We start from the raw sequence: 1,001,873 nt of genomic DNA, 5'->3' as shown, positions 1-1,001,873 counted from the left end.
TTTGGGGGCACAGTCTAAGTTGGTCTGGTGTCGAATGAGACTGGGGCCTAATAAAAATGAGCATCTTTTTAAAGATGCTTTTTAAAGAGCTTAAATGGGCTGTACCTTGTAACATTCTGAGGACAGGCCTGAATTCTGAGAAGTGAAAGTGGTAAAAGTATTGTCCAGTCCTTTTTAAGTTGGTGGCTGAGCTTGGTGAGGTGTGTTTTTAAAAGACCTTTAGTCCGTTCTACTTTTCTTGAAGACGGAGGACCGTAAGGGATATAAAGGTTTCACTGAATACTAAGAGCCTGAAAAACTGCTTGGCTGATTTGACTAATGAAGCTGGTCTGTTATCAGACTGTATAGAGGTGGGAAGGCTAAACTGAGGAATTATATCTGACAGAAGGGAAGAAATGACTGCGGTGGCCTTCTCAGACCCTGTAGGAAAGGCCTTTACTTATTCAGTGAAAGTGTCTATTTAGACTAAGAGGTATTTTAGTTTCCTGACTCGGGCATGTTGAGTAAAGCTAATTTGCCAGTCCTGGGTGGGGGTAAATCCTCGAGCTTGATGTGTAGGGAAGGGAGGGGGCCTGAATAATCCCTGAGGAGTAGTAGAATAGCAGATGGAACACTGAGAAGTTATTTCCTTGAGGATAGATTTCCACGATGGAAAGGAAATGAGAGGTTCTGAGAGGCGGGCTAGTGGCTTGTACTATAGCATAGCCTGCCTTTGCTGGTGTGTGGCGATTAGGCCTGGTGGAACTGCCATCAATAAATCAAGCGTGATCAGGGTGAGGAACAGGAAAGAAGGAAATATGGGGAAATGGGGTGAATATCAGGTGGATCAGAGAGATACAGTCATGGGGGTCAGGTGTGGTATCAGGAATAATGTGAGAGGCCAGATTGAAGTCCGGGCCAGGAACAAGGGTAATTGTGGGACTTAAAGGGTGAGTACAGCTGAAGGAGCCGGGGAGCAGAAAGTATATATGTCAGGTATGAGGAAGAAAATAGATTTTGGAAGTTATGAGAAATGTAGAGAGTGAGTTGAGCATAGTTTGTGATTTTGAGGGCCTCTAACAGTATTAAAGCAGCGGCAGCCACTGCACACAGACATGAGGGCTAGGCTAAAACAGTAAGGTCAAGTTGTTTGGACAGAAAGGCTACAGGGTGCGGTCCTGGCTCTTGTGTAAGAATTCTGACTGTACTAACCATGCCTAGGAAGGAAAGGAGTTGTTGTTTTGTAGAAGGTGCTGGGGTTTGAGAGATCAGTCGGACACGATTGGCAGGGAGAGCACGTGTGTTTTTATGAGAATTATTCCGAGATAGGTAACAGATGAGGAGGAAATTTGAGCTTGATTGAAGTAATGGGGGCTGTCTGTGAAGCTTTGCGGCAGTACAGCCTGGGTAATTTGCTGAGCTTGATGGGTGTCAGGGTCAGTCCAAGTGAAAGCAAAGAGAGGCTGGGATTAAGGGTGCAAAGGAATAGTAAAGAAAGCATGTTTGAGATCTAGAACAGAATAATGGGTTGTAGAGGCAGGTATTGAGGATAGGAGAGTATATGGGTTTGGCACCATGGGGTGGATAGGCAAAACAATTTGGTTGACAAGGCGCAGATCCTGAACTAACTCGTAAGGCTTGTCTGGTTTTAGGACAGGTAAAATGGGGGAATTGTAAGGAGAGTTTATAGGCTTTAAAAGGCCATGCTGTAGCAGGTGAGTGATAACAGGCTTTAATCTTTTTAAAGCGTGTTGTGGGATGGGATCTTGGCGTTGAGTGGGGTAAAGGTGATTAGGTTTTAATGAGATGGTAAGGGGTGCATGATCGGTTGCCAAGGAGGGAGTAGAGGTATCTTATACTTGTGGGTTAAGGTGGGGGGATACAAGAAGAGGACGCAAAGGAGGCTTTGGATTGGGAAGAAGGGCGGCAATGAGATATAGCTGTAGTCCAGGAATAGTCAGGGAAGCAGATAATTTAGTTAAAGTGTCTCAGCCTAATAAGGGAACTGGGCAGGTGGGGATAACTAAAAAGGAGTGCTTAAAAGAGTATTGTCTAAGTTGGCACCAGAGTTGGGGAGTTTTAAGAGGTTTAGAAGCCTGGCCGTCAATACCCACAACAGTTATGGAGGCAAGGGAAACAAGCCCTTGAAAAGAAGGTATTGTGGAGTGGGTAGCCTCCGTATTGATTAAGAAGGGGACGGGCTTACGTTCCACTGTGAGAGTTACCGAAGCTCGGCATCCGTGATGGTCTAGGGGGCTTCCAAGGCGATCGGGCAGTGTCAGTCTTCAGCCGCTAAGCCGAGAAGATCTGGGAAGGAGTCAGTCAGAGAGCCTTGGGCCAGAGTTCCAGGGGCTCTGGGAGTGGCTGCCAGGTGAGTTGAACAGTCTGATTTTCAGTGGGGTCCCACACAGATGGGACGCAGCTTAGGAGGAATCCCGGGCTGTGGGCATTCCTTGGCCCAGTGGCCAGATTTCCGGCATGTGTAGCAAGCTCCTGGGGGAGAAGGTTCTGGAGGAACGCCTGGCTGCTGTGGTTCAGGCGTTTGGAAATTCTTGTGTGCTGGAGATGTGGCTGGGGTTTGTCTTACAGTGGAGGCAAGGAATTGCAACTTTTTTCTGTTATTATACACCTTGAAGGTGAGGTTAATTAAGTCCTGTTGTGAGGTTTGAGGGCCAGATTCCAATTTTTGGAGTTTTATTTAATGTCGGGAGCAGATTGGGTAGTAAAATGTATATTGAGAACAAGATGGCCTTTTGACCTTTTAGGGTCTAGGGCTGTAAAGCATCTCAGGGTTGCTGCCAAACGAGCCATGAACTGGCCTGGATTTTTATATTTGACGAAAAAGAGCCTAAACGCTTCTGATTTGGGATAAAGAAAAAGGAGCATTAACCTTGACTATGCCTTTGGCTCCAGCCACCTTTTTAAGAGTAAATTGCTGGGCAGATGGGGGAGGGCTAGTCACGGAACGAAACTGTAAGCCGGACCAGGTGTGAGGAGGGGAGGCGATAAAAAGATTATAGGGTGGAGGAGCAGAGGCTGAGGAAGAATTGGGACCTAGCTCGGCCTGGAGAGGAGTAGCCTGGGGAGGAAGGGAGAGGTCAGATAGGTCTGTAGAAAAGGAAGATTAGAAAGACTCAGCGACGCTTGGGGTTGGTACTGAGGGGACAGGCAGGAGGGAAAGAAGGAAGATTTGGGACGAGTTGCACTGGGCACAGAGACTAGGAAAGGACTGATGTGTAAAAGAATGCCTGAACGTCAGGCACCTCAGACCGTTTGTCTATTTTATGACAAGAATTATTTAGATCTTGCAGGATGGAAAAATTCAAAGTGCCATATTCTGGCTATTTGGAACTACTGTCGAGTTTGTATTGGGGTCAAGCAGCATTGCAGAAGAAAATAAGGCATTTAGGTTTTAGGTCAGGTGTGAGTTGAAGAGGTTTTACGTTTTTGAGAACACAGGCTAAGGAAGAAGAAGGAGGAATGGAGGATGGAAGGTTGCCCATAGTGAAGGAGGCAAACACAGAGAAAAGAGAGCGTAGAAACACGGAAGGGGTTCGGGGGTTCTTACCCTCCCGAAAAGCGGGAAGGGGGGTCGAGGCATGGAAATAAGGGATCGGGGCACAGAGATAAGAGGTTGGGGTGTGGAAATAAGGGATTGGGGCACAGAGATAAGAGGTTGGGCATGGAAATAAGGGATTGGGGCACAGAGATACGAGGTTGGGGCATAAGGGATTGGGGCACAGAGATGAGAGGTTGGGGCATGGAAATAAGGGATCGGGGCACAGAGATAAGAGGTTGGGGTGTGGAAATAAGGGATTGGGGCACAGAGATAAGAGGTTGGGGCGTGGAAATAAGGGATTGGGGTGCAGAGATACGAGGTTGGGGCACAGAAATAAGGGATTGGGGGTTCTCGCCCCCTAGAAAAGCGGGACTTGCTGCTAAGGGTGAAGGAGAAGGGGTTGAGGGGTACTTGCCCCTCCCCCAGAAAAGCAGAGAAGGGGTAGAGACAAGGAGAGAAGGGGTTGGGGTACTTGCCCCTTCCCCAGAAAAGCAGGACTTGCCGCTAAGGGTGAAGGACCAAGGCAGGCATCCCTGCGTGGTCTGACACCTTTGAAACGTGGGTGAATAATCAGAGAGGTGTCCCTGCAATGATTAAACACCAAGGGAAGGCTGCCTTCCCAGTCCGTGACTGGCGCTGGAGTTTTGGGTCCATGGATAAACGTGTCTCCTTTGTCTCTCCCAGAAAATGAAAGGAATTGAAATTAAGAGAAGGGAGAGAATGAAGAGTGGAAAGGAGAAAGTGGTTGAGGGACAGTGAGAGAGGTTGGAGAAAGAGAGTAAGAAGAGGCCGCTTACCTGATTTAAAATTGGTGAGATGTTCCTTGGGCTGGTCGGTCTGAGGACCTGAGGTCATAGGTGGATCTTTCTCATGGAGCAAAGAACAGGAGGACAGGGGATTGATCTCCCAAGGGAGGTCCCCCGATCCGAGTCATAGCACCAAATTTCATGCACGTCTGTGTGAAGAGACCACCAAACAGTCTTTGTGTGAGCAATAAAGCTGTTTATTTCACCTGGGTGCAGGTGGGCTGAGTCCGAAAAGAGAGTCAGCGAAGGGAGATAGGGGTGGGGCCGTTTTATAGGATTTGGGAAGGTAGTGGAAAATTACAGTCAAAGGGGGTTGTTCTCTGGTGGGCAGGGGCGGGGGTCACAAGGTGCTCAGTGGGGGAGCTTCTGAGCCAGGAGAAGGAAATTCACAGGGTTAATCACTCAGTTAAGGTGGGGCAGGAACAAATCACAATGGTGGAATGTCATCAGTTAAGGCGGGGCAGGGCCTTTTCACTTTTGTGATTCTTCAGTTCAGGCCATCTGGGCGTATACGTGCAAGTCACAGGAGATGCAATGACTTGGCTTGGGCTCACAGGCCTGACACAGATAATGTTCATTTCTAGCTTATCTTTCCAGGTACAGAACAAAAACAAGATGAGATTACTCAATCCTTTACCCCTCCCTGAGACAGCTACTTCCTCTCTTTTTCTTCAAATGTTCACCTTAACTTACCTAAAATGTAAATTTACAAGGCACTATTTTTAAGGAAAATGTATAAATACTAAAGCTCCTGAGAACCTCTTTGGAAAAAAGAGCCACAGATGTGTCTGACTCACGATTTCCCGGGTGCACCCTCAAGCTGGCTCAGTGAATGTCAGTGATTTGAGACTTATGCCTCAGTCACTCATTTTGGTTGTCCAGCCTCTCAATCTAATTGTAGCTTGTATTAGGGCTTCACAAATGGGTTTCAGTACCGTAGTATGTGGGGCTCCCATATCAAGGAGTCCCAGAAACTTCTCTTCTTCACCCCCTGACCTATTTTCCCACTCATGGGCAAAAGGCTTTGGGTCCCCAGCAGGGGTTTGAGCCAGGAGACCCTGATCTTTGTGTCTTCATATTGACTTATCTGCTTAAGCATTGCCCTAAGCCATTTTGGGTCAAGTTTCTCCTTGTCATCTTTGCCCTCTGCCTTTTAAAATTTCTTCATATGTGATAATAGAGTGGACTTCTTTGAGACTCTTTAATGTTAGGGAACCAGCCGGACATTCCTTTAGCCTGACCAACCTTCCATAACGTTGTAGTAAGACCTTTGTTTTAACCCTATCAATGTTCATTTTATTCATGCAATATTGTAACAACCACTTAAAGATTTCCACTCTGACTGGACAGGTCTCTTGGCTCTCCCCTTTCTCGTCTTTGTTTTGTACCCATCAATGTTTACTATATTCACCTGTTTCTTAAAAACCATTTAAAATTTTCCACCTTGTTAGAAGAGTCCTTTGACTTTCGCCTCTGCCTTTTCTCATTCTTTTGTTAATTAATCTAATATTTTAATTAGCATCTGTAAGACCATTGAGGGGAAACTGAGCCAGCAAATTCAATAAGGCTTCCTAGTCTGTTGCTCAGTTTTGCAGCAGTAAGATCACATAGGCTATCCATGCAAAAGCAGCCCCTTAGTTATAGCATTTACTATGACTTGAGTAATGGACATTTTCAGCAGGTGAATATCCTGGTCATTATAAAGCCAGTGCCACATAGCTTTCATATGAGAATATCAGCTATTTCAACTAGGGTGTTCTACTTGGCATTTACAGGGGAATTGGGCAGTCCTCCTCCCTAAAGGGTAGACATACTTTACAGCGGCTTTTATCCAATCCAGCAGCCAGGCTTCTCCCTCATGATTAACCTCCTGGGTGTCTAGATCACATAAAGCCATAGATGATTGTTCAGTAGTGAGCTATGGGTCCTCCATCAACCCAAATATGTTCACTCTCTTTTCATTTCAGTCATTACAGATAACAATACCAAGAGATTGAATGTTTCACCATTTCTTGTTAGTTTGCATTTCCTCATGTCACAGCCGAGTGAGTTATTTTTGTCTGCTTCCCTGAAAAGAATCCAATTCACTGAGAACAGCAAGTGTTGCAGCAAACAAAGAGTTTAATAATCATAGGGCCAACCAAGCAAGGGGAACAGAAGACATTTCTCAAATCTGCCTGCCCAAGAATTCAAAGGCTAGGGTCTTTAAGGGTGCTCTGGTCGGCAGGGGTCTGGGGAACTGAAACAATTGATTGGCTGGGGATGAAATTAGAGGAGTGTCTAAACTGTCTTTTGTGCAGCTGAGTCAGTTCCCAAGAAGGGATCTCAGGACTCATCTCTTGGTCTGCCCAAATGCTAAATCTGAAAAATATCTCGAAGACTAGTTCTTTAGGTTTCACAATAGTGATGTTATCTATAGGAGCATTTGGGGAAGTTACAGATCTTGTGACCTCCAGTTATATGACTCTGGGGCAGTAAGCAACCTGTAGAAAAGCAAGCTAAGCCATGGCAGGTTATTGTTTAACTATGCCTATTCTTTAGCAAATTTCAGGATCCTACCATAATTCTAACCTTGTTTTATGAATGTGGCTTCAGTCTCTGAACAAGGAGGGAAGTCAGTTTTCCTTGCCTCAAAGTTTAAATTTCTCTCATGGTCTTCACACTAGAATAATCCAAAAACCAATTTAGCCTGTGAAGTTAGAAACAAGATGGAATCATTCATGTTAGATTCTCTCATTTCTTAAATTCTAAAAGAGATGGATCTAGCAAGGAGTGTGGGAAGGGACGGGGAGCTTCTATGGCCTCACTGGATATGCCAGACTTGCAGCACCTCCACGTGTTCACTGCCCCAGAAGCTCCAGCTCAGGGTGTTTAAGTGTAAATTCTGACTAATCATTGACTGACCACTAAGCTGTGCTAACCCAGAGGTGATCCCTAGGAAACAAGACTTAAACATTAAACAATGAAAAAAACAACTGAGCAAAGACATAAGTTGCTACACAATGTAGGGAAGACAGACTATAGAATTAGTCTAGGCAAGTCACTGAAATAAATAACAGAACTACAATAACTACCCAGGATTGGAGGTGAATCAGAACCCAGAAATGCTATAACATATTATCTTAAATGTCCGGTTTGTTGTTGTTGTTGTTGTTTGTTTGTTTGTTTTCTGAGATAGAGCCTTGCTCTGTCACCCAGATTGGAGTGCAACAGTGCAATCACAGCTCATTGTAACCTTGACCTCCCAGGCTTAAGCAGTCTTCCCACCTCAGCCTCCTGAGTAGCTGGGACCACAGGTGTATGCCACCACCCCCAGCTAATTTTTATTTTTAATTTTTTTTGTAGAGATGGGGTCTCCCTGTTGCCCAGGCTGGTCTTGAACTCTGGGGCTCAAGTGATCCTCTCACCTCAGCCTCCCAAAGTGCTGTAATTACAGGTGTGAGCCACCATACCTGGCTTAAAATGTCCAGTTTTAAACAAAAAATAAGACATGCAAATAAATATGAAAGTGTGACCCATACAAAGGAAGAAAAGCAGGCAGTAGAAACTCTCTCAGGGGGCCCTCATATTAGATCTTATAGACAGACCTCAAATCAGCTATTATAAATATGTTTAAATAACTAAAGGAAATCATACTTAAATAAAATATGTGGTGGCAAGAGTTCATTAAACAACAAATAACAGTAAAAAGAAATTTTTTTAAATGGAAATTCTGGAGTTGTAAAATACCATAACTGAAATGAAAATTTCATCACGTAAGTACAACAGCAGATGTGGGCTGGCAAAAAGAACTTAGAGATAGATGAATAGAGATTACCCAATCTGAATAACAGAAAGAAAAAAGAATGAAAATAAAGGAACAGTCCTTCAGAGAACCAAGGGATACCATCAAGCACAGAATGTGTTGCACAAAAGGAGCCACAGCATGGGGGCAGGGAAAGAAATGTGCAATAAAAATATTTGAAGATATAATGGCCAAAAACATTCCCAAATTAAAGTAAAACACTAGTCACATCCAAGAACCTTAAAGCAAATTGGATACAAGGTCAGTTTAATATCCAAAAATCATTTAATGTAAACCACTATACTAATAAAGGACAAAAGCCACATGATCCTTTCAATAGACAAAGAAGCATTTGAAAAAAAAAAACTAATGCTTATTAATAAACCTTGAAATAATTCAACCTAATAAAAGGCCTCTACAAAAAAACCACAGCTAACATTTATACTTAATGATGGAAGACCAAAAGCTTCCCCCTAAGATTGGGATCAGTGCAAGGGTATTCCCTCTTGCCACTTCTATTTATCATTGTGCTGGAGATTGTAGCCAGTGCAATCAGGCAAGAAAAGAAAAAGCATACAGGTTGGAAAGAAAGAAATAAAACTATCTTTATTTGCAGATGATGTAAAGATGACATGGTTCTGTATGTAGGAAATTCCAAGGAATCCACAAAAACTGCTAGACCTAATAAATAAATTCAAGAAGGTCACAGAATTATTGATCAGCATTAAAAAATCAATACTGTATTTCCATATACTAGCAATAAAGAAACAAAAATGGCCACATTGAATACAATTCTATTCACGATAGCATGAAATTGAATTACTTAAGAGTAAATTTAACAAAGGAAGTGCAAGACTTGCACACTGAAAACTGCAAAACATTGCTGATAAATATTAAAGAAGACCTAAATAAATGGAAGTACATTTGATATCATGAACTGGAAGACTGAATATTGTTAAGCTGTCAATTCTCCTGAAATACATCAATGGATTCAACATGATCCCTATCAAAATTCCCTAGGTTTTTTGTAGAAATTGACAAGCTGATCCTAAAATTTAGCTTAGGAAAAGCAAAGGATACATGGCAAAATAATTTTGATAAGAACAAAGTTGGAGGACTTACACTTCTCAATTTCAAAATATATTGGTAATCAAGACAGTGTGGTATTGACATCAAACAGATATACAGATCAATATGAAAAAATTAAGAGTTTATAAATAAGTCCATATGTTTATTGTCAACTGATTTTTCAACAAGGGCACCAAGGCAATTCAGTGAGGAAATTATCTTACATCAAACACAAAATTTTCCCCAGAATAGATCATACACCTAAATGTAAGAGATAAAAATTTTGCAAGAATGCAGGAGAAAAATCTTTGTGACCTTGGGGAAGACAAATTTTTCTTGATACCAAATCAACTAAAATATCAATAAAAATAAATTGATAAAGTCATACTTTATAAAATTTAAAAAGTTTTGTGCTTTAAAAGACAATTTGTTTTCATTAAGTAGATGAAAGGACAAGCCACAGACTTGGAGAACATATGGCCAAATTATATATCTCCCAAATAACTTGTATCTAGACTATATAAAGAACTTTTACAATTCAATAAGAAAAAAACATTTAAAAATGAGCAAAATATTTGACTAAATATTTCACTAAACAACATACATGAATAGCCAATAAGTACATGGAAAGATACTCAACATCATTAGTCATTAGGGAAATGCAAATGAAAACTACAATGAAATACCTCCTCACACTCACTAGGATGGCTATAATGGAAGATGATAACAAGTGTTGGCAAAGATGTGGAGAAACTGGAACTCCCATACATTTATAGTGGGAATATGACAGCCATTTGGAAAAGTTGGCAGTTTTTTTTATAAGTTAAATATATATTTACCATACTACTTAGCAATTCCACTCCTAGGAATCTACCCAAAAAAAATGAAAACATATTTTCATTTTTTAAAATGAAAGACAAAGATTTGTATGTTGATGTTTATAACAGCATTATTCTTAATAGTTAAAACATGTATACTACACAAATGTCAATCAACTGGTGAATAGATAAAATGTTGCACATGTATAGAAGAGAATACCATTCTGCAATAAAAATGACAAACTCCTGATACATGATACAACATATGTGAACCTCAAAAAACATTATGCTAAGTGAAAGAAGACAGGCAAATACAGTCTTGTGTCACTTAACAATAGAGATATATTTTGAGAATGAATCCTTAGGTGATTTTGTCATTGTGCAAACATCACAAAATGTACTTATGCAAACCTAGAAGGTATAGCCTATTGCTCTAGGCTGCAAACCTGTACAACGTGTTACTGTACTGAATACTGTAGGCAGTTGTAACATAGTGGTAAGTATTTGTGGATCTAAACCAGAAATGGTACAGATATGGCATAAAAAATATAAAATGGTACACCTATGTAGGACACTTACCATGAGTGGAGCTTGCAGGACTGGAAGTTGCTCTGGGTGTGAGTCAGTGAGTGGTGAGTGAATGTGAAGGCCTAGAATATTACTGTACACTACTGTACATTTTATAAACACTGTACACTTAGGCTATACTAAATTTACAAAAAAAGTTTCTTCAATAGTAAAGTGTCTTTAGCTTACTGTAACTTTTTTCTTTTTTTTTTTTTTTTGAGTTGGTGTCTCACCCGGTCACCAGGGCTAGCCTTGGTGCAGTGGTGTGATCATGTCTCACTGCAGGCTTGAACTCCTGGCCTCAAGCAATTCCCCCACCTCAGCCTCTCGAGTTGCTGGGATTAAAGGCATGGGCCACTGCACCCAGCCTTAGTGTAACTTTTTTATGTTATAAACTTTTAATTTTTTAAAAACTTTTTGACTCTTCTGTAATAACACTTAGCTTAAAATCCAAACATATCATAAGCTATACAAAAATATCTTCTTTATATCCTTATTCTGTAAGCTTTTTTCTATATATATGGGTATATATAGAGAGAGAAAAAAATATATATAGCTTTTAAAACGTTATTGTTAAAAACCAAGTCATACACGCACATTACCTAATTCTACACAGGGTCAGGATCATCAGTATCACCCCTGTCCACCTTCACATTCTTGTCCTACTGAAAGGTCTTAACGGGCAGCAATATGCATGGAGCTGTCATCTTCTATAACAATGTCTTTTTCTGGAATACCTCCTGAAGGACCTGCCTGAGGCTGTTTCACAGGTAACTTTAAAATATTTATATAAGTAGGAGTATACTGTAAAATAATGATTAAAAGTATAGTAAATACATAAGCCAGTAACATAGTTGTTTATTATCATTATCAAGTGTTATGTACTGTACATAATTGTATGTGCTATACCTTTTTGCAAATCTCTTCAATGTTTGGTCAACAAAGATGACCTGCTTCTACTTTCAATCTTATAACATCTTGTTTTGGTCACACTGTATGAAGAAAATCTGACCTCACACAAACGTAGTTGGAAAAAAGAGGAATACCTTAATAGCCTTCTCATATAATAATGGACATTCTTTATACCAACACTTGAAAAAGAGGTAGATTTTTAAAGGTTAGTTGCAGTGTGGAAACTGAAACCATAATTAGTAATTTCCATATGCTGCCATATGAAAATCCATTAGTCTGTTTTGCTCTTCGAATGCATCTTTTATCCATGTGTGATTTTGCAACATCATTGGTCTTTGGGGGAAAATAAAAGGTTCATTGAGTTATGCAGGTATTCCAAATGTTGATGTTTCATTGTACACTATCAAAAAATCATTAGTTAATATCACCACCAATATTATCAGAAAAATCTTTGAGTATTGGGAAGCTATCAGATTCGCAATGGTAGATATGTTTTCCAAAATTCTGATTTTCACTTATAAGCTTGTATTTTATCACTGGGAAAAATACTGTCTGTTGTTTTTCCTGAAGTGATAGTCTCACTTTGTACATTTTTGAGAAAGTGTCTGCCAAATACCCAAGTCTGAATAACTATAATTCATATGTAAGTCCTTAAAGTGAAAATGGTGTTCCATGAGACAAATGGCTAGGCCAGCTGGCAACTCAAACAATTGTACAAGTGCTTTTTCTGGAGATAACCATTGTACTTTGGTATGTGGCAGACATACTTTCTGTGTACTTCCAGTTCACCACACAGAATATTAAAAAGATAAGTCTTCAAGGGTCAACATTTAATAAAGTTAAATTTTTTGGACATTCTTAAGTGAAACTGGCAGACCTCAAATCTGAGGTCTTTTTTGCTTTTTTTTTTTTCTTGCTTTAAAAAAATCTTTATCTATTGCTGGTCATTATACAAATGAGGACTCTTCTTAAAAACGAGCTTTATTGGGGTATAACATAAACAAAAAAACTGTACATATTTAATGTATGCAATTTCATGAGTTAGGACATATGCACACACCCATAAAACTATCATCACAATAAAGTTATAGACATAGCCACCACCTCTAAATGTATCCTGGTTTCTTTTATATATATATAATATGAGATCTACCTTCTTAAAATTTTAAGTGTGCAATACTGTTAACTAGAGGTACTGTATTGTGCAGTAAATCCCTAGAACTTACTCATCTCGCATAACTAAAACTTTATACCCATTGAACAACTCTCCATTTATCCCTCCCCCGGCCCCAGGAAACCACCACTCTAGTCTCTGCTCCCATGAGCTTGACTGCTTTAGATACCACATAGAAAGAGAATCATGCAGTACTTGTCCTGTGATTGGCTATTTCACTTAGCAGAATGTCCTCCAGGTTCATCCATGTTGTCATACATGGCAGGAATTTCTTCTATTTTAAGGCCAAATAATATTCCATTGTCTAAATAAGCCACGTTTTCTTTCTTTCTTTCTTTTTCTCTTTCTTTCTTTCTTTTCTTTTCTTTTCTTTTTGAGATAGGGTCTCTCTCTGTTGCCCAGGCAGGAGTGCAATGGCACAATCATAGCTCACCCAGCCTCAAACTCCTGGGCTCAAGCAGTCCTCCTGCCTCAGCTGACTAAATAGCTTGGACTACAGGCGTATACCACCACACCTGGCTAATTGTTATGTTTTTTGTAGAGATGGGGTCTCTCTTTCTTGCCCAGAATAGTCTCAAATTCCTGGACTCATGATCTTCCTGCCTTGGCCTCCCAAAGTGCTGGGATCACAGTCATGAGCCACTGTGGCTGGCCTCCTTTTTTTTCTTTTCTTTTCGGGGTTTTTTTTTTCTTTTCTTTTCGGGGTTTTTTTTTTTCTTTTTTTCTTTGTTGAGACTGAGTCTCCCTCTGTTGCCCAGGCATAATCTTGGCTCACTGCAAGCTCTGCCTCCTGGGTTCACACCATTCTCCCGCCTCAGCCTCCCAAGTAGCTGGGATTACAGGTAGCCCGCCACCACGCCCAGCTAATTTTTTGTTTGCTTGTTTGTTTTTTTATTTTTAGTAGAGACAGGGTTTCGCCATGTTAGCCAGGATGGTCTCGATCTCCTGACGTCGTGATCCGCCCACCTTGGCCTCCTAAAGTGCTGGGATTACAGGCGTGAGCCACTGCGCCCGGCCCAGCCTCCTTTTCTTTATCCGTTCATCTGTTGATGAACATTTGAGTTGTTTTCATATCTTAGCTATTGTGAGTAATGCTACAATGAACATGGGAATGCAGATATCTCTTGAAGATATTGGTTTCAATTATTTTAGATATATGCCCACAAGTAGGATTGCTGGATCATATGGTAGTTCCATTTTTAATTTTTTGAGGAACCTCCATATTGTTTTCCATAATGTATACCATTTTACATTCCCACAAGTAGTGAACAAGGGTTCCAATTTCTCCACATCTTCGCCAATGCTTATTATCTTTTGTGGTTTTTTTTTATAATAGCCATCCTCAACAGGTATAAAATGATATCTCATTATAGTTTTTATTTGCATTTCCCTGGTGATTAGTGATACTGAGCACCTTTTTAAGATAACTGTTGACCATTGATACGCCTTCTTTAGAAAAATGTCTATTCGAGCCGTTTGCCCATTTTAAAATCAGTTTGAGTTTCACATTTTCTTTTGAGTTGTTGAAGTTTCTGTTTTTCTTTTTTCTTTTCTTTTTTTAGACAGAGTCTCGCTCTGTCTTCCGGCTGGAGTGCAGTGGCGCGATCTGGGTTTACTGCAACCTCCAACTCCCTGGCTCAAGCGATCCTCCTGCCTCAGCCTTCTGAGTAGCTGGGATTATAGGCAAGTGCCACCATGCCCAGCTAATTTTTGAGTTTTTTTTTGAATTTTTATTTTTAGTAGAGGCGGGGTTTCACCACGTTGGCAGGATGGTCTCAATCTCCTGACCTCGTGATCCGCCCACCTCGGCCTCCCAAAGTGCTGGGATTACAGGCCTGAGCCACCACACCTGGCCAAGTTGCAGGAATTTCTTATATGTTTTGAATGTTAGCTCATTACAAGATATATGGCTTGCAAATATTTTCTCCCATTCTATAGGTAGCCTTTTTGTTCTGTTGATTATTTCCTTTGTGGTGTAAAAGTGTTTTAGTTTGATGTAGTTTCACTTGTCTGTTTTTGCCTTTGTTGCCTGTGCTTTTGGCGTCATATCCAAGAAATAACAGCCAAAACCATTATTAATAAATATTCCCCCTATGTTTTCTTCTAGGAATTTTACGGCTTCAGTTTCTTATGTTTAATCTTTAAATATAAGACCTGAAACTGTAAACTAAAATCTGTAAACTTAAACTGAAACTGTAAAATTCTTAGAAGCCAAATTAATTATTCTTTTAAAGAAATTTAAATCAATTTAATTCAGTCTATTTTGGGTTGATTTTTGTGTATGGTGTAAGATAGGGGTCTGATTCCTTCTTTTACATTGGGATATCCATTTTTGCCAACACCATTTATTGAAGAAACTGTTCTTTTCCCAGTGTGTATTCTTGGCACCTTTGTCAAAGTCCTATTGACCATATATGTGTGTGTTTCTTTTTGGGCTGTCTATTATGTTCCATTGGTCTAAATGTCTGTCTTTATGCCAGTAGCATAGTTTTTAAATTATTTTATAATATATTTTGTAATATATTTTGAAATCAGGAAATATGCCTCCAGCTTTGTTCTTCTCTCTCAAGATTCCTTTGACTGCTCTAGGTGTTTTGTTGTTCCATATGAATTTTAGGAGACATTACAACTAATGCCACAGAAATAAAAAGGATTATAAGTACTAGTATGAATAATTATACACCAACAAATTGTACAACCTAGAAGAAATGGATAAATTCCTAAAAACACACTTTTTTTTTTAAACTTTTTTTTGAAATAGATTCTTGCTGTCTTACCCAGGCTGGAGTGGCACAATCAAGGCTCACTGCAACCTCCACCTCCCAAGCTCAAGCAATCCTCCCACCTCAGCCTCCCAAGTAGCTGGGACTACAGGCACGTGCCACCATACCCAGCTAATTTATATATATATATATATTTTTGTAGAGATAGGGTTTCACCATACTGCCCAGGCAGGTCTTGAACTCCTGAACTCAAGCGATCCACCCACCTCGGCCTCCTGAAGTTAGAAACACACAATCCAACAAGACTGAATCATGAAGAAATAGAAAACCTGAACAGACTAATAACAAGGAGACTGAATCCGTAATCAAAACCTCCTAACAGTAGCAAAAAAAGCCTGGGACGTTATGCCTTCACTGGTGATTCTACCAGGTATTTAAATAAGAATTAATTCCAGCTATTGTCAGACTCATCCAAAAAACTGAAATTGGGGGAACACTTCCAAACTCTTTTATGAGGCCATCATTATCCTGATACCAAAGCCAGACAGAGGCACCACAAGAATAGAAAATGATAGGCCAATATCCTTAATGAACATAGATGCAAAAATTCTCAACAAAATACTAGCAAACCAGATTTGACAGCATATTAAAATAATCCTACACCATGATCAAGTGGGATTTATCCCTGGGATGTAAGGATAGTTCAACATACGCAAATCAATAAATGTGATATACCACATTAATAGAATGAAGGCTAAAAATCACATGAGCATCTTAATAGATGCAGAAAAAATACTTGACACAATTTGACACCCTTTCATGTAAAAAATATGCAATAAACAAGGTACAGAAGGAAAGTACCTCAATATAATAAAGATCAAATATGACAAACCCACAACTAACATTATACTTCACAGGGAAAAACTGAAAGCTTTCCTTCTAAGATCAGGAAGAAGGCAAGGATGCCCATTCTCCACCACTTCCATTCAACATAATATTGGAAGATCTAGCCAGAACAATTAGGCGAGAAAAAGAAATAAAAGGCATCCAAGAAGGAAAGAAGTGAAGTTATATGTTTGCATGATCTTCTATGTAGAAAACCCTGAACACTTCACACAGCAAAACAAACAAACAAAAACTATTAGAGCTAATAAATGAGTTTGACAAAGTTACGAGATACAAAATCAACACACAAAAATCAATTGCCCCTCTATATGCTGACAAAAAACTGTCCCCAAAGGAAATTAAGAAAATAATCCCATTAACAAAAAATAGCATCAAAAATAATAAAATATATAGGAATAAAACTAACCAAGCAGGTTAAAGACTTGTGCACTGGGGTGGCCATAGTGGCTCATACCTGTAATCCCAGCACTTTGAGAGTCCAAGGTGGGAGGATTGCTTTAGGCCAGGAGTCTGAGATCAGCCTGGGCAACATAGCGAGACCCCATCACTAAAAAATAAAAAATTCACAATGTGTGGTGACACACACTTGTAGTCCCAACTACTTAGAAGGCTGAGGTAGGAGGATCACTTGAGCCTAGGAGTTCAAGGTTATAGTGAGCTATGATCGTGCCACTACACTCCAGCCTGGGTGACAGTGCAAGACCCTGTTAGTAATATTTTAGTATTATTATGAAAATAGTTTTGGCTGGGCATGGTGGCTCACGCCTGTAATTCCAGTGCTGAGAGCCTGAGGCAGGTGGATCCTTATATCCCAGGGATAAATCCTACTTGATCATGGTATAGGATTATTTTAATATGCTGTTAAATTAAACCTGATTTGCTAGTATTTTCGATAATTTTTGCATCTATATTCATTAAGGATATTGGCCTATTGTTTTCTATTCTTGCCGTGCCTTTGTCTGGTTTTGGTATCAGATAATGATGGCCTCATAAAAGAGTTTGGAAGTGTTCCCCCATCTTCAGTTTTTTGGAAGAGTTTGACAATAGCTGGAATAGGCTGAGCTTGAGAATAGTCTGGGCTTGAGCCCAGGAGTTCAAGACCAGCTTGGGCCACATGGCAAAACCGTGACTCAAAAAAAAAAAAAAGAAAATAGTTTGTATCTCATTGAACCCCTGAATAAGAGGTTTACAGGCCATACTTTGAGAACCACTGTACTATTATAAAATAAATTACTTACAGCTCACAAGTGGGTTATGGCAGTTTCATAACTGGTTCATCTGTCTGGGAATTCCTTCCCTCTTTAACCTGCAGAGCTCCTATCCATTTTTTCAAAAGTCTAACTTGAAAATTGTTTCCTTTGTAAAGCTGTCCCTGACCCCTTCCCTTTTCTTCTCCAACTGAGTTAATCTTTTTCTCTTTTGTCTTGCCATGATACACATATATCTGCTTTGGTACTAAACAACAGTATTGCACTTTTTGTTTACATGTCTTACTTACATCCTTAGCACTTATTGGACACTGAATAATTTAATGAGACTGAAATTTTATAATTATTTACCAGAAAATCGTGGCAATGGCTGTTTCTTCTTACTTCTGTGGACTGTTTTCTAGGGTTTAAACACAGTACTGCTGCCATTGAATCACCCTGTACTATAGATGTGGGATACTCTATTCCTTATCATTGTATTAGGTTGATGCAAAAGTAATCGTAGTCTTGCCATTAAAGGTAATGGCACCAACTGAATAGTTCTTAGTTGAATCTCCTTACTTGTTATTTACATATACATCTTACAAAGAAATATTAACCCACATATTCAATTCTCGTCACAAGTTATATTGAGATTATGTATTTTCAATCAAATCTGTTTCAGCTTTTATGTGTCTTTCTAAGTTAAAGTAGTACCTATTTACTGAACTTCTCTGTTTATCATCAAAATAAGAAAATAGCTGAAATTTCTTTAAAAGAATAATTAATTTGGCTCATAAGAAAAACACTTTATAACATAGTGGTAACACTTATTTCATCTGAGGATTTTAAATGAATTGTTACAAAAAATCAGTGTACATTTTTCATTGTGTGTACTATTCATTTTAAGGCTTGTTGGCAGAAAAGGAGAATGCACTTAATGGATTGTGATTTTAATTGAAGGATTTTTTTTGTCCATTAAGACTATTATGGGCATAGTCCTTTTACACCATATGTGTTTGAAGTTCCCATCCTGCCAGAAATATATATTTTTTCAAATTGAGACAATTATCTCTTCTCAGAAAAAATTCTTGCACACAGAAGAGCAATCATGTCATTAACTAGAATGTGAAATGAGACAAATGACAGAACAAACAAGGAACAAACACGTTGTCATACAGGAAGAATGTGCTAGCGTGCAAGAGCTTATGCATTACTGCTGTTAAGACAAATAATTTGATATATCAACAAAATGTAACATACTGTGTAAAAACTTTTATAAGTGTGTGTGGGGGTGTATGTGTTTGGAGAATGGCTATTCTTGTTGATAAGTCTTCATTATTACATTTTAGCCTAAGAGAAAATGACTGTTTTAATTCAGATGTAATTCAGCAAAGACCACTGTGTAATCATTATAGCCATCAACAAACTGATTCATGTGCAGTTGGTCCAAAAGTTACAAAAGCTGTTTCTGAGTTCTTGTTTGTATCCACCATTTTAAGATTACATCAGAATTAAACCATGCAGGACTTGAACTGACTTCAAAGACTAGACTTAGACTTCTAGCTAGTTTAGCTTTTTTCTTTTATTGGTTCATGTTTTCCATTTGGCTTCCATATCCTGTTCTAGCTTGATGCCCCTTCTAGAATTTCATTTACAAGTCTTACAGTCTTGGTTCGTGAAACACACTAATTAATACTGTGATGGAGGCTGAGTATTTTAGCAATATCATGCCTCCTGCTTGGAAAAATATCTGCTGTTTTTCCACCCATGTCTAGTATCATATTGAACATGGCAAAATGCATCTTAAGTGGAACCTTAAATGCATTTAATCAAAATGCATTTAAGGAGGACTGTTTACACTGTTGCCAATACTACTAATCATTAAGCTCAAACCTTTCAATGCGACAGAAATACGAGATTTACTTTTTCCCAATTAGATTTTTTTTCAAGCAAAACAATAAAGTAAAAACAGGCCATTTTATGATTTTTTAAAGTCCCAAGTAATACTTCAGCTAACAGCACTCCAGCTTTTAAAAAATGGGCAATTCTATGGGTTTTGTAAATCCCTTATGACTGTATTAAGCAATACTAATTTAAGGGACAAATTTCAGTTCCATAGGTCTTTGCCTGCCTGGAAACTCTATGCAGGCAGCCAAGCTTAGATTTGCAGCTTTATGCTTATAGAAGCTATGTCTATAACCAACTTCTCAATACATTTTAATCAGTGCTATGGTGCATCTATCATATTTTAGTTGGAGGGGAATAAACCTAAAATTGTTTATTTGCCTACCAAATCTGTAGCAGATCCAGAAGGGACTATATATTTTTGGTTGATTCGAAGCTCACTTTACCTGTATGCAGCCTTGTAATAATGTAACTACATGTGAATTCCATATTTTTTTAGCAGCATGTAGGGCTTGTTTAGTAGATTTAAAACTTTTGGAAAAGTAGTTGGGTGGCTTTATAATAGTTGAGCATTTTTTAGAATGTGAGATTATAGTTAAGTTTTCGACTCTTAGATTTCTCTAACCCTAGCAAAGTGATGAAAAGAAAGACCAACGACTCTTGAAACTCAAAATTCATTGAGCCTGGAACATAACACTTTTGGTTGGTATGCTGACTTAGTTACATTAGTTGGCTGTCTATAAACCAAGAGAGATGGAAAGGATGCTTTGTCAATTTGTGCTGTAGATGGTGCAATCTGCACTGCCAAGTTCAAAGCCCTATTTGCCAGGTTCCCTTCTTATCCAAATCCTCATGTATTTGAAAGCTTTATGTGTCCCTTGAGACTTTCTGATAAGTGTGATTCTGCCATACTCCCAAGAACCCAAGGATCTAAGATTAGCTAGTGAAAAGATAATTTATAATGCATTTACCTTGAGCTCTGATCGGCAGTGTTTGAGTTAGTGTAGTCCCTGTGTTCTAATGTGTGTGTGTATGCAAACACAAAGGAATGACAAGTTAGTTCCAAAACAACAATTTTTTAAAGTATAGGGGGAAAAACCTGTATGTGCTTACTTAAGACTGTTTTCCTTATAATTTTTTTTTTTAATTGATCATTCTTGGGTGTTTCTCACAGAGGGGGATTTGGCAGGGTCATAGGACAATAGTGGAGGGAAGGTCAGCAGATAAACAAGTGAACAAAGGTCTCTGGTTTTCCTAGGCAGAGGACCCTGCGGCCTTCCGCAGTGTTTGTGTCCCTGGGTACTTGAGATTAGGGAGTGGTGATGACTCTTAACGAGAATGCTGCGTTCAAGCATCTGTTTAACAAAGCACATCTTGCACCGCCCTTAATCCATTTAACCCTGAGTGGACACAGCACATGTTTCAGAGAGCATCGGGTTGGGGGTAAGGTCATAGATCAACAGCATCCCAAGGCAGAAGAATCTCTCTTAGCACAGAACAAAATGGAGTCTCCTATGTCCACTTCCCTCTACACAGATACAGCAACAATCTGATTTCTCTATCTTTTCCCCACATCTCCCCCCCTTCTACTCGACAAAATCGCCATCGTCATCATGGCCCGTCCTCAATGAGCTTTTGGGTACACCTCCCAGACGGGGTGGCAGCCGGGCAGAGGGGCTCCTCACTTCCCAGAAGGGGCGGCCGGGCAGAGGCGCCCCCCACCTCCCGGATGGGGCAGCGGCTGGGCGGAGGCGCCCCCCAACTCCCTCCGTGACGGGGTGGCTGGCCAGGCAGGGGCTGGCCCCCACCTCCCTCCCGGACACGGTGGCTGGCCAGGCGGGGGCTGCCCCCCACGTCCAGGACGGGGCGGCTGCCCGGCGGAGATGCTCCTCACTTCCCAGACGGGGCGGCCGGGCAGAGACGCTCCTCATCTCCCAGACGGGGTCGCGGCCGGGCAGAGGTGCTCCTCACATCTCAGACGGGGCAGCGGGGCAGAGGCGCTCCCCACATCTCAGACGATGGGCGGCCGGGCAGAGACGCTCCTCACTTCCTAGACGGGATGGCGGCCGGGAAGAGGCGCTCCTCACTTCCCAGACTGGGCTGCCGAGCAGAGGGGCTCCTCACATCCCAGACGATGGGCAGCCAGGCAGAGACGCTCCTCACTTCCCAGACGGGGTGGCGGCTGGGCAGAGGCTGCAATCTCGGCACTTTGGGAGGCCAAGGCAGGCGGCTGGGAGGTGGAGGTTGTAGCAAGCGGAGATCACACCACTGCACTCCAACCTGGGCAACATTGAGCACTGAGTGAAGGAGACTCTATCTGCAATCCCGGCACCTCGGGAGGCCGAGGCTGGCAGATCACTGGCGGTTAGGAGCTGGAGACCAGCCCGGCCAACACAGCGAAACCCCGTCTCCACCAAAAAAATACGAAAACCAGTCAGGCGTGGCGGCGCGCGCCTGCAATCACAGGCACTCGGCAGGCTGAGGCAGGAGAATCAGGCAGGGAGGTTGCAGTGAGCAGAGATGGCGGCAGTACAGTCCAACTTCGGCTGGGCATCAGAGGGAGACCTTGGAAAGAGGGAGAGGGAGAGGGAGACGTGGGGAAAGGGAGAGGGAGGGGGATGGGGAGAGGGAGAGGGAGACGGAGAGCTCCTTATAATTTTATAATGTCTTTTCCAAGATGACATGCTCTAATTTTTTAACATTTAATTGAAATTTTCTTTTGAAATATAGATAAATCTAATTTAGAAATGTATTCCCTGGCTTCTACTTTAAAAACATCTATCACAATTTTCAGATACTTTAACATGTATGCCTTTATAATATTCCTATTTTACTAAAGGGGGTAGGAAGAAAGTCCCAAAATGATAAAATGCATTGTTTACACTCTTTTTCACATTCTTATATGAAGTGAATGACAAAGTTATGGTCAGTACTAATAACATCTGAATTTCCTTACTATATTGATGATGATTATGATGATTGTTAACATTTATTAAGCAGTTTTTATGTACCAGGTTGTTCTATGCATTTCTCACAACAACCAGAACCATCAATAAAAATTATTATTTTATAGATGAAATAGCTGGGGCGCAAAGAGGTTTAGTAACTTGTCCATTGTTATACTGCTACAGCTTATACCATTAAAGCACAATGCCTGGCTGGGTGCAGTGGCTCATGCCTGTAATCCCACCACTTTGGGAGGCCAAGGCAGGAGGATTGCTTGAGCCTAGGACTTTGAGACCAGCCTGAACAACATAGTGAAAACTCATCTCTAAAAAACAAAACAAAACGAAAAAGCACAATGCCTTTCATCATCAATTCCCTTTTAATCCCATCAAAGGCCAACTCAAATTTGAATCATTACAACACTTAGATTTAGTGTGAGAGGAGAATTGAAGTTCTAGTCTCATATTAAGGAAATTAGCCTTCTCATTTGACATTAATAATAACATTGCTTATTTCCTAGAAATAAAATAGACAAGTAGTAAGTGCAGATCTCATACTTCTGTGACAGATAGATAGAATAATCTCTTTAGACGTATTTGGTTTTTCTAAAATGTGATGCTTTACTTTGGTTTTGGACTCTAGTATGTGGCCTGAAAAAAATAGTGACTTTGTTTTTAAAGTAAATATTTATTTTTGTAGATTTAGGGGGTACAAGTGCAGCTTTCTTACATGCACATATTTCATAGTGATGAAGTCTAAGCTTTTAGTATACCTATCACCCAAGTAGTGACATGGTACCCAATAGGTAATTTTTTGGCCCTCACCCTGCTCCCACCCTCCTACCTTTTGGAGTCTCCAGTGTCAGCTATTTCACTCTGTATGTCCATGTGTACCAATTGTTTAGCGCCCACTTATGAGTGAGAACATGTGGTATTTGACTTTCTGTTTCTGAGTTAATTTATTTAGGATTATAGCCTCCAGTTCCATTCATATTCCTGCAAAAGACATGATTTCATTCTTTTTATGGTATTCCATTGATATATACCACATTTTCTTTACCCGATCCTTCATTGAGGACACTTAGGCTGATTCCACATTTTTGCTATTGTGAATAGTTCTGTGATAAAATACGAGTGCAAGTATCTTTTTAATATAATTATTTTTTTTCCCTTTGGATACATACCCAGTAGTGGGATTGCTGGATCAAATGGTAATTCTATTTTCAGTTCTTTGAGAAATCTCCATACTGTTTTCCGTAAAGGTTGCACTAATTTACATTTCCACCAACAGTGTATAAGTGTTCCCTTCATTCCTTTTCTCCACATCCTTGCCAATATCTGTTGCTTTTTTTCTTTTTTTTCTTTTCTTTTACTTTTTTTTTTTTTGCAAACAGTGTCTCCCTCTGTCACCCAGGCTGGAATATAGTGGCGCAATTATTGCTGTCTGCAGCCTCAAACTTCTGGGCTCAAGCAATCCTCCCAGGATCAGCTCAGCCTCCTGAGTAGCTGGGACCACAGGCATGTGGTTTTAATTTACATTTCTCTAATAATTAAAAAAACATTGACTTTGAAGATTTTTTTTCCTCTGGTAAAATGTTATTTGATAAGACAATGCTTATAGGTATAATTTTGTATTATTGGTCATATAAGAATTGATTAGCCACTTGAACTCTCAAAGTACGAAGTGAGAAAGTCAATCTTTTAAATGTGGAAGTTATTTTTTGAATGATCTCTGAGACCCCTTTTAATGGCATGGGAACTTAAATGTATGTTGTGTATGTGTGCATGCATGCATGTGTGTTAAGATGGGTTTCACATCTGAACTTTGCCATCCAAATATACTTATACGTATCCTCATGGTATTGTTGTTCATGGGTGATGAACAGTATGGATACTTTGTAGCTTCCTTTTTACTTTTCAAAAAATAGTCTTATTGGCTGAGCGTGGTGGCTCACACCTGTAATCCAAGCACTCTGAGAGGCCGAGGTGGGCAGATCACGAGGTCAAGAGATCAAGATCACCCTGGCCAACACGGTACAAAATTAGCTGGGCATGGTGGTGCGTGCCTGTAGTCCCAGCTACTCAGGAGGCTGAGGCAGAAGAATCACTTGTACCCAGGAGGCAGAGGTTGCAGTGAGCCGAGATCACGCCATTGCACTCTGGCTTGGCGACAGAGCGAGATTCCGTCTCAAAAAAAAAAAAAAAAGTCTTATTACATGCTATGATTGGTACTTACGTCCAGATAGGTCAAGCTCTACTATTGTAATTAACCCTGAAATCTAAGTGGTTTAAAATCACAAGGAGGCTGGGCACAGTGGCTTATGCCTCTAATGCCAACACTTTGAGAGGCTGAGGCAGGTGAATCACCTGAGGTCAGGAGTTCGAGACCAGCCTGGCCAATGTGGCGATACCCCATCTCTACTAAAAGATACAAAAATTAGCCAGGCTTGGTGGCGGGTGCCTGTAATTCCAGCTACTTCGGAGGCTGAGGCAGGAGAATCACTTGAACCTGGGAGGTGGAGGTTGCAGTAAGCCAAGATCACACCATTGCACTCCAGCCTGGCCAACAGAAGGAGACTCTGTCTCAAAAAAAAAAAAAAAAAAAAAAAAAAAAATCACAAGGTGTTTGTTTCTTATCACAGTCCTAGTGGGTCAGTCATCTCTCTTTCATGGCTCTCCTTCAGGCAGTGACTTAAATTTCTAGGCTCCTTCTGTGAGGTCACCATCCTAAAACCATGACCTTTGGGTCACTGTGGAAGGGGAAAGAAATTGAGGCAATTGTACAGTGGTGGAAGGGGGAAGGGAGCATTTTATGGCAGGCCTGGAAATAGTATATATTATTCCACATCCTATTGTCCAGGATTCAGTGACATTCCCCTAACATAGTTACACAAGAGGCTGGGAAATGTAGAAATCTAGTGTACCTAAGATAAGAAAATGAAATGGAGTTTGGTGAACACATAGCATTGTCTCTGCCTCAGTGGAAAGGCAACTTCTTGGACAGAAAAGTGAAGAGGTACAAACTACAACTATGTTGTGACTAGCTACAGTTTCATACAAAATGTAAAATGTCCCTAATTCAGTATGTACACTCCCTCTTCTACATAAGGGATTATTAGGGCTTAGCAGCTTCCAAATTGCAATAGTCTAGTCTTAGAGCCAGTGGTCAAAGGAGAATGGGATTACTAAATTGTCTTCATATTCCAATAATTGAATGGCACCCGGGTACTTCTTGGATGGATTCTTGATGTTTTACCTTTATCTTCAAGAATTCGCAGATCATCTTCTCTGTATCCTCAGTGCATGTTAAGATTACTAAACTTAGCCAGGTACGATGGCTCATGCCTATAATCCCAGCACTTTGGGAGGCCAAGGTTGGTGGATCACTTGAGGCCAGAAGTTCAAGACCAGCTTTGCCATAATGGTGAAACTCCATCTCTATTAAAACACCCAATCCCAAAAAAAATTTGCGGGCATGGTGACTCCCACCTGTAATCCCAGCTACTCGGGAGGCCAAGGCATAAGAATCACTTGAACCCGGGTGGCAAAGGTTGCAGTGAGCCAAGATCCTGCCACTGCACTCCAGCCTGGGTGACAGAGTGAAACTCTGTCTCCAAAAAAAAAAAAAATTACCAAACTTATAGGAAGCACAACGATAAGGGTCATGTGTTTTTCCTATCATGTAGGGGACTAAGCTGGAAATTACATGATATAGGTTTGTTGGCCTACCTTTAATTTTTCACTATATAAGAATAGGATTGGTCTATAAAAACTTAAGAAGTATTTGTGGACTTCTTGTACTGGGCATGATGAAGTAACTAGCATCAGACCTTCCCTCCTGCCATAAACAACTATTAAACTAAACAAAATGTACAAAACAATTTCTTTTGGGTATGGGATAAGGCACAGTGCATGACTATAATGCTTGAGAGAAAAGAAGCTCAAAATGAGAATTTTACATTCAACCTTGGGGGGCAATTTTCCAAACCACTTTCAGAGAATTGGAGTAGATAAATAAATCGGAGTTTGGGCCTGCAGAGGTTGCTGGAAATTACAGGACAGGGTATGTAGACAGAAAAGAGTGACAAATAAGGAGCCCCAGGAATCTACATAGGAGTTTCCTTCGGGCTCTTGGCCAAATGCTAAACTGCATATGTGCTTGGCAAGATTCTGTAAGATATACCAGCAAAAAACAGCTAGAGGAGCTGAAAACCAAACCTAGATTTCAGAAGTTGAACAAAGCTATGAAGACATTGGAGTTCTGATCCACTCAAGAGTGGAGATACCATGTTGAGACACCAAGAAGACCATGCCCTAGGAGTAAGGACCATGCCATATGAGTAAGAGCCAAATCCTAGAACTAAGGAAAACTGGAAATAGACTCACCACAGAGGCCTAAAATAAGCCTCAACAGAATCAAAGTGATCTACCAGTAATTTAACTTTCTTTCAGAAAAATATTTGACACTCTTCAGAGGAAGATAACGAAATCCAGAATTTTTCTATGTCCAGCATAAGATTTTTAAAATTGCTCAACATGTAAAGCGGCAGAGGAAAAACTGACCCATAATTAAGAGAAAAGGTGGTCAACTGAAGAGACTTACAGATGACCAAGATTTTGGAATTAACCAGAAGGACTTTAAACTCATAAATGTTTTAAAATGTAAAAAATCTTTCTCCTGTTGAACCTTATATGAGACCAAAGCCCTGCCTGGCAAGTTGACTGTAACCTTATGAGCGAGCTTGACCCAGAGTCATCTAGCTAAGACAGCTAAACCTCACGCAGATTTCTGACCTACCAGATACTGTGAGATAATAAATTACAATATGTAAAGGAAAAGATTGAAGAAATGGCAAAAGAGATGGATGAAATTGCAATAGAAAAAGAGAAACTCAGCTGGGTGTGGTGGCTCATGTCTGTAATCTCAGCACTTTGGGAGGCCAAGGGGGGCAGATAGCCTGAGCTCAGGAGTTTGTGATCAACCTGGGCAACATGGTGAAACTACTCTACTACACAAAAAACAATTAGCCATGCATGGCAGCATGTGCCTGTAGTCCCAGCTACTCAGGAGGCTGAGGCAGGAGAATCACTTGAACCCATAAGGCAGAGGTTGCAGTGAGCCGAGATCATGCCACTGCACTCCAGCCTGGGCAACAGAGTGAGACTTGATCTCAAGAAAAAAAAAAAAAAAACAGAAAAAAAAAGAAAAGAAAAAGAGAAACTAAAAAGAAAGTCAAATGAAAATTCTAAAATGGAAAAACATGGTAATCTGAAGTGAAGAATCCAGTGGATGGGCTTCCCAGCAGATGGACACAGCTGAAAAAGGGATGAGTAAACTTAAAGACAGGCTAATGGAAATTATCCAAATTAAAGCACAGAGAGAAAATAAAAGGAGAAAAATAGGACAGAGTTATAGAGAACAGAGGGATAATATAAAATAATCTAACAGGTATAATGGAGAGAGAATGGGGTAAAAAAAATATTTGAAGATAAAATGCCCTCGATTTTTCCACATTTTATGAAAGATATCAAGCTACATGTGCAAGAAAATCAGAGAACCCCAAGCAGATAAATTATTTGAAGATGACACCTAGGGTCATTGTAGTCAAAGTGCTGTAAACCAAAGATAAAGAGAAAATCTTAACTGCATCCAAAGGAAAAATACATATTACATTTTAAGGTACAACAATAAAAATGATGGCTAATTTTTTATAGGAAACAATGAAAACTAGAATGAAAAGACACCTTTAAAGTGATGAGGCTGGGTGCAGTGGCTCACACCTGTAATCCCAACACTTTGGGAGGCCAAGGTGGGTGGATCACCTGAGGTCAGGAGTTCGAGACCAGCCTGGCCAACATGGTGAAATGCCACCTCTACTAAAAATTCAAAAATCAGCTGATTGTGGTGGTGGACACCTGTAATCCCAGCTACTCAGGAGGCTGAGGCATGAGAATCTCTTGAACCTGGGAGGTGGAGGTTGTAGTGAGCCAAGATCATGCCACTGCACTCCAACCTGGGCAACAGAGTGAGATTCAGTCTCAATAAATGAATAAATGAATAAATAAATAAATAAATAAAGTGATGAAAGAAGAAAAGAATTTGTCTCCTTGGAATTCTATATCCAGTAAAAATATTCTTCAAAATTGAGGGCCTTCACTTCACCTTCCTCTTCCTCTTTGTCAGAGCCAAGAATTAGGCTGGCACAATCAGTGGGGCCAGAGTCAAGAATTTAGCTGGCAGTTTTGGCAGAGACAGGTTTAAGAAGATGGCCTGTATAGTTAGGAGACTGATTACATATGGGTATTGCCAAAAAGTATATTGAGGATAATAGGAGCTAGGTTTCCAGTGTTGGAGAAATTACAAATATGGTAACAGAGGATGCTAGAATAAATCTTGTGGTGTTGGATTGGTATTCGAACTATTGGTGTGAATTATTTGAAATTATATAATTTCAAATTATCTTCCTACAAAATACTTACAAATTGTTAATAAGTACAGATATTTATTAACTTTACAGTGGAGAAATAAGGCACATGCCATCTTTCTAAAAATTGTGGTAAAATCTAAATAATTAAAATTTACCTTCTTTTTTTTTTTTTGAGATGGAGTCTCACTCTGTTGCCCAGCTGGAGTGCAGTGGCACGATCTCCACTCACTGCAAGCTCCGCCTCCTGGGTTCAAGCCATTCTCCTGCCTCAGCCTCCCGAGTAGCTGGGACTACAGGCACCTGCCACCATGCCCGGCTAATTTTTTTTGTATTTTTAGTGGAGACGGGGTTTCACCATGTTGACCAGGATGGTCTCCATCTCTTGACCTCGTGATCTGCCCGCCTTGGTCTCCCAAAGTGCTGGGAATACAGGTGCGAGCCACTGCGCCTGGCCCAAATTTACCTTTTTAACCATTTTCAGTTAAACCATGTTCATTTTAACCATGTTCAGTGGCATTAAGTACGCTCACGTTGCTGTGAAACAATCATGACTCTCTCTCTCCAAAATCTTTTTGTCTTCCCAAGCTGAAATTCTGTACCCATTAAGCAACAACTACCCATTCTCACTTTCCCCCAGACCCTGAGAGCTACCATTCTATTTTCTATCTTTATGAGTTTGACTACTTTAGGTACCTCATATAAGTAGAATCATACTGTATTTGTGTTTTTGTGACTTATTTCACTTAGCATTATGTCCTCCAGTTTCATCCATGTTGCAGAATGTCCTGTTTTTAAAGGCTGAATAATATTCTGTCATATGCATATATCACATTTTGTTTATCATTCATACATTGATGGTCACTTGGGTTGCTTCCATCTTTTGACTATTGAGAATAGGCTGCTATGAACATGGGTGTAGAAGTAACTGAGTCTCTGCTTCCAATTCTTTGAGGTATATCTGGAATTGCAGGATCGTTTGTAATTCTGTTTAATTTTTTGAGGAACTGCCATACTATTTTCCACAGTGGCTGCACCATTTTATATTCCCCCCAGCAGGGCAAAGGGTTCAAATTTCTCCACATCCTTAACACTTATTTTCTGTCTTGTTGTTTGTTTGTTTGTTTTTTATAATAGCCATCCTAATGGGTGTGAAGTGGCATCTCATTGTGGTTTTGATTTGCATTTCCCTAATGATTAGTGATGTTGAACCTCTTGTGCTTATTGGCATCTGTATATCTTCATGGATAAATATCTATTCAAGTTCTTTGCCTGTTTGCTGCTTCTTCTCCTTCTCCTTCTCCTTCTTATTCTTCTTCTTTTTTAAGAAACCAGTGCTCCCTGTGTTGCCCAGGATGGAGAGGCTTTTCACTACAATCATAGTGTACTGTAGCCTTGAACTCCTGGGCTCAAGCAATCCTCCCATTTCAGCTGGGACTACAGATGTGCACCACCATGCCAGACACCTTTGCTCATTTGCAAATTGGAGCTGTTGTTGTTGTTGTTGTTGAGTTTAGGAATTCTTTATATATTTTGAATATCAGATATATGATTTGCAAATTTTTTCTACCATTCTGCAAGTTGCCTTTCACTTTATTGATTGTCTTTTCATGCATAAAAGTTTTATATTTTGATGTAGTCCAGTTGCTTTTTTTTTTTTTTTTTTGACAGAGTCTTACTCTGCAACCAAGGCTGGAGTGCTGTGGCATGATCTCAGCTCACCGCAATGTCTGCCTCCCAGGTTCAAGCGATTCTCCTGCCCCAGCCTCCTGGTGTGCACCACCATGTGCAGCTAATTTTTGTATGATATGGGGCAGTGACTCACGCCTGTAATCACAGCACTTTGGGAGGCCAAGGAAGGCGGATCACTTGAGGTCGGGAGTTCGAGACCAGCCTTGTCAACATGGTGAAACCCCACCTTTAAGTCTTTGATCCATTTTAAGTTAATTTTTATGTACAGTGTAAGGCAAGGGTACAATGTCAGTCTTTTGCATGTGGATATCCAGTTTTCCCAACACCTTTTGTTAAGAAGACTGTTCTTTTTCCATTGAATGATCTTGGCACCCTTGTTAAAAATCATTTGCTCATATAGACAGATTATTCCTGGGCTCACTATTGTATTCCATTGTTCTGCATGTATTTCTTCATGCCAGTACCACATTGTTTTGATTACTGTAGTTTGTAGTAAGTTTTGAAATCAGGAAATGTAATTCCTCCAACTTTGTTCTTCTTAGTTAAGATTGTTTTGGCTATCCAAGGGCCCATATTATTTTAATCAAATAATAAAAGTTAACATCACCTGTAATGAGGACAATTGATATTACATGCTGATATGGTTTGGCTGTGTTATATGCTGATATTGTTTGGCTATGTCCCCACCCAAATCTCATCTTGAATTGTAATCCCCATAATCCTCATGTGTCTAGGGAGAGACCTGGAGGGAGGTAATTGGATCACGGGGGCAGTTTCCCCTATGCTGTTCTAGTGATAGTGATCTCTCCCGAGATCTGATGGTTTTATAAGGGGCTCTTTCCCCTTTACTCTCCACTCTTCTCTCTCCTGACATCATGTGAAGAAGCTCCTTGCTTCCCCTTCAATTGTTAAGTTTCCTGAGGCCTCCCCAGCCATGTGGAACTGTGAGTCAATTAGACGTCTTTCCTTTATAAATAACCAGTTTTAGGTATTTCTTTATAGCTGTGTGAAAACAGACTAGTACACATGTCTGCTGATATGATGTACTGAGAAGAACACAGAATCATTTCTGTGGTATTCCTGCCAAAAACAAAACAAAATTACAGAAAAAAAGAATAACCTCTCTTGAATGATGAGGATATATCAGACAAATCCAAACTAAATGATATTCTGCAAAGTAATTGGCATGTGTTCCTGAAAAATATCAAGGTGATGAAAGACAAAAAAAGGGAATTCATCCAGTTTGAAGGAAATTAAAGAGATATGATAACTAAATGTGACGTGTGATCACGGATTAGATGCTAGACTTATAAGGATCACTCTTGGGTAGTACAGCCATTATGAAAAATAGAATGGAGTTTCCTCAAAAAACTAAAAATAGAACTACCACATGATCCAGCAATCCCACTGTGGGTATACATCCAAAGGAAATAAAATTAATTAATATGTCCAAGAGAGATATCTACATCCCCACGTTCATTACAGCATATTCACAATAGCCGAGATATGGAATCAACCTGTGTCCATCAACAGATGAATGGATAAAGAAAATGTGGCATATATATACAATGGAGTACTATTCAGCCTTAAAAAAAAATATTGTCATTTGCAACAACATGGGTTGACCCAGAGGGCATTGTACTAAGTAAAATGAGTCAGACAAGAAAGACAAATATCATGTAATCTCACTTATATGTGGAATCTGAAAAAGTTGAACTTGTAGACAAAGAGTGGAATAGTGGTTACCAGGGTCTGGGGAAGGGTGGAATGGGAAGATGTAGGTCAAAGGGCACAAAGTTTGAATTAGACAAGAGGAATAAGTTCTGGAAATCTATTGTACAGCATGGTGATTATAGTTAATGTATTATACTTGAAAACTGCTAAGCGTAGATATTAAATGTTCTCACCACAAAAAAGTATGTGAGCTAATTAGCTTGATTTAATTATTTCACAAAAGATATGTTGAAACATGTTGTACAATGTAAATATGTACAATTTTTATTTTTCAATTACACCTTAATAAAGCTGGGGAAGGGGATGAAGAACATTATCAAGACAAAGTGAAATTTGAGTGGAACCTGTGGATTAGATGATAATATTGTATCAGTATGCATTCCCTGAATCGGGGTCATTATATCTACAACTTATTTTTAAACAATTTAAAAATTATCTGTGGGTCTGACTGTGTGTGGTGACTCATGCCTGTGATCCCAGCACTTTGGGAGGCCAAGGTTCGAGTATTGCTTGAGGCCAGGAGTTTGAAACCATCCTGGGCAACATAGTGAGACATCATCACTACGAAAATTTTTTTTAAAAGGTTATGGGCCAGGGGCCAGGTATGGTGGCACATGCCTGTAATCTCAGCACTTTGGGAGGCTGAGGCAGGCGGGTCACGAGGTCAGGAAGTCGAGACCACCCTGGCTAACACGGTGAAACCCCATCTCTACTAAAAATACGAGAAAATTAGCTGGGCTTGGTGGCACGTGCCTGTAGTCCCAGCTACTCAGGAGGCTAAGGCAGGGGAATTGCTTGAATCCGGGAGGCCGAGGTTGCAGTGAGCTGAGATTGCGCCATTGCACTCCAGCCTGGACAACAAAGCAAGATGCTGTCTCAAAAAAAAAAAAAAAAATTATGGACCAGGTGTGGTGGCTCATGCCTGTCATCCCAACACTTTGGGAGGCCAAAGAGGGCGGATTGCTTGAGCTCAGGAGTTTGAGATCAGCCTGGGAAACATGGCAAAACCTCATCTCTACAAAGAATACAACAATTAGCCAAGCATGGTGATGTATGCCTGTGGTCCCAGCTACTTGGGAGGCTAAGGAAGGAGGATTGCTTGAGCCCAGGAGGTTGAGGCTGCTACGATCCAAGATCATGCTACTGCACTCCAGCCTGGGTGACAGAGTGAGACCCTGTCTCAAAAACAGAAAAAAAAAAAAAAAAGATGTGGTGTGTGTAGTGGTCTAAGTATATTTACATATGCATAGACAGAGAGATTGATTAAGCAAATGCGGCCAAATGTTAACAATTAAATGTTATCAGCTGAAAAGAGTACTTGAGAGTTGTTGGTGCTATTGCAGTTTTTCTGTAAGCTTAAAATTAGTTCAAAGTACAAAGTTTAAAAACCAGAAAAATGAAGGCCAAATATAGACATTTTTCAGACAAACAAAAGCTGAGAGAATCTGTTGGCAATAGAACTGCACTGCAGAAAATACTAAGGAAGTTCCCAGGGTTTAAGAGAAATGATCCCAGATGGCAGCCTGCATCTGCAGGAAGGAAGAAGAGTGCTAGAAACGGTAAGATTTCTAAATGACACTTTCAGACTGTAATTCAATATGGTGGATTAAGCACATGTGTTTAGCTCCTCTCCCTCCTAACTCCAAAAAAGGACTGTAAAGTCTAAAGTTATAAATCCACAAAAATAAATAGAAGACATCAGTTGATTAAGAGATTTCAACATCTGCAGGAGTTGGGTGGGAAAAAATATATTTTAAAAAGTAAAAATAAAAAGTAAAAGGATTTCAACAAATTTCTGGAGACTGAAAGTGAATAATGGAGTAAGTATGGGGGAAGCAGGGAGGAGGAAACCTCATTTAAAGAATGTATGATGGGCTCTCCCTCTCCCTCTCCCTCTCCCTCTCCCTCTCCCTCTCCCTCTCCCTCTCCCTCTCCCTTTCCCTCTCCCTCAGGGAGGAGGAAACCTCATTTAAAGAATGTATGATGGGCTCTCCCTCTCCCTCTCCCTCTCCCTCTCCCTCTCCCTCTCCCTCTCCCTCTCCCTCTCCCTCTCCCTCTCCCTCTCCCTCTCCCTCTCCCTCTCCCTCTCCCTCTCCCTCTCCCTCTCCCTCTCCCTCTCCCTCTCCCTCTCCCTCTCCCTCTCCCTCTCCCTCTCCCTCTCCCTCTCCCTCTCCCTCTCCCTCTCCCTCTCCCTCTCCCTCTCCCTCTCCCTCTCCCTCTCCCTCTCCCTCTCCCTCTCCCTCTCCCTCTCCCTCTCCCTCTCCCTCTCCCCACGGTCTCCCTCTCCCTCTCTTTCCACGGTCTCCCTCTGATGCCGAGCCGAAGCTGGACGGTACTGCTGCCATCTCAGCTCGCTGCAACCTCCCTGCCTGATTCTCCTGCCTCAGCCTGCCGAGTGCCTGCGATTGCAGGCGCGCGCCGCCACGCCTGACTGGTTTTCGTATTTTTTTGGTGGAGACGGGGTTTCGCTGTGTCGGCCGGGCTGGTCTCCAGCTCCTAGCCGCGAGTGATCGGCCAGCCTCGGCCTCCCGAGGTGCCGGGATTGCAGACGGAGTCTCTTTCACTCAGTGCTCAATGGTGCCCAGGCTGGAGTGCAGTGGCGTGATCTCGGCTCGCTACAACCACCTCCCAGCCGCCTGCCTTGGCCTCCCAAAATGCCGAGATCGCAGTCTCTGCCCGGCCGCCATCCCGTCTGGGAAGTGAGGAGCGTCTCTGCCTGGCCACCCATCGTCTGGGATGTGAGGAGCCCCTCTGCCTGGCTGCCCAGTCTGGAAAGTGAGGAGCGTCTCTGCCCGGCCGCCATCCCACCTGGGAAGTGAGGAGCGCCTCTTCCTGGCCGCCATCACATCCTGGAAGTGAGGAGCGTCTCTGCCCGGCCGCCCATCGTCTGAGATGTGGGGAGCACCTCTGCCCTGCCGCCCCGTCCGGGATGTGAGGAGCGTCTCTGCCCGGCCGCCCCGTCTGAGAAGTGAGGAGACCCTCTGCCTGGCAACCGCCCCGTCTGAGAAGTGAGGAGCCCCTCCGCCCAGCAGCCGCCCCATCTGGGAAGTGAGGAGTGTCTCCGCCCGGCAGCCGCCCCGTCCGGGAGGGAGGTGGGGGGGTCAGCCCCCCGCCCGGCCAGCCGCCCCGTCCGGGAGGGAGGTGGGGGGATCAGCCCCCCGCCAGGCCAGCCGCCCTGTCCGGGAGGTGAGGGGTGCCTCTGCCCGGCCGCCCCTACAGGGAAGTGAGGAGCCCCTCTGCCCGGCCAGCCGCTCTGTCCAGGAGGGAGGTGGGGGGGTCAGCCCCCCGCCTGGCCAGCCGCCCCATCCGGGAGGGAGGTGGGGGGGTCAGCCCCCCGCCTGGCCAGCCGCCCCGTCCGGGAGGTGAGGGGCGCCTCTGCCCGGCCACCCCTACTGGGAAGTGAGGAGCCCCTCTGCCCGGCCAGCCGCTCCGTCCGGGAGGGAGGTGGGGGGGTCAGCCCCCCGCCTGGCCAGCCGCCCCATCCGGGAGGGAGGTGGGGGGGGTTAGCCCCCCGCCTGGCCAGCCGCCCCGTCCGGGAGGTGAGGGGCGCCTCTGCCCGGCCGCCCCTACTGGGAAGTGAGGAGCCCCTCTGCCCGGCCAGCCGCCCCGTCCGGGAGGGAGGTGGGGGGATCAGCCCCCCGCCTGGCCAGCCGCCCCATCCGGGAGGGAGGTGGGGGGATCAGCCCCCCGCCTGGCCAGCCGCCCCGTCCGGGAGGTGAGGGGCGCCTCTGCCCGGCCGCCCCTACTGGGAAGTGAGGAGCCCCTCTGCCCGGCCAGCCGCCCCGTCCCAGAGGGAGGTGGGGGGATCAGCCCCCCGCCCGGCCAGCTGCCCTGTCCGGGAGGTGAGGGGCGCCTCTGCCAGGCCGCCCCTACTGGGAAGTGAGGAGCCCCTCTGCCCGGCCAGCCGCTCCATCCGGGAGGGAGGTGGGGGGGTCAGCCCCCCGCCTGGCCAGCCGCCCCATCCGGGAGGGAGGTGGGGGGGTTAGCCCCCCGCCTGGCCAGCCGCCCCGTCCGGGAGGTGAGGGGCGCATCTGCCCGGCCGCCCCTACTGGGAAGTGAGGAGCCCCTCTGCCCGGCCAGCCGCCCCGTCCGGGAGGGAGGTGAGGGGGTCGGCCAGCCGCCCCGTCCGGGAGGGAGGTGGGGGGATCAGCCCCCCGTCCGGCCAGCCGCCCTGTCCGGGAGGTGAGGGGCGCCTCTGCCCGGCCGCCTCTACTGGGAAGTGAGGAGCCCCCCCGCCCGGCCAGCCGCCCCGTCCGGGAGGGAGATGAGGGGTCAGCCCCCCACCCGGCCAGCCGCCCCGTCCGGGAGGGAGGTGGGGGGTCAGCCCCCCGCCCGGGCAGCCGCCCCGTCCGGGAGGGAGGTGGGGGGGTCGGCCCCCCGCCTGGCCAGCCGCCCCATCCGGGAGGTGAGGGGCGCCTCTGCCCGGCCGCCCCTACTGGGAAGTGAGGAGCCCCTCTGCCCGGCCAGCAGCCCCGTCCAGGAGGGAGGTGGGGGGGTCAGCCCCCTGCCCGGCCAGCCGCCCCGTCCGGGAGGTGAGGGGCGCCTCTGCCCGGCCGCCCCTACTGGGAAGTGAGGAGCCCCTCTGCCCGGCCACCACCCCGTCTGGGAGGTGTACCCAACAGCTCATTGAGAACGGGCCATGATGACAATGGCGGTTTTGTGGAATGGAAAGGGGGGAAAGGTGGGGAAAAGATTGAGAAATCGGATGGTTGCCGTGTCTGTGTAGAAAGAGGTAGACATGGGAGACTTTTCATTTTGTTCTGTACTAAGAAAAATTCTTCTGCCTTGGGATCCTGTTGATCTGTGACCTTACCCCCAACCCTGTGCTTTCTGAAACATGTGCTGTATCCACCCAGGGTTGAATGGATTAAGGGCGGTGCAAGATGTGCTTTGTTAAACAGATGCTTGAAGGCAGCATGCTCGTTAAGAGTCATCACCACTCCCTAATCTCAAGTACCCAGGGACACAAACACTGCGGAAGGCCGCAGGGCCCTCTGCCTAGGAAAACCAGAGACCTTTGTTCACTTGTTTATCTGCTGACCTTCCCTCCACTATTGTCCTATGACCCTGCCAAATCCCCCTCTGTGAGAAACACCCAAGAATGATCAATAAATAAATAAATAAATAAATAAATAAATAAAAAATGTTTACATTTCAACCTTGATAAAAAAAAAAAAAAAAAAAAAAAAAAGAATGTATGATGGATACTATTGCTGAGGAAACTGTACAGCTGCCCCTCAGAAGCCTGGGGAGGCTTAGAATTCAGAAATTCCAGGTCCTGCAGAGATAGCAAAACACGGGGCTGAAAACAGAGGAGTTACTGGGAAGTCTGTAGGCAGAACATTCAACTCGAACATATCTCAGCAGAGAATGCCTCACTCTTCCTAAGTATAGACAGAGAGAGAGACAGAATGAGAGTGAGAGAGAAGGAGAGATTGATTGATCTATTGATTTACAAAATAAATTTAAAAAGTGTCTGGTGAGAGACTGGACAGTGAGCGTGTGAGTTAGTGCCCTGTTCAGTGCACAGCTCTCCTCATTCTGTTTTTTAAGATCCAAAGACTAATGGCTGCTCCCTATCTGCTCATCTGAAGTGACTCCTGTCAGGTGGCAAGCCCTACCATGACATATAACTGATAATGAGTTTTTATATTGCCTCATTCTTAAATGTAGGTGGGCATGATAGACAAAAGTGTGGAGTATTAAGGAAAAAGACCCAGATATATGCAAACAAAAACTACTCCCTAGGAAACATAGTTGATTCAAGGAAAAAATAATTTTATAAAATGTATAATTAGTGTCCTCGGATATCTATATAAATATAGATCTATAAAGATATACCAGAAAACAAAAACACAATGCTATGGGGAAAGACTCAGATAAAGAAATTGCATTTGGGAATAAAAAATAGGATTACCAGGCTGGGTGTGGAGGCTGTAATCCCACTACTTTGGGAGGCTGAGGCAGGAGGATTGCTTGAGCCTAGGAGTTCCAGACCAGCCTGGGCAATATAGTGAGACTCTGTCTCTATAAAAAATAAGGAAATTAGGCAGCCATGCTGGCAAGCACTTGTAGTCCCAGCTACTCAGGGGACTGAGGCGGGAGGATAGCCTGAGCCAAGGAGGTTGAGGCTGAAGTGAGTATGATCATACCACTGCACTCCAATCTGGGCAACAGAGTGAGACCCTGTCTCAAAAAGAAAAAATAATAAAAGATCCATTAGAAGAGTTAGAATATACTCCTCACAAAGTAGAACAAAAAAGGATGGGGAAAAGACCAAGAGGATGTATTGAGGATGTCCAATCTATAATTATTAAGATTTCTAGGAAAGAACAGAGGTGGTTGTGGAGGGAAATGATTAAGGAAATAATACAAGATAATGAAGGAAGTGAGACATCAAATTGAAAGGACTCACTAGGTATCCATCAGAGTAAATAAAGATCCATTCTCAGATTCATCATTCTGAAATTTTAGAATACCAAGAATGCAGATGAAATATATAGAAAAATAAGCAGGTAGTCAATAAAGGAATAAATTCTGAGGCTAGCAGCAGCCTTCTCATCAGCAAGAGACATAAGAAGCCTGTGAAGAAATGCCTTCCAACTTCTGAGGGAAAGACATTTCATTGTAGAACTCTCTAGATCTCTTAAACATGTGTGTAGTCAGAATACAGATATTTTCAAACATGAAAGTACTCAGATGTTTACCTTCCATGTGCTGTAGTTCCTTAGAAAGTGAATCCAGCACAGGTGAATGCAGACCAATCCCTGAGGTGCAGCCATGGAAACAGGCCTGGAGAGAACCCAGGAGGGAGAACTCCAGAAGAAAGATTTGGAAGAATAAAGGATAAGGGTGATTCAATACAATAGATATGTTGGTGAATATGAAAAAAAAATTGAGGATGTGGTAGACTAACCATATACCAAATTCATGCCAATAAAAAGGAGGAACTCAGGAGAACTAGGAGAACCACATATACAAGGAAAGAAGTTTTACAATACTTAATTTGGGTCTAAATTGGACCATATTTAAATAAATCACAATAAGACAGCTTTGTTAATTTTCAGCTTTTAAAATCAAACTATTTAGGAATGCAAAAGGTTTATTGGAAAATCAAATCAAACCAAATTAAGCTATTAGCAAAATGCAGAAGAGTTATGGTTATACATAAACTATAAATATCATCAACATTGATTTAAATGTAAAGATTATATGCAGAAAACAGTATGCTGGTTCCTCAGAAGATTAAACATAGAATTATTTTATGATCCAGCAATCCCCCTGTATTAGTCTGTTTTCATGCTGCGATAAATACATACCCAAGACTGGGAGGAAAAATAGGTTTAATGGACTCACAGTTCCGCGTGGCTGGGGAGGCCTCACAATCATGGCAGAAGGCAAAAGGCACTTCTTACATGGCAGTGGCAAGAGAGAATGAGGAATAAGAGAAAGCAGAAACCCCTTATAAAACCATCAAATCTTGTGAGATTTATTCACTACCACGAGAACAGTATGGGGGAAACCATCCCCCTGATTCAATTATCTCTCACTGGGTCCCTCCCACAACCCAAGGGAATTATGGGAGCTACAATTCAAGATGAGATTTGGGTGGGGACACAGCCAAACCATATCACCCCCTTTCTGGGCATATCTGTGAAGAAACTCAAAGCAGGAACTCAAACAGATATTTGTACATGCATATTTGCAGCAGTACTATTCACAATAGCCAAAAGGTGGATGCAGCCTCAGTGTCAACCATTGACAAATAAATGGATATGCAAAATGTGGTATATACATACTGCTGTCATTTGGATATGGTCTGTCCCCACCAAAACTCATGTTGAAATTCAATCCCCAATGTGGCTGTGTTGGGAGGTAGGGCCTAGTGGGAGGAGTCTGGGTGATGGGGATGAATCCCTCACAGATGGCTTGATGCATTCTCACAGTAATGGGTTCTTGTTCTTGAGGGAATGGATTAGTTCCTACAAGAATGGGTTGTGATAAAGCCAGGATGCACCTCAGGTTTTGCCTCTCACGTGTTTCTGTTTCCCCTCTGACCTTCCACCATGTTGTGAGGCAGCACCAGCAGATGAGCAGATGTGTAGTAACAACACAATATGGACTAAGACACATGCAATGGATTATTATTCAGCCTTAAAATAAAAGGAAATTCTGACACATGCTACAGCATGGTTGACCTTGAGGACATTATGCTAAGTGAAATAAGCCCATCACAAAGAGACAGATATGGTATGATTCTACCTGTATGAGGAAACTAAAGTAGTCGATTCATAGAGACAGAAAGTAGAATGGTAGTTCCCAGGGTCATGGAGAAGGGGGACTGGGGAGTTGTTTAATGGGTATAGACTTTCTGTTTTGCAAGATAAAAAAGTCTGGAGATTGATTGTACATCCATGCAAGTATACTTTATTGAACTGTACACTTGAAAATAGGAAAGATGGTAAATTTTATGTTATATATATTTTACCACAATTTTTAAGAAAACTTAAGAAAAGAACCCTTGAACCCAGAGTTTAGGCATGTCCCAGCAGAACCTTGGGCTATGTTATATATATTTTATGTATTTTATATATATTTATAGGCTAATTCTGCCTCCACAGGCCCAAGCCTCAGGATGGCCCCTGAGGACATAGGCTCCCGGCTCCAGGCCAGCCTCTGGGGACTCAGGACTTGACCCTACAGGCAATGAGATAGCATTGACAAACTTATTCTGGAAAGAAAATGGACAGTTGTGCAGGAAGAGTGACCTAGGAGTCACTGGTGTGCCCCCCTTCAGCCTCAGGTGGGTGGGGGATTGTTCATTCTTGCTCTTGCTTCTTCCCAACCCGCCCTCCTTTCTTCCTTTCCCTTTCTTTCCTTCAACAAATACTTATGAGTGCCAGGAACTTCAGTGTGTTACTATGGACAGATTGTGTTATACGTAACACAATGTGCTACTATGTGTTATATATAACACTATATATATATATATCACTATATATATATGTGTTATATGTATAATACATATATTATGTGTATGTGTTATGTATATATAATGCATATATATTATATGTATGTATATAATACATATATTATAGATTATATGCATGTATATATAATACATATATTATCGATTATATGCATGTGTTATGTATCACACATGCATATAATATATATGTATATATAATAAATGAATATATAATATACAAGTTATATATAACACATATATATGTGTGGCTAATTTTCTTTTTATTTTTGTAGAGATAGGGTCTCACTATGTTGCCCAGGCTGGTCTTCAACATATATATGTGTTATATACAACACATACATATGTTATATATAACACAATGTGTTACTATGTATAGTCAGTGTATAACACAATGTGTTACTATGGATAGTCAATGTTCTCTGGGGTGTGGGACACCTTTCACTGCAATATGATTTTAAGTGGTACATGGGCACTGCATTTTTTTAAATCACAAAAATTGCAAGAGGAAAAAAGAGATAGAGGGAAAACCAGTAAACTAGAAGACATATCAACCAATTACAATGCATGGCCCTTATTTGGATCCTGATTCAAGCAGTTAAAAAAAAGACACTTGGAAATTTGAACATTGGATATTTGATGACACCAAGAGATATCATTGTTTCAGGTATGATAATGATATACTAGACAATATCTTTTAGAATATATAATGAAATATTTACCAATGAAATTATGTAATATCTGAGATTTGCTTCAAAGTGATCAGTGAGGGGAGGGGCTGGGGGATTGGGATGAAAACAAGATGCTTCATGGTTTGACTGTTGCTGCTGCTGAGTGGTGGGGCCTTTCATCATACTAGTGTGTCAACTTGGCACATATTTGCAATTTTCCAAATTGAACATGTTGAATGATATAATGAAAAAGTTAATGCCTTTTTGGTACTCTTTCAATCGATCTGACTAGACCAGACTAGACTAAGTGGAAAGGCTCTAATTTTTTTTAACTGTTTTTTGAGAAAACAACAACAACAACAAAACTCCAGGCTGGAGTGCAGTGGTGAGATTGCGGCTCACTGCAGCCTCAGCCACCTGGGCCCAAGTGATCCTCCCACCTCAGCCTCCCCAGTAGTTGGGACCAAAGGCGTGCACCACCACGCCTGGCTAATTTTCTTTTTCTTTTTGTAGAGATAGGGTTTCACTATGTTGCCCAGGCTGGTCTTGAACTCCTGGGTTCAAACGAACCTCCCAGCTTAGCCTCCCAAAGTTCTGGGATTACAGGCGTGAGCCACCATGCCTGGCCTAACTTTTTTTTTTTATAAAGTCGAGCTCAGAGCCTTCAACTAGATATTAATAAAATTATTTGGTTTTTGGCCTGGCACAGTGGCTCATGCCTGTAATTCCAGCACTTTGGGAGGCTGAGGCAGGTAAATCGCTTGAGTCCAGGAGTTTGAGATCATCCTGGGCAACATGGTGAAACCTTATCTCTACAAAAAATACAAAAAAGAGTAGCTGGGTGTGATGGTGCACACCTGTGGTCCAAACTACTTGGGATGCTGAGATGGGAGAATTGCCTGAATCTGGTAAGCAGAGATTGCAGTGAGTCAAGATCATGCCACTGCATTACAGCCTGGGTGAGAGAGTAAGATACTGTCTCAAAAAAAGAAAAATATTATTTGGTTTTCAAGTGATCCTGACATAAGTTCTGCTATGATATAAATTTTATACAAAATTTATTTTAAAAATTATTTAAAAATGTATAATTTGGTTTATGTCATTTATATACAATAAATCTTTCAAACAAAAATGTTAGTAGGTATGAACTTTATACAATGTGCTCCCATGTGCAAAAGCTGTAATTTTATTTCTCTATAACTGAACTCGGGTTAGTTCTTGTGCCCTATTTCTTCTTCAGCAACAGAAAGTATGACTAAATTCAGTCAATCCTGATTTAAAATTGGATCTTTTCTGGGGTCAGATCAGAATCCTTGTTAGAATTATGCCCCCTCTTCCTTCTCTTCTCTCTGGACTGACTGACTCTTGCTCTGTTGTTAGGGAAAAACAGGGTGCCAGGTCTCCTCTGTTCCTTCACAGGGTGCAGTTTCCTGAGTCCTTCATACTATGCCTGAGCATTGGCTCCTGAAGTCTATTTTTGCCCTTCTCACCTGCCTTCTGGCTCTGTAAGGTCCACAGCTCAATCTCAGAACCCATCTGCCTGGGGGAGAACATGGGAACTTTTAGGCTGTTCTATAGCCTTGCTATTCAAAATGTGGTCTGTGGATCAGCAACATCAGTATCACTTTGGAACTTGATAGAAATTTAGACTCTCAGGCCTCACCCCAGACCTGCTGAGTCAGAATCTGCATGACGTTAATGTTTAAGAAGCACTGCTCTGCAGCACTTGCGAGAACTGGCCTGAACCCCCTCTCTGCCACTGATGAAGCATCAAGCTCCAGCTACCTCTTCCCTGCTCCTTCTCCTCTCATCTAATTTTATTTCCCTTTGAGCAGAGAATCATGTATATTTTGGACATATTGCTTATCCTCTTTTTATAATCCTGCTTTCTGATAGATGTTTCCCTTTCCTGAAAAAGAAAAGAAAAATTTTCTCTTTCCTCAAAAAGATAAATCAGGCTGGGTCGGTGGCTCATGCCTGTAATACAGCACTTCGGGAGGCCGAGATGGGAGGGTCACTTGAGTCCAGGAGTTTGAGACCAGGCTGGGCAATATAGCGAGGCCCCATCTTAAAAAAAAAAAAAAAAAAAAAAAAGATAAATCAAAAGACATGGCTTTGAAGACTATTTGCCTGCTGTGTGGTTTAAATCACTTCAACAAGTTGATCACCCTTGAGCATAGTGTGCATGCATAGAAAGCTCTTCCTCTCAGGTGAATGGTGGAGATAGAAACTTTGGGAAATCCCAAGTTAGTGTCCCAAAATTTTGATGGCTATATATTTTTTTAAATGAGTCAATCTAAAGAAAAACATTAAGTACATAATAGTATAGGGATGTGCGAATAATTGAAGCTTATAAAACTCTAGGTTAGGCTTCGGGCACCCTAGAACTCTCTCCTGGGGGTGCACCCATCTTTACTTGTCTTGAGTCAATCTCTCTCTCTAGAAGGCAGAGGGGGATAGCACAGGTAATTGATCCACTGAGCTTAATGCTACCAATAATGGGAATAGCTGATGATATTAAAGATACAGGAAGCTTGGAGGACAGTGTTTGTTGTTCAGGTGAGAAACAGGGGCTCTGTAGGACTCTGGGAGCTCTCTAGAGTTTGGAACTGAGCTGCCTTCATCCTTACTTCCACAAAAACTACCACAAAGTCTGGCATATAGTAGCCTCAGTAAACATTTGTAGAATGGGCACCTGAGACTAAAATAAAACAGAATATTTGTGTTTCTTAAATTATTTAGAGAAAAGCTAGATATGGTCTGATTCCACTTAAAATGGAATTGCTTAAGAGGAATGAGAAGACCTAAAAGTGAAAATATAATGAAAGGAAAAAATGAAAATTAAAATATAATTCTGGATAATCTCAACATGGAAGAAAACAGGAACACCAAAACAAAATCAATGTGGTTGCTCAGGGAGTGAGTTTGGTTGAAAAGCCTATATATGGCTGGGCACGGTGGCTCACGCCTGTAATCACAGCACTTTGGGAGGCCAAGGTGGGTGGATCATAAGGTCAGGAGTTCGAGACCAGCCTGGCCAATATGGTGAAACCCCATCTCTACTAAAAATAGAAAAATTAGCCAGGTGTGGTGGCACGTGTCTGTAGTCCCAGCTACTCGGGAGGCTGAGGCAGAAGAATCGCTTGAACCCGGGAGGCAGAAGTTGCAGTGAGCCAAGATTGTGCCACTGTCGCCTGGGTGACAGAGCGAAACTTTGTCTCGAAAGAAAGAAAGAAAGAAAGAGAGAGAGAAAGAAAGAAAAGAAAGAAGGAAAGAAAGAAAGAGAGAGAGAAAGAAAGAAAGAAAGAAAGAAAGAAAGAAAGAAAGAAAGAAGGGAAGGAAGGAAAGGAAGGAAGGAAGGAAGGAAGGAAGGCAGGCCTATATACAAAAGAGGAAATGAAAGCTATATGACCCAAGTTGGATATAGCAAGAATACTCACTTGTAAGAATGCCAAGAAGGCTGAGGATTGGTCTGAGGCTTGCGAATAATGCTCAAAACATTCTATTGTTTTAAATGGAAAGTATCAAACTTCTTCTATATGCAAAAGTGGACAGAAGTTTATAGTACTCATGTACTCCCACGTACTCATGATCCAGCTAAAATAGTGATTATTTTACCAGAGGGGATTAAATTATGGCCCAAAGGCCAAATCCAGCCCACTGAATGCTTTTGTAAATAAAGTTTTATTGGAACACAGTCACACTCATTTCTTTATATTTGGTCTGTGACTGTTTTCACATTACAATGGCAGAATTGAGTAGTGGGCAACACAGTTTGAGACCCCAGCCCACAGCTACTATCTGGCCCTTTATAAAAAAAAAAAAGTTGTGGCTCACACCTGTAATCCTAGAACTCTGGGAGGCCAAGACAGGAGCTTGAGCCCCATATCAGCTTGGACAACATGGCAAGACCTTGTTTCTATTTAAAAAAAAAAAAAAAGGAAAAGAAAAGAAAAGAGAAAGTTGGTGACCTAGGTTTTATTTGCCTATGATCAACACCTTCCACTCCCATCTGCCCACCTGCCTACCCCACTTGTATTATTTTGAAGCAAATCATCATCATACCATTTGATTGGTAAATATTTCAATGTGTATTTCTATTTTTTTTAAGTGGCAGTGTCTCAATCTGACACCCAAGCTGGAGTGCAGTGGCATGATCATGGATCAGTCTAACCTCAACCTCCTGGGCTTGAGTGATCCTCCCGTCTCAGCCTCCTGAGTAGCTGGGGCTACAGGTGCATGCCACCATGCCTGGCTCATTTTTTATTATTTTGTAGTGACAGGGTCTTGCTATGTTGCCCAGGCTGGTCTTGAAATTTTGGCCTCAAGTGACCCTCCTGCCTGAGCCTCTCAAAGTGCTGAGATTACAGGCATGAGCCACTATGCCCTACACCTCCAGTTTTTAAATGTGGCAGTGTCAGGGTGACCATACAATATTCTAACGACTGTGTCCTGCTGTCAACACAGCTACTGTTTACTCAGAAGAGCATGTGGAAGCTAAAGATATCCATGTTTGTTGAATTTGACTAGTTCACCACATCCATAAATTAAAATAAACATAAGTTCAAAGTGGAATTCCAAAGAAACTACTAAGACATCCTTTTTTAAAAAAAATCATTTTAAAAGTCATTATCAAGTGTCCTATCTTAGAATGATAATTTATATCTTTTGACTTTGCTGTATCCTCTTAGAAGTTAAAATAGGTATTTCCCGCTCCTCTTGTTTTTTTTTTTTTCTCGTCTAGTAAACTTAAATTTTTTGCTGTCTCTGTATTCAAAATGCAGCTGAGTTTAACGTGACTCTTTCATTTAACAGCTTCATTTCATAAAGGCCATTATTAGGCCAGGTCATCTCTGTGTATAGCTTCTGTGATTGACGTCAGCCTGCTTCTGGGAAAATTGTTTTAATTAGTACTGCCTCTGAAATGCCCAAAGGAACACAAATATCTGGTACTTAGTTATTGCACAGACCTCATCATCTGAATAAATAACCTCTTTGATTCTCTAAGTAGGGGCCAGGAGGATTTATCAATTCAACTAAAAGAAACTGAAGGCTCTGGAATGATCTACTGATTTAGGAAGTGTCCTCAGTGGCTTGGGACTATCCTCTCAGCCATTAGGGACAACCACACAGGGCACACCATCGGTGCTCAGTGAACCATCTAGGCTAATGAGTGTTATCCACTGAGATGGATTTGTTTCCTTGGATGTGCTCTCTACAGCCCTGCTGTGGAAGGCAATCTCTGGATTCTCACACTCTAGATTCCAGTCCCAGTGTTTCTGTTTTTCTACCACTATGACCCTCAGTTTGTTTATCTAAAAACCAGAGGCAGATGTGGTGTTTCATGCCTTTAATCCCCGCACTTTGGGAGGCTGAGACGGGAGGATCGCTTGAGCCCAAGGGTTTGAGACCAGCCTAGGGAAATAGCAAGCCCCTGTCTCAACAACAACAAAAAAATTTTAATGAGCTGGGTGTGGCCAGCTACTCAGGAGGCTGAGGCAGGAGGATCACTTGAGCCCAGGAGTCCGAGGCTGCAGAGAGCTGTGATTGTGCCATGCACTCCAGCCTGGGTGACAGAGTGAGACTCTGTCTCTAAATAAATAAATAAAATAAAATAAAATAAAGGAATTCCTGCTTATCTCACAGGATTATTGAGAGGACAAAATGCAAACATATGTGAACATGTTTTACAAACGACTAGGGGCTACGTAGGGCTTACGAATAGAGTGAGGCAGGAACTCAGCCCTTGGAGAGGCTAGAAAACATTGTCCCCAATCCACGTCCAAGCTTCAAGGGAGCCCAGAGTCTCCTAGAATTCAGTACTCCATCAGAAGTCTTGGGAATCTGGTGCCTCAGGCACTCAACCCCCGAAGGGACCCAAACATCCAGCGTTCCCCTAGGTCAGCAGCAAAGCAGGACTCTTAAGCAGAGGACAGATTCTATTTCAAAACTCAGGGTCTCTTCACAGCTTCTCTAGAGGTCAGTCAGGGCTGAGCACAGGGAGGCCCCTAATGTTGAAGGGCGGGGCTCCACCATTCCATTTTGTTTTCAATTTAGAAGAAATCGTAGTGATCAACATAGCTTATTTCCAGGCCCATCTTAATGTCCCCATTACTTTTTTACATTCCCACTGTCTCTGTCACTCAGTTTATCTGCCTCAGCATTCACACACATGCATCCCTAACTAAAACAGATACTTGTATTTATTTATTTATTTATTTTACAGCAAAGAAAACAATGTATTAAAACAAACATTTTACTGCAACATTTTGATTTGGGGGTTGGAGAGCAAAAACTCAATATCTGATTTCTGGGAAAATGCTAATGTTTTATGGCTTTATAAGGAAATTTCTCTGTGTTTAATTTATCAGAGTAATTTATATACTTCAGGTTAAAGCACAATGAGATTGCCACCATCATTTTGCCTTTCACAAGATTTCTTTTCTTTTTTTTAATTATATGTTAAGCTCTGGGGTAAATGTGTGGAACGTGCAGTTTTGTTACATAGGTATACACGTGCCATGGTGGTTTGCTGCACCCATCAACTCTTCACCTACATTAGGTATTTCTGTAAATGCTATCCCTCCCCTAGCCCCCCACCCTGTGACAGGGGTCAGTGTGTGATGTTGCCTTCCCTGTGTCCATGTGTTCTCATTGCTCAACTCCCACTTATGAGTGAGAACATGCAGCGTTTGGTTTTCTGTTCTTGTGTTAGTTTGCTAAGAATGATGGTTTCCAGCTTCATCCATGTCCCTGCAAAGGACATGAACTCATCCTTTTTTATGGCTGCATAGTATTCCATGGTGTATATGTGCCACATTTTCTTAATCCAATCTATCATTGATGGGCATTTGGGTTGGTTCCAAGTCTTTGCTATTGTGAATAGTGCTGCAATAAACATACGTGTGCATGTGTCTTTATAGTAGAATGATTTATAATCCTTTGGGTATATCCCCAGTAATGGGATTGCTTGGTCAAATAGTATTTCTAGTTCTAGATCCTTGAGGAATCACCACACTGTCTTCCACAATGACTGAACTAATTTACACTCCCACCAACAGTGTAAAAGTGTTCCTATTTCTCCACATCCTCTCCAGCATTTGTTGTTTCCTGACTTTTTAATGATCACAAGACAAGGATGCCCTCTCTCACTACTCCTATTCAACATAGTATTGGAGTTTCTGGCCATCAGGCTATCAGGCAAGATAAAGAAATAAAGAGTATTCAAATAGAAAAAGAGGGAGTCAAATTGTCTCTGTTTGCAGATGACATGATTGTATATTTAGAAAATGCCACCATCTCAGCCCAAAATCTCCTTAAGCTGATAAGCAACTTGAGCAAGGTCTCAGGATACAAAAATCAATGTGCAAAAATCACAGGCATTTCTGTACACCAGTAACAGACAAACAGAGAGCCAAATCATGAGTGAACTCCCATTCATAATTGCTACTAAGAGAATAAAATACCTAGGAATACAACTTACAAGAGATGTGAAGGACCTCTTCAAGGAGAACTACAGACCACTGCTCAAGGAAGTAAGAGAGGACACAAATAAATTGAAAAACATTCCATGCTCATGGATAGGAAGAATCAATATCATGAAAATGGCCATACAGCCCAAAGTAATTTACAGATTCAATGCTATCCCCATCAAGCTACCAATGACTTTCTTCACAGAATTGGGAAAAACTACTTTAAACTTCATATGGAACCAAAAAAGAGCCTGCATAGCCAAGACAACCCTAAGCAAAAATAACAATGCTGGAGGCATCATGCTACCTGACTTGAAACTATACTACAAGGCTACAGTAACAAAAACAGCATGATACTCGTACAAAAACAGATATATAGACCAATGGAACAGAACAGAGTCCTCAGAAATAACACCACACATCTACAACCATCTGATCTTTGACAAACCTGACACAAACTAGCAATGGGGAAAGGATTCCCTATTTAATAAATGGTGTTGGGAAAACTGGCTAGCCATATGCAGAAAAATGAAACTGGACCCCTTCCTTACACGTTATACAAAAATTAACCCAAGGTGAATTAAAGACTTAAACGTAAGACCTAAAACCATAAAAATCCTAGAAGAAAACCTGGACAATGCCATTCAGGACATAGGCATGGGCAAAGGCTTCACGTCTAAAACACCAAAAGCAATGGCAACAAAAGCCAAAACTGACAAATGGGATCTTATTAAACTAAAGAGCTTCTGCACAGCAAAAGAAACTATCATCAGAGTGAACAGGTAACCTACAGAATGGGAGAAAAGTTTTGCAATCTATCCATCTGACAAAGGGCTAATATCCAGAATCTACAAAGAACTTAAACAAATTTACAAGAAAAAATATAATCCCATCAAAAAGTGGGCAAAGGATATGAAAAGACACTTCTCAAAAGAAGACATTTATGCAGCCAAAAAACATATGAAAAAAAGCTCATCATCACTGGTCATTAGAGAAATGCAAGTCAAAACCACAATGAGATACCATCTCTTGCCAGTTAGATACTTGTATTTTTTTTAACCTCCTGTACCAGTCAGGATGAGCTATTTGTCTGTAGGACCAAACAACCCCTGAAGCTCAGTGGAGTGACATACCACTTATTTCTCCCTCACCATATCTGGCCACCACAGGTTGGTAGGAGGACTCTGCTCATCCTAGTGTCTCACAGACCCAGGTGAGACATAGGTGATGACATAAGTGCCATCTCCATCAATACTTCCATCCTATCAAAGGCAGGGCAAAGAGAAAGTAGTAAATCACATGCTGTCTTATAAAGCATCTACCTGGAAAGGACACACGCCACTTCCACTCATATTGCATTGGCCAAAGCAAGTCATGTGGCTGCTTTGAAGGGAACAAGGAAGTATAACCCTACTGTGTGTCTGAAAGGAGAATGGAAATATTAGTTATACAGTACTAATCATGACCATACCTCTTGTGGTAGGAAGGATAACAGCCCTTCAAAGATGTCTATGTACTGATCCCTGGATTATGATATGTTACATAGCAAAGAGAAATAAGATTGCAGGTGGAATTAAGCTTGCTAACCAGGTGACACCAAAATAGGGAGACTGGTCTCCATTATCCAGGTGGGGCCAATATAATCACAAGGGAGAATGGGGAAGAGGGAGGGAGAAAAGGAGAGGCAGAGGAAGAGATGTGATGGAGCTGGCTTTGAAAATGAAAGAAGGGAACTATGAGCCAAGAAGTGCAGGCAGCCCCTTGAAGCTAGAAAAGGGCACAGATTCTTCCTCTTCTAGAGCCTCTGGAAGGAATGTGACCCTGCTGTTGCATTAAGTTGAATCTAGTGAGGCCTGTGTCAGACTTTTGAACTACCGAACTGCAAGATAATGAATGTGTGTGGTTCTAAGCCACTAAATCTGTGGCAGTGTGTTACAGCAACAATAGGAAGCGAATACACCTCTTTTAAAAAAATCACATTTATTATTAATTTTTTTCTAACCATAAAAGTAAGACATGATAAAATTTGGATTGCATAAAAATAAAATGTAAAAATTACTCATAAGTTTTTGGTATATACCCTTTCAGTATTATTTCCTGCTTATATATACAGTACATATGTATAAGTGTATGCACATGTTACAAAATTAGATCACGTGGCATACCTTTGCAGCTTGCCTTTTCATTTCGCAATGGCTCATGAGCATTTTCTTATGAGTAAAATGTTCTCATCGTGCTATCCAATACAGTCACATATGGCTATTTAGAACTTGAAATGTGACTAATTTGAATTGAGATGTACAGTAAGTCCTCACTTAATGTCATTCATAGGTTCTTGGAAACTGTGACTTTAAGCAAAACGATGTACAACAAAACCAGTTTTACCATGGGCTAATCGACATAAACAAGAGGTAAATTCCATCGGCATATTTCTGGTTACAAAAACCTCATCAACTTTTAAATAAGGACCAAAACACTTCTAATATTAAACACTGAAATAAATGTAATACAAAATGTAATAAATACATAAATCTTGGAAAGATTAATAAAAACAAGGCCAGGCATAGTGGCTCAGGCTGTAATTCCAACACTTTGGGAGCCTGAGGCAAGAGGATCACTTGAGTCCAGGAGTTCCAGACAAGTCTGGGCAACATAGCAAGACTCTTGTCTCAAAAAAAAAAAAGAATAAATTAAAAAAAAATAAACAAGATAATTATTTACCCAATTATTTCAGTTCAGGGTCATTGGAAGTTGGAGCTAGCTCAGAGCACAAGGTAGGAACCAATCCTGGACAGGACACCATTCCATCCCAAGGGAACACTCTCTCTCTGTCTCTCTCTCTCTCCCTGTCTCACACATAAACACACACACACACACACACACACACACTTACTCACACTGGAACCATTTAGACATCTAATCTTCCTAACACGCACATCTTTGGGATGTGGGAGGAAACCAGAGTACCCAGAGAAAACCCACGCAGACATGGGGAGAACATGCAAACTTCACATACAGAGTGGCCTCAGCCAGGAATCGATTGTTTAAATCAAAGTTACAATGAAACAGTGTTAAGCCAAACGATGTTGTTCAAGGGCTTGCTGTACTGTAAGTGAAAAATACACACTAGAATTTAAAGATTGAGTATGAAAAATGAATGTGAAATATCTAATAATTTTTATGTTAATTTCATATTGAAATAATAGTTTGGTTATATTGGGTTAAATATATTGTTAAAACTAATTTCATTTGTGTCTTTTTACTTTTTTTAATGTAGCTACTAGAAAATTTAACATTATCCGCATGGCTAGCTTTATAATTACATTGGGTAGCACTGTTCTAACACATTTTATTTATTTTTATTTTTTAAAATTAGAGACAGGGTCTTACTGTGTTGCCCAGGCTCATCTTGAACTCCTGGGGTCAAGCAATCCTCCTGCCTTGGCCTACCAGAGTGTTCGGATTGTAGGCGTAAGCCACCGCACCTGGCCTAGGTAAGATTTTACATGGAAATACTTATTCATCACACAACTGATTTAAGAAGTTATTTGGGGCCAGTCGTGATGGCTCACGCCTGTAATCCTAGCACTTTGGGAGGCTGAGGCAGGTGGATCACTTGCGGTCAGGAGTTTGAGACCAGCTTGGCCAACATGGTGAAACCCCATCTCTACCCAAAATACAAAAATTAACCGGACATGGTGGCACACACCTGTAATCCCAGCTACTCAGGAGGCTGAGGCAGGAGAATCGCTTGAACCTGGGCGGCGGAGTTTGCAGTGAGCTGAGATTGCGCCACTGCACTCTGGCTCTGAATGACAGCAGTGAGACTTTACAGAGTGAGGCTCTGTCTCAAAAAAAAAAAAAGAAAAAAGAAAAGAAAAAGGAAAAGAAAAAAAGAAATTATTACGAACTTTCACCATGCCACTTCTATTTAAGGTGAGGTGTGGGACCATTTTGAGAAACGAGTCAGGTTTCCTCTGAACTGTCCCTGTTGTTTGTCATAAGCTGCAGTGAAAACTCTATATATGGGACACTGCTACCGCTGATGTGCTTGGAACACTCCTCCAGGTGCCTTCTTAAACCACATCGGGTCTTCCTGTGCCTCCCAAGCCCCACGCCAAACAGCATCAGCGACAGTGAAGGATCTCTCTGGTAGAGGCTGCCGTTTTTGGAGGCATGTAGAGCCAGCAAACCTCACCTCACCTGGAACTATGTTAAATGTAGTCAGTCTCTAAGAGCAGGGGATCATTTGCAGATCATCACTCACAGCATTTTCTTAGTCAATAACAACATCACAGAAGAAACCACAGTATTGTTTTATTAGCCCTTATGAGTTCCCTTGGATCCTTATTTACATGTTGGATATAGTCAGGTCAAATAAAGTACCCCAGACTCAAGCCTTGTGATGGTCCATATCCTCAACTAAATTCTTAGAATATAATTCTAGGGGAAAGAATATGCCTCCTTTTTCCTGTCCACTTTCAGATAAGTTTCCCTGTTGAATCTGGCTGGTGATTTCTTATTTATTAATCAGTGGGAAGGCAGAATAGGAAGTCTAGTTACATTATTGGGCTGCATCTCTGAAATCCTAGATTTTCTTGGTAATAATGAATAGTAAAGAGAAAAATGCCTCTCTCTCTCTCTCTCTCTCTCTCTGTTTCTTTCTCTATCTCTCCATTAGAGACAGGGTCTTGCTCTGTCACCCAGGCTAGAGTGCAGTGTAGCTCACTAACTGCAGTCTTGAACTCCTGGGATCAAGTGATCCTCCTGCCTCAGCCTCCTGAGTAGTTGAGACTATAGGCGTGAGCCACCACACCAGGCTAATTAAAAAAAAAATTGTTTTGTTTTGTTTTTAATAGGGATGGGGTCTCACTATATTGCCCAGGCTGGCCTTGAACTCCTGGCTTCAAGTTATCCTCCCACCTTGGCCTCCAAAGTGCTGGGATTACAGGTGTGAGCCGCCATGCCCAGCCTGTTGTCTCTTAACTCTAGGATCTAACTCTGACTCAACACTCTCATTATTTGTTAAATTTGAAAGTGGAAATAAATTATACGTAAGAGTCAGTAGATCTACCTCTGAGGTTTGTCAAATATTGCAGCTGCTGCTATTTTACCTCAGATAGAGCTTGTTTTTGTTGTTGCTTTTTAACTTCTAAGCCCCTCACATTTTCTTAATCCATAAAATTATTTCTGGCCCTTCCCATTGATACTGTATTAGTGATATACCTTATGGTCGAAAGGATTGAAAGTTTTCCACTCTTTCGAGTGACTACTGCCTAATTTGTTTCAGGGTCCATTTCATTCCTTTTAGCTCTTGGCATTGTAATTTGCCTTTCTAGGTGTTGTATACACTTTCCACAATAGGAAAGGCTGCAGCACAGGTGAGAGGTCAGGTTTTCTCAAAAGCATGTTCAGAGCAGGATAGTGACGGAGGAGCCAGGATGTTCCTGGGTGTGCTGCGGTAGGCAGCCTAGGCAAACCTACCCCCAAAAGTCTGAGGAAGCTGAAAGGCTGAAAAAGAGGCTGATAAATATGCCTAAGGGAAAGATTAAAGGTCAAGGGTGTTTTGTCCCAAGGGCAGGATTCACAGTTAACAAGGAACAGTGGTGAGCAGGTCTATGCAAACTTGCCCCCAAAGGCTGAAGAGAGAGACTGACAAATCCAGTTTCTCAGGAAGAAACTTTTAAAAGGGAGTTAGGAACAGAAACAATCTCTCTGTTGGCTGAGGGATGGTAGATCCCCGCATCTGTGCTCCAGAAAATATCCTCTATATAGCAAGCTTTTTTGGTAAAACATGCAGCTGGTCATGCCTCAGACTTTCTAGCAAAACTTGTGACCACTGGGGAGGTTAGATAAACATCTTTATGAGGGTTTATCCATGCCATGGAAACACCTTGGTATGCAGTAGTCAAACATCGGTCATCATGGCAGTTTTTATTCAAGACGGCATCACTCTTGCCATGCAACCAGCTGTTTCCCTACCATGGACCCAACTTCCCCCTAAGTTTGTATTTAAAAAGTGGCATCTTATCAACACATTTTAAGGTAACATGCTGACCTGGTGATTGTCAAGGCCAGAATGGAAAGACATAGTGGGAACAAGACTGTTGGTTTGCCTCTACCAATTAAGGGATCCTTGTCTCCCCCAAGTGGATGTGTCTCTGGTTGAGGATGACCTTGAAAGGGACTGATTTCTAGCCATGGTGAATACTTAACTGACATCTAACTCCCAGTATCTTCCACCCATCCATCCTACTTTATTCCTTAGGGCTATGCAGAACAAGCCTAGTCTTTCCATTGAGCCATCTTTTAGTTTAGTGAAGACCATGGGCTTGTTTCATGGGTTGTTTCATCAACCTTTCAATATAAAAAGATATCTCTTCACACAGACTTTCTTTACCCCTACTCTGTTGTTTCCATTCCACTTACCTCCTTCAGATATATTTTTTATTTTTGTTGGTTTTTTCCTCGAAGCCCACTAGAATGAAAGCTTCATGAGGCTTTTCATGCCACTTTGTCATGTGCTGTGCTTGGCGCATGATAGGCACACAGTACCCTCTGGCCTTATAGTCTCACAGATCTGCAAGACCCCTACTCCAACCCAATGCAAACTCCTCTCTCTATAAAAAGAGATCTTTTCCCCCAGTAGTTTCAACAGAAGTCATAGAATTGAGTTTCACTGGCCTGGCCAGAATCCTGTGCCCATCCTCAACAAATTACTGTGGCCAAGGCGATGGGCTACATTGCTTGGCTACTCTTGGGTCATCTGCTCAACTGGAATAATGTTTTTTCTTTTTCTTTTTAAAGACAGGGTCTCACTCTGTCTGGCTGGAGTGCAGTGGTGCAGTCATAGCTCACTACAGCCTGCAACTCTTGGGCTCAAGTGATCCTCCAGCCTCAGCCTCCTGAGTAGCTGGGACTATAGGCATAAACCACACTATGCCTGGCTAAGTTTTAAAGTTTTTTTATGGAGATGGTGGTCTATGTTGCTCAGGTTGGTCTCCAACACCTGGGCTCAAGTAATCTGCCTGCCTTGGCCTCCCAAAGTGCTGGGATTGCAGGTGTGAGCCACCACACCCAGTCTGGAATAAGATTTGACTGTTGTAGAATCACATGGCTAGAAGTGATGAAGGATTGATTACTGGAAAGACAATTAAGCACTGCTACTAAAAGAAAGATTGAAGGAATGCAGGACAGGCAAAAGTACACAGGGAGGAATGCATATTCAGAATGTCTGTTTGTCAAGCACTGTATAGGTTGAACACCCTGAATCTGAAAATCCAAAATCCAAAATGCTCCAAAATCCAAAACTTTTTGAGCACTGATGTGATGCTCAAGGAAATGCTCAGTGGAGCATTTTGGATTTCAGATTTTCAGATTGGGATGCTCAACTGGCATGTATTCTGCAAATACTCAAAAATCTGAAAAAATCCAAAATCTGAAACACTTCTGGTCTCAAACATTTCAGATAAGGGATACTCAAGCTGCATATACATTATCCCATTTAATTTACATCACAACCCAACAAAATGGGTACTATTTTTAGAGGAGAAAGCAGACTTAGAAAGATTAAGAAATTTGCCAGCTACAAGTTGATGAGCTGGGACTCAAATCCAGGTCTGTTCGGCTCTAGAACAGAACCTATATGTAACATGTCTCTCTTCATCTATCGCTCAGGTTTTATTCACGTGTCACCCTCAGTCATTCACTATGGTTCACTGGATAGCTAGGGAAGCACAGAACAAACACTCAGTATTTCACTCAGGTCAGGCTCTGTGCCCTGAGTGTGCCTGTCTTTGCCATGTTCTCCCAGCCAATGTTTTCTCTCCAATTTCTCCAGTTTTCCAGGCTTTCCATTAGACTGAAACTCAGCTCTGCTTCCATCTCTTCCACGTATTGTCTGAAGCTTTCCCTGATGGTTTCACATACACTAATCCCTGTGAACTCTTAAGTTCACCACTTCTTCTCTGGGGGTGGGGATGGAAAGAGAGTAGAAACAAATTACTCTGTGGACAAATTCCATGCAAAGATTTTCAGCTGGGTAGACCCTTGATAAGAGGCCTGAAAAACGTTGGTAAAGTCCAAACCTACTTTTGAACCTCAACTGAGGACCTTTCTTTGTGGCCAGGTTTCACCCTCCAGAGTGTTGGTTAATAGGTTGAGGACAAAGACTCCCTGACCAGAATGAGACTCCCCGAAGATCTGTCCTCTTGTTTAGCAGAATCTGGCACATAGTAGGTACTCAGTGTATATATCGACTCAATATCATGCATCTGTTGTGTCCCAGCTATCTTCCACAGGGCTTGATGGGTTGACTTAAATAATGCTTTGAAAATTCAGGTTATTTCAATAAAAACAGCCTGGCATCATTAAGGCACAAGAGCCTCACCCTTCTACACCACTTTCCACGAACTTCCAGTTGCCTTCCTTCAAAATCCTTGTTTTCTTAAGAAACCCACAAAAATACCGCCCCTCTATCAAAACGTCCTCAGCTTTGCCAGGTAAAGAATTGCTTCTGCAGTAGCTGGGCCACGTCTCTGTGGTAGTGCCCACTGCATGGGATCGGTATTAATCTGTTTGTCTTTCTCATCTTCTGGGCTGTGAGCTCCTAGAAGTCAGCTTTTTCACTTTTACCCAAGCCAAACGGTTATTCGCGTAATGTTGGTTATAATTAAAATGTCGGTTTGTGCACATGGTTTGGGACTCTGTGTATGAGTACGACTAATATCTTCAATTTACTAAGAAGATAAAGAGGTCGATAAATAAGGAGGTCCAGCCCGTTTTGCAAGGTCACACAGGAAAGAAACAGATCACGAAATGAACTTTGGCTGTCACCTGCGGTGGGCGCGCTAGAGGTCTTTTGAACTCCTTCGGCTACCGTCGCCGCGTTCTCTCTGTGCACTCTTATTCTGCGCCTGCGCGCGGCTAGAGCACGGTCCGTTTTTCCTTTAGTCAGGAAGGACGTTGGTGTTGAGGTGAGTCCGGTCCCTTTTGCATCCCCACCCCGACACTGCGGGTTGTCACAACGGCACCCTCCCGCTTTCTCTCTGCCTTGGATTTAGTTGTGACTGTGTGTCTCCGCCGTGGTGAAGCTTCAGGCCTCTGCCGAATCTACCCTCTCACGCTTCCGCTGCGGCCTGAGGGAGGGCGGCGGGCGGACCACGGGACCGGGGTGGGTTGCGACGGCCCCACCGAAGCCGGGTGGGCTGCGGGACCCTCGAGAACCCAGCTGGCTTCGGAGTGAGCTGGCCCGGGGCCGGTACCCGCTGCGCTTTTTCACAGCCATTGTGACCTTGGTGAGGTCATTTGACTTATCTGGCCCCGGTGTTTCTCCCGTGAGAAAAGGGGTGGTGGTTTCTAATGCAGCTGGTCGTGAGGCGCAAGGGTCAGTGTAGGCGAAGCAGCTGGCAGCGTCGCTCGCTGTGTGGCAGCGTTTTAAATTAGAGCTGGGAAGCTGGAGGAGGGTCACCGTGCCTGTCGCAGGACGGAAAGGATGGGCTTCTTGCAGCCTCCCTTGCCCCGCGGCTTCCCATCCTACCCCCGGCCGCGTTAGCTGAAGGCCGGCAGGGACGCAAAAGTTTTTAGGCCCTTAGGTCTTTAGGTGAGGCTGGGCAAAGGAGCAGTTAGGGAATTTGGGCCCTCATGGCATTTGCCGCGTTCCCGTCCAGGTTTTAATGGTATACCGTGTGACCGTGGAAAACACCTGCCTCATGATCTGACAGGGTTGTCGCGAAGGTTTAACGAGTGGACAGAAAATTTTTAGAAGAGAAAATGTTGCATAAATGGGTTTGCAATCGTTAATTACCAACGCGGAGCTGCTGCTTATTTTTCTTGTTGTTGGGAAAGATTTTTGTTGCCTTTGCTCGTCCATTACTAGTGTGCCGCAGTTTGTCGCGTTTATTTAGGGTGGTCGCTCGGTATATGGGGGGCGGGGGGAAGATGAAACAGGCTAAGCCAAGAGACAGCTTAGGCTTTATGGGAGGAATCCATCCACTGTCGTGCTGTGCCTCTTTAGGTAGTAAAATGTACTATGCATGAGAATTCCTTTTGATATCTTTTCTGAGTTTTTCTTTTATTATTTTACCCGAGAAAGGGAAAAAAAGCTCAGAGTAGTGAGAGCTACATGAGGTATGCAGGACGCAGAGACCTGAGTATTGGACTTCAGTCCCGCCCCTCACCCATGTCTCAACCCAAATCTTATTCCTGAATTTGTGATACAAAGGACAGCGTTTAGTCAGTCAATAGCTTATGTTATTTTAATGTAAATTTTTGATAAATAATTTAGGAATTGCCTCTCATTTTTTCTTAACTCACTTGTAGGCCGGAATCCCAGCACTTTGGGAGGACGAGGTAGGATGATCACTTGAGGGCAGGAGTTTAAGACCAGCCTGGGGAACATAGCTAGACCCTGTTTCTGCCAAAAAAGAAAAACATTCATTTGTAACTGCTGCTAATCGGAGTGTATATTCAGGGCAGCTCCAATCAATGCTTCCAGGTGGCCATTCTCAAGTTTGTGGCTTAAATAAACTCTGTGCTTAATCATATTTTCTGAATCTCCTAAGGTTGGCATACGTATCAAGGACAGTAACTACCATGGCTCCCGAAGTTTTGCCAAAACCTCGGATGCGTGGCCTTCTGGCCAGGCGTCTGCGAAATCATATGGCTGTAGCATTCGTGCTATCCCTGGGGGTTGCAGCTTTGTATAAGGTATGTATGTTTTTTACTTTGTGCCGAAGGTCATAAAGTATGTGTTTTTGGTTGAAAAATCTTTTAAAGAAACTCCCCCTTGTAATATGTTTCCTTCTAACCCTTTCTGCACTCACCTCAGTGTGACAGGAACTATAGCTTGTCCTCCATCTTTAAATGAAGCTTGTTAGTTTGCTGGAATGCCGTAACAAAGAACCATAGACTGGGTGCCTTAAATTTGCTCCCAGTTCTGGAGGCTAGAAATCTGTTGGCAGGGTTGATATCTTCTGAGGCCTCTGTTGGCTTGTAGATGGCTCCCTTTGTCTTCACAGGGTCCTCTGTGGGCATATATCTGTAGCTGAACTTCTTTCCCTTTCTTTTCTTTTACCTTTCCTTCCTTTCCTTTTTCTGCCCTTCTTTTCATTTTCTTTCCTTCTTTCCTTTTTCTTTCTTTGAAACAGGGTCTTACTCTGTCTCCCGGTACCTGGGACTGCAGGTACACACCACCGGAACTGGCTAATTTTTATATTTTTTGTAGAGATGAGGTTTCAGAGATGGCCACGTTGTTCAGGCTGGTCTTGAACTCCTGGGCGCAAGGGATTCACCTGCCTTGGCCTGCTAAAGTGCTGGGATTACAGGCATGAGCCACCACACCTGGCCTGCTGAATTTCTTAAAAGAACATCAATCGTATTGGATTAGGGCCATTTTAACTTAGTTATAAAGCCCTTATTTCCAAAAAACGTTTAGATTCTGAGGTACTGAGAGTTAGGACTTAAACACATGAATTTTGGTCAAACACAGTTCAACCCATTACAGAAGCTAGTATGCAGAGGGGCTGGGAAGGCAGCATAGCTACCCCTCTATCAATGGGGAATTGGTTCAGGAGCCCTGAGGGTACTTTAAATCATCTCTGGACTACTTATAATGCCTAATGCAATGTAAATGCTATGTCAATAGTTTATACTGTATTTTTAATTTTGTAGCATTTTTTTTTTATTTTGAATCCATGAGTGTGGAACGTGCAGGAATGGTGGGCCGATTATAGTTCTGTTTGACACCTTGAGTAATTGTCACAGAATTGCGTTTTAACACTCTGCCTAATGTGGATTTTGTTATGTCCTTTATTTTTAATCAAAGGCTGCATATTTACAACTTTTCCGTAAAAATGTTTTTGATAATATATATATGTTTATCACGCTTGTCATAATACCCCATGAAAGAATTCAGAGCTTTGCTTTTATAACTCTTTGTATTTAATTTTTGTTTAGTGTTTATATTCTTTACTGGGCTGTGAGCCTCATTAAGGCAGGTACCATGTCTTTTGTTTACTGTGGCACCCTGTTGTTGGGTGCCTGACACACAAACAGGTTATTAAAAGGACCTGTTGAATAAGAGGCAGTGTATAAAATTCAGTACAGTGTTGGGTAATGTAGAGTTTCAAGTGCTTTGGAGGACACAAAAGGCATGTAGCTAAATCTCTGTTCTTAAAGAACTTAGAGTCAAGTTGGGGAGGTGAAAAAAATTAGAAGACGTTGCAAGATAGAACATAACTGAAAGAATGGTTTTGGGGGATGTTGTGGTTCACAGTTATTGTGGGTTATAGCTATTTGATAGAGGAGGTGGAATTTGAGCCTTGCAAGTTAGGGAGAGGGGCTGGGTCTGGTGGCTCATACCTGTAATCCTGGCACTTTGGGAAGCTGAGGTGGGCGGATTGCTTGAGCTCACGAGTTCAAGACCAGCCTGGGCGATATGGAGAAACTACGTCTCTACTAAAATACAAAGATTAGCTGGGCCTTTCTTCTTTTTTTTTTGTTTTTTTTTGAGATGGAGTCTCACTCTGTTGCCCATGCTGGAGTGCAGTGGCGTGAACTCAGCTCAGTGCAAGCTCCGCCTCCCGGGTTCACGCCGTTCTCCTGCCTCAGCCTCCTGAGTAGCTGGGACTACGGGTGCCCACCATCACACCCGGCTAATTTTTTGTATATTTTTTAGTAGAGACGGGGTTTCACCGTGTTATCCAGGATGGTCTCCATCTCCTGACCTCACGATCCGCCCGCCTCGGCCTCCCAAAGTGCTGGGATTATAGGCGTGAGCCACCGCACCCGGTCGCATTTCTTCTAAAAATACAAAAATACATGATGTGCCTGTGGCCCTAGCTACTCAGGAGGTTGAGGTGGGAGGTTGGCTTTAGCCTGGGAGGCAGAGGTGTCAGCCAAGATTGGGAGGCGAGGCCAGGTACAGTGGCTCATGCCAGTTATCCTAGCACTTTGGGAGGCTGAGGCGGGCAGATCACCTGAGGTCAGGAGTTCGAGACCAGCCTGGCCTACATGGTGAAACCCCATCTCTACTAAAAATACAAAAAAATTAGCCAGGCGTGGTGGCGGGCACCTGTAATCCCAGCTGCTCGGCAGGCTGAGGCAGGAGAATTGCTTGAACCCAGGAAGGGGAGGTTACAGTGAGCCGAGTTCGCACCATTACACTGCAGCCTGGGCAACAAGAGCGAGACTCTGCCTCAAAAAAAAAAAAAAATTGGGAGGTGGAGGTTGCAGTGAGCCGAGATCGTGGCACTGCACTCCAGGCTGGGCGACAGAGCCAGACTTTGTCTCAAAAAAAAAAGTTAGGGAGAACTGGGAGAGCAAAGAGGAGATGGAACACTGAGTGGGAGCACTAAGTGGACCTATGAGCACTAAGTGGACCTATGCTTTGGGACTCTTTGGAGAGACAAGCACAAAAAGTCTTTTGGTCCTTGAGATTCCTGCTGCCTGGCATATATAGTGGGCATGAAGTAAATGTTTGTAGAAGGGATGGATGTGATGCAGAATTTTTGCTCCTTAGTTTAGCTAAATTTGGGTTCTTGTGTCATGACCAGGAGGAATTAGGCACATGGACACATTGAAGGGTGAGGAGGGCTGAATTTATTGGGTGAAAAGGAAAAAAGAAAACAGATTCTCAGCAAAGCAAGAGGGGGTCCTGCTAATAGGCCCCCACCTCACAGATTGAATACCAGGCTACCATGCAGGAGCTGAAGAGACTAGGCTCCTCCCCACTGCACAAGGTGCAGCTTCTCCTGGTTCCACCCTGTTCCCCCAGTGTGCCTGTGGCCATTATTCAAAAAGAATCAGTCCTGAAAGGGTGGGCAAATGTGCAGCTCTCCCTCAGGGTCGGGGGATCTGGGTCCAACAGTCTGGCCTTTCAGCCTTCAGGCTGTTTTAGGCTTGAAGGTGGGTTTTTGCTAGGACCCTTGGCTGTCTCTCTGTCAGATGGATGACTAAGTGAAGTAGGGAGAGTCCAAATTAACCGTACATGTAATGATGGCCCCCAGCACTTGTGCTTCTGCCTCTTTTTATTTTATTTTTTTCAAGACGGAGTCTTGCTCTGTCACCCAGGCTAGAGTGCAGTGTCACGATCTCGGCTCACTGTACCCTCCGAGGCCTCCCAGGTTCAAGCAATTCTTCTGCCTCAGCCTCCCAAGTAGCTGGGATTACAGGTGCCCACCACCATGCCTGGCTAATTTTTGTATTTTTGGTAGAGATGGGGTTTCATCATGTTGGCCAGGCTGGTCTCCAATTCCTGACCTTGTGATTCGCTCCCCTTGGCCTCCCAAAGTGCTGGGATTGTAGGCATGAGCCACCACGCCCGACCTCTGCCTCTTGATTTATTACTGGGAAGAAATTGGGAATTCAAATAGAAGTGAAGCAGTAAAACTGGTCAGGTGAAGGATTCTCACTGCGTTACTCCATCAAGTAGCGTGATTTCTGTGTATTTCTGCAGAGGGAGACCCCATCTTTTTTATTTTTTATTTTTTTTATTTTTAATTTTTTTGAGACAGAGTCTCGCTCTGTCCCCCAGGCTGGAGTGCAGTGGTGAGATCTCGGCTCACTGCAACCTCTGTCTCCCGGGTTCACGCCATTCTCCTGCCTCAGCCTCCCGAGTAGCTGGGACTACAGGCGAGACCCCATCTTTAAAAAAAATAATAAGTCACTTAAACTTTCCATTTTTGTCTTGAATCTTCATTTGTTCTTTCTCTGTTGAACCCCACCCACCCTTTGTGTACGGAAACCTCGAACAAAACAAAATAGACACCTTATTCCCCATTCTTTTCTTTGCAAATTTAGCAGTTTCTTAGACTTTGTCTTCCTTTTTATCTGTCACCACCTCCACCCCTTAGGAAATGTAGGGTTTAAATTAAAGGGTGAACAAAAACATGTGTTCTACCTTGTCTTTAGATATTATAATCTGGAATCTAATTTCCAGTAATCTGAAAAATAAACTCTAATGGATGGTTGCTTTTTAGTTTCGTGTGGCTGATCAAAGAAAGAAGGCATACGCAGATTTCTACAGAAACTATGATGTCATGAAAGATTTTGAGGAGATGAGGAAGGCTGGTATCTTTCAGAGTGTAAAGTAATCTTGGAATATAAAGGTAATATGGTTATTTGAAGTTACTTAAAAAAAAAAAATTCTAATTGTGGTAAAATGCAAATACAGGTGACTGTCCCTGACTTACAATGTTTGGACTTAAGATTTTTTGACTTTACGATGGTGTGGAAGGGATACACATTTGGTAGAAACCATACTTTGAATTTTGATCTTTGTCCACATGAGCAATAAGTGGCACAATACTTTTGTGATGTGGGGGAGCACCAATGACCACATCCCCCAGTCAGAAACATAATCACAAGGGTAAACAGCTGATGCTGTACTCTGTAGTGTTGTGTGAGATACTCAGTGTTTTATTATAAGCTAGGCTTTGTGTTAGATGATTTTCTCCAACTGTAGGCTAACATAAGTGTTCTGAGCACATTTAAGATAGGGAAGGCTAAGCTATGACGTAGGTTAGGTGTATTAAATGCATTTTCAACTTAAGATATTTTAAACTTATGATGGTTTTATCAGAATGTAACCTGATGGTAAGTTAAGGAGCATCTATAATATAAAATTTGCCATCTTAACCATTTTTAATTGTACAGTTTAGTAGTGTTAAGTTCATTCACGTTGTTGTGCAACCAGTCTCCAGAACTCGTCATCTTACAGAATTGAAACCCTATATCCATTAAGCAACCCATTCACACCTCCACTCAGACCCTGGCAGCCACTGTGTTACTTTCTAAGAATTTGGCTACCCCAGGCATCTCATAAGTAGAATCACACAGTATTTGTTTTCTTGTGACTGGCTTATTTCACTTAGCGTAGTGTACTCAAGGTTCATCCATGTTACAGCATGTGTCAGAATTTCCTTTCTTTTTAAAGCTGAATGATCTATTTTAGTTGTGTCACATTATCCATTCATCCATCAGTAGACGCTTGGGTTGCTTCCACTTTTTGATTGTTGTGAGTGATGCTGTGAACCTAGGCATGCAAATATTCCTTCAAGGCCTTGCAATCAATTCTTTTGGGGTATATTCAAAAGTGGAATTGCTGGATCATATGATTTTTAATTTCTTAAGAAACTGCCATACCCTTTTCCATAGTGGCTGCACCATTTTACACTCTTTCCATCCTCCCCAACACTTGTTAATTTTTTTTTTTAACAGGGTCTCCCTGTCACCCAGGCCGTAGTGCTGTAGTGCGATCATGGCTCACTGCAGCCTCAACCTCCCAGGCTCAAGGGATCTTCCTGCCTCAGCCTCCCAAGAAGCTGGCACTATAGGCATGTGCCACCACACCTGTCTAACTTCTTTATTTTTAGTAGAGACGGTTTCACCATATTACCTGGGCTGTGCTTGAATTCCTGGTCTCAGGCGATCCGTCCACCTTGGCCTCCCAAAGTGTTGGGATTACAGGCGTGAGCCACTGTGCCTGGCATAATTTTGGTATTTTTTGATAGTAGCCATCCTAATAGGTATGAGGTGGTATCATTGTGGTTTTGATTTGCATTTCCCTGATTATTTGTGTTCTTGAGCATCTTTTCGTGTACTTATTGGCCGTTTGTATGTTATCTTTGGAGAAATGTTAATTCAGTTCTGCTCATTTTCAAATTTGGTTTTTTGTTTATTGGTTGAGTTGTAGTTCTGTATATATTCTGGATATTAACTCCTTATCAGATATGATTTGTAAATATTTTCTCCCATTTCATAGGTTGCCTTTTCACTCTGTTGTGTCCCTTGATGCACAGAAATTTTGGTGTTGAATTTATTTTTACTTTTGTTCTGTGTGCTTTTAGTGTCATATTCAATAAATCATTGCCAAATCCAATGTCATGAAGTCTTTTTTATGTATTCTTCTAAGACTTTTATAGTTTTAGCTCTTATGTTTAGATCTTTGATTCATTTGAATTTTTGTGTAGGGTGTAAAGATCCAACTGTATTCTTTTACATGTGGTATCCAGTTTTCCCAAAATCATTTAAGATTGTCCTCTTCCATGGAATGGTCTTGGTACCTTGGTGAAATCATTTGACTCTAAATGTGAGAGTTTATTTCTGGGCTGTTTCTTTAGTCTGTATGTCTGTCTTCAGGGCAGTACTACACTGTTTTGATTACAGTAGTCCGTTTTATCTAAGATATGTTTCAAGACCCCTCTAGTGGATTCTTGAAACCACAGATAGTACCAAACCCTGTATATATTATGTTGTTTTTCCTGTACATACATACCTATGATGATGTTTAACTCATAAATTAGACATAGTAAGAGATGAGCAACAATAACAAAATAGAACAATTATAGTGTATAGTAATAAAAGGTGAATGTGATCTCTCAATATCTTGCTGTACTGTACTCACCTGTTTTTGAACCACAGTTGACTGTGGGTAGAACTAAAGCGGTGGAAGGTTAAACCACAAATAAGGGATGACTGCTACACTGTAGCTTTGTAGTATGCTTTAAAATCAGTAAGTGTGAGTCCTCTAGCTTTGTTCTTTCTTTCACCCCGCCCGGAGAGTGCTCTAGCTATTTGTGGTTCCTTAAGAGTCTGTGAATTTTAGGATGGATTTTTCTATTTCTGTAAAAAATGCCATTGGGGTTTTGATAGGGATTGCATTAAATCTGTAGATTACTTTGGTAGTATGGACATCTTAACAATATTAAGTATTCCAATCCATGAACGCAGGATGTCTTTCCTCTTATTTGTATCTTTAATTTCTTTTAGCAGTATTTTGCATCTTTAATTTCTTTTAGTGTTGCTACTCTCTTACTATGCCTAATTTATGAGTTAAGCTTTATTATAGGTATGTGTATATATAGGAAAAAACATAGCTGTATAGGGTTTGGTACCATCCATAGTTTCAGTAATTCACTGGAAGGGTCTTGAAACATATCACCTTGGATAAAAGGAGACTACTATAATCAAAACAGTTTGTCCAAGGACACACATTTCTTTCCGTACTTTTCCTTTATTTTATAGTGACATGTTTCAGTTTCCTTCTTACTTCCTTATGTGTATATTCCGTATTTTCTTTGTGGTTACCATGGGGATTGCATGATTGAGATTTGCTAATTTTTTTTAGCAGTATACAGGTATATATCTGTTTCATCTAGGTCAGTGTTTAAGTCTTTCATATTCCTGATTAAATACATTCTTAAGTATTATTTTTGGTGCTATTATAAATAGAATTATTTTCTTAATTTCCTTTATTAGGAATTCCTTTATTTCCTTCATTGTTGGTGTATAGAAAGAGCTGATTTTTGTATCCTCCAACTTAGTAGAATTCATTTATTCTGACACTTGTGTGTTAGAAATCTTTAGGGTTTGCTGGAGGTAAGATTATATGATCTGTAAACAGATAGTTTTACTTAATCCTTTCCTTTTTGGATGTTGCTTATTCCTTCTTGCCTCATTGCTCTGGCTAGGACTTCCAGTACTACATTGAATAGAAGTGGCAAGAGTCGGCATCCTTGTCTGGTTCTAGGTATTAGAGGAAAAGCTTTCACGTTTTCCATGTTCAGTATACTAGCTTGTCCTTTTTGGCCATTGTTGGGTTGACGTACATTCCTTCTGTTGATAGTTTTGATCATGAAAGGATGTTGAATTTTGTCAAGTACTTTTTCTGCATTTTTTGAGATGTGTTTTTTATCCTTCATTCTGTCAGTGTGGTATGTCACATCTATTGATTTGCATATGTTGAACTATCCTTGCATCCTAGGGATAAATCCCACTTAATCATAGTACATGATTCTTTTAATGCGATGTCAAATCTGGTTTGCTAGTGTTTTGTTGACGATTTTTGCATCTGTGTTAAAGGATTTGGCCTATAGTTTTGTCGTGTGTTTGTCTTTGATATCAGGATAATGCTGGCCTTATAGAATGAATGTGGAAATGTTCCCTTTTCCTCACTGTTTTTGGAAAAACTTGAGGAGGATTGGTGCTGGTTTCATAGAGGGCTGGGCATGGTGGCTGATGCCTGTAATCCCAGTACTTTGGGAGGCTGAGAAAGGAGGATCACTATAGTCCAGAAGTTAGAGATCAGCCTGTGCAACATGGCAACACCCCATCTCTACCAAAAAAAAAAAAAAAATATATATATATATATATATACACACACACACACATATATACACACACACACATATATATATATACACACACACACACAGATATATAAAGTTAGCTGGGTGTGGTGGTACATGCCTGTAGTCTCAGTTACTTGGGAGGCTGAGGCAGGAGGTTCACTTGAGCACAGGAGTTTAAGGCTGCATAAGCTATGATCACATGACTGCACTCCATCCTGGATAACAGAATATGAGACCCTGTCTCAAAAAAAGTTTGGTAGGATTCACCATATGGTCTTGGACTCTTCTTTGTTGAAGTTTTTGGCTACTGATTAAAAATTCCTACTAGTTATAGACGTTCAGATTATTGTTTTCCTGATCCAGTCTTGGTTAGGTTGTGTTTCTAGAGTGGGTGTGGTAGCTCATAAGGCCTGTAATCCCAGCACTTTGGGAGGCCAAAGCAGGTGAATTGCTTGAGCCCAGGAGTTTGAAACCAGCCTGGGCAACATGGCGAAACCCCGTCTCTACAAAAAAAATACAAAAAATAATGTGGGTGTGATGGCACACACCTGCAGTCCCAGCTACCTGGGAAGATTACCTGAGCCTGGGAGGTCAAGGCTGCAGTGAGCAGTGATTGCACCACTGCACTCCAGCCTAGGCATCAGAGGGAGATGCTGTCCCCACTCCCCCACAAAATTTTTTTTTGAGTTATGTATTTCTATTTCATCTAGGTCATCCAGTTTGTTTACATATAATTGTTCATAGCATTCTCACTCCTTTTTAGATCTGTAAAATCAGTTGTAATGTTCCCTCTGTTATTTGGTGGTTCTCTTTTTTTATTAGTCTGACTAAAGGTTTGTTGATTTGATCTTTTCAAAGAACTAACTGTTGGCTTTGATTTTTCTCTATTGTAGTCTATTTTGTTTAATATTATTTACTTCAGCTACATTTGGGTTTAATTCCTCTTTTTCTAGTTCTTAAGTTAGGTTGATACAGTTTTTAAAAAATTTCCTTGTAATTTCTTTTTTAATTTATTGATTGTTAAGAGTCTGTTTAATTTAAACACATTTGTGGATTTTCCTCTTTTCCTTTGGCTTTTGATTTCTAGTTTCATGCCATTGTGATCAGAAAAGATACTTTGTATGATTTCCAGTCTTTTAAAATTTAAGACTTATTTTGTGACCTAACATATGGTTTGTCTTGGAGAATGTTCCATGTTCTCTTGGGAAAAATGTGTATTCTGTTGTTAGCTGGAGTGTTTTGTTAAGTCCAGTTGATTTGTAGTGTTGTTCAAGTCGTATGTTTTCTTATTAATCCTTCTATCTAGTTGTTCTATCAATTATTGAAAGTGGAGTATTGAAGTCCTCTGCTGCTATTGTAGAGCTGTCTGCTTCTCCCTTCAATTCTGTCAGTGTTTGCTTCATATATTTAGAGCTCTGATGTTTGGTGCATATGTATTTATAATTGCTAGATCTTTTTGGTGAATTAATCTTTTTAAATTATAGAATGTTCTTTTTTGTCTCTTGAAACATTTTAGACTTGGTCTATTTTGTCTGATTTAGTGTAGCTACCCCTGTTCTCCTGGTTGCTGTATGTGTGGGACATCTTTTTCTACCCTTTCACTTTCAACTTGTGTGTCCTTAGATCTACAGTGAGTCTCTTGTAGACAGCATATAATTGGATCCAGGTTTTTAATCCATTCTGTCATTGTCTTTTGGTTGGGGAATTTAATCCATTTACATTTAAGGTAATTACTGATAAAGACACAGTATTGCCATTTTGTTTTCTATGTGTCTTACAGCTTCTTTGTCCCTCATTTCTTTCCTCACTCTTTTATTTTATAGTGACATGTTTCAGTCTTTCCTTTTATATTCAGTATTTTCTTTGTGGTTACCATGGGGATTATATGAAATATGCTAAAGTTAGAACGATTTATTTTAAACTTAAAACAACTTCAATTGCATATAAAAACTCAACTCCTTTACAGCACCACCCTCTTTTCCTGTGTTACCGATATCACACATTATGTGTTTATATATTATGTATCCATTAACATGGACCTATATAGTTACTTCTTATGCTTTTGTCTTTTAAATCCTATAAAAGAATTAAAAATGAATTTACAAACCAATTTTTTTTTCTTTTTTTTTTTTTTAAGAGACGGAGTCTTACTCTGTCACCAGGCTGGAATGTAGTGATGCAATCTCGGCTCACTGCAACTTCCGCCTTGTGGGTTCAAGCAATTCTCATGCCTCAGCCTCCCGAGTAGCTTAAATTACAGATGCACCCCACTGTGCTCAGCTAATTTTTATAGTTTTAGTAGAGATGGGATTTCACCATGTTGGCCAGACTGGTCTTGAACTCCTGACCTCAAGTGATTTGCCTGCCTGGGCCTCCCAAAGTCCTGGGATAACAGGCATGAGCCACTGTACCTGGCACAAACCAAATTTTAATATAAGCTTCTATGTTCTTTGCCAGAGAACTTTATATTTTCACATGGCTTTGAGTTACTGACTGGTGTCCTTTTTGTTTCAACTTGAAGGATTCCCTTTAGCATTTCTGTAGGGCAAATCTAATTGGTAAAACTCCTTTGACTTTTTTATCTGGGAATTTCTCCTTCATTTTTGAAGGACTGTTTTGTGGGATGTATTATTCTCAATTGACAGGTGTTTTGTTTGTTTTTTTAAGCTCTCTGCCCTTTTTCTCTTCTGGGACTCCATAATACCTATATTGGTCTGCTTGGTATAGTCAGATATCTTAAGTTAGTTACTTTTTTTTTTCTCTTCACACTTTTAAAATTTAATTTAATTTTCTAGAGATGGGGTCTCACCATGTTGCCTGGGCTGGTCTTGAACTCCTAGGCTCAGGTGATCCTACTGCCTTGGCCTCCCAGATTACAGGCATGAGCCACCATGTCCGGCCTGCTCTTCAGACTTGATAACTTCAAATGATCTGTCTTGAAGTTTCCTGATTCTTTCCTCTGCCTGAGTCTGCTGTTAAATCCCTCTAGTGATTCTGACCCCTTCTCCCCCCATTCAGTTACTACATTTTTCAGCTCCACGATGTGTTTGGTTTTTAGAAATAATTTTCTCTTTGTTTATATTCTCACTTGTTTATATATTGTTTATCTAATTTTGCTTAGTTGTCCACATTCTCCTTTAGCTCACTGAGCATTTTTTAGATAGTTGTTCTTAAGGTTTTATAGAGTAAGTCAGCAGCCTCTGTTTCTTTAGGGTTGGGTTTGTGGAGATTCTTTCTTTCAATCGTCCGTGTTTCCCTATTTCTTTATGTGCCTTGTGATCTTTTGTGAAATTCAGGCATTTGCAAAACCAGCTACCTGTCCCTTTGCAGACTGGCTCCATGCATGGAAAGGCCTTCACTGATTAGCGCACCATAAAGGGTTGGTGTCCTCTCAAACTTTTTCTGGGGATGCCATCTTCCCTGGGCCTGTGCGTATGCATTAGTTTTAGTTTCCTCCTATACACAGCTGCCTTTCAGTTTTTCTTAGTTTTCCTGAGTTTGCCTCCAGCTTCCTCTTGGAGTCTTAGCTGTTCTGTTATTCTTTTGCCTCTGATCTCTTGCCCACAGGTTTCTGTAGGTCAGTGTTCCCCTGCAGCTCACTCATGCCATGGTACCCATCATTGCTTTCAGCTCTTTCCAACCTCCTATCCAAACTATGCCATTGTTCCCATTAGCACTCTGATTCAGGCAAGACAGAAAGCAGTCCCTTGGGCAGCTCCACACAAACCAGAACATTGTAGGTCAGTTTCATTCTTTGCTTTATGTCCTGAGGGAAGAGCCAGGGTAGTTTTCTTCTGACTGTTGTACTGAGGAGGGCATTTGGCAAGAGTGAGCAAAAATGCCATGAAATTTCCTGCTACTTTGAGTGTGGCTTTTTCTTGGATAGGTGGTTCCTTTGGTTGCTGCCCAACTGGTTTCTAGAGTTCTCGTAAAGCTAAACATTTTAAAATTTTTGGTCCATATGTTTATTCATTATTTTTTGTGGGGGTTTGGGGGCCTGGAGCTTCACAGTCTATCTTGCTGACATGAAACTACTTTTTATGTTCAAAATCATTTTTATAGGTTATGCTATTAATTGCTAGATTGACATTATGAATGTTACACTTTTAGAAGTCACATTTTTAAAAAAAAGTATTTGGGACAGTATAGTTTGTTAGGTGGGTGTCCACGAGTGACTAGCTGTCTTTCCATAGGTCTGGTTTGGTCTGTTGTATAAACAAGGTCCTTATGCCTGATGGACAGTGTGAATTAAAGTTCTATTATCTAGAAAAGGACTGACTGGTGTGCTGTTGAAAAGTCATCTAAACTGATTTGATAGCATGTATGAAGTACCTTGATGAGACTTCCTACTCTGGAATCTTATGTGTATATTTAACAAAAAAGAACAATGTAGTTTCTTTTTGCCACTTCAGTCTGGGTTTATGCCTTGTAAATGAGTTTGCTGTGACACAGAGAATGTGAAACTGCTATTTTGTCAGGCAGTGTTCCTAAATAAGCATTTCAGTTGCACTGTATATATGTGGGTTGCATCCCAATAAACCTTATCATATGTTGAGAATATGGTATGTCAAAAATGCATTTAAGACCCTGGAAAACCCATTAGAAAGTCAAAAAATTGTAAGTCAAACCATCATAAGTTGGGTACCATGTGTATTAAGGAAAACAAATCAAGAAAATATTAATGGTTGTTTATAATCTTAACATATCTGCTTTAACTTTGAAATTTTCAAAATTTACAGTGAACATGCATTTTATAATCAGAAGATGTTAATAGGCTAATTTAAATTTGTTAGATTTTTACCATTTTTAAGATTATGTTTAAAAACCTATATGAGAGAACATATTTGGAGACAGGAACAAAAATATGGCTTGGAACAGAAACAGTATGTGGCTATTAAGGGTTAATGGCAGGGGGGTGGGGGCAGTGGTGGGCATAGAATTGAGAAGGAGAAGGAAAAAAGCAGAATTTGTTCAATGCACACAAGCAATGAAAGTAAGGTGTGGTATGCCCAAAATGGAAAAGAGGCTATTCAGAGTGGTCAGGGAGCTTAGAGGAGCGTAAAGGAGAGTGAAACTTGGAGTCCAGGTAGCCTGAACTGTGCTTTTTCTGTGGCTGAGGGTGAGTGATCAAGGTGTGAAGTCTACTAGTAGGAATAGACCTCAGTTGATCCTCAAAGATGGTGAGTATTGAGAAAGTGTTTATCTCTAACTTAGCCTTTGTGTTTCTCTTCACAGAATTTCTTCAGGTTGAATTACCTAGAAGTTTGTCACTGACTTGTGTTCGTGAACTACGACACATGAATATGTGGGCTAAGAAATAGTTCCTCTTGATAAATAAACAATTAACAAATACTTTGGACAGTAAGTCTTTCTCAGTTCTTAATGATAATGCAGGGCACTTACTAGCATAAGAATTGGTTTGGGATTTAACTGTTTATGAAGCTAACTTGATTTCCGTGTTTTGTTAAAATTTCATTGTTCTAGCACATCTTTAACTGTGATAGTTTGTCCGTTTCATTGCAGTTACTTGGTCTTGGGCTATGGATTAAAAAGTGTTCTTCATGAGCCTGTAAGACTACTGTACTGTGGGCTCTAAGAAGAGATAGAATCCTAATAAAATCTATCCTTGGCCTTCATTGCCACTATTTGGTAGCTGTGCCACCACCACATAGTTGAAATAGGTAATTCAAATGTAGGGTTTCTTACTCAGTATTGCTTTATTAATAACAAGCTAACAGTATGTAATAGAATTTGGATATATATCTAATCCAGAAGAGGTTACTTAACTAGAATTGAGTAATGTCTGCTGATGACAAGCAGAGTATGGTACTTTTTCAGAGGTCTTCTTAGGACTTTAATTCATGTTTATTGCGAGCAAAGTGATACTGGAGAACTTTAAAAAACGACACTTATTCAAAGCTAATTTAATCAGTAACTTTATTATAACAAAACCTGTATATTACCCATTTAAACTCATGTGTAACATTCAGTGATGTGAGCTGTATTAAACCCAGGTATTAGTGAAAATTTGCATTGTAAAACCTGGTAACAGTAGACATCTGTGGGTGGTCAGTAATTCAAGGACACCTTTTATTTTAAACAATTTTATATAATTCATATCAATATGCAAAATTACCATAAAAGATACAAGGATTAATACATATTTACATTTTTAGAAATAGTTACTCTGAGGTTGACAGCTGTCACTTTTCTAAATGAGTATTTACAGAACAAACTGAAAGAGACATTTTTCATAGTCAGAATTGTTCATTAAGTCTTGCTTTCCAGTAACAATTATATAGTGACTTCTTATGCCCAACATGTGAGAGTTAAAGATCAGTGGGTGTTGGGCATGGTGGCTCACACCTGTAATCCCAGCAATTTGGGAGGTGGAGGTGGGAGGAATGCTTGAACTGAGGAGTATGAGACCAGCCTGGGCAACATAGCGAGACCTCATCTCTAGAAAAAAATTTAAAAAATCAGCCAGGTATGGTGGTGCATACCTGTGGTGGTGTAGTCCCAGCTGATTGGGAGGCTGGAGTAAGATCACTTGAGCCCAGGCAGTGAGGTTAAGCTGCAGTGAGCCATGATTGTTCCACTGTACTCTAGCCTGGGTGACAGAATGAGACCCTCTCTCCAAAACAAATAAATAAAACCAGTGGGCATTTAAAATTGCATTCTCTTAGTATCTCAAAATTCTAGGTAACAAGCTGTAGCCCCAAGTTTAAATGTAATATCAATCAGCAAACATGTTCTAAGCTACTGGACTGTAAGATATTTACTGAACATTTAAGACATCTTGGTAACCCAAGATCTTGAGTCAAACCCATTCTTAGATGCAAAATATTATCAGACAGACACTGGGAATATCTTCATGCTTTGTCAGGTCAATTCCACAGAATAAACAAAATGGACTGGTATAATTGTTAGCATTAATATTGGGGTTCTTGTGTGCTCTATGGCATACCAGGGAGTTCCCACTATGTATGTTTTGTTTATGGAACTAGAGAAACTCACCTGAACACTTTGGGACTGGATTCAATATAGGACAAAGGATTTACTCAAAGTTTGCTTAGTAAAACAAACTGGAAGAACACTTTTTTTTCTAAAATGTACCTGGACAGTAATCAATCAGACTGTTGTAAATTTTAGTAAAATGCAGACTTCAGAGAAAATACACATAGCAGCTTTCAAAGAACAGCACTGCAGTTAAATGACAAATGTAACAAGCCACAAAGTCCTAAGCATTTCATTTAAAGAAAGAATCCTAGGCCTTTGCAGACAAAGGAGCATGAGGCAAAGGTGGTGACTCGGCCCAAAAACAGATGCAACTTGAAGTTTTAACTCTGGCTCTCCATTGTAAGGCCTGGCCACATTCTATGATGGAACAGAGAGTTAATAGATCCAAATTAATTACAGTAGAGATTTTTGCAAGTGTCATAGAGCAAAAGTAAATGCATCCTCTGTATGTGGTAAGAACATATAGGGCCCTGTTAATCATTGTCTCTAAGTGGGGAAGGAACACGTTTTTGTCACTTTGAAGTATCTTTTAGAGGTAAGGATGTAAATAAGGAAACTGTTGGCCTTGTGTCCATATCAGATGTTAGAGCTGCCTAGGCTTTTTAAAAAAATGCAGCCCTTTATGGTGGCAGGTGCTTGCAGTCCTAGCTACTTGTGGGTTGAGGTGGGAGGATTGCCTGAACCCCAGAATTTGAGGTCAGCATGGGCAATGCAGTGAGACCCGGTCTCAAAGAAACCCAAAAACTAAATCACACAAGCAGGAATAAACACCTCAGAGGGGACTCAAGGAAACCCTTTCCTCAGGGCTTTATTTTTCACCATGGTAAATTTACTAAGGAAGACCTGAGCAAAATGTGGATCAACCAAGTAATGGTATGTTTTAACAGTGGAGGGGGGAGGTTCTGCAGCCACCACAGGGCATGGTATTTGCATGGAAGAACAGCTGGGGGCCAGGTGACAAGATGTCTTTGTGATGTAGTCCACAAGTCTGTTGTACTGTTGCTCTGACAGTCTCTCTCGGACTCCATCTACCTAGGATCCAAAAATAAAGATTAGTTGCCAGACCCTTATGAGAGTTCCAGAACAAAATTAGTTCTTTTGCCTCGATATATTTGTACATTATGCCTTTTAGGTCATCTATTAAAGCCATTAATCCAGAATGTTTCCTTTTTTCCTCTGAGATATGGCAACGATAACAATGCAGTTTTAGCAGTATAACTGAAAGTTGTGCATGAGACTTAGGACAGCCTCCTTAGAATAAGCATTTGGTGTTGCATAAAATTCCCATGTTTGAAGTTGATGATTTGATAACATTCTACTCACCATTAAAACATCTGTCATTGTTCTTTAGCAACCAGCCCAAGAAAAAAGGAGAAAAATCTTTCCTCCACATAAATCTATTCAACATTAAACTCAGCACTGAAATAAAAGCTCTGTTTGCCTAGCTCCCCAAACCTCTTCAGATAGAACGTCTTAAAGTGGAGAACACCTCTTTCAAACCAGTGGCTTTGGACAGAGCATTAAAAAACCTTTTGAACTGTAACATTTTCTGCTTTTCTAAATCCTAGGATTTAAAGCCAGAGAAAATAGAGAAGCTGGGCAGCGGAAGGGGAAATTTTTATGGAAAAAAAGAGGATGCAAAGTACATTTATTGTTCATAAAAGTCTGGCTCATCTTCAGCGGAACACAAATAGAACTGAGATACACTAGGTTCTTCAGTGAGATTTTCTGAGAAAGCGCTCATCAAAGGCAGCTGAAGCTATAAATTCTTCCTACCCTGAAGTCCTTTAGCTATCTAGTGTGTAGATCAAGTGGAGTGGGAAGTTTGCAGTTGTAAGCCACTGATTTGTGAATCTCAGGTAGCCACCAAACTTTCCGTGGTTTTTGCCTACTGAACGTTGGCAAGACTACTCTGGAAGAAGTGGTAAAGAAAGACTTTTCTAGTTCTGCGTGTGGTCCAGTAACAATGCTATCAAAGTGTCTTAAGAGCTGGAGAAAGTCCGTGCGATGGCAGAGAGATAGTAAAGAGGCTTGCTAGAAGAATAAGTAAGGAATCCCTTAGAGTTTGAATCTTGTGTTTTTAAGCTTGGGGAAAAACGGTCCCCAAAGATTCACTAACAGATGAAAGCTCTGCACCACCAGGCAAAAGCCAGAGCTCTGATATCATTTGATGGGGCCAGAATTCAGCTGGAAAGCTTTGAATACACAAAAAGTTTTAATTGCTCCTCCTGAACAGCAGCACAGGAAAACCCGTGTTGTGAAAGGAACCCAGCCAAGGAATAAATTGACCTTCTGACTCATTTTGAGCCTCTCATAAGGGATTTCAATAATGTGCCAGGCATATTAAGCAATTATTACCCCTAAACTGGTTGCATTTAACCAAGAAAAGCACATGCTGACTTAAAAAAAAAATCTCAATCCTGCCATATTTAAATGTACTGCATGATGTCATCTACAAATTAATTCCTTCCAAAATTCAAAGGAACTGTGTTTCCTAGCATCTAAGGCAAAAGCTAAAAACCAGAAAAGTCATTTATAGATCTTAAAATACTACTTTTAGTCTTCACTGGAAGTGTTCACAGCAGACAGGCCTCCTCATGTCTGTGGATTATGTTGGGATGCACTAAGAGCCAGACAGCTCAAGAAAGCTCACTGACAAGGCAGTGCTGCTGGCCACCCTCCCCTGCCCACTCATGTTGAAAATACTCTGGATTACAGCACTTGGGAGGGTTTAGTCTCAAAGACGCTCTGCAGCTTGAGTTTTCTTGGGGGTGAGTAGGAGAGGTTGGGGTTATAGACATAGGATTAAGGCAGCAGTTATTCCTATTAATGACTTCAGGAGAGAGAAAGTGGAATAGAGAAAGCAGAATGTGGAGGCTGAAGGCACACTGGCCCATCCACCTTCCAGCCAGTGCCGGGCCTTGGCTGTGCGGGCACAGTGCTCCTGCTCTCAGTCATGTCTTCCCACTTCTGTTTCAGGCATTCCTTAATCCCAACCCTCTTTCAGCCCTGGACAGCAGGGGAAAATCAGTGCTGAAAATGGTATCTAGAGCTTCAGTGTTGCTTCCTCTGATTCCACAATCCCAATAATCTCAGCAACTTTTAGGAGTGGTGACTCCAGATACTATCTCAACCCCTAGGGAAACTGAGGTTTGTTTCCTTCCAGCTATGATGATTCTCCACAGTACCTGCCTCAAACAAAAATACAAGAGAAGGATCACAGTTGAAGACAGTTCAACAGCAAAAGAAATCTGCAGTCTTAATAGTTTAAGATCTGAAATATTTCCCAAGCAGCTAAGGAATCATGATGGTCACAGGGCCTTGGAGGTTTCTCATTAAGGACTAAAGATTTAATCGTAATGATATTATCCCTTGCCAAATCCTATAGCCAAATCACCGCTGCTTTACTCAACTGATCAGAAGATTCTGGCAGATCTAATAAAGTCAGCCTGGACATCTGACCTCTGTTTATTCTCAGAAAGTCATCAACTTGAAGCAGCAATGTAGTCCTGGTGCCAAACCCTAGCTTAAAGCCTGACTATGATCATGATCCAAGAAACTAGAGAAATCTTAAGAGTTGTTGTGGTTGGCTGCTTTCCATCTTCTCAGATAATTTTACCCAAACAGTGGCGTGAAGGAGATACACGCCCCCATCCCAGGAAGAGAATAATGAAAGGAGGGATCAGGCAGAACCTATTGGAGGTAGGTTTGCTGTCCTTTGCTGGGGCCACTCAGTCCCCAGGTTAGGGCCAGCAGACTCCAGTTTGCCACTGATACACCACTATCTTGCTGTGTGGAAAAAGATGTCTATTATTTAGGTAAATAATTAGGGTCTCATGGATCAGGCCATCATCCAGGAAGGAGGGGCAGAGAGCAATTTTCCAGTGGGTGCACCTGTTTACCCTGGGCTGGGCTACAGGAAGCTGGGGTCTTTCTGGTTGGGGCTCACCCTTGACTCTTGACACCCAGTATGCCTTGCCTGCGCATCTGTTCCACATTAATTTATGCAGGCCAGGAGCCAGCCATGGAGCTGCCCCAAGAGCCTTAAATATCATCCCCAGGGGGGATTCTGTGGTACTTATGGGGTGGGAAACTATCCTGTGGGAAAGAGAACACAGCCACAGAATACAAAGCAGTGGATTTGAGAGAGAGACCACTTCACAAAATGTTGACCCTTGAAGTCTCCAGGTTTGGGGGTAGGGGAGGGAGTGGAGAGTCTTGTTTCATGATGCCCCTTGCTTCTGCATTGGTCCTCTCCAGCACCCACAGACCTCCAGCACCCTGCAGCCAATTGCAGGCCTCAGGCAGCCAAGGACCTGACTTTAGGCTTTCAGACCAGGGGGCCTCCTTTGTGGAGCAGTTGCCTGGAATTGCTGCCCCAATCCTGGCCCTTCCTGAACCAACCCACTCGTTTTGTAACAACTCCATTTTCCTGTCCATCGAGCACCCCAGCCCCATGACGGCCAAGCCAGATTAGCCTTGTTCAATTGGCTTGGTGACTTAGCTTTAGACCTTGAGTCCTGCTGGCCGCCTGCTGGGCTCTCCTGTACAGGGCTCATGTGCATATCTGGATGGGGGCTTCCCAGTGCCCTTTTGCAGTGGCCCTCCGGCCTCTACACTCCCTCCTCTGGGTAGCAGCTCTCCTTGATCTCCAGCAGCCACTCCAGAGGCTGCAGCTCAGAAATGCCTAGGTACCAGTGACCAGCCTGCTCCTCAACCTCCCTGGCCAGCTAGTCTTGGTTGCCCTGTTTTCTGAAACGTACCTCCACATCACAGGCCACTCTTGGCTGCTTGAGCTGCACTGTGAGTAAGTTGTTCTGCTTGCTGTCCTGTGCACAGTCGATTTCTGTGACGGGGAAGGCCTGCTGCTGTGTGTCCTCACTGACACTCACCACGAAGAGCACTTCTGATGTCAGCAGCAAGCACCCTTCATGTTCCTGGCCTGAGCCCCTCACCAGAACCACGTCCAGGGCCATGTGGACTTCTGGTCTGCCCAGAGACTGAAGCATTTTCCTGTTTAAAAGGAGAAAAGTGAGGCCAGGGGCCAGCTTGGAAAAGATGGTCACTTATCAGTGCTCATTATTTACCAATGGGGCAACCTCCCCAAGGGCAAAGGGCCCTCACCAATCCAATTACCCATTTTAGCTTGAAATGTAATTGTCAGTTCTCAGACTGATGATTCTGATTAACAGAACCTGCTTCCTCCTGGGAACAAAGATTTCCCTTGGTTTTGCTTATTAGCTCCTTTTCTCCCCATTAGAAATAGCACCTCTAATTAGAGTGCTGGTTCCACAGGGAATCTCAGGCCCAATAGCAAGACTGGGCTTCTCTGCCAATGTATGACCTTCCTTGAGTGGTTAGGTATGGAACAGAGGAGTTGTGCAGCCAGCCCCAAACCTGGCAACAGCAGCCTCTTCCTGTCCCTCTACAGTGCTCTTGTGCTGCCTGAGATGCCAGTGCCAACAATGGCTACTCCTGGGCTCCCTGGAAGCATGTCCCATTAGCTTGAGAGCAAGCCAGGAGCTATTAACATACAATATGGATGTAAAGTTGAGCACGTATCTCAATAATTTTACCAGACATATTTGACATGGCTGTTTGGAGCCTGGTCAGCATGTAGATCACTTGGCTGATGGCGCTGTTTGGGAAGCTGAGAAAGTCCAGCTCCATGTAAAATACCTGTGGTAAGAGAAGTAAGGGAGTTTTACTACTTGTTTTCTGGAAAACAGTTTCATGCTGCAGTGATGTCATCTGTTCAGAGCCATCCATAAAATGTTACAGATCCAAAATGATGTCACATCTTTGGAAGCAAGTGTATAGATAATCTTTAAACATTACAATGCTCTTAACCTTGGTGATCTTGCATTAGTAACAAACTAAAATATGAATTAGAGGAAGCAAAAACACTGAAAGTAGCTGGTCATGAACAATAGCCTAGACATCATTTTAATCAATGTGTTAAAAAAGTCTAGATAGGTCTGGTATGGTGGCTCATGCATGTAATCCTAGAACTTTGGTAGGTCAAATCAAGGTGGGAGGATTGCTTGAGTCAGAGTTAGAGACCAGCCTGGGAAACAAAGTGAGACCCCCATCTCTACAAAAAATAAATAGTGGTGCATGCCTGTAGTCCTAGCTACTCCAGAGGCTGAGGTGGGAGGATCACTTGAGCCCAGGAGTTGGAGGCTGCAGTGAGCTATGATTGTGTCACTAAATGCCAGCCTGGGTGACAGCAAAACCCTGTGTCTAAAAAAAAAAAGTCTAGATTGTTAGTTAACTTCCTTAATACTTCTGTATCTGTGCTAAGGCTAGTCAAAAAATAAAAAACACACAGATATATACAAAGGCACACCCTTTGCCTAGATACACTACTTAAATGCTAAGTGACTTAATCTGGCTGTTAAACACGAATCCATATACATTTATGAGCACGTTTGGGGCCTCTGGTTTATGACATGCTCTCCCTGGTGCCAGCACCAAATGAGGGCACCCAGCAGCAGCCACATAGGCCTTTACAGAGACTCTCCAGAACCAAAGATGGTACAGCATGTGTGCTTTCTGAGGGCTTGTAAATGTTTATAAACGACGCATAGTCATTAGACTAAGAGTTAGTGGTTTTAAAACCTTCAGTTCGGTAATAAAAGTTTTACAAGAGTGATGGAAACTAAAACAGCCATGTGAAGCTCTGCTCTAAGATCCTTTTACATAAGGGCGCATTCTTCAGCCCTGGGAAACACGGTGAGGGACAATGGCATTTTCAAAACCAAAAGAATTTATGAAGTATGACTTCACTTTACCTCACTGGAGTCCGTATCATAAGGGAGAGTGTAACTTTTCTCACTTACAGGTTATAGCACATCTTATTGACAGTTTCCCTGTGAGTGAAAATGTCATTCACAGAAGGAGAGGGAAATGAGGCGGGCGAGGAGGGGAAAGCGAAAAGGAACACATGCTGGCGTCTGTGTGGTCTCTTAAGGATGCTGTCCGGATGGCTGCCTGAAGTGTGGGCACTCATTCATCTCCACTCCCTTCCTTTCAGACGCTGTTTTTATGCCCTGATCTGGCTGCCTCTTATCAGGCCTGCTGAGGAGCAGGATGCCTCCCTAGAAACACATCCCATGGGCTTTATGGCCAGATGCGGATGCAGACACAGTGTGCTCACATGTCTGACAAACGGGAGGGCGCTTCTGTCGTTTGTGATACTAGCTAGACAGCCTGCTTCATGACCAAAATGATGACACCAATTTTAGGTAAAATGGTAACAGTTCCAGCTGCAGGTTTATGGAAAGTCACTTTAATGTGCTCTGCCAAGAACACAGAAAATAAGCCTGGGAGGAGGTGCTTCCTTTCACAGGCACCCATTACTCGTGTGCACACTGTTGCACGGGGAGAGGCCCTGGCATGCCCCATCCCAGTGCAGGTACTGCCATGCGCCCACGCACTTCACAGCTGTCTGCCTTGTGAAAGGGCTTTTAGTTGCAGACCCTTTGTTTCTGCCCCAGCCTGGCTGCGAGGAGCAGGATGTCCTCTGTGGGTGAGAAGGCCACCCCAAACCCAAAGATCCATGTGCACATCCACACTCTGTCTCATTCTCTACTGCTTCTTAAAGTTATCTTCCCACAACCTCTCTCTCCTTCCACATTTATCATAGGAAAAAGTCTTAATTCTTTTCTCTGCTGTATTCTCCATTCTGCCCTCAACCTCTAAACTGGTTACTTTTCATTACAGTCTATCAAGTGTACTGTAAAAAGATTCTATGACATATAGACTGAAACTAGTAACTGGTTTCCTGATTCTATGGTTTTATTATTAGTAGTAAAATTCTACTCTGTGTAAATAAGCATAGAGAGGTAAGAAAGATAGCCACTGTCTGCCATGTGAAAGGTTACACTATCTTAGGGAATCCTTGGTATAATCATGCAAATCAGTAACGTCTGGGTTGGCCTGATGGGTTTTCCACCGACTTACCATAGCCAGTCTGTGACACCAGCTCAGCAGCTCCTCCGATGGGCTTTGTGAACACCCCCATGATTCCTTTCCCCACACCCGAGATGACACCCTTGGCCTTGTGTCCTGCTGAAGCCTGTGCCTCAGATGTTTTCTGGAAGTTCTGCATCGGCTGATCAACTATACCAGCAATTGCACCTGGAATAACAAAAGCCCTCAGTAAGGACAGAGGCTTAAAATCCTCAGAAAATGAAAGGCTCCATCTGGAACACAGTTTTATCTGGATTGAAAATGAGTCCCCACCCTCATTATAAAGGTCTTTACTACCCATTTGTTTACCAGTTATCTAAGTACACCAAGGGCAGTAGACATTTATTATCGTCATCAAAATACAATGTTCAGACGGAGTTTGGTCCACACAGTCAGGATCTGTGAAGTTTAGTTCAGAATTTAACAAACCTGTCAGGCTATTCAGAGTATCATCCATACATCTTTCCTCAGAAGTCAGGCAACAAAGTTTAGAGAGAGGAGCTAACAGTTCCTCAGGAGCAGAGAAAGACTGTTCAGCCCAATACATTTGCACTGATTCAGGAGGATGAAAATCTGGAAGGGGTTAGCCCCTTTCTAACTCTCCACTTTTGATAATAATGATAACAGTCATAATTTAGTAGTATTAATACTTAAGAGTAATTATTGATAGAGTAATTATTATTTGGATTATAGGTAATCTATCTTGAATGCTTACTAGGTCTGGGGACTGTGCTAAGAGCTTTATTTGTATGAGATCATTTGATCCTCATATTCCCAGGAGTCATACATTGTTTTCATCCAAATATGGACACTGAGGCACAGAGGTTAAGGAGTTTTTTCCCAAGGTCACACAGCTGTTAAGCGTACAGAGAGTTTGAGTCACAGCCTAGCTCTTAACCACCAAGATACTCGCTTATCCCATTTATAAAACAGGCTCTTCCTCTTTGCCAATCTTGGAAAACCTTTCTCTCTCACTGGAATTGAGGTTTGGCCACTTACTCCTCACTTAGAATAGCGACCAAAACCCCTTGGAGTTCTGCTCCCACAGCTGTAGCACAGGGCATCCATCTCCTGCACTGAGCCTGAGGCAGCTACAGATGAAAGGAGCCCCTCAGGCAGTCCTGTGGATACGGCCCCTTTGCTACTCCTGCTTTGAGAGGCCAACAGTGAGAGCTAGAAAAGTCTTACCATTCTGATTTTTTTTCATGATGGAGTGGAGGGCTCCCTATCTCAGAAAGAAGGGAAAATTTCTTTACAATTCTTGACAGAATTCTCTGTTTTCAATTCAAAACCGCTAGGAGTGATGAAAATGCTCTGGCCCCTGGTAGAAATGTTAGTGCATATCACGTCAATTGTAAAGGGAATGCTCTTCATGGACTCCTTTCCTCTAGGTTTTGACAGAGACATTTAAGTTTATGCATTGACAGATTCAGAATGACCTGAGGCAACAGACCTGTTTCCCAGCCTAGAGTCATGCTGCCAAACCTACAGAAATGCCAAGAGTGAGCAGAGGAAGCTGCTCCCGGCAGGACCAGGCCACCCCAGCTATCAAGAGTGAGGGTCACTCTTTTAGCACCACAGACAGGCCTGGCGCTCGGCTGGGAGCACCCCTCATTTGCCATTGATGCTCCACTCCATTTGGAAGATCAGAAGTCATAGTGGCCACACTGAGGGACAGGCAGGAACCCTGGGTCTTCTCTTCCAGTCACCTCAGCAGATTATCAAAGTGAACAGCATCAAATCAAAGAGTGGGGCCTGGGCCAGCTGCGGTCACCCGCACAGGGCGCTGACAGCCACCTGCTCCAGCACACGCAGGTATCAGGTGAAGCCCCCTCTGTTCTGCTCTTCCATTTTCTCTGGCCACAGTGAAGGCTCCAGTTACTGTGGCTTTGACAGATAAGACTATTTGGGCAGCCCCCCAAAAGTGGAAAGCCTGAGTCCCATGACAAGGTGTTAGATTCTGAGAGTCAGAGAGGGAGCTGTGGAACCACCTGCCCTGGGCTCAGCAGCAGACCTTTGAGGGGGAAAGCTGGCCTGTCACACACACCAACACCTCACCAGCCACCAGGTGCCTTATCTACCTCTGTGCTCACAAGCTGGAGAACAGAGAGGCTAAGAGACCAGCAGCCACTTCATGGTCCCTGCAGCCCTGCTTTGAGAGAGGCAGCCTCTCTGAGAGCCTGGAATGGCTCTCCTCTGAAGTATATCCAGCTAAATCCCACAACTGGTAAATTATGGACTGTCATAGACTTAAACTCTGCTCGAAGGCTTTCAGGAGTGGAAACTGATCCCAAGACTTGTCTGCTGGCCTCAGGCCCGCGGGGTGGGCGACCACATGGAGATGGCTGTGATCTGATGAAGCCAGTGAAGAGAGAAGAGCGTGCCTGGGAGGGGTTTCCAGGACTGAGTGAGTGCTGCACCCCGCAGGACACAGGAGCTATTGCCTGTTGTGCCTTGGAAGGCGGAGGAGGAGGAAAGCCTTCATTGTGGAGCAGGAAACCACCAGGCCTTCCCTCACCTCTTTCTGTGACTTGCTCCTAGGCCTTGGGCAGAAACTACTTGGTCACTGAGCTATGGAAGTTCCTGGTGATGTGTCTGTTTTGATGCTGCCTTTACCATGTGGTGTAATTTTGTTTCTGGCATTTTTTTGTCACACTATCAGAAGGACAGGCATAAGATGGGATACCACGCCACAGCTCGCCCTTCCAGAAAGAAACGAGACCCATAGAGTGTACTGCACATTCCAGCTCAGCGCTTCTTTTTTTGACCAGAACAGACGAGCAAACCAACAAGGAAGCACTTTGCCAGTCATTCCTAAATTCCGCACTGACTATAATACACACCAGTCTGCTAATGGCAGATGGTGGTATTGGAGGGATGACTCTTAAGGGCTGTCTCTTGGGATGTGCAACTCTTGAGTCACTCCCTCGGAGGGGACTTTTCTGATTTCACCTGGTGGAGGCCTGTTTTGTTGGGATTCCAGATGGCATAGCCAAGAGTGCCTACGAAGAGAGAGGAGGTGGTCTCTGGGGAATCCAGCAGCGCATCACAAACCAGGAAGCATCCCAAAAGAAGTGGGGGTCAGAGAAGCAATTCTTGACATCCTAGCTTTGGTGTTCATGAGAAGGCATCAGGTTTGGGAGGAAACGCAGAATGCAGCTGTGATGCGGAGCTGCACGTCCTTTCTCAGTGCAGGCTCCAGAGTGTAGTAGAAAGTGAGGGTGTTGGGGAACAGATCTGGTAAATGTGGGCAAGGCTGATGCCAATACTGCAGGCTAAACGAAGTTTTTCCAAAAGCCGTTGCTTTTGGAAAACTGTCATGGAGCTCATCCAAAAGCCTCGGCAGCATTCTCAGCCAGCAGACACTTTTCCCTGCTGACCTGGGGCAGTGTGGCTGGGCATGGAGCTGCCGACTTGCTTTAATTTTCAAGGGCCTCATAATGCTCCATAGTGTCCCCATGAGGGTGAAGCAGAGTCAAGAAGGCCCGCCGAACCCGTAAACATTTGGGGGAAATGTGTTTTTCCTACACTGGAACTTGCAATTGTTCAGTCTCCCCACATCCTGATTGTTTCCAGGCCTGAAGCCCCACAGGGGTAGGCGACATGGTGGAAAGGCCCAGGCTCCTGTCCTTGCTGGAGGTTTGACCTGGCTAAGTCGCTTTACCTCATCCAAAGTTGTGAAGCTATGAAGGGTTATGGAGTTGTGAAGGGTTGTAAAGATCAAATAAGATGACACCTTTGAAAACGCTTTGCCAACTCTAAACTTTTCCTTTAATATATTTTTATTAACTGGGTCCTTAACGTTTCTGTCTTTTTATTGAAGAAACTGAGCAACTCGAATATCTATTTCACTGGCATGGGTTTAAAACTATTACTATTACTATTATTATTTTGAGATAAGGTCTCACTCTGTCCACCAGGCTGGAGTGCAGTGGTGTAATCTCAGCTCACTGCAGCCTTGACCTCCTGGGCTCAAGTGATCCACCTCAGCCTCCTGAATAGCTGGGCCCACAGGGATGTGCCACCATGCTTGGCTAATTTTTGTATTTCATTTTATTTTTGTATAGATGGGGTTTTGCCACATTGCCCAGGCTGATCTCGAACTCCTGGGCTCAAGCAATCCACTTGCTTTGGCTTCCCAAAGTGCTGGGTTACAAGTGCGAGCCATGTGCCCGGCCTGGGTTTCAAATTATTATGTGACAATGGCTCTAACTTCAATTAGGCACTGCATTGTATGTGGCAATTTCAAACACCATTTCTGGGGAAGAATTAAATGGTGGCCAATCTATAACTTTCCAAAGTGAGGAGATTTCAGTTTGCTGTACTCCGCTCTTTGTTCTTCTTGCCACACACCTGACCAGACATTTTGAGATAACCCAAAGAGTACATGAAACAAAGGAAGTCCTTGAAGTCTTACAGGAAAGGAAGCTGGTTTGAGCCAAGCTTGAGATGCCCACTGTGAACTCTGCAGAGTCAAGACATGGACACACTGCTCAGGGTGTGAGCTGGGCTGGGACTGGGGCTGGCCAGTGTTGGCAGGTGCAGCCAGCATCTACAGAGGAGGCTTATGTTACCCCAAGAATTAATAATCTTCTGGAAATTACCAGATATGCAGAAAGACCCCATGAGCCCACTGCAGTTTCCAAAAATGAATTCCCTCACATGGATAAGGATACGCAAGACACAATGACTACAGCAAAGATCAGAGCGTTATGACTTACCCTGTCAACAGGACCCACGCCCAGAAAGATGACCTCATCAGGGCTGATTTGTGACTCCTCACACAACTGATTTTTCCCATCAGGTACAATCTTACACACTGAAAACGGAGCATTGGCTGGGGTTTCTCTGACTGGGAAGAGACTGGAACCCTCGGGCAGGAAGGGAGTCGGGGGTTGGGGTGGAGACAGCCACACACCAGCCAGCCCAGGGGTCGGTCTCTCTCTCTCTCTTTGCCTAGAAGCTCCTATAAGGGCTGGGGTGGAGCAGAGTAGCGGTACTTAAGCCTCCAATTAATAGCATCAACAGGTCCCGAATTGCAAAACAATGACCTTGAGATCCTCAATATAACCTCATTGTCACTTCCTCTGGTTACAACCACTTAATCCATTGGATTAAGTGAAAATATTACTGCCATTGCTCAAATATTTCTTTTTGCTGAGGCACTCTTGGAAACCAGGCAACTCTTACAGTTCATTTGCTACCATACTATGATAATGATAGGTTCTGTTTACCAAACATGAGCATGGTGGCTGCCATATAACTACCCACTGTTACTTCTAACAATGGTATCACCAGGCCCAATATACAAAAGAGAAACTCAGGTTCAGAGGAGAACTTGCCTGAGGTCACAAAGAAAGGACTTGAACACCCTAGCCCAAGGTCTGGGGCTTCTGAGGGCAGGGTCCACTGCCACACCGCCTTCCCCAAAGGAGTAACCATCACCTTTGGGTTACTGAGTTAAGCAAGAAGGTTGCTCCCTTACCCAGCTTGTTTATCACAGGTCACCAGCTTCCCAGTTTCCACATATTATCAAATGACAGTGCCCCACACCACTGAATGTTTTTACCTATATAATTTCCAGCAACTTAACCTGAACTTGTACCATTTTACCACTTCCTCCCAGAGCCTCAGCTGGCTGCAGTTGCCAATCTAGGAGTTCTGTAGAGAACTGAAGATCAGAGAGAGGGCGAGTCCTTTCAAACTCATCTTTTCTACCCTTTTCTCTGCACTGCTTTGGGTCACTTTGATCTCTGGGAGGCACACACTTCCTCAGATGCGCGGAAGGCACATTGCCAAGCAATACAGTTTTAAATTCTTTTGCAAACAAATAAACAAAAAAATCCTTGAAAATCCTGCCCTGCAAACTTTTAGCTCTGAAGCTTCCTTTTCATAAATTTTTTAAAGCAACTTATTTTCAAACATTTGTAATATTTTGAAATATGCAGAGCAATCTTCACCTCTAACTATACCATCTGGCTGCTCTACAAACAATAATTACTCTGAATCAGGCTGATCTCAAAAAAGTAAAGGACAAAGTAGGCTCCTCACTGAAGTTTACGTGACATTTGCATGTTGCTCTAGTGTTTCTCAAACAAAAGAAGCGGCTCAGCATGTGTGGGAGTGAGGGAGCCAGTGCTTCAGAAGGGTTGCCCATCACGTTCTTCAGAAAGCAAACAGCTGGATGCTGCTGTCCTCTTGCAGACACCACTATGCTTAGAGCGGGTCCTATCAAATTAGGATTTCTTTTAAGAACTTCAGTGAGGCCCAAGATACATTTCATACACAAAGCAAACACAGGCGCTGCATGTGCGGCTGTGCAGGTGAGCCCCCGGCGGGACGCACTGTAGAACTCAGAGCAAGTGCCTTACCTTCTCTGAGCATTTCCTGGTCATTCCCAGGCAGAAGGCGAAGTTGCCCAGTCCTGGGAGACCCTGCACCTCAGCCTGCTGGAGTACAGACAGATGGGAGGTCCCGCAGCCCCTTACCAAGCAGGCTGATGCCCAGCCGGGACAGGCCCTGTCGAAGCCCCTCGCCCAGGCTCTCGGGGAGCTGCCGCCGCCACTCTTCCTGCCGGTTGTAGTGCTCCTCATCCAGTGAGAGCCGGTCCATGTTCCGGGCCAGGCTTGTGGCGAGGTTGGTGATGGATGTAAGGGTACCTGAGGGAACAAGAGCATGGGGTTAGCCTCCTTGTCACATACATGATGGACCGCAAGGCAGTAGTTTCAGAGGCAGCGGGAGCACCTGTGGCCCCTCCTGGACATGCCCAGTGGCAAGTGATGGTGGCTCCCTCTCAGGCAATTTGAAGAAAAGAGCCTTAAGAAAAGAGGTAAACAACTGGGGTGGTGGCTCACGCCTGTAATCCCAGCACTGTGGGAGGCCAGTGCAGGAGGATTGCTTGAGCCTAGCAGTTCGAGACCAGCCTGGGCAACATGGCAAAACCCTGTCTCTATGAAAAGTTAAAAAATTAGCTGGGTGTGGTGGTGCACACCTGTAGTCTCAGCTACTCAGGAGGCTGAGGTGGGAGGATCGCCTAAGCCCAGGACGTCAAGGCTGCAGTGAGCTGCAATTGCACCACTGCACTCCAGCCTGAGTGGCAGAGTGAGACCTTGTCTCAAATAAGATAAGATACAATAAAATAAAAAAGAAAATGAGGTAAAGAGGAACACTTGCCCACAGGGGTGATGACACTCTTCAAAGGGTAAGAATCGCAGGTGCAGAACGCAGCCTAGAGTTTCATATGAAACTATCCTTCACTATAATTTAATTTGTCAAGGTTTGGTTAAAACAGTATTGATGCCTTCATTGAGGCCCAATTTTGAAGGTTAAAATCTGCCTGCTGTGATTTTAAAGGGTAAAGTTATGTTGCTAAGTTTTAGAAAGATTATAAAGAAATACTTCAGCTTTAGGAATAAATTTTATTCCCTCCATATAACTTCAGTCATAACAAAGGGGGAGATACTAAACCTTATCATTTGCCATTCTGAGGATGTAATTATTGCACCATGGAGAATATGTGCAATTTTGATATTCAGGATGTTAACTGAAAAACCAGTGAGGGGAATAAAGGGAGTAAATCATGTGAGAGCCGTGAATCTGTCTGGTCTTCCTAAGAAGGGCTATTTCAGCATTTGCTCACAACAGCCACAATTCCTCTAGCAGGTCTGCACACATCTTAGTGAGCGAAACTGAGCGACTTTCATGGACAGATCTGGACACTAACAAACTAGCTCATCTGTTATTACAGGTCCAGTTTCAGGAAGAAATGCTCAATGTCATTTTTGCAGCTGCATCTTTACCAGTAATCTGAAAAGAAAAATATCTGTGTGCGCACACACATAGGGATGCCAACAAACCAAACAGATTTTGCTAAGAGAAGAAAAGAACAAGTGTAAAAAACATTCAGTGAGTCAGTAGGCTGAAAATACCACTGAGGTTCAATTTAGCAGGTGTTAGTTGTCTTATTTTAACATAAAAACAACAGAACCACAGAGATTCCAGTGTCAAGAGTGAGCAGTCTGCCAGTGACTCATGGGGTGAGTTTCTGCAGCTCAGCCCCCAGTCCTCCCAGATGATTTGAGGCCTGGGGGAGTGTCCTTTTCATTGTCCGTGGAATTTGTTTTTATGACTCTGGCTGTTCTCTTGCCAGCCCTCCCACCCACAGTCCCTCACCCGCTCTATGGATCATGGATTCTCCTATTTCAAGATCAAGTCTTCTTTTGAGGCCTTCCAGAGACTTTCACAACCTGTCCTATGGCCTATAGTCAGATGCCTTTTACGGGAAGAAGCCCTTTGCCCTGTTTTCCTTGCCTCCTGCTGAGAAGAAAAGGGGACTCAGATGGCCCTTGTTAGTTCCCAAGTCTCTGCCAACCTGACCAAAATAACATCAAGCACACACACACAGATAAAACTAAAACACTGTCCTTGCGGGAAACACTTTGGCCTCCGTGCCCGATGACCTGTCTGGGCCACAAGATGGCACTGTTTACGTGGCGTGCTAGAGAAAAGTTGGCTGTTTCACCCCCAAATCCGCTTCCATGTCAGAATGTATCCATATCCTTAAGAAAGTTATGACAACTGTATCTACATTTAAAAAAATATGATGAGGCAACACAGTGTAGGGTTTCTGATGTTTAGCAGAAATCCTGAACACCTTTAATATTTCTGTGTTTATCACATGGAATAACAGTTGAGCCAATCCTTGTTTTCCCAATGGGAGGCTTAAAATTCTGAAGTTTCTGAAACATTTTCACACACCAGAGGCAAGTAGTGATCTGTTCAAAACATAAGACATTATATATGAGCTTTGTTAGAAACCCAAACTCTCACTGCAAGCTAAAAGGCCAAACAAAGCTAGAGGCAATCTGAATGCATTTAAAACTTTAGCACATTCTTTAAAAAAAAAAAGGGGGGAAGGAGTGAAGGCATTATTACAAGGAACGGAACCCGCTACCTTTGGAGATGTGCTTTACAAACGATGTGGTCCCTCTGGAGACACCACTCACGAAGGCTCCAGGGCCCCGGGTCAGCCCCTCGTACGGAAGCCTGAAGAAGTCGGCGACCCCGTTCCCGATGCTTCTCACCAGGCTTGCAGGGCTGCCAAGAATCTCCAGAGACCCAACTACCCAGCCTGCAACGCACAAGAGGGAAGGGGTGATTGAAACCTCAAATGCAGAACTTTCAACATTTGTTAAAAAGTGACCCATTTTCCCTGCAATTCATTTTTCACACTAGAATTGGGAAAGTAATCTGTTTCTTTGGAAGAAAATAAGGGAAATAAGTCATTCTCTGTGAATTCATAAATGGCAAACTTTCATACTTTATAAATCAAGGTGATCCTCTGACGGCCCCACAAATGGCTTTAATATGACTGCCTTGCCCAAGCCTCCCATACTCCTGCTAACGGGGGTCCATGTGGCGGGGATGCACTCTGCCACCACCTGAGGAAGGGCGCCTTCTTGGGTTGCAGGTGTTTGCAGGTGGGAGGTTCTCTCTAAAGCCTCCCCGGGACAGCGGAGGCACCAGGATAGGAGGAGATGCCTGGTCAGGGGCGGCCAGATGCTCAATGGCGTGTCGCAAAGGGGATGCAAACTTCTGACAAGAATGGAGGGGTTGTTTTTAATCTTTCCCAATCCTACTGAGTTGAGTGCTTCCCTTTGGAGCAGAGCTAGACCCAGACAAATGTCTTGGGCCCTTCAACCCCAGCTCCGGTTATGTAAACACCAGAGACAGGGACATTTTTTTTTTTTTTTGAGATCGAGTCTCACTCTGTCACCCAGGCTGGAGTGCAGTGGTGCAATCTCGGCTCACTGCAACCTCTGACTCCTGGGTTCAAGCGATTCTTCTGCCTCAGCCTCCCAAGCAGCTGAGATTACAGGCACATGCCACCACGCCTGGCTGATTTTGTATTTTTAGTAGAGATGGGGATTCACCATGTAGGCCAGGCTGGTCTTGAACTCTGTGACAGGGACATTCTGATGAGGTTAGTGAGAGGGGAGTGTTCCCTTGTGCATGTCCCAGGAGGGCAGCTTTGGATCTGGTTTCCTCCTGAAGCTTGGGCTGGCCAGAAGCTGGCCTGCCACTCAGCCGCTGCTGCCCCATGGGAACGCGGCTGTGCGTGGAGTCCGGCAGGCACTGCCCTTACCCTGGCTCTCTGGGGTGGGGATTTGGGGCTGTAGGCCCCAAGAATTGGAGGGGCAAGTGAGGGCCCAGGAGAGGAGGAGTCTGAAAAGACAGCTTTCTCCGGGAAGCCACTGACCTCCCCAGCCTGGTGCTCAGAGCCCGGTAATGGGAAGGCTGTGGGGACAGGACTGGGTGGGAGCCATCCCTCCTTCACCAGCAGGCTCTGAAGAGGAGGACAGTCCTGTGACAGAGATCCTCAGCTCAGCGATCTGAGGGGATTGGGAAGGTGAGGGTACAACAGCCACGCCAAGGTCCCGAAGAATCCCATGCCCAGCCCACGAAGAGAGGGACGCTCTTAAATTTTGAGCCCTCCTCCCTTCTCTGGAACGTTAGGATGATAACACTAGGGTTTAGGGCAAAGGAGGGAATAATTTCTGGAAGATAAAGATTACAAATGATAGGCCCTATGGATGCCAGGCATTCAACACATTTAATTCTCACGGTAACTGCAAGGGAAGTATTCTCTCCCTTCAAATCAGTGCAGGCTAACTGGTGACTGAGCTGCTGTCTGGGTCAGGGAATGGACCAGGCACAGGAGGCAGAGGTGAATGCAACACGGTGGTACTGCTTCCACGGCCTCACAGGCAGGAAAAGGAGGAGACTGAGGCTTGGAGACTAAGCCAACTGCCCACAGTCCCCTGGATGATCCACCTGTGGGCTGGGTTTCCAACCCAGGTTTTCCTAATTCTGAAGCTCACCCACCTCTTTCTTCTGTGAGCTCAGGCTGCAAAGAGTAGGCGAGGGAGCTGGGGAGGCTGTGGAATATTCCTCCATGGAGGGCCTTCTCTGGAGGTAAAGAAACAGCAGATTCCCTTTAGCCCTGAATGGCTGTAAGGGTGTACCTAACGGCAGAAGGTTGGTCTAGAAACATCTTAATTCCCCATCTCTCCAAGGAGTCCATGTATAAAAGAAAGGAGTAGCAGCTATGGCCAAGCAGTGTCCCCCACGACAGGCCTGTTCAGGTCGGTGCCGTGGGCGTAGAAAGGGAGTGGGAATCCGCCTCGGCTCTTGCTCCTGCCAGTGGCAGGTCCTCCCCTGTCGTGGGGTTGGAACCCTTGAATCCTGAAGCCACTGCCTGATAGAAGGGCTATGTGTAGGCCAGAGCTACATCTCAGTGACATCTGAGCTGGCCAGAAAAGGGCAGACAGATCCAAGGGTACTCCTTTATTGCCCTTCAAAAGCAAATCTATCTTTTGCGCAGTCGTTTGGAAATTGTGTTGAAGAAGGGAGTCTGCCTGGCTCCCAACAAACTGAGACTTTGGGTTAGAGAGGGGCCTCAGGATAAAGACCACATGCTTTCCTTCAGATAGGGTCAGTTACTGATTTCCAATTACTATTGATTTTTATTCTGCCTCTCCCACCCATACTTTTTTATTTTTAGTTGTTTAATTTTTAAATATTTTTTATGTTTTTGGAGATGGAGTCTCACTCTGTTGTCCAGGTTGGAGTGCAGTGGTGCAATCTTGGCTCACTGCAACCTCTGCCTCCCAGGTTCAAGCAATTCACCTGCCTCAGCCTCCCAAGTAGCTGGGACTACAGGTGCATGCCCCCACGCCTGGCTAATTTTTTGTATTTTAGTAGAGACAGGGTTTCACCATGTTGCCCAGGCTGGTCTCGAACTCCTGAGCACAGGCAATTCGCCCACCTCGGCCTCCCAAAGTGCTGGGATTACAGGCGTGAGCCACTGCGCCCGGCCTGTTTCTTTATTTTTAAAACCTCTTCAAGTTGATACCACAACTTCCCTAGAAATGAGGTCAGGGTGTTTTCCATGACAGGCAGGGGCACTCTGACTCAAGTGAGATGTGGGTGGGCAACTTGCCCACCTGCAGCCAGCTCTCTCCCTTCCCTCGACAAGGATGCTAACCTGGGAGTCTGGAGCCTCCAGCATCTTCCCATTTCCTACTCCTTCAATCACTGCTTTCTTTCAGATGATCTTCAGATTGTCCATAGATTTTTAGTGACAGAGTTTCCAACAGGCTCTGAAAACTTGGCCCTCTATATTAGAATCCCTTATCTTGGTATACAGTGAGATTGGAACGGCAGCTTAGAGGATTTTTGGGTGAATTATATAAAATTCAAATCGAATGTTCTTGTGAAAGCTCATTAAAAATATAAACCAAAACAAAGAGAGCTCGTTTTTAGCACACGGGCTGCAGGGCCCGTTACTTGGTGCCACAGGTAGAGTTTCCCTGCTGCTTACTGCACTGCTGCGTCGCAGAGACTGAATGGGAGCCTTCGTCCTTGCCAGGCCTCAGATTGGAGCTCAGTAACCTACGTGCCTGCTTCTTATGTGAAAAAGCAAAGGCTGCCTGAAGGGAAAGTTTCTGGAACTGTTTATAAATACACCCATCTATTAAATTTGAAATGTGGACTGCTTATTTTTAAATGAGTTTTTAGCAAGAGGGAAATGTTTTCTTCATTGTTGTGCAAGCTATCAAGACAACAGGTCTGGCAGGACCCTCTCCCTGATCTTGTTGTTATCTTTTATAAAAGAGTCTAGATAACCCTAGTAAGTCTATGAATTTCATTATGGAGAAAATGTAATCTGACCAATATGGCAATAACACAGGTCGTTTACTGCTGCAATCTTAATCTTACATGGGAACGCATTCACAAAGTACAACTTTACAAAGAGGATAGAACAAAGGCTCTCTCCTCTGTTACTTTCAGAAAGTAAGATTTCCATGTTCTTTATTGGAAAGGGCTGACAAGGCTAACTCTGGATGCTGTTCTTTGCTTGAATTTCTGGGAACCCAATTATCAAATTAAAACTGCTTTAGAGTGAACCTGGCTCAAGAACACACACTGTGATGCCGATTACCATAACGTACCCTGAGACCACATGGTTCCCACCACTCAATCTTATTTTTTGGGACAAGGTCTTGCTCTGTCACCCCGGCTGGAATGTAGTGATGTGATCATAGCTCACCGTAGCCTCAAAGTCCTGGGCTCGAGCAATCCTCCCACCTCAGCCTCAGTAGTAGCTGGGACTACAGGTGCACGACACCACACCTGGGTAATTTTTTAAACTTTAATTCTTTGTAGAGACAAGGTTTCACCAGTTGGCCAAGCTGGTCTTGAACTCCCATGCTCAAGTGATCCTCCCACCTCAGCCTCCCAAAGTGCTGGGATTACAAGTGTGAGCCACTGCGCCTGCTACCCACCAGTCGCTAGTACACAGTAGTCCCTCTACAAAATTTTGTATGCATGTTCAAGCCACGCCCTGCAGACTTTTCCAGCCAGACTGAAAAGGGAATCCTTACTTTTCCCACTGAGTCCCTGAGAAACAGCAGCCCTCAGCCTGCAAGAGGCCACCTGCCTGGCCCCAGAGAGTGGATGGGCCATTCCTTCTCTTTGAGCTCAGGTCTGTGGAGAGGCTGACACACTCACAGCCTTCCCTTTGCCAGCTATCTAGACAGGCAGTGCAGCACTGGGTAGATAGAGGGCTCAATGTGCATCTTACAAGCACACAAATCCTCTGAATTTCTCACCTACCGCTATTCATAAATAGCAATGAAGAAAACTAATAAACGAGAACTGGACTCCTTTTAGGCCGAGGGACTGAAGACCTGGGCTAGTTTTCCTAGTTGCTCTAGTGTGCTAAGAAAGGGCTCTGTGCCTGCAAGTTGCTAAAAGAAAGTGTGTGCTAAACTGAACTAAAATTCTAAGTTACAGAACAGCTACTACTGCTTGAATGTTTATTAAGTGGCAAGCAAAATGCTGGGTACCTCACGTACTTTCATCTGATCCTCTCAGAAATCTTCAAAGCCATTTTATCGATGAGGAAATGGAGACTCAGGAAGGTTCAATAACTTGCCCAAAGTCTTACAGCTAAAAGTGGCAGGCTCTAGATTTAGATCCAGTTCTGTGTAACTGCAGAGCTCAGGTGTGTCACCTCTTGCCAATTGCTTCTTTAGGTCTTGAAATGAGGTGCTACCCCCAAGCGTGTCATTTCTACCCAGGCTCTAGCTCAGCACAGACCCTCAGCTTGTGTTCTTACCTGCTCTAAAAAGGGCCCCAGCGGCATAGTGCATTGCCAGGGCATGCACAAGCTGCCTCGCAGTGGTGAAGATGGGTCCTCTTTCAAACACCGAGAAGGAGAGAGGAGTGTGGTCTGAGGCTATGTACAGCTTGAGGGAAGCGTGGATGCTGACGAGCAAATTTACTGGCTGGATCACCAGTTTCCGTAACTTCACAGGATTCACCAAGGCCCTGGCATGCTGTGTGACCTGCATGGGCAACACCTGTTTAGCCCCGGAGAGGTGTGTGGAGTGACCAGCCAACCTGTTAGGAAGGTAGGTGTCAAACAAAGTCTTGATGTAGTATACAAATGTGTCTTCCACGTATAACCGAGCAGGTTTTAATTCAAAGCTGAACTCATTAATATCACAGAGGATACTCTTGCCTTCATTTAAGGTGATGCAAAGTTTGATAAAACATTTTTCCTTGTATTCTTCCAACTCTTTGTTGGATATGAGGAGACTCTGCATTTTGGAACACTGAATGGGTTCTGCTTTTTCTCCCTGGCAGACTAAGACAGCAAAGTGGAAATTGGACTTGTTATAAAGCTGGTTGTCTAGCTGCAGGTCCCCACAGCAGATCTCCACACAGTAAAGTTCAAACAACGCAGCCACAGGCTCTTCCCCAGGGAGGGGACCAGCTCCCGGGGCCACACAGAGAAAAATGTTGTCCAGTGTGAGTCTCAGAAGCTCAGCTGATGCTTTGTGGTGGGTGAGGTCATCAAACACTGCCAGGCTTAACTGAGTGATGAACATTTTAAATGTAACAGTCTTCTCTGGGGCTCTAGAGGAGAAAGGGACAAGAACATTAGTCCCCACGTTCACCTTTCCTTTCTTTCTTCTTTCTTTTTTATTGACAGTACCCTATTAAATACCTCCTGATGGGACATCAGATTCTCATAAGAAACAAATAAGAACTCAACTTTCAGAACATTGTGTCTGGACGGAGTCAGTCACACTCCAACAGTATTGGGAAATGTTCCCAATGGGACTATTACAAGCTCTTGTCATGTTTCCTTATGTTTCCCTTATCAACACCAGATTTTTACTCCAAAATCCCTCTAGTCTTTGTGTACTAATTCTCTATCATGATGATCACAAGACAGAAAGAGATAATAAAGTAACTGAGACTCCCTAAATTGAAAAAGTGATGTAAGCAGAAGAAAACTTAGCAGGAATTCCTGCCACAACTGCCCATCAACCGTGCCTGAGTCCATGCTCGGCTCTTCTCCATCTCCATTTCTGGGGCGGAACCACCCTTGCTTCTGTCTCAGGTGAACCCCTCTCCAAAGTGCACCAAGTCACTCTGCTCTCACCTACTCAAAGACATCCCTCCAGCAACTCACACCCCTTTCCTCCATCATCTTTTTCTTCATTACTAGCAGCTTGTAAACATGCTGTCATCTCTCAGCTCAAAAAATCCCTCATGACTCCACTCTCTCCCTTAGCTACCACTCATTTTTCTGATCCTCTCTACACAGAAACTCTAAAGTGTGTTCTATACACACTGTCTCCACCTCCTCTCCTTCCCTGCTCTTTAAGGCTTGCTCCAAGCAGCCTTTTGTGCCTCCATCCCCAGCCTAATAAAACAACTCGTCAAGGTCATCAGTGACTTCCATTTGGCTACATCAAATGATGGACTTTCAGTTTTTTGCTTATTCGACATACTAACAACATATGACATTGCTGACAACTCCCTCCTCCTGGAAATACTTTTCTTTCCTGTCTTCTCTCAGCTCTTCTACTTCTCTGACCTCAGTTACCTATGCAGATCCCTCTTCCTCTCCCTGACCTCTTAAAGTGCCTAGGGCTCAGCCCTTGGTCCTCTTCTCACCCCCATCTTCACTGACTTCCTTGGGGATCTCATCCAGTCTTATGACCTGAAATACCATCTATATGTTGATGACTTCCAAAGTATATACTTATCCTGGAGCTCCCCACTGAACTCCAATCTTGTGTATCAAACTACCTATCCACACAGTCACTTAGATGTCTAAATGACATCTCAGTTTATCATGTCTATAACCAATCTCTTGATCTTTCCTCCTAAATCTGCAGATAGTCTCTTTCATCTTAGTTAATGGCAACCATATCCTACCAGTTGCTCAGACCAAAAATTTCGGTGTCATCCTTGATGCCTCTATTCTTAGCCATTACTCAATGTATTGGGAAAATCCCATTGACTTTTCCTTAGAAATATATCCAGAATCTGACTGTTTCTGCCACTTCCACTGACACCACTGTAGTCTAAGCCATCAGTGTCTCTAATGTGAGCAACTGTAATCCTCTCCTAACTAGTCTCCCTCCTTGCTTGTGCCCTTGTTTCTCTACAGTCTACTTCAACAAAGCGGCCAATGATCTTCTAGAAATTTAAGTCACAGTGTGTCACTTCTATGTTCAAAAATGATCCAATGAGTTCCTCATTTCACTTAGAATTAAAGCTAAGCCCTTCAATGGCCCATGAGGTCTCCCTCCTTCTAGCTCTTACCTCCTGGACCTCATGCACTGCTACTTCCACTTCCACCCCCTCCACTGGGCCCACAACAGCCTCTTCCCTGCTCCTCCTTGATGCCAGGCACGTTGTTGCAGGCCTTTGAACTGGCTGTGCCCTCTGCCTGGGAAGTTCTTCCTTCAGACAGTCACATTACTAACCCCCTACTGCTTTCCAATCTCCGCCCAAATATCAACTTCTCAGTGCAGCTTACCTACACCAATTTGTTTAAAACTACACTTTCCCAGTCCCTTGGCCCTGGCACTTCCAGCCCCTCTTACTGAGCTCTGTTTTCATCCCTGTAGAATGCTGACCTTCTACTGCACCATAACATTTCCTTTCTTTTTAGGTTTACTCTCTACACCCCCCATCACCTTGCCCAATTCCATGCCTATGAGGAGAAAGTCATCTTCTCTAGGGCAGGGATTGGGCCTTTTTATTTATGGATGTATCCTCATCCCATGCTAGGCATCCAATAAGCCCTTGAAAAACATTTGTTGAATGAATGAATGAAGTTCCAAGAAATACTTGTACCTTTCTCATGAAAGCTTGCTTCTATTGTTATTAACATTTATGCCCTAGATAAAATGTTTCTGAAATTGTTGAATAAACCTGAAATTTTGTGCTATACGAACTTTTAAGTTCGTCTTCAATTTTGTTATGCTATTAATTTTTTATGAACACTTTTGGGCAGAGAAAACATTCTATCCAACGTTGTTTGAAATATTATAAATTCAAATTAGCAGAGTCCAAATTAATGAGTTCTTAACCATATATGAGAAGCAATAAACTTTTTTTGTTGTTGTGTTGTTTTGTTTTTTTTCCGAGATGGAGTCTCGCTCTGTCGCCCAGGCTGGAGTGCAGTGGCGTGATCTTGGCTCACTACAACCTCCGCCTCCCGGGTTCAAGCGATTCTCTTGCCTCAGCCTCTTGAATAGCTGGGATTACAGGTGCCTACCACCAAGCCTGGCTAATTTTTGTACTGTTAGTAGAGACAGGGTTTCGCCATGTTGGCCAGGCTGATCTCAAACTCCTGACCTCAGGTGATCCACCCACCTCGGCCTCCCAAAGTGCTGGGATTACAGGTGTGAGCCACCACACCTGGCTGCAATGAACTTTTTAAAAGAAAGATTTAAACAAATGTATGAAAGTTAGTGGTATTTATATTTTAATATTATTTTTTCTGATCATAAAATAAATGCTATTATAAATAATCAAAATACAGAAATCAAATAATAATTACATATTAAATAACTCATTAACCCCACATCTGTTACCAATTTTGAGTTTTTTTCTTTTCAGTCTTATTTCTAGGAATGTTTTCTGTGTATGTATAAGTACATACATATGTACTTATGTATGTATGTATAAGTACATACATGTGTACTTATGTATGTATGTATAAGTACATACATGTGTACTTATGTATGTATGTATAAGTACGTACATATGTACTTATGTATGTATGTACAGATAACACATAACTAGGATCATATATATTCAATATTATATTCTACTTGTTTTATTTTAGATTATTATATAATATGCATTTTCTATCCCATTAAAATTCTTTGAGATCTACTTTTTGCAGTTGTAACATTTATAGTACAATTATGTATCATCTATTTCCCTGTGGATGGGCATTTTTACTTTGAATATTTTGCCATTGTAATTAACTGTGTGATATCTCTCACTGTGTACATCTCTCTGTGTATATCTTTGCCCACTTCTCCATTTCCTTAACTCTGAAACTCTCAACACACTTAAAAGTGGAATTTCTAAGCCAAAAGGATTTTAAAGCTCTTAATATGTATTACCAAAGTGCTTACAAATTGGAAATAGTACCAATTTATACTTTCACCAGGACTGTATATGATACAACATCATTGTTAATTTGATAAATTAGCATTTCTTTGATTACTTATATTTCCTCTTCTTAGAATTTTCTGTTCATGCTTATTGCCCCTATTTTTGTTTCTGTAAGGCCATCTTTATATTATTCCTATCGAATTATGTGAATTCTTTTAAATTAAGGATATTAACTCTTTGTCTATTTCATGTTTTTAAAACCTGATGGCAACATTCAGGTCAAAGTGGGGGGTGGAAAATATGGCTCTAAGAGGCGTATTTATATTTGATGTAGCTCTAATTGCTAAGTTTTATTATTAATTACTACACTGTCATGCAGACACAGAGGTATTAATGTGCATTTCATGCTAATAATAGTGGTATGATTCCAAGATGCATAGTTTGTAAATCAGTTTGTTAACCCTACCACAGAAGGAGTGCAAGTGGTATCTAGGAAAGATGGTTTATTGCTACCTATTGAAGGGATGATTTAGTGCTAATAACCATATTTTTTATGGATTACATGATAATTAACCAAAAGCTTTAATACATTATGTGGAGATGACAAAGATAAATACTAAGTTTACAACTTTATAACAGTAACACTTACTATGTTGTTACTGGGAAAATAATTAAACCTACCTGTTGGTATTGGTTAAAATAGGTCCTGCTTTTCCTTCTGGGGCCACAGTGATGAAGATTGTGCCACACTGATGTACAACGTCCACATACACATAGCCAAAGCCAGTCAGGAACACAACCTGCAGAAAGAATATTCAAAATCTGATTAAAAAGAAATAAGAAACACTATTGAAGTGGCTTGACTTCAAATGTCTCCAGTTCTGATTCAATACCACAAACAATTCCTGGTTATATTTCTTTATATCCATGTGTACGGGCTATTCCGTTGACTTGAAATGAAAAAAAATACCCAAAAGATCAAAACCAGATTTTTCGATATTCAGCTGTAAGGTTCATAGAAAAAAATGATGGATGATGGGGCATGAGTGTCTTCATTCTCTGCTTCTTTGGAACTGGCAAATAATTCTGTGTGGGCTGGAGTTCAGACATGGGGCCCGCTATATGTGTGCATATGGATCTTTGTGGAAAAAAAACTAAAACTTGGGACTTGAAGTGCAATGTGCAAACAACTTTCAGGCTCTTGGGTGTTGACTTACTTCTATAGGGGTGTCCTTCTGGGCTAGGGACACAAAAACATACCTCAAAACCCACCTAGGAGCATATCACAACCCCTCCAGGGTCTTTCAGGTAACTCGTAACAAGAATGTTAGATATAAGTTAATTTGCTCGGAGTAAAAAATTAATTTTTCTACCATGAGAATATGGACTAAGACCTAGAAAAAAGCTCTACCTCAGGATCCAGGTGCCAGATAGTGGAACAAACACCCTTTCAGTATTAAATAGTGAGTTGCTTAAATGGGTAAATATTTGAAAACAGAACAGGGCTATTTAAAAAACAACTCCAAGAACATCATGTTCACAGCCAGGATTACCTGAGGGTAGGGGCAAAAACCTCCTTATGCGTGGGAAGGCTGGTTCTGATGATTTGCAGTATCAATTCAGTCCAAGTCTGGGCCCTATGTTATTATTAGGGCAGCAAATAAAATCAGACATACTGAAAATTCCTGGATGACAGAACAAAGGTGGCCTCTTGCTTGACCAACGATGAGTATATTCTAATTTTGATCACACGAAGAAGCACCAGAGTGTACACAGAACCACAGGAGAAAGCCAGAGAGTTATTTGAAAGCAACTTCAAGGTCACTGGTCTTCTTTCTCATGCAATGGCTTTCTCATGGACTTCAGAAATTCAGAATTTATGACCATCTTCAGCATGTAGGTTACCTGGATGTCATCTCTGCCTTCTCCCTCTGCTCCTTGCTGCAGCCCAGCCCCTCCAGCTCTTCCTGGTTCTTCCACTGCTGCCTTCTTTTTCATTTTACAGCCTCTGCTTCAGCTGAGGCCCTTGCCTGCCACTCACTACTCACCACGCCTAGAATATACTTTTCTCCATATAAGTCCTTTCAAAAGCCTGTATGTCCTGGTGCATACAGCTTAAAGGATAGCTTACTCCATAGAGCCATTCTTTAATTTTTCTGTTCCCTTCTGGACTGACACCTACTTCTACATTCTAAAACAATTTTAACCATATTTCTATTTGATCAAAAATATTATTGTCTGTACTACAGTTACTTATGTGTCTGACCCAATTATTAGACTGTAAACCTCTTGACAGCAGAAATGGAGTCCATTTGTTGTATCTGTATTCTCTATGAACACGTTTCCCAAATGGACTGTTTTGCAAAAATATCTTTTTCAAAAGACTTGTATTCTGAATTTGCCCTATTTGTTCCAAGGTAAAAATTAAACTTACAATAAAATTTGAGAATAAAACAAAGTTAATGGCTTAAAAATGGCTCAGCTCATGAATCTAAAACAAGAGATATTCTTTAAGAAATATTCCTATCTATAAACACCATCCCTTTGTATGATACATAAGGTAAATCAATTGCTTTTCTTTACTAGGTTGAAAGATATGAAATTATCCATTCAGTAGAAACCTTTTTAAGTCCCATGCTCCCATCTCATATTCCTTTTCCTAAGTCACCGTCCATAACTTCAGGACCCCTTAGAGGAGAGAGGGAGGGGATGCGAATAGAGAAATATTTACTGTTCTGCTCTTTCTCGAAGTGATTTTCAGGCATTATGAAATGAGGATACTTACACTTTCTAAGATAATAAACCTAAGGTAAGGTGATGGTTTCTGTTAAATACCCCAAGGGCCTTCTGAAGGCAAGCAAATTAACCTGAACTTTCATGGTACTTCTTCTGGCAAAAAACCTAGACTCTGGAGGGAAATTTTTGCTTGCTGTCCCTTTCACTCACTGCTATGAATGGAAGAAACACAGACTTTAGTCTATCCTTGTCTTTTCACATTTAGAGAAACAACTCACACCTTGTAGCCTTTTGCATGATGGCAGCTCTAGGGGTTAGATAGTTAGCTACCTGAGTGATACAGGAATTAGGTATCTATATCCAGGTTCCCCACAAGTCCAAAGTAAATCCTTATCTTGGTCTAATGGTTTGAACAATCAATTACTTGACAAACACTTAAAGAGTGCCTACAAAGAATTAGTCACTGCATCAGGCACAGAGAAGATGCAATCCTACCCTCGCATTGCTCACAGCCTAGTTGGCGAAAAAGCCAAGTACACAAACAATGAGATGACAACTAACAATTCCAGACCAGAGGTGTATAAAATGCGTCTCCCTCTCAGTGTATTCACCATCACGGACTCTGTGTAAGTTCCATGAGGGCACTGGTTTTGTGTGTGTTTTCTTCAGTACTTACAACCAGTGCCGGGTACTCAATAAAGATAAAGCTGATGATCTGAAAATACATCTCAATGTGGCTTCTGCTGTATTGACTTCTAGTGTCCACCCATGTCTAGCTCTTCTCTCCTTCTGGGAATAGAGCAGAATTATACTCCCCGCCACCCCTGCAGTTAGATATGGTCTTGTGACTAGTTTTGGCCAATGGGCTAAAGGCAGAATTGACATGTATTCCTTCTAGAGAATAAATAAAGGCTTTATGTTCCACAGCTCAGTGGTGGGCCAAATCTGGTCCACTGCCTGCTATTGTGAATAAGGCTTTATTGGAACATGCTTATTTACTTACATATCTCTCCATCTATTGAGAAGTCGGGAAAACATAAGGCCTGCAAAACCTAAAATATTTACAATCCAGACCTTAAAAAAAATTTGTTGACTCCTGCTCTAGATAGCTGTGGAAGACTGTTGCACAATGAATTGTACATCCCAGTATCCATGCCCTTGTGTAGTACCTTCCCATACTGACATTGGGCGTGGCTATGCGACTTTCTTCAGCTAACATGACATCAGCAAGTAAGAAGCTTGATACAGCTTGCTTATTGGGGTTTTCCTGCTTGCCACCCTGGGCTAGCCTCCTTAAGGAGGACAGACAGAATGGTGAGAGAGACACCCAGACTTCCCAGCTGAACCCATACCTCAGCCAAGTCTCTAGGTGAATGCAGATGCACGAGTGATCCCAGGCTCATCCTGCAGAAAAGTCACTTGGCCACTTCCTCAGAATCATGAGAAGTTGTTAATCATTCTTCTTTTAAGCCAGTAGGTTTTCGGGTGGTTAGTTACAAGGGGGAAGATACGAGATGATGGACTTTCCCTCAACCTGGGTCCCTGAGTGACCATGTAGAACAAAACCCCCTGAGGACACACACTAGGCATTCAGCATGAACAAGAGGTAAGTTCTAGGCTTATGATAGGCAGCATAACTGAGCTTATACTACTAATATAGATATTGTTGATAGAAGTAGTGTTCTAGCAAAATCCTACAACAGGAGACCCTGGCTTAATGGTCAGACAGTAGAAATTGATATTGAAAGCTATAAAAATGGGCATATATGTTTTGAAGTGGTAAGATATTCAGTAAAACTGTTGCTTGAGATGACTTGAGAGGTAGATCATAAACTTCATAAATCTGTAGCTCTAGAAGATGAGGTCTGAAAACCAAACATCAGTGGTGTTATGTTGGCTGCTGTTGCCTGTGTCTGGGACATTACGTTTTGTTTTATGAAGAGATGAGCTCAGGAAAGAATTGGCCAGGTTGCAAATAAAAATGGAAGATAATAGAGAGATTCCAGAAATGTAGAACCTTGCAAAGTTAGAAATAATTTTAAACCTGCTATGGTCTGAATGTTTGTGTTCCCCCAAAACTCATACACTGAAATTCTAGCCCCCCAATGTGATGATATTAGAAGGCAGGGCCTTTGGGATGCAATCAGTGTCCTTATAAAAGAAGCCTGAAGCCGGGGGCGGTAGCTCACGCCTGTAATCTTAGCACTTCGGGAGGCTGAGGCGGGCGGATTGCCTGAGATCAGGAGTTCGGGACCAGCCTGACTGACACATGGTAAAACCTCGTCTTTCCTAAAAATACAAAAATTAGCTGGGCATGGTGGTGGGTGCCTGTAATCCCAGCTACTCGGGAGGCTGAGGCAGGAGAATCGCTTGAACCCGGGAGGCGGAGGTTGCAGTGAGCCGAGACCGGGCCACTGCACTCCATCCAGCCTGGGCAACAAGAGTGAAACTCCGTCTCAAAAAAAAAAAAAAAAAAAAAAAGCCTGAGAAAGCCCCTCATCCCTTCCATCATGTGAGGTTACAGTGAAAAGATGGTCATCCATGAACTAGGAAGTGGGTCCTCACCAGATACCGAATCTGCCAGTACCCTGATGTTGGACTTCCTAGAGTCCAGAACTGTGACAATAAGTTTCTGCTGTTTATAAGCTACCAGTCTGAGGTATTTTGATATAGCAGCCTGAACAGACTAAGATAAAGCCTCAAATAGCAAGGTCTAAACTTAGAAAGCCTCTGAACACGAAGGCAGATTAACACTCAGCCTTAAGACTGACTATAGGCAACACACTCACTGTTAAAACTTAACTGTTATATTGACTTGGAAAAAAATGTAAATCAAGGGTATAACTTTCCTGTAGAAGCTCTCTTAAATCCAGAGAGGAAGGAAGCAAGTAAGCAAAGAAATGTGTCTTTTTTTTTTTTTTTGAGACGGAGTCTTGCTTTGTCGCCCAGGCTGGAGTGCAGTGGCGCGATCTCGGCTCACTGCAAGTTCCACCTCCCGGGTTCACGCCATTCTCCTGCCTCAGCCTCCCGAGTAGCTGGGACTACAGGCGCCCACTACCACGCCCGGCTAATTTTTTTTTTTGTATTTTTAGTAGAGACGGGGTTTCACCGTGTTAGCCAGGATGGTCTCCATCTCCTGACCTCGTGATCCGCCCGCCTCGGCCTCCCAAAGTGCTGGGATTACAGGCGTGAGCCACCGCGCCCGGCCAGAAATGTGTCTTAAGGACCATGAATATGGCTCCTGGCACAGGGAATTTTCTGGAACCAAATAGGTAAGAAGTCTACTGAGTTGAGAAATTACCACTGCCCTATATACTTACAAACCTCGAGTAAAAGAGACTGTGATTATGTGAGATGCAATACAAACTTCAAGTGTCCAAGGAAGATCTCCCAGAAGGTGGAGCCAGGAACCTGAAGGACAATGGTAAGAGCTCCTTCAGGATTAGAAACAGTGCTCAGTGAAAGCTGATTTCTTGCTTCCAGGGTATAGACCCCACAATATGTGCCCAGAAAACATTCAGAACTGCCATAGGCAAGAGACTGCCGTATGTCTCTCATTCTTCCCCCTTCCACAGTGGAGGGGTTATTACTGTTACCCTGTCCTATAAAACGGCAGGGAAAGGGGGAGCTAAGTCCATAGGTCTCCAGATCAAAGGGCGTCACATCCAGACTGAGCATCGCTTAGAAGTGCTGGACTTCAAGGGTGATGGAGTGACTGCTTCCAACCTTGCGGGGAAGATTTGTTCTGTGTGTGGGGAAAAAAATAATAAATGACTGATGGCCAAGGGGATTTTTTTCAGCTGTTTGTTATCACAGAATAACCCGGCCAGTCCTGATCAATACCATCATTTGGTTCGTTTTACTTTCTTCACTAGTAGGGTGAGGTGGGGTGGCATGGAAGGCTCTAGGTGACATATACTAAGAGACTCACCGTTTTGCCATTTGAATCTGTGTTAGAGCACTTCAGTCAGCAAGACACTATCATATTTATTTTTTGAGAGAGGGTCTCAGTCTCACTCTGTTACCCAGGATGGAGTGAAGTGGCACGATCATGGCTCACTGCAACCTCCGCCTCCCTGGGCTCAGGTGATCCTCCCACCTCAGCCTCCTGAGTAGCTGGGATTACAGGCGTTTGCCACCATGTCCAGCTAAGTTTTGTATTTTTTGTAGCAACAGAATTTTGCCATGTTGCCCGTGCTGGTCTCAAACTCCTGGGCTCAAGCAATCTGCCTGTCTTAATCTCCGAAAGTGCTGGGATTACAGGCATAAGTATCTGTGCTCAGCCCCATCATACATATGTTAGGTCTAAGAAAACCATTTGAGGCCTGGATACTGGTTTCTACTTAGTACAATATCTTCTACCACAATTACTAACAAGAAGCATTTTAATATAACTTGTGCTTTTCTATGTACTCAGTTATCTTTATTTGAATGATTATTTATATGTAACAAATTTTTTAGAATTATAACAATTTTACTAAGTAAATTAATTACAAGGTGACAAAGAAAATAGTGGGAAGTTTTTTGTTTTTTTTAAAAATAGAGACGGGTTTTGCTCTGTTAACCAGGCCAGAATGCTGTGGCGTGATCATAGCTCACCGCAGTCTCCAACTTCTGGGCTCAAGTGATCCTCCCACCTTAGCATCCTGAGTAGTTGGGAATAGAGGTGTGCACCACCACGCTTGGTGATTTTTTTTTTTTAATTTCTGTAGAGACAGGGGTTCTTGCTATGTTTCCCAGACTGGTCTCAAACTCCTGGCCCCACGTGATGCTCCTGCCTCGGCCTCCTGAATTGTTGGGATTATAGGCATAAGCCATTGCACCTAGTCTCCCTACTTTTGAACATTTAAGTTGCAGGTAGTATCACACTCATCTTTTGCTGCAAGTTGATATGTCTAAACTGATCTGAAAATATGCTACTTAGGCATTTTATTTGTGCAGCTGACTTTGGGCTAAAAGTCATTTCTTACAAAAAATATCATCTCCCATTTTGGGAAGGAATAAATTTAAAATGTGCTACTGATATCTCTATATATGTGGTTTGTAAAAGAGTATCTTAACTAGGAAACCATGCTATGGAAGAATTATAGACTTAGACTTTGAAAGGCGGGAAGAGGTGATTGAGCCCCGGCCTGTAGAGGGGGAACGGGAGTGAGACGGGGCCTGCTTGGTCTCAGGTGGAGGTCTGTTTTAAGCAACCTGGTGGACTGGGTTCTCTTCTCTGGGCTGGAGTCTGTGTCTTAGGAATCATTTGGGGGTTAGTTACGGAGAGAGACTTGAGGTTGGAGAGGCTGACAATGGAGAGACCTATTAAGGCGCTATTGCTAAAATCTGGGAGAGAGATGATGAACCAAAGGCCTGAAGCAGACCCCAGTCACAGAAGAAAGGGGCAGATTCCAGAGACGTTTCTGAGGTATTTCTGATAGAAGCTGGTGGCCTACTGGATGTGTGGAGGATCAGAGAGAAAGGAAGACACTGAGAAGCAGTAGGCAGAAGGTAGGCTGGGAAACCACACAGTCCCGGGTTTGAATCCCAGGACCATTTATCCTGAGCAAGTTCACCTCTCAGAGCTTTGGGTAGCATCTACTTTTAAAGGATGTGACAGGGACTAATGACTATACCTTTAGAGAGCTTGAGATAAAACAAGCATTCAATATTATCTGAATCCATTTTATTTATGGTTTTTGTACTGGGAAAACAGTGATGACATTAACTGATGCAGAGACTCTAGAAGAAGCTGGCTTGGGGTAAGAAAAATGATCATCTTGGTTTCAGATGTGTTGATTTCAGATGCTTGTAGGATTTTCAGGCTGAGATGTCTAGTGGGTAGGCAGAAACACAGATTTGTACACTGGGAGTAATATGGGGGCCGGAGATCAATTTCTGGGAGTGACTGGGTGACAGGCAGTAGCTAAAGCTATGAGGTGAATTAGATATCCAAGAGAAGAAAGGAAGATGAATTTCTAAGTTGATCAAGGTAGGAAGGATTGGACAGAGATGAAAAGAAAACAGTGGATATTCTGGATGTAATTTTTCCTACTGTATACTTCTTGAAAAACATCTTAGGGAAATCACTACTCCTGAGTATCTTTGGAAACAGCTGTGACTCAGCCAGAACAAACTGTAAACACAGAGGAGACTCCAGACCAGGGTACCTAGCAGACATTCAGAAGTCAGTGCCAACTTGCTGGTATCTGTTCGACTGTGCCCTGGAGTACTGGGAAGGTGAGCGAAGTAAGCAAGAAGTCAAAATACCTGCATTACACATTTTATAAATCAGACATTCACCTGCATTGACTTTTTTTCTTTATAAAAATTCGTGAATTGGAGGGTAGACATAACTCTGAAAATTACTACCTGCTGCTTTAAGCTTTAGTGTTCAAGGTTACCTCTGTGTGATCTGCACCAAATGGACAGATTACACATTTGAGTCCTGGTTCATCAAGGCACTTAACAAAGTATGTTCTGATATTCTTGTAGATAATATCTTATACTGTATAGTTTAAAAGTGATTTTAGATGCATTTTCTTATTTAAGAAACATGGGCTAGATGAGAGTGGAGTCTGGCTGATTGACCCCATGCATTCGGGAAGTGCCTAATGATTCACTGCAGTATGTCAACCATGAACTTGTCCTGTTCAACATATTTATTAATGACCTGGATGAACATGTAGAATGCACGCTCACCACATCTATGGATGACATAAAGCTACCAGGGATACTTAATATGTTAGATGACAGCATCACAATTTTTTAAAAAGTGATTTCAACAAGCTGGACTAGGCCAATATCAACAAGACTTAATTTATTTGGGATAAATGTAAAGTCCTGTCTTTGGGTTCAAAAAGTCAACTGTATAGCAAGTCATATGATAAAGACCTGGGGGATGTGGTTGACCACAAGTTCAGTAATAACAAACAGTCTGAACTCATTAATAAAAAGCTAACTCAATCTTTTACTTTATTAATGGAAGCATAGGGAGTTAATAGCTGGTTAGACCATATTTGGAATACTGTGTGTAATTCCGGCTGCCAGATTTTTAAAAGGGAACATAACACGCTAGAGTGTTCACACAAGGGTAACTGTGGTGATGGGTGTGGAAATTGCATTTACTGAAGGAATGATTCAAGGAACCAGAAATGTTTGGCCTGGATAAGGGAACACTTAGGAAAGATGTTGGAGCTGCCTTCAAATAATTGTAGCGTTGCTGTATTTGAGGGGAAATAAACAATCTGCGATGTCCCAGAGGGCAAAACAAAGATGAATGAATGGGTGCTACAGAGTAATAGTTTTCAGATTGATACAAGAAGAAAATTTCTCATAGCCACCACTGGATAAGTAATGACTATTACACTGGGAGCCTTCTGGGGTGAGATGTCATGGAAGGGATTCTTGCATTAGGTGAATGCGGAGATCAGAAAATCTCTTCTAACCTGTGCTTTGACGAACTTTCAGGCAGCTACTATTTGTAGCCAAGGCAAGACCTCAGAGGACAGACAGTGGCCTGAGCCTGGTGTAGGAAAAACAGGACTAGACCACATGGGAACAGATTTAGGCTCCAGCTTGCTCCTGCTTAGTTGCAAGTCACCTAGCTGATTACTCTTTAAGCCTCAAATCTCTCATCAGTAAATAGACATAAAAATTATTGCCCTTAGAATTTTTGCAGTGATCAAAGGCTTTATCTTCCCTTTACTGCATTTATTGGTTATTCAAGTCTTTGAAGGCAGGAATTGTGCCTTATTTAGGGCAAAGGGTTTGGCACCTGATAGGTCCTCAGTAAAAGTTTGAACAAATGAATAAAAGAATGGAGACTGTGCCTGTGAAAACACTTGGTAAATGGCACAGAGCTGTAGAAACATGAAGGACTGTCATTCTCTCCTCCCCACAAAACGATCCATTTGCGAAGAAACAGCAGTGACACTGACCCGACTACGAATGTCTGCTAAGAGTCAAAGATCATGAGCATTTACTGGATCTTTTCAGAAGGGAATTTACCTGCAAAGGGGTCATTTTAATTCACTTTCTGAGGTTCAAACTACTCATTCTTTGCAGTTCAATGGCTCAGCAAGTACTTTTCATAAACAATGCAATGACTTCCCATGACTCTTAAGATAAAAACCAAAATCCTTGATAGGACCTACGGGGCCTTGCCAGGTTTGGTCTCTCATCGCCTCACCAGCCCTCTCTCCGACCCTCTGTCATCTGGCGCTACAGCCGCACTGGCATTTAGTTCCCTGAAAGGACCACGTGCCCTCTGAACACTGAAGCTTCAAACACATTGCTCTTTCTACCTGGAAAGGTTCCCTACTCTCTTGCCTAGGGAGTGCCTGTTCACCTTGAAGGCACAGAGGCAAGGTCTCTCAGTAAGAGACACCCTCCTTGACCTCTCAAACTTGTCTGCTGTACACCCACATAGCACAACTGTACCTTTCCTGCATAGCTCTTTGTAGTGCTTATAATACAACTACCCGTGCAATTACTTGCTTATTATCTATCTCCTCCACAGGTAAACTTGAGGGCAGGGGCTGTGCTACATTTTTGTTCAGTATATTTTACATGGTGCCAGTACCAAGTTGTAATGTCTGGCATACATTAGAAACTCAGTATTTGTTGACTGAATGAATGAAGCAGCCTTCTCAATGTTGTTGGTAGTTAAGTGGTAACTACTATGTTTTCTTTGTTCCTTATTTTGACTTTTTCAAAATAATGTTGCCTAATTCTGACAAAAGTGGTTTCTGAGTATCAGAACTTAAAATCCTATACACTATGACAGGAGTCTGAACTATTTTCCTGGTAGGATCAAAATTATGACTTAAAATTATTGGTGTAAACTTACTTTTATGACTTTATTTATTGAGCACCTAAAGACTGTTTTTGTCCTAAAGTCAGGCTACCACCAACTATCAAATCATGGGTATGAGCACCAGGTGCCACCTTCAGGTCTCTGGTTGAATAACCATGAGATGTCTTCTGACCAGGTGTGAGCCAGGGATTCAACCACAGAAAGCCCACAGCAACTTCACAATCGGTATTCTGCAGCCTACATGTTAGCAGGTCTTCTCAATAACTGTTGGTCCAAAGAATACTCTGTGAGAGCATACAACTCCTATGTGCATATTTCCTCATGCAATCCATTTCAAAATTCTACAACACGAGACTATCTTATTTATACAACAGAAGCAGAGGGCTTGACTGAAAAAAGTTAAAGGAGTTTTCTTCCTTGCAGCATAATGGGCATTTTATGGTGTTTTGATTTTGCTTGTTTAGGTCAGCTTTGAAATTCACAGACCAATGGCTGAGGAAGGTTCCTGGAAGACAAACTCCCTCCTCCAGAAGGACTGCTCCTTCCTTTCATCAGAGGACACAGCTCCCTTTGCTTCCCAGTGATTTATATGCCCTGGGATATTACTGAGGAGATGTCGGTGAGGGTCTGAAACAAATCTTTCTCCAGAGTAGGAAGTAAACCGCGGTCTGCAGGACATATGGCACACAGCTCCTAAAAGATTAATGGGAACATGAGACTGCTGGGTCCTCAAACCACAGATGATAAGGGTGTTGGAAAGAGCACCTCCTCTTAGCTTTGAAGTATCCCTGACTACAAAGTTTTGAGGAAATTTAGAGTGAATGGGAATCCCCAAAATAAGGTTTGACAAGAAGAATGTCTATCGTAAAGAATTCCCCAGTCAAATATAAGCAAGATTTCAAAAATCTTCAAACCCATGCAGGGGAGTTCAGAGACCCTTGAGAAGCTTGCAATATTTATTTTGTAAATTAATGAGACTGGGAGCATCTCCTGAGGCTGCACAGAATCCCGCGGGTTTTCACTGTTCAGCCCCTGAACACAGCTGATAGAAAGCACACCCCTGAGTAGTTTGTGGCCACTACAAACGCAGGTCTCCAGGGTGAGTGTGGCCCTCCAGTGCACTCAACCATCTCTTCCCCTGTCTCCAGCCAGGCCCTTCACCAGTTTCCACAGCTACTGCTCTTCCCGGGCCCCTCCCTTTTTCCTTGTCTCCCTTAGCAGATCAGTCATTCCACATTTCACAAATACACTTCACAGGAGCTTTAATGAAATCTTGAGAGATGAGAAAAAATGCGCCAGGAGGACTGGGAAAGAGGGGTTCCAAGGGGTTTCATGTAAGGAAACAGCATGCATTGTGCTCAGAGCACCGGCTTTGCAGTCTGGCAAAACTGGATAAAATTCCAGGCCTTTTGCTTCCACTACATGCAAATTAGACCAAGGTACTTCTGGAGGTCTTAGTTTCTACTTCTCCCTCCGTGGAGATGATAGTCCCTAACTTGTATGGCTGTTGTCAAGGTTAGATGAGAATGAATGTAAAGTGCTTAGCACAATGCCTCGTATGGTGTAAGTGATTATTCAATGATAACCATTATTATTACTACCGTAAATGCATTTGTAACTTTAATATGTGGTTTGTAACCATTATAGTAGCCTACCTCACAAGCTTGTTGTGAAGACCAAATGAACTAATAAATGTGGAAGAACTTTTTTAAAAAGTATGGCACAATATTATTCACTCATAAAAACAAACGAAGTTCTGATCCATGCTAAAACATGAACGAAACTTGAGAACATTATGCTAGGTGAAATAAGCCAGACACAAAATGATGAATATTTTATGATTCTACTTATCTGAGATACTTAGAGCAGGCAAATTCATAGAGACAGAGACAAAGAAGAAGAGAGCTACCAGGGGATGGAGGAGGGGAGAATGGGGAATTATTGCTTAGTGGGTACAGAGTTTCTGTTTGAAATGATAAAGAAGTTTCAGAAATAGTGGTGATGGTTATACAACACTGTAAATATATTTAATGTCACTAAATTATACACTAACAAATGGTAAATTTTAAGTCCAGAAGAAAGGAAATGCTAAGTTCTTATGCCATTTTCAACAAAATTAGTATCACTAACATCCAGACGAAGACAGAAACAAATCAAGACATTTTATCTGCTCAGGTTTTTAAAACTGTACTTATATTTGTGGGGTTTTACTAATTTTAAAATTACTAATTTTAAAATACACATATTTATCCTAATAACACACAAAAGAGGATTTTTATTATGATTGTACTAAAATCTGTACAGCTGAACTATGTTCTATCTAAATAAGCCTAACAATTTGATTTCCATTTCAACCTTGGATTAGATCCAAGATGGGCGTGCTTTTACTAAGTGCTCCTCTCTAGTCAATGGTTGTATAGTCTACTTTGCAGATACATACTTGAGTTTGAGAATTTATAACTTAATGAGGACGTAAAAATGGATACACATGTTCTCTCACACAGAGAAAAGACGTTCAGCATTTAGAAAATTATGTTTAAAAATAGGCAACTGACAAAACCTCAGAAAAGGGCATTTTTCTTTGGGTCTTGGCAGGAACACATGGCTCACTGACCTGTGTTCCCTGACTGTTGATGTCAATGGCATCACTCCACTCAGTTGTTACTTCATCTAGAGGTTCAACTCTCAAAAGTAGACTCGGAAGTAAGTCTTTGGTCTTGCAGTCCGGATAACTGGAAATCTGATGATACAGCTCATGATGAATTGAGCACTCGGAGGGAATTTTTTTGCAATAAACCTCAAACTTTGGAATATCTGAAATTTTAAAAAAGGCATATGCAGAATTAGCCCTTAAAGACAGAGACTTGGGGGACAGTAAACATAATGTGGCAAAAGAAACTTCTCAAAAAGAGATCATTAATGCTTTTATTTAAATATTTTTTTCACAGGATCACAGGTAACTACTAAATCAAAAAATCCCAGAAAAAATACACATTTAGTATTATCTAAATTCGATAGTATAAAACATACCTTTAATGTTTTCCTTTATAAGCATTTTTACTGGACATCTATTGTGGATAATTACTCGAGGACTAGGGTCTTCTGAGAGGGTTAAATAAGTCACTCCGAGGTGTTCTTGATATGTCAGCACTATAGCTCTGGAAGAGAATCAAGTCAAATGACAGAAATGTTTAGGGAAGAAAATGAATGCTCTCTCCTCTGGAACATGTTTATTTAGATTTGCAACATTCAGAACTCGAAAATATCTGTTTTATAACTCAGGGGAGATTTCTTTTCTGATAACAGTAACATATTTATAATATTCATAAAATGTGAAAAAATATTTAAAGGCAAACAAAATAATTCTATCACCCAGAGAGAACTACAGCTAACCTTGTGCTAATATTTCCTGTTGTTCTTTTCTTCCCCCATGCATATGTGTGTTAAACTCCTTTGCCAGGCAGGGTACTTTCTTCTTCCTTAAAAGTGCTTGGTAGGCTGTGCATGGTGGCTCACGCCTATAATCCCGGCACTTTGGGAGCCAAGGCAGGAGAATTGCTTAAGCCCAGGAGTTCAAGCCCAGCCTCAGCAAAAGGGCAAACCCCATCTCTACAGCAAAATACAAAAATTAGCCACGTGCTGTGGTGCACACTTGTGGTCCCAGCTACTTGGAAGGCTGAGGTGGGAGGAAGGTGGCTGGAGCCTGGGAGGTTGGCTTAAGCCTGGGAGGTTGAGGATGCAGTGAGCCGTGTTTGTGCCACTGCACTCGAGCCTGGGTGACAGAGCAAGACCCTGTATCAAAAAAAATAAAAAATAAAAATAAGAGCTGACCTTCTTTTAAAAGGACTACTAGAGAATTTGGGTGCTTGCTCTTTTTTTTCTAAAGGTAGGCAGGCTGATAATGTTTGCTGTCAATTTCCACAAGCCCATCACACCTTAAAAAATGTACATTTTGATTAGCAGGAGCAAAGCTGTATTATTTGGAGCTAGAAAACCAGCTGTGTGAGTAAAGGTTGCCTTCTGTGATGAAGAGAGAGAAATTTTCCTATTTAGATTACAGACTACCACAAAGAATATTTCATTGAAGCAGGAAAATGAAATTACTCTGAAGCCTAAATTACATAGAATGATTGCCAAAATTAATCAAAGAAATCAGATAATTTGCCAAATGTGGCCCTCAGCTGACTAAAAGGGGTCAATAATGCTCTAAAAAGCTTCCATTTGCCATCCATCTCATTTGCCAGTGTGAGTACTTCCCAAAGATTGTATTTGTGTGAAATGTCAAAGTGAATGGTCCATTAGCATTTGGTAAAAGCACATTAATCACACCATCTAATGTGTGCTATTGGTTGGATTGAGGGAAGGAAATAGATGAGGAGATGGGACAGCACAAAATAAATTCATTTTAAGAGTATAGTTCTTTGATAAACAGCAAAGTTCCTTTCCCAGCCTAATTTTAAAACAGCTAGGCGAGCCAAACTCAGATAACTTCTTTTTGATAGCCAAGAAGGCTAGGGCCAGGACTCAAGTATGGTACTTTCTGTCCAATATCTAGCTTAGTATTTATAGATAAGGTTAAATTATACTGTAATTATCAGAATTTTAAGCTTAATTTCCAAATTGTTTTGTTTCAAATTTTGTTTTTTAAAAAATGTTTTATTTATAGACATAAGTTCATATAGCTTTCAAAAAACACCCTTAAACTCACTATGCTTAACATCTCCAACCAGAATGTAAGGATAACCGCTCCTCTACAGTGTAAAAGATGACAAATGTTTGTAAAATCAAGGATTTTGTGAATACTGTGAACGAAGGAGGGATGTGTGGAGAACAGAACCTTACCATTATGAATAACTTATTTAAAATATTACTATTAAAAAAATCTCTCTTGTCTTTTAAAATATTACATCAAAAGAGTTAGCATTGCTAAATCTCAAATAAAGTCTACAAATTCATAATCATGAAAATAAGGTACTTATCATAAGGGCACAATATGTTTTCTTTTGTAGCTGTTATATATACTATAAATAAGTTACTCTTGACAGCTGCAGAAGGGACATTTTACATGCAAGACAACCACATAATAGAAGTCCAGTATGAACAAACCATTATATGTCTCTGGTTTGAGTCTGTGGTTATTTGCATAACTGGTAATCGGTAATTGGAGCAACTTGCGTGCAGGAACAACCACAGAACAGAGTCTTCTGTGACTTGTGTTTATCTAAGTTATCTCTCTTAATGACTTTTTTGAGAAAAATTCCATTTTGAAGTAAAAGTAAAATATGGGAAAAGAAAAAGGTCTTCCAACTTGACTTGCTCATATTTTAACCCTTATTTCTTATAATTTTATGGACGCTAAGAACTCATAACAGGTAATTTTTTCATTATGATATGATCTTTTCATATGATGCTATTTGTATGATGATACATATGATCTTTTCATATAATGACATTCTGTGGTACAAGTACCATCATTTCCCCCCAGCGTAAGCTCCATAAGGGGAAAAATCCCTTAAGTAGTATGCTGGGACAAGCCATATGTGATTATAACACTTGACCCACTGCATACAATGTCTAGAAGTAATTAAAAATAAAGCCTAATATTACATATGGGGAGCCCTGCGACCATTCTATCTCTCTTGGCATCTAGATGAACAGCTAGACTGACAAGCAAAGAAGACAGACATTTATATAAACATAAAATACCTGGTACAGAATCCATTTTCCCGGAAATTCCCAAGGGGTACTGCCACACTCTGTCTGGGAAACTCTGGTCTAACTATAGCTGGCAGGCTCCAGCACTGTGAGCTGTCAGCACCTGGGGCAGGAGAAAAGCCCAACATGATCTGTTTCTGAAGCAGGGATGCATCCAGTACTGACTGACTGATGTCAGGCATCAAGTCCCAGCAAGGAAGGGAGCTGGATTTCATAGCAGGCTGCTCTCCACCTGGGCAAATGCTAAAAGTAGCACTGTCTGGAACACGAAAATACTAAAAAAAAAAAAAAAAAAAAAAAAAAAATGCAGAGAGCACATTAGCTACAATAATACAGCAGAATTAAACTTTTTAAAGCATATCTTCTTTTCTTTTCTTTTTTTTTTTTTTTGAGACAGTCTCACTCCATCACGCAGGCTGGAGTGCAGTGGCACCATCTCGGCTCACTGTAGCCTCTGCCTCCTGGGTTCAAGCAATTCTCATGCCTCAGTCTCCCAAGTAGCAGGGACTACAGGCACATGCCACCACGCCCGGCTAATTTTTGTATTTTTAGTAGAGATGGGGTTTCACTATGTTGGCCAGGCTGGTCTCAAACTCCTGACCTCAAGTGATCCGCCCACCTCGGCCTCCCAAAGTGCTGGGATTACAGGCGTGAGTCACCACGCCTGGCCCCGTAAAGCACATCTTCTAAGACACCATCTATAACTATGCATTTTTAGAAAGAGGCTGGGTTGGGGACATGGGAATATTATGAATCCTGTCCCCATGAGAATGTCCTAATGAAATAATTAGAAGCAGTGAGAATACCACGGATGCTCAAGTCCCTTATACAAAAATGGCGTAGTACTTGTATATAACCGTGCCATCCTACAGTATAACTTAAATCATCTCTATATTACTTGTAATACTTGATAACATGTAAATGCTATGTAAACGATTGTTATATTGTATTTTAAAACGTGTATTTAAAAAATTGTCGTATTGTTACTTTATTTTTTCCTGAATATTTTTGGTCTATGTTTGGTTGAATCCATAACTATGGAACCTACAGAGACAGAGGGCTGACTTTACCACAATGCATTGTAAGCTTAAAAGTATAAGACTTTTATCCTATTTGATTAATCTAACATAATTTTTAGGAGCTGAAAGCAGGACGTAAAAGTGCAGACAAAGGTAAAGAAAGATAATACTTTCCTATAAGACAGTTTCAGTAGTATAAAACAATAGCATACCACTTAACATTTTCTGTTTTTAAGTTCTCTTAAGACCTCTCCTTACGGCCGGGTACCAGTGGCTCATGTCTGTAATCCTAGCAATTTGGGAGGCTGAGGCAGGTGGATCACGAGGTCAGGAGTTTGAGACCAGCCTGGCCAACATGGTGAAACCCCATCTCTACTAAAAATACAAAAATTAGCTGGGTGTGGTGGTGGGCACCTGTAATCCCAGCTACTCAGAAGGCTGAGGCAGGAGAATTGCTTGAACCCAGGAGGCAGAAGTTGAAGTGAACCAAGATCATGCCATTACACTCCACCCTGGGTGACAGGGCGAGACTATGTCTCAAAAAAAAAAAAAAAAAGAAAGAAAAAAACACCAATTCCCGGGCAAGATGGCTGAATAGGAACAGCTCCGGTCTGCAGCTCCCAGCGAGACCAACACAGAAGGTGGGTGGTTTCTGCGTTTCCAACTGAGGTATGTGGCTCATCTCACTGGGACTGTTTAGACAGTGGGTGCAGCCCAAGGAGGGTGAGCAGAAGCAGGGTGGGGCGTCGCCTCACCCGGGAAGCGCAAAGGATCAGGGAACTCTCTCCCCTAGCCAAAGGAAGCCATGAGGGACTGTGCTGTGAGGGACGGTGCTATCTAGCCCAGATACTACGCTTTTCCCAGGGTCTTCACAAGCCACAGACCAGGAGATTCCCTCTGGTGCCTACACCACAAGAGCCCTGGGTTTCAAGCACAAAACCAGGCAGCCATTTGGGCAGATACCGAGCTAGCTGCAGGAGTTTTTTTTCATACCCCAGTGGCACCTGGAATGCCAGCGAGACAGAATCGTTCACTCCCCTGGAAAGGGGGCTTAAGCCATGGAGCCAAGTGGTCTTACTCAGTGGATCCCACCCCCAGGATGCCCAGCAGGCTAAGATCCACTGGCTTGAAATTCTCACTGCCAGCACAGCAGTCTGAAGTCGATTTGGGATGCTCCAGCTTGGTGGGAGGAGGGGCATCCACCATTACTGAGGTTTGAGTAGGTGGTTTCCCCCTCACAGTGTAAACAAAGCCTCCAGAAAGTTCGGACTGGGAAGAGCCCACCACAGCCCCGCAAAGCCGCTGTAGCCAGAATGCCTCTCTAGATTCCTCCTTTCTGAGCAGGGCATCTCTGAAAGAAAGGTAGCAGCCCTAGTCAGGGGCTTATAGATCAAACTCCCATCTCCCTGGGACAGAGCACCTGGGGGAAGGGGCAGCTGTGGGCACAGCTTCAGCAGACTTAAACGTTCCTGACTGCCAGCTCTGAAGAGAGCAGTGGATCTCCCAGCACAGTGCTGAAGCTCTGCTAAGGGACAGACTGCCTCCTCAAGTGGGTCCCTGACCCCCGAGCCTCCTGACGGGGAGAAACCTCCCAGCAGGGGTTGACAGACACCTCATACAGGAGAGCTCCAACTGGCATCTGGTGGGTGCTCCTCTGGGATAAAGCTTCCAGAGGAAGGAGCAGGCAGCAATCTTTGCTGTTCTGGAGTCTCTGCTGGTGATACCCAGGCAAACAGGGTCTGGGGTGGACCCCCAGAAAACTCTAGCAGACCTACAGAAGAGGGGCCTGATTGTTAGAAGGAAAACTAACAAACAGAAAGCAATAGCATCAACATCAACAAAAAGGACAACTACGCAAAAACTCCATCTGAAGGTCACCAGCATCAAAGACCAAAGGTAGATAAATCCATGAAGATGAGGAAAAACCAGCACGAAAAGGCTGAAAATTCCAAAAACCAGAATGCCTCTTCTCCTCCAAAGGATCACAACTCCTCACCAGCAAGGGAACAAAACTGGATGGAGAATGAATTTGACAAACTGACAGAAGTAGATTCAGAAGGTGGGTAATAACAAAGTCCTCCGAGCCAAAGGATCATGCTCTAACCCAATGCAAGGAAGCTAAGAACCTCGATAAAAGGTTACATGAATTGCTAACTAGGATAACCAGTGTAGAGAAGAATATAAATGACCTCATGGAGCTGAAAAACACAGTACGAGAACTTTGAGAAGCATACACAAGTATCAATAGCCGAATTGATCAGGTGGAAGAAAGGATATCAGAGACCGAAGACCAACTTAATGAAATAAAGCGTGAAAAGATTAGAGAAAAAAGAATGAAAAGGAATGAACAAAGCCTCCAAGAAATATGGGACTATGTGAAAAGACCAAACCTACATTTGATTGGTGTACCTGAAAGTGATGGGGAGAATGGAACCAAGCTGGAAAACACACTTCAGGATAGTATCCAGGAGAACTTCCCCAACCCAGCAAGACAGGCCGACATTCAAATTCAGGAAATACAGAGAACACCACAAAGATACTCCTCAAGAAGAGCAACCCCAAGACACATAATCGTCAGATTCACCAAGGTTGAAATGAAGGAAAAAATGTTAAGGGCAGCCAAACAGAAAGATCCAGTTACCCACAAGGGAAGCCCATGAGACTAACAGTGGATCTCTCGGCCAAGAGAAACTCTACAAGCCAGAAGAGAGTGGGGGCCAATATTCAACATTCTCAAAGAAAATGTTCCAATCCAGAATTTCATATCCAGCCAAACTAAGCTTTATAAGTGAAGAAGAAATAAAATCCTTTACAGACAAGCAAATGCTGAGGGATTTTGTCACCACCAGGCCTGCCTTACAAGAGCTCCTGAAGGAAGCACTAAATATGGAAAGGAAAAACTGGTACCAGTCACTGCAAAAACAAACCAAAATGTAAAGACCATTAACACTATGAAAAAACTGCACCAACTAATGGGCAAAATAACCAACTAGCATCATAATGACAGGATCAAATTCACACATAACAATATTAACTTTAAATGTAAATGGGCTAATGCCCCAATTAAAAGGCAAAGACTGGCAAATTGGATAAGGAGTCAACACCTATCAGTGTGCTGTGTTCAGGAGACCCATCTCATGTGCAAAGACACACATAGGCTTAAAATAAAGAGATGGAGGAATATTTACCAAGCACATGGAAAGCAAAAAAAAAAAAAAAAAAAAAAAAAAAAAAAAAAAAAAAAAAAAAGCAGTGGTTGTAATCCTAGTCTCTGATAAAACAGACTTTAAACCAACAAAGATCAAAAAAGACAAAGAAGGGCATTACATAATGGTAAAGGGATCAATGTAAGTAGAGCTAACTATCCTAAATATATATGCACCCAATACAAGAGCGCCCATATTCATAAAGCAAGTTCTTAGAGACCTACAAAGAGACCTAGACTCCCACACCATAATTGTGGGAGACTTTAACACCCACTGTCAATATTAGCTCAACAAGACAGAAAATTAACAAGGATATTCAGGACTTAAACTCAGCTCTGGACCAAGAGGACCTAATAGACATCTACAGAACTCTCCACCCCAAATCAACAGAATATACATTCTTCTCAGAACCACCTAGCACTTATTCTAAAATTCACCACATAATTGGAAGTAAAACACTCAACAAATACAAAAGAACAGAAATTATAACAAACAGTCTCTCAGACCACAGTGCAATTAGAATTCAGGATTAAGAAACTCACTAAAATCCACACAACTACATGGAAACGGAACAACCTGCTCCTGAATGACTACTAGGTAACTAATGAAATTAAGGCAGAAATAAATAAGTTCTTTGAAACCAATGAGAAAAAAGACACAACATACCAGAATCTCTGAGACACAGCTAAAGCAGTGTTTAGAGGGATATTTATAGCACCAAATGCCCACAGGAAAAAGTGGAAAAGACCTAAAATTGACACCCTAACATCACAGTTAACAGAACTAGAGAAGCAAGAGCAAAAAAATTCAAAAGCTAGCAGAAGACAAGAAATAACTAAGATCAGAGTAGAACTGAAGGAGATAAAGACATAAAAAACTCTTCAAAAAAAAAAAAAATCAACGAAACCAGGAGCTGCTTTTTTTTTTGAAAAGATCAACAAAATAGATAAGACTGCTAGCCAGACCAATAAAGAAGAAAAGAGAGAAGAATCAAACAGACACAATAAAAAATGATAAAGGGGAGCTCACCACTGATCCCACAGAAATACAAACTACCATCAGAGAATACTATAAACACCTCTATGCAAATAAACTAGAAAATCTAGAAGAAATGGAGGAATGCATGGACACATACACCATCTTAAGACTAAACCAGGAAGAAGTCAAATCCCTGAATAGATCAAAAACAAGTTCTGAAATAGAGACAGTAATTAATAGCCTACCAACCAAAAATGCGCAGGACCAGACAGATTCACAGCCAAATTCTACCAGAGGTACAAAGAGGAGGTGGTATCATTCCTTCTGAAACTATTCCAAACAATAGAAAAAGAGGGACTCCTACCTAACTCATCTCATGAGGCCACCATCATCCTGATACCAAAACCTGGCAGAGACACAACAAAAAAAGAAAATTTCAAGCCAATATCCCTGATGAACATTGATGCGAAAATGCTCAATAAAATACTGGCAAACTGAATCCAGCAGCACATTAAAAGTCTTAACCACCAAGATCAAGTCAACTTTATCCCTGGGATGCAAGACTGGTTCAACACACACAAATCAATAAATGTAATCCATCACATGAACAGAACCAATGACCAAAACGACGTGATTATCTCAATAGATGCAAAAAAGGCCTTTGATAAAATTCAACACCCCTTCATGCTAAAAACACTCAATAAACTAGGTATTGGTGGAACATATCTCAAACTAATAAGACCTATTCATGAGAAACCCACAGCCAATATCATACTGAATGGGCAAAAGCTGGAAGCGTCCCCTTTGAAAACCATCACAAGACAAGGATGCCCTCTCTCAGCACTCCTATTCAACATAATATTGGAAGTTCTGGCCAGGGCAATCAGGCAAAAGAAAGAAATAAAGGGTATTCAAATAGGAAGGGAGGAAGTCAAATTGTCTCTGTTTGCAGATGGCATGATTATATATTTAGAAAACCCCATCATCTCAGCCCAAATCTCCTTAAGTTGATAAGCAACTTTGGCAAAGTCTCAGGATACAAAATCAATGTGCAAAAATCACAAGAATTCCTATACACCAATAACAGACAAACAGAGAGCCAAATCATGAGTGAACTCCCATTCACAATTGCTAAAAAGAGAATAAAATACCTAGGAATCCAACTTACAAGGGATGTGAAGGACCTCTTCAAGGAGAACTATGTACCACTGCTCAAGGAAATAGGAGAGGACACATACAAATGGAAAAACATTCCATGCTCATGGACAGGAAGAATCAGTATCATGAAAATGGCCATACTGCCCAAAGTAATTTATAGATTCAATGCTATCCCCATCAAGCTACCATTGACTTTCTTCACAGAATTAGAAAAAACTACTTTAAACTTCATGTAGAACCAAAAAAGAGCATGCATAGCCAAGACAATCCTAAGCAAAAAGAACAAAGCTGGGGGCATCACGCTACCTGACTTCAAACTGTATTACAAGGCTACAGTAACCAAAACAGCATGACACTGGTACCAAAACAGATATATAGAACAATGGAACAGAACAGAGTCCTCAGAAATAACACCACACATCTACAACCATCTGATCTTTGACAAACCTGACAAAAACAAGCAATGAGGAAAGGATTCTCTATTTAATAAATGGTGTTGGGAAAACTCGCTAGCCATATGCAGAAAACTGAAACTGGATCCCTTCCTTACACCTTATACAAAAATTAACTGAAGATGGATTAAAGATTTAAACTAAGACCTAAAACCATAAAAAGCCTAGAAGAAAACCTAGGCAATACCATTCAGGACATAGGCATGGGCAAAGACTTCATGACTAAAACACCAAAAGCAATGGCAACAAAAGCCCAAACTGACAAATGGGATCTGATTAAACTAAAGAGCGTCTGCACAGCAAAAGAAACTATCATCAGAATGAACAGGCAACCTACAGAAAGAAAATTTTTGCAATCTATCCATCTGACAAAGGGCTAATATCTAGAATCTACAAGAAACTTAATCAAATTTACAAGAAAAAACCAACCAACCCCATCAGAAAGTGGGCAAAGGATATACACAGACACTTCTCAAAAGAAGACATTTACGTGGTCAAAAAACCTGAAAAAAAACTCATCATCACTGGTCATTAGAGAAATGCAAATAAAAACGACAATGAGATACCATCTCATACCAGTTACAATGGCAATCATTAAAAAGTCAGGAAACAACAGATGCTGGAGAGGATGTGGAGAAATAGGAACACTTTTACACTGTTGGTGGGACTGTAAATTAGACCAACCATTGGGACACAGTGTGGCAATTCCTCAAGGATCTAGAACTAGAAATACCATTTGACCCAGCCATCCCATTACTGGGTATATACCCAAAGGAATATAAATCATTCTACTATAAAGACACATGCACATGTATGTTTATTGCAGCACTATTTACAATAGCAAAGACTTGGAACCAACCCAAATGCACATCAATGACAGACTGGATAAAGAAAATGTGGCACATATACAACATAGAACACTATGCAGACATGAAAAAGAATGAGTTCATGTCCTTTTCAGGGACATGGATGAAGCTGAAAACCATCATTCTCAGCAAACTAACACAGGAACAGAAAACCAAACACCACATGTTCTCACTCACAAGTGGGAGTTGAACAATCAGAACACATGGGCACAGGGAGGGGGGACATCACACACCAGGGCCTGTCGCAGGGGGAGGAAAGGGAAGAAAGAAATACCTAATGTAGATGACGGGTTGATGGGTGCAGCAATGGCACATGTATACCTATGTAACAAACCTGTATGTTCTACACATGTATCCCAGAACTTAAAGTATAATTAAAAAAAAAAAAGGGAAAACATCTAAGATGTAATGGAGAGAAAAAAAAATCTCTCCTCTCTTAAAATATTAACTATTCATTTTAATTGTTCAAAGAACTGAAATTCTTAGATTTATTTTCCATATATTCTGCCATCAAGATGTTAACATAAATGAGCTAGTACATTTCCACATTTTTCTCCTTGTAACCACAGAGCTCACTGCTCGCAGATCCACGGCTCAGTTAGGCCCTAGCCTTTTGTCTGCATGGCTCCCCCAGGCACTGCAGCCTGTGAGACAGATGTGCTTTTCCATGTGACCCAGGAGCCAGTCCTCACGACTATGTCTCTGCTTGTAGGAGTCTAGTGAGCATGCTAGAGGACTAGGCTGGAGCCTCTGAGCAGATGGGGCACAGGCAGGACTAATCCAGCAGTGTGTCAGGGCCTCCTTCTTGGTAGGATTTCTGCTCATTAATTACCTTGGAAGCAGTGACCATGACATTCATGGCTTTAATTACAACAAAAATAAGTGAATTTCTCTTTACTTACATTCAGGGTTAGCTTTTCATTTGCTATAGGTTAACGAGAAGTTGATCCTATTTATTGTTTCTTTATCAAAACTTAGACAAAATAATCGTTATGATTTGCTTACCTCCTTTCCAGAATGGGGATTACAGACAGATAGCTGTGGTTTATAAAATATTTGATATGGTGTATTATTGATTATTGTAGTCTTGTCTTCAATCTGAATAATTTGTATACCTTGCTGTACCATGGAGGAAATGCAGAACTGACATAACTACAAGATAATTGAGAAAAAATAATTTTGACAATACTGTAAGGCATATCAAAATCTCTTGAGTATTCCTAAAAGGTTATTTTATCTAATTGTCTGCCAGGACAGTATCAATTTTACCTTTTTTTCCCCCAGAATATTTAATGGCGTTCCTTTCATTCTCAGAAATGTTCTGGCCCCTGTCAGTATTTAGCCTACAACATGGTGCTTTAGCAGCCCTGTTACTTTTGCTGCTGTTCTGTAGTGACAGATAAAAGACTTGTTTTCTGGTTATTTTACCAGTAACCTCACGAAGTGTTTATTTAGAAAGCATGTATATGTAAATAAATGCCACTCATCTTACTTGGCAGAATTCCACCCAGCCTCACTCCTCCTCCTCCTCCTCATGGTCTCCCAGCAGCTACCTCACTAATGCCTATGATGAACCAAGGAGAGTTCTGAGAACTTCAATAATGATGACAATGAAGACAATAAGGATTGACCTTCATATATTGCAATATTGTGTTCCACTAGTTTCAAGTGCTGTATACATATTAACTCACAAAATCCTCACAGTACCTACGTGGGGGAGTTACTATTATTAACCCCATTTTACAGAAGAGGAAAGTGAGGCACAAAGAAGTAACTTCCCCAAGGTCACAAAGATGAAGAGGGTCTAATTAGGGGGTTGGAACCCACGCAGTCTGGCTCTGTGGTGCTGCTCTTAACCACTACATGTATCATTTCATTACCTTATCATGTTATGTAAGGAACTGATGCTCAGAGAAGATGTTTCTTGCTTAAACATACCCATCTAGTTAATAGTATCAGAACATTGGTTTTCAAAGGGTGGTCTGGGGACCCACAGGGGATCTCTGGGCATGGGGTCCCACGGTCAAAACTATTTTTATAATAATAGTAAGATGCTATTAATCTTTTACACTTGAATTCTCCCATGAACGTACAGTGGAGTTTTCCAGAGGTACATGACATGTGATGTTATTACTGTGATAGCTAATGGAATATATATTTGTATATTCTTGTGTTTTAAAAGTTTCTGTTTTAATTTCTAATCTGGTAAATACTGATATAACCCACAGAAACAAAAGGTCTTTGGGGGTTCTCAATAATTTTTAAGAGTATAAAGGGGTCCTGAGACTAAAAAGAGTATAAAGAGGTCCTGAGTCACTACCAAAGCATAATGAGACATCAATATGTGTTCCAACAGTACGTTCATTGATTCACTAACATTTATTCAACACTTGCTGTGGCTACTTTGTTAGGTGCTAGAGGTATTGGGTGTTGACTGAATATTATAACATTTTTTCCAGGTTTTGATGGTAGTTCTCAACTTACAACTATTCAACTTTGGGTGATTCATGCTTACAGCTCTTTGCCATTTACACCCATGTTACAGTACTTTGGCCGTCAGAGCATAAACATGTGTTGCCCAGACAACTTTGAGGAAATGGATACCAGCCTTGAATGCTGAAGAAAGACCAATTTCTTCGTATCACGGAAATTTATTTTTTTAAAAGTCACCAAATGACCCTAACTTTTCTCAAAAGACTTTTCAAAGACACTTGTCAAAAATCTAACTTCTCCCCTGAAAAAGGTCAATCTGAATTCTACTACTCTGATGAAGTATCCCTTCTAATTTTGGACAGCTAAAATAATGATGATATTAGAAGTACAGCAAAAATCTTCTGCATGGTACACTATGATATTGTACTTTCATACATAATGTGATTAGTTATATTATTCAGCTAATTGTTTTCATAGGGTTTAGATTTATGCTGAAAAGCACATACCATTTATATTTAAATGACTTATGTTTTTTGTATGCATCTCTAAAAACAGACACCAGTCCGCTGTTCAAGAATATAACTTCCTCATATAACAGTGGTTCTAGGAGAGAATTAGAATTGATCCACATAATTTTGCTCAGGATGTCCTTTCCAGAAATATAACCTTTGCTGCAGGAGGAGCCTTTGTCCTTTCACTCTATGCTCAGAACGCTAGTGACTCTACTTTCTGCTCTAAAGAAGGAGGCCAAGTACAATTTGTGGATATTTTGGAGTAAGTTCATTTTCTCCCCACATACTATAAATCAAGTTACTGCTGAGTATTCTGAAATAGAACAATTATTGGATAAATTATGTGACACAGCTTTTATCACTGGTAAAGAAAAAAAAGCACTGTAAAACAGAGGTCTAAGAAGTTAAGAAATCAAATGTACTGTTATAAATTGTTTAGAAGAAGTAATATGAAAAAGGTATCAAAAAGAAAAAGGCAGATTCATTTTAGACAGGTTAAGGGGATGGCATGCTATTTCCTCCCAGCCACATAGACTTTGATCTTACCTTCTGATGTCCTGGAAAAGCACCAAGTCTTATTTCAGTATCAACAAACGCTTCTTCATCCAGTGTCACAACTTCACCATTACCTCCATCTTTCCACTTTGGAGATGTCAGGTTATGGACCAGTTTAATTGCTACTGACTTGTGCACAGTGTTTGTATTTGCCCAGTATATTCCAATTTGAAAAGCTTCCTGGAAAAATAATGCCTCAATTATAAAGTAATTTTCTTACCTTTAATATTTTTTACTTCAATCCTCAGGATTTTTTTTTTAATATTATATAACGGGTCTACTAAGGTAACCAAATATCCCTCCACGGTTTGTGTGTGTGTGTGTGTGTGTGTGTGTGTGTGTGTGTTTGTGTGTGTATGTGTGTGTATGTGTGTGTGTGTGTGTGTGTTTTGTAATGACAACGTACATTCTATTTTGGCTCCCAATGTATTTTTTTTTTACTCACAATGGAATTCGTATTTACGGAAGGGAGGGGAAAACCAAACCCAAACAGTGACTACCCTGCAAATACCAAAGGCTTTAAAAACTGAAGGTTTCATCTCATTTGACAAGAGAATAATATGCAACATTAGGTCCACATAGGTCAACATTCCAATTCCATAAGGTAACATCATCTGATTATTTTACAGAAAAAAGAAAAAATGCAATTAAATAAAGATGTTTATGACCTGGAGCTCAAAAAAGGATTCTGAAATTGTTCTCTATCAGAAAGACATTTTATTTAGGAGTTACTTTTACTCTATTTTTTAAATAGATTTGTGTGTCTTCTTGAAACAGACTAGCCTTATAAAGAAGGTTTTGTGACAGAATATAAAATCTTCCTGTGATATTTTGGTTTGCAGTTAGGTTTCTCTCTGTGTCAGTAATCATTCCACACTGTTATAATCAACTGGGTAGACATCCATAATTATGAACATCCAAGTCCACCTATAAAGGAAAGGGGTCCTTGACAAAAACAGTTGCTCTGAAATCCTCAATATCTTGCAGATTGCAGAGAATTTCCAGAAGAACAGCGAAGAGTACCTAGGGTATGGATAAGCACACATGATGGCTCTATTTCCTTAATATGTACTGATAGACCAGCCCAAATACTTGTCAAATATCCTATACCAATGGAAATAAGAATGTAACTAATCCAAGTTATCAAATTTAATGGTAACTCAAGCACCAATAGTGTTGATGGTTAAAAAAAAAGACATCAGAAAAGTCCTTGAATATCAAAGAACATTCCATACCTCTTACATATGCATCTAAGAAGAATTTTTCACAACTGATTCATTCTGTTAAGATCATAAACGCAACTTTACAATAAAATCTACTTGTTGAGAGATAAGAATTCGTATTAGTTAAAAAAGTTATAGTACCTGAAAATTAGGAGGAATAATAATTTTGCCAGCAGGAACCTGTAGAACAATTTTCTCTCCTTCAAATAGCCAGAGGTCCCATTTGGATTCATTGATAAGCAGGGCCCAGGGCAGAAGTTCTATCAACAAAGTTCTAACATATGGCTTCCAGATTGACAGCTTCACTCGCATTGGGCTATCCCACTGACTTAGCTGTTCATTCCTGTTCCAAAAACCACATCCAAGAGACTCAAAGAAATATGATAACTTTAATATTTGTGAAATATGTTTAAAGATTCCAAACACCATGCTCCTGCATGATACCTCCTCATACCAGAATCTTTCAATGCTAAATTTGCATGCAGGAGAAAGCAACTTTTCATGCAATTATGATCTAGATCATGAATAAAGAAATCTACAAAATACACCTACTAGATGATAAAAGGTAAGAATCTGACAGATACATGCACACACCACTTATGGTATTTAATATTTTTGTGAATGATCATTTGTTAATGTTGAGAAATTTTTGTAGAAAAAGATCACTGAAGAATATTACCTGTCAGAATCCTTCTTATTATAGGGCCATATGGGTTGAAGCAACTTTTCTGGCCCATAGAATTCGTCAAGGATCTGATTAACTGTGCCTCCAGGGTGTACCTTAGTGGCTATTTGCTTAATGAGTGATGTTGAGATGGGAACTGCACAATCTGAAGGATCATATTCTTCTCTAGGAAATTGAAATAAAAACCAAGAATAAATATCAGATTTCTAAAGTGGTATACAATTTATTGAAAAATATCTAACTACAAATGTATTATAGACCAACACCTTTTTGGTAGATAGAGTCCATTTATGGGACAGTGTGTGGATGATCTGGGCCCTGGCTTTTCCTCTTTCTTCCCCCACCCCTCAATTCCTGGGTGTTGATCTCTATTCACATCTTCTTTCACCACAGAAGTCATGTGTCAATGAAATCTAAATTAAATTAAAAGTTCTGATGATCCCTGCTGGTTATTTCTAAGCTTAATGAGAAAGGCTGATTTTTATCTAAAACTACAGATGAGAATAAGAGATCCCTAGGCAGGGCAATTTTAAAATAACATTCTCATAAGATAAGAAATCATACAAAAAACTCCCTCCACTCCCATCTCCCTACCCACCCCTCACCCCCACCCCCCAGTGCAAGGTTACTTTTCTACTTAATTTCTCCTAGGAAAATGTAAAATGTACGGAAGGATTTTTCTAGTACCTTGCTTGGAATGTCAGGTGATGTACAAGGTCAGGTTCTATGTTTTGCAGTGGTTTTTCCTGCCCTTTTCCTGGAATAATTTGTGTTTCACTCAATCCCAGACTCCTTTTCTCCAAATGTATGATAATGGGGTCTGGAAGATGACTCCTCATGATAAAAAGAGGGCTGAACACAATCTATAAAAATAAAAGGATAGAACAACTTTCATATTTGCTTTGTTGCAGTATTCCAGCTGTTTGATGCTGAAACAAACTTGTAATAAATCTCTTCCCTGGGTCACTCTGACCTTAATTTATTTCAGAACAGGAAAGGTCAGAGTCATATACCATATTTTAGGATTGGGAAAGCACTCACCATTCGTTGTTGCACTTGAGAGTTGGGTTCTAAAGTCAAAACTGTGCACCAGACATAAATAATGGAACTGTTTGAAGATGGCACCTGCACATGAAATAGCAAAGGGTCCTATTGAATACTAAGCAGTTTACTAATTAATCAAAATAAGGCACAGATACATCAGTTTGGAAGATTAAAAAGAGTTTAAAGTTTAGGGGAAAAGCCATTATTAAAAAAAACTGAGCAAAAACAGACTTCATTATGGCAGAAAGCAAATGTGCAGTGAGTCAACGGGGCCAACTCTTTCCATAAAGACAAAGAGATTTGCATAAGGAGAGATATAAGACTAAGTGGCAAAATGAAAGAGAATTTATCCTTTATGGGAATGAAAGTGATGATGGTAAAGACTGAGGAAGAGATAAAGTAACAGACCATCATAAAGATCCTCAAGTGAGGAGGATACCACCCCCACAGTCCCACCCTACCCCTAACCCTGGGGCAGCAGAATCTTTTTCAAGATATCACTTGCATCTGGGAGGGACAGAGTCTTGGCTGTAAGAACTACTGGAACTGATACAAATGTATTGTCGTGGGATGGGGAGGAAACAGTTTGAGAAGTACTATTCAAAGCCTTTCACTCCCCTTTTTTATATGTCACTTTTTAATAAATTAAGTGCTGTACAAGTAAAGAACATTTTGAGAAAATTTCAATGGTAAAGCTGCTCTACTCTAGATTGAACTTCTTTTCAAACCTGAATGACAATGCTGTACTCAGGGGCTTTGGATTCCAGGCACACATCTCTTGACCAGTCTTCATCTCCTTTGGCCTTCACACACAGCTCCGTCAGTTCATTGTTTTCTAGTATGTATGAAGGCAATTTCTGTTTGGCTGTGAGGCAGTCAAAATGTTCCCGAACTACAGCTTGTCCATCTTGACCAATGTAATGCTGAACGACTTTTAGTTCTATGCTTTGAGACAAGTAACTACAGATGATCTGTCTTCCACAGATGATAATCTAAAAGACAGTTAAGTATATAAGGCTTCATCAATTCAGACTTCATTAACTGGAAATATGTTATCATTCAAACAGAGTAAACTATGTTGATGTTAATGGAAAGAAAATGAAGTAATTAGCTTAAACAGTACAAGAAGGAAAAAAGACTTGAAGTCAAGAAGAAATTTTGCTTTGGCCGTGTTGAGTTTGCAGTATTTAAAGGACAGACATGTAGGAGTCCAGTACTCAATTAGAAATGCTGCTCAGGTGCTGGCCAGAGAAAATGTGGAGGTGGAGATAATGATTAGTGAAAGAAGAGCCTTGCAAACATGCACAAGCAGAAGATAGTTTACCTGAAAGAGAGGGTAGAAGCTCAAACCCAGAAACTGACCAAAACTCCAGGGGCAGACTCGGGGTGAAAAGCTAGAAAATGGGGCCAGAGAAGAAGGGATGAAGGAGAACAGAGGTGAATCAGGGGATAGTAGTTTTGCTGAAGCCATAAGAGAAGTACCTGCCCAGGAGGTGGCAGTGAATCTTGTCAAGTGAAGTAGAAATGGAAAAGACTGGGAATTGAAAATCATTTAGCTCTGGTAACTGAGAGGGCAATTGTGATCAATCTATTCCTTGAAGTTGATTTTCAAGGGTTTATTGCACTCTTATCTAGTAAGAAATCTCTGTATAAACAGATAATACAAAATCTTTGATGCAGATATCTAATTTTTTTTATTTTATTCAGTTTATTTATTTAGTTTTTTTTAGACAGGGTCTTGCTCTTTCGCCCAGGCTGGAGTGTAGTGGCATGATCACAGCTCACTGCAGTCTCAATCTACCAGGCTCAAGCAATCCTCCCACCTCAGCCTCTAGAGTAGCTGGGTCTACAGGGAATGCACCACCCCACCTCGCTAACTTTTGTGTTTTTTTGTAGGATGGGGTTTCAGTGTTGCCTAGGCTGGTCTCAAACTCCTGAGCTCAAGTTATCTTCACACCCCAGCCTCCCAAAATGTTGGGATTACAAGCATGAGCTACTGTGCCTGGCCTAAACTGCGTAAGTTTTATCTTTATAAACACACAGATTTATCCACTAAACCTATGGGTTATTCAACTTTACACCCAGGTAAGAGAGTATAGTTCATAGTAGGTATTAAGAAATGGGGGTCTTGGCCAGGCGCGGTGGTTCACGCCTGTAATCCCAGCAGTTTGGGAGGCCAAGGCAGGTGGATCACCTGAGGTCAGGAGTTCGAGACCAGCCTGACCAACATGGAGAAACCCTGTCTCTACTAAAAATACAAAATTAGCTGGGCACGGTGGCACATGCCTGTAATCCCAGCTACTCGGGAGGCTGAGGCAGGAGAATCACTTGAACCTGGCAGGTGGAGGTTGCGGTGAGCCGAGATCACACCATTGCACTCCAGCCTGGGCAACAAGAGTAAAACTCCATCTAAAAAAAAAAAAAAAAGAGAGAGAGAGAGAGAAAACAAATGGGGGGGCCTGGTAGAGGCCAAGGTTAGGAGTTTGAGACTAGCCTGGGCAACATGGCAAGATCCCATCTATACAAAAAATTTAAAAATTAGCTAGGTATGGTGGTGTATGCCTATAGTCACAGCTACTTGGGAGGCTGAGGCAGGAGTATCACTTGAGCCCAGGAGTTCAAGGCTGCAGTGAACTGTAATTGCACCACTGTACTCCATCCTGGGTGACAGAGCAAGACCCTATCTCTACAAAAAACAACAAATGTTTTCTTAAATTGGTTGAAATTGAAAATATAATGCAAAATTTAATATGGTGGTGAATTCTTTCACAAAGCAAATCCTTCTGTAATATGAATATTCACCATGATTGGAGAAAATAGGACTTTCACATACTGAATTTCCTATTTGTAATATTTTTCCAGAATAACACACACACACACACATACACAGTATATGTACAGGTCTAAGCATATGATGTTTAATTTTAGTATGTCAACTTGATTGGGTCATGGTATGAGGAGACATTTAGTCAAACATTATTCTGGGTGTGTGTGTGAGGGTGTTTCTGAGTGAGATGAACATTTGGATTGGTAGACTGAGTAAAGCAGATTGTCTTCCCCACCATGGGTGGGCATCATCTAACCAAATGAAGACCCAATCGAAGGAAAAGGCTAAGTAAGAGGAAACTCATTTTGCCTGACTGCTTGAGCTAGGGCATTGGTCTTTTCTGGCCTTTGGACTTGGAATGAAGCATCAGCTCTTCTCGGGTCTTGAACTTGCCAGACTTTGGACTGGAACTTACACTATTCGCTCTCCTGGTTCTCTGGCCTTTGTAATCAGATGGGAGCTACACATTGGCTTTCCTGGGTCTGCAGCTTGCTGACTGCAGATCTTGGGACTTCTCTAAGATTATGTCATGTTTCATAATCACGAGTCAATTTATAATAAATCATTTTTTCCACACACCCCCTCATCAGTGCTGTTTTTCTGGAGAACACATTCTCACAGCAACCTTATAAAGTAGGTGCTACTATGACTCCCCATCTTAACAGAGAGAAAATTTAACAGAGATATTTAATAACTTGCTTGGTGTTACCCAGTAAGTCTGGCCCAGAGTTTGTTGATCATCACCCTGATAGTCTGTCTCTCATAAAATTAATATCTACTCATTAAGAAAAGTTAGAAACCATAAAAAAGAAAGTAAGGGCTGCTCTTTATAACATAAATGTGTCAGACACCATTGCTTCTCTTCCCAATAGCTGTTCTCTCCTTTCCTCTTATTGTTAAAAACCCTCACTTGATTTGGTTAGGTATCAAAAGGCAGCAAAGTACTCAGGGAAGGTAGACACCTCCCTTGGCCCCCAAGTGGCTGTATCATGATTGGTACAAGCCAATCCTGTTAATTCCATTCTCCTTTTGCCATCGATCAGGGTAAACATGGAACTCTGGTTTGGCTAATAATATGAGAAGGTAAGACTGGTAAAAGGCTCTAGGAAAGATATTACTCCTTGATAACAAGGGAGACAGTTTGAGAAGAGAAGCCCTTCTTTTGTGTCACAGAAGCTGTTATCAGAGGATGTATACAGCTTTAATGCCACCTGAGACCAGGCAGGCAAATCTAAGAGGATGACAGAGAAGCAAATACAACACTGGGTTGCTTAGCCAATACTGAACCAGCCTTCTTCCTCCTCGTTATGTGAAACAATAAACATAAAATAGAATAGTATCTGCCTCATTAACTTGCTATGAAGATTAACAAGCATATTTTGTAACTTCAAACTGAAAGCGTCCTAATTGATACATTTTCCTATGTCATCAAGAGTCCTCTGTAACCATCAATTTTAATGAACCATTATTTACACCAATAAATATGAATAACTATTTATAAATGAACTGTTATTATTATCACTATTTTTAGATGGGGGTCTTGCTCTGTCACCCAAGGTGGAATGCAGTGGCAAGATTTCAGCTCACTGTAGCCTTGAACTCCTGGGCTCAAGGGATCTTCTTGCCTCAGCCTCCTAAGTAGCTTGGACTACAGGCACATGCCACCATGCCTGGCTAATGTATTTTATTTTATGTTTTGTAGAGATAGGGTCTTGCTATGTCAACCACACTGGTCTCGAACCCCTGGGCTCAAGTGATTCTCCTGCCTCAGCCTCCCAAAGTGCTGGGATCACAGGCATAAGCCACTACGCTGGGATGAACTATTATTTAATCAAAAGAAACCTGCTAGATTGAGGAACCAAAAATTAAATGTCATTGTTGTTTTAATTTGCATTATTTGAATGGTGAGGTTTAGCTTTTTCTCATTTATTTCTCAACTATCTGCTTATTTGAACTTTCTTTAGAAGGAGCATATCTGTAAAACCAAGCTGTGCTGAACTGTTGTATTTCCCCTAGATACTCTAGCCATCATAATCTTTTAAAACTATGCTTTCACAATAACAAACCATAAAAGTCAACTGAACTATGATCCTAAATTAGGAAGCAAACTTTTCTTTAGCATATGCTAGGGGTTACTAGACACTCATGATAAGTCTTATGATGCCATAGCATTGCCTAACTTGAAATAAACATTTGAAAACTCTGAAGCATTATTTAACTCTGTTATTCTTGATGTGCCCAAGCCTGGCAATATATGCACATGGCTCTTGCTTCAGAACCTTTGGACCCCAGGAGATTTAGAAGAGAATTTTGCTGTTTCTCAGAGAAACCACAGAATCTCCACAACCATCTGGGACTCACTTTGTTTAAAGACAAAGATCCTCTTGGTAGGTTTTTATAGTCTCATTTTCAACTAAAAAGCCTGTTAAATAGGCTTTCAAATTTGATAAAAGAAAATTCTTAAAAGTGGCCAGGGAGGGAAGGCTACTTTAGGTGAAGGAAAATCCAAAAATGGTCACTCAGTGGAGTAGTGTGCTTGCACGGTTGTTCCAGGGTTAGGTTCAGGAGAGCTCTATCTGCTTTTCTTCAAAGTGGCAAAACTTACAATGCCTTTATTTTGAAAATTATGGTTAGAATTTCAAGATTAATTTATCAGTTGAAGACAGCTACTTAATTTTTTTAAATGCACGGTTTCTCTTTAATACACATTTCCAGGTTTCACACTAATTCCCCTCCTTCCCCAAAGCCACAAAGATGTGTATTGAAGATTTCCACATATGATTTTACTTAGCAGGTTTCAGAACTCTTATTAGATCAGTGCCAAGAAGAATAGTGATATTGAAGAATAACTCCAGAGCACCAGATGCACTGGAAAATGATATCTTAACCATGATTAAAAGTATGTGTATAAAGACACCATTATACATACATACATGTGTACATTTGAGATTTTAGAGTAGTAAAAGTTTCTTCAGCAAAAGGATGGGAAACATGGAAGCAAATATGTGTACATGAGTAGTTGTAGAACATACAAAGTTCCAACAAAATTTTCTGTGGTCAATTTTCATTCAATTGGGGGAAATGAGAGGGGTATAAGAAATGCAGAGCACAGATAACCCAGCATCAATGTTAAAAAAGAGCTTTAGCCAATTCTCCATTATCCAGGGAGTGTTAAGGTGCATCAGGGATCTGCATACACTCACCTCCCCAAATGGGCCCTGGTAATTAGGCAGCTGCAGTTTATTGCAAATTTCCAGGCCCAGGTGGGGTAGAAGGAAAGAAGCCAAGATGTGAGGGAGACAAGAATCCACAAAGCTCTTCTGAAGCTTGGTTCCCTTCTTCCTTCCTAACCTTGCCAATTGAGGAAATCCTACGTCTCTGATGTACTTTAACCAGAGCAAATCTGAACGCTAAACTACCCTGACAGCAAAAATTAAATCCAATTGAAAAAGACATTTAACATTTTTGCTTGTGGGTGTGTGTATCTGAGTGAGTGAGGGGGCAGGGAAGAGGTAAAACTGCCAGACATTTTTAGAAATGTATTTTTCAAATAACCAACTTTTATGACATTTGGTAGGTATACTGTTGCGATGTGTAATATTTGTGCAGGAACACTGTATATATTAATTTATCCCTGAAATTTAACATTGTTTCTTGAAAATATATAGTATCTATACAAGAATGAGTCACTATTGTTATAATACAAAACCGTCCAACTTAGTGTTACTCATGCCTGATAACATTTCATTAGAGTAATTTTAAATATGGTATATTGGGCTATGGCAGGAGGGCAGGCACGTTGTAAGCATTTTACATACACAAACTCAGTTAATCCTCACACTAACTTCCTGAGGAGGGCACTATTACTATCCTCATTTTACAGATGAGGAAATTGATTCACAGAGTTTAAATGACTTTCTGAAGATCACACAGCTAGCAAGCGGATACAGCCAAGTTGCCTATGATCTTGACTATGAGGACATACCATTAAAACCATTTCTCTATGGAGGGACCCTGCCATTTCAGTAACTGATAAATGTTCTAGCAGCCACACTAAAATGAGCTGAACCACCTGGGAAAGTTTAGACTGGAGCTATAGTAGTCAAATTGTGGTCCCTGGACCAGCAGCATCAGCAGCACCTGGGAACTTGTTAGAAATGCAAATTACAGACCACACCTAATCTAAAACTCTGGGGTTGGGACCCAGCAATCTGTGTTTTAACAAGCCCTCCAGGGGATTCTGATGCACACTCAAATTTGAGAAGGCCTAGAGAGAAGAAAACCAAGGGGAAACACGATAGCTTCCCTTATGTTTTTGAAGGGCTATAATGTAGAGGAGAGGTGACTTGTGGAGTTCTCACGACAAGTTTTGCGCTTGTTGTATATGCCTCATAGTTCTAGGGAATGGGGAAAGGTGGTGGAATGGTGAAAGATTTTTGGTTCGAAATCAGGAAGAAAACTTAGCTGGTAGTAGCAAACAGAAAGGGCTGCTGTGTGAGGGAATGAGCCTCTTGTCATCTGAACTATTCAAAGAGGCTGGATGACCTTTTCTCAGACATATTACTCAATGGGAAGGTGGATAAGACATTCTTGAAAGACCATGAGTGACAGAATCAGAAAACCAGTATACACTTACTGGGCAGATGTTCATTGACAGCAAATTCATGTAAGAGTGTTCTGAGGGCAGATGGGAGTTAGTGACACTCCTTGTTCTCTTTGGCTCAATGCTCACACTAGTAGGCCGGTCCCCGCAGGAATCCTTCAGTAAGACTCATTTGTCCCACATTTGTCTCTTCGTTTATGCTATACTGTCTACTTGGAATGCTCTCTCTTAGTCCAAATTCTACATATTTTCCAAAGCCCAGCTCAAGTCATATCTTCTCAGTGAAACCTCTAAATTCCCTTTACACTTACTGTCAGTTGAAAACATTGTTGGGCTTACATAAAATTGCAATTTAAAAGCAAAGACTGTTTCACATACTTGGTGTTTTCCATTTTACTTTGTTCCACTTTAGGCAATCAACAAATATTCTGAGGAATGCTCAGTTAATTGGGAAGAGTCTTCCATGCTTCTTTTCTGAGACTCCTCTGCTAGAGTTGAGTTCTCTTTTTATTTCCGTGGCCCACAATAATAAGATCACCAAGTCCAGCTCCTTGATTAGGTGCAGACCAAGAATGCATATGGTGTGGGTCCTACTGTTCACCTCACTAGCAGCTTCCTGATTCCTCCTTGGCATGCAGCAACAGAATAGCCCCTGCTGCTCCATAGGGGAAGCTCCCCTTTTCCAGGGACTAAGTGCTGTTTCTATCATGTCCCACAAAAGCTCTGGGTAGACTGTTACAATCCAGATGTATATGTTGAAACTCTAACGACAAATCCAGTTATTATGTGTGCAGTGAAGCCAGTTTTCAGATTTTAATACTTCCTTTTTTTCTTTCTACTCTTGTCATATGCTCCATGCTTGAAAAACATCTTTTAGAAACCACACTTTCACATCTTAAGAACACAAAGAAAGTGTCAGATACTTTTTTCCCTTTGCAGTCTTAGAACTTCAAAAACAGCCAAAAGGAAGTTTTATAAAATACGTAAAAATGTGTGCTGAGAGCTGAGGTTTTATATGCCAAGAGTTAGGCTGCAGTGAATTTTTACTGCAGTTAATATTAACTCCTAGGAAAAGAAAAGCTTGCTGGAGACCCAGGCCCACTCTGTCATGGGAGAGTATCACAGCACTTCCTTACAGATCATTCTCACGTGCATGAGAACCAACTCTTGGTTATCCGCTGGTGGATTATCCAGGGTTCCCACTACTCTTTGCTTCTTTTCCTTCTCAATAAAGGACTTTTGGCTATTTCACAGCTCATTAGCACCTCCACCAGAAGGTAGGTGGTGACAGGGAGAAGAGGTGAAACTAAAATCAGTAAATTTTACTGCTTGTTAGCAGCTCTTGTAAAAGAAGTGGGACAAAGGGGTTGAAGCCATCATCATTGTCAGGATCATAGATAAGCATTTATTAAATGCTCACATGCATGGTAGTAGTAGATATAACTAGGCATAACCACGGTGATTTTAAAAAAATTATTAATTATTTTCATCTCCATTACACTGAATAATTAAGAGGTGTCTGGGTCATGAACACAAAGAAACTTACCTGTTTTTGTACTCCATTGAGTTGCTGAACCTTGATGATGAGAGAAGCAGTTCGACCCCTGTACTGAATTGTTCTAATAAAAGTCCCGGCATGGTCCACACTGAAAGGCTCTGACCAACGCCAGTTGCCCCAACCTTCAATACAGATGTGTAACAGCTGGAGAAAAAAACAATAATCGTCATAATGCCAAACGTGCCAACAAAAACCTAGTCCTAAAATGAAAGTCTCATTGCTGGAAAACCTTTCCATTTGTAATATTTTGCATCTGTTTTCTTTCTAACCTGCATTATTCATCCACTTCCAACTTATTCCACCAGGCTAAGAATAGCAAATATGCCACATAGAGTCAATGTGGTTTTTCAGATCACATTTTAAACCTTCTTAAAAATAATTTTCCTATCAAATGGTAAAAGGCCTGCTGAACATTTGAGAAAAGATCATTTCATTCATCTGGAGGACAAAAAGGTTGAAGCGTGAGATCAAAGAACCTTGGTATTGGCTGACGGTTTTTTCCTTCTTATGGCTAGACAGTAATGAAAGCTAAATTTGGTTTGTGGTTTTTTTTTAATCATAAATTGTTATACCTTTTTTCTTTTGATAAAGAACAAAATAGCAGTTTGAAGATGCAATTCATTTAATATACTTTCCTTATGAGATCACGGATATATCAAATTAGAAATACCCTCAACATTTTAAATGTAAGATATGATGTATTTGTTCTTTTTTTTTTGTTATGTACTTATTGTAACATTTACCAACTGAGTCTCCTGATACATATTTATATTTATTCATGTAGCATTGCCATGTCTGGTCATGTTTGGATTTGTTTTGGGGTCATATATGTCCTATTTCTACTCTTACCCACTAACTGCAGCTAAGAAAATCAGTTTAACTATATGAGTATTCCAAAAAAAAAAATAATAATTAGTACTTTTGTAGGAAACAGGTTTAAATGAAAACAATGTTCTATGATTCGTAAGTTCAAGGAAAGACAACTGACTTTTTTTTTTTTTTTTTTGAGTCTCGCTCTGTTGCCAGGCTGGAGTGCAGTGACACGATCTCAGCTCACTGCAACCTCCACGTCCTGGGTTCAAGCGATTCTCCTGCCTCAGCCTCCCGAGTAGCTGGGACTACAGGTGTGCCACCACGACTGGCTAATTTTTGTACTTTTAGTAGAGATGAGGTTTCACCATGTTGGCCAGGCTGGTCTCGATCTCTTGACCTCATGATCGCTTGCCTCGGCCTCCCAAAGTGCTAGGATTACAGGCGTGAGCCACTGCACCTGGCCGAAAACTGATATTTTAAGAAAGATATATTTATATCATATGCAAACAATTTAAATCTTTCTTTCATATCACATATAATTTTTTAACAGAGCTAACCAAAGGTAAATCTCATGAAAAACTCCCAATTAGTAGACAGAATAAAACTTTGAAAACCTCCTGTAAGACTATCATAAAAGGCCCTAATAATAAATACATTAAGGATTTACATGGAAATTGCCATAATATTAAATGTCTTGGTGGAAGCAGGTTAGTTTTTAGTTTCAGCCTTAGGAGGAGTCCTGATAACATGCTTAAATTTAAAAAATTCCCAAGGTCATCACAACATACGTTTTCGATGTTAAGATGGGGCTTTTTTTTTAAAAAAAAAAAAAATCTGAATACATTATTTTAAAAAATCTCCTAACTCATCTCCCTGCTGTTAATATGGCCTCACTCAAGTTCTTCCTCCACGCACTGCCAGTGATCTTGTGATAGGAAAATGCTATCAGTTAGGTGACTTCTAAAAAAGGCTAACAGCTAAGAAAACACACGTGTGCGTACACACACACACACAAACACACCCTGGATAGCAAATACCTTTAGGGAAAATATGGTCTTATATATACTCTACGACATAAAAGTACCAGAATATCTTTGATGTTTAAATATTAGTAACACAGAAAAAAAGAAAAATAGCAGTGTTTGGAACCCTTTCAGTTTTTTATAGCAGCAACTGGGAATCAAGCTCAGGGTACACACAAAACTAAAAGAAATAAGAAAGTTGTTTTCTTTGGACAGACTAGTAGCTGGAAATGACAAAAAAAAAATAATGAGGCAAGGTACTTAAGATCAAGCTCAGCTATATTTTTCCTGAACATTTCATAGACTCTAGAGAAAGTTTTAATGTACACAATGTAATTTTAAGTGAGGAATGTTCACATTTGCATATGAGCTCAGTTTTAGATAGCTGCTCACTCTGTGTACACAGTTTTTAAGGACTGGATGTCACCAAGGAATATGCTGTCAGGTTTTGCTTGGCAGCTATTTGTTCTCAGAATGTTGGCACAGATATTTTCTTTGAATTATGAAAATTCAGATATGTTTGGATTTAGTTCACACAGGAAAGTTAAGTGGGAGAAAAACATTTGTAACACTTCTTCCCATATGCATAATCAATGGAACATTTGTAATGTTTGGTCTACTGTTAAAAAACATCTAAATATCATTGGCAATTAGATGCATATAATTCATTAGGAAAGGAACTACATTCTTGAGAGAAACCAACAAAAAAGAAATTCAGGAGGCCTAGCAGTACTTCAGTTCTCCTTCCCATGGTGTAATCACCCCTGCCTGGGAACCCGCGGCACTGGATTTGAGCACTGGATGGCAGTGAGTGCTCAGATACGCACAGACACCTAGCTAACGTGAGAGGTTTTGTTCTTGTTGGACCCACTGACTAAATTTCACTGCTACAGATACTGTAAGTCTCCATTTAGTAACAAATACTTGCATACCTATTTTTATTTCTATACAGAAGGAAGCATAAAATCAGGCACAAAAAAATGTGACATTTGTGTTAGATCACCTGATTCAAATGAGATTTCGATCATCATCCAACACATTTTCATTACTCAAGTACTATAAGGAAGGTAATATGCTAGGCACTATGGAGGAAATACAGAGGAAGAGATATGTTCTTTGCCCCACAAGGAGCTTATGATCATATAGGGAAAATAAGGCAAGAACAAATAACTAACATGAAGCAGTCAGGAAAGGAGAGGAGCAGTCACATAGTAGTCCAGTTAAGGAAGGGTCTGGATCAGGTTGCTGTGATTAAGAAAACACTGGGAAGCAGCTGGGTCTCAGAGTTTGGGTAGGATTTCAACTGGCAAAGATGACAGTTCCTTCCCATGCCAAAAAGACAATGTGAGATGTGCAAAGTAGTACACATGCTTGGGACAAGGTTAACCATCTCAATTGGCGAGAGAAAAGGGAACATGGATAAAGGGTTGGAGGATAAGGTTAAATACATAGATTTAGATTGTGGCTGGCACTGATTTACTAAACTAAGGAATTTGCACTTTATGCAGGAATTAGTGGATAGTCACTGATATCTTCCCTATTAGTGAGCAATGTGCTGACAAAGAGTGAGAGCATGTGGAGAGGCAGGAAGACTGCAGGAGTTGCATGAGGGGCAAAGTGGGCTAGAAATACAGGGGAGAGGAAAGCAATGGGTTTCACAGAAAATAACTATCCCTTCTGCCTGAAGCCCAGGGCATTTTTGTGTTCTTTTATCAATTTGGAAATTTTCTTTCACCTCTTTTCTATTAAGATTTTCCTTCCTTACTTCCCCTACCATCATTCAATCTATCCAGGCTTTTCAGTCTCTTTGGTCTACTTAGATAGTGTCTAATATTTTCCACGGTGGGGGGAAAACTCAAACAGGAACTATTCTTGTTGGAAGTTTTCGATGACAACTAAAACTAAGCAATAAGGCAGGTTGTATAGTGGCCACACTCGATGGAAGGTCCCAAGAGAGTACATTTTCTTTTTTTCCAGCAGACCCCCAGAGCTGCGCTGGCAGCCAGACTAAATTCATAGTTTTCCCATTGAAGACCTCAGATGGAAGCATATACAGTTTTCAACTCATTTTTTTTCTATACAAAATAAAACCTAGAATTACTGATCAGGGAATTGGGGATCAGCCCTGAGGACCACCTACAGTTTTGTCCAAAGGGAGAATTCCTGAATTGATATATTTAAGAGGAAAGAAAAATAAGATAAAATCTAGGAAAACAGAGTACACCAAAGAAGAGACAGTGGATGGTTAAATAAAAAATGTTAAACTGCATCTTAAAACATAAATGATAAAGGTACCAAATACTTTCTTGTGAAGTTACATATTTCACTATTCATTTTAAAACTATTGTCAAGATTTTTTCTACTTCAATAATCACAAATTAAAATTTTATCTTCACACTCATTTGTGTATTTTTTTTTTTTTTTGCATTTTACAGTAATTTACCCTACAGTAATATGTAATGTTCTAAAAAGAAACTGGAGATTTAAACAACTTCAAAGAATTTCCCAATCCATTGTATTCATTGTAGAAATTTTAAGAGTTCTTAAAAATTAACATGCAATCCAAGTGAAATAAACTACTGTATATATATACATTCTGGTAATATATTTTTACATATTATTTATATATCAAAACTTAGGCACCATTTATTTTATTATGTTTTAGAGATAGAGTCAACTCTATTGCCCAGACTGGAGTGCAGTGGTGTCATCATAGCTCACTGCAACCTTGAAATCCTGACCCCTCAAGTGATCTTCCTGCCTCAGCCTCCCGAGTAGCTAGGACTATAGGTACATGCCACCATGCCTGGCTTTTTCAAATTTTTCTATTTTTTGTAAAGATGAGGTCTTGTTATTTTGCCCAGGGTGGTCTTGAACTCCTGGCCTCAATCAATTCTTCCCCCTTGGCCTCCCAAAGTGCTAGGATTACAGGTATGAGCTATTGAACCCGGCCCATTTATTTTATAAACTTCTAAACTCATCGTAATATCCCAAGAGCCTAGTGTATGGTAGGCATTCAATAAATATTTGTTGAATAAATAAATCAAGATTAATACAAAATAACCAACAGTAAATATCTTAAAATGTCAGTGGTGATATTTGTTCATAAAATGGTATCACAAAATTAGTATGAGTGCCTCCTGGGGCCAGAGACTGCAGTCACTCCGTCCCCAATCCAGTCCCCAGTTGCGGTCCCCAGGCAATTACTATACCTAACAGGATGTTCCAGATACTTGATAGGAGGTTGGCCATATGCCCAAATCCTGGTGAATGTGGTCACCCTGCCTCCTATTTTCTGCAGACTAAGACATGGACACTGGGTACTGTGCCTGGGCCCACTCAATCCAGATCATGAAGGCAGAAAAAACTGCAGCCAGCAAGTGCTGCCATCCATCAGCCAAGCCATTCTACAACTCCGAGATCGAATTCCTGCTGCCTTATGGCATCCTGCGTCGCCAGCACAAGCCAAGCTGCAACACCACGAGGCCCAACATCTTCTTTTAGGTGCTGGGCCCTCTCACCCCAGGTCTGTCCAAATAAACTCAAGAATGTCGAAACAAAACCCAAACCAAAATGAGTATTAAATCAAGATATTTACAAGAGTTTCCTATTTTGAATGATCTTTCAACACAGATCTGCCTTACAGGGATAATAATATTAGATTAAACGCCAAGTCAATGTAATCCCTCAGATTCATAATTCAGATACTGCAGTACTGATATTAAAATATCAAGTAGGCCCAAAATGATACAATAGGTGGGCATCATGAGTAAAAATTAAGTTAAAATACTAAAATAATTCTTGTCTATCCAAAATACTCTCTGGAAAGTCAATTGAATCGAAATTAAATCACTTGCTTGGAATACATGAGTCTGAGTGGAACTGATAGTACATTCCACACTACTAAATTAGCATAAAAATGAAATATGTTGCTTATTATTGCTTTTTCAAGGAATTTGAATTTCAGGATGTTCGACGTATCTGAAATAATGCCAAAAACTAAGTAGAAAAATTTCTAGGTAATGACTAATGCTTGGTGTCATAATTCAATGCTGAAACTTTTAATGCTAAAATTCTGAGGGCCCTGCATATCCTTTCACATTTATAGAATATAATTTCCCACCTAAAAGAGTAAGTTTAAATAAATACAACTGAATTATTTTTGGACCCTTTGATGTAGTTTGTTTTGGTAGGAAAAAGAAAAAGAGGAAGTAAGCTCAACTGAGAAAGTCTTTCTAAATCATTCAGGGTGTGATATAATGGAGGCTGCATTGTCGTGATATAAGTGTTGGCTATTCTTCCACAAACTATGGGTGCTGTAAGTTCTCTCTCAAGATTATCTGAATTAACTGAAGGCCACAAATACTGTGCAGTTAGCATGAAACAACCTCTTACAATAGAGGGAAACCTGACACATTCATAAAAAGCTGGTTGGAATAAAAATTGTGGCTGAAAGGTAATCCTTATACAAAAAAATCTTACTTGTAATACCTATTGATGCATCAATTCTATGAAATAATCTATCCTAAGGTAATAATTACAGATGTGTGTAAAGAATGTATCTAGATGTATGTTTATCCCAGTGCTATTTTAATAAAAATTTGGCAGCATTAGGAAATTGGTCAAATAACACAGTAAAAATAAAAACAGCTTTCCTTTATTAGACATTATGTGTCAAGCACTGGGCTAAGTGATTTTTAATATTACTTATTCCTTAAAACAATCTTGTAAGGTAGACAGATGAAAAAACAAATGGAGGTACACAGAGGCTGAGTGATTTCTTCAGGGCCAGAGTGTTGGGAAGGGAAAGATAAAAGATCTGAAATTATTCAGAGCCTCTATTCAAAACTATACTTACACTGTAGAGCACTTTCAAATGACTGAAAAACAGTCATAGCAGGAAAACGTGTTAATGCTATCAGTTAACAATAGATTAATTGAAAAACACACATTACAAAAAGGTATGGGCAGTACACCCCATTTTTGTAAAACAAATAAAAAAAATATGTATACCTATTCCAAAGGAAGAAAAAGGCTAGAAATAAGCCATAATGCTAACAGTAGTTATTTTAGGGTTATAGGATTATGCATTTTAAGTTTCCTTTTTTCCATGTGTGTTTTGTGTGCTTCCTCAGGTAATTTCCAAATTTTGTATTACAACTATGTCTTATTTGGCAATCAGAGAAAAATGTTATTAAAATAAAAAAATGTCTAATAGGATGCATACAGAGGTCACATTTTTAGGTAAAAAGAAATTACACATTTCTATTTTAAAAATTCAAGTTCAACCTCCTAATGAAAGCCAAATTTTCCCAACTTTCCCTCTTGGCACTTTGCCAAGAGGGTGACATGATCTTCAGTTCATCTCTGTAGTCTCCATAATTCCTAGCACAGAGTCTGGCTTGCTATATTGCTATATTACATATTCACATGATTCTTAGGAGCCATTTAATGCAATTATGTGAGCTTTTTTCCCTAGGGCAACAGCTTGTTTTTTTTTTTTTTTTTATTTGAGACTGGGTTTCCCTTTATTGCCCAGACTTGAGTGCAGTGGCATGATCATGACTCACTGTAGCCTCAACCTCCTGGGCTCAAGTGATCCTCCTACCTCAGCCTTCTGAGTAGTTGGGACTACAGGCATGCGCCATAATGCCCGACTAATTTTTGTATCTTTTGTAGAGATAGTGTTTTGCCGTGTTGCCCAGGCTGCTCTTGAACTTCTGAACTCAAGCAATCTGCCCACCTTTGCCTCCCAAAGTACTGGAACTGCAGACATGCACCACTGTACCTGGCTCAATTTGGCAAGTATTTTTAAGGATTTACAGCTATTAAATGTTTACTATAAGCCAATAACTGTACTACACATGGTAGGTATAGAAAAGAACTAGACAGTACACTTGGGCTGAAAATGCTTACAATATAGTAGGATAAACAGATATTCAATAAGAATAATTACACTGCAAAATGTTTTTAGAGTAAGAAAAACATAGGGCTTCTGAGGTGTTCTGCTTGGGGAAGTTAAAAGTTTGACCAGAGAATGTATTTTACTTACTCCCCAAAATAAGAAAGACATGTTGAAATAGAACAAAAGATGACAGTAATGTTACTTCCGATAAACAAAAGTAGGTGACAACCTAACCTGTCATGTGACAACCAGGGAGGGAGTAGTTCTTTCTGCACAAAATTTGTGTCTACAAAGCATACCGACTGTGTTAGAAACAAAGACAAGCCATAAATGCAGCAAGCTATGGCTTCAAACTATTTGTGAAAACAACTCCTGGTCATTTGTTTTGTCAACAGAATTTAGAAAATTAACTTTCTATTATCAACTTGTCAGCTTACTTTCCTCTAATAGTTTTGATTGTAACCCAAATGGAGTCACTGAATATTGATTTTGGAAAGAAGGAGTCACTCTGGAATAAAAAAATCATTGTTTTAGGAGGTCAAATCTTGAGACAGAGGGTGGGAGAGAGATACAGGAAGGAAGGGTGAAGAGGAAGTGAACTCTTAGGTCAGTAACTGCTATTTCCTCTCAGAGCATCAGTCATCAATAAACACCAGGGATTGATGCGTGAGAGACAATGGAACAAAGTAACTGACAAGAAAGTCACTGTTTGGCTGTTTGAAACAATGCTACTCATATGTTATATCTATATTCTTCATAGCTTTAAAACAGTGCATTGTGTCATTTCATCATATACTTTGTAATAGTCATTTGAATTTCCCTGGGTAAGTCAGGGTATCAAATTTCACATGTTTCTAGCAAACATTAAGGCTTAATCCATGTTTCAACATACCTATAATCAAGCCATAGAATCTTTTTATTATTTTTCACAAATAACTATAAACACAACTTTAAATTCAAGAATTTATTTATGGATTTTTATTGTTCAGGAATTTTCTCTGTTCAATCTCTGGCTGAAGTTTACATATGTAAAATAACCTAAAAAAAGAAAAGTGGGGAGAATAGTAGCATTTTTTCATTTAAATTATTTTCTACAAAACAATGAGATGCTTCATGGGTATTCTGGGCTAAAAAAAAATTAAATCTAAGTGAACTAAATTAGGGAAAACTAATATACTGCATAAACATTTTTGCAAAAAGATTTAATGAGAAAGATGTTTCATGCATTAAAATATTTCATTTTTAAATTTTATGCATAACTTTTTTTGACCATTTCAATCAAGAAATCAGATATAAATACAGTTTAAAAAGTATGAAACGATAAATAGGCTTGTTTTAAATAGGTCATTTCAACATTATACATATCTATTGTTTTCATTCTTCTAAAGGCTTCCCTATAAATGATACGTGACTGAAAAAACATGAGCTGTGATATTAACAGCTGCCTTAAGTCTAGAATTGTGTGACAGTCCTTAAGACTGTTTACCCTTGGTACCACCACAAAGGGTTGAAAAGCACAGATTCAAAGAACTTTGATATATATATACATACAGAAGAAGAGGGACTGTCTATAAAATCTGAAATAATTCACATTTTCTTTTTTTAAAAATAAGTAAAATAAATACGACTTTGATTGCTTAAGTTATGTCAACAACCAGGAGATTCTGATGCTATGCAGACAAACTCTTAACAGAATGATAGTCAGTGGTGATCATGCATTTGGTTAGACCCAATTCTTCAGTGGAATAGTTAAGAGTATGTTAGAAGGAAATGATGATGAATAATTTAGGTGAGCTGAGAAATGGGAGCAACAAGATAAGAAATTGGAGAGGCTGTCTGTTAGTCATTCGGATTTGAATAAATATTCTGGGAGTCAAATTGTCAGGTTTTGTTTGTTTGAAAATCAATTTTGACAAAATACAAACAATAGAGAAACCTACCTAAAGTTTGAATAAAAACTTTCTTTTAAACTGTTCTCAGATGTAACATTCACTATTCAGTAAAATTCAGTTTAATGTAAAATAGAAGACACGCCAACACATGTCCTAAGAAAAGATCAAGTGATTTTTACATAACTTCATTTTTTAGTCATCATGGCAATGTGGACAACTGTAATTACCTTTAATTTTTAATTAGAAAAAAGAAGTCAATAGATGGATATAAGAGAAATCCAAAATTTTTACAGTTATTTATTTTCATTTAACTAAACTGCCTTGCTGTACTAAGAAAACATTTTTGTAAAGGTTAAATAAAGTATTTCATGGCAACCGCTGCTTCTTAGTGCCTGTATAACAAGAAATATGAGCCAGCCAAAGTTGTGCAAGTTGGTTTTCTTTCCCAGTAAGGGAATGTGGTATCTAAGACCTTGTCCTAACTCATTTTATCCCCAAGTGTAAGTCAAGCAAGTCAAACATGAACTAATGCCTGAAGGGAAGTCCCTGACTCCAGAAGTATGGATTATTTCACATTTATCTTAAAATCTGCTCTCAGAGTTCTTAAAATTCACTAACTTGGCGAGTCCGGAATTATCATGAGAAATGAAATAATTTTATAACTATGAAGTCATCCAACATTCCATGCATCTGACACTCAGTGGGCTTGGCCATGTCCTGGGCATTATTCTGACCTTTAAATAACAAGCTCTTCAATATTCTGGAAATAATTTAAAAGCACGGAAATAATAAGTGCCACAGTATAATAGGTATGCCATTGTCTTTGAGTTAATGCTTTTGTTACACAGACTCATGGTAACAAGTTATGATTAAAGACAACAACATTATGTATGCTGAAATCTTTATAACATTCTTAATCAGTATTTCCCATTACTTAAAAATGGCAAAATACCATGCTTTAATAGGCCAGCTGCATTACCTTTCTCCAAGTACTCTGTATTAAAATTCACATTTAAAATTAGCTCAGTAAAGGACCTTTATGTTTAGACATCAAGAATTTACATTTGCAGAGCACTGGCTTGTGAAAAGGCTTTGAGTGTCTTGTAAAAAGCTTAAGAAATCTTCAGTGTATTTTTCTCCAAAGCTATATTTCAATATCTGAGATTTATTGCCAGGGGAGGAAGAGAGAGACCATTAGCCGCACCAGCAGCCATTCCTCTGGGCGCTTCGCACTTGAAATATCCCCATTTTCTTTTATGCAGGCTTGCAGAAAACTCCAGAAATCAGCCCTGGGACTGGATAAAGCACCCTATCACAATCCTATCTTTGCCATTTCTTGTGAAAGACTTTTAAAGTCTTGAAATTGGTCATTTTATAAATTAGTTTTACAAACAAACTTTGAAATATAAAGGAAAAGGAAAACTCAACCCTAAACTTCTGCCTCTGATTTAGGTAGAATGTATCTCCCAACAGAAAATGAAAAAACTCCAAATATGCTCTGTGCATTAAATACTTAATGACCAAAACTGCTAGGACCCCATTTACTTCTACTGGTGACTTCAAAAGGAACTATAAGCTCCCTCAGAGAATGTTAAGTTTCCTGGAATCCCTACAGACTACCTTTTTTTTTTTTTTTTTTTTTTTTTGGCTATTTCAATTACTGCTTAAAACTGAAATAAAAATGCAGTTGATGGCGGCTGGACGGTAGTTCCTGGGTACTCAAATGGAGTCAGTGTTTACAGAATATTTTGGATTAAAATCCTTGCCAGATGGTCCCAAGAAGTGTTTACCTCACTGTTGATTTTAGCTATCTTAATGTCAGCAACAATAAAAAGAGGCTTGTTACTGCCACTCGGGAGCAAAGGCATAAAATCCTTCCTCCCGAAATGGAACTGCTAGTTGCAGACAGCTGTGCCCTACACAACAATAAGGGTGATACTGTAGATTTCTGGGAAACTATTTCCACAATTAGAGAAAGACAATATGTGGCAAATTTAACTTGTAATGACATCTACTTTAAATATATAATATTTAGTGATTACACTATATACTTTCAGTTTATGATAATAAAAATTTTCATAGAATAAGCACAAAAGGCTAAACAAAAATGTGAAGAGTTAGACATACATGAAAGTTGTGCCCAATTTGAAGTATATTGCTAATCTCCTCCTGTAGCATGTTCCTATTTTATGATTTTTCATTAGAGGCCATAAGGAGGCCAAAGGGGCAGGAATGGGAAAAGGGGAGGGGTGTGTGACCAGGAGCTACTCTTAAGAGCCCAACTGAATTGACAGTATATTGAGGCATATATTTTGAGATCAGTGCCTCTTTTCTATGTATATTAATAGTATATACAAAAGTATCCAACATTATGCAAAGAATAGTGTTGATAATTTTATTATTAAGATTTTAAATCTATGTTCTTGAGAAATCCCAAAACTTACTTATTCAATGAACATTTATTGGCTGGGTGTGGTGGTTCACTCCTGTAATCCCAGCACTTTTGGAAGCAGAGGTAGGAGGATCGCTTGAGCCCAGGAGTCAGAGGCTGTAGAGAGCTGTGGACGTGCCACTGCACTCCAGCCTGGGCCACAGAGCAAAACTCTGTCTCAAAAAAAAAATAATAATAAAAATAAAGGAACACTTATCAGCTGTCTATTATAAGCAAGATACAGGATTAAATATTGTGGAAACAATACCTTATTAAAGCCCTCTTTTTATTCCCTTTCATTCTCAGCAAACATCCAATACAACCTCAACCATATTCATGTCCATCTTCATTCTCTCCCTTCTATCTCAAGGAGGAGACTATTGTGGTACATTGCAAATGGCCACAAATTCTCTGCAGCACCTCTCACCAAGATCTAGTTCCTTACCGTTTGGATCTGGCTTAACCTTGTGGCTTGCTCTGCGCAACAGAATGTAGCGGAAGTGATGCTGGGTGAATTCTGAGCCCAGGTTCAATAGGCCTTGGAGTCTCTGCTCTCATTCTCCTGGAACAGTGTTACCAGGTGAAGAAGCTTGGCTAGCTTGTTGGTGAGATCACGTGGATGAGAACCAAGACACCTGGCAAACAGCCTGCTGACCACTAAATATGTGGGTGAGGCCATTGTAGACCACTCAGCCCTGAATGACCTCCAGCTGACTTCAGCCTCCTAAGTGAGACCAGGTGAGACCCACAGAAGAACCTTTTGAGTGCACCTAGATGTCTGACCAACAGACTCATGAGCGAATAAATGGTTTTTAAGTCAATAAGTGTTGGGATGGTTTGTTAAACAGCAATAAAATTTGGTATAAACTTCTTCCCATTCAAGGCCAATCCTTCCACTCGTGATATGAATTCTTTCCTTTTCTTCCCTTCTAAGATTTTATGCCATTAGTCATTCTCTCTTCTGGATCATCAATCTCCCATTTCTTTCTTCTTCTATATTAATGTGCCTAACTCTCTTCCATTTAAAATTGTTCCTTAACCCTGTGGCTTGCTGTAGCTAACACATAATTAAGACTAAAAAAAAAAAAAAAAAAATTCATGCTCATTATCACCACTTCGTCACTTCCCATTCACTTCTTAGCCCACTGTAATCTGGCTTTTATCCCTATCTCTCTACTGAAAGTGCTTTCCTTGAGCCATCAATGATGTTCCAATCGCCAAATACAATGGTCTCTTTTTTTCAATTCTTACCTCACTCAGTTCCCTTAGGACATTTAACAACACTGATAATTCTATCCCCCTAAATATCCTTTTTGGATTTTAAAACACCATTACGTCCTGGTTTTCCTGTGACATCTTGGTTTTCCTCATAGCTCTTATTTCCCCTCAATACATTCTATTTCACAGCCCAACTTGCAAATTCTGCTACTGATCCTTTTTGCAAAGCTCACCTCCAAGACAGCCCCAGTAATCCTTGCCTCTTGTTATCTGTGCCTTTGTGTTCCCCCCACTGAATAGGGCAGATCTGTGTAGGATATTACAAATAAAACAATGAATGGCTTCTGAGGCTAGGACATAAATGATATTGTGGCTTCTGCCTTGGATCACTTGATCTGGAAGACAGCAGCTGCCATGTCATGAGATTACTCGAGCAACTCTCTGAAGAGATCCCTGAAGTGGAGTGCTGAGGCCTCCTACCAAAAGGCATGTAGGTAAGTATTTTGGAGATGGATCTTCCAGACCAGATGAGCCTTCAGAGGAGTGCAGCTCCATCTGATGTCTTGATTACATCCTTATCAGAAACGCTGAGCTGGAATCACTTAGTTAGACCATGCCCCAAATTCTTGACTAACAAGACTGTGGGATAATAAGTGCTTGTTGCTTTAACTACTCAAGTTTTGGGGTAATTTTTAATACAGCAAGAGGCGACTAATAGAGATTTAGTATCTGTAAATGGGATACTACTGTAACAAAAGCCTAAAATGTGGAGGAGGCTTGGAGCTGGAAAGTGAGTAAAAACTGGAAGAACTTGAGAAGGCTGCTAGTGAATGTCTACATACTTCAGAGAGATTATTAATAGAAACGTGATGGCCCTACAGGAGACTGCCAGCTACAGAGTGCGAAAAATGTTATTGGACATGGGTGGAAAGGGGATCCTTGCTATGTGGTGGCAGAAAGTTTTTCAACACTATCACCTGCAGTAACATGGAAAGTAGAAAATTTGCCTAATAAACTACATGATCTAGCTAAGTAGATTTCCAGGCAGTGTTGAAGTGCCTCCTAGCTTCTACCTGATGCTAATATTAAAATCCACAAGGGGAGATACAAGCTTAAGGAAGGACTGTCAGATAAAAAGGAGCCAGGATTTGCTATTTTGAAAGTTCCTAGCTTTATCAGATGCAAATGATGCTAAAATCAAGAAATGGCTTCCCAGCAAAGATCAAATCCAGGACATGGTCGGAAAAGCTGGGTCTAAATATGAAGCAAATAATATGCCTGTAAAATCTTTTGAAAGACCTTAGAAAGACCTAAATTGATGGCTCAGAGAGCTAGTCAGACAAAAGGAGTTCTAAGACACTTAAGGGTTATGTCCCTCAGTAACGTCAGAAAAATCTTAAAGTAGAGAAGGGCTTATCTAAAAGATACATGGGTGTAATTTTGTCTAATATAGTAAACCTCAGTAAGAATAAAAAGAGACCTACAAAGTTGTTTAAAAAATAATATTGGCAGAAACACTGCCAACTTAGACTGAAAGAGATAAAGACAGTACAAAATGAAAAGAGGACTCTGAACCTTCAAAATTCTACCAGCAGAAAGCAGGCTGGGAAAACTACAAGGTGCAAACAAAAGCTACTTTTCATGGAAAAGAATGGGTGACTCAGAGGCTGGAGCCATGTGCACAAAGCCACGAGCAACGGGGAGCTATTTCTAAGCAGGAGTAATACTGAGTACTAATTAAGAAACTTCCATCATTTATCTGATTGAATTTAAGAATTTCTATGGACCAGAAACTCCTGTGTGTCTTCTGTTTCCTACTTTTATACATGGAAATATCTACTGTAGTTACTGTATGCCTATCGTATACCATTGTACATTGTTCTGCAGCAACAGATAATTCTTCTCTTAGCACTCTCTCCTTGGGAATGCTCATTTATTCCCACTTCTAGCTAGGCACCAATAACAGGCCAAATTTATATCTCCAGATCAGACTATTCTTTTGAGCTTCAGCCTCTTACATCGAATTTGCTTACTTTACATGTCCATTTGGATGTCTAGTTAGGGGAAAAGGACTAAAAAGGAACCCTTGGTTATAGAGAGCCAAATTCTTTTTACTTTAAAAAATGTTTTGTATAGACAGGGTCTTGCTATGTTGCCCCAGGCTAGTCTCAAATACCTGGCCTCAAGCTATCTTTCCTACCTTAGCCTCCCAAAGTTTTGGGATGATAGGTGTGAGCCACCACTGTACCCAGCCAAGCTGAGTCCTTTACTAGGAACTTTATAAATGTTTTACATGGAATATTTACAACAGTCTCTTAATTATGCAGAAGAGGAAGTTGAAGTGCCAAGAAATTAAGAAACTGTCCACTCTTCATGCAGCTATCAAACCTTAGGAGTGAAACTCAGGTATTTATGGCTTCAAATTTGTGCTTTTTCTAATATGCCATCCTTCCTGCCCTCTATAGCAGCCTAAAATTCAATGTGTCCAAAATGGTTTTCACGATTACTCTGTTATGCTCTTATACCCTGCCCCATTCTCTGTCTCTCAAACATTGTCCTACTCAGCTCCCTGTCTTGGCCAATAGCAAAACTAGCAACACATCACCTAAGTCTGAAATCTCAGAGTCAAACCAGACTCTTCTCTTCCATGATCAATAATAAATCTTGGTGATTTTAACCTCCCAAATATCTTCCAAACAGACCTCTATCAAGTTAAACCTTCTCTCAGCAATTAAAAGTGTTGTTTCACTGTCTTCTAGCCTCCATAGTATCTAAAGAGAAGTCCATAGTAATTTGATTGTTGTTCTCCTAATGTGTGGTAGGTAATGTGTTGTTTTCCTCTGGCTGCTTTCAAAATTTTCTTTGCTTTTCAGTAGTTTCATAATGATGTTCCTGGTATCTTCAAATTTACTTTTTTCTTCCATCATGTATTATATATATATATGGAGAGGGCAAGACCCTGTCTCCAAATATATGTATATATAAATTTTTTGGCGACAGGGTCTTGCTCTGTTGCCCAGGCTGGAGTGCAGTGGCATGATCTCAGCTCTCTGCAAACTCTGCCTCAAAGGGTCAAGCAATCCTCCCACTTCAACCTCCTGAGTAGGTGGGACTACAGGTGTGCACTACCATGCCTAATTTTTTTTTTTTTAGAGACAGGATCTTGCCATATTGCCCAGGCTGCTCTTTAACACTTGGACTCAAGAGAGCCACCCACCATGGCCTCCCAAAGTGCTAGGATTACAGGCATGAACCACCATGCTTGGCCCATCTATTATGTTTTCATTGCTCTGTAACAAATTAGCACTAATTTAGCAGCTTAAAACAGCACACATTTACTCTCTCACAGTGACTGTTGGTCAAGAGTCCATGTATGGCTTAGCTGCGTTCTCTGTTTAGGGTTCATAAGACTCCAAATGAGCTGCAGTTGGCTGCATTCTGATCTGGAGGCTTGACTTGGTAAGACTCTACTCAAGCTTGCTTAAGTTGTTGGCAGAATTAATTTTCTTGTGGCTGTAAGACAAGGGCCTTGACTTCTTGCTGCCTGGTGCTGGCAGCCATCTTCCGGTTCTGGAGGCCTCCCACAGCTCCCTGCCCCAGGACCCTCTTCATAGGCCATCACAACATGACAGTTTGCTTCCCAAGGCCAGCAGGAGCCTCTATGCCTCTCTCTCCTTACAAAAGGGTCCAATCACTCTTTTAGGGTTTTGAATCTGATTAAATTAGGCCCACTCAAGATTTTCTCTCTTGATTAACTAAAAATCAACTAATTTAGGACCTTAATTACATCTGTAAAATCCCTTCACCTTTGACACAGACACTTTAGAGTACATGTCTGATAATGCCAACATCTGGGTCATCTTTGGATTAGCATCTATTAATTGTCTTTCCCTGGAAATTGAGTAACATTTTTTTTTCTGACTCTTATCTGTCAAGTAATTTTGGGTTATATTATGGACATTGTACATGTTTTGTTGTGGAGAATCTGGATTCTCTTATGACTGCTCCAAAGAGTGTTGATGTTTGTAGTTAACAGGCAACTAACTTGTTTAGACTCAAACTGGAAATTCTCATACCTGGGTGATCAGCAGCTCAGGTTAGTTTACTTCTTTAAGCCTTGGGTACAAACTGCATTCAGTTTGCCCCACGCATGTGTGCGGTTCAGCAGTCAGCTGAACAGTTGGGCCAAATTTAAAAATATTATGTTCCCATTTTATGGCTTTCTCCTCTCCAGGGTTTTCTCTTCACACTCTAGCAGCCTAGGATGCCTAGGCTATTTCCCCTGGTACCCTGGGCCAGAAAGATGATAGGCCACCCCTGTTCTGCCATGACTGCAGTTGCCCTCAAGGCAAAGCCAAAAAAATGGGAAAGTCATCCTGCAAATTACTTGCTCAAAATTTCGACTCCCCTCCAAAATCTGCCTTTGTTTAGTCTCCAGAGCCTTCAGGTAGTTTTTTTTTTTTTTTTAAGTTCTGTTCAGAATGTGTTGCTGTTATTCACAGAAATATCAGTTTCTTAGGCATTTATATCATTTAATGCCCTTACTCTGTCTTAGCTCAGTTACTATAATCTCTCTCACTCCTGGACTACGCAGCAGTGACCATAGTAGTCTCTGTTTGTATTCTCAATCTTCTCTAGACTGTCTTCTCAAATACATTAGTAGAACTTTTCTGAAATACATCTGTGATCCTGGCATTCCTCTACTTAAACCCATTCAGTAGCCAAGAGCTGCCCATCACATAGATGTATATCTTCTTGAAATGGATTCCCAGGCTCTTGAGAACATAACTCTGCCAGACAGTGGTGTGCTGGAGCTGGTTCATACTTGTTTGTGAAAACCAGCAATTAAGTGTTTAGAGATTTTGCAAACTGGTGGTCAACCCATTGGTAGCCTGAAATAAGCTGTGGAGTATTTACACCATGAAAGTTGGCCATCCCTACAATCAGGGGTTCCCCATCACTACCACTCTAAGAGCCAGTGGACCAGCACATATCTCTTCTGCAATTTTTATGATTGAGTTACACTGCACAAAACCTGAAATCCCTTGACCATAACTTGCTGTTTATATATACCTCCCTTGTTCTTCTTGGTGTACTCCTCCACTGTCATCCACTGGGCCAACCTATACTTACTGTTCAAACTTAGCTTCTGTGGAAAGCTAACTTTGGTCTCTCTGGGTACGTAGATTATCACACCTTTGTGCTATCATGGCCTCAAGACGGTATTAAAACTTCTTAGCACAGCATACAAGAGCCCTCATGGCCTTAGCCTACTTCCCCCTCTTGCAGCTCCACACATGTACTCTACACTGTAGCCAAATTAGTCAAGTTACCCTTCTGTGCCATATTGTTTCATGTCTCTGTGGCTTTCACACATGTTGGTCCTCTTAGCTGGAATATTGCCTCCACCCTCACTTCACTGGCCTAGCTAACTCTAAGGCATTAACGTGTAATACAAATATCCCTTCTGTCTGGAAGCCTTGCCAGCTTCCCATCCTCATGTTGGATTTGGAAACATTTCCTTTGGGTTCCCATTAAGACTTTGTTCATATCCAGATGCAATTGATTTTACTTCCTGATTCCCTGGCATTTCTTCCCTATGGCTAGTGTTTTCATTATTCACCCCTCATTTCTCTCTGTCCTGAATTACTGCAATGATATCCTGATAGACTGATAGACAATGTCATGTCTATAATAATTTTTTACTTTTCTGGGTCCCTCAGTAGACAGTAAGTTCCTTAGAAGAATGTATATATTTAAACACAATAAGTAATACATGAAAATATACTGATTAAAAAAATGAATGTGAGGGAGACTAAATAAACAGCTACAGAGAAATAATGGCAGGAGGGCCTGTGAAAAGACTGAGTTAGCCCTTGGAGGTCAGATAATTTGGATATTATTTAATAAATCATGGTGTAGCATGTGATGGTTTCTGGACAGGAAAGTGTAACAATCAAAGTATTTAGGAAAATTGCCTGAGCTGTAGTCTGCAAGATAAATCAGAGTTAAAACAGGGCAAAACTGTTAACTAAGAGAACAATTGAGAAAAACTATTGCAATAGTTTGTATAAGAAGTAATAAAGATAATCACTCTTGATATATCATTACACTTGGTGCTGTTCCTAAGAATTAGTATTTGAAGTTCCTTTTAGTCTGTATGTGAGTTTTGGGTGTGTGTGGGGGGGGTGCTTAATGTCTCAAATTTAATTTCTTTCTCCTTATTAAGAAGTTGAAAAGTACATAAAAATGTGACAAAAATAGAATAACATCACCTTACTCAAAATTCAGAGGCAACCACTGATAACATTTTGACATGTCTTTTTCCAGTATGTTTTGTGCATTTGCTTGTGTGTTGTTATGATCACATTGTATACATAGAATTTCATATTCTGCTTTTCTGACTTATATGATATGATAGGTAGCACTTCCTCCATTCCATGTAAAAATGTAAAGATCCCATAAAATATCTATAAGATAGTCTTATGCCAGATTTTACTTAACTCCTTAAAAGTGAACATTTTGGTGCTTTAAATATTTTGTGACAAACTGTGATAAACTTTTATGGTATAAAAATCTTTGTTTTAATTTGCTTTCTCTCCAGTGGGTAGATTACTATTGGGAGACTTACTGGGTCAAAATCTACGATAATTTTAACAGCTTTGAAGTTTCTTACCCAACTGCTTTCTAGAAATAAAGTACCAATTCCATTAGCAACTCCAGTGTGTAATAGTGTCTATTCATTTGCCCTTTCTAAACAAACTTTAACATGCATGCACACATAGGAGAACACTTGAAAAATTTATCAGCTTTGGCAACACAGAGTATTTCTTTGTCCCCCAAGTCTGCTTTTTAAGTTTTTAAATTGTTACTGTGGCAACAAGAAATATGCTCTTTCTCTAAATATATATGTATACTGCATTATATAAACAGATTTGTAAAGCACAGTAACTAAGAATTACAGTCTAGTTAATGAAATTGAGAACTGGCTGGAAGTACTAAAAGATAGGCAGATACTCAAAACCTGTTGCTTTCCATTTTAGACAAATGAAAAAATTACCAGGTCTCGTTTTAAAATATTGTTACATACAAAACAAAAATTGGAGAACTTTCTGTTATGTACTGATTAGGACCACAATGAGTATAATACAAATATTTTACTGTAATTTGGTGAGTACAGGTTAATTACATAAAAGTTAGATTTAAACTATTATCTGTCATTTCTCAATTTCTGGAACTTTGTACCAAGCTTTCAAATGATAGGAATACCAGTGAGGTCAGAGTGAAAACAATTTTAAATCAAACCTTTAGTCTACTGAATTTGATCCACTGAGAAATCTTAAAGCAAGTGTTGGCAAACTTAGGCTTATAGGCCAAATTTGGCATGTAGCCTATTTTTGGATAGCCTGTGAGCAGAGAATGGTTTTTACATTTTTAAATGGATGGAAAAAATCAAAAGAATAATAATTGTGATGTTTGAAAATTATATGAAATTTAAATGTTATTGCCCATAAATACAGTTTCATTGGCACACAGCCACACTCATTCATTTACATATCACCTATGGCTGATTTTACACAGAGTTGAGTAGCTGCAACAAACTGTAAATCCTGAAAGCTTAAAATATTTACTATCTGGCCCTTTACAGGAAAAGTTTGCCACCTCTGCTTTAAAGTAATATAGGATTTATATTTTTGTCACTGTGTCACTCTGTTTAATGAATATTTCCAAGATGCTCTGCTGCTCATCAAAATTAATTTTACCTTGTTACATTTTGCTTTTTTTTTTTTTTTTTTTAAGATGGGGTCTCATTATATTGCCCAGGCTGGTCTTGAACTCCTGGGCTCAAGTAATACTCCTGCCTCAGCCTCCCAAGTAGCTAGGACTACAGGTATGTGCCACCACACATACTTTTTAAATTTTTTTGTGGAGATTTTTAAATTTTTAAATTTTTAAGTTTTTTTGTAGAGATTGGGTCTTGTTATGTTGCCCAGGCTGGTCTTGAGAAGTTCTGGCCTCAAGTAATCCTCCTGCCTCAGCCTCCCAAAGTGTTAGGATTACAGGCATAAACCACTATGCCTGACCTGTAGTTTTAAATATTTGCTATTTTTTCATGAGCTTATGAAACTTCCGTTATATTCATTTTGGATAAATGTTTTATTATTTTCCATAGCTCTGTCTAGAGCCTATTTCCACTTGCTTGATGGTTTGATTACCACAATTCAGTCATTGGTAACTAGAATTCTGCAATTCTGAAAAAAATGCATAACCCATAAATTATACATGTTTGAGGCTAAAAGCAAGTGTAAATCCTTACATACAAGATAAAGGCAATACTATTCCAAGCAGTTTAACCAACAGTGCTCTCTATTAACTAGAAAAGGAAGTTAAACAGCCTCTATATAAATCCTACTAGTTGGTGGAGATGTCACTATAGCTGGTTTGTCTAAATTAAACAAAGCTTCCCTTGACTATGAACTGCACATACTGCCTATATTTTGGGGAAACATTCTATAAACTCACACTTCTGGTCCCTAGATTCAACGTAGCATAATGTGACATACTTCTTTGAAGACCAGTCCCTTGCTGGTTATTGTTCTCATCCAACCTGATCTAAAGTCTACTGAATTGGAATATTTAAGAGCCCTTTGTGATGGCATCTATGATTCTGTGCAGCTGAATATATTCAATTATTCCCTAGGAAATAGTTTCCTTCTTCCTTTGTTTGTTTAGGCAAGAAATTGTTGTGAGATATCCAGAATGTTAAGTGATTCTGCCCAAGAGCATGTGTTAGAAACTATAAGGAGCATTTTATGACTTTCAGTTCTAAAAGGTTTGTCAGCTTTGGATTTCTAGAATTGGTTGTGTCCATGTTTCTTTTCATCCTATTGGGACTTACTGTTGTTAGCAACCTCTTGTGTGGTTTTAAGATATCTTGACCTCTTTGAAACCTTTCCAGGTGTCACTGCCACTTTCTTGATCTCTGCAATGTTAGCTACATTGTTTAGTGGAGTTAAGTTCCATGAACTTTAGAAATCCTCCCTGAGACTATGAATTGACTAACACCCAAGGTAGCATAAACATGCAGACACAAATGTTCCTAAAACAAAGCTTGCTGGGCAATGCAGGATATGACTTGGAGTCTGGAAAAAGGAATATTTTGCTCAATTGTGCATCTATGACAAGCTCCAGGTGCAGTTTGAAACTGAGTGGCTAGTTTTTCTGATCCTCATGTAGCCTCTCATTAGAACACAGCAGAATTTTCAACTGTGAATGTAATGAATGTAAGGAATTCCATGAAGACCCTCTGGGCCCATTAAGGCTTCTGGCTTCAGAGGGTCCTAAAACCCACTTACATTAGCATACAGAAATATAGTAAGAAGACGTCGTTTTTTATAAATATTATCTAGGTTATCTAGGTTTTAGTCTTAAGAAGATTATAATGACTGCAGCTTATTTTAAAAGTTGCATCCACAAGATGCAGTTACAAATTTAAAAGAAAAAACAAAGTTTATTAGATACCTGTTTTATGTTTAGAGTTTGTGATTAAGAAGCTCCTATTATTTTTGGTAACACAGTTAAGACTTTGCAAGGGTTCATACTTGGACTAAGAATCCCCTGTTAGTTTAGCCTTAGATGTGGCCTACTATTCCAGTGATTTCTCAGCCCTTCTTTTCAAACTTCACAGCTTGGCTATTCTAACAGACAAATCATGCTGTCAAAACCTAGGGGAGTGAGACAACATTGAAGTGACACTATATTGAGAATTAAAAGATAAGGAATTCAGTCCTAATTCTGCCACTACCTAACTTAACATTTCTATTTGTCTCCTTATCTATAAAATATGCATAACAAATAATACTGCACAGGAATGCTGTGAATATAAAACTTGTAATAAATACAAAAAGGCCTTGAAATAGTGCAAATGAGTATGAAAATGAAAGGTGTGCTGGTGACAGTGGTTGTCTATTCATTCTTTCCTGCTGACCTCCTCTCCACCCAGAAACTGTCTATAGCATAAAGACTACTGCTCCCCACACTCCTGAGCCAGTTGTTGTCTTATGATCCCCCTTCCCATCCTGGCTCCAGTGTCCAGAGAATCCTGAGGGTCTCTGAGGGATATGCAAGCTATGCATCTTCAAATGACTGTGGAGAGTTAAGCTTCCTCTGCTTTGCTTTCTACCGGCTAAGGCCTGGAGCTTGCTGTGTGTGCATCGGTAAAGTGGCTACAGGTACAGTGTACAATTACATGTTACTGCAGCTTCTCAGAGGCTTCTTTCCTGTCCCACATAATTCATTGCTGGGAATGCAATGACAATGGAAACTTAGAAGATCTAATAGGTTGTACAGGAAGTGTTAACATGAGTTCTCTCTAGGTGGTTGGAATTATAGGTGTTTTTTGTTTGGTTTTGTCAGTATACCTGTATGCTCTCACTTTTGTAGTCCATAGGAAAAAAAATTAAACATAGATGAATTTGAAACAAATAAAACATCCTTTATGTTACATGAGGAAAACAACTTAAATACTTCTAACATGGACATTTCTAAAGAGGAAAATTAGAAAACAAGGGTATGTGATTTACCCTAAAAATATGAATGCAATACCATATCATGTGAAAAAATTTTTATGAAAAACAGTCATGTATTTCAGTGTCCTGTCAGATTAATGTGAACTAAATATATTTAAATAAGAAATACTGCATTATATTTACTTTTCCAAATTGTATACCAATAGTCTGGCAATCTGATGAAAAAACAAGAAATCAGCATCTAGCTACCCTCAGATGGAGCCCAAGGGGTATAATGTATTCTGATGCTGGTCTAGAGACCAGATGGGAAAACTTGTTCTCTAATCTAATGACTTTCTTTTAATCACAAGCAGGCAGTAGTTTTCTTATTACCCAGAGTTTAACAAATACATTATTCTCGAGAGTACTTCCTAGGATTTCTTTTGCTCACTTAAGACTACATCTTTGTATTTAATTCATCTCCATATTATCGCTACAGGACACATATCTCTAATTATTCCCATCTAAAGGGACAGGAAAATGAAATTCCACTACTTGGAAAACAGACATCCTTTGGTGTGTCTTTTCTCAGTGCTCCCTTGGACATAGTTTTTCACTGTCATTGTATCACAGATTGTGAGCTGTCCTCAGAGGGCAAGGCCTGTGACTTACCTGTCTTTGAATTCCCAGTGCCTAGCATGTGCCTGCTACCAAGGACACACACAGAAAAAAATCTGAAGAAACAAATGAATAATAATACCCAACACAATGCTTATGTATTAATGCCTTATACATATGAATTCACTTAGTCCTTATAACCCTATGAAATAAGTACTACTTTTATCCCATTTTACATATGAGAAAACTGAAGAACAGAAAGTAGAGCAAGGTTACACACAGCTAGGATCCAAACCTGGCTCTCGAGTCAGCCTCTTCATCGCCACACCCTGCTGCCCCCGCCCCAAGCACCAGTGCTAAACAGGAAAATGCTCCATTCCAAGAGAAGCGTGTGCTCCCATCTCTAAACACTCTTGGGTTTCCGTCGATGTAGCTACGCTGTGTGGTTCCTTCGGAGACTTAAAAAGGGAAATAACTGGACAGGCACACAAGTGCAGAAGAAATGAATCCCCAACCTTAACAATGGCTGTTTGTAAGGGTGTTTCTCAAATACCTGTGGGGATTTGTGAGAGCGCCAGCTGTACTGGTGACTGTGGAGACTCGCCAGCAGAATATTTTCATCAGTATCCACCTGGCCAAACCGCAGTGTCTCCTGTGTGTCGTTACAGATCACAAAATGGCTGAAGACCAACTCCTCTACCTCAGGGCATTTGTTCTGAAAGAAAAAGGATACGAAAGCCAACATGGATCAGATTAATTGTAAGATGTTTGGCAGCTGTCTGCCCAGTGGCGATTGTTACAACACAGAAACCCTAAAAGATCTGTTGTCATTAGCTCTGGTATACAAAGTATTCTATACTGCCAGGATAAGCACACACATAAAAAATACCTTTAAGAGATTTTAAATGTTCCAAGAATGTGTTTTGATTTACACTCCCTCAAAATAAATCATACACGGTGAAGAGTAAAAGAACAATGAGATCCCTCAAACTTTTAACATTTCTTAAAGTGAATTAACATGCTACAAACAGTGCTGTACTGGGTAGTGCACGTTTTTGAGCAGAGTACTGGAGGCTAGAATTACCATGTTCCCAGCTTCTAAACTCAACAATCAAGACCAATTACCAAAGCCACAGTTTGTACTCTACAGAAAGTAAGAATCATTTAGGTAAAACATCCCCAGATCCCTTAAGAGGGAGGGTGGATATGTGTGTGTGTGTGTGTAAATCTGCTCAGTGAGAGATGTAAATAAAACCATAACTTTCCCTCTATTGTTAAGAGGCTGAACATACAAAACAGATCAACTCCAGAGTCAGTGTAAGCCAAGTTGCAGTTTTCATGAGAAATAATGTTAGTTGAAACAGTTTTCGGTATGTTTCAGCTAAGTCATCAGTCAGCTAAAATCCTTCATTAGTCAGCTAAAGCGCAGCAAATTAGTAATACGTTCCTTTGTTGGTAACTCCTTTCTCATTTAATGGTGCCTCCATTGGTTGCTGTTACATTAAAACACTGGCAAAGTAATAAAGTATTTCCGTGCTTACTCTTTTATCACTCTGGTTAGGCTATGGCTTAAAAAGAATAAACATACTTTTGGTAAACTAAAAGAATGCTAAATAAATGATTAACTTGAGAATATAAGAAACAAATCATAAGTAGCTAATTAATTTGCAGATAATGGGAGATAACATGTAACTGATGCTTCTCCAGTTGGCCTCTATTTCCTGGCTATGGATCTAAATAATGTCAAAATGCCACACTCCATCATTTGCCACTTTACTGAGAAGTGGGGGAGTAAACAGAGATACAACTCAGAAGCATTGTGATTCAAGTACGGAGGAGGCATGAAGCCAAGGAGACTACAGATGAATGTACTTGGAATCCAGCCTGGGCCATGACCAGACTTGTACCCATTAGGGTACAGACTCATCTTGGGAAACAGAATCTACTGCTAATCATCCAGAATGCCCTTGAAGTAGGTGGGCAGGCTCTATGCTGCAGGTGGTGAAGTGGCCCTGAGATACCTCATTCTTCCAGAGGCCCTTGAGGACTTCTAAGCCCTCTCACATCATCCATCTATTCCCATTGAACCGAACCTTGCTTCATAGTCACACTAATCGCCAAAAGAGTTTCTGGCTAAGTGAGACCAAAGTACTCATAACAACAAGCATCTGTCATCTACCATAATACTCTCTACTATGGATTTTAATTGGTAGCAATGATTTCAAAACTTGACTGCTGTTGAGTTTTAGATGAATCATCTTACCCAGCCCCTGCCCATGCCTCCAACTGCATCTTGAGCTACTCTCCATTTGCTGAGGGCATTTGCTCAGGACACTCCAGCTCCACTAGCCTTTTCCAGCTCCTCCAGCACTATGCTGACCTCCTTCCAACTCATCCAACACATCAAACTACTTCCTGCCTCAGAGCCTTCCCTCTGCTTGGACATCTTTTTCTCCATTTCTTGCTTGACCAACTTGTTTCTACTCAACTTCCAGATTCCTGTTTTAAGGTTGGTTTTAAGAGCAGCCTTCTGAGATCCTCCCAAGGTCAAGGTAGGTTCTCCTATTTTACGCTTACATAAGATTCTATATTTCACCTTCAGAGCACTTGTTATTTGTACCATTATGGGTTCAATATTGTCTCCATAATTAGACTTTATGCTGCAGAAGGGCAGCAACCACGTCTTTACAGTTTTTATTCTTTACAGTTTTATCTTCAGTATCCAGCATAATGCCTAGCCGATAAATACTTAGGAAATAAATAAACGAAAACTTCGGTAGATTTAATTTGTAAAATTATAATTATATATTCACTGTACAAAGTTAGAAAATACAGGGGAGAAGAAGGGGAGGGAAAAATTAGGAAATACAGGAAGTATGGATTTTTAAAAATCTTTAATTTTAAACTCAGCAATAACTACTATTAACATTTTGGTGAATTTTCTTCAAATAGTTTTTCCCTTCTGAATGTCCTGCCTGTTACTATTCTAGTCTGTCCTATCCAATCCTTTTTTATATATTTATCTACAAACCTTTAATCAAACTGGAATCATAGTATGTAATTAGTTTTGATGAGATTTTTCCATTGAGCATTATATAATCAACATGAACTGCTCTACTTGTAAACATTTTTCTTTCCTTTCAGTGCGAGTACAGACATGAAGAAAGGGATATGATTCCAATCTCCCACTTAGTTACACATCCTGAGATTAAAATTCAGTTTTCATAATGAATTGGGATCAATCTGCTGGTAACACAGAGGTTAAGTTACCAGATGGGGCTTGAGCAGAAAAAAAACATCATATTACTTTCTTCATCTCTAAAAACTGACCTTTAATAAATGATGAGGGTTTTAGGAAAAAATGTAAATTAAAGAACACAAGGGGGTTGTTTACATTTTTCTAAAGAATATTCAAAGTCCTCAGGGAACTATTTCTCTACTGCTCCTTCATCTGTGGAGTTCATTATAACTGTAATAAGTTTAAGCATTTCTTGGAATGTTTTAAATTCTGTTGTAATATTAAAAAGTTCACATGTATTTGACGTCACATCATAGATGTTGAGCCTCAGAATGCTCACTTGGAATCATAATTAAAAGATGGCTTATCCACATTTAAGTTTCATGGAGTGTCATACAAGCATTTGCAATTAAACAGATATACCATTTTGGTGTAAGAGAAGACACATAAGTGTAACCTTAATTTAAGAAAAAAACCCTTTTAATACTATTTTGTCCAAATCTGGGAAAGTGACATAGAAATATAAAACAAATTGCAAATGGCATTTTGGATCCTTAATCTGTTTTCACAAAACAGTCATCATTTATAAAAGGGAAAAGAAAATCTATAGCCAGAGAAATCAGACACTGATGAAGGCTTCTGTTAATCTTGAACTTATGACCTAAAGGTGGAAGGCCAAATTGTTTCATGCTTCAACTGTCTGGTCCATCCACACTGGGGAAAAATGACTTGTCTCCAATATGAATCCGATAAAAGGTATGTGGAGAACTAAAATCACTTTGCTTGCTTATTAAATTCATATTTTTCACTGGCAGCAATTATACTATATGTGAGCAGTATACACACAATAAAATCCAAGTTTGGGAAACTAAACTTCCACTTCTAAAGGGGATAAACCACATTCAGAACATCTTAGAAACAATGAACTCAATAACCCTTTGTAAGCCCATTTCAATGTCAAATGTCCTATAATTTCAAAGTAGTGCACTTTCATATTTACTTTAGAATACACAGGGTTAGGTGCCTACCACATTAAAACTTGGTGGCAAGTACCCTTGACATGAGAGGAAACAAGAAAATTACAGCAACAATTACAGAAGTATATCCTCTTGTGGCTCATGTTAACGTTGCCAAATCCCTGTATAAATCAGAACCAACTATTCATAGAATGTACCTGTCAGCAATATGCTACGTGACATATGGCTCTACTTAATCAAATATACAATTCCATTAAAAAAACTCAGAATATTCCTTCAAGGCACTATGTTAGCCAGTCAGTCATTCACACTCTGATGTGGTTTAAAACATTTAAATATTTATGCACCATATTTTATTTATATGTATAGCTGTGTCTAAGAGAGTATTTTTACCCTGGGAGGAAACTGGTATTTCTGAAGGCCATTTTGCAGTAGTTGCTACACATGAGTCCCCTTATAATGGTTCTGATACCAAGACAAAAATATCCTGGGTTTAAATGTTCTATCAATGATTCTTTTATATTTTCTAGGTTTGTTTTTTATTAAATGCATTGTTCAAAATATGACCAAAAAACAGAAATTGGAGCCACAGAGGTCTTTTTTTTCACATGGCTATTTGAACCAGCTGCAAAGATTTAGATCACACTAGCTCTTATTTTACGCATGTCCTTTGCAACAAGAAAACCATGGAATGCCCTTAAAAAAGATTTTTAAAATATAAAACAGATGTGTTATCTTCTTTCCCTTTGCTATTGTAGTGCCATGTTAGGTAATTAATTCCTTGGTCTTGTATAGGTCTTCATGCATATAAAGAAAAATATTTATTCTCATACAAATTCTTAAGTTAGAGAACAAAAGCTCCTCTTCCCCTTAACTGCTCCATCCCAAAAGGAGGTCAGTGGGGGATGAAGCACCGTTTCTCTTGGGTAGCCAGCCTCACACAAATGTAATATATACAAAATGTGGGGAAATGTTTCAGCTTAAATAGCAACACAAACTTGATGGAAATACAATATAACACTAAAATCAGTAAGGGAAGCAGAAGTGATTTGTTCTTAAATCATTGAACATATTATCATCCAAATATTCTGTGAAGTTACTTTTGTGCTAGCAGACATGGACAGGTTTCCCATTTTAAATATGCCACTTATCATAGACTTACGCTTCATCCCTTTTTTTGGTTTGGTTTATTTCTGATAAGAAATAAAAGTTAAAAAATTATTAAAATAAACAAGGCTCTCTAATTGATTTAAAAATCCATTATCTAGTACTTTTTAGTGAATCAAAAAGTCAGAAAGAGTAGAGGAAAAAACTAAGACTGTATTGTACTCACATATTTCATCTCGCTGCTTTGTTTGTTTGTTTGTTTGAAAAGATCGAATGCTTATCATTAGAAAGGGTCACACAGGTTCTTTATTTCTGCAATGGACCGTTAGACAATTTGATACATAGCTAAGTTGAAGCTTTGGCAAACTAAAGCCACAATACTTGGAAAAAATTTCTGGGAATATGTTACTTTCCACACAGATGTGGTGCATTAGTCACAAAAATGTGGGCATGATCTCCAATGCATGTGTAGAGAACCTATATTCTCCAGTTTTTCAAAAATAACATGCATCACTTTGCCAAAACAGAGAAGGCCTCAAGTATAATGGTGCCCATCAAATTCTTCATTCTCTAACATTTTTGTTTGTGTTGAACTTATTATCAGAAGTGATAGCATACAGAACCTAATAAAAGATCATATGTGGCCAAACTGTAAACTGTTATGGAATGTGCATACCTGTTGCCAAGCTTCTATTGCAGTGTTTAGAGAATGGACTACATGCTGTCCAAGGTTTACAAATACAGAATCAACTATCACGGTGCAGTCAAGCAGCTTTTCCGCTACATCGCTGGAAACTGCCATCTGCCCGAAGATGCTGAAGGGTTTCACCACACTTTGCATAGTGACATTTCTGCACTCTAGAAGTTTACAGTCTGCTTGAGCTAAGAACTGGATCTCCTGACAGACAGAACCATTATTCCACTGTCGAAGATACATGTGTGGTTCTCTGAAGGAAACAATCATGTATTCTAGTTCAGATGGCATATTTCTGTCGGAAACAAATGGCTGTAGGTACTGTGGTGCAGCTGTTGAGAAAACAAACAAGGAAAACAGCAATTAAGATGAGCCAATACTTTGTGAAAATAAAGAGTGAAATGACATTCAAACTATTCACTTTTTGATTATTGAAATTAGTTTTTGGTGTTTAATAAATTCAAATTATTTCTTGAAGATATTATAATCTTTGGATTCCCATTTGATATTTGAAAACAAAACTGTTTTGTTCAATTAGGCCTCTTAAATATATATTGTCCAAAAGTAACTTTCACAAAAAATCGATCACAGAAGCCAATAAATAAACTGAAAAGCAGGTATCTATCTAAAGAGAATTTTATAGAACTGCTCTGTAGCTACCAATCAAATCTCAAAAATCAAAACAAAAACATGACTCAAAGAGAGTTAGAGAAAGCAGGTTAAACTCCATTTTTGCTGAAAAGGCAAGATGCTTAACAACAGCTATTTTTTTTTTTTTTTTTTTTTTTTTTGAGATGGAGTCTTGTTCTGTCACCCAGGCTGGAATGCAGTGGTGTGATCTTGGCTCACCTCTGCCTCCTGGGTTCAAGCGATTCTCCTGCTTTAGCCTTCTGAGTAGCTGGGATTACAGGCACCCGCCACCACGCCCGGCTAATTTTTTTGTATTTTTAGTAGAGATGGGGTTTCACCGTGTTAGCCAGGATGGTCTCAATCTCCTGACATGGTGATCCGCCCGCCTCGGCCTCCCAAAGTGTTGGGATTACAGGTGTGAGTCACTGTGCCCAGCCAGCTGTGTTTGGTTTTAATCTGATTTTCTCCTCTTCCCTTCATTACATGTAGGTCAAAAACCTAATATATGAGTCAAAATGTATCACCTAGAAAAGGTTTGGTACAGAACATATTGAGAAATAATTGTTCAAATAACATTAGTAAGCTTATAAAAGGCCACTTTTGGTGTGTGGGAAAATTTAAACTTCCTTCCAAACTTGTAAAAATGATACCCCTTTAAATTAATTTGAGACTGTGCCTATCTTTTGTGGAAAGTGTTCATGATTTTGAAATCAGGCAATACCAAGTATTTTTGGAATCTATTTGCTACTAATGTAATGACTCAGGATACTGAACAAGAACAGACATATTTCTTTCAAAGAGATCTGATATGGTTTGGTTGTGTCCCCACCCAAATCTCATCTTGAATTCCCACGTGTTGTGAGAAGGACCCAGTGGAAGATAATGGAATCAGTGGGGCAGGTCTTTCCTGTACTGTTCTCGTGATAGTGAATAAGTCTCACGAGATCTGATGGTTATAAAAAAACGAGTTTCCCTGCACAAGCTCTCTTAGCCTGTTGCCTTCCATGTAAGACGTGACCTGCTCCTCCTTGCCTTCCACCATGATTGTGAGGTCTCCCCGGCCATGTGGAACTGTAAGTCCATTAAATCTCTTTTTCTTCCCAGTCTTGGGTATGTCTTTATCAGCAGTGTGAAAAATGAACTAATACAAGATCATATATAGAATTACAGTAAAACTAACTTCCTTGAAAAATTCTCATTAGGTAGCATTCAAAAACATGTCAGCTCAATACCATTGACAACTTATATAATAGGTTCATAAGCTGGTTCAGAAGTAAAGGTTATGCCTGTTTTGCCAAGTCAACCCTAGGATAACTTTGCCACTGCTCGCTTTATACTTCCTGAAAATACATTATCTAAGATTGTTGACTTCTCTTTTGAAAACACTCAAGAGAAAATGGTAAGTATTAAATGGATGTTATTCTGATGCTAAAGAAAAGAGTACCTGTGCCTAGTTGGTCAAGGTGATGACAAAGATGGAATTCCAGGTGAGCAAACTGGAAAGAAATGCAAAGGGATGGGACAAACCATGGGGTAAAGCAGGAGTCAACTCTGGTACAGGCAGCCAGGGCTGTTGGAGTCACAAGTGGATCACAAGTGCTTTGAGAACCAGACTCACTTGCAGAGCTATGGGAAAGAAGTGATAAAAGAAGTTCAATAACCAAAATTTCCCAATATTACATGAGTGAAACGTCTTTTTATAAGGGTTTCTAAAACTCGTACTGAAAATCCTATAGTCAATATTTTATCAAATCTTCTGTATTTTCCTATGTAAATTAGTTATTTTTTAAAATTAAGCTCGTGTTTGGCCAGGTGCAGTGGCTCATGCTTGTTATCCTAGTACTTTGGGAGGCTGAGGCAGCAGGATCACTTCAGCTCAGGAGTTCGAGACCAGCCTGGGTAACATAGTGAGACCTCACCTCATCCAGAAAATTAGCTGGATGTGGTGGCATGCACCTGCAGTCCCAGCTACTTGGTGGTTGAGGTGGGAGAATTGCTTAAGCACAGCAGGTCAAGGCTGTCGTGCACTGCATTCCAGCCTGGAATCATGTTGATTATTCTCTATGAATTGTTCACAGAAAACTTTTAAAGGATTCCTCAAATGCCAACTCATACTGATCTATGATCATACTGATCTCCAAATCAATGTGCTTCCATCCACATCTCACAAAACTTATGGGCCATCTGTTCTGTTATTAGTTTAAGATCAATGCAGTTCAGAGTATGACTCTGCCACTCAAAAACCCAATACTTCAGTGTCACCACAAATATTTCACCGTTGTTTTACTTCTCCAGATTGTCCATACCCATATTTCCATAGGAGTCAGTCAATATTCTTTATTAAGCACTCACTCACTACTGTAATGGGTGCCATAAAAGTTATGACCATATCCAGAAGAATGAGGGTCCCATGGACAATTACAATGCATGGGTCCTCTCTTCACTTGCCCATCCTCTTAACACTATTTTATACAAGTTAAATCTTTTCTTTTTTTTTTGAGATGGAGTCTAGTTTTGTTGTCCAGGCCAGGCTGGAGCAGCGTGGCACAACCTTGGCTCAATGCAATCTCTGCCTCCCAGGTTCAAGTGATTCTCCTGCCTCAGCCTCCCAAGTAGCTGGGATTGCAGGCGCCAGCCACCATGCCCAGCTAATTTTTGTATTTTTAGTAGAGATGGGGTTTCAACATGTTGATCAGGCTGGTCTTGAACTCCTGACCCCAAGTGATCCACCTGCCTTGGCCTCCCAAAGTGCTGGGGTTACAGGCATGAGCCACCAATCCCAGCCTGTATGAGTTAAATCTGATTAAAGTGAATAGTGACGGCATCCATAGAAGGGAAGATGTCTGCACGTGGTGGCTGCTGCTGTGCATGGGAAGCATGCTGCCTAGATTGCATTAATGCTAACAGGAGCACGAGACCTGGGAATATGGGATTGTTGGAGGAGAACAAGGTGTGTCCTGTTAATTGTGGATCACCGAATCAATGTTGCCCTTTCCCCACAGCTCACTGTCTTCCACTCTCTTCTTTTCATCCTGAAATATGCTCTGTAGCTATCACAGCCTGGCTCCCAAATCCATGAGGAGCCTAAGGACAAGCAATGTGATTTACAGTATCCTAGGGAGAACTATGACAGGAAGCACTAAAGAAACAAATCCTTGATTTTCAAAGAACTCACAGTCTAACTGGTGATACTCAATACGTAGACATTTACAAAAATTACCAAACAGAACGACCCCCCAGGAATAGGAAAGTGGGAAGTGCTGCCAGGGTGGAAACACAAGAGGAACTTAATGGCATGGGTGAATCATGTGGGATTTTCAGAGGTGTGAATCTTCCATTGGGTTTTGAAAGAGGTTGTGAAACAGGCTGGTGAAAATGAAAGCTAGGAGCATTCCAGCATGTTTACTGAGTTGTTTAACCTCAAAGAGTTTTCAGTTATGTGGTGTAAGCATTTACTGCAATGCTAGTAAATCTCCATTGCAGACAAAGAAAACAGACTCTGGAGCACTAGGTTATTGACTACGCACAAAAATGCAGCTAAGTATATTCTTAAAACATCTATAATGGGCACAGTAATCCAAGTAACTTTCTAGGAATTTGTAGAGTTAACAAAAGATTTCATTGGCAAGATAAAATTAAAACTTGTATTTATTCAGAAAGAGGAAAATATATTAGTTGTACATGTGTTTTACACATTTGAACTCTTTCCCTTATACTACTCATGTAAGTTTTTAGAAATAGGGCACAATGTTGGTCAAAATATTATTAAAAATCCAGGCAAGAGTTCTATGGGACCCGTTTTTTAAAATGGGTACACAGTTTGAGCATTTTTCTGGCCAATTATAGTTTTTGACACTCTGATATTTTCCAAGATTTATTTTTCTATCTCCTGAGAGTGGCAAATATTATAACATATTACAAAAGGTTGCTAAAACATCATGAGTATCTAATACAATCTTTACTTATAACAAATTGATTGATTCTTCACTTTTCCTAAATTGAATGCACAAAGCAATGGTTAGACATATTTTTAGGTATATACAGTAGCTCCTGAATCATAAAATCATACTCCAGTAAGCATTAGTGCTAGTAGCACTACTCTAGTCAGCAATACTCCTTCAATCTTGAAATCCCGACTAAAATGGTTACTAGGTTAATTTATATGCAAAAATTAAAACTTTTATTTAAAAATCGGAGTCAACAAAATCACACACTTCTTAAACACAAAATATAGTATATGTAATTTGAATATAACTTTACTCTATTTTACATTAGCACATTTATAGTTTTTGATATTCTTAACTTAAATCACCATTATATACTATAAAAGTAGCATGTATGTGTTTACCTTTTACCTAAGGATTAAAATGATCTAAGTACAATAGGACTAAATAGTCATAAATATGAGTGATGACCCTGCTAGAGACTTGCAGTAGCTACATTTGTATAATTTCCCTAATTAAGTACAACAGTGGATTTTAATCTGATTCACATCTTAAAAGGTCAAACATCAGATGTATAATAAGCAGAAAAAGAAAAGTAAAAAATCTCACAACTTATAATATTTATATTTCAATATTTCCCCTTTTCCCAAAAGACTTTCAAAACAGGTCAAATTCATGGCCAATGACAGTGTTCACAGAATTATCTGGTGCTCTTCACTTTTAACTGGAAAATAGTTCCTGGAAGCAAGACCTCTCAAATAGTAATAAACACAATTCACGATTCAGTAATTTATTCAAGTAGCTTTAAGTTCAGAGGGTTATTTAAGTGTTGTTTTTAGGATAGTGGAAATATCCTAGGCAGTGAGAAGGATGACAGGTCTTTTATTTATACCTTCATTTTAGCCAAAGAGTTACTTACCAACTGTCCTGAGTGACCTACAGAGGGGATCAATTCTTTAAACAAGGAGTGTTCACTACATCTAGATGTAGACTGATCCTATCTTAATGGCACTGTGGGGACCTAGGCACAATCCCTAAAGATCCAGCTCTGAATGTCACTTCTCTATGGATCCCTTTATGGTAATAAAGATTTTATAATATAGGATAATATAGCATAGAGATTAAGACATGACTTGCTCCTCCTTGCCTTCCGCCATGATTGTGAAATTAAGCAGAGAATGACCAAGGTAGGAGAACCTAGAATAAAATGTATGCGCTGCTATCATTTATATTATAGTATTATGCAAGTTATTTCACCTGGCTAAATCTCTGTATTTTTCATTTATAAAATGAGTACAGTAATTAGACCTACCTTTTTCAAGTATTACATGAGCTACTGCATATAAACTACTTAGCATGATGTCCACCACTTGATTAAAAAAAAATGATGAAAAAAATCCATTCCTCTTTTTCTTGTGGGCAAGACAAGGTACCATACTGGCTACATAGGTTAATGTTAATTGATTATCTTTAGCTTCCTAAGAGGGATCTCACAACAGCATATTGGCATTCATCTCAATGGGGCACTGTCTCTCAACGTTGGTTCACATAAATTCTCCCCTACCCACTGCATGAACACTGCTCTGTCCATCCCGTGAGAGTGCTGAATGGGTGAGAGAGGACGCAGGAGAGAGGTGAGAGAGGATGCAGGAGTGTGTGCCTGTTGCACTGCATTTCTTCCACTCCTTACAATGGTTGTTTTCCAAATGTCTTAACCCTAACTCCAAATAACAAGCACACTTTTATTGTAATCCAGTATACACATATAAAACAGGGGAAAAGGTTTTCTGAAAATATGATGCACACTATTTTCTATTGTGATAATATATTAACTTATATAGCATAAAATTTATCATTTTACCATTTTAAAGTGTACAGTTCAGTGACATTAAGTACATTCACATTGTTGTGCAACCATCACCACCATCCATCTCTAGAACTTTTTGGTTTTCCCAAGCTGAAACTCCATGTCCATTAAACCCTCACTCCCTACTCTCCCCTCCCCACAGCCCCTGACAGCCACCACTATGCTCTTTATGAATTTGACTACTCTTGGGATCTCATGTAAGTAGAATCATATAATATTTGTCTTTTTCAAACTATTTTCTATTTTATTTTATGTTATTTAAAAAATTCCAGTTGTAACCAGCTATTTCATAACCCATGAATGTGCTCCAGTTTGTAGTTTGAAAAATAACCTTAAATGAGCCTTCAGGTAAAACACTCCTTTAAATCTAACTTAAAAAAAAAAAAAAAAGGAAGAGTAGTCTCCCAAGGTTCATAGAGTAGGCAACACGACATTAGAGAGCTCATAAGTACCATCATCCAAGAACTCTGAGACCTGAGCAGCACCTGAGTACTTCGGGGACTGTGTATGCAAGAAGGACTACATGGCAAAGGCCAGCTCCCTGGAGGACTTTGTATACAGAGTTCAATCACCACCTAAAAGAAAATAGCAAAGGGCCTCAAAAGCAAACCTGGGGAAAAAATGTAAGTATTCCTTCCACTCAAGGAAGAGAAGACAAAAACTCAGCTTTAGCCTTAGGGAAGGGTAAAGGAAAGAATTTTCTGGATAAATCCTGGATTATACCAGTGTATAACTAGAAACACCGGTGACAAAGCAGTTCCAAATGTCAAGATTTATGTATAAATGGCTTATAACACTAAATGAATTACCCAAAAATCTAGATGCATCTAAAAGGGCAGACCCAAGTAGCCAAATGGAGAGAAACAATATCTGGAAGGCCACAGTCACTTTTTGGGAGGAGAGAGTTCAACCAGCAGAGAGAAAAGAAATGATTCAGGGACTTATCCATCATCACGTTTTCTCTGATTCCTCCACTGTCTATATACACAAGAATAAAGGTTTTGGGAAATGAAAAGGAGTTCTTCTTCACATTCACACACTCATACATACACAGGCTGTGGATCACTGTCTCAAAGATTCCCAAATATGAGTGGACAGTGACTTCTTTTATGAGACCTTAAGGGAGTAGGAAGAAAAAAAATATACATATATTAAAAAGCACTTCATACAACTCGCCAGAGGTTTAATTTTTATCACATGAAGAAAGAGCCATACACCCTTAAGCCATTTCTCTTTCCAAGATGCCTTCTGTCATGAGTCAGCATTCTGGGGGTAGAGATAAAAAGTCCTTACAAGCAATCTGCTCTCACATGCTTTAATATTGTGAGAAGATGACCATGAAATATGGACAGGAAAGTACCAAAGTCTTGGCACAGATCAAGAGTTTAACATTATCATCAAACAACTTATACAGAATTAACCAGACATACATATTGAGATCTGCACAGTTACTATTATGTTATATAATAAATGTCTGTAATTTGTGTGACTTTCCACAGCCAAAATAAGTATTTCTGGAATTAGCTCTTTAGGGGTGAAGGTAAGAGGGAATAAATAAAGTAAAAAGCTGTTCTGATCCATCAGAAGACACCTGATTGATTTCAAACCCAGGGAACCTGCCAGGCTGGCCCAAGAGAGTAGGGCTCATGATTCCTTTTCCCTTTTGTTCCTCTCAGGGTTAGTCACCTGGTAAGAAGCTGCCAATTGCAAATAAGAGTGTGCACTTGCTGGATGTCTTCTGTTTGCTCTCTTGACCCACCTTCTACCATTCCCCACCTTCTTCTTTGCCTCCGGAAGGGAGCTTTCCGGACTGCACCAACAAGCTACTTTGTCCTCTGGCTTGTCCTTGGATTCAGTCAGTGGGAGGTACCCACAAGGTGACTTAGAAGGCAGAAGAGGAATGAGGTAAGGGTATGTATTTTCCCGGTTCCTTTGCAGCCAGATCTCTGTACATTAGCTGTGTTCCTCTACCAAACGTAGCTACAAACATCCTCACTGAGTTAGAGTTTTGATAATGGCTCTATCACTTGGCTTCTTTTGGCCTAAGATTGGGATAGTTTCCCAGGGTTCCTAGCCCACACTTTTGCAGTTCATTAAACTTTCCCCAGTCACCCAGTCTGAGTTGCCATCTGTTTCCTGTCAGAACCTGACTGATAAGAGGTTTACTTAGGCTTTGGAAACAGGCAATGGGTGTGGACAAATACATACACGATGGGAGTAAGATAAACAGCTGAAATGGATAGCATGACCAGGGCTCCAGAGGCTGCATCCCTTGCCTCTAGTCCAGTGCACAGCAAATAGAAGGGGAAGGCTTTCAAAGGTCAGTACTATAAAGGTCAACATTTACTTCAAATGCTCCCTCCCAAAAACCATAATATGATCAAGCAAACCATTAGTTAAAGATATAGGAACCTAACTAATGACTCATTTTTTATTTTTTGAGACAGGGTCTCGCTCTGTCACCCAGGCTGGAGTGCAGTGGTGTGATCTTGGCTCACTGCAACCTCTGCCTCCTGGGCTCAAGCAATCCTCCCACCTTAGCCTCCTGATCAGCTGGGACTACAGGCATGCACCGTTTTGCTTGGCTAAATTTTAAATTTTTTTGTGGAGACAAAAGTCTCACTATTGCCCAGTCTGGTCTTGAACTCCTGAGCTCAAGCCATCTTCCCACCTCAGCCTCCCAAAGTGCAGGGATTATAGATGTTAGCCACTGAACCCACCCAATTATTGACTCTATTTTGTCTTCGGTCATTTGCACTGGGGGCTCCCTGTCATCCATTGAACTGGTTAGTGCCTATTCATTCCTTAAAGTCTCAGTTTAGAAATCAATCTCACAACACCAAATAGCGTATTGTTGATGGAGCCAGGCCTTAAACCTAGGTCTTCACCTTGAAAGGTGGAATAGAGGTCTTCTACATCTATTAAATGCTACCTCTATTTACATATTTACAGTGATGCCATTACCACAGGAAAATTAAAACTTCATCTCAATTATAGGCAAGAGGCTCTTCTTTTTAAGTTAGGCTTCATGGGACATATTTTTGTGACCTTTCTTCCAGTAATGTCCAATAGTCTGATGTAAATCCTTCTCAAACCACGGAGACTATCCTTTATAAAACAATCTCTAATCATAAAAGTACCAGGTTTTTGTCCAGATTTAGATTTCTCTTGTGACAGAATATACTGAGGCTAACTGTAAAAGCTTTCTGTCTGCATGAAATATTGATATATTATCAAATCATTACTATTTTCTTTCTAGAAATTGGATGAAACAAATATAATCCTTAATAGTGTTTTATTTTGTTGACTTTTAAACCAACTCTTCTAATTTAATTTCACTAATATCAACTTCTATCTGAAAAATGATTAGTCTCAAACAATTTAAAATGAGATAAATTGTGAAATATTAGGTAAGGTGAAAAATCCCTGGTGAGGACAAAGATCTGTGACTACAATGTCAGATGCTTGGTGAAAAACTGCCTGAATTTGATTATCTGCTTAAATTTCTGTTTCCTAAAGGCTCCACATTTCTATACTGCTAAGCTTACCACAAAAGTAATTTTTATAAATGTTTCAGATTCAGAGGCATTAGCTTTCTCTACAATGCTTCTTTCAATGGTGAAAATGCATTACTTCATAATTAGGATCAAGAAGTCATTTCTAACTTGATCCTATTAACGAAACTCAGATTTAAAAAAATCAATTTAGTTATCCATAGCTCTATTTTCTGAGATTTCCTGGTTTCTGATGAGATAACCTAAACTTAGAAAAAGGAATCTTTCCATCCATGAAATAATTCATCACAGGATGGGTGTTCTTTTTATTGCTGAACTATATGCAGGTAAAATTAAAACACTACTTCTCTAATATATTTTCACTAATTCTACAATACTAGCTAAACTGTTAGGAAAGTAAATATTTTTAAAGAGCCCAAATGACCTAGAAATAGAATATATGAAATATAAAACACAAAACACATTATTATCAAGCATACAAAATAATCAATGAAAAAGACTATGAGGCTACAAACCAAAATGTTAACAGAAGTTATCTCCTTGTAATTATGGGCAGTATTGTTTTATTTTCCAAATGTTCTTCAATGAACATATATTAATAAAAATAAATATTTCCAAAGAAAAAGTATTCACAATAATTTATAAGAAAAAGTAGGAACTGGAATACAAAGTGGTGTGCTATGATTATAACCTTGTAAAAGCATGTACACATATGGGCAAAAATAACGGTAACAGAGAAAAGAAAAAACATTTGATTTGCAAGGTATTGGAATGGTGGATGGTTTTTTTTTCTGTTACAGTCAGAATGTTGTTTCCAGGGAAAGAAGAAGGTATTACATAAAAGGAATAAGATAACAACACTAAGCCAGCCCATCAGGAGAAGTGGCACGTAGGGCATCCACAGCAATGAACAGCATAGCCTCACAGTACACATGATAGTATATGACCCAAGAAAGCTGTTCCACTGGTTGTGGTTTACTTTGTTTATCGTCTTTTATGGGGGCATGAGCAAAGGGACTTAGCAAATGTGTGTAAGCTAGAAGTGCTGAAGAATAGATTGCTGAAGCTATTTTTCTCTACTGTAAATTAGTGGATGTGTTAAGTAGGCAAAAACTGAAATGAGGATAATCTGGTCTAGAGATTTTTTTTGGTGTGTGTGACAGGGTCTTGCTTTGTCACCCAGGCTGGAGTGCAGTAGTGAGATCACGGCTCACTGCAACCTCACCCTCCGGGGCTCAAGAGATCCTCTCCCCAACAGCTTTCCAAGTAGCTGGAACTACAGGTGTGTGCCACCATGCTCAGCTAGTTTTGTATTTTTTATAGAGATGGGGTTTCACCACATTGCCCAGGCTGATCTCAAACTCATGGGCTCAAGCAGTCTACCCGCCTTAGCCTTCCAAAGTGCTGGGATTACAACTGTGAGCCACTGTGCCTGGCCAGCTCTAGGGATTCTTTATGGCCAGTGAGGCTTTATAGGTGGATAAAACTTTATCTGTATAAAATCCATTGGGTATGAGTTATTTTGGTTAGCTACACAAGTTTCTTAGTGTCTGGAGGACTGTCGCTTTTTTTTTTTTTTTTTTTTTTTTTTTTGAGAGAGTTGCATTTTGTCACCTAGGGGAGGCTTGTCTTTTAAAGTTTTAAAAAAAAATTAAGATGAAAATATTCCTAAAATTTACCTTTTAGAAGGAGACAATTCAATTTTTTTAACATTTCTTTTAATGCCCCAGGATAATCATTACACATATTGATTATGATGTCATTAAGCTTCTATTGAGGTGTGTGTATGACTGTATGCCTCTGTATTTTGAGGTTGAAGATGACTAGACTTTTTGTTTAACTTGCTTTTTTCCATTTTTTTCTTTTTATATTTAAGGAACAGGTTCTTAGTGAGGGCTCACAGAGCTGTATTATGAGTAAAAACACAGGATTTTGAGTATGCAGACTTTGAAACATCAGATTTTGTCTTTCTTTGTGGTTCTCATCTGTTGTTCAGAGAGATGCAGCTGCTAGACAGCTGAGAAACAGTTAAGTGAGGGGTCACTAGATAGGAAAAGATGACGTATCATTGTTTCCCAGTGTAATGCTACCATATCATCTTTCAATGGATTACCTTTGGTCATCAGCTCCATTTTGATTGCTGTTCAAGACAATTCTCCAAAGATCTGAAGATACTAATTTCTTCTGGTCATTCACGAGATTGATATCCGGCAACTGCAGTTCACAAACTTTGCTTTCAGACAGATTAAATTCTCTAAATGCAACAAAAACCTTCTGGAGTTCATCCCAGTATTCCAAGCTACAAGGAACCTATGTCAAAATAAAAAAAAATTTAGAAGTTGCAAATAGAAACTATGCTTTTATATTTGTTGAAATTCAAATTAAACCTTTATAAAAATTATAACATTAAGACCTTTAGAGGAGAATAAGGTTATAAAAGACAGCAGTTTAGGATTTCTTTTCATATTATTGTATATTCATCCTGTTTATTTTTAAAGACCAATTCAAGAATAATATATAAAAACAGCCAAAATTTTAAAAGTAATAATGGAGAACAAATTCTACAAGGTGTTAAATGTATTATAAACCCATAGTAAGTAAAAGATAAGGCTAGTGTAGTAACATACAAATAGATTAAAAGAATAAAATAGCAGAGAAAGGGCTAAGTACAGACAAAATCTTACTATGCAATGAAGGTGCCAGCCAGGCATGGTGGCTTGTGCCTGTAATCCCAGCACTTTGGGAGGCTGAGGCGGGCAGATCACCTGAGGTCAGGAGTTTGAGACCAGCTGGCCAACATGGTGAAACCCCATCTCTACTAAAAATACAAAAATTAGTTAGCCAGGTGTGGTGGCGTGCACCTGTAATCCCAGCTACAGGTGAGAGCTGGGAGGCTGAGGCAGGGGAACTACTTGAACCCAGGAGGCAGAGATTGCAGTGAGCAGCGGTCACACCAGTGACTGCACTCCAGCCTGGGCGACAGAGCATGAATCTGCCTCAAAAAAAAAAAAAAAAAAAAAAGTAATGAAGGTGCCACACCAAATAAGTAGGAGAAAGATGGAAAATGAAGCTGCAAGAACTAACTAGTCACTTGGTAAAACCAAAGTGGGTCCTTACATCATTCTTTACACAAAAGTAAACTCCAAAAGGATAAAACTGCTGAAGGCTAAGAAGTGAAAGTGTAAGAGAAGAAACATGTTAATATTTTAAAAATGTTATAATAGGGTAGACTTTTGTATGTATGGCATGAAACCCATGATAAAATCAAATTTTAAAAAGTAAACTGGAATAAGACAGGTAACATTTGATGACAGGTGAAGGAATATTCATTCTGATAGGAGAGAGCTCTTACAAATCAATGAGAAAATTATACATAATCACAGAGAAAAGGTAGATTTTACAAGTTCCTCAACTGTGCCAAATGTCTACTGCAAGCAGAGCATCCCCCTGGGGGCGCTTCTGCATCACGCTTGTGGGACTTGGGAACAAGGGGAACCAATGAAAACATGATGCTCATGCTGCTTGCCATGCCACAAGCAATAGACTTCTTTGCTTCTGACCAGGAGTCTTATTCCTTCTGCCAGCACCCATGAAACACTAACAAGATAACTTACTAGCTTGCACTGGGTAAAATCCCAGATCCTGACAGCAGTTAGATCACAGAAGAAAAAATATAACCAGCCAGTAAACACAAAAAGATAAAAAGATACTCAACTTCACCAATACTCAAAGAGATTCAAATTAAAGCAATAATGTAATATTTTATTTACTAACCTTTCAGTTTAAGAAGACTGCCCGGTCTAAGTACTGTACAAGCATGAGAAAAAACAACTTTTTTTTTTAGACAGAGTTTTGCTTTTTCACCCAGGCTGGAGTGAAGTGGTACGATCTCAGCTCACTGCAACCTCGGCCCCTGGGTTCAAGCAACTCTCCCACCTCAGCCTCTCGAGTAGCTGGGATTACAGGCATGCACCATCACACCCAGCTAATTTTTGTATTTTTAGTAGAGAAGGGGTTTCGCCATGTTGGCCAGGCTGGTCTCAAACTCCTGACCTCAGGTGATCCACCTGCTTCAGCCTCCCAAACTGCTGGGATTACAAGCATAAGCCACCGCGCCTGGCCAAAACTTTTTTTTTCCCCTAGGAAGTATGCTTCTAAGAATTTGTTTTACAGAGATTCCAAAGCACAAGTGTGTGTGCACACATATATATGTATATACATATGTGTGTGTATGTACTTCAGTACTGTGTTTATTAATAAGAAAAGTTGAAACAAGTCGAATATCATCAATAGAGGATTGGTTACATGTAACATGCAGATCTATAGGATGTATTTCTACACAACTGTTAAAATGAATAAAGTATATCTCTATGCCAGGTGTGGTGGCTCACGCCTGAAATCCCAGCACTTTGGGAGGCCAAGGGGGTGGATCACCTGAGGTCAGGAGTTCGAGACCAGCCTGATCAACAAGGTGAGAAACCCCGTATCTACTAAAAACACAAAAATTAGCCAAGCGTGGTGGCAGGTGCCTGTAGTCCCAGCTACTCAGGAGGCTGAGACAGGAGAATTGCTTAAACCCAGGAGGTGGAGGGTGCCATGAGCCAAGATCGCACCACTGCACTCCAGCCTGGGCAACAGAGGGAGACTCCATCTCAAAAAAAAAAATAAATAAATAAAAAAGAATCTCTGTCTATATTAACACAAAAAGACATCTAGGAAATATTATTTTGTTTAGGATGAGAACATGTGGGTTAATCCTATTTGTCTTAAAAAATAAAAGAGTGGCTCAGATGTGTTTCCCTTTTTGGAAGCATTCCCTAATTACCATCCTCAGAACTGATCACTGCCTGTCTTGTGTCACGTCTATACCTAGTACACTACTCTAACACAGGACTCACTATATTTTGTAATTACTTATTTATATGTTTGTCTCCTTTAGTTGACTCTAAGATCCTTGAGGGCAGAAATGGCACATTATTTAAAAAAATATTACTAGCACCTAACACAGTTTTGAGGACAAAATGGGATCTCAAAAAAGCTTCTTTAATGAATAGATTGCTCCCTAACCTTTCTTTCCTAAATAAGTAATTCTCAATCTTTCAATAGGACTAAATGTTGAAATAAACGTTACCTCCACCTATAATTAAGTTTCTTTTCTTTAAACAGTGACTTGAGCATCCATATATGATGAGATGCTGTAAGGAAGAGGGGAGAATGGATATGCGGAAGAGGGTAAATGTGATGAAATAGTAGCACATGTTCTGGTTAGTGATAAGTGACATATCCATGGCATTAAACTTTTAGCCACCATTTCTTGAAATTCTCTTTTCTTGCTTTCCATGACATAATTTTCTCTAACTTCTTTTCTCTGGGTTATTGCTCCTATATTCTCTCTCAGCCTGAAATACCTCTATACCCCCTACTTTCTCACTGTCTCATGTCTAAATCCTTCACATCAATCAATAACCAAATAGAATACCACCTATCTCAGCCTTTTCACCTCCCCAGATGGAAAAATCCTTTCTCTTTTCTGAACACAAATAATTTTTTTAAAATGGGAATGTCTTTTAAAGCTCTTATCACTGTATACTTCATGTTATAGTTATTTCTGTATGTGACATCTTCTCTGGTGGACACATTCCTTGAGGGAATGATTTCTATTTGGCTAAGCTTTGAACTTTCACAGCACCTGGGATAGTGAATACAGCAAATGTTCAAAAAGAGTTGCTGAATAAACGAATGAATAATTCGTGAATCAATTAATGAATATACACATTCTGGGTGGTTCAACCCATCTCTAGCACATTGAAGATTCTCCACAAAGAAGTATAGAAGTTGAAAGTATGAACTTTGGATCAGATCTATCGGGATTCAAATCCTAGCTCCATTAACTTTTTCTTGGGCAAATTAATTTTTCTTTTCTTTTCTTTTTTTTTTTTTTTTTTTTGAGACAAGGTCTCACTCTGTTGCCCAAGCTAGGGTGAAGTGGTGTGATCACAGCTCACTGAAGCCTTGATATCCCTGGCTCAAGCGATCCTCCCACTTCAGCCCCAAGTAGCTGGGACCACAGGCACGTGCCACCATGCCTGACTAATTTTTGTATTTTTTATAGAGACACGGTCTCCCTCTGTTGCCCAGGCTAGTTTCAAACTCCTGGGCTCAAGCAATCCTCCTACCTTGGCCTCTCAAAGTGCTGGGATTGTAGGTGTGACCTACTGTGCCAGGCCTAAATTAAATTAATTTTTCTAACACAAGTTCCCATATCTGTAAAAGGGGGATAAGAATATAGCTACCCTCATGAATTTTCATAAAGATTAAATGAGACAAAGCATTTTATTTAATATCACATAGTAAGAGCTTAAGAAATGTTAGCCATTATTTACCCCTCTCATGCTCAAAGAACACTTTGGAAGCTTATATGTTGTTGCCAGAATCAGGTAAGTTGTAAGAGTTCTGAGTATTAGATTTCCTAATAATGGGTTGGACTTCTGGGAAGAAAATAATAAACTATGAATCTGGATGTTCAGGAACACTGTACCCACAGTTCAATATTATTTTCTGCTACATACCTGTTAAAAGTGTGGCCCTCCATATATGCTATGACTTCAGAGATAAAGGAATATATCATTGCTTAACTACTCTCTGGACTGCCAGTGAGTCAGCCCTGTGGTTTAAGACACTCATAACAACCAGCGGTGGAAGAGATATGGTAACTGGAGTATAAATCCCTAGAGAGACATATAAAAATCTCAGTGGAGGCCAGTCGCAGTGGTTAATTCCTATAATCCCAGCACTTTGGGAAGTGGAGACAGGAGGATTGCTGGAGCCCAGGAGTTTGAAATCAGCCTGGGCAACTCGGTAAGACCCTGTCTCTACAGGAGGAAAAAAAATTAGCTGGGCATGATGGCATGTTCTTGTGGTCCCAGTTACTTAGGAGGCTGAAGTCGGAGGATCGCCTGAACCCAGGAGGTTGAGGATGCAATGAGCCATGATTGTGCCACTGCACCCAGCCCAGACAACAGATGGAGACCCTGTTTCAAAAAAAAAAAAAAAAACCACAAGCAAACAAACAAAAACTCAGTGGACAAGGGAAGGGCAAATGAGTTGAGAAAAAGCATATTAATAATTTAATGATATAGTCACCTTGCTGTGCTATCAAATATCAGATCTTATTTATCCTATGTCTGTATCAAAACATTACGTGTCCCATACCATAAATATATATGATTATGTACCCATACTAACTAAAAATAAAAAATTAAAAAATGTGTTTATTATAAAATGTTGCATAAACACAAGTACAACAAAGAATATAAAATTGCCTATCATCCCCCCAAAAGAAAAAGCATATTAATATACCTATTGTTTTTGGTAATACAAATAATGGAATATAAAGTTCAATGTAATCTTTTTGGTGGAGAGGTTATACAGAAAATAGCAAAAAATACTTGTTTCCAGCATCATCTCCTGAAATTCTGCATTAAAATTAATATATAATAGCTTATAAAAATTAGCTGGCACATTGGAAGGCAGAGTAGGACCTTAAGGAAAAAGCACCAGTAAGTTTTTAAGTACAAGGCAAGGGTTGGAGTAGGTACATAATATAAGGCAGTCCAAGCTGGGAACTGCTGTGGGAAGCCATTAGGTAGCCTAGGGGCAATGAATGTGGACTGCACCAACAGTGGGGCTTAGGGAAGGAGGAATTGTGGAAGCCTAAAATAAGAGATGTGGAAGAATGCCAAAGAAAAACTTTATTTAGTTCACAACTTGTGTGAGGCTGGCTCTGTAGTTACATACTTCAGCTGGAATATTCTCAGCTACTCTGAAAATTCAGAAAACAATAGATTACTATGGAGATACATACCAAAGTATGCCAGTTATGCATCAGAATTTTCCTTTATGTGCCCTATTTTACTCTGTTAACAAAGGCATATTAATAAATTCACTCCAAATGAAACCCCTATTAAAAATTTAAATTGTATGCCTTTAAATACATGTATAAAAGTCACATACTTATTCTTTTTTCCCATTATAAGAATATATACTCATCCTTCAGTATCCATGAGGGGTTGGTTCTGGGACTACCTACAGATACCAAAATCTATGGATGCTCAAGTCCCTGATATAAAATGCTGCAGTATTTGCATATAACCTATGCACATCCTCCCATATACTTTAAATCATCTCCAGATTCCTCATGTTACCTAATACAATGTAACTACTATGTAAATAGTTGTTACATTGTATTGTTTAGGAAATAATGACAAGAAAAGTCTGCAAATGTGCAGTAGAAGCACAATTTTCTTTTCTTGAATATTTTTGATTGGTGGTTGGCTGAATCCATGGATGTAGAACTGATGGATACAAAAGGCTAACTCTATTTGTCCTTAATACATCGAAATAAAACCTAAAAACAACACTGAGTATAATATTTTAAAGATTTTATTCAAATACATATTGAACCATAAATTTACTTTTAAAAGCATATAGACATCATCTTTACATTATCTTATTTCTCCATCCTACAAAAAAAAAAAGTCATTGGTGTCACACTTCAGATAAAATCCTGGCCCTACCACTTAAATCACTGCTCTATGACCTTGGGCAACCTATTTAATGATTCTGAGCCTCAGTTCCCTCACTTGTAAACAAGGGTAATAAAACCTGTATTGTTTTTAGGCCAAATTAAGGATTTTTGACTTTATTTTCTTTGAAGGGCTGAAAGCAAAGAAGTGATGTCAAATTTGTATTTTTCAAAGATTTTGGATACTATAGACAATGGATTAAAAACAGGCAAGTGGCCGGGCATAGTGGCTCATGCCTGTAATCCCAGCACTTTGGGAGGCTGAGGCAAGTGGATCACAAGGTCACAAGTTCGAGACCAGCCTCGCCAAGATGATGAAACCCCGTCTCTACTAAAAGTAATAATAAAAAAAAAATAGCCAGGTGTGGTGGTGGGCGCCTATAATCCCAGCTACTTGGGAGGCTGAGGCAGGAGAATCACTTGAACCTGGGAGGCGGAGGTTGAAGTGAGCCGAGATCATGCCACTGCACTCCAGCCTGGGTGACAGAGTGAGACTCTGTCTCAAAAATAATAACAATAATACAAAAAAAGAAAAGAAAAGAAAAAGAAAAAAAGAGGCAAGCGTGGATGCAATAAGACCAATTAGGAGGTCTAAGCTAGAAATGTTGATAGCTGAGAGCATGGTTGGTGGCAACAGAGTAGTATGTAGGAGATTCTTGGGACATACTAATTAATAAGTCTTATTGATTGATTGGCTGAGAAGTGAGAGGGAAGTGCCAAGAATAACTCCCAGTTTCCTAGCCTGAGCAGCCATATGGATGCTGATGTCATTTACTGGGATGGGTAAGACTGATATGTAGTATATGTGGGTAGAGGAGGAGAGATCAGAAGTTCATTTTTAGCCATTCTGAGCTGCAGGTACCAATGAGCCATCCCAGCAAAAATACTGAATAAGGGGTTGGCAATTCTGGAGACTGGAAGAGGGAGTTAACTGTGCTGATACACAGCTACAGTTCATTCAGCACTAGCCTTTTGTCAGGAGTGTATAGTGGAAAAACAGAGGGCAATGAAGTTTAGGTTACTTATTTGTAAGAAGGTATTTTAAATGATGAACTAAGAATGCAAACTGGTTAAAAGAGGATATGAAAATGGTGAGCTGATGAAAAGAGGACATCAGAGAACTACAGTTTAATGAATAGTTTAATGAATATCTGTAGTGGGGGTTTTTGAATAAGCAGGGCAGAGAGCTATGAAAGACTGTGAGGGAGCTTAAGATGCTGGAATAATGATTTAGGAGTCACAGCAGTTGTGGATGATGACAAGATCCAGGGCTTGTGCATGGGAGTGAGTAGTTAAATGGAGTAGAAAAGATTCCTAGAGATATGAGATCAAGGTAGGGTTTTGGCTGGGTCATTTATGGCAGTGAAGAAAAAGGTTGGCAGCCATGGGGTAAGGACTTGTGAGAATGGGAGAGAATGACCAAAAAGTTAGTAGATGGCAACAACAAAGAGGGATGAGGAGAATATAATTAGAGAAAATGAGAAGCAAGGGGACTTGACAAGAGGGTAGAAGAGTAAAGGCCAGTGGCACTGGTGAGCAAGGAGAACACTTATCCTCCTTGCCTTGAGACAAAAAGAACGTGAGAGCCTCCACATCAGAGGGTCGCAATGGTGAACTAGGTCCCAGGGGACAGCAACATTTTATTCAAGGTAATGGCACAGAAGAACTGCTGGAAGAACAGGTGGAGGTTTAGGGGAGAGTTCATTAATCAAGGAGAAGATGATCCAGACGGCAAAGTGGAAGGGCATGGAAGGCTGAGGAAGAGGGAGGTTGGTAAGAGTAGGTACAGTATCTAGACAGGAAGAAATGCATCTTATAGTTTGGGTGGTGACTAGAAAACAATGAAGTGAAGCATGTGGTGGAACTGACACCTGATTTAAGAGGAGTAGAGACAATGGCTGTGGTTCTAAAGGTAACCTACTACTACTTCTTGAGGCCTGGCTTGCATGCCATGTGTTCTCAGATTAGTATTCTTAAAGATAACAATGCTACCTCCTTTAACAGTCTTTTATTCTACGTTCTCAGACTAGTATTCTTAAAAATAACCATGCTACCTTCTTTAACAGTCTTTTATTCTAAAAAGATCTTGTTTAATATACTGGTACTTCCACTCAAATTATTTTGCATTCATGCCAATTTTTAACAAACTTTGCATTAACTTAACTCACTAATCCTCTCTTGTCTTTCAGTTAGAAGTTGACATTGCCCAACTAATCTCTAGTTGGTGGTGACATAATTAAGCTAAAAACCTAATGTGGTCTTATTGTTCTTATAACTTCATATGGTAGCAATTAATTATTCTCAAGGAATAACTCTGGGCTCTATTTTGTGTGATCTATTTAAAATAACTTTATTATGTGCTTTTAGTTTTGAAAGAGATGACGTGAATGATCTTTAGTTACAATATCTATAACTAAGGATTTGTTATTAATGCCTGTACTGAATAACTTGAAGGAAAGATGACTATTCCAAGAGTTTGGTGCCAAAAAAATAGTTTAGAAAGCCCGAATATCTAGTACTGAGTCGTGGGAAGTGGGAACAAGTAAATTGGTTTCAATGGAAAACATTCCACATGTAACACATGGTACATTTCAAATGACTGTCAGGATTATATATTTTTTATTACATTTTGTTTTCCTATCCATTATTTGACAGGACCTAAAAAATTAGCCAGCCATACATAATAAACTGTACTCTAAGCATATGTGGTCTTTGCATATGAATATCTTAGGTTGTATATCTGCCAGTTGGTAAGAGCACATGTATTTTTGCATTTAAAATGTTATTCCACAATTTGTTTCCATTTGATGGCTAATTTGGGAAGATTTGCATGTGTGTTGGCCATTTAAAAATATTTTTGGTACAAAGAATATTTTGGCACTTAGTTTGTTTTTATTACTTAATAGTACTGCCAAGACTGTTAGCAGGGTTATGACTGCCCATCTGTCCTCATGGATTTCTTTGCGCAGGGGCTGCTGAAGCTGGGCCATTACCCCTTTCTCCACTCAGTCCGACTAAGCAACCTAGGCAAAACAACAAAGGAAGTGTCTTTGCTGTATATATGTGCATAATAAAGAGTTGGTAGGTAGAGAGGGGAGATCTAGCAACTGATGTAGCCTAATAAAGAGTTGGTAGGTAGAGAGGGGAGATCTAGCAACTGATGTAGCCTAATAAAGAGTTGGTACGTAGAGAGGGGAGATCTAGCAACTGATGTAGCCTATCAGGTCTGCTCAACTATGACAAAACAGGGTAGCTGACGGTGTAAGTCTGGTTAGTGAGTACAAAGCCAGAGCTTCCATTCTAGACTTAGTTATTAGAGTTTGGTTACAGCAGAGGATACTCTCTTCATCACTTTTCCCACCATATTTCTAGACTTCCCAGGGTGCCAAGTTGGGTAATTACAGCAGAAGAACAGCTATATATCTACCATCATCGGTGTTTTGATAGTAGCAGGTAGTGATGGCAGCTGTGGTAGAAGAAGCTACCCTTTGAATAGCCCTCTACAAGATACAAATTTACAGATTTTTCTTATACATTATTTCAGGGAGGAAAATATTATTCCCATGTTACAAATGAGTGAAATATGGCTCAGTGAAGTTAAGTAACCTGCTCAAGATTACACATTTAGTAAGTGGCAAACTTTTTGGTTGTAAATCCTATGCTCTTTAATAATTTTTAGATTAAATAAGATAGACCCCATAATGTGCCATTTACAATTTCCAGTTCCACTTTCTTTAAAGTGGGTTCTTAGGAAGCAATAAACGGAGAATACATTTTGATTTTTGCCACTTATCCCAGTCATTTATAGTTACTTCATTTGGCAGGCTTTTTCTCATTAGTAGTCTTTTTATATCAGCACTTTGAATATGTCATCTCACTGTCTTCTGGTCTCTATGGCTTTTGATGAGAAATCAGCTGTTAATCTTAGAATATCCCTTATATGTGATGAGTTACTTCTCTTTTGTTGCTTTCAATATTCTTTGTCTTTTGACAGTTTGTGTCTAAGTGTGGATATCTTTGAGTTTATTTAAGGTAGAGTTCATTGAGCTTCTTAGATGTAGATAAATGTTTGTCATCAAATTTGGGAAGTGTTCGCCCATTATTCTTCAAATATTCTTTCTTCCCTTTTCTCTCCTCTCCTGGGACTTCCCCTATGCATATATTGGTACACTTGATGGTGTGTCACAGATCTCTGAAGCTCTGTCCATTTTTCTTCATTTTTTAAAATTTTCTGTTCTTTAGACTCAATAATCTCAAAACAACCTAACTTCAAGCTCACTGATTCATTCTTCTTCCTGCTTAAATTTGTTGCTGAGCCCCTCTAGTGAATTTTTCATTTCAGTTATTACACTTTTCAATTCTGGAATTTGTACTTGTTTTTAAACATTATTGTTTCAATCTCATTATTAATATTCTATATTTGGTGAGACATGATTCCTATACTTAAGCTTTTTAGACATGGCCTTTTTTAGTTCTTTGAATACATTTAAAACAGGTGATTTCAAGTATTTGTCTAATAAGTCCAACATCTGGGCTTCCTCAGGGACAATTTCTATTGATCGCTTTTTTAACATATACGGGCTGTACTTTCTTATTTCTTTGCCCATCTCATACTACTTTCTTGAAAATGGCATTTTTAATGATACAGGATTTTATAATATTAATAAATAACATTATTAACTATATTATTGTAAATAAACAATGGGAACTTTAAAAATCAGATCCTTCCTCTTCCCCAGGGTTTGCTTATTTATTTATTTATTTATTTATTTATTTATTTTTGAGATGGAGTCTCCCTCTGTTGCCCAGGCTGGAGGGCAGTGGCACGATCTTGGCTCACTGCAACCTCTGCGTCCTGGGTCAAGCAATTCTCCTGCCTCAGCCTCCTGAGTAGCTGGGATTACAGGCGTGCACCACCACACCCAGCTAATTTTTGTATTTTTAGTAGAGATGGGGTTTCACCATGTTGGCCAGGCTGGTGTTGAACTCCTGACCTCAGGTGATCTGCCCACCTCGGCCTCCCAAAGTGCTGGGATTATAGGCATCAGCCACCGCCTCCAGCCTCCTCAGGGTTTATTATCCTTGCTATACATTGTAGTTGTTGTTTAGTAATATTTATGAGCTAATTTTGTGAAGTTTGTAATTTTCATTGTGTGGCCACTGAAGTCTCCACTTGATTAGTGAAGTCTCCAGTTGGTTAGTGAAGTCTCCACTTGGTTAGTGTAGTAGTCAGTTAATGATTAAACAGACTTCCCTAAAGGTCTGGAACCAATAAGCCTCCAATTCTTTGCTGAAGGGCTCTTTGCGCTCTGGCGCACACCTTCAACTCCTCCTTAGCCTTCACTTACTGCTTGCACAGAGCTTTAAGGACAGAGAGAGGTGAGAGTACAGGACCTTCTCAGGTCTTCCCTGAGCATGCACACATCCCTGGGGGTATGCATAGTCTTATTCATGAGCATATACTTGTAGTTTCCCAGCAATATGTTGGAGCTTTTCAAAACCCCATGGACATCTCATTCCAGTTTTTCCTTTCAAACATTTTGGTTAGCCTATTGTTTACCCCAACTGTTTCCCACTGCCTCTAGCAACTTTAAAACTAATCAATTGCCTCTAATTATTTTTGACATACAACCCTAGGTGTTGTGGCAGGGAGTGGGGGCATGGGGGTTGGGGGAGGCTTTTTGCCCCTGAAAGCTCCTAATTAGTAACTTTTGAAAGAGTAATTGTTGTGAAACTCTTATTTCAATTATAGAACGCTATTTTATGTCATTAACAAAGTAAAAAGTATATACTGCACTTATACAATGTTAAGATGGTGATAAGACCAAATATATTCCCCAAAGAGAAAAGTACTAGAAAATTAGTAGACAAGTAGATAGGTGAAAGAGTTTTAAATTGATGGCTGGAGGAGAGTAAGTAGATAGTTAAAAAATAGAAAGTGAGGTCTGGGCATGAAACACACATGTTCAGTGACTGAAAGAGACAGTCCTTATCTAGCGATAGGGATAAATGGACAGCATTATGAACATCAAAACCTTAACAGGCTAAGAAACCGGCTTTGTCTTTGTACAATAATGGGAGGTTTCTCTTTATGAATGTGTTAGGGCTTAACTGTCCTTTTAAACATAAAGAGTATTTCTTACAATCAGTTATTTATAATTTACAGTAGGAGACACATATTCATCACTCAAAACAAATGCAAATTGAGTAGAGATACTTTTCAATAGTTACTAAATAAAAATAAAATGTATTCTGGTAATGGAAGTTGGATTTTGAGTTTCTATATCATTTAAAAAATCTACCAATGAGATAAAAGATGAATGTGCTTGCAATCTCAAAAGTTTTAGCTTATAATATTATTTCTTTTTATATGTATCTGCTTTTTAGTTGATTTTGAAGAAGGAAAAGAAAAGCTTCTATACATCTTCAACTAATAGAAGTCATACCAAAAAAAAAAAAAAAATCCTTATACTATTGGAACCAGTTGAGAAACCACAAGTATTCAAATGCAGGAAATCATGATTTTATAACATTTTAATGTGATCTACTCTTGGGAAACAAAGTTAACCAAACCCTATTTTTGTACAGGAAATATTCCAGCATACAGTTGTAATACACTGTGGTGAAGGGGTACAGCTGCAGATTTTTCACCTGTAATGCCCCACTGGTATTGTGGCTTACTGCATTGCATCAAGACTGCCTTCCTGTCCGGAAAACCCTCTAAGTACAAACAAGACTCTAAGTCCAGATTTTATTTTCCCCTGGTATCAGAATATGGTAATTTAAGAGCCCTGAGAAATACTTTTTAGACTTTAAAAGGAAATGTGTAACGTTCTTTTATTAGAATCTATGTTTGGGTTGGTTTTTCAAAAAACTTAACATATGACCCAGTTATCTTATCGATTTATCAAGCTACCAGGTTTCAAGCAAATGCAGGTGTGTAATATGACATCTTTCAAGAAAATATTTTTCCTTAAAGAGAAAGAATAAAAATATACTCAGAACTTCTGAGTTAAAACTTAGAGCAGGGGCAACTTTACTAGTTTATGGTGTCTTTTAACGAGACTACAAACTCTAAACTCATATTATGTTTTAGTCTCATTTCTAACTGTTCAGATATTTTACTTATTTGTATCAAATGCAGTCAAATGTACATCATTTACTATAAATAACAATACTTGGGAATCAGGGAGAGCTTAATTCTACATTTACTTGCTAACTAGTTTTGTCATCTTGATTAAAGTCACCTAACCAATGTAAGCCTTAGTTTCCTTACCCACAAAAATTTAGGAAGATAGAATAAGAACTACTTTAGTTCTTTCCAACTCTGAAGAGATAAATAAGATTTACTTTTTTAAGTTTATATTTTAGGAAAAGAACTAATATTTTAAAATGCATATTACATGTGAAGATTTACATTATTCAATTTTAATGGTAATTCTGTAAGTTAGTAAGAGTATATCCATTTTACAGATCAAGAAAATAAAGCTCAGAAAGTTAAAAAAAACCTGTCAAGGATCTCAATGATAATTAGTTGCAAAGCCGGGACTCCTGGAGATTCCAGAGCCCAGGAAGCTTTTTCACCTTGTCATACTGACTCCCGTATTTCAGTTACTTGACGGTCATGGTTTTCAAAAATATAAACTGACAAATAAGCAATGCTCATAAACCAAACACTTACACTGTGACAACTTGTTACGTGATTGTTTTGAAGCTAAAAAGGTGTAATCATTGATAGTTGGTTCTTTCAAAATTTATTTTCAAGTTTTACATTCAGAGGTAGATAATAGGTTCTTAATAACTCTTGATAATGTGAAAACTATAGTACAGATAGGCAACTCTCAGTAACTGTGAAGAAGTCAATAAGGATTAGAGAATAACTTAAAATTTTTAAATATTTTAGAACAAAAGTTAAGTTAGCATATTTTACAAAGCCTCCTCATATGTCAAATATTTAGGCTAGATCTAGGGTCAGTAAACTTTGCCTGTAAAGGGCTATAGAACAATTGCTTTAGGCTTTGTTTGTTACGTGGTCTCTGTTGCAACTACTTGACCCTACAACTACTTGACTCTGACTATTGTAGTATATAAGCAATACGTAAATGAGCATATGTGTCTATGTTCCAATAAAATTTTATTTACAAAAACAGGTGGTGGGCTAGATTTGGCCCACAGGCTGTAGTTTGCTGCTGATCCCTTGATTAGATGAAAAGCAATGCCCTTACAGAGGCCCTTTAGGGTGTATGTCTACTAGGGAATAGTTCTCCATGGGTCTAGCACATTTTCACATATCTTATAGGTAAAGGCATTGCCTGCCTTTTCCCCAGACTATCTTTTCTTTTCTTAAAATTTAAAATGTACTTTTATTTTTTAAGAGATGGAGTCTTGCTATGTTTGCCCAGGCTGGCCTTGAACTCCTAGGCTCAAGTGATCCTCCTCCCTCAGTCTCCTGAGTAACTGGGATTACAGGCGCATGCCACAGACCCAGTCCAGACTGTTTTTTCAAGGATAAATATATAATAAACAGTCAACGAAGACAGATAGTTGTCTCCCTAGAAAGAAAAGGGCAGGCAGGCTTACTGTCCATTATAAAAGATTCAGGTCCTCCAAATCAGAGTCCTCTACTATAATACAACTCCCTGTGTGTGCAGACATCAGCTGGTCCTCTTCATGTCATCCTCAGAGACTTAGGGTTTGGAATTAGCATATCTGCAGACACTCTGTTGTAGGTAAAGAACTATGTTTCATCTCGGATCCAGCATTCTCATGTTTTCTATCATGAGACTTGCAAATAAGGTCAAACTCTAACTTTTCACAATTCTTGACAATGTCTATACTTTATTGAAAGTGATTTTATATGTAACACGTATATTACATACATATATAAATGTATGTTTAAAAATGTGTTTTAATTAGCCTATCAAGTATACTTAATATATTTATCAAATATTCATTAAATGTTTCCATGATAAGTGTAAACTAGGGATACAACAATCAGCGAGGCAGACAGACATGATTCGTGACTTCATAGAACTTACAAACATGTAATAAATAGTCAAGTACCTGGGATTACTAGAAGTGATTTGAAGTGTGTTTTAAAAATACATGCATTTTCTTTACCAATGTACTCATTCCATACTTTTCTGGTAGATTTGAATATGTCTTTACAGTCCAAATTAAATTAAATGAATTAATTTAACTATCAGTGGAAGAGATCATCTTCTCATATAATAAGTCTGTAATTTCATACTGTAGAGCTGATGAAAAGTAGGCAAGACACTCATGATTTTGACTCTGATGGAGGTGCTGATCAAAATAAAAATTATTTATAGGCAGATAACAGGAAGGAGAAAGAATAAAAAGCATGAAAAGCTAAAAAAAAAAATAATAAGCCTGCATAATTAGCTCCTAAGTAAGGGGCAGACTGTACAGTGTAGTTTTGAAAATAGTTATCTTAGTTGACCTCTGGTATTCTGGATAAATGTCCTAGGGGAATAAATCTCAGTGTGGTCAAAACACAATTGTGTGCAAATTCCATCAACATTCCTAAGGAATTAGGCCCCAATTCTGGCCCCTAACTCTCTGCCCAAACTAATATCCCACTTCACACTACATAGACCTTTAGCTGTCATCAGTTTGTCTCCATTCAGTTTCTTGAAATCTCATCCATCTTTCAAAACTACTCACTACACCTCTGACAAAAAAGAAAAACAAAAACAAACAGCCCTCCCCAATCATCCAAATTAGAAGTAATTTCTGAATTCCCAAAACACCCCATGTATGGTTTAAACTCTTATGGCACTTAATAATACTATCTAATGTTGTTATCTGTGCATATCTGTGCACAGAGAACTCTAACTTATGCGCCCCTCTAACTGCCTGTCTCTCCACAATGGTGCCCTGTGTAGAATAAGCACTAATCTCAGCTTCTATGTCTTTGTTCAAAACCCTCTCCAGAAGTGCTACAAAGGTCTCCTGCTCTTCAGCCTGCTCATGTAAAGCCCAGACTATGGGCTTTACATTTTCAGTACATTAAGATAATCTTCTTCTATTTCATTTTAAGCTTTCATGAAGTCATAGTCAACACTCACTAAGTACTATGTTAGGCACTGGAGATCAAAGATAAATATTATATAAACTCTGTTCTCAAGAAGAGCAAAGTGGAAGGAAGTAATATAAATGGGCCCAGGAAAGGGTAATATGAATGTCCCAAAGTGAGGCAACTTTTCCACCTGGTTGGAGACAGGGGACATCAGGGGAAGGCTTTCTGGAGGAAGGGTCAAGAAATAAACGTATAAAAGTAACATAAATTCACAAATGTCCACAATGTGTTTGCTATTTCAGAGTTCAACTTAAGGTCTTTTCTACCTTAGAAATACTTCATCATGAATGAATATAAAATATATACCATTCAATTAAAACTAAATGCATATAAAATATAAACCATTTCAAACACACATAAATCCACTGACAGGAAATAAAAATGTAATTATTGCAAACCATTGTGAAGTCTCTTTTTAAAAAATAGATAAGATGTTAAGATGTATTTGCATATAAACTTAAAAATCAGAAAACTTACTTTTTCATTATGTGTATAATACGTTTTGTTCATGACACATAAAACTACTTGGATTTATCCAAAAGACAGGCAATAATAAATGCTGGTGAGGGTATGGGGAAAAGGGAACCCATGTACACTGTCGGTAGGAATATAAATTAGTACAACTACTATGGAGAACAGTATGGAGGGTCCTCAAAAAACTAAAAATAGAACTATCATATGATCCAGCAATCCTACTGCTAGGTATATAACAAAAAGAAAGGAAATCATATATTTAAGAGATATCTGCACTCTAATGTTTATTGCAGCACTATTTACAATAGCCAAGATTTGGAAGCAACCCAAGTGCCCATCAACAGACAAACAGATAAAGAAAATGTGGTACATATACACAATGGAGTACTACTCAGCCGTAAAAAAGAATGAAATCCTGTCATTTACCACAACATAGATGGAACCAGAGGACATTATGTTAAGTGAAATAAGCCAGGCACAGAAAAACAAACTCTGCATGCTCTCACTCATTTGTGGGAGCTAAAAATTGAAATGATTGAACTCATGGAGATAAAGAATAGAAGGAAGGTTACCAGAGGCCAGGAAGAGTATTGGGGCAGGGGAAGGGAGGTGGGTATGGTTAAGGGATACAAAAATACAGTTAGAATGAATAAGATCTAGTGTCTGATAGAACAACAGGGTGACTACAATGAACAACAATTTACTGTGCATTTAAAAATAACTAAAATAATATAATTGGAATGTTTATAACAGAACGAAATGATAAATGCTTGAGGTGATGGTTATTGCATTTACCCTGTTGTGATTATTATGCATTGTATGACTGTATCAAAATATCTCATTTACCTCATAAATATATACATCTACTATGTACCCAAAAAATTAAAAATAAATTTTTCTAACTACCCGGAATTTCAAAATATTTGTTTAAATCTGATAAACATAAGTATACTCATGTTTATATAGTAAACTATATACTCCTGAGTATATAGTTTGTCAGCAATTTCCCCAACCCACAGAATTTAAATTCAGTCATTTAAATTCCTCCACTAGGAAGGAGGAGGCATCCTGCCGTTATTGAGCAAGTTCTGTGTGCCAGAAATTCTGCTTAACAGTTTACCGACATTCTGTGCTTTGCTCTTCCCAAATCTTGCACATTCCATACATCATAATAGTTTAATAGGAAAGGAAACTGCGAATAGAGAGACTATATACTCCTGAGTATATAGTTTCCAAACAGTCATATTCTTAAATGACCACTTCAACACTGTCTCCACAAAGTAGAATGCAAAAAAAAGTAGTCAAGCACATATGTGACATATACCATTACAAGGAAACATGAATGTCTTTGACATTGATCATGATTCTTTTTTCCTACTGTCTGTCATGTCAAATTTGCTTGAAATAATGACATATAATAGTTTAGCACCAATCACTCTTAACCTTATACATACTTAATTTCCCATAACAGCAGCCACAGGATTTTCAAAAATATGTCTATTTACATATCAACTGAACATATCAAACCATACATCTGTTCACTTAGTTGTTTTTAGGTTTCAGGTGGCTAAGGGAACAAAGAAGCCTCTCAAAGAATCTATAATTTTCTAAGTCTTGCAAAATCAACCCTTAGAAAATCTACAGAGAGGCAAATTTCCTGGGCTAGAAAGACTGGCTCTTAATTCAGGAATTTGCAGATAGAATTTCTGGCTGCACTGACCACTATTATTTGGTGGTAACCTGTGTCCTGTTACGTGGATCATCAGATAGAAAGAATGTAATGTGGAAAAGATGAGTTTGGGGAGTGCTTTTTAGACAATTTAGTTAAATTCATAACACATTATAGGGTAGAATAAAAGCCATAGACACCTAATTAGCTATTTAGGGGATACATTACAGGTTATAGGTGGCAAATTTTTCTCTTGAGATTCATGAAAGATTACAAAAATAAAGATGTAAAACAGAAAACTAAAAAATTGTATGGATGGATAAACGACAACAACACAGATCCAACAACCAGTGGTGCCCATAGACTAGGTCTTACATCCACACAGAATAGTCAAATCAGGAACCTTCTCAGTTGTTCCCTACTCTGATCCTCTTCTCCTGACCCTGCCGCCCAAGAGAAAAAAAAAAAAAGTATTCTTGGAACAAGATACTCTTTGAAAAGTTAAAACAAAACAAAACACCTCAGAAAGAACAAAATCTCCCTAATATAACAAATTCTCCCAAGTTTAGTATGCAATTAAAATGAATGGCATTAATTTAAGAGGCTTTTTCCTCAATAGAACAATAAACAACAAAACAATAAAAATAATGGCTTACTTTTTGGATTAAAAAGTATAAACATTTTTGCCATATCTCACATAATTATACAATATTTTAAAGGTTTTTATTTCTATTTATAACTCTTGATATGCAACACTGACAATTCCAAAGGGCATCAGAATGATTTTACTTCTGAATGAAAAATATAAGATTACAGATTCTCTAAAAGGTACAATCTGGCACAGGTCTGAAGAACCAACAGCTGGTCTGTATTCACTTGAATGTAAAGAATTATGAATTTTTTCACCTATATATCCTTAACCACAGGACTTCACTGTCTCTCAACTGGATATTATAGCTTAATAGCTTTATCTGAATATTTAAAAAAATTATTCTGGTTAAAAGCCAAAATTAAAACTTCTTTTTTTTTTGTACAATAACATATCTATTTCTAACTTCTGGCCTGCTTTTCTCTTTGGATCCCATACCTGACAGACATCTGTATTTTGTAACTTTTTCTACATTCTGGCTCTGAAGACACTCCAAGTTCTGGCCCAATAATCCTTTTCTGTTTCAATTCATTAGTGTGAGAATCACAGGACTGGAAAGGACTTTGGGAGGTCATATAGACATCAGCTTGCTGCTCTGAACAAGACTAAATCCAAACCTTGAAAACAAATGATGTTTAAAGACTTATAGAAAATGCTTTGTGATACAGTTTTTCATTTTATAAAAATGTTATATGGTGGACGTCATGGTGTTCCATAAAATGAACTACCATACATCTTACATTTTTGGTCCATTAAAGGGATATTTATCACTGAAATAAATTATTTGCTAGGCTCCAATGGTCCAGAATTGGGACAAGGGAAGTACTAAGCATGTATAACATTAGCATTGCTTTATTGATGGCAATACAAATGCTACAGATGTTGTTGATTCCATTCAGTTTGGTCTTTACTTTTAATCTAGTTTACCCACTTCTACATATAAATGAGAATTAATATTTTCCAGGTTAATTTTTCATAAAACAACCCTCCAAACCTGCAGAACTGGGCTCACTTACTAGCTACATGATCTTGAACAGATTAATCTCTCTATTCACAGTTTCCTTTCCTATTAAACTATTATGATGTATGGAATGGGCAAGATTTGGGAAGAGCAAAGCACAGAATGTAGGTAAACTGTTAAGCAGAATTTCTGGCACACAGAACTTGCTCAATAACAGCAGGATGCCTCCTCCTTCCTAATGGAGGAATTTAAACGACTAAATTTAAATTCTGTGAGTTGGGGAAATTGCTGACAAACCATAGTACACATCAATGGACGCTAAAACCACATGTAAAAGATTCATGGGGGAATTTATAATGATGGGCCAGACTAATACTACCTGATCAATTTTAACATTGCTAAAAGTGAAATAAGCAGACATCTCTTGCCTCCTGTTGTGATACAATAGGAAGAATATTATTCTATCACCTGAGAAGTATTCTTTCCAAAAAATCCAGTTCAAATCTAATCAAGCTTCTATAAGACAACTAGATTACAGAAGATATGGGGGAATAGATAAACATGTTAAACGATATTATAAAGACAGAGTGGGCCACAATCCAGAAAGTGGGAAAATTTACAGGCCAAATAATCCAATTTCTTCAATAAGTAAACGGCATAAGGGGGATAAAAGGGGACTCTTATTGATTAAAAGAGACTTAAGAAACATATCAACTAATATAATGCGTGGACCTCAGCGGGATCCTTATTCAAACAAACCAAATCTAAACACAGATTTGTGAGACAATAGGGGAAAAATATAGATTGAGTATAATATGATATTAAGGAATTATTGTTAATTTTTGTTGGCTCTGATAATATGGGTAAAATGATATAGCTGAGACTTCTTTTAAAATATTCCAGAAAAACAATAACAACATCAACAAAAAGTGGAGAATAGATGTAACTAGGACAAGATACTGATAATTACTAAAGATGGGTTAGACTCAGAGTTTATTACACTAATTACACTAATCTCTCTACTTCTATATAGAGTAGTCCTTCCTTATCCATGAGGGATACATTCCAAGACCCCCAGTGGATGCCTCAAACTGCAGATAGTACTGAACTCTCTCTGTATATATACACAGTATATATGTTCTTTTCTATACATGCATACCTATGATAGTTTAATTTATAAATTATGCTCAGCAAAAGATTAATATACACTGTAATAAAAGTTATGTTAATATGGTCTCTCTCTCTCTCTCTCAAAATATCTTATTGTACTGTACTCACCTATGGGTAAATGAAACTGTGGAAAGTGAAACCACAGAAAGTGAAACCATGGATAAAGCGAGATTATTTATTTGAAATTTTTCATAATAGAAAATTTTTTTCAGGGAAATCATCAGAATTTTTTTCAACTAAAATTGATTGAATGATAGAAGTCTCAGTTTGAAGAATAAAATAGGACACATATAGAACAAGAAACTTCCAAAAAAATTACTTGAAGTTCTTCAAGATCAGTTTACGAATCACTTTGGAAGGTGGAGTTTATATGAGAGAAGTAATTTTGATCAAACTAAACCCACATAACTTAGAAAAGGCCAAATTTGTATTGAATCAAAAAAAGAAAAAAGTAAAAAGAGGCAGCCTAAAAGCTAAAACAAAAAGGGCCATGCCTATTACATGCTATCAAATGATATATTTTAATGTATTCAAAATACATACTTGAAAAAACTGTATGATAGGTTTTTTTTTTATTATACTTTAAGTTTAAGGGTACATGTGCACAACATGCAGCTTACTTACATATGTGTACATGTGCCATGTTGGTGTGCTGCACCGATTAACTCGTCATTTAACATTAGGTATATCTCCTAATGCTATCCCTCCCCTTTCCCCCAACCCCACAACAGGCCCCAGTGTGTGATGTTCCCCTTCCTGTGTCCATGTGTTCTCATTGTTCAATTCCCACCTATGAGTGAGAACATGCGGTGTTTGGTTTTTTGTGCTTGAGATAGTTTGCTGAGAATGATGGTTTCCAGCTTCATCCATGTCCCTACAAAGGACATGAACTCATCATTTTTTATGGCTGCATAGTATTCCATGGTGTATATGTGCCACATTTTCTTAATCCAGTCTATCATTGTTGGACATCTGGGTTGGTTCCAAGTCTTTGCTATTGTGAATAATGCCACAATAAACATACGTGTGCATGTGTCTTTATAGCAGCGTGATTTATAATCCTTTGGAATATACCCAGTAATGGGATGGCTGGGTCAAATGGTATTTCTAGTTCTAGATCCCTGAGGAATCGCCACACTGACTTCCACAATGGTTGAACTAGTTTACAGTCCCACCAACAGTGTAAAAGTGTTCCTATTTCTCCACATCCTCTCCAGCACCTGTTTGTTTCCTGACTTTTTAATGATCACCATTCCAACTGGTGTGAGATGGTATCTCATTGTGGTTTTGATTTGCATTTCTCTGATGGCCAGTGATGATGAGCATTTTTTCATGTGTCTTTTGGCTGCATAAATGTCTTCTTTCGAGAAGTGTCTGTTCATATCCTTCACCCACTTTTTGATGGGTTTTTTTTTCTTGTAAATTTGTCTGAGTTCTTTGTAGATTCTGGATATTAGCCCTTTGTCAGATGAGTAGATTGCAAAAATTTTCTCCCATTCTGTAGGTTGCCTGTTCACTCTGATGGTAGTTTCTTTTGTTGTGCAGAAGCTCTTTAGTTTAATTAGATCCCACTTGTCAATTGTGGCTTTTGTTGCCATTGTTTTTGGTGTTTTAGACATGAAGTCCTTGCCCATGCCTATGTCCTGAATGGTATTGCCTAGGTTTTCTTCTGGGTTTTTATGGTTTAGGTCTAACATGTAAGTCTTTAACCCATCTTGAATTAATTTTTGTATAAGGTGTAAGGAAGGGATTGAGTTTCAGCTTTCTACATATGGCTAGCCAGTTTTCCCAGCACCATTTATTAAATAGGGAATCCTTTCCCCATTTCTTGTTTTTTGTCAGGTTTGTCAAAGATCAGATGGTTGTAGATACGCTGCTGCATTATTTCTGAGGGTTCTGTTCTGTTCCATTGGTCTGTACCTCTATTTTGGTACCAGTACCATGCTGTTTTGGTTACTGTAGCCTTGTAGTATAGTTTGAAGTCAGGTAGCGTGATACCTCCGGCTTTGTTATTTTGGCTTAGGATTGACTTGGCGATATGGGCTCTTTTTTGGTTCCATACGAACTTTAAAGTAGTTTTTTCCAATTCTGTGAAGAAAGTCATTGGTAGCTTGATGGGGATGGCATTGAATCTATAAATTACCTTGGACAGTATGGCCATTTTCACGATATTCATTCTTCCTACCCATGAGCATGGAATGTTCTTCCATTTGTTTGTATCCTCTTTTATTTCATTGAGCAGTGGTTTGTATTTCTCCTTGAAGAGGTCCTTCATGTCCCTTGTAAGTTGGATTCCTAGGTATTTTATTCTCTTTGAAGCAATTGTGAATGGGAGTTCACTCATGATTTGGCTGTTTGTCTGTTATTGGTGTATAAGAATGCTTGTGATTTTTGCACATTGATTTTGTATCCTGAGACTTTGCTGAAGTTGCCTATCAGCTTAAGGAGATTTTGGGCTGAGATAATGGGGTTTTCTAGATATACAATCATGTTGCCTGCAAACAGGGACAATTTGACTTCCTCTTTTCCTAATTGAATACCCTTTATTTCCTTCTCCTGCCTGATTGCCCTGGCCAGAACTTCCAACACTATGTTGAATAGGAGCGGTGAGAGAGGGCATCCCTGTCTTGTGCTAGTTTTCAAACGGAGTGCTTCCAGTTTTTGCCCATTCAGTATGATATTGGCTGTGGGTTTGTCATAGATAGCTTTTATTATTTTGAGATACGTCCCATCAATACCTAATTTATTGAGAGTTTTTGGCGTGAAGGGTTGTTGAATTTTGTCAAAGGCCTTTTCTGCATCTGTTGAGATAATCATGTGGTTTTTGTCATTGGTATTGTTTATATGCTGGATTACGTTTATTGATTTGCGTATGTTGAACCAGCCTTGCATCCCAGGGATGAAGCCCACTTGATCATGGTGGATAAGCTTTTTGATGTGCTGCTGGATATGGTTTGCCAGTATTTTATTGAGGATTTTCGCATCAATGTTCATCAGGGATATTGGTCTAAAATTCTCTCTTTTGGTTGTGTCTCTGTCAGGCTTTGGTATCAGGATGATGCTGGCCTCATAAAATGAGTTAGGGAGGATCCCCTGTTTTTCTATTGATTGGAATAGTTTCAGAAGGAATGGTACCAGCTCCTCCTTGTACCTCTGGTAGAATTCGGCTGTGAATCCATCTGGTCCTGGAGTTTTTTTGGTTGCTAAGCTATTAATTATTGCCTCAATTTCAGAGCCTGTTATTGGTCTATTCAGAGATTCAACTTCTTCCTGGTTTAGTCTTGGGAGGGTGTATGTATCGAGGAATGTATCCATTTCTTCTAGATTTTCTAGTTTATTTGCGTAGAGGTGTTTATAGTATTCTCTGATGGTAGTTTGTATTTCTGTGGGATCGGTGGTGATGTCCCCTTCATCATTTTTTATTGAGTCTATTTGATTCTTCTCTCTTTTCTTCTTTATTAGTCTTTGTAGTGGTCTATCAATTTTGTTGATCTTTTCAAAAGACCAGCTCCTGGATTCATTGATTTTCTGAAGGGTTTTTTGTGTCTCTATTTCCTTCAGTTCTGCTCTGATCTTAGTTATTTCTTGCTTTCTGCTAGCTTTTGAATGTGTTTGCTCTTGCTTTTCTAGTTCTTTTAATTGTGATGTTAGGGTGTCAATTTTAGATCTTTCCTGCTTTCTCTTGTGGGCATTTAGTGCTATAAATTTCCCTGTACACATTGCTTTGAATGTGTCCCAGAGATTCTGGTATGTTGTGTCTTTGTTCTCATTGGTTTCAAAGAACATCTTTATTTCTGCCTTTGTTTCATTATGTACCCAGTAGTCACTCAGGAGCAGGTTGTTCAGTTTCCATGTAGTTGAGCGGTTTTGAGTGAGTTTCTTAATCCTGAGCTCTAGTTTGATTGCACTGTGGTCTGAGAGACAGTTTGTTATAATTTCTGTTCTGTTACATTTGCTGAGGAGTGCTTTACTTCCATCTATGTGGTCAATTTTGGAATAGGTGTGGTGTGGTGCTGAAAAAAACGTATATTCTGTTGATTTGGGGTGGAGAGTTCTGTAGATGTCTATTAGGTCCACTTGGTGCACAGCTGAGTTCAATTCCTGGATATCCTTGTTAACTTTCTGTCTGGTTGATCTGTCTAATGTTGACAGTGGGGCGTTAAAGTCTCCCATTACTATTGTGTGGGAATCTAAGTCTCTTTGTAGGTCTCTAAGGACTTGCTTTATGAATCTGGGTGCTCCTGTATTGGGTGCATATATATTTAGGATAGTTAGCTCTTCTTGTTGAATTGATCCCTTTACCATTATGTAATGGCCTTCTTTGTCTCTTTTGATCTTTGTTGGTTTAAAGTCTGTTTTATCAGGGACTAGGATGGCAACCCTTGCCTTTTTTTGTTTTCCATTTGCTTGGTAGATCTTCCTCTATCCCTTTATTTTGAGCCTATCTGTGTCTCTGCACATGAGATGGGCTTCCTGAATACAGCACACTGATGGGTCTTGACTCTTTATCCAATTTGCCAGTCTGTTTCTTTTAGTTGGAGCATTTAGCCCATTTACATTTAAGGTTAATATTGTTATGTGTGAATTTGATCCTGTCATTATGATGTTAGCTGGTTATTTTGCTTGTTAGTTGATGCAGTTTCTTCCTAGCCTTGGTGGTCTTCACAATTTGGCATGTTTTTGTAGTAGCTGGTACCGGTTGTTCCTTTCCATGTTTAGTGCTTCCTTCAGGAGCTCTTTTAGGGCAGGCCTGGTGGTGACAAAATCTCTCAGCATTTGCTTGTCTGTATAGTATTCTATTTCTCCTTCACTTATGAAGCTTAGTTTGGCTGGATATGAAATTCTGGGTTGAAAATTCTTTTCTTTAAGAATGTTGAATATTGGCCCCCACTCTCTTCTGGCTTGTAGAGTTTCTGCTGAGAGATCAGGTGTTAGCATGATGGGTTTCCCTTTGTGGGTAACGCGACCTTTCTCTCTGGCTGCCCTTAACATTTTTTCCATTGTTTCAACTTTGGTGAATCTGACAATTATGTGACTTGGAGTTGCTCTTCTCGAGGAGTATCTTTGTGGCATTCTCTGTATTTCCTGAATTTGAATGTTGGCCTGCCTTGCTAGATTGGGGAAGTTCTCCTGGATAATATCCTGCAGGGTGTTTTCCAACTTGGTTCCATTCTCCCCATCACTTTTAGGTACACCAGTCAGATGTAGATTTGGTCTTTTCACATAGTCCCATAATTTTTGGAGGCTTTGTTCATTTCTTTTTATTCTTTTTTCTCTAAACTTCTCTTCTCACTTCATTTCATTCATTTGATCTTCCATCACTCATACCCTTTCTTCCAGTTGATCGAATCAGCTACTGAGGCTTGTGCATTCCTCATGTAGTTCTTGTGCTGTGGTTTTCAGCTCCATCAGGTCCTTTAAGGACTTCTCTGCATTGGTTATTCTAGTTAGCCATTCGTCTAATTTTTTTTGCAAGGTTTTTAGCTTCTGTGCCATGGGTTCGTACTTCCTCCTTTAGCTCAGAGTAGTTTGATCGTCTGAAGCCTTCTTCTCTCAACTCGTCAAAGTCATTCTCCATCCAGCTTTGTTCTGTTGCTGGTGAGGAGCTGCGTTCCTTTGGAGGAGGAGAGGTGCTCCGATTTTTAGAGTTTCCAGTTTTTCTGCTCTATTTTTTCCACATCTTTGTGGTTTTATCTACCTTTGGTCTTTGATTTTGGTGACGTACAGATGGGGTTTTGGTGTGGATGTCCTTTCTGTTTGTTAGTTTTCCTTCTAACAGTCAGGACCCTCAGCTGCAGGTCTGTTGGAGTTTGCTGGAGGTCCACTCCAGACCCTGTTTGCCTGGGTATCAGCAGCGGAGGCTGCAGAACGGTGGATACTGGTGAACAGCAAATGTTGCTGCGTGATCTTTCCTCTGGAAGTTTTGTCTCAGAGGAGTACCTGGCCGTGTGAGGTGTCAGTCTGCCCCTACTTGGGGGTGCCTCCCAGTTAGGCTACTCGGGGGTCAGGGACACACTTGAGGAGGCAGTCTGTCCATTCTCAGATATCTGGCTGTGTGCAGGGAGAACCACTACTCTCTTCAAAGCTGTCAGACAGGGACATTTAAGTCTGCAGAGGTTTTGGCTGCCTTTTGTTTGGCTATGCCCTGCCCCCAGAGGTGGAGTCTACAGAGGCAGGCAGGCCTCCTTGAGCTGCGGTGGGCTCCACCAAGTTGGAGCTTCCAGGCCACTGTGTTTACCTACTCAAGCCTCAGCAATGGCAGGCACCCCTCCCCCAGCCTCACTGCCTCCTTGCAGTTTGATCTCAGACTGCTGTGCTAGCAATGAGCGAGGCTCCACAGGTATGGGACCCTCCGAGCCAGGTACGGGATGTAATCTCCTGGTGTGCTGTTTGCTAAGACCATTGGAAAAGTGCAGTATTAGGGTGGGAGTGACCTGATTTTCCAGGTGCCGTCTGTCACCCCTTTCTTTGACTAGGAAAGGGTATTCCCTGGACCCCTTGCGCTTCCCGGGTGAGGCGATGCCTCGCCCTGCTTTGGCTCAGGCTCGATGCGCTGCACCCACTGTCCTGCACCCACTTTCCGACACTCCCCAGTGAGATGAACCTGGTACCTCAGTTGGAAATGCAGAAATCACCCAACTTCTGTGTTGCTCATGCTGGGAGCTCTAGACTGGAGCTGTTCCTATTCAGCCATCTTGGCTCCACCCTCGATAGACAGGTTCTTTAACTTACCACTAGATGATAGCACTAGCACTAAACATTAGTAAATTATTTTATTGGTCTATGTTGATTGTATTAATATGATGGTATTTATGAAGGTATATTTTATACTCAATGGTAAAATAACTGAAGATTTTCAACATGGTATATAGACTTTAGAGAGATAAAGATATTGCCTGGAAAAAAATGTAAAGTTGTATGTGTAGAAGGAGTCAAATCTACAATAGGATAAACTGTGAAAACGTTGATTCTTCAAGACCATCTTTCATTCTGAATACACGATTACTAAAAGTAGCTTACATCAAGGTTAAGCTCTGAATTTTCTTAATGTGTTCAAAAGAATGTTTTAAGAAAGAGAAAAAATTCAGTAATTTGAGTACCCATCTTTTAAGATAATTTCTAATGAAGTAGAAAGGAACTCTGAAAGCTTGTTATATTATACAGATATACCATGATTTAGCTAAAGAGAAAAAAGATAGTAGTTGGTGTTTGGAATTTGCGTTGAAATGGCTTTTCCTCATGGAGAATTAAAAACAAAAAAGGTGTCATGATAAAGGGTTAAAAATGTATGTAAGATTAATGAAATCATTAGTCATTTTTGAAAAATGGTTTAAAGTTGACTTAGCAAATATTTCTGCAATGCTGAATAATTTTCAATCAACAAATATAGATAAAACTGTGAATGTACTCTTATGTATGTTTCCAGATCACTGCAATAAAATGAAGTCTGAGAGCGGTCTTAAGAGAGCTAGTTGTAGTGATAACGAGTCCTTTGAGAATCAGGGTTCAGCTTATATATAGTGAGACTCCCCAAAGTAGAGCACAACCAAATTGGTCATCTCTCTTCACTGGAAATGCCCTTTGGTGGTTATTTCCTTCAGATAGTTAAAAGAGGCTGTCTCCTATATCATATATTGAATAAGCAACCATTCCAGTCCAAGATATGATACAAGAGAACTGTTAACAAGAAAACACACTTACCAAATTCCTTCCAATAGTAGTCTAAAACCAACATATGATTTAGCTGCTTTAGCAGCATTCTGAATATCTCTTCTCAGTGATTCACCACTATGTGGCTGATAAAGCAGTGAAAAAAATGGTTGCCATCTGTAATTACTTATTTGTATAACTCTAGGCTTTCAAAATATTGTGGCACCAAGGTAGAGAAAACTGTCTGATACATGCTTTTGGTTTAATTTTATAAATGCAACAGGATCTCTCCATTAACTAATAGTACAAGTAATGAAATAGAAATTAGAAAACTATTTTATAAGAGTAAAACTAATAAAAATGCATAGTAGAGCAAAATATAGAATTTGGATGGAAAACAAGAGGTGATTTCAAAAACATTATGCTTGCGGGGGAAGGCTGCTGCTTTGGGACCCTATCACCACATCTACAGACTGGAAAAATTTAAGAAGCACTGATCATATGTGAAAGTGTATTTTAAGAAGGACATCTTCAAAGGCTTTCCTGAAACACTTCAAATTCAATAGGACAGAATTTTTCATTAAACTACAAGTATATATCCATCCCTGCAGTTAAGAGTTGTAGGTTCAATAATCAGAATGCCTGATAGAATCTCAGCTTCGCTATTTACCAGTGGAATGCCCTTGGGAAAATTATTTAACCTCTCTGGGCTTAGCTTTCTCATCTGTAAAATAAGAATGGTAACAGTTTTTATAAAATAAGAATGATACATTTTTGTAGCATGAGAACTGAATGAGATTATTACATAAAGCTCTCAGCATAATGTCTGACACTGGATAAGAAAATACATGGAGGCAAAAATATAAAAATAAGTAAAAAACTACATCTTTCAGTCCTGAAGTCTTAGGGTTTTTTTCCAAGTTTGTATCAAGGTTTGTGGGCTACAGTACAATAGCACATGAATATAGCTCAAACTCTCATTTAGGCCTTGTCACCTCACTATTTTTTTTCTTCTTTTAAACTGATTTTTGTTGTTGTTGTTGTTTTTGTTTGTTTGGAGTCAAGAGTCTCGCTCTGTCGCCTAGACTGGAATGCAGTGGTGTGATCCAGCTCACTGCAACATCTGCCTCCTGATTTCAAGTGATTCTCCTGCCTCAGCCTCCTGAGTAACTGGGACTACAGGCACGTGCCACCACACCCAGCTAACTTTTCATATTTTTAGTAGAGACGGGGTTTCACCATGTTGACCAGGCTAGTCTCGAACTCCTGACCTCAAATGATCCACCCGCCTCAGCCTCCCAAAGTGCTGAGATTACAGGCGAGAGCCACCGCGCCCGGCCTAAACTGTTATTTTTACCTCTAATTTCTCCTACCTCTAAGGAGAGAATCTTAGCACTCAACTCTCTACCTATAACCCCTCCTAAAAACAACCCCCTCCATGTCCTAAAATCAAGGGTAAACTAAATTCGTAACTTTCTAGTTCCTCACTTCTTCTCTCCATCCTTCAATCCTTCCCACACATACTGAGCAATTGCTACGTTCCAGTCTCTAGACAACAGGGAAACATTGGTAAAAAACAAATGTTTTTACCATTACTCTACTGCTATGGAACTTAACAGTGTATTGAGGATTTCAAACAATTAAGCCCACTGTGACCCAAGCGCAGAGAACACAAGAGGGAGATGGGCTATTCAAAGGGCTCTACATAGTGCTCTGGCAACTAAAATTGATCTCTTCAAGTCAGTGGTGATCTGGAAGTTGTCAAATTCGCAGCGTTTTCCACCCCCCAGTCCATAATATACTCTTTCTGCAGAGGTGATACCACTGAGCTCTGTAAACTTCCTGAGATTTTCACTATGCCTGGGCTTTCCTGACACTGTTGCCTCCACGGCCTTCCTTTTTGACCACTCCTTTGTTGATTCCTGTATTAGTTTCCTAGGGCTTCCATGAAAAATTACCACACACTTACTGGCTTAAAACAGTTGAGATTTATTTTCTGGCAGTTCTGGAGTTTAGAAGTCTGAAACTGAGGTGTCAGTAGGGCCATATTCCCTCTGAAGGCAATAGAGAAGACCCCCTTCCTTGTCTCTTCCTAGTTTCTGGTGGCTCCCAGCAATCCCGGGTGTTCCTTGGCTTGTAGTTGTGACATTCCAGTCTCTGCCTCCCTCTGCACATGGTCTTCCCCTCTGTGTGTCTGTGTCTCTGTCCAAATTTCCTTTGTCTTATAAGGGATACTGCTTGTTGGATTACAGCCCACTCTAATCGAGTCTGACCTCATCACAACTTAATTACATCTGCAAAAACCCTACTTCCAAATAAAGTCACACTCTGAGGTTCCAGGTAGAAATGAATTTGGGAGGGGAAACTGTTCAACCCATTAAAATTACTCATCTACTATTTATTTACTAGATACAGTGAGTTTTTTCATGGTTCTATACTCATCTCTCTAGTCTTTGAACTCTTTACTTTTTCTGAGTGTGACTTCTATTTTGCTTTCTTGGCTTCACTTTTCACTTCCATGAAGATAATTCCCCAAACCATTTCTTAAATAAGTCTCCCTCTTCTCCGAATTATCAGCCCACATGTCCAAACTTCTAGTGGCATTTACTACGATTATTCCTCCAAAACCTTAAATTTTAAATGTCCAATGTAGAACCTATTATCTCTTCCATAGTCCTGGCTGCTCCATTTTTCTGCTGACATTTCCAGTCCCCATTAATGGTTTTCCATCCATCTAGTCATTTAGAATAGGGTCATCTTTAATTTTCCCTTCCCATTACCATACACATCCGGGCATTGAAATCTGTTTATTCTGCCTCCAGATGTCTCCATCTTACATTCCTCCTTCCCATTCCAACTGTCATTCTTATTACTTGTGAGTAATTATAATGTGCTCTGAACAGTTGTCTATGCATCCAATATATAGTATGTCCTGATTCATCCTTTCCTCTTTAATTGGTCATGGTCATTGCTCAGCTCAATAGCCTTAATGACTACCTTCACAGAATAAAGTGCTTATTTATGGAATAAAGCCCAAGTGTCTCAGCAAGCACTTAAAACCCTCCACTATCATGTTTTAAGTCTACTTTTCACACCCATCTCCTATTATATTAACTCCCATCCCTGCCTTTAGTTATAACACTTACTGTATTTTGCTGGGTAATTATTGCCAATCTATTTGCTTCATGAAGCTTAGATTTTAAGCTTTTTGAGAAAATGTACATTAAGAGTACCTTGTAAATATGATTCATCATCATCATCATCTTTTGGTCTTCCCCTCAAGTTTGTTGGATACAACAGAGTCTAAGTAAAGTAAATAAGGATTCAAAAAGTTCAAACACTCAAATGTCCATCAGCTGATGAATGGATAAGCAAAATGTGGTATATCCATATAAAGCAATATCATTTGGCAACAGAAAGGAATGAAGTACAGATACATGATACGACATGGATGAACTGTGAAAATAACATGCTAAATGACAGAAGCCAGGCACAAAAAAAACTATATTTATATGATTCCACTTATGTGAAATGTCCAGAATAGGCAGATATATAGAGACAGAAAGTAGATTCGTGATTACTTAGGGCTGGGGGTTGGGAAGACCAGAAGGTGAAAGCTAAAGAGTCCTAAGTTTCTTTTTGAGGTGATAAAAATATTCCAAAATTGATTCTGGTGAGGACTTCACAACTCCATGAATATATTAAAATCACTGAATTATACTCTTTAAATTAGGGAATTGTATGATGTGTGAATTATATCTCAATAAAGCTGCTAAAAAGGTTGCTGCTAAAAAGCATAAGAGAACCAAGACCTTTAACTTTGACGTAGCATTTAAAAATGTTGCTAGAAAACATCTAAGGTAATAAAGTTTCATTTTTTTAACTAGGTATTGAATTTTTAAAATTGGAAGCCATGTGTGCTTGACAAAAATAAATTTTTTTTCCAATATCTTTATGGAAAGGATAGATAAAGAGGTAAAGAATTTGTAGCTTGCAATCAAAACTCAGATTTCCTCCAAGATTCAAAATCTAGGATAGAACAAGAGGCAAATTAGCACCTGGAGATGATAAGCCCTTAGCAGAACATAATAATTGCTAACATTTATTCAGCACTATGTGCTAGACACTGTTCTACATATTTTTTTACATCCAACAGTCATTTATTCCTCCTAACAACTGAATGAGGCATGAGCTATGATTATCCCTAATTTGCAGATGTGAAAGCTGAAGTACTAAGAAGTTACTTTACATAACTTGCCCGAGATCACCAGCTGACCTTGGATTTGGACTCAGAGACTTTAGCTCCAGAATCTGTGCTCTTAACAGCTGGACGACATTGTTTTTCTGTACTTCCCTCTTTCCTTCTGTTTGCTGTTCTCTTCAACAATGTAGCTCCCAAGAAATGATCTATGCTTAATGGATAATGGTTTTTATTGTGAATCTCATAGGAGGCAAATACTTCTATTTGACAGAGACCAAGTCATAAAAGATGATACCAGACCATCAATTCATATTTACTATTCTTTCATTTTTTACACCCCAAATATTTTTAATACTGAGCAGTGAACATCAAACACACTGATTGCTAAACATAGTTCTTCATTTTGAGAAATGCTCCCCTCCCCCTTTTAAATGTGAGAGTATTTAATAGGAAAAGAGAAATAGGCTAATAAAATTTCTACCACCAAATAAAGTGACAGGATAAAAATGACTTCAGTATTCTTCCAGTTTGCAAATGTTTTCCATTTACTTTAAAAGCACGTCTTACTGAAAAATTCCTTCCCCACCTCTTACTTTTTTGAAGGGCAAGGAATGCTAGCATTTCAAACTATTTATTATTATTTTTTGTTTCGAAAATCCCATTTGCTTCTTAAGTGTTATCTACAAATTCTGCCTTGGCAGACCTTTCGTTAATGAACTGGAAAGCGAGTTTTCTTACTGCACCATAGACTAGACAAAGAAACTCACAATCAGGCAAGATGAGAAGCAGTTTACTGGGTGGGTGGAGAGACTGTGGACAGTTCCTTGGTGTTATGGCTGTGATGCCAGCAGGGCTGTTGTTGTCTCCCAATATCTCCTCTTTCTTTCTTCCTCTGCAAACGAGCCCCATTTCCCTTTTAACTTGGTGTGGCCACGTGACAAAATTCTGGGCTCTGGGATGTTAGCAGCACAGCAGTACAGTGTGTGGGTTCCAAGGCATATCCATAAAGGGAGGAGGCATGCTCTGTTTTGGTCCTTTCCTATTCCTGTGGCTGGAGTAGGAACAAGATGCTTGAAGCTTCTACAGCCATCTTGGACCATGAAGGAAAGGGTGCTGGGGATGGCAGAGTAGCACACAGCAGGAAGATGGGTCCTCATGACTTCGTAGAGACATTCGCAGTCCTAGATCGCTAACCTCCAGACTGTTCCCATGTGTGAAAGGAAATAAACTTCTATTTTACCTAAGCTACTGGTATTGTATATTTTCTGTCTTTCATATCTAAACCTAATACTAATTGACATAGAGCTGAAAAGCCCCAGCAGTGTCTCTTATGTTCTTGTGATTGTTCACGAGAGACTCTTTCACGGCTTATAGGGGGGTCTATAAACTTCCTGAAATTGTATGTTAAATCTCTTGTTAATTCATGCACTGCTCAGGGAGAGGAGGTCCCCCATTTAACTTTTCAGATCCTCAGCTTCCTCACTGTAATAGGGGGATAGCAACACTTTCTCTGCAGGGTTGATTTCAGGCTTAGATAGAATGTGTGTAAAGCACCTCACAAAGTGAATAGTGCCTAGCATAGCAGGCACTCCTCTTTATTTCCAAAATTGTGTGAATGCTTTTGCCACACATCCCACTGAGCTTAAATCTTGCAATTACCTTGACTTCTCTTACTTCCTCATTAAATTACCATATTAGTTGTCAAGAACATAGATTTCTTCTCTATAACCTCTCTTGCATTCATTTCTTTTTCTCCTTCCCCACTACTCCCTTCAGGTTGCAGCCTCTCATCTCTCTAAGACCCTTACCAGGTCTTCTTATTCTGGTCTCTCCTGATTCATTTCACCTCCACAAGACTACTAATGTTTCCAAAGCTCTGGACTGCCAGTGGTTCTCCAATGCCTATCAAATGAAATATAAACCCCACACTCTAAATGTAGTCAGGGTAGCACAACAAAGAAGAAAGAATTATGAAGTCGACAAACTGAGATTTGAATCCTGGTTTTACTCCCTTAAGTTGCTTTATGATCTTGGGAAAATTATTTTTCTCAGGACCTCATTTACCTTAGCTCTAAACAGTACATACCACATAGGGTTAGAGTGAAGATAATGGTACATACAAGGTTAGAGGGAAGATAGAAGGGATATCACATATAAAATGACAAGTTTGGTGCTTGGTACATACTAGGTGCTCAAAAAATGAGTTTCCTTCTCTTTTCCCTCCATGGAATGAATGGAGATTAAGAAGCCACATCTGCAGCCTATCACTCACTCTTCCACTAATCCCATACTTGTCTAGCCTGTGCTCGTCAAACCAGATGATTTGCCACTTCCGAGAAATATGTTCTGCCCTCTCTATCCAGTTCTGAAATTTTGCTCACTGAGTTCTTCTTTATATACACCTTCACTCCATTTTTTTTTCAGTTTTAATCCTCTTCATCCTTCAAGGATCACCTCAGTAACCATCTCCTCCATGAAGCCTTGTCTTGATGTCTCAATTCAGATGTAAGCTTCGTTTAAAAAGGCAGATTCTCTGTGGCTTTTTCATGGCATGTCACAAGTTCTGCCCTGTCATGTTTTATGTACTTGTCCCTCCTGAAAGACTACAGGTACCTTTCAGGAGGTACCTGTACCTGTACCTATAGGTACCTTTCAGGAGAGAAGAGCTAGAGCCCTCTCCACTTTTGTGTCTCTCTCTCAGCATTTAGCCCAGGTCCTTTCATCTGTATTTACTGAGTTAATCTCAAAAATCTCAGGCAGGGCTCTTTTTAATGTATTCCTAGATCTTTTTTTCATACTTTTACAACATTATGAAGACAGAATGATTAAAAGTGTATTCAGGGAACACTCTATTTTAGATTTTTCTTTGTCTAAAAAAAGGAGGCAATGGCTTCTGGAAGCAAAACACTTAGCAGTTGATCCAGCACCGTTACCCATCATTCAAAAACATTTATTATTGTGTCCACTGGGTACACAAGACTTGTTCCTTTCCTTTATTTCCTAAGAGTCTGGCTCTGCCTCCTACTTCCCCAAAGCCCCCAAGCCTTTTTATTTTCCTTTCTGCATTTCAACAACAATGAATTTCATAACTGGCTTTGAGCATCCCTCCTAAAGATGATGGATAGGAGCAAAGCCTTCTGGGACACATTAGTACAGCTGCCAGTGGGCAGGAGGTGCTTATAAAAAGGCTCAGGATTCTGGGAACATATGTGCAACTATAAGTGAACTGCCCAACCCAGCTGAAAAGAAACATCCAAGAACACTTCCTTTTATTCTTTTTAAGCTATGTGTGGAAGAGGCAAATCATATTCAATTGCAAATAACTCTCAGAAGGATTCTCTTTTTGTAGTGCCATCATGTGCTAATATCATAACCTTTGCCTATCAGGTCCAGGTGCTTCAAAATTACGGGAAGCTTGTAAAGTCAAATTTAAAGCAGCAAAAGTCTAGTTTCTACTTTATTGGATAATACTGACTATTACTATCTGACTCAGAACATTTTCCATGTAATTATGAAAAAGACAAAAACCCCACACAACTATAAGATTTAATGAAGCTTTAGTTCAGTCTGTGGACAAGTAGTAGATAAAATGTTATTAGAAAACTAAACACAATGAAATCACCATCAAGCTACAGACATTAAACATTACATTGTAAACTCAATTTCAAAAAAAGAAAATTACTTTATATGTAAAGCTCTCATACTTCATTAGAACTGGAAGACTATAGAATCTGTGAAGTTGCCAATGTATTACATAGTCATTGCATTAAAAAGCAAGCACTAGTCAAGAAAGGTATTGATCTTAAGCACACTGGAGATAAGAAACTATCTCAGGTGTGTCTGTAAGACAAAGGACCTTGCCTAACCTACATTTTGAGAGGATACTAGGGGAAGACAGCGACAGGATTTAAAAATGGTGTAAGGCTTTTCTCCAGATGCAGATAGCCTTTGATGTGCAGAGCAGAATGTCTTTTCCAGATATTTGCAAAGGGAAAAGCTGGAAAAACCACAGCAAAATGGAGTCAATTTTTGTCAGTGAGAGGTCAACACAAACCATGAGTTTGCCCAATATAGCCAGGGTGGAAAGCAAGAGCAGTAAGAGAGATGTGACATAAAATAGATCCCCTGGGGGATTTCTGTAAAGCTCACAATGACCCCAAATTCAGCCATGTTGGTGAAATGTGGCTCTCCCCATGACCAAAGTTGACTGGGCCAAGAGCACCTGATATCAAACTTGGTAAATTAGGAATGTGGATCTGAAACAGAGGCTGGACTTGTAAATGTGACTTTTGGAGCTATGGAAGCTGTGGGGAAAGTACTGGGTGGCCTAAGAAGAAAGGGAGAAAAAAAAAGTCTGTTGAAAGGGAAGAATAAAGCAAATATGGGGAAAGAAGCAGAGAAAAAGCAATAGCGAGTGAATATTCCCCTGGGTTCCTATCTTCCATTCCTGGCCCCAGTTCTTCCAGAGGCCCGGCTGCAATTTGCAATTGTTTCCAGGACTCCCCACTGTATCTTGATATTAATCCCCCTCATTTTAGCTTAAGCTAACTTCAGTGGGATTTCTGCTACCTGCAACCTAAAGAACTGTAGTCGACATACTACCAGAGTCCACTAACCATAACTGTGGGGAAGATAGTGTCTCTTACAGCAGTTGCTCTCAATGAAAGCATTCATCAATCACACACAGAGCCAGCATCCCTAACAATTATTACGACATTAACAGACTATAAACACAAAAACCTCCTTCTCAGAAAACAGGGCTTTGTCTGTCTAATGTGGTCTAACACATTAGAATCCAGATTCTTTGATCAATTGATATGGGAAAGAAGATAATGATGATAACAGCTACCATTTATTATGTGTCATAATAATTGATTGGGTCTTCAACTATGTAAGGCATTACGCTAAATGCTCCACACACATTATCCCCACTCCTCATAACTCTTAAGGTAGTGAGAATAGACATTTGTTTGAAAAGGTTTGTGACATATTGAACAGAGATGTTATCAGGGAAAGGCCAACCTGCTGGGAAGGGCAGGTAGCCAGAAAAGGGCATTTAATGTGATGGATTAACCATCATTCAAGATCTAGCCAATGGTCCTAGAGTCTCAGAAAATTTCAGTGGTATTCTAGCACTGACTAGACTTAGGAATGCTGACTCATGCTAACAAAGTTCACTAGAGACTGACATATAAACCAAATGCCAAGTTATGTTATTAAGTTACCATGAGATGTATAACTGCCAAGCAGTCTGGATACTGATGTTGGCTCAACCAGTGTATGATATACTTTCTCCATGTAGACAGACTACACTGGGAGCCAAACTATTAGAAAGATATTTAGGTGGTTACATGATTTGAATGTTAGACACAGAGATTTGACAGCTGCTACATTCATTTCCATAAAGGGGATTTAGCTACCAGGTGAACCAGACTCTAAGGCACCATTTCTTTGGTTGCTGCCAGGAAGATCTATTCCAACAAATATTTCTGTGACCCTCCTGGGCTCCAGAGCTGACTAGTCATCTTTCTAAAGGAAAAGTTTTTTCTCTAGCTATCTTAAAACCTGATACTGTTTGGCTCTGTGTCCCCAACCAAATCCCATCTTGTAACTCCCATAATTCCCACTTGTTGTGGGAGGGAACCAGTGGGAGATGAATGAATCAGGGGGCAGGTCTTTCTCATGCTATTCTTGTGATAGTGAATGGGTCTCACAAGATCTGATGGTTTTAAATACAGGAGTTTCTTTGCACAAGCTCTCTCTTTGCCTGCTGCCATCCATGTAAGATGTGACTTGCTCCTTTTTGTCTTCTGCCATGATATTGAGGCCTCCCCAGCCATGTGGAACTGTAAGTCCAATAAACCTCTTTCTTTTGTAAATTGGCCAGTCTTAGGTATGTCTTTATCAGCAGTGTGAATACAGACTAATACAATACCCAATCCATCTTGTGTGTTTGGCAGTCTTTTTATTGACTTAAAGTTACTTTGCATATCTTTGTCTAACTCATTATTTCATGATGTAACATTTGAAGTAAAAGGATAATTCTATTTTCCTTCTTTCCACATTTCTCAATGAGGTGGCTCACTGTCATTCTAATGTATCATCTCAATTTTTTACATATAGGTGAAAAAAACAGGTTTTATAGTCAGAAAGACTGGGGATTAAATTTTGGCTCCCTCACTTATAAATTTTGTGATTCACAACCAGTTAATTAACTTTTCCTTGGCCTCAGTTTTCCTACTTGTAAAATGGGAATGAGGCCCACCTCATGGAGTAAAATTAAATTTAATGAGTTATTATGTATGTAAAGTACCCAGCACAGTGCTGGGTGCAAAACACACAAGTGATCAGAAATGCCCACTGGAGCAAAAATAACAGAGATCTCTACCATTTAGGTTCTCTCTGTGTCTTAGAAAGTTTATGCTGCTATAATAAAATACTTCATACTGGCTAACTTATAAATAATAGAATTTTTGGTGGCTCATGCCTGTAATCCCAGCACTTTGGGAGGCCAAGGCGGGCAGATCACTTGAGGTCGGGAGTTCGAGACCAGCCTGGCCAACATGGTGAAGCCCCATCTCTACTAAAAATACAAAAATTAGCCAGGTGTGGCTAACACTTTCTCGATTAAAAAAGGCATTTTCAATCTTAAGAATTTGTTCCTGTTCCCTTATCATTGTATTCTTCTTATTTTCATATTTATTTTCATTTATATGTTGCCATAAACTTTTAGATATCTTCATTTGGCATGTGACAATGGCCAAGAACCATGACAGATCTGTATAGGAATTAAAATACCCATTATCAATTTTACTACCAAAAAATGGATTGAGTATTTATAATCTGGGAACATATGCATTTCCAAAATGGAATCCTCAATAGGCAGTGTACGCAGGAGGATTAGGAGAGAGGAAAACCTACTATGTGCCACATACAGTGCCAGTAATTTCTTTTATTTAGACCCATTTAAACTGCACAACACTCCTAGGTTGGTGGCATTACTTTATCTAACAGATGCTAATTTTATTGAGATCTAAATATACTACTAATATTTAAAAGTTCACATGATAAAATTATAAGCTGACCATAAAATAAGCTTTTGCATTCTAGGAACATTACTTTTGAGGTTTTTATTCAGAACCTATGATTAGTTTGATTTATTATTATAGACATGTTTTTCATGTTTATATTTTTCATTACAATTACAAAATAAATTCCATAAAGTGATATGGGGAGTTTGTTTATAAATCTCATCAACAATCATGGAATGAGGAATATAAAGAGACAAATCTGAGGCTTCTGTATTATAAGTCAACTCTATAAGGCCAATTTTTAAGTGAACTAAATGGTCTTGAAGGAAAAAGTCATCTAAACTCAATTCTGTTTTGAGGACTAAACCTAAGGAGATTAATATATCTCTGTATTTAAGAATTAGCTACTGTTTAAGGGAGCAAGTAACCTTGGCAGACTATTCAATGATATCACAAAGAGGCTGAGTAATGTAATGACATTAGACTGTGTGTACAGCAGATGATACCACTTAAAATAACACAACACACCCTGATATAGTTCGGTGTAGAAAATAAAAAAACATTCATTCGTTCCATAAAATAGTGATATATAATGTAATACTTCTGAATGATATGAAACAGAACACGGAAGTTCATGGATTCGTTTATCCAGTCAACATATTTATTGAACATCTCTACTGCAATGGATACTGTAAAGCAGTGGTCCCCAATCTTTTTGGCACCAGGGACCGGTTTCATAGAAGACAATTTTTCCATAGACCAAGGGGTGGGGAGATGATTTTGGGATAAAACTGTTCCACTTCAGATGATCAGGCATTGGTTAGATTCTCATAAGGAGTCCACAACCTAGATCCCTCACATGCGCAGTTCACAATAGGGTTTGCGCTCATATGAAAATGTAATGCCCCTGCTCATTAGGTTGGGAGGCAGAGCTCAGGTGGGAATGCTTGCCTGCCGCTCACCTTCTGCTGTGTGGCCTGGTTCCTAACAGGCCATGGGCTGGGGGACCTTGCTGTAAAGGACATGATGACAAATTAGATACAACCTCTTCCTTTACAGACATACAATCTAGGAGAGACACAAGATGGGGACACATAAGTTCAAGTGTGAGGAATACAGGGAAAAATAGCATAAAAGTAGTACCACGAAGTGCTACAAGATTTCAGAGGAGGGCTACATCATGTTTGAACATGGCATCTAGGAAAGGCTTCATTGACTATATGGTATTTTAGCTCTTCTGAAGTGTGCGGAGGAATTCAGCTGGCAGAGATGGGAGGGATTCAAATGAAGAGGAAGCAGGATGTTATAGGTTGGTTTGGGGAATGCCAGATAGGCCAGTTTGATAGAGGACACACCATGTCTAAGGGACTGCAAGGCAAAATTGGGGGATGGGGGCAGTTTATGCCGGGCTCTCAAGGTCAGTCTGGCAGAGTAACAGAGCCACTGAAGGTTTTCTTCAGGGAATTATACAATCTATTTGTTCCTCTAAAAACTTAGAAGGACAGGCTGGAAGGAAGAGATACTGGAGCCTGGAATTCCATCTAGGAGTCTTTTTTAGTGGTCTAGGCATTTGTGTGATAAGAAAAAGTGGAGGGGAGGAAACAAGCACTTATTAAGAGCTCACTACGTGTAATGCATTTATTTATTTAAGTTTATTAGATATAATACTCCACGACAACTGTGAAAGGTAGATAACATCAACTCCAATGTTCAGTTGAGGAAACTGAAACTCAAAAAAATCAGTAGTTTGCCCAAGGTCAATGAGTTAGTTAAAATAAGGTGGGGGGTGGGGAGACAGTGGCAACTGAGACTTCAAAACCCATTTTATAATATACACTAGGTTGATTAGGGCCTTCCTTTCATAAGCTCCCTGAAATTCAGGATCAGCTGTTGAGGATTTTAGCTGTGCCTCTAGTGTAGAACTAGAAATAATCACATATGGTAGGAGAATGATTCTGACAACAGATGAAATTAGACTATTCTACCCCACATGACCACAGAAACTTCCCTGCTAGACTGAAGGATTGAGCTTTTACTGAGTTGATTGTGTCTTATCTGTCTCTGGATCCCCCAGAGCAAGCCCAGGGCCTGGCACTGTAGATCCTCAAGGAGAAAGCTGTTGTATTAAACCAAACTTGTGATTCGTGTTACATATGTTCTGTCCCCAACTGAAGTTCTAATGAAACAAAATATTTTGCATCGTTCTAATATTGCAACTCAAGAGAGTTGCTTCCACAGATCAGACCCACTCCAAGCTCTGGGACAAACTCTGCTCCTATCTGGGAGAGTATGAGGATTGAACTGAGAGCTCAGCAGCATGGTATCAAGTCCGCCTCGTTGCCAGTCTTGATCTGTTCCTCGATCCAAGTTGTAGATTCTGAGTGTGCTCCTTCTCACCACTAGGATCCAGCTCTCCCTCCTTTCTAACTTCTGGTAGTTACAACCCTGTCTTGCTCCCTAGGCCAGCATCCCTGTCTTTGAATTTTGCCCACATATAGGATCTTCATTTCTCCAACAAAATATGAAACATAGCAAGACCTTTTTGATACCAACTCTTTGCTCGCTGAAATCTGCCAGGCTGTGTTTTGCTTATATGCCAAGGCTACTGTCTGGGTCCCTGGGACTCTCTGATCTGGACTACTCCAGCTGGTCTGTAGAGTCATCCATCATACTCCAGATCTCCTTGGTCTAGCCTGTGCTTCTATTGATGAAAGGAGTTTGGACAATAGTCATCATAATATCGGTTGAGTATCCCTTATCCAAAATGCTAGGGACCAGAAGTGTTGGATTTCAGATATTTTTCAGATTTTGGAATATTTGCAAATACGTACTAGTTGAAGATCCCTAATCCATAAATTCAAAATCTGAAATACTCCAATAAGCATTTCCTTTGAGCATCATGTTAACACTCAGAAAGTTTTGGATTTTGGAGTATTTTGGATTTCAGATTTTTGGATTAGACTGCTGAATCTGTAATAGTGGTAATAGTCATACTTATATAACATTTGCTATGTGCCAGGCACAGTTCTATGTATTTTATAAATATTGATTCTATTGATTCTTACAATCATCACATTATTATTAGCCTCATTTTGTTGTTGGAATAAAAAGTAAAACAAAAATCCAACCTGAGTGGTTGTTACTTGTCTAATCTGACAATGTTTGCAAGTGCTAGAGCAAGACTTTGAACCCAGGCATTCTGGCTATAGTTCATCGTCTTAATCACTATGCTCTCCTAATAGCAGTGAGAAGATAGAAAATATGCCACTAGTAAATGTACTATCTTAGATGCCTTATTTAATATAATTTACATCATACCACCAATAATTAGTTATTACACTTATGTTAATAAATGTGTTAATATCTAGCTATAACTATAAACCTTTAGCCCTTACATGAAGTTAAAACTTTAATGTATGTGTATTTTCATTTTGATTGAAAATCTACAGATATTCTGCATTTAGGCAAGTCTGATAAGACAGTAGAATTTGGCCGGGCACGGTGGCTCACGCCTGTAATCCCAGCACTTTGGGAGGCCGAGGCAGGTGGATCATGAGGTCAGGAGATCCAGACCATCCTGGCTAACATGGTGAAACCCCGTCTCTACTAAAAATACAAAAAAATTAGCCGGGCATGGTGGCGGACACCTGTAGTCCCATCTACTCGGGAGGCTGAGGCAGGAGAATGGCCTGAACCCGGGAGGCGGAGCTTGCAGTGAGCCAAGATCTTGCCACTGCACTCCAGCCTGGGTGACAGAGCAAGATTCTGTCTCAAAAAAAAAAAAAAAAAAAAAGGAATTAAATAAGACTGTAATATGACTTATATTAATATGTAGCTGATTTGTATTATAAAACTAATTTGTTAAGAACAGAGCAGTCACTTCAAACATTTGGTGAGTGTACCTATGTAGCAGAGGCTGGAGATACATCATCAAGTCATATAAGGAGCTTATTTTCTAACAGTAGAAAGATCACACGCAAGTAAACAAATGCATAATTCGGACTAGCAGTAAGAACTATGAGAAAGTAAAACAAGGTAATGCAATACAGAATGAAGTAGTTGTAGTGGGCTAGTCAGGATATGATATTTGAGCTGGTACCTGACTGACGAAGACCAAGGTTGGTAATGTGACAGAGGTGGTCTGCTCAAGGAGAAAAAGGAGGCCAGAGTGGCTAAAGGATCATGAGAAAGGGAGAGACTGGCATGAACTCCAGTTGGAGAGGTGAGCAGAGTCCAGACTATAGGTCCTTGCAGGCCACAGCAAGAGATCTGAATTTTGTTCTAAGTATTAGAGGAAGTCACCACAGGGTTTTAAGTTAGGGAAGTGATATAGTATAACCTACATTTAAAAAATATCAGTTTAGCTGCTATTTGGAGAATGCATTCCAAGTGGTCAAGAACAGAAGCATAGAGGCCAATTAGGAAGCTACTGGAGTAGGGAACAGAAGATGGCAGCTTGAACTCAAGTTGTATCAGCAGAAACAGAGAAGTAGATGGAATAGGGACATATTTTGTAGGCAGAACTGACAGGACTTGTTGATGGGTTTTGACGCAGGGAAGTAGGGAAAGAAGGCAATCAGGAATGACCTGTAGATTTTGAGTGGATGGTTGTATGATCTGGTAATAGGTGGAAGATTAAGGGAGAAACAAATTTTAAGAGAAACTCCTATCAGTAGAACATTAGTAAGTACAAAGGTAATATAGTGATATCCACAATGACATTTATATTAAACTCAGGGAATAACAAGCAACACACTTTCACAAAACCTTAGGGAATATGATCACAGGTTAGACCTTTTCTTTAATAGAAAAATCAGCCTACCTCAAGCCCCAAGACCATTTCAGCTATGGAAATGAAAACTACAGTCATCTCTTTCTAGCCTTACATGGGCATATTTTGTTTCATGGGGCGGTTCCAGAAACTCTGAAGAGTGTGAACACATGATAGGCACTTAATAAAGGAGTGGTGAACTAAATGACACCTCCTTGTCCCATTATAATCTACTCACAATAAAATGGAGAGTAGAATCGAGAACTCTTAAAATTGCCATGTATCATGAATTTGGATTACATTATTACCTTATTTTTTAAAATCCTATTATATATGTGTGTGGATACACACACACCACACACACAGATGTGTATTTCTCTCTGATACTATTAATGTAAGAAGTAAGTATGTTCCAAACATTTCCTAATATATGATCAGCCCTTTCCCACAATGTTTTCATTTTACAATGAATGGTCATTACATACCTGCAGCACATCACCAAGGTCTGCTGTGCTAATATCTGGATCCTCTGTGGTGTTAAAAGGTACAGGAGTTATTCGTACAAGGGTGAGCACTCTAGGTTCTGGATATCTCCATAACATCATCCCTGGGCAATCTTCAGTTTCATTATAAAATAAGACTTCATAGACCCCAGGCAATTTCAAAGATTCTGTCAAATAAAAGTATAATTAATTGTATGATTTTAAAGGGGAACATGACAAAGGGGAAAAAGTAAAGGAAGAAGAAATTATGAGAATAAAAGATATAAAGAAGCTAGTCGGTCATTTTTATATATATTCTGGAACAGAAAGAAATGAAGAACTTCCCCTAAGAGAGATTGAATGATAATGTACTATTTTTGTACTGCAAATTTTAACGCACTTTAAAAAGTCATCTTGATTGTTTTTATTTAGTCAACATGCATTTAAAATGCAACCACATGCACACACACACTCTCATACTGAGTCTGTTGCTACTTACCAGCATCCTGTACATACTGAAATAGACCTGTCCGTAGGTCATCTGAACTTTGTTCACTTTTAAATGTCTGATTCTTTTCCACAGGAGATGACATTTGAGGCACTGGTTCAGAAACTTGTACTTCAAAATTTCCCTCCTCATTAAGGTATCCATTGAGTAATTCATGTAGAAGAACTAAACAATTCAAATGTTCTTGACCCCAGAAGACCTTTAAAATCATAAAAAAATTCTAGTAGCTTTTAAATACAAATATTTCTTGAGACTAATTAGGTATAATCATATTTGAATTAATGTAGGACTGTAATTATGTTCAATTTAATTACTTATAAACTATAATTCCTAAAAAGTAATTGACTTACAGGATGAAATTCTATTGCTTGAATAAATATATAACAACAAAAAAATTAATTATATCTTATATTGTGTGAATAACAATAAATCTTAAATGTTGAATTGAAATTATGTTGATGTGAAGTAATGTTTATGAATTAATTTAGCTAAGAGGGAAAAGAACACCTATTATATAGTCTGAGAGAAGGCAGTGAAGATCCTCTAGGCCAAAATGTTAATAAAATCATAATAATAACCTTGTGGGACAGCTCTGACATTCTGCCATGAGATTAAATAAGCAATCCTTATTATAGGGTTTCTTTCTCTGCACTTTTAGAGGGAGATTTCTCAATGAACCTGAACTTAGAAGGCTCCCAACTTCCGTGTTTAGTAAGACTGTGCCAACACAGAGGATTCCAGAGCCCCTGAAAATCAGTTATACTACAGTAGCTACAGCAGAGTTTCAGAACAAAAGGACTTAGTGTTTCCTCTAATGGAGATTAAGTTTTATTTTTCTGCATGTGAGTAATATTAGTCTATAACTACTAAGTTATAGACATATAATGACCAGTAGGTTATAATGAAGATTAAAACTTTCAAAAATGTTAATTTTCTCTGTAAATACTGAATAAAGGCAATACAACTATCAATTCTAAGAGAACCAGGTAACGCAGAAAAGAAAAAAGAATATATAGTAGTAGAAAATAATAGCCCCATATCGTGTGGGTAAGTTTTAAACCCTAGGCTTAGGTTCTACTCTCTGGAATTAAGGCATCTCAGAAATGAAAGTAAAAGATGTAACACTAAGTGTACTTGTGTTCTCATCAATCTTATTTTTATTGGATGCTGAAAAATAGAGACAGGTGAAAAGTCAAACTGGGGAGTAGAATGTTGTGCTCTAGCCTTTAAATTGTCAAGAGACAATGACTGTAATACAGAGGTAATACACTGTACTTTGTTTTTGCTTTTATTGATGCTGTGGTTTAAAATTTTCTTACTTTTGGCCGGGCGCGGTGGCTCACGCCTGTAATCCCAGCACTTTGGGAGGCCAAGGCGGGCGGATCACGAGGTCAGGAGATCGAGACCATCCTGGCTAACACGGTGAAACCCCGCCTCTACTAAAAATACAAAAAAAATTAGCCGGGCGTGGTAGTGGGCGCCTGTAGTCCCAGCTACTCGGGAGGCTGAGGCAGGAGAATGGCGTGAACCCGGGAGGTGGAGCTTGCAGTGAGCCGAGATCGCGCCACTGCACTCCAGCCTGGGCGACAAAGCAGGACTCCGTCTCAAAAAAAAAAAAAAAAAAAAAAAAAAATTTCTTACTTTTTATTTTTAAGCACTTGGTCATGTAAACAGATCATTGTTGTTTTCAATGTGAAGTTACTTGGCTGCCTTGGAAAAAAGGTAAGACAATGAATATTCTTGATAAAGTAATACATGCTTATTGCTAAATATATGAAGATTTCTGATAGATACTGAAAATCTCCAAAGCAACACAAAACAGTAAGTTATTAGGATCTTCCCAAATCTTGCTCTGTGCATTAAAAAGGAAACTGGTGAAAACTTGAGGCAATACAACTTTTAGATAAATACAAAAAATTGGCCGGGTGCTATGTATGGCTCATGCCTGTAATCCCAGCATGGGTGGAGGATCACTTGAGCCCATGAGTTTGAGACCAGCCTGGGCAACATAGTGAGAACCTGTCTCTTAAAAAAAATAGTCAGGCATAGTGGTGCATGCTTGTGGTCCTGGGTACTCGGGAGGCTGAGGTGGGAGGATCTCTTGAGCCCAGGAGGCTGAAGCTGCAGTGAGCTGTTATCACACCACTGCACTTCAGGATGTGCAACAAAATGAGATTCTCTCTCAAAAAAAAAAAAAAAAAAAGAAAGCAAGAAAAAAATTCACATTTAATGTCTCCATTAATGACCAATTAGTTGTTTTAATTTTCTATCATTGTGAATCTTTCAAGCTTTTTGGATTCATGTCAAGTTTAGAGTGGCATCAAGTTACATGAAGATTAAATTAAAATCTATCCAAATACAAAATAATCAAGAAATAAGTTGGATGCCTTCACACATTCTATGTTTGGCTGTTAAGACAAATGCATTAAGAGCTTGCAGTGTGACTAATTTATCAAGTGTTGTAATCAGATATCATCACATGTAAAATATTTAATATTAGGAAATTGTTCTTATATATTGCTAGTGACACTGTGCTTGCAACAGGTTGACTACTTTGTATTAATAATTTAAAAAATCTATAGCCTCAACAACATAGTGAGACCTCATCTCTACTGAAAAAAAAAAAAAAAACATTAGCTGGGTGTGGTGGCACATAGTTCTACCCACTCAGGAGGTTGATGCAAGAGGATCACTTGAGCCCAGGCGACTGAGGCTACAGTGAGCTATTATTGTACCCCTGTACTCCAGCCTGGGTGACAGAGCAAGACCCTGTCTCAAAAAGAAAAGTCTACCCATAAAAAAAAAATTCAACCCAGCAATTCCACTCCTAGTTATATATCTAAGAGAAATCAAAACATATATCCACACAAAAAGTCATACACAAATGGTCATGGCAGCATTATTCATAGCAGCCAAAAGTGGAAAGAACCCAAATGTCTATCAACTGATGAATGAATACATAAAATGTGGTATATCCATATGATGGAATGTTATTTGGCCATAAAAAGGAATAAAATATTGACACTTTGTAAACATGGATGAACCTTGAAAACATGCTGAGTGAAAGAAGTCAGTCACAAAAGACCACAGGTTATATGATTCTATTTATACGAAATGTTAAGAATAGGTAAATCTATGGAGACAGAAAGTAGATTAGTGGTTTCCTAGGCCTGATAAGGGGTTAGAGGGTAATGTGAGTGGCTGCTAATGGATATGGGTTTTTTTGTTGGTGGTAATGAAATGTTCTGAAATTGACTGTGGTAATGATTGTGCAACTCTGAATATGCTAAAAAACCACTGAAGTGTATACTTGAAATAGGTAGATTGCTGGTATATGACTTATATCTCAATAAAGTTGTTGAAAATTTAACAAGTAGCAATCTGACAAATACCCTTTCTTACCACACAAAGATTAAAATTTAGTGAAACAGTTCAAAAAATGAACAGAGGCTAGTTAATAACCTATGAAAAAAATATAGCCAATACCCACAGACCTGTAGTAGACCTCCTCTTAAGTCAATGGATATTTTTGGTATGGATTGTTCTGGGCCTGGATTCCCGCTGTGTTTACACCACTTAGCTTCCAGATTGGCAGTAGCACAACATGGTCCTATCAGAATGCGGCTTCTTTCTTTGAGACTTGTTTTAAGGAGAAAATCGTTTATACTGAGTAGAAATGATGACCCAAGAATTATGCCTGAAAAAAAAAATACAGAAGAGTATATAATTCATCCTTATCAAAAAAAATGTTTGGGAAAGAACTATCCATATTTTTGAAGAGTATTAATTCATCCTTTGTCAGAGTCGTCTTGCTTGGTTGGCAGTCCACCGCCGTTTCATGCCGTTTATACAGAGTTCTAGTTATGAAGCAGGTATACCTCATTCACATTCCTAACAAAGTAATATTTGCCAAAACATTATGACTTTTTCCATGTGTGAGCATTTTAAGTTTTATGAGTAGAGACATTTTCATTAAATTGTGCAAGTTTTTCAAGCAACTACATTAAGAATAAGAACAGCTGCTTCATTTGTCTATTGCTAACATGATGGGAAATGGTAATTTTCTGTGATTTCCTACAGTAACAGAGTGCAGTATGTTACTCTGCTAGACACTCAAGTTTTTTACTGGCCCATGTTAAAATTCAAAACAATCAAAATATATAACATGTGTTTTCTAAAAATTTTAGTTTAATCCAAACTTCACACATCATAACCACTTGAAGTTTACAAAGTCTTAAAAACAGATAGTGGCAGGTTAGATTTATGAGAAAAACTATATGCTATAGTTCAAAGTAAATATACCCAGAAAAGGAATACACTTTAAAATGTAGGCTTTCTTTTGAACTTAAAATAGGAGTGTAGATCAAAACCTTTTCATAAAACCAATGGCACATTTTAGGATATTTAGATGCAAAGTTAAGAGTGGTGAGTTAACTTTCCTCCCAAGGAGCTCATATTCTAAATTGTCATAGTGAATATTGAATTTCACCAGACCACGTTTGTAATGCCCATGGCTTATTTTTCTAATGATATTTGATCCCTAAAAAAGATGAAAGATTAAAAAACACCTTAGGCCCATAGTATACACATGTTTTAAAGTACAGTAACCACATTGACTTTTCAATTCTGTAGAGACTTGAAAATTTCATATATGTTGTATATTCCTACTGCAGAAATAAGATATTCAACCTCTAATCCTCCACAGAAGGCATCACACCCGCAAAAGCGTTAGAGATAAGACTTTGGTTTAAAAATAATCATGGTGGAAATCAATTTCCTAAAATGTTTCATCAAATTGTGAAACTGAAACTACCATTTCATTTACAATTATCCTGATTCAAAGCTTTCACTTAGTCTAAACAAACAAATAAACAAGCAAAAAAAGCACTCCAGAAAATAAAAGAAATAGAAACAGGCCCCAAAATACCCCCAAATAAAAAACCATCTTTATTAACTTCAGTCCATAACTGAAGCCATAATTTTCTGACTTAACAGCATTACATTTCTAAAATATCTAAAACTTCTAAAAGTAAATATTTGCTAAATGAAATATATCTATTCATCATCCAGAAATTTGCCATAAAGGCATAAAAGTATAGCCTTAATTCAGTACAATTATTTAGTAAATGAGCATTAACAGAATGTCAGGATTGCATCATCCTTTATTTTCAAATATACATATCTTTGTACAACCCCACAGTGACATATCTAATTATCTGTTTGTAATCTTAGTGTGATAGTCATATTGAATCCTTGTACACAGTGTTTAATGCCAAAGGCCACCTAGGTTGCTTATCTTATTTAATGGTTATTATTATCTCTTCAGGCACCCAGATTGAAAAACCTCAGGCCCTCTTTGAAGGCTCTTATTTCCTTTGACAAATTTCTAAAACTTATCAATTTCTATTTCATTCTCTCCAATTCCATTATTTTAAAACATCAAAGAAGAGATACCTGAATAATATGAGTGAATGAAAGAGAAGATCACACAATTTTCAACCTCTAGTACTGACCACGCTGGAGGCAAGGACCAGCTTATTCAGTGTAGTCCTGGGCACAACAGTAGCTATTCAGGACATGTTCCATTGAACTGAATCGACAGTTTAGAATCTTATCCTATTTTTCAGCTGCCTCAACATGTTTCTTAATTGGTAGACAGGAAATAAAACTGCTTACATCTTTGGTTTCGTTTTTTACCTCTGTAACATAAAAAGGCTGGATGGAAGAGATCTAGAAATCATCTATTCCAAGTCCCCTCACTTTAAAAAAAAAAAAGCTTTCTATTTTGAAATAACTTTGGGCCTACATAAAAGTTGAAAAAACATACTGTATAATGTTCCTGTACACCCTTCACCTAGCTATGTAACTTTAGTACAAATACTGAAATCAGGAAATCCACATTGATATAATACTTTTAAATAATCTACACATCTTTTTAAATTTTTGCCATTTTTCCCACTAATTTCCTCTTTCTGGTCCAGGATTCAACCTAGGATCCCTACTGAATTTAATCATCAAAGCTTCTTAGTATTCTTTAATATGTGACACATCCCCCAGCTTTCTTTGTCTTTCATGACCTTGATACTGTGGAATAACCCAGGACAATCATTCTGCAACGTGTCTGTCTGTTGGGGTTTATCTGATGTTTTCTTGTGATCAGAATGAGGTTATGCATTTTTGACAATACCACAGAAGTGACCCCCTTAGTGCGTCATATTGGTGTATGTGATACCAATATTTTATTATTTACAATATTAACTCTGATCATATGGCTAAAGTGGTGTCTGTCAGATTTTGCCACTGTAAAGTTAACACTTTCCCCTTGTAAATAAGTATTTTTGTGGGGAGACACTTGGAGATTATGCAGATATGCTCTTTTTCTTCAAATTTTCACCCACTAATGTTAGCATCCACCAGTGGTCTCACCTGCAATGATTTATTGTGGTGTGTGATAATGGTGGTTTCCTATTTCCCTTATTTAGAGCTGCCCCTTCTAGTGCCCACTTCGGTAGCACATATACTACAGCTGTTCCTTCTACCCCATATACTAATTCAATTATTTATTTATATCAGTATGGACTCATGAATATTCATTTTTATGGGTTATAATCCAATACTATCATTATTTACATTGTTGCTTACTCTGAACCAGCTTTGGCCATTGGGAGCCCTTTAAGATGGTCCCTGTGTCCTTTTAGTATATGCCTATCTTTTTTTTTTTTTTTTTTTTTTTGAGACAGAGTCTCACTCTATCACACAGGCTGGAGTGCAGTGGCATGATCTCGGCTCACTGCAACCTCTGCCTCTTGGGTTCCAGCGATCCCTGCCTCAGCCTCCCAAACAGCTTGGATTACAGGCACCCACCAACATGCCCGGCTAATTTTTGTCTTTTTAGTAGAGATGGGGTTTCACCATGTTGGCCAGGCTGGTCTCAAATTCCTGACTTCAGTTGATCTGCACATCTTGGCCTCTCAAAGTGCTGGGATCACAGGCGTGAGCCACTGCACCTGGCCTATGCCCATCATTTTTTGAGAACTTCTTTACTTTCAGGCCACAAAATATTTCAGGCTCATCTTGTATTTTTACCACCCCATCTCTAGCACCAGCCATTTCTCCAAGGAGCTCTGGTTTCTTTTGTTGAAGAATGGTATCTAGAAACCAAAATCTGGGTGGTAGGTATGCTCATTGCTACTGGGGTGTCACTGCTGCTAGGCCCCTTCAGCAGAGGTAAGAAGTATATGTATGTATAGCAACCCCTGTATACCTACATATCTTTGTCTCTCTCTCTATCCACTGGTAAATACATTAAAAACTATGAATGCATACTGATACCTCAGGTTCAAATCCAACGTCACAGGGTGGTTTCTAGTCTTCTCGCCTTCCTTATTTGTAACCTCTTTCTATGACCGTCAGAAACTTGCTAAGCACCTCTTCAGGTGTGTCTGTTTCTAATCCACCTTAAAACATCACTTGGAGTGGTCAAAATTAAAGCAAAAGAACTAAGAAAGCCATAAAGAACAAGTTTATGGAAGGAAAGGTAATTATCTACTAAAAAAAAAGGCCATAAAAGGTTGATATTTATTTCTGGAAGTCTCTTTAGGAATGGGCTTGACAACATTTTGTCTACAAAGCATACAGAGGAATGAGATTCCTTTCTCACGCTATAGTGGCTTTCATTTAAAACAGAGTATTTGTAAGCATGACAAAATCTTATATTTGTAGAAATAACATAATACATATAGAATTTGGATCATATTAGGTATTTCTACTATGCAGGAACCACTTTAAAATACTGATATTGTACAAAATACTGATATTGTACTAAAATTATGAGGCTTTGTCTTAAAAGAACTAGTACTGAAATGTCAAAATTCATATCATTCTATATGATGCATATCACTTGCAAAGTGCCTACCTCTTAGAGAACTTAAGTAGAGTTGATGGAAGGCTCTTCTTAACCCCCCCAGAGTTATACAATTACAAGTTCTTATTGACTTTACTGACTGGGGCAAGGAGAGAATGAAAAAAAAATTCCAGACTTGAATTATTACAAAACAAATATAGAAAAACACTTTCCTACTATTACACAAATCCTATTTTTTTTTTTTTTTTGGCTTGGGGACACAGAATGGGATAGCTAGAATTCTCAAGAGAATAAAGATAAAGGTGGGGACAGAAATATCAACAAAATTGCACAGAATTAGGAAGCCAATGATCACACAAACATTTGGGAGGCTGGAACAAGAAGAGAGAAAGTGGGCCAGACTTAGGTGAGCACTAAAGAGGACCAGAGGACACACAATGTGCTTCAGAAACAGAGGCCCTGCAATGAAGGCAGGCACTGAGCTAGCTATAGCTATGTTCCGGTGACAATGGAATCCAATGACTGGTTTGCCGGGAAACAGTCTAGCAGGATGGGGAACTTTATGGGACTTTATGTTTGATATTCTCTGGAGATTGATTTGGTCCAGGAATGAGCATAATATTCAATGAAAACCACTAAGGTATAATAATACTTTTGGGAACATGACCCTTCCTCTTGCTCCCTGGTCTTGAGGTTAAGAAAATGAAGGCCTTGGAACTGCTGGCAGTCAGCATGTGGAGCCTAAGGGCTGAAGCTGCATAACGCAGAGGGAAGAAATCTAACAGACTCTTCCATGCCTCAGGACAACACTGGTTTGGAGCTTTTCACATACGTAAAAACTGCTTAAACCAGTTTAGGTTGGATTTTCTGTCATGTGCAATCCAAAGTGTCACAAATAATACCTTTATAACCAATGGGATTTTAATAAGTAATCTTCAGTTTTCTATTCTCCCCTTGAACTAATATTTCAGCAAACTTCTCTACTCTCATGGCTTAAACCATAATTTCTGTCCTTATGAGACAGTATCTAAAACCAGGCCTAATTTCTTAAACAAGTGCTATTACCATGCTTCTGATTGTTTCTAAGGAATTTACATATCCTGGGTCACCTTCAATTTGATATTTATGTAGGCATGTATCCATTATTCAACCAAAAGTTAGTGGTTATCTACCATATATTGGGTATATGAAGATGAAGTAAATAATTAGCAATTTTCTTTCATATCAGATTTTCTCTTGGCAATGTATTAGCTTCAAGTTCTGCAATCTCAGTAAGTACTGAGTGGGGAACAGACATCCCAGAACATTTCTAATATTGACTCTGTTAAGTACGTGAACTGTTGAACAGGAATACTTCCCTGCTATCATACAAACCCTAATATTTTTTGCTTTCTTTTAATTCACTTTATGTGCTGTTCACTTTTTTTTCAGTCTCTTTTATTCTTTTGCTCAAGCCTACCCCTTGCTTTAGTCTTAGTTTTTACAGTCATTCTACAGTTTTTATTTGCCCGTAACTCAGGCCTACCAGCACTGATCATGAGCTTGTTTAAATACACAAATGACACTGAGAATTTAATAAGATGCTAATGTTTGCAGTGAGGACACAGGAACAGCCATTGCCAGAAAGTATTAAGAAAATACAAAATCTACAGATATAAATATGTCCTGCCTGGTCCTTTTTGTCCCTTTTCTTTCTTGCCACATACCTACAAGGAAATTCAGTGTGGTTCAATTTCGAAACTTACACAACTGATTCAATTCCTCCCCATGTGCCTTTCTTGTCTGCTACACATACTGCACACACCAACCTGTTGTGACTCCATTCCTCAATGAGGGAACACAGTTATCTGTAGTACCACAGAAAGGTTAACCCACAAATATCAGCTTTTAAGTTTAAAATAGATATTTCCTTTGAACATTTACTCCTACATTAAAAAAAGCTACAACATAATAATAAACACATTAGTTAAGTGCTTTTAATCTTGGAACTAGTATTTATTTATTTAGAGGCAGAGTCTCACTCTGTCGCCCAGGCTGGTGTACAGTGTGTGATCTCAGTTCACTGCAACCTCTACCACCCTGGTTCAAGCAATTCCCTTGCCTCAGCCTCCCGAGTAGCTGGGATTACAGGCACACACCACCACGCCCAGCTAATTTTTTTTTTTTTTTTTTTTTTGCATTTTTAGTAGAGACAGGATTTCACCACATTGGTCAGGCTGGTCTCCAACCCTTGACCTCGTTATCTGCCCATCTCGGCCTCCCAAAGTGCTGGGATCACAGGCGTGAGCCAGTATTTATTAAGAGCTTGTGATAACTTAATAGCAATAAAGTGTGGTGATGAATTTCACAACGGGTCACTTACAGATGGTAAACCAAATTATACACTTTTACCACAAAATACGAAAGTATCCCTGGGACTCATGACAGGGTTATTAATTTTCCTTTCCCCTTTATTTCACTCTGAGAAGCCAGCCCATGGGACATCAGGCCTTTCTTTTTTTCCCAGGAAACATACTAAATATCTTCCTTATTTTGATTCTTATATATTACCACACATATAAACCTAGGGCCACAGAGAATACTCAGAGTTCATGTAAACTAGATACTTACACATCCAACAACCTGGTATAAATGGCAACAGAAAGTGAGTTAAGGCATGTGTTCTTCTTCCTAGGGGGACAAATGCACCACTGGACAAAATGCCTACAAGTAAAAATTATAAAGTGCTACCTTCTTAACAATGGAACATTGGAAAAGGCCCGAATAATTTTGTAAAGTTCTGTGTGTGTGTGTTTATAACAAATAAGACAAATGTTTATATTTGTTCTAGCTCATGAGTACACAGGCATTTGATGAATTACCCTGTACATTTTCTGTACTTGTAGTTTTTTCCCTAAATTTCCAAAAACAGTAAAGACAAAATTTTTAAAAATATGCTTCAAAAGTTTATGATATAAAATTATCACTCAGATGTTTAAAAGCATGAATATTATTAAAGTTACTTACCCAATTGCTGATCAGGTCATTTTTTAAAAACTTTAAATTCTGAAACAATTTTAGGCTTTCAGCAAAGTTGATATCCTTCACCCAGCTTCTCAATGTTAATAACTTACATAAAATCAGATTATGATTCTCAAAAACCATTAAATTTGCAGTGATACAATACTACCAATTTAAAGACATTTCAATCTCACCAGCTTCTCCTCCAATGTCCTTTTTCTGTTTCAGGATCCCACTCAGGATCCCATGTTGCATTTAGTGATTATGTGATCAGGTCACTTTGACCAATCGTACGGTATGACTTCTTCTTTCTACATTTCCTTCAACAGAATGCTTTCCTGCTGATTTTTTCTGTTGACTTTTCTCAAAAATCTGTTTATCTTTTAAATTTAAGTTTTAGCAAACTAATGGCAGATATTTAATTAAACTAAACGAGGTGTAGCAACATTGAGAAATAATTTCAGAAACAACTGGTACAATAAACAGAACCAATCATGCTTTGTTTGAATACTGACATACTTTTCATTGAGTATAAAAATTTACTTCAAGGAACAAATAGTTTCATGACTTTTAAAATACTCCTTCAGAAGACTAATAAATGCAAACCACTTGTTTTGGAAAATGTTTACAAAGTGCTGCCAGCCCTATGTTGTCAGTGTCTACTAGACCCTTAGTAAGGCTCCTAGTTTCTACATGTTGACTAAGCAAAATGCAATCTAAATCAAGCTTCTATGTATCATTAGAAAGAGTAGTCAATGATGACATTGCTAGCAAAGCATATCCAGGTAATTATTTTATCCAGCTGTAAGTAATCTAAGGCTACTAGAAAATCAGCAAGCATGTGTTAGATACACCCAGAAGCTGATTTGCATAACAGTGAAGCATCAGAAAACCTTAAAATGTGAAAAGGACAAAATTTTGTAAGTATTGTCTGTAAAGACATAACAAATCCCTCAAAAATAAAGTCTTCCATTCCTTCAACCAATTAGGTTGAAGCAGATAAAAATGGCATTTGGGTGCTCTAGCCATTAAAAAAACATGTTCGTCCCCGCCCTTGATGAGAATTTGTAAGTTGATCAGATCCTATTTAATTATATTTAATTCTGTAATAAGCCCATATATAGAGAGCGCAAAAGAGAGAGCCTATATATATAGAGAGAGAGAGAGAGAGACAGAGAGAGAGAGAGAGAACCTATTAATATGGTAAACTAAAATACAGGAAGAAATGATATGTGGGACAAAACATAACAAAACCAGAGAACTACATGGACACTGACATTTAAGCTGTAAAAGATGCCAGTATTCCCCAACAAATGAACTTAAAAGTCTAGTCATCAAAATAATAGACCAAATGGGTGGCCAGGCTACTAACATGTTTCCCTTCCCAAAGCACCTGATGACTTCTCATAGGTGAGATTTCTATTCCCCAGGGACTGTGACTTAGTTCTTACTGGTAAGTAAAAGCTGGGACCTCCTAGTTTAATTCAAACCTCTTTGTTTGGACATAAGAAAATGGAAAAACAAGTAGCTGGAAGAGAAGTGTTTCTTTCCCATAAAAAAAAGGAAGAATTTGTCATGAAAGAAGAAATGCCTACTGAGCTGGCTACTCACACATGGCCATTGTCTGGGAAAGGTATTTTTTATGAAATGCTTTAGAACTCTAGGATCCTGGAAAAATGAAAACTAAAAATACCAAAGGGTGATGGAGGATATGCTTTGCCTCTTTCTTCCCCTCCAATCTGCCACCATGCTCACTGTTTTTACAGTTGTGTTAGTTTATTAGAAAAATATAACTTGATTGGATCATGTGGCTATGTTTAAAAAAAAAAGCAGACTGGCAGATCTGACTGTGCATACTGGAAAGTGTAAGACAACCTTCTCACATAGGAAAGAATAATAACAAATACATACTTGAAAAGTTTCTGGGATGAATACAGTAGCTGGTTAATTGAATTATGCGAGGAAACTGCTGAAGAATCAATTTTTTTAAAAAAGTTAAGTTACATGGATGGAAAAATTGGTATAAACTTACTCAAATAATGTTGAAAACAACATGACTTGCTAAGTAATTTACTGCAGTGCCTTAGAAAATGGTCTTGATCTACATAATCCAGGTTTTGAAAGACTGGTATAACAGAAAGGCCAGCAGCCAGGAGATGTGTGTTCTAGTCTCAACTCCACCATACAGTATCCCTGGGCAAACCGCTTAACCTCTTCACTCTGTACTCAATGAGGGAGTTAAGACTAGCTCCATGGGCTTCAACCCAAGGTTCCTTGACACTTAGTGGGTCCCACATAGTAATGGTGGTCCATGAGGTATTTTTAGTATTCCTAAGAACCTAAAAGAAATCATGAATTTGTCTGAGACTAAGTTGTGGAGGTGTTCTAAAGTTTTTGTTTGTTTTGGTTAAAATTGTATCAAGTTGGTATAGTTAGTTATCTAATACTAAATGCAGTGTGCCTAGACCATGAGGTCAATGGGAGAAAAGGATAATAAAGGTTACTGATAAAAAAGGATGACCTTTAAGGTATTTTTCAGATCTGACATTTAGTAATCTATGACCTCCATATTCATGTGGTGTGATTTTGGGGAAAGGAAGATATACAAAGACCAATATTTACTGAGCACTTAATTTGTACCAAGCAATGTGTCGGGTACTCTGCATACATTATGTCACCTAATCCTCTCAAAGTCCTATAAATTAAATATTTTTGCCTTCATTTGGGAAATGCACTACAGAGTAACTTTTGACACAACCAACTGGTCGGTAAGTAGCAGGGCTGGGGTACAGATTCTGTCTGCCTCTTTACAGCACCATGTTGCTTTATACAAACTACTGCTATTAGTTCTTAGTAATTTCATTTTTCTAATTGGTAACTGGGTTGTAAATACATGCTTTTTCCTGTCCTCAGTTCCCTTGCTCAGCCCCAGTATGTTATGCCAACATAGCCAACAAGTCCAGGGGACCAACCAGGGAGTAAAAGAACATCTAAGATGTTGTCAGTTACTCATCACTCAGGGTTGCTTTGCTAGAAGCTTTCCTAGCAAACAGCCTACTGGCTTATATGGACAAGTGGGCAATTTGCTGTAACCACAGGCAACACTAAATGCTGTCACAAATTCAGTAGAGTGGGGGATAGAGATTTACTTCTAATCTTTTATTTTTCCACAGTCCTTGGGTTGGGGCTACAGTGCTTGTCCATTTTACTTAATACTAACCTAACAGGGGCTATCATTAGAATGCTAAGGAGAGGCTATTAAGAAAAAAGTCTCTAGTACTTAATTATTAAGGCTGGAATTATGTGTCCAATGTAATGGCACACAATTCTAAAACAAATACCCTGAGGCCAGCAGTTTTCTAGCAAACAGTCTAGATTAAATTTGGAATTTGGTAACTAAAACCAATAACCAGAAATGACTAATTTGGTTAAAGATAAGATCTGAAGGTGGAAGACTATAATGACTACACTGGATTTCTCATTAGAAGGGCTCAGAGTCTTATGAAGACTTCATATTCCCCAAGAGAACCATATTTACACAATTAACAATTCTTTTGTTGGGAAAAAAGCTTTTCATTATTGCATGTGGACACATGTGGGCTGTGTAAAAATACAAGGGATGTGTAACACACGGTAAACAGAAAGTAATGATCTTAAACAGGCCAAATCCTTGAACTCGTCATTAATAAATGTCTCTCTTGCATTCAGCTACCCCGGCTGCTGGGAGCCTGTTTTCTTCAAGTACTTCAAACACTGAAATCCAGGAACATTTATTATTTTAATCCATTACAGGCAGTGCTTGATTTAACTTTATTGGTTGCGGTGGTGGTGGTGGTGGTTATAAGTGGGGGTACAGCAATGTTCTTTTACACATCATTTCAAAAGGGCTTAATTATATTTTATAGTTTAGCCCAGGAATTCTGCTTGTTTTTTGTCTAACAAGGTTCAAATCGAGTTCAGGTCAGTGATGAATCAGAAGAAAAAGTCAGAGATGGTTATCTCTCTGAAATGAGCTCATCTCCCTCTACGAAAGGCTGGGCAGGTACATCATGTTCACTACACCACAGCACATGAGATCGCTCTGATATCCTAAGTTTGTTGCTTATTAGATAATTTTTATTTTTATGCAGCTTTGAAATACATACATCAGAAACTCAACCCAGTGGATATCTTCCATATCTCTGAAGTTATTCTCCTATGTATTTTAAAGGTTTCCCTTTGGAATCCAAAACAGCTATAGCAACCACACAGCACTAAAACAAAAATGTACATAAACAACATTTTAAAAATGCACAAGCTCTTTATCACAGGACAATGTATATCTCAAAATAAAAGATGTAGAATACTGTATTTACATAATTTGGTTAAACAAAACAATACATGACTATGTAAACACAGCTGAGCAGCACATACCTCCTAGTGCTTTTTTTTAAATGTCAAACAGTCATAATTTTTAATCTCCTTTCTTGAGGGTGTCAAAAAAATCTTTTCTAAGGTAGTGGTAATTAATAATGATTAGTGTGTCTAATCATGTAACAGTTACAGCAAGGAGAATATAATTTGTATGTTGAGATGTCTTCTCCATTTCATATAATTTCTAAGAGGACAGGAGAATTACAGTACCTCATACATTTATGGTTTTTATTCTCGTCACATTAGAAAACATAATATGGGACATTTTTTGAAAAAAGTTAAGATAATTTTACTTGTTCTTATTTCCCAGCCAATTTTTAGAAATTCCTGTTCTACTTTTTGTCGAATGCCTCGAGGTTCACCAGGATATACAGAAATATATCATAGTCAAAAATTATCAGTAATCTACAGGTAATCTAAGGGTGAAAAAAAGAAGTACATGCCAGTTTATCAGTAGCAACTTTGAACCTTGTTATAAAGTAATAGGAGGGAATCTGACCAGGATTAATAGTGGTACTCAGTCCTGGGAGGGGAGGTGTCATGTTTCACGGACGCTAGGCCATCTGTTCTTCCCCTCTACATTTTACTTCTGCTAAACCATAAACGCACCTCTACCTCAGGGACTATAGAAAGGCATTAGAATTCTTCTGCTTTTCATTATCACAAGATTCAGTAACTCATTTCATTGTCAAGATAATCCCCTTTTACTCTTTCTTCTGTGCTTGTGGGGTATGCCAAAATGACAAATAAAAACCCAGATGTTACAGACCCAATGAGGTCTCCACCTTTCCTTGAGTGTTGGGTTTAAGCTACTTGGGACATAGTGTCAAAAGTGACAGGACCCTGATGCCCACACCCAATATTCATTAAGGTTTGTCAGTGATTTGTATAGCTGTCTACAAGCTGTACTTCCACTTCAATCCTCAGTGGCTGCTTAAAAGTTAAGTTTGTCCTCTGGCTTCAACTGTCAAAGAACTCATTTCCTATTGTTCAGGCATTGGACAGAGATGCTATTTCTTGCTAAAAGTAACAAAAGTCTTTGGGGTGCTGTAATTGGCTGGTTATTGCAACATATTATTTTAGGTAGTCATATCTAATTTACTATTTTATTTCCCCTTAGGCTAACTCGCATCTCTGCAGCATCCAAAGCTTATGACAATGCCTTATAAGATTTTCCCTGGGAGACCCAGTTAACTATAGAATGAAAAGTTGGAGCTCCACTTTTTATCAATTAATGACCTGGTTTCACTTTTCAATACATGAAAAGGAACTTTAGGTTCTTTACATTTTATTGGTCCTGAATTCAGTGAACATGAGAAAAGGCATTTTGTATATGTGAAAAATAATGTGGTTATGCTTTCTCTCTCTACTTTTGTTTATTCAAAAAGATAAGTACATCTGGATGACAGAGGCTGGGGTAGTGAAAGTTATATAAACCATAGTCCTTTGACTAGAAGGAGTTCAACTCACTGGTTTTGGCTTGGGTAAAAAGTCACCCAAGTCCTTAAGGACAGGGGATCCTTCTAACTTCTTCCCTATTCTGACTAAAATGCCAACCAAGATGACCTCATTAAGGTTCTTCCCCCAATCTTTTGTGGCATCTAACTTGCTCATATTCTATTTTCCTTTTCCTTATCTACATATATGGAGGCTGCCAATCTAAGTGCCCCGAGAAAGAGCAAGGCAGCCTAAAGTTCAGCTATTTCACAGCTCTCAACTGTGAGCTCGTTTGTCGAAATCTAAGGAGTGCCGCCCAAATAGAGCCATAATTTACTCAGACAAGGGGAGCTAAAGTCTGTAGCTCACTCTCCACCCTGCCTCTGGAAAGTGCTACACTGCAAGTTCACAATTTATAGCTATATACTTTTGGTTTCTCCAAAGCTACATATTTCAAATGGCAAAAAAGATTGCGTTGTATATACACGTAAGGGAAAGGCTTTTTTTTTGTTGTTTTGTTTTCAGAAAATACTATAGAATGGGATGGGTTCAATGAATAGCAAAATAAATATTATCTGCCTTAAAATATTTTAAAATATATGATATAATTTCTAAAGGAGATGTACTTTTAATATAATCATAGGATTTTCAGCAATATTATACACCAACCTTAAAAATACAAGCATTACCTCTACTGAAATCAGAAGTTTTGGGTCATTTTACCAAAGATTCATGAGAGAACATAAGTATTCTAACAGAAATGGGAGTTAGTTTATTCTAAGTCACTGCTATACCAGTATCTGCAGAGTGGAATTAAAAAAAAATCAAATCCTATGAAACTCCCATAGTTTAGGGTTAAAGAATAACATAGGAGGCTAAGAAGAACTGGTAGATATTTTTGGTAAAGTAGAAAATATTTAACCATTTTGTTTCATTCCAAATGATAATAACAGGAATTCCTTTAACTGCTTCAGTCAATAATTTATAAATATTTAGTTTTATAAATCAGTAAATAAATCTGAAAGCACAGATTTAAATGTATTCAGAATGCCCGGGGGTGAAAATTAACTTACCCCTTTTGATCATATTATTTCCTTTCCACATACACTTCCTGTAAGCTTATGACAGTTTAGATGATAAAAACATATAATCATTAGGTGAAATCAAATATATTTGTACCTTTGACAAAGAAACATATCTAAAACACATTCTCAATGGTGTTTCTCTAAATATTACTTAGCACATAAGATTCCTCTAGCATTACAAATCTATTTCGGCTCCTAAATTAAAACTCATCTGGAAAGGACCGTTTTACCCTGTTTATATAACATTGTCACATAAAGAGTGTTAAAAAAATACTTCACTAAAAATAGCTTGCGTAAGTTAGGGATTAGAGTAGTTTCTGCTGCTATAATTGTTCCTTTGTAGTTTTTTCCATGATGTTTTTGCACAGTGTTTTTGACTGTGTTTATTAAAATCAGCACATCAAAAAGGATCAAAGAGAAAGTGAGTGAGAACCGAAGAAACCCCAAGTGTGTTCTCTCATTGGGGAGTTATGCAGATTCGCATAAACAAGTGCAAATTGTTGAGGTTTTAATGAAAATTTTCTACAATTATTTTATCTGAAGTCATTCTATACAATAACATCTGTACAGCAGATGGCTATACTGTACCAAGGCAATGCTCCTTTTTCTTTCGTTTAATAGTACATCTGAGATGACTACTTTTGTCACTGTGCTCAATTTGGTTCAGCAAATAATTTTGAAAAGTGCAGCTGCTGCAGATGGTCACAACAGTTATATAAACTGTAAAATCAAAGACACAGTTAAGTATTTCTGTATTAGATTCAAACTATAAAAATCTGACATCAACTCCATTGAGCTCAAAGATATACTAAAGTATAAAAAATTTCAGTTGAATGTAGAACAATGTTACTTGAAAACTACAAAAAGAAATATGACTACTGGTAGGAGGCTTTTATGTGAGTATATTTGCTTTTTGGTGGTGGTGGATAGTTTTTACCACTTATCAAAATTATACTTTGAATATATGTTTGCATGTATTTTATCCAAATTGCAAAGCATGAATTTTTAAGACATTCAACTACACAATGAAATTAACATTCAAAGCTTAAGTTATGTTTTATTTTAAAAATACAGTTAAAATCAATTTTTTTGAAAAAAATATGTGGCAATCTCTTAATCACAATTTTCCAAGAAATCAGTCCTTATAACTAGAGGTTAATACATCTTATTTCATGTAATTACAGTTTATTATTTTGCTAACCTTGTTATCATCCTAAATTGTTTGAGTATGCATAAAGAAAAAACTGTAGTAAAAATAGATTTTGGTGTTCATTATAGTCTCATAACAAAATTGTTACTATTAAGTAGCTAATCTCAACTCTGATTTGACTTGATGCAAATAATTATTTTAAAACATTTGCTGGACACTACATGTTAGAGTTGTATAAAGTATGTTTAGTCAAAGCTATAGTTGCTATTTTTGTGTTTAACTAGATTTAAGAACAGCATTGTAAAAGGATTAGGGGTATATAGTTTTTCTTACATAAAGGGGGAAAAAACAAGTTCCAAAACTAGAGTTTACTAACTTGCACAGCTTAGTGAGAGAAGGATTTTTTAATATTTTAGAGGTGTTTCCCAAAGACAGACATCATTAAACATGGATAAAATATGAGTAACTAATGAATAAAAAAAGCAATGAGGATGAAAAAAGAAAAGCACCTAAAAGTGAGTATAGTATGTTTAAATTCTTCCATTTTGTTTGAGTCTTAACCTTTCCCTGCTATGATTGAGGTACAACTGGAAAGGCATGGGAACAGACCTAGTGTTGTCTGGGTTGCAATTTATTTGTGGATAAATCAGATACTGTAGTCTCCAGTATTTCATAGTCTTTCATGACCCATGAACCTTACTTACCTTTTTCACTTGTAACTTTTAAGACAATTAAACAAAATACAGAACTTTTAGTTGGCTTGGTCACGAATATTTCTAGTGAGAAAGAAATAAATCATCTATGTTTTGGCCTAAAATTCAGGCTTCTCAACTATAAAACTTTTCCTTTCTGTTTTAACTACTGTGCCCAACCTGGCTATGTGGAACTAAGTTACAGTAAGTCTACAGCTGCCATTTAATTACTTTTTGATAAGCAACTAAGTTGCATATAAGGATTTGCTTTATCCCCTGCACTATCCCCAATCCCCAATTTCCCCCCACAAATTAAAGAGGGAAAATACATGGTTCCCTTTTGTTACATTTACTTTCAGAGCAAAATTTCTGGCCCTGTGCCCTGAAATTTTATAGTAGCAGTTTCTGTGATTGAAAACTGCTATTTCCCACCTGTGTCTTGCCTTTCCTCTTCCCCTCCTCACAATACTTCTGCCCACGCTTCCCATGCTTTTTGAAAAAGTATATAACAATTTAGTCATGGTAACAGAAGTGGAAAATGTAGATGCCACTGCCAGTTGATTTCTCACCTCTCCTCCCATCAATGGCAGTCACTTTGCAGAGTCTGTACCCCACTTTGCTAGGCTAGGCACAGAAGCACAGCTTTTCGTTGCCAGGTGTTGCTGCCTGATAAAATGCCTCAACAGCATTCTTGCAAAGTTGAACCTTGGCTTCTGTTACACTTTGTGTAGCATATCTGCCACACCACCAACTTTTCTTTTTTAAGTGAATGGTTACCAGTGACTTAATGCTGTGCATCAGAATCACCTATAGGGCTTGTTGAAGCACAGATTGCTGGGCTCCATGCCCACAGTTTTGCATTTAGTAGGTCATGGGTGGGGTCTGAGAATTTGCATTTGTAACAATTTCCCAGGTGATGCTGATGCTGCTAGTCCAGAGATCACACTTTGAGAACCACTCTTCTAATGGTTCACAAAACTTGATATACTGTTGTTCCACTATAGCTGTTTTAGGTAAAAAGGAATTTAGGAATTAACAGTTTTAGATACCTGGAAGAACATGCCTCAAGAGGACAGGAACATTTCTGTTTAGACATTACTTAAAGGATTTGTTCTAAAATTATCTCTAAAAATAAGGTCACAAACCAGAAATGTCCTCATCTCTAATGGCCTTTACAACTTTTAACTTCTACATAATATAAATCTTCAAAATGATGCATTTTCAGATGTTAACAAATCATCTTACTCGTTCTGTCTCCCCCCTCCCCTTTTCTGTGACTTACCAGGTACTTTTTGTGTTGCCTTGACACTAAGGCTTCCATTGAGGTTTGAGAGAGATGCTAACAGGCATGGTTTGCTGGTATGGGGTACAGTTTCCATGGAGATCACAATCTGAGTAGTTTGAACAGAAATTTTTTGAAAGCAGGAAACAGCTCTCCACATGTTTTCTTGAGCTGAAATCTTTTGCACTCCATCACCATGAATTTTGGGTTTAGACAACTTTCCACGGTAATATTTGGAGACTGGAAGATCATCCTTATTCACCATGGTGTTGGACATGGCTGAAGTCTCTTCACTATGTGCCAAACTGTGTGCATTTTTTATCTTCTTTAAAAAAAGGTTTATCTGATCCAGTTTGGTGAAACTCAGGTTTGCTTTCAAAGGCTTTGATATATCCAAATTGACATCCGCTATAGAAGTAAAAAAGAGAAAACAATTATTGAAGCTTTCTTATTGAATACAAGCCTTTACTTCTCTGACAAGCTCCTACATAAAAGTGTCCCAAGATCCATATTATGGAGTCATTAGGATGCCTGAACATGATATATCTCTTACTCATCACTTAACGATTCTTTCCATGTTGTTACTTGAAGGAGCACTCTCCCTGGACTACTTACATGCCCACATTCCTGGCCAATCCTTGTGACATGTGTGGCCCTGATACATCGAGGGCCACACAAGGATATCAAGACTGCCAATTTCCACTCTGCCCCTTATACTCCAAGGCAAAATGAAGCAGGTTTTCCAGTTTGTTGCCTATATGAAACTGGCCTTTCTTCAAAAAAAAAAAAAAAAAAAAAAACTTTCCTTACTACCCAGAACCATGTTTGACACAAATAATGGTATTACTAATAAATATTTATCCAAGTATCCCTACAATTCTCTAATTGTTTATGCAGAAAATGTCTGTTTCCCCCTTATGACCTGTTGCAAACCAGAAGAGTCCCTGTACCTTTCCCTACACTCTGCATTGATAAAAGTTCAAATACCTTGCCCAATGTAACATTGGTAAACTGAGATTTCTTTAAATCTGTAGTCCATTTTATATGTACCATATACCAGATGTTGTCCTTATTTGTCTCTTACTTACCCGACATGAAAACTAGCTGTATTGTTTTTAACCTTCTTATTTCACCTAAAATCACTCTATTTCTATTATTAATAAGACATAAGACTATAAGCATCATTAAGACAGAGCATGTCACACATCTTTAAAACCCAGTGCTTAGCACAATGTGTCTTATATATGCATGCATTCAACAAATGTTTGAGCTTAACTGACCCTAACAAGTGCTCATTTCATGACAGCCTGAGGATGTAACAGAAGACATAATCCCAAATGAAGCTAGGACTAGCAAAGTTATTAGGCATATTATTATTAAGTTATAAATCATACATAATATTATTTTTCTGTGTGTGCAGGAAGAGAGATCTACTGACACCAATATCTAGAAATCAAGGTTCACAGATGAACAGAGGCATCTTCAGCCCTGAGGAGGCTGGGCTGTGTCTCATGAACCTCTGAGGGCGGGCGCAGCTGACAGCTCTGTGTGGGCAGAGTCCGTGTGGTCCTCATTCTCTTCCCTGGGGGCAGGGCAGCGGAGACGGGAGGGCACACACGGGGGCACCTTCCTGCCCTAGCCTGGCCCAGTGGCCTCTGGAGTCAGGCAGCTGCAGCAGCTGCACCACACCACAGTGTGGATCCAACACAATTCTGTGGAGGGGTTCTGGGATTCCAGACTAAGTGAATATCCATGGAATGATGAAAATTAAAATTTACTTGATTATGGAAGTCTCTGATTCATTCCAGCCAATGTATTAGATGAGCCACTGAGAATCACCTCAAAGCAATTGCTCTCACGGCCCTCGCCAGGGCAGTGGGGCAGCAGGAGGACAGGTGCCTAGGCCAGCAGCTCTAGCTCTTCACCTCTGCGGCCTCCTTCTCAGTCTTCTCCTCCATCTTCTCTTCTTTCTCCAAGGTCGCTACAATCTTGGCCACCTGGCTGGTGGAGGCATGAACATCTTTGTCCACCAACTCAATCACATTGATGAGGTCATTGATGTTGACCTTGCCATTCTTGTCTTCATCCAGTGCTGCGGCCAGGCTGGTGAGCTTGCTTTCTGGAATGTGCCTGACTTGCTTCACGGTGCTGATGAGCTCAGTGACACTGATGATGTTCTCCCCTACGGGCGCGCCCTAGGCCAGGCCCAGCTTGCAGGCCCTGGTCCATCTCCAGGTGTGAGATCAAGCCCTCCATCTGCCCGATCATCTGCTGCACCCTCTGTCAGTCTCTTGGTGGCTTTAGATTCTTTCACATATTTTTCTTCACCTACCAGTCTTCGAGAGTTCCTTCTTGATCTCTTGCAAGTTCTCGCTGTAGTCCTGCACGTCCTCCTTCAGCAGCTCCAGCTCCTCCTCCTCTTTGGTGAGCGACTTCTGCTCCTTCAGCTTAGAGCAGGCATCGCTGAGGATGTCGATTTCCTCCTTAGTTATCTCCTCCTCCTTCAAGCTCTCTAGCAGGGGGCAGTGTCCTTCAGGGTCTCTGACCACAGGACTGCATCAGGCACTTCTGGCTGACGTTAGGCCCCTGGCCTTCGAGGGGTGGCTTCCACACTTTCGGGCGCGACATCCTTCTCCAACTCCGAGCGCTTCTGCAGCTCCTTGCGGTGCTCGTGCTGGATGGCTGCCTCCTCCTGCAGCGTGACCTCCAGCTTTGCCTTGTGCACTTGCCCACCCTCCACCTCAGCCACTTTCACCTGCTCTTCCTTTGCCACAATCTCTGGGAGAGTCTGCAGTATGGACTTGAGCTGGTCAGCTGGCGAGAGTTTCTGTGAGGTACATCGTCTGGGACAGGATGAGTAGCGATATGGGAATCTCCTGATGCAGGTGCAGGTCCAGACACTGCTTCAGCTGAGGCGGAGGGCCCACATGCCTCACTCCCCACACGCCGGCTGCAGCTCCTTGACGTTCAGGTTGTCCACCCCTCCTCAGCAATCAGCTTATCATTGGCCTTTATGGAGCGCAGTCACATGGTGAGCTGGAACCGCAGAAGTTGTTGATGCTGATGGACTGCAGCTCCAGCAGCTTGCACAGCGCCACCAGCTGCGGCCGTGACAGGTTGTCCAGGGTCAGCTCATCCTCAAATAATTTGGAAAAACGCATGATTTCCTCATTGCTGGGTCTCTCCCCCATCCCCCGGATCTTCTGGGAAAACGGAAAAGTCTGGTGGCACTGCCCTTGGCTGCTTTGTTCTTCAAGGTCCTCTCCTCGATGGTGTCCTGGAGGAACTCTGCCAGCTCCAGGTTGACCCGAAGCTCCTTCTTCAGGCTCTCCTCCTTGATGGACTGGGTCTCAAACGTGGACGCTGGCATGTTGGGGAAGAGCTTCATGGTCACGGGTGGCAGGAATTCCATGAACTGGACAACCACGAACACAAGGAACGGCACCAAGCGGAGGAGGTCGGCGCGGATCCGGAGAAACTGCCTGCGCTCTGCCCGGTCAAGGTGTGGCTGTCAAGGATGTGCCACAGCATGAGCACCACGATCTTTGCGTGGATCCACAGCAGGCGGAAGCCAAGGCAGTAGCGCTTCAGCTCATTCAGCTCCCTCTGCCGGAGCGACTTATTCACCACCACCTCTGCGGGGTGGGGGTGTACACTGGGCCGCCTTCCTCAAGCTTCTTGTTCTTGTCCTTGAAAGACTTGAGGGACTTCTCTACTACCAAGTCATCAGAGACACGGCGTGAAGAGTGCCAGCTGTGCACAGGAAGGCACCGAGGTTCCGCAACCATAAAATCCACTGTGGCAGAGGTCCATGGCACTCTCGCCACCGTGCGTGGGCACTTCTGCCTCAGGGCCTAACAGCCACGGTGATCGCCTCTGAAGGAAGGGTACACGGGGTGGACCGGAGTGCAACAGCCAAATGGAACATTTGCTCCACTCCTCAACCCCAGGATGTTGGCACAGGTGAGACAAGCAGAAGTTGGACTTCTGGGTGGACTACCCAGAAGTTCTCATCAAGGCTTCATGATTGATTACAGCATTCACTCATACTTAATATTCTACATCTTCATGAGCAGGGCCCCTTCTCACCTTCCTCAGACGTCAGGATCTTTGGCTTCGCTCCTGGATACCCAGGCTCTCTCAGGGTCCCATCCCTTGTAAGTGTTCCTTCCTTCATGTGGGGACATTGTATTTTCTTATCAGGCCTAACAAAACTCTGAGTCTTGTTTGCAGCTAGTTGTGCATTGGAAAGGGTCAGAAACTTGAGTCACCCACGCACAATACTAAAATGTTCCTTTCTCCCCATGTTTTTAAACAGGAAAAACATCTTAATGTAAAGGAATTATTTTTTAAAACACCTTATTGACATATAACTCACACGCCACAAAAATTACCTTTCAATAGCATACAATTTATTGTTTTTAGTATACACAAGGTTGTGCAACCATCACCACTGTCTAATCCCAGAACATTATAATCAACACACACACACACACACACACACACACACACACACACACACACACAGTATCCCATACTACTGAGCAGTCACTCCTCACTCATGCTCCCCTCCAGCCCCAAGAAACCACTAATTTTCCTTCTGTCTCTACAGATTTGCCTATTCAGGACATTTCATAGAAATGGAATCATATAATATGTGATTTTTGTACCCGGTTTCTTCATATAGCATAATGCTTCCAAGGTTCATCCATGTTGAAACATGTATCAATACTTCATTCCATTTTGTGGCTGAACAGTACTACAACATAAGCATATATCACATTCTGCTTATCCATTATCAGTTAATAAACATTTGGGTTGTTTCCACTTTTTGGCGATGATGAATAATGCTGCTATGAATATGTGTGTGCAAATTTGCTTTTTAATTTTCTGAAATATGTACGTAGCAGTGGAACTGCTAAGACATATTTGACTGCAGTTATCCTAGTGAGTGTGAAGGAGTATCCCATTGTGATTTTGATTTGTATTTCCCTAATTACTAATGATGTTCAGCATTTTTTCATGTGCTTATTGACTGTATATATTCTTGGAGAAATATCTATTCAAACCCTTTGCTCATTTTTAAATTTGGTTATTTGTTCTTTTATTATTGAATTGTAGGAGTTCTTTTTATATTTTGGATATAAAATATAAGATTATTATATTTGATATATATAGATACATGATTTGCAAATATCAGATATATCATATCAGATATATACTTTGCAAATATCATATCAGAGATATGATTTGCAAATATTTTCTCCCATTCTGTGGATTATCTTCACTTTTTTGCAGCACAAAACAGTTTAATTTTTGCAAAGTCCAATATGTTTGTTATTTTGCTTGTGCTTTTGGTGTCATACCAAGAAAACATTGTTTAACCCAAAGTCACAAAGATTTACACCTATGTCTTCTTTTAAGAGTTTTACAGTTTTATCTCTTAAATGTAAGTCTACGATCTTTCCTGAATTAGTGTTGTGTGTATACTGTATGAGGTAGGGGTTCAACTTCATTCTTTTACATGTGGATATCTAGTTATGTCAGCAACATTTGCTGAAAGGCATTATTTTTATTTTTGACTTGTAGAATTTGGGGTACTGGAAGAGGCTGGTGGGAAAAATATTTTAGATAAATTGGATGGCTAAAATGACTCACACATTTGCCTCTGCATCCCTGTATGTGGGCTTCCAAATTCTATGGCCTCACAGAAAATAATACCTTTAACAACAATAAAAAAAAGGTGCAATTTTAACAGATGATCATTAGAACAAAAACAAAACAAAGCTAAAGTAGAAAGAAGACTCAGATGTTCGATCCTGAAACTGTCTTTTTCTTGGGTGTATAAAATGAAAACTAAAGAAGGGTCAGAAGCACTCATTCTGCAGAAACAATTTAGTAACCTTCCCAGGAGGTTGCCCAAATATCCACATAAACCAACTGCTGAACCTAAGGGATCCATTTTCCCTGACTGCAGACTGGCAAAGCATCCATAGAGTGGTAAATACTAAAGCTGCTGATTGCTACCCTCATATCTCAGGCACCATTGTGGTCCCAGGGACACAGAAAAAAACTATTTATAACTCTGGCTGCTTGCTTAACTTGTCTTTCTCTTTTTTCAATAGATTGGATCCCATTACGTTGCCCAGGTTGGCCTCAAACTCCCAAGCTCAAGTGATCCTCCTGCCTCAGCCTCCTAAGTAGCTGGGACTACAGGTGTGCACCACTGTGCCAAGCGCTTTTTTTTTGAGACTCAGACCTTGGATCACTTTGGCCAGCACACCCTTCTTGACCCTTGTTGATGAGTGAGGTGCCTCTCATCATTACTTTCAGAATATCCTGTGCATTTTGCCATTACCAGGCACCTATTGATATTATTTTTGTAGTTACCTACTTAGGTATCTGTCATAGTTCAGTGAACTGTGAGCTCCTGGACTGTCCTATATTTTAATATTCTAAATACCTAAACTACTGTTTGATCTACAGGAAGTACTAACTGAATGCTGAAGGAAGTAAAAATATTTCATTTCAAAATATGGTTCCCAGTTGTGATGAGTATTTTAAATTAAAAACTCTTAGAGATTAACAAGTACTAGAAGAGACATTTCCGCTATCTATATAAAGATGAAACTGCCCCACCAAGGAGAACAATTGTTCTTGTTCCCCTCTTTATTATCTCATTATTCTTTACAGGAAAGAAGACCAAAAATGTAACCACACCTGAACAGTCCCTTTTTCAAGATAGTGACTATCCCAAGGTCATTTAAGTTACAAAGATAACTATTTACAAGTTATTCTCTGTTCTCTGATCCAGTCATTCTCCCTAGTAATCATTTATTGCCCCTCAACAGAATTTCTGTTCTATCCCTTCCCATAACCTGTTTTACCAGGATCCAAGTCTCATTCTTTCTGTGACCTCGAGATGATATATAAGCTTCTGTACCTTGCTGGGATGCTGGATCTTCACGCTGAAGGCTCCCATGTATATACATTACATACATTTGTATGGCTTTTCTATTAATCAATCTGCCACATGTCAGTGATTTTCAGATAACCTTTAGGGGGCCAAAAGCCTATGGTCCCACAATGCTTAATGATGTAATGAAGAAAATATGAGTGAATGCAAGTCTGTCACCATTTTCTCCTGAACTCTCACAGGCTCATCAAATTAATTTATCCAAGCAATCCATTAACTCCTCTCAGACATGCTGTATTCCCTGTCTTAGTTAATGGTTCTATAATCCACCAAGTGGCTTTAGTCAGAAATCTGACTTTTTGACTCCTCATTTCATTCCCTCTTTATCTGGTCCCAAGCCAAAAACTGATTAAGTTCTGTCAATTTTAGTTCCAAAACATTGCTTGATTCCAATCCCCTTCTCTCCAGCATTCCATCCAGTCCCTATTTTCCTCCACCATGTTTTTGATATTGTTCAGTTATTATAAAGCCTCCTAAATGGTTCCCCTGTCTAGACCAATTCTCTTTAGATTTAATCTAGTCTCCACAGAGTGATTTCCAAATAATTTGTTTTAAATGCAATTCTGAGTGGCTCACTCCTGTTTAAAACTCTTTATTGCCTCCTCCTTACCTAAGAAACAAAAGACCAAGCTCCTCAGATTAAAAAAAAAAAAAAAAAAAAGCAACCAAGCAAGCAAGAAAGAGTTCTTGCCTTTCCTTATAATATCTGAGTTTGCAGAGCCCACTTCCCCCAACCCATGCTGTTATATCACTAGGCCTTGCTCATATTGTTCCCTTTATCTAATGTACCCTTTCTTTGCCAGTTTAATCATTGGGATACTGCTTCAGCATTTTCTCCAAGAAGTTGATTCACAAGGCTAGGCCAAGAGGGAGGCAGAGCAAGACAGCTGGATAGAAGCCTCCACCAATCATCCTGCTCACAGCAACACCAAAATGAACAATTATCCATAAAAAAAAAGGAACTTAATAAGAACCAAAAATCAGGTAAGCAATCACAGTACCTGTTTTTAACTTTGTATCACTGAAAGAGGTACTGAAGACGGTAGGAAAGACAGTCTTGAACTGCGGATGCCAACCCTCTTCCATCTCCGCAAGGATGGCTGTGTGGCACAGAGAGAGAATCTGTGCATTTGTGGGCGGGAGAGAGTAGTGATTGTGGGACTTGGCATTGGAACTCATGCTGCCCTGTTACAGTGGAAATCAATACCAGGCAGAGCTCAGCTGGTACCCACAGAGGGAGTATTTAGACCATCCCTAGCCACAGGAGAACCAACCTGTGGGCAGAACCTGAGTTCTGGCAAGCCTTGCCACTGCAGGCTAAAGTGCTCTGGGGTCCTAAATAAACCTGAAAGGCAGTCTAGGCCACAAGAACTGCAATTCTGGGGTAAGTCCTGGTTCTGTGCTGGGCTAGGAGCCAGTGAACTTGGGGGGCATGCAATCCAGTCAGACACCAGATGGGGCAGCTAAGGGAGTGCTTGTGCCACCCCTCCTCCAATCCAGGCAGCACAGCTCACAGCTCTGGGAGAGGAGAGGGAGCGTAAAGGGGACTTTGTCTTGCAGCTTGGATACCAGCTCAGCCACAGCAGGATAAGGCACCAGGCAGAGTCCTGAGGCCTCCATTCCAGTCCCTAGCTCCCAAATGACATTTGTAGACACACCTTGGGCCAGAAGGGAACCGCGCCTTGATGAGAAGGACCCAGTCCTTGCAGGATTCATCACCTGTTGACTGAAGAGCCATTAGGCCTTAAATAATTAGCAGCAGCACCCAGGCAATACTCACCATGGGCCCTGGGTGAGACACTCAAAGATATGCTGGTTTGAGCTGTGACCCAGCACATTCCCAGCTGTGATGGCTATAGGGAGGGATTCCTGCTTGAGAAAAGGAGACAGAAAAGTGAAGCATAGTTTGTCTTGCAGCTTAGGTACCAGCTAGCCCACAGTGGGAAAGAGCACCAAGTGGGTTCTTGGGATTCCCAATTCCAGGCCTTGGTTCTTGGATGGCATTTCATTTCTGGGCTGCCCTGGGCCAGAGGGGAACTCATTGCCTTGATGAGAGTCTCAGGCCTGGCAGCATTCACCACAAGTTGACTGAAGAGCCCTTGGACCTTGTGGGAACATCTGTGGTAGCCACGTAGCACTCGCTGCAGGCCTGGGATGGTGGTGGCCATGGGGAGAGACTCCACTGCTTGTGGAAAGCGGAGGGAAGAGTGGGAAGGACTTTTTCTTGTGTGTGGCTTGGGTGCCAGCTCATTCTCAGTAGAATGGAGCACCAAGTAGATTCCTAAGGTTTCTGACTCCAGGCCCTGGCTCCTGGACAGCATCTCTGGATGTACCTGGGACAAGAGAAATTTCACTGCCCTGTAGGGAAGGACACAAGCCTGGCAGGTTATAGAGCCCTAGGACCTTGAGTGAACACAGGCGGATAGCCAGGCAGGGGTTATCATGAGCCTTGGGTGAGGCCTAGTGCTGTGTTGGCTTCAGGTATGACTCAGCATAGTGGCCACCAGCATTGTGGTGGCCACAGTGCTTGTGTTACCTTCCCTAGCCCCAGCTCCAGGCAGCTCAGTACAGAGAGACTCTGTTTGTTTGGGAGAAAGCAAGGGAAGAAAACAAGAGTCTCTGCCTGGTAATCCAAAGAATTCTTCTGGATCTTATCCAAGACCACCAAGGTGGCACCACTGTGAGTCTGCAAGAGCCACAGAGTTACTGGGCTTTGGGTGCCCCCTAATGCAGATATGGCTGCAGTGACCAAAAACTTAGATCACAACACCCAAGTCTCTTCGTATACCTGGAAAGCCTTCCTAAGAAAGACAGGTACAAACAAGCCCAGACCATGAAGACTATAATAAATACCTAACTATCCAATGCCCAGACACTGATGAACATCCACAAGCATGAAAACTATCCAGGAAAACATGACCTCACCAAACAAACTAAGGTACCAGAGACTAATCCTGGAGAGATAGAGATATGTGACCTTTCTTTCAGACAGAGAATTCAAAATAGTTCTTTTGAGGAAACTCAGCAAAATTCAAAACAATGCAGAGAAGGAATTCAGAATCCTATCAGATAAATGTAACAAAGAGATTGAAATAATTTAAAATAAGCAAAAATTCTGGAGTTGAAAAATGCAACTGATATACTGAAGAATGCATCAGAGTCTCTTAACAGCAGAATTGATCAAGCTGAAGAAAGAATTAGTGAGTTTGAAAATGCACAATCAGAGGAGAGAATGAGAATGAATGGGTGGTCCCTAGGGCTTAAGGCAACCCTTGGACAACAGCGAATAAGGAACTGGAGACCTCAATATTAAAGCCACAAGGAACTAGATTATGTGAATAATTGGAATAAGTTTGAAAGTAGATTCTTTCCAGGAGCCCCCAGATTAGAACCCAGGCCAACTGACAGTCTGATTTTGGCTTTGTGAGACACTGAACAGAGAACCAGCTGAACTCACCTAGACTTCTAACCATAGAATTGTGAGATGATAAATTTGTGTTGCTACATTTGTTGTAATTTGTTATGCATCAATAGAAAACTAATACAAATTCCATATGCACATTGCCCACATGGCATTTCCAGTTTCTAAAGCAATTAAAATGAAGTTTCAAGACCTAGGTATATTTATTGAAGTTTTGTTTATATCTTCCCCGAAAGGAAAAATATCTAATATATCTTAAAAACATCTAATGGGGCCAGGCACGGTGGCTCACACCTGTAATCCCAGCACTTTGGTAGGCCGAGGCGGGTGGATCACAAGGGCAGGAGTTCAATACCAGCCTGGCCAAGATGGGGAAACCCCATCTCTACTAAAAATACAAAAAATTAGCCAGGTTGGTGGCAGGTGCCTGTAATCCCAGCTACTTGGGAGGCTGAGGCAGAGAACTGCTTGAACCTGGGAGGTGAAGGTTGCAGTAAGCCAAGATCGTGCCACTGCACTCCAGCCTGGGCGACAGAGCAAGACTCTGTCTCAAAACAAAAAACAAACAAACAAAAAACCCAAAAACCAAATAAACATCTAATGATGTTAGTTGCCTACTCCTTCTTTTTAAAAATTATTTCAGAGTTCTAGGAATGATGGAGCCTGTCTCTTCCACTGAATGCAGTTACGAAATCTGGCAATAAACCAGCTATAAAACCTACACAGAGCAGCTATTTGAGAATTCTGAAAAGTATATGGTAACAGGTAGACTAAGGAAGAAGACTAGAATTCAAAATACTACCAAAATGGTGATGAGTTTCTAATTTTTCCTCCCCTACCCCCTTATCCTAGACTAATGGAAGCCCAAAGCCCAGAAGTGGATATCATGTGGAGATAGAGAGAGTACAAGGAGAAGCCCTCTATTTCTGGCTTCAAGGAGTGTGAAGGAGTCTCTTAATGCTCAGAGGGACTAGGGAAATCTATTGTTTTCCTTCTTTCTTTTCTTCATTCCCCTGTCCTCCAGGAAATAGAAGAGGAGAGAATACTTCTTAATTCATTTTATGAGACCATCATTACCGATACTAAAAGTAGATGGAGAAAGTATAAAAAACAATATACATGGATATTCCTCAAGAAGAGACATAAAAATCCTCAAAAAATGTAGCAAATCAAATCCATCAGCATACAGAACTAATGATGTACCACAACTAAAACAGGGGTTGTCCTAGGACTATAAGCCTTGATCAATCAATGTAAAAATATTAACAGTTTACAACAATAACAAAGATAGTATCAATTGATGCAGAAAACATTTTTGAAAAATTCAGTATCCATTTATAATAACTCTAGGCAAACTATCGGTAGAGGGAAACTTAACCTGATGAAGGCTATATATGAAAAGCCTACAGCTAACATCATAATTATGAAGAAATGAATGCTTTCCCCCTAAGAACAGAAACAAGGCAAGGATGTCCCTTCTTATTACTCATACTCAACATAGTATTGGAAATCATAGACAGTGCAAAAAGGCAAGATAAAAGGGCATAAATAACAAAGAAAACAATGCCCATTTGCAGATGACGTAATTGTCCATGTAGAAAACCCAATAAGAATCTATGGAAAAGCTCCCAGAATTAATAAGTGAGTTTGGCAAAGTTTTAGAATACAAGATCATCACACAAAAATCAATTGAGTTTCTATAAACTAACAATATGCAGGTGGAAAACAAAAAAGCCTTAAAATAAAAGACAGCATTTATAACATATCCAAATAAAAGGAACACAGGTATAAATCTAATCAAATGGTCATAGGATCTGTATGCTGAAAACTACAAAATGCTGATAATAAATTTTAAAAGACCAACATAGAGAGACATACCATACACATACCATATTCATGAATTCGAAGGCAGACAACATAGTAAATATATCAGTTTCTCCCAGATCTGTAGATTTCACAGAATTCCAATAATAATCCCAGAAATATTTATTTTAAATATAGAAAAGCTGATTCTAAAATTTACATAGTAAAGCAAAGGAACAAGAATAACCAAAACATTTTTGAGAAAGAATAACAACATTGGAGGACTCAAACTACCTGATTTTAAGACTTACTATCAGCTATTAAGATCAAGACAGTACAGTTTTGGAGAGGGTATATGTACCTCAGTGGAACAGAACAGAGTCCAGAAATAGGGTCCAAAGAATTATTAGTTGATTTTTAAAATAGGTGCAAAGACAGTTCAATGGAGAAAGGTAGTTTACAGATGGTGTTGAATATCTGTATACAAAAAAAAGTACCTTAAACTCAACTTCATACTGTATATAAAAATTAACTCAAAATGAATCCTGGATTTAAATATAAAATGTAAAATTAGAAAGTCTTCAAAGAAGAAAACATAGGAGAAAATCTTCAAGTCCTAGAGTTGTGGCTTGGGTGCCAGCTCATTCTCAGTAGAATGGAGCACCAAGTAGATTCCTAAGGTTTCTGACTCCAGGCGCTGGCTCCTGGACAGCATCTCTGGACGTACCTGGGACTGTAGAAATTTCAGTGTCCTATAGGGAGGGACACAAGACTGGCAGGTTATAGAGCCCTAGGACCTTGAGTGAACACAGGCGGATAGCCAGGCAGGGGTTATCATGAGCCTTGGGTGAGGCCCAGTGCTATGCTGGCTTCAGGTATGACTCAGCACAGTGGCCACCACAATGCTGGTGTTACCCTCCCTAGCCCCAGCTCCAGGCAGCTCAGTACAGAGAGACTCTGTACTGAGTCTCTTATACATGATACCAAAAAGGCATATTTTAAAAATTTATAAGTTGGTCTTCATCAAATTAAAAACTTTTCCTCTGTAAAGGGTAGTGTTAAGAGAATGAAAAGAGAAGCTATGTACTGGGAGAAAATATCTGCAAATTACTTATCTGACAAAAGACTTGTATCAAAAAAATATAAAAAAGTATTATAACTCAGCAATGAGAAAATAATCTAATTTTTAGATAGCCTAATTTTTAAATCCCAGAAGCTGGGATTACATGCATGCACCACCATGCCTGGCTAATTTTTTTGTATCTTTAGTAGAATGGGGTTTTGCCATGTTGGTTAGGTTGGTCTCAAACTCCTGGTCTCAAGCAATCCACCCGTCTTGACCTCCCAAACTGCTGGGATTAAAGTGTGAGCCACCATGCTTGGACAGCACTAAATATTTTAGGAAAAATCTGAAGCAATCTTGGGTCTCTGTCTCTCATAGTCTGTCCCAAAAGTCTCAGTGTGATTTTAAACTTTAATAACTTCAGCAGCATAAAAATGCTGCAGGATGATTTAAAAAACATCATTTGAAAAGTTTAATTATTTAAATCTTTTATAGATTTATTTTGTTTTGTGAATTTGAACAGTGAATTTTTAATGTTAACTTTTTGTGGTGCTGGTTTCTGGACGACCCTTTCTCAGACCAGTGGATTGGTAAGGGAGAGTTACTTATTTGGACACTTGGTCACTTGATCTATCTTTCCTATAAGGTTATGTCAAAAGTGTTATTTATGTATCAAAATTTAATTCTTTTGATTACCTTAAATTTAGTAATTTAGGATTACAAATGCAACCTCTCAGTCACTGAGCAGCAGTTGATGAAAGTTTTTAGAATGTTTGAAAATCTAGCAGAGCTATATGTATTCCCAAACAGTTGCTATGTTAACTTATTTATTTATTTTTCAAGACAGGGTCTTGGTCTGTTGCCTAGGCTGGAGTGCGCTTGGCACTATCCTAGCTCACTGCAGACTCAAACTCCTAGACTCACATGATTCTGTTAAGGTTTAATAAGAAACAAATTGTTATTTAAGACATTTAAGTAATTCACTTTTCAAATGTTTTTTGTATATTTGTTTCCATACAGGGCATACAGTGCAACCTCTGTACAAGACGTACGTTAGTAGGCCACAAAGTCCCTCACCCTGGAGGGACTGAACCACATAGAGACAGCGCTGAGCCACATTTCTTGCAAAACACATTCTGTGCAATGTGTGAACAGAGTGGCTAGGGCAGTCCCATTTGGGCAAGTTGGAAAAGATGATAGGCCAAGAACCAAAAAAGCAGAGTTGAAATTAGGCTATATTGTAATACCAGGTATTCCTTTCAAAAGTACCAAGTCCACCAAAAGACAGGAGGCACGCACCAGAATGAGAACCATCACAAGTGAAACAGCACTGTTTATTGTTGTATAAAGTACATCAACATGTTTCTCTGAACTTTCACATCCTTGATCTAGCCAGTTTTTTGGTAGAAAATTAGTCTTCATTGCAAATATTTTCAGTCTGATAATGACAGGAAGATTATTTTCACAAATAGAAAAAAATATGCAAAAATAGTGTCTGGTATTTTTTAACTTAAAAAATAAAAGTAAAAATTGAGCAAGCCACATTTTGTTTTTTGATACTTTTAAAAAATTGATAAAAATGTTAATCTGATCATTAAGATACAACATTAAAGAAATGGACTAGGACAGTTTTATTCAACAGAGACACAGTGGGAGCTATAAAGAATAATGTTTTACAGGAACTGGAAATATAACTGGATAGGGAACCAGGCACAGACTGTTACTATAAATTTTATTCCAATTATTATCAGATACTTATGTTTAAGAGTTTAGAATTGTGTTATAATCCTCATTGAACTTTAATAAATGGATTATTTTCAAAGTTTTGATTTTAGGAATATGCAGTAATAGAGAATCTCCCAGCTGAGTCATCTATTTCTCTGTCAGATCTAATTTCTCACCATTTTCAGAACATATTCTGTATCTTTAAGTAAACCCATGCCTGCCAATTATTAGATCCTAATTACCATTCAAAACTTTCTGAACAGCTACCAGGAAACAGAATGATGGAATGACTATTGAGTTAAAAGATTAGACAAATGCAAATAAATTATACTTATTTTATGCTCCTATCATCTTAGAGGATGACTTAATAGTGAAAGGAAAAGTATCACATTGTAATAATGAAATCAGAGAGGGAATTCAAGCCCCAGAGGTGATTCCCATAAGTTTATGTTAATGCACACCTTGTGGGGGACCAAACATCAACTGGAAAAGTTTCCTGAGAACTGTTCCAGCTCTTTTCTCATTTAAAATGTTCCAACTTTACTTGACCCATTAGTCATCATATTACTTACATTTATGATGTATTATGAAATCTATTACCAAAAACCCAATGAATTCAATATGGCTTGTTATACTCAAATCATAACATTTATGAAAGAAAACTTCTTTGTTAAGTGTTTCTTCCTGTGGAATTTTATTTGCAAAAGATACAAAATTTTTTAGACAAGCAAGACTTACAAGAAAACATTCAGTGCATACACGGGTGGCTATGTACAGACACAGAAATGATGTTTTTATTCACCATCTTAGTAAATGCAAAACACAGAACTAACAAACCCATAATCAAGGTTGACCTTATGTATTATAATAACTCTGGTAAAAAATTATTACTAGGTTATAATTTTTTTTCTCTTATTCAGCAATTGAAATTCAGGTTTTTGTTTTAGTGTTCAAGTAAAGGTATTCATGATGACAGTGAACAAGGGAGATGGAGTATAAGAGCTCCATTTTATACAGGTATAAGAGCTAGAAAACCTGGAAAGCTGCCCACGACAATGAGATCAATGTGCTTTCACTGAAGGTGTGAAGTGTAAAGACCTCAGTGATGGCAGACGTGCACTTTAATTAATGATGGTATACAAAGTGGAACAGGCTACATGCTGTCTTATGTGCTATGAGGAAGCTCAGAGACATGAAATGAAAGGTTCTTGACCTGAATAAGTCAACAGCAGTTCATGATACTTATCATTGGGATCTGGACATCATCACTACTAGCAAAATTACTCAGAAACGTATTTTTATGATCAAACATTGACTTTCTAAATTTCATAATCCTCCCCAAATCACAACCCAAAAGTTCTAATTATAGGGTAATTGCACCGATTTCTAAAGTAAATGTACTGAACTCAACTCATCACAATAAGTTTCCCTCCCTCTTAGTAATAACCATAAGGGATAACTATATTCCACTACTCCAACAATTTTGTATCTTTTTTGGTGCCTATGTCTTCCTTTGTTTGTTTTACTATTTCAGTGATGGCATATACTCATCCTTGATGACACATATGATTTTTAGAAACAGCCAAATGTGGTTTTGAGATAAATTTAGTGAAAATGGTATTACTAATCTGCTTATGAAAAAGGAGAGATCAGCATGAATGGAAATGAAAGGGAAACTATTCCAGAAGAAAACAAGACTTAGGCTAACCTAATGGCAGCTGAGAATTAGAGTGGGCAAAGAAAAAGGGTGTAAGAATTCCAGACTAAGAAAACAGCAAGGTTTAAAACATAGAGAAGCCAGTTTATAGAGAGTCTCACTGCCAATGGTGAGACAACTTGAGAATTATTAAAAATAATGAGTTCAAAATAATATCAAACAACATCAACTAACTGGCCACCATTGGAATATGCCAGAGAATGAACTCATTTTTGAAAAGGGGTAAATAAAGGGAAAGAATTAAGCATTTATCCTGCCTTTTTGAATGAGCAATACTACTGAATACTCAAATAGTAGGTTGGGGAATGTTTCTCTTCAAAGAAGTATGCCAGCTAACATATGGAAAAGGAATGCTAGAATTAGAATATTACTATTTACAACCTCAAATAAATGTAGGCATTGAGCACCAATGGGTGCTAGCATCACAAAAAGAGAGACCTTTGGACATTATATGCCTCCTGATAGAGCAATACAAAACCTCTTGCAAAACAGTTTTTCTTAAAAAAAAAACCAGAATCAGATTAAGCCAAATAAGCAATTTATATGTAAGAAATACAGTGAACAGGTGCACAGAGGGTTGGGGGCTGAGGAGAGTTTTGACTGGATCAACTGAGGAAGGGGGTAGTTAAGATTCAAATAAATTTGGCAGGGGAGGCAAATCTAGTAAGGGCATAGAAGACAGCATTATTGAGTAAATAAGAGAATCTGAAGTTAGTGCTACCAGTAAACAGAATGAGGAAGTAATCAAGGATTAAACCTACACCAGAGAAGTAGCAGGCATAATTGAGGACTATTTCAAAGAAAAAAGTAGAAGGACTTGAAATAAAAATAAGAATGGCCTGAAGATGGTAGTAAGTTGTGAGAGGACATGACCAGAAAATTTTTCCTGTCATCAGCAGTTGTAAAAAAAAGTTTGAAGACTATGATAAAGGAAGAAGTGAGCAAGGAGAGAGAAGAGAGAAAATGGCTTAATTTACTGTGAACATGTTTAAATAACAAAGTATACCTAATACCCATATGTAGAAATAGTCTTAGAGTTAGATATTAAGTCAAAAGAGCTGCATTTGGGAGTTGTTGGCATAAAAGAGACTATTGTACAGGGATAAGAAAGGAAGGCTCAAGACTGTGTCAATGGAAAGGCATGGGGCTGGAGAGTAAGGAAAAAAACTGCAGGCAGAAAGTTGGAAAATTAGAGTTAGGATAAGCCAGAAAATGTTCTTTATCTCTTCTAACTTGGCTTACTCCATGTTCCTAGGAAGACATTTCCCAATTACTCTCACTCTTTTCTGTAGAAGAAATAATTCTAACAGAATTAGGCTACATGAAGAAATAAAAAAAATCTAAATGACTGCGACTCTACTGACTTCTCTGCGTGAGACCTAGTACTGGCCCCCTACCTCCCTGCCACCTGCACAACCAGCCTCTGTGACTCTTTGAGGTCTATTACTTAGCCAAGTAGTTCAGAGGTGTAATCCCTTGAGGGCACCATTTTCAGCTAGGTAATTTTTCTCATTTCTTCCTAAAATAAAAGTTATAGTTGAAAAACAAAAGTTGAAATAATGAAAGGCTTTTCCCTATTTTAAAATTCTTGGTCCATTCCCTAGTTGACATTCTGACATCAAGTTTACTGTTTCATTTTGATAAATCACAGAGAAAACAAACTATGATAATATAGCACTGACACTGGAAATTGGAACCCATAAAATTCAGGAAACGTAAAAGTCAAGGTCCTTACAGTTTCGTTAACTAGTTTACATTTCTTAAATGTAGAAGATAGCCTGCTAGCATGGCTGTAAAATTGAATTAAGATAGAGGCAGGACTCTCATGATTAAGGTATAGGCCTTAGCCCAATTTCTGGCAAGAGAGAAGCGGCAGAGGATTAAATATGATTTAAAAATGATATTTTGGGTAAGATGAACAGAAATAAATTATTAAAATTAGCTGCTTCTTTTTTTCTTTTTTGAGATGGAGTTTCGTGCTTGTTGCCCAGGCTGAAGTGCAATGACATGATCTCGGCTCATTGCACCTTCTGCCTCCTGGGTTCAAGCGATTCTCCTGCCTTAGCCTCCCAAGTAGCTGGTATTACAGGCATGCACCATCACGTCCAGCTAATTTTGTATTTTTAGTAGAGATGGGGTTTTGCCATGTTGGCCAGGCTGGTCTTGAACTCCTGACCTCAGGTGATCCACCCACGGCAGCCTCCCAAAGTGCTGGGATTACAGGTGTGAGCCTCTGCACCCAGCCCAAAATTAGCTTCTTAAAATATTTTATTTTGCTTTGAATCTTCTTGCATTTAAAAATCATATTATGAGGGTGGAGCAAGATGGTGGAATAGGACTCTTCAGCGATCAACCCCTCATAGCAACATCATGTTGAACAACTATTCACACAAGAAAATACCTTCACAAGAGCTAAAGAAATGAGGTGAGAGATCACAGTACCTGGTTATATCATAATAATATGAAAAGATGTACTTAAGAGAGTAGGAAGGACATTCTCTGTGTCAAGTCTCCCCTATCCCCAAGTGGCAAATTCAGAGAGACAGTCTGCTTGGGGGAACTAGAAGGAAGTGAATGTAAGACTTTGTCTTGGTCTCCACCACTGGGCCTGCCATAGTAAAATCTAGCATCAGGCAGACTCTTGTAGCCCCTTATTTAGGTCAGTACCCATGTACTGAACCTCTTTACCTGTCCCAGTGCTAGGCAGGATCCCATAGCCCCTATGAAATAGACTTGATCACTGGCCTGAATCACTACCAGCTGTCTACAAGGCCTTTGGTTTCAGACAAACCTGAATGGCCATGGGCTTTGAGTATGCCCCAGCACTGTGCCAACCTTGGTGGCCATGAGATTCCATCCTGGTGTTGGGCTGGTGTGGCAGGCCTGGGTGTAGGGTGCCCTCTAGAGCTTTGATGGCTGTGGCAATCATGGACTTAGGGACAATGCCAGACAACATGACCAAAAAGTTCTAGACAGGCTTACTGTTGAAGGGCATTCTCAGACAAAGCCAGACTGCAAAGACTGGAATAAGAACCTACTTCTTCAATATCCAGACATTGATGCATGACCACAAGAATAAAGAAAAACAAAACTAGAAACATGACATAACCAAACAAAACAGAGTGCTAGTGACCGACCCCTGAAAAATAGAGATATATGAACTGCTTGACAAATAATTCAAAATAATTGCTTTAAGGAAACTCAATAAGCCTCAGGAAAACAAATAAACAATTCAACAACATAAGAAAAACAATAAATGACCAGAATGAGAAATTTAAGAGATTGAAAGAATAATTTAAAAAAACCCCAGAAATCCCACAGCTGAAAAACACAATGAGCTAAATGAAAGATAAAAAAGAGAGTATCAATAGCAGAATTGATCAAGCAGAAGAAACAATTTATGAACTCAAAGGCAGATTATTTGAAAATATACAGGCAAAAAATACACAGTAAAGGAATGAAGAAAGCTTACAGGATTCATGGGACAGCATCAAAAGGGTAAATTCTTGGTCACTGGTATTCAAGAGAGAATAGAGATAGATAAAGAGGTAGAAAGCGTATGTAAATAAAGAACAGCAGAACCCTTTCCAAACCTGGAGAAATATATAAATATTCAGGTATAAGAAGCTCAAAGGTCTTCAATCAGATTCAATCCAAATAAGATTACCCAAAGACATATTATAATCAAAGACAAAGACAGGATCCTGAAAGCAGCAAGAAGAAAGAAGCAAAGAATATAGAAGGATATTCTAATACACTGAGCAGCACACTTCTCAACAGAGAAGAAATCTTACAGGCCAGAGGAGAGTGGGATGATATATTCAAAGAGCTGGAAAACAAACTAATTAACTAACCTGCAAACCAAGAATACTGTATCTAGCAAAGCTGCCCTTTAATGAAAGAGAGATAAAAACTTTCCTGGACAAACAAAAGCTGAGGGAGTTAATCACCACCAGACCTGCATTACAATAAATGCTAAGGAGAGTTTTTCAAGCTGAAAGAAAAGGATGATAATAACGCAACAACATCTGAAAGTATAAAACTCACTGGTAAAAATATACCATCAAATGCAGACTATTCTAATATTGTAATGGTGGTGTGTAAATTATATCTTTAGTGTAAAGGTTCAAAGATAAAAATATTAATGACACTAATTTGTTAAGGAATATACAATATACAAATATGTAAATTTTTAAATAACATTCAAAATGTGGAGGGAGGTAGTGGAGTATAAGAGTAGAGGTTTTTTGTGTACATGATCAAAGACAAATTGTTATTAGCTTAAAACAACCTGTTATAACTATAAGATTTTTTTGATATGCCTCATGATAACCATGCAGATACACAAAAAATTAAAAAGCAAGAAATCAAAATATACCAATAGAGAAAACTTACTTAACCACAAAGAAAGACAGCGAGAGGAAGAAACAAAGAGTCCATAAGACAACCAGAAGACAATTGACAAAATGGCAGTACTTAGTCCTTACCTTTCAATAACTACCTTGAATGTAAATGGCTTATGTTCACCAATGAAAACAAAGAGCAAATTAATAGATTATAAAAACACACCCAACTATATGCTGCTTACAAGAGACTCAATTCACTTATAAGAACACACATAGGTTAAAAGTGAAGGAATGAAAGAAGATATTCCATGCAAATGGAAACCCAAAAAGAGTAAAAGTAGCTATACTTATATCATATTTTAAGTGAAAACTGTAAAAAGAGATAATGCAAGTCCTATATAATGACAAAGGGGTTAGTTCAGCAAGACGGCATAACATTGTAGTATATAGGTACCTAACACTGCAGCATCTAAATATATAAAGCAAATATTATTAGATCTAAAGGGAGAGATAGACTGCAATTTAATAATAGTGGAGGACTTTAACACTTTACTTTCAGCAATGGGTAGATCATCCAGACAGAAAATTACACAGGAAACATCAGACTTAAACTGCAATCTAGAACATTTGAACATGACAAACATATACAGAATGTTCCATCCAAAAGCTGCAGAATTCACATTCTGCTTAATTGCACATGGAACATCCTCCAAGACAGATCACAAGTCTTAACAAATTTAAGAAGACTGCAATCATAGTAAGTATCTTTTCTGACAACAATGGTATAAAACTAGCAACCAATAACAGGAAGAATTTCAGAAAATTCACAAGTTTATGGAAATTAAATAACATGCTCCTGAATGATCAATGAATCAATGAAGAAATTAAAAGAAAAATTTAAAAATTTCTTGAGACAAATGAAATGGAAACACCATATACCTAAACCTAAAGGATATAGCAAAAGCAGTTCTAAGAGGGGAATTTTCCAGCAGTAAATACCTACAGTATAAATGAAGAAAGAGCTAAAATAAACAATCTCACATTACAACACAAGGAACTAGAAAAACAAGAACAAACAAAGCCCCAAATTAGTAGAAGGAGGGAAATAAAATAAAGATCAGAGCAGAAATAAATGAAATAGAGACTACAAAAATAATAGAAAAGATCAGAGAAACAAAGAACTGGTCTTTTGAAAAAACAGGCAAACCTTTAGCTAGACTAAGAACAAAAAAGAGAAGACTCAAATAAATAAAATCAGAGATGAAAAAGGAGACATTACAACTGATACAAAGAATCCTTAGGGAATAACATGAACAATTATATGCCAACAAATTGAATAACCTAATGGATAAATTCCAGGACACATACAATGTACCAAGAATAGATAATGAAGAAACAGAAAATCTGAACAAACCAATAATGAGTATGGAGATAGAATCAGTAATAAAAAAATCTCCCATCAAAAAAATGCCCAGGGTCCAATGACTTCACCACTGCATTCTACTCAGTACTTAAATATCTAATACCACCAATTCTTCTCAAACTCTTCCAAAAAACTGAAGAGAGGGAAATATTTCCAAATTTATTCTATAAGCCAGTATTAGCCTGATATGAAAACCAGACAAAGACATGCTAAAAAAAGAAAACTTCAGGCCAATATCCAGGATGAACATAGATGTAAAAACCCTCAACAAAATAGTAGTAGACTGAATTTAAAATACATTAAAAATCTACTCGTGATCAAGTGGGTGTCATCACAGGTATGATCAACACATGCAGATCAATAAATGTGATACATCACATTAACAGAATGTAGGACAAAAACCATATGATCATTTCAACAGGTGCAGAAAAAGCATTTGACAAAATTCAAAATCCCTTCGTGATAAGAACTCTCAAAAAATTAGGTATAGAAGGAACATACCACAACACAATAAAGGCCATATGTGACAAATTCACAGGTCACATCATATTGAACAGGGAAAAGTTGAAAGCTTTTTCTCTAAAATCTAGAACCCTACAAGAATGGCCATTCTCACCACTCTTATTCCACATAGTATTGGAAATCCTAGACAAAGCAATTAGGTAAGAGAAAGAAATAAAAGGAATCCAAATAGGAAAAAGTGAATTTAAATTGTCTCCACAGATAACCTTATAACATTTAAGGTTTTCTTATATATAGAAAACCTTAAAAACTTGACCAGAAAACTGTTAGAATTAATACATTCTAAAAACTGTTAGAATTCAGTGAATTTGCATGATTAAAAATCAGCATACAAAAACCTATAGCATTTCTATACAATAACAGAGAGCTATCTGAAGAAGAAACTAAGAAAACAATCTCATTTCATAATAGCTAAAAAAATTATTAAATACTTAGGAATACATTTAACCAAGGATGTGAAAAATCTGTACACTGAAAACTATAAAGTGGTGATCAATGGAAAGATATCCTGTGTTCATGAACTGGAAGATTAATATTATTAAAATGTCCATCCTACTCATGCTATTGATGTGCCCATGCTATTGATCTACAGATTCAATGAAACTGCTATCAAAGTATCAAAAACGTTCTTCACAGAAATAGAAAAAGCAATCCTGAAATTTATGTGGAACCATAAAAGACCCTGAATAGCCAAAGCAATCCTGAGCAAAAGGAACAAAGCTAGAAGCATCACACTGTCTGACTTCAAAAAATATACTATAAAACTATAACCAAAACAGTATAGTACTGGCATAAAAATAGGCACACAAACCAATGGAACAGAATAGAGAACCCAGAAAGAAATCCATGTATTAGCTAATTAGTTTTCAACAAAGGTGTCAAGAACACAAAATGGGGAAAGGATGGTCTCTTCAATAAATGCTGTTGGGAAAGCTAGCTAGCCCATGCAGAAGAATGAAAGTAGATCCTTATCTCTCACTATGTACAAAAGTCAACTAAACTTGGGGGGCTGAGGCAGGAGGATCCCTTGACACTAGGAGTTAGAGGATGCAGTGAGCCATGATCACACCACTGCACTCCAGCCTAGGTAACAGAGTGAGACTCCGTCACTCAAAAATAAAAAAACACAAACAAACAAACCCAAAAGCTTCAAAATAGATTGAAGACTTAAATGTAGTAAGACCAAAAACTATGAAACTACTAGAAGAAAACACAGGAGAAAAGCTCTATGATATTGGTCTGGACGGTGATTTTCTGGATATTATCTGAAAAGCACCAGCAACAAAAGCAAAAATAGGATTACAACAAGCTAAAAAGCTTCTGCCTAGCAAAGAAAACAACCAATAGTATGAAGAGATAACCTACAGAATAGGAGAAAATATTTGTAAACTATATAAGAGGTTAATGTCTAAAATATATGAGAAATTCAAACACAATAGCAAGAAGACAAAGAACCAAATTTTAAAAATAGGAAAAAGACCTAAATAGACATTTCTCAAAAGAGGACATACAAATGGCCAACAGGTATATGAAAAAGGGCTCAATATAACTAACCATCAGAGAAATACAAATCAAAATCATGAAAGACCACATCATTCCTGCTAGAATGGCTATTATCAAAAAGACAAAACATAACAAGTGTTGGCAAGGATGTGGAGAAAAGGAAATCCTTGCACATTGTTGGTGGGAATATAGATTGGTACAGCCATTATGGAAAACAATATGGAGATTCCTCAATCAATTAAAAATATAACTACCATATGATCCAGTAATCCCACTAATGGGTATAGATCCAAAGGAAATGAAACCAGTGTGCTGAAGAGATATATTTGCACTCCTATGTTTACTGCAGCACAATTCATAATAGTCAAGATGTAGAATCAACCTAAGTATTCATCAGTGGATGAACAGAGGATGAAAATGTGGTAGATATTCACAATAGAATAGCATTCACTCCTTAAAAAGATTGAAATCCTGCCATTTGAGACAACATGGATGAACTTGAAGATATTATGCTAAATGAAATAAACCAAACAGAAATAGACAAATACTGCATGATTTCACTTATATGTGGAATGTAAAAATGTCAAACTTATAAAAGGAGACATTAGAATGTTTGTTGCCAGGGGCTAGGGGAAGGGACAATATGGAGAGGTTGGTGAATGGGTACAAAGTTTCAGTTTTGCAGGATGTATAAGCTCTGGAGATCTAATCTACAGCATTATGACTAAAATTAATAAATACTACTGTATTATATACTTACAACTTGGTAAAAGAGGAGATCTTATGGGTTCTCACCACAAATAAAAAAGTTGTAACTATGTGAGGTGATAAATATATTAATTAGCTTGAATATGGTAATCACTTCTCAATGACGCATTTATCAAAACACCACATTGTACACCTTAAATGTTTGTAATTTTTGTCAATTATACCTCAATAAAGCTTGAAATAGGTAACCAAAAATCCATTTGAAATTTACAATTGAAAAAAATTTTAAAGATTAAAAAATCACATTATTTATTCCTCATTTTCTACTCCAGAAAAATCGAGACACTATTTGATTAATCTTTTCCAGGTATCTCAATCCTCCTGAATCAGTTACCTTCAGATATGTCTGAGTTAATCCCCACTGAGTAATAAATTCAGTAATAACATAAAAGCAGGGTTAACCAAGAAAGGCAAAAGCACTCAAAATATACATCTATTTGGGGGTAAACAACTTAAAATTTCTACTTTATATTCATATAAACAAACCTATTTGAATGGTGTGTTACTGTACCTAAGAACTCTTTTACTATTTTATAGCATTTAAGTACAAATATTCATTCAAATCAGAAAGGTTTGTGGAAATGCAATCATTTAAGAATGTTTAGGAATTATTTTAAAGTAGAAATGAAAATCATTATAACCTATAAAATAGTTACATTAATCCATACAATATAAGGAGAAAACTGTATTCAAAACAGGATTATAACCAGTTCAAGTCAACAGATTTTTAAAATCAAAATCAAATAAAACCAGAGATGAAACCAATCAGAAGCCAGAATGAAATCAGAAACACTGACAACTAGACAGGTAAATTAATGAATGAGTTAAACAGGGTGAGACTAAAGAAGTGAGTCTATTAGGAGAAAAAGACCAGTGGCCATGCATTTCAAATATAGACACCATATATACTACACTAAAAGAAATGTGAAATTGCATTCATTGTCTTGTGTTTGATATAACCATGTTATTTAAATTATATGATGAATGTGACATGCTAAGCATTAATTTATAATAAAACATAAATGACTTGGGAATGTTTTCCCAATGTGGCATTTTTGTTCTTTGTTGTCATTTAAATGTTGTTTCATGGCTACAATGACAGTGGCTCAAAAATTCGTGAAAGAACAATGAAAAAAATACCAGAGAGCTCAAATGTTTTTGCAAATAACCCTGAGTTAATTAGAAAAATCTGCACCATTTCCAGTTCTTCTTCTCACGTGTCAGCTCTCATTAAATTAAAAAAAAATTGCATTTCAAAGTTAAGGAATCCTATGGTTAAAAAAACTTTTAAAATGGGATCAAGTGGGCACATTCCTACATTTCTGTATGATGTCATACCAAACACTTCACAGATGAATTTGAATTTGCAAGAAGTATGATTGATTTTTCAATATAAGAAGTATCTGATCTAATGCTAATTTTTTCTATAGGCTAACTGTGCTGGGAACAGGTGGCCCTGCTTTCAATTATGGAGGGCTAGCATGCCAGTGTGAGGCCTGGATTAGTTCACCTTCTCACGGGGAATTTTCCTCGGTTGGGAATGGATTTATTATGGCTTCACACATGGAATAGAGCTCATGTCAGCTGAGGGCAGTGACACATCATATGATTCAAATTAACCTGCTGTGGACTGTTCCGCAGGGTTTAGATTGTGTATTAAAATGACGACATTTTAAAAACAGCTTGAAAGAAACCAGGATTGCTGAACTGCAATGGTTCCAATTTGTTCCAACTAATCTATCACCTGCTGGAGATATTATTCTAGTGGGTTTCTGGTAGCTGCTGTTTTCCAGGTTTCTCCAAGCCACTGACCTTGCTAATGGGTACAAGGGGAAAAGGTGGGGGGTTGGGAGAGCTTTGAAAGAGTTTTTGATGTAGAAGTTGGGACCTACCATTTGCTCTATTAAGGTACCATTAGGTGAACAGAAGAAATAGGGGAATACTCAAGAACTCTACATTATTTTTCTAAAAACAAATGCTAAAGAGCAGCATTTGTATCACCTTGTTTAGAGAAAATAATCCCTGCAAAATAAATCTAAAAGGCTAAATTTCAAAAGCTGTGAAGTTTACATCTTTTTGAAGAAAGCTTAAGGTTGGGCAGTTATAATCAGTATTCCCTCTACCTTTAAGGATTGTAACTTTTTTTTTTTTTTTTTTTTTGAGACAGGGTCTTATGCTGTTGCCCAAACTGGAGTGCAGTAGCATGATCATAGCTCACTTCAGCCTTGACCTCCTGGGCTCAAGCAATCCTCCCACCTCGGCTCTCTGAGTAGCAAGGACTACAGGCACATATCACCATGCCTGTTTAATTCAGGGTCATAACTTTCATTGTTACTATACCCTTCATTAAAGAACAAGAAAAAAATAGGTGGAAATTACTAATACAGTTCAAGACATTCTCTGGAATGATACTTAAATAGGTATGCATACAGATTAAAACATAATAATAGCTAAAGATTTCTAATGATAACACAATGACATTACCTAAAAATGAAAAGTATTACTTGTAGTGCTTTTATTATTTTTTTGTAATGCTTTTTCTTCAAGGAAAGGGAATGTTATTGGGAACATTATAAAGCTGAAATTTGTTTGCCCAATCTCAACATAAATGACATTCCTCTTAGTATCCTATTCCCTAAGAGCTGGAAAAAATAAAATTTCCTTGAGTTGCCAAAATCTATAAAATAATACATTCGTATGGTAAAAGCTGTTTTAATGTGTCCTGTTATTCCCATTTAATTAGTGGTATGCAAGTCTCACTATCTTCTATAGCCATTTGATTCCTAAATTAATGTAGTAGCATGCCAATCTGGCTGTGTAGTGAGACAATATAATTACTCTATGAAATAACATCTACTTATCTACTCTAAATCACAAATTGCTTACAGTAGGAAAATTTTTGTCTAAGCTAGTAAATTCTGGAACAGTTAAAGGCTGTTAGGTTAGTGTTTTAGAAGAAGTCACACACAGCTGATATATCATTTAAACTAATCTTCTCTCAAATAAAAAAAGTACTTTTGTTTAAAATGTTTTAGACTTTGAAGAACTTAAATCATTCATTGGATATTATATTTGATTTTCCGTAATCAAAGCACCATTCTAAAAACCATTCATCTTTCTTTATCATTACCCTGTCCTGTTCGCCAAAATATCTGTGGTTTGGCTCTCAAAGACTGTGACTGATACTAAAAACAAAAATCATATATGATAAGTCATACATATAATTTTTTAAAAAGAAGTTTGATAAGAGCCATATAAAACTTGCTACAAAAAGTACAGTCCCAGACCAACAGCATCTACTTCATCTGGGAGCTTTTTAGACATGACTTTCAAGCCCTACCTTCTAGAACTATTAAATCACCATTTGCATTTTAACAAACTCCCCAGGGAAGCTTCAAATGCAGAATCAAGTTTGAGAAGTGCTGCTGTAAAATAACTATTTCAATTCATTTACTTAAAAGTTTAAATCTCTAAATATATTATCACTATTACAGCATGGACATAAAATCAGAAATTATATATATTTAATTCCTAACTTTGAAAAGTATCTTAAGAAACACAAAAGTACAGCTACTGTAAAAAGTACATTTCTGGGCTGAGACGATGGGGTTTTCTAGATATACAATCATGTCATCTGCAAACAGGGACAATTTGACTTCCTCTTTTCCTAATTGAATACCCTTTATTTCCTTCTCCTGCCTGATTGCCCTGGCCAGAACTTCCAACACTATGTTGAATAGGAGTGGTGAGAGGGGGCATCCGTGTCTTGTGCCCATTTTCAAAGGGAATGCTTCCAGTTTTTGCCCATTCAGTATGATATTGGCTGTGGATTTATCATAGATAGCTCTTATTATTTTGAGATATGACCCATCAATACCTAATTTATTGAGAGCTTTTAGCATGAAGGGTTGTTGAATATTGTCAAAGGCCTTTTCTGCATCTATTGAGATAATCATGTGGTTTTTGTCTTTGGTTCTGTTTATATGCTGGATAACATTTATCGATTTGTGTATGTTGAACTAGCCTTGCATCCCAGGGATGAAGCCCACTTGATCATGGTGGATAAACTTTTTGATATGCTGCTGGATTCGGTTTGCCAGTACTTTATTGAAGATTTTTGCATCGATGTTCATCAAGGATATTGGTCTAAAATTCTCTCTTTTGGTTGTGTCTCTGCCAGGCTTTGGTATGAGGATGGTGCTGGCCTCATAAAATGAGTTAGGGAGGATTCCCTCTTTTTCTATTGATTGGAATAGTTTCAGAAGGAATGGTACCAGCTCCTCCTTGTACCTCTGGTAGAATTCGGCTGTGAATCTCCTCAAGCTGATAAGCAACTTCAGCAAAGTCTCAGGATACAAAATCAATGTGCAAAAATCACAAGCATTCTTATACACCAATAACAGAGAGCCAAATCATGAGTGAACTCCCATTCACAATTGCTTCAAAGAGAATAAAATACCTAGGAATCCAACTTAAAGGGATGTGAAGGACCTCTTCAAGGAGAACTACAAACCACTGCTCAAGGAAATAAAAGAGGATACAAACAAATGGAAGAACATTCCATGCTCACGGGTAGGAAGAATCACTATCGTGAAAATGGCCATACTGCCCAAGGTAATTTATAGATCTAATGCCATCCCCATCAAGCTACCAATGACTTTCTTCACAGAATTGGAAAAAACTACTTTAAAGTTCATATGGAACCAAAAAAGAGCCCGCATCGCCAAGTCAATCCTAAGCCAAAAGAACGAAGCTGGAGGCATCACGCTACCTGACTTCAAACTATACTACAAGGCTATAGTAACCAAAACAGCATGGTACTGGTACCAAAACAGAGCTATAGACCAATGGAACAGAACAGAGCCCTCAGAAATAATGCTGCATATCTACAACTATCTGATCTTTGAAAAACCTGACAAAAACAAGAAATGGGGAAAGGATTCCCTATTTAATAAATGGTGCTGGGAAAACTGGTTAGCCATATGTAGAAAGCTGAAACTCAATCCCTTCCTTACACCTTATACAAAAATTAATTCAAGATGGATTAAAGACTTAAATGTTAGATCTAAAACCATAAAAACCCTAGAAGAAAACGTAGGCAATACCATTCAGGACATAGGCATGGGCAAGGACTTCATGTCTAAAACACCAAAAGCAATGGCAACAAAAGCCAAAATTGACAAATGGGATCTAATTAAACTAAAGAGCTTCTGCACAACAAAAGAAACTACCATCAGAGTGAACAGGCAACCTACAGAATGGGAGAAAATTTTTGCAACCTACTCATCTGACAAAGGGCTAATATCCAGAATCTACAATGAACTCAAACAAATTTACAAGAAAAAAACAAACAACCCCATCAAAAAGTGGGCGAAGGATATGAACAGACACTTCTCAAAAGAAGACATTTATGCAGCCAAAAAACACATGAAAAAATGCTCATCATCATTGGCCATCAGAGAAATGCAAATCAAACCCACAATGAGATACCATCCCACACCAGTTAGAATGGTGATCATTAAAAAGTCAGGAAACAACAGGTGCTGGAGAGGATGTGGAGAAATAGGAACAGTTTTACACTGTTGGCGGGACTGTAAACTAGTTCAACCATTGTGGAAGTCAGTGTGGCCATTCCTCAGGGATCTAGAACTAGAAATACCATTTGACCCAGCCATCCCATTACTGAGTATATACCCAAAGGATTATAAATCATGCTGCTATAAAGACACATGCACACATATGTTTATTGCGGCACTATTCACAATAGCAAAGACTTGGAACCAACCTGAATGTCCAACAACGATAGACTGGATTAAGAAAATGTGGCACATATACACCATGGAATACTATGCAGCCATAAAAAAGGATGAGTTCATGTCCTTTGTAGGGACAAGGATAAAACTGGAAAACATCATTCTCAGCAAACTATCACAGGGACAAAAACCCAAACACCGCATGTTCTCACTCACAGGTGGGAATTGAACAGTGAGAACACATGGACACAGGAAGGGGAACATCACACACCGGGGCCTGTTGTGGGGTGGGGGTCAGGGGGAGGGATAGCATTAGGAGATATACCTAATGTTAAATGACGAGTTAATGGGTGCAGCACACCAACATGGCACATGTATACATATGTAACAAACCTGCACGTTGTGCACATGTACCCTAAAACTTAAAGTATGATTAAAAAAAAAAGAAAAGTACATTTCTGGCTGGGCATGGTGGCTCATGCCTGTAATCCCAGCACTTTGGGAGGCCAAGGTGGGCGGATCATGTGGTCAGGAGTTAGAGACCAGCCTGGCCAGTATGCTGAAACCCAACCTCTACTAAAAATACAAAAATTAGCCGGGTGTGATGGTGCGTGCCTGTAGTCCCAGCTACTCGGGAGGCTGAGGCAGGAGAATCGCTTGAACCTGGGAGACAGAGGTTGCAGTGAGCCAAGATCACACCACTGCACTCCAGCCTGGGTGACAGAATGAGACTCCGTCTCAAAAAAAAAAAAAAAAAAAAAAAAAATCACATTTCTACTACTGAGTCATGTTAAATGCCAGAATTGTAACTACATAATTTTTCATTTATTCATTGGCATTTCTCTTAAAATTCAATTGATTTGGTTGCCTTGAAAATATTGTATCTAATTTACCATCAACTTTCAAATTCCATTTTTTTACAAACAAATCAATCAAATGTAAACTACAAGATAATTTTCTAGCCAAAATGAGCAAAGTGTGCCTAAAAACAAAACGAATGTGAAACTAAAACTGAGAAATAAGTAAATCCAAGTTTCGCCTGTCACTCTTCCATGAACTAACTACGTGTTCTTACCCTATTGCATCTATTCTATTGTGTTCAGTCTTTCATGTGTGAACAACTCTGAAATCAGGAAGTGTCTTCAAACTGATGTAATAAAAAGGCCCTGTATCACAGTGTAAAGAGCATATTTTTTTTCATTTTTAGTGGCATATAGAATTTTTTTTACAATTGCTAGTGGCTTAGATGGAATGAAATATGGTACTTCTTGCTTACTAACCAAATACTAGGACTCACCTTCTTCAGTCTATTACCTCACTCCAAAGGCTTCTTCCTACACTTTAATGACTTGCTTATCCTTCAGTTTCTTGCTTTCCTTCATATATTTAAAACCATATCTAGAGTTTATCAAGATTAGAAATAGTTCTTCATACTTCTACACCTTTACAATCCCAGCACTAGAAAAACATGCTGAAGAAGAATTCATCCCCAGTGACAAAGGCAGTGGAGATGGTTTCAGTCTCTGTTTAATCCATGACTGGCTTTCTCCATCTGTAGTATGGATCATAAGTACACTAGCACGCCACAACACATGTACTCAACAAAGTCTATATATAAATATTTTTCCTTACTTAAAATTCATGCCTTGCGGGGTATTGCTAGAGATCTTAAGACAGTTGTAAAATCATTGCTTTAAATTCTTTTCTTTTTTTTTGAGACAGAGTCTTGCTCTGTTGCCCAAGCTGGAGCGCAGTGGCGTGATCTCATCTCACTGCAACCTTTGCCTCCCAGTTCAAGCAATTCTTGTGCCTCAGCCTCCAGAGTAGCTGGAACTACAGGTACGTGCCACCATGGCCAGCTAATTTTTTATTTTTATTGTTATTTTTAGTAGAGACAGGGTTTCACCATGTTGGCTAGGCTGGTGTGGAATTCTTGGTCTCAAGTGATCTGCCTATCTTAGCCTCCCAAAATGCTGGGATTACAGGTGTGAGCCACCATGCCCAGCCTATTTTAAATTCTTAATGGCCAGGAGCAGTGGTTCACACCTGTAATCCCAGCATGTTAGGAAGCTGAGGCAGGGGGATTGCTTGAGTTTAGGAGTTCAGGACCAGCCTGGGCAACATAGCGAGACCTCATCTCTACTAAAAATAAAAAAAACTAGTTGGGCATGGTGGCACACATCTGTAGTCCCAGCTACTTGGGAGGCTGAAGCAGGAGAATTGCTGGAGCCCAGGAGATTGAGGCTACAGGGAGCTATGATTGCACGACTGTACTTTGGCCTGGGTAACAGAGCAAGATGGTCTCAAAAAATAAATAAATAAATAAAATGAAATAAAATTCTTAAGGAAGAAACTAATACTCATTTCGTGGGTAACACTCTGAAGCACTGTAAGTATAAAATAACAAAACAAAAAGTGAAATGTAATAATTTTTGTTAAATAAATAGCTAAGACTATACGGAAGTGAGGGAGAAATAACAGAAGAGGGGGAAGAACATGAGATGAAGGAAGAAAAGACAGAGGAGGAAGATCGAGGAATAAAGAAATAAACTTCAGTTATGCCCATATTAGTGTAGTACAGAAGTTAAGCTCTAGTCTTTGGAGTCATAAAGACTTAGGTTTGAATGGCTCCTCTGTCACTATGACCTTAGGCAATTTACTTCACTTTTCTAAGTGTTAGCTTCCTTATTCATAAAATAAGAATAACTATAGTACATACTCCTAAAATGCATAGTGCCTGGGACATAATTAGCTCTCAAAAATTTTTGATATCTGTATCTATCTAAAACTGAGTAATTACTATGTTTCAAGCACTTTGCTAAGCATGTGAAACAGGTACATTTAACTATCAAATCTAATCTATCTATGTATACTATCTTATGTATATATATATCATGTTTCCTATCCATTCATCCATCCAGTCTATCCTCTTCATATACAGGTAAGAAAACTGAAGTATAGAAGATTAGATCAATCACCTAAGATCATACAGTTAATTAATAGGAAAGGTAGAAATAAAATATTGGGGCTTTGGCTTCCAGTCAACTATTCTTTAATTGATAACTACCTTTTTGTCAGACTGAAGGTAATTCTTAATGCATATTTATATTTGCCTTTTGATCTCTAAAATGGGCAGCCTGAAAAGCATATACCTCTGGGAAAAAATGAACTATTCATTTTTTGCTTGGAATGTCAAGATTACTAACAGATCCTATATACATGCTAATATATTCACATAAAAAATGTACACACACGTAAATTTTATGACTTTCTTACCTGGTCCATTCAGAAAGTCTTTAATCTGTAGTGTTATAAAGGAAGGTGGAATACCACTTTTGCTGTCTATTTCTCCAGGCACTGTCTGTAGCCAAACAGTGCAATAATCAAGGGCTTCAGGCAGAGTCTTCCCAGGATCTAAAGTGACAAAATTGAAATTAAAAACATCAGTTACATCACAAATATCTCATTTTGATATATGAGTTTGAGTTAATAAATGAGAGAAAAACTGGTTAAATAACTGTATGCAAGCTTCATTGTTTCATTTGTTTGTGCACATACAGTAAACAAGCACTCGTGCTGAAAAAGATAAACTATCACTGTACAATGTGGGATGACAAAACCATGTTTTCCAGAACAAAGAGGAAAAAAATGTTCAAATCTGAATTCATATCACAAATGAGGGAAGGTAAAGTTTCTATATTCTGAGCTGCTGTTTACAGTTTAATAGTTGGATATTTTTTAAAATGTGATATTAAAAACAAAGAAAAAAGGGCAATCTTGTCAGCTTTAAAAAAAGCATACACATTTTCAAAGATACAGTAGATTAGTACTACTTAGGGGCTATTTGATCTATTTAAGAGTTTTACTGACATTACAATCACTTTTTACTTCTAGACCTTTGAAGTTAACCTCAGTAGCTTTCCTACAACCTTCTTTAAATTGATAAAATTGGTCAGTCTCTTAATAATCCTAATTATAACGAAAATGAGCTTTTTCTGTTTTGACTTTTTTTCTGTTTAGACTTTTTTCTGTTTAATACTATGTATTTTTAAAATTTTCTGGGTAATATTGTATATTTTTTAAAAAGTATTTTTGGCTATTGGTTGTGGTAAACTTAATTTGCTTTTTAATACTTAGGAATCCACAGCTTTTATTGAAATAGCTCTTTAAATAAAAACGACTGCTGTATCTTGGCATACAGTGTAGTAGGCTTTAAAAAACTTCTAAATATTCACAGTTTTTCTTTCGTTTCATGATTGTTTTACTCTCTGTGTTTTAATGGCCTCTGAATGTCAGTTTTATAGGTATGTTCTTGCCATAGAGTCCATCTATTCCATTTTCAGTCTATTTCAAATGTGTTATTAAAGTATTATTTATTTTAGGTTTTATTGATTGGATTGCTTTCAAGAACAGCATTTACATACAGTGTATTATATTCAACATATGGTTATTTAGTATTGCTGTCATATGTGAAGTGGGCATATAAATTCTGCCTTGGAATTTGTATTTCTTGACCTTATCATGTGATCCTTATGAAATTTGGCACATATGAACCTTATGTGATTTCAAAGAAAATGCTGAAAGCAATTGATCATGACGTTAGATCTATATGGTCAAGATCAAACACTAAGCTAGTGCAGTCTTCTCTTTTTATATCATCAGTGATTTTTAAAGCAGTGAGAATATGCATAGTAGATCCATTTCATAGTAACACTGTACTATTCTCTCTTTTAAATATAATGGTCAAGTCTGGTGAAAGGATGATTAAAAAGTCTGTTGCTGATAGGATCTACAACCAGTTTGTAGGAACTATGTAACCTGCTAGGACCTGGGCATCTATTTTGGGTCCCACCACCACAGCTATCATCAAAAGTGGTTATTATCAGGTAAGTGGTGCCATGATAGATCTAAACAAGGAGACATAACTCTTCATTTTGAAGAGAATACAATGTGGAGATAAAACAGTGATCTAATAGAGAAAACACAGATCTTAAGTGATATAAATAAAATAATGAACAGAGATGATTAAATTGATGTAGAAATGTTAATGTGATGTATAAAAAACTGACAAGTAAGACTTAGGATAAGTAAAACAAGTTAGAGTAACTGCATATTCAAACTTACATGGCACTGAGAATCGTTATCCTTGTGGCATATTTAATCAACTTTCTACATTTTTCTATAAATAGATTCCAAGTAGCAAAATAATGTATACTGAGGTAACGCGCATTAACTATCCTATTGTATATCAACAATAATAACAATAAGACACCAAAACTAAAAAACATAAGGGCTGACATATATGACCACACAAAACTTTTGTGAAAGAACACCATGAACAGAATAAAAAGTCAAATGACAAAAAAGATGAAATTGTAACACATGTGACAGTAAAAGAAAAGGGATACCATTAATATATAAAGAGTTCACATATTCAATATAGGTACCAACAGAAAAACCAGTGGAGGATAGAATAAGCAATAAATGAAAATTACTAAACAAAACAATAAAAGCAAATGGCATATAAACATTTTAAAAATACAAACATTAAAATATACTAAATCTTAATAATTAAAGAAACAAATCTTTTCAAATAAGATAGAAATTTTCACCTATCAGATAGGCTAAGACTAAAAAAACTGACAACGGGTCTGCAATCCTAGCACTTTGGAAGGCCGAGGTGAGCATATTGCTTGAACCCAGGAGTTTGAGATCATCCTGGGTGACACGGTGAAACCCCAGCTCTACAAAAAAAATACAAAAAAATTTAGCTGGGCATGGTGGCACCTGCCATGCCTGTAGTCCCCATAGTAGCAGCTACTTGAGAGGATAATGTGGGAGGATCACCTGAGCCTGGGAGGTTAAGGCTGCAGTGAGCCGTGATTGTGCCACTGCATGCCAGCCTGAGCTACAGAGTGTGATCCTGTCTCAAATAAAAACAAAAACAAAAACAGCAACAACAAGAACAAAAAAAAAACACCCGATAATGCCTGTATTGGTAGTTTGTGATGAGAGGTCCACTCTCATTAATTCCTTTCTGGAGAGTATTTTATAATACATAACTGATTTTAAATGTGTATGTCACTTGACCTAGGAAATTAATGTGTAGGAATTTAATCCAAATAAGAAGTCAGGTAAGTGTGTAAATAAACATACTGGAGAATTATCATAGCAAAAATAGAAAACAACCTACATATCCAGCAACAGATTAATGTTTAAATAAATAAATAAATAAATAATCTGTATAATTGTTTAAGAGAATCAAGAAGATCTATATGGTTGACATAAGACAGTTATTTTATATTGTTAACAGGGGAAAAAAAGCCAGCAGGTTAAGCATTTTCATTCATTGGCCATTCAGGATTCCTCATCTACAAAGAATTTATTTACACATTTTTCTCTTGAGTTCTTTTTCTTACTGATTTGTAGGAGCTCCTTATATATTCTGAGTATTAGTGTTTTGTTTGCCTTATTTAGCAAAGCCTTCCTCACATGAAGAGGCAGTCATTTAACTGTATTCTGATGCTTTTTGCACACATACTTTTTTAACACATATGGTAAAAAATCTGTTAACTTTTACTTTATGAATTTATTCCTAGGTAATTATATATGTTCCTATAGTTTCTTAAAGCATTTTTAAGCTTTTGGTTTTACCTTTAGCTGTTGAATCCTCCTGGAGAGCACTGCTTTATGAAAAATAGGAAAACTCTGCTCAGCTTCACTCTTAATCAGGGATATACAAATTAAAACAAGAAATACAATTTTTCATCCATAGATTAGCATAACTTAAAAAAATGATAATATCTTATATTGGGGGAGAAGGAGAAGAAACAAATTCCCCCATGGATGGTTGATAAGGGTGTACATGCAGTATTTTTGCATGAGCAGAGGAGAAGCCTGACAATGAATGTTTATCAAAATTATAAATGTCAGAAGAGAGTGGGGGCCAATATTCAACATTCTTAAAGAAAAGAATTTTCAACCCAGAATTTCATATCCAGCCAAACTAAGCTTCATAAGTGAAGGAGGAATAAAATACTTTACAGACAAGCAAATGCTGAGAGATTTTGTCACCACCAGGCCTGCCTTACAAGAACTCCTGAAGGAAGCACTAAACATGGAAAGGAACAACCGGTACCAGCCGCTGCAAAATCATGCCAAAATGTAAAGACCATCGAGACTAGGAAGAAACTGCATCAACTAATGAGCAAAATCACCAGCTAACATCATAATGACAGGATCAAATTCACACATAACAATATTAACTTTAAATGTAAATGGACTAAATTCTCCAATTAAAAGACACAGACTGGCAAGTTGGATAAAGAGTCAAGACCCATCAGTGTGCTGTATTCAGGAAACCCATCTCATGTGCAGAGACACACATAGGCTCAAAATAAAAGGATGGAGGAAGATCTACCAAGCAAATGGAAAACAAAAAAAGGCAGGGGTTGCAATCCTAGTCTCTGATAAAACAGACTTTAAACCAACAAAGATCAAAAGAGACAAAGAAGGCCATTACATAATGGTAAAGGGATCAATTCAACAAGAGGAGCTAACTATCCTAAATATATATGCACCCAATACAGGAGCACCAAGATTCATAAAGCAAGTCCTGAGTGACCTACAAAGAGACTTAGACTCCCACACATTAATAATGGGAGACTTTAACACCCCACTGTCAACATTAGACAGATCAACGAGACAGAAAGTCAACAAGGATACCCAGGAATTGAACTCAGCTCTGCACCAAGCGGACCTAATAGACATCTACAGAACTCTCCACCCCAAATCAACAGAATATACATTTTTTTCAGCACCACACCACACCTATTCCAAAATTGACCACATAGTTGGAAGTAAAGCTCTCCTCAGCAAATGTAAAAGAACAGATATTATAACAAACTATCTCTCAGACCACAGTGCAATCAAACTAGAACTCAGGATTAAAAATCTCACTCAAAACCGCTCAACTACATGGAAACTGAACAACCTGCTCCTGAATGACTACTGGGTACATAACGAAATGAAGGCAGAAATAAAGATGTTCTTTGAAACCAACGAGAACAAAGACACAACATACCAGAATCTCTGGGATGCATTCAAAGCAGTGTGTAGAGGGAAATTTATAGCACTAAATGCCCACAAGAGAAAGCAGGAAAGATCCAAAATTGACACCCTAACATCACAATTAAAAGAACTAGAAAAGCAAGAGCAAACACATTCAAAAGCTAGCAGAAGGCAAGAAATAACTAAAATCAGAGCAGAACTGAAGGAAATAGAGACACAAAAAACCCTTCAAAAAATCAATGAATCCAGGAGCTGGTTTTTTGAAAGGATCAACAAAATTGATAGACCGCTAGCAAGACTAATAAAGAAAAAAAGAGAGAAGAATCAAATAGACACAATAAAAAATGATAAAGGGGATATCACCACCGATCCCACAGAAATACAAACTACCATCAGAGAATACTACAAACACCTCTACGCAAATAAACTAGAAAATCTAGAAGAAATGGATACATTCCTCGACACATACACTCTCCCAAGACTAAACCAGGAAGAAGTTGAATCTCTGAATAGACCAATAACAGGAGCTGAAATTGTGGCAATAATCAATAGTTTACCAACCAAAAAGAGTCCAGGACCAGATGGATTCACAGCCGAATTCTACCAGAGGTACAAGGAGGAACTGGTACCATTCCTTCTGAAACTATTCCAATCAATAGAAAAAGAGGGAATCCTCCCTAACTCATTTTATGAGGCCAGCATCATTCTGATACCAAAGCCAGGCAGAGACACAACCAAAAAAGAGAATTTTAGACCAATATCCTTGATGAACATTGATGCAAAAATCCTCAATAAAATACTGGCAAACCGAATCCAGCAGCACATCAAAAAGCTTATCCACCATGATCAAGTGGGCTTCATCCCTGGGATGCAAGGCTGGTTCAATATACGCAAATCAATAAATGTAATCCAGCATATAAACAGAGCCAAAGACAAAAACCACATGATTATCTCAATAGATGCAGAAAAAGCCTTTGACAAAATTCAACAACCCTTCATGCTAAAAACTCTCAATAAATTAGGTATTGATGGGATGTATTTCAAAATAATAAGAGCTATCTATGACAAACCCACAGCCAATATCATACTGAATGGGCAAAAACTGGAAGCATTCCCTTTGAAAACTGGCACAAGACAGGGATGCCCTCTCTCACCGCTCCTATTCAACATAGTGTTGGAAGTTCTGGCCAGGGCAATCAGGCAGGAGAAGGAAATAAAGGGTATTCAATTAGGAAAAGAGGAAGTCAAATTGTCCCTGTTTGCAGACGACATGATTGTATATCTAGAAAACCCCATTGTCTCAGCCCAAAATCTCCTTAAGCTGATAAGCAACTTCAGCAAAGTCTCAGGATACAAAATCAATGTACAGAAATCACAAGCATTCTTATACACCAACAACAGACAAACAGAGAGCCAAATCATGAGTGAACTCCCATTCACAATTGCTTCAAAGAGAATAAAATACCTAGGAATCCAACTTACAAGGGATGTGAAGGACCTCTTCAAGGAGAACTACAAACCACTGCTCAAGGAAATAAAAGAGGATACAAACAAATGGAAGAACATTCCATGCTCATGGGTAGGAAGAATCAATATCGTGAAAATGGCCATACTGCCCAAGGTCATTTACAGATTCAATGCCATCCCCATCAAGCTACCAATGACTTTCTTCACAGAATTGGAAAAAACTACTTTAAAGTTCATATGGAACCAAAAAAGAGCCCGCATCGCCAAGTCAATCCTAAGCCAAAAGAACAAAGCTGGAGGCATCACACTACCTGACTTCAAACTATACTACAAGGCTACAGTAACCAAAACAGCATGGTACTGGTACCAAAACAGAGATATAGATCAATGGAACAGAACAGAGCCCTCAGAAATAATGCCGCATATCTACAACTATCTGATCTTTGACAAACCTGAGAAAAACAAGCAATGGGGAAAGGATTCCCTATTTAATAAATGGTGCTGGGAAAACTGGCTAGCCATATGTAGAAAGCTGAAACTGGATCCCTTCCTTACACCTTATACAAAAATCAATTCAAGATGGATTAAAGATTTAAACGTTAGACCTAAAACCATAAAAACCCTAGAAGAAAACCTAGGCATTACCATTCAGGACATAGGCATGGGCAAGGACTTCATGTCCAAAACACCAAGAGCAATGGCAACAAAAGACAAAATTGACAAATGGGATCTAATTAAACTAAAGAGCTTCTGCACAGCAAAAGAAACTACCATCAGAGTGAACAGGCAACCTACAACATGGGAGAAAATTTTCGCAACCTACTCATCTGACAAAGGGCTAATATCCAGAATCTACAATGAACTCAAACAAATTTACAAGAAAAAAACAAACAACCCCATCAAAAAGTGGGCAAAGGACATGAACAGACACTTCTCAAAAGAAGACATTTATGCAGCCAAAAAACACATGAAAAAATGCTCATCATCACTGGGCATCAGAGAAATGCAAATCAAAACCACTATGAGATATCATCTCACACCAGTTAGAATGGCAATCATTAAAAAGTCAGGAAACAACAGGTGCTGGAGAGGATGTGGAGAAATAGGAACACTTTTACACTGTTGGTGGGACTGTAAACTAGTTCAACCATTGTGGAAGTCAGTGTGGCGATTCCTCAGGGATCTAGAACTAGAAATACCATTTGACCCAGCCATCCCATTACTGGGTATATACCCAAAGGACTATAAATCATGCTGCTATAAAGACACATGCACACGTATGTTTACTGCGGCATTATTCACAATAGCAAAGACTTGGAACCAACCCAAATGTCCAACAATAATAGACTGGATTAAGAAAATGTGGCACATATACACCATGGAATACTATGCAGCCATAAAAAATGATGAGTTCATGTCCTTTGTAGGGACATGGATGAAATTGGAAACCATCATTCTCAGTAAACTATCGCAAGAACAAAAAACCAAACACTGCATATTCTCACTCATAGGTGGGAATTGAACAATGAGATCACATGGACACAGGAAGGGGAATATCACACTCTGGGGAATGTTGTGGGGTTGGGGGAGGGGGGAGGGATAGCATTGGGAGATATACCTAATGCTAGATGACAAGTTAGTGGGTGCAGTGCACCAGAATGGCACATGTATACATATGTAACTAACCTGCACATTGTGCACATGTACCCTAAAACTTAAAGTATAATAAAAAAAAAATGTAAAAAAAAAAAAATAAAAAAAATAAAAAAAAAATAAAACACTCAAAAAAAAAAAAAAAAAGAAGGTAGGAAGTGTGTCAGAATAAATGACAAACTGCCCACAGCCATAAATTTGGTTCAGAGTGAGTTCGATTTCACTTTCATAAGGCATTTGTATTGACAAAGCTGTAATAATTGTTTTTCTTCTGGGTTGACCAGGTCTCAAAGAAACACAAAACCAAAAAAATCCCAATCCCCTGCTCCAAATCTCATCATATTATGTCATAAGGAATACCTAAAGAGAGGATTCAGAAAGCCCCAACTCAGTTCCCAGATGAATCAAGACTTTCATGAAGACTTGATTAAGACTGCATTCGTTTTGTTTGTAGTTTTGCTCTTCTTCAGAAAAAACCCTTCATTTCACTTAATTGTTTGGCAGGGCTTCCAGCAAATCTGATAAAAGTTGTCTTTTGAAGTGCTGCTCACTATTTCTTTTAACCCTTAGCAAACATTCATAGAGTTAAGTATGTCTTTGGTTACTACTTGAATTGTGTAAAATACAACATGATTCAGTGCAGCCAACTCAAAATGAAACTCTGAAATTGAATTCACTTCTTTTCTTCTTCTTCTTTTTAACCTTTTATGCTTGGAACCTAATAGTACCTGAAAGCAGGGAGGAGACAGTACAGTGAGGAAAAGCATCTGACAAGGCCAGTTGGGGCAGAGGATGGGAAGGATGGAGACACCTTGGTTTGGAAGGCTAGGAAGCAGGCAAAGACTGGCTGTCACTTCAAATCACCAACCGGGCCCACTGATTCCATCTACAATCCTAACCCACCTCCTCGGGACTCCCTATGCCTTCCTACCAGTGAAATGCGAAATAGCAGCACCTACCACAGCCAAGAGAGCACTTAACACAACAGCAGTTTATGGACACGAAGAAGAGAAAGAGAAGTGAGAATAAAGAGGAAAATGATGTTGATCTAAAAGTCTCACTCTGGTCCCTTTTATAATAGATATTTTACTTTGAAATAAACAGATTTTGATGACACTTTGCTTTTTAAGATTCAGTGCTCTTTATTCATATTGTAAAAAGTATCAAAACTCTTTGTCTCTGGTGGATAGCACTTAGAAGTATCCAGTGTAATTGGACTTCGTTATGTATTCAGTGTTGTATCAAGGAAGTAAATCATCTGCAAGCCAAAATAGACTGCTTTCCATTTTCTAAACTAGAAGTTAGAGTGCTGATTCCTTTTCCAAAGGTGTCTGGGTGTATCAACTTTTATTCAAAGAAGGGACTGAAATGAGGCTTTAAAATAATTTACAAGTAAACATCAGAACTTCTATTTCAAAGAGTTTTCTGTTTCAAGGATGATCAAGCAGCTAGCTAGAGTAGGGTAGGAGGAAACACCTCAAGAGGAGTTAGGGTAGCAGGTGAGTGCTTAGAGATTCCTTACTCTCCCTTCCTGTGTCCCAATTCATTGAGACAAGTTGTTCCTAGACAGTTTTTTTTTTTTTTTGGCTTAATCCTTTTATCCCCAGCCAAGAACAAATAAAGGTGTTTCTTAATAGAACTTACAGAGAATTTAAAGGACAGCATTTTGGAAATTCCTATCATGCTACATTTATTTGTAGTATGATACATTTATTTGTGGCTATCTATGAAATTGATGTTATTAAAGCTCCCAAGCAGCCTCTTCCAGAGGCCAAAGTTGTGATTGGTTTTGGCTATGCTCAACGGCTTCAAGTGTAATCCTCTGCAATAAGAGGTCACTATCAGAACAGTCACTTCTTGATCACTGGACATGTAAAAGGCAAGCTACAAGCTTACTGAGTTTCATACATTTTTCTATACTTACTTGGAGAAAATATATTTTCTATATTTACTTTTTGATCTGTAGTTTAAATGGCTAATTTGTTCTTTTTCTTATGTAGCCACAAAAGCAAAAGTAGTCCATGAAGGCTCTATAAAGCCTGCAAGTTAAATTGTGAAGGAATCTAGATCCATTAAACATCATAATAATTCAATGTCGGCCGGGCATGGTGGCTCACGCCTGTAATCCCAGCACTTTGGGAGGCCGAGGCGGGCGGATCACAAGGTCAGGAGATCGAGATCATCCTGGCTAACACAGTGAAACCCCATCTCTACTAAAAATACAAAAAATTAGCCGGGCGTGGTGGCGGGCGCCTGTAGTCCCAGCTACTAGGGAGGCTGAGGCAGGAGAACGGTGTGAACCCGGGAGGCAGAGCTTGCAGTGAGCCGAGATCGCACCACTGCAGTCCAGCCTGGGTGACAGAGCAAGACTCTGTCTCAAAAAAAAAAAATATAATAATAATAATAATAATAATAATAATAATAATCCAATGTCAGGACAGCAAAAATCAACCAAGAAACCAGTTCCAAATTGCTCTGGATGCAAGGTAAGTGCCACCATCTCCCTGTGGATATCCAGACCTTTGGCTAACTCTATAAGCAGTATTTCACATGCTCTGCGATTCTGTACCTACTCTGCACGTCATAAGATGTGATGGGAAGGGCAAGAGATTTCCTGGTTTGAAACCCCAGGTCTGCAGTCCGTAGTAACAGGAAAAGGAAGGGATTAAATTGGCTGCTGGAATGTTTGAACATCAATGTCCACTTGCTCTTACTTTTAGAACCAAGTCTTTCATATCTTGCTAGAAGGAAGTGTATTCTTTATACTTAATGAATATTAAGTATAACCAGCAGATAATATGTGAAATATCAATTCAATTAATTCCCTTTAATTCATTTTATGTGCTGCTCTGTGTTGTCCTTGATCTCTTTCTTATTAAAATTTGGTTGTTTCATATTAAATTCTAATGTGGCCAACATTTGATTAAAATTCAGCACAAGTAAGCACAAGGTGCTATTCAGTGAAAAAAAAAAAAAAAAATGAAGTCACATATCCAAGGAAGATCAACTTAATCCCAACTGTAAACCTGTTTTCTGCTCTAAGCAAAGTTGGGTTTTGTAACATTAAAGCTAATCACTGCCTTTAAATGATTCCCCCCATTTTCATTTGTTTTAAGTAAATGTTGATGATTACAATGGGAGTCACAAAGGCCAGGGCACTAATCTTTTCCTCATGTCTAAAAATGAAAGTTTCCCTTTTAATACTAATAATCACTGAAGTCCCAACTTACGTTTGAATAATGTTTCATATTTCCACGTAATTTCATAAATATCACCTCACTTGAAACTCAGATTTAACCATTAATTGACTAACAGCAGATATTATTAAACCATTTTAGAGATTAGAAAACTAAAGCACCAAGAAATTTAGTTGTTTGCATGAAAGAGCTTTGGCATTAGAAACAAGGCTAAAAGTCAAGATTTCTGATTTCTGTTCTAATACCCTTCCTCATATAATATTATTTCCCTCAGTTGGTTGGGTCATTTCTTATTTAACCTTCTCATCACCTTTCTCTCTGAGTGATACACTAGAATGCCTCTCATTTAAGAGATCTACTTTCTTGCTAATTCCTGTCAAAGTAATAATTTTATTTCATATTATTAGCCAGCAAGCAATGTTCACAGCAGCTAAATTTCCAGATAAATGTTTAGAGTGTGATCATTATGACATTAAAGTCACAGGTTAATTCTAAGCCTTTCCAGGGATATTAACAAAACCTTTAATTCTAAAGAGGCATATAATTCAATCTTTTTCTTAAAGTCACAATAACTAAATGAAATCAAGATATGATTTATGAGGTGTAAGAAGCCATTTTATGATTTTTCAACTGTTCGTTTACTCAAATGTCTTTGGCATATTTCTACAGTCCTATTCATGAAAGGATAAAAAAAACCCCTCAATTACTGTAACTGAAAAATTTCAAACCACAATAGCTAGAATTACATTGAAATGATATGCATTATTTTACCATTTACAACCACTACTTTAAAAAAACACTTAAAGATATTAACAATGATGACAAAAGCAACAATATTTATTAATAGTCATTGAGCCTTGTGCCATACACTTAGCTAAGAACTTCGCAAACATTGTTTAATCCTAATAGCAACACTAGGAGGCTGCTACCAGCATTATTCTTATATCATAGACAAGGAAACTGAGGCATAAACAGGTTAAATAACTTGCCTAAGGTCACACAGCTGTAAGGAGTAGAATCAGGATTAAAACTTACTACCGAGAGGTCTAATCCTGAGCTCTCATAGGACTCCATATTTCAAGTTTGACTCTTCATTAGACCTTTGGCATTTATAAAACTTCAAAATGCAGAAATTGTCCCATATTAGATAACCTATCTTAAACATTACAGTATCCTACACAGAAGTGTGCTATGACCTACTTTTTCAGTATGATACATTCAAATAAACTTTAACTTCTGTATTTTAGTCTAGTTGATGTTTGAAAAGATACAATCAGGTAAATAAGTTGCAAGATGGCAGAAGTAACTGTTTTCAGTTGGTTTCTTTGTTAGGTCCTAGCACACATTAATGGGTAACAAGATATTGCACTAAGGAGTTAGTTAAATTCCCTCAGAACCGTTCAATGCCTTCACATTTGACCAGATGGCACAGCCATTTCTTCAAGAACAAACAAAAAAGCCCCAAACAAACAAGAAGAAAAATGACTTTTTGAGGCTGCCTTGGGCTGCATAGTCAAGACATGAGGCAATTTCAAATCTGGACTCCATTACCTTAAACAAAACAAATACCAATTTTTAAATATTTATAAACACAACTAATACGATTATGTTAAAAACAACTACATACATCTTTATTTAAATGAGAACTGCCAATAATACAGCTGCTATGTATAAAGGTGCTGGCAGAAGATCTCATTTCTGTTAGAGGTTGCTCCAGGTGGGAAGGGTATGGAAGAGCCTATTGCCACATTAGTCTAATATTTCTAAAAAGAAGTTAACTCAAAGACTTACTATCTACTTGGAAAATCATTTGAAGTAGATTATTAATATTAATATTCATAAAAAATTCAAGTTGATAATTTAGTTTTTAAACAATGTTTTTAAATTAAGGATGAAAAGCATATTGCTATGTATAGCTTAAAGATACAGTCAGCAAATTTAGGACTAGTAAATTATGCAGAATATGAATTATACTCTATTAATAGGACTTTCAAAATTATAAGTAATTATCATAATTTTAATTTTGCTTTAGCTTTGTAAAACAGATTTAGATGTAGGTATAGATTCCACTTATTTATCCTGGGAAGTATCTCAAATAGGTTTTTAAATATATATGTTTAAAGTCATCCCTTGTTGTTCACAGGGGACTGGTTCCAAGACCTCCTGTGGATACCACATTCCACAGATATCCCAGTCCCTGATATAAAATGACCTGGTATTTGCATTATAGCCTATTTATATCCTACTGTATACTTTAAATCATCTCTAGAATACTTATAATACCTAATACAATATAAGTGCTATGTAAATAGTTGTTATGCTGTATTGTTTAGAGGATAATAAGAAAAAAAGTCTGTACATGTCCTGTAAAGATGCAATTTTGTTTGGAATACTTTTGATCTATGGTTGGTTGAATCCACAGATGTGGAACCCATGAATACTGAGGGCCAATTTTATACAGTAATCCCCTGCCCTTATCTGTGGTTTCAGTTACCTGCAATTACCTATGGTCTGAAAATATATTTTGAGAGAGAAAGAGAGACCACATTCACATAACTTTTATTAGAGTGTATTGTTGTAATTGTATTATTTTGTTATTTATTATTGTTGTCAATCTCTCATTGTGCCAAATGTATAAATCAAACTTTATCATAGGTATGTATGTGTAGGAAAAAACAGTACATATAAGGGTCAGTACTATCCACAATTTGAGGCCCCAATGGGGATCTTGGAACATGTTCCCTGTGGATAAGGGACATTACTACAGAGTATACACATATATTTAACTATACATATATATTTTAAAATTGTATATATCAGTCACATGCGCTGGGGAAGGCAGGTTGACAAGAAGGGCAATGAATCTCACAGCATTTTCCCCTGCTAACTTGATTTGATAGTATATGAAAGGAATGCCCTGAGGAATGCAGAGAGAGAACACCATTGCTGCCCTCTGAGTGTGTGCTTATTGGTGACACGGGAAGAATCAAGTTAATGCTGACAACTCCTTGGGAGCAGTAATTACTGATTAGGCTATATGTAGCTGATCTGTGCTCAAGATGTAAAGATATAAAAGTATCACTTTTAGAGGAAATCCCCTATTAAGTTTCCCAGAAAACCAAGTCCTGGCTAATGGACTAGAAAACATTATTATTATTTTTAAATGGCAGGATTTCTGGTGCCAGCCCAGACTGGAATAACCTCACTGCAGCCTAACTCTCATGCTGCTTACAATTAAAAACCTCGTAAAAGACACAAAAAGCAAATAAATACCTGAAAATTCTGAAAAGTAAATCAGACCAATGCAGATTGGAGAGGAAAGTCCAACTTGTGGCTATAACCGATGTTGTGATGAATTTCCCAGTTCATGTTGTTTTGTGTCTTCTTTTATAAGTTTAACTCGAGAGTGAGCCCTATATTGTGGTGCACAGTGAAGGTAAGGACACATCCAAAGCTCCAACAGGAATATTGTCTGGAAATTAAGGCCCCTGTGGTTTCAAGAGTGTAGGGGAAATCTTGTTGCTTTTCTTTTCTTATTTTTTCTCTCTCTCCTGGCTTTGCCCTGAGGGTGGACCCAATATCCAATGTGTGTGTGTGTGTGTGTGTGTGTGTGTGTGTGTCTGTGTGTGTAGAGGGGACTGTTACAGTGGTGGCAGTGACACAGGCATTTAAGACTTTAAGCAGCTGTTACAACTGTATTTCATGAAGTAAAGGTAAACACACCTGAAATGAATTGAAATGTAAGTTCTTAACAGATAAATAAGAACTACAAAAAAGAACCAAATGGAAATTTTAGAAGTGAAAAATTTAATAGAAATTATCCAATCTGAAGAGTGGGGGAAAAAAATGAGAGTCTTAGAGATTTATATGACAATATTAAAAAGCTTAACACTTGAATTCCAAAAGGAGAAGAGAAAGAGATTGGTGCAGAAAGACTATTTGAAGAAAAAAGGGCCAAAAGTTCTCCAATTTGATAAACAAAACCAAAACAATATACCCATAAATTTACAGTCAAGAAGATCAGAGAACCCCACACAGGATAGAATCAAAGAAACCAAGTCCAGACACACAATAATCAACCTACAGAAAACTAAAGATAAGCAGGTGTCTTGAAAACAGCTAGAGAAAAACAACACATTACAAATATGGAAACAGTAATTGGAATGAACATGGATTCCTCATCAGAAACCACAGGGGACAGAAGAACATGAAATACTATCTCTAAAGTGCTAGAAGACATGTCAACCCAGAATTTTACATCCAGCAAAAATATCCTTTAGGAATGAGAGAAAAAAAAAAAGGTACTCGCAGATGAAGGAAAACAGTATTTATTGCTAGCAGCTCTGCTCTAAAAGAAATGCAAAAGGAAGTTCCTAATGCTGAAGAAAAATGTACCAGAGGGAAACCTGGAGCTCTGGGGATAAAGGAATAGCACTGAACATGGTAAATGGCTGGGAATACAAAAGACCACTTTCCCCCTCTTCAGTTCTTTAAAATATGTAAGATTACTGAAACAAAGATCAAAATCTTATCTGGTAGGGTTTTGAATATATAGATGTAATATTTATGACAATTATAAATGGAAGACAGTAAAGGAACCTATGTAGTTGTAAAGCTCTCCCATCTTCCTTTAAGTGATGAAATATTACCTCTAAATAGAGTGTGAATGATTAGACATGCATACTGGAAACCCCAGAGCAACCACTAAAATATATTACAAAGAAATATAGCCAAAAGGCAAATTCATAAATTAAAATATTTAAAAATATTCTGAATCACAGCTAAAGCTGAATATATAACTAATAAAAAATCAATAACTTTAAAGATGTATCTAAACAGTTTTTCTTAAGCCATCACATACAACTGACACTAGCTTTTCTAAATTGCTTCTCTGGAACTTAAATAAAGGTCATAGGCTTTATTTAATTAATGTAAGTGTTTCACAACCCTCCATGGCATGAAGATCTTTATTCTGCTAAACCTTCATAATTAATCATAATAAGTATGGTTATCACATGAAGCAAGGTGCCTGAAGGCAGAAACTGAGTCTTATTACTGGTTTTTCAGAGTCTTGCCCATGTCTGATAAACAGCAGGTGCTCACATTCAGCGAATGAATGAATATTCCCAAAATATGTCTGCTGTATAAATGAAAGCACAATAGGAATAAGATGTTCTTCTGAAGTAATAAGTCAAGCTGATTGTATAAGACAGGAGGGAAGATGTAATTTTAAAAGCCAGACTGATTAAAGTAGTCACCTTGGTATATTACACTGTATTCCTACAACACTCAAAGGATTTTCAATATTCACTTTTGGGCTCTTCATTATAGTTGCCTGAATATGTCAAATTAAACCAAATCTTCATAATTTAATGTCAAAAGTATTTCCATCTTTCTAGAATCACCCAGAGCCATGCTTTAATAATGAATAATGCCCATGATCGAGTGACAATTTTTAAGACCCTTATGAATTTTAGAATAAAAATCTCTTGAGTTGACCAGCGTTATCTGTGTAGGTCCCCTGTGCCTGAATTTTTTTGTGATATTCTTACAAATTAATGAGATAAATAAATTATTAGTTAAATAAAACCTTTGACATATATTCTTTTTATAGTTACATAAGAACTATGATTTTACCTTTTCTGAAAATTATTAAACCTTTTTTTTTTTTTTTACAGTCTCGCTCTCTCGCCCAGGCTGGAGTGCAATGGTGTGATCTTGGCTCACTGCAACCTCTGCCTCCCAGGTTCAAGTGATTCTTCCTTTTTAAGTGATTCTTCCGCCTCAGCCTCCTGAGTACCTGGGATTACAGGCACCCACCATCATGCCCAGCTAATTTTTGTATTTTTGTAGAGACGGGGTTTAACCATGTTGGCCAGGCTGGTCTCGAACTCCTGACCTCAGATGATCTGCCCACCTCGGCCTCCCAATGTGCTGGAATTACAGAAGTGAGCCAACCACGCCCAGCCATGAAAACTTTTTAAAGAGTAAAACAAAATCCTTTTTTTCCATATGATTTATATATAAAGGAACATGAGCACATATAATAATGGTTTATGACTTGTATAGAAAACAATAAACAATGACAAGCCACATTGTGCTAGGATTTTTTTTTAATAATCAAATGTTATTGTCCTCTCAAAACAAAACAACCCAGAAAGCCAATATCTCTATAACAACCTCACAGGTATTTTTGAAATGTGACAATGGGGCAATTATTGAGATGCGTGTTATGTTAGGCTATTTTTGCATTATATAAAGGAATACCTGAGACAGTAATTTACAAAGAAAAAAGATATATTTGGATTATGGCTCTGCAGGCGGTACACTGCACTAACATCTGCTTGGCTTCTAGTGAGGTCTCAGGAAGCTATGATCACGGCAGAAAGCAAAGGGGAAAGCCAGCGCATCACATGGGGAGAGACGGAGCAAGGTAGTGGGGAGGCGCCACATTCTTTAAACAACCACATCTTTCATGAACCCAGAGCAAGAACTCACTTATCACTAAAAGGATGGTACTAAACCATTCATGAGGAATCTGCCCCTACAATCTAAACACTTCCCAGTAGGCCTTACCTTCAACACTGAGAGTCACATTTCAAGATGAGATTTGGAGGGGATAAACATCCAAACCAAATCATACAATCATACATATGTGCAAAAATTGCTATTGGCCAGTTGCCATTGGAGTTACCTTATAGAAAAGAATAAATTATTTTGTGTTTGAGACAGGGTCTCACTCTGTCATCCAGGCTGCAGTAAAGTGATGCAATCTCGGTTTACTGCAGCCTTGACTTCCCAGGCTCAGGTGATCCTCCCACCTCAGCCTTCTCAATAGCTCAGACTACAGGTGCATGCCACTGCAACTGGTGGCAATTACAATTTTTTGTAATTTTTTGTAGAGATGGGGTCTCACTATGTTGTCTAGGCTAGTCTTGGACTCCTTAGCTCAAGTGATCCACCCACTTTGGCCTCCCAAAGTGCTGAGATTACAAATGTGAGACACAGTGCCCACCCAAAAAGAATCTTAATATCCAGAGAAAAAGTATGAACACTGTGGAAACACATGACATGTTACTTCTTTCACTTTTAACTTATGATGACTTTAACTTTTCCTGGACCTTTCTTAGAACATTAGCTTCATGGTAATATCTCTTTTAGTCCCTCCAATTTAAAGACACTGCAATGACTCCTTCACTTTAGAATGCAGAAATGGAGCTAGCCACCCCCAACTTACTGCTCTCTCTGCTTCCCTCCCCATGAATGTTAGCATTATAGCCATTTATATTTTTCTCTTTTTTCTTATCCATAAGGTTACTATCTCAGGGCTTCCAGAAAACACTGGTTATGGAACAGTGCTTTTTTCAGGAAAGAAAGTACTACATAAAGTGTTTCTGGATAGCCAAATTGGTAATGGGACTTAGACAATTCATTCAAGTGGACAAATATAAAACACATTTCCAGATCAGTTTTTGAAAAATAATTTCATTAACATTTAATAAAACTTATATATTTAAAACTCTGAATAAACTAATTAGTGCTCCACTAGAATATCAAAGGAAATCTGCATCTTCAAAACAAATCAAAATAAATTTCTACCTGATACTGTAGAGCCTTACAGGTGTCAACTCCATGAAGCCAAAGCCGAATTACAGAATTCCAAATTACAGAATGATGAAACTTCAGAACTGGAATGGACTTTGTTGATATCTATTATAATCATCACATTTTACAGATAAGAAAACAGAAAGTCAAAGAAGTAAACTGCCTAAGATCACTTTACTAATTGATGGCAGGGCCATGAATAAAAATCCCAGGTTTTCTGCCTCCTAGTTAAGTATTCTTTTCACTATATGGTACTGACAGCTAAAATAGTAGCAGCACACATTTATGAGGGCCTAGGCCTGCTGGCTCAATGCTAAGTACTTTAGAATTATTCATGAATTATCTCTTTTCATTTCCATAAGTGCATAATGATATAGGTATACATGTAAGTGACAGAATTTGAACCCAGGTTTTCCATACCTGAGTACTGTGTAATCACATCACAGACACAGTTAACATACAAATTCACCAGTTAAAACTTAGACAGGAATCTTTTGCATGGTCTGAAGTGGGACAATAGAGGCTGACTGAGAGAACCTCCAATTCAGATCCTTCTTTTCAGGGGACCCATAGAGGTTGAGAGTCTAGACTCAGGAGTCCAACACTTCTTAGCTTTGAATTGTAGCTCTGTTTATTGCTAGGTCTGTGACCTTGGGGAAGTTACTTAACTTCTCTAAACCTTAGTTTCCTAATCTCTAAGACAGTACATTTCCCATAGAGTTGTCATTAGCATGAAACGAGATAATGCATTAAAGCAGTTAGGACAATGCCTGGCACAGGGTGATCACTCAATAAATGCTAGTTGAATTTTATTTTTAGCCATTGTATTTTAATTACTTGCCTCCTTTTGGGTCTTCTGAAAAAAATTTCCCTAGATCACTAAGTTCATTTTTAAGAAGTATTATCATGCATATTGATAACTTTTGCTTATTACTAACCAAGAGTCATACTACTGAGATAATATAAATGTTCAAGTAGATGCATTCTGTGTAGGGAAAGGCATCCATGAGAATATTATGCAGAAAATGCTCCTTAGAAGGTATGTGAGCCTTTTTCCTCCTACATTTACCCCCCACCCCTATATTAAATCTGGCCCATGACCACCACTCTAGCTTCATGTACCAAAATTGGGTTCCACGTCAGTTTACATACAAGGATTTTTCCCCCCTTTAAACAAGTGCTCTATTATTTTAACCTAGAAATTGATTATAATTCAAATGCCTATCTTTGGTATGAGCTCTTATAACTTTGCTGAATACAGACTTAGATGAAAATGTATAAACACATGATTTGGGAGTATATCAATAAAACAGACTGAAGCCAATCTGCTGTTACAATTTCAGAAAGTGGAAACAAGTCCATCATTGGCAGTTCTTTTCTATTACTGTGGACCCTGGCTTGCCTCAGTTTAACAGTTTCAAAGGTTGAGGTTATATACAGAGTATCCTTAGGTTGGGCTTGAAGTAAGCAAAATGAGGCTTCTGTGATCTCTGCATATCTACAAATTTAGGAAGAGGTCATAGCTGTTCCTCTCGGCCCCTTTCCCCCTCCTACTTTCCTCTGCCTCTCCCAATGATTTTTAGTACGGGCCACCCACCTATAGAGCGACTGTAGCTGAGTGAACTTAATGAAGGGCTGAGAATTAAGAATTCATCTCCTAATCCTGCACTTAAGTTTTGGCTAACGCCAAGCAGACTTGCAAGCAGGTATCAGGTATATAGGCATGAGTTCTTGAATCACATAACATGTTCCACTATACCAGCATCTCCCACATTTTCATTGCCCCTGAAGTACCTGTTATATCACAGGCACCCAGTAAATGAGAATATATTTGAGAAAGAGAGCAGTTGTTGCTGGTAAGGGTTTAACAAATGGCTCTTGGTGTAGGAGAGTTGATATGATTGAGTTTGCAAGCATCTGTGGCATAAATACTTTCACCATGGCCAATTTAAGCTACTAGTAGTTTAACAACTGTCTTGCAAAGTTCCTGAGTCTAACAATCAGCTCTTTTGACCCATTATGAGCTGCACAGGAGAGAGGGCCAGCAAGCAGCCTGGGGGTAACCCTAGGTTACTCCTCAGCAACTGGCTAGTTACCCCTTTCTTAAAGCAGGGGACTTGCACTAAACCCTGGCCTAGAGCTCCTTTGATCCTATTTCCTCAGGCTGAATCCTGATTCCCACACCTGCCATCTACCTTTCAGGATCCTGCTGTGCAAAATGGTCCTTCTTAATGGCAAGAATGAACAAACCTGAACTCCAGATTAGATACATTGTCTAAATGCCTCACTGCTGGCTTCCACCTACTGGATGGGACCAGCTGAAAGCAATAAAATGCCTGAACTATTCCTGAGCTTGCTACAGCCCTCTTTGAATACTGAATCTTAGGTGACCCAGCTACCCTCTCCAGTTTTTTTTGGCCAAATCTCCAAATCTACATTAACTCAGGGAAAGGGTATACTGTCACCTTGCTTGACTCCACTGGCCCTTGTTACTTAATAACTTGTATGTCTTAAATCTGAACCCTGCTCACTTTCCTAGTCTCAACAGGCAAAAAGCTTTGGAAGTTTCATATAATTATTATAATTAGAATAAGGAAGGGATGGGTTGGCCAGCAAGAGCGAATTAGCCAACATCAATATATTTTCTGTAGATGTACAAAAATCTTTAAATAATCTTTATTAATAAACCTTCTCAATTACATTTAATACGATGCTATTGCATCAAGATGATTACATCAAAAGAATACCAAAAACAAACTTCATCTTCTAAGGCTTTTCTTTTTTAATCTGAATAGAAGCATTAACATGGAAAGCATACCTATGGGCCATTAATATGAAAACGAGCTATGCTTTCCAAACACTGGAAATTGTTAAGCATCTCTATAGTCAAGAAAGAGTTCCTGATTCATTCAGTTCCTGGAAAAAAAATGAATATTCAGAGGCATAGTAAGAATACTAAGCTAAACCTCAATACATTTCAAACATTTACTTAAACAGGATTCAGCTGTGGAACATGAACTTTCCATATTCTGTAGAGAAAAGACTTTTGTCTGCCAGCTGTTTCTGTTTAATCAATCTGGAAACTATGGGAATACAACTTATTAGATAGTAATTATTAGCACTCCAGTAAGTTTGAAGGTTCTTACCTATACATTTGTAATCAGAGGCCACCCCTTTAAGCACAGCATCAAAAATGGATACTTCCACTCGCTGCTTTCTGTGGTGACAACTCAGAAGCAAGGAAGGTTGGGACACAATAAAGTATAGAAAAGGCTCTAGCTGTAAGTCACCAGTTCCTCTTCGACCAGGCTGCCGAACAATAGTTATACCAAGTGCTTGTCTAGCAGATGACCTTGTGGATGCATGAAGACTTTCAAGAGAGAGGACCCCTATTTTTTTCCCTGAAGGAAAAGAAATGCTGCTCCTTAAGAGATCTTCTGCTGTCACCGTGGAAATACATGCCTGGTTGGGCTTAGCAACATCTGAATCAACTTCTGGGAGATTTAATGAACTCTTGTCTGTTTTTTCATTATTCTTCTGTTCTTGTGATTTCGATTTGGATAAGGCCATACAGGAATAGGTCATTAGTGAGATTCTACTTGCAGTAATAAATATGTCAAAGGGAATAAAATTTAGATTTTTTACAATTGATGACTGGCGTGAGGGACGGGCAATGCGATGCTGACTGGCACCACTGTGCTGCTCTATTTGCACTATTCTGATTTTAACACTGTCACTGCCAATTCCACTATCCTGAGCACCACTGTAGCGAGATGAGGTTTCAGCCATGCCTCCATCAAATATATCCACTTTTTTCTGTTCTTGTTTAGAGATCTGTAAGAAAAAAGTAAAATATTTCAAACTAGTTACATGCCAAGTGTCATATAAACAATGTTATATAAACATGTTGTCAAAGAGAAAATTTTAAAAACAAGTCTAGTATAACTTAAAACAGTAATCAGAAAAATAGAATAGGTGCCTATTTTCTACACCAGACCCCTAAAATCACCTAAAAATGCCAAGGAAATACTTGAGAAAAAGCATCTAATGTTCATTTCCATCATTAAAATATATTTTTGAATGTCAGATCTTCTTTCTTTGCATTAATACAGAATAGCATATATATTTTAAAATGTCTCTTTAAAGAATTATTTTAATACATACTTTTATAGTGATTTCCCAAGCAATATAATAAACTGTCTGCAAAATCATGATTACTGGTGGTTGAAATTACATTTTACGTAGAAGTAGTTTATGCTATACTCCTTACCTTTCTTATAAAACTGATTTATAGGTTTTTGGACAGTAAGAAAGGGAAAAATCAGTAGTCCTAAATTATGAAGGACAAAGAAAAGTACACTAAAATAAATGCATGCCATTTCAAAAGATGTTTATTTTCTCCTACTACAATAGGACTTAAAACAAGGACAAATATAAGTGATAAAGTAAAATCAAGTCAGTTATTAAGTAATTAAAACCCTTGAGCATAGATTTTTCCTTTGTGCAATAAAGGCTACTAGTTCTCAAAATTTTCCACCAATGACTCCCCACGTATAGAACAAAGAGCAACTTGGTGGCAGCAAGAGTTATAATCATTTGGCTCCAAGAACATCAGTTCCTCTTTCTTAGACTGCCTAACCATCAGTCTGCAACTTGCTATTCTGCACCTAGATATTTTACTTGCTTTTTCAACAGAATTATTAAGGTAACCATAAAAAATCCATAAGAGTAAAAAAAACTACCCCACCCCATCTTATCACCAAACATAACCAATAGTAATATTTCATGGCTCTTCCTTTCAGTCTTTGTTTCCTACCTATGCACAGGTTTGCTTCACTTGTATCCCTTTATGGTTGTAATGATACCATAGGGACAAATTGATAACTCAAATTTTGACATGCTAATGTACTCTTCATAAATATAATTTTTAAAAGCTGCATAACATTTCATTTAGTGTTAGGAACAATTTGTTCTACCATTCCCATATAACTGGATATTCAAGATTTCAATTAGTGCTGACAAACACCTAGTAATATTTTCTCAGGACAGACAGGCTACTAGAAGTGAAATTATTAGGCCAGGTGCAGTGATTCACACTGGTAATCCCAGCACTTTGGGAGGCTGAGGTGGGAAGACTGCTTGAGTCCAGGGGTTCGAGACCAGGCTGGGCAACATGACAAAACCTTATCTCTACAAAAAATATGAAGAATTAGCCAGGCCTGGTGGTGTGCCCCTGTGGTCCCAGCTACTTAGGAAGCTGATGGCTTGAGCCTGGGAGGTGGTGTTTGCAGTGAACCGAGATCATGCCACCGCACTCCAGCCTGGGTGACAGAGTGAGACCCTATCTCAAAAACAAAAACAAAAAAATTTTTAAAAAGTGGAATTATTAGGCAAATGGTACGAAAAAGTTTAAAGTTACTGAATATCGTCAAACATCTATCCAAAAAGGCTGCACTAAGTTACATTACTATCAGCGATAAAAAATGTCTCCCAAAGTACTGGGTAACTGGGTATTGCTTATTATTATTATTATTATTATTACTATTTTTAAAGAGAGAGTCTTGTTCTGTTGCCCAGGTTGGAGTGCAGTGGTGTGATCATAGCTCACTGCAGCCTACAACCCCTCAGTGGTGGCTCAAGGAAGCCTCCCATTTCAGCCTTCTGAGGAGCTAGGATTACAGGCATGCACCACCATGGCTGGCTTATTTTTACATTTTTTGTAGAAATGAGGTCTCATAGTGTAGCCCAACCTGGTCTCAAACTCCTGGCCTCAAGCAATCCTCCTGCCTCAGCCTCCCAAAGCTGCTTATTATTTTAAAAATTCCTTAATTTGATTGGTAAAAAAAAAACATATATTTTTATATATAAGAAATAATATATATATGCAATAACATATATATATAACAACTTATGTAAGAATAAGTCAAGAAAGTGAGGTAATCCTCATTAAAATTCTTTTAAGAATATTTCTTGTTAATTGGTTTTTATAGTTGTTGAGAAAGTCACATTGTTAGAGAAATCCAGCATTAGCTATTTGAAACAAAAAGGACTTGTTTCTGTCCTTTGAAGACACCATATTCTTTCAAACTATGCAGTCTATACTGTGCTCTTTCCTTTCTTGGAGTGCCCCTCTGAGCTTGCTGTAGCTGATGAACATTTAGTTATCCATCAAGATAAGTGACATTTGTCCAAGAACTGTTCTCTCACTCTTTTCCTTCTTGGTGATCTTAGTAGTTCACTTATACTTCTATTATATGATATATTTTACTAAAATGTTTTGTGGTGACAGTATCAGACAGCGTTAAGACAACATATAGGCTTTGGAGTCACACAGATGTGGGATCAAGTCCAACACTCTCTAATTGTATGACTCTGAACAAATTACAAATCTAAGGCTATATAATATCATTTGTAAAATGAGGATAATAACTCCTACTTCAGAGAGTTACTGCAATGACTGAATGAACAGCACAGCGCCTGCCTTACAGTAAATATCCAACAATGGGCAGCTGTTATGTGTTTGTCTCTTTTACCAGGTGAAGAACTGTTAGAGGGAATGGAGTATACAAGTCTGCTTCTATATATCACTGAAGAGCAGGGCAGTGCCTAGCACACTGAAGAGAATCCACGAATGTTTGATATGTTTATCTTTGATACAACATTAAATGAAAAAATTGCCCAGCAGACTAGAGTTACATGAATGTTACGATATAAAGAAATGTAAATGGAGAATTCTCAATACTGTACTCCTTAAGGTCTTTCCCAGACATAGTCATTCATAGTGTCTTTCCTGATCTGCATACTCTACCTTGTGGGCTGATCATACTTCAAAGAATCCTATCTCTTCTGTCTGTGTCCTCACATTGGGACATTAATACCTAACTCATAGGGTTGCTGCAGCATAAAATTAATTAACATATTGAACAAACACAGTAGGCACTCTAAAAAGGGTGAGTTAAAAAATTCACCTTCTTTGTGAAGACTTCAGCAACCCTTCCAGGTGGTGCTAGTCCTTCCCACTGCTATGCTTTTATAACAAACTAATATTATAGCAATTTTCACACTATATTCTGTCTCAGGGATTGTGAGCAATTGAAGAAAAAATAAAATACCACTGAGTATGTTTATTATTTGCCAGACACTGTTAGTACATTACATAAGCTAACATTATAATTCTTTGAGGAGGAGTACTATTATCTCCATTTTACAGCTGAGAAAATTGAGTTTTATAGAGATTGATCAATAGTTCCAAGGTCAGACAGCTAGCAGGCTTTGGGTAAGAGGAAACATCATGTTAGTTTTCCTAGAACATACTATAGTGCTTATCACATAATAAAGCTTAATAATTGTGTGCTGACTGAATAAATGTATGAACATATTTAAAAATTCAGTAAGATAAAGATAATTGTTATCAAAATAAGTTTCATTTTAGTTATCCTTATTATGAAAATTTCAAATAAACCTCCAAATCTATTACCAACTAGGAATTCTCACATAACATGTGAAAAGTGATGAAATCAAGTACTTAAGTAGTCAAATGTGAAATCAAGCATATTTTGAGGCATTACAAACTAAATATCTAAATACAGTATAACTAAAAAATCCTTTAGGTTGAGTTCCATGGCAAACTCCAATCAAGAACTCAAGCTTTATAAGCTATTTTCATTCTTTGAATCAGGAAAGTCAACCACAATTAACTAAATGAAACTATAGTTTCTATGCATAGAGCATTTTTTACTTCTGATTTACAGATTTATACTTAAAATCTACTCTCTCCCTCTTTAAAGTGGATTAAGTGTTCCCATAGGTGTTAACATAAAACAACAAACCACCTGTAGAGAAAGGTAAAGAAATTTAGCATCCAGCCTATATTATGTGCTGAGACTGCTACATTAGTCTCCAGCAAATGTCAAGTGGTGTGATCTTGAGATATAAATAACCAGCAGTGGCAGGATGGCAGCTATCAGCTCAGGTCACAAAGGTTACTGAACAGAAGTCAGATGGTAACTAATTCTAATCACTACTGAGCAGAATGGAATTTGAACCAATGACCTAGAGATGAAAGACTCTGACTTTCATTGGAAGGAAAAGAAAAAGTACAACTTACCCAGTACTAGAAAACTAAATTCCTAAAACTGGGTTAAAAGCCAGGATTCCCTCCATTTTTTTAAGCCTCTAAACTATCTGTAGCACTGAAGTAAACAAGCTGATGATTTTGAGACATATTTAAAAATCCACTGGTTTGTCACCAGTCCACTGCAGATTTACTACATTGAAGGGTATCTGGTCCACTATTAAGAAAAGTTTTATAATTAATTATGTGTGCTGGGCCCTAAACTTGGGCATCAATTTACTATTCCTTTGTGGAAAACGAAGAGTTCACAATATAATAACTCTGAAAGTAACTTGTGCTTTATTATTGTCCAAGGGGACTAATAATTTAAGTTGTCAAAAATAGCAGTATCTGCTTGCTGTTGGTGCAGCAGAAACATGTATCTCTAGGCAGTGCTGTTACATCAGCTCTCCCACTCTTTACCTAACTTATTTAAGATGAACAATAAAAGTTTTCTTTAATTAGCTACTGGTGTGCATTAACATGATCATGATTAAGCCATAAAAACCAACTGTACATTACTTCGGTCCTCTGTTCCATATGTTTTGAATTATTCTGTTTGAAAATGTACTTTGCGTCCCTTTCAAAAGTTCGACCTTCTGCTTTCAGAGAATTAAATGCATATTACTGTATCGAAGAAGATAATGTTTCAGACCTCCAGGCATATATTAAACACACTGGCAGCACTTGAGACAAAATGCTTTACTTATTAGATACTTCCTATTCTAAACAGTGTCATCAAAGGCTAAAAACAAAATCCATATAAAAGCTGCACAATGCTTCCACACAGAACCTGTGCCAAAATCCCTGTACTTTCCAACTAATGAGGAAAGGATGTGTACTCTTAACATATGAATGTAAGATTTTCCAAGCATTCACTTTAGGAAACTGGGATATTGATTCCATATGGGTTATGTTAAATGGAACTGTATTGGTAAAATAACCTTTAAGATATCTGGCATGATAATGATAATTAAACAATATTCAAAAGACTAAAACAAAAGGGAATTTAGTTCCACAATGGCTAATTAAAATAAAATGAAAAAATACAGCATGCCATCTATCAAGATAAATTGTTATTGTTTAAGAACTATTTAAATGCTGTTAAAATATACTTTTAGATAAAATCTGAGAGAGCTGGAAAAATATTTGTGGCTTAAAAATGGATAGTTTGGTGAAGAAAAAAGTATACGACTCTGAAATTTTATGCAGAGATAACAGCTTTAAAGCCTTGAGCACAACCAGATGGTACTTAAATCAGTGGAATTCTACAGTTTCACTACCAACGGGTTTCAATATGAGACAGTTTTCAATAGCTAGGAAAACATGTCAAGTTGATAGTTTACTTCTTAGATCATTTCAGCACATTTTCCCATCCTTTCACAGCTGTATACGGTACAGATACTAGCCACCATGGAGAAGGTGCTGAAAGCCGTACTGGTAGCTAACCAACTGTAGCTAATTCCTCTTTTCAATGTATTAAGATAGGTAAGTTTACCAGCTCACTCTGGGGTTTGGTTAAGAGCCATAGTGTCTCAGGAGTAGTAAATAAAACCACATTTGAATAATGCAACAATACCAAGGAATGCATTAAACTAATTTTGGGTTATATTAATTAGATGTTCTTCAGTAGCATTTTGGGGAAGCTTGATTGAAATTTCTTGTTCAGCCATATCAACATTTTTATGAACATATTCAAATGTCAGCTCATTAATAAAAATGTTGCAAGTAAATGGATGCTTAAAATTTTAAAGAAAAACCTGTGGAAACCAACCTTTTGAGAATTATTAAGGACCAAAACAAATACAATTTTTGTTTTGATGGCTGACAAGAAAAGGAAATTCAGCATCTATTCCAGGATTTTAATTAAAATTATGTCTTTTAATCTTTTTGTCTTTGCAAGAAAACTTACTACATACCAAACATATGCATATCCAAAATTTCTTCTAACTTCCTATCATAATTATGGTTATATAAATAGCCATGCTGAAGTAATATTTCCAACAGGCAACAGTCATACTTTTTCCTTGATCAATATATATTTTGCCAATTAGGAGATTATATTTCATATCTTATAAAAAGTCAAGTGTAAAACCACAGAATCAAAGTGACAATCACATCTATATATAACTGTGATCTTCATCCTAATTTTACTGCCCTTGCTATAATGTAGTAGTATTTTCCAAAAAGTTAACATCTTATCTAACAAACACAGGAAAAAAAGTTATAGTATTTTAATGGCTTCACATACTGAGATTACAAAAGAGAATTTTTACAAACTTGAAAAAGTTATGCACCTCATTGTGTAAACATTTGCAAACATACTTCTAGCTCTATGCTTTAGAAGTTTGTGGGATGAGGTAGGGTGGGGTGGTTGGGAGAGGCTGTTGCATGCTTTTAACACAGAGATAATCTACACCGGAAGCTTTATATAAATAGAAAATTGTATTAATTTAATCTAGACAACAATAAGAATATATTTTTAAGTATCAAAATTTCAATCATGTCCATATTATGGTTCATAAACCTTTATCATTTTATTAATGAATTACCATCTCAACTCAGTGATGTGCTAGATGAAATTTATCTTAGCAAGCACATTAAACAAAAACACATCAAAAAGAATTGACTTCAATATGAAATGTCTCCTTTAGTGTCACCAATTAATGTTATTTTTAATGAAAAAAACAAACAAACTTGAACAAGCACTGTATGCACTAGCTTACTACAGATACCCAGAGCTAGAAAACAAGGGCTTTTTATCTTTTATTTCTCTAAAACTAAATGCTATACAAGATCTCAAATAATATAATTGTTCCCAGTTGAATGGCAAAAATGTTTTTCACAATACTGCAGTAATTATGCAAAAGAGCAGAACTAATGATACCCATCACTGCTTAACAGAAGGATAAAGAGTACTATAGTTTCAAGTTTTCCCTTTCATGAAGTTACTTTTCTGGCTTTTTGAAGTAACAGTATGAGGCCACTACTGCCTGCTAAGTGCTAACTGCAATAAAAGCAGCATGCAGATAGTTCAGTCAAGGTTGTGTTTTACTGCAGTCTGTGTTTGGTCTATTGTTCTAATTTAAGTTGTAAATTATGAAAAGGAACTAAGACTAGTGCTAAACTGACTATAACACCTAGATCATTATCAGTGCCTATTTCAATATGATAAACTAAAAAAAAGTATATGTATCCACCCACCAACATGCGCACATAGGTAAGTTCAAAACCTTCCTATTGAGATTTTATCTGCAGTGTTGACCTTTAGACTTTTGTGTGTGTTTGTCCCTTTATACATATATGATTTCACAGCATAAGCTTATTTTCAGGGACTTCTAAGTTCATGAAAAAAAAAATTAGTTCCAGGCAAAACTTTGCATATAGTTTAACTCAAAAACAGTTCTCATTCTCTGTTCCTTTCTTTCTCTATGTTGCTCACATATAGAGTGAATAGGAATAGGTTGGTCATTTTTGTTCAAGGAGACTGGATCTAATTGATTTATACTAGGCTCTGAGTTTAAGTTTGACTTGTTTGCTTTTTGTAATGAATTCAGTTAAAACACACACACACACACACACACCTGACACACTCTGGCAACTTCGACCTTAATCAAAACAGATGCCTCTACATAAGAAACAACAATCTGCTTTGAAATGGCCATGATGTTAATTCTTACAAAGTGGCTACTGTGTGTACAGGGTAACTATTCTTCAGACTGATGAAATCCAAGGTTCATTCCACTGATGTCAATGTGGAAACCATTTTGTCCCATAGCTGCTTAAAGATTTTCAATAGGATTAAATCAGCTGCAAGTCCTCATTATATTAGGGTTTACAATTGTGTCTGAGTTGGAGTCTGTTTTTCATAGAATTTGACTCAGAGACTGACTTAGATTGGCTCCTTAGAGCTAGTCTGATTTTACCAGAAACAACTGTATCACATCAGCCACTCTCATAAACTTGCTTTAAGATTGAATCAGCCCTGACCCTGAAGCAGATGAAAGTTTACCGAGCCTACACGTAAGTCACAGAAAAGTTTGCATTTAGTTTCTGCAGCAATATAGAAGTCGACTGTGCTTATTAACTATTCCAGTGGGCCTCTGCCTTGCAACTATGAATGTAATTTTTTGATAAGAAAACTATAGTTGAACTTGGAGAAATTTCTATCGATAAAATACATACAAATCCTTATTTGATTACTTTATCCCCTAAATCATACATATCCCTTTAAAGAAATTATGTAGGATTTATGGAAATGAAGCAAGAAAAAGACATGCTTTTAAAACTAATTTACCCCCAATATTCAGTACAAGTTGAGAAAGTGATGAAAATGGCCAAGCAATTAACTTCATCCAGTAGCTGGTTTTCATGGCCAGATAGAAATATTTGACTTGATTTTCATTATTACTTATTCTATTTAATTTAAAAAATCTGGTGTAATTAATGCTAGATTCTCTTCAAAGTAAACCCAAGTCTCAATATTCTCTACTACCTAACTAATTTTATGGAAATCCATCAAGACCCAACAGAATGGAAGGTCATTTGCAAACTTGTATTAGCCATCCTTTACTTCGTATAGATCATATTTAAACTGAACTAAAGCCATATATTCTCTCTCTGTCATATGTTATCAATACCTTAAAAAGTAATGATGCAACAGACTTGAAATGCAACGGCTAAGATGTTAGAGAGAAATATTTGTTTATGCCCTGCAGCCAATTCTTCTTTTCCATTACAAATACTTTGTTCTTCTCTGCTACTCCATAAAAATAATCACTACACCAAAATGACCTTCCACACAAATGCTTTGATCATAACCTCTTCCTTCAATCCTTGGAAATTCAAAGTATTCTCTAAATCAGGTAAAAATTCCTAACAATATCTCTGGTCAGCTAGCCCCATAGCATCAGTAAATTTTAATATGCTGATATGTCACAAGTCATTCTTGCTGTTCTAAGAAAGCAACTTTCTGTATATTAATGAAGGTAATCTAATGTATACATTAAGCTTGGATATTTTTGGTCATATGGAACTGCTTGAATAAAGTTTAAAGGTTAGAAAGAAGACATTCTTCCTCTCAAATATCAAGCATCATCTTTTCAAACATTAAAGTGGTAATCCAGTCTCCAAACTGCTAAGAAAACTTTCTTTAAAAACTATGAATTAAAAAGTAAATTTTAATCATACCTGGTGTATGATTACCAGCTGATCTTATTAGGATGTCTTTTAAGGCTAAATTTTAGAATATCACATTCACAACAGTATTACCAAATTAGCACCATTAAAGAGTGTTCTTAGACGTTAAAACTTTCTGACATTTCTCTAGTTAAGAAATAAAGTTTCTACTTTTTCTCACATTAAGATAATATAATTTGGTTAATAACATTACCAAATAATATTGTGCTGCTGGGCTTTAGCTAGAATAATTTATTGGGATAAAATATTTCCCAAGCTTCTTGAAGATAGAGCTAATGTCAAAACTAATTAGCAAAATGTGAAATAAAATTTAATTTCACATCATTCATTCATTCATCAAATTGCTATTGAGCATCTACTATGTTCTAGGCACTAGCTAGGGATATAAAAAAAACCAAGCTTTTACCTTCATGAAGTTTACATTCTAGGGGGAAGCCAGCCAATAAAATACATATATGTATATATAAAACACACACCCACACACACACCATATTTGCTGATAGACTGGATGTTTAGTATTATGAGAGAAAGACAGGAGTCAGGAACGATTTGAGTTTTTTTTAGTCAGAGCAACTGCAAGAATGGAAAAAAATGATTTTCCAGATGATTACAAGCAGCTTTCCAACCTGTCTATGTGTTATGCCAAAGCTTTTACAATTTGCTTTTCCAAACTTTGCCTGTTTTGCTAAGAATCATAAATGACCACAGTGATATTCCCATAGGGGCACGACACTCACGACTGTACCCAATTTCAAAGGAATCTCTAGTTCAATTATGTTGTCTTCCTAGTTCCTCCCACAAGCCAAACCATTAATCAGCCGAGAACCATTCAAAGGAAGGCTATGATTAGAGACAATGTTCTAGGGTTGGACCTAGTCCTCGTTATAGACAAACATTTGGCAATCAGAGAAATGGGGCTAAGACATGCAGTCATGCCATGATTCCCAGAAAAACCAATTGAATGAGACACAAATTCTTGGGAAGAAATTTTGGACCTGGAACAACAAGACAGACATAAGATTTTTGAGATAAATTGGAGAAGGGGAAAAGGAGAGAGGCCTGGCCTCTTATAATACCTCTTTATTTCTAACTGCTACTAAGCATTTGGATGCCCCATTATCAACATCATAAACAACATATCTAATGCATCATAACATTTTTAATGTCTTTTACCAAAAATATCACCTATCCATTTTACATTTTTTTCTTCTCAAAAGCTCAACTATTAAATACACTTTTGTGGCTCCCATCAAATACTATTGGTCATTCCTTCATTTCACTAATTACTCTTGCTGTTTCCTTTTTACTTTCTCACTGACCCTTTCCACTGTCTAAAGGCCACTTGCAAGAGCTCCTTAGTTAATTTCTTTCACAGGTCTCTCCCATTCCTAATATATCCCATATAGCACTTCCAGATTACTCTTCTCAGAACACTTTCAATATTTACTTATAAACAGTTGCCCAATGAGAATGTAAGGTCCATGAAAACAGAATTTGAGAGTGTTTTTTCCCTACATTATCACCTAGCACCTAGAACAGTTCATTGGTAAGCAGTAGGTGCTCAGTAAATCTTTACGGAAGGAAGGAAGGAAAGAAGGAGGGAGGGAGGGAGGGACAAATGAAGGGAATCATTTGCAAGGTGCTCATTAGATTCCTGGGTAGGGGAGTAGATAAAAGGATGAGTTAAAATTGGAGCCTACCTTCTAGGTTAGAGATGTACTTATTTACTAAAGATGCTTTCTGGACATACCTAAACCAGGACAGAAAGAAGCCAGGATTTGGACTTGTTGAAATGGCAGTAGAGACAATGAGGCTTAGGGAAACACATAAAAAAGACATAAAAGATGAAAAAAGAGCATAACTGTAAGGAAAAGGTAAGTGTATGGAAAAGAAAATGTCCCATTTGGCTCAAATAAAAGGTTTATTAATCAGAACAACAGACGATGTGGTTGAAAAGGCAGGATAAAGCAAGACTCTGGGTGGCAGGTTAAGAGACTTGCACTCCTCATTTTAGGCCTGTCTTCAAAGCAGTGCCTCTTGAGCACCTGAATCAGAATCATTTAGGGCACTTGTTTAAATAGAGATTCTCAGGCACCATGTCATAAGCATGTGACCTGAAGGTGGGACTTAGTGATCTGCACCTACAATGAACTCCCAGTAATTCTTATGCACGTTAATGTTTCAGAAACACTGCTATGCACAATGGAGAACTCTAAGAACTTTTCAAGCAAGTCAGTGACAAAAGGATGTTTGAGAAAATTAATGTGATAAAAATGTGCAGAGGGGAGTAGGTGACTAGAGACTGCAGGTAGCAACACCAGGTGCAAAGCAATCAATTAGATGACAATTATGGGAACCTGAAATAAGGCAATATGTAAACTAGTAGGCCTCAGGTGAATTAGAGAAATCTTATTTGATTACTCCACCTCAGAATCTGGACATGGCAGATTACTGTTTACTAAATAATTTTAACCAGTATGCTGGGGCCTCCTCTTTAACCCACACCTCACTGCTCCTCTATTCAAAGTCTCCATTCTGGAACTTCACATTCACCTTCCTATGTCCAAATCCTCACTTGTGCTGTTCTTCCAGCCTAGAATGCCCTCCCTCATAAGAGTCCATTTTCCTCCGAGAAGCGTTCTCTTTATGAGCCCACAATTACTGCTCTCTTCCCTACAATGCTGTAGAACAAGCTGTCTCTATCACTTATCTAGCACTTAGTATATATATTGCAATTTTCTTTTAATCCTTACACTCTATATTGTAAGCTTCTTGAGTCCAAGAGCATGTTATATCCACTTCTGTAAATCTTGGGCACAATGCACATAAATATGGTAAGGTAAGTATCTGTAGATGGCAATGATGATGATGATTAAGATGATAACAATGCTAACCTAATTAGTTGATTCCCTGATATTCTTTAAAGCAACAATGCCAACATATAGGTAACACTTACTGGATGCATAGTATGCGCCAGGAACTTTTCTATGTGCACCACGTACATCAACTCATTTAATCCTCAGAACAACTCTAATAAAGAAGTTTCTATTATTATCCCCATTTTAAGGCAAAAAGATTGAGGCCCAGAGAAGTTAAGCAACTTGCTCAAAATCATATAGCTAGGCTGGGCATAGTGGCTCATGCCTACAATACCAGATCTTTGGGAGGCTGACATGGGAGGACTTCTTGAGCCAGGAGTTTGAGATCAGCCTGTACAACATAGCATGATCCCGTCACTACAAAAAATAAAAAAAATTAGCTGGCATGGAGATGCATGCTTGTAATCCCAGCTACTTGGGAGGATAGCTTGAGCCTAGGAGTCTGAGGTTGCAGTGAACCATGATCACGCCACTGCACTCCAGCCTAGGTGACAAAGCGAGATCCTGTCTGCCCACTTAAAAAAAAAACAAAAACACATAGCTAGTAAATGGTGAAACTGGAATTTGAACACTGGCAATATAACTCTGGAGTTCATTTTAAAATCACATCCTACATAGTTTGTCTCGGAACCTTATTTCTTTCATAGCTGTTAACCATGACTCAAAAATCTTTAAAGTTTTTGTTGTTGTGGTTGTCCACGTTTCCTTACTAGATGGCAATATCCTTAATTGTAGGGACTAATTAGTCTTGTCCACTGCTACATATGTAGTGTTGGGCACATAGTAGGCGCTTCATAAATATTTGTTTTGTAAAATGAATGAAAACATAAGGAAAAGGGAACAGGAAGCAGGAGTAGAGGAGTGAAGCAACACATACCATTATGAATATCTAAGGCAGCTAGGGAGATTTTTTTTTTCCTGCAGGTTTCAGACAGATGGCTTTCCAGAGAAAGCTCTTCATCAATACATGAATGTACTTTAAAATGCTGAAAGGAAAAATCCATTTGCAAGGTGCTGGAACCAGGTGTCTCTATTTTAGCAAATCACTGAATTCAAGAACAGGAAGTAGGGCTTGGAGATAGAGCACTGCACTAGGGAGCTAAAGATCTGGCTGAGTTCCACAGTTTCCACTAAGTCACACCCTGTGTGCAGCTATGTGGGAAAAAACTGACTTTGTTCACAGCTTTCCTTTAGTCGACACAGAGTTAAAACGGAGTAATCTAGGCCAAGTTCATATTCTAAATTCAATGCATCAGAATCATGACTTGTTAGAGCTGGAGGAGGTTCTGGATCTCATTGTTTCCAGAGATTTTCAAACTACTTTTCTGCCACAGGACACTTTCTTCAAAGAACGTCTTATGGGTTAATGGAACAGTGGTTGAGAGGTGCGTAGGAGAGAGGGGATGCACAATCTGTAAAACATATAAAAGCAAAGTTGCCACAGAACAACTGTATAATGCATATGTGTGCATGTAATTTGAGGGCAACAAAGCCCATGCTACAGGTCAACTGCCCCTTGATGTAATTTTTAAATTAGTATTATTTTTGATTGACAAATCATAACTATATACATTTATGAGGTACAGTGTGACGTTTTGATATTTGTACAAAATGTGGCATAATTAGGTCAGGCACGGTGGCTCACACCTGTAATCCCAGCACTTGGGGAGGCTGAGGCAGGCAGATCACATGAGGTCAGGAGTTCAAGACCAGCCTGGCCAACATGGTGAAACCCCATCTCTACCAAAAATACAAAAATTAGCTGGGCGTGGTGGTGTGCCCCTGTAATCTCAGCTACTCGGGAGGTGGAGGTTGCAGTGAGCTGAGATTGCACCACTGCACTCTAGCCTGGGAGACAGAGCGAGATTCCACCTCAAATAAATAAATAAATAAATAAATAAATAAATAATAAAATAAAATGTGGCATGATTAAATCAAGCTAATTAACATATCCACCATCTTATCATCTTGCTTATTTATCTTTTTTTTGAGACAGGGTCTGGCTCTGTTGCCCAGGCTGGAGTACCTATTTTTTTTTATGGTGATACATTTGAAATTTAGTCTCTTAGTTATTTTGAAATATATAATACATTATTATTGACCACAGTCACCCTGTTATCCAATAGATTCTCAAAACTTATGCCTCTTGTCTATCTGAAAGTCTGTACTCTTTGATCAACAACTCCCCATCCCCTCCTTTCCCCTACCCTCCAGCCTGGGGTAATCAATCATTCTACTTCCTACTTCTGTCAATTCAACTTTTTTAGATTTCACATGTGAGATCGAGCAGTATTTGTCTGTGCCTGACTTATTTCACTTAGCATAATGTCCTCAAGATTCATCCATGTTATCACAAAAGACAGAATTTTCCCCTCTTTTTAAGGCTGAATAGTATTCCATTGTTGACATATACCACATTTTCTTTATCCATTCATCTGTTGATAAACACTTCGGTTGACTCCTAGCTACTGTGAATAATGCAGCAATGAATATGGGAGTGCAGATATTTCTTTGGCATATTGATTTCAGTTCCTTTGGGTATATACTCAGAAATGGATCACATGATAGTTCTATTTTTAGTTTATTTTAGGAACTTCCATACTTTTTTCCATAATGGCTGGACGCATTTACATTCCCACCAACAACCCATAAGAGTTCCTTTTTCTCTGCATCCTCGCAAACTTGTTACCCTTGATATAATTGTTCAATATATGCTTTGAGATAATAATTCATCTACTTAAAGTGGATATATAAATGTGCTTTTTGTATATTTAGAGTTATACAACCATCACCACAATCAATTTTAGAACATTTTATCACCCCTTCCAAGGAAACCCCATACCCATTAGCAGGCACTTCCCCTACTACTCCACCTCCCCTACTTCCTGTGACCCTGAGGTAACCAGAAATCTACTTTTTGTCTCTATGGCCTTGCTTATTGTAGACAATTCAAATAAATGCAGCCATATAGTATGTAGTCTTTAATGACTAGCTTCTTTCCCTTTGTACAATGTTTACAGGGCTCATCCATGTTATAACATGTACCTTATTCCTTTTTTATGGTCAAGTAATATTCTACGGCATGGTGCACTACACTTTTATTTATCTATTCATTAGTTGATGGATACAGGTTGCTTCTGCCTTTTAGCTACTACAAATAATGTTGCTATCACATGTACAAGTTATTGTGTTGGACATATGTTTTCATTTCATCTAAGATCACAAAAAATTACTCCTATGTTTTCTTCTAAGAGTCTTATAATTTTAGTTCTTACATTTAGGTCTTGATTCATTTTGTGTTAATTTTTGCATACGGTATGTGGTTTCCTCTAATTCTGTTTATTTCTGTAAAGTCAGTATTACTGTCACCTCTTTCATTCCAGATTTTAGTACTGTAGTCTTCTTTTTCATAAACAGACTAGCTAAGAGTTGTCAATGTTGCTGGGTTTTTTGTTGTTGTTGTTGTTGTTTTAAGGAACTTATTTTATTGCCCAGGCTGGAGTACAGTGGCGTGACCATAGCTCACTGCAGCCTCGGCTTCCTGGGCTCAGGTGATCCTCCCACCTCAGCCTCCCAGGTAGCTGCGACTATAGGCGTGTGCCACTATACTTCACTAATTTTTTGTAAAGACAGGGTTTCATTATGTTGTCCAGGCTGGTCTTGAACTTTTAGGCTTACGTGATCGCCCGCCTCAGCTTCCCAAAGTGTTAGGGTTACAGGTGTGAGCCATTGTGCCTGGTCTATTGTTTATTATTATTAACATATAAGAAACAGGTTCTCACTATGTTACCCAGGCTGGTCTTGAACTCCTGGACTCACATAATCCTCCCACCTCAGCCTCTCAAAGTGCTGGGTTGCTGATCTTTTTGAAGGACAAAATTTTTTTAAATTTTCTCCACTGCTTTTCTATCCCCCTTTGATATTTCACAAAGGCCTTCGGGAAAGTGAAGAGTTTGAGGTTAAGTAAATAGCAGTTTCCCACCCATCCCACTTTTAAATAAATGACCACATGTCTTGGATGGCCTGAAACAATCCTATTTCATGAGTATTGTCTTGACTTACTTAGTAATAATTTATTTTATTCTAAAAATTTTCCTGTTTAGATGATAATATACATAGTTACCCTAGCAGAAGCTCTGGTCTAAAACTGTGGACCTCCTGCATGTTATATCTAACTTCCTCCCAGCCTTTTCTGTTTGTGTGTTCTCAGGCTTTAATCCCAGCACTTTGGGAGGCCGAGGCGGGGGGATCACCTGAGGTTGGGAGTTCGAGACCAGCCTGACCAACATGGAGAAACTCCGTCTCTACTAAAAAACAAACAAACAAAAATTAGCCGGGCATAGTGGCGCATGCTTGTAATCCCAGCTACTCGGGAGGCTGAGGCAGGAGAATCGCTTGAACCTGGGAGGCGGACGTTGTGGTGAGCTGAGATTGTGCCATTGCACCCCAGCCTGGGCAACAAGAGCGAAACTCCATCTCAGGAAGGGGAAAAAAAAAAAAAAAAGCAAAATAAGGACAAGGACAACACAAATATCAGTTCAAAGAGACACTTGCAGTCAGAATGGTAGAAAAGAAAGAGTTAAATCACAATGAAAAACCTGGTATGTTCAGGGTTTTCACTGGAACAAAAATGTTCATTAAAAGTGGGGGGAAATATTACTGCAATAAAACACAATGATGAAATAAAGCTTCCTTAACACTGTAAAGACAATGGGACAGTGTGACTCAAGGCACTGGCATATATTTTATTTTGATAATGTAGTTCACAATATAGCAGCTGACTTTATCCTTAGGAACACATTTTATAAATAGCAGGGATGGATTTTTAGGCCTGGCTACACCTACCAGGAAAATGATGCAACCATTATTCACCTCTTCCAACTATGGTTTTTACTGGCATCTTCTATGAGTTACACTTTGGCGCTCTTCTAAACATCATCAGGCCACAAGCTCAGTCTAAATAAAATATTTTTACAAACTAAACAATCGAGTGCTAAAAACTACCTAAGTTACAAAGATCTAATGCCGTTTCCATTCCAAGGAATGGACTATTTTATACAGAAAAATGTTCTTACTACATCAAAAGAAAAAATGGGTACTTTAAACCAAAAGAACTGGGCTGGCCAGAGCATCAGAAAAAAGCAAACCTATACTGGCCACCAACTGACATACATAACCCACCAATGACATTTTCCAATCTCTGTATCCCATCTACCCACATAATGAATTATCTAGGCAAGTTAGTTCATTTGCTATTGGGTCAGTTAAATTGGGTTCACACAGAAAAAAAAAAAAAAATATATATATATATATATATATATATATATATGCATGTTTCAAAGACATAGCCTTTACCTTTAACTCTAACAACCTTGCAAATGTGAGCCCCTTTCACATTACTATTGCAAAAGAACAAGTGCATGTTCTTATGATGATAAATGAGTACCATTATCTCTGCATGTGGAGAGTATCTGATTTTCAAAAAGCTGAGGGAAAGTATATAAGCAATGCTGGCAAACTAACCTACCAAAGCCAGTGAAACTTTCATTTTCCCTACACTTGATCTCAGCCAAAAGGCCAAGAAGTGATTGAATATACCCTTTCCAGTGGCTTCAATTATCTCCCACTTCTACCACCTCTATCTGTAGTTTTACCACATAAGGCTCTGTATTGGTCAACTGCTGCCAGAAGCAGCATAATATTACCTCCTCAATAAAACTGTAACTTCTTTGCTTAGAGGTGATTCATTAATTATATCCATCATTTACTTATTCAACAAATTAGTAGTGAGCCCCTACTATGTGCCCAGTAATTTAAGGCACTGGGTAGATACCAGTAAAAACAAACAACAACAACAACAACAAAAAACTCTCCTTGTGGAGCCTATATTACGAGGAGGTAGGGAAATGTCACAAATAAGTAAATAATATGCAGTATGTTAGTAGATTATACATGGTATGAAAAAGACAAGAGCAGAGTAAAGGAGATCAGGAAGGGTTCTACAGGAAGACTGCAGTTTTAAATAGGGAAGTCATGGTAGGCCTCATCAAGGAGGAGACATTGAGTAAAGACTCAAGCTGCTGGGAAAGCACCTTTGCAAAGGTCTGGTGGCAGGAATCACAAAAGACATGCTCAAGGAATAGCAAGGAGGTCAGTGTGATGGACAGTATAGTAGAAGAGGAGGTCAGAGAGTGATGGAGGGGTTAGATCTCATAGGGCCTTGAAAGCCATCATTGTCAAGACTGGCTTTTCTCTAAAAGAAGCAGGACTCCCTGAAGAAAGCTTTTGAGGGGACAAGAGACTCGCTTGACTTAGGTTTTAAAAGGATCACTCTGGCTGCTGTGTTGAGAATAGGGTACAAAAAGGAGATGAATTATGAGGCTACCTTAGTAATCTAGGTGAGAGATGATGGTAACTTGGAACAGAGACAAACAGTGAAGGTAGTGATAAGAAGTCAAATTCTGGATATATTTTGAAGTTAGAGCCAAGAAGATCTCCTGACAGATTAGATACAACATCTAAGAAAGAAACAGGAGGTGAGTATAAACTCATATTTGGCCTTAGCAACTGGAAAAGGGTGTTGTCAATGACTAATATGAGAAAGACTATGGATGCGGTAGGATTGGAGAAAGGGAAAAATCAGGAGTTCCATTCTGAACATGCTAACTGCATACAGTGAAATGCCATAATCTTTGCAATAAAATTTCAGTTAATTCTCCTCATCATACAATTATTTGTAGATTAAAAATCAATCTGTGCCCTTTTGTTTTTTAGGCAATCTAAAATTGTGTTGCATATCTCATATAAAATACCTTGTATCCATTACAGGATACTACTTCTCTCACTGGGGTAGTTGGAAATTCTAGTCTACTAATTAAGCATTAAGGAAAATTCCTGATTGCTTTCCACTTACCAAAAAGAAATATGCTCATAACTTCTTGTCCCCTAGATTCAAGAATAAAATAGCTCTGTAATCAGTGTCAGAAGACCTGGAGGCGAAACCTTGGCTCTTCCACTTCCCTGTTATGGGATCGTAATCTCTGCGGGTCTCACTGACAACATAAACTGGAGAAAATACCTACTTTACAGGGATGGTGTGAGATTACATTAAATGATGTAAGTGAAAAAATTTCATGGATTGTAAAGAGCTATACCAATGTTAGCAGCTACTAATCTTGTCTCTAGCCTTGCAAAAAATTTGCACAAGACTTTTTAATTGTTTTTGCTCATTCATTCATTGATATATCCTACCATCTTACAAAATGGAATGAATGTTTGAGATCAGCCTGACCAACATGGTGAAACCCCATCTCTACTAAAAATACAAAAAAGCCCGGCGTGGTGGTGAGTGCCTGTAGTCCCAGCTACTCGGGAGCGTGAGACAGGAGAATCGCTTGAACCTGGGAGGCGGAGGTTGCAGTGAGTCGAGATCGTGCTACTGCACTGCAGCCTGGGTGACAGAGCAAGACTCTGTCTCAAAAAAAAAAAAAAAAAAGAAACAAAGCAAAAAACAAACAAACAAAAAAAGGAATGAATGTAGATAAGAGTCTTTTGAGGAATCTCAAACTAGCAAAAAACTTCTGGTAAGTTTTCTTGGGGTTTCTTCAGTCTTTCTGCCCATGCCTTTCTAAGAGCTTTCTAGACAAGGGTTACAAAAATAACTGATCTTACATAAGTCAGATTCCATTATAGCGAATTCTGCAACAAGACAATCACTAAAATGAAAGGGGAAAAAGGCCCTGGTAAAGTAATAGGAGTTAGCATGATAAAGCAATTAAGCAGTGAAGAGTGGGCTATATTACATGTTATAAAAAAGTCAACTGGGCTGATTCCAAAGTGCTAGGGTCAAAACAGAGCAGACTCTTAACAGATAACCTGTTGGGGACAAGAAGATTATATATAGCAGGGGAGGGAAAAGAGACGGCAATGGGGATTAATATCAAGGTCTTGTCCTAACTATTGTCAATTTACTTTGTAAAAATTTTGGTCTGACCTTGATAGCCCTTCATCCTTATTTATGGAGAAGAGAAGGGAATGCAAGTAATTTTTCTCAATTATATCTCCACATACAGAGAGACTGGGGGATTTTGCTGACAAAGGCAAAAGGTGGAGTCTAAGTTTCTTGTTAAATCTTAGTAAGTCAGCAGCAGAACAGTGACTTGTGCTCTTAAACCAACAACAAAATTCTGTGGGAAATAATCTCAATCTTTAACAACTTCTTCCTAACCCTAACTAAAGAAGTCTGCAAGATTTATGAGGATCCTCTAGTTTTTCTTTCTCCAGTATGCTCTCAGACACATGGCACTTTTTTTTTTTTTTTTTTTTGAGATGGAGTTTTGCTTTTGATGTCCAGGCTGGAGTGCAGCAGCACAGTCTCAGTTCACTGCAAACTCCGCCTCCCAGGTTCAAGCGAATCTCCTGCCTGAGCCTCCCAAGTAGTGGGATTACAGGTGCATACCACCACACATGGCTAATTTTGTTTTTTTTGTTTTTTTTTTAGTAGAGACAGGGTTTCACTAGGTTGGCCAGGCTGGTCTCAAACTCCTGACCTCAGGTGATCCACCTGCCTCAGCCTCCCAAAGTGTTGGGATTACAGGCGTGAGCCACTGTACCCAGCTGACACATGACACTTCTTATCATATGCCATAATTATTTACTGAGAGGGGTGTCTTCTGATCTAAGGTGTGAGCTCTCTTGAGGTTGGGAAAGTATTTTATTTATCCTTATAACCACAGAGCCTTTGGCACATACATAATGGGAACTCAATAAAGGTCATTTTCCTGGTTCTCCTTCTATGCACAGCTTTCCCTCCCACCCTTTATTTCTTAGTGGCTAACTCCAGAGCTCTTTTATTGAGATCTCATACATATTTCATTATACTTTGGTGCTGTAGGCTGCCCACACAAAAGTTAAGGCCAAGGAGTTTCAATGCAAGAAACCCAGTATTTTAGACTGTGTATTTCCTCATAAAGAAATGGAATGCTTGGGACATAAGAGGAAAACATCATTCCAGCAATTCACCTGAACTGGGTTAAACTTACTGCTGTCTTAAGAAGAATTTTGGTTTCTAGTTCTCTTGAGTCACCCTCAGTGGTTTTTATTGCAGCACTATCATTCTTGTAAACTTATTTTTTTTCAATGTCATCATGAAAATTTTCAAACACACAAAAACTTGAAAGAATTTTATGGTAAGCATCCTACCTACATTCTCTAATGAACAGTTTCTTGTCTACTAATTTTAATAATAACTATTTGGGGATAGCACAGGCCTCAGCAGGAGAAAAAGGAACTTTCACTTATTGTTTATAATTTCAAAAGTAAAAAACCCATTAATAACAGCTATATTTACTTATTGAAATGTATACTATGTGCTAAGTTCCTTGCCTACATTATTATTATTATTATTATTATTATTATTACTATCATTTTGAGACAGGGTCTTGCTCTGTCACCCAGGCTGGAGTTTAGTGGCACAATCTCAGCACACTGCATACAACCTCCACTTCCCAAGCTCAAATGATTCTTCCACCTCAGCCTCCAAAGTAGCTAAGACTATAGGCATCCACCACCACACCCGGTAATTTTTAAATTTTTTGTAGAGACAAGGTTTCACTATATTGCCCAGGCTGGTCTCAAACTCCTGAACTTAAGCAATCCTCCTGTCTTGGCCTACGAAAGTACTGGGATTGCAGACGCAAACTCCCATACCTGGCCAGACTACATTATTTTTAATCATTATAAAATTGTGGGGAAACTGAGGCATAGAAGAGCAGTTAAGGAACCTGGCCAAGTGCCAGAAGAGGTCTCTGAAAGCTAGTCTTACATCAAAATTTACACTATTTTAACTATTCTATATGATTCTAAAAGCCAGATGAGGAAAAAACAAGACAATTGATGCAGACATTAATCATTACCTACTCACCATACATTCCACTTTCCCCTATCCTAAGAGAAATCTAATTTTTCACAGCACCCCCTTCTCCCAGCCCATGTGTCTCACGGAAATATGCAGCCACCTCCAGGATCCAGGGGTGGAATGGGTCTAAGGGTGATCTTCCTTTCCTTTGGTTCAGAAACTCAAGCCTAAGCCATTCAGATATGGCACTGCTTAAATCACAGGGCTTGGTTCAGGAATGGCATGAGATATAATTTGGTCTAATAAAACATGGGAAGAGGTTTTCTCAAGGCTTCTGGGAAGGAAGCTTCCTCATGCTTATAAGGTAGCTTTGGGAAACAACTTGGCCACCGTGAAGTGCAGACATGTACATAGGAACTATTATAGCCATAACACCACCATGAGGAAAGCAGCCTAGGATGAAACCAACATATCAAGGACAGCAGAGCAGAGAGAGTTAGGAGAAAAGAAGCTGTATTCGACTGAGATCATTCTGGAGTCACCTCTGGGTTTTACAAGAGTTAAGAGAGCTGAGACATTTCCTTCCTGTACAATACTCTAGGTTTTCTGTTATTTGTAGCCATAGGCATCAAAGCTGATTAAAAAGGCCACTAAAAGAATAATACTTTAATGAAAAAACAAATAACTAAAAGAGAACGAGGTCAAAGGATTATATTCAGAGGCGTATGAAGGGTCTATTGAGTTGGGCAGGCTGCAGAAAATACCAGATAATCTGTGGAATTCCATTCTCAGAGTTAAGTTTAGCAGCATCGGCAGTTTTCTGAGGTTGCTCATGGACAGAATTTTTAGACTTTCCCTTGTGAACAATTCTAACATTTCCATCAAAGATCATATAGTAATGAATTCTATTCAAGCTGTAAAAAGTCTAGATGAGTTCTTGCCAGCAGTCCCAAACATGCAGACAACCACTTTGTCACTCAATTCCAGTATTTTTCCTTGTGCTTTTGAGAATGCAATTAACTAGGATTCAGCAGACCTAGGTTTTAGTTCAGGCTTTACTTGATTACCTTTGTCATTTCAACTTTCTGTGATTTGGTTTCTAAACCTGAAAACTCCTGGGATTGCTCTGAGAAACAATTGACAGAATATATATATATTTTTTTGAAATATACACATGAAGAATTATTATAAAGGAAATACATTAATAGTACATTTGCTACTGCTTACTGGTATCAAGGCTTTTTATCAGTCACTATTATATAAGAAACATGCTAGAAAATTGTCACAGTATCACACAGAGGAAAAGTACATCATTTGCCCTTTTTCTCTTACCCTTCCCAGTTGTTTGGAGCATGGTACTGACGGAGCAAACTGCAGTTCTCCATGAGGTTATGTCATTGTTAATATTTATCACAATAGAAAGGAAAGTACAGCTTACCAAGATGGGTACATTTTTCTGGGAACAGAGTATCAGAAAAAAAAAATTAACAGCTGAGAGATCATGAGTGAGCTGCAAGGGCTGGGTATGAGGTTGATAATCAATACAAAGAGGAGTGGACAGGGAATGGACAACACATTTCTTCTACTTCACAATTTTGCCTGAGCAGGGACTGGCACCATTTATACACTTTGCCATCTTAAAACAACAAAGCCTAGCATAAATTAGGGTAGAAAAATTGTTTAGAAATCTTTCAATGTAATGGATGTCTAAGTATAGGCTTATATTGTTTTCTTGTTCCTTACAGGAGTTACACTTAATTCTGTCCAAAGCAAGTTATGTGTTAAAACAAAAAACAAACAAACAACAGAAAAACAAAAACAGCTAGGTGTGGTGGCTCACGCCTGTAGTCTCAGCAATTTGGGAGGCAGAGAAGAGTGGATCACCCGAGGTCAGGAGTTTGAGACCAGCCTGGCCAACCTGGTGAAACCCCATCTCTACTAAAAATACAGAAATTTGCTGGGCGTGGTGATGCATGCCCATATCCCATCTACTGGGAACCTGAGGCAGGAGAATTGCTTGAACCCGGGAGACAGAGGTTGCAGTGAGCCAAGATGGAACCACTGCACTGTAGCCTGGGCGACAGAGCCTGACTCCGTCTCAAAAACAAAATACAAACAAACAAAAAAACCCCAAACAAATAACCCAAAACCTAGGTTTTACTATTTCAAAGTAATATTATTTGCATATGTTTCACACAATCAACCTTCATTTTTAGGCTTAAAATAGATCATCTATGTGAGAAATTATTTTTGAGGTACAGGAGAGATGCAATTCTTAGCTCCCAAATTTACACATCTGAACTGTCAAATCTTATGACTTTTCAATTTTTGTGTATATGTGTATCTGCGCTGATATTTTTAAAATTTAACTTATAATCTGCCTTCATGTAATATGCTACCACTTTACATATAGTCTAAGAACCTTACAACTATACATCTCCGTTTCTCCTCACTCAGCTTTTGTACTATTGTCAGACATTTTGCTTTCATATATGTTATTAACCCCCAATATATTATTGTCACTTCAGTCAATTATTTCAAATACATTTTTGTAATGTGGGGGAAAAAGTCCTTTATAGTTATTATTCCCAGTTTTCTTCATTCTTTTGTCTAGAGACAGATTTCTATCTGGTGTATTTATTTACAGACAGGATTTCTGGTGCAATCTCGGCTCACCGCAACTTCCGCCTCCCGGGTTCAAGTGATTCCCCTGCCTCAGACTCCTGAGTAGCTGGGATTACAGGCACCCGCCACCACGTCCAGCTAATTTTGTATTTTTAGTAGAGACGGGGTTTCACCATGTTGGCAAGGATGGTCTCAATCTCCTGACCTCGTGATCTGCCCACCTCTGCCTCCCAAAGTGCTGGGATTACAGGCATGAGCCACTGCGCCCGGCCATATCTGGCATTCTTATACTTTCTTGTTAACATCATTTCCCTTTCTCCATATTTTCTGCTGGTGAAATGCCTATTTATCTTTCAAAGTTCACCCTAAGTGTTACTTCCTCTTAAACGTCTTGAGATACCTCTTCTTCACCCCTATAGGCAGAACTGATCATTTCCTTCTCTCTGCTCTTCAGTCCTTTCTTTATACATCTATTACTCATTATCTCGTGAGTTTTTTAAAAAAAATTATCCATCTAGGTAGTAAATTCCTTTATTATCTGGCATAGTAAACATACAATAAATATTTGTTGCATGAAATAAATGTCCAGAGACTGGACCTCAGCATCTCAAGATATAGGCTCTTCTTCTCCCTCTCCCTGCCAAAATGGTAAAGTCCAAATTAATTTTTAGCTAAAACAGAGTAAAAGAATACAGCAGTTTTAAACTTGGTGATAATAATAATCATGTGGTATGCTCATCAAACTACAAATTCCTGGGGCCTTCTCCAGACTTACTGAATCTGTAGAGGAGATTTTTAACTCATTTTAATGAGCACTCCTGATGATTATCATCATAGACTAGGTTTAGAAAACACCTACCTACATATATATATTAATGTCTATGTATATATTGCCTATAATATACATATATACTAGCATCGCATAAAAAAGACAATAAACAATTGAAAGAAAGTTGGACTTTTAAATGAATCATTATAATAATAATATTCCAAAAATAATCACTGAATTCTCGAACTGAAAGGGGCTTTAACATTCACACGTCACAACTCCCCTTGCCAGCAGGAAACAGGCCCAGAGAGGTAAAGTGACTTGACCATGATTCCATCAGGTGTGGCAAAACAAATTTTACAGAAATTTATCTGATTTTTAGTTCAGATTAATGGAGAATCCAAAAGAGATCTAGACAGTGATCCATTATAAACTGCCAAAACATATTTAAGCATACACTTTTCCTTATCAAGGGAATAAAGAGTTTTTAAAAACTTACAAATTAATCTATGGTAGCAGATTCTAGCAGTGATAACTACTACAACTTTTGAGGAGTGTCTACTAAATGCCAAGCTTAAGTGTTTGTTTTCAATGAGCATAATTTCAGCAAGGCCTCACAATAAGATTAAGGATTAAGGAGTACTATCCCAAATTTATAGACTGGGAAACAGGCTCAGAGGAATCACAGAATTTGCTGTCTTTCAAAGCCAGTAAGTGGTAGCGCCAGGATTAGAAAACAGCTTTTCTGACCATTCTATGGTTTTTGCACTATACTGTACTACCTCATTTAGAAGATGGCTAATAATATTACTTATAATAATAACACATGAGTAATTATTACATTGAAACAAAGGCAAATTTTAGAAGACATGAAAACTTCCTGGTACTTATTTTGGCAAGTAAAAATTTTTTTTTTTTTTTTTTTTGAGATGGAGTTTCACTGTTGTTCCCCAGGCTGGAGTGCAATGGCGCAATCTCGGCTCACCGCAGCCTCTGCCTCCTGGGTTCAAGTGATTCTCCAGCCTCAGCCTCCCCAGTAGCTGGGATTACAGGCATGTGCCACCACGCCTGGCTAATTGTGTATTTTTAGTAGAGACAGGGTTTCTCCATGTTGGTCAGGCTGGTCTCGAACTCCCAACCTCAGGTGACCCACCTGCCTTAGGCTCCCAAAGTGCTGGGATTACAGGCGTGAGCCACCACATCTGGCTGGCAAGTAAATTTTTTAACATGAAACTTGGTAAAGGCATCTGCTTTTTTCTCTAGATTATTGCTTCAGGATAAGAAAAAATAATAGAAGTTGATTTAATCCAAATAATGAAAGCATAAAGTTCTGTTTTAAATCATTAAATAACGTAGGACTATTTCTAAATGACCCGGATAAAGCCTAAATCCCATGAAATACTCAGGTTAAAATAATCCTAGACTTCCTTCTTATACTGAAACACTTTTAAAATAATTGTAATTTAGGCCAGGCGCAGTGGCTCAGGCCTGTAATCCCAGCACTTTGGGAGGCCGAGGTGGGCGGATCACTTGAGGTTGGGCATTCGAGACCAGCCTGACCAAACATGTAGAAACCCCATCTCTCTTAAAAATACAAAATTAGCCGGGTGTGGTGGCACATGCCTGTAATCCCAGCTACTTGGGAGTCTGAGGCAGGAGAATCGCTTGAACCCGGGAGGCGGAGGTTGTGGTGAGCTGAGACTGCGCCATTGCACTCCAGCCTGTGCAACAAGAGCAAAACTCCATCTCAAAAAAAAATATGTGTGTGTGTGTGTGTGTGTATGTGTGTATAAAATTTAAAATAAAAACTATTTTAGGGAGTTATTTTTCTCTAGTGAAATCACAGTAGCCTACATAATCTGCCAGTAATCTCTGAATGTAAATCTGTGTTTGCCCTTGAATTTGTCATTTAATTTCTTATTGTTTATTTAACTGAGGGGTATAAATTAGACAAGTACTAAGAGGTTCCTATGGTGTGCGTCTGTAGTCTAGGTACTTGGGAAGCTAAGGCAGGAGGATGGCTTGAGCCCAGGAGTTCTGGGCTGTAGTGCACTATGCCAGTTGGGTGTCTACACTAAGTTCAGCATCAATATGGTGACCTCCTGGAATCAGGAGACCAACAGGTTGCCTAAGGAGGGAGTGACCAGCCCAGGTTGGAAATGGAGCAGGTCAAAACTCCTGTGCTGAGCAGTAATGGGACTGCGCCTATGAATAGTCACTGTACTGCAGCCTGGGTAACATAGCAAGACTTCTTCTTCTTCTTCTATTTTTAAATGGTCTGTTCAGAGTATATATATTTTTGATAGCATGTCACCACGTTAAAAGAAACCATATTTATCCAATTTTACATTTCTATAACCTGTTATTCAGGTCCCGGGTGCTTTGACATCTATGGTAATTTACCACTGAACAACAGAAGAAATGAAAACATTTTCACCTTTCCTTTATGCTCCAGGCTACTAACAAGTCCACACAACAAAATATATTAAGCACCTAGTAAATAAAAGAAATCGTGCTATCTATTGTTTCATATACACAGGAAAGTATAGTCGCTGCTCTTGCCAGCTCTTTCATAGTCTTTCTGAATGAAGTAAGGGACAGGTGAATGGATAGATGGGCAAATAAGAATGCTGATAGGTGAACAACCAAATAATAAATATTGTTTTAACTGCCTTCAAGAAACTTTCAGTCTACTTACAGGAATTGATTTAGAAAACAAGAATTTATCATTGGTCACTGGCCTGGTACTATGTGAGGCATCAGCAATGCTGAGATACATAAGGCAGAGTATTTATGCCCAAAGAATGTAAAACAGGCTGTCTACCCTCCAGAAATACCTAAAAGGTATAACAACATAGTCACATTTTGAGACACTAAAGATGAATCAGACTTTGAACTTGTCTTTAAAAAAGATTTCATGGTAGTTAATTGTCTTCTTCATGAAAAATAATTATAATTATAAACAAGTATAAAGGGTAAAGCTATCTAAGATTTTTTTAAAAAAGATACAAGGGTGGTTTCACATAGAAACTGGAGGAATCCAGAAATACAAATGATCATTTAAGCTTGGCCTTGAAGGCTAGATAAGATGACAGCTGCCACAGAATTAGAAAGAGAGATATAAAATAGCCAAATAGATAGCAGGAGTAAAGGAATGATACTAGGAAAATAGGGAAGGGGTTCAGAGTAGGAAGTGGAAAAAGTTGACTATCCACATTTGTCTGAGACTATTCATGTCTGAGATTGTCACACTCACAGAATAATATGGAGTGTCCCTGGTCCTAATCCTCTAAATGCTGAGTGTAGACCTTTAGTAATGCTGACGTTCTAAAACATTTCCAAACAACTGTATTCCCACTCCAAATGAGAACTACACAGGTTTCTGTGAGAAAGAATAAAGCAAGAAAGACAAATTGGAGGCTTCAGTAGCAGGCTGAGTTCTTATTTAGTTCAGCAGGCAAAGGGAAGCAATGAAGGTTTTTGAAGAAAGGACTGAAATGACCCTAAATAAACCTTAGGATAATTACTCTGGCTGCTGTGTATGTTAGACTGGCTTAAAATAGAAGGCAGGAAGTCAGCAGAATATTTAGTATTGTGGCATAGTAGTAAGGACCACATGGCTGGAAATACACTCAATAAGAGAGACTTTATTTCACCACCACAGATATTTCCATTTACTGAGTACTTTTGTGTACCAAGAATTGTGCTGAATACTTTACTTTCTTTTTTATTCTCACAACACACCCCACAGGGATCTGTGATGCTCATAACGTTAAGCACTGCTACTCTTATTCTCATTTGATAGATGAGGAGAGTGAAGTTTAAAGAGTTTAGGAAAGTTGCACAAGAACACAATCTCTAAAGCCAGGATTAGGAATCCAGATTGCTAGTCTAATGGCAGAAACACAGCCATACTTTAGACATAAAATCTGGGTTGAAATCATGGCTGTATCACTTACAAATAACAGGACCTTTGGAAAATAACTTAAAATTTTCTGTGTCTCAGTTCCCCCTTTTGAAAAGTGGGAATAAGAATAGTACCTATATTTCACGGAGTTATAGAGAGAGCTAATACTCAGTATTTACCATTCTTAGCTAATAATAAGTATACAATAAATGTCATCATTTTCATCTTTATCATTTTTAGTCCTCAGAGTCCTAAAATTTTTAGATACCACATCTTATCCTTTATCTGTATTTCTTTACAGAAAAATTCAATCAAACCCAGTCTATGAGAACAGTATTTCTGGAAAGAAAACAATGTTTTAAAGTTTATAGAAAGGCTAAAAGACTTTCCAGTCTATTTTACCAGTGTTAAAAGAGAGCAAAAAGCAAAACATCTACCACAAAACAATCCTTGTTATCAAACAGAAGACTGCTTAGAGTGTAAAAATGCTGTTTTAGGGTAGTGAAATTACTCCCATAACAAATAAGTATGTCAATGATTGCCACATCCAAAGCTTTGAGTTTTTTTTTTTTTTTTTTTGGTTTATTTGTTCCCAGTAAGAACAGTCCTCATTTAGCTATTTGAGAATTAAATGAGATAATGAGATAATGCATATAAAAAAACAGGTAGTACTTGGCAAGCAGTCAATAAGTATTATCTATTGCTATTTTCATCACTATTAATAATGTGATTATTTTAAAGTACAAAAGTATAAATATGTACTTTAAGTCTTCTGAAAATTCCTATCAAAAATATATTACAAATAAAGCACTGACAAAAATGAAACTGATTTCAACCAGCTAAATATCTCTACATAATTTATTTCATGTCTATTATATTTTCTATAGGAAGGAAGTTTACTTGCAGACTTTTATATAGCTAATTCATTCAACCTACTGCAAAATTCTTACATATGTTTGCAGCAGTAAGAGGTTTTATAACTAAAGGCACATCTCATTCTTAAAATATTTCTTTAAGTTGTTCAAATGAATTCATTTCCCATAAAACACTGCTTAGGGGAATTTAACTTGAGAATGTTAGAATGTCAGCATAATTCATATCCAATTTCTCAAATCTAACAGTTTTTCTATAACCATTTTTGAAGACTAAAAGATTATTTGAAGATTATTCAATATGACAGACAAATTAAGCCTATGCTTTGGACTTCTTCTAAGTTATAATATCTCACATAGATTTTCTAGTAAAATAGCTGATAAAAGTCTTGGTTTCCAGATTAGAATAAGAAAATTTACTACTCAATATTAGGCAAATAAGTAAAAAACTAATTTCCAATGTTTCCTCATTTTAATATTGTTTATTTTCTGAATTTCTTTAGATTATGAAACTTTTTTTTATTATACTTTAAGTTCTGGGATACATGTGCAGAACGTGCAGGTTTGTTACATAGGTATACATGTGACATGGTGGTTTGCTGCACCCATCAACCCATCATCTACATTAGGTATTTCTCCTAATGCTATCCCTCCCCTAGCCCCCCACCCCCTGACAGGCCCTGGTGTGTGATGTTCCCCTCCCCGAGTCCATGTGTTCTCATTGTTCAACTCCCACTTATGAGTGAGAACATGCAGTGTCTGGTTTTCTGTTCCTGTGTTAGTTTGCTGAGAATGATGGTTTCCAGCTTCATCCATGTCCCCGCAAAGGACACGAACTCATTTTTTATGACTGCGTAGTATTCCATGGTGTACATGTGCCACGTTTTCTTTATCAGGTCTATCATTGATGGGCATTCAGGTTGGTTCCAAGTCTCTGCTATTGTGAATAGTGCTGCAATAAACATATGTGTGCATGTGTCTTTATAGTAGGATGATTTATAATCCTTTGGGTATATGCCCAGTAATGGGATTGGTGGGTCAAATGGTATTTCTGGTTCTAGATCCTTGAGGAATTAAACAGGAGAAATATGATCAAAACAACAGCATATTCCAAGATAACAAAAATATATTTGTTTCTACTCAAAATGACAAATGACTTTCCATTAATCTTAACATTTCTGGAAATATTAGTTTTAGAGAAAAAGAAACAGGGACAGAAAGTTGGGTGTGTGAGAGGAGCATTTGTGAAAGCATGGTCCATGGATCCCCCGAGGTCCCAGAGACCCTATTAAGGACCGTTTAACATCAAAACTAATTTCATAATAATTCTAAGGCACTGCTTGTGTTTTTCACCCTGTTGACATGTGCACTGATGGTGCAAGAGCAATACTGAGTGCCTTAGCATGAATCCAGGCAGTAGCATGAAAACAGCTATTTCTTGCTGAATCCTTCTGACCATACACTTGCGGTAAGAAGCAAACTAAGTTAGTTTTCATTTAAGGACGTTCTTAATGAAACAGCAAAAATTATTCATCTTATTAAATCCTGACCCATTAATAAACATCTTTTTAATATTCAGTTCAATGAAATAGGAAGTACATATAAGACATTTTTGCTGCATACCACAAAATGATAGCCTCAAGGAAAAGCAGATGTGCAACTAAACTGCAAGCTGTACTAACTGATTTCTTTATGGAAAAGCATTTTTGTTTGAGGAACTGACAAAACTACAGTTCCTCCAAATTGGGTACTTCACAAACATTTTCTCTATAATGAACAAAGTGGGCCTGTTACTTCAAGGAAAACTATAGATAGCGTTTGTTGCCAATGATAAAATTTAAGCTTTTAAGCAAAAATTAGCATTTTTGAAAACTAAAATGAGTCATTATGAACCTGATAAAATTCCCAATATTTAGGTTTTTCTGATGAAATCAGTGGTAATATTAACCAATGTGAATTTTGATATTGCGTAATAAAATGTATAAACTTTTGGAAGATCTGCATAACTAACTAAACAAATATTTTCCAAATGACTATTATGACTAATATATAATGTTACAAAATCGTGCATGGGTGAAAGATTAATTCTAAGTCAAGAGAAACCAATGAACTATAACATAACAGAATAAGAAAAGTCTGTTGTCATGGTTTCCGATTTCACTTTGCAACTAACCTTTAAGAAACTACCATGGTTAAACAAGGACTTTCCATGTGATCTAGCAATTTTATTTCTAAGTATATTCCTACGGCAAATGAAATCACATGTCTACACAAAAACATGCACATGAATGTTCATAGCAACACTATTCATAATAGCCAAAAGGTAGAAACAACCCAAAAGTCCATCACCTAATAAATATATATATATTTTTTAAAAAAACATCTATGGTATATATCTATACAATAAAATATTACTCAACAATAAAAGTAAATACCGATACAGGCTAAAACGTAGAGGAATAATATAGACATTACACTAAGTGAATGAAGCCAGCCACAAAGGACCACATATTATATGACCCCATTTACATCAATGCCCAGAATAGGCAAATAGATAGAGAAACAAGGTATGTTAGCGGTTGCCTAGCAGTGGAGGAGATGGGGAAATTGGGGGTAGTTATGAGGTTTCTTTTTGGTGTGAAAAAATATTATAAAATTGAATGTGTTGTTAAAATTATTCCAAAATTGTGGTGATGACTACATAACTTTGAATACAATAAAGGTCATACAGCTGTACATTTTAAATGTGCACATTGTATGATGTGTGAATTGTATTTCAACAAAGCTGTTTAACAAATTCAGTCAATAATGTGGACAGGCCAGATGCAGTGGCTTACCCCCATAATTCTAGCACTTTGGGAGGAGGCAGGAGGATCACTTGAGCCCAGGAGTTCAAGACTAGACTGAGCAAGAGAGTAAGACTCTGTCACTACCAAAAAAAAAAACTACCAAAAAAAAAAAAAATTAGCTGGGCATGGTGGCATGTCTCTGTGGTCCCAGTTACTAGGGATGCTGAGGTAGGAGGATGGCTTGAGCATGGGTGATCGAAGTTACAGTGAGCCACGATCATACCACTGCACTCCAGCCTGGGCAACAAAGTGAGACCCTGTCTCAAAAAAAAAAAAAAAAAGTAGATTAAAAAAATATACTACCACTGGTTGAGTTTTAATGCATTATCAAGGAAGAATATCCACAATTGTCTTTAAGGTTATTAAAATACTCTCTCTTCTAACTACAGATCTATGTAAGGCTGTATTTTCTTCATATGCTTCAACCAAAACAAATATTGCAACAGACTGAAGCAAATAAAGAAATCTAGCTGTCTTTCATTAAGGCATACATTCAAGAAATTCACACAAATTTGAGAAAATGCCAGTGATTGTTTTTGTTTTGAAAAATATAATTGTTATTATTTGGAAATATGACTGTTATTTATGTTTACATCTAAGGCATTTTTATTAATATTTATTAAATGAATTAATATTTTTAAATGTCCTATTTTAATTTTTATATGGTAAATATTAGGTTATAGCTAATAAACAGTAATGGGTTATAGCCAACCCACATAAACAAAAGTTCCCTGTGGTCCTCAAGTTTTTAGACTGTAAAGGGATTCTGAAACCAAACGATGTGAGAACCATTGTTCTAGAGTTCTTTTATGTGAGATAATCGATAATACAAATTGTATATGACCTGCTACTAGACCTATATATAATTCAATAGACTTTCTCTTATTAACTTTTGAGCTTCCATCTCTTAAAGACACTTAACTGAAAAGAATCATAGGGTAATGGGAGTGAGGGAAATACCTGGGACAATCTGAACACAGGTCTAGGCCCAACAGTGTATGAAACTACCACATTTCTTACGTGTGGGAGAGGAGTTAAGAGACTAAAGTTTTCTTTTAAAATACACATGGTATCTTAGATGCATAAGATAAACTATCATTGGTCATTAATCTTGGGCTCCATCTATCCAGATTATCTCTCTAGACCAATGAAATGAAACAATTTTCATCAAGGAGCTCCGGAAATAGTTACAATGTTGGGTATTCACAAAGATTTTATAATTTTGTTTAATGTTCTCTTGGAAAAGAAGAGAAGGTTATATACTTTCTCTTTCATTTTTACTAACATAAACAAGCCTCTTTTTATTGCATTTGGCTTTATTGTGCTTCACAGTTACTGTGTTTTTTACAAATTGAAGGTTTGTTGGTTACATGGCAGCAGGAACTCTGCAGAGTGATTAAGGTTATAGATCTTGAAATGGGGAGATTATCCTTAATTATCCAAGTAGGTCCAATCTAACCACAAGTCTTTAAAAGCTGAGAACTGTTCCTTCCTGTGCTTAAAGAGACATGTAATGATGGAAGAGCAGTCAGAGACATATTTAATACAATATAGGAACCTGACCTGCCACTGTTGGCATCGAAGATGAAGGAAGAATACCATAAGCCATAGAATGCAGGAAGCCTCTAGAAAATACAAAATTAGCTGGGCGTGATTGCGCATGCCTGTAATCCCACTACTTTGGAGGATGAGGCAGGAGAATCGCTTGAATCTGGGAGGCGGAGGTTGCAGTGGCTGAGATCACGCCACTGCACTCCAGCCTGGGAAACAAGAGTGAAACTCTGTCTCAAAAAAAAAAAAAAAGAAAAAGAAAAAGAAAAGAAAAGGCAAGGAAATGGATTCTCCCCTATGGCCCTTCTGAAGCAAACAAAGCCATGCTGACATCTTTTTTTTCTTTTTTCTTTTTTTTTTGAAACTGAGTTTTGCTATGTTGTCTGGACTGCTCTTGAATTCCTGAGCTTAAGTGATCCTTCAGCCTTAGCCTCCAGAGCAGATGGGACTGACATCTGGCTTGATATCCAGATTCTAGTCCAGTGAGACATCTGTGTCAGACTGCTGAAAGAACTGAAAGATAAATTTGTGCTGTTCCAAACCACTAAGTTTGTGATAATTTCTTATAGCAGCAAGAGAACACGAATATAATAGTAATGTCAGTTTTCACCTGAGGCTGTTTGAGGAAGATTTACCAAAACATTAAAAAAGTTTCAGCCCGGGCTGCTGGACATGCCTATAATCCCAGCATTTTGGGAAGCCAAGGCAGGTGGATCACTCGAGCCCAGGAGTTTTGAGAGCAGACTGGGCAACATGGCAAAACCCCGTATCTACCGAAAAAAAAAAAAAAAATACAAAAATTAGCCAGGTTTGGTGGCATGCGCCTGTAGTCTCAGCTGCTCAGGAGGCTGAGGTGGGAGGATCCCTTGAATCTGGGAGGCAGAGGTTGTAGTGAGCCAAGATTGCACCACTGCACTCTAGCCTGGGTGATACAGCGGGACCTTGTCTCAAAACAAGCAAACAAACAAGCAAACAAACAAAAAAAGTTTCAGCTCCAAGGCCTCTTACTTGCACAGGCCATTTCATGACCCTGAACCTAATTTTGTAATTATAATTTGTATTCTTTTTAAAAAGGACCAACTTCAGGCCCCAGAGAACCTAGATCCACCCACCTGCCCTGGAGAATGCTAAAAGCAATATTAGAGGAATTATCACAGATAGAGAGACACCCACATTCCAAAGATTCACAAATATCTTCCAAGGCTATTGAAAGGGAAAGATCTTAGAATTTATGTGAATATGGCTCCATGAAAAGAGAGATGCCTGAGGAAAAAACTAGAATGATGGGAAGTTAATTTCAGAAAATATTTTAGAACTAAAATTAATGACTGCCAAAACTCTTCTAAAATGTTGAGGAGATAAATTAAGCAGGAGAAACATTTATGAAATGATTATATCTAGGATTAGAGTTATCTATAGATTGAAGAATAGAGTGTTTAGACTCATTTTTTTTTACCAAATGGCTCAAATTTCACAAAATTAGAAGAAAGAGACATTTATGGGTTACTTCTAGAAAGAAACTTCTCTAGTCGTTTCATAGACAATTGAAACTTTTCATGAACTATCAACAATTAGAAGCAGTCTATCTGTGTTACTTTTTCTTTTTCTTTTTTTTTTTTTTTTTTTTTTTTTTTTTTTTTGAGACGGAGTCTGGCTCTGTCGCCCAGGCTGGAGTGCAGTGGCGCAATCTCAGCTCACTGCAAGCTCCGCCTCCCAGATTCACGCCATTCTCCTGCCTCAGCCTCCCGAATAGCTGGGACTACAGGCGCCCGCCACCACGCCCGGCTAATTTTTTGTATTTTTAGTAGAGACGGGGTTTCACCATGTTAGCCAGGATGGTCTCGATCTCCTGACCTCGTGATCCGCCCGCCTCGGCCTCCCAAAGTGCTGGGATTACAGGCGTGAGCCACCGCGCCCGGCCCTACTTTTTCTTAACTACCTAGTTGCTCCAACTCATCTCAAGTCAACAAATACGCATTTATTTCTTGGACCACAGCACATATTACCACTGGAGGTCAGTCATGGGTTTTCCCTCAGGTCATCAACATCACTAATGAAAGACTAGTAAGGGAGGTGAAGGCCAAATAACATAGTGCAAATCTCACATATTGCAAATGAAAAGACTAAAGCTCTGAAAGACTTAGAAATGCCTGGCATAGAAGGAATTAATTACAGTTGCAATCTGTACTATTAACTGATTTTTAAATGTTTTTGAGAGTTAAAGACACATCTTTCAATAAAATGTTTTATTTATAACACGTATCCTATATGAAGGAGAATAGACAAATCCCTTGAACAGAAGAATTCCATGTGATTTATGTAGATACTCCTCCCTTAACATCAGACAAATCCAAATTAAAAGACATTCTACAAAATATCTGAGCAGTACTGCTAAAAACCGTCAAGCTCATCAAAACCAAGGAACCTGTAATCCCAGCACTTTGGGAGGCCGAGGCGGGTGGATCACTAGGTCAGGAGATCGAGACCACTGTGAAACCCCATCTCTACTAAAAATACAAAAAAAAAAAAATTAGCCGGGCGCAGTGGCAGGCGCCTGTAGTCCCAGCTACTCAGGAGGCTGAGGCAGGAGAATGGCGCGAACCCAGGAGGCGGAGCTTGCAGTGAGCTGGGATCATGCCACTGCACTCCAGCCTGGGCGACAGAGCAAGACTCTGTCTCAAAAAAAAAAAAAAAAAAAAACACCAAGGAAACTATGAGAAACTGTCGTATTCTAGAGGAACCTATGGAGACATAACCAAACGTAATGTGGTATCCAGGATGATCCTGGAACAGAAAAAGGATGTTAGTAAAGTGTCTTTAGCAAAAATTGAGAACATGCAAATAAAATATGAACTGCAATTAATAATAATGTATCACTGTTGGTTCATTAGTTGTGAAAATGTACCATATTATTGTAGAATGTTGACAAGAAGGGAAACTGGGTACAGGATATAAGGCAACTTTCTATACCATTTCCATAACTTTTCTGTAAATCTAAGACCATTCTAACATTAAAAATTTTAAAAGATCTACATTCCAAAAATTAGTAAAACTCTTAAGCGATTTATTAGTAACTGAGTCTACCTCTTTTTTGGGCTGCCAAGAAGTTTAGAGCCAAATTTGAGGTTCAGTCCTTGTGGCCTGAATTTACATTGTGTTTTTATGCCTCCAGTCTTAAATTTTAGAAATCTTTATATTTCACCATTATTTGTATGTATTTTTCTAGATTCTGATTTATATTTACTAGGCTAAAAGTTAAAATTTAAATAGAATAAGCAGGTTCCTGCCACCCATCTCAAACCTGTAAGCCCTACTTATTCCTTAATAGATGGCCTTACATCTTAGTTCACAGAGGAAAAAATCATCAAATGGGCATGTTTCAAATACCTATTAACAAAACCTGTGAATCTACCATTGTCCTCTCTTATCCATGGTTTTACTTTCTATGGTTTTGAAAATATTAAATGGAAAATTCCAGAAATAAAGAGTCCGTAAGTTTTAAATTGTATGCCATTCTTAGTAGTGTGATGAAGTCTCCCACACCTTCCAGCTCCATCCAGCCTGGGTCGTGAATCATCCCTTTGTCCAGTGTATCTATGTGGTATATATGACCCGCCCATTATTCACTGAGTAGCCATCTTGATGATCAGATCAACTGTTCCTGTACTACAGTGCTGTGTTCAACTAACCCTTATTTTAATAATGGCCCTAAAGGACAAGCATTATGATGATGCTGGCTCATTGTTATAATTGTTCTATCTTATTAGTTATTATTAGTTATTGTTAATCTCTCACTGTGACTAATTTATAAGTTAAACTTTATCATAGATATGTATGTGCAGGAAAAACATAGGATAAACAGGGTTTGGTACTATGTATAGCTTCAGGCATCCACTGGGGGTCTTGGAATGTATCACCCACAGATAAGAGGGAAGTGCTGCACTTGCATCTGTGGTCATCTTCCCTCTTACTTTCGGTTATGTTAGAAGAAATATCCTGCATCCTAATGTTAACCTCTCTGCCTTTTTTAGGGACATACAATACTCCACTAATTTAGGAATGTCGTTGTATCATTTTTTCCTTCTCATTCCAATAAATTCCAATCTCTCTTTCAATTGGATTCTTCCCACTGACATTTCAATATGCTTGTCTTTTTTCATATTTGGAAATAAAACCAGTAATTCTGTGAAGAAAGTCAATGGCAGCTTGATGGGGATAGCATTGAATCTATAAATTACTTTGGGCAGTATGGCCATTTTCACGATATTGATGCTTCCTATCCATGAACATGGAATGTTTTTCCACTTGTTTGTGTCCTCTCTTATTTCCTTGAGCAGTGGTTTGTAGTTCTCCTTGAAGAGGTCCTTCACATCCCTTATAAGTTGGATTCCTAGGTATTTTATTCTCTTTGTAGCAACTGTGAATGGGAGTTCACTCATCATTTGGCTGTTTGTCTATTATTGGTGTATAGGAATGCTTGTGATTTTTGCACATTGATTTTGTATCCTGAAACTTTGCTGAAGTTGCTTATCAGCTTAAGGAGATTTTGGGCTGAGACAGTGGGGTTTTCTAAATATACAATCATGTCATCTGCAAACAGAGACAATTTGACTTCCTCTCTTCCTCTTTGAACACCCTTTATTTCTTTCTCTTGCCTGATTGCCCTGGCCAGAACTTCCAATACTATGTTGAATAGGAGTGGTGAGAGCCAAAAAACAGCCTGCATAGCCAAGACAATCCTAAGCAAAAGAAAGCTGGAGGCATCATGTTACCTGACTTCAAACTGTACTACAAGGCTACAGTAACCTAAACAGCATGGTACTGGTACCAAAATTGATATATAGACCAATGGAACAGAAAAGAGGCCTCAGAAATAACACCACCCATCTACAGCCATCTGATCTTTGACAAACCTGACAAAAACAAGCAATGGAGAAAGGAATCCCTATTTAATAAATGGTGTTGGGAAAACTGGCTAGCCACATGCAGAAAACTGAAACTGGACCCCTTCCTTACACCTCATACAAAAATTAACTCAAGGTGGATTAAAGACTTAAATTTTAGACCTAAAACTATAAAAACCCTACAATAAAACCTCGGCAATACCATTCAGGACATAGGCATGGGCAAAGACTTCATGACTAAAACACCAAAAGCAATGGCAACAAAAGCCAAAATTGACAAATGTGGGATCTAAATAAACTAAAGAGCTTCTGCACAGCAAAAGAAACTATCATCTGAGTGAACAGGCAACCTACAGAATGGAAGAAATTTCTTGCAATCTACCCATCTAACAAAGTGCTAATATCTAGAATCTACAAAGAACTTAAACAAATTTACAAGAAAGAAACAACCCCATCAAAAAGTAGGCAAAGGATATGAACAGACACTTTTCAAAAGAAGACGTTTATGCAGCCAACAAACATATGAAAAAAAGCTCATCATCACTGGTGATTAAAGAAATGCAAACAAAAACCACAATGAGATACCATCTCAGGCCAGTTAGAATGGTGATCATTAAAAAGTCAAGAAACAACAGATGGTGTGGAGGATGTGGAGAAATAGGAACAATTTTACACTGTTGGTGGGAGTGTAAATTAGTTCAACCGTTGTGGAAGACAGTGTGGCAATTTTTCAAGGATCTAGAACCAGAAATACCATTTGGCCCAGCAATCCCATTACTGGGGATATACCCAAAGGATTATAAATCATTCTACTATAAAGACACATGCACACGTATGTTTATTGCAGCACTATTCACAATAGCAAAGACTTGGAACCAACCTGAATGCCCAACAATGACAGACTGGATAAAGAAAATGTGGCACATATACACCATGGAATACTATGCAGTCATAAAAAATGATGAGTTCATGCCCTTTGCAGGGACATGAACGAAGCTGGAAACTATCATTCTCAGCAAACTAACACAAGAACAGAAAACCAAACACCACATATTCTCACTCATAGGTAGGAGTTGAACAATGAGAACACATGGACACGGGGAAGGGAACATCACACACTGGAGCCTGTTGGGGGGTCAGGGGCTAGGGGAGGTATAGCATTAGGAGAAATACCTAATGTAGATGATGGGTTGATGGGTGCAGCAAACCACCATGGTACGTGTATACCTATGTTACAAACCTGTACGTTCTGCACATGTATCCCAGAACTTGAAGTATAATAAAAAAAAATTAAAAAAAGGAAACCAGTAAAACAAATAAAAAGCTTCTCCTTGAAACTTTAAAAAGACAATAGTCCAGTCTAACATTTTTATTTAGGGTATAAAGGAAACAGTGAGCTGGTCAAGAGTTCAATAAAGGTGCAAAGTGCAGGGAGATGCCAATCAGGGGCCTTCCAGTTTAGGAATAGCTGATGCCTACAAGCAAACATGTAAACAGAAGAGTCATTGCCTTTTGTTATCCAGTTTGGAACAGCTGGAGAAAGCAAGCTCTCCAGCACTTGCTCTGCTTCAATACATGTGCTGAGACACTGCCTCTCAGGCAAATGCAAAGTTAGCCCATTACTGGTTTTTCTCCTCTCTTCCCCAAATGAGTGCTTCAATTTATGCTTTCGTTATCTGAATTACTACAGGAGATTACCATGCTGGGTCTCCCTGCCTAGTCCACCTGCCACTATTCCAAATGTGAATCTGATCATGTCATTCTCTTGTTTTTGACTCTTTGATGGCTTACCATTGCAATTCAATAAAATGCAAATTATATACAAGGACAATTAAGGCCTTGTAAAGCCTCATTTTTGCTTAACTGACCCTAAGAACACCCACATCCATACCGGTTAGGTCACTAAACTGTAGTGCTTCTAACCAACATATTCTCAAGTGGGGTGTGTATGTGAGAGAGTGTGCCTGCCCACCTGGCTTTGATAATTATTAGCTAGGTACAAGTTACAGGACTTCCTTGAGACTTTGTTTCCATATCTATCCAATCTGAAAAGCAACCCCAAATTCAGAGAGTGATTATGAAGATTAAAGGAGTTAAGCTATATAAAACACTTAGACTACTGTCTCACACAGGGTGACTTCCCAATATGCTAGCTGGTGTTACGGTGTTATGGATCCTGGGTAGTTGCCTAAGTACACATTCTGACAAAAGCTGCACTGAGTAGCCCAACAATTTTTAAAGCTAGGTTTACTGAAGTATAATTTGTAAACAATAAAATTCACCCTTTAAAAATGTACAGTTGAATGGGCATGGACAAATGTATACATTTGGGTAACCACCAGCATCATCAAAGCCTTCCATCTCCCCAGTGTATTTTTTGTCTCTCAAAGGTACACTACTAAATGGGCCAGTCTTCAGAAAGAATGGTGAGGGGCCACCTGTGGCATTTGCTAAAGTCTGAGAATCTTAAAAAATGTAGAAGGAAGATTACGGGGTTTAAGCCATGGTGTTTATTTTTTATTCCTCTATTATCTGAGAGGATTTTAAGTCATTTGCTGTGGAAAACCTTTGAGGAAGAGCCAAAGTTCTAGAAATAAGCAATCTAAAAATGTCTGAAATCTTAGATGAGAATTATATACATTTCTATGGCTCTAATGTTAATTTTTCTTAAAAGTCTATTCCTTTATGTAATAGTAACCAAAAGCCCAGAAGTTGCTTGTTAGAAAAGTACAAACTCAGATAGGAAACCAAGCAAACCACGGACCCTTAATTATTTTGAACAGCCTGCTCATTTGTCACATTTTTACTTGGAAAAGATCATAAATTAGTTAGAACCGATTTTCCTAGGACTTTCCTCCTTCTGTACAAATATTTTTGTGTGTCACAAGTACATGGTATTAAAAGCATTAGAAATCAGAGAACAGTAGGTGAGGAAAAAACAATTATTCAAGAGAAAATTCAGGGTCAGAGAGATGACATAATTTAGCATGAATGGGAAGAAATGGAAATTATAGAGGAGTAGATGGGAGAGGCCTGGGGAGACAGGAAGGCAGATATTAATAGTAACCTTGAGAGGACAGGGGCTGACTGAGATGGAGATGTAGCTGGAGCAAAGGGAGTTTTACCTGTTCTTACCAGCTTGAGTACAATATTTTAAAAAATGTAAATTTATCATGCTTCATAGAGAGTTGAATATAGTGTTTTATGTAGTTCTTTATTCTTTAGATAGTTGTAGAGAAGTCAAATACAATAAATAATGGCAAAAAGTCTGGGGAAAGGGAAACTTTACATTGGATAGAAATAACCACTACTTTAGAAATAGTTTAGAAACGGTGAACTAAGTACTGTATATTTTATGTTGGCTAAAGTAATTTTTTTTTTTTGCAAATGAGATTTTACTTTAAAAAATCATAATTTTTAACTATCAAAGACAGCATAAGAACAGGCACCAAACATGCATGGACAGGTTACCAAGTGGATCTACACTGGGGACTGAAGGGAAGGGAGGGCTAAGGAAGTGCCTAAAACCAAGTGGTTAAGTGGAGGAGGAGGAGGAAGGGCAGAAGGCAAAGGAAGGAATGCTCAATTAGTGTTATAAGTTGTCTTTATTTTCTTCTCCAGGATATGTAGTGCAGAGATCAAAGAACTCCCACATCAGATCTCCAATGATGTGGTTCTATTCTTTGCCCCTAAAAACATGGTTTATATTTTCCTACAAAAGTTTTATTTATTCTGAATCACTGATTTGAAAATGAGCATGTGTTAGTCTTTACATACACTACCTCTGTAAGTAGACTTAATAAGATGATTACTTGCTATTCAGGAATAAATGAATAATTACTGCAGCCAAATGAACGTAACCCAGGGCAATCTCAGCCCTCTCGCCCTTCTATATAATCAATAACAATTGTAGCTTCTGAAAACAACGGGTGATACTACATAGTACAGATATTTCCTTACTAAATAATGAGATAATAGGTCCTCATTATAATACAACAGGTAAAATGTAACTATAATATTTATGTTTGAAGATCACATAATTACAGATGACTATTATCGATGTGGGAGCACAACTGAGAGCTTCAGCCTAAGATGAATCTGAACTTTCAGGCACACCTGTTTAAGTCATTCTCTAGCTGCACAAACACCAACTTCTCTCTATTGCTCACTGACTTAAGCAAAACATTTCAATCTGATATTCAAAGCACTCCATGGTATGTACTTAACCTATCTGTCTCCATCAAACATGGAGTTAGCCAACAATTTCTTCCAATTCTTTTGAAGTATATGTTGTATACATCTTATTTTTTCTACTTCTAGGAACAGAAATGAGAATTACTATGAATTCAGGAATCCATTTATTAATTCATTCAGCACGTATTTATTCAGCATTGAAGTCCATTGTGTGCTCAGTATTTTCCCTGGGTTTTATCATCTCAGACTTAGAATACTGTAAGAACATCTGTTGATATCAGTAAGGATTGTGCTTGGCTTTATGTAATAGTGAGCCAAATACCAATGACTTAACTGTTTAGGTTTATTTTGCTCACATAACCTAAAGTTAGGGCTGCTGCAGTAGCTGCATGATGTCACTGATATCTTAGGACCATTTTCTCTGTCCACTTTGTTATCCTTACTGTGTTTTCTCCTCTTGTTTGTCATCACATGGTCACAAGTGGCTGGTCACTTCCATCATTGTTATTCCAAGGAGGAGGAGGAGAAAGAAAGTAAAGACTTTCCCAGAAATCTGTAGAACACTTCTCTTTACACCTCATTGACCAGAACTGTGTCAAGGGAATCAGATGATGTCATCAAGACTTTGTCTCTCAAGTTTGCTTATTTCTGTTCATTTGGCTCCTTCTCTCTTTTTCTGTCTCTAACACTGACAGGTTTTCTTCATATGACAGTGGTAAAGAAGGATGGAGCATGAACAATGAAAGCTTCAGTATTATACCTAAACTTATTTAACTACAGGAAAGACAGTTTACCTTTCTCATTGTCTTCATATGAAACACTATCCTTGTCTGGGCCCTGTGATCAGATCACCCAGTAAATGTCAGGAGGATGGAGTACAACAATTGGCCAGGCCAATGTCACAGGGCGACCCTATAATGGGAAGCCCCATCAAAACCACAATGGAACAGGAAACTATTGTTTACCTAAAGAAAAGGGAGTTCATCGTCAGATGAAGAGGGGTAGAACCAATAGGAAAAGACAATATTTGTCACTATAGACGTACTGAACAATTTGCAAGCTAACACTATTTCTGACATATTATATGATATAGAACTTTAGGCTCTATTTGAGGATATGTTCGAAGTATTGAGGAAGAACCAAAGCTGCTTTCTGAGGAATATCATGACTGCCTACCAGGTAACCCTGAAGACTCTCTAGCTACGGATGCTGGTTGTACTCCAATATCTGTTATCACCTACTTTCATAGTAGAATAATTTTTAGCAGGGCACACAGCAGAAAAACAATTTTTAGCAGGGCACATGTAAAATCCTATATTTCTATTCTGCAATTATACAGGCAGAATAAAAGAAAAAATACTACATTTCTCAGCCTCACTTGGAGCTGGGTGTGACGACATGGCTAAATTCTGACCAATGGAATGTGAGCATAACTGCTCACGCAACGTCAGAGTTTGTCCTTGTAGGGAGGGGTCCCTACTTTCTGTTTCATTTCCCCTATCCTCTAATCTGCTGCTTATAACACAGACATGGTAAGCCATCTTGGACCAAGCCAGTGAGATACCTCAGAGATGATAAATTAACAAGAGAGGAGACAGGGTCTCTGATTGACCTTAGGGAGCAGAGCCACTATACCAGTCTTAGACTACTGACCTAAGGACTGTTACCTGAGAAAAAGAAACTCATATCTATTTTGAGTTTCTGTGACATGCAGCTAAAACAGTCTCCAAGTGAAATGTTCTAACCCTTATTTTCACAATAAACTTCTCTGCTAACTTGCCCATTTCCATCTGGTTTCCTAAGCGTATGTATCTGTCTTTAATCAGAAGTACCACGTCTTAGCTACTCTAGGCTCCAGTTGGGGAGCTATGTAACCCAAAACATGATAGTTTCTGTTTGAAAAAAAAAAAGAACTTACAGCAAAATTCTTTTCAGAGAAGATACTTTAGTGCAGTAGTTGTCAAATGCTGATCTATTCAACTCTCAGAATTTTGCAAATGTGCCCCAAATGTCACTGTAGCAGTAGGTTATGTAGGTAAACATTCTGGTCCAGCGTAAGAGGGTTCCAATTTTTCCACATCCTTGTCGAAACTTGTTATTATTTGACTTTTTTTGACTGTAGCCATCCTAGTCAGTGTGGTGTTTTCTTGTGGCTTTGATTTGCATTTCCTAGATGGTTCATAATACTGAGCAACTTTTCATGTGCTTACTGGTTATTTCTACATCATCTTTGGGGAAATGTTTATTAAGATTCTTTGAGCCCATTTAAAAATTGGGTTATTTGCATTTTTATTACTGAGTTATAAGAGTCCTTTTTACAGTCTAGATAGAAGTCCCTTATCAAATATATGATTAGCAAATATTTTCTCCCATTCTGCAAATATATGATTAGCAAATATTTTCTCTGATTCTGTGGGTTGTCTTTTCACTTTCTGGGTGATGTCCTTTGAAGCACAAAAGCTTCAGGGTTTTTAAAGTTCCATTTATCTATTCTTTTTCTTTTTGGTTTTTGTGATTTGGTGTCATATCTAAAAAAACACTGCTTAATCAAACATCATGAACATTTTCACCTATAGTTTCTTCAAGGATTTTTATAGTTTTAGCTCTTTATATTTAGGTCTTTGATCCATTTTGAGTTACATATGATATGATTTAGGCATTTTCCTTCATTCTTTTGCATGGAAATATCCAGTCATCCTAGCATTATTCCTTGAAAATACTATTCTTTCCTCCACTGAATGATCTAGACTACCTTGTCAAAAATCAATTGACTATAAACAGGAGAGTTAGTACCTGAACTCTCAATTCTATTTCATTGATCCATATGTCTATCCTTATGCCAGTATCATATTGTCTTGATTGCTGTTGCTTTGTCATACATTTTTATATTAATGAAAGTTTAACATTTTTTATCTATATGTAACCCCCAACAAATAGTTCAAAAAAATATAGGCCACTCAATATAGGATTGACTTTTGAAGCTCTTAACAATTTTAGAGGGTCATATATGGGTCACTAACCATACAGAGCTTATGAAGAGAAACACTGGGAATAATGAATCTTTGAGGAGAAAATGCAAGTATCTTTCAATGCAGCTTTAACAGTTGCTTCATCTATTGCAAAGAGCTAAAATTTCAGCAAAAATTAATTTGACAGTGACCCATTAATAACAGTCCTAACTGATTTCATGAAGATTGGTTATGTAAACCTTTCCTATGGCTGAGAAAAGTCAACAGTGAATCCTGAGTGAAAAGAGCAAGGTGAGCAGAGCAAAGCAGTGGGATACACACATCCTTCTGTTAGTCTGCCACCTGAAAAAAACCCCAGTGCTTACAGAAGCATCTCACTATCAACTGTAGTTTCAGCAAGATCTCATTTACCTGAGGAATAAGCTGCTAGAGCAAACTGTGTTATCAACTGGACAGAAGTCTATGGAACAGACACCCTTCCAAAGCCTGCCAGATGATAAATAGGACATTGGAGCATAATATTACATCATTCTTTTATCCAATCAAGCTCAAAAACATTAAGAAATAGTCATATATGCTCTATAATCAAGCAAACCGGAGAAGGATCTTGGGCAAGATATAATGTAGTAGATAGAAAAAGAGATGAAAATTAACGATCTCTAGATGAGATGACAATGATGGTGATGGCTTTTATTGAGTTCTTATTATATGACAATCACTATGGAAAATGCTTAAGAAACAGCTTCCCAATTAATCTCTACAACAACCCCATTGGGGAAGACTATTATTATCTCAATTTTGCAGATGATTAAATTGAAGCTCACATGAATTAAAGTAACATGTCCAAGGCCACACAGAAAGTAAACACAGGAGATGGGATTTATTGCCGGACTCCAACAACAAAGCTCAAGTTCTTGACCACTATGTTTTCTTTCTTACATGTCCCCCGAGACTCATATCCTGAGAAAAATCAACAAACAGACCTTATCTGCAACAATTCTCTCCATTCTCTCTTAACTCCCCTGATGCAAAAGAAAAGCATTTTTTTTTTCTTTAACGTTTAAGTTCAGTGGTACATGTGCAGGATGTGCAGGTTTGTCACATAGGTAAATCTGTGCCATGGTGGTTTCCTGCACAGATCATCCCATCACCTAGGTATTAGGTGCAGCATCCATTAGCTATTCTTCCTGATATTCTCCATCTCTCCATCCCTCCCCCACCCCTCCACCCATGGACCTCAGTGTGTGTTGTTCCCCAACCTGTGTCCATGTGTTCTCATCATTCAGCTCCCACTGATAAGTGAGAACATGTGGTGTTTGGTTTTCTATTCTTGTATTAGTTTGCTGAGCATAATGGCTTTGAACTCCATCCATGTCCCTGCAAAGCACACGATCTTGTTCCTTTTTATGGCTGCACACTATTCCATGGTGTATACTTACCACATTTTCTTTATCCAGTCTATCATTGATGGGCATTTAGGTTGATCTCACGTCTTTGCTATTGTGAATAGTGCTGCAATGAACATATACGTGCATGTATCTTTATAACAGAAGGATTTATATTCCTTTGGGTATATAACCAGTAATGCAATTGCTGGGTCAAATGGTGTTTCTGCCTCTAGGTCTTTGAAGAATCACCACACTGTCTCACACAATGGTTGAATTTATACTCCCACTCAACAGTGTAAAAGCATTCCTTTTTTCTCCATAACCTTGCAAGCATCTGTTGTTTTTTGACTTTTTAATAATAGCCATTCTGACTGGTGTGAGATGGTATCTCATTGTGGTTTTGATTTGCCTTTCTCTAATGATCAGTGATCCTGAGCTTTTTCTCATGATCCTTGACCACATGTATGTCTTATTTTGAGAAGTATCTGTCCACGTCTTTGGCCCACTTTTTAATGGGGTTGTTTTTTTTCTTGTAAATTTGGTTATGTTCCTTGTAGACTCTGGATATTAGACCTTTGTCAGATGGTTAGTTTGCAAAATTTTTCTCCCATTTTGTAGGTTGTCTGTTCACTCTGATGATAGTTTCTATTGCTGTGCAGAAGCTCCTTAGTTTAATTAGATCCCATTTGTCAATTTTTGCTTTTGTTGGGTTACTTTTGGCATCTTCGTCATGAAATCTTTGCCCATGCCTATGTCCTGAATGGTACTGCCTAGATTTTCTTCTAGGGTTTTTACAGTTTGGGGTTTTACATTTTAGTCTTTAATCCATCTTAACTTTTGCATATGGTGTAAGGAAGGGGTACAGTTTCAATTTTCTGCATATGGCTAGCCAGCACTCCCAGCACCATTTATTGAACAGAGAGTCCTTTCCCTATTGCTTGTTGTTGTCAAGTTTGTCAAAGATCAGATGGTTGTAGGTGTGCAGTCTTATTTCTCAGTTCTCTATTCTGTTTCATTGGTCTACGTATCTGTTTTTGTATCAGTACCATGCTGTTTTGGTTACTGTAGCCTTATAGCATAGTTTGAAGTCTGGTAGTGTGATGCCTCCAGCTTTGTTCTTTTTGCTTAGAACTATCTTGGCTATTCAGGCTCTGTTTTGGTTCCATTTGAATTTTAAAAGCTTTTTTCTAACAAACAGAAAGGAATAGCAACAACGTCAACAAAAAGGACATCCATACCAAAACCCCATCTGTAGGTCGCCAGCATCAAAGACCAAAGGTAGATAAAACCACAAAGATGGGGAGAAACCAGAGCAGAAAAGCTGAAAATTCTAAAAACCAGAGCGCCCCTTCTACTCCAAAGGATCATAGCTCCTCACCAGCAATGGAACAAAGCAGGACAGAGAATGACTTTGACGAGCTGACAGAAGTAGGCTTCAGAAAGTTGGTAATGACAAACATCTCCAAGCTACGGGTGGATGTTCGAACGCATCGCAAGGAAGCTAAAAACCTTGAAAAAAGATTAGATGAATGACTAACTAGAATAAACAGTGTAGAGAAGACCTTAAATGACCTGATGGAGCTGAAAACCATGGCATGAGAGCTACGTGACGCATGCACAAGCTTCAGTAGCCGATTCAATCAAGTGGAAGAAAGGGTATCAGTGATCGAAGATAGAGAAAAAAGAGAAAAGAAAAGAAAAAAGCCTCCAAGAAATATGGGACTACGTGAAAAGACCAAATCTACGTTTGACTGGTGTACCTGAAAATGACGAGAATGGAACCGAGCTGGAAAACACTCTTCAGGATATTATCCAGGAGAACTTCCCCAACCTAGCAAGGCAGGCCAACATTCAAATTCAGGAAATACAGAGAACACCACAAAGATACTCCTCGAGAAGAGCAACCCCAAGAAACATAATTGTGAGATTCACTAAGGTTGAAATGAAGGAAAAAATGCTGAGGGCAGCCAGAAAGAAAGGTCGGGTTACCCACAAAGCGAAGCCCATCAGACTAACAGCTGATCTCTCGGCAGAAACCCTACAAGTCAGAAGAGAGTGGGGGCCAATATTCAACATTCTTAAAGAAAAGAATTTTCAACCCAGAATTTCATATCCAGCCAAACTAAGCTTCATAAGTGAAGGAGAAATAAAATCCTTTACAGACAAGCAAATGCTGAGAGATTTTGTCACCACCAGACCTGCCTGACAAGAGCTCCTGAAGGAAGCATGAAACATGGAAAGGAACAACTGGTACCAGCTACCACGAAAACATGCCAAATAGTAAAGACCATCGACGCTATGAAGAAACTGCAGAACAACTGGTACCAGCCACCACGAAAACATGCCAAATAGTAAAGACCATCGACGCTATGAAGAAACTGCATCATTTAACGGGCAGAATAACCAGCAAACATCATAATGACAGGATCAAATTCACACATAACAATATTAACCTTAAATGTAAATGGGCTAAATGCCCCAATTAAAAGACACAAACTGGCAAATTGGATAAAGAGTCAAGACCCATCAATGTGCTGGATTCAGCAGGAGACCCATCTCAAATGCAGAGACACACATAGACTCAAAATAAAGGGATGGAGGAAGATCTACCAAGCAAATGAAAAGCAAAAAAAAAAAAAAAAAAAAAGCAGCGCTTGCAATCCTAGTCTCTGATAAAACAGATTTTAAACCAACAAAGATCAAAAGAGACAAAGAAGGCCATTACATAATGGTAAAGGGATCAATTCAACAAGAAGAGCTAACTATACTAAATATATATACACCCAACACATGAGCACCGAGATTCATAAAGCAAGTCCTCAGAGACATACAAAGAGACTTAGACTCCCACACAATAATAATGGGAGACTTTAACACCCCACTATCAATATTAGAGAGATCAATGAGACAGAAGGTTAACGAGGATATCCAGGACCAGAACTCAGCTCTGCAACAAGCAGACCTAATAGATAGACATCTACATAACTCTTCACCCCAAATCAACCGAATATACATTATTCTCAGCATCACATCACACTTATTCTAAAATTAACCACATAATTGGAAGTAAAGCACCCGTCAGCAAATGTAAAAGAACAGAAATCACAACAAACTGTTTCTCAGACCACAGTGCAATCAAATTAGAACTCAGGATTAAGAAACTCACTCAAAACCACACAACTACATGGAAACTGAACAACTTGCTCCTGAATGACTACTGGGTAAATAACGAAATGAAGGCAGAAATAAAGATGTTCTTTGAAACCAAGGAGAACAAAGACACAATGTACCAGAATCTCTGGGACACATTTAAAGCAGTGTGTAGAGGGAAATTTATAGCACTAAATGCCCACAAGAGAAATCAGGCAAGATCTAAAATCGACACCCTAACATGACAATTAAAAGAATTAGAGAAGCAAGAGCAAACAAATTCAAAAGCTACCAGAAGGCAAGAAACAACTAAGATCAGAGCAGAACTGAAAGAGACAGAGACACAAAAAACCCTTCAAAAAATCAATGAATCCAAAAGCTAGTTTTTTGAAAAGATCAACAAAATTGATAGACTGCTAGCAAGACTAATAAAGAAAAGAGAGAAGAATCAAATAGATGCAATAAAAAAATGATAAAGGGGATATCACCACTGATCCCACAGAAATAGAAACCACCATGAGAGCATACTATAAACACCTCTATGCAAATGAACTAGGAAATCTAGAAGAAATGGATAAATTCCTGGACTTATACACTCTTCCAAGACTAAACCAGGAAGAAGCTGAATCTCTGAATAGACCAATAATAGGCTCTGAAATTGAGGCAGTAATTAATAGCCTACCAACCAAAAAAAGTCCAGGACCAGACGGATTCACAGCCGAATTCTATCAGAGGTAGAAAGAGGAGCTGGGACCATTCCTTCTGAAACTATTCCAATCAATAGAAAAAGAGGGAATCCTCCCTAACTCATTTTATGAGGCCAACATCATCCTGATACCAAAGCCTGTCAGAGACACAATAAAAAAAGAGAATTTTAGACCAATATCCCTGATGAACATTGATGTGAAAATCCTCAATACCATTTGACCCAGCCATCCCATTACTGGGTATATACCCAAAGGATTATAAAACATGCTGCTATAAAGACACATGCACACGTATGTTTATTGCGGCACTATTTGCAATAGCAACGACTTGGAACCAACCGAAATGTCCAACAACGATAGACTGGATTAAGAAAATGTGGCACATATACACCATGGAATACTATGCAGCCATAAAAAAGGATGAGTTCATGTCCTTTGTAGGGACATGGATGCAACTGGAAACCATCATTCTCAGAAAACTATCGCAAGGACAAAAAACCAAACACCGCATGTTCTCACTCATAGGTGGGAACTGAACAATGAGAACACATGGACACAGGAAGGGGAACATCACACACTGGGGACTGTTGTGGGGTGGGGGAAGGGGGGAGGGATAGCATTAGGAGATATACCTAATGCTAAATGACGAGTTAATGGGTGCAGCACACCAACATGGCACATATATACACATGTAACAAACCTGCACGTTGTGCACATGTACCCTAAAACTTAAAGTATAATAATAATTTAAAAATACTGGAAAATCAAATCCAGCAGCACATCAAAAAGCTTATCCACCATGATCAAGTCTGCTTCATCCCTGGGATGCAAGGCTGGTTTAACATACGCAAATCAATAAACATAATCCATCACATAAACAGAACCAATGACAAAACCACATGATTATCTCCATAGATGCAGAAAAGGTCTTCAACAAAATTCAACAGCCCTTCATGCTAAACACTCTCAAGAAACTAGGTATTGATGGAATGTATCTCAAAATAATAAGAGCTATTTATGAAAAACCCACAGCCAATATCATACTGAATGGGCAAAAACTGGAAGCATTTCCTTTGAAAACCAGCACAAGACAAGGATGCCCTCTCTCACCACTCCTATTCAACATAGTGTTGGAAGTTCTGGTCAAGGCAATCAGGCAAGAGAAAGAAATAAAGGGCATTCAATCAGGAAATGAGGAAGTCAAATTGTCCCTGTTTGCAGATGACATGACCGTATATTTAGAAAACCCCATCGTCTCAGCCCAAAATCTCCTTAAGCTGATAGGCAACTTCAGCAAAGTCTCAGGATACAAAATCAATGTGCAAAAATCACAAGCATTCCTATACAATATTAACAAACAGAGTGCCAAATCATGAGTGAACTCCCATTCACAGTTGCTACAAAGAGAATAAAATACCTAGGAATACAACATACAAAGGATCTGAAGGACCTCTTCAAGCAGAACTACAAACCACTGCTAAACAAAATAAGAGAGGACACAAACAAATGGAAGAACATTCCATGCTCATGGGTAGGAAGAATCAATATCGTGAAAATGGCCATACTGTCCAAAGTAATTTGTAGATTCAATGCCATCCCCATCAAGCTACCAATGAATTTCTTCACTGAATTGGAAAAAACTACTTTAAAGTTCATATGGAACCAAAAAAGAGCCCTCATTGCCAAGACAATCCTAAGCAAAAAGAACAAAGCTGGAGGCATCATGCTACCTGACTTCAAACTATACTACAAGGCTACAGTAACCAAAACAGCATGGTACTGGTACCAAAATAGATAGTCCAATGGAACAGAAAAGAGCCCTCAGAAATAACACCACACACCTACAATCATCTGATCTTTGACAAACCTGACAAAAACAAGAAATGGGGAAAGGATTCCCTATTTAATAAATGGTGCTGGGAAAACTGGCTAACCATATGTAGAAAGCTGAAACTAGATCCCTTCCTTACACCTTATACAAAAATTAATTCAAGATGGATTAAAGACTTAAATGTTAGACCTAAAACCATAAAAACCCTAGAAGAAAACCTAGGCAATACCATTCAGGACACAGGCATGGGCAAGGGCTTCATGCCTAAAATACCAAAAGCAATGACAACAAAAGCCAAAATCGACAAATGGGATCTAATTAAACTAAAGAGCTTCTGCACAGCAAAAGAAACTACCATCAGAGTGAACAGGCAACCTACAGAATGGGAGAAAATTTTTGCAATCTACCCATCTGACAAAGGGCTAATATCCAAAATCTACAAAGAACTTAAACAAATTTACAAGAAAAAATCAAACAACCACATCAAAAAGTGGGCAAAGGATATGAATAGACACTTTAAAAGAAGACATTTATGCAGCCAACAGACACATGAAAAAATGCTCATCATCATTGGCCATCAAAGAAATGCAAATCAAAACCACAATGAGATACCATCTCACGCCAGTTGCAATGGAGTCATTTAAAAGTCAGGAAACAACAGGTGCTGGAGAGGATGTGGAGAAATAGGAACACTTTTCCACTGTTGGTGGGAGTATAAACTAGTTGAACCACTGTGGAAGACAGTGTGGTGATTCCTCAAGGATCTAGAACTAGAAATACCATTTGACCCAGCCATCCCATTACTGGGTATATACCCAAAGGATTATAAATCATGCTGCTATAAAGACACATGCACACATATGTTTATTGTGGCACTATTCACAATAGCAAAGACTTGGAACCAACCCAAATGTCCATCAATGATAGACCGGATTAAGAAAATGTGGCACATATACACCATGGAATACTATGCAGCTGTGAAAAAGGATGAGTTCATGTCCTTTGTAGCAACATGGATGAAGCTGGAAACAATCATTCTGAGCAAACTATTGGAAGGACAGAAAACCAAACACTGCATGTTCTCACTCATAGGTGGGAACTGAACAATGAGAACACTTGGACACAGGGCAGGGAACATCACACACCGGGGCCTGTCATGGGGGGATGGGGGAGGGATAGCATTAGGAGTAATACATAATATAAATGACGAGTTAATGCATGCAGCAAACCAACACGGCACATGTATACATATGTAAGAAACCTGCATGTTGTGCACATGTAACCTAGAACTTAAAGTATAAAAAAAATAGGTTTTTTTTTCTAATTCTGGGAAGAGTGTCAATGGTAGTTTAATGGGAATAGCATTCAATCTATTAATTACTCTGGACAGTATGGCCATTTTCACAATATTGATTCTTCACATCCATGAGCATAGACTGTTTCTTCATTTGTTGTAAAGCACTTTCAAAGATGTGCAAAATAATTGCTCTGTGTTTTAGGGTTTACTGGCCCATCTTTTCCCTCTCCCCATAAAACCACCACTCAAATTTAACATGCATTTGATTAATCTGATTCAGAATCAGCCTTATATTAAAAGTCAGGCCATAACAGAAAAATAGGGGGACAGACAGCAAGACTCATTAAGAAGGATTAGACTAGTTGGGAAGATGGGATGACTCAGGTATTAGACATTGCTATGTTGAATCTTCCTCTTCTATAAATGTTTGGGTGCCCTGGACAGTGAGTTAAGTGCATAGATATAAACTGCTGACTGACCCAGTCTAAGAATTTTCTAAAGGGTGGATGGCAAATAAATGAACAGCTCTGAGGCCTTAACTTGGCTTTCTAGCAAGGATTCCATCAGAAAAATAATCTGGATTTAAGAGAAGAAGTTATCAGGAAGAAATTTAAGAATCAGGAACCTATACCGTTTTAAGAAAACAGAAATCCTGTTTTAACAAACAGGAAGCTATGCTTTCCTCATCCAATGGAAAACAGCTTAATATGGCATCAAGCTTATACCCTCTCCCGTTTCTGTCAAACTCTGAGGATACTTGAGGTTTTCTGGTTGTGTCCACTGAAAAGAGGAGTGGGGAGTGCAAGAAGGCTCACAGAGGGCAGCAGGAGGCTAAGTAGAGTTTCACTCTCATGTGGGCTAATGAATGATAATGAATCAATTAAATAACACAATTTCTGAAGTACCTGACAGTTCTAAGAGTCTCTGATTCTGTAAGAGGACCTCCACATGATCAGTTTTTGCTTATAAAGTTAAACATAGTAAGGGACTGGAAGCATACTGGGTGAAATTAACTACTCCAACTAGAACTTCCAGTACAATGTTGAATAGAAGTGATGTAAGCAGACATTCTTGTCTTACTGTTGATTTCAGGGGGAAAGTATCTAGTCTTTTATCATCAACTATGATGATAATTGTGAGTTTTTCATAACTGTGATTTATCAAGTTGAGTAAGCTCCCTTCTATTCCTAGTTTGTTGCATGTTTTTATTATGAAAGGGTATTGGATTTTGTCAAAAATTTTTTTTCACTTATTGAGATAATCATATGACTTAAAAAATTCTACCGATATAGTGCTTTACATTAATTGATCTTCAGATATTAAACCAACCTTGCATTTCTGGGTAATCCCATGTGGCCATAGTGTATAATTCATTCTATGTTGCTGGATTCAGTTTGCTAGCATTTTGTTGAGGATTGTTGCATCCATATTCTCCAGAGGTATTAGTCTGCAGTTTTCATTTTTTATGTTTTATGGAATGCCACTTCAAATCCTTTGCCAAAAAAGACTAAGTATAACAAATTTCATTAAAATACCATTTCTTCTATGTCATACCATTCATTCAAGTCTATAAACTTTGGTTCCCAACTGCTCGTGATAAAATACACACTTCTTAGTGTATGTTCCATTATTTCCCTGCACAGTTCCTTCACTCTAGAAAGATTAATTTTTTTCACTGTCCTACCAAAAAATCCTAATGCTTAGAAACCTCCATGTCTTTATTCATGCTATTTCTCCATGTTGAAACTATTTTTTATTGATGGCAAATTTAATGTATACTCCCCTACTGCTTCTCTTCTCTAACAACCAACATCCTTAATCTAAATGAAGTTTAGGCTTGTAAGAAAGATTAAATCAGTTACAGAAAATGTAAAGCTATATAATCTCTGCACACGAGTAGGTGTATTTATATTTTGAGGTAGTTCCAAATATTTATTATTGTCTGTCTTCCCTACTAAATATATGTGCATTAGACATGAAAGCAGAAATGTTACCTCTTTTGTTTAATGCTGTCACCCTAGTATCCATGATAGTATTTGACGCATAGGAGGCATTCAACATTTATTGAATAAATAAATAGGCTACTCTTTTCTATGTATTCCACTTCTCCATGAAGCTAGATCATTGATCACCTGGCCTAAAGCCTTCTCTTTCTTCCCTGGACTCATAAGTCTAATTTTCCATAGAGTATATTTAACACTTTTCATATACTCCTCTGAGTTCTTAGTTATCATTCCATTTGTCTATGCTTTACTTCCCAACCAGATTATAAAAGCCTAGAGGGCAGAGACCATAGTGTACTTATTTTTCAAACCTCTGTCAGACTGTAGCCAGTGTATCTGGCATATAGTAAGCTCTCAATGAACAATGCCTAATAAGACTAGTGTAGACAGTTTACTGGAGCCTGAGGAAAACTTAATGCATTTACTGGATTTCTAAAGAAATCTATAGGGATAAACATCATCGGGGCTGAAAATTTTAAAATTTTATTGTCTTCTTGATGTCTTACATCTACTTTGAGGCAACTGTGGTGTTTTCCTGTCTCAGCACAAGCTTGTTTATCAGGAGAAAATTACACTAATTTTAACATTGACAAGGCCTAACTAAAATTGTGACAGATGTGAGAGTTCAATGTATCTAAGAAATCCTTCCCTTGGAGAAGATAGGCAGTAAAATACTTAATATCTTTTCCAGGCCTAGATTTTAAGAAATTTGAGGTATTCCGTCACAGCCCTTCTTGTCCTTTTAAGGCTCTGCTTGAATCCATATTTTATTGGAGTCTGTGTTTATTGCCTGGTTACAAGTAGTCTATCCAGGTGCCTCTGAAAGGAAACAAAATACTCAGCATAGCAACACCAATAGGAGGTCACCCTATGCATATCGTCCAAAATTCCCATCTCCTTTCCTAAATACAGAAATATGTAGCCTCTGATCTGGCTTTTTCAATTCATGACTACCTCAAGAGAGTAAGCAGCAAGACAGACCAGAAAATCGACATACTGCTTCAAGCCAGTCTCAGTTTCCTCTCTCAAACCCCCCTTTACCCACATACATTTTGGTTATTCATTTCCTCTATATCCCTCATCTTACCTGAAATTCTATTCCAGAAGACATCTGTTATTACACAACCACACAATTAAAGTCCCTTTCCTTCTTCTTTACCTTCAAGTTCCTATTTCTAATTATTTCTGACAATCCTTAGTTTGGTCAAGAATGTCTTGGAGAATTTTTCACTTTCTACTAAAAGACAAGAATTTCTATGCCTAAAATGAAGCACAACTACAAAACTGATTATTTCTAAGTTAAAACAGTAAAATACCACCCCAAACAACCTCTACCATCACTTCACATGGCATAAGCTCAATGACAGTTCATAGAAAAAAAGCCCAATGCATTATTTTCTATTTCATAAAAAATTTTAAATATCCAAGTAGATATTAGCCAGACAACATTTTTCTATACTATTATACTTTTTAATGTAGTAAATAATAATACTTAATATTTTAGAATGATAGAATAAAGATACTGGTCAATTTGCTAATTTATATTAATAGAAGAACACATTATTTTATTGTTCCCTAGATTTTCTCTAACATTCTTTACACCAACCTCAAATCACAATCTTCTCTCATCTGGCTGTTTTATGCCAAGTGTGCAGCAGGTCTAGAGAACTAACAGTCCCAGAACAGAGAAGGCAGAAAAAGAACTTCAGGAAAAATGGCTCTGGGGGGAAAAGCAGAGGTGATGCTATTTGATAAGTTTTACAGTGTGAAAAATTAAATTGCGAGGAATTATGGTAGAGCCACTGATGGGAATGGGGTGTGCGTTAGTGAGAGGGAAGACAGAGATTTTTAAAAAACTGAGTAAATAGAAAATGTAGCAATGAGTGGCCAGGCGCAGTGGCTCACGCCTGTAATCCCAGAACTTTGGGAGGCCAAGGCGGGCGGATCACCAGGTCAGGAGATGGAGACCATCCTGGCTAACAAGGTGAAACCCTGTCTCTCCTAAAAATACAAAAAATTAGCCGGGCGTGGTGGCAGGTGCCTCTAGTCCCAGCTACTTGGGAGGCTGAGGCAAGAGAACGGCGTGAACACATGAGGCGGAGCTTGCAGTGAGCCGAGATTGCGCCACTGCACTCCAGCCTGGGAGACAGAGCGAGACTCCGTCTCAAAAAAAGAAAAAAGAAAAAAAAGAAAATGTGGCAATGAGTAACTTCAATAGTAAAATGACAAGAAATATTATCACACTACATTAATTCAATAAGCAATGAACAAGACTTATATCATCTTTATAATGAAAACAATTAAGATTGACAAAAAAGAATATGATATAAGAATACTGGGAAGATGGAAGTGTAGAAAGGAAGTGCAGAAGAGATAGAACCCTTATTAACAACAAATAGCAAGTGAATACGGTAATAGGGAATCAAGATATGATAGGCCATTCAGGTTATTTAGAAATATGGAAATAAATACTTGAAGAAACAGCTTATAAAGAGTGGCTGACTGTTGGGCAGAATGAGGTGAGGGTATCAGGATTGATGCTACTTTGATGTATTTCATTAGCAAAATTTGGTTGTTAAAATTCATTTACTAATTTGATAAAAATAAAACCATATTATAATAAATAAACTAATGCCCATGATTATATAATTGGGCCTTTATGAGACTAAGACTATCTTGTAAGAAGGTGAAGAACCTTCTGAAAGGTAAACCAATTGTGTCAACCACAGTCCTGTTAAACACTGGTTAAGAAATCAAGGCTGAGTAGTGGAGCTCTGTTTTGGGAGTAAATTTAGAATTGTAAATTTGGCTTTGGCTGTTAAAGTATCCAAAAGGTTGACTCTCACCTCATGTAAAAGGCAAGGAACTAACATGTAAGAATCCCAAATAACGTGCCTGTTGTACTAGTCCTCCAGAGCCAGATGTCACGGAAACATGAAATATAGAATGGGATGGTGAACTATTGCAGCGAGCTAGATAAGGAAGGAAATGTACTTTGTAACATGGAATGCATTTTGATTTTTGAATATTAAATGTGTTTCTTTTATGTAATTCCTCAGCCTGTCATAATGCAGGTTGAGTATCCTTCATTGGAAAATTCAAAATCCAAAATGCTCCAAAATCTGTAATTTTTAAAATATTAACATGACATGACTCTCAAAGAAAATGCTCAGGGAAGCATTTCAAATTTTGAGTTTTCAGATAGGGGACTCAACCTGTATGTATAGAGAAATGAGGTTCATTTAAAGGCAGAAACCAAATATTCTGGGAGCTAGAAATCATGGAAATTATAGTACTTGAAGGGGACAGTGAAAATCTAATAGTACAAGTACAGGCCCATTGGTCTAGTGGCCTCACCCCATCTAAAACACATTTTTCAGAGCAAAAATATTGGAAAATTTTTGTTTAATGTGGGAGACAATTTTCCTAATCCATCATCCAGTCATTTTGGCTGTGAACTGGTAAATTTCATTACGTGTTAGTTGTCTTTTTAATTAAAATTAATATTAAATATTGGTTCTGGCAAGAATCCTCAGATTACGGTTTTCACTTCTAGTTTCAAAGATATGTGCATTTTTCCCCTTTGTTTATTGAATAGATGTTTCCTCCACTAATACATAATCCCCCTATCATATTATACTTTTTTTTTTTTTTGAGACAGGGTCTCACTTTGTTACCTGGTTGGAGTGCAATGGTGTGATCTTGGCTCACTGCAGCCTCGACCTCCCAGGTTCAAGTGATCCTCCTGCCTCAGCCCTGCAAGTAGCAGAGACTAAAGGCACATGCCACCATGCCTGCCTAATGTGTGTGTGTGTGTGTGTGTGTGTGTGTGTGTGTGTCTGTGTGTGTGTGTGTTTTTGTAGAGATGCAGTTTTGCCATGTTGCCCAGGCTGGTCTTGAACTCCTAAGCTCAAGTGATCTGCCCGCACCTTGGCCTCCCAAGTGATATTATTCTTGAATAATTTTTAATCTTCCTTTTATTTTTTTGAGACAGGGTCTCTTGCTCTGTCACCCATGCTGGAGTGGAGTGGCACCATCACACCTCACTTCAGCCTCGACCTCTGGGGCTCAAGTGATCCTCCCACCTCAGCCTCCTGAGTAGCTGGGACTACAGGCACACACCACCACATGCAACTAATTTTTAATTTTTTTTTGTTGAAATGGGGTCTCACTATCCTGCCCAGGCTGATTGTGAACCCCTGGGCTCAAGCAATCCGCCCACCTCAGCCTCCCAGTGTTGGACTTACAGGTGTGAGCCACTATGCACCCAGCCAAAATTAATCTTTCAAATAAATATTGCCAAAGGTTGTCTGAAAATGTTAACACCTTCAAAAAATATACTACGTTAGGCCAGGCGTGGTGGCTCACACCTGTAATCCCAGCAGTTTGGGAGGCCAAGGCAGATGGATCCCTTGAGGCCAGGAGTTCAACACCAGCCTGGGCAATATGGTGAAACCTCATCTCTACTAAACAAAAGAAAAGAAAAGAAATATATATATATATTTAATGTTATATATATTAATTATACATAATTAAATATACATAATTTCTTCTTATAGAACTATGTTGCAACAACATAGTATCAGATGGTGGACTTAGAACAGATTTGACATTTACTGGTCTATAATTCACAGGGTGCCTTCTAGAAAACCTGATAAATGGGATTCTTATTATTAATCCATAATTCCTATGAAATAGTAGTTGTTTATAATATCAGGATTATATTATATATACTAACATATATATCTTCCTCCATTTTCCCAATAACTTAGCCAGGTTTAATTTTCCTATTTTTCTTTTGTTCTCAAAAGGAATTTTTAAAAAAATTGTTGGCTAGGCACAGTAGCTCACGCCTGTAATCTCAGCACTTTGGGAGGCTGAGGGGGCCAGATCACCTGAGGTCGGGAGTTCAAGACAAGCCTGGCCGACATTGTGAAATCACGTCTCTACTAAAAATACAAAAATCAGCTGGGTATGGTGACACGCACCTGTAATCCCAGCAACCCGGGACGCTGAGGCAAGAGAATTGCTTGAACCCAGGAGGTGGAGATTGCAGTGAGCTGAGATGGCACTCTAGTCTGGGCAACAGAGTGAGACTCCATGTTAAAAAAAAAAAGAGAGCTTACAAGGTTTTCAACAAAAGTAAAATTTGCTAAAAGGTAACACCTCGCTCTCCCTCTCCCTCTCCCTCTCCCTCTCCCCACGGTCTCCCTCTCCCTCTCTTTCCACGGTCTCCCTCTGATGCCGAGCCGAAGCTGGACGGTACTGCTGCCATCTCAGCTCACTGCAACCTCCCTGCCTGATTCTCCTGCCTCAGCCTGCCGAGTGCCTGCGATTGCAGGCGCGCGCCGCCACGCCTGACTGGTTTTCGTATTTTTTTGGTGGAGACGGGGTTTCGCTGTGTTGGCTGGGCTGGCCTCCAGCTCCTAACTGCGAGTGATCTGCCAGCCTCGGCCTCCCGAGGTGCCGGGATTGCAGACGGAGTCTCGTTCACTCAGTGCTCAATGGTGCCCAGGCTGGAGTGCAGTGGCGTGATCTCAGCTTGCTACAACCTCCACCTCCCAGCCGCCTGCCTTGGCCTCCCAAAGTGCCGAGATTGCAGCCTCTGCCCGGCCGCCACCCCGTCTGGGAAGTGAGGAGCGTCTCCACCTGGCCGCCCATCGTCTGGGATGTGAGGAGCCCCTCTGCCTGGCTGCCCAGTCTGGAAAGTGAGGAGCGTCTCTGCCCGGCCGCCATCCCATCTAGGAAGTGAGGAGAGCTTCTTCCCGGCCGCCATCACATCTGGGAAGTGAGGAGTGTCTCTGCCCGGCCGCCCATCGTCTGAGATGTGGGGAGCACCTTTGCCCTGCCGCCCCGTCCGGGATGTGAGGAGCGTCTCTGCCCGGCCGCCCCGTCTGAGAAGTGAGGAGACCCTCTGCCTGGCAACCGCCCCATCTGAGAAGTGAGGAGCCCCTCCGCCCAGCAGCCACCCTGTCTGGGAAGTGAGGAGCGTCTCCGCCCGGCAGCCACCTCGTCCAGGAGGGAGGTGGGGGGGTCAGTCCCCCGCCCGGCCAGCCGCCCCATCCGGAAGGGAGGTGGGGGGTCAGCCCCCCGCCCGGCCAGCCGCCCCGTCCGGGAGGGAGGTGGGGGGGGTCAGCCCCCCGCCCGGCCAGCTGCCCCATCTGGGAGGGAGGTGGGGGAATCAGCCCCCCGCCCGGCCAGCCGCCCTGTCCGGGAGGTGAGGGGCGCCTCTGCCCGGCCGCCTCTACAGGGAAGTGAGGAGCCCTCTGCCCAGCCAGCCACTCCATCCGGGAGGGAGGTGGGGGGGTCAGCCCCCCACCCGGCCAGCCGCCCCGTCCGGAAGGGAGGTGGGGGGGTCAGCCCCCAGCCCGGCTAGCCGCCCCGTCCAGGAGGGAGGTGGGGGGGTCAGCCCCCCACCTGGCCAGCCACCCCATCTGGGAGGTGAGGGGCACCTCTGCCCGGCCGCCCCTACTGGGAAGTGAGGAGCCCCTCTGCCCGGCCAGCCGCCCCATCCAGGAGGGAGGTGGGGGGGGGGGTCAGCCCCCTGCCCGACCAGCTGCCCCGTCCGGGAGGTGAGGGGCGCCTCTGCCCGGCCGCCCCTACTGGGAAGTGAGGAGCCCCTCTGCCCGGCCGCCCCTACTGGGAAGTGAGGAGCCCCTCTGCCCGGCCACCACCCCATCTGGGAGGTGTACCCAACAGCTCATTGAGAACGAGCCATGATGACAATGGCGGTTTTGTGGAATAGAAAGGGGGGAAAGGTGGGGAAAATATTGAGAAATCGGATGGTTGCCGTGTCTGTGTAGAAAGAGGTAGACATGGGAGACTTTTCATTTTGTTCTGTACTAAGAAAAATTCTTCTGCCTTGGGATCCTGTTGATCTGTGACCTTACCCCCAACCCTGTGCTCTCTGAAACATGTGCTGTATCCACTCAGGGTTGAATGGATTAAGGGCGGTGCAAGATGTGCTTTGTTAAACAGATGCTTGAAGGCAGCATGCTCCTTAAGAGTCATCACCACTCCCTAATCTCAAGTACCCAGGGACACAAACACTGTGGAAGGCCACAGGGCCCTCTGCCTAGGAAAACCAGAGACCTTTGTTCACTTGTTTATCTGCTGACCTTCCCTCCACTATTGTCCTATGACCCTGCCAAATCCCCCTCTGTGAGAAACACCCAAGAATGATCAATAAAAAATAAAATAAAATAAAATAAAAATAAAATAAAATAAAATAAAATCCAAAAAAAAAAAAAGTTAAAAAAAGAAAAAAGAAAAGAAAGAAAGAAAGAAAGAAAGGCCAGGCGCGGTGGCTCAAGCCTGTAATCCCAGCACTTTGGGAGGCCAAGGAGGGCAGATCACGAGGTCACGAGTTGGAGACCAGCCTGGCCAACATGGTGAAACCCCGTCTCTACTAAAAATACAAAAAAATTAGCTGGGCATGGTGGCAGGCACCTGTAATCCCAGCTACGCGGGAGACTGAGGCAGGAGAATCGTTTGAACCTGAGAGGTGGAAGTTACAGTGAGCTGAGATCGCACTACTGCACTCTAGCCCAGGTGACAGTGCAAGACTCCATCTCAAAAAAAAAAAAAAAAATTTCTGGTAGTGTTGTTGTGAAACCACACTAGAGGCAATCAACTAGCCCTTTCAAAATATACCTTTGACTTATTACGGAGTATTCTATGTAACTAAAATGTCTTTATATGCATAGACTATCAGATATGAGTTCTGCTAATAATTTAAAAATTGAATCATATTCTTCCAGTGCACTGTAGGTCTTTTCTAAAATACTGAAAGTTTTACAGATATGTCCCACCAGGGTTGGGAAAAGGTCCAAACAGTCCTTTCTCATTATATAGCCTGTATTTTTTAATTCTGATATATATACATAACATAAAATTTACCATTTTAACCATTTAAAAATGTTCATGTCATCTGTACTTGTAATGTGATCTCTAAGAAGAAACACATAGCCACAGATACCTTTTTAAAGCAGAAGAAAACAATGCCTATATAGTTTATGGAATTGTCAGTAATGATTCAACATTCAGGGAAGGATAGTTAGTAACTCCGAGTATCCCTTTATTTACTGAAATTGATCCCCCTAAGAGGCATTAAAAGTATGTAGATAAATAGTTAATAACCAATTTGCTAAGTTATGTGAATCCTAAAACAATCAGTGATCTGAGAGTTAGATTTCTTTGACAGGAGACATTCATAAAATTGGCACAAATAATATAGGAGTGTAATTTACTTTTATCCAACTCAACTTGCTTCAGAGGCCTCATCGAAAATGCATGGGGAAATATTTTTTAATTTGCTTACTTTGATGTCATATAATTACATTTTTATGGATTCCCTAATGTATATTTAAAAACTCAATTATTTTGGACAATATGTAGTTCTAAAGTCCTTTTACAATAGATATTGAATAAATAGATATCATGGCTAGTAAAGGATGATTACATTAGAAAATCATTTACAAAAGATAAAAGATTTATCATTTTAAAATATTTTTTTAAAAAATAAAGAAGACTGAAAGAATAATGTCACACTTATAATATATAATCTGTGGCAGAATGTAAACAGTGCTGACTTGAGACCTAAATTCCTCTTCATTTCCTACCTTCTTACTAAACAGAACTTAAAGCCTTCTTTACAACTCATGACAAAAATAAAAGCAACATCTTTTTCATATATAAACAGTTTGTTCACCTGAGTTTTTATAAAATATTTATTCTAAGTACAGAATGTTAGAGAAATGTGGAAACAAAATGCAAAGAAAATATATCTTGAGAAGAATCTAACAAATAGCTTTCTTTGTTTCTTGCTGACATACTTTGTGGTTACAATACAGGCTTCCAATGAACACTGTATCAAAATTAAAATTCTAGGCAGGCATTCAACTTTTATGATTGTATCCATTCATTTCCCACTGAGCATGGGAAACAAATGCTTTACAAGTTATTTATTGAAGATATTCCCATAGTACTCTTAGAAAGTTCACTTCCAAAAGAGGCCTTATTACTGTAATGTATCCAAGTAAATGAAAGCTATACCAGGATTCTTGCATCATACTTTAGAACTTCAGCAGGCTAATAAAATTATGTATTATATAACAGAGGTTCCTCTGAGGTCAGTCCACAGCAATTTTGCAAAGGTACATGATAAATAAGAGGAATAGAGACCAAACACATTTCTAAAATAAAGAATATCAATCCAAAATGACTTATGACTATATTTTGAATAAAGTTAAACACAGAATAATGAAGCAGAAAGCAGTCAGCTTAATTATAGTTTTCCTACTGTGAATGTAAAGTTGGAACAAATGCAGTAAGCCTGATCAAAATCAGGTAACAGTTACCTCTGCAGCCTTGTTTGATGGTTCCAGTCCAGTCATATTTGCTACTATTAACTGATGTAAGAGTTGAACTTGAGCCACACTTAGGAAGAAGTCCAGGTTTGTGGTTATATTCACTTCTAAGGAATGGCCACACACTAAAATCTCCTGAAGCAAAAACGGTAGAATACAGATAAAGAAACATGATAGCTTTCAGATGATAATTTATCATTCTTACTTATTTGACCTTCACTACTTTGGTGACATTTCCTAGGACTCAAGTTCATACATTAAGGAGAAGAGCAAAAATGGTGAGCACAGCCACTTGACACAATTTAACAGATAAATTTCATATTTATGAGGGCCTGCTGTGTGTTGGGCCTTGTGCTAGATATACACAGCTAACAATAACAAGTCTTCACCTTTTCATACCTATTTGACTTTTCCATAACTCAAACTATTATTATTGTTTTCAATATGTAGCAACAATATAATTGTGTAGCATAATCTTGTTCATGAACTCAAACCAACAAATATTTACTGAGCATTTCCTAAGTACTAGGTATGATAGTAGAGTCCTACGAATATCACAGAGAATAATGTCGGCCTTGAAGGGCAACCTGCTCTTGAGGAGGTTATAATCTAGTTGGGCAGACAGATGTAAACAGACAATTTTAGGCAGGCAATTAATTGCTAAGAGCCACAGTATGAATATTCTCCAAAAGATATACTCTAAATGATTTATAAGAAAACGGAGTGTTGAAGCTAAAGACAGCTAGACTAATTAATTTCACTTCTTTAAACTACTAAAATCGTGGCAGCATTGGGTAGATGTCCATAACTTAATTGGTGCTGTTCTGCAAAACCTAGTCACTTGAACATTTATCACTGGAAAACCGTTCAGACAAGGAAAACAGAACAAAACAAAAAACCAATACAATAGTTTCACTTAATAAGTCCTGCCTCTTGTCATGATGTGCATGTGGACAATGTTCAAATGCTTGGAAATGTCCAACAGATCTTCTCCTTATAGTATCATCCAGAGGAATGGATTTAAGGAGACTATGACTAGTCCAAATGCAAATGAGACAGCTTAGAGCAGCTTTTAATAAAGTCATAAAGAACAGCGTGTCTGAAATAATTATCCTTTTTTTTTTGGTTAAACAATTTTTTCCTCCACAAGTTCTCTGTATTCATTCACTCTAGTTAGAATTCTTATTCTATTCCTCAAGTATTGACAAAAAGGGAAAAAAGTATACCAATTCAGGAATAAAAAAAAATAGTCACCGTAACATTACCCAAGAGCACAAAAATTTGTACTAAAAATAACTTGGCTTTATTGGTGGCATACATCCTGTGAAAACTTGCAAATAATTGATCTTATACTAGTAGGTTAAATAGTATGAATGCAATTGGTAGAATTAGCAGCTAATAATACAAAAACAAGGATAATTTTCATTTTCATAGAACTTTAGCTTTTCAGATTCCTAATTATTTTTTCTATTGATCAGTTTGAACCTTATAACAATCTAGATGGCAACAAGAGTAGCTATATATGAGGCAACTAAGGTATGCATAACAATCTGGGTAGCCTGGTTAGCTCCTCTATGCCTCAGTTTTGTCATCTACAAAATACGGATATCAGGAGTAGCAAATAAGATTATTATGAGGACTAAATGAGTTATTACAAGGAAAGCAATAACTGAAGAGTACTACAAAGTGCTCCATAAATGTTAGCTATGATAGTAGCCATTACTATTAATGAGCTAATTTGAAGTCCTATGGGCTGAAACTGTGGCAATCCCCAACATACAAAGAGGAGCAATTCCATTATTTAGACTAAAATAAAATCAAAATTATGTTCTAACCTCAGTATGCAAATTTTCTGGAGAAATTACTTTGGTGAAAATGACAGCAGGTGCTCCAGTTATTCGGACAGAAAAATCTGTCAAAACAGGGGTCAAAATTGCTCTCCTTTCTTGATGCCGCCGTATGCTAAAAGATAGAGTAAAAGATTATTTGCCATTTCATTATTTTCAAAGACAATTTTCATTAAATTTGTACAAGTCTTTGTACTACAAACATGTATGGCAAAATTACATTATTATTTTGAGAGTGCCTATTTGCATATTTTACAGTCATCGTTTCTTAACTTCAATTCCATAAGATTTACAAAAGATGAAAACATCTTGAGAAATTAAGGTGTAATTAAGCAATTTCATATTAGTATCATCCCAGGACTTTTTAACAAATTAATTTTTAAATTTTTACTCCTTTTTGTTCTTGCAAATAGTTTCATATCACTTTTGTTACCACCAATAATCTTAATGTTTTTTGGAATAATTTTTAATTTCCTATTTTTAGTATCTGACCTTCTATTTGATAACTGCTGTCTTGCTGACCTCATTAGGGTCATGAGCATATCCTTTTAGTCTTTGAATTATTTTCTTTTTAAGGTCTAAGAAAAATGTTAATTCATTTTTTTTTAAGACAAGGTCTTGGTCTGTCACCTAGGCTGGAGTGCAGTCGTGCGATCATGGCTCACTGTAGCCTCAATCTCCTGGGCGCAAGTGATCCTCCCACCTTGGCCTCCTGAGTAGCTGGGACCACAGGAATGTGCCACCATGCCTCGCTAATTTATTTTTACTTTTTCTAGAGACAGAGTCTCCTCACGTTGCCCAGGCTGGTCTTGAACTCCTAGGCTCAAGCAATTCTCCTGCCTAGGACTCTCAAAGTGCTGGGATTACAAGTGTTGAGCCACCATGTCCAGCTGTTAAGGTTTTTGTGTGAGGTATTAAATGCTTCCTGAAAACAATCCTGTATGTAAAGTAGGGACTGTTAATAGCCCCATTATGATCTGTAAGGAAATGAAGTTCAAGTACTGGGCTAAGGCTACACAATGAGAGCAAAGGTTCCAGAATTGGACCTGGAGGACAAGTTGACACCAAAACAGCTTTTGGCCTCTATTCTAGTTCTTCTTTATGTATTCCCAGCTTTCATCAGTTATTTAGCAGAATATTTTTACCTGAAATTTAAAACTATTAATAATTTCACAATCCAGCATATAAACAGAACCAAAGACAAAAACCACATGATTATCTCAATAGATGCAGAAAAGGCCTTTGACAAAATTCAACAGCCCTGCATGCTAAAAACTCTCAATAAATTAGGTATTGATGGGACATTTCTCAAAATAATAAGGGCTATTAATGACAAACCCAAGCCAATATCATACTGAATGGGCAAAAACCGGAAGCATTCCCTTTGAAAACTGGCACAAGACAGGGAATGCCCTCTCTCACCACTCCTATTCAACATAGTGTTGGAAGTTCTGGCCAGGGCAATCAGGCAGGAGAAAGAAATAAAGGATATTCAATTAGGAAAAGAGGAAGTCAAATTGTCCCTGTTTGCAGACGACATGATTGTATATTTAGAAAACCTCATCCTCTCAGCCCAAAATTTCCTTAAGCTGATAAGCAACTTCAGCAAAGTCCCAGGATACAAAATCAATGTGCAAAAATCACAGGCATTCTTATACACCAATAACAGACAAACAGAGAGCCAAATCATGAGTGAACTCCCATTCACAATTGCTTCAAAGAGAATAAAATACCTAGGAATACAACTTACAAGGGATGGGAAGGACCTCTTCAAGGAGAACTACAAACCACTGCTCAACGAAAGAAAAGAGGATACAAACAAATGGAAGAACATTCCATGCTCATGGATAGGAAGAATCAATATCGTGAAAATGGCCATACTGCCCAAGGTAATTTATAGATTCAATGCCATCCCCATTAAGCTACCAATGACTTTCTTCACAGAATTGGAAAAAACTACTTTAAAGTTCATGTGGAACCAAAAAAGAGCCCTCATTGCCAAGACAATCCTAAGCAAAAAGAACAAAGCTGGAGGCATCATGCTACCTGACTTCAAACTATACTACAAGGCTATAGTAACCAAAACAGCATGGTACTGGTACCAAAACAGAGATATAGACCAATGGAACAGAACAGAGCCCTCAGAAATAATACCACACATCTACAACCATCTGATCTTTGACAAACCTGACAAAAACAAGAAATGGGGAAAGGATTCCCTTTTTAATAAATGGTGCTGGGAAAACTGGCTAGCCATATGTAGAAAGCTGAAACTCAATCCCTTCCTTACACCTTATACAAAAATTAATTCAAGATGGATTAAAGACTTAAATGTTAGACCTAAAACCATGAAAACCCTAGAAGAAAACCTAGGCAATACCTTTCAGGACATAGGCATGGGCAAGGAATTCATGTCTAAAACACCAAAAGCAATGGCAACAAAAGCCAAAATTGACAAATGGGATCTAATTAAACTAAAGAGCTTCTGCACTGCAAAAGAAACTACCATCAGAGTGAACAGGCAACCTACAGAATGGGAGAAAATTTTTGCAACCTACTCATCTGACAAAGGGCTAATATGCAGAATCTACAAAGAACTCAAACAAATTTACAGGAAAAAAGCAACCCCATCAAAAAGTAGGCAAAGGATATGAACAGACACTTCTCAAAAGAAGACATTTATGCAGCCAAAAAACACATGAAAAAATGCTCATCATCACTGGTCATCAAAGAAATGCAAAACAAAACCACAATGAGATACCATCTCACACCAGTTAGAATGGCGATCATTAAAAAGTCAGGAAACAATAGGTGCTGGAGAGGATGTGGAGAAATAGGAACACTTTTACACTGTTGGTGGGACTGTAAATTAGTTCAATCATTGTGGAAGACAGTGTGACGATTCCTCAAGGATCTAGAACTAGAAATACCATTTGACCCAGCCATCCCATTACTGGGTATATTCCCAAAGGATTATAAATCATGCTGCTATAAAGACACATGCACACGTATGTTTACTGCGGCACTATTCACAATAGCAAAGACTTGGAACCAACCCAAATGTCCATCAATGATAGACTAGATTAAGAAAATGTGGCACATATACCCCATGGAATACTATGCAGCCATAAAAATGATGAGTTCACGTCCTTTGTAGGGACATGGATGAAGCTGGAAACCATCATTCTCAGCAAACTATTGCAAGAACAAAAAACCAAACACCGCATGTTCTCACTCATAGGTGGGAATTGAACAATGAGAACACTTGGACACAGGGTGGGGAACATCACACAGCAGGGCCTGTTGTGGGGTGGGGGGAGGGAAAGCATTAGGAGATATACCCAATGTAAATGACGAGTTAATGGGTGCTGCAAACCAACATGGCACATGTATACATATGTAACAAACCTGTATGTTGTGCACATGTACCCTAGAACTTAAAGTATAATAATAAAAAAATTATTAATTTCAAAGGAAGTACATGGTAAAAGATGAAACTGGAAAACATTATTGAGAAAGCAAAGTTTGTGCTGGTATAGATCTTCAAGTCCACTGCATATATTCTTAGTTTTCATTTTATCAACTAATAATACATTTATGTTTTGTTAGCAAGCCATACCTCAAATTTCCCTTCAAGCTATTAACTTAATATTCCTTTTAAATATGCCCTTATTATTCCCTTATATCATAAAATGATAAAGTTGAAATCAGAGAATTGGCATAAATTATCTCATGAAAAAGCCTAGTTAAAATTCAAGTCTTTCTACACCATTTTTTGTTTTTATCAGAGTAGTCCAGAGAATACTCTGGTCTTTTGTTAAACTTGCAATGAGCAGAGCTCTATATGGTGTCTGCCAAAAAAGCAAATTGGATCATCTGGTTCTATGACACATAAGTATTGGATTTCAAGAAAGTAAATTCTAAAGAATTAAGAGATCTGGTGAGTAGAGAGTAACAGGAAGAAGTATTAAAATCTGTGACTATAGAGGAAGGGTTGAGATCCTGAGAGACATCATAATTATAGCCTAATAGCTCAAATTCCATAAAATGACCAATGTGAGAAACATATAACATCTGATGTGCTCTCATAGGGGAGTGCTAAAATATATGATGTATTAAAAATACCTTAAAATGGAAAAGTTGGCAGGGAACCAAATAAGAGCAAACATTAACAACCAAGGGCAATGAAAAAAAGGGTACTTGTCCATATTATACATTTCTCTCCATCATGTGATAAATTAAATCAGTAACACAAAATATGAAAGACCCTTGACCTTAGAAGTAATAACAAAATATAAATAAGTCAGTAGTCTTATAAAACTATTATTTTTCTGGTATATAGTATTAAGTTTTATGATATCTCTGGTAAATATTTGAGGTAATGGTAAATATTTTTAAAAATCATTGAAAATCTTTACAGATTCAAATATTTTCAGGAATAAATTCAAAAGAAAAACAGAAAAGAAACATTAAATAACTACAATTAAGAATTAAATTCTGTCAGTATTTTACCATATAACAGTCTAAGTTTCAAAATTCAAAAGAAGGAACTAAAACACAAAGTATTAACTGAGGTTGTTAATGACCTTAGGGTCATTAAATTGAGAGGGTCCACACTCTTAATGAATCGAGGGAATAGAGTTTAACAGGTATTTGAGATAAGGCAAGGAGTTTTAAATGAGCTGCCTACCTAGATCTGGGGCCCCTGAAGGGCCAGAAAAACATCAACCCATCAGAAACAGGAAAGAATAAGAAAGTTTGCCTGTCTTGGCAAGAGAGCTTGTTGAAAAAACAAATATCTCCCTGGAAAATTAAAAATAATGAGAAATATCCTACGTGTATTAAGTGGCTCTAACTTATATTACCTGGGTGGTCCTCAAATACCCCTTCTGTTATTTATACAGCAGTAGCACCAGAATTTTGATAACCCTGGGGCATCTGTCAGAAACAGATGCAAAACCTCTCTAGAAAACATGTCCTCAATGACAAAAAGGATACTCAAGGGAAAAAGATCATTGAAGATAAGCTTCTAATACAGACTATTTTATATATATATAAAAATCCTTATTAGCAAGAGGAAAATTAGATCCCATTTTCAAAAGCATTATCAAGAACTTTTGATAATAAAATTTAATAGATACTAAATTACAATAAAAATTTTGCTTAAAATTACTAAAAACATACAGAATTAAAAAAACATAAGAAAAAAAGCAAGGCACTATTAAAAAGGGCAAAACAGGTTTGAAAAACAACCAAAGAGAATTTCCAAAAATAAAAAATACAGTTACTAAAGTTAAAGACATAATAGGTGGGATAAATAGCATTTAGATATAGCTTAAGACTAGAATATAGATTTGACAAAATTCCAGAATGTACTAAAATAAATTTTAAAATGCAAAGTTTAAAAGGAAAACGAAGAGACATGGAGAGATGAGTCCAACATATATAACTAGAATTCCAAAATGAGAGAACAGAAAGAAAGGAAAAGAGAAAATACTAAAGAAAAAATAGCTGAGGATTTTCCCAGAAATGATGAAATATAAGAATTCATAGACTCAGGAAGCACAGTGTGTCCTGGTTCAGACAAATACAAGGAAATCCACAAGCTTGGTGAAACTGCTCATCACCCATGATGATGAAAAGATATTAAATTCAGCTGGAGAAAACAGATTACAGCATTCCAAGGCACATAGGGTTACAGGAGCTGTAGAATCAATAATTCGCTGATGTACTCCAATAAAACAATGGTTTAATGTATGTCTACATTGTCCATATAAACAAAGAAATGGTATAATTATCTGTACCTATCATGTAGTAATATAGAGGATTATGTCCATAGAAATTTATTAAACCCTCGATGAAAATAACAAAACATTGACTATTTTAAGGTTCTAAGCAAATAACAGAAAAATAATCATGTGAGTTGGCAAAAGCTCTTCTAGTAAGCTTTGGGAGGTATAGATTGTAAACAAAAAAAAAGTATAGTTCTCTGAAATTGTTACTAAGCAAGAAGGTACAGGTGTATGCCATATGCACTCAAGAAAACACATGTGTCAGAAAGGCTGTGGTCATCTTTCTTGGACTCGGAATATTTACACTAAGGTTCTTCTGCCCATCTGTCATACATTTTGGTATGCCTTTGTGGGAAATACTAAAGGAGTTTAAGAATCACACTTCAAAAACTGCATATTATGAAAGACCAGAAGTAGGAAAAGTGGTACCAAGGTTCCCAAAATATTCCACCAAAAAAGTCAGAATAAGAAATGCTAGATGGTCTGTGTGCATAGAGCAATTCTTTTTTCTTTTTTTTTTTTTCCCCCTTTTGTGTATGAGAAAGGGTCTCCCTCTGTCTTTGTCACCCAGGCTAGAGTGGAGTGGCATGATCTTGGCTCACTGCAACCTCTGCCTCCTGGGCTCAAGTCATCCCAGTACCTCAGCCTCCTAAGTAGTTAGGGCTATAAGTGTGTGGACTGCACACCCGGCTAATTTTTGTATTTTTCGTAGAGACGGGGTTTCGCCATGCTGCCCAGGCTGGTGCACAGAGCAATTCTTATGCAACATAAAGATTTTCTTAGTATGTCATTATGGCTGAACTTTAGATGGAAGATGCTAGAGCAGGAGATACTTAAAACTTGTGGTAATCGGCCAGGCGCGGTGGCTCACGCCTGTAATCCCAGCACTTTGGGAGGCCGAGGCGGGCGGATCACGAGGTCAGGAGATCGAGACCATCCTGGCTAACATGGTGAGACCCCGTCTCTACTAAAAATACAACAACAACAAAAAAAATTAGCCGGGCGTGGTGGCGGGCGCCTGTAGTCCCAGCTACTCAGGAGGCTGAGGCAGGAGAATGGCGTGAACCCAGGAGACAGAGCTTGCAGTGAGCCGAAATTGCGCCACTGCACTCCAGCCTGGGCGATAGAGCAAGACTCCATCTCAAAAAAAAAAACAAAAAAACAAAAAAAAACTTGTGGTAATCACCTGAGACCATCTCTTACAGTAGTTATTCCTAAATATGAAAACAGTAATATTCCCAAACATTTATTATAAACAATCTGCTACCTGGAAAACTATGTGTTACATAAACCTATTCCTAGATATTCTTCTGTTTATATTAATGGGAGGCATAAAGATAAATAATTTAAATCCTATAGGAACTTAAAAAATGAAATAGTTGGCCAGGCACGGTGACTCATACCTGTAATACTAGCACTTTGGGAGGCCGAGGTGGGTGGATTGCCTGAGGTCTGGAGTTCAAGATCAGTCTGGCCAACATGGTAAAACCCCATCTCTACAAAAAATACAAAAGTTAGCCAGGCGTGGTGGCGTGGGCCTGTAGTCCCAGCTACTTCGGAGGCTGAGGCAAGAGAATCGCTTGAACCCGGGAGGCAGAGGCTGCAGTGAGACGAGATTGCACCACTGCACTACAGCCTGGGTGACAGAGCAAGACTCCGTCTCAAAAAAAAAAAAAAATAATAATAATAGTTATCGGTATATGTCCATTTAGAGGCTTTTTTTTTCAACAGGAGCACTATCCAATGACTTTCAAATGCAATTAAAATAAAATTCAAACTCCCTCTGACTTACAAAACCGTTCATTATTTAGCCATTTTCTCCCTAAAACTCCTCTGCTATTACTTCTTTCCTCCCAGCCAGGTATGATCCCTTAAACGTGCTCAACTTGTTCCTACTCAAGTGTCTTTGCTCTTCCTAAAACACTCTCAGCAGAAACACTCCAGGTGTATTTGAACGGATAGCTCATTTTTGTCAATCAGGTATTAGAAGGGGCCTTCCCTGAGCTCCAGTCTAAGGAAATTTCCCAATTACTCTTATTATATTACCCAGTTATATTATTTTCATAGCACTTATTACTCTGAAACTGAGAAAAATGGATTGAGGGCTTCCTATGGTGCCAGGTCCTTTGCTAGGTGCTGAAACAACAATGGCAAAAATGGATACATAATGCTGTTTCTCACGGAATTCAGTTTAGCAGGAAAGATAACTAAACAAAGTAATCATAAGGTATGATAAGTATAATAATAAGGAAAGTACAGAGAGGTGTGGAAATACTCAATAGGGGACCTAATCTTTTATCTCAAGGTGCTGAACATACACAAAGAATTAATCTATAAAGACATATAAAGCATCTTGTGCACAATGCTACAAGAACTACAGCTTGAAATGATGATTTTTAAGGTACATTTAAAGAAAGTATCAGTATAAATTTAGTTCGGCAAAATTAAATAATGTTAAAATAAAATATTCTCATTCTTGAAAAAAAAAATACCAACAAAAACTTCCCTGCCAAAACAAAAGAACAAAACAAAGGTTAATATATTTGTAATGGAGATCACAAGTGCTACGTCTATTTATTACAATATCTAGAAGACAGTTTTATGAGCATACTAAATTAAAATATTAACTTAATTCAATTTTACTGAGATGTCCAATGGATAATAGCTCTGATTCCAGTTGTTTATATCTATAACCTGGAACTGCTGGTCATCTAATTTTACTTGTTAGAACTTTTCAAAGGAAAAGCTTAAAAAAAAACTTCATGGAAGAGGGAGCGACTAGGAGTATTGCTGAATGTTTCTCAGAGAAGAGAACATTAGAAACTGTGTGTTGAGGATTTAGATAGGAATACACTAAGGGAGAGAAGGTCAGGAGATTTTTTAAATTTCATTTTTAAAGCTTCAATAATATGGCTGGGTACAGTGGCTCACGCCTATAATGCAGTGCTTTGGGAGGATGAGGCAGGAGGATCATTAGAGCCCAGGAGTTGGAGGTTACAGTGAACTATGATCACGACATAGTGAACTATAAGTGACACAGTGAGACCCTGTCATTCATAAATAAACCAGTAAACTTCAATAGTATGTACTGTTGTACCAGTTATAGTGCTCACAGAATTATACAGGATAATGTATAAAAGTTACATGTTGTACAAATGCTTTTAAAATACATTCTTGATATAATCCTGTTTGGCCCCTTCTCTTAAAAAGAAAACACCATGGCTGGGCACAGTGGCTCACGCTGGGCACAGTGGCCTCTCACTACTTTGGGAGGCCAAGGCTGGTGGATCACCTGAGGTCAGGAGTTTAAGACCAGCCTGGCCAACATGGTGGAACCCCATCTCTACTAAAAATACAAAAATCAGCTGGGCATGGCGGCACATGCCTGTAATTCCAGCTACTCAGGAGGCTGAGAGGCAGGAGAATTGCTTGAACCCAGGAGGCGGAGATTGCAGTGAACCGAGACTGCACCACTACACTCCAGCCTGAGTGACAGAGTGAGACTCCATCTCAAAAAAAAAAAAAAAAAAAGAAGAAAACACCATAGGAGGGAAACTGGCTATTTAGGGCTTTGGTCAGTTGGGTTTCAATGAATCAAGGCATTATCTATCTATCCGTCTTAGCTGTAAGATGACTGTAAAGTAATTGAAAATATAGAAGATTTTAAAATTTTATCGTATGCTACCATGATAATTATATACAATTTAAACATTTTCTTATTTTTTAGTGCCTACTATATCAGTCAGTAACTACACTAAGATATAAAGAAGAGTAAGACCAGGCAAGACAGGATCTCTGTCCTGTTATATCTACACCATCTTTTTATATTGCCACAGGACACTCTCAGCCAACATGTAAGGAAGAAGATATCTGCTGGCTGCTAAGCACGAAAAACCAACTGCTGCCCCCTGTTGTAATATGAATCCTTTTGCCTTCCCACTCACTTTCCAGGAACTTTTTAGGCAGGAAGAAAAATTCACATTTTTCATGTAAAGGCATGGTAAGGTTTAAGGAAATTATAAAATCGTATCATTCAAGTAGGTTTAGGTCAATCTAGGCATTAACCTACAAAGTATGAGAATTAGATTTGGCCTCCCAAAGTAGTGACAGACCACTGTGCTCAGCGTGAGCCACTGTACCCAAATTTTGCTTAGGTCTTAGCTTGATGTCCTCACAAGTTAGTAAGATAAAAGTGATGTTTTTCAGGTTGAAAATTTAAAACAAAGAAAACTTCTTTCTTTCCATATTCCTATCTACAATTCCAGATGCAATTCTGGAAAAAATCTCATGTTTGATTAATCACTAATCAAACTATGCTGGGGGTCCTGTGCGGTGTGAACATTTGGGGAATAGTCTCAAAAATAAACATAAAAGAGATCTAAGGACACAGAGAATAGTCGTAATCTCTCAGAAATAAAGCTAGAAATATATGGTTTAGGAATTTTAATGCCTACACATAGCCATAGTTCCCCATATTCAATGTTACCAATCCTGAGAAGTATAAGACCGATGAACTTTAGGAATATGTCATGTCAGATTCAAAGTCAGCTTGCTAAGCAAACATAGTAACAACAATTTTTAAAATTCTTTATGTGTAAAAAAAAAAAGCCCACAGAGTATTACATGTAATTTGTTATGTGTATATAAAAATATTTTAACAAACAAATATGCTGTAACTATTTCTGACAATGAAGTTTAAAAGATAAATTACCTAACAAAATCAAGTCAGAGATAGGAAGAAATAAAAGTATTATTATAAAAACAAAATTATTTACTTTTAAGTGTACTTTTACAAAGTCTATTAGAATTATATCTTTAAATATTATACATGAGAAAATTATATCAATATTAACTTGGAGAATTAAGACTTAGTGGTACTTTCAGGTAATCATAAGATAAACTTTCCACCTCCCCCTAAAGCACTAATATCCATATAAAGCAGCAAGTCACTTGAATGTGCAAACTGCACATGGCAGACATCAGTACATTTCCTCAGATTATAAAATAAACCCAGATGTAGCAAAAATGGTTGCTAAGAGAAAAAGAAAAAGAAAGTGATTAGCTAACAATGGACTTTAGCACAAGCCTACGAGGTCTGAGCCTTGAGCAGAAGAAAAGTAGTTGACTAGTAAGAGGAAGGAAACCAAGGTTCTACACATAGCTCTATTTTTTGTGACACTGGACAAGCCAAAGAACGACTTCAAATTTAGTTTACTGTAGTTTTTGTTTTATAACAACTTCCTAAGAATAATTCAGAGTTTAGAGTTTTGCAAAAGAAGAATCTTAACAAGATTTGGAAGATGGAGGGAAATAATAGCCAATATTCTTTGCAAGTCTTCATGTTTTAAATGCAGTGAAAGACCAATGGAAAGGTGCTGGCAGATTCTAGCTTGTTCTCACTTTTCCTGTCTCTGTGATCACTTCTTCTTCCTGACTCTTGACCCTGCTGAACAACAGCAACTCCAGCCTCCCGGCCTTACCCCAGATGCAGAGGCCACAGCCTCCCATTAATGTCTACCAGCTCTCTGGTAGTTTCAGTCCACCAGTTGGATGTGCTGCTGGATGTTTCCCAGGTTCTTGAAAGCTCCAAAGTTTTTAACCAGGTCAAGTGCTTCAGGAGGGTTGGTTGTGACTTTGATCCTTCAACTCCCTCTTCTGGACCTTTACTTCTCAGCTTTTTCTACAACTGGGTAAGATTTTATGCCTAAAATGAATCTCTTACTCTGTAATAGTCTATTGGTTCTGCTGCCTTAATTAAACCATGATATATTCCTTTGGAATAAAAAAAAAATCAAGGTTTTAGGAACAGAAGATCTTCAAGTTTTAAAATCTGATGATTCTCTACACTTAACTTCCCTACTCCCCACTCCCTACAACATACACATAGAAGCACATCACAATTAAAGACAAAATTTGAGTAATGTACCCAGAGGAATGAATGAAAATCATTATAAAGGTTGCCATTTAATATTGGTCAGGGAAGTAAACACATTATTCTTCATTATATCTTTTGAATTTCATCTATATTACCTATTCAGAAACAATTATATTAAGGTCCTATTTATACGTCTGTCAAGATTAATCATCAGAACTAAGCTACAACAGATCTAAAATTTTCTGTTTTTATTTGAATGAATATCTTTCATAAACATTCACATTCAGTCTCTTGATTAGTTGGCTCTACTTAATCATCACTCTGTCATTAATTAAGTTAGCCTTTATTTGGTATCTGTTATGTGCCAAGCATGACATTATGTGCCGGATAAAACATGCCACACTTTCATACTTCTAGCCTCTGGATCTACTGCCTCCTTCTTCAGAATGCTCCCTCTACTCTGCAGGCACCCATACTCTGTGGAAACAAGTTCAGAAGCCATGCACTCTGTGAAACCTTCTCTGAAACCCCACCGATAGACTCAATCATTCATTTCTTTTTTTTTCTTTTAAAAAGAGAAATGAATGATTGACTATTTTGTACCTATGTCAACTTTGCATTAATTTATCTTTTTGCTTATGTGCCTGTGCCTAAGATCTCCTATGTATATGGAATATATTTATCTTGATTTGGATGTGTTTCTTCTGTAAGCCTAACTATGCTATATTTGTCTATCATAGCATTCTTCACATTGCACTCTAATAGTTAAATAGCAAGTCTGTTTCTTTGATTGGATGCTGAACTTCTTACAGGATATATATTAGAATAATATTAGAAATTATTTCATTTTGTTTCTCCAGTGTAAAAGACCTTTGATGGCATACACTAGACATTCAAAAGTCTTTGTTTTTTATTACTGATTTATTTATTTGAGACAGAGTTTTGCTCTGTTGACGAGGATGGAGGTGAAGTGACGTGATCATAGCGCAATGCAGCCTTGAACTCCTGGGCTTAACTGATCCTCCTGCTTCAGCCTCAAGAGAAGCTAGGACCATAGGTGCATGCCACCATGCCCTGCTAATTAAAAAAAATTTGTTGTTGTTGTTGAGACAAGGTCTCACTATGTTGCCTAGGCTGATCTTAAACTCCTGGCTTCAAGCTATCCTCCTGCTTTGGCCTCTCAAAATGTTAGGATTACAAGCATGAGCCATCAAAATTCTGTTAATTTTTGACCACACACAGCCATCAAAAGTCTTTGTCAATTTTTGATGAGGATGACAGGATCATTCAATGGGGAAAGACTAGTATCTTTAGTAAATGATGACAGCACAACCGGAAACCCATATGTTAAAAAATGAAATTGGACCTTTACCTCATGCCATAAACAAAAAAATTCCATTATAAAAAAAATTTCTAAATCATGTATCTGATAAGGGTATAGCATCTAGAATAAATAAAGAACTCTTACAACTCATCAACAAGAAGTCAAGCAACTCAATTAAAAAACAGCCAAAAGGCCAGGTGCGGTGGCTCACACTGGTAATCCCAGAACTTTGAGAGGCTAAGGCTGGTGGATTGCTTGAGGTTAGAAGTTCGAGGCCAGCCTGGCCAACCTGGTGAAACTCCATCTCTACTAAAAATACAAAAATTGGCAGGGCACAGTGGCAGGTGCCTGTCATCCCAGGTACTTGGGAGGATGAGGCAGGAAAATGGGTTGAACCCAGGAGGCAGAGGTTACAGTGGGCTGAGATCATGCCACTGCACTCCAACCTGGGTGACAAAGCAAGACTCTGTCTCAAAAAAGCGTGGGGTGGGGGTGGGGGGGGCAAAAGACAAATAAGCTTTTCTCCAAAGAAAATACACAAACAGCCAACAAGCACACAAAAAGCTGCTCAAGTTCATTAATCATGATAGAGATGTAAGTGAAAACCACAATGATGTACCACCTCACACCCAGTAGGATGATGTGTTAGCTTACCAAAAAACAAACAAACAAAACAAAAGAAAGAAAGAAAAGTGAGTATTAGTAAGAATGTGGAGAAACGAACCCTCAAACATCGCTGGTGGGAATACAAAATGGTTCAGCCATTTTATGGTTGAAAAGAGTTTGGCAGTTTCTCAAAAAGCTGAACATAAAATTGCCATATGACCCTGTAATTCTACTTCTAGGTGTATACCCAAATATGTGAAAACAGGTACTCAAACAGGTACTTGCACAGCAATATCCATAGCAACATTATTCACAGTAGCCAAAAAGCAGAAACAGCTCAAATGTCCATCAGTGGATAAATGGATAGACAAATTGTAGTGTACAGATGATCCTCAACTCATAATGGGGTTATATCCTGACAAACTCATTGTAAATTGAATGCATCATAAGTCAAGAATGTATTTAATACACTTAACCAATCAAACATCATAGCTTAACCTAGCCTATCTTAAATGTGTTCAGAACACTTACATTGGCCTTGGTTGGGCAAAATCATCTAACAGAAAGCCTAGCTTATACCAAAACACTGAATATCTCATGTAGTTATTGAATACTGTACTGAAAGTGAAAACCGGAATGGCTGTACAGGTATGCAAAGTACAGTTTCTACTGAATGCATTATTATTTTTGCATCATCATAAAGTTGAAAAATCTTAAGTTGACCCATTATAAATCATAGATCACTTACATACACACAGTGGAATATTATTCGGCTATAAAAAGAATGAAGTACTGATATATGCTACAATTTGGATGAATATACAAAACAGTATGCTAAGTGAAAGAGGCCAGATATAAAAGGTCACATATCATATGATTCTATTTATATAAAATCTCCAGAATACATAAATTCATACAGACATGATAAATCCAGATTGGTGAATTTAGAGGCAGATTGGTGGTTGCTAGGAACTGGAAAGAGGGAGAAAGAGAGAGACAAACTGCCTACCAGGCAAGGGATTTTACTTTGGGGTGAAGAAAATGTTTTGGAACTAGACAGAGGTGGTAGTTGCTTAATATTGTAAATGTACTAAATGCCACTAAATGTTCACCTTAAATGGTTAATTTTATGTTATGTGAATTTATCTCCATAAATGACTAAAACACATACACACATACACAAACCATAAGTTAAATGAATTAAAAAACAAATAGGAGAGATACAACTAGGGCTAGGTGGCCATAAAATTTCCTAGAAAAATAAGGCTCATGTTCTTTGTTACGATAGAATTTGTGATTTTTAAGACACAATAACCTGTGACTTTTATAAGCTGGCACCTCCTAAATCTGAAAACTGAGTAAAGATAAGGAATAGGAAGGCTTGAAGCTGGATGCTATCATGTGATATTTAGAGGTTATGATTAGTGTAGTTGATGCTGTGATGTGCCACCAAGATTCTCCTTTATGATGAAAATATTCACTTCCCAGCTGCCATGCAAGTTGCATGCTGATGACTCCATTATTGCATTCCTCTCTGAAATTTACCCTGGCTGGCTGTATGTGCTTCTTCACCCAAATTTACACCCCTTCTCAGGGGCACATTCAATCACTTGTCAGTGAAGGACTATAATAATACATTTTATATATGGCAGTGCTATGTTCTAGGGATAAATCAATGAACATGATGACGATGATCTCTGTCCTCAGGTCCCAGAGGTAGTTATATAAGTAATTAGAATAAAATATGTTAAGTGATGTGATAGGAGCACACACAAATGTGACTTAACTCGGTCTTGTGACAGGCTCAGGGAAGGCTTCCTAGAAAACATGTCTACCATGATTGGCTCAGGGAAGGCTTCCTAGAAAACATGTCTACCATGATTTTATATTTAGAAAACCCCATCGTCTCAGCCCCAAATCTCCTTAAGCTGATAAGCAACTTCAGTAAAATCTCAGGATACAAAATCAATGTATAAAAATCACAAGCATTCCTATTCACCAATAACAGACAAACAGAGAGCCAAATCATGAGTGAACTCCCATTCACAATTGCTTCAAAGAGAATAAAATACCTAGGAATCCAACTTACAAGGGATGCGAAGGACCTCTTTAAGGAGAACTACAAACCACTGCTCAACGAAAGAAAAGAGGACACAAAGAAATGGAAGAACATTCCATGCTCACAGATAGGAAGAATCAATATCATGAAAATGGCCATACTGCCCAAGGTAATTTATAGATTCAATGCCATCCCCATCAAGCTACCAAAGACTTTCTTCACAGAATTGGAAAAAACTACTTTAAAGTTCATATGGAACCAAAAAAGAGCCCACATTGCCAAATCAATCCTAAGCCAAAAGAACAAAGCTGGAGGCATCACGCTATCTGACTTCAAACTATACTACATGGCTACAGTAACCAAAACAGCATGGTACTGGTACCAAAACAGAGATATAGACCAATGGAACAGAATAGAGCCCTCAGAAATAACGCCGCATATCTACAACCATCTGATCTTTGACAAACCTGACAAAAACAAGCAATGGGGAAAGGATTTCCTATATAATAAATGGTGCTCGGAAAACTGGCTAGCCATATGTAGAAAGCTGAAACTCAATCCCTTCCTTACACCTTATACAAAAATTAACTCAAGATGGATTAAAGACTTAAATGTTAGACCTAAAACCATAAAAACCCTAGAAGAAAACCTAGGCAATACCATTCAGGACACAGGCATGGGCAAGGACTTCATGACTAAAACACCAAAAGCAATGGCAACAAAAGCCAAAATTGACAAATGGGATCTAATTAAACTAAAGAGCTTCTGCACAGCAAAAGAAACTACCATCAGAGTGAACAGGCAACCTACAGAATGGGAGACAATTTTTGCAATCTATCTATCTGACAAAGGGCTAATATCCAGAATCTACAAAGAACTTAAACAAATTTACAACAAAAAATCAAATAACCCCATCAAAAAGTGGGTGAAGGATATGAACAGACACTTTTCAAAAGAAGACATTTATGCAGCCAACAGACACATGAAAAATGCTCATCACTGGCCATCAGAGAAATGCAAATCAAAACCAAAATAAGATACCATCTCACACCAGTTAGAATGGTGATCATTAAAAAGTCAGGAAACAACAGGTGCTGGAGTGGATGTGGAGAAATAGGAACACTTTTACACTGTTGGTGGGACTGTAAACTAGTTCAACCATTGTGGAAGACTGTGTGGCAATTCCTCAAGGATCTAGAACTAGAAATACCATTTGATCCAGCCATCCCATTACTGAGTATATACCCAAAGGATTATAAATCATGCTGCTATAAAGACACATGCACACGTATGTTTATTGCGGCACTATTCACAATAGCAAAGACCTGGAACCAACCCAAATGTCCATCAATGATAGACTGGATTAAGAAAATGTGGCACATATACCCCACGGAATACTATGCAGCCATAAAAAAGGATGAGTTCATGTCCTTTGTAGGGACATGGATGAAGCTGGAAACCATCATTGTGAGCAAACTATTGCAAGGACAGAAAACCAAACACTGCATGTTCTCACTCAGAGGTGGGAATTGAACAATGAGAACACTTGGACACAGAGTGGGGAGCATCACATACTGGGGCCTGTTGTGGGGTGGGGGTAGGGGGGAGGGATAGCATTAGGAGAAATACCTAATGTAAATGATGAGTTAATGGGTGCAGCACACCAACATGGCACATGTATTCATATGTAAGAAACCTGCACGTTGTGCACATGTACCCTAGAACTTAAAAGTATAATAAAAATAATAATAAAAAGAAAACATGATGTCTACTCTGAGGCTTGCTAAATGATAGGAGCTAGGCAAGTGAAGAGGGTGGGTTATGACAGTTACAGGTACAGAGAAGATCACATATAAAGACCTAAGGAGTACAAACTATATTTTACTGTTTGGTTTTTGATACATTATTTATCTTTTGTAGGCCTTAGTTTCTTCATGTATAATTAGGGAAAATAACAGTTCTTACCTGGTAGCATTATTGTGAAAATTAAGTTAAATAAATTGGGTAAAGTGATAAGCGTTGCATAATCCATTATTAATGTTGCTGCTATTATTATTGCCAAGACATGGACAAATGTAGTTTTGGTAGTAAAGGGCAGAACCTAAGCAATCAGAATTGCAAAAGGCATACAATGAAGTCTTCGGAAGACGTTTTCAAGAAATTCAATCAATAAACCACCATGGTATGCTACAAGCAACAGGTATTACTGATTCTATTTTATAAAGAGAAAAGCAGAAGAAAAATAATTAATACTTTCTTAAAATCATAAAGACCTCTAGTTTTACAATATAAAGGTATGTAGCTTTAATGTCTAATACCGCCTTTCTAGCAAATGATTGTACCTATTTCTCCGATGAGAACCACAAGTAGCCTGGGAAAGGTGGCAGTGACTATAAATCGTTAAGAGTACACATTCAGGACTACTTCATTTAAAAATGTTCTCTACGAGATTTCTTAAAGAACTAAAAGTAGAACTACCATTCAATCCAGCAGTCTCACCACTAGGTATCTTTTCAAAGGAAAATAAGTCATTATATGAAAAAGACACATGCACACACATGTTAATAGCAGCACAATTCACAATTGTAAAGAGGTGTAAACAATCGAAGTGCCCGTCAACCAATGAGTGGATAAAGAAAATGTGGTATATATACACCATGGTCTACTACTCAGCCATAAAAAAGAATGAAATAATGTCTTTTGCAGCAACTTAGATGGAACTGGTGGCCATTATTCTAAGGGAAGTAACTCAGGAATGGAAAACCAAGTATCATATATTCTCACTTACAAGTGGGAGCTAAGCTATGAGAATGCAAAGTCATAAGAATGATATAATGGACTTTGGGGACTCAGGGGTGGGGGTGGTGAGGAAGGGGAGTGAGGGATAAAAGACTACATATTGGACTCAGTGTATACTACTCAGGTGATGGGTGTACCAAGATCCCAGAAATCACCCCTAAATAACTTACACATGTAACCCAAAACTACCTGTACCCAAAAAACTATTGAAATAAAAAAATTAAAAAAGATCTATCAACATAGTTGCTTTTAGTTAAAGTGGATGGAAAAAACCCTAGAGCCAGAAACTCTTGTTTTTCCCCACACTCTAACTTAAACATAACTTCGCAGAGTATTCATTAATTTTTCTTGTTATTATAAGCAAAAAGGAGAGGCTAAACATCAAACAACTGACCCCAAATACAATAGATTTTAAGAGAAAATGTGTATCCTTTAGCCTGAAGTAGATTCTTTCAATAAATAGTAAGCTTTTTTTTTTCTGTGCTAACATAATCCTAAATTTGTAATAATTTCAATGTAACACTGGTAGGACTAGCAGGTTTCCACGCCAAATCATCAGCTACAATTACAAAATATTTTTTATGTTTATAATGAAAAGCAGAAACAATACAAAAATACTTAGGTTGGTTGGACATGCTAAAGATTGTATCACCAACTATTCTGGCAATGAAGTATTAGAAAGAGTAGAAAGTTTCTCAATCATTTCCTACCTGCTGGCCATATTCCACTCAAGGGCTGGATTTTGAGAATTCCTTTCAGTCTCTGTTACCACACCTCCTGAGACACTTTCCTTCTCTGGTTTTAGTTGATCCCACTGTGCAGTACCAATATTGATGGACTGCAGATCTATTTGGTATTGTCTGTCTTCGATTTCTGATCCAGGATCTCGAAGAATTCCTAAGTTCAAGGCTCTCCTGTAAAGGCAGTGAAAAAAACAAAAATAAAAACAAGAAAACAGATAAAATAACCATTCTATGTTTATTTTGTTCACTAACATAATGTCAATACCATTTTTTCCTTTGGATTACTGATGAATAAACTGGGGCACATCTATGAAAAAGGTTTCAGAAAGTTAGTACATATTATGACTTGAAAACATATCCAAAACTTATCACTTACAGTAATCTACACTATAATGATTTATTATGTTATTCCTGGCACGTTACTCTTTTTCTAAGTACTCTCACATACATGATTTCAATCCCTGAGATGCTCTGAGGTTCTATTTTATGTCCATTTTTACCAATGAGAAAATAATTCACAGAGTTTGAAAGACAGTTAAAGTTACAAAACTAGTATGGGACAAAACTACAACACAAATACAGGGTTTTTTCTTTGTTTGTTTTTTGTTTTTTACTCAAAACCCTTTCCCTTGCTAATCATCTACTTTCTTCTGAGCTTTGATTTCTTGTTAGGAAAGGTAATGGAGCCTTCTTAATCTATTTCACCCCTTCAACCCTTGCTCTTCATTCTTTATGTAACCCAAATGTAGTTGTTGAGAAATGACAAGGTTTCTGATGTAGAATAATAGTGAGGTTTACTGCCCTATATAGAGTTGGAACATACAACGTTGATCCTATTGGGTCCACTGCTAAGTAAATGAATAAAATAATCTGTAAAGTTAAATTAAAGGAAGTAAATACATAAAAATTTTCATGAAGGTTTTAGAGTAAAATAGCAAGGCAATAAGGTAGGGTGGGAAGCACAAAGTTTGAGAGCCAGAGAAAACTTAAGTCTGCCTGAATTTGGGGCTTTTTTCTTATGTTAAGTTTTGTTGGTTCAGAAAAGTTTTAAAGTAGATGATCAAAAGAAAAAATAGTATTTGGCCCCCATAAAAGTTTTTATCAGAAGAAAAGTTGAAATAACAAAGAGAATAAAAATAGCCTTACTAGTAGAAATATTTTTAAAAGCTTCAATTACAGACATTAGAAAAAAATACAATTAAGTTAATTACATCAGTTGAACACTAACGAAACTTATTATTGGGAGGTGATGGGGGGAGTGTTGGGTCCTAGTGTGAAAAGTACAGAAAAAGGCAAAATCTGATTCAGTTTATGCCTTGGTTGACTAAGAAGGTGTGGAGGTCAGAACAAGCACTCCCAGAGGCTGGTTAAATGATAATGGACAGTGAATGACTGCTCAGACTCAAGACAACGGGTGTCTGGGCCAGCTGCTCAGGACTGGGCCAGGCAAGGTGAGGGCTGACATTAATTAATTCAAGTGAAGAGAGAAGCAAGGAGCAGACCTGAGTGGAATAAGCAAGTGGCTCAGGTAGTGAGATGTCAGAAAGAGTTATGAACAGGGGAAAAGGGGAACAAATAGCCACTGGTCAACAAGCCAAAGCAGGAGCCAGAGAAACTGAGGATAATTCTCATGATTCCTAAGGTAGGAGCTGGATCTGTGTTTTCTCCTTTCTAACTTAGAAAAATTACAGGAAAGGTGAACCAAAATTTTATGCAAACTCAAGAACTGCATTAGAAATAGGGCTCATAAGAGGGCCATTAATCCTTTCAATTTGCCTTAAGGTAAAGAGAAAAGGAATGAATGACAGTGGGGGTAGGAAGGAGAGGCATTTTGAGAGTCTCTCTGTAGAAGAATGTTCTAGTTTCATTTAAATATTGGTGTAATTCTGTTAATTCTTAAGAGGCCCAGCTCACCTAACTCTGTTTTTATGAAGCTTTTCCTGATCACCCTTCCTCCAAACTCCCCCTTCCCAAATCTCTGTTCTTAGGGTCTCTCTATGCTTGTAAATATAATAATACCACATTGACTTATCAGTCTTCCCAAATATACCACACATTTCTTGAGGTCAGGAACTATCTATACTATCTAGCAACAGGTAAATGCTGTTTCAATTCACTGATTTGTACTGACATAAATCTTTACAAATCTCAGGCGGAGAACCTATCTGTACACAGCAATAAGAGCACATAGTCTTTAAAAGACTAAACTTTTGAATCAGGGCCACATAAATTCTGATAGCCAGCAAATATCTGAGGCAGTTGATGGCCTAACCTATTTCCCTAGATTATTACTCACCATATAAACATTACTTTTACCTATTTTAAAACAGCCAATGCTCTCTACATTTTAAATAAACTCCCTAAACATATTTTTAAGGTGAACTAAAATACTTTAAGAATACCTTTGAAGGAAAAAAAATGAAAACAAAATTAGTGCTATATTAAAAGACAAATCAACCTAATCCCAACGTAAACAACTGATTTCCTGTTTCCCTTGATACATGGAAAAACTGTATAATTAACAAGATTACAATCACAAAAACACCAAGTTTCATCAGAGTTTTTCATTGCTTTTAGGCTTGAAATTTCCCATTTTTTTTTTTTGGACTTAAATTAAGCTATGTTTCTCCTGCCATCATTTATCAATTATTTCCCACAGGTTCTTCTTCCCTATGCAAAAATACTTTCCATTTTGAGTGATAGCCAGATACTTCCAAAAATGGTAATGTTCAAATTTCAAACTTTTAGGGATTAGGATTAGTATTTCTATATTTTTTCTCATTGCTTGCTTTTAAAATTAAACTATATATTTGATATATTGACATATATGTGACATATTTGATTTGAAAAAATTCAGAGTAATTTATAATATTTGAGTATATAAATCCAGCTTAAAAGTTAATTGCAAAACCTTCCAAATCTCAGTTGGGGAAAGTAGGATAAGCAGCTGATTTATGTGAGTTTTAGTCTCAGACTTTCCAATGATCATGAGCTTGCAGAAATTATTTAACTTCTCTGTGCTTTAGCTATTTTGATATGACTATTATAAAGATAAATAAAATATATGTGTAATTGAAAAACTATTCATAAAGTACCTTATAGATTTTATGACTATTATGGAAGTATATTATCTTATATGATTCTGAATGAACAGCATATTTAAATCACCAACTAATCACAGATGCACAAGTATCAAGATAAAACAAAATCCACTTTATGAATGAACTGCAATGAAAACGATAAAGATAAATGTTCCTTAACATTTCTAGTATCACCTATTTCTGAATATGGCACATTAGAAACTCTGAATGAACCTCCTGGCTCTCATAACAAATTGCTTTAACAAATCTAAAGTATTTTTTCAGACACATCCTGGAGCCAACACCAATAACAGAATAACAGAAGCTGGGAAGTCTCCCAAATAATGTGAAACCAGGAACCATGATAAATAAGCACCTGCCAAAGCTGGCTTTTACTCTAAGGTTTTCTGCTAAATCCTGCAGACACTGATTTTCTGCTCTGTTAACCGCACAGGAGGAGATGATGCTCAGGGCTCACGCAAATGATGAATCTATTTAATAGAAAACAATTCATATAAAGCTGAGATCACCAAGGGTCAACAGTAGTGAAAGGGTGAATTAGAAACAGCCCTTCTAGGGACCTCTGTGGTGATAGGACAGTTCTGTATCTTGATTGTGATGGTGGTTACATGAATCTACATGTGACAAAATTACATAGAGCACTATATACATTAACACAACTAAGTGCATGTAAAACTGGCAGAATCTGAATACAACTGTGTATTGATTGTATTAATGTCAACTTCCTGGTCTTGATATTGTACTATAGTTATACAAGACGTTTCCATTGAGGGAAACTGGGTAAAGTGCACACAGGACTTCTCCAAATATTTTTTGTAATTCTTTATGAATCTATATTTCAAAATATATTTTTTAAAGCAACAGTTCTCCTTATGCTCATGTAGAAATGGACAAGGTAATTTATCAACTTACCTGTCTTTACCTTACTAATGGGTAAAGGGGGAAAAAAAAAAACCAAAATAAAAACCAACCAACCCACAAAACCCAAACTAAAAAGCAATGTTCCCAGATTTTGCAGTCATGAGCCAGGACTTGGAAGTTTGAGTCTCAAATATGGTATGAACAAAAATTCAGTCTGGACGGTCTTGCTCCAGGTAGACAGTGCTGCCAGATGACATGTAAAGGCAAAAGTAAAAGCACAATCTCTTGGGATGAAATCAATTTCAACTCAAAGAACTTCCACAGATCGGGTTCCAAGTGAAATGAGACACTCACAGACAAAATTCACAATTCACACAACAGCAGTAACAATGGACAGACTAGCAAACATAAAATATAAAATAATTATTTAAAAAGCAAAAAAGCATCTTCAAAATATGAGCAGGGAACAAGACTTTAAAAAGAACCATGTAGAACTACAAATGAGAAAAAAAATAAAACTCGAGCAGATTAAGCCCAGCTAAAGTGATAGTGAATTAAAAGAAAGGTCCAATGAAATCCAGAATTTAATCCAAAGAGACAAGGAAATACTATAAATGAAAGAAGGTTAAGATTCATGGAGAATAGAGAGAGAAAGTCTAAAAAATGCTTAATTAAAGCTTGAGGGAGGTAATAGACAGAACAAGGAGGAGGCAATATTTGAAGAGATAATATCTTATAATTATTCCACAATTATTGAAAAATGCCAAGCCCTAAATCCAGGCAGCCCAAAGTATCCCAAGAAATAATCATAAGGAAGACATTGGTAAATATATGACTAAGTCTAAACATATATTATGTTTAAATTAATAATAATGATGTCTAAATTGTGATGAGAAATCAGGCCAAAAATAAGACACTGGATAATAATATATAAATAAGGGGACCATATAATTTGAGATAAAATGTTCTAAGTTTCTTGTATTGTTGAAGAAGAAGAAAAAGATATTAACTTCAGACTTCTGTTAAGTACACGTTAACATAGCCAGAGTAGCCACTAAAATAACAGATATGGAACACATAACTTCCAAATAAATAAAAATTAGAATGTCAGAAATGAAAAACCAAAGTTGGGCAAGTAGAAAGCACCTAAGAAGAAGATACAAATAAAAATCCAAACATAATAATCAGCATAAATATAAATAATTTAAACTCTCCCATTAAAAGATAAAAACTGTCAGATTGCATTTAATAAATCAATTAATATTCTGTTTTTTATAAGACACACCTAAAACTTTAGGGCACAGAAAGAGTCAACATATGCAAAAATATATATTAAGCAAACATTTGACAAAAAAACTTAAGTAATTAAATTTACATTACATTATACAACATAGACTTTAACTCTATTTAAAAATAGAGTTACTGCCTGAAGACAAAAGATTCAGTACATTTGGAGGTTAAGACAATTCTAAATTTATTTGTAAAAACAGCCTCAAAACATATAAAAGAAAAACTGATAGCTCTACAAGGAGAAACTGACAAATCTGTCCTCCATGGTGGAAAACTTTAACCCTCTAAGCAGGTAAGAAGAAAAATACAGAAAAACTGAAAAACATAATATGTGTGATGAGGTGAACATTTACAGAACACAGTATCTGACAACTGGAGAATACATATTTTTCTCAAGCACACACGAACATTTATAAAATACGACAACCTGCTAGGCCATAAAGCTAGCCTCAGTACATTTCAGTGAATTAGTATCATATAGACTGTATCCTCTGAGCACAATACAATTCAGTTAGATATTTTATTAAAGAAGAGAATTCACAAAACTGCCTATGTTTAGAAATTTTAAAACACACTTCTAAATGAGTCATCCACTGGTCAAAAAAATCATAATAAAAGTTAATACTTAAAAGCAAATGTTATGCATTAAACATTGTAGGATGCAGTTCAAGTGGCACAGGATAATTTATTGTCTAAAATACTAGTTTTAGCAAATAAAAAAGGCTCAATAAGCTGAACATAAAAAGTAGAATAAACTAAAAGAAAGAGGGAAGGATATAGAGCACAATAAAAAAGATCAACAAAGCCAAAGATAGACAAATTTCTAGCATTAAAGGGGAAAAAAGATAAAGATAGAAGGCAAAATAAACTATTTGCAAGAAAAAAGGAAACATATAACTAGGATGTTGTGAAGATTAAATAGTTAAATGAATAGGAAGATTTATAGCAACAAAGATTTTACGGCTTACTGTGAAAAAAAAAAAATCTCTCCTAGTCGTCACTGTCCCTAGAAGATATTTCTATTAATATAGTGTCCTCTAATTTCTCCTACCAAATATAACATTACTTCTTCTATAACTCTTTTTCTACATGAAAATGACTCTATTTTAAAACCATATTGTTACAAAATAAAACTGCTAGTAAAGTAGTAAGTGGTAGAAAGCAACCAGGTTCTTCCCTACTCATAGCCTTAGTCAGGACTTCAAAATTATATTCTTCTATCAAAACAGCCCTTCCTCCAGTGACCTGACTTGCATTATTTATTGGGCACTGTATGTCAGGTATTGTGATAGGCCCTAAGAATAATAGGTCTCTGGATGGTCCCTGCCCTCATAACACTTACAGTCTAATGTGGGATTTAGAGGCAATTATACAACACTTAATACTCCAAAAGGTTATGTATAAAATAAAATTGGAAGCACATAGAAGGGACACCTGACCCAGACTTGGAAGGCCCAGGAAAGAGGAAGGCAACATAGAAACAAGTTCAAAAAAGCCCAGTTATCTCATTTCATACAAGAAAGAATCTCCAGCAGAGGAAATAGCAGGTTCAAAGGCTGAAAGGTGTGAGGCAGTAGCACATCTAGAAACCCTGAAAAGGCTCTGAACAGCGGGCCTGGACAGAGGCAGGGGAGAAAGCAATGGTATAAGGCATGGAGGTTTCCAGCCAAAGACAGGCCGTTTTGTACCAACTATCAGAGACTTGTATGAGGCCCAGTGTTTGAGGAAGAGGTGCAGCCCACAAGATGGGCTTGCCTTGCAAACTGGCATTTTATCCCGTGCCAAATAGGTTGCATAAATTCTGTAGTAGCACAATAGCCAAGAGGAGAGAAAAACCTGGGTTTCTGTCTTAATTATGAAAATTAAGTGAGATAATATATAGAGAGCCTGGCACAGAAGTCATCACATCATAAAAACTTCAAAAATTGTCAGAAAAAAAAAAAACCCTACTTTGAAATCTTTCCTCAGACTCTGTATAAAATGTCAAATAGAAGTAAAATGACTGGAAAGTGAGAATAAGACAGACTTAGCTGGATAAAGCACGTACTAGGATTCTAAAAAGAAACAACAGCTGAGCAGAGAACACCAGTGATACTCAATTTAATAAATCAAACTCAATGAATTCTACCCACATTTTCTAATTTGATCTGTTTCATCAACTTAACAGTGTTTTAACAGTATGCTGGTTAGTATGCAATAAACCTCTTACTTTCTAAGCCAAGAAAAAGTTTATTGTGAAAAATTTAGGCAAAATAAAAATATTCTTGCATCTTTAAAACACGGTTTCTTCAACAATCTTAGTCTCCTGAGCTATCAAAACCAGGAAACATCAATGTATCTCCTCTGTAGATAGTTTTCCAAGTACAAATGAAAATTTCTATTACAAATTATAAAGGTAGACCATTTAGCTTATTGGTTTGAGTTAATAAAATATTATATTTTGAAGAATTAGCTAATATGTATAAAATTTACAAGTTTGGTTTAATTTTTCTCTAATAAAACAAATACAGGATAGTTTTTTTTAGGCAGATAAAAATTTAATTTTTCTTTCTTATTACATAATCCCCAAGATTTATTTTTCTTTATCGTTATAAGAAAATACAGTAGTAATGCACTGATTTACTTCATTTTCCAAAAAATAGGAGGATTTTTTCCCTCAACTTGAAATAGTCACTAATCTCTATTTTTTAATGTGTAAGATATACTCCTGTTTTGTCCTATACATACTTAAAACCAATTTCAGTTATTATGAAATATTAAAAGCATTTTTGCTTTTTCAATATGAAATTAAGAAAACATATTCAAAATGTTTTCAAATACCATATGCTAGCTTTTCAAAATTTTTATTTTTAATGAAAAATCATAATGTATAAATTTATGGGGTACATTAACTTTCATTAAGCAATATTAATGCAAGATGTCTTCTGAAAGATATTTCACATCTCATGGCACACTAGAGTTTTTTTAAAGTTTTTGGTAAATAGTTACAGACACAAGATTCACAAATAATTTATTTTTTCAAAGACTGAAAATCATTTTACAATTTTACAACTTTTAAAATGCTATTTTCCCTAAGCAAAGAACTTTATAACTTAAAAATAAGACTTGTAGGAGTGAAAAACATTCTGATTACAATGCCAAAAATGAAAGTATATTTTATTCAAGAGAACTTTGATTTAGTACACCAAGTTTTCCTAGCACAAACAACAACTGCAGAATAATTAGAGCAAAGAATTCTAATAGAATGATACTTTACTAAGCAGCTAATCATAGGTAAAGGACTATAGCTGGTCCTATGGTGAGGACCAGAATGCCTAATGTTAACAATGTCTGCCTTAAAAAATACAATGTAAACATCTTATAATAAAAAAGCCTTATATTGTTGTTTCGTTTACTAATTAAACGTATCCTAGAAATGTCTGCTATCATAAACAGGACTTAAATTTTCTGGTCTCAACTTCACATACTTCTAAAAGCTCTATGAACTTTGCTGTCTCCTTATTGCAGCCTTTAAAACCTTGTAGCAATTCAAATCAGGAAAGGGGGTGAATCAAGAAGCCCATGACTTCCTTACCCTTAGCACAAAAAGCTGCTTTATTGGCTACAATGTAGGAGTTATAATTGTAATTGCTTTGCCCTTCCGAAACTCTTATCCCATACCATTTGAACCATTCAGCAGGTGGTGTAGGAGGATAAAGTCTGCAATAGTTGGTCAATAATGTAATCATAAGGAACCAAAGAAGACTTTAAGTATATAACAGGAAACATAGCTTTAATGTTTTCCTTTTTAAATTGATTTAGTCTGGGTCAGGCCTTTTGTATGTTTACATAAGGAACAGCTCATGTTGAACCATTTACTACTCACTGCTGAATAGGCATATCTCGGGAATTCACTGTAAAGAAGTGAAATTCATTCACTTATAGCTCAATTGAGATCCACAAAATGTTAAATAAGGCAGAAAATAGGAATGAAAAAGAAGTAAAACTTTTATGCCTTGATTAAATTAAATGTCTACATATTTATCACCAAGTCTCCATAAGTGACAGTAATTTTGAGAGTAAATAGGACAGGGGATATAATAATTGTCTGTTAGACTGAAACAAATGCTGAGTTCCATCACCAACGATTAGGGCAGGAGTACTAATCTTCAGAGTGCAGAAGAATCACCCAGGGAGTTTGTTCAAAATATTCAGCTCCCATCTTTAGACATTATGATTCAGAAGGTCTGGACTAGGCTGAGGAACATGCCCTCTTTTCCCTTTTTTATCTGAACTAGCATCCCTATTGATTCTCAAAACCACATTCTGATACTTGGGTCATCACAGCTCTCTAACTTTGAACAATATATCTCTGCTATCTGAACCAAGGTAAGCATAGATAAGGTTCCCAAAAATCTAAGGCTATTTCACTTATAAAACAGAAGAACTCATATTTGCTTCCTTCACTGAACTACTTAGAGGACGCATCTCTTTTCTTCTTCAAGGCTAAGGTTTCTGTTAATTTACTCCACCCTTGAAAGCTGGGTTATGTTCTTTTCTCTTACCTCCATGTACACAGCAACAAGTGCAGGGCCTGACACATGGCAGGCTTTTAATACAGGAAAGTTGAATGAATTAGAAAGTCGAATTAATTACAACGTTGAATGTATTACTTCTTTATTTCCTTTATTTCACATGGGGATTTTAGTCAATCACCTTTGTCTTTTTCTCTCCTGCGTCTTTTACTGTTGTGGCTAAAAACACGTTCAAGTTATCCTCTCTCTAGTTATTCTCTCTAAAAAGGGACAGAGAGACACACTCTCTCCCTAAGTCCTTGCATTCCCCTAGCTACTACATTCTTTCTCTCACATTCCCTTTTAGCCAGAAACTTTTTTTTCTCTCAATATTTCCATTTTCTCACCATTTATTTTCTCTTCAAGCCAAGAACAATCAGGTATCATCCTTAAATTTTCAAATACTGGATCCAATGGGCAATTTTCAGTCATTAACTCAGCAGGCTTTTCCGGATATGTGACAATTCAAAACGGCAACTATTCCTCATTAATCTCCTTCACTAGACTTCTTAATTTTGCTTGCCAATACTGGTTTCTCTAGGGCTTCATCTTCAGTTTTATTTTATGCCTTATGTGAAATCATTTGTGGTACAACTGATTCACAGATGCCAGTACATGTACTTGTCAGTTATAACTCTAATAAAGGAGATTGGCTTACAATTTCTGGCCCAGACAATTCTATGATGAATGGCACGCATCTGTAAGAAGTCTGGCTATTGTTAAGGTTCCATGGTCAATGATGGTATAATATAATGCTGTAGTAGTACAGGCATGAATGTTGAAGTCACAATTATATTCAAAATCTGCTTCTACTACTTAACAAACTTTGTATCCTTGGGAAAGTCAACTAAACCTCACTGAATATCAGAGGTTTACATGGGTTTCTTTTGGGATTAAATTGTGGTAACTTTAATTGACATCCTTAGTGTCTAATAAATGACATCTAGTTGTTGTTATTACTACAGAGGATAAGAGAGAGGCTGGCTGGCCTGCTTTGAGACTGATTCCATATAATTGGTCTCACTTACTCTGTGCTATAACATCCAAAAGAACACTGATGACACAGAGATAGTTTAATAAACAAAAGAGTCCCTTAATAATTTCTTGAGCTGAAACAGAACATTATGTAAGAAAATTGGTCCTCTATATCTTTAGTCCACATGCTAAATTAATTCTAAAACATTCATCACCCATTTCACATTTGCAAAAGAAAGAGGCTTGCTTATAAGAGGAAAGGAGTGAAAACTGAGAATATCCAATTATTAACTTATTTTCTAAGAATGCAATTTCATATCTTCTAGAGAAAAATAATTTTTAATTACTACAAACTTTTTAATGAAGCAGCAATTTTGTATTATCAAATGGTTTTATGACGGGGAAATAATAAAACTCACATTTTTCAATTAAACAAATTATTAAGTGATTTATATGTATAAACACACATAGTATGAAGTAATAATGACATGACAGTCAGGAGTATTTATCAGCTGTTTTCTTTCTGATGACTAAATTATAGGCAACTTCATTAGAATTTAAATATTCATCTCTTTCTACTTGAAAATTCTCAAAAACGGGTTCACTGGTTAACACTGGGTAAGCAAATAAACTAAATTTTCACAATTTCTCTTCTGGAAAACATGAGTTTGATTTTTTTTTTGTAGTGAACAGTCATAAACTTAAGCTAAATCCTCATTTGCTCACTAACGTTATAAGTGGGTTATACTGGCATGCTGATTTAAGAAGCTATATGGCATACAATATACAGTCAATGTGAAATGTATAAAAATAGACCAAACAACCTTCATCTCATTAGAAATGTGTTCACTTGCAATGCACTAAATGACCATGATTGCACTAAAAAATCTGTTGATATTATTAAAGAATCTGTGTGATCTCAGATATTACAGAGAAAGGTGCTAGAATAGAGAAAAATAAGAATATGATTTCAATTTTGTTAAAAATTTAATTATGATGTTGATCTTCAACCAGATAGATTACTTGTCAGAAGGTTTTTAAGCACTGAAAATAGAAAGTGGTCTATATTAGGAGTTCTATGAGATAATTAAGAACACATTAAACCAAAGCAGACCCATTTCCTTTTTTGTTTATAGGACAAGGATAACGAATGAGAGAACAGCACCAATTTTATGAAACACGATGTTATAAAGATGTGTAAATGATTAAATGAAGATACTTTCATTAATAGAGAAATATGGACTGGAGGAAAACATAGCAAAATGGATTCAGAGCTGATTTAATAGCACATCCAAACAGTATCTATATGGAGTCAGGTCTCTAGTAACTTGCCAGAGGATTTGGATGAACTAAATGGTTTTTTTTTTATCATTAATTTACTGAATTCATATATATCAGTCATCAAATTTTCAGATGACAAAGTTGGGAAATATAGCTAATATGGTGAATGAGAAAATCCAGATTCTATAATATCTCAAAATATTGGAACAAAGAGCTAATAAAAACTAAGAAGATGAAATTTAACAGCAATGAATGTAAAATTCTATATATGGGTTCAAATAATCAACATACAGAATGTGAAAGAGTTTACTTGAAAACACTTGAATTTTTTTAAAAAAGGACAGTAACAAAAACAACAAAGGAATGCCTAGGAAAGCTAGGCTGCTTATGAGGAAAAAAGAAATATTAAAAGCTTTGTCAAATGTGATTCTAGATTTTTAAATAGCATAACACATACCACACACATAAAGTATTACAAGATTAAGCAATCTCTTCCTTAGTGCACTAATAGTACAATTCTTAAATACTATTCTTTCATTAATATTCAAACATTAAATTTAAGAATGATTACATTTAATTTGCATAACTTAATTCAAGCAATTATATATAACTCATTATTATACTTGCAATCAGAGAGATTTTTTGTGAATGCCATAATAATATTAATATATTACAGGTGTGTTTCCATAAAATCCTCATAGATTTCTTCAATGTGCAAGTACTTGGCATAAAAGTTAACTTCATATATATTAAAGTCCAGAATTATCTTTCTTAGCAGTGAAGTTTACTGCAATTCCCACACTGGTGACTTCGAAAGGCTAACTGTAAATTTTGTAAAACTCTAAATTCTGCATTCTTTAGTTTTATAAAGATGGTAATAAAATAAGCACATCAAATTTATCATGTGTCCTTATTAAAGACAGTCAGACCTTCTACCCACTTGTTTCTAATGTTTCTACAACGTATCTTTGGCAACAGTCCTGTTTTAGGATTCTCCTATAAAATATACCAGAGCTGCCAAGTCAACTTCTATTTTACAAACCATGAATCACCCAGACTTTATTCCAACTGTGTGTGCATCCTTTCTCATTCAGGTATTTTCTTCTTCTCTCTATTCAAAGTTTTTCATTTCATTTACGTAAAATCTCTGATTTTGGTTATTAACAGTCTCCCTACTCATTTCCAAATCAAGTTTTACTATACTATTTGAAAATTTCTGTGAAATTATCCTAGTTTATATCATTCCCTCTTTATCTATTAATCAGTCATTTCCTACTCATAAAATAATGTCAACATAGAAGACTTCTTTTCAGAGATTATAATTGAGTTAGGATTCAGAATTGACTCCCTTTTATTCATAATCTCAACTAAAGATGGTCAGCAATAATAGTGGTATTTAAACACACTGCTGAGTCATTAAAAATAAAGTTTTAAAAGAATACTTAATGACAGAGAGAGAAATGTTCATAGTACATTACTTTTTAAAAGTCAAGTTCTACTTAATTTTCTAAATAATTTCCATAATAAGAAAAAATCATAGAAAAATATTTATGAAAAGTAAATTGTGGCTAAATTAAACTGTACATAAACAAGTACTAATTCCAAACTGTTTGGGAAACCTTTAATAACAATTCTAACAAAGACATCTCCCTTTATCTCTTAACCAAATTCATTTTTATTACTATGTCTCTAATTATATCACTTAAATTTTTTTCTCTTTAATTACATTCTTTCATTTCCAGTCATTCCAATTCTACTACCAAATTATGAAGAGCTTTGTAATACAAAATACAGAAATACATAAATGATAGTAATAATATTAATAATGCCACTTTACATTTGATTACAGTTTAATGGTTTGCAAAGGGGTTTCAATATTATGTAGATAAATCACAACTCACAGGGTGCTATAGGTAGACTTCATTTTACAGATGCTGATGATTTAGGTAAGGAGGATGAGAAACAGCATAGTCCAAATGGGAAACCACACCTTCTGACTATAAATTCAGTCCCCTCTTGTCGCCTACTTTCTGTACCTAACAATATGAGAACTAGCCTTCAAAATAAAATGTAAAACTATGCTTTATTTAAATGTATTTGTATGTTATTGGATGAAAAACTGTAAGACTTCAAATTAAACATGATAAAGACTAATTCCAAGGCAACAGATTAGAATTGATTTAAAACAGGAAATTTGAGGAGAAAAAAAAACCTTTAGATTTGGTATATAACAAATCAACTCCCTTTAAAAAAATGTTGTCACATTATTCAACATAGTTTTTTATGTATGGAGTTACTTCCGACTCACAAAAATTATAAAATCGGTCAAGAAGAAAGAATAGGAACAGAAGTTAGTATTCTCAAACTTAAAATAATCATTAAGCAATTCTCTATTTGTAAAGAAAGGTATGAACTTTTAAAAATACAGCAACAGTCCATAAAATCTCTTAATGTATGATGTTAAAATATGAATAACTTAATTTGCAAATTAATCAGAATAAAGATAGTTTCTTTAAGGAAAAGTATCAATCATGATCTTCTAGTTAGCAACAAGAGCTACATAGTCTAACATTTGATTAGAAAATTTAATATATTTTCCTGACAGTAGCACAATGCCCTTCAATTGCCATACATTAGAAAGCATATCTAATCATACTAGGGTACCATCCATTAGTTTATCACCTCCAGTTGTAGAGAGAAAATATTTTTCCTTAAACATCATCCACAAATATCTAGTACTAAGATAATCCTAAGTGTATAGTGCCTAATGCAACAGTATTAATGCTGTTTGCCAGAGAGCCATGAAACTCTTATACTCAGCAATTGAGAATATAAATCTGACACAATTTGGTGAAATCTATCAGCATTGAGGCTATGTAACCTATCACCTAGCAATTAAACTCCTAGATACATAACCCAGAGTTATGCTGCCCAATAGCTACCAGCTGTATATGTCTCTTTAAAATTAATTAAAATTAAATACAATTTAAAAAATTTAGCTCCTTAATTCCTTGAGTCATAGTTTAGTAGTTACATGGCTAACGGCTACTGTATTAGTTACAGTAGTTACAGTAGATAATGGCTACTGTATTAGTGCAGATACAGAAATTTCCACTATCACAGGACATTCTACTAGAAGGCACTGCCCTAGAAAAACTATTACATGTGCGTACAAGGAGAATGTTGAAGAATATTCATTTTAATACTACAAGTGATACAGAAAAATTAAAAACGTAAATCTCCACCAACAGAAGGAATGACATAATAACCTGGCATATTCATGCAATAGAATATCACAGTAAAAATCTATGAATGAAATTATGTTTGTCCAAGTGATGAGTCTTACATGGCAGAGTTTAAAAAGCAAGGTACAGAACAGAGGAAGGTGGTGGGCATAGAAAAAGCATTTTCTTGTACTCTATATTGTTTTGATATAGTTGTTTCAATAAAAAGGCCAAACAGAATTATGGTGTAGTGGTTCAGAGCACAAACTAGCTGTGTGATCTTAGGCATCCCTGAGCTTCGTTTTCTCCACTGTAAAATGAATTACAGCACTGAGTAGTGCCTAAGGATGTGGTGAAATCTAAAGGAGGTAATATATAAAAAAGTACTCTGTAACCTGTAAAATGCTATCTAAATGCTAGCTACTAATATGGCCTATTATTAGGTAGGGCTTGAAACAACAAGTTGAAAATTATCTGGGGATTTTAAGTTGATATAAACCTCTTGTGTAGCTGGGATAAGGATGCTTGTAAGGGTTTTTTGTTGTTGTTGTTGTTGTTGTCTTGTAGCACATACAAAATTACAATTTCTCATTTCATCAGTGGTATTTTACTTATTTAATTTTGCATAAGCAAAAAGCAGTAGGTAGAATTCTTTCCACAATTCAATCAATATATTAAATACTATAGTCAGACTAAGCACTAAGCAATCATTTCAAAAACATTCAATAAGTATAATAATTATGACTGAATTATAAAATTCAGTAAATACTTCTGAATTTTTTTTTATTATTATTATACCTTAAGTTTTAGGGTACATGTGCACAATGTGCAGGTTAGTTACATATGTATACATGTGCCATGCTGGTGCGCTGCACCCACTAACTTGTCATCTAGCATTAGGTATATCTCCCAGTGCTATCCCTCCCTGCTCCCCCCACCCCACAACAGGCCCTGCTGTGTGATGTTCCCCACCCTGTGTCCGAGTGTTCTCATTGTTCAATTCCCACCTATGAGTGAGAACATGCGGTGTTTGGTTTTTTGTTCTTGCAATAGTTTGCTGAGAATGATGGTTTCCAGCTTCATCCATGTCCCTACAAAGGACGTGATCTCATCATTTTTTATGGCTGCATAGTATTCCATGGGGTATATGTGCCACATTTTCTTAATCCAGTCTATCATTGTTGGACATTTGGGTTGGTTCCAAGTCTTTGCTATTGTGAATAATGCCACAATAAACATATGTGTGCATGTGTCTTTATAGCAGCATGATTTATAGTCCTTTGGGTATATACCCAGTAATGGGATGGCTGGGTCAAATGGTATTTCTAGTTCTAGATCCCTGAGGAATCGCCACACTGACTTCCACAATGGTTGAACTAGTTTACAGTCCCACCAACAGTGTAAAAGTGTTCCTATTTCTCCACATCCTCTCCAGCACCAGTTGTTTCCTGACTTTTTTATGATCGCCATTCTAACTGGTGTGAGATGGTATCTCATTGTGGTTTTGATTTGCATTTCTCTGATGGCCAGTGATGGTGAGCATTTTTTCATGTGTTTTTTGGCTGCATAAATGTCTTCTTTTGAGAAGTGTCTGTTCATGTCCTTCGCCCACTTTTTGATGGGGTTGTTTGTTTTTTTCTTGTAAATTTGTTTGAGTTCTTTGTAGATTCTGGATATTAGCCCTTTGTCAGATGAGTAGGTTGCAAAAATTTTCTCCCATTTTGTAGGTTGCCTGTTCACTCTGATGGTAGTTTCTTTTGCTGTGCAGAAGCTCTTTAGTTTAATTAGATCCCATTTGTCAATTTTGGCTTTTGTTGCCATTGCTTTTGGTGTTTTAGACATGAATTCCTTGCCCATGCCTATGTCCTGAATGGTAATGCCTAGGTTTTCTTCTAGGGTTTTTATGGTTTTAGGTCTAACGTTTAAGTCTTTAATCCATCTTGAATTGATTTTTGTATAAGGTGTAAGGAAGGGATTGAGTTTCAGCTTTCTACATATGGCTAGCCAGTTTTCCCAGCACCATTTATTAAATAGGGAATCCTTTCCCCATTGCTTGTTTTTGTCAGGTTTGTCAAAGATCAGATAGTTGTAGATCTGCGGCGTTATTTCTGAGGGCTCTGTTCTGTTCCATTGATCTATATCTCTGTTTTGGTACCAGTACCATGCTGTTTTGGTTACTGTAGCCTTGTAGTATAGTTTGAAGTCAGGTAGTGTGATGCCTCCAGCTTTGTTCTTTTGGCTCAGGATTGACTTGGCAATGCGGGCTCTTTTTTGGTTCCAAATGAACTTCAAAGTAGTTTTTTCCAATTCTGTGAAGAAAGTCATTGGTAGCTTGATTGGGATGGCACTGAATACTTACAAAGTACCAGACAAGTTTTAAATGTTTTATATGCATGAATTTATGTAATCCTCATAACAACCCTATGAGGTAGGTAGTATTATCATCCCGTTTTACAAATAAAATTGAGGGAGTTAAGTGCTGTATGTTGGCCGAGGTCACTTGGAAAGGCTGTGCTCTTTAAACACTTACTATGTACTTGGCACTGTAATTAATTCTCCCAAAATAGTGCAAACCTGATAAAAAATACTTAAGGGCTCTCCATCCACCTATGTAATAAAGCACAAATTCCTTAACCAGGAATTCAAAGCTTCCACAGTCTGATCTCAATCACTTGTCCTCACATCTCTCATTATGCCCCAATAACAAATACTTTGATACAAAAAACAAGCATCCTCATGTCTCTAAGTGTACCATGCTTTATTTCTGCCTCTATTTTCTGACCACCTTCTTTTCCTCTAGCTGGCTTATTTGCCACAGCTCAACATATTCTTCAAAGTCTCACCTATTTCCAACTCTTCCATTGAGTTTTGCAGTGGCCACTATAGCACCAAGAAACCTCTCTGAGAAAATCTCCCTTATCTACTATCCATAATCAAGATGTGATAAATTATATAGATATTATTAGGACCCTCTATTATTCTAAAGAGCAATGATGTGACAAGAAATTCTGAGGATGTCCATGTCAATAATAAAGGCTGGGCTTAAGCCTTTATTATTGCTTAGGCCAGGCACGGTGGCTCACGTCTGTAATCCCAGCACTTTGGGAGGCCAAGGCGGCCGGATCATGAGGTCAGGAGACTGAGACCATCCTGGCTAACACGGTGAAACCCCATATCAACTAAAAATAAAATAATAAAGGTACATACTTTGAAGAAATGTGCTAGCTATGTTCCAAGGTTTGGCATTAGAATTTGCTTCTTTTGAAAACTTTTCCCTGTAGAAACTTAATCCTGCAAGTGGAGGTACTAGAAAGGTCTCCATTATATCTAGGATTAAACACTATTCAGATTTCCAGGAATAATTATGTTTAACATATTATATATCATTACTGATAAGAACTCCAAGTATAATATTTTATCCATGCTTTCAGGAATTAATAAAGCTGAGAACAGATCACCACCTATTTCACTTGGGAAATGAAACACCATTAGGGCATTCTTAATAAAAAGATACATTTTTTTCTTAAGGAAAAATTAGAATGTAAAAATCTTTTTCCCCATCTTATCCACCAAAGTATGGAGATAGATTTATTTACTTTCAGCATGAATGTTTTAACATGGCAAGACTTATACAAATATGGGAATAATAAATGTGCTATGCTTTGTTGTCACTCAGTGGGAGTTGAACAACGAGAACAGATGGACACAGGGAGGGGAACATCACACACCGGGGCCTGTCCGGGTGCAGGGGGAAAGGGAAAGAAGAGCATTAGGACAAACACCTAATGCATGCAGAGCTTAAAACCTAGATGACAGGTTGATAGGTGTAGCAAACCACCATGGCACATGTATACCTATGTAACAACAAACCTGCATGTCCAGCACATGTAATCCAGAACTTAAAGTTAAAAAAAAAATGTGCCATGCTTATTCTTAAGAATATAAAAAAGTTGATTTAGTACCATATCAAAAGCTTTAGCCACATAGGGTTGACTTTAGTCAGAAAATACCAAATATTTCATGAAAATATTTAAACTATATTGTCTATTCTGTTTATAAATTCTTATATAAGTTTTAATCGATACCAGAAAACAACATTCTTTGGTAATCTTAAAAACAGATAAGTAATACTAAAATACAGTATATAGGGTATAAATATATTACCCCTAGAGATTTTCTAAGCTATAATTAAAACAGAAAACACATAGGGAGAATTGAGGCAACATATAAAAAAGTCACAATGTACATTTGGCAGTTTTTATAAGCAGAATAATGACTAAAAAGTATTTAATCTTAGTATTTGTGCTTCTATACCAGACTCTATACATTTTAAGAAAATAACCCTGTAATAGAAAAGAAAACACCGAGCAATAGCAAAGACAAACATTTAAAACATGAAAGTACAGTTATTCAAAATAGGGCCTCGAAACCACAATAAAAATCCACAGAACAATTATGCAGTTTTTAGATTTTGGTTACAAAAGAAATGCAAAAACAAGAAAGTTTTTGTATCTTTCAAAAGAAATACAAAAGAAACTGAGATATTATAGAATATTATTTTACTGATAAATTCTTCAGTTTCAAAAATTTAGTTCTAAAAATGACATGGTCAAAAGTGGAGAAATAGCTAGGAAATATTCTATGAATAAAATTGAGACATGAAAGTGTTGTGAAAAAGGATATTCTTCACACCTTAGCATATGTGCTGAGGCAAAAGCATTCAATATAAACTTTATGAACTGAGAACAATGAGGTCAAACAGCTAGCTGTGAAAGAGATGCTACAAAAATGACTCCCAATTTAGCTGGTGATGAATTTTAGATCTCTTTTTTCATTAATTCTGTAAAGTATTCCTTAAAAATAGAAATGCTTAGGCGGGGCGCAGTAGCTCACGCCTGTAATCTCAGCACTTTTGGGAGGCTGAGGCGGGTGGATCATGAGGTCAGGAGATCGAGACCATCCTGGCTAACATGGTGAAACCCTATCTCTACTAAAAATACAAAAAATTAGCCAGGTATGGTGGCGGGTGCCTGTAGTCCCAGCTACTTGGGAGGCTGAGGCTGGAGAATGGCATGAACCCAGGAGGTGGAGTTTGCAGTGAGCCGAGATCGCACCACTGCACTCTAGCCTGGGCGACAAAGCGAGACTCTGTCTCAAAAAAAAAAAAAAAAAAAAAAAATATATATAGATATATATATATACAATTTATTTATATATTTATATAACTCATTTATTTCTATAAGCATTTTTATATATAAATGCTATATAAATATATATAATGTATAAAAATAAATATGTGTATATATATATATAAATGCTTATAGAAATAAATGAGTCCTTTTCTGTTTTATGGTACGAAAAAGAAAAAAAGAAACAGAATATACTTCCAATAAGTTAGCATCAATACTTATTTGCAGGCATCTTTTCCATTACCAATTTATTTAAATACATCTATTCATTATATCAAATTAATTCTTTTTCTCAAGAAATGAGGTCTGTTGCCCAGATTGGAGTGCAGTGGCATGATCATAGCTCATTGCAATCTTGAACTCCTGGGCTCAAGTGATCCTCCAGCCTCAGCCTCCCAAGTAGCTGGAACTACAGGTGTGTACCTGACTAATGTTTTTATTTTTTGTAGAGACAGGGTCTTGTTTTGCTGACCAGGTTGGTATCAAAATCCTGGCCTCAAACAATACTCCCACCTTGGCCTCCCAAAATGCTGGAATTACAGGCATGAGCCATGGCACTGGCCTAATTTTTATTATGTATCAATAATTCCTTCTCCAAATACTCTGTCTGCAATTCATATTTTGTGGACATTAATAAATCACATTTACATTAAAATACAATATAAAATACAAAAATTATAATCATACATCATTCTTATTAAATATTAATGTTTTTGAATTATACATGTTGTATATCTATATTTTAGTATGCTGCAAGATAATGCAAAAGAATGTGCAGAAAATTATTGTACCTATTTTTTAAAGGCCAATTAATTATTTACAAATTAATGGTGAAAGGCCTCAGTTATTTTTAAAATTTTCTTCACATTGTTCTTCATTATGCTTACAATGTAATCATCATTTAGATCTTAAATATTAATATCATAAGCCATGACTTGAAAAGTTAGTAAGCTATGACGACAATAGCTTAATTTATAAAACTGGTGAAATACTTTCTTATGGAATAAAATAAATGCAGGCACTACATTGCTACACTGAGGACATAAAAAAATTCTGTGAGTTCTTCCTTTATAATCTAAATGTGCCATGTATTTCTTTGCCTAGAGAAAATGTTTACAAGAAATCAATTAATATACTTTAAGTATAATGATAAAGTCAATTAAACTATGTTTCATGAAGGTAAAGATTATGAATAATTTTGTCACCAGTGCAGCTTTACATCTAGCAAATAGCTAGCGAATGGTAGGTGTTCACAAGTTATTCTGAAGAAATCAATAAGTGAGATAATAAAATTGATTCTTTATGCATGGAGGAAAGACTATTTTATCACATGAAGATCGTTTTAGGCATTCAGCTTCATTCAAATTAATGTATTAATGATATATCCAGTATCAGCACTGAAAGAGACAGAAGGCAAATACCAAAAATATCTGGATACTCACATGGGGGAAAAGATGAAACTGGCTCTTCAAATAAACAACCCTCAAACACACACACACTCAGACACAGATACACACACATATCCCAAAACAGAGCATATATTCCTTTAGAGCTATCATTGTCAAACTGTCAAGTGCTAAATGACTAATGGGTGAACAAATGATATAAAAGTTTTAAAAAAACCCAAAAGCAAATTTAGAGGGCACAGAAAGATAAAGATGAAAGAATAAAGAACCTACTTTTACATATTTTAAACTGAGTAAATATTTAAAAACCTAAACATTTAAAGGAATATCTGAATATGTGATCTCAGAATAACAAAGAACATGTATAATCATCACATTTTGTTTCATTAAAGGTATATAATATTGCTGACAGCAATTTTGTCAATTCTTATTGCCTCTGACACTCACATCCAGGAAAACTACCATGTAAAGCTAGTTTCCATCTTGAACTTTATATACCCATAGGTAATTGTGGGAAGAAAATGCTGATTTAAAAACAAGGACTACAAGGTAAAGTGAGGAAACCTAAAGAGCATCTGTCGACAGTAATGCTAGTACTAGCAGGTCTCTAATGTTGAATAATCTCTTTCATGAGAATCACAATCACTAGGTCGATTTTCCAATTATGAGAAATATTTTAATGAAAATGAGACATAGTTGTTTAAAAGAAAACAGTACCTTAATTATGATAATGCTGCTAGGTATAGTTAATGACTCTACACATTAAGGAAGGTTGAACTTTAATGACCTGGACCACACCAGGGTCACAAATAGTAGCAAAACACTGATCATCATATAAAAGCCACCACCAAACACATGAAAAGAATTACAGTACATCACACATCAAACATTTTGGCCTGGTGCTTCCTTCCTCTAATTCTACTGGCAGGAAACACTCCACTTATCCTTTGAGGTGATCAGACACATTTAAAAGTAGTCCCTTGTTAAAAAGAGCTCTTGGATACTGCAATTTTCTCCAAAGAGGAGGGCAACTTCTGTTTAGCACTGTTGCAATACATTTCCATTTGCAGCGCAGAAGTCGAGCTCCACTGATAAGGTACTGTAACTGCATAATGTAATTTCTTCTTTGAGGGTTAAACTATGGAGAACAAATCTGAAAAATGTTTTCGCATTGTATATGATATAGAATCAGGCAAATTCACCTACAAATGTTATAGATTTAACTATTTTATTATAGATATGTATAAATGAAGTATTATTATAAGTAAACGTTTTGACCTACATCACCATAGAAGTTAGCTTTTCACCCAAATGTATTTACAGCACTAGAATAAATTTTTAAAAATCTTTTTCAAACATGCCTATACTTTAACTTGGACAATGTACAAATGATTTTAGTGCACTATTCCAAAAAAGGCTGCTAAATTTTTGATGATAGACATTTTCAAATTAAATAAATGAAATTGGGAAAAAAAATAGTGAGAGATTGAGACCGATGGACAATTTTCCCAGGTGGATATCTGTTATTATTTGAAAAAAAGGATTAAAAAATCAAAACATATTTGATTTTGTTTTATTCTACAGTATAAATATATTTACAGCATAATTTGACATGGTTTACCAGAATGACAAGATATTAATTACTTTTCTGTATATCTCATTAATATAAGTTCTATCATCGAACTGAACAATAACACTGCAATTCTGTAACTCTATGCATGTTATTTTTTTCCCTAGTTTTTGGAAAATTCTTAAAGTTTAGTGGTACTATACCTCAGTTTTATCAGGTGTTCTTAAAATCACCTGGAAATACTGAGGTTGTGTCTCACTGAACATAAGCTTCGTGACTTCTATTCAGAACTTTAATGACTGGGAATATGTTTAATGCCAAAGACATGCTGTCCACAGTGTGTTTGATAAGCTGACATGGGACAGGGATTCTTTTCACTGTTGTGTCAGTTTATCAAACCCATACTTGGATGACAGTCAATTCAGTTAAAGGATAATGGGGTCCCAGGATACAAAACATTATTTCCTTTACAGAAGCTATGCACTCTATGTTGTACAAATGCCACACACATATGTATATGACATTTTTCACTAAATAACTATGGTATTAAGTGAAATTGATAGAAATTGGCTCAAAAGCTCATGCTACAGCCAGTTATTAGGGTATATGCTAGGAATTTATCTAATGAATGAAGATGTTATAAATTATAATGTTTAATCTTCATATATGGATTTTTAATTTTTTTCTTTATGGTTGCATTCAGAGATTTGCCTGGAAAATACCAAAGTGGATAATATATTATTTGATATTAAAGTTTAAAACTAAAGTCTAAAATTGTGCTTTAAATTCTGATTAAAATCAGGCTGGGCACGGTGGCTGGCGTCTGTAATCCCAGCACTTTGGGAGGCCAAGGCAGGCAGATCACCTGAGGTGAGGAGTTCAAGACCAGCCTGACCAATATGGTGAAACCCTGTCTCTACTAAATATACAAAATTAGCTGGGCATGGTGACATGCGCCTGTAATCCCAGCTACGTGGGAGTCTGAGGCAGGAGAATTGCTTGAACCTGGGAGGCAGAGGTTGCAGTGAGCCAAGATCGTGCCATTACAATCCACTCTGGGCAAAAAGAGCAAAACTCCGTCTTTCAAAAAAAAAAAAAATTTTTTTGGATTAAAATCATTTATATTTTGAATTATATGGTCTGACATTGGCTCAGAAATTATTTCAAGTAGATTTACAGATGACAACCTATGTTGAGATAAAAGTTTTCACAATCTAAACATTGATAATAACAGTTAGTTATGTCAAACCTAATACATAGTTACAGAGGTCAGAATAATGATTATCTTTGCACTACCAAATACAGGCTAGAATGAGAATGAGTAAGGTTTCTGGGGTGCTGGGTTGTGGTAACATGTCTATATATATGTAAAACTTCATTCAACTGTATACAAATGATAAATATACTTTCCTATATGTAAGTTCTAACTCAGTTTAAAAAATGAAAAAAGTAAAAAGAAAAAAATTAGCTATGCACTGACTTTTTACCCATTTTTAGGATCATGTTTGTATTTTTCATTACCTTTCTCAATGTAGAATGCTTTTCAGATATTTGGTTTTTGCTCAAAGTTCAATGTTAGAAATGATGAGCAAGGAAAATGTTTCAGATTGAGGAGCTATCTGTCTACACCACAGAAGATGGAAGTTCTTCAAACAGGATAAGTATTTCTAGTACACAAAACAGGCAAAATTATAGTGTTTATTCTAGGACAGTGACCTCAGTGAACACAGAATACAATATAACATAAAGTACGCATATATATTTAAGAGTTATTGTTTAAATTAGTATTTTGGAAAATAATTATTTACTTGCTTTCATGTAAAAATTATTAGGATTTTTTTGGTAACAGCATTTTATCTTACCAAGGCTTAGCAGTGCTCTTATACAATGTGTAGAGGTAATTTATTATTAATTCTGCACATTAAATTAATTAATAGATGTCTGCTTCTTAATTTTCTTTTTAGTTAGCTTCTATTTTGGTTTAGGGGATATGAGGGGGCTGGCTGAAAATGGACACTAGTCAACAAAGGGTAAAATGGATCATTCTGAAATTGTAACTACAAAGCCAACACTGCTTCTCACATTTACAGGTTTCTCACACTTGAAGTTGGTCAAAGATTTTTTGAAGAATCTATCCATCCATCCATTCTGTTCAAGCCTTTTATGATAATGTGTAGGTTACACTATATGAATAGCTATAGGAATAAATTTGCAGGTTACTCTTTTGTTACAATATTTGATCTTTGTTATTAATGAGAAAAATGCAATTCTTCCTTTACATCAGACACTTAAGACAGTAGCACAATGTTTTACTATATTTTGAACAATTGTCTTATATGTTGGTGGTTATGGTGAACAGCCATCATATTCCAGAAGTCCCAAAGATGTATTTTAAAGGTACCCTATGCTTGTCTCTCACTTGTCTTTAAACTCAGAGATGTTTAGATAATAATTTCACATGATAATGTTAGTGCCTCAATGAAAGTACACCATCAGGAATGGTTATAGTAAAATATTATATATCCAGTGTACTTAATATAACCAAAATATATTAGAAAGAAGTATAAAATAGATTTTCCAAATTCGTAACACAAAACCGTTATGATGGGAACCCAAACATTCTATTATTCTGTAGCTTCTAACATGAATTTCTAGAAGAAAGTATAAAAGTGGCAATATAAAAGTAAATACATTTAAAAAACATTTCAAAAATTTATGATGGTAGAACTTATAGTCATTTTCAACACTGTTATTGAGGTAGCTTTTGGCAGTAAATAGAAACCATATTCATGGAAACCTATATCCTGCTACAGGAAGCCACAAAAGATGCAGTTACTTTGGTGAGGGCCAAATGTAAATGCAAAGCCTTCAACTAAATCAGCAGAATACCATGACGGACTAAAACTCTGCCAATAATATTTTCAAACAAAGCTTTTAGGAAAGTTAATCTAAATACCTACTATCCCAATCTCTCTCTCTCTCTGACTTACTAAAAGGGAATTATTTGAAACCAACACTAACCATTATAGGATTAGGGTCATAATGTCACCAGATATGAAACATACCTTTGCCAAAAACCAAAACAAAGGTTATTTTGAGAATGCTTTTATATAATTAGGAAGAAATTAAAAGTTGGGAGGAGGAAGGAGGAAACAGTTTTGTGGGGATTTGTAGAATTTAATCTTAACACTGCATCTAGAAAATACAGCTCAGTGTTAAAGATGATAAGCTAGGTTTTAGGAGAAACCATAAAGATACATAAAGGAGAGATGCCATACCTTGAGGTACATTCATCAGGAATAAAGAAAGGCTATTATAAACATGTCCATAAAAAAGAATGGTTTTCCTATTTTAAAATAAACACAATCTGTTGAAGCATACAAACATAATTGTTAATGATGTTAAGCTCATCAATAAAAGAATGTTAATCTTGTCTATGATTTTCTATTGGTTATATTCCTCAATTTTCAACTGTTAAAGTATATATGTAAAACAAGACAAAAAATTTAGTTAATCTCAATCATGAATTTCATTGGTCACATTAATGTTACTTCATATTGGGAACATTAACCCTATGAAAAGTCAGAATGACCATTTAAAAATTAGTCAAGAGTATATACATAACAAGAGAAATGAATTTGGAGTTCAAAAATTTTTTTAAAGCTACTGTCAAGATTTTAATGCATGAAACAATTATGTCACTTGCAAATATCTGTATTTGGATCACTTGGTAGTTCCTCAAGGTCAATTTATTTAAAACTTTCAATAAGATACTTAATTTTTAGTAAACTATGATTTTAAAAATCTCAGTAAATTGGCCAGGAACGACGGCTCATGCCTGTAATCCTAGCACTTTAAGAGGCCAAGGTGGGCGGATCACCTGAAGTCAGGAGTTTGAGGCCAGCTTGGCCAACATGGTAAAACTCCGTCTCTACTAAAAATACAAAAATTAGCCGGCGTGGTTGTGCGTGCCTGTAATCCCAGCTACCTGGGAGGCTGAGGGAGGAGAATCGCTTGAACCCGGGAGATGGAGGCTGCAGTGAGCCAAGATTGCACCACTGCACTCCAGCCTGGCCGACGGAGTGAGACTCCATCTCAAAAAAAAAAAAAAAAAAAACACCCCTCAGTGAATTGATTATGCATTTAAAAAATTAAAATACATTTTAAATTAATTTTTAAAAAACTTCTGCGAAGTTATATAAAACAGTAAATTTCTGCTGAAGAAGTGTGTATTTTTGTGTTAAATATTTATGCTATTAAAATTGAGCCAATAGCATAAATATTTAACACAAAAATACAACAAAATACAATGAAATAAAGTGAATTTTTGTAATTAAAGTTAATTTTTCATCAACTATGTTAAAAATAAAGCATATTTTCTCACTCTTCCTGTGGCTGAGGGTGTGTTATCAGACTCATAGTAAGAAACAGAGCAAACATTGTTGCAAAAGTTGCTCACAAAAAAAGCAATAAGCAGATGGAAAACAAATTCTGTATATATTTCTGGAAGAATTTTACTAACACATGTCTTCTAAGGGTGAAAAGTGAATCAGCTGCCTATCTTTTATAATTCTTTAAAGGTAAAATTTCATGGATTAAACTGCCACAGAACAGGGTACACCTTTCAGAAGTCTCACTTACAAAAGATGTCTTTCAAAAGTTTGCCAAAATTACTATGCAGTTTTCATATAATGCTTGTAGACATGTTTTATGAGAATGAAACTATCTATGGAGAAAAGGTAAAACCCATATCAGAATCAAATCTATTGGTACTGAATGCACTAAAAAGGATTAGCAAATGTCTGCAAAAAAATTTAAAAAGGTTGAAAAACCTCACAATTGACGATGTTTAAAAAGGAGCTATGGAATAATTAGTCACAGATAAAATTCCAGAAGGGACTTCAGAAAACCCACAAATATTCATGGCATGAACAAAAACCTATATGCAGAAGTTCACAAATGTTCAATTACAAGAAGAATATACTTCTCTCAAGTTAAAGATGAAAGTTAAAAAAACTTTTTAATTAAAAATACCTTCAAAGTAAAAAGCTCTGCTTTTAATATTTTAAAGTTCTGTTATAACAAATGAAATACTCTTGAAAAAAGTATGAGGTAAATTATGTTACAATCACTATTTTAAAAAATCTATTTGAATAGGTATGAAGAGCTTTTGTTAATATTTTATAAAATATGACAGAGCAATGATATAGGTGGTCGATATATATTGTTAGATGACTTCCAAGTTTATATATCTAATTCTATAAACTCTATATTCAGATATGTAGTTTGAACACAGTATTTCTCAATTGCACAAGATTAGTGGGAAGAAAAAAATCTAAGTTACTAGAAGCCTTCATAACATACTTAGTCAACTTTGCTATAATTTTGCTATATAAAAAATACATGTGAAAATAGTCATAATTGTTTTAAAATAAAACCAATATTTTTTACCACAATTTATAAAAATACTGATATGTAAGTATACAATGGGATGAACAGAGATATTTAACAAAAGTTTTAACATCTCTTTTTCTTTCATAATTTTGAGACAACTAGATTAATAACTAAATTTTACTAGGAGAAAAGAGAAAAGATTCATAACGCTTCTGTTTTATAATGACTTTTAAATATCTCCTATAAATAAAAGCCACAAAATATATTGACTTTGTTAATCAGATACAACATCTATGTAAATATTTATCTGGTCATTACTCATCTCAGAGCTCATAAGAGATGTGAGAAAAACCTTGATGGCAATCAAAATCATTAGCTACGGAGCTATATTTGTAGAATAAATGCAGTATTAAGCACATTCTGATGAAAATTCTCTAAAAACGGATTGCATGTTCAAGTACCTTCAAGGACCAAAGAGCTCAAACACTGGGATTATAAATGTTTTCATTATAAATTGTGGTTTTAAGGTTGTAATATTAAGTCCATCCTAGCTAAGACTATTTTAAGGAACACAAGGAGAATGCACTACAAATGGTACTTACTAGTTTTTTGGAACATTTAAATAATAACAAAATTTAATGGAATATAAATTTGAAACTTCAAAAATAAGTTTCAAACTTCATGCTATAAACTGGTTTTAAATAACTTGGTTAAACTACAGCTGGTACATCTTATAAGAAACTCAGATGCAGGCAGCGAGATGTAGTGGTAAAGTGCATGAGCAATGGAACTGACAGTCCTGGTTCTGTCACTTATTACGTGTGGCCTAGGAGAAGCTACTGAATGTCTACAGACTGAATATTTTATTTCTGAAATACAGATAATCATAATACCTGACTCATGAGATTATTATGAGGCTCGACCGAGATGCAGGCATTGCATTGAAAGCAATGCACAGAATCTTTGACACAAAGGAAGCACTCAATAGATGTTAGCTATTACTGCTGCTGCTACTACTGCTGCTGCTACTATTTTTTTTTTTTTTTTTTTTTGAGACAGAGTCTCACTCTGTTGCCCAGGCTGGAGTGCAGTGGCATGATCTCGGCTCACTGCAACCTCCACCTCCCAGATTCAAGCGATTCTCCTGCCTCAGCCTCCCAAGTAGCTGGAATTACAGGCGCCAGCCACCATGCCTGCTAGCTTTTGTATTTTTAGTAGAAATAGGGTTTCACCATGTTGTCCAGGCTGGTCTCAAACTCCTGACCTCAGGTGATCCGCCCACCTCGGCCTCCCAAAGTGCTGGGATTACAGGCATCAGCCACTGCACTCAGCCTACTGCTGCTACTATTACTATTATTATATTATAATTGCATAAAGGTAGGTCAGCCATTGCTGTAGAAGGCCAAAGGAAGGAGACATTACTTCTAAGAAAATGATTATGAAAAATTTCAAAAAGAGAGCAAGATTTAAGTAAGATATTAAAAAATAGATGCGATTCTTAAGGATTTTTAAAAATTAAAAATAGAGTTGAACATCAAAGAAAAAACATTTTTAAAGGATACAAACCCCCATCAATGTAAAGTTCTTCGTAACAAAAACCCTGAAAGGCTAAACTGGAAGTTAGCTGTTATTTCAAGAAAGTTGAAAATGCATACATAAACAAGAGCCACAGAAAGGCGCTTGGATAATAAGCATTATTGGATTAGACAAAATATTTAACTTGAACAAGTGTCTTATGTAAAGAAGCAACTAGTGGTAATATTTAAAGTATAGGATAAGGTCAGATCAGAGAGGAAGATACATTTTGCATTAAAAGACAGGGATTTTGTCATGTTAAAAACTGAACACTATGACAGGTGTTGAGCAGAGAATTGATAAACAATGTTTAAGAGTGGTTTGTTAAAGCCCAAACACCTGTGATATTTTAATTCACACAGCAGTGTTGAATTGTGAATTACTTTGCCCTTGTAATTCAAATAGTAACAAAGAACACATAAGCTATAATAATTTCAATTTCCTATTTGTGCTGATATACTTGTTCTTCAGGAATTGCCCTGGTAACTATTTCACGGAAGAAAACAACATTTTTCCCTTTTACATTTTATAATGTATAATAAAGTTTGAGGTCAGGGAAGTCTCAGTCACAATATAGTATATAAGAGTTTTTAAGTTTTAATTGAACTTTAATAGTGATGAATATTTTCTCGGTTCAAAACAGAAAGCAGTGTTTACATGAAGTTTTTTATCTTTGCTGTCTAAAACAGCTCAAAAACAGGCCAGTATGATGGCAAGTCTAAATATGATTACACTGAAAGATGACCACAATACATTATTGAGTTTAAATACAAGCAAGTTAAAGAATACTATGTAGAGTACAATTCCATTACTTAAGACAGACAGACACACACGCATACAGACAAACGGTCTGTGAGTTTTGATCTAACAGTGGCCACAGGGTAAGGAGGTGGTTACCATTCAGAATAAGCCCTGGTAAGGAGGAGTATTGCATACACTTTGGTGTTGATTTTTTAAAAATAAACATGATTATCTTTTTATTTTAAAAATGTAAATGTCTTAGTTATATAGGTTTATTAAAATAAGGGTAGATGCATTTTCAAAAAAGGTATCATTTTGAAAATTTATAAATTTTTAAAATGTTATTTTACCTTTTCTTATTTTAATTTCATAATCAGAAGACTAAATCATAAGCTAAATTTTTAAAGAATCAATATTTTAAAAAACAGGATATAAACAGAATTTGCAAAAAAGACCAATTAAAATGTACTGAAAAGGTAATGTATTTACTTAAATATACTCATGAATAATTAATGCTGATATTTCTATTCTCTTTATTACTTCTAAAAAGAAAAAAACTTGAATGAAATTTATGAACACTTTTCTCTATTCCTTTGTGTGAAAATTGCAAATCTAGATGGAACTTCTGGGACCATTCTTGCTTCTTACAGTAATTTTTGGAAGATAGAACAGAATGTTGTAAGGATACTTAATGATAAAAATGAGACCATGAAAAAAGTTTAGGGTGCAAGTTCAAAACTTCTAATTTCACTTATTTCATCAATCTAGGCATTTTGGGAGGTGGTGTAGACAAAGCATGCAATTATTATGATACAGAATCTATCAGAACTACAATGAAATTACAATGTAATTGTAAGATAATGTGGTTGAAGTCTTGAGTTCTGTGAAGTCATACAGTACCATATGTTCTAGTCAAAAATATATATCTACTATTGGTGTCTAGTCATCATAAGCACTCAATATCTGTTGAATAGCTGCAAATATTAATCAATGTATATTTAATAAATGAATTAATCAATGAATGCATGCAAAGGAAGGGCATAAATGTCTCAAAGATCCCTATTGTATTAATAACTAATAAGGCTATTCTATTTCTTATAATAAAAGCTATTTTTAGAAAATCATTAAAAACCATGAAAATCAAGTCAAACTGCTTACAGATAGTACTCAGAATCAGAGAAATGAGATATTCAGAAAAGACATAGGAAGTATAATATAAATCCAGTGTAATTCTTATATAGCAATTATAGCATAACATGGCTCAAGGTTCTGAGACTTGTTTTCATTATTTAATAGAAACAACCATACAAACTATAGTTAATAAGGTATAGAGGATACACCAGCATATTGCACAACATAAAGCTTCTAAGAAATATATGTCATTTATATAAGAGAAGTGTAACTATGTTTATTAACTTTTTTTTTAAAGGCTAGTCAAGTGAAGCAGTGGAATTGGAGAAGAAATGAAGAAATCTGTAACTGGTCATGATCAATTAGTTGTAAACATCACTTCACTTGGATCAGACAATTTATTAAATTATTAATATGCTTAAGTTATAAACATATTTAAATATTTTCATCTTGTTTATAATCTCTAATCAGCCTATCAAAAAACACTTTCACCACAGGTAATTTTTAAAAATCTGCCTTTATAACATCTTACTTAACTGTTTCTTGCTTATCTTTTGGCTTGAGACAAGGACCTGAAAAATTTCTCAGGAGAAGGGGTTGTGTAAGATACAGAAACAACTTCAGGTCAGACAGTGCTTCAGGACTATGGTATAAATCAGGGATATGGTTGAACACATCACAGAATAGGAGAATCTCAGATTGAGTTTAAAGGAAACAGAGATCATCCTATCCAGGAGCTGGCAGTTATAAACCAGGTAGATTATCAGGCAAGGAGGAGGCAAGTAAAGAAGGTAAAGGGTTAAGGGAGGGCCAATGACAATACATACCTGGGCTACGCATTGCACAGTGACTGAATAAATAACATGTTATGTATGTTCTGTTGTTTTCTACTGGATCAGATGCTTTTGAGAGTAACAAAGTACAAATTCATATAAGGTGTTAGTTAACAGAAGTGTTTTATTATTTTACATTTTCTCAGTCACAGATTCCAAAAGTTAACCACTATCAACTAAAAGTTTACAAAAATTTTGTTGCCAGAAAAAGAATCCACCAAGAGCAAACTCGGATACAGAGTGGGAAAGACTGAGAATGGAGGATATTTAATGTTTCTCACAGAACCTTTCATAGTGTTTTGATTTTTAGCATTAAAAATTGTTAACATTCATTAAAAATATATTTTTAAATGATCTCCGTTTAAAAGGTTTGTAAAAAAAAAAATGGATTTAATCATCTCCTACAAAGGGTGTAGCCTCTGAAGTGGCATATCAGTATAACACAGTAACAGTATCACGCCCAATCACCCAGAAGCCTAGAAGATATGTAAAATTTTAGGCCTCAAACAAGACCTCATAAGTCAAAATCCACATTTTATCAAGATCCTCGGGTGATTTGGAAATACAGTAAATTTAGGAATCACTGGTTTAATTTGACATAAATCATTACCCCTCTTAAGCCTTGTAGGTGGCTGATTAGCCTCTGCTACATCAGAAATGGGGAGCTCATTAACTCCTGAGATAGTCAACATTTTCAAAAATAAATTCCTAATCTCCACCCACCCAATCCTCCAAAACAAATCCTCCTACGGTTTTCCTTCTTCAGTTAATTTTCATCCTCCTAGTTGTTTAGGCCATATATAACTGAATTATCTTTGTATCCTTTTTCTCAAACCCCATGTGCAAATTCTCTTGGCTCTACCTCTCAAACATCTCCAGAATCTGACCACTTCTCACCACCTCCACAGCTACTAACTTTGCCCAAGCTGCCACTATCTTTTTCCAAGATTACAGCAATAGCTTTTCCCTTTCCCTTGCCTTTCCTTGCCTGAGTAATCTGCTTAAGTATAAAAAGAATCACGTCACTTCTCTGCTGAAACCCTCTGAGGCCTTTCCATTTGATGACAAAATCAACTCCTCAATAAGCAAAAGAAATTCATATCATATATTCAGTTAACTCAAGTAGCAAAAATATTAATAATTCTTAACATGATTCTTTTAGGGTTGAATGTCACACTTCCATTTGTTCTTAATTGTGACTCCCTTTATTTTCAAACGTATATTTAACCTCTTTTTAAATGTATATCTCTAGTCCCTGCTGGTGATCCCCATCCCCGCCCCCCATTTCTTTCTGCAGGCAGACATTTAGTAAATAACAAAAGCATTACATATTTCAAAATTCTGCATGTGTGGATAATTCTTCCCCTACAACCATGTCTCACTCAAACTAATAGCCAAAGTCCACACAACGACCTATATGGATCTTCCATAATGTCGTTTTCCTCACAGCCTGCTAAATTCCCCTGGCACACAATGCTCCAGCCATCACTGGCTTCTCTTACTTCTTCCTGCTTCAGGATCCCTGCACTTTCTCAGTGAGGTGTCTTCTAACTAAGCCATGCTGTCCATCTCTAACTCTCCATTTCTTTTTCCCTTCCCAGCTTTGTTGTCTCCATGTCACTTATTAAATTCTAGTATACCATATGATTTATTTATTAGCTTGTAATTCTCTCTCCCATTAGAATGTAAGTTCTGTGAGAGCAGGGATTTTTCTTTCTTTTGTAAACTGACATACACCCAGTATCTAGAATAGTGCCTGATGTACAGTAGCCTCCCTCAAAATAATTGTTAAATGAGTAAGAACAAAAAGCCCCATTTATTATTAGGCTTTTATAATTTGAAAGATTTTCATTCTATTGAGCTGCAATTAGGGTCATTGTAACATCCACTGATTTAATGATCCTAGGTCTGTTCTTAGCTTTGGAAGGAATGAACTACTCCCTATGACACATTATCAGCTACGTATTCAAAGAATAGTACCATGTCCCCTAGGAGTTTTCTGTTTTTCAAATTTAATATACACCATTATTTTAAACTTATGACAACACTGATTGCATAAACAAACAAACAGGCAAAGAGAAAATAAAAACTCTGTGCTTGAACTTTGTCCTCCCGCTTTTTAACTTTTTGTTGTTTCTATTTATATCTTATTGTACTGTCTATGTATTATTTTTAATCAGTTCATCTTTTAGTCTCTCTACTCAATATATGAGTAGTTCACATACCACAATTATAGTATTATAATATTCTGAGTTTTTCTGTGTACTTACTATTACCAGTGAGTTCTGTACCTTCAGATAATTTCTCATTGCTCATTAATGTCTTTTTCTTTCAGATTGAAGAACTCCCTTTAGCATTTCTTGTAGGACAGGTCTCATGCTGATGAAATCCTTTAGCTTTTGTTTGAGAAAACCTTCATTTCTGCTACAACATGTTTGAAGGATATTCTCACTGCGTATACAATTCTAGGATACAACTTTTTTTCCTTCAGCACTTTAAATATGTCATGTCACTCTCTCCTGGACTGTAAGATTTCCACTGAAAAGTCTGCTGCCAGACATACTGGAGCTCAGTTGTATGGTTTTTGTTTGTTTTTGGAGACAGGGTTTCTCTCTGTCCCCCAGGCTGGAGCGTGGGGGTATAATCACAGCTCACTACAGCCTCAACCTCCTGTGCTCAAGTGATTCTCCCACCTCAGATTGCAGAACAGTGGGACTACAGGCGTGTGCCACCACACCTGACTAAGTTTTACGTTTTTTTATAGAGACGAAGTCTCATCATGTTGCGTATGCTGGTCTCGAACTCCCGGGCTCAAGCAATCCTCCCACCTACAGCTTTCCAAAGGGTTGGGATCCCAGGCACAAGCCACTGTACCTGGCTCCATTGTATGTTATTTGTTTCTTTTGCTTGCTTCTTTTAGGATCCTTTTTTATCCTTGACCTTTGGGAGTTTGATGATTAAATGCCTTGAGGTAGTCTTCCTTGGGTTATATCTGCTTTGTATTCTATAACCTTGTACTTGAATTGGTATCTTTCTCTAGGTTTAAGAAGTTCTTTGCTATTATAACCCTTTGAATGAACTTTCTACTCCTATCACTCTCTCTGCCTGTCTTTAAGGCCAATAACTTTTAGCTATGCCCTTTTCAGGCCATTTTATAGACCTTGTAGGTGTACTTCATTCTTTCTTTTGTCTCCTCTGATTGTGTATTTTCAAATAGCCTGTCTTCAAGCTTACTAATTCTTTCTTCTGCTTGATCAATCTTGCTGTTAAGAGACTCTGATGCATTCAGTATGTTAATTGTATTTTTCAGCTCCTGAATTTCTACTTGATTCTTTTAAATGATTTCAATCTCTTCGTTAAATTTATCTGATACAATTCTGAATTCCTTCTCTATTATTTTGAATTTCTTTCAATTTCCTCAAAACGGTTATTTTGAATTCTCTGTCTGAAAGGTCACATATCTCTGTCTATCCAGGATTGGTCCCTGGTGCCTTATTTAGTTTGTTTGGTGAGCTCATGTTTTCCTCAATGGTTTTGATGCTTATGAATGTTCATCGATGTCTGGGCATTTAAGAGTTAAGTATTGACTATAGCTTTTGTGGTCTGGGCTTGTTTGTACCCATTTTTCTAGGGAGAGAATTCCAGTTATTTGAAGAAGCTTGGGTGTTGTGATCTAAGTTTTTGGTCGTTGCAGCCATATCTGCATTAGGGAGTAACCCAAGCCCAGTAACACTGTGGCTCTTGCAGACTTGTACAGGTGCCACCTTGGTAGTCTTGGATAAGATCCTGAAGAATTCTCTGAATTACCAGGCAAAGACTCTTGCTCTCTTCCCTTACTTTCTCCCAAACAAACACAGCCTGTGCTGAGCTGTCTGGAGCTGTGGAAGGAGTGTGGGTGTGTGTGTGACACAAGCACTGTGGCTGCCACCACCACTGGGACTGCGCTGGGTCAGACTTGAAGCCAGCACAGCACTGGGTCCCACCCAACGCCCGTGGTAACCACTGCCTGGCTATGGCCTGTGTTCACTCAAGGCCCTAGGGCTCAGCAATCAGCAGATAGAAAAGCCAACCAGGCTTGTGTCCTTCCCTTCAGAGTGGTGAGTTCCCCGGCTCCCAAATGCATCCAGAGATGCTGTCCAGGAGCCAGGGCCTGGAGCCAGAAACCTTAGGAATCTACTTGGTGCTCTGTTCTATTGAGGATGAGCTGGCACCCAAGCCACAAAACAAAGTCCTTTCCCACTCTTCCCTCCCCTTTCCACAAGCAGGCCCTGGCAACCACTAATATACTTTCTGTCTCTCTGCGTTTGTCTATTCTGGACATTTCAAATAAATGGAATCACATAATATGTGGACTTTTGCATCTAGTTCACTGAGATTTTATGGTTAACAAAATCATAGGAATAATAAAATCAGCCCTAGTATGCAGGGTCTTTTGCTTTGTGTATACATTTATTATACTGAGCTACCCCCACTCTGATTATTCACTCAAAAGTGGTTTTTAATTCTGCTGTTACTCCTTTGATATCGATGATACAGCATTTCACTGAGATCTTGATACATTTTTGATAAACTCTTACATGAATACCTTTTGTTAGTTTGTTTATGTAGAAATGACTTGAATGTGAGCTTTCAAAGAAAAATTATTAGGTTGAGTTTGCCATCCAGCATCTAGAATTTTACATTTGACATTCTAACACATATTGCTAACCTTGGTCTACAGGGTCACCCCAAGTTACCCTACATGCTTAGAATTCAAGTTGTCCTGAGCCAAAAGAGCAGAGAGCCTCACCCAAGAAGAGTTGGGCAAAAAAAAGAATAAAAGGAAGACCCTAAGAAATACTAATAGCAAAGAGATTGTTTAAGAGGAAGACCAGTAAAGATGACTGAAAAAAAGTTGCAAGACAGACAGAAGGAAACCTTAAAAAAACAATTTCACACAGTTGTTCCCAGCAAGTAAAAATACAACTCATGCAAAAGCCAGAAAGTGGAAAGGGTACAGAAGGAAAGGAATTATCTCAGTGGTTCACTTTACTGATGGTGATAGGATCTCTTAATATAACCTAGATTTCTTTCACCAAAAGTAAAGTAGGTCTCTACTTTAGGACCACTTACTTCTGAAGTAGAAAAGATAAAGACACCTGAAAGAATTTCCAAATGTTAGAAAATTAAAGTATTCTCATATAGAATTTATGTTCTATTATAATCATTTCCCTAGATCCTAAGGGAGTCAAAAGATATGAATTATAATCTTGGCTCTGTTAATCTTTCACCAGGGACAACTACAGTATTCTTTTGGTTATTCAGTTTCCTAATCTGTAAAACAGGGAAGTTGAGTTAGATAATTCCTAAAGACCCTTTCAGCTCTGAAATCCTAAGATTATATATAAGCTAGCCACATAAAAACTTATTTAAGGGGTGAATACTATTAAATACCTAAAAAAAAATACAAGGAAGAGATCATATATACATAAGTCAAAGGAAGAAATTATAACTCAAATATCAGAGAAATCTGAGAAATAAAGTTCCTAGATCTATTTAAAGTAAAAATAGCCATCACCCTCTAGATGGTAAATGAATCACCAAAATTACAATCTTTTCCTAGCAGTAACATTTACTGGAGAACAGTAGGAATTTATTTTTTAGAAGAGTGAGACTACAACATCTGAAAAACAGACCAGCAAGAAGAATAAGACACTTGTTCATCTGTATTTCTGTGACTTTTCTCACTTGGTATTATTTGCAACTGTACTTTTCTGTCTGGCAGCAGTGCCAACTTCAGTATGAATCATATATTATTTTTATCATGTTGATTACATATGTTCACCAGTTTAGTTGTCCATATATGCTTGATGTGGTTTGCAAATACTCAGTGACAAAATCCAGAGCATAGCATTTTCACAGAAAGTGTTTACTGTGAAATTTCTCTTTAGAAGTTTGCTTTTCTTTATAGCTTTGATCCATATGACATCCACATTCCTACATTTCAAATAATAGCTTACACTTAAATTAATAAAATGTTTCACTTTGATACAACATGACTACAGTAGGATGTGGTGGTTCTACAGAGGACCTAGTTTTCTTATGTGATTAGAGATTTGGTCAAATTTGACATCTGCTAAAATTTTCCAAACTATGCTTCTTCAGTTTTATGGTGACTTAGTACTTACATTCTGTTATTCATCAACACTTCACAGAAATACTTGATTTGTCTGAATGAATTAAAAAACCCACAACTGAAGAAAATCAGAAAAACCTGGTTTTAAATATTAAAAGATCCTGAATGAGAAATATTTCTACAGGCCACACTAAGTTATTGATCACTATACGTGTTTGCAGGATGAAAATTGTTGCAAGATTGGACATAAGAAAATAAACTTACTGGTAAATATCTTTCCTAAGGACAGATCTGCCAAGGGGATTGTCAGCCTGGGGAGCCATGGCAACAGAGCCAATCTTCAAAACCACAGTGTCTTCTTTTGCTGCCTGATTAACTGTAACAAAAGAAGGAGATTCATGAATACACTGTGGATCTGTACATAACTTTATGCATAAGGAGAAATCTTTGAGGGAATGGAATAGAGACACATTAAGATAATACCAATAAATAAGAAAAAGTAAAATGAAAAAAAATCATGTTTAAAATAAAAATCTTTGATGCTTTTCTTAACTCTGTTAATACTCATTAAGTGGTTTCCTGTTAAAATACACAATTAAAATAGCAAAGAAAAGAAAAACAACTCCACTCCCAACATTAAAAATTATGATATTAAATATATATAAGTAATATTGAAGCCAAATGTTTATCTAACTTCACAATCTGCATATTTCTCCTAAATGATTTTCAGCTTTGGGTTCTTAATACTTCATTGTTGTCTACAAATATATTGAAGGATATTACAAAGTCAGTGACAAATTCTCAAAGCAATTTAAATTTATATGCTAAATAATAATTAAATACAACACACACACATACACACACACACACACACACACAAAGTATACCACTTTAAGCTCCAAAATGTCAGAAAATTCAAAAGAAATATGATGGCTGCAATGTTGAAGATGGAAAACACCAACTATTCAATATGGGAGAACATATCAACCTGTTATTCTAGATACTTTTTAATTTTAATAACTTCTACTGTAAAATTGCTTTAGAAATTGGAACCCCAGACCCCTTTAAAAGTTCTACCTCCTAATGACGTCTAAAACTATGATAAATAATCCCAGAAAACAAAAAAAGGTAAAAGGATGTATCAGTTCTAATTCTCTTTTTTGTACTAAATAAAATGATATTTGACTGTATGCTCTCATTTAGGGCTGAAGTTCAGCACTTTTTCCACAACTCAACAGCGAATTCAATGTCTTTTCTAAGGACTATTTGGCATGAAAGGGGAAATTAATGGCCCCATTCATTACATTTACATTTTTTAAATTATACTTTAAGTTCTAGGGTACATGTGCACAACATGCAGGTTTGTTACATATGTATACATGTGCCATGTTGGTGTGCTGCACCCATTAACTTGTCATTTACATTAGGTATATCTCCTAATGCTATCCGTCCACCCTCCCCCCACCCCACAACAGGCCCCGGTGTATGATGTCCCCCTTCCTGTGTCCATGTGTTCTCATTGTTCAATTCCCACCTATGAGTGAGAACATGCGGTGTTTGGTTTTTTGTCTTGCGATAGTTTGCTGAGAATGATGGTTTCCAGCTTCATCCATGTCCCTACAAAGGACGTGAACTCGTCATTTTTTATGGCTGCATAGTATTCCATGGTGTATATGTGCCACATTTTCTTAATCCAGTCTATCATTGTTGGACATTTGGGTTGGTTCCAAGTCTTTGCTATTGTGAATAGTGCCGCAATAAACATACATGTGCATGTGTCTTTATAGCAGCATAATTTATAATCCTTTGGGTACATCCCCAGTAATGGGATGGCTGGGTCAAATGGTATTTCTAGTTCTAGATCCCTGAAGAATCGCCACACTGACTTCCACAATGGTAGAACTAGTTTACAGTCCCGACAACAGTGTAAAAGTGTTCCTATTTCTCCACATCCTCTCCAGCACCTGTTGTTTCCTGACTTTTTAATGATCACCATTCTAACTGGTGTGAGATGGTATCTCATTGTGGTTTTGATTTGCATTTCTCTGATGGCCAGTGATGAAGAACTCAAACAAATTTACAAGAAAAAAACAACCCCATCAAAAAGTGGGCAAAGGATATGAACAGACACTTCTCAAAAGAAGACATTTATGCAGCCAACAGACACATGAAAAAAATACATTTACATTTTACTCTCTATTCTCCAACAGATGATTCTACTATAGTAGCTGTATAAACCCTGTTTAAAAAATGGTAACAATATACAACTTTCTAGGTCTTAAAATAAACGTATATTAAAACTTACCATTTCTCTCAAGGAACTACCATCTGCCAAAAATAGAACAGAAAATGACTGGCTGCAAGACCTAAGAAATATCCTGAACAGAACCTGCCTACAAAGGCATACAATCCATATTTCCCAAACTCTGGTGCCCAAAGAATGCAAAAGCTACGAGATTATTTCCAGCTGTATTTCCAGTATATTATTTCAGTGTATTGTTTTCAGTATATTCAGTATATTTCAGTATATTTTCACGTACTTGGTATGGTCTGATTCAGATTAGTCCAAGGAAAGAACGTCAGAATTAAGAAAATCAGAAAAATGTAAGAAGAATAAGATATTCAGCGAGAGAAATAAGGAACCAGAATAAGATAACATGAAGGGAGGAGGGAAAGGCAAAATAGTAGGAAGGTGGGAGAAGGGACAGCAAAAGGAGAAAAAAAGAGATGAACTATCATAACAAATATTAGCATACAGATGTCACAGTAAAGACAGTATTTTTACATCCATAGCAAAAGATCAAACAGAAAACTACTTCTCATGCAGCTGCACTATTTTCAAATGACTTAGAGGTTTGGTTTGATTATAGGTCCTTATAATATGAACATTGTTTACATTTTACAGGTCTTGCATTTTATGCCAACCTTATCAAATAGTTCCATGTGGGTAAAACCTCTGATTAAGCAGCAGTCCTCAATTAAATAGTAAGCCTGGAGAATAGACTGTACCACAAAGGTGCAATTAGTATATTTGCTAACTGTTCTTCCAGGCTACAGACACTACTCACCATATGAAAGTCTGAAATGTAATAGAAACATTGCAGTAAATGAGGTACATATGGAGGAGAAATGACGTACTTGGTGTTACATACAAAGCCAGATCCAAGAACAGAATTCTGTTTCTGTTAGGGCCAAAAGTGTTCTCAGTAGATTATACTGACTATGAAGTTATAATTAAAAAAAAGAGCACTTAATGCAGATAATTCATAAACTAGATTAAAATAATTAATTTATTATAGGAAGTATTCAACTTATCAAAATATATCACCGAGATGTAAGAGAAAATAATAAAAATATGTATTTATACATGAAAGTGCCTTGAGTCATTTCTTCAGTTACTTTATCACCACAAAAAAAATCAGCTTCTCTTTTTTGGGTTATTTCACCTGTATTTAATAGTTGGACCATATGAGGAAATGTTCCTTCTAGAAATATTTTCAACACGAAAATGAATGCCTTCCTTCTTTGCTTTAACTCTATTTTTTAAAATTGGGCCTCATGAGGAACTACCCATTCTAGACATGCTAGATTTTTAAAAGTCGTCTATTGTGAAATAAAAAGATTAAGCTGGAAGTCAAACACCTGTAGATTTAGAATCCTGATAGTAACTGCACATAACGTAAACAATATCCAGGTTGAAAAGCAGACTTTCAATATCATTTTTCTAAATAAAATAGTAGAATGTTCAATTTTTTTTATCATTAACTGAAATTTAGATATGATTAAAGAGTCTTACATTAATGTAGCATATATTATAAGCCTGAAAGATTTCATCTTTTCTTGGGGCAAGAGAGTGTGTATACGTCTGTGTACAGATGCATGAATGTACATTTGTGTATGGCATATGAAAAGGCTATAAACAACTCTGAAATCAGGAGTTTGTATCAGTAACCAATAGCTTGAATAAAGACCAGAATTTTCATGCAACTGTCAGATAATATAAGAATGTTGCTTACAACAAACTTTTCTTAATTCCAACCTGAATAAAAGTGTTTTGGAGACTTCAACTTTCCTTTAAGATTCTCAAAATAAACTCAATTTAGTAAAACATCTGAAGTCTCAAGAGTATTTGAAATTGCCACTGTTTAATGTTATGCTTTTATAAAGCCAAAACTGTTGTGACAGCTTTTAACAAAAGTTTTTAATCAGTTATTGCCATACTGGCAGCTGAAGACAAAAGTTTCAATAAATATATAATCAATGACCATTATGCATATTAATAGAAAGTTTAGTTGCATTTGGTTTACCACTCATCTTTGACACAGATTACTTACTCTGTGACAAGCACATATTGCTCTGTGATATTTTTATAATAAAGTTTCTGCTGAAAAGTATGATGTAGCAAGATTTATTCTTTCACACTCATTAAAATAACTTACATATACTTTTTTTTTTTTGAGACATGGTCTCCTCCTGTCACCCAGGCTGGAGTTTGGTGGTGTGATCACAACTCACTGAAGCCCTGACCTCCTGGACTCAATTAATTCTCCCACCTCAGCCTCCTGAGCAGCTGGGACTACAAGCCCGGGCCACCATGCCCAGAAAATTTGTGTATTTTTTGTAGGATGGGGTTTCGCCATGTAGCCCAGGCTAGTCTCAAACTCCTAGGCTCAAGCTATCTGCCTGCTTTGGCCTCCCAAAGTGCTGGTATTACAGGCATGAGCCACCATGCCTGGCCTACATTTTTAATTTAATTAATCTGATAATCATCTTATTCAAACTTTCTTGTAAAGGCTTTCTAAAATAAAATGAATAGTATACTCTTGACTCCAACTTACTGGAGTCATTAATGACATTTATTTCTAATGAAATTGCTCCTTCAATCATGATTTCCACAGTCCACATTATAGCTTTTAACATGTATTAAATGGACACATCCAATCTCCCATATAAAATATAATGTAAGAATTATCTACACTTTAAAATGGTGAATTTGTTATATGAATTTTACCTCAATAAAAATTTTTTTCCTGACCTTTTCATGGGTGAATTATGATTATTTAAATTAAGAGTAGCAAAGAAGAAAGATAAAGTATAAAAAATACTAACATAATGTGTCAAAATCTGAAACTTTGGCATGCATTTCTGCATTTGTATTCTTAGCTTAGGCACACAGTCTGGCTATTTATAACACCTCAGATAGAGATGCAAGTACAATTATAAGTAAAGATACAGATACATGCACAGATACAGAGATGCAAAGGCTGAACACAAAAAAGTAAAGATATGAGCAATACATATGCCAGACAAAAGGATTAATACACAAAAATGTATTAATTAATAAGGAAAAGATAAGCAACTCCTTAAAAAGTAGCGTACTTTTCACTAATGAGACCTACAAAAGGCTAAAAATAAACTTCTGTTAGGGTAAGAGTAAGAAATAGCAGCCATTTAGGAAGGCAATTAGATATCGCTTACTTTTTTAAAGGTATGGAATCCTTTGACCTAGCAATCCTTTTGCTGGTAATTTATTCCACAGATACATACCTCCAAGCCACAAAAAAAAAAAAACCACTAAAAAGTTGTTTGTTGCTAAAAATATGCATATTTGCAAAGGAGTCCACTTAAAGTCCACAGAAAAACAAAAGAAATTATGTTTTCCAAAGACAACTATAAAAACCTTCCCCAATCTCACATACTCTTATTCAAGGTGACCTTAGGAAGTACCTAGGCACCTGAATTCTGAAATTATATGTTAAAAACCCACCACAGCCACCACCAAAAAAAGAAGAAAAAGCAGCAGCAGCAGCAGCAGCAGGAGGAGGAGGAGGAAGCAGCAGCAGCAGCAGCAGCAGCAGCAGCAGCAGCAGCAGCAGCAGCAGCAGCAGCAGCAGCAGCAGCAGCAGCAGCAGCTTTAAAAATAAGATGGCAGAAGTCTGGAAATATTTCTGCAATTACAATTAGTTGAGGGATTTTCCTAGTTGAAGCAACTCAATGGGAAACAATAAAACTGTGTGATATGTAGTATTAATGTTTATAACACAATAAGCCCAAAACAAAAACATATAAACAAACTAAAAAAGCCCCACAGAAAATAAAGTTGTTCTTTTTTTTCCTCTTCTTTCTTAAATAGCCTGATTTGTAATCTTTTTGTCACAAACATACCAGTGAAACATAACTTGTTTCAATAAACCTTTGGTAAGTATCACAGAAAATAAAGCTAGAGTTAAACAATGAACTTCAGACCTCTGCCTCACCACAGAGCTGCTCAGGTGCTCGGCACACAGGTGCTGCTATGCTAAGCGTGAGCTCCCTTTGCTCTTCTTGTTGACTGAACTATGCCTGCACATTGGCATTGTTCAGAAAATACCACAAATAGTGCTCTAATCCACAAGGGCTTCCAAGAAGTTTGGTGGTTCCTCAAAAACAGAATTCCAAACAGAATTACCATGGGACCTAAAAATTCCACTCTTAGGTGTACACCCCAAAAAAACTGAAAACAGGGCCTCTAACAGAAACTTCCATGCCAGTGTTCATAGCAGCATTACTCACATTAAACCAAAAAAGGGTGGAAATGACCCAACTGCCCAACAGATTAATTAATAAACAAAATGTGGTATATCCATACAAAACAATATTATTCAGCTATAGCAAGGAATGAAGTTCTGATACATGCAGCAACTTGGATGAGCCTTGAAAACATTATGTTAAGTAAAGTAAGCCAGACACAAAAGGATAAACATTGTATGATTCCACTTACATGAAATTTCTAGAGTAGTAAAATTCATACAGACAGAAAATACATTAGAGGTTACCAGAAGATGAAGGTAGCTATTACTTAACGGCTACAGAGCTTTTGTTTGGGGTGACAAATACATTTGGAAATAGTGGTGATGGTTGCACAACATTATGAATGTAATTATTGCCACTGAATTATATACTTAAAATGATTAAAGTAGAAAATTTGTTATATATATTTTACCACAATAAAAAAGAGAAAAAACAAGGTTTCCAAATTAACAATGAAAACTATTTACATTTATAGGCAAATTTTGCCTTAGAAGGAAACATTTATCACTGTAAATAAGACCCATCCAGTGAAGAACACCTAAGGGCTATGACGAACACTGACATGGATGGTGAAAACAAGTCAGTCATGTAGGTTTCTCTCACAGGTATTGCCACAAAAATTTGAGTCAAAGAAGCTCTGCAATGAAGATCTAATTGCAATGAAAAAGCAATTTATTGTGAAAATATTCCTCACTAACAAATACCAAAGACTTTCAGAAGCTTTCAGGACATCAGATAGAGAAGATATTTTAAGACAAATGAGCAAATTTTGAATACAGATCAAATGCCCACATTGAGGAGCCGCTATGTCTGACTCAGAAAGATTTACCAGTGTATACATTATTAGATACCCATTTTAAAAGTCTCAGCCTGGCTGCCAAAGATGCAGAAAAAAACAACACACTGATATTGTATCATATTCTTGGTCAAGTTTTAAAACTTAATAAATAGGCAATGAATCATACACATTTGGTTCGTCTTCTAAAATTTAAATTTGTTACTGAAATTGATATTTTGTGGTGTGAAATGGGTTTTCAAGAAGGAAACCCTAAATTAAAACAATGTAGGGAATAATATGTGATAAATGACTAAATTTAGTGTCCATTATACAATTATTATTCAGACACAATTACATCATAAAATTTGAGAATCATTTATAAATCGTCAACATTTCTTTATTAGTAAAAAAGTCTACCAATTAGAAAAGTTGCTTTACTTCCTTTTCTGTCTCTATAGCCTCTCACTATTTCCTCAGCTTTTTTCATAGAGATTCTCCTTGTATATCTCATCCCACCCTCTCACCTCTAATATCACATTTTTTCTTATGTTTCAATGAAATTTTGGCCTTCCCAATTGTTTGCATTAAACTGAAAATAATTTTACAATTAAGGAATGGGGAACATAAAACAAACACTTCAAGAAATATTCAGGAAATCATAAAATTCTACTAACATATTTTAAATGAAATACAGGAACTCACTTAAGTTAGAAAAATGAATGTTTTATAACAATCAGAGAGGTATTTGTGGAAAACAATATCCTTGTATAAAAACTATACCTAGAATTTTTTATATTATATAGTATAAAACTTTATTCTTATTTTTGTCTAGATATAAAACTTCTGTAATTTTATTTTAATAAAATAGTTACAGATACTGCAACATTATGGTTTTTTTTTTTTTTTTCCACTCGGGATGGCGTCTTGCTCTGTCACCCAGGCTGGAGTGTAATGGCACTATCTTGGCTCACTGCAACCTACACCTCCTGGGTTCAAGCAATTATCCCACCTCAGCCTCCCAAGTAGCTGGGATTACAGGCACGTGCCACCACGCCTGGCTAATTTTTTGTATTTTTAGTAGAGACAGGGTTTCACCATGTTGGCCAGGGTGGTCTCGAACTCCTGACCTCATGATCTGCCTGCCTCGGCCTCCCAAAGTGTTGGGATTACAGGCGTGAGCCACTGTGCCCAGCCCATGGTCTTTATTAAATGTAATGACCTACCCCAAATTCTTCTCCCAAAACACTGATAAATTTTGTGTAATAAAGACAATCTACTTTTGTTTCCCTGGTGTTTTCCTCCCATTCTCAGTTGTAATGCCAAAAACAGTTTGACAATCTCCCCAATCTTTTATGTCTGTGTCTCTTCCAAGGTTGTGGAAAAATGTTATTATAACTGAAACTACAGTCCTCAGGGAATTATCTGTATAAAAATGTAGATTTCTGTTTTCTAACCTATGTAACCTTAATGTAAATTACATTCTCTAAAATTTCATTAGGTGCTCCTATATAATAAGGAAAAAGCATAAAGGTCATTACCTTTGCGATGAATATACTGCTTCTTACTTCTCTGGTTAGCGAGTTGTTTATCACTTGTAATTGGTAAATAAAGACCAACTCTTTATTCTTAACCATTCATGTGTTTCTACAAACTATCTGAACAGATGAAAGCAACTGTATACCACTGTCAGAATATAGGATATTCAGAGAATAGTAATTTCACATCTCAAAGTAATTAATTTTAAGATAGCTTCTAAGAAAAGTTAGACATAAAAAGAAGAAACTGGCTTGTATTAAGAATCTGTTAAGTATAATACATTGAATTTAGTTCTAGCTTGGTAATTAAGCACTATAAGGTTCGTATACAAATATTTTATTGCAAAAATGATATGCCAAGAAGCTGGGGCTACAGGTGTGCACCACCATGTTGGGCTAATATCTTATTTCTGTACAGATGGGGTCTCACTATGTTGCCCAGGCTGGTCTGAAACTCCTGGGCTCCAGTGGTCCTCCTATCTTGGCTTCCCAAAGTGTTAGGATTACAGATGTGAGCCACTGTGCTTGACCTTGTTTTTAAACAAAATTTTAGTTCTCTTAGATATACGGAACACAACATTTGAGTTTAGTAAAACAATTGACACAAAGTATATATATGCTTTACTGGCAAAAGCCCTGAAGAAAAAATTCCTCAATTTCTTATCCTACTAATGAAGTCAGATAGTTACATAGTATTCTGATGTATTTCCTAATGATTTGTAGAATATCTATATTTCCTCTCTATAAAATATACCAAACCACAAAGCACAAACTGCTCATATATTTTAAAAGAAACAAAAAAACCCAGAAAACTAAGGTCTCTAGAAGAAAATTATTTAAAATCAGACAAAAAAAAATCAGAAGACAATACCTTCAACAGTTGGCTGCATTTCTTCTGTTTTTGGAATAAAAATTCTGATTACACTTGTGTTGACATAAATCAAAGGTAAATTGCGGGATGTCAGTGTATGGGTCCTCATGGGCTGACCAGGAGATTTTCTTTTCTCTTTTTGGGTCTTTGGTAGTTTTGCTTGAAATATACTTGCAATGGCATTAAGTAAAGGAAAATAAAGAACAATATCAAAAGCTTGTGCTGAAAGAAGAATTTCATGAAGAAAATGAGGAGAACCATCCATTAGGCCTTCAGATAACTTATGAAAACTTCTTCGCTCATTTCTTGATGTTAACTTGTGGCGGACATTTTTTGTTACAGCTTTTGTGTATGTCAGAGAGAGGAATCCATGCTGCTGATGAGTGCCATCTAGAAGTTTTGTAGTTGTCTGTTCCAAAAAAAGGAAATCACAATACACAGTTCATTAAAAAGAATTTTTAAAAAATTGGAAAGAAGAAAATGACCTCAGTGAGTATTTTTACCTCTTGGTCTTACCCTACACTTCTTAATAAACACATCACTGATGTGGGCAAAAAGCTTCTCAGATGGTTAGAATGACTGAACTAAAGATGGGAATCCTGAGTTCCAGTTCTAGATCTTGAGGGACGTTATTAATCTTTTTGTGGCTATTTCTGTGACTTCTGTATCTTCTGTAACATTAAGAATTTGAGGCTGGGGTAGCTCATGCCTATAATCCCAACACTTTGGGAGGCTAAGGTGGGCAGATAACTTGAGGCCGGGAGTTTGAGACCAGCTTGGCCAACATGGTGAAATCCCGTCTCTACTCAAAATACAAAAAATTAGCCAGATGTGGTGGCATGGTAGTATATGCCTATAATCCCAGTTGCTTGGGAGGCTGAGGCACAAGAATCGCTTCAACCCGGGAGGCAGAGGCTGCAGTGAGCCGAGATTGAGCCACTGCTTTCCAGCCTGGGCAACAAAGTGAGGCTCTGTCTCAAACAAAAAAACATAGGTTGGAAAAGACTATCTTGATTTTATCTTTTCATTTCGTGATAATTTTTCATTGTGAGTACTAAGAGGCTGTCATAAAAAGTATCACAGGTCACAGAAGGGTTATTTACTCAGGTGAAATTGAAATAACCACATTATATATTTTTATTTGAGACCAAATCTGAATAGGCCAGATGATTACCTTCACTAGACAGGATATAACATTTGTGAAAATGGAGTTTTTCCTTCAATAATTTGGCTAATTTATACAAAGACAGAGCCTACAAAAGAAGCCTCATCGATACCATGCTTTGATAACTGAACTAAATAAACAGTTACTGCATATTTAAACAGTAATGTGATGTAACAATATAACATTTGTCTTTCAGAACTTGCCTATTATCAATAGCTAACACATTTTTTATAAAATCTAATTATCACTATCCTATAAATCATAATCTTTGGGTATACTACTATATTAGTACACATATAACATTTAACAGAGTAAAAAAATTATCATAACTTCAATATTTTTGTTAAAACTATCTCAATTAGCTCTCCTATTCAAATTGCACACTATAAACAAGTTAGAGTAAAACAGCATGCTTTTAAAAGAGTAAAGTAAAACATATACTTTTGTATTCCTCAACATACAAAAAGAATATCACTTGGAAAAAATCTTCCTCAACCAATTAATAGACATAAAATATTGTTTTGGAAATTGCTCAGCATAGAATTAGAGGAGAACTGTTATATTCCACATTCCCTGCCCCTCTTTCCAACACCTGAAAAAGTTAGTAGGGTCCAAAGAGGAGATTTTTAAGAGGAGAAGTGAACTGGAACAAAGCAAAAAGAAGAAAATATATTCACATAAACAGAAAAAAAAAGAGAAATAGGAAAGCAGTAATGAGTCTGAGCTATATTATCCCATCACTCCTACATTTCAATTGCTTCCATTTTCTTCCTCTCATTTTGTTGCCTATCACCCACTGACATGGTGAGAGGAAAAAATATGCAATTCAGTTATCACTGCTAATTTTGCTTTTAATTTAGGCTTTATAATGAAGGAAGATAAGAAAATAAATTATTTCTGTATTTTTTAATTGACCATTAAAAAGCCCTGGAAAGTAAGCATTAAATGGTTGTGCAATATAATCATCTTTCCCCATAATAGCCTACTCTCAAAGCATTTTTCACTGTTCCCAACATTTTCACTGCTTCTCTTTTGATTCCCCTTCTTTTTTATTTCTGCACTCAAAAACAAAAAGATGTATAGTAAAGCAAGAAAAGTGCTACCAGTTTTATTAGCATGTTGCTGGACAATGAGCAATAACAGATGGAGAAGGATTGTTAAGGTATACCCCCAGTGGAAGAGGCCACAGTGATCACAGTGATGTTGTCTGTTCTAAGTGTCTAAACTGGGGAGAGGGTTACTACTGACCACTAATCTAAAAAAATCTAACTCATAATAAATCTTTATTAATAGAAACATTTGAATCCTGTAAAGAGTATAAAAGGTATTTCAATGTATAAATGTTTTAATTTGGAAAAATATTTTAAACGTGGAATGTAAGCATACTTGAAAGGTAAGCCACATGAAGAAAGGGTGTTTTTTTTTAAATTGCTGCATCCCTAACTCCCTTAACATAAGGCAAAAAGTGAATACTAGTTGAGGTAATATAAATATCACTTTTCATACAGTAATAATACTTTATACTATTTAAAATAAAATGTTAAAAAACACTAAGTAAAGAAACTTTTTAAATGGCATTTAATTTATAAATTTAGAAAAAATTTCTGAAGAACATTAATGATAAATTTACGGTTTCTTTATGAATATTTGTTAAAATTATTAAGAATGTTTTTCACAGACACTAATGAACATTCAAAGAGAGGAAAATAAATCTAAACACTTCCTCCAACACAAAAGTCACATTTTTTTCCTGCACTAAATATTAGAGACTATTGCTAGTAAAAGCTCAAAATAAAATCAGAACATAACACTTGCTATGCAAATACACTATTAAAAATTAAATTTAAGAACAAAGTTAACTTTAAGAATATCAGTTAAAAGAATTAGCTTAAGAACATATCCAGATGTTGTACCATTAAAAAAGGCAAGGTTCTAAACGTCTAAAGTCACTGATACAGCCTTGTGTTCATCTACCTAATCAATGACAGAAATGCAATCTTGTTCAGATTCAAGAAGGTACCACACAAGTTACTTTGAATTAGTTGTAAGAAAACAATGGCATAATAATAGAAAAAAAATTTTTAAAGGCAATCTTATTAAGAATCATAAGAGGAATGACAAAAGCAGTATTGGTCAACTCTTGATCATTCAATACATGCACAATTTAAAAAAATATAATGAATGTCCTACTTTGATTTCCTTATATTGAGGTAAAATTAGTCTGTACTCATGCAAGTGACCCAGAAACAGGTTTTAGTGGAAAAGCAGTTTTATGATTTTAAATTACATTATACTTCATTTATAAAGTTTATGATATGGAGGAAAACACAAATCAAGAGTTGACTCTATGAATCATTCAATTCCTTCTCTGGGTTCCTGTTAATGGGAGTTGTGTAGCATAATTTAAAGTAATTTCTTACAGAAGGAAAGAAGCCAGAGCAATTACTGAAAGGGTCCTGCTTGCTGATGGGTCGAACCAACAAGGTGCGTCTGTTCAGCTTGTCAGTACAGGAAAGGAAGACACCTCCACATTGCCCCAAAGACCAACACTCTTCCCCAAGGCTTGAGGTGATGGACAGGAGCAAAGAAGGTGAAAAGACAAAAAGCAATAAAAGCCATAAGCAAAAAAATATCTGGATAGTTTTAAATTCTCCTCAAGTTTGCATAAATTTAGGTTTGAGCAACCGCTAGGTATGGCCTCTGCCTGGACCATCTTCTGCAAAAGCAATGTTAATGAAAGTAAACAAAAAATAATTGCTTTTAGTATAAAATTACTACTTCTAGTTTATGGTAAAGAACAATCCAGCATGAACTCACATAAGAATTGGGAAACAATTCCAAAAAGTCAACACAATAGTACATTAAAGATAAAGTATATTAACAAAAGCAAGCCTACCTTTGCCTCTTTGATAAATTTACTTAATTGTTATAACAGGAAGATGGTTACAAAACAAGAGCAGTTTCAAAGAATAAATAGCTTTAAATTTATATGTAATTTTGAAGAAACAGGCTAACAAGAATTTATTCTGAACTCAAATTCTTGTAACCATTAGTCCTATTTTATGAAATAACAAGATAAACAGTTTAAAGTACATTTTCAAAAATCATAGTAACTAAATGGGTCTCACCACAGATTTTTCTTTGCATTGTAGAAATACTCCTTCAAAATGTCCTGACTGCCAACCTTCCCCTGGCCTGGAAAACATAAGTTCACCTTATCTGTTCTCTTCAATTTTTCTGAGTTAAGAAATTGAACATACATAACTATTTCAAATAAGTCTAAAGTTCACAACACTGCACTGAACTAAAACATAAATCTGACAATGTAATCAATAGAACAATTTACATTAGCACCTCACTCTGACAGTTCTGCATAAGAACATTTGTCTTCATGGTAAATTATATATTTATTTGGCTGATTATTTACTTCCATCTCCTCGATAAGAGTAACATCTATGTCTATTTTTCTTTTTTAAAGATAGATCCTTGCTCTGTCGCCCAGGCTGGAGTGCAATGGCACAATCATAGCTCACTGTAACCTTGAACTCCTGGGCTCAAGCAATCCACCCACCTCAGCCTCCCCAGCAGCTGGAACTACAGGCATACACCACCATGCCCAGCTACTTTTTGTGTGTATGTGGTGATGGGGTCTTGCCATCTTGTCCCAGCTGGTCTCAAACTCCTGGGCTCAAGTAATACCCCTGCCTTGGCCTCCCAAAGTGCTGGGATCACAGGTGTAAGCCACCATGCCAGGCTATTTTTCTTAAACACTACATCCCCAGTACTCATTTAGCATAGCACTTGGTGCATACCACATACACAAGAAACGTATGTTTTTAATAAATTAATAAATTATCTGAATATCTATAATTTATATAAATTTAGCGGTACAGTCAGGGATAAAGTACAACATAATACGTAATATTCATGACATTAAAAATTACTTCAGCCAAAATATTGTATTATCACTTGCAAAGATCATTTTGATACAGACACATACCACTTCAAAGGAACTAAAGAGTTGAACATTCTATTATCAAAAGCCAATTAATAAGTCACTGTTTAATATGACAAAAATAATTATCATATCCATATACATAATAATCATCTGTGAGATGAGAGTCATCAAAGTGCTTAGGAAATGAGCTATTGCTCCATCTCAATGATTATATCTCTATACCAATGATTGTATTGTATATCTCTATACCAATGATTATACTGGTATAGAGAATGGATGGGAAGTATACAGCAAAAATCAGAGCTATCAACTAGGTTGCAGGCATCTTAGCAAATATAAAATATAGAAAATAAATTATGTAAGATTATTAGTAAAAGTAGCTTATTTCATTTAATATGGCAATGTATATATTTATGAACAGATTTGTCATCTTATAAAACAAAATTTTATTATACTCCATACATGAACAAATACTAAGTAAAATTAATCAATGTATCTGTTAAGAACCCTCTTTGAGAATAAGTACAGGCATACCTCGGTTTTATGGGCTTTGCTTTATTGCATAGTGCAGATATTATGTTTTACCCAAATTGAAGGTCTGTGGCAGCCTTACATTGAGTAAATCCATCAGCACCATTTTTTCCAACAATATATGCTGACTTCCAGTCTCTGTGTCACATATTGGTAATTCTTATAATATTTCAAACTTTGTCATTATTATTATATCTGTTATGGTGATCTGTGATCAGTGATTTTTGACATTATCATAATTATTTCAGGACATCATGAACAGTGCCCAAATAAGACACAAACTTAATTGATCAATGCTGTGTGTTTTCTGATTGCTCCACTGACCCCACTATTTCCCATCTTTCTCCCCACCTCAGGTCTTCCTATTCCCTGAAACATAACAATATTGAAATGAAGCCAATTAATAACCCTACAATGGCCCCTAAGTGTTCCAGTGAAAGAAGAGTTGCAAATCTCTCACTTTAAATAAAAATCTAAAAATGATTAAGCTTAGTGAGGAAGGCATGTCAAAAGCTGAGATAGGCAGAAAACAAAGCTTCTTGTGCCAAGTTGTGAATGAAAAGGAAGGTTCTTGAAGAAAATTAAAAGTGCTACTCCAGAGAACTTGCAAATGATAAGAAAGTGAAACAGCCTTATTGCTGATAGGCAGAAAGTCTGAGTGGTCTGGGTAGAGGATCAAACCAGACACACCATTCTGTTAAATCCAGAGCAAGACCCTGACTCTCTTCAATTCTATAAATTGAGAGAAGTAAGAAAGCTGCAGAAGTTAAGTTTGAAGCTAGCAGAAGTTAGTTCAGGAGGCTTAAGGAAAGAAGCCATCTCTATAACATTAATGTGCAAAATGAAGCAACAAGTGCTGAAGGATAAGTGGCAGCAAGTTATGCAAAAGATGTAGCTCAGTTCACTGATGAAGGTAGCTACACTAATAGATTTTCAGTGTAGACAAAACAGCCTTCTCTTGGAAGAAGATGCCATCTCAGACTGACAGCTAGAGAGGAGAAGTCAATGCCTGGGTTTAAAGCTTCAAAGGACAGGCTGACTCTCTTGTTAAGAGGTGAAGGCAGCTGGTGAAGTTGAAGATAATACTCATTTACCATTCTGAAAATCCTAGGGCCCTTAAGAATTTTGTTAAATCTACTCTTCTCCTGTGCTCTATACATGGGAACAACTAAGCTTGGACGATAGCACATCTGTTTACAGCATGGTCTCCTGAATATTTTAAGCTCTTTGTTGAGAACGACTGCTTGTGTAGAAAAAAAAAATCCTTTGAAAATATTACTGCTCATTGACAATGCACCTGGTCACCGAAGAGTTCCAACGGAGATATACAAGGAGATGAATGTTGTCTTCACGTCTGCTAACATCCATTCTTCAGCTCCTGGATCAAGCAGTAATTCTGTCTTTCAAGACTTATTACTTAAGAAATACATTCTGTAAGGCTACAGTGTGTTAGTCCATTTTGCATTGCTATAAAGGAATACCTGAGACTGGGTAATTTATAAAGGAAAGAGGTTTATTTGGCTCATGGTTCTGCAAGGCTGTACAAGCATGGCACTATCATCTACTTGGCTTCTGGTGAGGCCTTGGGAAGCTTTTACTCATGGAAGAAGGCAAAGCAGAACAGGTGTGTCACATGGTAAGAGAGTAAGCAAGAGAGAGCAGGGAGATGCTATGCCCTTTTTAAATAACCAGCTCTTGCATGAACTAAGAAATCAAGAGCTTCACTTGTTACTGTGGGGAGGCACCAAGCCATTCATGAGAGATCCTCCCCTATGACCCAAATATCTCCCACTAGGCCCAGCCTCCAACACTGGGGATCACATTTCCACATGAGATTTGGAAGGGACATATATCCAAACTGTATCAGATAGTGATTCTTCCGAAGGTTCTAGGCAAAGTAAATGGAAACACCTTCTGTAAAAGATTCACCACTGTAGACACCATTAAGAACATTCATGATTCATGGGAGGAGGTAAAAATACCAACATTAACAGATGTTTGTAAGAAGTTGATTCCAGCCCCGATGGGTGACTTTCAGGGTTTCAAGACCTCACTGGAGGAAGTAATGGTAGATGTGGTGAAAACAATGTGAGACCAAGAATTAGGAGTGGAGCCTAAAGATGGGGCTGAATTGCTATAATCTCATGATGAAACTTGAATGGATGAGGAGTTGCTTCTTATGAATGAGCAAAGAAAGTGGTTTCTGGAGATGCAAACTATTCCTGGGGAAGTTGCTGGGAACATTGTTGAAATGACAACAAAGGATTCAGAATATTCCATAATCTCATTTTTTACAGCAGCAGCAAAGTTTGAGAGGACTGACTCTAATTTTGAAAGAAGTTCTGTTGTGGGTAAAATGCCACTAAACAGCATCACATGCTACAGAGAAATCTTTCATAAAGAAAGATTCAATCCATGTGGCAAATGACATCATTGACTTATTTTTAAAAATTGCCACAGCTACCCTAACCTTCGGCAACCACCACCCCGATCAGTCAGCAGCCATCAACATCAAGACAAGACCTTCCATCAGCAACAAGATTATGACTCATTGAATGCTCAGATGATCATTAGCACATTTTAGCAAAAAAGTATTTTTAAATTAAGGTATGTACATTTTAAAATACATAATGCTATTGTACACTTCACAGACTGCAGTATAGTGTAAACACAACTTTATATACACTGAGAAACCAAACAATTTCTGTCACTTCCTTTATTGAAATATTCACTTTATTGGAGTAGTCTGGAACCAAACTCTCAATATGTCCGAGGTATGCCTGTATAGTATTCATTTTAATAACCAGCCAAATTAAAATAGAAAAAGTCTTATGGTAACTTTGTTCAAAGAAAAATACAGATTTTCTTATATTCATTATTCATTATTTACCTGCTTCTATAGTGATCAATATTGAAACTCTCTATTTTACATTTCACTTTGGTATATACATCCTGGACATCTATGGAAGCACTGAGATCTTCTAGTTCACTGACCATACAAACCTCTGCAATAAGAAACAAGCAGTAATATCAACACAGTCTTCACAATTAATATTAAAACTTTCTATTTTACATTTCACATTGACAAATGCATGCTGGATATGTACAGAGGCGCTGAGATCACAAAAGCTTCTAGAATAATAAGCAAATCAGCATAGACCTGTTTATTAAGATAAGACATTTATTTCAAGAAAGGGGAAAGCCCAGTTAATGTCTGGAGTGTTATATTTGATATCAGTCAAGGATTTTCCCAATACTTTTAGTGACAATACTATAATGTATCAATATGACCATTGAGGAAAATTCCTCATGGTCTTTTAGATGAATTTTAATACAAACAGGACAAAATTTATGTATTACAAAGTCAAGGAAAATATGTACATGTAAACCTTTAATGTTAATAAGATTCAACATTTTAGCACTGCAACTAGAAATTACTTGAATTAGAGCTAATAATACTTATTTAATTACAAATGACAATAATAAATTACATTTAATATTTCTTCCAAAATAGCGTTTAATATTTGCACTTTTCAGTAAAGAAGAAAAGCAATCCCGGCCGGGCATGGTGGCTCATGCCTGTAATCCCAGCACTTTGGGTGGCCAACGTGGGCGGACCACCTGAGGTCAGGAGTTCAAGACCAGCCTCACCAACATGGAGAAACCCTGTCTCTACTAAAAATACAAAATTAGCTGGGTGTGGTGGTGCACGCCTGTAATCTCAGCTATTCGGGAGGCTGAGGCAGGAGAATCACTTGAACCCAGAAGGCAGAGGTTGCAGTGAGGCAAGGTCACGCCAGTGCACTTCAGCCTGGGCAACAAGAGCAAAACTCTGTCAGAAAGGAAAGACAGACAGACAGACAGACAGACAGACAGACAGACAGACAGACAGACAGAAAGGAAAGAAAGAAAGGAAGGAAGGAAGGAAGAAAGAAAGGAAGGAAGGAGGGAGGGAGGGACGGAGGGAGGGAGGGAAGAAAGAAAAGGAATCCTGTACCTGTGCCTTTATTTTCAGGATCTGGAGCAAAGAGCTTTATAGTAATTTTGGGAAGCACCCACTGCATCCATAAACTAACACGTCCACTGGTTCCGCCAATATTACTTGTAGTTTGTTCCAAGGTCACAGAATCTGAGAATGGTGATTCCTCACCTGCTTGTATAGAATCTCCCTGGGATGAGGAGAAAAAAAAATCTTACTTTGTAACATAAACAAAAATAACAGAAAATACAAATTATAAATTAAAATCAGAAATTATTATTTGTAACTTTTTCACATCTTATATGCAAATGATAATCATATAAATGTTAATACCAATACATAATGCTAATATATAAACATACACTTCTCAAATGATTTTTATTGTTAGAAAGCACATGCATGTTTTCAGCTTCCTCTAAAAGTAGTTAAGATCTAGAAAAGGTTAAGATTAAACCAATGAGTATGTTCCTATAGAGTCTGCAAGCTACAGTGAAGGGGCTAATCTGTCTGTATTGCGGAATAAATGTTTACTAGATCACAGCCAAATCCGTTCATGTACTGACTGCATATGACTTCTTTTCAGCAGAGTTGAGTAGTTGCTACAGAGAAGCTACAATCCACAAAGTCTAAAGGTATTTACTAACTAGCCCTTTACAGAAAAATATTTGTCTACCCCTTCTATAGAGTATTTATAATGGAATCTAGAATAACTATAGCAAAGTGATTATCAGTTTAAGAAACAGCAAAATATTAATCATGCCTTGCATGTTAATTAAGGAGACATTAAAAATTAGTAGATTTGACAATATATTTTTTTAAATGTTTTATATGGTTAAAGGTTTCTTAGTGGAATAGAGCATAAGCTTATCCGATTCAACAAATACATACTGAACTCTGAATATGTATAAGGTCCTAAATTCAATGCTAACGAACTTGCTGTCAAAGTCTTGTTTGTTTGTTTTTGGTCTTTTCAGCAGCTTTTAGCAGGCCAGAATAAAATAAACCCTTTTATTTAAAGTTGAACAGCTTCAGTCTCAAATGCAGAAGAGATGCTGCAATCATTGATATGCTGAGTTCTTTTAGGATTAGCTATGAAGTATTGGGTTCCTAAAATCCCAAACTTTGCTGTCCGTTTAAACCTTGCAAACAAAACTTGCGAGCTTAAACCCATATACTCTGAAAACTGATCAAACACAATATAACATTCTTATTTGTTTAAAAGATGTATATATATTTACATATCAGTTACAGATACTTAGTTAAGCTTAGTCTGGCAGGCAGTATGGTGTACTGGGTTAAGGAAGTCAGATGCCAGTCATGTGATTTGTGGCAAGTAGTTTAACTTTTCAGAGTCTGTACACTCCTCTGTAAAATGGTTATTATAGTGATATTTATCTCGTACAGTTAAGATTAAATAGCAATATGAATGTGAATGAAGAATATACACATAGAAAATAGTTCATAAATTGTAGTTATCATTATCAAGTTGAACTAATGCTTAAGAAATTGTTCACTCACATTCTTATATAATTCTCATTTTCTCATCTTTCTAACTTCAGACACGTTTTGTTTTGCCGTATATCCTCAACCTCCAATAGTTTATTGCTTTGAATGTCTCAAACAAAAATATTAATTTCCTGTGCTAACGAGTCATAACCAGTAGTTAACTGTCAGAACAAAATACCCCTTAAAATTTAAACAAAGACAATATAATACGGTCAGTATTCCATTTTCTATAGACAGGTTGTCAGAGCAGAAGCCACTAATCTCTAAACACTTAAAAGCAGGAATGATAATTAAAATCCTGTACAAAACAAACCAAAGTCCCAGCTCTCATTACCACAGACATGCCATCTAAACACAGGTATATTCAGCTCCTACATGAGGCTTTTATTTTAACCTCATTGTTTTATAACATCTTTCAGTCAGAAGAAAATTCAATTTCCCTGCAACCTCAGAAGGAGGCCCAATGGGGAAGATTTTCATAGAATGACAGGCAAGTGTTTACTGCAAGAACGCTTAGGCACCAAGCATAGCAAAGTAACAGCGTTCTGGGATTTACTATTAGAGAAAATTACAGAGTTAAACCTGAAGACAGTATAGTTACTCTTTGTCCCAAATACACCAAGCAAAGCAAATAGCTCACTGTTTGTGGGGTCTTCATATAAATGCTTTTACAAAATAAGTAGTTCTAAATCTGCTACAATAGAAATTCCTACAACTTGAGAAGCTATAAAAAAATCAGGTTTTTGGTTAGCTGTCTAATGCAACACAACATCTAATAAAAAGCACAAACTAATTCCAGATAAGGATACTTATTAAATAAAAGGCAATATATATAGCCTTTCTTTATGTATAGGTTTATAGAGTAGCAGTATGCTTAAATTAAATCCTCCCTCCAACAGACAGAAGAATATCATATTCCAAGGATGGAGAACTGAGAGAAAATAGCATCTCGAATCACTAAGACTTCAATTTTTAACACTACTTGGTATACTTGGTAAGAATGCTAAGAAAACTGTGGCTGCAAATTTAGTAAGCACTCCTCAGTAAAAGCTCTGCTGTACTTCCTCATGCAGTTTCAGTTTTCATTCTGGATTTACAGCATTTTGTTTGGTATTGTTAAACATGTTTGTGCATTAATTTTCTGCTCTGTTTCCAAATCTGTTGTGAAAATCAGGCCAGAAATGGAGATGCTGAACTATTTTCCCATACATCCTTAGGCCAAGTTCTAAAATAAACAGTTCCATTCTTTTACCATTTTGTTGCAAATTGACCAAATGCTAAGTTTATTTTCCTAGGTGAATTTATCTTTGTTTATTTGGAAGAGCAAACACTTTATATGCCTTCATCCTTGGCCTGCTTCAGAGCTTAAGGATGATCATAGTTTTGGCCCCATTGCTACTCTATCTTATCAAAATAACTCCTGCATTCTTGTTCAATTACAAAACTTCCCAAAGGGCTAAACACTTCGACCACTGTTTGTACTTAAGTCAACAGTAACAAGTGGCCTGCTGTGGTCTCAACTACCTTTGCTCCCACTATTTCAATGCAAGAGTGGGAAAAAATGATTAAGTGTTTTAAGCTCAGTACTTAAGCTTCAAACTCATATTTCCCACTTTACCATGACTCAGACTGAAACACAGGAAGCTGCAGCTATATGTGCACAAAAGTACAGTGCTCCCCATCAACATGTCAGCATGAAAAGAATTAGTCATAGTTTAAAGTATAAATCATCTAAGGATCATATAAACAAATATTTCCATTTAATACAAACAATTGTTAGACTGTGTTTTCTTTTTTTTATTTTCATGAGCTTATTTTCTTTTTTATTGTTTTTTTTTATTATTATACTTTAAGTTCTAGGGTACTTGTGCACAACATGCAGGTTTGTTACATATGTATACATGTGCCATGTTGGTGTGCTGCACCCATTAACTCATCATTTACATTAGGTATATCTCCTAATGCTTTCCCTAGAATGTGTTTTCTTAAACTAGATTCATTTACAGTAAGTTCTCTATATTCAATAGTTTTGACCCAACTAAGCAAGAAAAACAATGTTTTAATAGTAAAATGTTTTAAAATTTTAATGATTGTTTTTGAAATTGTAATTTAAAAAAAATCAAACCTGCAATTTCAAAGTGTTCCCCAGATACATAATACAAGTAACACAAGAAATGTAAGGTAACCTCAGATTATTAGCTTATATTTACATGATAAAACTATCTGAGTTTTTAAAAATCAAGTAGCCAATAATTTAAAGACATTCTTATATGAATAGTTTGAAATAGGAAAGGCTTTATACACAAAATATTGTGTTGAATGGTATGTGATGGCTAAATAATAACCTTCATTTTTCTAACCTGTTTTGATATCTTTATTTTTTTCATAGATATTCAAATAAGATGATAGTTTAAATGTTATGATTTCTACATTCTGAATAAAAGTTTCTCTCTAAATGTTAAGAACAAAACCATTTAAAGAAAAATATGAAATGACATAAGTATTTTCAGGAGTTTTAAAACAATTACAAGAAATTTTAAAAATAGCAATTGAGTAAATTCAAACTAAATATACTATCTAAACGGTTGTTTGCATAATAATTTGAGGTAGATTACTGCATAGGTTAATTGCACTTGAATAACTGAAAAACTGACAAGAGTTTTGCTACTACAGCAAACTCTGTCAACAACTCTGAAGTTGATGCCAAACAACCTCTCAGTCCAATATTCACTTTTCAATTATCAATGTATGTTCAACAGTTACTGGACATTAAAAAAGGAACCACTTCATGCTTAATTTTTTTAACAACACTGATAATAAAGCAATTTTAATTCTTGAATCAATAAACAATGCTTGTCACACTTTGCCATGACCCTAAGCTTCCAAACATTGAGTAGTTAATATATCAATTTTTACTTTAGGTAGAGTAAATATTTGTAATAATTTTTTATATTACATAAATATATTTTTATATTTAAATATAAAATATATACATATTATTTTATGTATATATGTATTTTTATGTATATATAAATACATACATATATGTATACATAAATACATATATTTATATATTAAATAAATAAATATATTTTTATATTACATAAATATATATATTTATATATATTACAAATAAATTATTTGTAAATAAATATTCTAGTATTCACTCAGCATTTTAGATTATTCTACAGCTTTGAAATTACTTCCTATACTACTGCTGTGATTAAGGAAGACATTACCAAAAACATTTTATGTACACAGAAAAAGTTAAAATGAAAAAAACACTAAATAATTTGCCTAAAATCACAACTCAGAGGAATTTAATTTTGTCAACAAAATATAATCCTTTAAAATCACATTTATTGAAACTACTGAAAACCCAGAGATCCAAAATATGATTTTATGTTGTTATAACAGTTTCCCAAAGACATACAGGTTATGAAAGTATACTGTAAGGGAAGGATGTGTGTGTACTTGTGTACGTATGTATGTGTTTTCTTTGTTTACTTGCCATGAAGAGGAATCATCAAAATGTTAGTGCTTTTTTTTTTCCTGAGATGGAGTCTCGCTCTGTCGCCCAGGGTGGAGTGCAGTGGCGAGATATTGGCTCACTGCAAGCTCCGCCTCCCGGGTTCACGCCATTCTCCTGCCTCAGCCTCCGAAGTAGCTGGGACTACAGGTGCCTGCCACCACTCCTGGCTAAGTTTTTATATTTTTAGTAGAAACGGGGTTTCACTGTGTTAGCCAGGATGGTCTCGATCTCCTGACCTCGTAATCTACCCGCCTCGACCTCCCAAGGTGCTGGGATTACAGGCGTGAGCCAACATGCCCAGCCTAATGTTAGTGCTTTTAATGGCAGTTTTTATTGTTGTACTGTCCTATAAGCAAAATAGCATAAAAATTTTAATGAGTATAATCATATAATGTTCCACTTTCTAGACCACTGACCTCAACAAAAATTTGACAACTTCACCTAGCTGAAGTACAGTGCAGTATGTTCTTCATAAAATATAAAGTTTTATTTATCTTTAAAACCAATGCAACAGTGAGTGTGGCAGAAACAGGTGGCTGTATTCCCAAATTTTGCTCTCCCTTCTATAATACAAAGTTGTCTGTGAGTAACAGTAATCCAACTATGGGCTAAATTTCCCAGCCCACTTTGGAATTATGTTTATATGCACATCCATGCCCCATCACTAATATTATAAATTCCTCAAATGATAAAGGACTATGTCTTAATAACTTAGGTTTTAAAGAAAATACGGAATATTAATAAGCTAAGAATAAAATTTAAGAAATTCAAAAAACAACAGAATAAACCCAATAAAAAAGCAATATCTATCTCAGCCTAAGTAGGGCAACAAAGTTACCCCATAAAATTTTTAAAAACAACTCTAAAGTGCAAGTAGGTTTAAGGACTTGATTTCATACTGCCTAAATGTTTCAAAAAACTTCTAGCTGTAAGATTAACAGTATAGGGGTCCCAGGCTAGATGCAGCTGCTGAAGTCCCTTAGAGAAGCAAACACATAAAATGTCTTTGTCGGAGGACAGGCCCTCAACCACCATGTAAGGGCTTCATAGAAGAAGTTCCATTGATGAGAATCACCCAACACTAAATTACACAGTGCCAAAGAAAACAATCTAACATGAACAAGATTTAAGAAAACAACAAGTGGTCAGATTCAACTCTAAAGAAGTTCAGATACCAGATCTGATAGAAAATAAAAGAAAATAATTATGTTTAAAATGATTAAGGACAAAAAACAAACTGAAAATACAAACTCATATTGTATATATAGTTTTACATATTTACATAAAAATATGTGTAGTGACTTAATGAACATATGCATGTCTATGCCATGTACCACAATAAATGTGATTTAAATTAATCATAATGTGAGTTAGTATTCCAAAATTATTCAACATCTATATTATGAAGAAGAGTATGTTTAGAACCTACTTTGAAGCATACTTAAGATAAATTGGGGTTATCCTTTAATAAAGATAATGAGTGATGAATGGTGATGGAAAGTTTATATTTCACATCCAGTATGGCACTGAAACAATATAATCACTATTTGACATCTTTACTTCTGCGTCAGTGGAAGTCTCCCAGTCTGAATCATTTTATTTGTAATCTATAGTGTTTGACTTAACAAATATTTAAGATAGAAAAAAAAAACAGTATAAAAAGTACAACTAACATGGAAAAAGTAAAAGCAATAAAGGGCCAGTTTGTCAATATGTCTTTGGCTATCTGTACAGAATTTACTTACAGTCAAAAGAATGTTAGAGGTTTTCCTTGAGAAGAAAATTATAAAAAGAGATAATTATGGTAAACTTCAAAATATTGTCTAATATTTTCAAAATAAATTGGAAAATTTATTCAAAAACTACTAAAGTCCTCACCAGAGAAATTAGGAGACAAAATGAAATAAAAGGCAACCAAATTGGAAAGGAAAAAGTAAAATCATGTCTTTTAGCGCATGACATGATCATATATGTATAAAACTAAAGATTCCAAGAAAACTTTTAGAACTAATCAATGAATTCCACAAAGTTGTGGGATACAACACCAACATACACAAATCAGTTGTGTTTCTATGCATTAAAAGCAAACAATAAAGAAATTAACAGAATAATTCCCTTTAAAAATAGCATCTAAAATAATAAAATGGTTAACAATAAACATAACTGAGGAAGTAAAAGACATAATGAAAACTATGAAATATCTTTAAAAAAAATTAAGATGACACAAATAAATGGAAAGACATCCAGTGTTCATACACTGGAAGATTTAATATTAAGATGGTGAGTTATTTTTTAATGGATACAGAATTTCAGTTGGGGAAGATGAAAAAATACTGGAGACTGTTGTGAAGGTTGTACAACAATGTGAATGTACTTAATACCACAGAATTGTATACATAAAATGGTAAAAACAGTACATTTTATGTGGTGTATATTGTACCACAACAAAAAAATTAAGCCAAAAAACTTATAGTAATATAAAATCATGATTGTACAGTAACAAAAACACATTACATGTGTTTAGCATCTATATGTTCATTAGTTTTACTTGACATAAATTGGGCCACTGGAATGGGATAGAAATATTTATCTTATCATTAAGTATTATTTTATCAATATATAGTATGAAGTTTAATTTCTAGGAACAAAGCTACATCAGTGTTGGAGATGGAAAAAGGATCAAGATGCTTCTCTGTGTTCTCTTTAAAACTATTAAATTAGGGTCCTTTGTCCATATGGTCCTTACCATTTCATTCTCTTTCTTTCTTTTTCTTTTCTTTTTTTTTTTTTTTTAGATAGAGTCTTGCTCTGTCACCCAGGCTGGAGTACAGTGGCATGATCTCAGCTCACTGCAACCTCCACCTCCCAGGTTCAAGCGATTCTCCTGTTGCAGCCTCCCGAATCGGGATTACAGGCACACGCCACCACACCCAGCTGTTTTGTATTTGGAGTACAGAAGGGGTTTTGCCATGTTGGCCAGGATGATCTCGAACTCCTGATCTCAGCTGATCTGCCTGCCTCGGCCTCCCAAAGTGCTCAGACGACAGGTGTGAGTCACCACGCCCAACCCATTCTCTCTCTCTTCAAATAATTTTCTAAATGACATCTAAACTAAGACTTTCAAATTTAGATCAGATATGTGTTATAGCCAAGTACCTTTTCAATTAAGATTACTTTTTTAACATGGAAATATATAGTGATTAGGAGAAATTTCAAATGAAAACAGTTTTCTAGAGAGTAGGACAAGAGGGAACACTTGCTAACTCATTTACAAAGATAGTATAAACTTCTAATCTAATACCAAAAGATGACAAGGCTATTATAAGAAAAAAATATAGAATTCAACAGAATTATATACTTAAAATGGTAAAAATGGTCAGTATCACTCATGACTATAGATACCAAAATCCTAAACAATTAGCAACCTCAATCTAGCAATATCTATCACAACCAAACTGGGATTTTTCTAGAAATGCATGGTCAGTTGAACATGTGAAAATCAATCGATATAATTAGCCACATTAAGAGAATAAAGGAGATAAATTATGTATATAATAATTTCGAAGTCGCTTCCAAGATGACAGAATAGGAACAGCTCTAGCCTACAGCTCCCAGTGAGATCGACGCAGAAGATGGGTGATTTCTGCATTTCCAATTGAGGTACCTGATTCTTCTCATTGGGACTGGTTGGAGAGTCGGTGCAGCCCATGGAGGGTGAGCCAAAGCATGCTGGAGTGTCTCCTCACCTGGTAAGCGCAAGGGGTCGGGGGATTTCCCTTTCCTGCCAAAGGAAGCCATGACAGACTGTACCTGGAGGAATGGTACACTCTCGCCCAAATACTGCACTTCTCCCACAGTCTTAGCAACCAGCAGACGAGGGGATTCCACCCTGTGCCTGGCTCCATGGGTCCCACTCCCAGGGAGCCTTGCTCACTGCTAGCGCAGCAGTCTGAGATCAACCTGCGAGGCAGGAGCCTGGCGGGGAGAGGGGTGTCCACCATTGCTGAGGCTTCAGTAAGTAAACAAAGTGACAGGGAAGCTCGAACTGGGCAGAGCCCACCGCAACTCAGCTAGGCCTACTGCCTCTCTAGACTCCACCTCTGTGGGCAGGGCATACTGAACAAAAGGCAGCAGACAACTTCTGCAGGCTTAAACGTCCCTGTCTGACAGCTCTAAAGAGAGTGGTGGTTCTCTCAGCATGTCATTCAAGCTCTGAGAACGGACAGACTGCCTCTTCAAGTGGGTCCCTGATGCCCGTGTAGCCTGACCAAGAGACACCTCCCAGTAGGGGCCGACAGACACCTCATACAGGCGGATGCCCCTCTGGGATGAAGCTTCCAGAGGAAGAATCAGGCAGCAATATTTGCTGTTCTGCAATATTTGCAGTTGATACTCAGGCAAACAGGGTCTGGAGTAGAACTCCTGTAAATTCCAACAGACCTGCAGCTGAGGAGCCTGACTGTTAGAAGGAAAACTAACAAACAGAAAGGAATAGCATCAACATCAACAAGAAGGACATCCACACCAAAACCCCATCTGTAGGTCACCAACATCAAAGAACAAAGGTAGATAGAACCACAAAGAGGGGAGAAACCAGAGCAGAAAAGCTGAAAATTCCAAAAACCAGAGCACCTCTTCTCCTCCAAGAATTGCAGGTCCTCGCCAGCAATGGAACAAAACTGGATGGAGAATGACTTTGACGAATTGACAGAAGTAGGCTTCAGAAGGTCGGTAATAACAAACTTCTCCGAGCAAAAGGAGCATGTTCGAACCCATCGCAAGGAAGCTAAAAACCTTGAAAAAAGGTTAGATGAATGGCTAACTAGAATAAACAGTGTAGACAAGACCTTAAATGACCTGATGGAGCTGAAAACCACAGCACGAGAACTACGTGATGCATGCACAAGCTTCAATAGTCGTTTCAATCAAGTGGAAGAAAGGATATCAGTGATTGAAGATCAAATTAATGAAATAAAGTGAGAAGACAAGATAAGAGAAAAAAGAGTGAAAAGAAAGGAACAAAGCCTCCAAGAAATATAGGACTATGTGAAAAGACCAAATCTATGTTTGATTGGTGAACCTGAAAGGTACGGGGAAAATGGAACCAAGTTAGAAAATACTCTTCAGGATATTATCCAGGAGAACTTCCCCAATCTAGCAAAGCAGGCCAACATTCAAATCCAGGAAATAGAGAGAACACCACAAAGATACTCCTCGAGAAGAAAAACCCCAAGACACATAATTGTCAGATTCACCAAGGTTGAAATGAAGGAAAAAATATTAAGGGCAGCCAGACAGAAAGATCAGGTTACCCACAAAGGGAAGCTCATCAGACTAACAGCGGATGTCTCAGCTCAAAACCACACAACTACATGGAAACTGAACAACCTGCTCGTGAATGACTACTAGGTAAATAACGAAATGAAGGCAGAAATAAAGACGTTCTTTGAAACCAGTAAGAACGAAAACACAAAGTACCAGAATCTCTAGGACACATTTAAAGCCGTGTGTAGAGGGAAATTTATAGCACTAAATGCCCACAAGAGAAAGCAGGAAAGATCTAAAATCGACACCCTAAAATCAAAATGAAAAGAACTAGAGAAGCAACAGCAAACAAATTCAAAATGTAGCAGAAGACAAGAAATAACTAAGATCAAAGAGCAGAACTGAAGGAGATAGAGACACAAAAAACCCTTCAAAAAATCAGTGAATCCAAGAGCTGTTTTTTTGAAAAGATCAACAAAGTAGATAGACCACTAGCAAGACTAATAAAGAAGAAAAGAGAGAAGAATCAAATAGACACAGTAAAAAACAATAAAGGGGATCTCACCACTGATCCCAGAGAAATACAAGCTACCATCAGAGAATACTATAAACACCTCTATGCAAATAAATTAGAAAATCTAGAAGGAATGGATAAGTTCTTGGACATATACACCCTCCCAAGACTAAACCAGGAAGAAGTCGAATCTCTGAATAGACCAATAACAGGCTCTGAAATTGAGGCAATAATTAATAGCTTAGCAACCAAAAAAAGTCCAGGACCAGATGGATACACAGCCGAATTCTACCAGAGGTACAAAGAGGAGCTGGTTCCATTCCTTCTGAAACTATTCCAATCAATAGAAAAAGAGGGAATGCTCCCTAACTCATTTTATAAGGCCAGCATCATCCTCATACCAAAGCCTGGCAGAGACACAACAAAGAAAGAGAATTTTAGACCAATATCCCTGATGAACATCAATGCGAAAATCATCAATAAAATACTGGCAAACCGAATCCAGCAGCACACCAAAAAGCTTATCCACCACAATCACTTTGGCTTCATCCCTGGGATGCAAGGCTGGTTCAACATATGCAAATCAATAAACATACTCCGTCACATAAACAGAACCAACGACAAAAACCACCTGAATATCTCAAAAGATGCAGAAAAGGCCTTCAACAAAATTCAACAGCTCTTCATGCTAAAAACTCTCAATAAACTAGGTATTGATGGAAGCTATCTCAAAATAAGAGCTATTTATGACAAACCCACAGCCAATATCATATTGAATAGGCAAAAACTGGAAGCATTCCCTTTGAAAACTGGCACAAGACAAGGATGCCCTCTCTCACCACTCCTAATCAATATAGTGTTGGAAGTTCTGACCAGGGCAATCAGGCAGGAGAAAGAAATAAAGGGTATTCAAGCAGGAAAAGAGGAAGTCAAATTGTCCCTGTTTGCAGATGACATGATTGTATATTTAGAAAACCCCATTGTCTCAGCCCAAAATCTCCTTATGCTGATAAGCAACTTTGGCAAAGTCTCAGGATACAAAATCAACGTGCAAAAATCACAAGCATTCTTATCCACCAATAACAGACAAACAGAGAGCCAAATCATGAGTGAACTCCCATTCACAATTGCTTCAAAGAGAAGAAAATACCTAGGAATACAACTTACAAGGGATGGGAAGGACCTCTTCAATGAGAACTAAAAAACACTGCTCAACAAAATAAAAGAGGACACAAACAAATGGAAAAGTGTTCTATATTCATGGATAGGAAGAATCAATATTGTGAAAATGGCCATACTGCCCAAGGTAATTTGTAGGTTCAATGCCATCCCCATCAAGCTACCAATGACTTTCTTCACAGCATTGGAAAAAACTACTTTAAAGTTCATATGGAACCAAAAAAGAGCCCACATTGCCAAGACAATCCTAAGCAGAAAAAACAAAAAACAAAAAACAAAAAACAAAGGAGATGGCATCACGCTACCTGACTTCAAACTATACTACAAGGCTACAGTAACCAAAACAGCATGGTACTGGTACCAAAACAGAGATACAGACCAATGGAACAGCACAGAGGCCTCAGAAATAACACCACACATCTACAACAATCTGATCTTTGACAAACCTGACAAAAACAAGCAACGGGGAAAGGACTCCCTATTTAATAAACAGTGCTCGGAAAACTGGCTAGCCATATGTAGAAAGCTGAAACTGGATCCCTTCCTTAAACCTTATACAGAAAGTAACTCAAGATGGATTAAAGACTTAAATGTAAGACCTAAAACCATAAAAATCCTAGAGGAAAACCTAGGCAATACCATTGAGGACATAGGAATGGGCAAAGACTTCATGACTAAAACACCAAAAGCAATGGCAACAAAAGCCAAAATAGACAAATGGGATCTAATTAAACTAAAGATCTTCCACACAGCAAAAGAAACTCTCATCAGAGTGAATAGGCAACCTACAGAATGGGAGAAAATTTCTGCAATCTACCCATCTGACAAAGGGCTTATATCCAGAATCTACAAAGAACTTAAACAAATTTACAAAGTCTCTTCCAGAGGTTCCACTAACTTAGAATCAAGCTAATATCAGTCAGCCCAGTCCCTACATAGTAACACAAATTTTAATTCTCTGGGTTTCAATTTTCTAGTATATAAAATAAAAATGCTGGTCTAAAGGATCCGTCTGACAATCTTTTTCAAAAAATACAACTGTAAGTTGACAGAATTAAGACAAAGATCTTTGCTCACTTATCGAGTTCCACAAAACTATTACACCAAAGTCAGAGGAAGCCAATTGTTAAGACTGAGAAAAGGAGAAAAGAGAGACTTCATAACAACAAAGAGTAGGAAAGTAGCAGACAGTTTAGCTAGTTTTCCCCAGGAGGAAAAAAAAAACATACACCTTAGAGAAAAGCAATTACTAACATTCTTTTTTTGTTTGAAGGGTTACTATAGAAACTAAACAGACTACTCGAATTTTCCCTTTTTTCCCCTTTGGGACCCATATTTTCTGCCAAAATTTTGAAATATGCTTGAACACAGTAAGGGATAATATTAAGTGCTACTATAATTCTGGACCATTCAGGATAGTACTAAGCAAATGATATTAAGATGACAGAAATGTGCTCTTCTAAATCAGAAAATCAGCACCGAATAAAGTATCTTTAAAAATACTTCGATTTACTTTCTTTCCCCTCCCTCTACATTTTAAACCAAATACATCAGTTATCAACATATTCAACAGTTAAAAAATTAAATACTATTTCTAGTACTACATGAGTTTTAAAATGGTTTTTCAGGTGCAAGTCATATAACATGCATACAATTACTTCAAGGCAAAACTATTTCATTAAAAATTCATCAACCCTTGTGCACCAATGTTCAAAGCAGCATTATCCACAACAGACAAAAGGGTAGAAATAACCCAGATGTCCAGCAACAAAGAAACAGATAAATTAAATGTGTTATATACATACAATGAAATATTACTCAGCCATAAAAAGGCGTGGAATTCTGATACACACAAAGAAAGGAATGAGCCTTAAACATATTACACAAAGTAGAATAAGCCAGACACAAAAGGACAAATACCATATGATTCTTCTTATATGAAGTAACTAGAATAGGCAAATCGATAGAGACAGAAAGTAGAATAGAGGTTACCATGGATGGAGGGAGAGGAGAAGATAGAGTTGTTTGATGGGGATAGAGATTCTGTCTGGGATGATGAAAAAGTTCTAGAAATAGATAGTGGTTATGCTACACACTGTGAGTGTGCCTAATGCCACTAAATTGTACATTTTAAAATGGTTAAAATGGTAAATTTTACCATGTATATTTTTTTACCACAATTTAAAAAAATCACCAAAGAAGTTAATTGATAGGATTGAGAAGTTAATTTGTACAAGGAGAGTGAGATTAAAAAGACTAGTTCTTAGTAAGAAATTTTAATACTAGCAATATGGAGACTAAGCTGAAATGAACATTTACCATTTGTACTACCACAGCACAGATATTCTGGATAAAATGCCAGGTGAATTTAATACCGAAAAGTGCTACATATCTTTTCTTTGGCCCTCTAGATCTACTCTCTACCCTTCACTACCCTCTGTGCTTGGGAAGTTAATCTATGTGAACAATATGAATGGATTTCCTGGTCCTCTGTTTTTTTTTTTTTTTCTTGGTTTCGGTCAATGAGAAACAGTGGCAGGAGACAGAGGAAGTGGAGAATGAAGTCTGGGTATTTATTCCCTGTTCTGATAAACTCTCTCTCCTGCCCTTTAAGCCTACTGGTGTCAACAACTGCTCCAGCATACTCAATCATCTCCTGTTAACTGAGATTTCCCTTCCCAGTTAACATCTTTGTCCTTTTACTAAATTCTCTTAAACTGTCCAATTTCAGACTACCATCTTTTTCTAATACGATAGCAAAACTTGAAATAAAGACAAATACTATGGTGTCAGAAACGAAGAGGAAACACAAAGTCAGGGTAACAAGTGGAAACAGTCCTTGGGAGTATGTAGAAGTATCAAACTCAGACAAGGGTCGAGGGGTTGAGCAATGGTGTTTTAACACTCATTCAGGGACTGCAGACATAGTGTAGAGTCTGAACTGGGGAGTTCTTTGCATAAAGCCTGGAGGCAAACAGAGCTGCTTTTTAAGCAAAAGATACACTAGACACTAGGCTTCAGCAGGCTAAGAAATGCCATGGATGTTTTTCAGATTCCTAGGACAGAGAAGAGGTGAAAGTGGCGGCATGATAAAGTCATTCATGGCTGGGCAGGATGGCTCACGCCTGTAATCCCAGCACTTTGGGAGGCAGAACACCTGAGGTCAGGAGTTCCAGACCAGCCTGGCCAACATGGTGAAACCCCATCTCTAGTAAAAGTACAAAAATCAGCCAGGAGTGGTGGCAGGCGCCTGTAATCCCAGCTACTCAGGAGGCTGAGGCAGGAGAATCGCTTGAAACTGGAAGGCAGAGGTTGCACTGAGCCGAGATCCTGCCACTGCACTCCAGCCTGGACAACTACAGTGAAACTCCATCTCAAAAAAAAACAAAAACAAAAACAAAAACAAACAAACAAAACAAAACAAAACAAACATGAGAAACTAAATGCTATTATTTGCTTGTGTGGGACATCGTGCATACTACTTATATGATAAGACAAACCCTTGTTGATAAAGAAACCTAAAAACTGCCCAAGGTTCCCTGAAATCTCTAGCACCCTGGCAAAAGTAGTCAAAATGCTCTGTAGGGACAATTCTGCAACAGAGGGCTCATAGGAATCACACAGAAAAATTAAACTGTGAAGATGAGTTCACAATAAGATATTACAAACCACATGAGAAAATGAACCAGAAAAAGGGAGAGTCAGCAGATATAACAAAAACTTAGCATCTCCAATAAATGGAGTTAAGAAAATCTAAAAGGACTATAAACCAATTATTTTAAAATGTTAAGAAATAAAAGAATGAACAATATGAAGGGGAGACTATATAAATACTTTCTTGTTTGTTTTAATCTATTCAAAAGCCTTTATGCTTCTTTGAACATAGCATTCCTGGAAAGCTCTAGAAGTCCTTCTCTCCTCCTAGTAATAATCATTGTCCTGATAATCTGTTGATTATAAGAATATTTTCTATTAGCCACACTATCATGTCAACAACATAACTATCTGTATACAGATTTAAATATAGAATATATGTGTTGTGGATAGTTATAGTAGTACTTCCCAACCTTTTTCATATCATTGCATATGTAGGAAATGTTATTTGTATCTGTGGTAAGCAGAAAAATCTCCACAGCATTGAAAGCTTCATTCACGCTAGTCCCATCCAAAGACTCTAAAGGCCAAGGTAATCCATGTCTCAGCATAGCTGTGACACATCTCATGGTGTTTCAGCGCACTCGTTAGCAAGCTCTGAGTTATAATTCATCTTTCATAAATATGTTCTTAATATTTTTATTGCCTTATTAATAAGGTGTTAATGAATTTAAATAACATTGTTACACTGAAATAATTTTATAATTATAGCTCCTTCCTCTCTTGTTGTAACAAAATGATATAACAACAGCATAGGGCTACTATGGTACAGCAAGCATTTGATTAGTGTGGCAGAATCTTCTGCCTAGAGCTAAGGAGAAAATTAAAAGTTGAATTGAAATGACATAATTAGTTAACCCTAGTAGGGTTTCAAAAATCTGTTAACAAGTTACATGAAGCATATCACTGACTGTCAACTTGCCTGCTCTGTTGTTTGTAAATCCTAGTGTTGTTCCTGACTTTACAAGAGCTGGGAACATAAAATGAAGACTCACTAAATTGAAAATGTTTAAATCGTACCCTGTGTATATAGAAATTTGCCTGTACTCAAGGCCTAATGCAAAAATTTTATGAAGGAGATTTACACTAGCTTTCCCTTTTGGAGTACTCACTAAACTAAGTATTTTACAAGCATTATCTCTCTTTTTTTTTTTGAGACAGGACACAGTCTCACTCTGTCACCCAGATGGTTATGATATGATGATCAATTTTAAGGCACTGATCTAACTTTACCTTGCAACCTATAAGGAGGTGTTTGTCTATCGAATATTTCATGTTTAATTTCTATTCTTGCTCTCAAAAAATATTTACAGGTAGATTAAGATTAACTATGTGTGCATCTGGGTTTAAATTTACCTCTTTCAAAATTAGCCAGTAAATGATGACATAAGAAAACATAGTCATTGTTTTCATTCAGTAGCTTCAATAGTGAATAACCATCTTCATAAAAATCTTCCTGCCCTTTATGAAAAACAAATTAGCTAAATTGTTTTAAGGTACTTCTCAGCAAATAATCTTCCTAAGTGGATTTCAAATTGATATTGGACTAGTAGTAATCACCTCTTTTCTTGACCACACTATATAAATAAGAGAAGAGGGTACATTTTGAAAATTTTGTCATTTTCAGATCTTTCAAATCTGATACAGATCAGATTAAATCTATAGATAGTACAAAACAAACAAATCTACTATGAGCATTTTCATTACTTGTCTTTATAACCCAATCAGAAAAAATCCTCAACTTTCTAATTTGAAATGAATTTCAGTCATATAAGGGTATTATTAAAATCAGAATTAATTTTTTTAAGCAATTTAGCAAAATTTTCCCCTTTCTTAACTTCTTCACTTTGGCTGATGAAGATACTATTCTCCTAGTATGTATTATTATACATCTAGTAAAACAAAATTGTTATTCATGTCTTACTCATTTTTAAATATCCATCATCTCAAATATTATTTTCTCCACAAAATAGCCACAGACCTCTTAGAATGAATTTATTAATCCTTCCTCTATAAACGTAGGGCACGTTTTTATTTTATTTTATTTTATTTTTATTACATTTCACATCAGGGCCATCATGTCCTTTTGTGTTGTTTGTACACTGTACAATGCTAGAGTGTATGATTCACACTATACCTTGTATGAACGGCAGTCTCTAGATGTATGACCAAAAGCTGTCACCATTTCATGTGAGCCCTGTCTTTCCTGGACTTGAAATGTCTTTTAAATGTTTCTTTCAAAAAAACACATTTCCAAAAGAGTTGAGTGAGCACTCCAAAATGGATGTCATGTTCTTCTAGACATTCCTGTAAATACGGTACTTAGAAAACAACTGTTTAATGGAACATTCTCTTTTCAGCCACTAAAATGTCTCTAAGATTTAACTGTATTTATCATTTTCACTTGTATTATCTTTGTCTAGCAACTGATTACCTTAAACTTTGATTACTCTACCAAAGGATTTCACAAAATATATTTTGTAAAGTGTTAATAGGCAGACTGAGAAAGATGAACTTTTGGTTAAGTAAGTGTGGAAACTGCTGTATTCAATAAAGTTAAATAGCTTTTTTTACTGCAGGAATTCTAAAAGATTTTGTATGCTAATAATATTGGAACTCTTCAAGAAAGAATTCACTGCTTTTACTCTAGAAACAATACGTCCCATTAACTTGATACAGGCTCATTTCTAGACTTCCTATCGCTTCCTCATTTGGGAAGAAAAAAGAAAAAAGAGAAAGAATAATCTTATCACCTAGGTTACTGTGATTCTTAAGATTTGGAATGGGCAAGATAGAAAAGTTGCTTGTACAGGGGGTTAAATAGATGTACTCTAAAGTGTTAAATGCTTTATAGCAGCTGAAATTTGCCCTTTTAACTGAGTTTGTTTGCTTTTACTGATTTGTAAGATGAAAGACATTAACATCCCGTTTACTTGATTCTTATCCCATTCTGTATTTTGCCAATAGCTTTATTCCCAGAGGAAATGGCGTCTTTATGCAGAAACAAAAAAACGTTAACTTCTACCTCCATCTACTATAGAACAGTTGCTCTCGTTAGGGAAAGTTCTGTCCTCTAAGCAATGTTTTGGAAATGAATGGGGGTATTTTTTGTTGACTCAATGTTTGTGTATCATTATTGGGATTTAAAGGTTAGGAGTTAGGGGTTCAAGAGATCCTGTGTAGAATAGGGCAGTCCTGAAAAATGAAGACTGTCTCATATATATTCACATAGATAAAAATCCTGTTTATAAAATGTTTCAAATCTAAACACTTTTTTCTTCATTTTTGCATGATTTCAATATACACTAGAAGTTCCAAAATTCAACTACTATAATCAAAGATTGAACTATGTTGTGTTTGAAACTTTACCAAGAGTTTGTCACTAGTTTAGAAAATCATGTCACCAACAGCAATACCACTTGTGGTACTAAATACAGACCTGTACAAGTCTATTTGCAGCCATCATATTCACAGTAATTGCATGTGACTATTCCGTTATGTCTTCTAATGTAGTCATGCCCAGGCATTTATATATTGAAGTACATAATACTGTATCTTAAATTACTTTCCTTTTATTTAAGACATTATATATTTTTGAAATTATATGTACATGTAAGTTACATTATTTTTCATTTTCATTTCTGGTTATATTTTTATTTTCATTTCAGGATAGTAAAGGAGGCATTATAAAATATTTCTTATACAAAAGAGGTACTGGCATGCTAGGTTAGGACGTTAAAAATAAAAAGAAAAGCTTTTATAATTGGGAGGAAGAGGAGAGGGCATTGGGTCTGATAGGGTTGAAAACCACTAATCTAAACCAGGTGACTAGATAATAATAGTCACCTGGTTCAAAAAAGGTGTAGAGGAACAGAGGTAGGGAAAGGGGAAGCATGAGTCTCTTTTTCACTCAGTTTCTACATTTCCATACTTCCGAGGAAACATACCTTTACCGTGTCCCAGTTTTCACCATTTCACAGAACCTGCATTATCCTGAACTACCCCATAAGCTGCTAAAAGTGATTAAAAACAGAAATTCTTGTAGCTAAAAGGAACAGACAGTCACTGCTGCCACAGCTCCTCTTGAACCTTCAGAATCTATCAGTTTTCACAGTAGTGAGGTTATCTTCATTTTAAACCATGATCTGGAAATCTGTGTTATATATTAACCTTCATTTTGTAACAGGATTTTCAAAAACACTTACCTCAGTAGTAGTCCCAATGTCAGCAGATGGGCTGCATGTGCTGGTATCTGGAGGAGCTGTGCCTATACTGCTTCTAACTGGAGAAGCAGGAACAGGCCCTGCCATGGTCTCTGGAGAGGTTGAAGATAGGTTGAGATTGCCTCTCTTCTGAATCTTATTCCAGACCTTATTCATGGTATCAGTTAGTTCATAGAAGAGCTGGACCTGAGAGCATAAGAAAAAAGAAAAGAAAACAAGTCTTTCAACTTCCAGTTTCAATCCACTAAAATAATAATATGAGAAAATTAACTATTCCAGAGAAATAAAATTTATAAAACAAAACTCTACCAATGCATCACTGATCACTTTAACTTACACTTGAAATTTGCTTCATACTCACTCTGTGATATTTTCATCAACCTAGCATTCCTGTGGATTAAAACCACAGTAATGTAAGCACAGCTTATTAGCAAACAGTAGATTGATTTCAATATGTGAACAATAGAACACATATAAATGCCTCTCAACCAGAGGACAGAATCAAAATTAAAAAACAAAGGCGTTCTAGTAAATGTAATTATTTAGCATAATATGAAATAACTACCATCTTAATTTCCACATCTAATTTTCTCTGTGATTCCCAGGAAGAAATCTGAAACTGGATTTCTTGTCCCACAAAACAAATTTAAAAAGAATGATATAACATTGAACAGTAAAAGGCAAATGTTACATATGAGACTTTTTTTTATAGATAAAGAACATATCCAACCTACTATTCCCAAAGGAGATGTCATTCCAATATTCGGAGAAAAAACTGTTTAACTTGCACATTGTTTGACTGAGTCCTAAGATATTTACACAAGATTTCATAAATAAGCATTAATCATGAAATTTGTATGACAACGTAGTGCCATATACTGTATAAAACAAGCCCAGGAAGAAAAAATGCAAACACAATATATAAGCAAATCCACAGCTGGACACCATATTCTGCTTGCCATTTAAAAAAAGTGAAATTCTTATATTTATAAAAAGTTTCAGCCCCAGGACACATCCAGATGATGAAGCTGGCTTCTTATGTGGGCAGAACAGATGCATAAAAACACTATTGTCAATCCTCATTTGATATAAAACAGTACTTGGGTGTACAATTTTCTCCTGTTTTTTGTGTAATGAAGTTTCAAATCTCAGGTTACAGCTATTTTTGTTTAAAAGTAATCTAGTAGCTAAAAATCTTATTAAAAAGGTCTTAGAAAAATATTTGTTCAAATTCTTTTGTCCTTCATAATTATGAATGTTTCTCTCTACAGAGAAACAACTTTGTCACAAACCAGTTTTTAAAAAGATTATTTTGCTTTTTCTTAAATAATTAGAACTGATAAATAAAGAGAGCGCAAACAACAATAACAAAAAGCCAAAACAGGTTCTAAGTATTTCTAAGGGTATTTATTTAAGAGAAATGATGCTGCTTTTATTGTCACTACTTCTGATTCCCTTAAGTGTTAGAAAATACTGTGCCTGAATGGCAACGAGTACACTGTGTGTTTAAAGTGCCATGCAAACCATGACACACACTTTAAACGTATTTTTATTTTCAAAGAAGAAAGTTGCTAACAGAACTCAGACTTTCCAAATTCAGAGGTTTAAAGAAATAAGGCAAAAACATGTAGGATAAATGTTCAACTTTTATCCTTCAAGTTGTGCTAAAACACTATGCCAAGTAAAGCCACAATGAACTACCACTTCCCATGTTTAGAATGTCTAAAATTAAAAAGCCTAACTACATCAAGTATTAGTAAGGATGTAGAGTAACTAACGCTCTCATATTCTGCTGGTAGGAATGTAAAATTTAGAATACGATTTGACAGTTTTTAAAAAGAGCATATACCTACCGTATATGATCCAGCTATTCCACTCCTAAGTAGTTTCCTAAGAAAAATGAAGCCTATGTCCATACAAAGATGTGTACACAAATGTTCATGGCAGCATTATTTGTAATAGGCAAAAATTGGAGAAAATCCCAAATATACATTGACAGGTAGTTAACAAATTGAAGTACATTCACATGACAGGATGCTGTTTAGCCATAAAAAGAAATAAACTATTGATGCATGCAACAATGTGAATTAATCTGAAAATAATTATGCAGAATGAAAGAAGCTAGGCTAAGAAAAACAAACAAAAATTAGTCTATAATGACAGAAACAATGGTACCTGTGATGGGGAGGAATGGGAGGGAGGACTGCATAAGAACATAAAGAAACTTGAAGATGTTAGATTGTGGGCGCAGTTTCATGTGTGTATGTATGCCAAATCTTAACAAATTAGCTAATTTAAACATGCAGTTTATTGTATGTTAAGTATACCTCAATAAAACATTTTTTAAAAATCCCTAAAAAATAAATACCATGTGAGGTGGCTTTATATGAGTTCTGTATGAAGGTGTCTGAATATCAACAATGTCTTGTGTATTGAATGCTGACTGAATATAAATATGTAACATTATGTTTAAAAAATTTATTCACACACTTTTTTCATTTAATCTATAGCTGTTCATAAAAAAGATTCAATTTCACTGGAGAGGCTGAGAAAAGCCTCAAGGTATATTCCTGAAGGAGAGACAGGATTTAGATGAGTACAAAGTCATTCTACTCAGAAATACAGAATGAACAAAAGCCAAGTGCAGGGGATGATCAAGACAAGATACAGGGCTGATGAAGAGTCCCTAGGTGGCTAGAGAGGAAGGGCCCATTTTGCAGAGTATCAGGAGATAGTGTCAGAATAGAATCACTAAAGGTAGAGAGGAAGAAGAAAAAACATGGATATACAATGTCAACAGAAATCAAGGAGAAACGGAATTTCACCAATCAATTTAGTGATCTGGGTTGAACAATGCAGAGAGCTCTAAGTTAATACAATCTTAGAAAAACCATTTCATTTGGCATGTAGGTTGTTACTAATCATTAAAACTCAGTTTCAGAAAGTTGTGTTTTTTTTTTTTACACAAAAACAACTTTTCACATAAAAGATTACACTTGTCCAGTTTAATTTCGTTTAAAAGTTAAAACAAAAATCAAGAGCTCGCGCCAGGTGTGGTGGCTCATGCCTGTAATCCCAGCACTTTGGGAGGCCAAGGCGGGCGGATCACCTGAGGTCAGGAGTTCAACACCAGCCTGGCCAACACGGTGAAACGCCGTCTGTACTAAAAATACAAAAAAATTAGCCGGGTGTGGTGGTGGGTGCCTGTAATCCCAGCTACTTGGGAGGCTGAGGCAGGAGAATTGCTTGAACCCAGGAGGCGGAGGCTGCAGTGAGCCGAGACCACACCATTGCACACCTGCCTCGGCAAAAAAAAAAAAAAAAAAAACAAAAAACTGTCTCAAAAAAAAAAAAATCAAGAGCTCAGAGAAATAAAAAATGGGTGAGTGGTGCAAGGATACAAATCCAGTTTTGTCTGAACTCAAAGCCTGTGTTCTTATACAGCAAACTGATCAACATAACAGCAATAAAAACGATAAATAAATGAATAGAAAACTGGCATAAATCTGTTCTTTCTCAGTTCCACATATATAAACCCCAAAATGCTAAGACAGTGTTATGTTCCTGTGAATGCCTATAAGAAAACAATGTATCAGTTTGCTGGCCAAAGGTAAACAGAACTTTCATCACATTAAAAAAAAAAAAAAGATTCTATGGGCTTTTTTTTTTCTTTTTTTTTTTAAATAAAGACAGCATGTTGTTATGTTGCTCAAGTGGTCTCAAACTCCTGAGCTCAAGTGATCCTCCCACCTTAGCCTACCAAGTCGCTGGGATTACAGGACAGGCTCATTTAACTTTGGAATAAACATAGTATTTAGGGTCTGAGATACTGGTGTCTAAAGACATTAAAGGAAACAGGGTAACTTTGGTCACATAGTTAAGATGAAGGGAATGGATAACAGAAATCTCTTCCAGTCACGAAAGCACCAAATATTCAACCAAGATAAATATACACAGTGTCTAAGAACACTGAATGGCAATGAAAGTTCCAGGAATAACATAGACAGACAGTAATGTCTGATACAGTAATAAATTTGCTCTCAGCCTACCTTACATACATAGCCTTCTCTATTTTTAAAGTACATTAACTACATGAGGGTTCTCTAGGCAACAATGAAATAGATTCAATAGTGTACAAGGGTCACAATTCTGATGTCATCCTAATGGATAAGCCAAAGAAAGGTATTTAAGTAGGAATTATTTCCATAAAATGTAATCAAGAAACGTACACACTGGCTACAGTCAAAAGCTCACAAACCTTCTGACGGTATACCTCAGTATGCAATCTTAATGGGTCTATCCAATATTCTGAGACTTGGCTCACAGCTTTTAGCCAATGGTATAAAAAGGACAAGAAGTATTGATTTGCACCTCTTCCTTACAACAAATATATTTTAAAAACAAAAAGCAAACAACAAAAACAGATGGATAAATGAGAAAGCACAAGAAAGAAATTCTGAGACATTAATTTTAAAAGAAAAAACAGTAAAAGACATTTTAGGATTCTGTGGTCATGTGTATGTCTGCGTGCATTTTAGGGGTCCATGATACTCCTTTTAAGACAGGATACCCAGAAAATAAAAAGGAATATATAGGTATCTTTGACTATGAAAGATTAAACATTTCTGGCAAAAGATGTCAAAAAGTTTAAAAGCAAATTAACTGCATTACAGTTATGGGGTTTGTATTTATAGAGCCTAAAGAAAGCTTTTACAAATTGCTAAGAAAAATGAATTTAATAGAAGACTGGCTAAATGATATGAATTAACAAATCACAAAAGAGCAAATTCACTAGACAATAAACATGTGAAAAAAGCTCAATCTTATCAGTAATTAGAAAAATATAAATTAATGTAAACTGTCAATTCACGAATGAGCAAACTCAATGGCCAATAAACATTTGAAGAGATGCTCAGCCATATGGTGTCATTTCCTTTCAGCATGAAAAATGTTCCTTAGTACTTCCTGTATGCAGTTCCTACTGGTGATAGAGTCTTTTCTCTGAAAATGTTTTTCTTTAGTTTTCATTTATAAAAGTTATTTTTTGCTTAATTAAGAACTTCTAAATTGATTGCAACGTTTTATTTTTTATTTTCCTAATTTAAAGATGTTCTTCTGGCCTTAGTGGTTTCTTACGAGAAGTAAGCTGTTAATCAACTCTTGGTTCCCCTGAACGTAAGGTATCATACATGTATTTTCTTGTGATATATTCAATATTTGTTCTTTACTTGTGGCTTTCAATAGTTGGATTATGAGGTATGTAGATATGGTGTTCTTTGCGTGTTTATTTTATTCATCTTCATGTCTGCCTTACACGTAGCGCTCAATAAGAATTTGCTTACTGCATATGGCAAAAAACAAAACAAAACAAAAAAAAAACAACTCAAGCCATCCTTTGGAATTTTGAAAGCATCCAAAGAGAGTCTGGAAGCATAAGCTAAAGCAATCACTCAAAACAAAGAGGTTTATTTAGAGTCTCATGTTTTGTCATTAAAATTTAGGTTAATCTCTCACTTGAAGATATCAAAGAGTATTAATCCCTCACCAAATCTTTTAGTTTATATAGATTCTTCAGTGCTGTTATTTTGTGGTTTCACATCTCTTCAGGAATGTTGCTACATTTCACCAGGGATGTTCATACCAATTTGCAAAGATGGTCTCACATTTTAATCAGAGTCAGTCTACACTAATAAAATGATATTCATATAACATTTCAGTGTTTACAAAATATTTTCATAAATATTTCAGACTTCCCAACAACCTTGTGATCAATGTTGGTTACACCAGGTGGTGACAGTTTAACACAATTCTGTTTATGAGGATTTATTGAGTAACTCCAAGGATTTTATGAGATTTATAAAGTAGAATTACATAAAGAGATAAGAGTTACTACATTTCGAGTAAAAATGAACTCTCAGTGCATAAGGTTCATTCAGCCTTGGAGCAATTCTAGAAAAAAAGGTTCTTGGTATGAGGAGAACAGGAGAAAGGAGGCACTGGGAACGAGGTGGCCCTGGAAGCCAGATAACTGAAGAAAGGAAAACAGGGAAGGAACAGACATAGGAAGGAAATACAAGGCCAAACACAAGCCCCATCTAGCTGATGACTTTGCTTAGAGCTGGTTTACATTTAAACAACAACAAAATCTGAGCTTAGCTCCAAACAATGTGGATAGCTAGAGAATATACCAAGTACTCTAGTTTTGAGCCAAAGTATTACATTTAGTAACACCATAAAAATCACAAAACTATTAAGTATCTCAAAGTAAATTTTAAAAATATGAATAATAGTGGAGTCTAAGAATATTTTTTGTGTTAGCTAGGATAGCTATGGATAACTAGAACACGTGGAGTAGGACTATCCTCTCACAGCTACAATTATCTTTCCTAAATTATAAGAACTTTGGTAGATAACTCCAAGTAGCAGGGGGCTGTCTATTATATGTAGCTTTAGAGAGAGACTGAGCTACCACTAAGTATAAACTATGACTTTAGAAAAACAACAGTTCTGTATCTTCCAAAAATATCTTCATATCCCCTTGTAATACGTCCTCTTCCTATCACCCCCTCTTTATTCTCTCTCCCTGTTCTACTTCCAGGCAACAAGTAACCTACTTTATATCACTATATATTAATAGTAATCTGCATATTTTAACATTTTATGTAAATGGAATTATGGAGTAAGTATTCTTTTTCCACTTGGCTTCTTTCAGTCAGCATAATGATTTCAAGATTCATCAATGATTTTGCATTTTATCAATAATTCAGCCCTTTAATGGCTGATTAGTATTACCTTGGTATGAGTAGGCCATAATTTTTTTACTAATTCACCTGATGATAAACATGTGAGTTGTGTCCAGTTTGGGGCTATACAAATAAAGCTGCTATATACATCTGTGTAAAAGACCTTTTGTGGATATATATTTTTGTTTCTCAGAGGAAATACATAGGGAGAAATCGCTGGGTTGTAGGATAAGTGTGTGCTGAACTTTTTCAGAAATTGTCAAGGGGTTTCCAATGTTGTTACATCATTTTTACATTCTCACAAGCGGTGTATGATGAGTTCCAGTTGGTCCACATATTGAGTCTATCATTTATTTTAGCCAATCTAATAGGTGTGTATTTCTATTTCTTCATGATGTTTTTCCCCTGATAATGATATTGGGCATATTTTCATATGCTTATTGACTATTCAAATAAGTATTTTGTGAAGTATCTGCTCAAGTCTTTTCCCCATTATTTGTCTTTATGTTTATCATTTATTGTTCATCTTCATGTTATTGAGTAGAAAGAATTTTTAGTCCGGGTGCAGTGGCTCACGCCTGTAATCCCAGCACTTTGGGAGGCCGAGGCAGGTGGATTGCTTGAAATTGGGAGTTTGAGATCAGCCTGGTCAACAGGTGAAACCCTGTCTCTACAAAAATACAAAAATTGGCCAGGTGTGGTGGCACACACCTGTGATCCCAGCTACTCAGGAAGCTAAGGCAGGAGAATCGCTTGAACCTGCGAGGAGGAGGTTGCAGTGAGCCGAGATCACATCACTGCACTCCACCCTGGGCAACAGAGGGAGACTCTGTCTCCACACACACACACACACACACACAAAAAAAAAAAAAAAATTTTGGATAACAGTCCATTGTTTGAAGAATGTCTTGTAAACACCTTCTCCAAATGTCGGGCTTTCTGCTATCTCAATGTGTCATTCAAAAAGTATTTTTTTAAACTTGATTACGCCCAATATCAAGATCAATAAGCCATCAACAATTTGAGTCTTCCAAACTATGAGGAGATATATCTCTTTACTTCTTTCAGGTGTTAAGTTTTCTCAGCAACGCTTTATGGTTTTCAGGATAAAGGTCTTAGATATCTTTTGTTAGATTTATTCATTTATGTTTCTTGGATGTTAGTAAAGAGTGAAGTTGATTTCATTCCATTTTCCAGTTGTTTGCTGCTAGTACATAAAAATACAATTGGTTTTAATACATTAACTTTGTCTCATAAAAGCTTGGTGAGTTTTGTTAGTTTTAGTAATAGTTTATTAGACTCCTTTGGGGTTTTCTACAAAATATGTTACATGCAAACAGTTTTACTTCTTCATTTCTTATCTTTATATCTTTTATTAATTCTTCTTGGTTTATTGTAATGGTTAGGAACTCTAGTATGATACAGAACAGAATTGAAAGCAGAAATCCTGGACTTTTTCCTGATCTTAGTGGGAAACAATTCAATATTTTACCATTACGTATGATATTTACCATTGTTTTCCCTTACATGATCTCTATCAGTTTGAGAATGTTACCTCCTACTTGTAATTTGCTGAGACTTTTCATCATGAATGCATGTTGAATTCTGTCAAATGTCTCACTTGAATTTATTGAGATGATCATATGATTTTTCTCCTTTGTTTTGTTATTATGGTAAATTATATTGAATGATTTTTGAATGTTAAACCAAACTTGCATTTTTTAAGATAATTCCTAGTTGGCCATTATGTATAATATATATATTATGCCATTTAGATATTGTTATCTTTGATTTGTTAACATTTGGTTAAGAACTTATATATCATTTTCATGAGGGATATTAATACCTAGTTTCCTTCTTTTGTAAAGTCTTTTTGAAGTTTTGTTATTAGAGTTATGCTAGCTTCATAAAACCAGTTGGGCAGGGATGCTTCAGGCTTCATTTCTGGGAAAACATTTGTGAAAAATTTATGTTATTTTTTCCAGAATATTTGATAGAATTCATCCATCTAGATTGGAAGTTTTCTCCATGGGAAAGTTTTTGACATCACATTCAATTTTCTTAAAAGATATAGAGCTATTTGGTTTTGCTCTTTTCTTCTTGTGTCAACTTTGATGGCATTCTTTTCCAATGAAAATTTCCATTTCATCTAAGTTGTTGCATTTGTTGGCATAAAGTTGTTCATTATTCTCTTATTATGCTTTTAATGTTATCAACTCCCCTTTATTCATGATATTAGTAGTTTGCATTTTTTTCTCCCTCTCTATTATTTCAGTCTAGCTAAGGAACTGTCAATTTTGTTGATCTTTTAAAAGAATCAGTTCATTAATTTTCTATCTCTTGCTCACTTTTTTGTTAACTGTTCCATTCATCTCTGCTCATATCTTTATTATCTTCTTCTTTTTACTTACTTTGGGTTTCTCTTGTTCTTTTCTTAGCTTTCTAAAATTGAACCTTAAATGGCTGATTTAAGATCTTTCTTCCTTTCTAATATGTCTTTAAAGTTATATTTCCCTCTAAACATTGCCTTAGCTTATCCAGTTTTTTTTAGTGTCATTCAATATTTTCTAATTTCCCAAATAATTATGTCTTTGTTCCATAAATTATTTAGAAGCATGCTGTTTAATGTCCACATATTTAAAGTTTTTCTAGCTATTTTATTATTATTAATTTCTAATTTGACTGTGGTCAAATAATACTTTCATGTGACTTTTGATCCTCTTAAAAATGAGACCATGAATATCTGTAAAAAAGCACATTCTATGGTTGTTGGATATACTGTTCTATAAATGCCAATTAGATCAAGGTGAGTGCATAGTATTTTCATATCTTCTATATCTTCAATTATTTATTTTTAATCCAGTTGTTTTATCCATTGCTGAAAGAGGTGTTATAAAAATTTCTTACTACGATTCTAGAATTCTCTATCTTTTTCCCTTAATTCTGTTAATTTTTGTTTCAGTCACTCTATCTATGGTAACACACTTTTTATTTGTTCTATCTAAGATTAAAATAAGTAAGTCCAGCCTTTTTATGCTGACTGTTTGTATGGTGTATCTTTTACTATGCATCTATTTATAATGTTTCTTTATATTTAAGTAAAATACAATCTTAGGTATTATACGGTAGCATCTTGCTTTACTTCCCACTGTAGATCTTTGCCTTTTACTTGGAGTGTTTCACCAATAATTCGTGAACTTTCTCTGTGAAGGGCCAGAGAGTAAATATTCTAGGCTTTGTGGGCCATACTGTTCCGTTATTCAATTCTGCAGGTGTAGCATGGCAGAAACCATAGACAATATGTAAAAAAGGAGTGTGGGCAAATTTGGCCTATGGGCATTAGTTTGCAGATTCCTAATTGAGACCATAAATATTTCATGTAATTATTAATATAGCTGGCTTAGCTCCAGCATTTTATTTTTTGTACTGTTTTACCCTCCATTTTTTGTTCCTTTGTTACTTTTTCCCATCTTCTTTTGGCTTCTTTGAATATTTTTTAGTATTTAATTTTAATTTCTCTATTGGCTTTTTGGCTTTATCCTTTTGTATTTTTGCATTTTCTTATTAGTTGTCCTAAGAGAGTAAAACATATGCACCAAAACTTTCAGTTTACTTAAGAGTTTATATTGTACCACTTCATATGATATGTAGAAACTTGGCAACCATAGATTCTTTTACTCCATCTTCCGCTAGCCTTAATGCTATAGTTGTCTTGTATGCTACATCTACATACACTGAAAAAACCAGCAGACAATGTTATGCTTTTTGATTTCAAGAGTCACACATATTTTTAAGTAGTTTTTTAAAAAATATATTTACCCAGCCATTTACCCCTTCTGTTGGTTTTCCTTCATTCCTAAAGATCTAATTTTTCATCCAGTATCATTTTCCTTCACCCTGAAGAATTTCCTTTAGCATTTCTTGTAGAATAGAGCAGCTGGTGACAAACTTTCTTAGCTTTTCTTCATCTAAAAATGGGTTTATTTCTCTTTCATTTCTGTGGGGTATCTTCACTAGGTTAACAGTTCTTTTATGTTAGCACTTCCAAAATATTGTTCCAATGTCTTCTGTCTCTTGTGGTTTCTAATGAGAAATCTACTCTAATTCAAATCATTATTTGCTTATATGGAATGTGTCTTTTCCTATATCTGCTGTCAAAATTGTCAAAATTTTAAAAAATTTATTTTTCGTTTTCAATATTTTAATCACAATGTGCCCAAATGCTTGTTACTTTGGGTTTATCCTGTTTGGGATTAGGTGAACTTCTTGGATGCGTAAAGACTATCTCTTTCCCCAAATTTGCAAAGTTTTCTGTAATTATTTCTTCTTTTTTTTTTCCTTTTATCCTCTCCTTCTGAAACTCCAAGTAGTACACAATATTCGACTTTTCTATTCTACAATCATTGAAGCTCTGTTCACTTTTTAAAAAAACTTTTTTCCTTTCTTTTTCAAATTCAGTAATTTCTACTGATCTATGTTCAAGTTTAGTAACTCTTTCTTCTATCATCTCCAAGCTACCTTTAAGCCCACATAATATGGTTTTCTTCCTTCAGGTACTGTATTTTTTAGTTCTAAAATTCCATTTGATTCTTTTTATACTTTTTATTCCTCAATTGAGATTTATTGCCTTTTCATTCAGTATGCTTTCCTTTACACCTCATAAAAATTTCTAAAAGCTGCCTTAAAGTCATTTTGCAATTCAATTATTTTAAAACAAGTTGAGAACATGCATTTATGTGGGGGTAGTCAATTGTTTGTTTTTGAATTTTTCCTAGAGTATATAGGAATAATCAGTAGGAAAGATAGGCTGAGGGAGCTTATACTGCCATGCTAAGAGATATCTTATGTTTTCCTTTTTAACAACTTCTGTGATAAAGTGTCTAAAGAAGCTGAATCTGTTCCTCTACATTCTGTCAGGCAGAGCTGCCATAACAAAGTACCATAAACTCGGTGGCTTAAAACAACAGAAACATATTGTCTCAAAGTTCTTGGAGGCTACAGTCCAAAATCAAGGTATCAGTAGGGCCATGCACCCTCTGAGATTCTGAGTACAATCCTTCCTTGGCTCTCTGCCTAGCTTCTTCTGGTGGGAACTATCCATCTTGGGTGCTCCTTGGCTTACAGCTCCACTAGTTCAATCTTTGCTTCCATGTTCACATGACAATCTCCATGTGTATCTTTACATCATCTTCCCTTTGTATGTGTCTATGTCCAAATTTTTCTATTTTATAAGGATACCAGTCACATTGGGTCACCCTAATGACTTCATTTTAACTTACTTCTGTTACAAACCTATAACCAAATAAGGTTATATCTGAGATACACAAGGTTAGAACTTCAACATATATTTTTGCGGGGACACAATTCAATCCATAACAGTTTCCTTTCCTTTTAAAAACACTTTAAAGCAACCATTAGCAGCAGTACTCAAAGAGTAATCTCAAAGAAGATAGTCATTTCATAATTATTTTATTCTATATCACTATGGGTATAATAGAAAGGCAAATAGCCATTAAACTGAAATATTTAGTATCATTCAAAAGTATTCACTACTGATTCTAAAATAAATGACCTTATGGCATGATGCTCACACCATGTAATCCTGGCACTTTGAGAGGCTGAAGCAGAAGGATCGCTTGAAGCCAGGAGTTCAAGATCATCCCAGACAACAAAGCGAGACCCTGTTCTACAAAAAAATAAAAATGAAATAAATTAGCTGGTCATGGTGGCATGTGCCTATAGTCCCAGCTACTCAGAAGGTTCAAATGGGACGACTGCTTGAACCTAGGAGTTTAAGGCTGCATGAGCTGTGATTGCACCACTGCACTTCAGCCTGGGGGACCAAGTAAGACCCTGTGTCAAAAAAAAAAAAAAAAAAAAGGAAAGAAAGAAAAAATGAAATAATGTTTACTGTAGTGGAAGATGAGTTCTTAAGTTTTTATGACAGTGTTCTTTTAATAAAGCTGCCTTGTCATAATTCCAATTAAATGCATTTTTATAATAAGACTCTTACCAATATATTATTAGGTCTAATCTTTTCAAATATAAAAGTTAAATCAAACAGTATAGTATATAGTAGGGAGAAGGAGGCAAGAAGAAGAGAAGAAAGGATGAGGATGGTTTCAAAAAAGATGCTCTATAAAATATGGAATGCAAGCTGATAGTCCATAGAGAAGTATCACTTGATATAGGGGAGGAAACGGAGTAGGGAAGCACACAAACAAAAATATAGTTAATTGTCACGTGATAGTAAAATGTAAAACTTTAACATTTATGATTAATACTACTTCATAAAAAGTGAATTAAAAGAAAACAAAAAATTTTAAGAGAAAGAGTCTTGCTTTATTGCCCAGGCTGGAGTGCAGTGGCTATTCCCAGGTGCAATCATAGCACACTACAGCCTCTAACTTCTGGGCTCAAGGATCCTCCTGCCTCAGCCTCCTGAGTAGCTGGGACTATAGGCATGTGCCATCAAGCTCAACTAACTTGAACCTACTTAAAAAAGTACTCTTTAAAAATTGGCTTATAACAATTAATATAACAAATATAACAAATAATGTTTTAAAAAAATAATATTTAAATTTTTTTTAATATTTCTTTTTAAAAATAATATTTTTAAAAAGAAAAAGATTTCAGGTGTCATAGACCAATCATGCTGTATCTTGTAATTTTACAGTTTAATATGAATTCACATCACCTGGGTTTGCACAAATAATTAGTTGCATACAATTTAACCCTTGTTTATTTACCCTCAAATAGACTAACCATCATTCTGAGCAAACTATTGCAAGGACAGAAAACCAAACACTGCATGTTCTCACTCACAGGTGGGAATTGAACAATGAGAACACTTGGACACAGGGTGGGGAACATCACACACTCAGGCCTGTCGTGGGCTGGGGGGTCGGGGGATAGCATTAGGAGATATACCTAATGTAAATGATGAGTTAACGGGTGCAGCACACCAACATGGCACATGTATACATATGTGACAAATCTGCACGTTGTGCACATGTATCCTAGAAGTTAAAGTATAATAATAAAAAAATTGCATGATAAGCAAAGAAGTTCTGAGTGAGAATCTGAATGAAAATTACACTCGATCAGTTCAACAGACTCTTCCAGGCTGACAGTAAAATAGCTCTTCAGTGTTTAAAAACATTACATCTGCAACTGATTTCATTCCATCGGCCAAAAGATAAATTTGTACTGCCACCATTACATTTTCAGAAGAGTTTAAATTACACAACTTGAGAGAGCTTCAAAGCAATTCTTAATCTAACCACCCTGATCTTGATGGCCAAGTTAAAAATAATTTAGGATACTTAAGAGAAGAGAAACCCTTCAACAAAATGGATAACAATTGCTTTTAAATCACATTACTTTAAATTTCCTTTCATAAATCAAATGTACCAACCTGGGGATTAGAGCATTTTATCTCTAGTGACTCTAGGTCAACATGGAGACAGACAACAAATGAATGCCGTGTATCAGGTCCCGTAGCAAGCAGTTTTTGAGACGTGACAGCTAGAGTGGAGGTGCAACCCATAGGTTCCACTAGGCAAAGTGTCACTTGTTTTCCAAGAAGGGTATATATGCTGAAATTATGCAAGCTGATCGTCCAAGGAAAAGCATCACCTGATATAGGGGATAAAAGGGAATAGGGAAGCACACAAACAAAAAGACAATTAATTTTCACTTGATAGTAAAATGTAAAACATTTAACATTTATGACTAATACTGCATCATAAAAAGTGAATATAGTATTCCTGAGACCACAGTGCTAAACAATTTACATGCTACTAAAAATTCTGTCAGTAATTATATACACTATAAACAATACATTAACAGAAATTAAATATATGGGATAAAAATAAAAATAAAAGTTCTAACTTCTTCCCTTACCCTAGTTGGTTGTATTGTGAAACTGCTGGGGACGTATGCAAACCTTGGAGGCCAGAGAAAACAGATCACATTACATAAATGTGATCTGATACCTTGATTTTGGACTGTAGCCTCCAAGAACTTTGAGACAATATGTTTCTGTTGTTTTAAGCCACCCAGTTTATGGTACTTTGTTATGGCAGCTCTGCCTGATAGAATGTAGAGGAACAGATTCAACTTGAATCCTGATTTTATCTATGGTACTGAAAATGACCATAGATCTTGCCATGGAAGAGACAGGAAAAGAATAAACAATCTAATATGCTCTGTTGGATCACCTGCATCAGAATCATGTGGGATGCTGTTTAAAATACAGGTTCCTAGGACTTTAGACCTTCTTAACCAAAATCTCTGATGGTACGACCCAGCATGAATTTTGATATGTTCCCTAGATTATTCTTACATTTGAGTTATTTTTAAATAAAATGCACTTGATAAAAAATTGGCATTCATAAATTTCAGGATTAAAAGCAAAATTCCCTTTTTATACTTTGAGCTTTTACTAACTTATCTCAGGTAAAATTAATTTATTAATATAAACATTTGAGATAAAGCCATTTATTTCTTGTAAATATAGGAAAGTAATTTTTGAACTCTTAAAAAGTCCATTTAGTATTAGAATATTTTTAAACATTTATTATGGTGATATCAATTTTATATCATTTGTATTTTAGACTTTACAATTCTACTAGTGCTTGTCAGTACAGAGAGTATAACACGAACATCATTTTTAGTAATTCAATTATTTTAGAACAAATTGAGGACATTTATTTTCTAATTAGAGAGGTAATAGATGCCATACTGCAGATAAATTGGGAAACATATAAAGAAGAAAATATCAAAACCATTCATAATTTACCTTCTATCTTGCCACCCCCAATAATAAATAATATTAACACTTAGTTATATTTCCTTCATATATATTTTTTCCCCTATGGGTGATGGATGTGCCCAGGCAGAGATGAGATCAGAGATCACACTGCACTCATAGTCTTCCCTTGTTTTTTCACTGAAGAAAAAATACCAAGTGAATTACTAGGTAGATCATACTACAAATATTTTAGAGGAGTCTAAATATATATTCAATATTCAGTAGGTAACAGAAGATACATTCTTATAAGTTTGAACATTAAAAATGTCTTGACCAAATATAGTTAATAAAATTATTATAAAATTAGAAACTTTGAAAGTGAGACTTGCATAATAAAATAAACCTAGCAACATAGTTCACAATAACTTGACTGGAAACAATGATAACTGCATAATAATATGTGGTCAGCACTATGGTACTTTGCCTGTCTTAAGATTTAAAATATTTTTCCCCCTAGGAAGAATGACAAACTAAATCATCTGTAACTAATTCTAAAATTATTTTAAAACCTACATCAAATTCCATGCTATTTAAAAAATAAAGGCTCTGCCAAATTTGTCTTAAAATATTTTGGACTGAGTTCAGATTATATATTTTAAAGCTGGTAGTGAGCTATTTATATTTTTTCAAACCCTATTTTATCCAAGAAATGCTAAATGGTGGTTATGCTGGATGGAAGGGCACCAGATTAAAATTTGTTAAATTTTTAAAAATCCCAAAAACATTGGTACTATCACAGTTATATTTCTGCGTCTTCTTTGGAATCAGATTAGGAAATTGAAATTGGGCATATCATACCCTAACTCCTAAAAAAAAAAAAAAAAACTTTTTAAGGTACTACACTTCATGTCCATTTATTTAGCATACAGATTGTTTTAAAAAGCACACTATACCTAGAAGATGAAATTTTAACATGCAACGACAAAAATTCCGCAATTTCCCACTGTGAGAAAAATTCACAAAACACATTAACTGCACAAGTATTCCTTTCACACACACACACCAGAATGAAAACACCTTATCTACTTATAATACTGGCAAAATAATGTTCTGGGCACTCCATAAAATATGTTCAGACATCCATGACTGGCCAGAACCACATACTATTCTGAGAACTTCATATAGCTTTCTATCAATCTGGGCTGACCTTCAAGATTAAGATTTTTATTTTACTTGGAAAGTTGTAATGCTATAATCTAAGTCTTTCATTTTAGAGAAAATATTGCCGGCAGAATTAAAAAATTTTCAAACAAAATGTCTAAAGAATAAGAAAAAAAGAACAAGGCAGGAAGATTGAGAATCTCATTTGTATGTGAATTTGTTACCCCTCTATATTATCATTAGAGAAAAGAATACAAACAAAACAATTCTCAAGAAAATGATGACCAAACACTGATGTAATTCAGACCAAATAATGTGAAAGAAAGTGAATATGACAGAAAGCTTTGGGACAAAATGAATAAATAAAGAACAACCAGTGAGACTATGCGTTACATGTGTCAACGCCAAGGGGTGGAGCAGGGAGGAGGTCCCCAAAGGAACATATTAAACTTACAAATGAGTGAAACTTAAAAAGAAAATTACAGGGGATTTCTTTATATTGTATCACATGTTGCTGATATCATACCATGCTATAATCAAAAGATTATTGTTTACACGACACAAAAATAATTTTAATAATATAGATATAAAAAACGTTTTTGTCAATGTTGCAGTTAGTGAACAGTGACTACTTATACAAATCCTTACCACAGAAATATAATTTATGACCCTGAATCTTTTTGGGTAGGAATCAATATTCTGGAAAGATAATCAGTCTTTTCCTTTCAAAAAACACGCTACTACACTACAGGAAAAAGTGTATGTACTTGAGGCCAGTTTGAATCACCTTACAAATATCTATTTAGCAAATGTGGAAAGAATGCTGGTCAATATTGGAGATACTTTCCTCAGTTTTCTTTGTTTTCATTACCTTAGTCACTGAATGTTTGTCAAAAGAAACAACAACAAAAATGCCTTCCTCTTCTCCCAGTTTTTTCTCTTACATTCAAAAAACCAGTATGACTCAGGCAGGTTTGTATTTCAAATATGAACTAGTATAACCAGAAACATTCTACCACCTATTGTGAGTGTAACACTCGAGAGAAAGATGTACTACAAACATAAATAGGCCAAAATTGCTGAGAGTGTTACTCCAAACTAGTTAGCATTTAACTTATTTAAAGACAGTTAAGGCCTGTAGCGGTGGCTCATGCCTGTAATATCAACACTTTGGGAGGCCGAAGTGGGCAGATCACCTGAGGTCGAGAGTTCAAGACCAGCCTGACCAACATGGAGAAACCCTGTCTCTACTAAAAATACAAAAAAATTAGCCAGACATGGTGGTGCACGCCTGTAATCCCAGCTACTTGGGAGGCTGAGGCAGGAGAATTGCTTAAACTCGGGAGGCGGAGGCTCCAGTGAACCGAGATCGTGCCACTGCACTCCAGCCTGGGCAAAAAGAGCGAAACTCCATCTTAAAATAAAATAAAATAGACAGTTAAGATAAAGTGTTTATTAATTCTAAGTGATGTTAATTTAAGTAATAGGTACTTTAAAGAAAATCAAGACATTATAAATGATATCTAGTCCATCTTCATAGAAGAGGAAGACAGTTGAAAGGCACAGAAAGAAAGGAAATGAAAATGAGCAACCTTCAGTTTTATTTGCTCTGTAACTAAAATTCTGATTTGGAATACTGTTTTGTGTTAGGAAATGTGAAATGAACTGCATGTACAAAATGTAATAATAATGATAATAGTATTAAGAGATAATTGATTTCAAATTTGTGAAAAACATTTTACATATAGAAATCTATGTTACTAATAAAACTATTATTTACTTCTGAAAGTCACTACTGGATTAATCGTGACTTGTTTGTCAACATTTCATTATTCATAAAGAAATATAATACTCTAAGATTCTCTAAAACATTATTTCAATTGTAAACAATGCAAAACTAGAATAATCACTGCTTTTAAAAGAAGAAGGGACTGAAAAGAATAGCATTGCCCTTCCGACAACAAAGGTATTAGTAGTTACCCTATAGTTTTGCTAAAAATGTGAATATTATAACAGTGTGTAACAGGGTTAGACAAGATCCTATCGGTAACATCAGTGCCATGGGATGGATAGCTGTCTTGGTCAGCATAGGCTGTTATAACACAATACCATAGACTAGTGGCTTAAACAATAGACATTCATCTCTAAGAGCTCTGGGAGTTCTAGTATCAAGGTGCTGGCAGATCTGGTTCCTGGTAAGAACACTCTTTGAGGCTGGAAAACAATTAGATAACCTTCTTGCTGTGTTCTCACATGACCAAGAGAGAGGAAGCTCTGGTATTTCTTCCTCTTCTTCTTAAGGTACTAATCCCACTGGCTCCAACCTCATGATGTCACAGAAACCTAATTACCTCCTAAATGCCCCACCTCATAAACATCACATTGGATGTTAAGGGCTCAACATATGAATGTGAGGGAACACAAATATTCAATCCTTAACATTAATATAGATATAGCTAAAATGGGTATCTGGGCATATAAGAAAGGAACAAAGAAGTCAGGTATGTGAAAATCTTAGAGATCTGTAAACTATCAGTGAAAGATGATAGCTAAAGTTTAGGAAAGCTGTACATAGGAAGAATACCTGTATTTAAGAGAAAGGCAGAGGAAAGGGAAAAAGAGCCCATGAAGAACGTTCAGAAAGAATGGCCAAGATCCACAGAAAACCAAAAGAGAGTGGTTATCCAGAAGTTAGGAAGGTATTTAAGAAGGAATCAACCAATGATGTCAAGAATAAAAAAAAAGTTCTAATCGATTTGACAACCAAAAGGTTTGTTATCTTGATTGGACAAGATGAAAAGATATCTTGATATTCTTACATGCCACCATGGAGAAAATAAAGAGTTTATAAGCAAGTTCTCTAAAAACACAGTGCATAGCATACAGTACACAAAAGGAAGAGATGGAGGGAGGGAGGGAGGGAGAAAGGGAGGAAGGAAGGGAGAGTTAGGAAAGGAAGGAAGTTGGAAGGAAGGAAGGAAGGAAGGAAGGAAGGAAGGGAGGGGAATGAATGAGTAAAAACGGCTGGGTCTTAAGCATTGGCAGCAGTATAAAGGTTGCTTCTAGTAAGGCAGATTCTTTTGTTGAACCAATATTCTGAGCTAAAATTATGTGACCTCATTCTAGGATCTAGGGACAGAGCACTGAGCAATACATACTCATTGTTTTCATAGAGCTTGCATTCTAGTGGTAGAAAGAAAGATAACCAACTATTAACTGATATTTAGTTTATGTCAATGTTGATAAAAGCTCTGGAGAACAATTAGCAGAGTAATGGGACACTAGCTGATGGTGGTGTCATTTTAAAATAGGATACTCCAGTAAGGCCTTTCTGAAAAAGTGTAATTCTTCAGAGAGTGAGCTGTGGGACTATTTGGAAGAGAAACATTCTAGGAGAATTGCAAAGGCTCTTTATTAGGAATGTGATGGGTCTGGATGAGAAATTGTCAATGCTTTCACTGACTTCCATTAAAGTAATATGAAGGTTGCCTGTTAAGTAGGGAAAACAATTAGATAACCTTAAAGAAACTGTTAAAAAAAATTTATCTAGCTACTATAAGGAATGCAAAGACATTAAATAAGTTAGAAAAGCTTGCAAGATCATTAATGAAAGTCAGAAGTAATTTTCCTAAATATTGTCAGGAATGTAAGAAGAAAAGCTCAGACGTCAAAAAGTTGGAATGATTCAAAGCTGAACTTCATTTCATGAAAATGAAAATCTGAGAGAGTATGTAATCATACATTTGTGCTATTTATTGCACAAACTGTCTACCACACTCACAGTTGTCTTAAGTATAAAGCAGTCACCAGTAATTCTTTCTGCATAGGTCATAATGCATTGCATTTCCTTACTCGTAATGGGGCCAATCTAAGGAGATAGTGAAATGCAATCATTTCCAGGCTAAATATTACAAAAAAAAAACTAGTAATACATGAAGTAGCTTCAGAAAAGAAGAGGATTTGGGTTAGACTTGCAGTTATGGCCAAATAAGGAGGTTTTTTAAAATCCTCTTTCCAAAAATAAACTGCAAAGCTAGATACAGTTGATACAACATTTAACAAAAAACACAACCATTTCAGCACTCTGGGATTGAAAGAATGAGAAAAGCATTTATGCTTGAAGAACTGTTGAACTTTGGATACGAAGAGTGAGAATCTGTGATGTTCTTGCATGAAGTCATTTCTATCTCTACCACAGAGGAGGTTCCACTAGCACAACTATGAGGACTGGTGGCACTGCTGCCATGATCAAAGACAGGTCACTTGATTTGGAGTGGTGAACAATGCCCACTCTCAGCAACACTATCAGTGGAAACTGATAACACTACCAAGGAAGAAAAAAAAAAAAAAAAAAGTCAACCAATAATTTTATATCCAGCAAAACTTTCCTTCAAAACTAAAAGTGAAACAAAGATGTTCTCTCGTAAACAAGCACTCAGATTATTCAATGGTGGCAGACCTTCCTTACCAGAAATACCTTGTCCTGCAATCTTTCAGGTGTTAACTCCAATGTACAGAAAGAAACGAAGAGCACTGGGTAAGACAAATATGTGGGTTATATGAAAGACTCTACAGATATAGTATTCGTCATTTCTTCTCTTAAGTACTTGAAAATGCTACTGAATATATACAACAATAATTATAACACTGTAACTGTAACATTGGGTTATATTATATGTAGATATATGTGTCAATACGGGGGATAAAGATTAGATATAAATTAGAACAAATTTTCCATAATTTACCATAATTAATTTAGGAGTTTAACTGAGGTAGAATGTAAATTCAAATCATAATACAGCTCCGAGAGCCACCATTAAAAATATACATAGTACAAAAATGAATAGAGAAAATTAAATGGTACACTAAAATACAGATATAAAGCACATAAAGTAGTAAAAGGGGAACAGAGTAATAAAAAAGACAGGAACAACAGACAACAAATAGCAAATTACCAAGTGAGTTCAAATATATTATTATTACACTAAATGGAAATGTTAAAAGCCCCTTTTAAAAATCAGAGATTGTCAGACTGCATTAAATAGCAAGATTAACAAAATACTGTTTAAACTAGAAACACTTTCATTCAAAACCAAAAGTAAGTTTAAAGTAAAAAGCTGGAAAAAGGTATACTATTAAACCACAACCATAAGAAAGCTGAAGTAGCTATAATTAATAACAGATAAAAACTGATTTAAGACAAGAAGTATTACAGAGACAGATATTGCATAATAATAAACAGGGTCAGCTTTTTAGTAAAACCCAACAACCATAGGTACATATACATCTAACAACAGAATCTCAAAATACATCATGAGCTACATAACAATGTTTCACTTAATGACAGACTGCATACACAATGGTGGTCCCATATGATTCTAATACCATACTTCTATTGTGCCTTTTCTATGTTTAGATATGTTTGAGATAATATAAAAAATACTTACCATTATTAACAATTAATACTTACCAAAACTTACAATTGCCTACAGTATTCAGTACAGTTCCATTCTGTACAGGTTTGTAGCCTAAGAGCAATATGTTATACCACAGATGGGCTATAGCCTAAATGTAGAGTAGGCTATGTTATCTAGTTTTGTATATGTATATTCTATGATGTTTGGACAACAAGGAAATTGCATAATGATGCATTTCTCAGAACATATTGTTAAGTGACTCGTGACTGTACATGAACCAAAAACTGACAGAATTTAAATGCTAAAATAGACAACTAAAAAATAACACTTGAAGATTTCAATACCCTGCTCTCCATAATTGATAGAATAATTAGACAGAAACTCAATAAGGTGATAGAAGAAATGAACAGGATTATCAACCAACTCAACGTAACTGGCATATATATTAATAGAATGCTGCAGCCAAGAATTGCAGAATACACATTCAAGTGCCTACGCAACAATCTCCCAAACAGACCATATGCTAGACGTTAAAAAAAGTCTTAATAAATTTAAAAGAATGACCATCATACAAAGTATATTATCTGACCACAATGGACTTAAATGTTAGACCTAAAACCATAAAAACCCTAGAAGAAAACCTAGGCAATACCATTCAGGACATGGGCATGGGCAAGGACTTCATGACTAAAACACCAAAAGCAATGGCAACAAAAGCCAAAATTGACAAATGGGATCTAATTAAACTAAAGAGCTTCTGCACTGCAAAAGAAACTACCATCAGAGTGAACAGGCAACCTACAGAATGGGAGAAAATTTTTGCAGTCTACTCATCTGACAAAGGGCTAATATCCAGAATCTACAATGAACTCAAATAAATTTACAAGAAAAAAACAAACAACCCCATCAAAAAGTGGGCGAAGGATATAAACAGACACTTCTCAAAAGAAGACATTTATGCAGCCAACAGACACATGAAAACATGCTCATCATCACTGGCCATCAGAGAAGTGCAAATCAAAACCACAATGAGATACCATCTCACACCAGTTAGAATGGCGATCATTAAAAAGTCAGGAAACAACAGGTGCTGGAGAGGATGTGGAGAAATAGGAACACTTTTACACTGTTCGTGGGACTGTAAACTAGTTCAACCATTGTGGAAGTCAGTGTGGCGATTCCTCAGGGATCAAGAACTAGAAATACCATTTGACCCAGCCATCCCATTACTGGGGATATTCCCAAAGGATTATAAATCATGCTGCTAAAAAGATACATGCACACGTATGTTTATTGTGGCACTATTCACAATAGCAAAGACTTGGAACCAACCCAAATGTCCAACAATGATAGACTGGATTAAGAAAATGTGGCACATATACACCATGGAATACTATGCAGCCATAAAAATGATGAGTTCATGTCCTTTGTAGGGACATGGATGAAGCTGGAAACCATCATTCTCAGCAAACTATCACAAGGACAAAAAACCAAACACCGCATGTTCTCACTCATAGGTGGGAATTGAACAATGAGAACACATGGACACAGGAAGGGGAACATCACACACCAGGGCCTGTTGTGGGGTGGGGGGGAGGGGGGAGGGATAGCATTGGGAGATATAACTAATGTTAAATGACCAGTTAATGGGTGCAGCACACCAACATGGCACATGTATACATATGTAACAAACCTGCACGTTGTGCACATGTACCCTAAAACTTAAAGTATATATATAAAAAAAAGAAATCAGCAACAAAAAGAAATCTATGAAATTGTAAAATATTTGGAAGTTAAACAACATATTTCTAAATAACCCAGGGCCCAAAGAAGAAATCATAAGGAAAATAACAGAACACTTTAAAGAAAATAAAAAATGTAAACATATCACAATTTCTGGGATGCAGCTTCAGTAGTGGTTAAAAAGATATTTATAGCATTAAATGCCCACATCATACAGGAATAAATTTCTCAAATCAATAATATAAGTTTTAGCATTAAGATGAGAAATAATAAGATAAAACTAAACACAAAGCTATTAAAAAAAGAAAATAGTAAAGATTGGAGCTGAAATCAATGAAATGAAAAAGAAAAATGATAGAAAAAATCAACGAAATTAAAAATTATTTCTAACAGATTATCAAACTGACAATCCTTTAGCTTAACCCAGAAAAAAGGGATAAGTCACAATTACCAGAATGAGGAATGAGAGAATATCACTATTAACTCACCAAAAATAAAAGAGATTAAAAGGGAATGTTAAGAACAGCTTTATGCCAACAAATTAGATAACTCAAGATGAATACATAACTTTCTAGAAAGATACAAATTACCGGCTGGGCGCAGTGGCTCATGCCTGTAATCCCAGCACTTAGGGAGGCCAAAGCGGGCGGACCATCTGAAGTCAGGAGTTCAAGACCAGCCTGGTCAATAAGGTGAAACCCCCAACTCTACTAAAAATAAAAATGTTAGCCGGGCATGTTGGTGGGCGCCTGTGATCGTGGCTACTCAGGAGGCTGAGGCGGGAGAATGGCTTGAACCCGGGAGGCAGAGATTGCAGTGAGCTGAAATCACACCACTGCACTCCAGCCTGGGCGACAGAGCAAGATTCTGTCTCAAAAGAAAAAAAAAAAAAAAAAAGAAAGATACAACTTACCATAACTGACTAAAGAAGGAAGAAAATCTGTATAGACCTATAACAAAGAAATTAAATTATTAATTTAAAAACTTTCCATCAAAAAAGTTCTACCAATTCCACATGGCTTCACTGGTAAACTATATCAACCATTTAAGGAAAGAATGTCAATCCCTAATACACACTTACAAAAACAGGACAGAATGAAAGACTTCCCAACTCATTCTTTGAGGCTAGCATTAACTCGACATGAAAAGCAGACAAAGTCACTACAAGAAATCTACAGACTAAAACCCCCTCAATAAGCATGGATACAGAAATCCTTTAAAAATTTAGCAAATCATATCCAGCACCATATAAAGAGGATAACACCCTATGACCAAATGGGATACATTTGAGAAATACTAGGTTCACATGATTATTAATTATACATAAAAATTATATAGAATTGGTTAATACACAATAGTAACAGCATAAAGTATAGAAACCACATGATGTCTATATATTCAAAAAACTATTTCATAAAATCAACAAGCAATTCATGATTTTTAAAAAGGTTTCAATAAAATGGCTGGTGCGGTGGCTCACACCTGTAATCCCAGCACTTGAGGAGGCCAAGGTGGGCAGATCACTTGAGGTCAGGAGTTCAAAACAAACCTGGCCAAGATGGTGAAACCCTGTCTCTACTAAAAATACAAAAATTAGCTGGGCATAGTGGTGCACGCCTGTAATCCCCGCTACTCAGGAGGTTGAGGCACGAGAATCACTTGAACCCAGGAGGCAGAGGTTGCAGTGAGCCGAGATTGTGCCACTACACTCCAGTCTGGGAGATAGAGTGAGACTCTGCCTCAAAAAAATAAATAAATAAAAGGTCTCAATAAACTAGGAATAAAATGGATCATTCTCAAAATGATGATGGGCATCTCTGAAAAACCTACAGCTACGCTAACCCTAACAAATCGATCACAAGAATGTAAAACGGTATAACCACTTAGAAAGTGATTTGGGAGTTTCTTGAACTGTTCAACATAAATTTACCATTCAACCCAATAATTCCACTCTAAAGACTCTATCAATGATCATTTACAACATTTGTCCATACAAATACATGTACCTTAATGTACATAACAGCATTATTCACTGTAGGCAAAAAGTAGAAGTACATATCAACTGGTGAATTGATAAAATGTAGCATAATCATACAATGGAATGCTCCTCAGCAATAAAAAGGAACACTACTGATACATGCTACATCATGGAAGAACACCAAAATGTTACACTAAGTGAAAGAAGCCAGATGCAAAAGACTATATATTGTATGATTCCAGTGTATCAAAATGTCCAGAAAAGGCAAATTTATAGGGACAGAAAGCAGATCAGGGTTGCCTAGGGCTGTAGGTAGGAGCAGGGATCAACTACAAATGGACACAAGAAAACTTTTGGGATAATGGAAATGTTCTAAAACTGTATTATGGTGATGGTTATACATCTTAATAAATTTAATAAAAATAACAGAATTCTATACTTACAAGTATTAATGTTACATTACATAAATTATACTTCAGTAAGAGCTGGCTGTTTAAGTGTGTGAAACCTCCCCCAACCCTCCCTCTCTTCCTCCTGCTCCAGCCATGTGAAGTGCTGGCTCTTGCTTTGTCTTCTGCCATAATTGTAAGTTTCCTGAGGCCTCCCCAGAAGCCAAGCAGATGCCACCACGCTTCCTGTACAGCCTGCAGAACTGTGAGCAAATTAAACCTCTTTTCTTTATAAATTACCCAGTCTCAGGTATTTCTTTATAGCAATGCAAGAACAAACTAATACAAGACCTAATGCAAAACACAAAACTATAAAACTCCTAAAAGATAACAGGAGGAAATCTAGATAACCCTGACTTTTTGATGACTTTTTACACCTAACACCAAACGCTTGATTCATTAAAGAAAGAACTGATAAGCTGGACTTTACTAAAATTAAAAATTTCTGCAAACAAAAACACTCAAGAGAACAAAAAGAAAAGCAAAACTGGGAGAAAATATCTGACAAAACATCTGATAGGGGACTGTTATCCAAAATATACAAAGAAAACTCAACAATTTAAAAAGCCTATTTTTAAAAATGGGCCAAAGACCTTAACAGACCCCTCAACCAAAGACAGACAGATGGCAAATAAGCATATGAAAAGATGCTTCACAGAACATGTCATCAGGAAACTAAATTTAAACAGCATTTAGATACCACTACATACCTATCAGAATGGCCAAAATTCAGAACACCAAATGCTAGTGAGTATGTGGAACAACAGGGATTCCCACTCATTGTTGGTGGGAATGCAAAATTGTATGGCCACTTTGAAGACAGTTTGGTGGTATATTACCGAACTAAACATTTTTACCATACGATCTGGCAATCATGCATGTACCTTAGTATTTGTCGAAAGAAGCCAAAAACATAGGTTCACACAAAAACCTGCAGATGGAGGTATATAGTGGCTTTATTTAAAATTGCCAACACTTGGAAGCAACCAAGATGCCTATTTACACATGAATGGATAAACTGTAGTACATCCAGACAATTAAATATTAGCACAACAGAAATGAGCTATCAACCAGGTGCAGCTGCTCACACCTGTAATCCCAGCGTTTTAGGAGGCCAAGGTGGGAGGATCACCTAAGACCAGGAGTTAGAGACCACCCTTTGCAACATAGCAAGACCCTGTCTCTACAAAAATTTAAAAACAAAAAAATTTAGCCAGGTGAGGTGGCAAATAGTCCTCCTCAGGAGGATTACTTGAGAACAGGAGTTTGAGGCTGCAGTGAGCTATGATTGTGCCACTACACTCTAGCCTGGGTGACAGAATGAGACCCTGTCTCAAAAAAATAAAAGCTATCAAGCCATGGAAAGACATGGAAGAAGCAAAAATGCATATTACTATGTCAAAGAATCCCATATGAAAAAGTTATATACTGTTTGATGCCAATTATATGACATTCTTAAAAAGGCAAAGCTATGGAGACAGGGAAAATATCAGTGTTTGCAGGGGCTGAGAAATGAGTATGTTGAGCACAGAAGGTTTTGGGGGCAGTAAAAATATTATGCATGATACTACGATGACAGATACATGTCATTATATATTTCTGCAAGTCCACAGAATGTACAACACCCAGAGTGAGTCCTCTAGTAAACTGCAGATTTTGGGTGACAATTACGTATCCCTGTAGGTTCATCAGTTATAACAAATGTACTGAATTGGAGAGGCTGCGCAGGTTGAGGAGCAGGGGATATATGAACTATTTCTGTCTCCTCCTCTCAATTTTGCTATGAAAATCAAACTGCTTTAAAAAAATAAAGTCTAAAAATGTGATCAGGAAAAAGATGACAGCATATTAGGCCTGCCATATTGGTTTGGTTTTTAAAATAAGTGTGGTGGGGAGAGGGAGGAGATTGGGAAATGCAAAATTGATAAGCAAGGAATAAATAGGGTAAGTTTCCTTTTCAGCCTTTAAAAGCTATAGAACCCTTAACTAAATAAATGATAAAGAAGGCTGAATGTGAGCTACTTAGAGAAGAATAATGTCTACAGCAATTATATTAAGTACATTTAGGTAGTGCAACAGCTTAATTTTACTAGTAATACATACACGATTGTTCCCAACAAATTTATTTAAAAACAACATCATCAAAAACAAATTGGAAGTTAGTTTCTGAGCTTCCTTTTCTCCCCAAGGAATCCTATTTGCATACACGGTTTGAGGATTAAAGTCAAACACACTAAGTGAAACTGGAAAGAAAATAATTGTAACAGTACATCACCATCTTTCAGAACAAGTGGAAATTATGATTATAAAACTATGACTTAAAAAACCTAAAATAGAACAATACATATAAACCACTAAGGTGAACAAGAATTACATAGAAAAGCAGCCCCTATGTTTTTCATAGATGCTAAATAATTTTCACATCAGTTTCTATTAAAACTCACTAAATCCAACAACAGCAAAGTTTAATTTATAAATGATCTCAATATTCCATTTCTGTCAAAATATTTTATAAAAGTCACAGGCAACTCATTCAAAGAAGAAAAAACAAACCTCTGTTAGGCACAGTGTAGAAATCCATCTGCTCAGAGGTGTTGGCTGGATGTAGCAAATTACATCTGCAAGGCTCACTGCAAGTGCTCCCTAATGAAACTCAAGATGTTGATTTTGACCCAAACACCCTACACAGATTGGAGCTGGCTATATTAGAGATCATCTCTCCCTTTCCACAGCAATTGAAATCAGATGACACATTTCAGCAAACAGTTCCTCATTTTGAACTTTAGAAGTCCAAGTTCAGCATAGACAGAGCCTCAAATCTATAGAGAACTTTTTGTTCATCCTATTAATCATCTATGTAATGCTTTTTCACCCCTTTTTTTCATTTCGTAAAGACCAGGAATTATTTTTCAATTGTTTATGGATCTTAAGATAAGTTAGAAGGTAACTTTTTAATTTCTTAAGTTCTTCCTCCCTTAGAGTAACCAACCACTATTTACCATGAATAACTTGAAAATTTCATGTGGCCTGAGAATGTACAGTGAGCTCCTCTTTTGTGGCATGTGTTGTGCTAAATAATGGTAATAGAACAACGAAAAAGAGAGGTATGGCTCCTGCTCTTTTCACCCTAGTAGGGGAATCAGATACTGAAGAAAAATAGTTAAAATTAGGATAAAGTTTGTAAAAGTGATGACTGGAGTACAAAGACAGCACAGAGTTGGAGGGACCTGATAAATGAAATACCCTGAAGCCTGAAGGAGGAGAAGGAGAAAGATGCCTAGAGGACAGATTGGGAAGGATGAAGTCATGTTTGTAGCATATGCTAAGGCACTGTGATAGGACAGTGCTGTGCTTATTCCAAGAACACAGAAAGGTTACTAGGGCTGGAGTTGGGCAAAGCAAGCAGCAGAGAGTGTAGCAGAAAATACAACTGGAGAGGTGGGCAGGGCCAATTCATATGGTGTCTTGGTCATGTTAAGGACTTTTAAATGTACCCTAAGATTGAAAGGAAGTCATGAAAAGGATTGCACGCAAAAATAACTAAATTACTCTGCATGACAAAAGGATAGGAATTTCAAATTACTTTGGTCAAGAGATTAAAGAGGAAGAGAAAAGAGCCAAACAAGCATTGTGTTGTACAAACATGTCTAAGAGACTAACAGCCACTTTAAAGACCGTTTGATACGGGGTACACCAGTACCACCTCTTCCCTATGGCAGGACATCTTCAGCAAACTCTACTTCATTCTTTAATACTTCTTTGTGAGTGGATTCTATAAGTGAATTAAAGGAAGTGAAGAGTTATAAGCCTATTACGGAGATAGAGTTCCATACAGGGTTCCAGGAACATGGCAGCAGAAGAGACCAAGGAAAGAAAATGTATCTGGGAAACAGCAAAGATTGAAAACCAGGCCATGGAATTTGGAAATCCTACATGGATGTTGAGAACCATAATGGTTTTTACCGAGCACTTACCAGACACTGTTCAAAGTAATGTGTATCTCATTTAATCTTTAGTTACCCTAGGAAAAGATATCAATAGCCAGCAATACATAAGATTCAACCAAGGACTATTTATTGCACTACTCTTCCCAATAGCTTGTAAGATATCAACAAGCAAGCACCATATCTGTCTTGTTCAAATCTGTATTCTCTATGTGACTGCCACATGGTAGGTGCTCAATATGTATTTGTTGAATGAATGGGACAAATAAGGGAAATTTAGGAAAATAAAGAAATCCAAAAAAAGGCTGGAGGATTGAGTGGGATAGAGAGGACAGATGGTTGAAGGAAGTATCAGCCTAGGATTTAGGAATTAAAAGAAAAAAAACAGACACCCTTAGAATGCTGTGCCAACTAACTCCCTTACCTGTAAAGTTGTAGATTATGTTTCAAGGTGTATTGGAATCAAATTTATGTCATTTTTACATTCCTCAGTATACTGAAAAAATTTTAAGGTATAAATAAAGAGGTCTCATTTTATTACATTTCTTCTGGTTGCATTCACAATGATAATCCTGAGTAATTTTTTAAATTATTAAATTTTGTACCATATTTTCTGCTTATAAAGTCAGATAAATATTAACAGATGCAATATACCAAAATATTTCCATAAAAAATAAAAGGTTTGAGTATATAATCTTAGTTACATACGAATATGTTCTTTGTGGTCTATTCCATCATGAATCTAAATAATTGGTTTCAAAGAATTGCAAATTTAATAGAAATTTGGAATCCCAGAATGATAAACAAGCAATGCTAAAGATAGAGAAAAATAATTTCTCAGGGGTTATGAGGACAAGTAAAAAAAAGATAAAGAAAAAAAATTTTTTTTTCTTTTTAAGACAGAGTCTTGCTCTGTCACCAGGCTGGAGTGTGGTGGCACAATCTTGGCTCACTGCAACCTCTGCCTCCCAGGTTCAAGTGATTCTCCTGCATCAGCCTCCTGAGTAGCTGGGACTACAGGTGCACGCCACCATGCCTGGCTAATTTTTTGTATTTTAGTAGAGACAGGGTTTCACCACGTTGGCTAGGATGGTCTTGATCTCCTAACCTTGTGATCTGCCCACCTTGGCCTCCCAAATGCTGGGATTACAGGAATGAGCCACCACACGTGGCAGAAAGGAAATTTTTAATTGAACATATGGTCTTCATAACCACCAGAGTCAGATGGTGGGAGTAATATTAAAATTTTAACTAAAAGTCAAAGTTGGTTTCTATAATAGAATATAGACAACGAATCATTAAGTTTCATTTTTGCTTTAGTTATCCTGACTTGGTTTCTGTTTCCTGCACCCAAAGAATATCAAGGTATATATACATTCAGGAACCATCCTTTTTCTCCTGTCATTTCTCAAATAATATTTTTAAACAAATTATTTATTAAATTAGTTCTTCATTTCCTTTTCAGTTCTCAAGCCACCATCACTGACTGTCATTAAAATCATTCTTACCGGGCACGTTGGCTTATGCCTGTAATCCCAGCACTTTGGGAGGCCAAGGGGGGTGGATCACGAGGTCAAGAAATCAAGATCATCCTGGCCAACATGATGAAACCCCGTCTCTATTAAAAATACAAAAATTAGCTGGGCATGGTGGCGCGAACCTACAGTCTCAGCTATTCAAGAGGCTGAGGCAGGAGAATTGCTTGAACCCAAGAGGCAGAAGTTGCAGTTAGTGAGCGTGCCACTTCACTCCAGCCTGGTGACAGTGCGAGACTCCATCTCAAAGAAAAAAAAAAATCATTCTTCTGAAAATACTGTGATAAAAGAAATCAGTTACCTAAAATTGTGAAATCTTATAGTTTTTAGTCCTTATCTTATTGGCTACATTTATAAATGATCTAATCATTTACACATGATCCAATCTTACGTCTTCTGTAAGACTAGTGCCTCACAGTTTTTCCTCACAGTTTTCCTTACTTACCTGACCTTCTATTGGTAGCTTCCATCACAAATTATTCCTTCCTTTCTCATCCCATAACATTACGTTCCCTGCCTTGTTATATGCAGATCCCACTTCATTTGTCACTCTATAAATGACTTCGGATAATCCCATCTTTTTTCATGTTTTCCCTGTGGTCATTTTGTGTCTCTAACTATGATCCCTCTTTAGAGCTCTAGATCCATATATGCAGCAGCTCATCAGATTTGTTTACTTAAATGTCCCATGGATACTTCGCCATATGGACCAAACTAAATTCATCCATCCCACCGTGCACACCAAAAACTGGCCCTCTTTCTTTGTTCCTAACCATAATATTAACTATATAAATAATGTATATTGACATCTAAGCTAAGAACCACGGAGTTATTCTACAGATTTTTTTCTCTCCTTCCCTATCCATAACTAATCCAGTCATTAAGTTTGGACAGTTTTTGTCAACCTTTTAAATATTTCTCTCTATTCTGTCCCAGTATCTCTTACCACTGCCCTGGTTCTGACAATTTCTTCTAAGCTATAATGGCTATCTGGAATATTTAACTAATCTTGCCTCCAGGTTTCCTACTTTATCCAATTACCCCCAATCCATCCTCTATACTTATTAAGAAACATTTACTGAACAAAAATGAGCTAAACATAAAACAATAGTATCAGAGAAGTAGAATGGAAAGGGGTGTAATAGGAGGTGGAATGGATTTAGACATCCTGCATCTGCTTGAACATAAATGATTGAAAGTTATCTACATTTTGAAACCAACAAAATGACAATGAAATGGAAAAAGCATTATAAATCAAAAAGGACTAATAAGAACAAGAGAGGAAACGACTGAAGATGAAATATATTACACATTTTTTAAAGCTGGAATGTGTGTAAATAGCAAATGACTGAGGACCAGAGAAGGAAGCTATAAAAGAGCAGTCTAATTCATGCCATCAGTCCCAATACTCAAGAAAGATTGAAAAAGAGAATACAAGCATGACACTGAAACCAGAAGGGCTGTGTGAAAACTGGAAATGAGTAAGTAAACCTCCAAATCAGTTTTCTATCTGGGTACATGTGTAAAGACAAAGAGTAAATTACTTTTAACATGTATGCATCAAAGGCTTATATCCAAGTATTTTTATAAACACCATTTTAAATGCAGAAAAAGGGATAGATTTCTGGGTATTCATAAGAAGTTAATTTCTATAGTTTTTTAAGACCAAAAGAGAATTTAAATATCTTGAAATAATCTCTTTTCCTCAGAGTAGGTTTGGTGAATGAGAATAACCATGTGGTTAAAAAGTTGTTTCTACTTCATGTTTCAATGTTGATTATGCAGTCACTCTATATTCTCTTAGGGAGTATGAAAAATAGACTGGAAATTTCAATTTGATTCAAGCCCTCTCCATCTGGTATGTGATTTTTTTTAAGTTCAAAATAAATTAAGTTGCCATCTCAGTTCTTGCAAAAAATAAATAAATAAATAAATAAAAATAAAACCACCTGAGAATATAACAGCACCTTATGCTTTAAAGATGGAGACTTCTGCAGTTCCTAAGTCATTCTTGATGTATTTGAAAAACAAGATGAAAATAAAATAATTTTTTAATATGAAAAAGACAAGCAGTAGATGTTGGCAGGAGTTTTGTAGAAATAAGAGAGATTTTAAATGAGTATTGAAGGTATAAAGAATGATGGGCACTATATATCGGTCCTTTTATAAAATCATTTGAAAAGACAGAGTATAATAGTGTCACATCATCTTTAAAAAACATAACTGAGGAATTCTATTTACAGCAACACGATAAATATGTTGAATGATCCATCTCCTAAAAAAATAAAAATGACTATACTGTATTTTAACAATATTTATGTGACACATACTATAAAATTTATATAATGTTTTACACATATGCACATGCATGCATACACACACCAAATTATATCTTCTTAAACTTATTAATGAATTTCCAAAAAGAGTAAAGATAATTAAAGCCAGGGGCTGAGGGAAGCCAGAAACACAGAGGTATGCAAAGTAAATGCCCGAGGCACTTCAAAGTTGGTTAAAATTGAGCATCCGTGTTTACCACTGAACTGAAGTCAAGTTAAGTCTGACTGAAGATAAAGCCTGAAGCTAACTCACAGTGCAGAAAATAATAAAAGATAAAGCTGGCATGCAAATGGCTAGAATATTCATGTACAGGTAAACTAGAAATAAAGTTGTCTGCTCTTCCCTTCTTTACATGATCCTCTCACAAACGCTGCCAGAAAATGAAACCTTCAATAGATGGGTGGGGGGGAAAACCCACAACCACAAGGCTGTAGCTTAAATTTTTATTATCTAAGTGGCATAAAAACCTTTTATCAAGAATTTAGTTTCAAATGGTTCTGAACTCATAGTGCCACCAACATGTTGGAAGTAAATTCAAGCCTGTATAGGAGGAATCTTTCAGGCCAGTCTTCAAAACATTTCTACAGAGAAATTTCTAAGGAAAATAAGTAGCACAGAAAAGAAAAGTATAAACAAGGAATATTAGGTATAGTAGGCAAGAGTCAGCAGGAATTAGGCAATCACATAAGTTAAAAGTTTCATGCAGAAAGAGATAAAAGGAAGCCTTGAAAATATTAATAAAGAGTTTTAAATAGAATCAAGATAAAAAGAATATCCTATGTAAAATTTTAAATTCGATAAAAGTGCTATTCAATAAGTGCTATGAAGTTCAAAAACAGGAAAACTAATTTGTGGTTTTAGATGTTAAACACAATTTGCCTCCAAGAGATCTTCTGAGTACTGGGAATATTCTTGATCTCTATTCAGGTACTAGTAACATGTATGGATTTATCTGACAAAAATGTATCCAGTTGTATACTTAGTGTTGTACCATTTTCTGTATGTTAGACTTTCATACAGTTGACATTGAAAAATTCAAAGAACAACTTTAACAAAATATTAGACACAACTGAAAAGAAAATTAATGAACTAGATTAAAGAAATTAACTGGAATGCAGGTCAGCAAATCAAAGAGAAAAAATATCAAAGACTGAAGAAGCAACATGGAAAATACAGTAAAAAATCAAAAAAGTCCAACATATGTATGGAAAGAAAAAAGTAAAGGCAATATCTGAATAGATTATGCCAGAAAACTTGCAGAACTCATAAGACTCGAATATTAAAACTTTAAAACACAAAGACTGAGAAGATCCTTAAAGAACCCAGAGGAAAAGGACAAACGACTTCCAAGGAAACATGAAATGACATCGTACCTCCTAAAAGGCCAATGAAAAGCAAGAGTCAGAACAACAGTATCTTTAATGAGCTGGGAGAAAATAACTATAAACAAGGATTTATATACCCAGAAAATATCTTTCAAAAAAAAAAGGCAAAGAAACAAAACTGAGAGTTTGCTAACATCAGGCCATCACAGAAACAGCTTCTAAAGGATGTACTTTAGGCAGAAGTAAATGAACTGAGAAAGAAGGAAGGGCTAAGCTGTGAAAAGGAATGACTACTAAAGCACTAGCATATAGGTAGGCAAATGTGGCTCATGACCAAATGCAGCCAACCACCAGATTCTGTAAATAAAGTTTTATTGGAACACAGTCATACCAATGTATTGACATATTGTCTATGGCTGCCTCTGCACTATAAAGCATGGTTGGGTAGTTAAAACAGAAACCATATAGCTAATGAAACAAAATATTTACTATCTGGCACTTTGTTGAGAAAGTTTTCCAACCTCTGCCTTAGTTCTATATATGCCAAATCTAAGCAATTATATTACAAAATAATGATATCAAGTTTTAAAAATAAAAGAAAATTGGCCGGGCGCGGTGGCTCACGCCTGTAATCCCAACACTTTGGGAGGCCGAGGCGGGTGGATCACGAGGTCAGGAGATCGAGACCATCCTGGCTAACACAGTGAAACCCCGTCTCTACTAAAAATACTAAAAATTAGCCGGGCGTGGTGGCGGGCGCCTGTAGTCCCAGCTACTCGGGAGGCTGAGGCAGGAGAATGGCGTGAACCCAGGAGGCGGAGCTTGCAGTGAGCCGAGATTGCGCCACTGCACTCCAGCCTGGGCGACAGAGCGAGACTCCGTCTCAAAAAAAATAAAAAATAAAAAATAAAAATAAATAAAAAATAAAAGAAAATTTATGACAATAACCTCAATCTGGAGAGAAGGATTAAAGTGTTTTAAGAACTGTGTTGTTCAGATGGAGAGTAAATAGACTGATTTACTACATCATTAAATAAATTAAGTATGCATCTTAATATTTCTAAAACTAAAACATACTTTGTGGAAATGGTGTTAATTTCTAATATTAAAAAAAGAATAGTGAGAAAATAATTTCCAACATAGCACTGGAAAACTTTTTAGATTATGTTTATATTTACATATATTTATACAATTTATAATTATAAAACAGTATATATTACATATTATATATCATGTATTATATATATTTAGTTAATTAATTTACAGAGTCAGGGTCTTGCTCTGTTGCCTAGGCTGGAGTGCAGTGGTGCGATCATAGCTTGCCGCATCCTGGAACTCCTGGACTCCAGCAATTCTCCCACCTCAACCTCCCATGGAGCTAGGACTATAGGCTCAAGCCACTACATCCGGGTAATTTTTAAATTTTTTGTAGAGATGAAGTCTTGCCAAATGTTTATACTACAAAATTTATAATATCAATTTATATTATATAAATTTATAATATAAATATTCATATTATAAAAATTTCATATTACAAATGTTTATATGACAAAGAAAGCCATCAAGGAAGTGAAAAGACAATGTATAGAATAGGAGAAAATACTTGCAAATCATGTGTAAGGGTCTAGTATCTAGAATATAATAAAGAACTCTTACAACTCAACTGTAAGAAGTCACAAGGTCAGGAGTTCGAGACCAGCCTGGCCAATATGGTGAAACCCTGACTCTACTAAAAATACAACTAAGGAGGAGCCAAGATGGCCGAATAGGAACAGCTCCGGTCTACAGCTCCCAGCGTGAGCGACGCAGAAGACAGGTGATTTCTGCATTTCCATCTGAGGTACCGGGTTCATCTCACTAGGGAGTGTCAGACAGTGGGCGCAGGCCAGTGGGTGCGCGCACCGTGCGCGAGGCGAAGCAGGGCGAGGCATTGCCTCACCTGGGAAGCGCAAGGGGTCAGGGAGTTCCCTTTCCGAGTCAAAGAAAGGGGTGACGGACGCACCTGGAAAATCGGGTCACTCCCACCCGAATATTGCGCTTTTCAGACCGGCTTAAAAAACGGCGCACCACGAGACTATATCCCACACCTGGCTCAGAGGGTCCTACGCCCACGGAATCTCGCTGATTGCTAGCGCGGCAGTCTGAGATCAAACTGCAAGGCGGCAGCGAGGCTGGGGGAGGGGCGCCCGCCATTGCCCAGGCTTGCTTGGGTAAACAAAGCAGCTGGGAAGCTCCAACTGGGTGGAGCCCACCACAGCTCAAGGAGGCTTGCCTGCCTCTGTAGGCTCCACCTCTGGGGGCAGGGCACAGACAAACAAAAAGACAGCAGTAACCTCTGCAGACTTAAATGTCCCTGTCTGACAGCTTTGAAGAGAGCAGTGGTTCTCCCAGCACGCAGCTGGAGATCTGAGAACAGGCAGACTGCCTCCTCGAGTGGGTCCCTGACCCCTGACCCCCGAGCAGCCTAACTGGGAGGCACCCCCCAGCAGGGGCACACTGACACCTCACACCGCAGGGTATTCCAACAGACCTGCAGCTGAGGGTCCTGTCTGTTAGAAGGAAAACTAACAAACAGAAAGGACATCCACACTGAAAACCCATCTGTACATCACCATCATCAAAGACCAAAAGTAGATAAAACCACAAAGATGGGGAAAAAACAGAACAGAAAAACTGGAAACTCTAAAACGCAGAGCACCTCTCCTCCTCCAAAGGAACGCAGTTCCTCACCAGCAACGGAACAAAGCTGGATGGAGAATGATTTTGACGAGCTGAGAGAAGAAGGCTTCAGACGATCAAATTACTCTGAGCTACGGGAGGACATTCAAACCAAAGGCAAAGAAGTTGAAAACTTTGAAAAAAATTTAGAAGAATGTATAACTAGAATAACCAATACAGAGAAGTGCTTAAAGGAGCTGATGGAGCTGAAAACCAAGGCTCGAGAACTACGTGAAGAATGCAGAAGCCTCAGGAGCCGATGCGATCAACTGGAAGAAAGGGTATCAGCAATGGAAGATGAAATGAATGAAATGAAGCGAGAAGGGAAGTCTAGAGAAAAAAGAATAAAAAGAAATGAGCAAAGCCTCCAAGAAATATGGGACTATGTGAAAAGACCAAATCTACGTCTGATTGGTGTACCTGAAAGTGATGCGGAGAATGGAACCAAGTTGGAAAACACTCTGCAGGATATTGTCCAGGAGAACTTCCCCAATCTAGCAAGGCAGGCCAACATTCAGATTCAGGAAATACAGAGAACGCCACAAAGATACTCCTCGAGAAGAGCAACTCCAAGACACATAATTGTCAGATTCACCAAAGTTGAAATGAAGGAAAAAATGTTAAGGGCAGCCAGAGAGAAAGGTCGGGTTACCCTCAAAGGGAAGCCCATCAGACTAACAGCGGATTTCTCGGCAGAAACCCTACAAGCCAGAAGAGAGTGGGGGCCAATATTCAACATTCTTAAAGAAAAGAATTTTCAACCCAGAATTTCATATCCAGCCAAACTAAGCTTCATAAGTGAAGGAGGAATAAAATACTTTACAGACAAGCAAATGCTGAGAGATTTTGTCACCACCAGGCCTGCCTTACAAGAACTCCTGAAGGAAGCGCTAAACATGGAAAGGAACAACCGGTACCAGCCGCTGCAAAATCATGCCAAAATGTAAAGACCATCGAGACTAGGAAGAAACTGCATCAACTAATGAGCAAAATCACCAGCTAACATCATAATGACAGGATCAAATTCACACATAACAATATTAACTTTAAATGTAAATGGACTAAATTCTCCAATTAAAAGACACAGACTGGCAAGTTGGATAAAGAGTCAAGACCCATCAGTGTGCTGTATTCAGGAAACCCATCTCACGTGCAGAGACACACATAGGCTCAAAATAAAAGGATGGAGGAAGATCTACCAAGCAAATGGAAAACAAAAAAAGGCAGGGGTTGCAATCCTAGTCTCTGATAAAACAGACTTTAAACCAACAAAGATCAAAAGAGACAAAGAAGGCCATTACATAATGGTAAAGGGATCAATTCAACAAGAGGAGCTAACTATCCTAAATATATATGCACCCAATACAGGAGCACCAAGATTCATAAAGCAAGTCCTGAGTGACCTACAAAGAGACTTAGACTCCCACACATTAATAATGGGAGACTTTAACACCCCACTGTCAACATTAGACAGATCAACGAGACAGAAAGTCAACAAGGATACCCAGGAATTGAACTCAGCTCTGCACCAAGCGGACCTAATAGACATCTACAGAACTCTCCACCCCAAATCAACAGAATATACATTTTTTTCAGCACCACACCACACCTATTCCAAAATTGACCACATAGTTGGAAGTAAAGCTCTCCTCAGCAAATGTAAAAGAACAGATATTATAACAAACTATCTCTCAGACCACAGTGCAATCAAGCTAGAACTCAGGATTAAAAATCTCACTCAAAACCGCTCAACTACATGGAAACTGAACAACCTGCTCCTGAATGACTACTGGGTACATAACGAAATGAAGGCAGAAATAAAGATGTTCTTTGAAACCAACGAGAACAAAGACACAACATACCAGAATCTCTGGGATGCATTCAAAGCAGTGTGTAGAGGGAAATTTATAGCACTAAATGCCCACAAGAGAAAGCAGGAAAGATCCAAAATTGACACCCTAACATCACAATTAAAAGAACTAGAAAAGCAAGAGCAAACACATTCAAAAGCTAGCAGAAGGCAAGAAATAACTAAAATCAGAGCAGAACTGAAGGAAATAGAGACACAAAAAACCCTTCAAAAAATCAATGAATCCAGGAGCTGGTTTTTTGAAAGGATCAACAAAATTGATAGACCGCTAGCAAGACTAATAAAGAAAAAAAGAGAGAAGAATCAAATAGACACAATAAAAAATGATAAAGGGGATATCACCACCGATCCCACAGAAATACAAACTACCATCAGAGAATACTACAAACACCTCTACGCAAATAAACTAGAAAATCTAGAAGAAATGGATACATTCCTCGACACATACACTCTCCCAAGACTAAACCAGGAAGAAGTTGAATCTCTGAATAGACCAATAACAGGAGCTGAAATTGTGGCAATAATCAATAGTTTACCAACCAAAAAGAGTCCAGGACCAGATGGATTCACAGCCGAATTCTACCAGAGGTACAAGGAGGAACTGGTACCATTCCTTCTGAAACTATTCCAATCAATAGAAAAAGAGGGAATCCTCCCTAACTCATTTTATGAGGCCAGCATCATTCTGATACCAAAGCCAGGCAGAGACACAACCAAAAAAGAGAATTTTAGACCAATATCCTTGATGAACATTGATGCAAAAATCCTCAATAAAATACTGGCAAACCGAATCCAGCAGCACATCAAAAAGCTTATCCACCATGATCAAGTGGGCTTCATCCCTGGGATGCAAGGCTGGTTCAATATACGCAAATCAATAAATGTAATCCAGCATATAAACAGAGCCAAAGACAAAAACCACATGATTATCTCAATAGATGCAGAAAAAGCCTTTGACAAAATTCAACAACCCTTCATGCTAAAAACTCTCAATAAATTAGGTATTGATGGGACGTATTTCAAAATAATAAGAGCTATCTATGACAAACCCACAGCCAATATCATACTGAATGGGCAAAAACTGGAAGCATTCCCTTTGAAAACTGGCACAAGACAGGGATGCCCTCTCTCACCGCTCCTATTCAACATAGTGTTGGAAGTTCTGGCCAGGGCAATCAGGCAGGAGAAGGAAATAAAGGGTATTCAATTAGGAAAAGAGGAAGTCAAATTGTCCCTGTTTGCAGACGACATGATTGTATATCTAGAAAACCCCATTGTCTCAGCCCAAAATCTCCTTAAGCTGATAAGCAACTTCAGCAAAGTCTCAGGATACAAAATCAATGTACAGAAATCACAAGCATTCTTATACACCAACAACAGACAAACAGAGAGCCAAATCATGAGTGAACTCCCATTCACAATTGCTTCAAAGAGAATAAAATACCTAGGAATCCAACTTACAAGGGATGTGAAGGACCTCTTCAAGGAGAACTACAAACCACTGCTCAAGGAAATAAAAGAGGATACAAACAAATGGAAGAACATTCCATGCTCATGGGTAGGAAGAATCAATATCGTGAAAATGGCCATACTGCCCAAGGTCATTTACAGATTCAATGCCATCCCCATCAAGCTACCAATGACTTTCTTCACAGAATTGGAAAAAACTACTTTAAAGTTCATATGGAACCAAAAAAGAGCCCGCATCGCCAAGTCAATCCTAAGCCAAAAGAACAAAGCTGGAGGCATCACACTACCTGACTTCAAACTATACTACAAGGCTACAGTAACCAAAACAGCATGGTACTGGTACCAAAACAGAGATATAGATCAATGGAACAGAACAGAGCCCTCAGAAATAATGCCGCATACCTACAACTATCTGATCTTTGACAAACCTGAGAAAAACAAGCAATGGGGAAAGGATTCCCTATTTAATAAATGGTGCTGGGAAAACTGGCTAGCCATATGTAGAAAGCTGAAACTGGATCCCTTCCTTACACCTTATACAAAAATCAATTCAAGATGGATTAAAGATTTAAACGTTAGACCTAAAACCATAAAAACCCTAGAAGAAAACCTAGGCATTACCATTCAGGACATAGGCATGGGCAAGGACTTCATGTCCAAAACACCAAAAGCAATGGCAACAAAAGACAAAATTGACAAATGGGATCTAATTAAACTAAAGAGCTTCTGCACAGCAAAAGAAACTACCATCAGAGTGAACAGGCAACCTACAACATGGGAGAAAATTTTCGCAACCTACTCATCTGACAAAGGGCTAATATCCAGAATCTACAATGAACTCAAACAAATTTACAAGAAAAAAACAAACAACCCCATCAAAAAGTGGGCGAAGGACATGAACAGACACTTCTCAAAAGAAGACATTTATGCAGCCAAAAAACACATGAAAAAATGCTCATCATCACTGGGCATCAGAGAAATGCAAATCAAAACCACTATGAGATATCATCTCACACCAGTTAGAATGGCAATCATTAAAAAGTCAGGAAACAACAGGTGCTGGAGAGGATGTGGAGAAATAGGAACACTTTTACACTGTTGGTGGGACTGTAAACTAGTTCGACCATTGTGGAAGTCAGTGTGGCGATTCCTCAGGGATCTAGAACTAGAAATACCATTTGACCCAGCCATCCCATTACTGGGTATATACCCAAAGGACTATAAATCATGCTGCTATAAAGACACATGCACACGTATGTTTATTGCAGCATTATTCACAATAGCAAAGACTTGGAACCAACCTAAATGTCCAACAATAATAGACTGGATTAAGAAAATGTGGCACATATACACCATGGAATACTATGCAGCCATAAAAAATGATGAGTTCATGTCCTTTGTAGGGACATGGATGAAATTGGAAACCATCATTCTCAGTAAACTATCGCAAGAACAAAAAACCAAACACTGCATATTCTCACTCATAGGTGGGAATTGAACAATGAGATCACATGGACACAGGAAGGGGAATATCACACTCTGGGGAATGTTGTGGGGTTGGGGGAGGGGGGAGGGATAGCATTGGGAGATATACCTAATGCTAGATGACAAGTTAGTGGGTGCAGTGCACCAGAATGGCACATGTATACATATGTAACTAACCTGCACAATGTGCACATGTACCCTAAAACTTAAAGTATAATAAAAAAAAATGTAAAAAAATAAAAAAAAAAAAAAAAAAAGAAAAGAAAAAAAAAAAAATAAAATAAAATAAAATAAAAATACAACTAAAAAGTAGGCAAAAGATTTGAATAGAAGAAAATATTAGGTTGGGCAGGGTGACTAATACCTATAATCCCAGTGCTTTTGGAAGCTGAGGCAGGCGGGTCACTTGAGCCCAGGAGTTCGATACCAACCTGTGAAACATGGTGAAACCCCACCTCTACAAAAATTAAAAAATTAGGCATGGTGGTGTGTGCCTGTAGTCCCAGCTACTCAGGAGGTGGGAGGATCAATTGAGCTCCAGCGGTCAAGGCGGCAGTGAGCCGTGATTGCACCACTGCACTTCAGCCTCAGCAAGAATGAAACCTGATCCAAAAAAATAAATAAATAAAAATAAATAAAATATTAAAGAAGATATACAAATGGCCAACCAGCACACGAAAATAAGTTCAACATTATTAGTCATTAGGGAAATGCAAACCAAAACCACAATGAGATTCCACTTCACACCACTTTTACTATTTTTATAGTAAAAATAAACACATTTCATAATGTAAGCTTCAGTTTTATAAATATTAAGATGTGTATTTAGTATATTAAATGATGTAGTAAATCAATCTATTTACTCTCTGCCTGACCAACACAGTTCTTAAAAACACTTTAATTTGGCCAGGCGCAGTGGCTCACGCCTGTAATCCCAACACTTTGGGAGACCAAGGCGGGTGGATCACGAGGTCAGGAGTTCGAGACCAGCCTGGCCAATATGGTGAAACCCTGACTCTACTAAAAATACAAAAATTAGCTGGGTGTGGTGGCAAGTGCCTGTAGTACCAGCTGCTCGGGAGGCTGAGGCAGGAGAATTGTTTGAACCTGGGAGGCAGAGGCTGCAGTGAGCCGGGATTGTGCCACTGTACTCCAGCCCAGGTGACAGAGCAAGACTCCATCTCAAAAAAAAAAAAAAAAGAAAAAAAAGAAACAAACCACTTAAAATTAATTGCTCTCTCCAGTTTAAGAGGTTATTGTCTAGGATGGCTAGAACAAAATAAAAAAAAAAAAGAAAAGAAAAAGAAACAAAGCGGATAATAACAAATAGTGACAAAGATGTGAAAAAATTAGAACCTTTGTACATAATGTGGTATTATAAAATGGTGCAGACAGTTTGGATGACAGTCTGGCAATTCCTGAGAAGCTCAAACATAGTTACTATACGACACAACAATTTTACTCCTCGGCATATAGCTAAAAGAAATTAAAACAAATCCACACAAAAATCCTGTAAAAGAATGTTTATACCAGGATTTCTCATAAAAGCCAAAAAGTGAAAACAACTTCAACTGTCCATCAACTGATGAATGAATCAAAAAAAATTGATATATCCATAAGATGGAATACTATTCAGCCATAAAAACAACAAAGACTGCAACAACATAAATCAATCTTACAAATATTAAATGAAAGAAACCAGTCACATAAAGACCATATACTCTAAAAACGTTCCCTTTAACCTTAAAATTCTATAATTGTATGATAATAGTATTCATGTTATTAAGGACCAAAAATGTCTCTCAGTGAAATCATGCTTTCTTTTAATGAATATAAGAAAAGTAGATTTCAATAGAAATTTCAGTATAGAGAAAAGGAGAGAGAAACCAACATCAAAGTAGAGATCAAAAATTACACAGGCTATGTCTGCTTTTCAGTGACAGTATGTAGAAATTTCACTGATATCAGGATTCATACACTTACACCATAATAATATGAACAAGGTGTTGACCTGTTTAGCACTGTCAAAAATTTGAGCCTTGTTATTATAATATATATTCAGATTACTTTATGACTCAAAATCTTTCCAGGTTCACATTTTGTTTGAAATGAATATGCCAAAGTTCAAAAGGTTATGAATTCATAACTGAAAACACAGCAATATGAGAAATTAAGTATATATATATTGGAGAAAGGATCATGACTCTAATCATCATATAATTACTTTGTATAAACAAATGAGAAATCTAAAAATACATTACGCTTGCTAAATAATATATTCACGCAATTATTTATATATTTAAAATACATCCATTCATAAATCAAGTAGCTTAAATTAAGATCAATCTACTTATCATTCTTAGTTCAGCCTAATGATAATATCCAAAAGCAATTTTCTTCCCAAGTTAATTTTTCCTACGTTTATATTTTAATGATTATATTATATTGCATATGATCTTTTATAGATAACATATGTGAATATATGACTAAGATTAAAAGGTATGGAAGGCAATAAATGGCATCACTTAGTTCACTTACTTTGGTCAGGAAAAATCTTTCAATGAGAAGACTGATTTGCTTATACACTGACACATTTAAAAACACCAACAAATCTAAAAATGTCCATATAAAACATTAACCATAGGAAAAAAATGTTAACATATACCTTCTTCAAGGATGGGTCGTGGGATAACAAATGGAATCTCCTGCAGAGGTTCCATATACTTGTGCCCAGCACTAATAATCTTTATTTGAGGCAAACAGAGGACAAGTGTTCCCGGCATGCTGGTTTGTCCATGGTACCAACTTCTTACTGTTCCAGGAATGTCACCAGATACAATTGTACTTGGGGAAGGCAGGCTATCATTTGGAATAAACACACAACAAGATTGTACTTCAAGCTAGAAAAGAAAAGCAGAATTAAAATATTCGGATTAGACTAAATATGCCTTCAAACACCTAACATCTTCGCCAGAATAAACAACCAAAAAAAGTAAATGTTCCATATTTATGTCTTTATGACTTATTTTCACTAATTAATATTAAAAAAACTTGAAAAGGTATTGTTTACTCTTGTTATAAACTTGATACAAAATGCCTAGTGACAAGAGATGATCTGCCCTTCCACAGTCTTTTCCAAGACACAAGATTGAGTTAGAAAGTGTGCTGGCAAAAGAAGATCAGAAAACACTCTTTCTTTTGCAGTTTATTAGAAAATTTTGTTAACACCAGATAAGGCCTAGAACTACCTAGCATTTTATTGCTGTTACCTTTTTTAAAAAGGGCTATTTTTACGTGAATTTAGTCCTTCCATTTTTACTTTACAGACTAGAATATAAGAAAACATTGTTTAAAACATTCAATTTATAACACTAGACAACCATTAAAGAACATGTTTATATCACATACTTTCACTTTTATATACAATGATTCAAGTATACATACATGTATCAGATTTATTATACATAAATACATCGTAATAGGAAAGATCAGAAGACTTAAAAATCAGAGCATTATTTCTTGCTTTTTTCATTCTTCAAATTACCTCAATTGTAATTTCATGTATTATCTTAATGTTCTCCTATCCCCAGTAGAGTTACATTAAGTTGCCAGGACCTCAGAGGTTAAGATAAGGAGACAAAGTAAGCCCAACCCCAAAACTGAATTCATCGTGACTTCTTAATTCAGAAGCAATGTAAAGTCTATTTGTCTTAGTGGTGCTTATAAAGTAATACTGTGTATCCCATTATCAAATTGCTCCAACAGCCTACGATACTTAAGTTATTGAGAAAATACAAACTATGATTGGTTGATTTCCTACAAAATATTTCACATAAAAAGATGTTATCTGGAGGTGTGATACAAAATAATTTTTTTAATTCATACATTCTTGGATATTCAAAGAAACTATGTTAGCAAAAAGACTACATTTTTAAAAGATAATAGCAACATCTCTTCTCTTGGGCCTAATATACTATTCTGGTGAGAACATGATTATATGTAACAGGTTTGGAATTCCTTGATAGGATAAATAATTTGTCAACCTATAAATAAACAAACCTGTTTGTCTTTGCTTCACATTTTGGGGCATGGCCAAACTGATGAACTCAGTGATGAAAAATACAGGTAAAATTTTGCAAAAATAAATGCATTGGTTTATGAAGCATGAGCTCATTTTAGTTCTAAAATCTTATACTGCAGATTAGATAAAGTACATGTGTGTTAAGTAGTTTATTGATTTAAGATCATGATGTAGTTTATTCTGAAATAGAAGTCTATATTGTCTCAGGTAACTTACAATTATGCTTTAAAATATTTAACATAATTCATTAGTAATTTTCAGTTGCACAATTTAAAATGGCACATTAAGAGCATAGCCTTTATTAATTCAGGTTAAAAGGTCAAAATATGAAGTGTCAGTATTTAACACTTCATGTAGGTATTGATACTACGTTGAAAAATGCTTTCAATAATGTGAGGTAATTAGTTTAGTATGCTACCATACACAACCACATGCATACATATCCTTAGGAAAAAATTCAAATCATGCCAAAATTTCCAAAATCATAAAACATTAATTTCACTAATTTAAAAATCAATTATTTCATCAAGTGTAAACAATGTGAGCAACATAAACAGAATCAACAGTATAGTAGCATCAGATACATAACAACTCTAAAATAAACTTTCTAAAATATATGTTGTGAGAGTTCCTTTAATGATAAGAATCATATAATTAAAATTACTCAAAATTATTATGTTTTATCTATTATATATACTAAAGCTATCACATAAATCTTTTTACACTTTTAAAATAACTGTTAAACTGTATGTATAAAATTGTGGTTTTAATGTAAAATGTTGAGTGATTTATATTACGAATATAAATCTGCAGCAGTAAATTCTGAATTAATGTAAGGATCTGACAATCCAAGGGAAAGAAAATGAAGTAATCTGCCAGTAAGAAGTCCTCAAGCTGGGGGTCAGATCATGTTCATGGAAACCATCTGGTTGGGACCCTCTGAGCCACACCAAACACAAATGATCTTTTAAAAAAATATCCTATTCATGAATGTATCACAGCTGCACTGAGTGTTACTTCATTTTTCCATGGCAACATCCTTTCTGTTTCAAGGATCTTGTTTCAGTTTTGGTAGCAACGTGTTCTTTTGCCAATACTGAACACATTCATGTGTTAAAGTGAAGGGATTATTACAAATTCTTGAAGTGGAACCACCTCCATTTTGATTCCTACTAGGTCAAGGGCTACATATCTAAGTATCATATACTGAAGATAAACCAATAAAGTAAAAATTATTTGTTATTCTTATTTTAATAAATGAAACGATTGCAATGCATTTTTCCCTGAAGTTTCTAGTTTATGTGCTATTTGAAAGATATATGCCTTTGTAAGTCCTTGGCCCTATATGTGAGGTTTGAGAAACTTAGATTTTTCTCTTTTAGTGCTCTATAATTGTGATCCCAATTCAGCTAAAAAGAAGAGACTAAGATAGGTTTTATTTACCCATTAATCTGAAAATCTTAATTAGCCACTGCCCATCATATAAAGCACTTTATAGATAAAAGCTTTGAAATGTTGTGCCACATTTTCTTCCCTTTTCAATAACATAACTATTTCCTATTCCCAAATAATATATTTATTTTTATTTACAACTTGAAAATGTAATGATAATTATATTTTGCATAATTTCTACAGTACCAAATGTTCTCTACATAAGTGTATGTTACTCTTCAGGAAAGAGTTTCAAATAAAAAACAAAAATAAAGGAACACTGTATGTTGCATTTCATTACTTTTTCTCTCCTTTATTCATGTACTCTCTAATATCTATCATGAACTGACCTGGAAGTCAGGAATACAGAGACAAAAGACATAGTGCCAGCCCTAAAAAAGCTTAAAACAAGATCACTTTCAAGTATTAATATCCTTACAGAATTCTCACTAGAACATAAACTTTATGAAGTCAAACATTTGCCTATTTTGTACACTATATAGTTTCTGTACATTGTGCAGTGGTGCATGTACTATGTACTCAATAAATAATTGTTAAACAAGTAGAAACAATTAAACAATTATTTTCATCAGATATGGTAATGAAAATAATTGCTTCATGCACGTTGTTCATCATTTCATTCCTGAGGCAACCTCTAAGGTGATTAATAAAACTGATTTGTTAACGAGATGAATTCAACACAGCTGTGGGATATTTGACAAGCTATTTCATCTCTCCATGACTTCAGTTTCCTCATCTGTTAATGGGGGAAATCATAGCATTGATATATATATTTAACACAGTAAGTGTTACCTAAACGTTTGCTAAAGAAAGATAGTCAACAAACAACACCAAGTCTCTCCTATAGGCGAGATCCCATATACTATTAGCCTCATAGATTTATAAAACCTGTTCACAGTGCATTTATTTTCAAATGTTGTTGCTTACGGTTTCACTATCTCTGTATACAGGGGCCATTAAAATTAGTATTCCATTTGCACTACAACAAATATATAAACTATCACCCAAATCACAGTTTTCCTATTTGATAAATTTTCAGTGCATCATGAAAATATTTTGGATATCATCATATGTAGTAGAAATTTAAATATCCCTGATTTGGGGCCATAGATTAAAAGCCTACAGTTGGTTGTCTTGGTTGTCATCCTTTCCAGAGTAAGTGTTATAAATCTTCACACTTTTTCCATAAAAATCTTGTCAAGAGAAGACATTAAAAATTCCTAGATTTGAATTCCAGACTTCCTCCTAACTGCCATGCAATGGCTGTCACTTGTTCAATGCCTATAAGTAAGAATGTGGGCCTGTGTGCAAAATTTGTAAGGATTAAATATAAAATCTTACTTTTATAATTAGCATGATTGATAGTTGATCTCTCTGGCCTAAAATGTCTACTCCCATTTAATCCTGAAAATAAAGGCCAAGGAGTTTACTGGACATCAGGACATCAAGCAGTATGACTTTTTTCATCACTAGTCATGCTCTAGATTTAACTTCCTAGAAGACAGAATTCAGCTGGCCCAGCTTAACTGGCTTATGCTGCTTGAGACACCCTGACTGACACTCTCATCAAAATAACACAGAATGTGGGAAGTAGTTCCCTAAAGGAATAACAGCATTATTACCAAAAGAAAGAGACCAGAATGCTTGGTATTGAAATTAAAAATGCCATTAAACTCAGAAGACTTCAGTCCACTCAGAAAAACTCAGAGAGTACAAAAAAAAAAAAAAAAAGAAAAGAAAAGAAAATGCTAGTACATGTCATAGGACAGCAAGATGAACTTCGACGTAAATGACCAAAAAAAAAGCTAAGTCTGGCAATAAGCAGAGAAATGTTTTCCTAGAAAGGAGTAAATTCTAGCCAGCACATTTCTATTTTATCAGCTACATACTATTGCCAATTATGTGCTTCTGGAATAAAAACATAGCTTTAATAGAATCTTTGTTAATGAGCAGGTATAGAAAACTTGGAAAGAACCGGTGAACTTATGCTAATCTATTGTTAAAAGGCCCCCAAAGTTCATATATTTTTATTCTTTTAATTTTTATTTTTGAGACAGAGTTTTGCTCTGTCACCCAGGCTGGAGTGCAGTGGCGCAATCTCGGCTCCCTGCAACCTCCACCACCCAGGTTCAAGCGATTCTCCTGCTTCAGCCTCCAGACTAGGTGGGACTACAGGTGGGCACCACCAAGCCCAGCTAATTTTTGTATTTTTAGTAGACACGGGATTTCACCATGTTAGCCATGCTGGTCTTGAACTCCTAACCTCAAGTCGTCTGCCTGCCGAGGACTTCCAAAGTGCTGGGATTACAGATGTGAGCCACTGTGCCTGGCCCCAAAGTTCATATATATATATATATTTTTTTTTTTTTAAAAAAAGACTGTCCAAGACTACATGGAATATTATAAAATAATCCATTATAATTAAGTATGGAAACTCCTTCTTCCACACTGAAAAACAAATAGGTTACAGCAAATATTGTTAATGATTTTATGTAATATACATGTTTCTATTCTAAGTAAAAAATAATATGGGTTTAGCAAATACCAACTTTGGCTCCAACATCAGCTTTGCAGAAATTCTGGTTCCAAACATAATTACCTGCTCAAACTTCCACTAAAAGAATAATTATTCGAAACCTTTAAGTTATGATGCCCTGTTTTATCTGATGACAACTTGCAGGGTTTTCTGTTTTATATTTTGGCTCATAAAACATCTTAAAAAATGGACAATGTTTTTAAAAATAAAAGCTCACGCCTGTAATCCCAGCACTTTGGGAGGCCGAGGCGGGTGGATCACGAGGTCAGGAGATGGAGACCACCCTGGCTAACACGGTGAAACCCCGTCTCTACTAAAAATACAAAAAAATTAGCTGGCATGGTGGCGGGCACCTGTAGTCCCAGCTACTCGGGAGGCTGAGGCAGGAGAATGGCATGAACCTGGGAGGCGGAGCTTGCAGTGAGCCGAGATCACACCACTGCACTCCAGCCTGGGCGACAAAGTAAGATTCTGTCTCAAATAAAATAAAATAAAATAAAATAAATAAAACTCAGATTTTCACAGTCTAAATTGTAATCATTTAATGAGAATCTAATTTTATCTTTTAAAGTGTTGATGATACATTAACATCTGGAAATGTTTAAATATATAGTATGTTTAACACAGGGCCGGGACTAGGGTGAGGCAAGCCAAGTACCTAGGTCATATATAAGATAACCTATATAAAGATGTATTATTTGGTACTGCAATGATTATGTTAACTGATACTCAATAAGCTTACTCAAATTGAGGAACCACAAAATAAACCATATAGTTTATTCCAAATAGTAAGGAAGGTAAATTTTATGTTATATGTATTTTACCATAATTAGAGATTAAAAAAGGAAAAATGAGGAAAATCACTATCATAACTTACAATTAATTCAAAGTGATATATAAGATTAAGTTTGTTAGTGATGAAGCTAAAAGGTACTGCAACATTATAAAATAAGCAAAAGAATCATACAATAATGTTAGAGTTGGAAGTAACCTTAAATATTATTTAATGTATCCATTTTATACTACAAATAAGCAAGTAAAGCACATAGTTAACATCTAGAATTTGACATTGCTGACCAGTAGCTCCTCAAAACTCTAAGCATTTTTTGCTTTCATGAACTCTCTGGTTTCTCCTCCTCCATTTCTGATCACTAACATAATTTTCTTCAAGGACATTCTCTCTTCTACTAACAACTTTTAAAATGGTATTCCCTTGGCCCTTTGCTCTTTCAACTGTACATACTTTCTTGAATGACCCATTCTCCTGGTTTGAAAACCATCTGCAGATAACTCCTAAAATTATATCTCTTCTCTTAACCTGTTTTTTAAACTCCAGATATAAATATCTAATACATACCTGGATGTCTCACATACATTTCAAATACATGTGTAAATTCAAAATCCCTATTTGCCCCTAACCTGGAAAAGCTACTTCATTTAATAGCATCACTACCACCCAAACACCAAAACAAGAATCTAGAAGATCTCTTTGACTCTGTTCCTTGATTCCCCAAATCAATTAATTACTAAGTCCTGCTGATTTTATCTTAAGTCTCTGAGGAATCACTGTCTACTTGGCTTATTGCCTAGTGGTTTGAAACCTTTGTGTTATATATTTCAATAATTTTTTGGTTATTTCAGGCAGTGAAATAAATCTGGTTCCTGTTATTTAATCCTGGCCAGAGAAGGACATTCTCCAGTATATCCTACGTTGTGGAATATTGATGTACCTACTTGTTTATAGATAGTGTAAAGATTTCTGATATTACTTGGAATCTTAAATTGGCATATTTTCCCAGAGTTGTCAAATAATCATGTAATCCAATACTATCTTTCATGTTCCCTATTACAGAACTACTCAAAATGATATCAATAAAAGGATAATTATACCACATTATTCAATCATTAATAAAATAGATAAGAGGGAATGAGGTTATTTTTAATATAACTACTTCTATTATCATGAAATAACATTTAGATCTATAGTAAACTTTAAACAACTAAATATTATTGGTAGCTATCATATTCTAAACCACACAATGGTGTCTACTAGATCTTCTACAAAGCAATAAATACTTACCTACGATAATATCTAAATTCATCACAAACCAGGAAGTACATGCCCTAGGCATCCTTTCAATAAGTAACATTCCTCCTGACATTCCCATTTCTCTTCTTTCATCGTTAAGTTCTCTAAGGGGCTCCCTACAGTATACTCCATACCATGGCACTTAGCCTTTTCCCAGCTAGACCATGACAACTATTATGTCTTTTTTTTTTTCTCAGCATATAGCCCAACATATAACAAAAATTAAGTGCTGGATGTTACCACTGTACAAAGGGTACCTCTAAGGGAGAAGGACAGGTAAGTCAATGCAAGGAGTTGTTAGGATATTCATTACAAGGACTCATGATAGCTGAGACTGGTGAAATATAGCTGATGTCCCTAAAACAGTCATAACTCTGCAAGCTAAGAGTTAATTACACAAGAACGACAAGCCATACTTTCTTCCCCCCATTCTTTTCTTAATTTTCTTATAAGAGGCATGCTCAGAAAAGAAACGCGTAAAGGAATGCTAAAATCAAGATTATTGGCTCTTATATTAACTAGTATTTTTATGCACTGGAGATATTTTTGGACGAATTTCTAAAAAGTTTTTATGGCAGGTATATATTTCTTATAGTGATTAATCAGACTACACTATAGCTATGCATAATGTGTCTGTATCTGTCTATATTAATTTTCTATGCTATATAAGAAATCACCACAAATGTAACAGCCTAAAACAACAGACATTTGTTGCAGTTTCTGTGGGTCAATAATCTGGGTATGGCTTAGTTAAATACTTGAATTATGGCCTCAAAAAGCCGCAATAAAAGTGTTGACCATCTGTGTTTTCATCCACAGGCTCACCTGGGAAATAATACACTTCCAAACTCACTCTAGTTGCTCACAGAGACAATTTCCTCACATCTGTAGGACTAAGGGATGGCTGGAGTGTAGGACAGACTAGGGACTTCATAAATATTTTCTGAATAAATTACTGAAATTTCATTTAACTGCTGAATTTTGATCTTAATCAAAACTCCTTTACTTTGTTAAGTGTCATATTTTTTTTAATGTTAGATTTAACTAGGGCCGAGTACAGTGGCTCACACCTGTAATCCCAGCATTTTGGGAGGACAAGACAGGCAGATCGCCTGAGGTCAGAAATTCTAGACCAGCCTGGCCAACATGGTGAAACCCCATCTCTACTAAAAATATAAAATAATTAGCTGGGCGTGGTGGTGGGCGCCTGTAATTCCAGCTACTGGGGAGGCTGAGGCAGAAGAATTGCTTGAATCTGGGAGGCGAAGGTGCAATGAGTTGAGATCGCATCACTGCACTCCAGCCTGGGCGACAGAGTAAGATTCTGTCCAAAAAACAAAAAACAAACAAACAAAAAGTTAACTGGAAAATGAAGAGGAAAGAAGCTAACAGCCAAAAGACTAAAACATACTAAAGCTTTCTCCTTGAATACTATTTTTTTCAATATTCAGTTGTTTTACAACTATTTATACTTTCTGATATACTTCATTACTTTCTGAAAAACCAAGATTCTGTTATAATTTCCTTTCAGCCTAAATAACTTCTATCAGAATATCTTGCAGTAAATTTCTATTAGAGAAAAGTTCTGTCTTTATGTATTTATTGGCCAACATTTTTGATGAATACTTTGCTGACTAGAGAATTCTATGTTAATTCTATGTTATGTGCTGATTTTCCTCAGCACATAAAAGTGTTATTCTATTGTCTTCTGGCCTCCATTGTTTCTAATAAGATGTAAGGAGTCATTCTTAATGTTTTTAATCTGTATATAACAGGCCTTTACTGTCTACCCACTTCTAAAATTTTCTCAAAAGGACAGTAACCAAAATGGGTGTGCTGGTAAGCCCTGGACACCTGGAGCTTAATTCTACTGAGGACACACTGACAGACAAGGAATGCCACAGAATCATTTCCCATGGTGGGCGAAGATAATCCCAGGGGTGTTATCTCCATCACTTCTTGTCTGCCTGCTGAAGGGCAGTGCAGCCTTCAGCTGCTTTAGAAAAAAGCTACAGCTACAGGAGAGAAAGATGGAATAGAGAAAGAAAACACAAGTGTTATTGAGTACCCAAATGTTTCCTGATTCTTCTAGGGTTAGCTTAATTGACATGTATGTTCATGAAGCAGGATCATCACCATTATAGTCAAATTATTTTAAGTACAATCACTTAATGAATGTCTCTCCTTGCCAAACTATGATCTTCATGAGGACAGGACTGTATTAGTTTTCTTCAGTATGTTCTCTGAATACAGTATGGTAACTTTTGCAAAATGAATCAATAAATGAATAAATTTTGTCAGTTGCTTTTATATACTTTATCACTCTATATTTTCCACCCTCTTCATGAAGAAGATATTATAATCTCCAACTTGTGGATACAGAAACAAGAAAAAACTCTCCAATATTACATTGCTAAGAAATACATATCTAGGTCTGCCTTACTTATAATTTCAGCTTCTTCCAGTATAGTCTTCAGGTAAACAAGAATATTGATAAATAAAGATCTTCCCACTTTAAATAAAGTAAAATAAAATAAAACGTTCTCCATAAGTTTTCAGTAGTTTGACTACTAGGTACTTAGCTATGTTCTCCTTTTTATATATTCTTCTTGGAGTTTTCTGAGATTGTTGAGTTTCAAAAAGTGAGTTGCTTGTCACTTTTTTGGATTTTAGCACCCTGCTGTTATGGTAATGTCAATTTAAGACCTCAGATCTCTATGGGCTTAATATAGCTGTAATTTTGCAGATCACAAAACCTTGTTCTCATAGTAAGGTGGGAACAAGGTTCTATTGCAACTTTTATATCTTAAGTCAAGGTGAAAAGCTTTGACTTAAGCCTTTGATATTACTATCTGGTACATACAAAATTCTATAAGGATGTCTCTGGTATCACAGAGAAAAAATCCTATGCAAAAACTAAAATTTATAACTGTTAGCTTATCAAATAAGCATCTAATTGTATATTTTAGTCAGGTTAAACATGATCTTGAAAGAAAGTAATTCAATAAGATAAAATTGTGCATTTTAAAGTAAAAATCAATGAGAGGAAAATAACAATGAGGAAATAGCTATTATAATTTTCATATTTAACTTATAATTATGAAGAAAAAATAATTAGATAACGCTTTCATGTTAATTTAATTCCAACTCAGACTTTATCTCAGTTCTGAGATAAGAATGGATCTATATGAACACTAAGCATTTAAAATTGTGAAAATAATGCTTAAACAAAAAGTAGAACGAACTAAAATTTTTTAAGTCAAGAAACATGTCAAAATGTGTACCTTTTTATAACTATATGGAAGCTCATATGAGTTTCATAAAATTATGTTTAGGATAAGCGAAGTACACCAATTATTTTCAACTAAATTAAGAAAATGAGATGGTATACATAATTGCTACATGTGAGAAAAGTCTTACCAATATTAACAATGCTGGGAATTAAAAAGGATTATAGAAATTATATCCATAATATTTCTTTAATGTTACCTGTAGTGTGAGATGCTTCACTGCATTCCAAACAATTCCAATAAATTCCTTCATTCTTTCTTCAGGACTTCTACAGCTTTCAGATATATTCAACATGGCTTTAACAGGAACTGACAATGGGCGGGATTCTGAGTACGAGAATAGCTAATTATTTAATAGAAACATAACTTACAACTTCACAAAACATACCAAACGTATTTTCAAGATTGTTTCTTTTGTTGCTTAAAATTATAATTTTTATATGAGATTATGAATTGTCATTTTACATCATTTTCTCTTATAGAACTGATTTTTGCAAGTATTCAAAAATAAGCAGGCCTAATTTGTTAGAAGTCAGGAGAGCATTCACTCTTGTCAGGGATTAGTGACTAGAAGGTAGACTTGTGAAGTGATAGTAATGTTCTATTTATTAATTACATGCAAGTATTCACTTTGTAAGAATTCATTAAGCAGTAACTTAACAACTTGTCCAATTTTCAGTATAAAGGCAATACATCAATAAAATCTTTTCTTGGAAAAAAAAGAGAAATTCAACTAAAAAGCACTTGATTCATCCAAAACTGATAGAAAATTAGCCTTCCCATATGTAAATGTTCCCGATAACAAAAACTTACCAATAAAATCTCTCAATTTTAAAAAGTGATTTTGGCCAGGCACGTTGGCTCACGCCTGTAATCCTAACACTTTGGGAGGCCGAGTCAGGCAGATCACTTGAGGTCAGGAGTTCAAGACAAGCCTGGCTAACATGGTGAAACCCCGTCTCTACTAACACTACAAAAATTAGCCAGACATGGTGGCAGGCACCTGTAATCCAAGCTACTCGGGAGCCTGAGGCAGGAGAATCACTTGAACCCGGGAGGCAGAGGTTGCTGCAATGAGCTGAGATTGTGCCACTCCACTACAGCCTGGGCAACAGAGCGAGACACTGTCTCAAAAAAAAAAAAAAAAAAAAAAAGTTGGGGGGGGGTGGATTTTGATGATAACCAAAAGAGGTATGTGATTACATAAAAGGAAGATTTCTTAATAAAATGAAATGTAATATTCCACTCCCTATATTATTTAAAATTTTGTTCTTCCAAGTAAAGAAATTAGAGGATTTCAACCATGTTTTCATAATGAAAGATTTCAGGAATTATTTTAAACAATTGAGTAATTTATAGTAATGTATTATAACTAAACAGTTTCATTTAAAACTGGATACATTTATATAATACAGCTTATGTTAATTCAAATACATAATTTATATGTAGTATTTTAGGTACTTCTAAAGTAGCATAAAATAAATCAGATCTAAATAAATTAAGTTTGAAGAACCTAGGATGCTCTCCAAAATAAGTAGTACCATATCACTACAATGAGAATGTGGTGATATATGACTGGGTGCCATATCCACTCATACTTCCCCTCTCCCCCCAACTTGGTTAATATATGAGCATTGATACCATATTTAAAATACCTTAAGGGCATGAAGAATGGACTTTTTCTTTCTCATAGTTATAATGTCATATATTATGACATTGTCAATATCAGAAATTGTAAATAATGTTTATTAAAGCAAACCAGTTTGGAAGAGATCCATGCAGATCTCAGTGGGCAGAGCATTATAGTAGTCAGATGAAACAAAAACAACGAATGTCTGAAGTTAAAGGTATGCATGGGATTTTCAAGCAAAGTATGGAGGCAAAGATGGCTTGAGCAGAGTGAGCAAGGGTGAGAAAAGTAGGAGATGAGGTTAGAGCTATATATAGGGACCAGGTCATATGGGGCTCATGTAGGTCACAGTAAGGAGATGGTTTTTACTTGAGGGAACTGGGACAGAATAACAGATTCTGAATATAGTCATGACATTGTTGAATATGTGTTTTGAAAGAACTTCTATGGCTACTGTGCAAAAAATTTACTACATGTATCCAGTGTTGAAAAAGAAAGACAGGTTGTAAGAGACAGCAGAAGCAACGAGGTGGCAAGAAGTGGTAAAATGCTGTATCCATTTCAAAGATATAACCAATAAGACTTACTGATGGATTAGATGTATAGTACAAGAGAAAGCAAAGATGATTCCAAGGTATTAGGACTGAGAGACTGGAAGAATGGAGCTGTAGGAAAAGCACATTTGAGAAGAAAGGAAACTTAGTTTGGGATGTCTTAAACTGAGATTTCCATTAGACATCCAAGTAAAGATATAAGATGGCAAATAGATAAATGACTATAAAAAATAGACAAGATAAGAATAGATAATTTACAGAAAAAAAGTTATTTGGCTAGTAACTTATTTTTAAAATGCTCAACATTGCTAACAAAGAAATAAAAATTAAGATACCAGATATCCTTTTCATCAGATATCCAACAATCAGACATACTTTTTCTTTTTTTTTTTTTGGTTATTATACTTTAAGTTTTAGGGTACATGTGCACAACGTGCAGGTTTGTTACATATGTATATATGTGCCATGTTGGTGTGCTGCACCCATTAACTCTTCATTTAACATTAGGTATATCTCCAAATGCTATCCCTCCCCACTCCCACCCCACAACAGGCCCCGGTATGTGATGTTCCCCTTCCTGTGTCCATGTGTTCTCATTGTTCAATTCCCACCTATGAGTGAGAATATGCGGTGTTTGGTTTTTTGTCCTTGCGTTAGTTTGCTGAGAATGATGGTTTCCAGCTTCATCCATGTCCCTACAAAGGACATGAACTCATCCTTTTTTATGGCTGCATAGGATTCCATGGTGTATATGTGCCACATTTTCTTAATCCAGTCTATCATTGTTGGACATCTGGGTTGGTTCCAAGTCTTTGCTATTGTGAATAGTGCCGCAATAAACATACGTGTGCATGTGTCTTTATAGCAGCATGATTTATAATACTTTGGGCATATACCAAGTAATGGATGGCTGGGTCAAATGGTATTTCTAGTTCTTGATCCCTGAGGAATCGCCACACTGACTTCCACAATGGTTGAAATAGTTTACAGTCCCACCAACAGTGTAAAAGTGTTCTTATTTCTCCACATCCTCTCCAGCAGCTGTTGTTTCCTGACTTTTTAATGATCACCATTCTAACTGGTGTGAGATGGTATCTCATTGTGGTTTTGATTTGCATTTCTCTGATGGCCAGTGATGATGAGCATGTTTTCATGTGTCTTTTGGCTGCATAAATGTCTTCTTTTGAGAAGTGTCTGTTCATATCCTTCACCCACTTTTTGATGGGGTTGTTTTTTTCTTGTAAATTTGTTTGAGTTCTTTGTAGATTCTGGATATTAGCCCTTTGTCAGATGAGTAGATTGCAAAAATTTTCTTCCATTCTATAGGTTGCCTGTTCACTCTGATGGTAGTTTCTTTGGCTGTGCAGAAGCTCTTTAGTTTAATTAGATCCCATTTGTCAGTTTTGGCTTCTGTTGCCATTGCTTTTGGTGTTTTAGACATGAAGACCTTGCCCATGCCTATGTCCTGAATGGTATTGCCTAGGATTTCTTCTAGGGTTTTTATAGTTTTAGGTCTAACATGTAAGTCTTTAATCCATCTTGAATTAATTTTTGTATAAGGTGTAAGGAAGGGATCCAGTTTCAGCTTTCTACATATGGCTAGCCAGTATTCCCAGCACCATTTATTAAATGAGGAACCATTTCCCCATTTCTTGTTTTTGTCAGGTTTCTCAAAGATCAGATGGTTGTAGATACACTGCATTATTTCTGAGGGCTCTGTTCTGTTCCATTGATCTATATCTCTGTTTTGGTACCAGTACCATGCTGTTTTGCTTACTGTAGCCTTGTAGTATAGTTTGAAGTCAGGTAGCCTGATACCTCCAGCTTTGTTCTTTTGGCTTAGGATTGACTTGGCAATGCGGGCTCTTTTTTGGTTCCATATGAACTTTAAAGTAGTTTTTTCCAATTCTGTGAAGAAAGTCATTGGTAGCTTGATGGGGATGGCATTGAATCTATAAATTACCGTGGGCAGTATGGCCATTTTCACAATTTTGATTCTTCCTACCCATGAGCATGGAATGTTCTTCCATTTGTTTGCATCCTCTTTTATTTCATTGAGCAGTGGTTTGTAGTTCTCCTTGAAGAGGTCCTTCCCATCCCTTGTAAGTTGGATTCCCAGGTATTTTATTCTCTTTGAAGTAATTGTGAATGGGAGTTCATTCATGATTTGACTCTCTGTTTGTCTGTTATTGGTGTATAAGAATGCTTGTGATTTTTGCACATTTATTTTGTATCCCGAGACTTTGCTGAAGTTGCCTATCAGCTTAAGGAAATTTTGGGCTGAGATGATGGGGTTTTCTAGATATCCAATCATGTCATCTGCAAACAGGGACAATTTGACTTCCTCTTTTCCTAATTGAATACCCTTTATTTCCTTCTCCTGCCTGATTGCCCAACACTGTGTTGAATAGGAGTGGTGAGAGAGGGCATCCCTGTCTTGTGCCAGTTTTCAAAGGGAATGCTTCCAGTTTTTGCCCATTCAGTATGATATTGGCTGTGGGTTTGTCATAAATAGCTCTTATTATTTTGAGATACATCCCATGAATACCTAATTTATTGAGAGTTTTTAGCATGCAGGGCTGTTGAATTTTGTCAAAGGCCTTTTCTGCATCTATTGAGATAATCATGTGGTTTTTGTCGTTGGTTCTGTTTATATGCTGGATTATGTTTATTGACTTGCATATGTTGAACCAGCCTTGCATCCCAGGGATGTAGCCCACTTGATCATGGTGGATAAGCTTTTTGATGTGCTGCTGGATTTGGTTTGTCAGTATTTTATGGAGGATTTTTGCATCGATGTTCATCAGGGATATTGGTCTAAAATTCTTTTTTTTTGTTGGGTCTCTGCCAGGCTTTGGTATCAGGATGATGCTGGACTCACAAAATGAGTTAGGGACGATTCCCTCTTTTTCTATTGATTGGAATAGTTTCAGAAGGAATGGTACCAGCTCATCCTTGTACCTCTGGTAGAATTCGGCTGTGAATCCATCTGGTCCTGGACTTTTTTTGGTTGGTAAGCTATTAATTATTGCCTCAATTTCAGAGCCAGTTATTGGTCTATTCAGAGATTCAACTTCTTCCTGGTTTAGACTTGGGAGGGTGTATGTGTTGAGGAATATATCCATTTCTTCCAGATTTTCTAGTTTATTTGCATAGAGGTGTTTATGGTATTCTCCGATGGTAGTGTGTATTTCTGTGGGATCGGTGGTGATATCCCCTTTGTCATTTTTTATTGCATCTATTTGATTCTTCTCTCTTTTCTTCTTCATTAGTCTTGCTTTGGTCTATCAATTTTGTTGATCTTTTCAAAAAACCAGCTCCTGGATTCATTGATTTTTTGAAGGGGTTTGAAGGGAAATGTCTCTATTTCCTTCAATTCTGCTCTGATCTTAGTTATTTCTTGCCTTCTACTAGCTTTTGAATGTGTTTGCTCTTGCTTCTCTAGTTCTTTTAATTGTGATGTTAGGGTGTCAATTTTAGATCTTTCCTGCTTTCTCTTGTGAGCATTTAGTGCTATCAATTTCCCTGTACACACTGCTTTGAATGTGTCCCAGAGATTCTGGTATGTTGTGTCTTTGTTCTCATTGATTTCAAAGAACATCTTTATTTCTGCCTTCATTTCGTTATGTACCCAGTAGTCATTCAGGAGCAGGTTGTTCAGTTTCCATGTAGTTGAGTGGTTTTGAGTGAGTTTCTTAATCCTGGGTTCTAGTTTGACTGGTTGGCAAATTGGATAGAGTCAAGACCCATCAGTGTGCTGTATTCAGGAAACCCATCTCATGTGCAGAGACATATATATGCTCAAAATAAAGGGATGGAGGAAGATCTACCAAGCAAATGGAAAACAAAAAAAAAAGCAGGGGTTGTAATCCTAGTCTCTGATAAAACAGACTTTAAACCAACAAAGATCAAAAGAGACAAAGAAGGCCATTACATAATGGTAAAGGGATCAATTCAACAACAAGAGCTAACTATCCTAAATATATATGCACCTAATACAGGAGCACACAGATTCATAAAGCAAGTCCTTAGAGACCTACAAAGAGACTTAGACTCCCACACAATAATAATGGGAGACTTTAACACCCCACCGTCAACATTAGACAGATCAATGAGACAGAAAGTTAACAAAGCTATCCAGGAATTGAACTCAGCTGTGCACCAAGTGGACCTAATAAACATCTATGGAACTCTCCACCCCAAATCAACAGTATATACATTCTTTTCAGCACCACACCACACCTATTTCAAAACTGACCACACAGTTGGAAGTAAAGCACTCCTCAGCAAATGTAAAAGGACAGAAATTATAACAAACTGTCTCTCAGACCACAGTGCAATCAAATCAGACATACTTTTCATCTGTTATACTGGAGACATGTTAAAGAGTTAAGTTGTATACCTATGAAATTTGTCATTGTTGAAGCCTCTTGTGAGAATGTTTTATATATGGGGAAAATAGGTATGCTCTATAGAATGGAACTGCAACAGAGGGCAATTTATATCTGCTACAAATTTAAACATGCCGGCCACGGTGGGTGGCTCACATCTATAATCCCAGCACTTTGGGAGGCTGAAGTGGGTGGATCACTGTAGGTCAGGAGTTCGAGACCAGCCTGGCTAACATGGTAAAACCACCTCTCCACTAAAAATAAAAAATAAAAAAAAAATTAGCTAGATGTGGTAACACACACCTGCAATCCCAGCTACTCAGGTAGCTGAGGCAGAAGAATTGCTTAAGCCCAGGAGGTCAAGGCTGCAGTGAGCCAAGTTTGCCCCACTGCATTCCAGCCTGGGCAACAGAGTGAGACTGTTTCAAAAAAAAAAAAAAATTCACACATACTTTTTCTATAAAATAATCCCATTTCTAAGAATATGCTATGGAAATAGTAAAAGTTGTGAGGGTGCATGCAAACAATTTATAAAAGATATTCAGCATCAGTGGTAATTTCTGTAACAGCAAAAAAGAAAGAAAGGAAAGCAGAGTGTGGGGAAAAGCAAGAGAGATCAGATTGTCACTGTGTCTGTGTAGAAAGAAATAGACATGGGAGACTCCATTTCGTTATGTACTAAGAAAAATTACAGTGACAATTGATCCTCACTATTTGTGGATTCCATATTGGCAAACTCACCTACTCACTAAAATTTATTTGTAACCCCAAAATCAATACTAGTAGCACTTACTTTGGCAATCATCTAGGGACAAATGCAGAACGACAAAAATCTTAAGTCACCACCCAACGTGCATGTTACCAACAGAAGCCGAACAAGGAGACATTCTTCCTTCTTGTTTCAACTCTCATATTGAAAACAAGTGTGCTTTTTATGGTTTATTTCGTGGCTTTTTTTGCATTTTTGTGCTTTTTGTTAGTAGCTTTATGTTTATGATGGCCCCCAAGCCTGGTGTGGAAGAACCCAATCTATTCATCATCTGATTCTGTTACCCTCCTCTGCTCCCAACACACACACACTTAAAACTCTTTCATAGCCCCTTTGTCTTTAGGATAGAGCCAGGCAACCTCGACGAGACCCTCAAAGTCCATCTTGACTGCTGATGTTCCTCCAGCTCCACCTTGTGCCTCTCTCCCCATGTTTTTCTCATTCCTGTTGTAATGGAGTTCTGTCCATTTCAACCCACCAGCTTTCCTGGCAATTCAGGGTACCCCACCTGATTTCCCCTATGCTTGAAATACCCTTCCCCCTACACACTCTGCCCTGTTTATTCTGACTTCTACCCGCCTTCCAGTTCTTGGCTGGAAGGTCAGTTCCTGGGGGAAGCTGTCTGCTCCCCAGGTGACATGCATTCCTCTCACTATGTGGCCCCCAGTGCCTGCCTGATAGTCAGGGTAATTCCTGCTTAGTGGGCACCTTTCTTCCGCCTTGAGATTCTGTGACCTTACCCCCAACCCACACATGCTCTCTGAAACATGTGCTGTGTCAAACTCAGGGTTAAATGGATTAAGGGCGGTGCAAGATGTGCTTTGTTAAACAGATGCTTGAAGGCAGCACGCTCCTTAAGAGTCATCACCACTCCCTAATCTCAAGTACCCAGGGACACAAAAACTGCGGAAGGCCGCAGGGACCTCTGCCTAGGAAAGCCAGGTATTGTCCAAGGTTTCTCCCGATGTGATAGTCTGAAATATGGCCTCGTGGGAAGGGAAAGACCTGACCGTCCCCCAGCCCGACACCCGTAAAGTGTCTGTGCTGAGGAGGATTAGTATAAGAGGAAGGCATGCCTCTTGCAGTTGAGACAAGAGGAAGGCATCTGTCTCCTGCCCGTCCGTGGGCAATGGAATGTCTCGGTATAAAACCCGATTGTATGCTCCATCTACTGAGATAGGGAAAACCGCCTTAGGGCTGGAGGTGGGACCTGCGGGCAGCAATACTGCTTTGTAAAGCATTGAGATGTTTATGTGGATGCATATCTAAAAGCACAGCACTTAATCCTTTACCTTGTCTATGATGCAAAGACCTTTGTTCACGTGTTTGTCTGCTGACCCTCTCCCCACTATTGTCTTGTGACCCTGACACATCCCCCTCTCGGAGAAACACCCACGAATGATCAATAAATACTAAGGGAACTCAGAGGCTGGCAGGATCCTCCATATGCTGAACGCTGGTCCCCCGGGTCCCCTTATTTCTTTCTCTATACTTTGTCTCTGTATCTTTTTCTTTCCTAAGTCTCTCGTTCCACCTTACGAGAAACACCCAAAGGTGTGGAGGGGCAACCCACCCCTTCAGAGAGAAGACGAGAGGAAAGAAAATGCTAAACAATTTATCTGTCCATCAAAAAAGAAACAGCTAATTTGGAAATATTTGCAATAAAGAGTATAATTAAACCATTTAAAGATGAGGTACAATTACAGGTATGACTAAAGGCATATTTTTGGTATCTTACGAAGTGAAAAAACTCAAACATATGCGTGGTATCATCCAAACATGTGTTTAAACAGTGTACTAAATTTGAATACGTATTTGTCTTCCCCCACATAGAAAAAGTTATAGAAGTGTAAAAAAGTAAGCCTGTGAGAGAGTACCTCTGAGGAGGGAAAAATGGAAATGATGATGGGTAAGGGAGTGGTAAGTATTTAACTCTTTACTATATATGTTTCAGAATTGTTTTATAAAAATGAATTACTTATTGTATTTTTTAAAACATGTATATTAATTTACTTTGTACTTATTTGTACTTCTTGCTTTTCTTCTGTACATTAGTAATTATTAGAAGAAAATGGTTACCTAATACTTCTATATAGCTCTAGGAATCTAAATAATTAGCTTAAAATACAGACCAAATTTTAAAATTACTTGAAACCTTGAACAGCAAAGGTTTGCACAAAAGCCTCATGGTCAAAATTTAAAAACCTACCGATGAAAAATATTAGTACTATATGAGTACTATTATTACCATTTGAAAATAAATCTATCTAATAAATGCTAATATTTCCAAGCAGTATGGGCACTATTAAACCACCGTCAAGCAATATTTCCAGTCGCCACTAACCAAAACAGCTACACGTTTTTTGTAAATACTATGTTCTCTGATATAATGATCTAATGAAAAAATTTAGAGACTTTGAAATCTACATGTGGCTTAAAAGTGTTGTTCAAATAGCTATGAAAAACATAACCAGTAAAAGTACACTATTTTGGATATACCAGTTTTCAATTCATTATATTTCTAAATGATAATAGTCAAGTTTGTAAAAAAGAAAAGACAACATTTTCTGCAGCTAGGTGTATTTTAAAGGCAAGACAGGTCTACTATATAAAACTCTGTCAAGCTTCACGCCCATCTATCTTATTTAATCAAAACCTCTATAGCACCTACTACATGCCAGGCACTGCTACAAGTGCTTTACAAATTTATTAACCTGTTTGTCCAGGCATGGTGGCTTACACCTGTAATCCCAGCACCTTGGGAGGCTGAGGCAGGCAAATTGCTTGAAGCCAGGGGTTCAAGATCATCCTGGACAACATGGCAAAACCTTGTCTCTACCAAAAAATATTACAAAACTTAGCTGGGCATGGTGGTGCATGCCTGTAGTCCCAGTTGCTCGGGAGGCTGAGACAGGAGGATCTCTTGAGCCTGGGAGGTGGAGGTTGCAGTAAGCTGAGTTAATGGCACTGCACTCCAGCCTGGGTGATGAAGTCTCAAAAAATAATAATAATAATACCCTGTTTAGCCCTTGTAACAACCTGACAGGAAATATACTATTTTCAGACTCTTATTATCACCATTTTTAGATAGGGAAACTGATGACAAAGAGGTTAAGTAACTTATCCCAAGTCACCCAGCTAGTAAGTGGCAAAACAAGGATGTAAATCTAAGCAGACTGGTTCCAGGGTCCATCCTTGTAACCACTATGTTATGCTGCCTTTTCTATTATTCAATCCCCATACAATGACTTCTAGTTTTATCAAATGTACAACAAATGTATAATATTTCTACTATGGATCATGGATAATAAATAGTTCAGAAAACATCAGATTTACTCATTCCCACTAGAGCTACATAAAGCCTAAATTTAACATCGCAATCTGATTTCAAACATATCTATTACACTTTTAGTTTTCTACAATAAATAAATAATTTTCAGACCCAAATTTCAGTGGTTAAAATAACATATCAACAATTATATCTTGGGGATGAACCATTCAACTTGGTACAATATGATTCCTTCATTTCTGTCCCATGGAAAAAGTACTACACTTGGAGTCAGCTTGTGTTTTAGTTGTGCCACAAGACACATGATTAAGGAAAATGAATTTAATCTAAGTGTCAGGTTTCCGACTTCCACCTTAAAGCTAAAAATATGTGTAGTATCAGGAATACTACTCAATTTAAATGTTGTAACGTATACGAAAACAGTTTATGAAAATACTATAAATATAAGGAATAAAGATATAAAACTTAACTAATCATTGATTATGTAAAGAACCTGAAGACAACTATATCTGAAACACAACTGTACTCCTTTTCTATCAAAATCAACTCATTGTTTTAGTTCTACCTTAAATGTCATTTCCTCTGAGAAACGGTAACTGATTTCCCAAAAAGATTTCGTCCTTCCTCTAGAGCCTGGCAGAATTCTGACTTAATTCTGTATAACATAACATTCTTCATGGTATAACTTTAAATATTTGAATGTGTGTCTCTCCAAAGGAGGAGCTGAGCATAGTGATATGGTGTAGCAAGAAAGAGTAGTGGCTAATGGCTAGACATTGAAGACACATTCTCTTTATGTCCTCTCTCACTCTTATTCTTCCAATGAGAAATAATCTTTATATACATATTTATTAACATTCCACCAATTAGATAGAATTGGATGAAAAATCATAAAGGTAGAAATTCCAAGCCACAGCATTAAATTACTGTTTTGCATCTATATTTCAATCAATGATTTATACGAAAACATCTCTTTACCTTCTTCAAGTCGAACTGGAACCTGATAAAATTACTCAAAATCAGTACATCAAAATCTCTGTTCTTATTTTGGGAGACTGAATAATGATGTCAATGATTAAATGGTAACTCTAAATATCTAGTACATGTATAAGCCAATGGCACCAAATACTGACACTTGATATCAAATGGCTTATATTCTGAAGTTTAAGATTCTCACAATAACCACGTTACTTCATCATATCAAAAAGTCAAGATACATTTGTTCAGCTGTAATAATTCAGTTTTCATAGTAAGCGCTTCTTAGAATTAAGCCCTTTCTGTTCTAGGTTTTCATCATCTGCTAAGTAAAAGCCTTTATAAAGAAAGAAGTGCTTTCACTAAAGTAGGTTAGGTTTAGTACTTAAATCAATAAAGAAGGATGACTTCTAATAGGATACTTACTTTAAAATTTTCCCTTTAAACATAAAACTTGTAACCATCAACTTATGTTTATGGACTTTATTCAGTACAGTGCTGATACCAACAGAGTGTTTGTTTTGCTGAAAGGAGAATTCATGTTTCTTTTATCTATTTATTTCATGTAGCAGTAGTATAATGCCTTGCATAGTAAATACCCAAACAATCAATTGATATCTTTTAAAATAGAGAATAAATCATATGTGTACCTTCTTAAAACCTTTTCTATCAGCATATTATTTGATATTCTGTATCACCTTTGTGTAAGGTACCTATTTATAATTTATGGTTTCATTTTTATTTGAAATTTTAATAGTCATCAAGAAGAAAATCATTGTCAATTTTTATTTTTCCTTTCTGTTCATGGGAAATCAAACTGATAGCCAAGCCAGTATTATACTTGGGGGCAACTGCCTTAACCACAGTTCAATTACCTAAAAGATAAAAATGTAAAAATTAAAAACCTCTAGAAAATAAGCCTTGGAAACTCAGATCATAGATCATAATGGAGAGGCAGCATTTTTTAAGGAGTCAAAGGCAGACAGAGAAGATGACTATGAAAAATAACCCATAAGGGAAATTGTGTTAGTCTGCTTTCATACTGCTATAAAGAACTAACTGAGACTGGGTAATTTATAAAGACAAGAGGTTTAATTGACTCACAGTTCCACAGGATTAACAAGAAGCATGACTAGGAGGCCTCAGGAAAACAGTCATGGTGGAAGGTGAAGGGGAAGCAAGGACCTTCTTCACATGGTGGCAGGAAAGAGATGGGGAGTGAGGAAGTGCCACACACTTTTAAACCATCAGATTTCTTGAGAACTCTACCAGGAGACAGCACTAGGGGGATGTTGTTAAACCTTTAGAAACCACCCCCATGATCTAATCACTGCCCACCAGTCCCCACCTTCAACACGTGGGGATTACAATTCCACATGAGATTTGGGTGAAGACACATAGCCAGACCATATCAGAAGTCAAGGTTCCCTGAGATAATGAGAAAAAAGTGGCAAGGCCTTTGCAAGAGAAATGGTTCAGTAGGACCTGAAGGAAGATGACAGAGTTATTTATTTACAAGTCTGCAGAAAGCTTAAGACTAACTGGTGAACACCAAGCCATCTAGAAGGGCGCAAGTTCTAGATTTGTAGGCAATAATTTGAAGGAAGAAGGATAAATTCCTCAGAAGAGAAACCAGGCCTTGACAAAAGAGTGATACACACTATCACATTTCGTCATCTTATTCAGAAAATTTCATGAAAAACTAAGATAAAGTGTTATTAGCCAGGTGTGGTGGCACATACCCGCAATCCCAGCTACTCTGTAGGCTGAGGCAGGAGAACCACTTGAACCTGGGAGGTGGAGATTGCAGTGAGCTGAGATGGGACCAATGCACTCCAGCCTAGGTTACAGAGCAAGAATCCATGTCAAAAAAATGAAAGAAAAGAAAAGAAAAGAGAAAGAAAGAAAGAAAGAAAGAGAAAGAAAGAAAGAAAGAAAACTATGATAAAGTGTTAACTGTTCATGGGCTTCAAGGTTATCTATTGCTATATGGTATAGTTTTTAAAATACTTTTATTAGATAAATAATATGGGCTAATAGGAGAAAAATCAGAAAATGTAGCTCACCAAAAAATAAGAAAGAAGAAAAGAAGAAAGGAGGGAGGGATGGAAAATTAAACTATCCCCTAATTTCAACATGTCAAAAAACATCATTCAAAAACTACTTATGGAGTACCTATTATCTTCTTAAGGCTTAGATTAAGAACTGGAAATTCTGTGGTGAGCAAAACAAACACAATCCCAGTCCTCATGGAGCTTATGCTTATTTGAAGAAGCTTTGAGATTTAAAATAAAAACAAAAAATCAAAAAACTCTTTGTGACAGAATTTCAGATACCAGTGAGATTAATATATTTAAATAAAAGTTTCCTGAAAGCATGGACTGGGAGGACTCAGAAAACCTAGGTTTCTTTTTTTATTCTACCAATTCAAGATATGTGATCTTAAAATCACGTCAACTGTTTAGGTTTGTTTCTCATCCGTAATTTGCAGGATATAAACAATACAGTCTACCTAGATCTCAGTGGAAAGTCATGGGGCAAGGCAGGAATTCTGAAATCTGTCAAGAAAAAAAAACAAGAAACAAAGTAAGGTAAGGGGAGTAAAGAGGAGAAAAGAAGTAGAGAGATAATGAGAAAGCGAGTGAGAAAGAGTGAGCACACTGATTAACACTGTCTTGTTATAAATAGCAAAGTAAAGATATGAATGTCTCTAGAATTCAATGTTCAAGTTATATATAGATTATCCAATTAATCCACTGAGACCATTAAAATTCCTTTCTCCTGGCCTAAATTCCAAAACAAATCACACAGACAACAACAAAAAATTTGAACAGGGGAGTAAATGAGCTAAAGCACTTCCAGATAGCATATCATGAGATGTTTAAGAAGCAGTAAGAATTTTTAGGTTGAGAGAGGTAGTTTTTTGCTTATATCTGCAACAGGCTGTCACTGTTTTCCAATATTTTATACTCAGAACTAAGATTCATTAAGAAGAACAAATTATTCAAAGTGTGACTATAAAGCAATAAAGCTGATTTTTATGTAGAATTATGAAATTGGTGTCAATATTTTATGTTCGCCTTTCAATAGCACCCTTCCCACTCTTTGGCTTTTATCATTATTTATAAGAAGTCGGGGAGAAACTAAATATAATCCAGGGAGCTTATAAAAATATAAATTAAAATACTTTGGTTAATCAGATTGCTACTAGAATTTGAATGTTCACATCTATGCTTTTTTGGAAAGAAAAAGGAGAAAAAAATGGCCAGAAAGGAAGGAAAAGTAGAAAGTAATTTTGTTCATTCTAAACTACAAATCTTATTAAATGTCCATTTACCACATACTAGGGCTCTGCAGTAAGCGCTTAAAAATATGACACAATCCCTGCCCTAGAAGAGCTTACAAGATGAAGATAAGATATAAACTTAATTAAATACTATGATTATCATTTGGTTTGACAAATACTGCACTATAAAATTCTAGTAACACAGGTGGCTGGCAAGATGGCCGAATAGGAACAGCACAGGTCTGCCGCTCCCAGCGAGATCAGTGCAGAAGGTGGGTGACTTCTGCATTTCTAACTGAGATTCCCAGCTCATCTCACTGGGACTGGTTAGGCAGTGGATGCAGCCCAGGGAGGGTGAGCCAAAGCAAGGTGGGGCATCGCCTCACTCAGGAAGCACAAAGGGTCAGGGAATGCCCTCCCCTAACCGACGGAAGCCATGAGGGACTGTGCCATGAGGAACGGTGTACTCCGACCCAGATACTATGCTTTTCCCAGGGTCTTCACAACCCACAGACCAGGTGATTCCCTCAGGGGCCTACGCCAACAGGGCTCTGGGTCTCAAGCACAAAACTGGGTGGCCATTTGGGCAGATACTGAGCTAGCTGCAGGAGTTTTTTTTTCATATGCCAGTGGTGTCTGGAATGCCAGCGAGACAGACCATTTGCTCCCCTGGAAAGGGGACTGAAGTCAGGGAGGCAAGTGGTCTCACTCAGCGGATCCCACCCCCACGGAGCCCAGAAAGCTAAGATCCACTGGCTTGAAATTCTTACTGCCAGGACAGCAGTCTGAAGTCAAGCTGGAACTCTGGAGCTTGGTGGGGGGGCGGGGGCATCCACCCTTACTGAGGCTTGAATAGGTGATTTTCCCCACACAGTGTAAACAAAGCCATTGGGAAGTCTGAACTGGGAAGAGCCCACTGCAGCACCACAAAGCCACTGTGGCCAGACTACCTCTCTAGATTCCTCCTCTCTGCGCAGAGCATCTCTGAAAGAAAGGCAGCAGCCCCAGTCAGGGGCTTATAGATAAAACTCCCATCTCCCTAGGACAGAGCACCTGCAGGAAGGTGCGGCTGTGGGCGCAGCATCAGCAGGCTTAAATGTTCCTGCCTGCCAGCTCTGAAGACAGCAGTGTATCTCCCAGAACAGTGTGTGAGCTCTGCTAAGGGACAGACTGCCTCCTCACGTGGGTCCCCGACCCCCGTGCTTCCTGACTGGGAGACACCTCCTAGCAAGGGTCGACAGACACCACATACAGGAGAGCTCCAGCTGGCATCTGGTGGGTGCCCCTCTGGGATGAAGCTTCCAGAGGAAGGAACAGGCAGCAATCTTTGCTGTTCTGCAGCCTCTGCTGGTGATACCCAGGCAAACAGGTTCTGGAGTGGACCTCCAGCAAACTCCAGCAGACCTGCAGCAGAGGAGCCTGACTGTTATAAGGAAAACTATCAAACAGAAAGGAATAGCATCAACATCAACAAAAAGGACAATGACACAGAAACCCCATCTAAAGGTCACCAACATCAAAGACCAAAGGTAGATAGATCCATGAAGACTATGGAAAAACCAGCCTAAAAAGGCTGTAAAGTACAAAATCCAGAATGCCTCTTATCCAAAGGATCACAACTCCTTGCAGCAAGGAAACAAAACTGGATGGAGAATGAGTTTGACAAATTGATAGAGGCAGGCTTCGGAAGGTGGGTAATAACAAACTCCTCCGAGCTAAAGGAGCATGTTCTAACCAAATGCAAGGAAGCTAAGAACCGGGAAAAAGGGTTAGAGGAATTGCTAACTAGAATATCCAGTTTAGAGAAGAAGATAAACGACCTGATGGAGATGAAAAACACAACACGAGAACTTTGAGAAGCATACACAAGTGTCAATAGCCAAATCAATCAAGCAGAAGAAAGGATATCAGAGATTGAAGATCAACTTAATGAAATAAAGTGTGAAGACAAGATTAGAGAAAAAAGAATGAAAAGGAATGAATAAAGCCTCCAAGAAATATGGGACTATGTGAAAAGACCAAACATACATTTGATTGGTGTACCTGAAAGTGACTTGGAAAATGGAACCAAGTTGGAAAATAGTCTTCAGGATATTATCCAGGAGAACTTCTTCAACCTAGCAAAACAAGCCAACATTCAAATGCAGGAAATACAGAGAACATCACAAAGATACTCCTTGAGAAGAGCAACCCCAAGACACATAATGATCGTTGAAATGAAGGAAAAAATGTTAAGGGAAGCCAAAGAGAAAGTTCGGGTTACCCACAAAGGGAAACGCATCAGACTAACATCGGATCTCCTGGCAGAAACCGTACAAGCCAGAAGAGAATGGGGGCCAATATTCGACATTCTCAAAGAAAAGGATTTTCAACCCAAAATTTCATATCCAGCCAAACTAAACTTCATAAGCGAAGGAGAAATAAAATCCTTTACAGAAAGGAAATGCTGAGAAATTTTGCCACCACCAGGCCTGACTTAGAAGAGCTTCTGAACGAAGCATAAAACATAAAAAGGAAAAACCAGTACCAGCCACTGCAAAAACATACCAAATTGTAAAGACCATTGACACTATGAAGAAACTGCATCAACTAACGGGCAAAATAACCAGCTAGCATCATGATGACAGGATCAAATTCACACATAACAATATTAACCTTAAATGTAAATGGGCTAAATGCCACAATTAAAAGATATAGACTGGCAAATGGGATACAGAGTCAAGACCCATCAGTGTGCTGTATTCAAGAGACCCATCTCATGTCCAAAGACATACATAAGCTCAAAATAAAGGGATGGAGGAAGATCTACCAAGCAAATGGAAAGCAAAAAAAAAAGCAGGGGTTGCAATCCTAGTCTCTGATAAAACAGACTTTAAACCAACAAAGATCAAAAAGACAAAGAAGGGCATTACATAATGATAAAGGGATCAAGCTAACTAGCCTAAATATATATGCACCCAATACAGGAGCACCCAGATTCATACAAAGTTCTTAGAGACATACAAAGAGACTTAGACTCCCACACAATAACAGTGGGACACTTTAACACCCCATTGTCAATGTTAGACAGATCAATGAGACAGAAAATTAACAACGATATTCAGGACTTGAACTCAGCTCTGGACCAAGCAGACCTAATAGACATCGACAGAACTCTCCATTCCAAATCAACAGAATATACATTCTTCTCAGCACCACATCACACTTATTCTAAAATTGACCACATAATTGGGTGTAAAACACTCCTCAGCAAATGCAAAAGAATGGAAATCATAACAGTCTCTCAGACCACAGTGCAATAAAATTAGAACTCAAGATTTAAAAAGTCACTCACAACCGCACAGCTATATGGAAACTGAACAACCTGCTCCTGAATGACTACTGGGTAAATAATAAAATTAAGGCAGAAATAAATAAGTTCTTTGAAACCAATGAGAACTAAGACACAATGTACCAGAATCTCGGGGACACAGCTAAAGCAGTGTTTAGAGGGAAATTTATAGCACTAAATGCCCACAGGAGAAAGCAGAAAAGATCGAAAATCAACATCCTAACATCACAATTAAAAGAACTACAGAAACAACAGCAAACAAATCCAAAAGCCAGCAAAAGACAAGAAATAACTAAGAGAGAAGAATCAAATAGACACAATAAAAAATGATAAAGGGGAGATCACCACTGATCCCACAGAAATACAAACTACCATCAGAGAATACTATAAACACCTCTATGCAAATAAACTAGAAAATCTAGAAGAAATGGACAAATTCATGGACATATACACCCTCCCAAGAGTAAACCAGGAAGAAGTTGAATCCCTGAATAGACCAATAACAAGTTCTGAAATTGAGGCAGTAATTAATAGCCTACCAACAAAAAAAAACCCAGGACCATATGGATTCACAGCTGAATTCTACCAGAGGTACAAAGAGGAGCTGGTACTATTCCTTCTGAAACTATTCCAAACAATATAAAAAGAGGGACTCCTTCCTAACTCATTTTATGAGGCCAGCATCTTCCTGATATCAAAACCTACAGAGAAACAACAAAAAAAGAAAATTTCAGGCCAATATCCCTGATGAACATCAACACAAAAATCCTCAATAAAATACTGGCAAACCAAATCCAGCAGCACATCAAAAAGCTTATACACCATGGTCAAGTTGGCTTCACCCCTGGAATGCAAGGCTGGTTCAACATACGCAAATCAATAACACACAAACAGAACCAATGACTAAACCACATGATTATCTCAATAGGTGCAGCAAAGGACTTCAATAAAATTCAACACCCCTTCATGCTAAAAACTCTCAATAAACTAGGTATTGATGGAATGTATCTCAAAATAATAAGAGCTATTTATGACAAACCCACAGTCAATATCATACTGGAAGGGCAAAAGCTGGAAGCATTCCCTTTGAAAACCAGCAAAAGACAAGGATGCCCTCTCTTACCACTCCTATTCCACATAGTATTGGAAGTTCTGGCCAGGGCAATCAGGCATGAGAAAGAAATAAAGGGTATTCATATAGGAAGACAGGAAGTCAAATTGTCTCTGTTTGCAGATGACATGATTGTATATTTAGAAAACCCCACCATCTTAGCCAAAAACCTCCTTAAGCTGATAACCAACTTCAACAAAGTCTCAGGATACAAAATCAATGTGCAAAAATCACAAGCATTCCTATACACCAATAACAGACAAACAGAGAGCCAAATCATGTGGGAATTCCCATTAACAATTGATACTAAGAGAATAAAATACCTAGGAATACAACTTACAAGGGATGTGAAGGACCTCTTCAAGGAGAACTACAAACCACTGCTCAACGAAATAAGAGAGGACACATACAAATGGAAAAACATTCCATACTCATAGATAGGAAGAATCAATATCGCAAAAATGGTCAACTGCCCAAAGTAATTTATACATTCAGTGCTATCCCCATCAAGCTACCATTGACTTTCTTCAAAGAATTATAAAAAAACTACTTTAAATTTCACATGGAACTGCAAAAGAGCCCGCATAGCCAAGACAATCCTAAGCAAAAAGAACAAAGCTGGAGGCATCACACTACTTGAATTCAAACTATCCTACAAGGCTACAGTAACCAAACAGCATGGTGCTGGTACCAAAACTGATATATAGACCAATGGAACAGAGCAGTGGCCTCAGAAATAACACCACACATCTACAACCATCTGATCTTTGACAAACCTGAAAAAAAAGCAATGGAGAAAGAATTCCCCATTTAATAAACAGTGTTGGGAAAACTGGCTAGCCATATGCAGAAAACTGAAACTGGGCCCTTCCTTACACCTTATACAAAAATTAACTCAAGATGGATTAAAACCTTAAATGTAAGACGAAAACCATAAAAACCCTAGAAGAAAACGGAGGCAGTACCATTCAGGACATAGGCATGGGCAAAGACTTCATAACTAAAACACCAAAAGCAATGGCAACAAAAACCAAAATTGACAAATGGGATCTAAATAAACTAAAGAGCTTCTGCACAGCAAAAGAAACTATCATCAGAGTGAACAGGCTATATGCAGAATGGGAGAAACTTTTTGCAATCTATCCATATGACAAAGGGCTAATATCCAGAATTTACAAAGAACTTAAACAAATTTACAAGAAAAAAACAAACAACCCCATCAAAAAGTGGGCGAAGGATATGAACAGACACTTCTCAAAAGAAGGCATTTATGTGGCCTACAATCATATCAATAAAAGCTCATCATCACTGGTCATTAGAGAAATGCAAATCAAAACCACAATGAGATACCATCTCATGCCGGTTAGAATGGCGATTATTAAAAAGTCAGGAAACAACAGATGCTGGAGAGGATGCAGAGAATAGGAACACTTTACACCATTGGTGGGAGTGCAAATTAGTTCAACCATTGTGGAAGACAGTATGGCAATTCCTCAAGGATCTAGAACCAGAAATACCATTTGATCCAGCAATCCCACTACCAGGTATATACCCAAAGGATTATAAATCATTCTAGTATAAAGACACATGCACACGTATGTTTATTGCAACACTATTCACAATAGCAAAGACTTGGAACCAACCCAAACGCCCATCAATGATAGACTGGATTAAGAAAATGTGGCACATATACACCACGGATTACTATGCAGCCATAAAAAAGGATGAGTTTATGTCCTTTGCAGGGACATGATGAAGCTGGAAACCATCATTCTCAGCAAACTAACACAAGAACAGAAAACCAAACACCACATGATCTCACTTGTAAGTGGGAGTTGAACAACAAGAACACATGGACACTGGGAGGGGAACATCACACACTGGCCCCCATCGCGGGGTGGGAGGCTAGGGGAGGGATAACATTTTGAGAAATACCTAATGTAGATGACGGGTAGATGGGTGCAGCAAACCACCATGGCACGTGTATACCTATGTAACAAACATTCATGTTCTGCACATGTATCCCAGAACTTAAATTATAATAATAAATAAATAATTCTGGTAACACAGCAAGATTGAATTAATTCACTCAAATATTGGCAGGAAAGATTCCACAAAGGAGGTAACATGGAATTTGTTTGAGAAAGAATTCTTAAATCAAAGACAGAAGGACTAGCAGACAGAAAGAAGATGCACAAAGGCATAGATTCACAAAGTGCATTGTAAGTAGTTTAGTGTGAGTGAAGTATACCACACAAAAAATGCAACTGGTATACTAGAGGTAAGGCCAGAAAGACAAGATAAGGCCTACTTGTGCAGGGTCTTAAATATCTTGCAAAGAAACATGAAGTTCGTCCTGAAGGTACCAAGAGATAGTGAAAACTGTTAAGCAATTAAATGTAATAAAATTTGAGTTTTAGAAGTGAAAGTTCTTTTTATTTTTAACAAATTTTTAAATTTTTCAATAGCTTTAGGGATACAATTGGTTTTTGGTTACAGAGATAAATGGTAGAGTGGTGAAATCTGAAATTTTAGCGCACCTGTCACCCAAGTATTCCCCCATCCCACCTTTTTAGTCTCATGTCCATTATACCACTCTGTATGCCTTTGCATACCCATAGCTTAGCTCAAACTTATAAGTGAGAGTATATAGTATTTGGTTTTCCATTCCTGAGTTATGAAGTGAAAATTCTTATATTAACACAAAGGATATATAATTGGAAGAGGAAGAGAGTGAAAATAGAGACTAACTAGGAGTTGTTTTGCTAATACTCAAAACTCTTCTCATCTTATTTGATTCCTGATACAAGAATTGTAAGTTGAATCTATTATGACCCCAGTATGTAGTCCGGATGTTAACTTAAATAAATCCATTAAATATGTTTACTTGATCTGCATTTAATTGTTTTTCCTGTAAGTGGAGAGCGGAAAAAGAAAGTTATGATCCTTGGTTATTTTGTGGGGGTCTTTGCAATCCAAAGAAAAACCCCAGGCCTAAAAATTTGATTATTTTTTGATGATTTAATTTGACATATCTAATTACAAATATTTTAAAAATCCACTAAGTATACAATTGTATATATTTACTGAATGTATGATTTAAGTATCTTCAAACTTGTTTCAGGCTGGGCATGGTGGCTCATGCCTGTAATCCCAGAGGGATTAAAGACCACATCCCTCCAGCCCCAATCCTCACAGCCTTGCCACCTAATTCTGCGTTAGAAACCCCAGTACTAATTCCTTTATGCCATTTGTATTCTGTTTACATCAGCCATCAGGAAAAACCCAAAATTCTAACAAAACCCCTCATCACCCAGATTCTCATCACTAAACAGACCTGTGCAATCCCCACCTGACCTCATCTCTCACTCCACACACTGCAATCTCCTCCATTCTGCCATCTAGAACTCATGATATGTCATCAGCAAAATCTTTATCTTCCTAAAACTCTTTTCTGAATCTGAGGCCCTAAGGATCCTCAGAGTGGCTAAATGGAAGGTGGCTGATTCACTGCTTGGAGAAGAGCTATCATACTGTGGACTCAGTAATGGACTTTCCTAGAACTAGAAATGAATTCTGCTATGTTGAGTCACTCATATTTCTGTGGTAGTTTTTTAGAGCCATTGTTTAACACTGAACTATTAGAGGAATCTGAAAAAGTTGATCATTTCCACATCCTTAAAACACAGTCTTCACTTCTTTCTGAACACTACCATCTCTATGTTCCCATTCTACCTCAGTTGTAGCTCTTTCTCAGTTTTCTTGCTAATTCTTCATTCTCCAGACCACAAAATGCTGGCATGTCCAAGGGTTCAGTACTTGGGCCATTTCTCTTCTCTACAAACACTTTCTTCTTAGAGGATCTCAATGTCATGGCTTTAAGTATCCTCTATGAGGATTCTATTTCCAGGGAATTGTCTGGATCTATCCTGTAAGCTCCAGACTATTTATCCAACTGCGTACTGAACATCTCCATTTGGATAGTTAATAGGAATTTCAAATTTAACATAGCCAAAGCAAAACTCTTGAGTCTCTTTCTCAAAAGCCCCTATGCTCTTCACCTTATAGTCCTCCAAGTTTCAATAAATACCTAATCCACCTTTCTGGCTGCAAAAACAAACAAACAAACAAACAAAACCATGACCCTTCTCTGTTACACCATACATCCTGAAAATTACTATAATCTGATTGGCTCTATCTTAAAATAGATCCTGAATTTGACCTTGCATCCTCTAGTAATACTACCTGGCAAAGTTACCATGATTATAGATATACACTATGGCCAAGAGCCATATGGCACCCGGCTTATCTCCTTCTACACTTTTCTCCCTACAGTGCATTCTCAATATAGCATCAAGATTAATATTGGTAAAATAGCCAAAAAAGGTTATATCATGCCTCTACTCAAAACCCTTAAATGCCATCCCATCTTGCTCACTTTTATTAGTCAAAGTCATTACAATGATTTGTAAGTCCCTACAGGATCTGGCTTCCTCTTGTCTTTTTTTACTTCCTCTTACATCCCTCTTCCCAGTGCTCTCTCTGCACCAGCCATATTGTCCTCCTTGCTAGTCCATGAAGAGAAGAATTTTGGCAAGAATACAGGTTGAAGAACATAGCAGAAGGGAATCTCATCCTCATCGCCTTTCTCTCAATCCCGCATTTCCTCATGTCTTTAGAAGATCACAAAAAGATTTTTAAAATTTCAGCAGCACAGCAGGAATAAAGTCAAACAGATGCCAACTTGTGAATCTTATTACATTGCATTCTTACATTCTGTTGATGTGGCTTGGAAAACACTTGAAAATGAGATAAGTTAATGGGTGCAGCACACCAACATGGCACATGTATACATATGTAACAAACCTGCACGTTGTGCACATGTACCCTAGAACTTAAAGTATAATAAAAAAAATAAAAAAATAAACTAATTAATAGGCAAAAAAAAAGAAAAGAAAATGAGATAAAGGAAAATGCTGGCCTCTTCCAAGACTTATGAGCTATGGAAAAGTCGCTTAGTTCAATTCAATAAGTATAACTGAGTGCCTACTTGTGCTAGGTCACGGAGAAACAAAGAGACTGGGGTCACATCTCTGAGGGGCTCTCATAAGGAGAGAAATAGATGGATAGCAAAAAATTGTATCATAATGTAGAAAGTACAATAATTGTAGAAGCACTGATGACCTCTCACTTTATTCTAAACCACATATGTATGACTATGAAAAAGAAGCTATTATCATTCATGATCCTAAAAATGACTTGGGACTCTCTCAAAAGAAATAAACATAAATTTACATATACCTTTTTTAAAGGGTAAGAAAAAAAGTCAATTTTTAGTTTCAGAAATAACCTAAATCTGTACTTTCTTCTTTGTTTCCCTGGCTACCAATTTGTTGAAAATGTTCATCACTATAAAGATTTACTCACAGTTCTGAAAAGGGTCTTCCTCCTTCAGTTCCATCCTACAGACAATTCTCAGCTGTAGGATACTACTTAAGAATGAATCTCTGGTAGAAAGTCAAAGTTCTCTACATGGCTTTCAAAGCCCTGTATAAGTTGGTCTTGATTCTCTGAAACTCTGTTCAACTTTATTTTCCACTATTTCCACTAAAGACTCTTTACTCCAATCAGTGTCTTCTCTCTGATTTCATTTGTTCCCATCCAAATGAAAGCACCTTCATGATTGTTACAAACCCTATCTAACACCTATCCTAAGGTCTTCTCAATGAAAACTTTTCTAATTCCTAAAATCTATAGTAATGATTCCTTCCACTCAATTTTCCTCAGTTCTCTAAAGTCTACTATTTGTACGTTACTTTTCTCTCTCCAGATATAACCTAAAGTTCATCATAACAGAAGCCATGTCATACATTACCTGCAATTTCCCAACCCACTAGCACAGAGTGGAGAACACTGACTAGAGGTAAAATTTTATCTTAATATCCTGCATAGTACTTGGACCATTCTTATAATAATTCAACATTTTAAAATATATCTAAATTTCTGATGTAGCAGGAATACACTGGAAGATTATGCACACGAAGTGAAATTGTGCCATGAGCTGCTAACTCCTTCTGAATATTTGATAAATATCTGTGAGAAACCAGAACAGATATGAAAAGTTATAGGACATCAACTTAAATCAATTAAAGAACAGGGGTGTAAAAGATTAAGGAATGAGAGTTTTACATCTCTGAATGAAAATAACGAGAAACAAAAAGGTTAATTCATTCATGCAACAAGTATTTAATACATATTTGCTCAATACCAGAAATGGCTATTAGACTCTGGGAATACAAAAATGAACAAGTCACATATAGCCCTTGAGATATATTCTAGAGAAGGAGAGAATTAAAAAAAAAAAAACAAAACAAGAACAGGATACATGATAAGTGTTCTAAGGATAGAAAGGGGTGTTAAAGAATCCTTGGTGAGTGGTACAGACCTATTTTAGGGAATACAGAAGTTTTTTTATTGATCATCTAAACTAAGACCTGCAGTATGAAAAGTATACAGCAGCTGGGCATGGTGGCTCACGCCTGTAATCCAAGCACTTTGGGAGGCTGAGTTGGGTGGATTACAAGGTCAGGAGTTTGATACCAGCCTGGCCAATATGGTGAAACACCATCTCTACTAAAAATACAAAAATTAACTGGTGTTGGTGGTGGGTGCCTGTAGTCCCAGCTACTCAGGAGGCCGAGGCAGGAGAATCGCTTGAAACTGGGAGGTGGGAAGTTGCAGTGAGCCAAGATCACGCCACTACACTCCAGCCTGGGCGACAGAGCAAGACTCCATCTCAAGAAAAAAAAAAAAAAGAAAAAAAGGATGAAGTATATAAGAAAATGAAACAGGATCCATGTAAGGAAAAATGACAAAGATGCCATGGGAGAACCTAATGGAGGTTAGATAAGATTCAACTGTGTAGAGCATGGTAAGAAGTCTGGGTTATATCTTAAGTGCAATAGGAAGCAACTACTGTGATTAAGCAGGGAGAGACATGATCTAATTTAGTTTTTTAATAAGATGACTCTTGCTGCCATGTGGACAATGAATTGAGGTAACTGAGATCAGAGGATAATATAATACCAAATGGCACCAGTAAGACTAGTTAGCATATGCTTACATTACTCCGTACAAAAAATGATGTGGCTCCATTTGTTGTGGCATATGAACAGACAAAAAGATTCAAGATACAACTTGGAAGTGGAATGGACAGGAAAGGGAGACACTAAGGATGAATCCTAGGTCTCAGCCTTGAGCATCATGGTGAATGAAGGTTGGGAGAAAGGTACACAGTTGTATAAATTTAGGAAGGCAGATGAAACAAGACATGTTAGGCTTGAGCACCCCATAAAATACCTAAGCAGAGATGTGTAGGCAGTTGGATATGAGGCACCTTTAAAAAAGAGAAAAAAAAAAATAAGACTGGTATAACAAAGCAGGTCAGTTAGACAAGTCTAAAAAAGAAGGCAGATCATCAGTGTGAAATAAATTTCATTATGTAGGCATCTGTACTGATACACTGAGATTTAAGGCAACTTGTCGATGATTAAGATCCAAAGGAAAAAAGAAAGAATAAAATTTTACCACAAGGCTAGAAACTATTAGTCAAAATAAGCTTCACCATGCTTGAAGTCTACAGCTTTCCCTTTAAAATTCAAACATCAAAAATATGATCTTCACCTTCTGAATTGTGTTTTATCATTTTAAAGAACTTTCACATATCTTACTTTACTTGAGGTATTGCTGGGTAAACTTATCATCATTTTATAAATGAAGAAAACAAGACCGTGTGATGTTAGCTTAACATGGGGTAGGGTAAGATAAAAACTTAGGTGTTTTGGTCCCTAAGCTACTGGTTTATATACTATACCTTCCTAATTCTTGATTTATATTTTACACTCATCATTATTTTTGGCAACTGTATTTGGCAATATAAATTTAAATAACTTGAAGAGAAAGTGACCTTTATGTAGTACTATTTTTAAAATTTCTACAAGCTAGACAATATTCAAAGCTTTAAGAAACTTGCCACAGAACTGCAATAATGCATGAGACTTTTCATCAAAATAAAAACTGCATTTAATACTATCACTCTTGAAAGCCCCTTGAGAAATAATAGCTTTTGGATTCTGCAAGTCAGCGTGACATGGCATACAAAATTGCATCTCATGCTGAGCCAACCAGGAAAATGTATGTCATCACTATGTGACATTCAGAATTTCATCTGGAAACTATAATCTTGTTCTGACTACTAAAAGGGGGTGAAAAGACTGTAAAAAAAAATTGGTTGAATTTTTGCTGAATTCTTGCCAGTCTGTGTAAAAACTAGAATAACTTACACTTATTTCCAAAGAACTCTGTATTTGAAAAACGTTCACTTATTAACATTGCAATGTGTTCTCAAAGAACTTTAAAATTAAGTGACATTACAGTTCAAATCACATATTATGATAATTCAAATTAATGGCTCCTTGGGAAAAAATCTTTGTAATGAAACAGATGAAGTTGAAAAATTAATAAGTTGTGCTAAGCAAAACTGTATTGTTCAAAACTGCACACAACAAAAACATATCGTAATTCCTTTCCTTCAGTTGAATAAACCCTGTGTTTAAAAAAACTAAAACAAAGCCTGTTGTAAAGTCTGCAATCTGTCTTATGCATCTCATGTCTTTTCCTTCTAGATTTTTCCCCCTGTTCCCTAGTTCATGTGACTAATACCTTCATAATCAATTTACCATCTTCCTATCAAAACAGTAATGTGCTTTAAACCTGCTGTGACTAATTGTAAAATAAAAAATTAGTATGTACAAACTGGAATAGCTGGAGTTAACCTCATGAGCCATGTTTCTACTATTCTTGCATTTTTTCTGGCATTATATCTCATGCCCCAGAACACAGGGGTGAATACATGACCCAACCTGGGCTGCCACTGGGCCAATCATAGTACCTAACCTTCCTGACCATAGTGACTGTCCAAGAGGTCGGCACATGATTTAAGACAGTCAAGCAAAATCCTCTTCAATTACTTTTTTTTTTTTTTTTTTTTTTTTGAGACAGAGTCTTGCTCTGTCACCCAGGTTGGAGTGCAGTGACGCAATCTCGGCTCACTACAACCTCTGCCGCCTGGGTTCGAGCGATTCTCCTGCCTCAGCTTCCTGATTAGCTGGGACTACAGGCACGCATCACCACACCCAGTTAATTTTTGTGCTTTTAGTAGAGACAGGGTTTCACCATGTTGGCCAGGCTGGTCTCAAACTCTTGACCTCAGGTGATCTGCCCACCTTGGCCTCCCAAAGTGCTGGGATTACAGGTGTGAGCCACTGTGCCCAGCCATAGTTTATTAATATTTAATACAGTAGACTATCATTGGAGTCCTTCCTCATGTCAGAAGGCCACAGATAACACTATGTTAAGTATACAAAGGAACAGGAACACTCAACAACAAGAAAGAATTGCCAAGGGCTCTTCAATCCTTCATTTGTTTTCAGTTAATTGTGGCATATTACAATTTACCATGTACAGTTAATCAGTTAATAATAAAAATTTTATTATTTTAACTAAATTAATACTCATAACCTGTATACACACTTTAAAAATATTCCTGTAAAACACACTCAAAAATATGGATTAAAAACAAAACTAATTTATTTGAATAAAAAAGGCAATACTATCCCATTAAATTGAAATAACTCATTTTACAAGGAAGATGAAAATTTACTAGCCTTATGTCAGCAAACCTTTGCAAAATAGATGGGACTGAAAAATAAGTATCCTGAGTACAGTCAATGATGCCCTTTTCATCTCTTCAATATGATGTATCTCAGTGAGGCAGCTTTCCAATTATGTCAGCCATTAAAACCAACAATTGGAATAAACTTAATTAAAAATTAAACTTACAAGTTGTTATAACAAAGTATTAAACAAATATTTAAAAAGTAATACCATACAGGCCGGGTGCAATGGCTAACGCCTGTAATACAAGCACTTTGGGAGGCCGAGATGGATGGATCACTTGTGGTCAGGAGTTCGAGACCAGCCTGGCCAACATGGTGAAACCCTGTCTCTACTAAAAAACACAACAAGTAGCCACGTGTGGTGGTGGGAACCTGTAATCCCAGCTACTTGGGAGGCTGAGGCAGGAGGATTGCTTGAACTCGGGATGTGGAGGTTGTAGTGAGCTGAGATTGCGCACTGCACTCCAGCCTGGGTGACAGAGTGAGACTCCGCCACAAAACAAAAACAAAAACAAAAAAAAGTAATACCATGCAATATTATACCCACTGAAACATCACTGATGTATTAAAATTCTATCTGAATAGTACAATTTAAATAATAAAATTAAGATAACCTTACACGCTTTATTACATTAAATAGTGATACATATAGTTAATGTATAAATCAATAACTACTATGGATGCTTGCTCAAAAAATTACTGATAGGCATGCACTAAGAAAAACAATTGAAGACTACTATTTTAGGGTTAACTGTTTTTAAATAGTTTATGTTTTCTGTATTTGTTCTAATTTATTCCTTCTTAGTATTCAGTAATGCTTTTAACAAAATGCTAGCCTGCCTCAGCTGTGCTGAAGGAAACCAAGAAACCATGTTTTGGGGTGGGGATGGGGGTTCTTATTTCCCCCTCCCTCTTTTTGTTGTTTTGTTCCAAGTTTGGGCCAGCATATTCAAAAGGGGGACGGGAGTGAGGTAGTGCTAACAGTAATGGAAGTCAAATAACTCCAATAGGGTACAGAAGTAGAAGCAATTTTTCAACATAATTTACCTTCTAAAGATTTCTCTTCTGAGAAAATTTAATGAAGTCTATGCTCTACCTTCAAAGTAAAAATAGAAAGCAAAACTTGAACACATTAGAAGAAACCATACACAAATAAATCTGCTTTACAATCCTAGAAAAATAAAAAGTGAGCCAAAGATGTAAGGACCAAGAATTTTTTAAAAATTAAATATGGAATAATTGCTACTCTCTCAAGAAAAGGATCCAACAAGATAGGACATTATATGTATGTTAAATAAAGTGTAGTACATTTAAAAATAAAAATAAATAAACCCAGTCTGCTTAACAAACTGAACACTTTGTTGGAATTAATCATCAAATACCAATGATAAAATACTCCACAGGGCACACAAGGAGACATACTAAATAAAGTGTAATTACATCTCTTTATGAGCTAATGATTCACTTCAGGAGTTTTCATATGAACACTAGCAATGCAAGAAATTCAAATCTGTGGTAAATGTCAACTAAGTAATGCATTTGATAGATACGGCTATAAAAGATTGTCATGAGATGACCGAGGGATGCTTCATGTTTATGAAAATGATAGCCATCATCAGAGATAATTCATATTTATCATCTTCATAAACTATTACCTTCATAAAACACGACACATTAAAAAAACAGAGTTAAGGAAATTAAGTCTATGGCTATAATCATCTACAATATGGGTAACATATCAAATAATCATCTAGCATCTGTTGAAGTCCTTTAGAAAATTAATCTTAGAAATATTGTCTAATTATAAATTATGCTGATTACCTAGAATAGTGCAGAAACAACTTATGAAATAATTTTAACTTTGTATATCATTTTAAGCTCTGCAGACTGCTAATACTTTTTTCCCTTGAATTTTGATTTAGAAATAAAAATAATTTTTCTTACAATGTACGAAACAACTTAGTAAACATTTTCATTAAATTCTCTGACGACTTTCTGAATTATATTTTCAAGTTATTTTACTTTAGATGTACTTCATTAGATAGACTTTATTTTATTTTCAACCTTTTTCTGTTCCAAAGTAGTAAAATTTTTTAAAACCATCTTTTATCCCTGATAAAATAAATTGCATATTATATAATATATAGTGTCTACCTTCATGCTTTAATATTTTCAAATGACATTTGTAAAGAAAAAATAAAATTTTAGGGCCCTCTAACCATCTGAATGAACCCCTCTTCTCAGCCACGGCATTCCAAAGTTAACCTGAAAAACTGGTTCCCTGTATGAGAAATATAGGAGGCTTGTCATGAGAAAATTATACATTTTTTGATCTCTTAGATTCTCTAAAACAGTGCAAAAAAAAAAAAAATACTTGTCCCACATAAATACTTGTTTGTGGAAAGAAAAATAACTAAATGAATATATAATGATACATAGTCTTATCTTCTTACCTCTGTCTTAAAGAAGAAATGATTTTTCCTGATCGTTAAGTCTCACATCTGTGCATGGGTTTTATATCTTGCTTACTGTGATCTCACTGTATAAATTATCCTCAGCCTTTGTGGTATCTCCAATTTTGTCTCCTTGTCTCTTTACATCTCTATTGCTATACACATACCCCAAGTGACTATATAATCAAATTTCTTGAATGATTGGTGTACATAGGTTGTCCCTCCTTCTTCAATTCACATCCATTCCTTAACAACTAAAGGTCCTCTGGCCAACTGACCACAGACTAACAGCCTATTTTTCAGCCTCATTGTTCTTGATGATTCTACAGCATGTCATGCACCTTCTTCTTGAAACTCTTTGGAATTGTGTCACACATATACATGTAGCTTTGTTGCCTACTTCTCATAATGACGCTTCTGAACTCCCTCCATTGGCTCCTTCTCCTTACTCTACCATTAAAGAGTTCCTTTGAATGTAATTTTGCACTCTCTTCTCATCCTGCTCTGTATGGTCTCCTGAGAAATCTCAACCACTCTGTGGCTTCCACTATGATCCATATGTTGATGACTCCCAAGTCTATATCTCTTACTGTGAAATATCTAAGCAACACTAAAAACATTTTTTTAACCAGCTTTGTCTTGTGATGTGCATACTAAAAGGAAAATATTTTTATTCTCTATTTTTTTCCAAAATTCAGCTTTTGATTTTCCATTTTAAGTTACTATGGTGGAAGCAGCTAAATAATCTCTACTATCCACTCTCCGTTTCTTTCTTAGTTAGAACATACAAGTTGTAGCCAGGTACATGGCCTTAAAGATTACATACTACATTTGCAAGACCTCTTATGCAGTTAGACAGGACCATGTAACTAGCTTCTAGTCAAGAGTATATAAACAAAATGGGGTGTGCAACTTCTGGGTAGTGCTTAATGAGGCAAAAAGCACCTTTTTCTTTCACTGTACTCATTTATGCTCACTGAAATGCAGACTTGATTAACTGCTGAAGCCGCCATCATGAACCATGAGGAAAGCCTGGCAATGAAGGCCACTCAAAGTAGAATAAAAAGCTTCCTGATCTTGAAAGATCATAATAGCTTTAGGGTGTGTGCTTAAACTTTCTAATGAGAGACAAAATTGGATCTTGTTTAAAGCACTGTTATTTAGAGTAGTCTGATATTTTCAGCCAAACTTAAGCCTAAACAATATATTATTAAACTTCGGCATAAATTTAAAATATTACACCTTGAAATGAGGTCAGCAAAAAAATGTAATTAGAAATATTCTACTCAGGCCAGATGTGGTGGCTCACGCCTGTAATCCCAGCACTTTGGAACGCCGAGGCGGGCAGATCACGAGGTCAAGAGATCGAGACCATCCTGGCCAACACGGTGAAACCCCATCTCTACTAAAAATACAAAAATTAGCTGGGCATGTGGCACGTGCCCGTAGTCCCAGCCACTCAATAGGCTGAGGCAGGAGAATCGTTTGAACCCAGGAGGTGGAGGTTGCAGTGAGCGAAGATCACGCCGCTGCACTCCAGCCTGGTCAAGAGAGTGAGACTCCGTCTCAAAAAGTAAATAAATAAATAAAGAAGAAATATTCTACTCAATAACCAAAGATGATTCTCCAAAGACAGATTCTTTAAAAACAAATAACAATAATCTAAAGCCTTTTATTATCTGTAATATAAACAATGTACTTTTTAAGATTTCAAGATTTTTCATATTTACTTCTCTTGGAGACCTAGGCATAAAAGATAGATTTTCCATATGCCTGATAAAAATGGAAACATCTGAAGGATCATTTTTTTTTTCATTTTGGTAGAAGCCTTAGTATTCTGGAATATATTTAAGGATATATCAAGGCCAAAAAATATATACCAACAGTAGTGTTTCACTTTTGAGTCTCATCCAGGAACTTAACTGTGCATCAGTGAAGTGGCACTCAAATAAAGAAAGGTGGAACCATCAATGCCATTATGAAACACGATCATAAAAGGTGCTTCCCAGTAGTATCTATCTTGGTAACTCTGATGCAAAATCTTTCACTATCTTAGTGCCACGGGACAGGGCTGCAAATTTAGAGTAATTCCTTAGCAAAAAAAAACGCACTGAAGTTGGCTGGCTATATATTAGGTATTAGAGATGAAATAGTAGATGACAAAATTTGCACAGACCTGATTTGCAGGACCGCCAATGCTATGAAAGAAAGCAGGAAATATTCAGAGTGAAAGAAGGAAATAATCGCAAAGTGCCTATACTTTGGCAGTTTCAATTTTTAAAAAGTCTCATTAAATATATTTTTAACCTTGGATAAGTTGCTTGATCTCTTCCTATAGTCTGGCAATTTCAATTTTTAAAAAGTCTCAATAAATATCTTTTTAACTTTGGATAAGTTGCTTGACCTCTTTGTGACTCAATAGTCTTAATTATAAAATGAAAGGGTTACAGTATATCATTTATTTCTAAATGTATATATATGTATACATATAGATATAGGTACATAGATAATTCCAAATCATTTATCCACAGATGTCTACATGGCTCACTCCCTCGCCTGCTTCAAGTATCTGGTCAAATGTGAACTTTCAGTGAGCCCTACCCTCAGAACCATAATTAATTATCATCCCACGGTTCGATAAGGCTCTGTACATTTATTTTCCTTTATTCTCTTTGTGCTTCATTTTGGCATGTTTCCATCACTATGTCTTCAAGTTAATTAATTTCTTTTTCTTGCAATATCTACTACTCTACATCTAATTCCACTAAATTTTTTTATTTCAGATATTTTATTTTTCATCTGTAGAATTGAGTTTGGCTCTTTATATATTTTCAATTTCTCTCCTCAATGTGTCCAACTTCTTGTAAATACCTCAACATAGTTATGACACCTGTTTTAACATACCTGCTAATTCTATCATTGGTGTCATTTCTCAGCCTATTTCTATTGGCTAGTTTCTCTCCTGTTTGTAGTTCTCACTCCTTTGCACCTCTAGTAATTTTTTATTGAATGTTTGGCACTGTTATATTTAAGTTGTTGTATGTCTCCGTCTTATTGTATTCCTTTTAATGATGTTGGGCTACAATAGTATTGTATTCTTTTTAACAGTAACAGTTACTCACTATTTTGTTTCCTTCAGAGGCTAATTTACAAGCTTGTTTAAGGTGAGTCTAGGGTAGCCTTTACTCTATAGATAGTTTAGCCCCACTACAGAGGCCCAGCCCTTCTGGTCTCCACTGAATGTCCTAAATAACCAATGAGAATTATATATGATGGACAGTAGGAACTTCAATGCCTTCCACCCTGTGTAAGGGTGGGAGTCATTAAGATTATAGCTCCAAGGTTATTCTTTGCCAAACCCTGTGAGGTCTCATCGCCATGCATTCATGTCTTGCTATTCAGCAAACTCTCAAGAACTCTATTGTTGCTCCCAGGGGCTCTTTCTCTGCATAGCTTTCTCCATCTCTGGAATTTTATTCCATAATTTCTAGTCATCTCTGCCTCCCTAAACTTCAGTTCCTGTCTCTACAACTCAGAAAGACTGCTGAGCTCAGTTTGAGATGTCCTATTCTGCCCTGTATTCTGATACTTGCCTTGAGGCAGAAAGCTAGGGAAATCCTAGGACTCACCTTTGTTTCCTTTCTATGAGGAATCACACTCCTGCACTGCCTATTGTCCAATGTCCAGAAACTGGGGAATTTTCCCCATATATTTTATCCAGTTTGTTAGTTGTTTACAGCAGGAATATAAATCTAAACCCTGTTACTCTATCATGGCCAGAAGCTAAAGTTCTATATTTTGAATTTATAGTATTATCTACCAAATCTACATCATTATCACATGTCTTCATTTATTACTATCTTAGCAACAGTCAAGGTGTCTTAAATTTAAAAGGCTTCTATTATTTTAACTCTGTATTTATTATGTTGATGTGAGAAGTAATATATAAACGTGTAAGATAAAATGGTTTATATCTCTTCAGTATCATTTATGGAGTATTCTGCTTGTTAAGTTTTCATCTCCATCACAGATGTTTTCATCAAGAATTCCAAATTAAGGTTTATAACATTTCAAAACCTAGGGTAAACAAATGGCATAGCTTTTAGGGGTTTCATTGTTTTGAAGGATATACAGATTCTCTGGAAGATTATTTAGAATTCTGTGATAATAGATTATCTTCATGTGGAACAGCAAGTTTTTATTCTGGCTCAGTCTGCCCTACATGACTATATCATTGAAATAGTGGCATTCTGCTGTTAACACATTCCGAGCCATCAAGCACAGGTGCCCCTGTAGCCAGCCACTTAACATTGGCTGAGTTTGGAAGAGGAAAAGGTCTGCTTCTAACTGAATAATTAAAAAGCAAAATCAAACCCAGTGCAGGATCAGCAGGTCTTTGTATTCATGTGTCAAAACCACTATATATAACTTGTTGGGGATGAACTTAAAATCAACATTGGACCATAGGCTGTCATGATATAAATTTAAAAAATAATTTTAATAAGAACTCAGAAATAAAATGAACATTAACATTTCTCCACTGTAACATGTAGTTAAAAAATAAAATGTGTATTTTACAACAATGTGATTATACCTAATGCTACTGATTTATACCTAATGCTACTGAAAATGGCTAAGATGGTTAAAAAACAAACAAAAACCAACAACCAAAAAAGGTAGACGGATGTGCAAAAGACTATGAATACCTTAACAAACTCATTATAATTTATGATGCAATATAAATAATAATTAAAACAGTGACTGATAACTACATTTAGATGTATGTACACACTCTAAGAAATCATAAAATATATTTTTATTCTAAAAAAGAAGACTGTATCCTTTAATTAAAAATAAAACAAAGTGTTAAAACATAATTCTAGGTAAAGAAAATGTTTAGGACAGAGTATTATCAAGAAGAGTACCACTGCCAAGTTCCCCAGAGAATTAAAAATAGTGGGCACCCAAGGGGGAAGAAATAGAATTCATAAACAATAAATGTTATACTCAAGGCCTTTTACCTTTGGTGACTGCTCACAGTCACCAAACAAGGCAATCACAAGCATTAGTTGGATGCCTATTAATTTTTATGCAAGCTTGAGTAAGAATATACATTTGGTGAAATAATAATGTCCTTATCTATAAGAAGAATATCTATAGGATATCTGATGGTTCTAAAGGTGGGGGAACACCAAAGACATAAAATGCAATTATCCTTAATTCTAAAGAAAAGAACCATAGTTCATATTAATAATTTAAAATTAAAAAATGTGTTGTTTATGTTGTCATATTTTATAAAGTAATTAATGATGAGAAATTATGTTTTCAGCTTTTATTTTCCCTCACTAACAATTATTAATTTCTTATAAAAACATAAAGTATAATAAAGAAGGCAAAATAATTATCAGATCAACTGATATCATTTATGAATTGATATGTGATTGGTATAAGTTTACATATAAACTTTTCCATGCATATACAGATGCATTTCAAAATCTGTGATTGCATATTCTAAATAGTTCTATATCATCTATTTTCATTTACATTATAAGCATTTTCTGTCACCGTTAATTATCCTTAACCATTATTTTAAATATGTGGTTTATATGCATGTAAGGTAATTCTTACCTTTTTTTTTCACTAATGGACATTTATTTTCTTAACTAAAAGGTGGTGTTTATAAACCTTTATGTAAATTAACAGCTCAATTATAAACCTTTATGTAAAACCTAAATTCTAACTCTTAAACTTAACATGACATTTAAAGGAAAGCATATTTAATTTTATAATCAAAACTCAACACAAACTATATAATTTTTTTGTGATAACAAAATAAGGCACAGGCATTTTTGTCAATTGATCAAATCTCAACAAAGTAAAAGGCTTGTGGCTATGGACAGGTGGAAGTCTAATGATTCCACAAAATAAACGTAATTAATGTCATGTTTTAGGAAAAATCATAGAGCACAAAATAATAATACTTATGTATAAAATACCATAAACAAATTTATTTTAGCATTTTGGTTGTTAAATACGACTTAAATACTACAATAGCTAATTTGAATTTCCTTGCATATATGATTATATTTTAAATTCTTTAAGGGTAGGGATCTTCTTAATATTTCTGCCCTCAATTTCACTTAGAACAGAGTCTTGCCCATAACAGACTTGATAGATGGTTCTGATTTACTGAAACTATAAAATCTTTATCAATGTGGTTGGGAATATCTGCATTATAAGAAATAAAGCTAAATAAAAGATATAAAATTACCCAAAGAAAAGTAGCCAATCATCATAAAAATTAGAGGTTAAGAAGAAAAAACAAATCACAAAATAAAATCATAAAAATTCTTTTTTTAATTATATATTGACGAATTATATATGTAAAATTCTTTTTATTACACAAAAGGAAATAAATTATTTTATAGAAGGATAGTTATACTTTATATTTGCATAGAAGATCTAGCAGAGAGTATGAGAGAAAGGGGAGGAAAGATGATTAAGGTATACTGTCGTTTTCAAGAATTCACTTAAAGAAGGAACATACTATTGAGAGATAATTCTCTATGGGTCTTTTAAGTGGAGGTAGTGATTGTCATTGTTCCCTACTGTGTTTTTAAGGATATTTGCATAGCGAACAGTCTCAGAAGATAGAAATACGATCCTGCTTCTGTGCAAAGGGCAAGTGTGCTCACATCCTTGCAAAGGAGACACAGCGCCTCCCTCTGGAGAATAGGGCAGGCATGCTTTCTATCCATTATAAAAGGTTCAAGTTCCCTAAATTCAGAATTCTTGGCCCTCTTTATGCCACCTTATGGAAACTGGGCTCAGGGCACTAACACAAAAAAATGCTAACACTGTGATCATTGCTAATGTTGTGGATAATAAAGTTCTTTGTCTCCACTCAACGAGTCTCATGTCTTTGGCCAGCATCCATGAAACTGTGGATGCTAACTTGCTAGCTTAGAAGTGGAGTAAAATCATATTCCCTTTACAGTACTTGACACATACCTGTTACCGTTTTTGTTTTTACAGGGCTGCTGGCATATTCAGAGGCCTGATATGATTGCTGCTTTGCCAAGGGTGCACTTCCAATAGACACCTCATCCTCTTTCCTTCTACAAACTGGCATAACAAGAGGAACAGCTACCACAGGCTGCTGGAAAGAGACAAAATGAAAAACTTTTTAGTTTTTAGTTTTTTACTATTTCTTAAGCAGCAAAAGTTAAACATGGCAATACTGAGGACAGTCCTTCACAAGTTGGGGCTGAGACTTCATTATTGTAAATCAATCAATCTCTCCCTCCCTCATCTGTCCCCACACCCCCACTTTTTTTTTTCTCTCTCTCACACACACAGACACACACACATATGCACACACAGAGCAATGCTTATCCACTTAAATTTTAAATTAAAATTCTGAGTGAAAACCAAAGAGCCTGTAAGTACCCAGAAAATGTAAGTTTTAGTAAGAAGTATTAAAATAATATGGAAAGAGCAAGTTAAAATTAAAATTCACTTTGAAAATTATGTTTTCAAAAAATGGAAAAGTATCCTTATAAAGTTATCCTTATAAAATGGATCCTTATAAAAAAATCCTTATGTTTTTAGAAACATACTTTTACAAACTGATTATGTACATGTTAATATGGATAGTCCAACTTTTTTGAAGAATACTGAAAATCTCTATATTTTGTCTGACAAAAGATATCCATAGCATATTCAGAAAGCACAGAAAAATAACTAGTTAGAGAAAGCTGGAAAATATTATGATCCTCTACTGAATGCATGAGGGCTGAGCTGGACAATAAAGCAGCTGTTTCATCTTTATTCACTGAAATAAAGTCTGATGTTACTGCTGATGATGCCCAATACAATTTTGTCATATTATTGGCAAAAAAAGTTTTAAGTTTGCCATAGGATCAAAGATCAGTGCTGAAGTGGGTGGAAAACAATCATCAAACGTTGGGTTTTAGCCACAGTTTGAGAAGGAAATTTTAGCTTTGGAAACAACAGATGATAACTGTAACACAGCTGTATCAGATGGTGAATCTGGCGGCGGTTGGTCAGGCTGCAGTGTAGTCTAAGGTTATCTTCAGTACCACAACCAAAGTTTTATAGATCCAACCTTAAGCCTCACCCAACTTAAAATACTCAATATAATGTACATTATAAAAAAGTATTTCAATGAAAACATGTTTATTATATAACTATGTAATAAAATCAATCATGTTCTGAAACATGGAAAAGGGCATATTATTTTACAAGTTGCTAGTCACACTGAGTAAAAAAAAGGAAAAGAAATTAGAGCCTGGGCGCGGTGGCTCATGCCTGTAATCCCAGCACTTGGGAGGCTGAGGCGGACGGATCACGAGGTCAGGAGATTGAGACCATCCTGGCTAACACGGTGAAACCCCGTCTCTACTAAAAATACAAAAACAAAAAATCAGCCAGGCATGGTGGCGGGTGCCTGTAGTCCCAGCTACTCGGGAGGCTGAGGCAGGAGAATGGCGTGAACCCAGGAGGCAGAGCTTGCAGTGAGCCGAGATCGTGCCACTGCACTACAGCCTGGGCAACAGAGTGAGACTCCATCTCAAAAAAAAAAAAAAATTTGAAAATGAGAAAAGATTAAATAAATTATCAAAAGCATCATAACATAGAGTGCCTGCTTTTATATTTGGTATTTAGTCAAACTGATAATACACAAATCTAAATTGGAAACCATTTTTAAGACCTAGATGAGATATGCTCCTTATACTGTTAAGTTTTGATGCATTTAAATTTCCTCATCTAAAAAATAAGGAGGGGGGGTGGACTGGAAAACCGCTTATGCTCTAATATTTAGTGACTCCATAATCCTTTGAATTTTTGTCCATTTATATTCCTGGAATACAATCTAAACTCTAAAAAGGTACAACCAAGTTCAGGATTAAAATTAATATACACTTGGCCCTTGAATAATATAAGTTTGAACCACATAAGTTCACTTACATGTGGATTTTCTTCCACCTCTGCCACTTCTGAGACAAGACGAACCCCTCGTCTTCCTCCTCCTCAGTCTACTATTCAACATGAAGACCTTCAAGAATGATCTACTTTCGTCCTATATAGTATTTTGTCTTCCTTATGGTTTTCTTAATAACATTTTCTTTTCTCTACTTTATTGTAAGAATACCATATATAACACATACAATATATAAAATATGTGTTAATTAACTATTTATGTTATCATTAAGGTCTCTGATCATCAGTAGGCTATTAGTTAAGTTTGGGGGGACTCAAAAGGTATACACGGGTTTTTGACCAAGCAGGGAGTTGGTGTCCCTAGCCCTCGCATTGTTTCTAGGGTCAACTATATAATAAGTAACTAGAGAAAATTTATGTGCTATACAGTGTAAATTCAAGCACAATAGCTGAAAGATGCAACTAATGAAAGCACAAAGTTTTATAAATCCATATAAAATTTTATAGATCCAATAAATTTTCATGGTACTGGCAATACTAAACAACAAACAAAAAATACCTTTGGGCAGCTAAAGCTCTGAGCGTGTCTTTTTTTTTTCTTTTTGAGACAGAGTCTCACTCTGTCGCCCAGGCTGGAGTGCAGTGGTGCAATCTTGGTTCACTGCAACATCTGCCCTCCAGGTTCAAGCGATTCTCCTGCCTCAGCCTCCCTAGTAGCTGGGATTACAGGCACCTGCCACTGGGCCCAGCTAATGTTTGTATTTTTATTAGAGATAGGGTTTCACCATCTTGGCCAGGCTGATCTTTAACTCCTGACCTCATGATCCACCTGCCTCAGCTTCCCAAAGTGCTGGGATTATAGGCATGAGCCACTGCGCCCGGTCAACTCTGAGTGTATTTTCACACAGGCAAGAATTAAAAGGCCAAGGCCAAACAAAACCACTTTCTAACACAAGAGTAAGGCTCTTGTATGCCTTGTACACAGCTGTATACAAAATACCTATATTTGTTGAATGACTGCTAATAAAGATGCTGCATGTCAGGCATTAAGTGATACCAAATAAGGAGTAAGACCAGTGATTTCCTCCACTATTCTAGAAATATGGCTACCTTGGTCAAAAACATCAAAATAAGTAGTATTTATTTTTAACAACCTCCTATTACCCTGCTTATATTCTTTTTCGTGCTGGTACTGTAGCACTCCTCAAATTTCAGTTGCAATCTAGTCTCAGATCTGTTCTATCTTTAACCCAAAAATGTCCCATAATCCCAAAATACCTAAAGCTTTTCATAGCTGCATCCTATAAAACGTAACCATCTTTCACTAATTATTAATTTAACAAATTAAAAAAATACTAGAGGGTTACAAAGAATACAACATACCTATTATGACCAATAATTAATGGCTATTAACAGTTTATCATATTTGCTTTTTTAAAAAAAGTATTATAGATAAAACTAAAATCCCCTTTGAGTGCCAACCTACCGCCCTTTCCTCCAAGAGTCAACCATTACTATGATATTAGTACAAATCCTTCAACTTAATTTTTACACCTGCATTCACTTACAGACACACATTAAGGGCAGTTTTAGAAAAATATATATAAGTGCCCTCATATTGCATACATCATTGGGAAATTGCTTTTGCATCAACTATAATTTTTGAGACATCCATACTAAGGTCTATTGTATAATTTTTAATAAATGTTATATCATGTGAATATTTCATACTTTATCAACATTCTTACAAATTTTCATTTAGGTTTTCAAATTTTCGCATTATTGTAATGATTACACAACAGCAGTCTTACACAGTATTCCTTACTTTTATAAATTTCACTCTAAGAGCATACCTACATCAAGAAGTAGAAGTTTGGGGTTATAAGTTGGCTAATTTTCAATTTTATTAGATACTGACAAATTTATCAAATTTTCACTCACAACAATAGTAATCATTCTCTACATTTTCACCAATACTTGTATATCGGCATTTTTTTTCACCTAACAGATTTTAAAAGGATGAGTGGTCATGACTTAATAAATATTGAACCTGGGTATGGAAACATATGGCTCAACTATGCAATTCTCTCAATTTTCCATGGTGGGGTGGGGCGGGGGAACTTTCAAGAGTAAAATAGCAGATTAAGAACATTTTTTAAAGCATATTTTTAAGTATGCCAAACTGTAGTAAAATAACAATGCTATCAATTGCTGTTCAAAATGTAAACTGGGCTGGACATGGGGTTCATGCCTGTAATCTCAGCACTTCGGGAGGCTTAGGTGGGTAGATGACTTGAGCCTAGGAGTTTTAGACGAGCCGGGGCAATATAGTGAGACACCACCTCTACAGAAAAAATTGTTTTTTAATTAGCCAGGCATGGTGGTGGGTGCCTGTGGTCCCAGCTACTCAGGAGGTTTAGAAAACAGGATCACTTGAGCCCACGAAGTTAAGGCTGCAGTGACCTGTGATCACAGCACTGCACTTCAGCCTGGGCAACAGAGCAAGAACCTATGTGGAAAAAAAAGAAAAAGGAAAAAGAAAATGCAAAATGTATACCCATTTTGGAAGCAATTTGGTGATACAACAAAAGTCTTAAAATATGTTTCTAAAATGCAAAATACTTGCCTAGTGCTACTAATTACACATGTAAAAATATATTCCAAGTCAATAAAGATGAATGCAAAGATTTAGGTATGGAGACATATACTCCAACATTATTTGTAACTCTGAATGAGTGGGGTTATGGTATTTGTTAGTTTACCTTTTATTCTTATTATTTTTAGAGATGGGGTCTCGCCCTTTTGCCCAGGCTGGAGTACAGTGGTGTGATCATTGTTCACTGCAGCCTCCACCTCCCAGGCACAAACAATCCTCCTGCGTTAGCCTCCAGTGTAGCTGGGACTATAGGCCTGCACCACCACGCAGAGCTAATTTTTATTTTCTGTAAAGACAGAGTCTCGCTATGTTCCCCAGGCTGGTCTTGAACTCCTGGGCTCAAGCAATTCTCCCACCTTGCCTCCCAAAGTATTGGTATTGCAAGTAGTTTAGCTTCTAAATAAAGCCATTATTTCTGAATTCGAAAAATATACCTATAATTATGTGCCACATAACAATGTTTCAGTCAACAATGGATTGCATACACGATGGTGGTTCCATAAGATTATAATGGCATATTTTTACTATACCTTTTCTATGTTTAGATATACAATACTTACCTTTGTGCTACAATTGCCTAAGGTATTCAGTACAGTAATACTCTGTACAGGTTTGTACCCTAGGAGCAATAGGCTATACCAGAGATGGATTATAGCCCAGATGTCTAGCAGGCCATACCATCTAGGTTTGTATAAGTACACTCTATGATGTTTGCACAACAATAAAATTGCCTAATGATGCATTTCTCAGAATGTATCCCTGTCATTAAGGGGCACGTGATTGCATATTCATTTTAAAAGTTATAATTTTTTAAAAAGTTAAAAATCAAAATATTTTAATATGCTTGGTATCAATTAAATGAATGTCTAATTTACTTAAGCTGCTAGAACACTCTACTTGACCTTCAGGGATATGTATGGTACACTGGAAATAACTGTATCACTTAGAGAATAACCAATCAAGAATTTACAATGAAAATTTTTCCCAACTGGTTACTGCCATTAGTCTAACTTCTGTATCACCCATTCTCTATATTCTGCTAGAGTAAACTTTCTAAAATCCAGCTCTGTTTATACCAATTTCCTATAGCTCCTCTTTACCCTTCAAAGTGAAGTCTCAAATACCTAGGACTACAAATTCAAAATTTTTTTTCAGAAATTGGTTTCCAATTTCTCCTAGTCTCTACAAGAACACTTGACTCCATTCTGGAACCACTGAAGTCTCTTTCTTGCCATGCTTTTGCATCTTCTTTGCCTTTGCTCAAACAGTTCAGTCTAAAACAACCTTCTCTGTCTGTCTCACTCCTAGAATACTCAGCTTAGTTGTTAATTCCTCCTTTTCACACACTACCCTGGTTGTGAGAACTATTCCTCTTGTTTTCACATAATCCTGGACATACATCTACATAGTTAATTACTAAAAATGGCATTACTATATCCCTTAAGATTCTCAAATACATTAAATACTCTCAGAGGGAGGGATATTCTCACCTATGACTTTTATTTCTGTGGCCATGGTGTATAGCATACTGCCTTATATTCTGTAACTACTCATTAAAAGGAAAAATGGGGACAGGTATGGCAGAAGTTTCAAATAAAATTAGGACAAAGTGAAGAAAAACCTTTAAAAGGTGCTCCTTAGATAGTACTATTTGTTAAACTTTTTAATTCTTACATAATTATAAAATTGTGTATTCTTCTCCCATCAACTAGCTTGAAGTTACTTCAGAAAAACAATACAAAACTATTCCAAATAGGATATTGCAAAATTATACTTAAGTTGATGGGAAATTATAATTCAATAAAGCACGAATTTGGCCTCAAAAATTCTTAGTTCTGTCATTTACTTAAAGCTGTGTGACTATACGTAAATGAATCTCAATAAGCATCAGTTTCTTCATCTTTAAAACGAAAATAATAAAACTGTCAGAACTATGTTTAAGTATTCTAGAAACTATAATTGCCTACTTACTACTTTGTAATTTATACCTTTTTAAACAAACATATATTCCAACCTTTTTTGCACCAACCATCCCAATCCCAGGATTAGGTATTCGATGCATGTTTGTTGAAAAAACCTAAATATGACAAGGAAATGTAGAGATAAAAATAAAAGCTGGTCAGACGCTGTGGCTCATACCTGCAATCCCAGCATTTTGGGAGGCTGAGGTGGGTACATCACTTGAAGTCAGGAGTTCAAGACCAGCCTGGCCAACAGGTGAAACCCTGTCTCTACTAAAAATACAAAAATTAGCTGGGCATGGTGGCACATGCCTGTAATCCCAGCTACTTGGGAGGCTGAGGCACAAGAATCACTTGAACTCAGGAGGTAGTCCCGAGAGAATCACTTGAACCAGGGAGTGGGCCGAGATCACGCCACTGCACTTCAGCCTGGGAGGCAGAGTGAAACTGTGTCTCAAAACAAAACAAACAAACAAGCCAACATTCATTTACTGAGCAATTCTTATGTATTGCGCACCATGAGAATGGACATGTAGACACTATGAAAGAATGAAGACTGGTGAAATAGGACTCCTAAACTAGTTTCTGTTTTGTAAGCCATTGTACAGAAAGCCCCTTTAATAATCAAAGAAACTTTATATTGACATGCAATTTCTCATAAAAAAATAAGGGAACGGAATTGTTTTAAAGGGGTAAGGTGGAGAGACAAAGGAAATCTAGTACATTCGTTAAAAAAGAATCCATCAAAAGACATATATAATTCTACTAAAAGAATAAGAAAAATATTTGTTAAGAGAAAAAATTATTTAAAAATCTCTTACCTGTTGCATATGTCTACTTGTTCGTTTCTGAGGCTGATAGATGAGCCACGTATATAAGATTGGGTCAATATTAACTGCTAGTCCTTGTATACTGCAAAGAAGTACAGCACCTAAAAGACAAGATTTTTAAATTGTTACATAATTCCTCATAAAAACCAATAAGCTATTTGTCACTTTACACCATGTAGGATAGCTATGACATAACAGACAAACAGTAACAAGCGTTGGAAAGGATGTGGAGGAATGCAAACCCTGATACATTGCTGGTAGGAATGTAAACTGGTACACCCACTTTGGAAAATACTATGGCATAACTGGGTCATACTGTAACTATATGTCTTTTTGAGGAAATGTGGGCACCGAAAACTTATGCCCACACAAAAACTTGTATTCAAATGCTCATATCAGCATAATTCGTAACAGCCAAAAAGTGAAATCAATATAAATTTCCATGAGTTGATGAATAAACAAAATGTGGTATTTCCATACAATGGAAAAGTATTTATCCATAAAAAGAAATGAAGTACTGATACATGCTACAGCACTGATGAATCTTAAAAACATTATATTAAGTGAAATAAGCCTGACAAAGAAAACATATATTTTAGAATTCCACTTATATGAAAGTGCCAGAAGAGGCAAAAACAGAGAGACAAAAAGCAGATTTGTGGTTACCAGGGCCTGTGAGAGGGGAGAGTAGAAATAACTGCTAAGAGCTATGTGGTTTGAGAGTGATAAAAATATTCCGAAATTAGAAAATGATTGTACAACCTGGTGAATATACTATAAAACATTGAATCACACAATATAAAATAATTGTATGGAAAGTGAATTACATCTCATTAAAAGTACATTTGTCCATAAAATATAATAATAAGCTCAACTTTTTAGGAAAAGAACAATTTTTATATTGGCCCTGAAAATGGAATACTTTAGGTAAAATATTCCTAAATAACTTTTTCATTATATTAAAAAATTGATTCATGATTTGAAAGAAGGTATTATAATCATTCAAAAAATCATTAAAAATTACAACTTTTAATGTTCAAAAGCAAAGAGAAAGGGCAGCCTAGATTAAATGCAGGCCAACATTCTGACATAAAACACAAAGCGGAAGTGTAACAGGCTGCAATTCCAACCAACTAACTAACCTATTTTTGTCCCTTTCTGATGAAAAGTAGTTTGAATAGAACTTACCTAAAGCAGAGTATACAATTCTCAATTTATGTGCAGGTTATATACATCTGTAAATAAGTTTCTGTAATTGTACATATATTTTAATACAAATATTATTAGCTCCACTAGGATATATGAAACATAAGGGAAGGGATATTTGTCAATTTTGTTATCAGCCAAACCCGTAGCATATAGGAAATATGCCATCATACTGAATGCGGAAAAGCTGATGCATTCCCCTTGAAAACTGGCACAAAACAAGATGCCCTCTCTCACCACTGCTATCAGACACAGTACTGGAAATCCTGGCCAGAGCAATCAGGAAAGAGAGAGAAATAAAGGCTATCCAGATAGGAAGAGAGAAAGCCAAACTATCTTTGCAGACAACATGAAAATATGTATCTAGAAAATACCATAGTTTTGGCCTAAAAACTCCTTAAGCTGATAAGGAACTTCAGTGAAGTCTTAGGATACAAATTCAACATACAAAAATCATTAGCATTCCTATACACTAACAACTGTCAAGTTGAGAGCCAAATCAGGAATGCAATCCATTCACATTTGCCAAAAAAAGAATCAAATTCTTACGAAGACAGTTAACCAGGGAGGTGAAAGATCCCTACAATGAGAACTATAAAACATGCTCAAAGAGATGACAGAAACAAATGGAAAAACATTCCACGCTCATGGATAGGAAGAATCAATATCATTAAAAGGGCCATTCTGTCCAAAGCAATTTACAGATTCAATGCTGTTCCTATCAAACTACCAATGACACTCTTCACAGAACTAGAAAAAACTATTTTAAAATTCATATGAAATGAAAAAAGAGCTTGAGTAGTCAAGGCAATCCTAAGCTAAAAGAACAAAGCTGGAGGCATCACATTACCCAATTTCAATCTATACTACAAGACTATAGTAACCAAAACAGCATGACGCCTTTACAAAAGCAGACACATAAACCAATGGAACAGAATAGACAGCCAAGAAAAAAGACCGCACACCTACAACTATCTTATCTTCAACAAACCCGAAAAAAACAGGCAATGGGGAAAAGGATTCCCTACACAATAAATGGTGCTGGAATTGGCTACCCATAAGCAAATAATTGAAACTGGACCTCTTCCTTAGACCATATACAAAAATCAACCCAAGGTGGATCAAAGACTTAAATAAAAACTCAAAACTATAAAAATCCTAGAAGACAATGTAGATAACCATTCTGGACACAGGAACAGGCAAAGATTTCATGATGACAATGCCATAATGGGAATGGCATGGGAGAAAATGCCAGAATGGGAGAAAATTTTTACAAACTCTGCATCTGACCAAGATCTAATATTCAGCATCTATAAGGAACATAAAGAAATCAACAAGAAAAAAAAAAAAGCAAGTCCATTAAAAAGTGGGCAAAGGACATGAACAGACACTTTTCAAAAGAAGATATACATATGGCCAACAAGCATATGAAAAAAAGCTCAACATCATTGATCATTAGAGAAATGCAAATCAAAACCACAATGAGATGCCATCTCACACCAGATAGATTATTAAAACGTCAAAAAATAACAGATGTTGGCAAGATTGTGGTGAAAAGGCAATACTTATACACTGTTGGTGGAAGTGTAAATTAGTTCAACCATTGTGGAAAACAGTGTGGTGATTCCTCAAAGAGCTAAAAACAGAACTGCAATTCAATCCAGCCACCCCATTACAAGGTATATACCCAAAACCATATAAATGATTCTACCATAAAGACACATGCAAACGTATGTTCCCCGCAGCACTATTCACAATAGCAAAGACATGGAATCAACCTAAATGCCCATCAATGGCAGACTGGATAATGGAAATGTGTTACATATACACCATGGAATACTATGCAGCCATAAAAAAGAACAAGATCATGTCCTTTGCAGGAACATGGATAAAGCTGGAGGCCATTATCCTTAGCAAACTAATGCAGGAACAGAAAACAAAATACCACATGTTCTCACTTATTAGTGGCAGCTAAATGATGAGAACACATGGACACATAGAGGAGAAAAACAGACGTTGGGGCCTATCAGAGGGTGGAGGGTGAAGGGTTGGAGAAGGGAGAGGATCAGATAAAAATAACCATTGGTTTATTTTTTAGTACCTGGGTGGTAATATAATCTGCACAATAAATCCCCATGACACAAGCTTACCTATATTATAAACAGGTATTGTATCCCTGAACCTAAAATAAGTCTTTTTTTTTAAAAAAAAAAAAAAAGAAAGAAAAAGTATCTGCCTGATGGTAGGGGGCTAAAAAAAGTATATGTCAGAATAAACCATAGCTGGTTCTCAGGATAACTGAAAATAGTACATTTGTTCTATAATGTTATAGATTATTTAAATTGGGAAAATTAGTATTAATAACAAGCCCTATGAAAACTGATATATAAAAAGACAGATAAAAGGATGAAGGAAAAAAATAAGAGAAAAAGAAATTTATCCTTTTTTCAAAGCTTTCCACAGAATCTTTAAATAACCAAAATTTGCTATGCATACTCCTATTCTACCATGTAGTTCCATTTTTTCCATGGTCCCAGAACCAGTATAAATCCTTAGGCAGCATGCTCAGACAACAAAAGCATGTGTCCTCCCAAGGACCAATATGTGTACTGTTGAGCAATGATTCACTCAAGCAGATGTCAGAAAAGAAAGACACAGAAAAGCTAAACACAAGATGATTGCAAAATGGGAGTCATAATTAAAGTCAACTGAAAATCCAATTTAATATATAATATACAATTTAACATATATTTCTTACTTTCATAGATTGCAAATTTCTCATAAGGACCTAAATTCTTCTACTTCCCAAGCATCACTTATACACAGAATAAAGGTATAAAAATACTATATTAAGAGAAATAAATAGGACTTTCCCAATATGATATCCAGTTTTCAAACAATTCTAGCAGCTCTACTACAGCAAAGACTGTCATGTCCACAGACTAACAAGAATAAAGTAGTATGATATATACAGTAAGATTTAATTTGCACTGTATTCTTATTTTATAACAACTCATTCTCCCAAGAAAGTTACTATGTAAGAAAGAGAATTTTCCCCCAATATGAAAAATTGTTTATTAAGACCTTTTGATTTTAAAGCAATTAACTGAACAAGATTTAGAGAATTTAAAAGGTTTATTTAAATTCAGGAATATATAATTCAATCTCAAGGGTTAAAAGATCTTTCTAAAACCTACATAGATAAATAAAATTAAAATTAGATTTAAATTACTATGAATTTCTTTCTGTCAAATAAGCCCCTTAAACTGTAATTTGTTCTATAACTAATATCACATAAATACCATATATAATACAATAAAGAAAGCATTCACCAAAAGAAAAGTGAATTACATGAAGAAAGAAGACTTTGGATTCAGAAGACAAAAGATCTAACTGAGGAGAAAAGTGATGGGAATTCCAACGCTTACAACAGTGACTTAGTCACAGGTACACAGAAAGCTTAGTAACAACAAAAACACAATTATTAAATACAAGGAAATCAAATGTTGTAAAGGAAAGAATAGCTAATCATAAGATACAACACAACTGTGATGTGAATAGTGTTAATAAATGGAATGATATAAATTCTGAAATAATGAATAAACAATGTAATCAATCAAATTTAGGATATAATAATATTGGGAGTATGAGCAAATAAGAACATGTGATGAAGGTTGGAGAAAGTGAAAGATAGCCAATTATTAATTTCCACAGTAAGAAGTCAATAAATAATGCTCCAAAATGAATATTCAGGAAAAACCAAGAAAAGTTATGTTATTTTAAAATACAGAAATAAACACCAAAATAATTCCTGAAAATTTGTGAAACTAGTAACAGCTAGAAAAGGAAACATTAAAAAATAAGTTCTGTTGCCCCCCCGCCCATCCGCCAAAAAAAAATGTAACTGGGATTCTGAAACTTGGGACACCAGGAAAGAGAGATAGATGAGCCTTAGACTTTCTTGTGAAGACCAACAGTCCCCAGTCTTTTTGGCACCAGGAACTGGTTTTGTGGAAGACAATTTTTCCACGGATTTGGGGGGTGGAGGAATGGTTTCAGGATGAAACCATTCCACCTCAGATCATCAGGCATTAATTCAATTCTCATAAAAAGCATGCACAATCTAGATCCCTTGTATGCACAATTCATAATAGGGTTTGCGTTCCTTTGAGAATCTAATGCTGCCAATGATCTGACAGTAGGCAGAGCTCAGGTGGTAATGCTTGCTTGCCTGCTGCTCACCTCCTTTTGTGTGGCCCAGTTCATAACAAGCCATGGAATGGAACTGGTCCATGGCCCAGAGGTTAAGGACCTTAGCTCTAGACATGAGAAAAAAGCAGAAAAAAAGTTGTCTCTTTGAGAAAGTCTCCAATTCATTGTTATGTGACACGCACAAATTATGATCTGTCATTTATGTTTCCCATAACAAAAAAATCAGCAAGAAGTGCAGAAAACAAACCACTGTTAATAAGAGTAAAAAATATTAATGAATAAAACATTTAGATCCTCAAGCACTGAAGGTATTAGAATACAGAATATGAAACAGCTATGTATTGTTGCGGGAAGTCAGGGACCCCGAATGGAAGGACCTGCTGAAACCCTGACGGAAGAACATAAATTGTGAAGATTTCATGGACATTTGTTAGTTCTCCAAATTAATACTTTTATAATTTCTTACGCCTGTCTTTACTGAAATCTCTGAACATAAATTGTGAAGATTTCATGGACATTTATCACTTCCCCAATCAATACTCTTATAATTTCCTATACCTGTCTTTACTTTAATCTCTTAATCTCATCATCTTCATAAGCTGAGGATGTATGTCACCTCAGGACTCTGTGATGATTGCTTTAACTGCACAAATTGTTTGTAAAGCATGTGTGTTTGAACAATATGAAATCTGGGCACCTTAAGAACAGGAAAACAGCGATTTTCAGGGAACAAGGGAGATAGCCTTAAAGTCTGGCTGCCTGTGGGCCGGGCAGGACAGAGCCATATTTCTCTTATTACCAAAAACGGGTAAGAGAAATATCGCTGAATTATTTCCCCAGTAAGGAATATTAATAATTAACAGCCTTGGGAAAAGAATGCATTCTGGGGGGGGGGGGCCTCTAAAATGGGCGCTCTGGGGGTGTCCGCCTTATGCAGTTGCAGGTAAGGGATGAAACACGCCCTGGCCTCCTGCAGCGCCCCCAGGCTTGCTAGGATTAGGAAATTCCAGCCTGGCGAATTCTAGTCAGACTGGTTCTCTCCTCTTGAACCCTGTTAAGATGTTTATCAATGACAATGAGTGCACAGCGGGACACGGAATTTCATTAGTAATTCTAGTTTCACCCTGACCTTGTGATCTCACCCTGACCTTCTGCCTTGTGATCTTTTGTTGCCCTTGAACCATGTGATCTCTGTGACCCACACCCTATTCATACACTCCCTCCCCTTTGAAAATTGCTAATAAAGACTTGCTGGTTTTACAGCTCAGGGGGCATCACAGAACCTGCCAACATGTGATGTCTCCCCTGGACACCCAGCTTTAATATTTCTCTCTTTTGTACCCTTTCCCTTTATTTCTCAGACCAGCCGACACTTAGGGAAAATAGGAAAGAACCTACGTTGAATTATCAGGGGCTGGTTCCCCTGATAATGTATAAAATGTTTAAAAACACATTTATGAAATCATGAAGATAAACTATGAGAAAGCATCAGCAACAAGTAGATTTTAAAGAAAAATGAAAATCATAGAAATGACAAATTGTTGAAGTACAAAACTCACTAAACATGTTAAAAAGCACATTAGATGCAGTTGAAGAGAGAATTAAGGAAATGGAAGATACATAACAAGATAGTTTAGGATGTAACCCCAGATTGAAAAATAATGAAACTTTTAAAATGAAGTTAGAGATAGAGAGGTCTGAGTGAGAAGACATAGCATATGTCTTATTGGACTCGAGAGAGATAATAGAGAATGGGGAAGAGGCAATATGGTTTTAAAAAAAGGTAATGGCTGAATATTTTACAGAAATGTTGAAAGATAGTAAACCTTAAATCTAGGAGGCCCAATAAACCCTAAACTGGATAATTAAAATAAATCTACACTAAGCAAAAAAAGAAGTTGTAAACAAGTGAAGATAAAGAGAAGATCAGAAAAGTACTCAAAAAGATAGATCACCTGAGGAAAGAATTTATAAAAGCAAATAAATTTATGACCAACTTCTCAGCCAACAGTAAATGATATTCATTATATAATTTTAATTCAATACTTACATATATGTTACCTATTTTTATACATACCTAATGTTACATTGAAAAAACAGTAAAGAAAGAAAAAAGATATTGAGTTGATTTTTTAAATAACTCAGGATTATGTTCTTTTAGATTATGCATCTAAGTACAGGCCATATTATATACTATATAATTTTTAATTATGATGAAAAAATTTCAAAACCTAGTAAACAAAATGGCATATAAATTAAATGTATGCAAACTGGACAGGATGCAAGTATGTTAAGAAATTACAGATATCCTCCATATTGTACAAATTACTACAAAAGTCTTTTCAGATATGTCTAAAACTAAATGTGTTCAATGAATTTTCAAACAAATTCTCAACATGTGATTGGGACACCATTTTATTTGAGATTTTAGAGAGAGAAAATGGAAAACAAATATAATAAATATTTTCAAATGGAAAATTAAACTTGGAGGTCTTATTTTATTATAATTAAGAAGTTAAAAATACTTCACCAACCTATGTAAGCTATATGATTACATTATACCAAAAATGACCTCATGACTTATAGCCAGCCTTAAAATTTATGAATGTTATAGATGATAAAAGAGGGTAATTCATTGATTTAACATCAATTTGGCTGACATTACAATTTAGAGATAATGTTCTCTTTAATTTAGAGAGAGATTTTCATCATATACTCAATTCACAAGATACCAACCTTTAAAAATAGCACACAAGTTCTAACATATAAATATCTGGGTAATTAGTTTGATATTGAGTTGACACAGACCAGATCCACCATAGATCACTAAAATTTGGCAGTATTTTATTCTGTTTAATTTTAGCCTGGGAGACAACTAATGAGAAAAGTGTGGTTTACTGCTCTCCTCGCTGCCCAAATGGCTCACTTATCCACATTCTACTCAGGCTTCACCCATTAGTTAAATCAGGGTGCCACTGTCATTTGCAGTTACACCCTATGCTGAAGAATGAGAGCTGAAATAAGAGTTAGAAACCAAAGATGCACAGTATTAAAATTAAACATACATGCCTCTTGGCAGCTATAGAAGCTTGCCAGCCAATGATACTGTCCTATAATATATCAAGTTATATTAGGAAAAAGTATCCTGTGTTTTTTCTTAAACCAATGAACGAGACAAAAAAACACAAAGATTAATTTACATCTAAGTTGTTAAAACTCACTATTTTTCTACTAAGCAGCTATAGTAAAGAAATTTGTAGATTTGTATAGCTCCTAAGAAATTATGTGCTACTCTAATTTTTAAAGAATAATTTGGATAATTTTGGCTAAACAGTTAAGAAAACAACAAAAATAAAAGAAAGAAGAATCACTACTTCAAAAACAAAGGTAACATATAAAGGCAAGAGGGGAATCAGAGACTAAGAAATGCAAGAGCAGGGATGAGCTGCCAACTACTAGCAACTTTATCTAGGGGAATTGTCAAATTTAGTATAAATCAATCATAAGATTTGTAGCTTATGTATGTATGGTACAATACATACATGTATGGTATGTGCGTATGGTAGCTCATTACTTCCTCTTCTCGTAGGATGTAGAAAATTGCAAGGGAATTCTATCCCATTGTAGCAACAACGAGCCACGTAATCTATCAAAGCTTTTCAACATTCATCAGAGCAGAGTTCCTAAGGGAATCCAATGAATAAAAACTATAAAAGTCAAAGGTCTCTTATAGGAGAGAAGAAATGATAGTGGCTATAATTCTTGGCAGAGTAGGATAAGGAGAAGAAAGTTGATAAGAAGAAAATAACTGCAGTTTTAAAAAAATGTCAAAAGACCCAGTTGGGGGATGCATGATAGTTTAGAATCACTGAGAACTCTAGACACAGGGGATCCCACCCACTTGCCATCTATTTTCCACAGGTGTCAATCAATTGTTCATGAGAATGACAAGAAGCAGGGCTGGAGAGATGAGAAAGACCCCCGCTGAAGTGCAGGCCCATAGATACGAATAAAGTCTGAGTGCGAAGCAGGAGAATGAAAAGAAATCTCACGTGTACTCTAAACCTTAAACTGAGTACCAGGAAGGGCAATCTGTGTCTGGCAGAAAGAAAGAAGCACTAAGAGAGATACCTCCCTAAGGCACAAGTGAACAAGGCATGTGGAATTCTGAAGGTGTATCAGGAGAACTAAGCAGAAACTACAAACCATACAAAAACAAAGATCCTAATCTTGCTCTCAAAAAACACAGGGTCCTGTAGTGAACTTAATATAAATTTTAAAAGAATAAGATATAGCTCAAGTATGGAATAAAAGCCAAAGACCAGACCCAACGGAACTATACTAATGTCATGACAAAAGAAGAGGCATGTATTTTTGTGGACATAAACATTATTTATCATAGGCTCCATTCTCTTTATACACAACATTTGACATTACATTAAAAACTACTGTGAAATATAAAAAAGCCAGAAGAAATAACTCATTATAAAAAGAGGAAACAATCAATACACCAGTCCCAGAAGTGGCCCAGATATTGGAATTATCAAACAAGGACTTTAAAACAACTCTAATAATAATATAGATGTCAAATAATTAAAAAGGGTAGGTAATATGTTTGAATTGAAGGGAAATTTTAGCAGAGAGAAAGTATAAAAAAGAGTGAAATGAAAATATTAGATTTTTAAAAATATAATATCAGAGGTGAAAAACGATTTCCCAAACTGACATATATCAACCAATAGATTAAAAAAGCTCAGCAAACCCCAAGAAGAATAAATAAAAAGAAACCAGATCTAGATATATCATCATCAGATAGCAGAAAACCAAACACAGAAAAAAATTTTAAATCATCCAGAAGAAAAAAAAAAGACACATACAATACATATAAGGAAATCATGATAAGGATAATTTCTCATCAGAAATAATGGTGGCCAGAAAATAATAGAATTTTTTAAATGTTAAAAAATTCAACCTAGATTTCTATACCCATTGAAAATGTCCTTCAAAGATGAAGACAAAATAAAAATGACAGAATTTGTCTTCAGAAAATTTGTGCTACAATAAACTATAAGATAAATGCTTTAGATTAAAAGGAAATTATACTAGATATAAACTTAATTCTACCGAAGGAATGAAGAACAAAGGGTAAATATGTTCGTAAAAACAGAAGAGTTCCTTTTGTTACTTTTTTGAAGCAGGGTCTCACTCTGTTGCCCAGGCTGGAGTGTAATGGCATGATCACAGCTCACTGTAGCCTCGATCTCCCATCTTCAAGTGATCCTCCCATCTCAGGCTCAGGGGTGCCACCATACCCGGCTATTTTTATTTTATATTTTTTGCAGAGATGATGTTTCACTATGTTGCCCAGGCTGGTGTTGAACTCCTGAGCTCAAGTGATCCTTCCACCTCAGCCTCCCAAAGTGCTGAGATTATAGGCGTGAGCCACAGTGCTCGGCCGAAGTTAACATTTTATCTCCTTCTATCTGACTTATGTGTCTTATTTCTCATTTGTCACAGAATCCACCAGGAAGATGTAATGGTAACCTCAAACCATGAGTCAGTAATTAATACTTTAAGATGTTCCAAAGTTGTCCTCTGACTTTATAATCACAATATAAACTACTAAAATAATAAAGGTAATTATAGACAGCTTTGACAATGAAAAGCTCAGAACTTCTTTTTCTTTTTTTTTTTTTTTAATTTTACTTCAAGTTGTGGGATACATGTGCAAAACGCAGGTTTGTTACATAGGTATACATGTGCCATGGTGGTCTGCTGCACCTATCAACCCATCGTGTAGATCTTAAGCCCTGCATGCATTAGGTATTTGTCCTAATGCTCACTATCCCATTGCCCCCCACCTCCCAACAGGTGCCGGTGTGTGATGTTGTCCTCCATGTCCATGGGTTCTCATTTTTCAACTCCCACTTATGAGTGAGAACATGCAGTGTTTGGTTTTCTGTTCCTGTGTTAGTTTGTTCAGAATGATGGCTTCCAGCTTCATTCATATCCCTGCAAAGGACATGAACTCATTCTTTTTTGTGGCTGCATAGTATTCCACGGTGTACATGGGCCACATTTTCTTAATCCAGTCTATCACTGATGGGCATTTGGATGGGTTACAAGTCTTTCCTATTGTAAATAGTGCTGCAATAAACATATGTGTGCATGTGTCTTTATAGTAGAATGATTCATAATCCTTTGGGTATATACCCAGTAATGGGATTGCAAGGTCAAATGGTATTTCTGGTTCTAGATCCTTGAGGAATCGCCACGCTGTCGTCCATGATGGTTGAACTAATTTACACTCCTGCCAACTGTGTAAAAGTGTTCCTATTTCTCCACAGCCTCGCCAGCATCTGTTGTTTCCTGACTTTTTAAAGATCGCCATTCTAACTGGTGTGAGATGGTATCTCACTGTGGTTTTGATTTGCATTTCCCTAATGACCAATGATGATGAACTTTTTTTCACATGTTTGTTGGCCACATAAATGTCTTCTTTTGAGAAGTGTCTGTTCATATCCCTCACCCACTTTTTGATGGGGTTATTTGTTTTTTCTCTTGTAAATATGTTTAAGTTCCTTGTAGATTCTGAATATTAGACCTTTGTCAGATGAGTAGATTGCAAAAAATTTCTCCCATTCTGTAGGCTGCTCGTTCACTCTGATGATAGTTTCTTTTGCTGTGCAGAAGTTCTTTAGCTTGATTAGATCCCATTTGTTGATTTTGGCTTTTGTTGCCATTGCTTTTGGTGTTTTAGTCATGAAGTCTTTGCCCATGCCTTCATCCTGAATGGTACTGCCTACGTTTTCTTCTAGGGTTTTTATGATTTTGGGTTTTACATCTAAGTCTTTAATCCATCTTGAGTTAATTTTTGTATAAGGTGTAAGGAAGAGGTCGAGTTTCTGTTTTCTGCATATGGCTAGGAATACAACTTACAAAGGATGTGAAGGACCTTTTCAAGGAGAACTACAAACCACTGCTCAAGGAAATAAGAGAGGACACAAACAAATGGAAAAAAATTTCATGCTCATGGACAGGAAGAATCAATATCGAAAATGGCCATACTGCCCAAAGTAATTTACAGACTCAGGGCTATTCCCATTAAGCTACCACTGACTTTCTTCGCAGAATTGGAAAAAACTACTTTAAAGTTCACATGGCACATATAGCCAAGACAATCCTAAGCAAAACGAACAAAGCTGGAGGCATCACGCTACCTGACTTCAAACTATACTACAAGGCTACAGTAACCAAAACAGCCTGGTACTGGTACCAAAACAAATATATAAACCCTTGGAACAGAACAGAGGCCTCAGATATAGCACCACACATGTACAACCATCTGATCTTCAACAAACCCAACAAAAACAAGCAATGGGAAAAGGATTCCCTATTTAATAAATGGCGCATCTATAAAGTTAATACCTTTTCACTAATTCCATTTCCAGAAATCTATGCTAAGGAAATAAATTGCTTAATATTAAAAATTTCCCATAGAACCATCTAAAGGTCCAAAACTGAGGACTGGTTCAACAAACTGTGGTGTTAGCCATGTAACAAAATGGTAGTAGTCTTTTAAAGATACTTGTGAAGAATATGTGATAATGATAACATTCTTGTGACATTAACAGAGATTTTAAATACAATTTAATAAAGGTCAAATAAGTATCAGTAGAATAAAAACCTAGAAGGATATATGTTTAAAAAAATTTTAAGTGGTTTCTGATTTGGTGGTGAGTTATTTTTCTTCTGCTTTCCATATTTTAATATTCCAAAGCCTATTTACTAAAGATATAATTACTTTTATAATAAAAACTTAAGGTTGGGCACAGCAGGTCACATCTGTAATCCCAGCACTTTGGGAGGTCGAGATGGGCGGATGACTTGAGTCTAGGAGTTCGAGACCAGCCTGGCCAAAATGGTGAATCACCATCTCTATTAAAAATACAAAAATTAGTCGGGCATGGTGGTACACGCCTGTAGTCCCAGCTACTTGGGAGGCTGAGGCAGGAGTATCACTTGAACTCTGGAGGCGGATGTTGCCATGAGATGAGATTGCGCCACTGCACTTGAGCCTGGGTGACAGAGTGAGACTCCATCTCAAAAAAAAAAAAAAAAAAAAAAAAAGACCTTCACTAAATATATGTAGACATCTACAGATTTTATGCATTTAGAGGATAAATCAGATTAAGTTATTCTTCTGCCTAAACACTGCTTTACCAATCTACTTTAAATTAAATCCAAACTTCTCACCATAGCCTACAAAGCTGTATACAAGCTGATTCTCGCCTCTCTCTGAATTCTCATCCAGTGGCACTCTCCCTGTTGACCATACTCCAGCAACCCTTCAATATATCAAATTCTTTGCTGTCCCTTCAAGTTAGATCACTTCTCTATGATCTCTTCAGAGAGCCCTGTCTCTTAACACCCTATCAAATTAGGTTTTCCCATTCTTTTATATCACATTACCTTGTTTGTTATTAACATTTATAATAATGTAATTTTTTGCTTATTACCTCCTCAGATGGAATGCAAGCTCATATCAGAGACCATGTGTATTGTTCAAATTACATCCAATGCCAAGCACAGTGACTGGCACTTAAAAAATACAAAATCTGTTGAATAAATGTATAAATATATTATTATATCTGTCTTTAATTTTCCAAGCAGTTATTACAAAGTGTAGCTCCATTTCATCCAGAAGTAGGTATTGTAAAGTATGCTTCAAATCAAAGAATACTCCAAATATTACTCAATAAAAGACACACTGTGATTACTAATGACAGGTAAAACTGTTTTCTGGACTAGTTTCCAATGTTTCAGGGTAATACTATTTTATGTATGCTATTCCTTTAGTCTTTATTTGGATTATATAAAAATATAGAATCACTGGGGACACTGTAGAATCAGCAAAAAAGGAGGGAGAAGAAAAGGAAGTTTTATTAATCAATATTAACATTTTGCTATAGATGAAACTCCTCATATCTGATAACTTAAAACCCTAGTTATTTCAACATTGTAGCCCATGAAGTTAGTATCCCCAACGAGTATATATTCTAAAAACAACTGCTTTATCTTTTATGAAGAGCCTTTTCCTGTGTCATTTTTCCTGTGTCAAAGTAGATGATAGTCTCAAGCATTCCTTTCCCCTTGTCCCAGACAACCCTAACTCTCCAGGTAAGCCTAAATTGTTTCTTATTCCAGTTCTGTGTGGGCTTCCACCAGTTCTACACAGGACAACCTGACAGAACCCAGACTCGTGCCCACTGCCTCACAATCACATATAGTTTATTGGGATTATCAATCAAGGTGTTTTTTACTCCTATGCCTTGCGGATATGTATGTGGCTTAAACCAGGTGTCATAAATTGGTCTTACTTGCCTATTTAAATCTATATATATTTCATTTTATCCTATGCATATAATTCGGTCGACATAACAATCCTCTTCCTTCCCTCTCCCTTTCTTTCATTCTTTAACTAACATTTATGTTCAAATTATTGTGCTAGCGACTCAAGGTTCAAAGATGAGTAAAGGAAAATAGCATTCTCAAGGAATCTTGTGGTGATAGTGGGAAAGAGGAACAGCAATAAACAATTATAAAATAAGGGATAGGTACAACTTTAAAACTATGGAAAGGGTAGGGTTAACATGCCTCACAATGAAAGGAAAAGGGACACAGAACAAACGATTTTTAAGTAGAGTCCTAAAGAAGGAGAAGGATTCTGCCAATCATACAAGAAGCAGGAAAGAAAATCACAGAAATAGACACCACCTTGTGCAACAACATGGAAATAAGGAAAAGTATGATACGTTCAGGAACATGAGTAGTTTTAAAAGGATGGAGCAAAAATACATAGAGAATATGGCTAGATCATGAATGCCCATTCTAGGGAGTTAATCTTTTATTCTGGGAGCATGAAATACAACTAAAGACTTAAATACACCTGGGGAAAAATAAAATCTCAAATGTACATTTAAGGAAAATAAAAATGAATGGAGCATGGACTATGGATTGGGGGATTTGGGGTACAAAATAGGTAAACACTATTTAGCACCACTACTTTTAAAATTATTTAAGGCATTTGGGACAAAAATCACAAAGGCATGACCTGAGATAGTAAAAGTCAGATTGAAAAGAGTAACAGATTTCTAAAAATATTTTATTTTAGAGACAGAAATAAGATTCTATAACTAAATAGATTTAAGATACAGAAAGAAATAGTTTGAAGCACTGAGAGGATACAATGGTACAATCATTTATGAAATGGACTAAAAAAATGAATTTGAAGAGAAAGATGAAGATGGTAATTTGGGAAATTAGAGACATTTATGGGACATCTTTACCCATGTAAACACATTGAGAAGCATTTAAAATACATAAGCTAACATTGTGTGTGTGTTGGGGTAGGGGGGACTCCCAGAGCTAGAACTGCAACTGAACTACAGGGAAGAAAGCAGTTAGGCTAATCAAATTATAAGAGAAACCTGAAAAGGAAATTAAGGAATGGTCAAAAGGACAGAATCAGGATACAAAAACTATGGCTATCATATGTCTCTTTCTTCAGCATTTTCAAGAGAATGGTCCAAGCACCAAATGCTAATAAAATTAGGCTTTTAAAAACATTTGATTTTATGAAAAGAACAATAGTCTTCTTACTGAGGTTTTATTTCCCTTGGTTCTCTTTCTTTCCCAATAATTAACAATAGTCTTAGAACTAAATCTCCTTGGAGTGGCATGGTTCATCTCCCTTCCCCAATCCCTTTAAAAATGGAACCAAATGGTCGGGTGCGGTGGCTCACGCCTGTAATCCCAGCACTTTGGGTGGCCGAGGTGGGTGTATCACCTGAGGTCACCTGAGGTCAGGAGTTCGAAACCAGCCTGGCCAACATGGCGAAACCCTGTCTCTACTAAAAACACAAAAATTAGCTGAGCATGGTGGCATACGCCTGTAATCCCAGCTACTCGGGAGACTGAGGCAGGAGAACAGCTTGAACCCAGGAGGTTTAAGACAGGCTATTTGAAAATACACACCCAGAGGAGACAAAAGAAAAAAGAGAAGAGTAAAGCACATCTATCTACAAGATCTAGAAAATAAATTCAAAAGGTCAAATCTAAGAGTTATTTGCCTTAAAGTGGAGGCAGGGAGAGATACAGGTGTAGAAAGTTTACTCAAAAGGATAGTAACGGAGGACTTCCCAAACCCAGAGTAAGATATCAATATTCAGGTATAAGAGGTTTACAGAACACCAACCAGATTTGACCCAAAGAAGACAATCTTATGAAATTTAATCAAACTCTTAAAAGTCAAGGATGAAGAAAGGATCCTAAAAGCAATAGAAAAGAAACAAACAAACTTACAAGGGAGCTCCAATATGTCTGGCAGCAGACTTTTCAGTGGAAACTACAGACCAGGAGAGAGTGACACGAAATATTTAAAGTTCTGAAGGGAAAAACCTTTTACCCTAGAATAGTATATCCTGTGAAAATATCATTCAAACATGAAGGAGAAATAAAGACTTACCCAAACAAACACAATCTGAGAGATTTCATCAACACCAGACCTGTCCTAAAAGAAATGCTAAAGGAATTTCTTCAATCGGAAAGAAAAGGACATTAAGCAATAAGAAAACATCTGAAGGTACAAAACTCTCTGGTAACAGTAAGCACACAGAAAAAACACAGAATACTGTAATGCTGTAATTGTGGTGTACAAACTACTCTTAAGTAGAAAGACTAAAAGATGAACCAATCTAGGACAATAACTACAATAACTTTTCAAGACATTGACAGTACAATAAGATATACATAGAAAAAACAAAAAGTTAAAAAGCAAGGGGGTAAAGTTAATGTGTAGAGTTTTTGTTAGTTTTCATTTTTCTTGATTGCTTGTTTGTTTATGCAAGCAGTGATAAGCTGTCATCAGTTTAAAATAATGTGTTATAAGATAGTACTTGCATGCCTCAAAGTAACATTAAATCAAAAAACATACAACAGATAACACAAAAAATAAAAGCAAGAAATTAAATAATACCATCACAGAAAATTAACTTCCCTAAAAAAAAGACAGGAAAATAGAAAAGAAGGAAGACCACAAAACAATTGAGAAAACAATAAGAAACGGCAGAAGAAAGTCTTTACTTATCAATAATAACACTGAATATAAATGGACTAACCTGTACAATCAAAAGACATAGAGTGGCTGAATGGATTAAAAAAAAAGAAAACAAGACCCAGTGATCTATTGCCTACAGAAACACACTTCACCCATAAAGACACTCAAATACAAAATAAAGGGGTGGAAAAAGAAATTCCATGCAAATGGAAACCAAAAAAGTGTGGGAGTAGCTATACTATATCAGACAAAATACATTTCAAGGCAAACAATTTAAGAGACAAAGGTCATTATATAATGATATATGGTAAATTCAGGAAGGGGATATAATTGTAAATTTTAATATACCAAACACTGGAGCATCCAGATATATAAAGCAAATATTATTAGAGCTAGAAAGATAGACTTCAACACAATAAAAGGTAGAGACTTCAACACCCGACTTTCAGCACTGGAGAGATCTGTCAGAAAGAAAATCAACAAAGAAACATCAGATTTAACCTGCACTGTAGACCAAATGGACCTAATAGATATTTACAAAACATTTCATTCAATGGCGACAGAATACAAATTCTTCTCTTTAGCATATGGATCTTTCTCAAGGATAAATCACATGTTAGGTCACAAAACAAGTCTTAAAACATTAAAAAAAAAACAATAAAAAACCTGAGATAATATCAAGCATCTCCTCTGACCATGGTGGAATAAAACTACAAATCAGTAACAAGAGGAACATGGGAACATATGAAAATTAAACAATATGTCCCTGAATGACCAGTAGATCAATAAAGAAATTAAGGAGAAAATTGGAGGGCTGGGCATGGTGGCTCACGCCTATAATTCCAGCACTTTGGGAGGCTGAGGGGGGCGGATCACAAGGTCAGGATTTCGAGACCAGCCTGGCCAATATGGTGAAACCCCATCTCTACTAAAAATACAAAAATTAGCCATGCGTGGTGGTGTGCACCTGTAGTCCCAGCTACTCGGGAGGCTGAGGGAGAAGAATCGCTTGAACCCGGGAGGCAGAGGTTGCAGTGAGCCGAGATCGTGCCACTGCACTCCAGCCTGGGCGACGGAGTGAGACTCCGCCTCAAAAAAAAAAAAAAGAAGAAGAAGAAGAAGAAGAAAATTGGAAAATTTCTTGAAACAAATAATAATGGAAACAGCATACCAAAACAGCAAAAGCAGTACTAAGGGGGAGTTTATAACTAAGTTTATAGCTATAAACAAATACATCAAAAATAAGAAAAACTTCAAATAAACAACCTAATGATATATCTTAAATAACTGGAAAAGCAAGAGCAAGCAAATCTGAAATCAGTAGAATAAAAGAAATAATAAAGATCAGAGCAGAAATAAATGAAATTGAAATGAAGAAAATACAAAAGATCAATGAAATAAAATTGATTTTTTGAAAAGGTAAACAAAATTGACAAAATTTTAGCCAGTTAAAGAAAAAAAAAAGATAAGATACAAATAAAATCAAAGATGAAAAAGGAGACATTACAACCAATACCACAGAAATTCAAAGGATCATTAGTGGCTACTATCAGCAACTATATAACAATAAATTAGAAAATCTAGAAGAAATGGATAAATTCCTCGTTACATGTAACCTACCAAGACTGAAGCATGAAGAAATACAAAACCTGAACCAACCAATAGCAAGTAATGAGATCAAACCTGTAACAAAAAGTCTCCTAGCAAAGAAAAGTCTAGAACCAAATGGCTTGACTGCTGAATTCTACCAAATATTAAAAGAAAAACTAATACCAATCCTACTCAAACTATTTTCAATAATAGAGAAGGTAATACTTCCAAACTCATTCTACGAGGCAAGTATTACCCTGATCCCAAAAACCAGACAAAGACACATCAAAAAAAGAAAACTACGACGGGCGCAGTGGCTCTCACTTGTAATCCCAGCGCTTTGGGAGGCCGAGGCAGGGGGATTGCTTCAAGCCATGAGTTCAAGACCAGCCTGAGCAATATGGCGAAACCCTGTCTCTACTAAAAATACGAAAATTAGTTGTGCATGGTAGCACATGTCTGTAGTCCCAGCTACTTGGGAAGCTGAGGTGGGAGGGTCACTTGAGCCTGGAAGGTCAAGGCTGCAGTGAGCCATGAGCATGTCACTGCACACCAGCCTGGGTGACAGAGTGAGACCTTGTCTCAAAAACAAAAAAAAAAAAAAAAAGAAAACTACGGGACAATATCTATAACGAATATTGATGCAAAAATCCTCAACAAAATAATAGCAAACCAAATTCAGCAATACAGCAATACACTTAAAAAAAGCATTCATCATGACCAAGTGGGATTTATCCTGGGTATGCAAGTATGGTTCAACATATGCAAATCAACTAATGTGATACATCATATCAACAGAATTAAGGAGAAAACCATATGATCATTTCAACTGATTTTGAAAAAGCATTTGATAAAATTCAACATTCTTCCTGATAAAAATCCTCAAAAGACAGAGTACAGAAGGAACATACCTCAACATAATAAAAGCCATATATAACAGACCCACAGCTAGTATCATACTGAATGGGGAAAATCGGAAAGCCCTTCCTCTGAGAACTGGAACATGACAAGGGTACCCACTTCACTACTATTATTCCACAGAGTTCTGGAAGTCCTAGCTGAGCAATTAGACAAGGGAAAGAAATAAAAGGCATCCAAATTGGAAAGAAACAAGTTAAATTATCATTGTTTGCAGATGATATGATTTTATATTTGGAAAAGCCTAAGGATTCCACCAAAAAAACTATTAGAACTGATAAATTCAGTAAAGCTGCAGGATACAAAATCAACATACAAAAATCAGTAAGATTTCTATATGCCAAGAGCAAACAATCTTTGAAAAAGAAATCAAGAAAGTAATCCCATTTACAATAGCTACAAATAAAATAACTAGGAATAAATTTAACCAAGGAAGTGAAAGACCTCTACAATGAAAACTATAAAACACTGATGCAAGAAACTGAAGAAGACACAATAAAATAAAAATATATTTCATATTCATGGATTAGAAGAATCAATATTGTTAAAATGTCCATACTACCCAGAGCAATCTACATATTCATTGCAATCCCTATCAAAATACCAAAGACATTCTTCACAGAAAAACCAAAAAATTATCCTAAAAATAATATGGAATCAAAAACAGACCCAAAATGGCCAAACCAATTTTGAATAAAAAGAAAAAAATTGAACATTACCTCATTTCAAGTTTTACTACAGAGTTACAGTAAACAAAATAACATGGCACAGGCATAAAAACAGACATAGACAAATAGAACAGAATAGAGAACCCAGAAACAAATCCATCCATCTACAGTGAACTCATTTTCAACAACAGTGCCAAGAACACGTATTGGGGAAAGGACAATCTCTTCAATGAATGGTGCTGGGAAAACTAGATATCCATAGGCATAAGAATAAAACTAGACCCCATCCCTCTATCTCTTGCCATATGCAAAAATCAAATCCAAGTGGATTAAAGACTTAAATCTAAGACCTCAAACCACGAAACTACTAAAAGTAATCACTGAGAAAACTCTCCAAAACATTGGTCTGAGCAGAGATTTCTTGAGTAATACACCACAAGCAAAAATCGACAAAGCGGGTCACATCAAGTTAAAACACTTCTGTACAGCAAAGGAAACAATCGACAAAGTGAAGAAACAACACACAAAATGGGAGAAAATGTTTGCAAACTACTCATCTGACAAGGGATTAATAACCAGAGTAGACATGTCTCAAAAGAAGACATACAAATGTTAAATATAGAGCTACCATACTATCCAAGAATCCCACTGCTAGGTATAAACCCAAAGGAAAGGAAATCAGTGTATGAAGAGATATCTACACTCCCATGTTTGTTGCAGCACTGTTCACAATAGCCAAGATTTGGAAGCAACCTAAATGGCCATCAGCAGATGAACAGATTTTTAAAATGTGATGCATACACACAATGGAGAGGCATTTAAAACCTAAATGCCCTGAATAGGTTTTAGGAAAGACACTTTATTTTAAATGTTCCTCTTTACTCATACTACATTTCCAATGGAGACCTTCTAATTCAAATAAGACCATTTTTCCCTTACTTCATCATTTATATTGAATCTGCCCTCAATTATTCAATCATTAACTAAATTAACATTTATTAGTTATCCACTATAATAGAAACTAAAGGCATAAAGACAAATTAGGCTGGGCGCGGTGTCCCACGCTTGTAATCCCAGCACTTTGGGAGGCCAAGACAGGAGGATCACGAGGTCAGGAGATCAAGACCATCCTGGCTAACACAGTGAAACCCGGTCTCTACTAAAAATACAAAAAAAATTAGCAGGTGTGGTGGCGGGCACCTGTAGTTCCAGCTACTCAGGAGGCTGAGGCAGGAGAATGGCATGAACCTGGGAGGCGGAGCTTGCAGTGAGCCAGATTGTGCCACTGCACTCCAGCCTGGGCGACAGAGCGAGACTCCGTCTCAAAAAAAAAAAAAAAAAAGACAAATTAAAATATAATAGCTGCCCTTATCAACATTTATTTAGTAAAAACAACAAAGTAAATGAATGTCCTAGTCATGGTCAAAGTTTAATGGAAACAGAGAGGAGCAGAAGACTTTGGAGTCAAAGGTGTGTGCCCATATCTGGCACTGATTGTTGTGTATTCTTGACCAAATCACTTCACTGCAGATTTCTTAAATGTAAAATGAGACTAACACCACGTAACTTGTAGGGTTGTTATGAAGACTGAATGAGACATTTATAACATGCCTATTACACAGTAGGAACTTAAAAAGTAATAGCTACTCCATCATTATTATCATAATCATCATAATCTTAGATAAAAAATTACATGGAGACCTAAAAATAGTTCTGCCTTCAGCTTTCCTATACAGGCATCATGTTCCAGCACTAAAAGTTTGTTGAATTATCTGGCTAAGGTAACCAATCCTACAAAACAATCTTCCAAGAGAAAGACAAAGAGGAGAAAAGACTCAGTGTGTCCTGTGCACAAGGAGAGGCAGTGCTCTGGTAGGCACATTCAAAAAATGAAAACCTAGTAGGGTTAAAATAATAGGCAAGAGTGGGGTATAATTTAATCAAGCTGGTCTTTATAGCAGGTCTTTAAGGACACTGGCTTCTATATATGCCTAAAGGAAGCCATACAAAATGTTTCTACTTTCCTGCTAAAGCAGCAGAGTTGAGTAGTTTCAAAAAAGACCATTCAAAGACCATGCCACAAAGCCTAAAAAATTATCTGGTCTTTTATTAAAAATTTGCCAACTCCTGATATGACAAGGTGTGGTTTCTTAGCCTAAAAACTGAGAGGCACTGAACACCTATCAGTTCCTCAATAATGCAGGTGAGTGTCTAATGAATTTTCCAGTGAGACTCTGATAAGATCATTCTGATTCTCTTCTAATGATAATTCCAAGTAACAGCCATTATTTATCCAGTGCTTATTACCATGTGCCAGGTATTATCTTCATTTTACAGATTAGGAAACTGAGGATCATTGAGACGTGGTAACATGTTCAAAGTTACTATACATATCAAGTCAATCCCAGTGTTGTCTCCCCTAAAGCCTGTGGGCATAAGCAGTACTGCCTGGTAAAAGAGAACAGAAAAGAACGGATTGAGAGTGATGATTTCCCTCAAAGGACAATAATATCCTATAGTGATGTAAATAATGATGCAATAATAAATATTTTATTTATAGAAATCAAAACCAATATCCCTGAAAGAATATATAATCTACCCAAGAAAACCTTTTGAAAATGACTAAGAACTTAACTTACATATCATAATTATCTTCCATTGTTAATTCCCTTACTTCTGTCAGTGGCACCACAATTCTTAGGTAACAGACTAGCTACACCACCTTTCGCCCTTGCCAGTAGATCATACTCAAGCCGGTATATGTCCATGAAAAAAGTATAATCATAAAATAACAACGTTACATAAATTAAGAAGTCTGTATTTTGTTGTATCTTCAAGTTTATAACAAAATGTTTTCAAAAGAAATGGCCGGGTGGGGTGGCTCATGCCTGTAATCCCAGCACTTTAGGAGGCCGAGTCGGGCGGGTCATGAGGTCAGGAGATTGAGACCATACTGGCTAACATGGTGAAACCCTGTCTCTACTAAAAATACAAAAAAATTAGCCGGGCAGGTGGTGGGCACCTGTAGTCCCAGCTACTCAGGAGGCTGAGGCAGGAGAATGGAATGAACCCGGGAGGCGGAGCTTGCAGTGAGCTGAGATCGTGCCACTGCATTCCATCCTGGGTGACAGAGTGAGACTCCATAACAAAAAGAAAGAAAGAAAGAAAGAAAAAATAAGGAAAAAAGAAAAAAATAGGTTGGGCACAGTGACTCATGCCTGTAATCTCAGCATTTGGGAGGCCGAGGCGGGCAGATCACTTGAGGTTGGGAGTTTGAGACCAGCCTGGCCAATGTGGTGAAACCCCATCTCTACTAAAAATACAAAAGTTAGCCGGGAATGGTGCCACGTGCCTGTAGTCCCAGTTACTCGGAAGGCTGAGACAGAAGAGCTATTTGAACCCAGGAGGCAGAGGCTGCAGTGAGCCAAGATCTTATCACTGCACTCCAGCCTGGGCAACAGAGCGAGATCCTGTTTTCTTTGCAATGAAGTATAGTAATACACATGGTTTTGCTTGTACGCTGATTCTAATGTAGAGGCCATACTTTTCATTTAGAATGGGCACACTACTCAATGTGTAATTACTGTGTGTTTAATCCACGTATTGAATTAAGCTAATTCTATTTAACTCTACATTTAAACTGTTGTTTAATTTTATTACAAATATACAAGGTGGACTAATATAGTAAACTTTGGAAATTTAAATTTATTTTAAAGATACTTGTACCTTTTTTAATTATATGAAAGATGTCATATATCTAGTATATACTTCACTTTGTTGTCTAAAATACAAAATGTCTTTCATTGTGGTAACTGCATTACTTACGATTCTTAGCCTTTATATTCATCTCTCTTCATGAACATTGAAATATTTATTAGAAATTACATAAACCCCACAATCCAGAATATAATGACACATTTTGCTTTCAAGCCAAATTAGAAAAATCTAAAAATAGGCTAATGGACAATAACATTAAGGAACCAACTGTTCAAAGTACAAAACTCTAAAATAGAATCTTGGAAGAAAATACTCTGTTATAAAAAATGTTGTTTCTAAAATCAATGTTATTTTATGACTATAAAATTCTGTTAAAAAACATTAAAATTGTGTTTTAAGGTTACTGGCAAGGACTACATTTTTGCATTTTATGACAGCAAACAAGAAAAAATTCATCAAATACACCACACTTAAATACTAATTTCTAAAATAATTTTAAGAAAAAAGGACTTATTTATAATAATGTAATTTAGAGAAAAAGTTGTATCTACTAGAGTAGTCTTAAAACATTATTTCTGTACTTGCAAAGCTATATTGTTAATATATACCTAAGAATCTGAAACACTTAAATCAATTATTATAATAGGCAAGATCTTACACGTAAAACCTTACGGAAATATTAAGGATTCAATAGTAATCAGTACCCAATCATCAAAATTTGCATGTACTTTCAAAAGATAATCGTTAAAATGAGGTCTTCCCTACTTATCTTTCCCTGGTTATCAAGATCTATATAATAATGGCAGGGCACTAAAGGTAAAAGGCAGGGTACAGCAGACACCACAAGGTGGTGCTAATAGCCTCTCATAATTGTCTGCTATTCTTCAGATGTGTCCTAAAGTGAGACTCTCCACCCCTCAGAGTGAATACCAACTGAAACAATTTCTAGACCAAAAGTAAAAGCAAAACATTAACAATTTTTGAAGGTTTTTGACTACTGGGTATAGAAAATATTTTGAATTTATAATCTTTTCGAATAAATATTTGGTTTGTATTGACATTCTTCTCATATGGTTACGGTATTTTACATGTAAAGAAAATAACTCTATAAGCAACTATCTTTACACTATTGTCAGATGAAATCACTAATTTACACTCAATGGATATATTATTATTAAGCACAAATCAAGACTCCTTTACCAATGAATAGTGGGACACTGGTACAAATTATAATTAAATAGTCCAGTATTATGAAACCCACACTGATACTGCCCAAAATCTGTTCCTCAGATTAACATTTTTATTCAGTTCTCATCTTCTGAATGTAATGGACTCTTAGAAAACCATGGAGTTTCCTCACAATTCATCTTCTGAAGGCACCAAACCAACTGCTGCAGTCAAAACTTCCTCAAGATGCTTTTAATCAGTCAGACAGACATGAGGGATGGATGCAGAGGAGCAGCGGTCTGGCTTCAGAAAAACAGCAGCAATACAAATGCAAAAAGAGAATTGTCACTGGGCACATATATTAAGTGTGTGTGGTGTGTGTGTGTGTGATATTTAATCCTCAAAATAAACCATCCCCATTTTACCAATGAAGAAACTGGGTTTTAGAAAAGCAAAGAAAGTTGCCCATGGTCACATAAGCAGTACAGTCTATCTGACTTCTGCGCCTCTTTCCGTTATGCCATAAAATAATTTAACTAATGTTGATGAAGATTGTTAGTACTTAATTGACAACAAAGTGTTAAGCATTTTACATTTACTGTCTCATTTAATCCACACAGCAACCCTAAAAGATCTTATTACAGATGAGAAAACAGAGACACAGAGAGGCTGAATGACTTTACTAAGACCCTACAGCTATTAAGTACTAAAATGGGGGATCAAATCTAAGTAATGTGGCCACAAGAAGTATACCACTGAACACATCACAATATTGTCACTCACAAAATACACAATTATTTCCTTTTGGAATAAAATAAATGGCGGTTTAATGGGGAGTAAAAACAAACCAAAAAAACTTTATTAGGCACACAAAATGAATAAAAATGCTGGGACAGATGCTATGAAAAGAGACCTAAAAGAGCTTGAGATCTATTAGAAACATAACAGTTTGTTAATCTGAAACATATAGTGACAGAAACCACAAAATAAAATAGAAAAAGTAAAATGACTAGTTACCAATGGTTAATGAAAAAAAATAAGATATTAAAAAAGGTAAAATATGATTAATTACAAATAATACCTGACATGGTATAAAAAACATAAGCAACCACTTCAGATACAGCAGGTTGGGAAAGTCAGTGAAAAAGGAGACGAACTGAATCTTTCTGGAGATAGAGGTCTGAGTAGGTGAGGTAGAGGAAGAAAGGGCATTCTGATCAGTTTAATAATATTTGCATGAAAATACAGATGCAGAAAAGGAAAATTGTGCTTAGGAGTTGATCAATTAGATCGAATGTAGTGTTTTCACATAGAAGAAATTAAAGTAGAAAAGTTGAATTAGCTTTATTCTTTCAGGGTTTTCAAAGCCTAGAGGTGAATAAATATATCCATGTTTCTAGTAAATTAATTACATTTTCTATAATAAATATTTCAGAAAGCAAAAAAATAGATTTCAAAATACATAAAGGATAAATAAAAAGGAAATTGGATGATTATGACATAGGAAAGGAAGTAAAACAGAAATGAAAGAGCTAATACAGAAAAGGTTGAAGAAAGTATTAAGTCTATAAGTTTGCAATTCATAAAATATTCAATAATACTAGAGATTCTCCAAAGTAATTAATTTTAACTTCCATCGTTGGATAGTACATGTAGTAAAATTATAATATAAAAGTAAAGCTCACCTTTTAAAATTACTTTATCAAAAAAAAATGGTAAAGATACTTGTTTGTTTGTTTGTTTGTTTGAGACAGGGTGTCACTCTGTCCCTGAGGCTGCAGTGCAGTGGCCTGAATACAGTTCACTGCAGCCTTGATCTCCTGGGCTCAAGAGATCCTCTCAGCACAGCCTCCCAGTAGGTGGGACCACAGGCATGTGTCACCATGCCCAGCTAATTTTTTAAAATTTTGTAGAGACAGGGTCTCACCATGTTGTCCAGGCTGGTCTTGAATTCCTGGTCTCCAGCAATCCCCCTGCCTGGGCCTCCCAAAGTGCTGACGTTACAGGTGTGAGCCCCTGCGCCTCGCCCAAGATGCTTGTTTTTAAGTATTTTACTTCTTTTTTAGGGTGGTAAGAGAGAATGTAAAATAATTTATTTAGTGCTTTATGAAAAACTCCTAAATACACCATTTCATTTAAATCTCAGAACTCTTTGAGATATTATTTTATAGAAAAAGAAACATAGTCTCAAAGATATAGTGACAGTCTAAATTACAAGTAAAAGTGCTGAGATTTAAATCAGTTTTCCAGTCTTCGACCTGAAAATTCTTTTTCAGTGTTAATATTAGGCCTCTATTTTCACCCCAATAAAAATTATAATATAAGCAATTAGTTCCTGAAAATTGTGGATAATATTACCTGCACCAGATACAATGATATGACGTGGGTAGCACCCCTAACCTAGGGCAGTGGTTCATTCACTCATCCATCCAACAAATATTTCTTAGGCACCAACTCTATGCCAAGCACTAACAATATAGTAGTTAATAGAGAAATAAAACAAAGAAGCAAACACACAAGAAAACATCAGATTGTGACAAGTATAATTATAATAATTATAAGTAATAGAAAAGAGAACGACTGGATGACATATTGAGTGGCCACAAATGCCTATGAAACTGATATGTGAGCTGACATACGACCAGTCAAGTACAAAACAGTAAGACAACCAAGCAAAACAAAAGGCACAGCTAGAACAACAGCCCTAAATAGGAACATACTTGGTATGAAGGACAGGGCAGAGTCATAGATTCATTTAGAGAGGTAGGTAGGGTTTTTTGTTGGTTTGTTTGTTTCTTTTTGAGATGGAGTCTCACTCTGTCTCCAGGCTGGAGTGCAGTGGCGCTATCTAGGATCACTGCAACCTCCGCCTCCCAGGTTCAAGTGATTCTCCTGCCTCAGCCTCCTGAGTAGCTGGGATTACAGGCATGTGCCACCAGGCCCAGCTAATTTGTGTATTTTCAGTAGAGACGGGGTTTCACTATGTTGGCCAGGATGGTCTCGATCTCTTGACTTCATGATCTACCCGCCTCGGCCTCCCAAAGTGCTGGGATTATAGGTGTGAGCCACCACGCCCAGCCGGTAGGGGATTTTTAAGTTAAGAAAAACAGTTGGAATTTTTAATTCACAATATGAAAAGAGGGGGCTTTAATAGGGGAATGGCATAAGCTGATTTACATTAAAGGGGAAAAATCACTCTAAGTGAGATAGAATGTTAACAGAGTAAGCTTAGATTATTAGAACTTAAGTGGTACAGCAGTTCTTAACCTTTTCCTTGCCCTAAATGCCTGAGGGAAATTATATTCTCCAACAAATAATGGCAATGGAGTTAAAACTCCTTGCCCCCTTTCAGAAGGTCTGTTCTAACAGAATTATAGATAGTACTCTTCCAAAGCTTACTCTCCAACTCCCTTTCTCCCATGACTAGGTTTTTTGTTTGTCTGTTTTTTATATCATTTATTTTTCTCTCCCTAGGCTAAAAATCCACTCTGAGTGTTGCTCGAATCAGAGCTGGATTTTTTGTTTCAAAAGACTGCTGGGGCCTTGCATGTGGCTCCTATAATCCTAGGACTTTGGGAGGCTAAGGTGAGAGGATCGCTTGAGCCAAGGAGTTCAAGACCAGCCTAGGCAATACAGCGAGACAAAGAAATTTTTTAAATAAAAAATAAAACACTATTGAGCCTTGGCCTCACTAAATATTCTAAATATTCTTGGTATTTTAATAACTTTGAATTCTGAATAGAGGCAGCTAAAAAAGACATCTCCATAAATAACCAGAATGAATTTCTAAAATAATATAGTTTGTCCTATATATAAGAAAATTCTAAACGGAACCATAATAGGATATTTCCATTTAAAAATCCAATTTTGACATGCTTTCTAAATGTAAAAAAATTTTATGCAGTTTTAGAACAAATAAAGTTATATAAATTCCAGGCACATGAACATACTAAAGACATCTATAGAAAATTAAAACCACTCTCAGGAATCTGATGAAACAGCAAATTTTAGTTTAAGTTTCCCATTTCTTTGTATCCTGGGATATTTGTTCTTTATTGTTTAGAAAGTACAGACTTTGAAATACCAAAAAAAAAAAAAAAAACAAACAAACAAACAAAAAAAGGCAGGGGGAGGGGGCTACAGTAGAATGCTCACAACGATTTTCCCTAAAAGTTGTAAATTTTCAACTATTAAGAGTGAAAAATCACTTCCCAACTTGAACCAAATATTTCCAAATACTATCCAAGTCTCAGAAAGCAAATGTTTCTATTTTTATTACCCTAAACAAGAATTATTTGTAGTTATAACATGTTACAAAATCAGGAAATAAGACTTGAATCCCCTTTTCTTATAACAACAAGGGTAATGCAACAAGTTATTTTGTTAATCATGGATCTGATAATTTTAGAAATCAATTCAACCACATTTAATTATAAATGACACATTTATATATCATAAAGCTTTATAGAATGCAAAACACAATTACATAAAATCATAGACAATATTATATAATAATACAGTGTAGTCTTTGAAGTTTTTATTTTTCATAATAGTTTTTACTGCTACAAGTCAGTAAACAGCCTTCATCAAGGATATGAAATCTAAGACTTCTTTGGAAATATGTTCAGTCACTTTGGGGGGAAAACAGAATTTTGGCAAAACTTAAGGTCAAATAAATGGAATGACAATAAGCAGATCCAGGAATGCATCTAGTGCTATTTTTTCTTAATAAGTGATAAAATAAGCAAACAAGTGCTGGGTATTCTGTCTTTTTTTTTTTTTTTTTGAAAGAAGTCTGTCTGCTCTAGTAAGAATGTATCTCCTCAAATAAGCACTTCAATTTACATGTAAGGTGTGCCTTCAAAATTGATGAACCAATTTTCATTTGTCCTGAAATTAATAATCCCTTAATCCTTTACAACACACTGCTCCACAATGTCAAAGAATTAGAATACTGAGGTTTCTTCTAACTCTACATAGTTAAATGTTTCACCACATAAGTTTCAGTCATGCAATTTTCCTCAGAATACAGTCACTACATCTGCTTTTCTTTTATCAGTTTTTTCCAAGGACTGATACATGGTTGACTATCAAGAACATAAGTGTGGTCGGGCGTGGTGGCTCACACTGGTAATCCCAGCACTTTGGGAGGCCAAGGTGGGTGGATCACTTGAGATCAGGAGTTCAAAAACAGCCTGGCCCACATGGTAGAACCTTGTTTCTATTAAAAATACGAAAAAATTAGCCAGGCATGGTGGAACATGCCTCTAATCCCAGCTACTTGGGAGGATGAAGCACAAGAATTACTTGAATCTAGGAGGCAGAGGTTGCAGTGAGCCAAGATTGTGACACTGCACTCCAGCCTGGGTCTGGAGCGAGATTCTGTCTCCAAAAAATAATAATAATAATAAGTTTTTTGTTTGTTTTTAAGTAAATTCATTAGAACTTAAAGTCTGGAAGAAAAAGCATTTAATCAAACTATGCTATTATTGCATACAATTTTTACAATTTGCCCTTTGGAAAAGACATTCCAAAAAAAACTGTTTGTTTGTTTTTTTTTTTGAGATGGAGTTCTGCTCTTGTTGCCCAGGCTGGAGTGCAATGGCACGATCCTGGCTCACCGCAACCTCCGCCTCCCGGGTTCAAGCGATTCTATGGCCTCAGCCTCTTGATTATCTAGGATTACAGGTGCCCGCTACCATGCCCGGCTAATTTTTGTATTTTTAATAGAGACAGGGTTTCACCATGTTGGCCAGGCTGGTCTCGAACTCCTGACCTCAAGCGATCTGCCCACCTCAGTGCTGGGATTACGGGCGTGAGCCACCGCGCCCAGCCAGGTATTTTCTTTTACTTGTTAGTCAAAGCTCAAGTTTTCCTGATCATATACATTTTTCTTTCATCTTTAAAAACTCAACTTTATTCTTATTACCCCTCATTTCTTATAATAATCTCTATGGGACTATTTATGACATAAGAGATCACCATGCTGTGTAAGATGGCTGCAGAAAAAAACAGACTAGGAACAAAGTGATGGAACTCTTCAGAAAAGAAACTGGATGAGGTCATTTCATTTGTGTAATGCCTGCCTGCTACCAGTAATAGGAGTTAATAGGACTCTATACATTAGAAATTATTGGAAACAAAATCACTCAAGGGGAGGACTGCCTATTACTGGTATAACTTTGAAATTAGAAGTTTTAAATTATGAAAGTGGACCCATTTCGGTAGCTTCTACTCTATTTCCTCTATAAATGTTGGAATGCTATGATTCCACAGGAGGAGGGCAAAAAAAATGATCCATTTAATATAACACAAGCCCAAGCAGTTACAGCTTTATTCTAAAGGAGGTTAACATCAGCCAAGCACCTTTATGAAGATGAACTGAGAATTCTCTCTTCCAGACTCCCGAGAGTACTTTCATCCCTCATAATACTACCACACTGATTTATTAATAAGATACACATCTCTTTTCCCTTCTGGATATTAAGATATTTGATAATTTATTCATCCATTTATCTACCATCCACAGACAACAGCAAAATGTCTCCATTATAACAGAACTCATAACAAAGGTGTACTGAACAACTATCATACGTCAGCTTTCCTTAAAACTCACATTTTATGGAAATAGTTAAACAAGTACACATGATATCATGTAGTATAAGTAAGATGTATATTTGTTATTTATACTACATCTGATACTAGTAATTTATTATATAATAAAATAATAGAATAAGTATAAATGAAACGCTATGCAAAAATTCCTAAGTCTTCCAGGTGGTGACCACATTTTGTGAGAGGTAATGTTTGATCTGTGTCAAGAAAGCTCAGCCAGTATTTTCCAGACTAAAAAGGGATTCCAGAAAGAAAGGTGAACACATTCGAAGATACCAAGAAATGAAAATAAACACACACACACACACACACACACACACACACACACACTCTCTCTCTCTCTCTCTCTCTCTCTCTTGAGGAAGGAGAAAAGAAATGAACATAGTATAAACTGGTCAAGAAGGTGACAGTTGGAGTTAACTTTAAGTTTAAACTTTCCTTTTCAGAACCATAAAAGGTTTTGAAGCATAGGAATTATCTAATCCGAATCTGTGTAGGAAAAGATAGATACATGAAAGGGATTGATTAACTAGAGACAGAGAAACCTGACATAAGGCAACAAACGCTGTAAAATAAACATAATTAAGAGAAAAGATACATTTAGGTACTGATTTGTTGGCAAATGGCCTTATTTCAGAATAGCATTTTCAATTCAAAAATCTATTTCTCCAATAAAATAAATTATAAAAGGTAGGGGAAGTCTCCCTGGGAAAAGTTAAGAAGAAAATCTGCACCTCTTATTTTTTGTTTACCATTACTGTGTTTCTTTTATTCTAAAAATACTGAAATAATTTTATAATTTAAAATGATATCTATTTGAATAGGAACAGTACTAAATAACTAAAATTAATTTCAAGGTAACTCAAAATATTACATATTACAATCTCCTGATTCATACTACATATTATAATTCATTTTACATGTTACATATACATATAATTCATATCCTATATAATTCATATTGCATATTATATATACATATTATAATTACATATTGCATATATATTCATATTACAATCTCCTGATTCATTTACCTCCTGCCATCACACAGTTTCACTTTACAAATCCTATCCAAGTGATTTATTTTAGTTGCTAACCTATTTATCTATGTAATTATTTTTAATTTTTTATTGGCTATATTATTTTTCATTGCATCCTTGTGCAAATCAGAAACCCATGTTAACTTTAATACTTCTCACTTGGTGACTGCCACATATCAACAGCATCACTAAATCCTGAAAATTTTACCTCCTAAATTATCATCAAACCTCCCCACTAAGATCAAACTCCTATTTCTCTCTCATAAGAACTGCTACGATATTCTCTTTACTGGTCAAGCAACACTCACTCTCATGCATACATTTACTCATCATACCAGTTCTCCACACTGCAACCAAAATGATCTTCGCAAAACACATTCTGATCCTGTTAACACCAGTATTGCACCTTTCAATGGCTTACCATTGCTTTAAAGACGAAAACCTGAAACCTTACATGGAACACAAGTCTCCACAGGTTGTGGCCACTATGTTTCTCTACAGCATTATCTTGCACTACTTTCTCTGGAGCTCTCTCCCCTCCTTTACTTCCTCCTACTCACCAAATTATTTCTCCCCCTTCTTTCTGTTTGAAAAGCCATCATCTTGACCGAGTTAATGCCTACACGAATTCCTTCATATCTAATCTCAAACTTCACTTATTGAAGAAAGGTTTCTGTGATCTTCCAAACCAACAGAACCTCTGACTGTATAATCTCATAACACTGATGTATCTCTCTTCTGTGATGTTTACTGCAATCACAATTTTATATGTGTGATTTCTTGTCCTTCCCACTCATATGCTCTATGATGGTTAAGTATCAGATATTTCTATATATTTTTGCCATCCACTGTATCTTTGCCACTCCACCGAAAACAAGTGACTTAAGTATAAAAAATATGTATATACTGAAATAAATTAACACAATGTAGAGAATACAAAGTATTTAAAATCTTCCTTCCTCCCCTCTAACCACCAGAAACAGCCACCATTAATATTCTGCTGCATATTCTCGAAGACTTTTTTCAATGATTATAGAAAAGTATGTATTTATAATTATATATTTTTAAACACTGAATCATAATTAGGGTTGCCAGATTTAGCAAATAAAAATACAAGATGATCAGCTACATTCAAATTTCAGATTAACAATAAAAGCATGTCCCAAACATTATTTGTTGTTTATCTAAAACTCAAATTTAACCAGGCATCATATATTTTTACCTGGCAAGTCTAATCATAAAATACATACTGTCCTAAATGTGATTTTCTCCATTATGGATTCTAGATTTAGTTTTTGGTACATTTGTGGGAGATCTTAAGTTGTACCTCCAATAAGAAACTATTAGTCTGAGTAGTAAAAGAAAAAGCATGCTATTTTCAAATATAAAAAATATCTCATATCCTTTAAAAATATATTTCTATTCTTTTAGTGAGGCAGGAAGTAATCCATTTCAAGTACAAAAAAACTGACATACTTGAAGTGTTATAAATTTTCTCAGAATAATATTCAAAGTGGGCAATTGGCAGCATGTTTTCATGCTACAAAAAAACTCCTCCAATTCAATTTCATGTGCGTTTAAAAAAATAAATTATTTTAACTATATATTAACATTGTATCATTAAAATTATGGGAGGAAACAAGTGATTTATACTTAAGAACAAAACACTATAAATTACTGAAAAATAAAGGCGTTTGTTAGGTGGTTCCTCCTTATAAGTAATTATTGTACTTTATTATTCCATGAAGATAAAATGATATGACCAATCTTATATCATTTAAAGCAAACTTTAAAATGTTAATGTCAACACTAATCCTCTGATCAAAATCACCATATTTGACTTTTAGAATAGATAGTTGTTTTAAATGGTTCCACAGGGAAACTAACATCATCTAATTTATGTCCATGATGTTTAGCACTGCAGAGGTAAAACAAATAACTTTTGCATGTCATCTGAAAAGTTTATTTTCATGACTGCTTTATTTAACAATCTTGATTTCATCTATAATCACAAATGCAATGTGCTAAATATGGGCTAGAAAGCGAGTTTATTTTGTTAGCAACTTAAAAACATAGGCCATAAAATTGATTTTTGTACGAAATAGAGAACTCTTACGGCAGGCATACTCTATTAGTAACCCTGTTGCAGAAAGCCCTCCAGTGTGCAGAAATATCATGTGGCATCAGTCCTGTGCCAAAAGGCCAAGGTGACCGTGAGCTAACTGGAGTCAACAAGTATATCCACTATGACCTCCTAGAAAAGAAAATTAACAGTATTAACAAATGATTGAACCAGGCTCAGATCCTCTTGGAGATCATGTATGGATACCTAGATGACCCCAGGCAACTGAACAGAGTAAGATGTACCTGCATAGGCATTCAGGATACTATGGACCGTATGGCCACAGTGCAGTTCATAAGCAGAGAGGTGGCCAAATGGCCATATCATCCACCATCCACTGTGATCACCAGACAAGGCTCAGCTCAGGGAAAAGAAAGGTCTGTGCCAGGCCAAGGACATAAATCAGAAAGTATAATTTCCTAGCAACTGCAGATGTGAACTACAGTGTGGGCTTTTAGAAGATGGACCTAGAATCAATCACCAGATCATTCTTGAAAGCTACATATACCCTAGGATTCTTCTTATTCCACTACTCCCACACCTCAATAGTGGTGGCTTGCAGAGCATATACACTGGAGCTGGGGAGGCTGATGCAGTGGATGGCAGGATTGAAATTATTTAGGAATTGAAGTGCCACAAGATGAATGGTGTGAAGCTGACAGGCACAATCTCAAGCTAGATCTGATCCACAGATGTGATCCTGAAGGTGGCACATGCGTACTGTGGAGTACCAGCGGCCTAGCATACAGCCCATCTCATACATTGGCCTGATGATAATCTGAACATGGGTGTAGAAATTGGGGCCCTCAGTGTTCTGTTAGAACCACAGAATAAAGCAATAACTGGGTAAGACAGGCTAAGGAGACAATGCCAATCCAAGATAAAATCAAGGATCACTTGGTACCTGGCCCTGATTGCCATTATAAATGACAGGTAAAAATTAACCTCAACAAGCTGAAGCCCCATGTAAATAAGCCCTTTACCCCGACCTAGCCCACACTGTGGAAGAAGTAGGTACTGTGGTGGAGAAGGAGGGATGGCCTTTGGACATCAAAGTGGGTCTGATCAACAGCTGTACCAACTCAAGCTATGAGGACATCAGGTGCTCAACAGCTATGGCCAAGCAAGTGCTAGCTCATGGGCTCAAGTGCAAGTCACAGTTCACCACAGCACTGGGATCTAAGCAGATCTACACTAATATTGAGCATAAGAGTTATTCACAGATCCCATAGGATATGACAGGCATTGTCCTGGCCACTGTCTGTGGCCCCTGCATTGGCCAGTGGAACAGGTAGGACATAATAAAGATGGAGAAAAATGCAATCTTCACCTCCTACACGAGGAACTTGACAGGCCACAATAAAGCAAACCTGAGGTCCAAGCCTTCATCATGTCCCTAGAGATCCTCAAGCCCTGGCCATTTCTGTCACCATCAACTTCAACCAAGAGATTTACTTCCTGACAACCATGTATGGGAAGAAGTACAAATTGGAGGCTCCAGATGCAGATGAGCTTCCCTAAGCAGAGTTGACTCCAGGAAGGACAACTACCAGCACCCCTACCACAAGGATATCAGTAGGCAGAGGGTGGATATGAGCACACCCAACAAGTGCCTACAGCTCCTGGAGCCTTTTGACAAGTGGGACGGCAAAGACCTGGATGACCTACAGATTCACATATCCTTACAAAAATGAAAAGGAAGCATACCACTCACTACATTTTGAATATTGGCATATGGTTCAAGTTATTGAGGCACCAGTACAACATCTCCAATAACCTGCTTATTGGTGCCATAAACACTGAAAACAATAAATGCCACCTCCTTAGGTAATGTTGTCACCAGGAGAATGCCCACTACTGTAAGAAACATGCCATCAGATGGATGGTTATCAGAGATGAGAGCCATGGCAAGCTGGGAGCATATAGCACTAGAACCCTGCCACCTTGGGAGACAGGGCATCATCATCAAGAGCTTTACCAGGATCCAGGAAACTAGCTTCAAGAAGCCAACCTGCTGTCCCTTACCTTTACTGACATGACAAACTATAAGATCTACCCTGCGTGTAATCTCATCATCCAAGGCTGGAAAGGCTTTGCCCTGTCAAGCCCCTCAAATGTATCATCGAGAACTCCAAGAGGATTCAGGAAACCATCCTCCTGAACCACGAACTTCTACAAGACCCTGAGTCAATGGTTCCATGTTGGCAGTGCTCTGAACAGAATGATGGAGCTATAGTACTGAGCTCTAAGCTCATCCAACCACTGCTCTGCCTGCCCACCTGCCTGCCCACTCTGCTATCTGAATCCAGCTCAGGTGCCACAAGTGTAGTTCCTTGTGTGTGTCATGAGAATTGGATCTGATCCAGCTATGGCCTTCTGCTCTAAGATGGCATGGCTAGACACTTCTCCCTGCCCTCGCCTCCCTTGACCTGAAGAATAACTCATGGTTGGAGGGGTTCTTAATTTTCAGCCCCTTGCCTTCCAGTTTTCAGTTTGATTCAGATCTTGAGCAGCTCCATGCAACTGTATTTATTTTTAATGACAAGACTACCACCTAAAGAACTTTTTCTCCTGCCTCATTATTTCACTGGTGAGTGAAGAATTTTAAATAACCTTTTGCTCATGTAGGGAAAATAAGAAGCTTAACTTCACAAAAAGTGTATATAAGAAAAGGGGCATAAAAAATAGCACAGACAATTTAAGTAAAAGTCAAAGTTCTACTCACTGTTTTATATGGCTCACAAACAATGGTTTTATAATTTTAAATAATTGAAAAAAAGAAAAAATATATAATAATGTATATATGTGAAAGTTACACAAAATACCACCAAACTCATTCCTTTATATAGCCCATGGTTGGTGTTGCACTACAATGACAGAATTCAGCAGTTGCAATAAAGGCTGTATGGCCTACAAAGCCTAAAATAGTTACTATGTGGTCCTTAGAGAAATAGTTTGCCAGCCCCTGATTTTGAAAAAGAAGGTTAAGGTGGGCAGATTTGCTCTAGAAGATACCAAGAACTATAACACTTCAGTAATTAAGACATCGGTATAAAAATAAGGAAAAAGAAAAGGAAGCAGACTAAAGAGCTCAGAAACAGAGCAATGCATACCTAGCATACTATAGTATTGCATACCTAGCATTGCATACTATAGCAATGGTGGCTTTGTAGGTTAAGGAGAAAAGATAAACTATTCAAGAAATTGTACAAGGAGAATTAGCTATCCATACAAGGAAAAAAATGGATCCCTAACTAACACCAAAGAATGAGGTGGGCAAGACTCAATTCCTAAATGAAAAGAGGAAAACTTGGAAAACTTGAAAATATTTTTTAAAATATGCAGAATATCTTTAAAATTTCAAGGTAGAAAAGGATTTCTTCAACAAGCCACACAAAACACAAACCGTAAAAGAAAAGATAAGTAAATCTGACTAATACTGAAATTTCCCATGCATCAAAACTCATTATATAAAAAATTGGAAAGCAAGCTACACATATAATTGCCAAGGATTAGAATCTGCAATATAAAAAATTGTACAAACCAATGAGGAGAAAAAAACTAACTGGAAAAAAAAAGAGGAACATCTGAGTAACCTGAAAAAAAAGTTCAAATTCACTAATAACCAGGGAAGGGCAAAATAAACCTGCAATGACTTAGCATTCAGATCAGCAAAAATCCATATAAGTCTCACAATACAAATATGGGTGAAGACGTAATATGAAGTAACAAGAAGTCTCTTGCTCTTCTAAAGGAAATATAATGTGGTACTGCTACTTTAGAGTAATTTGGCAATATCCAATAAAGTAAAAGACATACCTACCCTGTAACTCAGCAATTTCAACCTAAGTATAGACCAAGAGAAATTTGAAAACACATCAATAAGGAAACAATATACTTTGTCTAGACTAATAATGAGGAGCTTTCCCCTATGTTTTCTCCTAGTAGTTCTACAGTTTCAGGTTTTATATTTCTTTAATCCATTTTTGACTTGATTTTTGTATATGGTTTGAGATAAGGATCCAATTTCATTTTTGTGCATGTGCACAGCCAGTTTTTCCAACATTTAATGAAGAGACTATCCTTTCCTCATTATGCATTTTTGGCATCTCTGTTGAAAATCAATTGACTATAAATGAGTGGGTTTGTTTCCAGGCCTTCTAACTTGTTCCATTGATCAATGTATTTGTTTTTATACCAGTATCATCCTGTTTTGATAACAATAGCTTTATATGTTTTGAAATCAGAGAGTTGGATATCGTCATTTTGTTCTTTTTGGTCAAGACCGTTTTGGCTATTTGAGGTCTTTTGTGGGTTTGTAAGAATTGTTTTTTCTATTTCTGTGAAAAACAACACTGGACTTCTGGTAGGGATTGCACTAATCTGTAAATCGTTTTGGATAGTACACATGTTTTCATAATATTGATTCTTTCAATCCATAATTACAGGATATCTTTATATTAACCTATGTTTTCTTCCATTTCTTTCATCAGTGTTTTATAGTCTTCAGAATGGTTTTACAATTTTAAATGATTGAAAAAACATTTCATTGCCTGGGTTTAATTTATACCTACTTTTGTTGTTGTTGTTGTTCTTGCTATTGTAAATTGAATTGCTTTCTTAATTTCCTTTTCGGATAGTTTGTTATTAGTGTACAGAAATGCTACTCATTTTGTATGTTGATTTTGTATTCTGCAACTTAAAGCACAGGCAATAATAACCACAAAAATAGACAAATGCATGGCATCGAACTAAAAAGCACAGCAAAGGAAGCAATTAACAAAGTGAAGCAAACCCACAAAATGGAAAAAAATATTTGCAAAGCATATATCTGATAAGGGGTAATATATAAAAAACTCAACCCAATAACAAGAAAACAACCTAACTGAAAAATGGGCAATCAGCCGGGAGCAGTGGCTCACCTGTAATCCCAGCACTTTGGGAGGCTGAGGTGGGTGGATCATGAGGTCAAGAGATTGAGACCATCCTGGCCAACATGGTGAAACCCTGTCTCTATTAAAAATACAAAAATTAGCTGGGCATGGTGGTGCATGCCTGTAGTGCCAGCTACTCAGGAGGCTGAGGCAGGAAAATCACTTGAACCTGGGAGGCGGAGGTTGCAGTGACCCGAGATTCTGCCACTGCACTCCAGCCTGGCGACAGAGCGAGACTCCCGTCTCAAAAAAAAAAAAGAAAGAAAAATGGGCAATAAACCTGAACATTTGCCATTTGTGTCTCTCAAAAGAAGACCTACAAAAGGCAAACAGGTACATGAAAAAAATGCTCAGCATCACTAATCAATAGGGAAATGCAAACTAAAACCACAATGAGAAGTCACCTAATACCCATTAGAAAGGCTTTTATCAAAAAGATGAAAGATGACAGGTATTAGTGACGATTCAGAGAAAAGGGAAATCTTGTACATAGTTTCTAGAGATGTAAATTAATACAGCCATTATGGAAAACGGTATGGAGGTTCCTCAAAAAACTAAAAATAAGATTACCATATGGCTCAGTAATCCCACTTCTGGGTATATAACCAAAGGAACTGAAATAAATATGTCAAAGGGATATCTGCACTGCCATGTTCACTGCAGCACTATTCACAATAGACAAGATATGGTATCAGCCTAACTGGCTATCAACGGATAAACTGATTTTTTTTAATGCAGTATATATACACAATAGACTACTATTCAGCCTTAAAAAGTAAATAAAAAATTGTCATTTTGCAACAACATAGAGGAACCTGGAGGACATTATACTAAATGAAATAAGTGAGGCACAGAAAGATACACCATATGATCTCACATGTATGTGAAATCTAAAAAAGTTGAACTTGTAGAAGTAGCACAGAATGGTGGTTACCAGAGGCTAGAAAGATGTGAAGAGAGGGAATGGAAATTCTTGATCAAAGAGTACAAAGCTTCAGACAGAGAGGAGGCATAAGTGTTGAGATCTATTGTACAATAAAGTGACTGAAGTCAATTAATAATGTAGTATGTATTTCAAAATAATGAAGAGAGTAAATTTCAAATGTCTCACCATGAAAAAGGATAGGTAAACGAGATGACAGATATGTTCATTGTCTTGATTTAATCATGCCACATTGTATACAAATATCAAGACATCACGCTGTGCCCCATATATGTATACAATTATGATTTGTCAATTAAAAATAGTAATTTTTTAAATAATAAAGAGTATACAATCTAAAATTGTTTTACCAAATTCTAAAAATAAATCATCAGCAATAAAAATAATTGCAGTACATTGTATTCATAAAACTGGAATTACTATATAGCAATTAAGTGCCTGAATTAAGAATTATAGAACTCAAAATGGAAAACTCTTCCAACCCCAGTCGGGAGCCTTGTGTCTGTGCTGTCCAGGCCAGGCTGCGGTTTGGCCTTGCAGCTAGTGGAGGAGGCCTCTTAACTATGGTCTCTATTTTGCGTTAAATCTTTTTTCCTCCTGTGCAGCCCAGTGCCACGTGGGCTCTGGTGGGACGCCTGGGGGTTTGACCCAGATTGCTATGTTATTGGTGGGAAAGACAAAAAAGGCAGAAAGATCCCAGAATATCTAATACATTTTAATAGTTGGAACGGAAGCTGTGATAGATGGGCAGCCAAAGATCACGTACACTGTAATACAGGTGCAAATCAAGGATGACAGCATGAATTGGCAAGAAAAGCTGCAGCTCACCTGAGAAGCACAGGAAGAAGGAAGTGCTGCAGGCTGTCTGGCATCAAATCTGTCTAAAAAAGCCCCCCAGTTGAAGACAAAGATGAAAATGCTGAAAATTCAATAAGCAGTTCTCCAATAGTAGTGAAGACAAGGATGAAAAATAAGTGAAGGAAGTGTTACTGAAGAAGAGACTTAAGTGCAAGAACTGGAGCTGTAAACAGAAAGGGAAATGGAAGAAAGAATAGTAACTACAGAAATCCCCAAAGTTCTGAACAAGCAGCTTGAGGGTGATCGTTACTACATTAACAGAAGGAAACAGTTAATGAGACTTCCACTACAGACCAACATCATAATGATTTTGGAGTCCTACGAGAAGCATTTTGCTATCAACACAGCTTTTTCAGCCAGTGAGAGGCCTTGCCACCATCACACTATGCGGCACATCAACATGAAGGTGCATTATAATAATTCCCAGCAGAAAAGAATGCTGACCTTTGTAAGGAGATAGTGGATGGGTTAAGAATAACCTTTGATTACACTACCGCATCAGTTATAATCTATCCATGGGAATAAGCTCAGTATAAAAAGGTGACTTCAGCTAAGTGTTTTCTTTCAATTACGGAAAGCACCACAGACAATAAAATGAGCCAGGGGGAGCTCTCTCCCAGCCCACCTTTGTTGAATCCATCCACACCACGGTCCACAGAGAGTCAGACAACCACAGCTGAACCAGCCACCCACAAAAGGCACAAAGCCAAGCCGGAAGCATTGCAGGCTCTGAGGCGGTCTGCGTGCCACACCACCAACTGCAACAGGCTGGCTGAGAGCAGGCGTCACCTCGCCCAAGTGCCAGCAGCAGGCCACATCTACTAGCACGCCCCAGGCTGCTCCTGAACCTGGAGAACAAAACACCTGTGCATCATCTTCAACTATTCCTCAGCCTCCTAGCAAGGAAGAAAGTGCTGCATTTACTGGCTTTGAAGGGAAAAGAACTAATTAAATAAATGAGGTCCTCTCGTGGAAGCTTGTGCCTGATAATTACCACCCAGGTGACCAGACACCTCCACCCCCTTCACATTTATGGGGCACAACATTTGCTGTGACTTTCAGTAAAACTTCCAGAAATCCTTGGAAACATGTCCTAGTCTGAGAAGAATCTGAAGGCTTTACTGAAACACTTTGATCTTTTCTGAAGTTTTTAGCAGAATATATACCATGATGATTTCTTCCCAGAGTTGGCTTATGTTGCTGCCTATGAGGCATATTATAGCACCTAGAAACCCCCGGCAATTTATTAAAGTGTTGATGGGTCTGTAACAACAACTCCTCCGTCTAGCTTTGCACTCTGGGTTCCAACTGTTCCAACTAACAAGGTGGTGGGTCTTATTTACCCGGAGCACAAAAGCAACACCATGTGGGGACTCTGGCAGAGGTGGGCCCTGTTGTTTCACTTGCCCACATAACTATAGTTATTCTGTTAGGAATTACTTCCTGGGTGTCCGAAAGTGCTCTGACAAGATACTTGCTACTAAGGAGGCTATCTGTGATGGCAGAAAAAAAGGGCAACTGTGTTCACAGTGAAATGTTCATGAAAGTATACATAGGTTAGGCCATTTCACTAGATGTTGGAGTTAGTAAGCAGAAACCACATTGTTTTGTTATTTGTTGGCATTAAACAAAAATTTTTTTGCAAGCTATTTTTATTCTATTGAAGACACTGAGCAACTCTGTCCAACAAATTTTAGTTTATATTTGGAAACCACAAAGTAGTCTCAAAGTATTATAGAGAGAATTGGGGGAAAAAATGCAGCTATACATTTGCTTCTAACAGTGAAACATGATTTTTGGTCACCTAAAGAAAGCACTGCCTTTCTTGTTTGACATTTTACAGCATACTTTGTTGTGCAATGTTATGGTTCCCTTTCTGTAAAACATTACTTTTAGTGACCTAAATAAAGCCTGTCTTGTTTGAAAAAAACTGGAAAAAAAAAAAAACTGACGTGGTTTGGATCTGTGTCTCCACCAAATCTCATGTCAAACTGTAATCTCCAGTGTTGGAGGTGGGGCCTGGTGGGAGGTGACTGGATCATGGGATGGATTTCTCATGAATGGATTAGTGCCATCCCCCTGTGTACTGTCCTCATGATAATGAGTGAGTTCTCATGAGATCTGGTCATTTAAAAGTGTGTAGCACTCCCCCTCCATTCTCTCTTGCTCCTACTCCACCTCCACCTTCCCCCACGATTTTAAGCTTCCTGAGGCCTCCCTAGAAGTCAACCAGATGCCAGCATCATGTTCCTGTACAGCCTACTGTGAGCCAATCAAACCTCTATTCTGTATAGGTTACCCAGTCTCGGGTATTTCTTTATAGCAATGCAAGAACGACCTAATACAAAAACTCTTCCAAACTTAATATTAAATAAATGTTCAAAAGAATACAAATAGCAAACAAATCAAAACATGCAAAACAATATGAAACTTAAATATTTTTAAAATGATACATATATATGTGCATATATATATATATATACTAAAAGTATTTACAGGCACAGGAATAATAATCTCTAACTTTAGAATAGTGTCCAACTCTGATATGGTGAAACAGGAGAAAGATCATCATGAGGAAATTAAAAAATTGACTTTCTTTTTGATCTGTGATACTCATTATATTATTCCCTATTTGTATGTCTGACATACCTCATAATAAAAAAGAAATAATCACTGATCTACCACAGATAGAGTGGGAGAATACATGTCTTCCTGTATGTAATGGACCTCATTATTAATCAAAGATGCTAAAATTTTATCATGGTAACAACCTCTGTTAATTAATAAAAATTATAAGAATGTCTAAGCTTCAAAACAATAAAATTCTGCAACATATAAACGATTGAGAGGCACTGAATTTCAAAATAATGCTTCCGTGTATAAGCAACATAAGGTAACAAAATAATCTGACATTGTTTTCATTAACTATAACATTGAATCCATTTTTATATGTTAGCCAAATAAAAGCTAAAATTAAATATAATGTGCTCAGAAGAGGCTTTAACATGTGAATCACATACCGTCAAAACTGTCAATTCTTAGAAGTCACATCTTACTTTCTCAGTAAGTATAATTATATAAATTTTGAAATATAAATATATCCTTATAGAAAAATATTCTGTGGGTACCCTAACAGATTATATAAAGAAGAAAATGGAATGTAGTAAGCAAGAAATAAGTACAAAAGCCTCATGAGAAAAAGACCTAAAAAAATGATGGGATACACTACCTTCAAGGATTAAAGACTCAATATTGTCAAAATGTCCGTTTTATTCTTCAAGATTATCTACAAATTCAATGAAATCCCAATCAAAATTCTAACAGGTGTTTTTAATAGAAACTGACCAGTTGATAATAAAATATAGAAAGAAAACAAAAAACATATAGTACTTTATACAATCTTTTTAAATAGCAAAATTAGAGGACTCATATTACCTGATTCGAAGATTTAGTATATAGCCCCAGCAAACAAAACCATGGTAACTGGCATGACCATGGACAAACAGATTAAAAAAACAGAATAGAATTCCATAAATAAAATCATGCATATGTTGTCTATTGATTTTCAACAAACATGCCAGGGCACTGAATGGGGAAAGTCTTTTCAACACATGATGCTTTAATAACTGGATAAATGAGAAAAAAAAATCCAAAAACTTGATCTCTACCTCACAACTATTTATAAAAGTTGATTTTTTGAATCATAGAATTAAAAGCTAAACTATAAGGCTTTTAGAGGAAAATATAGAAGGATATCCTGGATTTCATAGAGAAGTCCAAAAAAGCACTAATCATAAAGGCACTAATCATTAAAAAATTGATAAATGTGACTTTACCAAGGTATTAAAATTTTATTCTTTGTAAAACATTGTTATGAAAAAGAAAAAACAAAGAAAAGACTAAGAAAATATATTATCCACACACATAGCTGACCTGTATTCAGAATATATAAGAAACACTTACAATTCAATTAAAGACAAACCATTAATATAAAATGGGCAAAAGACCTTCAAGTCTTTTTTTTTCCCCCCCTTAGGAATCTTTTTTTTTTATTATTATACTTTAAGTTTTAGGGTACATGTGCACAATGTGCAGGTTAGTTACATATGTATACATGTGCCATGCTGGTGTGCTGCACCCATTAACTCATCATTTAGTATTTAGGTATATCTCCTAAAGCTATCCCTCCCCCCTCCCCCCACCCCACAACAGTCCCCAGAGTGTGATGTTCCCCTTCCTATGTCCATGTGTTCTCATTGTTCAGTTCCCACCTATGAGTGAGAATATGTGGTGTTTGGTTTTTTGTTCTTGCGATAGTTCACTGAGAATGATGATTTCCAATTTCATCCATGTCCCTACAAAGGACATGAACTCATCATTTTTTATGGCTGCATAGTATTCCATGGGGTATATGTGCCACATTTTCTTAATCCAGTCTATTGTTGTTGGACATTTGGGTTGGTTCCAAGTCTTTGCTATTGTGAATAGTGCTGCAATAAACATACGTGTGCATGTGTCTTTATAGCAGCATGATTTATAATCCTTTGGGTATATACCCAGTAATGGGATGGCTGGGTCAAATGGTAATTTCTAGTTCTAGATCCCTGAGGAATTGCCACACTGACTTCCACAATGGTTGAACTAGTTTACAGTCCCACCAACAGTGTAGAAGTGTTCCTATTTCTCCACATCCTCTCCAGCACCTGCTGTTTCCTGACTTTTTAATGATCGCCATTCTAACTGGTGTGAGATGGTATCTCATTGTGGTTTTGATTTGCATTTCTCTGATGGCCAGTGATAGTGAGCATTTTTTCATGTGTTTTTTGGCTGCATAAATGTCTTCTTTGAGAAGTGTCTGTTCATGTCCTTCGCCCACTTTTTGATGGGGTTATTTGATTTTTTCTTGTAAATTTGTTTGAGTTCATTGTAGATTCTGGGTATCAGCCCTTCGTCAGATGAGTAGGTTGTGAAAATTTTTTCCCATTTTGTAGGTTGCCTGCACTCTGATGGTAGTTTCTTTTGCTGTGCAGAAGCTCTTTAGTTTAATTAGATCCCATTTGTCAATTTTGGCTTTTGTTGCCATTGCTTTTGGTGTTTTAGACATGAAGTCCTTGCCCATGCCTATGTCCTGAATGGTAATGCCTAGGTTTTCTTCTAGGGTTTTTATGGTTTTAGGTCTAACGTTTAAGTCTTTAATCCATCTTGAATTAATTTTTGTATAAGGTGTAAGGAAGGGATCCAGTTTCAGCTTTCTACATATGGCTAGCCAGTATTCCCAGCACCATTTATTAAATAGGGAATCCTTTCCCCATTGCCTGTTTTTCTCAGGTTTGTCAAAGATCAGATAGTTGTAGATATGTGGCATTACTTCTGAGGGCTCTGCTCTGTTCCATTGATCTATGTCTCTGTTTTGGTACCAGTACCATGCTGTTTTGGTTACTGTAGCCTTGTAGTATAGTTTGAAGTCAGGTAGCGTGATGCCTCCTGCTTTGTTCTTTGGCTTAGGATTGACTTGGTGGTGCAGGCCCTTTTTTGGTGCCATATGAGCTTTAAAGTAGTTTTTTCCAATTCTGTGAAGAAAGTCATTGGTAGCTTGATGGGGATGGCATTGAATCTCTAAATTACCTTGGGCAGTATGGCCATTTTCACGATATTGATTCTTCCTACCCATGAGCATGGAATGTCCTTCCATTTGTTTGTATCCTCTTTTATTTCATTGAGCAGTGGCTTGTAGTTCTCCTTGAAGAGGTCCTTCACGACCCTTGTAAGTTGGATTCCTAGGTATTTTATTCTCTTTGAAGCAATTGTGAGTGGGAGTGCACTCATGATTTGGCTCTCTGTTTGTCTGTTATTGGTGTATAAGAATGCTTGTGATTTTTGCACATTTATTTTGTATCCTGAGACTTTGCTGAAGTTGCTTATCAGCTTAAGGAGATTTTGGGCTGAGACAATGGGGTTTTCTAGATATCCAATCATGTCATCTGCAAACAGGGACAATTTGACTTCCTCTTTTCCTAATTGAATACCCTTTATTTCCTTCTACTGCCTAATTGCCCTGGCCAAATTTATAGCACTAAATGCCCACAAGAGAAAGCAGGAAAGATCTAAAATTGACACCCTAACATCACAATTAAAAGAACTAGAGAAGCAAGAGCAAACACATTCAAAAGCTAGCAGAAGGCAAGAAATAACTAAAATGGAGCAGAACTGAAGGAAATAGAGACACAAAAAACCCTTCAAAAAATTAATGAATCCAGGAGCTGGTTTTTTGATAGGATCAACAAAATCGATAGACTGCTAGCAAGACTAATAAAGAAGAAAAGAGAGAAGAATCAAATAGACGCAATAAAATATGATGAAGGGGATATCACCACCGATCCCAAAGAAATACAAACTATCATCAGAGAATACTACAAACACCTCTACACAAATAAACTAGAAAATCTAGAAGAAATGGATAAATTCCTCAACACATGCACCCTCCCAAGTCTAAACCAGGAAGAAGTTGAATCTCTGAATACACCAATAACAGGATCTGAAATTGTGGCAATAATCAATAGCTTACCAACCAAAAAGAGTCCAGGACCAGATGGATTCACAGCCGAATTCTACCGAGGTACAAGAAGGAGCTGGTACCATCCCTTCTGAAACTATTCCAATCAATAGAAAAAGAGGGAATCCTCCCTAACTCATTTTATGAGGCCAGTGTCATCCTGATACCAAAGCAGGGCAGAGACACAACAAAAAAAGAGAATTTTAGACCAATATCCTTGATGAACATTGATGCAAAAATCCTCAATAAAATACTGGCAAACCGAATCCAGCAGCACATCAAAAAGCTTATCCACCATGATCAAGTGGGCTTCATCCCTGGGATGCAAGGCTGGTTCAATATACGCAAATCAATAAATGTAATCCAGCATATAAACAGAACCAAAGACAAAAACCACATGATTATCTCAATAGATGCAGAAAAGGCCATTGACAAAATTCAACAACCCTTCACGCTAAAAACTCTCAATAAATTAGGTATTGATGGGATGTATCTCAAAATAATAAGAGCTATCTATGACAAACCCACAGCCAATATCATACTGAATGGGCAAAAACTGGAAGCATTCCCTTTGAAAACTGGCACAAGACAGGGATGCCCTCTCTCACCACTCCTATTCGACCTTCAAGTCTTTTAAGACACTTCACAAAGGAAGGTATCTGAAATGCCAAAAGGATGAAAAGATTATTATTATTAGTTACTGAGAAGCACAAATTAAAACAAGAATGAGATATCATTTCAAGCTTAGTAAAACAGATAAAATGACTACACCTAATATTGGCAAAGATATGAATGGAACAATGTCATTCTCATTGTAACACACATTGTTGGTGGGAGAGTTTAAGTCATATAACTACTTGGAAAAAAAGTCTAGTAGTTTTTTATAAAGTTAAACATACAACTACCTTATAGTAACAACTCCACTTCTAAATATGTATGCAATAGAAATGACAATATATGTCCACAAAAGGCTTGTAAAAGAATTTTATAGCAGGTTTAAACACAATACCCACAAAATAGAAACAATACAGAAGTCCATCAATAGTAGAATGAAGAAGTAAACTGTACTGTATCCATACAATGGAATACTATTTAGCAATTAAAAACAATAAACTACTGATATACACGAGACAAATGATTTCAAAAACATTGTGTAAAACACTAGACACTGATACATACATGTATACATCCAGAGAATTATTCTGAGTGAAAAAAGCCAATCCCAGAAAGGTTATATATTACATGACTATTTACATAACATTCTTGAAATGACAAAATTGGAGACATAGAGATATTAGTAGATGCCAGTGGTTTAAGACTTGGGGTTAGAGTGGATGGTGAGGAGGAAGCAGAAGGAAAGTAGATGTGGACATAAAATGGTAACACGAGGGATTCTTACAGTCATGAAACTATTCTGTATCTTGACTATGGTGGTAGGTACATGAATCTACATATGTGATAAAACTACATATAATTAAATACATACAAACACAAATGAATACCAGTAAAGCAGGGGAAATCTGAACAAGATCTATGTATTGTATCAATGTCAGTATCCTGGTTGGGGTGTTATATTATAATTTTGTAAGATGCTATCATTAAGGAAAACTGAGAAGAAGATACATAGGATCCTTCTGTATTATTTTGTACAACTGCATGTGAATCTACATAATTACCTCAAAAGAAAATGTTTCATTAAAAGAAAGTAAAGTTTAAAAATCACCATATATGTGGCCTTTACTTTTCATGCACATCGTTCTCCAAAAACAGATTTCCTGGGCATTAATTTTACATGTCCCTGACCCCCTTCAGATAAAAACAATTTTAAAATTTAAGAATAATGTTACATTTCTAAATGTCAGATTCTTGTCTAAAATATATAAACTCTACAAAAATTCAAACTCTCACTACAAAGCTGCCAGTAACCTAATACTATTTAAATAGACCAAGTACTATTATTTAAAAAGACTTCTGATACTTACATGTCTGAAGAATTATGATTACTCCCTCATGTAGATAAAGCACTGTCTGAAGTCTAAGCTCTTCTCTAAGTAGGCCTTGGAATCATTTTTCTACTTCATCATTAAGAAAAATAAGCAACACTATTATATTTGACCACCCTGCTATAAAAAAACATGTGAGCCAACTTTTTTTCCTTTCCTACCAACATGAGATTAATGCAATACCAGTAGAATTTCAACATAAATAAATGGACAAAAAAGTGTTATTAGAAGCCTGATATTTAAAACGTTTAGAATTCATATGGGAAATTCAGAAGAAATTTTATTAGGGAGAGTCCGGAAGAAAATGAATAAAGTCTCTTAATCTAAAACTTTCATCTTGTTTTCTGTACTGTGCTTTTAAGGATGTTCTGAAGAATAGCCTATGACTGTACATAAAGCACTGAACTGAGGATTCAGAGTAAGGGTAACATTTACTTTACAAGTAAATTACCGTAAACATCCTTTCCACACTGTACCTCTTGGGACACTCAGAGAATGTACTGAATTAACTCTTCAGAATATATAAAAGAATATTTTATTTGATCTAAAACACTTGAACTGATTGAACAAAAAAAATTAACTGTTCTCTTACTTGCATAAAGTGGCCATATATGAAAAGATTAATATAGTAACTATAAATCTTAACATTAATTCCTGATTTTTCTGTTTCCTTGCAAATATTTGGGACTTGTTAAAAATAATCATTTAATCCAATTATCTCAGGTTTACTATTTAGCCATTTTCTTTATGAACCACAAGACAAATACTGAAAAAACGTAAGTCACAGTCTATTATTTAAATGATCCAATGAGTCTTTACACTGAGTTCACCTAATATAGTTTTGGATGTCAGAACATAAGACTGGCCAAATTTCTATCTGATTTATCAATATGGTATAAGAAACCCCATTAAATTCACAATTTTCTACAATAAATAAAAACAAAGCTCTATTCTATGTTGCTGGAGCAGCCAAACTGTTGTTACAAAGATGCTCAAATTTCTGAAAAAATGATTTTGAGATAAATTTTTAAAAAATTCCTTAAACAAAACAGAATTTATGCTATACTGTGTTAAGTATTCCTTTATCTTAAATTACTAAAGTTATCCCTATGCAGTTACAACGTTGAACTCCAAATACAATTTCTTGTCAACCACCTATAAAATGCTGTAAGATCATGCAATGTATTCTTCTGTCTCATGTAAACATGCAATACTTTAAATTAAACTCCATTATTTTTGCAGCAGCTTTCAGATTTCATTTCCAACCTTAAATTTTACAATTTAACCTACACCAAACCAACATCACCAAAGTCAAAACATACTAAGAAGTTTACTGTATTGATTTGTACAAAAATGCACAAATGCAACCTACATATTTCATATGTTGTTAACATAACTAACCAACTGGCCCTTACAGGTTATATTTTAATTTTTTTCTTGATTTACTAGTAAAGTATCCGTTTTTTAGCAATTCAGAATTTTAAAATTGATATTCCAATTCAACTACTAGTGGTGTTTATGCTAATAAGAACATAAGTCTATTTAAATGTTCCTTATAAAGGGATCTTGGCTGCTCTACAGCTCTAAACTGCAAGATTCTAGAAGTAGTCTATAAGTAGTGTTGCTACACAGACTGACAGTTCTATGGTCATTTACCTGTCAATGTAGTAGCTACTGTAGTAAATGACTAGTGAGTAACGCAATGACAAGCAACACTACTTAAAATGAACAGGTTGATCCCTTAAGTAAGGTTTTCTAAGCACTTTATAGGACCAGTGCATTATTTAAAAACAACCACAACAAGTAAATTGCCAGCACTGTTCATTTAAGTTTAAATTTTCTTCTATAGGTCTCATTCTCTGCCACAAACCAGATAAGTAAGAGTTTAGTGGAACCATGCATCCTTATTCTGAAAAGAATATTAAAAAAATCAGAGGAAATTCAATGGATATTTCATAAAATTATCTATGATTAAAGAATCTGAATGAAAGCATTTTAATGTATATGAGAATGAAGCTGAAAGGTGAAGGAGCAATTCTTACCAGGAATACAAGGAATTTTCTTTAAGAGACTCAACTTCACCTAATACTCTAATGCAATAAAAAACTAACCCTAAATTGCCTTAAGACAAAGGGGGACAAAAGAAATAAAATTTTGCTTAATGGCTTTAGATACTAAAAAAATGTTACCATGGGTACTTGGAGAGTCTCTACAAGCCACTAAGAAACAAGATATTGATAGTTTCCATTCTGGTTCAAGACAATGACTAGATCAAATAACTTCTTGAGGTAGCCAGTGGTACCACTATAACGCCCTTCTAATCCTCCACTTTTCAACCCAGCACTCCATTATCCCACAACTTAGAAGGAAGAAAAAATTAAAATATAGATGGTAAGTGCTTAGATAAACAAAATTGAGGAAGAAAAGGGGGAACACTTAGGAAACAATTAATTTGGGCTAGGAGTAGGGGTGAGGGAAGACAGGAAGATAACAAAAGGAATAATGCATGAGCTTTAGGTCAGGGGTAAGAAACAACTATATTAAGTGATGGTTCAGAAAGTGAAATTCTGTTCTCTGACTCTGGTTCTTTATTCAGTACTTGATTAAATTCCTGAATTCCCCTTTCTCATCCAAAGTCTCAACCTCCAAATAGAAAATATTATTAAAATAACATACCCCCATCACTGGCCTCATCATTCATTCTCTATGAATGGCATAATATAATAGCAATGAGGATAATACTATTTTTAATATTATATACATGATCAAAAGTTTTAATAAGGGGTACTTTAACAGAAAACAATTCTAGTCCAGTGTGTTCTGGAATAGTAGCCCCAAAATAACTAGTCCAAATAACATGTTCAAATATTTGAAGACAATTTTAAATTCTTTTCTAAAATCCTTGGAAGACATGCCTCTCCAAATAGGCATCTCAAATGAGTTAATATATATTACAGAATAAAATATATACTCTAAACAGTGACTCTCAAACAGGGGTGACTTCGTCACCCATAGGAAATATAGCACTGTCTGGAAACAAACCAAGGGTGTCACTGGTATCTAGTGGGAAGAGGTCAGGGATACTACAGAATATCCAACAATATATGAGACAGAATTATGTGGTCCAAAATGTCATTCACGCTATTGTCAAAATACCATGCTTGAAAGGAATACTGAATGCTATCATTTATTTTATCTATTTTATTTTTATTTGCTGTTAGATTCACTATGTTACAGTCTGTTACTAGAATCTGTCAAGATGATAAGAATGACATTATTTAATGAAATCCTAGAGGAAATATATTTGCAGGAAAAACAGAAAGATAAAGTTCACTGAGAATGCTTAGTGGTTATGTTTAATGTAATCCACTACAGCTGATGGCTCAGAAAGAAATAAGTTGCTTCAAAAATGAAACTGGAAATAACACTCAAAAAGATCAATTTTATTTATAGTCTGGAATTAACAGGGTTTTTCCTCTTAAAGCAGATGGATTTCCTTGAATTACTAAAAACATGCATTGGATGTCAAGGCAAAAAAATGTAGACATAAAATTATGATCTGCATTCCCTAAGGTGATTTTGTCAAAACAAAATACATAGACCACAATGTTCTTCCATAATACCTTAAAAATGTATCTTTTCAAAATTAATAATATTTCATTTTACTAAACACATGCTTGAATATAAGCATTGATTGTAATATACTACAGCTGCTTTTATTGAAATGAATCATTTTTTTCAGAATATGCCCCAAATTAAAATACAGGGTTTATACCTATGAAAACAAGGCCAAGAGAATTAACTTTTCATTCAATATGTTTCACATAAAAACTGGAAAGATAACAGTTCACAAGTTTGAATACTTTAGAAGTCTATAATCCAGAAAGAGCCCAACTGGAAGGAATCTTAGAAATAATCATGAGCTAGACTTTTCAAAAGAGGGTACTTACATATATAGGCATGTATAGTGGTAGGCTGAGAAGCACTCAAATGAAAAAATAAGCACAGTAGGTCTTAGTAGATGAGCAACTTAATCTAATAACTAGGGGGACAAGAGGTAAAACAAACAGAATGCATTGTGGAGTAGAATGTCAAACTTACAAAAATTTTTAATCTAAGAGACGTAAAGTAGATTTTCCTTTCGTAGCTGCTTGCTTTGGGCTGGAATTTTCAGATGTATGAATTCACACTCTTCTTCTACTGCAGGCATGTAGCTGGACAAATTGAGAGCTCCTCAGAAGATATCAAAGAATATTTTGATTTAAAACACTCAAACTGACTGAAAAAAATTAACTGCTTCTTTATTTGCATAAAATAGCCATTTTATAAAAAGACCAACATAGTAACAAAAATCTTAACTTGATCAATTCCTGATTTTTCTATCTCCTTGCAAATACTTGAAACTTGTTAAAAGTTATCTTATCCAATCATCTCAGGTTTAAAATTTAGCTATCTTCTCCTACAAGACACCTATATCACCAAAGTTGGAAACAGAAAGTATCCAGGTCCCACTAAACCTTTCGGGTTGCCATTTGTCCTTGCTTCCCCTACTTCATATCTGTTTTCCCAGCTCAACTTCCTGCCTTGCTGACCTCAGGTGATAGCACCAAACACAAAAGTAATAGTTCCCACAGAATTTTTTTAAAATTCCCACAATTGAGTATGGAGAAATCTTTATAATAAATCCTTTCTATCAGCAGTCCTGAACCATTTGGTACCAGGGACAGGTTTTGTGGAAGACAATTTTACCACGGACTTGGTTCAGGGATGGCGATTGTTTCAGGATGAAACTGTTCCACCTCAGATCATCAGACATTAGATTCTCATGAGGAGCGTGCAGCCTAGATCCCTTGCATGCACAGTTCACAATGGGGTTTGCGCTCGTAGGAGAATCTAATGTTGCAGCTGATCTGACATGAGATGGAGTACAGGCAGTAATGCTCACTAACCCACCACTAACCTGCTATGCAGCCTGGTTCCTAATAGACCATGGAACCATTTTGGCCTATGGCCAAGGGATCGGGGACTTCTACTTTAAAAGTATATCTCCTAGTGGTTCTGCTTCTCTAATTAAACCTTGACTGATAGAGAATTTTTGTAAGGTATATTTTGTGTATTGTTTGAGAATATTCTGTTACATTATAAATCAAGAAAAACAGGATGAATAAGACTCATAAGAAATGTTAACCATAGATAGTAAGTAAACCAGCATCTTATGAGATACAGATAGAAATCATACAAACTGTGAGTAACCAAAGTAGCTTATGAAACAGTAGAGATCATAAAATGTGTTAAACATAGAGGGTAAGTTAGTCATCTGTAAAGTAGGCAGGGGATACATAAACATTCCATGCCACCAGATTCAGATAGTGTGGTCTTTCCCATCCACTTATACAGTATCCGAAGTGTGCTGACTGCCCTATCTCTAGTCTCTTGCCGGTAACTTGTGTTCTAATTAACCCCATGTGCTCTTTCCCTCCCACCCGTATAATATCTTATGTGTGTTGACTGCTCTATCTCTTTCCCCATGCTTCTACCTTGTGTCTGATTAATCTTGACTGTGCTCTGATGCAAATTTTTCTATTTATTTGACTGGCTAGCTGCCATTTATTTGACTGGCTACCTATATTAATTATTAATATATTAAATCTAAATACTACATTAATGTAAATTCCATCTTGAAAGTGAAATCCCAAATAAAATCACTGTTCTTTAATAATATTTGGTTAGTCATTGGTAAACTTGAAAATTTAAATTGAATTGGGCTGACTCAATTTCCTGCAGTTGCCATTCTACCCAATTAGATTGACTGCAATTCTGTATTTCTTCTTATCTAAGACACCATCAATCATGACACACAATTATTTTACATGTACATAGAATTGGAAGACCCAAGGGGTACACCTTTGTTTAAGATTAAAGAGAAAAACTCTTCGAAGTAGATAGAAATAGGAAGAAAACTCATAAACTAATCTTTGTACTAGGTGGAGGGTAGGGGAAGAAATCTCATAAAATTGAAACCAAAACCCAGTATTAACAATTATGGCAGTCTAAATTCACACTATCAGTGAAATCCAAAAATCATCTAACAACTTAATTCAAAGTGGTCTCATGTGTCTGAGATTGAATGCCAGAGGCAAACACAAACTCCCTCTATCAGAGCTGAACTTCAACTGAGGCCAGTAGTAAGAGGCCATTTATTTTCAGAAAAGTTAAAGTATGAAAAAAGTATCTCAAAATTGATAAAACAAATTGTGATAAATGATATATTTGTAGGAGACTAACAAATACATGAAATTTTTTAATATGCAGGGATGGCTGGGCATGGTGGTTCATGTCTATAATCCCAGCACTTTCGGAGGCTGAGGTGGGCAGATCGCTTGAGCTCTCCAGTTCGAGACCAGCTTGAGCAATGTGGCAAAACCTCATCTCTACAAAAAATACAAAAATTAGCAGGGCACGAGAGCCTGAGAGGCAGAGGCTGCAGTGAGCTGAGATTGTGCCACTAGGCAACAGAGCAAGATTCTGTCTCAAAAAAAAAAAAAAGCTACCTAGAGATGATGGATAGAAATTCTGCCTTATTCCAAATTATTTAATTTTTTCATAAACTACTTACTTACCAATTAGACAAATTCACATATAGAAAAGGACATTGTTTAAGCTCTCCCTAAGCTTAGAATATAGTTGGGAAATAAGATACACATATCAAACATAAAATGTAAATAACACAAATTTATTCACTCAATATATACACTGAGTACCTGTCGCACATGCCTGTCTTTTCAAGCAGGGTTCCTCATCTAAACCACAAAGCACAGAAAATTATTTGAGTCACTATCTCCCCAATTCTTCCACTACAATACATTATTGTTTTTCTGTGCACAGAATAGAAGGAAATGCAGTAAGGAATTGCCAAGAAGGAAAACTGTAGAGTAAGAAATAATTTTTGTTTTCAATAAACTGGTTACAAGGGTATGTAAGTAAACCAATCATTAAGGTACAGCTTTGGGAGTATTGAGAAATGACCCCCAAAAAACATATCCTATGGAAAACAAATAAGTAATTTAATCAGGGCAAAAATCTAAAGAAGAAAAATTTATTTTGGTTGAGATACTAAGGGCCGTAAAAGGAATGCATGATTTAATTATTTGGAATGTAGATACAAAGGGACAAAATAAAAAGTATTATAAGGGTTGATAGGCATTTATATAAAGACCTAAACAGGAAATTACCTGATACTTGAAAGCTGATATGTCTGTTTCTTCCCAAAAGTGATCTTTTCTCTAAGAGGAACTAACAAAAACATCTTGACTAGGTCCTTGCCAATCATGGAAAATAATGTTAAGGGAACTAAATAATAACTCTCCCCTGAGATGCCAGATTTAAGCTGATTGAGATTTTAGCTTGAGCCACAGATATACACAGATAAGAATTATACTGCTAAGGTTGCTTTGAATAATACATTTCACAAAATTGCCTTTGATAGGGAGGTACCATTTACTTAGGAGGTAGTATTCTGAAGAACAAATAACAATGAAAACAGTTTGTTTCACTAAGTTAGACAGTATATGAGCAGTTGCAAAGGATGAAACATTTGGATTTTATCTGATAGTCTGGACAATTTATAGAGAATGAGTGAAAGAAGGCAAAATTAGCAAGAAAGCAAGCTATCCAACCAATTCTGTGATTGATGGTGAGAAGTTAGTCTAAAGCAGGGTAAGCGGAAATAAAAAGCAAAAGATGAATTTAAGAGAATCTTGGCCGAGCACAGTGGCTCATGCCTGTAATTCCAACACTTTGGGGGGCTCAGGTGAGAGAACTGCTTGAACCCAGGAGTTTGAGCCCAACCTCGTCAACATATTGGAACTTTGTATTTTTTTTCTTAAAGAAGAGAATCTCAAAGAATTTTAAGACCTTTTAACTAATTGTATAAGCAGTAAAGCATAGATTAAAATATGTCATTAGCCATTTGAGAACAATAATGCTAGCCTACCTGTTCAGAACCTCAATGAAAATGAGAATGATTAAGAAAAGTGTTTTCAGATTTTATCTAAAAGATACCTTAATATGATTATACAGTGGAAGGAGAAGGAAGAGCCTTTAATTAAAAATAAAATATCAAAATACAACAATTTTTAAAACCATATATAATCTTTGTAACTAGATGTAATCTACAAAACTGACTACATTATAGTAACAAGTCCTAAAATTCCCCTCAATATATAAATAATTGGTTCTTTTCTTTAGAATACAAGATTCAAGGTAACCTATACCCTTGTGCTCTGTCACTTGAAATACGTGATCAACAAAAATGTTGAAAACATATCTTACAATTGATACCCTTTAAATTAAACAGCTATATATGTGGCTTTCAAACTTTCTTAGGAACAGGACATTTTTTCTTTTTTTCAGACAAAATCTCATGGAGTAGTCCAACAAATAAATCAGAAAAAAGGGAGAGCTGCTTTGATACAATCTAGAAGCAAGCGGCCAGAACCCCAGCCCCATGAAAACTCTAAGAAATCTTTCAGCTCTGCAAGCAAAGTTTTAAAATAAAATTAAATGGGAAGAGGAACACAGTATATTGCTTTGGTCCAGTGGAATAAAATCTGCATAACTAATGCTGGAATTAAATTAGCTATCTGATTGAGGGATCAAAATATAGAAGAGGAATGGGCAGTACTTAAAAGCTCAAAAGAATAAAAAGGTTAATATTTGGTTAGAGTAAATAGGTACCCAACAATTATTTACTTCAACAGTTTGAGAAAGTGAAAATTATCATGAGAGACTGTAATAGATTAATTACTTTCCCATGTTCATATTGCTGCTTGGCTTCTAAGCCTAGGTTTCAGAAAGAGTTTGATCAACTGCTGAGTTTTAACGATCTCCTACTGCTTTTATCTTTTAGTAAAGCTTCTGTCTACAAAGACCTCCCGCAAGAATCATTGAGTATGAACTATAGGATTGCTCATATCTGGATGCTTGTAACTCAGCCTGCATTCATTACTTCACCCCATTAACATTCCATGCTGGGAGTCCTTTGCCAGTTTTATGAGGCGAAACCACAAAACGTCAGGTTAACAAAATCCTCACATAGCAATTTCACCTTAAAATACTGCCTGTCAAGGACTTATAAATCACTAACTATAAAGCAGGTTGCAAGTCAAATAATTGCAATATTTTGTATCAGAGCACAATCAAGATTAATCAAAATGCAAGCTAATTATTTAGAACCACAACCTTATTGGGGAGGAGGAATACAGCACTATGTTTTCAAGTGTACTTGGTAGCCTATCTAAGTTTTAATTGTGCTGAGATAATAGCCTATCTAAGTTGTACTTAACTAAACTCTCTATTACTTCCATTTCCAAGTATTTAGACACTTGATTTGAGATGGCATGATATAATAGAGAGCTTTGGGGATATAAACATATTGGTTCAATTCCTGGTTGTGCCACTTATTAGTTATGTGTCTTTGAGATGGTTAATAAGCCATATTGCAATATATTGCCTAAGCCTGTTTTCACAATGCAAAAATGAAGGAGTTCTTTCTTCACTGGGCTATTCTGAGTTTTTAAGGATGTAAGAAAATAAGCACCAACCATAGTGTCTGGAAATATTGTTCAATAATTGTTAGTTTCCTTCCCTCTATCCTTTGTTGAGACAGAAAATGACCCAACTTTCCTAAGAGTCACTGTTTAAAACTCTCTATGCTCCCTGAGAAGATTACTAAGAAATCTCTGTCTCTGTAACTACCGTCATGCAGCTAAGAGTGTCACGATAGGTATGAAAAGAAAAACAAAGTGAAAGTTTGTTGTGTATACATCAGTGAACACGTATCTATTAAACACATTCACCTGTACTTCCTCCCTTGCTCAACAGGAATGAAAGAATGCGAACTGGCCAAGCCTGTCTACCCCACCCTCTAGGCTGAAGATCTCAGTCGGTCGTTCCTAGTATTTGGCTCTCTGTGATAATTATTAAACGATGTTGGATAACTATGTCCTAAGCAAGTAATTCACATTCTGATTCTGTTCTATACTTTTCTGGTAAAAATTATTTGTACATCTTTTGTGACTTAGTACAGAGTGCAGAAGATAACACACATCAGAAAGAATTATCAAGGAAGTAAGACAATCGTGTTTAAGAACTATACTTTATGTTTTCCTTGTGTCTTTGTTTCTATCCTAATGATGATTATTCCTTCTCTTTGCATCCATTCCAATTTCCTCAAATTCCTTTACAAATGCAGATACAAAACAGAACAGGGTAAGAAACCAAAATAAGGTTCTTGCAATAGCTAAGTCTGCATGTTTATACTTCCCATCTCCAGGAAAAAAGTACAAAAAACTCTGACACAGACATGTGGATTGCATTCATGTTAAATTCCCAATTCAACATTTAAAGAGCAGTCACGCTGTCAATCTTATAAGCAAAATAAGTCTAATGACCAACCCTCAAATTAAAAATGTACTTTTATTTTCCTCCCTTATTCTCTTAAGGAAAGATTTGTAGAATATTTTTATGTGCAAAATTACATTCATGCCTCCAGAGCAACATAAAGAGCAGCAGCATATTCTTGAGTTCTTGAAAACAAACGGAATCTCTACTCAGGAAAAAAAGTACTAGCCTTAATTAAGTGAAAATATTAGTGATCTAGTAAAGCCTAAATCTAGCAATTCAGCCTAATCTTACTAACTGAATACATTTTCATAGAGCATTCGTACATTTTAATGATGCAGTTAGCTCTGAAGTGTTCCATGAAAAAGGTGGCTATTTTGCTCTATACTATTAGTAAACAGCAGTCAATTACAAATGGCTGTAGGAAAAGAACAAAATTACACAAAGGAAAAGGCAAAAGCAAGGGCACAAACAACAAGGTTGCTCGTCTGAAGGATACAACTAAAGGAACATATGGTCTTTGGCCAGTGAGCAAATAAGGGTCTAATTTTATTGTATTCTCTAACACCTAATAGCAGCTTGTTTGGCTTCCTATAATAATTGTGACACAAAAGGCAAAAATAGCCTTCCCAGGAATTTACATTTTGATACAACTAAAAGAAAACAAAAGTCTCACTTTCATTCCCACAGTCTTAGTTTTTGAAACTTTTAATTTCCAAAGAGATAGAAATGAGATTGAAGACAACTAAATATGTATTACGTTTAAATCATAATGTTCTCAATATCCCATAACACATTTCTCATATAGTAGGAATTAAATGATTCATAAGCTTACTAAGCAAAAATAATGTTATGTGCAAGTAAAGTAAAATTACAAATGTTATTCAAATACAAATTTAAAATTCACCTTCTCAGCCTTGGAAATGAATAAATCATTTCTCTGATGTACTTACATTTTTAAGAAATAATTACCAGAGAATGGATAAAAATATGGTTTAAACTTTTATTAGGAAAAATATCATGTCCCTTATCTAATATAGTCATCTATATTAATTATTTATGCACATTCGAAAATTTGGAGTAGGCCAGGCACAATGGCTCATGCCTGTAATCCCAACACTTTGGGAGGCTGAGGCAGGTGAATCACTTAAGGTCAGGAGGTCGAGACCAGCCTGGCCAACACAGTGAAACCCCGTCTCTACAAAAATACAAAAATTAGCTGGGCGTGGTGGTGCCACCAGTAATCCTGGCTGCTCAGGAGACTGAGGCAGGAGAATCACTTGAACCTGGGAGGCGGAGGCTGCAGGAGCTGAAATCACGCCACTGCACTCCAGCCTGGGTGACAGAGCAAGACTCTGTCTCAAAAAAAAAAAAAAAAGAAAAAGAAAAAAGAAAGAAAATTGTGAGTAAAAATACCGTCAGCTTCTAAAACAACCTAAAATCATCTGAGCCAATCTAAATTATAACCTGATAGTTTTTTAGCAATTTATAGGATGTTCCAGAATCTGACTTTGGTACTACAGTCTGTAACTGACAATAGTTATTTTTCTTGTGGAGTGACTGAATATTTAAAAAGACAATTGTTGGTAAATCAAATGAATGCTAAATATTTGTTTAGTTTTAAAGATTTCAGCACACACTGGCTCAAAACCAAACTAAAACTGAGTAACCAAAGGTCAAAGGCAAGCAGGTTTGCCAAAGCAGCAATGCCTGACCCAAAGGTGACCTGGAAGAATAAAAAGAAGAGAAAGTAGGTAGAAAATTTTAGCTTGTTCACACTGTGAATATCAAAGCAAAGTGACTGCTTTAAAAACTCTTATTCATAATAATCATCATATATTTAAGTTAAAATTTTAATAAACATCTATTTGGGATAAAATACTTGTAAGGTTCACCATTCTGTAAAACACAGAGCAGCATTTACAGATTAAATGCTTTCTCTGCCAAATAAACGACAATTTACAAAGGAAAACTAGGGGTCCCTTCTAACATTTTCAAAGTAATAAGTCGCATTAAAATTGCCAAAAGTAACTATTCTATCTTACATTAGTAAATGGTTTGAATCATCTAAGATTAAAGTTAAACAAGTAACACAACAAAGATAGCAAATATTTACTAAGAAAACAAAATATATCAACATTAATTGGCCGAAATCACAGGAAGAGTAAAAAGAAAACTGAAGAAGAGGAAGAAATTACTGACGTTGTATTTTAAACATTAGTGTAACAAAGATCAGGATTCCCAGGAGAAGGGAGGTCCTTGGTCTTTTACATAGCCCCCACTATCCATCCTGACATTAGCAAAACAATATAAATAAATAAGAAAAAATATCAGGATGCTGGGAAATTAGTGTGCTTATTAAGGCGGACCTTTATCCCATAAATCCCTTTCAAATGTAAAGCAAACCATCATATTTCTATTTAATAAGGTCTTAGAAACTGAAGGCCACAATTCCAAAGAACAAGGATTTTCATCTAAGATTCACAAGTTCTAAAACATTGAAAGGAAAGACACAGATGATAGACATGGTGCCTATTATAAACAATCACTCCCTCTCATGCTTTTAATATTGGAACAGAGTGTGACATATAGGAGTTAAATAACAAGAGTAAGCACGTATTTATTAAGTGTCTACTAGTGATGAAAAAGTGGTGCATAAAAGAGATATAGTCCCATCCCACATGAAGCACATGTCAGGTACCTAAAATATGTTATATTATTTAATCCATAAAACAACTCTGTGAGATATTATCATCCCAGTTTTCCAGATAGGAAACTAAGACTGTAAAAGGTCGATTATCTTGTCCAATATCAAAACCTCAGTAAGAAGGCGGTAAGTAGAAGAAACCAGAATCAAATCCAAGACTGTGACTCTTGCCTGTAGACTTTCTCTTTGTTCTACAGACAGTCAATTCTATATGAAAGTTGCACCACACTCTGGGGGCATTTTTTAAAAATTAGTGTTTCTGGTTGTCACAATGATTAGGAGACAGTACTGACATTAACCATCAACCAAGAATAATGAAGTTGTTCAATGCCCAAAACAATCCTTTTACAACAAAGAACAGTTGTACATCCTGAACAATTTTGAAATATTCTCGCAGATTTCCATGTAAGTTAAAAACCTGTAGATAATTACTTGAATTTAGACTCTAACTCAATTTTACATCTAAATACAAAGCATTTTTCACCCACTTTTAATAGACCCAGAAAGTTCCAGAAATCTATCTCTCAGCAATATAGGAGAAAATTTTATATCATTTCGCATTTGACAAAGACATATTTACCATTTTAGAAAATCACATCACTCACGGCTATTTCATTTGAGGATATTCATTGCCAATATGCAACACATATACACAGGCAAGACTTGTAACTGTCCCGGTACAATACATGTGGCAGGCTGAGTATCTTACCTGAACACCTCATCATGTCTTCAAATCTAGTTATGCTCTAAATATAAAACTGTGTGCTTCTATTATAAATTACTTTCCATTTATTTCTCCCTTAATAAGATTATATTACATAGATTTATTCATAAATCATAAGCTTAGGAAAGTACAATTATGAATTTTATTTCAAGATAGTAAAGGGACATAAGAAAATACATGTTATAAAAACGGGCATTAGATTTGATAGGGTTGAGAGCTACTACATTACATCATTATGCCCCTAATTTTAACAATAACTAGACTTTCTTCGGCCTTAAAATAACACACCTGAACAATCTCAGTAATAAGACCCTTCTCTCATAAAGAAATTCATGTAGGGCGGGTGTGGTGGCTCACACCTGTAATCCCAGCACTTTGGGAGGCTGAGGCAGGTGGATCACGAGGTCAGGAGTTTAAGACCAGCCTGGCCAGCATGGTGAAACCCCGTCTCTAATAAAAATACAAAAATTAGCTGCTGGGCTTGGTGGTACATGCCTGTAGTCCCAGCTATTCAGGAGGCTGAGGCAGGAGAATCGCTTGAACCCAGGAGGTGGAGGTTGCAGTGAACTGAGATCGTGCCACTGCACTCTAGCCTGGGTGACAGAGCGAGACTCCATCCCAAAAATAAAAAAAAAAATAATAATTCCATGTAAGTTACTCTCAATGACAGGATATTTTCTTATATTGAAGTTCCTTACTCCATAATTTAAATTTGTTTATTCTTTTCTTTGTCTTAAAATGAGATCTACTATACAGGACAGGAATAGATAAACTGGAAGTACCATAAAGAGGCTACATTTTTATCACTGGAATTTATTCATCAATATCTCTCTTTTACATACCATATTACCCAATAAGTATTCAATGAATATTTGTTTACAGAATAATTGCACAGCATTGTTATTCAATATCAGTATGCTCATGAACTGAATAAGCACATCAACCATTTTATGAATGCTTGCTACTCAAAATAGTCTTTTGGTTGTTTATATACACTCAAATATTACCCCATCCAATACGAAAATTCAAAAAGAATGCTTAATTTGCAAAGGCAGTAAATTAGGGCAAGAACACAATGGCATAAACTTAATATCTGAGTTTGAAAACTACTGTCAAAGTTTTAAATGTTAACAGTAAAGTAAAGCTTTCTAAAGGCTCCGTAATGTTCCTAACCCCCCAAAAAAACACAGTTGGAATAAACACACACAGACACATATATATACATATATAAAACAGATATCCCCTATTAGCTTGTGTGTACTATAAAAATAGTACCTTAGTACATGCACCTACATTCATGACAAAACTTTTTAAAACAGTGAATTGAGTAATTCATATGCTGTTACATATCCTCATTAATGATGAACAAGTCCTTCAGTACCTCTCAATTCAAAGAGAAGTCCCGCTGTTCAAATAATAACTGAATGATTCAGTTTCTCTAGGCCTTTTTTATTATTATTATTCAAGATATTTTTATTACACCAAGGTAAATCCACATACACATCCATACAGCATAGTGAATTTTTAGAAGTTATCACTTCAAATTAAGGGAGGACTGAGAAGAAGGAATGGTTACCCAGAGGATTTCAGTTAACATATAATTTATTAAAAAATAAAATGAATTTTATGTCTACACACACATGCACAGACACACAAATGTATATGAAAACCTAAAATGGTGGAAATAGTAACATTATTAGACTATATTCAGTAATTGCATAGTATTATTATAAATTCCTTGTGATTTGTATGCATACTTCAAAACAGCTAGAAAAGAAGATTTTCAATGTTGCCATCACAAAGAAATGACAAGTGTTTGAGGTGATGGATATGCTAATTACCCTGATTTAATCATTACACAATGTATACGTGTATTGAAACATCACACTGTACCCCATAAATAAGTACAAATAATTTAAAAAAAACTTTATCTAAAGTTCAGATCCATACCCACTCACTAAATAATCATGCAAGATATGAAACTATGTTGGCTTGCCAGATCTGGGATAACCTCAAAGAGGTTTTGCTTATAAACAGAGCAAGGAATACAGTAGATGAACTCATTATAACTTTGAGCCACAGAAGATGTTCCTACAAAGGCCATTCTATGCCACCTGTGAAGCAGCCCCAAGGCCATACACCATTTCTTATAGCTGACATGCATTCCCTTTTAGTAAGAACATTTGTTTCTGTATTTCATAATATCAAGATTCGACATTATTTCATATATCACTAAAACAGAAAAAAAATTCCAAAAATTGTGTGCATTAGAAAAGTGCTGCATAAAGATGGCACATCAAAGCTACTGGTATAACAGGAAATAAGAAATAAAGCCACAAGACAGGGGCTTCACAGTGGCTGACTAGAGGCATCTGGTACTCGTCCCCTTCACACAGAAGAACCTAGTGAGTAAATAATCACTCTTCAAATAGATCCTCTAAGAAAGAACAATGGAATTCAACAAGAGTGAGAAAAAACATAAGAAAGGAAGGAAAAAGAAGTGAGGGAGCATGCTTGACTGGGACTGGCTGTGACCCTGGAGAGGCATCCCAATGAGGAGAAAGGGTCAGTGAGAAACTTCCAGCAGTCTACATTCCCCCCACAGATCCCGGTAATTCTAGTGAAGAGAGAGCACCTTGACCCTCACAGGCCCCTGAAACTAACATAGGGAGGTGCTGGGAAACCATGTAATGGCATTGCTGCAGAGAGGGCGCTTATGCCATGTCCCACACGCCCTGAGGCCTAAGCAACTACAGCATAGCACCACTTTGAGAATCCAGGTCCTACCAGATTGCATCATAACCTGGGGCCAAAAAGCCCCTACATCTCCATATCCCTATATTCCCACTGACATTCCCTGCCCTCGGCTGCCACTAAGGCTGGTTGCCACCATTAGGCCCAAAGCAAAAGCCATTGCCAGTGGCCCTGCCACTCCAAGTAGCAAAGCAACTGTGCATTTATAAGCACCCTAAGGACAGGCTACCCCACTCACATCCAACACCTGGGGCCAAAGCAGGCATTCTCCAGTTGCAAGCCTACACCACTGACACTGAAAGCAACCCTGCCTTCCAGAGCACCAGGGCCACAGCTAGCCCAACCTATGCATCCCACCAGAAAACCACCATATAATGCGCCCAGAATCAACACCAAAGTTCCCTAACCCAACCAAGATGACAGATACATCTTCAGGTAAAAGCCTTCCCCTATGCAAACAAATTCAAAAAACTGGAAGAAGCAAAAGTTCTACCAATGGGCAGATATCAACATAAGAACAAAAGAAACACACACACAAAAAGCAAAGAAATATGACACCTCCCAAAGAACACAATAATTCTCAAGCAACAAATTCCAATACAAAAAAATTAACCGGGCGCAGTGGCGGGCGCCCGTAGTCCTAGCTACTCGGGAGGCTGAGGCAGGAGTATGGCATGAACCCGGGGGGCGGAGCTTGCAGCGAACAGAGATCACACCACTGCACTCCAGCCTGGGCAACAGAGCGAGACTCCGTCTCAAAAAAAAAAAAAAAAAAGAAATTTACAAAATCCTGGGGAAATAATTCAGAATATTGATTATAAAGAAGCTCACTGAGATACAAGAGAACACACATAAATGATGCAAAGAAATTAAAAAAAAAAAAATTTGAATGAGACATTTACCAAACGATAAACAAAAGAACCAAACAGAAATTCTGGAAATAAAAAATCTGCTGAATAAAATTAAAAATATACTTGAAAGAGTCAATAATAGACTAAATGAAGCACAAGAAAAAAATTCAGTGCAGGAAAATAAGTCTTTTGAAATAACCCAGTTAGTTAAAAAAAAAAGAGAGAGAGAAAATTTAAAACAATTAACAAAGCCTGCATGACACATACGCCATCATCAAGCAACCAAATATTTGCATTTTCAGTGTCCCAGAAGGGAAAAAGAAAGCAAAAGGAATAAAGCTATTTAATGAAATATAGCTGAAAACTTCTGAAGTTTAGCAAGAGATTTAGATATCCAGATTCAGGATGCCAGAGATTCCATCAAAAAACAAAAAAAATAAATTTTTAAAAACCTTGAATGTAAACAGAGTCACTTAAAAAATATGGACTGGCTAAATAGATTATAAAATAACATGATCTAACTATATGCTGTCGACAAGAAACTCATCTCACCTGTAAAGACACATAAAGATGGAAAATAAAGTGATGGAAAAAGATATTCCATGCAAATTGAAACAAGAAAAGAGCAGGAACAGCTATACTTATATTAGATAAAAAAGGCTTCAAGTCAAAACCAGTAAAAAGACACAAAGAAGGTCATAATATAATAATAAGGGGATCAGTTCAGCAAGAGGATACATTATTTAACAATTCTAAACATACATGCACCCAACACCAAACACCCAGATATATAAAGCAAATATCATCAGCTCTAAAATGGGAGATAGGCTGGCTGTAGTGGTTCTCGCTCATAATCCCAGTACTTACAGAGGCCAAGGCAGGAGGATTGCATGAGGCCAGGAGTTTCACACCAGCCTTGACAACACAGCAAGACTCCACCTCTAGAAAAAATTTTAAAATTAGCCAGGCACAGTGATGCACAACTGTAGTCCCAGCTACTTGAGAGGCTGAGGTAGGAGGACAATCACTCCAATACAGTAATAGTTGGGGACTTCAATACCCCACTCTCAGCATGAGACAAATCATCTAGACAGAAAATTAACAATGAAATAACCAGATTTAAGCTGTACTTTAGACTAGATGGACCTTACAAACATTTACAGAACATTTCATTCAATAGCTACAGAATATACATTCTTCTCATCAGCACATGGAACATTCTCCAAGGTAGATCACACGTTATGACACAAAACAAGTCTCGGGGGTGGTTCCAAGATGGCCGAATAGGAACAGCTCCAGTCTACAGCTCCCAGCATGAGCGACGCAGAAGACGGGTGATTTCTGCATTTCCAACTGAGGTACCGGGTTCATCTCACTGGGGCTTGTCAGACAGTGGGGGCAGGACAGTGGGTGCAGCCCAACGAGCATGAGCCAAAGCAGGGCAAGGCATCGCCTCACCAAGGAAGCGCAAAGGGTCAGGGAACTCCCTTTCCTACCCAAAGGAACATGTGACAGACGGCACCTGGAAAATCAGGACACTCCCACCCTACTACTACACTTTTCCAACAGTCTTAGCAAATGGCACACGAGGAGATTATATCCCGTGCCTGGCTCGGAGGGTCCCAAGCCCACGAAGCCTCACTCGTTGCTAGCACAGCAGTCTGAAATCCATCTGCAAGACGGCAGCAAGTGTGGGGGAGGGGTGCCCACCATTGCTGAGGCATGAGTATGTAAACAAAGCGGCCAGGAAGCTCGAACTGGGTGGAGCCCACCAAAGTTCAAGGAAGCCTGCCTGACTCTGTAGACTCCACCTCTGGGGACAGGGCACAGGCAAACAAAAGGAAGCAGAAACCTCTGCAGACTTAAATATCCCTGTCCGACAGGTTTGAAGTGAGTAGTGGTTCTCCCAGCACGGAGTTTGAAATCTGAGAATGGACAGACTGCCCCCTCAAGTGGGTCCATGACCCCTGAGTACCCTAACTGGGAGGCACCCTCCAGTCGGGGCAGACTGACACCTCACAGGGCCGGGTACCCCTCTGAGACGAAGCTTCCAGAGGAACGATCAGGCAGCAACATTTGTGGTTCAGCAACATTTGCTGTTCTGCAGCCTCCGCTGCTGATACCCAGGCAAACAGGGTCTGGAGCGGACCTCCAGAAAACTCCAATAGACCTGCAGCTGAAGGTCCTGACTGTTAGAAGGAAAACTAACAAACAGAAAGGACATCCACACCAAAACCTCATATGTACATCACCATCATCAAAGACCAAAGGTAGATAAAACCACAAAGATGCAGAAAAAACAGACCAGAAAAGCTGAAAATTCTAAAAATCAGAGCGCTTCTCCCCCTCCAAAGGAATGCAGCTCCTCACCACCAATGGAACAAAGCTGGATGGAGAATGACTTTGACGAGTTGAGAGAAGGCTTCAGACGATCAAACTTCTCCGAGCTAAAGGAGGAAGTTCGAACCCATCTCAAAGAAGCTAAAAACCCTGAAAAAAGATTAGATGAATGGCTAACTAGAATAACCAATGCAGAGAAGTCCTTAAATGACCTGATGGAGCTGAAAAACATGGCACGAGAACTACGTGACAAATGCACAACCTTCATTAGCCGATTCGATCAACTGGAAGAAAGAGCATCAGGGATTGAAGATCAAATGAATGAAATGAAGCGAGAAGAGAAGTTTACAGAAAAAAGAGTAAAAAGAAATGAACAAAGCCTCCAAGAAATATGGGACTATGTGAAAAGACCAAATCTATGTCTGATTGGTGTACCTGAAAGTGACAGGGAGAATGGAACCAAGTCAGAAAACAATCTGCAAGATATTATCCGGAGAACTTCCCCAACCTAGCAAGGCAGGCCAACATTCAAATTCAGGAAATACAGAGAACGCCACAAAGATACTTCTCCAGAAGAGCAACTCCAAGACACATAATTGCCAGATTCACCAAAGTTGAAATGAAGGAAAAAATGTTAAGGGCAGCCAGAGAGAAAGGTTGGGTTACCCACAAAGGGAAGCCCATTGGACCAACAGCTAATCTCTTGGCAGAAATTCTACAAGCCAGAAGAGAGTGGGGGCCAATATTCAACATTCTTAAAGAAAAGAATTTTCAACCCAGAATTTCATATCCAGCCAAACTAAGCTTCATAAGTGAAGGAGAAATAAAATACTTTACAGACAAGCAAATGCTGAGAGATTTTGTCACCACTAGGCCTGCCCTAAAAGAGCTCCTGAAGGAAGCACTAAACATGGAAAGGAACAACTGGTACCAGCCACTGGAAAAACATGCCAAATTGTAAAGGCCATCGATGCTAGGAAGAAACTGCATCAACTAACGAGCAAAATAACCAGGTAACATCATAATGACAGGATCAAATTCACACATAACAATATTAACCTTAAATGTAAATGGGCTAAATGCTCCAATTAAAAGACACACACTGGCAAATTGGACAGTCAAGTCCCATCAGTGTGCTGTATTCAGGAGACCCATCTCACGTGCAGAGACACACATAGGCTCAAAATAAAGGGATGGAGGAAGATCTACCAAGCAAATAGAAAACAAAAAAAGGTAGGGGTTGCAATCCTAGTCTCTGATAAAACAGACTTTAAACCAACAAAGATCAAAATCGAGACAAAGAAGGCCATTACATAATGGTAAAGGGATCAATTCAACAAGAAGAGCAAACTACCCTAAACATATATGCACCCAAAACAAGAGCACACAGATTCATAAAGCAAGTCCTTAGAGACCTACAAAGAGACTTAGACTCCCACACAATAATACTGGGAGACTATAACACCCCACTATCAACATTAGACAGATCAATGAGACAGAAAGTTAACAAGGATATCCAGGACCAGAACTCAGCTCTGCACCAAGTGGACCTAATAGACATCTAGAGAACTCTCCACCCCAAATCAACAGAATATACATTCTTCTCAGCACCACAGCACACTTATTCCAAAATTGACCACATAGTTGGAAGTAAAGTACTCCTCAGCAAATGTAAAAGAACAGAAATTATAACAAACTGTCTCTCAGACCACAGTGCAATCAAACTAGAACTCGGGATAAAGAAACTCACTCAGAACCACTCAACTACATGGAAACTGAACAACCTGCTCCTGAATGACTACTGGGTACATAACGAAATGAAGGCAGAAATAAAGATGTTCTTTGAAACCAATGAGAAAAAAGACACAACATACCAGAACCTCTGGGACACATCTAAAGCAGTGTCTAGAGGGAAATTTATAGCACTAAATGCCCACAAGAGAAAGCACGAAAGATCTAAAATCAACACCGTAACATCACAATTAAAAGAACTAGAGAAGCAAGAGCAAACACATTCAAGAGCTGCCAGAAGGCAAGAAATAACTAAGATCAGAGCAGAACTGAAGAAGATAGAGACACAAAACACCCTTCAAAAAATCAACGAATCCAGGAGCTGGTTTTTTTGAAAAGATCAACAAAATTGATAGACCAAAGTAAGACTAATAAAGAAGAAAAGAGAGAAGAATTAAATAGACGCAATAAAAAATGATAAAGGGGATATCACCACCAATCCCACAGAAATACAAACTACCATCAGAGAATATTATAAACACCTCTACACAAATAAATTAGAAAATCTAGAAGAAATGGATAAATTCCTCAACACATACACCCTCCCAGGACTAAACCAGGAAGAAGTTGAAGCCTGAATAGACCAATAACAGGTTCTGAAATTGAGGCAATAATTAATAGCCTACCAACCAAATGGATTCACAGCTGAATTCTACCAGAGGTACAAGAAGGAGCTAGTACCATTCCTTCTGAAACTATTCCAATCAATAGAAAAAGAGGGAATCCTCCCTAACTCATTTTATGAGGCCAGCATATTCCCCATACCAAAGCCTGGCATAGACACAACAAAAAAAGAGAATTTTAGACCAATATCCTTGATGAACACTGATGCAAAAATCCTCAATAAAATACTGGCAAACCGAATCCAGCAGCACATCAAAAACCACATGATTATCTCAATAGATGCAGAAAAGGCCTTTAACAAAATTCAATAGCCATTCATGCTTAAAAAAATTCTCAATAAATTCGGGATTGATGGGACGTATCTCAAAATAATAACAGCTATTTATGACAAACGCACAGCCAATATCATACTGAATGGGCAAAAACTGGAAGCATTCCCTTTGAAAACTGGCACAAGACAGGGATGCCCTCTCTCACCACTCCTATTCAACATAGTGTTGGAAGTTCTGGCCAGGGCAATCAGACAGGAGAAAGAAATAAAGGATATTCAATTAGGAAAAGAGGAAGTCAAATTGTCCCTGTTTTCAGATGACATGATTGTATATTTAGAAAACCCCATCATCTCAGCCCAAAATCTCCTTAAGCTGATAAGCAACTTCAGCAAAGTCTCAGGATACAAAATGAATGTACAAAAATCACAAGCATTCTTATACACCAATAACAGACAAACAGAGAGCCAAATCATGAGTGAACTCCCATTCACAACTGCTTCAAAGAGAATAAAATACCTAGGAATCCATCTTACAATGGATGTGAAGGATCTCTTCAAGGAGAACTACAAACCACTGCTCAACAAAATAAAAGACGACACAAACAAATGGAAGAACTTTCCATGTTCATGGATAGGAAGAATCAATATCGTGAAAATGGCCATACTGGCCACGGTAATTTATAGATTCAATGCCATCCCCATCAAGCTACTGATGACTTTCTTCACAGAATTGGAAAAAACTACTTTAAAGTTCATATGGAACCAAAAAAGGGCCCGCATTGCCAAGACGGTCCTTGGCAAAAAGAACAAAGCTGGAGGCATCACACTATATGACTACAAACTATACTACAAGGCTATAGTAACCAAAACAACATGGTACTGGTACCAAAACAGAGATATAGACCAATGGAACAGAACAGAGCCCTCAGAAATAATGCCACATATCTACAACCATCTGATCTTTGACAAACCTGATGAAAACAAGCAATGGGGAAAGGATTCCCTATTTAATAAATGGTGCTGGAAAAACTGGCTAGCCATATGTAGAAAGCTGAAACTGGATCCCTTCCTTACACCTTATACAAAAATTAATTCAAGATGGATTAAAGACTTCAATGTTACACCTAAAACCATAAAAACCCTAGAAGAAAACCTAAGCAATACCATTCAGGACACAGGCATGGGCAATGACTTCATATCTAAAACTCCAAAAGCAATGGCAACAAAAGCCAAAATTGACAAATGGGATCTAACTAAACTAAAGAGCTTCTGCACTGCAAAAGAAACTACCATCAGAGTAAACAGGCAACCTACAGAATGGGAGAAAATTTTTGCAATCTACTCATCTGACAAAGGGCTAATATCCAGAATCTACAATGAACTCAAATAAATTTACAAGAAAAAAACAAACAACTCCATCAAAATGTGGGTGAAGGATATGAACAGACACTTCTCAAAAGAAGACACGTATGCAGCCAACAGACACATGAAAAAATGCTCACCATCACTGGCCATCAGAGAAATGCAAATCAAAACCACAATGAGATACCATCTCACACCAGTTAGAATGGTGATCATTAAAAAGTCAGGAAACAACAGCTGCTGCAGAGGATGTGGAGAAATAGGAACACTTTTACACTGTTCGTGGGACTGTAAACTATTTCAACCATTGTGGAAGTCAGTGTGGCGATTCCTCAGGGATCTAGAACTAGAAATTACCATTTGACCCAGCCATCCCATTACTGGGGATATACCCAAAGGATTATAAATCATGCTGCTATAAAGACACATGCACACGTATGTTTATTGCAGCACTATTCACAATAGCAAAGACTTGCAACCAACCCAAATGTCCATCAATGATAGACTGGATTAAGAAAATGTGGCACATATGCACCATGGAATCCTATGCAGCCATAAAAAAGGATGAGTTCATGTCCTTTGTAGGGACATGGATGAAGCTGGAAACCATCATTCTGAGCAAACTATCGCAAGGACAAAAAACCAAACACCGCATGTTCTCACTCATAGGTGGGAATTGAACAATGAGAACACTTGGACACAGGAAGGGGAACATCACCCACTAGGGCCTGTCATGGGGTTGGGGGAGAGGGGAGGGATAGCATTAGGAGATATACCTAATGTAAATGACGAGTTAATGGGTGCAGCACACCGACGTGGTGCATGTATACATATGTAACTAACCTGCATGTTGTGCACATGTTCCCTAAAACTTAAAGTATAATAAAAAAAAAATAAAAAATAAAAAATAAAAAAAGTCTAAACGAAATTTTAAAAAATCAAAATTATATCAAATATCTTCTCAGGCCACAATGGGATGAAACTAGAAATCAATAACAGAAACTTTGGAAACTGTGCAAGTATACAGAAATTAAACAAAATGCTCCTGAATGACCATTGGGTCAATGAAGAAATTAAGGAGGAAATTAGAAAGTTTCTTGAAACAAATGAAAATGAAAACACAACATACCAAAACCTAGGGAATACAGCAAAAGCAGTGCTAGTTAGGAAATTTGCAGCAATAAATATCTACATCAAAAAAGTAGAAAGATTTCAAATATCTAATGATGTACCTCAAGGAATTAGAAAAGCAAGAACAAACCAAACCCAAAATTAGGAGATGACATGAAATAATAAAAGTCAGAGCAGAACTAAATGAAATAGAAACTTCAATGAAAAAGGGATCAACAAAAGGAAAAGGTTTTTAACAGATAAACAAAATCGATACTCGGTTGCTTGTAATAATCAAAAAAGAGATAAGACCCAAATAAACAAAATCAGATATGAAAATAACCAGTGAAATAGCATATACTGTTGTTGCTTTCAGAATTAACAAAAATAACTAAATGAAATTATATTTAGGGAACAACCCAAAAGGGACTCAGTATCTCAATATTCAGGAATTTAAAAAAATGTTCTACCTACGAAGTTTCATTTTATTGTTCATAAACTGGAAGCATGTTTCTTAGGAAGCATTTGAAAATAGAAGACTTTAAAATATTTCTTTACTTTCATATCTGTGAGTGAAATTATATAACTGTACAAGTTGTAAAGCCTGAGGACAGTAATTTTTAACAATTTTTCAAAGGGTCAAGCTAACTTAAAAGTTAACATTTTAAAATACAATTGAAAAGGAAAAGGAAACCTTAATGCTATTTTCTCTGAAGTCAAATAAATATATACAAACATATACAGAGATAGACATACATTAAAAGATATAGAATACATATATAGAACCCTAATTATTACCATTCTCTATCAAGAGATTAAAACAACAGGTGAATTTTGGAGTGCTCTTTAATGTTAACCAAACTCAGATCCACAGTTTTATCAGCAATGAACCCATTATTACCTCTTTGAAAAACCCGAGTGTGTGTACTTTTATTCATGTAGTAATACTTGTTTAATCGAGTTAATTAATTACAGCTTAACCAAAAAAGCTCAAAAAGACCTCACACAGCATTCAAAGCATAGCTTGAAATCTAACCCTGCCTCACTTTTCTTTAAATTGGCCCTGAGGATGAAGTCAATAAACTGTCAATTAATCACATACTTTCTTTGATGACTCTTCTGTAATTCACTATCATCCCACTTCATAAATTTTTTAGTATAAGTTCTGAGATTTCAAGTGAGATGCCTCTTCCATGGGAAAACTCAGTTTAAGAGTTTTCTGCTGCCAGTAAAACAATAAGACAAACTGGCTGATGATCCTCCCACACTATACTGTGTAGGTGTAAGCACTCAACCAGTGAAAGTTTAATTTGTTCCACCAATAGCACAGAAAACTACTCCAATTTATTCACTAAATAAATACGAACATTAGTCTCTTGCATTTTGTTAAGACCTAGTTTGAACTAAGTTATTTGTAGGCAAAAACAATCCTGAATCAAATAGGGTTAATACAATAAACATAATTAGTATCCCACTACCAGGACCAAGATGTTCCACTAGGTATATATTCTATCACCTTCTAATGGGAATGCACTATTTTCCAAGGCCAGCTTCCCCCAAACAGCATTATTTTCTCACTTAATAGTCAAATACCCCTAAAATATAATGAAAACATATAACCTCTACCTCACTAGTCCATCTGGCACTCTAGATATGTCTTTTACCTACTGTCTACATATTCCTCACCTATTGACTCAGATTCTTAGCCTCTTGCCCACTCTCAGGGAAACTCCCTAATTATTTATCCTGCCCACATAGTTCACTGACCTCTTATCCTATAAATGACAGGTCCTTGTCTTCATGCCCTTAATTCACTCCAAGGATTAGTCTTCCTAGTTGCCAGATGCCTTTAAATTGACTTAAAGAATCCACTTCACATTTATTACAACCAATGCGCCAAACATAAGGGAAAACTTTTGTCTTAATAGTCATCTGATAAAAATAAACAGCATTAACAAAAAGTATTAAAAATACAGTGGTGATATAACTAGGTTAAGTGAGAAATAGGCAATTTTTGACAGAGTTGATTAGTACTAACAAGAAAGCAGACACGACCAAATAGTTAACACCAAAGTGATAAACCAGTAAGAGGAAGAAACTAGCAGAGTGGCTAATGTCAAACGGGTAAAAGCCTGGATGTCAGTCCATTTCTTTATTTTTGCCTCTTGATAATAGCTATTAGCAATTAATTCCCATCATCTCCCATTAAAGACAGGTTTATCATGTAACTTTTACCAAAGATTTTTAGTTCAAAATCTTTTACTAATTCAAAACACTTTTACTCAACACCAACCATATGCCTAAAAGTAAACATTAAGCACTTAGAGATAAATAGGCCCTGTATTTGAATTGTTCATAATTTAGTGGGAGACACTGATAAAAAACTAATGATCATATTGTTTGATAAGTGCTTTAATAAAGACACAGTAATCCCTCAGTATCTGGGGGATTGGGTCTAGCAGCCCCAGTGGATATCAAAATCTGCTGATACTCAAATCCCTTATAAAAAATGGTGTTGCATTTGCATATACCCTGCACACATCCTCCCATATACTTGAAATAATCCCTGGGTTTTATAATACCTAGTACAATGTAAATGTCATGTAAACAGTTATTATACTATATTGGTTTTTATTTGTATTATTTTTATTAGTTATTATTTTTATTGGTTGTTTTTTCCTGAACATTTTTGATCCACCAATGATTGAACCCACAAACGTGGAATGCATTGACAAAGAGCCAACTGTATTCATATGAGGTTACAGAATGTAAAGGAGAAGCAAAATACAATGGACACCTAACCTGTCTTGGGAAGCGAAATTTGTAAATAAATTTTCAATGAGGTAATGATTGAGTTGAAGAAAATGGAGAGAATAAAGTAAGAGAAGAAGAAAATTAGGGAGCTTTCTATGCACTAAAAATTGTTTACACTAATGAAAATGGTAAGAGAATGGCATTTTCATGGAATTGCAAATCGTTCCACATGATGGGAGGATAATATGCACATGAAAATACCACACAATATGAGGCTCAGGTTGTCCTGCTAAGAAGTCTGAACTTTATACAGAAAACATTGGGAGGGGGGCAGTAAAATATATTTTGAAAGGGAGCAAAAAGATCACATCTGTCTTACAGAGAAGGTTTATAGAAGTCTCAGAATTTGTTGATTGCCCAGATATAAAAGATGGAAAATGAGAGAACAGAAACGTTTAGGATGATCCCTAGGATTATGAATGGATTGACTGATAATACTACCATTCATTGTACAGAGAATAAAGGTCAAGGTGTAGGCTTGGAGTAAAATGGCAAAATTAACCTGGAAGTGCTGGGTCTAATGTGCTCATGAATTATCCAAGAGACAATGTTCACAGATAATCAAAAATTCATTGACAGTCCAGGAAAAATGTTGGGACTACCAATGTTACAGAATAGCACAAATTTAATATTTCATCTTTACAGAATTGACTGGCATTATCCAAGAATGGATACACAATATCAATTCCTTTTAGCCACTGGATTCAATGCCTTATTCCATGAAAAAAAAAACACATGATTTTCTTTTAAAGCAATCACATCTGCCAATAGAAAATATGAATTTCTTTAAAATTTTCTTTCCTAATCCCTGACTATCCTCTCATAGGGAAGTGCTTTCTGACAAAACAGAAAACAAAGACTATCTTATTTGTTTTTTGGGTTCCAATCAAAAACTCGAGCCATTATAATAATAACTACTATTTTGATGTGCCAAATCTTATTCTAAATGCTTTAATTACATGAATTCATTAATCTTCATGACAACACTGAGACAGATACTATCATTATACCCATTTCACCAATAAAAAAACAAAGTTACCAAAGATTCAAACTAGCCCATGATCACAAAAATCACATGCAGTGGAGACAAAAATCAGCCTGCTTATAAAGCCCATATTTTTAACCATTATACTATAAAATCTGTCATAAATGATATTACTCTAAGAAATCAGGATTATGTGAACGTCAAAATTAAGCTATGGAGAACTACAAAAGAAGCTATGGAGAACTACTGATGGAAACATAAATAAATATGCATATAAATGGAAAAATAGATCACCTTACTGAGAGATCTGTAGTACAAATGTTTTGCCAGGCACTGAGCCACAATCAATACACAATCACTGAACCACAGCAATACACAATCACAAGAAAGAAACACATATTCTTTTTTTTTTTTTTTTTTTGAGACGGAGTCTCACTCTGTCTCACCCACGCTGGAGTGCAGTGGCGCAATCTCAGCTCACTACAGCCTCCACCTCCCAGGTTCAAGCAATTCTCCTGTCTTAGCCTCCGGAGTAGCTGAGACTACAGGCGAAGAAACACATATTCTAAAGCCACATTACATGTGGGGCTGTGCAGAGTTTCTGCAGTTGCTTCAAAATCTTGTTACTACTGGAATTTTACTGAATCTAGAATGCACCAGACTTTAAAAGATTTAAAACATTCTTCATTCTTAATGTCACTTTAATTCCTTTAATGGTGGTATTACTATAGAAAAAATATAGCTAGTTACAAAGATAAAGCACTCTATGAATCAAGGGGAATCTGCACCATAGAGGACATGTGCGCCCATTGTTCACAGCAACACTTTTGCAAAACAATGTTTCAGTTCTCCTTCTCAACTAGTTGTTTTCTTTCTTTCTTTTTTTTTTTTTTTTTTTGAGACAGGCTGAGTGCAGTGGCGCAATCTTGGCTCACTGCAACCTCCACCTCCCAGGTTCAAGCGATTCTCCTGCCTCAGCCTCCCAAGTAGCTGGGATTACAGGAGCATTCTATCACACCCAGCTAATTTTGTGTATTTTTAGTAGAGAAGGGGTTTCACTGTGTTGGCCAGGATGGTTTCAATCTCCTGACCTCATGATCCGCCCGCCTTGGCCTCCCAAAGTGCTGGGATTACAGGCGGTGAGCCACCACACCCGGCCCTTCTAAACTAGTTTTAAACAACAAAGACAGACATTTTCATCATATTACACAGATGGTCCCCAACTTAGGTTGGTTCAACTTAGGATTTTTTGACTCTAGGATGGTGCTAAAGCAATATGCGTTCAATAGAAACCGTACTTCACGTGCCCATGGAGCCATTCTGTTTTTTACTTTCAATAGAGTATTCAGGCCAGGCACTGAGGCTCACGCCTGTAATCCCAGCATTTTGGGAGGCCAAGGCAAGTGGATCACCTGAAGTCAGGAGTTCAAGACCAGCATGGCCAACATGGCAAAACCCCATCTCTACAAAAAATATAAAAATCAGCCGGGTGTGGTGGCATACCCTGCAATGCCAGCCACCTGGCAGGCTGAGGCAGGAGAATTGCTTGAACCTAGGAGATGGAGGTTTTAGTGAGCCAAGATCTTGCCACTGCACTCTAGCCTGGGTGACAGAGTGAAACTCTGTCTTTAATTTAAAAAAAAAAAAAATCAATAGAGTATTCAATAAATTGCATGAGATATTCAATACTGTATCATAAAATAGGCTTTGTGTTAGAAGATTTTGCCCAATAATAGGCTAAGGTAAGTGTTCTGAGAATGTTTAAGGTAGGCTAAGCCAAGCTGATGTTCAGTAGGTTAGGCATATTAAATGCATTGTCAACTTACAGTATTTCCAACTTACAATGGATTTATTGAAACAAAACACACATCATAAGTTGAGAAATATTTATAGTTATCACTGGTATTTAGCATCAAAATACTAAAGTGTTCATCTGAAGCCAACCCTGGTAATCTGGCTAGACAGTTTGGAGCTATGGCCAGAGGAGTCAAGTAATGGCCAGAAAAGTAAGTATCTTCAAACCCTAGAATAATGACTTCAGAACAGCCTCGTGCAGCAGAAAATCTGATGCCCCTCCTTTCTTAGACTGAGTCCCATTAGAGATCATTGAAATAAGGAGCTCCAGAGCCCTCTTATTTGACACTATGAGTACTGCTTCAGTTGAAGGGTGAAAAAAATTAGTTAAAGTAAGAAATCACAAGAAAGAATACATTTACAGTCTAAACATTTTATTTAGCCTGGGTGCAGTGGCTCACACCTGTTATCCCAGCATTTGGGGAGGCCAAGGCAGATGGATCTCTTGAGCCCAAGAGTTTGAGACCAGGTTGGGCAACATAATGAGACCCCATCTGTATTTAAAAAACAAAAACAAAACCATTTTATTTAAACATAAAACACAAACGTATATCCATTAATTTGTCTTTGGATTTAGATGGAAACAAGGACTTTAAGTTCTGCCTTATCTTACATAAATACCTTTGATATATCATCTACAATTTCTGCTTTCAACTTTTTACTGAATAAGCTCCCATTCCATTAAGTTACTATGAAGATAAAACAAGATGGGACTCTTGGCTGGGTGCAGTGGCTCACACCTGTAATCCCAGCACTTTGGGAGGCCGAGGCAGGCAGATCACCTGAGGTCTGGAGTTTGAGACCAGCCTGACCAACATGGAGAAACCCCGTCTCTACTAAAAATAAATTAGCTGGGAGTGGTGGTGCATGCCTGTAATCCCAGCTACTCGGGAGGCTAAGGCAGGAGAATTGCTTGAACCTGGAAGGTGGAGGTTGCGGTGAGCCGAGATTGCGCCATTAAACTCTAGCCTACGCAACAAGAGCAAAACTCAGTCAAAAAAAAAAAAAAGAAAGAAAGAAAACAAGATGGGACTCTTAAAAGAGTGCCTCGTACTAACGAGCACTAAATAAAGGTTAAATTTTTTTTTTTTTTTTGAAACAAGGTCTTGCTCTGTTATCCAGACTGGAGTGCAATTGCATGCTCATGGCTCACTGCAGCCTCGACCTCTCAGGCTCAAGTGATCCTTCCACCTCAGCCTTCCAAGTAGCTGGGACTTCAGGCATGCACACCACACCCAACTAATTTTGGTATTTTTTTGTAGAGATGGGGTTTCACCATGTTGCCCAAGCTGGTCTCAAATTCCTGGGGCTCAAGCGAGCCACCCACCAAAGTGCTGGGATTACAGGCACACGCCACCATGCCGGGCCAAAAGTTAATATTTTTATTATGTGTGCAGAACTTGGTTTACAAAAATAAAAAAAAAACTATATTAAATAATCTGATTTTTTCCCAATAACACTATGAGGTAGGCTAACATTTATTAATATTCCTATTTCACAGTGGGATACTTGAGGTACACAGCAGCACATTAATGACAAACATCTAATAAATGATATAGCTGAGGCTAAAACCCAGCTCTGTAAGAGTAACGCAGACAATCTCTCTTGAATGGATAACTAAAGAAAAGGAACTGGGAAGAGAATGCATCATATCTCCCAGAAAACCTCTTTCAAAAATGATACCTAGGCTGAAAGGGATAAAGAAGTAAGGACGTGGAAACCTGTACTCTTAGCCAAACACATATTAGGGTTGGTTACAAACTGACTTGGAATACAGCAACAACTTTAAGCTACTACTCACTGGTTGAGAAGTCTATATAAAAAGAAAACACACCCAACATACCAATGTTACCATGTTGCAATTGCATACTGTTGCAGTATTTACAACCAATGCTTTATTGAGAAATATATATTCTTTTAACTATTTGCTTTCAAAAGCTAACATATAGTTATTCAGAATAAGTAACCTGCTGTTTATCAAAGTGCACATTAATGCCAAATATGCTATTAACATAGCAAAAAGCAGAGATAAAGTGACCCAAGTGGTATTTGGGGATTGCAGACAATAGATGGCTTCCCAAATGAGGACATATGAAAACCTCAAAATGTTGTGCTCACCCCCGGTGTACACACAAACACACACACAGGTTTGCTTAAATAAGTCTAAATAAGACAGCTGTGGGCAAGAATATCAAAGGAAAGGATTAGAGAGAGGCAGACTCAAAGATTTAGAAACACACTGGTTTGATCTTGTAAATAGAACTTTTGGCACATGTTCCCATTAGACAATCAAGTAGTAGTTATATGATCATATAACAAAACACAACAAGGCAAGCTACTCAGTTTATGTTAAGTATAAATTTACTTTGTTGTTGTTTTCATTGTTGAGATGGAGTTTCGCCCTGTCACTCAGGCTGGAGAGCAATGGCACGATCACGGCTCACTGCAACCTCCACCTCCCAGGTTCAAACAATTCTCCTGCCTCAGCCTCCCAAGTAGCTGGAATTACAGAGGCCCACCACCACGCTCAGCTAATTTTTGTATTTTTAGTAGAGACTGGGTTTCACCATGTTGGCCAAGCTGGTCTCGAACTCCTGACCTCGTGATCTGCCTGCCTCAGATTCCCAAAGTGCTGGGATTACAGGCATGAGCCACCGTGCCTGGCCAAATTTACTTTTAAAATGTAAGGATGGACAGGAAAAAAAAAAAAAATCTGTAAGTTTAGCATGGTGCAACAATAAAAAAACTAAAATATAAATTCATGTTAAATGTGGAGTTAATCTGCTGGTAAAAATGATATCAGTAGTAACACAAGAAATATTTGCCAAAAAACTGCACTACATACTTTATGTGCATAATTTAACTTAAGCCTTACAAAACTTAAGTGCTGATTCTTTTTAATGAAGAAATTAAAATGTAAAGCGGTGGAATAACTTGGCCGAGTACAGTGGCTCACACCTGTTATTCCAGCACTTTGGGAGCCTGAGGCAGTGGATTACCTGAGGTAAGGAGTTCGAGACCAGACTGGCCAACATGGTGAAACTCCATCTCTACTAAAAATACACAAAATTAGCCGGGTGTAGTGGTGGGGGCCTGTAATCCCAGCTACTCAGGAGGCTGAGGCAGGAGAATCGCTTGAACCCAGGAGGCTGAGGTTGCAGTGAGCCAAGATAGTGCCATTGCACTCCAGCCTGGGCAACAAGAGCGAAACTCTGTCTCAAAAAAAAAAAAAAAAAAAAAAAAAAGTGGTGGAATAACTTGGCCAAGATCGCTCTTTGGAATGTGGCAGGACTGAAACTCCAACTCACATCTAACTCTAAGAGTGTTTCTGACCATCAAAAACCATCTCTGCAAAGCAGAGGTGCTGCTTTCTGAGCACCTGCCACTCACTCCTTGGCCTTGTGCTAGCTCTTCATATTCCCTACCTTTAATCCTAAAAACAATCCCTGTAAGGGGGACAATTTTTTAAATAAATTTTACAAATGAAAAAATAACACTTGGGAAGACAATTAACTCCCAAAGTCATGAAGACAGTTAAAGCAAATAGGTATTTGAAAACAGGTTTGCCTGACTGCAAAGTCTAACCTCTTTCTCCTAAACAGTGTTGGGATAATGAAACTGAAGAAATGATTTATAAGATACTTGAGAGTAGAATTAAAGCATTAAAACCTTCTAGGAAAAAATACTTACATGTCATTGAGTGAATTATTTATATGACATCTTGACGATCTCCAAGATAATCTTTCTATCAGACAAAAGTATCTTTTTTATTTTTATTTTATTTAATTAATTAATTTATTTATTTATTTTGAGACCAAGTTTCACTCTTGTTGCCCAGGCTGGAGTGCAGTGACACCATCTCGGCTCACCGGAACCTCTGCCTCCCAGGTTCAAGTGATTCTCCTGCCTCAGCCTTCCTAAGTAGCTGGGATTACAGGCATGCGCTACCACACCCAGTTAATTTTGTGTTTTTAGTAGAGATGGGGTTTCTTCATATTGGTCAGGCTGGTCTCGAACTCCTGACCTCAGATGATCCACCCACCTCGGCCTCGCAAAGTGCTGGGATTACAGGCGCAAGCCACCGCACCTGGCCGACAAAAGTATATTAATTATGATATAGACAAGAAAGACTCACTGGAACTCTCTGAAAAGTTAGCCACTGCATCATAAAATTTGTAGTTAAACTTATTTAGCACTAATATTTGAAGAATAAACTTTTGACAATGTTTATCAAGGGCAAAATAATGCACCAAAACATGCCTTTAATAAAGTTACTGTCAGGCAAGCTCAAAAAGATGAATATAACAAAACTCAGCCCTTCTTTCTATTGGTAAAAAATTAGAAAAATCCCAATATCCAAATATCCACCAATAATGTATTACCCAGCAAGAAGACATTAATTAATTTCAAGACAGCCAACAACAGGATGCTACAATGTCACTTAAAATAAGGAAGAAAAACTGTATTTAGTGGCATAGAAAGATGGCTTTAAAACACTGTTGAGTGGAAAGGCAGGTACAGAAGAAAATGTATGGGTACAAAATCATAGGTGTACAATTCTATGTTTATCTAACGTTGCATAGAAAATTGTCTAAAAGGATGTTCACCAAAACATAAACACTAGCTAACCACTAGCACATAGTTTCAGATTGCTAACACTTCTTAATATTTTTCTTTCCATGGGAATTTTTGCATTATGCATTTATCAGAACAGTAAAATGACATTTTCATTTTGTAAAAAGAAAAAAGGAAGAAAAGAATTAGTCAGCACATGATTTTACATATTACTCAGTATGAAGTAATGATGTCTTATTACACAAACCCTTAGACCTAGTTGATTCATATAACAATTATTTAAAAAACATTATTTTAATAAGAAAATAGCTGACAAGTTTCCTAATTTCATCAAAATATAAAGTTACAAATGTGATTACAAGGATTAATACTTTAGGCTGTTAAGAGGTTGACATTAAAAAGAACAAAGTTCTAACAGCTAGTGAAAAACCAATGCAGAGCTCCTATGCGCACCTCAGAAAGGGCTGCCTAAAATGAAACAATAGCCAATTTCAAACAAAATCTTTCACTTGGTTTCAATATAAGAAAAAAAGAAAAATCTAAACTAAGTTTTGTCATCAGAATTTCAGATCAATAAGCAAATAAACCCTATAAAAACCTTACTTTGATTTTACATTTTAGCATCTAAAGTCTCAAATTTTCTGAATTTGTTGAGAAATGTATTTCACATGAGGACACGAGATGTCTTTAAAAAATCCCTCCCCCTCATATATATATATATAAGTACACAAATATTTATACTTAAATTGGTGTTTATCACTCTTCTAGTTCATTTGTGCTGCTATGACAAAATACTCGAGACTGTGCAATCTATAAATATTAGAACTTTATTTCTCACAGTTCTGGAAGCTAGGGAGTCCAAGATCAAGATGCCTGCAGGTTTGCTATCTGGTGAAGTCCTGGTCTCTGTTTCCAAGATGGAGACCTGAAAGCTATGTCCTCATGTGGCAGAAGGACAATAAGGAAAGATGAGTGCTTCCTTCAACCTCTTTTATAAGGTCACTAATTCCATTCACAAGGGCCAACACCTGTGACTTAATTACCTCATAAAGGACCCACTTCCTAATATTATCACATTGGTGATTAAGTTTTAACATAGGAATTTTAGGAGACACATTCAGACCACAGCAATTACCATCCTTGCATAAATATGCATTCACAATAAGCACAGATAAGGTTTTGCTTGTTTTTAGAGTAAAGAAAGATTTAACTATACTAGAAAAATTCATTCAAATTTACATTCAGTCCAGGTTTCCATTTTATGTATTAGAAAAAATGGCATATTGTAGCAATATTAGAAATAAGAATCTAGCATATGTCCTACCGATATATAAATATGTAGTACTTCCAAAATATTTTTCTATCATTAATTACATAGATATTATCCTTATTTCCAGTGGAAAAAAGTTTATTAAAAATTTATAGCTTCTAGAACAATAAATGCTCTTCACATCCTTGCCCTGATCTGGCACAGAAATTATATGTACACAGGTAATATTTGGATAGATAATTAAAAGGGTAACAAAAAAGGCAATGAATAAACTCCAAACTCATTTTTAGAATTAATATTTACATAATGTACAGATGGTCCCCAACTTACAATGGTTCAGCATAAAATTTTTCAACTTTATGATGGTGCAAAAGCCATATGCAGTCAATAGAAACTATAGGAACTATACTTCCTTTTGTTTTTTTGAGATAGGGTCTCACTGTATTGCCCAGGATGGAGTGGAGTGATGCAAACACAGCTCACTGCAGCCTTGACCTCCTGAGTCCAAGTGCTCCTTCCATCTCAGCCTCCCAAGTAGCTGGGACTACAGGGGCATGCTACCATGCCCGGCTAATTTTTTAAAATTTATTCTTTGTAGAGACAGAGTCTCACTATGTTGTTTAGGTTGGCCTCAAATTCCTGGGCTCAAGCAATCCTTACACCTCACCTCCAAAGTGCTGGGATTATAGGGATGAGCCATTGCGCCTGGCCTTCTACTTCAAATTTTGATTTTGATCTTTTCCTGGACTAGCGATATACAGTATGCTACTCTCTTGTGATGCTGGGCAGCGGCAGAAAGTGATCACAAGGGTAAACAATCTGTACTCTACAGTGCACTGTGTTGCTAGATGATTTTGCCCAACTGAAGGCCAATATAAGTGTTCTGAGAATGTTTAAGGTAGTCCAGGCTAAGCTATGGTGTTCAATAGGTTAGATGTATCAAATACATTTTCTACTTAATATTTTCTATTTACAAAGCATTTATCAGGCTGTAACATCATAAGTCAAGGAGTTTTCATACATACATATATGTTCTGTAGCTTTTATTTGAACACAGTTTCTGACCACTTTAGATTCTTCTGTCAACTTTAGAACAAGTCCCTTCTGATCATAAAATCCATTACTTAACCTCTTTCAAAAGATACTTCTTTCATTAATCTTTTTTCCTTTAGGCTGTTTATAGGTGTATCATTAATCTGTATATAAAGTTATTATATAAGTAAAATATCATACATATTAATGAGGTAAAACTTCTTTTTTATTTTGAAATTTTAGGACATTTTATCACCTAGTACCAAGAGACAATTTTTAAATTAATTTCCAATATATCTCCCTAACTGTTTTCTACTGCTTATTTTATCTGTAAAATCTCAGTATGTCACTAGCATAATGCATCTACATATATGATCAAATGTTTGTCAATGAAGATAAGCTCTTACATTTTCTAATACCAACAAACATTTTTAACACATCAACTAAAAAGGAGAAACTAGTCAAACATAGGATCATCAATGTCATCCACAGCCACCACCAGCCACATGATGCCATCCTTATTTTTACTTCGATCTGTAGAATACTGTCATAATACACCAATTTGTGAGAACAGCAATAATAATAAACAAATTAACTTAGTTTGCAACATGAATGGTGACCTCTTTAAAAGGGTGTCTTTATGCAATGGACAACACAACAGTATTCAGTATCTGGCATTGCAACCATTTAACAGATTAAGAAACAATCAAATTGAGCTCAAGTGATTTACATCAAGATTAAGATCCAGAATTAGAATTCCAGAGTAACAGCTTTAATGTTACAGACACATTTCTTCCTTCATATAACAGGGATCTTTTCCTAGCTATGCCATATCACTCCATGCTATTTTCTAAAAATCCCCTTTGGACCAGTCATCAAAAAGACAGTGAAAAGAAGCTAAATAAGAAGCACAAATAATTAGTTGCATTGTGTGTTTATAAGTAGTTCTGATTCAAAATAAACCACTGTCTGTATCTTAGGAAAGTTACAAAAAGTTGCACAAAAACAGATATAACATATAAAATTTACCCCAGAACTGTAATATATGGGGTATATTGTGTGCCCCTTTTAGATTCCATTTAAGGTGGATAAATTATTTTTTATGATATCTAAATTATTTGCTATTTTTAGTGATCCAAATATATGTGATAAACCTGAGCAAAGTAGAAACATCTAGGTCCATGTGTTTAACTTTTATAGATTTTAAATAATATAATATCTAAACATAATCTTTTCAGCTACAAACTGCAGAGGCTTACTTCAGCGACTATAATCATTAAAAGTAATGGATAAAGCTGGTCAGTAATTAAATTGATCACATCTCCCTGAAGGCCAAAAACCTAGTAGATGACAAAAGAGCTCAACATTTTCCAGCTGCTGAAGGGTAAAAGCTTTCAACATTTGGATGTATGCAGGCATCTTATTTTCCCAGGATTTCAAAGTCCACATGCAGGCTGCTGTTCAGCTATTATAAATGAGTAATTCAAGTAGGGTATGACTGCTTCTTATATTAACTTGATAAAGACGTTTCACTCTAAATGCGTCAACAGTTGTGTTAAGTCATCCCTTTCACAGGCTGGCTGAGGCTTACTTATGCCATGCTTTGTTAACAACAAATCCAATTAAAAGTTTTCTTCACTTCTGCATTTGTTATTCTAAGGCTAAAAATCAAGTTCTACTTAATAATTAACTCCAAGCTTACCCACATAAATTAAATTAAATCTAATAATCCCAATAGCCAAATTTTAAAAATTTGTCTTAGAAAACAAAGCAGCAATAACAATCCAATCTTATATTCTACAATCTTTTAAAATTTTTAAATATGATTCCTAATTATACTTATCTGAATATTCTGAAATACTGTAGAGGAAAAATTACCTTACCACAAATATGTACTAAACACTTTTTAACAACAATTATATACTTTTTACTTTTATGGGAATATTGTCTTCAACTAATAGTAATTACCATTTAAAAGAAAACAATGTAAGCTAATTGAAAATATTTGCAATGCTAAAATAAGAATTTTCCACTCATGTGCAATCCTTTATCACTCAAGGCTTAAATATCAATCCTTCCTTGAGAAATCTTTCTAATATCATTCAGTCCTCCCTTCTTCAATTCAACTTAATCTCTTTTTCCTCTATTTTTGGATAGTAAAACTTCTCTCCCAATCAATTATATCATTTGTGAAAGTCAAATTAGAATTAGTTGTACGTGTATATAGACTACTTGACCAGGGCCCTGTACTGAGTAACTTTCTATACCAGCCTCTAGAATGCAGCTAGCAGCCAATAAATTAAAGTAAATAGAATTCAATGAATTGAATCATAAATTATCTAGGGTCTGAAATCTCCATAGCCTGTGCTGTTTCATGTAATGGTGAAGAATATGAGTTCTTTATTCAAACTGCCTATGTTTTCTGTAAAATGCTTAGAATAATTCCTGGCACATAGAAAGAACTATTAGTATTATTACATCTATTGCTTCTATTACCCTAAAGAAAACTTGGTTCTTGTTCCTTTGTTCCTCATTTCAGTAAAAGGCATTTTATTGTCCACCCAGCTCTTCAAATCCACATCCTGGGTGCTTGCCTACTGTGCTCTTTCCTTTGGCCAACATATTCAATTAATCACCTCCTGTAATTCCAACCCATTAATATTCCACAAATCTGTGTAATTCTCTCCATTGACATTAGCATTTTTTCACTGCAACATATTCCTAACTTTTCTCATGGCCTCCTGTCATTTATCCTCATCCACACTACTGCCTATGCTAGTTTCTAAAGCATAAATATAAAAAAAGCCTTTGAACTATTTCCTTTGGCACTCAGTCCAAACCCTTTAAAATGACTTTCAAGGCCCGTTTTAATCTGAGGGAGCTTTCTTATCTTATCAGGCACAAACTATTACCATTGATCCCATCCCATTCAAATCTCCAAATCCACAGAAATTATTTACACTTTAGCCAAACTTGACCAATTGTTTCTTCTCCAACCCTTAATTAAGGACTCATCTTAGACATGACTTATTCCAGGAATCCTTTTCCAAGTCACAAAGACTGGGTTAAGGATTTCTTTCAATGTGAATTCATAATACCTTGTTTTGTGGCATTCCTTGAACTACCTCTTTTTTCTTTTTTTTTTTATTATTATACTTTAAGTTCTAGGGTACATGTGCACAACGTGCAGGTTTGTTACATATGTATACATGTGCCATGTTGGTGTGCTGCACCCATCAACTCGTCATTTACATTAGGTATATCTCCTAATGCTATCCCTCCCCTCTCCCCCAACCCCATGACAGGCCCCAGTGTGTGATGTTCCCCTTCCTGTGTCCAAGTGTTCTCATCGTTCAATTCCCACCTATGAGTGAGAACATGCAGTGTTTGGTTTTTTGTCCTTGCGATAGTTTGCTGAGAATGATGGTTTCCAGCTTCATCCATGTCCCCACAAAGGACATGAATTCATCATTTTCTATGGCTGCATAGTATTCCATGGTGTATATGTGCCACATTTTCTTAATCCAGTCTATCATTGATGGACATTTGGGTTGGTTCCAAGTCTTTGCTATTGTGAATAGTGCCACAATAAACTACATTTTAAATGTCTACTTACCTGTACATCTCCATCAATGAACTACATATAAGCTCATTAACAAGAGATAAAAGGGTCTCATTCATCTTTATATCATAAGGTTCCAGCACCAAGAAAATATGTGTTGAATGAATAAAGGTAACTACATGGTCACCAGAAAATGGCCATTTTAACTAATATACATAATAAAAAGAACTCCAGACAACAAAAGTCAGTCTTACCTCCTCCACTCACTAGATGCTTAACTCTAATGACACTTGCCCAAATAAAATGTTTGCCTTTTCTTTTCTTCTGGACTAGAAATGATCTTGAAAGTCTCCCACTCAAAATAGATGTATTTTTCTACACAGGATAAGTCATTATAATAAATCTTGTTTTTAGGATAACTGATGATTAATGATCTAACAATATCAAACTGATTTTTTAAAAACTTACCAGCAACTTACTTTAATATTGCCTGTTCCTCCTTCACCCTTTCCTCTCCATTCAGTGGCTATTTATCACCCTGCAGAGGTGATACGTTTTGGCCTGGTCACCTTTCTTCCTGAAAAGATTATTCACTAAGCTCTGCTTGCTTTCCGTCAACTACAGCTCATTATTTCAGAAATTCTCATGCCCACATAGAAATGAATCGTCTTTAGATTCTTGACATTTCCTGTGTCTCTGTCAACTCATCCAACTATCTCAAGGAAATGTTCTTTCTAGTTCTCAACTTGAGCCCAAAGTAACACTAACCATAGCTAATAATTCTAAATAAAGCCCAAATCAAGAAGAGAGGAACTGACTGGAAGTGAGGGTAAAAACAAAAAAGAGCGGCAATATCATCAAACTCTAATGTCCTATTATAGATACACTGAAAAATACCTTGATAGTGTCTCTACAGAAGTATATATTGCATTCTCCTAACTAAACCTATTTTACCTGAAGTTAGATGATTTTAGATATTATTCAAATTTACTATTGTTCTTAACTCTTCCTGTAAGATCATTATCTAGAGTATTAACTTCCATTAGTTTCCATTAAGAATTTGGAATATTTCAACTTTATCGAAGGTTTAACAAAAAAAGATTTCATGAGTTGACCCTGATTTCCCTTTCTTTCTTTCTTTCTTTCTTTCTTCTTTTTCTTTCTTTCTTCTTTTTCTTTCTTTCTTTCCTTCCTTCCTTCCTTCTTTCTTTCTTTCTTTCATTCATTCATTCATTCATTCATTCATTCATTCATTGAGGCAGGGGTCTCACTATGTTGTCCAGGCTGGTCTCAAACTCCTGGACTCAAGTGATGCTTCCACCTCAGCCTCCCAAAGCGCTGAGATTATAGGCATGAACTACCACACCTGGCTGAACTTGGAGTTTAACTATGACAATCAATATCTTTGTTCCTATGTCAAAATACATGCAAATAGTCAAAGAGCTATTTTTCAAGTGAATATCTGGATCCTGGATCATAAGTCATCGAAGGTTCTTTTGATTTGTACTATACCTGATAGTTGACTAATGATAAAATTCCAACTATACATCACAAGGAAGACACATTTTACTTATAATTAGAAAACAATTATCAGGAAAATAAAGTTATTTTAAATATTTTAGTCACTAGACTAAAACTATTCAAAGAGAAATGTAAATTATGATATCTTAAAATTTGGTATTTTATTCACATACATATTGAGACCCCTCCCACTTGCCCCTCAAAGCATCTTCAAAAATTGAGCTATAGACTCTGTGACTTTCAGGGTATATATATTCTTTAAAAATGAAATTGTATTTCATTATTAAAGGTTATATAAGAATTAAGTGTGCAAGAATGCTATGTGTGAGCCAAATAACCATAATTCTCTCTAAATAATTGGTTGAAAATAAGTAAGTTTGGAGAAGAAATATTTTTTAATATCTATTATGTTTGCAGAAAATATCAAAAAACATAGAAGAGTAAAAGTATGCCTGGGAGTTGACCCATAATCCCATTAAGCACTGGTAATCACTATTAAAAGTAATTTTTATGAATACATAAATATACATGCATGCATATATTCATATGTATATACTGAAGAAATTTTACAAAACTGCAATCTTATATGTAGGTTTATACTTTTATTTTTTCACACAAGCTTTTAATATGAACATTTTCCTTTGACATCAAATATTTCCTACTGGCTAATTTCAAAGATATCCTTCTAGGAATATACTGATTTATTAGGTAATTTGCCTACTATTAGACAACAAAGATAATTTGTGATTATCATAAATAAGCTGACATAAATACCCTTATACTTCAAATATAAGTCTTTCAAACACATCTTGGATTACTCACTTGGGATATAGTTTTAGAAGTGGGATTATAAAAGATAACCACTCTTAAATTCTTCATAAACTTTGCTAAATTGATTTTTAGAGACTCTGTACTAATTCATAAACCTGCCAGACTTTTATGGACATACTCATCTCATTATAAATTCCTCAGCTTTGTTTTATCATTTAGTAAACATTTATCAATTTCACAGGTAAAAAAATGTTCCTTAGTGTTTTAATATCGATTTCTTTGACTACTTGTTAATTTGGATTTTTTATGCGTTTTGATCATTTGTGCTTCTTACTTTTGTCCCCTTTGGCCATTTTCCTATGGTGTATTTGCATTTTTATTATTTATCTATAACTAAGTTTTATATAACTTTGGCTATCATATATTTCCAGATAGATATTTTCACAATATTTCAGATTTTTATCTTTTAGTGGAAATTAGATGATGTCATCATTACATTCAAAGAAAGACTTCTGATAGTTTAAATAATACTATATTAAGTGTTTTATTCTCATAAAAAATAGAATAAATTAACTACTAAAATTAAAATATAATCAACAGAATGTTACTTTGGTGAGGCTTCGAAACTCTACTTTCATGTGTGTAGATAGCTACATATATCCATCTGTCATAGATCATATCATAACTCATCATAGATAAGGAGATGTATCTATCTATCTATACAGTATGGAGAGAGAGAGAGAGAGAGAGAGAGAGAGAGAGAGAGAGATAGATAGATAGATACACACACACATATATCTCCTTAATACCTAAAGCAACACCTAATCTACAATAGATACTCAAATATTTGCCATACAGAAAAAGTATTTAGAAGTTAGAACACATTATTTACTTAACTAAAACCAGGTTAGAATATTTTATTTATTTACTTCATTAACAAAGCCTAAAACAAAACCAAAATGAGCCTTATTCTGGCACGTTCCAGGTACTGGCAAAGCAGCTGGCTGAAAGGAACTTAGTACAGCAATATTTGAAAAGTAAAACTCAGGTTAAGGTCAACAGAATTAGCCCAGAATTATCAACAATCAATATTTCCTTTGTCTTCAAGAAACTGTTATTTCATTACTGCCCTCTGCCGGTGGTATCATTTCCCTTTAATTTTCCCACCATGCACTAAACCTTCACAAAATTATTTCTGATCTGCCTCTATATTTAAACCACCCATAGCTAGAAATATCCTAGCCATCTGGAATTTAGCAAGGCTCTTAGGAAATAAATTGTGCTTCAATGTAGAGCTCTGTGTTTTTAAAAGCACACCCTTTCAGGTTATCTGATTCTGACTCTATGTTACTCTGCACCTTTCATTGCCTTTACACTATTTTACAAATCAGTAAATTATAGATAACTGATAGCAATGCAAAATAATTATTGACTGAAGGTACGCAAATTCTGTCAGGTAGAAGTTCAATTGATCTCATTTCCCCATTAAGGGAAAAGCCAGTTTGTTCATTTCCAAATCTATTTTAATATTACTGGTCAACAAATGCCTCTGTTTTTTAAATTCTCCTTTAATCTAGTTGTAACATATGCCTGGTTCTCTCATTAATGATGAGTTAAATAAAATCTTTAGCACTTGTCTTATTTCTATATGAGAGTTATGATTTTACATTTAAAAATTATTCTTTAACATACCGAAGCCAGACTACATTTTTCCCCATAGAGCAATTCAGAAATGAAATATGTACCTGCGAACAATAGGGCTACGCCCAAATGGCAAAAATAATTTCCTTTGGACCAGCCTATATTTACTGAATACCTATCATACACTAGTTATGGTTCCCTGCTGTTAAGAACTCCCAACTTCATGGGGAAGGAATCCTATAAATAGTTAAGACTATTTGCAGCATGATACAGCAAAAGTGCTATGGTTGTGCTTAGAAGGGAGTAATTAATTGGGAAGGGAGGGGAGAGGAAAGGGATGGGGAGGAGGAAGGGCAAAAGTCAGAGGGAGGTGAAAATAAAACAGAAATATCCTCAGTAAAACACTTAAACTCTCACACATTAACAGACAACTGAGTCTCACTTATTTACAAAACAATGCAATGGTATAAGAATGACTCCCATGTATACTGAACTGAATAAAAGGAATGCAAAGGCTGTCAGTAGAATGAGGTTTTTTCTAGAGGGTATAGAACAACTAGGAGAAGGGGCAGGTAGCAAAGATTGATGTGAATTTCACCCGTAAGTGTTTTTATAAAGCAACTCCTCTTTTGGCCTATATGAAAGCTACTATACAGCCAACTTCAAAATCTGCACAGGATCACAAGGCTAATGTCATTGGGTCTTAAACACAAAAGCTATGAGTTGCAAAAATAAAAACTCACATAGAAAATGTATATTATTTTCTAAGTAGAAAATAAAGTAATACTAGTACCTTTTTGATCCATATAAAACATACTTTAAACAAATTATGAGATAGTCCATATTTTCTAGTGAAGTTCACCTGCAGCCCAGTATACAACCCAAATACTTTTTGTATATTAATTTACTACTTACTAATGAAGCTACTATTTACTCTGAATACCAGTTTACTTTTACTATACAAGCAGTAATAAAATGCAAAAAATTTGACCTTGTGCTATATAAATGAGGGAAACTGGTTACCCTTAAGGCTCAAGGGATTTCTCCCTCTGGCTTCCTTCCAGAATCTGGGACCTTTCAAAGGCAGCAAGCAAAGTAATTTCCTGTTGCTATTGCAACTGTTCCTGACTCCTAACATCATAGCGTCCAGGGTACATTTCAATGTGGAAGGAGAATAACGAAACTAGGTAAAGGATTTGCTCCTAGCTTCAGAAATGCATAATCATAGGTTTGCAAATTTTTACCTTGAGAAAAAATTTAAAGTGGATTCCATTAACTGGGATGTTGAGATTAAGGAAGGAAAAGAAACGACTCAGAAAAACCTTACATTTTCAATCACTGGTTAATATAGGGTACTATTGTGAACAGAATAATTAATACTTAAAATCCACATTATGTTTTAAAGTTTACAATGTACTTGAGGATACAGTATTTAATCTTCACAACAATCTTAGTAAGCAGATAAGAGTATCTCCATTTTATAGGTGACAAACCAACACTAGGCCAGGTGCTGTGGCTCACGCCTATAATCCCAGCACTTTGGGAGGCCAAGGTGGAAAGATCGCTTGAACGTAGGAGTTCAAGACCAACCTGGGCAACATAGTGGGACTCTGTCTCTACAAACACACACACACACACACACACACACACAAATTTAGCCAGGTGTGGCAGCTCATGCCTGTAGTCATAGCTATTCGGGAGACTGAGGGAGGAGGATCTCTTGGGCCCAGGAGGTAGAGGATGCAAGCACCACTGCACTCCTTCCTGGATGACAGAGTGAGATCCTATCTCAAAAAAAAAGCAAAGAAAAAAAGAAACCAATACTCAGAAAGGTTTACTTGCTCAAAGTAACATAATTTATAATGGATGAAGCTGAACCCAAAAAATAAGCCTTTATATCATTCATTTATTCAGCTGTAGTTGTTTATATGCTTACTCCTCATTAGAAGTTGATTCACTGTAGAGACTTTGATGCATCGTTATAGTTCTATGCACAAAAAATAGGCAATAAATACTTGTTAGATGAATAAATGAATGATTATGCTAAAAAAGTAGAGCAATAAAAATAGGAGAATGGCAAAGAAATACTGCAAGGTGGTGCTTTAAGAAAGATAAATTTGAAAATCAACTAACACAAAGTAATTTCATGATCTGAAAAAAGAAAAAATATTTTAAACACATACATATGCTTTGTTTTGTGTAAACATTTAAATATACACCTGTATTTAAATATCTATAAATTCCCTTAGTTACTATCCTAGCTAGAACTTGACATTTCTAGTACTTGAAAATATTGTTTTTACAATAAGATATTTATTAAACTTTTTGGGGAAAAAATTAAAATGCACATGGCAAATAGTTTACCACACCTTTCGTCTTGTGTGTGTATGTGTTTGCATCTCTAAACGGGAAAAAATATCAATATATTTTAAGAAATTAGTAGGATAAAAAAATTCTCTGCACTACAAATGTAACATTTTCAAAAGGCAATGTCCTTACAATTATCATAATTCTTTAGAAAGTGTTTGCATTATGATTAAAAAGTACTTTGTTCCTATGTTCCCACAACTAGTTCGTATGGTAAAGAAATCAGTAAACTTACTTTTATGCGTAACATCTTTAACATTTGCTCCCCTTTCTGGGCTTGTGATTAAATGTAACATTTTGAAATCCCAAAGTTCTGAGAAAAGCATAAATCCTTGTCTCACAGCTGCTGTTTGACTGTGGAAACACATGCATTTTCTTTTCAAGCATCTACCATCAAAACTCCCAAAGGGCTTGGACTGGAGAACACCTGCATCTCTTCATTTAGTTCCAATAACAGAGCCTAAACTCCAAAATTACAAAAATAGACGCTCTGTTCAGCTGTAGTTACATTTTGCCCCTAATTCCCGTGAACAAAAATGCTAGGAGCATGAAATCATTCAGGCAAGCTCTGTCATCAAGAGGATAAGATTTTTTGCACCAGAAGCCCAGTGGGAACGTGATAGAAAACTGGCAACAATTACAGATAAAGTACATAGTAACGTCCTCAGGGAGGAAAGAGGAAATGTAATAAGATAGATGGGTATAATTTTTACACATTTATGCCCAAACCACAAATGTGAATTGTCTTTAATTGCTACAATATATAAGCATTCTTACTCATACATTCTGTCAAAAATACTAAACATATAACTTCAAGGCAATTCACTTATTTCTACATTAGGAGCAGAATTTTTTGAAACCAAAAAAGACATTCCCTACAAATTAAAATTTACAATATAAAATACTGTCTCCATTTTTAAAACTCCTAAACAATGTATTCTAACCAACCAACTCCAAATGGTGAATCAAAAGAGTGTGTCTGTTTGCTGGTATGTTTTAATCAAGACAAAGAACTACCTCCCAATGTAACAGTTAATTTACAGAGATTAGAGTTGTAATTGTGGCTTTCCTTTCCAATAACAATGACCAAAAGTTTCCCATGTGTGATGGGTAAAATTTGAAATTATTTTTAATTTATCACAATTTGGTAAAGTTAAAAAATTTATACTACTTAATTCTGAAACAAATTATACAAGATAATAAAAAGACTGGTTTATATTGGCATTACATTTAAAGATACGTTAAGAGGAACACTTATTTTAAATTATTTTAAAATAACATCATAATCACATAAATCTACTTTTCTTACCTTAGTAAAAAACGTTATTTTTAGTTCCATTATATTAAAAGCAAAAATAGCATGTGCATCTGAATTGCACAAGTGACTACAGCTAAGCAGATACTTTAAAAGGTATCATCTTCATTAATGGTGGACCAAAATCAATTAGGTGAAATTTCATAGAAATAAGTATAAAGCTTTCCACGTAGGTTCATAAACTAATGTAGACATATAAAATATGTAAAAATGTCTTAAGAGTAGTTCATGTGAAAAAGATCCATGGTTTCCAAGTAGCATACAAGCTCAAGACAAATAGCAACTGAATAGAAGTTCCCTATACAAATCTGAGAAGTATATATATTGTACTTTGTGGTATGTGGAAGACTGTGTTAAATTTTGGAGTTAACATTTTAAAGAAGATATTTTCAAACATGTAGTGGAAGTAGTCAGTTTGACAATCTGAAGACAAATCATATAGAAAATTACTGAAATAAATTTATGATGTTTTGCCTAGGATATTTAATTGGTGGGGTGGTGGAAGCTTTTGTAAAACATCAACCATGTGCAGGGAAGAAAGAAGGCAGAATCAAGGTAGTGCTGAAATTGACAGTATTAAGAGGGAAATAGTGTCATTATTAACTGAAAGAGTGAATAATGAAGTATGAAATAGGGAATAAAAAATTATACTGAGTTTAGTTTTGAATGTGTTAGGCACCATTAAAATATCCAAAGAAAATATTTAAGAAGCAGCTGAAATTTGCAGTCCAGATCTCAAAAGAAAAAAAAATGGACAGAAAGATATAAACTTATGGTTGGTTGCTGAAAACAGATGTATTGATTAGATCATTCAGATACAAAGACAGGGTCAATAACATAATCTTGGTAACAACCTACATTTAAGGAAGAGAAGAAAGAAACATCTTCGAGGAGGGGAACAAAGCATGGAAAACCAAGAAATGACATTGTTCTGGTGTCAAGAATTGTTAGGGACCTAAGATCATACACTACCACAGTTTCATGAAGGCTGCAGAAGACAAGGATCCCAAGTCACAGATAAGGACTTTATTACGTATCGCACAGGAAGCAACACCAGTATCAACATATTTGCATCAGTTCCCTTTGCCCACAAGTCTCACAGAGGTGATGGTGTGCAGGTTTGTTCAGATGGCTGCCTGCACATGCAGTGAATTACATAACAGCAGATGAACCCTAAGTTAAGGAACCAAATGTTTTATAACAGTCAGCATGCTTTCTTTTTGCTCCAGAATGAGACATGATACTTGTCTTCCAAGGCTGTTCACTATAAGAACATCTTTGAATAGACAGTCCAGAACAAAGGGCAAGAAGTGCAAAAACAAAAAAGACCTATCGATCAGCGGTCCCCAACCCCTGGGCCATGGACCTGTACTAGTCCGTGGCCTGTTAGGAACTGGGCCACACAGCAGGAGGTGAGGAGTGGGCAGGCAAGCAAGAATTACTGCCTGAGCTCTGCCTCCTGTCAGATCAGCAGCAGCATTAGATGCTCATAGGAGCACAAAGCCTGTTGTGAAATGTGCACGCAAGGGATCTAGCTTGCACATTCCTTATGACAATCTAATGCCTGATGATCTGAGGTGGAAGAGTATTATCTGGAAACCATCCCCCACCACCCAAGTCCATTGAAAAATTGTCTTCCATGAAGCAGGTCCCTGGCGCCAAAACAGTTGAGGACCACTGCTATAGAGACTTGTCTCTGAACATCTAGAAGCCAAAAGAGACTAAGGATTGAATAGAAAGGGTATGATCAACCATAGCAGTAAATGCTGGAGACTAAAGAGGATGAATACCAAATGAAAGGAAGGGGGAAAAAAAGCTAAGAAAGGTAAGATAATATGTGTTGTCAGGTATATTTCAGGCTGATATATTATTTCATGTCATTTATAAGAATAAAATCAGACCAGGAAATGGGAGGTATAGTCCAGTGAATAAATAATCTAATAGTAATTAGAACTGTCTTACAGAGAAAGATATTGGTAGATATTTTCTCTAGTGGTAGATATATGCAGAAGGAAAAGGAAGAGGAGGAAGAAACAGAAATAGAGAAAAGAAAAGGCGGCTAACATGTATCAAGAACTGATTATTTATCTGTCAAATTTATACCCTTGAACATCTGTCATAAATGTTCATTCATTTATTCATTCATTCAACAAATGATTTCTCATGCATTCTTTGTGCATTCATCAATGATAGGCCCTGGAGATAAAATGGTAAGCAACCAGTGATTAATTCTGCCCTCATGGAACTTACTGTCAAGTGGTAAAGACATATATAAATATACACCGTCTTAACAGCTATGAAAGAATGTAAGAGAGGTACTTAATTAAATTGAGTGGCTTGGGAGGGAGTAGGGAAAAGGCAGAGTCACAGAAGGCTTCCTTGGAGAAACAGTAGTTGAGCTGAGGTCTTGAGACTGAGCTGGAAATAAACAGGTATAAAAAGGGTAAGGATGGTTGTGAGAATCCTAGACAGAAAAAAACAGTATATGTAAATACATAACCACCACAGAGAACATCAAAAAAGGCCAGCAGAGCCAGAGCAAAGAGAGAGCAGGAGACATGTAAATAGAACTCCTAACACTGGCTTAGAAATTGAAATGATGGGCCTGGCGCGATGGCTCACGCCTGTAATCCCAGGACTTTGGAAGGCAGAGGCAGGTGGATCACGAGGTCAGGAGATCGAGACCTTCCTGGCTAACACAGTGAAACCCTGTCTCTACTAAAAATACAAAAAATTAGCTGGGCATGGTAACAGGTGCCTGTAGTCCCAGCTACTTGGGAGGCTGAGGCAGGAGAATGGCATGAACCTGGGAGGCGGAGGTTGCAGTGAGCCAAGATCGCGCCACTGCACTCCAGCCTGGGCGACAGTACGAGGCTCCATATCAAAAGAAAAAACAGAAATTGAAATGATGGCCTAAATTCTTTTGATTCTAAGCTGATAGAATTCATGGTCATTTTATATTCCTAAATAGCAGACACTCCAAAATTTATTTACACATTAATACCACGATTAACAAAGACTCAGAACTCTTTAGCAAGCAGAACCTGCTATGAATCATAGGCAAAATATAGCATAAGAAGAGCCACAGTCTATATTAAGAAGACAAGGGAGTCTGGGCACAGTGGCTCATGCCTGTAATCTCAGCACTTTGGGAAGCCAAGGTGGGTGGATTACGTGAGGCCAGGAGTTCAAGAGCAGCCTGGCCAGCACGGTGAAACCCCATCTCTACTAAAAATACAAAAATTAGCCAGGTGTGGTGGTGCGCCTCTGTAAGGCATGAGAATCATTTGAACCCAAGAAGCGGAGGTTGCAGTGAGCTGAGATCGTGCCCACTGCACTTCAGCCTGGGCAAGGTTCTGTCTAAAAAATAATAATAATAAAAAATAAGGGAAGAAAATATTTAGAACCTCATTTTTATTTTTATTTATTTTTGAGACAGGGTTGTGTTCTGTCACCCAGGCTACAGTGCAGTACGTGATCTTGGCTCACTGCAACCTCTGCCTCCCAGACTCAAGTGATGCTTCCACCTCAGCCCTCCCAAAGTGCTGGGATTACAGGGATGAGCCACTGCACCTGGCAGAACCTATTTTTAAATGTTTTAATTATGTCAGTTATAGTCACCAAGTGCTTCTACCTACGAAGGAACCAGAGAAGCATCTATTTCTCTATGTGACCTGTTCTATCTACACAAACCTAAGAAATGTGTCATTAAATGGTTCCCCTGAAAAATAACCATAAATACAGAATGTGTGCTGGCATACTGTATTCTAATAAGAGCCTTCAGCTCCTTTGCTGTTAATCAGAGTTAGTCAAGTGCAGAATGCAATCAAGGAAGGAAGTGGGAAAAGTGTAAAGGGAATTGCTGAGACTTCAAAGACAAAGAAATGCTGTAAGATCATGACAGTGTGGCTCTTTTGACAGTGCTTAATATAAAAGTAAAAAAGGAGATCCGTTACGTTAGGAACTTTTAAGACTGAAGGATACAGTGTTTAGTGAGGTGGATTCTAAGGTTAAAAGAGAAAATGATAAACAGCCCAACACCCAACATGGTGGGAAAATGTTGTATAGTTAGAAGTTCCAAGTTCTAGTTCAAAGACTGACTTGCTAGGCAATTGGACAAGTCATTGAACTTCTAGGCATCTATTTCCTCCTCTGCAAGACACAAATAATATTTTCTCTGCCTAAAACAGTTTTGATTTGTAAGCAAATAAAACAATTTACACAAATGTGACATTTTAATTGTAAAGTACCGTTTTTATAATGAGTTTTACTAATACCATTAATATTTCTCTCTGTCATAATTCCAAATCCCCATTAATAAAGCTGTCCATTCCCTCACATTCTCAAATCACAGTCAAAAGGCTGCCTAAGTAAAAAGCTCCTCTCAAAACTCACTTCCTAATTGACTTTTACGTAACATCTGCAACATTTGCTGGTCCCGTTTAACCACCCATCCCCCTCAATTTGAGAGTATATGCACAAGGGCAGCTGTCTTCCACACATCATGCCATGACCCAAAAAAAGCCAGTTAGTATGATCATCATTCAAATTCTATAAGACCATGGGAAAAGTTCATTAACAACCTCACCTGGACATCTATCTGTTTCTGAAAACACAAGCAGAGACCACTCATGATTCCCTTTAACTGTTCACCTAAAAGATTTAACCACCTAACATCTTTTTCTTCCCTTAAGCCTCCAGAAAGATTCCTGTCTCTATTCCATTAGACACTTCAACTTCAAAAACCAAAGAAAAGTAAATGTAATCATCAGTTACTTGCTTATTCATTCAATAAGTATTTATTGTTAGCTTATGTGCCAGGTATTGGTCTAGACGCTGGGAATACAGTAGTGACCAAAAAGAGACAAAACGTCCTGCCCAAATGAAGCATAAAATTCTAATAGCAGGGGAAACAATCAACAATATAAATCAGTAACATATATAGTATGGTAGATTCTGATAAGTACTAAGGAAAACTAAAGGAGTGTAGAAAAATAAGTAAGAAGTGTCAATATGTGTGTAGGAGACAGAGAGAGAAATTTAGATACAGTGGTCAGGAAAGTAGTTGCTGAAAGTATAATATTTTTGTAAAGTCTTGAAGGACTGTTAAGGAATTTTGATTTTTTCATTTAAGATTTACTTATGATTTGTCTATAACATCAATCATACTCACATATATACATATACACCCAAATTAAATCTTGTTACAAGAACATAAGATTAATTCAAATTATTTTAAAACTGGCATAAAAATAGTACTTATGAGCTCTCTAAACCATATCATAAATACCTAAGCCATGAATGTGGGTGGCAGTTCTAAGGTGGATGAAAAATTTAAATTTAAAAATACCATAAATAAACTATGTGAATGTGGTTTTAAGTTAAAATATATTACATTTTAGGTTCAAAACATACCCAAAGGAATATTTTCAAAGCATTAAATACATGATCACATTAAAATTTTACACACAAATCCATAAACATACTACTATCCATAACACTAATGTTGCAGATTAGGTGAATTTCCTTAACAGCAAGAAAAAAATTAAAATTTTATAAATATTATAGGTGTCACAGATAATTTTTCTTATACCAGTTTACTTTTAGAGCTATATAAAAAGTTAAAAACAAAAATAAAATTTTGTGACCCTAGAAATGCATTTAAATTATAAAAGATAATATATTGTTGAAGAACAGATTATTTAAATACGCTCAACTTATTAATTTTCATTGTATATATGGTAAAACAAATATTAGGAGTTCCTGTCCAACTCAAGAACAAGTGGCAAGATTCTAGAAAGATTAATCTCTTCTTAGGTATCAAAATTGTAACTGAATGGTCTGGTCATTTTAGTATCATCTTAAGTTTATTATTTGAAAACAAAAATTACTATATGGGTAATTCTATAAAGAAGTTTACTAAACAATATATTTAAGGAACATGATTAAATAGGCATTAACAAAGTCATGATATTTATCCACCAATTCCTTCTTCCTATAACCATGTTAGACAAACCACATAGGCCAAATCTGGCCCACTTCCTGCTTTTATAAATAAAGCTTTATTGAAACACAGTCACGTCCATTCATTTAAGTCTTGTCTGTAGCTATTTTTGTGCTACAACAGCAGAAACAGTTGAGACAGAGACTGTATGGGCCATAAACCCTAAAATATTAGCTGTCAGGCCCTTTAAGAAAGTATTTACCAATCCCTGTCTTAAAAGATTGGTAAAATCTTTTCTCTATAGGGACAACCCTACTTTGGATCTGGGAGCCATCCTCTGATCATTCATTCTTTATGGTTCCGTACCCATTCTTACCAGGCTGAAATCTTATTTTTGAGGTGTGCTGTCCTTAGAAGCATGCTGGCTGACAGCATCCTTAGACTCACCTTTCAAATGCTAATTTCCAGTTTTCAATGTGGATACCACTCAACTGCAAATATTATCATAATATACTCATCTTTCAAATGTTTTGTGTCCCTGTATATATTCATTTGTGCACTGCTTTATTCAATATTCACCTCTACATAGTCTCTGCTCAGTTAGTTGCAAATCTTTTCATAGTTTCTACTTGAACATACTAGTGCTGAACATACTTTCTATAAGCTACAGTACTTGTTGAATAATGTTAATGAAGCTCTACTCTAAAGCAGCTATTTGAAACTACTCGCTAGCCAGTTACTTCTAGAGAGAAAATGTGGACCACCTATCTTTTAAAACAAATGTCTATATTACTATCACGTTGCTAGCTTCATTGACTGAACACCTTGACTTTGCTAACCACATACTGGCTAAGTGAATTCATGGCTGATAGTGATCTCTACCTATCATACATTTTTCTTTTCTCAGTCTTCATTGATCCTTCTGATACCTTCTCTCAACATGAGAGGTATAGCTCTGCTATTACAGTGTTGAATAAAATGAAATCGATTCTATTCAAAGTGCTACCAGAAAAAAATAAAACTCTAAGAAATGAGATAATGACCTCTGAGATTTTCTTCTCAGTTCTACCATCAAATCTTTTCATTCCTAAAAAATTACAGAAGGTAAAAACACCAATTTACACATGACAAACTTGGGTTACAAAGTGCTACTATCTCAAGAAAATATGCATTATAATGATATGCTATATTTTAAAACTCAGTTGTTCCTTATATATACGAATCTGAAGTTAACCACTATACACACAGCTAAATTCTCTCATATAAATAAAATCATTATTATTTATAAACACATTTCAATTAACAAAACTGATACAACAATTCTTCATTTGAATTTTGAAAAAGCACAACTGCAGAGTAAGCCAAATGACAAAAATAGCTAAAAAAAAAAAAAAAAAAAACACCAATTTTAAAAGCCTTTCTGGGAAAAAAAAAAAAAAAGCAAAACAAGGAAATAATGATAGGTTTGTACTTACCGGAATTGTGGCAGTAGTCAATATATTGTGGAACTTGGATTGTGAAGGCCATCAAATCTGGAGCTAAGAGAGACTCTGGCTTTCTACTCTCGTTGAGCCACTTGGTGCTATGAAGGTCTTTAGTGTCAGAAGGACCCTGAAGCAAGGGAATCAACTTCTCTTTTCCACTATCAACTGAAAATAAATATTTATAAAACAATAATAAAAATAAAACATGAGTCACTTGAGAATGTTTGATTTTAAAATATACTAACACCATAATATAACATTTCAACTTTATTTGATAATATTAGCTATACATTTAATTATACTGAGTCTCATAAAATGTAAAGCATTTTTAACTCTTAAGTTTTCATATTTGCTAATGAATGCAGAACATGTCCAGAAAAGTTTATAAAAGGAAACAACTAAACACACTGTCTTCTAAAACTTAAATGAAATCTGGACCTTTATAAACTTACCTTAAATTTAGTTTGCACTGAAAAAAATCACAAATGGTTTTAAAAATATATTATGAAATAAAATATTGGTAGGAAGGTAAAGTCATTTACAACCAAAATTTAAAAACAACTGGGTCTCCTATTTAATTATATTACAATAACAACTTTTTAATTTAATTTTAAGTGTCATATTATATACATATATATACACCTCCTACTCCCCCAAAAAGTATAATAAACATTCCTTTAATTTTTCTCCCTCATAACCATTCATAAAACTAAGTATTTTTCCCTAAATAAAAATTTGTTAAAGTCAAGAAGTACCATCCTGGCACAATTAGAAAAATTTCTAAGTAAAAATTTAAAACGTCTGATTCATAGGAACAATGAGTAAATTCTTGTTTCAGTAACGCTCCTTGTAAAACGCAAGGCCAATTCTCCTATACAGGCAATAAAGTTTTACACGGTCCAGCTGCACATACCTGGGGCTTTGGCACAAATTTTTATTGATCCCATGGTCCCAGAGGCACATTTGACCAATGATGTGCTGCAGTACTTCAATTCAGCATTCTGGATTGAGCCCTCAAGAGTTGGCAGGGGATTCTTAGATTTCACACCTAATAAAAGAAAACTGCAAATGTACTAGCCGATTGAATTTAAATAATTTTTATACTCCTTCACCAAGGCATTTAAACTTAATTATACTTTAACTGTCTACCTCAGATGTTCTTACAGTATTTGTGTTAGGTTTCATAGTTTAGTGTTTCAGAGGTGAAAGGATGCAAATTTAAAATAAATGGGCTGAACTCTCATAACTATACTTATGCATTCAATTCTTGATTAGTCAAGCTCAAGAAATAAAAGTAAATGCACAAATACTTTTTAAAAAAACAAGAAATAGTTTTAAAAATCATATTTGGTTTTAGAAAACAGAATAAGATTTTTCTTTTTGAAACAAATTTAACTTATAAAGTCAAGTTTAATTTAGGCGAAGACTTTCTTTTTTATTTTTTATTTTTTTTGAGACAGAGTCTCGCTCTGTCACCCAGGCTGGAGTGCAGTGGTGCAATCTCAGCTCACTGCAAGCTCTACCTCCCGGGTTCAAGCAATTCTCCTGCCTCAGCCTCCCTAGTAGTTGGGATTACGGGCGCATTCCACCAGCCTGGCTAATTTTTGTATTTTTAGTAGAGACGCAGTTTCAGCATGTTGGCCAGGCTGGTCTTGAACTCCTGACCTCAGGTGATCCACCCAACTCAGCCTTCCAAAGTGCTAGGATTACAGGCGTGCACCACCAGGCCCGGCCTAGGTGGAGACATTTAAACATAAAACTACCCAAGTAAGGCTGGGCGCGGTGACTCACGCCTGTAATCCCAGCACTTTGGCAGGCCGAGGCAAGCGGATCACGAGGTCAAGAGATCGAGACCATCCTGGTCAACATGGTGAAACCCCGTCTCTACTAAAAAAAAAAAAAAGTACAAAAATCAGCTGGGCGTGATGGCATGCGCCTGTTGTCCGAGCTGCTCGGGAGGCTGAGGCAGGAGAATCACCTGAACCTGGGAGGCAGAGGTTGCAGTGAGCAGAGGTCGCGCCACTGCACTCCAGCCTAGCGACAGAGAGAGACTCCATCTCAAAAAAAAAAAAAAAAACTACCTGAGTAAACAAGTTCTCTGAAATATTTTGGTCAGGTGAAATGAGGAAACAGAAACAAAATACAGGTTGAGGATCCCTTATCCAAAATACTTGGGAGCAGAAGTGTCCTGAATTTTGGATTTTGCTGAATTTTGGAATATTTGTATTATATACTTAACAGTAGAGCATCCCCACTCTGAAAATCAAAAATCAAAAGTGCTCCAATGAACATTTCCTTTGAGAGTCATATTGGCTCTCAAAAAGTTTCAGATTTTAGAACATTTCAGATTTTGAATTTTCAGAGTAGGGGGTCACTCAACCTGTAGCTCAAATAGTTCCTGTGTTAAAATACAATAGCTTATAAATAAAATTCACATGCTCTGTATAGATAAAAAGGAAGCAAATAAATTTTTATAAATTAACCAAAAAGTAGATATTAACATCTTTATTATGTACTACTTGCTAAAGGATATAAAAGCACAGAAGGTAATAATTCCCATAAATAAATGGTTGGAAAACTTAATCAAAAGGGAGAACCTCATTTTGATCCTTAAGGGTAGGTGAGAATTATACAGGCAAAGAAACCTTAAGAATATTATACTGACAGTATGGACAACCACCACTAAAATGGTGATGATAATGATGATGATAATGACAATTAACTCTAATCAATTAACATTTACTGAGGACTTATGTGTTATGTACATTATCTCATTCAGTCCTTACAACAGGCCTATATTATAGATATTATTATTATCTTCACTTTACAGATTGAGGATGTAATAGATTAGGGAAGGTAACTAATTTTTGCCCAAAGGACAACAGTTGCTATGTGAAAGATCTAGGGTGTTTAACACAATCTGATCCCATCACAGAAGACTTTATCACTCATTTTGCCAATTATTCATGAAAACCCACCAACGTAATTTTGCTTCTTTTTCCCTTTCCACACTTTGGTTAAATAATTCCATCCTTTATTTTTGAAGCTTCTTTAACTATGTATGGATAATTAAGAAGATCATACACTTTCTATGATAGTTGTATTAAACATTATTCTAAAATCCTTGACTTTAAACTCTAGGGTATTCAAGAAGACTCATAATCTCTCAAAGAAATTATGATTCAGTCGTCCTGAGCTATGGCCCAGAATTCTGCATTTAACAAGCACATTAAATGATTTGCAAATGGTTAGAGAATGTTATCCTGAGAAATACCTTGTCCCAAATCAACCCTTATGATATTGTTTAGCTTTGTGTCCCCTCCCAAACCCCATGTTGAATTATAATCCCAAGGTTTTAAGGGAAGAACCAGGTGGGAAGTAACTGGATTATGGGAGCAGTTTCCCTCATGCTGTTCTCGTGATAGTGAGGGAGTTCTCACAAGATCTAACGGTTTTTAAAGCATGGCACTTCCTCATTCGTTGGCAATTCTCTCTCCTGCCACCATGTGAAGAAAGTACTTGCTTCCCCTTCGCTTTCTGCCATAATTGTAAGTTTCCTGAGCCCTCCCTAGCCATGTGGAACTGTGAGTCAATTAAATGTCTTTCCTTTTTAAATTACAGCAGTATGCGAACAGACTAATACTCGGAGCTATTAATTTGCTAATTTGTATTTTGTCTTTATATAATTGTGTACTGATTGGTTGCTACTTTCCAATATTTGCCACCTGAATTGTGTCCATTTGAAGTGGTATCCATTATCCTCTGAGGAGTTCTAAACCTATGGTCTAGAGCACACTTTAAAGAGTTCATTACACCTATGAAATGGTATCTAAAATGCTGTATATTTATGCATTTTAAAGCATTTTTTAACAGATTCTCAAAATTCATGTCTCAGGAAATTTTAATATCTCAGAAAATTAAATGATGCCAAAAATGCTAATACAATCATCATCATCGTAGTAGTAGTAGTAGCAGCAGCAGCAGCAGCAGCAACAAAAGCAGCAGCAGTAGTATCAATAATAGTAATCATAGCACTTAACATGCACTGAGCACTTACTGAGTGCCATGCATGATGCCTAGTTTATTTCATTTATTCGGCACACACAAAATAATCTTTAGGAGCTATTACTATTTTCATTCTATATATATATTTAAAAAAGGATTGGAGAAATAAGGATTTTGCAAAGGCCCAAGTCAGAAAGTGGCAAAGCCTGGATCTCATTTTTCTTTATAACAAAGGATGCTGAGCTACTCTATTTAACATCTACTGTGGTTGCAGGGAGCTATAATCAATAGATAACTTACCCTGTTCCAATCACTATGTTAGATGATGAGAGAGAAACAGAACTTAATAATACCCTTCCCTCCCCTGGCTCTCAAGCCTTAAGGGTGAAACTCTCATTCAATACCAATTTTTCAAAAGAAATACAGGAAACCTATATAGTAGTCAGCACACAAGAGCTACTAAAAGATTCTCTAAAGAGTCGTTGATGGTGTTCAAAACCAAAAATCTGAATTAGTTTCCGGTATATACAAGAGCAAAAGAATATGGATAGACCAAATGAGTTTCTTTAGAATTATTTTATAACACGGCTTCTTTTACAGTTTCCAAAACTTAATACTCTACCTTGAATCATAAATAATAAGTATTTCTTAATATCTTATACATGTTATATATAAAACTCTTATCATAAGTTATCTGAAACATCTTCTGATAACAATCTTGGCCAGGCGCGGTGGCTCACGCCTGTAATCCCAACACTTTGGGAGGCCAAGGCAGGAGGATCAGTTGAGGTCAGGAGTTCAAGACCAGCCTGGCCAATGTGGAGAAACCACATCTGTACTAAAAATATAAAAATTAGCCAAGCATGGTGGTGAGCACCTGTAATTCCAGCTAATCAGGAGGCTGAGGCACAAGAATTGCCTGAGCCTGGGAGGCAGAGGTTGCAGTGAGCCAAGATCACACCACTGCACTCCAGTCTGGGCAACAAGCAAGACTCTGTCTCAAAAAAAAAAAAAAAAAAAAAAAGAATCTTATATCTTATATACCTATATAAAGCACTTTGATTTAGACAACTACAATCAAGAATACAGTTTGACACTTTTAACTTTACATTTCTCAAGTATTTTTAAATTTGGTTTAACAACTAAAAGAACATAATGTCATAATTTCTCCTTAAGAAAAGTTTTTATAAAGTAATTTGTTTTTAGTGCTAAAAGCTCAGATTTTTATAAGGAAGAGAATTTTATATAAAGTTATATTCATCTCTTGATAGACATTGATATCAAATAGAGAAAAGTAGCTAGTAAAAATAATCGTAGTTTCTTTCCACTCTACCATCAAACTGAAATTATAAAATGCCCCAAATGTGAGCAATAGAAAGGCAGAAGGGAGTACAGTCTTGACATTATACAACTCAGGGCACCACTCACAGGAATACTTCTCTCAGAAATTGTGAAAAGAAATTTACTATTAGGGAAGCAATGTGGTGAAACAAAAAGAGCAAATAAGCTAAAATGTGGCTTCAGATATAGGCAGCATTCTTTACCTTGTAATACAGTGGCTTAAGGCTAGTCACTATTTATTATTGTTACTTAAGGAGGCCAAAATAACTGTAGTTATTGTTCCAGGTGCTTAACTCTGAGAACTTGGCTAAACTTTATACAGAACTTGATTTAGAAAGAGAGTACAATGCTTTTGTAGGATGTAAAGAAAGCTGACATGAGTCAAAAGGACAATCACAAAGATAGTGAAAATACCCACATTTGAAAAAATGCTTTAAAAAGTATTCACCTATTCCTTTACTCAAATCCTGTTGTCATAGTCCACTAGAGGAAGGAAAGAGGTATCCCTAAGGTACTGCAATTGACATATAAGTTATACTGCACAGTCAATACAATAATCTAAAAATAATTACCAATTTTTATAATAAAATTAAATATAGAATAATGCACTGTTATTTTCCTCCTCTGTATTAGTCCATCCTCATGCTGCTATAAAGAAATACTCGAGACTGGGTAATTTATAAAGGAAAGAGGTTTAATTGACTCACAGTTCCATGTGGCTGGGAAGGCTCGGGAAACTTACAATCATGATGGAAGGGAAGCAAACATGTCCTTCTTCACAAGATGGCAGGAGAGAGAAGTGCCAAGCAAAGGGGGAAAAGCCCCTTATAACACCATCAGATCTCCTAAGAACTCACTCACTATCACAAGAACAGCATGAGGTTAACCACCTCCATGATCCAACTGCCTCCCACTGGGTCCCTCCCACAACACGTGAGGATTATGGGAACTACAATTCAAGATGAGATTTGGGTGGAGACACAGCCAAACCATATCCTTCTACCCTGGCCCCTCCCAAATCCCATGTCCTCATGCTTCAAAACACTCATGCCCTTCCAAAACTCCCCCAGAGTCTTAACTCATTTCGGCATTAACTCAAAACTCCAAGTCCAAAGTCTGATCTGAGACAAAGCAAGATCCTCCTGCCTATGAGCCTGTAACTTCCTAGATACAATGGGGGTACAGACACTGGGTAAATACATCCATTCCAAATGGGAAAAATTGGCCAAAACAAAGGAGTTACAGCCCATGGAAGTCTAAAATCCAATAGGGCAGTCATTAAATCTTAAAGTTCCAAAATGATCTCCTTTTACTCCATGTCTCACATCCAGATCACACTGTTGCAAGAGATGGGCTCCCACAGCCTTGGGCAGCTCTGTCCCTATGGCTTTGCAGGTTACAACTCCCACTCTTGGCTGCTTTCACAGGCTGGCATTGACTGTCTGCAGCTTCTCCGGCCGCATGGTGCAAGATATCAGTGGATCTACAATTCTGGGGTCTGGAGGACAGTGGCCCTCTTCTCACAGCCCAGTAGGCAGTGCCCCAGTAGGGACTCTGTGTGGGGGCTCTGGCCTCACATTTCCCTTCCACACTGCCCTAACAGAGGTTCTCCATGAGGGCTCTGCCCCTGTAGCAGACTTCTGAGTCGACATCCAGGCATTTCCATACATCCTCTGAAATCTAAGCAGAGGTTCCCAAACCTCAATTTTTGTCTTCTGTGTACTCTCAGGACCAATACCACGTGGAACCTCCCAAAGCTGGGGGCTTACACCCTCTGAAGCAACGTCCTGAGCTCTACCTTGACCCCTTTTGCCCATGACTAGAATGGCGGGGACAGAGTACTAAGGCTGCACACAGCAAGGGAGCTGGACTCTGCACCCAGCCCACAAAACCATTTTTCCCTCCTAGACCTCCTGGCCTGTGATGGGAAGGACTCTCATGAAGGTCTCTGACATGCCCTGGAGACATTTTCCCCATTGTCTTGGTGATTAACATTCTGCTCCTCATTACTTATGCAAATTTTTGCAGCCAGCTTGACTTTCTCCCCAGAAAATGGGTTTTTCTTTTTTCTTTTTTTTTTTTTTTGACGGAGTCTCACTCTGTCACCAGGCTGGAGTGCAGTGGCACGATCTCAGCTCACTGCAACCTCAGACCCCCTGGTTCAAGCGATTCTCCTGCCTCAGCCTCCCAAGTAGCTGGGATTATAGGCATGCGCTACCATGCCCCACTAATTTTTGTATTTTTAGTAGAGAAGGGTTTCTCCATGTTAGCCAGGATGGTCTTGATCTCCTGACCTTTTGATCTTCCCACCTCAGCCTCCCAAAGTGCTGGGAATACAGGCATGAGCCATCGTGTCCAGCCGGATTTTTCTTTTCTATCTCATAATCAGGCTGTAAATTTTCCAAACTTTTATGTTCTACTTCCTCTTGAATGCTTTGCCACTTAGAAATTTCTTCTGCCAGATACCCCAAATCATCTCTCTCAAGTTCAAAGTTCCACAGATCTCCAGGGCAGGAGCAAAAAGCCACCAGTCTCTTTACTAAAGCACAGCAAGAGTTAACTTTTCTCCAGTTCCCAACAAGTTCCTCATCTCCATCTGAGACCACCTCAACCTAGACTTCATTGTCCATATCACTGTCAGCATTTTAGTCAAAGCCACTCAACAAGTCTCTAGGAAGTTCCAAACTTTCCCAGATCTTCCTGTCTTGTGAGCCTTCCAAAGCTCTAGGAAGTTCCAAACTTTCCCACATTTTCCTGTCTTCTTCTGAGTCCTCTAAACTGTTCCAACCTCTGTCTGTTACCCAGTTCCAAAGTAGCTTCCAAATTTTCAGGTATCCTTATAGCAGCACCCTACCCTACTGGCATCAATTTGCTGTATGAGTCCATTCTCATGCTGCTATGAAGAAATACCCAAGACTGGGTAATTTATAAAGAAAAGAGGTTTGATTGACTCACAGTTCTACATAGCTGGGAAGGCCATCACAGAAGGGGAAACAAACTAATCCTCTTCACAATGCAGCAGGAGGGAGAAGAGCTAAGCAAAGGGGGAAAAACTGCTTATAAAACTATCAGATCTCCTGAGAACTCACTCACTATCACAAGAACAGCATGAAGGTAACCACCTCCATGATTCAGTTACCTACCACCACGTCCCTCTAGAACTCACTACCACAAGAACAGCGTGAGGGTAACCACCCCCCATGATTCAATTACCTACCACCAGGTATCTCCTGTGACATGTGGGAATTATGGGAACTATAAATCAAGATGAGATCTGTGCAGGGACACAGCCAAATCATATCATCCTCCTAGTACTTTTCTGAAAAATATCAACTCCTAACACATAATCTTAGTCCTGGGGTGCACCATTAAACCTAATTTTTTTTCTTTTTTTTAAGAGACAGAGTCTCACTCTGTTGCCCAGGCTGGAGTGCAGTAGTGCAATCATAGCTCACTGTAATATCGAGCTCCTGGGCTCAAGTGAACTTCCCATCTCAGCCTCCTGGGTAGCTGGGACTACAGGCATGTACTCTATCACACCTGTTTTTTTTTTTTTTTTTTTTGTAGAGACAGGGTCTCGCTATGGTGCCCAGGCTAACCCTAATTCTTTTTCCACCAACCTTCTTGCCCGCTATAATTCTTTAAGACTCACTGAGACCTCTCCCTCAGTGTCAACTTTCTAGTGTTCAGTAGTCAGCTTATGATCACTTCTGTAGTTATGATGTACATATTAAATGATGAACTAATGAGAATGATCTGTATATCTCTGTGGAAGTAAAAGATTAAGGAGTCAAACCATATGATTACTTCTGTTCCCCCACTGAAGTCCACCAAAAGACTATTAAGAAATTATTTTAAGGCGCTAAACTAACAAAGAAACGAAAATAAAAAGACAAGAGCCAAATAGGCCACTCTCAAACAAGCAAGAGCGATCATCTAAATTTTGAAAGATGGATATCTGATGAACAAGTAGCAATGAGTAGCCTTAGTAGAACAGAGAAAAGTGCCTTTGGGTAATTAAGCTAATAAGCAAATAGATCCTGCAATAAGCCCCAGAAATATAAGAATTAAAAAGAGGCCAGGAAGCTCTGAAGGCAGGGATGCAGATGAGGCTAAAAAGATGAGGCATGACTAAAATTTTATCTAGTGACTACAGATCGTTTTTCTTAATCCATGTAGGATCCTCTCCTTTAATCCACGCAGCCCAGTAACTACCTGACACTCACCTGGCAGAAGACTAAAGGGTTTACTTTGGAGAGGTTAAACCAGGAGGACTCTCAACTAAGGAATATGAGATACAACCATATGCTGAAAGGGGGGAATTATCTTAGAATCTATATGGCATACACATACTGGATAATGAGATCTACCCTTCCTTTACTAAGTACCAGGCTTAGAAACCTCAAGAAGGAAATGGACGGCTTTCTCTCTGAAACGAGCAAGCTCAAGAAAAAGGAAACATGACACTGATAATCGATTATCCTCAAACCAAAAATGAATTGTGTCCAATTCCCCTACAATCAACAAGTTCCAACCTCACACAGAGGTTTCAGTTATTTTGTACTTCATTCTGCAATATGAAGGATTGTTAAATATTAGATGGAAATCACAAATGTGACAGGCAGATATTATTTTAAAACATAAAAAAAGGAACATGGGGTAAACAGACAAAGCCAGGAGCAGAAGAAAACTTCAAATAATAATAATAATAATGATTTCTATCCTCAAAGAGTACAGAAGATACTGCAATAAGAAATGAACATTTAAAATATTCAACAAAAACAAGCACATAGAAATTTAAAACATGATGCTAATTCTCTTTAAATTAATAAACAGATTGGAAAATAAAGTTGAGAAAATCTCCCATAAATTAAAACCAAAAAATCCAAAGAGAATGAAAATGGAAGAAAAATGAAAAGATCAACATAAGCAATCCAATATCTAAAAACCAAAAGGTCTAGAAGGAACTATTAAAAGAAAATGGGGAAAATAATCAAAAACATAGTTCAAGAGTATTTCCCAAACTGTAGAAAAGGAGTTGCAAATTAAAAGTGTTTACTATGTATCCAGTATTAACAAATGAAAAAAACACACACATAAACTCATACCACCTGAACATCAAGGCTAAAGAGACGCTCCTAAAAACTTCTGATATAAGACAGACAGACACATATAAAAACAAAAACAGGTGACAAACAAAGGTTAAACAATTAGAATGGCATCAAACTTCTCAACAGAAATGCCAAAAGCAAGAAGACAATAATGTGATGCTTTCAGATTTCTGTAGGAAAATCACTCCCACCCTAAAAATCTATATACAGTCCAATCAATTATAAAGACAAAATAAAGATTCATTCAGACATGTCAGACCTGAAAAAAGTTTACTTCCTACACTAGGAAGGTAACTAGAGGATTTTGCTCCACCTAAAAAAGAGAGTAAATCAAGAAAGAGTAACATGTGTGGTCTAAGAAACAGGGGATCCAACCGGAGAAAAGGAAATCCCAGGACAATGATAAAAGGAAATTTCAAGACATCTCTATAGTAGGCCTAGGGAACAAACAGAAAAACAGGAGGAAAAAGCATTAAAAAAAAAAATGACTCCAAAAATTAAAAGTAATTATCTCACACACCTGAAGGAATTGAGAGAAGATATGTTTATGTCAGAGTTTGGGGGAATTAATTAAAAATAAGTACATAGAACACTAATCAAGTAATAACAAAAAAACAAGACAGTTATTAACTCCAAGAATACAAGTTTTATAAGAAAAATAAATGCAATTGGTAGCATATTCTAACTCATACATACATGTTTATAATACGTTCATACTGAGTATAGATTTAAGCAAAAACGGTGACATAATTATATTCAAAGATTTAGGAAAAAGGAATAAAAGACAGAGGCTGTGAGTATTGGCCCTAAAAACTAGATCCTCTATGACAGACAGAATAATGGTCCCCCCAAAGATGTTCATATGCTAAAACTCAGGACCTGTGAACATGTCATATTACAACAGAAAGTAAAATTCAGATTCCTAATCAGCTGACCTTGAAATAGGGAGATGATCCTAGATTATTCAGGTGAACCCAATGTAATCAGAAGAATCCTTAAAAGTAGTAGGAGAAGGCAAAAAAGAAGTCAGAGAAAGAGATGTGATGACAGATGCACACTCATGGAAATGTAACATTGCTGGCTTTAGAGATGGGGGAAGGGGGTCACAGGCCAAGGAATTCAGGAAATTTCTAAAAGCTAGAAAAAGCAGGGAAAGGGGTTTTATCTTAGAGCCTGTAAAAAGGAGCCCAACTGACACCTTGATTTTAGTCTGAGACCCATTTCAGTCTTCTAAACTACATAATTGCAAGAAAATAAATGTGTGTTGCTTCAAGGGACTAAGTTTATGGTAATTTGTTAGAGCAGCAATAGAAAACTAATATATCCTCATATTCAATAGTAACTATGCAGATAATATCTACATACTCCTGCCTAACACAGAGAATGATTTAGCTTTTAGGGCCAACACTGACTTTCTCTATGGAAAAACATCAAAAATAAGAAAACTGCAACAAAGACTACTATTTAGAAATTTAGAGGTATATATCTAAGAATAAGTTGAAAAATGATTGCCTCTAAAAAGCAGTGAGGATGACAGGGTGCCAGAAGACTGCTCTTTTTGTTACAAGCCTTGCAAAGCTATAATTTAATAAAATAAGACAAAAGATTGGCCGGATGAAGCTCATGCCTATAATCCCAGCACTTTGGGAGGCCAAGGCAGGATGATCACTTGAGCTCAGGAGTTTGAGACAAGTCTGGGCTACACGATGGGACCCCATCTCTACAAAAAAAATTAAAAATTAGCCAGGCATGGTGACACACACCTGTGGTCCCAGCTACTTGGGAGGCTGTGGTGGGAGGATTGCTTGAGGCTTCAGTGAGTCATGGTCATACCACTACCCTCTTGCCTGAGCAACAAAGCCAGACCTTGTTTGAAACAACAACAACAACAACAACAAAAGACCATCCAAAACATTCAAACAGCCAGGAGCCATATTGATACTGGGAAATAACAAAATCACAGGAGAGTGTAACTATAATAAAGGTTTCTGAAAGAGAAAAGAGGTAAATTATTTTAAAAGATGCATTAAAGAGATAGTCAAGAGCTTCCAAATCTTTGATACTATATAGTAAGAAGTAAGTATTATCCTTTCAGGGGAAGAATAAAGGGAGAAAGTGAAATGAGGGGAAGATTTATCACATAAGAAGAAAGTGAAAAACCTAAATAAAAGTGGCTCACTAGGAAATACTAATAAGACAGGTGTACCAAGAAAGCTAGTTAGTTCTAAGATTCAATAGGTGACAAAGACTGTAAAAATCTCCCTCTGAAAAGAGAAACTTTAAGAGACAGCACACTTAAAAAGGTAGAGGTACTTTCATTATTGTTGTTGATTATAATGATTTTAACAGCAAAAAACAGATGTAGTGACCCATTCTAGGGTTAAGTCAAAATATCCAGGTAAAAAGCACTTAGTATTTTCAGCAGAACATAAAATATAACCACTGAAACAAGATGAAACAAAAAGTAATCTCAAAAGTGCAACTCACAGTGATCATTAAATGACAGAACTGAACTTTAAATATTCACAAGGAACAAAACACAAAGTCTGTACAGTAAGAGCTTAATTTTCATTGTTCTACCCCCACTTGCATCTCAGAAATCCCTGTCCATATTGCTGTAATCACCAGCAAAAGGAGTCAACAAGCATTTACTGACAAACATGTAATTCTTTTTTTTAAACAACAATGGCAAATAAACATCTGACAGGTAAAAGTTCAGCTTCACAGTGACAGAATGATTTTTAAATGCCTCAATTTAAAGCAATACATTCTGCCACCTTATGACATAATTCTTAATATGAAATAAATACATAAAATGTGCTTCTAACTCTAAAATTGTATGAATCACAATCTCTCCTACATGTCTTTGTCACACTAACCACATACATTCTTAGAAAACTTATTTGCATTACTAATAAGAATTAACCTCAATGACAATGCCAAATGCTGGTGAGGATGTGGAGAAACAGAAACTCATTCACTGTTGGTGGGAATGCAAAATGGCTACAGTCACTCTGCAAGACAGTTTGATCGTTTCATACAAAACTAAACATACATTTATCATACCATTCAGTATTCACACTCTTTGGTATCTACCCAAAGGAGGTGAGACAAGTCCACACAAAAACCTGCAAACAGATATTTATAGCAGCTTTACTGGTAGTTGCCAAAACACGAAAGCAACCAAGATGTCCCTTAGTAGGTGAATGAATAAATAACGGTAAATCCAGACAAGAAATATTATTGCTAAAAAGAAATGAGCTATCAAGCCATGATAACGCACATTACTAAGAGAATGTGAAAAGGCTACAATCTTGAAAAGGCAAAACTACAGAAACAGTAAAAAGACCAGTGGTTACTAGGGTTTGGCTGGTGGGGGATAGGATAAATAGGTAGAACACAGAGAAATTTTAGGGCTGTGAAACATTCTATATGATATGATAAGGATGGATACATAACACATACATTTTCCCAAATCCATAGAATGTACAACACTAAGAGTAAAACCCAAAGTAGGCTATGGACTTGAGTAATTGTGACACATCAGTGTAGGTTCATGAAGGTAACAAATGTATCACTCTGATGGGGGATATTGATATTGATAATAGGGGAGAGACTATACATGTTTTGGGGTGGGGTATATGGGAAATCTCTGTATCTTCTTCTCAATTGTACTGTGAACCTAAAACTGCTCTTAAAAAAAATTCTTTTTTTTAAAAAAAAGAAAAACTTAAGTAACTTGCTCCATTACAAGCTTATTTACTTAACTTTGATTGATCTACTATGTCATAATTCCAAATGTGGGAATAAGAACATTTCTGGGTACAAGAGACTAGAAATAGAAAATTAAGTATTTTTATTTGGAAGGGGACAGAGTTTGGTTCTTCAGAATACTGAGGTACTTATAACTTCTAGACATAGTCTCAAAAGAAGATTCAATAACTCACATTGGCTAGAAAGGGGAGGATCACTAGATTGCATGTGGACTTCAAAGAAGTGATCTAGTGATCCTATTCAATCCAATCTAGTGATCCTCCCCTTTCTAGCCAATTAACCTATTGCAAATAGGTTAATACAATGCCTCAAATATAATATATGTTCAAGAAGAAATAAATTTTCTCTATCCTTGGCATCTTCATTACCAACTGCAGGAAACTGAATAATTAACATATATGTTGGCAGATCATGCCATTTATTTATTTTCCCTCTGGTTGCTTTTAAAGGTTCATGCTTATCTTTAGCACACCAAAGTTTCACCACAATGTGTCTACTTAGAGGTTTAGGTTTGTTTTTCCTACTTGGAATTTAGGATTCTCAGGTCTGAAGATTCACATCTCACATCTATTTTGTCAGGGGAAAAAAAGTCAATAAATATTGCTTTTCTCCCACTTTCTCCTCCTGAGAGTCGATAGAAATAAAGAATCTTTTCATTCTAGCATCCAGATCTGTTGACCGTATTTCACATATCATCTCTATTTTCAATGTTGCATTCTGGGAAACTTCTTTATAACCACCTTCCAGTTCACTTACAGCGTCTTTGGCTGTGTCTAATCTGCTGTTTAATCCATTTAATCCATTAAGGACTTCCAACCTCCAAAAAATTCTTTCATTATAAAAATTCTGTAGTCCTTATGATAGTATCTTGTGTCTCTCTTGTAATTTGAATTCCATCTTTTACTTCTTCAATTATTTTAAAAGTCTTTTATACTGTTTCTGATACATTATCTGACATTGCAGAAGTTGAATTTGGCCACTGGCGGTTTCTGCTCACTCTTACTCTTGCTGAATTATTTCCTCAAATTCTTTGTAATTTTAGATTATGAGTTTACATTTCACAAGGCTTTCTTTTTCACATACATTGCCAGAAGTAAGGGTATGTGCCACAGCAAATACTTGTACTTACTACTAGACACTCAGGGATGTAATTAGCCCACTAAGGATCACATTTTAACTTATTAGCTCAGTAGTTCCTAGGTCAGGCAAGAAATTAAAATCTGAATGAGGACAGAGTTGTGGTTACAAATTCTCCAGGAAAGCACCCTCTCCCTTCCCAATCAAGGCCAACACAAAAAACTTTCTTTGTTAAATCTGGAGTGAAACAGATTTTTGAAATGGTCTATCTTTTCACTAGTGCTTTGACGTTATGAGCTTACTGAAGTGGAATATCACTTCCAATTCCTCCTTTCTTGCCCACACTCCCTTCTGGTAATCAAAATCCAAATCCACTGGTTAGTGGGGTTGCCATAGAACATTAGGGGAACCCACACAAAGCATCAGTGCCTACTTCCAACACTAATTTTCATTTTCTCTTTGTTTTTTAAATTTTTTAGAAGTCTTGCTATATGTTTCTTAAGCAAAAAGTAGCTTATAAACGAATTTTCTCCTAAGATTTCATCCATGATAGAAGAGGAAGAAAAACATAATTTCTGAGGTTAAATACTACAGGATATGCAAAGAAATTAAACACATCATGAGCCCTGAAATTTATTAAACTATGCTAAGTTTTCTCATCTGTAAAACAGGTATAAATCACTAGCTACTTCACAGAGTAATCATGAGCACTGAGTAGAATAACAAACGGGCAGTGGTTAATAGTGCATTTGGCATGTAAATGCTCAATAAATGTCAGATACTATATTGTCACTATTGCTACTATTAATATAAACAATACAAGCTGGGATTAGAAAAGTTCAGTTCATATACATTAAAAATTAATAAGGGAGATTACTGAAAGATACACTAATCACTAGACCTTTACTCTAGTAAAAACTCTACCATCAAAAAGCTGTATAATGTTGCATTTAAAACTTTGTGGCCCAGTTTCTTCACCTGAAAAAAGTCAGGGACTGGATTTGGTTATGACTATGATTGCTTTTATCTCTAAAAGCCATGATTGTCTACAATAGCTCGAAGACCATAAATATGACAAAATGGAATATGAAATAAACAGTCTTTCAGGTAGTAATATAGTCAGGTACCTTCAACATTTTTAGAGGCAAAGAAAACTTACACTAATTAATTAAATGAAGTAGTTATGTTTTTGAATATATGGTAGAAAAAATATTGACTAGGCAAAGTCAGGTAGTGATAAAAGCTGAGATAAAATTTTAAAGGAATAACTATAAATTTGTTTATAAACTGATATTGCAAGGAAAACTTTCCAAAACTATGATATCTCCCCCTAGGCTCCAGAGCTATGTCAGGAGAAGAATGATAACTAATTATTGTTGTGATACCGATAACAAAGCGATGCAATATTAGAGTGATTTTTTTCTCTAAAATTTATTGGTTAAAATAATAATACCCAATGGTGATCATTTAGTATTATCCACATACATAAACTTAAAAAAAGGCATAAATATGAAAATAATAACTTGAGAAAAAAAACAAAATGCCTGCTTCTCATATTAGTCAATTTCATAACACATATGGGAAGAAAATACATGAAACTAAGTACAAAGTGATGCAATATTAGAGTGCTTTTTTCTCTAAAATTTATTGGTTAAAATAATAATGTTATTTGGTTAAATTATTGGTTAAAATAATAAAAAATAATAAAATAAAACTAAACGATGATCATTTAGCATTATCCACATATATGAACTTAAAAAAAAACATGGCATTGATATGAAAATAATAACAAGAAAAAACAAAATGCCTGCTTCTCATATTAGTTAATTTCATAATAAATATGGGAAGAAAATACATGAAACTAAGTTCTTAGTAATAACGACTGGTACAAATATCTAAAGAAGGACTACTATGTAAAAGTCATATTATAGTAAACCCCATATTCTGACAGCCCAAGTGGGAAAGAAGGAGAGAGAAACCCATCACTCTTGGGCACTAACTTAAAAAAAAAAAAAGTCAGCATTAGGGCAAAAATCAAATGAGGTCATTTAAAAATACTACACAGGAAACATAGAGTCTATTTTAAAACACCTTGTTATAAACACAATAAGAGAAATCAGTAAAGATTTTTAAAAATATTTTAAGCATGGCTAAAGAAGCTAAATGACTAGCTGAAAGAAATAAAAGAAGTCATAATAAAGACAAAACTATATTTTAAACATCATGTGTGTGTGTGTGTGTCTGTGTGTACACACACGCACTCCCATGCACGTCTGTTTGGAAGGAGTTGGTAAAGAACACACTGGAATAAAAATGAGTACATTACTCACTATGCACAGATTATTCTCCTTTCTTTAGTTTAACTCACTGTATGCCACAAGGCACTCTCACTAATGCCACAACACAAAATTGTCATCCTACAAGGCTAATTGCCTAACTATGAAATCGAGACTCCAACAAGCTATTTTTTTACTATAAGAACTCTGTGTGCAACCAAGATTCCAATCTTACTACTTCAATCAAAGCCCTTCAATTCATGATAAAGAACTACTGCACAAAACTCTAACCTGTTTCTCACTTAAGTTTAGGGCAATCAGGTGCTGCTACGGTTTGAATATATATTCCCTCCAAAACTCACATTGAAATGTAATTGCCCACTAGATTTTCATCCTAGCTTAAGGATGCAAGTTTTGTCTGCACCTAAGCATGATCATTTACTAATGGTCACTCATGTGTGGTGCTAACTTTGATTCATATGTCTTTTATTCTCTCTCTCATTCATTCAATGAATATTTACTATGAAACTACTCTATAGCAGACTCAGCCTGGAGTTAGACAAGTAAATAAGACCAATTCAGGCTCTTCTCTCATGAAATTCACAATCTAGTGAGAGAAGCAGTCATTAAAAAAATTACACAAATATATACGTATTCAACACTGTGAAAATTGCAAGTTAGAGTGCTATGAAAATGGAGGGAAACAATCTGAGAAAATATCTGCAAATCACTTATCTGATGAGACGTTGGTATCCAGAATACATAGATAATCTCTAGACCTAAATAACAACAAAAAAAAACCCACTTCAAAAATGGACAAAGGACTTGAATAGACATTTCTCAAAAGAAGATATGCAAATGGATAATAAGCACATGAAAATATGCTCAGCATTACTAATTAAGAAAATGCAAATCAAAACGACAAAGAGATACTACTTCATACCCATTAGGATGGCTACTATCTAAAAAAAAAAAAACAGAAAATAACAGATGATATCCAGGATGTGGAGTAATCGGAACCCTTGTATATTGTTAGTGGGAATGTAAAATGGTACAGTGGAAAACAGTATCGCGATTCCTCAAGAAATTAAACATAGAACTACCATATGATCCAGCAATTGTATTTCTAAGTATATGCCCAAAATTAAAAACAGAGTTTCAAAAAGATATTTGTATACCTGTGTTCATAGCTTCACTATTTATAATAGCTAAAACATGGAAGCAACCCAAATTCCAAAGAATGAATAAATAAGCAAAATGTGGTATATACATACAATAGAATATTAGTCAGCCTTAAAAAGGAAGGGACATGTAGACCCAGCAAATGTCATGGTGGTAAGAATCATGGGTTTTGTTTTGCTCATATATCCTAGAAGCCAGCAACCCAGAAAGGCCAATGGGTGCAGACAGAAAAAAGTTCCCCAACCTGTTCTCCTTAGCCAAAGGACCAGAAAGAGGTATCCTAGCAAAACAGAAAATATTTAGGCAAAAACTGGTCTCCTCCACCCAAACACCACTCTAAAAATGGTGGTCCTGCCACTACCAACAACAGCAAAGATCAAGTGGGAAGCCTAGACTTCCATCTTCAGCATACTCTAACATGAACCCCAACATCCCTGCCTGGGTAGAATAAGACTAGGCTAAAGAGAAGGCCTAGACTTTTAACTCGACCTAGAAGTAAGACTATGCCCCTCCCTCTTACAGCTGGGGTGGTGTCAAGAGAGACCAAGTGGAGAGTCAAAAATTTTACCAACCTGCAGCAATAACATACCACCTCAGCACCACCATGACATCAGGGGAGGCCTCACTTAGAGCAGTAATGAGGCAATCTAAACACTCCAAGCCAGGGATGTATCAACAGAGGCCTCACTGAGAGCCAGAATTTCGACCCCGGGCCAGAAGTAACAAGAATCCCCCCTGGCCTTAAATAGCAATGCAGGCCAAGTGGAAAACCTGGATTTGTACATCCCCTAGCAGTAATAAGTGGAGGCATGTTCCCTTCCACTGCTGGAGCATTTTCAGAGGAAGTCAGCTAACACAGGTTTATACACAACACAGAATCTCGGAAAACAATACCCAAACATCCAGGTTTCAAATAAAAATCACTCATTGTACCAAAAACCAAGAAGGGCCTAAACTGAATGAAAAAAGATAATAGATGTCACTGAGATGACACAGACGGTAAAACTATCACAGAAAGATTTTAAAGCAGCCATTATAAAAATGCTCCAATTAACATTTTGCTTGAAGCAAATGAAAATAGATTTTGGCAAAGAAATAGGAATTTGTAGGAAAAAAAAAGAGAAGAAAATGGACAACAATGACATAAAAACAAATCAAACAAATTTCAGTACTGAAAAATGTAATGACCAAACCAAGAAACTCAATAAATGGGTTCCATACCAGAATGGAGAGGGCTAAGGAAAGAATCATTAAAATGGAAGAGGGAACAACAGAAATTACCCAATGTGAAATATAGAAAAAAAAACAGGGAAAAAAAGAGAAAAGAGTCTTAAGGACCTATGAGAAAGTTAGATAAAAGATCTACCTTTCAAGTCATCAGAGTCCAGTACAAGAAAAATAAAAAGATGAAACAGAAAATGTACTTCAAAAAAGAGTGGCTCTGTAATCCCAGCACTTTGGGAGGCCAAGGTGGGTGGATCACCTGAGGTCAGAAGTTTGGGACCAGCCTGGCCAACGTGGTGAAACCCCGTCTCTAATAACAATACAAAAATCAGCTAGGCATGGTGGTGGGTGCCTGTCATCCCAGCTAATCAAGAGGCTGAGGCAGGAGAATCACTTGAGCCTGTGGGCAGACATTGCAGTGAGTTGAGATCACACCACGGCACTCCAGCCTGGGTGACACAGTGAGATTCCGTCTCTAAATAAATAAATAAATAAAATATAATATAATAAAATAAAGTTAAAAATTAATTAATTTTAAAAATAGTTGCTAATAACTTCCCATATTTGACAAAAGACAAAATCTAAACATTAAGAAACTGAGCTAGCCCCTAACAGAGTAAACTCAAAGAAATCATAACGCATCATGGATAAACTTTTGAAAATAAAAGAAAAAAATACTGTATGGAGTAAGAGAAAAACTACACCTTATGTATAGAGGGGGAAAAATGAAATGACAGTAGATATTTCATTAGAAACCATAGAGGCCAGGAGGAAATAGCATGACATTTTTCAATTGCTTTAAAAAAAAAGTACCCCAAATTCTATATTCAGCAAAAATATACTTCAGGAATGAAGGAGAAAACAAAACACTCTCAGATGAAGGGAAACTAAAACAAACAAAAAAAAATGTGTCATAAGCAGATCTACAGTAAAAGGACAGGTAAAGATCTCCAAACAGAAAGTTAAGAATAAAATAAGGATTTTTGGGATATCAGGAGAGAAGAGAGAATACAGCAAGCAAAAATAGAGTACACAGACTTTCTGTCTCCTCTTAAGTTTTCTAAACTATGTTTCATGTTGAAGCAAAAATAATATCTGATATGGTTCTCCATGAGGAAGGGTAAAGGAACATAAGAGCAAGTATAGATTCTATATTTCACTTGAACTGGAATAACACAATACCAGTAAACTGTAATGAGTTAGAAATGTGAAATATAATACCTAAAACAATCATTAAAAAGCTTGATGAGATACACTTAAAATTACTGCACATAAGCCAAAATGGAATTCTAATAATGTTCAAATAATGTTCAACTAACCCACAAGAAGACAGAAAAAGAAATGAAAAACAGAGATAGCAAACAGCAAAAAATAAAATGGCAGACATAAAGTCTAACATATCAATTATTGCATTTAATATAAATGCTCTCACAATATATCAATTAAAAGACAAGACTGGCAGACTGGATCAAAGAAACATACTCCAAATATAAAGAGTCAATAAGAAACTCACTTCAAATATAACAATGTAGGCAAGTTGAAAGTGAAAGGGTGGAAAAAGTAGATTATATAAACATCAATATATAAAAATTAGAACATAGTGAGCTACCACTTCACACCAAGTAAAATGGTTATAATAAAAAGAGAAACAATAACAAGCGTTGGTGAGGATGTGGAGATATTGAAACCCTCATACATTGCTGCTAGGAATGTCATATGGTCCAGCTGCTACGGAAAACTATTTGGCAGTTAATCAGAAAGTGACCATATGATCCAGCAGTACATCTCCTATGTAAATAACCAAGAGAACTGAACATATATGTCCACACAAAAGCTTGTATAAGAATGTTCATAAAAGCATTATTTCTAATAGCCAAAAAGTGGAAATAACTCAAATATCTAACTCTTGATGAATGGAGAAACAAAATGTAATATAACCCTACTATGAAATATTATTCAGCCATAAAAAGAAATGAAGTACTGAAACATACTACAACAAGAATAAACTTTGAAAAAATTATGCTTAGTGAAATAAACCAGATACAAAAGATTACATATTCCATGATTCCATTTATAGAAAATATTCAAAATCAGAATTCCACAGAGACACTAAGTAGATTAGTGATTGCCAAGGGCTGTGGGGAAATAGGAATGGGGAATGATTGCTTAATTGGTATGGGGTTTCTTCTGGGGAGATAAAAATGTTCTAAACTTAGACAGTGGTGAAAGCTGCACAGCTATATGAATTTGCTAAAAACTCCTGAATTGTATACGTTAAAATAGCTGTATGATACGTTTTCTGTTATGTGAATTTTATCTCAATTTTTTTTAAAAAAACTGGTTATTTTAATGTCAAATAAAGTAGGCTTAAGAGGAAAAAAATTATAAGAGCCAATCCTCTGAAAAGACACAGCAATTTGAAATATGTATAAACCAAACAACATAGCTATAAAATATGTGAAGCAGAAAGAGATAGAGCTGAAAATATAAATCTACAATTATATTTGGAGACTTCGATACCCCTCTCAACAACAAATATAACAAATAGACGGAATATCAGCAAGGATATCAACAATGTCAAAAATGCCATCAACTAATAAGCTGTTTCTAGGTTATAGAACAGCAGAATACACATTATTTTCAAATGCCCACAAAACACCTAACAAGGTAGATAATATTATACTGGGCCAGAAATGAACAAAATTAAAATAAATGAAGCTATACAGAGTTTGTTCTCAGACCACATTAGATTCAAATTAGAAATCAAATTTTAAAAAAATAGTAGGAAAATCCCCCCAAATTTGGAAACTAAACAGATCTAAATAGTCCATGAGCCAAAGAGGAATTCTCGAATGAAACAGAAGAAAAAAATTGAATGAAGATATAATGTATCAAAATTTGTGGGCCACAACTAAAGCAGTACAGAGAGAGAAATTTATAGCACCGAATGTGCACAGTACAAGTAAGTCTTAATTCCATAATCTAGCTCTCACCTAAAACACCAGAAACCTGGAAAGCAAAATAAAACCAAAGTAAGCATGGACAAAAAATAACAAAGATAGCAGAAATCAACAAAATTTATATTTTAAATTTAAAAAATAAAGAAATTATATTTAAAATTTTGATTCTTAAAACTTGTTTTTTAAAGATCAATAAAACTGAAAAAACTCTAATAAGAAAGAGAGAAACCATAAATTACCAATATAAGGAATGAAATGGGATATCATTACAGACCCTGCAGTTATCAAAAGATTAATTTTGAAAACAAGCAACTCTACACACAAAATTTGAAAACTATGACTAGATGAATCAATTCTTCAAGGGGAAGAAAAATGAACCCAAAAAGTAAATCTCCAGGTCCAAATGGAGAAATCTACCAAATCTTAAAGAATTAACATCTCTTCTACACAATATCTTTCAGGACACAGAAAAGGAGGAAACACTTTCCATTTCATTTTATGAAGCTAGAATCACCCTGATACCAAAACCAAAGCTATTACAAAAAAGGAAAATTATAGACAAAGATTCTTCATCAATATAAATACGAACTTATCAAAATAATAAAAATAGAATTCAGCAATGTGTTATTGTGTTTGTAAATACAAATATAAATAATACATCGTGGCCAACTCACATTCCAGAACTGGATGGCTGGTTTAATGTTGAAAAACATCAATGTAATCCACCATATGAATAGGCTAAAGAAGAAAAATCCACATGACAGTATCAACTGATGCAGAAAAAGCATTTGACAAAATTCATCACCCTCTCAGGATTAAAAAAAAAAAAAAAAAAAAAAAGTTTCAGGGAACTAGGAATAGAGAGGAACTTCCTAAGAAAGATCATCTACAAAAACACCTAAAATCACTTAATATTAAAAGACTGAATGTTTTCCATTATGACTGGAACAAAGCTAAGGATTTTGGCTGTCACTGCTGTTATTCAACCTAATGCTGTGAATTCTAGCAAATGCAATAACAAAGAGAGATAAAAGGTATACAGATGGGAAATGGAAAAAACAAACAAAAAAGCAATGCTGTCCGTCTCTGCATTTGACATAACTATGTATAAATCTCAAGGAATCTTAAAACACACACACACACATTCTAGAAGTAATAGGTGAGCTTAGTTTCATAAGGTCACAGGATATAAAACAAAAATAGAAATTATCAATTTCTCAATGAATACTGAATAGTGAATACTGAAAATGAAAATGTAATACCATTTAAAATCACAGAAAAAAAGATATAAAATTAACAAAATATTTACAGGACTTGTATGCAAAAAACTAAAAGTGCTGATGAAAGAAATCAAAGATTATTTATGTAGTCCCAGCTACTCTGGAGGCTCTGAGGTGGGAAGATCACTTGAGCCCAGGAGTTTGAGCTTACAATGAGCTATGATTGTGCCACTGCACTCCAGCCTGTGTGACAGAGCAAGACCTTGTCTCAAAAAAAAAAAGAATAAACACACGGATTAGTGGACAGAATGAAGAACCCAAACGGAGACAAAAATATGCCAGATAATTTCTGACATAGGTGCAAATACAATTTAATGAAAGAAAGACAGTCTTTTTCAACAAATCGTGCTAGAATAGGCCATAGGCAAAAACATTAATGCCAAATCTAGGTCTAACACCTTAAAAAAATTAAGTCAGAAAAAAGCATAGGGGGAAATCTTTGGTATCTGAGTTAGGCAGAGAGTTCTTAATCTTAACAACGAAATTATAATCCACAAGAAGAAAAAAATTGGCCTCATGAAAATTATAAACTTTTACTTTGCAAAAGACCCTGCTAAGAGAAGAAAAGCTACAGACTGAGAAAAGATAGTTGTAAACCATATAGCTGAAGGACTAGTATCTAGAATAGTATAAAGAGCCTTCAAAACTCAACAATAAAAGCACAAACAATACTATTAGAAAATGGGCTAAAAACATGAACAAGCATTTCACTGAGGGGATACATTGATAGCAAATAAACATATTAAAAAATATTCAACATCATTTGTGTTGCTATCAGAGAAATGCAAATTATAATCACAATGAGATATCACTACACATCTATCTCAACAGCTAAAATAAAAAAACAGCAGCAAAATTAAATACCAGTGAGTATGTGAAGAAACCAGTAAGTCATACAATTGCTGGCGGAAATGTAAAATGTACAGCCGCTCCTGAAAACTGTTTGGCAGTTTCTCCCCCACCACCCCCAACCGCAAGAGACATGGTCTTCCTCTGTCACCCGGGCTAAAACGCAGTGCGAAGGTAATAGCTCACTGCAGCCTCGGCAAACTCCTGGGCTCAAGGAATCATCCCACCTTAGCTTCCCAAAGTGTTGGGATTACAGGCATGAGCCATCATGCCTGGCCTCAAGTTTGGCAGCTTCTTTAAAACTTAAACATTCAGGCCGGGCGCGGTGGCTCACACCTGTAATCCCAGCACTTTGGGAGGCCAAGGTGGGCGGATCATGAGGTCAGGAGATTGAGACCATCCTGGCTAACACAGTGAAACCCCGTCTCTACTAAAAGTGCAAAAAATTAGCCGGTCATGGTGGCGGGTGTCTGTAGTCCCAGCTACTCCAAAGGCTGAGGCAGGAGAATGGCGTGAACCCGGGAGGGGCTTGCAGTGAGCCGAGACCGCGCCACTGTACTCCAGCCTTGAGGACAAAGCAAGACTCCGTATCAAAAAAAAAAAAAAAAAAAAAACCATTCAACTACCGTATAGCCCAGTAACTGTACTCTTAGGCATTAGTCCCAGAGAAATGAAAACGCATGTTCACACAAAAACTTGAATATAAATGTTTATAGCAGCTTTATTGTAATAGCCAAAAACTGGAAACAACAAATATGTCCTTCAACAGATAAATGATTTAACAAACTGTGGTACATCCATATCATGGAATATTATGAGCAATAAAAAAATGAATGAACTATTGATACACACAACAACTTGGCTAGATCTCTGGCGAAAACCAAAAGGTCACATAATATTAATACATGATTCCTTTAATATCAGATGTCCAGAAAAGGAAAATCCATAGAGACAAAAGTAGATTAGATTAGAGGATACCAGGGGATGAGGGAGAGGAGGAATTATGAGCAATTACTTAGAAGCTATGGGGTATTTTTATGGAGTGATATAAAGATTTTGAAACTGAGACCTGGTAGTTGCACAACATTGTGAATGCACTAAATGCCACTGAATCATACACTCTAAAATAGTTGATTGTATGTAAATGTCACCTAATAAGGGGAAGTGGGCTTGGGAGTGGGGGAGAAGCTCAAGGGAGGGAGACATGGAGGGACTGAGGGATGGGAGGGAGGGAAAATCAATCAATCAATCAATGACAGATTTAGAAAGAAAACCATCTGGTTCAAATATTTAAAACCTAAGACAAATTTGAAAAACGCCTATTCGTTATCCTTTTAACATCCCTTTTAGTTTATAAAAATTCACTCATAAGAGAATGTTCAGTGTTTAAACAATAAGCAGGTACTTGTTCTCTGTAAAAGTTAAAAGTGTCAAAAACGAGAAATATAGGGGCTTGTATATCTAGGTGGGATCACTGCAAATCTTTATGGACTAATACATATTTTAATGCTTTATAATGTTCATCAACCAACTTCAGAGTTATCCTAAAGAGAGTTATTGTACATTACAAAATTTATTCAATCTTAATGCCTATAAAATGTTCAGTCGTTCTTGGAGAAAAGCTGAAAAAAACTACCAAGAAATGTATTTAGAAAGTCCTTCAAAAAAATTTTATATGCAGATATATATCTTTCTATATATGTATACATTGAAAGAAATTTTGGGGAGATTCATTTCCTTATCATTAACAAAGAAAAACAAGAAATTTTTTCCTCTTTCCCTGAAAAAAGTCTTTCGTAACCAAGCCACACACAAATTTCATAACTATACAATGTTATAGGGACAGGCTATTATACCAAAAGAATATTAAACATCAATCCCTGAATCATTAAAGAAATATCTTAATAGTTTTAGTCTCTTTATCTGGTTAGAGCACTGGAAGCTAAGTGGTGTCTGTATAAACCAATCATTTCACCAGCAGTTTTATATTACTTTAAAGCCTCATATAAAAAGCACCTGCCTAAAGTGAGTAATGGAGTTTTATATTCATTGCACTTAGGAACAGTGTATGTAACCTATTCCGTTTTCCTCCCTTGTGGAATATATTTCAGCTTATATTGCACAACACATTACCAATGCATATAAAGACTCTCTGATCAGCCATTTGGACTGCCGTCAGCAACCTGCCTGATTGCCTTATTTTTTTCCCTGCCCCAAATAACATATTCACTATATTTAACAAGTGAAATGAAAAAAAAATTTAAGATAGTGATCTTTCTAAATGAATATAGAAGACATGTATGTGTACTACTTATAGTTGTAATGCAAATGCTAAGACACCAGCCTTGAACAAAATTTATGTAGTTAATAGTTTAAAAGAAAACTAGTTAAACACATCATTCCAGGGGAATAATATAGAACCAATACAGGACACTTTGTGTCTGTTTTCTCTCTTGAGCACCTACAATTAAAAAATTATTATGACTACACTACCAGAAAAAGCCAAGATAATTTCAACCCATTACAGATCAGGAAGTAGAAAAAACTATTATTAAAATTGGATCAACCTCATATCTGACAGACCACTGAGATATTTTCAAGACACAAATATCACAGGCATTGCCCAAACTCCCTGAAACAGGAATGAAGGCAAATTTTTAAAAGAGTAATGATGATGAAAATATGGTATGCTGTTTTGTAGCTTAGATCTAAACATTAAGTACAAACAATGAGTAATGAAGGTTGACAGTAATTCCAGAAATGGAAAAAAATTAAGGGATTTTCTATAATTATAAAATGATGACTTGGTAATATTCTAAAATACAATAATGTCTATTTTAATAGAAGGAGTTAAAAAAAAAAATTGAACATGCACAAAGCAAAAGCTCCACACTGTCCCTTACTGGTACCTTCATGCAATAACCAAAGGCCAATAACTAGAGTCAATTAACGAACATTTACTTACACCCAACTATGCAAAATTAACTATATTAGGGGTTGGGGATTTTAAAGAGCTATAAAATATAGTGCCTGCCCTCAAACAGTTCACTATCTATTAGGCAAGAAATAAAAAGGTAATCAAAAATATCTAGCTAATTCACCAATAGATTGCCTGAAGTACCAACAAACACGAAATATGTGCAAAACTGATGATAATCAGAGCTCATAATCTTTTTTTGTTTTGTTTTTTTTTTTTGAGACAGAGTCTTGCTCTGTCGCCCAGGCTGGAGTGCAGTGGCGAGATCTCCACCTCCTAGGTTCGAGTGATTCTCCTGCCTCAGCTTCCTGAGTAGCTAGGATTACAGGCACATGCCACCAGGCCCAGCTAATTTTTGTATTTTTTGTAGAGATGGAGTTTCACCATGTTAGCCAAGGTGGTCTCGAACTCCTGACCTCATAATCCACCCGCCTCGGCCTCCCAAAGTGCTGGGATTACAGGCGTGAGCCACCGCATCAGAGCTCATAATCTAAAATGGGTTAGCAAACATTTTTTATAAAGGGTTAAATAATAAATATTTTAGGCTTTGCAAGACAGTCTCTGTTGCATTTATTTAACTCTGGTGTTGTAGCACAAAACAGCCACTGATAATAGCTAACCAGCCAAATAATGGTGGTTACTGCATTCGAATCAAAAACAGCTGATGGGCTGGATTTGGTCCATGGGTCATACCTTGCCAGTCGCTGTCCTAGAGCACTTGTTCTCAACCATGGGTCCACGTTAGATTGACACAAAAAGATTTTATTGAAAGATCAACATCCAGGCCCCATCCTCAGAGATTTCAAAACAACAGGTATGGTGTAGGGCCTGAAGGTCAGCATATATTGGAAGCTCTAACTACTGCTCTAGAGACAAAGCGATTTTGATATGAGAAATCTAAAGTTAAGCCCTACAGTTAAAACTTGTGTTCTTGAACCCATTGATTTTTGGCCAAAGAATGGAGTGGAACCATGTTGGGCAAGTTTGGAGACCAAAAGGCTTGGTTGAGAAAGCGAGACAGTCTCAAAAAACAAAACAAACCAAAAAACAGTAAAATATAATTGATTTTTAATGCCAGATTATTCTGTGAGCATAAGGCACCACAGCTAGCTATATTTGACAAACAGCTATAATCAAGAACAATTTCCTAATGTTAGAAAAACTGAAATGAGAGACAGTAAAATAATCATACCACTTTGTCTATACTCAAAAAATAAATCAGGGCTGGGCACAGCGGCTCACACCTGTAATCCCAGAACTTTGGGAGGCTGAGGCGGGTGGATCACATGAGGCCAGGAGTTTGAGGCCAGCCTGGCCAACATGGCAAAACCCTATCTGTACTAAAACAATAGAAATATTAGCCAGACATAGTAGTGAGTGCCTGTAATCCCAGCTACTTGGGATTACTGAGGCTGAGGTAGGAGAATCGCTTGAACCCACGAGGCAGAGGCCACAGTGAGCCAAGATCGCACCACTGTACTCCAGCCTGGGCGACAGAGCAAGACTCTGTCTCGATAAATAAATAAGAATTATTCTCATATTTAAGGTCAAGGCATTTTACAAGAAAGGAATATTATGACTAAAAGAAATCAGCACAGTGGACTCTAAAAATTACAGAATTATTGACAAGTTCATTCAGATTACTTCTGAGTTCTTAGAGGTTCAAATCATGGTAATAAATGCTTAGGAAGCAGCTAAGAGCAAGACAAAAACATTCCCTTTCCTCAGGATGTTTGGATTGTAGCAGAAAATGCCTAAAGTTTATTGAAGCTTTAAATAAGTACAAGGCACAATACTTCATATGAGTTTTTAATATCACAAAACAACGTAAGTTAATAAACAGTCACTATCACCACTGAAAAACTAAGGATTTGATAGGTTAAGTAACTTGTTCAAAATCCCACAGTATTATCAAACTGGAACTTAAATCCAATTTGACACTGAGGACTGTGTTCTTAAACACTATGTTATATAGATCATTATCTATTAAAAACAATTACCATACTAAATTGATTGTGAAACAAGAGAGAAAGCACAAGAGAGCCAACAATGAGAATAAATCAGTAACATTCACTTACAGTTCTCTATGTCATAGCCATAAGCTCTGGTAGATAACAAAGAAGGACTACTCAATTATTTCTCATGTGTTCCTCCCTACACATACATGCATCCATGCATCACATTTTAAATATCTAAACTTTGTGTGTGTCTATCTTCAGTCATGAGGTACTCATTTAGCTAATGTAATATAGTCCTTCTTCCTGTTTAGTTTAATGAGTAGGCACTTATATGGACTAATACTGATGAGAAATAACTTTGCTGATTCAGACTCTCATAAGTTTATCATTTTGAGATTTATGGACAAAATGATGAATACTCTAAAATATGACCATTTTACAGATAGATTCAGATATCTTTCACATTCTTATCTGAATAACTCCAAGGCAAAAACGTGAGGATAACTTTTTTAAATGCATAGGTCCTCAGAGTATTTTTCTCCATACGAATTTTTGTTCTGTAACCATGGTAGATTTTATGTGCTGAAAAGTGTGTTATATCTAGCATATGCTACTTTTAAAATCTACTTAATAAAGCTGCAAGAAAAACACTAAATAATATTTATAAAGAAGCAAATTCCAACATCTACAAATTAACAATTAACTCTAAAAACTGCTTATAAAAACTGGACTGTTCAGGGTTCATTGCTTTTTTAATACCAGTAATTCTTAATGCAACTTGAAATATTTATAATCTTGCAGTTTCAAAGAATTATTTTATAACTTGGCTTAATTTGTAAGAAAACAGCTTATATGAATGCCAGTTATACTTCTTTGGAAAGACAAATGTAAACCTATTTAGTGATCTGATTTTCTCTTTCATCTTGTCTCCAGTTTCTGTGTAGATTTATAATGTTCATTGTTTCCAATTTTAACAAATCACCTAATGGCAGAAAGGAAAATATGTTAACCTTAGAATTATTTGCAGTTGGAGAAATCCCTTTTGTCTGGCCCATACAGGGCCTGCAATCTGTTTTAAACACAGATTGTCTGTCTTTCGTCTGACAGCCACCAAGCTGCACAAATTACTTTCTGCCTGTTCACCTGTTTGCAGCTGTGTCTATAAGCTAAAGATTCTGCAGTTGACTTGAGCAACCACTTCAGGATTGATGACATGTGCTGCTGATAAAGTGAGCAATTTGAAGAAATTACTGGCTATAGTTATTGAAAGACATCTGGGCATGAGCTGAGAACTAGAAGCCTTCAATCATATGCTTGCAACCTGCAGTGGCGGCAGCAGCGTTTGAAGTGATATCCTACTAAAGGCAGTTGGCCCTAGCAGTAAATAACCAAGCAACGTATGGAACATAATCTCTCAAATAAGTAATAAAAGATTCTTTTAGCTGTAAAAATTTGAGGTTTGGTCCTTTCTTTAAAATATATTTTCAGGAAAAAATGTAAGACATCAGTGAAGCTTTCTTATGTCTATCCTTTTCTGAGTTAACTTTACATGTATATTTCCTATGTAATGAACTTTTTCAAACTGTTACTACTACTGCTTTAAAAAAAAAGTCAACTATTATTGAACACCTACTACATGCTCCACACCCTGACCACAGAACAGCTTTATGTCCCTTATCTTATTATTAATACTCACATCAATATTAATCAGAATTACTATTCCCTTTCTCTGGTAGAAAAATTAAACTAAACTAAAGCTCCAGGAAACTAGCCTAATAACATACAACTGTGTGTTACAGGGCTAGAATTTTGTCTGTCTCCTGATCAAGAGTTCATTCAGCTATACCATACTGCCTTTCATTTTGGAAATTGATGTACTTGGTTTCTTCATGCACTTTTTGTCATACAAGTAATTGTATATTTTGTCAGAAACATCTTATCCCTCAGGTCAACCACTGGGAGATGTGGTTTCTAGTCCATCTTTTTGTCTCATTATATAAAACTTATTCCAAATCAAACTTTCCTCACGAATTAAGATGCCAGGATTTAGTCAAAATTTAGACTTTAAGGCTAAGGGACAATGCTAAAAGCTCAGGCCTTTCCCACATTTGCTGAAATTTAATTACAGTAAAAGTTCAAGTGAAATTTTGCTAGATAAAATGGCAAATATACATCCCCTTTATGACAAAAAAAGGCATCATGCCTACCATTGAAGAAAAAGGAATCATGCCTATTAAAACACTATTTAAATTTGCAAAGGCATTACAAACTATTTACAAGTTTGACGCTATCAATAAAAATAATAATTAGGAAAGCATACAAAATGTCAGTAAAATATAGTCAAATAAGGAACTATGATAAGGCAATTCTATAAGTAAAAAGTCAGAACTCAAGTATAACTTACATTAATATCAGAAGAATCAATATATCTAGATATACTTATGTGAAAGACAAATTCAGTGTGTTTCAGATGCAAAACTGAATACAAGATTACATACGACAACGTATTTTTACATTACCATTAAAATTTTCTAATAAGAAAGTTAACACGATTTTGATAAGCACTTGAACTACTTTGCTCCATTTGCAAATATTTATAAACCTATACATATAAAATGAGACAAAACAATAAAGAGGTTATAAATAAAACAAAAACAAATATAACCATTCTGATAAACAGTTCTTGTTGAGCAATGTCTAAAAATTCTTAATTTGTACATATATTTCAAATACAGTAAAAGTCAATTTTTTTTGAAAATGATTCAACTGAAACATATCCATTAATATTAGAAACCAATTATATACGGGCCGGGCGCAGTGGCTCATGCCTATAATCCCAGCACTTTGGGAGGCCAAGGTGGGGTGGATTACCTGAGGTCAGGAGTTTGAGACCACCCTGGCCAACATGGTGAAACCCTGTCTCTACTAAAAAAGTACAAAAATTAGCTGGCCATGGTGGCGGACGCCTGTAATCTCAGCTACTTGGGAGGCTGAGGCAGGTGAATAGCGCGAACCCGGGAGGCGGAGGTTGCAGTGAGCCAAGACCATGCCATTGCACTCCAGTCTGGGCTGACAACAGCGAGACTCCAACTCCAAAAAAAAAAAAGAAAAGAAAAAAAAAGAAACCAATTATATATGGAAAAAAATCACTGCTTCATAAGCAATGATGGTTCTTAGAGAAAATGAATATATCCAGCACTAATTTTAAACAAAAGCTTCCACTCTAATCTATGTTTACACTTAAGTAACAGACATAAAGTATCTCATTTGCAAATATTAATTTGAAGATCAATTTTCTAATGATCAAATCATTATTCTTGTTTGGGATGGATATAGTCAATAAAATATATTTCTTCATTTAGTTAGAGAAGACATATTAAAAGAAACAAAAAAATTGCTTCTTTCAAAGGTTCTTTTGAATAACTGGCTTTTCCACTATTTTTATATTGGTTTTAAAATTTCCATAGACTTGGGAAATATTATCCCTGGTATTTATAAACACTAGTATTTCTTTCAGAACAAATTTAAATACATTCTAAAAATGGGAAAAGTGCACCATCCTTTCAACTTGTTAAAATCAAATGTACTTGAAAAATAGAATAGCCAAAGCCTGCAAGTCAAGTAATTATATAAATTTGTCTTTCACATTTCAGTATTCATAAACTGGGATTTCACAAAGACCTGACTGACTCTAGCCACAAAAGAGAATATATATCTTTCATAATTATAATAAACCAAAACTTTATTTATCTAATGATATAGTAATAACAACACTATTATACACAGGATAATAGTTAAGAAATACCATCTCTATCACTATCCTCTTTCCTCTCTTTCCTAATCATCTTATGAGTTCATATTTTTAATAGCAGCTTTTATTTTAAAAGACCTAAGTCATGAGAATATTCTTACATACCACTTCATAACTTTGACACAAAGTACATATAAAAAGATTAGACTTTATTTGGTATAAAATCAGTTGGCAGTTTTACATCTGTGCATGCAACATAAATACACCAGCTGGCATCTCAAGCACACACACATATGGACTTCAAAACAGAAACTTCCTTATTTGCAGCACTGCCAGGGTAATTTTGTATCCTCTGCATACTACAGCTATTTGTCAGGCCCCTGCAGGTGTGCACTGCACATAAACACACAGCTGTAGTCCAGCAAGCCAAGTGTTCCATCAAACACATAAAGGGAGACCTCAGCAGTTGGATTAGTCATCCCTACAACAGGTCCAGAGAGAACAATATGGGTTAGTATTTTTGGAAAAAGCATGGATGGGAAATTTATGATTATGCTAGTCTTACCAAATAACTAGTAGATTGTGTCATTTTAAAAGCAATGCCTACTTACTAAGTTTTTGTTAGAATAGCTGGAGAAAGTGATTTTTTTTAGTTTTAAATATAAATAATAATGTGGTTTATGTACAAATTAGTTTATTAAATGTAAAATGTAAAAAGAGTTTTCAAACAGTTCTTAATTTTTGGAAATTGTTGCAACTGCATGCTTTGGCTATAATATTTAGAAATCATAATGAGTACATATACTTAAAATATTTACCAGTTCTATGTAACACTTCACTATACTTATAATCCCTTTTATTCATATGTACTTTAGATGAATTTGCCATTTCAAGCTAATTGACCTCAAAATTATGTATTAGACAACATTTAACTACCTAACATTGCTGCTGTATCAGACTGTAAGGAAATACTATTAAAATATTTAGTTCTCAAGTACATTATTAAATGGCTAGGGAATATATAAAAATGTAAGACATAATCATGATCACTGTACAATCATCTAAGAGCTGCGAACCAAATTAAATGAGGCCTTATTAATATTCTTTAAAATACCGGGTAAGTATTTCAAGCAGTTGATAATTATGGCTGCTTTAACCACATTTCCCCAAAAAATGCCCAGAGTCCACCTGGCAGTTGACAAAACATGAAAGATAACTTAGAAAATGAGCTTGAATGCACTATGCCTAATATACTAATCTTCAGTGAATTTTGAGGTCAAAGAGTTAGTAATCAAGAAACAGCAGTCTCTGGCATCAGGGGGTTCGCATTTCCTCTTATCTGGAATGCATAAAGGGATTTAAAAGTTACATTAATCTGATACAAATCCTACCCCTCTACATGAAGCCTAACTTTATTAAGTATTATTTTAACTGAGCCACCAAAATACCATCTGAAGTAGGAAATAAAGTAAATGAGGAGGAAAGAGTGAAACCTTTATAATTATTTAATGTCTTTAAATTATTGCATATCTTATTGTTCTGTTTAACTATAAACAGAAAATGCTTGGATTCAACCTGGACACCTTCATTACTGTTGGGTCCCTGAAGTATGATTCAAGGCTCCTTAAAGCTTCCTAGTAGCCTTAGATGCTTTAGATTGACTCTGACTGAACTGATTCTTAACCTCAGAACCTCTCTTTATCTGCAATTCTGTGTCAATTGTTTACATCAGTATCCCTAGGCCCAAAATACTGTCATCTAGAAAAAAGTTAAATGCTGAGGAAGAGTATTCTTTAAAAACCAAACAGTTTACTAGAAAGATAAAGATATACCTAACTATTACAAATGAGGCATTAGTGGAATACCAGAAACACCAAAGTGAAATGACAGTAATATTGTTGATGTTTCTTTTTGCACAGACTGTAATAAACAAAACCACATGTAACACAGTTTACTCGGCAAAATAGGGTATCCAGATGATAAAAATAAAGTAATTTGACTGATTTTTGTCAATTCTAGGTGAAATGTCATGCATTCAATAAGTAACACTTAATTCAATGTACTTAAGATTACTCTAAATTTATGACAGAATTGGATATAACCTGTTGAGAAGAACCTCAGATTTATATAGAATGTGTCAGCCACAACGCTCAGTGGCCAGGAGAATAAGGGTCAGTCATTAGTATCTGAATTACATAATTGCTGAAATACACATTATTTTCCAATTTGTTATCACATTGGAATGTGATAACACTGGGATGCTCATTAAAGGTCAAATGTAAGGGCCTCACCAACAAAAACAGGACTGGCCTAAGAACCTGCATTTTAGCACAACCCCAAGTGATTCTTATTCAGATGAAATCTTGAGATATTGTCTCATGTAATTCAGGTAAGCCAAATAAATACCTTCCTCTCTCAGTAGATTTTTGGAGAGGGGAAAAAGATGTTTTTCCCTTCCCTTGTAAGATTCTAAATATAAGATTTACCATATAACATATAAATAAATAAGAAATAAATTTATTTTTAGATATATCACTAGAATGATAATCTAATCATTCACTTGATAATAATTATAGGGAAGCAAAATGCCACCAGTTGGCATATTACATGTTTTGCACATAATGCTATTTATTTTTCAAGACACAGTTTTTCTCTTAGTGCTTAAAAACAATTGTTTTAGCTTTATTATTAATTAAAATAAGATAAACTAGCCAATAACTGTCAGTATTAACATGAAGTATCAATATAAATTTTATTATAGACTAACATCCTTTAACTTATTTTTTATTCTACAAAGTGATGCCAAAATACACTGGAGGAAAAGTTCTTACCAAAATTTATTCTACTTTTATCAGCAACTCGCTCCAGATTAACTTATCCTACACAGCTGAGCTCAAGCATCATCCTTCACCTAAGCTTGCCCCGTGGCCATTAGTTTTCCCCTAACCCCCCCAGGGTGGACTAAGAAGTAATATTTAAACATTTAATTGTTTCCTAAATCTGAAAATAGTAAATACTAGAACCAGAATCTACTCATTCAAAACATATTTATTTTGCGCTTATTAACTAAAGACATTGTCTTTTCACACACACACACACACACACACACTCCCACAAACTCTTACACTAATTTAGATAAGTGTACAATTAATATAAGTACTATGACAGTGGAAGTATAGGGCACTTTGAAATTATAAAGGGACCCCTATCCTGGTCTATAGTATACTCAAGGATAAAGAAAAGTAAACTAGATAAGAGGATGAGGGTAGAGTAAATTGAAGTACTCCAGGCAATGGAAAAGCACGACCCACAAACCTAAGGAAGGAACTGGGACTGCCTAGAGGCCTATTACAGAAGCTTACTGGTAGTACAGCCTATAGGAAGTAGGGATGAGAGCAGCAAGACCTGAAATTGGAGAAATGAAGGCCATTAAGAGTTTCAGAAGGAGTTTGCCATTCTTAATTAAAAAAAAAAAATAACCCCAACCTGCATAATGCAAGTCAGGTAACAAACACTTTCTTTTTTTGTATGAATTTTTTAAAATTTATTTTACTTTATTTCAATAATTTTGGGGGAACAGGTGGTTCGGGTCACATGGATAAGATCTTTAGTGGTGATTTCTCTAATTTTGGGGAACTCATCACCCAAGCAGCATACACCACTATACCCAATGTGTAGTCTTTTATCCCTCACCACTACCTCCTCAATTAATTCTATATCCCTGTGGTATAGCCTATTATCCAAAAGAATTCGTGATTTTTTCTGTTTCAGCCATTAATTTTATCAAATGTTTATTTATTCATTTCTTTTTTCACTGACAATATATTTACATGGCCTGTTTTCCTTTTCACTGAAACATTTTCCTTGCCTCCACTTTACATTAGCCTGGTTGCTTACCCCAACATTTTGACAAAAACCCTCAACTATTATCCTTGCATTGTCAATGTATTGAAAGATAACAGTGATAAAATGTTAAAGAGATATAATCCTCTATTTTTATAGTAGTTTTTGCATTTTTAATCAAGTAATCCAAAAAGTATCTGTAAAAGCAAACACAAACTACTTGGGGGGAAATACCATCAGGTATCTCATTTACTTCAAAAGTTAAGGTGTTGTATTAGTCCATTTTCACACTGCTGATAAAGACATACCCGAGACTGAGCAATTTACAGAAAGAGGTTTAATTGGACTTACAGTTCCACGTGGCTGGGGAAGCCTCACAATCATGGGGGAAGGCAAGGAGGAGCAAGTCACATCTTACATGGATGGTGGCAGGTAAAAAATGAGAGAGCTTGTGAAGGGGAACATCTCTTTTTAAAACCATCAGATCTTGTAAGACTTATTCACTATCATGAGAACAGCACAGGAAAGACTTTCCACCAGGTCCCTCCCACGACACGTGGGAATTCAAGATGAGATCTGGGTGGGGACACAGCTAAACCCTATCAGATGTGGTTATAGAACTGGAATTTTTGAAACTACTTTATATCTAAGATAACTACCACAGCATTATCAAATGTAAGAAATCTTAGAACACTATACACATCACGTGAGCAATGTCTCTTTTTTTTTTTTTTTTTTTTTTTTTTTGAGACGGAGTCTGGCTCTGTCGCCCAGGCTGGAGTGCAGTGGCGCAATCTCAGCTCACTGCAAGCTCCGCCTCCCGGGTTCACGCCATTCTCCTGCCTCAGCCTCCGGAGTAGCTGGGACTACAGGCGCCCGCCACTACGCCGGGCTAATTTTTTGTATTTTTAGTAGAGACGGGGTTCCACCGTGTTAGCCAGGGTGGTCTTGATCTCCGGACCTCGTGATCCACCTGCCTCAGCCTCCCAAAGTGCTGGGATTACAGGCGTGAGCCACCGCGCCCGGCCGCAATGCCTCTTTTTTCTCCATTCTCCACTTGCCTTTTTAAAAACATCCAGGTGATTTTATAGGGTGAACGTAATAGGACATGAAGATCACTGCTGTCTGTAGTTAGAAATACATCATTCAAATTTATCTGTTCTGTCCTTCAGGAAACATCATTTAAAAGCTACTTGGTAAAACCATTACAGTTTCAAACTTTAAAGTCATTAAGAAGAGAGCTTAGAGATTCCATCAAATTAAAATCAACAGGTCAGGCACGGTGGTTCATGCCTGTAATCCTAGCACTTTGGGGGGCCAAAGCAGGTGGATCACTTGAGGCCAGGAGTTCAAGACCAGCCTGGCCAATATGGCCAAACCCTGTCTCTACTAAAAATACAAAAATTAGCCAGGCGTGGTGGCACACACCTGTAATCCCAGCTACTCAGGAGACTGAGTCAGGAGAATTGCTTGAACCTGGGAAGCGGAGGTTGCAGTGAGCCGAGATCACGCCACTGCACTCCAGCCTGGGCAGCAGAGCAAGATTCTGTCTTTAAAAAAAAAAAAATTGACATCAACAAATGAACTAGATGTTACACCTATCATTAAAGCAAAATCCTTGAGAACTGTTTTCCAGACCTTAGATAATGCCTCTACAACACAATTGACCAATGATAGTGGATGAAAAACAGTAGTGCTTTGAAGCATCAGCCAGTAAATGCCACCATGGTATACCGTGAGTGAGATGCACAACATATTAAACCACAGTTAATTAAATCAAACCAGTTCTTGCATTGTTAAAATGCATCCTATATTACTTATTCGGATACTACGCAGCTGTTTTTAAACTTTAAGATCTCCACACCCATTTCCAGTAGACACTATTCTATTTTCATTTATTGACAATGAAATAAATAAGTGGTTACCATTGTTTTCTACTGTAGAAGGGAAAAAAGCGAATTTTTGTTTTATGTCTCTATTATCTCTAATTCACAGTAAGTGGTTCTAATAACTATCTCATGAAAGAACTGAAGGAAAACAAAATAACACTGAAAATGTTTTACATGGTAGTACTTACTTGTGTAATAAATTATGTTGAAAAGTACTTCAGTGGATTTAATGTAATGCATCACTTAGTTAAGAAGAAAATAATTAGCAATTCCTCTATGTTGAAACACAAAAACTTCTTTAAATTTTATATATAATATGCAGCCTACTAAATTATTAATTAAAATAGAAACTAGCCTCTAAAAAAATGTAGGCTGAAAACACAGGATTTTGCTGTTAAAAATACTTTCTTCTAAACTTACCCAACATTCTGTATAATTTGGGTAAATTAATAAATATGATAGGCACACAGAAAAGGTATAGATTTTACTACTTTCCATATTGTTAAAATACAGCACACTACGAAGCTGCGGCAAAAGCCAAATATCATCATTGCAGAATGACTTTTTGGAATACAAAGATAAATGCAGAATTTAATTTAAAATAAATTTTCAATATAAATTTCTATTAACCATGTTAAGAGTTGATTTTTAATACGATAGCATGGTACTCAATTTCTCACCTGCTGTCAGCTGCTACATTATTACTATAGTCTCTACATACTTGTAGTAACAAAGAAGGTGTTCAATTCCAACTGAAATAGATGTGGGAGCAAGACTTTTTTGGAAGCATTGAAGATGCTGATACTTCTAGCAACTTATTATATTTTCTTTCCCCTATACCAACAATTCATTAATTAAAAATCTACACAGAAATGATTGTAAAGCACTCTTGTAAAATTCTATTATTTTAAGATTACTGAGAAAGTAAGGTGTGTTCTAGATGATCTAATTTTTCTCTAACACTTTCTTCTTTTCATACTCTTCATATTTTTTCATTATTATATTTGAGTCAAGGATTATTTTCTTGGATACTATTAATCATTTTGTTCCCCTTCATCAAGCATTCTATTTCTCCCTTTAATTCAATCTTATAAATGTGAATAAATCCCAAATAGGGCATTATTTTGGGAGACGTTGCAATTAAATAGAAAATGTATATAGTTTAAATGTTTTATTAATGCTTGTACATTAAACAATTTTATAAATTATACAAAGAATGAGGATATAATGCAACCTCCATTAATGTCTTATTTTTATTTAAATGTTTATGAACATTTTGACTTAGAAAAATTAGACTTTCATAAAGTTAATAATGTACTAGGGACTGCGCGAGCGCACTACCCAACTCTCGCCAGCACAAGCTCTGCTCCCAGCCACGCGGCCCCCGAACCCCAGCCCTGCGGCCCCTGAACCCCAGCCCCGCGGAAGCCCCTTCCCTACCGGCGTGTAGAGTCGGGGCGGGGCGGGGCGGCGGCGAGGCCAAGGTAAAGTGGAATTGCATGGGAAAATCATGGAAGTTGATTACTCGGTCTCTAAAAAGCTAAGGAACAGGAAAATTCAGATTTGAAACATACCTCCTCACCTGCAGTGGGCGATGCTGGATGCACCTTTGGCTCAACACGGGATAGTGGAGAATGTGGAACAAGTCAACACAGACACAGAAACTGCTGTTGTCAATGTCACATATGCAACAAGGGAAGAAGCAAAATAGCCATGGAGGAGCTAAGCGGGCATCAGTTTGAGAACTATTCCTTCAAGATTTCCTAAATCCTGGATGAAGAGGTGAGCTCCCCTTTACCCCCTCAGCGAGCCCAGGGTGGGGACCACTCTTCCGGGAGCAAGGTCACGCCCTGGGGGCTCTTCTCAGGCCGGACAGACTGATTTCCCGCTGCGGATCCAACCCAGTTTGTTGGTGCCATGATCTGAAAGGAGGGCTTGACCATAGTGAACATCACTGAGCAGACCCAGTCCCGGGTAGACATCCATAGAAAAGAGAACTCTGGAGCTGCAGAGAAGCTTGTCACCATCCATGCCACCCCAGAGGGGACTTCTGAAGCATGCCACACGATTCTTGAAAGCATGCAGAAAGAGGCAGATGAGACCAAACTAGCCGAAGAGATTCCTCTGAAAATCGTGGCCCACAATGGCTTGGTTGGAAGACTGATTGGAAAAGAAGGCAGAAATGTGAAGAAAAATGAACATGAAACAGGGACCAAGATAACAATCTCATCCTTGCAGGATTTGAGCATATGCAACCCGGAAAGAACCATAACTGTGAAGGGCACAGTGGGGGCCTATGCCAGTGCTGAGATGGAGATTATGAAGAAGCTGCGTGAGGCCTTTGAAAATGATATGCTGGCTGTTAATACCCACTCCAGATACTTTCTCCAGCCTGTACCCCCATCACCAGTTTGGCCCGTTCCCGCATCAGCATTCTTATCAAGAGCAGGAGATTGTGAATCTCTTCATCCCAACCAGGCTGTGGGTACCATCATCGGGAAGAAAGGGGCACACATTAAACAGCTGGCAAGATTCGCCAGAGCCTCCATCAAGGCCCAGGGACGGATCTTCAGGAAACTAAAAGAAGAAAACTTCTTTAACCCCAAAGAAGAAGTGAAGCTGGAAGCCCATATCAGAGCGCCCTCTTACACAGCTGGCCGGCTGATTGGCAAAGGTGGCAAGACTGTGAATGAACTGCAGAACTTAACTAGTGCAGAAATCATTGTGCCTCGTGACCAAACGCCCGATGAAAATGAGGAAGTGATCGTCAGAATTATCGGGCACTTCTTTGCTAGCCAGACTGCACAGCGCAGTATCAGGGAAACTGTACAAGACGTGAAGCAGCAGGAGTAGAAATACCCTCAGGGAGTCGCCTCACAGCGCAGCAAGTGAGGCCTCCCACAGGCATCAGCAAAACAACAGATGAATGGAGCCCTTCCAACACCTAACAAAATGAGACCAAACACAGCCAGCCAGATCGGAAGCAAACCAAAGACCATCTGAGGAATGAGAAGTCTGCGGAGGCGGCCAGGGACTCTGCAAAGGCCCTGAGAATCCCAGGGGCCAAGGAGGCGGGGGAAGGTCAGCCAGGTTTGCCAGAACCTCCGGGCCCTGCCTCCTGCCTCCCAGGACTTCTGCAGCTTCAGCAATCCACTTCACCATCCACTCAGATCTCTCCTTAACTCCCACAATGCTGTACCTTTTGGTTGAAGTAACATAGGTGAACGTGTTCAAAGCCATGCAAAATGCACACCCTTTTTTGTGGCAAATCTCTGTACATGTGTGTACATATTAGAAGGGGACGATGGTAAGACACGTGGCCTGTGGGTTATGCAGGGTGCCTGCAGCGGTAATATGTTTTAGAAATAACATATCAAATAACTCAACTAATTCCAATTTTTAATCAACTATTAATTTTTTTTTCTTTTTAAAGAGAAAGCAGGCTTTTCTAGACTTTAAAGTCTTTCTTTGGGAGGTTCACGGTGTAGAGAGGAGCTTCGAGGCGACCTACACAAAATTCACCCAGAGGGAAATCTTGTCAGAAGGACACTCACAGCAATTATGGATCATCTGTGTATATCAACAGGAGGGATACTGTCTCCTTGAAAAGGAAACTCTGTCACTCCTCATGCCTGTCTAGCTTATACATCCATTTCTCTTTGCTTCACGGGTTTTAAACTGGTTTTTTGCATACTGCTATATAATTCTCTATCTCTCTCTCTCTGTTTATCTCTCCCCTCCCTCCCCTCCCCTACTTCTCCATCTCCATTCTTTTGAATTCCCTCATCCCTCCATCTCAATCCCATATCTACGCAACACCACCCTCGCCCCCGCCCAAGGAAAGCAGTGCTTTGAGTATCCCAACACACAAAAGGAACAAAAGCAAAACACACACGTCAGCCTCAACTTACACTTGGTTACTCAAAAGAACAAGAGTCAATGGTACTTGTCCTAGCATATTGGAAGAAGAAAACAGGAACCCACCAAACCAACCAATCAACCAAACAAAGAAAAAATTCCACAATGAAAGAATGTATTTTGTCTTTTTGCATTTTGGTGTATAAGCCATCAATATTCAGCAAAATTATTTCTTTCTTTTTTAAAAAAATGTGAAGGAAAGTAGCAATTTATACAAGGTTGTTGGCCCAGGGCGTTAAATTTACCGATTTTATAAATGAGAAAAACACACAGAAAAAGCTACCTCAGGTGTTTTTTGCCTCAGCACCTTGCTCTTGTGTTTCTCTTAGAGATTTTGTAAAACTGATAGTTGGAGCATTTATTTTCTTAATAAAAATGAGTTGGAAAAAAAATAAGATATCAACAACCAGCCTGGAGAAGGTGACAGTCCAAGTGTGCAACAACTGTTCTGAATTGTCTTCTGCTAGCCAAGAACCTATATGGCCTTCTTTTAGACAAACCTTGAAAACATTTATTAAAAAAAAAAAGAAAAAAGAAAAGATGACAAAGAAAAAGAGAGAGAGAATATTGGAGATGCCGTGAATTTTAATAGGGTATGTGCCATTAGGGCTTTTTGCACTAAAGGATGAACATGTACTGGTTTATGTGAGCAAGCCGTTATACCACCAGACTGCAACACCAGTTTCCTCTACTGCAAACAGTGTTCTGTGACAAAGAAAACAACAACAACAACAACAAAAGAAATATATCCAGCTAACAAGAAAAAAAAAATGTACTAGGTTAGTATTTGTGTTAACTGTCAATCTCCTGACCTAATATTTGAACCTGTGAAATCACGATTTCTATACATGAAACTAACAGCTTCTACAATTATTGACAATTATAGTATTTTACTCTGGTGATAAACATTTATACTTTAACTCATTGACAGAACTTTAACACATAAAGCATATAAGCATATGTTCATTGTCTATTACATTTAGAATGCTTACCTGTAATTAAAAATAAACACTGAAACATTAACAAAAAGTCCAAATGACATGCCTCATTTATCAAAGTAATGTTAGGCTGCTAGATATAATGGTAAGCATTTTCACACACAAATTCAGGAATGCCACAAATGACACTGAAGTGACAATTCTGCTATTCAATTTCCCAAAGGCCAAGGCCAAAGCTGAAACCAGAGTAGATTTCAGATGAATGCCCAACTGAATCTGCATTTCTACTATCCCTAATAAAGTAATAATCTATTAAAAGTAACAGTAAAACTGTAACAATTTCCATTTATAGAATTTCCATTTATAGAACAGTCATGGTATACCAGACATTCTATATTATTTCACTTACTTCTCACTATACTCCTATAAAGCAAGTTCTACCGGTGTTCCCCGTTCTACAGAGGAGGAAACTGATTGTTAAAGAGGTAAAGAGACTTGCCTAAATCATATGGTTAACAAATGGTGTGGCCAAGGTTCAAACTTCGGTACTGAGAAGACATTTCTCAGAACTGGAACCTGGTTTTCATAAACAATTATAAGTCTTAAATAAGAATCAACATGAATAAAATAACTTTCAATTAGGCAAGTCAATATTTTGGAGGGGAATGAGATCTAAAATCTCCTATGGGAGGAGGACCTCTGACCTCAAGGAAAATAAAAGCAGTTCTAGAAGGCAGCACTGTGCAGGTCCCTGCTGTATGCAGGAAACCTAGGAGCTTTCAATTGTGTCCTGTACTACAACAGAGAGCCATATGGATCGAGTAAGGGACTAAACTTTAACGACTCAAGATATTCACATGAAGAGTTTAAAATGCCTAAATAAAATTCCTACACAAGCATTTATTTACTTTTTTCAGAGCTATGAATAGGCAAAAAAACCCCAACATGTATAATAAGTTCTATATACCCAACTAAAAATTAAAATTAATATGGCTCTTACAATTCAGTAATAGTTACTTAAAAGCAAAATAACTGGTTAATGAGTTACTACAGAAACACAGAAAATGGGAAAAATAAACTCTAATAATGGAATTAATGTGCGTTTTCTGCAGATGTTACACAATTACTGGTGATGTGGAAGAATTATCCAAGTGACAACATTGTATGTCTTAAGTCAGAAGTCAAGATATATTTGCATTATGACTATTGAATGTGGAAACAGGTAAGCAGGAGTAAACTTTCTAAACCATAAGTCAAACTGTATCACTCCTTTGGTTGAAACCCTCCACTGACCTCCCAATGCTATTTGAATAAAATCCAAAATTCTTACTGTGGCTTGCAAGGCTTTAGAGTATGACACGTGCCAAACTCTCTGAGCTTGTTTCCCTGTAATCTCTTTTTTTAATCTCAGAATTCTCTAGCCCAAGTGCCCTTCTATCTCTCCTTTAAGCCAAGGTTTTGCCCGTAATGGTCCTTTATATCAGATTTTCTGTTTGCTTAGAAAATTCTTCTTCCATACCTTTGCTCTACATGAGAACAAGGACATGTCTGTTTTGTTCATATCACCCATACCCAGCCCTAACCCTAGTACATAGTGTCAAACTGTTAACACTCACTGACTCAATCAATCAATCAATCAATCAATCCATGAATAATTAGTATCATCCCAAAGTCCACCCCCACCTTCAACAAAGAACACATTGCCTGGCTACAAGGAGCATGATTAGCTGACAGTCTTCAGCTGTTAGCTTTCATTAAGTTGACTTCAGCTTTTCAGCCAAGGGCATTATCCTCATGGAGAAGCCCAGAGCCAATGCCTGAATAATGGTGGTAGAAGGACCTAGCCATTTCCACTAATGCAGGAATATTCCAACAACCTTTGTTCCAGAGGTCCCTGCTGGGTTGCCCAGAGACTTTGCAAAATCAGCTTCACAATGTGATGACTCCTTCCAACCAATCTTGTTCCCGACCCTTTTTTTCACAGGTGTTGCTCTCTAGTACGCAGTTTGCAGTCCTAATTCCATCACAGGGTCAGCTTTCTGGAAAACCTAACCAGGCCTGTTTCCATTTCAAAAATCACTCCTTATACCTACAAATAAAATGCCATTTTTAACAGCGCACAGAAGATTCATTTTATGTGAAACATGATGATTGAGCTTACTACCACACTCATCCTCCACTAACATTAACACACACACACACACACCCTAACCAGAAAACGTCAACTCTTCTCTGAAGCCTTCAAATATAATCATCTGCTGTTTTCTCACGGCTTCCTTTTGAACATCCAGCAGTACTTACCACACACTATTATAATTACGTGCTTATATATCTGTTTCCCTATTAAAGATGGAGCTCCCGCAATCTGTACCTTCTTCGCATTAAAAACCCCAGTGCCTCATAATGTACCTGGTACAAGTAGAATGTTCCATCAATTTCTTGATAAAGAAAGGAAACAAACTAAAAGTGAGTTTAAAAAAAAAACTTTAAAACTATATGGATTACATATATTTTATCTGTGAGATTGGATAACTATGGCCAGCAAATTCAAGCCCCAAACATTACGTTCTAAAAATAAAATAACTGTATTTTTCTTAGTGAATAAAATTATTTTCATTTTTGAGATACATTCATTAATGTTAAAATTGAAAGCTACTAGGCAACCTGAAGGCCTATTCGTTTTAAATTTTTTAGGACACTTCCTCACAAGTACATATTAGTTACCAAGGAAAAATGAAACACTGGTTTTTACAACTCATTAAGTTTCTTTTCAACTTCATATAACCTGTCAGTTCTCAACTGCACTCTCCAGGGACAAAAACCAAGCCAAACATTCCTAGCACATAAGCACAAAATAAAAGTAATCCATGAAAAACACATACAAAAAATAAAGTGTCTATAAGAAAAGCATTTCACAAATTACAAAATTTTAATTTTGAGAATTGCTAAGCCATTTTATTTTCTGAGAACAGTTAAGCCATTTTGTTTTTTTAAATTCAGTATGTTAAAATGGGCATTACTCCTCCACCTAGTAATCACAGAATAGGTGAACAATTTAGAAATTCAAATATTTGAAAGGAAGGCTAAGCCTCCCATAGGAAATAAAAGTGGAAATGAGTCCAAGAGAGAAAATGGCTTGGTTCCACACCCTTAAAATTGCCTACAGCAATGCATCAAAAAATAAAAATAAGCCCCCAGAGTCTGGGTCAGCAGCATAGTGTTACAACTTAAGCATTGGGTCATCAATGGCAATGGTAGGCTGATTAATGGTTGAGGTAATATATTTACTTACTGTAGTGTGGAACTGTATAACACTACCACCAACAGTACAAAGAGTTCTTGTGTGGATATCATGTACAAAGAAATACTATAACCATCTACTACTTATATTTTAATATGGATATATGAAACATACCAGAACAGTTTAAGAAGTACACACAAATAAACTATATTATAAATCCTAATCATCATTCAACTTGTTAAAAAAATAAAACTGAACTCCATTCAGCAATCTACTAATTATATTTTCCAAAAAAAAGCACCTCATTTTTGCTGCTCATTATTAAAATCTGATCCTAATTAAAACAACCTTCCTAAAATCTAAAAGATAAAAGCAAAAATGTTAATATGGAAAAAGGCAGTTTTTCAAGTAATTAAGCCATTCCCTAAACTATAAAAAACAAAATATTTTACACTTATGGCATTAATAGGTTAAATATAACATTGATATTTCTTCATATTTAACAGGCAGCTCCAATGAGTACAATAAACATGTATGAATTATATTATGTATGTTACTTTTCAGAGTTCTTGAGAAATCGATTTTGAAAATAACCAAGGAAAGAAACAGGGAGGGGAAGACTTTTACTATATGTGTTCCCAGTGCCTTGTACAGAGATTAACATACAATAGTGTCTATATATGTTTATAGAATACAAAAATTAATATTAGGTCAAGATTAGGTTTTTCTTAATGATAAAATATTTCTTTTTCTCAGTCATATGTAAGAGCTAAAAAAGTTGATATCATGAAGGTAGACAGTAGAATGATAGATACCAGAGGCTGGGAAGAGTGTGTGGATGAGTTGCAGGAGATTAAGAGAAATGGGTCAATGAGTACAAACGTACAGTTAGACAGAAGGTATAAGTTCTAATGTTGATGGCAGAGTAGGCAGGCTAATAGCAACAATGTATTGTATATTTTGAAGTAACTCAAAGAAAGAAATTGAAATGTTCTCAACATATAGAAATGATAAATACTCAAGGTTACGGATAGTCCAAATATTCTGACCTGATTATTACCCATTTTACGCATGCAACAAAATATCACATATATCACATAAATATGTAAAATATTATGTATCTGTTTTAAAAAATTTCTTTACACAGAGAAAATGTTATCAGTACCAAGAGTCTTGCTTTCTGAAAATTACTATACCTATAATATGTAATTTAGGCAAGACTGATATTAAGAATCATTACCTGAAAGGCAATGCCCAAGAGTCATAAGAAGTGTCCCTAATTTTGACCCAATATTTGTGCTCTCAGAAATTTTTGCAGGAAAATAACTTAAAAATATCAACATGCATGAAGATACAAAATGCTGTATCTAAGAAACAATAAATCACCTAAATTTCAAGTGTTAATGAATTTCTTTAAAAAAAGACGTCAGTGGAATAATATTAAATAATTCAATTTAAAAGTATGTAAGGCATATACTATATAACTCGCACAACATGTTAGATAGCACACTCTGGGAACTTAAAAGAAGTACACCTAAAGCAGTCTGAAGGATTTGAAGCTTCAGCTATGTCTTAATGGAAAACAGGTTAAGCAGACAAGAAGAAGAAATGGTTATGAGAGTAGGGAAGATTTTGCAGGAAGATGCAGTAGCATGTGCAACAGCAAGGAGGTATGAGAGACTCTATGTTTTGGCTAGAAGTGTACTATAAGTAGTTCAGACCATCCTGGCTAACACAGTGAAACCCCATCTCTACTAAAAATACAAAAAATTAGCCAGGCGTGGTGGCGGGCACCTGTAGTCCCAGCTACTTGGGAGGCTGAGGCAGGAGAATGGCTTGAACACAGGAGGCCGAGCTGGCAGTGAGCTGAGATCGCGCCACTGCACTCCAGCCTGGGCGACAGAGCGAGACTCCGTCTCAAAAAAAAAGTAAAAAGAAAGAGGCTTGAGGAAGAAAGTTTCCCATGATGAGTCTAAGAGAAGGTCATGAAATGATCATGTACTAACATGGGAAGAAGTTCCAACTTTATCTTGAGGACAAATGAGAAAACACTGAAGGATACAATCAGAAGTGCATTTTAGAAAGATCACTGAGACTGCATTGGAGAGAATGAATTGCAAAACAAGAGAGAACTTGGAAAGATATTATTACAACAGTACTATTAGAAACAAAAGCATGGTAACACAAAGTAGAGCCCAGGAAGATTTAGCAGGAAGAAATAACAGAACATGATGACTTACAAAATGCAGACAAGAGAAAATTTAAGTTAAAGAGAATTCCTAGGTGTTTTACATAAAACAAGGGGTGAATTGTGATACCATTAGCTCTGATTAGAAAATAACAGTTAGGCCGAGATGGGTGGATCACGAGGTCAGAAGATCAAGACCATCCTGGCTAACACGGTGAAACCCCATCTCTACTAAAACTACAAAACATTAGCCGGGCGTGGTGGTGGGTGCCTCTAGTCCCAGCTACTCGGGAGGCCGAGGCAGGAGAATGGCGTGAACCCGGGAGGCGAACCTTGCAGTGAGCCGAGATCGCGCCACTGCACTCCAGCCTGGGCGACAGAGGGAAACTCCGTCTCAAAAAACAAAAAAAAAGAAAAGAAAATAAGAGTTAAATTTCCTTCTGAATATAGTGAGTTTTAGATACCTTGGCATATTCAAATAAATTTCACAGTTTCAGGAAGATGTTCTGGGCTACAGCATTAAATGAAGCAGTTGTCAGTGTATGGGTTGTAGCTGAAGCAACATAGGAGAAAGAGATTACTCAGTGTATTCTCTTAAGATCAACGATAAAAAGACAAAGGAGAAGAGCCCACAAATCAGAAGAGAGTTCTACGTATGTCAAATACAGAGTCAGGAAGTTAGAACTACAAAATATACACTGGACTCAGCATCAAAGCTAACTGGAGAGGCAACTTGTATATAATTCTAAGTCATTTCTCTGTGACACAAAAGAGGAAGATAAAATGAGACCTTGGGAGGAACTCTGAATCTAAGAAAATTTTCTATTTGTATGCTTCCCACAACGAGAGAGACAATCAGAGTGGTACGCAACCACCAAAGAGAAATTTTAAAACATAATGTTATGAAAAGAAGAGCATAACATAAAATGGTAAACATATAATAAATAAAAACATGTAAAAATGTATATACCAAGACATGAGTTGGAAGGGAATGTGGAAAATTAAAAACAGTCATGCTATACTTGTATCTTTTTCCTTTTATGATTTCCTTTAATGTTGTCCTATGCTTTAATAATTTAAAAGTGAGTAAAAAGAAACCACTCAATACATCTCCTCATCAAATCCCATCAGATTAATATAATTAATTAGCTATAGTCTTATGATTAATAATGTAATGAAAAATAAACCCATTATTCAATCCTAATTTTCTAATAATCATTTCATCTAATCCTAAAATGTGCATTCCTAAAAATTATCTGGTTGTTTCCAAACATCAGAGTACTATAAGATTTCCCATATCTCACTAAACTTGGAAAATATGAGGTAAATGACATGTTAACTTGAACAATCATAAAAATGCTTAGAAAGTAAAAGGTTCATATAATGAAAAAAACTTAGAAACGTTTCCATATGTTTCTATGAAGTATTCTTTTCCCACTACATGAACACATTCAAGATTTTATTTTTGGCTTTGTTTCAGAAAAAAAACCCATCTGCATAGTACAGCACTTACAAGCACATCTCAGTCATGCAACAGTTATGTCACAGCTCATATATCAAATAAAAATCACATTCAAGCCCACACAACCTCACAGACCTAAAGTCTTCCTTTCTATTAAGAGTATTCCTGAGAGAGCTCTCATTGCACCTCACTGCTGATGTCACATGACTTTTGTTAGGATGTTAAATCCTGAAGCTAAAATATCAAACAGTTTGGAACGCAGTTGTGAATGACCTAAAAAACCAACTTTCACTCGTTATAAACTATGAATATTTCCTTTTCACAGAAGCAGGTGCAGAAGTGGTGAAAAAAACTTACTATACTTCACCATACTTTGTTTTTTTAAATAAAGTATTATTTCATTATGTGAATGACAATAATGTTCCCTTTAATATTTAGAATAATCTTAATACATTCTTTGAATGCATCTCTATTCAATTTAATATATACACATATGAAAATATGTTCTTTGTAGATTAGAAATATTTCATTATCTAGAGCAGTTTGTACAAACTTCATGTATTTGTATACCAACTTTATTACTACCCTATCCATATATCCTTTGTACTATTATTTATTGAAGAAGCAGCAGTTATTACATAGGGGCTAAGAGGTCAGACACTGTCAGAGTACATGGATTGATATTCCAGCTCTGCCACTTACTAGATTCATAACTAAGGGCAAGAATGTTTACTTCTCTGTTCGCTAATGTCTCGTATTCTCATTTGTACAATGGAAATAATAATAGTACCTACCTCTCTAAACTGCTGTGAGGACTAAATGACACAATAGATAGCAAGTATGTACAAGAGTGTATCATATATAATAACCACTCAATAATTATTAACAATACTATATTTTTTCTTTAAATTTACTCATTTTACTATTTTTAGATTACAATAAATTTATTTTATAAGCAAACTTTTATTCCACTATTATCTTAAGCAGTAATATTTGAAATCATGTGTATAAATATGTGGGATATATTTTTCCTAATACACAGCAAAATAAATAATTTCTAAAATTAAAGTTTCCCACATACTCATTAAAATCGTCTCCTATATCAGGCTGGGTACAGTGGCTCACACCTGTAATCCCAGCACTTTGGGAGGCCAAGACAGGCGGATCACTTGAGGTCAGGAGTTCAACCCCAGCCTGGTGAAACCCCGTCTCTACTGAAAATATAGAAATTAGCTGGGCATGGTGGTGTGTGCCTGTAATCCCAGCTACTCAGGAGGCTGAGGCAGGAGAATCACTTGAACCCAGGAGGCGGAGGTTGCTGTAAGCCGAGATCATGCCACTGCACTCAAGCCTGGGTGACAGAGTAAGACTCTATCTCAAAAATATAAAATAAAATAATCTCCTATATCAAAGGTGATATATACACCAATAATGAGCACTTTATAATATGTAATGGCCATCTTTTATATTAGACATTAACAACTATTTGCCTCATGAAAAAATTGAGGTATATGTTAACAAAGCACCCATATGGTCCATTCAAAGGAAACATGTTAGAAAACAAATAATACAATGTCATACGATGAATAATTGTCATCCTGTTCGAGTTTTTAAAATCCACTGGTTTTTCTTTTAATCCACCTAAATTCCTTCTAGTTTTAACTCATCCCTCTCTTTTACAGAATTAGAAAACCCTGTTACCCTTCATAAAATCATGAAATAATCCAAGAGAAATTCGATCACTGCTGTTACTATAATTAATAACAGTAGCCACCAATTACCAAGCTAGGCACTGTGATTAATGCAATTTATCACAACCAAAACATGAAAAATGTAGTATTAACCATATTTTACAATGAAGAAATTGTAAATTTCAAGAATCTAAGTAAGATGCCTAAGATACTACCAGTTAGTAAATGCCAATATTGGGGGTGAACTGGGAAGGAAGTTACATGGGGCTAGAATTTAAACCATAAGGTCCTGACTATGCTAGTGGATTAGACAGACTAAAATGTGTTGTCTTTCTAAGTATTCATAAGCTAAGCAAATCAGTGTTTCACTGATAAAAACATATTTGGTACTCTTCATTCACAACTACATTTACGGCCTACAGGTCATCCTTCTTAATTGTCCCAGTGATGCCAAATCTTGATTATTTGAGGGGTGAGTCTGAATATTTGAAATAAATAAATACCATTCAGAGCCAAGAGCAGTAGATAAGTAACACTGGATCCCAACAAATCTTTATATTCTAACAAAAGATATAGTTCTGGATAAATACTGAAAATTGCATTTTGTTTCTATGTCTGCCTCTGAGTCTCTAAGAGAAAAGAAAGTATGTATATGAAGCTGAGGTACTGGCTGGGCATGGCGGTGCACAGCTGTAGTATCAGCTGCTGGGGAGGCTGGGGCAGGAGCATGGCCTGAGCCCAGGAGTTCAAGTTTGCAGTCAGCTATGATGGTTGTGCCCCTGTACTCTAGCTTGGGTGACAGAGTGAGACTCCACTCCTAAATAAATAGCTGAGGTACAGATTTCCTTGTGTGTCTGCAAAACTGGCCACCAAAAAAAATTTCAAAGAAGTTTTAAAACTCTGAGAACACGGTTTGTCCGCGACTGAAAAGTATTAGCTAAAAGAATTTAAAAAAGCAACAGTCATTTAGATGTATGTTTTTTTCTGTGTAACAGAATAAACTTCAAAGATATATTCATAAGAAAATAGTTATTAAAGCCTCTCTCTTTTAAAAAAATTAACATTTCTCTCCTTTTCATTTTTCTTCCTCTTCAAATAGCTTATTGGAAACCTGTTAGGTATTTTTAAATCTGTTCTAATGTCAACAGTACTGCTCAAAATTCTGATTAGTAAAGAATAAAACTAAGAAGAATTTCTCAGTTCTTCCTGGTGAATCTTCTGATGTAGAATCAATCCAAACTCATGTTAGCTCTCTCACCAATGTACTAAGTCATGTTCAAAGTACAGATTCATATTCCCTAGGAGTCCAATATAACCCATAACTCCATAACTTTTCTTGCTTGTGCCAATCAAATCTTTGTTTCTAATTTTATTACCTTTAATCCAAAGTATACTTTAACCTTTTATGCTTCTTCTGTGTCTTAGAGAAAATCACTTCATATGTTTAACAACAACTCTGACAAATTTGGAAATGACATCTAGTTTAATGTGCATACAGTTTTCATTCCTTCTTCCATGATATCAACACAAACAAACAGAAATGGGTCTAGGTGAAATACAAATTAATATGTCTTAAATTAACATGCCAAACCATCAGTAATTATACTTGGCCTAAGAGAGTGATATGTATTTGCTAGGACTCATATTTTGATCAGTGACAGAAAGCCAATTTAAAGTAGCCTAAACAAAAGCTGAGATTTATTGGTAAAACCCAGTGAAGATAAGGGAAAGACAAGGCCTCAGAAACTGTTGGAAGCAAAGTCTCAAATGACTCCAAAACTCTGTCTCTTTGTCACTTCAGATGACTTTAAGCTCTCTGTAGACCTAATTTCTCATCATGGCAGGAAACAAACAATGACAACTACCAATTCTTGCACTTTTTTGTCACTAAAAACAAACAAGCCTCATTTTTCTCTGGTTCCAAGTTCAAAACTCTCAGAAAAAAATTCTGATTTGCCCAACACCAGTTTTATGGACTTTAAACTTATAGAGAGACATTACAACTGGCTCGATCTGAGTAAGGTGGCTGCCCCTGGTCAAATGAAAACAGCATATTTAAGAATATACCAGGCTTGGCACCCAGAAGCTTTTGAATTTACATGAAAAAGTGGCAGCCATCCTGCTATGGTTTGAATGTTTGTCCCCTCCAAAACTCATATTGAAATTTAATTGCCATTGTGACAGTATTGGAAGGTGGGATTTTTAAGAGATGTTTAGGTCATAAGGACTCTGCCCTCATGGATGGACTAAGGCCATTATAGCGAGAGTAGGCTTGTTATCACAGAAGCGGACTAGCCCCCCTCACCAGTGTGCGTGCACACACACTCACTCACTCTCTTTGCCTTTCTGCCATGTGAGGAGGCTGCAAGAAGGCTCTTGCCAGATGCTAGCATCTCAATATTTGACCTCTCAGCCTCCAGAACTGTGATCCAATAAATCTCCATTCATTATAAATTATCCTGCCTGTAGTATTCTGTTATAGAAGCACAAAACATAACAAGACACATCCCTTGGGGAGAAACTTTAACCCTCATTTTGCCACTTGAAGCCAAGCTGCAGGCCTAATGGGGCCTTTGATACATGAAATTCCCCAAAATGTCAGAGTCTGATTCACTGATCATTCAACTAAACTGAAACCCAATGGTATACATTGTGCTACTGCTGCTGTTTTATCTTAGCTCCAGCTATTCAGTGAGCATAACTCAGTAGGCAAAATTCAAGGCCATTCTCATAATTCTGGCAATTATTTCCCTTGAGGAATCTTGTTATAAATGACTGATCGTTATTGCCAATGGCCTACCTGTTTACGCTGCCACTTGGAAAACCAGAGTGGCAGATTTAAAGACTAAAGCTTAGAGGCCACAAACTATAGGAAAAAAATCATTGCTGATCAGATAATCTGGGTCACTCATGCTGACGACCACAGTAGGGGCCCATTCCAGGATGAGGTCAACTGGAATCAAGGTGTTGATCAAACCTGCACCACCCAGATTGCCACAATTGCTGCCTGGATCCATCACTGTATCACATAGCAACATATTCACCATCATAGACTGGGCAAAAAGCAAAGGACTGTTTCTGATGCAGAGATTACCACTGTATGGCAGACTTGTGACCACCAAAACTCAACCAGTTTACATCATAAGAAAGGCCACATTGCATGAGGCATTACCACTCCATCCCTGTCCAGACTACTCTTGTCAAACTTATTTCATTCCCACCCACCTCCCATTCATTCTGATCAGCTGACTCCCTCTGCACCACTGTGGCCATAACAATTAAGCTATTACATATTTTCAGTTTTCAAGACCATGTGCCAGATGACAATGGCACTTTGACAATGCCCTTTTATCATAAAGAGCACACAACAGCTAAACAATCAACAATATTTGATAGTTATTCCATGTTCGCTATCTAATCCAGAGGCATCAAATATTATCAAACACCAAAACTGCATCCTTATAAATCAACTGAAACACAAAACTCCACCTCCCTTACCCTCTCTTAGTCTACAGTGCTAAGACTGTAAATAAATGTCAACAAATGCATCTGTCATCACAAAGGAATCATCTCCTTTTGGCTACTACCAGGGTAGTGATCAGAAAAAACAGTGCAGATTATGCAGACCAAGGATCAGCAAACTTCTTCTGTAAAGGGCCAGATAGTAAATATTTTAGACTTTGTGTGCTGCATATGGACTCACATTTCTTCTTCTTCCTCCTCTTTTTTCAATCCTCTAATAATGTAAATAAACATTCTTAGCTTGTAAGCAATACAAGACCGGGCCACTGCAAGCTGCAGTTTGCCAACTCCTGGGATAACTTATTGTGAACCCTCAGGATTCCACTCTGACCATATTTGGATATAATCAAAATCCAACTTTCCCCTAAAAACAATCTCAAGGCAGTCTAACTGGCATACCTTTAAGGGAGCAGCCCAGGAAAAACCTAGGAGATTCTAATTTAATTGTGGTCCAGCACTAGATTCTTTTATTGGATTGATATGTTCATGAGTCAGAAACTGGCAAATGTTTTATGCAAAGGGCCAAAAACTTTGTGAGCCATGAAATCTCTATTGCAAGTACTCAAGTCTGGCATTGTGCAAAAGTCACCATAGATAATAAGTAAACAAACTGGTACAACCAGATACGGCCCAAAGCAACCCTAGCCACTACCAAAACTAGTAGCTTCCTTTTTCCATACTTTTTTTGTTCTAGTGACAGCTCTATTTTTATCCTGGAAGGATTTGCCAAGAAAAGGAATCAACTCATGTGTCTTTTATAATGAGGCTTAGTGAGGTTCATATATGCATGGCTCTTTTGTATTTTGAGATTCAAAACTATATTACCAAAAATGAAATACACAAAAATACCCATATATAATACAGCTGGAAAGCATAAACTAGAAACTACACCTTCTCAGTGTTCTTCAAATAAAAAAAATCTACTGAATGCCTACTATGTGAAAAGTCACATGTAGTAAGTCATATAGCCAGAGCTCTGAAAGTAAATTATCTCTGAATCACATTTAATTCTCTAAATCACATTCTTAGGTACTATCATTATCAGGTAGCAGAATTAAGACTCAAACACGCTGTGTCCTTGACTGTGTTACTTACTGCCTCTGCGCCCCAGTTTCCTCGTCTGTTAAAAAGGAATAACAATGGTATCTAACAACAGGGCTATTCTAAGGATTAAATGGGTTAGTATATATGAAGCCCTTAGAACAGTGCCAGGCACATGATAATCACTTATGTGTTAGCAATTATTGTTACTATTATAAATGTTATTAGAGAGAATAAACATGAACATGATCTGTTACAGTTGTTTTGATCATTTACTTACATAATGAAAAAAGAGTAAACAGAAAATGAGTAAACAGAAAATAATGAAGAGTAAGCAGAAAACACAACATTTTTTGCCCCAAACTAGTACCAGTACAATACGAAAGAAAAGCTAATGTGCCATTTTTTAGATACTTTCTTCTTGATAATAGCCTAAAGTTTAAATTTGTAGGACCACACACTAAGGTAAAACATCAACGCCTCACTTTCCGAGCAAGTACTGTGTATTAGAAAATGTCACTTAAAATCTTGTACTAACCACATTAAAAAAGTAAAAACAGGTGAAATCAATATTAACATTTTTATTCAATATATCCAAAAACAATTTAATGACTTTAAAATGTAATGAAATTAAGATACTTCACATTATTTTTTTAAAAGTATTTGAACCCAGTAAGTATTTTACACTTATTTCTCAATTCAGATTAGCCACATGTAAGTATCCAATAGCTACATGTGACTGGTGGCTACAATACTAGATAGGGTAATTTTGAATTATTAAATATATAATTCTCAAAAATGTCATACAAATTTTAATCTCTTTCCCTCCTTTTCCTCTAGCACTTCCCTATTCTCCTCCACCCAAATTTTACATTCACTCATTCATTCATTCATGTGATATGCTAGGATGAGAATATGTTCCTCTAGAAAAGAAAAGACAGTAAACAATTATAATACAATTGAAAGGTAATACTGGGAGTAGCTAACCTAAGAGACATGGGAGGAGAGGGTAGTGAGGTATGACAGATGAAGTTTAAATTGAGACATGAAAAATAAGTGGTTATAAGCCAAGTAAAAATGGAAAGGACCTAACAGGAAAAGTGAATAACACAGTAAAAGCCCTGCAGCAGAAGAAAGTTTGTTGTATTTAAAGTACAGAAAAGAGATCGATGTGGCTTAAGCATAGTGAACAAGAGCAATTGTAAAACATGATGTGCCCCATTAGGCATTCAAATTTTTCCCAAGGGAGACTTGAAAAAAATCTTAGCATAATAGGATTAGTAGCTGCCTACCTACTACTCATACCCCTTTCTTAGTTACTAAAAGAACTTCAATTTAATTCAATGTAGGAATGTATCTCGCTAAAAGTACCTCTGTGACTAGAATAAAAAGCAAATAACATTAGAAAACATTATTTTAAGAACACTACAAAAAAGACAATATAGCAAGCCTAAGACTGCTATCCTTTGGAAAGCCTGCTTGGAAAGCTGGACCTTGACTGGTGAAGTCTGGGAAGTTGCCTTCCCCGCATCCTCTAAGATAAGAGTGGTTTGCTATGCGGAGCCTTCTGTACAAAAAGAAAAGCTTATACTGAACATCCGCTTTCCTTCTAGGAGTCCAGAATTTTGGTACTTGCAAGGCAGAGGTTGTTTATATGACCAGCCCCCAACGAAAACCTTGGGCACTGAATGGGCTTCAAACAATGCACATATTAGTGTATTTTTTTGTTGGTGGAAAAAGGAGTATACTCAATACTCAAGCGTACCTGTGCCTTCACAGGAGGCAGGGGGCAAAAGGAATCACATGCATGAGTTTCTCCAGACTCAACCTATGTCTTTTCCTCTTATGACCCAAGTATGTATCCTTACTACATTGCTATAATAAATCTTAGTAATGCGTACAACTACATCTTGAGTCCTGTAAGTCCTTCTAGATGCTCTCCAAAGTAAGGATGGTCTTAAGGACTTTAGACACAGATAAGAATGCATACAGAAATTCTATTTTAACAATTTTTCACATATAACTTAAATCACAGTATTTTCTTAACAATTAATTCCTATAATCTAATTGTAAGTGATTTACTTTGCTCTCTGACAGAGACTTATCTCCTAGTTTGTATACCCTATACAACACATGGTGTCAGGCAGGCAAAATAAGAGGTGATCTTTAAGAATTAGTAGAATTTGTAAACTATTTACATTTTGAACATTCACCAAAAAAGCAGACATACAACACTTATCATCTTTAGACATTCTGCAAAGTAAACATTAGTTGCTGAGGATACAGCTGGGAAAAAATCAGACATGCAACCTGCCTTTGAGGAACCTATTTTCTACTTAAAGAAGGCTCCTCTGAGGAACTGACATTTAAGCTGGGCTCCAAAGGATAAGTTGATATAAATAGATTAAATAGAGAGACATGGGCATTGCAGAAATATGGAGTATATTGAAAAAAACTCCAAAATAGAAAGAAGCATAGTTCTTTTGAGAAGCTCAGAGGTTACCGGGGAATAGGTCCATATTTAAGTTTTTATCCTACAATTAATATGAAGTCAGTGAAGGGCTGGTAGTACTTGTCACATCTGAGTTTTTCAAAGCTCACTCTGGTACAAAATAGACAATAGATTGGATGGGGAAAAAGAAATTATGGAATTGCCTTAGTGTGACAGAAGTAAAGATGGAGAGAAATGAATATGTTGTTAAAGTATTGAGAAAATAAATTGGACAACACCTGGCATTTGGTACTATGGGTACATGATTAAACATAGGTAAAAAGTATCAATTAATATAATCAGTTAAACCTATACACATTGTGGATGAGACACTTTAACAAAATGATGGTTAAAAAATGAAGAAAAATTAGCAATAAAGTTTAAATTCCAGGACTTCTTCTGTCAATATTTGACTAAGTAAATTTTAAAATTACATGAAAAATCTGATAAGTATGTTAATTTTTACTAAGTTCTCTACAGATAAAAAGTACAATGTTTGAAATAGGCACCATATGAAAAGTACAAGGCTATAAGCTATACTTTATGCAGTGGATAAATTTTTTCTGGTAAAGGGCCAGATAAATGTTTTCAAATTTGTGGACAATATGTTTGTGGCAACTACTCAACCCTACCATTGTAGGATAAATGTAGTCACAGACAATAATTAAAGGAGTGAGCGTGATTGTGCTCCAATAAAATTTTATTTATAAAAGCAAAGAGTGAGCCAGATTATTTGCCAAATCCTGATCTCAAGAATTGGATAGAAGGCAAAAGTTGAGACAAGTGGTCAGGTCTAATACCTGTCCAATAAGAAACAATACAGTAGGTGTCCCAGCAGGCAAATATAATATAATGAATAATAACTTTTTAAAAAATTAAATGGGTAGTAAGCAAGTAGATGTCTCCAAATTGGTCTGGTAATACTTACGGGGGAGTACCACATGCAGAGAGTTGGAATTAAGGAAAAGCCTGCAGAACTTATGGGAGTCTAGAAAGGGAAATTCATGACGTTAGCCTCTGATGGGCTAGGATACCAAACAGGGAATGTGGCCCAGCCAAAAAAAAAAAAAAAAGGCAACCAGCAACTGAAATGGCAGTTCAAGATGAAAGCTTAGTCAGCTCAAGTAGGAGCTTTCAATCCATAAAGCTAAGCCCACAGTCAAAGCAACACACTGCAAAGTTGAGGACATGCTCCTGAATCACATGAACACTGAATAAATGTGCAAAAGTTATACCAACAGAGGTTCATAGACAGAATTAGTCCTGAACCCTGGGGCATAGCTGAAAATACAGGGGTTCTAGCTACAGAGAAGAGAAAAGTATGTATGGACTATCAAAGCAGACTCTTAGAGAAATATTTACTTTAAAAGAATTACTACTTCTTATATAAAAGGATCTAAAAAGCAGGTCAAGTCAGATAGGGAAAAAATTATTAGCCATTTTACTGAAAAATTATGTTTTCCAAGTTACAAATAATATTAACCCAATTTTTGTCAGAGGACTATCTATAATTTTTGACATGAAAATCTGGAAAAAATGTTATATTTGATTATTAAAACTAATTATATTTATTTTCAATGAATATTTGCAATAAAATTTTTATTAGAATTAGGTAGTAATAACTAATGGAAACTTCTTAAGATGTGTATTCACAATATGAACTATTACAGCACATTAGATTTTGTCAGAAAATCTCAGTATAAAAGTAACTACAATAAAGAGTGATGTGTACAAAAAACACACGCCATATTACCCAGCTAGAATTAAAGAGCTTTGAAAACAGGGTCCAAGTCTAGCACTTAGTAGGTAAGAAATATCTGTCAAACTAAGCTGATATATTAATCACAATGATTTCACAAAGGAGAAAATAATCAAATCTGCTTAAATGAGGGAGAGAAGTATTTGCAGAGGATACTTATTAAGACTAATCCTAAAGAAAGAATAAGATTTTGGGGGTATATGAAAACAGGCATACGAAAGCGTGACTTAGCCTAGAAACTTTATGGGGTTGATATGGTTAAGAACATCAAAAATATAAGAGATGTGAAGGCAAAGGGGAGAGTAGTAGTTCTGAAAATGGAGCTACATACATTGGTAGAAAAGAATCATATCATAAGGACCTTTTGATTTCATGCTCAGAAGTTTGGGTTTTATCCTGACAAACTATATCACTTAAGATTCTTCATGATGGAAATAAAAGTAGGAGCAGCACTAAGGAAGAAGAAGAAAAGGTAGGAAGAGAAAAAGACCACCTTAGATCAGCTTAAATCATGTGGTAATGCAGAGTTCCGAGGTAGATCTGAGATTCACAATGTTATCAGCTCTCTGACTCCATTTCTCTGAGATTTCTCAGCTCTGCCTTCCTCCACCTGTCTTCCTCAGACTTCCCTTCTTTGTGGCTATAATGTAATGTAATGATAACACAATGATTGCAACAGTTGCAGATCTCATAGGCTCACAGCACACTTCCCAAGGAAAAGAGCCTATTTCTCTGATGGTTTCAGAAGGAAGATGATTTCTAATTTGCCCAGCAACACCCTGTGATATCTCATTGGTTTCAATTAGGTTTTTCAACCCCATTGGCCTCAATTAGGTTTCTCAACCAATCAATATAGAAGGAGAGAGGTGAAGGGAATGTTCTGATTGGCTAAAGCCAGTCACAGCCCGTGCCTGAAATTTAGTCAGTCACTTCCATCAAAATTGCACGACTGGGCCAGGTGCGGTGGCTCATGCCTGTAACCTCAGCACTGTGGGACGCCAAGGAGGGTGGATCAATTGAGGTCAGGAGTTCAAGAGCAGCCTGGCCAACATGGTGAAACCCCGTGTCTACTAAAAATACAAAAATTAGCCAGGCGTGGTGGCAGACGCCTGTAATCCCAGCTACTCAGGAGGCTGAGGCAGGAGAATCGCATGAACCCGGGAGGCAGATGTTGCAGTGAGCCAAGATCACACCACTGTACTCCAGTTTGAGTGACAGAGTAAGACTCTGTCTCAAAAAAAAAATTAAAATTAAAAAAATAAAATTGCACAATTGCTTTGATTGGCAAAAGAGTTCTCCAAAAGAAACTCGTGGTACTACTGAAAGAACAAAAGTACTGAACCAACAACATCTATTACAGAAAGCATAAGTAATTTTTTTCTCTCTCTGTCGCCAGGCTGGAGTGCAGTGGCGCGATCTTGGCTCACTGCAACCACCGCCTCCCAGATTCAAGTGATTCTCCTGCCTCAGCCTCCTGATTAGCTGGGACTACAGGCACACACCACCACGTCCAGCTAATTTTTGTATTTTTAGTAGAAACGGGGTTTCTAGTAGTAACAGGCTCTAACAGAGCAAAAGTTTTAACTGCCAGCTGAACCACAGCTACACCTAACTCTCCTTTCCAAAATCTAGCTTGTCTAAATCTACCAAGAAGGATCCTTGGAAATCCTGACCTGCCAGGGGCCTGGAGCTTCCTAATATAAAAGATGATTGTCTTTCAGGGCAGAGAGCAAACCAAGTCCTCTCCCCTTCCTCCACTTTTGTTGCTGTACTTACTATTACCGGGTGGAAGCCTGGTAGAAGATATGCAAGAAGTTGGCAAGAATTCAGCCAGAGGTGTGTGTGAGTTAAAAGAAGTAAAAGGTAGACAGCTTCAAGCTTGTCCTCAAGTGTAAGTAGAGTGACTGCCGGAAGCCTCCCTTACCTTGTCCTCTCATGGCAAAAGAAAACAAAGATGCCTTTTGCCTACTTCTCTCAGCCTCTCATTCCTATAAGAAAATTTCACATTTAGGGACGGCTTCATCTTACAATCATGGTAGTAACAAGGATGAGAGTAAGGGAAAAAAATCCAATGGGCTTGTGGGAAGTGAGGATGTCTGGCTGGCAGGCTCCCAGAACTAAGCACCACCTCCTGCGTCTCAGTCATTTGTCACCTGAGATAGTTCTCACATATATCCTTAATTTCCTAGCCCAAGAACGCCATACCAATAGGAAAGACAGTTAAACATTAAATATTTTTAAGACCTGGCCAGGCACAGTGACTCACACCTTAATACCAGAACTTTGGGAGGCTGAGGCAGGTGGATTGCTTGAGCTCAGGAGTTGGAGACCAGCCTGGGCAACATGGCAAAACTGCATCTCTACAAAAAATTAGCCGGCCATGCTGGTGGGCACTTGTGGTCCCAGCTACTTGGGAGGCTAAGGTAGAAGTATCCTTTGAGCCCAGGAGGCTGAAGTTGCAGTGAGCCAAGATTGCACCACTGCACTCCAGCCTGAGAGATGGAAATAAAACTCTGTCTCAAAAATATATATATATATTTTTCAAGACCTTATAATGTAAGTTTATTGTTCAACTTCCAGACATTCAGCTTTCAAATATAGTTTCAAGAATGTTCTATGTCTAACACAATGGCACCAAATGTGAGACTATAAATGTATTCACATACAAACACTACAAAAATGACCCGATATCCGATCCAGTGGAATCCAATGGCCATAATACAAAGATACTGAGGATACTGCAGAGTGCCACAGAAGTACGCCCCAAAGGAACATAGCTCAATGGGAGATGTGTTTGAGAATATAGGGGTCAATAAAAGAACTGTATGCCACATGGATTAGAAATGAGGTGCTGAGAATATCCAGGGTAAAATTAGCTGCTCTGCCTTGGAAATTTCCTTTATAGTGTAGGAAATGCTGATTCCCAGAGCATGATACAGGTAGAAGTAAATAAATAAAATGGGATTCTGGTCGAGCACTCAGCAGCTCTCTTCTCCTTATTCACTTAAACCTAGAACCAGCCCTACATAATTTATTACTTGAAATTATGCTCATCTTCAGAATATATTTAGCACATTCTTAATTATTTAAACTATCATCAAAGAAAAATGAGTAATTATGTATATGGTTATACATTTTTAATTGCTTATTATAAGAACTAATATATAGTGACACATATGGGTATTATTTTTAGACCCACAGAACCTACATCTCTTGTCCTTAAAAATTTTGAGTACTAAACCAAATATTAACATTTAGTATACATTATAAACTTTAAGTTCTGTAACTGAAGTATTTGAAAACTTTTTAGAATAAACTATTTCAAATGTAATTTCTCTTTGAGACTTCCTTGTATAAAGAATATTTAATATGTAACTGAGCCATTTTGACTATACAATTATGTATTACATGAAATTATAACATAATTTATAAAGGGCCAGGCACAGTGGCTTGGGCCTCCAATCCCGGCACTTCAGGAGGTTGAGGTGGGAGGATCATTTGAGGCCAGGAGTTCAAGATCAACCTGGGCAACATAGCAAGACCCAATCTCTACAAAGTAAAAAAAAAAAATTGTTATTAAAATAATTTATAACAGTAGTGAAAAAATAAGTCCATCTACTGTAAAGAAGCTATATACTTACCTACTAAAACAGAATAAAAATAATATTTACAGATCTTGGTCTTACCTATATTAAAATCAGTAGGAAATTTTTCAAGGATTCACATTAATAAATCCATCAAAGTCCAATATAAATTATACTCTAACATTCTATTTGCCATAATGAGTAAAAATTTGGAATTGTGTAGTATATTACAGCATTATTTCGGTTTTGTTTTTTGTTTTTTTTTGAGATGGAGCCTCAGTCTGTCACCAGGCTGGATGGAGTGCAGTGGCGCTATCTTGGCTCACTGCAACCTCCGCCTCCCGTGTTAAAGTGGTTCTCCTGCCTCAGCCTCCCAAGTAGCTGGAACTACAGGCACATGTCACCACACTCAGCTAATTTTTGTATTTTCAGTAGAGATGGGGTTTTAGCATGTTGGCCAGGATGGCCTCGATCTCTCGACCTTGTGATCTGCCCACCTCGGCCTCCCAAAGTGCTGGGATTACAGGCATGAGCCACCCTGCCCAGTCGCATTATTTCTTAAAAAATAAACACAAGTAGTTCTCTGAAAACTAGAACCCAACTTCTCATTCTGTTATTTTTTACTACTCAGTAGCCTTGTAAAAATATCTTCAACAGCTTTTAAACCTGTAAAATATTGTTCAGATTTTCTACTTCAAAGAATGTACAAGAGATTAATGAAAATATGGACTACAAAGAACTTACAAAATTACTTCACTATTGTCACTTGGCTTTCCTGTGAAAGTAAAGGACTGTTTTAAAATTAAGAATTAGGAAGTCAATCTATGATAATAAGACTTTTATCATGATTTCATTTGTTGCAATGATTTGACCTATATGTTCCATGAATCATTAATTAAAATAAGTATTCGCTTTATGCAAAATATTTATATTTCAAATAAATCTCTCTGTGGTAAAGAGCAAACAAAAATCTAGTAAAATCAACATAGTATTTAATCTTACATATAATATGAAGATGTTTATCATATGAGATATACACTTCATTTAAAAAGGTGACTATAAAAAGATAGAATCAGAAACTTGGGATTAATGGAATTTTGCAACCAAAATTTCATTTTAAATTATGAAATATTACAATTTTCCTCCAAGTAGAATCAATAAAAAAAGGAAATAAAAAGAAAGAAAAGAAGTCTTAATGATATGTGATATGGTTTGGATATTTGTCATCCCCTCAAATCACATGCTGAAATGTAATCCCCAATGATGGAGATGGGGCCTGGTAGGAGGTGTTTGGGTCATGAGGATGGATCCCTCATGGCTTGGTGCTGCGTGATAGTGAGTTCTCAGAAGATATGGTTGTTTTAAAGTGCGTGACACCTCCTCCCAACTCTCTCTTTTGCTCCAGCTCTGGCGATGTGACATGCCAGCTACTGCTTTGCCTTCCAACATGATTGTAAGCAGCCCAAGGCTTCAACAAATAAATTTGCTGTTTTAAGTCACCTAGTTTGTGGTACTTTGTAAACAGCCCTCACAAATAAGAGTCCCTTTCTTCACTGTATGTAATTAACTCTTGTCCATTTTTAAAGCCATACTTGATCTTGTAATAGGTGACACAGAAGATTCTACATTCATTACTAAAATCATGTCTATTTCTTGTTAGCTATCTGCTCCCAGAACTGAACAGATTGCAAACTACATATTTTCAAAATGATTGATAAGTGAATACAGCCAGAAGAAATACATTTTAGGTTGTGAACAAATAGAAGACATAAACATGAGCAAAGAATACATAGGCAAATAAACAGCAAAAAAATACATAAGGCAAAAAAGTATCTTTTCTGCAGAAATCTAACTCATTTATCCATTAATATTTTATTATCAACAGTAATTTATTGACACATTTTTATGATGTTCATAAAAGACTTTCTGTAAGACTGAAAAATCACACTAAATTCATATTGCCTACTTTTCAAATATCCAATAAAATATACTTAAATAATAATTCAAAGAATTGCATTTTTCTCAAATCTACTCTGTACATTTACACTTTATATATTTTCTTTCACTAAAGGACACCTAAAATTCCCATTCCTGTGCCATGAAGTATCATCAGAAAAATATTTACAAACATTATCAAAATGTCTGAGACAGAATAGAGGAACAAAATTAAGTCAGGCATAACTTAACATTCTAAGTGTGTCTTTAACCCCTTTATGCCTAGTGTTGCATTCTTAGAATGCTAAGCTTGTGGGAGTTATTTATATCCTACTGTGCAAAGTCATTGCCAAGATCTGATTTTTCACACACACACACAAAATTGCAACCTCCAGCATAAATGGGTTAAACCTATATTAATTACTCACTTCTTAATAATGACCACATATTCTATAAATGAGCTCTCAATACCTGGACATAAGCTGTAGTAAAATGGAAACTTTAAATTCAATAAATATTCATATTATTAAAAGTGCATATAGGGACACCTTAAAACTCACAAGATTCACAAAAATTAATGTCTTTTTACTCCAATTTAAATATCAAGAGGTCTAACTGGTAGTTCTCAATACAAATCTAACTCAATTCATTTTTTTTTTTTTAGGCAAGAATAAATGTATAGCCAATGCCTGTATCTGGCAAGAAAATTTTATAACATCTCAAAAATATATATCTTAGAACACATTAGAAGTATTTAGCAGACATGATGGTGTTGGGGGAAGTAGTTTGAAAACAGAGGAATAGAAAAATCATATCAATATACCTCAATCTTTTTCCTAAGTGATTAAAGAACTATTCAACAACTCCAGAATCCTTTTTATATGCACACCTGGGAAGAATACCTCCATAACTTTATTCAGAGTTACAGTGATGTGGTTTTAGACCAGATGTTTAAATGTTACAGTATGTACATTTTCTTCCCCTCTTCTAAGGCAGAAGTAAAGTAAGAGGAATATTTGACTTCACTCCACAAGAGACCTATTTAATAGTTTGGCAGTTATGTAAGTAAAGGTAGCTTGGCTAAGTCAATGTTGACGACATACAGAACGACATGATCCTAATGAGTTGGAAAATATTGGCTCTCATGAGAATAGACCAGATGCTACTGAGCTGAGAAAGCTACTGTATTATTGAATTTCATTTTTATGAGGTAAAATTTATTATTCAACCATTAAGGTATCCCACATGAAATGTTGCATAAAATACTTTAACAGTTACTTTCTGGAAAGTAGATTTTTATTTTAACATTAAGACATAACTTAAATGAGGGATTCGAATGTCCATTTGATCACCTTTAGCACAGATTTTAAAGTCTGTAAGTTATTTCCCTGAAAATACCAGATTAATGAAACTACACTGTCAACAAAATAATGAACTTCTGAACAAGGAAAAGTGGTAGCAAGTCCTTGTTTTCCAGAGCAAAACCAAAGCCATGTGTGACTTTATATTTAATCTTCTCGCAAAAAGACAGGGTTAGAATTTCTATGATTTAAGAGCCATCAGAAACACGAATAACAAAAATATGTAATTCAATAACCTGATTAATAATACATATTTAGCTCAAATTTTAATCTCTGCTTTATCCTTTATAATTTATTATTTTAATTAAATTTCCAATATTTGCTATAATTTCATTAATATTTTCTAATGAAGTAACACACTTTACTCTATTTCTGATCTCATTTACCAGAGATAGTTTGGTATTGCAGACATAATGGTAGCAGAAAATTCCAAAGGCCTGGCTTCAAAAAATGACTTAGTGAATAGCTGCAGGATGATATTTAAGAAAAACACTAAGTTGTTCTAAGCATAAATGTTCCCATCTGTAAAAAAGGATATATAACCTGCCAACAACAATATTCCTGGTAAGAAGCCAATGAAATTAATAAATGAGACATATCAATCTAAAATAGGTGAGCCAACTTAGTCTATCCAAGTAACTTTAATGGTATCCAGTCCTCACATTATACAGCTCACTAGATGAAAAATGCTAAGCAGACAGCTGTAAAGTATGTGAAAAGTAAATGAAAGTATAAGTTTCATGTTTTTTTAATTATTATTATACTTTAAGTTCTGGGATACATGTGTAGAACATGCAGGTTTGTTACAAAGGTATACACATACCATGGTGGTTCGAGCCACCCATCAACCCGTCATCTACATTAGATATTTCTTCTAATGCTATCCCTCCCCTATCCCCCTACCCCACAACAGGCCCCAGTGTGTGATGTTCCCCTCCCTGTGTCCATGTGTTTCCATTGTTCAGCCCCAACTTATGAGTGAGAACATGTGGTGTTTGGTTTTCTGTTCATGTGTTAGTTTGCTGAGAATGATGGTTTCTAGCTCCATCCATCTCCCTGCAAAAACCATGAACTCATCAATTTTTATGGCTGCATAGTATTCCATGGTGTATATGTGCCACATTTTCTTTATCCAGTCTATCACTGATGGACATTTGGGTTGGTTCCAAGTCTTTGCTATTCTGAATAGTGCTGCAATAAACATAAAAATGCATGTGTCTTTATGTAGAATGATTTATAATCCTTTGGGTATATACCCAGTAATGGGATGGCTGGGTCAAATGGTATTTCTGGTTCTAGATCCTTGAGGAATTGCCACACTATCTTCCACAATGGTTGAACTAATTTACACTCCCACCAACAGTGTAAAAGCATTTCTATTTCTCCACATCCTCTCCAGCATCTGTTGTTTCCTGACTTTTTAATGATCGCCATTCTAACTGGTGTAAGATGGTATCTCACTGTGGTTTTTATTTGCATTTGTCTAATGACTAGTGATGATGAGCTTTTTTTCATGTTTCTTGGCCACATAAATGTCTTCTTTTGAGAAATGTTTGTTCATATCTTTCACACACTTTTTCATAGGGATTTTTTTTTCTTGTAAATGTGTTTAAGTTCCTTGTAGATTCTGAATATTAGACCTTTGTCAAATGGACAGATTACAAAAATTTTCTCCCATTCTGTAGATTGCCTGTTCATGCTGATGAGAGTTTCTTTGGCTGTGCAGAAGCTCTTTCGTTTGATTAGATTCCATTTGTCAATTTTGGCTTTTGTTGCCATTCCTTTTGGTGTTTAAGTCACAAAGTCTTTGCCTGTGCCTATATCCTGAATGGTATTGCCTAGGTTTTCTTCTAGGGTTTTTGTGGTTTTAGGTCTTACATTTAAGTCTTTAATCCATCTTGAGTTAATTTTTGTATAAGATGTAAGGAATGGATCCAGTTTCAGTTTTCTGCATAAGGCTAGCCAGTTTTCCCAAAACCATTTATTAAGCAGAGAATCCTTTCCCCATTGCTAGTTTTTGTCAGGTTTGTCAAAGATCAGATGGTTGTAGATGTGTGGTGTTATTTCTGAGGCCTCTGTTCTGTTCCATTGTTCTATATATCTGTTTTGGTACCAATACCATGCTGTTTTGGTTACGGTAACCTTGTAGCTTATTTTAAAGTCAGGTACCATGATGCCTCCAGTTTTGGTCCTTCTGTTTAGGATTGTCTTGGCTATACAGGCTCTTTTTTGGTTCTATATGAAATTTAAAGTAGTTTTTGCCAATTCTGTTGAGAAAGTCAATGGTAGCTTGATGGGGATATACGAATCATAAATTATTTTGGGCAGTATGGCCATTTTCACGATATTGATTCTTCCTATCCATGAGCATGGAATGTTTTTCCATTTGTATGTGCCCTCTCTTATTTCCTTGAGCAGTGGTTCATAGTTCTCCTTGAAGAGGTCCTTCACATCCCTTGTAAGTTGGATTCCTAGGTATTCGATTCTCTTTGTAAAAATTGTGAATGGGAGTTTGCTCATGATTTGGCTGTTTGTCTATTATTGGTGTATAGGAATGCTTGTGATTTTTCCACATTGATTCTGTATCCTGAGACTTTGCTGAAGTTGCTTATCAGCTTAAGGAGATTTTGGGCTGAGACAATGGGGTTTTCTAAATATACAATCATGTCATCTGCAAAGAGAGACAATTTGACTTCCTCTCTTCCTGTTTGAATACCCTTTATTTCTTTTTCTTGCCTGATTATCCTGGCCAGAACTTCCAATACTATGTTGAATAGGAGTGCTAAGAGAGGGCATACTTGTCTTGTGCCAGTTTTCAAAGGGAATGCTTCCAGCTTTTGCATGTTCAGTATGATACTGGCTGTGAGTTTGCCATAAATAACTCTTATTATTTTGAGATACGTTCCATCAATACCTAGTTTATTGAGAGTTTTTAGATGAAGGGGAGTTGAATTTTATTGAAGGCCTTTTCTGCATCTATTGAGATAATCACGTGGTTTTTGTCAACGGTTCTGTTTATGTGATGGATTATGTTTATTGACTTGCATTATGTTGAACCAGCCTTGCATCCCAGGGATGAAGCTGACTTGATCGTGGTGGATAAGCCTTTTGATGTGCTGCTGGATTCAGTTTGCCAGTATTTTATTGAGGATTTTCACATGGATGTTCATCAGGGATATCAGCCTGAAATTTTCCTTTTTTTTTTTTTTTTTTTTTTTTTTTGTGACAGAGTCTCGCTCCGTCGCCCAGGCTGGAGTGCAGTGGCGTGATCTCGGCTCCAAGCTGCAAGCTCCACTGCAAGCTCCACCTCCTGGGTTTGCACCATTCTCCTGCCTCAGCGTCCAGAGTAACTGGGACTACAGGTGCCCACCACCACGCCCAGTTAATTTTTTGTATTTTTTTTTTAGTAGAGACAGGGTTTCACCGTGTTAGCCAGGATGGTCTCGATCTCCTGACCTCGTGATCCACCTGCCTCAGCCTCCCAAAGTGCTGGGATTACAGGCATGAGCCACCACGCCCATTTTTTTTTTTGTTGTGTCTCTGCCAGGTTTTGGTATCAGGATGATGCTGGCCTCATAAAATGAGATAGGGAGGAGTCCCTCATTTTCTGTTGTTTGGAATAGTTTCACAAGGAATGGTACCAGCTCCTCTTTGTACGTCTGGTAGAATTCAGCTGTTAATCCATCTGGTCCTGGGCTTTTTTTGATTGGTAGGCTGTTAATTACTGCCTTAATTTCAGAAATTGTTATTGGTCTATTCATGGATTTGACTTCTTTCTGGCTTAGTTTTGTGAGGCTGTGTCCAGGAATTTACCCATTTCTTCTAGATATCCCATTGCATTGTCACATCCATTCACAGGTCTATTGACTCCCTCCCCTTGGGAATCTGTAGAACTGAAAATATTTATTCATCATACATTTCTGTGAGCCTAGTGAGGCCTCTTGTAAATAGCTACATTAACAGGGCACAAATGTACACTTTCTTCACTAAGTTCAAACAACCAGACCTAACCAATGTCTTGAATTTTATTCTTTTCTCATCAGTATCTATTCATTATCCTATTTTCTTTCTTGGCTTACTCTTTGAATTTACCTTCACTCTATCATCCTTGCAACTAAAATAATGGATCACCTAGACTACAATTCTGACTGTTGTTATCTCAGTCTCCAAGAACTTTATATCCTAGAACAATTTCCATAGGTAATATCTTTAGATGGATGATTCCAGCAAGGTCTATGTCTAGGACAAGAACAACAGATTAAGCCCACAAACAATAATATATTTGGCATTCGCAAGAACTCTATGAGCAGCTATAAACATATTTTCATTATTTTATAGATGAGAAAATTAACTAAAACTTAATGAAACAAACTGACCTTTATTTAGTCATATATAGTTATTGAGAAAATCTTCACACTCCAATTCAGTGATCTTTCCTAAGTGTTAATAGTTGAAAAGTGAAAATAATGCACAAGAGAAATAGTAAGACATTCACTAAACCAGTATTTATATGTAACATAAAGATTAATAAAATTCAATGCACAAAATCAAATCCCTAGCAAGCACTAGCATATAACATTTTATTTTTTATTTTAATATACTTTTAATTTGATTTTTGCAAGTGCTGAGGAAGGATTCATTATTGTAGCATCATAAAACATAATTCAACATCCACAGATATTCTCTTAAAGCCTCTTAAATTCATTCACAAAATAGAAATTAGTGACTGATTCAACACTCAAAATTTATCTCTTACTTTTGGATATAGCATTTATCAAAGAAAAACTTTTCTTACTAAAAGCACTTTGCAGTTTTGATGCTTGAAGTTAAATTTGTTATTGCTTTTGGTGGCACATTAGTCCAACATGTAGAATAAGAAGACTGAGGCACAAAGTTTCTATTCCAGTCTTTTCAAATTCTTAGTAGTAATCAATGAAGTTGATTTCAAAACTCGCTAATAAATCACAATTTATAATGAAAGAAATGGTAAAACTGGAACTCAATTATATACATGCATTTTATAAGAATATCAAAAATCAGTAAAAGTTTAATTCAGGTCAGATACAGTTATTTTGGTGGTAGTAAAAGTGAAACATATACACATTTCTTATTTGCAAACAGGAATGACAGAACAGGCATGGAGAAAACAAAGATAAACAGAGAAAGGAAAGAAAAATAGCCTAAAATTATAGTGTCATAGAAAATGTTGGCCAATGGGAATGAAGCTAAAGAATAAGACCGAGAAGGATTCTGTGATATTAAAAAAAATGAAAAAAATAAAAGGACTAAAAGTAATGATGATGACCAAGAATCAATATCAGTATCAAAGGGATAAACCATTTCTAAATGATAACAAGGTCCAATGTAAAGAAGATGTACTTGAGGGTAATGAAAAAAATTAGACAAAAGATCACCATCAGAAAAGTAAAAAGACAACCCACAAAATTACAGGAAATATTTGCAAATCATATCTGATAAGAAACTTTTATCTAAAATATATAAAGAATTCTCACAATTTAAAAGAAAAAGAGGCAGATCTTAAAGTAAGCAAAGGATTTGAATAATTTCTCCATATAAGAGATATAAATAGCTAATAAATACACAAAAAGATACTCAATATCATTAGCCATGAGGGAAATGAAAATGAAAATCATAATGATGCCACTTCACACCTACAATGATGGCTGGAACACAAAAGACAGCTAACAATATGAGGAGGATGTGGAGAGATTAGAATCATCACACATTGCCAATGGAAAGTACAATGGTACAGCTGCTTTGGAAAACAGTCTGGCAGCTCCTCAAAAGGTCACAAATAAAATTACCATATGACCCAGCAATTATATTTATAGGTAGATATACACAAAAGAAATTAAAGCATACATTCACAAAAAAAAAAACCTGTACTTGAATGTTCAAAGCAACATTATTCACAATATTCAGAAGTAGAAAAAATGCAAAGGTCCATCAACTGATGAATGAATTAACAAAATATGGTATATGGATAAAATGGAATACTATTTGGCAATAAAAAGGAATGAGCACCGACATATGCTATAATATGGGCAAACTTTGAAATAGTATGCTAAGTGGAAAAATGCACTAATATGCAGTCACAAAGAACTGCATTTTATGTAATTCATTTATATGAAGCATCCACAATAGGCACATCCATACAGACAAAAAGTAGATTAGTATTTGCCTACTGCTGGGAAAATGCGACGCTCCAGGAGTGATAGCTAGGGAATGCAAGGATTCATTCAGGGATGCTGGAAACGTTCTAAAATTGATTATGGTAATGGATATACAACTCTGTGAATATATTAAAAGCCACTAAACTGCATACCTGAAAAGGAATAAATAGTGTGGTACAAAAATTTTATGTAAATAAAACTGTTTTTAAAAACTTAACAGAAGGAAGGGAAAGGAAAAGAAAGAATAAAATATTTCTGACATGGAAGAGGGGAGAATACCTGAAAAAAAGGTAGGAATGTGTAAGAGAACGTAATTTTTCTGAAGTACAAGTAGACTGTAATTAGCATAGTGTTAAATTAAAGGAAAAAGACTAATGTTAAAATAAAGCTAGTGCTCAAAGAAGAGAGGAAACTGTAGGAGAATGTAATCAAACAGAATTAGGTTCCAGATAGAAGAAAAAGCCATACACAGGAAAAAACTGGATATTGTTGGTAGGTAACTATCAATAATATGAATTAAGACAGCAAGTAGGAGGGTAGGCTAGAGGCATGAGATTATGATGAAAGGTGGTGTACAGTCAAACGTAGACTTTAAAAATTATGGTTCTGGGCCGGGTGTGGTGGCTCATGCCTGTAATCCCAGCACTTTGGGAGGCCGAGGCAGGCGGATCACGAGGTCAGGAGATCGAGACCATCCTGGCTAACACGGTGAAACCCTATCTCCACTAAAAATACAAAATCTTAGCCGGGCGTGGTGGCAGGCACCTGTAGTCCCAGCTACTCGGGAGGAAAATGGCATGAACCCAGCAGGCGGAGCTTGCAGTGAGCCGAGATCATGCCACTGCACTCTAGCCTGGGTGACAGAGCAAGACTCCATCTCAAAAAAATATATAATAATAATAATAATAATGGTTCTTCTTTCACACATTATCAGAACCTAAGTCTGAGAGATCCAAAAATGTACACAGCTTGTATAATCTCTTTATTAATGTGGGAAATGGAAACTAGTTGTAAAGCAAAGGATCACATACTTACACAAAACATATTAAACAAAGCTTAACAGTGCTGAGTACTATGTAATGAGAGTCCTCAGATGCAAAATAATGAAATGCTAAAACTTTACACCCTAAATACATACACATTTCCTGGATCTTCAGATAGAACTATTTGAAGGCACAATCCTTCAAGCACTCCATAAGAATACAAAGCACAGAATGAGGTTTTGTTCTCAGGGGGGAAAAAAGACAAGAAAACTGACCACCTGGAAATCTGGCTTTTTAAAACTGTCTTAGCTGATGGTTTCTCTTTAATCTGTTATAAATTTTATAGGCATTCCATTTGATAAAAATAAAATTATTTGGCAAAGAAATGTCTTAACATCATTCTAATTTCTTCAACTCCTCAATATGCAAAAATTAGTTCCACTAATTTTAGATTTCTAAATGACAGAACTTGAGGTTACAAATAACAATCTGTTGTCACTTACCTAATCAATTTTTCAATACATATGCCACCATTCTTTTAAACACAGAATATTTTTAGAATAGGAAATTTCAAATAAAATGCTTTTTCATAGCACAGTCCATTTTATAAATTCAGAAAAGTAAAAATGGCATAGGTTTGGCTAGGAAAAAGAAAAATTATAAAAGCAAATAATTTCATGAGCTTACTAATACGAATGTTCAGGCTATCTAAGCCAATTAATAAAAATAAAAGTTTAAAATTAAAAAAACATTAATATTGTGAGACAATAAACCAAAAAATACTCTGAAGAAAACATCACAGGAAATAGAAATTTAGCAAGTAAACAAATAAATGAATTAGACAGTTTCACACAGTGATAAGTGCTAATGCCAAGGAAGATGTTACTGTAGAGTTAACTTATAGATGGGCTAGCATCAAAAAGGTAAGATTTTGAATAGTAAATCCATATAAAATAACGGCCACAAGATTGGCAATAACACAGTCTACTTAAATAATCATCAAATTAAAACGTTTTTTGAAGATAAAATTCATATAACATAACCCTCATTTTTTCAAAGTGTGTAATTAAGTGGATTTTACCATATATATTAGGTTGGTGCAAATGTAATCGTGTTTTTTGCCATTCAAATTAATGGTGATTACCTAACGCAAGGTTGTGAATCCATCACAACTATATAATTACAGAATATTTTCACCACCCCAAAAAGAAATCGTGGGGAAAACCACAAATAGGTGAAAATTAAGCAACATGTTCCTAAATTACCAACAGGTAAAAGATGAAATCAAAATGTATCTTGAGACAAATGAAAATGGAAACACAAAATACACAACCTATCAAATGCAGCTGAAGTAGTTCTAAGAAAGAAGATTACAGCAATACATGCCTATATCAAAAACAAAGATTTCAAATAAACAATCAAACATTATACTTCAAGGAGCTAGAAAAAGATCTAAAGTCAGCAGGAGGAAAGAAAATAACAAATATGAAAACAAATACACAGAGACTAGGAAAACAATTTTAAAAATAAACAAAAATAAGATTTGGTTTTTTGACAAGATAAACAAACCCTTCAATAGACTAAGAAAAAGGAGCATGCTCAAATAAATAAAATTAAAAATAAAAGTGGAGAGATTACAGCTGATAGAAACAACAGAAATATATAGACTCATCAGAATCGACTACTATGAACAATGCTACACCAATGGATTGGATAAGCTAAAAGAAATTAATAAATTCCTAGACACATTTAACCTATCAAGACTCAATCATGAAAGAATGGAAAATACGAGTAGACCAATAATGAGTAAGAAGAGTGAATCAGTAACAAAAAGTCCCCATCAAAGAAAAGTTCTGGACTGGATGAATTCTACCAGAACAACTAATATTGATCACTTCTCAAACTCTTCCAAAAATCTGAAGAGAGAATACTTTCAAACTCATTTTAGAAGGCTAGCATTACCCTCACACCAAAGCCAGACAAGGGCACTACAAGAAAACAAACTTACAGACCAATATCTCTGGTGAACACAGATGTAAAAATTCTCAACAAAATATTAAATGAAATTCAACAACACATTAAAATAATCTTTTGCCATGATACAGTGGTATTTATCCATGGGATGCAAGGATGGTTCAACAAATACAAGTCAATAAATATGATACACCACATTAACAAAATAAAGGACAAAAGTCATATCATCATCTCAATAGATGCAGAAAAGGCATTTGACAAAATTCAACAGCCTCTCATGATCAAAACTACTAATAGATTAGGTATAGAAGGAATGTACCTAAACACAATAAAGGACATGCAGAACAAGCCCATGGCTAACATCATATGGAAGAGTGAAATGCTGAAATCTTTAAAGATGAGGGACCTGACAAGAATGTTCACTCTCACTACTTCTTTTCCACACAGTACTGGAAGTCCTATGCAGAAAAACTAAGCAAGAGGAAGAAATAAAAGGCATTGTAATAGAAAAAAAAGAAGTTAAATTGCCTCTACTTGTTGACAATATGATCTTATACGTAAAAATCCCGGCCAGGCATAGTGGCTCACACCTGTAATCCCAGTATTTTAGGAGGACGAGGTGGGTGAATTACTTGAGGTAAGGAGTTCAAGACCAGCCTGACCAACATGGTGAAACCCCGTCTCTACTAAAATACAAAAAACTTAGCCAGGTGTGGTGACATGCCTGTAATCCCCGTTACAAACCCAGGAGGTGGAGGTTGCAGTGAGCCAAGATCACACCACTGCACTCCAGCTTGGGTGACAAATGGAGACTCCAACTCAAAAAAAAAAAAAAAAAAAAAAAAAAACCCTAAAGACTCCATCCAAAAACTTTTAGAACTGATAAGTGAATTCAGTAAAGGTGTGGGATACAAAATCAACATGTAAAAATCAGTACCATTTTTATGCATTAACATGTCCAAAACTAAAACTATCCAAAAAAAATTAGGAAAACAATCCCATTTATAATAGCAAAAACAAAAATATGTGGATATAAAGTTAACCAAGGATATGAAAGGTCTGTATACTGAGAAGTATAAAACACTGATAAAAGAAACTAAAAAAAAAAATACAAATAAATGGAAAGATGTTCTGTGCTAATGAACTGGGAGAATTAATGTTAAAATGTCCATATTACCCAAAGCAATATACAAATTCAATGCGACCTCTATCAAAATTCCAATGTCATTTTTCACAAAAACAGTAAAAAAATCCTTAAATTCATATGAAATAAAAGACCTCAAAGAACAAAAGCAATATTAAACAAAAAAGAATAAAGCTGAAGAAATCACACTATCTGACTTTATACTAAAAGGCTATAGTAATCAAAACAGCATGGTACTGGCATGAAGACAGACACATCAACCTACAAAACAAGACAGAATCCAAAATAAACCCACACATTTATGGACAATTGATCTTTGATGAAGATGCCAAGAATATACGATGGGGAAAGAACAGATTCTTCAATAAATGCTGCTGGGAACACTGGATATCTACATGCAGAACAATGAGATTGAATCCTTATCTAACACCATGAGGAAAAACCAATTCAGAAGGGATTAAAGACTTAAATATAAGATCTGAAACTGTAAATCTACTAGAAGAAACTTAACGACAAAGCTTCATTGGTCTGGGCATTGACTATAACCCTAAAAGCACAGGAAATGAAAGCAATAACAGAAAAATGGGACTGCATCAAACAAAAACTTCTGCACGGCAAAAGAAACAATTAACAGAATGAAGGAAGAACACAGAAACTGGGAGAAAAATTTGCAAACCATCCCTCTGATAAAGAGTTGTTATCCAAAATATCTAAAGAACTCAACTCAATAATAAGAAAACAAATAACTCAATTTTAAAATGGGCACAGGACCTGAACAGACATTTCTCAAAAGATGACAAATGGCCAACGGGTTCATGAACAATGCAAACGGCCAACATATAAATGGTTCATACAAATGGCCAACAACTATATGAAAACATACTCAACATCATTAATTACTAGAGAAATGTAAATTAAATTCACAATGAGATATAACCACATACGTGTTAGAATGGCCATTCTCAAAATGATGAAAGATAAGTGTTAGCAAGGATGTGGAGAAAAAGAGAATACCATTGGTAGGAATGAAAATTAATACAACCTTCACGCCTATAATCCCAGCACTTTGGGAGGTTGAGGCAGGCAGATCATGAGGTCAAGAGATAGAGACCATCCTAGTCAACATGGTGAAACTCCGTCTCTACTAAAAATACAAAAAATTAGCTGGGTGTGGTGGTGCACACCTGTAGTCCCAGCTACTCGGGAGGCTGAGGCAGGAGAATTGCTTGTACCTGGGAGGCGGAGGTTGCAGTGAGCCGAGATCGCGCCACTGCACTCCAGCCTGGCAACAGAGCAAGGCTCCATCTCAAAAAAAAAATAAAAAAAAAAGAAAAAAGAAAATTAATACAACCATTATGGAAAACGGTATGGAAGCGCCTCAAAAATCTAAAAACATAAGCAATCCCACTTCTGGGTATATGTCCAAAGAAAATGAAATCATGTTAGAGAGGTATCTGCACAGCCATGTTCACTGTACAATAGCCAAGATATGAAATCAGTATAAGCATCCATCAAGGGATGAATGGATAAAGAAAATATGGCATATATCCGCAATAGATTACTATTCTGCCTTCAATGAAGAAGGAAATCCTGTCGTTTAAGACAACACAGTTGAACCTGGAGGACATTATACTAAGTGAAATAAGCCAGGTACTGCAGGATCTCACTTAAATGTGGTATCTAAAAAAATCACTCATAGAAGTAGAGAGTAGAATGGTAGTTAGAGTAGAACGGTGGTTACCAAACGTAGGCGGAATGGAGTGGGGGTGGGTATGTAACAGGAAGGTCCTGTTCAAAGGGTACAAGGTTTCAGTTACACAGGAGCAGTAAGTTCAATTCAAAAAGAGGATACAAATATGTATGTCTGTGTGTGTTTATATACACACTAAAATTTGCATACTACTTCAGGGGCTTCAGAAAACTCTAAGTCCTTTCATAAGCTCCGAGTGAAGAACCTCTAGCCTACTGCAACATTTATCTTGTTATTCTTTATATAATGCTAAAAGCCAGCACCAAAACTACTACAACTTGAACATCCCTAATCTGAAAACCCAAAATCTGAAATGCTTCAAAATTCAAAACTCTTTGGGCACTGACATGATACAAGTAGAAAATTCCACACCTGACCTCATGTGATTAAGTCACACAAAATTATTAAAAATATCGTATAAAATTACCTTCAGACTATGTGTATAAGGTGTATATGAAATGTAAATGAATTTCATATTTAGACTTGAGTCACATCTCCAGTATATCTCATTATGTATGTGCAAACATTCCAAACCTGAAAAAAATCTGAAATTTGGATCACTCTGGTACCAAGCACTTTGGATAAGGGATAATCAACCTGTATTTTACATTAGTTAATGGCTAGGCCAAACAAGAAAACTCTAATTATGACGTCAGGTCTGAAATTAAAACCTTCAAAAGCATCATATAAGAACAAAAGTCGCTTTATTTTAACAGATAAATTAAAAATAATGTTACTTTAAGCATAATTACACTTAAATTATAACCTTTAAAAACTACTTTTGTGTTACTGACAAACATAACATTATTATTTTGAACTGAAACAACTGTAAAAAGCTTCTATAATTTTTTGTTTACATGCAAACTGAGTGATAAGATGAAGATATCTCTTATAGTGATATGAAAGCAGAAATTTGTATTTTTAGTAGTTAATTAACTCCTTAAGGGTGTCAGATTAATGCTTTTCACACACACACACAAAAATTGTTTACCAAACTAACCAAATATTATGAGTAAGAATTTATTTCATTTTACCAGTATAATCGAACATACTGTACTTATACTTAATTTGGTTATCATTTCAAACACATACATTGATACCCTCAAAAGTTATCCAAAGGGTAAATTATACAAGAAGCTGGTGAAAAATAATCTTTTGCAATTATGAAACACATGCAGAAATAGGTACGAGGAAATAAAACTGGATGGCTTAACTCATAATCTGGATTTTAAACATAAGCTATAAATATCTACATTCACAGAAACATATTACAATTTAAGCTGACCATGCTAGACATATGGATTTTCATAATAAAATATTAGTTGCCTCTAACACAAATTTTCCATATAGTTATCAAAAAGATTGTGCTCTTACCTATACTTAGGAAGATTTCATTTATCAAAGCTTCAATCACTGCGGAAGAGCTGACATTTCCAAGATGAGACCAACTTTGATATATTGCTTGCAAGAGAAGTGTCTGTGCTCTCGTAGCTTGAATTGTGAGATTTGGAAGTTCAAATATACCTTCAGTTATAGCAATCTGAGATCTTTTGGTCCTGCACAAGAAAACAGAAAGAATCGCAATACAGTAAATAGCATTTACAGACAACAAAATACTAAATGACTTAGGTTGCAAGGCAAGAAAGGGTATACATCCAAAGTATTTTAAAATTTGGTTAAACAAAATAGATATGCAATTCTGCTAACTTTAAGTTCCACTATTTCAGAAACTCTGAATAATATAAAAATACAAACTAGAATGATGTCCATACATACATATTCACCTACACACATACTGCTCGAGCAATTACTACATAATCAAGGCAATCATCCTAAGTAAAAATAAAAATAGTGCTCCTTAACACTTAGAAAGGATTTACTAGCAAACCTGCATTGTTCTAGATTTCTTTTATCTGTTAACACGTTGAATCCTGCCATAATAACTCTATGAGGGAGGTACTATCATTATACTAGTTTTTCAAATGGGAAAACCAAGACGCACACCGATATATTAAGGTATGAAATGTCATACTACTAAAAAGAGGAAAAATTAGAATTTAAATCCAGGCAACCTGATCCACAGCCTAATACTTTCTCTCAGAAGTATTTATGAAGTATTTACATTACATGCAGGACTCTACTTGATAGTAACATGGAAAATTATTTTTAAAATTTCTGCCCTGGAATATCTAATTTGTTGATCCCTTATTCATTTGGTTTTGTCTATGAATAAAGTGAATTACGTAATTAAATTTTCTAAATAACAAAGCCTCAAAGTAAGAAAACATTTCAATATGTCTGTGAGCAACAAGTTTATACTGAAGGTTAATAAACATGCAAGATAAAATAGAAGAACAATAAAACAAAAGATAGATTAAAAAAATCAGGATGCTACTATAGTATACTGTATGTAACCTGCTCTTTCCTTAACCCCACAAACCCTCCACCATTTGTCATTTTCCCAACTGTAACGACACATGGAGAGTATAGAACATCTCTTGTATATCACCCTACCTCATATTCTGGCCGCTGCTATGGAGACCAATTCAATGTACACTTTCATTTGCATTGCCTAAAGCCACCATGCAGCATGAGACACCAGCAAACTACTTTGCAATCATACATGCAGAAGATGGAAATGTAGGAACAAATGCTTCCCTCTCTTCTCCCACTAGCTGACTAGTCTCTGAGGAGTTCCCAGGAAATCGAGGACCAGGAAAGATAAAACACTAAAACAGGCCCAGCGTGGTGGCTCACACCTGTAATCCCAGCACTCTGGGAGGCCGAGGCGGGCAGATCACAAGGTCAGGAGTTCAAGACCAGCCTGACCAACATGGTGAAACCCCGTCTCTAGCAAAAATACAAAAATTAGCTGGGCATGGTGGCATGTGCCTGTAATCCCAGCTACTCAGGAGCCTGAGGCAGGAGAATTGCTTAAACTCAGGAGGCAGAAATTGCAGTGAGCCGAGATCGTGCTACTGCATTCCAGCCTGGGCGACAGAGAGAGACTCCGTCTCAAAAAAAAAAAAAAAAAAAAAAAAAGAGAGAGAGAGACTAAAATAACTGAACAAAGCTTTAATGGGACGTGGGACACTATCAAGCAATTTGAAGAAAACTATAAACCCAAATATCCAAGAAGTTCAGCAAACCCCAAGCAGAAGAGAATTAAAAACATACCAAGGCACATTATAATCAAATTGCTGAAAACTAGTATTAAGGAGAAAAACACATCACATGTAAAGAAACAAAGCTACAAAATGAAAGCAGACTCCTCATCAGAAATCATGCAGAACAGAAGACAACAGAATACCATGACTGAAATGCTGAAAGAAAAAGGAAAACTGTCAGCCTAGAATCCAAAATTCAGGAAAAAATACTTTCAAAAATGTTAGCAAAAGAGCTTTTTTATGACTAAACGCTGGGAAGAATTCCTCACCAGCATATCTGTACTACAAAAAATGTTAAAGAAAATTCTTCGGGCTAAATGAATGTGATACCAGATGGAAATATTTGTGGCTCTACACAAAGAAATGTGAAGAGAATCGGAATGGTAAATATATGGGTGAATTTTAAAAAAGAGAAGAAGAAAGAAACATTATCTTCTAACAAGATTAAGAATTAACTGTTTAAAGCAAAAATCATAACAACATAGTTCAGAGTTTATGACATATGTAAAAGTGGAATGCACAATGTCAATAGCCAAGGACAGGAAGAGGGAAATGGAGGTTCTTACACAATGTATGACACAGTATAACATTATTTGAAGGTAGCTGTGATAAGTAAAAGATGTAAACTGTAAACCCTAGAACAACTAAAGCCATAAAACTAAAAGGTAAAACTAATAAAGGCAATAGTGTAGACAGAGTGGAATAAGAATGGAATAGAGAGGATGAAACGGAATGAATCTAAATAAAGTTATGAAAAGAAAAAAGAAAATAAACAATAGATGTGACAACTAGAAAACAAACAGCAAGATACTAGAACTAAACCCCAAAATACAGTATTAAGTCTCAAACGTCTAAGCATACCAATTCAAGGAAGAGATTCTTCGATTATATTAAAAAGAAAAAAGACCCATATATATCCACTTTAAATAATAAAGTAGATAGGTTAAAAATTAAGGGGATAGGGGCATGAAGGAGTAAACGAACGAGCAAAACAAACACCACATAACTCTAATCAAAAAAGAGTTACACATTAACATTAGACAAAGTAAACTCTGGAACAAAGACTATTACCATGGATATAGAGAGTTTTTTCATAATGATAACATGGTTAATTAAGTTTGTAGGCACTACACATCTCCGAAATACATACATTTTTAAAAATACAGAAGTGAAAACAGGAATAGACAAATCCAAAACCTGAAGATTTCAACACTCCTCTCTCAGGAATTGATAAAACAAATAGACCGTAAGTAAAGAATTAAAAACAAAAACAGTACTGTCAATCAACTTGGCCTAACTGGCATTTGTAGGACACTCCACCCAACAACAGCAGAATACACATTCACCAAGGCATACTACAAGAACATAAAAGCAAGTCTAAGTAAAATGAAAAAGGCTGAAATCATATACAATATATGTGCTGATCACAATGGATTTAAACTATAAACTAATATCATGAAGTTATGTATAAATCTCCAAATAGCCAGAAGTTCAACAAATAAAATATAACTCAAATTAGGAACGTGGTAGATAAAATCTAGAAATACAAAAATAACAATTTTGAAAAATTATAAAATAATATTAGAAAAGGACACTGATATCAGTAACAGGAAAGGGTAATATAAAATATACATCATCAGTGTTCCTAAAGAAAAGAGGAAAACAAATAGAAAAGAAATAGTATACAGAAATATTTATCAAAAAAAATCTTGTCTAAAATAAACACCTAAACTACAACGTGCACAATGTGTCACAAACAATACTGATTCTGAATGTTCATTATCCTAGTAAAGCCACTGAACTCCAAAAACGATAAGGAAAAAATTCTATGGGCATTCAAATAGATAAAGCAATGGGCAGCTACGAAGAAGTAAAATGAAATTCTCCAGAATTTCCCAGACTTTCTATTATCCTTCCTACCCTGTTTACAACAGTCTAGTATACATAGTCAATTTATGTGCACAATTCATCTTTAAAAGAATATAAGGGAACTTTGGCCGGGCGCAGTGGCTCACGCCTGTAATCCCAGCACTCTGGGAGGCCGAGGCGGGCGGATCACGAGGTCAGGAGATCGAGACCATCCTGGCTAACACGGTGAAACCCCCTCTCTACTAAAAATGCAAAAAATTAGCCGGGCTAACATGATGAAACCCCCTCTCTACTAAAAATACAAAAAATTAGCCAGGCGTGGTGGCAGGTGCCTGTGGTCCCAATTACTGGGGAGGCTGAGGCAGGAGAATGGTGTGAACCCAGGAGGCGGAGCTTGCAGTGAGCCGAGATCGCTCTCGTAATTCATAACTCTCATAATTCAACAAGAACAAGATACACAGCCCAATTTTTAAAGTGAACATAGGACCTGAAAAGACACTTGACAAAGAAGATATACCAATGGCCAATAAGCACATGAAAAAATGCTCAACATTATTAGACATCAGGGAAATGAAAATCAAAACCACAAGATACCACTTCATACCCATCAGAAGGGATGTAATTTTAAAAAATAAAAATAAACAGAAAATAACGAGTATGGCCTGAATAGGTAGAAATTGGAACATCACTCACAGTGGTATAGTTACTATGTAAAACACAATTTGGCAATTTGTAAAAAAGATGAACATTGAGTTATCATATGACCCAGCAATTATATTCATAGGTCTATACATATCCAAGAGGACTGAAAACATGTTCATACCAAACAATTGCACAAGAATGTTCATTGCAGCAGTATTCTTAGCCAAAAAATGAGAACAACACAAATGTACCCCAACTGATGAATAAACAAAATGTATTCGATCCATACAAAGGAATATTATTCAGTCATAAAAGATTAAATACTGATACATGCTATATAACATGGATGGACCTTTAAAATATTACATTAACTGAAAGAAGTCAGACCAAAAAGTCACATATTATATTATTCTGTTATTATAAAATGTCTAGACTCATAGAGACAGAATTTCTTTTTTGAGGTTTTGAAAATGTTCTGGAATTAGATAGTGCTGATGACTGCACAAAACTGTGAATATAGTAAAAACCACTTAATTGTACACTTTAAAATGATGAAATTTATGTTGTAAATTTTAGCTCAATGAAAACAAACTAGGTCCCTAAAGTATTAGAACTCTGTTCTTAGCAAAACTGATTCAAATACCAATGCCTTCCCTCACAAAAAAAAAAAAAATGTCCAAACAACAAAAACAAAAGCCTAGGGTCACCCCTGCCTCTGTCTGTCTCTGTCTCTGTCTCTGTCTCCGTCACTCTCTCTCTCTCTTTTTAAGACAGGGTCTCACTCTAGCCCTGGTTGGAATGCAGTAGCATGATCACGGTTCACTGCAGCCTCCATCTCCCAGGCTTAAGCAATCCTCCCACCTCAGTCACCTGAGTAACTGGGACAATAGGTGCATACCAGCATGCCCGGCTAATTTTTATTTTTTTATAGAGACAGGATCTCACTTAGTTGCCCAGGCTGGTCTCAAACTCCTGGGCTCAAGCAATCATCCTGCCTCACCCTCCCAAAGTGTTGGGGTTACATGCATGAGTCACTGCACCCGGCCTATCCATCTCTCTTAATTAGTATGTAAGATCAATCAAATACACAGTTGCCCAATAAGAAAGCCACTATCCCATCCAACAACTTTCAAATCCTTAATAGCAACATGTGACACTACCTGTGTCCCTCAATCCACAATTCTGATCATATTTGGCTATAAAAGCCAAAGGATTGGAATGAATGGACCAGAAAATAAATACGCAGTAAATAAAAGATCTCTTATGCCAAACAGGTAAAGTAGTAGAGATCAAAAGAAATAGAAGAATAAACAACTATGACTCAATTCATAAATCTGAATGTAATTAATTCCTTATTATTTCCTTTTGCTTTTCCAACATTTAGAATATTTTTAAAGACATTTTCTTTTCTTTCTCATTTTCCTTTTTATTCTATAAGCATTTTAAAATAGTTAACTAGGTCTCTCCACTATGTTCTCAAATTTCTGTTCAAATTCCTGAACCGCCCCCCGCCCCTGCACCAAAAAACCCACAACATTTTATTAGTGATAAGTAGTAAATAACACAGACATTTGGAATATCTCCTATAATACAAAAATGTACAATTAATCTATCTTCAGGCACTCTGTGGCAATTAGGAGGTCCTATCATGTAGCAAGAGCCATGTTCATATAACTACAGCAGTAAGTATTTATATGGCAAAATTATAGATGGGATTCATTTTTTTTACAAGCAGGTCTTTACTATTTCATAATAAATTCAGCTACCGTATATGGTACTCTTTCAAGCCAGCTTATATCACCTAAAATGTTCCCAAATGGATAACACAGACTTGAATAAAAACTTAAACACATGCAAATTCAGAAAGATTAATATATTGTACATTTTAGTAATGCCCAAGGGTAGGGAAAAATTCTCTCCTTAATTATTTTAATATCAAAGGAGAAGCTTACTTTGTACAAAAGTTAGAATTCAATAATAAACACGCCAATTATACACACAGGATATGTCTTTGTGGTTTATTTTTCAGCTGTAACCCACAACAAATAAAAATACATTCTATTTATACTTCTGTTAGATACTCCAGTAGTATTTAAACTGACATAAATAAATTTAAAATGATTTGGCAATAGATGGTATCTTACACAATTATCTGTTAATGTAACAATACCAATGAAGAGAGGTTTTTCTCTTTTGTTTTTGTCAATTTTGAAATATTTGTAACTGGTTAACAAATGTAGAAAATAACAAATACTCAATGTGTCTATTACCAATCCATCAAGACATAACATTATACCATATTCACCTCAAAAAATTTTTTAAAGATCAACAGCTTTTACAACTTTATTTAAACTATTTGGGGGAGTCATTAAAGTGTCAATAAAAATGCACAATAAAAACTGTATTTTTCCTTGTGATTTATACTACTACATATTTATTAAACTTTACTTAAAACAAAATAGTTCAATATAAATTCATACCAAACATTTCTAACTTCTGGACTTACCTAATATTTTGAAATATCACTAAATTTCCATTTTAACAGTTAAGCCGTTGAATATAAAATAATTTCTTTAACACATGCCTATTCCTCATATCCAGAAGTCTTAGTCTGAACATATGTTCATTTTACAGAATAGGTTTAAAAACTATCAATTCAAACATTACTCTCTAGGGAAAAATAAATCCTAGTGTAACTAGTGGGATAAACAACTCATTAAAACTCAACTTGGACAAACTCCAGGATAAATTAAAGGAAACAGAAACAAGTAGGTCTTGATTGTATAGTAGAGAAGACTAAAAATGAATATGGCCTAATTAACAAATACTTTGAAAGACTCTGCTTGTACCATTTGTTGACAAACTATAACAGAGAGCTGATGAAATTTCAGGACCAAACGGGCATTTCTACAAAAAAAATTCCTTCTTCTAAATTTTAAATAAAAATGATGGAAGTGTGGTTCTTACTACTCGATGCAAAGAAATTAAACAATCCATTCAAGTTCATAGGGATACCATTAAATTTTTGCCATATGTACACTTGAGGAACAGCCATCCATTCTTTTAAAATCAACACACCTCATAGCAATTGAAAGAATATTCTCAGCAACAGCTGGATCTAAAGATTTATATAGAGTCCCAAAATGCAAAGTTTGAACCTACAAATTGGTTCCAAAAATGTATTTTTGTTATTACTCATATCCTGTACAGTAAAATAAGATTAGTTCACTTTTTCCAAAATAAAATGAGTACAGTTCTTTGCTAACTCAACTTAGAAATGAAAAGTTTAAAAAGCTAAGATGTATATTTCTTTACACAGTGACTACTTAACTTACACATCAATACTCAATGAAAAGAAAAAAGTTTTAAAAGTTTTAAAAAATTAAATAGATAAAATGAAAAGTTAATACTATTTAATCCCAACTCCACACTCTACAGGTAACAACTTTTTATGAGTTTATCATATATCCCTGCAGACCTCTGTATATTCATTTCATGCACTCAAATATATATTTATAATTTTAATGAGAATATACACATAGGTGTATGTCTACAGCCTACTTGATATGAGTAAACAACATATCTTAGAGATCACTAAGATCTTTACATGAATACAAATGCTTCTACAGTGGTCTTTTTAATGCATACATGATATCACACTGAATTTTCACATTCGCCAGCAGTGTATCGGAGTATTTTTTTCAACATCCATTAGCTTTTGCCATTTTTTTTCTTTTTTTCAAAGCAGAGTCTCGCTCTGTCCCTGAGGCTGAAGTGCAGTGGCACGATCTCAGCTCACTGCAGCCTCCGCCTCCAGGTTCAAGAGACTCTCGTGCCTCAGCCTCCAGAGTAGCTGGGATTACAGGAGTGCGCCACTGCACCTGGCTAATTTTTGTATTTTTGGTAGAGACGGGGTTTCGCCATGTTGGCCAGGCTGGTCTCAAACTCCTGACCTGAAGTGATCCACCAGCATCTGCCTCCCAAAGTGCTAGGATTACAGGTGTGAGCCACCATGCCTGGCCAGCTTTTGTCATATATTTTTAATTACAATGATTTTAGCATTTGCAAATAAAAGACAAATTATATCCTGTTTGTCGAGATATAAAAATATGTTAACATTTTTCAAATTTCTGGAATAGTTTTATTTGAATTTAAATATTAGATGAAAAATAGGAAAATATAAGAAAAGCTGCCTACCACTAAAATAAAAGTGTAATAAATGTCTTATTACCATACATAAAATCCAAAATCTTAAAATGAACTAAGCAAACAAAAATGAATTCTTATAAAACTACCATGAGATACTATTTCAACCCCACTGGAATGGACATAATCAAAAAGACAGACAATAACAAATGTCAGCAGGGCTGTGAAAAAACAAGAACCTCATACATTGTTGGAAGGAATGTAAAATGATATCATATTGCAAAACAGATTGCAGTTTCTTAAAAAGTTAAACATAAATTTACTATATAATCCAACAATCCCCCTGTAGGTATCTACCCAAGAGAAAAGAAACCATTAAGTCCACACAAAGACTACATGTTCATGGCAGCATTATTCATAATAGCCTTAAAAGCGTAAGCAACACAAATGTCTATCAACTGGTGAATGGATAAATAAAAAGTGGTCTATCCAAACAATTGAGTACTACTTAGCAATAAAAAGAAGTGAAGTACTAATACATGTTACAAGGTAGATGAACCCTGAAACAAAAGACCACAACATATTATAGATTACAGGGACAGAACATGTCTAGAGATATTTTCTATTTCTAGAGATACAGAAAGTAAATCTACAGTTCCTTGAAGTTGGGGTAAGAATTAGGATTAACTGTAACAAAGAGGATCTAATTAGGGTGACATGATTATGTTGATGAATGCTCAACTTGGTAAATTTACTAAAAATCATTGAATTGTATGCTTAAAAACAGATTAATTTTATGGTATGTAAATTATACCTCAATATAGTCACTTTTTAAAAATGAATACTTATAGTTTACTTAAGGATTACCTTTATTACTTCAATACTACATTTATGAAAAAATTTATTTATATATTAGTTACTAAGATTTTCCAACACTCTGAAACACTACAATTCAAAAGAAAAAATACCCAATTTAAGTCCACATTTATTAGGCAAGTACTAAGCATTAGATACTATTCGATGCTACACAATAATACAGTTAAAAAGCCACTCTGTGCTTATTGAGAACTTAATATCTAACATACCAAAAGATATTCCTTGTTTATCCAAACATCTGCCATGCAGAGACCAAATGCAAACTACTAAGCTGCATATCTCCCCACTTCCATCTGAGCATTTCAATATGTATGTTGAACCTTTTACATATTAATCTCCAGAGTAAAATTTCATGCAAAGAAAAGATTCTTCAAAAAAAAGAAAAACAAACAAAAACCCCATTAACCTATATAAACTTCAATATACCGTCAATAGAGCAGCAGTGGGGCATAATGTCTCAACCTAGTGTCTAAATTCAACAAAAGTACTGATGTTAAATAAGAAGAAAATGGCAACAATATGAACAAAAAGGTGTAAATGTGACATACCTTTGTATTAAAAACCATGAGTTCATTCTGATACCTCCAATTCAAATACAATACCAAGGTGAATTATAGTCTTCCTCCTCTTTTTTTTCCATGACGGCCTACCATTAAATATAGTCTTCCACAGCCAGGTGCGGTGGCTCACGCCTGCAATCCCAGCACTTTGGGAGGCCGAGGTAGGCGGATCACCTGAGGTCAGGAGTTCGAGTCTGACCAACATAATGAAACCCGAAACCCAGTCTCTACTAAAAATACAAAAATTAGCCAGACATGGGGGTGGGTTCCTGTAATCCCAACTACTCAGAAGGCTGAGAAAGGGGAATCTCTTGAACCTGGGAGAAAGAGGTTGTAGTGAGCCGAGACTGCACCACTGCACTCCAGCCTGTGTGACAGAGCAAGACTCCGTCTCAAAGAAGAAATAAAAAGATAAATAAATATAGACTTTCTCTTTAACATATTTGTAACTCCTTCTCCACAGGTGAAAAACCTGGATACCATTACTCTGAATAAGCCTACTTATTTAGTCAAGCCTAGAATACACAGAAAGTGCTTTAAGAATTGCTTAACTCATATCATTAGTTGCTAACTCATTTCACTGCAAAAAAGCAAACAGATTTCAATTTTGTTCTAAGTCCTTTTTCCTTTAGGTAAAATTTACAAACAGTAAAATATAAAAAGAATTTTGTATTCTTTTTATATATTCTAAAAACTGTAGAATTTCATGGATCTTGACAAATACTCATAACTGTGTTATAACCCTCACCCCAAAAAGATACTGAAATCACCATCTCCCCAGAAAATTCCCTGTGTTCTTCCCAATCAATCCTTCCTCCTTCATCCTCCCAAAGGCAATTTAGACTTTTTTCCACTACAGATTAATTTTGCCTGTTCCAGAAATTCATATAAATAGAATCATACCATGTTTCTGTTGTGCCCAGTTCTTTTCACTCAGGAAACACAACTGTATATATCAGTAGTTCATTATTTTTTATTGATGAGTGGTATTTGTTGTTTAAATATACCACAATTTATTTAATCTCCAGGGTTATTTCAGTTTGGGATTATTTTGAATAAAGCTGTTATGATCATTCTCAATGTGGTTTTAATCTGCAATTCCCTTATGTATAGTTGTTGGGTTCTTTTTTATGTATTTGGTGACCCTTCCTTTGTGAAATGTCTGTTCAAGTCTTTTGCCCATTTTTTAATTGGTTGTCTTTTTTCTTATTCAACTGTAGGATATTTTCATATATTCTGTATACAATAATTTTTTCAGATGTTTTGTGCATCTTTTTACTCAGTCTGTTCCTCAGTTTATTTTCTTAACTGCTTTATAGAAGTTTATAAATTTATTAATAGATTATACCTATTATATTAATACATGTGATTAAAAACAAACTTTTCCTTTTTAGGCATGTCAAATAAAACTTTATACAATCTTTGAGAGAAAGGTGACCCATCAATTTTATAAATGTGTGTTCACTGAAAAAAGTCAGAAAAAAGTAAATATGCAATAGTAATAATCACAGCTAACTTGCATAAAGAACTTGTTTGAGGCCCCAGGGCCCATCAATTTCACCATGTTCCTGACCATGTTTGGTGAGAAGTTAAATGGCACAGATCCTGAAGATGTCATCAGAAACGCCTTTGCTTGCTTTGATGAAGAAGCAACAGGCACCATTCAGGAAGATTACCTAAGAGAGCTGCTGACAACCATGGGGGATCGGTTTACAGATGAGGAAGTGGATGAGCTGTACAGAGAAGCACCTATTGACAAAAAGGGGAATTTCAATTACATCGAGTTCACCCCCATCCTGAAACATGGAGCCAAAGACAAAGATGACTGAAAGAACTTTAACTAAAATCTTCCAGTTACATTGTCTTACTCACTTTTATTTCTCAGACACTTCCCCCACCCTCATAGAACCTGTTGCATGCAACTTAATTTCACAGCTTTGCCTCTTCTTTTTGATGTATTTATTCCAGAACTTTCTGCCACTTAGCACTTGTATAATCAGACTGGAAATGGGGATGAGGGTGCAAATTGTATTGAAAAAGAGATCGAGAATAAAAATCAACAAATGTGAAAGCCCAAAAAAAAAAAAAAAAAAAAAAGAACTTGTTATGTGTCAGGCACTATTCAAAGCAGCTCATATTTGTTAACTCATTGAAGCCTCAAAATAACTCGAAGGTAAGAATTAAGAATTGCCCCTTTTACAAATGAGGAAACTCAGACACAAAGACTTTCTCAGCCACAAGGCTAGGAAGTGGCAGAGCCTATATTTAAATGCAAGAAATCCAGTTCTGAGGTCCATGCTCCTAACCACTATAATACATAAACCACACGTTACCTACCACCCACATAACACCATCACAAGCAGTTTAGCAATAGCCCAGCCTTTTTACCTGTGCAAGCATATTTTTTGTTCACATTAATAGACTAACTCTGTATCCTCTGTTCTGTGAACTTTTTTCACTCAATATTTATCATGAGAACATTTCTATACCAATAAACATATTCTACAACACAATTTTAATGGCTATTCTACATATTGCTAACTGGTATGAGTGTAACATAATTTATACAACCTGTTTTTCATTATTTGCTATTTACATTTTTCCATTTTATCATAACTAATTATTGGTCATTCGCTTAATTATATCTAAGGACAAACTCCTAAAAATGGACATGCTGAGTAAAAGATATTCATGCTTACAGATTTTGATGGATATAGTCAAGCTGTACAGCAGAAAAGTTGTAAGGATCCGTCATATTAAATTTCCACCACTGGTGGCGCAACCCTTAACATTCTGAATATTATATTCATTTAACAGTACACAAAAAAGATGGTTAATTCTACATTGTTTAAATCTTTATTTCTCTACTATTAAGGCTAAAAATTGTTTATTTGTGAATAGACCACCTCTCCAATTTAATCTCTTATCTATCTCCCTTTACTATGTTGCAGTCACACTTGACTTCTATCTGTCCTTCATATGAACTATATCTATTTCTACCTTGAGACCTGCACCAGCTACTCCCAACACTTGCAACACAATTTCCCAAAATCTTTGTATGGCTGCCATTGACTGGTCATTTAGGTTGGAGTCAAAAGTCACATCCATGTAAGAGAACTTCCCTGACCATTTTAGACAAATAAACTCCCCAAAACATTCATTTTCTATCCCATTGGCCATAATTTTTCTTATTACTCACCATTATCTGAAATGCATGTATTTGTCTTAATGGAGTGTTGGCTCTACCTCTTCAGAATATTGGCTCCATGAAACAGAGACAAGGACTATTTTGTTTACCACTGCATTCCCAGCATGTAGAATGATGACTGGAATTATACCATGGACCCAATAAATATTTATAAATGAGTTGCAGCATGAGTTGTAAGTCTCTGGAGGGAATGGCCTATATACTATACTTGCTCGATATGAGCCAAAAAGTGGTGCTAGTACTACGGAATATGGAACAGCTTAAATAATGGTTAACTGATGTGTGGTAGCAAACAAACAAAATACAAAAGAAGTAAGATGCCTCTACATTATCTCATCTTCTAGACAAGTTAATTTAAAACAGACAATTCATCTACTTAAAATAAGAATGTAACTGCTCAGGAAAAAAAGAAGATGAAGTGTGCTTATACAATATATTTTATATATGTAATTAATAACTTTCAAATATTACCTTGAGAACTCTGAATAGGAAAAGTCACTAAAATTTTAGTTTAATTTAAGTAATTAACATCACTGATTTTCACTTTGGCCAAGAGTAAGTTTTGCATGTATAATGTGAGCTAATAGGAGATAGAACTTGATTGTCAAAAAGCATACAATCTAAAACCTCATAAATCAGAAAACCAAAAAAAAAATTGAAATTGTTAAAGAAACAGCCAGATGCATGCCAATAAATATTTACTCATGTCTACAACAGATGCGAGGTTTTCAAGATAAATGTGCCCCACAGAAAAAGAGATGTTTCTTATGGAGCTTAAAATAAAACGAGTGGGAAAGGCTATTAAATAATCACACAAAGCAGTGTAAAATCACTTCTATGAAAAGTACAATGAAAAACAAGAACATTATCTCATATTTTAAAGCATATTTTAGAGGGGGTGTGACCAGGTCAGAAAAAGTATCAATTGGACTAGCATCTGGAGTCAGTTACAGTTATTTAGGATACAGAATAGTAAAACACTAATAGTGAACAATTTGGTAAAAGGAGAGAAAATTTTTAAAAGCAAGAAGGAGGGGACAGAGAGGAGGATGTTTCAGATGAGTGTAGAAAGCCAAGCAGGGGCCAGACCATAGAGGGCATCAAAGAATATTTTAAAGCTTTTAAACTTTACCATATAAATTGTAAGAAGCAAAGTATTCTAGTAAAGAGGTCATAATTAGATCTTCCAAAAACAAGCCAAACAAACAAACAAACTTGGCTGCAGATGTATGAGTTAGCCAGTATTTAAGAACACCTGTCTAAATTCTTGAAGTATCAAGAAAGGAAACACAAAGACCAAGTGGTATTCACACTCCAAGGCCTACAACACAACAGTTTTAACATGATAGGCACCAAAATTTTTTTTTAATGAATAAATGACTCATTAGTCAGTTGAAATCTGAACAATGCTAAGTATTAACAGATTCTTCTAAGAAGCTGGCAGTATTTTTTAAGTTATAAGTCATAATGAAGAATACAAAGTTCTTATCTAGAACCTGCTATTAATAGCTATTAATCAACATGCTATTGATAGTTCCAACATCAATTAATCAAAAGATGTCTAGGGCGGGCGCAGTGGCTCACACCTGTAATCCCTGCACTTTGGGAGGCCGAGGCAGGTGGCTCACTTGAGGTTAGGAGTTCAAGACCAGCCTGGCCAACATGCGGAAACCCCATCTCTACTAAAAATACAAAAATTAGCCAGGTGTCGTGGCACACACCTGTAATTACAGCTACTTGGGAGGCTGAGGCAGGAGAATCGCTTGAACCCAGGAGATAGAGGTTGCAGTGAGTCAAGATCGTGCCACTACACTCCAGCCTGGGTGACAGAACAAGACTCTGTCTCAAAATATAGAAAAATTAAAATAAAATAAAATATAAAATAAAATAAAAAATAAAATAAAATAAAATAAATAAAAGATGTCCAATGCAAGCGATTTTCTCTCTCTAGGTCTACCATATCACTTTCCCTAATCCTCCATTTCCAGATCTATAAAATAGAAATAAGGATACCTAACCTGTTTATTTCAAAGGTTGGTTGTGAGTATCAAAAAACTTCCTGTATGCAGTGAAACTTAGTTAAGTACAAAATGCTATACAACGGGATTATGATGCTATTATTAGAAATTTTCTTCTGTCACTAACCTAAGCACTATCTGATCTTTTGAATATGGGAACCGCCAATGATTATTTGTTCTTACATTTCAAGTTAATATATTAAAAAGAAATTAAATCATCAAAACACAGTTAAGAAAAAAATTTAAAGGTAGTCATAAAAAGAAAACCTAGGCTAAATTTAATAATTACTAACCAAGCCATTTTGCTTTAAAAAAAAGTACATTAACAACTTAGAGTTCTTTTGAACTCAAAGAATACTACTGACTTTCACTCTCCCTCACAAAAATAATGAAACACAGATATATTTTTTAAAATGCTGTCACTAGAATAGAATGTTGTCACAGGATAATATTTTCCCACTGCTGTGCACAGGCAAAGCCAAATACTGAGGAAAAGTCAATATAATTATTCTGACATAGATATAGGTCATGTACAAATATTCTCCAATAACCCAAAATCAAATTTAAAGGCAATAAACTAAGAATGAGTTGTAAATGCTCATTTGGACACCACTAAACAAACTATTTTACTAAGTTTAAAACATTAAACTAGGGAATTGGAAATGGACCATATTTGCCTATACAACTTCACACCCAACTGACCATAAAATTCCATGTGGAAAATATCAAATTTTCCAAAATCACAATCAAAGGAAACTTTCTGTTCTCATTGGACCAACACTCTCTTGCTTGTTAACATATGTCAAATGCTCTTTGTGCCCTTTCTAAAAAAATTAAAGGGAAAAAATCTAATATAAAGATACATACTATTTACCCATAATTGTGCTTTTTATATCCTTTTAATTTCATACACATAGGCCATGTTTTAAAAACTATAAATGTATGTATTTTTTGACAAGTTATTTATCTAAACATATTATCAAATCACAACCAAAAATATAAGGAAAAACAGAAATTGGCAAGACCATTAACATATACAAAGACTGGTCAATCTTTCCAAGAAATTTATTTCACATAATGCAGTGCCCCTATCATAGGATGGTCCATGTCATAAAAAAAAGTCAAAGGCAATCTTGAATAACTGGAACCCTTCTGCCAGACTGTACAATGTCAATTTGTTTTCTGGCACTGCTTCTCCTACTTCTTATCATCTGGCACAGGTCTGTGAGCACTCATCACTTCCTTGCTAATAAATGTCCTTGGTGGCATTTTTTTCCAGAATAGGGCACTTTCATCTGCACTTAAAATCTGTTCAGGCAGATATCCTTTCTCCTCAATAATTTCCTTAATGGCACCTAGGAAACTCATCTGCTGACTAATATGAGTTTCTTGGTAGCAGAAAGTACTTCTCCTGTTCTCTTGAAATTTTTTAAGCCAAACCTCTTTCTAAAATTGTCAAACCATTATCTGCTGGCATTAAATTCTTCACCTTCAGATCCTTCATCTTCTTTTTGCTTTAAGTTGTCACATAATGACTTCACTTTTTCTCAAATCATATTAGAGTCTCTAGTATTCCTTTCTTATAGCAATCCTGCACCCACATAAAAGCTGCATTTTCAATACAAAATAAAAAGGTATTTCACAATAAGTGAAAAGTGTTTGCGCTAGCCGGCAAAACTGAAGCAATGGTTTCACAGATTTCCTTTTATTTTTTATTTTTTTACAATAGTCCTTATGCTGAATTTATCTTTCTTGAAAGGGCAGGCAACTGAAGCTGCAGAATTCAATCTGTGGTACATATCAAGCAACTCAACTTTGTCTTATAGCATCATGGCTTTTTTCTGCTTCTTGGAACCACTTCCAGAATCACTCTGTGTGGACCCTGTGGTGTTATTCAAGGTTTACAGGGCTGGGTGCGGTGGTTCACGCCTGTAATCCCAGCACTTTGGGAGGCCAAGGTGGCCAGATCACTTGAGGCCAGGAGTTCAAGACCAGCCTAGCCAACAAGATGAAACCTCGTCCCTACTAAAAATACAAAAATTAGCTGGGTGTGGTGGCACAAGCACCTGTAATCCCAGCTACTCAGGAGGTTGAGGAACGAGAATCACTTCAGCCCAGGAGGCAGAGGCTAGTGAGCCAAGATCATGCCACTGTATTCCAGCCTGGGCAACAGACCAAGACTTCGTCTCAAAAAAAAAAAAAAGTTTATAGTATTTTACAGTATTGCACTAAGCCCAATGACAAATATGTGAGAACTGTGACAGATCACCTTCTATTGCAATACACAGTCATACTGTAGAGAGGAACTGCTCAGGGACTGCTCACATGGAGATGCTTACCATCACACAGCATTTTAAGCAGATACAACACAAAAGCTCACCGCAGTAGCAACAAAAGGTGGCTACGAAATTATTATAGTAGTACACCATGTAGTACTACAATTAACTTTATGCAGTTATGATTTAATACTGCATCTTTATGTTTGTTTACATTTCTATCAGCTCTGAATGGTGCCATGTGTGGTCCCTAAGCATTTGTGTGCATAAGTTTTAACAAATTTTACCTTTTTGGTTTTGGGGTTTGAAACAGACAGGGTCTCGCTCTGTCACTCAGGCTGGAGAGCAGTGGCATGATCATGGCTCACTGCAGCCTCTATCTCCCGAGTGCAAGTGATCCTCCCACCTCAGCCTCCCAAACAGCTGAGACTATAGGCACATGCCACCATGCCTGGTTACCTTTTTATTTTTCTAGAAATGGGGTCTGGAACTCTTGGGCTCAAGGAATCCTCCCACCTTGGCCTCCCAAAGCGCTGGAATTAGAGGCGTGAGCCACCATTCCTGGCCAAATTTTAACTTTTTATAATAAATTTTTGTATATTGCATGGTAGTAAATAATAAAATATACAAAATCCACATAAATTGTATGCATTCATAACATACCTTTTTCTTCATTATTTTGATATTTCTAGGCTAAATGGTTCATCTGCAAATTTTCAAATTGTTACAAATCTCAAAAAAATTTTCCAATATAGTTATTGAAAGAAACTGAACCCACACAGTTCACGCCCATGTTGTTCAAACTGTACATGTTAAAATACTTGATGAGAAATCAAGTTTTTAGAAAAGCTTGCATTAAGTCCTGAATCATCAAATGCACCCTACAACATCATTCAACAATAACTGAAGAATGTTTTCAGAGCTGGTAAATAAAAAATATATTTAATTTATCCAATGGGTTTTTTCATTTATCTGCAAGAATCTATATTTCAATTCCTATCACTGTTTGCTCTACTCCTAATTCGATGGTTTTCAGTTCAAACATGAATCATTAAGAAAAAGTAAAAATGCTGCATTCATTGAAACATAAATAATAAATAGAAAAATGTTAAGTAATCCAAAAGTGTTATGCTATCAAGAACTATTTAAACACCTCCTTTCAAGGCTCAGTACAGCAAAAAGGACGATTTTATGATTCAATTGTAAAAGACAATCTACATGGAGCAATTTTTCTCTCCTTAAAATTCCCTTAATTAAGAGAATGTTTATTCTCTATTGCCATGAGGGGAAATAACTTGCCTATTTTGTTTATTGATGCATCTCCAGCCAGGACCCTGCAATGTGGTTCCACACAGTGGAAGAAAATACTTGCAAATCATATATCTGATAAGGGATTAATTTACACAACACATAAAGAACTTCTACACCTCAAGGAAAAAAAACTAATTAAAAATGAGCAAAGGACTTGGATAGGACATGAAAAGATGGTCAACATTCCTAATCATTAGGAAAATGCAAATTAAAACCACAATGAGATATCACCTCATATTTGTTACGATAGCTATTATCAAAAAACAGAAAATAATAAGTGTTGATGAAAATATGGAGAAATTGGAACCTTTTGGCATCACTGTTGCAGGTGTAAAGCGGTGTGAAAATCAGTATGGCAGCTCTCAAAAACATAGAATTACCATATGATACAGCAATTCCACTTCTAGGTATATACTCAAAATAACTGAAAGCAGAGACTCAAACAGATATTTGTACATGCATGTTCAAAGCAGCATCATTCACAATAGCTAAAAGGTGAGAGGTATTTGTCAATGGATAAATGGGTAAACAAAATGTGGCATATACATAAAATGAGTACACAAAATTCAGTCTTACAAATGAATGAATAAGGAAGGAAATTCTGCTACATGCTGCAACACGGATTAATCTTGAAAACATTATGCTATGTGAAATAAGCCAGACACAAATGACAAATATGGAATGATTCCATTTCAGTGAGGTACCTAGAATAGTCAAATTTATAGAGACAGAAAGTTGAATGGTGGCACTACTGCACAACAATGTGAATGTACTTAATGCTACTGAATTTTACATTTAAAAATAGTTATTTTTTGAAATAGTAATAGCAATTGTTTTAAGCAAAATGGTACAGTTGATCAAGCCTTGAATCAAGAAGGAGAGGATCAAATTGAGGCACTGATATTAATTAACTGTGTGGTCTTAGGCAAGAAATTTGACCTCTCTGGAACTCAGTTTTCCCATCTTTGAAATGAGAAGATTGTAACAGATGTTAATGTTTCTTTTTTGTTCAAAACATCCCATAAAAGCACATCTTAGATGGCAGAACCAAAGCTGAAAAATCAGTCTAACACCTATCAGGTGGAGATAAGAGAACTAACATCCCATTTAAGGCTTAGTAGTTTTAAGGCATTTAGTTAAAGGGAATATTAATCACAAAACCAGACTGATGAACACAGTTTTGGAAGGAAGATCCATCTCCAGGTTCATTAAAAACACTCAAGTATAGCTTCTTGAGGCCTCAAACTGTGGTATTATGAAGAACAGGGCAGTTGAATACACATCATTTTAAGCCCTGGAAGGTTACTTATTCTGTTGATAATAAGTATTACTGGCAATTTTTTTTAGACTTGAAGGTCCCAGTATCCATTAAAACTAAAAGAATTTACCCTGGTGTCATTCTGAGCTGGGGCAAATGATGCCTTCAGTTTCACTTCCAGGGAGGCAAAAGGATCAGTATCTGCCTCACCTGCCCTTCACACACCACATCAATACCACCAGCCTACCAGCACCAAGTCCTGTAACTTCTAATTAACACTGAACTCAAAGATTTCACAGAAGCATTTTTCCCCTGCAAATGATCTGTTCAATAACTTCACTAGTTAAAATCAACAATTGGCACTGTGCTAAGTAAAAAATGGGAACTTAGAAGTCCCTCAATCTTAAAAAGAAATATGTGTTTTCACACATTTCTCTGAGAATGAAAATGCCTCATGATATATATAAGTAATAATTATATCAGAGAAGAAACATTATTCGTAGGCAGAAATCCAAGTATAAACTTCTCATAAAAGCAAACTTTGATTAAATAAAAGAAAGAAATTTAGAGCTGCCCAATAATGGTTGGCCCAGAAAGTAGCTAACATCCTTGAATAAAATGTTCAAGCAGTAGACAGATGGCTATAAACCAAAAGTATGTCATAAAGACTCAGTAATTGGGATAATGTCTAAGATTCCACCTAATGTTAATATCCATCATTTTAAGATCAGAATTACAATAATATCTACATACTATTAACTAATACTAGCAGAGTTCAGATTTATTAGCTAGCCTTTCGTTCCATGGAAATTTAGTTTAACTATAGGCAAAAAGCATACTGGGCCTTCAAAACTGATTAACAGAAGATTATATATGTCCCCTTCGCTCCTTCAAGTAATAAAACAATCAAAGATGTTCAAATCAGACAATCCTCCACGAAAATCTTGTGAGGCCAGTGTGTGACTTTGGACAACTTATTTAACCTCTCTGAAAATTAGAAAGAGTTTATAAGAGAGAATATCATCTTATCTCACAGGACTGTCATGAACTTTAACTAGGTACCTAAGACTGTATAAAACAATATAGTATGCTCTTTCAGATTATATCCATTCCTCAATAGCCTGCTTAAAAATTACCCCTCCATGTTTTCCATGACTTTCTAAGCCAATATACTATTTCTATACTCCAAACTTCCAAAATATGTTGCATATATTTCTCTACAAATAGAATCACACATTTGAACCCTCAATTATAGGACAAAGTGAATTTGAGACTATATTTTAGTTAGACTTTAACAAACATGAACATGAAGAAATGGGACGAATGAATATTTGATTAACTGATTTAACTATTTTTAAGTGTTCATATTAAAACACTTAGATATCATTGCTCATGGACAAGTCTAAGGTAGAGTAACTGTCCAAATTCTTCGCCCACTGTATGCAGTGATAGATACATGGATATCTGTCTCATCCACTAATGTCCAATTCTAACAGGACCTCATCTCATCAGCTATCTCTGACGTCCCAGGGAAACTGCTTTCTTTAAACTTATAGGACATACTGCTTAAGCAGTATTTTACTGAATTCAAACTGCACTAAAACCAACCAATATCTCAATTTATTAAGTTTTGTCTTTATTTTAAAGTTACAGTTACTAAAGTTTTTTTTTACATTTATTAAGAAAATTTCAAGAAATATTTCAAATCAATATACTTCCATAAAGCATAGCAAAAATATCACTGAAATAACATAGAAGTAGTCTTAACTACAAAAAAGCAAAACACATCCAAAAAATATTGGCATTCTGTGATCTCACGCTTTCAGTATTTAATTGGAATATTATTTCTAGATGTCTGCAGGCATATTTTAAGTAACATTTGACAGTATTCATAATACCCTCTTTGTATCCTTCAAATAAGCCTTACTTATTTCAATATTGATTTTATATAAAGGCTATAATGATTTTGGAAAATGTGGACTTTGTTAAAGAAATTAAGAATTTTCTATAGTAAATTGCACTGTTTGCAATAAAACTATTTCGGTCCTAGAAATGATAAATTAATCAGCACATAACAGAGAAAATAATTTTCACAAATACCTATTAAAATTGATATCACCATATCAACTGTGACATATCCCAGTTTATTTCTTAATAGATCAGAATATAAAACTTGACTCAAATGCAACATACCATGTATGCTAATAAAAAGTTAAATCTATCTCTATATAACATAATAAATGACATGTGAGAGGTATGGAGGAGTAAGGACAAAATGAAATTTATCACTAGAAATTAAGAATAATAATTTAATAATGGTTTCACTTTATAGAGGAATTGGTACTAAGACTTAACTACAACTTTTAAAAAAATTTTCTGTATCAGCAGGCAAAGTTTCTTGAAAATATGAGCAATTATTTTATAATTTCATTTTAAAAGTTATATATTATTAAAGAAACAAATTTTTAGCAGCTGAAGTATTTTAGATAAGAAATTAATGTTAATTTTCTAAAGGTTATGTCATTTTTAGTAAAAAACTAATAGAAAAACTATCCTGCAAAAATAAGCTTACTAATTAGAATGAGAATACAAAAGACATATTCTAAATCACATTTTAAATTGGAAAAATGGTTCACTAAAAATTAATTTCATATATTTAAACATTATTTTATATATTTAAACAATATATTAAAAGCATTCCTTTAAACTAAAAATTTATAACTGGTAACTACTGGCTTTCTTTCTGTAAATCTCTCCGAATTTAAGGAAATGTGACCTCCAAATATAGCATTCAATTCGGAATGAAAATGGTGAGGGCTACAATCAATTTCTTATAAAATATAGCTACTAGACATGTAAATACATTCTAACTCTACATAATGGGTATACTTTTGTCAGTGAGTATGAATATATATGAAATTATTATTTAATAGATAAATACTTTGGTCTTGAATATTAATTTATAACTTTTTAAAATCTTTATACCCACTCTTGAAAAAAAGGCACTTGCTCTTACAGTTCCTATTATAATCTCAAGTAGTATTTTACACACATCCAACATGAATTAACAGTTATTACCCTAATAACAGTTACTGCTATCACAAAAGACACAATGAACTAACAGATTTCAGACACTTAAAAAAGACTTTTAGTGTCTCAGTAAAAGTACATGTTTAGATTTTTTTTCTAAAGTTTTGTATAAAACTAGCATGGGCATAAGACAGATACATTTGGGGTTTTTTCCCCTCCTAATAAATGGAAATTAACATAAATCACATTTTAACATGTAAGACTTACCAGCATGTGGGGAGTTTCAGAAGTTTCCCATAAAGAGCAGCGCTGAAAGAGGGAATAATTGGTACAGGTAAGCAGTAAGATCCACTGCAATCCAAAGACGTCAGTCCTGCCTGGAAACCAAATATCTAAAACAAAAAGAAAAGATGCAAGTGTTCACACAGACAAAGTTTTAATAAGCACAGGATGAAATACGTCAGTTTCAATTTGCTTTACAACAGCTGCACACTAAATATGTTCCAAAGTCTTTTTCCACTTCCCAAACGATCAACATTTTCTTCTATACAATTTGACAGTAGGTCAAAATTAAGAAACTTAAATATACAGTATTTATTTCACATCCCTGAAAGATCACTGCTCTTTTGACAAATTTTTTTAAGTTTCACATTTTATTTGTATACATACTCCTCAGGTAGTGTTTTATTATCTGCTAAAATATACATTTTTCCATAAATATAAACCGCTGACTGCATTTTCTACACAGTAAACTACAAATTTTATAAATTAATGTTAATATTTTATGACTAAAATAACATTAACTGCAAGAAAAACTGTTTAAAAATATATTTTGTCTTCAATTTGTATAATGTACATACAAAAAGGATATCGAAAAATATCCTAAAATGTTATTTCTTTCTATTTTCTTTTGTGAAAATAATTGTGGGATTGAGGTTTTAAACCCCAGGAAATTTGGTACATGGCATAAATTACTCTTCATATGTACAAGCATGTTTATGCTTAAAGCAAGCAGACCATACTACAAAATTTTATAAGCAATCCCTGAAATTCCTGGATACTATATTTGTCATAATAGAAAGAAACAACATAACATCACATGTTACATGAAATCCTGTAGAGAACTGATGATATTTCTGCTTCAATTATTTGTAAAACAACAAAAGATAAACACCTCAGAGTGGAAATACACACATGGATACAAAACAAAGAGTTACTGTTTTCCAGTATATGTAAAAGTAGCTTAATCTCAACATTTATCTTTAGTTACTGTTTTTTATCCCTTGGGTTTATAAAGCACTGACTTCCATAGCTGTAGAATTAATATCAACTGTGAAGTTCTATAATAAAATATGTTTAGAATTTCTTCATAACTGATTTCAAAATACTATTTAATGAGCATAAAATAATTATCAATTTCTTTAAAAGTATTAAGCTACTTCCAAATAGTTTCAAAAAGCTTTTATACTCCTAACATTCATCAAATCGACAATGTCAAATTATTTCTTATACACTCAGTTTTGAGTGAACAAAACAATGCTTTAGAAATAAAACATTTTTTAAAATTACATTTTCAAGGAAAACTGCATTTCAAAGAACCTACTTATGTAATTACTATCAAGGAAAATAAAAGTGATGCACCCATCAGCACCTATAACCTGCTATTAACCAATAGACAAGAAGTACAGAATTGAGAAAAATATACGTTTCTAATACTGAAATGATTACTTAAAATCATAACTTAAAATTAAGATATTTCACATTCATTCTTTTTGAAGACCTGTTCTGAGCAACAATGTATGCAAAGTACTGCGCTGGTTTCTGTACAATTTCAGGATTTCTTATTTCCTCATAAAGGCCAAATATTCAAAGGATTCTGGAATTTACAGTTATTATTATAACAATACAAAACATTTTTAAAACAATATCCAACTGCCAAATATTTTGAGTTATGAATAAAGATAATATTTTATCACATCATATTACCTATGCTCAACTAAGAACTCTCTCAAAGCCACTGTCGAATTTTCCATTAAATGCCCCAACATTATAATCACAGACACTATCTACCAACTGTACTCAGAAGGAAATTGGGTGTAGACGAGATCCCCTGCTGGTTGTCTGCAGAATTGCAAAGGGCTTTGGGGAAACTGCATACTATTCTGTCATTTTTTAAAAAGTCTTTATTATATTTTTGTGTTGCCTAGAGATGCTTCTAAGAAAACATTCAACCAGGTGAAAATTACAATAAAACAGGACCTACTGGACAAAGAAGTTACCTTCTAAATATTGCCAAATTATTATGAGTCATATTTTGCTTCCTCTATTATCCCCAAATCAAAAAGAACTATTTAAAAATAAATTTCTAAACTCTTTTAAATTACAGCAATCAGATACATAGATTTACAAAACCTATATAAGCTAATAATTTGTCAACATCCCTTGACCAAGACTATAAATACTTAATCTGGAAAAAGCAGAACCAGCAGTGTAAACTGAAGTTGCTTTCATGAAGGATAGTTCACATATTCAAAAACTGGTTTGGTAAATGTTGCAAACTAATAATCTGGATCAAAAAAATGTATGAAACAGTAAGTATAACTACCAGTAGAAATTTTAGCTAAAGGAAATTGTAAAGTTGAATAAGAGGACTTACACATCTCATTAAATAAAAAGTTAAACATGTATTGCCACCTGTTTTTAAAAATCCCAATTAGTAAATAACAAAAATAAATACATCATCAAGATTTTAACATTTTACAACAAATGTTCTTGAATTAACATCTCAAATAGAAGAAATTGTAATGGATTTAGAAACATTATATGGCAACTTACTTCTGTAAGATTTTGCCAAAAATTATCATAAATTAGAATTTGCTATTTTAAAAAGACAAAAGTATAAAAAGCACATTCTAATTGTAAATGGCAATAAAAACATTATAATTATGATATACAATAAATAATTTTTGTTACTGCCATTATAAAACACATGGTATAATAGTATAATCAGCATCATAAAGATTTGTCCCTTCACTAAAGGAACAAATAAGCATTTCTTTCATTTTAAAAGTTGGTATGTATGCAATAATACACTGAAACACATAAAAACTGAAGAAAGAATAATAATAACTAGGGTTGTACAGCATAATAATGAACACCTTGTGAGGAAAAACTCTTCAGGGGAAAAGAATGAAATCAAAATCAACCAAAGAATTTTAGAGCTCAAACTGCTTAGAGATTATTTAACTCAATCATCTCATTTTACATGCAGGAAAAATGAAGTCCAAAAGGATTAGGGACATCTTTGAAATTATATATTGATGTAACAAGGATATGATGCTTCATTTGATGTAGATCATCTATTAACTCAAAATTTCACCCAACCTTCCTTCCTCCCTCTATTTCCTCCTTCTCTTCACCTAAAAAGGAATGGCTGATTCTCTATTTATTCTTAAAGAAAAATAAACAATCTTTCTCACAATGGTTTATTGCTGGGCACTGCATTCTTTTCTACGGGTCTATATGTCTGTGTTTACAACAGACCACACTGTTTTGATTACTATAGCTCTGTAGTAGCTTCTGGAATCAGTAAGAGTAAGTCCTTCAGCTTTGTTCTTTTTCAAGATCGTTTTGGTTATTTGGGGTCCCTTGAGAGTCCATATGAATTTTAGGATGAGTTTTTCTACTTCTGAAAAAAGACATTGGAATTGTAATAGAGTTTGCACTGAATGTGTAGAAAGGATAGCATGGACAATATTAAGTCTTCCAATTCAAGAAGATGAGATGCGTTTCCATTTATGTATATCTTCGTTTCTTTCAGTATGTTTTGTGGTTCTTATTGCAAAAGTCTTTCACTTCCTTGGTTAAGTTAATTCCTAAACAATAAACCTCTAAGAAAACAGAACAAAAACCAACTACAGCCTACAGGCCAAATCCCACACACTGCTTGTTCCGGGATAGCCTACAAGCAAAGAATAATTTTTACACATAAACATTTATAGTCAACATGGTGGGAACAATAAGTTGAAATCCCAATTAGGTGAAATGTTGTCCCTCCAAAAAGAGTTCCATTCTTCTCATTAATAAAACTGTATTACCTGGCCAGGCACGGTGGCTCATGCCTATAATCCCAGCACTTTGGGAGGCAGAGGCAGAGGTGGGCGGATCACGAGCTCAGGAGTTCAAGAACAGCCTGGCCAACATAGTGAAGTCCCGTCTCTACTAAAAATACAAAAAATTAGCCAGGAGTGGTGGCACGTGCCTGTAATCCCAGCTACTCGGGAGGCTGAGGCAGGAGAATCACTTGAACCCAGGAGGCGGACGTTGCAGTGAGCCAAGATCGTGCCATTGCACTCCAGCCAGGGCAACAGTGCAAAACTAGATCTCAAAAAAATAAATAAATAAAAGAAAAATAAAACTGTGTATTACCCAAAAACTGTACTCAATTATTACATTTTGAATATTATAAACTCAACATTTGTAAAATTTGTTCTCTCTCTTGTTATTTAAGTTCCTACATAATATCCTCAATTTTGCCACTTGGTCCACAAAGCCTAAAATATATACTGAGCCTGTAGGCAAAATTTTGCTGACCCCTGCTGGAGGGTATACACTGAAAATTGGAACAAATGGGTGGTAAGGTAGATGTGCTTTCAAATGTATTACATGCTGCTACTTCCAAAATAAATATGCCAATCTATGTAACCATAAAATGTGTATGAAAACATTATTTCCTCCAAATCCCTTGGGATTTTCTTGAGGTAAAAAATTAACAGATCCAAAGAATCCAAAGGATTCTACTCTAACTCCTTGTTCTGTCTGACGTATGTATTGCAGCTGATCCATATGAATAAGGCCTTAAAGTTATATACTATTCTACAAATTACACAATGCAGTCACATTACCAAATTCTCTACATATGTTTCAAATATCAGATGCCTTGAAACTCTTAGCTACTCAATACCATACATATTCAAACGATGGGTTTGCCAGATACATAAAGAGGAATTGGTAAGCCATAAGCAAGTGTCATCTCTCGGGGAGAGGAGGTTGAAGAGATGTTAGGCAAAGCATACAAAATTTCAATTAGATAGGAGAAATAAATTTAAAAGATCTATTGTACAACATGAAGACTATAGTAAATAGCAATGTATTCTATTAAAAAATCAATGACAGCAGATTTAAACAGTTCTCACCACAAAAATGATAGTATGTGACATAATATATGTTAGCTAAATTGAGCTATTTCAAAATGTATACATATTTCAAAACATGTTATAAACAATAAATATATACAATTTTGTCAATTACAAATAAAAGGAATCTTTCATCTGCATATTTTCCATACAGATCCATGCCAACTCTCCCAATTGGTAAATTTTATTACCTGAAGTGGGAATTATGAATCATTTTCTTACACTGACAAAGCCATCAAAACGGGAAGGAGAGGGGAGAACAGCAGCATAAGCAGCTGGCAGAGGCAGCAGAAAGGAAAGAAAAAGTCGAAGAGAGAAAGAGAAAGTGAAAAAGACAGAGAGGAAGAGACAGAGAGACAGAAAATCAAAGAGGGAGTCAGAAACAGAGACAAAGAAAAGGAGTCAGAAAGAGGGACAGACACAGAAAGTTAAAGAGAGAGTTAAAAAGAGAAGAGACAAAGAAGAAGTTGAAGAGAGAAAGAGAGAGATGGAAGTAGTAAAGAAAAAACAGTGTATCCTATTCCTTTAAAAGCCAGGGTAAACTTCTATCTACCCAGCCAAGGCATATTCTACTTATGTGGATCTTCAACCCATATCTGCTTCTCAGACAGTTTGCAAGAAATAACGAAATCTATCCTTACTTTACAATCCCAAAAAGACTCTTTGGCAGCAGTGACTCTCCAAAACTGCTGAGGCCTAGACCTCCTCACTGCTGAGAAAGGAGGACTCTGCACCTTTTTAGGGGAAGAGTGTTGTTTTTACACTAACCAGTCAGGGATAGTACGAGATGCTGCCCGGCGTTTACAGGAAAAGGCTTCTGAAATCAGACAATGCCTTTCAAATACTTATACCAACCTCTGGAGTTGGGCAACATGGCTTCTCCCCTTTCTAGGTCCTGTGGCAGCCATCTTGCTGTTACTCACCTTTGGGCCCTGTATTTCTAACCTTCTTGTCAATTTTGTTTCCTCTAGAATTGAGACCATCAAGCAACAGATGGTCTTACAAATGGAACCCCAAATGAGTTCAACTAACAACTTCTACCCAGGACCCCTGGACCGACCTGCTGGCACTTCCCCTGGCCTGGAGAGTTCCCCTCTGAAGGACACCACAACTGCAGGGCTCCTTCTTCGCCCCTATCCAGCAGGAAGTAGCTAGAGCAGTCAACGGCCAAATTCCCAACAGCAATTGGGGTGTCCTGTTTAGAGGGGGGATTGAGAGGTGACAGCATGCTGGCAGTCCTCAGAGCCCTCGCTTGCTCTCGGCACCTCCCCTGCCTGGGCTCCCATTTTGGTGGCATTTGAGGAGCCCTTCAGCCCCCACTGCACTGTGAGAGCCCCTTTCTGGGCTGGCCAAGGCTGGAGCCCACTCCCTCAGCTTGCAGGGAGGTGTGGAGGGAGAGGTGCGAGCGGGAACTGGGGCTGTGTGCGGCGCTCGCGGGCCAGCTGGAGTTCCGTGTGGGCGTGGGCTTGGTGGGCCCCGCACTCAGAGCAGCCAGCCAGCCCTGCTGGCCCCGGGCAATGAGGGACTTAGCACCCCAGCCAGTGGCTGCCGAGGGTGTACTGGGTCCCCCAACAGTGCCGGCCCACCGGCGCTGTGCTCGATTTCTCGCGGGGCCTTAGCTGCCTTCCCGCGGGGCAGGGCTCGGGACCTGCAGCCCGCCATGCCTGAGCCTCCCACCCACTCCATGGGCTCCTGTGCGGCCCGAGCCTCCCCAACGAGCACCACCCCCTACTCCACGGCGCCCAGTCCCATCGACCACCCAAGGGCTGAGGAATGCGAGTGCACGGTGCAGGACTGGCAGGCAGCTCCACCTGCAGCCCCGGTGCGGGATCCACTAGGTGAAGCCAGCTGGGCTCCTGAGTCTGGTGGGGACGCGGAGAGTCTTTGTATCTAGCTCAGGGATTGTAAATACACCAATCAGCACCCTGTGTTTAGCTCAAGGTTTGTGAATGCACCAATCGTCACTCTGTATCTAGCTGCTCTGGTGGGGCCTTGGAGAACCTTTATGTCTAGCTCAGGGATTGTAAATACACCAATCGGCACTCTGTATCTAGCTCAAAGTTTGTAAACACACCAGTCAGCACCCTGTGTTTAGCTCAAGGTTTGTGAATGCACCAATCGACACTCTGTATCTAGCCACTCTGGTGGGGCCTTGGAGAACCTGTGTGTCCAAACTCTGTATCTAACTAATCTGATGGGGACGTGGAGAACCTTTGTATCTAGCTCAGGGATTGTAAATGCACCAATCAGCGCCCTGACAAAACAGGCCACTCAGCTCTACCAATCAGCAAGATGTGGGTGGGGCCAGATAAAAGAATAAAAGCAGGCTGCCCGAGCCAGCATTGGCAACCCACTCGGGTCCCCTTCCACACTGTGGGAGCTTTGTTCTTTCACTCTTTGCAATAAATCTTGCTACTGCTCACTCTTTGGGTCCACGCTGCTTTTATGAGCTGCAACACTCACCGCGAAGATCTGCAACTTCACTCCTGAGCCCAGCGAGACCATGAGCCCTCCGGGAGGAACGAACAACTCCAGACGCGCTGCCTTAAGAGCTGTTAACACTCACTGCAAACGTCTGCAGCTTCACTCCTGAGCCAGCGAGACCACGAACCCACCAGAAGGAAGAAACTCCAAACACATCTGAACATCAGAAGGGACAGACTCCAGACGCACCACCTTAAGAGCTGTAACACTCACCGCGAGGGTCCGCAGCTTCATTCTTGAAGTCAGTGAGACCAAGAACCCACCAATTCCGGACACAATTTCATCATATAGCCAATACAGCCAAGGTTAAGTATACAAAATTAAAACTCAAGGATTTGTTTAAGTACTTAATTGAAAATTATATATGGACTAAAATGCCAAACACACGAATCCTCTACTGTACTACTGTAATATGATAAAACTAAAACTTTAAAAACTTCCTCAAAGGCTACTGAAATCAACCCAAGTAATATGAACTGCTATAAACTTTATAGCAAACTGGTAAATGGAGTCACATCACAATAGCCATATAAAAAAAAACTCTCTACCACATCCTGAAAGTATTCAAAAGTCCCATGTCACAGTAGAAGTATGAAAATGAAATGAAATATTCAAGACAAGAGTCAAGGCTTTATTTTCAAAAGTATTTAGTATTCTTGGCTGGGCGCAGTGGCTCACACCTGTAATCCCAGCACTTTGGGAGGTCGAGGTGGGAGGATCAATTTGAGGCCAAGAGTTCGAGACCAGCCTGGTCAACATGGTGAGACCCTGTCTCTACTAAAAATACAAAAATTAGCTGGGTGTGGTGGTGCACACCTGTAATCCTAGCTACTCGGGAGGCTGAGGCAGGAGAATCGCTTGAACCTGTGAAGTGGAGATTGCAGTGAGCCTAGATTGTGCCACTGCACTCCAGCCTGGGTGACAGAATGAGACTCTGTCTCAAAAAAAAAAAAAAAAAAAAGGATTTAGTACACTTAACACCAGTGAATGGTTTTCCTACGCATATTAATGCTATTCCCATTCTGCCTAACACCTTACTTCCTGAGACATTAAACGTATCCATTATGACTGTATTCAAACAAGCCAAAATATAAAAGAAAACTAGACAGCATGTGTAGCAAAGGCCCTTTTTCCAAAATATAACTATATCGGTAGTACACTGTAAATAACTTTTACATTACACTGGAAATGTGAGTTTTAACATATTGACAAGTAGAAATCGTGAAGAACTATTCCAATAAATTTTATGTCAGTATAGATGGTGACTATATTGATGACCAATGGTTTTGGTGAACATCCTTCTTGAGTATAGAGACTCACTTCATTTATCTATAAGCTGAATGTCAATGTTTTATGTTGACTGCATGTTAACCGATATTTGCATATATTGGGTTAAATAAAATATATTATTGACATAAAAAAACAAAGCAAATATTCTTAACACTGTAATCTGATATTAAATTTGTACCAATATTTTTTAAAATTGTACACTTCTATGTATTAATTGTGACAATAAATAAAAAAGCTTAAGTATAAAGCATTGAATCTGAAAATTATAAAGTATAAAGCATTGTAAAGTATAAAGTACATTTATAATCTTTATATCTAGGTTTTGAAAATATTTCTGCTACTCTCCATATAACATAAAACATTATGGTAGATCACTAAAATAATGGCCCCAATGAGTCACACTTCCCTGTGTCCACACCCTTTTGCAATGTGATCTGTTGTTCTTCCACCAAAGGAGCCATCCTTGAGAAAAAGGGCTTTGCAAAAACAACCAAGAAAACATGTTCTTCTAGTCTGCAATGGTCTGAAAACAGTCAAATGTTAACATCTTACATTTATGTACACTTGCAGGTGATCTAAAACTGGTATCTTGAAATTGGTTTATTTTTGCGTTACAGATACACAAATACTTAAAAACTTTATAACTTCAAATAAACTAATTAGGCCAAGAGTCTATTTGTGGAGTCCTCTAATCTTTTGATACATTACATGAAAATTAGTGCTTTTTTAGTACCTTTTTTTTTTTTTTTTTTTTTTGAGACAGGGTCTCACTCTGTCGCCTAAGCTGGAGTGCAGTGGCGCCATCACAGCTCACTGCAACCTTGACCTCCTGGGCTCAAGCAAATCTCTCACCTCAGCCTCCCAGGTAGCTGGCACGCAACCACAATGCCTGGCTAATTTTTGTATTTTTTGTAGAGCTGAGGTTTCACCACTTTTCTCAGGGGGGTCTCGACCTCCTGGGCTCAAGTGATCCACCCACCTCAGACTCTCAAAGTACTGAGATTACAGGCATTAGCCACGATACCCAGCCAGTACTGATTCTTAAATTCAACTTTTTATAGTTTTCTTTTGTTCATAAAACAGAAGTTGATTGTGTACACACTATTTCTATTTAAACTATACATCTCTGCTTGCTTAGCTAAAACATGTATTGTTCAACATTTGAGGTTATTGTTTGTATATACCTGCATTGGATGTATTACTTATTTTTTAAAAATTGAAAGAGCTGGGGAAAGCTACAAATAATTCACTTTACATAACCAGATGGACATACCCAGGAGATACTGCAAGTTCCACATCACCACAATACAACAAATATCACAATAATTTTTGGTTTCCCAGTACATATAATAAAAGTTATGTATACACTTATACTGTAGTCTATTAAGTGTGCAATAACATTATGTCAAAAAAACACTTATATACCTTAAATAAAAAGCACTTTATTGGCTGGGCACAGTGGTTCACACCTGTAATCACAGCACTTTGGGAAGCAAGGTAGGCAGATAGCTTGAGCTCAGGAATTCGAGACCAGCCTGGGCAACATGGCAAAACCCCATCTTACCAAAAATACAAAAAATTAGCTGAGCATGGGCATGTGTACCTGTGGTCCCAGTACTTGGGAGACTGAGATGGGAGAATCACTTGAGCCCAGGAGGTGGAGGTTGCAGTGAGCCGAGATCATGCCACTGCACTACGGCCTGGGTGACAGAGTAAGACTCTGCCCTCACCCCTTACAAAAAGTACTTTATTGCTAAAAAATGCTAATGACCATCTCAACCTTCAGCAAGTAATAATCTTTTTGCCTTGATGTTCATGGCTCCTTACTAATCAGGATGGTGGTTGCTAAAAGTGGTGGGGCTAGCTGCAGCAATTTCTAAAAATAAGACAACAATGAAGTTTGCCATACTGATTAACTCTTCCTTTCATGAAAGATTTCTCCACAGCAGGCAATGATGATTCATTGAGGTTTGATGGCATTTTAACAGTAGTAAAACTTCTATCAAAATTGGAGTCAATCCTCTCAAACCATGCCATTGCTTTATCAACCAAGTTTATAGAACTTTTTAAATTCTCTGTAATCATTTAACAATGTTCCCAGCATCTTCCCCAGGAGTAATTGCCATCTCCAGAAATCACTTTCTTTGCTCATCCATAAGAAGCAACTCCTCCTCCATTCAAGTTTTATCATGAGATTGTAGCAATTCAGTCATATCTTCAGACACCAATTCTAGTTCTCTTGCTATTTCCATTACATCTGCAGTTACTTCCTCCATGGAAGCCTTGAACCCCTCAAAGTCATCCATGAGGACTGAAATCAACTTCTTCCAAACTCTTGTTAATGTAAATAGTTTGACCTCCTTCTGTGAATCATAAATATTCTTAATAGCATCTAGATTGATGAATCTTTTCCAAAAGGTTTTCAATTTGCTTTGCCCAGGTCTATCAGAAGAATGGCTATCTATGGTAGCTATAAGCCTTACAAAATATATTTCTTAAATAATAAGACCCCAGAGTCAAAATTACTCTTGATCCACAGGCTGCAGAAAGAATGTCATGTTAACAGGCATGAAAACAACGTGCATCTCCCTGTACATCTTCATCACAGGTGTAGGGTGACCAGGAGCATTGTCCGTGAGCGCTAATATTTTGAGAGGAGTCTTTTCTGGGCAGTAGGTCTCCACAGGCTTAAAATGTTTAGTAAACCATGCCATAAACAGATGTACTGTCGTTGAGGCTTTGTTGTTCCATTTATAGAGCATGAGCAGTGAAGATTTAGCCTAATTCTTAAAGCACTTTGGATTTTCAGAATGGTAGATGAGCATTATCTTCAACTTAAAAAGTCACCAGGTACATTAGCCCCTAACAAGAGAGTCAGCGTCTTGTCCTGTCGCCCAGGCTGGAGTGCAACAGCCTGATCTTGGCTCACTGCAACCTCTGCCTCCCGGGTTCAGGCGATTCTCCTGCCTCAGCCTCCTGAGTAGCTGAGATTACAGGCACACACCACCACACCCAGCTAATTTTTTTGTATCTTTAGTAGAGATGGGGTTTCACCATGTTGGCCAGGCTGGTCGATCTCCTGACCTTGTGATCCACCCGCCTCAGCCTCCAAAAGAGCTGGGATTACAGGCATGAGCCACCGTGCCCGGCCGCCTTTTGAAGTTTTGAAGCAAGGCATTGACTTCTCCTCCCTAGCTATGTAAGTCCTAGATGGTATCTTCTTCCAAGAGAAGGCTATTTCATCTACATTGAAAATCTGTTTAGTGTAGCCACCTTCATCAATTAACTGAGCTAGATATGGATAACCTGCTCTAGTTTCTATCCCAGCACTTGCTGTTTCACCTTGCACTTTTATGTTATGGAGATGGCTTCTCTTACACTTCATGAACCAACCTCTGCCAGCTTCCAATTTTTCTTCTGCAGCTTTCTCAAGTCTCTCAGCATTTACAGAATTGAAGAGAGTTAGGGCCTTGCTTTTCATTTAAGGGAATGTTGTAGCTGGTTTGATCTGCTATCTGGACCACTCAAACTTTATATCAACAATATGGCTGTTTCACTTTCTTGTCATTCCTGTGTTCACTGGAGTAGCACTTTTAATTTCCTGGAGACTTTTCCTTTGAATTCACAACTTGGCTGTTTTGCAAAAGAGGCCTAGCTTTCTGGCCTCATCTTGGCTTTTGACACGCCTTCTTCATTAAGGTTAATTACTTCTAGCTTTTGATTTAAAGTAGAGTTATGGGACTCTTCCTTTCACTTGAACATTTACAGGCCATTGTAGGGCTATTAATTGGCCTAACTTCAATATTGTTGTGTCTCAAGGATTAGCATAAGGGAGAGAGAAGGGGGAACTGGTCAGTGGAGGACCCAGAACATACACAACATTTACTAAGTTCACCATCTTAAATGGGTGCACTTCTTGGTGCCCGAAAAACAGTTACAATAGCAACATCAAAGAACAGTGATGACAGATCACAATGCTAAAATAATAATGAAAACTTGTGAAATATTTGGATAATTACCAAAATATGACACAGAGACACTAAGTGAGCAAATATTATTGAAAAAATGGCACCAAAGCCTTGCTTAATGCAAGATTGCCACAAACCTTCAATTTGTTAAAAAAAAAAAAACACACACATATACACACACACACACAATTACTATGAAGTACAATAAAGTAATGCATGATAAAATGGCATATGCCTGTATTTAAAATAAATTTCCCTTGCATCAATAAATTGACATGAACTAAATAAAGGTGACATAAAAAAGTTTTAGGCCCTCTTTATGCCTCATTATGCCTCACACAAATGCTCCCTTCAAAAAAACATGAGTCTTCAAAGCGTCCATATTAAACTAAGTGTTCTTTCACATTGCTTATAAAAATTACCATCAATGATAAATAAAATTATTCAAAAGTTATGATTAACCATTCATTTATAAATATCAAGCTACTAATCTCACATAATTGAAAAATCTTTAAAATAAGTATATTTTTATTACTTACTTTAATTTATTGGAATAAATACATCTTATTTCTTATTTAAATCTTACCTTTTAGAGTACTATTTCTCTGAAATTACAACATCAAGAAAAAAGAAACTTATCTGATGATCCCAAAGCCAAACCCATGTTAACAAACAAGAAAATTCACTTTTCGTACCTTAAGATAGCAGTGTACATAACAATAATGAAGCAGGTTATCAGAAGGTTGAGTAAGGCTGCTGACCACATGCACCAACTGTTCAGCATACATTGGCACTGAATGTTCCAGATTAATTTTATCCACCAATATTCGAATGGATGGCAAAGGCCGAAGAGACTGGAAGTTTGTAGTATTCATGAAGTTACTTGAGTTCTAGAAAATAATAGTGTTCGCTTTATATTTTAAAAGTGGAGCAGTGACTGAGTTGCAATTCCCTCTATGCAAGCTTCAGATCTGCAGATTTGCAGTGATATCAAATCAATCTAGAAATGATGCCTTTCTACAGAACTCTCTTGCCATAACCAAATAACAAATGTCTTTCCATATATTTTAAATATGTCCCAGACTTCAAAGAATGCATATTTTTTGCAAAATTATCACTGCCCTTTCAGCTCAAGCTTTTTTTCTTTTTCAATCAACTGGAATAGTATCACTACATGCCTCAGTATGATGAAGATATTTTATTAAGCTTAATTATTCCAAAATGTTTTCTAGATATCCAAGAGTCAGCATCTTTTATTTCAATCTCTTTTATTCACATTTAGCTGACTAAAGAACTAAATGGACTACACCACACAACGTCAAAAACATTCACAATAAGCAATGTTTGCAGGTAAGAAAAATTCCTTATCTGTATCGTATCTACTAACAATACACATGTTAAGGGCTCATAAAGTCCTAAGAATCTTGAGGACGGCACAGTATTCTCAGTTTTACAGAATCTTTCTGAGCTTTCAAATAAATACAGGTAAGTTTCAAGATGTCCAGCGTATGTACCCTGAGTGGCAAATGATCCTTGTCCTAGAACTCACTCACTCACTCCCTTAAAATGCTCTACCTGTGGTTCTCAATGAGGAATGCCATGACTTCCCATCCAGAAGAATATGACAAAATGCAAGAAGAGCAGTTTCATTGCTTTGTCTGTCTTTCATTGTCACAATAATATTGGCCTTTAGCAGGTATTGGCCAAAGATGGTAAATGCTACATAATAATTCTCCAATCCAAAAAACCAAAAGTGCCATTACTGAGAATCACTGTGCTTAAAACTAAGTCGAAAATACAATCCTGATTTTTTACTCATTACTAATAATTTTAAAACCACCATTTATTTAGGAATTATGTTGCTTTTTTAAGTGACTTTCTTTGGGATTACTAAAAAATAACACAGAATAAAGCACACAAATCTGAAGGGTAGAGCTGAATGAATTTTTACATCTGTAACCACCACCCATCTGAAGCACCCTACAAGACTGTCCCATGTCCCTTTCAAGGCAATACTAAATCCTCCACAGACGTAGCCAATCACTTCAATTGCCATAGATTAGTTTTCTCTCTTCTTGAACTTCATATAAATGAAATCATACAGTATATAATTTTTTACTCAATATTACACCTGTGAGAATTATCTGTGTTGTTCTTTCAGTTCACACTTTTATCATTATGAAGTGGCTCTCTTTATTTCAGTAATACTTCTTACCTTAAAATCTACTTTATCTCTTAGTAAAATAGCCATGCTATCTTTCTTTTGGTTAATGTTCAAATGGTATATTTTTTCCATCCTTTTCCTTCAAACCTGTATCCTTACATTTTCCAGTTTCACAATTTAATTTGGTGCTTTTTTTTAATGGATTGAGGTCTCTTTGGAAATCTTCCACCTTTTTGTCTTTTTCCTTAAGCAATTAATCATAAACTTCATGTCTAACAACTCTAATACCTTAATCATCTCTAAGTCTATTTATATTATTGATTTTTTATTATATTTAATTCAATTGCTTCTATTTTTAGTATACCTCATAATTTTGTATCAAGCAGATGACATCATGGATAAAAAATTATAGAGGCTTTGATAATGCTATCTTCCCCTAAAGTAAGTTAACCATTCTTTGGCAAGCAGACAGAATACAAGTATATCATCATGGTCCTATCCAGGACTGGAATTAGGCTTTCTTAGACTAATCTATTTCAATCTGTACTTATTCCTAGGGTGTAGCCCTTATAAGGTCTCAAAGGAAGGCCCCAGGTGCTAATGTGGCAGGTCCTGAACTCTAATTGTAGATACACAGCACCATGCAAATAGTCAAATTTATACTTTGCTTTCTGCTTGGTTTCCTGAAGTCTTGCATTACACATGGGCAGCTTAGAAATTAGACAATAATCTGAAGGAAATTTTATACAAATTTGTGGGCTGCCTTCTGAGTAAGACCTCCTTGTTAGCATTTTTCCCTTTGACAGGCATACTGGAAGACCAGACATGGCTAACAAAAGAATCTCTAAGCTTGAAGATATCTCAGTAGAAACTGCCAAAACTGAAAAGCAAACCAAAAAAAACCCGGAATATTTCAGAACTGTGGGCAACTACAAAAGATGTAACATACACGTAATACGAATTCCACAAGAGAAGAAAAGACAGAAAGAAACAGAAGAAACATCTGAAACAATAATGACCGTGAGTTTCCTCAAATTAATGTCAGACACCAAACTAGAAACCCAGGAAACTCAGAGAACACCAAGCAGGATAAATGCCAAAAAAAAAAAAAACCTACACACAGACACATCATTTTCAAATCATAGAAATCAAAGATAAAGTCACCCAAAAAAATCCACAGAAAAAAATACATGTTACTTATAGAGGAGCAATGATATGAATTATACCTGACCTCCACTCAAAAACAATGTAAGCAAGAAGAGAGTAAAACAAAGTATTTTAAGAGGAAAAAACCCACAAACCTAGAATTCCATACCCTATGAAATTATCCTTCAAAAGGAGAAAAAAAGACTTTCTCAGACAAAAAAAAAAATTCAGAGAATTTGTTTCCAGTATATCTGCCTTACTAATGTGTTAAAAAAATTCTTCAGAGAGAAGAAAAATGATAAAGATCAGAACTTCACATCTACATAAAAAAAACAGCATCAGAAAAGGCATAAGGTAAAAAAAGACTTTTAATTTTTGTTATTCTTAATTGATCTAATACATAAATTTTGTCAAAATAATAATAGTAATAAGTAATTATGTATGATTGTGTGTGGCAGGCTTATGAATGCTTATATAAAAATAAAATGAATTACAGCAATGATACAAGAAACAGGATGGCAGAATTAGTATTTCTTTTATTATAAGAAACTCTGACTACCTGTAAAGTGGTATGGTGTTATTTGAAAGTGGACTTGAATTAGTTGTAAAAATATAATGCAAATTCTAGGACAAACACTAAAAAGAAGTATAACAGGTAGGTTAATAGAGGAGAGAAAATCGAATAATATAAAATGCTCAACTAAAACCACAAAAGGCCAAAAAAGAGTGGAAAAAAAAAATCAGGAACAAATAACAAGGGCAAAAAATAGAAAATGGCAAGAAGTATGGTTGATGTTAGTCCAATTATATCAATAATAACTTCATAACAATGGTCTAATTGCATCAATTAAAAGACAGATTGTCAAGGCAGCTGAAGATACAAGACCCAACTATATATTGTCTACAAAAAAACCTACTTTTTAAAAAAATTTTTCTTATGTATTTATTTGAGACAAGGTCTCACTCTGTCACCCAGGCTGGAGTGCAAGTGGTGTGATCATTGCTCACTGCAGCCTCAACCTTCAGGGCTCAGGTGATCCACTCACCTCAGCCTCCCAAGTAGCTGGTACTACAGGCACACACCAGCATGCCTGGCTAATTTTTGTATTTTTTTGTAGAGACAGGGTTTTACCCAAGCCTGGTCTCAAACTCCTGGGCTCAAGTGATCAGTCCACTTCTACCTCCCAAAGCACTGGGATTACAAGCATGAGCCACCACACCCAGCCAAAACTCACTTTAAATATGTAGACACTTGTAGATTAAAAGAAAATAGAGAAATACATACCATACTAAAACTAATCAAAAGAAAGTAGGAGTGGCTATATTAATTTCAGACAGAAGAAAAATCAGACCAGGGAAAGCTATCAGATATAAAGAAGGGATTACATAATGATAAAGGCGTCAATTCCATAAAAAGACATAACAGTCCCTAACATGGATGTGCCTAAAGACACAGTGCCAAAAAAATTAAGCAAAATGTGATAAAATTTCAAGGAAAAAATCCGACAAACCCACTGTTTTGGTTGGAGACTTCAATATCCCTCTATCAGATATAATCAGTTCCAGCAGACAGAAAATCAATAAGGACATAATTGAACTTATAATCAACCGGATATAATAGACATCAATGGACTGCTTCATACAGCAACAACAGAGTACACATTCTTCTAAAGCTTACGTAGAACATTCACCAACACAGACACATTCTAAGCCATAAAACACACCTAAACAAATTTAAAAGAAATCATACAATGTCTGCTATCAGACCATAATGGAATTAAACTAAAAATCAGTAACATAACTAAAAAATGGCAAAATACTTGGAGATTAAATAACATACTTCTAAAGAACACAAGTCAAAGAAAAAAATCTCAAGAGAAATACAAAATACTTTGAATTAAATGAAAACAAAAATCCAACTTATTGAAATTTGTAGCATGCAGTGAAAGCAATGCTTAGAGGTAAGTTTATAGTATTGAGTTCATATATTACAAAAAAGGAAAATCTAAAATCAATCACCTAAGCTTACACTTCAGGAAATTAAATAAATCCAAAATAAGAAGAAAAGAATTAAAATCAAAACAGAAATCAATGAAATTGAAAACAGAAAATCAATAGAGAAAATAAACAAAACCAAAAGCTAGCTCAATAAAAATCAGTAAGCCTTTCTAGCCAGGCTAAGAAAAAGAGTAAGAGAATACAAATTCCTAATGTCAGAAATGAAAGAGGAACATTGTTACAAATCCCAAGGACACTAAAATGATAATTTTTAAAATACTAAAAACAGGCCAGGTGCGGTAGCTCACGCCTATAAACCCAGTACTTTGGGAGGCCAAGGTGGGCAGATCACCTGAGGTCAGAAGTCCAAGACCAGCCTGACCGACATGGAGAAACCCCTTCTCTACTAAAAATACAAAATTAGCCAGGCATGGTGGCGCATGCTTGTAATCCCAGCTACTCAAGAGGCTGAGGAAGGAGAATCGCTTGAACCCGGGAGGTGGAGGTTGCTGTGAGCCAAGATCATGCCATTGCACTCCAGCCTGGGCAACAAAAGTGAAACTCCATCTCAAAAAAAAAAAACAAAGAAGTACTATAAACAACTCTATACCTACAAATTTGATAACCTAGATGAGATGGACCAATTCGTAAAAGATACAAGCTGATGACCTTGGGTATAACGATGACCTTTAGATATAACACAAAAGGCACAATCTATAAAACAAAGAATTGATAAGCAGGACTTCACTAAAAATTCAAAATTTCTGCTCTGCAAAATACAGGAAAATTAAAAGACAAGCCACAGATTGGGGGAAAATATTTGCAAAAGACCTATCTGATAAAGGACTGTTACCCAAAATATACAAGGAATCCTTAAAATTCAATATTAAGAAAACAAACAACTCTTAAAAAATGGGCAATAGATCTGAAGAGATACCTCGCCAAAGAAGATATACAGATGGCAAATAAGCATATGAAATGATGTTTCCATATGTCATCAAGGAAATAAAAATCAAAACAATAAGACACCATTACACATGTCGTAGAATGGCAAAGAACCGAAGCACTGACAACATCAAATGTTGGTAGGGATGTGGAGAAACAGGAACTCTTATTCACTGCTGGCAGGGATGCAAAATCATACAGCCACTTTGGAAGACAATTTGGCAGCTTCTTACAAAACTAAACATACTTTTAGCATACAATCCATCAATCACACTCCTTGGTATTTACCCAAAGGAGTTGAAAACATGCCCACACCAAAACGTGCACGTGGATGTATATGCCTGTTTTACTCACAACTCTCAAAACTTGAAAGCAACCAAGATGTCCTTCAGTAGGTGAATGGATAAGTAAATTGTGGTACATCTGTAATGGAATATTAGTAAGTGCAAAGAAGAAATCAGCTATCAAGCCATGAAAAGCCAAAGAGGAAACTTAAATCCATATTACTAAGTAAAAGAAGCCAATGTGAAAAGGCTACATACTATATTATTCCAACTATATGACAGTCTAGAAAATGCAAAACTGTGAGGACAGTAAAAAGATCAGTGGTTGCCAGTGGTTAGGGAGAGGTAGGGATGAATAGGCAGAGCACAAAGGATTTTTTGGGAATTGAAACTACTCTATGTGATATTGTTATAGTAGATAATTATACATTTGTCAACACTCACAGAATATAAAACACCAAGAGTGAACCCTAATGTAAACTGTGGACTTTGGGTGATACTGATGTGTCAACACAGGTTCATCAATTATAACAAACATACTACTCTGTTGAGGGATGTTGACAACGGGGGAAGCTATGTATGTGGGGGGAGTCAGTTTATGAAAACTCTCTGTACCTTTCACTCTGCTTTGTGAATCTAAAACTGCTCTAAAAAATAGTATCTATTTTAAAAATTAGATGATAGCAAAAACAGAAATGACAAAATGCAGACATATTTTAATTGTCTCCAGTGAAATTTTCTCTACATGATCTCTTAATCGTAATACACTACCATACTTAATGAGTGGCCAGTAGGGAGCAAAAATAAAGTTAATGCATATAGTTAATTCCCTCACATAACTTCTTTAAAGTTAGGACACTTTTTATTTCTATGATTATCACTGTCAGCGGACACCAACCTTTCTGGCATCAGAGATTAATTTCATTGAAGACAATCTTTCCACAGACAGGAGAAGGGGTATGGTTTCAGAATGAAATTGTTCCACCTCAGGTCATTAGGTATTAGATTCTCATAAGGAGTGCCAACCTAGATCCCTTGCATGCACAGTTCACAATAGAGTTTGTGCTCCTATGAGAATCTAATGCCATCGCTGATCTCACAGGAGGCGGAGCTCAGGTGGTAATGCTCACTCACCTGCCATTCACCTCTTTCTCTGCAACCCAGTTCCTAACAGGCAACTGACCAGTACTGGTCCGCATCCCAGGAGTTGGGGACCCCTGATCATTATATGAACATCAAAAGAAATATATCAAAAAAAAAAAAAAAAAACACATAGGCCAGGTGTGGTGGCTCACACCTGTAATCCCAGCACTTTGGAAGGCTGAGGCAGGTGGATCACCTGAGGTCAGGAGTTCAAGACCTGCCTGACCAATATGGTGAAATCCCGTCTCTACTAAAAATACAAAAATTAGTCGGGTGTGGTGGCATGCGCCCATAGTCCCAGCTACTCAGAAGCCTGAGACAGGAAAGTTGCATGAACCGAGGAGGCATAGGTTGCAGTGAACTGAGATTTCACCACTGCACTCTAGCCTAGGCAACAGAGCGAGACTCTGTCTCAAAAAGCAAACAAACGAACAAATAAGGCCTTGTATGTATAAGTCAAACTCAGAAAGCAATACATTGTATATGGACCATAAACAAATATTAAGCATTCTCAACAATTACAGCAGACATCACTCAGTTCCTAATACACGCAAAATAGTTTACATGCATTATTTCAATGAAAATTTAAAATAATCCTAGGAGCTAAGTACTATGGTGGGACTAGTCTGTACCAGCATCCTGATAATGTTACACAAATCCATGCCATGAAGGCAATACTCAACCACAGCAGACCTTGGTAGAATATCCTGTGATCCTCTAAAAACAAAGGATCATATGTGGTCTTGTGAGGAGCTGCTAAAAGAGCATTTCTCATTCACCTTCCCATCTTGAGAGAGGCGGCCATGAAACATTTTCTCATCAGCATTCCTCATTCAGCTGAGTTATGGGCTTTCCACATATGCGCTAAGCTACACCACTGCTTAGCTGCAGTGTGAAACTGAATTGTTGCCAACAGGGTGCCCCACCATGCACCAATAGAAGTCATTTGGCCCTTTGGTTACAGGTTGTCCTATGGAACAAGGGACAGGGGAGCTGGCACCATTACTGACTTTGCTTCTGCTGTCTATGTAAGTAATAAACTGTCTGAATCTAGGCAGGCTGACAGTTTTACTGGCTAAAACTAAAATAGTCAGGCTGCTTGAAAAAATACAATTGTTTTCTTTTTGAGAAGAGAAAATCAAGGCTTAGAGATATAAAGTAATTGTCTATGGCATTATAGCTGGTATATGGCCTGACTTCTAGGCCCATATTCTTCAACATTTCTTTATACACTCTCAAGATTAAGTTTATTTTATTAAAAATATAAATTTAAAATTACATTTTAAAAATTAACGGTTAATTTTTAGTTCATAGTTACATTGCTTTTACTTCATCATGGATAACTATATAAGCAGATACTTTTATCTTTTTCTTTTTCTTTTTTTTGAGACAGGGTCGCACTGTGACACCCAGGCTGAAGTGTAGTGGCGTGATCATAGTTCACTGCAGCCTCAAACTTCTGGGCTCAAGCAATCCTCCCACCTCAGCCTCCTGAAGAGCTGGGAATACAGGCATGTGCCACCGTGCCAAATTTTTTTTAGAGACAAGGTATTGCTGTTGCCTAGGCTGGTCTCAAACTCTTGGCCTCAAGTGTGCATCCTGCCCCAGCCTCCTGAATTGCCAGGATTACACACTCAAGCCACTGTGCCCGGCTGCAGATATTCTTTCAGTAAATGACAAAAAAAAAAAAAAAAAAAAATCCATATATGAGGGGAAAAAAAATATAGCAAATCACAAAATATACCTTTTCTCCCATAATGACAGGTAGTAAATGGTCCAGCAAGTTGAATTCAGCCATGGAAATTGTGCAGGTACATTTGAGGAGAGTAACACTTGTATGTCGAGTAGGAATATATTCCTCCAGAAAAGCCACCTCTTCAGGATTCAGTATTGTTTCATTTTCATCCTTAATATCTAAAATTAAAATGATAAAAAATTAATAAAGAATATTTTCAAATAATATTCTTAAACAACTGAAAAATGAATTAGTTCTCCAAACTATAAGGTCAAATCCTGTTTTTCTTTTCAACAATGAAGCAGGTATAAAACAATAAGTTACCTTTAACAAATATAAGTTGCACTATTCTCAAATGTAAATGTATCTTTGTTATATAAAAATTTACCAGTTTTTTATTTTAATATATCTTTAAGAAATCCCCAATTTCTTTCTTTAAAAGAGTAACAGCTTTTGGTCAGTAAAATACCATTGAGATAATGTAAAGGCAAGACACAGACTGAGAGAAAATATTTGCTACAGATAGATGGGGAGGGGGAAGATCCAGCTCCATGAGGGACTTGTATCCACAGCATATTAAAAACAAAAATTTTAAAAACTCCTAAAAATTGTTAAGAAATAGACAATCTCACACCTGTAATCCCAGCACTTTGGGAGGCTGAGGCAGGTAGATCATCTGAGGTCAGGAGTTCGAAACCAGCCTGGCCAACATGGTAAAACCCCATCTGTACTAAAAATGCAAAAATTAGCTGGGCATGGTGGCAGGTGCCTGTAATCCCAGCTACTCGGGAGGCTGAAGCAGGAGAATCTCTTGAACCCGGGAGACAGAGGTTGCAGTGAGCCGAGATCACGCCACTGTACTCCAGCCTGGGCAACAAAGCGAGACTACATCTTAAATAAATAAATAAATAAGACTACGTACCTTCCTTTATGCTCTTGTTCCCCCTTCCTCCTGATTAAAATTACACACTATAATGGTGACCCAATTCTGACCAGGTATATATGGCATATCTCTGGGGTTGGCAGAACAATAAAATAGAAGGAATCTGGGTCTAAGACAACCTCATAAAACAGTTTCCCTGGAATACTGACCGACCTGGACTTTTCCATGAGAAAAATAAATAACACCAATAGATCTATATTAAAAGAGTCAAGGGCCAGCACAGTGGTTCATGCCTATAATCCCAGGACTTTGGGAGGCCAAGGCAAGATTGTTTGAGCCCAGGAGTTCAAGATAAGCCTGGGCAACATAGTAAGACTTCATCTCTACAAAAAAAAAAAGATTAGCTGGGCTTGGAGGTGCACACCTATGGTCCCGGCAACTCAGGAGGCTGAGGCAGGAGACTCACTTGATTTTAGGATATCAAGGCTACAGTGAACCATGATCACACCACTGTATTTCAGCCTAGGTGACAAAGTGAGACCCCATCTCCAAACAAAAACAAAACGAAACAGCCAACCCAATATTCCATTAGAGATATATGTAAATGAAAGTTATAATGAGGTTATTTCTAACCTAAGCAAATGTTCCCTCAAAACCAAAATGAATAACTTCTCCCTCCAATATAAAGGTTTACCATAGAGTTACAGTAATTAAGTCAGCATGGTACTGACAGTGGGAAATACCACAGGTCTACTAACTGAAAACAAACTAGAGGACTCAGAAACAGACCCACACAAATATGCTCAATTGATTTTTGACAAAGGTAAAAAACCAGTTCAATAAAGAAAGGATGGTGCTAGTGCAACTGAAAATTCAAAGACACATAAATAAACCCCTATCTAAACCTCACTCCTTATGTAAAAAATTAATTCAAAATGATGACATACTTGAGTATAAAATGAAAAATATTAAAACTTTCAGATTAACCCAATTAATCTGAGCAAAAGACATATGCAGTTCACTGAAGAAATAAAAATGGCAAATAAGCACATAAAAAGATGTTCAACATCATTAGCCAATAAGGAAACACAACTTTAAAACCACAATGAGATGGCAGATTGCTAATTAAAACTACACATCTATCAGAATGGCTAAAATAAAAAGCAGTGACAAAACAAAATGCTGGGAAGATGTAAAGAAGCTGGATCACACAGTCATTGTTGGATGGTAATGTAAAATGGTATGGCCACTCCTGAAAACAGCTTGGTAGTTTCTTTAAAAAAAATAATAAACATGCAACTACCATATGACCCAGCAATTTATCCTGAAGAAATGTTTACACAAAAACCAGTACACAACTGTTCAGAGCAGCATTATTTGTAATAGCCCAAAACTAGAATAATCCCAAATATTCTTCCATAAGTGAGGGAATTAACAAACTATAGTATATGTATACAATGGAATACTACTCAGCAGGAAAAGAAACAAACTACTGATACATGCAACAACTTGAATGAGTCTCCAGAGAATTATGCTCAGCAAAATAAGTCAACCTCAAAAGCTTACATACTGTATGATTTCACTTATTTAACATTGTTGAAATGACAAAATTTTAGAAATGGAAGACAAAAGTTTCCAGGGGTTATCCCTAGCCCCTGGAAAAGAGGGAGGAGAAAGGAACATGGTAGGGAAGTGGGTGTGGTTGTAAGAGAGCAACATGCCAGATCCTTGTGGTATTGGAACTGTTCATTTTCTTGACCATGGTAGTGAACACACAAACCTACAAAGGTGATGAAATTGTATAGAACTTAATAAACATGCACACAAATGAGTGCAAGTAAAACTAGGAAAATCTAAATTTTTTAAAATGAAAACATATGCCAACCGTACTATTTACTATTAAAATAATAAGTTAGTAACTTCCTATTCGAAACTTACCGATGATTTCCCATCACATTTAGAATAAAATCCAGACTACGTGGTCCCTAAAACCCAACAAGGTGATTGATGTCTACCTCTATGACTTACAAACATTTATTGTGCTTCAGCTATTCTAGCCTGTTTGTATCCCTGTATATTGCCAAACTGTTCCTACCTCAAGGCTCTTGCACTTGTCTACATAAAACCCTCTTTTCACAAATATATGCATGATTCACTCCCTTACATCATTCACAAGTTAGCTCACATATAAACTTCTCCAGAGAAAACTTTCCTAAAGTCCCTACTAAAACAGCTCTCCCCTCCTTCTGTTTCTAGCACTCTTGCTCACACTTTCTTTTATTTTTCTTCTCTAGTATTTATCAATGACTGAAATATTTTAACTTGTTTACTATTTGTCTACCCCGTGAGGATATAAGCTCCATGAGACCAAAGGCTTTGTATGTCTTGTTTGCTATACTATCCTAGCACATAAAGAATGTCTGGCACAGGGTAGGCATTCAAGTAAGGTATAATAAATGAATGCATGAATGTGTCAAGCACTTACTGTACACTGGGTTAAGTGCTTTTACGTACACTATCTCATTTAGTGCTCAGAACAATCATTGGAAGTAGGTCCTATCAGTGTATCATTTAAGGTAACAGTAAAGTTGCTGGGACAAAAGTAAAGTAATAGAAATTTCAACAAAAACAGCAGCTTTTTTTTTTTTTTGAGACAGGGTCTTGTTGTGTTGGCCAGGCTGGAGCACAGTGGCACAATCACAGCTCACTGCAACCTCAACCATTCAGGCTCAAGCAATTCTCCCTGCTCAGCCCGGAGACCACAGCCATGTACCACCACACCCAACTAATTTTTTTTTTTTTTAATCTTTTGTAGAGACTGGGTCTTGCCATGTTGCCCAAGTTGGTCTCAAACTCCTGGGCTCAAGCAATCCTCCTGCCTTGGCCTCCCTAACTACTGGGATTACAGGTATAAGTGACCATGCTCAGTCCTTATTTCTCTTTCATGAAACAATCTGAGTCTAAAGGATCCAGGGCTGACATGGTGCCATCACAGTACTGAGGACCTAGGTGCTTTTTATCTTCCTACTCTGTCATCCTCAGCATGCAGCTTTAATCTCAGGATCTAAAATGGCAGGTCCAGCCCATACCATTGTATTTATTTTCCAGCCAGAAGAAAGAAGAGAAGAAGGAAGGCATGCTCTTTTTCTTTTAAAGTCATGGCCCAAAACATCACATAAAGTTCTGCTCCCATCCCAGTAGACAGAAACTAGTCATATGACTATCCCTTAAATGTATAGTCTTTATTTCTGTTACAGAAATTTCTATTACTATGAAAAAGGATGGATATTGAGGAGACAATTAGCCATCTCTGTCACAGTAACTAAACGTATTATAGAGACAGAGAAATGAAACATCAAAGATGTTAATTAAATTTCTTATGGATACTAAGAAGTGAGGGTCAAATTTTAAACCATAGTCTGACTCCACAGGGTGAGTTCTTCATTATCTTATACTTCCTCATTACACTATTATGCTCTACTCTAGAGTTGCTTTACTGCTTTAAAAAGGAATTCGTATTTTATGAAACTATGACAACCATAGCTATCTACCATGTAGAAAAAATTAGTTGTACAGCAATTTTTTCTAAACCAGCAGTGCCTAAGTTTTCTTCAATGTTAAATTTGTGTGTTTAGAGCCCAATTTTGTATCTGGCTCCTTAGAATCCATTAATGTGAAAAACAAAAAAAGTCATATTTACAAGTATCCACTAGAAAAAGTATCAAAAAGGTAAAACAATAAAATACTGACAAATACTGGCAAATAAAGTACTTGTGCAATAATTTTCAAATCTTGATCTCTCCAACTTCTACACACAAGTTTATTCTTTAAACAGCTACATATATCAAAGTCCTTGCAAACAGGCAAATTACACTAAAAACGTAAAGTTAGCAAGACAACACAAATTGGATTATATAATTCTTCTCAAAACAAATGGCAAAAGATTCAAAATTAATCCAGAAACAAACCTGATTTTAGCCTGCTATATGGTTCATATTCATGTTCCAAGGCACACACAATCATTTTCAAAATCCTATGCACCGCACTGCTATCCAAACGAAAATCAAGAGGACCTATAACAAGGCTTTTGGTGGACTTCTCCTGAACTGTTCCCAAATCTTCACTTTTCCCTGAAGAAAAGTCTTGTTGATTTGTGGAACCTAAAAGAAGTCAAATTTTATATTTTAAGCATCAATTGGATATACCAAGTAAATATTTTAAAATCGCTCTTCTCTCATTTTTATAGCTTGTAGCTTCATGCCTTAAAACAAATTCCCAATCAGCTGCATACAGAGAGCCCTGCTGATTTGTATTTCTCTATGCATATAATAAATTACTGATAAAAAGCAATTCATTAAAATTTATTCCTGTTATTTAATATTATAACAAGCAATATAAAATCAAAGTTGTCATTCTTAGAAAATTATTCTGCAAAACCTAATTGGCTTATATCTAGTAATTCTATACACAATATGCATTGACTGAGAGGGGGTACTTTGGAGGAAACTCCATTTTACTAATTTATCTTAGTAAATTATCTTAGTCTATTGAAAATTGGGTTATTTAAGTAACATGATCACAGGGTGCCTTGAGAGTTTTATAATGACCGTGGAAATGAACAGTAGGTATTACCTGCTTTGAACTTTTTCTAGAATAGATTCATTATGGCGATGTTCCATGGTACAGAATCCTACTTCCTAGATTCCTCATCTCCTCATACACTGTTTTCTAAATAAGATATTGGCCCCAAGTATAGGCATGTGTCATTATCTAATATGAACATCTCTTAAATGAGAGTTTTTTTGTATACATGAATCCATTATTGTGATAAAAATGATTTTTAATTTATAATGCATTTTGTTTATTCAGACAAAAAGAAGAAAGATTTTTCCAGGATTTAATAACCTTAGAAACTAGAAAGGCCTACTTACACAAAACTTTTATATCTATAACTTCTAATACTTTTATACAAAAATATATTTCCATTATTTCATGCAAAGGAGTACAGCTCAATCTTTAGTCTTCATCATATGAACAAAAATGAATTAGATTAATTGATTGATTGATTTTTATTTATTTATTTTTGAGACAGAGTCTCAGTCACCCAGGCTCAAGTGCGGTGGCGCGATCTCGGCTCACTGAAAGCTCCGCCTCCTGGGTTCATGCCATTCTCCTGCCTCAGCCTCCCGAGTAGCTGGGACTACAGGCGCCCACCACCACGCCCGGCTAATTTTTTTTTTTTTTTTTTTTTTTTAGTAGAGACAGGGTTTCACCATGTTAGCCAGGATGGTCTCAATCTCCTGACCTCATGATCCGCCCACCTCGGCCTCCCAAAGTGCTGAGATAACAGGAGTGAGCCACCATGCCTGGCCAAAAATTAATTAGATTTATTACTCACATATTTTTAACCAGATGACTTAGTGCAAAGATTATTTTAAAGTTGACTATATAATACAAGTAAAAATCTATAAGCCCAATGTCACATCAAATAAAACATACAAAGTTAATCTTATACATATTTTGTAAGATGTATGATTAATACTGACTCACATTAGGAATTAGGTATAAATAACATACCATTCACATCAAAACCATTACTTTTCATAGCTAAAACCATTATATTTCTAGAATTACATGTAAGACAGAATGAGGTAACTTAAAGATAGAACTTCGGTTACAAATCAAAATACTCAAAAAGCAATAAAAATGCCCTGCTATGGGTCCTTTAGGGGATAATAGACTCCCTAAATGATGTCACTGTATAACAAGCCTCTTCTTTTAGACACAAAATTGTCTCTAAAATAATACAGGCCAATGCCCCCCATAATGAAAACTGAATATAATGCAGTTTAAATTTGGATACCATGGCTTGTCTGAAATGTAAAAACACAACTGGCTTTTATCTGTATATTTTCAGCTATTTACTTGTGCCCACCTTTCATGCATCTGGCCACTCCAGCTCCCTGAATGTTTGGCTGCTCTTATTAAGAGTCAAGACTCTTTCTCAATTCTTGCCCTTCAATTCAATAACTTAATTGTTTCAGATTTATCTCCTATTGTATCTCTAAAATTGGTTATCTCTAAAATCTTCCTGTTGTACATTACAATTTCAGCTATCTACTTTAGGGTCCATAACATTTGTAATAACCCCCTTAAACAGAAAAGACTGGAAAGGTAGTCATTACAACATTAACAAATATTTACACAATTATATTAATAATAAATATTTCCATTTAGTTTTTAAAACATCACTTGCTTTCAAGTACCATAAAAAAAAGTAAAATAATTGTCAGAAGATGCTTATCTTGTGGAACACAAGGTTCAAACTTTTACTGGTGTCTATAAGAAGCTCATGGGCAAAAGATGTTAATTTTTCCAGAGTTTCAGTTGTAAACAAAAATGACTACATAAAGTATACTCACAAAGAAGGAGAAGGAGGAGGAGGAGGAGGAGGGTGAGGAAGGGGAGAAGGACGGGGAGGAGGGGGAGGAAGGCAAGGTGGGGGAGGAGGAGGAAGGGGAGGAGGAGAAGAGAAGGGGAGGAGAGGGAGGAAGCAGCAGCAGCAGCAAGAAGAAAGGAGGAGGAGAAGGAGGAGAAGAAGAGAAGCAGCAGCTTATCATCAATACCAAATAGTAGCACAGGAAACTTAATTTTTATTTATATGCCATAGTATAATGTGGACAAGATACTATTTTATCATTTATTACAAGAAAAATAAATAATAGAAGCTTCCTTTATTACTGTATTTACTAGTTTCTTTTTTTTTTTTTTTTTTTTTTTTTTTTGAGACAGAGCTTCACTCTTATTGCCCAGGCTGGAGTGCAGTGGTACGATCTCAGCTCACTGCAACCTCCACCTTCCGGTTTCAAGTGATTCTCCTGCCTCAGCCTCCCAAGTAGCTGGGATTACAGGCGCCTGCCACCACCCCCGGCTAATTTTTGTATTTTTAGTAGAGAAGGGGTTTCACTATGTTGGCCAGGCTGGTCTCGAACTCCTGATCTCATGGTCTGCCCACCTCAGCCTTCCAAAGTGCTGGGATTACAGGCATAAGCCACCGCGCTCGGCCTAGTTTCTTACATTAATTAGAATACTGCCATGAACTTACTTAAAACATACAAAATCAAATCCGCCTTCAAACTATCAGGATTCACTACAAACTTCGTAAAAATATTGGCTCAATATGTGTTTAGATATTTACTTAATAAAATTTAGGGCACTTTTTGATAACGTAGACTATAGAAACAAAAAAAAAGTTGTCACAAAAAAAACAAGAGTTTTAGATAAAGTTTTTTTTTTTAAGTATTTACAAGTAACCTCTTATAGGAACTCATTACTTTTCCTAGCTCATTAATACTTAAAATTCTACAAATTTATTGTTTCAGGTAAACCAAGAAAGAAAGAAATATCAACAGAGGGCCGGGCGCAGTGGCTCACACCTGTAATCCCAGCACTTTGGGAGGCTGAAGCGGGTGGATCACGAGGTCAGGAGATCGAGACCATCCTGGCTAACATGGTGAAACCCTGTCTCTATTAAAAATACAAAAAGTTAGCCAGGCGTGGTGGTGGGCGCCTGTAGTCCCAGCTACTGGGGAGGCTGAGGCAGGAGAGTGGCATGAACCCGGGAGGCGGAGCTTGCAGTGAGTCGAGATTGCAACACTGTACTCCAGCCTGGGTGACAGAGCAAGACTCGGTCTCAAACAAAAAAAAAAAAAAAAAGGAAATATCAACAGAGTAGTTATAAATGTAGGCTCTAGAGCTGGATAGGTTGGGTTCAAACCCCACATACTGTGTATGATCTTGGTTCTTGTTACTTTACCTGTATTGGGTTTGCTGTTTCCTCATCTGTAAAATGGGGATAAACCAAAAGCAAGACAGTGGTTCTCATGAATCTCAAAACAGCAATCTCCTCCAGTAAAGGAGGCAGAGTGTGGTAGAAAAGAAACACATAGGAGGCTTACTGGATGCTAACAATGTCCTATTTCTTGGTGTGCGTGGAGAATACACAGGTGTTCAGTTTTAAATTCTTTGCTGTTCTGTACATGTGTAATATTCAATATTTTGTTTTAAAAGTTAAGGACTATGATATCTGTAACACTGTATAGTATTCATGGAAGTGAAAAACATGAAAAACCCAAAAGTTAACAAACTACTGCCTTCTCAGAAGTAATATATAAACAATCTAACAAACATAAATCATGTTTCTATCTTTTAAAAACTGCAGGAGAGGCATATATACAAATAAAGATGTTCTGTGCTAGGTTTCCTTTGCTTAAAAGGTAACTACTACATACTCCACCTCCTCACAAGACATGGAATCCACAGCACATGCATAAGACATTATATTGAACAAGAGGAAACCTAGCAGTTTACAAGTGGCAACTACAACACTACAATAACTTGCAACGCTATTAGAACATAAGACTTCTGAGTTGCACTTTCATATATATAACTGGCTAAGGAATATTTACACTTCAATGTCCACAGTTATCTCAAAACTCATCTTTTCCTCCAAAAATTTTCCTCTTATTTAGCTTTCTTAATAGTTATCACTATCCACCAAGTAACTCAAGACCAGAATCTAGTAAACTATTTAAATTTTGTTTTTAAACAAACCAATGTCAGGCCCATGAAAATTATCAGCAGAGAATTAAATCCCTGTGATTGCAGTAGAAACTATAGGACTACAATGAAAGCAGGAAGACCAGTAAGAACGCTTTAGAACCTGGCTGAGTGCGGTGGCTCACGCCTATAATCCCAGCACTTTGGGAAGCCAAGGTGGACGGATCACTTGAGATTAGGAGTTCAAGTCCAGCCTGGCCAACATGGCAAAACCCCATCTCTACTAAAAATACAAAAATTAGCCAGGCATGGCAGCGCATGCCTGTAGTCCCAGCCACTTAGGAGGCTGAGGCATGAGAATCACTTGAACCAGGGAGGCAGAAGTTGCAGTGAGCCGAGATCATGACACTGCACTCTGAGCAACAGAGCAAAACTCTGTCTCAAAAAAATATATATATATTAGAACCTAGAGATGATGGTACATATGAACTAAATGCTAGTCCATATGGTAACAGTGATACCACTGTTATCATCTGTGGACCAGATGGCTAGGAGCGAGGGAAAAGGTGTGTCATGATGACTCCCAGGTTTCTGGCTTGAGCAACAAGAAGAGGATAGTACGATTTTCAAAGAAGAGAAGCCTAAAAATAGAGAAGCAGAGGTAGTAAGTGGTCATAGGAATATTTATTAATAACTCAATTTTGGACAAAATCAGTTTTGAGATATCTGAAAGACACAAAGGTAAAAACGTCAAGTATGCATTGGATATTTAATTCTGAATCTTAGAGAACTTTGGACTATAAAATGCAAATTTGGGTATCAACAACATATGGAAAGTACTTAAATCCATGGAAAAGAATGAAATTAACTTGGGAGAAAGTTTAGGGAAAGAAATTAAGGATTGACCAATGAAAACATCAACATTTAGAAACCATTCCAAAAGCAGAAGCCAGAAATTTACTGCTCTTTCCTTCTTTCTTCATCAAAAACAAATTTACTTCAAGATCAACCCTGCGAAGTTTTAATCTCACAAGCAAAAGTTGTCATTTTTTTTTTTTACCCACACTTCTTCTAGTTCTCTATACTATTCTTCTTAACATGCTACGTTATAATCATTTACTTAAATGCCTAGTTCAACACCACCTATTGGCTCCTTGGGAAATGCTTTGGTTTTCATTGCATTCATGTGTACCTAACATATCACCTAATACACTGAAATCATTTCTATAAAACATGAAAAATTCACCAAAAAAAACTGTGAACCTATTTTTGCTAACTTTTCAACATAAAAATCACTGAAATAGTAAGTATATCATATATTGATATAGAAGTAAAAAAAAGTGTTGAAATGTTTTAAATGTCATTTATTTCCAAAAAATAGAAAATAATACAATAATAAGGTACATAATAAAATAATACAATCTATGCATCTAAAGTCTCTGGAAGATTTTCTATTTTTCTGATTGATACAACACATTCTTTTTAATTAAAAATTAGTATCACCTTCAAAGTGTATTTAGAATAGAAAAGGTTTATTCTTTTTAAAAATTTAATGTAATATAAAATTTGATATATCAGAATCATAATATATGGTACACATGAGAACTAATTCTAACAGGTTATACAAAATGTCTTCAGTCAGCTGTATAAAGAACGGATTTGAAATGACAAGAATCTAAGACAATTCTAACATGATGTTAAAATTAAACCACTCCCCAAAGTACTAGAAGATAAATCTTATGTAGCAGAGTACAACCAGTCAAGGACCAACGGATTCTGAGGAAGGCTTTGTTTCAGTTGTTCAAGAAATGGCAAACATAAAGGAAAGAAGCCAATACCTTTGCCACTAGTGTTCTCCATTGTATACAGGTAATCCATATAAAAAGCCCCAAACCGTTGCATTCCAGCTATCTCAGTGTATGTCTCCTGCCAACGAAGCAATGCAAACAGAATAAACATTGTATAAAAGAAACTTTTGAGCTTAAAGCTTGATAGGTTAGACACATATCTTTATATAGAATGTATAACAACACAAAGGATGACCAAAAGAACAGAGGTTATTCCAAGAATTTACTTCTAAGAAAGGTAATATTCCATCTATTACAGACCACACAAAAAAGACATCCATACTTTTATGAGACATTTTGACCACTTTATTAATCATGTCTAGTTAATAAATACCTACAATGGAGGAGACAGTACACTCCTGACCTTTATCACTATCACAAAACTGTCTAATAATGTATACTCTCAAATAGAATTAATCCTTAAATACTTCATATCATGAAACAATTCAAACACTAAAGATACACTGAAATATTCTAAATGTTTGTTAATTATGCAAGTCAACATTAAATATTTTAACAATGGAAGTAAATCTTGATAAAAAAGTGTAAAATGTAAATTATCCTATTGCGTTAATCTTCAGGTAATTATCTGAATTTTTAACTGATTTCATAAATGTATTAATATTCCATAAACATATTAATATATTCTTACATTTAAAAAACAGTAAGAAGTATACATAGTAAAAAGGTAAATTCCTCATTTCTTTACATCAATCCCACACATTAAAAGTAACAAAAATTAACAGAGGTAATTCAACATGTTTCCTCCACGATTATTTTTGAAGCAGGGCATAAATAAGCAAAATATGTTTACATATTCAATAAAAGATCTCTGTGCACTCCTCAAACATTTCTACATGTATACTGTATAAATGCATGCTAAATGTTTTAATAAACAATTAGCATTCAGAAGGTATTATTTGAAAAGAAAGCTAGAAATCACAAGTATTCATACAATGTGTCCACCCAAACACAGCCTAGAATTTGGTTCAAATATATATTCTCTAACCTTATGATGAGTTGAATCCAAGATAAATTCTGCACGAGTACCATTATTTTCTGGGCTTCGGTAATCAAACAATGAATTTGTAAGGTATGTGAAACCTTTCGTACTCAAATTGTCACCACAAATGAAGAAACAGGCTTCCTGAAAACAAATGCAAAATTTATAAACAGGAAGAAAAACCATTAGCCTGTTAAACAAAATAAAACCTTGATTTTATGATGCCCATTTACTAGTCAAAAGAAATCACTAAAACAGAAAGATAAGGAATGCTGCTGCTCCACTTTCATTGACTATTTTGCCAAAGATCATTTTTACAAACCGAAAGGAAACTCCAAATAACTGCCATGAACAAAAAAGAAGAAAGATTCATGGATTAGAAAATAGTTGGAACTACTGTCCAGGTGTTAGGTGCTACCAACTTTCTAAACTCCCCTGAGATCTATAATTTCTGGCAGGTGAAACACAGGGAGAAATAGTAAAGCTCCTCTCTCAAGTCTGAGATATATACAGTCTAACAGATATGATATGGTTAAACACTTCAGTAAGCACTTAATTATTCCTATATCCTATCCAAAAAAGGATGGAGGAAAGGGACTTACAGTTTCACTTCTATTCATATTCTCTTCAAAATCTTTAACACCCATAATTCCTTTAAGGCACATGGCTCTGCAACCAACAAACCCAATCTGGCAATCAAAGAAAGGTTCTCCCATCATAAGGGCCTATAAGACGAAAGGAAACATTAGAACTAAGAACTTGAATTTAATAAAAATGTTAGAGGCTTTCCTTGTAGAATTTCTAAATTAGTTAAACATCTTTAGAATTATGTCATTTTTATATTTATTCTATACTATTTATTTATACTATCTATGAGATAGTAAACTATTAAAATAAGAAACAAACATCTTACTTGTATTTTTAAATACACTACATCTGATAAAAACAGGTATTTATAAAATATTAAAGAACCAAATATTTAAAAATACAGGTTCAATATTGAAAGATTACCTCAACTGTAGTTCCTTCTTGTTCCCAACACAATACTTCTTTAGATTTTACTTTCTGTGGACTGTAATAACTACTCTCAGCTTGCATTTCTGTGAGCTAAGAAATATAAGAATATTAAGTAAATCAAATTTAGTATTAAAGAGCAATAAATTGTCATTATTATGATTAATTGATTAAAACAAGGCCAATTTTAAGATTCAGGAAATTTAATTATTAAGCAGGAAAGCAGGTGCAACAAACAGCTGTAGATTATCCATGGTATAAAGGTTGAATATGCTAGTCTCAACGTATATAGAGAATTTAAATACATTTTAAACTCCTTCTTAATATTGTTTTAAAAAGTGAAAGCTGTGTGCAATAACAGTCCCATACTCACAAAATCATTTATGTATTCTGCCAAAAATTTACATATAGTATAACCTCAGCTCATTTTATATTCAACAAAACACTGAACAACATGTAGTTTCAGTCATTTCCAAGACTTCTCACTATTTGAAATAAAAAAGAAAGTGGTGATGAAATGCAAAAAGATAAAATAGGCTCTTTCTAGTTCCTATGAAGGAAATAGAATCAAGCATATTTCTTTTCAAAAGATGTTTCCTACAAAATCTCATAGACTCATTCAATCATGCAACAAATACTTATTGAAAGCCAGCTAGATAAGAAGTAGGGGCGAACCTCATTGTATTGCACTCTGCTTTATTTCACTTCACAGATATTGCACTTTTTACAAATTGAAAGTCTGTAGCAACCCCACATTAATCAAGTCTATCAGCACCATTTTCCCAATAGCACATGCTTACTTTGTGTCTCTGTGTCACATTTTGGTAATTCTCCCAATAGTTCAAAATTTTTCATTATTATTATCTGTTATGGTGATCTGTAATCAGTTATCTTTGATAGTACTATTGGAATTATTTTGGGGCACCATGAACACGCCCATTTAAGACTGAGAACTTAATTGATATATGTGTGTGTTCTGACTGTTCCACTGTCTAGCCACTCCCCTCTCTCCCTTCTCCTTGGGCCTATTTCCTGAGACATAACAATATTGAAATTAGGCTAATTAGTAATATTACAATGGTCTAAGTATTTAAGTGAAAGGAAGAGTCCCTGTCTCTCACTTTAAATCAAAAGCTAGAAATGATTAAGCTTAGTGAAGAAGGGATGTAAAAGCCAAGACAGGCCAAAAGGTAGGCATCTTGAGCCAAACAGTTGGCCCAGTCATTAATGCAAAAGAAAAAGTCTTGAAGGAAATTAAAATTGTACACACAAGTGATAAGGAAGTAAAACAGCCTGTTGATATGGAGGAATTTTGAGTGTTCTGGATAGACAATCGAACTAGCCACAACACTCCCTTAAGCCAAAGCTGAATCCAGAGTAAAGCCCTAACTCTTAAATTCTATGTAGGCTAATAGACGTAAGAAAGCTGCAGGAGAAAAGTCCGACAGTAGCAGAGGTCTGTTCATGAGCCTTATGGAACGAAGACGTCTCCATACCATAAAAGCGCAAGGGTTGACGTAGAAGCTGCACGCAGTTACCCAGAAGACCTAGCTAAGATAATTAACAAAAGTGGCTACACTAATCAACAGATTTTCAACACAGACCAAACAGCCTTCTCCTGGAAGAAGATGTCATCTGAGCTAGAGAGGAAAAGTCAGTGCTTGGCTTCAAAGCTTCAAAATACAGGCGGATGCTCTTGTTAGGGGCTAACATATCTAGTAACTTTAAGTTGAAGATAGTGTTCATTTACCACTCTGAAAATCCTAGGGCCCTTAAGAATCATGCTAAATCTACTTTGCTTGTGCTCTATGAATGGAAAAAAAAATGACTGAATGACAGTACATCTGTTTATGGCATGGTTTACTAAATATTTTAAGCCTATGGAAACCTACTTCTCAAAAAAAAGGACTCCTCTTAAAATATTACTGCTCACTGACAATGCATCTGGTCACCCTACACCTCTGATGGAGACATACAAGGAGATGAATATTGTTTTTCATGCCTGCTAAAATGACATCCATTCTGCAGCCCATGGATTAGGAGTAATGTTGATGTTCAAGTCTTATTATTTAAGAAATACATTTTGTAAGGCTATAGCCACCATAGATAGTGATTCCTCTGATGGATCTAGGCAAAGTAAATCAAAAACTTTCCTGAAAGGGTTTACTATTCCAGATTCCATTAAGAACATTCATGATTCATAGAAAGAGGTCAAACTATCCACATTAACAAGAGCTTGAAAGAAGTTGATTTTAACCCTCCTGGATGACTTTGAGGTATTCAAGACTTAGGTGGAGGAAGTAACTACTAAAGAATTAGATTTAGAAGTGGAACCTGAAGAGGACTGGCTTCTTATGGATAAAGAAAGAAAGTGATTTCTGAAGATGGAATCTACTCCTGGTGAAGATGCTGGGAACACTGTTGAAATGACAATGAATTTAGAATGTTCTATATATTTAGTCGAGAAAGCAGCAGTAGTGTTTGAAAAGGACTGACTTCAATTTCGACAGAGGTTCTACTCTGAAGCCAGACACAGTGGCTCACGCCTGTAATGCCAGCACTTTGGGAGGCCAAGTCAGGTGGATCACTTGAGGCCAGGAGTTTGAGACCAGCCTGGCCAACGTGGTGAAACCCCATCTCTACCAAAAATACAAAAATTAGCCAAGCGTGGTGGTGCATGCCTGCAGTCCCAGCTACTTAGGAGGCTGAGGTGCAAGAATTGCTTGAACCTGGGAGGCGGAGGTTGCAGTGAGCCAAAATCATACCACTACACTCCAGCCTGGGTGACAGAGAGAGGCTCTGTCTCAAAAAAAAATAGTCCTACTCTGAGTAAAATTCAGTCAAACAGCATCCCATGCTACAGAGAAATCTTCCATGAAAGGAAGAGTCAATTAACGTGGCACACTTCATTGCTGTCTTATTTTGAGAAATTGCCTCTGCCACTCCAACCTTTAGCAACCACCACCCTGATCAGACAGCAATCATCAATACTGAGTCAAGACCCTCCACCAGCAAAAAGTTATGACTTGCTGAAAGTGTAGATGATTGTTAGCATTTTTTAACAATAAAGTATTTTTAATTAAGGTATATATAGTGGTTTTAGACATACTGTTGGACACTTAACAAACTACAATATTGTGCAAACATAATTTTTTATGCAATAGGCAAAACAAAAAATTTCTGTGACTCGCTTTATTGCTATATTTGCTTTATTGTGGTGGTATGGAACCAAGTCCACAATATCTCTGAGGTACACCTGTACTAATCTAGATATTAACAAAACAAAAAATTCTTACTCCCCAGATGCTTACAACATATTATTTATATGTTTCAAAAATTAAATAAATTATTTTACAAAAGTACTATTCTAAATGCAACATGGTATCCTGGTTTGAATCATGGTACAGAAAAAAGATATCATGAAATTCAATTAATGTTCAAAATGTAACAGTAATGCATCAATGAAGCCTTCTTAGTTTTGACAAATATACTGTGATAACATAACAATAAGGGAAACTGGGTAAAGAACATAAGGGAACTCTCTGTACTATCTTTGCAACCTGTCTGTAACTCTAAAATTATTCCAAAAAGAAAAGGTTACTTTTTTAAAAAAGGTATTCAGCATGTGTTTGCCAATTATTTACTTCCCCTCATTCTTACAACATAGATATATTCATCACTTTTAAATGCAAAGTCAAAGCTCACATTTTTAAAAAAACTAATATTTAACTTAGGCCTAATAAAAGTTATTGAACTAGAAAGTTACAATTTTAAGCACAGTGACTTCTCTATATTGAGTATCAACTAATTATTCTCATTCTTTATAATAAAGCTTTTTATATTTTATATTTTTATGTAATGTAGACTTCTATTTCCTGGATGTTTCTAGTACTGATACATACAATGTAGCTATTTTAAAGCACAATTCTGTAATCTAGAATGATTACTGAAGTAAACTTGAATTTTTTTAAATTGATCCCTCTTCAGCTGTCTACAATTATTATAGAGAAAAAGCAATTAATTGATTAAAAGGACTCATGCAGTGGCTCACGCCTGTAATCCCAGCACTTTGGGAGGCAGAGGTGGGCGGATCACGAGGTCAGGAGATCGAGACCATCCTGGCTAACACGGTGAAACCCTGTCTCTACTAAAAAAAATACAAAAAATTAGCCGGGCATGGTGGCGGGCACCTGTAGTCCCAGCTACTGGGGAGGCTGAGGCAGGAGAATGGCGTGAACCCGGGAGGCAGAGCTTGCAGTGAGCCGAGATTGCGCCACTGCACTCCAGCCTGGGCGACAGTGTGAGACTCTGTCTCAAAAAAAAAAAAAAAGGACTCGAACATTACAAGAATAATTTTAAACATTCTTAGAAAAATGCTAGATTTAATTTGGCATGATTTTTGCTGGACTGATATCAACTGCTCAAAATGCTAATGTAGAAACATGATCTTGTTTTCTTAACAAAAATATGAACCAGAAATTAATTCCAAACATTCTTCAAATCTAAGCTGAGCAATGAATTCTAATGCTTTCCTCCTTAATATCAAGGTATTTCCCTAAGAGCAAACTTTAAGAAACATAAATGTTCTAAAATTATAAAAAGATATATTAACTATTGACAAATACTGCCCAAAAAGTCTATAAAATTTTTATACACAAATGACTATTTTGTTTTGTTCTTGTTTCGCTTTGTTTGTGTTTTTGACACAGGGTCTTCCTCTGTCACCCAGGCTGCAGTGCAGTAGCACAATCATGGTTCACTGCAGCCTAAAACCTCCAGGGCTCAAGCAATCCTCCCACTTCAGCTTCCGGAGTAGTTAGGACTACAGGTGCACACTACCACACCTGGCTATTTTTTTTTTTATAAAGATGGGGTCTCACTATGTTGCCCAGGTTGGATAAATGCCTATTTTGACTGATTCCATTGAATATAATTCCTCTCAACAATCAAGTTAACAGAAATATATCAGAATAATTTCAAATTTAAAACTAAACAGGAAAAAATCACCAGAAAGGATGGTACTTAACTTGAAATCCTTGACTTCCCTCACAATCTTCCACAAAAATAAGTGCTTTATTCCAATCATCTAAAACTGACAATATATCTTTTTTTTCTTTTTACAAAATGTCAGACTTTTTTTTTTTTTTTTTTTTAAGGAGACACAGTCTTGCTTGGTCACCCAGGCTAGAGTACAGTGGTGAAAACATGGCTCATTGCAGCTCAAACTCCAGGACTCAAGCAATCCTCCCACTTCAGCCTCCTAAACTGCTAGGATTACAGGCAAGCGCCACCATGCCCTGCTAATTTATTTATTTATTTTTTGTACAGACAGGGTCTCACTATGTTGCCCAGGCTATATGTCAGGACTTTTGATATTAAAAAAACTGACAATATATCCAACAATACTTGTCAACAGTTGCCTTTTTATTATATTTTTTAATATCTTAGTTTATTATGTTTTAATTTTGAAGATGAATCCTTATCCCTTTAATCAATGCTAAATCAGTGAATTCAATTACAAAAATAATTTTTTTCAGTAGAACTGAGAATAATGATGTTAAAATAGTACAGCTAATATACGCATTATAATTTTCGCCCAAACTTTAAAAAATGAAATCAATCAAGCTATGTCACAAACTTTAGTTGAAATTTATTCTCTATATTTTTCAACTTTTGTCATATTAGAAAATATTGAATTATCTTAAGTATAAAAGTCTTTAATATTTATTTGTAAATTTTTTTTTTTTAGTAAAGACAGGGTTTCACCATATTGGCCAGGCTGGTCTTGAACTCCTGACCTCATGATCCGCCCGCCTCAGCCTCCCAAAGTGCTGGGATTACAGGCGTGAGCCACTGCGTCCGGCTATCTTAAAGTATTTTATAACTTGCCATCTGTTGTAGTTATAAATTGTGTAGCTTTAGTACTAATACAAAGAAAATCTACGCTAAATTTAAAACCATGGGAACAGAAACTTTTTTTTTTTCCACTGTTACAACCCCACAATGTAACAAGTTGCCTGGAATAATACCTATACCACTATTTCAAAAGTTTAGCTCATTTCACATGGGTTTATCTCCTTTACAAAAATGCAGACATGAAATAATAAACCCACAAAAAATGAAATTGGAGAGGAAACAAAACCTGAAAAATGAGTCCATAAATTTTTGTAAACTGAAAAGCAGATGAAAAGGTGGGCAGATGTATGGATAATGGATGGATGCACATATTTATTAAAAAAATAAATATTTGTAGAAAACATACCAGGCAATTTCTAAGTGCTGAAGAAACAACAAATCTTTTTTTTTTTTTTTTGAGACAGTATCTTGCTCTGTCACCCAGGCTGGAGTGCAATGGCACGATATTGGCTCACTGCAACCTCCGCCTCCCAGGTTCAAGCAATTCTCCTGTTTCAGCCTCCCAAGTAGCTGGGATTACAGGCGCCTGCCACCACACCAGGCTAATTTCTGTATTTTTAGTAAAGACAGGGTTTCCATGTTGGCCAGGCTGGTCTCGAACTCCTGACTTCATGATCCGCCCACCTCAGCCTCCCAAAGTGCTGGGATTACAGGTGTGAGCCATCATGCCCAGCCCAACAAACCTTTTAAAATTACCACTTAATGAGCTTTAGTGTAATATCAAAAGGAATATCCAAAATTTTTCAAAAGGCTATTAAAATACCCCTTCCTTTCCAAATAAATATCTATGTGAGGCTAGATGTTCTTCATATACATTAATTAAAACATGTCCTAACAGACTAAATACTGAAGCAGACACAAAAATTCAGCTATCTTCTACTAAGCCAGACATTCAAGATATTTACAAAAATAAAACCAATGCATGTCCCTTCTTACCTTTTAAAATACAGTAATTTTACTTTTATTATAAAATGATATTCACATCAACATATAATAAATTCATTTTAAAATAAATTAATATATACATATTCTTAAGATTTGTTTTAATTTCTAATACAATAAATATGAGTAGATATAATCTGAATAAACAAAACTCCTCAGAGTTCTCAATAATTTTTAAGAATGCAAAGGTTTCCTGGAGCCTTGAGATCAAAAAGTTTGAAAACTACTGGTCTATAAGTTGCAATAAAGCTGATGAGAAATGACTGCATCCTAGAGGTACAGCTGACAGAACATGCTGACTGATTAGATGTGGTGGGAGAAGAAAAGATACTGATAAATGTTAAGCCTGAGCAAATTAGTAGATAATGTTACAATTTAATGAAAGGTAAAATAGTGGGGGTGGGGGTGCACAACTGCAAAGAAAAATCAAGAGTTCTGTTTCTATGTGTTAAGTATCAATCAGATATGAAAGTGGAAATATAAAATAGGCAGTTGAATTCTAGAGCTCAGGGAAAAGTGAAAAGTGGAGACACAAATTTGGTAGTCTATCAGCATCTATATCATGATGGAGTTATATCACCTTGGGAGTTTGTAGATAGAAAAGAAGAGAGGGTCAAAGACCAAGCCCTATATGCCAACATTTAAAGGTCAGACAGAAGAGGAGAAGCACCAGAAACGACTACAAAAAAGTCCCTGGTAACCCAGATATAATTTTCTTTTTTTTTTTTTTTTTTCTTTTTGAGACAAGGTCTCGCTCTGTCACCCAGGCTGCAGTGGCAGTGGCATGATCTCAGCTCAATTCAACCTCCACCCCTCCAGCTCAAGCAATCCTCCCACCTCAGCCTGCTAAGTATCTGGTACTACAGGCACACGCCATCCTGCTTAGCTAATTTTTGTATTTTTTCTGTAGAGACAGAGTTTCACCATATTTGCATGGCTGGTCTGGAATTCCCGGGCTCAAGTGATCCGCCTGCTTTGGCCTCCTAAAGTGCTGGGATTATAGGCATGAGCCACTGTGCCCGGCGATAACATTTTTAAAGAAAAAGAAGTATATCCCAAAGAAACTCTTCCACATATATATGTCAGAAGATCTGTACCAGAACATTTACATCAGCATTGTTCAAAATATAGCAAAATATATGGAACAGACTGTAAGACCCATTATCCCTCTTTCTTAGACTCATAAATCAATCCCACATCATTCTACTAGTTGTCTGAAGATTTAATTTTGGATTCAGTCCCACACTACCACTGTCATAATCCTTGGTGATTTCAATATCCAGAGAGATGATCATTCCAAAAGTCTGATTTCTCAGTTTTTTGACCACCTCTTCTGCATTGATCTTGTCCTCCAGATTATTTTCACCATCACCCTAACTAAAGCAGCAGAATATGACCAGAAAATACATACAACCACAACGACTGGTATATCTTCAAATTCATGATCACTTTTGTGTAGTAGGTCCTTAGTGTCCCTAGTGAACATACATATTCAAAGGCCATTACTCCTCATCCTCCCCAAGATGACAATTTTATACCTTCTTCCCTTTCCTCAAAGCTTCTCCTCCTTCCCCATGTTTACTCTGAGTTAAGAGAACTATTTAAAGAAAAAAATAATCCAAAGAGAACTTTCAAAAACCGCTACCACCTTTTCTACCAAACCACTTATGTGGGTGCAAGATCACATTGCTTTCTTTCCTGCTATCATGAATTAATGACCTATTGTCCCATTAGAGGTCATCAGACTTTCCATCTCTACAAGAGGTGCCAAGCCCTCTTATCCACTCAAGAATATTACTCCAGCCAATTCTCCCCCTCTTGCCTATATCGATTTTTTCCTCTCTATTAGATCACTCCTATCACCAAACAAACATGCTATAATTACCTGCATCTTTAAAAAAAAAAAAAAGTCTTTAGCTCCACAACCCCAACCAGCTATTTCCCCATTTCTGTGCTCTTTATAACAAAACTGTCTTGAAAGAGTTTTCTGTACTCTTCAACAATTACTCGACTACCATTTGCATTTTCATCTGTCCTTTTGCATAAAATATACATAATAAAATTTATAGTTGTAACCACTTGTCAGTATACAATTCAGTGGCATTTAGTACAAAATATTACATAATTATCCCCACTATATTTTTGCAGAGCTTTTACATCATACTAGGCAGAAACTCTGAACCTATTAAGCACTAACTCAACTCCCCTGTATCCTACAGCCTCTAGCATGTCTATTCTACTCCTGTTTCTGTGATTTTGCCTATTCTAAATACCTCATCTGTGATGGTTAATACTGACTGTCAACTTCATTGGACCGAAGGCTGCAAAGTATTGTTCTTGGGTGTGTCTATGAGGGTGTTGCCGAAGGAGTTTAACAATTGAGTCAGTGAACTGGGAGATGCAGACCCATCCTCAATCTGGGTGGGCACCATCTAATCAGCTGCTAGCACAGCTAGGATAAAGCAGGCAGAAGAATGTGGAAGGACTAGACTTGCTGAGTCTTCCAGCCTTCATCTTTCGCCTGTGCTGGATGCTTCCTGCCCTTGAACATCAGACTCCAAGTTCTTCAGCTTTTAGACTTTGGGACTTACACCTGTGGTTTGCCAGGGGCTCTCAGGCCTTTGGCCCACACTGAAAGCTGCACCGTCAGCTTCCCCGCTTTTGAGGTTTTGGGACTTGGACTGATCCATCACTGGCTTACTTGCTCCTCAACTTGCAGACGGCCTATCATGGGTCTTTACCTTGTGATCGTGTGAGTCAACTCTCCTTAATAAACTCCCTTTCATACATACATATAGCCTATTAGTTCTGTCCCTCTAGAGAACATCATCTAAGTGGAATCATACAATATTTGTCCTTTTGTGTCTGGCTTATTTCATTCAGCATAGAGATTTCCAGGTTCATTCATGTTTAGCATGCATCAGAACTTCATTCCTTTTTTTTTTTTTGAGACGGAGTCTTGCTCTTGTTGCCCAGGCTGGAGTGCAATGGCGTGATCTCAGCTCACTGCAACCTCCGCCTCCCAGGTTCAAGCGAGTCTCCTGCCTCAGCCTCCCGAGTAGCTGGGATTACAGGTACCCACCACCATGCCCATCTTTTTGTATTTTTAGTAGAGATGGGGTTTCAACATGTTGGCCAGGCTGGTCTCGAACTCCTGACCTTGTGATCCACCCACCTCAGCCTCCCAAAGTGCTGGGATTATAGGCATGAGCCACCACACCTGGCCAAAATTTCATTTTTTATGGCTGAATATTATTCCACTGTATGTATATACCACAATTTGTTCATTCATCCACTGATGAACATATGGATTGTTTCCATTTTGGGAGATCACTGAATAGTGCTACTGTGAACATTTATGTTCACCAATTTGTTTGAATACCAGTTTTTTATTCTTTTGAGTACATATCTAGAAATAAAATAGCTAGATTATATGGTAATTCTACGTTTAATTTTTTGTGGAACCACCAAACTATATTCCACAGCAGACACACTATTTTACATTTCTACCAGTCTTCCCATTTGCTTTTAATCAACTCCAACAAAGATTCTAACAGTGTCATATCACTGCTCTGCTCAAAATCACCAGTAATTTCCACATTGTCAAATCCAAGGATCCATTCTTACAAATAATCTACTCCCTCCTCTTTAAAACCTTTATGGTACTTACCTTCCAGTCTCTTGGTTTTCTGCCTACAATATTGATCACTTATTCTTAGCTTCCCTTGCTATTTCTTCCTCATCTTTCCAATTTCTTATCATCACAGTGCCCCAGAGCTTGGCTCCAGAACCTCTTTTTTCTATTCTACACTAATTTCAGTCTTAATATGATCATGACTATCAAATATATGCACCTAGGCAAATTTCTAATCTGAATTCTAGATCCATATATCCAACTGTCCACTAAGTTACTCTACTTAAATATACAGCAGGCATCTTAAACCTATCCAAAACTAAATTCCTCATCTTCATCTCAAATCTAGTCTTCTCCCAATCCCAGTCATCTCAAAATGTCACAGCTCAACTCTTCTAGCTGTTTAAGAGCCATCCTTGGATCATCTTTTTTTTTCATTCATGTCTCATAATAAAATCTATCAGGAAATTCTGCCTATTTGACCTTCAAAACACATCCAAAACACAATCACTTTTCATCACCTCCACTTGCTATCACCCTAGTCCAAGTCATTACCATCTCTTGCTTGAAAATTGCATTCCTATCTATTTCTTTTCCTTACTTTTGCTTTCAACACAGCAGCCACAGTGATCCAGATTAAAATATAACCCAGATCGTATAATTCTTCTAAAAACTGGCCAAATATTGTTTATCTCACTCAGAATAAAAGACAAAGTCCTAAAAATGATCTACACAGTTTACAACTTGTGAACCACTCCAAACCTCATCACCCCTCTTATCTTTCACACCACATTCATTCATGATATCTCATGACACTACTGCCCCACTGGCTTCCTTGCTGTTTCTTGAACTCTGGTGCCTTTACATTTGTTATTACTGCAATGTTCATTCTCACATATCAATAAGGCTTCCTCTTTCACAGGTCTTTGCTTTAATATTCCCTTCATAATAAGGCCTTCCCTGATCATCCCATTTTAAACTGCATAATATCCCCTCTGGTGAAAGCACTCACTATTCCTCTTCCCACTTGATTTTTCTCTTTTTCTTTTTCTTTTTTTTTTTTTTTTTTTTTTTTTTTGGAGACAGAGTTTTGCTCTTGTTGCCCAGGCTGGAGTGCAATGGCACAATCTCAGCTCACCACAACCTCCACCTCCCGGGTTCAAGCAATTCTCCTGCCTCAGCCTCCCAAGTATCTGGGATTACAGGCATGCGTCACCACACCCGGCTAATTGGGTAATTTTTTTTTTTAGTAGAGATGGGGTTTCTCCATATTGGTCAGGCTGGTCTCGAATTCCAGATCTCAGGTGATCTGGCCGCCTCGGCCTCCCAAAATGCTGGGATTACAGGCGTGAGCCACCACGTCTGGCCCCCACTTGATTTTTCTACCTAACCTTTATATTCAATGAACACAATATATATGTTTTTTTTTATAATATCAATTTAAGCTTGAAAAAGCAGGAATTTATATCTGTTCACTCCGGTGTCTCGGGAGACAAAACAATGCTTAGACACAGCTGGCACTGAAAATATTTGTTGAATGAATTAAGATATTACATGTATCGTAATAGCATTATAAAAGTCCAGGAAACAAATAACTCAAAAATTAAGTTTGGGTTATATGTGAGAGGAACAGAAGGTAAAATATGATCAAAGAAGAACACATGGGGGATCAAAGCTACTAGCAATTTTATATTTATTTTGGCTGAAGTGCAGGGGTACTGGGATTACAGGTGTGAGCCACCATGCCTGGCATAATTTTATATTTCTTCAAGTAAAGGGGTATTTACTTTATTATTCTTTAACCTAGACATACACATATTTGTATATATCATATATATTTTTGTATAGATGAGAACAGGTATTTTACATGCATTATGTTAATGGAGGAAGTCATCAAGTTATGTTAAATACTGCTGGAAAAATAGCTAGAAGAGGACCTAGTTAACAATTTTGTCTTGAAAAGCGAAAGAGATGAGGAAAGAGATAATTATATGTAAACAATCCTTTAAAAAAAAATTTGTTATGAGGCTGGGCGTGATAGCTAACACCTGTAATCCTAGCACATTGGGAGGCCGAAGGGGGAAAAACGCTTGAGCCTAGGAGCGAGACCAGCCTGGGCAACATGGCAAAACCCCAACTGTACAAAATATTTAAAAAAAAAAAAAAAATTAGCTGGGCACAGTGGCACGTGCCTGTAGTCCCAGCTGCTCGGGAGGCTGAAGTGAGAGGATGTCTTGAGCCCGGGAGGCAGAGGTTGCACTGAGCTGTGATTGCACCACTGCACTCCAGCCTAGGCAACAGAGTCAGACTCTGTCTCAAAAAAAAAAAAAGAGAGAGAGAGATTGTTATGATTGTTACGAAGGAGAGCACAGAAATGAAACTGTACCTGATAGGTAAAAGAATTCACGGGAAAATTTTTGCTGTTCCTTTCTTTTTTAATGACAATATTAAGGCATGTTTGCACACCAACTGAATGATTCAATAGGGCAAAAAACTATCCATGAAGCTAATAAAAAAGAAATGTGGAGAATGCCCTAAGAAGACAGGAAGGGATCAGAATTCAAAGATTTCAAGTGGAGGAGCCATGTAATTTTATGAAGTAAGAACTGTTAGACTCTATCTCACATCTACTGAATGCAAAACAAACTTGAATAAAGCTAGAATTGTACTAACAATCCAAATTTAAGCATTACAAGTTGCTAGAGATATAAACAGCAAGAGAAAAGACCTACTTTGAAAGTCACCGTTGCCTTTGTGCAATAAAATCCTACAGAAACAATAGGATCCTTCAAAGTCTGTGCTTTTTGTTGATGCATGGTTGATGCAGGATCGTTCCCAACAAAGTCTTCCTCGCCATCGTCATAACTCACAATTGCAGGCACAAAGGACCAGGCCCATGACACCCATCCCTGTGGCTGCTCCTCATCTTGCTGTGAATATAACTCTTGACCTTTATACTGAGCAGGATATTGCATATCTATTCTTGTTTCATCTTCAGAACCTATCAATTAAAATTAAGTCATTTTAAATAAGTCAAAAGGATTTAACTAAGAGAATAGAAATAGACATCCTTTAAAATTTTTCCTCCCATATCCTTCTAATATAAGGTATAAACAAATGATACAGTGATTATTATTATTTGAAACCAATAATTTAGCATTATGACTGTCAACTTTCTGTATGTTGTACTGCATCACTCTCCTTTAGTAGGTTATGGTTAATGTGATGTGGAAAGTAGTTTATCAACTGCACATAACTTTTAACTGTATTTGATAAAGACAAATAATAAATTAATTCTTTAACATCGCTCATGAATGTTTTAAACCAACAACAAAAAACCTACCTCTCAAAAATAAGGCTGATATATTGAAAACCTGACTTTTCTCAGAAACATAATACCACAAAGACCCAAGAAACATTCTTCATTTCCTGAGCAGCACCCATGGAAGAAAAAAAAAAAAATGGCAAGTGCTTCTAGGCAAAATGCTCCCCTGCCCAAACAAGAATTATCCCAAAAATGAAAGCAAATATTAGAATAAAATGACTTTTATATGTAGTTAAGAAAAATAATAATGTTGGGGCCTCTTTCTTACTAGCAAGTAAGATATATTATACCTTTCCTGTTGTACAGCTGAAAAAATTATAGCCAAGAAATTTTATTTGGTTACAAACTGGCAGACCAAAGATTTAGATTCCAACCACTCTTTATGCCACCTTTGTAAAGACAAACTCCATCAAAGTCCTTTAATATAATTATAGCAATATAAACAAAAGAGGCATCATGAAATTTAGAAAAAAAAATTACTTTTTAAAAATTTCATAGGGGCCAGGAGCAGTGACTCACACCTGTAATCCCAGCACTTTGGGAGGCCAAGGTGAGCAGATCACCTGAGCTCAGGAGTTCGAGACCAGCCTGAGCAACATGATGAAACCCTGTCCCTACTAAAAATACAAAAAAACTGTCCGGGTGTAAAATTCATAGGGGCCAGGATCGGTGACTTAAACCTGTAATCCCAGCACTTTGGGAGGCCAAGGTGGGCAGATTACCTAAGCTCAGGAGTTCGAGACCAGCCTGGGCAACATGGTGAAACCCTGTCCCTACTAAAAATACAAAAAAATTGTCTGGGTGTGGTGGTGTGCACCCATTATGGTCCCAGCAACTTGTCAGGCTGAGGTGGGAGAATCACTTGAATCCAGGAGGCAGGCGTTGCAGTGAGCCATGTTTCATACCACTGCACTGCAGCCTGGGTGACAGAGCAAGACCCTGGACCCTGTCTAAAAACAAAAAACAAACAAAAAAAAAACACCATGGAAAAATTAGTCTCCAGCATATTCACTCATATCTACTCTCCATTGATAAATCTATAAATACACATACTCCTTTAAATCTTTAAATAACATCCTTACAGGTTTTCTTACTCAAAAAGCTTTATAACTTTTTAAACTCTTATGACAGGAGACTCTTGGAACATTCTACATTTATGGGTTATGAATGTTTACCTTCTTTCACCTGAGAAGGAAAAGGCTTAATAAGAATTAACTAGAGTAACTAAAATAACAGTACCAAGACACTTAAGCCATTGTAGTTCAGAATAAGTTTTATATAAGGTGCAAACCCTGTTGGGCCCACTGGCTCATTCCTATAATCCCAGCACTTTGGGAGCCCGAGATGGGAGAATCACATGAAGCCAGGAGTTCAAGAACAGCCTACTGCAACAAAGTGAGACCCCCCACCTCAACCAAAAACAAAACAAAACAAAATTTATCAGCCACACTCAGTGTCGTGCACCTGCAGTCCCACCCAGCCACTCGGGAGGCTGAGGCTGGAGGACTGCTTGAGCCCAGGAGTTCAAGGCTGCAGTAAGCTATGATCATGCCATCATACTCCAGCCTAGGCAACAGAGTGAGACTATGTCAATAAATAAATAATAAATATATAAAGTAAAATAAAATTTTAAAAAGACACAAAAAAGCTTTAAATGGACAAATATTTAACACATACTTCACAAAAGCAGATAAAGGCCGATAATCACATTAAAAATTCAAAATAATTAGCCATCAAAAAATGTAAATTAAAAAACCATGAGATACCACAACACACTCATCCCAATGGCAAAAAAGTGAAAAAATACACCATTGAATGTTAGCAAGGATGTAGGCCAACTGCAACTGTCACACATTGTTGATAGGAATACAAAATGGTACAACCACATTGAAAAAAGTTATGGAAGTTTCTTTGAAAACTAAACATATAATTCCACTCTTAAGTATTTACCCAAGAAAAAGAATAGCACATGTCTATGTGAAATTTGTACAAAAATATCTATGAAAGCTTTATTTATAATAGCCAAAAACGAAAAACAGCCCAAGTGTCCATCAAACAGTGAATGGCAAAATAAACTATAGTATATTCACATGGTATATTCATACAGTGTATGTAGCAATGAAAAGGAAAGAACGACTGCTACATGCAACAACATAGATAAATACCAAACACACTATGCTTAATGAAAGAAGCCTTTTATACATATTGAGTGTTTCCATTTATATGAAATTCTAGAATCAGCAAAACTAAATCTACAGTTTTAAGGAACTTCAGAACAGTGTTTTCTCGCAGGGAGGCAGGCAGGTGAAAGGGGGATGACTAGAAAGGGGCATAAGAAACTATCTCAGATGTTATTGACCTATATCTTGACGAGTGTTTTGCATCACACAGGTGTATGTATTTCTCAAACTCATTGAATTTTACTTTGGAGATTTAACCTCCAAAAAAAATAAAAAGACCCACCACTTAGTAGAAACTCTAGATAACAAGAGGCAGCTGAGGGTTAGGGGGTGAAGTGTACCAATGTATGTAACTTAATTTGAAAGGCATCAAAAACAATCGTATTGATAAATAGGGAAAGGGATGTTAGATGAACCGATATGTGATGAAGCAAATGTAACAGAATATCAATAGAAGACTCTAGATGATAAGTCTGTGAGTGTTCACCTTATAATAACTCTTACAGCTTTTCCATATATTTGAAATTTGTCAAGTTGGAAAAAAATAAATCAAGTATCTTCTACATGTTATGTTTGTTCCAGGTATAAGACACTGTTTCTGTCTCAGAAGTGCATTGTCTAACAAAAATTTACCCTCTAGTGTGAAATAAAGGTATGTTTTATACCTACATACTCTGATTAATGTTGTTCTCTATGCTTTATTTTAAAGTAGTAAGATTTTTTTAATGAGATAAAGTTTAAATAGCATAAAATTCAACATTTAAAGGTGTACAATTCAGTGGGATTTTTTTTAATAGTCACAAGTTTTGCTCCTATCACCACTATTTAATTTTAGAACATTTTCATCATTCCAAAAAGAAACCTACTTATTTGCAGTCATTCTCTCCTCCCCTCAACTCCTGGTTACTAATCTACTTCCTGCCTCTACAGAACTGCCTATTATGAACATTTCTAATGGAATCATATCATATGTATTATCTTTTGACTGGCTGCTTTCACTTAAGATAATGCTTTCAAGGTTCATCCATGCTGTAGCCTATATCAGTATTTCATTTTTTTGTACAGCTAAATAATACTCCAATGTATGAATATACCATAATTTGATAATCCATTCATCAGTTGACAGACATTTCAACTGTGTCCAGTTTTTGGCTACTATGAATACGTTACCATGAACATTTCATATATAAGTTTTTACATGGACATATGTTATCAATTCTCTCGATATACACGTAGGAATGGAATTGCTGGGTCAACATGGTAACTCTATTTTTAACGTTTTGAAGAACTGCCATATTGTTTTCCAAAGCAACTATACCATTTTACACTCCCAACAACTTATATGAGTTCCAGTTTCTCCACATCCACACCAATATCTGTTATTTTGTATTTTTTTTATTATAGTCATCTAGTACCTGTGAAGTGGTATCTCATTGAGGTTTTGATTTGCTTGTTTGCTATTTGTTTACCTTCTTTGGAGAAATGTCTCTTTGCCCATTTTTAATTGGGTTATTTGCCCCTAAGTTTTAAATGCCCTTCTCTTAGGGCTTTATCTATGGAAATTAATCACCTGAAAACTTTCTGAGTCTCAGGCCCAATACCAAGTCGAAATCAGTCATTCCTTTCATCTTTCTACATCAGATCATTCATGATATTTATCAAACTTTCTGCCATTCTACCATACATCATACTTAACTAACTACTGACACGTCTATCTGTCCCATTTTATCTTAAAATTCTAAGGGAAAGAAATACATCAAAATGATTTCTGTATTTTCCCACATTACATATCCTTCAATGAAGTACACATTTCATCAATTAACAGCACTAAAATAACTCAATTCAACTTAAGTGAACTTTTGCAGAAAAATTACCAATACTATTATTTACTAGGAAATCTTGAGGTATACTACTTCAACTTTTATCAAATGTATATCCTGGATCAGGCATGGTGGCTCATGCCTGTAATCCCAGCACTTTGTGATGCTGAGGCGGGCAGACAGCTTATGCCTAGGAGTTTGAGACCAGCCTGGGCAACATAGCAAAACCCTGTCTCTACAAAAAATGCAAAAATTACCCAGGCATGGTGGCATGTACCTGTAGCCCTAACTACTTGGAAGGCTGGGGTAGAAGGATCACCTGAGCCTGGGAGGTCGAGGCTGCAGTGACCCATGATCATGCCACTGCACTCCAGCCTGGGTGACAGAGCAAAACTCTCATTCATAAATAAATAAGTAGTACATTCTGAACACATATATATTATAAATATAGAAGTTATTTTTAGCATATAGGAGAAAATCAGAATGTTATCCAGCATGTAGATAAAATTAAAGTAGTGTAGGCTGGGTGCAGTGGCTCATGCCTGTAATCCCAGCACTTTAGGAGGCTGAGGCGGGCAGATCACAAGGTCAGGAGTTTGAGACCAGCCTGGCCAACATGGTGAAAACCCATCTCTACTAAAAAAAAAAAATACAAAATTACACAGGCGTGGTGGTGCATGTCTGTAATCCCAGCTACTTGGGAGGCTGAGGCAAGAGAACTGCCTGAACCTGAGAGGCAGAGGTTGCAGTGAGCCATGATTGCACCACAGCACTCCAGCACAGGCAACAGAGCTAGTCTGTGTCTCAAAACAAAACAAACAAAAAAATTAAAATAGTGTAAAACAACCAAAAAACAATCAGCCCATCTCATTAGAATACTGTAAAACTCAATCTAATACATTTTTTAAAGTTTCCCAATGGTAAAACATAAGAATAGTCTTAAAATAAAGTTTTTGTTTAATAAAGTTTTACATTACCTGTAATGTTTCCTAGCATATCTTTATTATGACAAGTAAGGTCCTCTATTTCACCTTCTTTAAAATTGCCTATTTCTCCATAGTAAAGAGCAATTCCAAGTTGCATTATACGAATAAACATAGGCAGTTGTTGATCTGTGATAGAAAGTTTCAAACTTTCCACTAAAGTATGAATCTGCATTTTGAAAAAGACATAACACCAACAAACGCATGTTTAAAAAGAGTATTTTTTACATAAAGAAATGTTTTAGTCTTTAAATGGCATAACATAAAAGAAATGCTCCAAACATTTTAATACTTAAATCAAAACAATACTTACTCTAAGATCTTAGGAATTAAGTAAATTTTGCTATGATGATCAATACATGTTAGACAGAAACGATATTAAACCAAATGATGTACATACAAATGGAATTAATAGTGAGAAGGTATAATCACACTAGATTTCCAGATTACTATTCCAGAAACAAAGTTAGTTATATAACCAAATAGCTACTCTATAACATTAAGAGAATAACAGTATTATCCTCAAAAAACAGAACAATCTGTCAAAACCAAGAATAATGAAAATTTTATGTCATTTTAGTGAAACTCTAATCATTCTTTCCAGGTTTATTAACCATAAAGAATACATATACATCCTAAAACCATATGTTAACTGGGGAAAAGACTAGTATTACAACTATGAAAGTATGTAAATAATAAAAATTTTTGTCAAATACGGAAAAACAAGTGAAATGTATGTTGAAAAAAGTTTTTCAGACAAATTTTAAGTAAGATTTAAATAACAAAAGTTTTCCAAATTGTAGATAAGATTTAAATGACATAAAACTTATTCAACTGATAAAATGAAACAATTATAACAAAGAAATAAGATTAACTACTAGCAAATAGGATATACAGCAATCAAAGCTCTCCTTAAAGAAAGAGACATCAGTGGAATATAAACACAACTTCAGTGTAATGGTTTCCTGCTGTTATCAAAACACGGAGTAAAACCAATTAAGCCATAAAGTCAAGTCTCTTAGAAGGTTTATTTTGACTAATGTATTTCAGTGTCTATGAAAGATGAAGTAGTAGTAATGGTAATCATCATATTTTTAGGGCTCAAAGCACATAAAAAAATGTATGTGAAGGGGGAGAAAACTGTATGGGGGGACTGTGAAATACCATATTTCAAATATGAGCACAAGCTTTTAAAAACTGACCTAATAATCATACACTGAGTAAACAATGAAGAGGTAAGAAAACGGGGAATGAGTGTGGGAGGTGAGCAGGAAAGGAGTATGCATGTCTGCTAAGGTTTCCTTAATTTGAAATTTCTCTGTCACATTCTTTTAAATCTTGTATTGCACCAATAGCACTGGTAATAAGCAGTCAGCAAAACCAATAACAAAGAATCTGTCATAAGTATCTTTTTAAAAGCTCCTTAAAATGAGTAAGATTAATACTCAGTAGAAAAATGGATAAAGAACCTGAACTGATAATACAAAGAACAAATGACCATTGAATGTGTTTTCAAAAATCTAACTTCACTAATAAACGGCAATTAAATTACATATCATTTGTTGTTCAACAAGTTGGCAATTTTTAAAATATGATCATATTTAAGGATAACAAGAGTATGACATAGGCACTCCCCGTAATGTTCATGTGAGTATAACCTGGTTAAATCTTTCTGGAAACAATCTGGCAATACAGATCACAGGTCTTAAAAAAAAAAAAAAGATATTTGCAATTATACAAATCTTTCCTAAGGAATTACTCAGGAAATGTGGTCAAAGTTCTATGCACAGAATTTCACTGCTCTGAGAAACTGCAAAGTAAATTTCTAAAAACAGGAGAAATGTTAAATAAATTACGTACCCTTAGGATCTGTATCTCATAAACCTCATAATCACCAGAACATATGTATCTCACACAAAAAATGGAAAATTATAAAAAGCCAACCCAACATATAAATACATTCAAAATAAACATACATGAAAGATTTGAAAAGAAATAGAGGGGCCAGGCGCAGTGACTCATGCCTGTAATCCCAGCACTTTGGGAGGCTGAGCCAGGCGGATCATGAGGTCAGGAGTTTGAGACCAGCCTGGCCAAAAGGGCAAAACCCTGTCTCTACTAAAAATACAAAAATTAGCCAGGCCTGGTGGCCGGCGCCTGTAATCCCAGCTACTCGGGAAGCTGAGGCAGGAGAATCGCTTGAACCCGGGAGGCAGAGGTTGCAGTGAGCCGAGATCATGCCATTGCACTCCAGCCTGGTCAACAAGAGCAAGACTCCATCTCAAAAAAAAAAGAAGAAAAGGAATATAGTATCTGGAACATTTGAGAAACCTCTGTGAGGTAATTAATGAGGTCGACCATATCTGTTTAATACATATTCCCTAGGATTAGGACTTGGAAGGATGATGGGTCTAACCCAAAATGGCAAATCTTAACATTACAATAGTATTAACAAAAAACTCAGGCAGGCATGGTGGCTCATGCCAGGAATCCCAGCACTTTGGGAGGCCTAGACAAGAGAATTACTTGAAGCTAGGAGGTTCAGTATCAGCCTGGGCTGCACAGTGAGACTCTGTCTCTACAAAAAAACAATTTAAAATGAGCCAGAGATGGAGACATGAGCCTGTAGTCCTAGCTACTTAAGAGCCTGAGGCAGAAGGATCGCTTGACCCCAGGAGTTCAAGGTTACAGTGAAGTATGATTGTGCCACTGCACTCCAGCCTGGGTGACAGGGAGCCTCGAAGGTAAAGAAAAAAGGAGAAAGAAAAAAGGAGAGAAAGCGGAGGAGAGGGGAGGGAAACAGAGGGGAGGGGAGGGGTGGGGAGAGGGAGAGGAGGGGAGAAAAAAGAAGAGAGAAAAGAAAAGAAGAAAGAAATAAAACCGCAAAAATTGATTTCAGTTGAGTATAACACATTGATATCACATATTTGACAACTATTATACAAGTTTATTTATGTTAAGGGACTTTTTCAGTGAAATGTCATGACTAATCAGTTTTGAGAACACAAACTTACTTATATGCCAACACTAAGTTTTTCCTCATCTATTTTTACCTTCCTCTAATATAACCACATCCTAGAACAGACCATTACATTTGCACTAATGATCAAAAAGAGTATTTTATATAGTAAGCTTCCATATATCCATTACTTGCTTTCAATGTATCTTGAATTTACCTTCACACTCCCCAAATTTACTAGAAAACCCAAGGCTATAGAAAATAAGCATATTTCCCTAAGACAGAGCCATCAATATTACTGAGTTAATTCTTTTCCATGTTTATCTTTGCCAAAGAAGCTAATTCAAATATAGAAGGAAAAAGTAACAGAATATAAACAAACCAATATGCATTATACACCGTGTGGAAAAAAGTAAAACACAGGTGACTGAGCACTACCAAGAAAAAAACATGTAGATTTTACATATTAAGTACAGTAAGGCTACGTAAAATAGAAAATACTGTATTTTTAATAAAATATAAGGTAACAAAAACAAAACTAATTTTTATACAGCCATACTCAAACAGGAACAGTAGTTAATACCAGTGTTCAGACACCTAAGTCCAGCCCTTCCATCTACAGAACTTTGACAGTCAGAGGCAAGTAGTTCAACAATAAACATTTACTCCACATTAAAACCTAGTTAATGGGATCAGAAGTCACTGAATTCTTTTTCCAAGATACAATGATAGGCAGACAAACAATGTTCAGAAAACTGTTAAATAAGACAACAATATTTATGCTTAGATACTAATCACATACATTGAAAACATACACTACATTGGACAGAAAATTTTCACATGTATCAAAAGACATGTCCTGTTCTCACTTAGAAGTGGAAGCTAAATCTTGGGTACACATGGACATAAAGATGGGAACAACAGACAGTGTGGATTCTAAAAGGAGGGAAGGAGGGAGAGGAAAAAAGGGCTGAAAAACTTCCTTTTGGGTACTATGTTCACTATCTGGGTGATGGTATCAGTGGGAGCCCAAACCTAAGCATCACACAATATACGCTTGTAACAAATCCCTTAATCTTAAATGAAAATGCAGATAAAAAATAAAAAGACATGTCCTGAATAACTCCCTAAGATTTTAATTACATTTTAAAAATCATAAATCAAAAGCTAAAACTTCTTGAACCAATAAACTATTAGGTTAGTATATCAAGCTTTACAAAGTCACCTAGTAAAGAGAAGAAAAAGTATAGATAGCAGATCATGCTGAACAGATTATAAGAACTGAAATACAGAGTACTGATATGCAGTCCACTGTGGGTATAAATATACCTTTTAATATTATTTCCTCTATCTACTTGAAGAGAGAAACACTAATAAACGCTGAAAAAACTAAAAAAAAAAAATTACAGAAAAAAGTTGTCTCTAAACTCTAGTAGAATACATTATACAGAAATGTATAAATACAACATAAAAATCATAAACATAAATACAATTTTTATAAAAACAAATAGCATACATATTTACAAGGTTAATTTCTTCATTTGTTAATAATGATTAGCATCCACAAGAGTCAATAAACAAAATAAAGACATGCAACTTAACTGCAAAAAAAAGAGATACCTACTTTAATAACAGATGGCATCTTGGAATTTAGGTTATCATATGTAAAATGAAGACGAGTTCTGAAGGAACATTTGTATAATAAAGGATCCTGGTAAAATTCTATTTTACCACTGGCATTCCGTTTATCAAGACAAACTGTACAATCAGAAAAATTGATAACCTTTCTCAGCACCAAATCAGTTGCTAAAAAGAAAAGAAAACATTTTAAGTAAAAAGGAAAATTAGCAGGGGAAAGGCAACTATTATTTATTAGTATAAATAGTAATAAAATTAATAATAACAGAAAATAAGATTCATGGAGCATTTAACACATAATGCCAGACCATATGCAATGAACTTTTCATTTTATTATACAATTTAAATCTTCCAACAACTTTATGAAATAGGCACAATTCTCCCCACTTTATATATGAAGAATCATTGACCTAATTAGTTTGCCCCCAATCTGCATGGCACATTAACTACAAATTTTTTTTTAATTATGAAAAATTTCACTACAGTTCTCTTACACAATGAGATAACAATAAAATTCTTAAGAATCCATATTAAAGATAATTTTTTGAAGAAGTCATTCATTTAACATTCATTTTATATTAAAAAAAACTCACTGCTACTCTAAACTTGCACTATCCAATATGGTAGCCACCAGCCATATGTGGCTATTTAAATTAATTAAAATTATATAAAAATAAAAATTAAGGTCCTTGGTTGCACTAGCTATATTTCAAGTGCTCAACAGCCACATGTGGCTAGTGGCTACCATATTGGAGAGAGAAGATATAAAACACTTGTATTATCACAGAAAGGTCTAGTGGACACCACCACATTAATTAATAAAGAAATCACCAATAACAGTCTAGAGTATATTTTCAAAGGAATAAAAATAAAACAATTGATGGTAAAGTATAAAAGTATGAAATGAAGCCTTTAGCAAATCAATATTTCTTATTTCTTAACTGATAAGCAATTCCTAGGTAAATATCAGGCCAAAATCTACTTGCCCAGTGATTTTAAGTTAGCCATGGGAATTTAAAAAACAATAAAATGTGTTTTAGTTCAGGTTATAACACTATTTCTGAGTATATCCTGGCAACTTCTAATTAATTCAACATTTTATTTTATAAGTTTTTAAAAAGTAGAAATTAAAGAAGATGTGTATTATTTGCAGATAAATTTCAAAGTTGTCTGTTAGTTGAAAAATACATATGACTACCATATTTCAAATTTACATATTATATGAATAATGATTTAGTTACTAATATTATATATGTACACAAATTAAGAAATTACAATAGTAGGACCAGAAATGAGAAAAAGAAAGATATCCTGTAGATGTTTCCTTCCCTCTCTTTATGATAACAATTATCATTTTCTGAGTATTTGCTATTACTCAAATACTACACTAAGTCTTTTACATCTCTTATCTGACAATATTTACACGGTCCTGTTAAAAAATGTGAAAACTGAGGCACAGTGGTAATAGTTTGTCTATTGTTATACAGTTTATAAAGATCAGAGCTGTAATTCAAACTCTGGCAACCTTACTGCAGAGTGCATGTTCTTATCTACTGTGCTATAAGAATGTAAGCTATTCAGGCCAGGCATGGTGGTTCATGCCTATAATCCCAGCACTTTGGGAGGCCTAGGCGGATTGCTCGAGGCCAGGAGTTCAAAACCAGCCTGGGCAAAGTGGTGAAACACCATCTCTACTACAAATACAACAATTAGCTGGGTGTGGTGGCAAATGCAGAAAATCACAGCTACTCAGGTGACTGAGGCACAAGAATGGCTTGAACCCAGGGGTGGAGCTTGCAGTGAGCCAAGATCACACCACTGCACTCCAGCCTGAACAACAGAGTTAAGACTCTCTCTTAAAAAAAAAAAAAAAAAGAAAAAGGGAAGTATTCATATTTCAAGGATATCCTAGACCCTAGACAATTATTATTCAGTGAAAGAGGACATTACTGTTTTAAAGGTGTTTTTTCTTAAACACAAAATACAACAGCAACTATATTTCAAAAACTTAGAAAATGAATTCTAGTTTCTGGTACTTACTTTAGAAATGTGCTACAATTTAATCAGTAAAATATTATTCATCACTGAAATTAGGGCTCTACAACTATATACACCAATATATAGAAATATTAAAAGCATAGTATTGATTGAAAACAACAAACCCAAAATACAACATATAAGAATACTATTTTTAAAAAGAGGGTAGGAAGCTTATTCAAAGAAATAGAGAAAACTTCCAAAACCTGGAGAAAGCAATCAAAGAAAAGCCTAAGACCTCTGGATTCACTGTCATATTCTACCAAACATTTAAAGAACTAATACCAATATTCACAAACTGTTCCAAAAAATTGAAGTGGAGGGAATTCTTCCAAAATCATTTCCATACTATCCAAAGCAATCTACGAAATCAATGCAATCCCTATCAAAATACCAATGACATTTTTTCACAGACATAAGAAAAAACAATCCTAAAATTTTTATGGAACCACAAAGACCCTAAATACTCAAAGCAACCCCAAGCAAAAAGAACACAGCTAGAGGCATCATACTCCCTGACTTTAAAATATACTAAAAGCAATAATAACCAAAACAGTACGGTACTGGCATAAAAAAAGACACATAGCCCAATGGAATAAAATAAAAAACCCAGAAATAATCCATGCATTTACAGCCAACTGATTTTCTATGCAGGGGCCAAGAAAACACACTGAGGAAAAGAACAGTCTCTTCAATAAATGGTGCTGGGAAAACCAGATATCTATATGCAGAAGAACAAACCTAGACCCTTATCTCTCACTATTTAAAAAAATCAACTCGAGATAGATTAAAGACTTAAATGTAAGACCTGACATTGGTCTAGGCAAAGAATTTATGACTAAGACCTCAAAAGCATAGGCAACACACTTATGAATATAAATCTTTCTACCATAAAGACACGCACATGTGTATGTTCATTGCAGCACTATACACAATAGCAAAGACATGGAATCAACCTAGATGCCCAACAACAGTGAAGTAGATAAAGAAAATACAAGACATATCCACCATCGAATACTACATAGCCATAAAAAAGGATGAAATCATGTCCTTTGCAGCAATATGGATAGAGCTGGAGGGCATTATCCTAAGCAAATTATGCAGGAACAGAAAACCAAACACTGCATGTTCTCAATTATAAGTGGGAGCTAAGCACTGAGTATACATGGACACAAAGAAGGGAACAATAAATACCAAGGCCTACTTGAGGGTGGAGGGTGGGAGCAAGGTAAGAATCAAAAGACTAACCATTAGGTACTATGCTCATTACTTGAGTGACAGAATAATCTGTACACCAAATGCATGCAACATGCAATTTACCCAAGCAACAGACCTGCACACGTACCCCCTCAACCTAAAATACAACTTGGAAAGGAATAAAAAGAAATATTAATTCTCACAGATAGTATGGATGGTAATAAATTGATTTAATCATTTTAGAGAACAATTCAGCAATATAAAACATGACTGAATGTTTACATACGCAGTTATTCTTTTCCTGATCATAATTTACAGAATTCAAACACGTAACGAGGAAACATAAAAAAGGATGTACATTCCAGCATTATGGGCAATGTCAATATTTTAGAACAACTTGAATGTCAACCACATGGGAGATGATAGGATTCTGCCTCTAATAGTAGAAAAGATTAGATATTCTGAAGACCTTTATACTGAAATAAAAGTCTTGGAAACTATAAAAAAAAATACGTAAGGGGAAGGAATGAGTTAAAGGAGAAGGAATAGATAGATGGCCCAATTATTTTATTTTTAAATCCATTATGGCAAGCATTTAGTGCAATCTGATTTGGTGTTAATAGAACATCTTATGTTTATTGGTCTTTGGGGTATACTCTTTTTTACGTGTTTGTTCAAGTCTCTTGTCCATTTTTCTATTGAGTTGTCTATTTTTTTCTTATTGATTTATAGAAGTTATATATTGTGGATATAAGTATGTTGCAAATTTTAGGTATCAAGAATATACACTTCCATCTGTGGCTTGCCTTTTTACCCTCACAAAGATATTACAATTCCTATTTTAACTGCAATATTTTAATACAGCCTCGTGCATTACTTGTTAGTAAAAAAAAATGGCATTACTATTATGAAAAAACTATTTGTCAGTATCTCTGAAGCTTAACATAGGCCTACACTATGACCCAGTAATTTCACTCCTAGGCATATACCCAACAGAAATGTATGTATATGCCCACCAAAGGACATGTATGAAAATGTTCGCTATAGCATTATTCATTATAGCCAAAACTGGACATAATTAAATCTATATCAATGGTACACTGAGCAAAAAAATGTTTTATTCACAACACAGACCAGACCTGCAAACTCGCCATCCCACATATATCCAGGAAAGACCATTGCAGGCAGAACCCGAACCCTTGCTCACCTGATTGTGCAGGGAGAGGGAATAGATATATACACACAGAACTGAACTATTGTTACAGACAAAAACCTGAACAAATTTCATTTACATAATATTGAGCAAAATAATCTAGGCCCAAAATACATATGGTTCCATTCATACAAAAATTTAAAAAGAGTCAAAACCCTACTATGGTGTCAGATGTCAGTAAAGTGGTTGCTTTGGGGAAAGAAGGGGCAGTAGTAAGTGAGTATATGTACAACAAGCACTTCTGGGTGCTGATATTGTTCAATTTCTTGAGCTTGGTGGTGGGTTACAAGAGTATGTTCATTTTGTGGTATGTCATTTAGCTATGTGGGTTTTTTGTTTGTTTGTTTGTTTTGGGTTTTTTTTTTTTTTTTGAGGTGGAGTCTCACTCTATCGCCAAGGCTAGAGTACAGTGGCACAATTTCGACTCACTGCAGCCTCCGCTTCCCGGGTTCAAGCGATTCTCCTGCCTCAGCCTCCCAAGTAGCTAGGATTACAGGCACCTGCCACCATGCCCAGCTAATTTTTTTTGTATTTTTAGTAGAGATGGTGTTTCACCATGTTGGCCAGGCTGGTCTCAAACTCCTGACCTCAGGGGATCCGCCCGCCTCAGCCTCCCAAAATGCTGGGATTACAGGCGTGAGCCACCACACCCGGCCAGCTATGTGTTTTTGCTTAATGCTCTTTCTTTCTTGCATGTTATGCTTCAATTAAAAAAAATTATTTAAAAAAAAACTAATAAAAGGGAAAATAATAGTTTCTTCCTCAGAGAGTTAAAGGGTTAAACAAGATAATTAATATAAAATGTGTAACACTAGCCCTGGTACTAAATAAACAGAAGATACTATTTTCACTGTCTTTATCACCACCATCATCATGAGCTTTCATATGGTATATTTGCTTCTGAAGAGTACATTGGCAAGTTAGAAGCAGTCATTTTATAAATGACTCACCCAAGTTTGCACTATAAATTAGCAGTGGAGAGAAGAGTCGAACTAAGATCTTCCAACTCCTGATCCAGAATTCTAATTCACTATAAATAATTTCCCAAAGTAAAACTGGCATTGCTTCTATACTAAATTAAATTTGTATACCATACTAAATTGCTTCTATACCAAAATTAAATTTCTGGGTGGGCACAGTGGCTCATGCCTGTAATCCCAGCATTCTAGGAGGCTGAGGCAGGCAGATCATTTGAGGTCAGGAATTCAAGACCAGGCTGGCCAACATGGTGAAACTCCGTCTCTACCAAAAATATAAAAATTAGCCAGGCATGCTGGCAGGCGCCTAGAGTCCCAGCTACTTGGGAGGCTGAGGCAGGAGAATCGCTTGAACCCGGGAGGCAGAAGTCTCAGTGAGCCAAGATTGCATCACTGCACTTCAGCCTGGGTGACAGAGCAAGACTCTGTCTCAAAAAAATTAATTAATTAATTAAAATAAAATTTCTTCACCATAAATGTCAACTCATTAATACGATCCTACATTGTCCAGTTCTATTTGTTTTCTATTTTCCACAGCTGCTTCTTCCAGCCTTTTAATCAAATATTTCTTTCCACAGAAGATGCAAAGGAGGCATTAACGATATATAAGAAATGATGCTTGGGCCTTACCTACACTCTTATTTATGCTCATAACAAAGTTGTAAAATCAGGACTACTCTCCTTCTGTTAAATGTGAAGACTAAAGCTTAGAAAACACATAATAATAAAACTCTATTCCAGTTCTGCTACTTCCTAGCTGTATGCCTTAATCAGGCAAGTTAAATACTCTTGAGACTCAATTTCACTTTGCTTTAACACTTTAACTGGGATTTGTGATGAATAAATGAATATATGACTAAACATTAAAAAGAGATTAAAAACAGGCTTCAGGATAATCAAGAAATTCCAGGGCTATCATGGAGGCTCACACCTGTAATCCCAACACTTTGGGAGGCCAAGGTGGGTGGATCATTTGAGCCAAGGAGTTTGAGACCAGCCTGGGCAACAGGGCAAAACTCCATCTCTACAAAAAAATACAAAAATTAGCCAGGCATGGTAGTGCACGCCTGTGGTCACAGCTACTTGGGAGGCTAAGATGGGAGGATCACCTGAGCCCAGGAAGTCGAGGCTGCAGTGAGCCAAGGTAGCACCACTGCACTCCAGCCTGGGCAACAGAATGAGACCCTTTCTCAAAAAGGAAAGGGGGAAGAGGGAAGGGGGCAGGGGAGAAGCAAGGAAAGGGAAGGGAGGATGAAAGGGAGAGGGGAGGGGGGACGGTGGAGAGAGGAGAGGAAAAGAAGGAAGAAATTCCAAATGTGCTTTGGAACACACAAGCCTAAAACATAAATCAATCAGATATATTGCCTTGCCTTCACCAAGCTTTGTAAATGAAACATGATGCCTTTCACCTTTCAAAAACATAAAGAATTCAAACTAAATATCATTTAACTTTTATTGCTACAACCCATGGCACTATAAAATATAGTCATGCACTGCATAACAATACCTAAGTCAACAACAGACCATATATCTATGATGGCTGTCCCATAAGATTATAATACTATATTTTTACTATACCTTTTCTGTTTTTAGATACACAAATACCACTGTGTTACAACTATCTACAATACTCAGCACAGTAACATGCTGTACAGGTTTGCAGCCTAGGAGCAATAATAGCCAATACCATATACCTGAGGTGTGTACTGGCTATACCATCTAGGTTTGTGTAAGTACACTCTATGATGTTTGCATAACAACAAAATTGCCTAAGATGCATTTCTCAGAATATGTCCCTGTTGTTAAGCAATGCATGACTGTATTATACATCACATTTGAAACAAGCATGTGGCAAGTAAGAAAGAATGAAAATTAAAAGTATTAAAAAACAAGTATAGGCCAGGTATGGTGGCTCATTCCTGTAATCTCAGCACTTTGAGGGGCCAAGGCAGGCAAATCGCTAGAGCTCAGGAGTTCAAGACCAAACTGGGCAATGTGGCAAAACCTTGTCTCTACAAAAAAACACAAAAATTTGGCCAGGTGCAGTGGCTCACACCTGTAATCCCAGCACTTTGGAAGGCCGAGGCGGGTGGATCACAAGGTCAAAAGATGGAGACCATCCTGGCTAACATGGTGAAACCCCATCTCTACTAAAAATACAAAAAATTAGCCGGGCATGGTGGCAGGCGCCTGTAGTCCCAGCTACTCGGGAGGCTGAGGCAGGAGAATGGTGTGAACCCGGGGAGGCGGAACTTGCAGTGAGCCGAGATTGCGCCACTGCACTCCAGCCTGGGCGACAGAGCAAGACTCCATCTCAAAAAAAAAAAAAAAAAAAAAAATAGCCGGGCATAGCAGCATGTGCCTGTAGTCTCAGCTACTCAAGAGTCTGAGGTGAGAGGATTGTCTGAGCCCGGGAGGCAGAGGTTGCAGTGAGCTGAGATCACACCACTACACTCCAGCCTGGGCAACAGAGCCAGACCCTGTCTCAAAAACAAACAAACAAAAACCACAAGTATAGATTTCTGAATTTGGAGTGTCCACTAACCTCCCGTAATTATATGCAACATTTTGTATATGTGCATTTTTTTCCCACACTGGAGGCATGAAGATTTGATAACATTTACCAGCAACTCAGTTGGCCCAAAGAAGAGTTAAGAGTTAAGGTAATTGTTTCAATTATGGAAAAATATATGGTATTCTCCATATTTACTCACCAGAAATATCCATGAATGCACGATCCCATAATTCACCTACTGTATAACATTCTGCAGAAGTGATATTGACGGAAAGGACGATATCGTCTTCAACATATTTTAGTATGAGATTATTTATCACAATGTTTACATTATTTACAACTCGTCTAATCAGACTCTGCACATAACCTATAAAATAGAAAAAAAGAATTTAATTAGCCACAAATCTCTCAGTAAATAATTATTTCTTAAAGTGTTATTGAACTTAATGTATGAGAAAGGTGGTTATTATTTAGCAGATTTCCCAAAGAGAAACTAAAGTTCAGATAGGTTAAAAGGCTTGCCAAAGTGACACAGGTAATAAGTAGCAGATCGACCCCAACAAACGTCATTATCAAGAAGTTCTATAGTGAAGTATTCACATACTAAGAGAAGCCACAAAGACCATATATATTTTTGATAACATAATACTAGATCCCATACAATGATTATCCTATTCTACAAGTACTTTGTTTGATTTTTGCTTATTGTATTATATAAACATTTTCCAAAATGAAGCAATGTTACTATATGCTGATTATACAGTATATTAGAAGATGGTCTTCTTTAAGCTTAAGCCTCTTTTTAAACCAGCTACCTTCATCTCTTCCTAGTTCAGCCATAAAAATATTTAAAAGTTATGCCTCGGATAGAAGAAACATGACCATCATAATGGATTCAACTCTATTCACTTACTAATATTTAATGTTAAAATAGAGTAGAGGGGAAAATATGAATGAAGAAGAAAATGTAGACAGGAAGAGTTAAAGAAATATTTTTAAAATACTACCATGAAGAAGACAGAAAAATGAAAAAACAAAAGTATGGAAGGAAGGAGAATGTATAAAAGTAGAATAAGAACACAGGGAAATAAGAAAAAGAAACGGAAATACGGGTTAACTCAAAACACTAAAAGTAATTAATGAACATTCTATTTCTCCATGGCTTGCTTAGAATCTCCAAAATTTTTCTTTTAATTTCATGCTACTGAGGAATACTCCATAATCTCACTTATGTTTCTCACGTAAGTGTGTACATGGATACATTATTGAGTAATTTAGTTAAAAACATAAATAACACTTTATAAAAAGCATTTTAAAAGCCAGGAGAAAAAAAATTAATCTTTTCCACTGTAAAAAGCTAACTAAAAGGTAATGCATTTCCACTATTAAAGAAAACTATTTAAAAGGTAATTAAAATTTTAGCTATTTCATGAAATAACCATATGGTTGTATTCTTTAACCCAGAATTTTACTGGACAAAACATAAGCAACTTCTGTCAGCATCTGACATTGTTAACACCTACACTAAAGCCTGCTGAGAGAAGGCTTACTTAAATCTATTCAACCATAACATGTGTGCAAAACCCAACTCCTTCATTCATTCCCAATGATGCAAATAGGAAAGAAATGTAATACAACTTAGATTCGAGGTTTTCTCCAATATAGAAACTATTAGCAGCTTTTAGAGTGCCAATTATCACATGCTATAAAATTAACATTCAAAATATTAACAGATTTAAAGTAACAAATACTCTTTCATGAGATGCTAAAATAATTCTTAATAAATGAGATCTCCAAAAGAAATTTTAAGTATCAACATTTTAACCTTAGAATGTACATAACCCCATATTATTACTACTCAATGCAGATTTTAAAAACAAAAATAGGGCCAAACGCGGTGGCTCATGCCTGTAATCCCAGCACTTTGGGAGGCCGAGGCAGGCAGATCACAAGGTCAAAAGATGGAGATCATCCTGGCTGACACGGTGAAACCCCGTCTCTACTAAAAATACAAAAAAATTAGCCGGGTGTGGTGGCAGGCACCTGTAGTCCCAGCTACTCAGGAGGCTGAAGCAGGAGGATGGCGTGAACCCAGGAGGCGGAGCTTGCAGTGAGCCGAGATCGTGCCACTGCACTCCAGCCTGGGCGACAGAGCAAGACTCCATCTAAAAAATAAATAAATAAAAATGTTTCCAAGAAGTCAAGTGAGCATGATTAATATTGGTTTCCCTATTTCTCAAAAACCTGTCATGAACAGGGAACTTTTTTTTTTTTTTTTTTTTTTTTGAGACTAGTCTCTCTGTATCGCCCAGGCTAGAGTGCAATGGCATGATCTCAACTCACGACAACCTCTGCCTCCCGGGTTCAAGTGATTCTCCTGCCTCAGCCTCCTGAGTAGCTATGATTACAGGCACATGCCACCATGTCAGGCTAATTTTTGTATTTTTTTAGTAGAGATGGGGTTTCACCATGTTGGTCAGGCTGGTCTCAAACTCCTGACCTCGTGATCCGCCCTCCTTGGCCTCCCAAAGTACTGGGATTACAGGCATAAGCCACCATGCCTGGCCAATACAGTACTCTTAAAAACCACATAAGCATTCATGAGTTTTTATTATCTTTAAAACAGTATCAAAAATAGCACAGAAGTATAATGCAAAGTAATAGAAACAAAACACAATATGTATTTTAACTGATAGAACACTACTGATGGATTGTTCATCTTTTTAAAAATATTTTCTGGCTGGGCATGGTGGCTTACACCTATAATCCCAGCACTTTGGGAGGCCGAAGGAGACAGATCATTTGAGCTCAGGGGTTCGAGATCAGCCTGGGCAACATGGTAAAACCCCGTCTCTACAAAAATACAAAAATTAACTGGGTGTTGTGGCATGTGCCTTTAGTCCCAGCTACTCAGGAGGCTAAGGCAAGAGAATCGCTTGAGCACCAGAGGCGGAGGTTGCAGTGAGCCAAAGTTGCACCATCACACTCCAGCCTGGGTGACAGGAGTGAAACCCTGTCTCAAAATATATATATATTTCTTTCTTTCCATTTTGTATTATAAAACTGACATACAAATTGAGATGAATAAGCCACTTCACCAAAGTAAAAGAATCAAATATCGAAAGAACTACTTCTGTAGAAGACTATCACTGTTACCTGATTAAAAATGCAATGTCAAAATAAGTAACAGAAACTTATCAGTGGAATAAATGACAAACCGTCTCTATAATCCCTCACAGTAACTTAGTTCTAAGCAAGGTACAAGATAGTGTCAAGTAGATCTAATAGCTCTCATCACTCCATACTTAGAGACTCCCTGGGAGTATATCTGTTCATCATCCGGGTCTACTCCACATGCATCTGAAAACAGAAAGTCACACTAAGGATAAGAACCTACAAGATGTAATATTAGATGGCTCTAAAACAGCCTGCCACTAGTCAACCTTTCTCCAGAAATTCTTATTATCTACCTCTCCCCATACCTCATATAACCCCTTCTTCCAAACATACATCTATATCCACAGGCCCAGATGAAAACACTAATTTTCACTAACTTTACTCGTGTTCTTCCTCCTTTTTACAATACTTTTTGTCCATTCGCACTTCTTGTTCAGGTGCAGTATAATTTTCCTCTGCCTTATATCGTCTTCTCCAATGTCCTCCATCCTACACCTCAACATTAAAGAGAAATGTCTCTGCCACTTTTCTTCGGCTTATGTTACTATTAGTCATTTTTTTATGTATATGTATGCTCATCTTCTCTGATAAACTGTGAAGTCCTAGAGAAAAAAGATTGTATCTTATTTCTCTGATAGTCTTAAATGGCGTGTATCAAAAAATTTTGGTTACAAAGAGACACCATCTGCAATTGATTCATCTTGATGTGGTCACTGGGAAGCCAAGCTGCTCATAATCAGAAATTCCACGGTTGATGACTTGGTTACAGTACATAAAAACATCGTAGTCAAGTTTTTGGTGTAAAATTTATTTGAGCATTATGTAGCATCAGATAGGAAATTTATGCTCAAATGGTTAAAGGGAAAATAAGTTCTTTAGAATGTTCTTGTCTTTTATGAAATGCTGAAATTGTTTCAAAATAAAAACTTCGTTAAAAGGACAAGAATAAAAAATCTTTACTGTCAATGTTATAGACAGGCCCAATAAAATATGAATTAAAAACATCAGATTTAATAACTAGATAATAATTTTGGGCAATTACTGTAGGAGCTAAAAAAACCGATGTGAGTTGGTGATACTATATTATTTAAGATGGTCACAGAAGTTCTAGACAATGAAATAAAGAGAAAAAAGAGAAATTAGTGTATAAGTATTGCAAAGGAGGGAAAAAAGTCATTTCACAAAGATGACAGTACTTTTTATATAGAAACTCCAAAAGAAGCGACTAAAAAATACTGAATACTGGTCAGCTAACAAAATATAAAAATTAGCTTTCCTAACAAAAAAGTGATAAAAAGAAAATGGTAAAGATGGAAATCCCAATTAGCAATAAAATGTATGATAGCATTTTCCAGCTATAAAAATTTTAAGAGATGTTTTTTAATAATAAAAAACAGCATTACACTAAAAATTTGATTGGAATAAAGTACTGTTACAAACTTTCCACAGAGTAATTTAGCCATTTTATGCCAAAAACCTTAAAAGTGCTCACAAATTTTGACTCTATAAATTGGAAAGGATTTTTCCTAAAGAAATAAGCAGAGATGTATGCAAAGACTTACCTACATATGTTTGCTAAAGCATTTTACAATACTAAAAATAACAAATAACCTAAATATCAAACCAAAAAAAAGGACTGGTTAAATAAACTGTAGAAGAGTTATACAACAGGATTGTATGCCATTGATTGAAATAACAACGTAAAAAATGTGAATGGCCTGGAAACATGTTTTTGGCATAACATTAAATGAAAAATTTAGGTTATAACAAATTGTTTTTGTGTGCATATGTGTGAGTGTGTGTGTGTAAAGGAAGAAAAGACTCTCTAAAAGGTTGTACACCACAATGTTAACCGGTTTCAGTTCTGGGTAAGATAAAGTAAGCACTCCACCCTGTCTTTCCCAGTGACTGCAGCCATAAAACCTGGAGAGAATGTATGGAGCAGCTACTTCAGGGCTCTTAAAAAGTAAATAGTAGGCATGAGATGGGAAACAGGAACAAAAAACAGAGTGAACAAAGAAAAACAACAAATGAAATGGCAGAAGTAAATACAACCACATCAATAATTATAATCTAATTTAATCACATTGTGGTCAGAGAGAAAGATACATGATAGTGATGCTTTGAACTTTCTCAAGACTTCCTTTTCAACCAAGTCTTTGTTAATATCTGTAGATACTCAATGTGTGCATCAAAAGAAATGTATACTGTCTTATGTGCCTAGTGCAGAGTTTACATGTATCTACTAAAACAAAATTTTGATATCCAGTGAACTAATCTGGAGATTTTTTTTCCCTGCTTGATTTATGACATTTCAAAGTCACATTGTTAGGTCCATACAAAGTCAATGTGTATCTTCTGGAGAATTATATCTTTTATTATAATTTAGTATCTTTATTACCTATCTCCATTAAAGTTTTTTGTCTTTAGTTTTCTTATTTTTGCCTCATTTTTATATGAAAGACACAGATTTATTTTTGGCTACTATTTGTCTCTTATATTATCTCCCATACTTTCATTTTTGATCTGTCTTGCCTCTGTTTCATGTGTGTGTTCAGAAGCCACACACACCTGGACATGACAACTCCCTCCTTTTAGTGCCCAAAAGATATTACTTGTGGTTCATTAGAGCTCATCTTCCTTTGGCTTTGTACTGTGATTGATAGTTTAAAAGGCTCCTATCCTAAACAGTTAACTCTTTGAGGGCAAAAATAGCCCTCAATGAGCTGCTCTAGCATATTATTCAAATAGTGATACACATTTAGGGAAATAAACAGCCTGTCTCCACTAAACAATAATTTGAAATTCAGTCAAATTAAAATGAAATAAAGGCTCTCTAATGATCACGTTTTCTGTAATAAAATATAAACATCAGCTATCTTGAAGGTTATTAACAAAATAATAGTTTGAAGCATAATCCATTTAAGAATGGATTGATACATTAATAAGAAAGAACACCTGTATGGCAGAGAAGCTAGCTATCCATCAATAATTTGTGCTCCCACTTCAGGAATGTGGAATTGCTACTGAGATTTAACTTCTAAGTCATAAGTAATATCCCTGCAAATAGTTTTCCTCAATGAAATTTGATCAGGGGAATATGCATCACTTCCAGCCTGGGGATATTAAGAAGCAGATAGGTCTTCTCCAGACTCTTTCCTCTTGAAAAGGCTGAAAGCAGCAGAATCCAAAGTCTGGCCTAAAAGATACCAGAGTCTCAAGATAAAAGTAGCTTGGGCTTGGTACAGTGGTTTACACCTGTAATCCCAGGACCCAATTTGTTCTGAAGTCATGTAGCAAGTACATATGCACATATAGCTTAAAAGTTTTATGATACTAAAAATATATATTCTACAAAGTACTAAAACAATGATCAATTTTTTTTTTTTTTTTGACACAGAGTATCACTCTGTCACCCAGGCTGGAATGCAGTGGCATGATCTTGGCTCACTGTAACCCCCGCCTCCCAGGTTCAAGTGATTCTCCTGCCTCAGCCTCCCGAGTAGCTGAGATTACAGGTGCACACCACCACACCCGGCTAATTTTTGTATTTTTAGCAGAGACATGGCTTCACCATGTTGGCCAGGCTGGTCTCAAACTCCTGACCTCAAGTAATCCACCCGCCTCAGCCCCCCAAAGCACTGGGATTACAGGCATGAGCCACCATGCCCGGCCAAAAATTGAAATTTGGTTTTATTGATCCCATTAGAAGTTACCTGGTGGTAAGTCAGGATCTGTAGGAGCAGCCTGCTGAATTCTCCGTGGTTTGATTGATGATTTTGTGTTCTCAGCAGTACTACGGTTGGTAGAATTAGAACCACAGCTTTCATGGTCATCCTATTTTTATTTTAAAGAAAGAAAAAGAAAACCATCGATCATATTCAAGAATTAAGAAAAAAAATTTTTTAATATATGCAGTTTATGGTAGCTACAGGAGATAAGATCAACATAATTTTATTTTTTAGCTCTAAAAACTACATAACAAATTTTCATAATTTGCATTCTCAAACAGCATTTAAAAAATATTAATAACGTACTTTAAAACTATAAATTCTTCTTTCTTTAGCTGATATCAAAACAAACTACTTGACAATCTCCAAAGAATTCTTATTTATGGCTCTAGCAAAAGAAAAAATTACTTAATGAAAGCCTTTAAACAACATCCATCTCTATGTAAGTGCAAAATAAATAAAAAGGTTCTTAATTTTTCCCCTATTTGTTGTTTATATGTTAAAACACTATTTTCAATCCAAGCTATCTTGGTCATCTTTAATGATTAATCTTAATAATCCTTATAATCCTCTCCTAAACAATGTATACTAAACAATGTATACTAAATTATCATTCATGTTAGGTATAAGTTTTAACTGGGTTTCAATATGAGTAACAGAAACAAATAAATTATACATATTTTTGAAATTTATCCCTGTATTTATAACTGAAAATGAGTACTTTTTTCCTGTCCTGATTCAACATTTATATAATACTCTTACATGCCAAATTGCTGGATTTACAAGGATAAATTAGATATATTTATCTTTGTATCCTGTCCTTAGGGACTCAGAATCTATCGAACACATGTATAACTAATTCTACAAGAGCAATACTTTTTGTTTGTTTGTTTTTAAGTAATAAGGAGCATAAAAAGAGTCATTCTGTTTGGAAGAACTAGAAAGATCAGGCCATTCAAAATCAAATGTAGAAATGTTTTAGGTTTAGACTGGGGCTAAATGAGGGGTGGTGGGAGGAACCATAAGCAAAAGCAAAACAGTATCAACGTATGTAGCACGTACAAAGAATGATGATTAGTCAAATAAGGCCAGAGTATACAGTGTCTAAGATGGAAGAAGTTAAAGGCACAGACCTTTCAATAAAAATGGGGTAATGTTAAGAACTATAGAGATATTCTTAGTCCTCATTCTAGTTGACCTGTTTCAGGATTTGGTAATGAGGAGGAGGCTGCCACTAACCTATTAGAAAGGTGATTTAGCAGTTCCCACAGAGGGAGAGAAGTGGGAGCAGTAAATGAGTAGCTCAGAGTGAATGAGAAATTACCATGGAGTCAATTAAAATAAATTGCTCTTTCACGAAGATAGGCATTACAAAGAGAAAATAGGTAGAGTAGTAACATGAGGGAAAATCAGCTGGCAACTAACTTCTTGTTCCTTTTTTAAGGATAAAAGAATACATTTTTGCTTGAAGTAAAGATGCACATGTGGAGTGAGAGATCAAAGATACCAACACAAAGGGTAGCTGAGAGTGCACTGCGCACCATGAATTCATTAATCAATAATAACACTTTTATAATACTTACAAGAATGGTATTAACTTTAGTTTTTCTACTTTATATATTTGAAGGGAAAATTTCAAGAGCATATAAAAGAATAATCATCACTAGTTTACCAAACTAACAGGGTACTAGAGGCAAATAAGAACGACAATAAGACCTCTTTAAGAAAACTTTTATTCACTATCACACTAAGAGAAATATACAATAAAAGGTGTTTTACAAAACAGCATGGCTTCAGATGGTAGTGATACGTTAGAAAAAAATTTGTTTGAAACTTCATACAAGCAAAAAGACTTGCAACCATAAACAACACTGAAAATTTTCTCATGAACTTATGTTCATTTTAAGTTAATGAAAAACAAACATCACAGGTTTCATTCCACAAAATAACTTCACTATTCAATATTCATAAAGACATCTTCTGTTATTTGGGGGATGTTACAGTCTTAAATACTAAAAGACTACTACTGTGAATAAAGCCTCACTGTAATTACTTTTAGTTCAACTTAAATCCTTAAAAATGTCCATAGTCATACACTTCTGCACAACATTAACATTAAAAGCACATTATTAATTTTTGAAACATATGGTTGTCTCAGAAGCCCAGAAGTAAAACATGTTCATTAAAAAGATGTGAAAAAGTTTCAAGTGAACTGCCAAAACTAGCATAATTATGAAAATATTTAACACTGAAACCATCTGAAATCACATACTGTATATAGATTATGGTGATGTCATAATAAACATTCCAGCCAAAATGCACTAAAACTACTGCAGTCCAATAAATCTGGCATATGTGAGATGACAAACATTTTAAAGCAAAAGAAACAACAAGTTATTTTTACTCTATTTTTAAAAAATTATTAGCAGCAAAATGGGATTAAATGAAAATGATGAGTTTTCAAATTTTTGTTAAAAAAAAGTGAGTAAAGGTCTATTCAGAGATTCGACTTCTTCCTGGTTTAGTCTTGGGAGAGTGTATGTGTGGAGGAATTTATCCATTTCTTCTAGATTTTCTAGTTTATTTGCATAGAGGTGTTTGTAGTATTCTCTCAACCCAAATGTCCAACAATGATAGACTGGATTAAGAAAATGTGGCACATATACACCATGGAATACTATGCAGCCATAAAAAACGATGAGTTCATATCCTTTGTAGGGACATGGATGAAATTGGAAATCATCATTCTCAGTAAAGTATCACAAGGCCAGAAAACCAAACACCGCATATTCTCACTCATAGGTGGGAATTGAACAATGAGAACACATGGACACAGGAAGGGGAACATCGCACTCTGGGGACTGTTGTGAGGTGGGGGGAGGGGGGAGGGATAGCACTGGGAAATATACCTAATGCTAGATGACAAGTTAGTGGGTGCAGCGCACCAGCATGGCACATGTATACATATGTAACATTGTGCACATGTATACATATGTATACATATGTAACATTGTGCACATGTACCCTAAAACTTAAAGTATAATAATAATAAATAAAAAAATAAAAATTAAAAAAAAAAATTTCCAAATTTGAGATGCTTTGAATAGCATAGACTCCCAGAGTATGCAGTGTAAAGAACTCTAAGTGAGATATGTTTGTCCACTTTTGTATTTAACTCTTCATAACTTTCACATTTCTTAATGAGGCTGTTCTTTATCAAGTGCTGTTCTTTCCAGTAACCAAATCCTCTTTGGGGTTTTCCTGTTGTCTTAATTAAAGATACTGTATTTGATTGATTTAATTATCTCTCTACATCATAAAATTTATAGTATTATTTGTATAGACATCTTTAGGAGTCATTCAGTGTAATTTTAAAAATAAGTGCTTGACATATTTAATTTGTGGTGCCATTGATTTTACCATTATAAAATATACCAAAGTATACAAAATGTATATACATAGCAATTAAATAATGATAGCACTGAAAAAAAAAAGTGAGTAAAGCTTCCCTGCAAACTACATGTATTTATTATTCAAAAGAAAAACAAATTAAATAACTTTATTTGCCTAAACAAAATTTATTTTAAAAACTTGAAATTTTGGTGTGCTTAAAAAATGAGCATTAATCATGGTACTCATAGGAATATATACTATAAACCAAACATTACCAAACATGCAAACACTTCTTTCTTAATTATGGTTAGGAAACTTTGACAATGTATATACTATAATTAGAAATTAATCATTTCAATGATTTGAACTTGCTTTCATTTCAATTACATTTTAGTTGTATCAAATAAAAGTGAGTTTCCACTCAAATCATGCCCCAATCAAATTAAATAAATAAAAATAAAGCAAAATAACAATAATATTTACTATTAAGACTGAAATTACTTCCATTAGTTTTGAATTCATCATCTGCTTTTAACCAGTAGGCATCACTGTGGACCATTACACAGTTTTCATTCATTGAAAGCCCTTAATTACTAATAAAAGAAACTCTGTTCTCAAAAATACCAGCTAAAATATTTTAAGATAATCTTTAACACCAAACACATTACAGTCATATCTTATTTAGGATGCAATTTTCCAAAATGTCTGGTAAGTATATTTCATGGCCAAAGAATGTTTTCTCTTGGGGACCACATAGCTATTTCTGAAAATACTGCCATTTGCTCCTCATGAAACAAGCAAGAATGTCATTTCCTTACAAAAGTTCCTAACAGAGGAAAAATGTGTGGCAAACACTGCATGTAAACAGATCCATTACTTTCATACTGACAGATCATGAGTTCATGTTACTCACTTTTCTCCCTGTCCCTCATAGGGCTAGTCAACTAAAACTAGAAAACCATCAACTCCCAGATTCACAATAGTGTGAATAAAATTTAGAATAAAACTGAAAACAAGTGACTAAATCATTGAAGTCCTTGTCTAAAATTACAGAGCAAGAGGTTAAGATGCAGGAAAGAGCTGAAGAAGGAGAAAGTGAACAGTGAAACTAAGAGGTGATGTACTTTATGCTCTTCAACCCTGTGGCACCAAACTTCGCAAGCAGAAAAGAACTAAGACTCACCTGTCAGCTCTGGTCACCAAAGGGGCTTAGAAATGAACTGCTACAAGGCTTTTAGGAACATTCACCTCTATCCTCTCCAGTAGCAAGTACAATGACAACAGCCAGATGAAATAAAGAATCTCTGAGAGTAACACTGCACACTTCAAAGTCAGAAAGCTAAATAAAGTCATTTACTCAGAGGTACACTTGGAGAGCACAAGAGAGAGCCAGGGAAAACACATTCACTAACTTTCATGGTAAAAATAGAAATCTGACTCAACTCTACCTTAACAGCAATATTTGAAACCTTAACTTTAGTCATAAAAAATATATATATCAAGCATGCTTAAATAAAGAGGAATATATAGCACCAATCTCTTCACACATCAACTTTAGTCCACAAGGGAGGCTGTTTCCATCTTCTATCAAGGGTGGCAAAAAGGGGTTATGACAGGCTGGAAAAAGGAAAAAGAAATGACCCTCCCTTGTATTCTTTTCATTTGATCATCTCAAAGGAAGATATAACTAACCTTAATGACCAAAAGCTGAACATTCATTGGGCCACATTTTAACAATAAAGGAGATCATCATATTCACTGTGAACACTTCTATGTGCTTTTCTACTCTCTGCTCTTCTAATCTCTGAGACCCATGCTACTCAGTAAAAGGACCAGAGTCATTTTCCCAGATGACTCAACCATTAGCCATCTCTCCTCTGCCTTCTTTTCACCCACATAGCCCCCGACCCATGATATTACCCCAGCCACAGAATAATCAAACTATTAAACTATGCCAGAACATATGTCAGGGAAATAGCAAAACATGTTATGAAAAATTTGTTCTTTATTGCTACCTATGATATTCCTTTCCTTCATATTGGTGGGTGTGTATCAGATTGCCACCTCCCTCTCCCACTTTTTTTAAACCACAGAATTGAAACTGTGAGATCCACTCTAAGATTTAGAAGGTGAAATAGGCAGAAATTCAGGGAGGAAGAAAAAAAAAGTAAATACAGAACTACTCTGGTCTAAACCACATTCTACCATCTAATTTTTACCAGAATTCACTGGGGGGAACTGGGTTATTGAACAGATTAATTTAACTGCACTTTGTTTTCTTGTATATAACTTCCCTCAGCAAAAGATGTCTGAGCAAAGAAAAGTATCTGTTAGGCACCTTCAGGAAAAAAAATTTTAAAAAAAGTAGTAAAATTGATACCTTTATCTAAGTATTTTACCTATTTACTCAAATAACAAAACCTATGTATACATTAAAAAGTTAGTAATTTAAGAGTTAATCAGGCCAGGCATGGTGGCTCACACCTATAACCCCAGCACTTTGGGAAGCAGGTGGATTGCCTGAGGTTAGGAGTTCGAGACCAGTGTGGCCAACATGGTGTAACCCTGTCCCTTCTAAAACTTCAAAAAAATTAGCTGGGCGTGGTGCTTTGCACCTGTAATCCCAGCTACTCGGGAGGCTGAGGCAGGGGAATTGCTTGAACCAGGGAAGTAGAGGTTGCAGTGAGCCAAGATCGCACCACTGCACTCCTGGCTGTGTGACAGAGAGAGACTCTGTGTAAAAAAAAAAAAAAAAAAAAAAAGAGTTTATGATTATACATGTCACAAAGAAATAGCAGTTACCAGGCAGCAAGTATTTCAAGGATAAGAAAAGTAGAGCTTCTCTTAAGAAAAGTGGAGAGTAGGCATAAACTAAAAATAAAATCCTTAGCCCCCAAAACTATCTGAATGGACCCCTCCCGCTCAAGCCACAGGCATTCCAAACTTAACCTGAAAAACTACTTCAGGCTATGATGGGAGTGGGAGGTCAGACATGCCTCATTATACCTGCCTCTCCTTGAAATTCAGGCACAACTGACCAGTATTAACATTAAAACAGAAATCTTAAGACTTTTTGTAGCAATAAGACACCAAATTCCACCCTGACTCTAGTATTGCATCACATGACAGATCACAGGCCCTAAAAGAAATCAAAGTATAACACTTATACATATTTTGAAATGGCCCTATAAAGCTGTCTCTTGTGGGGAAAATCTATATTCTGTAGAGAATCCCTTTCCCTTTCCAGGTCTTTTCTCTGATACAGGAGAGAATTATCTAAGAGTCTGGCACCTTTTTAAGTGTGATTAAGAAACATTTACAATCTATTCTTTCTGAAGCCTGCTACCTGGGAACTTCATCTGCATAATAAGAACTTTGTTCTCCACAATCCCTTATCTGAACTCAGACACTCCCTTCTATGGATTCCAGGTCTTTAGATAAATTATTTCAACCAATTGCAAATCTTTGATTCCACCTATTACTTGGAAGCCCCTTCCTCCTAACGTTGTCCTGCTTTTTCAGACCAAACCAATGTACATTTGATATATATATTGATTGATGTCTTATGTCTCCATAAAATGCACAAAACCAAGGTGTAGCCTGACCACCTTGGGCACACGTCATCAGGACGTCCTGAGGCTTGTCCTTAACCTTGGCAAAATAAACTTCTAAATTGAGACTCGTCTCAGATGCTTTTTGGTTTACAAACAGAAAGAAGGAAGGCAGGGATGGATGAAAAAGAGACAAACAGAAAAAGCTTTGTAACACTTTCAATATGTCACATACTGCTAAAGACATTATGTTCATATCTCAATCCTCCTAATTGACTCTATGAATGCAAGAATATCCTCATTTTATAGATGAAGAAACGAAGGCATAAAGAGATTAAATGCTTCAAAATCACACAGCTATTAAATGCCTAATACTAATAACCACTTTGCCCTACTGCCTCCCTATGAGAAAAAGGGAACTGAAAAGTATAATACTAAATTAACAACCTATCCTTTCCTAACCCATCCAACCTAACCTTTCCTTATCCCGAGAAAAGAAAAATCAGAGTGAGATTGAGTAGTCAGGAAAACATCACAAAGAACAAGAGATCTGAAAAGACTGTACCTACAGGAATGAAAAAGGAAAAGTTGAACAAGGCAAGGTAACATGCCTTACTGAAATGATAATGGATAGCCCAATTTAGGTTAAATAGAGAGCAGTGAAATATCAAGCTGTAAAAAGAAACTAGGGCAAATGGCAGAGGGCCTATTCGTCCAAGAAATTTAAACTTTATTCTATATATTAAACAAGCCAATTAAACTTATGAATGGGAGAATAAAAAGATGAAGTATTTCATTTAGGAAGAAGACTCTTCTGAGTATTTGGCCAAGAGCAAAAGCAGAAACATTAGCAATAGATTATTATAAAAGTTTAGAAATTAAATAATGAGGGAAGTAGCACTGAGAAAAAATTTTTTTATGTGAGCATCTCAGATTGAACATGTCTAAAACAAAACTCATAACTCTGCAACTGATTCAGCTCCTTTTTCCCCTTCTCCCATTGTTTCCCCCAAAATCCTCTGTCCTTTATTCCCTAATTCAGTTAATGACACTATTATCTTCTCAGTCTCCTAAGAAAGAAGAATATAATCTAACTTTTATGTCTGCTCTAACATTGCAAAATGATGCTAATGAGATCTGCAAATTTCAGAACAGAAAAACAGATGCCTGACCACGAGTCGTATAAGACAACACTAATCTCTAACCTCTACACTACCCAGGAAATTACCAATTGATTTTTTTTTTTAAGATCTGATATTTAAGGTTAAATGGTAAATTCAATTTTTTTTTTTTTTTTTTTTTTTTTTTTGAGACAGGGTCTCACTCTGTCACTCAGTCTGGAGTACAGTGGCGCAATCTCGGCTCACTGCAACCTCCGCCTCTGGGGTTCAAGCAATTCTCCTGCCTCAACCTTCCGAGTAGCTGGGATTACAAGTGCATGCCACCACGCCCAGCTAATTTTTGTATTTTTAGTAGAGATGGGGTTCCACCATATTGGCCGGGCTGGTCTCAAACTCCTGACCTTAAGTGATCTACCTGCTTCGGCCTCCCAAAGTGCTGGGTTTACCGACATGAGCCACTGCGCCCAGCCTAATAAATTCAATTTTTTATAGGTGATATTTCTAGTAAAGGCATGACATACAATTATATATGTGCACAGGAAAGCTGAATGTGTACTAGAAGAGACTGAAACAGAGATCAGTTATATAAAGACTTAGGACTCATTTAAAATACAAGTTATACTTGAAGCAGGGCTTTGTGGCATATTCCTATAATCCCAGCTACTCAGGAGGCTGAGGGTGGAGAACTGCTTGAACCAAAGAGTTGGCAGCCAGGCTGGGCTACATAAACAGACCCAGTCTATTAAAAAAAAAAAAAAAAAAAACAGTGGGTGGAGCCAAGATGGCTGAATAGGAACAACTCCAGTCTACAGCTCCCAACATGAGCAACGCAGAAGACAGGTGATTTCTGCATTTCCAACTGAGGTACCGGGTTCATCTCACTGGGGAGTGTCAGAAAGTAGGCGCAGGACAGTGGGTGCAGCGCACCAAGCGTGGGCCGAAGCAGGGTAAGGCACTGCCTCACCCTAGAAGTGCAAGGGGTCAGGGAATTCCCTTTCCTAGTCAAAGAAAGGGGTGACAGAGGGCACCTGGAAAATCAGGTCACTCCCACCCTAATACTGTGCTTTTCCAACGGTCTTAGCAAACGGCACACCAGGAGATTATATCCCGCACGTGGCTGGGTGGGTCCTACGCCCACAGAGCCTCGCTCATTGCTAGCACAGCAGTCTGAGATCAAACTGCAAGGCGGCAGCGAGGCTGGGGGAGGGACGCCCGCCATTGCTGAGGCATGAGTAGGTAAACAAAGCGGCCTGGAAGCTCGAACTGGGTGGAGCCCACCACAGCTCAAGGAGGCCTGCCTGTCTCTGTAGACTCCACCACTGGGGGCAGGGCATAGCCAAACAGAAGGTAGCAGAATCCTCTGCAGACTTAAATGTCCCTGTCTGACAGCTTTGAAGAGAGCAGTGGTTCTCCCAGCACACAGCTGCAGATCTGAGAACCAACAGACTGCCTCCTCAAGTGGATCCCTGACCCCCGAGTAGCCTAACTGGGAGGCACCCCCGAGCAGGGGCAGACTGACACCTCACACAGCCGGGTACTCCTCTGAGACAAAACTTCCAGAGCAACAATCAGGCAGCAACATTTGCTGTTCACCAATATCCACTGTTCTGCAGCCTCCGCTGCTGATACCCAGGCAAACGGGGTCTGGAGTGGACCTCCAGCAAACCAACAGACCTGCAGCTGAGGGTCCTGACTGTTACAAGGAAAACTAACAAACAGAAAGAACATCCACACCAAAACCACATCTGTACATCACCATCATCAAAGACCAAAGGTAGATAAAACCACAAAGATGGGGACAAAACACAACAGAAAAACTGGAAACTCTAAAAATCAGAGCACCTCTCCTCCTCCAAAGGAACGTAGCTCCTCACCAGCAATGGAACAAAGCTGGACGGACAATGACTTTGACGATTTGAGAGAAGAAGGCTTCAAACGATCAAACTACTCTGAGCTAAAGGAGGAAGTTCGAACCAATGGCACAGAAGTTACAAACCATGAAAAAAAATTAGACGAATGACTAACTAGAATAACCAATGCAGAGAAGTCCTTAAAGGATCTGATGGAGCTGAAAACCAAGGCACGAGAACTACATCATGAATGCACAAGCCTCAGTAGCCGATTCAATCAATTGGAAGAAAGGGTATCAGTGATGGAAGATCAAATGAATGAAATGAAGTGAGAAGAGAAGTTTAGAGAAAAAAGAATAAAAAGAAATGAACAAAGCCTCCAAGAAATATGGGACTATGTGAAAAAACCAAATCTACGTCTCACTGGTGTATCTGAAACTGACAGGGAGAATGGAAACAAGTTGGAAAACACTCTGCAGGATATTATCCAGGAGAACTTCCCCAATCTAGCAAGGCAGGCCAACATTCAAATTCAGGAAATACAGAGAATGCCACAAAGATACTCCTCGAGAAGAGCAACTCCAAGACACATAATTGTCACATTCACCAAAGTTGAAATGAAGGAAAAAATGTTAAGGGCAGCCAGAGAGAAAGGTCATGTTACCCACAAAGGGAAGCCCATCAGACTAACAGCTGATCTCTCGGCAGAAATCTAAAAGCCAGAAGAAAGTGGGGCCAATATTCAACATTCTTAAAGAAAAGAATTTTCAACCCAGAATTTCATATCCAGCCAAATTAAGCTTGACAAGTGAAGGAGAAATAAAATCCTTTACAGACAAGCAAATGCTGAGAGATTTTGTCACCACCAGGCCTGCCCTAAAAGAGCTCCTGAAGGAAGCACTAAACATGGAAAGGAAAAACCAGTACTACACACCGCAAAAACATGCCAGATTGTAAACACCATCGATGCTAGGAAGAAACTCCATCAACTAACAAAATAACCAGCTAACATCATAATGACAGGATCAAATTCACACATAACAATATTGACCTTAAATGTAAATGGGCTAAATGCTCCAATTAAAAGACACAGACTGGCAAATCGGATAAAGAGTCAAGAACCATTAAGTGTGCTGTATTCAGGAAACCCATCTCATGTGCAGAGACACACATAGGCTCAAAATAAAGGGATGGAGGAAGATCTACCAAGCAAATGAATAACAAAAAAAGGCAGGGATTGCAATCCTAGTCTCTGATAAAACAGACTTTAAACCAACAAAGATCAAAAGAGACAAGGCCATTACATAATGGTAAAGGGATCAATTCAACAAGAAGAGCTAACTATCCTAAATATATATGCACCCAATACAGGAGCACCCACATTCATAAAGCAAGTCCTTAGAGACCTACAAAGAGACTTAGACTCCCATACAATAATAATGCGAGATGTTAACACCCCACAGTCAACATTACACAGATCAACGAGACAGAAAGTTAACAAGGATATCCAGGAATTGAACTCACCTCTGCACCAAACAGACCTAATAGACATCTACAGAACTCTCCACCCCAAATCAACAGAATATACATTCTTCTCAGCACCACACCGCACTTATTCCAAAATTGATCACATAGTCAGAAGTAAAGCACTCCTCACCAAATGTAAAAGAACAGTAATAATAACAAACTGTCTCTGAGACCACAGTGCAGTCAAACCAGAACTCAGGATTAAGAAACTCACTCAAAACCACTCAACTACATGGAAACTGAACAACCTGCTCCTGAATGACTACTGGGTACATAACGAAATGAAGGCAGAAATAAAGATGTTCTTTGAAATCAATGAGAACAAAGACACAACATACCAGAATCTCTGGGACACATTCAAAGCAGTGTGTAGAGGGAAAATTATAGCACTAAATGCCCACAAGAGAAAGCAGGAAAGATCTAAAACTGACACCCTAACATCACAATTAAAAGAACTAGAGAAGCAAGAGCAAACACATTCAAAAGCTAGCAGAAGGCAAGAAATAACTAAAATCAGAGCAGAACTGAAGGAAATAGAGACACAAAAAACCCTTCAAAAAATTAATGAATCCAGGAGCTGGTGTTTTGAAAAGATCAACAAAATTGATAGACTGCTAGCAAGACTAATAAAGAAGAAAACAGAGAAGAATCAAATAGACGCAATAAAATATGATAAAGGGGATATCACCACCAATCCCATAGAAATACAAACTATCATCAGAGAATACTACAAACACCTCTACGCAAATAAACTAGAAAATCTAGAAGAAATGGATAAATTCCTCGACACACCCTCCCAAGACTAACCCAGGAAGAAGCTGAATCTCTGAATAGACCAATAACAGGCTCTGAAATTGAGACAATAATTAATAGCTTACCAACCAAAAAAAGTCCAGGACCAGATGGATTCACAGCTGAACTCTACCAGAGGTACAAGGAGGAGCTGGTACCATTCCTTCTGAAACTATTCCAATCAATAGAAAAAGAAGGAATCCTCCCTAACTCATTTTATGAGGCCAGCATCATCCTGACACCAAAGTCTGGCAGAGACACAATAAAAAAAGAGAATTTTAGACCAGTATCCCTGATGAACATCGATGCAAAGATCCTCAATAAAATACTGGCAAACCGAATCCAGCAGCACATCAAAAACCTTATTCACCACGATCAACTTGGCTTCATCCCTGAGATGCAAGGCTGGTTCAACATACGCAAATCAATAAACGTAATCCAGCATATAAACAGAACCAATGACAAAACCCATATGATTATCTCAGTAGATGCAGAAAAGGCCTTTGACACAATTCAACAACGCTTCATGCTAAACTCTCAACAAATTAGGTATTGATGGGACGTTATCTCAAAATAATAAGATTTACCTATGACAAACCAACAGCCAATATCATACTGAATGGGCAAAAACTGGAAGCATTCCCTTTGAAAACCGGCACAACACAGGAATGCCCTCTCTCAACACTCCTATTCAACATAGTGTTGGAAGTTCTGGCCAGGGCAATCAGGCAGGAGAAGGAAATAAAGGGTATTCAATTAGGAAAAGGGGAAGTCAAATTGTCCCTGTTTGTGGATGACATGATTGTATATCTAGAAAACCCCATTGTCTCACCCAAAATCTCCTTAAGCTGATAGGCAACTTCAGCAAAGTCTCAGGATACAAAATCAATGTGCAAAATTCACAAGCATTCCTATACACCAATAACAAATGGAGAGCCAAATCATGAGTGAACTCCCATTCACAATTGCTTCAAAGGAATAAAATACCTAGGAATCCAACTTACAAGGGATGTGAAGGACCTCTTTAAGGAGAACTACAAACCACTGCTCAGTGAAATAAAAGAGGACACAAACAAATGGAAGAACATTCCATGCTAATGGGTAGGAAGAATCAATATCGTGAAAATGGCCATACTGCCCAAGGTAATTTATAGAGTCAGTGCCATTCCCATCAAGCTACTGATGACTTTCTTCACAGAATTGGAAAAAACTACTTTAAAGTTCATATGGAACCAAAAAAGAGCCTGCATTGCCAAGTCAATCCTAAGCCAAAAGAACAAAGCTGGAGGCATCAGGCTACCTGACTTCAAACTATACTACAAGGCTACAGTAACCAAAACAGCATGGTACTGGTACCAAAACAGAGATATAGATCAATGGAACAGAACAGAGCCCTCAGAAATAATGCCACATATCTACAATCATCTGATCTTTGACAACCCTGACAAAAACAAGAAATGGGGAAACGATTCCCTATTTAATAAATGGTGCTGGGAAAACTGGGTAGCCATATGTAGAAAGCTGAAACTGGATCCCTTCTTTACACCTTATACAAAAATTAATTCAAGATGATTAAAGACTTAAATGTTAGATCTAAAACCATAAAAACCCTAGAAGAAAACCTAGGCAATACCATTCAGGACACACGCATGGGCAAGGACTTCATGTCTAAAATGCCAAAAGCAATGGCAACAAAAGCCAAAATGGACAAATGGGATGTAATTAAACTAAAGAGCTTCTGCACAGCAAAAGAAACCACCATCAGAGTGAACAGGCATCCTACAGAATGGGAGAAAATTTTTGCAATCTACTCATCTGACAAAGGGCTAATATCCAGAATCTACAATGAACTCAAACAAATTTACAAGAAAATAACAAACAACTCCCAACAAAAAGTGGGCAAAGGATATGAACAGACACTTCTCAAAAGAAGACATTTATGCAGCCAAAAGACACATGAAAACATACTCATCATCACTGGCCATCAGAGAAATGCAAATCAAAACCACAATGAGATACCATCTCACACCAGTTAGAATGGCGCTCATTAAAAAGTCAGGAAACAACAGGTGCTGGAGAGGATGTGGAGAAATAGGAACACTTTTACACTGTTGGTGGGACTATAAACTAGTTCAACCACTGTGGAAGTCAGTGTGGCGATTCCTCAGGGATCTAGAACTAGAAATACCATTTGACCCAGCCATCCCATTACTGGGTATATACTCAAAGGATTATAAATCATGCAGCTATAAAGACACATGCACATGTATGTTTATTGAGGCACTATTCACAATAGCAAAGACTTGGAACCAACCCACATGTCCAACAATTATAGACTGGATTAAGAAAATGTGGCACATATACACCATGGAATACTATGCAGCCATAAAAAATGATGAGTTAATGTCCTTTGTAGGGACATGGATGAAGCTGGAAACCATCATTCTCAGCAAACTATCGCAAGGACAAAAAACCAAACACTGCATGTTCTCACTCATAGGTGGGAACTGAACAATGAGAACACATGGACATACGACGCGGAACATCACACACCGGGGCCTGTTGTGGGGTGGGGCCTGTTGTGGGGTGGGGGCCTGTTGTGGGGTTGGGGGAGGGGGGAGGGATAGCATTTGGAGATATACCTAATGTTAAATGACGAGTTAATGGGTGCAGCACACCAACATGGCACATGTATACATATGTAACAAACCTGCACATTGTGCACATGTACCCTAAAACTTAAAGTATAATAATAAAAAAAAAGTAATCTTTGAAGCTTTTAGATTTCCAATAAAAAGAAAAAAGGATTTATACTTCTGATAAAGGCTGACTAGATTAAAACATTGAGGATGGGGGAGGACAAGAAATACTAGCAATAACGTAAAAAAGAGAAAAATTTTAACCAGACTCAAAGCATTTAGTCAGATTGAGAAAGACAGGTGGCCATGCAAAAGATGTAAAACCTGGCAGAGGCCAATGAAGAATAAAGAGAACTGAAAATGGTCATGTAAGGATGGGAGACTGTTAACCAAGCTCAACGCTTAAAACCAGTAACAGAGTGAAGCCCCAGTTTTGAAGGAGGCAGAAAAAACTTACTGCCAACCACTGCCTAGAATTTAACATGAAGGTATGTATAAAGGGTGTCAGAAGTAAACAAACCTCATGAAAAACGAAATAAGCAATGCTTTGCTATCACCCAATACAGCAATGCAAGAGCCTTGAACTGTCAAGGTAAGACTGGATTCTAGACTATAGACCAGAGGAAGTAACTATAAAACTACCCATGAGCAGAGGAAGGGCTTGAGTAAGACAAGAAGATGATGGTGAAATAGAGAGATAATGACCTTTCTGTTAAAAATAACCTTACAAACCACCATTCTAAAGCACACGAAGAAATCTAATGCTAAGACAGCTAAGGAAATCAACAAAATTAAGTCACAATAAAATTAATCTTCTAGAACAGCCTTAAACAATTTTACAACAATTGTGTTCAGGATTCTCAGAGATACTTGAATAATATCTATGCAAACAAACACAAAATATAAAGTAAGTGGGGAAATTACCTCCACCCCACATTATGATTTATTTTAGAACCATAATAATTTAAACAAGCCAATGGAACAGAGGAGAGCCCAGAAACAGATCTTGATATATATGGATACATGGAATATGACACAGGTAGCATTATAAATCAGAGGGGAAGAGAAACAATTCAAATGGTACAGGAAGAACCAGTTAGACATATAAAGTGCCATACCTTACACTATACAGGAAAACAAACCCCACTGATTAAAAGATATAAATTAAAAAATAAAGGTTTAAAATTACTACAAGAAACCATAGGAAATTTTATTATGACCACAGGTCAGTTGAAAATTTCACATGAAACAAAAAAGCAAAAAATACAAAAGCAAGAAAAATACAAAAACCAGAAAAACCCAACTTCATTAAGACAAAAATAAGCTATTCTACACAAAAGACACACTAAAGAAAGTTAAAGGAAAATCCAAAGAGTGACAGAATATATTTGCAATACACCTAACATTCAACAAAATTAAGTATTCTGAATAATGACCCCTGCAGTAAGAAAAAGACAAAAGAAACATTAATGTTATACATAATTTATATGATATAGATAATATACAATATAATACACAAGTATATATTTATACATTATTAATTATAATGATACATTAGTAAGAAAACTAAAAAAACTTGAACAGGCAATTTTTTTAAAATGAAAACTACTTTTTTTTTTTTTGAGATGGAGTTTCACTCTTGTTGCCCAGGATGGAGTGCAGGGGCGCCATCTCGGCTCACCACAACCTCCACCTCCCGGGTTCAAGCGATTCTCCTGCCTCAGCCTCCCGGAAAACCACTTTTTATGATAAAAATGTAAGTAAAAATGATGATGAGCTAACATTTCAAAACCACTCAACTGGCAAAATTCAAGTATGAAACTATCAAGTATTGATTTCACTATAGACAAATAGAAATTCTCTTACAGTGTAACCTAAAGAACAATTTTATATTAAGTGGGAAAATCAAGGTACATAAACTTTAACTCAACAATCCACTTTAAAACTCTAAAATCTATACACAAGGAGAAATAAAAAAAATTCATAGTAGGATCATTATTTAATATTCATTAAACACTATACTATACAGCAGTTAACATTTATAAACTAGAGTAAAATATCAACATGGATAGCATGCCAACCAGGGCCTAGGTATCAACCTGCTCTGTCCACATCCACCGCAACCACATTCTATTTTGGGGAGGTGGGAGTAAGGACAGGACTAGCCCACCCAAAGTGCCACCACAGCCACAGGTGTCATCTGGAGGCCTGGGAATTGATCTGCCCCAACCTGCTGTCATTGATAATCAGACACACCATGATGGGGGCCTGACAACAAGACCACCCCACCTGCCACCACCACTTGCACACACCATCCATGAATCAAAGGACAGGCACACCCAACCCACTGCTACTGCCATCAAAACACATCATCTGGGGCCTGGGGATCAACCCATCCAACCTGTGGGGACAGACCAGCCGTGCCCACCAACATTGCCTACGCCTATTCTCCAGAGCCCTGGAGACTGACTCACCACATCTGGCACCTGATATCTGGGAGCCTGGAGATTGATCCTACCGGCCTGCCACTGCCAGAACCCAAACACACCTTCCAGCAGCCTGAGGATGAATCTGCCCAGACAGCCACCTTTACCATGTGCACTATCTGCGGGCCTAGACAGAGACCCACCGTGGCCACTGCTGGCACCAGCGTACATCTCCCAGGGGCCTATATACCAACTTGCTCAGTTTGCCACTATCACCAGCACTCACCTATGCATACCAAGTAGGGGACTGGAGACCGGCACACCCAGCCCGACACCGCTGCTGGCCTGCCACTGGAGACCCAATGGTTGGCCTGCCACTGCTATTGCTACCACCAATGCCATCACACTACCCAAGACTCTGAGGACCCACCAGACTCACCATACCACTTCTACCTCTGGCACCCAGAAAAGCTGCCTGGACAACCAAAGATTGGCCCATCTAGAACCATCACCACAATCACCTGCATATGCCACACAGGGCACCAAGGACTGTCATGCCCAGCCCATCACTGCCACTAGTGGTGCCTGAGAACTAGTCTGCCTGTCTTCCTCCTCCCAAGAAAAAGCCACACCAAAGCCTTTACCTAAGAACCACAGCCTAAGCCACTGGGGAAATCACAGACAAGACTAATCCTGATTCCAACAAAGAAATCATGCAGACTATACTACTTCACCCACCAAGAATCAAAGACAAAGCACCCTACAAAAGCAACATAATAGATGCATCTATAAGAAAAAAAGTCTTTCCCAACAAAAGACAATCCACAAAACTAGAAGAAGTGAACGGTACACTAGATGCACAAATATCAACATAAAGACACAAGAAACATAAAAAAGCAAGGAAACATGACACCTCCAAAGCAACACACTAATTCTCTAGTAACAGATCCAAAGAAAAAGGAAAAAGAATTTGAAATGATAATGAAGAGCCTCAGTGAGAAACAGGAGAAAACACATAAATAATACAAGGTTATAAAAAAAATTCATGAATCAGAAATTCAAAAGAGATAGATGTCATTAAAAAAACAACCAAACAAAATCCCGTAACTGAAAAACTCAATGAATAAAATAAAAAATACAACTGAGCACTTCAACAACAGAATAGATCAAGCAACAGAAAGAATTTCTAAACTTGAAGACAAGTCTTTTAAGATAACTTTTTTCTTTCTTAAATATCTAACTAGATTTTAGAAAATTCAGAAAATTTTAGAAAATCCAGAAGGAAATGAGATGGGTAAAGGCATAGAAAACCTAATTAATGAAATAATAGCTAAAAACTTCCAACTCCTGCAAGAGCCATACAAATTTCAATACAGGTAGAACCCCAAATAGATTCTACCAGAAAAAGTCCTCCAAGGTACATTATACTCAAGCTATCAAAATCAAGGACACAGAGAGAATTCTAAAAATAGTGAGAGAAAAGTGTCAACACACATATAAAGAAATCCCCACTAGACTAAAATCACAATTCTAAGCAGAAACCTTAAGACCAGGAGAGAATGAGATAATATACTCAAAATATTAAAAGAAAAAAACTGCCCACCAAGAAAACTATTTCCAGCAAAGTGCTATTCAAAAATGAAAGAGTAGGCCAGGCACGGGGACCCAAGCTTGTAATCTCAGCACTTTGGGAGGCAGAGGCGGGCAGATCACGTGAAGTCAGGAGTTCGAGACCAGCCTGACCAACATGGAGAAACCCTGTCTCTACTAAAAGTACAAAAAGCCAGGCGTGGTGGCACGTTCCTGTAATCCCAGTTACTCGGGAGGCTGAGGCAAGAGAATCACTTGAACCTGGGAGGCGGAGGTTGCAGTGAGCTGAGATCGCGCCATTGCACTCCAACCTGGGCAACAAGCGTGAAACTCCTTTTCAAAAAAAAAATGAAAGAACAGTAACATCTTTCCAAGAGAAGGAAAAACTGAGGGAATTCATTACCACTAAACCACCCTAAAACAAAAGCTTAGGGGAGTCCTACATCTAGAAGTGAAAGAATAATATCCACCATCATGAAAACACATGAAAGTATAAAACTCACTGGTAGAGCAGATACACAAAAGAGAAAGAGAAAGGAACCAAACATTACAAATACAGAAAAACACCAAACCACAAAAATAAACAATGAAAAAGGAACAAAGGATATATAAAACAACCAGAAAACAATAAAATGACAGAAATAAGTCCTCACCTATAAATAATAACCTTGAATGTAACTAGATTAAATTCCCCTGATAAAAGATATAGACTGGCTTAATGAATTTTTAAAAAGAAAAAGACCAAACTGTATGCTGCCTATAAATAACTCACTTTAACTGCAAATACACATAGACTAAAAGTACAGGAATGGAAAAAGATATCGCATATAAACAAAAAACAAAAGCAAACAGAAGTAGCTACACCTAGATGAGATAAAACAGACTTTAAATGAAAAACTGTAAAAAAAAAAAAAAAGAAGACAAAGTCATTAATTATAAAAGGATCAATTCAGCAAGAAGATATAACAATTCTAAATATATATGCATCTAATACCAGAATGCTCAGATATACAAAGCAGATATTATTAGATCTAAAGGGAGAGATAGCTCCAATACAATAATAGTGGGGGATTTGAATACCCCACTCTCAGCACGGGACATATCATCCACATGGAAAATCAACCAAAAAAATCAGATGTAAACTGCACTGTAAGCCAAACAGACTTAACAGATATTTACAGAACATTTCATCCAACAGCTGTAAAATACACATTCTACTCATCAGCACATAAAACATTCTCCAGTGTAAATCATATATTAGGCCACAAAGTAAGTCTCAGCAAATTTTTAAAAATCAAAATCATGTCAAATATGTTCTCAGACCACAAGAATAAAACTAGAAATCAGTGACAAGAGGAACATTGGAAACTGTACAAATACAGACAAATCAAACAACATGCTCCTGAATGATCAATGACTCCATTAATAAAGTAAAACATTAAAAAATTTCATTAAACAAAAATAGAAATACAACATACAAAAACTCATGAGATACAAGAAAAGCGATACTAAGAGGAAAGTTTATAGCAATAAATGCCTACAACAAAAAAGTAGAAAGATTTCAAAAAAACCACCTAATGATGACTCTCAAGAAACCAGAAGAGGAAAAACAACACAAAGCTAGCACAAGGAAACAATGAAGATCAGAGCAGAAATAACTAGAGACTAAACAATATACATGATCAATGAAACAAAAAGTTAGCTTTTTGAAAAGATAAAATCAACAAACTTTTAGCTAGACTAACCATGTTAAAAGGAGCAAAGACCCAAATGAACAAAATCACAAACAAAATGGTGACATTACCACTGATACTACAAAATGACAAAGGGTCACTAGAGACTATAATAAACAACTGTATACTAACAAACTTAAAAACCTAAAGGAAATGAAATTCCTGAACACATACAACCTATTAAGACTGAACCAGAAAGAAACAGAAAACCTGAACAGACCAATTGATATAGCTTGGGAATTTGGCCCCTCAATGTAACCCCCAGTGTTGGAGGTGAGGCCTGGTGAGAGGTGACTGGATCATGGGGAAAGACTGCTCATTAATGGTTTGGAACTGTACCCTTGGAATTATCCTTGCAATAGTGAGTTCTTGCAAGATCTGAGTTTTTAAAAGTGTGTGGTACCTCCCCAGCACTCTCTCTTGCTCCTGCTCTCACCATGTGACATGCCTGTTCCTGCTTCACCTTCTGCTATGAGTAAAAGCTCCCTGAGACCTCCCCAGAAGCTAGGCAAATGCCAGCTACATGACTATACAGCCTGCAGAACTGTGAGCAAATTAAATCTCTTTTCATTATAAATTACCTAGTCTCAGGTATTCCTTTATAACATCGCAAGAATAGTATAACACATCAATAATGTGTAACAAGATTCAATGAGTAGTAAAAACTCTCCCTAAAAAGAAAAGCCCAGGATGAAATGGCTTTACTGCTAAATTTATCAAGCTTACAAGGAAGAACCAATTCTTAAACTATTCCAAAAAATTGATGAGAAGGGAAGCTTACTAACTCATTCTACAAGGCCAGGATTACTCTAACACCAAAACCAGACAAGGACACAACAACAATTAAAACACTGCAGGCCAGGAGTGGTGGCTCACACCTATAATCCCAGCACTTTGGGAGGCAGAGGCAGGCTGATCACTTGAGGTCAGGAGTTCGAGACCAGCCTTACCAACATGGTGAAACCCTGTTTCTACCAAAAAATACAAAAATTAGCCAGGTGTGGTGGCACACACCTGTAGTCCCAGCTACTCAGGAGATTGAGGCAGGAGAATTGTGTGAACCTGGGAGGCAGATGTTGCAGTGAGCTGAGATTGCACCACTGCACTCCAGCCTGAGCAACAGAGTAACATCTTGTCTCAAAAACAAACAAACAATAACAACAAAATACCTGCAAGCCATTATCCATGATGAACATAGATTTAAAATTCTCAACAAAATACAAACCAACTGAACCCAACAACAAATAAGCAACATAATATACTATAATCAGGTAGGATTTTTTTTTTTTTGAGACAGAGTCTCACTGTCTCACCCAGGTTGGAGTGCAGTGGTGCGATCTCGGCTCACTGCAAGTTCTGCCTCCCAGTTTCACGCCATTCTCCTAATGAGGTAGGATTTACTTAAGGGATGAAAGGACGATTCAACATATACAAATCAATAAACGTGATACAACACATTAACAGAATCAAGACAAAAACCATATGATCATCTAATTGGTGCTAAAAATGCATTTGATAAAATCCAACATACCTTCATGATAAAACCTCCCAACATATTAGGGATAGAAGGAACACACCTCAACATAATAAAGGCCATATATGACAAACCCACAGCTACTATCATACTGAAATGAGAAAAACTGAAAGGCTTTCAAGGATGCCCATTTTCACCATTCTTACTCAACACAGTACAGAAGGTCCCAGCCAGAGCTATCAGGCAAAATAAAGACAGCTGGGCATGGTGGCTCACACCTGTAATCCCAGTACTTTGGGAGGCCAAGGTGGGAGGACTTGAGCCCAGTAGTTTGAGGCCAGCCTGGGCAATATAGGGAGACTCTATCTCTACAAAAAATAAAAAAATTAGCCAGGCCTGGTGGCACACACCTGTGGTCCCAGCTACTTGGGAGCCTCAGAACGGAGGATCACTTGAGTCAGGGAGGTTGAGGCTGCAGTGGGCCCTGATCGCACCACTGTACTCCAGCATGGGGAAACAGAGTGAAACTTTATGATCAAAAAAAAAGAAGAAAGAAACAAAAAATAAAAGAAAGAAAAGAAAGTCCCGGGTTTCCGCACCAAAAAAAAAAAGGAAAGAAAATCCAAATGGAAAGGAGGAAGTTAAACTGCTCTGCTTTGCAGAAAACATGATCTTATATACAGAAAAACCTAGACTGCCAGAAAGCTCTTAAATCTGATAAGTTCAGTGCAGGATACAAAATCAACATAGAAAAATCAGCAGTATCTCCACACACCAAAAACGGTCTGAAAAAGAACTCAAGAAAGCAATGCCATTTACAATAGCTACAAAAAAATTAAATATCTAAGAATAAATTTAACAGAAAAGGTAAAAAATAACTCTACAATAAAAACTACAAAACACTCATGAAAGAAACAGAAAAGGATACAAATGAAAAGACATCCTATGTTCATAGATTAGAGGAATTAATATTGTTAAAAATGGCCATACTGCCCAAAGCAATCTACAGGTTCAATGCAATCCCTATTGAAATACCAGTGACATTCTTCATTGAAATAGAAAAGACAGCCCTAAAATTAATCTGGAACTACAAAAGACTCTGAATAGCCAAAGCACTGGGTGAGACCCAGTGCTGTGCTGGCATCAGGTGTGACCCAGAGCATTCCCAGCTGTGGTGGCCACAGGGAGAGGCTCCTCCTGCTTGACAGAAGGAGAGGAAGGGTAAAGAGGACTTTGTCTTGCTGCCTGGGTACCCTGAGCAAAAAGAACAAATCTACAGGCATCACACTGTCTTTGAAATATACTACAAAGCTATCATTACCAAAATAGCACAATATTGGTATAAAAACAGACATACAGGCCAATGAAACAGAAAAGAGAACCCAGAAATAAATCCATGTATTTACAGCCACCTGATTTTTGACAAAGGAACCAAGAACACACATTGGGGAAAGGACATCTTCTAAAATAAATGGTGCAGTGAAACTGAATATCCACATGCACAACAATGAAACTGGAACCCTATCTCCCAACTCATACAAAAATCAACTCAAAATGGATTAAAGACTTAACCTTAAGACCTGAAACTATAAAACTATTAAAACTAAAAGAAAACAGGAGAAACATCTCAGAACACTCATCTAGGCAAAGATTTTATGGTTGACCTCAAAACCCCAAACAATAAAAACAGAAATACACGAATGGTATTATGTTAAACCACCCAGCCAGGGGAGTGCCTGTATCACCTCGGCCCCACACCCCCGGCTCCACCTGCCAAACAAGCTCCCAGGAGACATTCCTGCCTTAAGCTTGAGGAGGGGAAGAGGAGAGGGAAAACTAAAGAGCTCTTTGTCATGCAACTTGGATGCCCTCAACCACAGTAGCATAGGGCATCAGGAAGAGTTCTGAGGCCCCCATTCCAGGCCCTAGCTGCCAGATAACATTGCTAGACCATCCTGGGCCAGAAGAAAACCCACTACCTTTAAGGGAAGGAACCAGTCTTGGCAGGATTCATAACGCGCTGACTAAGGAGCCCTTGGGCAGTGGATAAACACCAGCAGTAACCAGGTAGTACTCACCGTGGATCTAGGGTGAGACCCAGTGCTGTGCTGGCATCAGGTGTGACCCAGCGTATTCCCAGCTGTGGTGGCCACAAGGAGAGGCTCCTCCTGCTTGATGGAAGGAGAGGAAGGATAAAGGGGACTTTGTCTTGCTGCCTGGGTACACCAGCTCAACCACAAAATCGCAGAGCACCAAGAAGGCTGCTAGGGTCCACAATTCCAGACCCTGGCTTCTGGATGGCATTTCTGGGCCTGTCCTGGGCCAGAGGGGAGCCCACTGCCCTAAAGGGACAGACCCAGGCCTGGGAGCAATCACCACAAGCTGACTGACAAACCTTTGGCCCCTGAATGAACATCACTGGTAGCCATGCAGTATTCACTGCAGACCTGGGGTGATGATGGCCACAATGAGAGTCTCCTGCTTCTGAAAAGGAGAGGAAACGGTGGGAAGAACTTTGTCTTGTGGCTTGGGTGCCAGCTCAGCTGCAGTAGAACAGAACACCAAGCAGATTTCTAAGATTCCCAGACTCTAGGCTCTGGCTCCTAGATGACATTTCTAGACCCACCCTGGGCTACAGGAGAACTTGCCACTCTGAAGGGAAAGACAGAAGCATGGCTGGATTTTCCACTTGCTGCCAAAAGAGCCTGTGCCTTAAATGAACAACAACAGTAGCCACACAGTGGTCACTGTAGGCCTTAGACAAGATCCAGTGATATGCTGGCTTCAGGTCTGACCCAACGAGTCATAGTGGTGGTGGCCACATGGATGCTTGTGTCACCTTTTTCCCCGCCTGAAGCAGTTCAGCATGCAGCTCAGTAATCCAGGGTATTCTCTGCCTGGTAATCCAGGAAATTCTCTTGGACCTTACTAAAGACCACAAAGGCAATACTTCTGCAAGTCTACAAGAGTCACAGCATTACTAGGCTTCAGGTGCCCCCAGTGCGATACAGCTGCAGCAACCAAAGACTTAGATCACAACACTCACTTCCCTTTAGACACTTGGAAAGCCTTCCCAAGAAGGACGGATACAAAAAAGCCCAGACTGTGAAAACTACAATAAACACCTAACTCTTCAATGCCCCAAAACCAACAAACATCCACAGGCATCAAGGCCATACAGCAAAACATGACCTCACCAAACAAACCAAATGAAGCACCAATGACCAATCCTGAAGAGACAGAGATATGAGACCTTTCAGACAGAGAACCTAAAATACTTATTTTTAAGCTCAACGAACTTCAAGATAACAGAGAGAAGGAAGTCAGAATCCTATCAGATAAATTTAACAAAGATTAAAATAATTTTTGAAAATCAAGCAGAAATTCTGGAGCTGAAAAATTCAATTGACATACTGAAGAATGCATCAGAACCTCTCAACGGCAAAATTAATCAAGCAGAAGAAAGAATTAGTGAGACTGAAAACAGGCTATTTGAAAATACATACAGGAGACAAAAGAAAAAAGAATAATGGAAGACTGAAGCACAGCCACAAGATCTCGAAATAATACTCAATGACGTAACAGTTTGAACAATAAATACAGTATGCAGTATGAGAAAACTAAGAAATAAAATTCGAGAAAAGAAGGTAATGTAGACAGTGGAGAGGAAACCTATAGATAATATATGTCTCTGAAGGGGAGTATCAGAAAAACAAAAAACAAAGAGAAAAAAATTAACTTTTACTACTTATTTACTTCTGTACCATTTGAATTATTTTGCAACAAGCATTACTTTCATGGCAGCCATAAGCAGTCAAATACTTAATCTCACGCAGTTGTAGTTAATTTCAATAAGTATGAAATTGGAACTGTTCTAGAAAACTCAGGATATAATTCCCAAACTATGTACTATAATACAAAGAAAGAATTAAAGTTTTCACAGAAAAATTTCATGCATCCATTCCAAAACACTTCAAAATATTTAACTGACTGGATAGAAAATTTCTTAGTACTTTAGGATGTTAATAACCTACTAACAGGATATAACAGATCACATATTTTAAGATAATTGAAGAACTAAAAAAAATTTCATGGGGCCAGGTGCTTTGGCTGACGTCTGTAATCCCAGCACTTTTGGAGGCTAAGGCAGGAGGACTGCTTAAGCCCAGGATTTCAAGACAAGCCTAGGGAACCCAATGAGACTTAGTCTCCACCAAAAAATTAAAAATTAAAAAAATCAGCTGGGCATGGTGGTGCATGCCTATAGCCCTAGCTACTTGGGATGCCGTGGCGGGGGGAATCACTTGAGCCCAGCAGTTTGAGGCTGCAGAGATCTGTGACTGTGCCACCACACTCCTGCCTGGGTGGACAGAGCAAGATCTTGTCTAAAATTGTTTTTAAAAACTTTAAAACTTTTTTTAAAAATTTAATTAAAACAATTAAAAATTCATGGAAAAAGGAGCAAGAGAATTTTTTTCAAATGCATTTAGAATTTTTAAAAGTAAACTATATGCGCTCCAAAGTTTTTTGCCAATACTCTTCCAATTTCCTTCTCAAGTTCAACACACTGAATATAACAACCTCTCTTAGGCCATTCTGAATATAATTTCCAAGAATCATAACCCTGAATGGTAATGATAATTTACTCAGTAATAGTAGATCATGCTGTCATTCTCAGATCAACCTACTGTGAAATCTAGACATGTGTAAATATCTGTGTATACAGATGCATACATACACAAATTATTAGAAAATGTATGTGCACATATATATACACGCATACTCTAATAATTTATTAGATACCTACATACTCTAATAATTGACAAACGTCATTACTAACTTGTTCTTTTGTCTCTCAATCACAAAATGACTCCTTTTCTTTTGAGACATGCTCTTGTTCTGTCACCCAGGCTGGCAGTGGTGTGATCACAGCTCACAGCAGTATCAACCTTCCTGGCTCAATCCATCTGCCAGCCTCAGCCTTCAGAGTAGCTAGGACTAAAGGCTTGTGCCACCAAGTCCAGCTAATGTTTGTACTGTTTTGTAGAGATGGGGTTTGACCATGTTGCCCCAGCAGGTTTCTAACTCCTGGGCTCAGGCAATCCGCCCACCTCAGGCTCCCAATGTGCAGGGATTACAGGAGTGAGCCACCATACCCAGCCTGACTCCATTTATTTAAGGGCTCAAATTATGTAGGTATTATGTTATCAAAATATCTGCTAATTTAACACTGAATACTTCATCTTTCTTAATTGTCTGTTTCTACATAAAGCCAAAGTAAATATACACAATAACTATCTTGTCTACACTGAAAATGTCAACTCCCTGACATCAGTAACTGCAAGCTTTCTAAATTTTAGCAATTACCAACATGCAAATTCCTATAACAATCTAGAAAAATATATATAATTTTTAAATTATTTTATGCTTTTACTTTTAATAGAATTAAATGTCACTTTTAAATGATCATATACTTTAAAATAAGAGTAGGCAAACTTTCTGTAAAGGGCCAGACAATAAATATTTTAGGCTTGCAAGCCATTTAGGCTTTATCAAAATAATATGGTTTGGCTCTGTGTACCAACCCAAATTTCATCTAGAATTGTAGTTCCCACAAATCGAATGAGGGACCTGGTGGGAGGTGACTGGATCACAGGGGTGGTTTCCCCCATGCTGTTCTCGTGATAGTGAGTGAGTTCTCATGAGATTTAATGGCCTTTAAAGTGTGGCATTCCCTCCACCCCTGCTGCCACCTAAGATGTGCCCTGCTTTCCCTTCGCCTTCTGCCATAATTGTAAGTTTTCTGAGGCCTCCCCAGCAATGCAGAACTGTGAGCCAATTAAACCTTTTCTTTATAAATTACCCAGTCTGACGTAGTTCTCTATAGCCGTGTGAAAACGGACTAATACATGCAACTTCTCAATTCTGCCACTGAAGCATGAGAGCAACCAAACACAATATTTATACAAGTAAGAGTGGCTGTGTTCCAAAAAACTTGTATTTACAAAAACAGGCAGTGAGCCCATGGGGCATAGTTTGATTACCCCTACTCTAAATCATCTGTCTTTATAAAAAATTTACGGAATAAACTACACAACCTATAAATGCTTTGTAACCTAATGATTTCATTATAAAAGGCAAAAAGTTCAGACGACAAATATGTCTGAATTATAAGAAAATCTATAAAACAGCTAGGGAAGAAAAAAGCACAAAATTTATGCTTGGCAAAAGTACTGCAAAGAAGACAAGGTATTTCTTCTGTTATTCCTTAACAGTTCTAATGAAAGACTAAAGGGTTAAGAAAAGAAAGGAAAGGAAACGAAGTCTCTGTAAGAAAATGGGCTGAAGAAGATAAAGAGGCTCAAGGGAGAAGAAAAATACAATACAAATATTTCGGAAAATAAATAATACACGTAAGAGCTACATAATATAAAATAGCATATTCCAAACATATGCAAAAGTAAAAGGTGAAATCTAGCCAACATGATAAATATCTAAAAGTGTCATGGGAAAACAATGGGAGCATGGGAGGAAAAAACAGGAAATGTCTTATAATCACATATAATTCCAAAACAACGAACTCTGAGAGTATTCAATGTATAAGAAGAAAAGAATGCATTTCAGATAAATTTGCGGTAAAGCACAAAAGAATTTTCTCAGTAATACTTTTGATGCCAACTGAGATTTTAAAGACTTTAAGGAATTGAAGTAAAGGTTAAAAGGGTTAAATTACACATTATACTATTAGCAAGCATAATATTTATAGATTCTTGTTGCTGTTGTGTCCAAGGCATTCCAAAATTTATGGATTTCTTAAATTATACTTTAAGTTCTAGGGTACATGTGCACAACGTGCAGTTTTGTTACATAGGTATACATGTGCCATGTTGTTTTGCTGCACCCATTAACTGATCATTTACATTAGGTATTTCTCCTAATGCTATCCCTCCCCCTGCCCCCCACATCATGACAGGACCTGGGGTGTGATATTCCCCGCCCTGTGTCCAAGTGTTCTCATTGTTCAGTTCCCACCTATGAGTGAGATCATGCGGTGTTTGGTTTTCGATCCTTGTGACGGTTTGCTCAGAATGATTGTTTCCAGCTGCATCCATGTCCCTACAAAGGACATGAACTCATCCTTTTTTATGGCTGCATAGTATTCCATGGTGTATATGTGCCACATTTTCTTAATCCAGTCTATCATTGACAGACATTTGGGTTGGCTCCAAGTCTTTGCTATTGTGAATAGTGCCGCAATAAACATACCTGTGCATGTGTCTTTATAGTAGCATGATTTATATTCTTTTGGATATATACCTAGTAACGGGATTGCTGGGTCAAATGGTATTTCCAGTTCTAGATCCTTCATGAATAGCCACACTGTCTTCCAAAACGGTTGAATTAATTTACACTCCCACCAACACTGTAAAAGCATTCCTATTTCTACACATCCTCTCCAGCATCTGTTGTTTCCTGACTTTCTAATGATTGCCATTCTAACTGGTGTGAGATGGTATCTCATTGTGGTTTTCATTTGCATTTCTCTGATGACCAGTAATGATGAGCATTTTTTCATGTGTCTGTTGGCTGCATAGATAGATGTCTTCTTTTGAGAAGTGTCTGTCCTCTGACCACTTTTTGATGGGATTGTTTTTTTCTTGTAAATTTGTTTAAGTTCTTTGCAGATTCTGGATACTAGACCTTTTGTCAGATGGGTAGATTGTGAAAATTTTCTCCTATTCTGTAGGTTGCCTGTTCACTCTGATAGTAGTTTCTTTTGCTGTGCAGAAGCTCTTTAGTTTAATTAGATCCCATTTGTCAATTTTGGCCTTTGTTGCCATTACTTTTGGTGTTTTAGACATGAAGTCCTTGCCCATGCCTATGTCCTGAATGGTATTACCTAGGTTTTCTTCTAGGGTTTTTGTGGTTTTAGGTCTAACATTTAAGTCTTTAATCCATCTTGAATTAATTTTTGTATAAGGTGTAAGGAAGGGATCCAGTTTCAGCTTTCTACATATGGCTAGCCAGTTTTCCCACCACCATTTATTAAATAGGGAATCCTTTCCCCATTTCTTGTTTTTGTCAGGTTTGTCAAAGATCAGATGGTTGTAGATGTGTGGTGTTATTTCTGAGGCCTCCATTCTGTTCCATTGGTCTATATATTTGTTTTGGTACCAGTACCATGCTGTTTTGGTTACTGTAGCCTTGTAGGACAGTTGGAAGTCAGGTAGCGTGATACCTCCAGCTTTGTTCTTTTGGCTTAGGATCGTATTGCCTATGCAGGCTCTTTTTTGGTTCCCTATGAACTTTAAAGTAGTTTTTTCCAATTCTGTGAAGAAAGTCATTGGTAGCTTCAGGGGGATGGCAATGAATCTATAAATTACCTTGAGCAGTATGGCCATTTTCACGATATTGATTCTTCCTATCCATGAGCATGGAATGTTCTTCCATTTGTTTGTGTCCTCTTTTATTTCATTGAGCAGTGGTTTGTAGTTCTCCTTGAAGAGGTCCTTCACATCCCTTGTAAGTTGGATTCCTAGGTATTTATTCTCTTTGAAGCAATTGTGAATGGGAGTTCACTCATTATTTGGCTGTTATTAGTGTATAGGAATGCTTGTGATTTTTGCACATTGATTTTGTATCCTGAGACTTTGCTGAAGTTGCTTATCAGCTTAAGGAGATTTTGGGCTGAGACAATGGGGTTTTCTAAATATACAATCATGTCATCTGCAAACAGGGACAATTTGACTTCCTCTTTTCCTAACTGAATACAACTTTCTTTCTTTCTCTTGCCTGATTGCTCTGGCCAGAACTTCCAACACTATGTTGCACAATAGTGGTGAGAGAGGGCATTCCTGTGTTGTGCCGGTTTTCAAAGGGAATGCTTCCAGTTTTTGCCCATTCAGTATGATATTGGCTGTGGGTTTGTCATAAATAGCTCTTGAGATACGTTCCATCAATACCTAGTTTATTGAGAGTTTTTAGTATGAAGGGCTGCTAAATTTTGTCGAAGGCCTTTTCTGCATCTATTGAGATGGTCATGTGGTTTTTGTCTTTAGTTCTGTTTATGTGATGGATTATGTTTATTGATTTACGTATGTTGAACCAGCCTTGCATGCCAGGGATGAAGCTGACTTGATTGTGGTGGATAAGCTTTTTGATGTGCTGCTGGATTTGGTTTGCCAGTATTTTACTGAGGATTTTCGCATCAATGTTCATTCAGGGATATCAACCTGAAATTCTCTTTTTTTGTTGTGTTGATACAGTTTCTTCCTAGCATTCATGGTCTTTACAATTTGGCATGTTTTTGCAGTGGCTGGTACTGGTTGTTCCTTTCCATGTTTATTGCTTCCTTCAGGAGCTCTTTTAGGGCAGGCCTGGTGGTGACAAAATCTCTCAGCATTTGCTTGTCTGTAAAGGATTTTATTTCTCCTTCACTTATCAAGCTTAGTTTGGCTGGATATGAAATTCTGGGTTGAAAAGTCTTTTCTTTAAGAATGTTGAATATTGGCCCCCACTCTCTTCTGGCTTGTAGAGTTTCTGCTGAGAGATCAGCTATTAGTCTGATGGGCTTCACTTTGTGGGTAACCCGACCTTTCTCTCTGGCTGCCCTTAACATTTTTTCCTTCATTTCAACCTTGGTGAATCTGACAATTATGTGTCTTGGAGTTGCTCTTCTCAAAGAGTATCTTTGTGGTGTTCTCTATATTTCCTGAATTTGAATGTTGGCCTGCCTTGCTAGGTTGGGGAAGTTCTCCTGTATAATAACCTGCAGAGTGTTTTCCAACTTGGTTCCATTCTCCCCATCACTTTCAGGTACACTAATCAAAAGCAGATTTGGTTTTTTCACACAGTCCCATATTTCATGAAGGCTTTGTTCATTTCTTTTTACTCTTGTTTCTCTAAACTTCTCTTCTCATTTTATTTCATTAATTTGATCTTCAATCACTGCTACCCTTTCTTCAACTTGATTGAATCAGCTATTGAAGCTTGTACATATTTCACATAGTTCTCATGCCATGGTTTTGAGCTCCATCAGGTCATTTAAGGTCTTCTCTATACTGTTTATTCTAGTTAGCCATTCGTCTAATCTTTTTTCAAGGTTTTTAGCCTCCTTGCAATGGATTCGACCATCCTCCTTTAGCTCAGAGAATTTTGTTATTACCCACCTTCTGAAGCCTAATTCTGTCAGCTCCTCAAAGTCATTCCCCGTCCAGCTTTGTTCTGTTGCTGGCGAGGAGCTACGATCCTTTGGGGGAGAAGAGGCACTCTGGTTTTTAGAATTTTCAGCTTTCTGCTCTGGTTTCTCCCCATCTTTGTGGTTTTATCTACCTTTGGTCTTTGATGTTGGTGACCTACAGATGGGGTTTTGGTGTGGATGTCCTTTTTGTTGATGTTGATGCTATGCCTTTATGTTTGTTAGTTTTCCTTCTTTTTCCTTCTAACAGTCAGGTCCCTCAGCTGCAGGTCTGTTGGAGTTTGCTGGAGGTTCACTCCAGACCCTGTTCACCTGGGTATCACCAGCGAAGGCTGCAGAACAGAAAATATTGCTCAACAGCAAATATTGCTGCCTGATCCTTCCTCTGGAAGCTCCGTCCCAGAGGGGCACCTACCTGTATGAGGTGTCAGTTAGCCCCTACTGGGAGGTGTCTCCCAGTTAGGCTACACAAGGGTCAGGGACCCACTTGAGGAGGCAGTCTGTCTGTTCTCTGAGCTCAAACACCATGCTGGGAAAACCACTCCTCTCTTCAGAGCTGTCAGACAGGGACGTTTAAGTCTGAAGAAGTTTCTGCTGCCTTTTGTTCAGCTATGCCCTGTCCCCAGAGGTGGAGTCTATGAGGCAGCAGGCCTTGCTGAGCTGCGGTTGGCTCCACCCAGTTCAAGCTTCCCTGGCCGCTTTGTTTACCTACTCAAGCCTCAGCAATGGCAGACACCCCTCCCCCTGCCAGGCTGCTGCCTTGCAGGTCAATCTCAGACTGCTGCACTAGCAGTGAGCAAGGCTCTGTGGGCATGGGACCCACCAAGCCAGGCATAGGATATAATCTCCTGGTATGCCGTTTGCTAAGACTATTGGAAAAGTACAGTATTTGGGCAGGAGTGTCCCGTTTTTCCAGGTACCGTCTGTCACAGCTTCCCTTGTCTAGGAAAGGGAAATCCCCCGACCCCTTGCACTTCCCGGGTGAGGTGACGCCCCGCCCTGCTTCGGCTTGCCCTCTGTGGGTTGCACCCACTGTCCAACCAGTCCCAATGAGAGGAACCAGGTACCTCAGTTGGAAATGCAGAAATCACCCGTCTTCTGTGTCAGTCACGCTGGGAGCTGCAGACTGGAGCTGTTCCTATTGGGCCATCTTGGAAGAGTCAATTTATGGATTGTTAAGTGTTCAGATTACAATAATTCATTTCACTATTGCTATAAAAGAGACTCTGGCTCCTAAAAAAATGCATCCTGCTTTAAAAATAAGTAAATAAAGGAAAAAAGGCCATAATGTTTACTATATTCATTTTTAAAATAATTAAGAAATACTTTATTTTGTAGTTGCAATCCTCTAACATCTATTCTATACTTGAGTGCCCATCTATACCCACAGATACTTTCAGTAACGGTTAAGAAAATATCTGAATACCTTAAACTATTATAAGAGAATAATGTATTCTTATGTATTAAGGAATTAAAAATTAAACACATAGGCCAGGCGTGGTGGCTTACACCTATAATCCCAGCACTTTGGGATGCACAAGGCGGGTGGATCATCTGAGGTCCAAAGTTCGGGACCAGCCTGACCAACATGGAGACACCCCATCTCTACTAAAAATACAAAATTAGCCAGGCGTGGTGGCGCATGCCCGTAATCCCAGCTACTTGGGAGGCTGAGGCAGAAGAATCGCTTGAACCTGGGAGGCAGAGGTTGCAGTGAGCCGAGATGACGCCCATGCACTCCAGCCCGGGCAACAAAAGCGAAACTCTGCCTCAAAAAAAAAAATAAACATATAATAAAGTTATTTTTCAGGGCCCATACTCTTCAACAGTTGAAAGGTTGTCTTATTTGAATAAAAGAAAAGAATAATGATAATTTATTGTGTTTTGTAAAGGCATATCTAATCTCTTATTGGTTTTGACGCACATGAAAATTCTCTATATGAACTACTACATAGACAGAACCCTAAATAAGAACAGTTTTCCCTTTTGTAGCATTGGCATTTGTATTATAAATGTTAGACTAATCTTATTTACAGGAAATGGCATGTCCTATCTTCCCTATAAAACGCATAGGGAATCAGAAGCAAATAATGGTTTTACTAAATAAGATACTGAAGTTGAGAATCGATCTAACTTGGGGGGAATATGTGGATTTAGACAAGTTGAAGGAAACAAAAACATATCCCAGGAGGGCTGAACAGTATACTGTTGAGACATGAGCTTCGACTTAAGGAAGTATTTAACAACTAAGGTGAAACATCATAGGCACCTTTGTGTACACAGAAGCACAAAATAACAACGAACACCAAACAAGATTCACTCCTTAAAATCCAGTGTGGGTAAACACAACAAACACTCTTGTTTGAATTTCTTAAAAATTATTCAAAGCAATAATAATTATTATTATTGACCATTGTGAGTGTGTAACATACAGAAGTAAGAGTTATGACAACATTAGTACAAATCATGACAGGACATAAAGAGGAGCATACTGTCATAAACATTCTAGGTAAGGGATAATACTTATGTTACTTATAAAGTGGTATTTTATAATATTATTTCAAAGTAGACATTGATAAGTTAAACATGCATACTGTCAACCCTAGAGCAATTACTAAAAAATAAAGTATGGCTAATTAATAATGAAGAGAAAATAGAATGCTAAAATATACTCAGTTAATCCCAAAGAAGGCAGGAAAAGAAAAAAAGGAACAAAAATCAGATGGGACCAGTAAAATATGACGACATTAAACTTAAACCTAACCACATTTAGAACTAAATAAAAGTAAACACTCCAATGAATAGTCAGGAATTGTCAGACTAGTAAGACCCCACTATAATCTGTCCATAGAAAACTCAGGTCAGATAGAAAGACTAAAGTCTCAGTACAGTTTCTAAATACCAGATATCTCAGGTTTCAAAAAATAGTCATGGCAAAATGAACAAGTTCAAAAAAAAAAAAAAAAAGAAAATTAGCAGCATCTAATCATCAAAACAAAATCAGAGAACTGTTGCATTTTATAGATTCAAAAGGAACCTCCAGAGTATATGAATCAAATAGAAATCAAAAACATGCCAAAAAAATGGAAGCTGCAATCTGTGTTCCTTATGTCTTTAATGCCAGATAACACATTGAGATGGCATAAAACTAAAGGGAAAAAGAAAACCTGCAACCACCATCAACTTCAAAGTTTCAAACTAAGGTTCTTTCAGTTTGCAGCATTTAGACATAAATTATAGTGTCAAAAGCACTGAACACTACATTTAAGGTTATATTTGCACTTCTGTTACAACCCCATATTTTCACTCATTCATAACATTCTTAGAAAGTCCCTGATGAAACTAAAGCCTTCCTTGTCTTGATCTAAATGTTTCTTCTTACTTAAAATAGTTGACAGACTAAAAATAAAATATACCTTTTTCAGCTCAAAAAGAAAAAAAAATCTTCCCAACTGTGAAACAAATACAGAATTCCAAAAAGTTTCACTTATGGCAAACAAGAACTAAAATATCCTCAATAAGTTAAAAAAAAATGTATTATTGAACTAAAAAATCCACTTTATGCCAAGTTTCGTTTTCATATGCCATAAATTTCAGGATTATACATCATATAATAAAAGATTATATGATTTAAATCAATTTTTTTTTGTTTTTTGAGATGAAGTCGCGCTCTATCACCCAAGCTGGAGTGCAGCAGTGTGATCTTGGCTCACTGCAAAATCTACCTCCTAGGTTCAAGTGATTCCCCCACCTCAGCCTCCTGAGTGGCTGGGATTACAGGTGCCTGCCACCACACCCCACTAATTTTTGTATTTTTAGTAGAGATGGGGTTTTGCCATGTTGACCAGGCTGGTCTCGAACTCCTAATCTCAAGTGATCCACCTGCCTCGGCCTCCCAAAGTGCTGGAATTACATGGATGAACCACCACGCCCAGCCCAATTTATGTATTTTTAAAGAATCAAACATTTATAACACACTATATCTCCCAAATAGCTAACTAAAAAGCATCCTCTATCACTTCTAGGATCTAGACACAAGCTGAAGTTCAAGAAACCATGATGTCTTGTGTTCCCAAACTCTCAGGGAACACAACACAATTTGAAAAAAATTTACCTACACTGTCATCCATCTACAAGTATCAGTGTGTGGTTTGTAGTTTTTTTACTTCTTTTTCAATAATGTTCTCAAATGACCCCAATTATTTCACCTCAAAAAGAAGCTAAACCTTGGCCTGCAGAGTGGCTCATGCCTGTAATCCCAGCACTTTGGGAGGCCGAGGTGGGCGGATCACCTGAGGTCAGGAGTTCAAGACCATCCTGGCCAATGCGCTGAAACCCCGTCTCTACGAAAAAAAATACAAAAATTAGCTGGGCATAATGGCACACACCTGTAATCTCAGCTACTTGGGAGGCTGAGGCAGGAGAATTGCTTGAACCTGGGAGGTGGAGGTTGTGGTGAGCCAAGATCACACCACTGCACTGCAGCCTGGGTGACAGAGCAAAACCCTGACTCAAAAAAAAAAAAAAAAAAAAAAAAAAGCAGAAGCTAAACCTAAAACAAAAGTTTAGTATCCAATGATTCTAAGATTACAAACAATACTTCATGTTAAAATTAAAATCATAAATCACTCGTGACAGATAGTCATACTTCAGTATCTGTAGGAGATTGTTTCTAGGACCCCTGTGGATGCTCAAATACCTTACAGTCAGCTTTCTGCATCCATGGGCTTCACATCCGTGGTGCAGAGGGCAGACTGTATCAATTGATACAGTCTTCTTAAAACTCCAAAAAGAGGCTGGGTATGGTGGCTCATGCCTGTAATCCCAGCAGTTTGGGAGGCCAAGGTGGGAAAATAGCTAAGAGCTCAGGAGTTTGAGACCAGTCTGGCCAACATGGCGAAACCCCATCTCTACCAAAAATAAAAAATTAGGGCAAAACCCCATCACTACAAAAAATACAAAAATTAGCCAGGCATTGGTACCTTCCGCCTGTAGTACCAGCTACTTGGGACACTAAGGCTGGAGAATCACTTGAACTCGGGAAGCAGAAGTTGCAATGAGCCAAGATCAAGCCACTGCACTCCAGGCTGGGCAACAGAGTGAGACCGTCTCTCAAAAAGACACAAACTCCAAAAGAAGAGAAAGTTTTTGTCTGTATCACTAACTACTATATCCATAGCATTCAGTACAGTGTTATAAAACTCAGTAAGCATGTGTTGAATAAAGAACTTTTCAACTTTTCCTTCAAAGAAAGGAAATAAGTACTAAAATGGTAATTTTCTATGTGGTTTACACACAATGTACTATGCCTACTTTCTGTATTATCCTTCAGTGAGATCTAATTACTAGTAATGTTAGCATATGATGAGCTAGACAGACAAGTCTGAAAAGAATCTAAATCAACAGCACCAAAATCCACACCAATCATCCTAAAGTAAAATTCCATAAGTCATCCCAGAACTTCCTCTGTATATCCTCCTTTACAACCTATCACCACCTCTCCAATGCCACAATGACTTAGTTCCATCTGGGCTCCATAACTTTTCTTCTAAAATATGGCAAAAAGAATCTAACTAATTCTCTGAAATTATTTCCTCCAATCCCTTCCCCTCCACTGTGAAAAAACAGTCAACTTCCAAAATTATAAATTCAGTCAAGTTGCTTGCCAATTAAAAATAATTCAATTTCGATTGCTATGTATTAATATGCATGAGACCAGCAATCCTGATACATTTTAATCTCAGGACCTCTTAATGTGTTAAAAATTACTGAGAATCACATATTTACCATAGTAGAAATACAAAAGAAAAAAATTCTAATATATATGTTTATATATTTTATGACTTATTTTTAAATAAATCCATTATTTGTTAATTATAATTATATTATGGATAATTTAAAATAAATGATAGATTTTAGGGTTTTCATATTTTATGAAAAATAGCTATATTTTCTAAAACAAAAATAAAAATTTGAAAAAAGGGGGCATTATATTTTTTTTTAATCTGACTTAAGAGAAGACAGCTACATTCTCATATTTGCTTCTGCCGTCAGTCTGTTCCAGTGCCATACATAACCTCTGGAAAATTCCACACTACATTCATGAGAAAATGAGGGTGAAAAAAGTAAATCATGAATCATGTCTTAGTATTAGAAAAATAATGTTAATTTTGTATATAAAAAGAAAAAACTTGGGAACACCTGGAGGTCTTCAGATCACACTTCGAAAACAACCAGATTACAAAAAATTTCAGTCTCTTTCTTATGAGTTGCACATAAGTTTATGATCTGAGAAAATCACTGAACTAGAAAAGAAGTTTTGAGGAAATGACCCACATTTAAGAATATCATGTCTAGAGACAGTGTGAAAAATGATTCGAAGTACCAATGAAAGCTAATAGATACACTCAAGAGATAGGAAAGCAGTAGAAAACAGACTGATGAATAATTGATACAAGGGAATGGGTAAAGTTAAGGATGACTTCAGGGTTCCTGGTTTGGATTGAAAGCACACAGTGGAATTGTTCACTGACACAGAAAATACATAAAGAGGAAAGGATTTGAGGTTTAAGATGAATTCAGTTTGGAACATTCTATGGGACATATAGGTGAAGGCGCATTTAGCTCTTATGCTGGAGTTCAGGAAAAAAAAGACTGACCCCTAAAATAGCATTTTGTGAGTAAAAAATATATAATGATAACTAAATCCATTGGGAATAAAATTATCCAAGGAGAGTGAGCACTAAAATAACGAAAACCTACAAAACTCCTATTTAAATGTGGGATAGGTAGCAGAAAAGTAACAACAGGAGCCAGAGACAGGGTGCCAAAGATGTAGGGAAAGAATCAGAGGAGCCAAGAAAGTGAAGTTTTTGGAAAGAGATGACAAGTATTAAATGGCAAAGGTAAATGAGAATCAAAAAATAAATGAAAAGAATCCACTGGATTTTTCAAGCTTGATGTTACTAATGAGCTCTGCCAAAGTGCTTACAATGGCATCATGGAGGCAGAATCCATGAGGTATAAATATCAACTTATAAGTTTAAAAAGGGTAGAAAGGCATATAGACTGGAAACAAAAAAAAATACTTTTTGTGGGTGATATTATTGTCTATGTAGGTGGTATAATTATTTATGGAGGAAATCTAAAGGAATCCACCCAAAAAACTCCTAAAATTAAACAGTTAAGCAAGGTCACAGGACACAAGATCAATGCAGAAAAATAAATTGCATTTCTATAACTTAACAATGAACAATCAAAATAAAAAATTAAACATGATAATAGTAAAAATGCCCCAAAGGAAATAAAATATTTAGGTATAAATCTAACAAAACATATATAGGACTTACATGCTGAAAAAAGAAAATGCTGATGAAAGAAATACAAAGGAATCTAAATAATTAGAGAAGCGTACTATGTAGATGGATTGTAAGACTCAACACAGTAAAGATATTCCTGTGAAATTCATCTATATGTTTAAGGCCAACCAGCACAAAGATAGTGCATTAAACAACCAAAACTAAGGATGACCCTCACAGAGTCCATTTCACCCCCTGCCACCTCCACTGGATGGAGGAATGAGGATGAGGAATAGAAGGAAACTTCTATGAAAAACACACACCTAACATCATATCCAATAGTTAAAGGCTGAAAGCATTCCGTCAAAGATAAATAACAAGACAAGGATGCCCATTTTCACCACTGCTATTAAACACTGTACTAGAAGTCCTAGACAAAGAAATTTGACAAGGAAGAAAAGGCATCCAAATTGGAGGCAGAAAAGTAAAACTATCTCTATATATTTTCAGATAACATGACTCTATATATAGAAAATCCCACAGAATCCACCAAAAACTACTACAGCTAACAAACGAATCTGGCAAATGTGCAGGATAAAAGATCAACCCACAGGCTGGGCATGATCACTCACGCCTGCAATCCCAGCATTTTTGGAGGCTGAGGCAGGCAGATTGCTTGAGCCCAGGAGTTCAAGACGAGCCTGGGCAACATGATGAAAACCCATGTCTACAAAAACACAAAAAAAAATTAGCTGGGCATAGTGGCGCACACCTGTAGTCCCTGCTACTTGGGAGGCTGGGGTGGGAGGATCACTTAAGCCTGGGAGACAGAGGTTCCAGTGAGCTGAGATCACACCACTGCACTCCACCCTCAGCAACAGAGCAAAATCCTGTCTCAAAAACAAACAAACAAAAAAGATCAACTCACAGCTAAGCATGGTGGCTCATACCCGTAATCCCAGCACCTTGGGAGGACAAGGTGGGAAGATCACTTGAGCCCAGAAGTTCGAGATCAGCCTCATCAACATACCAAGACCCTCTCTCTACAAAAAAAAAAAAAAAAAATTAATTAGCCAGGCACTGTGGCATGTGCCTGTGGTCCCAGCTACTAGGGAAGATGAGGTGGGAGCATTGCTTGAGCCCAGGTGGTCAAGGCTGCAGTGAGCCATGATCGCATCACTGCACTGCAGCTTGGGTGACAAAGTAAGACCTCATCTCAAAAATAAATAAATAAAAGACCAACTCACCAAAATTGGTGGTGTATCTGTACACTAGCAACAAATGATCCAAAATGGAAATTAAGAAAACAATTCTACATACAATAGCACCCAAAATAATAATATACCTAGGAATAAATTCAACTAAGAAGGTGAAAGACACAATGAAAATTATAATACACTGCTGACACAATTAAAGATTACTTAAATAAATAGAAAGGCATCCCATGTTCATGGATCACTATACTTAACATCGTTAAGATGCTAATACTACCAAGCAATTGACAGATTCAGTACAATCCCTATTATAATTCCAATGGCCTTTTGAACCAAACTGAAAAAGCTAATCTTCAAATTCATATACAACTGCAAAGAGCCAAAACAACTTTGAAAAAGAAATATAAAATAGGGCCAGGCACGGTGGCTCACGCCTGTAATCATAGCACTTTGGGAGGCTGAGGCAGGCAGATTGCTTTAAGCTCAGGAATTCGAGATCAGCCTAGGCAACATGGCAAAACCTTGTCTCTACCAAAAATACAAAAGTTAGACAAACATGTTGGCTCATGTTTATAGTCCCAGCTACTCAGGAAGTTAAGGCTGGAGAATCACTTAAGCACGAAAGCAGAGGTTATAGCGAGCTGAGATCATGCCACTGCAAGCCAGCCTGTGGAACAGGGTGAGACCCTGTCACAGAAAAAAAAAAAAAACAAATACAAAATAGGAAGCTTATTTATTTCAAAACTTACTACAAAGCACAATAATCAAAATAGTGTTGTTCAGGCTTAAGAACACACACACAAACCAATGGAATAAAATGCTGAGTCCAGAAATAAACCCTATAGCCAGCATAGGCCTATAGGGTTTATTTTCAACAACAGTGACAAGACCATTCAGTGGGCAAAGAAAAGACTCTTCCACAAATAGTGCTTGGACCACCAAATAACCATAGAATGAAGTTGAACCCATATACAACATATCATATATAAAATTAATCATTCCATATACAAAATTTAATTCAATATGGATCAACAACCTAAATATAAGAGCTAAAACTTTAAAACCCTTAGAAGGAAACATAGGCGGAAATCTTCAAGACCTTAGATAAAGCAATGAACTCTTAGATATAACACCGAAAGCACTAGCAATAAAAGTTAAAAATAGGCAAATTGGACTTTATCCAAATTAAATACTTTGTGCATCAAAATACATTCTCAAGAATGTGACAAGACAACCTACAGAATGGATGAAAATATTTGAAAATCATAATCTGCTAAGGACCTACTCTACTACCTTGAATACAAAAGGAACTCTTAAAACTCAAACAAAAAGACAAACAATTGAATTTTAAAATGGTCAAAGATTGCAAACCCATTAAGATAGACACTATTCAAAGAACAGAAAATAAGTGTTGGTGAAGATGTGGCAAAACTGAAACCTTTGTACACTGGTGGTGAGAATACAATGGTACAGCCACTGTACAAAACAGTATGGAAATTCCTGAAAAAAGTGAACACAGAATTACTATGTGATCCAACAATTCTACTTCTCAGTATATATGCAAAAGAACTGAAAGCAGGGTCTCAAAGAGAGATTTGCACACCCATGTTCATTGTAGCATTATCCTCAATAACCAAAAGATGAAAGCAACCCAAGTGTCCATCAGTGAATGAATAAACCAAATGGGGTAAATACACACACAAAAAAAATTATTCAGCCCTAGAAAAAAGGAAACCCTGGGCTGGGCGTGGTGGTTCACACCCGTAATCCCAGCACTTTGGGAGGCGGAGGCAGGAGGATCACCTGAGGTCAGGAGTTTGAGATCAGCCTGGCCAACAAGGTGAAACCCAGTCTCTACTAAAAAATATAAAAATTAGCCAGGTGTGGTGGTAGTCACCTGTAATCCCAGCTACTCAGGAGGCTGAGGCAGGAGAATCACTTGAACCCAGGAGGGAGAGGTTGAAGTGAACTGGAACTGTACCGCTGCACTCCAGCCTGGGTGGCCAAGTGAGATTCTGTCTCAAAACCAAAAAAAAAGAGCTGTAAGCAAGAAAAAAAAAAAAAAAAGGAAAAAAAAAGGAACCTTGTCATATGCCACAACATGGATTAACCTTGAGGACACTGTGCTAAGTGAAATAAGCCAGACACAAAATGACAAAAACTGTATGATTCCACTTACTTGAGGTACTTAGAATACTCAAAATCATAGAAACAGAAAGTATAATAGAATGATGGCTGCATAGTATTCCATGCAGCCATAAAAAATGATGAGTTCATGTCCTTTGTAGGGGCCTGGATGAAGCTGGAAACCATCATTCTCAGCAAACTATCGCAAGGACAAAAAACCAAACACCGCATGTTCTCACTCATAGGTGGGAATTGAACAATGAGAACACATGGACACAGGAAGGGGAACATCACACATTGGGGACTGTTGTGGGGTGTGGGGAGCGGGGAGGGATAGCATTAGCAGATATACCTAATGCTTAATGACAAGTTAATGGGTGCAGCACACAAACATGGCACATGTATACATATGTAACAAACCTGCACGTTGTGCACATGTACCCTAAAACTTAAAGTATACTAAAAATAAAAAATAAATACATAAATAAATAATTAAAAAATTAAAGAACTAGAGAAGCAAGAGCAAACACATTCAAAAGCTAGCAGAAGGCAAGAAACAACTAAGATCAGAGCACAACTGAAGGAAATAAGAGACACAAAAAACCCTTCAAAAAATCAATGAATCCAGGAGCTGGTGTTTTGAAAAAATCAACAAAATTGATAGACCGCTAGCAAGAGTAATAAAGAAGAAAAGAGAGAAGAATCAGGTAGACGCAATAAAAAATGATAAAGGGGATATCACCACCGATCCCACAGAAATACAAACTATCATCAGAGAATACTACAAACATCTCTATGCAAATAAACTAGAAAATCTAGAAGAAATGGATACATTCTTCGACACATACACCCTCCCAAGACTAACCCAGGAAGAAGTTGAATCTCTGAATAGACCAATAACAGGCTCTGAAATTGAGGCAATAATTAATAGCTTACCAACCAAAAAAAGTCCAGGACCAGATGGATTCACGGCTGAATTCTACCAGAGGTACAAGGAGGAGTTGGTACCATTCCTTCTGAAACTATTCCAATCAATAGAAAAAGAGGGAATCCTCCCTAACTCATTTTATGAGGCCAGCATCATCCTGATACCAAAGTCTGGCAGAGACACAATAAAAAAAGACAATTTTAGACCAATATCCCTGATGAACATCTATGCAAAAATCCTCAACAAAATACTGGCAAACCGAATCCAGCAGCACATCAAAAACCTTATCCACCAAGATGAAGTTGGCTTCATCCCTGGGATGCAAGGCTGGTTCAACATACACAAATCAATAAACGTAATCCATCACATAAACAGAACCAACAACAAAAACCATATGATTATCTCAATAGATGCAGAAAAGGCCTTTGACAAAATTCAACGCTTCATGCTAAAAACTCTCAATAAATTAGGTATTGATGGGACATATCTCAAAATAATAAGAGCTATCTATGACAAACCCACAGCCAATATCATATTGAATGGGCAAAAACTGGAAGCATTCCCTTTGAAAACTGGCACAAGACAGGGATGCCCTCTCTCACCACTCCTATTCAACATAGTGTTGGAAGTTCTGGCCAGGGCAATCAGGCAGGAGAAGGAAATAAAGGGTATTCAATTAGGAAAAGAGGAAGTCAAATTGTCCCTGTTTGTGGATGACATGATTGTATATCTAGAAAACCCCATCATCTCAGCCCAAAATCTCCTTAAGCTGATAGGCGACTTCAGCAAAGTCTCAGGATACAAAATCAATGTGCAAAAATCACAAGCATTCTTATACACCAGTAACAGACAAACAGAGAGACAAATAATGAGTGAACTCCCATTCACAATTGCTTCAAAGAGAATGAAATACCTAGGAATCCAACTTACAAGGGATGTGAAGGACCTCTTCAAGGAGAACTATAAACCACTGCTCAACGAAATAAAAGAGGACACAAACAAATGGAAGAACATTCCATGCTCATGGGTAGGAAGAATCAATATCGTGAAAATGGCCATACTGCCCAAGGTAATTTATAGATTCAATGCCATTCCCATCAAGCTACTGATGACTTTCTTCACAGAATTGGAAAAAACTACTTTAAAGTTCATATGGAACCAAAAAAGAGCCTGCACTGCCAAGTCAATCCTAAGCCAAAAGAACAAAGCTGGAGGCATCATGCTACCTGACTTCAAACTAGACTACAAGGCTACAGTAACCAAAACAGCATGGTACTGGTACCAAAACAGACATACAGACCAATGGAACAGAACAGAGCCCTCAGAAATAATGCCACATATCTACAATCATCTGACCTTTGACAGACCTGACAAAAACCAGAAATGGGGAAAGGATTCCCTATTTAATAAATGGTGGTGGGAAAACTGGCTAGCCATATGTAGAAAGCTGAAACTGGATCCCTTCCTTACACCTTATACAAAAATTAATTCAAGATGGATTAAAGACTTAAATGTTAGACCTAAAACCATAAAAACCCTAGAAGAAAACCTAGGCATTACCATTCAGGACACAGGCATGGGCAAGGACTTCATGTCTAAAACACCAAAAGCAATGGCAACAAAAGACAAAATTGACAAATGGGATCTAATTAAACTAAAGAGCTTCTGCACAGCAAAAGAAACTACCATCAAAGTGAACAGGCAACCTACAGAATGGGAAAAAAATTTTTGCAATCTACTCATCTGACAAAGGGCTAATATCCAGAATTTACAATGAACTCAAACAAATTTACAAGAAAAAAACAACCCCATCAAAAAGTGGGCAAAGGATATGAACAGACACTTCTCAAAAGAAGACATTTATGCAGCCAAAAGACACATGAAAACATGCTCATCATCACTGGCCATCAGAGAAATGCAAATCAAAACCACAATGAGATACCATCTCACACCAGTTAGAATGGCGATCATTAAAAAGTCAGGAAACAACAGGTGCTGGAGACGATGTGGAGAAATAGGAACACTTTTACACTGTTGATGGGACTGTAAACTAGTTAAACCATTGTGGAAGTCGGTGTGGTGATTCCTCAGGGATCTAGAACTAGAAATACCATTTGACCCAGCCATCCCATTACTGAGTATATACCCAAAGGATTATAAATCATGCTGCTATAAAGACACATGCACACGTATGTTTATTGTGGCACTATTCACAATAGCAAAGACTTGGAACCAACCCACATGTCCAACAATTATAGACTGGATTAAGAAAATGTGGCACATATACACAATGGAATACTATGCCGCCATAAAAAATGATGAGTTAATGTCCTTTGTAGGGACATGGATGAAGCTGGAAACCATCACTCTCAGCAAACTATCGCAAGGACAACAAACCAAACACAGCATGTTCTCACTTATAGGTGGGAATTGAACAATGAGCACACATGGACACAGGAAGCGGAACATCACACACCGTGGCCTGTTGTGCGGTGGGGGGAGTGGGGAGCGATAGCATTAGGAGATATACCTAATGTTAAATTACGAGTTAATGGGTGCAGCACACCAACATGGCCCGTGTATACATATGTAACTAACCTGCACGTTGTGCACGTGTACCCTAAAACTCAAAGTATAATTAAAAAAAGATAAATAAAAAAATAAAAATACAAAAGTTAAAAAAAAATAAAAGAAGGAAAGGCAAAATGCTCCAGAAAGTCTCAGCAACAGAATCAAACAAGCAGAAGAAAGAACTTCAGAGCTCAAAGACAAGGTGTTCGAATTAACCCAGTCCAACAAAGACAAAGGAAAAAGAATAAGAAAATATGAACAAAGCCTCCAAGAAGTCTGGGATTATGTTAAATGACCAAACCTAAGAATAATTGGCATTCCTGAGGAAGAAGAGAAATCTAAAAGTTGGAAAACATGTTAGGGGGAATAATCAAGGAAAACTTCCCCAGCCTGGCTAGAAACCTAGACATCCAAAGACAAGAAGCTCAAAGAACACCTGTGAAATTCATCACAAAAAGATCATCGCCTAGGCACACTGTCATCAGGTTATCTACAGTTAAGACGAAGAAAAGAATCTTAAGAGCTGTGAGGCAAAAGCACAAGGTAACCTATTAAAGAAAAAAAAAAACCTATTGAATTAACAGCTGATTTCTCAGCAGAAACCCTACAAGCTAGAAGGGATTGGGGCCCTATCTTCAGCCTCCTTAAACAAAGCAATTATCTGCCAAGAATTTTGTATCCAGCAAAACTAAGCTTCATAAATGAAGGAAAGATAGAGTCTTTTTCAGACAAATAAATACTGAGATAATTTGCCACTACCAAGCCAGCACTACAAGAACTGCTAAAACTCTTGAAACAAATCCTGGAAACATATCAAAACAGAGCCTCTTTAAAGCATAAATCTCACAGGACCTATAAAACAAAAATACAATTTGAAAAAAAAAAAGGTATACAGGCAACAAATAGCACAATAAATGGAATGGTATCTCACATCTCAATACTAATGTTGAATGTAAATGGCCTAAAAGCACCACTTAAAACATACAGAATTGCAGAATGGATAGAATTCACCAACCAACTATCAGCTGCCTTCAAGAGACTCACCTACCACATAAAGACTCACATAAACTTAAGGTAAAGGGATGGAAAGACATTCTATGCAAATGTACACCAAAAGCAAAAGGCAGTATCTATCCTTATATCAGACAAAATAAACTTTGAAGCAACAGCCGTTAAAAAAGACAAAGAGGGACTTTATATAATGATAAAAGGCTGTGTCCAACAGTAAAATATCAGAATCCTAAATACATATGCACTTAACACTGGAGCTCCCAAATTTTCTTTTTTTTTTTGAGACAGAGTTTTGCTCTGTCACCCAACCTGGAGTGCAGTGGCGTGATCTTGGCTCACAGCAACCTCCGCCTCCCAGGTTCAACTGATTCTCCTGCCTCAGCCCCCTGAGTGGCTGGGATTACAGGCGCTCGCTACCACACCCAGCTAAGTTTTGTATTTTTAGCAGAGAAGGGGTTTCACCATGTTGGCCAGGCTGGTCTCAAACTCCCGACCACTGGTAATCCGCCTGTCTCGGCCTCCCAAAGTGCTGGGATTACAGGCATGAGCAACCTCACCCAGCCTAGAGCTCCCAAATTTATAAAACAATTACTACCAGATCTAAGAAACGAGATAGACAGCAACACAGTAACAGTGGGGGACTTCAATACTCCACTGACAGCACTAGACAGGTTATCACAACAGAAAGTCAACAAAGAAACAATGGATTTAAACTATACCCTGGAGCAAATGGACTTAACAGACATTTCCAGAACATTCTATCCAACAACTGCAGAATATTCATTCTATTCCTCAGCGCATGAAACTTTCTCCAAGATAGACCATATGAGAGGCCACAAAACGAGCCTCAATAAATTTAAGAAAATTGAAATTATATCAAGCACTCTCTCAGACCACAGTGGAATAAAACTGGAAATCAACTCCAAAAGGAACCTTCAAAACCATGCAAATACATGCAAATTAAGTAACCTGTTTCTGAGTGATCATTGGGTCAACAATAATATCAAGATGGAAATTAAAAATTTCTTCAAACTGAATGACAATTGTGACACGACCTATCAAAACCTCTGGGATACAGCTCAGGCGGTGCTAAGAGGAAAGTTCATAGAGCAGAGCACAGTGGCTCACACCTGTAATCCCAGCACTTTGGGAGGCCAAGGTGGGTGGATACACTGAGGTCAGGAGTTCAAGACCAGCCTGGCAAAAATGATGAAACCACATCTCTACTAAAAATACAAAAATTAGTCATGCATGGTGGCAGGTGCCTGTAGTCCCAGCTACTTGGGAGGGTGAGGCACAAAAACTGCTTGAACCCACAGCAGCAGGTTGCAGTGAGCCAAGATCGCACCACTGCACTCCAACCTGGGTGACAAAGCAAGACTTCATCTCAAAAATAAAAAAAAGAAAAGAAAAGAAAGGAAAGAAAGAAAGTTCATAGCCCTAAATGCCTACCTCAAAAAGTCTGAAAGAACACAACCAGATGATCTAAAGTCACACCTCAAGGAGCTAGAGAACGAGAACAAACCAAACCCAAAGCCAGCAGAAGAAAGGAAATAACCAAGATCAGTGCAGAAATAAATTAAACTGAAACAAAAAACAATACAAAAGATAAATGAAACAAAAAGCTGGTTCTTTAAAAAGGTAGGTAAAACAGATAGACCATTAGCAACATTAACCAAAAAAGAAGAGAGAAAATCCAAATAAGCTCAATTAGAAACGAAATGGGAAATATTACAACGGACAAGACAGAAATACAAAGGATCACTGAAAGCTACTATGAACACCTTTACATGCACAAACTAGAAAACCCAGAGGAGATGGATAAATCCCTGAAAAGATAAAACCTTCCTAGCTTAAATCAGGAAGAATTTGATACCCTGGACAGACTAGTAACAAGCAGCAAGACTGAAATAGTAATAAAAAAAATTACCAACAAAAAAAAGTCCAGGATCATATGCATTCACAGCTAAATTCTACCAGACATTCAAAGGGGAATTGGTACCAATCCTATTGACAGTATTCTACATGATAGAGAAAGAGGGAATCCTCCCTAAATCATTCTATGAAACCGATATCACCCTAATACCAAAACCGGGAAAGGACATAACAAAAAAGAAAACTACATGCCAATATCCCTGATGAACACAGATGCTAAAATCCTTAACAAAATACTAGCTAACTGAATCCAACAACGTATCAAAAAGATAATCCACCCATGATCAAGTGGGTTTCATACCAGAGATGCAGGGATGGTTTAACACACACGAGTCAATAAATGTGCTAAACCACATAAACAGAATTTAAAACAAAAATTAGATGCAGAAAAAGCATTCAAAAAAAAATATGGCATCCTTTTATGATTAAAACTCTCAGGAAAATTGGCATACAAGTAACATACCTCAATGTAATAAATGCCATCTATGACAAACCCACAGCCAACATAATACTAAATGGGGAAAAGTTGAAAGCATTCTTTTAGGGAAGACAAGACAAGGAGGCCCACTCTTACCACTCCTCTTAAACAGTACTGGAAGTCCTACCCAGAGCAATCAGATAAGAGAAAGAAATAAAGGGCATCCAAATCGGCCAAGAGGAAGTCAAACTGTCACTGTTTGTTGATGATATCATTGTTTACCTAGAAAACCCTATCAAGACTCCTCCAAAAACCTCCTAGAACTGATAAAAAAAAAAAAATTCAACAAAGTTTATGGATACAAAATTAATGTACACAAATCAGTAGCTCTTCTATATACCAACAGCAACCAAGCTGAGAATCAAATCAAGAACTCACCCCCTTTTACATTAGCTGCAAAAATAAAATAAAATACTTAGGAATATACCTAACCAAGGAGGTGAAAGACCTCTACAAGGAAAACTACAAAACACTGCTGGAAGAAATCATAGATGACACAAATGGAAACACATCTCATGCTCATGGATGGGTAGAATCAATATTGTGAAAATGACCATACTGCCAAAAGCAATCTACAAATTCAATACAATTCCCATAAAAATGCCACCATCATTCTTCACAGAACTAGAAAAAAATCCTAAAATTCGTAGGAAACCAAAAATGAGTCTGCATTGCCAAAGCAAGACTAAGCAAAAAGAAAAAATCTGGAGGTATCACATTACCTGATTTCAAGCAATATGATAAGGCCATAGTCACCAAAACAGCATGGTACTGGTATAAAAATAGGCACATAGACCAATGAAACAGAATAGAGAACCCAGAAATAAGCCCAAATACTAACAGCCAACTGATCTTTGACAAAGCAAACAAACACATAAAGTGGGGAAAGGACACCCTATCCAACAAATGGTGCTGGGATAATTGGCAAGCCACATGTAGGAGAATGAAACTGGATCCTCATCTCTCACCTTATACAAAAATCAACTCAAGATGGATCAAGGGCTTAAATCTAAGACCTGAAACTATAAAAATTCTAGAAGATAACACCAGAAAAGCCCTCTAGACATTGGCTTAGGCGAGGATTTTATGACCAAGAACCCAAAAGCAAATGCAATAAAAACAAAGACAAATAGCTGGGACTTAATTAAACTAAAGAGCTTTTGCACGGCAAAAGGAACAGTCAGCAGAGTAAACAGACAATCCACAGAGTCGGAGAAAATCTTCACAATCTATACATCTGACAACGGACTAATATCCAGAATCTACAACGAACACAAGCAAATTAGCAAGAAAAAAAAAACAATCCCATCAGAAAGTGGGCTAAGGACATGAACAGACAATTCTCAGAAGAAGATACACAAATGGCCAACAAACATATGAAAAAATGCTCACATCACTAATAATCAGGGAAATGCAAATCAAAACTACAATGTGATACCAACTTACTCCTGCAAGAATGGCCATAATCAAAACATCAAAAAATAATAGATATTGGCATGGCTCCAGTAAACCAGGAACACTTCTACACTGCTGGTGGGAATGTAAACTAGTACAACAACTATAGAAAATGGTGTGGAGATTCCTTAAAGAACTAAACAGAACTACTGTTTGATCCAGCAATCCCACTACTGGGTATCTACGCAGTGGAAAAGAAGTCATTATACAAAAAAGATACTTGCACACATGGGTTTAAAGCACACACATGTTTATAGCAAAACAATTCACAATTGCAAAAATGTGGAACCAACCTAAATGCCTGTCAATCGACGAGCGGATAAAGAAACCGTTGGGGGTGTGTGTGTGTGTGTGTGTGTGTGTGTGTGTGTGTGTGTGTGTGTGTGTGTGTGTGTGTGTGTGTAAAATGGAATACTACTCAGCAATAAAAAAGAATGAATTAATGGCATTCGTAGTGACCTGGAGGAGATTGGAGACTATTATTCTAAGTGAAGTAACTCAGGAATAGAAAACCAAATATCATATGTCCTCACTGATATGTGGAAGCTAAGCTATGAGGATGCAAAGGAATAAGAATGACACAATGGACTTTGGGGACTTGGGGGAAAGAGGTAAGGGATAAAAGACACAAATTCGGTACAGCGTATACTGCTCGTGTGATGGGAGCACCAAAATCTAACGAATTACCACTAGAGAATTTACTCATGTAACCAAACACCACCTGTTCCCCAATAACCTACAGAAATAAAAAAATTTAAAAGATAAACAAAAATAAAATGGTTGATTGTATGTTATGTGAATTTCGTTTCAATTAAAAAAAAACACACACACACACAAACATTGACTTATTTTAAAAAAGAAAAAAAGAGGCCGGGCGCGGTGGCTCAAGCCTGTAATCTCAGCACTTTCGGAGGCTGAAGCGGGCGGATCACAAGGTCAGGAGATAGAGACCATCCTGGCTAACATGGTGAAACCCCGTCTCTACTAAAAATACAAAAAATTAGCTGGTCGAGGTGGTGGGCGCCTGTAGTCCCAGCTACTCCGGAGGCTGACGCAGGAGAATGGCGTGAACCCGGGAGGCAGAGCTTGCAGTGAGCCGAGATCGCGCCCCTGCACTCCAGCCTGGGCAACAGAGCAAGGCTCCGTCTCAAAAAAAAAAAAAAAAAGAAAGAAAGAAAGAAAAAAAGAAATGATGTGGTTATAAAGAAAAGAAAAGAAGCTAGAGAGGGCAACATGGTTGCAGGAAAGTATTTCCCCAAAATGTAGCAGAGAAATAAGCACTTTAAATGATAGCAAAGTGCCAATAAATCAAATGAGAGATTGAAGTGAAGGAATACTGTTAAAGTGAGATACTTAAGATACAGAGACAGGATCCGCAATAAAGAGAATGCTTCAAGGAACAGCAAACTCCACAACATAACCATAAAGGGATTGGCTGAAATGGAACAGAAATAAGGATGACAGAGTTAAAAATCAAGGAATTGTGTTGCTAGAGAGTTATGTAAGAATCCATATGGACACTGAAATGACCCAAGATGGATGAACTTCAATTGGAAAAAAAAAAGTCTGTGAACCAGGTAACAAAATTTTCAGTCACAGTGGGGGAGGGACCACAAAATCAATGGATGATAGCTATCAGAGGACCATAAATGGTTATATAGTCAGGTCACATGAGCTTCAAAAAAATAAGAGGTATTTGTGAGTGTGTGTGGAAGAGTAATGGTCTAGAGTCAGTCCAATTAGAAGGCCATTTATTATAACATTCAAGCAATGACCTCACCAATAACAGTGACGATAAACACAGACTTCAGCCAAGCTAAGAGAGAGGTGATACCTCTCTTGCAGGCCTCCTAATCTCAAATTCTAACTAATTGATTTTTTAAATCAATTAATAGAGACTGATTATTCTTAATAGTCTACCAACACAACTGTACTAATTCATAATAATCCGCACTTAAAATTCCAATGATCACATGTAAAATTTCTACAAGTAAATCCATCAAATCCCTGATGGTAAACAGAGCACATTGATGGCCAGATCAAATGACCATCCAGTAAATTAAAAATCCTATCTAAATGTAAACAAAATTTAAAAAAAACAAAAAACAAAAAAAAAACTTTGTCCTGTGAAAGTATGGAAATTCTCTAGATCCCAGAAAAGTTCTGCTAGATAGAGCAGATAGGTGCTGGTGTCCAATCAAAGAAAGCTTTATTTCCCTGCTCTACAGTGGAAAAAATAATTCTGAAGCCCTTCATCAGAATTAGACATTCAAATCAAAACAGCTGCCTCAGATCTTTAAGTCTAATTACACTGACACAGACTTTGTAGAAAAACAAAATTAAAGTACAAGATGAAACTATAAAAAGAGTTGACATAAAATGCCACAGTCAAGAGTAATAACATATCACTTTTTGATTAGGTCACCTAAATCTATGGGCTGTCAGGACCAAAATTTTTTTCTTATTAATACTGGAAATCAGTGGCTCTTGCTTGTAATTCCAGCAACTTGGGAGGCCAAGGCAGGAGGGTCACTTGAGGCCAGGAGTTCAAGACCAGCCTGGGCAACACAGCAAGACGCAGTATCAAAAACAGAAACAAAACAAACAAAAAGTGGCTTACTGGTATCTGACTTAAAATGTTTAAGAAAGGAATCTGTGCTTATGGGAAACAAAACTATCTCTGAATTTAAAATACTACATATACAAATATTTTCACTTTCTTGTTTAAAATCTAGCTAAACCTGTAGGTACATGAGATAAAAGGATAAAATCACCTTAGGTTTTCAAACAGAATATTTTTGTAACCTTAAAGAGTCATATCAACAATTAGAAGGTTATAACAGTAAAGAAATAAAATTAAACTTGCAAAAATGATTTTAAAGAAAATTAAGCTAAAAAGGAGAAAGATGGTAAAAGGTTAATGACAGTAAAGAAATAAAATGAAACTTGCAAAAATGATTTTAAAAGAAGTTAAGCTAAAAAGGAGAAAGATGGTAAGAATATATACATAAAAATAAGTTTAATCTGGAGTGAAACTACAAGTATTTCTCCTATTAGAAGATAATCTCAGATTTTTAGGTTCAAAAGATGCTTTTCAAATTTTTTTTTTTTTTGAGATGGAGTTTCACTCTTGTTGCCCAGGCTGGAGTGCAATGGCGCGGCCTCTGCACACCACAACCTCCGCCTCCTGGGTTCAAGCAATTCTCCTGCCTCAGCCTCCCACTTTTCAAATTTTTTAAGAAAAATAAGTATTACTTCTATAAACAGCCTTACAAATAGTTACATTTATTAGATGAAAAGATTTAACATTTATGTTCCAGGTGGTACAAAAACCAGAATAGGTGGTTTAGAAACAGATTTATTACTCTCTTTAGGTTGAAGAAGTTTTTTTTTTTTTTGGAGACAGAGTCTCGCTCTGTCGCCCAGGCTGGAGTGCAGTGGCACGATCTCGGCTCACTGCAAACTCCACCTCGCGGGTTCATGCCATTCTCCTGCCTCAGCCTCCCGAGTAGCTGGGACTACAGGCGCCGGCCACCACGCCCAGCTAATTTTTTGTATTTTTAGTAAGGACGGGTTTTCACCCTGTTAGCCAGGATGGTCTAGATCTCCTGACCTCGTGATCCATCCGCCTCGGCCTCCCAAAGTGCTGGGATTACAGGCGGGAGCCACCATGCCCAGCCAAGACTTAATTCAATGATCAAAGAAAGCACATTAATCATATAATTTTTTAAATTGTATAGCAAGTCTTGTCCTGTTTTACAGATGAGGCCCCTAGAGGCTGAACAAAAAAAGAATATGAAAAAGGAGAGGAGCACATAGTTAAATGGAAGTTACTGATAATGTTTTAGCTCTTGAGTTATGTTAACAAGTATTTATTAGATTAGCATGGACATGATGTGTCATGAATCAAAAACTGTGTATCTGAAATCAAAAACAGAATAAACAGTTTACAAGTAGTAACTCTGCAAGATTTAAAAGTGAGGGCAATGACTGACATAGATACATCTCTCAGAGTGAATAGGAAATCGTTAACAACTATTTCATGAGTGAAGTTTCAATATATTTTTAAAAATTCAGAGTAAACATCAAGATGGACTTTATTTTACCTAACACAACAATTCGGTCACCCTGTCATCCTAAAAATCTCTATAAGTAAAACTGATTGTAAGGATATGTTAAGGCAGTATATTAAAACCATGACCACTAGAATCACAATCATTATGAATCTCTTTTTCTAAGTGTCTCTTGCTGAGATTATATAAATATTTTAGCAATGCTTTTCAGTGCAGTACAGAGTAGACAACCAACAAATGTTGGTAGAATTAAATTTACCTTCACAAACAAGACATGCCTTCTTATCAAGGCATTTAACAAAATCTTATTTTTGGAATGATCTTATCTGATTTAAGCCTCATATTCCTACCTTTTAATCATACTTCAATACATTCCTATATATAATAGTTTTTTTAACAGATTCATATCTTTGAGTACCTGTAACTCTAAAAGGCCCCTTCACTGAACCTACCATTCCAACCCCAATTTTATTTAGAAAATACGTCTTTTCTTCGTGGTGATTCTACAATGCAATAACTTGAAATACTTTGAATATAAACTTATTCAGTTTTACTAGTACATGCATAATTTTCAGCTTAATTATATACTATACTAATCAAAGCTTAAAACAAGAAAATAAACTATTTTAAAATCTGTTTCATCTACAATGTTTTTACGCAAAATTTAATTCCAATCACTAGCATAAACCCAAGCATTACTCTCCAGAGGTGTACACTGCTAAATAATTTGTCCAAATGTCAACTGCAATTTTCAAAAATCCTTTCTAACCCAAAATTTTAAACATCTGTAAAAAATACTTGTTTTGAGAGTGGTTTACATTCATGACATTTAACCTTTTGCTGTACAAACCACAAAATTCAAGTCTCAAATACCATGCAAGCAGGAAATCTGATCATTCCTGCAGTAGCCATCTGCATAGTCCAATATCAAGTATTAGTTCTAGGTTGCACTAAGTCATGTGTTACAAGTCTTTTTCTGCAGCCTCTATAATTAGTTGTAATTTGCCTCTGTTAAAACATGTTTCTTAAGGGACATCTGGCCTTGAAACTTCCACCTTCTCAATGAAAAAATACTTAGTGTCTGGATTTTTTTTTTTCTCTTTTAATATGGAACACTGCATGGGTGGTATAACCAAGTCCAGACTTTGAAAAAAAATAAATTCCAAGAAAAGATAATAATTAAGAACCACTTAACATTTAAGTATTACCAACTACAAATAGAAAGTAAAACTTTGTTGTAATGTAACTATCCACAGATTTCTAAATTAATCTCTCAAATATTAGAAGTTCACAAAGTAACTTTTCATTTTCATGAGAATATAACATTGGTCTATTAACTTCTAGAAACTATATTAAGTTAAATTGGATAATACGTGTTTGGAATCAAAGATTTCATAAATGGAAAAAAGATCTGAGTCCACTGGGTTGATATGGCACTCAAAGCATCCACTTAAAATAGGAAATAATTTTAACAGTTCATACATAACCCTAACTTCACAAAGATTAAAGTTACATTTAGAATACGTTAAACTTACAGATTCATATGAAGTCATTTTAATAATACTTTTCATTTTACTTGATTATAGCCAATCTTCCTTAAAACTAAAAGTTAAATGTTAAGTGGGTGCTAAAAAAAAAAAAAAAAAAAAAAACCTAATAAAAATGAATGACAGACACACTACTCTTCTGCAAGGTGAAAGTGGAAACATTCTCCACAATAAGCTATGGTCCTGACCTATTTTGCTTTCCTAGATTGGAAAATTTTTGGTAGAAACTCTTTAAAACCAATATTACATCTGCAAAAAAACACTAGCAAGAAATGTAAGATGGGTCAGAGAAGAAATAAATAAATCTGAAAAAAGAAAAAATCAGTTTCTTATACCAAAACTTCAAAAACAATTATAAAATTTGGTGTAAATATATTTTCATCTTCCCAAAAAATAACCTGAGAAATTCCCTTCAGATTTAGAAAAATTATGTAAAGAAAAAATTCATACAGGTCCTTTGCAAAAATCTAAAAATGTTAATGTAAAAATCGGACACAATTAGGCTGCACTTTCATTGTAGATGTAAGTAATAAGCAATCTGCATGGTCCCTAGTAGAGCTATGACAAAGTAAGTAAAATCTGTATGAAAACAACCTTTACATACTTATTCAAATTTAAAAATGACTTTGCAAATAGGCATGTCACTTAAACAGGCATATACAAATTAAAGGCCAGGCACGGTGGCTCATGCCTGTAATCCCAGTACTTTGGGAGGCCAAGGTGGGCAGATCACAAGGTCAAGAGATCAAGACCATCCTGGCCAACATAGTGAAACCCCTTCTCTACTAAAAATATAAAAATTAGCTGGGCGTGGTGGCTCACACCTGTAGTCCCAGCTACTCAGGAGGCTGAGGCAGGAAAATCACTTGAACCCAGGAGGAGGAGGTTGCAGTGAGCCGAGATCGCACCACTGCACTCCAGCCTGGCAACAGAGCAAGACTCTATCTCAAAAAAAAAAAAAAAAAAAAAGTATATAAGCTAAGATATGTTTATGTAACAGTTGGCATATTTGAAAAGGTAAAGAAATGTCAAATACTACTAAAATTAGTTAACATAAACAACTTGGTTCAATAATTTCTTACCTGTATCCCATCCTTAAGTTTCAAAATGCATTCCATAGTATTGATGGTAATTACCACTGGTTCTGAACCCAGTTTTGTCCATGGTACATGAATCCTCAATTCATGAATATGTCCACTTAAAAAAGTGAATGGTAATTTCAGTTCCTTAAAACACAAAACATTACATAAAAGTTAGTAAGTGCTTAATATTTTTTATTATAATATGCAAATTTCTTTTTTAAAAAATAAAATTTCCAACACAAGAATATTCAGGGACTTATTGTTTAGTGCTTAATATTTTTCATTCTAATATACAAATTCCTTTCTTAAAAGAGAAATAAAATGTCCAACACAAAAATATTTTCAGAATTACTGTTTATCAAAAAGTAGCATCAAATACCTTGTTAGGCCATAGTTAATGATAAATAACAATAATTTATGGTACAAGTTACATTTAATAAGTTCCTTAAGCACTCTAGGCCTGTCTCCTACTTTGCTGAATGGAAATAATATATAATACTCAGTACATGATGAAGGCTGATATATGGTAGTGCAACAGTATATAGCAGCAGTACTTCAAATAACTGAAATGATGTAATTTTTTAAGTCTCCATCTAAAAATATGTCTTCAAAATATATTTTAAACTAATAGAACAGTATTCTAAGTCAAGTTGAAAGGGGAGCTCAATTGGAGATTTGAGAATAACCTGACAAAATGAAAACTGATCAACTTAAAAAAAAAAAAAAGTATTCCACTTCACCTAATGTAAAATTGAACTGGATACTACTTGGTCATAAATTTTAAATGTTTTCTGACTGCTTTTCATTATCATTAGATAAAAGGTTAGGCATGAAAAATGTCACCAAAATTGCTTTATGCTCATTTGTCTCAGTTCTAGATATAATTTGTTTACAAATCAACAAAGGAGGAAGAAAAAAATGTATTTCTATCACATTTTTAGTTATTGTAACTCTATTTGTGAAAGTTAATAAAAATATTAAGCTTATTCATTCACATTTTAGTCTACCTAGTTGGTTCAGCAACACAGTAGCAATATGCCTAAATACAGACAGTATAGCAAAGTGATTAAGACCAATAACTCTGCAGCCAGCAGACAGTTTATTGTATCTGTGCCTCAGTTTCATTATCTGTAAAATTTGTATAAAAAGACTACATTTTGAATATTATATTAATCTATATAAAGCTTAGAATACTACCTTCCTCACAGAGAAATCATTATAAAGGTGCTTATTATTTATTATTATTATTATTATTATTACAAAAGTGTGGGCCTAATTTGTTTCTTCAACCAGAGGGTTTTTTTTTAAAGGTCAGCTATTAAGTCTGTTGTTAGTACTCTATGCTAATGGAATGTTACAATTTTTAGATATTTTTCATTATCACAGTATTTTTAAAATGCATTAATTTCTTCAAGCATTGTTCAGCTAGCACAAGATTATATATTGATCAGATTATATATTGATAACAAAAGCAATAAGCACTGAGTATGTACCAGGCGCTATTCTAAGCACCTTACTTGTATACAATCATTTACTCCTCCTAAGAATCACAAAATGTAAATAGCATTATCCCCATTTTACAATGAAGAATCTGAGACATGAAGGGTCAGGAATCTTCCCAAAACGAGTCATCTAGGAAAGCCTGGACTCAAAATTAAGAAATATTATTCCAGAGCCATGGCAATTAACTACTATAATATTGCCTCTATACTTCCATTATCAGCACTGAAAATGTTTCCACTGGCTATTTATCTATCTAACTGGACAATGAGCACATTACAATTCCACCTCTACCACCCTACGCCTTGTGTAACAATGATATATTTGCAAAATGGCTACCAAAGTTGCAGTCTAAGGGCATAAATCAGATTGTCTCAGAGTTCTCAGAGTACAAATGTTTAAAGACACCTGAATCAAACTCAAGAACTTGGTATCATCAGAATGCTACTAACCAAACAGTAACACAAGAGGTGGCTTTCTGGATTAGAACATGGAATTTTGAACCATATGATCTGACTATAAGCAAGATAGTTTCAATTTCAAAACCACAGAGGAAAGAAAAATAAACAACATATATATATAGTAAAAGGTGAAACACAAATGATGATTGTTATAACAAATGGATCTTCCTTAAGATAACCAAAAAAGGAATTTTCTTTTCATTCTTTTCCCTTCTTGAAATATATAAGTCTACAACTTAAAAATATTTTATTTATGTATAACTTTTAGTTAATACATCATGTAAAATGCATCCCTAAAATCAGAACATCTATGATAATGCAAAGGATATTAGTAGCAAAGAATTTCAGAACAGAGTTGAATATATCTCAAAAATCTAATTCTAGGTAAGGTATTATAAAATAACAGAGAAAAGGGATACTTTTAAAATGAACATAACAGGCAACAAAAGCAAAAATAGAAAAATGAGACATCAAATTTTAAAACTTCTGCACAACAAAGGAAAAAGAGTAAAAAAGACGACCTATGAAATGAACAAAAATATTTGCAAACCATCTATCTGATAAGGTACTAATATCTAGAATATATAAACAAGTCCTATGACTAATCAACAACAAAATAACAATAATTCTATTTTAAAATGGACAAAGGAATTGAAGACATGTCCACAAAAAAGATATACAAATGGCCAACAAGTATATGAAAAGAAGCTCAGCATAACTACTCATTAGGGAAATGCAAATAAAAAACCACAATGAGATATCTCTCAGCCATAACAATGGCCATTATCAAAAACATAATAAGTGTTGAGAAAATGGAATACTTATACACTCTTAGTGGAAACATAAATTGGTACAACTGCTACAGAACATAATATGGAGGTTCCTCAACAAATCAAAAACAGAATTACAATGATCCAGAAACCCCAATTCTGGGTATATACCCAAAATAATTTAAAAGAAAATCTTAAGGAGATATTCACACACCCATGTTCAAAGCAGCATTAATCACAATAGCTGTAAAGTAAAAGCAACTCTAATATTCATTTTAGGATGAATGGATAAGCAAAATGTAATACACACATACAATGGGATATTATTCAGCCTTAAAAAAATAAGCCAATCCCATAATATACCACAACATGGATGAAACATGAGGACATTATGGTAAATAAAATAAGCCAGTTACGAAAAGATAAATACTGTATGATTCCACATATATAAGGTATCTAACATTGTCAAACTCTTAGAAAGTAGACTGGTGGTTGTCAAGGGCTGGGGCAGGGGAAAGGTAAAAAGGGAGTCATTGGTTCAATAGATAGAGAGTTTCAGTTTTACAAGACAAAAAAGTTCTGAAGATCTGCCACACAAGGATGTGCATATAATTAACAGTAATATAGTATACACTTAAAAGTGCTTAAGATGGTCATTTCTCTTTAAGAAACAAGGTCTAACTCTGTCACCCAGGCTGGAGTGCAGTGGCACAATCAGCTCACTGAAACCTCAAACTCCTGGGCTCTCTCACCTCAGCATGCCAAGTAGCTAGGATTATATGCACATGTCACCATGCCCGACCAATTTTTTTAATTTTTGGCACAGATGAGTCTCACTATGTTGCCCAGTCTTGTCTTCAACTCCTGGGCTTCAAGCTAGCCTCCCATCTCAGCCTCTCAAAGTGCTGGGATTACAGGCACGAGCTACCATGCCCAGTCTCAATGACAAATTTTATGTCACATGTTTGTTACTACAGGAACACACACACACACACGCGCGCATGCAACAAGACTTCAAGAGTGCTGAACGAGGAGCTCGGCAAATCCTCTCCCCAAAAAGCAATGACAAAACAGGACAAAGCTGTCAAAAACAACAGACAGCTCAGCAGTAATAAGAGTAAGGCTAGCATAGGGTCACAATACAATTTGGGTCAGGCAACAAAACAGCAAACCAGACCAAAAATTAACAGAGAAATCTGGAAAATGATATAGCCCAACAGGGTCTTGCCAGGGTCTTGCCAGGGTCTCACATATATATTACTGGTAGTCTAGAAAGTTGTATGCATGTGCAAGATAGTACTTACTCGGAAGACTGTATATCTGTTGTTCCACCAGATACACAGATATAATCCCCTAAGCAACCACAAAGAGAGGGCAGTAACTAGCAAGCTACTCATTTCTAGTTAACCATGAGGCCTCATGAACATAGAGAATTAAAAAAAAAAAAAACCAGACTTATAATCTCCTGATTTTGAAAGTATTACCCAGTAAATGTATATATCCCATGCCAAAGAGTAAATACCTAACTAGCTCAAAGGTTTAAACAACCTCCAAACAATCACTGGCTGATGACTAAGTTATAGTAACACAGCGAAATTCCTAGAATGCCAGGCTTAAAAATAGAAAAGAGAATTTGTTTTAATGAGCAGAGAAATCAGAAGGCACACAAAACAGACATCACAAAATTAGTCGAGGCAAGTCAATAAACAAATAATCCTGAAACAACAACCATCTCCTGGGGGAGAAGAAATCAAAATCCAAAGCTGCTGCAATATATTACACAAAATGTCCAATTTACAACAAACAACTATGACACATGCAAAGTGTACAGAAATAAAAATAGTCAACAGAAACAAACTATCTGTGAAGGAGATCAAATGCAGGACTTGGTACACAAAGACTTCAAAACATCAATTCCAAATATGTTCAAGGAAATAAGGGAAACCATATACAAATAATTTTTTTTTTTGAGATGGAGTCTCACCCTGTCACCCAGGCTGGAGTGCAATGGCGTGATCTCGGCTCACTGCAACCTCTGCCTCCCGGGTTCAAATGATTTTCCTGCCTCAGCCTCCCGAATAGCTGAGATTACAGGCACCCACCACCACACCCAGCTAATTTTTGTATTTTTAGTAGAGATGCGGTTTCACCATGTTGGTCAGGCTGGTCTTGAACTCCTGACTTCAAGTGATCCACCCACCTCAGCCTCCCAAAGTGCTGGGATTACAGACAGGTGTGAGCCACCGCACCCAGCCTCATATTCAAATAATTAAAGAAACATATGACAACAGTGATTCATCAATTAGAAAATGTCAATAAAAACAAATTACAAAAAAAATGAAAATTTTGGAGTTGAAAGTACAATCAACATAATAAAAAATTCACTAGAAGGGCTCAGCAGCAGATTTGAACTGGCAAAAGAATCAGTGAATTCAAATCCAAATATATCATAGTCAAACTGCAGAAAGCCAGGGACAAAAAATATATATATATTGAGAGCAGAAAGACAAAAATAATTTTTCAGGTACAAGGAAACTTTTAGTAGATTAACACCTAATTTCTCCAAGAATTCTATATCCAGCAAAATTATCCTTCAATAATGCAAGCAAATTAAAATATACTCAAATAAAGAATAAGATAATTGATTCCTAGCAGAATATTAAAGGACGTTCATTAGGCTGAAAGCAAGTAGCAACAGCTACTTCACACAACAAATTCACACAACAAAACAATACAGGTAATTATGTTGGTGACTAGTAAAGGACAGTATAAATGCTTTTTTCTCCTTTGTTCTTCTGGTTTAAAAGGAAATTGCATAAAACAATAATGATAAAATTGTGTAGTTGAACTTTTAACAAGATGCAATATATGTGACAATAACAGCACAAGCAGCAGAAGAAAATGGAGCTATAGTAGAGAAATGTTCTCTATGTTAATGGAATAAAGTTATCAATAATCTCAACTAGTTTGCAGTAAATCAGATGCATATTATAATCCCCCAAGCAATCACAAAGAAAATAATTCGGGCCAGGCGCAGTGGCTCACACCTGTAATCTCAGCACTTTGGGAGGCTGAGGCGGGTGGATCACGAGGTCAGGAGATCAAGACCATCCTGGCTAACATGGTGAAACCCTGTCTCTACTAAAATACAAAAAAAAACAAAAATAGCCCGACGTGGTGGTGGGCACCTGTAGTTCCAGCTACTTGGGAGGCTGAGGCAGGAGAATGGCATGAACCCGGGAGGCGGAGCTTACAGTGAGTTGAGATCGCGCCACTGCACTCCAGCCTGGGCAACAGAGCAAGACTCTGTCTCAAAAAAAAAAAAAAAGAAAGAAAGAAAGAAAGTAATTCAAAAGCAATTTGAAAATCAATAAAGGAATTAAAATAGAACATCAAAAATATCAATTTATTACAAAAGAAATTAATAAGAGTATCAGAGGAACAAAAAAGACATGAGGCACACAGAAAATAATAGCAAAATGATAAATGTAAATCCAATCATACGAATAAAAATTAGAGGTGAACAGATTAAAAACTTCAATCAAAATGGTACCCAATGTTCATCTCCTCCACAAAGAAAAACCAAAACAACAAATAAAGCAGTTTGAGTTAAGTGTCTATGGGAGAACAATGGAACTCATCAGGAAGTAATGAAGATCTTCTAAGGCACAGAAACTCCACATGTCAGCATAAAGGGGAAAGGAGAGCACCTGGCCAAGATCAGCCTGGAGCCAGAAGGGACTCCCTATTGACGAGAAAAGTTAAGCAAGACATCCTCAGCAGTCCCCATGACCACTGTGGATACTTGCAATCCAAGCTACAGGGCAGTTCCACAGTCCTCACAAGCCCTGAGTCCAGTATAGGGAGCTACCTGAGGTCCATAAGGCTGGATTGCTCCAGAGAGAGAATTCGCATTTGATCCACTGAATTCCCCAGGATCCAAGCTGCTGCAGTACTATATCATTTGGAGAATGAAGCAACTGCTGGAGGGCATTCTGCCTTGGGGCTCAATAGCCCTGGCATCTCTACATCCCTTGGACCCTGTAATCAGAAAATGGCAGCTGAGAAATAGCAGCCATTTCTCAGGGACTAAGGACCAGCCTGCCTAGCATTCCTCACCCCAAGCAAAGCCACACCACTGCCTCCACAAACACCCACAATCTAGCCCACTGAGGCACTCACAGAAAATGCTGATATTGATGACGGCTGAAGAAATCACATAGAAATTACACTACTGCACCCAATGAGGAAAAAAGCCTAAACACCCTACTCAACCAGTACTGTAAGTCAAATCTACAGGAAAAAGTTTTTTCCTATGAAAACTACTTCATAAAATTGGAAGAGGTGGTTGTTCCACTAGATAAACAGATATCAAGCTAGGGACACAAGAAACACGAAAGGGCATGGAAACATGACACCTCAAAGGAATACAGTAATTCTCTAATAACATACCCCAAGGAAAACAAACCTATAAAATACCTGAAAAGAATTCACAGTAATTTCTTAAGGAAACTCAGTGAAATACAAAAGAATACAGACAGTTAATTCAACAAAATCAGAAAAACAATTCATGATCTGAATGAGAAATTCAACGAACAGATACATGCCATAAAAAAGAACCAAACAGAAATCTTGGCATTGAAGAAGTCAGTGAATAAAATTAAAAAATACAATTGAAAGCTTCGGCAATACACTAGATCAAGCAGAAGAATTTGTGAACTTGAACATAAGTCTTTTGAAATACAGGAAATCTTCACCTGACATCATCAGTGGGTTCTTGGAAACTGTGATTTAAATGAAACAACATGTAACAAAACTAATTTTACCTAGGCTAACTGATATAAACAAAAGTTCCTACAGCCTATGTCTAGTCACAAAAACATCACCAATATTGTAAAGAGTCAAACCACTTCTAATATCAAATACTGAAATAGATGTAGGTTATATGTACATTTAAGAAAGATTAATGAAATTATTAAATTAGTATCAAATTATTATACTACTAAATTAATAAAATTAAGATTAATAAATATTTACCAAATTTATGATGAATTGGTGAATGACAGAAGTCACAATGGTTATGAATGAAATCATGAAATAAATGTTTGCAAAGTGAAAACGAGCATCCTCTAATGCCACACAGTTAAAAAAACAATGAATATGGTGAGATCACTGAGTGCTTTCTGAACGCATAATATATTGTGCATTTGTATGACTATCATACACTTTACGCATTTTTATTTTATAGTAACATGTGATTATTCATTTTCCAACCTGCTTATTCCAGTTCAGTGTCACAGGTGGCTGAAGCCTATCCAGACACTCAGGGTAAAAAGTGGAAACCAGTTCTGGACAGGACACCATTACATCACGGTACACACACACACACACACACACACACACACACACACACACACTCACTCTTACTGGGACAATTTAGACATACCAGTTAACCAAACATTCACATCTTTGGGAAGCAGAAGGAAACCAGAGTATCCGGAGAAAACCCATGCAGACATGGGGAGAACAAGCAAACTCCATAAACACAGAGGTCCTAACCAGAAATCATTTTTGTCTCAGCAACATTATAACTAAACAACACTGAACATTATTTTGAGGTCCTGCTGTACCCAGGTTAGCCGAAAAAAAAAAAAAAAAAAACAGATAATTAAAAAGAATGAGAAGAAAGCCTACAGGGCCTATGGGATACTATTAAGTAAAAAAAAAAAAAAAAAAAAAAAAGCATGTATTTTTGGAGATCCAGAAGAAGAGAACAGACAAAGCATATAAAACCTATTTAAATAAATAATTGCTGAAAACATCTCAAGTCACAGAAGAAATATAAACATCCAGGTCCAGGAAGCTCAAAGTTTCCCAAATAGACTCAACCCAAAAAGGTCCTCTCAGGATACATTATAGTCAAACTGAGAAAAGATGAACATTATAGTGAAACTGTCAAAATTCAAACACAAAGAGAATTTTAAAAATAGGAAGAGAAAAGTGTGAAGTAACATACCAGGGACTCTCCATAAAACTAACAGCAGATTTCTCAGCAGAAACATAGGCCAAGAGACAATGGGATGCCATATTCAAAATGATGAAAGAAAACAAACTGTGAGCCAAGATTACCATACCTAGTAAAACTACCCTTCAGAAATGAAGGAAAAATAAAATCTCCCAGAGAAGCAAAAAATGAGGTAATTTATCACCACTAGACTGGATGTAGAAGAAATGATTAAGGGAATCCTAGAACTGAAAGCAAACAGACTATAACTACCATCATGAAAACATGAAGAAGTGTCAATCTCACTGATGAAGCAGATTCACAAATGAGAAAGAGAAGTAAAACTTATCACCACAGAAACCACCAAACTGCAAAGATAAACAATAGAAAGTAAGGAAGGAAGAATGGATATATATTAAAAAAAAAAAGGCAGTTAGCAAAATGACAACAGAAATTCCTCACCTATCAATAATAACCTTGAATGTAAACAAATAAAACCCCAAATTAAAAACTATAATCCTCAATTAAAAGCTATAAACTGGATGAATGGATTACCAAAACCAAGACCTGGCTGGCCACAGTGGCTCACACATGTACTCCCAGCATTTTGGGAGGCCGAGGCAGGTGGATCACCTGAGATCAGGAGCTTAAGACCAGCCTGGCCAACGTGGAGAAACCCCATCTCCACAAAAATACAAAAATTAGCTGGGCATGATGGTGGGTGCCTGTAATCCCAGCAATTTAGGAGGCTGAGGCGGGAGAATCACTTGAACCTGGGAGGCAGAGTTTGCAGTGAGCCAAGATTGCACCGCTGCATTCCAGCCTGGGTGACAGAGTGAGACTCCGTCTCGGAGCGGGGGAAAAAAAATAAAACAAGACCCAACTATATGCTGCCTATAAGAAACTCACTTCTGTAAACATACACATAAACTTAAAATGAAAAAATGAAAAAAGTTCCACCAAAAATGAATAGGAGTAGTTATCCTTATATCAGAAAAAATACACTTTAAGTCACAAACTATATAAGGAGACAAAGAAGGTCATCATATAATAATAATGAAGTCAATTTGGCAAGCATCTATAACAACTATAAATATATACACACTCACTACTAGAACACTCAGATAGATAAAGCAAATATTATTGGATCTAAAGAGAGAGATAGACTCCATTACAATAATAGTTGGGGACTTGAACACCCCACTCATAGCATTGAACAGATCGCTGGCAGAAAATCAGCCAAAAATATCAAATTTCAATTGCACTTTAGACCAAATAGGCCTAACAGATATTTACAGAACAACAGCTGCAGGATACATTCTTGCCATTAGCACACAAAAAAATTCTCCAAAAATTTTAAAAGTCCAAGTCATATCAAGTTTCTTTTCTAACCACAATAGAATAAAACTAAAAATCGGTAACAAGTACACTTTGGAAACTGTACAAAGACACGAAAATTAAACAGCATGTTCTTGAACAACCAATGGATCAATAAAAAATTAAACAAGAAATTTTAAAATTTCTTGAAACAAATGAAAATAGAAATACAACATAGCAAATCCTACGGAATATAGCAAAAACAGTACAAACAGTTTTTAGCATTAAACAGTTGTATCAAGAAGTTGAAAGATTTCAAATAAACAACCTAACAATGCATGTCAAGGACCCAGAAAAGCAAGAACAAAACAAACACAAAATTAGTAGAAGGAAAGATATTATGAGGATCAGAACAAAATAAATGAAATAGAGACCAAACAATACAAAGGATCAACAAAATGAAAAGCTGGTTTTTTGAAAAGATAAACAAAATCAGCAAACTATTACACTAAGAAAAAAAGAGACCAAATCACAGAAATACAAAGGATCATTAGTGACCATTATGAACAAGTATTCACCAATAAATTAGTATACCTAGAGAACACAAATAAATTCCCGGACACATATAATCTACCAAAATTGAACCAAGAAGAAACAGAAAACCTGAACAGTCCAATACCAAGTAATGAGATTGAATCAGTAATAAAATCACCCAACAAAAAAAAGCCTGGGACTGAATGGCTTCACTACTGAATTCCACTAAACTTTTGAAAAAGAATACCAATTCTTCTCAAACTATTCCAAAAAACTGAAGGATAGAAAATCCTTCCTAACTCATTCTACAAGGCCAGTATTACCCTAATAACAAAACCAAACAAGGAAACAACAGAAAAAGAAAACAAGACAATATGCCTGATGAACATAGATGCAAAATCCTCAACAAAATACTAGCAAACCAAATCTAATAGCACAGCAAAATGATTATACACCATAATTAAATGGGATTTATCCCAGGAATGCAAGAATGGGCCAAAAAGCTTTTCCTCTAAGAACTGGAAAAAGACAAAATGCCCATTTTCACCACCCTTATTCAACATAGTACTAAAGTCCCAGCCAGAGTAATTAAGCAAGGGAAAAAAATTTTTTGAAACAGGGATCAAAATTGGAAAAGAAAAAGTCAAACTGTCCCTATTTGCAGAAGACAAGATCTCATACGCAGAAATACCTAAAGACTCTATCAAAAAACTCTTAGAACTGATAAATTCAGTAAAGTTGCAGGATACAAAATCTACAAAAATCAGTAGTGTTTCCATACAACGATAACAAACTAGCTGAAAAAGAAATCAAGAAAGTGATCCCATTTCCAATAGCTACAAAAAATAAAATTCCTTAGAATAAATTTAACCAAGGAGGTAAAAGATCTCTACAAAAAAAATGACAGAACACTGGTGAAAGAAATTGAGGAAGACACAAAGAAATTAGAAAGACATCTCATGTTCATGAATTGGAAAAACTGTTGTTAAAATGACCCAAAAAGATCTATAGATTCAATGCAATTCCTATTAAATTATCAATGCTATTCTTTACAGATACATAACAAGCAAAGATAAAATTTGTATTTGGCTACTAGACTCTGAATAACCAAAGCAATTCTGAGCAAAAGAACAAATCTGCAAGCATCACAATTTCTGACTTCAAAATAAACTACAAAGCTATAGTAATCAAAACAGCATGGTACTTGCATAAGAACAGACATACAGACCAGGAGAACAGAACAACAAAACCAAAAATAAACCCACATATTTATGGCCAATGGATTTTTAACAAAGGCATGAAGAACACACATTAGGGAAAGGACAGTCTCTCCAATCAATGGTGCCATGAAAACTGGATATCCATAAGCAAAAGAGTGACATTAGATCCCGATCTCTCACCATATACAAAAATCAACTCAAGATGGACTAAAGACTTAAATGTAATTCCTGGAACTATGGAACTACTAGAAGAAAACATAAGAGAAAATGCTTTGGGACTTTGGTCTAGACAAATATTTTATTGTATTTTATAAGAGGTTAATATCCATAATATACAAGGAACTCAAACAACTCAATAGCGCACATGTGCGCATGCACACACACACACGCTCTCACACACACATGCACAAAGTGACTCCAATTTTAAAATAGGCAATTGCTCTGACATTTCTCAAAAGGTGACACATAAATGGCCAACAGGTATATGAAAAATGTTCAACATCACTAATCATAGGGAAAATGAAAATAAAAACCACAATAAGGTATCATATCAGTTAGAATAGCTATTACCCAAACAAACAAACAAACAAATAAAATACTGCTGAGGATATAAAGAAAAGAGAACACTTACACACTTTTGGTGGGAACGTATATTAGTACAGCCATTATAAAAAACACCACAAAAGTTCCTTAAAAAGCTGAAAATAGAACTAGATATAATCCAGCAATCCCACTACTGGGTGTACATACAAATAAAATTAGTATGACAAAGAGATATCTTGTACCTCCATGTTTATTGCAGCTCTATACACAATACAAGGATATGGAATCAACCTAACTATCCATCTACAAAGGAATGATGGATAAAGAAAATGTGGTATAAGCTGGGTGCAGTGGCTCACACCTGTAATCCCAGCACTTTGGGAGGCCAAGGCAGGCGGATCACGAGGTCAGGCATTCGAGACCAGCCTGGCCAATATGGTGAAACCCCGTCTCTACTAAAAATACAAAAATTAGCCAGGTGTGGTGGCGTGCACCTGTAGTCCCAGCTACTTGGGAGGCTGAGGCAGAAGAATCGCTTGAATCCAGGAGGCAGAGGTTGCAGTGAGCCAAGATTGCGCCACTGCACTCCAGCCTGAGCGACAGAGCGAGACTCCATCTCAAAAAAAAAAAAAAGAAAAGAAAGAAAAGAAAATGTGGCGTGTACGCACAACGGAATACTATTATGCCAAAAAAAAAATCTTGTCATTTGCAGCAACACGAATGGAAATGAAAGTCATTATGTTATGTGAAATAAGTCAAGCACAGAAAGACAAATATTGCATATTCTCATACATAGGGCTGAAAAAGTTGATATCATAGAAGTAGAGAGTATAACAGTGGTTACCAGATACTAGGAAGGTAAAGAAAAAATGGGGACTAGGAAGATGTTTATTAACAGATACAAAATTACAGCTGGATCAGAGGCTGGGAAGGGTAGAGGGGGTGGGAGGGGCAAGCAGGAGAGATGGTTAATGGTGGCAAATGTATGTGGTCCTAGCTACTTGGGAGGCTGAGGCAAGAGAATCACCTGAGCCCATGTGGTCGAAGCTGCAGTGAGCAATGATCAACACTGCACTCTAGCCTGGGCAACAGGGCAAGGCCTTGTCCAAAAAAAAAAAAAAGAAAAGAAAAAGAAAAGAGAGAGATCTCAAATCAATAACCTAAAATGTCCACCTTGAGAGTAGAAAAACAAAATCAAACCCAAACCAAAACAAGGAAAAAGAGGGACCACAATACCAAAAAGAAAAAAAAGAGGGACACTTTTCAGAATGATTTTTTTCAAGTATATTAAACAATGAGATTCATGATACTGAATTTGTATACACTTAATAACATAACTTTAAGATATATAAAGTGAAAACTAACAAAACTAAAAATAAGAAATACACAAATCCACAATCTCCATATCTCCAGACATACCTCATCATCTAGTAACTGACAGAATAAGCAAACAATGAAAATCCATATGGATTTACAAGATTTGAAGAACTCCAATGACCAATTTCTGGTAAGTGATATTTACAGAATGCTACAGCAACAAGTGCAGAATACACACTTTTTATCAATTGCACATGAAACACTTACAAAAACAGACTATATATTTATACATTTTAATAAATTAAAATCATACAGACAATGTGCTGCTGACCACAGTGGAATTAAATTAGAAATCAGTAACAGAAAGATAATTAATAAATTCCTAAATGTTTGGAAATTAAGCAATATACTTCTAAGTAAGCCAAATAATATCCCAATAATCAAAGAAATCAAAATGGAAATTATAAAATTTTTTTAACTTAATGAAAAGACAACATGAAATCCCACATGATAGTGCTAAATATATGGTTAGAGAAAAAAATTATAGCATTACATATATATATTTGAGTAGAAAAAGACTGAAAAAAAGCAATGACTTAAGTTTCCAACTCAGGAAACTAGAAAAAAGAAAAGTAAATCAAATCCAAAAAAAGGGAAAGAAATTATAAAAATAAGAACAAAAATAAATGACAAAGAAAGCACAAATACAATTCAAAAAAGAATCAACAAAAACAAAAATTAGTTCTTTGAAAATATTAATAAAATTAATAAGACCCTAGCAATATTGATGAAAAAAACACAAATTACGAGCATCAGACATGAGAAGAAGATATCACAGCAGATCCTACAGATACATTTTTGTAAATCAGGCAGCTTTATAATAAACACCAGCCTGGGCATAAGGGGCTCACGCCTGTAATCCCAACACTTTGGGAGGCTGAGGTTGGAAGATCATTTGAGCCCAGGAGTTTGAGACTGGCCTGGGAAACATCGTGAGACCTCGTCTCTACAAAAAGTATAAAAATTATTCGGGCATGGTGGCACTGGCACTCAGAGGGGGCAGAGGTGGGAAGATAGCTTGAGCCTGGGAGGTCAAGACTGCAGTGAGCTATGATCATGCCACTGCACTCCAGCCTGTGCAACAGAGTGAGACTTTGTTTTTTTGTGTTTTTGTTTTTTTTTTGAGATGGAGTCTCGCTTTGTTGCCCAGGCTGGAGTGCAGTGGCATGATCTCGGCTCACTGCAACCTCCGCCTCCTGGGTTCAAGCAATTCTCCTGCCTCAGCCTCCTGAGTAGCTGGGATTACAGGCGCCCGCCACCACGCCCAGCTAATTTTTGTATTTTTAGTAGAGACAGGGTTTCACCAGTTTGGTCAGGCTGGTCTCGAACTCCTGACCGCGTGATCCACCCGCCTCGGCCTCCCAAAGTGCTGGGATTACAGGTGTAAGCCACCGTGCCCAGCCACAGTGAGACTTTGGCTCAAAAAATAAAAAAGTAAACAACAAAAAAAAACCAACTTTATTCCTTACATATAATGATTTAGAGCAGGACAGCAAACTTTTTCAGTACAGAGGGAGACAGTAAATACTTTAGGCTTTTGCAAGCCACTCAATCTCTGTCCTAGCTACTTAATCCTTCTGTTTTAGGGCGAAAGCAGCCATAGACAATAAACAAAATGAATAGCTATGTTTCAATAAAACTGTATTTACAAAAGCAGGCCCAGGACACAGTTTGCTGATCCCTAATTTTCAAGAAATAGGGAAATTCCTTGAAAGATACAACTCACCAAAACTGACAACACCGGAAATAAAAGTCTAAATGATCCTATATGTCTTAAATTAAATCAGCAGTTTATAACTTTACATCATTACCCAGATGACTTCATGTTTAATTCTTCCTAACACTTAAAAAACTGAGAAGTTGGTGATCTCACACTTCCTGATTCTGAAACTCACTACGATGCTATAATAATCCAAACAGTGTGATAGTATCATAAAGGCAGACATATTACTCAATGGAATAGTATTGAGAGCCCAGAAATAAACTCTCACATCTATGGTCAAATGATTTTTGACAAAGGTACCAAGACCATTCAATGTGAAAGTACAGATGTCAACAAATGGTGTTGGGAAAACTGAATATCCACATTTTAAAAAAAGAGAGAAAGGTTGCAACACTACCTTATACTATGTAAGAACAAAAAAATTAGAAGAAAACATAGGAGAAAACCTTCATGACATTAGATTTGACAATGATTTCTTGGATATGACAGCAAAAATCCAGACAAGGAATGAGAAAAATAGCTAAGTTGGACTTCATCAAAATTAAAAACTTTGGTGCATCAAAGGACACTATTATAGAGTAAGATGCCACTGACAGCATGTGAGAAAATATCTGCAAATCATGTATCTGCTAAGGGATTGATATCCACAATACATAAAGAACTCCTATAACTCAACAACAACAAAAAACAAAGAACCCGATTCAAAATTGGGCAAAGGACTCAAATAGGCATTTCTCCAAAGAAGACAAACATAGCTAATAAGTACATGAGAAGAGGCTCAACATCACTAATCATCTGAGAAATGCAAATTAAAACCACATTGAGATATCATTTCATACCCATTAGGATAGCTATATTTTAAAAAAAAAAAAAAACACGTAAAACAACAAGTGTTAGTGAGGATACGGAGCACTTCGAACCTTTGCACATTGCTGGTAGGAATGTAAAACAATGCAATCATGTGGAAAACAGTATGGTGATTCCTCAAAAAATTAAACACAGAATTATCATGTGATCTAGCAATTCCACTTCTGGGTATATACCCAAATAAATTAAAAGCACAGTCTCAGGTATATTTGTACACCTACCTTCATATCAGCATTATAGCCAAAAGATGAAAGCAACCCAACTATCCAACAATGAATAAATGAATGAACAAAATGTGGCATGTACATATAATAGATTATTTAGACATAAAAACAAAGGACATAGTGGCATATACTACAACATGGATAAGCTTTCTGAGACATTGTGCTAAGTGAAATATGCCAATAACGAAAGAACAAACACTGAATGATTCCACTTATATGAAGTACTTAAAATAGTCAAATTCATACAGTCATAAAGTAGAATGGTGGTTGCAAGGGGCTGGGAACAGGGGAAAATAGGGAGTTAGTGTCTAATGGATACAGAATTTCAGTTTGGGAAGACGAAAATATTCTAGAGATGAGTAGTAGTGATGGTTGCGCAACAATGTAAACATATGTAATATCACAGAATCATACATTTAAAAATGATTAAAATGGGCCAGGCATGATGGCTCATGCTTGTAAGCCCAGCACTTTGGGAGGCCAAGCTGGGTGAGGTCAGGAGTTTGAGACCAGTCTGGCCAACACGGTGAAACCCAATCGCTACTAAAAATACAGAAAAATTAGCCGGGTGTTGTGGTGGGCACCTGTAATGCCAGCTGCTTGGGAGGCTGAGGCAGGAAAGTCATTTGAACCCAGGAAGTAGAGGTTGCAGCGAGCCAAGATCGCACCACTGCACTCCAGCCTGGGCAACAAGAGTGAAACTCTGTCTCAAAAAAAAAAAAAAAAAAATGTTTAAGATGATAAATGTTGTATTATATATATTCTATCACAATTTTAAAAAAACCACTAACATTGATCTTACATAAACTTTCAGAGATTATAAAAAGAGGGAATACCTCACAAATAAATCAATAAGGCCAATATATACATATGACATTCAAAACCAGGTAATCACATTACAAGAAAGGAAAATCATAGGCTAGTATCACTTATAAGCAAAGACACAACAAAATCAATCAAAATTTAATAAATTGAATCCAACAATATGTAAAAAAGATAATATATAATCAGGTTTATTCCAGGAATGCAAGGTTTAGATTTGAAAACAATGTAATTTACCACATTAACAAAATAAAAGAGAAAAATCATATATCAACTCATTAAGTGTAATATTTGATCAAATTCAGCATTCATTTATGATTTTTAAAACTCATTGGAAAATCATTAATAGAAAAGAATCTCAACTCAGTAAAGGTTATTTATAGCTAACAACATACTTAATAGTAAAACATTGAATACTTTCCCACTGAAATTAGAAACAAAAAAGGATGTCTATTCTCATGACCTCTACTCCACATTATATAAAAGGTCCTAGCCCACTGCCATAATGAAATGAAATGAAATAAAAGATACAAGTATTGGATAGAAAGATGTAAAACTGTCATTATTTGCAGGTGACATGATTGAACATGGACAATCCAAAAGAACCTACCAAAAACTGTTAGACAAGTTGGGCCACTGGATAGGTCAACATACTAAAATTGATTTTATTTCCTGTACTGGTAACAAATTATTTAAAAATAGAGGTTTTTTTTGTGTTTGCTTTTAGAGACAGGGTCTCACTCTGTCGCCCAGGATGGAGTCCAGTGGCACAATCTCAGCTTACTGCAACCTCCACCTTCCCAGTTCAAGTGATTCTTGTGCCTCAGCGTCCCAAGTAGCTGGGATTACAGGCGTGAGCCACCACACCTGGCTAATTTTTGTATTTTTAGTAGAGACGAGGTTTTGCCATATTGGCCAGGCTGATCTCGAACTCCTGACCTCAAGTGATCCACCCACCTTGGCCTCCCAAAGTGCTGTGACTGATTACAGGCAAGAGCCACCACACCTAACCAGAAAATAGAGGTTTTTAAAATGCTACTTAAACATCCATAAAAAGAGGTAAAATTTAATGAAATACATGCAAAATTTCTCTAAAAAGTTCAAAACATTGCTGAGAGAAATTAAAGGCCTAAAAATATGAAAAGCAATGCTCTGTACATGAATTGAAAAACTCAAAACTATGTCAGCTCAATATGTTAATATGTTAATTCATCCAAAATTGATCGATAGATTCAATGTAATCTCAGCAGAAAACACTAACAGCTTTCCTTTTTAGAAATTAATTCTAAAAGTTATAAGTTGAAATTAAAATGTATATGATAGGCTGGGCATGGTGGCTCATGCCTGTAATCCAGCACTTTGGGAGGCCAAGGCGGGTGGATCACCTGAGCTCAGGAGTTCGAGACCAGCCTGGCCAACATGGTGAAACCCCGTCTCTACTAAAAATACAAAAGTTAGCCAGGCGTGGTGGTGCACACCTGTAATCCCAGCTACTACGGAGGCTGCAGCAGGAGAATTGCTCCACAGGGAGGTGGAGGTTGCAGTGAGCCGAGATCACACTATTGCACTCCAGCCTGGGCTACAGAGCGAGACTCTGTCTCAAAAAAAAAATAAAAAAATAAAATGTATATGGAAATACAAAGGACCTAAAATAGTTATGACAATCTTGAAGGAGAAAAGAACAAAGTTGTACTAATTACACTGAGATACCAACCAAGTCTTATTATAAAAGCTACAGTAACCATATGGAGTGACACAAGAATAGACAAATAGACCACTCAATAGAATAAAGAGTTCAGAAACAAATCCACACACATATGGCAACCTGATTTACAGCAAAGGCTTACTTTAATTGAGTAGGGAAAGAAGAGTTCAACAAATGGTATAGATCAACTGACTATCAATGGAAAAAAATTAACCTTAACCTCTATTACACATATGTAGAAAAACAAATTTGAGATGAATCATGGAATTCAATAAAGTTCCTAAAAGAAATATAAAAGAATATTTTCACGATGTTGGTGTAAGCTAAGATTTCTTAAACAAGACTAGAAAAACCCTAACCACAAGGGAAAAGATTGATAAATTGGACCTCAGTAAGATTATTAACTTTTATTCATCAAGACACCTTTATGAGTAAAGAGACAAGCCACAAACTGAGAGTAAATACTGCAAAACATCTATCTGGCAAAGGACTGATTTCCAAAATATATAAAGAATTCCTGGCCGGGCGCAGTGGCTCATGCCTGTAACCCATCACTTTGGGAGGCCGAGACAGGAGGATCACAAGGTCAGGGAATTGAGACCATCCTGGCTAACATGGTGAAACCCTGTCTCCACTAAAAATACAAAAAATTAGCCAGGCATGGTGGCGGGCGCCTGAGTCCAGTTACTCGGGAGGCTGAGGCAGGAGAATGGTGTGAACCTGGGAGGTGAAGCTTGCAGTGAGCCGAGATCGCACCACTGCACTCCAGCCTGGGCAACAGAGTGAGACTCCGTCTCAAAAAAAAAAAAAGAATTCCTATATATCAATAAGACAGAAAACTCAATTTTTAAAAAAGGAAAAAAGACTTAGACTTCACAAAAAAAAAAAAAGATACCTAAATGGCCAATAAGAATATAAAAACATAATTAGTCATTAGGAAAATACAAGTTAAAATTACAATGAGGTTATCACTACACAGCCACTAGAAAGGCTAACATTAAAATAACAAACATAACAAGTAGTAGCAAAAATGTGAAATACCTGGAATGCTTATAAGTTGTTGGTAAGACTGGAATTGATATAACCACTTTGGAAGACTATTTGGCAATATGAAATGAAAACACAGGCTAAACACAGGCCTACCTTCCAGGTATACACCTAAGAGAAATTAATACTTATGTTACCAAGACAGATGTACTGGAATGTTTATGAAAGCTTTCTTCACCAGCCAAAAATATTAAAAACCCAAGTGTCCATCAACAGGAGAATGAGTAAGTAAATTGTGGAATCTTTATGCAATGGAATAGTACTGACAATACGAAAAACAAACTCTTCTAACAACATGGGTTAATCTTAGAAAGGTTGAAAGAAAAAAGCCAAACATAAGTGATTCCAATTTTTTTGAGGTTCAAAACCAGGTAAAAGTTATCTATGTTGACAGAAGTCAGATTACCAGTCGCCTCTTTTAGGAGTGGGGAGTACGTTCCCCTGCCCCAGATGGAGTCTCACTCTGTCACCCAGGCTGGAGTGCAGTGGCATGATCTCGGCTCACTGCAACCTCCACCTCCCGTGTTCAAGCAATTCTCCTGCCTCAGTCTCCCAAATAACTGGGATTACAGGCGCATGCCACCAAGCCCAGCTAATTTTTTGTATTTTTAGTAGAGACAGGGTTTCACCATGTTGGCTAGGCTGGTCTCGAACTCCTGACCTCATGATCTGCCTGCTTTGGCCTCCCAAAGTGCTGGGATTACAGGCGTGAACCACCGCGCCCGGCCTGGAGTACTTACAAAAACAGGTGAGCCTTTTGGGGTGCTGGAAACATTCTATTTTTTTATTGGACAGTAGCTGCACAGGTGTAAAACATTTTAAAATTGAGCTGTTGGCCAGGCACGGTGGCTCATGCCTGTAATCCCAGCACTTTGGGAGGCTGAGGCGGGCGGATCATGAGGTCAGGAGATCGAGACCATCCTGGCTAACACGGTGAAACCCCATCTCTACTAAAAATACAAAAAATTAGCCAGGCATGGTGGTGGGCGCCTGTAGTCCCAACTACTCAGGAGGCTGAGTCAGGAGAATGGCATGAACCCGGGAGATGGAGCTTGCAGTGAGCCGAGATCGTGCCACTGCACTCCAGCCTGGGCAACAGAGCAAGACTCCGTCTCAAAAAAAAAAAAAAAAAAAAAAAAAAATTGAGCTGTTACACTTGGGATTTGTGCTCATTAAAAAATAAAATAAAATTAAAATATTAAATATTAAGCCACTCAACTAACCTTGGGAAGAGGAAAAAGAAGCAGCCAGGAGTATTATTTCTTAGTGCTAAGTCTAGATTGACTTAATAAAAGAGTAATAAAAGAGGCTGTGGACTATAACTAAAAATTATAAATAACCATCACTGTCAGATTAAGTCTTCCCTTATCTCCTAAAAAGCAGTTGGTCTCTGACTCTTCTGAGCTTGCACAGATCCCCAAGCCTAACAGAATTTCTTGGCATGTTACTAATAAATGTAATAAATGAATTAATGAATATGTGATCTTTGAAGTTACAGTTCTTTTGCATCAGACAAATCTCATGTTAAAAGAAACTAAAACGATTAATAAAGAAGTTTCCAATTTTACTGCCATTCTCAATGTATCTACTCAACACTCTGAGGATGCCGTGGGAAATGTCATCTTTCCTCATGATCTGAATCTGCTCTCCTTTTTTTTTTTTTTTTTTGTCTTTTTTTCCTCGACCCCCACAAGCCAGTCACCCTTCCTGCTGGCTTTCAAACCCTTCCATTGCCCAAAAAGGAGAATGAGAATGTAATGTTTTCCAGGCTCATACAGAATTTTGACAACATAAATTAGCACATTCATAATGCTTGAAAATTGAGTAAGTAGACCGAACAATTCTGACATGAACAATGAAATCGTCTTTCTGTCAAAGCAACTTTAAGTAATCCCATTCTAATATACCAAAACTGGGAACAAACTATTTTTAAAAATTATGCAGGCCGGGCGCGGTGGCTCACGCCTATAATCCCAGCACTTCGGGAGACTGAGGCGGGCGGATCACCTGAGCTCAGGAGTTCGAGACCAGCCTGGCCAACATGGTGAAACCCCGTCTCTACTAAAAATACAAAAATTAGCCAGGCGTGGTGGTGCGCGCCTGTAATCCCAGCTATTAGGGAGGCTACGGCAGGAGAACTGCCTGAGTCCCGGAGGCGGAGGTTGCAGTGAGCCGAGATCACGCAGCTGCACTCCAGCCTGGGCGACAGAGCGAGACTCCATCTCAAAAAAAAAAAAAAAAAAAAGAAAGAAAGAAAGAAAAAGAAAATAGTGTAAAATAAAGCCCCCTTGTTTCAGGGTAGTTCAAAATACATCAGTAGAAAAGTTACGTTTTTACAGCATAAAGTCAAAGCGTAGGAAACAATAGATTACCGTCTAAACAAGCTGAAAACTGTTTCCAGTTAATGACAGCTAAATAGCTTACCTGTTCCAGCACATCCAACTTTAACTCGAGCTTGCTGAGTACCACGTCTCCACCCCATAGTGAAAGCTGTAGATCCGACGGCTTTAAGTTCTTGATGTAGCGATTCACATAGCTCATTAAAATTGGAGTTACATATGACTCCAGCATCTTTTAAGGTAAGGAGTCGAAGTCGGAAGCTGAAAGGAGTAGACAGAAACGTTAGAAGTCGGCGGTAGAGTGAAGGAAAGAGCGTTCGTTATCGCAGGCCGAAAGCAGTAAGTCCCCACCAAAGCGGCCGTTCGCCTCCTCTTAGAAACAGAGAAAACTCCAGCGGACTCCCAGCTCCAGCTGCGACTTCCTCACAAGTACAACACCCTTCGCCAAGCGAAGTGAGGGAGGAAGACGTAGTGACCAGAAGAGAGCGGGTCCCTCAGAGTGGAAGAATGAAGTGAGGCGGGCTCCCCTTCGGCCGCAGTAGCCCTTCACCAACCCAGCCACCCCGCGAGGCCCTCGCTTCCCGGAACTCAGCCGGATCTGCCACCATAGAATCAAAGCTAGAAGGCCTCCCGTCCCGCTCCCGCTCCCTCTGCACTCCACCCTCGGCTCACACGCCAGAGTACCGCCGCGTCCCCTCCACCTCCAAGTCCCTGGCACCCGCCCTCGCCGGCAGTGCTGCTCCTGTACCGCGCCACTTCCGGGTGTGTCCCACTTGGTGCTCAAAACAAACTGTCCCTCCACGGCTGCCACTCTACGCAGCCGGACCGGATTTCTCAGGCTGGAGAAGCTACTCTGCGCGTCTTCGTGAAGGAGAACTCTTGCGTTCTGCTAGCCAGGGTCCCAGCTCCGACCCTGCTAGTTAGGACAAAGCTCTAGGAGGTGTCTGAAGGGGTGGGGGGAACCGTAAAGGGGAAACACCCGAGATCCGGAAGTGGCGCTCCGGGGAGAAGGTGGCTGCGGGTGCTGGGGCCGCTGCGCCGGCGGCGGTTCCCGATGTGGAGGTCCGTCCTGGGTGGGGAGGCACCCAGGTCGCTGGTTCGATGCAGAGGAAGAAACCACACCTAGCACTTAAAGCCCTGAAAAAATAGAGGTGGTTGTTTTTCTTGAGAAATGGGAGGACTGGGAAGAGGAACTTGGTTGGGTTCACTGGGGAGGGCAGAAGCAATAGGCCGCTGGTAGGAGGAGCGAAGTAAGTGACAGATTTCAAGTTAGTTCCAAGGTTTATTTGCTGGAAGGAGGGTGGATGTGGGAAGAGAATTGAAGGGATTAGGACATACACCGTTGGAGGATGCGTTTTGGCCAAACGTGTAGACAAGTTCTCGCATTCTGGTACTTTCACAAAGCAATGGTAAAGTACTCACTAGTTTGCTGATGAGGGGCGGGGGAGGGATGGTCAAAGAGAATATTGCGGGGAACCATAGGATTGCAGTCTGACGTGGGATTTAGGGAAGCTGCGGGAATAACCAAAATGAAGACAGAATTGAGAGTTCTAGAGACAAAGTGAAAATAACTGATAAGTAATGAATTCCGAGTTGTAAGGGTCGGTGTTGGTTTTATTAGGCTGTAATGAGTATAAAATATTACCTTTCCGTATAATAGCTTACAAGCTAACAAAGTCAAGAAACTCAAACATTAACTCAGAAAATATACACTGGGCTTCAAGGAATCGCATAGGACATGCTCCCCAAGTTTTGCCCAGATTGTCTTATTTTTGGTTATCGCTGAAGAAAACACCTACCACTGCATTTTGAAACTAGACTCCTGGCCAGGCGCGGTGATGCACGCCTGTAATCCCAGCACTTTGGTAGGCCAAGGCCTCCAAATTGCTTGAGCGCAGAAGTTTGAGACCAGTCTGGCCAACGTGGAAAAAACCCGTCTCTACAAAGATAATAGTAATACAAAAATGGCATGGTGCCGGTAGTCCCTGCTACTCAGGAGGCTGAGGTGGGAGGATCACTTGAGCCCCAGAGGTGGAAGCTGCAGTGAGCCGTGATCACACCACTGCACTCCAGCCTGGGCGACAGAATGAGACTTTGTCGAAAAACAAAACAAAAAATCAGAAACTAGATTTCTTAAAAGGTTATTAAATACCCACCCATGCCTAAAGCTTTTTCCTGGAATTCAAAATTACCATTTCTTGAAAGAGCTTCAGTAACTGCAACAGAAAAGAGGCCTGAGGATGCCAAGGTGTTTAGGTTTATTTTGTGATTGAAAATAAGGAAATAAGTTTCACCAAAAGAGGCAGCAGCTAATTGCCAATTCAGAGCAGCTGTTCCTTCACAAAAATGCCATAATAACTCAAATATTTGAGTATTATCAAAACTTGCCAAATTATACAAATGAATTAATTTGTTTTTCTGTTATCTGCTTCATCTGAAACACAGGTCAAAGCCATGACTTAGAGGTTTTAACGTAAAGAAAATGGTTCCGCTAATTGTATAGAACCTCTCAGCAGTCTACAACAGTAGCTCCAGGTCTTGTCGTTTTTCTAGAGAAAAAGGGCCTAGTTTTCTTCTGTGGTGATCTATTAAATAAAAACACTATATTAAGATAAATTGGCCAAATATAGGAGTAGAAATGTGACTAAGATGTTTGAACAAATAACATATGGAATGCTAAACATATGGAATGCTAAACGTATGCCATTTTTCTCCTGGAACCAACAAAAAATAGACAAATTCCTGGCTTGGGAAAATTATCTGGGCACTGTGTTTTGGTTTAAGTATCAAAAAATTTGTAGTTTTCAACCTGTGTTCCACTGTGCCCTTTACCATAAGCAGTGAAGATAAATTTAATTCCTTTTCACTAATAGTTTAATTGCTCATTTTTTAAATTGTCAAATGGCAAGCCTTTTCCAAATCTATTATGTCTTTGTATTGTAAGATTTTTCTTCCCCCCACAAATATTGTTTAAGTGTTCTCAAGACTTTGAGGCAGGTTGGTTCTGTAGAGGCAGGCCTGGTTCTTGATCTTAACAGAAAACCTTCAAGTTCCTCACCATTAAGTATGTTGTTAGCTGTAGGGTTTTTGTAGATGTTCTTTAGCAAGCTAAAGCTCGCTGAGAGTTATCGTAACATAAGTGTTAGATTTTGTCAAATGCTTTTTCTGTATCTATTGATATGAACATGTGATTTTTCTTCTTTAGCCTGTTAATGTGATTGATTACAATAATTGATTGTTGAATATTTAACCAGCCTTGCATACTTGGGATAAGTCCCACTTGGTCATGGCTTATACTTCCTCTTATACATTGTTGGATTTAATCTGCTAGTATTTTGTTGAAGATTTTTGCATCTATGTTCATGAGAAATATTGGTTTGGTTTTCTTATAATGTCTTTATCTGATTTTGGTATTATAGTAAGGCTGGGCTCATGAATAAGTTAGGAAGTATTCCTTTGCTTCTATCTTCTGGAAGAGATTATAGAGAATTGGTATAATTTCTTCCTTAAATGTTTGGTATTACTCACCAATGAACCCACCTAAGCACAGTGTTTTCCACTTTAGAAGGTTATTAACCACTCTGTTTCTTCATTTCTGTTTTTTATTTTCTTATTTATTTCCATCTCCCTGCTTACATTTTCTAGCTGCAAGATTAAAAGATTGAAAAAGGTAGAGAAAGGCTTCTTTTTCTGTTTAGTTTTCTATTATGTGTGATATATATATGGGATCTTCAACTACAGGGACCTGTATCCCTAATGCCTTGCATATTATGTGGTACCTAATAGGTTATGACAGTGATTTACTTTAACAATTATTCAGGAAATCTGCTTACCTTTTCCTTGTGTACACAGGGCTAGATTATTATTCAGGCTGTCTAACAGCCAGGTGTTGTCAAGTAACTGAGTTCTGACCACCTGAATGTGGATAGAAGTGATGTAGGCACAGGCCTGGCTCATAAAAGCCTCCCACATGACAGCCTTAGTCTTTCTCCATCACCAAGCAGGATAAAAATGTGCAGAGGACTCCAAGGTCCAAGGAGATGTTAAGGACAAAAACTAGGAGATTGAGTTTATGAGTCATTGCCTAGAGAAACAACTGCTGATAAGTAACATCCATTAGGATTTTCCATGATTTAGAAATAAACTACTGTTAAACTTACTGAGATTTGGAGGGTTATCTGTCACAGCAGGAAGTATTATTTTAACCAATTCATAGAATAGACATAAGCTGATCTTAATTCAACTTTGTTTCAGAAATGTTAAAATTGTAATCAACCAAAGTCTTCTGACTTTATTTCTCCCTTTTGAGAAGGAAAAAAGGAAAAACCATTAATTACTACAATCAATAGAACAACAGTTTTCTGGATTTAAAGTCATACACATTAAGCAGCTGTACAGTGCGCTTCTGACTGGCTTCCTAAAGAGTTACAGCATATAAAGATTCTTAATATACCCTCAGAGTTAAGTGTAAACAAATATCCAAGTCACGTAGATATCATCTCACTATGAAAATTGGGCACAGTATAGATCATAAGTCCAGTTGGCAAGAAACTAATCATGATTGGCTCAAGTTATTTATGTATGTTAGTTTAATATTCTGAATTTACTCATTAGCTGAGACATTCTTTGAATGCCCACTATGTGTTTTACACCATACCAGTCACTTAGGCATGCCCACATTGAAGGAGCTCAGTTTCACTGGAATCACAGATATAAATGACCTATTAAAATATTATATGATTAAGTAGATTATGTAAAAAGTGCTGTGGGACACTAAAAAATCATTTAGAACTATGTGAGAAAATCAGTCAAGGCTTAAGAGAGGAGTTACCAGTTACAGATAACAATGTATTTTTTTCCACTGACCTAAGCCTTTCAAGCAAAATCAGAAAACTGTAATTTTCACTAAAATAAATCATCAATGGAATGACCTAGTTTAAGACCCTTTTGGAAGACAGAAAGAGTCCTAGAAATCTCTACTACATCAAAACAAATCAGAGGGATAGGCAAACATGCCAATATAACTGAATAAAGAGCCCAGAAAGAAACCCCTTCAAACATGGCATCTTTACATATGACAATCAATGGCAAAGAGTGCATATTTCAGTAATTGATACTAGAACAATTACTACCTATATGGAGAAAAATTAGATTCCCACCTCAGATGTAGGAAAGAAGTCCAAGTTTTATGAGGCCAAAAACTTATAATTTGGGGATTCCTAAGGAAATTCCAAAATAAATTAACTTTTGAAAATTTTGTAAAAACACAACCCATGTAAACATTACTTGGGCTTCTCCCAGAGCCTTGAAAAGAGCTTATACAAGTGATGGTAGAGTAAATCTACCTCTGTTCACAACAAACACAAAAATAAACTCAAAATGGATTAAAAAATCAATTTTTTTTAATTTTTAGAGAAATTATAGGACAAAAATTGTTATGTCTCAGAGAGGAAGGAATTCTTAAATAAGGTAAGGCACAAAGACATAAAAAGGACAAACTTTCAACGAAAAGCTTAGTAAGTTTATACATTAAAATTAAAAAAGCTTGTTCATCAAAGAACATGTCAAAATACAAGCACATGTCAAAATACAAGCCACAAGCTGGGTGAAGATGATGAAAAATGTTCATTACTCAACAAAGAAAAAGAACTCATTTTATAATACACTACAAATTAATGAACAAATCCAATAGAAAACCAATCAATTCATAGAAGAGGAAACCCAAATGTGTAATAATCACAAAAAACATGTTCAGCTCCACTAATCAGGGGAATTCAATTTAAAACAATAATGACCTATTCCATACCTATCAGACTGACAATATTTTTAATGTATAATGTTAATGAGTGGCATGATAGGAACCTAGTGCACTGTTACTGAGAACAACACAGTGGAGAGGAATTAAGCAATATCTAGCAGAGTTGAAGACGCATATACCCTATGACCCAACAAGTCTACTTGTAAGTATTATAGAAACTTGTGGGCTAGGCGCAGTGGCTCACACCTGTAATCCCAGCACTTTGGGAGGCCGAGGCGAGCGGATCACCTGAGGTCAGAAGTTCGAGACCAGCCTGGCCAACATGTAGTAAAACCCCATGTCTACTAAAAAAAAAAAAAAAAAAAACAAAAATTAGCCAGGTGTGGTGGTGCACGCCTGCAGTCCAGCTACTTGGGAAGCTGAGGCAGAATTGCTTGAACCCAGGAGGCAGACGTTGCAGTGAGCCGAGATCACACCAGTACACTCCAGCCTGGGTGACAGAGCAAGACTCTGTCTCTCAAAAAAAAAAAAAAAGAAAGAAAGAAACTTGTGTGTATGCACAAGGAGATATATTTAACACTATTTTGCAGCATTGTTTGTACCAGTTGAGTATCCTTTATCCAAAATGCTTGGGACCAGAAGTGTTTCAGATTTCAAATATTTTCAGATTTTGGAATATTTGCATTATACTTACCACTTTAACATCCCTAATCCAAAAATCTAAAATCCTCCAAAGAACATTTCCTTGAGGGTCATGCATATTATGCACTCAAAAACGTTCAGATTTTGGAGCATTTTTGGTTTGGGGATTAGGATGTTCAACCTGTATTAGTAAAATAGTGGAAACAATTGAAATGTCAGTAGGACAGTAGTTAACTATCATATTCATACAATAGAATATTATATAGTAGTGAAAATGAATGTTATGACTTTCAAATATTTTACCTACAGTGAGAAATATATTTCATACCATGACTCAATATATATATGCTTATATATAATCACATACATATATGTATATAGGCATTAAATTGAGTACTTATGATACATTTTATTTACTGTTCTGTTTTTTCTAAAGCAGTTCATGACCTGCTATATTGATTTTCTGTGCTACTAATGATTTGAAACCTACAGTTTGAAAAAAAAAACACTAAACAAAGTTATATATTTATTAACATGAATAAATCTGAATAACAAGTATAGCATTATATAGTGTGTGTATATATATGTACATATACACATACATACATATACATGTATATATACACATACCTACATATACATGTATATGGTATTCAAGAAATGCTATATATTGTGATACCTATATTTATATAAAGGAATAATTTTTAAAACTTATGAGAAAGGTAAATACCAAATTCAGGATAGTATTATTACCTCTGAAGAGGAAGACATGGAAAATAAAACGGGAAGGGAATACTGGGTATTTCAACTGTATCTGTAATGTTTTCCTTATTTTACAAAAGGAAAAATGTTAATATTTGATAGGTGTTGAGTACATGGGTGTTATTCATATTTTTTTCAAAATACTTGATTATTAAAATTAACTAGAACAATATTTCTTAATTTTACATCACACTTTGAAAAAAATCATCTCACTTTTTCCAAACAGGAATTTACAGGTATTTTATTATCTTAATTATTTGTAGCAAATTTTAAAGGAACGTTGCTGGGTGCAGTGGCTCACACCTGTAATCTCAGCACTTTGGGAGGCCAAGGCAGGAGGATCACTTGAGGTCAGGAGTTGGAGACCAGCCTGGGCAACATAGTGAGACCCCATCTCTTTAAAAAATATATATGTGTGTGTGTGTATTTTATTTTTTTAATTGGCCAGGTATGATGGTGTACACCTATACTCCTAGCTACTTGGGAGACTGAGGTGAGACGATCACTTAAGGCCAGAAGATCAAGGCTGCAGTGAGCTATGATTGTTCCACTGTTTTCTAGACAGGGTGACAGAGCAAGACTCTGACTCTAAAAAAATAAATAAGGTAAAATAAAAATAAGAAGCCCAGCGCAGTGGTTTATGCCAGTAATCATTCCCAACACTTCAGGAGGCCAAGCAGGAGGATCACTTGAGCTGAGGAGTTCAAGACTGGCCTGGGCAAGACAGTAAGACCATCTCTACAAAAAATAAACAAAAAATTAGCCGGGCATGGTGGTGCATGCTTGTAGTTCCAGCTGCTTGGGAGGCTGAGGTGGGAGGATTGCTTGAGCCTGGAAGGTCATGGCTGTAGTGAGCCGAGATCACACCACTGCACTCCAGCCTGGGTAACACAGTGAGACCCTCTCTCAAAATAAATACAGCCAGACATAGTGGCTCATGTCTGTAATTCCAGCACTTTGGGAGACCAAGGCAGGCAGATCATTTGAGGCCAGGAGTTCGAGACCAGCCAGACCAACATGGTGTAACCCCATCTCTACTGAAAATACAAAAAAATTAGCTGGTCGTGGTGGCACATGCCTGTAGTCCCAGCTACTCAGGAGGCTGAGGCAGGAGAATCACTTCAACTGGGGAGGTGGAGGTTGCAGTGAGCCGAGATCATGCCACTGCATTCCAGCTTGGGCAACAGAGCAAGACTCCATATAAAAACATAAATAAATAAAAATGTTTTAAAAAGTTGTGGTCAATCTTTAGGGTTATCTTAAGTATCTTTTTTTTTTTTTTTCAAGACAGGGTCTGACTCTGCCGCCCAGACTAGGGTATGGTAGTACAATCATGTAGCTAACTGTAAACTCAATTTCCTAGGCTCAAGTGATCCTCCTGCCTCAGCCTCCTGAGTAATTAGGACTACAGGTGTGCGTCACCACACCTGGCTAATTTTAAATGTGTGTGTGTATGTATATATATACACGTGTGTGTGTGTGTGTGTATATATATATATATGCATGTGTGTGTGTGTGTGTGTGTGTGTGTGTATATATGTATGTATATGAAATGGGGTCTCACTGTATTGCCCAGGCTAGCCTTGAACTCTTGGCCTCAAGTGATTCTCCAGCCTTGGCCTCCTAAGGTACTAGGAGGCATGAGCCACCACAACTGGCCAATAGAGATCTTTTTGTTCTCCAATTTTACCATGCAAATTAATAGAGATACTAGGTGTGGTGGACTAAATGGTGACCAAAAAGACATGGCCTAATCCCCAGAACCCATTACTATTGCCATATATAGTAACAGACTGAATATTACCTTATAGGGCAAAATATGTAGTTAAGAATTTTAAGGGCCAGCATGGTGGCTCATGCCTGTAATCCCAGCATTTTGGGAGGTAGAGGTGGGTGAATCACCTGAGGTCAGGAGTTCAAGCCCAGCCTGGCCAACATGGCGAAACCCCATCTCTACTAAATATACAAAAATTAGCCAGGTGTGGTGGCCTGCACCTGTAATCCCAGCTACTCGGGAGGCTGAGGTAGCTTGAATCCAGGAGGCAGAGGTTGCAGTGAGCCAAAATTGTGCCACTGCACTCCAGCCTGGGCAACAGAGCGAGACTCCATCTCAAAAAAAAAAAAAATTGAGAGGAGTGTTATCCTAGATTTTCCAGGTCAGCTCTGAATCCAGTAACAAGTGTCTGTACAAGAATGAGGCAAAGAAAGATAACACAGATAGGAGGAAGCAATGCCACCATGACAACACAGACTGGAATGACACCGTTAACAGTTGAGGATGCCAAGAACCACCAGAAACTGGAAGAGGCAAAAACAGATTCTCCTCTAGTGCCTCTAGAGAGAGTATAGCCCTGCTGACACCTTGATTTTCTTCTGACCTCCAGCACTGTGAAAGAATAAACTTCTGTTGTTTAAGCCACCCAGTTTACAGTAATTTGTTATAGCAGTCATATTTTAAGAAGAAAACTGGGGGAATAAATTTGGTGTAAGGAAATGTTATAGGAAATCTAGGTCCACCTGCCTGGTTATGGTGACAAAGGGTGAATACTTTTCTTTCCTAAGTTAGCAACATCAGAAACATCTTTAAAGTCTTTTTCTACATGAATTTCCTTATTGGTTGCAGTGATTTTAAAATATGTCCACAAATTATTTAATTATACCCCCTCCAAAAGGTGGAGCCTAATTCTCCTCCCTTTGAGTATGGATTATATTTATTGGCTTACTTCTGACAATACAATGTGGCAGAATTGACCGTTTGTGACTTCCAAAATTAGGACGTAAAAGACTTTGTGGCTTTCTCCTTGTTCTTTCTTTGACTTAGATTATTCGCTCTGGGAGAAGCCAGCTGTTGTGTCATAAGGATACTCAAGCTGCACTATGCAATGTCCACATGGCAAAAACTCAGTCCTCTTGCCAACAGGAAACCCAAGAACTTGGGCTATCTGAGCACAGTCAGCCTTAAGATGACTGTAGTTCGGGGCCGGCCTTCAAGCGTCAGCAACCCAAGACGGCAGCCACCATGGGCTCGGGAGTAAAAGTCCCTCGCAATTTCTGACTGTTGGAAGAACTCAAAGAAGGCCAGAAAGGAGTAGGAGATGGCATAGTTAGCTGAGGTCTAGAAGATGATGAAGACATGACACAAGATGGACAGGGATGATAATTGGGCCTCCAAGAACAATTTATGAAAACCAAATATACAGCCTTAAAATAGAATGTGGACCTAAATACCCACTAGCACCCCCCTTTGTAAGATTTGTAACAAAAATTAATGTAAATGGAGTTAATAGTTCTAATGGAGTGGTGGACCCAAGAGCCATATCAGTGCTAGCAAAATGGCAGAATTCATATAGCATCAAAGTTGTCCTGCAAGAGCTTCAGTGCCTATTGATGTCTAAAGAAAATATGAAACTCCCTCAGCCACCGGAAGGACAGTGTTACAGCAATTAATCAAAAAGAAAAACCACAGGCCCTTCCGCTTCCCCCCGCCCGATTCGATTTAAGCAGTCTTCGTTTTCCACAGTAGTAAATTTTCTAGATACATCATGTAGACCTCAAAGTACTGGAAAGGAAGCTCCAATTCAAAGGAAATTTATCTTAAGATACTGTAAATGATACTAATTGTCCATTTGAAATATATAAGTTTTGCTATAACAAATCATCCTATCAAGTGTGACCACTGTCCACGTAGTTGAACTTCTGGAATCGAGAAATTCTAATTAAATTGATTCCCATCATAACTAGTGGGGCACATCTAACTCAACTGTGAAAAGAAACATCACACAATCACCTTGCTGATTACATGGCCTGGGGGTCTCTGCCTTCTCCCCTTACCCTCCTGCCTCCCACCCTCCCTGCAACAGCCCTCTAGCTTGGCTTGTTAGAGTGGATGTGAAGGTTTCAGGTTGCAGCCTGTGGGACTACTGCTAGGTGTGTGGGGTGCTTCGCCTGCACCCCTGGTTTCTTTAAGTCTTATGCACCTTCCAATCTGTCATCCTGTCCCCACACTCCTCCACTCCTGCCTTTGGCAGAAGCATAGGTTGTAACCCCTCCACTCCCCTCTAAGATTGGCCTTTGGTAAGGAATTCAGGGCTTTCCCAGTATCTTCTCTCCCCCACCTTTATCGAGGGATGCTGTTTTTTCTTCCCTCCTCAAGTTGCTTTCTGCACCATCACCACTCAATACCTTCCATGACACTTCCTTGCTTTGGCCAGAAGCCATCAGGTAAGGTTAGAAAGTCTCTAACCTCCCTTGTTTAGTTTTGGAACTATACTTATTCACTCTCCATCAGCCTGGGAAATGAATATTGGGTTTTCAGCCCTGCCACCCTCTGCTGTCGTCAGCTGATGCGTTGTTTTTAGCTCAGGTTTTGATAAGGTGAAAGGGAAAGTCACCAGGGTTACTCAGACCTGCCAGCTCTCGGAGTCCTTGGTGGTTGAAATTGGAGAAAGACCACAAGAAGACACTTGTAAGCACATGTGATCCCTCTGAATTGTTTTACTTCCTGTAATTGCTTTTGCTTTTAAAAACTGAAGAAGTTTTAAACAGGGCTTTCATTTGGTCATCCTTGCAATCCATTGAGGTCTAGTTTAGAATCTGACAACTGGAACAAAAAGAACCTTGATTCCAGTGCATGCCTTGGTTTTGGTGCTGCTGCTGCTTCTCAAGATCCTCAGCAGGGATTAAGAAAGAACCCAGTGTGCATAGCAGATCCCTGAAATTGGCGGGCTTGACCTCCTGGGAAATTGGTGCGTCTTTCCACTTTCTGTTCAGGACCACTAAATGCTAAAATGTGGATGCATGCCGAAATAAAAGTAATTCATTGTGTAAAAAAATAAAATAACTCTAGTTCAGGATGACATCTTGACTGCAACCTCATGAGAGACCCTGAGCCAGAACCCCCTAGGTAAGCTGCTCTTAAATTCCTGAACCACAGCAGAAATTATGAGATAATATTTAGTGCTTTAATCTACCAGATTTTGAGGTAATTCTCTCTCTCTTTTTTTTTTTTTTTTTTTTTTTTTGAGATGGAGTTTTGTTCTTCTCACCCAGGCTGGAATGCAATGGCATGATCTCAGCTCACTGCAACCTCTGCCTCCCGGGTTCAAGCAATTCTCCTGCCTCAGCCTCCTGAGTAGCTGGGATTACAGGTCCCCACCACCATGCTCAGCTAATTTTTGTATTTTTAGTAGAGACGGGGTTTCACCATGTTGGCCAGGCTGGTCTCGAACTCCTGAGCTCAGGTAATCCATCTGCCTTGGCCTCCCAAAGTGCTGGGATTACAGGCATGAGCCACCGCGCCTGTCCTTGAGATAATTCTTAACACAAATAACTAATACACTGATGCACCTTCTAAATAAAGTGCCATTTTTGTTCAGGAGGCCTTAGCATAACAAATATCACAATCCTATGAATCTCTAGAAGTTGTCATTAGTAGATGATTACTGACATCACCACAAGTTATAATACCTTAAGAATGATACCATTCATTCAGTACTTCATATGTATATGAATTTTACCAACGCAGAAACTTAGCCTAGGAATCTGTCTAGTTCCCCTATTATTAACATCATACATGAGTATGGTACATTTGTAATGATCAATGAGCAAATATCAATCCATTATTACTAACTAAATTCATACTTTATTCAAATTTCCTTACTTTCTCTTTATTCTCTAAAGTTCTATGAATCCATGGTCCTATATCTGCACTAATTCACTTGTGTTTTTTCTATATACTTCTGCATCTAAAATACTATTTTTACTAGATTTTTTACCAGACTAATTTCATTGAATGTCTTCCAAAGTATGAACACTTTTATTTTAAAGTTTTCTTAATATCCTCATGGTAACATCAAAATTTAAGGAAATCTGTTTGTCATCAAAAAGGGTTTTGGTAATGCTTTGTTAGATTTGCAAACTTTTCATATTATTTGCTCTTACATCACTTCCATGCTATTTCCTTTGCTTTTAGTGTATTAATTTTTTTCAAAATGGTAAAATAAAAGAAATATTTATACATTATATTTTTAAGTATCTATTTCCTTAATCTAAGGTAAACTTTTCTCAAGGCATTTTAACTTAACAGGATATTACATAGAAAAAAATAGGGGAATAATATCTGACACACTTCAAATGTTCTTTGAACTGTGTTAGTTTAGTGTCAGTTATTGACTGCTTGAATTGGAGAACCCCCTGCTCATATCAGTAACAGCTAGTCAAAATTATCAAGAACATTAAGAACACATCACAGAAATCACTGTCATCAGTTATTGATAGAAAGGAAGATTGCACAGTGAGATGATGTATTCAATAGAAGGTTGTGTGTAGTAAAAATAAGAATTGTAAATGTAAGTCAACAGTAAATCCAAAAGCCATGTCTTTCAAGGGAAATCTAAAAACTATGTTTCCTACTTTCAAAATCCTTTCATCATTACAAGAGTTATTCTTTTCTGGTTCAAAAATCTTGCCTACCTCCTTTTAAAAGTTATTCTTTAAAACATTAGGCCAGATGAGCTAATTTCAGACGGCTTATTTACCTGCTCATGGATTTATATGCCACCTGCTTTTGCTTTTTCTACAGATGCAAAGTCAACCTCTGGGCCAAAATTCCACCTTTCTCTTTCTGCCACACAAGTGGTAAATAACATGACCCAATAAATTTTAGCATTTCCCCAAATGTGTAGGATACAAAAAATGTATTCATTCATGTGAGATATAAAAATGTACACTCACACTTCTGAAATCAACAGCCAGCCATTTCACACTTGGGCCAAAGGCAAACAAACGTAATTCTCACTGGCAGCTGGACAACATTCCGAGCTGCCACCACATTAATTAACTCACCTCAATCAGATTCCACTTCAACTTGCACAGCTTGCTGCCAAGAAGCCTAGCAATAAATTGTTAGGTTAAATACTGAACAAGGTAGGGAAATACCATATGGTATGTTGTTATAGAGGGTGGGATATTCTTGTTTAACACTAGTAGCAGGGTTTTCCATTTACTTTTTATTGTCTCTTGTGATTTGAGAAAAATGAGTATATGCTCTTGTTGATAAATGAACTTGCATGTCTTATTGTGAAGGGGAATGGGATGGTAACAAGTTAACAAAACACCTTTGTCCACAAGCTTCTATAGTTGATATTCCCTAAATCGGAAGACAACAGCTTACTTAGCAAGTGCTGGGAGCCCATTAATGGTAAATTATTGGTATTAAACCTTTGGGGAATGTCAAGGAACAAAGACCTCAAATTCCGTTTTCATTTAGGTGTACCGGGAATTTACAAATAAATACAAACTATTTATAACTGAAAAAACTGTAGCTTAGGAGTCAAGATTTAAGTGTGAGTCTGGTTTCTGCCTCTGACTGGCTGTCCACTTTGGCCAAATCACTTAACTTCTCTCATATTATGTCCTTATCTGTCATATGAAGGAGTTTGACTATATGAATGGTTCCCAAACCTTAATGTACATATCATCTTAAGGAGCTTGTTAAAAATACAGATTCTTGGATTCCACCCTTGGCTTGAAATTGATTCGTTTTGACATGGAGCCTAGTAGTCTGAATTTGTAATAAGCAATACATTATTTTGCAGATATAGAACCCATACGTTGAGAAATAACTGGACTACATGACATATTGTATCCCTTTACCTCTGACGGTGTATTATTGTAATTACCAATCCATATCATTGTTTTTATAACGTGTGGTGTGATTTTGGAAAGTGGTATAATTGGGAGTGGTAACTCAAGCCTTAATATACAATAGGCAGTTCAAAACTCTAGTGAAAAAAGACTGAGAACACCTGAATATGACTACCCAGGTGCCTGTGAGCATTTTCTTGGGTTGTAGGATGGGTGATAGCTGACTGACTGTTCCCTCTAGAAATCTTGCCTGTACATATAGTAAGAGTGCACATCTAAACAAAAACATTGAAAGCCATCCTACAGATCAGCTTTATTCATATTCCTGATCACTCACCCAGGATAAGGCTTTCTGTGCTCTAAGGGTGTTGTTATGAATGCTCATTTCATTTCTTTTACTTCTTGTGTGTCTGGTATATTCTGCTTCTTTGTTAAATTCTGAAATCAAAAAACAAATATTTTATCCTTGTTTGTGAGATTTCAAAAGACTAGGAACTTTTGAAAACCTCATTCTCTTTAGATTCTAGGACATGATTTGATAAGTAAAGAAAAAGCTCTTACTGGAAAAAGTTCTTATTACTTACTGAATAGGTGCATATGGATTTATACTAATCCATGTATCTTTTTCCATCTGATTCCTCTTATGACTAGCAGAGAGCCCTAAGGTAGCTGTCTGGGGCCAGCCTTAAATTAGGAAAAGAGCATGCTTAACAGGTCCATATAAGATGGTGTGCAACACAGGCTTTTCCCATCATATTGCAAACTTAACAGACTTGAAGATCCAAAACTAATCATTATTATTTTACTTTTAAAACTGTGGAATCACCTTTGTTATTAGTTTCTATCAGTGGGGGATGTAAAATGGCAATGCAGTAGTTGCTTTACTATTCAATCTTCACAAAAGAAGTCTGATTCTCTTCCATTTAATCAGTTCTTTCCAAGCTATTTTAATTATCACAAACATCCCCAAGTTTTAATAATGTTCCTCAGAGTATGGGTAGATTATCCTTATTGGTCTTTGTATTCTCCTCAGCCACTAAAAGCAGGCTCTTAACTTGGTAGATTCTCAATAATGGAATGTTGGGCTAAAGATATGTTGGCAGAAAAGGAAGTGTTGAATCCTGTTGCAGACTTCCTCATCCCCTGCAGGTGGTGCTGGGAGATAGGTTCTCTATTTACTTATTTAATCATAATTAGTTGGGTTAGTAAAGGTGTTCTCAGTTCTTAGTTTAAAGCTGTTATAATTACCTAAATTTCTTCCTCCCCTTCACTCTTGTTACTGAGTCACAGAGAATAAAAAGATTTAAAAAGGTGATCAAACTGAAGAAAATAGAGACATTAAGATAACTGATGGTGTCTCCCAGGCCTAGCAGTAGAAAGATGCTGCAGGGCTTTAGGAGAAAGAAAATTTGTACACTCTTACTTTCAAAAGAGAACATATATTCAGGAAATTTTTCTATAGACTATCTATCTCACCAGAACTACTGTATTAACTGTAGTACTGAATCTGTCATCCTTATACATCAAGTATTTCTCACCATGGTCATGTATCAGTGGTTATTAGTATTTGGGACTTAAAGGTTTCCTGTACAATGCTGTCTATGACACCACCCAGGCACAGTTAGCAGCCCTCTCCTCTGTCTTCCTCCAGATTAATGAGTGTATTGCTTATTTTAATATCTGAATCTTCCACTCAATTGGGAGCTCCTATAAAGTAGAGACTGTGTCTTTATCATCCTTGTATCACTAGTTCTTACGTTGCTTCTTTGAATGTAGTAAACACTAAATACATTAAATAAATAAAGCAATCAACAAATCAATTAGAATACTGTCAGCCACATAACTTTAGAGTTGCCTGAAACCAAGTATGAATTTCTCTTCTATCATTCCTACCCTGAAGCTTACTGATGCCAAAATTAGAGGTCAGTGAAGATGGTCGTAATTAAGGAAGCTAGTATTTTTTAATTGATATAACACGATTCCCCAGTATACATTTCTAGCCATATCTCCTCCACCTCCCCCATGTGAATCTTTCACAACTACCAGATTGGTCTGTTTGCTCTCTCTGTAACATGCCTTATACCCTCCCACCTCTAAAATTATGCCATCCCTCTATTTTGCCCTTAGTCTCTTTTAATCAGTGGTTCTCAGAGTGCTTCTCGGGGGCCCACAATGTCAATGGTACGCTCATAATAATACTAAGATGCTATTTGCCTTTTTACTCTCATTCTGTTACAGGTGTACAGTAGAGTTTTCCAGAGGCTACATGACATGCAGTATCACAACGGAAGCAAATATAAGAATCCACCTGTCTCCTGTTAAAATGCAAAATGTAAAACAATACCACTTTGCTAACTGTTTTTGTTTGGGGAAATGTAGTTCATAAAAATATTTATGTTAACATGTAATTTAGGTTAAAATAATAAATATTTGTAAATTGTCTGTTTTAATTTCTAATATGGTAAATACAGATAGATATAACCCATATAAACAAAACCTGTTTGGGGTCCTCAATAATATTGAAGAGTGTTATACAGGGGTCCTAAGGCCAAAGAATTTTATAATGCTGCTCTAAGTCTTCCTTATCCATTAAAGTCCAAATGAAAGTTGGGAACAGTAGCTAATGCCTGTAACCCCAGTGCTTTGGGAGGCTGACATAGGAGGATTACTTGAGGCCAGGAGTTTGAGACCAGACAGGGCAACATACAGAGACCCTGTTGCTACAAAAATAAATTTAAAACGTAGTCGGTCATGGTGGCACATGTCTGTAGTCCTAACTACTTGGGAGGCTGAGGCAGGAAGATCACTTGAGCCTAGGAGCTTGAGGCTGCTATGATCCCGCCACTGCACTCCAGCCTGGGTGACAAAGCAAGACCCTGTCTCTGAAAAAATAAATAAAATAGTTTTAAACTTAGAAAAAAAAGGTTCATATCAAAGCCTTCCTACTCGATAAGACTTTTTGACCACTGCAACTAGAGAGGATCTTGTCTGTCTCTGAATACTACATACTTATGGCACTTACACACTTATGGCTCTTTTTTATCATTCATCTAGTACAGACCTTGTGCCAAAAAGGAATATTGTTATGTGGATTCAGAGTGATAATTAAAGACATGTGTTTGATGGTGAATCATAAACAACCCTTTTACTTCGCAGTCTCTCTGATTAGTCTTCCCAGCCTAAAGGAAAAAAAAAATCTTGACTTTTCAACCTACCCTTTCTCCTAAGGAAAATAATAATAAAGTTTAATAATGATATATGTAAAATATTTGTTATGGTCATCTTTATTTTAAACCTGATAAATGTTCATTGAAAAAGAAAAAAACTAGAAATTCAAAAATTAAATTTAACCACAATGCCATCATCCTGAGGTAACAACTGCTAACATTTTAGTGCATACATATCCAGTCCTCTTCTATACAGGTATTTTTCCACTATATTTACGTTATATGGAACATATTATTGTCTTTTTTTATACACTATTTTTAAGACACTTTTTTGTTTTTTACTTACTGTCAGGTGGGTGTTACATGGTATTTAAAGAAACAGGTAATGTTCTAACTATAATAAATGAGCTCATGATGAATTTTTAAATATATAATGAACATTTTTCTGTCATTATTCATTATCTCAAGTAACTATAATTTGTTCATTATATTTTATATATATATGTATGCACACACACAAGGATTTATTTAACTCTACCATTAGACATTAAGATTATTCTAATTTTTAATACTATAAATGATACTTGGATTTTCTTCCTTGTATAAACATTTTGCCTATATCTCTGATTATTTAGAAAAAATTCTTAAAAAGGGAATTATGAGGTCAGGATAAACAATTTTAAGACATTTAATCTAAACATGCAATCATCTTTTGATGCCACTTCATCTTTTTCAATAGAGTAAAAACAAAATTGTTATTTAAGAGAAAAGGAAAGGAGTTCGAGAGGTAGTGAGGAAAAGCTGGGAAAGCATATGGAAGAAGGAATACTCACAGAAAAATTGGTGCCAAAAAAGAGAGAAGGAGAAGAAAAGCCGGAAGCATAAATAGAATTGAAGAATACATAGAAAGGGATAAAACAAGGCAAACTGAACAGAGGTTTTAGAGTCAGGCAGATGTGGATTTAAAAGACAAGGCATCTACTAATTATGTGACCTTAAGCAAGTTACAGAACTTTTCTCTTCATTAAACTGTTTTTTAAAATTGGAAACAGCAAATCAGCTTCAGTACTCATTATTTGGACTGACCTTGAACCCTGAAGCTTATGCTTTATACCTGTGCTAGTGCATGCACTCACTTATCTTTCTCTTCTATCAAGCAAAGAAGCAGGTAGCAACACCCTTTTGCCACTCTGCTTTCTGTTATTTCATCTCTAGTCTTTGGTTTCTCTTCCACAAACTGAGAATAATATTAGGAATTAGGAGCCTAGTCGGACTACAAACCTTAAGAAAACAGGTTGTCTTTTTCTCATGAAATTTTTGGCCCTTCATGCTTCTAACTGTGCCAAAGAATGTCTTGAGACATTTTATTTGGCTCTTCTACTTGAAAATCTAAATAGAACCTGCCTGCACAAAGGTACAAGCCCATCACCAAAAATTTAATATGACTGAAACAGAAAGTCAAATGGGTTGTATATAAATTAATGGTAAAGACTTGCATTGGTTTTTTTACTCTGAAATAATGCATTTCTACTGCTTTTAACTGCTTAATTAGTTTCAGGTTGGTAGAACTATCACCTCTGTGAATGTTGGAAAATTCACTGTAGTTTCCTTATTTGACTCCTCTTTTTCTGTTTGGAGGGTGTTACAGATAGGGTTGATAGTGGCTTTTCACATAGCAAAAATATTTTAGGCACCCAGCAAGGAACATTAAAGTGTCACATAGCAAATATTTCACATACTTTAGTTGAGATCAGTCATCTACAAACTGGGGAAATAAAGGACCATTTGAAATAAGAATGGGTGACAAAGGTGATTTTCATTCCAATCTAACAGAAGCACTAAGTGGGATTAGACCAGACCAAATTTCTGACTTATTCCGGGCTCTTCAGGCTATCCATTAATCTTATCTCCCACTCAGCAACAATAACTTCCAGGCAGTTTTTCCCCTCCCCTCCCCTCTCCTCCCCTCCCCTCCCCTCCCCTCCCCTCCCCCCCCACCCTACCCTACCCTACCCTACCCTACCCTACTCTACTCTCTACTCTACTCTACTCTACTCTATTTTGAGACAGAGTCTCTCTTTGTCTCCCAGGCTGGAGTGCAGTGGTGCAATCTCAACTCACTGTAACCTCCACCTCCTGGGTTCAAGCGATTCTTGTGTCTCAGCCTATAGAGTAGATGAGATTACAGGCACCCGCCACCATGCCTGGCTAATTTTTGTATTTTTAGTAGAGACAGGCTTTCACCATTTTGGCCAGGCTGGTCTCGAACTCCTGGCCTCAAGCGATACGACTGCCTAGGCCTCCAAAAGTGCAGGGATTAAAGGCATGAGCCACAGCACCCAGCCCTTTTTCACTTTTTTAATATCCGTATCCCCAAAGCTCTGAAGTAATTGTGGATCACAACAGTCTAGTTAAAAATCTCTGCACATATTCTAGTTAATTTCAGCTTTCCTAAATCAACTTAGCTATATTTACCTCACTTATTCCTTTATCCTTCCCCTTTAACTTCCTTCCTTTGGTAATTCCCTCCACCCTTAACCCCAATGCACAGACTTTAATTGAAAAAAATTGTTTGATTACATCCTTATACTGGCGAAATTCTTAGATGTTGATTATGTAATCTGTACAATTTCTGGCTCTCAGTTTCCAAAAATGTTAGTCAGGTCTTAGAGATTCTCAGCAAAAATAATGAAAGACTCTTACAAAAGATGTCAGTTGGTTTACATTAAAATTCTTAATATGCAACTAGCATCATTTATTATCTTTTCTATACTGACATTATAGATCCGTTGAGAACAATGATAGTATCCTTTTAAGATATTCAGTTATTTTTAAAATATCAAATACATTGAGTTTTTCAGGCCATGAAGATATTTTTCATACAAAAATTTGCATCTCCCGGCCGGGCGCGGTGGCTCATGCCCGTAATCCCAGCACTTTGGGAGGCCGAGGCAGGCGGATCACCTGAGGTCGGGAGTTCGAGACCAGCCTGACCAACATGGAAAAACCCCGTCTCTACTAAAAATACAAAATTAGCCAGGCATGATGGCGCATGTCTGTAATCCCAGCTACTCGGGAGGCTGAGGCAGGAGAATCACTCTAACCAGGGAGGCACAGTTTGCAGTGAGCCAAGATCGCGCCACTGTACTCCAGCCTGGGCCACAAAAGCAAAACTCAGTCTGGAAAAAAAAAAAAAAAGTACAATTTTAAAGGCCGGGCGCGGTGGTTCGCTCATGCCTGTAATCCCAGCACTTTGGGAGGCCAAGGTGGGCGGTTCACGAGGTCAAGAGTTTGAGACCAGCCTGACCAACGTGGTGAAACCCCGTCTTTACTAAAAATACAAAAATTAGCTGGGCGGGGTGGCACGCGCCTGTAATCCCAGCTACTCGGGAGGCTGGAGCAGGAGAATTGGTTGAACCCAGGAGCTGGAGGTTGCAGTGAGCCGAGATTGTGCCACTGCATTCCAGCCTGGGTGATAGAGCAAGACTCTGTCTCAAAAAAAAAAAAAAAAAAATTTGCATCTCCCTAGTAGGAAAACATATCATCGGTACTATGGATTATGGATAAGCTGATTATGGATAGTACTTTTCTTATGCCACGTGCCTTATTTAACAGTTTTTTAAAAACTTTATTGATAATATTGTATAGCCTTGATCTGCACTGTCCAACATGGCAGTCACTTGCCACATGTGGCTATTTAGATTTAAATTGTAATTAATTAAAATGGAATAAAATTATAAATTTGGTTCCTCAGTCACAAAGCCACATTCAAATGCTCAATAGCCATATATAGCTATTAGCTACCCTGTCAGCATAGAAAGTTTTATTGGGCAGCACTAGTCTAGATGAATTAAATATAGTATCCGATAATAATCAATATAATTATCTGCCAGTCATAAATAAATTTTAACTATATCTAAAAAACTAATCATTTATATCTTTTATAATAAAGTGACAAGGTGGTTTTAATATGCTCCTAATGAAGCAACTGAAAAAAAGTGTTAATTGAACAATTTAGCAAAAATGAAACTCACATAAACTATATGCATAACATTTCTTGCACCCTTCTTATAAATAAATTGACAAGTACATATGTACCCTTCAAAATGTGTATGAATCTTATCACTGTTTTATTCATTTGAAGAAGGGTCTCCCTTTGTCACCCAGGCTGGAGAGCAATGGCAGGATCATGGCTTACTGCAGGCTTGACCTCCTGGGATCAAGCCATCCTCCCACCTCAGCCTCCAAAAAACTGGGACTACAGGCGTGTACCACCACACCCGGTTAATTTTTTAAATATTTTTGGCCAGACACGGTGGCTCACACCTGTAATCCCAGCACTTTGGGAGGCCGAGGCAGGCAGATCACTTGAGGTTACGAGATCGAGACCACCCTGGCCAACATAGTGAAACCCTGTCTCTACTAAAAAATAGAAAACTTAAGCCAGGCATGGTGGCACACGCCTTTAGTCCCAGCTGCTGGGGAGACTGCGGCACAAGAATCGCTTGAACGTGGGAAGTTGAGACTGCAGTGAGCCAAGATCTCGCCACTGCACTCCAGCCTGGGTGACAGAGTGAGACTCCGTCTGAAAAAAAAAAAAAAAAAAAATTTTTTTTTTTCGAGGGCCAGGCACAGCCTGGGTGACAAAGCAAGACTCTGTTTCAAAAAATATATATAAATAAATAAATTTTTTTTGAGGGCCAGGCGCAGTGGCTAATGTCTGTAATCCCAGCACTTTGGGAGGCCAAGTCGGCCATACTGCTTGAGCTAGGGAATTTGAGACTAGCTTGGACAACATGGCAAAACCCCGTCTCTACAAAAATACTAAAATTAGCTGCATGTGGTGGTGGGCACCTGTAGTCACAGCTACTCAGGAGGCTGAGTTGGGAGGATGGCTTAATAAGCCTCGGAGGCTTAAGCCTGGGAAAGCAAGGCCACCGTGAGCCAAGATCGTGCCACCGTACTCCAGCCTGGGAGATAAAACGAGACACTCTCTCTACAAAAAAAAAAAATTGAGACAGGGTCACACTACCTCGTCCAGGCTTGTCTCAAACTCCTAGGCTCAAGCTATCTTCCCACCTCTGCCTCCCAAAGTGCTGGGATTATGGGTGTGAGTCATCACGCCAGGCCTCTCATCATTGTTTTAAAATGTTTTAAAACCCATGAATTCTAGGGAAGTTCTTCTCCCAGAGATATATGGGGACTGAGTCCAAGTTCTATGGGAATGGGTAGAAATAGAGATTAACATTAATATGTGTCCTTATTGCTTGGTGGGTACACTGTGCATTGCTCCAATGGTGCATGCACTGAAGGCCCTGATTTCCCACAACACAATATACCAATGCAGCAAAATTTCACTTGTACTCCCTGAATATATACAAATAACAAAATATGCTTTATTAAATGTGTTTAAAATTCTGTTGTCTTTTAAAAGTGTTTTGAGAGATTAAGCTTCATGAACTGTAGAAAACTGGCTGGGTGAAAAGTAACTTGTTCTGTTGTCATCCATCCAAGAATGCAGACAGTCAGATCATTCCAATATATCTCCTGCCAAAGGCTTTTGGAGAATGGCTATAGACTGAGGTTGTTCTGGAGCTGGAATCAGTTAGCTATATATTTCTTTGTGTTGTCAGCATACACTGGGAAACACACCTGCTACACAGAGTTTATCATTTCTAAAATTATCTGAGAGTTTATTAGTCATGCCAAAAACTGTCCAAGTCAGACAGTTCCACAAAGGAAATAGAAAATTCCTGGCCAGGCACAGTGGCTCACGCCTGTAATCCTAGCACTTTGGGAGGCCGAGTTGGGTGGATCACCTGAGGTCTGGAGTTCAAGACCAGCCTGGCAAACATGGCAAAACCCCGTCTCTACTAAAAATACAAAAAAACTAGCTAAACGTGGTGGCAGGCACCTGTAATCCCAGCTACTTGGGAGGCTGAGGCAGGAGAATCGCTTGAACCCCAGAGGCGGAGGTTGCAGTGAGCTGAGATTGTGCCACTTCACTCCAGCCTGGGTGAAAGAGCAAAACTCCGTCTCAAAAAAGAAAAGAAAAAATTCCCTTGACCCAGAATTTTCAGGTTGTAATGCTATGGCTGACTCCCTCATCATGAAAGGATTCAGAATAGGAAAATGTTAAAAGTTTAGGTTACTGGATCAGTTGCCTTCTGTCAATAAAACTATGAGAAACCTATAATGTGCTTTTCTGTTTGGTTTTCCCTTTTATCAGCACCCGTCACCACACATACAACTTTTTTTATGTAGACCTGACAGAAGTTTAGTTCAACAGGGATTTTTTTTTTTTTTTTTTTTTTCTGAGACAAGGTCTTGCTCTGTCGCCTAGGCTAGAGTGCAGTGGTGTGATCAAGGCTCACTGCCCCCTCCTGAGTAGCTGGGACCAGAGGCGCTTGCCATCGCACCCACCTGTAGAGACAGGGTCTCATTATGTTTCCCAGGCTCACTTTGAACTCCTGGGCTCAAGAGATCCTCCCACCTTGGCCTCTCAAAGTGCTGGGATTACAGGCATGAACCACCACACCTGGCCTCAACAAGTATTTTTTACAATACTTTCTGTCAAAAAGCCAACTATAATTTAGCCCTTGCCCTCAAAAAGCTCATTCTTTAGTGAATGCTAGCCTTAAACAGTTAAGTGCCATGATAGAGTTAAGCAAAGCCTACAATGGAAAATCAAAAGAAACAGGGTCACATGACCAACCAGTAAGATTTCTTAAAAGTAATGATATCCAACTAGAATCTTGATGAACAGTAGTTAGCCAGGTAAGGAAGGAGTGAGAAAGGGATACAATTTTAGGCAAGAAAGAACATAAGCCAAAGCACAGAGGTGTGAAGATAGCAAAATGAATTCTGGAAATTACATATAGTCCCATATAGCCAAAAATAAGTGTTAGGAGGTTGGCAGGAACTAGATCATTGATTTATTTTTTTCTATAGATGATGGGGAGTTATTAAGTGGTTTTTTTTAATGAGGAGTGATCTGTTCACGTTTGTGTTTTAGACTGATCACTTTATTAGACTCTGGAAATCATACTGATATGGAAGAGGTAGTTTTGAGAAGTGTTAGGAATAAAGACAGCACAAACTCGTAGGATTTAAAGAGAAGAGTTAAGGCGATTTCAATATTTTTGGCCTCTTGGCTAGGTGCCACTTAACTGAAATGGAAAATACAGGAGAAAGAGTAGGTATGGGAGAAAATTAGTTTAGTTTTGGTTTTTGCTAAAAATGAGGTGTTTTGTGCCATCTAAGCAGATATGTCCATCAGGCAATTAAATATATGTCTTGACTTAGAGGGAATGTTGGGAGCAGAGATACCTAAAGGTGATGCCTAAGGGTTTAAAAATAGAAGATATCTATATAGCAAGAATGGAAATGAGGGTGGGAAGACTGACAGCACACGGGGTGAAAAAGAGAATAAAGGACAGGAGCCTGGGAATTCCAACCTTTAGGGAAAATTACAGTGATGTACTGTGAAGTACAGTGAAGTACTTCACAGTGAAATACTGTGAAGAAATAACAGTGGTCTAAGGATATCCACAATAACACGGAAGAAAGTCTGTTGCTATGTTCTGTCCTTAGGAAAACAAAATCACTGAAGGAATTCAAACATCAAAGAAGTGTAACAACAAAACTATAAACCATCCTTCTCCACTTAACCCTTTGTCAGACACTGTTCCTGGGATGCCTAGTTCAGAATGCCCACAGCCTCTTCAACAAAGGGTTTGGAATTCCTTTCTCCAACATCAATGAGGCCAACATTAATTTATGCTGCAAAGCTTCTACAGAGAAGGGAAAACTGGAATCAATTGTTCATACACATACCAAAAATCTAAAAGAGGACTATCTTGGAAGACAATCTAAGATAATACCAACCAAGTAGCTGTTGTCCCAAAGTGAATTTTATTTTTATCTGTATTACCTGGTTTGGATGCCAAGGCAGTTCTGATTTATTGGATAATTTCAAGTCTTCATCTCATTTTGGATATTTACCACCTCTATAACGAAGGTTTTTTGAAAAAAAGAACTGATAAGCAAAATTTCTAGAGGCAGAAACTACCAGACTCCAAGTCATTTTTGAAGGTAATAATCAAGAAATAAAATAAAAAGGTAACTAAATATGAAGAGTCAAGATTTTCAGGAAGGCAGGAAGGGTTTTTGGGGTTTGCTATGGTTCATTGGTTGATTTTTATTAGAACCTGTATGAAAGATAAAGTAACTAGAGAACAGAATTAGGAAAACAAAATACAGTAATTTTAGGAAAGAACTTATGACACAAAAAGTAAATAAAGGACTGATAATATAGTCAGCAAAATCCTGATTATGAATCTGTGCAAACCAAAAGTCAAGTACTAACCTGTAGCGAGTTTGGAAACACAGTTAAAGATCTTCATTAATGATACAGTGCTGAGGAGAAGACAGACATTCTCTTGGTTAAGAAGACGATGTAATTATACTGAAGGAAATAGAAAAACAGATGAAAAATTAACACAATTTTAAGAAGTCAGCAATCAGGTAGATTAAAATGTAAGCTAACTCAAAATTAAGCCCTAGATCTCTGTCTCCAAAAGCTGTGGTATTCAAACACCAATTGGAAGGCTTGTTTTGTTTTGTTTTCTGTAAATGGGTGCCATAAAAATTCTGCCAGTCAGGTACTTTAAAGAGTAGGGAGGAAACTTACTTGACTTAAAAATCAAATTTTAAGAATTTCTTAAAATAGGATTGCATGGTTTCCTGCCTTCAGAACATTCATAACAACATCTGCATCTTGAGGATTTGGACAAGCATTTTCATTACTTTTGTAGATGCTCCAACAAAGCATCACACACACACACACACACACAGGCATACACACAAACGTTTTCAAACCTGTTTTAATTACTTAGCCTTTCAAAATGAACAGATGAATAACCAAAAGAATGAAAATAAAGTGGTGCTGAATGGGAAATCCAACTAAACAATTAAAAAAAATAAAATAATGTGCAGGAATTGGAAGCAAAACCTTTTCTTGCTCATGTGAAAAGACAGCCAAAAAACTTAAGCTGATGTTGGATTATTGCACATAAACAGTTCCTGACTCCTTCACCAAGTGAAACAAAAGTTGCCAATGTTTCTCTGTCCCTCTGCTAACATTTTGGGAAAGGTTCCCAGAAGAAAAAAAAGAATAGTAATTTAATTAAATCACACAAACACACACACATGAACACTTTTTTTCTTCTTTAGAAATAATTAAACTATTTGAACAATAACTTCCATTTATATAATTTTGAATTGCAAGGGCTTGAATTATCAATGTTTAAAGTAAGAAGTCTCCAATTACTATAATGGAATCACTGTTTTAGTAGAAAAACAAAAATACAAATAGTTTGAGGACAACAATATGAAGAAAGCCGTAGAAATATTATAAATAAGTAAAATATAATTACCTATATAGGTCTTAAATTGTTAAATTTAAATTGTCTTTATACTTTTTTATCTTCAACTGGCTGAAATTTCCCCTTGTGGGTGAAGTATCTGTTGCTAATTTTTTTAAATGCAACATAATTTTATTATCTGATATAGGATAAAATATAATCAGAGAAAATTGTATAATTCAAAGGAACTGCTATTACTCAGATAATTAAATGTCCTCTTATTACATGATTAAATATTGAATAATCCAAATTATCAGGATTCAAAATAGGGAACTCAAATTTTTCAATACCACAGAAATAACTGTCAAAGAATTACTGTGAATTTTTTTAAATTTTTAATTATCCAATTATGAATTTTAACAATTTTATATACAAAAATTTATAAAATGGAAAATAGGTATAAGAAACAAAACAATGGACCAGATTTGGAGAGAAAGATCTTTCTCTTTAAGAGAGCCACAGAAAATAAGAAACATAAAAAATAGATTTATAAAAAAGTAATATTTTTTAGACTATTAAGCAAAAAATGTGAAATATAAAATGACTGAAATTTATAAATCTATATTCAAGTTAAATAATATTATCAGCAACCACCATTATTAAGTGTTCACTGTGTCAAGCACTGTGCTGGGCATTTTATATATACATCATCTCATTTAATCACCATAACCATGCATGAAGGGCCTCACTAACCATTTATGCATATGAAATACTTTTAAATTTTAAAATAACATTCTTATAATTATCTCGTATTATCTTCACATTATGCTATGAAATAGACCATAGCAAAAGCAAATATTAGCCCTATGTAAATTACAGACAATAAAATGTTCAGACAGGTTAAAATCACTGAGTTAATTAATGAAAAGAAACAAAATTAGAGTTTGTTTTCTAACTTAAAACTCTGATTCATTATACACTAGATATTATTAAAATCAGAGAGCCTTAGTGAGACTAAATTTTCAAGGAAATCGTTCAAGATTAATAAGCAAGCATTCAATGAGTTTCAATATTATATAGAGCACAGAAGTATTTGTGGATACAAAAGAAATAGAGAAAAATGGGGAAAAAGAAAGGAAAAAAGTGGAAACAGAAAAGAAGGAAAAGAGGAGTCCATTGGAGAACTTAGTATCTGGCTGAGAAGAAAACATTAATTTTTAGAATAATAAGTAGTATATCATTAAGTACAAAGTAACAGTTGTGAAAATTACCTGAAATAATTTAACCCTGATCAACTCTGCTACCAATAAATTATGTATCTTTTGTTTATTTAAATTAATCAAGTCCCAGAAAATGTTTTTGAATTAACCTAATTCTTTGGCTAAACAAAACCCTATTATACAAATTACTGCTACAAAGAAAAAGGTCACCAGCTGGAGAGTAACTGGCAATCTTTGCAGAAATTTTTGTTCTGATAGAATTTGTTATCATAGAATTTTATTTCAGTTGAATTTATAAGGTGGCAAAATATTTATCAAAATCTCCACAAAGAAACTATCAATAGGTATAGAATGAAAAAGTTTAAATTCATTACCATACTTAAGTTATATCAAGAAAATATTACTATGCAGAGTGGGGGAAACTTTGTACTGTTAAAAAATCAAAAAAGAAAAAATGTAATTTATATACAAATAGTATTTGGCTTGGAGTACTGTTTAAAGAATGGTAATAAAAAATAAGTTAAAGCTTACAAGATATTTCTTAGAAAAAATAACACTTAATCAAAATGCAACTTTACACACATACACTTATGTACATATAAAAGCAGTTAGGTGAAAGACACTATATAGTTCTGAGATAATAGCTTCAAGATAAATTACAGGAATAAATTCATTCTGTAAAGCCAACATTCATTCCGACTTTTAAATAGTGGCCTCTGAAAAAGATACAATTTAGCACTTAATTCTATAACTTCTTACACAGAACCAACACATTGTTACTGTGTTTCTATAAAGTGTATGGTGACTTTCATAAATGTTTCATGTTCATCTTCTAATTACAATAATTTTCTTCTACTCTCTTTCAATAGCTTCACACAGCCTGCACAGATATCTATTTTTTTCCTTATTCTCTTCTTTCTTTCTTTTTTTTTTTTCCTTTAAGATAGGGTCTCACTCTGCCACCCAGGCTGGAGTATAGTGGCATGCTCTTGGCTCACTGCAGCCTCAACCTCCTGGGCTCAAGCCATCCTCCTGCCTCAGCCTCCCGAGTAGCTGGGACTACAGGCACACAACACCACACCTGGCTAATTTTTGTATTTTTTTGTAGAGACCGGGTTTTGCTATGTTCTCCAGGCTGGTCTCGAATTCCTGGCCGCAAGTGATCCTCCCGCCCTGACCACCCAAAGTGCTAAGATTATAGGCATAATCCGCCACACCCAGCACAATAACATTTCTGAAACTAGATCAAGTACAATTAAAACACTCAACAAACATTATTTGAATACCATTTATGTGCTGAGCACAGACCTAGGCAATGGAGAATAAAAAGTAAATAATACATAGTAAGTATCTTCAAAACAGAGTTTAGCTAAAGCTTTTCAAACTGCAGATTATGTCCCTTTAGGGAGTTATAAATCAATTTAGTGGGTTTCTGACATAACAATTTTAAAAGAATAAAATAAATCAGAACAGCATTTAAAAATTCTTGTGTATCACACACAGTAAGGTAAGTACTACTTCATAGAAGTTTTGTTTCAGTTACCTGTGTGTGTACTGGGTCACAATGCAAAATTTCTTTCATACTGTGGGTTGCAGGCAAAAGTTTGAAAAAACCCTTGTTTAGGAAAGCACCAACAAGAAATTTTCACAAAAAGGTTCATTCTGTAAAGATTATCACAAACTGGTAACTTCGAATTTTTTAATCTAAATTAACTGTCAAGACTGAATAAACATCTTACAGAACAGGAAGTCAAGCACCAGCAATGTCTTTCTTTTGAAAAATGTTATCTTTATTTAGATCTCCTTTATTAAAATGTTCACCAGTCAATCACAATGCTATGCAGTTCCAACCAAATATTTTTACCATTAGTTAATACAACATAAAGTGAAATGAATATGATACTCCCCTAACATGCTTGAGACTCTGACGAAAGAGATTGGGGATACAGTTATAATATCCTTGATAATAATAAATTAGAAACATTATACTCTTGAATTAATCTGTAAGGGTTACAAGCTTTTTTCAATGATGGCAAACCACTTCATGTTAATCAAGGAGGGCATGGTATCAAAATATTTACATTATGAAATGCTAAGTAATTTCAACAGTTCCAACAAAAGGTTGAATAGCCAGTCATACCGCACTTTTAGAGGCTGATTCATTCCAGCTGAACATAATCTGAGTTCCATAGAGCTTGTTGTGTTTACTTAGTTTTTTAACTATTTAAAGTAAACTCTTAATTAAATCCTAAACAACTTGAAAGCAAAAGAACATACCTTATTCGGTGCTTTGCATACACACAGTGAATGTTAACTGATTACTGTTGAATGCGCTGTTGGTATTAATTTATTTTGTATTTTCATTTTACCAAAATATCTGAGTCTATATTCCAGATACAGATTTAGATTTTCCAAGGAATATATCTATGCAGAGATATCTGAATATATTACCTATGCCTTTGTCATCCTTAATTAAAATGAGTGATTGTTAATGGAAATTATTTTGTCTTAGCAAACACAGAAACAGATCTAAATGACAGAATAAGAGAGTTTAAAGGTCACCTGATCCTACCTTCTTTAAAGATGAAAACTGAATCTCAGAGAGGTTCACAAGGCTGTTTAGATAATCTGTGCAGGGCTAGAACTAGAACCCAGGTCTTACAATTCCCAGTGGTATTCATCAAAGTACTTAAAAACAGGAAAATATACACAAAAATACATTTAGAGATTTATGCAGAATTAAGTTTTTGCAAATTACTATCATCATCAAGTCTCATTATTTTCTGAAAAATAATTCCTGACCACTCGAAACTGCAATACTTTCTCTCTATAGCAGTAGAAAAAGCACCAGATAGGCAACATGAAACCTGGGTTTGTGTGTAGCTTAATCACTAACTAGATGTTGGAAAAATAATTATTGAACTTTATGTTACTCATTTGTAAAACAGGGAGGGGGTGCAGGGGTAAATGATCTTTAATTTAAAGGCCCCTTCCAGATCTAAGATCCTAGCACCAACTGTCTATACCAGTTCAATTGTCTATGCTGCACATCACAGCTGTCCACTGATATCCATAGGTTGCAGATAGATCTATGATCCTCATTTGAGGCAACTGTCTGGGACTCTTACCCTTAATTCCTCTCTTTTCCAGTGTCTCTTTGGTTCCTTTCTTGGGCCATCTCTTAACCCCTTGATGACTAAACTCAACTTCCCTGTTTTGACTGTTAGTGTTCCCTAAAGAACTTGGTTTGTGCAGATATTCTGGCTCTTATGCCTGGACACGTCAGAAAATACTCCCATTTCACCTGCCTCTGGCCTGGGATCTAGGACTGAGTACCTGCCTATTTGCAGGGACACCCCATAGAGACACTATCACCTAAGTACTGGCAATTTTCCAAATACTGATTTTAAATATTTCTACTATTACTATATTATTTGATATTTAAATATTTTATCATTTAACTTTTTGTACATTAAGAGATTCCCAAAAGTCATGAGGTCTGATGTATTTTGGAATTTGGAAATTTTCACATTTTGAAAGGTAATATAGCACATATATTATGTAAAACATAACATTATAATCAAAAACATTAATATTTCTGCAGTGAAACATATGAATATTCTTCTTAAGTAGAATAAATGAAGACTATAGCGTCACACCAGTTCAGTCACACCAGTTCAGGTTTCTCTACCAAATGACTTAATCTCGGGTTAGATTTTACTGCCAAATACTTTATCAAAAATAAATAAGTAAATAAATTTTCAGAAATTTTTGGACTTCAGAATTATGCATAAAGGGGTTCTGGATCTAATAAATGATGTGGTTCTTAGTATGACTGCTTTTCTCCTGGCTAAACCACATCTATCACAGAGGCAGAGATTACATATCTCTTTGCCTTACAGAATACTAAAAAAAAAAAAAAAGTTGATGTTTGAAGAATTCTTCACTGAGTGAGTACCATATGCCATGCCAAAACTACACTCAGGAGTTGTGAGGCTTTAAAAAAAAAAAAATGTATAATATATAGAACGTGACCTCAGGGGCTTTACAGTCTCAAGAGGAACAAAGCATAAAACAAATATTAAAATGGAAGTCTCTGATTAAGTGCCAAAATCAGTAACTCAGGCAATAAGGTTGTCAGAATTAAGAGTAGTAAGTTAAATGTGAAAAGTGTGATTTAGTTTAACAGTCAGAAGCTGTCAATATCTCACAACTGTCAAAGCTGGCATAATGATTTATAGTCTGGAAAGGAAGTAGTGTGTAATTTGGTAAGAGAATTCTATTAGTAATAAAAGGTTACATTGAAAATTCCTATAACTTTTGCTTTGGATAGTTTCAGGCACAGTTTTATTCACATTGATTCCAGAAATGGACACTCAGAGGGATGACTCCACAGGCTTAAAAATGAAGGGCCATAAGACCATGGAGAATTAGCACTACGGAACTAACCTAGATGAGACAATCTAACTCTGTGCAAAGAGGAAATTGTTTTTGACAAAATGAAATTTCAGTTCAACTTGGGTTTTTTGGTCGGTTGGGTCTACTTTGAAAGGAGTGGTAGATTCTGGTAAAATTTAGTATCTTTTTGAGCCAAGAGCAAAGCAGAGAATAATAAGACACATTCATTCAGACCATATATCATTTGTAAACCACTGAGCAACTTTAAAGATACAAGTGATCTAATAATTGATTGTAATGTATTAAATGCATTTTTATAATAGAACTTATCTGGCATCTCTTCTATTGAAATGTTAAATATTCCTCAAAGGTGATAAATATGATTATGCCTATTTTATAAATGAAAACCTTGAACCTGGCGATATTGAATGACTAAAGGTCAATTTGATAATCAGTACCTTATAATAGGTTTTATTTATTTATTTTTAAAAAATTATGTAGAGAAAAGATCTTACTATGTTGTCCAGGACTCGAACTCCTAGACTCAAACAATTCTCCCACCTCAGCCTCCCCAGTAGCTGGGATTATAGGCACTTGTCACCATGCTGGTGCTGTAATGGATTTTAAATAAAAGAATATTAACTCCAGCTTCACTGAATTAACCACCAACTACCAGTAAGCAACCTAGACAAAGCAATTTGAAAATTCAGTGACCTGACTTTTTTCCCAATATATATAACTACCTTTAAGCAGCCAAGTAAGTCAATATAATCACATGATTTGTCCATAAAAACACTTCCTAAGCCTTACTTGTCAGTTCTTTAAGTTTCTGGAACATAAAGAAGCAGCATTAATAAGCAAGATATCAGACAAAAAGTAAAGTCTATTCTGTTGTTTCCTATAGTATTCTCTACATAGGCTTAAAGCAGTAACATTCTAGTATGGATTTATGAACCAAGTAATAATAATCATTTGTTTTATTTAAGACAATTAATTATAACGAAGAAAAAGTATCTTTTCATTATAATCCTCTTTAGGAAGCTGCTGTCATTTGAATGTTTATCCCTTCCAGAACTACTGAAATTTAATTGCCATTGTAAAGGTATTGGGTGGTGTGGCCATTAAGAGGTGATTAAGCCATATCAGTTCTGCCCTCATGGAGGAGTTTAATACTTTTTTTTTTAAGGCTTTCAGAGGGAGGTCTCCTTTGCTGTCTCACACTCTCTTGCCCTTCCAATTCCATCATGGGATGGCATGACATGAAGACTCTCACATGTGAGCCCCTTGACCTTGGACTTCCCAGCCTCCAGAGCTATGAGAAATAAATTTCTTTTTATATCCAGCCTGTGGCATTCTGTTGCAGCAACACAAAACAGATTAAGATAGAAAACTGGTACCAAGAAGTGAGACTGTTACTAAAACAAATACCTGAAAATGTGAAAGTGGCTTTGGAACTCAGTAACAGGTAGAGGCTGGAAGAATTTAAAGGAACAGGGTGGAAAATGGCTAGATTGTCATGAATGAAGCATTAAGGGTAATTCTGGTAAGGACTAAGAAGAAGAGAAGAGCTATAGGGAAAGTCTGAAACACTTAGAGATTACTCAAGTGGTCATGATCAGAATGCTGGTAGAAATATGGACAGTAAAGCCCATTCTGATGAGGTCCCAGATGGAAATGAGGAACAAGGTATTGGAAACCCAAGTAAAGGCCATCCTTGTTATACAGTTACAAAGAACTTGGCTGAATTGTGTCCATGCCCAAGAGCTTTATGAAAGGCCTTATTTAAAAGAAATGAACTAGGATATCTAGTAAAAGAAATATCTAAGCAGCAAAGCAGTCAGTCTTCTGCATGGCTACTTTTAACCACATAGAGTAAGATGTGAGAGGAAAGAAATGACTTAAAGATGGAATTTGTAACTAAAAGAGAAACTGAGTGAAAGATTTGGAAAGCTCACAGCTTGGCCATGTTAAGAATAAAAAAGTGTGTTTTTACAGGCACAGTGCCTCATGCCTGTAATCCCAGCACTTTGGGAGGCTGAGGCGGGTGGATCACTTCAGGTCAGGAGTTCAAGACCAGCCTGGCCAACATGGTGAAACCCGTCTCTACTAAAAACACAAAAATTAGCCAGGCGTGAGGCATGCGCCTGTGATGCCACCTACTCAGGAGGTTGAGGCTCAAGAATTGCTTGAAACTGGGAGGCAGAGGCTGCAGTGAGCCAAGATCACACCACTGCACTCCATCCTGAGTGACAGAGCAAGACTCTGTCTCAAAAAGATAATAAAATGAAATAAAATAAAATAAAAATTAAAAAGTGTGTTTGGGAGAGAATACTAAAGGTGTGGCCAAGGATTGTTTGCTAAAGAGATTAGTATGGATAGAAGAAAACTAGGTGCTATTCATCAAGAATGGTAGAGAGACCCCCAAAGGCACTTCAAAGATCCTTAAGGCTGCCCCTCCCATCACAGGCCTAGATCTCTAGGAGATCAGAATAGCTTGGGGGATGGGCCCAGGGCTCATGCCCCAGGGCAGCTAGGGACTCTGCTCCCCGCAATCCAGCACAGTGCTCTTTGGCCACCCCAGCTGTGGCTCAAGCAGGCCCAGTGTGGCTCTGGCCACCACTCCAGTAGGTGCAAGTTGTAAGCCTTGGCAGCATCCATGGGGTGTTATGTCTGCAGGCTAGCAGAATGCAACAGCTGTGGGGACACGGCTACCTCCACCTAGACTTCAAAGGATGTAGCAGACAGCCTGGGAGCCCAGGCAGAAACTTGTAGCAGAGGCAGAGCTGCTGGAGAGTATCCACTAGGGCAATGCTTACTAGAGCCATGGGAGTGTAGCAGTCCTCAAGACCTCAGAACTGTAGGTCCACCTCTAGCCTGGGAAAGCTGGAGGCATAAGACTCAAGTCTGTAAGAGCTGCTGGGTGTCTGAGCCCAGCAAAGCCGTCAGGATAATGCTGCCTGAGGTCTTGAGGGCCCAATACCCACCCTAGTGTATCCAGGATACAGGACATAGAGTCAAGCAAGATTATTCTCCAGTTTAAGATTCAATGCCGTTTTCCCTATTGGGTTTTGGACTTACTTGAGACCAGTTATCCCTTCCTTCTTGCTATTCTTCCATTTTGGAATGGGTATGTCTATACGCTGCCTGTTCCACCTTGTATTTTGGAATTAGATAACCTGTTTTGATTTCACAGGTTCATGGGTGAAGAGAATGTACCTTGGGATGAATCATGGCTTGACTTTCACCTATATCTCATTTACATGCAAACTTGGGGCTCTGAGTTGATGCTGCAACAAGTTAGGACTTTTGGGGGTACTGGGATAGAATGAATGTACTTTGCATACGAGAAGGAATCAGTTTTGAGGTGCTAAGGGTGAACTGCTATGATTTGAATGTTTATCTCCTCCAAAACTCCTGTTGAAATTTAATTGGCAATATAATAGCATTGAGTGGTGGGGCCTGTAAGAAGTGATTAAGCCACGAAGGCTCTGCCCTCATGCGTGGATTTAATGCCTTTTAAAAGGAAGCCTTTGGGGATCAGTTCTCTTTTGCACTCTCACACTCTCTTGTCTTTCCACCTTCCATCATGGGATGATGCAGCACAAAGGCCCTCACCAGATGTGAGCCCCTTGGCCTTGGACTTCCTAGCCTCAAGAGCTATAATAAATACATTTCTTTTCCTTGTAAATTACTCAGCCTATGGTATTATGTTATAAAAACAGAAAATGGACTAAGACAAAAGCTAAATTCATTATCTGATTACAGTGAATTATGAAATATTTTTAGAAGAATTTTTTTCTATCAATTGAAAAAAGAAAACATCCTAGCTGTCCAAGTAGGAAGAAAAACCTGGCCAAGACTATTACTGGTAAAAATGAAAGGAAACCTATAAGTAATATCAGATGACATCTTCTATGGGGTTATTTTAGCAGGGATATCATCTGACATCTTCTATAAGGTTATTTGAGGTGAGTGTGACATTTTCTTAAATGAGATGATTAGGAAGTTGCCCTAAAACAGCCTTATATAATGTATAAGGCCAAGGAACATATGGATAAAGTGTTGCTGGAGAAGTGTAAATATGGCTCTTGAAGTAGTAAATGAAGGTTAAACATAAACAGCTGGTCCGGGGGAAATGAGGGGGAAACAAGTAAGCTGTCTGTTTCAGACTGGTGTTTCACTAACCAGTAAGTCATCTTTATCTGTTTTCTATTTCAAGTCACCTGGCCAAAATATATTGCATTTCAAAGTTTAAGGAAATAAACTTTTAAAAGTTGCTTTGATTTAGTTGAACAAACCTAAAAAGACATTCTAGGATTATGACTTTAAATTTCAAGTTGCACATGTTTTTTCCAAAGAAAGCAGAGCTATTTTAGCTATAAATCTATCACAGTATTGGTTTTTAAAGACACACATTTTGTACTTTTATATATTAAATCTTGGACTAGAAACATCATCTCTCCCCACACAACTCTCACTTCAAAACTATATCACAACTTGTTTCTGCATTCTCTAGCTCCAAATCCAATCATTTGGTTCAGGGACACCAAGTCTCCTACGCAATTTGAAATCAAGATATTACTGGTTGCTGGTTACTCCAGTTGCACAGCAGAGTCACAATTCAATTATGGTTAATTGAATTAAATGTAAGAATGAAAGCCGGACACCGTGGCTCACCCCTGTAATCCCAGCACTTTGGGAGGCTGAGGTGGGAGGATCACTGGAACCCAGGAATTCTAGACCAGCCTGGCAACATAGTGAGATCGTGTCTCTACAAAAAAATTTTTTTAATTAGCCAGGCATGGCAACACACGCCTGTGGTGCTAGCTACTCAGGAGGCTGAGGTAGGAAGACCACCTAAACCCAGGAGATCAAGGTCACAGTGAGCAGTGATTATGCCACTGCACTCCAGCCTGGGCAACAGAGCAAGACCCTGTATCAAAAAAAAAAAAAAAGATATGAATCAAATGTCCCAAAAAACTAACTACTGAATATTATTCCAAAGAGCCCATATGTAGTGCCCATTCTGCAGGGGTACAGAATAAATTTCAGTCAACAAATAGATATATATATATCCCTGGTACACTTCTGTGAGTAGGGTATATATAAAATCACTGGTGTGAAAAGTAAGAATTTTCCACTAAGACCAAATCATTACCAACTTTGGAAGCAGAATAAATGAAGCTGAAAAAAAATAAACAAAACTCCTTTTGCCTCAAATGATTTTCTACTGGTTAAAAAAACCTGATGACTTGATTTTTTAAAATCTTGCCATTAAACTGCTAATTTCTTTATAGAGTTAAAAAATAAATGTAATAACCAAATGTTAATCAGTCCCTGAAAAATATATGCAACAGTCTTGTTATAGCATACATTTCTGCTCTTTATAGTCTGGAGAAGTACTTGTAATTTGGTGAATGAATTGTTAGTCATAAAAGGTTATGCCAAAAATCCCTGTAACTTTTGCTCTATATAAGGTTAATGTTAACAGTTGCAGTAAATATAATGCCAAATGCTGAATTTTATATCATGAAGCAAAAAATTGGTTTTCTCCTACTGAAAATGATTATGAACAATGTTGAGTGTATAAGTTATTTTTCTAGGGCAAATTTATATTTACTTATACATTATAAAATATATAAGCAAGTTATATGAATTCACATTGGATAGTAAATGGAGACAGTTTCGGTTTTATTCACTCAATGCCTTGTACCGTGTTAGACAAAGCGTCTCTGCCCACAAGAAGCTTACAGTCTAGAAGACAAGATAAAACATGTACACAAATAACTGTTACACAATTAGAATATAATACATGCTCTAAGTATACTATATTATAGTAAATACACTGGAATTCCAATTACATATTGGAAGTACAGGTACTTTACCTTGTTCCTGTTACGGATATGTGATCTTCTCTCAGAAATAAGCAGAAATAGTCCTCTTATATAAATCTTTATTTCAACAAAAGAATTAGAAGCAAACTTTACGAATGTGTCTGTCTTATAAGACAGTGTTTATGAAACCTTAGGATCCTTAAAAAATGGCAATCATAGGCGAGCCCTTCACAGATAGCCAAGGATTAGAATGTCTGCCTTACACCCTTCCTTTAAGTGCCTATGTCAGCATATCTAAAATTTTAAATTTTACACACACACACACACACACACACACACACTTTTAACAGGGGAGGGAGGCGGTGGAGGAGACCCTAACGCCCCTAAGGTCCGAATCGGGTCACTCAACTAAGAGTAGCGTCCAAAGGCAGGATGCAGAAACACCTCCCCTACGAGCTTTTCCTTTTCTTTTAATTCGTCCGCGCAGCGCCTCCTGCCGGTCCCGAAGGCGCAGGGAAGGGCGGACTCCCGGGACGCTCTCCTCCTCCCGCAGGGCCCCTGGGTTGCTCGCGGAAGGCGGGAAAATGCGAGTGGCCTTCGCGCCCGACCTCGGACTCGGCGACCTGGCCCCCACCCGGAGAGGGAGCGGAGGCCCGAAACTCCCGTTCGCCCCCTCGGTTATCCCGTGTGGCCCCCGCTCCGTCTCGGGTGCGGATCCGGGATCCAGTGGCCTTGCAGTGGCCTCAACTGCGCCCACCGACGTCAGGCCCATCGCCCAGGGCCGCTCCTACCCAATCCACACCGAACGCCTCACCGAGGACGCTCCGCGGTCCGAGCACTTGTGCCGGCCGAGCCCAGCCCCGCGCCCCTGGCCTTGCCGCGCGCGCCGCGCCTTCCCTCGGTGTCCCGACCCTGGGCCTGTGGGGAGGGCCGAGCTGGATGCTCCCCAGCTGCTTCCGTGCAGACTGCCTCGAGAAGTCCCTATTTCTGCTCGGGTCTCATTGCCTCTACTTTTCCGCAACCTCCCTGGGGACACTGGCGGTCACACTGCAGTATAGTCCCCCAGTGCGCTTATCCATGAGCGAGCGCACAGACGTGGCTCAACGGAGCGTTCACCGACTGGAGAAGCAGCTCCCGAGCCCTTTCTCCTAGGGCCAGTCCGCAGAGTTGGATAGGGCTTCTCTGCGACCTGGGGCCTGCGCCATCTGTAGCCGCAGAAGCTTCCTTTCCCCGCGGCGTCGGCGGCCAGGGTTACGGGCCCCGGCACCAGCGGTCCTGGGGACGAGCGTGCCTCGCTGAGGGAGGGGGAGGCCGCCGGCGTCAGGCTCCGGCCGGGCGTCCGCTGGGCCTAAGGCCCTCGGAGAGCGGGAAGCACACGCCCAGAGTCTCGGGGCTGCCAGGGGAGGGGTGGGCACGGCGTCGCGGGCGAGGCTGTGAGGGCTTGTGGGACTTCTCTAAGGGAAGTCGGCCACGTGGAGAGGCTTCGTGGACACGAACTAGGCCTAGGCCTCTCACCCCTTCTCCATCACAGCCGACTTCAGCCCTTCCCCCACCCGCGTCTTCCCAGCTTAGTCCTACTCCCGCCGAACAGCACCCGGCCCAGTTCTCCGCCTTCCAGCCCTCCCTCTTGCCCTCCCTCTTGCCCTCCCTCTTGCCCTCCCTTCCCCACCCCACGTCTCCTTGCCCTCCGCTTCCTTCTCTCTTAACCGCTCCCCTCTCACGTCTCTAACCCTCCCCTTTAGCGCTTTCTCCAGTTAATCTCACTCCCCCTTGCTTGCTTGCCCCCAGGCGCCCTACTCAGGTTTGAGCGCTCACTTGTGTGTGTTTGTTTGTTTTTGAGACAGGGTCTGTTGCTCGCCCAGGCTGGAGTGCAGTGGCAAGATCTCGGCTCACTGCAACCTTCGCCTCCCAGGCTCAGTCGATCCTACTACCTCAGCCTCCCGAGTAGCTGGGACTACAGGCGCGCGCCACCACACCCAGCTAATTTTTGTATTTTTAGTAGAGACAGCGTTTCACCATTTTGGCCAGGCTAGTCTCAAACTCCGGACTTCAAGTGATCCGCCCGCCTCGGCCTCCCAAAGTGCTGGGATTACAGGCGAGAACTACCGCGCCCGGCTCCTCACTCTTTTAAGCTAATTGTTTCTTAGTTTATGTGGAAATAAGCTGCCTCCGCCCCGCCCCCCCACATAAGGCTAACTTCATCTTTTTTACTCACAGTGCAAAACAGTTTCTACTACACAAAAGATGCTGCACAGGTATAGAATAAGCTCTCGAAAGGAAATCGATCTCCACACGAAGACGTTTTCCTCCGTTGGTCAAGCCGAAGGCCCTCGTTGGCCGTCGGTGAAACAGGAGAGATTTCTACATTGGTTCTCAGACAAGCCTGTTCTTTCACCCGGAGATTCAGAGACTGGGCCGCGGTGCCTCTTACAGGCTGCACGGGGGTTTGTGAGCACCTGGGGGCAGCGGTCGAGGCTCGTAAAATGCCCCGGCGCGAGCAGGGCGCGCAAGCAGCAGGCACGGCCTGTCTGGCTGCCCGCCCGGGCCGCGGCTGCGGGACTCAGGCAAACACCCAGGCCCGCCGGCCACGTGCCCAGAGCCCCGCCCGAGCCCCAAATCTGTGGCCCCTAAGCCATGAGCCGGCGCCGGAAAGTGAGGCAAGCGCGGCTCTCCGCAGGCTACTCCTAACCAGTTCCCTGAAGGCACTGAAGGGCGCGCCTCCAGGTTGCTCAGGCCATCTGCTGTCTACGGCAGGCGCGGCCTTGGCTTTCCCTCCAAGCCCTAGAGGAGCAGTGTTCCGTGCAGCCCGAGGCTCCTGGTGTCCGAGAGCCTGAGGTCCTTTGGCAACCTTTCTTACCCTCCCAGGGGCAAAATACAGAGAGCCGAATCTGAGCCCTGAGCATCGACAATGTGGCCTCTTCTCTTCTTAGTGTGATAAGGTCATATATTTTTTTTAATTATATATACTGTATGTTAGATATAATAAATATACGTTTGCCAATTACCTGGGCTTGCATAGACAGAATGTATTAGCTGTGGGCACAAGTATAGAGAGTCTCCCAAGGAAAAGATTGCGAAAACGAACTTGGAGGATTTCGGGCCAAAATACTCTTGCTTTCAGCTGCTTAAGTGGTTTTGGGCAAGTCAGTAACCTCTTTCCCTTCATCTCATTATTTAGTAACTAAAGTTATTGGGTAAGGTCTATGATTCCTAAGGTATTTTCCAACTCAGAGACTCTCCCCAACAAAAAAGCTTTTTTAAAAATTCGATTAACGTTTGAATTAGTTGGTTTTGCTTTTCCTTCTTTTTAACCCTTTTTCTCTCTATTACTTTCGGAAAGAGGTAGGAAACAGCTTCAAAAGGTGAAAACATCCAGAAAGATCTGAAAAAATGGAAAAACAGAAAGTGAAGAGATCGACTAAAGTCATAAAAATGTATCCAGTTTCTCCAGTGAAAATAAAACCAAACAGAGTCCTTTAGAGCTCAGCCTCTGGTTCAGGTTTTCACAGGAATATTGAATCTCAAGTTTGTAGAGGGCAGGATGTGTATTCCATTGATAGGTCCCAATCAGACTATCTTATTATCTCCCTAGCCTAGCAAATGAAATACTCAGGGTCTTAATTGTTTGTTCCATAGAGTGTGTCTAAAACCTGTTGTGTCTTCATGTTCCTAGGGTGAGTGGTGGAACCTGGCCATAAGTAAAGTGGAATAGAAAGGAGTGTAGGAGGAATGAGGCTTAAGGAATCTCCAGTAACGTGCCACCTTAACTCAAAGTCTCAAAGTCCTACCTTTCCCTTAGCTTCTTTTTTTTTTTTTTTTTTTTTTGAGACAGAGTCTCTCTCTGTTGCCCAGGCTGGAGTGCAATGGTGCGATCTCAGCTCACTGCAACCTCTGCTTCCCAGGTTCAAACGATTCTTCTGCCTTGGCCTCCCAAGTAGCTGGGATTACAGGTGTCCACCACCATGCCCAGCTAATTTTTTTGTATTTTTAGTAGAGACGGGGTTTTACCATGTTGGCCAGGCTGGTCTTGAACTCTTGACCTCAAGTGATCTGCCCGCCTCGGCCTCCCAAAGTGCTAGGATTACAGGCATGAGCCACCATGCCCAGCCAGCTTCTTAGGTTCACACACAACATAGCCAAGGGTTTAAAACTCTCTTCCTGAATTCACTCCTTCATTAACCAGCAGTCTGCATTGGTTATGAGCTAGGCACTAGGGATTAGGTAATGGGGACACAATGTGGAGTAAACTTTGGGGTCCATTTACAAACTAGTGACAGAGATGTGTAGTATGAAAAGTGCTGTTACACAGCAATGCACAGGTGTCATGGGAGCATTAAACAGAAACACCAGGGTCAACATCAAGGAAAACTGTCCAGAGGAATGCCCTTGAGCTGAGCTTTAAGGAAAGAGTTGAGGGGGATTTTGGAGTTAAGGGGATGGGTAGGCACCCAAGGACATGCCTGAAGGCCCAAGGCTAGAAATAGCTTCCTTTAGAGAAGTTCAAGTAATCCTTCAAAGCAGAAACAAATGGTGCAAATGAAAAAATACAGAATTAGTGGAAAATACAGCTAAAGAGGTAGGGAGCAGCTATATGCTGAAGGGCTTAGTGTGCTGAATTTGAACTTTATCCTGAAAGCTATGGGAAGCTCTTGAAAGAATTTTAAGTGAAAAATGCATAATATGAATTTGCTTTTTAGAAAGATCATTTTGACAGTAATATTGAGGACAGATAGGAGGGTTGGGTAAATTGCAGGGAAATGAGTTAGGAGACTGTTGCAGTAATGCCTGATAGACATGATGAGTTTGAATTTAGGCAGTGATAGTGGCTGTGGAAATGAAATTGAGGGAGGATAGGGAGAGAGGGAGAGACTGATACAAATGATAAGAAGGGAGACTTAAGATAAGCTGATGACTAATTGAGTGTAAGGGATGACTGAGAATGAGTAGACGAAGATTCCCAGGCCTTGGCTTAGGTATCTAGAGATTCAGTGATGCCACTTGCTGAGAGACAGGCCAAGAGTGAAACAGAAAGATGTGTTGTTTGGGACTTACTGAATTCATATGTCTGTGAGACATCCAACAGAGATGTCAGCAGTGATCTGGCCTGGAGGTTCAGATTTAGAAGTCACTAGCATAAAAACAGTAGCTGAAGCCCTGGGTTTGGATGAAGTCACTCAAGGAGAGTGTTCATTTGAAGAACAAACTTAGGGAACACCAATTTAACAGGTCATCAGAGGAAAAGGAACCCTTGAAGGATATTAAGAAGGAATGGCCAGAAAGGCAGAAGGAAAACATAAGGATAAGCACTATTTGGGGGATACCTATTATCTTCTAGTTAATGGCCCAGAATCTTTATATGCATTGTGTCATGGAATCCTTTTAGCAACCCTAGAAGGCAGATGTTTTCAAATAAAAAACTTAAGGTATGAGAAGTTATGTAACTTGACTAGGGTATGTTCAGCCTCTGGAGTCAGATGAAACCTCGGTTCAAATTCCACCTCCCAATAGCTATAGGATATATCCAAATACTTAATTTCTGTGAGTCTCAGTTTCCTCATCTGCAAAATGGGACTAATAAAACCTATGTTTGAGAATTCTTGTGAAGATTAGATGAGATAACATAGTGAAATGCTGGGCACAGAGTACATAACTGATGGTTATTTTCCTTAGTAATAGCCATAACCACATATCTCTATGTTAACTCGAGTTCTACCATCTATTCTTTAGCCTTTTGGCCCAAACATGAACTCCAAATTCTCATGGTGCTTAATGCACAACTCAGACCTAAGCGAGACCAAAGTATAATAATCAGACTTTACTAAAGGTTTGGGCGTAGCCAGATGAGAATGAACATAGAGAAACATAAAGCTAGATAATCTGAAAGTTTATCACTTCATTTTTAGGATCCTCTGCAAGGGTACTGCCTTTTTAACTAGCCCTAGCCCCTGGGAGAAGCCATCTTTTCCATACCACCAGAGAGCATCCTCAAATAATCCATTTACCTGAAAGTCCAGCAAGAACATGATTCCAGAGGAAGTCAGGAGTTTTTGCTGAAGACCAAAACCCATCTTGCAAGATTCTATTACCTGTCAGAGGACCTGCCCCTCCCAGACAAGTGATACAGAGAATGTGCACTTTCTTCAGAAAAGGTCATGTCTACCTCTAAGGGTATGACCTTTTTATATGGCCTCAACAGTAGAGCCTTAGAACACAAAATAAGTCTAACATTCAAATAAAGGTTATACACTTTTCATTATTCCTAGAAAAGATAAGACTCATCTGAATTTTTCTTAATCTTTCACGACCCTTAGGTCTTCTTTTACGGAAAAAGATGCACGCAAAGACTATAGGCCAAGTACAACAAGATATTACAGCAAAAGGAACCTCTCAGACTGAAGGTAGGAGAAAGATTTTATCGGTATTAATTGAGAAAAAAACCACAGTATTTATGTTATCAAAATTAAAAGGTATAAGTAGATATGGAAATGAATAAATAATTGGTTAGCGTTCACTGATGTGTTTTTAATCCTCTAATATGATTAGGTATTTCAAAGTATAGAGACTTTTGATCATGGCTTTAGTACAATTCATGATGGCAGTTCTTTAATTTTTTTTCTTCACACTTGTTTCAAGGAATGTAGAGATATATTCTGCCCTAGGGCTTTAGTCTGTTCACCTCTAAGGTGAGGATCCTATGCAGATTTTTTGAGAGTTAGGCACACAGCTTCAGCAAGCTAGAGACTCCAAGTCATGGCCTATTTTGCCCCTTATAAAAGCTATCCTCATTAACCATTATTTTAGTCACCTGTAAAACATGGACAAGATAAAATGTGTTGTTTGATTTTATTTAATTGACCCATAGCATCCATTTTTCATGGGAATTATCCTCTTTAGGTTAAGAATTTTAATGGTGGGCCACATGCGGTGGCTCACGCCTGTAATCCCAGCACTTTGGGAGGCCGAGGCGGGTGGATCACAAGGTCAAGAGATCAAGACCACCCTGGCCAACATGGTGAAACCCTGTCTCTACTAAAAATACAAAAATTAGCTGGGCGTGGTGGTGCACGCCTGTAGTCCCAGCTACTCAGGAGGCTGAGGCAGGAGAATTGCTTGAACCTGGGAGGCGGAGGTTGTAGTGAGCCGAGGTCGCGCCGGTGCACTCCAACCTGGTGACAGAGCGAGACTCTGTCTCAAAAAAAAAAAAAAAAAAAATTTAAGGCATCCTTCAGGATGGCAATAGGTCTTCCCCCAGGTATCCCGCCAACAACAAGAAAGGATGGTTATGGTCAGGGTAGTATGGGAAATGCTGGGTTATACTGTGTTAATCAGGTTTCTTTACTGCCAGACTGTTCAGAGACATTAGTTGTTAGCATACATTATTAAGTTTCAGATGTATTTGACTACAAAATTCCTTTTTCTCGGAGCGTCTAAAAAGAATTTTGTGTCATGGATTATGCTTTAAAAAAACCCTGCTATTTGCCATTACTATGATCATTACCAGGAGAGCATACTTCATTCGGAGAAACTCACCTGAATGTTCTCTCACCATTGAAACCACATTTACCTTCTCCAGTGAGTCTTCCTTATCCCCTCTCTTCCACCCTCACTGGCAGGGGAACCTTCTACATACATCCATAGAAGCCTACACATACCCAGATCATAGCATATTTATTTCCTTATTGATGTTTTTCTTTATTTGCCTCTTATAATAAATCAATACAACGCCTAACACACTGAGATACTCAAATATTTGTTGAATGTCTATCAAATGAATGATAAGTATTGGAAAATATATATATATATACATTTAATCAAAGAATTTCCTAGTTACAGATATGTCCTAGGGTTCTTCATAGGACACCAGGTTGTAGAAAGATAAAAAAAAAAAAAAAAAAAGGACACCCTCTCTGTTGACACACCCACTAGGCAAACACCTATTCCATATCCTTCTGTCCAGGCAAACTTAATCATTACCAAGAGCTCCTGTGAGTCAAACCATAGCTATATAATTCCACTGGATTGTTTCCATAAGGTTTTAACTCAAGAGAGAAAACATGACTAGAGGAAAGGAATCCTTAATTACAACTTTAAAATATGATCAAAAGCAGCATTGAAGAAAAGTGTTTCCAGGGAAGAGCCGAGGATGACACCCAGTTTATAATAATTCATTTTCCCAAACCTCAGAGCATGTGATCAAAGCTGATATACATCATCTCAGTCTTGCTACCAGGGTGACTCTTTTTTTAACTTTTTTTGAAGTTATTATTTGGATGAATAAATAGATGAGGATGTGCCAAGCCAGAGACAGTCACTAAGAGTCCTGCGGCATGATCTGTAATAATTCTTTATTTTTTTTTTAATAAAGAAGCTGTGGCCTTTGGCAGCTTGAGATATTATCATGCAACTCAGGCCGTTTCGAATCAAGATGGGAACATAACATGTTAGAACTTGCAAGAGAAGGACAATGGAACCTCCTAATTACAGTTGGAGGAGGTTGCAGTCAGATTAGGGTTATTAGGCAAATCAATGTGATACAAGTACCCTTGACAACCTGTATGCTCAATACTGGGATCATTCAGTTAATCTGGGCCAGGTATCTAAGAGATTTATACCCAGTAAGGCTTCAGATCAAACCAGTTAATCTTCCTTCCTACCACACCATCAGAGAAGGAAATAAAACCATGAAACTTCTAGTTCCTTCTCTCTCCTCCCATAAGGTATGCTAACGTTGATTTATTGGTAATTGTTGGCAGATGTCCCCGAAAGACTGAAAATTTGCTAAATTCCTTGGCATATTTGGATGAGAGAGACGAAAACTTCCTACTCTAGAATCTGCATAAAGAAGGAATATGCAATGTATTTTTCCGAGGATCTGGTGGTGTGGTGACACCACTCCCTAAAAATTCTAAACATTTTACAAAGTCCAGCTCAAACATCTTTTCATCTCTTTATAAAAGAGGAATTCTCCCCTTCCCCCAAGTTTAGAGCTTAGAGAAAGTACAGGGCAGGACTGGGACCAATCATTGGAAGGTGCAATGAGGTGGATTTTTGATTGAACATAAGACTTCTCTAGCGTTCAGAGTTATCTAATAATGGTACCTACGACTTCACAAAATAGTAAGTGCTCCTACCTTTAATAATACTGTATAAAGGATGAACAAAAAAAATTTTTTTTTTTTTTTTTTGAGACGGAGTCTCGCTCTGTTGCCCAGGCTGGAGTACAGTGGCACAATCTCGGCTCACTGCAAGCTCGCCTCCTGGGTTCAGGCCATTCTCCTGCCGCAGCCTCCCGAGTAGCTGGGACTACAGGCGCCCGCCACCACGCCCCGCTAATTTTTTGTATTTTTAGTAGAGATGGGGTTTCACTGTGTTAGCCAGGATGGTCTCAATCTCCTGACCTCGTGATCCGCCCGCCTCTGCCTCCCAAAGTGCAGTAGGCGTGAGCCACCGCGCCCGGCTGAACAAAGACATTTCTGAAGTTCCTTCCAATTCAAAGACATTGCTATTCTTGAAACATAATAAAGATTACAAATTTAAAAATGTGCTAGCTGTTCTGACTAGCAATCCTGTGACCCATCAGCTTTGTACCTCACCTTCTTTGATAAGTAATGGTTTCTTGTTCATTGGTTCTGAAGACCTGAGAGGAAGGAGGAGATGAAAGGTAGAAAAAACAAAACAAAACACCTTTTGAACAATGTAAACATCTTGAACTAAATATTCACCATTTTATATTTTTAGCAGAAAATGTAAAAGTTGTTCTCTGTTTACAAACGGAAGAATTATATTGGAATGAATATTCCTTGGTCACCCAAATTGTGAGAGTCCTATAATAAGTAGAAAGCTGACGGGAATCATCATTTTACTCCACAAAACCAATTTTCTTTTTTTTTCTTTCTTTTTTTTTTTTTTTTTTTTTGAGACAGAGTTTCGCTCTGTTGCCCAGGCTGGAGTGCAATGACGCGATCTTGGCTCACTGCAAGCTAGCTCCGCCTCCTGGGTTCACGCCATTCTCCTGCCTGAGCCTCCCGAGTAGCTGGGACTACAGGCACGCACCACCACACCCAGCTAATTTTTTGTGTTTTTAGTAGAGACAGGGTTTCACCGTGTTAGCCAGGATGGTCTCAATCTCCTGACCTCGTGATCCACCCGCCGTGGCCTCCCAAAGTGATGGGATTACAGGCATGAGCCACCGTGCCTGGCCACAAAACCAATTTTCAACTGTTCTTTAATCATTGTACTCTAAGAAGGGCCTAAAAATGAATTTTTAATCTGATGTTTTTCCAATCATGTTACTCATGTAACAACATATATTATTTATAATATCAAAGAATAAGAGTTTTTTAAAAACTTTAAATTGGCTCCTGACTATTTTAGGCATAGGCTAAATTCTTTTAGCCTTTAAACCCTATACTAATATATATAACTTGACTCTATCAATTGTACCTTAACTTTTTTTGTTTTTTTAACATTTATTTGACACCTATTCTATTATATGCCACCATTGTGCTAGAAGCTTTTACATAATTTGTATTTGGATAGATAGCTTTTACATAATTTGTGTCTGGATCAGTAAGTTAGCAGAGGAGATTAAATTATTAGTTTATAGGAGGACTTCAGAGAATTTATAAAGTTAAGCAGTGCATGTAATAGTATCTATAATAATTATAACTATCTAGATTTCATGTTGCAGTTTATCTGTCCAACACTTATGTAAATTCCTGTAGTTTATTCTTTTTTTCTCTTTCATTGCTTTCTGTTCTTTTGTAATAGCTTACTAGCTTTATTAAGATATAATGCATATACCATAACCTTTACTAGTTTCTAACCTTTTTGTTGTTGTTGTTTATTTGAGATGGAGTGCCAAGGCTGGAGTGCAGTGGTGCCATTTTGGCTCACTGCAACCTCCATCTCCCAGGTTTATGCAATTCTCCTGCCTCAGCCTCCTGAGTAGCTGGGATTACAGGCACCCACCACCACACCGGCTAATTTTTGTATTTTTTTAGTAGACACTGGTTTCACCATGTTGGCCAGGCTGGTTTCAAACTCCTGACCTCAAATGATCCGCCTGCATTGGCCTCACAAAGTGTTGGGATTACAGGCATGAGCCACCGCACCCGGCTCTAACCTTATTTAAATCATAAGAGATAAACTTGTTGCTAAAGAACAAAAAGAGGCCTTAACTGTAAAACAAAAATTGACAACTCCAACAGTCCATTTTCCACTAATATTTACATTTAAGTATGTTTTTAAGAACAGATGAAAGTATTTTGAGGCAAAAAGAGAAAGACAAAGTTTGAGGAGAAAATAAAGGCATCTGAAAAATAGTATAGGAAAAGTTGATGACATGCAGTATGTATATGAAGAAGGTGGAGAGTGTGGAGCCTGGATACTGAGTTTGGTTTGGTAAATATCAGAAGGGTACATCAGGGCTTTTGAGAGAGGATGGGAAAAATTAAGAGACCAGCCAAGTTAATTTGGAAACAAGCCAGGTTCACATATAATAAGCTAAAGAACTGTCTGAGAGGATAGGTAATTCAAGAAGGTGGCTAAGGAAAGTTTGCTGGAAAAGGAGCAAAGATAAAGTAGACATGCCTGAAGTTTAGCTGAAGGGAAAGAAATAACCTGTATATACTCCTGTGATACAAAACAAAAACAAGTGGCAGATAGCCTATTAGTCAAAGATTCATGTTGTATTTCTGCATTCTGTCTTTTGATTCCAAGCTAAGTGTGTGATTCACAAGGAAAACCACATTGAAAAAATGTTAGTTAACCACATTGAAAAAATGTTAGTTCAATGTGTACTAAATAATCTACTTTTAAAACCAAATGTAATTATAGGAAGATCCAGTTAAAACAACACTTTTAAAAAATTGTATGCAGAGAAGAAATAACACATTATATTTTAATTTAAAATATGACATCTTAAATTTTACCAAATGTCCCAAGTCTAAATGGAACTAGAGTTAGTGTAATGATGATCAGATTATTTGGTATTCATTTAAAATGTTACAAAACTTAAAAATATCCAGTGGCTTTTTCACGGCAGAATTTATTTCACTTATTGTTGTTTATAAAATGATACTGCTGTTTTTACTCAGTGGATTGGAGTCATAATATAAATTAACTCATGCCACTTTACTATAATTAGAGTATAATTAATTAACCAAATAGAAAACTTCTATTATTACATGTAATAAAAAAATTTTCAAGCTGCTTTGTTTTTTTACTACTTTGTACCACCAACACAAGGTATCTTCACTGTTCACTACTCTTTTTATGTTGTTTCTTTTAAATAGCTAGTCAGGTTATTTTTATTACACCTGGTTAGATCAGATTGTATATTTAGGTAAATTAGTTATAATTGAGATTTCACAGATTACCAAAAATTCTGGTCATTTGTTAATGTTTAAAAATTAGTATATCTTACTTGCATTTTAAAAGTCATATACATTTATATATATTGTGTGTTTTTAATAAAAAGAGAAATATAAAACTCTGCTTATTCAGATACTTTGAAAATTTTAAGATTCTTAAATAAGTAAGAAAATAAACCATTTCTTAACCTTTTTTGAATCACAGATGTCCCTGAAAATCTGACGAAAGCTAGTTTCCTCTCCCTAGGGGAAAAAAAAACACATGTGTATACGCAAGTGAAATTTTGCTTACAATTTCACAAAGTTTATGGACTCTCTGAAGTCTGCCTATGGACCCACTAAAGGTCCATGAACTCTAGGTTAAGAACTTCTGCAATAAACCCACACTTTATTTTGGCAAGATGAAAAACGAAACTATTACAAAGTATGACTGTTTAAGCTTTCATTCTTTAGGGGCATGTATCTGAAAGGAATAATTTCTTTTTTAATCTCCCATTCCCTAAAAAAATTTGGCTCTGTTATCCCTCCTGTTTAGCCTTAAAATGAGGACCAATTTCCTTTGGGTCAAACCCCAAACTCTTAGTGTCTTGACTTTCTAAATGCTTGACAACTATAGACACTTTAATGAAATCCAAATGGGTGAAATTCAACACTTCATTCTGATGCTCTTTACAGATGTTCTTAATAAGAACACTGAAGAAGTCCTTAGAAACCTAGCTTCACACATCAACCAAGGGAAGAAAGAATTCATTGGAAAATGAAGACAATAAGTAATTCCGGATAATAAGTATCTGTATCCTGTACCAGTCAATATTGTGCACTTACAACATAAACCTGTAATCAGCTTTGTAGGGAAGTATGTGACACACAGGGTACAGTCTGCTGATGGACTCCTGGGTAGCAATAGTATTACATCATAGTACCTTCTGATGTTGGATATTTAAATTCTGCTCAGAATAATTTTTCCCCATAAGAGCTTCATTCCTACAAGCAACCATTTCTTTTTTAATAAACTCAGGAAGAAGAAGAAGCTGAAACAATCACCTTCAGCTATCATAATATTAAAATAATTATTTAAATAGAAATGAAGATAATTACTTTAAAATAAACTTTATGAATGCTAGAGTTTTGTCAGTAGTATGAATGTCATACACCATCTAGGTAGCCTAGGTTACCATAATCATTTTGTTCTTCTACTCCCTTTATTTTCCAACAGTCGATAAAAGCTCACCTGATATCTGTCTTCAAAGCTCTGAATAGAACAGTTATGGTTTGGAAAATGATTTCCCTGAATGTTCTTTGAGGCCATCTGGAGAGAAGAGTTTGCACACTTAGATGGACATAAAAGTTTACATTAAACATGTTTACCAATGAATTCAAAACTTTGAAGGTGAAAAATACTCGATTTATCTGACAAGGTATTAGTGGTAAGGGCCCTTTTCTTACAATTTTCAAGAGTGTTAGCTTTACAGGAATGTGTGGAAGTGAGGCACATTAACCTAAAAGGGAAGATCAGCAAGAAAGGTACTCCAGATTTTGCATTAGATTAAGTCAGAGTTCTGAATTCTGATCCAGAACCTGTCACTCTTGTTTCCTACAGAGCCTTAGGCAATTTACTTCACCCCACAGCTACTCCCCCATTCATCTCTTTCTTCACCCATGAAACAAAGATAATGCTGACCTACCTAATATGAGAAGGTTGTGTTAATTTAATGTCATGTTCAAAATATTCAACAATTTTAAAGCTATTTAGTTAAGTTTTAGTATTTGACAAATTTGTACCTATGCCAAACAGATGGCTACAAACAAGTGAGACACTGGCAATGTGCTTGTGCCTAACACCATCAATAATTAGAATAACATTAGGTTAGAGGGAGACCAGAGGAAAATAGAAGTATGTAGAAAGACAGAGAGGAAGGCAAAGTTCTAGAATTGGCTTGTACCTTGGGAAAATCACCTGACTTTTTTGCACCTCAATTTCTTCATCCTCAAATGAAATGAAATCCTCTGTATGGTCCATGTTAATATTCTGTTTATTTTTAAATTTGGTCTCTTTCTGGTAGAACGTAAGCTCCAAGGGTGTAGAGCCCTTGTGTCTCTGATGCACCAGAGTAATCCTAACATCATCAGAGTATTCCTAACATCACAGAGTAGCTACTCACTAAAAATCCAATTATTAGACATTTCCTAAAGTCCCTTTCAGCTCTAATATCTGATTCTTTTTTGAAAACGGTTTATTATGAAAATTTCCAAGTATATAGGACAGTAGAGAGACTAATATGACAAACACCCCTCTATTTATCCCTCAGCTTTTCCAAGTCTTAATTTCTATATTTGCTTCAGATATAATGAAGAAATAAAATATCATAAATACAACTGAAATCCCTCCTCAATATGTACTGGTCTCTAATTTCTTTCCTCTTTCTCTCCAAAGGTACCCACTATGCAGACTCTGGTGCTTATTATTTCCAAGAACATCCTATACTTTCACTATAGTTTTATGAACTATATGTCTCCAAACTTTATATGAATGATAGGTACTCATCATACTGCAAATTATTTTTTTCCCATACAACATTATGTGCTTGAGATTAATCCATGCTGATACGTTTACTGCTAAACGGGTCATTTTAACTACTATATGGTGTTCTATTATGTGAATATTGATTATTTATTTACCCATTCTCATGCTAGGGGACATTGATTTTTTTTGAGTTTTTCTCTATTACAAACAATATTTCAGAGAATATTCCTGCCCATGTATCTTTCTGCAGATGTGTTTGAGTTTCTCTAGTGGAATCACTGAGTTAAAGGGATATGTATCTTTAATTTCACTGGTCTAGGCCAAATATCTGATTCACTTGCCCATATTCTTACTGAGATGGTTGGTCAAGTTATGTATTTATTTTTTCATTTTGTTTTTATTTTGCCCCGGGCAGGAAATGAAGTGTTAATCAAGTTGACGAGAGCATCATCTTTCTATTTCTAACCTTTTCTAGATTTAAACAGATAGAAATATGGAAGAATTCTTTTAGAAGTCAAGAAGACTAACATAAAATAAGAGCTTTCAGATGGATCTTGATCAGAACCACATAAAAATATGGCCATGTCCTGTCATCGCATTTTGAAATTTACAACACAGCACTGTCAATATGTGATGTTGCATAAACACAGTGCCACATGGTAAACATTGCCGAGGTCTGTGAATAAATCCCTCTGAGAGCTTATGACTCTTTATGACCCAGTTCACAAATGAAATAACTTTTAGAGTAGAGAAACATTGACTTTTTAGATCAAGATAATGGGAAATGTTAAATTCTGACCCATAACACCAACTGAACCACTGTTTTAATGCTGTCCTTAAATAGGCAACATGTCTATTAGTTTAATTTGGTGTTCTAAATGCTGGATCTTATGCAATTCCTTTAGCCTTGTATTTAAGATGATCTATTTGGAAAGATAGGTTATGGGAAAACTTTCTTAGTCACAGTCCCTGCAATTAAACAGTTTATGTTTCCTCATTCAACAAATATTAAAATATAATAAAGAATATGAAAGTATTTATATTATCTACTTAACATAGTTTTTTTCCCTATATTCATTTTCTTATTTAGATAAAAGATGTAGGGCATGAACAATGCAGTTTCACTGGGAGGTTTACCTTGGTAAAAAGACAGGAGCTATTACATTCTATCTTGTCAATGATCCATGGATAATGGGTCAGCAGGGGATTTAAGAACTGTATCTTTCAGTTCTTGCCAGAGAGATACATCAATGTGCACTGATGTGAGCTATAATATGACACACCTTGCAGAACCCTCAAAACCCTTCAGGCACTCTAAGCTGCTTTTATGAAGATAGGGGACTAAAGGTTGTCAGTTAAGGATGGTATTTTGTAAATAATTTCGGTAACAGAATGATTTCCCTATTTCTCCATATTAAATTCTAATGCATAAGAATTAATCCTCGGGTTTAAAAGTCCTTAGTTTTGTTTTGATTATTTCCATTACATTAGCAGCAGATCTGTTTTTACCGATAGGGTAAAACAGACCCAATATATGCGTTGGTTTATACATACATTATTTTATATATACATTGTTTATTGTTAAGTGGGGGTGGAGGGAAGGAAGTTGAAAAATAGTATTACAGTAGATCCTATTTGTGTGTGATTGTCCAGATTAGTCGGGGTGGGAGCAGATAATAAGAAATTTACCTTATACACTTATATACTGTTTTTATTAACTCAATAATAAAAAATTTTTTATTATTAATAAAAATTTTTATGGGACAAAAGTGATCTGATTTCTTGATATTTTCTAACTTTTGTGAAATCATCAATACTTTTCTAGAAATGCTCTTTTCTCAAAACCATATATCTTACAAGCTAGAGAGGACCTTATAAATTGTGTAGTGAAATTCTCATTGTACAGATGAGAAACTGGGTCTCAGAGAAGTTAACTGTCTTGTCCATAAACAGTTTCAGAGCTTAAAAAAAAAAATCCGTATCTGACCTTCACGTTTATGACTCTTTCTGTCAAAAAATGGCCTCCTCCAGCTCTAATTTTAGTGTGATGATAATATAAATAATCTAAAAGCAATGTAGTTTAGCTCTGATCCTAAAACCAGCACACATCCACACCTCAATACGTAAAGCATTACTGCAGCAAATGAATGCTGTTTGTACAAAAGCTGAAGTAAGAAGTCATTTGGTGACAATATTTTCATTAGTAAATTGAAAGAAAATTATTTTTACTCTGTGATTTTCCCATTTCAACCAATTATTATAGTCTCTTTCATCTGCTGCTTCTTTAAATTAGGGAGCAGATCAAGAGAACAAAGAAGAATGAATAAATAAAATATCAAAGCCAAACATGTCTATTAATGAAAAAATTGAAATTTGGGACACCAACAATAGAAAATAAAAGTACATGGGAAAGACCACGGAAGGGCAGTAAGCATCAAAGCAGAGGAAAATTTGACAACTTCAAGGACAGTGAGTAAATAAGTAAAGAAAAGGGGGTTGAGATTTGTTTTATGTTTATTATGGTAGGCACATAGTAAATGGCTGATGGATAAGATAAAGGGAATGATGGTGTCAAAGGCTAACGCAGAAGTTCTCTCTCTAGTACACATAAGAACTACCTGAAGTGTTTGTTTAAAATAGAGTACTTATTCTTTATCACCAGAAATTCCAATTCACCCACTGGATTAGGGAAGACACAGAAATAAGTACCTTGGGTAATTCTAATGTTTATACATGAGGAACCCTGGGCCAGAATTGTCAAAGCTCTAAAAAGAGTGAAAATATGGAACCAGGATAAAGAAACCTAGAGAAGAGAAAAGATAGGAAAAGGAGCTCTGAATGCAAATCAATAAAGACAGATAAACTAGAACGTAAAGATGTAACTAAATTAGAAGAATGGTTTAGAAGTGGCATGGAGGGTTATATGAGTGTGTGTGAAAGGAGACAAGCAAAGATTGGTCAGAGGTAGTAAATCAAGATGAAAAATTACAAAGATGAGCAAATTAAGGCTTTATTTTAGATTTTAAAAATAAAGATTATTACCCTTTTCTTTCATAAAAGTAACATGTGCTCATTGTGGAAGAGTTTAAAAATTTAAAAAGAAGAAAAGTGTACCCTTAGTTTGTCACTCATGAAGCTGCTGTTAACATTTTGGTATATTTTCTGCTAGTCTTTGTTTCTGCTTAGTTTTTTAAAGGTTTTGTTTGTTTTATATATTTGAGATAATAGTGTCTCTGTCTTTTTATATAGTTGAGATAATACTGTCTAATACCAACATCTCCTAACACAAGGTATTTAATGGAAACTTCATTTTAAACATCTGCCTAGTATTAACAATAGCCAGTTCTCCTTTCTTTCCTGCTAACAGAACTCAGGTTTCTTCAGGTGGTCAAGGGCTTCAGGCTTAAAGGCTAACTCCATTTCCACTCATAAAAGGTGATTTTTTAATTTAGTTTAAGCCAATCATGGTGCAATTCTATTCCCCTTATCAGTGATTGGCCGAGGAAGGGACAAGTGACATACTTCTGACCAATAAGATATAAGGGCAAATCTACAGGTTAGATTTGTGAAACAGATTCTTAGTTCCTTAAAAGTGATACAAGGAAGAGATAATCCCTTTTTCTGCCTATGGAATGTGTGTAAGGAGGGAGCAGTGGAGCTAGTGCTTGGTGCTGTTGCAGCCATTTTGTGGCCATAAAGGAAGTCCAGTATACACACTAAAGATGGAAGAACAGAAAAGTAGGAAGAATTGATCCTAGTTGATTGTGACACTCCAATTAGTTACACATCCCTGGACCCTACTTTGAGACTTCTTGTTATGTGAGAAAATATCTCCTATTATTTAAGCCCCTTTGAGGTGGGTTTTCTGTTCTGTGCAGTAGAAAACATCCTAATGGATATAGGATGATAATTTACTTACCAATTTTCCTCTTGTGGGCTATAAGTTTACTTACAATTTTTCACTATCAGTTTTTGCCTGGGATAGTTTCAAGAAAAAAAAGTTACATAGCATAGATAATAAGGTAGCTTGTGTTGGGTGAAAAAAACCAACAAGCAATAAAAAAAAAAAAAAGAAACAGGAATGAACTTGAAATATCTCAGGTCATCAAAGCTGAATCATTTTGAATCTCCACACCCTTTATTGCTCATTGCTGTCAGCAGAGGTGGTTGTCAGTGACAAGTTACATTATAGAAGAAAAAATTGAGAAATATAGTCTCCATATAACACACTAATAAAGGCAAACACAAATAAACCCCTAAAATACAAAAGTCATTCCTGTTTGCAATGTGTCATATGGTTTCATCAATTGTTTAAATCTTTCCTTATTATAATAATATTAAAATTACTTTGGTAATAAGAAAGACAACCCATTATGCTAATACTTTTCTTGTATTAAAATTTGCTGTTGATTCTACACAGTGTTTAGTGCAAATGCATCTATTTTGTCATGTTGACGATCCTCAAGAACTAATGTTTCCCAAGTGCCTTCCAAGGGTAGGCTGCCCCTCCAGAATCAAAGTTTGGGTAAAAGTATCTGACTGAACATTATTTAAATGAAGAGGACCAAATGCCTGGGCTAACATCAGCAGATGAACAGATGAAATTCCCAGTAACCACCTCTGGTTTTATCACTAGTGGTAGTTGGGCCTATTTATAATTTGAGATTTTAGATTTGTTGACTTTTTAAATATTTTGTTGTTCTACAGACAGATTTTAAAAGTGCTTCCTCATGTAAAAAAGGGTGTGCCTGTACAAAATAGCAATTGTAATTGCTACAATTATAAAGCACTAGTACCACAATGACCTACATTTCAAGGTTAGCATCAGTAAGAACACCTAACACACATTCATAATTTTATATTAACAATTGATTACAAT

At 37.1% G+C, this 1,001,873-nt stretch overlaps 4 protein-coding genes, 2 long non-coding RNA genes and 3 pseudogenes across 41 annotated transcripts; 7 read left to right on the top strand and 2 right to left on the bottom strand.

The window, feature by feature from the left end:
* Nucleotides 1–58,151: 58,151 nt before the first annotated feature.
* On the top strand, nucleotides 58,152–73,798 carry COX6C (cytochrome c oxidase subunit 6C). Of its 2 annotated transcripts, none has more exons than XM_004047364.5 (4): nucleotides 58,152–58,291; nucleotides 59,879–60,023; nucleotides 64,295–64,423; nucleotides 73,682–73,798. In XM_004047364.5, exons 2-3 carry the CDS (start codon nucleotides 59,910–59,912, stop codon nucleotides 64,406–64,408), a joined length of 228 nt encoding a protein of 75 aa, XP_004047412.1. In that variant the 5' UTR covers nucleotides 58,152–58,291; nucleotides 59,879–59,909; the 3' UTR covers nucleotides 64,409–64,423; nucleotides 73,682–73,798. The 2 variants fall into 2 exon arrangements, with proteins under 2 accessions (XP_004047412.1, XP_018887855.1); XM_019032310.4 differs by lacking the exon at nucleotides 58,152–58,291 and adding an exon at nucleotides 58,590–58,612.
* A 568-nt stretch (nucleotides 73,799–74,366) lies between these two features.
* VPS13B (vacuolar protein sorting 13 homolog B) lies at nucleotides 74,367–944,310 on the bottom strand. Of its 35 annotated transcripts, none has more exons than XM_031013639.3 (62): nucleotides 943,979–944,310; nucleotides 943,392–943,567; nucleotides 920,854–920,997; nucleotides 862,826–862,946; nucleotides 856,132–856,299; nucleotides 847,980–848,161; nucleotides 843,391–843,565; nucleotides 837,821–838,089; nucleotides 824,594–824,689; nucleotides 824,185–824,307; nucleotides 823,589–823,726; nucleotides 822,571–822,658; nucleotides 816,142–816,333; nucleotides 811,300–811,469; nucleotides 802,571–802,765; nucleotides 789,206–789,330; nucleotides 765,952–766,133; nucleotides 684,818–684,952; nucleotides 683,896–684,069; nucleotides 577,162–577,271; nucleotides 569,771–569,918; nucleotides 531,433–531,560; nucleotides 520,451–520,685; nucleotides 489,016–489,236; nucleotides 474,838–475,041; nucleotides 455,001–455,172; nucleotides 453,894–454,008; nucleotides 449,643–449,709; nucleotides 445,350–445,758; nucleotides 435,860–435,971; nucleotides 396,324–396,527; nucleotides 377,147–377,273; nucleotides 375,303–375,446; nucleotides 308,027–308,714; nucleotides 286,165–286,302; nucleotides 251,869–252,276; nucleotides 234,440–234,642; nucleotides 230,937–231,144; nucleotides 230,441–230,625; nucleotides 184,807–185,003; nucleotides 174,812–174,993; nucleotides 172,720–173,069; nucleotides 167,275–167,436; nucleotides 142,303–142,458; nucleotides 134,055–134,318; nucleotides 133,324–133,407; nucleotides 132,970–133,145; nucleotides 132,277–132,447; nucleotides 131,739–131,940; nucleotides 130,366–130,554; nucleotides 127,880–128,026; nucleotides 119,187–119,470; nucleotides 116,511–116,638; nucleotides 116,095–116,294; nucleotides 102,623–102,741; nucleotides 97,623–98,425; nucleotides 92,394–92,570; nucleotides 89,929–90,099; nucleotides 83,432–83,608; nucleotides 81,043–81,145; nucleotides 80,230–80,479; nucleotides 74,367–76,498 (listed from the first exon to the last, which is right to left on the bottom strand). In XM_031013639.3, the coding sequence occupies exons 2-62, from the start codon at nucleotides 943,536–943,538 to the stop codon at nucleotides 76,250–76,252; spliced, it is 11,991 nt and encodes a 3,996-aa protein (XP_030869499.3). In that variant the 5' UTR covers nucleotides 943,539–943,567; nucleotides 943,979–944,310; the 3' UTR covers nucleotides 74,367–76,249. The 35 variants fall into 35 exon arrangements, 34 of the variants coding, with proteins under 34 accessions (XP_030869499.3, XP_055204063.2, XP_030869498.3 ...); XM_055348088.2 differs by having other exon boundaries at nucleotides 449,646–449,709; XM_031013638.3 differs by lacking the exon at nucleotides 449,643–449,709 and adding an exon at nucleotides 448,935–449,076.
* LOC101145596 (mitochondrial proton/calcium exchanger protein-like) lies at nucleotides 253,765–256,045 on the bottom strand (annotated as a pseudogene).
* LOC134759110 (uncharacterized) lies at nucleotides 257,994–295,088 on the top strand. The gene is made up of 3 exons (XR_010135018.1): nucleotides 257,994–258,084; nucleotides 259,648–259,828; nucleotides 294,804–295,088. It is a non-coding gene; the product is annotated as an uncharacterized lncRNA (long non-coding RNA).
* Nucleotides 613,328–620,528, top strand: LOC109027913 (male-specific lethal 3 homolog; annotated as a pseudogene).
* Nucleotides 724,981–726,293, top strand: LOC109028044 (insulin-like growth factor 2 mRNA-binding protein 2; annotated as a pseudogene).
* On the top strand, nucleotides 776,964–777,937 carry LOC109028042 (myosin regulatory light chain 12B-like). Its single transcript, XM_019032309.4, has one exon. The coding sequence runs from the start codon at nucleotides 777,400–777,402 to the stop codon at nucleotides 777,664–777,666; it is 267 nt and encodes an 88-aa protein (XP_018887854.1). The 5' UTR covers nucleotides 776,964–777,399; the 3' UTR covers nucleotides 777,667–777,937.
* A 9-nt stretch (nucleotides 944,311–944,319) lies between the features above and the next one.
* On the top strand, nucleotides 944,320–960,554 carry LOC129523985 (uncharacterized). The gene is made up of 2 exons (XR_008667632.2): nucleotides 944,320–944,457; nucleotides 960,351–960,554. It is a non-coding gene; the product is annotated as an uncharacterized lncRNA (long non-coding RNA).
* Nucleotides 953,589–953,955, top strand: LOC129523984 (ubiquitin-conjugating enzyme E2 variant 1-like). The gene has a single exon (XM_063709407.1). It carries the CDS (start codon nucleotides 953,622–953,624, stop codon nucleotides 953,913–953,915), a length of 294 nt encoding a protein of 97 aa, XP_063565477.1. The 5' UTR covers nucleotides 953,589–953,621; the 3' UTR covers nucleotides 953,916–953,955.
* Nucleotides 960,555–1,001,873: the final 41,319 nt, after the last annotated feature.

This window comes from Gorilla gorilla, chromosome 7, assembly GCF_029281585.2.
Source record: "Gorilla gorilla gorilla isolate KB3781 chromosome 7, NHGRI_mGorGor1-v2.1_pri, whole genome shotgun sequence".
In the NCBI taxonomy this organism is placed as follows: Eukaryota; Metazoa; Chordata; class Mammalia; order Primates; family Hominidae; genus Gorilla; species Gorilla gorilla.
The sequence above is the reverse complement of the archived record's forward strand: the minus strand, read 5'-3'. Positions and strand labels throughout refer to the sequence as shown.

Bases quoted from the DNA above. Each gene is read 5' to 3' on its own strand.
- LOC109028042 (XM_019032309.4), top strand. From the start codon at position 777,400: ATGTTCCTGACCATGTTTGGTGAGAAGTTAAATGGCACAGATCCTGAA.
- COX6C (XM_004047364.5), top strand. From the start codon at position 59,910: ATGGCTCCCGAAGTTTTGCCAAAACCTCGGATGCGTGGCCTTCTGGCC. The intron at 60,024-64,294 runs GTATGTATGTTT...GTTGCTTTTTAG, and splicing joins GGGTTGCAGCTTTGTATAAG to TTTCGTGTGGCTGATCAAAG.
- VPS13B (XM_031013638.3), bottom strand. From the start codon at position 943,538: ATGCTGGAGTCATATGTAACTCCAATTTTAATGAGCTATGTGAATCGC. The intron at 445,759-448,934 runs GTAAGAAATTAC...TTTTTGGAACAG, and splicing joins GCTCTGGCTTCTTTCCTTCT to ACAACTACAAAACTTCTAGA. The intron at 173,070-174,811 runs GTACTCTTTTCT...TTTTCTCAACAG, and splicing joins CCTTGACCAACTAGGCACAG to CTGCACCACAGTACCTACAG.
- LOC129523984 (XM_063709407.1), top strand. From the start codon at position 953,622: ATGATAATTGGGCCTCCAAGAACAATTTATGAAAACCAAATATACAGC.